This window comes from Triturus cristatus, chromosome 6 (assembly GCF_964204655.1).
Source record: "Triturus cristatus chromosome 6, aTriCri1.1, whole genome shotgun sequence".
Lineage (NCBI taxonomy): Eukaryota > Metazoa > Chordata > Amphibia > Caudata > Salamandridae > Triturus > Triturus cristatus.
This window is the reverse complement of record NC_140589.1, coordinates 231,165,958-232,319,390: the sequence shown is the minus strand read 5'-3', so window position 1 is coordinate 232,319,390 and position 1,153,433 is coordinate 231,165,958. Positions and strand designations below refer to the sequence as shown.

Here is a 1,153,433-nt window from a genome sequence, read left to right as displayed (position 1 = left end):
GACAAATACATTGGGGAGACTAACTTCTGACCTAGAGTAAGATGTACGCCAGAAGGAGAACAATATATTGTAGCATGCATTCTTTTCAATAGGTCTAGACCCAACAGATTCTCACCGCATCCATTCGTTAACAGAAGTGGAGCTTCCAAATCATAAGGACCAACTGAAATAGGCAAAGGACAAGAAACTGGATTGCGAACAGGGGCGCCAGAAAATCCTACGGAAACATTCGTTAAGCCAGACAAAGGTGCCCCAGGGAGTTTAGAATGAATGATAGAACTTCTCATTGCTCCAGTATCTAAAAGAAATGGCTCTGAAACACCCATTGTAGTGACGTTAACATAGGGACCATTTTGATCTACTGGGATTGGCACAACTCCCTTACTTTGTCCATGGCTGTCCTAGTTATCATGAAGACTCTCATTCTCGCCTTCGACATAATAGTCTTCATTGTAATACTGAGCAGACCTCACAGTTTGCTGATCAAAATAGTTCATGGAATTGGGAGAAGGAAGGGCACGCTTTTCTTGAGTCAACATACCCCGACCTCTACCTCTGTTTGCGGACTGGAGGCCAGCACGACCTTGTGGAGCAGATAACGCTCCATTGCGCTGCAATAAAACCGGACAACTATTCTTAAAATGACCTTCCTCTCTACAATAAGCACATTGATTAGGACCTAACAAAGGTCGCGGAATGTATGGCTCAGGTTTCTGATACAACCTCTGAAACTGCTGTGGCTGCTGAGTCTGAGGCTGAACATAACGTGGAGGATAAGCTTGCTGCAAGAGAACCTTCGTTTTTAAATCTTTCGTCTTTTTCTCTTGCTTTTCTTTTTCTTCTTTATCCCTATTCTCGTAATATTGTGCAGTAGCCAATATCTGGGCGGAAGAAGAAACAGCCCATGAACTTTCTGAATCCTTTAATTTGTGTGACAGCTCGGGAAGCAAATTGAATACAAATTTGTCCACGAATAATCGCTGTCCACCCTCGGTAGCCATGTCCTGACCACTGTGGTCGATAAATGTCTCCTCGAAACGAGTAAAGAAGTCAGAGACACTTTCATCTTTCTTTTGTTTGCATGCTGCTAGCTTATCCCAATTAACTCTCAGTGCAGGCATCATAGTTTTCATTAACGTAATGATTCTACCAGGAAGTTCCGAGATCAAAGCGTCAGGCTTTGCGCCACCCACTTGGTCTCTATCTGTATTAGTTATAACATCCCAAGTAGCACCTAATTCTTGTGCGTGATCCTCTCTATGAATCTTAGCCCATATTGTCTGTGGGACTACATTACCCATTAGCATATCAATATCTGCTAGATTCATAATACAAGCATCAATTGTTTGCGATAATTCTTTGTAATAACCTGCAGGGTTCTTACGAGGATCTGGTAAAGTCTGTTTAAGGGCCAAAACTTCAGACCTTTTCCAAGGAACATGTACCCATATACGTTGGAAATGAGCAGGAATAGCTGCATTAGCACCTACAGCCGCAACTGCCTCCTTCCATACTGGAGGAACCTCTCTCATAGGGTAATTTTTCGACGTCAGTTTAACCGACGGGTCGGAATCAAGAAAAATCTGAGAAAACAATAAGGATCTATAAGAGATAAGCGTCCTTGCAGCTTCCTCAACTTTGGAACCTACAATAAGACCTTTTTCAAAATCAGTCTGAATATTTAGCAAATTTTGTGAGATCGGACTTGAACTTACATCTTCCCATTCTTTAATGAGAATGTCGCACATTACATTAAAAACATACCTTTGCGTAGGTGCATTCCATTGCAAAAAGGTAGGCATACTGTCAAGCACACTATATTGTGGACCCTTCTTGATCCATCTTCGTGCAAGAGAGTCTAGCTTCTCTCGTTCCTCAAAATCTGGGAACTGACTGCGAGATTGTCTTCGAGCAAAAGCCGGAGACATATTCAAAGCTTCAAAGAAAGGAGACAGCATACTAGTGACAGAGTTCGTGAGACGCTTACGCACAGACGGTGAATTAGACATTAGAATTGGAGACAGAGTATTAGGGGAACTGACAGGAGAAGAACTGGAAATTGCAGGAGGAGCAGAAGGCAAAGGAGAGCTAAGATCAGGAGATGAAGGCAAAGAAGTTGAGACTAACGGTAAAACCGGCAAGGGCGGTAATACTGGGGGAGGCAAATGCTGAAGAGCCGGAATCGGCGGAGGTACCACTGGCAGCTGAGCATGCTGTAACAGCTGAGGTACATTGGCATTTTGCGCATAAGGCGGAGGCAACCTCAATAAATGGGACATTAGGGGATCTTCTTCTATATCTTTCTTATTATCAGAAGGAGAAACAGGCAACACCGGATAGCATTTATCTATCGCCATACGATGTAGTCTTTCTGAAATTTCAGTCGCACTATCAATTTCATCATTCTTGAACTGTTGGGCAGCCTGTATAATTGTCATACCCTGTGCTTTCCTATCTCGTTTTGCTTGTTTAATTTCTTTCTATTTGGCTTCCTTACGCCACAGGCGGAAAGAGTCAAACATTGCCGGCCGGGCTTTTCTTTTGAACAAAACTGCTTCTAAATTATCTAGCACATCAGGGTCGAAGCTACCGTTCTCTGGCCATTTCAGAACACCATCTTTCTTTGTGTATCGAGTCCATGTCTCGTTAAAGGCAATGGGGCCGATACCATGTTTCGAATAGAGCTCATATGTGGGAGTTCCAACCGAAGGAATCGGACAAGAGTCCTCAAGTCGGGAGTCCCTATTACAACCAAGACAACAAATTCTTCCAAACTTAGTCAGACCAGGCATTTCGCAATGTCCCTGGACTGTTCACATACTTCAAGGGAGTAAAACTCAGTTTACGCAGTACAAATGCACTTACCCTCGGCTTTATATTTTGCAAAATATAAATTTATGAAACCTAAGGACACCAAACAAAGAACCAAATTGTGGGCGTGACCCATGAAAATACTTAACTAAGGACATCTTCTTCCACCAACAGAGGCCCGTCTATCGTCTCGCCTTACCATACATCATCAAAGGAATGGCCAATGCAGGGCGGCAGTCAGGGCAGCGGTCGTCAGTAGCCGTCAGGAAGGAGTAACCACGCCGCAAAAGACCTTCGGACCACTTTCGACATACAGGGGTCGCTTAGTGTGGCTCGCGAACCCTCCGGAATTTTCTTGCGGGGTTCCTCACGACCTTCGAGCAGAACCGGTACCACTGAAGCCGCCCCACGTTGGGCGCCAGTTGAAGAACCAGAACCTTTTGGACCTGGCGGCGCAGGGTACGCCCTATGTCTCCGGAGTTCTCCTGCTTCGCTACACAGAGACACGGGACACTCTGTCGGCGTTAGAAGTTCAGATTTATTTAGCTGCAGCTAGTACAGTTATCCTAGAAGTACACAAAGTAGGTTCTCAGGAGACAGCCACTTCACTCTGTGGCGTATCAGATTAAATACCATACAATACATAATTATTAACGAGATACACTCCCAAAGCATATAAGAAAGAGCCAATAAGGAAAGTTAGAAAACAAAGCGGAACCAATAGGAAAGGTTCGAAAACAGAAATATCAGATGACTCGAAGAGACCTCTCCTCCAACTGTGTTTGTCACCCCACCCTCAAGCTGATAGATTAACAGATTCATAACTAACTTGCAGGTGGCGAGATACGTTTGTGTGTATTGGAGGACAGTCGTGAAACAAGAGAATGCTAGCAGGAGACAGTGAAGGCCAGTCGATAAGATAAAGTCAGGAAAGAATAGTGTGAGCCAACAGATAGTTGAAACAGGGATTAGAAAAGCCAGACAGGGATTAGTGTACTCGGCTAGTTCTAACTCCAGCTTCGCAAACAGAGGCCGAGGATGTATTTTGACACCAGACTACAGAAAAAGCAGAATAGACTTTGTTCGCCGTGCTGCCTGAGTGATGGCAACACAAAATGGCGGCGGGTCATAAAATGGCGGGTCGATTCGATCGTGATCGAAAATCGAAGTTCCTCAGAACGGCACGTACATACGCGGGTGCTGGGGTGCGGTATGTACATACGCGAGTGCTGGGGTGGGGGATACGGTGCGGACATGCGTGGGTGGGGGGGCCGTACGACTCGTACCCCGGCCCAAGTGTACCCGGGGTAGGGGTCATACAAAGTTTGCTCTGTACGGGACATTTTCCATACGCTTGTGTATTTGGGACGCTGGTACGGATCGGACTTGTGCGCTCGGACTTCAGTTTTACGACTCGTACGTAAAACTGTCCGGGGACGTCTCGTAGACTTTTCCTGATACGATTCGTATGTATTTTTACTGTACGAATCGTACTTCGCCGTTTGTACGGGACTTGTTCGACTCGTACGTAAAAAAATACGGATACAAGTCGTACGGTAATTTTTTTTCCTGGATCGGAATCGGCACCATGATGGTAAGTACAAAAATATCATCAAAAATATTGTTTTACACTATTGAAAAATATATACAAAAATATTTTTTATACTATGGGGCCGATTACGATCCTGGAAAAACCCGGTACAAACCGTGGGTCGGAGCTTTTTCTCCATCCGACTCGTACCGGGTTGTAAAACTTTACGAACATGCAATTACGATTCGTACGGAAACACCATTTCCGTACGAATCGGAAAAAAGACCAACCGACAGAAAAATACATACAAATGTGATCCGGGACACCGCGGACGTGACGTCCGGACGGAGTTAGGCATGCTTTACGTACCAGCAATTACGGTTCGCACCGACTGCAGTCCGGATGGGAAAATTTTTACGGCACCTAAAAAGTGCCGGAAAAGCTAAGTACGCACCGATGCGAGCTGATTAGGGGGCCCGGTACGCTCCGAACCCCCCCCACCCCCCGTATGTACGGAGCGTACCCCCGTACCCCCCAGCCCCCCGTATGTATGGAGCGTACCCCCCAGCCCCCGTATGTACAGAGCGTACCCCCGTACCCCCCAGCCCCCCGTATGTACGGAGCGTACCCCCGTACCCCCCAGCCCCCGTATGTACGGAGCGTACCCCCACCCCCGTATGTACGGTGCGGACCCCCAGCGCTACGCGCTGGGGGTCCGCACCGTACATACGGGGGTGGGGGTACGCTCCGTACATACGGGGGGCTGGGGGGTACGCTCCGTACATACGGGGGGCTGGGGGGTACGGGGGTACGCTCCATACATACGGGGGGCTGGGGGGTACGCTCCGTACATACGGGGGCTGGGGGGTACGGCGCGCCCATCCGCGGGGGGGCTGGGGGTACGGCGCGCCCATCCGCGGGGGGGCTGGGGGTATGGCGCGCCCATCCGCGGGGGGGGCTGGGGGTACGGCGCGAACATACGGGGGGCGGGGGGGGGTACGGCGCGTACCGGGCACTTGTTTGGACATCTCCATGGTTGCTATGGGAGTTCGCTCCTGACGGTCCTTTTTCCATACAGTTGTACAATCGGACGGATGGGACGGATCGTACTTGCGCATTTGGACTTCAGTTTTCCCATTTGTACGTAAAAATGTCCGGGGACGTGTCGGAGACTTTTCCCGACCCGAGGACGTGTGGGGGAATTTTCCCAATGCGATTTGTATGGACTTTTTCCCATACGAATCGTACTTGGCAGTTTGTACGGCGCTTTTACCATTTGTACGGAAAAAAGTCCAGATTCAATTCGGTTGGGGAAATTTTTTCCAGGATCCTAATCGGCACCTATATGTGTCGTATAAATAGGTAAAACTTTAATATTTTAACATATAACATTAATATAATGTGAAATTAAATATGTTTAAATATTATTATATAATGCAAACCTTTTTTAAAAATTTACAAATATAATAACTATATATATGTATATATACATATAATTTACATGCACATAAAAATTCAAAAAGTTAATGATTTATAAAAATATGTTTTACTAAAAATATCTTAAAAATTACATACATTTATTTATAAAATATAAATGTAAATACAGAAATCCATAATAATAATATATATATTAACAATATTAATAAAATAATTAAACTATATAAATATTAAATATACTATTCCCACTCCAATTTATACAACAGACGAGAAAGCGTTAAACTCAGGAGGGGTAAAATTTACCTGCCCACTCCAGTCAGTGCAACAGTAGGGAAGTGTTGGACTCAGGACGGGTTACCTTTACCATTCCCACTCCAGTCTGTACAACAGTAGGGAAAGCACTTGACTGAGGAGGGGTAAAATGTACTATTCCAACTCTAGTCTGTGCAACAGTAGGGAAGGTGTTGGACTGAGGAGGGGTAAAATGTACTATTCCAACTCCAGTCTGTGCTACAGTAGGGTAAGTGTTGGACACAGGAGGGGTCAAATTTACTATTCCCACTCCAGTCTGTGCAACAGTAGGGGCTGCGTTGGACTCAGTAGGGATAAAATGTGCTATTCCCACTCCAGTTGGTGCAACAGTAGGGATAGGGTTGGACTCAGGAGGGGTAAAATTTAGTATTCCCACTTTAGTCCGTACAACAGTCGGAAAAGCGTTGGACTCGGGAGGGGTAAAATGTAATATTACCACTCCAGTCTGTGCAGCTGCAGGGAAAGCGTTACACTCAGGAGGGGTAAAATGTACTATTCCTGCTCCAGTCCATGCAACAGTAGAGAGAGAGTAGTTCACTTCAAACAAATAACATATTTTAACAACTCTATTAAATATCAAAAATCTAAATATATATTTAAATTGTAAAATTATATGTCTAAATGTTAATTTTTTAATAATTATTATCAATTAAAATAAATCATTTTAATTTCATTAAAATACCACACTATATTCTCACAATCATAACAGCCAACAATTTAAATGCAATTGATATTAAAAAGCATAATCCAAATAACAAATTACATAATAAATAAAACAATGTTTAATAAATGAATACATTATTGTAAATGTGTTATTATTTAAATTACTTCGCAACCTATACCTCTATAAACTATGCAACTGACACCTAAGCTATAACTTAACAAATATGATCATTTCACAATTTACATAATCGATTAAATAATTAATAACAAATAATTCATTATCAAACATTATTTCTTAATTAACTTCCCACCTTGTACCGTGGTGTAGGAATTTGCAAGCAGCCTCATTTCAATCCAAATCCATTTTTGTCCAATAACCCATACCTATAATATATCTTAAGAATGATAATAATTTCACAATTTACATAATCAACTATCAATTAAACAATTAGTAATAATTAACTAATAATTGTAATTAACTTCCCACCATTTAACCCTACAAACATAACACCCCACACCTGAAATATACCTTTCAAAATATCTTGATTACGCAATTTACATAATTAATTAGCAATTAATCAATTATCATTAATTTACTTCCTACACTGTGTCCCTACAAACCCTGCAACCTGCACCTAAATCATAACTTTAAAAAAGTATTTACATAATTTTCATAATGGATTATCAATTAAATAATTAATCATTAAAAAATTACTTAATTATAATTAGTTTACTTCCCATTCTGCACCCCCACAAACTGCACTTAAAACATAACTTAAAAAATAAATTAATTGCACAATTTACATAATTATCAGTTAAATAATTAATAATATTTCAAAGTTAATTATTCATGAATCATAATTAATTTATATTCAAAACCCGAGCACACACAACATATCAAACAGTAATTGTCAATCCGCGGCCACATTGGAGACCGGGGATTGACGTGAACACACGCCATAGCACAAAAGTGTTTGCTATATGGAATAAAGAATCAGAGAATGACAACAACCACGCAACGATTTAATGTGAACGAAAGATATCCTGACCTGACGGAATCTACTTTATTCCCTGCCCTTGGGCTGGAACCGAGTTATAACCGGTCACAAGTAGGTAGAATCTCCAACATACCAAATTCGCAAGCCCTGAGGAAGTCGCGGGTACTCACAGGCGACAAAACACATGTTGGCTGGACCAACGGAAGCAAGAAAATTAAAATTGCAACTACAGCGAATCTGTCTTGCATCATATTGCTAATTGACAATTACTGTTTGATTTGTTGTGTGGGCTCGGGTTTTGAATATATGTTGTGTGATCCCTAGGGATTACGTATTGGGAAGGGTGGGTGACCCATCTCCCCCTGAGCACCTACAGATAGATATCTCACTGACCGAATACCGGAAATAGGTAGCGCCATAACCATCCGGGGACGTTTCATCCATTCAATATTTCATAATTAATTTACTTCCCACCCTGTTCTCCTACAAACCCCACAACCCGCACCTAAAACGTAACTTAAAAAATGTATTAGTTACATTTTAATAATTAATTACCAATTAATTAATATTTAAAAGTTAATTATTAATTACTTATATTTAATTTACTTCTCCCCATACCCCTACAAACCCGCTCTGACACTTAACATTACAATTAACAATTAAATTAAATGTAAAAACAACAAAAAATGACAAACTATATTAAAAACATTAACAGTAATTATGCAATTTATAACATGTACAATTAAAACATGCTAAAATACAAAAAAAATTGATATTACTAAACGACTTTTTTTATAAACTACATAGATATTTTTAACATTGATATTAACAACAGATAGATATTTTTGTAAATGATATTAATGACATAGATCGATATTACCTTAGAAAAACGATTTTCTTCTCAATGATGTTCCTTATAGTGGATCACGATATTAAAAATTTGACATTTCTACATCTTGATATTTTTTCTCGCTATTTTGTCAGAATACTGTAATATGTTAGGTCATAAGCAGTGCATTGCAGGGGCGTAAGTTATATTTAGCTCAGGTAACTTTAACTGCTGAATTTCACTGGTTTTGTATGAGTGAAATCTGAGCCTAACTATAACGTCCCTGTAATCTTTGTTTTTTTTCAGTGAATATATATATGTATCTATGCCTCCTCCTCACTTCATATCCCCTTCTAACCCTCACGGCGGCAGTGCGTGCCACAGGAACCTGCAAGCAACCCCATTTCAATCCAAATCCGTTCTTGTCCGTTGCTAATCAGAAAATGCCACACTCTCCAAATGCATGAACTTCAGGATTTTGTATTCTGTTCCCATACGTACAATATCAGTTCATATCCAAGCCTTGATCATGGATACTTAATAGTCTCCAACTTCCTCCTAAAAGGTATGTGATAATAAAAACAAAGATGTACTGCTTTACATTGATTGCCATCCAGTCCTATACAAAACAGCTGCCATCTATTAGAATGTAATACTTCCATACATATTATCTGTTTTGGGTATATTCAGCTACACTTTTGAAGGAAATCAACCATATATCACTTATTTTTTCGTTGTTTTCTGATCACTAAATAAATCATAATATGTTCTTATCGCAATTCTATTTGTTCTTCTTTCGGTTCAAGTATAACAGCGTAATCCATTGTATTTCTTATGCTCAACTGGTTTGTCATACATACCAGCCATTAAAGAAATTTTAGTTCAAACATCATCAAATGTCTGTTTTTTTGTCCACATAATCGAATGCATTATTGTCGACTTACTTTCCAAAATAATTTTTGGCAATGTGGTCTTGTTTAATTTTCCCTCCACTGATCTCATTTCCTCTGCTCGCGGCTACGTTGGAGGTGCAATCTCGTCATCCTCAGACGCAGAGTCTGACGTTGTGATGTGTAGTCCTCTCCTGTTGGCAATGTTGGGCAGTATTGCACAAGTTGCAATAATTTAGCATGATGTTTTTGGTGCATACTTTAGTGCTCCTCTACTCTAGTGTAAACACTGAAATCTGTTTTTCAACACAAACATCTGCTCAATGAACCTTCTGGTGTGCTTATGTGCTACAATGTAGCGCTGCTCAATGGGGTTATTTGGTGAAAGGTATACTGTTAGTATCCAGGGTCATAAGGCATATGCACTGTCACCTGTGGAAGACATGCACATGAGTGTCTGGTCACATGAATGTCAGAATACTACTCTTCACACATTGCGGTACTCTGCATTACATAATAGATATCCATCATCAAACTCCCATGTTCTATCCATCAGGAGATGCCACTGTGCCTGTACATGAAGGACTCATGGGTGTTTCCAAGGTACTGGGATACAATGTCAGTGACAGTGTATGTTACACACCACTTGTATGTAAAGTGAATGTGAGTGTCTTGCGGTTGTGGAAAATATATTCCAGGTACAATGGTGGGCATATGGCCACATGTGTTCCATCCACACACCCTAGTACATGCGTAAAATTGGCTATCGTATAGAAATTCTATTTTGTGGCTTGGATTCCAGTGGCATTTGTGGGTAGATAGATGTATTGCTTGATGTATACTAACATGGCATTGAGGAAAGCGCGAAAAAACAGTGACAATGCACTCTGACACACACCACCAGCAACAGCAATGACACCCTGGTAACTACCAGCTGCTAACAGGTGTAGTGAGCACGGCATCTTCACATGTGTGGGGATGGCATTACTGTGCAGTGTGTTTCTTTTAAGGTGTCGTCTCAGGAGTGCAAACAGATCTAAGATTACAGCACTACACAGCCTGTAATTGTCATTGATTTCCTCCTCTGTCTGATTGAAGATGGTCACCCTGACTCTATATATCCGCTCCGGTCTCCTCCTCTTCCCCCTCCTCCTCAGCTAAGCCGAAATCCTCATTCTCCTTGCTATAACTTATCGCCATTTTGGAAGCACCCCGATGCATTTTGGGACTTTATTTATAGGTTGCAGTCAGTTAACACCTGTCCTGACTTGATGATAATTTGAACATGGTAATTTGCGACTAACTCTCCATGCGCAAATTGCGACTGCATTGAACATACAATTTGCGGTTCGTTATTTGGTATTTCCTGTTAACGATTCGCAATATTTAGGGAATCGCAATCCATTTGCTCCGTTGTGCCATGCTTGCGAATGGGTTTTGGACATACAGTTTTAGCAAAATAGCAGTCGCAAAGCACATAGCGACCGATTTGCAAGCCTCTAACGCTACGTACAGCTGACCTAAATCAGCTGTCAGAAATGCAAGATTGCAGCTGTGACTAGCTCGCAAACTAGAATTGGCCCTGAAATGGCATTAACAATCCAAGCATCACACCATGGCAAATCCCTGCCTCGGGAATCCCTGCAAAGTAAGTCTACATGCAGGACTTGATGGGCTCCCTAATGCCTCAATACCAGGAGTAGGTGACTGTTGTCATGCGTCTGTATGCAATTTAAAGGAGTGTTGCTTTAACTTATAAGTAGATGGGGTTTTAACCCTTTCAGATATTACTTGGGTGGTGTTTCTTTATTAATAGTGGAAGCAATTTTCTACCCCTGTTAGGGATACTTCACCTTCATTTGAAGTCGAGTTCCCATACTTTAAAGAAACATTTGCAGAATATGACATTCTGGCTCATGACCTTCATTCTAGGCATCAGATGTGGTATCATTTTCTTTCCTAAATGCCTAAGGAGTTCAGATACAGAATTCTGCTGTTTATCTACTGAATGTTTGGGGCAGATGCAAGAGACTGACACTCTGTTTACTGCACGCTATACTCAAGAGATTTTGTGTTTCTTAATGATAAAAAAACAACAGCATACGAAAAGTGCTGGAAAATTACAGGTGGAGATCTCCACCTTTGCCTGCACAAAATGTTCTGACTTTATGGGATTTACCAACCTTTCCTAGACATATATGTGTCCAGAAAGCTGTTTCAGGCACATGTTCCCAGGTGTACTTACACGAAAGTCAGGGAAGACCAGGTGAAAATGAACATTTCTAATACATCCCAGCAAGTTTCAGTGTGAGCTGTTCCCCTTCACACGCTGAAAGGGGAGTTGCACCAGCCATTGGATAGAGAACATGTATGATCTTTTTTCAAGGTGGAAAGGGGAAAGATAGAATTTTGAGAATTTATAATGCCCACTTCTGGCTACGTGTGTGGTATTTGCAGCTATGGAGATAGATCTTTGTACTCGTGGTGGAGATCTCCACCCAATAATAGGATCACACCTATCAGTGATCCCTTAATGAATTGCTGGCAGGTGTAAGAAGAGATATGCTTTTTTCTTTCTATCATCTTTCTTATAGTTTTTCCTTTTATCCTTTCTTTACACCTTTCTTTCATTCTGTCTATTTTTCTCTATCCCATCTGTTCATTTTCTAGCTTTCTCTTCTTCTTCTTCCTATATTCTTATCATGCTCCTGTCTTTCCTTTGGACCTTCTTTCCATCTTTTCGTTCTGTTTCTTTTCAATTGTTAGTTCTTTTCTTTTCTTCAACTGCCCTTCCTTTCATCTAAGTTTTCTTTTTTTCTGTTATTTCATTATTCTTTCTCTCCTTCCGTTTTTCTTTTTTGTTATGTTTTGCTACTTATTGTCTTCTTCCCATCCTTCATTCTTTTCATTCATCTTCCTTTACAACCTTCTTGCTTATTTCTGGTGTTTTTTGCACCCTCTTTCCACCATGCTTCTTTTTCTTTCCTGCCTTCATTACTTGCATTCTACTTTGTTTCCTTTGCGCTCTCACTCCATTTACCTCTGACTTATTTTTTCTTTGCCATTTTAATACATTTTCTTTCTTTTGGTCACCATTTTAGGCTTTTTTTGCAACTTGTGGTTCCCACCTCATAGCTGTGGTATTGTAGTGTATTAATACAGCATGTATTAGTTTCTGTTTCTGACTTGAGATAACTTGTGAGCCAGAGAAAAACGTTAATTAATCTGCCACAACGGCACCCCTGCTTCATCTTGGATAGCGGGAGCTTCACTACTCGGCAAGGGAGTAGCCAGAAGATTAAAATACCCCCATTTTGATCCGTACCCTGAGCGCCATTGGGTGAGTGAAGCAAGTAAGCCCTACCTACTCTAGATGAGCTGCCTACATCCCACCTTCCGTTAATCCATCTTTCCATCTTTTAAACCTTTCATGCATGCATCCATCAATCAATCTTTTCTTGCTTGCCTCCCTCTATCCTTTCACCATTCCATCTAGCTAGCCTTTCATCATTACAGTCTTCCATCCATCCTTCCACTCACTTCCATCCATTCATCCATTCTTTTATCCATCCATCCATCCATTCTTTTTCATCCACTCCGGATCACCAACCGACCCCTGCCCTCACCACGTCTTCAACAAGGCCGACGCTGTCATCGCACCCCACCTGCGAGACATCATCAACACATCCTTCAACACCGCCACCTTCCCTGAGAGCTGGAAGCACGCCGAACTCAGCGCTCTACTCAAAAAACCAACAGCGGACCCCACCGAACTCAAGAACTACCGCCCCATCTCGCTCCTCCCGTTTCCAGCCAAAGTCATCGAGAAGACCGTCAACAAGCAGATGGCCGCCTTCCTCGAGACGAATGGATCCCTCGACCCTTCACAGTCCGGCTTCCGAGCCACTCACAGCACCGAGACCGCCCTCATCGCCGCCACCGATGACATCCGAGCCCTGATGGACAACGGAGAAACAGCGGCCCTCATCCTCCTAGACCTCTCCGCGGCATTCGACACTGTCTGCCACCGCACCCTAGTACAGCGCCTCAGCAACGTCGGAATCCAGGACAAGGTGCTGGAATGGATCATCTCCTTCCTCGACGGAAGAACTCAGAGAGTCCGCCTACCACCGTACAAATCAGAGGCCTCCGAAGTCATCTGCGGCGTCCCTCAAGGATCCTCTCTGAGCCCCACCCTCTTCAACGTCTACATGAGCCCCCTCGCGGCCATCGCACGCCAACACAACCTCAGCATAATCTCCTACGCCGACAACACCCAACTGATCCTCTCCCTGACCAACGACCCCGCCACCGCCAGAGCCAACCTACACGAAGGGATGAAAGAGGTAGCCGAGTGGATGACGACCAGCCGCCTGAAACTGAACTCTGACAAGACGGAGGCCCTCATCCTGGGCTCTTCACCCTCCGCCTGGGACGACTCCTGGTGGCCTCCCGCCCTGGGCACCGCACCCAAACCGACAGACCATGCACGCAACCTGGGCTTCATCCTGGACTCCTCCCTCTCCATGACCAGGCAAGTCAACAACGTCTCCTCGGCGTGCTTCAACATCCTACGCATGCTACGGAAGATCTTCTGGTGGATCCCCACCGAGACCAGGAAGACCGTCACCCAGGCCCTCGTCACCAGCCGACTGGACTACGGCAACGCCCTCTACGCCGGTACCACCGCCAAGCTCCAGAAGAGACTCCAGCGGATCCAGAACGCCTCAGCCAGACTCATCCTCGACATCCCACGAACCAGCCACATCTCCGGACATCTGAGAGACCTTCACTGGCTCCCCGTCAACAAAAGAATCACCTTCCGCCTCCTCACCCACGCACACAAAGCCCTACACGACCAAGGCCCGAGTTACCTCAACAGCCGCATCACCTTCTACGCTCCTAAACGCCACCTCCGATCAGCCTACCACGCCCTCGCCGCCGTCCCCCGCATCCGAAGAGCGACTACAGGAGGAAGGTCCTTCTCCTACCTGGCCGCCAAGACCTGGAACTCCCTCCCGGCCGACCTGCGCCTGACCCAAGACCACCTCTCCTTCAGGAAGAAGCTGAAGACCTGGCTGTTCGAGCAGTAGCGGCACCCCCCCTCCCCCAGCGCCTTGAGACCCTACGGGTATGTAGCGCGCTCTATAAGTGTCTTTGATTGATTGATTGATTGATCCATCAACCAATTCATTTTATTTATCCACAAATCCATCCTTTCACCCTTCCAGCTAGACAGCTATTTGTCCACACAACTATTCACCCAGTCTTTTATTATTACAGCCACTTTCTTTCACACACCCAAATGTCAAAATTACTTAGCCATGATTGCATTGCTCTGAGTCCAATTCCCTCGCTTGCAGCCATTACATTTAAGGCCCTCCTGCCTCTCCAGTTACCAATCCCACGTAGTCTTATTCAATAAAAACCCCTCCCCTCCACACTTCCTGTCATTAGCAAGCTCCAACCAACCTCATTTGTCAGTTGTATAAAGGGAGGGGCATGGCTGCAAGCTAGGGAATTGCACTCAGAGTAATGCAATTACAAAGGTAAGTAATTTAGACATTACCTCCTCATCCTTCCCTCACTTGCAGTAAGAGAAGTAGCAAGAAAAAAAACAGAATTACTGACAATGCCTGCTGACCATACAAATTTATTATGAAACATTGCCCACAACCACTTTAATTTCGTCATAGAAGATAGGAACTTATAGCCAAAAACACCAGAAATACATTGGACTTCTGCAAGTCTATAATGTTAAGCAAAAGTTAAGGAATCAGCCCATGTAGCAGCACGGCAAATCTCCCCAAGCGAAGTCCCGTGCAGCTCCACCACAGTAGAAGCCATACTTCGGGAAGATCTACCCTGAACAGAGAAAGGGGGAACCTGCCCCTGAACCTCATATGCCTTAAAGACCACCGACCTGATCCATCTGCTCAAAGTTGCAGTAGCTGGCTTCCCCCCTTCCTTGCTGGCCTGAAGGTCACAAACAAAGACTCTACCTTACAAAAAGGCTGAACCCTCCACAAATAGATAAGAATAGTCCGTCCCACATCAATGCAATGTAATCTCTCCTGGAGTATGGAAAACTTGTGGCAGAACTGCTTCCTGCTGTGTGTGAGGAAAGAGTTGACTTTTGGAGTGAAAGCGGGAACTGTAACCAACACCACCCTGTCAGGATATACCCTGCAAAAAGGAAATTGAGAAGACAAAGCTCCCAACTCCCCTAACCCCCTGGCCGAAGTAATCACCACCACAAAGATTGTCTTAAGAACGAGGAACTACAACTCGACCTCCTGTAAAGTATCCAAAAGAGCTAACATGAAAGACACCAAAAGCACCATCAAATCAGAGGGAGGAACTGACCTAACCAACATCGGATAGGAATTGGATAGACCCTTTAAGAGACGTGACACCAATCCATCCTCATCCAACAAATACATTCTTCCAGGGACCCCTGAATGCCTGGATTGCCACCCATTACAATCTTAGTCTGACCACCGTCAATCCCAACTTGGAACCATCTTGCAAAAATTCCATCACCATAAGCAAACTCACATAAATAGGATCTAGACCCTTCCTCCCACACCATCTAGAAAAAGAACCCAAATGCTTATTATAGAAACATCGAGTCACCCATTTCCTAGAAGCCTGTAAGGTAGCCAATAAGGCATCTGAAACACTCTGACCTCTCAATGCCCTCCTGTCGGTCTCCAGGCGGTCAAACGGAGTCTGGAGCCTTCAGACTCTCTACACTCAAAATCAGGAAATACAGAGGAGACAGAACCAACGGAAGAGGCCATTTCAGAGCCCTCTGCATCCCCAACAACTAAGGAAACCAATTGGCTCTCAGCCACTGGGAAGCCACCAGAATTACCTTGGACCTCAACTTCCAAACACTAACCAGAAAGGTCCTTATGAGAGGAAACTGAGGAAAGGCATACATCAGGCCCTCTGGCCACCGACATGACAAAGCGTCTATTATCCAAGCCTGAATATTCCTTTCCTTGGCGCAGAACTTCTGAACTTTGATTTGCTCTGTGACACAAACAAATGAATAGGGCACTTTACCCCACTCGCATTTACAATGTGTGCCATTATCCTGTGTTTTTTACCCCGCAAAAACGTTTACAACGCAGGGCTTTACAACGCAATCCATTACAACGCATTGTCCATTACAATGTAATTTACTATCCTAACTCCACTGGGCGTTGTAATGGTTTGCAATGTAAAGACCTGCGTTGTAAAAGTTTTTGCCGAGTAAAAAACTGCAGGGTAATGACATGCGTTGTAACACATGCGTTGTAAAGGATGTTTCCCCGAACAAATTCACCACCGGAAGACCCCACTGATGAGTCAAGCAAGAAAACACTGTCAGATCCAGAGAAAACTCCAGAGAGGATGGAATGTCCCTGCTGAGCAAATCTGCTGTTACATAGGATGAGCCCTGAATATGAATTGCCCTTAGAGATAGAAGAGTACCCTGAGCCCATGAAAATATTATGGATGACATCTTGCTCAGACTCCTGGAGCGAGTCCCCCACAGTCTGTTCACATAAGTCTTGGCTGTGACATTGTCCGTTCTCACTAGAACCACTCTCCCCTGCAGCTGGGAACTGAACACATAAAGAGACCTTCTGACTGCTTTGAGTTCCCTCCAATTTAAGGAATGGCTTGCCTTGGTGCAAGTCCAAAACACTGCACCTGCAAGGCTTCTCTCCAGGCACCCCAGCCTGAGAAACTGGCATCTGTTGTAAGAATCACAGTGTCTGGAGAATCCATCTGCACCCCATGCAATAGGTTGTCTGAGTTTTACCACCATGCCAGATCTCCTTTCACCTGTCAAGAGAGAGGAAATAAACTTGCCAAATTCTGTGATCTTGGATTCCAATTGAGAAGGACCCATGCAACCAATTTGTGGAGATGGAACTGCACCCATGGAACAAAAACGATTGTAGATGCCATGTCTCCCTGGACCCTGAGCCAGATTCTATCTTTGGGCGATCGTGTTACAAAAGACTCATGATGTGAACCCTGAAGCTTGGCAACACTCCCTCCTGGAAGACAAACTCGACCCTGCAGTGTTGGGAACTGAGCCCCAATGCAAATCAGGTCTTGTGATGGACTCAAAGAAGACTTTCCTCAATTGATTAGGAACCCATGGGAATAAAGAACTTCCAGAACTCTGTTTGTATGGGACAACAACAAATCTGTCTGTATGGGACAACAGCATATCTGCCGATGGAGCCTGAACCAACCAGTTGTCTAGGTAAGGGTGCAAAAAATTCCTTCGGAATGCAGGAGTGCCACCACTGGAGCCAGGATTTTGGTGAACACCCTCTGGGATGATTTGAGCCTGAAAGAGAGAACTCAAAACTGATAGTGGTCATCCTCCAGGGCAAACCACAAACCCTTTTAATGTGACGGCTTGACAGGGACATGGAGATACGCGTCTTCTAAATCTATGGACGCCAGCTAATCTCCTGTTCTTATCAGACGAAGAACCAACTGCAGAGTAACCATCCAAAAGTGAAGAGTCTGAATCCAAGCATTGACGCCTTTCCAATCCAGCACAGGTCTGTAAGCCCCTGACACTTCCTGGACTAAAAACAGAATCGAATAAGCGCCTGGCCCCTTTCTTCTGGAGGGACCTGAAGGATTGCCTTTCTCTTGAGAAACAGTTCAACGCCTTGTAGCAGCACCAGACGTTTTGGACCTTGTGCTGGCAGATAGGCCACCTTCACATCCATGCTTGGAGGAGTCCTTCAGAATTCCACTGCATGGCCGTTACTGAAAACATTGAGTACCCAATTGTCTGTGACATCCTGTTGCCATACCTCCTAAAAATTAAGCAGTCTCCATCCTACTAGGAAATGTTCTGTCACACCATAACTGTCGGAAGCGCTTCTGCACTGGGCCCTTCTTTTTAAAATCCTTCTTCAGAGAGAAACGTCTTGGCTAATAGTTCTGCTTGTGGGTAAAAAAACTTTTCCACCGTCTCTGTCTTTCAGTCTCTCATCCATAGGTGATGCCTGGCTGCCACCAATGCCCCAGAAGCAGTGACGTAACACAGGCTCCCACAGCCTCTGCATTGCAGGGGGGGGGGGGGCCTGAGCTGCAAGGGCCCCTCCATGTACCTTGCAGGGGGATCCCCTCAACTTTCGTTACACCACTACCCAGAAGACATTGTTGTAGCTTTGACCTTATCTGCAGAGATATCGGACAATAACTGGGCCTACTGCTTCATGCCAGAGAACAGCTCTGAACACTCATAGCCCTTCTGAATTGCCAACTGATCAAAGTCTTTAATAGCAGTCTGAGCCTTATAAGCTGCATACAAGCTAGCCTTCAGCGCCACATTTTCTGCCACAAATGCTTTCTTCATGCCCACATTGATCTTTTTATCGGTAGGGTTAATAGGCGCACAATCTTCAGCGTTAAGGGTAGTTTTGCTAATCAGGGTAGCCAAAATTGAGTCTATATTAACATAAAGGTGCCGATTCCGATCCGTGAAAAAAAATTACTGTCCAACTCGTATCCGTATTTTTTTTACGTATGAATCGTACAAGTCCCGTACAAACGGCGAAGTACGATTCGTACGTGAAAAATCCATACAAATGACTTCGGGAAAAGTCTACGAGACGTCCCCGGACAGTTTTACATACAAATTGTAAAACTGAAGTCCGAGCGCGCAAGTATGGTCCGTACCGGCCGTCCGAAAACACAAGCGCATGGAAAAGGCTCCGTACGGATCGAACGCCGTACCACTCGTATCTGGGTACACTTGTGCCCGGGATACGAGTCATACAGCCCCCCCCCATATGTCTGCATCGTACCCCCCCATGTCCGCACTGTACCACAACCCCGTACGTGTACGCACGGTACCCCACCACGGTACCCCAGCCCGTACTTGTACGCACCGTACCCCAGCACCGTACCCCAACACCGTACCCCAGCCCCGTACATGTATGCACCGTACCCCACCACCCTACCCCAACCCCTTACTTGTACGCACCGTACCCCAGCACCGTACCCCAACACCGTACCCCAGCCCTGTACTTGGACGCACCGTACCCCACCACCGTACCCCACCACCGTACCCCAGCCCCGTACATGTACGCACTGTACCCCACCACCCTACCCCAGCCCCTTACTTGTACACACCGTACCCCACCACCGTCTCCCAGCCCCGTACATGTACGCACCATACCCCACCACCCTACCCCAGCCCCGTACTTGGACGCACCGTACCCCAGCGCCGTACCCCATGCCCCTACTTGGACGCACCGTACACAAGCGCCCTACCCCAGCCCCGTACCCCAGCCCCGTACCCCAGCGCCGTACCCCAGCCCCTTACTTGTATGCACCATACCCCACCACCGTCCCCCAGCCCCGTACTTGGACGCACCGTACCCCACCACTGTACCCCAGCCCCGTACTTGCCGCACCGTACCCCACCACCGTACCCCAGCATCGCGTATCTATGAACCGTACAACAACATTGCATATGTGAGCAATGTACAACAACATCGCGTATGTACGCTCCTTACATACGCTAAAACGACTCATACAGAACCAGGACACTGTAAAACAGCACAAGGAGGGTCAATTTGAATCGCACAACACCACAAAACACGTCTATAGTACAAAAAACCTCTAAAAGACTGACCTAGCACATCCAAACAGGCAAACAGAGGCCCAAACTCACAACCACCTCTTATAACAACCCACCAAAATTTCAAACCCAGCCACACCCACAAATGGACCAATAAAAAGGGCTCACACTCACAAACCATGAGCCTTTGCAACAGACCCACTACTGACAGACACCACACACAAACAACTGCACCCATACACCTTAACTTACACACCATCACACAACCTCCTTCACACATAACCCCTCTACACATTCACACCCACACACCCACAACCATCCACACCCACACCCACACCCCACACCATGCCCGGGATACGAGTCGTACAGCCCCCCCATATGTCTGCATCGTACCCCCATGTCTGCACTGTACCACAGCCCCGTACGTGTGCGCACGGTACCCCACCACCGTACCCCAGCCCGTACTTGTACGCACCGTACCCCAGCACCATACCCCAACACCGTACCCCAGCCCCGTACTTGGATGCACCGTACCCCACCATCGTACCCCAGCCCCGTACATGTACGCACCATACCCCACCACCCTACCCCAGCCCCTTACTTGTACGCACCGTACCCCAGCACCGTACCCCAACACCGTACCCCAGCCCCGTACTTGGACGCACCGTACCCCACCACCGTACCCCAGCCCAGTATATGTACGCACCGTACCCCACCACCCTATCCCAGCCCCTTACTTGTACGCACTGTACCCCACCACCTTCCCTCAGCCCCGTACATGTACGCACCGTACCCCACCACCCTACCCCAGCCCCGTACTTGGACACACCGTACCCCAGCGCCGTACCCCATGCCCCTACTTGGACGCACCGTACACAAGCGCCCTACCCCAGCCCCGTACACAAGCGCCCTACCCCAGCCCCGTACCCCAGCGCCGTACCTCAGCCCCTTACTTGTACGCACCATACCCCACCACCGTCCCCCAGCCCCGTACTTGGACGCACCGTACCCCACCACCGTACCCCAGCATCGCGTATGTACGAACCGTACAACAACATTGCATATGTGAGCAATGTACAACAACATCGCGTATGTACGCTCCTTACATACGCTAAAACGACTCATACAGAACCAGGACACTGCAAAACAGCACAAGGAGGGTCAATTTGAATCGCACAACACCACAAAACACGTCTACAGTACAAAAAACATCTAAAAGACTGACCTGGCACATCCAAACAGGCAAACAGAGGCCCAAACTCACAACCACCTCTTATAACAACCCACCAAAATTTCAAACCCAGCCACACCCACAAATGGACCAATAAAAAGGGCTCACACTCACAAACCATGAGCCTTTGCAACAGACCCACTACTGACAGACACCACACACAAACAACTGCACCCATACACCTTAACTTACACACCATCACACAACCTCCTTCACACATAACCCCTCTACACATTCACACACACACCTACACATTCACACCCACACACCCACAACCATCCACACCCACACCCACACCCCACACCATGCCCACAGACAAGAATCCAAAGTTCACAAGGGAGGAGCTGGACATCCTTGTCAACGAAGTCATCAGAGTCGAGCCACAGCTCTTTGGAACATTGGTCAGACAGACCAGCATAGCCGAAAAATCACGCCTGTGGCAGAGGATCGTCGATCGGGTGAATGCTGTTGCGCCCATCAGAAGGGCCAGGAATGAATGCCAAGCCAGGTGGTACGATCTGCGGAGGGCAGTCAAGCGCAAAATGAACGAGGACTACGCCCAGAGTAACATCACAGGAGGTGGGCTGCCCCGCAGACCGTACATTGCCATCCCTGGGAGGAGAAGGTGATGGCCCTGCTTCCGCCGGTGGGAGTACACGGAGTCGAAGGAGTTGCCGAGCCTGGTGAGTACACAAACAACTTACGTAACATGGGGGTAATGGCATCCACACCCCAACTACAACAAATGCACTCACCTACCCCCAAGCCCTCACCGGACACAACCACACTCAAAAACAACGCTCATGCCACTAACATGTGTATGCCCCCTTCACAAAGCAAGGCCATGCCATGTCCCAGGCTACACAAACCACAAACCCAAGACTGGATGTCCGGGATGCTGGGAGGGTGGGGATCACTAAACATATTGTACAACTCAGAAACAGACACCATAGCCCTCAGCCCATATGGCCCAGGTACATACCCATGCACCATGCGCAATGCACAGGGACTGGCAAAGTACTGACAAGGTAGCTGACACTTGGCCCTGCTGTAGGCAGCACAAGGCCCTCCTGTGACAACTGCAAAATCTAACACAAACACAACCAGCTCAGATATCTAGGACAGGAACTCACACTCACTGACATGGCAGCATGCTCCATGGGGGGACAGATACATCACCTGGGAGACCCACTGCCAAATCACACTACACCCACCAGCAGGCACCGTCAATCAATCAACAATCGATCAGGGTATTTGGAAGGCGCGCTACTTACCTGTGAGGGTCTCAAGGCGCTGAGGGGGGGAGGGGGTTCCACTACTGCTCGAAGAGCCAGGTCTTGAGGAGTCATCTGAAGGCAAGTAGGTCTTGGGTCAGTCGTAGGTGGGTTGCAGGGTGTTCCAGGTCTTGGCGGCGAGGTAGGGGAAGGATCTCCCACAGGCGGTCGTACGTTGGATGCGGGGGATAGCTGCGAGGGCGAGTCTGCCGGAGCGGAGCTGGCGGGTGGGGGTATAGAAGCTGAGTCAGATGTTCAGGTAGGCTTGTCCGGCGTTGTGGAGTGCCTTGTGTGCGTGGGTGAGGAGCTTGAAGGTGATCCTCTTGTCGATGTGGAGCCAGTGCAGGTCGCTCAGGAGGGGGGTGATGTGGCTGTGGCGGGGGGCGTTGACGATCAGTCGTGCGGAGGCTTTTCGGAAGCGTTGTATCCGCCGTTGGTGTTTGGATGGGAGTCCTGCGTAGAGTGCATTGCCATAGTCCAGTCAGCTGCTGACGAGGGCCTGTGTCACTGTTCTACTTGTTTTAGTCGGAATCCACCAGTAGATCCGGTGGAGCGTGCGTAGGGTGTCGCAGCAGGAGGAGGAGACGGCGTTGACCTGCTTGGACATGGAGAGGGAGGATGCGAGGATCAATCCTAGGTTGCGTGCGTGGTGGGTGGGTGTCGGTGCTGTCCCCATAGCGATCGGCCACCAGGAGTCGTCCCAGGCTGAGGGTGTGGTGAAGGACCGCTGACCCAAAGAAAGGGGACAAAAGGCCAGAAACAGTGTCAACCAGCCGCTTACGAACTGAGGGGGAATTAGACATAAGGACAGGGGACAAGGTATTAGGCGGGGCAGAAGAGGGGACAGAAGAGGGGGTGACAGGTATAAAGGGGGTCGAAGGCAAAGGAGTCTGAGGCAAAGGAGGTGGCGGATTGGCATTACCAGAAGGGGCTGTGGTTGAGGTGCAAGGACCTGTTGGGGAACAACAGGTAGTTGAGCGGGTGGCAATAGTAGGGGTGCATTGGCACCCTGTGCATAGGGCGGGGGTAATTTCAACAGGTGGGACATTAAAGGATCCTTTTCGGGGTCAACATCCTTGTCTGGAGGGGAAGTGGGCAACACCGGATAACACTTATCTACTGCCATACGATGTTGTCTATCTAAAACCTCAATTGTATAATCATTCTCATTATCTTTAAACTGCTGGGCAGCCTGTATAACAGTCATGCCCTTTTCCTTCCTATCTCTTTTTGCTTGTTTTATTTCTTTCTGTTTGGCTTCCTTGCGCCAAAGGCGAAAAGAATCAAACATAGCCGGCCAGACTTTTCTTTTAAACAATGTAGCTTCCAAATTATCGAATATATCAGGCTCAAAACTACCATTTTTTGGCCACTGCAAAACGCCATCTTTTCTCGTATAGCGGACCCACACTTCTATAAAGGTGATGGGGCCCACACCATGTTTAGAATAGAGCTCATAGGTGGGAGTTCCAGCCGGAAGAATTAGGCAAGAGTTCTCCAGTCGGGAATCCCTATTACAACAACAACACCACCACCTTCTAAACTTACTGAAACCAGGCATCGTTATTTCACTGGCCTCTTTACAAACATCAAGGGGTTAATCAACCAACACAGCACAAATGTACTCACCCCTCGGCTTCGGATTTTGCAAGAGCCGAATCAAAAAATCAAAAACAAAGAAGTGGGAGCTACCCACTATTACTTAACCAAATGTTCTCTCACGCCAACAGAGGTCCGTCTAACGTCTCGCAATACCAGTCATCACCAAAGGGGGGCCAAGGCAGGGCGGCAGTCAGGGCAGCAGTCACAAGCAACCGTTGGAAAGGAGAAGCCGCGCTGCAAAGACCTTCGGTCCACTTGCGACATGCAGGGGTCGATCACGTGGTGCGCTTCCTCTGGAATTTCCTTGCGGGGCTCCTCACGACCCTCGGGCTCAACCGCTATCTCTGAAGCCGCCTCACAGAGGGCACCAATTGAAGAACCGGGCCTTTAAGGGCCTGGCGGCGCAGGGCACGCCTGAAATCTCCGAGTTCACTTGCCTTGTTGTACAGAGACACGGAATACTCTGTTAGCGTAGAAAACCAAATTTATTAGCTGCAGCTACGCACAGTTATCCTAGAAGTACATCAGAGGTAGGTTCTCAGGAGACTGGCACTTTACTCCGTGGCTCATAGTCTTTTATAACCTTATACACCCAAAGAAAAACACTCCCCATGCACCAAATATTAGCCAATAGGAAAACATTCAAAACAAGGCACCATGTAACCGGGACATCCCCCTTGAGTCGTGTTCTTGCCCAACCCCATAAGTCAATCAATGATAGCACCTATAGGTCAATCAGTAATGGCAGGACGTGTTTGTGTGCTTCAAAGGACTACTTGCAAAATAAGATAATGCAGAGAAAGAATACCGATGGCCAACAGATAGTTGGGACAAGGATTAGTCAGCCTAGACAAGGATTAGTCAGTCTGGCTAGTTCCTGTAATTGGCTTCACAACAAGGAAGGGGTTTATTTGACACGTAGCAGTACAAAGGGCAGAAACACTTCGTTCGCCGAGCTGCCTGAGTGAGGGCAACACAAAATGGCAACGGAATACAAAATGGAGTCGAAACTAAATTACCTCAGTGGGTCCCAGGATGAGGACCTCCGTCTTGTCCGAGTTCTGTTTCAGATGGCCGCTCCGCATCCAGTCGGCGATGGACCTCAGCCCTTGTGGATGTTTGTTTTGGTGGTGTGAGGGTCCTTGGTGAGGGAGAGGATGAGCTGGGTGTCGTTGGCGTAGGAGATGTTTTTGAGGTTGTGGTGGTGGGCCACTTGTGTGAGGGGGGCCATGTGGATGTTGAACAGCGTTGGGCTGAGGGATGATCACTCACCCCTTACACAAGCACACACCCCCGGGGCTGCCAATGGAGTTACCCACTCTCACAATGGACATGTGACACAACAAGATCAAGCCACAGCCAAAGAAGCATCCAAGCCCAAATTCGACATGTCAAACACCCTGGAGAACATTTCAATCAGTCCCCTGCAACATACCCATCCACAAGTGAACATTGATGTGAATGCTAGGCACATACAACTACCTGGAGGAACTGTGGCAAATAGAATATGTGTGAAACATGGATGTTGCATTAAACAGCATTAACATTGTCTCTCTCTCACAAACAGGGCAACGTCATGGATCTCCCCCCAACAATGGGGGAGAAGAACCACAGTCCCAGGCTCGGGAGGAACCTGATCCCACCGGCAGCGACACCTCACAACACTCCGCAGATGACCCCAACCCACCTGGCCCCTCTGGTGTCCAAGCCCCTGCAGCACCTGCTTCAGGTACATCTGTGCCAACCACCACCCCCATTCCTGCCACATCCCAGGAGGCACCCAGGAGCCCTGCCCCCACTGAACAACTGAGCCAGTCTGACCTGGAGGGACAAGGTTCGCCGGGCACCCAGGAGGAGGCAGCCAACACCGACACTGCCATCCCTCAGGGGTCCCGTAGACCCGATGTGCCCACAACGGCAGGCCAGGCTCGTGTGGGCAGGGGTGGTGGGAGTGGAGGCAGGCGGAGGCGAGAACCTGACCAGACAGCTGAAGGGACCGGTATGTCACGCGTACGCAACATCATGGAGGCATACCAGCATGACACCAGGGCCCTCAGTCAGGTAGTGGCGACCCTCAGAGACATTAAGAATCAGCAGGCCGAGCAACACGCCAGTCAACAACAACACCAAGGACGGATGGAGGCAAGACTGGCTGAGCTTGTGGCGGTGCAAAGGGACATAAGCCATTCACTCCGTCGGATCGCCGACAACATGGGCAACCCTCCCTGTGACACCAGGTGGAGACCAGCACCAGCCACAGGGAGGGAGGAGGAGGAGGAGGAGGAGGATTCGTCCGATGGAGCGTCCCAAACATCATCAAGGCCTGCATCTGAGGGTCCCCGGAGGAAGGTGGGTCGTCCACGGAAAAGACCGTGAGAGGCAGCGGACCATCCACATCTCCCAGGTCACCTGGCCTGGCACCTGGCCTTCATGCGCAACAGCAGCACATCATTCACTGACATTCTCTGCCACATGGACTTGCTGGTCACAGTCTGACCAATGATGACCAACACTGTGGTCTGGACTCTGATGACTTCAAATGCCAAGGATAGCATCTCACCCTGTGAACTTTGGATTCTATGCACCCGGTAGAGCACCTTATTTTATCTACCAAAACATGCACCCCAACGAGAATAAAACTATTTTTTTTCATGAGATGTTGCAGTCATTTTGCATTAGTCCACAACATACGTGTGTGTTAATGTCAAACTATGCCTGAGTGTTGAACTAACTCCAGCCATCCATACCCTGGGATCTGAGTCCGGTACAGGACACACATGGGTCACAATGTATCATCCACTACAGCCTGGGAGCCCAATACTCACCCGTGATGGCCTCAAGCTGCTGAGGGGGGGCTTGAAATACTGTGCGGACACACCATTCAGGAAGAGGATGATGAAGGCCTAGAGGTCATGGCTCATGTGGAGGTTCCCGGGGAGTGAGTCCCAGGTATGTTTGGCCAGGTGGGAGAACCATCTCCTTCATGCTGGAGTGTTGTGGATGTGAAGAATGGTGGCCAGGCCAAGTTCGGATGCATTGAGTTGGGCCATCGGGGTCTTGGATGACAGATGTACAAGGTTGGTTTTGGGGTCTGGGGTTGTTGACTGCCTCCTGAGTGTGTGAGGAGTGTGAAGGTCATCCTGCAGCACACAGTGATCCCTTGCAGCTATCTCAGGTGGATGGTGATGTTGATGGGGTGCAGGATGTTGAAGCTGAGTTGTGCAGATGCACCCTGGATGTGGACAAGTTTCCCGTGAGTTAGGATGTACTTGCTCCGTAGAGGGCGGGGCAGTAGTTGACACGGCTGGTGTCGTGGACCTGGGGGATGGGCTTCAGTAAGGCTGCGCTCTACCGATTATCTTTTTAAAATTGTATTGTTCCGATTTTTGTGTACTGGTCGTTTTCTAATTGAGGGAATTCAAGGGGGGCCGAAATTTTAATGTGGGAATTTGCACTGTGTGAATTGCTGGGAAACAAACTGCTTACAGCGAGGTCGACAGGGGGACACTTTGTGTGCATTCTAGTGGCCATCTTGAGTGCGACGCGCGTTTTGCGCGGTCAGCACTCTAGTTGATACACGCTGTTCCCCCGGGCCCAGGCAAACCTTTTTAAACGGGTAGGTCGGGCGGCGCGGCGCTTCTGTAAGGCTGCGCTCTACCGATTATCTTTTTAAAATTGTATTGTTCCGATTTTTGTGTACTGGTCGTTTTCTAATTGAGGGAATTCAAGGGGGGCTGAAATTTTAATGTGGGAATTTGCACTGTGTGAATTGCTGGGAAACAAACTGCTTACAGTGAGATCGACAGGGGGACGCTTTGTGTGCATTCTAGTGGCCATCTTGAGTGCGACGCGCGTATTGCGCGGTCAGCACTCTAGTTGATACACGCTGTTCCCCCGGGCCCAGGCAAACCTTTTTAAACGGGCTAGTCGGGCCGCGCCGCGCTTCAGTAAGGCTGCGCTCTACCGATTATCTTTTTAAAATTGTATTGTTCCGATTTTTGTGTATTGGTCGTTTTCTAATTGAGGGAATTCAAGGGGGGCTGAAATTTTAATGTGGGAATTTGCACTGTGTGAATTGCTGGGAAACAAACTGCTCACAGCGAGATCGACAGGGGGACGCTTTGTGTGCATTCTAGTGGCCATCTTGAGTGCGACGCGCGTTTTGCGCGGTTAGCACTCTAATTGATACATGCTGTTCCCCTGGGCCCAGCCACGCCAGTTAAGTAGGATGACTGTCAGGAAGCTCAGCGGACGAGCGCAGCGGGCGCGCCGACAGCGCGCTGAAGGCGCGCTTAAGGCAAGCCCATCTGTGCCCGTCAGCGCACTGTCAGGGCATAGGGCATGTCACTCTGCCCGTCCTACCTCCGAGTCTTTCAGCCCAGTTATCCTGTCGTCTGAGTGGCTCAAATCTTTACAGCCACCTCGGTGCCCTATCGATAAGTTCTGCTCCGTCCTCCCCTCCTCAGGCTATGTCTGTGGTAGTTGCGCTTTTCATTTTTCGCTTGAGCTTACTCCACCCGGCTCTGCGGATAGTACTTTAAGTGCCGTCACCATCTGCGCCTGCCTCATTAATGCGAGATCCGTGAAAAAACACTACTTGGATGTTTTTGACTTAATCAGAGATAACAAACTGGACATCTTGTTTGTGACCGAGACTTGGCTTGATGCTTCTTCTAATCCCTTAGTCCATATGGCTACTCCCTTGGGATTTAAAGTCCACCGGGTGGATCGCTGCTCTGGCAGAGGGGGTGGCCTGGCCATCTGGTATAGAGACAATTGGACTTTTCGGAGTGAAATTTCTACTCTCTGGGGCAATTGTGAGGCCTTGCATTTCAATCTCCAACTATCGTCCCATTTCACTCTTGGTGGCTCTCTGATATATCGCCCCCCTGGTTCTGCTGCAAACCTTTTAGTATCCTTTGGCGAGGCTTTGGCAGAGCGAGCTTTGAGGTTTTCAAAGTTTGTTCTCCTTGGGGATGTTAACATCCACCTTGACGGTAGCGAAGAGGCAGATTCTGTCGCATTTCTTGACGCGCTACACCTTGTAAACCTTTCCCAAATGGTCCTGTTCCCAACTCATCAGGGTGGTCACACTCTTGATATGATTGGCACTAATTTCCCTACCTCGGTCATGAAGCCACGTCCTGTGGCATGGTCGGATCATTTCCCTATCTTTTTTTCCTGGGCTTTACAAGACTCTTGGAAACCGGCTAACAGTAAACGCCCGCCCCTCTCAAAGAAGGTGGTTGCTACTCAGCTCAGCCTCGCACTTGAGGCTTCTCGGCCCTCCTTTGGCACAGACTTGGAAGTTAATGTCACTCAATTCGATGAGTGGATCTCTGGTGCTGTGGCGTCGGTGTCGACAGCTGGGCCGGTTAAGCTGAGAAGAGAGGCTCCTTCCAAGCCATGGTTTACTCCCTCGCTGAGGAGTCTTAAGCATACCTGCAAAGTGGCAGAGAGGTCTTGGCGTACCGGTGGATACCTATACCTTGATAAAGTACTTCTCAGATCTAAACAAAAACTCTATTATAGAGCGATTAGGGAGGCCAAGGGCCTGTACTATGCTGCCCACATTGAACGGGCTAATAATAACGCTAAGGAGATCTTTTCCATAGTGCAGAGTTTCCTAGCCCCTAGTGCCCAGGTAGCTGTGGCCCCGGTTTCGGATGCCTGGTGTAACACTTTGGCATCTTTTTTCAAGGACAAAATTATTAGCATTCAGGAGACATTTCGACCTTCAATGAAGTCGGCTAGTCCTGAGCAAGTCCCCATCCTGCCTAGGGCTTTTTCGATCAGTAGCTTGTCAGAGTTCTTTCCGATTGATTTGTCCAGCTCCCTCAAAATTCTTAAAGCCCTCAAGTCTGGCTCGCCGAACGATCCGTGCGCTGCCAGATTACTCTCGGATGTGGCAGATACCGCCAACACTGAGGTTAATTTCTTGGTCAACCAATCACTTAGGGAAGCACATGTACCCAGGGCATGGAAACATGCTTTAATTTTGCCACTTCTTAAAAAGCCATCCCTTGATCCGCTGTGCCCAGAAAACTATCGACCTATCTCGCTTTTGCCTAGTTTGGCCAAAGTTTGTGAGAAGGCGGTCACGTTCCAACTGACTAATTTTGTCGAGGTGGCTGGTGTTCTTCATCCGGCGCAGTCTGGCTTCAGTGCCACCTACAGTACCGAATCCGCTCTGTTGGAGGTTTCGGAATCCATTCGAGAGTGTCTGGACGCCGGCGGGAAAGCAGCATTAATACTGCTTGATCTCTCGGCGGCATTCGACACGGTGCCTCACGCCATGCTCCTCGACCGCCTCTCTGACATCGGAGTATCTGGGAAAGCTCTGCTTTGGATCAGCTCTTTTTTGGAGGGTAGGATGCAGCAGGTTTGGCTTCCCCCATGTGCCGCGGTCCCTTTGAGGGTTACTACAGGGGTACCGCAGGGGTAATCACTTAGCCCTCTGCTTTTTAACATCTATATGACTCCGCTGGTCTCTCTGGCGGAGTCTCTGGGGGCTAAAGTGATGGCCTACACGGATGATACCCAATTGCTGTTTACTTGGAAGAGGGTGGACGACTCGGTGGTTAGACCTCATCAATGTCTATCTTCTGTCTTTCAGTGGCTGGCCAATGCACAGCTGAAATGTAATGAGGCAAAGTCAGAAGTCTTGCTATTTGGCTCTTTTTCCTCTGAGTTTAGATCAAGACTCTGGCCCTCCGGCTTTCCTTGTCCTCCAGCGATCAATGGAGCTGTTAAAAATCTTGGCGTCTGGTTCGACGAAAACCTGAACTTTGCCTCTCACATAAAAAAACTTGCTGGCACTTGTTTTGGGCTTTTGAGGAGTCTTAAGAAGTTTCTACCCTTGCTCCCAGTTAGGGACAGAGAGACGGTGGTGCGTGCTTTGCTTCTCTCCCGCCTCGATTATGCTAATGCCCTCCTGGTAGGATGCCCGGGCTACCTTGTAATGAAACTGCAGGTGGTCCAAAATTCGGCAGCCAGACTTCTGGGCGGCCTGTCCCCCTGGCAAAGCGTTCGGGCTCAACTTCGGACACTTCATTGGCTCCCCGTTGAATCTCGTCTTAAATTCAAAATGCTTTTCATTGTTCAACAGGCCCTTTATGGTCTTGGCCCCAAGTATCTGCGGGACAGATTCTCCTTTTATATTCCTAGGAGACAGTTGAGGTCATCCTCTTTGCTGCTTATGGAGACCTCTACATTTAAGCGTGTACGTATGGGGGCAATTTGTTTGCTCGCAGAGCCTGCCTCGCCTGGAACTCTCTTCCCTTGTCTTTGAGGGCTATTTATGTTCCGCACTTGTTTCGAAAATCCCTGAAGACATTGCTATTTTGATGGATATCTGTAGTTTGGCCGCCTTGTTTGTTGTTAGCGCCGGGACACTTCTGAGTAGCTGTGCGCTCAATAAATTAAAATAACATTAACATTAACATTTCCTTGGAGTGGATCTATCTGAGGATCATGTGCATCATGCAGAGGGTGTTGCAGCATGAGGTACAGATGCTGGTGATTTGCATGGCAAATGTGAGTGACAAATCCATGATGCACACCATCTTGTGTGCGTGGCCACTGGGTGCTTGTGTAGGGCCCCTGCGGGTGGGACACAAGGAGTTGAGCCAGCTGTAAGGGGACAATCCTCAGATGCTTACCTCAGTCTTGTACAACTCCAGCCCCAGGTGGCTGATGTTCAGCCATTCATCCACGGACCTCATGCCTTCTTGAATGTTGGAACTGGCAATGGCTGGGACTTTGGTGAGGGTGAGGAGCACCTGGGTGTCAATGGCATACGACATGATGATGATGTTGTGTGCGCATGGGATGGTGGAGAGGGGGGTCCTGGACACATTGAAGATTGACACGCTGAGAGATGAGCCCTGGGCCATGTGCCAGATGACGCCACTATACCACATGCTGAAGGCTTGAGTCCCACTCCCATGGCCTTGCTGGTGGACGGAGCCGGTGTGGAGCAGGAGAGACATGATGTGGTTGGTGTGACAGGGCCCGGAAGGCGAGGCAGCGCTGTCTAGACAGTTGGAGTTGCACACTCAGCATGCAAAGGTGTCATGTGTACGCTTAGGGTATGCCTGAGAGCAGGCGGTTGAGTTTCGGATAGACGTTGCTTGGAGGGTGGCTACAACATCAGACTGGTGTGTGATGTGGGTCATGCAAGGACATGAGGGTCGCGCAATGTGCACGTTGCATGTGCTGACGGTCCTGCCTTTGGCACCGCGTGTACCCAACAGTGGCACAGACAAGATGATGACAGCCAAATGAATGGGTGGAGGTAGGCAGGGAGGAGCATCTTTGAGGCGTGTGTGTTGCCGAATCCCACCACTTTGTGGGCCCTTGCTGCAGGGGCCGCAGCAGCAGGCGGCATGTCTTATGAAACTATGCCAAAATTAGCACACAAAGACAAGGATGTCAGAAAGGACAACTGCAACAGGCGTATGTAAAGGAAGGAGTGTCCGGTTACCCATGGAACACCCAGAGAAAATGGATGCACACTCACCAAAGATGACTGACACAGGATCAGGAAACAGAAGGCCGAGCCGCGCACAGGAGACACACCGTCAGCAGGCGTTGACGGCCCGTCGTGGGGACCAACATGCCCAAATACATACACAACCATGGAGTTCAGGCACAATCGATATTCTAACCCATGAAGAACTGCATGCATGTAGCCAAACTACACATAGACTCATATGCACAATCTTTGACAACTATGCCAGAGATGACGCATGCAAAGTGGCAAGAGACCTGCATTGACAGAGATGAGGCACCTTGGAGGGTGAGGAACCCCTATATTACTCAGGCTCACACTAAGGGAAAAGCATCAATATGAACAGACACACAGGTCATTTGGCTGAACATGTGGGACCTACACTGGACACCCCCTTCACAACACAGATGTAGTAAATCCAAATGGCCTGGCACACAAGTTAAGGGGATGAGCCAAACACCCCCTTCTGCACACGGAGAGGCTGCAATTCCCCATTGAGCCTGTTATGGGGATGTCCCACACCATGTCCACCCGTAGCATCCTGTATGTTTCTGAGGGAAGTTATACACACATTGATGCCTTCATCAGAATCCACAAACCATTAGAGAGGACTGTCACGAAGGTTGACTATCAATTCATGGGAGTCATGCTACATGTCATGTGCCCCATGGTGAGTTGACATGTATGCATGGTAACCCAACATGCACAGGAGCAGTCCCCACACATTCCAAACACCTAACAACCCCAAAATGCCTTGCTACAATCCTCACCCAAAATGACTTTTCCACATGTCCGTGCATGGAACGCTGATTCAGCACACGTTGCAATACTCATGAGGAATAGCAGGAGGCCAACGATGACACGACCAGACAACATGCGCAAGAACCTGTGGATGACAGACACACAAGCAGTCAGCTAAAAGATTGTTATCCGCATACATGGTCATATACTCTACAGGAATAATGTTGTCACCATGCGATTCGAAAAATTAGGGTCACAGCTAAAATTAGTGGAATGACATCATCACTCGAGTGACACATCAGAACACACATCTAAGTCACTTAGCATACAGTCAGCTGGACACACACAATGCAACACATGCCACACAAGGCTCCAAGCTTGCACACTCAGACCCAGTGACTCACCATTATGAGAAGAAGTTGCGTATGAGCTGACTCCGGATATCCTCCTCCTCCTCCTCCTCACTTGCCTCGTGACCAAGGCCTTCATCCTCCACGGGTGGATGTTCCTGCACATGCTGCTCCAGGATGAGTGGCACGGTCTTCTCCACTGCCATGTTGTGCAGCATGCAGCACACGAGGAAGATTTTGCAGACCTTCACCGGTGCATATGGGAGGGACCTATGGGAGGGACCCGCCTGTCTTGTGAAGGCACCGGAATCGGCCCTTCAGGAGGCCAAACGTCCTCTCAATCACTCGCCTGGTCTGCCCGTGTGCATCGTTGTAACGGTGATCTGCAGCTGATCTTGGGTTGTGGAGAGGCGTCATCAGCCATGGCATGTTGGGATAGCCAGAGTCCCCTACATGGAAACATCATGTAAAAAAGTGGGTCAGGAGATGCCGTAAGATACAAAGGTACCGCAAAACACAGGATAAACCGAGTATACCCACCAACAAGACATGCTCGTTCGTTGTGCAGCCGCAGCATCATTTGTGGCACCCTGCTACGCCTCATGATGTAGGCATCGTGTGCTGACCCTGGAAAACGTGCACAGACATGGTAAATCAGCATGTTAGCAAGACACACCACAAGGGCATTTATAGAGTGGTAATGTTTACGGTTGCGATAGGCGACCTCCTGTGCCTGTGGTGGTACAAAAGCCACATGTGTCCCATCAATGGACCCAATGACATGGGGCATCCCTCCCAGGGCATAGAAATCACCCTTGACACCTGTCAACTCCTCAGGAGTCGGAAAATGGATGAATTCATCCAGGTGCTCCAACATGGCTGCCAAAACATCATGCAGGACACGGCTGAACATCGTCTGGGACATGCCACCAACATCAGCTATGGTGAATTGAAACGTACCTGTGGCAAAAAAATGTAGGGCTGCCATCACCTTCATCTTGGGGGTCAGCGCAGTGGGATATCTGTGTCGCGGTTGGAGGTGTGGTGCCAGCCTGTTTGTCAGGGCCTCAATCAACTGTTGGGTGAATCTGTAACGGCGTATGCAGTCACGTTCCCTCATGGCACCCAAGTCTGGCATTGGTCTGGGGACAGGCGGTGCCCTGCAGAAATTGGGAATGAATAACAAAGAGTGAGAACATAACAACATCAATGTCAATGAACTGAGCACATGCTCAACTGCTAATACACATCTGCTAAATACAGAGTCTGGTCTGTGCAATACATCCAGGACACGTATGCCAGCCAGGTGATACTCCTACGAAAAGCCAGCTACACCCGTTGATTGTCAAGTCTACATGACATGCCCTGAAACGAGCTGTGGGCCAGTGTCAGTGAATAGCCAGAGACATCACAAGAGTGACGTACATCCACATCTCAGCATTTTAAGGATGTCATCTCATACAGACAGCTGACGGCAAGCTAGACGCACAGATCACATGGAATGTCAAATGTACAGATCACACACATTGCGATGAAGGGGTACACGTGAAAACAGAAAACACAGACATTGAGACGACGCAGATATGTCCTCATGCCAAAATATCAAGTTCGATGCATACAGACACACGTTACGTGGAAATCCACATGTGGCATGGTGTGCGTAGATGTGTGCCATGCCCATCTAGACACAGACACATGTTGGATGCAGCAACAGCAGATGCAGTTGACGGGACACCAACAGCAAGCTCATGGTAACACATGACACACACATGACATAGTCACATCGTTGCACGCTGGTCATTAAATGTCAGTTGTTAGTGTATCTGTCCCTGGCATCAGGGGACAGTTGCGGGTGGTGGTGACTGTGCCATACCAGTGATGCTGTGCTTGACATATTTGTACTACATGCACACATGTGCAAAGTGTGAAGGGGAAGTGTGCCACATAGTGCCCCATCACACATGACATGTGTACACAGGTCATCACACATCAATTGTGCAAATACATGAGTAGACATGTGCAATATCACTGCCTGACACACCTAGGCCCTGCACATGTAGGACAGCAATGACAATGACTTGATGTACATCCTTGTGCCAATCTGAGACCTCCATTCCTTTCATGTGCGCATCCTCTCAACAGTGTAAGCTTGTGAAACGCACCGTACACACGCTCTGAGGGCGTGTGTACGGTCCGTGTCACTAGAGTTGTGTGGCCGTAGGAGCACTCGTGGTACGGACCGTCCCCACACGTACGTGTACTACCAGTGCCTGCATGTACGTGTACTACCAGTGCCTACATGTATGTGTCTGCAATGGTAGTACACGTACGTGTAGGCACTGGTAGTACACGTACGTGTAGGCACTGGTAGTACACGTACGTGTAGGCGCTGGTAGTACACGTACCGTATGTGTACTACCATTGCTTGTAGTACACGTATGGGTACGTGTACTACCAGTGCCTACACGTAAGTGTACTACCAGTGCCTGTAGGCACTGGTAGTACACGTAAGTGTAGGCATACGTGTACTACCAGTGCCTACACGTACGTGTCCGCAATGGTAGTACACGTGTCCGTACGTGTACTACCAGTGCCTACACGTACGTGTCCACAATGGTAGTACACATACGTGTAGGCACTGGTAGTACACGTACCCATACGTGTACTACCAGTACACGTACGGGTACGTGTACTACCAGTGCCTAAGCGTACGTGTACTACCAGTGCCTACACGTACGTGTAGGCACTGGTAGTACACGTACGTGTAGGCACTGGTAGTACACATACCCGTACGTGTACTACCAGCAATGGTCGTACGTGTACTACCAGTGCCTACGCGTACGTGTACTACCAGTGCCTACACGTACAGTACACGTACGGGTACGTGTACTACCAGTGCCTACACGTACGTGTACTACCAGTGCCTTTAGGCACTGGTTGTATACGTAAGTGTAGGCACTGGTAGTACACGTACCCGTACGTGTACTACCAGCAATGGTAGTACACGTACGGGTAAGTGTACTACCAGTGCCTACACATACGTGTACTACCAGTGCCTACACATACGTGTACTACCAGTGCCTATGCGTACGTGTACTACCAGTGCCTACACGTACGTGTAGGCACTGGTAGTACACGTACATGTAGGCACTGGTAGTACACGTACCCATACGTGTACTCCCAGTAATGGTAGTACATGTACGGGTACGTGTACTACCAGTGCCTACATGTACGTGTACTACCAGTGCCCACTGGTAGTACACGTACGCGTAGGCACTGGTAGTACACGTACCCGTATGTGTACTACCATTGCTGGTAGTACACATACAGGTACAGGTACTACCAGTGCCTACACGTACGTTTACTACCAGTGCCTACACATACGTGTAGGCACTGGTAGTACACGTACGTGTACTACCATTGCGGACACATACGTGTAGGCACTGGTAGTATACGTACCCGTACATGTACTACCAGCAATGGTCGTACGTGTACTACCAGTGCCTATGCGTACATGTACTACCAGTGCCTACACGTACAGTACACATACGGGTACGTGTACTACCAGTGCCTACACATACGTGTACTACCAGTGCCTTTAGGCACTGGTTGTACACGTAAGTGTAGGCACTGGTAGTACACATACCCGTACGTGTACTACCAGCAATGGTAGTACACGTACGGGTACGTGTACTACCAGTGCCTACACATACGTGTACTACCAGTGCCTACACGTACAGTACACGTACGGGTACGTGTACTACCAGTGCCTACGCGTACTACCAGTGCCTACACGTACGTGTAGGCACTGGTAGTACACGTACATGTAGGCACTGGTAGTACACGTACCCGTACGTGTACTACCAGCAATGGTAGTACATGTACGGGTACGTGTACTACCAGTGCCTACACGTACGTGTACTACCAGTGCCCACTGGTAGTACACGTATGCGTAGGCACTGGTAGTACACGTACCCGTACGTGTACTACCATTGCTGGCAGTACACGTACGGGTACGTGTACTACCAGTGCCTACACGTACGTGTTCTACCAGTGCCTACACGTATGTGTACTACCATTGCGGACACGTACGTGTAGACACTGGTAGTATACGTACGGGTACGTGTACTACCATTGCGGACACGTACGTGTAGGCACTGGTAGTACGTGTACGTGTATGTGTACTACCATTGCGGACACGTATGTGTAGGCGCTGGTAGTACACGTACGTGTAGGCACTGGTAGTACACGTACCCGTACTACCAGTGCCTACACGTATGTGTACTACCAGTGCCTACACGTACGTGTAGGCACTGGTAGTACACGTACCCGTACGTGTACTACCATTGCGGACACGTACGTGTAGGCACTGGTAGTACACGTACGTGTAGGCACTGGTAGTACCCGTACTACCAGTGCCTACACGTACGTGTTAAAGGCACATGTGAAACGCACCGTACCTGTGTGTGGATTTGAAAATTACATAGGGGACACATAAGGGACAAGTGTTAGGCACTAAATGCATGCTGGTTGTCATGGATACAGAGTTTTCAGTTCAAATTTTCCATCAGGTGGCCTGGAAAAGTCAGTTGGCCACAAAATACAATGTTGCAAAGTGGTTGTTGACTTGACATGATGCTCAAATTTTGAACGATGCAAATGCTGTCACTGGTGTATGTGGAAAGGGATTGGAGTAAACGTAAGATGCGAATGAATCTGACCAATCACTATGTACTCCTCCAAATGAATGCCCCTCAGCAAGACAGATATAAGTCAGCCAGGACCCATGAGACGGCACTTGCCTGCACAACTTTCCTGTCGACAACACTGCTGCTGTCTGTGCTTCCTCTGGCACCATGTCAAGGTCTGTGGAGAGGGCCCAGCCATTCGCCCAGGAGGAGAATGAGGCATTGCTGGATGTCATCCTCCCACAGTACCCCAGCCTGTATGGGAGACCAGGGGAGCAGGTGCGTGCTGACTCCACTAGCTTTGACTGTGCACCTTTTTTGTGACTGTCACTTCTGGCATTGTGTCCAGGTGTGACAGACATGCAATGTTGTTTAGAGTGGGTCCCGGGGGGGGGGGGGGGGAATGGCTTATGTCTCCCATGCAGAGCATGATGTAGTTCATGTGTGCACTCCTCACTTGCATTGTGCTTACTGTGACATTCACTGCATAGTGCATGACACATTCAGCCTGGCTAATCCTTTGTGGCATTTTTTGTCTACAGTCCTGAGGTGATTCAGTGGTCCCCCTGGTGTGACAGGTGACTGTACCCACAGATGTGTGTGAGTTGAGTGAAACTGTGGTGAGAGTGTCCAAGTGATGTGTACGCCCCCTGGACATTGATGTGTGTGAATGTTCTTTGTCATGTGGGTGAGTGTCTATGTGAAGTGTTGCACCACAGCTGCATGGAGGAGGCAACAGCTCTACCCATCTGATGTGAGAAGTAAGCCGTGCTGTGTGTCTGACTTGCTGAGCTAGCCCCACACCTGTGACACCCCACAGGCAAGTGGCACATGTGCAGAGTGAGGTTTGTATCCGCTGTTGCCAATGGCATGTGATTGATCTGTGCCTGTGTGTGTCTATGTACTCTGCTGAGGTTGCGTCAGTGGCCTGGGGCATGTAACTGCTTGGAGGTGCTGTCCATCAGCCTGGTGTTGCTAGTGATGCACAGTGTGTGCCATGTTCATGGAGTGTGTCGCACCCCTCATGCCACCTGTGTACTTTATATGCCATGTAGTGCATTGGGGCTTCCACAGAGGCCAATGTCCATATGACTAAGATGCTATTCCTTGGCAGCATCCTATGCCCTGTTCAACATATCAAAGATGTTCAAATGTGTGTCTCTCTGACATGGAGCAGGTGTAGTGATGTTGTCTCACTTTGTCATCCTCACAGGTAACTGCCTACGCCAAGGGGGAGATATGGATGCAGGCCATCAGGGCCGTGAGATCGGTGGAGGGTCGCAGTCGGCGCCTAGCCCAAGTAAGAAAACGGTGGCAGGACATCCGGTGCTGGACCCGGAGGATCGCCCGGGTCCTGCTGAAGGACTCACCTCCACGCCCCCACGGCGGGCGCCGACGCCTGACCCACCAGATGAAGCGTGTCCTGGCGGTGGTCTTCCCTGACATGGATAGGCGGTTACAGGAGATGCAGCAGCAGGAAGGGGGTAGGTACATGTGTGCTTGTTGTGTGTCACCAGCTTTTGGAAGTGCTCAGTCGCCTGGATACACTGCCAGGGTTTATATGCGCAGTGCATATCCTTTTCCCCCAAGTCAACCGGTGCTGTTCTTCCTCTCTTCCCCTCCTTGACATGTGTTCCCTGGTCTGTGTGTAAACCCTATTGCACATGGTCATCTAGGCTGCCAGTTAATCCAAGTGCACATTGCTTTCTGCATCATGTGTGGGGGTGGTCTGTGACATGTATTGGTACCTTGCCTGTGCCCTGTCCTGTTCAGTCATTTGGGGGTCCATATTTGTTGGCACTGATGCTGAGTCTCAACATACGAGTGTGAGGTTTCAAATTAACAGACTTGCAGCATGCATGACCGATGTTGTGGCCTCAGACATGATGTGCATGAGTGGGAGATATGCATAGTGCCGGGACGGTTGCTCATGTTACAGTCAGATCATTCCAGGACCATGGAGCAGTGTGCCCACTACAGTCCCCTGAGACACCCTTGCCTCGGAATCCAACACTGTGCCCATTCTCTGTGTGTTCAGCATAGGTTGGGCTCTGTGGCATTGTTCCCTGGCCTCATTTGTATTTATGTAAAGTGTGCTACATGTGTCCACTGGACAGGGTGACCCCATTTGGCTTGTGCATCCTCACACTGGGCAGTGCCTGTGTGTCTATTTACAACTATCTGTTGATGGTTGTTTGTCACAAATATGTGTTGGCAGCCTCACGAGGTGATGTGGAGTACATTTAGGAATTCTTGATGCACATTTTAGTAAACCCAGACTAAGAGGTGTAACTTCTTGATCTGTCTCAATCACATTGTCTCAGGTATGGGGGGTTTGTGCGGGCAAGGCCTACATGTCCAAACCTTATGTCTCCTTGCCAGGTCTGACCTGTGTGTGATAATTGTCTGGACAGACACTCAACATGCAGTGACCCAGTTATGTTGTGCAGGGTTTAATGTTTGTCCTTTGCAGCATGTGTCAAAAGTTTAAATACATGATTCCTGCTCATCCATTTTTGGCACCAGTGTGTGGTCCAGATGCTACGTAGTTTGGTCGTTGTGTGCTTACATCTGTGTGGACATTCTTGGTTGCCATGAGTGTGTCTCCTCAGTGCAGGTGCTCCTTATTCCGACACAATTGCAGGCCCATTATCGAATGCATTGTCCTGTGTTTGGACATGTGTGCCACTCCACATGACAGGCAGTGGGCCAGATGTGTTGCCAACTGTGTCATCATGGTACGGATGGCCATGTGACAGGTGGCATGATTCAAGTTGTTAGTCAAGAAGTCTTGTACCTTGGCACTCACTACACTTGTCAACATGTCTTCATGTTTTCAATGCTTGACTTTGATGTTTTGTTGTGAAGGACAATAATGTGCCTGCATGACAGATGTCACCCACGGAAGTGCACAAGAAACCACCTTTACACTTTCAGGGGACACGCTGGCACATTTTAAAGAAAGGCACAGTTCGAATAACACGTTTTTCAGATTATACATATACATGTTCCCACAGTGTGGTGGCATTTGGGTAAGTCCTAGGTTGTTGCTGATACCAACTTACGAGTGTCAAGTCATCCAGACCGCCGTGGGGCCATGTATATGTACTTACTGAAACCCCATTTCTTTCTAACAGTGGCTTATTTGAATAAGGCTGGCAGCTCATACAATGACTGTGTAAATGTAGTTTTGTGTGCACCTCCTTGTGTGACTTCTTTTATACAGGCACATGTGTGTTCTGTTCACAAAGTGGCACATTCACACATTCTAAACATGTAGATTGTGTTAAGTGTTGTGATTCCCAAGGGATCACAATGTATTTCGTTTGGGTTTCCAAAGTACTCACAGGTCTCTGATTGTGGGGACACCTTCAGCATTGCGGTCTGTTATTTAGCCTTGGGTGCACCAATACTGTTTCGTTCACAGTAAACAAGAGGTGGCATGCCTTCATAGTATTGCTGTGCTCAACTGTTCACAGACACTAGCTTCTCAGTATAATTAGATATCAAGTTATTTACTGTTGTGTCCTATTTTTCCTTGTTTCCAAGTGGCATGGTGGGTCAACCAACTGGGGAGTGCAGGGCTTAAATATGTGCGGAGTAATCTAGATGTTACTCATGATGCATTTCCTGATATGCACTGTGACCTATTTTGTTTGGACTCATGTGTCTGATGTATACAGGTGACTGATTATTTTCTGTCTCTTCACCTTGCCCACAGCATCATCGGAGGACACTGAGGGAGACACCTGCACGGACCTGGAGGAGGGATCCAGCACCGGTGCCACCACTGCTGGCCAGTCTGCGGGAGCAAGTGGCACGGAGGGCGAGGGGAGTCGGGCGGAAGAACTGTCTGGTGGCGACACCGACTACAACGCTGACGGGTCCGAGGCTGAACTCCTCGAGGGGGCGGAGGCTGCTACAACACCTGGCAGCAGCACAACATCTGTCACCGCCTCCTCCATTCCCATCACCGCCCTCCCAGTTGCTCCGGTCCCTTCTGTCCGTGCAGGGCACCACCATGTCTCCTTTGTGCCAGGCACCGCACCCCCTGCCCCTGTCACCCCTGCTGCCCTCACTGCAGAGTCTGTGGACATTCAGCGGCAGTTGCAGGTCGGCCAGACATCGATGCTGAATGTCCTCCATGGCCACACCACACTGCTGACACAGATGGTGTCGTTCATGGAGGGCATGTCAGCAGCGATGTCTGACCAACGGATGTTGCTGAGGTCCATGGACTCTTCACTGACGGCAGCAGTGAGTCTCCTGCAGCGCTTCGTCCCCCCCTACCCCTGCACCATCCACACTTCCCACTCCCATGCCTGTCCCATGCACACCCAGACATTCCCAAGCACGCACCCCACCAGACACAGGCAGAAAACAAACACGTAAGGGCAAGCACACACCTCCTGGCACGCACACTCAGGGGGATAAAGGCACACCCACTGGGTCTGGGGCACACAGGCATACACGCAGCCACAGTCTGAGTCCACATGCCTCACTACCCAGTCCCTCCAAAGGCACTCCCCTTGGCTCCCCTGCCACACAGTCAGACAAGGAGAGCTACTTGGCTGTGCTGGGCCTCAGCCCCACTGGGTCACCAGCCCGCCAACGGGCAAGGGACTCCCCGGGTAAGGGAGTTGATTCCCCCCCCTGTCCACCCCCTCCCCCAGTAGCGCTGCACCCCATCCCTCTGACCCCCCCCCCTCCTTTGTGCCTGTGGTTTCTTCCGGAGCAGGGGATACTCTGGACATCCTGGCAGAAGTGTGCAGCGCCGAGCACACCTCCACCTTTGGCGCTGCCCCACCCCCTGTGGTGGAGGCGTCCAGCCCTGCACCCACCTCACCTACCCTTACACCTCCTGTCCCTGCGGTGCCTGGTCCTTCCCCACATGATGCCCCCCCCCCCCAGTCGACGAACCTGAGGGTTCTAATGTGCAGGCAAGCTAGGGGAGACACGTGCCCATGTTTCCCCCCAAGGACTTCTATTCTGGACTGGCCATTGGCCTTTGTATATAGTGTTGTTGAAAAAAATCATATCTTATGCTGATTAAAGCATTTTCTTTTTACTTTGAACACTATTGCATTCCAGGTATTGATGTTGGTGCTGATGCTCCAGGAGTTGGGGGTGTGGTAATGTGTTATGTTTCGGGCAAAGGTTCGAGTCTGATGGTCATGAGGTGGCCCATGGGATCTGCGTGCCATCACAAGGTCTCTGCAAAGGATCTTTGGTCGTGTGTGTATTTGTTTTTTGAGACATTGTACCAAGGAGTTTCCCTTCCTCCGTGGCACCTGACATCTTCCCTGCAGAGAGTTGCACAATTGTTGTGCTGACCTGTGTATACATTCCCTTTGTTGGTGACGGATCCCTTCAACTATGGCCATGCCTGCTCAGCAATGTCTCCGGCTGCATCGTCTGTGCCATCCTTGCTAGTCACTGTACTTGTGTATTGAGTATGTTGCCATGCCTTCAGGGAGAAATTCTCCCTTTTCCGCACTATGCATGTGTGTAATCCCAGCCTAGCCCACATATGGTACTTGTTCTGAACGGTATTTGGGCACCTGACTGACAATTGTGGGCATTGTATCTGTGGGAACTCCACCCTATTCCTTCCATGAGAGACAACATCTTGGTGGCTGTCCCAGCACCTGTACATTCCTATCAGTCCTGGGATGTGCGTGACAGTGTGTGTTCCCTTTGGCTCTCCTAGTTTAGTAGGCATTGACATGACTATACAGTCTTGTGGCATGATCTCTGTGTGTGTATTGTGCTGCATCTGCCAGGGGTAGGTATGCATGTGTGTAAGCGTTTGGAAGGAGGACACACCAAAAGGCTGTTGTGGAAGAGGGGTTTTATTCGTAAAGGCTGGTTTAGTCAAACGAGGCTAACAACTGTGTGGTCGGCAGGTGTCGGGGCCTCTTCTCCTGTCGCAGCGGTATGGTGTTTCTCTTCGCCTCTCAGGAGTCGTGGGGTTCCCTTCGTAGTTCGGCGGGGATTCTCCGGGGGCCGTACCATACAAAGAGAGAAGCAAGTGTTAGTATTCACATCCGCTTATGGACTTTTGCAAGGGTTCGGGGGTGAGGAGACCACACTCGTGCACAGGTGAGCAAGGCGACCGTAAGTGAACTGGAGTGGAGTGCAAGGGGGGGGGGTTTCGACTATATACAGGGCAAGGCAGCGAGGCGGCGGCGTCTAGTAGCGCCCTCCCTTCTCCCGCTTCCCGACCCAGCCCGAGAAGCGATCCCGTACCTGGGTCAGCCACGCTCCTCCGTGGGCGTGGCTCGGTGAAGCGTGGTTGCGGAGTCCTCCTGTCTCCGACTTCCCATCCTCCGTGGGGCTTCCGCTGCTCGTCTGCTGTTCGCTCGGCTCGTTTTCTCGCTGCAACTCCGTCTCTCCAACACTCTTCTCCTCTCTCCTCTCTCCGGTGTCACTGCACACCCTGCTTCTCACCTCCGGGAGTCTTATTGGCGGTCTGCCACCAGCGTCAGAATAGGGGGCGGGGTTATCGGGAAGGGAGTCCCAGTTAAAGGGACATGCTTCACTTTCTGAGAGTTCCGTAAACGATGATGTCCATGGATCGTCCTGGGGGGCACAAAGCACAGGGCCCGTCAGTTCATGCGGTTTCCACCAGTCACCCCCTGCAACGTTGTATTCCCCGCAGCCCCTGTGACAATGTGTCATTTGTCCTCACACCCACATGTGGTGTGTCATGCAGTGGGGAAAAGACATCCATCCTCATGGGAGTGGGACACTGCTGTCAGTGATGTGTTGTTATGGCACTATCAACATAGTCGAAAATTAGGGATGCGTACATACACCCATGGAGTTGTGGTCATCTGATAGTGATGTACACACCCCCATGTCTCTGTCCACTGCTGGGAGTGATAGGCACCCACCCCTCACATGTCTCTGTCCACTGCTGGCAGTGATAGACACACACCCCTCACATGTCTCTGTCCACTGATGGGAGTGATAGGCACCCACCCCTCACATGTCTCTGTCCACTGCTGGGAGTGATAGGCACCCACCCCCATGTCTCTGTCCACTGCTGGGAGGGATTGGCACCCACCCCTCACATGTCTCTGCCCACTGCTGGGAGTGATAGGCACCCACACCTCACATGTCTCTGTCCACTGCTGGTAGTGATAGGCACCCACACCTCACATGTCTCTGTCCACTGCTGGTATTCCTCTGCACCCACCCCTCACATGTCTCTGTACACTGCTGGGAGTACTCTGCACCCACCCCACACATGTCTCTGTCCACTGCTGGCAGTGATAGGCACCCACCCCTCACATGTCTCTGTCCACTGCTGGTATTCCTCTGCACCTACCCTTCACATGTCTCTGTCCACTGCTGGGAGAGATAGGCACCCACCCCTCACATGTCTCTGTCCACTGCTTGTATTCCTCTGCACCCACCCCTCACATGTCTCTGTCCACTCTTGGTATTCCTCTGCACCCACCCCTCACATGTCTCTGTCCACTGCTGGTATTCCTCTGCACCCACCCCTCACATGTCTCTGTCCACTGCTGGGAGTGATAGGCACCCACCCCCATGTCTCTGTCTACTGCTGGGAGTGATTGGCACCCACCCTCACATGTCTCTGTCCACTGCTGGGAGTGATAGGCACCCACATCTCACATGTCTCTGTCCACTGCTGGTATTTCTCTGCACCCACCCCTCACATGTCTCTGTCCACTGCTGGTATTCCTCTGCACCCACCCCTCACATGTCTCTGTCCACTGCTGGGAGTGATAGGCACCCACCCCTCACATGTCTCTGTCCACTGCTGGGAGTCCTCTGCACCCACCCCCATTTCTCTGTCCACTGCTGGGAGTCCTCTGCACCCACCCCCATGTCTCTGTCCACTGCTGGTATTCCTCTGCACCCACCCCTCACATGTCTCTGTCCACTGCTGGTATTCCTCTGCACCCACCCCTCACATGTCTCTGTCCACTGCTGGGAGTGATAGGCACCCACCCCTCACATGTCTATGTCCAATGCTGGGAGTGATAGGCACCCACCCCCATGTCTCTGTCCACTGCTGGGAGTGGTAGGCATCCACCCCTCACATGTCTCTGTCCACTGCTGGGAGTGATAGGCACCCACCCCTCCATGTCTCTGTCCACTGCTGGTATTCCTCTGCACCCACACCTCACATGTCTTTGTTCACTGCTGGGAATCCTAGGCAGCCGCCCACCTGCACCCTTGGTGCAGTACACTCCTGTCCTGGGCATACACACCCACCAATATACTGGTTATATGCTGCACCAGGCCCTAAGCCAACTTTCGTGGCGTGTGTACGCCTTGTATCACAAATGTACTGGTGCCCTAGGGATATGGGTGATGCGGTCCGTACCCCCGCATTCATAGGTTGTGTACGTTCCGTACCACGCATACCCCTACATCACCACTACAATGGTGGTACGGACCGTTCCCACGCGCTGAGGGCGTGGGTACGGTCCATACCACACGTACCCCTACATCGCCACTACAATGGTGGAACGGACCGTACCCACGCCCTCAGAGCGTGGGTATGGTCCGTACCACCATTGTAGTGGTGACGGGTACGCGTAGACGTCCACTTCCGTTGTGGCGGTACGCAGGGATTGGTGGACACGCCCCCCGAAGTGACCAGACCCTGGTGGTGATGTATGTACAGGATATATTTTTTGTAAATTGGTTAGGGGTTATGTTTCCTGCCCCTCGCCCCCCCCTTTGCCCCAGGGTGTTGTTCTGACCTTCTGCGGCATGCGCGGCGGTTTCGGTGCACTAGGTCGTAGGCTGGGAGGGCCGGGATGACACGTAGGAAGGGGTCCATGGCTGTCCGTCGCGTACCAGTGCACCTTCTTCACGTAGTCCTCAATTTCCCGGGAGTTTTTGGCTGCTGTAAAAAATGAGCCATGCGGAGTGACGTAGGCACGAATCGTACTTGCTGGTCCGTAAAACGCTGCCTGACTCCGTCCGGACATCACGTACGCGATGTCCCGGATTGGAATTATGGGTATTTTTTCGCCGCACGTAGTTTGTTACGATTCGTACGGAAATGGTATTTCTGTACGAATCGTACTTGCTGCTTTGTAAGGAGGATTTCCCGGGTACGAGTCGTATGGAGAATACGCTCCGTACGACCATTCGTACCCGGGTTTTACAGGATCGGAATCGGCACCTAGATGGAAGAACCTCATCACTTTCCAGCATGTAATGTTTTTTGCGAAATTCGTGAAACTGACACCTTTCCATTCTGACTTAATCATATCCTTAATTGCGCCATGAAAAGGCATCGCCTGGCACAAGGCTTGGAATACTGTGGAAATAAGGATTATCTTCATTATCCAAGTAAACAGGAGGAACCCCAAATTCTGACATACACAAGATAAAGTATCCCACATCTCTTCTATCCCCAGATATTTCCCTGAAGAAGTAGAAGGACGATCAGAGTCTGAAGAGGAATCGCTTGGCTCATAATTGCTAGAGGACCCGCCCCCTTCTTCTTATTGGCAGACGACAAAGCCTTGGATATTGAGGCTTCGATCATATCTTGTAGCTTGGATTGAGGTCATAGAGGAGGCAAAGGCTCTGCCGCAGCTCCACTACCAGATACCACCTTCGCTGGAATCTACTGGTCGTCGTCATCTGAGGAGGACGAGGAATAAATAACATGTTTCCTCTTAGCAGCTCGTTTCCCTGACATTATCAGCATCAAACAAATCCAGAAACAAGCATCCATCAGAAATCTACTCCTAAAACACCCTGTTTGCAATGCATCCACCAATATCCACATTAAGCACAAAGTACCCAATAGAGGCAAAGATTACATCCACCAATCCTTGCGATACACATTTTTGGAGCCCAAAAATATAAATACCTCACCACCGTAATTGGAAAGTTCTGCTGCCCGTTTAACAGGCCACTGTCACTGCTCCGATTGAGCAAGCCTTTGCTCGCCTGATAACCCAGAAACAGTGCCCCAGCTGCATTCGGACTACACAACCATGTCCAGGCGTCCCACACTGCCTCGAGTCTCCGCTGCCCCGAAGAAGAACACACCCTGGCAGCGTGGCTTCCTGCACCACTACAGACTCCCTTTGTCTGGTTCTGCTATGCGATGCAAACCTTCTCAATACGTTCCAAATGACATTTATATCCAAATGTTCTCCGGTCTGTACGGTGGTCAGCAAGGACCTGCCATCGCTGGCAAAGTCTGGTAAGGAGACACAAATAGACAGGAGGTGTGGTGGTGGTGGTGGAAGGGAGGGGCTTTTATTGAATAAGACCTCGTGGGATTGGTGTTTGGGGAGGCAGGAGTGCGTCAAATGTAATGGCTGGGAGCCAGGGAAGGACGAGAAGGTAATGCTGTTATAATACCCTTCCATCCATCAGTCATTTCACCCTTCCATCCACCTTTTCATTCCTTTAGACCCTTCCTTCTTGTCAGTTATATATTCAAATGTTGTTCTTTTAATCTTCCTGCCAGCTCTTTATCTCTCTTTCTCTTACTCTCTTTTTGTCTTCATTTATTTGCTGTGATTATGGAACAAAAGCAAAAGGAACAGATGATGGACGGAATGTTAAACAAATCAAACAAAATCACAGATCTGGGTTTTGTCCATAATGTTTTGCTCACTATACCACCCCATTTTGGACCCAGCCATATGCAAATCAGTCTTGACTCTGCTCCCAATGGAGACAGTTCAGCCCAAACTGCCAGGCCAGTTCCTCCCTAGACCAGAAACAAGCATCCTGGACCAGTGTTGGGGTATCACAACACATCAGTCGGGCTAGCTTGAATCCAGTGGCATGGTGAGCACTGGACCTACATCTGGGCATACCCTTCCCACTTAGGGTGACAAAAGCAAAAAGAACAGAAGATGGACAGAATGCTGAACAATTCAAACTTTCACCCCAGTCACTAATCTGGGTTTAATCCATTGTTTTTTGTTCACCAACCACGCCAGTTTGGACCCAGCCATATGCAAATCATCTTGACCCTGCTTCCCATGGGAACAGTCTAGCCCGAACTGCCAGGCCAGGTCCTCCCTGGACTAGAAACAAGTATCTTGGGACCAGTTTCGGGGTATTACCCCTCATAAACTAAGCTAGTTTGAATCAAGTGGCACAGTGAGCACAGGAACCACGTCTGGGCATACCCTTCCCACTTAGGGCGAAAAAATCCAAAAGTACAGATGATGGACAGAATGCTGAACAAATCAAGCATTCACCCCCAGTCACAGATCAAGGTTTAATCTGTCATTTATTTAACAAGCCATCCCAGTTTGGACAAAGCCATATGCAAATCAGTTTTGAGCCTGCTCCCCATGAAAATAGTCCAGTCCGAACTGCCAGACAAGGTCCTCCCTGGACTGGAAACAAGCATCCTGGACCGGTTTCAGAGTATCACCCCCTCATCAGCAAGGCTAGTTTGAATCCAGTGGCATAGTGAGCACTGGACCCACGTCTGGGCATACCCTTCCCACTTAGGGCGACAAAAGCAAAAAGAACAGATGACGGACAGAATGCTGAACAAATCAAAGATTCACCCCAAGTCACAGATCTGGGTTTAATCCATTGTTTTTTTGCACACCATGCCACCCCAGTTTCGACCCAGCCATCTGCAAATCAGTATTGACCTTGCTCCCCAAAGGAACAGTCCAGCCTGAACTGCCAGGTCCTTCCTGGACTGGAAACAAGAATCCTAGACCGGTTTCGGGGTATCACCCCTCATCAGCAAGGCTAGATTGAATCCAGTGGCACGGTGAGCACGGGATCTACATCAGCACGTACCCTTCCCACTTAGGGTGACAAAAGCAAAAAGAGCAGGTGTTGGACGGAATGCTGAACAAATCAAACATTCAACCCCAGTCAAGGATCTGGGTTTAATCCATTGTTTTTTTGCTCACCACACCACCCCAGATTGGACCCAGCCATATGCAAATCAGTCTTGACCCTGCTCCCCATGGGCACATTCCAGCCCGAACTGCCAGGCAAGGTCCTCCCTGGACCGGAAACAAGCATCCTGGACCGGTTTCAGGGTCTCACCGCTCATCAGCCGCGCTAGCTTGAATCCAGTGGCACGGTGAGCACTGGACTTACATCTGGGCATACCCTTTCCACTTAGGGCGACAAAAGCAAAATGAACAGGTGATGGACGGAATGCTGAACAATTCAAACATTCACCCCAGTCACTAATATGGGTTTAATCCGCTGCTTTTTGTTCACCAACCACGCCAGTTTGGACCCAGCCATATACAAATCAGTCTTGACCCTGCTCCCCTTGGGAACAGTCTCACCCGAACTGCCGGGTCAGGTCCTCCCTGGACTGGAAACAAGCATCCAGGGATCGGTTTCGGAGTATCACCCCTCATCAGCTAAACTAGTTTGAATCTAGTGGCACAGGGAGCACAGGAACCACATCGGGGAATACCCCTCCCACTTAGGGCACAAAAGCAAAAACAACAGATGATGGACAGAATGCTGAACAAATCAAACATTCACCCCCAGTCACATATCTGGGTTTAATCTGTCATTTTTTTTTCTCCACACGCCACCCCAGTTTGGACGCATCCATATGCAAATCAGTCTTGATCCTGCCTCCCATGGGAATAGTCCAGCCCGAACTGCCAGGCAAGGTTCTCCCTCGACCGGAAACACACATCCTGGGACCGGTTTCGGGGTTATCACCCCCTCATCAGCAAGGCTAGTTTGAATACAGTGGAATAGTGACCCCGGGACCCATGTCTGGGCATACCCTTGCCACTCTGGGCGACAAAAGGAAAAAGACAGGAGGTGTGGCGGAGGGAGGGTTTTTAAAGAATAAGACTTTGTGGGATTGGTGTCTGGGGAGGCAGAAGGCCTCAAATGTAATGGCTGCAAGCGAGGGAAAGACGAGGAGGTAATGCTGTTTTACCCTTCCATCCATCAGTTATTTCGCCCATTAATCCACATTTTCATCCCTTTTGACCGTTTCTTCTTGTCAGTTTTATTTTCACATGTCCTTCCTTTCACTCTTCCTTCCAGCCCTCTCTCGCTTTCTCTCGCTCTCTTTTTCTCTTTATTTCTTTGCTGTGATTATGGAAGCAGCCTGGCTCTCTGCTCCAGGAAATAGCTGATGAATAAGGCTGTTTGGTTAGGCAGGTTGGTAATATCAGCACCTCAAGACCCAGTCAGTGCTCGCTATTGACTGATATAATCCTCAAATACCTGCAAAATTCTGTGTTTCTTAAATGTTTCACTAGATGGCAGTACATCCCTCTATAAACCGTTTTTGAGATGAAATCACACTTTAAAGACTTCAAAGTTTAGATTCGCTACTCCTTGACAACGTACATAAATCCTCTAAACAACCACTGGCAAAGCCAATAGGTCTCGCTTTTTGACCTACCTGCTCCACAAATGATTTCTGCCAATGCTGTCGACCATCGGTGAAGGAAAAGTGTAAAGGAGGCCCGATGGTGTTGGCAGATGCGTCATTCCATAGCAGCATTCATGTGTGATGACGTCTGTATTTACTGATCCAAGATGGCAGCTGTCACTTGGAAAGTTGGAAAGGAAAAAACTTGAAGTTTTACGTGCGCAAAATCACTTTTTTGAAAGCAAAGAAACAAAGCAGCAAATGGCAGTTGTCAGGCCCTCCAAAAAATGAAAATAACATATTTAGCAAGAGGTGAGGGCACAATGAGGCATGTGTGGGAGCTGTGGGGTTGTGGCTGGTAGGGAAGCCACAGGGAATGGGTGGGAGGTGCAATAGACGAGCTTCAGACCAGGTGGAGGAAATAAATACAAATAAACAAAGAAAACACTAGGGTGGGGGAAGGAATGAATGGGAAATTCAGCACGAGGCGTAGCTTGGTCAGTAAGATTGGGGAGTGAAGTGGGTTGAGCTTCAGATTTTTCAACTATATAATGTTAAAATACAATGTACCACAAGCATGGTGCTAGAGAGGATCTTAACGGGCAGCAAGAAGGAGGAGCAATGTAAATTTGTCGGGGTGCTAAGTGAGAAAATTCACAATATTTTGTAAAATAATCTACATTTTTGAGAACTTTAAAAACAGAGAAAGGGTGTATGCATTTTTGTCTATGTCTATGTAAAAAGTCCTGAGAAATCCGACGGACACCTCCCCAATCCAGACTGAAAGACCTGCACCCAACTATTTTCCAGAAAATATATTTATTGGGGGGTATAACACCCCAAACACCCCTCTTGAAGCTACGCCCCTTGTTGTATTTTACATAGCTTGCTTTGTAATAGTTACCATGGTTGTCATGATGTCATGATGAATTGGAATACTGCGGTCCCCTAGCAACATCCATCTGTTTGTAAACTGGTGGCAGAGGAGTTGCAGTTGGACTTGTAAGCAGAGGTGTCCCAGGGGTCTGTACTCTACTACTAATAAACTCCTGTTCCATCAAGTAACGTGAGTTACCTGCTTCCCAAAACTGGCGACGAGCGTGGAAACAACCCAACCAAGAATGTACTTTGGACAGTCGAGTTAAAATTATTCGGACCGTGAGTGACCCCTGGATTATTATTATTTTTTTTTTTGTTTCAAGTGACACTAAGTGCTCTTTTGCGTTGATAGAGCTATCATCTATGACTGTACTTTATGCTTTCAACCTGCAATGGATAATTTTATGGATTTGAGCATCTAATTCGGATTGGCTGCAGGCGATTTTCCTACTGAATGTTTCAACTACGTGTGTAGTGTGCCACGGTTTGTTTCAAAGAGAGACCAACCCAGCGAGTAAAGTTGCAAGCCTTATTCTTAATTTTTCTTCGCGTTCGTGGATATAGTGCTATGGATTTGGGAGACACATTTTGAACCGTGAATTGAGCTATGCCGATGTGTGAATCATAAACAAGCGTCTACCCTGTTAAGTGTTCCTAGCTACGTGCATGTTGCTGCTGACGCGTATTCAGTTTGCTGGGTGCACTGGTATCTAAGGATTAAGGTTATACTTGGCCATTTGTGTTTTGCCTTCGTGGATGCGCGAATTCATCTAGTGGCATTATTTAAAAAAGACGCGCACGTACCTGGATTGTTCGGAAGCATTTTTCTCCACACGAGCGTTCGTACAGCTGACTTCATTCGGCCGACTGGAGCGTTTCCCAACCGGGAAGGATTGTGGGTAAAAACACAAAGAAAGGACAACATCTACAATAAACTACTGATTTCCAGTCACTAACACTAACAAAGGACTAAAAGTTATGTCCACATAGCACAAGATGCAACCATGTTTTAAAAAAGTGGAAAAGAAAGAGTAAAGAAACGTTGTGATTCCCAAATTAAAATACCATTTTCATTTTGATGCTGTAAACAATTTTATAATTTCATTCCTAAAGGATTTTTATTTTTTTTTAATTTTTTTTTTTTTTATTTTTTTCTTTGAAAAAAGAATAAACAAAAATATTTCTATATAGAGCATAAACATCATAAAGAGCGCAGCACCATTCAAATTTATTGGAAGTGTATTTTATTTTCATCAAACAATGTCGTCACAAGTGATTCCAGCACCACCTTATTTTCTACCGAGTCCTGGTGAACCGTGCATGTTGTGGGAGCACTGGAAGGAAACTTTTGAAACTTATTTAGAAGCCATTGGGGGTGACGACTACGTTTCAAAAAGAAAATTAGCGATTTTAAAACAATTTTTGGGATTGGAGGGAAGAAATGTTCTAAAAACATTACCTTCAATGGAAGCCATCGTGACTGAAACCAGCGCTGATAGAGAAGCTTCTGGAGACAGCAACATTGACATTTTTGAAGTTGCGTGGAAAGCATTGGAGGAGAACTTTGGAAAAAAAGTCAGTGTTGTAGTGGAGAGACACACATTTTTTTCTCGTGTACAAGCAGCGGGAGAGACCATTGAACAATATGTCGCAAATTTAAGAATGTTGGCTGTTACATGTAAATTTAATGATATGAGGGATGATCTAATAAGGGACCAACTAATTAACAGAATGTCTAATTTAAAAATACAGGAAAAATTATTAGGTTTAAAGGATCCCTCTTTAGATAAAACATTGTCAGTAGCCAAACGAATGGAAAACACGTCTAGATACGTAAAAGAGCTAAATACACCTTCCCCAAAAATAGTAAAAGAAGATGACACTATACATAACATAAAAAGGAATACAAAAAAAGTGGAAGTCAAACCGATGTCTTCCAACAGACTAGAAGGAGTGAGATTTAAACCTAAAGTTTGTTATAGGTGTGGAAGCCCGAAACACACAGCAGATGCTACCTATTGTCCCGCAATTAAAACAAGGTGCCATAAATGCAAAAGGTTAGGGTATTTTGCAAGATGGTGTAGAAGTGCAAGTTCTTCTGCGACATCTAAATCTGTCAATGCATTAGTTCAAGATGATATGCCTCACAAGGAGGAGCTGTTCTATGATAGTGAGGGTGAGAATGAGGATATTGAGGTAATGGTTATTGAATCAAGCCAAGTTCTCAAATGTGAAACTAACAAACAAGATAGTTATCGCCCTCCCAAATGCATCATCAAAATTAAGAACAAGGATGTACACGTATGGGCAGATTCTTGTTCCCCATTTACTATCATAGACAAGTTTATTTGGGAAGGTTTAGGTGGTAATTTGAATGAATTGCAGCCCACCGATGTTATTCCAGAGGGGTATTGTGGCGAAAAGCTTCCCGTGTTAGGTTGTATAGAAACTGAGATGCGTTTCTTAGACAGGAAGATTACAGCAAAATTCTTTGTAGTAAAACAAGGAAGATCTCTTTTGGGGTGGAAGGAACAGAGAGCACTCAATATAATTTTTAACCCTAACCATCCTCAACAAGTTTTGCTAACCTCACCAAGTACAACTTCCAAATGGGTTAATAAATTTCCAAAATTATTCAGTGAAAAATTAGGATGTTTGAAAAAGTTCAAACACAAAATCATTTTGAAAGCAGATGCTACCCCCAAAGTACATAAGGTAAGAAATGTACCTTTGGTTTTAAGAGAAAAACTTAAAAATGAGTTGGTCAGATTGTGCAACGAAGATATTATTGAACGTATTGAGGCGTCCGAATGGCTAAGTCCAATTGTTTTGGCCCGGAAACCTAATGGTAATAGTAGGATGTGTATTGATTTGAGAGATGTAAATGATAACATATGGATAGATCGGTATCCGCTCCCACGAATAAATGAAATGTTAGCTACTATCAAGGGGGGAACATATTTTACCACTTTAGACCTGTCTAATGCATACCACCAAATACTATTACACGAAGATTCAAAGCACATCACTTCTTTCATTACTCCAGAAGGAGCTTTTCAGTTTAAGCGCATGCCATTTGGTTTAGCGTCCGCTTCAGCCGTTTTCCAAAGGGTTATGCAATCAATATTAACTGGTCTTAAAAATGTAGTGGTTTTTCAAGATGATGTATTGGTATGGGGGAGTGATGTAAACAATCATGATTTGATCTTGGAAGAGGTTCTCATCAGACTTTCTGAGGCTGGTCTCACTATTGCATTAGAAAAATGTAAGTTTGGTGTCAAGGAAGTGGAGTATCTTGGTCATACTTTGTCCAGTGAGGGTGTAAAACCAAAACGTAGTTTGATTGAAGCCATTGAAAAGGCTCCTGCCCCAAGAGATAGATATCAACTCAGGTCATTCTTGGGGTTAGCAGAGTACTACTCGAAATTTGTTCACCACTTTTCGGACAAGGTACAAGAGCTTAGGAGCTTGATGAAGAAAGGTGTCAAATTCGAGTGGACTGATGTTTGTCAACAAAACTTTGATGCTATCAAGAAATGCATCATAAATGCTGTGTCATTAAGGCCATTTGACCCCAATGACCAGACTATCATCACTACCGATGCCAGTAATAATGGGTTAGGTGCGGTACTAATTCAGATGCACAAGGGACAAGAAAGGGTAGTGGCGTTTGCGTCCCGCACACTAAAAGGAGCAGAACACTCTTATTCTACCATCGAGAAAGAAGCTTTAGCATGTTGGTGGGGCATACAGTATTTCCGGACATTTGTGTGGGGAACTAAGTTCCAATTACATACTGACCACAAACCTTTGATAGATCTTTTCTCCACCAGAGGTGCAAGCAAGGCCACTCCCAGAATAGCTAAATGGTTATACCGTCTGCAAGAATATTCTTTTGATGTGAAATATATTCCAGGTGCAAGGAATGTAAATGCAGATTGCATATCTAGATTACCGTTAGAAAATACAGATGAGGAGGAAGATGATGAATGGATGGTTGCCGAAATTAAGGATGTGTGTACAGCCATCAGTGAAGTTGAGTGGAAGAAGGCCATGGTGGAAGATGTTGTACTGGGCATGGTTATAAAAGCCTTAAGTGGTGAACAAGGATGGAAGGTACATAAGGATCTTAATTCTTTCAAATTGATATGGTCTGAGTTGAATGTGATAGAAGGTATACTAAGGAGAGGTAATAGATTAGTGGTTCCGGAGAGTTTAAGAAACAGATTACTAAATATCATGCATGACGGGCATGGGGGTATGTCAGCTATGAAGAGAAGGATTAGAGTAGATTTTTGGTGGCCAGGTATGGATGTGCAAATTGAGCGTTTTGTTCGAGATTGCATGGCTTGTGCGTGTAGCGACAAGACTCATTCTTCTCAAGAAACTTCTACAAGTGCGTCACCCATGCCTAAAGGTGCATGGGATAAATTAGCCATCGATATATGTGGACCTTTCGATATCTTAAACGCATCAGAGAGATTTGCCATAGTTATGGTAGATTATTTTTCAAAGTGGCCAGAAGTTGCCTTTGTTAAAGAGGTCAAGGCTGCAAGTGTTATTTCATTTTGTGAAGACATTTTTAGAAGGGAAGGTTGCCCCACTGAACTAGTTACGGATAATGGACCCCAATTCATATCGGAAGAATTTGAGGGTTTTCTGAGGAAGTGGGGAATCAGGCACACTACGACGCCAGTCTATCATCCAAGGGGAAACGGGTTGGTGGAGCGTTTCAACAGAGTATTGGTTGAATGTATTCAATTGGCGTGCAAAAACAATGAGTTATGGAGAAAGTGTGTAAAGGACATGTTGTGGTCGTACCGCACTACTCCGCATTCAGTGACTAGAGAAACGCCTTTTTCTCTACTTAAGGGAAGGATTCCTTGTTCTGTGGCTGTTCCACCTTGGATGAATAGAGCGGGGATATACAATGCAAACTTAGAGGAAATGCGGAGTAGAGTAGAGAAATATCAAAAAAATTATTGTGATCGTTTTAATGAAAACATTGTGAAGCCAAAACGTTGTTTCATGCAAGGAATGTTTGTGAGGGTATTTGTTGGAGACAAGGCAAAAAAAGGTCTGCCTAAATGGTCTTCTCCCAAAAAGATCATTGTTGTTAAGGGTAACAGTGTTAAGTTGGAGGATGGAAATTGGTGGAACACTAGGAAGGTATCACCATGTTCTGACACTGAAATTGTCATGCCTCCAAGTACTCAACAAAATATTGTTGCATGCAGAGTTAATACTGATCTTGTTGGATTGCCAGTTGCTAAGGTCAGAACAAATGTAAGACAACGTACAATGCCTACACCGTATAAAGATTACGTATGTACATAGTTTTTTAATTTTTTTATTTTATTATAAAGAGGGGAGATGTGTTGTATTTTACATAGCTTGCTTTGTAATAGTTACCATGGTTGTCATGATGTCATGATGAATTGGAATACTGCGGTCCCCTAGCAACATCCATCTGTTTGTAAACTGGTGGCAGAGGAGTTGCAGTTGGACTTGTAAGCAGAGGTGTCCCAGGGGTCTGTACTCTACTACTAATAAACTCCTGTTCCATCAAGTAACGTGAGTTACCTGCTTCCCAAAACCCCTGAAAGCAGCACACAAAGTAAAGTGCAAGTGGGGGGGAGGGAGCAATACGGAGTGCACAGGGCAGGTATCTGAGGGAGGGGGCAACAGAGGAGAGAGAGCAGGAGCACACAGTGGAAGAATACAAGCCATCCAAACTAAAGGATGGTAGAAGCTATGCTCCATGAGAGGGAGAAAACAAGGCAATTCTTTCCATCACAGACCCTTTCCATAGAGATATCATCCTTCTTGCAAATAAAAAAGTGAATTTAAGATGTCTGTTTTATCTCACCCTATTCCTGCCCCTACTTGCAGTAACCCACTCAGAGTCCCCTCTGCATGTGCTGCAGATTGCACCAATTGTGTTCCTGTTTCTAAAGACTCTCTTGGAAACTATTCATAAGAGATGTACTTCTTGTTCGCTACTAACCTGTTGTCTATATATCATTAAAAACAGGCATTAATGTCTCTCTCCTTCCTTACTGGTTTAAGCTGCTAGAGAAATTAAGGCCTGATTTAGACTTTGGCAGACAGGTTACTCCGTCGCAAACATGACGGATATTTTGTTTGCCTTTTTGCAAGTGCCATAGGATATAATGCACCTGTACTAAGGCGGACGGAACATCCATCACATTTCTCATGGAGGAACCCATCCCTCAAACTCTAAATCAGTCCTTTAGTTTTTACTCAGCTGTCCAGCTTTGAGGAGAGTAATGGTCTCTTTGAAACTTCACAGACGGGTGGCGGCTCCTCCGCTAAGGCGGAGGAGCGTCCCCTCACTGCTTTTAAACAGTGTCACTAAAGGAAAAATAAAATGATAATAACTGTAAAGTTATAATCATTTTATTTTTTCCATGTGGCGGCAGCTTTGCGGGCGGGGCAGGGATGCTCTGCTGATAGAGCAGGGGAGGGGAGGAATAGTTTGCTCTCCCTAAAGTGCGCATGCATGTTTGGCTGGCCCTTTGGGGCAGAAGTGCATAACTGATGGTGTCATCCTTTGGTGATGATCTAAGAAAACGGGTGCATGAGGGAGAATCTGGGACACTGGTTCTTCTGGAACTTTCTACTGCTTTCATCACCATAGATCACTCCTCTCCGATCCCCAGGCTCTGTGCAATTGGCATATCTGGCCCTCCTTTGAAGTAATAAACTTCTTACTTAATTAATCAGTTCCAGATTGTCCACTCAATTGTCCACTTCTCCATCACAACCACCCTTAACACGCCCACCAACAAAACCAGCACCTCCCACAGGAGCTGGAGCAAGGCAAACAAAAATATGTGGACCAACACCCTCATCCCCTTCCACCCAGACACTACCTCCAACCTTGAGGTGGCCGTCAAAAACTTAAACTCTTGAACAATTGCGCCGACATAGTCGTGCCCCTCAAACCCGCCAAACCAGTCAGAACCACCAAATACGCCAGATAGTTCAACCACTGAACACAACTGCAAACAACTAGAACGTATGATGCACTCCAGCAAAGAGCCTAACAACCGAGCCACCTTCAAACTGGCTCTGAACAACTACCACCAATACCTGAAAAATGCTAAAGAGGACACCCTGACCGCTGCCGCAAAGCCAGCTCCAACCACAGCAAAGAACTCTTCAGCATCATTATAGAGTTTTCCAAACCCTCAGCAACTGAAAACACCATCACCCTGCAAGATCTCTGTGACACCCTAGCAGACTTCTTTCACAGCAAAATCGTCACCATCTATGAACACTTGTACCCTTAACCAACCATTGCTAGCATCCACAGCCTCCTTAACCCTATCAATGCCAAATCAAACTCAAGAATCACAACTTGGGAGCAACTTATCACGCAGATCACCTCCACCATCATGAGTTCCATCCACTCAGGAGCACCAAATGACCCCGGCCCCCACCACATGTTTAATCGGGAAAACAGCACCATCAGAAAAGAACTAACCACCATCCTAAAGTTCTCCATCACTTCCACCACCTTCTCAGAGGAATGGTAACACGCGGAAGTCCAAATACTCCTCAAAAAACCTCTGCAGACCCAGAAGAGCTCAAGAACTACAGGCCCATCTCCTTACTGTCTTTCCCTGCTAAAGTTCTGGAAAAAGCCATCAACCGCCAGTTTACCACCCGCCTAGAGAACCACAACCTCCTGGACCTATCACAATCCGGGTCCCTGCAAATGACAGCAGAGAAACCGCCCTAATCACAGCCACGGATAACATGAGGTCTCTCCTAGACCAGGAAGAAGCTACTACCCTGATCCTCTTTGACCCCTTGGCAGCCTCCGACACCGTGTCCCACTTCACCATCCTAAAAGACTCCACCAGATGGGGATCCAATGGAACACCATCAAGTAGATCGCATCCTTCCTCACTGGAAGAACACAGAGCGTCTGCCTCCCACCCTACACCTCAGATCCAAAGGACATCATCTGTGGCATCCCCCAAGGGTCCTCTCTAAGCCCCATCCTGTTCAACACCTATACGACCCCTCTGGCCACCCTAGTTAGGACGTTTGACATGACCATCATATAATATGCTGACAACACTCAGCTCATCCTCTCACTGTCTGCAGACCCCGCAAACACCACAGCCAACCTCCACCTATGCATGACCAGTATCGCCAGCTGGATGCAAAACAACTGCCTCAAACTCAATACCGACAAAACAGAGGTACTCATCTTCAGGAGCAACACATCACAGTGGGATGACTCCTGGTGGCCAACAGAACTGGGACCCTCACCTACACCCACACTCACAGATCACGCCAGGAACCTATGTATTGTACTCGACAGCAAACTCACCATGCAAAAACAGATAAACACAGTATCCTCAGCCTGCTTCCTCACTCTCTGCATGCTCTGGAAAATATTCAAATTACTCCCTACCACCACGAGAGGCACAGTCAACCAGCCCTTATCACCAGCCTCCTCGAGTACAGCAACACCCTCTATGTGGGTATCACCTCACAGCTGCTAAGCAGACTTCAGAACATTCAGAACTGAGCAGCCCGACTCATCCTCAACCTCCCGAGGTGGGCCCACATCACCCCTCACCTCAGAACTCTTCACTGGCTCTAAATCCACAAAAGGTGCCAGTTCAAACTGGTGATCCACGCTTACAGAGCCCGGCACAATCAAGGACCAGCCTACATCAACCACAGGCTGAACTTCCACCAACTCTGAAGACAACTGCGCTCTGCCTCCCTCTCCCTCGCCCATACTCCCCGCTTCCACCGAAGCAGGGCTGGTGGCTGCTCCTTCTTCTACCTGGCTGCCAAGACCTGGAACGGTCTCCCCTTCCACCTACAAACCTCCCCACCCTGCAGGAATTCAGGCAAGGTCTGAAAACTTGGCTGTTTAACTAACTACACCCATCAGCAAACCCCAAAACCTGCATACCCTCTCACAGGTGATAAACAGCGCTTTACAAATCCTGTTTGATTGAGATTGTACAACTGCTTCCATGCTAATCTGAGCCCAACATTCTCGATTGTGTTATGCCCCAGTGTTCAATTGTATCCTCTTTACGCCTCATGGCATTAACATCTACATGCGCCCATGGCCTTTTTTAAAATATCGGTTAAAGCAAAGTTTCACATGTATGTGGATGACACTCATTTGATCTTTGCGTTAACACAGGACCTCACCCTGAATTCCTCTTTTGGCCACACCTTACATCTGATGCACTGGTGGATGTCTCAAAACGTCTTGAAGTTGAACACATCTAAGACTGAACTGCTGATGGTGCTTGCTGTCTCTTAAGTTCTGACTCATAATGCTAGCCCGTTCCCAGCTCTTTCTCCTACAGTTCATAATCTTGGCATCTATCTTGTTGCTAATCTTACTTTAGTTTCTTGGGTTTCTAAAATTTGAAAGCACTTTCTTCTTACATCTTCAAACAAGCTGGAACATTCTCTCTTTCATGACAGCTGCTATCATATCCCTGCCATGAATGGCATGAATCAGTCCCGTTTTGACTATGAGGACTCTATTGCGCTGTCTGGCCCCCGGAAATATTCTAAACAGCTTCAACTGATTCAAAATGCAGATGGTCATTTAGTGTGATGAGTTCCCAAATGGCAACATATCTTACTGATTCTGAAAAGATGACATTGGCTTCCTGTTCAGCAAAGAGTTACCTGCAAGTCACTGGTTATTGTGCACCATGCGGACAGAAAACTCTCTTCTGTTCACTGGACCAAAGCAGTAACCTTGTCTAGACTTCAGAATTAATTAACGATAGCCCTTCACGCTTAAAACCTCTTTTCATGCACTTTAGTAGACATCTGAAAACTTTGCTATTTCCCTAGCCAACTAGTAGTAACTTAGTTATGGACTGGATTATTTAGCACCAAGAAACGTCAGTGAATGTGTGCTTGATAAATAACTAACAATGTTGGGGCCTGTAGACATGATTATAAAAGGGTACTACAAGCCCGTAAAGAGGACATCAAGGATAAGGCATGGGAGAAACTGTTGAAGGCCAATGCCCTGAGGGATTCCATGTTTTTGGATGTTTATAAACCAATCGTACTTTAGCCCCACTGACACTACAGGAATCAACACAGTGATAGCATCTGAAGACTGGATCAACCACTTTTGCTACATCTATGCCATACAGGGGAAGCTGGTGTGGAGAGCAAGGCGGTGGTGGATATCCTAACTGCAAGCTCCGGTTAAAAAGACACCAGCCTATTTGTGAAGTTAGTTTAGCCATCAGCTCTAGCAGTAGGAATACAACTCCTGGCCCAGATGGGATTCTCATAAACCTATTTAAGGGCAATATTGATTCATGGTTGCCCTTATTAACTAATGTTCTGCGTGCCCCCTGCATGTCAAGGAAACTAAAAACTTGATCCCACTCACTGATAATGCCAACGGGAGTTCCAATGGGAATATTGAGGGTTACTGGTAAGTAATTGTGGCATATCGTCCTCGGTCCAGTCCTTACAATGTCGGGAGTCAAAAAAAGGCCAAGGACAGAAAATAACTAGGCAACACCTCTGGATTTTAATACATAAAATAATAAAACAGATGGAACCTAGGCCAATAAAAGAGTATTATAAGCATCAGAGAGGGCACCACCAGCCCTCAACCTCTAAAGGGATGTGTAGTTGGGTAGAGACACCCATACGGTCACATTGCAGGAGTCCCTCAAGAAGCACACTTAGTCAGCAGACATGACCAAGTAGGCAAGCCATATTAGTCATGGTGCAGGAAGGGAAGTAGGAATAAAGTTAGGAGTCTGATCAGAGCATGATTAGGGAGAATGAAGTTATAGTGCTGAGTGTAGGAGAAAGAAGACCTAGAGTGATAGGAAGGAAGACGCAGACTGGTGTAGAGGGGAGCCCTGATGTGTTGGACAGCAGAAGGACAGCTAAGAAAGAAAAGGATCTTGGTCTTGGGTCACTCCCAGTTAAAGTATTGGTCTAAAAGAAAAGTTTTAATTTTTTGTGAAGTTTCAGTAGGCTATTTTGGCATCTTATTGCAACTGGGAGCGAATTTCAGAGAAATGGGGTGGCTCCTGAAATGTAGCTCTTTCTGAACAGGAAAGATCACCGACATCCCACCCCCACAAAACCTCTGCAATAAACTCAGCACCTTTTTCCACCAAAAAATCAAGAGCATCTACAACAACTTCGACGAAGACAACCAACATACTGAACCCTCACCAACCACCCTCGACACCATGAAGCCAACGATCGACAACTAGACAGCCCTCACCACCGAAGACACACTGAAGACGATGAACTCAATCCACTCCGGGGCCCCACGGACCCCTGCCCCCACCACATAATACAATAGAGACACCAACACACCCATGCCCCGCCACACCATCAACCGCTACCTGGCAACCACATCGTTCCCCGACGACTGCAAACACCCCGAGATCAACCCCCTCCTCAAGAAACCCTTGGCGGACCCCACCGACCTCAAACTACAGACTCATCTCCCAGCTCCTGTTCCCAGCGAAAGTTATCGAGAAAGCCATCAACAGCCAACTCGCCACATTCATCGAAGAGCACAACATCCTCGACTCCTCCCAATCCGGCTTCAGAAAAAACCACAGCACGGAAATCACCCTCCTCGCCGCAACAGATGACATCCACACCCTACTGGACAAAGGAGAAACAGTAGCCCTCATCCTCCTCGACCTCTCAGCAGCGTTCAACACAGTCTCTCACCGCACCCTAATACGCAGACTCCATGACACAGGGATTCAAGATAAGGCCCTCAACTGGATCTGCTCCTTCCTCTCCGGCAGAACGCAGGGGGTCAGACTCCCCCCTTTCCTCTCGGACCCTACACCAACCACCTGTGGAGTTCCCCAGAGGTCATCCTTCAGCCCTACGCTCTTTAACGTCTACATGGCTCCGCTCGCCCCATCGTCAGAACCTACGGGCTCAACATTGTGTCATACACAGATGACACCCAACTCATCCACTCCCTATCCAACGAACCAACACCGCCAGACACAATTTTTGAGAAGGCATGGAAGCTGTCACCAAATAGATGAAAAACAGCTGCCTTCAACTAAACACCAACAAAACAGAAGTACTCATCATGGGCCCACCCCCAATGCCTGGAATGACACCTGGTGGCCCCCCGCCCTTGGAAGCCCGCCCACCCCTACGGACCACTCACGCAACCTGGGAATCATCCTGGACTCCGAACTCAAAATGGACCACCAGATCAACGCTGCCTTGTCCTCCTGCTTCCAGACCCTCCGCCTCCTACGCAAGACATTCAAATGGATCCCCCTCGAACACAGAAAGACCGTCACTCATGCTCTGGTCACCAGCAGACTCGACTACAGCAACGCACTCTACGCCGGAATAAACCTCACAAGCAAGCTACAGAACATCCAGAACGCCGCCACAAGACTGGTCCTCAACCTGCCAAGACACTGCCACATCTCCCAGTACCTGCGCACACTCCACTGGCTCCCCATCGAAGCTAGAGTCACCTTCAAGATGCTCACCCATGCTCATAAGGCCCTCCACGAAACCGGACCAGCATACCTGAACAGCCGGCTCAAATTCCACGCACCCCAAAGGACCCTACGATCAGCCCAGCTATCCTACGCCATGGTCCCCCGCAGCAGAAAGACCAGATCAGGTGGCCGTTCCTTCTCCTTCCTCACGACCAGAGCCTGGAACGCCCTCCCTTTCCACCTCAGACAGACAACATCTCTCCCCATCTTCACAAGAAACCTCAAAACCTGGCCCTTCGACAGACCCCCTCCTTGATCAACTGGAGACTGCGAAATGCCCCCCCCTCAGCGCCTTGAGACCCTCACTAGTGAGTAGTATCACGTAACAAACGCATGATTTTATGATTTTATTTTTAAAGGTTCTCATTTCAGATGAAAATTGGGCTGCCAAATGTAGGGCCCCATCAGAAGGGAGAGTGTGCTTTTGGGAACTGCCATGAAGATTCCATTCCCATGATCAGTTCAAGAGCTAACTGGAGCTTCTACCACTAGTCAAAGTCAGTTTGGGAAAGTAGTGTTGCTCTGGTCCACGGGTACTCATAGTACGGCCCGCGGGCCACCAGCGGCCCAGCAAGCCTTCCTTGGCAGCCCGCGGACCTTGCAGACATCGTACCTGTGCTTTTTTTTTTTAAAGAGTGTCCGCAAACACCGCCGGTTGCAGCAGCGCGGAGCTATGGGGGCCGGTGATTCTTTTAAAGGCCATTCACTTGTTAATGAAGCTTTGTTGTTTTTCACCTCTTCTTAGCGCCCCTGCATCTCCCCTCTGATTGTGTGGAGATGCAGGGGCGCTAAGAAGAGGTGAAATACAACAAAGCCTCATTAACAAGTGAATGGCCTTTTAAAGACCTGTGAAGTACTCGGGTGCAGCTGTGTGTGTGCCCGGGAAGCCGTCTCAGCCCGGGGTGACACACGCGGTGTGAGGTGACAGAGGGTGACGAGGACAGCAGGGTGTGAGAGCAGCGGGTGAGGTGACGGAGGGCAGCAGGAAGAGAGAGCAGCGGGTGAGGTGACAGAAGGAGACAGACAGAGGGAGACAGATGGGGACAGAGAGAGGGAGATGGAGGGAGTGAGACAGAGGGAGGGAGGGAGACAGACGGAGGGAGACAGAGAGAGGGGGACAGACAGAGAGAGGGAGACAGGGAGGGAGACAGGGAGGGAGATAGAGAGAGAGGGAGAAAGAGAGAGAGAGACCAAGAGAGAGGGAGGGAGACAGAGGGAGGGAGACAGAGGGAGGGAGACAGGGAGAGAGTGAGACAGAGAGAGAGGGAGGGAGACAGAGGGAGAGGGAGACAGAGAGAGAGGTAGGGAGACAGAGGGAGGGAAACAGAGGGAGGGTGACAGAGAGAGGGAGACTGACAGAGGGAGGGAGACAGAGGGAGGGAGACAGAGAGAGAGGGAGACAGAGAGAGAGGGAGACAGAGAGAGTGAGACAGAGAGAGGGAGACATAGAGAGGGAGACCGAGGGAGACAGGCAGACAGAGGGAGGGAGACAGAGGGAGGGAGACAGAGGGAGAGAAACAGAGGGAGGGAAACAGAGAGAGGGAGACAGAGGGAGGGAGACAGAGAGAGGGAGGGAGACTGAGGGAGGGAGACAGAGGGAGGGAGACAGAGGGAGGAGGGTGACAGACAGAGCGAGGGAGACAGATAGAGGGAGACGGAGGGAGACAGACCGAGGGAGACAGAGACAGACGGAGGGAGACAGAGGGAGGGAGACAGAGACAGACAGAGGGAGGGAGATAGAGGGAGAGAGACAGAGGGGGAGACAGAGAGAGGAAGGGAGACAGAGAGAGAGAGAGAGGGAGGGAGACAGAGAGGGAGACAAGCAGAGTGAGTGAGACAGAGGGAGACAGAGGGAGACAGAGAGAGAGAGAGGGAGTGAGGGAGAGAAAGAGTGATAGAGAGAGGTAGGGAGACAGAGAGGGAGGGAGAGCTAGAGAGAGGGAGGGAGATATAGAGGGAGGAGGGCAACAGACAGAGGGAGACAGAGGGAGAGAGAGGGAGGGAGACAGAGAGAGGGAGACAGACAGAGACAGACAGAGGGAGGGAGATAGAGGGAGGGAGACAGAGAGAGAGAGGGAGGGAAGGAGACAGAGAGAGAGAGGGAGACAAGCAGAGTGAGTGAGACAGAGGGAGACAGAGGTAGACAGACAGAGAGAGAGGGAGGGAGAGGGAGAGAGAGAGAGTGATAGAGGGAGGGAGTCGGAGAGAGAGAGAGGGAGAGATACAGAGACGGAGGGAGACAGAGGGAGAGAGACAGAGGGAGAGGGAGGGAGACAGAGAGAGGGAGACAGACAGAGGGAGAGAGACAGACAGCGGGAGACAGAGGGAGGAGGGTGGGAGACAGAGGGAGGGAGACAGAGGGAGACAGAGGGAGGGAGGGAGACAGAGGGAGAGAGAGCGAGGGAGACAGAGAGAGAGAGAGAGGGAGAGGGAGACAGAGAGAGAGAGGGAGACAGAGAGAGAGAGGGAGACAGACAGAGAGAAAGAGAGAGAGAGAGGAAGACAAGCAGAGGGAGTGAGACAGAGGGAGACAGAGAGAGGGAGGGAGAGAGAGAGTGATAGAGAGAGGGAGGGAGACGGAGAGAGAGAGGGAGGGAGAGATAGAGAGAGGGAGGGAGAGATAGAGAGAGGGAGGGAGACAGAGCGAGAGAGAGAGCATCGTTTTTTTTTCTCTAGCCCCGCCCCCCTCCCCCAATGTCCCCGTCCCCACCGGTGCGGCTATAAACCACATTGTAAATTTGGCCCCCGAGAGAAGGTTTATGAGTACCCATGCTCTGGTCGATTTTACAGTATGGTTGAAATGTGGTTCATAGAGTGATTCCAGAATCTTTGTTCTACGCTTTAGGAGAGTTTAAACCCTCAGAATGTAGCCCATCTCTTGTTGAATTTGGGCTTTTGGTTTCTCTGGAGAAGAATATATATGGTTTTCAAATGGTTGAGCCTGTGGAAATGTAATGCTGTCCAGTCAAGAAGTCCATTGAGGCATACTTTTAAGATTTGGATATCTTTGATAGAGTTGGTTTCCAATAAGATGTGAGTGTTGTCCTTTTATTTGTGTCTCATTATAACCCTCTCCTCTATTAGCTCCTTCAATGATTCCATGTAGATATTGAGCAGCAAAGGTGCTAATATAGCGCCACGAGGAACATTGGGTTGGGGGTAGCTGTAGCCTTTCTGACTAGCTTTTATGGTAAGTGAGAAAGGGGGTAATCCATCAGAGGACCTTCAAGCTGTTGTGTAAACTATGACTTTTGCATAGTTCTGCAAGGTTTGCTTTCCCACCCACGGGGGACACAGGAGAACTCAGTTCAATGCACAACACTGAATGTGAAAGACAGGTTATTGTAGCCCTTTATAGCCCCCACCCCCAATACATTATTGAAGTAGTTATTGCATTTGGATTACTAAAAATCCCTACAAGGGGATCAGAGACACTGTGGTAACAAAAACAGACCTATTTCATTATTCACAATATCACACACACACACTGCGCTAAGAAGAATAGACACATTTAACTCAACATATTAGGGCTAACCTGTTTCTCAGCACATCTAAAACATCTACATAGGATATCATAAAAACAGCAAGAAGGCAAATTGTGAGTAACGAAAATAAAAAGGAAATTTCTAACATGATAAAAATGTCCTCTGAAACATAACACCCTAACACCTACCTCTGTGCGCTATGCTAAGATAGCATTGAAAGTAGAGAAACTTGCAGTCTAGAGTTTCTTAGGCAGAAGAGACGCACTGCACACCCTGGTGATATCAAGAGCTGTTGTTATAAGCGAAGGCGGTGTTCCCTGCGAAGAGCAAACATGAGCTGTGGTAGTGGCCTTCCTTAAGGACTCAGCTTTATCAGCATCAGGCTAGATGTAGTATCTTCAAAGTGCGCTAGCAGTAGGTGAGACCGTCTCCTGCAGAATCTTGTGTGATAATCTGGGCGAAGGAGCTCTTCTGACAAGTGGTCAAGTGGCATCCCTTATATACAAAATTTTATCAGAGATTAGAATTTCTGACATAAATTTAAGAATGACTCGCATAGATTATGTACATCAAGGTATGCATCCCAAATGTTTCATATAAAGTGAAAGAATGTCAAATCAGACTACACTATTTTAGCTATATGTCTGTATTTACTTTTATTTGACCTTGACATGGTGATAAGTAAACACTTGTTCCTGACTGATGTCACATCAGGTGTTATAGCTATGTCATTAGCCAAATGACTTCACACTTTCACGGTTCCTAGAAAGATAATGTCAGATGAGATCTCCGTCAATGGCAGACATGACAATGATTCTGCATGAATCGAGAAAGGATGGTGACTTATAGTACCTAAGATGGAGTCGGGACCTACTCATAAATGGAGTCAGGCCACAGGACTTTATGTCTCCAAGACATATGAATGAATGAATGATGGACTTATAGAGTACACAGCTACTCTAAGGAGTGTCCTGGCCCTAGCCGGCATTGCCCCGGTACACAATCCCACAGCAGAAGACTTATTTTCCCCTACAAAAAAAACAAATATTACGTTTTTTCGGAAGATGAGCTCAGAAGTGATCAAGCTCATTCAAAGCCTTAGCAGCTAGGAAGGAGAAAGCTTTGCCGCCTATTTGGACACACGTGAAGCATGGGATAACCAAAAAGGAAGCAGAAGCTGAGCACAGCAATCTGGAGGGAATGTACTGAGTGAATCTCTCCACCAGTTAGCCAGGACTGGAAGGAAACACTGTCTTCTGAACCATCACTAGTGATTTTAATAGAATCAGTTTCTTAACGGGTATCCTAGGCAGATGAAGAAGTAACCTAGCTGCTACATTTTGGACCACCTGCAGAAGCTTCACCTGAGCTTCAGTAGCCCCTAAATATAAGACATTCGCGTAATCCAGATGCAGAGTGATCTAGGTGTGAATCACTAATCTTCTCGCCTCCGTAGGTAGGAGGGGGAGGAATTTCTTAATAGTACGGATCAGCGTTAAGCATTGGCCTACCACTGCCGAGAACTGAGCCCTCTTAGAGAGAGTATCCAGCTTTACCCCATAATTATTAACCACTAGGAATGGGGGTGACGAGGCTTGCAATGCAGGGAGCCAAAGATCTTCCCACCAGTTGGACACATGTGACCCAAAAGCAGGGCTGGCTTTAGGGCAGTGCGACTGGTGTCACCGTACTCGGCACTGACTTGGGGAGGGGAGCTAACCTCAGGAGGGGTGCTATGCTTAGCAATATGTTACGATTTCAAAACATCTTCTGCAGAGTTCCTTGTTGTTGGACTTGGCCCTTTTTGCGGGTCATCCCAGAATTTTTTGCCTTCCTCCTGTATTTTTTGTGACCTGTTGTTGGTGGTTTTATGACTCTGGGCACTTTACCACTGCTGAAGTGCATATGCTTTCTTTGTAAATTATTGCTATGGATTAGTGATTCCATGATTGGCTTATTTAATTTACTTGTCAGACCCTAGTACAGTGCACTATGTGTACCCAGGGCCTGTAAATCAAATTCTGCTGGTGGGCTTGCAGCACTGATTGTGCCACCCACAGAAGCAGCTTGTAAACTTTGACTCAGACCTGCCATTGCAGAGTCTGTGTGCAGTCTGAGACTGCCATGTCGACTTGGCAAGTGCACACACTTGCCAGTCCCTAAACCTTCCCTTTTCTACATATAAGTCACCCCTAAGATAGGCCCAAGGTACCCCTGTGGGCAGGGTGCATTGTATGTGAAAGGTAGGACATTCCCTGATGTGTGTGGCATGTCCTGATAGCGAAATACTGCCAATTCTGTTTTTCACTATTGCAAGGCTTTCGGTTCCCATAGGACAGAATGGGGAGTTTGTTTATAACATCTTATAAACATAACTGACCCTAGGAACAAGATAGAAAAGTAAAGTTTAGTATGCCTGAACTCAGAATGTTAAAATGCATCTTTTTGTGAGGGTGATTTTTACATTCTGTGTTTGAAAATAACACTTGTAGAAAGTAGGTATGTTCTTGCCTAACCATCCAGTGTGCCTCTGCTAGGTTTGTGTATTGCATGTCTGGCTTTTGGATGACAGAAGCTGGAGAGGGACAGCGGCTCCAGATGTCTGATGAGTCAGGGCTGGGCTGAATAGGCCTGGTCTGCATTTGGAGCGCTGGGAGGAGTAGCACCTTCACCTGAATAGGGCTGTGCTCCGCCCCCCTGTGGTGTGTCTGGAGCCAGGGCTCACACTGACAATGAAGGCTGTTGTGCACTTGCAAAGTGCCCCACAGAACTGGTTTTAGCTGGGTACAGACACTCTCTGCCTTCAGAGAACAAAGGATGTTTGGGTATAAAAAGACGGGCCCAGACCCCAGACATTTAGATCACTTCTGGGAATCAAGAAAAACCTTTGCCAAGGAGAAGAGCCGGAGAAGCTGAGGAGGAATACTGCCCCTATGCTGTTTGCGGTCTGGGGTTGGCCTGCAGTGGCTGATTGCTGTCAAGGAAAGGACAAAAGGACTCTGCTGTTTGCTTTGTCATCTTGAGGAAGATCTCCAAGGCTTGAAACTGAGCTTGTCTCCTGTTCTGAAGTCTAAGAGACAGAAAGACTTCATCCCTTCTTTCTCTCTGCACCTGGAACTGCTGTTTCAGCTGCTACAGAAGAAAATTGCAACACTGACACCAGCGAGTGACGCCGTAACCTGCAACGAAGCCGTGGGCACTGCTCATGAAGAGCGCGATGCACTGCCCTGACTTGCACCGTAGGCCTGATGCCTGCTGACGCTGTGCCACATCGACTCCGAAGCCGTCATCGAGGCTGCTTCCTGCACCGGAGCCGAGGACACCGCTTGTGATGCCCACAACGCAACGTCCCGACTCGCACCATAGGCTCGACTTCAGCGACGCCGGTTCTTCATCAATGCAGAGCCGATCCTCGACGGGGGTGACTCCCGAATCCATCGACATCATACCGTCGTAAGGAACCGCCGCCTCGCCACCATTCGTGACGTCACCTCCCCGACACAGTAAGGAACCAACGTCTCACCTCCCCTGCGCTGCAATAAAGAACAGAGGCATCACCTCCTCTGGGGTCGTAAGGAACCAACGTCGCTGGAACCAATAAAACATCACCTCCCTGCAGCCATGCACCGTCTTTGCTTTCATCAATTCCAAGGTACTGTTCTTTGTGGGTCTGCTTGACTGCGGGCCCGATGCCACACACCTCGTGATCTGCGCTGTTCTTTAGGATTTTAATCTGTCAAAACGTCGTAATAACTCCAGGTGGAGTTATTTATTGCTACAAGCTTTATTTGAGTGAGTCTATTTTTGAGGATATCTTGATAACTGTATTGTGGATTTTTGTCGTTTGGTCTTGTTTTTGTTTAGATAAAGATTACTTATTTTTCTAAACTGGTGTGGTGTCCATTTGTAGTGTTTTCACTGCATTACTGTATGTATTCACAAATGCTTTACACGCTGCCTCTGAGATAAGCCTGTCTGCTATTGCCAAGCTACCAAGGGGGTAAGCAGGGGTTATTTTAGGAGTGTATCCCCCTTACCCTGACTAGAAGCAAGGGCCCCAATTTGGACAAAGGTACCTACCTCTGCCAACTAGAGACCCCCATTTCTAACGCTTGTGTATCCAGCTTTCAGGCAGCAATAAAAATGTCAAGCTGACGCTTGTGATTAATGTTCCTGTTAGATAGAGGGATCAGAGTTTTATCTAGTGGCATAAAGTAGCGCAGAGGTTTAATATGCCAGCTACAAATCTGTATTTTGTATGTATAGCTGAGTTGTTAAAATGTAAAATCTGATTCTTTCATTTTTTGATTAAGCTATGCTTCATCCATTTTCACCCCTGCCCTACTTTCAGCCTGGCTCTCTTTTTGACACCGCATCTGTATAAACATGAGTAAAGAATTGCAGGTTGGGACATTGTAGGCTCTGTAAACATGCAGAGTCAGCTTGCTCGAAGGTTTTCAGGCAATAGTTAATCCTTAAGTACAGTCTACTCAGAATAGCACATTTTGTTGTTCATCCTTAAAACGTAGAAATTGCACAAGACACCAAGGCTGTCAGATTCTTGCCTTAGCTCATTTGTGTGTTCTTTCCAAAGTTCTATTTACCTCTGGGCGTTCCTTGTTTGTGATCTTCCCTATAAAAACCCATGTAGCCATTGTTCAAGCGTGCTCCCTCCTTGAGTAACTCCATGGTGCTCGTTGGATGGAGACCCATTATGAATGCTTAATAAATTACCTATGGTTTGTACTTTGCTCCACTGTTGATTCCTCCTTACTTGATAAGGACCCGTGGCAAGAGTGGTGACCCTGCACCAAGCAGATTAAAATTAATCTGTTCCACAGAGTGGATTACTGCTTTTGTCACAGAGATCCTTGTGTTACCGCAGTTCATAAGAGACAGCCCTAATATAGAACAGTGGCTGTTACGAACTGTCATCGGAGAACTGCCTAAAATAATTAGAACGTTATGTTTTTCCCCAGTCTTTCATTATATATTCCTAATGTTGCTAAACAGGGTTTGTTTGAGTAGATATACATTCTTATTAGTAAAGCTAGCCTTTACCAGTGTTTTCAAATAAATGAAATATATGTGAGAGAGGGGCTATGGAGAGATAAGGGGCACTTTAGCCCACTGGTAGTCATGGAATCTGAGGAGGAGGTCATGGGGGGGCGCTAAAACTGATTGTCGCGCCGGGCGCCACCAGCGCTGAAGCCGATCCTGCCCAAAAGAGATAATTGCCGTCTTCTCTGCATTGCATTTGATCTGGCTGCTCTCCATCCAATCAATGCAGTCGGAGAAAGGAGCTCCAATAGAGTCAAGCAGGCCCTCGAAGGCAAAGAGCAGTTCTGTGTCATCAGCGTAGGAAATTATTTTACATCCAAACGGCTCGACAAGAAAAGGCAAGAGGGCCATAAAGATGTTAAAGAGGGTAGGGCTCAGCGAATAGTCCTGCATGACCCCTTGGTTGACTGCATTAGCCTCAGAAGAAAAAGGAGTCAGGCCTCTGGTGGTCACGAATTACTTGCACCAATCCCACAAAGAACCTCCCACACTCAGAGCCGAAAGACGGTGCAGGAGGATAGAGAGTGGGACAGTGTCAAATGCAGCATGCAAGTCCAAAACAATCAAGGCCACGTTTGTTCCTGAGTCCAACATCCATTTAATGTAATCAAATATTTCCAGCACTGCTGATTCCGTACTGTGACGGGGATGGAAGCCAGATTGACTCGGATGTAACAGTTTACCCTCCTCAAAATATTCCGAAAGCCGAGCGTTGACTAGCTTTTCCAGAATTTTTGTGACGGCTGAGAGCAGAGAAATGGGCCTGCAGTTGCAGAAGATGCAAATATACAATGCAGGCTTCTTAAGCAAAGGGACCACTTTGGTAAGTTTCAAGGTATCAGGCACATCCCCCAAAGAAAGAGAGAGATTAAAATGGGGTGAATCACCTGGTTGATAATGTCCACAGTCTTTGCAAACATTGTCGGTGGGCAAGCATCAAGGGGGAACCTAGATCTGCATTTCAGGATGGCATCCCTGGACTGTTCCAAGGATATGGGCCTAAACTGATCAAGCTTATCGCTGCACCAATCTAGATCAGAATGACAGGCAGGAGGGGGAGACACCACCGCGACAGGCAGTGTTTTCAGCATGTCAGAAATGTTGGGGTTGAAGAATGCTGCCAACCCGTTGCAAAGCTCTTGAGAGGGATCAATAGATCTATGCCAAGATTGTGGAGGGATTAAGGACTTCACAATCTGGAAGACAGAGTGAAACTCTGCTCGGCAGTATTGATTTTCTTAGTGAAAAACTGGCACTGGGCCTGTTTAAGAGAAACACGATAAGATCTGAGAGTCGATTTATCAAATCAAATCAAATCAGGTGTTTGTTAAGCGCAACTACTCACCCGTAAGGGTCTTAAGGCGCTGGGGGTGTGGGGGGGGGTTCGCAGGTTCCAGTCCATCAAGGAGGGGTCTGTCGAAGTGCCAGGTTTTGAGGTTGCTTGCGAAGATGGGGAGCAATGTTATCTGTCTGAGGTGGAGCGGAAGGTCGTTCCAGGCTTTGGCCGCGAGGAAGGAGAATGATCGGCCTCTCGATCTGGTCTTTCTGGTGCGGGTGACCACTGCGTAGGAGAGCTGGGCTGATCGTAGGGTCCTTTGGGGTGCGTGGAATTTGAGTTGGCTGTTCAGGTATGCTGGTCCGGTGTCGTGGAGGGCCTTGTGAGCGTGGGTTAGCATCTTAAAGGTGACTCTAGCTTCGATGGGGAGCCAGTGGAGTGTTCGCAGGTGCTGGGAGATGTGGCAGTGTCTTGGCAGGTTGAGGACCAGTCTTGCGGCGGCGTTTTGGATGTTCTGTAGCTTGCGGGTGAGCTTTTTGTTTATTCCGGCATAGAGAGTTTATATGCGGCTTTGCTATCAGAAGGTTAGTCCTTGCGTCAAATGCACTCAAGCTTCTTCAAGTCTTTATGTTCCTCAGCCAAGTGTGAGGAGAACCAAGGGGCATATATGTGTTGTTAGGCTCTTGATGCTTCTGTGATGATCAGTGGTGTCAAAGGCGGCCAAATATTGAGGGGAATAAGAAAGCAGGTGCCCTCTTTTGTGTAGAATGTTGTGTATATTGTACAGGATTTCTAGGGTATCCATTTCTGTGCTCCATCCCTCACGGAAGCTAGACCGATAAGAGGCTGAGGTGCTTTCTGGTGGTGTGTGAAGATATCTGTGTTCACACTCTTTTCTATTTGGCTTTACCCAGCCCTAGGAGTTTAGTGAGTGTTCTGTCGAGTGAGGTTATTTGAGTCTGTCTCAAGGTTTAATTTCTTTTAAACAGGGTGGTTTGGCTCATCTCTAGTATGCCTGGGAAGATACCCTCCTTTAAGGATGTGTTCATTAGTTGGCACCATATTGATTTGAAGAGATTAATATTATCTGTGATGATAAAGACTTGGGCTGGATCATTGTGATATTAGGTTGGTTTTCATTTTTGATGCTACTTTGTAGGTTAATGTCTGTGTTATTTCAGCATGATTGGTAGGACAAGTTAATTCCTATGTTTGTTTTGGATGCAGCTTGGATTGAATTTCTCACGGTTTATACTTTGCTGAGGAAGAATTGTTGAATTTATTCACATTTTGAGTTAGTTTGAATAGGATAGTATTCTGTTGGATGATTTGGGTGTTTTTATCTATTTGGCACAGGTCTTCAGTTTTGTTAAGTAAGTTGTGGATTTTGTTTGGGGATTCAGAGCTTTGAAGTTTCTAAAAGATTGTTTGTATGTTTTTCTTGATGGTCTTAAGGAAAAAAGCATTGTGGAATTTCGTCAAATCACCATTTTCTTTCTATTCTTTTTGAGTCTTTTATCTTTTCAGAAATACCTTGTCAAAGGACCAGGGGTTAATGAATTTGGGTTGGTTTTCTTTTGTTTAAACGGTTAACTTTGTTAATTGCTTAAGTGAAGGTTTAATAAAAGATATAAACGGATTTGGTGTAATTTCATTTCTGGAGGTTCATCTTAGTTGTGGCTATAGAAAGTATGAGTTGTCTTTGGAGACAAGTACGAAGGACTTTTTTTAAATCACTTCTTCAGAGTGGTGTTAGGTTTTGGATAGCTGTCTGTGGAAGCCATGCACATGACAGCATGATTAGACCACTTCTACTGGTACTGTGAAGTTGTCTGCAATTACTAGTTCTATTATATTGCCTTTGTTAGTGGTAGGAAGTTCACATAGTTGGTTTCTGCTGAGAGATTGTAAAATATGTTCAAAGAGAAGATTGGAGAAAAAAGAGAACACCCCACCCCCCAATCAATGTTAAAGTCGCTCTGGTAGATATTTGTGCATAAATGATCTTGTTGTTCCATTCCATATTGTTATAATTCAGTATGGAAGTCTTTATTAAAGCCTTATAGCCCACTGCCGAGGGCTGTACCGCAGTGCTTAATTTGAGTCGTGTTTTCCGGTGCTCGGCACCAGCACTTAATTGTCAACACCAATGCTTGTGGAACTCTGCCATAAGGTAGAGCTGTCTGGTTAATTTATATATGACCACAACAGTTAATTATTAGTTCAGTATGCATTATAAATGACTATTTCCTGCCACCCAAGCCATTCTTATAGCTTTGGGGGCCTGAAATAGTCCGAATTGTCACACTTATAGCAGCAATGTGATGGTTAGCATTTGTTTTATTACTATCATTGGCAGCATAGTAGGGGCAATGTGGGGTGTAAACTGCAGTGGCCTCCTGACGAGAGTCCTGGCACTCTTATTTTTTTTTTCTTACAAATTAAGCCCTGCTATACCGGTTATTAAAGGTACTGAAGCAGAGTTATAAGTAAGGGTGGGCGTAGTTTGCGAAGTAGCACTTCGCGAAGCTACGCAAAGTGAAGTTCGCACTACGCGAGCTACGCGTAGCACTTCGCGAACTGCGTAGTAACATGTTCGCACTGTGCAAGATGTTGTTTTCAATGATTGCACAGTGCGGACAAGCAACCGGCACTGTGCAATCATTGAAAATGGCATCTTGCACAGTGCAAGCTGTAGTTTTCGGCTGCTCGAGTAGATTTTTACTCGAGCTTCAGCTTTCTCAACGCGAACTGGTAGTTTCTCATCGCGAGCGGTCGCGAGCATACGCGACCACTCGCAATGAGAAACCTGACCTCCTCGCATTGGGAATCTCGCCGGGAGGTTTATTTTCCATGCTCGCGATCGCCAACTTGCAGTTGCTGATCGCGAACAAGGAAAAAGTCTCGCCGGGATGTCATTTTGCTTGCTCGCGGTCGCCAACTTGACGTTGAGGACCGCGAGCAAGCAAAAAATGACCGCAGCACTACGCAACACTACGCTACGCGTGTTCGCACTGTGCTACGTGCAGTTCGCGTAGTGCGAAGTAGCGCGAACTTCGCAAACTACGCGAGCGTAGCGTAGTGCTTCGCCCAGGCCTAGTTATAAGCCTGAGCCCCAGGCGAGGACCAATAACGAGGGAGAAGGCCTTTAACATCCAGTATAGTCCGAGGCAGAAGGCTATTAGAACATTCCACCCACTAAGGGTAGAATGTTCTACATTAAAAAGGGAGAAACATAAAGACAAGCATTTGAATGTTGGCTTATACCAGTCATTATAAGCCCAGAGCTACTCCATTGTCTTCAATGAAGCGCTCAACATTTTAATGCTCTAATCTTCCTTGGTTTGTGGTAGAAGATGTGAAGGAGAATGGTCTCAATGGCAGCAAATTGGCTAGTCATTTTTATTGATTCAAAGACTTGAACAGGCATGTTTCTATTTTTTTTTTTACTTGTGAAAGAGTTTCTCTGGATTACTATTATTTTTATTAGTGTTTTATGAAGCGTGCAGCTACCCGCAATGGGTTTCTAATGCAACCTTTGGAGAATCAGTCCCTGTCTGTTCTATTTAAGGTAAACGAAAGGGGAACTAAAAACCCCTGGCTTCAGTGGTTTATGATGCCGATTTATAATGGCCACAGGGTGGCACTATTTCATAACAGAATGGACTAAACCTTTATATTGTCTTCTGAATGTCTATTAAGCCATGTTTCTGTGAGGAATATGAAAGTTTAACTTGAGCTCCTGAATTTTAGCAACAATGGAAGCATGATGTGCTTTGGCCAAGTTCCAGTTTTTCTGTGCTTAGTTAACAAAGAGCTCAGAGTGATTTTTGTTTTGGTTTTACTGGGTTTCCCTGGGTAATGTTTGAAGAAAAGCTGTCTCTGGAGCTCTGTCTTGAATTATTGGTGTGGGGGATAGTTTGTGATAGTAATAGAATTTACATTGTGATTGTTGCCCGGATGTGTTTTTTGTGAAATTGTGTTATCTGTAGAAATTGAAATTAGAATTCTTTGAGCTGTTGGGCTGAAGCGGTTCTTTGAGTTGTCAGTGCTAATTTGTTGTATGACACAACCATGCATGCCTAAACCACGCATGCCTAAACCACGCATGCCTAAACCACGCATGCCTTAACCACGCATGCCTAAACCACGCATGCCTAAACCACGCATGCCTTAACCACGCATGCCTTAACCATGCATGCCTTAACCACGCTGTCTTTACAATGACCGCGTCTTTACTACACATGCCTTTACCACTCATGCCTTTACAATTAATGTCGTTGTAAAGCATGACTGGTAAAGGTATATATGTGGTAAAGATCCCACCCCAGTCCCCTGTGCCCTGAGCCCTAAAATGTGTCCCTCCTGCATTGTAATCTACCCACTCCAACCCTATTAACTACCCGACCCCCTACCCTGAGCCCTAAAACCACCCCCCTAGCACAAAAAAACTACCCCGACCCCAGCAACCCCACCCTGAGCCCTAAAACCTGGCCCCCAGCCACGAAATCTGCCCCTACCCTAAATTTCAGCCCCCTGCACTTTAAACTACCTCGACCCCAACCCTGAGCCCTAAAACCACCCCCCACCACTAAAACCTGCCCCACCTCCTCCCGGCCCCAACCCAACTTACGAAACCGCGTCCCAGTCCTTCTTCATTCCGCAATCCCTCCGGGTTCCTCTCACCACCCGTCCGCTCAGACAGCTAGAACACCGACTGTCCTAACCTCGCATATGCCTGGTTGAGGCAAGCGTTGTGCCACTTGCCAGGAAACGGCACGTGTGCTTACACCCGCATTTTAAAGGCCGTTTTCCATGCTAATTGCAAAGAGTTCGAGTGAATGAGTGGCGCAGACCGGAAAGGAAAGTGGTGACAGCACTTGGCATGAAAATAAGAGTATTCAGAAGTTTATGGCACAGTATTTGGCGTAAACAAGACACAAAAAAATGTATGAGCGACATTATAAGGGATTGCCTAGAACTTGATCAGTATGAAAAAATTCCCTGGGCAGGGCATATAAATGGCCTTTTGAAGACAGTGGATGAAAATTGCAGTGTTTGGGTTCCCGCGAATACCCTGTATTTTAGTAAGAAAGAACTTAGAGCTATTTTTTTAGAAAACAGGGGGGGGGGGGGGGAGCACAAAGAGAATTAAGCGAAAGAACCAAAGTGACAGTGGAGAGTTACTGTAGGGGCCTGCTGCAACAGGGGATACAGGGTTTTCTGACCAGTGTGATTAATAACCAGGATAGATTTTAGTAGTGGTTTCCCTCTCTGTGTGTTTCTCTGTCGTGGAATGCTCACCCCTCATGGGTACTTGCTTGTGTGCATTCCACAGCAGAACCTCGAACTCTGGCTTTGAATATGTGAGTCACTTTATTGAAGTTGCTTGTCTTTAGGCTGCTGTCGCACATAAAGTTCTTCTGCTGGTACCTACCTGAGTTTACCTCAACTTCTTCACTACAATTTTATTTGACTCGCCTATGCTTTCAATTAATCCACCACATCATTGCATTTTCCAAATCAATAGGCATGGTCGTCAAATTTACCCAATTGCCCTTGCAATGGAAAGGCTAGGTAACCCACAATGCACTTCATGATGTTTGTCAAATTTTATAAAGATATTAGATTAAGTGTATTACATCCCTTATTTTTATCTCAGGGTCTCTTTTATCATCAGGTGGCTTTTAATTTCCTCATGGAATTATCAGCTGTTTATACGTGTCATGTTATTGCAACCTACATCAAGAATGCAACTAGGAGGCGCAAAACATTAGGTCTTCTGGAAAGGCTGTGTTATGAAGTAGATTAAATAATAGCCTGGAATTTTATGCCCAATTCAGAGTACATTTTTAGATGATTCAACACTTGAGACCCTCTGTACAGTTCTAAAATTGATTATGGGTTTTATACATTATTTTTAATGGCTGGGTCGTTTTTCCTATTTTTCTATATTTTTTAAAGATAATTTTATTACCTTAATATTCATACAGAATGATTTAGCATAAATTATGCTCATAGTTTATGAGGTGCATTTTTTTTAATTGCAGGTATGCACTTTGAATATCATCTTTTAGAAAGCAATTTGCTCCCATAATAATATGTAATTAAGTACGTTCTGTACTATTTTTTTTATGGTAGAGAGGTTTAAATGTATGCATTGGTCTATTGTGCTTTTATGGATTTCTTACTAAAAATCCGGATAAAGTTTCTTAAAGTAAAGTCAAGAGTAGTCAAGAGGCTCGAATGGTAGAACATCCACACAGTGAGACAAAGACAGGGATTGCAGAGAGCATTTTTTTTCTCAATATGTTTTGGACAAGGCGGACGGTGGACCCGAGTAAAGGCTAGATGCGGGGTGAGTTGTCTTGTGAGTTTAAGTATTCACTGTTAATTGCAATGAGTTTGCTCCTTTGGATGAGCGGCGGTGCAGAAACAGGCAACTGTTTCGTCTTATATAAGTTGAAGGTTTTTTTTTGCGTTTTCATACTGCATTACGTTGTTTATGGTGTAGGTGTTATAATAGTCACAAGGTGGCGCTGCTTCATAAGTGAAGGAGCTCCAAACCTGAAGAGAGATTATTTAAGCGACTGCAAGTGTTCATACAATGCACTGATATTTGTTAACGAAAAGCAGAACTGGAAATGTATTTATTCTGGTAACCTTAAAATGAACATAGATGACAGGATGACTGCCTCCACACTCGCCTAACCGAGGACCAACCAATAGGCCTTCTTCACGCAGTTCACTTTCTGCCACTTAGAGCTAAACCTTTCAGAGTTTAATGAGGTCAGTCTCACCTGACATTAGTGTCCGTCATAAGGGAACTTTCCATTGGAATGCATTGGTCTGAAGACATCATTTGTAGGTCTGCTGCAAGGCAATCGTCATTTTTAATGACTTAGGAGTGCAGCTTTGATTTGCCAGATGAGGGCTGACCAACCTAAGCTCATTTATATTCAAAAAGGCTATATCCCTCTCAACCCAATTACTCATGGCTCGGCTCATAGCGCTGGGAGAGAAAAGTGCAAGGAATTAGGAGGGGGGACTGGCGTAGTTACTCAGGGATCCCTCTAGTGCATGCATCCTCAATTTCTTCTCTACTACTTACTTTCATTTGTAGCAAAAACCCAGACCTTCGCCTTCATGGATGTGAAAAAAACGTATGGCTCTGTCTAGCACCCTGTTTGCCACACAATACATACATATGTTAGAACACACACTTACATCTGTACTTGATTTTTTACATGGTGCTTGTTACCTATGACTTGTAGTTTTGCAGCACTGTAAACTTTGTTATCATTACCCGACTTACTGGTAATCATTTTATCACCCCTAGAAGGATGTAAAGCGGGATTACATGCAACAAAATTGGAACTTGTGATTACTGCAGTAAGAACAGTACCATGACGGCTGTATCTGCTGGCTAGCAGCATCTGTTGACATGATAATTCTTACTGCAGAAGATCAGTCTGGCATAGGATTTGTCCTGGAAGCACACCCTTCTGTCGTACGGTTCCTACTACTTTAGTAAGACTGTGCACTTAGTCAACATAAGCGTCAGAACTATGTGGGACTGTGAGTCCTCTCATACCATCAGAATGTGTTAACCTGGTTCTTGGCTAGCTCACAGTGAGCCATCTGGACCTCTAAACCTTATAAGGTGTGTGATGGTGTCTGTAACCTCAGAACATGACAACTCCAATTCCCCAAAGGAAATCGTGGAAACACATCTACCCTTTCGTTGTAAACTCAGGCATGCCCACAGGGATACACAAGAAGTACACCAATTGGCGTTTCAAATATTTATCGAAGCAACTGGACTCTTGTGTAAAATACGTGTGCTGCAATGATTAATAGAAGGAAACAAAACAGTGTAACCAGCATTACAAGAATGGTGAAAAAGATGAATAATTCAACCACTGTGCTGTTGCATTGATTATATGAATATATATAATTATACTCCTACCCAGCGCTTACTAGTCTAGTAAGCATAGGGTGTGCGGGACTGCCAGAATATCTTGTAGTGGTCTAACTCCCAATTTTCATGCGGGCATGTGTCATCTGGTAGCCTGTCTTAGCATAGAACAGGCTACCGTCCTTCTAAGGATGGTGACCGAATTCAGCTGGGCTAGAATGCAGGCACTGGGCAACCTCGAACATACATCGAAATGCTCCTCTGTCTAAATAAAGGCTTGGTGCAGTTTATATATTAAACTGGGTCCATTCATTCTGTGGCTGAGCTCTGGTCCGGCTGTCATTGTTGATTCTGCCCACCCAGAGCTGTCCCCAAATGGACAACAACAAACAACAACATATTGCGCAGTATACCCAGTCCTTGTACCGAATATTCTAAGGTCTGATAAAGTGCCTACGAAGAAGTGTAACTGTAAGCAGACCATTCTGAGTACCACTGGCATAACATAAGCCCCCGAAGCCAGCCGTGGAGCAGGGGGGTGCCCAAGCTCCAGCCCCCCCCCCTCAGCAAAAGTGCTAGTTGGTGGGCCAGGGAGGGTGGCCCCCTCCGTGTACACACAAGCAAATGTGTGTTAAAAGTCATCATTTAAAAACATGTCATCTTTAAATGTGAGCAAGTAAAATGAAAGTGTTTGTGGCCCCGGCCTATGCTACCTCCCGACACTTCCAGTATAAGTTCCTTGGGCTAGAAAAATGCCATGCATTGGATGTGCGCTGTGCATCTCAGCACACTTCGAATGTGTGGGTTGTTTTAGGAAATGAACACCTTTCCCTTTGTTACTGCCTGCTTCAAGGAGGTCTTATTTTTTTCATACAGAGGCCATTCTCTCTATATTAACACATCAGGATTTGTGTAACAAACTATGGGTACCTCTGCTAATACACCCCAAGTAACACACCAGTAATGCCTCCTGGGTGCAAAGCAAAACAAAGCGCTATTTCTGCGGAGAAATGGACATCTTTCCATCACAAAATACCTTTTTGCACTGGAAAGTAAACAGCAATGTGTCATTTTGCATCACTTGGCAGCTTTTTGCGACTGCTTCAGGTGTTAGTAAATCTGGGCCTCGCTGTTTTGGACACGGATGCCTGTCCAATCCTGACATGTTTATGAAACAAAAGCCTCACATCTTTAATAATGTCAGGTCAGTTGGAGGAGCCTAGCGCGCAACCAAGATGGACGCGTAGGCACAGGGCTCCCGAGACCCTCGCAGCCTCCCACGTCTATCCTGGCTATAATCCTGCTATTTTGAAGGAAATTACGGGTGAACCGAAGCTGAGGTGATTCCCGTTTTCGGAACTTAAATCGGACTTTGGGAACTCGACTTATTCTGTCCTCCAGAAAGAGGCCTGCCCAGCGGCGCCACCCCGGACTCGGGTTGGCACTGTCCCTGAGCTCCAATCGAACAAAAACGGTTCCAGAGTCTTGGGCGGGCCCGTCCCCCCCTGGTTTCACTTTTGTTTTTGACTTTCCTCTACGAGTCTGGTGGTGGGCGCTCGCAGTCGCTCTACGTTTGGACCGATCTGTGGCTGTCGAGTGGCATTGACAAAGGGGGCTGTCCATCACTCCGGTGGACTCCCCAGGGTGATCGCTACGCCTAACAGGTATACTGGATCTGCTCTCCCTGCTGGGTAATGGCGGCCCGGCTGGACGGTGACAAGCAAAAGTCTAGAGCTACCCGGAGAGGTGGCTACGTGCAAACGAACAACATGGACCGCTATGCCCAGCAGAAGGGATCTCCTGGTTCGAGTGGGCTTTCGGATGCGGCCAAGGATGGCCCGTCGCCCTCGACGGAATTGACACTCCAAGATGTCATGGGTGCCATCGACGCCATGAAGGCTTCGGTTGGCCAGCAATTCGACTCGCTGGCCCACAAGCTGGACACCGTGTTGATCGATGTCAACTTACTTAGGGCAGACCTGTCGAAAACCAGTGAAAAGGTCAAATCACTCGATCTCACGACATCGGGCCTCAAGACGGATGTCTCTGAACTGCAGACGGAGATCCACAGTTTGCGGGCCCTCAGCGACCTCTCTGTTAAGAGACTGGAGGATTTTGAAAGCAGGGCCCGGCGGAATAACGTGCGCATCATCGGTGTGCCGGAGAAGTCGGAGGATGGGCCGGTCGATCTCTTTGTGGAAGATCTGATCCTGAACAAACTAGCGCCGAAAGGCCTCAGCAAATTCTTTACGGTGGAGCGGGCACACAGAGTTCCGGGGGGCCGGTCGAGGCCTGGGGCCCCACCGCGACCTATCATTGCCAGGATCTTCAACTTCAGGGACCGTGACGCAATCCTGCAGGCCTCCCGTGTGAATGGCCCGACGAAGTATGAAAATGTGGACATCAGTTTCTATCCTGATTTTACACAATCGGTACAAAAACAGCGAATGGGATTTATGACTGTCAAGCGGCGGCTGAGGGACATGGGCTTGAAGTACTCTATGCTTTTCCCGGCCAAGCTACGTATTGAACTGGAGGAACGGACTTATTTTTTCGACCGGCCCGAGGCGGTTGAGGACTGGCTTGACACCTTGCACCGTCGGCACGGCGGGGAGGAACGAGCCGAGGACGAGGGTGGTGGATCAGCGGATCAAGTGTGAACGAATGACTTGTGGTTCCTAGACAATTTTGTGTTCACCTCCGACTTGGGTTTGATGTATTGTTTTTTCTTCTTTAGGATTGTATCACCCTTCCTTCATCATTGGGAGGCTGCAGGGTATCTGGCGAGATTCTTCCTCCTCGAGGGGTTTTCTTTCTTTCCGTAGAGTAGGTTCATGTTGGGGCGACAGGCACACTGCGAGTTGGGGTGGCTGAATGGTCTTGTGCAGGGGTGCAGGGTGGGGGGGTGTGTAACGGGAGTTGGGGGGGTGGTGGTAGGGGAGTTGTTTTTGTGTGGCGTTTGTTTTGTACCAGGCAACCAGTGTGCTGTTATTTGCTCTCCACGTGGGTGGGGTGACCGTTGTGGTGGAAATGGGGGGTAGGGGATTGCGCATTTTAACATGGAATGTCAATGGTTTGGGGGACCGATTGAAGCGAGGGGTGGTGCTACAATATCTGAAACGTCTCTCTCCTGATGTAGTTCTGTTGCAGGAGATGCATTTGGTGGGACACTCATGCCATGCTATGAATAGAAGGGGCTACCGTTTGGTGGCCCACTCTGGTTTTACTACCGGCTCCAGAGGGGTGGGCATTTTGGTTCGATCCTCTCTCCCGCTGGAAATTGATGAGGTGATGCACGATGACCGGGGGCGTTACGTGATGTTGGTTGGCCGGTGGGAAGGACAGACTTTGTGTTTGGTTTCAGTTTATGTCCCCCCTGGGTTGCAAACCACCACCTTTGCGGACTTGGGAGGGTTGCTGCTTGGGCTCCCGGAGGGCCTCCTGCTGGTAGGTGGCGATTTCAATTCTGTGGTATCGGGTAGAGAGGATCCGCACCCTCCCAGAGACCTCCCCGGGCGCACTCTTGGCTGGGTGGCTTTATCGACACTATGGGGCTTGTGGACTGTTGGAGATCGATGCATCCGGGGCTCGCCCAATTTACATTTCACTCTGGCGCCCACGGCTCCTTATCTAGATTGGACTATGTGTTGATGCCGGCCGCCCAAGCTCAAATGATCGGGGAGGTCAGACATCTGGCTCGTGGCATCTCTGATCATTCCCCGGTCCTGCTACACTTAGATGTGGTCTTGGGGGCAGGGGGGAGGGTGGCACCGATTAATCCCTGGTATTTGCATGACCCCACAACTCGTGCCCTTCTGGTTAAGTCTCTTGACCGTTATTTTGTAGAAAATCAGGGTTCAGTCTCATCGGCCGTAACATTGTGGGAGGCTTTCAAGGTGGTCATCCGTGGGCAGGCCCTATCCTTGATCTCCCTTGCTAAGAGACGTAAAACTGAGGAGGTGGTACGCCTGGAGTCTGACATAACTGACTTGGAAGAGGATCTCGGGCGGGGGGTCACACGGGATAAACTCCATGCCCTTTGCCTTAAACAATCGGATTATAGGGCGTTGGTTACGGATGCGGCCAAGCTCGCTAGTCGGGAACAACAGGGGCGCTTGTATGATGTTGGTGACAAGGCTGGAAAGTTGATTGCATGGCTGGAGAGGAGAGAGCGAGCGAGTCGTGTGGTCCCGGTGATTGTGCGTGCTGATGGTGTGAGTGTTACGGATCCGGGGGAGATTGTGAGCTGTTTTGCAGACCATTTGCGTGACGTCTACTCTCCGGTCTCGGAGAGGCCAGAAGACGACTCTCGTCAACTGCTACGAGATATTGCATTGCCGTGCCTCTCTGTCGAGGATAAAGAATTGCTGGATGCGGCGTTGACGACCGATAAGATAGCATCGGCGATTCGCTCGGACCGTTCAGGAAAGGCTCTCGGCCCTAACGGCCTGCCGATCGAGCTTTACCAGCTTCGTCCAGATAGGCTGGCACCTTATCTCCGCGAGATGTTTATTGCATCCCGAGAGGCCGGCTCCCTTCCGTGTGATCAACGTCTAGCGACTATTGTGGTGATCCATAAAGAGGGCAAGCCGCGTGATTGCTGTGCGTCTTATAGGCCTATCTCACTCCTAAACGCTGAACCTAAGATTCTCGCTAAAGTGCTCGCTAATCGTTTGATTAAAGTCATGGGTGACCTGGTACATCCGGACCAGTCTGGTTTTATTCCGCACCGCAACACCGCGCTGAACCTGCGGCGCCTCCACGGGGTCCTCGCGAGAGTTGATTCTATTCAGGAGCCCGCCATTTTGGCGTCCTTAGACGCCACGATGGCGTTCGACACGTTGGAGTGGTCGTATCTCTGGCCAAGTTTGGTTTTGGATCTGGATTCATTGGATGGGTGAAGTTGCTATACGTGGAACCGCTGGCGCAGGTGGTGGTGAATGGTAGAGTTTCTACCCCTTTTTTGCTTGGGAGGGGCACGCGGCAGGGCTGCCCCCTGTCCCCGCTTCTTTTTGCTCTCGCGTTGGAGCCCCTGGCGGCGTGGCTCCGGTGGGAACCCTCCATGACGGGTATTCGGTGGACACCGACGTTTGAGGATCGCGTGTCACTCTACGCAGATGACATTTTGCTCTATCTCACCTCCCCGCGGAAATCGTTGATAGTGTTATTTGATGTATTAAACTCCTTCGGTCGCAATTCAGGGCTTGTCATTAATTGGGTGAAATCCTGTGTTTATGTGCTGGTTGGCGACCCCCCTCTTCTCCCTCGTGGCTGTCCGATTCAGATTTCATATTCTGGATTCAAATACCTAGGTATCCATGTCTCCCTGGATCCGGCAGTCCGTTATGCTCTGAATCTGCTGCCCCCGCACCAGCGGCTGCGGGGCGATGTTGCTCGTTGGCGGAAGCTCCCGCTATCGCCGCTTGGCCGGGCAGCCTTATTCAAAATGATGTCTCTTCCACGCTTCTTGTATGCATTGCAGAATACGCTGGACGTGGTGCCCGCCAGATATTTTAGTGAGGTAGAGAGCCTACAGAGGCAACTAGTTTGGGATGGGAGACCGCAAATTGCTCTCGCTAAATTGACCCTTCCGTGGTATGACGGTGGCATAGCTCTTCCTGATATTAGAAGGTATTATTGGGCGTCCCAGTTGGTGGCGGTGAATCACGGGACATATGGCCCGGCGGTGAACCCTGCGTACGAGATGGATAAGCTACTGTTGCCGGGCAGAGATTTCAATAGGGCGCTTTATTCTACGAAGGGAGGCACTAAATTGATAGGTCCTACGAAAAATGCAGTACGCGCCTGGCACTGCGCCACCGCTGCTACGGGATGGACGGGCCGTCCGTCTCGTGCGACTCCACTGTATGCGTCTGATGCGTTGGGTGGTTTATGGCGTACTAAGGGCTTTGAGAATTGGGATTTGATTGGAATTAGTCGTGTGGGGGACCTCTGGACGAAGGGCGCTTTTAAAACGTTTGAAGCTCTTCAGACGGAATATAAGCTGAGCGATAGGGAGTTCTTTCGCTATGCGCAGATGCGCCATGCGTTACTTTCCGCTTTCCCGAATCCTGCAGATATCCCTGAAGCCTCCCCGTTGGAAGATCGTTTACTTGATGGTTACCTGCCGGATAGTACTATTTCCCTGATCTACAAAAAACTGATCAATACTCGAGCGGACCTCCTCACACATCTGCGAGAGGTCTGGGTCGCCGATGGCCTAGAATTGGATGATGAGGACTGGGTCGCGGCCATAGCCTCGCCGAGGGAGGTGGCCATACCGGCTCGCCTTCGATTTGTGCAGTTAAAGATATTACATAGGGTCTATGTCACCGGTCCCCGCTTGCTTCATATGGGTTACACAAGTGATGATTTATGTCGGCGTGGGTGTGGCCTGCTTGGTACTTTTCTTCATATTCTGTGGGAGTGTCCGAAGGTGCTACGTTTCTGGACTGGTGTGCATGCAGTGATGGAGGAGGTTACGGGTGTGGCTCTGCTCCCTGAGGCTCGGCGATGTGTGTTGAATGTGTGGGAACCGACTGACTGCGATGTGGCACAAGAACGCTGGGTGACTTTGGGCAACATGATCGCTAAAAGAGACATTGCACAGCTCTGGGGTTCCGGTAGGCCTCCCACAGTTACGAAGTGGAAAGAGAATATGGATTGGTGCATGTTCCGAGAGAAGACGGTTTACGTGGCCAGAGGCAAACCTAAGAAATGGAGTAAGATGTGGGGTCCCTGGAATTCCTACCGTGGGGATATATGCACCCCCCCTTGGTGGTCGCACCAGACGTAACGATGTCCCCTTGACTTTGATGTTCCTGGTCTTTTTCTCCTTTCGCTTTGCAGGATTGATGACCGATTTTTCCCTGCCCCCCCCCCCCTGCCCTTCTTAACGCGAGTAACTGTATAATGGGCTGCATTGTCGCTGTTGTCCCCCGCTCATGAGAGAGCAAGTCCCTGTTAATGGAGTTCTTCTGCCTGGTCTAAGTTTCCTTTTGTTGTTTTTATTCATAAAGAATTTAATAAGAAACCTTTCTGTAGTGCTGGGTTCAGTTGTGGGCGGCTGCAGCCGTTACGCGTGCGGTTCGCTCCTGCCCTCATGATTGCTGTATTATTGTTTTCCTCCCCTTTTTCTACGTTAGCGGCCGGCCCAGGCGGTTGTAGGCCCATGACTGTGAATATTTGATGTGTAAATAAAGGTTTTAAACAAAAAAATAATAATAATGTCAGGTCAAATGGACCTCTCATTTGCCCTGCACTCTGCAAACTGGCCAACTTGTTCTAAGCCTGGTCAAAAATGTATTTATGTTGGTGAAATTTGCGTGGTTGCTGAATGTCACCATGAATAAAATTTGCAAAGTTTTTTTTACATTTCACATTAAGTAATTTTGCATATTTTTTCCTACACAAGACTATTTTGGGGAGGAGCCTAGCGCGCAACCAAGATGGCCGCGTAGGTGCGAGGCTCCCGAGGACCTCCACGACCTCCTGAATTAATCCTGGCTATATCCTGTCCTTGTTGAGGGGACTGTATCGGTGAACCCGAGCTGAGGCGCCACCCGTTTTTCGTTTTCGAATCGGACCCCGGACACCGGTGGGAGCACCGATTGAAGGTTGCGGCCTTCTCCGCGCTGGCCCCCCGGATTGGAGTAGTGGGGCGATCCGGGGACAAAGCGAACAACAGCGGCGGGCAGGGCTGGGCGACTCGCGTATCCCGCGCTTTCACTTTCGCTTTTGCGCTCTCCTTGCCCTCAAGCGAGGTAGGGTTGCGGAGCGGGGTGCGGTGGTGTGGCCTTGTCCAGGTGCCCGGCTGACCCGCCGGCTGTGAGTCGTCCTGCGGTCCAGTGGTCGCCCTCCCCCCCCGGAACCCGTGAACTGGTTTATCGGCCCTTTCGAGGAGATTGGCACGACGGTGGGAGAGCAGGCATGTCCACCAAACAAGATGGCGACCGGGCGAAGGTGAAGACGACCCGCCGTGGCCCGGCGCATCAATCCAACAGTATGGACCGCTACACCCTCCAGAAGGGATCTCCGGAGGCATCGCGCACATCCCCGGCGGGATCTGACCCTCCAGGACGTCATGGGCGCCATCGCAGAGATGAAGGCCTCGGTGGACCAGCGCTTCGACACCCTAGCGCAAAAGATAGACTCGGTCCTTGTGGATGTTAGCCTTGTGAGGGCTGACTTGTCCAAAACCAACGACCGGGTCGATTCCCTGGCCCACACCACAACGAGCCTCACGACGGACGTGGTGGCCCTCCAAAAGGAGGTGCGCCGGCTTGGCCAGGCGAGCGCCCTGATGGACCGGCGACTGGAGGATTCCGAGGGTCGGGCCCGGAGGAATAACGTTCGCATTGTGGGGGTGCCGGAGGGACGAGAGGCGGAGGCGGCAGATCTTTTTGTGGAAGAATTGATCCTTACCCATCTCCAGCCCCGGGGGCTGAGTAAGCTTTTTGCGGTGGAACGTTCTCACCGGGTCCCTGGGGGCAGACCTAAGGCCGGTGCCCCGCCGCGGCCTCTCATTGCCCGGATTTTTAACTTTCGGGACAGAGACGCTATCCTGCAGACCTCCAGGCAACAGGGACCGGTCAAGCTTGATAACATGGATGTGCATTTCTACCCAGACTTTACTCCGGCGGTCCAAAAACAGAGACTGGGTTTTCTCGGGGTTAAACGTCGCCTACGGGACCTGAACCTTAAGTACTCAATGCTTTTTCCAGCTAAGCTAAGGGTGGAGGTGGATGGTCGCACGCACTTTTTTGACCGACCCGAGGCGGCTGGGGACTGGTTGGACACTCTGCCTGGAGATCGGGGCCGAGGGGGTGGGGGGGGTGCGGTTGGCGGGGAGGGCCCGCCGGATCAGAACTGAGGGGTGAATAATAGGCCTTGCTCTGGACAACATTCCTTTACCATTTACTGATCGTGTATGTTCCCCTCCTATGGAGGTCGTGCGGGGTCTGTTGGGGGCTTCCCTCCTCCTCTGGGGGACTAGTTAGTTTTTCATCTATGGGGCGACAGGCACACTGCACTTTGGGGGGGCTGTCTGGGCTCATGCAGGGGTGCAGGGAGGGGGGAGTTCTGTTGGGATGGGGGGGTGGGGGGGTGTGTTGTTTGTTTGCACCGCAAGGCAAGCCCTTTACTGTATTGTTGCTCTCGAGATGCTCTGTGGGGGACGACTGATTGCTTCTACGTATGATGGGGGGTAGGGATTTGACTGTGTTGTCATGGAATGTTAACGGCCTGGGGGACAGGATTAAGCGTGGTGTGGTCCTGCAGTACCTGAAACGTATTTCACCAGATGTTATCTTCCTGCAGGAGACACACCTTATAGGTAACTCCTTTCATGCCATGAATCGGCGGGGCTATCGTTTGGTGGCCCACTCGGGCTTCACCTCAGGCTCGCGGGGGGTGGGTATCATGATCAAGAACTCGCTCCCGTTGGAGATTGATGAGGTGCGCCATGATGAGAGGGGACGCTACACTGTTCTGGTGGGTAGAATGGAGGGTAGAGTGTTTGTTTTTATATCAGTGTACGTCCCGCCTGGGTTACAATCTACTACATTTGCGGACCTGGGGCGCCTCCTCCTAGACCTTCCGGGTGGCCTGCTGGTGGTTGGGGGGGACTTCAATGCGGTAGTTTCTGGGTCTATGGATCGTCATCCCCCTAGGGACCTCCCCCGGGCACAGGCTTGGCTGTCCGGCCTTTTAGATACATTGGGCCTGGTGGATTGCTGGCGACTAAAGCATCCCGCACAGCGGCAATACACCTTCCACTCGGGTGCCCATGGTAGCCTCTCGCGGCTTGATTACATCCTTGTCCCGGCGGCCTATGCTGGGAGGGTGGGAGAGGTGTGCCATCTGGCGCGGGGTATTTCAGATCACTCCCCATTACTGTTACATTTCGATGTCTTCCCGAGGGGGGAGGGCAGGGTGGCTCCAATCAATGCTTGGTACTTGCGCGACCCCACTATTCGTGCCGACTTGATCAAATCCTTACAGCGATACTTTGATGAGAATGTGGGGTCTGTCCCTTCGGCCATCTCCCTGTGGGAGGCTTTTAAGGTAGTTCTCAGAGGGGAGGCCCTCTCCTTTATCTCCCATGCCCGGAGGCGCGAGCGGGAGGAGGTAACCCGGGTGGAGGCCGAAATTGCGGAACTAGAGGGTGACCTGGGGAGCGGGGTAACGGACGCCAAGTTGCATGTTCTGCACCTCAAGCAGGCGGCCTATAGGGCCCTCGTCACGGAGGCGGCCAGGGGCCTCAGTAGAGAGCAACAGGGGCGATTGTATGATGTGGGTGATAAGGCTGGTAAATTGATTGCGTGGTTGGACAAGAGGGAGAGAGCGAGTCGTGTGGTTCCTTTGATTGAGGGGATGGATGGTGTGCGTGTCACCGAGCCGGAAGCCATTGTCTCCTGCTTCGCGGATTACTTCCGCGAGGTGTACTCCCCGGTTTCTCCCTGCTCGGAGGAAGATTCCCATGCCCTGCTTCGGGACATCGCGCTGCCCTCCCTTACGGTGGAGGACAGGGATCTGCTGGACGCTCCTCCCACCTCGGACGAAATTGCCCTGGCTATTCGCTCGGTCGCATCCGGCAAGGCCATGGGCCCCAATGGTATCCCCATCGAGCTTTACAAGCTGCGACCGGATGTACTGGCGCCCCACCTGCGCGCGATGTTCCTGGCGGCCCACTCGCAGGGTTCCCTCCCGCCGGACCAGCGTCTGGCCACAATCGTGGTGATCCACAAGGAGGGGAGACCCCGTGAGCGGGTTACATCCTATAGGCCTATCTCGCTCTTGAACGCGGAGCCCAAAATCCTCGCCAAGGTGCTGGCCAACCGGCTGGTCGGCGTGGTGGGCGATTTGGTCCACCAAGACCAATCTGGCTTTATACCCCATCGCAACACGGCTCTTAATCTGCGACGCTTGCACGGGGTGCTCGCGCGTGTCCCGTTTGTGCGGGAGCCGGCCATCTTGGCGTCCTTAGACGCCACCATGGCGTTTGACACGCTTGAATGGCCATACATCTGGGCGATGCTGGCGAAATTTGGATTTGGACCGGGATTCATTAGCTGGGTCAAATTGTTGTATTCGGGCCCATTGGCGCAGGTGGTGGTGAATGGGCGAGTCTCGGCCCCATTCGCGCTGGGGCGGGGCACGCGTCAGGGTTGCCCCTTGTCGCCGCTCCTGTTTGCACTGGCCTTGGAGCCCTTGGCGGAGTGGCTGCGGTGGCACCCCTCTATCCGTGGTCTCCGCTGGACCCCCGAGCATGAGGACCGCGTGTCCCTCTACGCCGATGATATCCTTTTGTATCTCGCCTCCCCGCGTAACTCGCTGATTGTCCTGGTTGATGTTTTGCGCTCCTTCGGTCGTAACTCAGGCCTTGTCATCAACTGGGCGAAATCCTGCGTATATGTGCTTTCCGGGGAGGCTCCGGCCCTACCACGGGACTGCCCGATCCAGATTGCCTCCCAGGGGTTCCGGTACCTGGGTATATATATTACTCTAGACCCGGAGGCCCGCTACGAGCGGAACTTGCTACCCCCCCTCCAGCGCTTGAAGGAGGACGTTGCGCGTTGGCGGCGTCTTCCGCTTTCGCCGCTTGGCCGAGCGGCCTTGTTTAAGATGATGTCCTTGCCGCGCTTTCTGTACGCGCTCCAGAACACTATGGACTTGGTTCCGGCGCGCTACTTCCGTGAGGTGGAGAGCCTGCAGCGGCGCCTGTTCTGGGACGGGAGGCCGCGTATTGCTCTGGCTAAATTGACGCTCCCGTGGTACGATGGGGGGGTTGCCCTCCCGGACATTAAACGGTATTACTGGGCCTCCCAGCTAGCTGCAATTAATCATGGCCTTTACGGGCCCGCCCTGAACCCGGCATTTGAAATGGACAAGATGCTCCTGCCCGGTGGCGATTACAATCGAGCGCTCTACTCTGGCGCGCCCGACTCCCGTCTGACGGGACCGACGCGTGTCATGGTGCGTGTCTGGCACGCGGCTAATGCAGCTATGGGGTGGAAGGACCGTTTGACCCGGGCGTCACCGCTATATGCGTCTGAGAGGTTGGGCTCCCTGTGGACATCGAAGGGCTTCGAGAAGTGGGACACGATCGGAATCAGCACAGTGGGAGATCTCTGGACGAGGGGGGGATTCAAAACTTTTGAGACGCTGCAGACGGAGTTTCAGCTGCAAGGCAGTGAGTACTTTCGGTACTTACAAGTCCGCCACGCGCTGGGCTCCGTCTTCCCTGATGTCGCGTCCATTCCGGAGTCTTCCCCCCTGGAGGACAGAGTGCTGGATGGCCATGTCCCAGACAGCACGATCTCCCTTATATATAAAAAACTGATCAACGACAGATCGTGCCTGCTGACTAGTCTCCGCGAGGCCTGGGTTGCCGACGGGCTGGAACTGGACGACGAGGACTGGATTTCCGCGGTGGCCTCTCCGAAGGAGGTGGCCATCCCGGCTCGCCTTCGCTTCGTCCAGCTTAAGATCTTCCACCGGGTTTACGTGACGGGGCCAAGGCTTCTACGTATGGGCTTTGCTGGTGACGGATTGTGTAAGCGTGGCTGTGGTGCCTTGGCGACTTTCATGCATATTCTGTGGGAATGCCCAAAGGTGGAGCGATTCTGGCGTGGTGTGCATGAGGTCCTGCGTGTGGTGACGCGTGTCGCGCTGTTGCCTGAAGCGAGGAGATGCTTGCTGAATGTGTGGGAACCAAATGACTATTCGGTCCCGCAGACGCGGTGGGTGACTCTGGGATACATGATAGCTAAGCGTGACATTGCTCAATTGTGGGGATCCCAGAGGCCCCCGGCGGTGTTGGCCTGGAAAGAACATATGGATTGGTGTATGTTTCGTGAAAAGGTAGTGTATGTGGCGAGGGGTAAGCCTGGGGCGTGGGTGAAAATCTGGGGCCCCTGGAACGCCTTTCGCGGGGGTATTTGTGAGCCGCCACTGCTACCGGCGGCCTCACCAGCTCCGTCCCCCTAGCCGACCCCCTCCCTCAGCCGTGGGCATGTGGTTCCCCAGTCCCTGATCTATTCCCATTCCCCTCTTCAGAGTTTGGCTGCTGGTTGGGGATCCCCCACTTAAGGAGCACGTGCCGTCACTTTGGATGGCGGGTTGCCTTGCGGGTGTGGTTTTTTGTGTTGTTCTGTTTTGAAAAAAGGAAACCGTATTGTGGGCTTGGAGTTATGTGGCCTGCGCTATTGATATCTCCTGATTTACCAATCTGCACCGCCAAGAGACTCTTACTGTAGGTATGTCATATGCTTCTGCCACTCTAGCGGCCGGCCGGATGGTTGTAGGCCCATACTTGTAACCTTTTTAAAATGCAATAAACGGTTTCAAAAAAAAAAAAAAAAAAAAAAAAAAGACTATTTTGCACAGAAAATGTCTCATCCAAGAGACATTTTCTGCTAAAACCAATCTTCTGCCAATATCTAGTGGGCCTTTTTTACTCAAAGTGCACACTTGAGTAAAAAAAAGTCACAAAATACTGGCACATCTCATTTGTAGAATGTTGTACATTGTTTATGGGATTTGGGGAATTTCCATGAAAAGAATGTGATTTTGCACTTCCTTCATTTGTGCAGCGAGCCAGAAGGTATGGGTGCAGCTCATGCTATCTGCTCTTTGCTGCAGGCAGGTCCTCCGGGGTGCAATGAATAATGTACTGGCCAAAGAGCATGGGCTCAAACAATTCCCTGTGACCAGTGCCCACTAGGCATCACCATTGCCAACAGATACCAGAGACAAGGTTATTTCGACTGCAGGACATGTCTGAAGTATATGCACTCTGTATTTCTGGCTGCCCTAGTACCAACGCTGGTCATAACTTGGCAAACTTAGTCTTTCTACACTTGTTTGAAAACCCATATTCACAAGATTAATGTCATGCCTATGACGTATTGCTTTTTAATGCTTCATGTAAATGACATTGTGCATGTGAATTACAGATTCCAACCAATAACAAGCATTTGCAATGGAATAGGTCTCGGAATTGCGAGATTTTGAGCTATTGGCATTGTAAATGACAATACCTTTTATTTATGTGTTTAAAAAACCTCCAATAATAAAAGGTATTGTCATTTACAAACCCAATAGTTCAAAGTTTCTAAAATGCGAGACCTATTGCATTGCAAATGCTTTTTTGTTTGCAAGTGCCCCGTGCTGTGCTTTCACGTTAATAGAGGCCACATCCATGTCTAAAGAAAGGTCTGCGGCCGCTATTAAAGTGAAAGCGCGGTAAGGGGTGCTTGTACCCAAAAAAAAGCGTTTGTTTGTCAAGTTGACAAACAAATGCTTTTTTTTGTAAAAGCACCCCGTGAATGCGCATGGCACGGTGAATGTGTTAAATGTTGCAGGAAAGCATGTAGTGCATGCAGTATGAGAAACGCATTGAAGAAAATAGTGCTTACAGACTAAATAAGACGTACCGTGTAACAACCAAAGTAAAAGGGCCAGTCCTTATGGGAGGTTACAAATGAAGAGAGGGTGGTACTAAGCAGGGTCTTACAAGCTTATTAACAAATCAGAAGCCAGCATTTACGGAGGACAATGACACAAGCCAATAACAAATGTGGGCAGAGAGTAGGCAGCGCTTCAAGTCCATACTCCAATACAGCATACCTCGCAGGGCAGCGCACGCGCTGCCCAGGCTCGACCTAACAAGCATAGAAAGAAGTTTGATGTAGGAAAGTTTTCAATAAACATTTACTACAAAATATGTAACAGATTACATGCTACAGAGTTCTGGTGATGTTTACAAATTACTCTGGATTAGAATTGTTTTTGAAGTTACAAGAACCTCAGAGCGGCATTATAGATTTACAGTTTTGTTAATTATAGACTTTACAAACTTAGAATGATCCAGAGAATGTTCCTTCTTGATCTCTATGTCTGGATACACTTCTTTTGCTCACTTTTTGTTTTGTTTAGGCAGACTCAGAACTCCTTCTAAAATGGATAAGCTGAGTCCCATCAATTGGACAATAGCACATTTGTTATGTTTACAGTGTTTAGAAATGACAGAAGTTCAGTATTTAGTGCTGCATAAAAACATGTCATTGAGGGGGCGTGGCCTGGACACTGAAGATGGCAGCCACGGCTTGGTACAACTCTGCGCACCAGGGCCCCAATCCGGCATAATACTAATAATAGCCAAAGGAGACATTGCCTGGTACTGGAAGGGTAAGGTACCGCCCCAGATTGCAGAGTGAAAGAGGGGTCTAGACTGGTGCCTGAATAATGAAAAAACTGTGTTTGATGCTCAGGGATGTCCTCAAAAATATGCAAAACTATGGCAGACATAGGGGGACTACCATGAAATCATCTTTGCATGGCCTGTTACTCGTATAACCGCGCACTAAAAGTGAAGTTTTGGTGGCACTAGGGGCTTGTAAATATGCCCCTTATGTGTCTCCTATTCTGATCTGGTTCCTGCTTTCTACTCTGGGAAATGACCTTTACAACGCAGGCTGAGTCACGCGTGCCGTTTGCCCGCAAGCATAACAACACTTTTTTTTTTTGCAGAGTTTTATATAGCGCGAACTTGACCTGAAACTGGTATCAGAGCGCTTTAACATAGCACCGGTTACATTACATTAGGACTCACATTAATTTTTGTTAGGCATGGAGAGATTACGTGATTTGCCCAGAATCACAGGATGTTCAGCGTAATTGCCGAGACTCGAACCCAGCTCCCCAGATTCGAGGTCGACGCCCTAGCCGTTAGGCCAACTCCTCTCCCCAACTCCTCTCCTCTCAACGCTTGCCTGAACCACATATCTGCCTGAACCACGCATATGTGTGGTTAAGGCAGACAGTGGTCTAGTGTCCGGATGGGTGGGTAGAGGAACAGGAAGCGTTGGGACAGGAAATTCTGGACACAGACAGGTAAGTGGGGCTGGGGCCAGGTTTGGTGGGGTAATTTTTAGGGGTGGGGGCTGGTCTTAGGGCTCATTGCGGGGGAGGTCAGGGTAGTTTTTTGAAGGGGGGCAGGGTATTTGGGCTCCAGGCCGGGGGGAAGGTTGGGGTAGTTTTACGTCCTGGGGCCGGGTTTGAGGGGGGTATTTTTTAGGGGTTGCGGTCGGGTTTAGGGTTCAGGGCAGGGGGGATGGGGTAGTCTTTTTAAAGGGGGGGGGGGTGGGGTTTTAGGGCTGGGGGGGGGGTCGGGGTAGTTTTAAGGGCTTGGGCCGGGTTTGGGGGTGCAGGTGTTTTTAGAGGTGTGGGTCGGTTTTAGGGCTCAGGGCATGGGGATCGGGGTATTTGTTTTTAAAGGGGAGCAGTGTTTTAGTCCACAGGGTGGGGGAAGAGGTAGGAGTAGTATAAAGGGCAGGATTGGGGCACATCTTAGGGCACAGGGCGGGGTCATTTTTGGTAGGGGGCAGGGTTGCATCTAAACTGTGGATTTGATCTTTTCTTAATATGTCACGCGCCACTTTACACGATCAATGCTTTGATCTTTCCGTGTCTGTACCACTATAGTATTATTATCGTAAAATATACCATGTTTTCTTTTACCGATTTTATTATATTTTTGTATTAGTGACATTGTTACGGTTTTAATTAACAAAACAATAAACGCAAACTGAAACCGGGCTCATTGAATTGGGCCACAGGGGTCTGATGTCTTCAGCAAGCAGACGCCTTAACAAGTAGACGAGGAGGATACCGGCTGGAGCGCTGACCTCACTGTGCTCTTCCTGGGGTCACTCCCCCACACAGTACTCTTCCTGGGGTCACTCCCCGACACAGTGCACTTCCTGGGGTCACTCCCTCACACAGTGCTCTTCCTGGGGTCACCCCCCCACACAGTGCTCTTCCTGGGGTCACTCCCTCACACAGTCCTCTTCCTGGGGTCACTCCCACACACAGTGCTCTTCCTGGGGTCACTCCCCCACAGTGCTCTTCCTGGGGTCACTCCCTCACACAGTGCTCTTCCTGGGGGCACTCCCTCACACAGTGCTCTTCCTGGGGTCACTCCCCCACAGTGCTCCTCCTGGGGTCACTCCCCCTCACAGTGCTCTTTCTGGGGTCACTCCCTCACACAGTGCTCTTCCTGGGGTCACTCCCTCACACAGTGCTCTTCCTGGGGTCACTCCCACACACAGTGCTCTTCCTGGGGTCACTCCCACACACAGTGCTCTTCACAGTGCTCTTCCTGGGGTCACTCCCTCACACAGTGCTCTTCCTGGGGTCACTCCCCCACAGTGCTCCTTCTGGGGTCACTCCCCCTCACAGTGCTCTTCCTGGGGTCACTCCCTCACACCGTGCTCTTCGTGGGGTCACTCCCACACACAGTGCTCTTCGTGGGGTCACTCCCACACACAGTGCTCTTCCTGGGGTCATTCCCTCACACAGTGCTCCTCCTGGGGTCACTCCCCCTCACAGTGCTCTTTCTGGGGTCACTCCCCCACACAGTGCTCTTCCTGGGGTCACTCCCTCACACAGTGCTCTTCCTGGGGTCACTCCCCCACACATTGCTCTTTCTTCCTGGGTCACTCCCTCCTGCAGTGATCCATGCTGCAATACCGTGGTGAGCCCCAGGGAAGGCCAGCGCTGCTTCTGTAAAATGCTTTGAGTTTTCAGTGCTGACAGCATTTCTGGTGCATAGCAGAGGATTCCATTCTCTGAGGGTGACGGCCCCAACGAGGCAGGAGCTCACCTAAGATGGGAAGTCAAACGCTATGGGGTGTCTTGAGAAGTATTTCTGCAGGGTTACTCGTCGCTGGATTTATATATTAATGAGGTGTGCGCCCCTCGACTCAGGGCTCAAACCTAGTTTTGGGGGCGGTGGGATGGCATAGAGGAATAGCAGGGCACTTGAGCCAAAGACAGCTGGGACACATTCTGGATATACACTCCACAATGCATAATACCAACTCTCGCGATAAACAATATACACACGTACAATTAATAAGAGATTAAGACGTTTTTTATTTCGTTACCGTGGCAGCCATTAAAAGCTAGTGCAGAAATGTGAACACTAACTTTATACACCATCACTTTGGGGCCTAGTGTTCTGAGGCCTACCCTGTGGGGTGCACCCCTGCCCCCAATATTTAGCTGTGTTAGCATTCAGTTGGAGTACTGGGAGCACATAATGGTATTCTGGGAGCTGGGAAATGATGTGGCATGCTGGAATTTGTAGTCCTGTTGAACCCATTATAAAAGCAGTACTACAAGTCCCAGAATTCAATGATCATTCCTGGATTAGATGAACTGCTCATGCATGGAATTAGGTTACCCAAGAGCTCTGATTCCTACATTTATGGTTGCCAGCCTGCTCATCCTTTCCATCACTGGCCCCGATCCTCAGACTGTCGCCTAACCCCGGATGGGACTGAGGCTCCACTTTCAGCAGCAATCACTGTGCATCTTCCCTGGCTGACTCCATGTCAGTGCAGCCTGTGATCAAAAGTAGCTGCATCACTGCAGCCAGACAAAATGGCCGCCCTCCAAAAATGATTAGTGCATTAGCACCCGTTTTGCGGTTTTATAGCGCACACCTCTGTAGGACAAGTGTCTGGGGCAGTCTTACCTCTACTGAGTCTGGCGTGATAAAGCCCATGTGGGCATGAATGGCATACCTTCCCTCTGCTCAGCTGCCCCAGGATTTGCTATTGATTTCCTTGTGTGGTAGTAGATGCATGGTCTGTGATGCATCAGAGTACAACGAGTTATACCTAGTTAATTACTTATACTGCTCTCACTAGCTGTTACGTAAATTTATGCAATAGTGAATGGATACACACAACTAATATCTCCCCATGTTTAAGTGGAATACACCTTATGCACAAAAATAAGAGACATGCTATGTTAAGTATTCCTCTAGAGCGCTTGATTACCAAAAAGGCGTCTTCGCGCCGGCTGAGCTAGCAAGGAATAAAAAAAGCCCCCAAAGAGCGAAATTAGCATGAGGAAAAGAGCCAACATTAGCAAACTGCACTTGTTTTGTCTGACCACTACTGTGAAAATGGCATGACTAGAAAGATCCTCAGAATAGCAGCTCCAATATTTTGGTTCCAAAAAGAACTCGTAACCTCTGTAAAAAGCCAGTGGATAATTCCAAAGTTCTCTTATGCATGGACTCCTCAAATTCAAAATAAAAAGAACTAGTGTGATTGGGTTCTTAACATTTCAGGTGTCCACAATATATAATGAGTTTTATTTTTGTCGATTTTTTCTTCTCAGCTCTGCCAATTCTTAATTTGCAATCCATATCCTTGGTTCACTGAAATCGATACAATTGAACTTTTATGCAATAAAAAACGAATTTCAAAATAAATTAGCAAATTCAGACTTAGAAGTAAATATAACACGAGCAGGCCTCTATAATGTAAAAGCTAAAACAGAAATGAATCCTTGCTAAATTATAGTCACATGATCCAATATTTTATATAATTTATCCAAAAATGTAATTGAATTATGACAGATTACATTGAAAGAACTCTTCAGATATAAAACCGTTAAACTTCAATGGTGATGCAAACATAGCTCCTTTAAAAAAAGTGTTTTGCATATATCGGCTTCAAAGACCCGCACATTAAAATTGATAAACTGTTCTGTATCCAGTGCAAACGCTCAGGAAGGCCTTGATTTAAACTTTAACTTCCAACTGATCATAGTCTAATTACAATGCTAATGCACTTTAAAATATAAACATTTCTGCAATGTTACTGGAAGAATAACTACTGATAAATATCTTTGCGTGGGAAAACGTACTCGACCAATTTCTAAGTTATAAATCTCGAAATAATTATCCCAAAGACTGGATTTACTCCTTGCAATGTTCTCTCTCAGTAGTGCTTTGATTGTGCAGTTCTAAGATTTTAGCTTTATCTAAGTTGTACATTAAGGCTGCCTTATCAGAGAACTTGCCCGCCCCTGGATGGGCTAATTCAAGTTTAAGCCCTGGAGGAGCACTTTGTCTAAAGCTCAATAAACTCCATGTGCTGCACCTTCAATAGTACTTAACTGTGCATTATAACTGCATCTAAAACCTAAAAAACCTAAAACCTAAAAATGACATGTTATATTATGCATTTTCGCCTTAAACACTTGAAAGCAGAAAACAGAGCCATGGACCCACTTGTATTATAAAAATGCCATGGAATTATGCGGTTCGGCGGCCGCTGGTTTTTTCACATCTGTATGGATTTGCAGCATTTGCCACATAATACATCATCTGCAGCATAATCTGCAGAGTTTAACATAAAAATTGTTTCTAGCTCAGAAGAATCTAAAATTACTAAAAACGTCGCAACGTGTTTGCGAGCTGTGGAAGGCCCTTCGCAGAGGTTAACTGGTCATCTTTCAATTGCTTTTTTCTGTATTTGTTTTTTTTTTTTTTTTTAAAGTCCTTTATTTGAAGCTTTACGGTACACAGCAGAGAGCCTACAACCCTGCGGGCCGGCCGCGGAGGATACATTTGCATTTGTCTCAGATCACACAGCCCTGTGCCGTCAACCCGGAGGTACGGCGGCGTTGAAGGATGCAAGCGTACCAAGAGGTAGAGAAGAATGTTGCAGGTCTCAGTTTCTCACCGAACACCACAAATTACAGGCATGATGCCCTAGTAGGCATAAAGGTGCCGAACAATCAAACTCCCCCCCCCCCCTCCCACCCCCTAACAACCGGTCAACACTATGCTATCTTATGTATCCATGGCTCGGGCCTGCAACCTCCTCCCCCCTCCCCAGCTCCCCAAGCAACAGTGGCAGGATCTAGACATCTCCGGGTTCTTCCTGCACGATGGAAGGAGGCTCGCAATGTATTTGGTTTTTAAACTGGTTTAATGAGGTGAAATATTTGGCCAGACAGCATTACCATGTGTCAAAATTACAAAATAATGAAGTAATATTATCGTATATTATAGTATATAAAAATGTGTGGCAATATGCCATGTCATTTGGCTTTGATTGCCACATCTATTAGTCAACACTGCTGCATATTTTGGTGCTCCTCTGCCTCATAATTCCAGTGGCCCTGACTATTACTAACTCTATCCCTCAAACACTTTTGATTACTGCTCCCCTTCCCAACTTTGAGTATATGTTTGACCAAATAATCATATTGACTTACACCATCAATGAAACAACCAGAGATTGTGCACTTCAACTTTTCTTCTGCCTTATCGTAAAGCAGAATTGTAATCTTGCTTGATTACACATGATCTCCGCATTATGCCTCTTGGCATAATACCATTCGCAAACCCCCAGGGGGTTGTGGCTCAAAACATAGGGTCCTTTATGCCTTCATACGTATCATGAAAGTCTAGAATGTTGTTGAAAATGTCCAACTAAGAGAACAAGCAATCTTATAAATAACCAAATCATATTGATGTCCAGAGGCTTTCAACAATAGCATCACCAGCAGACTGTTAAATGCATTTCTTGCGCTATAGGCTGTTGTGAGAAATTGGGTAGTTGGTTGAGGGAGGTGTGAGCCCTTCTCAAGCATCAGCCACAATACTTGTCAGGGTGAAGTGCAAAAGTCACTAAATTGAGCTGTGAATAACCCTCTAGTAGCTTGGCACAAAAGCATTTTGGCTTAACTTAGAGGCAATGTGTAAAATATTTATGCAGCACATAAACAGTAATAAAGTATGAAAACACAACACATGAAAACCCCCCTACAAATTTAGAAAAACAGAGTAAAATGTGATAAATTATTTGACACCAACACAGCAAAAATCCAATCAGTAGAACTGGAGATATGCGATTACAAAGTCTTAGATAAAAGTAGGACCAAGAAGAGCAAAGCACCAACTGTGGTTATCTAGTCACGCCGGACTGGTACATAGTCATAATTTCAGACTGACCACGATGGAGTGTGACCTAGATGCAGGGACCAGGATAGTCCCAACGAGAAATGTACCTTATGTCCTCGATGCGAAGCATTGCGTCACGCTACTTTGATTCCGACGAGGAGCTGTGAGGGCTGCATCGAGTTGCGTTGTGCAGCTTTAGTTTCATTGAAGACCTGCAAGGGCTGCGAGGTCCTGAGTTGAGTAGCGTTGCACTGCTTTGGTTTCAATGAGGCAGCCAATCAAAGGCTGCGGGGTGCTGCGATGCGAGGGCCTGCGTCACACTACATCAAGTTGGGTAGCGATGCATCAGGTCTGAGCAAACTCACATTTGGGCCAGGAGTACACTTTTGCCCAGCCAAGGGTCCAGGACCTGGGGGCACCTCTTGGGGATCAGGACTCACTCCATTAAAGGCCAGCAGCAGGGCAGGTACTGGGCAGGTCTCTGGAGCGTGTTATCTCCCTGTGGCTCAGAACAGGAGGCCAGTCAGCCAGCCCACGGATTCACTCTGGTGATTCTGACTTCAAGGAGCAGGTCCAGTCTTCATTTCCTCAGGCTGCAGGGTAGTCCTTCTTAAAAAAGGGCAGCAGGGCAGTCCTTCCAACAGCAGGGCAGTAGAGTAGTCCTTCTTCTGAGTCTTCCACAAGTCCAGATGTGATCCAAAGAGTGGGTCTGAGGGTCCAATACTTATACCTGGTGCCAGTTTTGAAGTGGGAGAAACTTCTGGAGGCTTCCACGCCACAGTAGTGTCTAGAATTTGCTGCCCCTCTGTCCTGCTCCCAGGATGCCCGGAGGCACAAAAGGCTAGTGTGAAGTTATTTGTGTGTATGCCGAGGCATTGCCCTGAAGTGCAAGTGGGGCTGTGCACAGCTCCCCCATCCTGCTTGGATAGCCCATCCTAGCCAAAATCCAGTCCCTCTGTTGTGTGCCTGTCTGGGAGGCATACACAGAGGCCAACTGCCAACTACATCTAGTCATGTGACCCAGATACAGGCTGCAGGCACCAAATGGTTAGGAGAAGAAAATGCCAACTTTCTAAAAGTGGCATTTTCAACATTGTGACTTAAAATCGAACTTTAACATTAAAGAGGATTTTAAATTACAAGTCCTCAGACACAACACATGACATTTGTACCTTCCCTCAAACAAAAGTCACCACTCAATAGATGTCATACGGCAACACAATGTTATCCCATGGGAGAGATAGGCCTCACAGTAGTGAAAACACATTTGTGTGTTTTTCACTACCAGGACATGTAAAACTTAAAAGTACATGTCCAACTTTTTAAATTCGCTGCATCCTGCCCATAGGCTGTTTATGCCTATCCTAGAGGTGACTTATATGTATAAAAAAAGAAGGCTTAGGTCTGGCAAAAGGTTTATTTTACCAGGTTGAAATGGCTGTTTAAAACTGCCCACAAACTGCAATAGCAGACCTGAGACGTGTAAAGAGGGCAAATAAGCGGGTGGCACATTAAGTGCTGAAGGTCCACTAGTAGCATTTAATTTACAGGCCCTGGGTACATGTAATACGACTTTATAGGGACGTATAAGTAAATTAAAAATGCCAATTCGGTGTAAAGCACTTTTACTATGTTTAGAGGAGAGGGCACAAGTACTTTAGTACTGGTTAGCAGTGGTAAAGTGCACAGAGTCCTCAAGCCAACAAAAATGAATTCAGTAAAACAGGAGGGTGAAGGCAAAAAGTTTGGGGGTGACCCTGCAGAAAAGGCCAGATCCAACAGCTGTTCAGCCTTCATATTGTCTCAAAGGAAGGAGAAGAGGAAAGGTCTCAGAGAGGAAGTATTCAAACCAGGCCACCCTCAAAGTTAATAGACCCTCAACAGAGAGGCAGGACACAGACTGTAGAGATACATTTGAATTTATAAATGGAGTAAACAAAATCTCTCAAGGCTCTACACGCCAAAACGAGTGCTAAGACTAAATAGATTCAATTGACTTTTAAAACTGTGGAAGTAAAACTACAGGATGTCCTTGGAAAAGTGGTGAGCCTGGAACAAGCTCAAGAGAAGATGGAAACCAGACTAGGGTTTGTGGAAGAATATTATGCGATTGTGAACACTTCCCTTCAGCAAATTGATGCCTTTTAATAATGTACAGTAGAGTGTTCTGAAAATAGGAGCCCTGGAAACCTGCTGAGGGGGGTAACCACAGTGAGTACTGGTAGTCCCTTCCTCTATAAATGAGGGTGAACTCAAGGTGGCACCAGGTAATGTTCTTGATAGAAGGATGAAACTGAAAATGTTAGGTGAAGTCATGCAGCTTTTCTCTAACCCATAGAAAGCGGGTGCAGCCCTGCTCCTGCACTGTCTACTGCAACAGTATCACCAGAACTTCCCTATTCAAACCTACAGAATACTTGCTGTAACATTTTACTCAATCCTGGGCTCAAGACCCTATACAAGGAACCAAACCATCAAGAAACATTGACACGCATGACAATGAGATACAACATATCCCCACCATTACCAAAGTTTTAAACAATGAGAACATTCCTGGACGAGACTCAGTCACAATACAAATTAGCACAAATAATAAAACAGGCGTAAGGACTAAAACCAAGAGACAAACAGGCAGTGGATAAGCCTTTAGGTCTCTTTGAGACCTATTCGCCCTGCTTATGCCTTTAGTTCATGTTGTGCAGCATGGGCAAAAAAGAAAACTTGTGAACAATAGGAAACAGATGAAAAAATATCTGAGATCATGAATATGAAGATGAACTAATAGGAAAGCACTTTTATTTATAAAGCAGATGGGCCAGCAGTAATTTGCTGCCGGACCATCCACAACAATAGATAACATTATAAAAACAAAAAGGACCACAGGATCTTTGAGGGAGACGGTGGAAATGAAAGTAGTGAGAGTGGGGAGTAAGGGGAAAAACACATGAAGATGATGCAACAAGAAGGTTGGGGTAGACATACATAACAAGGCCAACAGAGAAGCACATGGTAAAGAGCAGGAGAGGCACACGGGGAGAGAAACATGTGAGGGAGACAGCTGGAAAACACATGCATTTTTATATAGAGCTTAAGCAAAAAGGAAAATATAACTTGAGCAGTGAAAAGACATAAGAAAAGAGGATATGCTCTAGGAAAAGGGACAAACACAAAAGATGGCCCAGGCAAACCATTGATTAAGAAGCAAGCAAATGAGAGTGACAATAAAGTCAACCAATGCTAAGCAATGGGTGGGCTTTAAGTCAATTGTACATTCTTGGTAAGCTGACAACAGGTCTTTTGCAACCAGACAGTTCCTGCTATCTGGTGGTTCAACCTAAGCAGTGCCTTGGCAGTAAGGCAAGAGTGGCAACAGTGAGGCAAAAATCAAGCACATTTAAGCCAGGTATCTCCAGGGAGTAGGTTGTGAGCTGCTGGTTCAATCAATCAATCAATCAATCAATCAATCATGGGTTTAGGGAGCGCACTACTCACCCGTGAGGTTCTCCAACTACCTGTAAGTAGCTTGCCTGTGTGCAACCCAGCCACCTGAGACAACGGTGTGTATTTTCAGAACTCATAAGCTTAGCTAATTTTTTAGAACAATGTCTGAATTCCCAAAATATATATAAAGCGATATTTATAGGATACACAATGAGGCAATGGGGAAGCCTAATACTAAAATTATAACCATAATGCCATGGGCTTTGTCACTATAGCTGTTATGTATTAACTCTGTAGAGGGATGCCAAATTATTCAAACCATTTTCACATTACTGTAAGTGACTTTGCCTGATGCACTGAGGTGGTCACTGCTGTCAATCTTGCATGTGAGGCCTCCAATGTAACCCTGTCTGATGTGGTCACCAGTTACCAGACTAATATTATTAGGAGCTAGGTATGATTTATATTGAACATAAGTAGCTCTTATTACAGAAAAGGTTGGAGACCCCTCCTTTAAGCAATGTTTTGTTACACAGAGACATCTATTTTCCTAAAACATTGCACAAACCACTCTGTAACTCATTGGGCTTGATGTCAACCTTGCTATCACCCTCACTTTCGTGACTCAAAGCCTCACGTCAGGCTATCTTAGCTACCCTTTTCTCATTCAACCACTTTTCACCTGAGAAACATAAAGTTGACTTGGACACTTCCTGCACTTTTTCCTCAAGTCAAAACTTGGCATCCTCTTTCCTCATGTCACTGGCCAACATGATACCCACATGTCCACATCCTGCAAGTCATTTTCTTTCACATAGTGCAGCACAATATAAAATGACTTAACTAGAAATTGCTTCTCTCCTACTCTGAACGCAGTTCTTTTTCTACATTTCATGCACTCTACTTGATCTACACGCCTCGCCAGCCAGCAAGGTTCCAAATCCCTAATCCTTTTACCTCCTTTTAACGCTTCAGTAGGTGTAATCCCTGTTGTGGAATTTGGAGTAGAATCATAAGACCACCACATTTCCCTTATAATAATGTATGTAGCAGGGTTTTTCTGATGACACATATTTTATATACAAATCAGGCCTAAATGTGTGCCAAACATGAATTCTAATACTTTGAACGGTGATAATAGCTAACAGAGTGTAGGAGATTATCATATTATTTTATAAACTGGTTGTCATTAGTCATGTTAACAAAAATAACAGAAAGCAGTGGAGAGAAAAACATCAATTTTGCGATCCGGGGAACAATGGGGCTGATTTAGATCCTGGCGAACGAGGTACTCTGTCCCAAAGGTGACGGATATCCCGTCCACCAGAATATAATCCTGTTCTATCCTATGGGATTTATATTTCGGCGGACGGGATATCCCCAACCTTTGTGACGGAGTAACCCGTCCGATGAGATCTAAATCAGCCCCTATGTATAGGACGGAACTTTACAATGCCATCTGCCCCAGCACAGAACAAATATGGAAGGAAGGGTGTGTTGATACCTATGCATTCCATCTGGACATGTCTATGGCTGGGGCATAGTTTGTTCTGTGACGTGGATATGAGACTTCACAACATCTCCATCTTCCCTCTCCATAGAAAATCATTGGGGAGAAAGGTATAAAGAGAGCTAAGAGTTTGGGAGAGGCAGACTAAGAATGGTTGCTTGGAGGAAATGCTAGATAGCAGTGGTCTGATTTCAGGCCTGGAAGCACATAATGCATGGGATGACAGTAATGTATATAAAATACTACTCATTCATTCAGTACAATGACCATGGGACTCATAATAATGTATATGTAGGCATTAGGTACAGTTTAGACCAGTTCACTACAGCTAGTAAGGATGTGCAATATAAAATTCTGTGAGCTTTTCTAATATTCCTCTTATTTTTGTTATGGGTGTTAAGATTATTTTCATCTTTCTGATACAAAATGTGTGTGGGCTGACTGCTTTCAGGGGTGAGGGTGAGGGTCCACACATCTACAAACAACCTCTGCAGAGAAGAGCTTCTCTAGCAGGGCTATCTGACTTTTAAACACAGTTTTTTATTGAGTTTCAGTTCACAGGTATATACACATATACAGTAAGTTGTTTAGCACACGGCATATCAACATCTCAATGCAGCAGTACATGAAGGTACATCTGACGCTGTGCGCACAGGGCCATCGGAGCAATGAGTGAAACTTAGGTTTTCTCTTTAAGTGAACCATATATCGTAAAAAAAACATTAGACAAAAGGCAAAACGAAATGAAAAAAAGACAAAACCCACGCAAAACGTCCCCCTCCCTTCCCGGGTCCATTGGCCCACACAGTACAGTAGGGTTTAGGAAAAAGTTGTGTACACTGACTCCATTGTAAAAAAGAAATCAGACTCCACCAGGTGGAGTAGGCAATTACATACATCCCTGGGCATCAACAATAAATTACAACATGTTGTAACTCAGTTCCAAGCGAGTCAGCCATAGGGGAAAGGGGGGCTGCGGATGATGGGGCACAGTTGGTGACACCGGGGGGGAAGGGGGGGGGGGGAAGTGAGTCAAGGGCTTTAAATGTCTCTAACATTTGGTCCCACTCCATAGATATGGGAGTTTTGCGGTATCCTCGGCACTCCTCCTGTCTAAGGATAGCGCTCTCCGCAGTGCCCCACCTGACCATTTCCGTCTGCCAGACAGCTGCTGTAGGGGGGGTGGACAGATTTCCACCTCATGGTGATGGCCCGTTTTGCCAACAGCACAGCCAGGTCCGCAAATTTATACTGCACTTTCAATTTCTTGGGGCGTTTATGCAGACCTTCAGGGCTATCTGACTCATAACTTCAATCAGCACCTGACCATTTTCATTCTGTCTGAAGTGGGTGCAAGAAGCATGATCCCCGTAGCCCTCATGGCATGGCACTCTTTCTTGAGACCCTGAAATAAGTGACAAACATACAATTTAACCTGATACATCTGTGGTGTTGTACTCTCCTCCTCAGAAAGGAGAGGTGTCCCCTACTCCCAATAAGGTTTGTTGAGCCCTTCCCAGACATAAAAGATTGGCCATCATCATGAGTACCATCTTTGATCTTTGTGAACAATGGTTGGACAGACAAGGAAGATTGGGATTGAAGAGGCAGAGAATGTATGTCCATTCCTCCTGCCCATTTGAAGGCCAGGGGATTCCCATCAAAGAGGTGAAGCAGTAGTAGTGGTTGGAGCGGATCAAGTTTAAACTATAGAGGAATATTACTCCTGGATTGAACTAGAAGCTGCAGTAGAGCTATTCACAAAGTATGTCAAGATTGACCCTCCTTCTGAATATAATACATTTGTGTCTGTCTGAATATAAGACATTTGTGTATTATGAAGTGCCTTACACATACAGTGAAGGTTTAACAGAATTTCAGGAAAAGGTAATGTCAAGGGTACGCGTGGGACCATTTATAATGCCAAAACAAACTTGGCCATTGCTTGCTACATACACACTGCAACCAGAATGAGACCATCTCTCTATGCCAAAGATGCTCACTGAGATTATAAATATATATAGACAACTGAGACTGTGCGTATTACAACATTTAGGTATTGACATGGTAGGGGCTGTACAAACACCTACACAAATAAGCCACGGCTATTAATGAACAGACAAAAAATGCTATAATGGGGAATTGCCAACCAAATAGAATGAAATATGATTGTGGTTAGCTAGAAAAACCTACCAATTAGAAGTGGCGTTTCCCCATCATACTCCGCAGCATAAACACTGAATACTAAACGTGTTTGCCAATGGGTTTGGCACCAAAAAACACACAACAGTGTCAGTCATGGGGAAGTGTGTTCGCTATCCTATACATCACTACACATGGCATGCCTTCAATTGCGGTATTGCCAGAAATATTGATACAAAGACAAGGAGAGAGTGGAGCTTCACTTGCAGTAGAATTAGGAATTAAGTTTATAGATAACACAAACACTGCAGCTGAGACAGGTCTTAGTAATACTAAAGGTGATACAGCATTATTGGCTATCTCTGCAACTCCATAAGATCAGAAAGAGGTGGAATTACCCAATAAAAATTCAATCTCAAGCCTATGTCTCCACAAGGAGATATGTTTTGGGGGTCAGATCACAGAGACCCTAATTAAAAAGGAGGGCAGAGAATGACAATCTTCCGAAAGTAAGGAAGCTGGAGTCGAAAGAACCCTGAAGTGAGAGTACGAAATTCTGAGGTGGGTTTAAAAACAGGAGCCACAATTTCATTCTAAAGAGGAAGAACAGGAAGAATATAACCTGCGAGACAGAAAAGAAATAAAGACTCCAAAAAGATATCAATCCTCTGATGAGCGCTATTCATATTTTTTGTGGAGATAAGAGGGCAGAGTCAAGTAAACCTGCCCGTTCTTTCCCAGGACCTTGCAAGGGATCAACCTAGCAGCAGAAAAGAGGAGACAACCAAGGACTAGGACCCTCACAACTACCAAAAAGGTAGCTGGAGCAAGTAAACAAGATGCCTCACAGAAAGAGTTGCATTGAGGAATATAACATGGGTGGTGGCCATAAAGTGAAGGTGAATGAACAATCTCAATGATTTCATGGACTAACCTAATTGACTCTTGTGACATAATAGTAAGGGAAGATGAATGGCCCCCCACAAGTTATAATTGAGGCTCCATTAGGGGAAGAAACTATAATGGGAGAATTTTCCTTGCTAGTACTCCAGTCACTCAAGGACTGGTATGCCACAAAGTAGGCATTACAACTGGTTCATGGACTATATTAAAATCGAGCATTTGGGATAAAAGTGCAACACTCCACATAATTGTTTTGAGAGAAACAATATCCTCTAGAATAGATGTCCTGAAGATCTTAAACGGATCATGGCAGAATTAGAATATCAGAGAATAGTAGTCCCGTGTCCATCAACAATGAACACTCATGTTTCCCCGATTTTGAAGCCTAAGGGCCTTTTTACGAGTTTGGAAGTCCTGTGGACCACCATATCGGCAGTGGAGGTCCAAGCTTGGAGAGCTCAGCAGTCCGACCATCGTAGTACAGGTTGAGCTGATTGGCTTAGGGAAGACTTCCACTGGACCACTGAGACCTGCAGCAGACCGCCGACTGCCGAGTCGCGGTTGGGGAAAGGCAGCCACCATAGGGCGGTACAGGGGAGCTGCACTGCTGTGCATATTACGAATTGCCTAATCCATAAGCGGATCACGGCGATCCAACCGCCTGCTTCTAGGCAGTGGTGGCAAAGAATTTGGGATGAGTACTAATCCTTTTCTTCCAGGCAGAGCCCAAGACGTGGATCCCTTTCTCCAGGCTCCCCCTACACAGCAGGATCCTCACCCCGAGGATTACGACCCTATGTGCGGTGATATACAGATGATTATTTTTTTGCACCATATATCCATTGCCAGGACTGTCCACATATGGACAGAACCCCAGTAATGTCATGCAAATGTGTGCATCCGACACATATGCAGTCGAAATGCACACACAGGCATTGATATATTTGGAAAACGTACCCACCACCGCCACAAGATACCCGCCTACACACCGCCGGCCCCATGGACAACCAGTAATACGGTGGTCTTTGACTGCCAGCGCCGTGGGCTGCTGGCGGGGGTGGATGCGGTTCTATGATGGTCGGACCATCAAATTCGTAACAAGGCCCTAAGTCTTAGAGAATTATTTTAGACCATCGCAATTTGAATTCACATTGCAAGACATATGCAGCACAAACTGCAGTTAGCACATGATTAATAATTCAGCTAACACACAAAAAAATATAAACAAACTCTACACATGGGCTTTGATTATCGGTTACACTCCCCCCATCATAATATGTCAGTTTATACCCGCTTTCCCTAATTCTGTTCCACATCATTATACCATTGTCGCTCGTGTTGTCCCTGGTTTCTTTTTCCAAGTTCTGTAACCCATCCCCCATTATTCATTAGGTTCCCCTTATTCTTCTAGCACACACAGGGAGACACAACAGCACGTAGCTGCAGGATTCCGAAATTTGTTATTATTACAAGCTTGGGCATTTAATTCCTAGCCTGCAAAGAAGTCACATTCCATTGTTGGTAAACAACGTTTACCCCGAAACTTTTTCCCCGGTTGGAATCACAACGCGATTGTTACAACGACCGCGTTGTGATTCCGCATACCATTACTCCGCAAGTCGAAAGAACGACTTGCGGAGGGTGGGTGGGGAGGGTTGAGGTGTTGGATTTAAAATCCAACACCTTCCCTAGTGTCCGCACACTCTGGAGTTGGAATAGTAAATTATACTATTCCAACATCCAGCGCCTCCCCCTTCGCAAGTCGTTGTTCCGACTTGCGGAGTAATGGTATGCGGAATCACAACACGGTCGTTGCAACAACCGCGTTGTGATTCCAAGCGGGGAGAAAAGCGGCGGAATAACGCCGTACATTCTCTATTGTTACTTGCTTTTTGTTTTACATGTTATATGCGCTGGTACTGTTGAAATGTGCCAGTAGAATGCTAACCGTTTTTGTTCTTACCCTGCTTTATCTGTTAATGTTCAAAGCTGATAAAACCCAATAAAAATTGTTTAACAACTGCTCTATACATAATAAAGAGAACTTTTACATAAAGTGTAGCCCCAGAGTCATATTATTTAACATCCTTTGCCCTGGGAAAAGTTCAATTCAGCTATCCATGACCCCATCAGGGGTATAAAAGTAGCTCTGCCTGGAGTGTTTTCAGCAGAATAATTTAAATATTACAATGTGCTTTAAGTGTAGTTTCCTATGTCAATGATATATGTAACAGATGATGATTTGGGAGAACATTTGCAACCAGTGGTGGCTGACATCTATGTGGGGGGTGAGGGGGGGGGGCAAATGTCTGGGTGTGCGCAAATAAAATTAAAATAAAACACTAAAATTGAAACACTTACTGGACCCAGACAACATAACGTCTTGCTCGCTCCTGACTTCTTCTGCTGAGACTGCAGTGCGAGCCCCAGCAAACTCCCTTGACCAATCCTGGCACTGCTCACATGCTGCTATCCAGCATGAGTGCAGCGCTCTGATTGGAGGGAACGGCCTCTCTCTACGCTTCCCAGGACATTGGAGGCCTGCACTTGCTCTCAACCCAACTGTAATAAGACAGCTAGGTTGAGAGGTTTAAAGTGCACATGTCTGGCTACCCGTCGCATGACTGCCAGCCAAAGGGACATGCACATTTAAAACAGTGCATAGGCAGCCCTCTGCCCACCACTCCTCCCTGCTGCCACTCAGCAGGCCCGCCCCGTCCTGACACTCATTCAGGACGGAAGGCAAAAAAATTAAATGGCAATAAAGTAACCATTTTATTTTTCGTCTCTCGGGCTTTGGAGGGCATTTAAGTAGGGCGACGCTCCTACTCTCCAATAGCACATACTGAATTTTAGGAAATCCAAAATCTGCTTTTGAAACTTCGTTTTTGTCTAGGGTATAGATTATCCAGTGAAGTAAAGATATTCACACCTGGTTTCTTACAGAAATGTAGGATGCTTGAGCACGCTCCCCCAATTCCCTTAGGGAATTACAAACATTAATGGGATTCCTGAATCTTGGCAGAACATATTTGCCACATTATGCTGTGAGAGTGAGGGTCCTATATCACCTGATTACATCTACATTTTCCAGAAAGATTGGAAGCAGCAACATACACAAATACTCAGACATGCTTAACTCATCACATTTGCAAACACAATATAACATGTTCAATTTGGTGATTAGAGTAGTATTCAATCAATCACGATACACGTTGTTTGTACGATGAAGTACAAACCATACCAATTGAGTATATGTCACATTTATACACTTCAGTGGAGGAGCAATTTGCTCCAATAGAGAAAATACTTACTGGAGTACAGGCTGCATTTACTAAAGAACAACCCACAGTCAAAGGAAATACATTAATTGATGGATCAGCACTGCCTGCAACAGGCACGAAACAGCAGTACTCTACAGCTTGTGCAGCTGCGCAAGGGAGATTTGAGGGTTCTGAATTTAAAATTGAAACATTCATGTGAAGCCTCTAGGTGTCTCAACTGTACAAACTGCAGAATTAAATGCACTGCTTTTAGCCTGGCAAAAAACTAACAAATGAGTTCCTTCCTTAATCATGTCTGACTCATAATTATTAGTACAGGGATACAATGCTGATTTGAAACTATGGGCCACTAACGATTACAAAGATTCCCGGGAAAAAAACTTTGGGCTTGAATTGCTGCCTTCTGACAGCAGCATCTATTGGTAGAGGTCCCACACACACTGACACACCAGAGTGAGGGAGTTCACTCAAAGGACAGTATACTGCAGCACATCATGCTGCAAAATCTGCCATAACAGAGCAGGTTTGTAAAATTATAGCAAGGATCCGGCTGAACACTAGAATCGACCCGGACATTCACTTAGCAGTCCAATCATCGCATAACAAACAAGCATTGGCATAGCCAATAGGTCTCGCTTTCGGGACCTCATAAGTATTTAGTTATGCAGCACAATTTCCTTAGTGCAACAACATTAACTGTTGCATGGTTAAACACTTATAAGGTCCCAAAGGCGAGACCTATTGGCTATGTCAATGCGTGTTCTGATAGCAATCTAAATGAAGACCCCTGTCGCAGTGACGAGGGAAATGGCTGCTCTCCATGATCTCACTGATGGCGTAACAGATAGCTAGAGATTGTCTGTTATTCTCAGTTACTTGCGCATAATGAGGTCACCTAAACTGGATGACTGGCCACTCCGACCGATAGTGCAATCATTGCAACTCTGCAAAATGTAGAAATACCTGCAAAAAGGATATTGTCGGTGTTTTTTTCTGTAAAATATTAAAGATCAATCTATAGCTTGCGACCAAAAGCTATACTTTACCTAACATCTGTTTTTGAAAAGGTGACTTATGAGAAATTGTAAGGAAACAACTCAGAATATTTGGACTCCTCAAAAACAGCATATGTAAGTCCTCTTTTGGCAGGATGTATCTTCATGGTGAGCAGAAACCAAAGGAAATGATGGACGGAGTGTTGAACATTGCAAGCACTCACCCCCAGTCAACTGATCTGAGTTTAATCCATCACCGTTCTTTAGCCCACTCTGCCACCCCAGTTCAGACATGGCCATATGCAAATCAGTCTGACCCTGTGCCTCATGGGAACAGTCCAGCCCGAACTGCCAAGCCATGTCTTCCCTGGACCGGAAACAAGCTTCCTAGGACCGGTTTCTGGCATTTCAGCCGTCTTCAGCCAGGCTTGCTTGAATCCAGTGGCAAACTGATTTGCATATGGCCATGTCTGAACTGGGGTGGCAGAGTGGGCTAAAGAACGGTGATGGATTAAACTCAGATCAGTTGACTGGGGGTGAGTGCTTGCAATGTTCAACACTCCGTCCATCATTTCCTTTGGTTTCTGCTTTATTCGCCAGTAGTTGGCAGGGTATGCTCAGACGTGAGTCCCTTGCTCACTTTGCCACTGGATTCAAGCAAGCCTGGCTGAAGACGGCTGAAATGCCAGAAACCGGTCCTAGGAAGCTTGTTTCCGGTCCAGGGAAGACATGGCTTGGCAGTTCGGGCTGGACTGTTCCCATGAGGCACAGGGTCAGACTGATTTGCATATGGCCATGTCTGAACTGGGGTGGCAGAGTGGGCTAAAGAACGGTGATGGATTAAACTCAGATCAGTTGACTGGGGGCGAGTGCTTGCAATGTTCAACACTCCGTCCATCATTTCCTTTGGTTTCTGCTTTGTTCGCCAGAAGTTGGCAGGGTATGCTCAGACGTGAGTCCCTTGCTCACTTTGCCACTGGATTCAAGCAAGCCTGGCTGAAGACGGCGGATATGCCAGAAACCGGTCCTAGGAAGCTTGTTTCCGGTCCAGGGAAGACATGGCTTGGCAGTTCGGGCTGGACTGTTCCCATGAGGCACAGGGTCAGACTGATTTGCATATGGCCATGTCTGAACTGGGGTGGCAGAGTGGGCTAAAGAACGGTGATGGATTAAACTCAGATCAGTTGACTGGGGGCGAGTGCTTGCAATGTTCAACACTCCGTCCATCATTTCCTTTGGTTTCTGCTTTGTTCGCCAGTAGTTGGCAGGGTATGCTCAGACGTGAGTCCCTTGCTCACTTTGCCACTGGATTCAAGCAAGCCTGGCTGAAGACGGCTGAAATGCCAGAAACCGGTCCTAGGAAGCTTGTTTCCGGTCCAGGGAAGACATGGCTTGGCAGTTCGGGCTGGACTGTTCCCATGAGGCACAGGGTCAGACTGATTTGCATATGGCCATGTCTGAACTGGGGTGGCAGAGTGGGCTAAAGAACGGTGATGGATTAAACTCAGATCAGTTGACTGGGGGCGAGTGCTTGCAATGTTCAACACTCCGTCCATCATTTCCTTTGGTTTCTTCTTCATGGTGAGAGTAAGTGACATTGAGGGGTATTCATTTTATAAAGGGTTTCCTCATAAAGCGGTCAAACAAATGGCAGCGGAAACTTGCGGGGGCCACATTGCCTAAATGTATTAAATAAGAAGGCTTTTAACAATGTAGTATTTCCAACCCCACTCACAGAATTAATAAAATGGTTACTTGATGGAAAATATGGACTGAGGTGATAGATTCATGGAGACGTGAATGAGTTATTTGGGAGAAGGACTGCTTCTGGGCAGGCTAGTGTATTTAAAAAGTTTTAGCATTCCAACTCATGTCACGTGCCTATTGTATTTATGCAATTGCTGGTGCTTTTGCAAGGCCAGTAAAGCTGGGAAAGAATCGTCACATTTCCCTTTATGCTCTCAGCAGAAACTACGATTTAAACTCGAACTTTAGCACTTAATTTCAGTTTGGAAAACGTGTACCTAAGTTTTCCATAATAAGATCACCATCTAACTTGCACGTTACAAATATAATATATTGTTAATCAACCTGCTTTTTAGTTCCATTTTCATATTGTGTGATATGAGGTGCCTCGAGCTGCTTAAAGGTCGCCTTGGTTAACATACATCTAATATAATGCTTTTTGGGGTGGGGGTGGAGGGAAGTTAGGTGATGGAGGACGTAGGAAGCTGATTTTTTTGGGAGACTTTAATGGTCTGGGACAATAGGAAAAGCACCGGGCAAGCAGGCACGGGACGAGGGAGGGTACGAAGCAACGGCGGGAAGAGGGATTGGAGGACGAGGCAATTCAGTTGGATGTGATGCTCCTGAGGCTGTGTCTGCTCTGCCAATGCGCGTTGAAGTGAAAGCCCTCCCACAGCGCAAGGCTGTGTTCGTGCCTGCCACAAAGTTTACTCTGCTGGCAATGTTATACATAAAACCAGTAACCCCACTTAGGATGTAGATTAACTCAATATTGCAGAGCCTACTGTGACACATGGCCCACAGGGTGGCATTTAAAAATGTTATGCTAGATTATAAACACTTGTGTATCTCGTACGTGAAAGTGAAAGTAATATCGCACGCTGTGAAAATGAAGCTGACGAAGAGGGAGGGGGAGGAGGGAGGGGGAGAAGGGAGGGGGTAAGGTGCCTGTGAGTGGTGCGCGCGGCATAGGAAAGACAGATGGCTGAAGCTGACGAAGAGGGAGGGGGAGAAGGGAGAGGGTAGTGACAGAGGGGGTGGAGGAGCATTGTAAGGCTTAATGAGCCATTACAAAAGCCAGATGGCCTGTGCACGTTCACGCGCGCGGCACACACGCTTGAGGCCAGCAAAAGCCTTTGGTACACTTTGAAAAGCCAGTTACTAAATGTCTCACAGGGCAGCGCATGCGCTGGCTCAGGCGAGACCTAAAAAGGACTACTTCCTGGCTTTACAAAGAAGTGCAGCTACTTCTTGGGACAAGATTGACTTCCAACTGTAAACATCCCTAAGATAGGAAAATGTTATATACCATATTAATCTACCAGGTTGAATTTAGTAAATGTTGCTAATGAAGGTATGCGCTCTGCACATGCTAGGGTGTCTGCAATGTTACACATTGTACAGGAGTATTACTGGTGACCATTGATGTTGAAACAAACTAAGCACAAATAGAACATTCTACAATTCTTAGCCTACCACCAAATCTATTGAAAAGAGCTTCACGTCCCCTTCTAAATTATGTACCTGGATTATATCAGTCTATAACAATCAGTAGGCAGATATAAATGTATAATAGTAGTGGTAGACTAATGCACACAATTTATATGGGCATGGTCCCAACACCAGGCGACTGCCTATGCAGTCATAGCAGACTTGCTGGGTTTAGTAGCGATGTATGGAGCTCATACATTTCATTCCAATCAAGGGCCAACTTTTACCTCTAAGGCATTAGAAGAGGCACTTTGCTCCAGGATGGATGGATCTGCATGATCAATGACGTTTCACTCTGTTACAGGATTTACAGCATACCTCTGATAGTCTAAGAACCTGATTTTAGATCTTGGCGGATGGGTTACTCTGTCACAACAGTGACAGATATACTGTCCGCCGAAATATAAATCCCATAGGATATTATGGGATTTATATTTGGGCGGACGGGATATCTATCACCATTGTGATGAAGTAACCCGTCTGCCAAAATCTAAATTAGGCCCTAAGTCAAACCTAAACTCTAATGCTCTTTTTAGTGACTGGCTGATCACTGAACGTAGGTGGGCTTGTGGTAGAGGGATTGGTTTGGAAGGAAGAGTTTGGTCTGACCTATTGAGATTTTATACTGATGCTAGGAATGAAAGGAACAAGAATGGCGATATTGCCACCATTGCCAGGGAAAATCATGGAATTCATTTGGAGATACTCAGGGGTCGCAACTGTGACCTCTAGCTTGTTCCCTGCTTCTCTGGGCACTTCCTTTGCGACTCCTGGCCTCTGAGGAGACAAATGTTTTGCCCCCTCTGAGGCCAGGGGTGACAAAGGAAGTGCCAAAAGTAACCGGGAGCAAACTAGAGACCTCAGCTGCGACCCCTGACTACCTCCAAATAACAATCACGGGGAGAATGACAACCACCTTTTTCATGTGGCCCATCTTGTACAGTAGACCATTCACTACTAATTAGAATGCAACAAGAACTTCACATAGACATCAACCAGGGAAATAATGTCCAGTTTGGTAGTAGAGAGTAAACCAAAGTTTGAAGCAAAATGGCCTTGTTTTCAATCCCCATTGATGTACAGAAATTATGCTGAAACATGTATATTGCCAAAATTCAACAAACCACTTGTGTGTGCATTTCTAGGCACACAATAATATATTCATTTGAGTTCTTTGATGAGAATACTGAGAAAGGTAAATAGTGGGGAAAATATTATTCATTCAGCCAATACAGTTGCAACAAGACTGATATTAATAAGGATATAGTGCTGGAGTTACTACTGTTTTTAGTAGTAATTTACACTTGGATTTTGTAAATATCCAAAAATAGTGAACGTACTCAAAAGTGTCAACTTACTCAAAAGTGTATGTTACTATTGAGAATCAGGCCCAAAGTGTGCTGTTAAACGCATCATTTTTCCTTTCCGCAATACCACTAACATCCAATACCAAAGCTTGAATGTTGTTCTGTCAATCATTAAGTGCCTTTGATCTGCACCATGGAGAGCAGGCTTGTCATGAGCACTGTCCGAGATGAGTGGGACAGTGTTTGACCAAAATATCCAGTTTAACATATTGTGTTAACAGAATCTCGGTGCAAGAATATTGTGATGTTAAACATATGGTTGAAACAAATATTGCAGGTAAGAACACCATTTTTACTGTTGCTTTCAATATTGTTGTTAAAATATTATTTTTTAAAATATAATAATAAGTTGTCTTTTTTAGAAATATTTTTAGAAAGTTTTGTGTGTCATATTTTTTTAATATTTTCATTAAAAAATGTTTAATAATTTAATTGAATGTAGTTTTCTTTAATTTACTTTTTTGTGTGTGTTTTGTTAGGGGCCCCTTAGTTGCCTCACCGCCACCTGTTTCATGGTGAGCTTACCGCCATGGAAAGGGTGTTGGTTAGGCAACTCGTAATATGCTCGGCGGTGCCAGAGCGGCACCTCCAGCATATTTCTCAGCCTGACTGCTACGCCACAGGATCCTGGATCCCTGGCAGTCGCAGAGGTCCTAGGGTAATCCGACCCCCACACATGTAATACTGAAGGCGGGCCCTCAGTGTGTCAGTGGTCGGACTGCCACCATCGGTTTAGCAGTCCTATGGACAGCCAAGCTCCTAATAAGACCCATAGTGTCGATTTTGGAGGTGCTTCCAAATGCTTTAATTAAAATTGTAATTGAGACTTGTATTAATGTAGGTTTATGTCAGGTATTGTTGCCTGCTTGTTTGAATGCAAACATTAAGACTGGTCTAGCACGGCTTAGACCAGATTTTCAAGGGAGGAGGGGGAGTGTGTGCCCAGCTTCCCTAAATGTATGTTGGATTTCTTGGAAAAAGCTTACATTGTATCTCCTCCAGGAAGGAAGGAGCATGTAAAACTTGTTGAAGTAATGCTTTTTTGTTTTTGAATGACTGTGGGAGTGCTGTTGTCTGACTGGCTGATCTGTCTGCATGGGAGTACATGAAGCAAGTGGAAGTTTCCATTTTCATCCACTTTTTTCTAGGTTCCCTGCTTGGCTACTATTGTGTTTAAACACGTGCCAAGAGACTTCCCCAGGTAGTGGCACTTTACGAATGCAGTTATTCAGACAGTTAGAAAGAGTCATTGCATAGGCAGGTTGTCTCTGGAGTAGGTGGGGAGCATTTGTGGGTGCTTCACGAAGGGCGGTCTCTGTCTTGCCAAGTTGGTAGGAGTGTCAAAGACTGGATGGCCCCCATGTTGAGTCTTATCACTTCCAAGCAGTCAGTCTTTAGAGCTGAACCAAGGTGCAGAAGGTGGACCCACCGATGGTCATGATGTATGCAGTACTTGGTAAAAGTGGAGCAAGTCACATCTAAGTGCCGCTAAGCCAATGGGCACAGGTACAGGGCACCACGGAAGACTAAGGCTGCTTAGAATCTTTGTCCTTTAGCTATTTGGCAAACAGTCTTTGTCACGTCCCTTTTATTCCTTATATAGAGTGTACATGCTCAGACTAATACTTAAGTTAATCCAAGAGGGCAGTGGTTAATTTGTAAAAAAATAAGTGCTGTGGCTCTTGTCAGGAGGCAGCTTGCACCAATCTCCTGTTAGCACCACCTAAAACAGAACCAACTATGAACCATGAAAGTGGGGAGAGGATATGGCATAATGGCCAGAGCTGCCGACTTCAGAGCTGGGAAACCAGGCTTGAATCTCGGCGCCGGCTCAACTTCCTGTGATTCTGGACACATCACCTAATCTCCCTGTGCCTACCATAAATGAATGTGTCCTTAACTGGTGCTCATGAAAGGCGCTGTTGTTGATGATTAAGTGCCGGTGCTGAGCACCGGAAACCACTGGCTCAAATTAAGCACTGCAGGAGGGGTAATACAATATAATACAGGATATTGACCCCAAGCCTGTTTGTATGATTAGTTGTTTCCTACCACCCAGAGTGAGTTCAAGACAATTCTGGGAGTTATACAATCAGGAAGGGATGTGGTGCCCTTTCCCGGTACGTGTGAAGAAGAATGTTATTCTACTGTTGTTGGGCCCGGAAGTCTCCTGCATGTCTCTGGAGAGCGTGCTTCCCCTTCCTTATGCTGATCTCCAGGCAAGTCACTTAAAAGTTACTGTATGTTTTCTAGATCCTTATCTCAGTGAGCATGACAATCATGTCCACTGAGGGTCTCCCTGTTTACATGGATTGAGACCCTAGAGCTTGACTCTGAGGTCAAGGGGGGGAGGTGCATGCATAGTGAAACCCTATTTCACAGAGAGTGGTTACTTCCCCCTCTACCCAGGCTGTGGTAGACTGACAGTGGTGGCAGCAATAAATCTATAGTCAGGGGTACCAGTATCCCTATAATTGAGTTGGGGTGAGCTACTAGCTGCCCTCCTGATCAAGTATGTGCAGTCTCCCCTTGCCTGTGGTTCTGTTGTCTTTGTCTACCTGGGACGTGTGTTTAAGAACTAGTGGGTATACTAGGTGAGGATGAGCATTGTGTGTAATGTGACCCAAGCTGTTCTGCTGGACATTCCAGCTCCCCCATGCCCCTCCCTATTCGTTGGATTAGCCTGGTGGACACTCACTCTTATCTTTGCTTAGCTGCACTAATTCTACTAGGAGGGACCCTCCCCCCTTTCTGTTGAGTGAGGGTCAGGGCCTCCTGGTCTGGAGTGAATTAAAATTCCTCTCATGGTAATAGCCCGGGCTGGTTCAAAGGGAGGCAGTGAGTCATCCTTTGCATGGCTTTGACACACAGTGAACATGCCACAAATGTGCCTCACGATTGGAGAGGCACCCAGGATTCAAAAGAAGCAGACCCTCTGATTGGATTAGTCTCTCAATCAGAGGTGATAAAAGTCTGGCGTTAGCAGGCAGTTGATGTTCAAGACTGGTCTATGGTTTTATCAAGGCGGCCCTGGATCACTGGATCCGTCCAAGGAAGCCAGCCACAGCCCGTGGTGTGAAGGCAAAAAAGGAAGCTTGCTCACCACGTCTGAAACTTGAGGAAGTTTTCTCTGTGACTGCTGGATTATGCTGCAAACGAATTTGCCCATTTGACAAGGAACAAGGGCATCGGTCAGAGAACCAGCTGTTCGTGTGAGGCTTGTGGAGCTGCTACTTGAGATCATAAGGACATTGCAGGCAGCTGCTCAGGATAAGGAATCTTGCAGCACATCAATGGAGGCAGAGGGAGACATGGAATCTTCATCCCAGTCCTTGAAGGTAAGATCACTTTGCCCAGACCCCTCCCTTGTGCTGTGTGAGCCTGTGTGGTACTTCCAGTTACAATCTGTAGCTGGTGAAAAGTGTCCTGTGGTACAGGCCTCCACCTTTCTTTTTGTAAGATCTTGGGATATCAGAGTCTACTGGCACTCTGGCCAGCCACTACCCTCGTACAGTTAGTCAGTGGCTACTAGACTAGACTAGATCTGTAATATGCAATACTAATTGTGTGTCTACATGTTAACTGTGTTTTTGTAGTGGTTTGCATCTAGGCTCTATAATACTGTTTGGTTTCAGAACTCTTGCCCAGAGGGTTGTAAAGTTATCTGGTTTATACTGTTTATCCTAGTTTTATGTTAGTATATTTCTCTTGTGTGTATTAAGGTACTTTTCTTTTTTTTAAGTAAAGCACTGACTGGACATTGATTTTATTGACTGGTAGTACGGTGTGCACTGTATTCTGAATGTCTAAACCCACCTCACCTCCTTGAGTAAGCCTTGGACTGCCTCGCCACCCTGAGAGAGTCAAGTGCTGGAGAGGAGTACTTGGTTATCTAGTTTTGGATCCACTAGTACTGAGGCCCCAGGACACCAGTGGGGAACACTCCGGTTGATGCGATTGGTGCATGGTAACCCCTGAGTGCCCTGGTGCCCAGGAAACCGGGTCTAACAACTGTGTAGGTCACTAGCATTAAAAGAATGCGGAATAGTTCGAATGGCTATGGGTACCATGACCAAATGTTTATATCCATCTTTTCCAGGTGCTGTGGTTGTACTTTTTTGCACAGCTGTGACAAGGCGAAATTTACAGCCATTAGAAGATACCGATTCCATAGGCTATTTCAGTTTTTTTCAATGCACCGTGATATCAGAATTTGCTAGGTGCAGTAAATTGTCTAATTTGGCAATTATCACATCAAGTAAATATTACATTACATTATTTACAGTGCAATAATTAGAGACCATTAATATTTTATGCACCCCGTATTTGGCACATGCGCAGTACATACAAAACCCACCATTTTCTTTTTCCAGATAGGAAAGCAGGACAAGAGTTTCTGGTACTGACCCACAAAGAAGATACTCAAACAAACATATCACTGTGTGTTGTAACACCAACAACATCATGCCTATGTGTAACAAGAACCCTGCATTTGAAAATGATCTTTGTCACACTCAAATCGTCAATAACCAACAGCAAAGTTTTTGACAAATCTTTCAAGCAGCCAGATATTCATTTTTAGATCTGGCTTGAAAGCACATCGGTCAGTCAGACTTTATAAGATAAAAAAGGGCTTTCAGGAGCACTACAGAGAGGGACTGTGGCTCTGCACAGATGTTGGTTCACCAGAGTACAGCTTTTGATTTGCCAAAAGCTGTGTTCTTCCACAGAAAGAGTTCTTACCCTCCAAATGGCTGTGATCATTTGCCTAGAAAGCTGCTTGAAATAGGCGCTTTATCAATTTCAGTCACACACATGCCACTGTGATGTGTGGATGGAACTTGTCAATTACATTTTAAATTTTTAGGCACAGGGAGATTAAGTGGTTTGTCTAGGATCAAACAATGTGGAGTCGAGCCCAAAGGCAGGATTCGGGCCTGGATCCCCAGGTTCCAAATTCGGTAGTTCTAGCCAAAAAGCCACATCTCCTGAAACTTTACAATAAAGTCAGTAGGCATGACTTATTTATTTTGAAAAAGATGTGTTAAAGTCAATAAGCATTTAAGGGTGGATTGTTATTAGTCTATCAAAATCTGCACAGAGGGATTTTATCAATAAAATCTCACAGTTTGCTGTCATATGCAAGGGTTTTAATGTTGCTTACTGTCGAAAATGTATTCTGCCCATTTAATCCCTGTGGATTCTTTGCTTATTGACTACTTGGTTTTTGGACTTTTACTGTGAGTGAACCTCCCCTCCGGTGTCTCACTCATGGTAAATTCTGTGGAAATAGACTGAGAGTGCAGGCTGCCAGTGGCTGCCCTTTAAGACAAAACCAATACTGTGCAGCTAAGGAAGATGCACTGGGCTGGTTACAAGTGAACTTGTGAGGCCCTGTATGTGCACACTTGTGCAGGCTGAGCATGTGAGACATCTATCTAGCTCAGCCCAGTATCTACGCACAGGCAGCTTGTCACAGAAGGGACCCATCAAGCATTGGTGCTGACCTAATATGGTCCTTCTAATGTGAGTGGGAATTCATAGTATAGGTCTGTTGTCCTTACTGAAAAGGTCACTGCATTAAATACCTTATCCCTGAAATCAGTGCCACCACACAGGCTTTCTGTACTTAGGGTAAACATGTACACCAAATACTCCATCAACACTTTTCTGATAAATGTGTCACTTACTGCACTTTAAGAATTGACACATTTCCTTCCCTGGTACAGCCGTAACCAGATTCTGGGCCTGGGCCCAGGTAACTAGTCTGCTGGCCAGCAAGAGGATCAAAGGCCTTTGCCCTGTTCCTGGGAAAAGAAGAAGTAGGGAGGAATGTGGCACGTGTTAGCTAGCCCTTCACACTGCACCTGGTGTGGGCAAGCCCAGGCCCACAGAATCAAAAGAGAAAGACCAGAACTACTCTGGACCTAAACACAGGAGGGGCTCTTCTACGAGGTTTTGGTGGGAAGGGGTCAAGCACCTGTGTTAGTTGGGGATGTTGCTGAAGGTTTCAGGGAAGGTCTTTCTATAGACCACTTAAAGTGGCCACGCTGAACTGTCCCAGAATGCTGTGCTGGAGGGTTAGGGAAGGGGTGGAGTGATGACATGGCATCCTAGGATTAGGCAGAGGTGCCTACCTTCCAGAACTTTCCACCCCACCTAAAAAAAAAACCCTGCACAAGGGAGAAACATTTGAGAAGACAATGGACCCGGAACTGCAAACCAGGATGAAGACCCCATAATCTCTGAAAGGATAGACAAGGGGATTCTTCAACCTCATTTGGCACCCAAGACTAGGATGAGCCCATTTACACCCCCTAAGAAACAGTTGTTGGAATGGACTTGCTGGAGGACTTTCACTGGAATTCTCTGGACTGGCCTCTGACTCAGCTGACACGCAGGTGCCTTGCAAGTAGTGAGAACGCTGTGGGACCACTGGAGCACAGCAGGGAGGGTATTCTGCTTGTTGTCTGGGCAAGCAAGAGAGAGCATATAGAGCACAGGCAGAGGACAGATGTAGGACTTTGCCCTTTTTGGCTAAAGTCCCTAAACTTTTTGCTTTCCCCCTAGACCTTTTTTCTGACATGGTGTTGCCAACGTAGATGATTTGGACACTTTGCCACTGCTGATCAGTGTCAAAGTGCAAGTGCTCCCTGTATAATGGTAATTAGTTGTCCATGATTAGTATGTTTGCCTTACTAGTAAAGTCCCTAGTAAAGTGCACTGTGTGTGCTAGGGCTACTAGTGGGCCTGCAGCACTATTTGTGTCACCCAACAAGTAGCTTTAAAAAGGGAACTCAGGCCTGCCATTGCAGGGCCTGCATGCAGATTGTTAAACTGCTATTTTGTTCTGTCAAGTGCACTTACTTGCCAGATCTTACCCTTCCCTTTCTATGCACAGCAGACACCCCTATGGTAGGTCTAGGGTACCCCCTGGACAGGGTGCAGTGCATGTGAAAGGTAGGACATGTACTAAGGTGTGTGCCATGTCCTGACAGTGAAATAATCTCCATTTCGTTTTCACTGTTGAAAGACCATCTTGCCCATAGGACAGAATAGAGAGGCTGTGCAATATGTTTTCCAGCCTATCTTCCCAAAGGCTTAAGATGGGATGGTGAAGTTTAGTATGCCAATGTAATAACATATCTTTTTTATGTAGGTGGTTTTTGCATTGTGTGTTTAGAAGCCACTCTTTTAGAAGTGGCTGAGTTTTTGTGCTCTAACATTTCTGTGTGTCTTTGCCTGGCTGTGAATTGACTGTCTGGATTTGAAAGCGATAGGATCTGGGGAATGTCTTGACACAGGGGAGGAGGTGAGACAGCAACAGGCTAACCTGAATCTGGAGTGTAGGAGGAGGAGAAGCCCCTAGAGGTGAAGAGGCCTGGGTTGCTGATATAAAACAATTGGCCCGTCTCCTGCTGAGTGATTGAGATTCCAGACCCCCCACTATTCAAAGGAAGAAATGTGTCACTGGCAGGGAGGCACCCAGAACTGGTTTGAACAGGGATCAGTGCCCCCTGAAACACAAACACTGTAAAGCCATTGAGGGGTATAACTATGAGAGCTGAAGCCCCTGAACTTTGGAGAATGGCTTGATCAAGTGTAAACAAGACTGGAGCTACTTCGTGGTCAAGAGGACCTTTGCCAAGGGAGAAACAACTGAAGAGACTGAAGGAAAGGACTGACCCTTGCTGTGTGTTCTGGGGCTGGCCTGTAGTTTGCTGTTTTAACCAAGGAAAGGCTAAAGGGACTCTGCTGTGTGCTGTGCCCTGAAGTAACTTGTCCCCAAGGGCCTGAGGTGAGCAGGAACACAAAAGTTTCCATGAGAGTCTCAGCGGCACTGTGTGTGCGTGCGTGTTGCAGCCTGAGACCCTCGTAAGAACTGCCCTGTGATCATGGGTGCCTGGAGTCCAAGTGAGTCTCAGCGACGCTGTGTGCGTGTGCTTTGTGCAGCCTGAGACCTTCAGGAGGATCGGCCTGTGATCGTGGGCAGCTGGAGTCCAAGCAAGGATCAGCGACGCAGTGTGTGTGTGCTTTGTGGAGCCGGAACCCTTTGTGAGGATTGTGTAGTGATCGTGTGCACCGGAATCCAAGTGAGTCTCATTGACGCTGTGTGCGGGTGCGTTGGGCACCGTGAGACCTTCGTGAGGATTTGCCTTGTTATCGTGTTCACTGTAGTTGAAGTGAGTCTTAGCGATGCTGTGCACATAATCTTCATGCAGCCTGAGACCAGTGTGTGGAGTGCCCAGTCAGCGTGCAGCCGAAGCTTAAGGAAGACTCAGCGACGCTGTGTGTGTGTGCTCTGGGGCAGCCTGAGATATTCGTAACTGTAGCGGCCCGGACCGGCAGTCCCGGAGGAGCTGAGTTGCCGGCCCGAGCCCACTGTTGCCAATTCACAAAGTTGCATTGGAGGCCCAACCGCTGGACGAGGAGAGAAGAGTGAGTTTGCGCCCCCCAGGTAACGTGTTTCGAATCCTGGGGCGGGAGCCCGGGCTCGGAGGGAGACGCTATTGGCCTCTCTCTCGTGTTGGCAGCACAAGCCTCTTCTTTGGCTCGTATCGCGGCCCGTATTGCCAAGGGAGTGGCAGTACAGGGGCCGGAGTGCGGAGCTGCACTTTCGGATTACATTGTACCCGTGTTGGGGGCAACTGTTGAGAGGCTTACTGCAAGTCAGAATGAGAGGTGGAGAGACAGCCTACAGCCCAGTGATCGGGCCTGAGTGTATTACGCATTATTCCATTTCTACATAACGGAGTACCTGACTGTCGTATTACAAATTGCATCATTTCTGCATAATGGAGTACCTGATTAGAGTATTACGCATTGTATTATTCCTGCATAACGAACAACCTGATTAGTGTATGACGCATGGCATCTTATCTGCATAGTGAACTACCTGATTGTCGTATGACGCTTGCATGGTTTCTGCATAACAAACTACCTGATTAGCGTATTGTGCATTGCATTATTCCTGCATAACGAATTACCTGATTAGTGTATTACGCATCGCCTTATTTCTGCATAACGACGTACGTGCAGGTTGTATTAAGCATTGTATTATGTTACCTTGCAAAGTGCCTGATTATTGCATTACACATTGCATTCTTTTTACATTGCAAAGTGTCTGATTGCTGCGTTACGCTTTACAGTATTTTTACATTGCAAACGTGCCTGATTCTAGCATTAACAACTATATAACATTATATTAGGATTACAGGAGAATGTTTAGAAGTGCTAATTTTTACCGCCAGAACTTACAAGGGCTGGCTGGCCTAACAACCGGCCAGGAGAAATAGTACACAACCTCATATGTTGGATTTATATTGTGTGGTCTTATCGTATATCTTTTTTTATAAAGTTTATATTTGTTTTTATAAAACTTGTGTGGAGTCTATTTGTGGTGTCATCATTGGGTTGTTGTGAGCATGGTTGCAAATACTTTACACATTTGCCATGAAGATAAGCCTGGCTGCTCATGCCAAGCTACCGAGGGGGGTGACCGGGGTTATCTAAGAAGGTGACCTTCCTTTCCCTGACATTGGAACGCGGGTCCCTACTTGGCCTAAGGTACCTACCTCAGCCAACCAGGGATACCGGGTCTAACAACAGGTTTCACAATAGAGCAGCAAAATCAATTTCACCAACAGAAAGTATCCGTTAGCGGCCAGGGCACTTAAATAGAATACCCCTGGTGGCTAGAGCCGGACACTTGGAGCAAAATGAGACCAAAATCAGTTGAATCAGCTCAAGGGGCCAGAAAAACAGACTTCTGAAGCTCAGTCCAGTGGCGGACCAAGAGGGGAAAGGAGTAGCGCCTCCGCTACCAACATTTTAAATTGCCCCAGGGAGGACCAAGCCTGCAGGGGTTGGTGCATCCTTATGTTATTGATTACCATTGGGAGCTGGCATGCGTGGTGCTCCCTTCCTGAGATTCTCTATGGCCCAGTACCCCATCCACCGGGCCCAACGTGCATGAAGATTGTCCAAGGGGGCCTCATACTCCCAGGACAGAGGAGCAAGGAGCCAGGATGTGTGTGGGGCAGACCACAGCCACAGAGCAAGGTGGTTCCCTTCCCCATTCCCCCTACCCATTTTTAGGGAAGGGGAGCACGCTGCCGGCACCATCCCACCCTCAGGCGGGAAAAACACTGAATCCTGCTTCTGCACATGCTTATGCCAGTAAGCAAGAGCCATAAGGAGCCGGCAGGCCGTGTGGGAGTGGGCTCTCCGCGTGGTCCCAGCAAAGCATGGAAGCCGGGGGAGCGAATTAAAGGAGTAGGGGCACTCAACCACTAAAAAATGAAAAGTTGCCATACAAGGCTACATGAGTATAAAAACAACGCACTCAAGCCAAGGAGAAAAGTCACTCATATAAAATTCACCACTTGGGGGGAAAAAACGACCCGGTATCACAAGGGGCACTCCGAAAAAGTGCATTCTAATTTCCTGTGGTGCTCCAGGGAGGACAGGGGCACCACAAAAAAATTATAGAGTGCATTTGGGTATGTGGGGACTGCAGCAGCCCCTAGAAATTGTTCGCCAAAAGTGGCACTGAGACTTTTTGTTTTGTTTCAGGTACTTCTGGAGCCTGTACTTTTATACATATGCTCTGGAGTGAAGGGACCTCTATTGGTTGGTCCTTACACTGCATTTGTAGCCAGGTAGAGGTAGAAATAATACTCTGGGACACGTCATTCAATCTAATGTTTTATTTGCATTGTATGTGATTGACAATGCATGGTTTTATATTCTAATAGATTGTATTGAATGTTGATACAATCCTTATTGATTGCAATGGTAGATTATAATAAGTGTTCTGTTTTGACTAATGTAAATGGTCCTTAGTATTTCGGGAAAGCCGGATATGGTATAAAGCATATCTTTATATGCAGTAGATGTATGCGCGTCACGTCGGGATACAATGAGCAAAGCTGCTGGCGCATAGGTGAGTATTTGTTTAAACCCTGGGTTTGACATCCCATGCCCCTGTATGCTGTGCTCTGCACGTCGCAAGGAATTCAAGAACTGACGGAAATTCAAGGGCCCAGATTTACTAAGGGCTTGTGTTGCCCTTGTGTCACACAAGGCAACACAAGCCCTCAAGTCAGATTTACTGAGCTATGCAAAGCCATCTTGTGTGGCTCTGCATGGCTTAGTAAATCTAGAGTAAAGCAAGGCAGGGCAAGTCGCTGCCTTGCGTTACTCTGCGTTGGGAAGGTGTGACATGGTTGGAGTGTGGGCGTTCCCACGCATCCACCCATGGGTTTTAGTACATTCCCAGATTTCATAAGAATAGTAAACCTAGAAAAGTGGCAAAATGGTACGCCAACCCAACAGAGGTGTGACAAGGAGAAATATGTTTATTTCTCCTCGTTTTTTCCTCTTTCTACTTGTGCTGCATTCCGCAGCACACAGAAAAAGATGAAAATAACTCTGAGGATTGTTTTTGTGCAGGAAGGTATACCTTTTTCCACAAGAACAATCCTGCCTATAGCGAAGGCACTCTTGCACCATGGCGCAAAGGTGCCTGCGTTGGCACTAAGCCGTACTCAATGCACCAGCACAGAGAGAAAGAATGCGCCACAACTTAGTAAATATGGTTCATTTCTGCTCTTTCTATTTGATGCAGGGCAGCAAGTTGTCTTGCTGCGTTGTGTTGCGCAAAATGTTAGTAAATATGGTCCCAGGAGTGGAGGTGTGGTGGTACGCATACCACTGCTGGGACTCAGAATGTCTCCTCTTGAGACCAGTAAATGCCGAGTTGTGTCCATGTCAAGTCTGCAGGAGGTAAGTACTTATGCTGGCATGAGAGAGTAGTCTTGGGTGTTGTTAGACGGACCGGGAGGGTCGACCGAGGACAAGGGGAGAGGTCTCCGGGGAGAGCCGTCTCCAGCGATCGTACAGACAAATAACTTCCCCCCCACAGACAGATACCACACAAGGAGATGAGTTAGCGTTCTTTATAAGCACTTCTTAAGGTACGATGAAAAGGTACAAGGAGGTCTGGACTCAGGGGTCCCCTCGATTCAAGTCTCTCAAGATGGGAAAGGGGGTAGCGGGACAGTCTGGTTACCAGTCTGGTAGTTGAGGTGGTATGGTGGGTAGCTCACAATCCTCGAGCTTAGGTGGTCTAGCTGGTACGGGCCGCGGCAGCGCCAGCAGGTCCCAGTGAAGATGGTCGATACACGGGCCGCGGCAGCGCCAGCAGGTCCCAGAGAAGATGGTCGATGTACGGTCCGCGGCAGCGCCAGCAGGTCCCGGTGAAGTTGGTCGTTACAACGGGCCGCGGCAGCGCCAGCAGGTCCCGACGAGGATGGATGTTGCAGAAGGCCGCGGCAGCGCCAGCAGGCAGGACGATAGATCACAAGATAGGGCTACGGCAGCGCCAGTAGTCCGTCAAGGCTGAGTTCTCTCGGTGTCTCTCGACTCCAGGATACAACTGCCTTCCTGCTCCGCAGCTGCTCCAGTTATAGGGCAGGTGCCCTTTGATGTCCGGACCCTCGCACTTGGGGGGTCGGAGGGTCCGGGATGAAGGTGTCCAGACACCCAGCGGGGGGGTGGAGCCGGTGCCTGGGGGAGCTGGAGGCGATCTTCACCTGGCGGGGGAGAGTCCTTGGCACTTCGTCCTCCCATTGACCTGCCAAGTGATCCGCTCACCTCCTGGGTGGATGGTGGTGCCGGGATGTCGGGGCCGGCCAGGCCCAGGGTTAGGGTCGGGGGGAGGCCACGTGGCCTCGTGGCGCAGGGCCCAAGATGGCGGCTTGACCCGGCCGAGGGAGCCGGTGGTGGCTTGGGCCCGTGCTACAGGGAGGTCCGGGGGCAGGAGTTCCGTCGGGAGACGGGGTGCGGGTGATTCTCGTGGGCCGCGCCTGGGGGGCCGGGGCTTGGGCCCTGTCATGCGGGGAGGGCGCAAGCCCTTCGTGTGGCCTGTCCAACATGCGTCCCCCCCAGCTGAAGGCGGGGAGAGTCACCCATCTCCTTGGGGACTCTCTTCGTCGAGGCGGAAGAAGCGGGACAGGCCATCTGCGTTGGCGTGGTCTTGGCCTGGTCGGTGCTCCACGGTGAAGTCCATTCCCTGCAGGGAGATGGACCAGCGCAATAGTTTTGGGTTTTCCCCCCGCATCTGCATCAGCCACTGCAGGGGTCTATGGTCGGTTTGTACCCGGAAGTGGGTACCGAAGAGATAGGGCCGGAGCTTTTTGAGGGCCCACACCACTGCGAAGGCCTCCCTCTCGATGGTGCTCCAGCGCTGTTCTCGGCCCAGGAGACGTCGGCTGATGAAGGCCACCGGCTGGTCATGACCCTCGGGGTTCACTTGGGAAAGAACCGCTCCGATGCCGTGGTCGGAGGCGTCTGTCTGTACTATGAATTCCCGACTGTAATCGGGGGCCTGGAGCACAGGGGCGGTGCACAGGGCGGCCTTCAGCTTTTCGAAGGCCGCTTGACAATCGGGGGTCCAGTTAATCCGCTTTGGTTGGTTCTTGGACGTGAGACCCGTGAGGGGCCCCACAATGCTGCCGTAGTCCCTCACGAACCGCCGGTAGTAGCCGGTGAGCCCCAAGAAGGCTCGGACTTCGGTCTGAGTGACGGGGGGCTGCCAGGACTGGATGGCAGCAATCTTAAGTTGCAGTGGGGCTACCAGCCCGCTCCCCACCTGGTGCCCCAGGTAGGTCACGGACCCTTGACCAATTTGGCATTTGCCGGCCTTAATCGTGAGGCCGGCCCGCTGGAGGGCCTGTAGGACCTCCTGGAGGTGGAGGAGGTGGTCGGACCAGTGGCGGCTGTATACAGCGATATCGTCCAGGTAGGCAGCGCTGAACTCTTCGAGCCCCGCCAAGACCTGGTTCACAAGACGTTGAAATGTAGCGGGGGCGTTCTTCATGCCAAAAGGCATGACCTTGAAGTGGTAGTGGCCATCGGGGGTAGAGAAGGCTGATCGTTCTTGAGCTCGGGGTGTGAGACCGATCTGCCAGTAGCCCGCTGTTAGGTCGAAGATACTGAGGTAGCGGGCGGCCCCCAGGCGGTCGATCAATTCATCCGCTCTGGGGATAGGATGAGCGTCGGTTCGGGTGACAGCGTTCAAGCCCCGGTAGTCGACGCAGAATCTCAGTTCAGGTGTGGTGCCGGGGGCAGCGGCTTTGGGGACCAATACAAATGGACTGGCCCAGGGACTGTCCGAGGGCTCGATGACCCCGATCTTGAGCATTTTGGCCACTTCCTCTTGTATGCAGGCCCGTACCCGATCTGGTACGCGGTAGGCCCGGTGCCGGACAGGGGGACTGTCCCCGGTGTCTACGTCGTGCAAGCACCAAGGGGTGACCCCGGGAGTGAGGGAGAACAGTGAAGCGAACCGCAGCAGGAGGTCCCGGCAGCCCTGGCGTTGCTCTGGGGTGAGGGCATCGGAGAGCCGGACCCCGTCCACGGAACCGTCTTTCTCCTGAGTCTTCAGGAGATCAGGGAGAGGCTCGGAGTCTTCTTCCGCCCCACTGTCTGTAGCCATCAGGAGGCTGAGTTCTGAGCGCACAAAGTGCGGTTTGAGTCTGTTGGTGTGGAGGACCCGAAGGGGGTTCCGGGTGGTCCCCATGTCGATGAGGTAAGTGACGGGGCTTTTGCACTCGACCACCTTGAAGGGCCCCGTCCACTTATCTTGCAAGGCACATGGTTCGGTGGGGGACATCACCCACACTTGTTGTCCAGGTTCGAACTCGACGGAGGAGGCATTGTGATCATACCATCTCTTCATGTCTTCCTGGCTGGCCTCGAGGTTCGCCTTGGCCATCTCCCTGAAGCGCCGGGTCTGATTACGTAGGGCCAGGAGGTACTTGAAGACGTCTGGAGGGGTCTTTAGGGGGGCCATCTCCCAACCTTCTTTGACGAGGCTGAGGGGCCCTCGCACAGGGTGCCCGTACAGGAGTTCGAAGGGGCTAAAACCGAGGGACTTCTGGGGAACTTCCCGGTAGGCGAAGAGGAGGCACGGGAGTAGTACATCCCACTGGCGACGGAGGGGCTCTTCCAATCCCCCAATCATCCCCTTGAGAGTGCGGTTGAAGCGCTCCACTAGTCCGTTCCCTTGGGGGTGATAGGGGGTCGTGAATCGGTAGGTGACCCCGCACTGTTGCCAGAGGGACTTCATGTATTTGGAGATGAAGTTCGTGCCTCGGTCGCTGACGACTTCTCGGGGGAAGCCCACCCGGGAGAAGATCCCCATTAGGGCCCGGCCAACCACCGGAGCTGTTACTGTTCGTAGAGGCACCGCCTCGGGGTAGCGGGTGGCGTGATCCACCAGTACTAGGATGAACCTATGTCCTTGTGCCGTGCGGGGGTCCAGGGGCCCCACAATGTCTATTCCTACCCTCTCGAACGGGGTGGTGACCACCGGGAAGGGTTGTAGAGGGGCCTTCAGCTTACGGCCACTCTTCCCGCTGGCCTGGCACGTGGGGCAGGACCGGCAGTGGTTCAGGACGTCGTTCCGCATCTTCGGCCAGAAAAAGTGGGTCACTAGGCGACTGTAAGTTTTGTCTTGGCCCAGGTGTCCAGCCAGGGGGACATCGTGGGCCAGATTGAGCAGGAAGTTTCTGAAGCGGAGAGGTACCACCAGTACTCGACCGGCCCCTAGCTCTGCGATCCTCTGTTCGCTGTATAGCAGGTCGTTCTCCCAGTAGACCCAGTGAGTTCCGGTGGAGTCCCCTGCGCTCTGGGCGCTGGCTTGTTGGCGGAGTCCCTCGAGGGAGGGGCAAGTCTTTTGCTCCTGGCGGAACTGTTCTTGGGTGGGCCCCCCTTCTTGACGCCACTGAGCCAGGCCGGGGACGTCCTGGAGGTGCGCGTCCCCTTCGGTCGTTGGCTCCGGGGGGTTGGCCTCATCGTTGTCTTCTACTGGGGCGACCGGGGGCGGAGGTGCTGGCCATTCCGGTTCTTCTGGTCGGGGAACGGCACGGGCTGCCCTGGACCGGGTGGTTACGCAGGCCCAGTCCGGGAGGCCCAGCATCCCCAGGTGCTCTCTTCTCTCGACGGTGGCCCATTGGGAACTCTCAAGGTCATTCCCCAGGAGGCAGTCCACGGGGGCATCATCCCGGACCGTCACTTTCAACAGGCCGGAGACCCCTCCCCATTCGAAGGGGACGCAGGCCATTTGACACAGACTTTCGGAATTGTCAGCTGAGCGGACGGGGCAGAGAATGTTCGGCAGGATCTGCTCGGGTTTCACCAGGTGACAGCGGACGGCCGTCACACTGGCGCCTGTGTCACGTAAGGCCTCGGCCCGACGTCCATTAATGGTCACCCACTGACCGTATTTCCTGGTGTTGGCGGGTAGGGGAGCCCGCGGGACTATGTCTTTTCCCCCTAGGCACGCTAGAACCATGGCGGCCGGTTCCCACTCTTGCTGGGCCGGCTCATACTCTTCCTGTTCCTCTGACAGTCGTTCTTCCCCCAGGGCGGCGGCAGCTACCTGGCGGGGCTTGGGTGTTTGGTTCTGCGGGCAGCTCGGGTCATTGGCGTAATGGCCGACTCGCTGGCATCGGTGGCACGTGACATTGGCTCGGAACCCTGGACGCATCGGGGGGTTTCCCCGGCTGGCCGGGGGTGGGGTGCTGGCCACGGGTGTTGCCGGGAGGGTGTCTCTCCCTCGCCCCTGGCCTCCTCCTCCTCCCCGAGGACGGTGCTGGCCTTGGTTGCTTCGGTTCTGCTCGTGCGGTCCTCTCCGGCCTACTCGGGTGCTCTCCCATCGGTCAGCTTCAGCGGCGAGCTGCCGGGGGTCGGTCAATTTATTGTCGAGGAGGTGCTGCCTGAGCTCGACGAAGCAGTTGTTCGACAGGTGTTCCCATACCATGAGGTTAAAGAGTTGTTCGTAGGTCGTTACATGGCTCCCCTTGATCCACCCCTCGAAGGCTCTGCTGAAATAGTTTACGTACTCCACCCAAGTTGTACCCGGGATCCGGGTGCAATCTCTGAACCTCTGGCGGTACATCTCGGGTGTGAGGCCGTAGCGGGTGAGGAGGGCAGCCTTCATGTGGTCGTAGGACGACATTTGGTGATCTGGGAGCTGCAACAGGGCATCGCGACCTTCGTTGACGAACCTCCCCCATAGTCCAGCTCCCCAATCACTCCGGTCGATCCGGTGGGAGGTCATGGCGATCTCGTAGGCTTTGAACCACTGCTGTATGTCGTCTTCTCGGACATACTCTCGGACAACATCCTTGGGGATGTGGACTTTTTTCTCGGTTGCCCCTGGGGTGTGCGGTCGCTCAGGCACCCCCGTCTCTTTATTCTGTTTCCAAAGTTCTATTTCCGCCAGTTTGCGTTCGTGTTCGAGTGTTATTCTTTTTTCCTCAAGCTCTCTCTGTCTCTGTTTTTCTTCTCGCTCCTCTCGGAGCCGCAGATGCTCTAGATTTAGTTTCTGCTCGGCTAACTTTAGTTCACCGTCCATCTTGAGTTGTGCCATTTCCAACTCGTGTAATCTGGTCCTTTCTCTTTCCTGGATCTCCTCCTGCGAGAGGCCCGTTCCCCTCTCCTCGGGAGCCGTGGCGTTCCCCTGTGGTGCGACACTGTTTTGGTCGGAGGGTCCGGTGATCCCAGTTTCTGCCCACGACTCAAGGGCGCGCTTCAAATCCTCTTTGGTACTCAGGCCGGTGGTAGCAATGCCTAGTTCTATGCAGAATTGTTTAAGTTCGCGGTGGTTATACTCTTCCAACTTATCCATTTGGAACTTTTCAGTGGAACCGCTATCTTTAGCTGACATCGTGGTTTTGTCGTGGGGTGAGCTACTCTCTGTACGATTACGCGTTGATTCGGATCGCGCCGCTGGCCACCAATGTTAGACGGACCGGGAGGGTCGGCCGAGGACAAGGGGAGAGGTCTCCGGGGAGAGCCGTCTCCAGCGATCGTACAGACAAATAACTTCCCCCCCACAGACAGATACCACACAAGGAGATGAGTTAGCGTTCTTTATAAGCACTTCTTAAGGTACGATGAAAAGGTACAAGGAGGTCTGGACTCAGGGGTCCCCTAGATTCAAGTCTCTCAAGATGGGAAAGGGGGTAGCGGGACAGTCTGGTTACCAGTCTGGTAGTTGAGGTGGTATGGTGGGTAGCTCACAATCCTCGAGCTTAGGTGGTCTAGCTGGTACGGGCCGCGGCAGCGCCAGCAGGTCCCAGTGAAGATGGTCGATACACGGGCCGCGGCAGCGCCAGCAGGTCCCAGAGAAGATGGTCGATGTACGGTCCGCGGCAGCGCCAGCAGGTCCCGGTGAAGTTGGTCGTTACAACGGGCCGCGGCAGCGCCAGCAGGTCCCGACGAGGATGGATGTTGCAGAAGGCCGCGGCAGCGCCAGCAGGCAGGACGATAGATCACAAGATAGGGCTACGGCAGCGCCAGTAGTCCGTCAAGGCTGAGTTCTCTCGGTGTCTCTCGACTCCAGGATACAACTGCCTTCCTGCTCCGCAGCTGCTCCAGTTATAGGGCAGGTGCCCTTTGATGTCCGGACCCTCGCACTTGGGGGGTCGGAGGGTCCGGGATGAAGGTGTCCAGACACCCAGCGGGGGGGTGGAGCCGGTGCCTGGGGGAGCTGGAGGCGATCGTCACCTGGCGGGGGAGAGTCCTTGGCACTTCGTCCTCCCATTGACCTGCCAAGTGATCCGCTCACCTCCTGGGTGGATGGTGGTGCCGGGATGTCGGGGCCGGCCAGGCCCAGGGTTAGGGTCGGGGGGAGGCCACGCGGCCTCGTGGCGCAGGGCCCAAGATGGCGGCTTGACCCGGCCGAGGGAGCCGGTGGTGGCTTGGGCCCGTGCTACAGGGAGGTCCGGGGGCAGGAGTTCCGTCGGGAGACGGGGTGCGGGTGATTCTCGTGGGCCGCGCCTGGGGGGCCGGGGCTTGGGCCCTGTCATGCGGGGAGGGCGCAAGCCCTTCGTGTGGCCTGTCCAACAGGTGTCCGTTATCTTTGCCTCCTTGAATGTTGCAGCACTGCCAGACTCTGTGAGCGCTGGTGTGTAATGTTATGAAGTTTTTGTTTCTGGCACATAATAAAGAAGTGTCCCAGTAGTGGTGCACCCATAGTGTGTAACACTAAAAGCTGCCTTTCCTGTAGATTTTTGTAGAGTTGATTTGTCCCACCAGTGCTCTGGTCATTGGGAAAGTGCACTGGTGCATCTGATTGGTATCTGCTAGTTGTTCAAGGCTATTTTCATGATGTTGATAAATGTGCTTCTTAAAGTATATTTTTTGTCTGTGCAGTTCACAATTTTTATCACATGTGGCATTTCAACTTGTGAATGAGTGGAAAGCTTTCCGCGTGCATTACTTGGCGATATGTGTTTGAATAAGTTTCGCACTGCTCGTAATGAGTGCTATAGAGTTTGAAAACTAGTTGTAGAGAGTTTTCAGATCATGTTTTTAGAACAGCAAAAGCACATGTAGCAGCAGCAGCCTCTTACATTTGCCGAAAAGAGAGAGCATAGACATATGCTTAGGAGTGCAGTTAGGATGGATAAAATTGGAAATGGGGCTACAATCATGTATGTTCCAACAAGTGCAGTGTTAGACTTGGGGGTCTCTAGTTGGCACAGGTATGCACTTGTGACAAATAGGGACCCTCTCCTCTAGTCAGGGTAAGGGGGTACACTCCTAAAATAACCCCTGCTCACCCCCTTGGTAGCTTGGCACGAGCAGACAGGCTTATCTCAGAGGCAGTGTGTAAAGCACTTGTGAACACATACAGTAATCCAGGGACAACACTACAAATGGACACCACACAGGTTTTATATTAAAAATAAGTATTCTTTATATAGATTTATCACAAGACCATTAAACGACAAAAACACACAATACTGTTACTTTAGATGGTAGAATTTTGCTTAGTTCCCTTAAGTTCTTAACTGCGACACGTTAAGCCAATGTACCTTTTAGATGCGACACGCAGGGCAACGAAAGTGTTGCAACGATGTTGATGCGATGAAGTTTTTGGTGCAACGAAATAAAGACGTAAAGATCTTCTAGATGCGTTACGCTTCTCCGATGTTGCGAGAAGGCTCGACTCGATGCTTCAGCTGCACCGGCGACACCCTTTACGCGATGCGACGACAGAGGCCTTGTCAGCGACACTCTTCTCCGACGTTTGCGAGACACTTCCGCTCGATGCGATGTTGCAGCGGTGACACCCCTTTACGCGATGCGACGACAGCAGCTCCGACGGCGGCACGCTTCTCCGTGGATGCGAGGCGCTTTTCTTGATGCGGTGCAATGCGACAACTACGATGGCTGCGATGGCGACATGCTTCTTCCTCGATGCGAGACTCTTCTCTTGATGCGGTGCAATGCGTCAGCTACGATGGCTGCGATGGCGACACGCTTCTTCAGCATCGCGAGATACTTCCTGGATGATGCGAGATGCTTCCTCTCGATGCGATGCTGCAGTGGCGACACACTTTACGGGATGCGACGACAACAGCTCCGACGGCGGCGTGCTTCTCCTTCTTGAGTCGCGCTTCCAGCTCTTTGCGACACGCAGTCCCCCAGAAGGACCAACAACAGCAGCAGGCACTTCCAAAGAACTCTGGGGAGCTGGGGGGTGAAGTCTGTTGTTCCTGAGACTTCAGCAGGAGGCAAGCTCTTTTCCAAGCCCTTGGAGATCCTTCACAAGTTGAGCAAAAGTACACACAAAGTTCCTTTCTCCTCTCTTTGGCAGTAAGGCAACCACTGCAGGCCAATCCCCCAGGTTCAGGGATAGTTTCCTCCTCAGCTTCTTCTGGTTCCTCCCTCAGAAGAGGTTCTTCTTGTTTCCCAAAGTGATCTAAATTCTTGGGATCAGGGTCCCAATATTTATACCCAGAAATCCTTAGTCCTCTGAAGGCAGAGGGGCCTTTGCCCAGTTCAAACCAGTTCCCGAGCACTCTGTTTACCAGCCCTCTCCTTTCCTTTCACAATGCAGGGCAGAAACATTAGACGCCCCACAGGAGGTGGAGCCAGCATTGTGGAAGGCAAGTAGCACTTTGTTGACAGGATTCCTTCTCTCCATTCACTGTGCAGGACAGAGACATCAGCCGCTCCCCAGGAGGTGGAGCCAGCATTTTGGAAGGCAGGCACAGCCCTATTCAGGTCCCAGGTGCAACTCCTCCCACCCATCTGGATGCAGATCTTTCTATTCACCACTGGGACACCTCACCCTGTCTTCTGGAATTCCCCAGCCCTGTCACTCAAACTCCAGACAAAGGAATACACACAGCCTAGCAGAGGCAGGTTTGAATGGTTAGACAAGAAAATGCCTACTTCCTAAAAGTGGCATTTTCAAACACAGAATGTTAAAACCAACTTTACTAAAAGATGTATTTTATCATCCTGAGTTCAGGCATACTAAATTCGAATTTCTACCATGTTCTCTGAGTCAGTTAAGATTATAAGATGTAATAACCAAACTGCCCATTCTGGCCTAAGGAGAACAGGTAGCCTTTGTAATAGTGAAAAACTAAAATGGCTGTAATTCACTATTAGAACATGCCACACACACCAGGGCATGTACTACCTTATCCTTACAATGCACCTTGCCTTTGGGCCTACCATAGGGGTGTCTGATATGAAGAAAAGGGAAGGTTTAGGGACTGGCAAGTGGGTGCACTTGCCCAGTCAGCATGACAGTACCCGACTGCACGCAGGCTCTGCAATGGCAGGCCTTAGACGCACTTTTTTCAGGCTGCTTCTGTGGGTGACACAACCAGTGCTGCAAGCCCACCAGCAGTATTTGGATTTACCAGCCCGGGGCACTCCTGATGCACTGTACTAGGGTCTGACAGGTAAACCAAACCAACCAATCATGGAATCACTAATTCGTACAATAATTTACAATAGGGAGAGCATATGCACTTTAGCAATGATCAGCAGTGGTAAGTGCCCAGAGTCATAAAACAGCCAACAACAGGTCAGACAAAATATAGGAGGAAGGCAAAAAGTTCAGGGATGACCCTGCAAAAGGGCCAAGTCCAACATGCAGGCTGAGGTCCCCAGGAACCGAGCACTTCCGCAGTCAAATGGAATACAAGCATTCGCAAATGAAATAAGTCTGACATTGCCTGCCAGCAGGGCCGGACAGGAACCCAATGCAGCCCTGGCAATTTTGTAGGGCCAGCCCCTATCCCCACCGTTTGGGGGAGCGGTGGGGGGGTGCAAGTGTGAAGCAATGCTGCTTTTGTTTCTGGGGTCCCAATATTGCAAAACAGCTGCAAAACCGTCCCCCACCCTTCCAGCCGGAAAAACGCCTGATGCCCGCTACAGCCAATCCGGCCCTGTCTGCCAGCGTTTTGGCTTTGTCAATGATTGCTTTGGTTTGCCATGGTTTTTGCTGGGGAAGCTGCTGGGCCCTCACCAATGTAAAAAAGCCATTGATTTAAAGAAATATGTTTTTGCCTCAAATAGCACAGATGATCATAGTAATCTGTGGCATTGAAGGGAACTCCTTTGTGTGTTGATGTGCTCCTTGTGTAAGAGCAAAATGCTATCACTCACAGTGGTCAGCCAATGGCTGAAGTGGGGTGACCCATCGCCCCAAGCAGTGTATTGTATGCGACAGAAGAAAAATGTGAATGAGAGAACAACAAACCAATAAGTGAAGAGGGCTGACTGAAAGCCCTTATAAGTATATTAAACATAAACCTTTAGCAAAATCAAAAGGTATTGGCTAACGTCAGAGCTAAAAAATATACTCATATAGGCAAGTGCAGCAATTTGTGAATATTTCAACGCATTGCAAACACCGCCTCTCTCTCAATGCTGGCCTATGCCCCGCTGTGATTGCTGCTTTCTTTATTTAAGGTGGGGTACACCCCTCTGCACCCCAGGTCCTCTTCCTAACCTGTTGACAAGCATTTCAACACCTACAACTGCAGCGCTATTTATCAGGTGTTGCAGTGCATGTGGCAAATTATCTGTATATACCCCTCACCCACCCCTTCCCCCATTTCTACCTCCCAGTATTGCTCCGTTCATCACTCTCCTTGAATCCCCTTTCTGGTATAACCCCCTCCAACTCCCACACCCTGAAATGGCTTATTTGACACTGTCTTGTAAGATGCATGTAGACTCACGTATGAGCTTGTGAGGCAAAGTCAATATGGAACATTTCTGCCCTTTCTGTTATGCCGGCGCCCTAGCTCCAATGCAGGCACCCTTGCACTGCACCATCGTGCAAGGGTGACTCTGTTGCATGCAGTATTGGTTTTGTGCAGGGCGGGGCACCTTCCTGCACAAAAACAATCCAGGGAACCATGTTCCTCTTTCTACTTTCTATGTGTGCTGCAGAATTCAGCACACATGGAAACAGGAAAAAACTAGGAGAAACAGAGATATTTCTGCACAATACCCCTCCTCTGGTAAGGGTTTAAGATTTTGTCGCATCCCAAAGGTTTACAAGTTCTTGTGTATCTGAAGATGCGTCAAGACCCATGGGAGTTGCATGGGAATACCCATGCAACGCCATGGAACACCTTCCCAGGGCAGAGTAACGCAATGCGGCGATTTGTGCTGTGTTACTCCAGATCTTTTTAAGCCACCATAAGTGGCTCGTCCCCTGCCAAAGCGGCAGGGCGGGCCGGAGGAGGGAGGTGGGGCGGGTGGGGATTCAGGGACACAAAAATAAAAAATAAAAAACTTACCGGAACGTCGCCGCCCACCGCATTTCGCTCTTTCTTCTTCTGGACACAAGCTCCCAGACTGCACGGCAGCCAATCCTGCCACTGCACCAAAGCAGCGTCAGGATCGGCCTGAGCGCAGTCAACTAGCGCTTCCGGGCAGACTGGGAGCCCGTGCCCGCTCTCTCCAGCCCCAGCAGCGCAGCTGGGGCTGGAGAGAGCTTCAGTGAGCACGAGGGTTTGGCCGCCCTGAGATGGCCGCGCATTGTAACAGTGCCCACCACTCCCCCACCAGCAGTGCCATCCCACTGGACCTGCCCCCAAGACTCCTCAGAGTGCTGGGGGATTAAAATAAAACGATAATAAAACGGGTATCGTTTTACTTGAGGGTGGTGGCAAGGGGGGTGGCACTCCTCCACCCTAATGGAGGGGGCGCCGCTAGAAGCCCCTCAGAGCCACTAAGCGCGGCTTTGCGCAGCTTAAAAAATCTGATTTAGAGGTTAGTGTCACGCATGTACCATGTTGGGTGATGCAAACGTAAAGCAAGCCTCTCAAAGATATGCTCCATGGTGTTTGCGATAAGATTATCACAATTACAAGACAGCTTCCTCTTGTTCTTTCTGCTATGCCCTGCTTTCTTCTCCGCCAGTATCTCCTTCACATCTTTCCTGTACCTCCTAGGTGCTTTGAGGCCACTGGTTAGAGTGCTATACAAGGAATCATCAATTCCAGGAAAAGAGATTTCTTTCCAATTATTCCAATTATTGTTATTATTCCTATGTGATGTAGGAAACGCCAGCGTGGCGTCTGTTTCAGCCCTCTATCAGTGAGAGCCGCCGCATTCCTTGTTTACAAGATACATTTATCAGCATTTCTTCCTGTGAAGCTCACCAGAGGGGAGAGCTGACAGAGGGAACCCGAGAGGCTGCCTCGAGGAGGGAACCTGGACCAGAGTCAAAAAGATGCTATCTGGACCTGCTGAGTGAGGTCATCATGGCGGAGACTTTACTGTGCCTTAGATTTATGTCATGCACACGGCAGGGTCTCAGCTGCTCCTATTACCCCCTATTGTCCATATCTGGTATATTTAATGTTCTTGCAATGAATGCGCATGCGCCTTTTGTGTAAATCCAGTCTTCGAAGATGTTTCGGGCATGCTCCATCCTGCCAGATTAATTCAAGATTTCATCTGCAATGACAAATTATCATGTTCAACTGATTCTTAAGAAGTTAATTAGTGGCCGATAAAGTCGCCTAACGCGCTGAAGATTCCTAGATAAGCTCAGTTTAGGCGCTGAGCACAGAGGCTTTTTTGGAAATGTAGTCGCCATAAAATGAATCCATTGTTAGATTTGTGCGGAACACACGCGTTCCTTTCTCATTCTTCAGTGAAACAACTGTTGTGTTTCTTCCCTCCGAGTTCAGCCTGCCTGGGGTGATGAACAAACCCTGTGGAGTTTTGGGAATACGATCACGCGATCTCGACGCCAGAGTCGGACGAGCCCAAATATGTCAAAACTGAGGGTGGTGAAAGATCAATGAGTGCTCGGCAACCTCCATTGTAGGAAGACAGGGGAGTCAGTTTGAGCCATTGCCAGACAGGCCCGGCTCCTGGAACTTTTATTTGGGTTGGCCAAGGGTGCATTCGGGTGGGCCACTGCAGGCCCGATTTGTCGCTTATATGTCTAGCCAGGCCTGCTTTCGGGCCCTCCTTTATCTCTCCTTAGTCTTGCAAGGCCCAGTAAAACGCACTCTTTTCCAAATCTCTTGCTAAATGTTATCACTCTCAAAAAAGTGTTTTTTTTCTTCCATGTAATGTCCCTTTGATGGGAAGAGGAGATTTCGAAGGTGGGAGTATCAGGCAAGTGACACTTCTCGAACTCCCTCCGTTTCGAGCCTTCAGGGAGAATCCTTCTTCATTACTACCTCCACCTGACCCCAGACTCTGCAGCGCTCTCACTTCCAGGTCTGATTATCCACTTTTCTACCACCCCTCTTCAGTGCATCTTATCTCACAGCTGACCTTGGGCCCCAGCCCCATACCAGCCACCATCCCGTTCCATTTCATCATTCCTGGTAAAAAAACATTAGTAAAATCACCTTCAAACTTGAAACATTGAATATAGCAGTAAATGTAATTAGCATGCACTTTAAAGTATGCTTCACAGTTTTCCTAATCACCCGACTGTTAATTAAATAAACGAAAACAGAAAGGCCATGACAGGACTGGCCTTAGTGCTGGTGCGAAAGTCTTTTTTAGGGCCCCTCCACTAGTGCCCCTCATAGCTCCAAAGCCCCTCCCCCCATGGCCTCCTCTTTGGATTCCCTCATTGCCACCCTCCACTAGTGCCCCTCATCTCTCTGTAGCTCAACCCCATGACCTTCTCCTTGGATTCCCTCACTGTCACCCTCCACTAGTGCCCCTCATCTCTCTGTAGTTCCCCCCCACATGACCTCCTCCTCGGATTCCCTCACTGCCACCCTCCACGAGTGCCCCTCATCGCTCCGTAGCCACCCCCCCTACCCCATGACCTCCTCCTCGGCTTACCTCACTGCCACCCTACACTAGTGCCCCTCATCTCTCTGTAGTTCCCCCCACCTCATGACCTCCTCTTCAGCTTCCCTCACTGCCACCCTCCACTAGTGCCCCTCATCTCTCTGTAGCTCCACCCCCACTCCAGGACCTCCTCCTTGGCTTCCCTCACTGCCACCCTCCACTAGTCCCCCTCATTTCTCCGTAGCTCTACCCCTACCCTATGACCCCCTCCTCGGCTTCCCTCACTGCCACCCTCCACTAGTGCCCCTCATCTCTCTATAGTTCCCCCCACCCCATGACCACCTCCTCGTATTCCCTCACTGCCACCCACCACTAATGCCACTCATCTCTCTGTATCTCCACCTCCACTCCAGGAACTCCTACTCGGCTTCCCTCACTGCCACCCTCCACTAGTCCCCCTCGTCTCTCAGTAGCTCTACCCCCACCCCATGACCCCCTCCTCGGCTTCGCTCACTGCCACCCTCCACTAGTGCCCCTCATCTCTCGGTAGTTCCCCCCACCCCATGACCACCTCCTCGTATTCCTTCACTGCCACCCTCCACTAATGCCACTCATCTCTCTGTAGTTCCCCTCACCCCATGACCACCTCCTCGTATTCCCTCACTGCCACCCTCCACCAGTGCTCCTCATCTCTCCGTTGGCCCTCTCTCATATGCATTTCATTTGTTGTAGTGCGCTACTCATATAAGTGTAGGGTGTCACAGTACTTTACATCACACACACATTATACAGAGACAATAAATTAGTCTACGGGGAATGTCACATAAGCCAATGAGGATTACAAGGTGAAGGAATCACATGTCATCCATACTGGTGGGCGATATATTTTATGAGGGTTAGGTCTGGAGAAGCACAAACTCAGGATTTAAAGAGTACTCCAGTGGTTGGGGTTTGGCTTTACTGATAAAACTGCCCAAACAAACTCTTTTTAGCAACATTAGAATAATGAAAGACTGGAGAAGTTCTAACCATATCACAACACAAAAAAGCAGGGTTCGTTTGCAGCTCTTTGATGACAGTTTATAGGTCACTGTCCTAGTTTAGGATTGTAACTTCTGAACTGCAAGTAACACAAGGATCTCTGTGATAAAGGCAGTAACTCACTGAGCTATCCATATATAATTCAGTTTATCTGCATTTAAAAACTACCAACAGACAAATGATTGCTCTCCAGCAGGATCATAAATCACCAGTTATCTAAACATTTTTTTTATTGTTGTTGTACATTGGTGGCAGATTCATTGCCAGGGCCAAGGCTCATGTTTGGGTGGGCCAGGCTCATGTTGGGTGGGCCTGGCCCACCCGGCCCACCCCCTAGAACCAGGCCTGTTGCCAGACACTATGCTTGTTCTCCCAGGTGAAGGTAATATCAATTCAGGCACAAACAGAAGTTTGATCTAATCCACATATCAAATAATCCCCAGTTTGAACCTTCAAAATGTGTGTGTGGGGGGGGCGTGGCTTGGATGCCGCGCAAGATGGCCGGCTAGGTACGGAGCTCCGCCGCATCGATCACCTCACGGCGTATTTTTCCCGATGTAAACGGGACCGCTATTGAGCACCGTCGCCGGATTTGGCTGGCGGAACATTAACGGAATCAGCGGAGCAGCTTTTCACCGCTTGTGGAGCCGTTTTCGCCCCTCTCCGCGATGAATTCCCTGCCCCTCACGGAGCCGCCATTTTGAAGCTCTTCCGAACATCGGAGCCTCTGCTGACAGGAGCTGTCACTACACGACGTGCCACTGGACACCAACGAACTTTCAGACACCGACTTCACTTCAGGGGTGAGATTTATATATATTGTGCAAGACGCCTTTACTGCATTTTTTCTCTCCTCCTCCACATTAGAGGAAACGTCCAAATACGCAGTTTTACGGCGCTTCACCCCTGACAACTGGATGTTTCCCGCCCTAACATGCTCACTGCTCTGAAATACTTTTTATCCTAAATTTCTTCCTCATGGCGCTATGACAACAACGTTCTCTGAGACTTTCTGCCCGTTTCTCCTGCGCCTCAGCTACTTCAGGATGCTCCTTCCTGTGCTTCCATTTTAGTCATCCTCCCCTTTTTGTACTCGTTATTTAGCACACTCTAATTCCCTGTCGCCTTTTCCACTGAGTTACGTCTGGGTGCTTCACCCTCTCTTTGGAGATATTTCTGGAACATTTCACATGCACCTTTAGTTGTCTCACAGGGAATTGAGACTATATTGTCGCACGTTCATTTCTTTCTATGGTCAACTTACGCAAACCTAAATTTGTCTTCACACCATCGGGGAGTACTTCAGGAGCATCTTCATCTGGTACAAATAGAGCCACTGCATCTGCGAAAATGACGACTCCAAAATCATCATTGGCTCATACTAACACCAGTAAGACTTCCCCCACCCGCTCCGGCGGGCAAGCGCCTCAAGCAAAATTCTCCTACGCCAGAAGACAATCCTTCACATTCTTCTACTGACCAAATTCTAGAGGAATTGCGTGCGCTGCGCCCATTTATTGAAAAAACGAGTACAGATATGCAGCTTTTAAAGGATAAATGGGAAAATATGGATGCCCGTCTTTCTACTGTTGAACAGCACCTTCCTGAAGTTCAGTCCAACACACAACGTATAGACTCTTTAGAAAAAACGGTCCTCTCACTCCAAAAGCATACAGAGGATTTGGAAAATCGAAATAGGAGGAATAACCTCCGTATTTACAATCTGCCGGAAAATCTTGAGGGGGATAATCCAGTAACTTTCTTCACCACTTTCTTGTCGAAACTTCTGGACCTACCACCTTCCACCTCCATTAGTATACAAAGAGCCCATAGACTAGGTGCCAGAACGGGCTCCTCCTCAAAACCTCGTGGAGTCATCATTTTATTTCTGAAATACACAGATCTTTTATTGATTCTCTCAGCTGCGAGGAGTAAAAAACAAGTGTCTTGGCAAGGTCAACGAGTATATCTATCTCAGGATGTCTCTAACGTCACTGCCTCCAGACGTAAAGAATTTCTGGCTATGCGTCCCTCTCTGCGCGCCTTGGGAGCAAGATATGGCTTGTTTCATCCTTGTACTCTCAGAGTCACCTATCGAGAAAAGACTTGGTCATTTCAGGAACCTGGAGAATTAAGGAATTTTCTTCTTCTACACAGTGAAGAAGGAATGGACGCCTCCTCTTCTGCTTCGACCAGTGGCTGAAATTGGATTTTTATTGTTTAACTTGCTTGTCTTCCTAATGGCTTGTCTTTGACTTCATGTATTCTCCTTACTTCTCATCTCAGTTCTTACACTCTCTTTTCGTATCTCTTCTCTCCTTTATCTGTTTCTGGCATCTCCTATATATCCCTCTATTTTCTTTTTCTACTTTCTGGACTTTTGTTTTTACGTCTACATGTTATGTATGTTTAATATTTTTTCCCTTTTTTCCTCCCCAGACGGATATGTATCGGTTACTCCTCTCAACACCTTGTCCCATTCCATGTTCCTTTTGTGCGGTCTCGATGTGGTTCTCCTCCTGATCCTGGTCCGTACGTCTTGTAAAGCATCACCACCTCCCCACCTTCCCTATGTGTATTTTTTCTCTTTCAGGTATGTTTAATACAGTCATCCTTCTGGATTTGTACTGTCTTCTATGCATTCTCTCTTTTCTTCCTTCTTCCTTCCCCACTGATCTCCCTTCCCTTTTCCCATCCCTCTCCTCCTCCCTTTTCCTTTTTCTTCTTCCTTTTCTACCTGTTCTTCCTTCTTCCTTTTTGAAGAGTTTTATGGTTAATACTTCTATACAGTTTGAATTATTATTACATGTACAGTATGCTTTTGCAATTCTTGATTTAGATCAGTTTAGTAAGCTTTCACCTTCAAAGTTGTTTCATGGAATGTGAAAGGATTTAATCACCCTATCAAAAGGCAAAGAGTACTCTCCCACCTTTCCTCTTACAATCCAGATATCGTCCTTATCCAAGAAACTCACCTATCTGACATCGAATCTTTAAAGCTAAAGCGACTATGGGTTGGAACTGTTTTATTTTCTCCTGCTTCTCAGAAAAAGAATGGAGTAGCCATTTTGATTCATAAGCGACTCCAGTGTAAAGTAGTTCTAGAAGAAAAGGATGACGAGGGACGCTGGGTCTTAGCTAAACTACTAATTAACAATATCCCACTTACGATATTCAATGTTTACGGTCCCACATGTTTTGACTCCTCTTTTTGGCCCTCCATTACAGCAAAATGTATTCAACATAAAGATGATGCTTTTCTATTGGGTGGAGATTGTAACCAGATCATTGACCCATTTTTAGACCGAAGATCCTCTGTTCGTTTCTCCCCTCATAAACCACATAAACAATTCCTTGACACTATTACCCAAACTCATCTTGTAGACTCATGGAGACTCACTCACCCAGACGTTATGGATTTCTCCTTCTTCTCTCCTCCTCATGCTTCCTTCTCCCGCTTAGACTATATCTTTCTCTCTTCATCTCTTTCTCAACACCTTATTTCTTCTTCTATTGAACCGATTGTTATCTCTGACCATGCTCCTATTATTACTGTTTTTGACCTTCTTCCTCCTACTCCTAAATCTTCTCGCTGGCGCTTCAACCCTTCTCTTCTTACTGATCCTCTTTTTTCCTCCTCTTTTCGTGCTTTTGCTTCTGAATTTTTTCATCTTAACTCTACGCCTGATACCCTACCTCATATTCTTTGGGATTCCTTCAAGGCCACAGCCCGAGGTTTTATTATTGATTTTGTCTCTAAAAAGAAGAAAAAATTCCTTCAAAAACGTAAAGTCACCCTTGCTCATATTAAATCTCTGGAACATCAATTCTATACTTCCTCTGATAAGATTATGTCTCCTGAATTGCTTAAGGCTAAGATTGCCTTTAACAAACTTACCACAGACTCTGCCTCCTCTTTTCTTCTCCGGAGCAGCGCGCGATTTTATGGAGGTCGAAATAAATCAGGTAAACTGTTAGCTAACTATTTAAAATCTCGTAAAGAGCGTACTAATATTGATTCTATTTATTCCCCCTCTAATGTACTTCTTCATACCAATGCAGAAATTTTGGAACAATTCCACTCTTTTTATGAGACTTTATATACTCCGGAAAACCCTCCCACCCCAGAGCTTATTCAATCCTACTTTGACAACATACCTCAACCAGATACTTCCCACCTTAATATTTCGGCCGTTGATTCTGATCTTACGATTTCGGAACTGTCCTCTGCTCTATCCTCCCTCACTAAGGGGAAAACCCCAGGACCTGACGGCTTCCCAGTTGAATTTTACCTACATTTCTCAGACCTTCTTTTACCCCACCTTCTATCTCTATTTCAGTCTTTTTGTTCTACTGGATCAGCCCAAGGCTCTTTTCAGGACGCTACCATATGCCTTATCCCTAAAGATGGTAGAGACCCTAAGTTCTGTAAAAATTATCGACCTATATCTCTAGTTAATGTTGACTATAAAATGTTTGCGAAACTATTAGCTCTTCGCCTTGACCCGCTCCTACCACATCTTATAGGGAAAGAACAATGCGGCTTTGTTAAAGGCCGCTTGACCTCGGATAATTCTAGACTCTTCCTTAATGTTTTAAGTAAAGCCCCTTCACTATCGATTCCCCTTGCAGCCATTTCAGTAGATGCTGAGAAAGCCTTTGACCGGGTCGACTGGTCTTTTCTTCTGGCCTCCTTAAAATGGCACGGCTTTAACCCCAAATTCATATCTTATATTTCTTTGATATATTCTATGCCCAAAGCATCTGTTCTCGTTAATGGTCAACTCACTTCCCCATTCACACTCCAACGTGGTGTTAGTCAGGGCTGTCCCTTATCACCTCTTTTATTTATTTTAGCGCTTGAACCTTTCCTTACCTCCATACGCAATAATCCATCCATCTCTGGCTTCCCGTACGGTAAACGTCATCTTAAATTGTCTGCATATGCTGACGATATTCTTTTATTTATTTCTGACCCGCCTACCTCAGTCCCCGCATTACTAGACGAATTTCAGAAATTCTCCTTGGTCTCCGGTTACAAAATAAACTCGGACAAAACAGAGATTCTTCCTTTAACCAAACTTTGTCTCCCCCACTTTTTCACGGCTACTGGCTTTGCTTGGAATTCTACAAAAATTAAATATCTCGGTGTTCTTTTTTCTAGCTCTATATCCTCCTCCATTCAACTCAACATGAATGCAGTCATATCTAGGATAGACTCATTACTCACCTCTTGGAATCCACTTTTTCTTTCCTGGTGGGGCCGTCTTGACTCCATCAGAATGATGATTGCCCCTATTTTGATTTACTTATTATCCATGCTCCCACTTCGTATTCCAAACTCCTATTTCCGTCGCATTGATTCTGCGTTGTCCAAATTTCTTTGGAAGCAGAAAAAAGCCCGCATATCGCTTTTCAACTTACGTAAATCTAAACTTAATGGTGGTACCAATTTTCCAGACTTTCGCCTCTATCATAAGTCCTTTTCCCTTCGACAGGCTTCCCGCTGGTTATCTCAGGAACCCTCCCCTTTTTCTCCCCTCTGGCTTTCTGTTGAACAGGAACTACTGCTTCCGTACTCTTTCCAAGAAGTAATTTGTTTTACCTCTAAAGCCCCATGCCTTAATCCCCTTTTATTCAAGCATACTTCTTCTCTTCTGCGCCCTTTAGTTTCACCTTCCTCAGTAACGCAGGAATCCTTCCTACTATTGCCTATATGGTACAATTCACTTCTATTAATTAACAACCGACCTATTGCATGGCCCTCATGGAGAGCGAAAGGTATCATTTGGATACGTCATCTTTTTGATGGGTCATCCCCTTGCTCATTTCCTGCATTTCGGTCTCAATTCCACTGCCCTCCTTCTTTTGCAAAGAAATTCCCTATCCTTATGGAAACCATTCTAGATCGTTATTACTCTCTCTCCTCTGAAGATCTACCTACCTCATCTTCCTCTCTACTCACTGTCCTTTCTACAACTCCTAAAGCTTCCATCATTTACCGGTACTTTTCAGCCCCCAATCCAGATCGTCTCAAATCAAAATTAGAATTGTCCTGGGAGACAGACTTACATTCTTCATGGCCGACTTCTCTCTGGGACAAAATATGGGCTCGATCCTTGAAGATTTCCCGTACTGCCTCTCTCACTCAATCCCTATTTTTCTTTTACCACAGACTATACCTTTCTCCTCTTTCTATCTCTCGCTTTCAACCTGATGCTGTATCTAATTGTTGGACCTGTAATGCCCCTTCTGCGGATCTTTTCCACCTCTTCTTCTTCTGTCCTTCAACTCGTATTTTCTGGTCTCAGCTATTCTCTCGCCTTTCTCGCATTTTCAACCTCTCTATTCAATTTTCTCCTTCTTTAGTATTTCTTGGTAGCCTTTCAGAGGATTTAGACCTCCCCCCACATTCTCGCGGTCTTTTTGACCTTATGCTGGCTCTGGCATTACAGCATATTGTCTCTAATTGGAAATCTCTGAACAAATTGTCTCTCAATTGTTGGTGGAATCTTGTATGTCACTCACACAAACTTGATGTTGCCTTTGCTTCCTCCTGTAAACCCTCCCGAAATGTTGAATTTTACTGGCTACCTCTTACTCTATACCTTGATCAATCCGCCAAAAAGAGTTACTCTCCACTATCTTCAGATAATTTCAAGCCCCCCTGAACACATGTACTCTTGCCTGCAGTTTTTCATGATATTTTTCAGTCTCAATATGGTAATTATTTAGCTTTATATTGACCTTCTTCATACTTCTTTTTCATTCATGCAATTACTCATATGATGGTTTTTTACTGTACTTTTTGATTGCCATTTACTGTATTTCCTATTATTGCTTTCCCATCTTCTACGATAAATACCATGTTTTTGTTTTCTTCTCTCCTCCCTTCCCCCCCCTCCATCCCTCCCCATAACTTAAAATGCTTTGTTTTTCATTGTGATATTGGCTGCTTCTATTTTCTTTGTCCCATCTTATACCTTTTTTCTCATATTTGCTGATGTCACCTTATTGTAATACTTATTTTTCTCTAATAAAGCTTTCAAACATAAAAAAAAAAAAAAATGTGTGTGTGGGGGGAAAAAGGGCACAATTTCAAGTTTTTCCAAAGGAGAGTGGATGTTATAAAAAAATATAGGGGCTTATTTAGTGTTTGGCTTTTGCCTCTTTCACCAAACATGCATTTCACCCGCCCCATTTAGGGGAGAAAAAGCACTTGAGGACGTATTTATCATTTTTTCACGCAACACAGCAAGACACCTTGCCAGCGGCCGCCACAAACTTAGGGTAGTGAGCGTGGGTGGGGGTGTCGAGGGTCTTAGTAATAATATACATAAAAAGGAAAATGCTACTTACCAGTATGCATCTATTCTTGGCATGTAGAGCTCAAGTTGTATGCTTCTGCATAGATCACCATCTGGTGTTGGTGCTTGGATGTTTGCACCTTGTTTTTGTCTTCGAAGAAGTCTTTGTAGTCACGAGGCTGGTGACTCCTCCTTCGGTCGACAGTGCGCATGGGCATCGACTTCATCCTTAGATTATTTTTACCACGCCGGGTTAGATGGAGTAGTGAGAAGTAGAAAGATGTCCATGTGTGATGTATCTAATTAAGATAATACTGGAACAGATAGAGGTTTCCAGGGAGACGGGTGGGCGTATACAACTCTGCAGCTCTACATGGCGAGAACAGATGCATACTGGTAAGTATAAATTTCCGTTCGAGGTATGTGAGCTGCAGATTGTATACTTTTGCATAGACTATACAGCAGTTACCTCCTTAGCGGTGGCTACCAGTCTCTGTTGCAGTAGTTTAAAAAGTGTTTTTACTACAGCCTGGCCCACACTAGCTTGTTGTTTTGCCTGCACGTCTACACAATAGTGTTTTGTGAAGGTGTGTGGTGTAACCCAAGTTGCTGCCTTGCATATGTCATCTAGGGGAATGTTCCCTACAAATGCCATAGAAGCCCCTAGTTTGTGTGTAGAGTGAGCTCTAGGGGGAATGGTTAATGTGCGTTTGGTTTGATGTAGCATATTTGTATGCATTTAACAATCCACCTTGCAATTCCTGCTTTGGATATGGGATTACCCTTATGAGGTGGGGAGAAAGCCACAAAGAGTTGTTCGGTTTTCCTAAAGGATTTTGTCTTTTCAATGTAGTAGAGTATTGCTCTTTTAACATCTAAGGTGTGTAGAGCATGATCTGCCACTGAGTCTGGTTGACGGAAAAACACTGGAAGTTCAACAGACTGGTTGAGATGGAAGGCAGATACTACTTTGGGTAAAAATGTTGGGTTAATCCTTAGAATCAAAAATTAGCTAGCATTCGCGCCAAGAATTTTCAATTCTATTAAGGACACGGAGGCGAGGATTATGCTTCTCTTTCTATTTATTGCTACTCACAGCAGCCAATGAAAACTTGTGTTATATGAAAAAACAACAACATTTCTCATGATGCATATATCACATCACTTCCTGCAGGGCCCCATAAGAGCCAGCCACACCGGAACTAGTCCTCTTTCTTTGCTCCGAACAGAAGTCCAATAAGTAGTAAAGTTCAACAAGTATTAAAGTTCAACAACAACAGCTTCCAACGTGGAAGAACACCAGACCAGCTGGGAAACACGCCACTCTGTACACCGGATCAATCCATCTTCTTGTCAGATCCTGAAAGAATAGAAATAAACAACCCGTAACTTCTGTCAAAGCAGAGTATATACAATACGGGTGGGCAAAAATTACAGTACAGTAATTTAACCGGGTGGGATAATCCTCGCCTCCGTGTCCTTAATAGAATTGAAAATTCTTGGCGCGAATGCTAGCTAATTTTTGATTCTATTACAGGACCGGAGGCTTCGTATTATGCTAGTTTAACGCTGATTAAAGACAACAGAGGATATATCACCCACCGGTTTATAATAAAATTGTTTAAACGTGGATTCAGACGACCAGTCTGCAGAACGCATGATATCTTGCACCGTAGAACCCAGCATGAAAGTCTTAGAGGCCATGGCGCCTCGAACAGAATGTGCACCAAACACTTGGGTATTCACCCCTGCCTCTTGCATAAAATTTTTGAGCCATCGGGCTATGGTAGCCGCAGTAACAGGTTTATACGGTTTTTGCAGAGCTATTAACAATTGTACTACACCATCAGGCCTGAGAGACCTGGTACATTCTTCGTAAGTCTTGAGACATTGAACCACACAAAGTTTAGCATTATCTGGAAAAGCATGATAATCCACACTACGTGACAAGGTCTTAGTCCTAGACGTGATATTAAACGAAACTCCCTCCGGAGTAAATACTCTACCTGTAATATCGAGCGCTTTAACATCCGAGGAACGTCTGCAAGCCGCTAGGCAAAGTAACATGGCCAGTTTGGCCGACAACTGTTTCCTGGACAACATATTGTTGTCCGGCCAATTATTGAAGAGGGACAGAACCAGCGAGACGTCCCACAAAGAGGAATACTTTGGTTTGGGCGGATTGGCTACTCTAATGCCCTTTAGGAGTTTGCAGATTAAAGGATGCATCCCGACAGGCTTGCCCTCGATCTGAGAGTGGCCTGCCGAGATGGCGGAGCGGAAGTTATTAACCGAGCGGTAGGCTAAACCCTGCGACGCCTTCTCCGAAAGAAAATTTACAATAAAGGGTAATCCTGCCCCCACGGGATCCACATGTTGTCCCATGCACCAACGAACCCAGCATCCCCAGGCTGAAGAATATCGTTTCTTGGTAGAGGGGGCCCACGCTTGATTGATAAAGCTCGCAGCCTGATCCGAAAATCCTGGCATTTGCCAACGCTGCCTGAAAGTCTCCAGGCCATCAGGGTCAGGTGCCCCGATAGCACCATCGGGTGTGTCTCTCCCCGAGGGCCCTGGAGCATGGTCGAGGACCAAGGGATCCGCCTGGGGAAGTCGCAACTCGCCTCCATCAGCAACGGGAACCAAGGCTGCGACTTCCACAGGGGAGTCACCAGTATCACTTCCGCTCTCTGACGCATCACTGAACACTCGGGGAATGAGGATGAACGGTGGAAACGCGTAATTCAACTGCTGAGTCCACTCCTGTGCCAAGGCATCTGTCGCCAGCGCCAGAGGGTCCGGCCTCCAGCTGAAAAACTGCGTCATTTGACGGTTCAGCCTGGAAGCAAATAGGTCGATCTTGCAGCGTCCCCAAACCTCCTGTAACCAGTGAATCACTCGTGGGCAAAGTTGCCAATCGCTGTAGTCCCTGAGGTGGCGAGAGTTCCAATCCGCCACCACGTTGGACTGACCCGGAATGTACTCCGCTACCACCGATATCTGGTTGGTCAGGCAGTAATGCCAAAAGGCTTTCGCTATCTCCACCAGCATCGAGGACCTCGTGCCCCCCAATTTGTTGATGTATCGGACTGCCGACACGTTGTCCATCCGAAGAAGGATGCAACATGAGATCTGTCGGGGGGCCAACGTCCGGATCGCAAAGGATCCCGCGAGGAGCTCTAGACAATTTATGTGAAGATTTAACTCTTCCAGGGACCACCGTCCCCCTGTGGAAATATTTCCGCAGCGCGCTCCCCAACCCCAACGGCTGGCGTCGGACTCTATGACCACCTCTGGCAACGAGCCGAAGATTGCTCTGCCGTTTCATGCCTCGACGTGGGCCAACCACCATTGCATCTCCTCCCTCACCTCCTGGGTTAGAGGGACTACGTCTGTGTAAGAAAGGCCCTTCTGTAAGTGTTGGATCTTTAGGCGTTGAAGGGCCCTGTAGTGCAGGGGGCCCGGGAATATCGCCTGAATGGATGACGCAAGGAGACCCACTATGCGGGCAATCCCCCTGAGCGAGACCATCTGTTTGGACAGGAACGAGCGTAGCTCCTTCTTGATATCCCGTAGCTTGGAGCTCGGAAGGCAGAGCTGGGCCGTCTGAGAATTTATGACGAACCCCAGAAAGTCTATCGTCTGCGTGGGAGAGAGGACCGATTTCGGTTCGTTGATCACGAACCCCAGGTTCTGCAATGTTGGACAGGCCACGTGAAGGGCTTGCTCCCTCCCCGCATGACAGGGCCCGAGCCCCGGCCCTCCAGGTGTTACCCACAGAAACAACCCGCACCCCGTCCCCAGGCGGGACTCCTGCCCCCGGACCTCTCTGTATCATGGGGCCGAACCACTACCGGCTCCCTCGCCCGGCCCGGCCGCCATCTTGGACACTGCACCACGAGGCCGCGTGGCCTCAGCTCGACCCTAACCCTGGGCCTGGCCAGGCCCCGATATCCCGGCACCACCATCCACCCAGGAGGTGAACGGACCACTTGGCAGGTCGATGGGAGAAAGAAGTGTCGATGGCTCTCCCCCGCCAGGTGCCGATCGCCCCCCAGCTCCCCCGGGCGCTGGCTCCACCCCCCTGCTGGGTGTCTGGACTCCCTCATCCCGGACTTCCCGACCTCCAAGTGCGAGGGTCCGGACATCAAAGGGCACCAGACCTATAACTGGGGCAGCTCCAGAGCAGGAAGGCAGTTGTATCCTGGAGTCGAGAGACACCGTGAAGAACTCATCCCTGACGGACTACTGGCGCTGCCGTAGCCCTGCCTTGCGAACTATCGTCCTGCCTGCTGGCGCTGCCGCAGCCTTCTGCATCCTCCATCCTCGTCGGGACCTGCTGGCGCTGCCGCGGACCGTTGTAACTACCACCTTCACTGGGACCTGCTGGCGCTGCCGCGGACCGTTGTAACTACCACCTTCACTGGGACCTGCTAGCGCTGCCGCGGACCGTTGCAACTACCACCTTCACTGGGACCTGCTGGCGCTGCCGCGGACCGTTGTAACTACCACCTTCACCGGGACCTGCTGGCGCCGCCGCGGCCCGTCCATCTAGAACGCCGAGCTCGAGGATTGTGAGCTATCCATCATACCATCTCAGCTACCAGATTGGTAACAAGACTGGTCCGCTACCCCCTTTCCCAACCAAGAGACTAGAATCGAGGGGACCCCTGAGTCCTGACCTCCTTGTACCATTCTATCGTACCTAAAGATTGCTTATAAAGAACGTCAAAACCTTATCTTTGTGTGGTGTACATCTGTGGGGGGGGAAGTTACTCGTCTGTACGATCGCTGGAGACGGCTCTCCCCGGAGACCTCTCCCCTTGTCCTCGGCCGACCCTCCCGGTCCGTCTAACATTGGTGGCCAACGGCGCGATCCGAATCAACGCATAATTGTACAGAGAGTAGCTCACCCCACGACGAAACCACAATGTCAACCAAAGAGAGCGGATCCACCGAGAAATTCCAGATGGAGAAATTGGAAGGGTACAGCCATCGTGAATTGAAACAATTCTGCATTGAACTAGGCATTGCTACCACCGGCCTGAGTACCAAAGACGATTTCAAGCACGCCATTGAGTCGTGGGCAGAAACCGGGGCCGCCAGATCCCCGGACCAAAACATTGCAGCATCAGAGAGGAACACCACGGCTCCCGAGGAGCGAAGAACGGGTCTCTCGCAGGAAGAGATCCAAGAGAGAGAAAAAAGCAGACTACATGAGCTAGAAATGGCACGGCTCAAAATGGACGGTGAACTAAAATTAGCCGAACAAAAACTGAACCTAGAACATCTGCGGCTCCGAGAAGAACGGGAAGAAAAACGGAGGCAGAGAGAGCTTGAAGAAAAGAGATTAGCGTACGAACACGAGCGCAAACTGGCAGAAATAGACCTACGGAAGCAGAACAAAGAACTGGAGGTGCCCGAGCGACCGCGCACCCCGGGAGCGACAGAAAAGAAAGTCCACATCCCCAAGGATGTCGTTCGAGAGTATGTCCGAGAGGACGACATACAACAATGGTTCAAGGCCTACGAGATCGCCATGACCTCCCACCGGATCGATCGAAGTGACTGGGGAGCCGGTCTATGGGGGAGGTTCGTCAATGAAGGCCGCGATGCCCTGTTACAGCTCCCAGACCATCTGATGTCATCCTATGACCACATGAAGGCTGCCCTCCTCACCCGATATGGGCTCACACCCGAAATGTACCGCCAGAGGTTCCGAGACTGCACCCGGATCCCGGGTACAACTTGGGTGGAATATGTCAACTATTTCAGCCGAGCCTTCGAGGGTTGGATCAAGGGAAGCCACGTAACGACCTACGAGCAACTTTTTAATCTCATGGTGTGGGAGCACCTTTTTAACAACTGCTTCGTCGAGCTCAGGCAGCACCTCCTCGACAGTAAATTGACTGACCCACGGCAACTCGCCGCCGAAGCTGACCGGTGGGAGAGCACCCGAGTGGGCCGGAGAGGGCCGCACGAACAGAACCGGAACAACCAAGGTCAGCACCGTCCCCGAGGAGGAGGAGGAGGCCAGGGACGAGGAAGAGACACCGTCCCGGCCGCTCCCGCTGCCAGCACCCCGCCCCCGGCCAGCCGGGCCAACCCCCCGATGCGCCCGGGGTTCCGAGCCAATGTCACGTGTCACCGATGCCAGCGAGTCGGCCACTACGCCAATGACCCGAACTGTCCACACAACCAAACTCCGAGACCCCGCCAGGTAGCTGCCGCCGCCCTGGGGGGAGAACAAATCTCCGAAGAACAGGAAGAATACGAGCAGGAACAACAAGAGTGGGAACCGGCCGCCATGGTTCTAGCGTGCCTAGGGGGAAGAGACATGGTCCCGCGGGCTCCCCTACCCGCCAACACCAGAAAATATAGTCAGTGGGTGAACATTAATGGACGCCGGGCCGAAGCACTACGTGACACGGGGGCCAGTGTGACGGCCGTCCGCTGTCACCTGGTAAAACCAGAGCAGATCCTGCCGAACATTCTCTGCCCCGTCCGTTCAGCCGACAATTCGGAGAGTCTATGTCGGATGGCCTGCGTCCCCTTCGAATGGGGAGGAGTCTCCGGCATGTTGAAGGTGACGGTCCGAGATGATGCCCCCGTGGACTGTCTCCTGGGGAATGATCTTGAGAGTTCCCCGTGGGCCGCCGTAGAAAGAAGAGAGCACCTGGGGATGTTGGGCCTCCCGGACTGGGCGTGCGTAACCACCCGGTCCATGGCCGCCCGTGCCATCCCCCGACCAGAAGAACCAGAATGGCCAGCACCTCCTCCCCCGATCGCTCCAGTAGAGGACACCGACCATACCGACCCCCCAGAGCAAACCCCCGAAGGGCTCGCTCAGCCCCAGGACCTTCCCAACCTGGCTCAGTGGCGTCAAGAAGGGGGGCCCACCCAGGAACAGTTCCGTCAAGAACAGAAGACCTGTCCCTCCCTCGAGGGACTCCGCCAGCAAGCCCTCGCCCAGAGCGCAGGGGACACCACCGGAGCCCATTGGATCTATTGGGACAACGACCTATTGTACAGTGAACAGAGAATCGCGGAGTTAGGGGCCAGTCGAGTGCTGGTGGTGCCCCTCCGTTTTAGAGACTTCCTGTTAAATTTGGCCCACGATGTCCCTCTGGCTGGACACCTGGGCCAGGACAAAACCTACAGTCGCCTGGTGACCCACTTTTTCTGGCCAAAGATGAGAAACGACGTCCTCAACCACTGCCGGTCCTGCCCCACGTGCCAGGCCAGCGGGAAGAGCGGCCGCAAACTCAAAGCACCTCTGCAACCCTTCCCAGTTGTCACCACCCCGTTCGAGAGGGTGGGAATAGACATTGTGGGGCCCCTGGACCCCCGTACAGCACAAGGACATCGGTTCATCCTGGTACTGGTGGACCACGCCACCCGCTACCCCGAGGCTGTGCCCCTGCGAACTGTAACAGCCCCGGTGGTCGGCCGGGCCTTAATGGGGATCTTCTCCCGGGTGGGCTTCCCCCGAGAAGTCGTCAGCGACAGAGGCACAAACTTTATTTCGAAGTATATGAAGTCCCTCTGGCAACAGTGCGGGGTCACCTACCGATTCACGACCCCCTATCACCCTCAAGGAAACGGACTAGTCGAGCGGTTCAACCGCACGCTCAAGGGAATGATTGGGGCATTGGAAGAGCCCCTCCGTCGCCAGTGGGATGTACTACTTCCGTGCCTCCTCTTCGCCTATCGAGAAGTTCCCCAGAAGTCCCTCGGCTTTAGCCCTTTCGAACTCTTGTACGGGCACCCTGTGCGAGGGCCCCTCAGCCTAGTCAAAGAAGGTTGGGAGATGGCCCCCCTAAAGACCCCTCCAGACGTCTTCAAGTACCTCCTGACTTTACGCAATCAGACCAGGCGATTCAGAGAAATGGCGAAAGCGAACCTTGAGGCCAGTCAGGAGGACATGAAAAAAATGGTACGATCAAAATGCCTCCTCCATCGAATTCGAACCTGGCCAACAAGTGTGGGTGATGTCCCCCACCGAACCATGTGCCTTGCAGGACAAGTGGACGGGGCCCTTCAAAGTGGTCGAACGCAAGAGCCCCGTCACCTATCTCATCGATGTGGAATCTCCACGGAACCCCCTCCGGGTCCTCCACACCAACAGACTCAAACCCCACTTTGTGCGCTCGGAGCTCAGCCTCCTGATGGCTACAGACAGTGGAGCGGAAGAAGACTCCGAGCCTCTCTCTGATCTCCTGAAGACTCGGGAGAAAGATGGTTCCGTGGACGGGGTCCGGCTCTCCGATGCCCTCACCCCGGAACAGCGCCAAGGCTGCCGGGACCTCCTGCTGCAGTTTGCTACCTTGTTTTCCCTCACCCCAGGGGTCACCCCCTGGTGCTTGCACGACGTGGACACTGGGGACAGTCCCCTTATCAGACACCGGGCGTACCGCGTACCAGATCGGGTACGGGCCTGCATCCAAGAGGAGGTATCAAAGATGCTCACGCTCGGGGTCATCGAGCCCTCGGACAGCCCCTGGGCCAGCCCGGTCGTGCTGGTCCCCAAAGCTGCTGCCCCCGGCACCACTCCTGAGCTCCGATTCTGCGTCGACTATCGGGGCTTGAATGCTGTCACCAGAACCGACGCTCATCCCATCCCCCGAGCGGATGAACTGATCGACCGCATGGGGGCTGCCCGCTACCTCAGCATCTTCGACCTGACAGCGGGCTACTGGCAGATCGGTCTCACACCCCGGGCCCAAGAACGATCCGCCTTTTCTACCCCCGATGGCCACTACCACTTCAAAGTCATGCCCTTCGGCATGAAGAATGCCCCAGCTACCTTTCAGCGACTGGTGAACCAGGTCTTGGCGGGGCTCGAGGAGTTCAGCGCCGCCTACCTGGACGATATCGCTGTGTACAGCCGCCACTGGTCCGACCACCTCCACCACCTCCGAGAGGTCCTGCAGGCCCTCCAACGGGCCGGCCTCACAATCAAGGCCAGCAAGTGCCAAATTGGTCAGGGGTCCGTGACCTATCTCGGACACCAGGTGGGAAGCGGTCTGGTGGCCCCTCTGCAACTCAAAATCGCTGCCATCCAGTCCTGGCAGCCTCCAGTCACGCAGACCGAGGTCCGAGCCTTCTTGGGGCTCACCGGCTACTACCGGCGGTTCGTGAGGGACTATGGCAGCATTGTGGGGCCCCTCACGGGACTCACATCCAAAAACCACCCGAAGAAGGTCAACTGGACCCCAGACTGTCAAGCGGCCTTCGAGAAGCTGAAAGCCGCCATGTGCACTGCCCCTGTGCTCCAGGCCCCCGACTACAGTCGGGAATTCATCATACAAACAGATGCCTCCGACCATGGCATCGGGGCGGTCCTCTCCCAGCTGAACTCCGAGGGACTTGACCAACCGGTGGCCTTCATCAGCAGACGCCTCCTGGCCCGAGAACAGCGCTGGAGCACCATCGAGAGGGAAGCCTTCGCAGTGGTGTGGGCCCTCAAAAAGCTCCGGCCCTATCTCTTCGGTACCCACTTCCGGGTGCAAACAGATCATCGACCCCTGCAGTGGCTAATGCAGATGCGAGGGGAAAACCCCAAACTATTGCGTTGGTCCATCTCCCTGCAGGGGATGGACTTCACTGTGGAACATCGACCGGGCCAAGACCACGCCAACGCAGATGGCCTGTCACGCTTTTTCCGCCTCGACGAGGAGAGTCCCCAAGAGGATGGGTGACTCTCCCCGCCTTCAGCTGGGGGGGACGCATGTTGGACAGGCCACGTGAAGGGCTTGCTCCCTCCCCGCATGACAGGGCCCGAGCCCCGGCCCTCCAGGTGTTACCCACAGAAACAACCCGCACCCCGTCCCCAGGCGGGACTCCTGCCCCCGGACCTCTCTGTATCATGGGGCCGAACCACTACCGGCTCCCTCGCCGGACCGCCATCTTGGACACTGCACCACGAGGCCGCGTGGCCTCAGCTCGACCCTAACCCTGGGCCTGGCCAGGCCCCGACATCCCGGCACCACCATCCACCCAGGAGGTGAACGGACCACTTGGCAGGTCGATGGGAGAAAGAAGTGTCGATGGCTCTCCCCCGCCAGGTGCCGATCGCCCCCCAGCTCCCCCGGGCGCTGGCTCCACCCCCCTGCTGGGTGTCTGGACTCCCTCATCCCGGACCTCCCGACCTCCAAGTGCGAGGGTCCGGACATCAAAGGGCGCCAGACCTATAACTGGGGCAGCTCCAGAGCAGGAAGGCAGTTGTATGCTGGAGTCGAGAGACACCGTGAAGAACTCATCCCTGACGGACTACTGGCGCTGCCGTAGCCCTGCCTTGCGAACTATCGTCCTGCCTGCTGGCGCTGCCGCGGCCTTCTGCATCCTCCATCCTCGTCGGGACCTGCTGGCGCTGCCGCGGACCGTTGTAACTACCACCTTCACTGGGACCTGCTGGCGCTGCCGCGGACCGTTGTAACTACCACCTTCACTGGGACCTGCTGGCGCTGCCGCGGACCGTTGTAACTACCACCTTCACTGGGACCTGCTGGCGCTGCCGCGGACCGTTGCAACTACCACCTTCACTGGGACCTGCTGGCGCTGCCGCGGACCGTTGTAACTACCACCTTCACCGGGACCTGCTGGCGCCGCCGCGGCCCGTCCATCTAGAACGCCGAGCTCGAGGATTGTGAGCTATCCATCATACCATCTCAGCTACCAGATTGGTAACAAGACTGTCCCGCTACCCCCTTTCCCAACCAAGAGACTAGAATCGAGGGGACCCCTGAGTCCTGACCTCCTTGTACCATTCTATCGTACCTAAAGATTGCTTATAAAGAACGTCAAAACCTTATCTTTGTGTGGTGTACATCTGTGGGGGGGGAAGTTACTCGTCTGTACGATCGCTGGAGACGGCTCTCCCCGGAGACCTCTCCCCTTGTCCTCGGCCGACCCTCCCGGTCCGTCTAACATGCAAAATATGAATGGTCATGCGCAGATGCCGAGCCACTAGCTCTGGAGATTGCGCCATAATGAGCATGTCGTCCATGTAGACAATTATGCGAACCCCTTGTTCCCTGAGGTAGGCCACGACCGGCTTCAGCACTTTGGTGAAGCACCACGGTGCTGAGGAAAGCCCAAAAGGAAGGACCAAATACTCGTACCACCGGTTCCGCCATTGAAACTGAAGAAATCTGCGGTGGGGACGATATATGGGAACGGACAGATAAGTGTCCTTCAGGTCCAGACGGACCAACCAGTCCCCTTGTTTCAGTAAATCCGCCAACAGATGGATGCCCTCCATCTTGAAATGTTTGTACGTCAGAAAGTGGTTGAAATCCTTCAAATTGAGTACCAACCTGTAACCGCCTCCTTTCTTCTGTACCAGAAAAATATTGCTGCAGAAACCGCGAGGGCCCTCTTTGCAAGGAGCTATCGCGCGTTTCTGCAGCAATGCGTCTATTTCTGAATCTATAAAATCGCACTCGAGTTGGGAAAAAGAAAGCTGCCTGGGGCGCTGTACCTGACGGGGCGTCTGAAAAAACTCTAGGTGGAACCCTTGAACCGTCTGTAGTACCCAAGCGTCTTGTGATATCTGAGCCCAATTGTGAAAGAAAAACCGAATACGCCCCCCCAAGGGAAGAGGAAGTAAATCTGGAGCGCTCACCTGAGGAATCGGCGGCTTGGAATCCTCCACGGTAGGAGCCTTTGTTAAAGCGCCGCTTGTTGAAGCGCTGACTGGTGGGGTAGAAAGTGCCACCACGGGTGGAGTCCCAGTCACCCCTGCCGCGTCCGAAATCTCCTCGCTGGGGACCTTGGGAGTGCTGACGGCCAAACGAGCGTCCCCGCCCTCGTCCGGCCCTATTGAAAACACCTGCGTGAAATACACGCTTGATCCCTGCTTGAGCCTTGTCCAGGGTAGTGAACGTGCCCACATACTTCGCAACGTCCTTAACAAATCGGTCACCAAAGAGGTTCCCGTCCGCCAACGGTCCAGGTTCCGACGCGGCCAGCTCAATAAGGTTGGCATCCATCCGCATCAATATTGATTTCCTGCGCTCTGTAGATATCGCGCAGTTGGCATTCCCTAACAAGCAGATAGCTCGTTGGGTCCAGCCTGCTAGCACGTGGGGGTCAATCGTACTCCCTGATTCCTGCGCCTCCAGGGCCATCTCCAAAAATTTTGCCAGGGGCCCGACCACGTCTAGGAGTTTGTCTTGGCAACCCCGCCAAGCGCGATCGATCCCTTTCTTGGGGTCCTTGGCGAACTTTTTCAGAAACGTTAGCATGCTGGGGTCAATGTCCGGCGTCTCCGCCACTTTGTCTGAGAGGTCCGGTCTTGGGCATTCTGATTTTAGCCTACTGCGTACCTCCTTATCAAACCCCTTGCGTAAGTTCTCGTGCAAGTACGCAGCCACCTCCGGAGCCGGTAACCAGTCCGATGATCTGGGGTGCACAATATCTGCGGGATTGAAAGTAAAGGGTGTAGGAGCCGTCGGGGAAGGCTCCGCATGCTTAGTCTTCCTGGACTTCTTTTTAGGAGGGGAGTCATCCGGGGTGTCAGAGGAGGTGGACGTAGACTCTGTGTCAGTGTCCTGAACCTTCTCACGCTCTCGATTCGGACGCGGAAGCGCCTCGTAGGACTCTGAATGCGGCCAAGACTGACCCCGGGAGTCACCTGACGTCCCCTCTGTTTGTTTAGGGAAGCCATGCTGCTTTGCAAACCTCTCTAGCTGCTTAGTGATGGGCTTTAAAGCCGTCGCCAGAGCTTGTTGTACAGTCCCTAGGACTGCTTTCTCTAGGGCCTTGCTGACCGACTCCTGGACAGAAGCATCCAGGGCCTCAACAATATTGTCTTCAATGGCAGGACCTCCTACCTCCTCCTCATACAAGGTGTCATCCTCCTCATAATGCACCCACGTATCCATCGTGGAACCACACTTGTAGCGGTATGTACTCATAAGCAATAGCAGGAGGGATAATCCAAGGGGGGCGCCAACCCACAGCACACAGCACCGGTACCTAGCTCCTCAGCAACAGCTGTAGAGAGATTGTTACAGCCCTCAGGGCGTAGTGGAGCCAAAGAGCAAATTTAAATCCCAGGAGGTGTGCTCCCTCCAGGCCCAGGTCGTTTTTGCAGCCAGCCAGGCGTCAGCAGTGCTCTTCTCACGAAAAAACAACCTAAATGCCTAAAACCGAAAGTAATCGGGCAGTTTCGACGTGCGTAGCCCAAATCCTACTAAAAACAACCAAATTGGGCTACGCACGTGGGAACACGATAGAAAGCGAAACAAACTAACTAGCCGGCTCCAGGCGTCATAGGCATATCAGGGGAGCCTCAGCGCCACAAAAACCATGAATTTAAACCCACCGAAGGCGGGGCGGTACCGTGTGCCAATACGCGCTGCAGCGCATACGCGCTGAGCGGAACAATGAAGCGGCCGAGCGCCGCGCTACCAGTGCCCCGATTTGAATGTGCGCTTTAGCGCCACAAGCACAATCGACCGCCAAGCCTGCCGCACGCAGCGGGGATCACCCAGCGCCGCCACGCGCTGATCCGACACCACAGAAGGGTAGAGTCACAAATGCACACTCGCCAAGCGATCGCGACGCGATCCTGACATCCCTTAGAACAGCTGAAAACAGTCGCTATGCCAACCAAACAACAGTGGAACACCGTCAATAAACCAACATCATAGTATAATCACAGCATATCGTTAATATAACAAAATGCACAAACGGAGCTTTCAACTTAACTGTCTGCGTGAGCAGCAAAGAAAGAGGACTAGTTCCGGTGTGGCTGGCTCTTATGGGGCCCTGCAGGAAGTGATGTGATATATGCATCATGAGAAATGTTGTTGTTTTTTCATATAACACAAGTTTTCATTGGCTGCTGTGAGTAGCAATAAATAGAAAGAGAAGCATAATACGAAGCCTCCGGTCCTGTAATAGAATCACTTTGTTATGATGGATTTGTAAAAATGGTTCTTGTATGGTTAATGCCTGGAGTTCACTAACTCTTCTGAGAGATGTGATAGCAATTAAAAAGGCCACTTTCCAAGTGAGGAACTGTAGTTCGCATTTGTGGAGAGGTTCAAAAGGAGGACCCATGAGTCTGGTGAGGACTATATTGAGGTTCCACACCGGAGAGGGTGGAACTCTTGGTGGAATTATTCTTTTAAGTCCTTCCATAAAAGCTTTGATAGCAGGAATTCAAAACAAAGACAAGTGTTGTCTATTTTGTAGATAGGCTGCTATGGCAGCTAGATGTAACCTATTAGATGTATATGCTAGGCTACATTGTTGTAGATGCAAGAGGTAACAGATGATGTTTTGAATGGAAGCATCTACTGGGTTGATTCTGTTGTGTGTGCAGTAAATGACGAATCGTTTCCATTTTGATGCATAGCATGCCCTGGTGGTAGGGCGTCTCGCTTCTTTAATAACGTTCATACAGTCCGGTGGGAGATTAAGGTAGTCAAACTCTAATATTTCAGGTGCCAGATCGCAAGGTTGAGTTGATTGGGATCTGGATGTCTTATCTCTCCATGGTTCTGAGTGAGAAGCTTGGATGAGAGGCGTAGCTTTGGATGCTGAACTACTGATAGTTCCAATAGAGCTGTAAACCATAGTCCATAGCGCATTGCCTTTGGACAATGAGTGTGGATACCTGGACGCAAAGTTTGGGCATTTTGCATTTTGGTGTGTGGCGAACAGATCTATTTCTGGGTGTCCGCACATGGGAAAGAATGGAAGAAGAACTTGAGGATGAAGTTCCCATTCGTGGATCTGCTGTGCTTGACGGCTGAGCAGATCTGCAATCTGGTTGTGTATTCCTGGGAGATGTTCTGCAAGGAGGTATATATTTTGCGGAATGGCCCATCTCCATATGCTTTGAACTAGGTGTGAAAGCTGCAGAGAGTGTGTCCCCCCTTGCTTCTGTATATAATACATTGCTGTCATGTTGTCTGTATGGATCAGGACAGGTTTGCTTAGGAGGTGTAGTTGAAACGATTTCAACGCTAGGAAGATTGCTAACAATTCCAGGTAGCTGATGTGGAATTGTCTTTGTTGGGGGGTCCAGATACCCTGAATGGTATGGGTTTGAAGATGAGCTCCCCAGCCGGTGAGCGATGCGTCTGTTGTTAGCACTGTCTGCGGGACTGGCTCGAGGAACGGTTTGGTTGGAAAGGTTTTGTGTGTTCCACTATTGCAGAGAGCGATGGGTGCGGTCGTCCACCAACCCCAGATCTGTTAGCTGGTTCCACTGACATGCCAGACACTGCTGTTATGAACGCATCTGGAGTCTTGCATAAGGGACAAGAAAGATGCAAGAAGCCATCATCCCTATTAATTGCATGAACACTCGTGCTGTTAGTGAGTGTTGCGGCTGAAATCTTTGGACTAGTGCTTGTATAGCATTTATCCTGACTGGACTGGGTGTGCTAGGGCTTTGGAAGTGTTTATTGTAGCCCCTAAGTATTGTTGCATTCTGGACGGTTGGAGGTGGGATTTGTCCGGTTTGCTGTGAATCCCAAACTGTGAAGCAGTTGAATTGTGCTGAGTGTGTGTTGGACACAGCTGTTGTGGGATTTTGCTTTTATGAGCCAGTCGTCCAGATAAGGGAAGACATGAATGTGCTGTCTTCTCAAGTGGGCTGCAATCACTGCGAGGCACTTGGTGAAGACTCTGGGTGCCGTGGTGACCCCGAATGGAAGAACTTTGAATTGGTAGTGTTGACCATCTACCACAAACCTGAGATATTTCCTGTGAGCGGGATGAATGGGAATATGGAAGTAGGCGTCCTTTAGATCTAGAGTGGAGAGAAAGTCACCTTGCTGAAGCAGTGGAAGCACCTGTCGTAGAGTGGAAGATGTGGATGTGGTCTGATTGGATGTAAAAGTTGAGTGTTCTGAGGGCTAGTATTGGCCTGAGAGAGCCGTCCTTTTTTGGAATTAGAAAATAGAGGGAGTAGACTCCTGTACCTTGATGAGGCAAGGGAACTGGCTCTATTGCATGTTTCTGTAATAGTGCAAGAACCTCTTGTTTGAGAAGCTTTAGGTGTTCTGATGACATTAGACGCTGTCTGGGAGGAATGTTGGGAGGGGTAGAGGTGAGTTCCAGGCAATAACCAAACTGGATAATGTGTCTTACCCACTTGTCTGTTGTGATGGAATTCCATACAGGCAGGAACTGTGAGAGACGTCCCCCGACAGGAGTGGGATGATCGGGGGGAAGCGCAGGAAAGTCACTGCTTGGTGTTAGGGGAGCTGCGGGTGTTATTACCCCTGACTATACCCTTGTTGTTGTTGCCCCTGTAACCTCCCCTAGAGTATCCTTTGGGAAAGGATCCTTGATTGGGACATTTGTAGGATGAGGACGGGTGTTTTGGTGTATTTGTTTTTGAACCTGCTCTGTAGAAGGAGCGTCGAAAGGAGCCTCTAGTTGAAGATGACTGCAGGGCCCCCATGCAGTCTCTGTGTCCTTTTTAATCTTTTCTTAAGATGTGTCCACTGCAGGGCCAAAGAGATGCTCATGGTCAAAAGGCTGATTCAGGATACTGTTTTGCACTTCTTGTTTAAAGCCAGATATCCTGAGCCAGGCATGTCTGCATAGTAAAACACTAGTATTTACTGCACGGGACGCGGTGTCTGCAGCGTCCAGCGTGCACTTGATAGATGTGTTTGCGATTAGTTTGCCGTCCTGTATGAGGTCATTGGCTTTGTCCTTGTATTGTTGAGGTAGCTGTTGAATGAGCTTTTCCAGCTCATCGTAGTGAGCCCTTTCATACCTTGCCAAGAGGGCTTGTGTACTGGCGATCTTCCAATAGTTTGCAGCTTGAGACGCCATACATTTGCCTGATGCGTCTAATAATTTTGATTCTTTATCAGAAAGTGGGGTGTCACCTGACCCCTGAGAATTTGCCCTTTTGCGTGCATTAGCTACGACGAGGGAATCTAAAGGGAGTTGACCCTTAATGTAAATGGGGTCAGTGGGAGCTGCCTTGTATTTCTTTTCTTTTCTGGGGTTAAGAACCCTAGCCCTAACTGGGTCTTTGAACACTTCTGGAGCGTGTTTGAGAAGACCTTTCAACATTGGCAGGACATGAGATAATTTTTGTGGGTGGTCAAATGTTTCTAAAAGATAATCCTCTTCTACAGGATCTGAGTGTAGGTTAGCTCCATGGTATGTTGCGGCCCTATCTATTAGTTGGTCGAAACCCACATTATCATCTGGCGGGGATGGTTTTGAGGGGTAAAGATCTGGGTCATTGTGTAAATCAGGATCAGTGTTATAGTCATGCCATGGATCTGGATCCTGTGGTGGATCATCAGCATCATCAATATCTAATGGGACTATATTGTCATCTCCTTGCCCATCCCCATGTGCATCGTCACTATCCTACGGTTGTGGTAGTGGGAAAGTATGCTCTGGAGAATGTACTAGAGAAATCATTAGATTAGGGTTAATTGGTGGTGGGGGTGAAGGAGGTGGTGAAGTATTGGTGCCCATGTGTATTTTCTTTGGAGGAACTGGGGAATGTTGCAAGTGTTCTGGTTTGTTCTTTTGTGGATGGTGTAGTAACCATATGACCAGTCTTTGGATGAATAAAAGATGGTTGTCTGTTTTGGATCTGGGAGAAAAAGTCGAAGTTTTCTCTTTGGAAACAGTTTTTGGCTGTATAGCAAGTGTCCGGTTTAGAAACTTTCCCTGGCTCTGAAACCTTCGGTGCGGATTGTTTCGGCTCCGGAGGTTTTTGTTTGGGAGGTTTAGTTGTGGAAGGCTTCTCCTTCGATGGTCGCGGCTCCGAAGTCTTTGGTGTTGAAGTCTTATCTAGTTGCTTCGGTGCCGAAGAGTCCATTACCGGTTTCGTTGTCGAATGTTTTTCCGGTGCCGACGGTGGGGGACGTGGCATATCGGAAGGCTTTGTTTTTGATGCTGAGGGTTTTTTCAGGACTGCGAGGCTGGCTCGAGTCGGATCCGGAAAGCTTGTTTTTGTCTTTCATAGCCGGCCCGGGGTATCCGAACTTTTTGTTCGTTGTGGACCTGGGCCATAAGGCGAAGGTGCCACCGGAGCCTTTGGTATGGGCTTGGGTGTGGCAGGGGTCACGGTACTCACGTCCCATTGAGCAGGGGTAACGTCATCTTCGGCGTCAGAGTCATCTGCTTCTGAGCCCGAGACCTATTCTTCCTGTTCTGGTTCCGGAAGGCTGTCGGGCCTGGATGGAAGATGTCCGGAATGGAGCCGGTGCCCCGGGACATCTCGTGGCGTTGAGCCCGACGATCACGAATGGTCTTCTTGGACTTGAAAGATAGACAAGCCTCACAGTTGTGCTCTCGATGTTCTGGAGACAGGCACAGATTACAAACAGAGTGGAAGTCCAAGTGTGGGAATTTAGCACCACACTGGAGACATTTCTTAAAGGGAGTCCGTTCCATCGACTTCCGTCGTTACCGGCGCGGGTAGGCCCAGCGGCCCGCGTCGAAGTTTCCCAAGTGTCCCGAAAGTTTTTCGTTGAGTGTCAAGGGTGCGCGTCGAAGACTACGCGATCCAGACAATACCACAGGTTAATAGTGATTGCATGTCTGAAAGGGGAGAGGGGGGGTTTGATAACGACACTGACCCGGAGCGCAGCAAGTAACATCCGAACCCAATGGCGGAAAAAAACAAACAATCTAAGGATGGAGTCGATGCCCATGCGCACAGTCCACCGAAGGAGGAGTCACCAGCCTCGTGACTACAAAGACTTCTTCGAAGACAAAAACAAGGTGCAAACATCCGAGCCCAACACCAGATGGCGATGTATGCAAAAGTATACAATCTGCAGCTCATATGCCTCGAACAAGAACTTACCTGAAGTCGTCGGATGCCTCCCGCGTCGCATCACGCCTCCCATCCTCTTCCTCAACCCTACTAGGCTGGAGAAACCTAAGTAGGCATATGTTTTGGTGGACCTGAGATGGCCGGCCAAACACATATGCACACTTTGGAAGTGCACATAGCACTCCTCCTCCCATGCCGTGTCCCTCCCTGCACAAGCTGGTTCAGAGCCGGCAAATGAAAAATAAAACGATGCCAGAATACCATTTTATTTTTCATGTGAAAGCTCTGAGCCAGGCAATGGGCCGCCACTGCACCTTTCTGCGCTTCACGAAAAGGAGAGGGCAGAAATGCGCTATATCTATCAAGATATGGCACATTCCTGTTCTTTCCGTGCACTGGAACACTTTTGGCTGCCTAGCGCCAACGCAGACACCCTTGCGTTATAGTGCAAGGGGGCCTATGTTGCAGGCAGGATTGTTTTTGTGCCGAAAGGGACACCTTCCTGGACAAAAACAATCCTTTGAGGTTTTTTTCTCTTTCTACATGTGCTTCAGAATGCAGCTCACATAGAAAGAGGAAAAACTAGAAGAAATAAAGTTATTTCTCCACTTTACACCTCCCCTAGGAAGGCTTAGCATTATGACGCATTCCCAGGCCTACTATTCACGGTAAATCTGGGAATGCTCCAAAATCCATGGGTGGATCCTTGGGAACACCCACGCTCCATCTATGGAACACCTCCCAGGGGGTAGAGTGATGCAAGGCAGCAACTTGCGATGCCTTGTGTTACTCCAGATTTACCAAGCACCGCAGGGCCACGCAATGTGGCCTTGCATAGCTAGGTAAATCTCACCTAGGTTTTGCATTACCCTTGTGTTGCTTGTGTGGTGCAAGTGCGAAGTAAGACTTTGATAAATATGCCACTAGGTTTCTGCTGGCTCATCCTCAGGTTGCTCCATTGGCAGACAGATTTGACCAGCAGCCCATCTCCCACAGGGTCGTTGATCAAAGCTGGTCACAAACTCTGCCTGTGGCCCCAACCCCCTCCAGCGCCGTTTTCCTGCTTCCTGCTTCCCGCCTCCCAGCTGTCCAGCCCTCCCCAACCCCCAACACTACTTAATGGCAGCCTCTGCACGATGAAGGAGCAAACCTCAAAACAATCCTTTGAGGTTTTTTTCTCTTTCTACATGTGCTTCAGAATGCAGCTCACATAGAAAGAGGAAAAACTAGAAGAAATAAAGTTATTTCTCCTCTTTACACCTCCCCTAGGAAGGCTCAGCATTATGACGCATTCCCAGGCCTACTCTTCACGGTAAATCTGGGAATGCTCCAAAATCCATGGGTGGATCCTTGGGAACACCCACGCTCCATCTATGGAACACCTCCCAGGGGGTAGAGTGATGCAAGGCAGCAACTTGCGATGCCTTGTGTTACTCCAGATTTACCAAGCACCGCAGGGCCACGCAATGTGGCCTTGCATAGCTAGGTAAATCTCACCTAGGTTTTGCATTACCCTTGTGTTGCTTGTGTGGTGCAAGTGCGAAGTAAGACTTTGATAAATATGCCACTAGGTTTCTGCTGGCTGATCCTCAGGTTGCTCCATTGGCAGACAGATTTGACCAGCAGCCCATCTCCCACAGGGTCGTTGATCAAAGCTGGTCACAAACTCTGCCTGTGGCCCCAACCCCCTCCAGCGCCGTTTTCCTGCTTCCTGCTTCCCGCCTCCCAGCTGTCCAGCCCTCCCCAACCCCCAACACTACTTAATGGCAGCCTCTGCACGATGAAGGAGCAATTTTACTGACCTTGATAGTAAATTGCTTCCCTCGCCTCACAGCTCTGCCTGGTACCTGCTGCCCCCTGACCCTTCCAGGTCCTGTGTTTCAAGGCCCGATCCCTGGGGGTCCAGCGGGGAGCACATCTGCTTTGCTGCCGCTCCCTGCCTTTGTTTTCTGCCTTTTGTACCTCTATCTCTTTTCACCTTAGTTTCTACTATCTATTGCTTTTCTTTCTATTTTTTGCTTTTTCACTTTTTCACTTTCTCTTATTTCTCCTCTGTTTGTGCCTTTTTTCCCTTTCCATGCCTTTGCCACTGCTCGTCTCGGCACGGCCCGTCCTCCACCTCCAGCTCCGTTTTCCCGCTTCGGCCTTCCAGCTGTCCAGCCCTCCCCAACACTACCTAATTGTGGCCGTTGCGTGACCGCGGGCAGCAAATGCGCCACTGGTGCACCAAAGGCAAGCCCGTCTGCGCCCGTCTGCACCTGGACCGCGCCCAGTGCCACGGACCATCATCCTCGCACCGTTCACCGCTATGAATCCAGCACCCTCCAACACCAGACGTTCCATGCCTGCCACCTTGTGTCACCAAAGAACACCAAAAGTCTGTTCACTTGCCACAACTGCAACCACACCTTTGCCTGCCTCCACACACCAGACCCACCAACCGCATGACCCTCAATAACCGGACCCGACCACCTCAGATGCATCCTATCAACACCCGCTCCCTCAAAAGACACGCCGTGGAGATCTGGGACCTGCCTGACTCCATCTACCCCGATGTCGCCTTCTTTACGCAAACATGGATGAACCCCACTTCAGCCCCGGACATCGCAACCAACATCCCCAACGGCTACAAAATCACCCATAAAGACAGCATCAACCGACCATGAGGCGGCATCGATATCGTACACAAAAACACCCTCCGCATTACAACCAGCTCCAATGACTACTCACCTGACATGGAGCACCTCCACTTCCAGATCCAGGCCAACACGAACACCATCCTCCAAGGCACCATCGTCTACAGACTTCCCGGATCCCACCCCCCCTTCATCAAAGCTGTAGCTGACTTCATCACTCACCTGGACAACCTCAACAACCACAACACCTCATCCCTACTGGAAAACCCTGCCACCATCGGACTCAAATAACTGGTCACAACGCCAACCAACTCAGCAGGACATACGCTCAATCTTATCTTCTCCGCAAGCTGTTGGAATAAAAATGTTTTAGCTGTGTTGTTTATGTATTGTATGTCCTAAGTTAGCATTCGCTGCAGCATTTTATGTTTGGCCGCCAAGTTGAGTTACAATTGAAATTGGTTTCCTTCCCTGTGTCTGCTGAAAGCAGCTGCAATAGTTTTAGTTTCTCCAAGGTTGAGCCTTGCTGTACTAATGAATACACTATCTTTACTAGCGCATACCTTTCCCACTAGATAGGCCTGCTCCCACCCTTAGAGCGGCGGGCACAGGCAGAGTGACCTTGGCATCAAGAAAGCATGTGCCCAGTCTAAGGATCGAAACTCATCCTTCTGTATCTCCTATGTTCAACTGCTACCAATTGGAAATTTCCAGTCAGGGTGTGTCTTTATTGGTTCTGAATTGTTCATAATGTATTGCTTTTCTTGCTGAAGTCAGTCCCTCTGCAGCAATCCTAGGAGGCTAGTCAGACTGGACTCCGCTCAAGTGTACCTGAATAAGATACTTTGTTTGTATTCTCTACCGTCTGACCGACTCTTCATTTGTGTGGAAGGCTGAGAGGTGGTCGTGAGTGACCCAGGTGGCCCTAATTGGGTCACTTCCTTCAGTTGGTGCCCAAACAGGGACTCCATCGGGTGGCCCATCCTCGCCCGCAGATGGGTGAGGAGGTCAAGGTCATCGTCGGGTCAGACAGGCGGACCAGGGATCCCTGCACGGGAGAGTTCCTGAACTCGCAGCTGCCCCGTCTGTCTGATCGGTCGGTGCCTCGCCCAATGGTCATTACGGCTAGGGTCCAGTGGCGTAACGAAACTTGAGGGGGCCCACCTGCACAGTACATGAAGGAGGTCCCCTCCGACCACACTCAGGAGCTCATCTGACAGGGTACTGGGCTGAAGGGGGCCCCCTGGAGCTCGGGCCCCCCCACACCTCGGGGGCTGCGGGGTCATTTGTTACGCCCCTGCTGGGGTCCTGAACGGCGAAACTCTTGGATCTGAGCGTTTGGTCCGAAGAGTAGGCAGTGGAGAATACATTTGTTTGACCTGTGTGCACCAGGTGAGTTTGTTAGGGTTCTTTGTGGATATGGTACCATTTTGGTTTGCATTTGGTACGGTCTGAGGACCGATTTGGATACAAAGTGTCTGTGAACATTTTGCCAGGCAACATAACGAATTTGGCTTACTTTTGAAAATGCCTGGAATGAGTCGGTTTTTGGTTTCTTGTTGTTGTTCTGTTGATGCTCGATTGGAAAAAAGTCAGCCAGCGCCTCCAGAAGGCACTCCGAACTTTGATATTTATGTGAAGCATGGCCATGGCCCTATTATGATTAGGGCTCCCGGTTTTCCGTTTAAACAGATTTTTACATATAAATACAGACGGAAAACAAGTTTTCCTTTGTCTGTATTTATATGTAAAAACGGGAAAATACTAGCACATTTTGCGGCGCTGCCCTGCTCCAGCAGAGAGTTGCAAAACAGGAATGGTGATTGCTCACAGAGTAAGTATCGCCTCTGGTGTTATCAGTATTTATGGGGTGAGAAAAAGCCATTGAAGAAACAACAAGGCCTCGTTAAGAAGTGCATGGTCTTTTAAAGACCAGTGAAGTACTCTGTGTTTTTAAGAAAGAAAATTATGTCGCATCAGGTTCCTGTTTGGGAAGAGTCAGTGTGGAGCGGAGCAGAGTCAGAGATCAGAGCCGCCGAAGCCCCCAAAGGCCGAAAGCCTTCGGAAAATTGCTGAGTGCATCGGGGCGCGGGCTGTTTGTAAAATTATCAGCATGAACTAGGGCACATCATGTGCATGTTACCATAACAACTTTCGTGCAGTCCTAGTAAATAAAGCATTAACAAACGCCCACTAACTGTATTTTTGTCAATGCCTTCAATACAATGTATATAAGGGGAGAGTAGTGAAATAATATAGATTTCAATGTTAGAAAAGGCTCAGTCCTAAACTATGATGCTCAATTGCGTGACTTATTTTAAATCACAGCAGGATTATATTTTAATGATAACGGGTCTTTCCATTCGCTGTATATTTAAGAATGTATTAATATGAACAATGACTTGGGACTTCGGGCCTGGTGCTAGATCCCCCCTCCTGTCGCCCTTCTGGTGTGATACAGCATCAATCACGCTTTTAACAATTCAACTTGACTTAAATCGGGGAGACAGTAAAATCAGCCCCGTTCGCACCTCTCATTGACTGATTGCCTTTCGTGACCGGCTAGCTTCCCTCTGTCCAAGGGTGGAGGTTTCTTGCTTACGTTTTTGTTGCGACCCCCCCCCCCCCCCCCCCCCGCAGCTCTGGAAGGAAGTGCAGAGCAGTCAGCGCGTGAACTCGGCCTGCGCCCCTCCCCTTCTGCTCCAATTTCTGCACTGTGGGCCTTGCAATGATATTAGTTTTTCCCAATTCAAAAATGATAACATGCAGTTCAGAAAGCTGTGCTGGGCACAGACAGACATGCTTTTTCAGGCAACATATTACTCTTGTCTAGTGCATAATTTGAATTGAGTTGCTTCCAGGTGTTTATAGTGGGGCACAATTGGGTTGTAGCTGAAGGCAGTGTGAGTTTCTTTCAGTGGGGCAGTATGGTGTTCAGTGTGGGAGAGGATGTGGAACTCTGTGCTGATGCAGAAACTGCAAGGCTCTGAAACAAATGGCTTTTGAAAGCACTTTTAGGCGTATTTGGGACATTCTGCGAATGGCAAAGTTTTCCGATGAATGTATTTTGTTGGCCAATAACAAACGAGTGCATGTGTGCATTGTCAATTTACATAAATGTGGAAAAAAACTAGCTGCAGCGTCCTCTTTAACTTGTAGGAAAAATAAATGTGGATAAATACAGATAAAACGGCCCAAAAATAAATATGGATAAATACAGACGGAAATGGCAAAAAAATAAATACCATAAAACCGGGAGCCCTAATTATGATAGTGCGCTATGGCACAAATATACGAGGGACAATGCCAAGTTGCAGTGGCCGTTGACGGGCACTTTTGATGAACTGAAAATTGCTTTTTTGCAGGAAAAGTTGTTTCAAAGAAGTAGGCAGTCTATATTTGATTCCCTTAGAACATGGCAAAAGGAGGTTAAACAGAGGCGAATGAAAGCAGAGAAAGAGGCCCAGAAAGGGAGAATGCAAACATTGACTCAGAAAGCTGTAGCACATGATAGGGAGAAGCAAAAGATAGGGATTGAACGTGAAGATAGGAGATTCCGATTGCAGATTGACAGATCTTATGTAGCCCAAGAAGAAAGTGACACGTTTGTGGAACAATTGTTGGATACTCGACCCCCACCCTCCTATACCCCGCAGAGGATATATCCCACTCTTCCCTCCGAGACCCAGCTGCCTGGTTCTTCTGTCCCTGCTGTTTCTGCCTCTGTTATTGTCGATCAGACTGCTTTGGCCATGGCACCTCCTGTACTTTTTTGCCCTCGCCGTCTGTGGTAACTGTGACTGTTAGTACTCCTGCAACGCCTATTGCTTCGGCTTCGCTCTCTCCAGCTCTTACACCCATGACTCAGCCGACAATGACGATAGTGCCCGCTCCCTCTGTTGTTGCCCCCACAGTGTTCCTTCATTCCCTGACATCACTGAGTAGTGAGACACCAGTACGCGGCCTTGAGGATAGAGATTGGATGAAATTTAGGGAACGTATGGGGAGGATGTTGGTCCGATCTGATGTGGGAGATGCAGAGAAACAGGTGGTGGCTAATCAGGCTGCGCAATGGGCTCGTAACCCCATTTATGGTGTGGAAGATGTGTGAAGTGTCATGAAAGATTATGAGCCTTTTGTACAACAACATGCCCTTAAACATATGTCGGCTACTTTGATCGGTCATTGGGAACAGTATTTCAAGGATGCGGCACCGCAGGTTCTGTATGATATTCAGGATCATGTGTATGTCACTGATATGGCACCTGGTCAGGTTTTTGGTAATGTTACAAAATTGGTTGCTTATCGGGGTAGACTTCTCGAGAAGAGTCCCACCCCGGTAACTCAGTTTCCGATGCGGGAGGTTCATCCCATCTACCATTCTGAGATACCAGAGCTAAAGGATCAGCATGATCATGTCACTAGACCAAGGGTAGAGGCTCGTTTACAAGAACAATGGGTTTACACTCCATGGAAAAAGAGTGAAGTCTTGTCCCTCAAGACTCAGTTACCTGCCCCTAGGAAAAATTCCACCGCTTATTATAAGGAGCTGACTGAAGCTGCCTCTTCTACGGTGATGACGCTCGCTGATATTGAAATGTTCTTTGGCTTACTGGTTCTGGTTGATATTTGGAGACAATTACACACACAGGATCACATTGCGGAATTGGGTGGTACCTGGGCTCAAATTAAAACTTGGGATCATGAACAGAAGCCAGGTGATAAGCCTTGCTTTGCCTGGCCGCATTATCACGTATATGCATTCTATTATCCCTCCTAGGAAAGTTGATTGGGACAAGCTATTGGCTTGCTGCCAGAAGAAGTATGAGAATGTGTCAGATTTTTTCACTTGGTTTGACGGTGTGTTCTTACACTATAGTGGACAGGATTTGTCGATTGAAGGTGGTGTGCGGCTGTTTGTTAATAGATTTGTTTCCAACTTCCTTCCTGAGATTTCAACCAGATTGCAGGCTTCTGAGAAAACCTGGTCCACCACTTCCCCTTCTGTTATCTTGAATATGGCACAGTATTAAGAACGCAGGAAAAATGAGGAGAAGGAGAAGATGGAAAAGAAGCACAAGGATTTTAAGACGAAGGTGTTGTTACAGCAGGCTTCGAGAGGAAACAGTAGAGGACAAGGTGGTTTGGCCCGACAGCTTCCAAGCACGAGCAGGCCTGGTACTACCACCCCTTTGGGGGCGAATCAGTGTGCGTACTGTAAAGAGGAGGGACACTGGCGCAGCGAGTGTCCGGTGCTTTTGCAGAAAGTGGCAGCTCCTAGAGGATGAGGTTCTCGTGGACGGGGTCATGGAACTGCTGGCCAAGACAGGGTTCAGAATGCTGTGGCCTCGCAGGGTCGCTCTGATCAGAACTATTTTGATGACGCTCGGAGTGGACAGTATTATCACATGGATTATGATATGGATGAGGTGACGGGGATGTCTTACGGCTAGAACAGCCAGGGACAGAGTGAGGGACCATTTCAGATACCTGTAGATCAGCGTGGTCAGTACGTTAGTGCGGATGTAAATGGTTCGACTAAAGAGTTTATTGGTGATACAGGTGCAACAAATAGTTCTATTTCTCATTCTTCGGTCCCTGGGGAGACTCTGTCTGTCCATAATAATGTCTCTGTAGGTTTTTCTGGTGTACCGGTTGTAAGCCCCATTTCAAAACCCATTGTGCTAACTATTGGTCCCTTTATTGTGGATTTGCCATTCTTGTTGACATCTAATTGTAGAGAAAATTTAATGGGTCTGGATTTATTGAAGAAATTGCATGCCACAAATTACTGCTCCCCGGAGGGTGTCTACATGACAATGGGTCCAAGTGTTGTGCGCGTTACACAGTGTCTGTCTAAAGATGCGCCTCTTCCTGCAGAGTTTAAGGATGTGCCACCCACTCTGTGGGCAGAGGGCAACACATATGTGGATTTGTTGCAGATATAGATCGCCTGTTTTGATACATGTCAAGGAAGGTGCTATTTTACCCCACATTCCCCAGTATAAAATAGCACAGGCAGATGAGCAAGCTTTGATGCAAATTGTGCAGGATTTGATTGAGAAAGGAGTGGTTGAAGAGATGGCTGCTAATGTTTTTAATAGCCCTATTCTTCCTATTCTCAAAAGGACACCTTCGGGTTCCTCTGATTACCATGCAGATGTTTATCGTTTTGTGATTGTCTTGCGTGAAATTAACAAAATAGTGATTCCCCAGTTTCCAGTGGTCCCTGAAATTACAAAACTCTTGACAATGATTCCTTCGTCTACTAAATTATTTTCTGTTATTGACTTGAAAAATGCATTCTTCAGTATCCCCATTCATCCTGACACAGGTATCAGTTCGGGTTCACCCTAGCTGGTAGAAGTTTTAGATTCTGTTGCGCTCCTCAAGGCTATACACAAAGTCAGAGTATTTATAGTCAAGCATTGAAAGGTCAGCTGTATTCCTTGTCCCTCCCCACAGCTAACGTATTGCTCCAATATGTTGATGACCTGCTCATTGCCTCGGACACAGAACAAGGATGCAGAGATAGTACGGTTAAATTGTTACTCCATTTAGCTGACCATGGTCATAAGGTATCCCTTTCCAAATTTCAGTATTGTCGACAGGTCACCTATTTAGGTCACCTACTGTCGAAGGAGGGTAGGATATTGACCCCTGAGCGCATCATGACCATTGTGAAATGCCTATTCCGCAAACTCAGAAAGATGTGCGCGCTTTCATAGGTATCACTTCCTGTTGCAGGCAGTGTATACCTGGCTAAGCACTGCTTATTAAGCCAGTGCTTGCGCTAACACTAAAAGATGTGCATGAACCACTGCCTTAGACACCAGAGTGTCAGCAGTCTTTTGAGCAATTAAAGACTATGCTTTGCTCGGCTCTAGTGCTTGGTACCCCTAATTATGCTAAATGCTTTGTGTTGTACGTACATGAGCTGGGTGGTTGTAAGCTTTCTACTTTAACACAAAAAGTTGGGGATAAGCAACAACCGTGTGCTTATTTCTCTGCTGTGCTTGACCCTGTCTCACGAGCCCTTCCTAGCTGTCTAAGAGCGGTCACTGCTGTGGCTGTCTCATTAAGACAACTGGCGGGACTCGTACTTGATACTGACCTCACAGTTTTGGTACCTCATGCTGTGGATACACTTTTGAATAAGACAAAGACACAGCACCATACCAGTGCACGTCTGACAGGCTACGAGCTAACGATCTTTGCAAAGCAAATCATGAGCAAACGCTGTGCCACTCTGAATCCAGCCATGTTACTAACCCTCCCTTCTGAGAATGAGGAGATTGACATACATGATTGTCTCTTCCGGACTGAAGAAGAGACGAAAGGACGGGTAGACCTGACTGATGTTCCCTTATCTGACCCCCAAGGGGAACTATATGTAGATGGTTCTCGTTTCAAATTACCAGATGGCACCACCACTGCAGCATACACAATTACAGCGTTGCGTACGGTAGTTGAGACATCACAAATTCCCTATCAGTCCACCCAGGCAGCTGAGTTAGTCACCCTTATTCGAGCCTGCGACGTGAGAGAGGGGTTAGTTGTCAATATTTATACTGACAGTCAGTATGCCTTCGGGGTCACCCATAATTTTGGGTGGCTCTAGGCAGTGAGAGGGTTTCTTACTTCCCATGGGACACGCATTCAGCATGGTCCTCTTATACATAGGCTTCTGTCTGCTCTGACACTCCTTCAGAAATTGGCCAGAGTGAAGTGCAGCGCTCATAGAAATGTTACTGACGATGTCGACAAAGGGAACGCCTTTGCAGATCAGACAGCTACGGAAACAACCCGAACTAAGATAAAAAGAATGTTTGTAGCAGGTCCTGCTAGGTGGGTGCCTGAGGTCACTATGTTTGAGGATACCCTAGAAAATGTGAAGGGGATACAGAGTGAGGCCACGATGGAGGAATTAGCAGTGCGGCAAGAAAGTACAGCAAAAATGAATGATGAGGGATGTTGGATTGACAAGTCAGGGAACCAGAGATGGATGTTGCCAGATGCATATGTTCTTCCTGTACTCATGATGGCCCATGGCCCAGCTCACATCAGGGCTAAAGGTATTTGTAAACTGTTTGGCCCTGTATGGCAAAATGACAATATTCCAGAGATGGTTGCACATTTAGTAAAATACTGTATGGTGTCCATGATGCACAATCCTGGCAAAAGTACTCCTACGCCACCCAGAAAATTTGCACCTCCCACCTTCCCTTTTGAGGTCCTTGAATTAGACTATATCGACATGGACAGGGTCAATAATTTGAAGTATGTCTTGGTGGTTGTTTGTGCATTCAGTAAATGGGTTGAGGCGTACCCCACTAAAGAGAATACAGTCATTGCGACTGAAAAGGTACTCCTGAAGGAGTTCTTTCCTCTCTTTGGCTTGCCCCGTTTGATTTGGAGTGATAACGAAAGTCAATTTAATGCCAAGGGTATCCAGTTAGTTTGCAACGGTTTGCATATAAAGCAGAAGTTCCCTGCTGCAAAACACCCCCAGTCAGCGGGTTTGGTTGAGAAGTACAATGGTACTCTCAAAATGAAATTGGCAAAGGTTCAGGAGACCACAGGGTTACAGTGGCAGGATGCTTTACCACTAGCTCTTTTGTCTACAAGAAAGACAGCACATTCTAGGACAGGATTGTCACTCTACGAGGTCGTGTTCGGACGCCCGGCAAATGTCTGGGGCGTCCCGTGCCCGTGTAGGTTTTCAGAAATTAAGTACCCTCTATTGACTGATTACCTGTAACAGTTAACTGAAAATCTACGTTCTATCCACCAACAGATCTGAGTCGCTACCACCCGTACCAGAGGGGCCTGGTCATAACATCCAGCATGGGGACTGAGTGTTGCTCCGGAATTTTCAGCGGAAGAAAAGCTTGGCGCCCCTGTGGAAGGGGCCCGAGCAGGTGCTCCTCGCTACCCGGACTGCCGTCAAAGTCGCTGGCCGAAAGAATTGGATTCATTCCAGCCACTGTCGCAGGATACATTTACCCCTAACCTATGACAACTTGGTAAGGGACAAATGCAAAAACAACAATTGATGGACAGAATGCAGAACAGTGTCATACATTCACCCCAGTACAGAGATCTGGGCCTAAATCCATCGTTTTTTTTGCTCACCATGCCATTCCAGTTTGAACCCAGCCATATGCAAATCAGTCTTGACCCTGTGCCCCATGGGAACAGTCCAGCCCGAACTGCCAAGCCAGGTCCTCCCTGGACTGGAAACAAGCATCCTAGGACCGGTTTCGGGCTTTCAGCCCTCGTCAGCCAGGATAGCCTGATTCCAGTGGCATGGAGAGCAAGGGACTCACGTCTGAGCATACCCTTCCCACTCGGGGTGACAAATGCAAAAACAACAATTGATGGACAGAATGCAGAACAGTGTCATACATTCACCCCAGTACAGAGATCTGGGCCTAAATCCATCGTTTTTTTTGCTCACCATGCCATTCCAGTTTGAACCCAGCCATATGCAAATCAGTCTTGACCCTGTGCCCCATGGGAACAGTCCAGCCCGAACTGCCAAGCCAGGTCCTCCCTGGACTGGAAACAAGCATCCTAGGACCGGTTTCGGGCTTTCAGCCCACGTCAGCCAGGATAGCCTGATTCCAGTGGCATGGAGAGCAAGGGACTCACGTCTGAGCATACCCTTCCCACTCGGGGTGACAAATGCAAAAACAACAATTGATGGACAGAATGCAGAACAGTGTCATACATTCACCCCAGTACAGAGATCTGGGCCTAAATCCATCGTTTTTTTTTGCTCACCATGCCATTCCAGTTTGAACCCAGCCATATGCAAATCAGTCTTGACCCTGTGCCCCATGGGAACAGTCCAGCCCGAACTGCCAAGCCAGGTCCTCCCTGGACTAGAAACAAGCATCCTAGGACCGGTTTCGGGCTTTCAGCCCTCGTCAGCCAGGATAGCCTGATTCCAGTGGCATGGAGAGCAAGGGACTCACGTCTGAGCATACCCTTCCCACTCGGGGTGACAAATGCAAAAACAACAATTGATGGACAGAATGCAGAACAGTGTCATACATTCACCCCAGTACAGAGATCTGGGCCTAAATCCATCGTTTTTTTTGCTCACCATGCCATTCCAGTTTGAACCCAGCCATATGCAAATCAGTCTTGACCCTGTGCCCCATGGGAACAGTCCAGCCCGAACTGCCAAGCCAGGTCCTCCCTGGACTGGAAACAAGCATCCTAGGACCGGTTTCGGGCTTTCAGCCCTCGTCAGCCAGGATAGCCTGATTCCAGTGGCATGGAGAGCATGGGACTCACGTCTGAGCATACCCTTCCCACTCGGGGTGACAAATGCAAAAACAACAATTGATGGACAGAATGCAGAACAGTGTCATACATTCACCCCAGTACAGAGATCTGGGCCTAAATCCATCGTTTTTTTTGCTCACCATGCCATTCCAGTTTGAACCCAGCCATATGCAAATCAGTCTTGACCCTGTGCCCCATGGGAACAGTCCAGCCCGAACTGCCAAGCCAGGTCCTCCCTGGACTGGAAACAAGCATCCTAGGACCGGTTTCGGGCTTTCAGCCCTCGTCAGCCAGGATAGCCTGATTCCAGTGGCATGGAGAGCAAGGGACTCACGTCTGAGCATACCCTTCCCACTCGGGGTGACAAATGCAAAAACAACAATTGATGGACAGAATGCAGAACAGTGTCATACATTCACCCCAGTACAGAGATCTGGGCCTAAATCCATCGTTTTTTTTGCTCACCATGCCATTCCAGTTTGAACCCAGCCATATGCAAATCAGTCTTGACCCTGTGCCCCATGGGAACAGTCCAGCCCGAACTGCCAAGCCAGGTCCTCCCTGGACTGGAAACAAGCATCCTAGGACCGGTTTCGGGCTTTCAGCCCTCGTCAGCCAGGATAGCCTGATTCCAGTGGCATGGAGAGCAAGGGACTCACGTCTGAGCATACCCTTCCCACTCGGGGTGACAAATGCAAAAACAAAAATTGATGGACAGAATGCAGAACAGTGTCATACATTCACCCCAGTACAGAGATCTGGGCCTAAATCCATCGTTTTTTTTGCTCACCATGCCATTCCAGTTTGAACCCAGCCATATGCAAATCAGTCTTGACCCTGTGCCCCATGGGAACAGTCCAGCCCGAACTGCCAAGCCAGGTCCTCCCTGGACTGGAAACAAGCATCCTAGGACCGGTTTCGGGCTTTCAGCCCTCGTCAGCCAGGATAGCCTGATTCCAGTGGCATGGAGAGCAAGGGACTCACGTCTGAGCATACCCTTCCCACTCGGGGTGACAAATGCAAAAACAACAATTGATGGACAGAATGCAGAACAGTGTCATACATTCACCCCAGTACAGAGAACTTGGTAAGGGACGGCATTGGTGTCGCTGAGGGTGAGAAAGTCCCCCAGTTCGTCCCTTTTGGTGATGCAAAGCTTATATGGACCCAAACGGATGCAGAAAACGATGATGTACTAAATGCAGCGGTCCCTCTGGAGATTAGAGCCATTAAAAGCAGTTATTTGTTGACACCTCTGTGCCTGGAGTTACCAGGTACAATTTGCACCCTCGGACGAGGAATAGTGCACCAAAGGAGAAGTCAGATTAGTCAGGGATTGGACTGTGCAAGTTAGGGTGTACTTTGCTGTAGTACCAACGGTGTTAGCTTAGGGTGAAGCGAGCTTGGTGCACTGTTCTGGCATTAGACAGGATAAATTGAATGTGCTCCCTCGGAGGGGGATATATTATCATGGACAACGTGGGATTCATCGAGAGCTAGGACTGAGCAGCTCCACTGCCGGTGCTCAAGAGCGCCAACATTGATAAACAATAGGAGTCTACCAGTGAGGCTCTGACGGACACTGGGGACACTTGCCCTTGCTATCCGTTTCATTGCATTCCCTTTTCTTGTTCCATAATGTATCTGTATGGTCGACCTATTGAGGAGGAGGAACAGCCATTTGCATTACCGCGACTATCCCAGGGCTAGTCCACAAACAGTAAAATAGACTTCGCATTGATAGTTGTGATTTCATTAATAACAGTACTTGGAATAGCTTGGTTCCTGGAGGAAAAGTATCCTGTACATTCCTTGGTTGGTACAACGCCCACTTCCCCTGAGCATATGTTTGCTATTTTTATTTCCCTTGCAAACAATAGGGAACCGAGGTCCACAGTGACACAGCGTTAAGCCTACAACCCCCGTACGGCCGGCCGCGTTTCATTCAAGGCTCTTCAAGATGCTTATAGGAAAATAGGATAAAACATTATTTAAACACAGCATGCCGCCTACGTATCAAAACACATGGCAACATAGAGGCATTGTATGGAGCGTCGGGACACTTTGTAATACAAAAAACGAAAACAATAAGAATGCGAGTACAAGGACCGCCAGAAGTTGATAGAGAAGACTAGCTAGAGAGATGTCAGACAGAGAGAGAAGGAAAAGGGAGAAGAGAAGGACAGCAGCAGTAGTGACTAGGCTGACGGACAGGTTTGTGTAGGCAACAGCGCCAAGCATAAGGCGCGCTAGGTTTGGGGCTGGTCGCACATGCCATCTCGGAGGATTAACCTGGTCAGGTGAGGAGTCTGCTGGGGTCTGACGGAAGTAGGGCATCTTCAAAAAGGCGCAGCGCTCTAAGCTTGGAGGGTAGATAGCGCGCATGCTCTATTTTACAAAGGTACTGAACTAGAGGCCGCCAAACAGCAGTGAAGCGTGTGTCACACGACTGTAATTGCGCTGTAAAAAGTTCCATAGTGAGTACATGCCATAAACGCGTGTACCAAGCCGTTATTGGAGGAGGGTCAATTTTTTTCCAGTACAATGCTTTAGTCTGTTTGCCCGCCCCTAGCATATGAAGTGCTATGGTCCAATCACTACGAGTTGGGGCTTTCAAACTGACAGGCTTAAGCCCCAAAAGGATCATGGTGGCAGAAACAGGCAGCGGAAACCCCAGGACCCCCTTAATATGGCTAAAGACTTTCTTCCAAAACAGGGTCAGGAGCGGACACGCCCACCAGATGTGCATAAAATCTCCAGGAGCCTTCAAACATCTCCAACACGACATGGACACGCTAGGGAACATTTTGTGCAGGCGAGTGGGTGTATAGTACCATTGCGTCATGATTTTATATGCTTTTTCCCTCTGTGGGACACTGAGATAAACCCCAGGAATATCCCGCCAAAGGCGATGCCACTGCGCTGGAGTGATCTCCGTGGCTGAGAGCGCCTGCCATTGGCGCTGGTAAGAGTGCGGGGATAGTCCCGGTGGATGCTGTAGAATCTTATATGTACGAGAGATCAGGCCCCTTGACTCATCAAAGGCACGGACCAGCCGTTCAAATGGGGTGAACGGGCGGGTAGCGGCCCTGTGCATCTCCGGGGAGGACACCCAGTGCCGCAGCTGCGCGTACTGCAAACTCGCATTCATCGGGAGTCCAAAGTCCTCTCTACACCGGGCAAACGTCTTAAGCGTGCCACCCTCGTATAGATTGCCAATCACCCTACACCCCCCTGTAACCAATTCGCAAAAGCTGGCGGATGAAGAGCCGGGGGAAAGGCTGGGTTGCCCGCAATAGGAGTGTGTGGAGAGGGAAAGGTTGTTAAACCCTTTCGTACTGCAATCGTGTCCCATAAATCCAGCATCGTTTTGGTAGGGACTGCCATGTAGGCACTGCGCGAGCGTGCCGTGCGAGAATGCCAGGCAAGGTCCCAAATTGAGCGTCCCGTAACCGTCCTGTCCATGTGGAACCACACCTTTTCACTCTCCACGGCTATCCATTCTGACACGAAACGGAGATGTGAGGCCCAATAATAGTCCAGGAGGTTAGGACACGCAAGGCCCCCTCTGTCGCGCGGCGACATGAGGGTCTTATGGGAAAAGCGCGACCTGCGCCCGCCCCAGATTAAACAAATGAGATCGCGTTGCAGGCCCTGTATTTGGTGTTGCGGTTTTGGGGTGGGGAGGCATTGAAATAAATATAAGATTTTAGGGAGTATTGACATCTTTACGGCATTAAGCCTGCCCAGCCAAGAGATCGTGAGACTTTTCCAACCCCTCAGGTCCTCCAGCACGGCCCTCCTGCATTCTCGCCAGTTCACCCGCGTCCATGTGTCTAAGGTGGGGGTCAGTTGGAGGCCTAGATATCGGATGTGCTCCGTGGCCCATTGGTAAGGAGCGAGCATTTTCAGGACCGGCACCTCGTCTGGCGGAATCGTGAGATTCAGAGCCCAGGATTTGCCATGGTTAATTTTGAGGCCCGAGATTTTCTCAAAGGACTGCAGAAGGGTATGGAGCGCCGAAAGTGACGTATGTGGGCGCGTCAGGGTCAGAATAAGGTCATCAGCGAAGAGTGCTACCTTGTTTTGCCGGTCCCCAAGGGGGACCCCATGTATGTCCAGGTGTCGCCGAATCATCTCCGCCAGGGACTCCACCACCAGGGCGAACAACAGAGGTGACAAGGGACAGCTCTGTCGTGTACCTCTAGAGATGGAGAAGGGGTCCGTAAGCTGCCCATTAACTCGAACTTGCGGAGAAAGATAGGGGGCCATGATCATAGAGATCATATTCTCACCCAGTCCGACCTTTTGCAATACCGCTCGAAGAAAGCCCCACTCCACTCGATCAAACACCTTCTCCGCGTCCAGCGAAAGAAGGCATGCTGGTATTTTCCAGTGTCGGGCTTTTCCCACTAGGTGCGCGATTCTGCACACGTTTTCCGCCCTTTGTCTGCTGCGAATGAAGCCAACTTGGTCCGGATCCACAAGCCCAGGCATGTAGGGATCCAAGCGTCTAGCGAGCATTTTAGTGTAGATTTTAAGATCTGTGTTCAGCAGGGCTATAGGGCGGTAAGACGCGCACAGCTTGGGGTCCTTGCCTGGTTTAGGAATAAGGGCTATTTCTACCATGCCCATGGAGGACGACGGCCCCTCTGCACCCGTGAAAGAGTTGTACAGCCGCAAAAGATACTTCTGGAGCTGCGGCAGACACATACGGTAAAAAACCAAAAGGCAAGCCATCCGGTCCCGGCGTCTTCCCGAGCGGTAAATCCTTCAGCGCCATGCGCAGTTCCTCCGTCATGAGGGGGTCTTCTAATTGTTGGGCGTGCTGTGGATGAATTGGTGTCCAGGGGCATTGGGCAAGAAAGTCATCTATGGCAGCGGGCGAGGGATTGTCTGCTCCATAGAGAGCAGCATAATAGGCCCGAAAGGCCTCACACTTAGCTCGTTCCGTGACAGCCCACACCCCACCTGTCGTTTGGATCTTCGCTATGTGGGCCTTCGCCGCGCGTGCCCGCAGGCGCCGCACCAATACTTTGCCCACTTTATCGCCCCCCTCGAAATATCGTTGCTTTAAGAGAAGCAGGGAGCACTCCGCCATATTAGTGTGCAACGTGCGGAGCTGGCCCCTCAGATTAGCAAGCCTCCGCCGATGCGCGACCGAGGAATGACCTTGATCCTGTTGCTCGAGTGCTTTTATGTCCTTGGAGAGGATGTCCTCCAGGCGGCGCTCCTCCCGGGCACGCGCAATCGCTAAGGATGTGATGTGACCACGGAGAGTAGCCTTAAACGCATCCCACACCACTTGAAAGGTCGTTTCGGGGAGATCATTGTCTACAAAATAGGAGTCGATGGCGGACCGTATGCTCTCCACATCCACCGGGTCGCGCAGGACATGCAACGGCATACGCCACCGCCGAGCGCGGGCAGAAGAGGCAGCCAGATCCTGCAGTAAGAGCTCCACATGGACATGATCAGAGAGCGATATGTCGGACATAGACGCCCCCACCGTGTCCCGCACGGCATCATGGGAAATAAATAAATAATCAATACGCAAGTACGAACGGTGAATGTGCGAATAGTACGAGTATTCCCGCACCTCCGGTGAGTGATAGCGCCAAACGTCCAGCAGACCAAGATCCATTATCTGTTTCCGTAGCGCGGAGGACATGGCGCCCGCCCCATTGGAGGAAGCCTCACTACGGTCCATCGCAGGGTCCCACACAAGGTTAAAATCTCCCCCCAAAATTAAGGAGGGCTCGCCATGTGGCACATGGTCCCGCATAAGAGTCCGGAGATATGAGTCTTGCATCTCGTTCGGAGCATAAACATTGCACAAGGTGAGGTGGCGTCTCCCCACCCGCACCTCCGCCCTTATGAAGCGCCCATCAGGACTGCGATAAACTTGAGCGTGCCCCTGCTGGATACCAGGCCTGCAGAGAATAGCTACCCCGGCGGTCTTGGCGTCCGCCGACACCCAGAACTGGAGGGGGTAGCTTGGGTGTGCCATACGGGAAGTATCTACGCGTAGCAGGTGGGTTTCTTGCAAAAAAAGAATGTCCGGGCTATGTTGCCGCAGGTAGCGCCACACCTGCTGCCTCTTTTGGGGGAATTCAGGCCCTTAACATTAAGGGTTAGTATCTTTAAGGGGCCAGAAACAGCCATGGGGAAATCGAGTTCCAAGTTAGTCCATCACGCCGCCCTAGAGAGCACTGCCGGGGGGTAGGGAGGGAACCCAGGAGCGCGCCAACTGTAGCCCCAGGCGCGCGCTGTAACAGCTGCAGCAACCGTCCGCCATACCTAGCACCGACAGAAAAGAGGAAGGAGAGATATAGGTAAGTGAAAGGGCAGAAAGTAAGAGGAGATAAACCCAACGTCGGCAAACCAGGCCACATGTCTCTGTTCCAATCGCCGGCCAGCCTACACCTGAGGGTTCGGACAAGCCAAGAGATGTCACTCTCACAGGATCAGAGGGGGGTACGCTGTCCACCGGTCTCGAGGTGAGCTAGAGAGAGGGCTCTGGCCACCCCGCACACAAAAAGGAGAAAGAAGAGTTAAGAGCTGAGGGACTACAAGAACCCCCCCCCACTGACCAAGCCCAGCTAGAGAACACAAGACCACATGGAGCTGTGATCTTAGAGGAGAGCTCCAAGAACCACCACAAACATGCGGACGGTGGATCACGGAGGCGGAGTTTCCGAGCCAGCGTCAGATTTGTCACCCTCTAAGGACTTAATGTGTTCAATTATGTCCTGCTTAGCCTGCAGGAAGTCCTGTTCATTGAGAGGGGAGGGGCACCTATGCCGGCGCACGGTCGACCAGGCCGTCTCAGCAGGAGGAAGGGCGCGCGGGGCTGTCGGACCGTGAGTCAGGGAGCCGAAGCAACTGCGCCGCATCCCTCTAGGTCCCGATCACCCTTCGCCGAGACTCCCAGGTAAAGATAAGCGCAAAGGGGTGACCCCACTGATAGGTTTGAAGGCACGATGGCGCCGAAGGGTAGTGGGGCCAGATCTTGGAAAAACTGAATTCTATGTCCCTCATACGTGAGGTCCTGTTTGGCCTGTGCCGCCCGTAGGATAGCTTCTTTTTCTGTGAAAAAATGGACCCTGGTTAATATATCCGGAAGAAGGCCCGGTCTGCCCACAGGCCCAGTGACCCGGTGGGCCCGATCCAGGGCCGGGGGAGAGGCGTTGTCGTCACCCCATACTTCATGCAGCAACTGCGCCACATACGTCAGGATGTCCTTCCCTTCCTCACCAAGAGGGACCCCCCGGATGCGGAGGTTATTCCGGCAACTTCTATTCTCCAAATCCTCCTGCATCAGCTGCAGCTCTATATGTTGGTCTTCCAGAACAGCCAGGCGTTGCCAGAGCTGCTCCTGGTCTTCTGTCCGGGCGTCCAGTGTCCTCTCCAAGCCATCAACCCGGCCACCTAGGTCCGCCACCTCTCTCCGGAGCTCTCTGACACAGGAATGCACTTCGGTGCGGAGTGAGACAATCTCAGATTTCAGTTCAGTCATGAAGGAGGACATAAAAGCCTTTGTCACCGGGAGCGAGTCCCCCCCCCAGCCGACGCCTGTCCCTCCGCTGACGAGCACATCTTACCCCACAAGGCCGCCACCGAATTATCCTTCGGGGCTGACCCCGGGGCATCCTTGACTCTATTAGTGCGCGCCATGCTGCAGGAGATGTGGGACAGCCGACGTGGAGACCCAACAGGCAACGGAGGTCCCCCCACCGCTACTGCAAATCACCTGTCCCGGGAGAGATCCCCCCTCCACCCCAGGCTCCGTTAGAGGTGCACAGTCTCCCCGCAGGACCAGTCCCCCCGCAGTACCAGCAGAACTAGCAGGACCAGCAGGCCCAGGGATTGGCGAGCAGGGGACGTTAGCGAACAGCTCTGCTGCGCTGTGTCACTCAAGATACCAGGAGCCCCTGTCAGCCCTCTCTCAGCCCAGGAAAGGCCTGTGAAAGCCTGTGCGCACCCTACAAATACAAGCAGGCAGGCCCCGGCCCCAGCCCTCACCCCACCACAGCAGGAATTGTCAGACCAGGCTCAGGCCAGGCAAGTGACGCCCAGGGCGCCCCCGCCCGATACCACCAGCAGCAGGCAAGATGACAGCAGTTAGCCTCCAAGAAGGGGGGTCACGGACCACCGGGATGATGCAGTCCAGCAAAGTGACCAACACCGACCAACTACAATGCCCAGTCCAAGAAGCAGGCCCCCCCCACCGGCAACGAAGCGTCCCCCCCAACATCAAGGGCAGCCACCGGCCAGCAGGAGGAGCAAACCCGGCAAGTAAATCAAACTGGGGGGCCAGGAACTGGTACAGGAAGCTCAGCGGGGAGCAGGAAACATCCAAGGTAGTCTCCGGGATCCCCCCAGCTCAGGGAGACCCCGATCAACAGTCCACCAGAGTCTCGCTCGAGGGCGGCCCGGGCCACAGCAAACCCCCAGCACAGGACCCCCTCACTGCACACAGGCAAGGTCCCACCGGAGTCTCTATCCTCAAAGGCCGCCCCCAGTCCACTTCTGCCGTGTCTCCGTGCCTGAAAGTGGCACTCGCCGGGAGGCCACAAGCGTAGTCGCTGGGCAGCCTAACGACTCAATCCCGGTCAACAACCTTGCAATATGCGGCCGGATGTAGTCCCTGGGGCATCTCCCGCCCCGCGCCAATGAGGGGCACGATGAAAGCTGGGCCTCCCTGATGGTGATAGCGCTGTGCAGGCCAGGATAGTCGTCCACCCCCAATGCCCCTACAGGGCCCGCAGCGAGGGGTCCGTGACGCACACCCCAACAGTGTCCGTACTCACAGTTCTAGTTGGGATGGTGGCCGCCGCTGTGACGAATTCCTGAGGGCCCGAAGGACCCCCGTGCTGCCACCGCCGTCCCCTCTGGTCTTCGCTCAATCCAGGCCCCAGGCCGAAGAATGTGTGCGCTCCTCCATGCGGGAGCCGCACAACTGCAAGCTGGCGCAGTCCAGGCCCGTCACAGCCCTAAAGGCGCCAACGCAGTGTCCCCAAAGCAGGGAGGGCGAAAGGGCGACAGGAAGTCGAGCCTCAGCCTCCCACCAGCTCCCCCTGGTCGCCACCAGCTCTCCGCGCAGGGAGAGGCCCCCCCAGGACCGTGAGAGACCCCCAGGAGAACCCCGAGCTCCGAGGCGCAGCGGCGCGGGAAATGGCGGATCCGGCTAGGTTAAAGGCACTCCGCCCGTCTGGCCGTGTTCGTGTCTCAGGTCCGCCGCCTACACCCTCCACGATGTGGACGATCACTCACTCGCTGGCCCCCTCACCTCCGGAGGCCACAGTCAGCGTCAGGGGCCTGCGCGGGATAGAATGTCCGCCCGCGTCACCAGTCGTGAAGCCTCCAGCTCAAGTGCCACAAAATGGCGGGCGCGGCAACCACCGAAGCGTGGCGCTGCTGCCTGACACTGCTGCCACTGCTCTAACGCCATCCTCCGCTCGTCAAGGGGTGCCACAGATCCCCCGCACCGAGGACACCCCCGAGATCCGCATCAGGTTGCCCCCAGCTCTGCTGCAGTAGCGTTGGTGCGCGGCGGCCTGCCGGAGCCCCTCCAGCGTGCGTCCTACTGCATTGCCAGTTAGACCACGCACCCCCTATGTTTGTTACTTTGACCCCTCACAAAGGGGAACATAGAAAGACTTACACAGATAATTTGCTTATGCAAATGTTACATCAAGTTCATGAGGTGTCCAACACAACAAATTGTTGGGTTTGTGGATTGCTTCTCTCAGTTACTCATGACATCTGCTGATTCTCGCACAGTATAAAAGTTTCCATCACAGATTTACTCCCCTAGGTCGAGAAGGAAATGGGACGTCCGGAACACTATCCCCAACATCTTGTATGAGTATATATGATAAAATACAGAACGTACCATGTCATAGAATGGAAATGGCTGATTTCCAAGGATTCAATACTTCCGAGTACTTCCAATCTTTCCAAGATCGTAATGTTACTAAGGACACACTCAAGCCAGTGTCCGTGGTGAACACCACAGCTAGTTTCTGTCTCCAGGGAACAGGGAAGGTAAAGGTGGGGGAAAGTAGATGCTATTTCACTTATGGACTGATAACACTTATTAGTCCGCCCTTAGTCCTACCCCAGAATGTCTATTTTGTCTGTGGATCCCAAGCTTATGTCTGGCTTCCAAGGGGGTGGTCTGGTAGATGCTACCTGTCTTTCCTTCCCCCTGTGTATATTGCCTCGTCCAGTTACCATAAGGACCATTAGCTGAAACATAGGAGTATATACTTGCCCCTAGTCAGAAGGGTTGTGGACACTGAGGATATAGATCAGACAGATACCACCTGGCAGCAGTATGACGATGCTGCAAGGGGTCTTCTACCCTTCTGGGGCCCCATGGCTAATAGTCTCCAGCTTTGTCAGTTTACAAGAGTTGTGAAGGGGGTTATTAAGACAACAGCTGGGATACTGACAAACATTACGGCTGAGCTCCAGGCTACGAGGCTTGTTACATTACAAAACAGGATGGTGTTAGATGTCATCCTTGCAGATCAGGGAGGGGCCTATCACATCATTGCCAGCAGCTGTTGTGTTAACATACCAGACCATGCCCCCAGTGTGTATAAAAATTGCATAGACTGTCATCAGACCTGCACCAAGAGACAGGTACTTGGACATTATCCGGGTGGTTTTGGAATATGCTAACAACATGGGTTTGGAAGACCCTTATCTTTTTGGTTGCAGTTGCTGGTGTTATCTTTACATGTTGTCTTTGCATACACTGCCTTCCGGCTTGTTGTACTTGTTGTTTACGTGCTCTGACACCCAGACCAAAAATGTCCGTTCATGACACCAATGCTTCGATCATGCTGCAGAAACAAATTGATGAAATTATGCAAATTGACTAAGGTATCTTTGAATACTGACTATGTACATACCTGCATATGGTGTTACTTCTTGTCTTAGCAACATGTTATTCATTTCTAGATAGTAATATGCAATGGTTAGTGAATGCTAAAAGGAGGGTCTGTTGGAATAAAAATGTTTTGTTGTTTATGTATTGTCTGCCTTAAATTAGCATTTGTGGCACAATTTTACGCTTGGCTGCCATTTTGAGTTACGATTGAAATTGATTTCTTTCTCTGCTGAAAGCAGCTGCGATCGTTTTCATTTCTCCAAGGTTGAGCCTTGCTGTACTAATGAATACACTGTTCTTATTAGCGCATACCTTTCCCACTAGAAAGGCGGCCTGCTCCAACCCTTAAAGAGCGGCGGGCACAGGTAGAGTGACTTTGGCATCAAGAAGTCATGTGCCCGGTCTCGGGATCGAAACTCATCCTTCTGTATCTCCTTTGTTCAACTTCTACTAACTGGAAATTTCCAGTCAGGGCGTGTCTTTATTGGTTCTGAATTGTACATAATGTATCACTATGCTTGCTGAAGTCAGTCCCTCTGCAGCAATCCCAGGAGGCTGGTCAGACTGGACTCCGCTCGAGTGTACCTGAATAAAATACTTGGTTTGTATTCTCTACTGTCTGACCGACTCTTCATTTGTGTGGAAGGCTGAGAGGTGGGCATGAGTGACCCGGGTGGCCTAATCGGGTCACTTCCTTCAAAGCAACAACATCTCCATGAGCCCACCTCTGAGCCACACTGGACTGCCCACTACTGCGTCCACTTATCGTTCACAAAATCCACCATACGACACCACGCCCACCACGATCCTCACAAAAGCTGGAACAAGGTCACCAAAGACCAGCTCACCGCCTCCATCAGCAAAACCCCACCACCGACTTCCACGGATGCCAACACCTCAGCATGCAACCTCCACCACTGGATCTCTGCCTTCGCCAACACACTGGATCCTCTCAGGAAACCCTCAAGCAACAGCCTTCCAATAAAGCCATCTGTTTTTTTCCCACCCTCCAAGAGTCCAAGCACACTTGCAGATGGCTCCAGAAAAGATGGATTAGCAGCAAGATCGTGGTAGACCACACAGCCTTCAAAACCGCCGTCACCACACACCACCACCTCATCAGAACAACAAAGAAAGCAGTCATCCAGGAACGCAATACGAATGCACACAACAGCAAAGAACTCTTCACAGTGGTTAAAGAATTCAACAAAGCCCCAACACAGAGACAGCAGACATCCCCCCTCTCAAGACTTCTACAACAACCTCACCACCTTCTTCCACTGCAAGATCAAGGAGATCTACGACAGCTTCGCAATCCAAGACCCACCCATCTAACTTGCAACCACCGCACCCATTGGCTCCAGATCCCAGCCAACCTTGCCCAACTGGACCACCCTCACCCCTGATGACACCCTCAGGACCATGAAGAGCATCGACTCTGGAGCCCCCCTTGGATCCCTGCTCTCACCACATCTTCAACAGAACCAGCGCCTCCATTGCACCCAAACTCTGCCACACCATCAACTGCTCCATTGACTCCACCCCCTTCCAGAAAGACTGGAAGCATGCAGAGATCAACCCCCTGCTGAAGAAACTCTCTGCCGACCCGAAGGACCTTAAGAACTACAGACCCATCTCTCTGTTCCCCTTCCCAGCCAAAGTCATCGAGAAAGCTATCAACGCTCAACTCTCTGATTTCATCAAGAAAATTACACATCCCGAACCTCTCCCAATAGGGCTACGGAAGCAACCATAGCACCGAGACTGGTCTCCTCGCTGCTACAGATGACATCTGCCCCCGCCTCGGCAAAACTGCTGCCCTCATCCTCCTGGACATCTCAGCTGCCTACGAGACCATATCCCACCACACTCTCGGTGCAAGACTCCATGATGCCGGCATCCACAACAAAGCCCTAGAATGGATCCGCTTTTTCCTCACCGGCCGAACACAGAGTCACACTTCCAACTTTCAACTCAGAACCTACAGAGATCAGCTGCAGAGTTCCTCAGGGATCCTCCGTAAGACCCACTCTCTTCAACATTTTCATGGCTCCGCTTGTAGCCATCGTCAGAAGCCACTGACTCAACATCGTCTCCTATGCCAATGACCCCCCCCACCTGATTCTCTCCCTCACAGACGAACCCACAGCCACCAAGAGCAACTTCCACACAAGATGAAGGCAGTCTGCACCTGGATGAAGGACTGCTGTCTCAAGCTTATCTCCGAAGTCCTCATCCTGGGCTCCACACCTTCCACCTGGGAAGACTCCTGGTGGCCCCCAGCTCTCAAACCCCCTCCCGCACCCACAGACCACACACAAAACTGCAGCATCATCCTGGACTCCTCGCTCTCAATGAACCACCAAATCAATGCCGTTTCGTCCTCCTGCTTCCACACACTCCACCTGCCTTGTAAAATCTTTACGTGGGTCCCCACAGAGTCCAGGAAAATGGTCCCTCATGCGCTTGTCAGCAGCAGACTTGACTACGGCAACGCACCCTTCGCCAGCACTACCCAGAAACTGCCAAAGAAACTGAAGAACATCCAGAACGCCTCTGCCAGACTCATCCTGAACACCCCGCACCACAGCCACATCACCGGCAACCTAAGAGGCCTTCACTGGCTACCCATCAATAAAATAATTACCTTCAAGCTCCTCCTCATACATGCATACAAAGTCCTCCACAACGCCAGACCTGCTTACCTCAACCACCGCCTCTCCGTCTACACTCCCACCAGACATCTCCACTCCGCACAACTGGCCCTGGCTACCATCACACGGATCCGCAAGATCACGTCTGGAGGAAGATCCTTCTCCTTCACATTAGGCAATCACCATCGCTGCTGCAATTCAGGAAGGACCTCAAGATCTGGCTCTTCGACTGAACCGCAGATCCCCACTCCTCCCCATTGAGTGCCTTGAGACCCTCAAGAGTGAGTAGTCACGCTTTATAAGAAAACACATTGATTGATTGATTGATTGATTGATTAATTGAGCTAGGGCTGTCTTTCTAATGTTCATTATTTCTTTTTACAGGTCTGCCAGGGAGAGCCTGGTGGTCCAAACAGGAAACAAAAAAAAGTATGCCACGAGTTGAGAGGAAACTTCCAATGCTACATAGCCACTGATTTCTTGTTTTTCAGTAACAAACTTCCTCCTTAAGTGTTAGTGAATAACAAACTTTTGCTCTCCAGGCGTATCAATCATGACTACCACCTGCCGTAGTTTCAGTGCCTTGAATGAAGCCATGGTAGTAGCGGCTATGCTGAAGGCAGAGAGATCTCCACCGTCCGGGCAGGGATCTGTATATATGGCAGGCGGTCTTCTATAAGGGGAGAAAAGGCCAAAGCCTCAACCTTTAAATGAGGCCCATAATCTCTATCGACCCATACACTCATTGAAAAGAACCCATATTTAATTTGATATCATAGATATGATCAGTAACTTCACAATATAAAAGAAATTTAAAAATTTGCAGAACACAATTCAGTTGAAGGGATATACTATTGGAAATTTAAGAAAACACTGAACTTCACCAGTTAAGGAAGATAAGCATTCACACCAATATATTGCCATAAACTCATCCACAGCCCCCCCTCCACACCTGCATGCAATCCCTTACTCCTTGTCCCTTTTGACTTATGCTATACTCTATACTACGCTCCCAGTCACTCGCAGCAATTTCCTGTTGGGCATAGCTTTGGGCCCTGCCCAGAGGGTTCCGCCACAGGAAATGCTCTGTGCCCAGTCACCTTGTCGAAGGATCCAACCTGCAGTATCTGTTGGGCATATGTTATGGCAGTGCGAACTAGACATGATCTGGAGGTGTGCAAAGCATCCGCTGGGCACAGGATGTGGCCTTCACAGACATCTTTGCCCAGTATTTGCCCCATTACCTGTGGGGCACATTTTGTACCGCGCCTTGCACCACTTAGCACAAGATGTAGCTTTCCTACATGTTCTGTGGTTTGTACTGATTTGGAATGTCTGCTTTTGCTTTCTTTTGTATAAAACAAAATAAAAAATAAAAAAATCGCTATACTAATTTCAATAGAAAGTGCAACTTTTGGAACCCCCCTCATAACATATTCCCCCTTCACCAGTTTGTATACCTCCCTGTATGATCAAACTTAAGTGGACGTGTTTTGCTTTTGGATAATTAATCCGAATTAGTAGTACAGGGTGAAAGAAAAACTCAAGAAATTATTTTTCAAGGGCTGCACACAAATCCAGTGTGTGCAGTGCACGCTGGACATGGACCTCTACTCTGCATATACCGCTATCAGTGCAGACTTCAGGCTAGGAGTGTTGAGCTACGTCATTCCGATCTCAGTGACAACCTTGTCCCAAATCATTAAGCTAAATGGCCAATGGCGACACTCGCCATTAGCTTCTTCCCGATCTGTCGCAGCTTTCAGCATGGTCGACCACAAAATCCTACTTGATATTCTGCAGGACCATTCCTGTGACTATTCTCAAATGGTTTGCCTCTTACTTTAGTAACAGCTCACAACAGATCATACTCTTTAATCCTGTTACTCTTCTCCAAGTGATACCACAAGAGTCCATTTTGACCTTGTGGTGTGTTCACATATTTTGTCTGTTGGTGACCACCATACGCCTGCCCACCATTGACCTAGGTCCTCTGATCATTCATTGCTGTTTCTGTATTATGAAAATATAAAAATGCATTGCCACTGTCTTATGCATTATTAAAGTGGGTCTTTAGTTCATACATTCATATAGTATATGATCTTTTTAGGTCTCGACTAGGCAGCGCATGAGCGGTCTCGTCGAGAGATGGTGTATACAGTATAGCGGGGGAAGCTCCGCCCAATTTCCGCCCATATTTTTGATTGGCTTTAGTCATAATTACTGCATTGTGATTGGTGTTTGGCCTGTTAGCCCCGCCTCCTGACGTCTATGTCGTCATTTTTCTCCCTCCGAGGCTATCAGCTCCTTCACCGGAACACTATTTGCTGCCCTGTGTCCTCCCCCCTACCCCCTCCCGCAGTTCGCTGTTTTTTCGCCCCCCCCTTTATTGTCTCAAGGTGGTGCCCTGCATTTGTTGTGTCTTTTTCTTTAGTTCTTGGTTTCTGTGTTTTCCTTTCCCTCCTCTTGCTGTTTCCTTTTCACAGTGTAACTCACCGCAAGCAATGGTATCTTGTTTTTTGGCATATTTTTTGAGCTTGGAGTTGCATGAAGTCAGAACTTAGGGGCATATTAACAACGGCCAGCGATAATTATCGCTGGCCGTGCTTAGCGATAATTATATTATCGCAGGCTATCTCTGGTATTTATCGCCTTGGTAGAGCGTTATTAACAACGCGTTACTCCAGGGCGAGAAAAATTCCAGAGATAGCGAGGTTATCGCCCTTTTACAGGGAACATCGCTGGTTTTCCAGCGATGTTCCCTGCAAAAGAGTGATAACCTTGCTGATACGACCCAGGGGGTCGTATCAGCATAATCCACCCCCTATGTTAGGGATGGCTAAGTCAGGATTTTAGCAGACGTTTTCGCCAAAATTTAATGTGTACTAAAATCATGTGGGCTGCCTTGTAAATATCGCGATGTAAACATCAGCAATATTTGCAAAGTAGTCCATCTTGGGTACGCCCAGTAACGCCCACTTTGCATCTCTTTGGAGATGCAAAGTGAGGCGTTGGGAAAAAGGGTGCTAACATGCGATTATGCATGTTAGCACACTCTTGTAAATAGGGCACTGGTTTTATCTCCGCTTTTCTGGCTTTGTAAGCCAAAAAAGCGGAGATAAAGCCCTTGTAAATATGCCCCTTAGTTTCTTGTACAGTGCTTTTGCTCATTGCGCCCACCCCGCCCCTACCCTCATGTGGCTCTGCTTTTCCGTTGAGACCATGCTTGTGAACTGTGGGCGGAGAATCGGAGAGCGGGAGTAACTTGAAAACATGCATTTTTATTTCCACAAACTTACACAGACTTTTTTGTAGGCTTCACTTTTTTACACATTTAATTAAAACGTATCAATAATTCAATGTATTTCTCTTCAAACAACTCCTAAGAGCTCAAATACCACGTTCACTTGTCTGTTGCCAAATCTACAGCCAGTTCCATGATCACTGCCACACAGTCCATAGCTAGGCTACTTTGCAGTAATGTACGGTAATGTGCTGCATTAAAATGCTTATAAGGTCCCAAAGGCGAGACCGATTGCATTGCAAATGCTTGTTTCAAATAATTTTCAATGTTTCCTATATTTAACTGTTAGTTTCTATAAAGAAACCGTGAAGGATCACCACAAATGACCCCTTGCTGAATTCAGAATTTTGTCTACTTTTCTAAAATGTATAGCTTTCCAGGATCCATTATTGATTTCATACCCATTTCTACCATTAACTGGAAGGAGGTTGAAAGCACAAAAAATAGCAAAAATAGGCTATGTCCCAGAAAAATGCCAAAACTATGTAAACATTTTTGGCTTTCTGACAAACGTCTGCTTGTCTCTGAAAGCTGGGAAGATTGTGATTACAGCACCACAACCGCTTTGTTGATACCATTTGCAGGAAAAAAAACAGACGCTTTCAACTGTAGCCCTTTCCCCCCCCAAAAAACTAAAACTTTGCTGTATTTTGGCTAATTTCTGGGTCCCCTCCAGGGAAATCCACAAACCCTGGGTACCTTTAGAATCCTCATGACGTTGGAAGAAAAGGATGCAAATTTGGCGTGGATACCTTATGTGGTCAAAAAGTTACAGTGCTAACTACCCCAAATAGCCAAAAAAAGGCTTAGCACAGGAAGGGGGGGGGGGGGGGGAGGGCAGGGGGGGGGCTAGCAGCAAAGGGGTTAAAATCGTTGTTTCCATCACATTCCAGAATTAGACAAAAATGTGCTTCATTTTTGCTTTCCCAACTTCTAAATGCGCACAGTTCATTTCAAAGAATTTACATTGTGTTGTGTGTAAAAAAAATGAGAACATACAACCTTTCCATTCACACTTACTGTACCCCATGACAAGATTGTCACATAACTGTTTACTGTTCTTTCTCTGACTGCAAAGTGAGAGGAGTTAATAAACACCAGTCTCCATGTTACAAACATAAGCAGCAATTTGTCAGAAGACATAGCCTGACATTTAACCCGTCTTTGAAGCCAGGAAATGCAACTAAAATACAGAATTTAAAGGCAGTCTTATTTATTGCTTAGACTTTTGTGGCAACCAAAAATCATATCACCACCCACAAAGGGGTAGGGACCCAAAGTTTGGGAAACACTGTCTTAAGAGTGAAGCTAGACCCTTGGCTCGGATCTGTCTCTGCTATATCTGTTATTTGTTGGGTCGCCCACCTCTATTTGGATAATTGAAAGAAAGCATCTCAGAAAAGCTCACTAAATATGTTGTTATTATTTACACTTTGCAGACACTAAATAGAAAAACAAATAGGAAATTCAATAGAAAAAAGCATTTGCAATGCAATAGGTCTTGCATTTGCGAGAGTTCGAGCTCTTGGCATTGTAAATGACAATACCTTTTATTTACGTGTTTAGAAAACCTGCAAGCGGTGCATAAACACACACTATGTACTTATAGTCCTTGCTTACGAGAAGCAAGGTTGGCTGTAAAAGAGGCGGTTACTGCTAGCCTTGCTTTCGTAACCAACAACTGTAAGTAGAAAGTGCTTGTGTACACACTGCTTGCAAGTTTTCAAAACACATAAAAGGCATTGTCATTTACAATGCCAATAGCTCAAACTCTCCCAAATGTGAGACCTATTGCATTGCTAATGCTTGGGTCATGGAGCCTGCAAGCTGAAAAAACCCAAACAAAGTACTTCTGTGCAGCAGCATTAAGAATGCAAGTGATCCCAAAGAATAGCCCAAATCTGGATTTAGCTACTCACCTCAGCTGCAACTGTGACCAGATCGTCGACAAACTATCCACTTTACCCTCAATGCTAAGTAGCATGATAAATGACATAAAATGTGCAACAGCCAAAAACACAAATAAATGCCAGGGTAACCGTAACACCGCGGAGGGCACGATCAACGGTCAATCAAAAAGTAAGACGTACCCAGGCAACTCCAATGAGAACACTGAGAAGACAGGAGGGCCCGGCAATGGAGGATCTCGCGGCGAATCGATAAAAGCCCAACTAGTAGAGGTGCAAGCGCCAAAGCTAAATGCCAAACAACGCCGCCAACGGAAAAGGAAACGGCGCTACCAGAAGCCCCCCCCATAAATGCAACAGCCTACTTCTCCATCTTCTCAGGTTCTCACAATAAACAGGACATCAACTTAGGCGACTCAAGTATACAAAATGAAGCACAACAGTCACCGAACATCTCCAATAATTCTCCGGAACAAGGAGGTGTTGCAACACGGACATATGCAGCCAGGGCACATGCGGAAACTAGAGAAGAAAAAGGACAAGGAACTCCGTCAGGGGCTAGTGCAGGAATCAAAGAAGAAAAAAGACAAGGTACTACATCCATCCCACCTAACAAAAATAAACAACAGAGGCAACAGTCAACTCAACAGTCACCGCACTGCCAAGCCCTGATGGGAGAGCCACTGGCCTTATCTAACAACCCTGAATACTTCCAACAGCCAAGTGGAGAGGCAGTTAACTCTGGGGCCCTAAGGTCGACAGAAAAAATGTGCAAAGATACTAATACAAGCTCAAACAACGGGCCCAGAAGAGGATGTACTGGAAAGAAAGACAGGCCAAACCAGGATACACTGCTCAGAGAGCCTAGACGGCCTCTTCCATCAACTAACGATTGCCCTAGCTGGAGGTTCCCAGATAAAAAGGTCCAGGATGGTACGCAAGACTCAAAAAAGTACCCCCCAAGTTGATAGCACCCAATGAAAATCCAGGGAATATTACGGCAGGAACATCAAGTAGTCAAGTGGAAATCCAGTTCAAAGAAGTAACCAGCTTCATACATCAATCTGCACCGATGGCCATAGCAACTCTACATCTGCCGGCAAGACAAACATCAAGAACCACGCAGCAAGAAATACAGGCTTTGGTTTTCCACCCCCTATACACCTCTAAGGGCCATCAGGATACATTAAATCGAGGTAATATTATAAGATTAATGAAGACAATCCAAAATCTTGCCGGTATAAGTTCAAGGGACCTACTCTCCATAGAGTTCATACGTACTGCTAATCCTCAAAGACCAGAGGCTACAAAGGCAACGTGGAATTCAAATAAAATTGCAGAGATAATCCTAGCAGAACTAGGCACATTCCAAGACTGGGGTATTGACACCTACCCCTTCCAAAAACCAGCCTATCCATCTCCATTATTACAAAGCAACGCAAGCCCTGGACCAAAAATTCATCATGCACACTCAATCAATCAATTCTTTCTTTATTCGGTTATTAAAACAGAGTAACCATAAAAGTACATATATATCACAATTAATTTCATCTAGTACACCAAAAATTAAATCATCATAGTTCAGGATACAATTGATTTACGTGATTTAAAAAAAAAATTTAAATGAAGAAGTATATACAATAGTTAAAATATTGTCCAATTTTTGTACAGCCAAAAAGGCAGGGCGACAGCGATTAAGTTCTATGATCTTCAGTAAGGGAACAACCCACCGACGTCTCGGCATTGTGTAAAATTTACAGAAAAATAGTATATGTAAATCGGATTGATCTGATATATCATCACAAGGACACTTAATCAAACTTTTAGACCAATCATTCATAACAGGAAAACTGAATAACCTATACAATAAATTAAATCTAAATCGGGTTAATAAGAACTTCTCATGATCACTCATTTGTAATTTAACATATGGCTGCATTTTTCTAGAAATCACTATTTGTTCATGGGCCACCACCGTCATTTTCTTCATTTCGATTGATGTTCTGCGAACATGTAGGTAAGTCATACACTTTTCCTTCATGAACTTTCTTGAAATGTTACAGAGAGAAGATGGTTCAGAGAAATAGTTCCCCATACCCAGGTCCGTGAGGAATTTCCTCACGTAGCACAACCATCTTATTTTTCCACTCTTTTCTAGCCCAATCACATTATTCATAATCAAGCGATTTAACCCACATTCATCAGTCGTCCAGACTCTGTGCCATAGTAGTACTGGAGCAGTCTTTATAATATCTTCCAGATATGGTTCCCCAAGCTCTACATGGCAGACATCTGTGGATACACTTTTTGGGACGGCTAGAAGATATTTCATAAAGAGGTTTTCCTCCACCTGCAAAAATGACACATTCGCATGGCCCCACAAACCCGCACCATATGTTACAATTGCTACACAAGTAGCTTTATACACAGTTAACATTTCCCCGATTGGTTTCCTGCCTACTTTATGGCTAAAAAATTTTAATGCCATAATTGATTTACAATACAGTAATTTCCTGGTGTTAATTGTGGTATTCCATAAACCTGTACGATCGAATAAAACCCCTAAATAGGAAAAGGTTGAAGTAAAATCAACTGGGGATGGACCAATCAAAACCATCTTTCCCTTTTTATGTACGCCCAAACCACAGTTCATGGTGAAAGTTTTTCAACAGTTAATACTCAGATCTAGCCCTGCCATAAAATTTGCAAAGGAGGTCACTAACCTTTGCATAGCCTGGGGGGTTCTGGCCATCAGGACAGCGTCATCGGCGTACAGCAAAGTTGGGATCGGTCTTTACCCCACCATTGGCATATCCCTGCACTCGTTCAATAAGATGTTCTCTACATCATTAATATATAGTGTGAAAAGAAACGGGGCAAGGACACAGCCTTGACGTACTCCCCTTGCAATTTTAAAAGATTCTGTACATTAGCCATTTCTCCCATATCTGACTCTGGCTGACGCACCCAAATAGAGTTCCCGAAGGAAATTAATAATTGTAGGATCTACTCCCATTTTGTCCATAGCCAGCCAAAGTTTACTATGTGAAACACAGTCGAATGCAGAAGTTAAATCTATAAAAGTTAAAAACATTCGACCCTCTTTTGCTTTTGTGTATTTCTCTATTAGAAGGTGCAAATTCAAACATTGGTCAATCGTGCCAAGCCCTTTTCTAAAACCATACTGCAAGTCACTAAGTTTCATATTCTCCTCTGCCCAGGTTTGAAGTCTGTTTAAAATTACCCGACCGAAAACCTTAATGGTTGAATCCAAAAGGGATATTGGGCGATAGCATTGACAGCTCGCTCTGTCACCCTTTTTAAATATAGGAACTATCAATGATTCACATCAAGAAGGAAGAAGGCCATTTTGAAATGTAGCATTAAAAAGTCGTGTGAGAATCGGGGCCCAAAGGTCTCGATTATTTTTATATAGGTCCACCGGAACCCCGTCAGGGCCCGGTGCCTTGCCCCCCAGACTTGCATCAATACATGCATTTACTTCTGCTACAGTAATGTCAGGGACTAAATTATTCTTTAAATAGGAACAGTTGCGCACTGGATCTTTCTCTATTGAACAGTCCTCTTCTTGAGTCTTAGCAGAATACAATTCTGAAAAGTGTTTCACCCACTCTTTCTCCGGTATTGCAACTTCTATTGTAGCAATGTTATTATGATTCAGGAAAGGGGAATTAACAACTTTCCAAAATGATGCAGTATCTTTACTTAATGACGCTGCACACAGGGCATCCCAAGCTTCTTTCTTTAAAGTCACCTTCCTCCTTTTTATGGTCTGCTTATAGATGTTTCTACACTCTCTAATTAAGATAGTATCTCTCACTGGGGCGTTTAGAGCATGTTTTAGTTTTGAATAGGCCTTAGTACAGGCCGTATCAAACCTCCCCTTTTTGGCCTTATTACCACCTTTTGTTTCGACCCATAGTAATTTTCTGACTTCTTCAATAATCATTAGAAAGTTCTTAATAATGTCAGGATCATCAGTATTCGCATCTGTGCAAGCATAGAATTGAGGCGCAGTACTTTTTACTAATTTTTGCAAAAAGTCTTCCGGGACAAGTTTTGTCCACTTTAAAGAATAACCGTTTTTCTTGGCCATAAAGATGTTATCTACTAATTTATTGGGCATATCCTTTCTACTTATCACCTTCTGTCTACTTTGTAAAACTAAACTAAGGGGAAAATGGTCGCTCAATGAGTTATCAAGAATGGTAAATTCCTGAATCATTCCCCCGTGTCTAGAAGTCATAATCACAAAATCAATTGTTGTATTTCCACCCCTTCCATTAAAAGTGGGGAGAAATGGAATCTCAGGGCTGGTCATTCGGTTAACAAAATTCATATCACAGCCAAATATCATTTCATTTAGGTAATCCCCCGATTTAGTATGTTCAAAATGGCTAAAACTGTTATCTTTATCCAACATTACCCCACATGTTCCTCTCTCTCCTTTCATACATATAGGGCAGTTGAAATCTCCCAACCATATAACACAGACCTCTCTTAATCTTCCTTCCAGCATGGATTTAATATTACTCCCTAATAATTAAAAAACTTTATCCACGTCCCGTCCCGGGACATTATTGTAAAAATTTACCAAAACTAAAAAAAACGTATTGTTAATTGTGATCCTGATAACATGATAAAACATATTGATAAATACCATTTCCACTTTAGTACATAACAACATGTTAGAAACATAGGTGCATAAACCTCCTTTGGCCCTACCATGGGCCGAACTGATTGCAGGGGAAAAATAAGTCCTAAAACCATTCACATGATCTGGATCCAATGTCCAGGTTTCTTGAATACTGACAACATCGTAATTATTCAACAAGTTTACCCAGTTTTCATTATCCAGTTTTGACCTTAACCCTGCAATATTCCAGCTCATAAAAGACCATGTACCCTTACTTGTTTGTCTAACCAGAGCATCCGTATTGCCAGTAAGCTCCGGTATAACCCCGAAGTATAACTTATCAAGTGGGGTATTATCACTCATGGACATCTGCTCTTTGCTCATCTTATCCACCGTACCTATGTCATCCATTACATTAGTCATGTCCACACCTTGTTCATCAGTGACTGTCCGGTGTCCACAGTCAATATCCTCTAAACCCTGCAAAATGTGATATCGATTCGATGTTGGTAATTCATAATTATCTCTAGTTCTAGCCCTAAACTCCCCTTGGAGCCATGAGTTAAATGTAGTCATCATAGAATTCATGGGAGGATAACATTTAGACAAGTTCAAGGTTTGAATCCCACTATTCCTGCAATGATTGTTCCAGCCACATATGAATCTTACTGCATGATTGTCTCTAAAATTGACAATTATACAGTCCCCAGTGAGATCTTTTTTTGTAGATCCTATCCAACTTACTCTACGGACATGTACAATTTCAACTTGCACATGCCGTGGTAAGGGTCTATTGGTATTTAACCAAAATAAAACTTTGTTCTTTAATTCCGAGTAAGACTCCCCTCTATCTTTTTTTAACTCTGGCACCCCCGTCAATACCACAGTATAAAGGGTAGACTGTGGAGGAAGATCAATACATGGAAAGTTGGCCCGCTCAAAATCACACCTATTCTTTTCTGAATTTCTTTTACTACGATCCCTGGTCCGTTCCTTGCCTATCGTCTCTTTTACCGTCTCCCTTTCAACCCCCTTACACCCAGGATTTTTATAAACATTAGTCCCTACAGATAATATATGTTGAGCCTGACAATTATCACTCTTTGCCTCTAGTATACCTAGATTAGGAGGTTGTTTTTGAGCATCCCTAGCTGTACTTACAGCTGAACCAGAGCTGGGTTTAACAGCGGGTCTATCATAGGTTTCAAGTTGTTTCAATAGATCTGCGTTTGTTATAACCAACTTTTCTAGGTTCCCTATTTTCTCAGCTAGGTCCTTTATTCTTCCCAGCAGCGGTAAAGTTAAAGATTTAATTAGCTGCTCTAGATAAATCATAAAACCCACTGGGTTTGGTGGTAAAGTATCTTGGTGAACACTACATCTCTCTTCATTAATCTGTCCTTCAATGGTGGCTAACTGGGCTTCACTTTTATCCCCTTTTTCTGCCGATGGGTTGTGTACGATTTTCTTACAATCACCTTTAGCTTTCCCCCTAGCTTTATTTACAGACTGTTCTTTCCTGCTAGTTAATTTTTTTCCTTTACCTTTATGTTTTCGCCCTCTAGATGTTTGTGGGTGGCTCTCATTGTTTGCCGTGTCTATTAGATTAGAATCAACAATAGAACAGGCATCATTCTCCTCTACAATTTCTGGATCGTTAATGAGGAGAAGTGATTCCTGGCTTGGCTGTGGTGACCGCATCATCGGTGTAGTAGAAAGTCTACTAACACGACATGAAAAATCATTAGATGAATTTTGTTCTAACTGGGCAACACAGTTACCATCTTTCCCTGGAAAGTCTGCATAGGAATCCATGAGGATGGAATCACAAGAATATGCCGTTGTTGTAGATGTATTTATCTGTTGAGTTGGGAAACACATAGTTGGAGGGAGTGAGAGACGTCTCTCAGTGTTCTCAATTGCAGTAGCAACTACGCCTATAGTCTTCTGCAACATTCTATCAATTGCAGTCAGGCTGGGGAGTGGTGTGGTAACATCTTTTTTTTTTCCTTCTCGAAGATGAACGGGTATGCATGGGAGTGTTTTTACCCATATTTTCTATCAACACTTACAAGCGTGCAAGACTATCGTTTCAACAAATTTATGCTTCGTTTGTCGCTTCGAATTTAGGGGAGGACCAAGAGTGGTGGCCCAGCCTCCTCCGGCCCATAACGGCCACAGACGGCCCGCCCTTTGCCCGGGCTTAGCCCGGCGCCGCCCGCGCGTGTCCCGCGACGCGTAGGAAGCTCTTCCTCTTTTAGCGCCTCTGGGCACGGAAGTCAAGGTGATTGGGGGCGGACCCGCAGCCGGGAACTCTGGGGGCTGTAGTCCGCAAGCTCCGCTCCCCGCACGCCGCGATCAGGGCTCACTGCAGCCGCGGGGGAAGCGAGCATCAGGAGAGGCTACGGACACCCAAGTCCACAGGTAAGGTGCAAACAACTCTACCATGATAATAGGGCTCCCGCTCCACCGAGGGAGCTCGTCCTCTTTTAGCGCCTCCGGGCGCGGAAGTCAAGGTGATTGGGGGCGGACCCGCAGCCGGGAACTCTGGGGGCTGTAGTCCGCAAGCTCCGCTCCCCGCACGCCGCGATCAGGGCTTACTGCAGCCGCGAGGGAAGCGAGCGTCAGGAGAGGCCACGGACACCCAAGTCCACAGGTAAGGTGCAAACAACTCTACCACGATAATAGGGCTCCCGCTCCACTGAGGGAGCTCGTCCTCTTTTAGCGCCTCTGGGCGTGGAAGTCAAGGTGATTGGGGGCGGACCCGCAGCCGGGAACTCTGGGGGCTGTAGTCCGCAAGCTCCGCTCCCCGCACGCCACGATCAGGGCTCACTGCAGCCGCGGGGGTTGCGAGCATCAGGAAAGGCCACGGACACCCAAGTCCACAGGTAAGGTGCAAACAACTCTACCACGATAATAGGGCTCCCGCTCCACCAAGGGAGCTCGTCCTCTTTTAGCGCCTCCGGGCGCGGAAGTCAAGGTGATTGGGGGCGGACCCGCAGCTGGGAACTCTGGGGGCTGTAGTCCGCAAGCTCCGCTCCCCGCACGCCGCGATCAGCGCTCACTGCAGCCACGGGGGAAGCGAGCGTCAGGAGAGGCCACGGACACCCAAGTCCACAGGTAAGGTGCAAACAACTCTGCCACGATAATAGGGCTCCATGCACACTCAAACTCTGTACTTAGAGGAGCTTGGGGTAGATCGCGACAACAGAGTGCTAACAGTCAGCCGGACCCACAAGAAATATTCCGGGCGGCATCAGCCTCCAGAAGCCAAGGATTCAACAGAGAAGTAATATCCCATTCTATAATCACACTGCACTGAACTTTACCCTGCGAACTAATGACATTCATCAATGCCATTAATGTTAACTCTGATTTTAAACTTTACAGTATTTTTCTATCCTGGGGTTTAACTGATTTTACTTGAAGATATTTTTCTATAACTTAGTGCTCAAAAAGGTGGCAATGGTCGATGAAATTATATTGAATATTTGTTTATATATATTTTATTTTTTTAAAGCTTGTATTGCACATTTACAGATGCATAAATTAGAAATCAGACCCGACTTCTAGAATGCAGGCACCGACCTCCCTATTTGGCAGTCTCCATGTTTCATGGTAACTGTCTATCACCTGCTTCCAAGTGCTGTGTTTCCTCAGTAACTTGTCTATGTCTTCCCGGCGCTGTGCCCCCTTGCTGAGCTTGTCGGGAGTGTAGAAGATGACCTGGTAGCAGACACGGTTCTTCTCCGTGGTGGTGAAGTTCCCCGGGGCGCTGACAGTCTCCGCACTAAGGACAGCTCTCAGTTTGTCCCTGCCTGCCAGCAGTGTTTTCTTGCTCTTTGGGTTCTTGTTTACATCAATGTAAAAGCCCAATGGCCAGGTCCACGCGCTGCCCTCAGGTGGCAGAGGCCTCGTCTGCTTCTGAGTCTCCATCAGTCTTTCTTTTGATCCCAGCAGACCCGTGCACCTGCGGCTCAGCCCCGGTGCTCCGGTCTTCGGGGGTGTATGGTTCGTCTTCCAGTTTAGTAGTGTTACCACCGCCCGTTGGCAGCTGAACTAGCGTGGCCCCGCGCACTTGCACTTCCGAGTCAGAACTAATTCCGCTTCCGGCTGCCAGTTGCATTTCCGGGTCAGCCGCTCCACGGCGCTCTTGTTCAGCTTCTGTGAACTCTTCCAGGTACCCGCGCTGGAGGTGGAGACGTTCCCAGTGTCTGCCCCGCAGCAGGCCCATGATCTCAGCAAAGAGGCTGAGGCTCAGGCCAATGTCGTCGGTGAGGAAGGCCGCCAGCTTCTCCTCGGGCAGGACCGCCTTCTGCATGATGCGCATCACCTGCAGGTAGTCATTTTAGGACAAGGAGTCGACCAGCCTCTGTGCCAGGGCCTCCAGCACGCTGAGGGGCAGCAGGTCGCAGCCGCAGGTCTCCGAAAGCAGGCGGGCCACCTCCAGGTGGTCTGGGGGGGTGCCAAGCTGCGGACGCTCGTCAGCAGCTGACCAGCACAGCGCTGCACCCCATCACATTCCGGCTCTTCGTCGCCCTCTGTGGGCAGGTCCTCCTCCCGCAGGTGCCGCAGCAGCCGCTCGCAGGCCTCCTCCAGGAGGTTCCTCACGTATACCCGAGCACCGTGGTCGTGGGCGGGCATCAGCGGGGCTGCAGCAGCCATCCCGGGGTCCAGCAGTCTCAATCCGCAGAGAGAGGCGTCTTCAGCTGAGCAGGAAGCATCGAGCCTGTGGAAAGCACGAGCAGCTGTGCTTCAGCAGGCTCTGACCGGCAGAGGCCAGGCCTGTATGGAGCCTGTAGCTTAGGGCAGTGTGCTTCCATCTGTGCTGTCTTGTTTTACCTCTTTCCCACGTCACAAGTTATCAACCATTTGAAATGTGGATTTTTGATTGGCTGCTGCTCCCGCTTTCTCCAATCAGCACGCAGTTCCATCAATGAGGGGGACAGCAGCTGAGGTTGCCGGAAGTGCCGCGAGAGCTCCTGCCTGCCGCTGTTGCTGACTTGCTGTCTTTTCTTCCTGTTTCCTGTCGCCTCGCTGCTGACATCTGCGCAGGTCCGAGGCTTCTCGAAGTCAGGGGGGGCAGGATGTTGGGCTGATGTTCGACCCTAACGGAGGTTTTGATCATAATGCGCGCCTAAAAGCCTCCTCGCGCACAGCGCTTTATTGTTTAGGTGTGCGTGTTTAAAAAGCATTGTCTGTGCAAAGCTAACGCTGCTCCAACATTCGTGGGCGCCCCTCGCACATACACACCCGTCAGGTGTGTAGTGATCCTCCGATCAGCAGTCTAGTGTTCCAGCATGTTGTAAGATACACTGAACACCCACCCACCACAGGTGTCACCAGTCAGGTGACCCTGGCAATAAAAGGGGCCGAGCACATGTGCTCTGGGCCAGTTATCTAACTATAACTTCAGTGTCTGCGTCCATCATTTATCTGCATGTGGGCCTAAGGCCCAAACACTACAATGGCGACGAGCGGGTGAATCCCGTGTGCGCAGCCGCCTCTGAAGGTGGTGAGGGAGAGAGCTGCCCGTGCGATGGACACCCCCTGTGTCGAGAAGATGGCTCATCACCTGTGGGGCATGTCGGAAGCCCAGCCCGAGGTGACCGGGAGCCCACCCCGCACCTCATGAACCTGCCTGACTTGCAGTGCGGAGAAGTGCGAGCCAAGCGGAGCCCACCCGCGTCGGCCGCAACGGAGTGCCCCCGCAAGCGAGGAGAACCATGCGGAGCCCACCCGCATGGAATAAAGGGTCCGCCGGCCGGAGGTGAGCCCGTGAAGTAAGAGGGGGACGCGGGGCTACGCTAAACAATAGAACAGACCCCAAGCACGAAGAGGCCCGTGGGAGCCTACCCCGCATCTACGGCCACAAGTGAACACTGAGGCGAGGCCCCGCAGTTAACAAGCACCCCTGTTAAGTTGAAGGTCAAGGACAACCCCCCCCCCCCCCCCCGCGCAGCCGGAGGGAGAAAAGGCCCGCTGCAAGGGGTGGGAACCCTGGAAAGTGAATGGCTGGCCGCTGCGCCTACCAAATGAAGGGACACAAGTTGCACAAGGCCGCGGCAGGCTAAGCCTGCAGCAGATCGGAGTGGTGCTGGCCCCCGCGGCCCGTAGTTGAGGCAGAAGCGGCCGCGATAGGAAAGCAACGGTATTGTGCGGCCTGCAGCCAAGTGGAGCGGCACTGGCACCCCCCCCTGCACGGCCCGTGAAGATAAAAGGCCTGCTGCAAGGGGCAGGAAGCGTTTAAAAATAAGTGACTCACTGTCGTTAAGCGGAGCCCCAGTGGTACCGGCAAGGTTGTGTGTGCTCCAGCCCCCTCGCAGCCCGCGATGCATGTGAGTCTGCTGCGAGGGGCAGAGCACTTAAGGCGACTGCAGGCGGCCAGCGCCGCGGAGGAGTAAATTGAAGTGCATGGGGCAAGGCTACTTAGCTCCCCCTCTCCCCACAAGTAAAGAAAGCACGGGCACTCACCGCAAGGAAGTCCTCCCGAGTGACCGTCAGGAACTGGAGCAAAGAGGCAGCAATGTGGCCCGGGAGCACACCTGCACAGTGAATGCAGGCAGCGATGTTCCCCGAGCACGAACCACGCACCGGTAGGAAGCTGCCGAGAAGGAGAGTCAGAGCAAGGCAGCACTGCCACCTAGGGGCTGTGTTGCAACAGCGCTCCTAAAAAAAAATTAAAAAATTATAGAGTTGGAACAAGAACAGAATATGAGCAGTGAGATACTGCAAACGAAGGACTAACTGGCATGGCCTGCAGTGAGGGCCAGGTGAGAAACCGTTCTTAGGCTGTTTGTGACCCGCAGAGCTAATCAGCGGAGAGCCACCCTGCTGGCAGGGGGCTACCTCCAAGGAAAGTCATGAACAGAAGAAAGCAATACAAGCAAAGCACAGATGCACGCAAGCCTTACTGCACCCCCAGTACACGAAGGAAAGAGTAATACACTGGGAACGCGATGGATAATACGGCGAAGGGTGCAACTGTATAAGCGGATGGGGGGAAGACCCTGCATGTTTCCCGTTAAGGTTTTCAAAGGACTAGCTTACAAGGTGCAAGTGAAAACAATGCGATGATGCTCACTGGCTAGGAATGGTCACCGCAGCAGCAAGCAAGCGCCCCACAGTTCAAGTGATACCGTGAGAGGAACTCCAAGAAGAGAAGCAGAGCGCAGTGACTAGCGCGCACAAGGGGCGACCAGGAGCAGGACGACGGAGCGGTGGCACAGACCACCAGAAGGACTGTAATCGAGCTGAGAGAGAGTGCAGTGATACCTGGTGGCCACAGGTTATCGCTGCAGCAGTAAAGAAGGGACCGGAGCACCGCCACACGAACCAACGGTGGTTCAAGACCTCAGTACCAGGCAAGCGCAAAGAAGCGCAAGAATAGCAGACACTGCTCCGGGAACCCAAGCCTGAAGGGAATGCGCAGTAAGTGCGTCCAATGCGGCAACCAGAGGGCGTAGTCTGAAGCGCGCCGAAGCAATGTGACTGCGGGGAGAAGTGGTTGCGCGGACCACCAGAAGCACGAAGACCCGCGGGGAAAAAAAAAGAAAGAAGCCGACTAGCCAGATGGTCGCAAGAAAGAAGCCGACCAGCCAGATGGTCGCAAGGAAGAAGCCGACCAGCCAGATGGTCGCAAGGAAGAAGCCGACCAGTTAGTTGGTCGCAAGGGAGACGCCGACCAACCAGATGGTCGCAAGGAAGACGCCGACCAGCCAGATGGTCGCAAGGAAGAAGCCGACCCACCAGATGGTCGCAAGGAGGATGCAGACCTACAAGAGGTCCGAGAGCACAGTGACCTGTCTAGAGGTCAGAGAGGGAGCGAAGAGGAAGACCGAGGGGACGTCAATGAAGAGGACCCCAGGAGAGGTCCACGAAGAGGACCAGAAACAGACGGACGAGAGGTCCAACAACATCACGTTAAAATCAGAAGTAATCGTGAGAAAGAAGGTCGCGACGACCGGTCCAGTCACAGAGTGAAAAGAAGACAGTGTCCCAGTGCGGGGACAAGACCAGAGTGAAACGTGTAGAGTGCACGCTACATGGAGAAGCCTGGTAAGGACGAGCAAGAAGGCAAGAAGACCAGACCGCGTTGCAAAGAAAGGGAAAAGAAAGACAGATCCAGAGTGGCACGACGCCACGACGAAGGAAGAAGAGAAGGAGAGGAGAAGAGCGAAGAGGTGTGTGTGACAGACCAACACAACACACAGCAGAAGGGGAACACCCGAAGAGGAAAGGAGAAGAGCAAAGAGGCGTGCATGACATATCAACACAACACACACCGGAAGGGGAACACCCGAAGATGAAAGTGAGAAGGTGCATGGGCATCCGAACACAGTACTTGGAAAACATCAGCACCACTGGGAGTACACGTCTATGTGCAAACCCGAAGGTCACCCGGGGATGACAGAGGTGAGCAGGCCGGTCCGGTGGTAACAACCACCTCTGGGATGGAACGGACAAAGGACCATGGATATTCAAGGGGCAGAGGCCTCTGGGACACCGGTGGCAGTGGGTCCCGAAACGAGAGATGGACTGTTGAAGCTTGCTCTGGAGATCCTGGGAGAACAGTGGTAGCACGCGAAGGACCTAGTGCCAACAACACCCTTTTCAGGTGGAGCTTCGGACACGGAGAGAGGATCCGTAGCGGCTCCTCCAACGCGGTTGGAGCGACAAGGCGGCAGTCTACCGGTCCAGTGGAAGCCTGGCAACAAAGGGCCTCCGGGTCGTCCAGTGAGAGGGGACACCCACGAGAGAGGGGTATCCGTGAGAGGGATATCCTGCAACTGTGAATCCTGTTAGAAGAAAACCACCAGTTGGAGAAAACACCTCTACCAGGACTGTACAGCGGAAAGTAAAACACCAATGGTCCACCAGCATTCCATCTACACTTTTCACTGACGGCAGTACCGGAGAAAAGAGACTGTAAAGCACACTTCCACGGTGCAAGTCCAAAAGAGCACATCCACAGAGCACCCAGCCATCGTGCCAAGGAAACAGAGTGGTCCTGGCCGCAAGGATACCCTCGCCGGCAGTTGACCATCAGTGAAGAGACTACGTGGAAGTCATTATCACTGATTTATATTTTTGTTTGTAATTTGTGTTCTCTCCCACAGGTTCGCACTTCTTTGTGTTTGACTTTTATTAAAGTTTGGGAGGGATGTAGTGATCCTCCGATCAGCAGTCTAGTGTTCCAGCATGTTGTAAGACACACTGAACACCCACCCACCACAGGTGTCACCAGTCAGGTGACCCTGGCAATAAAAGGGGCCAAGCGCACGTGCTCTGGGCCAGTTATCTAACCATAACTTCAGTGTCTGCGTCCATCATTTATCTGCATGTGGGCCTAAGGCCCAAACACTACAAGGTGGACGGCTCGTCTGCGGGTGCCTCACCGAGCATGTTTGGTGCTGAGAACACGTTTGCACTTGCGGCACTGAGCAGGTTCCTCACTCCAGGGGTGTGTCGACTGAAGCACAAACGGGCCCACAGTCATGCACCAGCCTTCTTCATTAGGTGTGTGCAACAGAAAACGCTCTCCCCGTGTCGATCGTGCCAGTTTGCCAATATAAACACCCAGCAAGTCCTGCAGAGAGCACTTCTTGCAATGCACGCACCCAACAGTCACTAGATTTCCGTTGTCACAAATTTGCCTCAGGCTGTGACTGGATTCCACACGCTCTTTGCATGCAGACTGTCAGTAGAAATGTAGAGCTTCTGGAGGTGGAAAGTTGCTGGGAGGGGTGACCCTCCATGAGTTCTAGTGAGGACACACAGCTGACAGGAAAGGTGCCATCATGCAGCCTGTGTGGCAGGAGCGTGACTTGTGTGTCATAAAATACCAGCTGTAGAAGGTGTGGCAATGAGGCTGGGTGTCCGGGCAGCCCTTCCCATTAAGAGGCCCTGTGCCAAAAGAGTGGCTTCGATGGAGGTCTGTGGGCAGCAGGTTCAAACCCAGTCATGCTCTAGACTGATGACCAGAAAAAGGGGGAGACAGAAACATTCATTGTAAAATGGAATGAGCGCTCTGGCCACCGCAGTGGAGGTCTCTGGCTTGTGTGTGCTGTCCCATCCGAGCACAGAGCGAAACACAACAAACTGTGTGCTGACCTGGGTTAAATCTATAGATGACCTTCGGCTCCATAGAAAGCTTACACGCTATCAAAGACCCCTTGCCGTTTATCGAACAGCCTTTAGCATGCCTGGATAAGACAGCCCACATTTACTTTCAATGGGAGAGGCAGTGAAACAGTAAAGTATAATCTGCTTCCAAGTGGCTCAAGGAGACGTACATGGCAATGGACAGCTACAGCACCAGCACGAATGTCATCGGCAGTCATACATGCCAACATTTGAGTGAGCCCACTGTCCGCAGAGCACCGCACTGCGAATGCGGCTCTGCTCATGATTGTTCAGAGCCACAACGCACAGCCCTGTGAGGTTCGGGGTGGCTGCCAGCCCTGCCACAGCTCTGTCCCAGCCCTCCCTTCCTGCCCGTATGCAGACGCTCATGGCCAGCTCCTGACAGTCCTGTCGAGTCACATGACTAATGCGGCTCTGCTCATGATTGTTAAGAGCTGCAATGTACAGCTCAGCGTATCCAAACAAACCTTGGCTTTTGGTCCCACTGAGGAAGCCAACAACGCCTGGGGAAGTCCACTTCAATGAGGCCCATGGTAGGACAAGACGGCCAGTGGTGCGGCCTTTTAGGCTCCTGAAAGCCAGGTTCCGATGTCTGGACAAGTCTGGAGGAGCCCTCCTCTACTCACCCAGGACGGTGTGTCAGATCATTGTTGCCTGCTGCATGCTCCACAACCTTGCTTTGTGCAGAAATATCCCTCTGATTGAGGAAGATGGCCAGCAGCAGGCTCTCCCCCGGGTGTGCAACCTGAAGTGAGCAGTGATGATGATAGTGGCGAAGAGGAAGGAGTTGACATGCGTCAACGGCTCATCAACAACTTCTTCCCTTGAGTGTAAGTATACTGAGAGATGTCATGACTGTAGTCCTGCAGTTACCGTGGTTGTGCAGCTGCGAGGGAGTTGGTAATGTTTGATGGTTTAGTGTGTACAGTTGTGACTCTGTGCAGGTCTGTCAGTGCCCGTGGTCTTGACAAATGCACACGTTGATGAGGTAGATTTGTCTCCTCTGAGTCTCTCCAGGTGCCATGTACTACAGATATGGACTGTAATAATTTTTACATGTTTCATTTGTGTACCCGGTGTCTGAATTTTGACCTATTGTAGGTACCTTTGCCCTTTCATCATCATTTGGAAATTTCAGGGGACTGCTTTAGCAGGGGTGGAATGTTGTTCTGCATTGCAAAATGGGCAAGGGATGTTCCTGGGAAAGTTTTGCAAAGTTTGAGCGTAGCATTCCAGTAGCACGACAGTAAGTTTCTCTTATACAATGTGGTTTCCGACCTGTTGTGTTGGTCCTTTGCCCATATGCGTGGCATTATGTCAAACTAAACAGTGTGCACATTTGACAAACACAAGATCACCTCTCTTGACACTGGTTTGTCTACTGATTTTGAGCTGCATATGCCACTGAGCTTGATTTACACCTTGTCTATTGTTTGTGACATTTCATCAGATGCTGCTACACTTGCTTAATCTGTGTCTGTGGTCATTAGCTGATGAGATTCCATGCTGTGGTACCTAGGGATTTCTCATGTGAGATTCACATTGTGGATCAGTATATGAGGATGGGGCGGATTCCCTGAGACATTTGTCAGCTTGCCATTGCTTTTGGCATTGTCTGATGTATCCTCTCCAAACATGTTCTTTTCGAACACTGAACATGACTTTTCTGGACACTAGTGCCGGTCATTTTGCTGATCAATACTCAAACCTTGTGGACTAAGTTATGACCTCCTAAGGTGTGTAGACTGTATTTATTATGTGTTCCTAACAACAATTTTAATGTGTTTGTAATCTTTGAGGTACTTCTGTGTAAAAATCCTGACTTTAACAATTCCATAGATTGACACTGTGGCACAAGATACATTTGGTGATACACATGACGTGTAGATGTTTTTTGGTACATGGGACAGATTCCACATGTATCAACAAAAAGGAAGAGGGGGACTGGGAGTTCATTGAATGTGTAGAAAGTGTATTTATTGTTGTACTTTGAGTGATTTATAACATGACATTCACAGCGCAAAGGTAAACACACAGGGAACGCATTGTCAGTGTTGGGGAATGATTTATTTGTTGAAGCAGCCACTGTATCTGAAGTCCAGAGTGCAACAAAATTGTGCAGATAGAAAGAGTCAACAAAGTCAATGGGTAGCACACAAAGAAGACATCAGGGACAACTCTTCTTCCTGGGGTAGGTTGATTCCTTGCCAGCTGAATCTGCTGCATCTTTTTTGGGACGTCCCGGCATACGTTTGAGGGGGTGGGCACTGCTGCGGGCTCTGGGGTGTCTGAGTACTCCTCCTCCTATGCCAGGGCTTCCATTACTGTGGCAGGTGCTGATGATGATGGCCCATAAGTAGGTTGGCTACAGGGGTGGGTAGATGGTTAGGGGAAAGCCCTCCAAAGGGTGGTGTTGATTTCCCTCAACACCCCAATGGGCTGGCCCATATTTTCATTGTGGCTCTCTAGACGCTAATCTAGGGACCGCTATAGCTGTTTAATTTCCCAGAGTTCTACCAGGACCTGGCCCATCTGTACTTGATTTTCTTTGTAAGCTCTGATGACTCGGGTACTGCTAGCCTGGGCTTGAGTGGGACCAATGGCCTCACTTTCCTGGCCCATAGTGACCCTCCCACCACCCCATGGCCCAACGACCCTGTGGCTTGGGCTCAGGCAGCACCCTCCCACTGGCCCGTCCATCCTCTGTGTGAGCGATGTCAGTGCTCACCTCCAGAGCTGGGCCTGAGACTGGGGTGCAGGTGATGTTGGTCCTCTGGGCACAGGTTCGTGTGGCAGTGGTCATCTGTGTTGTTGCTGCTGAGGTGGTAGGCGTAGTAGCTGGCCCAGTGGAACTCACTGCCGCTGTCCGCCCGGCTGTCCAGAAGTGCCAGGTTGGTCCTCCACGTTCGTGTGCGCAGGAGATTCAGCATCACTCGAGTCTTGATCCTGGGGTTGAGATGGATTCTGGTCATCATCTTGTGTCACTGCAGATGTTGTGCGCAACCCACCTGTTTAAATAAAGTAGATTGTCTATGTTTCAAGTCAGGTATTGTAGATTCATCATCCTTTGTTGTACAGTGATTAGAGAAATGAAGAAAGTGAGGTACACAATATGGCCTGCAGTCATTCTTTGATACAAGGTATGTAGATTTTGTGTAAGTTTCCTTTGCATGGAGAATGTTTGATATGACCATTAGGTAAAATGTTACACTCCCTGTGGACACCAGGGTTGGACATGGCATCTCACAATACCTTGTTGGGAGACCATTGCAGGTGGCACATGGAAATGGATTACAGTGTACCCATTGTTGTATCGAGGATGTATCTCTTGCCATGTATATCACAAAGTTTGCACTGGTTATTGTTTCTGTGTGCATCACATATGGATCAACAGCCATGTAGGATAGGTTTCCTTCACACATTGATGATGTGACTTGCAATCCTCTTTGGGTTTCTGTTTTTCTTTTAATGTACTTTCATGGAGCCCTGGAGGATGCCAGGCTGAGGAGAACATGTGCATGAGCAGAGGTCTATGTGTAATGTGTGCAACCCATTACACATGGGCATTTGTAGGGTAATGGCTGCCATATGGCTATGGGGTAAGGAGAGGTGGAGATGGGGGGAGGTGCAGAGACCAGAGAGAGGATGATGGTGGTTGGAGTCCTGAGTCCCTCTCTCATCCCACACTAATAAAATGGGTACCTACCTGTGAGCAGCCGTTGAGTGCAGGATATGGCTACCATTTGTCTATGGTGAACAAACACTGTTGCCTCTTGTTGGGTGTTCAGTGAACAGGGCATTATGGTGGTTGTGGTCTTTACAGTTTCCCTTTGGCAACAATAGGAATCCTGCATTGTGTTACGTACTGGTTGATAACATGTTGTTGAGTTGCCACATACAATTGTACATTTTCACAAAATAAAGGTCATATTATGGGGGTTTTATGTGCACACCCTTGCTTACAACATTCCCACATGTGTGATGTTATGGGTGGGGAAACATTTGTGATGATGTGCAAGGCAATAACACATCCCTGATACCTTAGCTACTGTATATGTGACAATTTGATGTGGTGGACAATAGCAAAGGTGGTTTTAGTACAAACAGTAAACTGCAATGTAGGCCCACTTGGAGGGTTACTACTTACCAGTCTCCAGTACCCCAGGTACGCCAGTCAAGCTCTCTCTGTATGATGGCAAGCACCTTCTCCTCCCATTCAGTGGGTTACAATGGTGGCACGGGAGGCCCACCGCCAGTCTTCTGAGTCTCCAGGTGGTTTCTGTTGACAAGGCTCTTGACCCTGACCTTTGGGCCATGCCTCCTCTTTCTGATGTCCTTCTTTGTGCGGAGGATGGAACCTACAGCATTGACCTTGTCAACAACCCTGCTCCACATTTGTTTTTTTATGGCAACAGAAGTTTGATGAACTTGTGCTTCAAACAGTTGTGGCTTTACTCTTAGTATTTCACCCACCATCACTGACAACTCATTGTCAGAGAATCTCTGTCTTCTTTTTGTTTGCCATGCATGAAAAGAGGGAGTGAATTGTGAGTGTGGTTGTGAGGGTGATAGGAAATATGTGGTGACTAGATTGGATAAGTAAAGATGTGTGGATAAAAGTGTTTGTGGTGTGTGTGTGCGTGCATGGTGAAGTAATGTCTGTATTCTCTCTCTCTCTCTCGTGGTTCTACGCTGCAGAGTAGTGGCGATTGATTATGGTCAGAATGGGGTGTGTTTTATAATTTCAAATGTTGGAGTGTTCACCTATGTGATGACCATCAGCTGTGTTCTTTTTTTGACCCTCCATTGGACAATGTGGTGTTTATCGGCGGAAGCAGTGGTGCGGTTGTAGTGTTCATCGGTGTGATCGCTGAATCCGAACGCTGGTACATCGGTGTCATTGTAATGTGCCGGTCGGTTTGACCGCAGCGTGTTTGGCATCAGAAGACCTATTGGTAGTATTTCCAACCAGCTTGAACCATTCTGAGTGCCTTCCGAACGCAACGGTTAAACAGAGCATTGCATGCATCGTAATGAGTTGGATGATACTTTGCGGTCTTGGCAGGCGGAAACATTCAGCGACCATAGCGGTCGAATGCACAGTCCAACCAGCATCATAATCAGCCCTAAGTGTAGAATTTGCTACAAATAGTCAATTTGCCTTTGAAATAATAATCATGATAGTACTAGCCTGTGTCCTTTTCACAGAGGTAGCTAACCACTACAATTTACTGTTAGTAATCCCTTTCTACCAACAAAATGAAGACACTGGGCAACTGGCGGTATATATAAAATAATATATTATATAATGTTGATAATATATATCCAACTTTACCCTAATAACCCCTATGCCCCTACGGACGCCTTTAACGCTTCCCATCCCTGAACCCTTAAAACCCCAAATTAACCCTAATTGCTACTGTTCCTGGTACCTTAAAAACCCTTACAATTTCTTAGTGCTACCCTTCCCTGAAAAGCATTGAGCCACCCCTTAACGCTACCCATCCCTGACCTCTATCATCCCTTACTGCCCCATAACAATACCCTTCCCTGAACCCTAAAACCCCTTTACAAGCTCTTAATGCAGCCTTCTTCGAACACAAATACATTCTTACCGCAGAGAATGACGTAGAGAATAAGTTATGAAATAGACAAAGAATATTGTATCCAATTAAAGCATGTTAGAAATGGGGGTCTCTAGTTGGCAAGGGCTTGCACCTTTGTCCAAATAGGGACCCTTCTTCCTAGTCAGGATAAGGGAGTTACACTCCTAAAATAACCCCTGCTCACCCCCTTGGTAGCTTGGCACGCGCAGTCAGGCTTATCTTAGAGGCAGTGTGTAAAGCATTTGCACATAACCAACAGTTATACAGTGTAAGCACTACAAACGGACACCACACCAGTTTAGAAAAATATCAAATATTCTTATATACTTAAGACAAGACCAAAACGATTAAAAAAAATCCACAATTCAGTAGTTAAAAATCTCCAGTTATCAAAATAACCTTTTAAAACAGTTTCTTGATGTCGATAGCTCTGTCCGGGGTTATCATGGCGTTGTGAGCAAACAAATCCAAACAGTTCTGGCTGACCGCGGCGTCGCGGGAGAGCTACGGCGTCGGGAAGACCCGCAAACAGTACCTTTCAGAAATGCAGGGCGTCGATGACCTCTCGTTGAGCTTCCGAACACACGGCGTCGGTATGCATCGATTCCAGAGGTCAGTGCAGGAGTCGTCGGGCCCCTCGAAGTTGCAAGCGTTACAGATCGAACTCCTCTTTGCTGAAGTCAGGAGCGCTGGCGTCGGCAGGCGTTGGGTGCTGCGGTGCGAAGTGCGGCGTGCGGTGCCCTCAGGTCGCGATGCGAGCAGCGGCTCGGTGGTGGCGTCAGGTGGCGTCGTCGGTAAGAGCAGGGTTGCGGTGTGAGATGAAGGCGGTGCTTGTCATGGTGCTGGCAGGTCACGGTGCAAGTAGCGTCGTCGTCGTTGCTGAAGCGCTGTCGTTGGCTGACAAACTGGAGTCAATGGCACCGGCGTCGGTAGGCCAAGGCTGCGGTGCGGGATGAGGACGGTGCGTCGTGGCTCAGTGGCGGCGTCAGCAGGCGTCATCGGTCAGACCAGAGTCGCGGTGCCCTCTGCGGTGCCTTCAGGACACGGAGTCGGTAGCCGCATCGTAGACGGCTTCGAGCTTGAAGTCTTTGCTGTTCCTGAAACTTCTTGAACAGGGGGCAAGCTCTACCTCAAGCCCTTGGAGAAACTTACAAAAGTAGATTGCAGAAAGCTCAGTCCAGTCCTTTCACTGCCCAAGACAGAAGCAGCCACTGCAGGCCAACACAGCAAAGCACACAGCAAAGTGGTAGTTCCTCCTCACAGCTTCTCCAGCTCTTCTTCTTGGCAGTCTTCTTGATCCAAAAGAGTTCTGAAATCTTGGGGTCTGGGTCCCAGTATTTATATTAGCAAATCCTTTGTCCTCTGAAGGCAGAGGGTCCTGTACCTAGTTCAAACCAGTTCTGGGTGCATTCTGCCAGTGTGCACCTTCTTCCTTTGTCACTGTGGGCCAGGGTCCTCAGACACACCACAGGAGGTGGAGCAAGCATTGTGGAAGGCAGGCACAGCCCTATTGAGACCCAGGTGCTACTCCTCCCACCCATCTACATGCAGATAGGTCTATTCAGCCCTGTGCTGACTCACCCTGTCTCCTGGAGTCTCCCGCCAGCCCCTGTCACTCACAAACCAGAAAGACAATACGCAAGCTAGCAGAGGCAGGCTGGATGGTTAGGTAAGAAAATACCTACTTTCTAAAAGTGGTTTTCTCAAACACAGAATGTTAAAACCATCTTCATTAAAATATGTATTTTATCATTCTGAGTTCAGGCATACTAAACTGGAATTTCTACCATGTTCCCAGGGTCACTTAGGATTATAGGATGTTATAATCAAACTGCCCATTCTGGCCTATGGGGAACAGGTAGCCTTGCAATAGTGAAAAACAAAGTACACTGTAATTCACTATCAGGACATGCCACGCACACCAGGGCATGCCCTACCTTTCACATACAATGCACCCTGCCCACAGGGGTACCTTGGGCCTACCTTTGGGGTGACTAACATGTAGAAACAGGAAGGTTTAGGGACTGGCAAGTGGGTGCACTTGCCAAGTCGACACGGCAGCCCCAGGCTGCACACAGGCTCTGCAATGGCAGGCTAGAGTTACACTTTACGGGCTGTTTGCGTGGGTGGCACAATCCAGTGCTGCAGCCCACCAAAAGCATTTGATTTATAGGCCCTGGCATGCGCAGTGCACTTTAATAAGGACTGACATATAAATCAAATAGGCTAATCATGGAAACACCAATCCATAACACATTTTACCACAGGAGCACTTGCACTGATCAGCAGTGAGAAAAGTGCACAGAATCATTACACCAGCAAAAACAGAGTCAAAACCGGGAGGTCAGAATGCAAAAACTCAGGGGAAACACGCCAAAAGATGCCAAGTCTAACACAGCAATTCAAACTTTTTCGGAAAACATAGTATTTAAAACCCCCGAACTTTATCTACAGTTTCAGTTAGAGCACAGTGTAAGGCGCTGTATCCGTCTTTTTCGATTGGGTATTCTCCCTTTAAAAACATATTCCGCTAGATGGGATGCCCCAAATAATTCTCTAGGCACATGTGACTTGAGAAACGGCAGATCACAGGATCTCTAACACGTATTATTAATTTGTCCTAATCCGATATTGGTAGAGGCTCGGCGTTGATTTATAAAGCCAATCCGTTTAAGACACAACGCTATTTTAGCTCAAGATCTAATCACGGTGTGTAAGTCTCCCCCTAATGAATTTCTTTGCTACAACTTGTTAATGTTTTTAAAGAATTTCTTAAAGTTATTTTAAAGAAAAACTGCACAAATCAAATAGTTTTAACTATTGGATGTTGTTCGTGCGGACCACAAACTATTATTACTTGTCTTTTCTTATAAAGAGTTTTTTAAATTGTTTTTAATAACATAATTTAACATCTTCTATTTTATGTAATTGTTGAACTCAGTTGAGGTCTGAATCAAATAAAATTATTTGTAATTTGTCATTACCCCTTAACACTACCATTCACTGAATCCTAAAATTCCATCCACACTAGTCCCCCACCGCCCTTCGCCACCTCAGTATAAATAATCCTCTCTGCGTTTGCCCCTGCTGCCACTACACTTACCTTTGCCGTATAAGGAATAATTGTTTCAATTTTTTGTAGCCACAGCTCTTTTCATTCTATGTTTTCAGTCATCTGCATGTTTGATATGAGCTTTTTCCATCCTCTTTTCCCCATGTTATGTTCAGTGTTAACCTTAAACTCCACATTGGCCATGAAATCAACCCAGGTTCATGTCCTTTAATATTATCACTCTCAAAAAGTGTTTTTTCCATGTAATGTTCCTTTGATGGGAAGAGGAGGTTTCTGAGGTGGGAGTATTAGGCAAGTGACACTTCTCGGGCTCCCTCCGTGTGAGTCTTCAGGGAGAATCCCTCTTCATTACTACCTCCACCTGACCCCGGACTCTGCAACTCACTCCCTTACAGGCTTGATTATCCACTGCTCCTCTCCAGTGCACCTTATCTCACAGCTGATCAGGCCCCATCGGGCTCCACTTTCATTTTTCCTGGTAAAAACATTAGTAAAATCACCTTCAAACTTAAAACATTGAATATAGCGGTAAATATAATTAGCAAGCTCTTTAAAGTATGTTGCACAGTAGCCCTTATGACCTGACTGCTAATTAAATAAACAAAATAAGAAAGGCCATGACAGGGCCGGCTTCAGCGCTGATGCGACAGTCATTTTTGGCGCCGCACCAATAACCTTTATCTCTCTGTAAATACCTTTACTACCACCTTCCAACAGTGCCCCTCATCCCTCCATGGCCGCCCTATTGACCTCCTCCTCGGATTCCCTCACTGCCACCCTCCACTAGTGCCCCTCATATCACTGTAGCCCCGCCCCCTCATGACCTCCTCCTCAGACTCAGGGGCGTAACACAGGCCCCCGCAGCCCCCGCAGTGCGGGGGGCCCCCAAGCTCAAGGGGGCCCCCTCAGCACAGCACTCTGGCTGCAGAGCTCCTAATTGAGCCCAGAGGGGGCCCCTCCACGTGCTTTGCAAGGAGGCCCCCTCGAGTTTCGTTATGCCAGTGCTCACTACCACTCTCCAGCAGTGCCCCTCATCTCTCCCAGGCTCCCCCCTCCACTCCATTACCTCTTCCTCGAATTCCTTCACTGCCACCCTCCAACAGTTCCTCACATTGCTTCATAGCCCCTCCCACTACCTCCTCCTCAGATTCCCTTACTGCCACTCTCCCAACAGTGCCCCTCATCTTTACGTAGCCCCTCTCTCATATGCATTCCATTTGTTGTATAGCGCTACTCATATCAGTGTAGTGTGTGTCAGTACTTACACCAGCACACATTATACAGAGACAATGAATCATACAAGTATGTATATCAGTCTACAGGGAATGTCACATAAGCCAATGAGGATTACAAGGTGTATGAATCACATGTCATCCATACTGGTGGGCAGTATATTTTGAGAGGGTTTGGTCTGGGGAAACACAACCTTAGGATTTAAAGAGTATTCCATGGGGGTCAGCTTTACTGATAAAAATGTATATCTGCCCAAACATACTAATTTTAGCAACATTAGAATAATGAAAGCCTGGGGAAGTTCTAACTATATCACAAAACAAAAAAAGCAAAGTTCTAACTATAAAATTCATGTTTGTATGCAGCGCTTTGATGACAGTTCATTGGTCACTGTCCTATGTTAGGATTGTAACTTCTGAACTGCAAGTAACACAAGGATCTCTGTGACAAAGGCAGTAACCCACTGAGCTTCCACATAAAATACAGTTCATCTGCATTTAAAAACTATTAACAGACAAATGATTGCTCTCCAGTGGGATCATTAATTACCAGCCTTATCTGGGCATTTTGTATTCTCTTATTGTTGCCCTGCATCGGCCATGATAATGATAAAAACTGTTTAAATGAAGCACACACGAAGTATGTGTCCTGCTGGGCCTGTACAGATTTTATAAAGAAAAACAAATAGTAACACATTCTCTTACCTACTCCATTAGTCAAACTTTGTGTCACAGCCTGATGTGATAAGCAGCTGGAGGGGTCAGGAAAAGGGAATAGGAATATACAAACTTATTTTCTCTGCTGCATAGAAAAAGAAATATCCGCGCAGCAGAACAGTAGGCAACGGTTACCCTTGTCAAAGAAAGGATTTGTCCCTTTCGCCATGTGGAGATGAAGGGGAGAAAAAATAAACAAAGCATCGTTAACATGTATATGGTCTTTTAAAGACCTGTGAAGTACTCGGGTGCGGCTGCGATAATCTCTAAAAGATCTCTAAAAGTGTCTGTGTGCGCTGGGGAAGCTGTCTCGGCCCGGGCTGACACACACGACGAGGGGGCGGGGGGAGGTTTGGGGGTTTGAAGCACTTTGAGCCTTATGGTGTTGAGCGCCTGCCTTCAAGCCCTCACTGCGAGGGCCAAGGCTCCTGTTTGGGTGGGCCAGGCTGATGTTTGGGTGGGCCTGGCCCACCCGGCCCACCCTCTAGAACCGGGCCTGCTTGGCAAGGCGGGCTCGGATCGAGCGTGCCGCCATTATGGCGGTCGTACCCGTCCCCCGCACTCGGGGGAGGTGGACACACATCGATGACGTGGCGCCCCACCTCCCCCGTATCAGCCAATCGGATTGCGTCAGGCAGGCCGGTCTAAACCGGCTTGCCCGGGAAGGCCCTTTAAAAGGGTTGGGGAGCGGGCATTCTTCTTTTGCTCCGCTCCATAGCCGTTTGGATATTCGAACAAGCCAGGGCCTCTGGGAGCCCTTTAACAAAATGTTTTTCTTTGTTTTTTCAGGTTACCACGTGAGTCAAGTCAGCTGGTATCGACTTCAGGCCGGTGGCTGGCTCGGGAGCGTCGAGGGCTGCGGTTTGCACAAGAGATGACCGCACTCGCAGTGCACGGTTTGTGGGCTGCAGAGGAATCGGCTGTTTCTCATCGGAGGAAGCGTGTGGTTTTCAGCGAGGGACAGCGGTATTTTGGTTTCGCTCGGGCGGGAAATCAGCTAAATTTTAAAGTCCTTGTTTTTTCTTTATATCCTGCATTAGTTAAGCAACCAGTTTTGGTCTCCCGCTCAACCCACTGCGTGCGTTTGGGCTCGCTCCGGCGAAAAATCAGCGTTGTACAAAGTCAGCGGTTTTCCGGTTGTGGCATCGCGCATTGGTCAAGTAAACGGTCTTTCTCCCGCAACCCCGCTGCGTGCAGAGTCAGCGGTTTATTTTCATTTAGGGCATAAGGCGCGCAATTTAAATATAACGAGTTTGTGGGTTAAATCAGCAGTTTTTTCTTTGTTGAATTGCCTAAGGGGAGGCAACTGTGGCTGAAGGGCCATGTTATAGTTAGGTGGATATTTCACTCGTAAAAAACCAAGGAAATTCCCCCGTTATAGTTAGTCCAGATAACTATAACTCGCGCGCCCGCAATCCACTGCTGATGACGTCACATATTACATCACTCATGACGTGGTCAGTGGCATCACTCATGACATCACTGATGACATCATCCTTGTGATAGAGTGGCGGTCGCGCGAATTATAGTTATCTGAACTAACTATAACGGGGGAATTTCATTGGTTTTTTACGAGTGAAATATCCACCTACCTATAACATGTGTGAAACCTATGGTTTTTTAAGTGAATTTGCAAGGTTTTTTAAATGCTAATGCCTAACTATAACGTGTGTGAAACCTATGGTTTTTTCAGTGAATTTGTACGTTTTTTTAAATGCTAATTTATTTATGTATTATTATTTTTTTTATATATTTATTTTACAATAAACTACGTATTTTGGTTTTTCACGGTGCACGCACGGTGCGCGCATCCCCGCGATTTTTAAAAAATAAAATAAAAAAAAATGTTCTGCCATCGGGGTCCTTCAGGGACCCCCTGACAAAGGCTAGGGGATCAGGAACTCTCTACCCTGCCCCCTTTTCACGGTCGCCACCTTCCTTTTTCACTCTCGCACTGAAAACAAACAAAATGGCGGCCGACACTTCCTGATTTCAACTGATTCGAACGTTGACTAACATGTAACCACCAATCAGAATTACGGTCGCGCACGTTAGGGTGCTCGCACGGTGCGCGCACGGTGCGCGCACGGTGCGCGCTTATAGATATTTATATGCTTTTAAATGCTATAGTCTCAGGAACTACTGAACAGATTGACACCAGACCTGCAAAAGGCACTTCCCTGACCTGAGGACTACCTCTCTGCCAAATTTCAAGTAATTCTGTTCAGCCGCTCGGGCTGTACCTTCGACTAAAGGTCCTATGGAAAAATGCATGGGGAAAACGTGTTTTGGGACCCCCCTTTTTTCTTGGCCCCCGCTTGACGAATCACCCCGAGACTTTCAGGGTAGGAGCTGAACGGAGCGCCCCATTAGTTTTGAAAATTTCGCGAGGATTCGTCAACCGGCGCCAAAGTTATTCAAAATAGAATTTTCAGATTTCCTATGGAAACTCGGTCCTAACTATAACTATCTACTGGCGACCGCCAGTAGATAATATGTTTTGTGTTACGGGTCCTACAAAAAAGGAATCAGTGTTACAGATTGCGGAAAAAGTTTGGGGACAGTTTTCTGTGAATTTTTCTCTTGTTTCAACTGCAGGTTTCCTGGGTATTGTCTCACGAAATAAAGGCAGCAATACACTTGATGGCAGGGGAACACTAGACTAATCGACTGGGCCAGCACCGGCAGGCTTGAACTACCATCGCTTCTGGGAGCCACGCGGGTTGGAGTTTACTCGCCCGACCCACTAGATTAGCTGGTGGGTGTGTCTCTGGTCGCATGGGTGCTGGGGCTGGCTAGTGACTGCAACTACTGCCAGGTTAGGGTTTGGGCAGTGTCCCAGACCTGTGCACAGGGGGCTGTGGTTGTGCAGGTGTTTTTTAGTGTCATTTGTAACACCAGGTAACAAATTTGGTGCACAAAGGCCCCTAAGGGGAAGCGGAACGACCAGCGTTCACGCATGCATGCTTTTATGGAGACAATGGTGCGCAAAATGGAGGATATGGGTCAGGCCATAACTGAATTAAGCGAAAAGGTAGATGAGCCTGAAAGGACAGAGGGTAGGTCCAGGCGACCTAGGGTAGCCCCTAAGTCAGCTTTTCCCTCAGTACCCAAGAGAAGTAGACCCAGAAGTGGGGGTGGGGCGCCTACGCCTATGGAGGGTGTTGGCCAGGAAGGGGCACCAGCGCCAGCTCCTGGGGGGGTGGTTCCTCAGACAATGGACCCCATACTGATCCCACAGGCCGTGGAGGGTCCTAGTACACCGGCTCCCACACTCCCCATCGACTGGCAACCAGGAATGGGGTGGGGCACTCCACCGGCCCCACCTGTCCCGCTGACGGGGGAGCCCAGCCAGGGACACGCCAGGTCAGCCCGATTTAGTGTCAAATCTGGCAGCAGTACTCCTTGGTTGGAGAAAGTAGGGAACTGATCCCCAGCTGCAGGAATGTCAGGTAGTGGGAGGGGGGGGGGCGTGATGGAGAAGGTCAGACAGATAATGGCACAACTGGACAAGGTTACACCTAAAGATGGGCCTGCAGTACCCGTGGGGTGTGCAGTGCCTGGGAGCACGGTGCCAACAGGCAGTGGTGCAGTTCCGCCACCAGTAATCATGCCAGCAGAACCAGGAGCAGCAAAACCGGTGGAGTCAGCAGCATCAGGTATAACGAGGACCTTGCCACCCTTGGGTTTGGGGGACCTGCGCTTATCTAGGGAACAATTGGGGCGACATTTGTCTCAAAAAACGAGGGAAAAAATTTGGAAGGGCACATACGTGAGTATATTTTCCCTGTTAATAGATGAGGCAGAGAGGGAGGAAGCCAGAAAGAATAAAGCGTGGACTCACCCTAAGGAATGGGCTAACACGATATTGAAATACAGGGTCAAGGAGACTTTAACAAATGGGATAAAAGGTTTCACAATCTATATGTCAATTATGTGTGAGCGTTTCCCAGGTCTGGGTTCAGAAATGGCTTGTTATCAAAACAGGATTACCTGCGCACATGATAAATATGGGGGAAGTGGGTGGAAGCAGTATGACAAGGAATTTAGAAGAGCAAAGGCATTCGATCCGACACTGGGTTGGAACCAAACAGACGTGTTCATACACTTAAATCATCGAAATCAAGGGCCCTTGGACAACCCCCGGGGACAGTCTCAGGCCCCCCCCCGTTCCAGTCTCTTTGGTCAGGCCCCCCAGGCAATTCTGGGGGCGGTGGAAAAAAGGGGGCTTGCTGGGATTTCAACAGGCGTACATGTGCCAGAACTGCTGGAGCATGTAAATTTAAACATACCTGTTCATTCTGTGGCAATTCCTCACATCCCAAATCGAAATGTTTTAAGAAAACTTGAGATAACGGAGGCAAAAAACAGGATTGAGAGCGTGTCTCTCACTAAGGCCAGATCCCCATAAACGTGAGCGCTATGATACCTTGGTTAAATAGTTACAACTGCCCAGACGCTGATATATATTATTATATATATGGCAGATATATTAAATAATGCATAAAATAAAAATAACTTTTAAAATGCGAATTTTTTTGTAATAATGGAGGGCACAAGGTTATTACCTTGAGAATTTCAATAAAACGTTAATGAAGTCTACATTTTAAAAGTCAATCTTATTGCACGCAAGAAACCATGGAGCAGGGTGCTACCGCCGTCCTAATGCAAGAGTACAAGGGATTGAACGGCCGTTTTGAAGTCAGATTCTAGGGGCAATGGTTTCACTTTTCAGAAATCACAGGTACTTGGCTACGTTTTCTTGACAATCTTTCCCTGAGAGTAAGGTCGGTCTCCAGGATGAATCCAAGTAACCTGACATGGAACGACCTCCCTCAACACATCGGAGCCTCCTCCTTGCTTCTTGAGACCTCCCTCAACACATCGGAGCCTCCTCCTCGCTTCTTGAGGCCTACCTCAACACATCGGAGCCTCCTCCTCGCTTCTTGAGACCTCCCTCAACACATCGGAGCCTCCTCCTCGCTTCTTGAGTTCCGCAACAAGCTGAAGACCTGACATTTCATATAAGCACCCTCGGGGCCACAAACCTACATAGCTGCCAAACCACCTGGATAACCTTTCGGGTGATTAGTGCGGAATACAAATCAATGTAACATAGCATAACAATGGACTCATTTTGTTGAGCCAGGTTTGGAATAGGTATTGCTTGTTCTTGGCAAATAGCACCAATTCTTTTTTGGTGGGTTTACGTTTCAGGTCCATGCTGGGTATCCTGGTCTGGATGAGCCGCAGTTAGGGTTTGAATCGCTGAATATGTGGAGCAGAAACGACTTTCAAATAAGGCTTAGTGTCATCGGTGTATTGATGAATTTTGATTATTTAATTCATTTTATCAGTGAGTAGAGTCCCAAGGGGCTTCACGTAGTGGTTGAAGACGACATGGGACAAGATTGAAACATAGGAGACTCAGCAGCTTATTGGGACCATGTGGTCCTGGAGGTGCCCGTGTAAATAAAGTGGTGATGGTTGGAAAGGGCGGAGGGGAGCCAGGGAAGGACAGTGTGAATCCCATTCCATTCCACTCAGGATGTGGGTGAGTAGGGATAGTTGATGCTATCTGTAGGAAAGTAGCTCCACGCCGGACTCGACGCCGCTGTTTGCACCGTGGTTCGATTGGACAGTCTGGTGTGATGGTGCTTCTCCTTGAGCCAACGTAGCCTGTGCGATGAAGCGTGAAAAAGGTTGAGCCATTGGGATTATCCAAAGTGCAAAGTTTAACAGCCCCACAACCTGCTGCAACTGATGCAGTGTAACCTTCTCCCTCATCAGGCAGTGCTGTAACGCGGTCCCAAAAGCCGTTACTTTCTCTGAAGGTAACCGTGACACACCCTGCACTGAATCCAACTCTATCCCCAGAAATTCAATCTCTGTGTTTGGCCCAACCATTTTTCCTAGTGCCAATGGGACGCCTAACTCCTGCATGAGTGCGCAAAAATTTAGCAGTGCCAACTTGCACTCTATTGATCATGGTGCTCCCAAGAACAAGAAGTCATCAAGATAGTGTAGTACCAACTGGTGCCATGTCGCTCGCCTGAAAACCCACTCCAAAAAGGAGCTGAACTTCTCAAAATAGGCACAAGAAACTGAATAGCCCGTAGGCATACACTTGTCTATGTAGTACTTCCCCTTAAATTGGAAACCCAACAGATGAAAATCCAGCGGGTGTACCGGCAGCAAACGGAAAGCTGACTCAATATCTGATTTTGCCAACAATGCGCCCTGCCACAAACCCCTGAGCATCTCAACTGCCTGATCAAACAAGCATTAAAAATGCACTAGGTCTTGCCTTTCATTAAGTTAAAGTAATTTGCTTGCCATACAATACTATTAGCAAAGCAAAGGGCTTTAACTTAATCAAAGGCGAGACCTATTGCATTTTCAATGCTTGTATTTTAGACCTAGTGCTTTCCTAAAGAGTCAGTTAGAGGTAGGATTGTAAGAATTCACTTGAAGTTCTTCCCAAACTACATCACTAGCCTCCGGAACAGTTTCTCATTATAGGACTGCGAAACAGGACAAAAAGCGCATCTTCAGGTTTCGCAGGCAGAAAGATGTATCTTGGATTTAAGGAAGCAAATGTTTCCACTAACAAGGACACTGGCTCATAACAAGCTGAGCTCTTGCAGACAGAGCTTAGACTTGCAGGCACAGGGCAGCCTGCTTGTGCAAAACAGGTTTGCAAAAATGTACTTCACCTGGCAGACTGGAATATGACAATTCTAAGTAGCAAAGACTTAGGGCCTAAATTAGATCTTGGCGGAGGGGAATACCCCATCACAAACATGACGGCGATCCTGTCCAACGTGTTACGATCCCATTATATCCTATGGACATCACAATACGGTGGACGGGATATTCGTTACGTTTGTGATGGAATATCCCATCCGCCAAGATCTAAATAAAGCCCTTAGTAGGAAGGTCAGCTATATTGAATAACATTTCATATTGTTTACATGCTGTAACATTATTGCCACAGTGATTTTTTTATATTTGCTATCATAATTCTGCATACATTCTGCACCAGTTTGGCATCTAATAGAAATATGTAATAATAAATATCCAGATGTCTTGCAAATGTGCTTCGTCTTGTGAAAGGGTGGGGTGAACACAAGAAAATATCAGTAGTCTCCAGCAGGTAATGTATGTTCCTAACACTGATCCCTTCAAGGTAAGTTTGTGAGAGGTTCATGGGACATCTGTCCTTTTTCCCTGCTACAACAGTTTATCTGTTCAGAGGCTGTTCCCATTACAAGCGCCGAATACCCGCGATGAACACTACGCTGCTGACAGTTAAAGCCAGTATTGATTAATCTTTTGAAGCACTTGTAACAATTTGCTAATTTGCACGCATTTCTAACAATAAGTTTTAACATTGTTCTTTTGTAAATTTTTTACAAATAAACAAGTTTTACTGGCATATAGTCAGATGATGCAGACTCTTGGTTTAGCCCTGCTCACACTATGTTCTAAGTGCCGCCTCCCGGTCCATCGCTGCTGTGTGCTGTTTGTGTGGAGGAGGTTGGGCCATACTTCCGCCTTCAGAAGGTTCAGCGCGCTAGTTGCTGCATTATCATGGTTATAAAACTAATGCTGCAACGGATGCACAGCCAACGTGCGCCGCGGACGTGCCAACGGCGCGCCTAAGGCAAGCCCGTCCGCGCCCGACCGGGACCAGGGGCCAGGGACCCTGGTCTCAAAACAGAACCGCTGAGATACTCGGCGCAACAACTCCATGAACTAAATGGAGGCCTTAATATCAAGTGCCGCCACTGTATTAGCTTAACAACCGGCTCAAGAACATGCCCGAACTGCCACTTTAACTTAAGTGAACCCACACATAGATCTGCCAGTAATCTGGACCCTACAGAGATCAAAATGCTTCTTCTGAACTGTAGATCCTTGCCCAAACACGTTGAAGAAATCAACGTTCTGCTTAGGGAGGAACAGCCGGATGCTCTGCTCCTGACAGTAACCTGGTTGCACAAAGATGCAGAACCTGACATAGTTCAAGCCCTACCCCCAGGCTACCATATTCTTAAGAAAGACAGGGGAGTACGGAAGGGTAGAGGGATTGAAATTATTTTTAAGGAGCATGTAAAGAGACGTATTGAACCAGACATTGTGAAGGACTGCGAGTATGAGATTTGTACTCACTTTCGCACCCACTTGCTCATTAACTGGAATTCTGATTTGCCCCCCGGGACCCTGCGGGTCGTTTATCAAATCCTTGACTGATACAGCTGCAACACTGGCAAGTACGGCTGCAAACTTCACTATCATGGGTGATCTTAATATTCACCTTGAAGATCCAAATAAATCGGAGGGCTTGAATCTCATTCAAAATTTACAAGGGTTGCAGCTGGACCAAAAAATTGTAGGCCCAACACATGATACGGGTCATACTTTACATCAAGTATTCTCTAATATGGAGAGATTAGAGGTAGGCAGTCCTCCCCCCCCACCCCCCCCCAGTCCCATGGTTGGAACACTTTTTAATTCCAATCTGCTGGAAGCCTCATACACTAACTATTAACAGTCACCCCCAGAAAAGCTGGGACAGACCATGGACAAAACTTGATCCAGAATAATGGGTACCCACACTTTTAAACCTACCCATTTTAGGGGACCCTGACCCTAACAGAGCATTGAATAACTTTAACGAATGGATTAAAGCATCCTAGGACTCCATCACTCCATATAAATGGATCAAAAAAAGGCCCAAAGAAAAGCGATCGGCCTGGTATACCCCCAAAGTACGGGAATGGAAACAGAAATGTAAAAAATTGGAGAGATCAAGGCGAAAAGATTATAGTGCAGAAAAAAACACAAAGAGAGAGAAGCAATTAAAGTTTATCAGGCGGAAGCTAGAATAGCACAAGTGCTACTCTACAAAGAGAAGTAATGGAGCAGCCAACGCACCCAGGGAAATTGCGAGAATTGCAAAACAACTGACGAACAGCCCTCAGCCTGAGCCGCCCGTGGAGTTGGCCCCAAAGCAATGCACGGAATTAGCAGAATTTTTTAATAGAAAGATTCTGGACTTATACAACGGGTTCCCACCAACCCATGGCTCAGTTAATTTAGATACTGAACCAGAGAAGGGGGTTGGAGGCCTGGAAATCATCAAAGAGTTTCCCATTCTAGATCTAGATACGCTATCCCAAATTTTTACCAATATAAAATTAGGTTCACCGTGTGATGCTGCCCCGGTACATATGATACACAGAGTACAGGAGGCCATACTACCAGTTCTACTGGAAGTACTAAATGCATCTATTATGACCTCTAAAGTTCCAAGGACATGGAAACATGCCATGGTGAGAGCACTTTAAAAAAAACAACCTAAATCCAGAGGGTATGGAGCAACTACCGACCAGTCTCACTACTGACCGTCACCAGCAAAATTGTGGAAAAACATATAAATAAATGTTTAATCACTTGGAAAAGCACTTGATGCTTCACGCATCGCAGACTGGCTTTCGGCCTAATCATGGCACTGAAACGGCCTTGCTGAGAGTGATGGAGGAAACAAGGAAAGTCTTGGATCAAGGAGGATCAGTGGCAATCATCTTGGTTGATTTGAGCGCCGCGTTTGATACTGTTAATTACAAAACCCTCCTTGAGAGACATTGAGAGAAGTGGGAGTAGCAGGCAAAGTCCTTACTTGGATCAACTCCTTTCTAACAGAGCGCTCGTACCAAGTATTTGAAGGGAACTGTTCATCGAGGAAGGTCCCATTAATGTGTGGAGTGCCGCAGGGATCCTCTTTGAGCCCTACGCTTTTTAACGTGTACCTACGACCTCTAGCAGAGATAGTCCTCCCATTCGGGGTCCAGATTGCGACCTATGCGGACGACACCCAGTCAGTGGTGGCAGTTAACCACCTAAAGGAGGTGTCAGTCAACTTAGAAACCTGTCTGGAAAAAGTGGCCACATGGATCAGTCGTATCTCAAACTCAACGGAGATAAAACCGAGATTATGATCCTAGGTAGTCACTCCATCAGCTCTCCTTCTATGAACTGACCAGAATGCTTACGACCCCCTCCCAAACCGAAGGAGAGGATTAAAAGCCTGGGAATATGGCTATTTAGCGCATTAAAACTAGCTTACCAGGCATATCAAGTAGCAGCTACCTGCTTTGGCATCATAAGACAGCTGAGGAAAATTCTGCCACTGCTGCCATCAACTTCGCGCAGGACTATGGTTCAGGCACTGATAATGCCCAGGTTGGATTACTCGAACTCCCTGTATCTGGGCACCCCGAAGGCTACCACTAGGAAGCTGCAGGTGGTGCAGAACTGTGCAGCCAGGCTACTACTTGACATCCCAAAAAACAGTCGACCAAACCAGCACTAAAAGCCCTACATTGGTTTCCCATTAAAGAACACATCATGTTTAAATCATTGTGCGTAGCGCATAAAACCTTGTGGGGCATGGGCCTAAAAATTGAGTGCAAGTTGATGTCCTTTTATCAGCCTTCGCATGACTTAAGATCGGCCAAACTTTTTCAGGCAGTTGTACCTAAAGTCCAGAGGGTACGAGCGGGTGGGCGCATGTTCTCTTATAATGCGTCAACCTTATAGAACAAACTCCCGCTCCACTTGCGCTCTCTGACACACCATCTCACATTCAGAAAGCAATTAAAGACCTGGCTCTGACAGAATATGGCATAAACTGTTCTAGGGTAGTGAACGCAGCCAGAGCTGGGAAGCCTAAGGGTAGCCATGCACTATATTAAGTGTATATTAATAATAATAATAATACTCTACACTGCCTAGAGCTAGGGAACAACTACCGGGTGTGACCCGAACTGGTTTTGCACTCCACAACCTCTGTTCTCGTTATCCTTTATCTCAAACTTCGCAGAGCTCACATGTGATGAAGACCCATAAGGGTCGAAACATGTCATGCCTTTCTGGCCAGAATAAAATAATTTGCAGCACAAGTGGCTCGCTTATATATATATATATAGTTGTCACTCTTTACTTTTAAATGAAACAAACAATTGTTTTAAATAAATTAAGTTCTCCTGCCAGTCTGGGTTCCCCAGAGCAGGGTAATTACAGATGCCATTGGGCTCTCTTAATGTGAGAAAGCGTAGTGTCCCTAGTTATCAGGGCTTAACATATCGAATAAATAGTACAATGAACTGATGATCTCACTGTAAGACTAATAATCATAGGTGAGTACCAGCTAGAACTTTAACAGATGTAAAAGTACTATACAGTAATACAACTAGGGCCAAGGCTCAATGTTATCCAATATTTTGAGCGCCTTCGTTTTTTGTTGATGAAGAAGTCTTATTTGTAATGAAATTTCTAAGTAGCAGTAGTAGTATGACCTATCATTATCAAGTCTGTTTTGGTCACTTTGTGTCCAGTTAACCCTTTGGACCTTACTGATCTGTTGTGTTCTTTGAAGTCAACATCCTACCTGTATATGATCCATACCCACCTAGATTTTCTAAAGACGTATCCCAGGATGCACTGCACCTTTTATGCAGGTTGGTTGACCAGTCGTTCCCAACTAACTGTTTCCCTTCCAATAAAAGACTGTATTCAGTTCCACTGTTTAAAACAAGCATCTGCAATGCAATAGGTCTCGCATTTACGAGAGTTTTAGCTATTGGCATTGTAAATGATGATGCCTTTTATTTATGTTATGTTTTTAAAACAGATAAATAAAAGGCATTGTCATTTACAATATTAATAGCTTAAACTCTCGCAAATGTGAGACCTATTGCACTGCAAATGCCTTTGTGATATAAACATTTTTTTAAAGAATTTGGAGAGAGCGTATCCTGCCTGCAACAGCAGGCAGGACAAAGATATTTGAGAAAATAGTGCTCGGAGGTTACAAAATTGAGCCAATGAAAAGTATGGGCAGAAAGTGGGCGGGGCTTCAAGTTCTACCTGAATACAGCATGCCTCATAGAGCAGTGCATGCGCTGCCCAGGCTCGGCCAATAAAAGTGACTATTGACCCTTGTCCAAAATAACTTTCATCCCATTGCCAGCCTTTCAATTGATTGGAAACTTACTGAGAACGTTACATCTCCAGGATCACATTGCTCACCTTATCAATATGGCTTTCAGTGCAGACACAGGAAAGAGATGGCCAGTTTTCATGTGGTGGATGACCCTTTATGAGCTGCTGTTGAAATGGGCACCAAAGCCTGTAGAGTTTGGAAGACAGGCATCGGAAATTGGGTCCACACACCAGCTTCACCTTACATCCCCACTTCCTGATTAGCTTTATCCCTTCCAGGATGTTAGCGGGAGAGTCATTGTTTCTGTTATTCTCTGCTTCGCTTTAGTATGCACCTGTTTACATGTCCTTTTGTTGTTTTCTCCCTTTCTGGGTCCCCATGGTTAGGGTTTGGCTTTACTTCACTTCATGATCTATTAGTCTTTATGTTAGGTTCCTGATTTTTTTCTTCTAACTGTTTTGATCCTTAGCTTGCGATCTGTCTTTCTGGAGTTCCCGTGTGGAATCCTGGTCTGATGGGAGCCCCTTACAAGACATTCTGCCATTAAGAAAGGCAAGCCTCATTATATTCTCCTGCCTAGTCTTTTTGGCATCCTCCATCTGCCATATTCCAGACTTTTAAATGTGTTCTGTTTGCCCTCCATTCGGGCCATAATCCGTTGAAGTCACAAAGAAGACCTGGAAGAGGCCCCCACGGTACCACCTATTGACACAAATCCACCTACAGTGAGACTCAAGTCATGGTTTTCTCTAAGCCCTGTTCTCTGTTTTCCCCTAAATCATCTGACCAGCATTTCAGTTACCTGATATCTCCATGCAAGAATTCAGGGACTTCAGGAGTTATCAGCAGATCCGACTACTCGAAACCTGACAGTCTGCTTGTGCTGCTGGATCTCTCAGTGGCTTTTGATGCTGTAGACAGTGGGGCTCTAGTACCTATTCTTGACAATCATGGGAGATTAAATGGGAGTGTCTTCGATGGATTTCAGGTTTGTCACTAGTCACGCCTAATGTGACCAGATAAGTCCATCAACCACTTCATCCCCTCACTGCCGATATGCTGTGGTGGGCCCCAGCTATCCACTTTGTCACTCATTGTTTTTGGTATGCATATGCTGATTTAAGCTGTAATATGTCCATGCATCAGCATGCTGAGGACACTCTATTACATCCGCGTAAGCTTCAGGACTGACAACTTGTGCCTTAGGAGTTGGCTCTCTGTAACAAAAGCCTGGGTGAAGGTGTCCTACTTACAATCCAATCCTATGTTTCTGCTTATCTCACCAAGAAGACTCTGTGTGTTCTCTGATTCCTGATTATCAGTTGTTACAGAGATTGAAACCCTTCACCTTGTTCAACTCTACAACATTCCTTCAATTTTTGTTTGATTCCGAGCGTTCTCTTCGTGATCATGCTGAAAAGAAGGTGCAGTCTGCTCATTTTCTGCTGTGCCTTGCAAGAAAGATCAATGCTTCCTCCCTGCTGACCATCTTCATTCAGTGGTTCAGGCTCCTGTGCTTTACTGTGTATGATGTGATGGGGTGATGCAGTTATGTTTGGGTTCCCCAACGCACAGTTTTGCCTATAATGAGTGTCTTCAACTTCGCATGCAACATATTACAATGGAAAAATGGAAGTATAATAGGATCACTTCCATTTTCAGGCCACTCCATTGGCTGTCTCTTAACAATGAGTCTCAATTTAGGATGAGGTGTTTTTAAATCTCTTATGATGGATTAGGCCACCAGCAATTGCTGGAGGGCTTGTATAGCTAGATGTAAGGTAGTCTTATGTCTTCAAATTTCAAGAGTTTCCAAAATTCGGATTCTTTCACAAGCTTTTTCAGTATTAAATACCCATATCAGATATTCCCTCCCTTTAGCTGTGTCTTACCACTTACCATTGCTTTATATTATGTTTGCTGAAGGTTTTATTTTTGTATGTTCGTTAATGCTTGCTGCTATATGTTTTTTGTTTCTTTTAATTGTACACTTTTCCGTGAGGTATTTTTTTACAGCAGTGGCGCTTAACTATGGAATACAATAAATAAATACATCTATTTTTTTGCAGTTATTTTTCAAAGATGTTTTGGCCTGTAGTTGTTTAAGTGGCAGAAAATAAATCAATATTATTAAATTAAAGTCCTTTGTCGGAAATATGCCTTTTCTGTGTAGTTTTCTCCTTTTGCTGGCTTTAGAACTCTTAAGCAGTAGTAAAGTGCCCTCCCCCCTTTAACCATGGGTAAATTGGCTTATTCTGGAATTACATATTTAACTTGCATGTAAGTGCCTAATATATGGTGTAACAAGTGCATTCAGGGTCTGGGAGTAAAATTTCACATGTATACTGCAGCACCTATTGTGCCTTCCCCTATGGTGGCAGTGCACACACGGCTTCAGGCTGACCATGTGTAGCCTGACTCTTGCATTGTAAACATGCATTAGGCTATGTCAAAATGAACCGTTTTTTTGAGAGGTAAAAGGCTCCCTTTTTAAATATTAGTAGGCCACCCCATGTAAGCCTGGTAGTCCAGAAGGTAAGGTGTATAGTATATAAAAATGAGACAGGTAGAAAGTTAATGTTATCATGTCCCTACTGTGGAAAGGACTTTAAATATTTTCACTGCAGCCGGTCTAGCTGTCTTATGATGTAGAAAACCAGAGTACAAGTTCCAATACTAATACTGTATCTCGGGAATGGGATCAGCTAGAAATATATTTGAACCATTATTTTTTATAGTTATTAATCTCCAATTCAATGGTAAAGTTGGATCTTTAATAAATATTAAGGAAAAGTATCTTTAATAAATGTACCCTTTACCTGCCTGAACTCTCAGAAGGCTAATTAGTATAAGTGTCTGCCAGCTCTAAGCTTGTGCTCAGTCTTGAGTAGGTGTGTAAAGAGGTACAAAAAATAGTATGACCTGATTGGGCAGAGATGACTCATCTGAACTCCATAGAATATGCAGGGTTGTGGGCATCCTTTTTGACTCTGTAGTGTCAAATCCTGTTTGACAGGTCTATTGGACCACATGTAACTCTTAGGGCATACTTGAAAGGGAGGAAACAGGATGCTAAGACTATTCTTGTGTATCTACTGTGTGTTTTCCGAAAAACTGCTATTCTCCAACCAGACCTCTGTCTCTGGGTTGGTTGTGGGTACAGTACCGGACTCAAACTAAATGTTAGTGTTAGATGTAGGAAGACACTAGGATTACCATAATACACTCCCCATATACACCCCCAGTCCTCAAAGCCCACGTTTAGCATGGCTGAAAAGGCTTTTGCTACCTTCAAAATGCCCTGACACAAATAGAAACTGCTGCAAAAATGGGTAGAGTTACCACTGGAAACTTTTACCCTATTCGTTAGTGCATGCCCAGGTTTCATTCCTACCCTCTTTCTAATGCCAGGCATAAAGGTAAAACTGCCAGGCGTCCAGCTCAGAACACTCTCTGGATCTGCAGAAGATCAGAAAAGGACTGTACCTGCTGTCTGAACCTCAGAGGAGCCCTAAAGGACTGGACCTGCTCCTTTTTGTACCCAGGACAAAGAAGTGGACTCCAAGGGTCACTTAGCTGATCTTCAATGTGGCTACAGACAACAAGCTGCAATAGATCTTTACCTGACCAGTGGCAACTGGATCTGGACTGGTGTTGTCCTCTGCCTGATATGATGTGAGTGCCTTTCCTGGGGGGCTTCAGAAGTCAAACTAAGTCAAAAGGTACATTCTTTGACCAGGATGAAGCTGGTAGGTGTGTCTGAACCATGCTCCATCACAGTCAACCTGAAACTGCTCCTGATCTAAGGCGACCATAGACTGTCATTGGTGCCTAGTGCTTCTTGGCACTATTTCTACTTAAAACTTGAACAATTCACATTTCTGGTTCCCTTTATTGTATTTTTGTCATTTTTATTGTTTTGCTTTTTGACTTTATTATTGTTTTGGTATTGCATAAATACTTTACACATTACCTTGGGTTAAGCCTGTCTTCTTCGAGCCTTAGTTACTAGGGAGATGAGCTCAGCTTAATTTAGTGACTTTGAGGGTTCACCCTGACAAGCGTTGTGATTATTCCTTAAAGTGGGCAGTTGCCCACCCCAAATACTAATCCAATTTCTTCCAGTCCCCATGACAAATCTATTCCCAACTACATTCCTAGACAAATCCTTGAGTAATTTCTAAAGGTTATGTATGTACGTTTTCAAATCTTGGTAAGATGTGGGTACGAGGCCAGTGTGGCTATATGCCTTTTTACTTGCTGACTTCTAAATTGCTCACCTATTCTCCCCTTCACCTGTAGGTCTTGTATGATTAAAAACAATTAAGGCTTCTTCTTGTATTTGGCTACTCTGCTAGGAGCTTGCCAATCTGATTATATGTGTGATTATCTTCACTGTTAAAGGAATTATGCACATTAAGACCTTATTCTCATTTATACGGAAAGAAACAGTTATTCATTTTATTTTACCTTTAAATATACTAATAGAAGTCTACTTTCTTTGTTTTAAACCAAAATATAGACCAAATAGGGCAGGGAAATACTAATATGGTAATAGAGTATCAATATAATGTGAGTCAAATAACACAAGCACTATCCCAAAATAATTAGCAAAAAAACAATGAAACATCAAATTATTTCAATATTCCATAGGTAACTTAACCTTACATATCTCAACAAATACATACATTGATTGTAATTTGTAATGTAGTGAACTCAGAAGATATCCACAAATTATGATCTTTCATCCACGATCCACCAGCCATAATTACAATTAAAAAGAATTCGATTGGAACATACAAAAAAGCCCCACTGCAGTAATCACCCAAATAGTACATACATTAAAAACAAGGTCCTAGTGACGAGATCCTGGTCTTCGAACAAAAACAGGAGATAGTAAGTCCAAACATAACTCCTGTGAAGCCGAGCCACCATGGACAGTAAAAAAACGTCGATGCATGTTTCGGTTGGGAAACTCCATATCATCCATTCACCTTCAGCAGGACCAAATGTAGATCAACATCAATAGTAGTAATTTTCAAAATTGGAAGTTCCTGGAGACATATAAAGAATTAGAGATCTACACAAAGTTTGTGGGAGATGTAATGTGCAGTGATACTGAGGGAAGGGTGCCATATTGCATGTGTGCATGATCTGTTTCTTAGAACGGAGGTGTGAATGCGTGGAGAGCGGACACACAAGAGGGAGACGGCTGTCATGTCATGTCAAATATCATTACTTAGTGTTAACTAAGTTTTAATTGTAAATTCATTGAACCAATTACTACTGTTAGACCTCATGTGTTGCAATGTAAGTACAGGGAGCACAGCGGGGTCACTAAACATTGATGTGTAACAATGAGCCACATGTTTGTCATATGCCTATGTGATGCTAATATAAAACTCCTTTAAATTGGTTCAAAAAAAGAATTAGAGATCTACATCAACAATGCTGGGTAAGATGCGTTTCTGGAAAGAGCAAGATAAAACATTCCACAAATGCCAAAAGACAAACATAAATAATTCCACAGTGCGGGTAGATGATAAGCAAGACACAGAGTACGATTAATGCAATGAAACCAGTTGCAAAATGCAAAGGAACTCCTTGACTAATGCACAACAACCTGTGCTCAGATTCAGTAAATGGCGCCGGCAGGAATCGCGACTGGAAGACAGCAAAATGCCTAAAGACTCCTGAAATCGTGTATATCCTCAATATGTCTGCACGGTCCGATGTTATATCGCCGCTCCAGATGGAGCTAGGACATCGGACTGTGCAGGCATATGTTCTATCTCCATTGCAGATGGAGCTAGGATATCGGACTGTGCAGACATATTGAGGACGGAAATAGGACATCGGATTGCACAGACATACTGTCGCGTGTATCGAACAATCCACCCGTGTGCTGATCAAAAGTCGCTGACCCCTATACAAGAGGTGGTTGTTGGAAAGAGCAAGGGCTGTCGCTCTGGTGCCCCGTATTCCAAGAGGGAGGACCGTCACCATGTACAGCATGTGACCATCAAGAACAGTGTGAGCCTGGAGCCCTGACGGAAGCATCAGCAGTGTAGTGACTGCCCCTGACCTGTCAGCAGGATCAGAGGAACTTACCACATCATACAAGGATGGTTGCGGACAACAAGCCCCCTTGCCTGCAGCAACGAGACTACCACTCTTCACCTGCAGCAGCTCCAGTTCACCGCAACCCTGGAGTGCTGAATACTCCTAGGGTCTTCTGTATTGCAACACCAGTGGGGTTGGGTAAGACGGATCGTCGCGCCCGAGAGCCATGGGGAACTTGCTGTGCCTCATAGCACTACAAGACTGGAAAACATTGACTTCTAAAAGCCATTGTGGAACTGCTAAGACTCTGACTTATTAGGAGGCCTAATCCGAATGTAAATTGGGTACAAACACTGCCAGTAGGCAGGGACATGGGAGTCAGTACACTGCCCGGACAACCCTAGAGTGCCAGTCTTAGGCGGCCGTGTATATTGTTTGTGTTTGTCAAATTTCACTTTGTGCTTGTATATAGTTTTGTCATAAAAGTGTCTATCTGGAAGGACAAGAATTTATTGGGGCTGCTGACCATATTTTGAATCTTGCACCTGTGTTCACCTTGCAGCTACCTCCACCCGAGAAGCCGTGGACTGCTTAACCTGTGCTACCACTGAGAGTCAAGTACTGAAGGGGTAGTGCTTGGACCAGTCACTCAGGATCCATAGCTGGTCAGACCGCAGGACACCAGGAGTAAAAGGCCTCAACACTCATTATGGGTAGGGTAGCTTCTGCTTGTCTGTGCCCCTCTGAACGGGGTTCTGACAGGGTCCTTTACTCCATCCACGTGGGGCATTAATATATAGTAACTACATGATCATTGTCTGCATGTGCAATAAGAGCATGGAGTGTGTGTACTCCGCATGCCTCTAGCAGCCAAGGCATCCATGTTCATTTGTGTGTATGAGTGGTACCTAAGAGAGAGGTTGGAGAGAGCCTGACAGATGCAATATAATTTGCACAGCTTCTCCAAAGTACTCCTGATGTCCTCTGTAATGGTCCAAACCTTAGGGTGAAGTGGTTAGGAGACAGTGGGCCTCTTTGAAGTTTAGGGACAGTCTTTGCCCTCTCACTGATCCATTCATCCTAAGAAGTATTACTTCCAAACGACGGGGAGATCGTTAAATCAAAAAAACATTTCCTTCTTTTTTGCCTTCATTTTGGGTATCTCCTGACAAGGTACTGTGAGTCCAACCCCACCTGCTGGCAAAAGAAGACATTGCTGTGGCTTGACCGGCCTACACAATAGTCAGGAACTGCCTATAGAATACACTGGACCTGTGGAATACACAAACTCTGTCTGCAAACTTGGTATAAATATGGGGCACAAAGCGTCTGCCTGGGTACCAGGATTTCTCAGGAAGTAGTACATGGGGCTCCACACTCGTGGATTCAGAGAAAGACCTTGGAGCTCTAGGTTTGGGGTCCCCGACTCCCAACTCCTAAGTGCCAGGTTAGGGAATAGGAACCTAGAACTTCTGCTTCCTGCCAGGAACGCGGTCTTGAACTACTTGGAAGGAAGGAGCACACGGGCTGCAGGTGGAAGCTATTGGAGGTATTGGTGCAAGCAGAACCAGGACACTCTTTGGAGAAGTTGTGCACTTTATAAATCATTCATTCATTCATGAAGGAAAGACTGCCAAGAAGAGGAAGAAGTCAAGGCGTGTCAGGAGAAACTGACCCTTTGTAGCTGAAGGAGGCATCTGCACCACCCGGCCTTGCGATGAGGCCTGACTCTGGTTGTCCCTGCAGCATGACCAGGAGTGAAGCGACTTTGTCACCGAATCTGTACCTGCCAGAGGACCTTCGCTCCACCTGATGAGCCCACAAAGAGAGGCAGAAGGCCGCCAGAGACAAGTGAAATCACTACAAAGGTGAGTATCCGAAGAAGCCAATATAATGGCTTGGTGCTAGGAACATCCACAACTGTGATGGGTAGCCTGACAATCCTAATTAAAAAAAGAAGTAACTGACAACTTCATGCTAGAGAAATTTAGAGTTGTGAGGGGTGGCTGCATCTCATCTGAATTTCCACTGCGATTTGGAGGGGGCTCTTCGCTTAGGGGGGCGGGTTTGAATTTGAGTCTGTAGAAGACTCCACCAAGGAGACTTCCCATCTCCCAACAGACGTGCATTGCGTGTACTCATGACGCTCCTTCTTTTTCGAATCGGGGTGTGGCCCTGTGCACCACCTATCTCCCGCGGAGGCCTTGCAGGTGACGGTGGGCAGAGGCTGAACCCTGCACTGCCCCCTTCTCATAGCGAGTGTGACCCAAACTGGGGGGGAGTGAGCTGTGTCCCCCCCCTAGCCCTTGGCAGCGCTCGAATGTTGTTCCTCTGATTTTCTTGTGCTGCCAGTGAGATCGTGGAGCCTCGTGTGGTGGTACTGCATTAAGAATAAGCATTACTATTACCGACATGACGACCATTATTATTGTTGGCGTGGGTGATACTGCAATTGTTAATGCTGTTACTACTAATAATATTATTATTGTTCTTATTAGTGTTCGTTTATATTAAGTATGCACCTATTCATATTTGCGTTGCGTTATTAGTATTAGTATAATTAATAATAACAATAATAATTGTAGTAATAATAATGCAATCTATTCTTATTTTGCTTGTATTTTTATTAATATTAATAATATTTGTAATACTCATAGTAATGCCGCTGATTCTTATTTTTATTGTATTTTTATTAATAATAATTGTAATAATAATCCTATTAATGCCACCTAGTCTTACTTTTCTTTATATTATTAATATTAATAATACTAATAAAAATAATGCCGTCTATTATTTTTATTGTATTATTCTTCTCATTATTATTATTCCTGATTATAATAATGCCACATATGTATGTCTTTATTGTATTATTGTTGTTAGTTTTATTGTGGCTATTATTATTTCTGTTGATAATCATCATCATCATAATTATATTACTAGTTACATAATACTAGGAAAGCGAGAACTGGTTGGAAAAATTGTGTTTTCCAATATCTTGAAATTGCGCTCCGCCTTGGATGGAGCTGGTGTAATGTCTGCTGTCCCACTGAACCAGCATGTGAATCAGTCATTCCTTACTAGTGAGGCGCGCGCAGTGTGCTCGGTGTTGTGGGTGGGTAGGTGAGCCGCATGGCCTTGTATACAGGTAGGTGCCTGCTGCGTCACGCGGACACCTTTGGACGGGTCGGGGGCCTTGGCATCACTGGGGCTGGAGGCAGGAGGCGGGGTGTTTAGGACCCCGCGGACGCCGCGGCGCCTCAGGTAGGGCTCTGAAGTGCGCTGAAGTTTCTGCCTGGGAGTTCTCGGTCCCATTCATTCCCCGGGAGGGAGGCATGTTGTCGAGGACCGGGAAATCCCTGCTCTCTGCCCTGGCGATGGGACCAGCAGCCTCTGCCTGCGCCGCGGAGTAACTGGCAGGCGGGAGGCGAGGGTCGGACCGGAGCCCTGTGCAGTAGAGTCAGTGCTGGGGCTTCAGGATGGGCCCCCATAGCCCCAGCCCAGCTTCTGCCCTGCTCCTGGGGGTCGTGTACCTCACAGCCTGCAGCCACTTCGTCAGGACGTCCCCCGAGTTCTCAGGTAGGAGAGGGCAGCCGTGAGCTCATGAACCAACCTCCCCTGGGCTGGGGTGTGCGCGTTTTGTGTACAACGCTTTAGTAATAGTTGTGATTGTATTTTCAGTCAGGGGAGGGCTACTCTTTTTCCTCACAGGACTTGTACAGAAGAATATTTGTATATTCCGCGTGTAGTTGCAATGCGGAGCATTTGGCAGTAGTAGGACGTGTTTACCTGCTCTGTTCTTGACCTGTGGATGCTGTTCCATACTTTAAATTAAAGCAAGCGAAAGTTGTGTTTTCCGTGTTGTGTGCAGGGGTGATGACTGTCTTCTGTAACAGGAACACCCGTGGCTCTAGGGGGTTTTTCAGGTTTGTTGAGTTGGTTGGCAGCACCGGCTGCTGATGAGACGTTTTATTGTGAGCAGAACAGGTCTTTTATTATCATTATCTTTTAATAGTTTGCAGCTTGTGTTTTCTCTTGTCGCGTTGCTTTTTAAAGCTACTAACGTGTGACAGCGATTTCGTTGACACATATAATGGAGTGACTTGCAGGAGGGGGCGTCCCCCCTTGCACGTTGTATTGTTGCAGACGATGCTGCGTTGGACCGTGGGCGCGGAAAGCACCATGTTGTACGGAGGGGTCAGGAGAGGGCAGCCGTTCATCCTGTGTGGCATTTCTGCATTGTGCTGCTGAGCCTGGCAGCCTCTCCTCGCAGCGCATTCCTGGCGTCTAAGAGCTCAGCTCCCGCGTGCAGAGGCGCACACTGAGCATCTGTCGTGGCTGGCTGTCTCTACAGCGCTGTGAGGCCTGCAACTCGGAGATGTGGTTACAGTGACGCCAAACGCACTGCCTGGCACCTTCCATGTGATATAATATAATATAACGCTCTGGTATCTGCAGTCTAGTTTATTCGAGACTGATTCATGCGGTTAATCGCCTTAATGTTAATGCATTTTGTACTTCTGAGTTTGGTTAAAGCTGCACCTGTTATTCAACGCGCTGCAAAACAGCAACATTGGAACAGAAACAGCCATACAGAAAAGGCTATTTAAGAAAAAAACTATTATTGTATAGGATTTTGTATAGTTGTGTACTTTCTAAGTACCAGCTTCTAAGCACTTTCTTGTTTAAATAAAATGGAGATGATCAATATTCTAATCGGTTTCCAGTTCTCTTTTCTTGTCCTGGGCTAAGCATCAGAAGGCAGTTTCGGTGGAGATAGTTTGTCATTGCAGTTACGATAAGTGAAGGAAGCAAAATACTTTATTATGGTTCAATGTTCTCTTGTTTTTAGATTTGCCTGTCGGGAAACTGCGCTTGACCAGTTACAACTGGGCTTCCTAATGGATCCAGTTCAGCTGGAAAACAGTTCAGTGGGTTCCAATTTCATTACTTGTGACTTTTGGCTGTACTTGGTCGCCCTTTATCAGAACTATATGCTGGGCTAATAGTCCAATGGCAAAATGCATAATCCAGGACCCCGTAAAAACCCTTTGCAACTGGTAAACTGGAAGTTCCGAAAGTCTCCATTAGATCAATTCTTAAACACACACATATTTTGTAATATAACCACCTTCTAAGTTGTTTGTTTGTGATCTGTGTTTTTTTTTTGGTAGAACCTTTTTAGACCTGTTGCCCTGCCCACTCGGGCCTTTCTACGCGTGTGGTTGGTGTTGTGACAAATGCTGTGAGTGGAATGTTTGCCTGGCAGCGTTTGTTGACATGGTGTTTGCAGCCTCCCTCCCTGCTCTGGGGCTCGGTGGAACACAGCCTGTCCTCCTCGCCTGTCTATCCACACTGGCCCTGCCAGCTGAGGAATTTGCATTTTACTGAGGGGATTTTATTTGGTAAAAGGAGGTGCTTTCTCAGGCCTCCATTGAGACGGGCTTGGGCTCCAGTGGTCTCACGCCATTCACCCAGAGGAATGAAAGGGACTGACCTGCCTGCTCCAGGCCCCCTCAGCCCCCTCCTCCTCGAGGGCAGGGCAGTCCTTTTCCTGCTATTCACGGAGGATTTGCTTGCGCACGGAAAGCACCAATGTTTTTCCAATGCGATGACATTTATTGAAGGGCTGTGGCCAGGCGGTGAAGGTGCATTGATGGAATGAATGGGCCTTAACAGGCCATTATATGCCCCTTAGACCGGCACGTCTGGAGCTCTGTGGGTGAGGGAGCGGGGAGTCAAATGGATCTTTGGGGCTTGCAGCAAATATGTCCCACTGGACTAATGCATCCTTTGACACCAAGGCCTCACTTTCAAACTCAGGTTGACACCAAGGCCTCACTTTCAAACTCAGGTGCGTCTACTCAACCTTTCATCTTTCTGAGGTAGATAAAAGGAAGTTTTGGTTGGGTTGGGTAAAAGCAAGCGTTTGTTATCAGTCAGTGCCGCTAAGAGGAACTCTAGGGGGTGAATCTACATCCTTCAAATATACCTGTGAGGTTATTGTAAGGAGAGGAGGCAGTGTAAAGTTACTTCGCCTTAAGCAGCATACAACATGTCTCCCCCTCTGATGCCATGTATAGAAAGGCATATCTTCCAAATGGCACCATGTTTGACGTTTCTGCCAATCCTAGTTTTTTTTAGCCAAGAGCATACTGCAGTGTCGGAGATATCATTTGCACACAAATTAAGGTCACTCCCTCACTCCATGTCATTAAGGACACTTTTCATTTCTGGGCTTTTTATCTGCGAACAACTGGTCACAGATGTGTTAGTCTATTTAGTGCACTGTATATAAACCAAGACTACAATACCCAGAATGCATTTGGTTGTCACATAACAGCCGTAATGACATGAACTGAGGTGGTCTTCATAACACAAAGTGCTGTTTAGCTAAAAAGCCAGGAGTGGCTGAAGGTACCACACATAATATGGGCTGCGACGGGTACAGAACGAGTAGTCCACAGAAGTAGTTCACATTTAATTGCCTGTGGAGGGTTAAGATTGTGTGGGCTACCATGCAAGATAAAGGATTTCATAGGACGATATTGTGATCTAGTGGCTAAGTAGTTTCCCTCTTGAAACTGGAGAAATGCCTTTTGTAAATTGTATTTCAAATTCTTTTTATTAATTACATAATAATGGTACAATAAATAAAAACAAAGAGCAATATATTTAACAATCTAAAATGTTATACCAATAAATGAGACCTGTAAATTACATTAATAACAATATAAACATAGAAATGTTACATGTCATATATGTTTGACCCTCCCCGACCCTTTATTGGCCCCAGAGACCGCATCCACAGGGACCCTTAACACTTATAGGTGGGTGCTCTGATGTCCACCCAGGGCACCCACAATACTCTTATTGGGGTCTGAAGGGGGGAGTCCCAAGGCCCCTGGGGAGCCAACCGGCTCCCTGCATGTTGCGGGAGCCAGCATTGCTCCCATACGCAGGGAGCAGGTAAAGCTGCTCTCTCTGGCCAGGAGCAATATTTTGATCTATTTCCCTGCCTCCATCAGCGTGGGCAGGGAAACAGATCAAAAGCGAGCTCCCAGCTGGAGGGAGCATTTTTAAAGCTCTTGCCTACTGGGAGAGGACTTGGTGTTTGCTCCTGTTTGGCGAAAGATTAAAAAAACTACTCCTGTCAAGCAGGACATAGCATGTGGGCAGGCTACCTCCCCATTTTATTTAATTTCATTCCTGGGGTGGGCCCCCTGGGCCTTTAGAGGCTTGGGGAGGGTCGTGCTCCCCCTCCCCTAACATGCAAATTTCGGCACCGGGGGTGGTCCCTCCGTGGTTTTTAATGGCCAAGGGATGGGAACCGCATGGCCCGCTCACTTTTTTTGATGATTACGGCCCCGGGGGCAGGCTTCCCGAGACCTTTAATGGCTCTGGATGGGGGCCAAGCAGCTTCCCTCCCCTATACGAATGCAGCAGCAGGTGGGCTCCCTGGCACATAAACATATTAAATGCGGCTGGGCTGCCTTTCATAAAAAAAATCCAATCACGCAGGAGTCCCACAAGAGCACTGCATTTTTTGCCGATTTCTTTTTGTTTTGGGCTGTGGGGTGGGTCTCTCTGGGTCCCTACCCATGGGCCCTTGGGAGTCGGTGTATCCCTACACTGACCTCTTATACTCACTTTTCTTTTTGTACTTCAGGACAGTAGTCTAAATCCCCGAGTCCGGTAATGGTTTGCAGCAACGTTTTTGTCATGTTGCTGGCAGCCAATCTTGCGGGACCGAGATTGCCCAAGGGAAATAAAGCTCCCTTGGCCAATCAGAACATTCCATCTTAAAATTGTCACTCCCGCAAGAGTCTTTCAAGCCTCTCAGTGACCCAACCGTCCAGATATACAAGTGTTTTCGACCCTTAATTTCTTAAAAACTACTGAACAGATTTACACCAAAGCACAATCTGCGGATCAAGATCTAGCTTCCTGCCAAATTTGATTTAATTCCGTCTTAAGGAAGTCTGTGGAAAATGGATGGTGAGTTTGAATTTTGTGACCCCCCTTTTTTCTTGGCCCACTTGACCAATCACCCCAAAACTTTCCATGCACAAACTAGTCAAAAAGTAGCTCCTTCTTAGAAAGTTTTGTGGAGATTTATCATACGGTGCCAAATTTATTAAGAAAACAAAAAAGCTATGTATAATATACTGTGGCGCCTCTGCCTCTGTTGGCATCAATTACTTCACGCCTCTATTTGCGCACATACCCACCCGCAATGGTAGCGTGCCGAGGGAACTTGTCCAATTAGGCGCAGGCAGACAAAGGAGAGGCAGAGACTCCCAGAGAGTAACAGAATAATAAATGAAATAGTGCAACAAAAAGTTTCTTTAGCTCTAATCCTACATTCAGCCCTGTTGAATGTGGGCGGAGCAGACAGATAGACTTATTTCCAACCTTAGACAGACAAAATAAAAGCATTCTTGGTTGTAGCAAGCTCAGTTCACCTCTGATGCGTTCCCCAGTACCGAAAAAGGGAACTAGTGCACAACTGCAATACACTGGCCTCTGAGAAAATGAAAGAGGGTTGGCCTGACTCTGTTCATTGCCTTCCTGAGCAACAAATGACACCAAACTGGCGCACAGCTGATTTAGTGGGCCTTATGAAATGGTGTGTGGGAATTGGGCACCGAGATTGGGCCACACGTTATGTGGCTGGACTTTGTGCCTTTAATGCAAGGTTAACTCCCCTGAGTATGCATCACTACTTTTGCTGATATTCGTCTACTATGTAATCAAATGAGGTAGGATCTTGGATTTCTTCATCAAAAGGCTTGTGAATCATTTAATTTCTTAAAACATCATGTCTATGCATTCAGTTTTGGGGGAAAGTTGTAATTAAGAACTTTGTGAAAACTGCTAGTGACCAGAAACGCCTAAAGAGATTCTGTGCAAATCAGTGCTTAGTTTGTAAAAATAAAAATAAGACCAGGGCTCTCGACAGGAGGCCACTGCGGCTTGCTCCTCACATTGACGCTGCCATGCTGCCGATAAGAGTAACAACCCATCTACTAACCATCACATGCCTACAAATCTGACATTTCGGACTATTCCAGGCCCCCAAAGCTATAAGAAAGGCTTTGGGTGTCAGGTAATAGTTATTTTTCATGTATATTAAACTAATAATTAACTGTTGCGATGGTCTTCTCTAAATAGCCAGACAGTGCCACCTTGTGGCAGAGTGTCCCAAGCCCTGGTGTTGACAATTAAGTGCCGGTGCTGATTACCGGAAAACACCGTCTCCAATTAAGCAGTGCTGTGCTTCTCCTCCACCATCAACATCCGACACAAACTCTTTGGCTATATCCTGTCTCTATTTAAGCTTGTGGTTACCGGCACTCATATGCAGGCCTGATCCCCACCTCAGTCCCCCTCACCCAGCAGCTCACCCTCCCTCTGGACCTTCTCACCTGCACCTTCTCGCCCACATTGTAGTTTTTATGTTTTACTGTATTTCTGTGCTTGTGCACCATTCCGTTGCTTTGTAACAAGGTTCATGCTTTGTAAGCTGCTAACATACATATACTAAAAGATGGTGCTTGTGTGTGTGAACCCATGCACGTCTGCTGTTTGTGCTATCTGATGACGCAGCTTTGTATAACTGTACGTGCTTAGTGCAGATCTAAACTTATGATTAACCAATTGTGCAAGAAATTGTCTCTTTGATTCTGAGTACTCCGCGTCAGTGATGTAATCATTCATTATTAGATCTACACTAGCAAATCTTTCTTTCTAATAGACCCTGCCCATATACTGACTATCAAATTGATAATGCATGTAGCATTTATCTTTTTTGTTAATACACCCATTATATACATTAACAACAATATATATATATGTATGTATGTGTGTGTGTATATATATATATATATATATTATCTACTGGCGGTCGCCAGTAGATAGTTATAGTTAGGACCGTGTTTCCGTAGGAAATCTGAAAATTCTATTTTGAATAACTTTGGCGCCGGTTGACGGATCCTCGCGAAATTTTCAAAACTAATGGGGCGCTCCGCTCAGCTCCTACCCTGGAAGTCTTGGGGTGATTCGTCAAGCGGGGGCTGAGAAAAAAGGGGGGTCCCAAAACGCGTTTTCCCCATGCATTTTCCCATAGGACATTTAGTCGAAGGTACAGCCCGAACGGCTGAACAGAATTACTTGAAATATGGCAAAGAGGTAGTCCTCAGGTCAGGGATGTGTCTTTTGCATACATGGTGTCAATCTGTTCAGTAGTTCCTGAGAAAATTGCAGTTAAAAGCACATAAATATCTATAGCCGCGCACCGTGCTCGCAACGTGCGCGCACGGTGCCGTGTGCGAGCGTAATTCTGATTGGTGGATTCATGTCAGTCAACATTCGAATCGGTAGAAATCAGGAAGTGTCAGCCGCCATTTTGTGTGTGACAGTAAAAAAGAAAGGTGGAGAACTTGAAAAGGGGGCAGGGTACAGAGTTCCATCCTGACCCCCTAGCTTTTTTCAGGGGGTCCCTGAAGGACCATGAAGGGTGAAAAAACATTTTTTTTTTTTTTTAAATCGCGGGGTGCACGGAAGCAGGGTGCGCGCACGGTGGAAAAAAAATCATGAAAAAAATAGAATTAAAAATCAAATTTAAGTGTTTAGATGTTAGGTGGCTCTAAAAAGAGCCGTTGTGTTAATTGAGGGACAGAGGAACAAAAAAATGGCAAAAATTATAGGGTGCCGCACGTGTGCTGCTGTATCTTGCTCTCTATTAGGGGAATGCTGGTGTCCCCATAAGAGAGAAGAGCATTGCACGCATTGCACCGTATATGCACCCTCTTAAACAGAGGGTGTATATCCAGAGGAACAGAAGCAGGTGAAGCTGCCGCCTCAGATGAAGTGCTCGGCTGAGCTGCCGATGATGTGCTCGGCTGAGCTGCTGCGGATGTGCTCGGCTGAGCTGCTGGAGGGTTTTCTCTAGCAGCTCGAGCATAAGCCAAAGGATGTACATCTCTAACGTGCCTGATCATAGTGAAGATACTAAAAGAGTATTTCTTTTTAGGATCTCCTCTTGATAAGACACGATCACAAAGAGTGCAGGTGACTTTTGGAGCATTCACCTTCTTCTGCCCCTCTGGAAAAGTGAAAAATTGCCATATAAAAGAGTTTTTCTGTTTCCTCTGTCTCTGTGGCACAAGGGTCTCCTGCTCACTCCCAGAAGATGACTGCTGCTCTGCCATTCTCAAGTACTGGAGTACTGGAAAAGCTGCTCAGCTCCTTCTCCCAGGGAATCAGAAGTAATTATGAGGGGAGTGGGTGTGGTGTTGGAAGTTTCTGGAACTGAAACTACTATAAACCAATAAAAAGTGTTGTTTCTTAATCACATGACCTGAAACTACTATAAACCAATGAAAAGTGTTGTTTCTAAATCACATGACTTGCCATGCGTGTGCGCGCACGGAGCACGCACGCATGCGCGTACGCGCACGGAGCATGCACGCATGCGCGTACGGAGCTCGCGCGCATGCGCGTACGGAGCACGCGTACTGAGCACAAGTGCATGAGCGTACGGAGCACGCGCGTACGGAGCACGCACGACGTACGCATGCGCACGTGGAGCACGTACGCATGCGCACGCGGAGCACGTACGCATGCGTGCACCGTGCGCGCACCGTGCGGCACGGTCAAAAACACTTAAAAACTTTTTTTTTAAAATTAAAAGTGTTTATAAGTGTATAGAAGATATTAACTATGCTGTTCAACTCTATCCAAATAAAATAAATAAAAAAAACGGAGCCATTCCATATTACAGGATAAAGTTAATCTATAACTATATATAGGTAGTTTATTGTAAAATAAATATTTAAAAAATATAATAATACATTCATAAATTAGCATTTAAAAAACCTTCCAAATTCACTTAAAAAACCATAGGTTTCACACACGTTATAGTTAGGAATTAGCATTTAAAAAACCTTGCAAATTCACAAAAAAAACATAGGTTTCACACGTTATAATTAGGAATTAGCATTTAAAAAACCTTGCAAATTCACTGAAAAAGCCATAGGTTTCACACACGTTATAGTTAGGAATTAGCATTTAAAAAACCTTGCAAATTCACGGAAAAAACCATAGGTTTCACACATGTTATAGTTAGCTGGACATTTCACTCGTAAAAAAACAATGAAATTCCCCCTTTATAGTTAGTTTAGCTAACTATAACTCGCGCACCCGCAATCCACTGCTGATGACGTCACATATTACATCACTCATGACATGGTCAGTGACATCACTCATGACATCACTGATGACATCTCAAATGACATCACTGATGACATCACTGATGACGTCATCCATGTGATAAATTACCACATCTTCTCACACCCTAATATAACCTTTGATACACCGACTCAAAATGTAAGAGTTCCACTGACAAAACCATACATACTGCAATACCAATAACTACATACCCACTTATTAACTCTTAGGTCTACATACACCTCCACTCATTCACCTGTGCAGTCACTCATACTTACAGTCACTCCATACAAAACTATCATATGCATTTATGCACCTATATAGACACTCACACACTACCAATCATCCATAGAGGTACTCTCACACCTACTCAGTCATGCAAATAATCACACTCCCATTTACTCACCTATGCGGTTATACACACTCAAGTTCACTTACTCATAAAAATAGTATCACATTCTTACGCTCTTATAGAATCATTGATACAAGCACACACTCATCCATACAGTCACTCTCACAATCACACACTCTCACATCTACCCACTTATATACTCTTACATGCATATATACTGCCTTTCACATATGTAGTTAGTCACAAATGTACCACTGAGATATACATTCAATCACTAACACACCCATACATACACTCACTCAACCATACAGTCCTTCACAGATGCACTCTTAAAACCATGCACCCATAGAATCACCCACTCACACATCTATGCATAGAGTCACACACACCCTACCCACACAAACACTCAGGAACCCATACAGATACTGAGACAAGCAATCAATAATTCATATAGACACTTATATAGGTATTCACAAAACCATGCCGCCACTTATACACCAACATACAGACACATACAAACATTTACACAGTTTAGTCTGCAGTAAGCTACATTTAATGACTCACTTATAGAGTCAGTTACGCACCACAGAAAATCATCCATTTACACACTTGTACACCCACTCATTCTTCAACAGGCCTTTCCCTATATATATTAAACATATTAAAATTGTTAAGAAACACATACTCAATGGATGATGTCATCAGTGATGTCATCAGTGATGTCATTTGAGATGTCATCAGTGATGTCATGAGTGATGTCACTGACCATGTCATGAGTGATGTAATATGTGACGTCATCAGCAGTGGATTGCGGGCGCGCAAGTTATAGTTAGCTGAACTAACTATAACGGGGGAATTTCATTGGTTTTTTACGAGTGAAATGTCCAGCTAACTATAACATGTGTGAAACCTATGGTTTTTTCAGTGAATTTGCAAGGTTTTTTAAATGCTAATTCCTAACTATAACGTGTGTGAAACCTATGTTTTTTTTAGTGAATATATATATATATATACATATATATATATATATTCACTGCGTTTATCTTACATTTAGATTTAATTTCACCTAATGTAATAGAGATTGGCTTTGTGTTCACGGTCATGGGAAAGATCATTAAAATTCGTTCCCATTCAGTCTCTTCTTAGTTTAATCTAGTGGTTCAGTTTTGCCTATGAGGTGTTTCAGTGCAAACCAATATCAGCTGCCTTCCTCAGGCTGAAGTTTACAATCTTTATCTCAACCTTCTGTTGTCAGCAGACACAGTTAAGCAAGGAGTACATGCTCCTGGGGAGACACACTTTATAACGAGTGAGGGTAACAACTGTTTTTTGTTGTCGTCTCCTTATATGTTATTCTGATTCTTTCTGTCCGGGGAAACCCCTTTGTTGATAATCATCCCCTGGATTTGTACTTGGTTAGTGACTTCATGGACAACCAATTCCCTACGACAATTCTAAGGAAGAAACTATCTTTATCGAGGTCTCAGGATAAGCAAAAGTCACTTGGCGTTTTGTTGGGGTTAGGGGAAACTGATCCATAGGTGAGATGGGGGCATCTCACGCACTGTGGCTGTCAAGAGGGTACGTCTCTGTGATTTTGGGTATGCCTTCTTCTAATGTCACCACGTGACCGACTTCGACTTCATTTCATTTGAATACCGCGAAAGACGAAGCAAGGATTCAGTCCCTAAAAGAATTGGAAGAACGGTCCAGTCCGAGCACAAAAGAGATTACTACTACTCCTTCACCTACAATTAAGGCGCTATCAGACTACTTAGCGAACCCTTCGCCAAAACAAAGGCTCGCCGTTAGTCCCAACGCTAGCTCCTTTCTGACTCTACAATGGAATTTTCAACAAGTGATATTCTTCGTTAGATCGGCTGATCATAACAACTTTCCATTAGAGGTCCTGATGAGAGCCCCAGAAAAGAAGGGGTCTCGAAACGCGTAGACCTTGTGAAGAGACCACAAGAAATTTTGAATAACTCAAAAATGAAACCACTTTTGAGACTAATTTGTTAAATAATTCCTTCTGTGGTCTAAATAGAAAGATTTGATTGTTTGTTCATCAATTAAATGCAGGATATGTGCATTTTAGAATGTGTCGTGAATGTATGCGTATGATGACACTACAGGAAAAAATGGGATGTGTGACAAGTATGCTTGATGTGTATCAATGAATGGTGTGGAGAAATTCCTCAAAATTAGTCACTAATGGACGGTTGAATTTTCAAATCATTCTGATAAATGGAAGTTTAAATAAATGAAAAAATAAAATTAATTCATTGATTAATTCAAAGAAAACGAAGCTCTTCGACACTTTTTGTTTCATCTCAAAATGTGTTGTCATAAGAAAAGTTGAGATTGAAGATTTGTTGCAGTATTAGCAGTTCTGTTGTTGTATTATTCTTCTAATGTCGTCATTTCATACTTGTGTGACATTGGACAGCTTGCTTTCACTCTGTGTGCCTCAGTTACTTTAGGAGACAAATTTAGACAAGGCTACGCCAAAATATGCGGCAGATTTGAATAAATTATGTGCTTTGAAAAGTTGTTTGTTTTGTATTTTACATGAGAAAAAGCTTTTTATGAGCAATAATCCAAGGCCGTTTTATTTAAACAATACCGCAGTTCACATATTTACTTTTTGTTCTAGACACATTAAAAAAGGTTTTACATGTCAGTTCAGTGGATACCATGGAAATATAATTCACCAGTTGTTAAAAGTTTTGTCAACACCTTTTGAGTGTGATCTCCAGCATATCCTCTCCTCTGTGCATCTCAAAATAAATGTGTTTGTAAAGAAAGAAAACCTACACAGTGATGCAGTTACATGTGTACACCACTTTCAACTCCATGTGTACCTGTTTTCATCTGCCCCTGCCAGCACTGTATTAAAACCTGCCCTTGCAGGTCAGTGTGTGGCTTTTTCTGTGTTTTCTGTTCTTGGGCTCTATTGGAGTGGCTTGTTTACAATTCTGGCTTAGCTAGATGGGCCGCCTGACAGGTCAGTGTGCGGGCTGTTTTTTTTTTGTTCCTTGGGCTGTTTTTTTTGGTCTCTTGAGTCAGATTTTGGCAGCACCCAGCCTGCTCTATTACTGTACAGTCAACAGGTGGCACAGGACAATCACGGTGTAAGCCCTGCCAATTTTGGCAAGGTGGGGCTGTGGCACAGGTGGTGTCACCTTGGGTAATTACATTTAAAATCCACAAACCATGCCAGTGGCAACCAGAAACGTGTGGTCCCGCACCCCTCAAAGACCATTAAGGACATATGCCACAGGGAAGCCCTGTATGAGCTTTATCTAATTAGACATTGATCTTTTTCAATTACCCCCTCGTAAGCACCGCCATGCATGCTTACCCCCAGCCCTCAACAACGGTAGGTAGTTCAATGCGTTTTACATCCTTTCTCTAATGCTATTGGACGGTGATGGCAGCAGGCGATGGTCTGTCCTTGGCCGTAGAAGGCCTTGAATAGGAGCAGTTGATGGTGGTGGTTGTATGATAGCTCTGGTCTACCATGGCTCGGAGGTTGTGAGCACCAGAGCTTCTGGTACGAATGTTGAGATGTAGTTTATTAGCTCTAAGTAGGACTTGTTGTTCTGTACCATCGCTGCAGGGACGTGCCAGATCAAAATATAATGTTAGTTATGCCAATGTTTGTGAATTGTAAACTCAATAAAATATGTTTAAAAAAAATTAGATGTCACAAGCTGCCACGATTTGTTGATAAGGGTCACCTTTTTTTACATGGGGCAACTTTTTTTTTCTGGTGTAGGGGGTACTTTATTTTGGTGCCAGGGCCTATCTTTTGCTCTCAGTGCGACACTTTTGAGGGGTGCTGTAGACACCACTTTCTCAGTCCTAACACAGTATCAGTTCAGTAGGAGTTAAGAACTCTTGACTTGCGTGATTCTGCAACAGTGGCCATGAATTTGCAACAAAATCGTCCATCTGCTTAATAAATTTGAAATTTTAACAAAAAAGATTTGTTTTGGGGTCAAAGGAATACAAAGTTATTAAAAATGTCACACTGAGAGGAAACACCAGCCTGCAAAAGTTTACTGTTCACCTTTCAACGCGTTGATTGCTGGACTAGGTTCTTGGAGAGGGGATCATTTGGCCCAGATGGTATAGTAGACATTCCCAAATGAGATACTGAGTGAAGTGCTTTGTCTGCAGCAAGAAACAACATTTTGGATATTTAAATGTAATCACAAATGGAGGAAATAATAATTCCTTCTTAGTCATCAAAATGTTTTGCCTTAATATTTACACAAATTCCTGCTTCCATCACAGTCACCATTGTCAAAAATAAATGTTTTTCAAAAGCGCTCTAGCTCAGAAGAATTCTGAACATGTTGCTTTCTATTTTTAAGGTCTGGTGTGTTAAATCCCAAAACACTTTCCAGTGAGACATGTGTATAATAAATATGGATTGTAGTATGTGATTCAGAAGGGCTGTTTTTTTACTGTGTTCCAGAGATCACACTGAGTGAACACAAAAGACAAGTTGTGAAATATAACTGGAGTGCACAGAATAAATGTGATACACCTTTTTATTACAAGATGTGTATAGACTCAAATTTTGCTGAATTCCATATTGTACATATTTCCCCCAAACTGTTTTAACTCTGGGAGTTTCCCTAAAATGACGAGCCTTTGCATCCTTTGCAAGTGAAATCGTCAGTTATTGATGGGTGCTGTTTTTGCATCACATATGCTGAACGTTTACAGTTCTTTAGCTTTGAACAACAATGTAGTTTTATAGAAATCGGATGCCTTTTTTATATCATTGATAAAATGTCAAACTAGATAAACTGCTTAAGAATGAGCTGCATAATTTGTTTTTAATTTCATTCAATGCAGAACAACTTGTCTCGAATGACCTTAATTTGCATTTCTTTTCCATATAATTCCGAATGCATAGTGTTGTTAATCCATTACCACATACTTTCGGTGGCCCTGGATAGGAGACATTTGAGAATTTATCAGGAGTACCTAAAGTGCTGAAGATATCCCAAGTTAAAAAACTAATGTCAAATCTTTACAAAGCTTCAGATTTTTTTCACTGCTGTTCAAGGAGAAGTGATCCTTTGACCTTGCTGACACGAATATATTTATGCAGCTCATATTATATTTTCTTTGTTAAAGCTTAGCTGTTGAAAGAGTGCTGACATGTTTGACTAACACTCAGTTCGCAACAATGGTGGAGTTATTTTCTCCACTCTGTTGTTCATATAGATTTTTCGTCACTGTAGATGATTTACTTTATACTATGCACAGAAACACCTCTCTCTCACTTGAAGGCAGCATTTAACAGGTGGCTAAAGGCTGGGTTTTATCTTTTGAGCCTCCATTTGGATTTTCATATAACAATTGATCTCTTGGAGATGGAAATAGTTTTTGCTGTGATCAATTGATAGTTTAGCAGATGATGGATAATAATCCATATGTGGCAAACCACAATTATGCGGATTGCATTAGCTCAAGGACTATCATAACTGCTCTTTGGTATCGATCAATCAATCAATCAGGGTTCTTGTAAAGCGCGACTAATCACTCGTAACGGTCTCAAGGCGCTGGGGATCGTTACATATTGATACGTGTGAGCTCTGCACACTAAGCATTGTAGGTTACAAATATATGGTTACATCGATGTCTGGGTTGGTTGGATGCATTATGTCGACATAGTTAGAAATATGTACAATGGAGGACCAAATTATGCGGCAAGAAATTGCTAATTATGTGGAAGTCATTTAGCATCTCTTTCCTTTGAAAGCATGTCTGCAGAACAGTATAATACACATAGCACGTTTCAGTAAAAGGTACTTTTGGATTCAAAACATGGGACATTGAAAACGTACACAACATGTTAGTGGTCGTTCTGAAGTCCGAGTGTCCTTTTGAAATAACTCACACTTTCGGAACAGTGTCTGGGATATTTGTATTACAATAATCAAGAACAGAAGGTGACTAGTTAAATTTCACAAAGTGCCTGGTGCGGAACTTCATCCCTTGCGCTGTGATTTAAGTAAGGTTAGATTCGTTCGAGCTAGAAACACTTATATTTTTACAAACTGCAAATTATACAGTTGGTAATGGACTATGCGGCAAGTGCAGCAAATACATTTTAATGTGAAAAGCATTGTAGCCACACAGTTGTATTTTTCCTGTGGCCTGGTTTCTGCATAATAAGGAATTTACAACAGTTGTCTCGTAATACATCATCTGCTGCATTATTTGCAGATTTCAACCAAAAATGGTTTCTATCTCAAAGAAATAAAATTCACTATAAAAAAAACCTACAAATGGTTTATTGCATTGGCAGACCTGATGCAAAGGCTAACTGTCCACCTTTTAGTTGCTTATTGCAGTATTCAGGTGCTAAACTGCAACTGATGAGATGAACCATATCCACACAGTATCAATGATTCCAAAAATGGTACAGTAAGCATGCCACAAAATACAGATTACAGCCCCCAATTTACATTTTATTGCTGCATAATTCAGAGAACACTGCTGCATAATTTGGTGGTCCTGGGTATACTGCCTAGGCCAGACATATTGGCTTTGCCAATGCTTGTTTTTAAAGCAATACTGTTTTTTTTTAAGGAACATGTACCACTTAAATAACAAATTAGTAAGTGTGAGTGTACACACAGGCATTATGGTTTGCTGTTTCTTGTGGGCCACCATCCTTGTGCTTGTAGCCAACCACAGGGGTCGTGAATTGTGACCTGCCTAATTAATATTCATTAGGCAGTTCGTTCTGCGACCCCTTGTACCTGGAGATTTAGCTAAGCTACCTATTAGTGCATAGGTCTTATAGCAAAGTTAGAGACAGGTTGGTGTTGAATTTGCCAACTCTGCTTGTGACCTGTCTCTTTGTACATCAAGCCCAAACTCTTTGTCTTATAGACAGTGACGGCTGCTAATTAAACAGGGTGGGGGGTGGGGGGGGGGGGGGAGGGAGGGGTGGTGCCGTGGGATGAAAAAGACATGAAAAAAAAAATTGCTTACCTGCATGCCGGCCGCCACCTCTCTGTCCTCTTTGGTCGACTGACTCCAGAAGCAGGAAGCACACAGGCTCCCAGACTCCCCAAGCCAATCACGATGCTCTTGTCACCAGCATGTCAGCAGCGTTGTGATTGGTCTGAGCACCAAGTCTGGGAGCCTGTGCATGTTCTCCACCCAGGCTGTGCAATACATTCGGGGGGAGAACATGCTAAGTGCGCATGACTGTTTGGACGGCCCGAGACAGCCGGCCAAACTGTCATGCACACTTAAGAGTGTGCCCACCTTTCCTCTCCGTGCTCTGGGCAGCCCAGCTCCACCCTGACCCACACCTAGAACTGAGCCAGTACAGAAAAATAAAGGGATAACAACATTGCGTTATCATTTTCTTTTTTCTTTTTGAACTGCTCACGGAGCAGTGCGGCGACGCTCCTCCGCCTTAGCGGAGTAGCCGCCACTGCTTATAGCTGGGTGCGGTTGCATTGTATACACAGAGCAATCGTTGTGTTGTATTTTTACTGCAGCAGGCTTTCTTGAAATATTTTACTGAGGACTCAAAATGCAAGCCAGACCTACTTGCCTTGCCACCAGTGTTTGTATTTTGATGTGCTTTCAGGACCAAGTTGAAAAGCCCAAATGATAGCGGGATGTCACTATTGTACTGAGTAGTAAATATCTATTTGCTCCACTGTCATATTAATTTATCAAATTAAATGAATTCTTAAGAGGAAGAATAATCCGTCTAATATCTTCCCATACTTACTTTATTTAATAATGTCTTATTTTTTTCCTTGGTTTCCCAATAATGGTAGAAGGGGAAGTCGTAAATTCCATTATAGAATTTATTTCCGAATCTGGGTCTTGGAAGCGCTAACTTACTGAGGTCGTATGTCAGCCGTTGGGCGCGCAGACAGATATATTTGTCAACAAATGTAGTAGTTCCACTAGGCGCTATTGCAAATCTTTATTAGGTGCCATATCTGTGCTCTACACTTCTAAGGGCTGCTCTGCGGTTTACAGTTTCATGGTTTATAAGGCCCTCGGGCCATAGTTTTCCACTGCAGTTACTTTTAATGTTTTCTTTTTCTATAGGAGTCCCCTTGCTGCCCTTTACTGGAGTGCAAGAAATACAAGTAAATGGAGTTTGCTGTGGGGGTTGGAACCCATGTACAGGTTGCTTAGGACTGAAAATCCCTCCTTCTACACAAGTCAGATACATTTCATTTTGGTGACATGGCAATTAGTACTGGCGGGGGGAGGGGGGGAGTGGGTGGGAAGTTGAGAGGCTCCTGGGTGATGGGGCATAAGGTTACCAGGAAAACGAGTAAAATAAATAACATTTTGACCAATTCCTTAAATTACAATGAGTGTCAACACAGGGTATAAAGGTAGACCACTGCACAATGTTTGTAAGTAACATAATGCTGAGTTTTTTGAGACACTGGGGAGAATTATATATTTATTTATGTCATTGAATAAGTGAATTTGTTTTTATTAATTTCTATGAATTTATATAATAATTCCGCTGCTGGTTTAGTGCCATGCTTTCAGTGAGGCTGTTTCAGGGTGCTTTAAATTGGCTGCATTTGCTGCGATGGCGTTACCATAATGGTCAGCCTATCTATAGGTCTGTTACACTTAGAGGGGCACATACCATCTCAGGTTACAGGAAAAATTATGGTTATGGTGGTTGGCCGATCGTGGTCTTTCAATACCGGGCTCATTAGGATAGGCTTGTCTCAAGCATCTTCATGAACGTAAGTTGTCCGGAGACGGGAATTCCACCCTGTTGTCAATCCCAGCAGCAGATACTGTACCCGAGTCATGAACTTTTGGGTTCAAATATTTTTATTGGTGTTTTGCAACAGACAAAACAGAGGTTCTAAGAAAAACCACGATTTCATAATCTGAGAAAACTCGAAGCAGCATGGATTAATAAACTTAGGTCTGTGGACTATGGTCTAAATATAGATAGAGTACTATTTGTATTTCTCAAAGATTGAATTCCTACAGTATAAAAACATCCATGTATTTCTGAGATTTTATGTGTAGTCCTCAAAGATGGAACTCGTACAGTATAAAAACAATATTTCTTTTTGTTTGAGATTTTATATGCATTTGTAAGTTTGATGAACATTAAGTCATCTCTGACATAGCCTTTTACTTTGACCTACATATAGCTCGTTTGTACTGTTTGCTATTTATATTTCTTTGTGTCAGGACGAGACAATCATGTAAGCAAGTTTGAACTGCAAATGAGTGCTGAAAATGGCTTTGTAATGTCGTATTAATATGCATCAAAAGATAATAGCATGTTACTATTACTACCTTTGAACAACTTTTCATCTGTCCCTACACGCGCGCGGTCTATGGCTTTGTTTCCCCTCTGTTCCATGTGCGGTTTCTTTGTTGGGGATCTACTACTATGACTCTACCACACTGGTGCACCCACAGATTCTGTACTTTCAGCAGTTGTGCATTGCTGGGTAGAGAATACTTTTCCTAGTCACTACAAAACGCTGCTTATGTTTTGAATGATCTTTGGGTCCAACACAGTCTGGTTTCTATGTCGACCCGCTCTTGCACAACATCGCAGCTTTAAATGTTTTAGCTGCTCGAAGCGCACAGACTAGCGTACTCGTGAGATGCTATGATAACCGTTACGGGTGAGATACATGGCTCTAAGTTCAGCTAGAGCTGCGGTATGGGGGTTGTGACACCAACAAAGGTTGGCTTTGTCGGCCTGGACCTATCTTTAATTTAGATTTTGCCTTACATTTTGCAGGCACGTTCCTCTTATTGGGCCGACTATAGCCCTTGTTTCTATTCGAACTTTCACTATACTTTCATGAAACATGCTATCAATTTTGAGGTACGTGTTAGTCTTATTCCGTTCTTATGTTGATCATTCTAGTCCTTGTGAATAACTGGCCTATCCAACGGGATTTAGTGACTGACTAGATTTGTTGCTTGTACTACAAGGGCGTGACTTTATGCCGTCAACCTTACCAGGATGTTACTTATGCTCACTTTGTTTATATATAGTTTTGGTGCTCGGACTAGCTTATACACAGACCCGTGCGGGATGTATGGGTGTGCCACTGTAAAATGGCTAGTTAAATATGTGTATGAGGTGATACTGATTCTGGTCTCATTCGTGGCCCTAGTCACATTTTGGTGTTCAGACCATCGAGCTTGGCTGTTATTATGTTTCGGCTCTTGATGTACACAGGACACATTACATCCTTGTGTCTGATTAGTTTATTCACTTTTTAATATTGCAGCATATTTCTATTCTGAGATTACTCGTATATAAAGACACAATCGTTTTGATTAATTGATGTCCTTGTGGCTCCAAGGACCCTCTATTCCGAAGTACTACTCAACGTTGTTCTTCGATTGTACTGCATCTCACTTCAGAATACTTAAGAGGTAGTTTCAGAAATCACCTGGAACAATTTTTACACAGAGGGGTTTTATCTCTATTGGTACTTTTTTCTTTGGGACTATGTGGGTTAATTTCCATAATATGTGGAAATAATGGCACCCTTTCCTCGCATGATTTGTGGTTTTTTTCTTATTGGCTCTTTCTCTGTATATTCACTTTAATACAATGGTTTTTGGTGAGTTCACTTGTACACTTTTTTCTTCTTGGGAACCTTGATTATGAAATCGTGATTTGACATTTCCTGCATCTTAAAGTCAGCTTCCTAAATATGATGTAATTTTTTCTCCCTGCCTTCTGTCGGATATTAGCTGGATCTTTACATGTTTTAAGATCGTTTTAATATGAAAATAGTTCTTTTTAGGCTTCATATTAAATTATAATTATTGCTTATTTAATCATCAGCCTTGAAAAAGTCGTCTTCTCAACTAAACGTGTGTCGGCTGATTGCTGTCATCTGATACTGACCTGCGTGTCAACAGAATTTGTGATTCATGTGCAAAATTAAATGCTGGATCTGCTAGATTGTCAGATCCAAAACATAACATTTATGTAGTGATCTGTATTTTATATATAATTTGTTAATATATTGTAGTGTGTCTACACTATATTTATCTACACTACTTGGGTGGCCTAGTGTTTATCCATTGTAGCACACCTGTTTACTGTTGTTATATTTACCCACCATAACTTGTAAGTGGATGTGCAAGCCCCTTCTTACTACCACTACCACTGCCATCTTTTTTCTTCTTTACATAATAGCGATGTGATCATGCATCCCTTACGAGAATTTGCCGGGTAAGCGGGTCTGTCTGAGACCCCTAAGATAATATCAGTCAAGATCTTTTAATGTTGGCAGTTGTTAACTTTTGTGTGGTCACAGACTGATGATTCTTTGTGCACAGTAGATGGACAGAAAAGCAGAAAGATACTGTGTCCCTCAGAAAATCGACGGAGAACCTGGAGGATGTGCATTACATGGTCAGATTCGTAATCTGAAGGATTTTGTTTGTGTCAATGTTTTGGACTGCTTTTAGCTTTTTAGCTGTAGTTATGTAGTCCTACTTTTGACCGAATTGAAAAATTCTGACTTAAAATAAGGCTCTGAGTAGATTTGTTTTATGGTCCGGATTAAACAGTTTAATTTATAATCTCAAAACAGAGGGTGTAAAAATGGCTTTTGTGACAAGTTGATTTCAGGCTGGTGAGCAGTATCGAGTGAACAAGACTCTACGACTGTACTAGGGTTATCAGGACTGGCTCTTGACTGTGATACTTGGGTAAATGGAAAGGAATTTTAGGGGCGGAATGTCCACTACTAAAGAAGTCAAACCTCTGTTATTGTCTGCACAAGATTCTCTATTGCTTCCATGACTGTAAGTAAGTATGTGACATTCTAAAACGTCGCCTTGATTGGGATGCTGCTTAGATTTTTTTTTCTCCACAGAGATGGGAGCATCCATGTGCCATCAACGTCCATTTGGGTTTCTGGCAGCATCAGATGATTGTGTCAGTCACAAGGCATACGTGAACGCAAAACGGACTTTGCAAACTCTATCCTTACCTTCCTCACAAATATAGATCAGATGGCAACCATTATGTCTTCATAAAACATGTTACAGTTAGAAAGATTGATTTTCCACCTCAAATTAAGAAGTTAATGGAGAAACAGTGGCCAGGACCAGTGTGCTGAGTCTCATGAGGATTTAGTTGAATGCATTGTATGTACATCTGGGAGATAAGCGTACGAAAGTCTTCTAAGATTTACTGTGCCCTACTGAACAGCACCTTGTGTCTTACAGCCAATGGTAATGGGAAAGAAGCTTAAGGTACATTTTCAATGTATGGCTATGTAATAACAGAACAACCAGCATTTTCAGCATGTAGCCAGCAATACTTGAAGAGCTCTCAATGGCATCTTTACAGATAATACTGTATAGATTTCTGGTGCAAATACAAAGGGACAGGTTCTCAGAGACCTGCTGGCAAGGCTGAGATGCACACACTGCTCAACACAGCTGTTACACCAGGGCCAGATCACATGGAACTTCCTGATTGACAAAGATGACAAGTGTGCTGTGGCAGAGGAAAAAAGAGATTGGTAAATGAATGGGATGGACACAGACCAAGATCAGGAAATGAAAGTACTTTTTAGCATCACATGTGACTGTATTCGGGTTAACCATACCCGCTTCACTTGGAATCACGTGTCTTATCGTTTGACTTCATAAGAGTACATCATGTATTCCTATGACCTTTTAAAATGAAACACTCAGGTCAATGTTGGGAATGAGCTGCCGTTACTGTCCAGTTCCACGATGTCCTCCACTTGCTCGCATCCTACTGCGGGCGACAATAGGGCCTTCGAGCAGCGTTCAGGATGATATGCCGCAGCCTTATTGCAAAGCATGCAAGATAATGGAAAGTGGAGAGTGGCGCACATCAGTCCACACTTTCAACCTGTCACTGCTCTTTCCGCTTCCCTGCTTATTCTTCTGGAAAGTTTGGAGCTGGCCATGCTCAATAGTGCCTCATAACAAGCTGTGTAGGGGACCGAAGGTCACCGCACCCCAATAGTTTTATACAAAATTAATGTAAGATACCCCCTCTGGCAAGATTAAAAGCCTGAGGAGGCCATGAGATTGCCTGAGCTATTGATTTTTGAGGGTCCATGGGTGGTAAAGGGATGGGGGAGGGTTCCGAGGTCAATGTGGACTAGATCACACACATTTATTTAAGTTTGCCTGAATATTAGTAATCTGGTTATATTTCCTGGCAGAGCTACTGGGACCTGGTATGACAGCCATGGCAAAAAAGCATAGTTTGCAATAGTAGGTCCTCAAAAAGTTACATAACAGTGCTGTTTGCATCTATTTCATGACTAGTGTTTGTACTCTTCGAGATCTTGGGCTCGATTCACAAACATTTTGCTATGAGTTGGTGTGACTTAATCTGTTGGTACTCATAGTTTACTCCTGAATTCCTATCTTACTTCCGGAATTCAGGAGTAATCCAGGAGCACTATAAGAATAGATTACATACATTAAATCTTTTGGAATCGGTTCTTTTGAGTCTGGTGCCTGGGTAAATCAATTCTACTTGGCTTTATTACTAGTACCTGTGGAACTCTTTTTTAGTGTCCTGCCTTTCAGAGGAAGGTCCTGCATATCTTCAAAACCCCAACTATTATTTGGTAAATCCCAGAACTGGAAATGCTTTGGCTTGTTCCAGTTTTGTGCAGAAAACTCTGCTTCTCTGACATAATGTGTGAGCACTCTCTGTAATGGTGCAAGGATTATCGGCACATAAGCACATTGAAATTTTTGCCTGCGGTGCCCCCACCCCCAGCAAAAAAGGCTGTTTGTGCCATACCCACATTGACTATGACAATCTTTGCTGTCCTCTGCTGGTAGACCCTTCGAAACGTGTAGCCCTGTGGTGTTAAGAAATAGGGTGACATTGGTTCAATATACCATGGCCTTTTGCTGCCTAGTTTTCTGCCTCTACAGCTGCATAAGTACTCACATTGTTAAAGACCTTGGCTACGCACAGTATCGAAGAGGATCTACCAACTCGAGAGAGCCACGCGTATGGCAGGGGAGTTGGGGCCATGGGGGATCAGTGGCGCTCGCCCTGGGTCATCGAAGACGGCCCAGGGGGAGGCGTGGCCACTGCAATGTGACCCCAGAAGCGGGCAAGCGGCGACCAGGGAGCCAAGAGCCCCACCTCTTAAAAGGAGCCACATGCTGGTCTCTTTTTTCCTGCTCGCCACCTGAATAACATCGCCCCATTGCTCCTCGCAACCTTCTTGTAGGACACGCCCGCCCCACATCAGGATACCAGGATGGCCAAACCATTGTAGACTGCCCCTTTCCATTGCCTCTCCGGGAACCCCACGGGCTGAGCACTTCTTGCCTGCGCCACGTAGTCCCCCGTCGCATAAAAGACCTTTGCACGCCTCACATAGAAATGGCCCAACACCAGCACCTCTTCAACACATCTTGCCCCTGTTTTGACAGGAGCAAAAGGCATATCAGGCAGCCGCATCACCTTACTATGCCTGCCATCTGCGTTGACAGTAGAATACCGTAAAGGAATGGGAATGATTAATGCATGAACATCACAACATGTTCAGTCTCACATAGCGCTTGTAACAATCAGACTTCCACCGGCCTATCCTCTGCACCGATTCTCTTCCCAGTCCCATGCCTGCCACCATGGTGGCTGCATCGATCCTAAATGAATGAAAGCTATACTCGTCAGGATCTAACCCTGCTGGCACCAGGGCTCTACTGAGGACCCTGTCAAACTGAAACTTCATGAGTGGTGTCCCATCTTCGTGTACCAGTAGGGTGCCCACAGCCACCTGTGCCCGTTGAGCCATAAAAACCTCCAAATTCGCCAATGGACGGCACTCATTCCCCTGCGCCCTGTGCAGTATTATATGGTCCCCCATTACCCATCTGGTCAGTCTTGGAGCTGGTGAAAGTGACCACCAAAAAACTATTTGGCATTGAAACCCCTACCTGCAAGCCACCATTTTTATCCTTCCTGCTACTTGCAACTAGTTCCCCTACTCTTAGCGCCCCAGGGAGAAAGCTGCCCGGAAAAGGCGAACCTCCACTGGTGACCTGCACACCTTCTCCAGGATGCCCATGATCCCAGCCAGTTTTAACATGTCTATGGGGTGCCTGGAATCTTGTCTGGCCCCCTCCAGTCTCAGCCAGCCTTTCAGCACCCTTTGCACAAGGTAATCGTGAATTTGGGAGGCAATGGATTGGCCGAGCTAGGGCACAAAGACTTATTTGAACTGATTGTCTCTGAGATGTGTTGGCTTTCAAAGAACTTCCCACGAACCATGATCGCATGGTCCAACATTATCCCAAAGATGAACTGGAGAGGTGGCAAGTTGGTCAGGACCCTCAATGAGTCAACAAAGTGGTTAAACAAGAAGATTGGCAAGTTATTGAACACGGTCAGTTTATCTATTCCTCATAGGTGGCTCAAGGGTGATCATTGTTGTCTTGAAGGATGGCATACACTTATCGCAAGAGGGTAATTCAATATTTTGGGAGAACTTGCTAGCTTGGCTGATACAAGGCGCATGGTATGGAGGTCGGGACAGATAAAAGGGGAACTCTGCTGTCCTGTGGCGGGTGAGATCATGATTGGTGCGGAAACTTCCAGTGGCGAGACAAAGGCAACTGCAGACTCTGCAGGGCAGGAGGCCCCAAGCTCCAAGGTGACCCCTCAGCGCTGTACCCTGGCCTGAGAGCTCCTGAGTAAGTCTGGAAGGGGCCCCTCCATGGACTTTGCAGGGCGGCCCCCTCAAGTTTCATTACGCCTCTGAAAACTTCAAGCATCTACGGCATCCTTTTATATCAATAAACATCAGCATCACCGGATCCTCAAAGTGGTGTTGACAGTAAGTCGGAAAGAGGTGGATGTAGTGGTGTGGAAGGTTAGGGGGGGTTTCTGACATGTGGTCCTTATCTGTCAACCACCTGCGCAGGTGCAGTTGGAGCAAATTAACACAGGCCATTTGAGGGACGAAGAACTTGCGTGCATGGGGTGCCCTTAGGTATCCTAAGGGCAGCCAGAGCTGCTCTCAGTGCGGGAGAGGGAAGATGGGGACCTCTCATAAGGAGGGTCCTATACTCTGGACGGGGGGGGAGTTTAAGAGAAAGGGTCACGGAACCAGTCATGATCTCACACGGGAATGGTTATGTTATTGGTTTCACAGGAACTAACTAGTTATGGTTAGGTGACTCCCATGTACTGGAGTCTCTGTTACGGTTAGGCTTTCACTTGTTAACTATGTGTATACAATTTGGTTACTTTGCAAATTTTGTGTCTGACAAAATTGTGATGTGTGTAAAAATAAATACAGCCCGAGAGATCTTGCGATCTCTAATCCAAGGAGTTGGTTTCAGGCCTTGTCATTGATGGACGGGTGCTGGGCGGGAGATTGTTGTTTACAAATGCTTCTCACTTTGCAGTCATAGAAAGCAAAGCAAGGTGAATTATGTGACAATCTTGCTTGAGTACAGAGAGTGTGAAAGGAAAGACTCTTAGGGTGTCCGATTTTTTTTGTAACATCCAACAAAAATGTAATTATCTGTAATTGAACTATACACATTCAGCAGTTCGGAAAGCAAAAAGGAAACACGTTTTTTTATAATTCTGTAATTTTAATAGGATCAAAACAAATCAAGTCACTTTACTTGGTGATGCACAAATGATAAATATTCACTGAAACTTGATTTCTAACTTTAACATTTGTGTGCAATATAGTTTTGTCAGTAAAATTGTATGTCTGTGCAAATGTAGTGGCAATTTCAGTGGAAAATGTGTTGTCTGTAAATTACAGTCCGGTACCACACAATACTTTAGTTTACATTTAAAAAATCACCTGCTTCACGTCCATTAAATCTAGGTTGTTCACAAAACACCTGCTGCACGTCCATTAAATCGAGGTGGGTCACGAAAGTTTGTCATGCTGAAAAGTGGGCAGTGTTTCTAAAAAGCTTGGGTAGCACTGTATTAGTGGCTGGTTTTGACATTAGTACAAACTGTATTTGTCTTTGTAGCCCTACTGCATGGGCTAGATGATCCCTTCTGTCTGGAACACTTTGAGTACAGTCGAAAACCTCAGACACCCTTGTCTCCAGTTCCCAAAAAAGTCCATGAATCTATGGCTGAATGTTTGGAATTCTCAAAGAAACCAGGAATATACCTTGGAGGCAGTGACAACCACAGCTTTCCAGAAATGCTCAAATTACTAAGCAGTTCTACATGGACAATTCTACATGGCATACATTGTATATTGTAGCTTCTTTCTTTTAACTGAAAGCGGTGAAAAGACACCCTCCCCTATGTTTGCATCAATTGTGTGGGTGTTCCTGTTCCATTCCTATGCCGCCAAATGATTTATTCCCATTTTGGGTAGGAGTAAATCTCCAACCATTTCAATGGTGGGCAAAACAGTGACTATGGGTGTGCACTAGTGTTTTCAGGCATCCATGCTTGAAATGGCCCCTCTGTCGCAACTGGTAGAAAATGTACTCGCGTGAAAATCTACATAAGTGAATCTTTTTTCTTCTACAAATGTAAAACCTTGTTTTGCGTCACGCTTGTAAAAAACAGCTTGTCTGTGCCTGTAAATAACTTGCACATGGCTTTGTGAATGGTGACCAAGGTTTCTTCTTGACAAAAAAAAGTCGACTCTGGTGAAAATCGGTAATACTATGAAAGCGTGTTAATATAACATTGAAAAGTCAAACTGCTTTGATTTCTGCGTCAAGGAAGGCTCCGTTGACTGGAGGGCCAGCCCATGTTCATAGGTCAGGTTGCTACATGCCTGCCTGACTCGGTTTATTAGGGAGAATCCGATCTGCTTGATATTAATTAATGCCTGCTCAGTGCTCCGGGTCCCGGGCCTGGACATGTCTCTTCATGCCTTGCACAAGGAGAGACACTTGGAAGCTGGGAGAGATTTGTAAATTAAAATAGAGAAGATGTTTTTTGGTGGGGGAGGCGCCAAAGACGAAGGAGGGCGGTGGGAGGCCTTGCATAAACAAAGGGGGCAGAAAGAACATTTTTGAAAGTAAGCGGGCACGGCTTTGTTTTCATGCACACACAGGGAAGGATTTTTCAGATATTTGAGGGCCAGCGGGGAGAGAAGAGTGGTTTGAAAAAATTCCACACTTTTGGTCTTGAGTGATAAGGTGTGGAGAGATGGGACAAGTGAATGGAAAGAGGTGGGGGCTGGTGAGGCGCCCAGTAAAATGAGCTATCCATAGGGGCTATGTTTATGTAGGTAGCCGTGCACTCACAGAGCAGTTTAATGACAATAGAAGCTAAATACAGTTATAAAACCCATGTTAAAACAAAGCCCCACTATATATATATGTATACTCCCTCTCAGGTGTAGATAAGAGTGAGCGCGAGCACACCCTTGCACGCGCATATTTATGATGCATAGTGTCAGAATCATCCCCCAAATCGTCATTAGTGTAGATTAATTATCAACAACCAACGCTTCCCCTTAATGTACTTTTTAAAACTTGTAGACAGCTCTAAGAATTAAAAACTCACTACTGACATCTGCCGCAATGTGCAGTTCAAATCATAGCATGAGGTACTCAGCCTCTATCATTTTATTGTCGGAAAATTGAATACCCTTAGATTGAGCAATGGCAACGCCTGCTGTTGAGAAAGCTTAGAAACCTCGCAAGTGCAGTATGAAGCGCTACATACATAGAGATTTTTACATATTATATCGGAATTCATCGACATCAACCTATGCCTGGGCTCAGGACCAGGAGTGTAGCCAGTGTGTCATGGGCCCTAGTGCGAGGAAGGATATGGGCACCCTGGCTGTTGTTTGAATTATAAAATACAACAATAATCTGGGTTCAGTGCCCCCCCCCCCACCCCCTGGCTCCTCGGCCCAGGTGCCACTGCACCTGCTGCACCAATGGACGCTACGCCCTTGTTCATGATTGAAAGAGTACAGATTTACCTGTCATATATTAGCCGAACTAACAGCAAACCTGGTTAAAAGTCGGCCAGTTTTAGGTCTGGTTACAGGCAGCTTTTTTTTTTTTTTTTTTTTGAAACCGTTTATTGCAGGTTGTAAAAGTTACAGGTATGGGCCTACAACCACCCGGCCGGCCGCTAGAATGACAAAAGCATATTGCATACATACAGCAAAAGTCTCTCGGCAGTGCAGAGCAGTGAAACAGGAGTAATCAATGGTGCAGGCCACACAGCTCCAAGCCCACAGTACGGTTCCCTTTTCTTGAAACAAGACAACACCAAAAAACCACACCCGCAAGGCAACCCGCGATCCAAAGTAACAGCACGTGCTCCATAAGTGGGGGATCCAAACCAGCAGCAGAACTCTGAGGAGGGGAATGGGAGTAGGCCAGGGACTGGGGGACCACGCGCCCGCGGCCGAGGGAGGGGGGCCGTCTAGGGAGACGGAGCAGGCGAGGCAGCCGGTAGCAGTGGTGGCTCACAAATACCCCCGCGGTAGGCGTTCCAGGGGCCCCAGAGTTTCACCCACGCCCCAGGCTTACCCCTCGCCACATACACCACCTTTTCACGAAACATACACCAATCCATATGCTCTTTCCAGGCCGACACCGCAGGGGGCCTCTGGGATCCCCACAATTGAGCAATGTCACGCTTAGCTATCATGTATCCCAGAGTCACCCACCGCGTCTGCGGGACCGAATAGTCATTCGGTTCCCATACATTCAGCAAACATCTCCTCGCTTCAGGCAGCAGCGCGACACGCGTAACCACACGCAGGACCTCATGCACACCACGCCAGAATCGCTCCACCTTCGGGCACTCCCACAGTATATGCATGAAAGTCGCCAGCGCACCACAGCCACGCTTACACAGTCCGTCACCAGCAAAACCCATACGCAGAAGCCTTGGCCCCGTCACGTAAACCCGGTGAAGGATCTTGAGCTGGACGAAACGAAGGCGAGCCGGGATGGCCACCTCTTTCGGAGAGGCCACCGCGGAGATCCAATCCTCGTCGTCCAGCTCCAGCCCGTCGGCAACCCAGGCCTCGCGGAGACTAGTCAGCAGGCACGATCTATCGTTGATCAGTTTTTTGTATATGAGGGAGATCGTGCTGTCCGGTACATGGCCGTCCAGCACTCTGTCCTCCAGGGGGGAAGACTCCGGAATGGATGCGACGTCCGGGAAGACGGAGCCCAGCGCATGGCGGACTTGTAGGTACCGAAAGTACTCACTGCCCTGCAGCTGAAACTCCGCCTGCAGCGTCTCAAAAGTTTTGAATCCCCCCCTCGTCCAGAGATCTCCCACCGTGCTGATTCCGATCGTGTCCCACTTCTCGAAGCCCTTCGACGTCCATAGGGAGCCCAACCTCTCAGACGCATACAGCGGTGACGCCCGGGTCAAACGGTCCTTCCACCCCATAGCTGCATTAGCCGCGTGCCAGACACGCACCATAACACGCGTCGGTCCCGTCAAACGGGAGTCGGGCGCGCCAGAGTAGAGCGCGCGATTGTAATCGCCACCGGGTAGGAGCATTTTATCCATCTCAAATGCCGGGTTCAAGGCGGGCCCATAAAGGCCATGATTAATTGCAGCTAGTTGGGAGGCCCAGTAATACCGTTTAATGTCCGGGAGGGCGACCCCCCCATCGTACCACGGGAGCGTCAATTTAGCCAGAGCAATGCGCGGCCTCCCGTCCCAGAACAGGCGCCGCTGGAGGCCCTCCACCTCACGGAAATAGCGTGCCGGGACCAAGTCCATAGTATTCTGGAGGGCGTAGAGGAATCGCGGCAGGGACATCATTTTGAACAAAGCCGCTCGGCCGAGCGGCGAGAGCGGCAGACGCCGCCAGCGCACCACGTCCTCCCTCAAGCGCTGGAGGGGGGGCAGCAAATTCCGCTCATAGCGGGCCTCCGGGTCAAGTGTGATATAGATACCCAGGTACCGAAAACCTTGGGAGGCAATCTGGATCGGACAGTCCCGTGGTAGGGCCGGAGCCTCCCCGGAAAGCACATAGACACAGGATTTCGCCCAGTTGATGACCAGGCCTGAGTTGCGACCGAATGAGCGCAAAACATCAACCAGGACGATCAGTGAGTTACGCGGGGAAGCGAGATACAGAAGGATGTCGTCAGCGTAGAGGGACACACGGTCCTCATGCTCGGGGGTCCAGCGGAGACCACGGATAGAAGGGTGCCACCGCAGCCACTCCGCCAGGGGCCCCAGGGCCAGGGCAAACAGGAGAGGCGACAGGGGGCAACCCTGTCGCGTACCCCTCCCCAGCGCGAATGGGGCCGAGACTCGCCCATTCACTACCACCTGCGCCAATGGGCCCGAATATAGCAATTTGACCCAGCTAATGAAACCCGGGCCGAACCCGAATTTCGCCAGCATCGCCCAGATGTATGGCCATTCAAGCGTATCAAACGCCATGGTGGCGTCCAAGGACGCCAAGATGGCCGGCTCCCGCACAAACGGGACACGCGCGAGCACCCCGTGCAAGCGCCGCAGATTGAGCGCCGTGTTGCGGTGCGGTATAAAGCCAGATTGGTCTTGGTGGACCAGGTCGCCCACCACGCCAACCAACCGGTTGGCCAACACCTTGGCCAGGATTTTGGGCTCCGCGTTCAAAAGCGAAATCGGCCTATAGGATGTGACCCGTTCACGGGGCTTCCCCTCCTTGTGGATCACCACAATTGTGGCCAGGCGCTGGTCCGGCGGGAGGGAACCCTGCGAGTGGGCCGCCAGGAACATCGCGCGCAGGTGGGGCACCAACACATCCGGGCGTAGCTTGTAGAGCTCGATGGGAATACCATTGGGGCCCATGGCCTTGCCGGATGCAACCGAGCGAATAGCCAAGGCAATTTCGTCCGAGGTGGGAGGGGCGTCCAGCGAATCCCTGTCCTCCACCGTTAGGGAGGGCAGTGCGATGTCCCGAAGCAGGGCATGGGAATCTTCCTCCGAGCAGGGGGAAACCGGGGAGTAGACTTCGCGGAAATAATCCGCGAAGCAGGAGACAATGGCTTCCGGCTCGGTGACACACGCACCATCAACACTCTCAATCAAAGGCACCACGCGGCTCGCTCTCTCCCTCTTATCCAACCACGCAATCAATTTGCCAGCCTTATCACCCACATCATACAATCGCCCCTGCTGCTCTCTACTGAGGCCCTTGGCCGCCTCCGTGATGAGGGCCCGATAGGCCGCCTGCTTTAGGTGTAGAACATGCAACTTGGCGTCTGTTACCCTGCTCCCCAGGTCACCCTCCAGTTCTGCAATCTCGGCCTCTACCCGGGTCACCTCCTCCCGCTCGAGCCGCCGGGCATGGGAGATAAAGGAGAGGGCCTCCCCTCTAAGGACTACCTTGAAAGCCTCCCACAGGGAGATGGCGGAGGAGACCGACCCCACATTCTCGTCGAAATATCGCTGTAAGGATTTGATCAAGTCGGCACGAATGGTGGGGTTGCGCAAATACCATGCGTTGATTGGGGCCACCCTGCCATCCCCCCTCGGGAAGACATCGAAATGCAACAACAATGGGGAGTGGTCTGAGATACCCCGCGCTAGATGGCGCACCTCCCCCACCCTCCCTGCATGGGCCGCCGGGACAAGGATGTAATCAAGCCGCGAGAGGCTACCATGGGCACCCGAGTGGAAGGTGTACTGTCGCAATGCGGGATGCTTTAATCGCCAGCAATCCACCAGGCCCAGCGTGTCCAGAAGGCCGGGCAGCCACGCCTGTGCCCGGGGGAGGTCCCTAGGGGGATGGCGATCCATAGACCCAGAGGCTACCGCATTAAAGTCCCCTCCAACCACCAGCAGGCCACTCGGAAGGTCCAGAAGGAGGCGCCCCAGGTCCGCGAATGTGGTGGCTTGTAACCCAGGCGGGACGTACACTGATATAAAGATAAACACTCTACCCTCCATTCTTCCCACCAGAACCGTGTAGCGTCCCCTCTCATCATGGCGCACCTCATCAATCTCCAACGGGAGCGAGTTCTTGATCATAATACCCACCCCCCGCGAGCCCGAGGTGAAGCCGGAATGTGCCACCAAACGATATCCCCGCCGATTCATTGCATGAAAGGAGTTACCTATAAGGTGCGTCTCCTGCAGGAAGACAACATCTGGTGAAATACGTTTTAAGTACTGCAGGACCACACCACGCTTAATCCTATCCCCCAGGCCGTTAACATTCCATGACAACACAGTCAAGTCCCTACCCCCCATCATACGTCGAATCAATCGGTCGTCCCCCATCGAGCATCCTAATAACAACAACATAGTAGCGGGTTTGCCCTGCGGTGCTAACAAACAACACACCCCCCCCACCCCCCGGTCCCAACAGAACTCCCCCCTCCCTGCACCCCTGCATGAGCCCAGACAGCCCCCCCAAAGTGCAGTGTGCCTGTCGCCCCATAGCTAAAGTACTAACTAGTCCCCCAGAGGAGGAGGGAAGCCCCCAACAGACCCCACGCAACCTCCATAGGAGGGGAACATACGCAAACAATAAATGGTGAAGGAACAACGTCCAGAGCAAGGCCTATTCAGTCACCCCTCAATTCTGATCCGGCGGGCCCTCCTCGCCAGCCGCGCCCCCCCCGCCCCCCCGGCCCCGATCTCCCGGCAGAGTGTCCAGCCAGTCCCCAGCCGCCTCGGGCCGGTCGAAGAAGTGCGTGCGACCATCCACCTCTACCCTCAGCTTAGCTGGAAAGAGCATTGAGTACTTGAGGTTCAGGTCCCTTAGGCGACGTTTAACCCCAAGAAAGCTCTGTCGCTGCTTCTGGACCGCCGGAGTAAAGTCTGGGTAGAAATGTATCTCCATGTTGTCAAGCTTGACCGGTCCCTGTTGCCTGGAGGTCTGGAGGATAGCATCTCTGTCCCGAAAATTAAAAATCCGGGCGATGAGCGGCCGCGGCGGGGCACCAGTCTTAGGTCTGCCCCCGGGGACCCGGTGAGCACGCTCCACCGCAAAAAGCTTACTCAGCCCCCGGGGCTGGAGATGGGTCAGGATCAAATCTTCCACGAAAAGATCCGCCGCCTCCGCCTCTCGTCCCTCCGGGACCCCCACAATACGGACATTATTCCTCCGGGCCCGACCCTCGGAGTCCTCCAATCGCCGGTCCATCAGGGCGCTCGCCTGGCCAAGCCGGCGCACCTCCTTCTGGAGGGCCACCACGTCTGTCGTGAGGCTCGTTGTGGTGTGGGCCAGGGAGTCGACTCGGTCGTTTGTTTTGGACAAGTCTGCCCTCACAAGGCTCACATCCACAAGGACCGAGTCTATTTTTTGCGCTAAGGTGTCGAAACGCTGGTCCACCGAGGCCTTCATCTCTGCGATGGCGCCCATGACGTCCCGGAGGGTCAGATCCACCGGATGAGCAGATGCCTCCGTCGGGCCCACCGGGGATGCACGCGATGTCTCCGGAGAACCCTTCTGAAGCGTGTAGCGGTCCATACTGTTGGCCTGGTGCGCCGTGCCACGGCGGGTCGTCTTCACCTTCGCCCGGTCGCCATCTTGTTTGGTGGACATGCTGGCTCTTCCACCGTCGTGCCAAGCTCCCCAAACGGGCCGCTATACCAAGTCACGGGTGCCAGGGGGGGGGGCAGGGGCGACCACCGAACCGCGGGTCAACCCACCGCCGGCGGGTCAGCCGGGCTCCTGGACAAGGCCACCGCACCCCGCTCCGCAGCCCGACCCGGCTTGAGAGCGAGGAGGGCGCAAAAGCGAAAGTGAAAGTGCGGGGTACGCCAGTCGCCCAGCCCCGCTCGCCGCTGTTATTCACTTTGTCCCCGGATCGCCCCACTACTCCAATCCGGGGGGCCGGCGAGGAGAAGGCCGCAACCTTCGATCGATGCTCCCACCGGCGTTCGGGGTCCGATTCGAGCCCAAAAAACGGGTGTCGCCTCAGCTCCGGTTCCCCAACACAGTCCCCTCAACAAGGACAGGATATCGCCAGGATTAATTCAGGAGGTCGCGGAGGTCCTCGGGAGCCTCGCACCTACGCGGCCATCTTGGTTGCGCGCTAGGCTCCTCCCCCTACAGGCAGCTTTTTAATGTCTCACTGCAAACAGCTTCTACAGTCTGTCAGTGGGTCAGCTCCTTGCTGATGATTGGACGGCTTGCATGACTATGTCAGTTCCCTGCTCCTTACTGAATGGGTTTTCGGGTCAGCTCCTTGCTGATGATTGGATGGCTTGCATGACTATGTCAGTTCCCTGCTCCTTGCTGAATGGCGTTTTCCCCTTGTCTGTGTTTTTTCCTCCCAGAGAGCATAGTATTGTTTACCCTTGCTAGTCATCTGATATTGATAAAGTGTATCCTTCCACTTCTAGCGTCATGGAACTTAATTTATTTTTCTTTTCTTTTTCGCTTTCAGTTCTCATTTTGCATTCCCTGGAATTGCATATCCTAATTTCTCCGGCTTTAATGCCTCAAATTGTACTTGTGCTCCTTCCCTGCTTCCCAAACCTTCTCACCTTTTCCACCTTTCCTTCCAGTAATCTTCTATAGCTTGCGAGGCTGTGAATAGTGCTCTTAATGATGCCCCCGTATGTGGTCCCGTGGCCCCAAAAGTATCCCACCTCCTCTCCCCTCTATCACTCTGCCATTATTTTTCCATGAGCGCCACATGCCAGATGGTGATTGGTGATGTCCTGCAGTACGTTCCTGTGTCTTGTGGTGCTCATTTCCCTATGGTCAGGTATTGCCGAGTCCCAGCCCCTTAACCTGGTAGCAGACCACCTACAATCCCACCCAACACCCCCCTTTGGCAGAGAATACACCACACATGTCTTCCAGAAACTTATGGGTTACAGTTCGTAAAATCCCGGCCGTATTTATAACACACAAAAACACAATTGAAAAACGTTAAATGTAATTTTACAAAATTAATAAGCAGAAACACCGAATACATGCCAATATAGTATTATTTACACATTTTTATGGCTAACCTTAACAGAGACTCTAATACATTGCCATTCCTAACCATAAACTAGTCATTGTTTCTGCGTATCCTGCACTGAGCCTACGAGTGAGATCATGACTGGTCCAACCAACTGTGTGCCCCCCCCTTAGGGATCTTGTGCAGGGGGCCCATCTGCCCACAAAGGTTACCTACCTCGGGCACCCCCTACACACTCAGAAATCCACCCCTAGGGCCTGTGCTATAAGCTTTGATGCCGACGTGCCCGTGCGGGGGTAGGCGGTAAAGGCCTGTTGGCAGTGTACACTTCCCCACCCTCTAGGCAACTTGCTGCAAGCACCCCCTGGAGGTCCCTGAGAGACGCTGTCCCCACCTATCCCAGGTAAAAGGATGCCTTCTATGGACCATGAATGTCCCACCAATCATGACCTCACTGCTGCAGACCAAGGACACAAAATACGACAAATATTTATTCCCTGCAAGTAAAAGGGGTAAATCGCAAATTAGCAGAAAATACATCCCGAACACAAACAATGATCTTACAGCCTGACCCATGGGCATGCATTTATCCAGATAATACTTACCCTCAAACTGAAAGTCTAAAATATGAAAATCCTGAGGGTGTACGGGGGGAAGCCGGAAGGCAGATTCTATGTCTGATTTCGCCAATAAGGTACCCTGTCCCAGTTCCTGGAGCATCTCGGTCACCTGTTCCAGGGAAGCATACCTGACAGAGCATAAAGTACCATCAATTGCCTCATTTAAAAACTGGCCGCTAGGGGCGGACAGGTTGTGTCTTAAGAAAAGTTCGCCCGGATCTTTCTTGGGCACCACCCCCAGTGGTGAGCAGACACAACCTTCCAGGGGCACTGACTCAAATGGGCCACCCACCTTCCCCAATCTCACTTCCTTATCAATTTTTGCTGCTGCCACTGTTTGATTGTTGGAATAGGCCACCCACATATCCTGGGGCTGGTATCCTAAAACCTTCAAAAAGCACCTGAGATGTCACTGGGCTACCATATCTATTAAGCCATGAGATCATTGCTGACACATTCACTGGGGAGGGGGCCTTGGTGAGGAGTGAGTCCTTAATCCTGCTACTTGCCCCCTCTATCCTTGGATTTCTTGAAACATTTAGATTTGGGATGCGATGGGAGCCCGCTGAAGGAGCAGGCACCCAAATGTCGAGGCGAATCCTGCAAGGATGCTGTGAGCGCTGAAACACTGGTGCCGTCTCGCTTGCCGGAAGTGGAGATTTCTCCAGGATTCGCCTCGACATTTGGTGTACCCGCCTGTTCAGCAGGAAAACACTGGACTGCCCTTAGATTTTGCACCGCTGTGGGACCCCGCAGGACCGTTACAGATCAGAAGCCCATACACCCTCTTTTGATAAATTAACCCAGCCGGGTTGGAATTATCACCGGCCACCGGGTTGGCACTACCAACACCGCTTCATCCTATGAACTCCTTATCCGTAGCTTATGACCCAACCGGGTTGGAATTATCACCGGCTCACTGCCCTGAAGAAGTCACAGGATTACTCCCACATGTGACGAAACACGTGTCGGCTGGTTGCTTTCGTTTATCCTCATTTATTAAACACACGTGAAAATATTCATCTGGTGTGGATCAAATATCCTGCTTCGAACACTAAATCGCATGAAACCGCCTCATGATACTAATTACGTGTGCCCTGGACTTTGTTTTGCTTAGAAATTGTGGCTTTCTGGACTCACATCTAGACGGGGGTTTCAAGGTATTTTCCCTCGACAGGTTGGCACCGTATACACACACAACCCACCTCACAGACGCATAATTCAGCTTGAGCGCCATTCTTCCTGTACAACAAAAACACCTTACACCGATACAATCTAAAAATGTTTGTTGGATGCAGCTTGATGATGCAACCTGGCAACCATCATGAGAGTATAAAATAGTTTTTCATACTTTCAAGGTAGCAGCCATGATGGTCATCACATTGCGTCATGCAAAATGGCACCCATCTTGAAAGTATAGAGAAAAACGTTTTCTATACATTCAAGATAGGGGTGCTTCTCCACATTGTGTCATGCGACCTGGCGGACATTTTCAAAGTATGAAAGCATTGTTTTAGATACTTTCAAGATGGCCGCCATGTTGCATCATCACGTTCTGTCACACAACAGGGTGGCCATCTTGAAAGTTAAGAAAACAATGTGCTCATTGGCTTTAAGATGGCCAGTTGCTGTTGTTGGATTTGCCGGTGCCAGAACATTTCAAAACCATCCAGCCTCACAGCATGGGCAAAACAAGAACAATTGGCTTTGCCAATGCTTATTTGTGTGCGTAGTGGACAAAACTATTTACAATGATAAATACTTTTCAGTGGGTTCTTTCCACTCTGCCTTTCTTTCTTGTTTCTTTAATAGGTGTGCCTAAACTGTGAGGGTGGTTGATTATCAGGGGTGGACCGGAATTAGTACCAAGAGAATTGTGTCAGCGGTTTAAACACCCTGTCACTGAACAGAACCACTGCATTGTACCCTCAGGAGGCCGACTATATTCACTATGGGGTGGTTCAGTTCCAGTGGGAATGTTGTCTGCAGCCTTTATGCTATTTAACTGACATAACCAGTCTAAAAAAAAAATGGAAATATGCTCACCTTGGACTTTTTTGTATTATTAAATAATTCAGGGCATGATTCGCACTAGTATTTGCACACTTAATTTGCACTTCTATACAAAACCTTCATTTACTAGTGTAAATCCACGTTACTGACTCCCAGGTCCTGAATTACAAAGATTTTGCCATTAGTTGGTGGGACTTGCTCTGTTAATGGTTGCGGCTTTAGCTATATTTTGGAGTCGATATGTATGTTCAAGCCAATAGTTCTTTTATTTTTTGTAAGTTTGAGTTTATTAAGGGTTAAACAGAAAAGGAAGAAACAGCAATATAATAAGATAACAATACCTTATGTAATAAAAGGATAAAAGGGTAAAAAATAGGAATAAATAATTACATTTGTATTACATTAGCTAGAAAAGCGGAAAAGCATCACAAATGAAGCAAAGGGTAGAAAAGCTGTATATAATATAGGGGAAAAACAATTGGAGTTACAAGCAATTTATGCAATAATAAATAACATTGTCAGCATTACAATAATCAAGGTGAGAGACAAAATAACGAGATGATCAATAATAAATAACAACCAACTAGAAATGAGGAAAATTAAGGTGGTTTCCGTACATCATCTGATCCATTTTTAAAAGCAATATTCGAAGAGGCGACTAAGGATAAATAAGTTGTCAAAAGAAGCCATAGAAGATCTCTTCTGATAGCCAGGGAAATGGGAGAAACATAATTAGTATCCAGCCGGTGATGGAAACAGACTGCATTCCACCAAGAGCGAAAAGTGACTTTATCAGCTTGTTTTCAGTTAGAGGTTATTAAGTGAAATGCAATAGCTAACAATAAATCTAGGAGCTTAAAGCGCAGTGAAAATTGAGGCCAAAGGGGGGAAAGAGTACCCAGGAAGATGTGAGTGAAGGTAAAGGGGACATGGACGGTAAATAAATTCTGAATTTGGGACCAAACAAGTTTCCAAAATTGAGAAATTGGAGGGCATTCAAATAACACATGTTTTAAATCAGCAGTAGGACAAGGACAAGACCAACATGTATAGGGTGTGTCAGGTGAAAAAGTTGCTAGTAGCATCGGGGAAAATAATATACGATGATAGATGAAGGAAAGGGTTTGTGTGGTATTAGCAGCTCTAGAGGTCTTATTAATTTTTTACCATAATTTGTCCCAGAGAGGAATTGACCAAACCTGTAAAAAATCTTTTTCCCAAGCTAATCAACCTTAGTTTGGAGTCTATCCAAAGAAAATTGAAAAGATTTGTACAAAAAGGAGGCGGAAGGAGAATTGTCTAATATGGAGGATACATTTTTATACAAGATAGTTATATACATTAATAGTGGGTAAAGATTGGAGATAATGGACAAGGGAAGGATAAAGAAGATTATATTGTGAACCAGAGGACAAGGGTAAAGAAAACTGGGATTGAAGATCAGAAAAGGAAAGGGGTTGGTTACCTGATAAGAGTTGAGAGATCCATCTCAAGCCTCTAGAATGCCGCGATTTCCAGTATATGGAACGGTTACGAATCCGGAGAGATTTATTATGCCAAATAGGTTGTTGATGAGTGGAACTGATAGAGATGAGGCTTTACTTAGAACATAGAAAAAGCAGCGCAAATTGTCTGAGGCAAGTCACCCCTTGATGAAACCTGATTGTTCTGGGCCAATAAGATCAGGTAAGAGTGGGCACATACGAAGAGCCAGAATCTTTGCAAAGATTTTTTAATCAGTATTGACCAAAGAAATAGGTCGGTAGTTCTTGCAAAGAGAATGATCTTTATCTTCTTTAGGGATTAAGCAAATCAAAGCTTCCGGAAACCTACTGCATGAAGAACCCGTGTCAAGAAAAGATTGAAATAAGAGTAAAAGATTTGGTAAAAGAAGTGGTGCAAAATGATTATAGAATTCAATGGTAAATCCATCTGGGCCAGGAGCTTTCCCGCGTCACAAAATTGAGATAGCGCGGGAGATTTCTGCTAGTGAAATATCAGATTCCAAAGATCCGAAATCGACATGGTTGGATGGAGGGGGAGAGATGGATTGAAAGTAAGAGAGAAGATCAGGCGAGTCAGGTAGGGTTTCAGGAGTATAAAGGTTTTTATAAAAAGTAACAAATTCATTTAAAATATCCTTATCTTTAAATAGAGAGACGCCGGTGGAACTTTGCAAAGATTCTATTTTTGTACGTTCTTTTCTCACTTTCAGATAATTAGCCAGCAATTTTCACATCTTGTTTTGACCTCCATAATAAGGAGAACTACTTTTTAATGAATAATTAGGGACAGCATCAGTAGATAATCTGTTAAAAATAAATTTAGCATCAATAAGATCTTTCAGAGAGGATTCAGTGTTGGAGTGATAATACGTATATTCAAGTTGTTTAATTTTAATAAGCAATTGGGAAGATTGGTCATCTATGGATTTTTTCTTCTGTGAAACAAAATTGATAATACAACCTCTAGCAGCAGCTTTGAAAGAATCCCACACCATAACAAAGGGGGAATCAGGAGTGTGATTCATAGCAAAAAATTCAGTAGCAAAAGAGTTACATTTTTGACAAAAGATGGGATCAAGGAGTAAGGAATTATTAAATCGCCATCTTCCTGGGTGAGGAGAAAAAGGGATAAGGTCAATATCTACAAGTACAGGGACATGAACGGAGATTAGAATAGAGCCAATTTCAGAGTGAATGGCATGTTGGGCTAGGGGTTTACTTAGAAAGAGATAATCAATACGGGATTGGACATGATGTGAGGGAGAGTAGAAACTATATTCTCTAAGGTCAGGGTGACATAATCTCCATATGTCTACTAAAGCTTTGTGACGGACAGTGGAGGTAAACTGTGAATGCATTTTGGAAGGAAAGAATTTAACTTTAGAATGTCTGTCTAAGATAGGATCAAGGATTTGATTACAGTCGCCACCAAAAATAACATAGTCATCATCAAATGAAAGCAGTTTTGCAGATATAGTAGGCCAAAAAACCTTATCAACCCCAGTGGGAGCACAAACATTAAAAATAACTAAAGCAATCTTATCAACAAGATGTTTAACAATCACCCAGCGACCATCAGCATCACATTCTTGATGAACAATGGAAACTTAACTTTTTATGACATAAAATCAGAACTCCGTCTTTCTTACCCATAGCAGGAGAGTTGAACACATGACCTACCGAGCACCGCTTTAGTTTTAGAGCTTCATCCTCAGAAATATGGGATTCCTGGAGTAGGGCAATATCAGTTTTTAACTTGGCCAGGTGAGATAACACCCATTGCCTTTTGTTAGGGTTATTTAATCCTTTAACATTCCAGGTGGTAACCCAAAATGTGACTGATTGAAAAAGGAGTATGTAGAAGTATTATGCTTACTAGAACAAAAGTGAAAATTGGTTGAAGAGAATAAAGGAGAAGGAAGGAAAAAGGATAGAAAAATTGAAATAAGAAAAAGGAATAAGGAAAGGAAAAAAAAAAGATAGAAAAGTAAAGGAAAAAGGAAAACGAAAAGGTAACAAGGAAAGAGAAAGAACAAAAGAATAAAGGAGAAGATAGAGAAACAGTAGACAGTACAAGTCATGCACAAGATGACTGAAAAACATACCTACAAATACAAAACGAAAACGGGGGTGACGACGCCAGAAGACGACGACGACAGCAGTGAAACTCCACCGAACACCCGATGAACTACATCAAGACCCCAAAATGACAGGAGGGACAATAAGGAATGGGATTGAAGGATTATAATACCTGTATATACAAGAAGAGAAAATTAATACAAAGGGACATAATAATCCAGTGGCAGCTGGTAATGTCCCGGGCCAGCCGAAAATACAAGCACGCTCCAAGTCACAGAAGCGGCGGCGGGCCACAGAGTAAAACAAAAGGTAACTCAGTTTGGTTGATTTTCTATGTTTAAGTGTTTCTCCCCCTCCAAATCATCACAAGCTCCCAAATGTGCCACAGCACCAATTTGTGAAGAAGCTTAACGAAGTGTGCTCATAGATCCACGTGACTGGCAGATATCCATTTTTGGACCTAATAAACATATTAATCACACGTGCCAGAGCGATCTCAGCCTTGTCTACAATCCTAAGCAGGCTTGTGAAATATCTTCCAGGGTGAGGGGCTGGTTCTCTAGCTAGCCTGCAGCAGCGCATTAAGCATGGTATGACTCTCGAGTCCCGACCCAAGAAAGGCACGTGCAGTGCACTTATTATCAGTGAGAAAGGTCTGTCACCAGGGGCTTCTCTCACCCATAAGAACAGAGAGGCGGTCAGGAAGGAGACCTCACCGAGCGCAGACCTCAAGTGGCTTTGCTGCGCAGGAATAGCTGCTGCAGGCAGGACGCTCTCAGCAGTGAGAAGGTAGCAGAAAGCTTGAGGGAGAGTCTAGTTGTGCGTGGGCAGAAAGAAGCTTTGAGTGATAATCACGGTTGTTACTGTTAACGGAAGTTGTGCAAATGCTGAAGGAACTGTGAGTGGCGAAAGGCGAGCCTGTCTCACTTTTTTTAGGGCTGTGTGAGTGCTGAAAGGAGTGTGAGTATTTATTCAGCTGTCACTGCTTAAGTGAGCTGTGAGTGCTAACTACAAGAACTGCGAGGCAGCTGCTAGAAGGTTTCAAAACTCTCCTGCAGCCCCTACAATTGCTCGGTTACTAAGGTAGCTCAGTCTGGTGGAGCAAACATGGCAGACGTTTATTGCAACAGAATTTGTGGGCTCCTCTTTCTAATTCCATTAGCACAGCTCAAGGGGTTAATGCTTCTGTTGCAGAGATCTCTGTATAAACCTCACATCTCACGTACGAATTGTCTGTACTACTGTCTTGTAACTTGGTCTTTTAGCGGCTACTGAACATGAAAAACAATGTTGAAAGTGGTAGTTTAATTACAAAAATTGTATTTTGCATTCAGGACATTAATGCAGTAATAGCTAGATTTGAATATTGTTGCCTCCAATGGGAAAAAAAGATTTCTCTTGGAGTACTCTGAAATGGTCTACTGCAATACCATACCCCTCAGATAATTAATGGCCCTCATTTACACAGACACATATAAATAGGAAGCCTTACGGTAGCTTCCAGTGTAGGACATCTAAATAACATCATTATACATTTTCCTACCATCTTAGAGTGTGTAGCTATGCCTTTTACACCTACAGCTTTTTCACCATTTTCTTTATGTGGTGTAAAATGCACGATTTGTACCCTATTTTTCAAACTTTTCCCAATGGGCAACCCTCCGTTCTCTCTGTGGGACAGATGGGCTTTCTGGCTTCGCTCCCTTAATTTTTGTAATTTGGGACGGTCATTACACCCCACCAATGTTCATGTCACCGGCCACCCCTGTAATAATCTGAAGAAGAGAAATATGAGGGAAATATATAGGGCAAAACACACTATTAAAACAATACAGAGGTATGAACAGAACGACAATCAATGCAAAACCGAGACAAGAAAACAACTACAAAACATGAGGCAGATACATTAAATTAAGAAAGTCTTGAAGTGTCCATAACATCTGCTCCATGATGACGGAGGAAATCTTGTAGAGCCACTGGATCTTCAAACGTTGTAGTCTTGTCCTTGTAGGTAACCTTGAAGAGGCAGGGATGAAGAAGCCCAAATCTGGCTTTAATAGCACGTAGTTGAGGGCGAAGATCAAGAAACTTCTTCCGGTGATATGCTGTAGCTTTAGCAACATCCTGGGAGAGAAATAAACGGTGACCTTCCCAAAAGATTTGTTTTTTTGACATGGTGGCTGACGAGACTTGTAGAAGTTCAGTATATTGTAGACACAGCATAATAGCACCTCGGGGTTTTGCAGATACTTTCGGACCAAGTCTGTGTGCCCTTTGGATGTTTAGGGAAGAAGAAGCAGGTAGGTCCACAAGTTTCAGAAGAAAAAACTGAAAAAGGGCAGTTGGGTTGGATCCTTCAATGTGTTCCGGAAGGCCATAAAGTCTAAGGTTATTTCTGCGATTACGATGTTCCAAATCCTCTGCCTGTCTCTTAAGAAGGGATATATCCGACTCCAATGAAGAGATACGAGAGCAGGAGGCCTGCAGAGATTCCGTTGCTTTTCCACAATGAGTACACATGAGTCCAAGTAGGACCATTTATCGTGCAAAAATTGTAAAGTCTTATTAGTCTCCTCCATATAGGGTTTAAGAGCATGAATCTCCTCAAGGATTAAGTCCATAGAAACAGAAGAAGAAGAAGCCCCTGGAGAAGGAGGATTCTTTTCTGGACGTTTGGTAGAGGTTGTTGGCGGTTTGCTTGAGGTGTGTGTTTTAGAAATAGTGCTGGAAGGAGGGTCAGATTTCTGTGAAGGCAGGTCCTCCATGTCATAAAAATTAGAGTCAGAACATACAGCAGGTTTAGTGGAAGTAGAAAGTTTAAGGTTCTGCAATCTTTCCATAAAAGAAAAAAAAATACGGTGGAGTTTAGTAAAAAAGGGAGCAAACTCTTAAAGATGCAGTTGAAGATTTTTAGAATGGAAAGCGGGGTCCTCAAGACGTAAGAGCGAGAGTTATTGGAATCAAAATAGCCTCTTACAAAGGGAAATGAATGAGCTCAAAAAATAAAAATTGAAAAGCCGCAGAGCCCATAATAGTAATAAGATTTTGGTGGAAAGTTCACCTCAAGGAAAGAGTAACGTTGAGTGAGGCACAAAATGGTGGCTGCTGAGTGAGGAGATGAACCGCAGAGAATGCGAGGAAATGATAGAAGTAAAAACAGCAGCATTTAGTTAACAGGTGAGTACAGAGCACCTCTCTCGAAGTACATATGAAGAGAATGATCATAAAATCTCATGAGGTGGTGATAAATTTACGAGGGAGCATTGTGAGGCACGGAGGGGGCGAAAGATTTCAAAAATGGCAGCCGTTGTGAAGAAAGCCGAGTAGTGCCGTGTATTTAGCCCAGAAGACGAAGAAAAATGCTGAAAAGCATTCCCGGTGCTCACCGCATCATGAGGCAATGATATCTGGTCCCGGGGGTCAAAACCGCAGGATATTTCTGGCCCGAGACGTCCGATATGAGGAGTCGGTGAAGGAGCTCCGCAACTACGCCGCCGTCTTATGCAGCACACAAGCCACGCCCCCTCAAGCCAATAGTTCTGGTGTGAATATTTTGACATATAACACCCACTGTGGGGTGCTGCTGGAGTTTAAAGTATTGCTATAGTTGTTATGTGCTCCATTTTAAAGCCACATGATACCAGTGTCAAAACAGGAAAAGAGGCCCACTGTACTGCAGAGAAGAAACAGGCCACAAAGGTTTGCCAGATGACTCCACACCACTGAGGACACCCTATCCCAGCCCTGGAACTTCAAGGCCTTCAATAAACTGCTATACACTTGTTATATTGCATTGTAGTTTAATTTATGTAGAACTTTCTCTGTCATTCCCTCTCCTATATATTCCTTTGATAGTGAAGGTTGTGTCCTTGGTTTACGCTAGCTTGGTGTCACCCAGAGACTAACCCTCAAATTAAAATTTCGCCGGGCTGGCTAATTCTTTTTCATTTCTTTCCAGCTCACACAGCAAAAGAGACCATCTTCATGTACTTCCCCTGTGTTTCTCTCCCACTGTGCGTTGGTCGTGGTTCTGGTTTGGTGGGTCTCACACAGCAAAAGAGACCATCTTCATGTACTTTCTCTGTGTTTCTCTCCCACTGTGCGTTGGTCGTGGTTCTGGTTTGGTGGGTCTCACACAGCAAAAGAGACCATCTTCATGTACTTTCCCTGTGTTTCTCTCCCACTGTGCGTTGGTCGTGGTTCTGGTTTGGTGGGTCTCACACAGCAAAAGAGACCATCTTCATGTACTTTCCCTGTGTTTCTCTCCCACTGTGCGTTGGTCGTGGTTCTGGTTTGGTGGGTCTGTGGCCTGTGGCTCTTAAAGTTCTGGCGGCATCCTCTAATGCTGCTGGGCTCTTGTTCTTCAGGCTTCTTGTGATGCTCAGAGTGGTGCAGGCCTTGTTGGGATTGAGTAATGGACTTTCTGCTTGGTGTATCTCATGTAATAGAGCCCGGACCCCCTAGGATGCTCCCAGCCCCGCCCCCATTCATTCGTTGATGGCAACTGACTGGGGCCGGCGTGGGATGAAGAGAGAACGGAGTCTGGGGCCCCCCAGCATTAATAGGCCTCCAGCTCCTCCCCCCTCCCAGTGCCGGTCCCTTCCGGAACTACGTCACCAAGGTGACCCGGAAGGACTTCCCACTTGCCGGTCGCCAATCGGGCTACCCCGGCATTCCTGGATGGTGTGGCTGGAATCCCAGGAGGCCGGGCCCTAATGGCGCGCTCCCTGATTTTCGCGCTTTTTCATAAGGACTGGGGCGCAGAAAGGTTGAGGCACCCACTTCTAACTGATAATTGTCATTACTCGGATTACTGTTACTCATCCTAGTATTTATGAACCTTCCCTCATTTCCATTGCCATGGCCTTAATCCACTGTGCTTTGGGATGCCAAATAGTCCATGTCACTGAAATTATGCAATGTGCAGCCGCAGCGTTTTTCACATAAATATGGATTCGCCGCATTTGCCACATAATCCATCATCTGCTGCCTAATCTGCCGATTTAAAAATATAAATATATTCTAGCTGAAACGGTTCAAAGGTTACTAAAAACGCAGTGAGGCCTGTTGCTGCGAGGTGGAAGGCCCTTTGCAAAGGTTGACTGGTCACCTTTATATTCCTTGTTGCTATCTTTAGGTGTTAAACTGGTACTAAAGACGTTCAGCCTAAACCCAGAGAGTGTTAACAAGTGTAAAAATTTGGAAATAATAGTATCACAAAATGTGCTGTGTTATGCAGCATCATTTGTGTTTTCTTACCGCATAATTTAGTCAACCCTGCCACATAATTTGGCCCTCTCCTGACGCATAATGAAGATTACTGTTAAGAAATTGGTGCATTAGCCTAACAGAGGCCTCGTCGAAGATTATTCAGTTAACAAGACAGTCTGCTGTTTACCCTACCAACATCTGTCCTAATACCAAGCCAAGACTTGAAACGTGTTTACCTTGCCCTTCCCGGCCTGTGTGTGAACTGTGCATTTGATCAGAGTGAGTCCGTGAGTGATAATGTTCGTGGCTGCTCGTCATCAGCTTTGCAGGTGGGGTACTTGCTGCTTCCTTCCAGAACAGTCTGTGTGCGCCATTTTTGTTTACCTTCGAAGACGCTGTTTTGTCTCTCTCACAAAGAGATGTTGTGATAGAGGGGAGACAGAGCGGAAAGATAATACAGTTTATCTGTAAACTCTCGGCCTGTTTCGACCACGTTGTCTCACCAAGGGCTGGCATTCCACACTTAAAAAGCAACCAAGGGTGACCCTGTAATGAAGGTGGGCGCTGGAGCGCGGGCCGACACCTCAGGCAAACGTGTCCTGGATCAGTAAACTGGTTAATCACGGGGTGCCCTTAATTATACAATTAACCGCTGTTAAATTACAACGACGGGTAATCTGTTGCCAAGTGTTGTTTGAAGTGCTGATAATGATTCATTAATCAACGTGTCTGACAATTACACACAGCCACACCATTACAGGGTGGCCACAAACTGTTTAACTAGTGCCCGTGAAGGGCGCCCCCCAGGGTGCTTAAGACACACTGTCCAGATCTGACACGTCAGCGCACCTGGCCACGTGCTTCTTTTGAGAGCCCACGCCAGTTTTACTAGTTTAATTAATTTGTACCTTCCTACTGCCAGATCGAACTAACCCGAAGCTAGCCAACCTCTAGTCTACCAAACAGATCTCTAGGTAGTAATCTCTTAGTCTAACTGATCTTTCTAATTACTTAACTACAACTAGCCGGTCTTTAGCCTAACTAATCTCTAGCTAGTGATCGCTAGTCTAACTAATCAATAACTAGATCACCTTTCATTTTAGTACAGCTAGCTGATCTCTAGTCTGACATACCTATAGTATAGCTAGTGATTATGATAAGGCAGATCAATTAGGTAGCCTACAGCTAGTGATGTGTAGTCTTGCGTTAGCTAGCTGACCTGTAGGCTAACTGACTCATAGTTAATAGATCACTCGTCCAATTAACCCTTCAGCTAGTTGATCTTTCGTTTTGATTAACTATGATTAGCTTTTTTCTCTAGTTGTACTAGTCTATAACTCTCAACATTCCAGTCAAAGATATTGCTAGTAGATTTAATGAACTGACCCATAGCTTGTAAATAATTGATAGAACTTACTCATAGCTACTTGACCTCTAGTATAACTAATCTTCATCTAGATGACGTCTAGTCTCATTAAACAAAAGGTAGGTGATTTCTAGTTTGACTCTAATTGCTAGCTAATTCTCTACTTTTACCTGTTATAATGTCATCTCCAGCTTCACTGACAAACAGCCAGCTAATCGCTTAGGATGACCTAGATCTATGATCTTTAGCTAGACCTGTGATCTAACTTAGATAGCTACCTAAATAACGAGTAGGTATCCTCAACCCTGCAAGCGAATTATGTCACCAGTCGCTGCTGTGCAGTTGTTATAATGTTTTTTTTGTTGTTTATCCCGTATTCATGCTGTATGGTACTTACTCTTGTGATCATGGCACATTGACCGTGGATATAAATGAAGAAGTGGGGAGTCAGACCATGTGGTACCACGCACGTTGTAGTGTATCCGTATTAATAGCCCGTGTGCAGATTACGCAAAAAAGTGTAATGCTATGATTTCTGTGATGAACAATGCAGTATTATAATAAAAATAAGTTTGAAAAACAACTAAGAAAGGTAACTGATCTCTGGTCTACATTACAGCTAGTTAATCTCATGACTAACAAAACTACAATGAATCATCCTATAGGGTGAGCCTTTTCTGTTCCAGAGTGCTGAGTGTAGGCGCTAGGCGGGGCCTAATTGCCACATGTCATGCACTATGCTGGACTGAGGTACACTGCACTTTTGAAAAGCATATACAAGTTTGTGGTTTGTTCTCCAGGCTCTGAGATTCCATAAAGGCCCCCTCACCTCCACACCCTCTTGATTCTTTCAGTCATTACTTTCAGGAGATGACTTTGAGTCCTCTGGACAGGCTCCCCATTTCTCTACTTGTCCTCTTTAGTTAGAGCTTGATTATGCCCCTCCCGTTCCCCAGGGCGGGGCCATGAATGACCACATAGACAGACGTCCTCCTGTTGTGTCTGTCTAGCTGGAGAGGCAATAATTTATTCCTCGTGGCGCTTTATTGGCATGGCCTGGGACCAAGCGCAGACCACTGTTTGCATTTCTGAAGAACTCCTACTTGTGAGGTGTGGCAACGCACAGTGGAACACAGGAGATGAGGCCAGTGACGGGTGCATGCAGATGAAATTAAAATATATTAAAAAAACACTTACCGCACTCCTGCACTGGACCTCGTTGCGACTGCAGTGCAGGCCCCAGCAACTCCCTTGACCAATCCTAGCGCTGCTCTCTCCAGCATGAGAGCAGACCCCCGATTGAAGGAGCAGCGGCCTGTCTCGGCACTCCACAGCGCTCTGGAGGCATGCACTTGCTCCAACCTATCTGTCTTAAGACAGCTGGGTCAGAGGTTTCAAAGTGAGCATGTCTGACTGCCCATCTCAAGACAGCTGGCTAAAGGGACATGCGCACTTTTATAGGTGCACATACAGCCCACCCTCCTCCCTGCTGCTGCTCTCACTAAGCCCCGTCCTGAGTCTCCGTTTGGGAGAGGAGGCTGAAAAATAAAATGGTAATGAATTACCATTTTATTTTTCATCTCAGGGATCAAGGGACATTTAAGTGGGGTGACGCTCCTCCGCTTCAACGGAAGAGGCTCCCCGGGATCATGAGGCTGAGTGATGGGGAGAAGGCTGGAAGGACGGGTGGTTGAAATGATGGCTAGATGAATAGATGGCACCGGATGAATGGAAGGTGGACAGAGAGATGAGGCAGGATAATTGATGTCCAAGAACGCAGGTAGCTGTAAAGGTAGATGGATGCATCAATGAACCGATGAATAGCAGGGTAGGTTGAGGAATCATGCAGCTGGATGAATGGTGGGGTGGAATGATAAATGGATGGAAGAATGGTTCAAGGAATGGAAGGATAACTGATCGGTGGACAGATTTTTGTAGGTATCGGTGGATGGATAAATGAGTCGATGGATGGCAGGATGGATTTTCGTGAAGGATGTGGAAGGAGGGATGCAAGCATGAATGAATGGTGGGGAGGGTGAATAGATGAATCGATGCATGATGGATTGATTGGTTTGTGGATGGAAGATAAGATGGATGAATTGAGATATATAGATGGGTGGAGAGTGGGATGTAGAAGAGTGGATGAAAATGGATGGATGGAAGGAGGCAGGGATGGATGGATGGAGGAACATCTGGATGGATAGATAGATGGATGAATGGTTGTATATATGGTTGAATGAATGGAGGCAGGAATGCATGGATGGATGGAGGCAGGGATGGATAGATGGATGGCTATATGGATGATGGATAGATGGATGGATGGAGGCAGGGTTAGATGGATGGATAGATGGAAGGATAGGTGGAAGGAATGGATGGATTGAGGCAGGGATGGATATATGGAGGCAGGGATGGATAGATAGATGGATAGATGGATGGAGGAATGGATGGATGGATGGATGGATAGATGGATGGATGGAGGCAGGGATGGATGGATGGATGGATATAGGGATGGATGGATGATGGATAGATGGAGGCAGGGATAGATGGATGGATGGATGGAGGGATGGATGGAAGGAATGGATGGATTGGGGCAGGGATGGATGGATGGAGGCAGGGATCGATAGATGGATGGAGGCAGGGATGGATGGAGGTAGGGATGGCTGGATTGATGGAGGCAGGGAGGGATATATAGATGGATGGAGGCATGGATGGATGGATGGATAGGTGGATGGATGGATTGATGGATATATGGATGGATGATGGATAGATAACTGGATAGATTGATGGATGGATGGATAGATGGCTGGATGGATGGTGGCAGGGATGGATGGATGGATGGAGGCACGGATGGATGGATGGATGAAGGCAGGGATGGATTGGATGGATGGATGGATGGATGGATATATGGATGGAGGCAGAGATGGATGGATAGATGGTGAATGGAGGCATAGATGGATGGAGGTAGGGATGGATGAATGATGGAGGCAGGGATGGATGGATGGATGGATATATGGATGGAGGCAGGGATGGATGTATAGATGGATGGGCGGAGGCTGGGGGTGACTAGGGGGCAGGAATGACTACAGTTCAGGTTTTGCTTACTGCCGGAACCACCCTGCACTCACTCCTCTTACTCTGCACGTACTCCTCTCACCCGACACTCACACGGGCCCTCATCTCACATTGCGTGCATGCAGCTCAAACTCCAGTGAAAGATAACCATTTCAGTGAGCTAATGAGCAGGAATTTCGAGAAGCAGATTTCGAAGAAGAGGCAGAAGTGGGGTGCACACATACAGAGGCAGATTTCCCAGCATCCTTTTAGTCTGTGGCCCTGTCAAGAAGTATGTGCTTTTCGTGGGATTATTCCTGGTTTCACAGCTTTGTCATTCCTGAGGCCTCTGTGACTGAGACCAGTGGCATAAAGTAAAATGATAGGGCCCCCTGTAGACAGGGCCGGACTGGGAATGCATACCGGCCCTGGAAATTGAGCGGGGGGCTGCACATGGAAAATACTGCAGCTTCTTTTGTTACCGGGGGCCGATATCGCAGCTATGGGCAAAAAGGCCCCGGTAAGAAAACCGGCCCTCCAGATGTCCTAAACCAGCCTCCCCATGACGGCCCACCGGGAACACACCCGGTGCCTGCTACGCCCATCCCGGCCCTGTCTGCAGCATTCTGCAGGCAGGGCCGGGATGGCCGTAGCAGGCACCGGGTGTGCCTCTGAGTCTCCCATATATCACAGATATTTACTGGCTGTAGGCCGCAATGTGGCCCCCATGAAGGGCCTGGGCCCCTTACGTCCCTACGTTACGCCCCTGACTGAGCCCAGGGCTTACACCTGGTATTGCTATGATTACTTACCGGTAATCCCCATTACTCTTAGTCCTACTCGTCCTCGACCCAGTCATCACTAATGAGGTATTCCACAAGACAGGAAACAAAACAGGAAACGCTTTTTAGGCTCCACCCACCCTCCCGTCAGGGGCTATAAGAACCTAGCCAACCAAAAGCACATCCTGACATACCAAGCAACAAAGGCCTGATCAGGGAGGGCGGGCGGGAAGTATGACTGGGTCGAGGACGAGTAGGACTAAGAGTAATGGGGATTACCGGTAAGTAATCATAGCATTACCTCTACGTCCCTCGTCCTCGACCCAGTCATCACTAATGAGGCATACCAAAGCACCCCCAACAACAGGCCTTTGGCAAACAGCAAAAACAGTTTAATGAAAAAACACAGAATCAGGGAGGCGGAACAACCTCCACAGCACGCAACACACCACTACCGAAATTGGGTCGGTCAGACAGAGCACAATTCAAGCGATAGTGCCTCACAAAAGTAGACTCAGAGGCCCACGTCCCAGCCCGACAGATTTCATCAAGGGAAACCCCATGAAAAGCAGCCCAGGAAGCAGAAACACCCCTAGTGGAACGGGCCTGAACACCAGAAGGGCAAGGCAAACCAGATCCCTGATAAGCCAAAGAAATAACAGACTTGATCCAGCGACCAAGAGTAAGCCGAGACGCAGCTTTACCCTGACCAGCCAAACCAAAAGTCACAAAAAGGGAGTCCGAGGAACGGAACCCCGCAGACCGTGCAACATAAAGGGATAAAGCACGCCGCACATCCAAAGAGTGAAGCAACAACTCAGCAGGGGAAGAAGGAGAAGGACAGAAAGAAGGAAGAATCAACTCCTGAGAGCAATGAAACCTAGAACGAATCTTGGGAACAAAACCAGGATCCAAAGAAAGGACCACCGCGTCATCCAAGAAACGCAAAAAGGGAGGAGAACAACGCAAAGCAGTGAGTTCACCCAACCGCCTGGCAGAAGTCACAACAACCAAAAACGCCACCTTAAAAGATAGAAACTTAAGGTCCACCGACTCCAATGGCTCAAAAGGAGCAGACTGCAGAGCACCCAAGACCAAAGAGAGATCCCAAGGAGGAACCGGAGAGCGTGAAGAAGGAGATGACAGAGAGAAACTCCGGAACAAATGGGAAACCAACAAACCATCCGTAGGAGGAAGAGAAGCCGGATCCCGGAAAGCCCGAAGAGCAGCCCACTGGCCCCTCAGAGTAGACAAGGCATATTTCTTCTGAAACCCATCCAAGAAAAACTGCAGAATGGAAGCGATAGGACAAGAGACAGGAGAGAGACCAAGCCCCGCACACCAAGAGGAGAAAGAAGCCCAATGTTTAGAGTAGGAGGACAAAGTGGAACCCCTACGAGACCCTTGCATCACAGTGATGAGGTGATCAGGCAAACCCCGGACCCCAAGCGACAACCGTTCAACCTCCAAACCGCCAAGGTGAGAGGGACCAGGAGGGAAGGGGAGGGGGACCGCAGGGGAGACGGATAACGTGGCAGAATCCAAGGAGGGCCCACCGCCAGGTTCAACAACAAAGGGAACCAGGACCTCCGCGGCCAGTGAGGTAAGACCGCTACCACCCGGGCACCCAACCTCTGGACCTTCAGTAAGAAGGCAGGAATCAGGGGGAAGGGGGGAAGGCGTACAGCAACCAAGGGGGCCACCGAAGAGACAACGCCTCCACCCCCCAAGCACCCAACTCCGGGGTCCGAGAACAAAACAGGGGGAGTTGAGCATCCGCCCGGGAGGCAAACAAGTCCAGCAGGGGAGTCCCGAACCTCCGACAGATCAACCGGAACATCCTGGGGGAGAGACACAGGGAGAGGGAAGATGGGAACCTGCGACTCAAGGCGTCCGCCACCACATTGTCTACCCCCCGGATATGCTGAGCCGAGAGAGCCAGAAGATGCCGCTCTGCCCAACCTGCAATCGCACAAGCCACCAAATTCAAGGAAGGGCTGCGAGTACTGCCCTGGTGGTTGATGTAAGCCACAGTCACGGTGTTGTCCGACCTCACCAGGACTTTGCACCCCAGCAGACGGGAATGGAAGAAACGAAGAGCCCTGGCCACAGCAGACAGTTCCCTCCAATTGGACGAGCGACGGGACTCCATCCGGAGCCAGCGAGCCTGAACAGACCACTGCCCCAACGTGGCCCCCCAACCGGCCGCACTGGCATCCGTCGTCAACACCAAAGGGGGCGGCAGGTGAATCCACATCCCCTTCGAGAGATTCGCGGAATCCAGCCACCACTGGAGATCCGACACCACCCCCAAGGACACAGGCACAGACAGAGCATAGTCCTGAACTGGAAACGGCACCCAACGCTGAACATGCCACAGCAGAGGCCGCAGATGAACCCTGGCCCAGGGCACCGTGAAGACAGTAGCGGCCATATGACCCTGAACCTCGAGCCACTGAAGAAGGGGGGCCGCAGCCTGGGACAACAAGATCCGCAACAGGGACTGAAGACGCCGAATCCGAGAATCCAGCAGGAACACCTTGCCCAGGACGGAGTCGAAGACGGCCCCAATGAAAGTCCGCCGAGTCGCAGGAAGGAGTTGGCACTTTGGAAAGTTCACCAGAAACCCATGAGATTCTAGCGTAAGGATGGTCAATGAAAGGTGCTGAGACATGACCTCTGGGGAGGGAGCCTGGAGCAGCCAATCGTCCAGGTAGGGGAACACAGACACCCCCCGGGGGTGAAGAAGGGCCACCAAAGGAGCAACCACCTTGGTGAACACCCGGGGAGCGGACCGGAGACCAAATGGAAGAACACAGAACTGCCAATGATGACCCTCCAGGCAGAAACGCAGGAACATCTGATCCTCCCGGGCCACCGGCACATGAAGGTATGCGTCCTGGAGATCCAGAGTAGTAAACACCCATCCGGCCTGAATCAGTGGGACCACTCGCTGCAAGGTCTCCATCTTGAACGGGATCTTCTTCACAAACAAGTTCAGACTCCGGAGATTTATGACAATCCGGAATCCCCCCGTGACCTTCGGCACCAGGAAAACAATCGAATAGTTCCCCAGACCCCACTCCAACCTGGGAACCGGAACAATAGCGTTCTTGAGAAACAGGGCCTGAACACCGTCCCTCAGTGACTGGCGACGGGAGCGGCACAAGGGAGTCGGAGTCCGTACTACACCCGAGGGAGGCGGAGGGGACAGTAACTCGATCCGATACCCCCGGTCCAGGACATCCAGCACCCACTGATCCGAGGTTGACAGACGCCAGGCTGGAAGGAACAACCTCAATCTCCCACCAACCATGGGCGCCACTCCAGCGGGACTCACGAACGTAGGGGCATAGTCAGGAACGCTGCGGCCCAGGTCCAGCATCACGAGGAGGTTTCTTCTGGAACTTCCGAGGGAAACCACGACCAGTTCCACGAGAACCCCTAAAGGAGGACTGCTGAAATCGTGAAGGCTGACGAAAAGACTTGGTCTGTGAAGAGGAAAAATCCTTACGCGAAGGTTGCCTCCGGAAGGAAAAGGAATGTTTACGCTCTTTAAACACTTTATGCAGTCTGTCTTCCAAGGTATCCCCAAAGAGACGAGGGCCAGTAAAAGGCAAACGTAAGGCCATGGACCTCTGTGCGGCATCAGTATTCCAACCTTTCAACAACAGATTCCTACGAGCAGCGATAGAGGACCCACAAGACAGAGCAGAAGCACGTACGGAATCAAAGGCTATATCCGAGAGGAACTCAGCCTGGCGCTCCATCGATTCCAGCAAATCCGGACAGCAACCACCCTCCTGCATAGTTGAGAACAAAGTCTTAAAGTCAGTCAAGAGCGATTGAGCCACATAAGCACCGTAAACACCTGAACGGATGGCAAGGTGAGAACCAGCATAGGATTTGCGCAAAGCAGTGTCAATCTTCCTATCCACCCCATCGCGAAGAATGTTATCATCTGCCATGGAAGGACGACCAACCAAACTAGCGACAATGGAGTCCACCCGCACAGACTCAGGAAAGGACTCCTCCATATCCTGCAAAGGGTAGAGTTTCGACATGAAGCGTGGCAACATAATATGATCCGGGTCCTTCCACTCATTTAACAGCACATCCATCACAAATCGATGAATAGGAAGTGAAGACGTAACAGGCTTCCGAAACTGCGGCAGAACAGCATCCGAGGAAGTACCAGCCACAGCGTCATCCGGAAACCCCATGTTCTCACGTACATGAGACAGCAAATCCGGCAACAGTTCCCTGGAGATATATTTTCCCTTTAGATCCACCGCACCCAAGGAAGCGTCATCAGAGGACCCAGAAGAGGAAATGTCAGAATAAAGGGTCGCGCCCCCACCAGAACGCCCGCCAGCAGACTTCTTGGAGGACTTAATGTCAGATAAAGTCTCCAAAATCAGACGTTTCAACCTGTCCTCATCCAACCTGGGACGCTTCACCGCAGGCGCAGGAACCTCACTGTTCGAAGGAGAAGAGGAATAGGACACAGGAGACACATGTCTCCGCTTCTTAAGATGTTTCCCCATCAAGAATCAGCAGGGAGCAAGAAACAGCAAACAAACCAGCAAGATCCACCACGGCAGCAGAGGAGCAGAGTAATGACAACCCACCTCCTTTATAAACGAAACAGAACCAAGACAAACCCCGCCCCCCCCACAGCAGAAACTGAAGGCGAGGCAAAAGGGGGCGTGGCCAGGACAGGCCACTGAAAACCAGGCAGCGCGCGGCCGCCGAAGGCAGAATTGTACCAGCAGCGCATCCGGAGCCCACCCGGTCGCTGCGACCACCGTTGGAAGAGAGAAGGAGCACTCGGTCCCCAACCCGAGTGCTCCAAGGCAGGCAGAGCACGGAGCGCCCGGACCCCATCTCGGGCGCTCCACGAGAATGCGGGACAGTAAAAGACTGAGCGCCCGGACCGCACACCGGGCGCTCAACAGCAAAAAGGGCCCCACCTGGATCAGCAGAGGCGAGAGCCTCGAACACCAAGCACACGGAGCGGCCGGACCCCAAACCGGGCGCTCCGGCAACAGAAATGGCGCCAAAACACTGAGGAGGACAGCGGAGTACTCGGAGAACCCCAGTGCACCCGCAAGACAGAAAGGGAGCGCCCGGACACCAACCAGGACGCGGGCAGCAAAGAACGAGCGCATCGGAGCACCCAGGCCATATACAAGGACTCTCCCTCCAGACAGCACAAACCCAAATACCGAAGGAAAGCGGGAAAGAATCCCGACAGGAGCAGCAGCAGCAGGCACCACAGGAAGCCAGCACAGCCCAGCAGGACCAGCAACCAAGCACCTGAAGAGTCCAGGAAGCCCAGCAGCCCGACTCAATGAAGTCCCACGGAGGTCCAGCAGCGCCCCCAAAGCCCAGCAGAGGAGGACACCACAGGACAACAGCAACTAGAAGCAGGTAAGTGCCCAGCACCTACCCCAGCGTCCCCGTCAGGTCCACTGACAGGAAACAAAACAGGTTGTGCTTTTGGTTGGCTAGGTTCTTATAGCCCCTGACGGGAGGGTGGGTGGAGCCTAAAAAGCGTTTCCTGTTTTGTTTCCTGTCTTGTGGAATACCTCATTAGTGATGACTGGGTCGAGGACGAGGGACGTAGAGGTAATGTGCGTGTTGCTTCCTCATTACGGGGCCCACACTGGTGTATCTCTGTAAGGTTATTTCAGTGACGTCAGCATAACCCTTGTAACATTCGTCAGAGTGAGCCCATAAGTGCCCTTGAATGCAAATGGCGGCCTGTCTTTTGTTTTCCGGGTCAAGGTATCCTGACAGCTTTGGTTGGTATGAGAATAAATGACCCTGAATCTCCTTCCCAGACGGTTCCTGTCTATCCTTTGTAGTCACGGTGTTAGAAGGACAAGGCGTGCTGACCTCTGAACTCTTCCCATACTCTCGGATACAATGCCTGGTTAGTACAGTGACTTTCTTTGTGAACGGGGGTAAAAGCCGCCGCCCGTGAATCTCTTTCTTCCTCCTCTCTCGCGCCCACAGCAGTCCTGCATCGGTCAGCTGGTATACGGCCTTTCAGTGAAGCTCCGCCCCCAGAGATGAAGGATTCTCTCTGAAGGCGCCTCTAAAGGTTTTGTTTCCTACTAGTTATGTTGTAATGCCTAACTTGAGTGTTTCTCAAGAGGTTTGGGGGCACAGGGAGGTTGTGTGCCAGTGTGGGTTTGGCAAGGTGGGCTTGTCCCCACTGGTGTTGCACATTCCCTGTTCTATTAAGTGTCAACATGGCAACGACCTCTCATCTCTCATTTTATCACTGGAGAGTGAAATCCCATGCAGCTGAGCTCTTTTAAAAACACTGATATAAATGGGAGCCCATGGGATAAATACTCAGGCAGCATCATGTTTCGGTGCATGGTAGGTGTCAACAAAGGGCCTGGTTTAGAGCCGGATGTTAATGTTACAATCCTCAGATTTGTGGAAAGGTGCTAAATTCTGAGGAGAGAATCCACCGGTGGAATTTCCTCCATCATGGTGTTATTATTCAGGAGGTCATTTGAAGAATGAATGCTCGCTTGGATTTAGCGCTTCCCAAGAAATTAGAGAAGTTTCCTCTAATATTCAGCACTAAATCAGGCCACACAATCCGTCCTGGAAAGTAGTTGTACGTTTTATGTGCACATTTTTGCTCCTTCAAGAACCACTTTACCAGTTTTATTTTCATGAGCGACAATAACACCAAATAAATTTACTTTTTTGTTGTCCTTTCCCTACAGTGGCCCTCTTTACAAGTGGCACATTTAATTCCAGTAAGAGCAGTAACAGCTGTTACAGCACATGCCAGAATGATAAGTGTTGTGGCAATACCACATCCCACAATTTCCCCCCGTAAAATTTCAGCAGGTTTAACCTGGGGAAATATTCCCAGTAATTACTGGAGAATGAACATATTTTGGTGCAATAAACACCAAAATCCATTACTCGATTCTATCAAATAGAATGATGAAGTAGTATTTATGCAGTGGCGGCTTCCACAAAACTCCAGTGGAGAGGTGGTGAAGTAAGAGATATAATTAAAAAAAAGTACCTGTCCTGCCGCTGATGTGTCGGTGCTCCTCTCCACTTCTGATGGTATCCCAACAGTCCCTGGGACAGCAGTACAGGCTACCCACCAATCCAGACGTTGCTCTCATAGCATGAGAGCAGTGGCAGGATTGGTCCGAGCAGCCTCGGTTGCTGCTCAGACAGTGTCTGTGGCATTTCTCAAACCCGGCGGTGCAACACAGCCATGTTGGAGAAACCTAAGTTCACATGTCTGTTTGGTCGGCCTAAGACGGCCGGCCAAACCGACTTGCGCACTTTACAGTGCACACTACCCCCTCCTCTCTGCATTGCCCGGCCCCGCCCACAACTCCCTGCCTCACTCAGTCAGCGAAAAAAATATATCTATATTGTTATATTTATTTTCTGCTGACTGACTCAGTCGGGCTACGCTCCTCTGCCATTATGGATGAGCCTCCCCTGCCTTTATGTTGGTTGGAAAGAAGTATGTTGGAAAGGGCGCATTACGCCCCTGCAAATAGTGACGCGGTTTGTGCGTCTGCCAAGGTTATGCTGTAGGAAACAGAAAAGGCCCAACAGACGCCCCTCTTGAACCTCTATATAGTGATGAAGAATGCTTTGAGGGTCAATGTTGTGGTAGGTTGGGGTGATGTAATAGGGCTTCCGCCTGCAAATGACGTGTAGTGTTTATGCAGTAAAGGCAACGCGTGTGCTGCAGAGGCTTGTTGACGCTATGAATGTACACAGTTCTAAACCCCAGGAGGATGGACTCACTTCTGTGAGTGCTATTAAACTGGGTAATAATGACTGTAACAGTGTGGAGTCACCTGGTGTTTGTCTTTACAGATGCACCACTTATATCTTGGTAGCCTGCTTCGCCAGCGAGTGGAACTATCTGACTCGCACCACAATCATAATCTTGCAAGCTCCACAGATGCTCTCTTTGGGGAGATTACCATGTCTCTGGGCGCAGGAGGATGGAGTGCAGGAAGGGGATGTCTGAGGCTCGATAAGGGGTCTCTTACAATGGAGTACATATGAATTGCACTTTCTCACCATCTCCTTGAGTGACTACTTAAGCTCAGGACACAATGCACTTCTTGTCCCGATTATAGGTCTTACAAGACATTGTCTGGTTCTTCCGCGAGGAGTGTTTTTAGCTGTTCGATAAAGCAAGTAATACAGCAGAACCCAGAGAGCGCTGTGTCAACAGCACGTCTGTGACATAAAGACAGTGTTGTTGCAAGAGATGTGAGTGCGAATGAGATTTGAAAGGGCTGTCGTGCTCAACAAATGTTCACCTGACAGATAAAGTCCTTTAAAAGGGTCCAATAATCACATTGAGCCTTGAGGAAGTGTTGAGATATGTGGTGTGCAGCCTTCTCTTCTTATAAGAAACCAGAAGCTTTTCAGCAATCCTTGAGGGCATACCTCTGAACTCACACGCAAGGATGGAGGCACTCTGGAGGGGGTCTCTGCCCTTGGGCTCACCTGCACCCTCCAAACAAACCAGATGCCTTCCTTAGACTTTACTGTGGTCACTTGCACTGCAAACATGTCTAACCCTAAAGAGAATTGTTTACCTCGTAGACTAAAAAGGGATCATCCTACAAAAACATCTACATTCGCCTGCTCAGGATATAGGGAAATATGTGGACAGGAGCCTTCTGAACTTCCCAGTCAATGGTCTCAGCATGCGTCTAGTCATCCACAAGAAGCACTTAGAATCAGGCATCATTTAGCACTCTAAAAGCAACAGTTTTGGGACATGTAGTATTTTTCTGTTTTGCTCTTTCATGGAATTTTCTGACTGTCAATAAATGATTGTCTTGAAAAATGTGTGCTCTACTGTTTCTGCAAATCATTTTAATCGAAATGTTTAAGTGTGATGTTTAAAATATTGTTATTATTTCTGCAAACTCGAACTCCCAACAAATTCTACTTCTGATATTTGGCAAGACATGTTTAAAATGATGTGTCGTATGGTGGCCAGCATATTTCAAGATTCTCTATGCTGATTTCCACAAGGCAAAATCTTCCTATGACTATTCAGTACCATAAAATTGTATTATTAAAAAAAATCAAATCAAATCCTTTATAGTAATCTAATTAATCTTAAAAGACATCTCATTAGTTGTCATATTTAGTAGCTGTTTCTTCAGCTACTTAAACAAACCACTGTTTATTAATATTTCTCGTCAATTGCCTTATTAATATTTTGCTGCCTGGAATTTTTGGTAAAGATTCTTTGTTTTCAAAGGTTATGCAACATCACCTCTTATGGTGTTATCAGAGGTCAAAGAGCATATGATGTCACTTCCCCTATCCCTGTGATTTCGGCAAACTGCCCACCGTATGACTATTTTATGGCTTTTAAAGGCCCTTTAAGTTGTGCTTCAATGATTTAAAGCAGCCGTGCTATTTCTCACTTTTAATATTTTTTTATGTATTTTATATCAACGCACCATCCCCAGGAAAGCGAAAGAACAGCAGGTATTAGGATGGGTGTTAGGTGGATACGAAGTAGGCTACAGTGCATGCTATGGAGTGCTAGAGGACATGAAGAGGAACAGTTAAAGATGATGTGATGAAATCCAGCTGTAGGCATGGCTTTTTTGCAACCAAGTAACTTAAATCGGAGTTACAGGCCAACAATCTGGGTATGAGGGCATACACAAGAGTGCTCTCCCATTGGTTAATATGCGGAAGAACACTGTCATGGCCGTGGAGGCGTATCCCATTAGTATAACATACAGGAAATGAGTATATCCAAAAGAAGAGAGCTAGCTTGGAGTAAAATATAGTTGTCTGAGAATTAGGGCTTTTCATCAGTGGGTCCAGATAGTGGGAACTACAGAAGTGATGGTGGTAGGTGTGTCTGCATCCATTACAGGTACTGTAATAAGGGGAGTATTAGCTTTAAGGGTCGCTGTGGGCTTTCCTACAATATAACCAAGACAGTGATCAACTTTTTGGTTAGGTCGAGTTGACATATACGTCAGGGCTTAGGTGTAATTGTAGAAGAAGCATTGGTATCACCATGTTGGGCACTCGGCAAGGCTGTGGGGCTGGCAGTGGGGCTATGCTAATGCCTCTGTCTAGATTTGAGCAAATACTTTGTGGACCCTTTGATCAGTTCCGGGAGTCATGGAAAGAATGTTTAATCCATGTTTAGCCAGCCAGGCTTGTGCAAGCACCATTGACAAGTGCCGAAGGGACAAGGCACTAAAGTAGAACTGCCGCCAGCACTCATCCTCAGCAATTTTAATGTACCTAATCTTACATTTTCGTGTATAATGGGAGTATGGTGATATTCAAGTGTTAATTAGTGAATAACATGGCTTATTTTTTCAGGCTTCAGTGCATTGTCCCAAGAGCGGTGTGGGTGAATAAACACTATCGGAAAAGAATGGAAGGTTCCTTGGAAGGAAAACATGGGTGTTGGGGACCGGGAAGGTTGTGGTTTGGAAGAAGTAGCACAATTCAAATGAAAGAGATTTTTGTTTGTGTATGCTCTAGGCATGGATATACAATCCCAAGTCATGAGGGCGATAAAGAGGTGGTCGTGAGATTTAATATGAACTATGATGTTCTTCGACTCATCTCAAATTCACAATGCAAACCCTCAGTCCTACTGCTGACAGGCTAGATGGCAGCATAAGACTGTTTATGTAATCTCGGGTGGGCCGGTGGGACTGGGATGGTGAAGCTATGTTTTTATTGTAAACAGGCTAGCCAGGGGGCTGTGATGCAAGCTAGCCATTAGGTCCTGAATGGTGAGGAAGGGCTGGGATATGAGAGAGGTTTGGTAGTTGCAGAAGGTAGGAGGGCCAGTAGTTCCGAGGAGCAGGTAGTTCCAAATAGGTTCCCATGGTAGTAGTACCAGGTGGAGTGAGGACTAGTATTTCCAGGAGGTTCAGTTAGCCTTAGAGGTTAGAAGAGAGATGGTAGGCTAGTGAAAAGAAACTGGGTAGTTTGGATTGGTAAATAAAAAGAGGGCTTGTGGGAGATAGGGACACGCAGAAGAGGACATGGGTATAAGTGGGGCGGAAAGAGGGTTGTGGAAACAGTGACTCTAAAAAGAGTTATGAATTTCTGGGTATTTTGTTTGCCTATTTGGCATAGTTTTGAAAGGCAAAGACCCAAGATTCACAACATTTTGTGAGTTGAGAAGTTCCACACTAAAGCACCCTTTTATAGAATACTTGGGTGTTTTTAGTCAATTGTGTCTCTTTGTCTAAAGTAATACTGGCATTCAGTGTCTACATCATATAAATGACAGCTGCTGTCAACTGCAGCCATGTCGTGAGAGGGATGTACCGCACAGTATCAGGGAAATGATAAACTATTTACCCCAGCATGATGATTGCTGTTTACTGAAATACCAGAATTTCCTCAAAGTCACTCTTTTGACACTGACCTATTCCAGACTTGACAGGGCATATGGGACGAAGGAAAGAATCCAGTACAGTGGGCAGTGTTCAGAGTGAGATAGGCTAATGTCTTTTCAGTCCACAAGCCATGAAATAATCCTTGACAGACAGCAAAATCTTTTTAAAGTCACATACATTATCTGATGCTGCTATGTATTTATGTATTGCCGTATTTCGTATTTTTTCAGAATGTTCCTAAAATCAACGACTTATCAGCCAATATAGCTGGAGAATTGTGCTGAATATTTAATAATGTATTCCCATGTAAAGAATATAGCTTGGACGATTGTTTAGGTCATCAGTTAATATGATTTTTTTATTAACTTCAGAGGTTTATTTGATAGTGGGCCCATTTTTACGTTGAAGCCTACTAAACAGCGCATTTGTCTTATTGTGAAAAGACTTCTTGTGAGCATTCTAGAACGCTTCCCTTGGAATGCTTTCTACCCATTGCTTACCATTGGCTTTGCGGTTTGTAGCTCACATTTTCTGGCTTTCTATTTGCTGGCTTTATTTGTTTTAGGCTGTTCAGTATGTCTTCGTCCCTCCAGTGCAGCAAAGCCTGTTCAGTATCGCTCCCTGTATTCTTTCACAAATCTTCGCTAAAAGTTTGTTCATACCTTTTCACATTTGCTGTACGTTCAGAGACAGAGGGAAAATGTGTGGCTCTGTCATCTGAGGGAGCTTGGTGTTTACTTTTCTTACCCTGATTTCAAAGTGAGAGGGTTTATGTGACAATCTTGCCGGATACCAGGAAAGAATAGGTCTTTTTCTGGCACACAACAAAAATTAAATGTCTGTAAATCAGCTGTGCAAATATTTCAGAATATATTAGAATTAGGAAAGCACAAATAAAGAAATTGTTTGTGTAATTTGGAAGTGTGGTGGACACAAATATTTGAATATGATCAAAACAAATCAGTACTCTAAGCGATGCCATTTCCACAAATTATCGTTTCTGCACTGTATACGTTCCATCACTAAAACTGTATGTGCAATTGTTGCGGTCATGTCAATTAAAAATGTGTTGGCTGTTATGGCAGTGCTCTAACACACCATGCATACTCCACTCTAAGTCACTCCAATCTACGCCACTCCACGCCACTTCACGCCACTCCACTCTACGCTACAGGACTCCACTCTACGCCACAACACTCCACTACATGATACTCCACTCTCCTACCTGACACTCCACTCCACTCTGGCCCACTCTACGACACTCCATGCCACTCTGCTACACTCTATGCCACTCTACGACACTCAATGCCACTGTACTTCACTATATGCCACTTCATGCTGCACCATTCTACTCTATAACACTTTAATCCACTCCACTCTACACTACTCCACCTCAATCTATCACACTCCACTTTGCGACACTTTACTTCACTCTATGCCCCTCCAATATATGCCCCTCCACTTTAGCCCCTCAACTCTGACACTTTACTCTACTCCACACTACACCACTCCACTCTACCACACCCTATACCACTCCACTTCACTATGACATTCTACTCCTTTGCGCTCTACTCCACTACACTGTACAGCATCCTACTCCACTCTGTGCTACTCCACTCTACCCCACTTTAATCTTGGCCACTCTACTCCACTCTATGCCATTCCACTCTACGCTCTACTCCATTTTACGCCACTCTACACCACCCTACTCTATGTCACCCTGTGACATCCCATGGTATGACACTTTATTCCACTCCACGCCCCTCGCCTTCATGACACTCCACAACACTTCCCTCCACTCTTCGCCACTCTACTTTAATCTTCGTCACTGTACTCCATTCCTCGCCACTGCAAACTACGACACTCCACTCCATGACACTCTTCTATACGCCACTAACCTTTAGCCATGTTGAACTGCAGCCACACTGATGTACAACGTGGCTAAAACACAACATGGCTAAAACGCATTAGCAAAGTCAATAGAGCTTGCATAGGCGAGACCTATTGGCTTTGCCAGTGCTTGTTTCATAGTAGGCATGTGTGTATAGATTGAGTCTGTTGTCTCGTGCGAAGACAAATGATTTGATATTGTGTATTATTTTAGAACAAAGACAGGCTAGTCTGAGGCTTATCTGTCAGTTCATGTTAGGGTCATGACTGATTACGAGCAACTCAGTTTTACTTTGATTTAGTTTTCATTGCTGAGCAGTCATCCATTTCTGTATTTTAGATATGCAATTCATGATATAATGAATCGTTCACTCATCGTTGATTTTAACATACATTTCCGTATCATCTGCATCTTTCATGCATGATTGTTCAAGAGAAGTCAGTAATTCTCCTTATGGCTCTGAATATAAATAAAACAGAATGAGGCTCAGTATTGCTAACTCTGGGACCCCAAAATGAGTTTTTATGGTCCAGGAGAACGTGTTATCAATCTTAATAACCTTACAGTACTCATCCAGATGAGATATGAACCACTTTAGCAAGTTTCATGAATACCAAAGTGAATAGAAAGGGTGCTAAGCAGTGTGTGGCGGTCATAGTTAAGGCAGCAGGACTGTCAATCAGGATCAGAAGGCGGGCTTAACCTTGTCCCGCATCTGATAGGCATCATCTAAGATGCTGATCAGAGCAGTTTTGCTCCTGTGCCATGATATGAAGCCAGATTGAAAGTTATTCAGTTTTGCATGTTTGGTTGTATAACTACACATTTTTCCAAAAATGTAGAAACAAATTGTAGACTAGTTATGGGACAGTAATTTCCGGTGCTGTTTTTTCTAATACCTTTCTTTAGGAAGATATGAGTGAAACCACGTTCAAGAGGGGTGTCAATGAAAAATGAAAAATGCCCAAAGAGGATGGAGACAGAAACAGACAGATTTTACATGGTGGTATGGGTCCAGTGGCTCTCATGACGTCTTAGTGGAGGAGACTATTTCTTTCAGCGTTTTAGGGATGATGAGGTTACAAGATGTTTTTGTCTGGAATGTGTACCAATAGCAGGGGTCACTGCTGTAGATGTAGTCCCATAGCAGATCAGTTTATCCTTTTTGTTGAAGAAATTCACGACCTCTTTCAGGCACCCACCTGGAATTTGAATATATTTAGCGGTGTCTATAGCTTGGGCATTAGCAATGTTAAAGAGTTTCCTGGTTTGAGTTCTAGCTTCTTTTATTTGATTCTTGAGACAGAGTTCTAAAGTGGGGAGGAGGCTGGGTGTGTAATTAACCACTTGATGCTCCAGGTTTTAGCCAAGATAAGAGTCATTCATTTTGACCGCTAATGTTCCAGACACTTAAGTCGTGTATCTCTACATTATTAAAGATTGTGAACCGGTGCATGCTGCAAGAGAAGACAGTCTATGTGGCCCAGGGTTGCCCCCGGAAATGGATAGCAATTTGGTCAAAGTGGAATGAGTACCGTGGCAACCTGTGTGAGCCTCCCCTGATCCCTTCCCTTGGCGAACCGTTAACACCTTAAAGTGAAATGTATTGTTACCATCTTGTATTATATGACATCGAAAATGGTGATATTTGTATCCGATCCTGCCTATGTAACACTGTAAAAGTTATACAGTTCTGCATGTAATGACCATCAAACTTGCTTCTGCCAATAAACAGAGTTAAAAAAAAAAAAAAAAGATTGTGAACCACCTTTTGGTAGCTCTTTTTTAGTTCTTTTTAAAAAACCACAAGTCGAGAGTCCGTGATGGCCAGAATGGTGCTGTAGCGTTCTCCTAAGGAACAGGCCTATCTCTACTCATAGGTTAAAGTGGATTATTGGGGTCATCGCTGTGTTAAATCCCTCATGAGATAAAAGTTTTGTATTTCTTACAGACTCTACTTGACTTTGGGGAGGGTTTGCAGAGGTGTTGCATGGATGGTGGTAGAGAATGGGATTACAGAGTGGTCAGAAGGGTCATTTTGAATGGGGACAGAAGGATCAGTAATAACTAGATGATGAGCAGCTCTCGTGCGATGAGCTTTTTTGTGGCATCTATGATAGGCCATCATCCAGCAGGAATGAGGACAGTTTAGTCACTAATCCATCTTTGTAGTATTGGAGGAGGGTAGTATTGTGTTTGTGGTGGGGCAATTGGCTCTTTGTTACTTGATTTCATATTACTTGCAGGATGGTACAATAGAGTGGCATTTAGGGAGCTGAAATGTATATTGAAATCATTCTACAGAGTTTATTGTTAAGTGAACTGTGTATTATGGCCGGCCAGCGCACCCCCCATTTTGTTTACTCTTTCTTGATGCAGAATTTTGAATATTGGATGGACTAACAGGCCCCTGCGGGGTGTACCGAGTGGGAGAGCCAAGTTTAGCTTAAAAAGCGTATATCAAGATTGTATTGTCACATGACGACATCAACGATAGATGTGGCAATTCAATGGAAAACAAGTAAGCTTATTTGTTGGCAGGTTCTAAGTGAGCAAAAGGTCTTCTCTTAAGATCAGTGGAGCTGGAGGAGGATAAAGAAGCTATGCTCCAGGGGAGACAAACACACACACAAGATGGACCAAGATGGACAAGGGAAGACACTGAATAAGAAGCAAGCAAATGAGAGTGACAATAAGGTGAACCAATGGTAAGCAATGGGCGGGCGGTAAACCTAGGATAAGCCCAGAACAGGCCTTTAGGTTCAACCTAAAATAGCCTGCCCTGTCACTGTGAACTGTTGCTGTCACCCCTGATGGTTTTCATTTTCAGCAAAGAGTGGTGCACATGGTGTACCCCTCCTGACCCGAGAGTGACACGCTAGGTCACATTCTGTGCCACGGTAAACCCTTAGAGAAGACTCAAGATTGTTTATGCATGTTGAGGCAAAAAATACAAAAATCCACAGAACTTTTGTAAGGAAACGCGACCCAGGTGCAGTGCTTAATTTGAGCCAGTGGTTATAGGTGGGACACACCAGCACTTATTTTTCCTCAAGAGTCTTCGATCCAGAGCAAAGGAGAGAAAAACACCAAAGTGGGAAGAAGGAGACAGACGATAAAAAAAGTTTCAAAATGAGAAACCAGGGACGAAAAGGAATTAAAGAGGCACGAGGTGAAATCAAAACTGCGCAGCCTTGTATACAGCACTTCTACCTTCCATTGCGCCTGCTGTGGGCTTATGGGGAACACTTTTGGGCTCCGGCACTTACTCTTTTACAAATTAAGCACTATATAGTCGTGCCTGCTCTCCAGAGCTATGCACAGGACCGACACTTTTGTGTCCCAAAAACAGTATGTTTGTTATAGGTTACTTGTTACACAGCCACTCAGTATGTTCAAAGCAGACAGACCCAGACAAGACGGTCTCCAAACACAAACAGGAAATTCACTGCTTTATGGCTTTAGTAGGTGTTTTTTCTTCACTTTGAAGGCTGAAGGACATATTGGCCAGCCTCTCTGCACTATGAATCAGGTCTGCCAGACAGAATGAGGTTGTCAAGGTTCCCCTGGAGTTCAGGGACGAGGAAGTAACTGTGGAATAATAACACCTCGGGGGATTCTTTCAACAAGTGTCCAGACACAGTTTGTCCATTATTTATGGGGGCAAATGATCTCTGGCGGGAGGAGGCTCTTGTTTGCTGTCTGCTGCCTCAGAGCACACAGAGTGACAGTGGCATACTGCAAGAGGCATAATTTACACAGAAGGCCCTGCAAAACACACCAATTTCTGGTCTCTAGCTATAAGGATTTTGATGAAGGGCGAGCTTTCTCGTACCTGTGAAACCCTGCACAGTTTCTGTAATTTGCCACTTTCTTTGAAGCTGAGGCTTTTTTACCCTGTCCACAGGTAGCGCCAAGAAGCCCAATCCATGATTGCAAATAAATAAAGCAGCCTTTCTGATACTAAAATAATAGTGAGCACAGTAATAATGATAACATCATTAATATTAATTATACTATACTAACTCATCACTAATTCTGTTTGGGTTCCGGAGTAGTGTGCTACTCCTCGAAATGCGCTTTGATGTCTCATCAGAGGTACCAAGCGCTATAATAATGCAAACCCCTCCCTCTTCTATCCCTCCACTATCCTTTTTAACCCAAATAACAGACTCATGTCCACCGCTCAAAGAAATTTCATATTTCCCTATACTAACTCACCACAAATCCTTTTTGGGTTCTGGAGTAGCGTGCTACTCGCCAAATAGCGATTCGACACCTCGTCAGGGTTAGTAAGCGCTATATAAATGCAATTACAATTACAATAATAAACAACACTAGTGCTAATAGTAATAACGATAATAGTAACCGTAATGATACCTGTATTTGTCATTATTGTAATAATTACATAAATAGTAGTATATGTGACTTCTTTTATATAGGCCTTCATACCGCATTTGTTCTGTTTTCAAGCAGTGTAAATACCAACTCTCGCTCGTAGCCAGTGAATGCCACTCGATTCACCAATCTTGGAAAGACAGTAGGCTGCCTCGCAAGGTTTGAGTGTGTGACCTTGAAATGACTGCAGATGTCAGCAGCAGGCTGATTCACTGTACCATCTTACCGGCTAAATGCCCCCACACAGCCTTCAGGCCAAACATTGCCTGCGAAGGGCAGTCGTGTTAACATAGCCAATTCTCCATTCTTTTGGTTAATATATTCTGTGTGTCACTACCTCACCCCACAAGGGCCTTTTCACCCACTGGCATGCTTTTGTAATATGGAGCATGTACACCTGCATAAGGATTGAGTCCCTTGTGCACGGGGCCAGGCCTACATATAATTATGGAATGCGGTCCCATAGAGTGGACGCCTACTGCAAGGTCAGCTCCTTCTGTAATGTTAATCTCAACCTCTTTTAGACAAAAGACCCATAGGGCAATTTATGCATGGGGTGCAGATTCTATAATGCATTGTAACATTTAATTTATGTAGCGCTTACTACCCCAATTCCAGGCGATGAAGCTCCTGCCTACAAGGGTAGTACGGCACACCGTGTAGGGTTTGCGGATAGAAGAGCGTTGTCCTTGTTTTGATCTTATGTGGGAAAGGTTTCCATGTTGCGAATGATGACCACAGAGGTGCGGTTATCATATTATGAGACAAAGCTTATAGCTGTGTGACGGATGCACAAGTGTGAGAGACAGGCACACAGTTAATGGTTTTAGGTTAGCTTGCAGCTTTGGTCTGTTCTGCAGGTCCCTTTATGGTATTTATTAAGCTCACCTTCCACTAAGATGGTTACTGCGAAAGTTTGTTCAATCTGTGGTTGTAGTTTATGTTTATGAAACTGAACAGGCTGTTTGTGGCTCTGTTCCTTATCTGTGGATAGTAGACTGTAGATTGTACTTCAAGAAGTGATTATTGCTCCGCATTCTATTTCAGGGTTCTGGGATGTTGTAGTTATCTTGGACACAATCATATTTTCTCCTCTCCTCTGCATTGTAAATGCTCCTGGAAGCTTAAACTCTTGGCTGGTGCTTTGTGACGGAGCTTGGCGACTTCTATTGATAACATGGTGCCTCCTTTGGATTTCTTATGGTAAGGCTGTATGGTGATATTTGGTGCAAGCCTGGAGACACGGCCCTATTTTGCTTGTATTACTTGATTTAATTTTTGGGTATAGTGGTCCTTTTCCTTGGGAGGTTCTGTGGACAATGTAAAGTGCCTTGAGCATTGCTTGCCTAACCACAGGTAACCAGTGATGTGTTTTCAGGACTGGTGTCATGTGTTCTTTGGGGCGGAGGCAGAGAAGGGACTAGCAGCAGCATTTTAAATGAGCTATATGTTGTGTATGATGAAAATGGAGGTGCTGAGGTATGGACGTTTGACATGGTCGAGCTTGGAAACTACAAAAAGTGAGGATAGAGTGTAGCTTTTTGTTGATGTGCAAGTTATGGGAAGGTGAGATGCAGAGATTTCACTGTGAACAAGGCGCTGCTTGTGACCTTGCTGACAGGGATAGATCTGAATCTATGGTAATCCCTATGTTTCTTGCCTCTCTGAATTTAGTTGGTGGGCCCTGGGTTTCGTGGGCCATGGGTCGGTAGGATTTTGTGCCATTCATCACAGCCCATGAACTCTGTCTTTGCAGTGTTAAGCGTTAGGTTGTTACACATCATGAATGCATTTAAGGCACAGTGGCAGTTGTCCAATCTTGACTGGTACAGTCTTTCTGTGCTACCCATTTTTAGGATGATTTAAGTTTCACTTGCATAATTGTGACACATGAGGTTGTACAATGCAATTGGGTCCGGTAAGGTAGATATTGACCAAATGAGGAGGCACAATGGACCCCTGAGGTGTTGGGTGCTAGGGACCGATTCATAGGTGAAAGGTACACCGAGCTTTGTCTTTCTTTAAGGTCTGAGGCAATCCATTTCAGAACATTTTCACATAGTCAAAAATGATATAGTCTTTGTAGTAGCGTGTGGTGGTGGACGGTGTCAAATGCCGCTGATTGGTCCATAAGCTATAGGATGGCTACTCCGTTCATGTCCACTGCAGGTTTTAGGTCATCCCATATGGATAAGAGGGCTGACTCGATGCTTCAACCTCGTCTGAATCCAGATTATTGGTCTGATATCAGATCATTTTCCTCTGTAAACTTGGAAAGTTGAGTAAAAACTGCTCTTTCAAAAACTTTATCTAGGAACTAGCAATTACATATTGTTCTGCAGTTTGCTGGGTCAGATGGGTGAGGTTCTTCTACTGAGCAGTGGTCTAATTTAGGAGTTTTTCCACCTGGACAGAAAAGAGCCTGTTTCAGGGACCTGTTACGTCACCATGGAGGATTCTAGCTACCTCCTCTGCACAGGTTCTCTGAAAGATATCTTCAAATATTTTGGGGGGGGGTGCTGGGTCTTTAGGTGGTTCTGATGTTCTGCTTACAACAATAATGTTCCATCAATCAGGATTTGTAAAATGTGGCAAATCCCTCATGAGGGTCTCAAGGCGCTGGTTGTGGAATCATTTTCTAAGAGGTTAATAAAAGTATTAAGTGATGGAAGATTAGTTTTGCCCTTCTTTTTGGTGGTTGAGTTATGTGCAGGAGGAGCGTTAGCTGTGTTCTCGTTAAGGACATTTAATTGGTAAAGTAATGCTATAAAGTGCAAAAATCTTACATATTGGTGTACGATACGTCAGTGGGGGGCTTTTAGGAAACTGCCAGGTGACTCTGTGAGCCGAGTTTCTATGTCTCCTAGTAGTTCTCTGAATGGCCCCAAAGAAGAGCTAATGTAAGTTCTGAATGAATAAGCAAAGTGACCTACAGCCAGATTTTACCTGTGTTCACGTCCAACAATTCCATTTATTTGTCAGAAAAAGAATGTCCTAAGAACTTTGCAGATTTCCTGGCAGCCCTCCTGTCCTATAGTTATTCTTGAAGATTGTACTCAAAGCCTACTCAGGAGTAAGTGCTTTAAGCAGCTGCTCCATCGTTCACTTTTTTGGGGGCAACCGTATGTACTTCAAAGAGGGGACGAATATCCCTCTGCAGACTGCACACACCTTTAGGGTTATGTCTGGGGATCCATGGCATCCCCCTTCTCCCCTCCATAGTTCTGGCCTCAGGGGTCACAATAACTGTGCACCACCTGTTTGAGGTGCAGAGTTGGTGCCTCTGCACCAGTGTCTATAATAAAGCAAAATGTTTCCCTGATTGGCATGGGGCCACGCCCCAATGCAAATGAGGGTATAGCCTCTTAAGATAGCACCAGTGTAAATATGTGCACGGGCTGTATCTTTATTACAGCAGGCACAGCACAAGTGACTGCGGCCTTTCCTTTAACGCAACAGTGCTCCCTGGAGCATAAAACAGATGAACATACCCGTTGCGCCCCAGGGCATTGTCTGTAATACGGCCCCTGATCAAAGGAGAATATTTTTTCTTGCAGGATGAAGTCCACTTGTCTAAAAAATGCAATGCAATATTTCTGGAGAATTTGTTTGCAGTGTCCACAGTATGGTGGGGGGCCAGATAGTAGGTGAACTATGCTGGCCAATGGCGGGTGAGGTCATGATTGGTGAGACATTTAGGGTCCATGTACGGCATCCTTTTAAACCAAAATTAACTGCGGTGTCACTGGTCCCTCCAAGGGGTGCTGGCAGCAAGTCGAAAGGAAGTTGCAGTGGTGCGGGGGTTGTTTGCAGACACACGGTTCTTACCTGGCAACCACCCGCGCAAGCGCAGTTGGCGCAAGCCAGTACAGGCCCTTGGGGGACAAGGAATGTGGGTGTAGGGGGTGGTCTAAGGGCACCCGGGCCCCCTGCACAGGAACTTCCTGTATCGGTGCGCAGTTTGTGGGGTCCTCCCATAAGGAGGGAGCCATCTATTGCCCTTTTTGGACGAGGGCTTTTAAGGGGAAGTGTCCCGAAATCAGTTACAATCTCACTCGGGAATGCTTATGTTTTTCTTGGTTGCACAGGAACAAGCCTAGTTATGCTTAGGTAACTCCCATGTACTAGAGTCTCTGTTAAGGCTAGCTTTCAATTCTGTAAATAAGATGTAATTATTGTGGGTTACTGTGCAGTAATGTTTAAAACTGTGGCTGGCGTATATGTATAATAAATACGGACAGGGATCTTACGACACCGACCCAAAAAGAGAACTGGAAAGGCTTTGTCATTTGAAATGGGTCTGTGGGGGGGTAGGGGGGTAGGTGGGGGATTTTGGGGCTTTCAGGGGACATCGGCGACTACCTCCCATATAGCTGTGTGCCACCTTTTTGTGACGCAGAGTCAGTGCACCTCCCGCCAGTCTGTTCCTCTGCACCAGTGTTCATAATAAAGCAAAGTGATTCGCTGCTATGCATGGAGCCACGCCCCAATGCAAATGAGGATATAGCCTCTTAAGATAGCATAAGTGTAAATATTTGCACTGGCTGTGTCTTTATTACAGTAGGCACAGCACAAGTGACTGCGGCCTTTTCTTTAATGCAACAGTGCCACGCGGTAGAAAAGAGATGCACACACCTGTTGCGCCCCGGGACACTGTAATATGGCCCCGGATTACCACACGCTTTGCTTCTTTCCCACCATATTTTTACTTCCAAAATGCGTTCAGGGAAAATTCCGGATGAGCAGGTATTGCCATAAAACTAAGAGTCCCCTCCTCACAAACCCCTGTTGGCGCCCACATTGGGTCTTACATGGCGCTCTCTAGGAAGGCGTTGGTCTACCGCCCCATCCTCACTCTGATCCACCCTAGCCTCCTACGCTCGGTCCATCACATGCAGATTTCCACATTCCTTCACTTCTAGTCCACATCTCATTCCATGTGTCACATGTCAGATTACTGATGTACTTGGCTTGGTTAAAACACAGCCTGACCTGAGGCTGAAGACATTCTCAACCTATAAATAAATGTTCCTATTCTCTGGGAACATCATGTTAAAGCTCTCTCTCAGTGAGCGGATGCAGCATTTTTGAGTGGGAGGAGATTTCACTGCTCCTTCTCCTTTGATCTTTGCCTCAAGTTGTATTTAAGTTTTCAAAAATACCCTTGTTTTGGAAAATAAATATTTTCCCGACCCCTGCTAGAGTATTTGAAGTCTTTTTTGCTCCCGTATCTATTTTTTTTCAATTACAGTCTCAACTTTTGGAGGACGAGGGAACAGCCTGAACACGAAGCTTTAGGTGAATTTGTGGATTTGACTTCTCACATTCACAAATTAGGGGCCTGGGGGTGTTAGTGAAAGTGCAGCGGGAGGGGGAATGCCGGCAGGCAGCCACGAGCCCCGCAGGCCCCTTTCTAAGTGGTGTTTTCCTAACACTGGCCTGCTGCCTTTATAAATGGGGTCTGCCACAGCTGTCAGAGCCGACACAGCCTTGATAAATGGTGTGGGAGGGGCAATAGAAGCCTGCAGAGTTCAAGGAGGGTCCTGACCCGCCAGGGAACAAAAATCCACCACAGTTGATTAAAGCCCGCCGTTTATCCACAGGGGAAAGGTCACGCCCCGCCCAGACAGGCCCCCAGTGCGGGGACAGGACTTGGGGAAAACACTCATTGCCGAAGATTCTAACTGTGCAAATACTCATAGACGTGACAAGTAGGGCACTGTCCTTTTATCTGTACAACTACATGACAACACCAGTCATACACACGTACAGTGGAAGGAACACTTCCTGGCCCCGAGTCCAACACATTGTGCCCTTGTGCCCTACCACATTATTTTAACTTTGTATGTAGCGCTTCATACTGCACCTCTACTTTTTCTAAGCGCTGAAAATAACAGATGATACTATTGCCCAATCTGCGATGCTCAAATGTGAGAATAACACACATTTTGCCAAGAAACCAATAATCGCATTTCTTGGGGTGGGGGAAGGTGGAGGAGAAGGTTGAACCACTGTGACCTGCAGTGAAGGGACGAGTATCTGTTTAAAAAAAAAAATGCAATGATTCTAAATATTACAACATACATTGGGATGACGGTTTCTTCCTTACATCATTCTAGATCATCACATTGCAACAACTGCTGAATTTGGTACACTATTAAAGAGTAAATCGTTGTAATTGTTTTTTTTTTTTTCTGAAACGACATTTTCCTTTCTGTTACAATGTTTTTAACTTTTAACGGACAGGATTTTGTTTTACAAACAATAAATAGACATATTACCACATAGATCTAGTAAATATGAAAAGTTATTGTTTGACTCCAATAACCATGCTCAAAACTCAAACGGAATGGACTGGGCATTTCTCGGCAGTAGCCCAGTAGCAACTTAAAAACCTTAAGTCTTAGCACACAGGCGTAAACATTAATAACTTCGTAATATCTTGCATGGTCTCCCTCCCGTGGGCCTCTGCAGGACTTCACACAGCGCCAGGACACCCTTGGGTAACAGTGCGCTCTATAAATTGCAATAGTATAACATAACTAAGAACATGGACTGATCTGGGGACGAGTGTTCCTGTCACAGTGTCTTATTTAACCACTAGATTGTCCCTACTTTTTAGCTTTCAGTATTTAGTGTGCTGTGTCCCAAAACCCATATGCTACAACTCAGTCCAGGAGAAACCATTTGTAACTGGCCAACTAGAGGATGCACCAGGGTTCACTAGGCCTGCAAGCAACCTAATGTCCCAGGGATGCTCCCAGGCCGGATCCCACCCCCTTCTTCACTCACCCGAGATAATGACAGGACCGGAAAAGTGGAATTAGGAGTATTCGCCACATGTGTCATAGTTATTTAAAACATGGAAAAGCAAAACATTTATGATTGTCTCTACAAATCTTAATCTTGGCAGCTTTATCACACAACTTAAGATCAGAATATTTTTATGTTAGGCAGTGTCATCCTGCTCTAATTTAAATAAATATAAGGGCTTGCTGGTTGCATACTTGCTCACACAGAACTCAGGTACTCATTCGCATTCGTTCCATCCACGCAGGTGCAACCACCAGCATCCCAAGGGGAGATCCTACTGAAGCGGGACCAGGACTCGGGCACGCCGCCAAGTATGGCGGTCGCGCCGGTCCCCCAGAGCCCAGGCAGGGGACGGGGCCTCCGCGCGCACATGAAGTAACGCGGACGGCTCCCAGCTCCGTGCCTGAAGCTGATTGGATGGGGGAGTTGTGACCCGTAAGCGCTTCTGGGTCATACAATGAAAATACAGCAAGGGAGCCCGTTCCAACCAGCTCCCCGGCCGAGGGGGCAATAAAAGGGCTGTGGAGCAGAGGATCGGTCTCTTTCTCCGCCGCTCCGCAGCCTTGATCGGATCGCAAGGACCTTGGGGGAGGGGAGCTTCCAGTAGGCTGTTTGGCCAACCCCGCACACGTGCAAGGGCGCAAGTAAGCCGGGCATAACTGCACAGCCTCTTATGGGGATAATGTTGAGGGCGTAGGGGGTGCCCGGGGTGAGGTAACCTTCCGGCAAACTGGACCTCCTGCGTAAGGTCACTCCGGTAAGAGGATGGGACCTAGCTTGACCTTGATCTTGGACCAGTCATTGACCTTGCCATAGGCTCAAACAGGGATACGCAGAAAGATAATGTTGCTGATCACTTATCTTATGATAGGAATGGCTATGTATTAGAAACATGTTAAGGATAGCCAAATGACACACTGTACCTATCAATGTAATGGACCTGGACTTTCTGCGTATTGTATAAGTGGTGTAAATATTGAGATTAATGTTTTGTTATTGTTATGAATAAAATACGGTCGGGGTTATTCCAACCCTTAATCCAAGCTGGTGTGTTGTCTACATTGTTGGCTTGAGGGAAGAGGGTGGAGGATCGGACTGGCCTATTGGGGGCCCCAAAAGGGTTGAGCTAAAAGAGTGGTTTGCTGGGATAAAGGAGGAGGACTCGGCAGTACCTGGCCATACTGACCTCTGCCATTTCAGACTCCTGCCATGGTCCTGCCCCAACCAGCCACCAGGTCTAGGGGTTATTCCCCTTGCCATGTGACGAGGAGCTACAGCTAGATGCTCTACTCTGCAGTTTGCACCATTGACCTTCAACCCCATGCTGGTGTTAGACTTCCCATAGAATATATATATACCATCTGCCCACCTCAGCGCAATCCCAACTTTGTTGTGGTTAGGACAGACTCTACTTGGAATGTCTGCTGATCTGACCTGTATCACCAAGTACAAATAACTACCATACCAAAACCTCACAAATAGCCAGGAATTAACTAATTGAGAGGGGTGGGTGGGGGTCTCTTTCTCAGTTAGTGCTGCAGAGCTATGATAACTGGAAGGAAAAATCCAGCACCAAGGTGCCGACCTAAATAGCCAAATCGTTCCTACGATACTTGCATACTTTGATGTCACACTCTTGTGACAAGCTTCCTCTTCCCCCCACCCCTGCTCCTAGGGTACCCAGGGCGATGGAGCAGGGGGCAGAAGGTATGCTGTGTAAGAAGCACACGCACGATTACTTCCCACCCCCTCAGTCCCAGAAGGTCAAAGGGTCACGAGAATGGGGGAGAGGTAAGGTTCCTTGGGTGACCCTGGTTTGCCGCTCACACCTAAGCAGGGTGACCGCTTTCATTAGGAGTTTCTGTGGATGCATGCTTCGTGTGTTCATCTGCTTCCATTTATAGAGCATCAAAATCTATTGAAAAGCAGCGGTAGCTCCTCCGCCAAGGCGGAGGAGTGTCGCCCCACTGCTTTGAAGCAATTCAATGGAAAAAGTAAAATGATAATAACGGAAGTTATTGTAATTTTATTTTTTGTATTCCCGTTGCCGCCAGGTTAGGGCGTGGTGGGGCTGGGCACCTTGACCCAGAGGGAGGAGGAGTGGCTATTGCTGCACCTAAAGTGCACATGACTGTTTGGCCGGCTGTCTCCGGCCAGCCAAACAGTCATGCGCAGTTTGCATGTACTCCATCATTACAGCCTGGGTGGAGAACATGCCCAGGCTCCCAGCCCCTGTCTGAGCACCGAACCACAGCGCTCAGACCGATCGCAACGCTGCAACCAGCAGCGTCATGATTGGCTGGGGGCGTCTGGAAGCCTGGGTGCTTCCTGTTCCTGGTTCCTGGCGGAGAGGCGGCGGCTGGCGACAGCAGCGGCGACGATCTGGTAAGTTTTATTATTTCCTAACCCCCCCATCTTCCCCAACCACTGTCCCCTACCAGCCACCACTGTTGAAAATCATTAACCACCACAAGGGCAGCCCAAACCACCTGAACCAGGGGCATTCAATAATTATTCCAAACAAAAGGTTCAGAGTGTACAATTCAAAAGCAAATATCCAAAAACAATAAAAGCATGAAATTTATATAAACAAAAAAGAAGAAGAAAAAGAAAGAAGAAAAAGAAAAAGAAGAAAAAAGAAGAAAGAGACCCTAATAGAAAAAACATACAAAATGTATTCAATAAAACAGCTCAGTGTGTTAAGCTGGTACATATAACATTAAAAACATATACATGACCAGACAAGTGGCAGACAAGGAGAAAAGTACATAACATGGGAGTTTACACAATTTTTCATAAAACTCCAGTAGACAAAGAAGTGTGTCCTCCAATAGTTGCGGCCACAATAGCGTCGCCGGCGTTTCGACCTTTGGTGTTAATCCATGGTCATCTTCAGGACGATAAATATACTGAGCATCCTAAGCAAGTAATCTAAAATTACAAAAATTGCATTACATCATAAACATTTAAGAAAGGGCCAACAAACAGTATTATTTTACAGATGAGAGAAAAAGAAAATAAAAGAAAGAAAAGAAAAGAAAAAGACCAGAATTTGAAAAAAGTTATTTAGAAAAATTCAACCAAACCGGGATTAAGAATTAACAATAAAGAACCACCGGTGCAGTGGAAATGATTATGTTAGCCGTGCAAAAGATATATAATAACTGACTCAAAATAATACTGTTTTTTGGCCCTTTCTTAAATGTTTATGATGTAATGCAATTTTTGTAATTTTAGATTACTTGCTTAGGATGCTCAGCATATTTATCGTCCTGAAGATGGGTCTCTTTCTTCTTTTTTCTTTCTTTTTCTTCTTTTTTGTTTATATAAATTTCATGCTTTTATTGTTTTTGGATATTTGCTTTTGAATTGTACACTCTCAACCTTTTGTTTGAAATAATTACCACTGTTGAAAAGACATATTAAGTAATGGCAGAAAGGCTTGGTGAGATAAGCTCTGGTGCTCTGGGGTGCTCTACAGTTCTCAAGTTTGAACCCTGGAAAATTTACTCTGCTTTTTATAATTTCCAGATCAGTAAATTGAGTATCATTAAATTGAGGACCCTTACAATAGATAATAGTAACACCTGTTATATGGATTACTTAAACAAGCAAAGGTATATTTTGTGTATGTAATAAGATACTTATAAATACAAAGCAATACTGTCACAGGCCCTCTCTCGCATCAGCAAGATACCATCCTTGTATGCTTGCTACCGCAAGAATTCAGGTTGTGGTTTTAAACTGAAAAAAAGATTACATCGAGACAACAAGGGGCGTGGTGATAATAATGAGATTCAATAGAAGGTGCTAGATGTTGGGACGGAACTGTAGGCCAGATGTACAAGACACGTGTGTGGTCACAATTGCTGCAATTCGCAAAACACATAGTTTAAAGCTGCGAACGAGTGTTTTGAAATGTACTAAACCCCATTTCGGGAGTCAGTAAAGCTCCCAAATATTCTTATTCCAAACAGAAACCCGGAGGGGGCCTGTTAGGTGGGGTTCCCTCTTAAATATGATTCGCAATGACATGTATTACTCGAGTGTGGCTAATTAACGTTTGAGAATGCAAATGCATGGATAAATGTCTGCTGTAGGCCACCATAGCTGCATTTGTAGATAATCAAAAGAGGTCACAAATTGCGGACTGTCTAATAAATAACCATTAGGCAGGTAATTAAAAGTCCTCTGCAAATGGACAATTTGCAAAGCAACCTCTTTGTACATAGGATGAGGAGCTCGCTCTACAGAGTGTCTGTCAGCAACCACAAGAACTGATGAGGAGCTCACTCTACAGAGTGTCTATCAGCAACCACTAGAACTGATGAGGAGCTCGCTCTGCAGAGTGTCTATCAGCAACCACTAGAACCGATGAGGAGCTCGCTCTACAGAGTGTCTGTCAGCAACCACTAGAACCGATTAGGAGCTCGCTCTACAGAGTGTCTGTCAGCAACCACAAGAACCGATGAGGAGCTCGCTCTACTGAGTGTCTATCAGCAACCACAAGAACCGATGAGGAGCTCGCTCTACAGATTGTCTATCAGCAACCACAAGAACCGATGAGGAGCTCGCTCTACAGAGTGTCTATCAGCAACCACAAGAACCGATGAGGAGCTCGCTCTACAGAGTGTCTGTCAGCAACCACTAGAAACGATGAGGAGCTCGCTCTACAGAGTGTCTGTCAGCAACCACTAGAACCGATGAGGAGCTCGCTCTACAGAGTGTCTGTCAGCAACCACTAGAACCGATGAGGAGCTCGCTCTACAGAGTGTCTACCGATGAGGAGCTCGCTCTACAGAGTGTCTGTCAGCAACCACTAGAACCGATGAGGAGCTCACTCTACAGAGTGTCTATCAGCAACCACAAGAACTGATGAGGAGCTCGCTCTACAGAGTGTCGGTCAGCAACCACTAGAACCGATGAGGAGCTCGCTCTACAGAGTGTCTATCAGCAACCACAAGAACTGATGAGGAACTTGCTCTACAAAGTGTCAGTCAGCAACCACGAGAACTGATGAGGAACTCGCTCTACAGAGTGTCTACCGATGAGGAGCTCGCTCTACAGAGTGTCTGTCAGCAACCACAAGAACTGATGGGATCCTCCCCTCAAGGGCTCTTAGGACAGCAGTGGAACAGACAGACCAGCAGAGCTGGGGAACACTACTGCAAGATCCTCAGTGGTGTGTCCAGAAGGGCTTCCTAGAGATCCTGCAGTCTTCACTGACCTGGGGCTTGGAAGCACAATGGGAGATGAGTAAAACATACTAATGACATACTCCAATATCAGGGCCAGAGCTAACCCAGCCATCTGTTGGATCTCATCTCTGCTCTTAAACATCTGCCTCCTCTGGCATGGTGAGGGGGAGAGGAGGAGGAGAATTTAATAATAATAACACACCCTTGTTTTTAGGCCTGTCTTCGCAGCATATCTGTGGCTGGACCTTATGTGACCAGCTTAACAAAAAAACTTTCAGGAGTACTACAGAGCGGGTTTTGGCTCCACCGAAATATTGGTGGACAGCAGTACATGTTTTGATTGGGCAGAAGTTGCGCGCTTCCATAAAAAAAGTATTTCCCCGCCACACAGCTCTGATTATTTTGCTTGCTTATCCAGCAGTACGAGCAATCAGCAGTATAGCTGCCCAGAGAAGGCTCACTAACCTGCAGTACCACATCAAGCTTACAATTATTTGAAGCTTGAACTTTCAGTGGCATGCACATGGCACTTTTAAAGTGTCTTAGATAAGAAGATAATTTACAGTGTTTGTTTTTCTCTGGCAGCAGAACAAATTCCTATTCCTTTTCATCATTAATGTTAGGCTTCAGAGTGCAGTTGCATGTTTGAGAGCAGTATGGGATGCCCAGGGCTATAGCAATCCACATTTTAGGTCTGCGTTTACAACTTATTTGCTGCTGGACCCTATGTGATCAACAAAAGAGAGTTTTCAGAGTGCTGTTGAGAGAGGAGCATGCCATTAGTACAGGATTTAATTGAGCTGGAGTTGTGTGCTTCAACTAAAAAGAATGCTCTCTTGCCCTTTTTGGCTTGTGCTAACACTTATACTCAATTCAGCCGGACAGAGTAGGTTACGGTGACAAACCTATGATCATGTTCACGGGCCTGACCTGTTTATTACGAAATGTTACAAACAAAACAGCAGACCTGATGTATTTACTGTGGCAAGCACATGGAAAGGTCAATAGGAAAATGGGCATTTAAGACAGGGTGGTTATCACTCAGTATCAAAACCAGTAGATGGGTATTTTGTTACATGGAATCTCACAGATTACTGAAACAGACAAGGGCTTCAGTGTTGGTTACCCCCTCTGACACGCCGTGGGTATAGAGTTCCACAGTGAGATCCCTTGTTAAGCCCTTTTAGGAGAGACAGTATTTTGCTTTGCCAGCTGTAATTTTGTGTAATTTTGTGTACAGTTGCAATTTTTTGAGGGTGAGCCTGATGGTTCCTGTGTGGGAAAGTTTCCTCTCAGTTCATTAGGCCTGAGTTGGTTATACTGACAAGCCAATCATAACACCTCTGGGCCTGATTGTTGCGCAGGGAAATTTATGTCAGATGCGCTTGGTCTGGTGTCTTTATTATGGAAGTGATGACGAAGAAAGTAGGCATGGCTTATTTTTTGTGAACAGCATTTGGTAAATCCAGTAGGCCTCTAAAAGCGGATAGTTATTATACTATGTTAAGAGCTGTAGACAGGTATTTGGTTACATTTAATCTCACAGATAGTTGGAAAGTGTTTTGGTGTTGGCCATCCACTCTGACACTCTGGGACTAGAAGATTTTCACTGTGATGAGTGTTGTAATGTCCTCTTGAGACGGGTAACATATTGTGTTGCCAACTGTAATCCTGTACATATTTGGAATTTTATAACTATATGCATGTGTGCAAAGATGAATGACAGAGTACATGTATGATGACTTATTGAGAGCCTAAACCCATCAATGATACAAAAGGGACTTTCATTCTTAAGCTAGACGTATTGATATTGCCTGTGCTTGTTTATATAGTGATTACTATGCCATTCCTGCCGCATGAAGAAAATTTGTGAAGAACTTTCTCCTTTTTATCTTTCCACATGGAGAACATTTTTAGCTTGTGGAGAAACGCCCGCACTTACAGACAGACCCAGAAAGTATGGGGGAGTTTCAGAAGCATTCCATCCCTATTTGGTTGCTCCTACCATTTTCAGCACTAAAGACAGGTGTGCTGCTGACAAATTTTCTTGAATCTATCCCAGGTTCATTTACCTCAGTCTCTACCCAACCTGTCTGGTAGAACCAATGTCAGAGAACATGTTCTTTTATGTATTATATATTTGTTGATTATTTGCTTGACTATTTCATACAGTTTTGCTTGACGTGGTCTATGCCAGATTAGGTCTCAAAATACTGTAATCACTTGTGGACCTGGCCAATAAGGTCTAAGAGTTACACAATAAGGTTTTACGGTCATTGTTGAAGGATGTGAGAACCAGCTAAACTTAGTTGGGGTGCTGACTCCTAAACAAGCATGGGCAAAGCCAATAGGGCTTGATTTCTCTTTTGTATCTATTGACTATGCAAATGCTTTTTAAGAAAAATGTTTGCTTACTAATGCTGCATATCATAGGCAAAAAAACTAAAGGAGAAACTAGAGATGATGCAATGCTCGCAAGAGCGCATTCACGTCATGACATCATTCATGTGATGACATATGCACGCACATGCGTCATCACGCATTCACACACCTACTGAATGACGCATGTGCTGTATTATCTTTTTATTTGTTTATCCATTCAAGATGGCTGACACCACTTAGCATGGTAACTATAAAAAAAATCACTTGTGCATTTATGATAGTGGGGTGGGTGGCCTGATAGAGAATGGGAACTGCTGGGCCCTCCAAAAAAGTAAAATAATGAAAGGAATGATTTTAAGGTCTGCAGGTGATGAGGGAGCAATGAAGGAGCAGGTGGATGGAAGGAGTGGTAAGTGTTGGAGCAAGGGACAAACTTTGGGCTTTCTGTTGAATGAATTACAAAAAGGCAGGGTGGGGGAAGGAGGAAGCAACAGATTGCTTGAGGTTGGGCGTAGGTTAGGGTATCGAACTGGAAAAGAAGCACATGGCGGAGAGAACAAGTGGAGGAGGGGGAACAACACAGGGCACGGGGGCAAGGTTTTTGGGGAAACCGCACATAAGGGAGAGAATTGTAAAACACTTGCACTGTCACAGATTGCTTAGAGACAAAGAAATAGTAGTTTCTAAATGTGAGTAGTGGAAGGAAACAAGTTCAAAAGAATGGTAAAGAGGCTATGTCCCAGAAGAGAGAAGGCAAACCATTGAATAAGAAGCAAGCAAATGAGAGTGACAAGAAAGACAACCAATAGTAAGCAATGGGCGGGCTCTAAGCCCACTGTAAGTTTCTGGTATGGTCCACAATAGGCTTCCGTCTATCAGACAGCTAAAAGCTGTCTGGTCGGTGAGACCTTAAATGTATAGTTTGAGTTATTTCCAGGAGCAAGGTGTGGAAATATACCTTTTTAGTGGTGCACTGGTGCAGGGTCACCCTTTTGTCCACAGGGTCAAAAAAACAAACAAAGTAGAGATCAGCACTGGAGTTGGGAATAAATAACAAGTTTATTAATCACTCATGAGTGGGACCACGTCCACACAGCACTCTCAAGTGCTGCCTGAGGTAGTACATTGAAGTCACAGAACACAGGGCTTTTATACAGTTTTTCTGCAGTGTAAGCATGTGAACAGAAATAGGAAGGCCAAGTTTTTGAAATACTTTTCAACAAACAAGGGCAGATGAATAACCACTTGGTCAGCAAAGTGGGAGGGGGAGCAGGAGTGCTTAAGGCAGCAGAAATGATTGACAGTTAACAGGTGTACTGGCAGCTACAAACTTTCAGCACGTACATTGCTTTTAGCTGAGTCAGGAAGTCAACTAAAATAGATAGCACAGGCAGAGTGAAAAGATGAAAGAATTATGAAGGAAACTTAAAGGGACACCACAGCCAAAATGGCTGCAGCCTATGCCAAATAAAATATTACACGTTTTCCACAGACGGCCCTTTTGGCATAAGCTAAGACATTTTCTTATGCTTGAAAAAAGGGGTATGATAAATGTCATGTATATTGATCAGCATCACATCGCTGACTCCTCGGTCTATTACTAAACCGGCATTTACATTTTGAACATTCGTTTTAGATGGTAGACAAGTAGTACAAGTGAAAATACAGAGGGAACAAAGCAGTGGCCCGCATTGGATACATAAACAACAAGAGAAGAGAATTGCAATAATTATCAATATGGCCGAAAATATTTTTAAGCCCCATACAGAAAATACACTCCAGAACCATCCAGTCCAAGTCCTGAATCTTGATATAGCTCAGTAGCTATTTTGTTTAGTTTGGAGATGACTGCATATACAGAAGGTGAATTGTCCAGTGTGAAGACACAACAGCTGGATCCGATGATACAGCATGCTCCAGTCTATAAGGTTCCCATGTGGTCTCTGTCTGGTCTACTACAGAGACATTGATTGCACGTTTTCCCCTGCTACCAGCATAGTGATTGAACAATTGCAAATCTTGATGGTAGGTTGGGGGAGCTAAAAAAACAGGTGGTAGAAGGAAGGCTATGTAACAGGTACCAGACCAGCCTGGAGGTAGGAAGTACCTTAGTTCCACAAACAAAAGAAGTGTGACGTGATGCAAGGAAGCTGCTTCGGCCTCTCGTAAACATCTGCAACACTGCAGTACAGTTACTATGGCCCGCTGGCACATCGCCTGTACTTTGTACACAAAAAGGGGTCAGTGGTCATGGCAACAGAGATAACAAGGGGTCCATTTACTTTAGCCGACCTAGAATTTGGGTAAACATAGTTTGTTGCTGCACTACCTTTACTATATTCTTCCATTTCTAAAGCAGTCCCTTTTGCTTATGGGTCCCCATCTTCGTTGGGGTAACAGACTTTGTTCATTAGAGGCATATAGAAGTTTGAACCAAGCTGGGCATAAGCCATTGTGAGAGAATAGCAGCGGTGACAACGGGATTCCTTTTATGTTCTGATGAGGAGGAATCTTGCCACAAACCCAACGGTTAGTAGCATTGCTTAGCTGGTGTGTCTGATGCAACATTTGAAGGAAGTAATGAATTGTTTCTCAGATTTTGCCGGTATCCTTCTTCATGTTGTGGCAAATCAAAATGATGGTGCTCTTTTGCAGCAAGTGATGTAACAGTAATGTTTGGTAAGGAGGCTCCAGGCATTACTTCCTCCACTACCCACATTACAGTAGTGATGATGGCAGCAGTCAACGTCAGACCAAGGATGCAGATTGTACAGCCGTTGCACGTTGTCGCAGCGATCTCCTTCTTCTTAGGCGAGCTCATTGTCATCGGCAAACAACAAAATAGATGATGCCCTAAGGTCCTGGGCAGGCATTGGTTTCTTCACTAACATTGAGACGAGTAGTCACTAATAGGCTACCCCCCTTTGTAGTCAGTCTTTAACCACCCAGGACAGTGGCTCAAACAGTGTCTTTCTGAGCTGAAATGTCTTTCTTCCTGGATCGAAGCAGATATCTAGATTTACCAGGGATCGTGTGGTCCGAGAACACTTCCTCAGGTCCTTCAGGTGACGCAGCTTGCCCTTTCTCGGGTAATCAGAATGTCATGGTGATCTGCCAACGCAGCTGGGCTCACGAGGGCATGCGGCATGGAATCGCCAGGCCGCAGATCGTGGTCTTCACCCTGCGACCTGCCTGGAAGAACTTCCCCTACCTGCTGATAAATAGAAGACAAGCTATCAGTTAACTGGGACAAATAGTCACTCATCAACACATGGGGTACATCATGTATAGGACGAGGCTTAGGCACCCCCCAAATATTCAATGGCCTCCTAAAGACTATTTCATGTGGTGTAAGGCCAGATCGTGTATGTGATATTGATCTGATGGAAAACAGAGCTAGGGACAGTACATCAGGCCATTTCAAAGACGTGGAAGCCTGTATTTGAGCCAAATTCAATTTCAGGGTGGATTTGTAACGCTCCACCAGGCCTGCTGACTGTTGGTGAAAAGCGGCATGAAATTTCTGCTTAATTCCTAACCCTTTCATGACATATTCTGCAACTTGCCCAATGGAATGAGGTCCGTTGTCCATTTGCAGGACCTCAAAAGGTGCAGTGTTGCAAACCCTCCTGTTGGAGTTTGCGTTCACTTTCCAGGATTATACTGGAGACAGACCAGACAAGACTGGACTACAATATCAGGATTATCCCAAACTTGCATAAGTTGTTTTGCTATTGAGGATGCACCAACATGTGCCGGCCCATGTGCCATGTGAATCAAGGGATATAAGTAGGCTGTGGGTAACTTTCATTTGGTCATATCTTTATTCCTCCAACAGCCCTCATCATCCAGTGTTCCCTCCTTAGACCATTGATCTAGTTCATCAGCAGAGGCAGATTGTTGTATGTCCAGCACTTCCTGCCTGGCATCATGCCAACATTCAGCTTGTGACTACACCACATACATGGAGGTGGTACTTTGCTGCATTGCGGTCTCACGGGCTGTGTGATCCGCATATGCATTTACCTGCTCCTATTTTATCAGTCACTTTCTTGTGTGCACTACATTTAACAACTGCTACTTTCTTAGGATAGGTTAGGGCAATAAGAAGATTATGCACTAATTCTCCATGCACTATCTGTGTCCCATGTGAGGTGAGGAAACCCCTTTCTTTCCATAAGCGACCAAAATTATATGCCACCCCGAATGCGTACTGGCTGTCGGTAAAAATATTGACAAGTAAGTCTGTACTAAGCTCACATACACTTGTTAGTGAGTGTAGTCTGGAGTTCCTAATACTGGTGCAGAACAAAGAGCTTGGCATGACTGTTAGAAGGCATTCTGACATTCAGTAGTCCATGGGAAAGGCATCGGACTGTCTTTAGTCAAAAAAGGTCCAACAAAGGATTAATAATGTGTGAAAAACTGGGAATCCACTGCCTACAAAAAAAAGTAAGGCCAATCAGTGCACGGACATCCTTCTGAGTACGGGGCACAGGAGTATCTAAAATAGTCTGAATGCGATCTGATGTGGGTGCACGTCCCTCCTTAGACAGGAGGTGACCTTAATAGGTAACCTGCTGTCTACAAAATTGTAATTTCTTTCTAAGAGACTTTGTGATGATGGGAGGCAAGAAATAGTAACAATAACAGTGTTCCTTCTTCACACTAGGTTAGGACGCTAGAGCGGCATCCTCATTGATAAGACAGGATCTCTCAACCATTGGATAATTGTTAGTTAAAATAACACGCACACCTTCCGGAGAGCAACGTATTGTGACACGAAAATATTTAAGCATATCGATACCCACATATTGTCAGGTGTTGTAGGGGAAAGCAAAAAATGTACATGCTGCAATGAATTTGTCAAGTCCGAATTCAAGTGACTGTGAAAGTGGGCTAGGTGTAGGTGTTCCATCGAATCCTATCGATGTTATCATTGTGCCGGACAGGAGAGCCCTAGGAACCAATTTTTTAGACAGAACACTACGAATAGCCCCTGTATCAACCAGAAACCGATCAGTAGATGCCAAGAGGTTTTGTGTCAATATAAGGACCCTACTGACACCTCAACTGGTTCCTTACCCCATCCTAGGCATCCCTATGCATAATCGGAATCCGCAAGGGCATCAGCAGAGTAATCAGACATTTGATATTGATTTTGTCTATCAAAAGTATTAGAGTAATTTGGTCCTTGTTCAACTGCTTCAAATCTGAGGCGAGCTCCTGTACCTCCCCTGTTTCCTGAATTCCCTGGGCCTCCTCTCATACTTCCCCTTCCCCGGTTATACTGCTGACCTCGCAAAAGAGGGGACTCCAGGTGTATACATTGCGTGTCTACCTCTTCCACCTCCCCTAAATGGTGGACCATATACTTGAGCCAACATTACTTTTGTCTTTAATTCTTTAACCTTCTTATCCTCCCTGCCTTTTGCTTCCTGTTCCTGCCGCACATAATATTGGGCCATAGTCAAAAGGGAAACTTGGGAAGACATGGTCCAAGAACTTTCGCTGGCCTTTAAGCGACTAGCTATTTCCGGTAACATATTAGCGACAAATTTATCAACAAACAAATGCTTACCCGTATCATCGGCCAATGACTGACCACTAAAATCATGGAATGCTTCCTCAAACCTTGAAAAGAAGTCAGAAACTGACTCATCCGTTTTCTGTTTACAGGATGCTAACGTAGTCCAATCTATTATCTTAGGGGGTATGAGAGTCTTTAACTTAGTCACAATAGCTTTAGGAAGATCAAATATCTCCTTCTGAGGTTTCTGCGCAGGCTCCCTTTCCGCATCTATTTGTTCTAAAAGTTCCCAGGTATCACCATGTGCTACATTGTCATCTATTTTACGTATTGTTCTCCACATATCAGTGGCAAAATAAGTCCAAAGAACATAGCAATATCTGGCAAGGTCATAGTGCAGGAGCTAATGGCTCCTTCCACCTTCTCATAGAAGGCGGCAGGATTTTTCCGGGGGTCGGGCAAAGCAGCTTTAAGAGTCATCACATCAGCTCTACTCCAAGGAGTATAAACCCAATATATAAAATATCCCTTTGGCTCTTATGCCTGAGAAATTTTTCTATAATCAAATATTACCTCAGAAACTAATTTTTCTACAAAATAAAATTGCTCTTCACTGTTCCACTGTTGAACCATAGTTACAATGAGCGATGCCGCGTGAGGCCGGCGAACCTCCTCTCTAGCAGCGGTTTTTAATTTATCTTTTTCTGCTTTAGTCAAAGTAAAGCGAGTCTGTCGCCCATCTTGCTTATCTTGTTCTTTGTCGTCTGAAGACAAATACTCGGCGTCAGAAACCTCATCAGGGGCACTTGGAGTGGCAAATTTATACGGGGTGGGGGCGTTCTAATAGGATGCAGTCATCCTGAGGTTTATTAAATATGGGATAAATAGGACGCCTAATAGGGTACTGGCCATTTACCTCTAATCGACATTCCCTATCTTCTTTTTCTATTTTTTCTTTTTTTCTTTAATTATTTTTTTAATTCTAGCTCTTTTTGTTATATCGTTTTTCGTTGTTCTTTATCTGCTATAGCTTCTGCTCTTTTCACTCTCTCTCGTACTTCTTTCTCCCTCATACGCACAAAATCAAACATATCCTGTCTATTTTGTCTTTCAAATAAACACTACTCTACATATTGAACCTTTTTAAAATCAAATGACCCATTCACAGGGTATTGTAGATCAGAATCTTTCTTTGTGTATTTGTTCCACAGTGTGCTGTACATTATGGAAGAAACACCATATTTGACATATATGTCCTTATTAGGTGTCCCCTCTGGAGGAGCCGGCTGACTTTTTTTCTAAACTTTGTTTGGTACCACCAGAGCAGCAACACCACCTACAGAGTGTGCTGAGAACAGGCATGCTTCAAAAACATGTGTCAAATATTACTACTTCAAAATATTTCAAACGGAGAAAAATCTCCACATTACCTGCCTTCAATTTTTGCAAAAAGTGAATCACAAATTCAAACAAAAAGCTTAATAAATCAAGAATGCCGCTTTAGCGACCTTACCAGACAGAACTCTCCAACTCCCACCTGCTGATCTCTGGTCGACCCAATGGTCACTACAAAAGTGCGCCAAAGAAAACCCCAGTTAAGACCGGCACCACCTGGTGGGTCAAATCGGGACAACCAGAAAAGTCACGTCGGCCTGCAAAGACAAAGGTCTCCTCGTGCAGTGCGCTTCCTCAGTGAAATTCCAATCCTCAAGACCACTCCTTCCGACGGCCGCGTCGCCAATGGGACTCTACGTTTGGCGCCAACTGAAGAAATATACCTTTTTTGGGGTACACTGGTGCAGGGTCACCCTTTTGTCCATGGGTTAAAAAAAAAAACAACAAAGTAGAGATCAGCACTGGAGTTGGGAATAAATAACAAGTTTATTAATCACTCATGAGTGGGACCACGTCCACACAGCACTCTCAAGTGCTGCGTGAGGTAGTACACTGAAGTCACAGAACACAGGGCTTTTATGCAGTTTTTCTGCAGTGTAAGCATGTGAACAGAAATAGGAAGGACAAGTTTTTGAAATAGTTTTCAACAAACAATGGCAGATGAATAACCACTTGGTCAGCAAAGTGGGAGGGGGAGCAGGAGTGCTTATGGCAGCAGAAATGGTTGACAGTTAACAGGTGTACTGGCAGGTACAAACTCTCAGCACGTACATTGCTTTTAGCTGAGTCAGGAAGTCAACTAAAATAGATAGCACAGGCAGAGTGAAAAGACAAAAGATTATATGAAGGAAACTTAAAGGGACACCACAGCCAAAATGGCTGCAGCTTATGCCGAGTAAAATATTACACGTTTTCCACAAAGGGAGGTCTAGGTCTATACACAGGACAGCGGGTATGGAGCGCTAGATTTTGAGGCGACATCAAGAGAAGCATTGGTATATGGCTTGTTGTCCTCTGGAGTTTGGCAGCCTGAGATGGAGGATGCTATGTCTGTATGGTGTGCCAACAAACGTGGTGATGATTCTTATCCCTTGTATCATAGAATTTTGATGGATGGTGTTGCATATTACACTGGCTAGCTTGAAAATGGGGAGCCAGTGTTTGGACACCAAGACTGAGGTGGTATGATTGCTGTTACAGTCATGTGAGGTGTTGCATGATGCAGCGCTTCAGTAGTTCATCAGTGCTTTGTGGGAGTCAGTCAAAAGTGAATTTCCTTTTTGATCCTGGACATATTGGTGCCTGTACCACTGTACAGAGCTCAAATGTGGACATGAATATTTTTTATTTTGCCCTCACAGAAGGCTGATCTAATCTGAACCAAAGTGAGCCACTAAAATGCTTTTGATGTGAGAGTAGCTCTCAGCATGTTTTAGTTGAATTCAAGTGTCAGGCAGCATTCTGTATTCTCTATGGAGGGTAACCTGTCAAAAGAACTGAGTTAAATAAAACATTAAGCTGGGGCATGAACTGAGGCTTGACTCCTCTTTGATCCTGATTAACATCTAACAAAGTATGGATTTTACATTTGACTAGTTACAGGAAAGTCCACAACCTCACTGGTTGCTTACATGAATCATAACTATAAGATAAGGTAAAACACACCAAAATACCGGTGTCCTGGTTTCTGGTATGATGAGTATATGGAAAACGACCACTGGACATGTGACTGGAGCACATATTTATGGTGCCCAGAGATAGACGTGTGACGCCTTGATCTGTGTGTCATGGATGCCATCACTTTTTCCTTACATCAGATTGTGACAAGCAGTCCTGTGATTCCTCCTTTTGCTCAAGACCATGAAGATTCTACAAGAGCAGAACAACGCAAGACTCCAACCCAGGCAGAGCCTCACATTACCCTGAGTTAATTCCTGCAGATGTATCATCAGTACCAACCTACCAAGATGAAGTCTGTAGCATCCATTAATGAATCAAACTCCGGAGCAGCCACTGTGTTCACGGTAACCCCTCATTTCATTGATAAAAATAAGCATTTGCAATGCAACAGGTCTCTCATTTGCGAGAGTTTAAGCTATAGGCATTGTAAATGACAATTCATTTTGTTTATCTGTTTTGATAATTAACACATACATAAAAGGCATTGTCATTTACAATGCCAATAGCTCAAACTCTTGTAAATGCGAGACCTATTACATTTCAAAGAAGCGGCCGCCATTGTCCCGGGCTGCTTGGAAAGTGAAAGCACGCATGGCGCGCTGAATGTTGCAGGAAAGCATGTCGTGCCTGCAGTAGGAGAAACTAATTAAAGAAAATAGTGCTTACAGACTAAATTACACATACTGTGTAACAACTACAGTAAGGAGGCCAGTCCTCCTGGGAGGTTACAAATGAAGACAAAGCAGTACTAAGGAGGGACGAACAAGCCTATTAACGAATCAGAAGCCAGCATTCACGAAGGACAATGACACAAGCCAACGACAAATATGGGCGGAGAGTGGGCGGGGCTTCAAGTCCATACTCTAATACAGCATGCCTCGCAGAGCAGCGCTTGCACTGTCCAGGTTCGACCTAAAAAAGAGGTTAGTCAGATTCTGACTAAATTCTCCACATCCTTAGTAGCCAAATCAGCCGCGAAGAGGCTTATAGCCGAAGAGAAGTCCAGCAGAATGAGAAAAAGCAGTTTACCCTTGTTGACATCTGACAGATGCTCACCACTCCCACTGTGGTTGTGTTTCTTACTCTGAATGCTGGCCCTCGGCCACAAGCACAATCGCTCACTTCAGTTTGAAGTGTACAGGTCTACAGCAATTCACCTCTGGCTGCCTAAACCGGAGGATTAGCCACTAACGCAGCACTTATGCACTCCCCGCAACTAACATCTGCACTAGCTCGACTTGGAACCAGAAAATATCTCCACCGTGGGACTCGAGCAATTACCGTCACTAAATGAAAAGGTAGAAAAGGATTAGAAAGTGCACATTATGGTAGTAGGGGGGGGGAGGGGCTCTCTTTTACAGTCATGGACAAACTGCCTGCTTTATAAGCGTGGTTGGGTGCCTCACCTGTCTTTTTCCACACTATCGGGATCAAACCGAGACAAGCCCCTCTGCTGTGGAGGCGCAATCCTCACACTGAACACCTTTTTCTTCTGGAGGCCACATTTGCAGATTTTTAGGTCAGTTTGGGAGAAAACCCAGAGATTGACAGGCAAAATGTGGTAAGGTTTAGACCATGGGTCTTGAAAGGGGAGCGCTCAGTGACCCAAGCACTCTGATTGGAAGAAAGAACACAATGAATATGATAGTGAGGTTCACATTACTGAAGAGGGGAATAACAGCAGGACAAAAAGCAGCAATTTTAGCTGAAGGGAGCGCACTCACTTGACTAGAGATTATGTGAGACGGAAGAGTATGTGACAATCAGGAGTAACATGATATTTTCCCAGGTAAGGATGTGAATGCATCAAACAACTTCTTGGCAGAAGTGACAGAGTTTAGATTAAAAAGTGAATTAATAAGCACTGGCAAAGCCAATAGGTCTGGCTTGCATTTTGAGTCCTGACTAAAACAATGACATAACACTGCTGATTTGGAAAACAAGACAAAACATAATTGCTTTCTTTATAGAATGCGTTGATGAGTTCAAGAATTTAGTGTGGGAGAGTTCAGTGCACTTTTTAGATATAAAACAGTCTCTCATGAATTGCCCCGGCAGCACTATATAGAAGATGTTGTGATGGACTGAACAGTCAATAGCATGAGATACAAGAGTAACACTCTTCTGGGAGGAGCCAAAGCCCACTCCTTGTTACAGAACTGGTAGCATCAGGTCAAGCCAGACCTGCTGGAGACACGGCGGGCCAATGCACTCCAATGGCAGGGCTAGAGTTGGAGATACAAAAGGGGCAGAATAGGTTGGACTGGCAACCCTTATTGTCCATCAAATTCTACCTTTCTAATATTTGTTGTTTCCTGGCTTGCGTGAGATGGCGCTCAAAGACAAAATGGTTTACGGCTCGAGCCGTCGACCTTGAAGCTGGGGAAACGGGTTCGATTCTCGGCAGGGACGCTCAACATCCTGTGATTCTGGGCAAATCACTTAATGTCCCCGTGCCTAACTAAATGAATGTGTCCGTCTGTAACGCAACTGGTGCTCATGTAAAGCGCTCTGATACCTTTGGGTCAAGTTTGCGCTATATAAAACTCCCCCCTCCAAAAAAAAAACATTGTCAAAGTCTGTCTTTTGCTCATTTGTGTTGTGTATATACCTGTCCTGGCAACCTTCGCATTGTCTAATAATACAATTACTATGCTTTGAATTGTCACGTGAGAAACTTTATTAAAAGTCAACAGGCCTATCGCGACCAGAGAAGAATAAGTGTAAGTCAAGGCGTGGCATTGACAACTATCAAGTGAGATGGGAGTTTGTGAGCATTATTGGTGTGTTGTGCTGTGTGACCGCTGGTTGTGTTGGAACAGAGTGTGCTCTTCTGAGAGGGCCTACAACAGAACAGTCTTTATTTGAAGAGAACAGAAGTTGGATGAGAAGGTGAGAATAGAGCCTCGCCTATGTTATTTTATCAACATTTGTATAGCGCCTTCTAGCATTAGTAAGCACCAAATCACTTTATTAATCTGGGTGCCCTTTGCCTACTGCCCTGGGATTTCCATCGAGCGATTGTGCATGGTTGTTTGGTTGTGTATGGTTAGAGCAAATTTAAAAATACAAACAACACAACATTTTCCCTGTTAATAATTACTTTCTGTCACTCACAGACCCTCTCCATAATTGCACAAAAAAATCGTCTAGTTGCTTACAGTACCATAGCCAGTGTGCCATGGACCTTAGTGCAAGGAAGGAAATACCCCCCTGGCTCTTTTGTATAATAAAATACATAGTTGATTTATTTTATCTTTGGAAATTATGTTCATGGCTTCTGTCCCCTTAGCCGCTCTATACTGCACTGTGCAGTTGTTTTTTTATATATATGTGCCTGTACGTGTATAAGTGATAGACAACTGTAGAGCAAACCCACACCTATCCCAATACATTTTCGTTGTATTGCGTTTCATTTGCAGGACCGCCTGGGTCCGCAGGCCTGGTTGTGCGCCTGTAGCGCGAAAACATAAATATTTCATATAACTGTTTTTATCTCATTCATGGCGGCTCCAAATGTCCCATTTTTTCGCTCAATTGAGTTCAAAAGTGGTTTGCGGTAACTTGCCATGCCCTCTCTTTGTGTGGTGCTGAATGCAGCGAGAGTTTTAATATTTCCATGCCCTTTTTTCAGCGAACATTAGGACAGGCCTAATGAGCTGTGCCAATAACCAGAGGCGCTTTCCAAGGCCAAAGGGTCCAAGCGCCTTCCCTTCCCCCACTCTGCAACAAAGAGCGTAATTGGGGTTTAAAAGAAGGCCCGCGCTTTCTGACTGAAATGCAGAGCCCCTCGCAGTTCATATCCTGGCATACCTTGGTTTTACTTCCTGGGTCAAAGTTCAGGCATCATTCTTCATGGGCATCTGTCAAGAAATTGTGATTTCTGTTGGGTGTTGAAGGAATTTGTTTATTATCCCGGGCAACGCTCATTCATGAAATATCGCTTACCTAATCGGACTTCTGGTTTGAAGAGAAAGGAATTCCATTCACCCCCTGAATTGCATTGGCCACTATCATTACTTAAGTGGACTGTTGTCATTTTATGTTGTAAAACCAATAACGTCACAAATAGGGCTGTACACGGTAGTGAAATCTAGTCATTTTCAGAATTACAGCAATTAATATGCTTGATTAAAAAAATAGGCCTATTGATAATTTCAGTGGAAATTATACTGTTCGGTGCCATGTGGAGCCTCAGGCTAAAATAACATTTTAAGAGACCCTCTCAGGAAAGATTCTTGGCTTGGTAGCTAAGCCCTCTCTGTCGGGTCTCTTCAACAGTGAGTTGGGGCCAGATGTACGACCATGACAATTTGCGACTCGCAAATTGCGGCTGATTGCGAGTTGCAATTTGCGAGTCGCAAAATGCCATGTACAACAGTGTCTGAGACACTGTTTACGATTCCCAATGGGGTCGCAAATTGCATGCCTCATCAATGTTGATGAGGCACTCGCAATTTGCGGCCCCATTGGGAATGGCTGGCCCTCCCAGGGATGGTGGCCCGATGGACTCTGCAGACCTCCATGTCTGTGGTTGCTTTGAAATAAAGCATTTTTTTTAAAATGCAGCCCATTTTCCTTAAAGGAAAAAGTGATGCATTAAAAAAAAACGTTTTCGTTTAATTGTTTAAGGGCAGATAGTGGTTCCTGGGACCACTGCCTGCCCCTAAAAAATATTTTCCCCTGCCTGTGCAAAGGGGAAGGGGTCCCCTGGGGACCTCTGCCCATTTGAGAGTGCATTGTAAATTGCGAGTGTTTTGCAACTGCAATTGCGGTCGCAAAACATTCATACATGGGGTAGAGAGTCGCTATTAAGAAGGGATGCCCTTGGAACGCCCCTTCCTAATAGCGAGTCATAATTCCTATTGATCGGCCCTATTCGTTTTTGCATGCGCAAACGGGTCGCTAACCTGTTTGCACATGCAATTTAGGGTCGTACATCTGGACATTGCATGAGCTTTGCACTCCACAGTCTATAGAACACATATGAGCATATGTGAAAAGAGTGACATTCACTATATTTATATTTATTTATTTAACGATTTGTAAAGCGCCTGGTGACCCGGAGGCATCCCCGCGCTGTAAGAACTTGAATAGGCCGAGGAGGGAGGGGGGGGGAGAACTTATTTGGGAAACAGCAAAGTTTTAAGCTGTTTGCGGAAGCGTAGGTAGACAGGTTCTAACCGCAGACAGCGAGGGAGCGAATTCCAGCGTGTGGATGCTTTTACTGAAAAGCGACGGCCACCAGTGCGTACTCTCCTGAACTTAGGGACATTGGCTAGTCGCTCATTGTCCGAGCGCAGGGATCTCGAGGCTTTGTACGGAGTCACCATATCTCCCAGAATGGAAGGGCCTTGTCCATTGAGGAGTTTGTGAGCGATGCACATTGCCTTAAACTCGATCCTCTCTCGCACTGGCAACCAGTGGAGAGCCTTAAGCGCTGGTCTGGCAGAGACTCTGGAGGGAAGATTCATTAGCATCCGGGCAGCCGCATTTTGGGCTCGTTGTAGCTTGCCCAGGGTAGTTTCGGGGACTCCCAAGTAAACAACATTGCTGTAGTCCAATCGCGTAAGGATCAGTCCTTGAACCAGGAGTTTCCTTGATTGGGGAGGGAGCAGTGGAAGGATCTTACGGACTGAGCGCATAAGTCCGAAGCAAGTTCCCGCTGTTTTAGTTGCCTGGGTTTTCATGGACAAGTCTGGTTCGAGCCAGACCCCCAGGCTCTTAATTTCCCTCTTAGGGGCGGGCACCTCATCCATAGCATCGGGCCAAACTGAAGATGGAATTGCTGACCATTTCTTGCCCATCAGCATAACTTCAGTTTTGGACCCGTTAAGCTTGAGTGAGGACTCGCACATCCAGAGATGGATTTCCTGGAGGCAGTGCAGAAGATTGTCTGGGCATTGGTCAAGATGTGAGAGCGAGACGACTAATTGCGTGTCGTCCGCGTAACTCACAATTTTGATGCGGAAGGGGGCAACTACGTCCTCTAAAGGAGCCATATAGGCGTTAAAAAGAGTGGGACTAAGTGAGGAGCCCTGTGGCACCCCACTAGTCAAAGGCAGTAAATCAGAACGGGAATTGCCATCCCAGACCTGGAACGAGCGGCCCGACAGAAATGACTCAATCCAGGCCAGCGCTGTGCCCCCAAGTCCCGCCCTGGCCAGCCGGTGGAGCAAGACACGGTGATTCACCGTGTCAAAGGCTGCACTAAGGTCCAGGAGGATCACTGCCACTGACCCCCCTGAATCTAAAATGCGCCTTGCCTCCTCGATGACGGCGAGGAGGGCAGTGTCCGTGCCTTGGCCAGGACGAAACCCAGTTTGGGACCGGCGCAACAGGTTATTAGATTCCAGGAACTGGGACAGCTGGACGTTAACCAGTTTCTCGGCAATTTTGCTGATGCCCGGGAGAAGCGAGATCGGTCTGTAGTTGGCCAAATGAGTGGGGTCCAGTTGTTTTTTTTTGAGAAGGGCTTTAACTACCGCCCCCTTCCAACTAGGGGGGACGGAGCCTTGGGACAGCGAGGCACTGATCAACTCCAGGATTGTGGGCACAATCGCAGGGGCGACAGCTTTCAGAAACCTCATGGGAGCAGGGTCACGGGGAGAGCCGCTTTTCATCTTGGCCAAAGTCTTTCCGACCTCGTCCGTTGAGACCGCCCTAAAGGTGGTCAGCAGTATATACCCACTATAGCAGTATAGCACTATAGCAGTACTATACCCACTTGATAGTAAACAAGAGTAAGCACAGAAGTGAGAGGGTTAGGCTTTGCCAGCTGTCAAGGTCAGACCTCATCAGTCCTGGGTTGTGTGATCTTATTTGGTCCAAGGTAACACCTGCCGCAGAAGGGTTTATGTGATCAGTCCTGGGCGAACCTTTTGTGCGTGATAGAGAACCCTTGCTTCATGGGCTCCATGGTATGTTTGGATCTTGAGAAGTGCTGGTCAGCGCTCGCTTTAACTAAAATGGCAATGCCAAGGCGGGGGTCAAGGTGGGATGTTATATGGGAGACATCACGTAATCCACGCTAAAATGCAAGCCTGCTTTCTTATAATTGGTGTGGTTTATGAATTCATTACCTCTAAACACACTAGCACGGGAAACAACCGTTACAACGCATGCATTACATTGCATGCTTTTACCACGCATGCCATTACAACGAAAATGGCTTGCTGTAGGGGGTATAAGGTGTTGGATTTAACTCCAACACCTTCCCTACTGTTGCACAGACTGGAGTTGGAATAGTAAATTATACTATTCCAAACTGCAGCGCACACCGACACAAAGTCGGGCAAAAAAATTGCGTTGTAGCGACATGCGGGGTAAAAGCGTAACGTCATACAACCCACTAGCACATATGACGTCATCAAAATAGATAGTTAGAGAAAAACCCACTAGTGTTGAGACGCATTGCGGACAATTATTTTTTTATCAGTGTATATGATTTTACATTATTTTCATAGCTGTATCCACTGAGGGAAAGAGGTTGGACGGTTATGTTTTTTGCAGTGGGTTGGTGTTCCGCAGTTGGCAACCCTGGGTTTCCGCAGTGCATGCGTGCGCATGACGCCTATGCATAAAATTATGTGATAGAGACCGGTATACGTTTGCCAACTCTGCTCGCTAAAACTCATGAGCCTGCAGTGCTTCTCAAGGTACTTCCAACCGCATTTTAGTCTTTTGACTCACTAAGATATTGGGTATGTGTCGAAAGACTGTGAGTGTACATACTTACACAGCCCTGGCATGTACAATCCCAGCATCTCTTCACCTCTTTCTGTTTCTCTTCTTTTCAAAGATGGGCGTATTTTCATACCCTCCCTCCCCCCGAAAGAGGTGGGGAGGCATACAAATGCCATAAAATGTTTCTAGACAGAATTATTTGCTATTTGAACTTCATTCTTGCAGATATTTTGGGAAGTGTATTTTTGCATGGCGGTAAATATCCTAGGACGGAAGTTACAACAGTAAATGATCCCGTTCTGGAATATTTGGGGTATTTCTGTTCATCCACTTCACTCTTAAGGGGAGTCATAGACATACAGCTTGTTTTACCAGGCACAGAACAGCAGTTTCTATGCCTCCCCTCTGCTTTCTAGGGGAGTAATAAAAATGTGGCGGGACATATAAATAGGGCAATCGGGAAACAGCCTTTGCTACGCAACCGTTACAACTCATGCCATTACAACGCATGGCATTGCAACGAAAAAAGGTGTTTAGCAGTGGGTAGAAGGTGTTGGTTTTAACTCCCAACACCTTCCCTACTGTTGCATACACTGGAGTTGGAATAGAAAATGAATCTATTCCAACTTCCAGCGCTCCCCGACTGAAAGTTGATGTAAAAGTTGGCATTACAACGGCATGCGATGTAATGGCATGCGTTGTAAGGTCACATATTCATGGCAATCAGTTGTATTTCTGTGCCTCCATAAAGCTTCTGATAGGCACAGAAATTCAAGTCTCTCAAACGGTTAAAGCACTGGTGTTCATTTTGGCTAGCATCTCTAGAGCCCAGGCCTATGGTACAAAATGAGCAAATAGAAAATATGCCTAAAAACTGTATCGACCGCTTGCATACCTTTCATGACAATGTCTCTTTAAAAGTATTTTACACTCTGATTAGCCTTTAATTCCAATTGGTGTGCATTTTCAGGAAATAAACAGATAGTACATAAACATTACTGGGGGATACATCAAGTACTTAACAAGCAGTAACAAAGCCAATCATTTTATCTTTTGTATAGTGATTAGTTTATGCGCTGGTGCTTCTTTACTTTGGGATGGTCAATACTTTACTATAACCTATAGCGTGGACAGTCACATATATAAGTGGTTTGCTGCAGGTGGGTTTTTTGCTGTGTGATTCTCCCAGATTTCTTTTATTTTTTGTGCTAAAAAGTAGGCATGAGAGTATGTAATGCTTGCAACACAGGCGTTGCCTCATATTACCTTTACAACACAACCATTATCATTACTTAGGCAAATAACACACACACCATATTCTGGCACTTTACAATGCGGGACATAAGCACTCAGGTAGTGTTTTTCAGTAGCGGCCGGTAACATTAACATCTGGTGAGGCGTGATGCCAAAAAAACTCATCTGAAGTATGTTGCTGGCTACTGGGTCGGGTCGCTGTCTCTCTCTTCCTCTGGCGCTCTCGGGGTGAAAGGGAGGAACTTCCTCCCTTGTGCCACACACATCCAACCAATCCTGGAGCTGCCGCTTGTTGCATCTCAGTTCATAGGGAGGGCCACTATTTCTTCAAATTTCTCCACTCAGGACACTTTCTTACTTTTTCCGCATTCACCACAGAAGTGTTTTCATGCGCTATTGTTGCTTAACTTGAATTCTCTTCAAAGGAGACAGGTTGAGTCTTGATGTCATCAAGTTCTGCCTGCCCCTCAGTGTCTATGGCAAAAGTAGTCCTTTTAATGTGGCTGCAGATGCGATGTATTTCCACATCTTCACTACTCTAAACCAGCCTAACACTGTGATTCTTTCTAGTATTTTTGTGTAGTTTTCTATAGCGGCAACACCATGCGAAGGTAGTGGAGCGCTTTACATTGGCACCAGTTCCTTAACACAAGGACACATTCATTTTGTAGCCAGGGGGAGATTAAGTGATTTGCCCAGGATCAAGGATGTTGAGCCAACGCCGAAACTCGAACCCAGTTTCCCCGCGCTATAGTCGGCAGCTCTGGCCCTTACGCCACATCCTCCCCCAAGAGGATGCACATCATCTCCTGTGCCTCGGCTGAACAGCAGATGTGCTGCTAGACAACATGGCTAAAAGACATTCACATTGACAAGGCCAATAGCTCTGGCAATGCTGAAGCCTATTGGCTTTGCCAGTGCTTATTTATTTATTACTGTGCTGCAGTTGCGGGGGCAAAAGGGGTGCTGGCGTGGGCTGTGGGTGGGGGCTGGAATCTAAGACAGGCCGAGCACACTGAGAACATGTCATGTTAATGAAATTTAGAAAACACATGGCTGCCCCAGCTGTGCCTTCAGCCTCTGCAGAAATTGACAAGCAGGGTCTGCATGGTTAGAAGAGCCAGGTCCTAAGACATTTCAGGAAAATCTCTTCTCTTGGGTCTTGGCGTAGATACAGGGGTGAGGTGTTGTAAAGTTTGGGTGCCATAGATCAGAAAGAGGCCCACCCCACCTGCCTGGCTCAATTGATGCTGAGGACTTGAGCCAGCTTGAACATGACAGTAAATTGCTTAAGGTCACTCTGAAGATGATTAGGGAACAGAGAGAGTTTTGCAGTGGCGGCTGGCACGGATCGGTGGTGGCAGGGCGAGGAGGCGGGGGGTGTCCTCCTCGTTGCGTCTCTCATCTGTCCGGGACAAGGCACAGGAAACACCCAGGCTGAGGCTCCCCTGAGCCAATCACAACGTTACAATGCAGCTCTGTGATTGGTCTGAGCGCATTAAACTACGGCCTCAGACGGGGATAGGGAGCCTGGGCATGTTCTCCACCTAGGCTGTAATGCAGCCTGGGTGGAGAACATGCTAAGTGTGCATTAATGTTTGGCTGGCCCTATAGGGCCGGCCCAACATTTATGTGCACTATAGGAAGTGCAAACCACTCCTCCCCTCCCCTGCTCCGTCAGCAGAGCAGCCCCGCCCCGCCCGGCGAAGCTGCCACGCCTGCATACAGGAAACAATAAAAGGATAACTTTCAGATATCCTCATTTTATTTTTCCTTCCACTGCTGAAAAGCAGTGGGGAAACGCTCCTGCGCCTTAGCGGAGGAGCCGCCACTGGAGTTCACAGAATATCTCTTCTGCCAGGGTCTATTGATGGGAAGGGTCAGTAGAGACAAATGCGAGGAGAAACCGAGAGTGTAAGCCGAGCATTCCTGGTTTCCGGACAACCCAGGCACACAAAACCATCCAGCAGGCAGAGCTGTGCAGGGAACACCACTCCAGGCCTGGAAGGAGGGAGGAAGAGCGCCTTCAGCAGGTAGCAGAGGAAGGGGTTATTATAATGATGGCGGCCTGGACAAAAGGCTGAAAGCCCCATTCATGTGTGGGTCTGGATTAGAGAAAAGGACCGCAAGCCCCTGCTTTTCAGCTTCCCCACTAGCCACCCCTGAAAGGGAAATTGGATATCCCTCAGGTCCTGGGAGGCAGCCGCAAATTAGACTGGATCTAAATTCCTCTCGGGGCACACGTTTATTAAGAGGCATCTGTTGTGCCTCTCAACTTTGTTTTGGGGCCTTTCTGGTAAAAGCAGTAAATTACTCCCGGTCTACAAAAACATGCGCTCAAGTTGGCAGCAAATTGAAGGAAGCTCATTCTGAGATCGTATTCTGACACTAATGGCCTTATCCTGTCACAATGCATTCTGGTCTCAGTAGTTTGTGAATTGCCTGCGTGAACATTAACCGTCACAAACAGGTCCACGAAACAGAATGGCTCTTTCAACCAGGAGCCATCACGAGGATGATGGGCTAGGTGACACACCTGACCTTGTGCATCATTGTTTTGCCCAGTAGTGCTTTATTGAGTTTTGTATCATACAAACGTGCACTCAAGAGTACTGCTCGGGACACCACCACCATCAATTAAACGGTGCACGTTTCAGTCCCAGAGTCCTCTGTGGAGGTCCTAACACCTCAGGTATCACTGATGTGTTTAACCAATCGTGTACAAGTCCGATATGCTGGACAGGTAGTTAGGTTAGGGACACCCGCGCCTCCTACTCAGGTGGTCAATTACAGCTTTTCATGGTAATTAAACAACAATTCTTCTGTGCCCCAACGAGGCCTGTTAGCGCCTGATGTGTGTAAAAAACACAACAACAACCCTTTAGTGCCCTGTAAGGGAGAGCCGTGCCTTGAGATGAGATCAGTGTCTAAACAAGCATATGCAATGCAATAGGTCTCCGATTTGCAAGAGTTTAAGCTACTGAAATTGTAAATGACAATACCTTTTATGTATTTGTTTTGATAATTAACAAATTAATCAAATGCATTGCCATTTACAAGGCCAATAGCTCGAACTCTTGTAAATGTGAGACCTATTTCACTTCAAAGAAGCGGCCACCATTGTCCCGGGATACTAGAAAAGTGAAAGCGCGCATGGCGTGTTGAATGTTGCGGAAAGCATGTCGTGCCATGTAACAACAGAAGTAAAAGGGCCAGTCCTCATGGGAGGTTACAAATGAAGACAAGGCATTGCTAAGGAGGGACTAACAAGCCTATTAACAAATAAGGCAGCATTTACAAAGGACGATGACACGAGCCAATGAAAAATATGGCGGATAGTGGGCGGGACTCCAAGTCCATACTCCAATACAGCATGCCATGCAGAGCAGCGCATGCGCTGCCCAGGCTTGACCTAAAAAGCAGGGAAGAAGAAGGGAGGTTCTGTTCACCCCTCAACATGTTCAAGAAATCAGTATAACTGCATGTGATGCATTGGTGTGGTGGCGGCGCTGGGTTTCAGAGGTCGGTCAAGGTGTACAAGCAATGTATCGCCAATTGCCACAGGCCAAAGGGAGGGCACCCCCTTCGACCCCCCCCCACACGTTGTTCAAAGGGGGCCTCGGTCAGCATTCGCCGGACCTCAGGGTGGTCTCTGGCATGTCTTTGCCTCAGTTTGTCTAAATATATGTCCCAAGCATCTGATTGTGTCGCCGCTTCTCGCTGTAGTGGAGTGAGCGCCATATGGTCATCTTGGCAGTTGCCCATTTAAAGTCTCTAAGCCACAGCGACAGTGTAGGAGCCATAGCAGACTTCCACACCACGTCAACAGAGTGAAATCCAAATCCACAAACTTTGTAATGTATTTGTTCTTACATGTGCGAGAGGTCAGCCCCGGTAAGCAGTGTAAGGGTGTACCCGCAGAGATCGTTCCACTATGTCTATCAGGGCCATCACTACTTCTGTCCAATAGCGTTCAATCTCCAGGCAGGCCCACCCCATATGATAGAAGTCTGCCTCTGGGCATATACACCGTTGGCATTTTGAGACTATTCCTGGGAAAGTGTGGTGTTGCCGCATGGGGTGAGATATGTTTGATGTAAAATAGTTAAACCTCTTTTCTTTCAGGCATGGGTTCCTAGAGACCCCCCGGAACCTGCTTCAACGCAAGGGACCATTGTCTATCTGTGAGCTCCTGTCCAATCTAAAGGGCCCATTGTTCTCTCAAACTGAGTAGGTTCGGGCTGTGGGAGTCCAGCAACAACTTGTGAAACAATGTAATTGCACATCTGCCTGAACCATGCTTCAGTAGTAGTTGCAACATTAAAGACACAGTGGGTTCCGTGTGGTCAGGGCCCCACAGGGCTCCTATCGTAGCCGTTATCGTGTCATGGGTCAGGAACTGGCTCTTGTTAAGATCATATCGTTCTCTAAAATCTTGGAAGGTCAGCAGGATTTTATGTCCGTACTGGTCACCTATCTTAAGGCAGTCCGCCTCCGTCCACGGTCTTGTACTATGAGTGCCCGCTTTTCTACAGAATGCCGGGAGCACCCCCAGCGGTAAGGAAGGTGCATATGGTTTAGGCCAGCTCCTGGGATGCACATATAGGTGCCAATAAAGTTTGGCCACCTTAGTAAGACATTCCAAGTTTGGAGGATCTCTTCGGAATCCATAAGCGAGTCTAATATACCACGCCCCCCCCCCATGGGCCATATAATAGATAATCATTCAGGATGGGTGTACCCAACAGCCAGTGTATGGGCCACTGCACCTGCTCCACTGCATTTTACAGCTAATAGTGAGGGCCCCCAGCCCCCCCTCTCCATTGGGACATGCAGTTTGGAAAGATAAACTCTCTTTCTTCCCTTATTCCATGTCAAGTCAGATAAAACCATGTTTAGCTCCTGCAGAAGTGGTAGAGCAACCGGGGCGTCGCCAACATATTCCCTATCACACCTCTTTCCATTGGGGAGAGCGGTAAAGGCTTCCAGAGGAGCGATGCATGCCTGCCATCATGATCCCCAGATTTCCCTAAACCAAATCATCGTACAGATATCGGAAGGAGACATACTATCATATTAACCCCAAAGGCTGATGTCCTTCCTGTTCTGGTTCCCGGAGTTTACAGAGAGGGAAAAGGCAGCATTTGGTCTAGTTCACTTTAATGCCTGAGATTGATCCGAACTCGTCCATCACTATCATCACTCAGGGTAAATCCCTGCATACGTCTCTAAGGTATATTAGGGCGTCATCAGCATAAAGTTAGATTGCCTCACCCATGTCTCTGCTTGGTATCCCCCATCAAATCAAGGAAAAAGGAACTACAGTGTACAATCAAATCACTTGTTCCGCAGCCATGGGGATAATATCATCCAGGGCATGGGCGAATTTGGCACTTGATTATGTCGAGACTCCAGTTTAGCATTCGACAGGGCCTTCTCTGTGGCTGCTTGCTATTCCATGGGCCTGCCTTTAGGGCTTCCGTGTTGCTGTCACCTGGGCCTCCGATGGTGCTGGCCTCCAGGTTCCCATGATTCACATGGAGGTGGGGGTAACTCCCTTGGATTCCGGCCATTCCCAGGCCTCAGCCGGTGTCATAAAGAAAAGTGTACATCCGTAATCGATGACAGAGAACATGGCTGGAAACATGAGTGACGCCCAACTAACGAAGCTTCTGCTTGATCAGCATGAAGAAGGCCTCCCAGCTCTGCACTTCTGCTGTGCAGTCTGGGTAGATATTCACTGGGCCATTTTCTATCTGCTAGGAGCCCTCCAAACACATAACTTGTAAGATACGTTCTCGGTCATGATAATTGAGGAGTCATGCCATCACTGGCCTGGCTGAAGCTCCCTGGAGATGCGCCCTGCCGGGGACCCTGTGGGCCATTCAGTTGAAAAGATGGTAGACCGTTTCCATCCCAGCGTAGTATGGAGCAGCCAGCTCTCAAGAAAAAGGTCCGTGTTGGAGCCCTCCACTCCCTCCAGGATCCCCATTATATGGATGCTCTTGTAGTTTGAGCATCCCTCCACATTTTTGTCTCTGTCGCTGAACACCAAAATTTCGCTTTGGATGGCTTTGCTTTGGGCCTACATGTCCACCATCGATGGTCATATTCTCGCCAATGCAAATTCATTTAATTCCACTCCATCCCGCAGTACGGCTGCCAAATCCCAATCCATAGGTGTGGGCTGGACCATCCATGTCCCCTGTTACAGCAAGGATGTCCGGGGGGTAGGGGAGGGGGGGAGACATCCCTTTGCCACTTTCTGGGCCCCTTTTGTCAAGCGCTGCTTGACCATGATTGCGAAGTCTACTATCTTGAGGGAGAAGATCTGGCTCCTGTCTCAGAGCTGTGCAAAGAATGTTGTTGGTAGTCAAGCCACTCCTTGTTCCACAGTGCAGGCAGCATGTCCCCTGCACTTTGAAGAGGAGAGAGGGAGCCCCTTCCAGGCGGGTGCAGTAAGTGATTGCACCCGCCTGCAGGGTAATATCTTGGGGGGTCCATTGGACTCCCTTCCTTCCCTCCCGAGGGCTGCCTTAAGAAGGCACCCTGAAAGTGTGCCAACTTTTGTGACTGAAAGTGTGCCTCCTAAGTGGCTGGTTGCCTCTGCGCCCATGTCCCTAATACGGCGCAGAAGCAAAGTGATTTCCCCATTTGCGTGAGGCCACGCCCCATGCAAATGAGGGAACGCCTTCTCATGATAGCACTGGAGTTACATGTGCGCCAGCACTACGAGCTTTACAGAAGGTGCCGCAGAGGCATCTGCGGCCCCTTCTGTTATACCATTGTTCCCAGGGACACACACAGCAGGGGCACACTCCCTTTGTGCCCCCAGGTCACAACATATAATGTCGACCCCTGGATCATGTGACATGATGGAGTGAAATGTGGAATGTCATTGAGGAGATTCTGATATGGCCCAAGGCTCACCATAGACTTTCACTTGGGTTGAGATGCTTAATCATCATGAGAATATAGGGTCAGATTTACTAAGATTGTGCATTGTAATTGCGTTACTTTTGTGGCTCAGCCCTGAAACAAAACTATTTTTGTTCTTTAATAAGCCATGCAAAGCTACCAAGCATGTCTTTGTGTGGTTTAGGTCATACAAAGTTATGCAAGACACGGCAAAGTACTAGCTTGCGATACTTTGCATTGGGAAAGAAGGCATTCCATAAATGTAGCGTGGGCGTTCCCATGCATCCACCCATGGATTTTGGCGCATTCGCAGAGGCGTAACATGGAGAAATACCTTTATTTATCCTCGTTATTTCCTCCTTCCACACATAGAAAGAGGAAAATGCTGTTAAGGATTGTTTTTGTGCAGGACGGCGTCCCTTCCTGCGTAAAAACAATCCTGCTTGTAACGCAGGCCTAGCACCATGGTTCAAGTGTGCCTGCATTGGCGCTAGGCCACCATCAGTGCACCAGTGCTAGGAGACAGCATAAATTCACCATAGGTTAGTTGATATGGCACATGTCTGCTGTCTCCCTTTCACACAACGTAGAGCAGAAAGTTGCCTGGCTGCACTGCGTGAAATGTAAGTAAATCTGTCCCTAAATTCATGGTTTAAGGTCTTGATTTTCTTTCCAAAATGGATCCACTTGTACAAATTAATTCCATGTCAAAATTGTTCTCTCCACTCCAAGATGTTGCAGAGGCGGATTTAGCTTTATTCAGCCTGGTGAGTGTTGCGTCCTCCCCCAGCCTGGGTACCCGCCAATGATTTTGCCACACATGGAGCTTAGTATTACACGTCTTTATTCGCCTGTGTGTAGCTGCCAACTCAGCATTCTAACCCAGATTTTATTGCATTCCACTCTAACACTTAAGTGACAGTTCTACAGAGTGCATCAGGAGCCAAAAGGGTTCCATCATTCCTAACTCACAAGACATTACATGTCCCCCTCTGTTAAATAATTTATTTTATTTTTTACAAAATATATATGTAAATAGACATATACAATAAAATCTCTTCAATTAATCTTTTTGGTGCTTTAATTGTTCGACCTGATCTTGTTCTTGGAAACTGGGAACTGTCATCACCTATGTCCAGGATCTGCGTCTATGATGTAGAGGCGATAGCAGTCACTGATGTTTCAGACCCAGTCTCTCCTTCAACAGTTGAATGATATGAACGATTAGTTAAATGCCTAAAATGAGAAGAGTCTCTGATGATAGACTTCCCAGGACTTCCTTGGTAGACACCACTTGAAAACGTTATGAAATGGAGCATCAGATTTTTTTCTCTGTATCTGTTGTGCGAGCACTCTATCTCCTTTCTTCCTTTCTCAAAGATGATGTTCTTTGCACGTCATCTTTGGTCAGCATATGCTCTCATCTTTTGTTTGTTAACGAAGTCCTTCTCATGAGTTGCTTTCTCATCTTTTTTCTCTTATTGGTCCATTAAGGTCATTTGGTGTTCATTGCTCTCCCGAACATGAATGTCAGAGGACTTTCACCTGTGGTCGAGTGGGGTGTTGAACGATAAGCTCTCAAGGTAGAATTCAACACAGTTTTCAAGTCGAGCTTCTCAAGAGTAGCATGTAGTCATAAAACGCTCAACAAGTTCGTTGGCCTGCGGCACAAAGATGTGCTCTTCTGAAGCTTTTTTATTCAAATGCTCCAAGAAATCTTTAAACTCTTGATTGTTGAGAGGTGGGCTATTGTCAGACTTCACTATGGCTAGAACACCCCATATTGCAAAGATACCATTTAGTCTTTCAATGACTCATTCTTGAGTAGTAGATGAAAGATCTTCAATCAATGGAAATCATGAGTATTCATCCATAATCTCCATTGTCGAGTGGACCGCAAAAGTCAATGGCTATTCTCTCCCATGCATGCTTTGGGAGTTCTGACGTGACATTTGTAGAAAGGCAGCTGCGCGTGTGACAGGCTTTTTTTTAATAGCGCAAACTCAACCAGAAGGTATTGAAGCAGTTTACATGAGCACCAGCTATATTACCCAAGGGCACATTCATTTTTGGCAGACACAGGGAGATTAAGTGATTTGCCCAGAATCACAGAATGTTGAGCCAAAACTGAGACTCGAAACAAGTTCCCCAGTTCGAAAGTCAACAGCTCAGGCAACCCTGTCATCAAGATAAGGAAGCCAGACTCGGTCTCTGAGGGCCCTTTTTATGGCAACGATTCCACAATGTTTACTTCAAATATTTTCTGTCATAGACTGTCTGGGATCAAAATTCACAAACCTCGTAGTACAACCCCTTCCTGAGTTATCGACAGTTCATCCTTGACACTTTTGTATTTTTGATATTCACCATCACTGGTGAGCGGTCGAGGGTGTTGGTTCCATGACTGATCTGTGATTGTATTCTTCAATATTAACATGTCACTATCATGACTCATAGCCGTGATAATATAGGCTAACGAAATAGCAACTGGTGTATTTGATTTTACAATGAAGTTAATATAAGCCTCAGCCGTGTTGGATGGAGTACCATTACCTTCTATAGGCACTCTGGAAAAGTAGTCAGCGGGGTTCTGATCCTTACCTGGATGATGCAGTTTGGCATAAATGTACTTTTGTAACCGTAGTCCCCATCGATCAATGTGAGGAGGCATTTTGGCCTTTGGATTGCCAAATATAGTCAGTATCGCCTGATGATCAGTCACTATTGTAAAAGGTTTTTCATACAGGAAAACATGGAAATGTCCACAAGCCCAAACCATGGCTAAGCTTTCTTTTTCAGGTTGTGAGTAAGCATGTTCTGTTTGGGACAACCTTCTATTTACATATGCCACAATATGCCTTTGAGCATTCAGGTGTCCACTGTGCTGGGCAAGGATAGCGCCTAACCCAACTGGGCTAGAGTCAAAACAAAATTCAGAGTGTAAGGGATATCACTCCCTAGGATGACAGGTTTTAAACCCTGTAAGGTCTGCCGCAAGCAGATGTCTGTTACAGATGCCTATCAGGTATGCCTGTGTCGGGCCAGGACTTCAAGACCTGAAGAGAATGAACACCAATGAACCTGAAGGCCATCAGGGAACATGAGGCAAAAATTATGATGCCAAGCACAAGAAGATGCAGAGTCGGGACCACTCCAAGTCCTGCTCCAAGTCCAAGGCTCCATCTGGGTCCCACTCTTATTCCTAGAGTCAATGGAGCAGCTCTGGAGGCCGGTCTCTGTTGCGCTCCAAATCCTTCGATAAGCACAAAAAATGCAAGAAGTCGAAGCAGAGTTTCGCTCCTCCACACCACTCCCACTCCCTCAATAAAGCCCATGGGCGGCGCCAACTATCTTGCTCCTGTTCTTGAAGTCCACCAACTTCGGATTCACTTGTGCACCTGGTTCCAGTACACTCTGAGTTTCTGGGGCCTTCATCCATGCCGCGCCAGATCAAATAGTTCCGCCCAGCTATGCTCCATCTCTTCGGATCTCTACTGACTCCCTCTGGTGTGCCTTCAGGCCCCTGGGAGCCGAGAGACCTTCCACCTGGACTATCACTAGCAGGTTGGCCCTCTCAGCCAGCTGGACCCTCTGAGCCACTTCTGCCCCCTCTCCAGTTCTGATGTCACCCAGGTGCACTCAAACCCACATTAATGCTGATGCTGACCTCACCTACCAAGGAGGTGGTTCTGATTGTCCTTTCTAATGCCGATTTAACGCTTCTCCGAATTCAACTGACACAGAGCCCTATTCCGAACTTCAACATGGAAGACAGCATTTACTGCATTGCCTCTTTATCATAGAGAACGACTATGACCAGAGTGCTCGCTAAATCCTATGTGGAGGGCAATTAGTATGAGGATTTCCAGAAGGCTAGTGGGTAGATACCTCCTCTGAGACAGCTCTTTTCTCTCCTCCTGGCCAATCCACAGAAGAATCTGCCTCTAAGCAATGGCTGTGTGTAGGGCAGCTAAATTCCTTGACCTCCAGCTCCCTACACAGGAGGTGAAATCAAACGTGCTGACTGATGTCCTAAAAAGAGGCTAGACTGCTTTTGAGCCCCTCCACCCTTTCAATGAGGCCCTGATGCATACCCGTTACAACAAACAAATGATGGACGGAATGCTGACAATGCAGACATTCTCCCCCAGTCAAGAGATCTGGGTTAAATCCATCGTTCTTTTGCCCACTACGCCACCCCAGTTTAGACATGGCCATATGCAAATCAGTCTTGACCCTGTGCCTCATGGGAACAGTCCAGCCTGAACTGCCAAGCCATGTCTTCCCTGGACCGGAATCAAGCATCCTAGGACCGGTTTCTGGCTATCAGCCGTCATCAGCCAGGATAGCTTGACTCCAGTGGCGTAGTGAGCACGGGTCCCACGTCTGGGAATACCCATCCCACTTAGGGCGAAAAGCGTTACAACAAACAAATGATGGACGGAATGCTGACAATGCAGACATTCTCCCCCAGTCAAGAGATCTGGGTTAAATCCATCGTTCTTTTGCCCACTACGCCACCCCAGTTTAGACATGGCCATATGCAAATCAGTCTTGACCCTGTGCCTCATGGGAACAGTCCAGCCTGAACTGCCAAGCCATGTCTTCCCTGGACCGGAATCAAGCATCCTAGGACCGGTTTCTGGCTATCAGCCGTCATCAGCCAGGATAGCTTGACTCCAGTGGCGTAGTGAGCACGGGTCCCACGTCTGGGAATACCCATCCCACTTAGGGCGAAAAGCGTTACAACAAACAAATGATGGACGGAATGCTGACAATGCAGACATTCTCCCCCAGTCAAGAGATCTGGGTTAAATCCATCGTTCTTTTGCCCACTACGCCACCCCAGTTTAGACATGGCCATATGCAAATCAGTCTTGACCCTGTGCCTCATGGGAACAGTCCAGCCTGAACTGCCAAGCCATGTCTTCCCTGGACCGGAATCAAGCATCCTAGGACCGGTTTCTGGCTATCAGCCGTCATCAGCCAGGATAGCTTGACTCCAGTGGCGTAGTGAGCACGGGTCCCACGTCTGGGAATACCCATCCCACTTAGGGCGAAAAGCGTTACAACAAACAAATGATGGACGGAATGCTGACAATGCAGACATTCTCCCCCAGTCAAGAGATCTGGGTTAAATCCATCGTTCTTTTGCCCACTACGCCACCCCAGTTTAGACATGGCCATATGCAAATCAGTCTTGACCCTGTGCCTCATGGGAACAGTCCAGCCTGAACTGCCAAGCCATGTCTTCCCTGGACCGGAATCAAGCATCCTAGGACCGGTTTCTGGCTATCAGCCGTCATCAGCCAGGATAGCTTGACTCCAGTGGCGTAGTGAGCACGGGTCCCACGTCTGGGAATACCCATCCCACTTAGGGCGAAAAGCGTTACAACAAACAAATGATGGACGGAATGCTGACAATGCAGACATTCTCCCCCAGTCAAGAGATCTGGGTTAAATCCATCGTTCTTTTGCCCACTACGCCACCCCAGTTTAGACATGGCCATATGCAAATCAGTCTTGACCCTGTGCCTCATGGGAACAGTCCAGCCTGAACTGCCAAGCCATGTCTTCCCTGGACCGGAATCAAGCATCCTAGGACCGGTTTCTGGCTATCAGCCGTCATCAGCCAGGATAGCTTGACTCCAGTGGCGTAGTGAACACGGGTCCCACGTCTGGGAATACCCATCCCACTTAGGGCGAAAAGCGTTACAACAAACAAATGATGGACGGAATGCTGACAATGCAGACATTCTCCCCCAGTCAAGAGATCTGGGTTAAATCCATCGTTCTTTTGCCCACTACGCCACCCCAGTTTAGACATGGCCATATGCAAATCAGTCTTGACCCTGTGCCTCATGGGAACAGTCCAGCCTGAACTGCCAAGCCATGTCTTCCCTGGACCGGAATCAAGCATCCTAGGACCGGTTTCTGGCTATCAGCCGTCATCAGCCAGGATAGCTTGACTCCAGTGGCGTAGTGAGCACGGGTCCCACGTCTGGGAATACCCATCCCACTTAGGGCGAAAAGCGTTACAACAAACAAATGATGGACGGAATGCTGACAATGCAGACATTCTCCCCCAGTCAAGAGATCTGGGTTAAATGCATCGTTCTTTTGCCCACTACGCCACCCCAGTTTAGACATGGCCATATGCAAATCAGTCTTGACCCTGTGCCTCATGGGAACAGTCCAGCCTGAACTGCCAAGCCATGTCTTCCCTGGACCGGAATCAAGCATCCTAGGACCGGTTTCTGGCTATCAGCCGTCATCAGCCAGGATAGCTTGACTCCAGTGGCGTAGTGAGCACGGGTCCCACGTCTGGGAATACCCACCCCACTTAGGGCGAAAAGCGTTACAACAAACAAATGATGGACGGAATGCTGACAATGCAGACATTCTCCCCCAGTCAAGAGATCTGGGTTAAATCCATCGTTCTTTTGCCCACTACGCCACCCCAGTTTAGACATGGCCATATGCAAATCAGTCTTGACCCTGTGCCTCATGGGAACAGTCCAGCCTGAACTGCCAAGCCATGTCTTCCCTGGACCGGAATCAAGCATCCTAGGACCGGTTTCTGGCTATCAGCCGTCATCAGCCAGGATAGCTTGACTCCAGTGGCGTAGTGAGCACGGGTCCCACGTCTGGGAATACCCATCCCACTTAGGGCGAAAAGCGTTACAACAAACAAATGATGGACGGAATGCTGACAATGCAGACATTCTCCCCCAGTCAAGAGATCTGGGTTAAATCCATCGTTCTTTTGCCCACTACGCCACCCCAGTTTAGACATGGCCATATGCAAATCAGTCTTGACCCTGTGCCTCATGGGAACAGTCCAGCCTGAACTGCCAAGCCATGTCTTCCCTGGACCGGAATCAAGCATCCTAGGACCGGTTTCTGGCTATCAGCCGTCATCAGCCAGGATAGCTTGACTCCAGTGGCGTAGTGAGCACGGGTCCCACGTCTGGGAATACCCATCCCACTTAGGGCGAAAAGCGTTACAACAAACAAATGATGGACGGAATGCTGACAATGCAGACATTCTCCCCTAGTCAAGAGATCTGGGTTAAATCCATCGTTCTTTTGCCCACTACGCCACCCCAGTTTAGACATGGCCATATGCAAATCAGTCTTGACCCTGTGCCTCATGGGAACAGTCCAGCCTGAACTGCCAAGCCATGTCTTCCCTGGACCGGAATCAAGCATCCTAGGAATGGCATGGTGAGCAAGAAAACGATAGATTTAGGCCCAGATCTCTGTACTGGGGTGAATGTTTGACATTGTTCTGCATTCTGTCCATCAATTGTTGTTTTTGCATTTGTTACCCCGAGTGGGAAGGGTATGCTCAGACGTGAGTCCCTTGCTCTCCATGCCACTGGAATCAGGCTATCCTGGCTGACGAGGGCTGAAAGCCCGAAACCGGTCCTAGGATGCTTGTTTCCAGTCCAGAGAGGACCTGGCTTGGCAGTTCGGGCTGGACTGTTCCCATGGGGCACAGGGTCAAGACTGATTTGCATATGGCTGGGTTCAAACTGGAATGGCATGGTGAGCAAAAAAACGATGGATTTAGGCCCAGATCTCTGTACTGGGGTGAATGTATGACATTGTTCTGCATTCTGTCCATCAATTGTTGTTTTTGCATTTGTTACCCCGAGTGGGAAGGGTATGCTCAGACGTGAGTCCCTTGCTCTCCATGCCACTGGAATCAGGCTATCCTGGCTGATGAGGGCTGAAAGCCCGAAACCGGTCCTAGGATGCTTGTTTCCAGTCCAGAGAGGACCTGGCTTGGCAGTTCGGGCTGGACTGTTCCCATGGGGCACAGGGTCAAGACTGATTTGCATATGGCTGGGTTCAAACTGGAATGGCATGGTGAGCAAAAAAACGATGGATTTAGGCCCAGATCTCTGTACTGGGGTGAATGTATGACATTGTTCTGCATTCTGTCCATCAATTGTTGTTTTTGCATTTGTTACCCCGAGTGGGAAGGGTATGCTCAGACGTGAGTCCCTTGCTCTCCATGCCACTGGAATCAGGCTATCCTGGCTGACGAGGGCTGAAAGCCCGAAACCGGTCCTAGGATGCTTGTTTCCAGTCCAGAGAGGACCTGGCTTGGCAGTTCGGGCTGGACTGTTCCCATGGGGCACAGGGTCAAGACTGATTTGCATATGGCTGGGTTCAAACTGGAATGGCATGGTGAGCAAAAAAACGATGGATTTAGGCCCAGATCTCTGTACTGGGGTGAATGTATGACATTGTTCTGCATTCTGTCCATCAATTGTTGTTTTTGCATTTGTTACCCCGAGTGGGAAGGGTATGCTCAGACGTGAGTCCCTTGCTCTCCATGCCACTGGAATCAGGCTATCCTGGCTGACGAGGGCTGAAAGCCCGAAACCGGTCCTAGGATGCTTGTTTCCAGTCCAGAGAGGACCTGGCTTGGCAGTTAGGGCTGGACTGTTCCCATGGGGCACAAGGTCAAGACTGATTTGCATATGGCTGGGTTCAAACTGGAATGGCATGGTGAGCAAAAAAGCGATGGATTTAGGCCCAGATCTCTGTACTGGGGTGAATGTATGACATTGTTCTGCATTCTGTCCATCAATTGTTGTTTTTGCACCTGATGCATACCCTCCTCAGGCTTGGGTCAAGCCTTGTACTAGCCCTCCAGTTAACAAACAAATCACCAGGCGCCCTCACCCTGCTCCAGGTGACCTGGCCTTTTTGTCGTGCCACCCTTCTCCACAGAAACTTGTGTTGCAGGCCTCCACCAGCCATGCCAACACCAACAATTTTCAGGGAATCAAAGCAAGTCGAGCCATTCAGAAAAAGCCTCTTCTCATCAGCCAATTTTGCCCTGCGGTCCTGTTTGTTGGGCTGTCACACTCATGGTCTTTGGGACTCGGTGGCGCAAGTCCTCCCTGGTGTACTGAAAGACCTTTGCCCTGCCCTCTCGCAGACGATTCAAGATGGCCATGATGTGGCCGATTTTACCATTTTTGGACTCCACCGACTCTGTTGTGTGAGCTATAGGCACCAGGATGCCTCCACCAGTAGCAGGGTGTGGTTGCTATTCCCACTCCTTTCTGGTGGCCAAGAAGGACGGATGCCTGTGCCCTATTCTACACCTGCGTCCTCTCAGTGCCTTCGTCTGGAAGGAGAAATTCTGAAAGTTCACCCTGGACTAGGTCTCGTCTGCCCTCGACCCTGGAAGCTGGATGGTAGCGTAGGACCTGCAGGATGCTTATTTCCATTTTCCCATCCTGTTGGCCTATCGCTATTACCTGCAACTCATGGTAGGAGAGGAGCATTTTCGGTTTGCTGAGCTCCCGTTAGGCCTCATCAGCACCCTTCAGGTTCATCACAAAAGTGATGGCGGTTGTGGCAGCACACCTTTGGATGTCAGGGGTTGCCAATCTTCCCTACCTTGACCACTAGCTGTTGAAAGTGGGTTCACCCCAGGCAGTTGTCAACCACCTCTAGACTATAGCGTACCTCCTGTCATCTTTGGGACACACTTTAAACGTGCTGAGGTCACACCTGACTCCTTCTCAGATGCTCCCCTTTATCTAAGCCATACTGAACACAGTTTGGTTTTGTGTTTTGTGCATCTATCCTGAGAAAGAGAGTCCAAAACAGTCAGCCTCGATCCTAGATTTCAATGAGGTTGACTCTGAGCCACCTGTAACTGTTTGTCTCCTGCATCCTGCTGGTCAAGCACTCAAGCTGGCATATGCGGGCTCTACAGTGGGATCTGCAGTCCCAGTGGGTCCAACATCAAGGAAACCTCTCCAACCTGGTTCAGAATTCAGATGATACTGCAAAAGATCTGCTGTGGTGGTTACTGAGCCGCAATTTGGTCAGTGGGAGACCCCTCTCCCTTTCCCAGCCAGCGCTGACAGTAGTGACCGATTCGTCACTTCTGGGCTGGGGCAGCCACCTAGAAGAGGTGGAGAGCAGAGGCCTCTGGTCTTCGACAGTCCTGTCTCCATTTCAACATTTTGGACCTGAGGGCTCTCTGCTTGGCGCTGAAACCCTTCCTTCTGTCCATCAAGGGGGGCTGGTAGAGGTGCTCATGGACAACACCACTGCCATATAGTACTGCAACAAACAGGGCAGGGTGGGGTCACAGACCCTGTGCCAGGGGGCCTTGCACGTCTGGAAATGACTGGACCATCAAGGAATCTTCCTGATTGTGAACCACCTGGCAGGCTCGGGTGGACGAACCTAGCCATCAGCGCCTAGTGGATCTCGAGTGGCAGCTACAATGTCACCACTTCTGCGCATTGGCGTTTCAAAGTTGTCTCCCGCTCTGAGATGCGTTCCTCTTCAAGTGGAACTCTGGACTCATGTATGCCTTTCCCCAATACCAGTCCTGCCCTGCATTCTCTAGAAGATCAGGACCGACCGGGCCCAAGTCATCCTAGTGGCTCCAGATTGGGCATGAAGAATATGGTATCCAGAACTTCTGCGCTTGAGTATCTGTGCTCCAATCCGGCTGCTCCTCCGGGAGGATCTACTGTTGCAGCAGCATGATTTGGTTCTCCGCCCGGGCCTGCGCACTCTCCACCTTCATGCATGGACGGTAAGCGACAACAGCTGAACACCTTTGACTTTCTTCTGAAGGTGATCGATGTCATCTTGACAACCATACATCACTCAATGAAGCCTGTACACACCTGTCATTGGGACAAGTTTGTGGTATTGTGTGGCGCACGCGAGATTGATCCCCTCCATGCCAAACTGTGACATCTTGTTTGTTTTGTCTCTTGCCCAGCAAGGTCTTGCTTTGGGCATAATTATGGGTTATCTTGCAGCCCTTTTGGCCTTCTTATGGTTGACTGATCAGCCCTCGTTGTTTAAGTTACCCAATACGATGCGATTTTTAGGTCTCGCCTACGCAGTGCGCAAGCATTGCATTGCAGTGACCTCTTGGAATCACTCTGGACTTTTTTGGAAACTCGTGCATATTCTGCACTGTTTCCAATGAGCCCTCGTGCATGTACGGCGTTTACCTTGCGGGAGCGAGCAGCGGCGCCATCTGTTTGCAATTATCGCACTCGCGCTTTCAAAACAGATGGCGCCGCTGCTCGCTCCCACAAGGTACCGCTGTGCGAGTCTCACCCCCATCTGAAACCTTGTCCACAACTCTCATACAGATAAGATCTAGAGAAGACAAAATCCTCATGTGCGTTGAAACTAAAACTCCGTTTGTGCAAGGCGAGACCTAATAATTGACAACACACCAGTGGGAGGTACACTGGCTCTTCCAATGGGCCCTCTTGTGTGGCAGAATAGCTGTTGCTTTACTGTATCCTTTCTCTACCTGCCCCCTCCCTCTTTCTTCCCTCCCTCGCTCTCGGTTCTGAACCTCGCTCTCTACCTGCCTGTCACTAGAATTTCCCTCTTCCCGCTTCTGCTATCTCACGTTCTCAGTCACCCTTTTTCTCCATCTTTTTTCTTTCTTCTTTGCTCCCAATCACTTTCTCTCCCTTACCTTCCATTTTCTATGTTTCTCTGCCCCCACCCTGTGTTCTCTCTATCGCCTCCTCCTCTCTCGATCCCCCCTCCTCTCTCTCAGTCCTGGGATGAACTCGGTGGAGAAGGGCCGAGGGAACATATTCGATGAAGGTGAGCTCCGCAGACACTATATAAACACCCATGACTGGCCCCGCACCACTGACCGTGCATTTGGGGATCCTCCATTCCATTTCAGTGCCTAGCTGGCCATGCTTTCACAGGTGGACAGGCTGCCTGCTGGCTCTTGCCCTGTATTATATATTTTTGGTGCTTTCGTGTGTGTGAAGGGGATCGCAGATTAAGTAATTAACCCACCCACACCTGGAGCCCTCTCCTACACGAGGCCCTGCATGCATGATCTGAACAATTGCCCAACTTGAAGCCACAAAATATTGTCGGGATCCGTTTTTAAATGACCGATAAAACTATCTATATATCTCGAATATAAACCATTATTGCACTTTCTGAACAAATTTGTTTTAGACCAATTCTTTTGCACATACAAATGTGCATTACATCAATTCGTTTGCATAAACCATATTCAGACAATCAGCATGTTTTTACACCTCACGCTGTTTCTTAATATATGCTGAATGTTTTCTTTTTCCATTTTCACTAATGTACTCTGACATACAGCGAGAGATTAAAACCACAGTATCGCTTCGCCCTCTATTTCCCGATAACACTACCACTTTAACAACCTCCGCTTCATTTTTTGTTCTCCAATTTATAATGTAACTTTGGGCATTAAAAAATTCAATAGATTAAAAAAAAATGTTTTAAAAAATGTCTAGCTAAATAAAAATTTACAGTGTTTCGTGTACACCTTTCTCTGTTAGAAGCCAGAGCGGCTAGCCTTGTCGAACGCTTGTTTCTGGATTCTTGTTCTCTTTATTGAAATGGGCCTTAGGAGCTTCGCAGGCAGGCACACACACTTGAGAATTGCACATGTGCAAGGAAATAGACTTGGCAGCTCTGGTAATAAATACTGAATGAAATCCTCCGTGTATCAAAGTGCTAACGGCCACTAAGGGACTTCCCACACAGTAGCCTAAAGCACTGATGAGCTGAATAAACATCGGCAAAGCCAACAGGTCTGGGCTAGATCAGCTGGTGTGACGCTTCTTTATGTTTTATATTAGTTACATATGCTTGCATTTAAAAAGATAAAAACACGCACAGCACCCTAAAGTAGAAGCCGTTTGTTTGCAAAAACAAAATTATAAAAAAAAATGATCGTCACGTATAATTGTTTAAAATAAAAATTGTCAAGATACTTCACAGCTGACAGATTTACTTTTCTGTAGAAACCCTTTCCAGTTTTAATACTCCTCTTTAAAAAAAATTCTTACTGGCACAAAGAAATGGTACTGATTTTGAACTACTATAATCTGAGGAGGCCGTTAAAACCCATAAGGATAACTTTAAAAAACAAGCATTGGCATAGCCAACCGGTCTCGCCTTTGGGATCTTATAAGTGTTTAGTTATCCAGCACAATATCCTTGGTGCAACAACATCAACTGGTGCATGGCTAAACACTTATAAGGTCCCAAAGGCGAGACCTATTGCCTATGCCAATGCTTGCTTAAATGGCTGCAGCATATGTTCCCCTCTTCTCCTTTTGTGATGCCCCAGTGGGACCTCAATCTCCTTCTCACTTATCTGATGGCCACTCCATTCGAGAGGCTCCACAGCTGTTCTTTACGGCTCCTTAACATCAAGACTGTGTTCCTCGTTGCCATTACCTTGGGGTGGTGTGTGGGTGACCTTCAGGCTGTGTGTGTTTATCCACCATACGCCACCCTCTTTCCAGACAAGCTGGTTCTGCAAAATAGGGCATACTTCCTGCCAAAGGTCTTTTGATTCTATTCCACATTGGTCGAAACATCACTCTACAGGCGTTCTCAGCTCCGCCTCACCTCTCTAAAGAGGAGGACAATCTCCACCGCTTAGACCCCAAGGAAGCTCTGAGCTTCTATGTAGATTCTACAGAAGAAAACCAGCTGGATGATTAGCTCTTTGTGGGGTTCACCGGAGTGAAAAAAGGCAACGCTGAGCAGAAGCGTAACATCTGCCACTTGATTGTGCTCTGCATTAGGATCTCCTATGCACTGGCGAAGAAGCAGCCTCCAGAAGGACTGCAGGCTGATTCCACTAGGGCCACAGCTGCTACCACTGCATTCGCACGTGAAGTCCCTGTCCTAGACATATACCAGGCAGCTGTGTGTGCGTCTCTCCATACCTTCACGAAGCCCTCTTGTCTGGATGGCCAGGGTTGCCGTGAAGGGCACCTTGCCCGGTCGACCTGCAGGGCTTTCTGGTTTGAGCCGATTCACAGACCTGCCTCCCATAGGTACTGCTTTAGTATCTATTCAAAAGGTGAGGAATCAGCTGCTGGAAGTCTCTATCAGAACAAGTTAACCTACCTTCGGTAATGTTCTTTCTGATACAGATGCTATCTCGCTGCAGATTCCTCACTGGCCCTTCCATCCTCCCCTTCTGTGATAGGACTCCACCCATTAATAAGATCCCGTCTACGAATAAGCACAATGGTCTACCAATTTGTTTTTGGGGCTCCACATCTGGGGCACAGATGGTCTTGAAAGCAACTGACGTCAGCGTGTGGAAGTGGCCTATGTAGGCCCTGCATCTCATTTCCAGAGAGGAACAGGGTCAGTACGGAGCCGCATGGCGCCACCTTCCGACGCACAGAGGAACTACGGAAAAAAACGTTTCTGGATCCAGTCTGATGCCTGGGGAATATCAAAAGATGAGGAATCTGAGGCCAGATAAAGTCTCTACCAAAAAGAATGTTACAGTAGCCAAGGAAGTTACTTGTTCTCCAGGGTCATGGCAGTCCTGACTCTGGGCAGCAGGGCAAGGTGGGTGCAGCTTTCTATGCGCCTTAATGAATGTTTTGCATAGTAATCCCAATCACTATGAGCTGAATGCTCCATAAGACCAACATGGTGTGCAAAATTAATTACCTATCCACAGGTGCAGATCAATGAAGGCACTTCTTGCCTTGTAGGTGAGTACACATATAATCTGTGCATGTGTCCGTGCCCAACTAGGAGTTTGATGTTGGCAGCTCAGCCCCTATGTAACATGGTCACCTGGTCCGGACATGGGAGATCGCTACAGCCCAGGTGTGTTCCAGTGACATGAATTCTTTTATACAAAGCTGCTTTTGGGTGACAGTGGCACAGATTAACGGGGCTTAAACCTGTAAAGGAGTGGTTCCACCCTGAAATTCGTGGCCATCCTAAATTATTCTCACTGAACATGAACCAACTTGGTGGCCATGCTAAATTACTGTGTGGTATTAGAGCGAATTAGGATGGCAACCAAGTTGGTTCAAGAAACAAAAGAGCCATCATTTAAACACAAAAGCCTTTTTAGGGTGTATTTGCATCCTGGTAAGAAGAACGTTGTGCATATTCCTCATTGTGCATTTGTGCGCCTCACAATTATTCACACGTTTCCGCCCTCAGGCATCAACTAGAGGTGAGGGTTTACAGTTTGCGAGTCACTTGAGCGACTTTGGCTCTAGGTGACGGATCCCCCACCCCGAGACTTCTCTGCAGTCTTTATGTAATGTATGCACATTCTGCACCTCATACAATATCTGCACCTATGCTTTGGCTCCTTTGTCATCTTAGGCGAGGATCTGGTTCACCCCCCGGGGGCTCCTTACTAAACTTTCCTTTTCTCTTTGACCCCAAGGGGGTCTCTAGTTTCTGTAATCTCGGGCGCTGTGTGCCCCCTCTACAAGGTTTCAACTTTGCCATCTATTGTTACCTCTTCAAGACCATAGGGAGGTCTTATGCCCAACTTATTTTTCTCTCAGCAGTGTTGTGTGCCCTGGTGCAGTGTCATTTTTTTCTCGTGGACTTTCCTTCTCAAGCTTACAGTTCATGGTAGGAAAAGAAGGCTTCACTCCATTCAGGGTCTATTTCTATTCAGGTACATCTCGATACCTTTCACTGAGATAAAAACCTTACTTCTCAATAGGTCTATTGGGTGATGTGAAAGAGACACCTGCAAACTCTAGGAAATTGCAAGCCATGTTATTACTACTTGCCAAACGTAGAGTAGCCATACATTGGAAGAAATCAAATGTCCCATCCACGATAGAATGGTTGAAAGATGTTGCATTTTGCCAAACTCAGCTTTCAGTGTTTTGGGAGCTTATCCCACAGCGTCCAGGCATAAGGACAGGGCTTTAAGTGGGCCGGGTCTCACCGGTGCTGAGCACCGGCAGTTTTTTTAAGGGGTCCTCGAAACGGGTATCTATCGGGCACTGTTTTGTTCCCTGGCCCAGGCAGTCCATTTTATGCCATACTGCATTAGAGCAGGCACATCGATGTGCGCCTGCTCACTTCTCACTAGTGGAGAAGTTATGGCATGAGGTCATGCCAGGAGAGCGCTGTAGGGGAAGGGAAATCCTTTAAAGAGAGTCGTGATCTCTCTGGATTTCCCTTCTCTTTTTGAAACGCAGGAGCAGCAGCATTGTCGTGGAGTCACCAGGGCTTTAAGTGGAAGCTTTTTCAATATTATGTACAAGCCATAGTTGCTGCTTATTTATCTTATGCAACTAATAACCATTGACAAAGCCAATAGGCCTGACTTGTTGTAGGTATGATGTTACTTGTATCATATATCTGGATGCAATGATAGAAACAGCAAAATACAAGTCGGGCGGCACACTAGGCTAAACGCAGATTTTTACTTTATGTGTTGTTAAGCCACGCCCTTAATTACATTGGCCACGCCCCTTCGATAGACCCCCCCCCCAGTTTTTTCACCCCACTTAGAGCCTTGCATAAGGATATCTGGAGGCCTTTTTTCGACAGGTTGAGAGCACAACAACAAGATCAAACAGAGGTTGTGTAGTCAGAGTTGGCAGCTACCTGTAATAACCCTCCCTCACCCCCACAGATGCAGGAAATTAAATCAAACAGAGTTATGACGCGTGGACCAAGGGTTCGACTATTGTAAGAGGTTGTAGACATGAAAGGTTTAATCTGTATTATGTATGAAGGCATGACGTTGGCACAGGAAAATTATGGTGTTTTGCCCTAAAGGGGGTTTGTTACTTTATTTTAAAGTATACATGTGCACATGTTAGAATTTATGAATCATTTTATCATTCTGCAATTGTAACGCTTGAAAATGCTAATAAAGAAAATATTTTTAAAAAACCTTACTTCTCAATAATGGTGTTCTGAAACCACCCACGCCACCTTCCTGCACTAAACATGGCACTGGGCACCTGCTCAAGTTAGGCACGCGTACTCAGGGAGTCTTGGTTGATCCCCTTGCCCTCTTTATTTGTGTGTCCGCCTGATCTGGAGGCAGAAGAAGGTCTCAAAGTGGAGAAAGGGGACGAGGAATCAACCCGTTAATCCCAGTTTCAGATTTTAAACTAAAGACAATCTCTTCTGGCATTAGAACTGGACTATAAAAATTCTTGATTTATTTGAATTTACAGATTGCATCTAGTTCCACTCAAAACAGCCTTCCATTTACCTGCCAGGCTGGACATGGACACAAGACAGATTACATTTAATTAATTCGTTTTTTCTTTTCTTTTCTTTTTGCACAGTAAACGCTGCTTGCTGTCTAAAGATCCTCTGAGTTTATACTGTGCAAATCTGAATTTTCAGCTAAGGTCCCCAGCGCAATAGGCGGATAGAGCCAGGGCGCGCGCCAGTCCTGTGGTTTCGTATGACGCGCGTGCGTGCAGACGGGCAAACTGTGGGCCGTAAACGGTGCCACAGGGATCTAAGATTGCACATTGTCCTGCCCGGAGTCTGGGTATTGTGGGAGTCGGCCTTTCATCCTTTGTGAGGGCGGCGAGGCACAGACTCCCTGTCTGAGCTGGGCGCCTTTGAAGCGCTCCTGTCAACAAAACATAAAACTGGTGTTTTCTTCAGGTAAGGCTCAGCCAGACAAGTTCGGACCGAAGATTAGTATAGTTTACAAGACCACACCGCCTATTTCACCTGCTCCTGTCAGACACCACAGAAACCCTTCAGCACTGGCGGGAAAGGCAGGGCGAGCTGGCCTCATTCACAACAGCGAGCTGTCAAAGCCTTCCCACCGCATGTTTCATTATCCGGAAGAATACTTTTAGTCTCGCCTATTGTACCGCAATTTGCTTCCTCCATCCCTTTATTTTCTTTTTCTTTAAGAAAAAGTTTTTTTTGCCTGGCTTTGAAAAGTCCTGGATTAACGGCGCTCAAAATTGGATTATTTTTCATGACAACGTTTTAGACTGTTTTCACCACAAAGCAGCAACCACAAAGCAAAGAAAAAAAAAACAACGCACTAGAGGAAGCAAAAATAAGATGGACAAAGAGGGCGCGCACTGATGCAAATGCTTCGTCAGGCAGAGGTAGCGTAGAAGTGCTGGAGAGCTTCTAAGGACAGCTTTGACTTCTAAGGACAGCTTTGATTTAGCCAAGTGCAGGACTGTAGCTTCTGAAACAGCACAGTGCAGTTTGGACATGACTGGAAAAACTAAGAAATCAGAGACAGGAAACAGCCATAGCGTGACTACTTCAAGCGCTTCCTTTTTCTTCTTTTTTTCCTCAAATTTTTTTTTACTTCATGTAAACACATGGAGGTGATGTAGTGTATTTTTCGTTGGAACCCAGACACATTTTAAGGCATGGGCTAAGAAGTCAAATGCTCAGGGTGCCCAGGATCCCCAGCTTCCAAAGGGCCCCCGGAAATGTGATCTTTCTCTCTGGTTCACTTCTGTGTATTTCTGTACTTCAGCCTCCAACATATAATTCAATATTGTCAGGCCAGATTGCGCTTGAATGACCAGAACATGGGTAATGAAATTCAAAGTTGTTCCAAACAGGGGTCCCAAATTATTTCTGTTCATGGGCCACCAAAATCCTTAAAATGACACTGTTGGAAACTAAAGACTTAAGTGAACAAAAGTCTTCTGATTGTATACCTGTCATGTAAGTTCTCATTCCCATGTATGGGCCACACCAATTTGTGTTCAGTCGTGGTTTTGCTCCTGAACCCACATTACAGGTAGTGTGAACTTACAGACTTGGCAGCCACACATATTTTGCCAAGTTAAGTGTAGTAAAGTTTTTGCAGGGAATTACTTCAATTTTCAGCAGTTTGCAGCTCAAAATGGGGGTAAAAATTTGGTATTGCTCATACATTAAGCAATATTTGATGCATACCAGGGTTACCACCATAGGACCTTGAACACTGGATCTGTGCCAGATTCTCAAGATATCTTCATGAGCTAAACTTACTTTCAATTAATAGAATAAATGGGAAATAGGCATTTAATCTTGAGTCATCTCCTAATCCCTCAACTGATGCACAGTGATCAATTTCCCCCACCTCAGCTTGTGCTAAATAAATACCGAGACATGCTCAGGTGTACATTTTCTTTAAATATCTGATAAAAGAAAACTTGTGCACAGTGCCTACCTTCTGTACTTAATGGCGAAATGAAGGCCATTTGATATCATCGTGGTTGCTGGCTGCTTTACATTTGTTGAAGGTTCCATTCTGATTACCTTCATGGATTGTTTGGAGAATGACAGGCTCAAATGTAAATGTATTCATTTCTTTGTACTTTGCGGCTGAAGTGTCTCAGTTTCTCCTCACAACCAATGTGGATGGCATGAAAAGGCTATGCATGGTTTCATGCCTCAGAGGTTTGCTGGATTCTCTTCGCCAATCTTAAGATGTTTGCTTAGGGTGGGATAAAGTTCTATCGCATGTCTCCATTTCACGTCAGTGGATTTTAGTGGACCACAGCTTGCCTGGACCAAACGGGATCCCATCCATCTTCACGCTTCTTGCATCTTAGCTTACAGAAACACCAATCCACCAAACATGTTTCGTAGTGGCCTCAACTTTCATTGTTTGTCAATAAAAATGTTGTTGTTTCAAGTGTGAGGACAACACCTGCATGCAGGCAGTTTCAAAGACAATACACTAGAGTAACTTCTGTGAACCCATATGAATGCATTTGTGGTCCATCTGTGGGTCCTTCTTGTGTGGGGGTACAGAGGTGTGTGGCTGTTGGTGAGGATAATATATTGAATTACTCTTCATCTCGACTTTTAGGCCATACCTCTCGAGTTAAAATACTTGACCCGGTCCATTGTGCATCCGTAATGCCCTTAATCACTCATATGTTGAATTTTCCACTGTCGTAAGTCCAGTGTTATGAGGATGGGACATGGGTTTACCAGGGGAGGGAGGTGGCAACTAAGACAGTAATGAACACCCACAAGTCTTGCCATTGTGGACATCCACAAATCTTTCCTATGTTTTTTTTTTACAACTGCTTCATGCACTGGCACTTAGGCCATTACGAGCTGAGCGGAGTAGAATTCCTGTGTGGAATTTATCTCTGCTCAGGTAAGTGGCCTATTTTCCCCGCACCCAGAATTCCCGGGTGTGGGAACAAACAACCCCATTTTACCAGCAGGATAATCTGCCTGATATAACCACCTTGGAAATCTACTACAGTTATTTCCCACACTGTTCCCTGTCCCCTCCCTTGAACCACTTTTAGGGCACGGGAGGAGCATGCAATGCTGCGCCCCACCAAACATCATCCTCCACATCCCCTCCCCCCACCCTCCTTACCCCAAGCCCCCCACCAGACCCTGTGGGAAATGCACACATTTATCACCTGCTTTGTGCAGGAGGTACATGGGTGCTTTGAACCACACACATATGGAATTTCGTGCAGCATTCCACTGCAAAACATTCGATCTGCACAGTTATTCTCCATTCCATGGGGTGTAGCTCATAATGACAGTAAATATGTGAGGAGATACGGGTCAGATACTAACATTTCTACCACCTGTAATCACCTATATATTTACTCCTGACTCCTACTCGGGGCGTTGCTGCTGAAAGAGGCTGGAATAGGTGCAGGCAAAATATTTTCCAAGTCTGAGATAAAAAAACCTGCTTGTAAACTTTTTCAGTAGCTCCTGAACTGCCAGGAAGTTTATGTTCTCTGATTTATATCTTATTGTGAATTTCTGCTGAGGGGACTTGCATCAGACATCTGTGAAGGTGCAGAAATGACCACATTGCTGATTCGGCTAGCGTTATTGGTACCTAAAGTTCAGCTTCCCTGTGCCTCGCATACATGATGTTACACTTTGCTGCTATCTCAAAGATCGCTCTTTGACTTTTTAAACTCATTAAATGTACTTTCTACTTATTGGAATATAACAATGTATTTATGGCAGTGTAGTTTGCATTTAGGCACGCCATACTTTTCAGATATTCAGTAAGACGACTTAAAAATGCAAGAAATAAAAGTGGAGACAGGACAGCCAAATCTGACATTTCAAGAAATGGGTTCAGTTTAAGTGATCTTGCCTGTTTCTCGAGTATCCAGTCACCACTTATACAGTTTACAAAGTTTTTTGCCTATTTTTACCACTGGTACCTCAGCACGGATGAACAACACATTGACTCTTCATCCCTTCTCGTCCTTCGCCCAAAAAAGTGTCACATAGGAATGTGCAGGGGTAGCCAACTGTTTAAAACTAGGGTGGGTGGTAAACTCCGCTCCCCCAGCAGAGTTTTGCCACTCCGCTCGGAACACGGAGTTTGGCAAAAATTCCGCCTAGCACTCGCGGAGCGGAGTTTACCGGTATGCTCACCTCAGACTTCTTACTCCAAGAGTAGTGTGCCAGTAGGCGGGTTTGCGGAGTGGTTGAGAAAGGGGGTGGGGCCTCTGACGAGGTCTCAGCACGCCCCTTGTGTGGGATTTCTTGTGGCAACAATAGGGGTACTTGGCCCCCAACGACCCACAGCAGCCAAGGGGAGTTCATCCCCCAACCAGTAGTGCGCCAGGAGGTGCGTATGCAGAATGGTTGAGAAAGGGGGCAGGGCCTCCGTCAAGTTGTCCACAATCCCGCTGTGGGGGACGTTCTGGGGGCAACAATAGGGGTTTTTGGCCCCCAGCAACCCTCAGCAGTGAAGAGGACTTCATCCCCCAACTAGTAGTGCACCAGGAGACGCATTTGGCAAAGTGGTTGAGAAAGTTGGTGTGGCCTCTGACGAGGTCTGAGCAATCCTGCTGTGAGGGACTAACTGGTGGCAACAATAGGGATTCTTGGCCTCCAATGACCCTCAACAGCCAAGGGGACTCCATCCCCCAACCAGTTGTGCACCAGGAGATGCGTTTGCAGAGTGGTTGAGAAAGGGGGCGGGGCCTCCGACGAGGTCTCAGCAATCCAGCTGTGTGGTACTTACTAGTGGTACCAGGAGAGGCCCCCAACTACTCTCAGCATCCAAGGGGACTTCATTAAGGGTGGCCGAGTAATACTCCGCCCGCTCACGGAACTCCGTGGCATAAGGTTAAGGCATGGGGGGGTAGGGGACATTCACCTTCATTAAAATGAAAAAGGGAAAATATAAAGATGGGAAAGTCAGAAAGAGGTGTGCTGCAACATGGAGGCTGTCTGCTGAATCCAAGCAGTGGCGGCTCCTCCATAGGGGCGTTTGGGCGCCGCCCCACTGCTTTCTTGCAGTGCGAGAAGGCAGAAACATAATGGTAATAACTACCATTTATGTTTCTGCTTCTCGCACTGCGAGAAAGCAGAAGTGCCTGGTTGGAGGTGGGCGGTCCTGCTCGAGGGCAGGGGGGGAGTGGCTTACCCACTGTTGTGTGTACTGACTGTTTGCCCTGGGGCCGACCAAACAGTCAATACCCATAACAGTGGGAAAACCACTCCCCCCTGCCCTCGAGCAGGACAGCCCACTCTCCCTTTTTCTCAGCCTACAGAGAAAATGGCCCGGGTGGGGCGCGCTCAGATGCGGCTCACCAATCACAACGCTGCCATTGCAGCGTCGTGATTGGCAGAGGGGAGGGAGGGGGCTTACGAGTAGAGCTGCAGCCGGAATTGGAAAACGCCGGACGGCGGGAAGCTGAGGTGGCGCAGGACGGTAAGATAAAAAACATTTTTTTTAATTAAGCCCCTCCCGCCTCCCCCCGCGACGACCCCATTTCCACCCCCCAGTGCACGAATATCGTCTGCCTTTCTTTTTTCCATTTACTTGTAGATTAATGTTTTGATGACAGCGCCTTTCTCGGCATTTGTGTAGTGTTTTCTTTGGGTAGTGCTGTTGCCAAGAAGTTCAAAACTCGGGCTGCTTCTCATCGCAGATGCAGCCCGCAGCACCCCATCCCTCCTGCTGGATTCCGGATGCCCCCCATGCACGGGAGGCTTGCAAATAAGGGAGGTTGGCGAGCTGCCGGCTATATGCGGCCGCTGCGCCTGGGACCTGCTCAGCCACATCTGGGAATGTTGTGAACTCCTGCTCACATGTGGCGGGCAGATTGTGTGTCGCAGGACCTTGTGGGAGTTGCTCGCACTGCTCTGGCCTCTAGAGATGCAGGTAACACGGGGGTGCTCCCACCCCCATTCTCACCCCCTTCCCACCCTGTCAGAATCCTATGGCTTCCTTGCAAATCTGGTGTCAGAGTGTCAAGTATGGGGTTTTATTCATGCACATAAAACGCCTGGAACGTGCAGGCACAGGAATTCAATTCCCTCTTGATGAAGTGACGGCAGCAGCAGGCGGCCAGAGTTGGAGAGCAGGTCACGAGGCCGTAGCACTTGCTGTGCACAACGCGTGTGTGCTTGGAATACATCGGATCCTATTTGGTGGAAATGAGCTAAAGAATGAAAAAAAATGGTTTTGCGCTGTTCATCACTCTTTATTTTCGTTTCGTATTTTCGTTTTTCATGTACGCATTAGGTCCACCTCCTACCAGCAGAACATTGCTGCAATTTGGCGCGGTGCAAAGGCAGTGGATTGCATCATTGAAATGTGCTTGTGCCCCATGTAAAGTGGACGGCGCCAGCGTACATTTAGATCCGGTGTTCTCTGTTTTACAAAAGCGACGACACAAACATCTGCCCCAAACACGACCCCAGCCTGCCCTAAGAGTCTGTACACCAACTGAGTCTTAAAAAATATTTGGCAAGCATTAGTGTACACAGTTTCTTTAGAAATGCCTGAAAAAACTTTTAATTTTGGTTATTTTATTATCAAAATTGTACTGCAAAAGGCACCATTTTAACCTATTTAAAAAATATATATATACAATTCTCGAGGTGCAGTCACACTTGATCAGGCAAAGTCTTGCTTCCATTTCACGCCCCGCTACTTTCAAACTTCACCAGCCGCCACTGAATCCAAGCCCAACTTAATTTCCGGGTTGCGGCCAAATTTCATGTCAGTATGGCCCTTTCTCATTTAACCTGCCTTTGTATGGCACTGTTCCCCAGAGAAACAGAAGAGTTCTGTTTGGCACAGCCATTACTTAAAAAGTATGCCGTGCTGCAGCACGGAAAAGTAGGTTGATCACCAGTGGCGGCCGGTGCAGCTAAGAGCAGTGGGGCGGGGTGGGGGTGAAGGAGTTGACATACGACGATGTGGGGGGAAAAAAAGAAAACCACTTACCTTGCCGTCGTCTGTTAACTCTCCCCCACCACCCTACCCCACCGTTCTATCTGCACTGGCCGTCACTGTTGATCACTTACATTCAGAGCTGAAATTATGGTGTTGGGTAGGAAGTCATACATTTTCTTGCACTGAATTTTGAAAGTCCTTTCATTTTTTCGGGAGTATTAAGTTCATTCATTAACATAGTAATGGGCGATACTCATTTCCATGGTAAACATACTAGAAGCCAGTAGTTAGGTGAGGAGAGCACTAAACAGAAGGCAGACAGACCAAAGGCATGTGCAGGAGTCACGCTTGGGCCTAAAACGAAGGTGTCGGCTTGTGGAGATGACAAATTGCAATGTTTTTTTTAGCCAGTTAGGAATATAGGGCCGATTCACAAAGAGCCTTCACACTCATGGCGGAGTCTCCGCTGTTGTGTCGAAGTCTCTGCACTCATGGCTGAATCTCCCCAGTGAGTCATTGCGGAGATTCCACCACGAGTGTGAAGACTCCACCATGAGCGCGGAGCGCACCGCTACGACCGCAGAGGCTCTTTGTGAATTGGGGCCATATCCAACGCTTCGGATTGTGGCCCATTCATAAATATAATGCAATTTGTGGAAGACTTTCTCTTTCTGGAATGTGCATTTGGAGATTTATAACTTTTTCAGGACTTAAAATGTCTCAGGGGGCTTCCATGAATGTCTCTTATGGGTAGCCATGGGTAGCTATGCCACTCTCATGCAGAGGTGCCCTTGGTGCTGCTGTTGCTCCCCTCGGGTCAATAAGTCAGTTCTGAGCTGAAAGCAAGCAGAGTTTAGGGAATTCTGTCTCTGATCAGTCTCTGATATCCCTGCCCTTGGTTTCGAATTCCCAATCAATGTCGAGCAAACCAACCCCTATCGGTGGAAGTGCTTCTTCACTTGAGATTTTAAGGATTACTTTGACTACATATTTATCCAGCAATAGCCTTAGTGACAATGCTCTATATGTTGCATTTATGGCTGTAACCCAAAATGTATTCACTTCTCACAATTTACAATGTACTTCAGCTCTTTTAATATCTTCATCACCTCAAGTGAATCTCCTTCCTTCTGGTTTACTCTAGTCTCCTTTATATGGAATTCCCATGATTTCACCATGTCCCAAAATATCTCTCATTTGACCACGTCTAATTAATAAAATAGTTAAGCATTTTATCCAGGTCATCACAAGCGCCAGCGTGCACTTCGGGTGAGATGTGCACTATACAAATGCACATAACATAAAATCACTTGGTATTGAGCACTGTAGGTCTGTGAGTGGGTCGCCAAGACGGAAGCATTAGCAAAAGCAACCGTCCAAAATATAACGGTTCCTTTCAAGGAACCCATTTGGTTATCGTAAAGAGTTTATAGGGACTACATAGTGAATTGTGTCACAACTGGTACCAGACGCAATCGAACCTGACCAAACAGAGGGACCTTCTAGAACCCTTAGTTATGTCTTTATTGGTTTTGTATTTTACATGTCTACTTCTGGACACTGCATTGTACTCATGACTCTGACAGTGCGGATTGAGAAGGAAAAGCCATGCAGAACTGGAACCGGGTCAGATCTGGACAGCATAACCAGGTGTGCAGACTGATGATTGGAAATCAAAGGCTCCCATCCCTTTTTGGAGGGGACATGATGATAGTTTCAGAGGCGCAATGGTACTAATCAAAAAGATTTTTCTCACATGTGTCCCCGGTATGTACTTAAAAGCAAGTATGGAGGGTTAGTTCTTCAGAAGTTGATTTAGTTTGTTCCAGAGCCTGGAGACTTCTCTCTTATTTTTGACTTGCCAGCTAGGTTTCTTTGTAGTATGTGGTTGCCAGTTTCCAAGTGATTGAGTAATCTATAAAGTAAATCAGTATCTCCCAGCCACAATTAAAGCACCACTACTCTCCGTCCATGAGTCACTGCACAGGTAATCAATTTGACTGACAGGTGAGGCAGTAGCAATCAACCACAAACCTAAACCACAGACCTAGAGATGTGCTCTGTTGCAATGAATCACAGTATATTTAACGATTATGATTGACAGATGATACAAAACTCCACAACCACAAATTTGAGAGTTCATCACCTTGTCAACAGCAATTGGCCCAACTCAATTACAGCAAGAGAACGAACTTCACAGGGGCCGGGACATAAAACTCCTGTGCTCCTAAAGGAATTCTGTATACACAAAAAGTGCATTTGGATCCACAAATGACAGCGCCTAATGTAAGTACTGCAAGAAAATCTAGCAGAGAGGAGTTTGAGAACTCTAAACATGGGCTTGGTGTAGGAAAATCGATGTTTTCACGAAGTGCCGTATATGGTGTCATTGATAATATGACTAACAACCGCATGCATTGTGATAAAGATGGCGGCGATATGCTTTGATTCTTTTGTATTGGTTCTCTAAACACCATGATATAAATGCATTACTTATTCCAAATGTTATCCCAGTTGCGAGTTGCCATGTACTAGTGGGTGGCAACTCGGCACCCATAAACTCCTGAATTGTGCTGTAATACTCTGCCAGTAATATGCAGTTACAAGATAATCCCCATGGAATGGGGAATTACTGTGGCGATTAACTGTGCGGACCCAGTTTTACTATGCAGAATTCTGCATATCATCTCCTTTTCTGGGGGGATTAACACTCTCATTTACCATCAGCTCTCATAAAGTGCTAAATGTGAGCAAGGACACAGACACTGGGGTGGGGAGAGAAGGTAGGGGAGGGGAGGACATTTCTTGGTTGTGGGGTGCATTACATGCACCCCCATAACTTGGGAGGGGTTCAGACGGGCCAGCGAACAGTGCCGGGCAGCGTTACAGTCCCTTCAAAAGGTTATTGTACTGGTTAGACTTTCTGCACAGTTCTGGGGGCGTTTTACAGCATGGTGGTGGTGTTTATGGGTGCAGTATGGGCAGGTAGTATCTCCCTTCCACCTTAATCAAACCATTGAACTCCCGTTGTTCTTCCCACAACCGGATTCTGTAGCAGAGAGGGCACGTTAAGAGGGCCCTCATGTATTACGTCGACAGGACAAAACCCTTCCACAAAACACAACAGCGTTTTGTCTCTCTCCCAAAACCAAGCAAAGGCCATACTCTCTCCAAAGTGGGCAAATCCCAGTGGTCGGTCAGATGCATTCAAACCTTTTAGGCTAAAAACAAGTGGCAGTTGCCTGCTGCATCCAGACCTCACTCTGCGGGCAAAAAGAGGAAATCTATAGCTTTCCAAGGAAACATCCCTATTATTGACATATGTAAGGCAGCTACCTGGTCCACCCCACGCACTTTCACTTAGTATTACTGTATGGATGTGTTAGCGTGCCAAGAAGCAAACATTGGCCAGACTGTTGTATGTACACTTTTCCAGACCTTTGCAAAATCCTCTGGCTTGCCACTGCTTGGGGGAGAACTGGTTTACAGTCTATGCACAGCATGTGTATCTACATGCGGCATGTGCCACAAATTGAAAATGTTATCTCCATGGGCATATGTTCGTACCATGTAGTTCTGTAGATTCACATAAATCCACCCTTCCTCCTCAGAAGCCTCAGGTTGTTGCAGATGCGTTTCCTTCTTACTCTTTGCCTCTTATTCTGTTTCCCTGTGCTCCATTTATTACTCACCCACTGTATAAGAGGGGAGGTCTAACTGTGGAGGTTGTGCCTTTGCGCGTTGCCAGTGGTGGGGGGCATTACTGTGCCTCATGAATTTACAGACTTCTTGAAAGAGGGGCAGGTTGCACATGCCCAGACTCAGCGCTGGGTGGCATGAGTATGCACAGCATGTGAATCTATCCCAGACCTCCTCTTACCTCTGTGATTTCCCAAATAAACACTTTCTAGACTCTTTCCTCTTCCATCCCTTCATTAATCTATTCAATTAACAGACTTGCATATCCACTGCTCAAATTAACTCATATTTCCACATACTAATCCACCACTAATCCTTTTTGAGACTCGGAGTAGCGTGCTACTTGCCGAAAAGCGCTTCAGCACCTCGTCAGGGTTAGTAAGTGCTATATCGTAATCGGGACCTAGGTGTGTCCCATAAACCATAACTTGTGACAGGATCACTGTATTGATTTGTTTTGGGGTGGAAATTTCATTCATCTTCCATGGCTAAATAGGTGACTAATACTTTATTTTATGGCAAAGGTTTATCTGAATTATAAGACTATCCTATCCCCCATGGATAGGTTAACTTGACACCTCACTAGAAAGTCTTTTTTAACCATGAAAATATAAATGTGTTATGTCTTTTAATGCCACTTTGGGGTCACCCAACTCTTTGCATCTTTATGAATTGTGGTAACGTCCTGTACCGTGAAACAGAAAAACGATTCTGCTGCAGAGGCGTCCATGGATGGATACGCAGGGTTTATCGAGAAACATGCTCTTTAATGCAGTTAAAGCCTGTCTGGGTGTAGGAAAAAGCACATTCTGTAGCTGTGGTCAGGACTCCAGTGCCAGGAAAGACATGGAGGCAAAGTGGGACAGTACGATGATACGGAAAAAGGCACACCCTATGTCCAATATAGAAGGCACCATACTTGGTGCCTTCATCTGTACGACCACGTAATAGAAAAAAATATAACGGATGAAACAACATATAGATGGCAGAAAAATAATCTTGTTTTGTTTACACTTGCCAGGGGTCAGAGCACTGTCACATTTGGGCAACTGCAGATCTGGCCTAAATCAAAAAATGCCCTGCCTAATCAGAAGTCTCCTTCAATATGGAACCAATCAGCGAACGGGTCTTATTGTAGACGACAATAATACTTCATCTCAGGGCATTCGATTTGCAGGTTACGCAGGACCAAGGTGAGGCTTCTAGACTACAGCATCTGCCCCACGCAGATAGTTCATCGCTTGCTTCTGTTTCATTAGCCAGTGCACTTTATGGCAGCCTCTTTAGTGTGTCGTGGTTTCTGTAACACTGGAGCAATTGAGAGGCAAGTGTTAGCATTACAAACCTATACATAATGTTTGACAATCCACAAATTTTGAGCAAACTGATTTTATGGCCTACTCTCCGATTTATCATAATCCCAGTCCACACCTATTGCAACTCTGCAGGTATTTGTTGTAATTTGGTCCCCGCTGTGGAAGGTATTGTCCTAAACCAGCCAAGTCCAAGCATCCTGCAGAAAACAACCTGACATTATGTCATGCCATTGTCAACTTTCAACCAATACATTTAGCTTGGCATTTGGTGCTTAACAAATTCCACTAAAACCATCATTCTCTTAGACTCTCCCTGGATGTTCGGTAATGCATGCGTGGTTACTGTTATGCGTGGAAACGGCCGCGTTGTAGTGGCCGTTTCCCGGATGTTCTAGGTCTCACCACCCACAGCAACAACTCCAATCTGACTAACAAACTGATTACACCTGACAGAACACCATAAAGACACCAGACTAGATACCAAAACAATCCTGTGCCAGCCTCATAGTTGCCAGACACATTCTCACCACCTGCTGCTTTCTACCAGTGATCCCGAGATGACAAGGCCCTTTCAAATCTCCAGAATATGCACTGTACGAATTGAAACAGAAGTGCATTTATTCTGTTTATTTACTTGGTTGTTTACTAGAGTGCCTATATTACACGTTATGTCAACTTCGCAGCGCTAAGATCAGATAGGTCGTAGAGACCAGTTGTGAGTTAGGTGGGATCTCAGTACAGTTCAGAGGCACTCTGTTCTATGGTGGCTTGGACGTGATAAAAGATATACATTAATAAAACATGGTCAGAAGCCTACAGTACATTCTATGAAAAATCTTAGGAATTGAAATTTCATACTGGCTGAGTTGTTGCTTTTTTTGTTGTTTTTGGTTTGTTTTTCCGCATGCTCTGAGCACATATGCTAAGTAACACCGTTCCATTTAGACACGAAGGCTTGCAGTCTCATAGACCTGGCTCACAGTTGAACAGCTTGTGATTCATTAGGTTAGAAGAAAAGTTTGGAGCCACTGGCTGGGTGGTAAACTGATTCACAAGCCTTCCCTACACCTCCTTAGGAAGGGTATTTACAGTAATTTGCCTTCTGTCATCAACTTGCGGTACACAAGCGGCTGCATTCATCGTAGCCAGCCATCACTTTTTAGGTTATGTGGGAGCACTGGGTAAGGGAAGGCACAGAGAACTAACCCTTGGGGATGCAACCTTAACCTTTCTAGCTACTTTGTGGGTCTTTTATTGCATTCCTACACAGTTGGAGGCAGGAGTAACACAGAGAGTGAATGTGGTGCAGGGAGGTCCTGTCATTTCAGGCGTTGTGCCACACTCTTTCCTTTGAGCTGCAGCTATGTTCATTTGATTGGATAATCAGTATTGCCATGTTATACGAGGCATCTTATGGTAGCCAGATTTGGCCTCTGTGTTACGTTGCCTTACTTTGATGCTGTTTTTTGTTTTCTTTCATGTTCCTTTCAAGCCTTGTTGTGGTATGGGAACCAGCTCTCCTCGGGCGCATTTAATGCCCCTGTTCTTGGCCTGGGTGCCAGGGTGGTTGCCCATGATGCTAAGGTGGCATCTGATCAGTGGTGCACTGCAAAACCTGTCTTCCAAGAGACATCCTATGCATGGTGCCTGCATGTCTCATGGGAGTATTGAATTTGTAACTCGTGAAACGCTCCGAGTAGCTTCATCTAAGGACAAGAGGAGTCACACGACCGAAGATTCAAGTCAGTAGAAGTAAGAAGATAAATGATGAGATTGAATGTTAGTGATTCCCACAGGCTCAACCACCACAGGAGCCTGGAAAGTACTGACTCGTCAAGTGTCGGTGCTTGGTCCTCGACTTGTCCTTCGGCGCACCACACACACTCACCTGCTCGTCACTTCGAGGTGATGGTGAGCTGAGGGACCACAGTTTCTCTGTCGCTTGCTGACAGACAGCATCCGTGAGAGACCCTGGGTCGCCTACTGCAGCTATGCGTGCTCAGCAATGCTACTGAGCCAACCGCAGTAAGGGTGTGACGTGTGGCCTATGGGAACCTCAACTGATGCTCAAGTGCCAAGGTCACTGACCACCACACTGAGAAATTCCACTTCTTGCCCCATCAGATAATGATTGGTCAGTCATCATCATACTGGAGGTCTTAGGTTAAGAAGAACTTGGTAAATAAATACTCCCATAGCCAGATTCTTTAGAGGAGTTTACTATAATGCCAGCTGATGGGGGGTAATGTTTGAGCGATTGAATGCCATCAAAGTGATTTTGGATTAGGCACATATATAGTTTGAGCTCATACTACAGGTTCTACTCTTGAATAGGACTCCCCTCCCTTCTATCCCTGTGAGGCCAATTAATTGTACTCTGGTGTTAATAGATTGCTATTGGATGCTATGTCCCTGAAAAGGGGCGCCCACTGTAAGCGTTCATGTGATAGGATATTGCACTCTGAGGTAGTCTTGGTTGAATTTACATTTGGCTCAACTAGCCGACTACAATTGTTTCGCTGTGATGCACTTGTATCCTACTTTTTGTAAGATAAACTCAGTAGGACAGTTTGCAATATTTGGAATTGGTTTCTGTGTAAGAAGAGTTACCCCTATTTTTTTTATGCATTGCAAATGCCAGGCATGCGTGTGTGTGTGGGGGAGGGGCTGCCAGTCCTGCTTTTTTGTCAAGAACAAGTTGCACTCTGGGATACTTTAAGGGCATTTATTACTAGACTATTACTCTGGACAGAAGGGGACACGTGTTAATGTTTATCTCATTACATGGACAGAACTGTGATGAAGTGTCGCACGTTACACCATAATGTCACACATAAGTACACTCCAAACTTGGCAACTCTGGGAAAGCAACGCTACACTCTTTAATCACCCAACCATAGTTTCCTTGAGTAACTCAAAGTTTGACTGTATTGTGACCCTATTGCGTCATTTATGGTATCACTGAGTTAGTTTGTGATTGGTATATGTTTGAATGACCCCGCCTAGGTTAACTCATCACGGACGTCTCCCAGGGAGTTCCAAGCCCACTGGTGACTCCACACACAAGGTTGAGAACCCCGGTCTTCAGTGCTACAGACTGATCCTTCTTGAACTTATGATTCTGAAAAGATGTAACAATTCATACAAAGACTTTGACTTTTGAAGAGCATGTATAAGATGCAATGAACAAGTGACTGTACTGTCTGGGTACTGATATGTTATTTTAAGTCTACGGTTTAAATGTTTTAATTCATATTTTATTGTTCCTGTGATTGAATTTCATAGGTAAATCAAAATGGTGTGTAGCCAGGAGTTGTAGTTTTCTGGTCTCCCAGGACATACCGGAGTCTATTCCAGATCACCCGCCAGGGGCCAGCGTGGGCCGCTGGAGGGATAGACGGCCTGACTCGTGAATAAAAGAACTCTAGCTGCATTTGTGCAAGGTTCCCCACACTGGAGTTGGAAGGTTGAGGAGAATTTTCTTCACCACCAACCACAATATTCTTAAGGAGGAAAAGTCTGCATATACCAGGCAGGTAAGATAATGTCTGGAAGGGAACTTGCCCAGTGAGCAAACAAACAAAACAGACAGATAGGATAAACCAAATAAAAAAAGCACGTGTCAAACAAACAAACAGGATGTATTGTCTCTGCTTGTGGACAGGCAAGGGTTAGTGCAACAATCCTGTAAGGCATGAAATACTGAATCAAAAGGGGCGGTTTCTTTCCTGCTCAACACTCTGATATAACTCGTTTTCCAAACTGACACAAACAGAACACTAACCACAGAACTCTGACCACAGCATACAACATCCCACCAGTCGAAGCAGTGAAACTCATGGACATAGACAAGAGACTTGCCACATCCCGTTGTGTTATACATCTCAGGAGTTGAAGCATTGAAACTCATGGACATAGACAAGAGACTTGCGACATCCCGTTGTGTTCTACATCTCAGGAGTTGAAGCATTGAAACTCATGGACATAGACAAGAGACTTGCCACATCCCGTTGTGTTATACATCTCAGGAGTTGAAGCATTGAAACTCATGGACATAGACAAGAGACTTGCCACATCCCGTTGTGTTATACATCTCAGGAGCTGAAGCATTGAAACTCATGGACATAGACAAGAGACTTGCCACATCCCGTTGTGTTGTACATCTCAGGAGTTGAAGCATTGAAACTCATGGACATAGACAAGAGACTTGCCACATCCCGTTGTGTTATACATCTCAGGAGTTGAAGCATTGAAACTCATGGACATAGACAAGAGACTTGCCACATCCCGTTGTGTTATACATCTCAGGAGTTGAAGCATTGAAACTCATGGACATAGATAAGGGGCAAGAGACAGACCACGTCCTGCTTCATTATTAGACATCTCAGGAGCTGAAGTAGTGAACCTCCTTGGATTTAGACATGAGACAAGGGACAGATGACATCACTGGGCCCTGCAAACAGCTGTCCAAACCCTTTTAAAATGGAGCCGGGCATCGAAGGCCTAGCTGCTCATTTCTGAAGCTGCCCACTGTGAATATCTCAAGATGGAGGAGCCAGGGGAGACAGGAAGACGTTACACGTGTTTTGTTGCATTCTTTCTCACCTAATTGAGCTCTCGCTGTCTAATGAGGAGCCAATAAACGCTAAAGTAATGTCCGGACTTCTTGTTAAACACAGGGAAAGCAATTACTAAAGGGTTTGGGCCCAAATGGAGAAGCAATTAAGAAGGTATCACGCAGCAAGTGAGACACTAATTGTCCAAATCTGGGACTGTGTGAGTTCTATAAATATGACACCGATGCAGACATTTGGCCAAGCCCACCCTTTCTGACACGAAGGGGGTCTCTCAGGCACATCTGTCTTCGAGAGGCAGAATTCAGGTTGGTCTCAGTCAAGGGAAGAGAATATATGATGCGTTCTGCCTTTCCATCCCTCCTGGCTCTAGTGAGATATTAAAGGGAAGATTAATAGGAGGATTACAAGGTGAAATTCCAATTGAACTACAGATGCGTGTTATACTAAGCGAGCTTGGTGGCTTTTGGGTGTTAATGGATATCCTATACTAGCCTGCCTGATGCAGAGCTCACAGGTTTCCTCACTCCATCTGTGAGTACCCCATCCACTCTAGGTTTATTTCTTAGCAATTTGGTTCTTCCGAGCCTGTTTATGGTAATTTAAATTCAGGATTGCAAGCACCATAATGCAAAGAAAAAACCTGTACCAGATGAGCGACTCTTAAAATCGTGGAAAATAAGCTCTCTACCGATGCAAGATGTTTTGTGCGGAGTCCGTAGGGCTCACAATGAAACGTTGCAGGGAATTTCATTGGTATATAAAAAAAGGCTGGAAGTTATGAACAGGAGAAAGGAACTAGTGTAGCATTTTGAGATAAACATAACCTGTACGCAGGTTTCTATCAATTGATTGGCTTCAGTCACAGTGATGGAAGTCAGGAAGTACCATCAAAAATAATGGTGTTACCCTGTGTCCCTCAGAACCTGGGGGTATAATGTTATGAGCTACAAGGAGTTCGGATGAGTATCTCGATTGCTTCTTGTAATTAAAATGGTATCTAGACTACATCACCAATGTATGAAGGCCAAGAAGTTGGCAATGTCCACAGCATAGGTAGAGTGTGGTTCTATTCTTGAACAATATTTAACACTTCACATAGGTCAGGAAGTGGCAGCTAAAAATGCCTGGCGGTGGCAGATAAAAAGTATGGGTGATAATCCATACTCAGGAGTAGCCCTACGGCCTTACCACTGAGCATGGATTATTGTTTTTAGTACTGGAGGGCTGGGACTGTAGAGTTTATGATTTGCAGAATATTGCCCCTACATCTGCGTGACGCTCTGCTGCCACTGGTTTGACTTGGTTACTCAATTTCCTTTTCCGGAGTGTGCACTGTGCGAGGAAGAGTTGGGTGTCGTGCATGAGGACCAGAGATATGCTTCGATAGTGTTGCACAAATGTGACGTATTTTCTATGCAACCAAATGTCACTAGTGCGCTAGCATTTGCACGACAGACTTTCATGAGTCCTTGCATCAGGTATGGAGTGTTGCCTATGAATCCGGCAGACATGAATTTACAGAAGTCCCTGTGAATTATTCAGAACTATGACCACTTCTTCCCACTTAAGGTCCCTCCAGATGAGCTTTACTCCATGTGAGTTCCAACCAGGTGAGTGCACAGAAATACAGTAGTAGCAGAGAATGACACACTACATCACTCTCTCTTGTGCAATATACTGAGATCCACTCTTCCTTGTGCGTTATACCAGTGGAGACTGAAAGTTATTGAGAACACCGCCCCTTCTCGATAAATGGTATCAGGAATATTGCATACAATAACATAGGACAAATCAAAGAGGAGCGAGCACGCTACCAAGTACCTTAGTGATGTCCCTCACACATAATGTGAAATAAACGCTTTTTAGGATTTTTTAAAGACCCCTCACCCACCAACCTAGTTGGTGGCATGCTTCATCATTGGCGTCCCACCCGAAACACCTATCGCGTCACTGGTGTGCTTCGACGCCTGATTACAGTGGAGCTGGGTTTTCTTTGTGGGTATATTTTGCCTCAAATGAGACACAAAGGTGAATTAAATGTGTCTTCTTCGTTACCCACCAATATTTTGTATTTTTTAATAATGGTGCCTTTGGACAAGGATTAAAAACAGTGGTGGATATGTGGTGAGGTACTAATGACCTCTCACATCCTTGATGTAGGTCGTCATGTTTCAGCCATAATGTCTATGCTGTCCCTATGGTCAGTACGGCTTTCCTCAGGACCAAAACCGTGTACGCACTAAGGCATGCAATAGTATTTACAGGGCGAACTTGACAGAATTCTGCATTACTCCATTTGAGTTTTTGTCGATCAGCAGTCCTTTACTACATGGATGCTCTGGAGGGGGAGGGGGCGAGCCCTGTAGTCACACATTTGTCAATGGTGATCGCCCGTGTCCAAACCTATACTGAGGCCTCCAGGGCTTTGTATCTTGTCACTTCTCATTCTCCTCTTTGTTACCTATTTTAATAATGTAGGCTCAGCAATGGGACTGTATTCCAAATCTTAATCCACGCTGAGCAGTACAACCATAACCCTCGTAATAATCACTCTCAGCAGTAGAGCTGTATCACTCTCAGCAGTAGTGCTGTTCCATTGGTAATAATCCATGTACAGCAGTAATGTTGCATCCCTGATAATAATCCAGGCTCAGCAGTAATGCTATATCACTATAGTAATCCAGGTTTGGCCGTATCACTCTATCACCATAGTAATCCTGGCTCAGCAGCAGTGCTGTATCACTGGTAACAATCCCTGCTCAGCAGTAATGCTGGATCCCGTATAATAATCCGGGCTCAACTGTGGTGCTGTATCACTGGTAACAATCCCTGCTCAGCAGTAAAGCTGGATCCCGTATAATAATCCAGGCTCAGCAGTGGTGCTGTATCACTATAGTGATCTAGTTTTCGCAGTAGCACTCTATCACTATACTAAATCCAGGCTCAGCAGTAGAGCTGTATCACTCTCAGCAGTAGAGCTGTATCACTCTCAGCAGTAGTGCTGTTCCATTGGTAATAATCCATGTACAGCAGTAATGTTGCATCCCTGATAATAATCCAGGCTCAGCAGTAATGCTATATCACTATAGTAATCCAGGTTTGGCCGTATCACTCTATCACCATAGTAATCCTGGCTCAGCAGCAGTGCTGTATCACTGGTAACAATCCCTGCTCAGCAGTAATGCTGGATCCCGTATAATAATCCGGGCTCAACTGTGGTGCTGTATCACTGGTAACAATCCCTGCTCAGCAGTAAAGCTGGATCCCGTATAATAATCCAGGCTCAGCAGTGGTGCTGTATCACTATAGTGATCTAGTTTTCGCAGTAGCACTCTATCACTATACTAAATCCAGGCTCAGCAGTAGAGCTGTATCACTCTCAGCAGTAGAGCTGTATCACTCTCAGCAGTAGTGCTGTTCCATTGGTAATAATCCATGTACAGCAGTAATGTTGCATCCCTGATAATAATCCAGGCTCAGCAGTAATGCTATATCACTATAGTAATCCAGGTTTGGCCGTATCACTCTATCACCATAGTAATCCTGGCTCAGCAGCAGTGCTGTATCACTGGTAACAATCCCTGCTCAGCAGTAATGCTGGATCCCGTATAATAATCCGGGCTCAACTGTGGTGCTGTATCACTGGTAACAATCCCTGCTCAGCAGTAAAGCTGGATCCCGTATAATAATCCAGGCTCAGCAGTGGTGCTGTATCACTATAGGGATCTAGTTTTCGCAGTAGCACTCTATCACTATACTAAATCCAGGCTCAACAGTAGTGCTGTATCACTGATAGCAATCCGTGCTCAGCAGTGTGACTTGTATCCCTATTGTGATCCATGCTCTGCCGCAGTGCTGTATCCCTTATAGTAATCCAGCCCTCAACCCAGAAATACCAGTCTTGCAAGATGTGTTATTTCTCCAGGGTGAAAGTGCCATAGTATTCTTAGTTTCAGTGTATAATTACAGCAGAAATCAGGTATGCACTCCAATTGGTGCATTTTTTTTATCCTTTCGATAATATCCTGTGCACATTTTGCTAGGATTTTCACTCATGTTTTAGTTCAGGAACTTACCTTTTCTCATCAGATTTTGATCCTGAGCAAGTGAGAGAAAAACACAATAAGGGGGAAGAAGGAGGAAGAGAAAGACAGAAAAACAGTGACAAAGGGATAAAAAATGTATAGGAGGGAGGTAGAGGGAAGGGCAGAGTCTTGTGGTAGATTAAAGAGGCATGAAGTGGAATCAAGAATACGCAGCATTTGTATTCCACACCCCAACATTTGGTAGCGGAGGTCGCGAGTTTGTGAGAAAGACCTTGGACCCCGCCACTTATTCTCTTACACATTAAGCACTGACCGTGAGTATTTGATTGTTTGTCAGGACTGTGTGTTCTTATGGCAGTGTTGCATGGTCTTGAACCAGTGCTGTGTATTATTGGGTTAGAACAAGGTAATATCGGGCTAGCACTATATCATCTTGATTGAACGCTCTGTCACCTTGGCTCGACACTATGTGATATTTGCAGCTTCAGGATGTGCAACTTACTTGGGTCTGTAATGGGCACAACATTCCTACAGTTACGTGTGCAGTCACACGGAGAAACAAGCAGACGTCCACATACAAACTCACACACAGCATTACAGACATTTCTTTTAAAAATCCTTCTGTGAGTGTCCCAATTCATTCTCTCGCTCTCTTTTTCCCCTTTTCAATAAACATGCAAATACACACACAAAAGCAGACATTTACTAAGAGAGAATCACACATAGGATTCAATACATTTTTTAGTTCTCACTTGCCGACGCTGCATGTGCTGTTGCGAGGGGAATTGTTTTCTATGAAGGGCTTGGAGCGTGCCCATTGCTTACCATTTGTTGTCACTCTTCTTTGCTTCCTACTAATTGGCCAGCGTGTGCTGGGTGTCACTTTCTTTTCTTTCTATAGAGCATGGAAGAAGCGCCGATTGATTCATCTTAATTAGTGTGTGTCTGCTGCTCACGCTGTGTTTGAGGTACTATTTCTGCTTCTTCTCCCACCCCCCTTGTCCTTGGTGCTTCTTGCCCCTTTTAGCCACCCACTTTCTGTGTTGTTTCTTCCCCTCTCACCCCCGATTCCATTGTTTGAGTTATCATAGAGTGGTTGCTAGTTACTATCATTCTCTATCATGATTGAGTACTGAGCACATCTGCTACTTCTGGTTGGAAAAGGCTTTAAACATTTGTAGCTTCTTAACAATGCAGTCCCCCGGGTACATCCTCTTTATCCTGAAGTGGTACGATATATGTTGCTCCCTCACTCACTAACCCCTCATGGTTTAAAACACATTTTTTTGTAAACTTGTAAACAAATCAGTTCTTGCAGATGTGTTGTACATACTAACAAGCACCTGCATCAGATCAAAGGTAGCATCAGATGTTTACATAAATTTAGGTTGAGAAAATAGGTAGCATATTGTATTGTAATTGCATTTACATAGTACAAGGCTTTGTAGAACCATACTGCAGTTAAGTGGCAACTTGGGCAACTTTCCATACCACACAGTGCCACTCCACGTCTCACAATGCCACTCCATGCCACACAATGCCACTCCACACCACACCACACAATGCAACTCCACTTCAGACAATGAAATGAAATGAAATTTTGTACTTGTATAGCGCACTGCTGCCCCAGCGACAGGGCGTCCTGGCGCTTGTACTCATACCGCTGTGGAACCCTTCCTGACTTTCCCTGTGAAATGTCCACTCCTGGGCACCCCCAAGGTGAAGCCAGGCATCCCCAGCGCTGTTGGGGCCGTTGTGGAGATTAAGCAAGCTATTGCCCAGAGTTGCAGAGTGGGACCCATGATTAGAGTAGGCACCGAGGCGAGAATTATCAGGTCCGAGGAAATTGAGCCCAAGACCCGCCGAGACGGGAATTGAACCCTGGTCCCAGGCCAGATCTCTGCATCAGGGTCTGCCGCTCTAACCATTGAGCCACACTTCTCCACAATACCACTCCACGCCACACAATGCCACTCTGCTCCACACCACACAATACCACTCAATTCCATGTCACACACTGCCACTCCACTCCACACAATGCCACTCCATTTGATGCTGCACAATACAACTCCACTTCACTCCACACCACACAGTGCCAATCCACGCCACACAATGCCACTCCACAACACTTCACACAATGCCACTCCATGTTACACGGTGCCACGCCACGCTGCACAATGCCACCTATTGCTTTCCGGATCACAACAATCATTATGTTATCTTCCAAAGCTTAAAGAAGTTTGTGGGCTAATTGAGGAAAACATTCTCAAGGAACTCGTCTAGCAGTTGGGGATCACTTACTAATGATCAAGAGGGAGCAAAATATTGAGCCTCACACACTGCCGCTGTGTTCTTGTTATCTCTATACTGAGCCCCCTCCCTGTCTTCTACCTGTTTAATGTGATTCCTACCTTGTTTTCTCTTTATTTTATATGATAATAGTTTATCTGCTTTATCGCCTTTCTCATAGTTCTGTTGTCCAACATTAAGACATTTATTCTGTCAATAAGTTCTCTAGCTCTCCTCTTACTTTCCTGAGATCACTACGGACTTTACAAGAACATGTACTCTGTTGTCTTTTCTCTACATCAGTTATCTGTTGTTCAGGCTTCCATGTTCTTATGAGACGCATCCTCCTAAAACGTGCAGTGTGGGAGAATAATTTTCCCGACTCACTGCATTTGTGGTATCCTACACAATAAACCAAAGTATGTCTTTTTTTTCCAACCAGATTTTATTGGTGGTCAAAACATATTCAACACACATATACATACTGCTCACTGTTCCTGTCATATCCAGCACGTGTTGTATGTATTACACTGAATCATCACTCTCTGCGTGCTTACGTAACATTCCCATGTAAGAAAACGTCCCCCGTTTCCCCCTTGAGTTGTGCTTAAGTGGATATTTCCAATCTCTGCATGTCATTGGGTTTCTGTGGGCCGGGCTTCCGGTCTCAGTGTCACAGTGTTAACCAGAGTCAAATTAGGCATTCTCCCCATCCGCTCCCTTGTTCTAGTGCCGCTGGCTGCGGAGTGCTTGTCCCACTACCATTGTCCTGCCTGCTGGCTACCAGCTCGCTCACCAGTCCTTTCCACACTCTGGCCCTGTCTATTTTACCTATCCCCCTGCTGGCTTCCCTGAGCAATAACCTGCCTTCCGCTCCTGCCCATTTCTCAAGTTCTTTTTTTCAAGAAATAATCCTGGACCCTCCTGGTGTCTTCCAGTTTCTGGCTATCTCTCTTTTAGCCACACATAGGCCAGGTCCTGGAACTTTTCAGTCGTCCTCTTATTGGCTGTATGGGGGAACCACCCTAACAGGAAGTGCTCTGGAGTGCGCGGGAGCTCCTTATTGATGAGTGAGATCGCCTACTACTTGTCCTACCTTCTCCCAAAAGGATTGTAGCGCCGGGGCAGATCCAGAACATGTGGATTATGTGTGCCTCCCTCTCTCCACATTGTGCCGTCTCCTAGCCAAAGTATCTCCTAATTCGAGATGAGGTGAGGTACGCTCTATGCAATACATAAAAATTGATTAGTTGAAAACAGGCATTTCTGGATGCCTTCAGGGTTCGTTCTAGGATCCCATCCCACTCTACCTCTGGTATCTGCTTACCCAAGTCTTCCTCCCATTGTAATCGCAAGCGCTGTAGCGGCTGTTGCATGGCCCGCCTCATAGCCTTGTAGAGGCAAGACACTGTCTTAATCCTCCCCGCAGACACCACCACATACCTGCACCCTGCCAGTGCCCTCGGCTCCATACCTCCCACTCCCCAGTGGCATCCAATCCTTCAAGTGAGGGCCCCATGTTTCAGAAAGTGGCCTCCTGGCAAGTCGTACACAGCATGGAGCTCGTTAAATAGTAGTAGTGTGGAATCTAGGTACAGGTCCCCCATCACTTTCAGTCCTGCCTCCACCCAGTCCTCTAGCCCTGCCCAACACTCTCCCTGTGGCAAATAGCGCAGCAGTGTGATGGGTATACCTGAGGAATAGGGGGTCTTGGCGCTTATTCGTCTCAAGTATCTAGCCCAGCAGCGCACCACCACCTTGATCTAACTGTGTCTTCAGACATGTTCCGCTGCACTCGCAGCAGGATCTTTGCGAAGGTGGCAGCATCCGGCGCATCTAGGTACTGCTCCCGTCCCGGGCCACGATCCACCGCCAACCACTGAATCAGCCAGTACAGTTGAACAGCTCTGTAGAAGCCCTCAAAGTCGGGGACCGCTAAGCCCCCCTCTGCTGTGGAGCGCCTCAAGGAGGTCAAAGCTACTCTCCTACATCACGCCCCCCAGAGGAGTGACGTGATTGCTGAGTCAAGATCTTTGAATGTGGCTCATGGGATCCACATCGGGAAGACCCCAAAGTAGTATAATAGGCGCGGAAGTGCTATCATCTTCAGAATGGCTACCCACCCAGCCACAGACAATGGCAGCGTCCCCCATAAGTCCCTTGCAGTCTTCACTGATCTAATCACTCTATACCCACATTGCCTTCTAGTAAACCTGCCTGCCCGTGGTATTTTTTGATTCCAAGGTACTGCAGGCAACTAGGCTCCCATTTCAGGTGCTCTAGTTCGGGCGGCGGTGGTGTTGGGCATCAGAGGGTATAAACTAGATTTTCGCCAGTTAACTTAGAGGCCGGACACGGAACCAAATCGGGCCAGCATGTTCCTCGCTCCTCTCAGTTCATCCGCTGTATTGCTGAGGAATAATAAGAGGTCGTCTGCGTACAAAGCTATAAAGTGCAGCTCCGCACCTGCCCTCAGGCCACAAAAGTCCTGTCCGCTCCATGGCCAGTCCAAACAGGAGCAGGGAGAGAAGGCATCCCTGCCTCGTGCCTCTCTCCACTCCCTGCCTGGGGGAGACGGTCTTACCAGTGCACACCCGGGCCGTGGGGGACGTGTACAGCAGCCGTACCCACGCCAGAAAACCTTCCCCCAAACCCATCTTAGCAACGATGTCCTAAAGATAGGGCCACTCAAGGCTGTCAAAGGCCTTCTTAATGTCCACTGCAAACACTGCCGCCTCCTGTTTGTCTTAACTGTCAGAACCCATTACAGCCAGGAGTCACCTAATGTTTATAGCCGTGTTCCGCCCTGGGATGAACCCTGCCTGGTCTGCGTAGACCAGAACTGGCATATGGCGGAGAAGACGCATCACAAGGATTTTGCTTAGGATTTTGTAATCCATCTTCAGCCTGGATAGTGGCCTGTATGCCGTGTAGTCTTGCGGTTCTTTCCCAGGTTTGGGCACTGGTACAATAAGGGCCTCCCTAGCACTCTCCGGCAGTACGCCCGCTTCCCGGGCCTCCTGGTACATTGTGACCAATCAGGGTGCCAACTCTTCCGAATAGGTTGCGTAGAACTCGGCCGGCAGACCGTCTGTGCCCGGGATCTTATTCCTAGCCATACCCACAATGGCGACTCGCACCTCCCGTTGCGTAATATCCATACCCAGCTCCTCTGCCTCTTCTGGATTCAGTCTAGCCATCTGCAGGTCTGAAAGGTATTCCCTTGCATCTGTGGCATCCCGCAATAACGCCTAATAACGGGCGAAGACTTCATTGATCATTGCCTGCATGTAATGCCTGACCCCGTCCTCATCCTGAATTTCAACTAAGGGCGAGCTCCTACCCACCCGGTTTGCCAGCCACGCCAGAAGTGACCTCTATTTGTCTTGCTCAGCATGCGTGCGCTCTAAGTATTTCTTGTAGTCAAAGCATGTAAGCCTCTCTGTTTGCTTTGCCACTTCCTCCTTGGCATCTAAAAGTGCCTGCTGAAGCTCCGGGTGCCCTGGCCTTCTACATTCTAGCCCTCTAAGGGTTGCCTCTGCCCCTGCTACTTCTCCCAGGAGGACACGCCTAACCCTGTGGTGCGCATTATACACTGGCCCCTCAGGACCACCTTGAAGGCGTCCCACTCTGCGTTCGTCGATGAGGCCGTCCCCTCATTGGCCGCGAAGTAGTGTGCTGTTTCTCCCCTGATCTCTTCCCGGAAGGGATCGCTGACAGAGGGTGTCCCTATTTCAAAGACAGGACGAGTGGGTTGTGATCGGATATTGTTTGCGTAAGGTATTCGGCGGACGTAACCTGGTGTTGTGTATCTACAGAGCTTAGGAAGGCTGAAAAGTATGAGTAGTATCTATCTTCGGGGTGCAAGGTCCTCCAGGTGTCTATCAGTCCCCAGCTCTGTCTCCAGGTAGTGAATGCGTGTGAGGCACTCACTGCTTGGGAGTTTCTGGGTGGTGGGTAGGATCGGTCTAGGTGCATATTGTCCACACTGTTAAAGTCACCCCCCATTAGGGTAGTGCCCGTCAGGTAATGCAGTAAGCAGTGACTCAGCCTCCCGAAAAAGTCTGGATGTTCTGCATTAGGGGAGTAGATGCTAATTATACTTATTTCCCGGCCCTCTAGTCGCCCCTTTATGGCTACATAGTGACCCTCCGGATCTACCACAGAGTCTGTCAATTGGCATGGAACTACCGGCTGTATCCATATTAGCACCCTCCGTGCATATGCTGAGTAGGTAGTGTAAAAGAGCTGGCCCCGCCATCATCTCTGCAAGGCTTGTCCTTCTTTCTGTGTTAGGTGTGTGTCCTACAACAGGGCTATCTGTGCTCCCCGCCGCCAGCTATAAGAAAGGACTTTGTGGCGTTTCTTCATTGTGTGCATGCCCCTGATATTCCAAGTCATGCATTTGTACTGTTGCTTGTCAGCCATTAGGGTGTGTTATTAGGCTCCGGCCGCCCACCCCCGTAAATGTGTCGCCTGTCTGTGCTCCCCACTCAATCCCACACGGTTCCCTGTTCGCTGCAACTCAAGGTCCCCCACCCCGTCTCAACATTAAACATTTCCCCCAATTCCCACTCCCCAGGATAGGCAAGAAAACACCCCCCATCCAAACTACAATTAGAAGGACTGCAAGTGACCACTTGCAGTTCGCTCAGTCAATTGCAAGGGGGCGGCTGCTCATCCGCCGCTCACCCATTCTCTGCAGCCGCCTCTCAGTTCCATTGTCCCATCGGGACCCCCACACTGCCCCCCCCACCAACAGTCCCTATACCTCACTGCTGGGTCAGGCACGTCCTCTTCCACTCCGGGCCTGCTCTCGAAAAAACCCAGCTCTCCTCAGCTAGGCGATGTCGTCCGCCGTCTGTGGTGTTACATCTGGGAGCACCACGCTCAGTGTCTCAGATTCGCTAGATCCATGTTCCGAGCCGGAGTCTGCTGCTGTCTCGCTGCCGTCAGGGGGTACGTGACTTCTCTCCTTGCTGCTGATCAGCGCCATCACCTGCATTGCGTTCTGATGTTCTAGCTGTGCCGCTTCCTGTGTCTGCGCTAGGTCTCTCTCATGAACCGCCTGCCTCCTGCGAGGTCCTGAAGAACTCCGTACCCTTTTCTGTGGTGACTCGTAGCGTGGCCGGGTATTGCATCGCATATTTGTAGTTTAGTTGCAGCAGCATCTGCTTCACTTCTTGATAAGACCCTCTTTGCCGTTGGACTTCTCTGGAAAAGTCTGGGAAGATTCTCACCACCGAGTTGTCCACCTCTATGTCGCTTTTGAGGCGCGCTTGGGTAAGGATATGGTCTCTATCCCTAAAATGGAGCAATTTCGCTATCACCACCTGCGGCAGTGCTCCAGGTATAGGCAGTTTCGTTGGGACTCGGTGCGCCCGCTCTAGGGCGAAGAAGTTTGATAAGCCTTCCGGTGCCACTTCCTCTCGCAGCCATTTCTCCAGGTAGCTAGCCCTCTATTATCTCTGGCAAGCCAATGATTCTGAGGTTGCTCCTTCGCGACCTGTTTACGGCTTCTTCGGCTCGGGATTCCAATATCCTTACTTTCGTCTCGAGCACCGCTAGGCGCTGCTTCATGATTACCATGTCCGGCAGTGTTTCGGAGAGTTGGTCCTCTGTTGTCTTGATGCGGTCCACCAATTTTTTGTGGTCTTCTCTGAGTAGGCCCAAATCCAGGCCCAGCGAGTTTATTTTGGTTTTCAGGAGCTCACTGGATGAGGTGATGGCCTGCAGTATGTCCTGCAACGTAGAGCCTCCGGGGTTCTCCGCCTGCGGTTGAGCCTTCCCCCTCTCCTCCATCGGCTTGTCCGTTAGGGCCTCTTCTCTGTCCTTCTTCATGGGGTTCTTCCCCATGGTGTCTTCTGTAGTGCTTCTGGTGCTGCGTGTGCTCCTAGGGAACCCCCAGGTCAACCGCGTCTGCCTCTGTCACAGATTCACCCGCTATTCGCTCACTCACTCAGGTACGTCTTACATCCACAGTGTGAACCGTGGTCTTCCTGCCTGGTCAGGTAGGGGGTTCAAGGCTATGCCATGTTCAGGCCCTGCTTGCCCACTGCGAGGGTGATTGTGCATGCTCAGTTCTCGGCCCAATGGCTCTGCGTTCTCCCGGCACAGGTGCGCTTGCTGTGAGGGGGGGTCCCTTCCCTTGACCTGTTCAGTGGGCAGGGGCTCAGGTACTCAGGTCGTCTCTGTAGCAGCGATACTCTGCCCACTCGCCTGCATTATACGGCTCATCCAGAGCAGGTGGTCCTCTCTCTCAGGCCCCAACTCCCAGACTGTAGCTCTTTTGAGTCGGCTCGTCTGGGGGGGGGGGGAAGGGGGGGTTCGGTTGTCCTGCCTCTTCTCCAGCTATCCAGTGCTGGGGCTCTGTCCTTCACTGGGCCCTTCCGCCGGCTGGTCTGGCACTGTGAGGCCTAGTTGCCTGATTCGGGTCTAACTCTCGGGCCTACCAGCCAGTGTCCCGCTCCTGCAGTCTTCAGTGTCCGAGCCGCCACTCGCTGTGCGCCCGCCAGGGGGGAAGGCCTCTTCAGGGGTGCTGGTCATCCTCTTCAGGTCTCTCGCTAGGGCCTTCTGTTTTTGGGCCACTGGAGGTCTAGCTGGCCTCAGGCATCGCAGGCCGGGTCTCCCTCCTCTGTCCCCCTCACCTGGTCGCACCCATTCGCTCCTGTCCCCCAGTATCCTGGGGGCGGGGGCCTGTTCCTCCTTGTTTCTGGCTGCCTAGCACTGCTCTTGCTTCCCTCTGCCTGGTGTTGCCGCTGCCCTCTAACCTCATGGGGCCAGTGCTGTGTTGTCGGGCCGCCGTCTCCGCCTCTCTCACCTTCATCAGCCACTGCACTCAGGCTTGCCACATGGGGACACAATCAAGCCCACATCAGCTCCCGCTCTGCCACTCCAGCGAAGCTTCGGGGGAGTCTCTGAGCCAAAACCAGGTCTTGCGGTGGCGTGGGGGAGGGAAGGGGGGTGACACCCACCGCCGCTATCTGCCCGGCTCAGTCTCGGTTGTTCTCCCGGCTCCGTCATCTCTCACGGGGCGCCGCCATCTTGGCTTGCCTCCCGGCCACGGTCTGTACCCTCCGCTTCACCGATTTAGGCCATTCGTCCGAGGTTTCTGCTTCTGTGGGATGCGCCGATCCCCTTGCACAGCTGTGGGGGCGCACCGTGGGGGCTTGATTCACGCTCAGGGCGTCAGGATTGCTTCAGATGGCGGTTGGCCCACTGGAGCTCGCAAGTTTGCTGCTCACTCCATCGGCACCAAGCCACGCCTCCTAAACCATGTCTTGCTAAGCATTTTCAGTAAAGTAATGGTAAATGATGCCATCTAAGGTCCCTATCAGGTTAGGATCTTGCAAACCTGGCTTATTTGCTTACCATTTTCTTGTTTTAGGCAGAGGATTAGATAGTAAATATAATTTTAGAACAAAGGATGCATGGTTTGACAGGGCTCAACAGCTATCTCTAGTCAGGCCAATTGTGGAGCAACACTTAACATACCAAACAAATCTGTTCTGAAATAGGATCTTAAAACCAAATGTCATCCACCACAACTCGATCCAGTCAAGATCCTGGATTCCTTGCTGTAATGCAGGAGTACCTTGGAACAGTCCACAGTAGGCTCAATTATAGTATTTTGAGGGTCATACTGTAACGTTTGTCAAAGTGGCTCACAGTGGCTGTCATATGTGGAAGCACATGCCTCTTCACCTATTCCTTATCTCCCAACTCGCCAAGCTTAATACCCCCCCCCACCAGGGTACTCATCGGTGTACTGTGGCTCCAACTGTAGAGAAGTAAATTGCGTGAGGGGGTAAAAAGAAAGCAAGGTTACGTGGAAGACTTAACTAAAAATAGTAATTGAACTTAGGGAAGAGCTATCGGATGGAGCCCCTTTTAACCCTTGTAGACCACCCTTTAATCAAGGATATTGGAGATAGCAAGGAGGATCAGGCGGACCACCCACTGATTCCCCCCCAACCATTAGACAAGGAGAACTATTTGACAAATCATCTACCGACGCTTTTCGCCTAGTATCAACAGAGTGCACAGATCTCAGCAGCAGCAACATGTTTCTCTGCTATGTTATCATGACCCATCTGAAGACCACCCTCAAGGGCAGCAATCATTTTCGAAGGAGATGCCACAACAGCCTCCAATCCGAGAACTGCACATGTGATAATAAGCGGAGAGAAAGGGGCCATCCTGAAAGCTCTTCTGAGTAGCTGTGTTCTAGCTCAATGTCTCCTCGCTTGTCGTGCCACTCTGCGACTTCTGTAGGACCTCCGTGTTTGCCATTCAAGTTGTTGAGGTTCAGGCCTGTTGGATGTGGTTACCTCGGGATCTGGTCCGGATCTGGTCATTGCAGCCCAAGGATCACAACGCATTCCTCCATAGACCTGATCACCGGTTTTTGACCTTGAAGCTATAAAAGTACATTTTATTGGGTGTCCCCATTTATACAGAATATTTTCGGCTAACAAGTGGGCAGTGGTGTTGTTTACCTTGTTTTTTACGTGAGCAAAGTCACTGCTGAATTGTAATTGTATCTGCTTGAAACACAATCTCACTCGATTATGTGCTACCGTGAAGAAAGTCTCCTTAAGTTTAAAGTAGTACTGGAGGCAAGTAAGTACACCTGGTGTAAGGTTCCTTTGTCTTTGAAAGGGGGAGAAGACTCTGTGAGTTCTGTCTACCAGGATTTCTAGGTCATGCAGCGCTTTAAGGAGGGTGAGGGAGCCTCATCATGGTCCTCTTGGTCTAGGGTAGTCACATCTTTGTTGATACTGCGGATACAAAGATTATTTACCTTGAATGGTTTTCTCAGTTGTCAATTTTCGCCATCATTTCAGCTCAATTTTATTCAAGGGAGGCAGCTCTGGCTGAAAGTCCATCATGCTCATGAAGTTGTTCTGCCTCACTTATTTTTAACTGGTCCAACATATTCTGTGCTTTTTGTAGGGACTACTCTAGGTAAGGTAAGGACTTTGCAAAATCCTGCCTTACTGTTTCCTTGTGAAATTCTAATATCATGTGGATGTCTCCCCTTGTTGGTAGGGCAGACAGATGGACAGTAGGTGAGTAACATTTCAGAGTCTTATATCAGTTGTTGCAGCTCAGGTGTTCTGACACATGTTCTCAGGACAATAGCAACATGTCCTTTGTTGATGTTGTTATCACCCCCCCCCCAGGCTTGTGCTTGCCGTTGATGTATTAGGTGTCAAAGGGAAGATGAGAACCCCCCTGCCGTCACTTACATAGCCAGGTCACTTCTTTGCCGTGGTGTGGGTCGTGGAGATGATAGCATGTTTGATTTTATTAGATCATTAGCCTAAAGTGGACCGGCGAAGGAAGACCAGAGATGTGCCAAAGGGCAGTTTCAAAACTTCCATTCCTGCCAGACTCAGCGTTCCACCATGGGGAGAAAGCTGCAAAGCCCTCCTTGCTTTCATGGAACCCAGATGCCCTGGGTCCCACCTTACCTCTCTGTGGATACTGTTCCTGAGCTGGACTCCCTGTTGCCACACTCATGTTTCTGAAAGCACTCCATGCGAAGACCAGATCCAGCCCCCATGCAGTGCTTATATATGAAGTTGTGGCTTTCACTATGTTGATATAATCTCATGCAGGCCCGCTGTGTATTCTTCTAGCCAGGGGAGCGGGTCATTCCTCCATGCGGACTCAGGCCTCACTTTGAGCCACTCCTGCTCTTGATCTGCTGGGCTCTTTTGCATGTGCAGACATGGGCCTGGGGGCCTTAGCTAGTCAGGGCTTCTGATATGGACCCTGCAGGCCCTTTCTCCACACCTGCTGTCGTGGGCGTTGGAAGGGGAGAGACTTTTTTCCTTCGGGTTTCCTATCGATACAGACCTTATTGATGCCTCATACGTTGCTCCTGTGATGCATAAACTCTTGTAGAATAGATTTATTGTTGTCTTGTAGATAGATGGGTGCTTCAGATGGGGGATATCCCCATTCTAGGGAACCTGATGCCCGGAGATCAGTAGAGACGCTGCATGTCATCGCTCCACCCAGGCCACCATACTATGTATATTTTAAAGAATTAGTAACAATAGGTCGAAAGCCAGAAGCATTTTCCAGCCAGACCTAAAAGGATGCGAAGCATCTTTAATAAGGAAACCAACCAACACTTCCACTAGTTAACAACTACCACGCGATCCTTAACCATGAAGGAGCTCCCTTAAACTTGAAGTTGTTGCACCTATTGTAATCTCTGTTTCCGAGCCACAAAGAAAGCTGCCCCCAGGCATCTGGACTCATTTCAGTCTTACTCATGACCCCAACCCGCACTGCTCGTTTCCTGTGATGCCACCGAGGCAATGAAGGGTCTTTTAGAACAACAGAAAGAATGCCAAGAAAGAGTCTTGCCCTTGGGCGGTGCATGGTCTGTAAGCCCAAGCCTGACCCCTTTTACTTTAAAACTACATTAGTGCTGAGTTTCTGGGGCATTTGAATTCTGCGCGCGACTGTCTGATATTTCAAGTGGTTGGAATTGAAACGGAGAGTGGTTTTGCAGCTCGAAAAGAAAACCAGTTCCTTGAATTGAGCCACTGATATGCAAGACCTGTTTACTTTGCTTAACGAAAACTACTGGGTTCATTGTCAAAGAGCTTAGAGACTGTGTTAGCACATTTTTAGACTTTTTCTTCCTCCTTCAGGGCACATGTTGTTATTAAGCTAAGTGAATGACCATAGAGTTCATTTCTGGCTATACGTCCAAGTGTTAAGAGGTGAGGAGGTAATTCCTGACCATGGAAGGTGGAGAGACGCATTGGAGACCTTGGGCTTCAGGCTCTCTCTCTCTTCATGTAGGAGTGAGGTTTCCATGCTCCTGTGACTGCCACCGCCCGTTGCTAGTCCGCCGCACACCTGAAGCATTATCTTAGCCATGTGTAGGCCTCAGAGGCCGTATCCATCTTTAATGGTTTTCTTGCTTAGCATACTATCAGAGGAGGTCCTTGTGAGAACATCATAAGATTATATCCGTTTCCTGAGATTCTGCTTAAAATTAGTGGTGTAGCAACGGAATACTCAATGAAAACGTGACTGCCTCCCCCGCTCGTGCCTTGATTCCACAATTAACAACACGGTGGAAGGTGTCATGGGGTGTGCACAATGTGGGGGCGATGACAGACATTGATCCTGTTTCCTTACGGTTTTAACCCAAAACTATTGTTTGAAGTAAAAGAAGTTGTGGAGAAATAAAATAGTTGCCTAAAATCACACAATTTAAATGGTGAATCCACAATGTATCCAGGTTTTCTGGTCTAACTTTGTACAGATAAGTCACTAAATTGGTATTTATTTGTCCGTCCTTTTTTTTAAATTATTTTTATTCGAATTGATAATGGTCATAAAAACAGCAATACATGTCATATTAATAATTATGACAGGTTTGATTCGAAAAAGGACAAACACTGCTCAGTAAGTAGGAGAGCAACAATATAATTACTCATATAAAAAGAAAACAGTGCAAAAACATTAATCTGAAGACCCCATCCTAGATCAACGATCACATATAGTGGCCCAAATATATTTAAAAAGTTTATACCTCTTAATGTCCTCAAGCTTGGAAATGGCTGCCGCAAGCTCAATTACCTGACCCGAAAAGTGCCCGCCGTACATCAACGCATGGGGTGTGGTACTAATCCAATCCCTCGCCACACCCAGACGAGCAACAGCAATAGAAATAATAACAGATAGTCTAGGGCTATTGTCAGATTTATGTATTATCATAATTTGCTTTGTAGATATCTGTAAATCAAACCCCAGGTTCTGAGAAAGAGACGCAGATACATTAGACAAACAATAATTCTGTGATGGACACCCGCAAACGTAGCAAAACCAAAGGGGATGATGGGCGGAGTGTTGAACATTGCAAGCACTCACCCCCAGTCAACTGATCTGGGTTTAATCCATCATCATACTTTAGCTCACTCCGCCACCCCAGTTCAGACATGGCCATACCCGCAAACGCATGCACATTATCTGCTGCCTGCAGTCCGCATATTTGACAGAAGCACTTGCTACTGGTTTTATTAATATCCCACTTTGAAACTTTATCTGGAGTATAGTAAAACATACAGAGAGTTTTATGTTGTTGGAGTTTAAGATTAACTGAGGACACGGAGGAATTGATCAGCTCTAGCGATTCAGAAGTATCTTCGGGTAGCACCGCTGTCCTAGCTTTCAGCTCCATTTAGATGCTAGGTCAGCTAAATCGTGATCACACATCATTTTATATAGATCTCTGATCTTTGGCTTACCTGCTACTGTATAAAGATATACTAAAATAACAGGATCATTAAAATCAATATTAGAGGTGGAGTTGTGTAAAAAATAATCGCAGATTTGAAGATACTTAAAAAATGTCTTTTGCGGAAGATCATAAAGTGCTTGCTGGACGGCAAACTTAGACAGCCCACTTGTCCGTTCCTATGTAAGGCTTTGTTTTACCCTCTTTATGCATTTTTCAAACAGTTTTTATATGGCACAAACTTGGTACAAAGGTTTCGGAGCCCTTTTACATGAGCACCAATTACATTAGAGAAGGTCACATTAATTTCTTATAGACATGGGGTGATTAAGGGATTTGTCCAGGAACACAGGATGTTGAGCCGACACTCGAACCTAGTTCCCCAGTTTCAAAGTCAGCAGCTCTGGCCATAACACCACATCCTGAGTGGAAGGAGACTGGCAGGCAGAAACCATATGAAAGCTTGGCTCATTATGGGCTTAAGGTTCCATTGCCTGGTCCAACTTTTATTTCAACAATGTAATGACTTTCCATATGATTCGAGTTTTCCATCGCAGATCGAAGTTGAATTCAGTTTGTGATGGTTTTATGCAATGTCACGAGAATTTGAATAGGACAGTTCTACGATTTGCATGATACTGCTCTATTTTTTGAAGTGTAGAACCAGTTAACATTCTGGGACCTTTGCTGAATGGAATCCGAGTGGCCTCTGTATTACTGACATTGAGCCCTGTTCTCCTGGATCCGACTGTGTCTTATCATTTGAGCTCTTGGTGTATGCTTTAGGTGTGTAGTGGTTCAGCCGCAGCACTGTACTAATCAGTTAGGCATCTTCTAGGTCAGTTGACCTGCTTACTGCCTGGTGGATGAAGATGTGCATTATTGTACCCATAACGTCAAGTAAATAGGTTTGTATACGGTAGAGATGGTTGCAGGATCCACTAAAGGGCGGTAACATATTGGTGTTTTCTGTATCCCAGGGTCCAACTTCCCTCAGCTTCACATGGACCCAGCCTCATTCGGTTTTTCCTGAATGATCAACAAATGCACCATCATTGGTACTCCACCAGTGTACTGGAATACTCATTGGTACTCCACCAGTATACTGGAATACTCATTGGTACTCCACCAGTATACTGGAATACTCATTGGTACTCCACCAGTATACTGGAATACTCTTTGGTACTCCACCAATATACTGGAATACTCATTGGTACTCCACCAGTATACTGGAATACTCATTGGTACTCCACCAGTATACTGGAATACTCATTGGTACTCCACCAGTATACTGGAATACTCATTGGTACACCACCAGTATACTGGAATACTCATTGGTACACCACCAGTATACTGGAATACTCATTGGTACACCACCAGTATACTGGAATACTCATTGGTACTCCACCAGTATACTGAATACTCATTGGTACTCCACCAGTATACTGGAATACTCTTTGGTACTCCACCAATATACTGGAATACTCATTGGTAATCCACCAGTATACTGGAATACTCATTGGTACACCACCAGTATACTGGAATACTCATTGGTACACCACCAGTATACTGGAATACTCATTGGTACACCACCAGTATACTGGAATACTATTTGGTACTCCACCAATATACTGGAATACTCATTGGTACTCCACCAGTATACTGGAATACTCATTGGTACACCACCAGTATACTGGAATACTCATTGGTACACCACCAGTATACTGGAATACTCATTGGTACACCACCAGTATACTGGAATACTATTTGGTACTCCACCAATATACTGGAATACTCATTGGTATTCCACCAGTATACTGGAAAACTCATTGGTACTCCACCAGTATACTGGAATACTCATTGGTACACCACCAGTATACTGGAATACTCATTGGTAATCCACCAGTATACTGGAATACTCATTGGTACACCACCAGTATACTGGAATACTCATTGGTACACCACCAGTATACTGGAATACTCATTGGTACACCACCAGTATACTGGAATACTATTTGGTACTCCACCAATATACTGGAATACTCATTGGTACTCCACCAGTATACTGGAATACTCATTGGTACACCACCAGTATACTGGAATACTCATTGGTACACCACCAGTATACTGGAATACTCATTGGTATTCCACCAGTATACTGGAAAACTCATTGGTACTCCACCAGTATACTGGAATACTAAGAGTACAAAACTGCTGCTAAAGAAAATGTTTGATGCTGTGGAATCTAGGCCGCAGCTCTAGCAGTACTAGGTTGTGAGCTGCTCAACTGTGGAGACTCCAACTTTGGAGTGAAGGTATATATTGAGTATTTACAACACTTGTAAACGTTGGAAATGTGATGTGATGTGCTAAATAAGTTATTTAAGGGCCATAGAACATAATCCGAATCTATTGCAATTCTGACCCAAAACTTGCCCTCACAGTACCCTAGGTGATGTGACTGTTTGCTCCTCTTTGCCTAGGTATACATTTGATGGAGGGCACCCTGCATATCTACATCAGAATATCAATGGGGCAGATTATCGAGGACAAAGTATTGTAAATAAAATATTGACAGGTACCTCTACATTTTCTATCCCTAACTCCACATTAGAGGCTGAGCTGGCCCTATGGGCACCCGTGGCGGCGAGTATTTTCTCCATTTGCCGCCCCCTCGCGGAAAATGCATTGAGGAGTGGGGGGAAGGCCGCCGCTCCCAAAACTCATGCCGACCAGGGTGGACCCCCCTAGCTAAGCCACTGCTCCACATATATATATACTTAAGCGATGTGTATATGGTCAAGTTCCATAGATCTTGAGTTGGGAATAGTAATTCCATCCATACTTCTCTATATGCACTTATCTTTCGATATTTTGTCCCTTGATAGTCTGCCCACGATATTCTTGTACCACAATATACTAGGGGTTGATATCCAGTAGCATAACCATGTTTGATGCTTTCGCTGCTCCACTTGGGCTCATAGCTTCCCGAAACATAGTCCCTCTGCAGCGACAGAAAGCTGCGTCCTTATGCCTGCCCCCTCCATGAAGTTAGAAACCTCAGGAGATGCTCATTTATCCATTGGCTCGGGATTATGTGTCTTTTAAAGAGTTTAACAAGTTGTGTTGTTATTGCACCCTTTTCTCTTCCTATCCTTTTACAAGCACATCACAGGGAATGACCTGCCCTCGACTCCAGCATTGTCCAGGTCCACTCAATAAACAGCACTTTGTTTGTCCCGTCATTAAATCGGAAACCGAGCCCTGGTTTGTTGGAAGGCTGCCCGCATCAAGCCCTGATTTATGCCCCGCTCTGTCCTCCTGAAGGCCCGGTTCTGCTTCACGGGGCGGGAGGCATCTGACAGTGTCCCCGCTCCCTGGCAGGTTCCTTCAGACCCCTGACCTCGTCGCCATTGTAGGTCCTAAATCTGAAGCGGAGGGAAGATGGAGTTACTGTTTATCTGGCTTCGCCGCAGTCCTGCCCTTTGTCCACCAATGCCAGTGACAAGGCCCCCCTTGTCGCAGATACCTTGCATGCGGCTCTCTTTGCATCAGCTTGATGCGGCCTGAATGCCGCTCATTAATCCTGTCTTCCAAGGTGTCTTTCACCCTCTGCTCAAACATTCCCTCGTTTCATGTCCTCTAATACTCCCGGGGCGGAAGAAGACACGGTGCTGGGACCCAGGCAGGCTTCTAAGCAGCGCTGCCTGCTAAGATAGGGGCCTATTAGCAAGAAGTTGCGATACTTATCGCAAAACGCGCTTAGCGCGTTCATTTTTACCGCTGCCTATCGCTGGATATTTTAGCGGTGAAAACATGCTATTAGCAACGTTTTTCTCCATTGTGCTAAAATATCCAGCGATAGCAGCGAAATGCGTGAATATCGCTGGAAATCCAGCGATATTCACGCATTAACGCCAATGGGGACTTAACCTGAAGATCCACCTCCCATTGGATAAACAGGTAAGTCATGTTTTTAGCAGGCGTTAGAATATAGCGATAATCGCGCTTAGCGCGATTTTTTTTATCGCTTCGCCTGACTTGCTAATAGGCGATAGCTGTGTTAGCGACTGCAGTTTGGGTACGCCCACTTTGCATGTCATTAGCGATAAATATCGCTGACATGCAAAGCGGGCCCCAAACCGGTCGCTATCGCCTAAAAGCTGTCGCTACAGCTTGCTAAAGCGGCGATATTGCCCTTGTTAATATGCCCCATAGTTCGTGTCAAAGATTATAAACATTTGGATAACTATATCCAAGTGTAACGGTCGGTTTTATGTGATCCACGTGACACATTAGTATGTCTAGTAGTAAAGAACGCGTGTCGAGGAATGCAGCGAAAAATTACAGAAAAAGGATGTGAGAGTATGTGATGGGATTTGAGAAAGTGGAGCATATGCAGATGGGCAGCAATTTGCAGTGGAGTCTTGTTGAGGAGTTAATGCTGAGAATGACTATCCTCTCTTCTCCTCACCTCTCTTGTCCTCACCTCTCTTGTCCACTCCCCTCCCTTAATATTCTAGTTCCAGACCAGTTCCTAAGAATGAATTTCCAATGAACCAAAGGCCTCCTGACCAAAAGATACCACAGTCCCTTCAGAATACAGTAAACCTGTTTGTGGTCCACAAACATCCCCATCCCGTGGCATGTCTCCTGCCCGAGAGATGCGTATGCAATTGGCAGTGTCCTCTGGGCTTAATCCTTAAGTGGTGTGGGGGTAAAGCCAAGAGGCCAGAGCCGCTTCAGAGTGCACACAACACAATTGACGCTGTCTGCGTCGCACTTAGGGTGAAAATTCGGCAGAAGCGGCTTAGCATATCATTCCCCAGCCCGGCTGTACACCCTTTTATCTGCTTACGCCCCATCAGAGTTTGGTGGGCAGGGGAGGAGTGCTTGTCCCTAGGGAGGGCGACAAAACACCCTCAGTGATGTCACTTCCGGTGCAGGATCCTCCTTATATATTACACTGCTCCAGGGGCACCCCCTTTGGGCAAGCCAGGAAAGCCATTTTGGGGTGCAGAAGTGGGGTGAACCCCCACAGGTTTAGTGTCAGCCTACTCTTCAAAAGGCCCAGTCTGTTGTAACCTGCTGCAGTTCGAAGGTTGTTTGCTGCCCAGGACATGCATGTGGAGTTCTGTTTATTTTCAGGAGCTCTGACTTGTATTCTCAAGGTTTTTCTTTTTAAACTTGTTTTTATTAACAGTGGTATATTACATATCATGACATTGCAGTACATATGTCAGCGTCACAAACAGTTGTACATCTCAGTCCGCCAACGCCCCCATTCAAAAGGAACACTTTGAAGCAATCTTCCTCAGTTGGGGCTGATGACCAGTCACATTGACCTCATCAGGCCTGACACATAACTACACACCACACTAGCAACAAGCTAAAGCCACGCCTTCCTTTCACCTACACAACATAAGGAAAGAAAAGAAACCCAACAAAACAACAATAAGAAACCAACAGCAGCATTAACGCATAGTGGTATCCCCTCCCCATGACCCCCAAACTGACCCCAAGGGGGGAAGGAAGAAGAGGGGGAACATTCACAATGTTACGCAACAAGAAAGCCATCCCTCGCCTTTCTTTAGTTTTGGATGAGGAGGGATGTGATGCCAAGCATTGTGAACTCTCTTAGGCCCCACCGACGAAGAACTATGCGGCAAGAAGTTGCAGATGTGACATCAGGTAAATCATTTCTATGGGAAATCATCACTGGAAATCTTCTTGTTTCGCCACATATTATTTACAGTCCAAAAATATATGCACGCATACTGTGCCTCTATGCATTTCCATTACCCCAACCCTGCCGTCCATCTATTCATGCAGAACCCAGACTGAGTCTGGAGTTTCCTGCCCCTGGAATGGTCCTGTGTGGCGGCCGGGTACCTTCTCGGAGTCCTATGAGTGGTGCTATTTGGAGCTACGTTACTGTGCACAAGCCTTGGGACAAGTTGTCTTTAGCCCCATCATCTGGCGGTATTGCTTTGCAGACAGACCTGACGGTACCATTACCACCTGGGAGTGCCTGCTGACTCCCATCCATGTGCTGTGATCACAGGTCAATCCTCCTGCGTTAGTACCTCTGCTAATGGTCAAGTGCTCAGGGCAGCGCCACGCATCCATACATCTCCATCTCTATGTCGGGTGCTTTGTGGTCATCTTACCACCCAGGACTGCGACTAGTTTTCCTTAGGTTACAGCTCTAGGTTATTCTTGAAAATATTCTATGGGTACTTGCAAAGGTATCTCCCATTGGTGCATTCTATGTAGGTCTGTCTCGTCAGTGCAGCTGAATGCAAGACTCACTGTTACCAATTCTTTTAAATATACATAGAGTGGGCTTTGCTCCACCCACCGAGGTAATTATTTCTCACCTCCTGCTATTCTTTTTTTTGGTGTAGCAGTCCACCATCTTTGGAGTGCTTGAACTGCAGAGCATGTGGGACTCTTTTACATCTCAAAACTACTCTGCATCTTCACATAATACACACTTTAACAAGTTGATGCATTATATCCATTAAGCAATCAATTTGTGTTTTATTTTTTTATTAAAGCAGGCTTTTGCCAATGCCTATTACTATTTTTCACTTTGGAAACACGACCATCCTAGAGGAGTTGGCCTAACGGCTAGGGCGGTCGACCTCACATCTGGGGAACCAGGTTCGAGTCTCTGCAATGACGCTGAACATCCTGTGATTCTGGGCAAATCACTTAATCTCCCCGTGCCTAACAAAAAAAAATAAAAAAAAATAAATGAATGTGTCCTCATGTAATGCAACTGGTACTATGTAAAGCGCTCTGATACCCAATACTGGGTCACGTTCGCGCTATATAAAACTCTGTAAAAATATATATATATATTATACTTTAACACACCACTTTTTGACTGACATCTGCAGTGACAGTAATAATTTTTGGGGGGGATTTTCTTAACTTGCTACACAGAACCAAAAATGTCTTGTAGAGCTTTGCAAGAGGAATGTTGGTAGGTACACAGCATACAAGTGACATGTCTGCAAAGCATAAAGACTACGGTTTTACAGGTCTTCCCAGTGCCTAATTTGAAAAATAATAAGTGTCGAGCCCTGGCCAAGAGGCCACTCCAGCTTGCACCACCCATTGCCTGTTATCGCTGCCTAGGACGGTACCAAAACAACTCTCTCGCCTGCAAGTGCGACAGTTCAGATTATTCGAGGTCCCCAAAACTATAGGAATGGCTGGGGAGGCAGGTATTAGTAATTTTTGATGTATATTGTATTCATAAACAACCCTTGTTCTGCTTATCTTGAAATTAGATGAGCAGCGCCACCATGTGGCAGACTGTCATACCTGTGAGGTTGACAAGAAGTGCCGGTGTTGAGCACCGGAAACCAATTAAGTGCTGGTGCCGAGCACCGGAAACCACCGGCTCAAATTAAGCACTGGGTCTTCCAAAGATACAGCAGATGCCAGTTGCGTAGGGATGCCCAGCGAAGCGTCAGTTGCCGCGTAGGCCTGGTGACTGGAAAGAAAGGATCCGGCTGGTGTAAATAGAAACAAAATGGTGATGTCCTGAATGAAGGCTGTGATTAATTTGAGCCGGTGGTTATAGGTGAGGCGTACTGGCACTCATTTCTGTTGATTATTTTTGCTCATCAGTCTTTCACCTGGAACAAGAGACAGAAAAAAAACAAAAGGGGGAAAGAAAGACATGGAAAAAGACAAAAAAAAGTATCAAAAGCAGAAAGTAGGGATGAAAAAGAACCTGCTAGAGTGAGATAGCGGAGCAGGGAGAGTTGTGCGGTGGATGAAAGAGGGATGAGGTGGAATCTAGATCACATAACCTTATTATTCGGCACCCCTGATATTCGTAGCGCTGGTCACACTCTTCTGAGCAAAACTTTGGGCCCAGGCACTTACTGTTTCACAAATTAAACAGTGCCTGAAGGAGACCATGAAACATTAATAAGCAGGTACACTATTTGGAGGAAGAACAGTAACTGGTCTTAGTCATCTGACTGAACCTTTATACAGCACACTGAGGGACTCAGTAACTTCTGGAGAGAAGTTGGTTACAATTGCAACCTGGAGAATTGTGGTCCTGCAGAAGACAATACCAGTTTACAAGCCAGGTGCCACTGCATCTTTATTCGGAGGCCAACTACAAGCCAAGAAGTGGTGCATGCTTTATTAACAATTCACACAGCTCAGATAAGTCCTAGGGTCCAAAGAAACTACATAAACATTGTTACTAAGATGGCAAACTTCCTTCCTCACATTATTATTTTTTAAACAAACACACGCCCAGTCCTTCATCAATAATGCTGTAATGAGCCTCAGCCAGCCTGTGGAGACCGAGGCCTGGTCAGCAGTGCAATCTTAAAACAACAGAGAGGTACTTGCAGTCTGCCTGATCACAGACAGCCAGTGCAATAAATGATGTGCCTCCATTAGCTGCCTGTCTGCTGCTCCAGTGATGAACTGCAGGCCAGAGGTGCATTGCTCAGCAGGCAGTGTTTTTCTTCCTCTGAAAGCTTAGGCACTGATATGAAAGAATAGCACTGCTCTCGTGTTTTTGGCTTAACACGGGATATGCACACGTGGGCAGGGGAAAGAGAGAGAAAACACAAGAGCCCATTTCATGAAAAATAGAACACCACATGGAGAAATTACAATAAGCATTGGCAAAGCCAATAGTTCTGGCATTTGCTGCCCGTCTTTTGGCTTGGTGAATGCTTGTTTTGTTTTGTCTTGGTGAAGCTGCTGGATCCTGTCAATCGTGAAGCAAGCATAGGCAAAGCCAACAGATCGATTTCCTCACATGGTGGTCTAGTTAGCGCCAGGATACCATTTTTGGTCACAGTGCGCTTTACAAATTGTAAATACAATACAATCTCGTCTATGGGAGGGCTATTGGCTTTGTAAATTTCTTTTAGCTATATCATAGAGCAGTGTGGCTGCTGTGCACCATGGCTAAAAGCTAGAAATAAATGTGCTATGACGTGGCCAGCGCTGACCACAAGGGGTAGCGGTTCGTTTTCATAGCATGGGATTCTTCTCTGCCTTCACAATTTTTTTTTATCTGACATCCAAGTTGAAGTTTGCTGTGTTGTCACCGCATGAAGGCAGCGCCAAGAAGGCCATGCAGAGCACGGAGTGCCGCACCATCTGCATCTTTGTAGCATCTTTAAACCTACTGGCGCAACTTTTGGGAACTTTTTGTCTGGTTGGATGGGAGTGGGAAGCAATAAGAAGGGAGGAGGGGGGGAGTGGACAGGGCAAGCAACAATGCAGGGAGATGGTGGGGGGCAGTTCAAGCAACAATGTGGGGAGGGCAAGGGATAGAAGGGGGCTCAATTAAAACGTAAAAAACAACCTTTGAAAGTGGCCAGCAGTGAAAGGACTGAGCAATGGAAACAATACCTGGGCCATTCTCTAGAGTACGGACAAGCAAGCAAAAATAAAGTGAAGCTGCTGCACTCACTGACCAAAGGAAAGCATGGAAATGAGAGTGAGGGTAAGGTCAACCAATCATAAGCAACAGGCTGGCTCTAAGCCCCCTGTAAATAAACAAAATATCTGATAGAGACATCTAGCCGCAGATTCCTTAACTTTTGAATTCTCCTCAGGTGCCAGTCTGGATCCGGAAATTTTTCAGCAGTACCTCTGCGTGCTGGGAGACAACTTTGTACGGCTCCGCGGTGACGTTGTCTTTGGATATTACGTCAGTGGAGCCATATAAGTCCCCTCCGGCACGCCAATGTCAGTTTCTACTTTTCCGGGCTGTTATTACGGATCCAGAGAATCGGTTCCTCAGGTCTTTTTTTCTCGACCTACTTCGACACCTATCAAATGTAGACAGGTTTCAAACCTTGTGGGTCTTGTAGCCGACATATGTCATTGACGGACCCATGTATAATTTGTATGTGGTACTTAGGTGAGCACCACGATGCCCAAGATTGCGGTTCCTGCCAGAAGCTAAAACCCAAGTCGCTGAAGGAGCGCCGTTTGAAATTGATGGTGGCGCGCAAATTGCGCTCTTTGGAGGCTTTCCAGCTTCAGTGTACGTCATCCTGGGAAGATTATTTGTGGGGTCGATCTAGGAGCTGAAGCCGGTCTGGGTACGTCGTTCTCCAGAAAGTCAAAAGGTAAGGGGCGGTTGAAGTTGCAGAATTTTTAGAATTCACCGCATGGAGACTCTGTCTTCCTGGGCTCCTCCTGCTCGACGGCTAAGGAAGCAGTACGCGACTCCGCGCCGCCTCTCCCTGTGTTTCCGGGAGCCGGTGTGTTGATGGCTCAGATGAGGGAATATTATGATTCCTTACACCTCATCTTTGGAACCCCATCTCCCTCTGGAGCTCCTCTAGGCCCCAAGGAGGTGAGTGGGGCACTGTCGGAGGATCTGTCCTCGGTGACGGTTGTTCCATCGGAGTCCATGGATCGTCTTCGGTCGACGTTGACTCACATTGCTGTGGCGCAGGCTCACAGTCCTATGGGTTTTTTGCCTAGGACGCCGATGTTTGATCAACCGACTTTGACATTGACATCAGCGGCGCCGGTCAAAGTCGCCTCCCCTAGTCGACATTGTGAAGGCACTGCTTTGGTGTCATATGACGCCGGATGTGGGTTCGGCTGAGCAAACTGAGGGAATTGTTCATTTTGTGACCCCTTTCCAGGAAGAGGTATTTGGAGGTCCACTGGTATCGACTGGGGCTCGACTTCAACCCCTTTCTGATGCCAATGTGTTTTAAGTGGAGGCGAGTTGGCCTACAATGAAGCTAATGGGCGGATTCCTCACCAGCCTCGAGGTTGCTCTCTCCCCCTAGTCTTGCCTCAGAACCAAGTTCCTCCTTTGCAGACATGCTAAGGAAAGTGGCTGCAGTTTTAGACTTGTCACTGCCCACAGTGCAGAGATCTACATACACTTTGTTTGAAATCCTGTGCCAGGGTCAGTCAGGAGAAGCACCTCTTTTTCCATATAGTGAGGCCCTATTTGATGTTTTGTTAGGTGCTTGGGCCAAGCCTAAGTCAGGGGTCTCAGTGGACCGTGATGTTGCACATAGGCATTTGCCTGCACCTGGGGACCCAGTTTGTTTGCATAGACATCCTTCCACTAGTGGCCTGGTGACTCAGGCTGCAACGTCTTCTAAGGATGTAGATTCTACTCCTAAGACTCCGGTGGGTAAGGATGCTATGGGTCATGATGCTTGTGGTAAGCATATATTTGCATCGGCCAGCTCAGCACTGAGAGCCACCAACACGTCTTGTGTGCTGGGGCCCTTTACCTATGCCTTATGGGATTCTTTACAGAACATACTCCCATCTCTTCCAGATAACCTCAGTGTTGAGGTAGGCAACTTTATTAGAGATGGCCAGCAGGTCGCTAGTCTTACCATAAGGTGTGGCATGGACATAACAGATTCTGTGGGTCGGGCCATGGCATCTGCAGTGGCGCTAAGGCGTCAGGCTTGGTTGGCGTCTTCTGGTTTCTCAGAGGCTGTCCAGTCGACTTTAGCTAATATACTATTTGATGATGCCCATCTTTTTGGTGATCAGACAGGTGCGGCGTTTCCATAAAAGACAGAGAACTACAGAGTTATAGTGAATGTATGACGTTACAACGCAAAAATTTACAACGCATGCCTATACAACACAGTTTTTACATCGCAACATCCATTACAACGCATGATTTTACATCGCATGCCATCACAACGCATTTTTAGAAAGTACATTTACAACGCATTCCATTACATCGCATTATTCCATTACAACGCATACCATTACAATGCATACCATTACATTGCATTTAAGGTAAGTGTTGGATAGTGTAGGGGTAAAAATTACTATTCCCACTTCAGTGAGTGCAGCAGAACAGTAAGTGTTGGATAGTGTAAGGGTAAAAATTACTATTCCCACTCCAGTGAGTGCAACAGTAGGGTAAGTGTTGGATAGTGTAAGGGTAAAATCTATGCATTGTAATGGTATGCGTTGTAATGGTATGAGTTGTAGTGACATGCGTTGTAGTGATATGCGATGTAATGGCTGCGTTGTAATGGCATAGGATGTAAAGGATGCTGCGTTGTAATGACTGCATTGTAAAGGTAGTGCGATGTAATGACTGCGTTGTAAAGGTTGTTTCCCGTTGTAGTCCTATATTTTCTGTCTATGTGTGCTTGGCTTAAAGCTAGGCTTGGTATATATGTTTTTGTGATCAAAGAATAGCCTTATTAGGATGTTGGATATGTCCAATTCGGTTTCAGTACTACCACGTGTACTCTGATCAGGAGTAGTGGTTATAACTTATAACGTGAGTACCATTTTCTTTTTTACTTTGCTTATTGATTAACAAGACTAAGGGAGGTTCCCTTTGTTTCCTGGCCTCTGGGGAAGGGCTTTCTGCTCAAGGAGCTATTATTAAGAGAGGTGTCTTCCTGTATGGAAGCAGATCTGTTACATGCTTCTTCTAAGCAGTTCAGTATGCAAGTTGTATGGCTTTCTTCTTCAATGCTTCTTGAGAGGAATATGGTTATGTCAGTTGTTGACTGGTGTATATTGACTCTTTGATCTTGGAGTGATCAGGTGCTTCAGCAAGTTGAAGCATTGCTCCGACTCAGAGTATAGGTTTGCATGGTTTGAATGCTACTTTGCATGCAAGTTCTTCCTTTAGGGTAAAGGAACAGTGTCTAATAAAGGCATAAATATTACCTCAACTGCAGGCAATTCCTATCCCTGCTCCACATTGTGATACAGTAAATTGGCAGCCAAAGGTTTATGATGCTTGGGTTGGGCCAACTTGTCCCAAGACCGATGTTTTCTGGACGGCTTGTTGTCCTTTACAATATGTTCTTGGGTTCTAAGGTGTGGGGCCGTTTTGGTCGTCACCAAGGCCGCCAATCGTCTATAAAAATCTTGGGAGACACTTCTTTAATAAGAGAATTTTTGAATTTATAGTAAACTTTTCTTCTTCCTATGATTTTCTTGATATGCGTGGTTCTGTCTGATTGGCATTACCTGTCTTTTGGAGAGGTCGTACTAAATGTTTTCTGTGTTCTTTAGTAAGTGAAGAATCATGATTGCTGTTTCTTGTGATGTCAGTTCCTTGTGATACCATTTGACAGGCAGCTTCTTCTACAGCAAGTCACCTAAGGTGTTGTGTTGGTGGCGTACTACCCCTTTTTAGGTCTCGCCTGTCGAAAGCAGCGCATGCCTTGTTCTCGCTATTGCGAGTACCTTTTGGAATCGATTCTGCCGAGGGCTTTCGTGCACGCGTCTGCATGGACAAACATGGCTGCTCTTGCCATTTGTCCATAGCAGACAGCATGCGCGTGTCCGTAAGGACTGTTGCCATAGCAACGAAAAAGCTGCTTCGCGTGTGCTTTGCTTTTATTTTTGCTGTCAGTTCCCCCCGGGGCACAAGCAGGCATCCACTTCTATCTTTTTGCTGCGATCAGCTGTCCTGACAGAAGTGAATGTCTCCTTGTGCCCCGGGGGAACTGCAGGACAGCTGATCGCAGCAAAAAGACAGAAGTGGATGCCTGCTTGTGCCCCGGGGGAACTGACAGCAAAAACAAGCAGGCATCCACTTCTGTCTTTTTGCTGCGATCAGCTTGTTTTGAAAATTGCACCACTCGGCCCTCTAACTCTCACGAAATTACGCCACCAGGTCTGCAATCAACTCGAAGGCCGTCATCCCTCAGCCAATCACAGTGTTTATAGCATCGAAACCATCTGTAATTGGCCGCCATCACAGTCTAGTAGACAGAAAGAACGAACTCGGACTCAATCAATGCGGTGGAAACACCTAGCTTCTTGATTTCTTCATTGTCGCCATGCAATTCATGGGCGGCCACGGTCCTGTGCTCACTTATATCTGCAGCAGTGTTTTTGATATTATTTGGCAAGTAAATAATGGTGGTTCTGTGCATCGTTAAATTCACTAGCCAGATGTGCGATTCCTGGAAACTAGGCTTCCCTCTTCCAGGAACCCGCTGCGGGTGTCCTTTACGTGATGCCTGGTGAGGAATGGCGGCCCTTAAAGCTGCAGCTCAGACATGGCTATGGAATGGCAGCCAACAGCGGCTCTGCAAAGCCCTGCTGCACGGAGCCGCCTTCTGCATAGAAGTCGGCCAGGCAAGAAAGTGAGAAGATTTGGTTTAATGCAGCATTCTTACAATGTTTACATTAACGTCACACACACAGATTGTAGCCAAACATGTAAAATGCACCAACTACAAGTTTAAGGTGTAGAATTTGGCGGAGCTGGTGTTCAGCCCACTCATGACGTGCGTAAATCCACGTAAAAACTAGTACAAGAGACATTCTTCTTCTAATGGACAACAACATGAATGGCATTTGTAATGTTTTTACATGTCCTTATGATGGTATGTATACATCTTTGATGCCCATGCACTCTTCGTTATTCACCCCCCCAACCGAATGTCACCCTTTTTTGATGCTCTCTGTCATTTATCCCAGTTACATCCCTTCTAATAGTGTGAGCGTTGCCTATTTTATCCGTTCTCGTGGTCCTGTGCATTCTGGTTGTAGTTAGACATATTTTAATAAAGCATATATTCTATAAAAAAAAATGGAATGGCATATACGCTTTATGCAGATACGCACGGTATAATATGCTGTTTATTGGGAGAGGTATTGTGTCACACTTGAGACTTCACCTCTTATGTGTCGGTCCCCTTCCCATTAGAGGTGGGCAAGCTGCTGAAAGCTCGAGCCTGGCTCAGCTCGAGTTCCTGTTTGAACCTCCAGCCCATAACGAGGTGAGCTTTACCCAGGATGTGGCATTACGGCCAGAGTTGACTATTTTGTAACCGGGGAAACGGGGTCTCTGCGTCTGCTCAACAGCCTGTGATTCTGGGCAAATCACTTAACCTCTCTGTGCCTGTAAACAATTAATGTGTCCTTGTGAAATGTAACTGGTGCTCATGTAAAACGCTGCGATTCCTTCGGGTCGAGTTTGTGCTATATAAAAACTACAGAAAAATGCATGAAGAGGTAAGGAAAGAGAAATTATTTAGACCCAATGTTCTTCTTGTTTTCAGCGGTTTGATTACTGCGTTCTGTGTGATACAAAGCGACATAAGTTATACCAAGTTCAACCAGAGATGCTGTAATACGTGACAACCCATGCCATCAGGGCTATTGTAGACATACCTGATTATGGAGACCTGTGCATGATTGCATTCGATGTGCAAGACTGTGAGAGAGAAAACCCACTTGGGCATGCTGTATCAAATTCTGTCAAATGCGGATGTTACCTGTGTATGGTTGAATATAAAAAAGCAACACATCTATTTAAAACAAGCATTGCCATAGCCAATAGGTCTTGCCTTTGATACCTGCTGCATAACTAAATACTTATAAGGTCCCAAAGTCGAGACCTATTGGCTATGCCAGTGCTTGTTTTCACTGGGTTGGGTATTTTTGACGAGGCTCTCTTTCAGAGTGGCTTTTTGTATACAGTGTATACATGATATAATGTGCTGGTGTGTTTTAAAATAGTTGTCTTACGATCGTCTTTGTCTTGTATCGTAGACGTATGTGCTTGTTGTTGACAAGTACACTAATACAATTACGACTTTCAAAATTATTGTAAAACGCTTTCTGGACCTGGCTCTCGGTTCTAGTTAGTTATTAGATATACAGGGTATACATAACTGTGTCATATGTGTTATGCTTCGTTCCCCCCCCCCCCCCCAAAAAAAGAGGAAAAGAAAGGGGTTTCAATCAAAGATACGGTTGATTCTCTTTTTCTCACTCGCCTTGGTGTTTTGAGCTTATCTAAAGCTCAAGGTCGTGTTCAGTTTTTCAGACTATGGCACTGGCCGTATGAGGGCAGGCTTTATACGTCCTTGCGGTCTAGCGGTAGTTGAAACATTTATGTTTGTATATATATTTATGCCCAAATATACATCTTTGTTGCAAGATGTTATACAATTGGTGCATTTGATGAATATGAATGCTAATTTTGTCCAAACTAAATTATTTATATCAAGGAGGTGTTGTTCATCTTTCCTTTGGGGAAATGGGTTCTGAAAGTCCTTCTTTGGGATTTTATCAGGACAATTCTTTCTCTGATTTTCTTTGTCATGAGCAAATGCAGATTACATGGCTTTTGCCATGCGTTTGACCCTTTTTGCTCATCGATTTCTCTTTTTCCCCTTTTGGGGATAAAGGATAATGTCTGTTTTCTGAAAGATGGGTCTTTAGGTTTTTTTCCCCCTTCTTCTCTCAAGGACTGATTCTCTCAGACCTATAAGGTTGTTTTTTATTTATATGTTCTGTGACAGTGATTATGGATTCTATTAAGAGCTAAGCTTTTGTTCTGCTATTCCAACGTACATTTTGTCAGTTGTTGGGTGTGACCGACTGGTTCTCTTAGAGAAACTTTGTAGGATTAGTTCGCAGACCCTCCTCCAGTGGGTTATAGCTATGGTATTTAATTCAAAAGTTAAGGAATCTGCGGCCAGATGTCTCTATCAGATATAAAAGTTACTTACCTTCTGTAACGTGATATCTGATAGAGACACAGTCTTGCAGCAGATTTGCCCATCTTCCCCACTCTGCGAATCACCTATGAGGTAAGGGTTGTACCCTTTTTAAGTACTGGTTTTATGTTGGGACTCAACAGATCACTTGGCCTGGTCACATAGCTTTTGTTAAGATGTTGCCATACTGTCCATTCCCAAATGTGTGTGGTCGGTAGGGTATGTGTGTTTTCACTATCATACTGAAATGGACACTAGTGGGCAGTATTGATTTATTTGTTCTTTTCTTTGAAAGTCTATGGTATCATTATACCTTGGATTGGCACTATCAATATGTTCATAGCGGTGTGTTTCAACAAACAGTTTGGTGTTATTTTTGTGTGTTTTGTTTTGATATTACCATGTCATTCATTACTATTGATGAATGGTCTACAGGGTGTATGGTTTTCTTCCCTTACATAGGGGTTATTCACCAGGGCACAGGGTTTCATGCAGTCCTGTGTATTGTTGATTATTTTGGGGGTTTCTTTAAAATCTATGTCTGATATTAATATACCATTTGATGTTTCTTCTTTATTAATGTTTCAAAGATTTTTGCCAAACTCAGCAGCACTGCATAGCACACTGCTTCCACAACCAGTTTCTGAAGTGGCTCCGCGTTCTTGCGCAGAAGGTTTCACAGAAGAAACTGACATCCGCATACCGGAGGGGGCTTATATGGCTCCACTGATGTCATATCTGGAGACGATGTCACCGCTGAGCCGTACAACGCTGTCCCCAGGTGCGCAGAGGTACTGCTGAAATATTTCCAAGTCCAGATTGGTGGCTGGGGAGAAGACAAAAGTGAATTAATCTGCGGCTAGACTATGTTTCTACCAGATATCACATTACCGAAGGTAAGTAACATTTACGTCTCGCAAGCAACAGTGCTTGTGCTGTCTCAGTTGAGACCTTAAGTATAGGGTGTTGGGGGAGGGCATAGAGAGTAGGCAAACTGTCATAGAGGTGAAGGTGCCTGCCAATCTTACTGAAGGGCATATAACAAGCGACTGTGCCCCCAAGACATTTAGGGGTGCCATGGTGAAGGCAAGAGAGTGTTTAAGGAAGGGACAGGGATGTATCCTGCCTGAGGGGAAGCAGACTTTACATTGCAGCATTTCCCACACAGAACCTTTACCAAGCAGTCTTTAACATGCAGGTAAAAACAATTTTTTAAATGAAATTCTTCTTGTGTTATTTTAGAATAATGATTTTAGTGTTTAGGGATGGGTAGAGGTAAAGGGAGGTGAGGATGACTTTAGGGTTCAGGGGTGGATAGTGATATAGGGAGGTGAGGGTGACTTGAGGGTTCGGCGTGGGCTGAGGGAAAGGGAGGTGAGGTTGATTTGAGGGCTTGGGTGGGTAGAGGTAAAGGGGAGTGAGGGTGAATTAAGGGCACTGGGATAGGTGGAAGTAAAAGGAGGTGAGGGTTCTTTAGTGCTCAGTGACTTGAGGATTAAAGGGTGGGTAGAGGTAAAGGCAGATGAGGATGACTTCAGGGCTTGAGGAGGATAGAGGTGAAGGCAGGTAAGGGTGACTTCAGGGTTAGGAGTGGGTAGAGGTAAAGGGAGGTAAGGCTAATTTTAGGGTTTAAGTGTGGGAAATATAAGTAACTGGGACACAGCGTCAACATTTAAGTAAAAAGACACATACTGTATGGCAAAACCAAAGGGAATGATGGACGGAGCGTTTGAAGCAATGCAAACACTCACCCCCAGTCAACTGATTCTGGGTTTACTCCATCATCATTCTTTAGCTCACTCCGCCACCCCAGTTCAGACATGGCCATGTGCAAATCAGTCTGAACCTGTGCCTCATGGGAACAGTCCAGCCCGAACTGCCAAGCAATGTCTTTCTTGGACCGGAAACAAGCCTCCTGGGACCGGTTTCGGGTTCATAACCCTCATCAGCCAGGCTATCTTGAATCCAGTGGCAAAGTGAGCAAGGGACTCACGTCTGAGCATACCCTGCCAACTTAGGGCGAACAAAGCAAAACCAAAGGGAATGATGGATGGAGCGTTTGAAGCAATGCAAACACTCACCCCCAGTCAACGGATCTGGGTTTAATCCATCATCATTCTTTAGCTCACTCCGCCACCCCAGTTCAGACATGGCCATATGCAAATCAGTCTGACCCTGTGCCTTATGGGAACAGTCCATGCCGAACTGCCAAGCCATGTCTTTCCTGGACCGGAAACAAGCATCCTGGGACCAGAAAATATCTGGGCGACGTTTTAGACATTTGTTTGTGGATTGGGCCTATAATGTTTCAGTTTTGGGACTTGTCCTCGAAGGAGTGATACAGCCTTAGAATTCAAGAGATGGGAGGGCGTAAGAAGGTAGTGCAGGGTTAGTTTATACTTTCTCTTAAGCTAAACGAGTGATTTGAGGTCTTCTGTGGCCTTCCAATGTCTTAGCCATCCAATTAGATTGTGTGTACCATTGAACCAATTACCTGTCCACAGTCAGGATGGACGGGGTGGCTCAATTGTCTAAAGTGCCGAGAATTTGACATGGGCATGCTTCTCTTCACTAGATGTAAGGTTTCAGGCTTAGGCATTGCTACTTGCCTCTTGTGATAAAGTACATACCATCACAGTGCTCTGGGGAAGGATATGAGGCCAATATCCAACTTATAGAAGAATGATGATGGTGGTTACCATGGGGACTGCATCTACCACCAGTAATAGATACAGGCCAAACCTGCTGATCCAGCTGAGGCTGATGGGCATAATGAGAGGCTGGGGAGGCGAAAAACTGATAGGGACTATTTAGTCTCTGCAGAAGGTACACTTGAGTGTCTATGCAATGAAATGGACACCACTTGTCTGGGATTCGTGTCACTGGCAGTTAAATGTTACGAGCCAAATGGTGCCACTGATGGGCTGCATCTTGTAAATTGTTTGTCGGTAGCAGTAACCGTCCTTGAGCCTTACAAATTGGTGCTTCTTTCGGTGAAATAGAGTGCACCTCCTTTCCACGAATTTTGTCGCTGGGGTGCACTTACATGCAATGTTGTGCTGATACGAGCAAAATGCTTCAAGGACATTTTCTTGATGTTTTTGTTCTATTCTTTAGTCTTCTACTATTTCACTTAAAGATTGTGTTCGTTTTGGGCATGTAATATTTGTCGACCTCCAGCACATTGGTTTCAACTGTATCCAGCGGGTAGGATTGATATGTTGGAACGTATAATAAATAGGCAATTGAGAAATGTTTTCAGCAGCATGATAACCCTGGTTTTGGAGGCTCCAGGTGTCTATTTATTTTTTCATGCAATATATTTTAATCATTAGTATTTCACTACTGGAGATATTATCCAGAACCAGCTGTCCATATGCAAGTGGTCTGCTGGATTTGTTTTGGCAGGGATATAGTAAAATAGCTTTAAAATACAAATCTGTTGTATGATGTGGTGGTATATGTTACTGGTATCATTTGTGTGTGTGTATGGAGATATGTTGCTCAGTATTTACATTAAAACCAAAGGCTTCTGCACTTCTTAACGATGCAGTAGTTGATCTGAGCCTGTGGGGGGCGCCGACACTCATTTTTGGAGACTGGCACTTCTTTTTCTGCATCGGACATTAACAAAGTGCTAGAGAGGGGGAAACACATAGGGCCTGATTCACAAAGGTAAACTTACACACTTGTGTAAATTTACTATTTTTTTGCTATTCACAAACTCCGATGTAATAGTACGTAAGGGTGGGCGTAGTTCGCGAAGTAGCACTTCGCGAAGCAACGCAAAGTGAAGTTCGCACTACGCGAGCTACGCGTAGCACTTCGCGAACTGCGAAGTAACATGTTCGCACTGTGCAAGATGTTGTTTTCAATGATTGCACAGTGCGGACAAGCAACCGGCACTGTGCAATCATTGAAAATGGCATCTTGCACAGTGCGAGCTGTAGTTTTCTGCTGCTCGAGTAGATTTTTACTCGAGCTGCAGCTTTCTCAACGCGAACTGGTAGTTTCTCATCGCGAGCGGTCGCGAGCATACGCGACCCCTCGCAATGAGAAACCTGACCTTCTCGCGTTGGGAATCTCGCCGGGAGGTTTATTTTCCATGCTCGCGATCGCGAACAAGGAAAAAGTCTCGCCAGGATGTCATTTTGCTTGCTCGCGGTCGCCAACTTGACGTTGAGGACCGCGAGCAAGCAAAAAATGACCGCAGCACTACGCAACACTACGCTACGCGTGTTCGCACTGTGCTACGTGCAGTTCGCGTAGTGCGAAGTAGCGCGAACTTCGCAAACTACGCGAGCGTAGCGTAGTGCTTCGCCCAGGCCTAATAGTACGTTTACGACTGCAGGGACTCCGCAGCCGGGGCGGGAAACTCCGTGCATAAGAAGATAGGGCAGGCGTATCTTTTTATGCGTGAAGTTCTTCGCCCGAATACGGAGTCTCCGCAGTTGTTCACAAACTCCCATTTAATTGCAAGTTTGCGACTGTGAAGACTCTGCTTTTACTGCAGAGTGACCCTACCAAACATTTAGAGATGATTAGTTTGAGGCTCCCAGAATATTTCAGGTTACCTCCCATTATTCCCAGGATGTTGGAGGCCTTTGCTTGTAACAATAACTCTTCTGGTCTCTATTCTCCCCCCATCCATTTAAAAGAGATATATGATTGTGAGTCTGAAGGAAGGAGAGTCCTCTCCGTGCTGCGCCTGGAGCCGGCGGTGCTGGCTGATTCTCCCCTTGGTTTATGAAAGGCTGATGGCCCATCCTGGGCAGGGCCAATATCTGAATGAGATGCATTGTTTTTATGGCCCTAGCTCACACTGCCCCTCTCTTCATCAACTCACTGATCACACCTTACATCCCCAGCCGTACTCTTCGTTCCTCTAACCAGGCCCGCCTCGTCATCCCCCGTTTCCGCAAGCTGAGAGCAGGCGGCACCAGGTTTTCTGTCCTTGCTCCTCGTTTTTGGAACAACCTTCCTTTTTCTATCAGATCCATAACCTCTTACCCACACTTCAGGAAGGCACTCAAGACTCACCTGTTCACCCTAACGTTCCTCCCTCATTAACCCTCCCCGTCACTTCATTCCATGCATGCAATCTGCCAGCGCCAGGAAACCGCTTGGTCACAGTGCGCTTTATAAGCTCTTTCAACTTCAACTTCAACTTCAATGTGCATTGGAGCCTTTCCAAGCAGTTCCTTGTCATAAGGACACTGCCATTGGATTCCAATCCTAGCTTGGCTTCCAGCAAACTGAATTAAGGTTATGTGTTATCCCTGGTACAAATATATTATGTCACTAAATTAGTTTCAGACATGGACGTTTCCTCAAAAACTACACTTCCTTTAAACACTCATGTTAGCCACTCCTGTGAGGACCCCTTTAATGCATATTTCGGTTTCTCCAGAGGTTTGGTAGCACATGGACTCTAGGCTTCTCTGAGTATACATGTGCTGGCAAGACTCAGGACACAGGCTGACAGAACACAGGGAGACAGAAATAGATTGTCCATTATGTGCAGTTTTGATTAAATTGAAGTCATAGTCACATGTCACACTCATATTACCAATTTAATCTGCACAGAAATGAAAGGCTCTCTGCATTTATAGAAACACACGAAGGCTGAGGGGGTTATTCCAGGCCTCAATCTTCGGTGGGGGTAAAACCCGAGGTGCAGAAATGGAACAATGCTCGGGGGCTCATATCAGAGCCGGTGGCATCCTTACATGTGGAATATATCAGATCATGTTCGTTTGACCGGGGCACACTGCCCTGCTGTGAGGACAAGCAGGCTCTGTGACACCAATCCTCTGCCTACAAAACTTAAAAGCAGGTTAAATGAGCGCAGCTCAGGGACGTGGAAGCAGCACACTTCTGCAGAGCTTTAAGGAGTGTTGTGTTTGTGATAAATCTGTGTTGAAACATTCCAGGTCACAAGAGCCTGACTTCTGCCAATTGAACAAATTGAAAGTATTTATGGAGAGCGCCCAATGCGTTGGGAGCCTCGCCTGGTTAATAATTCATATGATGTGGTTTGACATACAATGTCCAGGGGTTGAAACTTCCTACCACTGGCGGGTGTCAGGGGCATGAAAAGCAGCCCCCCCCCCTCCACCCGTAGAAAACCCCAGGCGAAAGAAGCGAGGGTGTGAAATGTAAACTTCTGCCCGGAGGTTCCAGACGAGGCTTCGGGGCCGACAATCAGACAAGGAGGCTTAATTAGACGAATAAATAAACAGTTCATCCTACTTAACAGTTCATCCAGACTTAACAGTCTGTAACCGAGGAGCGGCCGGGGGACCTGTAATGGGAAACATCTGCTCTGGGCGCACAGCTGCTACAGTGTCCAGACGGGCTCAGCCTGTGACCCTGGTGCGAGGTCATGCCAGGCTTCTTGTCAGCAGACTCTTTTGATCGATAAGCAGGAAAACACATGTAATGAAGGAATTCACTTGAGAAACGTGTATTGCATTTAGTTGTATTTAACTGTTGTGAATTACATTGGGAATAGTAACATCTGCTATTTACAGTTCTTAAAAACAACATAGGTGTGGGGTCTAAGCGCTATGATAAAAGAAGTTATTATTATTTTAAAAAGTTGTGTGCACATTATTTGTTGATCCGAAAAGGTCTGTTGTGTGGACTTTGGGCCACATGGCATGGCAAGTTCACATGGTCCACAATACAGTAGATTTTGGGTAAGAGGAGCATGAGGGAAATCCCTCGGGGCCACCCTTATCTAGAAGATAGATTTTTATAGCGGTGTATTGTCAGTAATAAGGCCTCCTAGCGCTGTGAAGTTCTGGTACCTTCACGCACAGGTCTCAAGGATTCTGGCTGTTTTCTATCTTTTGTACTTTGTTGGGAGGTAGTGATTTTACTGTTGTGAGCTCTGTGATCAACACCAATAAGGAACATCTATACCATGTTCTTTGTGTCCACACTGTTCTGTCTAATGTGCACTGTTAGGTATTGTCTTTTACCTACTGGAACTGTTATGTGCACAGTGGCCTCTAAATACCGGTAGGCTCCTGCATGTAATGGATCACTGTGTAAGGTCTCATTAGGGGCCTGGACTTACTTTATTGGATCCCTGTGCTCTCTGTTTCCCCTCTTCTTAGTCCCATCTGGGCTGTGTGTGGGGGGGGTGTTGGCAGGCTGATGCAGTAACCTGTCCTCTCCCTGTCGGGGTGAAGGATGCATCAAGAACTAGATTTAGGCTATATGGTCGTGGTAATCACTGATCACTATTACAATATCACTTTGCAAGCTTTATTTGTAGTGTGTTCCTCTGCACAATTTAAAAACAGTTCATTGACATGTGTTTGCCTCTTCAAAGGTGGGTGTATTCGTCTTGGAGCTTCATCAGGGCATCCATTTGCCTGGACTCCATTACTTACAACCCTTTACACTTGGTCATGATTGCAGAGCCTGGACCCACAGTGCTTCTCGTATGCTCGTGTCTGCTCTGAGAGCGCTCATTGTTTCTTTTTGCAAAGGTTCTGAACTATTAGGAGAGAAAATATAGATAAAAAGAGAACGTGTCGCCGAGCCATCTCCAGCTCTGCGCCAAAGACCTGGAACTCTCTCCCACCGGAAATACACAGAATCTCCTCCAAGGTTGTCTTCAAATTGGAAGTAAAAAGATTCCTCATGAACAAGTTCCTACCTTAAAAGGGTCTTGGATCGTCTGCTCTAATGCTTTGGACTTACACCCTAAGTCCTGCGTTTGGTGTTATTCTGCTTTTCTAGTCACTTGCTCCCCTCCCAGTTTGCTATGTTCCAGTTTTTATCTTACCTATTATTGTCCCTTTCGATTGTAGCCTTTTATTTGATCTTCATTTGTGATTTGTTTGGGTTGGTACTCCTTCTGATGATTGTACTGCAACCATTACCTTCCTCTCCCTCAAATTGTAAAGCGCTCTGATATCCTTCGGGATCATGTTCGCACTATATAAAACTTTATAAATAAGTAAATAAATAAAATGTGGAACACACCCTCACTTAATGACTATTAGAAAAATGGTTCCTTTTCATACTTTCGCTTTCAGAAGGCTTTTCACAAACATTGCTGTTTTGGAGGGAAAAGCTTCTATATTGTAAGTATAGTTATGTGGAGTTGGTAGCGGTTAAAATTGTTCCCTCTTTGTATCTTGAGGCGATTTTCTAATGGTGGCAGGGCCTAAGTGCTAGTGGAGGAAGAGAAGGAGTGGGGCAGAAATAACACAATAACAAAATGCGTCTCCTTAAAGTTCTATGTTTGTCAGTGTGTTAGATCTCACCTGTTGTACAGCCCTTTGAGGTGGGTGTTGGGTACCGCAGAATGTAATGCACCTGCCTGAAGGGGAATATCGGGGATCTGGGGAGAGGGGGTCAATCGGACTCCCTTTTCCCCCTTCAGATGTGGGCCTTGGCGTGGGGATGTGGAGGCACTGATGACTGACACCTCTTTGTTGCGCATAGCTAGTGTGCTTCCTCACATCCTCTTTGCCTCTGTGCTTGCGTCCATAATACAACACGGTCACAGAGTGTTACCCTCATTTGCATGGGGCCACATTCTCATGCAAATGAGGGAATACTCATTTAGGATAGCATCAGCTCTACATGTGCGCTGGCGCTATTTGTGTTACAGAAGGGGTCATGCAGGGGCCTGCATAGGCCCTTTTCTGTAATAGTTAATTGCCCATGGAGTGCAGAAAGCCGGTGCACAAGCCCGTTCTGCCCCGGGACACTTTACTTAACACGGCCCCAAATCAGTCTGCTAGACATTCTTTTATTCCTGACGCTTCAGGAGAGTTTTTCTTTTTTTAATTAATTGTTTTTATTTTCAAACTGAACAATCAGCACAAGACAGTTCTTACATGATACATCTGTAAGGTTCGATCTCAAACAGTTACAAATATGGTCGTCATCAACAAAGCCACCTCCCCCTCCTCCCCTTGATATGTGTGAATCAGTGCATGCCACCAGTGGCTTCAGGAGAGTTTTGGGTTAAACTCATACACAACGCACACATAAGCAACCCTACCTGGGGCACCTCAATGTCTATCAGAGATCTGGTCTGGGCAACTGGACCATGTCTTGCTCCCCTAGCAGAGACAGCATCGTCCAATCCTTAAAGGGCCTTTTCCACCAAAAATATGGAGCGCATCCATAAGAGGAGAGTACAGGGATGCGGAGAGGGAACCCGCCACAAATTTGCAGATTCTTTAACAAATGCTACAAGCACCCCCCCTTTGAGATTCCATGACACTATATGCCAGCCAATTAGGGATCGGGAACGTCCTGGTGCAAGGGAAGAGCACACCATTGCTTTTGCACCCAACATACAAATCGAGGAGAGGGGTGAAAAAAAGATTTTGTCATTGAGGGGCAATTCCCAGAATGTGTATGCAAGTTCAAAACTTTTTGGTGGCGTAGGTCTTTCCTAATTCCTACTGACTGCAAGCTACTGATCAGCGTCCGTCTGTGTATTGATTCAAAGTATTAGCTCATTATCTCGCACGTTAAATGAGTATGTATTGACTATGGAACGAATGAGTGACTTAGGGCAGTTGAGAAAGATGAAGAGTCTAAAAAGGTAAAAGAGCACATTGGTTGGCCTCAGGTTAAGCATATTGGGTGAACTTGCGACACGTTGGCACATTAATGCTGAATGTCTTTGGATGCCAGTGGGGTGCGGAGTAGGTTCCTGTAGCTCTCAGGCCTAGATTGATTGGCTTTGGTCATAAAGATCATATGTGCATGAGCAGCGCCGTGAAAAGAAAGGATGGAGTATTGCGCCCCGTCATGGACCACGATGTAAAACGATGTGAAACACAATGTAGAACTAGCGACAGAGAGGTCAAACATGTCCTCTTATAACATTTTCTTTACTGGTCCTTGGCAGAGGGTCTGTATAATCTTCAATGGCCTGTTGAGCATGTTACCTGCTATTGTACATTATGCTATAGTCCTCATCCACTATTACAGCAAACAGTTGTGACCAGGCCTCTAACCCAGGAGGTCATTCGAACCATTAGACAGATGTTTGCTGAAGATTTTTTCTATCAACAGTGAGTGGCAGCGAAGGGCAGTTTATAGACGGGAGAGCACAGCAATAGGTTAGTGAAGGAAACAATTCAACTGGCACAAATCACTGGGTTTCTTTCAAGGACGCATTTTACACTGACTGAGGCATATAACACAGCACCACACAACACAGCAGGGAAGATCCCAGTCTGTGGGAGAAGAGCAGGAGCATCACAGTATTGCAGAAGTAAAAGAAGAGATGCGAAGGAAAGTGCAGCTGAAGCAGTGTTGTATCTTTCCCCTTTTGGTATGTCCCAGTTCCCCCCACTCCGTTCCCACTAGTGGTACCTCCTTAGAATGTTCGGAGGAAGGCTCTGTTGGAATGTTGGCGAGAGGCTGATGAGAGAGCCTGAGGAGGTGTACACCAGCGGCAAGCTGGAGATGCAGTTGTTCTAATCTTGGAATAAAGAAGAAGTTACTCACTGCTGTGTCATTCTTTACTTCATTTATTGGCGACGAGTTCGGGATGCTGTGAAGGGACAGCGCTGCATCTTCCCCTGTGAATTTCGTCTTGCAAGCTGGTGTCGTGGTACATCACCTTTAATGAAACATATTTAAGGAGAAAAAAAGAATAGGAAGAGTATATGAGAAGAGTACTGGCGAGCCGGCTGCATCTTCACTAGTGTTGTTTTGAAAAAAAAAACAAGGCATCGAGGGAGCTGTGAGGTGACCTTTACGAAGCATCCGCTTGGGATGTCACTTCAAATGGTGTGGTGAAGCAGCCATTGACGCAGCGATGAGGAAGACAAGACTCTATTCTGGTGAAGAAGGCAGACTAAGACTGGAACGGGTCAATTAAGCTTAAGGAGTGTGAGCGGTAATGAGGTGAACCACAACGTGGAAGAGCGGAAGAACGAGCTTTAAGGTGGAAAAAGGAGAGGACGCGCACACACGAAGGAAAGACGGAGTTTGGAAGGAGCGTGTACCGGGTGAGGAGCGCTGCGTGTCTGGCGTCACTGTAAAAAAAGGTGTGAGGAGAGCTTCCAACGCGTACACACGAACGGAGCTTGGAAGGAGCGTTTACCTGGTGAGGAGCGCTGCGTTCCTGGCGTCGCTGTGAAAGAAGTGTGTGAGGAGAGCTTCCTACGCGTCAGTAGTCTTCCGGGTGAAACTGATTTGCTGGTAAAACTGAAGGCGTTTTCCCCGCAGCAGATTCTACGAATTCTGACAGCGTATTTCTTTTAAAAAGTAAGACGTGTGAAAGGAAACAGCATCAGTGGTTCCTGAATTGTTATTTTTCTCGAAGCTAGAATCCACAGCTCGGAGGGACTCAGCCCAGTGTTTGGAAGCTACAGAAAGATAAGGTGGTCATAAAAAGACTGTTGAGGATAAAGACGGTGAGATTTCAGGCAGTTTGTGTAGAGACTGGAGGAAAATACTTAAGGTCTTGCAAATAACCATTTTATTTTCAGAGGGACAATATGAAACTTTGAAAATTTGAGTAGCGTATTTTAAGCAGTTAGAGTTGTTGAAAGCACCTTCCTTAGTGTACAATCATATTTTAGTGGGTCTCAGTAGGTGTTTCTCTTTCCCCTTTCAGCCTGACTATCTTCTTTGTTTACATTTAAAAAAAAAAAAAAATAACATGGCAGGAGCAGGCATGAGTCAACCCCCTGCGTTCTTGAATGAGGTAGGAGAACCGGAAATACCTTGGCACAGATGGGAGGGTATTTTTAAATCATACCTCATTGCCATTGGTGGGGGTAATTTTTCAAATGTGAGAAAGCAGCACATTTTACTGCACAACCTGGGTGTTCAGGGAAGGAAGGTATTTGAGGACATCACAGGTAGATTAGTCGAGGATGAAACAGATGATGAGGAGGTAGGAGGGGATGTATATGAATACACATTGCGGAAGTTAGAGGAGCACTTCAGACATAGAACAAATGTAGTACTGGAAAGGCATAAATTTTTCAAAAGAAGCCAGAAGAGGGAGGAGAAAGTTTCATCGTATGTAGCAGTCCTAAGGGGTCTATCAGCAACCTGCGAGTTTGGAGTTTTAGCGGATTCGCTGATCAGGGACCAGTTGGTGCGGTGCACCAATGACAATAAGGTGCAGGAGGAGTTGTTGACAAGGAATCCAGATTTAGAGGAGGCAATTAACATTGCTAAGGGTTTAGAACACACAGCAATATGCATGAGAGAAATAAGAATATCCTCAAGTGAGAGCAGGGACAAAGGGGAAGCCAAAGCAGGAATGACAGAAGAGTCCATATGTAAAGTGGAGGGTAAAACTAAAGAGGTTCCCAGGAAACAGATGGAGAACTGGTTGTGCTTCAGGTGTGGCAGTCCCAATCACTTGGCAAATAATTGGAGGTGCCCAGCCAGGAACACAGTATGCAGGAAGTGTGAAAAGAAGGGTCATTTGGCTAAGGTGTGTAAAGCGTTCATACCCAGAGTACATGAAATAGGGTGTGCTGAGTCAGAGTTGGGAGATGGTAAAACGTATATTTTCCAGGTTGGTCAGGGTAGCAATGAAGAGAAGGTACACTATCCTTCTTGTGAGGTTGTCTTAGATGGGGAAAAATTTCAAATGTTTGCTGATTCGTGCTCACCATTTACACTCATTGAGGAGAAAGGATTTAAAGAAAAGTTCAATGAAAAGAAAATAGAAATAGAGAAAGCAGACATCAATCCATTAGGTTACAACAAGGAACCTATTCATTTAGTGGGTATGGTGAGGATGAGAATAACTTTTAAGGATAGGCACACAGTAGGTAAAGTATACATCACCAAGCAAGGGTCGAATCTCCTAGGGTGGAAGCACCAGAAGGACTTGGGTATTACATTAGACCCGAACAATGTTGAACAGGTCATGTTGGTTGAACCACAAGGTGTGAGCAACAATTTAATTAAAGAATTTCCAGAAGTGTTTTCGGATAAATTGGGCAGACTAAAAAATTACATGCACAAAATTGTTTTGAAAGAAGGAGCTAAACCGGTGGTGCACAAAACCCGGTCTATACCACTACTCATGAGGGAACCACTACAGGAGGAACTTAGGAAGTTGGTAGGACAAGGGGTGATAGAGGAGATAGAGAGCTCAGAGTGGTTGGCACCCATTGTTATTACGACCAAGGACAAAGGAGGTAGCATCAGATTATGTGTGGACTTGAGAGGGTTGAATGAGAATATTATGGTGGATAGACATCCCTTACCAAGGATAAATGAAATGATGAGCACAATTCAGGGTGCAAAATTTTTCAGTGTCCTTGACTTATCGTCGGCCTACCATCAGGTGGACCTACACCCAGAGTCACAGCTTTTGACGGCCTTCACCACCCCATTTGGAAATTTTAAATTCGTAAGGATGCCATTTGGATTGGCGTCGGCCGCCGCAGCATTCCAAAGAATAATGCAACATATCCTGAAGGATTGTAAGAAAATCTTGTGTTTCCAAGATGACATTTTGGTGTATGGTTCAAGTGAACAAGAACATGAGAAAAATGTGAAAATGGCGCTCAACAGATTGAAGGAGGCAGGATTTACTACAAAAGAAAGTAAATGCAAATTGGGTGTGACATCTGTGGAGTATTTGGGGCACACCATCTCGGAGGAAGGAATAAAACCAAAAATCGATTTGGTGGAAGCAGTCAGGAGAGCAAGTACTCCCGTGTGTAGGGAGGAGGTCTTGTCATTCCTGGGCCTGGCAGAATTTATGGCAAAGTATATAAGGAACTTCTCAATGATATCTCAGCCTCTAAGGGAGCTAATAAAGAAGGACTCAAAGTTCACTTGGGGGAAAGAGCAAGAGGAATCTTTCAAACTTATAAAGGATGCCATAATTTCAGCCCCATTCATAGGAAACTTTGAGGTGACAAGGGATACCTTAATAACAACGGATGCCAGCAGCAAGGGTATTGGAGCTACATTGTCTCAGAGAGTGGACAATAAAGTGCGTGTGGTAGCATTTGCATCAAGGTCATTATCGAGTGCAGAAGCAAACTACTCGACTGTAGAGAAAGAGGCATTAGCGGTGTACTGGGCAATAAGACATTTCAAGTTTTTTGTGTGGGGTACACCTTTCGAACTGTGCACAGATCACAAACCCCTACTGGCCATTTTCACTAGAAAGGAAATGGAGAATATGACTCCTCGCATTGCGAAATGGGTCCTGGGGCTACAAGGATACAACTTCAAGATGGTGTATTTACCAGGACCACAAAACAAGGTGGCGGATTTCCTATCAAGGTCCCCTATGGATACAGACGCAGGGGGTCAAAGGGAAAAGGAAGAAGTTCTGGAAATCTCAGTGAAAGCAGTGGATAAAGAACAATGGAACTTACATATGGGACAAGATGATATTATCAAGGCCGTAAAGAACTATGTACTCAAAGGATGGCCAACCAAGTGCAAGGCACTACCTGAAGAGATACATCCCTACTGGAATGTGAGAGATGAATTGTCAGTGGAAGGGGACTTTCTCCTAAAGTCAGGCAAGATAGTGCCACCGGGGAGTCTCAGGAACCACATTGTAGATCTTTCGCATGAAGGACACCTGGGCAAGAGTCTGTGCAAAGCCAGATTAAGAGCTGACTTCTGGTTTCCATGCATGGATCAACTGATGGAGGAGAAAGTTAATGAATGCGAGGCATGCAGCTTAAGTGACAAAAGCAAGGTGATCCGGCGGATTCCTCTGAGACCAGTAGAGGTACCTGAGGATCCATGGAGCAAGCTGGGGCTAGACATTGCGGGCCCCCTGCATGGGTTAGGTACACAGGAAACGTATGTTCTGGTCCTGATTGATTACTATTCGAATTGGATCACACATAAATTTGTGAGCAAAATCAACACGAGGTCTCTAATTGAGTTTTTGACTGAGGTGTTTTCCAAAGAAGGTATTCCAAACAGTATCATCACAGATAATGGGGTACAATTTGCATCAGAAGAAATGAAGGAATTTCTGGCTGATATGTCCATCACACACATTCGCACACCTTTGTATTGTCCTAAGGCCAACGGGAAGGTGGAGAGAGCGAATAGACTGCTGAAAGGTTGCATTCAGCTGGCTGCAACATCACACAAGCCAGTAGAATCAGCAGTAAGAGACATGTTGTGGTCCTACCATACCTCTCCCAACCTAGCCACGGGGTACTCTCCTTTTGAGCTTTTGAGGGGGAGAAAGGCGGGCACAAAGTTGTCTCCAAATTGGATGCCTCGAAGAAAATCAGGGGAAATCGATCCAAGTGAGTTTAGAGAGAAAGTATTGGACAAACAGTGTAAATACAAGCAATGGTACGACAAGAAATGGGGGGCAAGACACAAGTCACTGGAACCGGGTCAAAGGGTGTGGATAAGAAAGCCCTTCGGCTGGGGCAGCAAAGGTGAAAAATACTTTCCTCCTGAGAAGATCAGGGAGGTAAGGGGTAATGTAGTCATACTTGAGAATGGGAAAATGTGGAGTATGGATAGGGTGGCCACCAATCAGAGCGAAACCAGGTCGATAGGAGTAGACAAGACCTTGGGGCAGGGTGGTAGACAGGAAGTGGAGCTGGAGAGCAGGGGACAGCGATACAGAAACGCTCCCACATGGCATGAAGACTATATGATGTATTGAAGGTCTTTTCTTTGCTTGACTTTACAGGTTCCCAACTTATGCCACGTGTTTGAGTTCCCTTTGGGAAGGGAGATGTGTTGTATCTTTCCCCTTTTGGTATGTCCCAGTTCCCCCCACTCCGTTCCCACTAGTGGTACCTCCTTAGAATGTTCGGAGGAAGGCTCTGTTGGAATGTTGGCGAGAGGCTGATGAGAGAGCCTGAGGAGGTGTACACCAGCGGCAAGCTGGAGATGCAGTTGTTCTAATCTTGGAATAAAGAAGAAGTTACTCACTGCTGTGTCATTCTTTACTTCAAGCAGTCTATCCCAAACTAACACTAAGATGTCAGAAAGGCTGCGGTGGAGATGAAAATCATTGCGGGTGTCAAGGCTGGGACCAGGAAACCTTGCTTCAAAGCAAGTGGAAGTTAGTTCAGGGAATTGTAGCGAGTGGCATGTTTCAGAGGTGCTGCGCAATGGTGAAATGGTGACAGGAGCCTGGGACAAGTAACGCCTGTTAATGCACCTTCTGTGGAGTCAGTGAGCCCAGATGGGAGACCCACAGGAAGTACTCATGTTAATGTGCCCGATAAAGGTGCACCCCAACACGTGAATCACAGTGGAAGCTGCAAACTTTCAACTGTGGCCACGAGGGGTGCCACTAATTACGGTGTCGTAGGTTGTAGCAGGAATGATGGTGCATGTCTTGCAATGTTGGTCCACTCTGTCCCCTTGCGGCCAGCAGAGGCTAATGTGCTGCAGTTAGTAGGTACAGTCTTCAATCAAGAGTCTGGAGCCATTCAGGTAGGAGGTAAAACACTTTTACTTGATGTAAGACTCCTAGATTACTGCAACAGCAGAAAGGTCCTGCCAGGCCTGTATCCTCCCTCCAACTGTCCCTATTTCCTAGCTTCTGCTCCAGACCACACACTGACCCGGGGCAGCTCCTCTACTTGAGTGGAGGAGCGTCGCCCCACAAGCCCCAAAGCTGGAGAAAAAGAACGGCAATAAAGTTAATTACCGTTTTCTTTTTCAGCAACCTGTCCTGAACTAAGTGTCAGCATGGGCGGGGCCAGCGCTGCCGAATGGCAGCAACAGAGAGCTATAAAATGCGCATGTCTCTTTGGTCGGCCATCTTGAGCCCGCCAGCCAGACATGCCGACTTTAAAGTTCTCTAACCCAGCTGTCTTAGAGAAAGCACAGGCCTGATTCTCTTTGTAAATTAACCAGGCGGCCTTGAGTAGTCTTTCTTCAATTCCTACAGACCTGTACTGATCAAACGTCAGCTTATATCAAAGTCTTCATAGCCAGCGCCTCCACTCTGACACCCAGGCCTCGGTCCAAAACACCTCTTTCACGAGCAAATGGCTCTCCTATTCCTCCAAACACAACATCTTCTTCCAGCACAGACTGACCCACGCCAGAGAGGAAAGCTTCCATTTACCAGGTGCTGCGCATTGTCTCAAGACCTCTGCCCATCGCCGTGACCACAGGGCTAGCAGGAGCCACCCCATCTCCTCTGCTCACTCTGTGTCTTAAATTATAAATAAAGTCTTTAATCAGCATTACAGCAGGTGCCATCTTTCAGACAAATGGTCTCTTATCTTCTAATACACTGCTAAATCTTGCAATTACATGTTTCCGCTGGGCCCCTCACTCAACAGATAATTCTTCCGCTTGTTCAACATAACATCTAGTGAACTTGCTCACCACCAGACCTCCGCGGTCAGTAATGTACCTCTGCCGTCACTAAAAGCGACTGCACACTCTTCAGTCTCGACCTTGGTCCACCTCACCTCTTGACCAATAGACAACTTCGAAAGACAATCTGCTCTGGCACTGCACGAACCCGGAATGAGTCAGTAGAATTGTATTTGTATAACTTTGCTAATAAACTCATCAACCTGAAAGAAGGCTCAGCCACTTCATTTTTAGACAGGAATGACTCCAGTGGCTTGAGATCTGTTCTCATCTGAAAGTCACTTCACTACAGGAATGTCTTGAAGAGTCCACCCTCCTCCAGGCACTCCCCAATGCCCCCCTCTCAATCGTGAAGTATTTCCTCCCGCCTGCAATGGTCTAAATGCATATCCTGTAGGCGCATCGACACCCCTCTCTCCAGACTCAAGACCACCCGTCCTCCCCTCCCCCCAGCCTGAATGGTAGAGACCAACGTGGGACTCTGCAATAGGGCTCGTCGGCCCACCGAAGAGTAAAATCTAGGCGCGTTTTCAAAACGAACGCACATGAAAATAAAGTCCATTGTAATTGATTGTAACTAAATTTGCCTCGTGCCTACGGTGCTGGGGAGATTGCTCAGTGATTTAAATGTTTTCTGCTGACTTCGGATGTTGCTCTGCAGGTCATGGATTGGAATCCCGGGAGAGTCCAAGTCATCCCCACGGGATCGGTGCACTGAGCACCATTACACTTAAACTGGCAAGAGGTCAGACCTGTTATAGCGCTTAGAAAAGGCAGGAATGCGACAGCAAACACCGTATAGTAAAGAATATGTTAATCCTACGTGCTTGTGCATTACTAGGAAATCTGATTGGATTGTAGTGTTCGGCAGGTGGTTATCTCCTTGTTTTCTGTCAGAGACCACGGGGGATGTTTTCAATTGTACAGCGGTGTCCAGCTCAAAAAATGCACAGATCCAGTCCGGGTTTTCAGGATAACCACAAAATGTATATTCGTTTCATTTAAAATTCCCGTTGGACATTATTGTTATCTGTATATCAGAAAACCTGGCATTGATCTGACCCTTGGACCAACGCTGAAGCGCCCCCGCCCCCGAGATGTGCGTGGAGTTTGTGGGAACTCAGTTCCCAGAAGCCTTGCATCAGAGGGGTTGCCGGGAGTAGCGAGGGTGCTTGCCAGCTCGTGCGTGATTAATGCACGGCGCAAGATTAAAGCCTACAGAAAACAGAACTAAAACAGTCTCGGCAAAGACGCATAAAAATAGAGTGAAGTTTTCCTTGTGATAAGACGAGGCCGAATTCTTCACAGGTCACGAAGTTGAACCGAGGCTTGAAATTAGTTCTTGTCATCTGAGCTCTGTATGAACGAACGTCAGACCACACAGCCGCGATGAAGCGCGCGGGCTGGAGGAGGGGGCGGCCCTGGGAGGACACCGTCGGCCGCCAGCCCTTGTTTCCTGAAGGGTTTCCCTCGCATAAAGTGTACTCAGTCTGTGTGAACAGCGCTTCGAAGCTGTTGACTCATCGACGCTTCAGTGGCGCTGTTAATCCCTTCAGCCCGGTGGCTCGACTTGTTTATACAGCTCAGCGTGGCATACCTGCCTTTCGAAGTGAAGGTTGCAGGGCGTTTCTAAGACACCTCCATTTTCGGTCCAGAACGCAGTTTTGTGTGAAGCGTGACATAGGGCCAGATGTACAAACCATTTTCTCGGTCATAAACGGCACGATTATGCGAATCAAATGCTTTTTCAAATGTGCAAAATGCAATTCGGTCACTGGTTGGGTCGTGGTTAGGGCTCCCATCCAAATACCGAATCGGTATGGTATGTATTATTGTTTTGCGGCCGAATTCCAGTTGCAAAGCAGTAATACTTTACCACCAGTTTAAATCTGGTGGTAACCCATGTAATAAAAAAAAATTAAGAGCAGGCAGGCCCCACGGACCATTTCCTAATTTTATTTCTTTTTACACGCATCCAGTTTTCCTTTAAGGAAAACGGGCTGCAAAAAAAAAAAGATTGCATTATTAAAAAGCAATCACAGACATGGTGGTCTGCTGACCTTGGCAGGCTACCATCCCTGTGACGGCTGTGATTCCTAACGGGTCGCAAGCTTACATATTCACTAGGTTTGCGACCCACAAGGAATCATAAATGAAACTCAGAGAGTTTCATACATTAGGAATAACGATTTCCTAATTCAGAGAGGATCGCAATTATGAAATCGGTATCCTAATATTTGTACATCTGGCACTCAGTTTCTCAGAAAATTCTTGATGGTAGCTAAATTACTTTCATCCTTGTACCTTCTTAGTGCTCCCAGTTTTCCCACATAAGGGTATTAAGAGAGTTAAAGTGCTTTGCCAAAGATCCCAGATGCGCAGCAGGAAATGTTACAGGCACGACTTTGCGATTCTAAGTTAATTGTTGGCCACAAGGCCAGTGCAAGGTAACTCAGTTCTGGACACCAAGCCATGACTAATAGAACATGATGTTCATAGTCCTACCCCAGTGCTAGATATTACAGGTGAAAGAGCTTGACATAGTTCCTGGTTAAAAGAATGGCAGCTGTGACTCTCCAAATCTGTCGCCCCTGTCCTCGCTCTAACGCCATTTTCTTTGCATTCCTCCATCGTGGACTTTCTCTTTCATTATCCCAAAACTGGCACTGGCAAGTCCAATTTGATGCCCACAGCTTAGACATATATTGGGAGTCCTGATAAGCACATTCACCAGATAGCTGCTTAGAGATGATTTGGCCAAATTGAATCTTCAGAATTTTTGCAACCGGCAGAACCACATTGACTTGCAGCAGCAAGGGACACATATAAATATTTGCATTCTGCATTGCGAGCCTCATACTCCGCATATGCACATAATTTAATGCATTTTCCCTGCTTCCATCTTCATTAGGATTAAGACCTTAGAGGCCATTTTATGACCTTCTGATAGACAGTGTGTGTAATTGACCCCCAACGGTGAACTTTTGTATTCTTGATTGGCGGCTTTATAGTTCGATGCGTCGTGGTTCCTTCTGGCCGAAACATGATTTTACACTGCCAGTGCCTGACCTCTACTTGGGCGGACTGTAATTACATATTCTGACAAGCTGCCTTTCAACCCTCCAGAAACCTCACAAGCCAAGCCTGCCATGCTTTTCCCAAAGCTAAGAGGAAAGGCTAGGGTCAGCAAAGAAATAGAAGTGAGCAGGTGTGCCCACATCATGTAGACAAGACTGTATTGCAAACTATAGATCAGTTCTCAGAGGTATCTCTCTTCCTTACCACAGCCATACAGTAGACGTGTTTTTTCTCAATAATATCAGCCTCGACAGGCTTGAAACCAGGTTTGGGATTCTTCCGTCACCATGACTGTAGAGACATAAGTAGGATTAATATCATGTAAAGATATTTGTGCTGGTGGCAATGGAATTAGTCTGTGGTATGGGGTGGGTCACATGACTATATGTCTATCTGGAAATTTGTTGGCAGCCTTGTCTGGGTCTCATGACTACAAACATGCTGGAGACCTGGGAATTTTTTGCCAGTAAAAACTGTCAGCTGTATTTCAGTTTGTCGGGGGTGGGAGGAATTTGCTTGGTGTTAGTATGACATTGTCCACATAATGTATTATCGTTAGTTCCATAGCAAATCAAGAGGGGTGGAGAAAGAAGGAACTGCGATCCATTCGGCTTCCTTATTCATATAACAGAAAAATCAAGTGGGGAATGGATCACTTGTCCTGAGTAACCAGGGTTTTTCAATTTTCGTATAATATACCGATAAAAAACCCTCATTCACGTACAGAGGTTGGGGTGGCGGTATATCTTGATTCTCCGCCTGACTCTTAAAAACGTGACAGCATCATCATAGGGTTAGTTCTTATGCTTCCTCCACCCGGAGGTGTACCCCTGGTTAATGCAGTAGTGATCAGTGATAGAGGGGTTTTAATGCAGTGAATTTCAAAAGGGAAGAAAAAAAGGAAAAAAGGGTTAAAAGACTCGTATAGCCAGATTAAGAATTTTAATGAGTCTGGATTCGAGATATTCTAAAAGTGGTTATGTGCGTAGGGAGACTTGTTAGGGATCTCTCGCACCTAGTATGTCCGTAGAAAGGTCGACATGTTTCAGCCCTCGTATTTGCCCGTGTGGGTCAAGTGGGCTTTCTTCAGGACCTAGAGTGAAAAGATAGCGATGGAGACCATGTGTGTCTCTGTGGATTTAGACCATGTTTTGTCAGGGTCTTAGTGAATACAGGTATATTTTCCTGATTCTGGTGAGGTCAGATAGTACCTGTGAGTAGAAAGGAGGAAACAAGACAAACATACATAGAGGGAGAATGTCAGGTATGCATTCTCCAAATGATCATGCTGTCTATGTGCAAAGACAGAGAAGAAACTATAAAATGGCAATTCTTTACATCAAGACAAATTCCTTTAGCAGACTGTTTAGGCAAAAGATCTCTCTCTCTGTTCTCTTATAGTCTCTACATTTGTATCACATTCAGGTTTATTTGGAAGAAAATTAAGTGTGGTTTTATGTGCCCTCAGTTGAAAGTGGTTCACTTAGGTATTCACGTTATCATTAATACTCGAGTCTGTTCGCTTTATCAGTGTTAGTATGTGTGGCAATGCTCAGTGAGTACTCTGAGCTCTAACTGATGATGGTATTTTGACTGTGAGCAGATGGCTTATGTTGTATACTCGTTGTGCGTCTTATGTCCATTGATCAATATTCAGGACCGTTTATACCAATGTACTGCAGCGCTTATCTGTCGCCTTGTTTATTGGTAAAATCTTGTCTAACACGCCAGGATTTGGTCTTACATGCGGTAAATGAGATCATATGTTGGCAGAAGGCTCTTTGCTAGCTGTTGTGTTTATATCTAAGCGTTACGGTGTGGGAAAAGAAAAAACGCGAAATACGTATATATTAGGGCGCTAAGTGTATCTACGCTCCGGTATGCAAATGCAATATGTCAAATGCTCCCATATATTAGCGCTCCCTCGCCCGTCACCCTCTTTTGGATACAAACTTCTTTATCTAGTTTGGTGATAATGCCAACCCCCTCACACGCACCCATATAAGTGTACCTTATGTCCTATTTTCTGGATATCAACGGGCGGCCAGTGGGTTTGTTACCTGCTGAATAACAGATAATACATATAACAAATTACATGCTGTTTGGTAGTAAGATACGGTTTTGAAGCCCGGAGATCTTGTTGTGGTTTCTTTCTATCTGCTGTGCTGATGCAGCACGACTTGTGCTGACTCTTCCTCTGGGGGCCCGGTTACGTTTGACTTCCGTGTGGTGTGATTTTAAAGAGCATTCGGGCTAGAGGAAATACTAAGAATGATTTCTTTACAGCGACTTTTTAAAAAGAAGTATTCATGATCTTGTGGACTTCTCGCTTTGTAGGTCATATTAAAAATATATATAAAGATATATATATATAATCACGGGTAGAGGTTTCCTTAAATTTCATACTGAGGTGTTTTAGTTGTGGAAAACTGGGTTAAGGACCGTGGTGTTGCGGGTTCCTGCACATCCTCTGGGAATGCCCGTTAATTCAAGACTACTGGCAAAAAATCCTGAAATGTATGAGTACGATTTGGGGGGGTCCCTCTGTTGCCCGAGGCCAAGAGATGCCTGTTGAACATCTGGGAGCCCACAGATCTGAATGTGAAGGGGAGGATATGGGCCACACTGGGGCAGATGATCGCTAAACGCAATATAGCGCAATCATGGGGAGCCGCCGTACCACCGACACTGAAGAAATGGAAAGAGGACATGGACTGGTGTATGGTGAGAGAGAAAACAGTCTATGTAACTCGGGGATGTCCCAAAAAATGGATTGCAATATGGTCTAAATGGAATGTTTATCGGGGGGAACTGTGCGAACCCTCATCTATCCCATCACCAGATGATCACTGTATGGTGTAAATCTCACTGCATAACTGGTAATTCTACACGCTATTACGAAAGTAATGTACTGATGCCTTTAAAGAACTGCGACTATGGTAATGTACGATACACTGTTCTGTAACGCATGACTCTTGTTGTTTGAGTTCAATAAACAGAAATATTAAAAAAAAAAAAAAGGACCGTGGTGTTGTAAAGGCATTTTCGTGGTGGAACACCAGGCTAGTGACAATGGTGTTGTTAAAAAGAGGAAAAGGGAGAAAGACGGAAGTCTTGTGCCATCATTCTATAGTTCATTAGTCTTTTGCTGGTATACTTTACTTGGTGTTCACTGAGTTTGTGGAGATGGAACTTACTGCCAGTGTACAGTCTTGGCATGTGAGGGTTTTGCCTCGAGGAGAGCCTAATCAGTACTCAACACGTCTGGGTGATGTTTAGTGGTTTAAGCTCAGCCACGGGATGTTATCATTGAGCCCGTGGTCATTGGTTCGGAGGCGGTGTACCCATCTCTGCTCTTTTTCAAACAACACTTTTTCTGCATTATGATTCTTTGTTGTGAGAGTTTCCAAGATGACCCATTTCAAATCGTTCACTGTATGTTGTGTTTCTATGAAGTGATTACTCATTTTTGTCGTATTTCTTTTTGCATTTGACATTGCTCTTATGTTCGCATATCCTCTGCTTGACTTTGCGGCATGTCATCCCTATGTAACGTAGGGCACAGGGACAGGTGATCATGTAAATTGCGTGTGTTGTATTACAATTAGTATGATACCTGATCGTCCATTTGAAGTCTGGGAGGAGTTGTATGGTTTTTGTTGCTGTAGTCAAATTGCAGACAGAACAGGAACCACATGGATAGTGTCCCAAAACAGGGGGGTTATTCCATAGTTGTGGAATCATTTCTCCTCGTGTGTGTGGTGGCGGTCTGGTGTGTACCAGGATGTCTTTGAGATTTCTAGTTCTTTTGTTTGCGAATCTCGGTTTTGGCCAACACAAGGATCCAGAAGTCAGGATTCTCCAATTTTTGTTTACTATTTTCTTTACATTGTTAGAGGCTGCGTTGTAAGTGGTCACGCAGGTTACTAGATCTTTTTCCGGTACCTTAGGGGTTGTGTCAAGAAGGCTTTCTCTGGGTCGTTAGTTCCACCAGCATTTCAGTAATCAACACTCTGCTCAACAGATTAGACTACACAGACAGCTTCTGGTGGTGAAGGATTCGAATACTGCCACAAATCTAATTGGCCTATAGCACGGATTGCGGCTCACAGGAAGATTGCTAGTCCCACTCCTTTAAGTACACCCCATGGTCTTAATGGCCTAGACTGTAATATGAGGTCCATGTCAAAACACTCTACTGAAGTATGGGACATTATTTCTTCCCTCTCTCCAGACGTATGCTTCTTCACAGAAACACGGCGGAATTCAGCCACTCTTCTTGTATCCCCCTGGCCCTACCAGCAAACTACCAACTGGTCAAGCTGGACACAGTCCAGACTGGGAGGTGGCGCTGCCATTGCATTTTGAGGTACAGTCAATGTTGTACTTACTGGCACCCTTCTAATTGACTGGGTGGAAATGTGTATTTTTAGAATTGAGATCTTGGCTATGAATCACTTTTTCCTGCCATTTACCACTCACCTGTCGCGAAAAAGGATTTCAACCGATTGTTAGCTGATTACATTGCTCCACACGTACTGGCATATAATAAATGTACTGGCATCTAATAAATGTACTGGCATCTAATAATGTCTTACTTTTGGGTGACTTCAATTTTCATGAGGAAAACACCACGAACACTGAGGTGGCCCAACATTTGTCAAACCTGGAAATGATAGGCCTGCAACAGATAGCGACAGGTCCCGCTCATAAGGCAGGCCATACCTTAGACACAGCAGCAAGAAGTGATTCCCCACTACCACTCATGTGGTCTGACAACTACCTGATAAGTGTAAAGAGACAGTGGAAATTAGTGTCACTGGATTCTTTCTCCAAAGTTTTTGAACCCATAGAGACCGTGCAGAGCCATAATATGAACAGGGCTCTGGTCGACTATCACAGCACCCTCACATGGGCGTTCAATAAGCTTACCCCACTTAAGCAAGAGTCAAGACTGGTGTGCATATAGCTGTGTCTGAACTGGGGTGGCGAAGTGAATTTAAGAAGGATGATGGATTCAACCCAGATTTGTGACTGGGGGTGAGTGTCTGAAAACTTTCAGTGCTCGGTCCATCGTCTCCCTGTCTCCACTTAAGCAAGTGCCAACTATTTCAAGCAGAGGTCAGTCCCCCTGGTACTCACCTGAATTAAGAATTGAAAAAGCTAGTTGCAAATGGCTTGAAAGGGGGTGGCGAAGTGAGCTAAAGAACGATGATGGATTCAACCCAGATCTGTGACTGGGGGTGAGTGTCTGAAAAGTTTCAGCGCTCCGTCCATCATCTCCTTGTGTTTGCTTTGAACTGAGATGGTGCCAGACCAAATCCTCTTCAGATGAAGAAGTTTATAAATCAATGCTCAACAGGTACCATAAAATTATTACATTGTCCCGAAAAAACATATAACTGATAAAATTAACCAAGCTGGTAACTCAGCGAAATAACTTTTTAAAGCTTTTAATGAATTTATTAAACCTTGAGCTTGCAATTGGGCTATCTCCTCACCACAGGACCTATGTGATTTGTTGGCTGACTTCTTTGAAGAGAAAACCAACACAATCTATAAGAACTCTCCTACTAATCATGGGCAGTTAAAAAAGGTAGTTAATTTCAACTTGCTGCCTCAGAATGCCTCTTTCTTCCTAGAACCATGCACCCTTGAGCAAACACAGGGGCAGTTAGCTCATGCCAAATCATGCTCTCTTCTAGAGTTATGCCCTCCTAGTATCCCTGCCTTCCGACCCAACTCTATTGCACCTTCCATCATGGCCCTTTTTATCCTCTCCTTGGACTCAGCTAAAATCCTGGCAGCCTGGAAATCCGCACAGGTTTCTCCAATTTCAAAGAAACAAAACACCTCCTTGGAAAACCTCTCCAAATATCAATGCTTCCTCTTCTAGGAAAAATCCTAGAAACCCTTATAAATAAACATCCAACTGCTTTTCTGGGAGAGCATGAGATTCTGGATCCTTTACAATTGTGATTCAGAGCACTGCACAGCACCGAGACCACACTGGTTCCAGTCACAGATACCACCAGACTGTCCCTGGATGCTGGTACCCCGTCAAAGCAGGTGTTGTTGGACTTGCCATCAGCTTTTGACACAGTCTCTCATGCTATACTAATTTGTTTTCATGTGTATTTTGTCCGTAGGACAAGTAGGCCCAACCCCTTGCAGCACAAACCCTTGGCTGCCAGTTTACCGTACCACATTATGGATCATGCAAGGGCACTGTCTGCAGTTATTATTTTTTTTTTTTATAACAAACTTTATTGATGACTGTAGCAAATTTGAAATGTATCAGTCAGTCAACAGTGACAGTCTTTTACTTTTATATGAATAACATTACAGATATGACTTATAGTGGCAATGGGCGTCATTTCGTAAACGATGTAATCGAAGACAAGCACTGTCTGCAGTTAGGGTAATTTTTGTGTTCATATGTTGATGCTATTCGAATTTGTATTTATGGTTCATTAATGCAAAGCCTTTATTATTAGCTCGGACTGCACTACTGGCAGTGGTTCCAGTATAAACATGTGTACACAAGTTTTCAAAGTTTAGCAGTAGGAGGCTATGTGTAATGCTCCCAGAATGCTCTCTGATTAGATGCAAATATGTGCAGAAGTTTGAAAGTAAGATAGATGATTCTTTGCTTTAAAAATAAAATGTTCACAAAGAAATGCAACTCAGAATAAAACATTTAGCTAAAATACTGTAACATTTAGGTACCATTTGTTTGTAGCATCATTTATAAAATGTGTAGATGCATGTTAGTATTTCCCAAAAATATTCCTAATGGAAAATCGGTGAAACCAGTTTCAACAAGGTTATGGGAAACATAACAATAAACAAGCATTGGCAAAGTCAGTAGGTCTGAAATTTGTAGTCAGCCTTTTGATTTTGTCAAAGCGTGTCTGTTTTGGCATAGTTTTTGTAAAACCTTATTGGCGTGGGAGCTGCCAAGCCCTCACCATTAAAACAAGCATTGGCAAAAAGCTAAACAAACTTTTGGTCTAAAAAAGCACACATTGCCAAATTAGTTCCTCACACTGAACAAAAGTACTTTGTGTGCTAATATGCTCCTTGTGAAAGAGCAGAATGCTACCACTCATAGTGAATCCAGCCGATAGATAGAATGAGAGAGAGAGATAACATTTTAATAAACACAAAAGGTCTTGCTTAACGCCAGATCTAATTAGCGGGCCAATTATTAAAGAAATCTCAAAAGTGCACCCATTGTATATGTCCTTGCATTAGTGCAGATTTACGGCTTTCGTGATTCACAAGCATTTACAGAGGAAGGTCAAGAAATCATAGTCCTATAAAATATTTGTGAACTGCAGTTTAGCATGAGCAAACATGCATGTGTAGATTTGCTCATGTGAAAATCTGTTGAGCGTTTGCAAGTTCACTCTACCTCCAACCACTTTTTTCCCAACCCTGGAAGAAGTTTTACGTCTTCCATTGTCAGGAGTAAATTCCCAACCTTTCTCAGTACGGTAAAAGATTAGAGAAGAGCTGGTGAAAAACCCTTAAAACATGCAAGTTATTAGGTTTGCACAGACTCAAAAGGGCATTACAATCCTGGAAATATTGCTTACCACTCCCTTCAGCCCCACTATGTAGATCTGCGAAAAGGTGGCAAAATAAGAGAATTGCTAGTATTCAATCCTTACTATGGTATGAGCCCTGGCATATCAGAGCTCTTTTCTAATGATGTTGCTGCCATAATTTGTCACTACACTACATGGCAAAAAAAGGGACAATTGGATTTTGTTACAGGGCAAGTAGATTTAGGAAGCAACATGCCCCATGGACAAGTAAATATTTTATAAAATTCCACACCCCTGCAATCTCATTTCACTGTATTTCATGCAAAATGTTGCCTGCATATGTAATTTTGTATTGTAATTGCATTTGTAGTGCTCACTACCCTTGAAGAGGCATTGAATCGCTCTCAGCTGGGTTGGTTAATATCTTTTATGGATACTGGTGCCCGAGGAGATGAAGGCCTCTTTTGAGTGAAATATCACATTGTCTTTGCTTATTGCTGTAAGCTGATTTTCTATGTGTTAAAGCTACCCATTTTTCCATGCCCACCCACACTGCTATGCAAGCAAATCCATTTCCCACATGCACAGAGACATCCCTTTATTTTCAGTTTCCCTACTTTTTGGGGCTCTGACAAGGCAACCAAAACTACATTTCCCCTGAATATTCAAGTACTATTCTCAGAATACTAAATTATCCTGTTGTTGAATATTTGAGCCCATTTCTGTGCCCAAATTCTGGGAAAGCTTAATAAAAACAAGCATTGGCAAAGCCAATAGCTCTTGCCTATGCGAGATCTATTGGCTTTATCAGTGCTGTTTTGTAGTAATTTTGCACAGCAAGGATATGGCGGGGTTAAGAAATATTGTAAAATTTTGTGTACCATTAACACAATGAGCTGTTTGAAACCTGGCCCAAGATGCATCTTGCTCTAACTAGAGGTTTTTTTCAGGGCTGCTAAATGAATCACTTACTAAGAACCATGTAAACAGTCAATGTTCTGCACTAAAGGTTGACCTGTCAGCCCGCCTTGTAAATGAGTTGTTTTGTATCAGCTGAATGAGTTGTTTTGTATCTGCTGAATACCGTGTTAGCCTTCGTCTGGTGTCCATGGCTAGTTTTCTATGTTTTAAAATGTTTTGGTCGATGGACAGAGGTCTTGTACATTTTGGTGTACAACTAGTGTCAGAGTATTACAAGAGATGGATCCCTTGGCAAGAAGTAACTGATGTTTTCTTCACACATTCCTTGCATTCAATCATGTGGTCTTTCATTGCTATAAGAAAGTAGGGCTATTATCTCAGTGCATAGTCGTTAAGCCGTCTATTCTATTTGGCGAAGATGCAATCATTGAACTTATGCTAATGACTTTCACCATCTTGCAGTGACAGCCAGAGCTTTGACTAACATAGTTGTGTTGCTGAAGCTGGAAGTGAGACTGCAAGCGACAGCAGAGTCACACATGTACGGAGTGCTGGCATGGCGTTAGCGTTCTACCAACTCTGTTTGCACCCGTCAACATGTCCCATTCTGCTCGTAGGGCCCCCTCAGCAATATCCCTTGACCTGACTCGTTAGACTTTCCAAATTCTAAACACTTCCTGTACTAGCAAGTAGACTGTGGCATAAGCCTGAAGGGCCCACATGTGGGGCAGTTTTCCTGACTCCAGGAGACACATCTTCTATGATACCACCACATAGTGGCCAAAAAGTGAAGGTTTCCAAATTGGGTGTGCTACCACACAGGCTATGTTGGTGACCATCCACAAAGTTAAGATTTTGTAGATGTTCACTATATTCCCAATGGTCACCCCCACAACTCCACTTGGAACACTGATGTTTTCACTTCAACCCTAACACTCATTTGTCAGTTTTCCTGCGTTTTACGTTCATCAGCAGTCATGAATATTCGCAAATCTGCAATCTATCAATTTGGACCTATCATTTCTACCCAGGAAGGACATTTGTTTTAGCATCTAAGTGAAACTTTGGTGAGCAAATGTTATGTGAATTCTATCATGTCATAATCATATATCTGTGTTGTATCATAAAATCTGAAAGTTGTATTACTTCTTATTAAAACCTTCCCATACTGTACTATATTGTGCAAAAAGTCTCTCAACGCACACTAACTGTTAGCTTAATTATTGGAGCATTTGTTTTCTCATTACGTACTTGGGAGAGAAATTGTGTTAAATTATTAGATCCTTTACGTCAATGCTGTAACCTGATTGCTGAGTCACAAGGATTAAAGAATATTTTTTTTTCATTTCCTTCGGCAGGCTATATTTCAAAAGTGTTAAGAAATTATACAGACCACGCCTGCGACGGAGAATATATTTCGCTCCGTTGTCCTCATAGAACCACCATCAGTATACAGTCTTCATTTTATGGCCGAAACATGCCAAGCCACAAGATGTGTCCTTCTCGGTATCAACAGTCCTACGCAATGTTCCTGAAGGAAGACGTCTCTTGTTCAACGGATACGTCATTGCAGGTACAGAAGGGGTTCATGGTCTATGTTTCACTCATCAGTGTAGTATGTTATAACGAACAGTCGGCCTTAATATGGCCTCATAGCGGTATCAGCTGTAATATCATATCTAACATTTTTATCCCTAGTAATCATTATCCTTCATAAAGAAGGAAGATAGTCTGTGTGTAGATCTTTCATATGTTCTGTTTGGCTGTAGCCTCACCTACTGCACCGCTGTGAGATGATTCACAGAAATGTACTACTTTTCTAAGCAATTTCACCCTAATTTTGGCCCCTCCGTTGAACATAAAAGGGTAAGAAATGGATAACTGAGAGCTCAATGTGTTTGCAGTCAATTAAAATACAATGTGGTTTGTATGTAGGTAGCTCCAACATCCCATTGTGTTATGTTGATCTGAAATGATAACACCAGTCCAAGCATATATACATTTTTTGTGTACGTAAATCTACTAACATACATGCCTAAGGGCCTGATTCATGCAGGAGACTCCCGATTTTTTAAAAGCCAAATTTCTCTTTATTTTAGCTGACCCCCATTTAAAATTGCCTCTGCCTCAATGTAAGTCAACAGGGAAAGATACACTGCCCTCATTTTTTTTTTTAACTCTTCCACTATCCAGTTTTAAAATGTTGGCATGAATGTACAAAAGTGAATATTGGGGCAGCTGTCAGGATGATTCAGGTGTTTGAATTGGGTATTGTATATTGTTTGTTCATTCTGTTTAGTCCTTCATCTTAAAAAAAAAAGACAAAACACATTTCTATGGTGTATACCACACATTCTGCACTAAGGTGCAAAATCATTAAGAACAAACCCAGCTAGGGCACATTCAAGCGCTGTTCAATATTGCATTTTGGAATTACACATATTTACATTTGCATTTCATATATTTACATTTTTAGGCAGAGGGAGATTAAATGGATTGCCAACAGTCACACGGTTTTCAATTAAGTGCCAAGGCTCAGGTTCAAAGTGCGCATGTTGACCTCTTGTAATTTTCTCAAGTAATAATGCCCTTCAAAGGCAGAAAACTAATAAGCGTATGCTCACTTGGACAGTGTGCAGACACGCCATCCATCTCCAATGTTCCTTCATAAATCAAAGATAGATAATACTCAATGTTTGCAATGGTGAGAACAGCGTTGATTGAAGGCAACCTGTGGCTGTGAAGTCAGATTCCTTTACTCTCACCTCCAGGGCCTGTGTGAACCCATTTTTTTTGCTGGCTGCCTATCAAAAGTGCTGTACATTTTGAAATCTAATAGCAATCTAAAATGTAACTCTCTGAACATGACAGATGACTGCAATAAACGAAGATTACTGGCATGCATAGCGTTTGTTTAAATAATCCAGACACTCCTATGTGGTGTATATTAAAGTTTACATTGAAATGAAGGTCATAGCATGAGATTACAGCCTACTATTGTTCATACTTCACCATATTTTGAGGTTTTTTTAATAATGTGAAACTAATATGAGTTTATTGCAATCCGCTCCCAACCAGCGAATAGGACCCTCTACAAAAGCTGTCCAGTGAGATAACAAATTGAAAAAGAAGCCAGGATTGCTTCATACACAAACATTAGCTAAGTGAATAGGTCTAGCTTTAAAAGGGCCTTTAAATCCCTGAGCTATTGGTTTGCCAGTGCTTCTTTCTATTGCCAAAGTAAAAAAATGGATTCCTGTACATTATGACACATCCAGACACATGGGTGGCCATCTTGAAATAATTTGTCTGCATGAAAGAAATCATTCCAAAAGACGAGCGGGGGAAGGAGGCGGTGAGTAGATGGTGGCGAGAGCAAGAATATGTTTGCTGTGCTCCGAACCTGGCACGTGGTCAAATTATTTTTGGTGACTGATGAGTAGGGTGTGAAACCAGGCAAGGGCATCTCTTGTCCGTAGCACCATTTCCTATAGCAATAAAACAACCGGCATGCAATGCCAGGAGACACTGGGGTTGAGAGATGACATACAACAAAGAGGCATAATCCATTTTCCCTGCTTCCTGCAACCCAGGCCAGGATAGGCAGGGCCAAGTACACACAGGTTGCTTCACAGGTAGTGCTCCAAGAGCTCCTTCCTCTCTACACTTTTAGAAGAGTCTAATTTTTGGAAAACGTCAAAACCTTACATGAACTCATGTCCATACAGAAAATATCCAGCAGACTCCATTCCCTTTTAATCATCTTAGAATCGGCGTATAACATAACCCCTTGCTGCATCCTTCCTTCCAATCCAGAGATCCATGGCTAAGCTTCCTCCGCGGCCTCCCATAGGGCTCTGCAGAATGTTGAACCTGCTGCCATCTTTCTGCACTTTGCATTCATGCTGACATTTACACTCAGGTATATGTTAGGCAAGTTGTCCAGAGACCAATGGGAAAGATTTTTCATAGTACTAAGTGTAGTGTTAATTGGGGGAATGCGGGTGATCGCAGGGGAGAGGTGACCACGAGAAATGTTCAGACGCCTACAAAGTTGGACCTTTATGGTTATTTACAAACATGTTGCGTGCTTCAACGCCATTAATCATCAAGTGTTACTAAAGTGCTTGGATGGTTTCGATATCACCTGACTGGACATTTTTTTGACAAGCAGCACCCCAAGTCTCAATGGACCCTTTTTAAAGTAAATATTCTGCCTTTTGAAGTTCGGCAAGCATCAGAGCTGTGCCCTTAACGTTTTAATTTATTTATGGTCCCTTTGGCACATTAAATACATCCAGTTGGACTGATTGTATTTATGTGCACTGGCAACACACAATTTCTTTCTACAGTGGACAGTAACTCTCACATGGAAGTGTAACATTTGTATAATTGCTTGACAAAAGTTCAGATATGGATGACACAATACTGCTTGAAACTTAATTAAACTGAAAACAGATATGTTTGCTTCTTTTTGTAACAGAGCTGTATGGAGGGGTTCCTTCTGACCATTGCCTATGGATTCAAAAACCTATGCCAGTGTATACTGTAAGAAACCAGGGTGTACAGTCTGATAAGGGCCTCCCCCAGAAAGAGCAGATTATGTCAGTGCTGAAGGCCTGCCTTTTTCAGCTCAAAATTCCGAAATAAATTATGAGTTTTATCTTAATCCCCAAAGAATTCAAATCTTGAAAACGCTAATTTCTACTAGATTATATTATTGCAATGCAATAGACATATACCTACCAGATAAACTGATGAATAAATTACAACTTGTACAAAAGTTGCAAAAAGGATGATTATCTTAAAAGATTTAATTCTATATCTCCTGCTCTTGCCAGACTACCGTGGGTTCAAGCGAAGACAAATATATTGTTTAAGGCCCTCTGTTTGGTCAATAAATCTTTGTATGATCGTCACCCAAGACCAGTATCAAAGCCATGTTTATTTTACAAACCAAGAAGATCTTTGAGGTCTTTAAAAGCGTTTCTACTGCCTGCCTCTAAATTTCAGTGGATTTCTATTGGAGGTAGAGCTTTCTCAGTGGCTGCGGCTAGATTGTGGAAGTGTGAGCTTAATAAGCTACCTGCTACCTGCTGAAACAGTTTTGTTGAATTTCAGGACGTCTTTAAAGATGTGGCGCTTTAATTATAAGAATATTTATAATCGGCAGCACACTATAGATTTTGCAAAACGTTTATGAATTGAAGCATTAGGGTGCATTTGGGTGAAAGTTGCACATTAGAAATACAAATTTATAAAAATAAATAATAATAATAGTCATTCTCACTCACTGGTGTAGATAAGCGTGATTATGTGGTGGGAATAATATACAAATACTCCCTTATTTCATGGGGAAAGGACTTGTCTACTTAGAAATAAATGTGTTAGAAGGAGAAAACAAAAGTAAGGTTATACTAGCTAATACATTTTCCTTGTTCATTTTCTTCTGTGTACAATCTGCATGGCTAAGCATAGGGAAGGATTCTGGAAATCAGCAATTTGTATTGATTTATTATCAATGCACTTCTGGGGTTTTTTGTGAATTCCATAAAAGGTGGATATCTGTGCAAATCATAGAAGGAAACCCTAAAAGCACTCTGTAAAGCCTGTGCTTGTAAACTCAACATGTCTTTATCCATTGTTTGTTTGTGTCTGTATTTGTGTACGTAGCAATATCTGGGATTACCTGATATCTAAAGAAACTGATATATCCTCTGCTGCTTCTAGCAGCTTTTCTTTCAGAACAATGGCTGGGATTTAGCCTTTATATGCATACAGCTTACTCTGATGGGTGGAGTAGGCACTGTACTGTGAATAAAGGCAGGCACGTTTTCACCATCATCCCGGGGATTAGTGCCATGCTTCATAGAATGTGCAGCCCAGCGGAGGACATGAAAAAACGTACTGAAGCTGCCTGGATGAAACTCTCTACACAGTGTGAAATAAATATATTTTAATATAGTAACATTAAGGTTCTGAGAGGGGACTGCACAAGACTCTCCTTTAAACTATCCTGGATTTCTGAATAGTATAACTATAGTTTATAATTGAAGATAGTGCTGAAAGAAGAGGCAGGAGTAGGGTACCATTTATAGTCCTACATGATCGCACAATACTCTGCAAAACATCAAAATACTACGTACCTCATTATGAGTTACCCGGAGCAGTAGCCCTATGGAATACCCTTACAGGCGGCTATAAATGGTTGGTTATTTCTGGACCAACAATTACTGGGCCCAGAAACACCAGACATAGTTTTACCAGGTGTGCATGGATCTCTGGGAGAAAATTGATTCCAAAAAATATCAAGGGACATAAATATCAAGTCAAAAATATTGATTAAAAAAATATAATTTTCCTATACTCATATAATGGTAAGTACAAAAATATTGAATGAAAGATATCGCTTTACTCTAATATAGTTTAAAAACATAACCAAAGTATTATTATTTAATATATATGTATATAGTTTAAAATAGTAAATCTTAAATATTTTTATATATAACATTAATATAATGTAAATTAAATAAATGTAAGTAACATTTAATACTATATATAAATATATACTTGTATAAACATACACACATATATATGTGTGTGTGTATTTAAATATACATATATATGTATAGTATAACACTTTTATTAAAATATATTTTACATTATATATTTTTATTTTATTTACCACTATAAAAAGCATATAAATATGTATATATGTGCAATGGCAATCGCAAAAGTGTTTGCTTCCACACTGCGTGTGGGTATTCTGTGGCCGGTGCGATTTTCAGCCTTCGTATTCGCTCCCAATCCAGTCTCCGACCAGAAAAACTACAGGCTCTCTAGAAACGTTTGCAATAGTTTGGTATTGACTGAGTAGACTCGAACTGCTCCAGTGCGTTTCAGCTTAGAAACAAGTCTTGGTCAAAGTGAATACAAGCCCAATCAGCTGTGAAAATATACATCAGGGCAGCATGAACATGGACAAAATACTAACACTGTGTTTACAGTCAAGTTGACATGCATAATCCATTCCATAATTCATGCATTGGTCCTATAAAAGTTCTAAAGTGATGATGTGCTACATAACTGTGGCAATGCGCAAAACCCCCATAATTTTAGAGGGGTTAAACTTACACCAATCTGTTCAACAGTAGGGAAAGCTTTGGACTCTGGAGTGGCAACACTTACTATTCCCACTCCTGTCTGCGAAACAGTAGGAAAAGTGTTGGACAGCAGAGGAGTAACATTTACTATTCCCTCTCCAATGTGTGCAACAGTAGGGAAGGCATTGGAATTTGGAGAGGTAACATTTACTATTCCCTCCAGTCTGTGCAACAGTAGGCAAAGCTTTGGACTTTGGAGGAGTAAAATGTTCTATTCACACTCCAATCTGTGCAACAGTAAAAAGTGTTGGACTTCGGAGAGGTATAATTTACTATTCCCACTTCAGTCTATGCAACAGTAGGAAAAGTACTTCGCTTTAAATACATAACATAATTGAAACATAACCCTATTAATTTAAGAAAAATATAAAACTCTTAATATAAACTTTATGAATTAACCAAAAATATATTAAACAAAAATCTATTAACATAATTGTTAACCAATTTAATAATTAATTATCAATTAAAACAAATTGGCCATTATTTATTACTTAATTAACTTACCACACTATACCCACACAAACCTAGCAGCCCACACTTAAAATATAACTAAAATAAATAAATGTAACACAACTAACAGCTATAATTAAATCTCAATAAATTAATTTGTAATCGTCAATTACTAATTCATGATTAATTAAACAATAATTATTTATTGATTTATTGATTAATAATTAACTTCTCCAAATCGAGTCACACACTTACTTGTACTATCTATATGGAGGTAAGGGTACCAGACACTTATTGCGGCAACCCAGAGGACAGTAGAGGCATGGAAGGGAGCGGAGATACACACGGGATGGGATTACAAATCACGAGGAAAGCCCCAATATGGGAAGGCACACGTCTGCCAGAACTAGGAAAATTGGGGGAATTGGGAACATGGGACATGATTGGGATATCAAAATTAGAAGATCCATTAGAGGGGGGGTGCCCTGATTACATTCAGCGCTCTGCAACGAGAGTTCCAACTGAGCAACAGCCAAAGATATACATTTTGCAATTGCAATATGCGTGGAAGGTAGAAAAATTAGACATAACGAACATACATGAGTATGCACCACTGGAGGGAAGATTCCTTCAAGGGGAAATAGCAGAGACAGCCATTTCATGGACATATAAGATCCTAATAAACTATGTCCCAGACAACCTAAAAGGCCCGAGGACAAGCTAGGAAACTACCCTGGGAGAATTAGAAGATGAGGATTGGGAAACCGCACTAATGCACCCAAGGGAAGTGGCCATAAAGTTAAGATTGTGTTTGATTCAATTCAAAATCCTCCAAAGGGCATATCTTGACACATCCCGTCTTTATAAAATGGGGAAGACGTACTCCCCCGAGTGCCTCGGTTGCAGAACGGAAAACAGAACATATATCCATACTCTATGGGATTGCTCCCACATACACAAAAACTGGGCTAGAATAATAAAGGAGCTTAGCGAGATAGTGGGGACACAGCTGCCAAGAGATGCCAAATATGCTCTGTTGGGCATACCCACGGAGATAGACGTGTCCAGGTATGCTCTTAAACTATGGAATTTAGGATTAGTAGTGGCTAAAAGGGACATAGCCAAACACTGGGGTGCTCCAAACGCCCCAACATTACATGAATGGAAAACAGCGATGGACATGTACATGGGGGCAGAAAAAGTGACGTATAAAGTGAGAGGGTGCCCCAAAAACGTTTTCAAGATATGGGCCCTTAGCTCAGGCACTATGGACTGGAAATGAGTGATATACCGGGCAAATCACACCCTACAACGCAGTCAATGGAAGAGGGGGAGCGAGTATACATGCACCTGACTGCAAATTGGAGGTTAACGCTCAATAATATCAATAAATATAACTGCCTAATGTGCTCAATGCCAACACTAACCTGTAAGCAAGGTACTCGTGATTGGATCCTATATACCCATGGCCATGTTTTACTCTTCGTACATGATGCTAATGTTTGTGTTCTCAGAACATGTACCAATAAAATCATTTGAAACAAGCATTTGCAATGCAATAGGTCTCGCATTTACACGAGTTTGAGCTATTGGCATTGTAAATGACAATGCCTTTTATTTATGTTTTGGTTTTTAAAACATAAATAAAAGGCATTGTCATTACCATGACAATAGCTCCAACTCGCGTAAATGCGAGACCTATTGCATTGCAAATGCTTGTTCCATTTGTGACATGGAGGAAGGGGTGGGAGAGGCAGGGGAGGGTGGGCATGGGGGGGCTCAGTTTAAAGACCGCCAGGATTGGCTTGATGGTTCGGATTGGAAATATTGTTTTAATATATCAAGAAGCCTTTTTGAAATTGAACTTGAAACAGTAAACCACTACAAAATGATAGTCTGGCTGAGCAGACCATCCCGCCAACCAAAGAAGCACTTATCCCGGTGCAGAAGAAACGTAGACCAGTAATTGGAGAGGGGAAACAGTAGTATCTGAGTAGTATTGGATAAAAAGCTTACGGAAGTGGGTGCAATAAAGACCCGGTTCCAAGCACAGCCTACAAATACACTGGCACAAAGGGAGGTGCTTTCCCGCGTGCTGAAAAGCTTAAAAACAGAAACTATCCGCAAAAGGGAAAGGATGCTCGTCGAATAAGTCAAACCACGAAACTCTCGGGTTTGCTAAAAAAGTTTCTAACTTCTTTAATATTTCATCAAACAGTCAAACCAAGAAACGCACCTACTTTCAATATTAATATAATATTAAAATAATTTTGTTTGTTTCGATGCCATTGACTTTACTGTGACCTGAAGGTGTCGGTGTTTGACGTGTCCTATACCAGGTTTAATATATGCGCGGTTGTTTATACCTATTAAGATACCACCAGGTCTCTCTCAGAAGCTGGCAGGAGAATACAGGCGCCATTTCAGCCCATCCTCCTGTCTCTTCCATAAGACAGGCATGACCACGGTGTGAAGAGCACACGCTGAGACAGCAGGGTGTGCTGTATCCTATGAGAGAAAAGAAATGAGCCTGCGTCCCCCAGAATAGAGATCCTGAGAGGCAGGAAGAGCCAGAGAGAGAGGCGAGAGACAGATGAGACACTTGGGGAGGGGGGTGGTCTTCTTTGCCATAAGACCCTTTCCCCTCTACTCGCGAGGTGTGCCCATTTCTGCCCTGAACACAGGCGGAAGAAGTGAGAATCGTGACACAGGAACAAAATATCATGATAGTGAGGAGGAAACTCCAGTGTAGACTACTCAGAGCAAGTACACAGCACTCACGGACAACCAGAGTACGGCGCTGTCAGATAATACAAGCACAGTGTGCTGACAGATGGTAAGGATGGTGTACACATGGAAACGGAGGCGTACTCATGAATACTGACAGTGCAGCGTCAGTGTATGTGAGGCATGTTCGTAGGTAATGCAAACGCACACAGTCACAGATGCTTGCAGCGTTGTGTTCTCACACTTGCAGTCAGTGCTGTATACTCACGCACAGACACTGCCAGTGCAGATGGAAGGTGAAACTTCAAGACAACAGGATGAATATACGTACATTTGTTTATATGCACCAAGCACTTTTTTCCACACATTGCACGGTTCACACTGATCGTTCTAATTAGATAGCATGGCTCTGTGAGATTATTTATCAGTGGAACGTGATTTGTAAGGTCCTTTGACTCAAATATTGATATACTATCAAAAGGATGGGGAGAGGATGCGGTGTAACTGCCAGAGCTGCCGATTTTGGAACTTGAGAACCAGGTTCGAGTCTCCGCGTCAGCTCAATATCCTGCTGTGATTCTGGGTTAATCACTTAATCTAACGGGCACAGTTAGAGTGATGTACTCACAGATAATGCTATTGCAGTGTACTCACACACAATGGACGTGCAGTGCACTCACACAGAGTATTAATGCCTCTATGATAAACCCAGTCCAGTGTGCATACAGATAATGCTAGTGCAGTGTACTCACACACAATGGACGTGCAGTGCACTCACACAGAGTATTAATGCCTCTATGATAAACCCAGCCCAGTGTGCATACAGATAATGCTAGTGCAGTGTACTCACACAGAGTATTAATGCCTATATGATAAACCCAGCCCAGTGTGCTTACAGATAATGCTAGTGGCAGTGTACTGACACACAATGGACGTGCAATGCTCTCACAAAAATGACTAATGCAGTGTACTCATAAATAAAGCTAGTGCCGCATATTCACGGGTAATGCCTCTAGGATAAATACAGTCTAGTGTGCTCACAGATAATGCTCGTGCCCTGTTTTTACACAGGATGCTAGTGCTGTATGTTCACTATCTGTGCTGAAGGAGCCGCCAGCGGGTGATTTCTCAGGAGAATGTTTGCTCAAACGACCGTGCGTTTCTTTAAAAGGGAATAATGGAAATATTGAACCTTTGAATGCCAAATAATGCAAAAAGTAACAATTGGCTTTAATGAAAGCACGCCACCAAGCTATACATTGTATCCTTAAATAGAGTTTATGTCGGATACGGCCGCACACATGCAGCACTCGGAAGCTGTACGGACGCTATGCGGATAGTGAACAGCACAGCACCGCCACAGTGCACGGGGTTTACAAACAACCAGGATGAAGTGCGCAGTATTCGAACAAGAACAAAACTGCTGCTGACATTTATTCCTCGACGGGAGAGGGCACCTGACTGGAGGGAATTGCGAGGCCCGAATCAGTAATGAACCGTGAGCTCTGAGCGGATAAGCAAAAAGCCTGCCCGCGGGATGCGGAAACGCAGACGTAACAAGACATCAACAGAGCGGATTTCCCTCTCTCATAAACACTGGGAAGGGGGAAAACAGGGGGAGGCCTCCGGTCCGAGGGAGATGTATAATTTCACTTTAGGCGATAATAATTCAAAGGCCTCGGGTCATAGGTGGGAGGAAAAGCACCGATAAAGGCATCGCAAAGTCAACCTTTTGCAAAAAGTGAAAGAAATCGCGAGGCTCTGAATGCGACAATACCCTCCCTGTCTCTCTGTCGCGGTGGCCTCCCTTGATGCATCTTTCTCTCCATCTACGGGCCTGCCTAGTCTGACACACATAAATACAACTCTTTACACAGCACTCAAACACACTTTTTCAAGATTCAAAGGACGGTCCTCGCCGGGGCCCTCTAGGCCGCTACGGAAATATGTATTGAGTCATTTTCAGCTAAGAGCGCACAGGAGCCAGGTCTCCTTCACGTCGCTGGCATCTCCTGCCTCTGGGACTGGGACTTTGTCCAGCAAGCGCCGGAAACAGCAATTGCAAATTGCGGTGCTATTCTCAAAATATTGGTACGTGTGTGAATGTGGTGTAAGTGGGACATTTCACTTTCGGATTCATTCACACGAGGCACCTTTGGTAGAATGTGTCCTTAGAAAATCTTCACGCGGACAGATCTTCACGCGGACAGTTACTTAAATGAGCAAACCCGACAGCTTCATTCCAAAGTCGAGTTATTGTCTTCTGGGAGGGCAGTTTCATTTGATAATTTTCAGGCACCTTAACACAAGAGCAGCAGTACAAAACAAGCTTTGAGAATTAATCTCGCAGAACTTCCTGAGAGAACCCCATGATTGATTGGAAGGGAGGGGGGAAGGACAGCAGAGAGAGTGGGGTGGAGCAGCTGGGAAAAGACACAAGAGGGAAAACAAAACAAGTCTCGATCTCGTGTCTTTATGGGGCCATGTGTTTAAACACATGGCCCCATAAAGATAAGAAATCGCTTACGACAGAAGGAAAGCAGGCGAGCCAGTCCAAGTGGGCTGTCACAAAAAGCCAAAGGGAGGCAACATACATAGCACATTTCCAATAGCTGGCCACTGTTTAGCATAAACGGCGATGCCAGCCAATGGAAATGAGGGGCGGGGCTTAAAGCCCTCTTCTGAAAATCCTCTCCTACAAAATCTCTCGCGGAGGCAGAGCGGGGCTCTGCCCTGCAATGCCACGCAAGTCCTAAAAATATTAATTACCTTTCCACACTATACCACTACAAAGCCACCAACCCGCACCAAACAAATAACTTACCAAATATTAGTACACAATTTACATCATTAATAATCAATAATAAATTAATAATTGATAAATAATGATACCTAATTACCTTCCCACCCTACACCTCTACAAACCTAGCAACCTGCTACGACAATATAAATTACTATTATAATTGCATTTAAAATTATAAATCACTTAACATTACAAACTATATTTAAAATTATTATTAACAAGTATACAATCATATACAAAACATTTATATATAAACTAACAATTATATATGCACAAAGCAGAAGGAGTAGTACTTGCTTTTAAAAGAACCCTCACTCATCAACCTAGTTGGTGACATGCTTCATCATGGTGTTCCCACCCGAGCGGCCGAATGCCACTCGGGTGTGCTACGACTCCTGTTTACAGCGGAGCGGGTATTTTTCGGGGATGCAGAGTGAGATAATGCTAGTTAAAATTACTTTTACTTGACCTAAAGATTTTTAATGTTGGAAAAGTAAGGTAAAGTTAAAATTACAATGAGGATGTCCCGCTGGTATTATATGACCAGTGACATCCCTACATAAAAACAGTGAAGGGTGGCTGGTCTACATGTTTCAGCCTCTAGATGAAATGTAACGAGGCTTTCTTCAGGACCGATACTGTCAGGGTGGTATGCACCAGGAAGTAACGAGGATCTTCATTCTGTGTCTCGCTTCAGATTGCCGCACTTGTGCTGTACACCCTCTTTAAGTCTCACCTACAGACAGCTTTTTGCGCTCTGTCGTGGAAGACTTCATGTGGACATTGCCAATACTTACAGTGGTCTTTGGACCAGCCCATTGCTTGCCACTGATTAGCGTTTTTGTCACTCTCCCATGCTTGTTTCATATTCATTGGGTTTCTTTCCTTTACTTGTGGGTCCCTTTCCTGGAACATAGCTTCTTTACCATCTGTTTAACATGATGATTTGCATCCTTCCACTGCTCACATTCAGGCAACTACCTCTTTAGTTTAGCTTTTAGCGCTCCAGTGGAATGCATGTGTTTTCTTGCTCCTTCCCTCGTGTGCTGCTTTCCCATCAAATTCCCACCCCCACAGTTTCTATGTTCCTGTTCAACCACTCACATGTTATCTATTGCTTCCCCTACTTCTCAGTTGTTTTTAAAATTATTTTTTTTACACACTAATTCCCAACCCCTTAGCTCTTTCACTTCCCCTCCCAGTTGCGATCAACTTTTGTTTTTTCCCTACTTAGCTCCTCTATTGGCCTACCCAAATACACATCCCCGGCTCAACTGAGGTTAGAGTTTGGAGGTCACAAACAGGTGCTTGCAAGACAGGGGGCATACATAATTATGTGGGATAAAATCAGGAAGGCAGAACAAGGGACCCTTAATAGCCTTTTATGGTTAGAATTACAGCGGAATCAAGCATCGCAAGCTGCCAACTATCTGGCCAAAAACCTGGTGAATCTAGGCTTAAAGGAGCTGTGGAATACTTCCACCAACCATTCCACTATCAAAAGACTGGTAAAGAAAACACCTATCATGGATAGAAGATAAGGAGTCAGTTGCCAGGAGGTCACATGGGTGGTTTGTCTTAAACTCCTACTCAAATCAAGGACAACAGAGTTATCTCAATTTGGGCTACTCAAGATTCTTAAAGCTGAAGTTTTTAAAACTCAGAATGGGCCTGATTCCTTGCAGACGCCATTTTCCACGCTGGCAGAGGGACAAAGGGGACGCCCTATGTCGGTTGTGTGGCAAGGCAATTGAGGACATGCCACACCTCTTATGCTCCTGCGATAAATTGTTAGAAGAAAGGAAACGTTTGCTTAAATGTTTGTTTAACCAACGAGGAATACGCACGCGAAGGAATGCCGTGCTTGCCTGCTTCTCCCCCGACGATTTGCGGTTAAACTGCAACTTGGTGAAATTTATGAAGGAGGTGGAGAAAAGGATGCAGGAAGCTGTTTTTTAACTTATCCTGGAGTCACTTGATAGTATGAACTGTATATAATATATCGTTTTTATTGTAATATTTACCAAAATGACGGATATGGGACAATGAAAAATTTAACCTGGAAGATTTTATCATTTTAGATTGAATCTAAGTTTGTGTTGGAAACTAGATAGTATGTACTTGTTTTATCATCTTTTTATTTTTAAAATGTGGGATTGCAATGGTTTTTATTAACTGTGCAAATAAAATTGACTTACTTACTTACCTCCACAGTTTCTATGTTCCTGTTCAACCACTCACATGTTATCTATTGCTTCCCCTACTTCTCAGTTGTTTTTAAAATTATTTTTTTACACACTAATTCCCAACCCCTTAGCTCTTTCACTTCCCCTCCCAGTTGCGATCAACTTTTGTTTTTTCCCTACTTAGCGCCTCTATTGTTGCTCAGCAGCGATCACCCCTGCCCCCTCTACCTTTGCTCCCCTACTCCTCAGAGTGCCATCCTATTTGGGGGGGGAGGGGTGGAGGGCACCCCCAGCTGCAATTTGCTGTAAAGCTACTCTTTAATAAAAATGTGCTTTCACGCACGTTTCATTCGCCTGCTTTCTTGGAACGATAAATATAAAAAAGCGGATTGGCCGTTACGCTTATGCGTGATGATACACGCATACAAACACATCATCGTTCTTTTTAGTTTTCATTAATTTTTTTGTCGATCCCCTTTCAGTATCAGCATACAAGGATTTTTTTGTTGTCAATGTGGAACAGCATTGATAACATACATTGGCAAGGCGAATGGGTCTACATTGGCAAAGCCAGAAGCCAAGACCTTTTGGCTTTGCCAGTGCTTAGTTTATTTCCCAGCGTTCTCATACCCAGCTGATTGGGTGTGTGCACATCTGCCTCGGCACTGTGACGTCTTAGGTCAGGCGAGTGCACGAGTGCTAATACATAACATCTTCCAGCCCCCTTTAATAGATTTTAAAAACCTGAGAAAGCTCTTTTTTGGGATCTCCTTTCAAGCCTTCATTTAATTAGGAATTTATAATGTTTCATTCAACCCCTGGGAGATGTTTACCCATAATGTTGCTTCTTTTTTTTCTTTCAGTGTATTTTTATTGATTCTTTTTTTCACCTCGTGAATTTCTTTTGCTCTTAACTACTTCACATCCACTCACTCCATCGATGGAAGATTTGTATCCATCGTTTTACACCTTCTTCTTTTCCATTGCAGTTGTATTGATTCTTGTTTACCTCGTGGGTTTCTTTTGTTTTTAACTCTATTACAGTTCTACTCGAGCGCTTTATTTGACTGTACAGCGCTACCTTAAATCTTGTGTTTAGGAAGCGCGCTATTACCTTTTACGAACGAAGCAAATGTGGTGAAGTGAGGCAGTGTGTCAGTCGCGGCTGCAAAATCCACTGATTTGTGGCGCTATGATTCGTTGTATATTTAGACGCTTCCTGCCTCCAAGCCTGACATGTCGGATCGAAATGTGTTGAAAACAGGATGGCCCCGCTTAAGGCCCTGTAAATGAAAAATGTTAGGGGAGTGGGTGAGATAATGAGATGCATAAATCACAGAAGCGATGAGATTGGTGTTTGTTTTGCCTCAGCACAAGGGCCGGGGCCTCTTTATCTCCCTGCGCCTCCAGGTCCCGGGCTGCCCTCCTGGGCACTGTCTGTCAGGCTCGGCTCTGACTTACCACTTGAACCCAGGATTAAGCTGTACAGTGTGTCTGTTTCCACCTCCCTCTGCCTTTCACCCCAGGCATCCTTCCGCCCCCATCTTCACCCAGTATATGCTGGTGTGATTAAAGGAGGGGACCTTGCTGTAAAATTCCGCAGTTTGACAGTGTGACAAGTGAAATCATTCCGCCTGACTAATTCCTGCCTCTGCACTGCGCATGCGCACAGACAGGCTGGTTCTTTGAGGCACTGAGCTACTCAAGCCTGCAGTACAGTGAGAGTCTATTAATATAGTAAGGAAGCTGGTATTTATGCATGACATGCTATGAAGAAATATGGGGCCCAGTCACATCTCGAATCTGTAAAGTTCTAGGGCCGGGCCTGTGGCAAGGCCCGGGGCAATTATGCTGATGCAGCACGGGGAAATAAGTATCAGGCCACACCGGTATTCTGGTTGGAGACCTCGCCCCCGAGCGGGCCGGCTCCCTTTATTGGTTTCCGCAGGCCACGCCTGGCCTGCGGATGACGTGTGGTTACCGCGATGGGAAACACTAGACCTGTCGAGCTATTACATCCCTATCCAACTTCATTCGAAACAAACTTTTTCCTTCCCTATACATGACAACAACATTACGTTAAACTGTGTACAGTCATATGTGCGGTGCTACTTGCGTGTCCCCTCGTCCGCCGCTCCTGGGCACTCCTCAGCAGGCAAAGTCTCTCAGTCTCTGGCTGGGCCCTGGATTGGGCCTCAGGTTGTACCTTCTGGGGGAGCTTCTCAGGCATGGGCTTGCGGGGGGTCCGCCAGCTGGGGTGGGACTGGTAGGGGGACTCGCAGAGTTCTCGCCCTCCACTGGGGTGCCGGGGGGTGGGGTGGCTGCCTGTCCTTCCGTGGCCGTCCCCGGGTGGTCTTGGGGTACCTCCTTGAACCACGAGATGTTACGGGACACTTCTTCGCCTCCCCTTCGGGCAGAAATCATGGTTCCTTGGTTGGCTGTGACTGTCCAGCTCCCTGGTTCGTAGCTGGTCCGGAATTTTCCTCCTGGGCGGCGGTCCCGTAAGAGAACGGTGGCCCCCGGGTGGATGACCCTCTCGGCGGCGCGCCTCCGATGGCTCGCGTAGTTGTTGCGGCGGGTTCGTCGGTCTTGTGTTTCTGCTTCTCTCAGTGGGGGCGGCGCCCAGCCCGGACACGAGGGGAGTAGATCTCGTCGGGGCCCATGGAGCATCAATGCCCACGGGCTTCTCTGAGTGGTGCAGTGGGGAGAGCTTCTGTACTCTCGCAGGAACTCGTGGAGGCGTTTTTCTGGGTCTGCCTGTTCCACCTCTGCAATTCGGAACATCTTGTTCAGTGTGCGCATGAAACGCTCTACGTCTCCGTTGGCCTGCGGCCATTGGGGTGTTATCCGACGATGGCGTATCCCTCTTTGTGCCAGAAAGGTGGCGAACTCTGCCCCCTGAAATGGCGGTCCGTTATCGCTGCGGATTTCCTCTGGGAACCCAAACATTGCAAATGTCTTTTCGAGGATGGGTGCTACGTGCACAAAGGCTGTGGAAGCCACTACCTCTACTATGGGGCATCTTGAGAATCCATCTACTAAGACCAGGGTGTGCTTCCACCCCGTGAAGCTTCCGAAATCGATGCTGACCCGAGACCACGGGGCCGGGCATGCGTCTTCCGTGATTACTGGTGGTGGCCGTTCTGCGCCTCCCGTCAGTTGACACAGCGGGCATCGCCTCACATATTCCTCGACCATCTTCTCCAGTTCCGGGAACCAGAGCTTTTCTCTCATCCGGGATTTCATCTTCGTAATCCCCTGATGTCCTCCATGGGCTATTTGTGTGGCCCTTTGTCGTAGTCCTTCGGGTATTACCAGCCGCGGTCCTCGTAGCAGGAGCCCATCCGGCGTGGCGCTAAGCTCGTGCCGGATCTGCCACATCTTTGTCGTCTGTTCCTTTTCTCCTGGGCCCCAGGAGTTGTCCTGCCTCAGGAAGTGTGCCCATGGCCCTTCTTGCACCGCCTTCAGCGTTCGGGTGTACACCCCATCGGTCAGGGCTGCCACTTTTATGTCTTCCAGGGTCATGTTCCGCGGGCAGGCTGCTTCCGACACTAGCTGCACATACTGGTTGGTGTCGTCGTCGTCTTCTAACGTGACAGTCTTGTCCGGGTGGCGAGATAAGAAGTCCGCCGGGTTCTTGGCGCCAGGCCAGTATACCACTTCCATCTCGTAGGGCTGCAGTTGGATCGCCCATTTCTCAATGCGAGGTGGGGGACTTGGTGAGGTTCCTTTGAAGAGTGGCACGAGTGGCTGGTGATCAGTCACCATCGTGAACGGCTGTCCCTTGAGGTATAAGTGGAAATGGTGACAGGCCCACTTGATGGCGAGGGCCTCCCGCTCTATCTGGGCATATCGTGCTTCGGTGGGTGTGAGAGACTTGCTGGCAAACGACAGGGCGACCCACCGGCCTGGTTCACGCTCTTGTGTCAGCACGGCGCCGAGCCCGACGGGGCTGGCGTCGACCAATACCTCTGTTCGCTTGGTGGGGTCAAAGTACGCAAGCGTCGCTTCTCCCAGGAGGGCGTCCTTGATACCCTGGAACGCCTCTTCTTCCTTCGGTCCCCACTGCCACTGGGCATCCGACTTGGTGAGGGCTCTTAGCGGCTCCGCCCGCGTGGCCAAACCCGGGAATGAACCTCCCGCAGTACGTCGCCATGCCCAGGAAGCTGCGCACCTCTGTGGGCGAGGTGGGCGCGGGTGCGTCTTTGATCGATTGCGACTTCCGGGGGTCTACCTGGATGCCTTCCTGATTGAAGACGTACCCGAAGAATTCCAGGGATGGTTGGAAGAATTGGCACTTCTCTCTGTGAAGTGTAGCCCCGTGCTCCTGGAGCCGCGCCAGAGTACTGCGGAGGTGTCGGTAGTGGTCGGCCGCTGTCGCTGAATGGATGAGGATGTCGTCACTTACGTTCAACACTCCTGGGAGCCCCAACAGCATCTCCCGTATAGTGTTCTGGAACACCTCCGCGGCCGAAGATATCCCGAATTTAGTCGTTTGTATCTCCGAAGTCCCAGGTGGGTGCTGAACGTCGTGATGTAGCGACTCTCCTTGGCCAGCGGGAGCTGATGGTATCCCGCGTTTAGGTCGATCTTCGAGAACCACTTGGATCCATTTACATCGGCTATAATATCGTCCATTGTCGGCGTGATGTGCCGCTCCCTTTTTATGGCTTTGTTGGGGAGCCTCATGTCAATGCATAGCCGTATCGCTCCCGGCTGTTTCGGTTTTTCGGCTATGACCATCGGGGACAGCCACGGTGTAGGGCCCGATACTTTCTCGATAACGCCAAGTCTCTCAAGGTTTTCTAGCTCTTGCTCCACTAGTGGTCGTAGATGAAACGGGACTCTTCTATGCCTCAGCGCGACCGGGACGACTGTCTTGTCGATATGCAGTTTCACGGGTTCGCACTTGATGCGGCCAAGGCCTCGAAACAGCTCCGGGAACTGACTGAGCAGCTCATCCACCTGGTGTGTTTGCACCCTTCGTGCAAATGATATTAACCCTAGGTCTTCCGCCGTGTGGCGGCTTATGAGGGTGTCGGCTTCCCTGTCGATGACGTGGATAGTCGTCATCACTTCATGGTCATCGGCCTTGACGGGGACGGTCATTTTCCCTTTGAGAGGTAACGGGGTGTCGGCTCCGTAGGCGTAAATCTTTGTCTTGGACGGCTGCACCGTCGGGCGAGGTTTCAGGCGTCTGTACTGCTGGAGGCCCATTACATTCACCGTGGCTCCCGTGTTGATCACGGCGTGCACTTCTGTCCCGGCCACGTGTACCACACACGTCGGTTGGGGCCTACGCCGTAGCTTGAGTTCCCTCGCAAACGAGATCATGTATACCTCCTCCTCCCCATCGCTTGACGACTCTTCACTCACATCCTGGTATCTCATCCCTCTCGTCTGCTCCACCGGCAGCCTTCTTTCCGTTACAGACAGCTGTCGCACCGCCTTGGTGGGTGGCTTCCGGTTTTGGAACTCCCGGCCTCTCGTGCGTCTCCGGCATACTGACGCGAAGTGATTGGGGATTCCGCAGTTTGTGCACGTCTTCCCTTGTGCAGGGCAGTCCTTCGCTGCATGCGGTTCGTATCTGCAGTATCCACACTTTTGCTTCGATCCTTCTTGACGTGAGGCCTTGTGGTTGTCTCCTCGCGGCCTGGTACGGAGGGCGTCTGCCCGCTCCGTCTTGATGGTTTCCGTCTTCACTGGGGCCTTGCCCAGTGCCTGCTCCATTTCGTTGGCCCGGGCTGCCGATAAGTCGTGCGACCTTGCCAGCACTAGCATGTCCTCCAGCGCGATCTTCGGCTGGCGCAGGATGAGGCCTCTTAACGTCTTGTCTCTGCACCCTTGTATGAGCTGGGCGCGTATTTCCTTCAGTTGGTCATCTTCCGTACAGGTGCTCGCCAGTTCACGCAGCCGCGCGTAGAACACGTCCATCGACTCCCCTTCCCGTTGCCGGGCCTGGCGCAACTTGAAGCGCTCAAAATCTGGGTTGAGTTGTGGGTCGAAGTGGGCATCGAGCGGCTACTGCAGCGTCGTAGTCTGCGGCTGTACCTGTGTTAGGCAGATGTTTGAACAACTTGAAGATTTCATCCCCTGCGTAATGTAATAGTAACGACCTCTTTATTGCGTTGTCGGCTTCTCTTGTGACGACGAAGTAATTATTTAGGCGCTCAATCCAAATTTTCCAACAAGGTGCCGCGGTAGCCGGGTCTTCCAGCTCGCTGAAGGGGGGTAAAACCCCTGACGCGGCATGTTGAAAAGGGGCTGGGGCTGGCGCCGCCACTTGCCCTGGCGCCGCTCCAGTGCCTGATGCGGCTGCCTGACCATCATTGCTCATTGTGTCTGCTTGTGCGCTTGAGCGGGTGGGGTGGGGCTGTATCTCCGAAGGAAGCGCACTCTCCCGGTATCTTAGTCTGACTGTCCCTCCTTTTCTCCCTCGGGGCGTGGAGGGTCAGATGCTGGCCCTGCCGTGGGGCTAAATGTCCTCGGGCGACCCCTTAACCGCCGTGCCTGGCCCCAGCGCCGCTCATCAGCAGGAGATCCCCTCCCCGTGGCACCAGAGAGTGAGCCTAAAGGCAGTGCCACAGTACGTATGTGACAGTCAATCCGACTTGGTGCAAATCCTTACTTGGAGTTGCCAAGGCTTGATGGAGTGCGGCGGTCGCCTCCTCACTGGGGCCAAGAGCAGCGCAGCAGGGAATTCCGGTGCTCTGGAACCCGCCTGAACCAAATGGCGGGACCAGGAGAGACAAACGCACTCGGCCGGCAGGAGCTTCCACGTGGTCGAAGGCCTCCTCTTCGTCACCGCGCGTGCGCGCGGGGCACCTTCGCGTAGCTGGGGAGGATCGGGTGACGGGTGCTGCCGGGAGAGGCCGCGGGGCACGCAGTGAATCCGGCCCCCACCCTCGTCGCCAGTGTAAAGTTCTAGGGCCGGGCCTGTGGCAAGGCCCGGGGCAATTATGCTGATGCAGCACGGGGAAATAAGTATCAGGCCACACCGGTATTCTGGTTGGAGACCTCGCCCCCGAGCGGGCCGGCTCCCTTTATTGGTTTCCGCAGGCCACGCCTGGCCTGCGGATGATGTGTGGTTACCGCGATTGGAAACACTAGACCTGTCGAGCTATTACAGAATCTAGGGGAGATTTCTGGGGGAGATATTTACCACACCCGGTAAATACACATTTCCTATGGGTATTTATATGCAGTGTTAGGGAAATACCACCAATGAAGAGCCTCCCGGGGGAACGCGAGGACTTTTAAGAGAAAAGAGGTGTTTACTTCGCCTAGCTCTGCTTGTGTCTGAGTTTATCTGTGCATTTTCCCTCAATTAGTTTCAGCATTTTCGACCTGTCAGAATTTGTCAGGGGAAATTGTGGGGGTGATGTTTACCATAATGGTGTTTACCTTAAAACTTGTGCAGGGATCAGAATTGACCCTCCTATTCTGAATCAGGACCTTAGATGGGCAGTTACATAGCGCATACTATGCAACAAGGTCCTTGTGATGTGCATATTATATGCCTATGCATGTTTATAAATTACATATGTTTGCGTATTCATCTGCATTTCCTGGGTAAGGACCCACAAAATACACGTGTTGTGATGTACTATGTGTTTGCGCAATAGTTGTGTACTACTCTGCTTTAAAACTATTCTTCCATGTCCTAGTGCGCATGCTTGCTGAACATACACAGTGTTCGGAACATGTCTTACTGAACCGTTTTCCATCACTGCTACGATTCCTATGGCAGTCATAATTACTTGTTTTTATGTATGGCACTCCTTACCACTTATAAGTGACGTAAATGAGAAGTGTTACTATTACCCTATTTAATTTTCCGACTTCGGAAATTAACTTTGTGACCGGTGAGTTGGATTCAAAGTGAAACTCGTACATTTGGGATCGCCACATTCCTCATCAGCAAGCCTTCGGTGCCCCATGCCATACCACACTAGCACCTGAACTGCTTACTTGTAGATCATGGGCCTATGTCAACGCTGGAAATTGTAAGGATTCACCAAACAAATAGGTGAATATGCAGGTGTGTTCTGTGCATGAGGTTACCTCCAGCGTACAGCTTCCCACTCCACTCCTGCCTCAATCCACCAGAGAATCCAGTTCCCCCATATTCTAAATTCTATATTACATATTCAAAGTTCTACCAACTCTACACATCTCCCCCCATACAAACAGATGATAATCATCAACAAGAGGAAAACAAAAACCCTAAGCTTTTACAACCTTAATGCAATCCTAAATGAGTCTCTCTAAGAAGCTTGTACACAAGGAATAACTTGCAAGCCATCATAATGACATGTGCAGATTCAATTGTCTATAATATGCAAATGCACAAGATTTTATACAATGACTGTTGGTACTATTCTTCTTCTTCATCATTCACGTCTCTTTTTAGCCTCAATCCACCAGAGGATGCATTTCCCTCACATTCTAAATTCTATATTATAAATTCAAAGTTCTACCAACTCTATAGAAATGCATCCCCAGTGTCCTGTCACCACTCCACAGGTGTTTGCATATCTTGTGTTGCATGTCCTTGGCTGCTGCTCCAACAGTCTACTTTCAACCCCCACTTTTCCACACACCCTTAAACTTACGTCTATCACAAAAGATCATGGGTTGTGTGCACTATGCATAAATGGAATGCACATACCTGCCTCTTTGTGAATCACATGTAAAGTATGCAGGCGCGCTTTATTACTTATCCCAGGCGTAAATCAGAATTAGGACTGAATAAAGGCTTTGTGGCCCTATGCACGCAACCAGATGCAGTTCTCTCTTGTTCACACAAACGTACACAGACGTGTGTCCTCATTTAATCACTCCACTCTTCTACACTTTCATCACACCTCAGATCCAACACACAAAGTCCCAGCATCCACTGTTATTCTCACCGCCTGTCACCCTTGCCCCTTTTCTTTTTTTGCTGTATGTCTTTGCTGTAATTATGTAGTGCACCCCTAGCTGTGTAGTAACAGAGTTCTCTATGTCCATTGGGGATTTGGACATTTGCCTTTCACAATTGCATTGCTTGTCAAACATATTCACAAATTTGGACCTAGAGATATTTAGTGAATGCCCAGAATCACACAGACTGCAGTGCCAGAGCCAGGATTAGGACTAGGTGTCCAGATTCCAACGCTGGCAGTTTAGTTGCTAGATCACATCCCATGTATTGTGATGCTATTTGTACAGCACGCTATCGTGAATCGAAAACTACATGGACCATGAATGGAATTAATGGTGTATTCTTGTTTCTTTTCATGCTGTTATGTTGTCTTCATGCCAATGGTACCGGAAGTGACAACACATAACCTCTCACCACTGATGACACCAGCGGCTTGACTCCGTGTCCTATTACAGGCCACTCAACAGACTCCTATTTGCTGCTGAGTGGTCAGGAAAGGGCCAAGGGTGGAAACTTTATTTCCAGTTTCTCTCGCTGCTTCTGCGACCAATAAGACCAGTGGTAGTGAGGTCATTTCCAGAGGCACTGAAATACAAGCTGGAAGTACCAGCCACCACTCTGTGCTAAGCCTCCTTGGCTCCAGGGTTCTCTGTTCATCCACTTCTGCAAAGCTCTGGCACCCTGAAGGCCTACATAAAACTGCTCCAGTAAATATATAATCCTAAATTATGTCATTCTTTCCCAATACAGTTTTGAGCAGACAAAATGTCTCCTTTGTGTAATGGAAGCAGAGTTCTTAAAACAAGAATAAAGTTTACCGCAGGCGTAGGAAGTATCACAGCCTGTTCTTTAGAAGACAAACTTGGGGCATTGTTCTAGGGATGCTTAAGATGTGTTTTTCAGATGCCCTTCAACCTTACACACCTGAAAGGCTGATAAAAATATTGCCTCTCACAGAAGTATTCCAGGTGTCTGGCTCTTCCTGCCGCACAATAGACGCTATCACTTGATTCAACAAGTGAGTCAACACACAGCAATGTTCGGCTTGTAAGAGCCTTTTGTGTGGCAGGAAGGCCTGGCTACCAGGGTTACTGAAAAGAAAAGCGAGGTGGAAAGTGCGGTTTGCTGTAATAACTCGGAGGTGCTAATCTACTCCAAGTTATCCATTTGACACTTTTGTTGAAAAGCCAAGAGTCTGAAAACAAAAACGTAAATGTGTAAGCTGTCTCCACCTGCACAGACAGAATATTGTCTCTTAAGAAACAGGCACTCCTTCGCTAATGGTTCATATTTCCCGGGCGGAGGGCATACAAATCTGATTGCATACCCAAGCAACACTGGAATGGAACTTAGATTCCTTGGGGGTTTCCCTCAGGCAATTTTGTTTTCTGAGGGGCTCAAGTTTGTAAACACATTGCAAGTTAAAGTTCATTTAATCAGATAAAACTATTGACCTCAGATCTACGTCATATGCCGGATCTGGTGGCTTAGTGGACTATACATCCACTGCAGGGGCCTGTGTTTGACCTCATGGTCACAAGTTCAAATCCCGGTGGGTCCATTTAGCCTTTCATCCATCTGAGGTCGATAAAATGAGTACCATTGAGTTGGGCAACAATAAACACCTGTTATTCAGCACCTTGAGTCCCATGGGTGATAAGTGCGTTTTACAAATATACGTGTTATGTAGTCTTGTACAGGCAGTGTCCCAGCCACTAACACTAATGCCGGATATTGAATGACAGAGAGATGAGTGTTAAGGTTTAGTGTAAAAGGCTCAACCTAAGTCCACAACCAGAAACTATAAAAATGTCCTTGAACAAAGTCACACGGCGAGCCTGATCTAAAGATGTTATCAGGTGGGCCCATTTATCACAACGCATCCTTCGCTAGTGGCTGCAATGATCAAGGACCACGTAAACCCCTTGTTAGCACGCTCATCAAGTAGTATGCATGGTGTTCAAGATGAAGGAGACACACAGCGGATCCAACTTGGTAAGTTTATTCGTGTATCTACATCAGACAGGGCTCCCAGGGTTCTGTTTCCAGCAACCGCCTCTCCGAGAATGACCTGACACACTCAGAACAGAGAAACATTCCAAGTGTGACACGCCGACTCGTGCAGCAGAGAGCACGAAGACAGGACATCATAACACATCTTCTTCTCTTACAACAAACAAGAGAAAAAGGAATACAAATTAACACAGTGCAGAGAAGAAACTAATAATCTTTAACATATAAGTTATAGATAATATGATAACTTCCAACATGTGAAAGAAAAGGAAAACAGAATAAACATAAATACAATCAGAAATAATCATAACATCTGGTAGAACAATGAAACCACAATAAAATCAATACAAAATGAAATCATCATATTTTTTTGGAATGCGAGCTTCCCACAACTGTCTATCACCAGAGTAGGCTATACCAGCATTCTGTTTCTGCTGAACTGCATTTCCATCAGAAGATCGAACACTACTCTTGGAATATAAAGCAATTCTCCTAAAATTCCACTTCTGCCCATTCTCTAATATGACATACCACCTGTGTACTTCTTTGACTTTCAAAGGATCAGAAAACGTGTTCATATCTTGCTCTTTTCTGCCAAATTTCACTTTCACAAGGTAACCCACTTCGACTTTGCTACTTTTGCTCAAATGAACAGCAGAAGAATAAGGCCTACAATCCTCATGCATCCACTGGGGAATAAGTTTGGTTTTAGGTATTCTCCCCCTCAATTTTACAAAAGGAACTTCCTGAGTGACACGGTGCACAGTCGTATTGTGGGACCACACTATGTCATCCATACATCTCTGAACATCACAAGCACCCTGAATAGCTAATTGTATAGTACCTTTGATCACTCTATTCATGCGCTCAACCATGCTGTTACTCTGTGGTTGTACATTGAGGTATACATATGCCTGATACCAATGCTTCAAGAAAATTACACATGGCAAATAAAGTAGGTTGAGTACCATTATCTGTTACCAAAATACGAGGAATACCATCCTTCAAAAAAATGGATCTCAAATGTTTGATAACATTATTGGTGGTAATATTCCTCAAAAATTCCACAGCAACCCACCTTGAAGAAACATCCACTAGGACCATCGCAAAACGATATTCACATGAAAGAAAATCCATGAGACCAATAAAGTCCAGACACTCCTTTTCCCATGGCAAACTAGTTTGACCAGTTGAAATAGAACCAGGATTTTGTGAGAGTTAACTTTTAATCTTTTCTCACTATCCTTGCATAATCTACAGTTTTCGACCCAACCTCGAACATCATCATCAAGACCAGGCCACCAAAAATTGCACTTAATGCGCTTCACACTAATAGTTTGGCCAAGGTGACCTTCATGGGCTAAAAGGAACAGTTTTTTTCTGAGTGCCTTAGGAGGAACAAATCTTTCACCTCTCATAACCAAATCATCAGTAAAGCCAATGCTGAGTTCATCTTGCAACTTTATAAAGCTGCATAGAGATGATTTGACATCACCTTCGCGCTTCCAACCAGAACAAATAGAATTAACCAACTCAGCAAAATCTGGATCATCTATAACAGCTTGATGCCACTCATCCTTAGAAATAGATTTAAACTCTTCAGAACATGCATCTTCCACACTTGCTACAACACACACCACTTCATCATCCGATTCAGAACATTGTTCCAAATTGAGTGGCAAACGAGATAAACAATCCGCTTGGACGTTCTTCCAGCCAGAACTGTATTCAAGATTATAAATAAATTCTTGAAATCTTAGAGCAAATCTCATCAAACGAGGGGAACCATTGTTGGCACCACCTGGACACAACATTCTTATGAGGGGCTTGTGATCAGTTCTAAGGGTAAAACATGTGCCCCACACATAGGTACGAAAATGTAGAACGCCCCAGGCAGCAGCTAACGCTTCATGTTCGATCACAGCATAATTACGTTCAGAGCTACCTCCCAAGAAAAACTAGTACCTTTTCTGAGTAACATGCATAGTGCCTCTGTCTTGTGTGCGAAATTACTGACAAATTTAGAGTAGTACTCAATTAGCCCCAGGAAGGATTTAAGTTGATATTTGGTAGAGGGAGTGGCTGCCAACCTAATGGCTTTTAGCAAATCTTCTTTGGGTTTGACACCACTCTACGAAATAGTGTAACCAAGATAATCTACTTCTGTCATCAAGAATTTACACTTATCTTTTCTTAACGTAAGACCAGCATTAAGTAGAATTTGTAACACTTTAGCTAGATTAGCATTGTGTTCAATTTCGTCTTTGCCAGTAACCAAAATATCATCTTGAAAATAATGTATGTGTTTAGAACCTTTCAAGAGAGTGTGCCTCATGCATTGGAGGATGCTAGCAGTTGAAGCTAACCCGAAAGGGAGTCTCTTAAACTGAAAAACCCCTTCCATGGTCAAAAAAGCTGTAAGTTTACAGGAATCAGGGTGTAAAGCTACTTGATGATATGCTGATCTAAGATCAAGTTTGCTGAAAAATTTCACTTTATCCATCAAGAGTACCATTTCCGAAATGTTGGGAAGGGGAAAATTGTCAGCAATGATGTTCTGATTAAGGGACCTAAGGTCCACACAGAAGCAAAGTTTACCATCTTTCTTTTTTAGTAATCACCACCGGAGAAAGCCATTCAGAAACTTCTACCGGTTTGATAATATCTTGCTTCTGCATGTCCTCAAGCATTTCCTTGACTTCCTGACGAATCGAAATGGGAATTCTTCTTAGTGGATGCTTAACAGGGTGAAAATAATCTTTAAGTTTTATTTCATGAACATACCCAATTAATTTCCCTAAATCTGTACGCAATACATCCTTGTATTTAGACAAAACCGAATCAGTGCTAGGAAAGTTTTCTATAACTAAAACCTTCTCATCAGATCTAGGATCAATAATAATGTGTAGATCGTGCTGTTGAGCCCAACCAAGTATAGCAGGCCCATCGCTTGAGATATAAACTTTACCTAAAGAAGATCTACCTTTGAAATCAAATTTAGTTTCCATAACACCGTTGATATTCATCACTTCTCCACTGTAACCTTTCGGTGTGATGTCGCTATTTGAAAGAGGAGTATTAGATCAAAGTTCCATAAAAATGTGAAAAGGGATGATAGTAAACATGGATCCAGGGTCAACCATAAGGGTGACAGGAACATTATTCAAAATAAAAGTGGCTTTCGTTCTTTGCAGAGAGCCAGAACAATTGTCTTCCACACACAGAGAAATATCAGGAGAAACACAATTTTCATCAATGAAGGCAACTCTATTCCTAGATGGATTTTTGAAATCTTTGCTTCATTCCTTTCCTCATTTTTTACACATTTTATCTCTCGCAAAGCATCCCGCAAAGTCGGCAGCATGACCCATACTGCCACAACGATAACACCCAACAAATTTACTTTTGTTATCAGAAGAAAACTTAGACTTAAATTTAGAAGTAGATGGCTTGAATTTAGAGTCACTATTTTTAGAATCGATGTCAGGTGAAGAATCTTTTTCTGTTTTACTGACAGCATTGACAGTATCATCTTTTTTTGACTTGAGGGAATGCATTTCTTGCATACACTTGTCGGATTCTTCAACGACTTTGTTGATGGAGATTGCTTCAAGTAATATTGGATTCTTAGCGGCCCAAAGTTTTTCCTGCATCCTTTTGTTTTTACACTGAACGATCAACTGATCTCTGATGAGTTGATCAGTCATAGGACCGAAATCACATTTGATGGCAAGCTCTCTTAGACGAGTAACCATTTGATCATCTGAGGCAAAGTGTAAAATATATGCCGTTGCTTGACAATGTAAACTTGTTTCCCAAAATATTTAGAAAGTCTTTGCTTGGCTTCAATGTATGGATTGTCAATAGGTTCACCATCAGCACCTATAAACTCTGGTAAAAATGTTAAAGCATGTTGGCCAGCTTTACCTAATGAGTTAAGTAAAATAGCTTTCTTTCTTGAAGCTTGGAACCTAAGACCATTGATGGCCTAAAGGTAATCTTCAAAAATCTCAATCCACTCCTCCCATTCAATCGAAGGAGTTTCACCTTCAATGAGGAAAGCTGGAGGAGGTGCTATCATTTGGCTAGCAGCAATGGCAAAAGAGTAAAAAAAAAATGTGATGTGAAAATCACAGTTGAATCTGCTAGAGTATGGTTCTGGTAATATAAATATTTAAAATGGTGTGCATATCACTGTACAATCTACCAAAGATAACATAGAATAACAACAGGTAGTTAAAATAGTGCACAGGTAACTGTAGAATCTGCACAAGAAAACGTCAGATGGTGTGCAGATCACCGTAGTATGTGCCAATGTAAGTGTGCCATAGAAGTAAAATGTAGGAATGGTGTGCAGATCACCGTAAGATCTGCTCCAAATAAGCATAGAACACTGTAGAATCTGCACCAAAAAACGTAGGATGATGTGTAGATTGCAGTAGATTGTGCCAATGTGAATATACAATAGAAGTAACAATTGTAGAAATGGTTTGCAGATCACCGTGAGATCTGCTCCAAATAAGCGTATAAGTAATCAATAAATAAGTACATTGTATCCATAGAAGTAAATAGCAGAAAAGGTGTGCAGATCACTGTAAAATCTGCTCCCAATAAGTGCATAAATAATCAATAAATATATACAATGTATCTTGTTGCAGAGATTGGGCAATAACAGGCTGAAGGAATGGTCAAGCTGCGTAACACGCTTCGGCGTGACGATCAAGTGCTGTGGAAGCATCAGTACAAGACGAGGTTGGCAATGGTTGGCAGAATGGAGTTATAAATGTATCCAAAATGGCCGCACGCTGCGTACAATGCGTAGGCGTGATGACGATGCGGTTGGCAAAGCTGAGGCAGCTGCGCGGTTGGCAATCTGAGGAGTAACAATTGTGGTTGCCAGGCAACAGTGTAGCGACGTTGCAGAGAGGCGCGCACAAGCAAATTGCCGTATCGTCGAGAAAGATAACAATATGATAAAAGTACCTTCAAGAGAGAGAACAAGGAAAAACCTGCCACCAGAGCCAGTCGAGATTCCACGCAGAAGGAGGTACGATGCAACAGCAACAGCAACAATCAACTTGAGGAGGACGAGAACAGATGGATTCGTGCCCCTCCGATGCAGATTTTGAAGAGGAAATCATCGCCAAAATGTTTAAGATGAAGGAGACAAACAGCGGATCCAACTTGGTAAGTTTATTCGTGTATCTATATCAGACAGGGCTCCCAGGCTTCTGTCTCCAGCAACCGCTTCTCCGAGAATGACCTGACACACTCAGAACACAGAAACATTCCAAGTGTGACACGAAAGACTCGCGCAGCAGAGAGCACGAAGACAGGACAAGATAAATAACTTCATAACACATGGCAGGCTGAAAACTCCACTGCTTTCAGGGGCTGTCCATCCCCCCACTTACCCCCAAGAGGAATTAACCATGAGCAAAAGCTCATATCCCCTGCCCATGCCACCGGAGAGCAGAAGCTGGACTTCTTCTAACACGTTTGTAGTAACCACGCAAGCAGTGGTTAGTGAATAAAAAGCATTTATTCAGGAGTACATCTTCATAAGTATACAGTAACCTCCAGCTTCTTCAACTGACTACCTTTTCCCAAGCCCCACTCTGTGATGTCACTCCATTACATCACTGAGTTCTAAAATAGGAGAAAGAAATCTCCACACATCTCCCCCTTACAAGGAATTACAACGTAAATTGATAACAAAGCATGCTAACAATAATGATATAAAGTAAACATAGTAAATATAAAAAACTAGTGTAACATTTTCTCAAGAAATATGACAGATAATAACAGAAGAATCATTCAGTTGAATTTGGAATATCAATCTTGCACAGGTTACCCATGATCCATTCTTTTCCATTGTTCAGAGTAACCACAGAGTTCATTACCTTTACCACTGTCTGTGGCTTAGAAAATATGCTTTCCCCTTTTTGACAAACCCCAGTGACCACCCAATCACCACAAACAATTCCGACATCCTTCACCCCTTTCCTTCTGTCATAATCATCTTTATTCTTTTCATGAGATTCTTTAACTCTTGCTGCAATTCGTTCCCGATCCACCCAAACTTGATCTTTCTTCTGAAACCACACAGGTGACTCTTTCGTTGCAGGTTCTCTTCCTTTCAAAGCAATGAAAGGTGACACACCTGTAACAGAATGAGGAGTCACTCTATGAGCCCACATCATTTTAACTAATTCCTCTTTCCACATTAATCCATTAGCTAAGGACAATTGAATGTTGTCCATAATGATGCGATTAACCCTCTCAACTAATCCGTTTGCCTGTGGTCTAAATAGTGCCACTCTATCATGCTTAATACTTAATCCTGATTGAAACTTTGTCATGACAGTAGAAACTAGCTGTACCCCATTATCAGTGACTAAAGTCTTAGGTATTCCTTCTTTCTCAAAAATTCAATCACATTTCAGACGTAATGTGTTCCACAGATTTAACTACAAACCATTTACTGTGATAATCTACTAACACAATCAAAAATCTATTCCTTACACCCAGTCTATCAATCGGACCCAAAAAATCCATGGCCAACTTTTCCCAATGTCGATGAGGAACCCACACACACCCTAATGGGGGTTGACAGATCACCCTACACTTGTCACTATTACTACATGCTTGACACTCTTTCACAGACTCTTCCATCTCTCTATCCATTTCGGGCCACCAAATATTTTGCCTTAACCTTCTTTTACACATGTTCCTCCCCAAATGACCTTCATGCACAAGTTTAATCAACCTTCCTCTCAACAATCTAGGTGGAACAACACGGTTGCACCTCAAAACTTTATCAACTTGAATGCTCAACTGATCTTTCACTTTTATATATTTTTTCAAATCCTCACTTAAGACCATCGCATTTTTCCACTCATCACGTATAGCATCTTTAAGCTCTATATATTCTCTATCTCCACTCAAAGCTTCACTCCACTCTTCTTGTCTTAAAGCCAATTCTACATCACAAACAGTAGACAAGGAGTTCACTTCAATTAGAAAAGAAGAATCCTCTTCCTCTTCCTCAACTGCCATACGCGACAAGCAATCGGCTAAGACATTCCTTTTACCTCTGACAAATCAATTGAAAAATTGTAATCCATTACTGACAAAAACCATCGAGAAATCCGGGGAGTCACATTCCCAAGACCCTTACCACCCTTGAAAATGTGCAACAAAGGCTTGTGATCTGTTCTAAGAACAAAAGGCAATCCCCACAAATAAAATCTGAAATGATTCATCGCCTAACAACAACCCAAGGCTTCATTTTTCAATAGCAGAGTAAGATTTCTGTGCACCTTGTAAACGACGCGATGCAAACCCAATCACCCTTTCTCCCGCATCCATTCTCTGGGTCAACAAAGCGCCCAATCCAACATTACTCGCATCGGTTGTCAACATAGTCTTCTTATTAACATCGAAGTGAGCCAAGGTGGGTGCACTAACTAGAGACGCCTTAATATTTCGAAAATACAGTTTCACATGTTGAATTCCACTCAAACAATACACCTTTCTTTAACAACACCCTCATAGGTTCAACAGTGTCAGAAAAATTGGATATAAATTTTGAGCAATACTCGGCAAGACCAAGAAATCATTTTAACAATTCCTTATCTGTAGGCTGAGGAGCATCAACAATTGCCCTCACAATACTTTTTTTTGGTCGATTCCCATTGGCAGAAATCTCATGACCCAGATAATTTACTTGTTCTTTCCTCAGTTGACATTTTGTTTTCTTTATGGTTAATCCATGTTCAGTATTTCTTTTCAAAACATCAAACAACAACTAATCATGATGCTCAAAAGACCTACCAACCACCATTATGTCATCCTGGAAACACAATACCCCTCACATTCCCTGAAAAATGTCCTGCAGAATCCTTTGGAACACCGCAGAGGCTGAGGCTGAGGCTAACCCAAACGGCATGCGCCGGTAGCGAAAAGCCCCCAGCAGCGTGACAAAAGAAGTTAGGGGTCGTGATTCCGGATGCAGAGTGACTTGGTGGTAGGCAGCGGACATGTCTAAAACGCTAAAAATCTTACCTCCACCCATCACACTCAACATCTCTCCTATGTTGGGGAGTGGTTGGCGATCCACCCATATGTTTTTATTTAAATCTCTTAAGTCTATACAGAGATTAATCTTATTTCCTTCCTTGGGGGCGACGACAATCGGGGCAAGCTACTCCGAAGATTCAATGGGCTCAATGATCTTACACTCCAGTAATTTGTCAAGCTCTTTTTGAAGAGGTTCCCTCATTAGCAAAGGTATAGGCCTAACTTTATGCACCACTGGAGTAGCATTTTTTTTAAAGATAATGTGGTGTGTAAATTTCTTCAACATGCCTAATTCATCGGTAAAGACATGGGGAAATGACATCATTAATTTGTTTCCCCAATCAGAATCATTCTTTAAAGCAGGCAAGTTACACTCTTGTGCAGACTCTACAACCATCACTGGTTCTTTAGCATTGGGATCAAGGATAATCTTAAGATCTTTTTGATGATGCCATCCTAAGAGATTGGATCCATCTTCTGTTACATATACTCTACCATGGACACTATTATTTTTGAAAAATATACTCATCCATTCCATCCCCACAATGTTAATTCTTTTTCCGCCGTACCCCACTGCTTTTATGTCAGAATGTTGTAAGTCTTTCATGTTTTTCTTTAACTCCGTCTCATAAACATCTTTAGATATTTATGTGAATAAACTACCTGAATCCACCAATACCTTGACTTCAGTATTATCCAAGGTGATTCTACAATGTGGTTTCTCAAGCTTCTCCGTGCTTTCCATTTTTACATCTTTATTCTCATTAATAATAATTTCTTGTCTGGGGTCAGACACTCCACACTCATCCACAGATAACATTATTCCTCCCTTACTTCTCCGAAATTTTCTACAACATAAACACTTGGGCTTTGTACCTTAAATCTGCAAATTTTTGCTAAATGACCCTTCTTTCCACCTTTTCCCAGGCCCCACTCTGTGATGTCACTCCATTCCATCACTGAGTTCTAAAATAGGAGAAAGAAATCTCCACAACGTTCTTACTAGCTATCACCATGGTCCCAATGAGCAGTAGATGCTTTCTACCGCATCACTATTTGAATACTCTGGTTCTTCAAGTGGAACCCTGCCAGGTTGACCACCTACTCTCAAATGTTTGTATTAGGACGTTAGAACACTGGAATGTTGAGAGTGCCATTGAAGACAATGGAGTGCTCCGGACTACTAACGGCCGGTAGAAGACCTAAGCATCAACATTCCAATGTTTGTTCACAGCTGTTGCTGTGAACAAAGGCCTCACGGAGCCCAAGAGGATTTCAACCCACATGGGCTCAGTGAGACCTTTGTTTTACAAATTAGAACATTTTGCCCTCTAGGGACGGAATGTTCTAAAGCCTTAGAGCCGTCCGCAGCTAGCTTTACCGGCCATTAAAGGCCCACTCCCTTGTTAAAGGCCCTTGCCTTCAGCTCAGGCCTTTAATGGTCGGTAGAGCCTGCTACTGCGGGCTCTAAGGCTGTATTAGAACATTGGAATGTTGAGAGTTCCATTGAAGACAAAGGAGTAGTTCTGGGCTAGTAATGGCTGGCATAAGCCCGGAGCTCCATCATTCCAATGTTTATCTTCATGTTTTTCTTTTTAATTTAGAACAGTCTACCATTAGTGGGTGGAATGTTCTAAAAGCATTATACCCTTCTGCCCCAGGCTATACCAGTTGTTAAAGGCCCTCTCCCTCGTTGTTGGCCATCGCCTGTGGCTCTGGCCTGTGACTCTGGTTCAGAGCCTTTAACAACCAGTATTGCCCTCGGCAGCGGCCAATAAGGCTATATAAGATGCTTGAGAATGCTCCGGGAACTGCTGATCTGTGATGAAACTGAACGCAGGCCCCTTGTTTAGATCTACATGGTCTCCAGCTGTAATCCTGCGGGCGGTCTGGGGCTGAAGGTGCTTTGTCTTTGTAATTGATAAGGAACTGTGACCTGATTCGCGGTCTGCATCCAAATAAGCATATGTACAAAGAGTCACAGTTTCTGATCCACAGTACATAAGAAACATAAGAAATCCTGGCTACAGCTTTGTCAGCATCTGTTGGAAAGCTATATTTTTCTTCTCAGGGTCAACGTTATGTATTAGTCTCGCCCTTTTTAAAAAACAATTTATTCTGTCGCTAAATATATTTCATATATTTTTTGTTAGACCATTTAATAAAGGTTTGCTAGGGATAGCATGACGTTCGAGTTATGGCTTCTCTCCTTGAACAAAACTCTTTTCTTTAAAAGTAAGATATTAAGCCTGAAAAACACCACCACCTTCTGCTCGGAGTATGATAATTATTTACTTCAGCTCCCTCCTATGTGTAATATGGGGTTCAGCCGTAGTTACACCCCTTTTCACCACTGCAGATTGAGTCTGTGGCTCTTTGAGGGCCGGGTTCCCGAAATCAGAAGTCTGAAAATAATTTATTTTATTTTAGCACTTTTAAACTTTGTTAGGTACCTGTGTAAGTTGCAAAGAAAATCAAACAACATCATTCGGATTCCAAGGTAACATATAGCAAATCATTTTATGGAACGCAAATGGAGGTATTTGGCCCCAGACTAATTATTGGAGTAGGTCAGATAAATGTTATACTTGAAGGGCTTGTAGAAAATAACACATGTGCAACTGTAGTCAGTGTGTAAACAAGGACTATTGTCTGTGTTTTTTGTCAGTTCTGCATGTCCTTGGTAAGGTTGTCCATTCTTCCCACCGACCAAGTGACCAGCAATGGCTGATCTTAATTGCATGCTGACGAGGTAAACCCCAAACCAAAGGCCATTTATAATTCAGTTTCCTAGATTTGCTTGCGATCTGTGAGCCCTAAGTGCAATCATACATGCTCTTTTTTTTGTGTGTATAAGTAGGTATGGTCGGGAGCAACTTTATATCCTGAACATTTTCACCATTGACATCAGAAGAAGAATCTAGCAGACCAGTGCTCAAACGCTAAAGCTGGTACTGTCATGTATTGGGACAAAGGTTGGCTTAACCTGGAGCGTTTGGTTTTGTAGACTGGACTAACTTGCAGCGGGTGACTTCTTTTTGCTCGAGTTGAGAAAGTGAAAGTATGGTCAACACAGATCAACTTGCAACTCAGTCTTGAACCAGGAGCAGGAAGAAGAGGGCGCCACATTGTAGACGCTGCAGTCGAGAATGTCGGCTCCCCAGAGTGGGATGCACTACCTAAGAAATTGTTAGGGAACCTCAAAGAACAGTCACATTGTACATTTTATTTGTTGCTTGAGACTTTCTCACCCAGTTAACACCTCTGACAGAATTCTTTTTCTTTAAAGAAATCAAAAATCCATCCTCAGGGATGGTAGCAACCTCCTTCAGATCACCGCCATGCACGCCGCCATGCCTCATCACTTCCCTGCAGGGGTTAAAGTAGTAAGTCTACCACTACTACGTTCAGCCACCGTCCCCTTGACATCAAAAGAATTTGAGAGTGCTGAGAGGCTATGATACACCTTTGAGACCATTTCTTATCACATCCCATAGAGACGGGTGACAATTTAGAGCTGCGATCTTCTAGCAGAATTATCCAATAGCAGCAAGAAGTAATGGGACTGCATAAGAAACTAAATGGCAGCTATATGGGACAGATCACAGTCACCATTTAAGATTACATTTTTAATAGTGGGAGCTGTCTGCGGGCATATTGTTACCAATTCTTTAAAATATACGTAGAGTGGGCTTGGCTCCACTCAGAGGTGTTTTACTGGCTCACCTCATGCAATTGGCCATTTGATGTATCATTCTGCCTCCTGTGGAATGTGTCATTAGAATGCATGATGAACTATTTTACATCTGAAAGGTACAATGAACCAGGGCCGGCCTAAGCGCTGGTGGCACACGGTGCGACAATGTTTGTTGGCGCCCCCCAGTGACAAACTGTACCACGGATTCCCTCACCACAACCCTCTAACAGACCCAAAGTCTCCATAACCAGTCTCTCTCTGATGCATTTCATTAGTTATATAGTGCCACTCATACCAGTGTAGGGTGTCAGAGCACTTTGCATTACACACACGTTACACAGAGATAATCAATCATACATTTGTAAATTAGTGTATAGGAAATGTTACATAAACAGAGGCTTACAAGGTGTAGGAGTTATATGTCATCCATACTGGTAAACAGTATAGTTTAAGAGCGCTTGTTTTGGAGAAGCACAAACTAGGAATTTAAAAAGGAACTAATAATAGGAATCGATTTCTACCCAAATGAACCCATTTTACAACATTAATCTATGCTCTAATCTATACTTTGCAGTGTGCATGCAGTTCTATGATGAAAGTTAATAGCTCACTGTTCTATAATAGGATTTTAACTTATAAATTGAAAGTAACAAAAGGATATATCCATAATAAACTTGCAAACATGCCCCCCCTCCCCACCCCGGAAATCAGCTCCTAGTGCAGTGGCACCGATCGCAAGGCCCTAGAGCCGGCTCTGCACTGAACCATCAAATTGTCTATCACATTCTGTATCTCCTATGTGCGTTCTGTACAGGAAACTATCATGTTTTGCTATTTTCCCCCTGCATTGGCCAAGTCTGTAGGTCTGGCTTTAATGTGCTAAACTGCATTTGGTCATGCAATAAACAAAAAGAGCATTTGTGAATGCCTGTGGTTGCGTGTGTTGGCACTTTAACGCCATGCCCATTGACTTTGATGATACTTATTTATGAGACTGTTAAATGAGATGAAAAAATCCCATGGTGCAAAAATATGCCTTGAGACTACATTTAGCGAGAGTGTTGCAGACCTTAATGCAAATCTCAATAAAACAACATGGCAACGTGGCATAATGAGGTTTGAGGAGAATATTGTGGCTGGGCGCTGTTAAACAGCGGTGTGGGGAGCTACAGCGGAGTCTGTTTCATCTTTGCTGAATTGTTTTGAATGAATTGCAGTTTCTTGATTCATCCTTCAGACAGTTATGCCCCAGGGTGATCAAACTGTTGGCTACAGTCGGGACCCTAAGCATGGGTGGATTTAATGTCACCACTGCAACAATAGTGTATGTGTTTGATTAGTGATACGGGGCAATAGAAAAGAATAGTGCAGCTTTTACAAGGTGGGTATCCCTTCTAATACAGAGTCTTGATACCTAGTACTTTAGTTCTCTCAACCAAGCAGGAAACAACCATTTTGTGGAGGACCTGCACTGCGTCTGTCATTCAGTTTTCAACAGTAGAGGTGAATTTGGTGGAAGTGGGAGACTAGCATATTTGATCAAGTGGTGCTCTGAGGTGCCGCTGTTTATTGTTGACTTACTGTCCTGTGTGTTTCCCCTCCCAGCCTATGCCTCTTATACCTTGTAGGAAAATATGAAACAGCATCAGGGGCAATGCCAAGCTCCACCAGGCTCTCCACCTTATTCCATGTCATCATAGGCATTATTTCAAGTCCTGAATGTTTCACCGTCAAACCATTGTTATAAGGTGGGGAGGGGGGTCTAAATATATCAATGGACTAACTCCCACAATTGATTTGGCTGCCACCCACAAACTGAGGACTAGAAATTGTGTCCACAATAACACGGAGAGAGGTGATCACTTTAAGCTCCGGTGTTGGGAGAAGCGAAAGAGCACCGTAGGGCCCAAGGGTACTATTTAAGTTGCGTTTAAGAAAGGATGCCGTGGGCATCTGGGGAGGAGCTTCGTCTTTAATGAAGGGTCTTGTGGTCAGGTTGACTGCTGGTTCTGAAAGATGGAGCGGAACCTATAATACTGAGTGCTTATGGAGGCGCACGGCCATGCAAGACACAGAAGCAATGGAGTGAGCTGGGGAGAGCATGTGTTAATTACTTTGGCAATAAAACATATTTGGATATTTTCTTGTACTTCGTGTTGTCTGTGATGTCTGGACTGGTCCTTCTGAGAAGGGGTTGACAATAGCTTGATTTTGTGCACTATACACACTGCCAATCACTGGCATTCAATTTGTTAGGAAAGTGAGAATGGAGCCTGGATTGAAATAGAGTCATTTCGGAGTCAGATAGTACATTGGATTGGAGTACCGGTTACGGCCTTGGTCGTAGATGTGCCTAATGCTGTTTCTTATATTATGTGATGTTTGCAGAGAGTGAGATGATTGATGTGGGCGAGGTATAATAGTCTGTGATGTGTATGGAGGGTCAGCTGTGTTAAATGGTAGCGGCAGTTTCAGTCGATAACCTTTCAAGTATTGCCCGGCGGTAATCGCCTCTAATACCATTCGATGATTAACCAACAAAAGAGGCAGGCGCCGGAGACTGGAAGGCAGGAAACAAAGTTTTATTCCGTCGGAGCAGAACACGTCAGATCGGACAGCAAGGTATCGTCTCGAGGTGCTCTAACCACATCTCTGAGGCCTGGCCTCTTATACACAGGTTTATTGCTTTATTACATGTGATACATTCTTGTTGAGACTTTGATGTACGGAAAGACATCCTTGGAATCCCCACCTCAAGCTTGTTCCCACACATATCTACAGTAGAAGTCCCCACCCCACCCATAGTAGGAGATGGCTATCACACAGCTAGACATTCCGCCAATTCCTGGGGGTGTGTGCGACTGGTCGGGTCTCAGGGGGTGGGATGTTGATCTACTGTAATCCCTTTGATGTGGGGTGTCTCCCTTACAGTAGGGGCAATAAACTGCATCCGCAGGGCTAGGTGATGGCCTGGGATCGGTTCGGACAATCGGGCGCAGAGGAAGGGGGTTATCAAAAGGATGTATGACCATGTATGTGATGAAAGGAGGTGTTGGTCAGGCGCGGGATGTGGTTCCATGGCAGGGTCACGCAGAAGGAGAGGGTTTATGGCCCATGTATGAGAGAGCGGGGGTGGCCGGCGCGCGGGGGGATGTTCGCAGCGCCAGAGGGACGCACTGGCGATCGGCAATGAGCGGGGAGAGGGGCCATGGTGTCTAAAATGGCCGCCGTGTGTTTCTGCGTGCGGCGCTGGAGAGAGACAAGATGGCGCAGATAATGTTCAGTTACGAACTAAATTTCCACAGTCCTCCCTTTTAACATATCTCGCCAGCTTGTTTAGTTCGGATCTATCCCCACGTACTTCTACTTCATACAGGGCTTTCATTCGTTCTGCTTCAAAGTTCAGAGTCTTTAGGACAGACAGGAATGATCTGGCACAATTGTACATAATTTCATGTAGTTAATGTGATAGGCGAGGAGGTAGTGCATACAAAATTACATCAGCTGCGTCATATGTCAGACCCGGAGATAGGAGGAGGGAAGCTCGCTTGAACACAAACAGGGTACCGTAAAAATGTTCTTGCAAAACAAGGAATATCACGTGCATTACTTAAGGCCTAGACTTCGTGTGCACGGCTGATGTTATACAATTTGTCATTATACAAAGTTAATGTTTCATAACTATCAGTGTACAGTTGGAAGTGACCGATGTAATATCATGAAAACTCGATTGGAAGATAGTCAATACGAAAGCGGTTGGGAGAGGAATTCAACTCAACATGAGTTACAGTCAGGGAAGGGAGTTCTTCTTTCCAGTGTCCTATTATAGCGAGCCATCACTGGTAAGCTCTCATTGTTCTTCTTCTTTCGTTGGCACTGTTGAGCACCGGCGGTGGAGCTAAGGTCCAGCTCAAATCCATGTTTTCACGTTGCAGGGTGTGACCATTCTTTGCTCTCGGATCACAGACCTGTTTTGTCCTGTTCCCTAACTGATCTTATCATAGGTACCTTGAGCGGGGTACCCGCATTTCGTTCTTCTTTTGTCAAGTCAAGTTCAAAATCCCATATGAAAAAGAGGGGGGGAATTTTGGGAGGCCGAGGGAAGAGGGCGTGGAGTGGGATCGGATCAAAAAGCGGACCAAGGAGAGCAGAATCTTTTAGCACCGAGCCCATCAATCGGGCTCGACGGGTTGGGACTTCAGGCACGAGCTGATCAGTGAGCGAGGGCTTCGGGATAGCCCTTCTTTCTATCGCTTTCCATGCTGAGAATGGTGCCTCGTCCCGCATCTTTTTGCTCCATGGCTCCCCCTTGGTCAACGCCATAGATGTTCCATGATCCGCAGCCAGGCTGTGCGTCACGTCCGACCCCTCTCCTCCGATGGCCGCATGTTATCTTTGAATGAGTACAAGAAACAGAATCTTAGAGAATTGGCAGGGAAGACGTTTACACACTTCATTCTCTCTCCCAACCCCAAGTAGTCGGGGAAACGTTTATTGGTCACTCTATGGCGGATGTCTATTAACTCTTATGTCGGTGTATGCTACTAACTCATTAATCATTGCTTTGGTGCAGGTTTGCGAGTGTTCCTGCAAATTTCCATCATCAGGTCTGCTAGGTGTTGGTTCCTGTACCTTATAAACGTGGCAAGAAGTCTGACATCTATCAACTTCCTCGTCTATCAAAATTCGAACCGGCTTCTCCGGCAGAGACTCGTCTTTCTAACACAAGCCCTGTTGATTCATAATTTTCTCCAGAGACTGCTAGGTTTATGAAAAAGTGTGAGGTGCTACTGTCATGGGCTCACAAATATCTGTTTCGGGGAGGAACACAAGCTAAACATTTTTCTTGCTGGAGACAATAGTTAACCCTTATCAGTCTTAGGCAAAGTATCTTTAAAAACAGGGTCATCAGCTGTATTGCTTAAAATATCCAGGGACGGCTAGTACAGAACTGGGACTATTCTGGAAGGACGGGGTGCTTAGACGCTCTATTTCTGTGCAATGGGCGGGGCGGTTCTGAGCGATGGAGGTGGAGTCGTTAGAGCCCTAAAACAACAAAAACCACTGACATATAGTTCCCGTAACAAGGGCCAGATTGGGAGACATCAGTCGTCTTACCTGTCCTTTCTTTCTCCATTTTACAGAAAGGAGAGGTAGTAGTGTGGCAAAAATACGGTTGTTTTGCTTCTGTCAATTTGTTCGAACACTGTTGTGTTTAGGCCAATTATACATATACTGACGAGGTACAGTGTCGTCATCTATTCAAAAAGAGGGCAAAGGAGCCTTCAGCGAGGGAGAGAGAGAGAGAGAGAGAGAGAGAGAGAGAGAGAGAGAGAGAGAGAGAGAGAGAGAGAGAGAGAGAGACGTGCGCATCAAGTAGGCTATTTGGTACACGTACGACATGAAACAAGAGAGAGAGAGAAACGTGTACGGTAATAGGTTACTTGGTGTACACACAACATAGAGCAGCACGGGCCATTTTTACGTATAAAAAAACACAAGCTGGGGGAAAACATAAATTCAACGTTCACGTACACACAAATACTGGATAGGGTGTAACAGTACATACATCAAGCACAGAAACCTAAGACGAAGACACAGAGCTATATTGGGTAAGGGGACCTTTCCTTTCCTATCCTTTTTCTATGCGTGCTGCGTATTTTCAGTATTTTCCGTAATTCATTTTGGGGGGGGGTGGTCGGACTTTTTACTCCCCTCCTTTTCTGGGCAATTTTGTTGGAGGCCTCATTTTTGAAAAATACTTACTCCTCTTTTTCCGGCGGGACATTAGTCCAGTCGTGTTTATACTCACGGTGGAGCCTTCCGACCCCTGGGCAGGCGGTGATCCAAACTGAGGCAGAGGAGGAGTATCGGTCGGACGTTCAATGGTACAACTCTTATTTTCTAAGTGGATGGAAGAAGTGGTGAATCTAAAACATGCCAGTATCCCTAACTTCTGGGCTGGGGGGGATTTTTGGATGAGCCCCGACTTGGGGTATTCTCAACTTCTCTTATTTAGTCAGCACAAAAATCGACTCACTGGTGGTACATTTGGGTCATCAGTTGGAGTCGGGTTCGCCGTACTGAAATGATCCTTCGAGTTTCTGGCGTAAGTCACCCTCCAATTTACTAGCTTCCGGGAGAGGGAGAGTCGTTTCTTCAAACGAGGAGTTACCATATTCGGGCTTATTTTCCCATCCTCTTGATCGATAGACAAGCATTTCAGTCATACAAAGACGTTCTCTCCAGCGACCCAGGCATATGCAATACATACACATTCATACCGTGCAATCAGGGCACGTACGCACAGTCATACCATACAGTTTTTCACGTTCTCAGTGATGGTCTGCACTCCACGCACCATCTCACAGCGCTTGTCTATGTCTTTCCCTACATGGAGCACGGTGCGGTCCATGTCCACTCCATTCTTCAGTCGGAACTCCGATGTAACCTACAGAGAAGAAAAGAAGGGGGGGGGGCAGCATTCAAAGCACATCAGCGCGCATAAGCACGAAAAAGTTCTACTTACCACGTACCAGACTAGTTGCAGGAACGTATAATACCACAGATCTTGACTATCCTCTTCGCATTGTACTATATCTTTCCTTTCTACCATACCAAAAATGCTTTATTTTATTTGTCCCTAAATTCGAGTTCCCTCTTCGTGCATTTGTTTCTCAATTGGTCGTATATTATGGGACAAAATACCATACCTTACATTCGGCAGATACCTTAAGTTACAGTCAACCATTTTCTAACAACTCTGGAAAAAGACAGGTGTGATGGATACAAATTTTCACCAATCCAAAATTCAGGAAAAGGGTCTGCATTATCTGTCTTCTATTGTTTGGGAATGACAGCCGTTATTCAAAACCTTACCAACCTAGGCGATTGTTATGACGCTGATTCCATAATTCCTTCGAAAACCCGTTATTGTGAAAATGTCAATACACAAATACGGGCCTACAACCGTATAGGCCGGCCACGGTGCAAGAGGCGTCGAGTATCATGAGCAACACTACCTTAACGCAAAAATAAAAATAATCAATAATGAGAAGACCAGCATCAATAGGGTTGTTCGCATGCCCAGTCAGTACCCTCCCCGTCCCCCCGCCCGCCATGTGTAAAAAGACCGTATACATATCCCTTAACATCAATGCCAAGTAACCGGAACGCCATAAGGAGTTGTAGGCCCCTCCTACATCGGCGCCATTTTGGGGCGAGGTCGGGTGGGTCCAGGGTACAGTCTAAATGTTTCCACTAACTAGCGGCCGGACCAGAATCCCCTTCGGCAGTTCAAAAATTCTGGATAACGCCAACGGAAAGAACAGACAGCATGAACCGTGACTCGAAGGTGGGGAAAGCAAAGTTTTTCTTTTTCCTACCGGGTCATGCTGAGGTTCCACCGGAACTGATTCGAGTTGGTAGTCTACAGTGTCTCCTGGTAATTCAAACAGAAGCTGGCGTCAGCATGAGGGCACCACAATCTCGCAGCAACGCCGTGGTCCTTTCGGTGAGCGGGACAGCAGGCGTGTCTCTCTGCTGACGCCCTGAATCAGTCTCTCTCACGGCATCAAATGGGGAAAAGGTGGCTGCCGCCCGGGGCAAAGACAAGTTAATGTGGAATGATCGAGCAATAGTGACGGTTGCCCCCACCGGAAGTCCGCGGGAGTCGAGGGTCGATGACTCCCGTAGAATCTGCAAAGCTGAGAGGACGTCTTCAAGGGTGGGGCCCCTGCCCGAGCAGGCAAGCGTTCGAGTTCCAAGGTAGCCTAGAGCCATCTTAGTGGACCAGGCCCGAATCCGCAGAGCCGGCCGCCATTTTGAGAGTCCTGTGGCAGCAGCAGTTCTCCACTACAGCCACCGGAGTGGGTCCCCCGACCAACCAACTGCGGGGGCCCACTTCTTGGGTGGGGCGCCAGTGGAAACTTGGTGCAGAAAGGAACCTCCGCCTGGGTGGTCGTCCGGTAGGTGAAACGTTAATAGCTACCCTGCTGCAGCTGGTCGGTGAGTGAAGCGTAAAGGGGCTCTCTCTCAGCTGGTCGATGAGTGAAACGCTAAGGGGTGCTTCTTTCAGCTGGTCGGCGAGTGAAGCGTAAAGGGGTGTTCCTTTCAGCTGGTCGGCGAGTGAAGCGTAAAGGGGTGCCCTACTGCAACTGAGGGGCCTCCACCTGGGGGGGGAGGCCCATTCGCGTCGCCTCCCCCCCAGGGCACCCCACGCCGTCTTTCTATGCTGCATTTGTAGGATGGCCAGACCAGTGCAACAACTTGCTGGACACCACCTCAGTGCCGTCCGGATCTCGGCGCACCGTGTTGCCTCCGGCCTACTCGCACAACAGTCCGCCACTGATGCCGCCTCACAGGCCGATGGATTTTGTGGGCATGGTTATAGCCCAAAGCCGACTAAAAGACAGACCAAAGCATCCCAGTGTTGCTACTCCGAGGAAGGAGGGGCATGGACTGTGTCAAGCGGACGGTGAATGCTTTGGGATGGGTGTTGCGGCAGGCTGCCATGTAAATAGTTGTTTAAAAGAGTGTTTTAACGTGTTTTACCCTGTTGGAGTGTTGCATATACATACAAGTTATTAAAGCGTTTTAATCATACTACTTTGTTGGAGTGTGGTATCTATAGGTTGGGAGGGAACGTATGGAGGGGGCATATAGATGATCGGAGGACCTAATAGCAATTCATCGTTCGCCCGTTGCTTGGAAGGCAACTCAGGGTAGAGCGTAGAGGGGGTCCTAACAGGGCACTGGCCTGACGTTTCAGATTCTTGTTTTTGTTTAGCTTCCTTTCTCTCCTTTATTTCTTCCTCTAACTTTCTGGCGGCAAGGTGAGCTGCCTTTCGTAGTTCTTTTTCTGCCTTTACTTCTTCTCTCTTTTTCAGTTGCGTTGTTTCTTTGCGCCACATGCCGATACTGTCGAGCATAGTGGGCGTCATTTTATTGCTACGTAGAGCTATTTCTAGCATTTCTATTTTATGGTCATCAAAGGATCCCATCAGTGGCCACTGACTTTCGGAGTCCTTCTTTGTATATTTATGCCATAGTTTGCTATAAGCTACAGCGACTAGTCCATATTTAGTAAACATGTCCTTATTAGGGGTGCCTTCCAGTGGAGCCGGATGGTTCATCTCTAATAAGCGGTCCGGGCAGAACCAACTACCAATCAGTGGGGAGAAGATAGGCATGACGGGTTACAACGGGGACAAAAGTCTGCACTACCTATCTTTTCACTGCTTGCAAAGACTAGACAGAATATCTCTATTCCACTTTATTTGTAAGCAGAGAATACCTCAAAAGAACCAATATCGAACAACCAATGTTCGGACAATCAATCAATGGGGAGAAAAATAGGCACGACAGATTACAAAGGGGGACAAAAGTCCGCGTTACCTACCCTTCACTATCTGCAAAGACTAGACAGAATATTTCTATTCTACGTTATTTGCAAACAGAGAATATCTCAAAGAGCACTATTCTTCAAAAACAATCAATGTTCGGACAATCAATCAGTGGGGAGAAAAATAGGCACGACAGATTACAAAGGGGAACAAAAGTCCGCGTTACCTACCCTTCACTATCTGCAAAGGGAGAGAGTGTATTTCTACTCTTCCCCGTTTGTAGGCAGTGAATATCTCAAAAAGAACAATCAAATAAGCAATACTAGTATTTTCAATCAATCAATCAATCGTTTCGCAATTTGTCGTGTTACACGACCTTACCCGGACCGCATGGACAGTTTCTCATCTTCCGTCTCCAGCGCCCGATCGTCCTCTACTCTCCGTATTTGCCGCGGCACTCCTGATGGTTCCCAGTCAGGACCGTAGATCATTCGAGAGAGGTCTGCTCGGAACCAGTGAAGTTCGGATGATCGGCTGCCAGACGAGGGTCTATCGGGCAGGAGCTCTTCCCGATCGTTGCAGTCGTTCACTCTGTCGTTGGGACCTCTGCCGTTGGATCCACGTGTCGCTGATGGGCCCTACGTTGGGCGCCAATTGTTAAATGGTAGCGGCAGTTTCAGTCAATAACCTTTCAAGTATTGCCCGGCGGTAATCGCCTCTTATACCATTCGATGATTAACCAACAAAAGAGGCAGGCGCCGGAGACTGGAAGGCAGGAAACAAAGTTTTATTCCGTCGGAGCAGAACACGTCAGATCGGACAGCAAGGTATCGTCTCGAGGTGCTCTAACCACATCTCTGAGGCCTGGCCTCTTATACACAGGTTTATTGCTTTATTACATGTGATACATTCTTGTTGAGACTTTGATGTACGGAAAGACATCCTTGGAATCCCCACCTCAAGCTTGTTCCCACACATATCTACAGTAGAAGTCCCCACCCCACCCATAGTAGGAGATAGCTATCACACAGCAGGACATTCCGCCAATTCCTGGGGGTGTGTGCGACTGGTCGGGTCTCAGGGGGTGGGATGTTGATCTACTGTAATCCCTTTGATGTGGGGTGTCTCCCTTACAGTAAGGGCAATAAACTGCATCCGCAGGGCTAGGTGATGGCCTGGGATCGGTTCGGACAATCGGGCGCAGAGGAAGGGGGTTATCAAAAGGATGTATGACTATGTATGGGATGAAAGGAGGTGTTGGTCAGGCGCGGGATGTGGTTCCATGGCAGGGTCACGCAGAAGGAGAGGGTTTATGGCCCATGTATGAGAGAGCGGGGGTGGCCGGCGCGCGGGGGGATGTTCGCAGCGCCAGAGGGACGCGCTGGCGATCGGCAATGTGTGGGGAGAGGGGCCATGGTATCTAAAATGGCCGCCGTGTGTTTCTGCGTGCGGCGCTGGAGAGAGACAAGATGGCGCAGATAATGTTCAGTTACGAACTAAATTTCCACAGCTGTTGAGGCGAGGCATAGTACATTGGATTGGAGTACCGGTTACGGCCTTGGTCGTGGATGTGCCTAATGCTGTTTCTTATATTATGTGATGTTTGCAGAGAGTGAGATGATTGATGTGGGCGAGGTATAATAGTCTGTAATGTGTATGGTGGGTCAGCTGTTGAGGCGAGGCGTAGTACATTGGATTGGAGTACCGGTCACGGCCTTGGTCATGGATGTGCCTAATGCTGTTTCTTATATTATGTGATGTTTGCAGAGAGTGAGATGATTGATGTGGGCGAGGTATAATAGTCTGTAATGTGTATGGTGGGTCAGCTGTTGAGGCGAGGCGTAGTACATTGGATTGGAGTACCGGTCACGGCCTTGGTCATGGATGTGCCTAATGCTGTTTCTTATATTATGTGATGTTTGCAGAGAGTGAGATGATTGATGTGGGCGAGGTATAATAGTCTGTGATGTGTATGGAGGGTCAGCTGTTGAGGCGAGGCGTAGTACATTGGATTGGAGTACCGGTTACGGCCTTGGTCGTGGATGTGCCTAATGCTGTTTCTTATATTATGTGATGTTTGCAGAGAGTGAGATGATTGATGTGGGCGAGGTATACTAGTCTGTGATGTGTATGGTGGGTCAGCTGTTGAGGCGAGGCGTAGTACATTGGATTGGAGTACCGGTTACGGCCTTGGTCGTGGATGTGCCTAATGCTGTTTCTTATATTATGTGATGTTTGCAGAGAGTGAGATGATTGATGTGGGCGAGGTATAATAGTCTGTAATGTGTATGGTGGGTCAGCTGTTGAGGCGAGGCGTAGTACATTGGATTGGAGTACCGGTCACGGCCTTGGTCATGGATGTGCCTAATGCTGTTTCTTATATTATGTGATGTTTGCAGAGAGTGAGATGATTGATGTGGGCGAGGTATAATAGTCTGTAATGTGTATGGTGGGTCAGCTGTTGAGGCGAGGCGTAGTACATTGGATTGGAGTACCGGTCACGGCCTTGGTCATGGATGTGCCTAATGCTGTTTCTTATATTATGTGATGTTTGCAGAGAGTGAGATGATTGATGTGGGCGAGGTATAATAGTCTGTGATGTGTATGGAGGGTCAGCTGTTGAGGCGAGGCGTAGTACATTGGATTGGAGTACCGGTTACGGCCTTGGTCGTGGATGTGCCTAATGCTGTTTCTTATATTATGTGATGTTTGCAGAGAGTGAGATGATTGATGTGGGCGAGGTATACTAGTCTGTGATGTGTATGGTGGGTCAGCTGTTGAGGCGAGGCGTAGTACATTGGATTGGAGTACCGGTTACGGCCTTGGTCGTAGATGTGCCTAATGCTGTTTCTTATATTATGTGATGTTTGCAGAGAGTGAGATGATTGATGCGGGCGAGGTATAATAGTCTGTGATGTGTATGGAGGGTCAGCTGTTTAGGCGAGGCGTAACAAGTCAGTGAACTTAGGACTTGGCACAAAGTAGTGTTGCATATGCTACAGGAGCATAGTTTAGGGATGTGACTTGTGCTCAGCAAGCTTAGGATGTTGAAGGTATTTCATCTCTCGGTTCCATTTAGGATGAGTACTTTGATGCTGAGTTAGGCTGATCATTCTACTGTCCTTCCAACTAACACTTTCTGGGCCATCAGAAGTGCTTCTTTGTATCCCTTGTTGACAGCTCTCTGAGGGGCAGCAGCAGGCCTTGTTGTTCGATCTCGGCCGTTCACTACCTGTGTTGTTGTTGGCTTGCATATATTGTTTTCTTTCTTTTGGTGGACCAGGCTTGTTTCATGGCTAGATCTTGTCCTGTGAAAAGTTGTTTCGCAAAACTATAGGCAACTTAACTGGCCACATGAAGATCTAGATTCTTGCTGTGACCATTTGATGTGGAGCAGGCTGAGGAGTGTTGAGGTTACACAAACAGTGTGAAAGAATTGCTACTGCATTCATCCCATGTTCAGATCCTTGTTGGTCCCACATCATTTGTGCTGATGCATCTGGTGCAATCTTAAAATGCTTACTGTGTCTGTCAGTATGAGGCTGAAGTTAGCGGCTGATGGAGATGAAGCCTTGAGGTAGTGAGTGTGTAATCCATTGAGTGTGTAGTCCAGCGTAATTAATCATTCAATCCGTCAACCCTAATTGTGTGTTATACTTTTGTTAGTCTGAGAATGAGTAGGAGAGAGATAAACACCACAGTGCTCTCAAAAATATAGGATTGGTACAGCCCCCTGGAGGAAGGGCTATGCATGGATTTGTCTCACTCAAGCTATGTGAACTTAAAATTTTTTAAATAGAAAATCAATAACTGCTTATGCCACGTCAATATATGTTTAATGTATTGATGTGGAAAATAAGCACTTTTTTGTCATGGATTGGTTTAAAAAGGCCTCTATAGTCAATGTGTGTACTTGGTATAGGGTAAGATATATTTAAGTTAGACATATTATTCTTGGGTGTATTCCACATCCTGGTTTAAAAGATGGGCCTCTCACTGGTGTCTCATTATTTGTTTTTTTGCTGTGACTGGATTTGGGAGAATTCCCTGTGGCTTTTTCTTCTCTGCATCCTGCTTTTTAGGTCGCGCCTACTGATACCGACTCAGATCGGTAACTAAAAACTAAAAAAAAGAAAGCGGCTGTATCATTTTGTAGCCGTGCGATGGTTGGTGCATGAGCCTACAAAATGGCATAAAAGTATTTTCTTTTTTGTTTAGCTTTAGCCATTCTGTACATCATCAGGATGCTTTGCAGCCTGGCTAACAATCATTGGCAAAGTCAATAGATCACAAAGGTACAATCTATTGGCTCTCGCAATGCTTTCTTTCAGAATGCAAACATCTGAGAAGTTGTTAAAGAGATGTTTTGTTGTTTCCTTTGGTGAATGGATTTCGCCTGCAGAGGCTTCGATGATTGTAGAAATGAAAGACCAGATGTAGTGAACGTTAGAACAAGAAGGGAATTGATGCCTGAATTTGTTAAGGTCATGCTTAATGGTTACTGTTACGAGCCACATTCATTCTGCTTATCTATCTACTGAAATCTTAGCTAGCTGCCACACTTTGTGTCACCAATTGAGCTCACAGTGGTCAGTAGACCACATACCTTCTCTTAAGATCAAATCTATTAATCATCTGGTCTCAAATTGATTTTAGGCTGAACAATTTCACAAATTGGGCCACACATTTTGACATGACATTGCAGAATATCTGTGCCCTAAATGTAGGTATATTTAGATGCATGGTCTCTTAAGAGTCTGAAAAAGTTAGCCGATGTATAGTTTTACTGAACTTCACATTTCTGAAGTCCAGACCCCTGTTAAACCTGGAATAAAGACAGACTGTCCCCCGGGGGCTCATGCTCTAATACTAAAGGGCCTCTGTTTTCTTCTCTGTGCACCTGCCTCTGTAGAAGATGTTGGACGAGTGCCAGGACCGAAGGAACTGCCAGCTTCTTGTCAATAGCCGACTGTTTGGTGCAGACCCGTGCCCCGGAACCAGCAAATATCTTGTTGTGTGGTACAAATGCAGGCCCAGTAAGTATGTTTTCCATAAATGTCACCCTAGTAGTTCCAGTTTTTTAATCTGTCGGCCATCTTAGATGCACTGCTTAAAGGAAATAACACTGAAAATAATTGCTGTGTATTTGGACAACTGCCAGTGAGCTAGACAAAATACACTGGAAATATTTGTGGACTGTTCAGGCTCAAAGAACAGATAAATAGTATTATTTGTTGAACCCAGACTATGTTGTTTCATGTTTGTTGGTACTGGACTCGCGTTAGGATGAGGCAAGTAATGGTGTAACACCCTCTATTTAATAGTGTGCTGGTAAAGCGGGGATACAGTGACAGTGAGGCGAGGAGCAGGTAGAGTACATGTGACAATTCAGATCCAATCTCTCACTACTTATAGCAGAATACATATTGAGGACAGGGGAAGGACGACAGAATGGAAGAGTATCACAAACAGGTTTAAAGGTGGTACAGGACTTTGGGTTGCATGGCTCGGTGTTTTATTTGTTGTTGTGTGCACTCTTCCTGATCGTTGTAATAAGTTATCTTGTCCAAACAAACACAAATGGAGATATTTGCCGCCTACAGGGATAGGAGACTTCGTAGGTACATTTTTCAATTCACTAAAGATACAAGCCCTAGGAATCTAGTCCATAAAAAGAGAATGGGTGCATGTCTCCCGGGGCGTTGACCCAAAAAATAAGAATAACAAATCTTGGGACATTGGTGAAGAACTTTAGTGGTCTGGAGGAGAGCAGGGCAACAGCTCAAAAGAACAAGCAGTGGAAAATCCAATAGATCACACCTTTTTGATATTTTAGTTTTGCCAATATTTTTTATCCATGCTGCACAGGATCCTGATGCTGTGCAACATGGCTAAACAAGCATTGGCATAGCCAATAGGTCTCGCCTTTGGGACCTTATAAGTGTTTAGCCATGAAACAGTTGCATAACTAAATGCTTATAAGGTCCCCAAAAGCAAGACCTATTGGCTATGCAAAGCGATCACGATCAAACATGAAAGCGGCCGCGAAAGTAAAAGTAATCGCGGTAAAGCGCGGCGCGCGCGCCCGTGCACATGCACTGTAGCTCTAGGCTGGCCTGGTAGCACTTTTTGGATCCCTCTCAATAAGTCTCGCCAGACCAGCGCATGCGCTGGGTCAGGCGAGTCCTAAAGGGCAAGTAAGCTATTGCATCATTTTGTCGGCACAAACACCACCCTTGCATGCACCTACCAAATGATGCAGCCACTTTTTCCATCTTTTTATTTGCAAATCCAACTCGGAAGAAAATACATTAAAGCTTTTTGGTTTTGGAAAGCGGGTGTGCAAAGCAACACAGGGGCGGAAGCAACACATACAAAACGAATGGTGTAGCAACATGTGTGTAGTGGGCTCAAAAGCAACACAAAGGGGCCTGTGGATCTGAAGTAATATGGGGGAACAAAAGCAGGCTGGGGAAAGCAAAAAGAGCAGCGTTGGGGTAGCAAATGTGTGAGAGGGAGAGCAACGTGGCGCATTGAGGCTGGGGAGAAAAGCAAACGAGCAAGAGAGAGAGGAACATGGAGCAGGAAGAAACACACGGCGAGAAAGCAATGTAGGCCGGGAGCACACGAGGGAGAAAGCATCATGGATGGTGGTGAGGAAGAAAACACGTGAGAGAGAGGAGCGTAGAGAGGGGAAGAGAAGCACCCTAGGGAGACTGCTATAAAACACATGCATTCTCATGGAGTGCTTTAACAAAAACAAAAAAGTAGTACCTGAAGCGAGCAGTGGAAGGAGACAGTAATGTGTTCATGCTCCAAGGGAGGGACAAACACAAGACGAGAAAGAGAAACACACACTCTAACGAATAAGAAGCAAGCAAATGAGAGTGACAATGAAGCGAACCAACGGTAGGCCATGAGTAGGTTCTAAGCCCACTGTAAGCTAACAGCACGTCTTGCAAGAGATATCACTTTCTCTGATACTAATTGCTGGTAGTTTAAACATGGCAATAATATGGGCACTAGTAGACTCGATAAATTACTTGATTAGCACCAATATGCAAAAATACTTTTGCAGTTTCAAGTGACTTAAGCAAACAAACACCAAACTGTACACTTTGTCGATGTTCTTGAGACAGTGGCAGCTTAGGAAAATTCACCTCCTGGATATAAATTAGAAACCTTGTTATTTGTCTTGCTTGTTTCTGATGCAGGCATAGACCATAGTGGAGATCTGCTACACCTTGCCTCCCTCTCCCCTCCATTCTCCCTACCTAGCATTCAGAAAAAGCCAGAGAGGCTCGGAATGCCCTAGCAGGCCACGGATTCTTGATGCAGGGCTCAAGGGTCTAAGTGTCACATCTTCCTTAGGTCCTGGTTCCCTTTTTGACTCTCTATGGCCAACAAAGCACTGCAATTGGTTTTGGTGTCTTCGGAGGTTAAACATACACTTCAAGTATAGGATGTCCCTGTCAGCACATAACATAACACGTGCTATGCCATACTATATGGAAACCTTCACAGAGTTGCACATCAACCCTGAAACACACTGCCCTACACTTTCCGACTGCTCACCCCACCCGCACACAAGTGTTCATTACCTCAACAGGTAACCCAACCTGAGTATTACTTCTGACTGTAGTCTTACAATATGATGACAGATTGTGGTTACAGAAAAAATAGACTGATACTACCTCCATTTTATATGCAGGTTGCTATTGCTGTTGTGCAGTCATAAATTAATATTGTGGACATTTATAAGTGATGGGCACGTTCAATCCCTTCTGCACCCAATCAACTGATATACAGGCACCACCCCCCTTCCTCCCGCTGGTCGGCACACGATGCCCTTCTAAACAGCCTGTGAGTCCACACCATTGGGTTTTTGGTTAATGATTGTAAAATCTCAGGCCGTATTTATTCTACATTAAAATTGTTATCATTCAAAACTCAACTCAAAAATGGTCATGATTTTCCATTGTTTCCCTAGCTAGACATCTAGTTACCTAGCCCCTCTTCCACCCCGGCAAGAAGCAACTTCTGTGAGCTCATGGTTGGCCTGTGCCCGGATCGATCCTTGCCCAACTCTGGATCTAACGCTCTTACGTAAAAATCCCAATGTTTCTCTTTCAATGCGCTGTTTAAGCAAGAAAGCAGAGCATATCTCCATGCGGAAGGCCTGCTCACCTCAGAGTGTTCCCTCCTTGGGCACCTTCCCCACGCATCAGCGAGCCAATCCGGGCAACCAGGCCATGCTTTGGCCCCCTGGTGCAGACTGATCCTCCATCCCTCCAAAGGGCCCATGTCCCAAAGCGCCAACGCGCATTTGTGAGGCTGGGCTAATGGCTGCGGGAGTGACCATCCCAACTCCGCCAATTGCAGCTTCTCTAACAAATGGTGCAAGCACACAGTGCTTCCCTGAGGCTCCCACAGGGCACATCAAGCAGTGCTCTCTTGAGCTGTATCACTAGTGCTTCCTAGGTGTGCCATCACACATTGCTTCACTGAGCACGTGACCCAGTGCTCCCACAAGGCACATCAAGGTGTCCTTTCTTGTGCTGCATCAGTAGTGCTCCCTTGGTATGCCATCACACAGTGCTTCCCTGAGACACATCACCCAGTGCTCCCACAGGGTACATCGCCCAGTGCTCTCTTGAGCTGTCTTGTGGTGTGCCATCCCACAGTGCTTCTCTGTGACACATGACCCAGTGCTCCCTCTAGACACATCAAGCAGTGCCCTCTTGAGCTGTATCACTAGTGCTCCCTTGGTGTGCTATCACACAGTGCTTCCCTGAGACACATCACCAAGTGCTCCCACAGGGTACATTACCCAGTGCTCTCTTGAGCGGTATCACTAGTGCTCCCTTGGTGTGCCATCACACAGTGCCTCCCTGAGACACATCACCCAGTGCTCCCACAGGGTACATCACCCAGTGCTCTCTTGAGCTGTATCCCTTGGTGTGCCATCCCACAGTGCTTCTCTGTGACACGTGACCCAGTGCTCCCTCGAGACACATCAAGCAGCGCCCTCTTGAGCTGTATCACTAGTGCTCCCTTGGTGTGCCATCACACAGTACTTCCCTGAGACACATCACCCAGTGCTCCCACAGGGTACATCACCCAGTGCTCTCTTGAGCTGTATATTGTGGTGTGCCATCCCACAGTGCTTCTCTGTGACACATGACCCAGTGCTCCCTCTAGACACATCAAGCAGTGCCCTCTTGAGCTGTATCACTAGTGCTCCCTTGGTGTGCCATCACACAGTACTTCCCTGGGACACATCACCAAGTGCTCTCTTGAGCTGTATATTGTGGTGTGCCATCCCACAGTGCTTCTCTGTGACACATGACCCAGTGCTCCCTCTAGACACATCAAGCAGTGCCCTCTTGAGCTGCATCACTAGTGTTCCCTTGGTATGCCATCACACAGTGCTTCCCTGAGACACATCACCAAGTGCTCGCTTGAGCTGTATCTTGTGGTGTGCCATCCCGCAGTGCTTCTCTGTGACACATGACCCAGTGCTCCCTCGAGGCACATCGTCCAGTGCTCCTTTCGTGCAAGGTTATGTATTATTATTGGTCTGTATATTGGTGCCTGTATGTTTGTTAGAGTGTGTGCTTAGATGCATCTATACTGGTTGTGGTTGATCTTTGTGAAAATGGCTGACTTAGGGTGGTTGCTTCTATGTGTCTATCAGCATACTCTATACATGCTCCTAATCTCTGTGATTCTTCCACAAAATCCACACAACACGATTTTGGGACATTTATTGACCCATATACAAAACCCCCAAATCATCCAGTGATGATATGTTTTCCAAGGTTAATTCTGTCACATTTTTCAAACCTTGGCAGCAGCAAGTGAACACTTGGCAGCTGCAACATAAAGTAAGAAAGTACCTGCATTTTGTATTAACATAGCTGGAACATACCTAGCAGCAAAGAAACACTTCACATTACGAAGGACAGGGAGAACTGGGTGTTTGGGTTCGAGGCAAGATCATGTACATTAAGTGGGGATTTGCATTTTAGGTAGACAGTTACACAGGGCGAGTAATTTTCCACCTCTTCAACACTATCATTTTATTCTGTCTATGAGTACTTACTTGTGTCACCACTCCATCACCATCCCTTTTTCGCTTTCCTTGTAAATGCAGCGTTTTCTTTTTCTTTGGCGCTGTCCGTATTTCGCCAGCTGTGTACCACCTTCACACAATTTCAGATAAAATGGTAATTACAGTAATTACAGTTGGCACATATATGACCATCATTCTGTATGCTCTGCTGAGAGGTCAAGGACTGGATGAGCATGCAGTCTACTGTCTGTACACCTTTATGTCCCACTGACAGGCATTGGAAGAGTTTCAAACTGCCTTCAATCTCAACTCCAGAGCTGCAGTGATGCCCCCTCTTGGACACGCACCCACAATCTCAACTCACCAACACATAAGAAGGCGACTCAGATCACAATATGCGCTATACGAGAGTCATATGTTTCATGAAAAAAAACCTACAAGAAAACGAAAATAAAAAGCAATTACCCTTTGCAGGGCCGTTTCTACCATTAGGCAGGACTAGGCAGCCACCTTGGGCGGCTAAAGAGGGAGGGCGGCAAAATACAAGTTCTTTTATATCTAAAGAGGGGCTGCTATAATGCACCAGTTATAGCTGCAGTGGCAGTGCGGTCCTCCTGACAGGCTTGGGGGCTCTGGCTCAGCTGCTAGAGCTCGGCCTGCAAAGTGGTACCAAGTAAATAATAGACGTCACAGTCAGAGTTGTTTCAGAAACAATAGGCAGGTCGCCGTGGCAGTTCTTCAGAAGTTTTGGGCTGCTTGCAGCTCAGGGGCAGATCTCAGGCCTCTCAAACGGAGAGTGCCAGCCAGGGCCAGTCCCACACTACGATCGGAACAAAGGCCGCGAGACCGTAGAGGCTCCCTCCCAGCCAAGGCCGTCACGCCCCAGAACTGATACCCGGAGGGGGTGCTATTGATATCGCTGCCTACGGCCCCCAGCGTGCGTCCCTGCGCTGCATAGGAGGTAAGACGGCCGAGAGAAGCCCCGTGTGGTGGCGACTAGGGCCGCGGGGCTGATTATATTGTACCGCTAGCAGGGATTGACTGAGCCGCTCATCGACTTCTGCCTCAGGGCGCCTGGACTGGAGCAGGCGCTGCTGCCCCGACCCTGTGAGGGGGGCTAAGGGGCAAAGCAACTGGTCCGCACGGCAGCGGGGGTAAGGTGGAGGCCACACACTGCTTGGTCTCATGACCGATAACCTGCGTGCCTGGATTGCAAAGCCGAGAGAGTGAGCAATGCAACACACCTTGCCCCTCCGCGGTATCAGGGTCCAATACTGGCGATTCCTGTGATGGACTCGACCCGCCTCAAACCACCTGGCTCAATGCTACTGGCGGCACACACTGGCCTGCTGCCTGGCAATGAATATGACATTGGCAGCACCGCATGCCAACATCCGATATCCTGCCACCGAAGGACCTAGCTGAAATTGTGTGTCTAGGGTGCTGTCCAGCCGAGAGCTCAGTGCCGAGCCAGAATTGCCACGCTGTGACTCGGGAGCGCAACGCCCATTGGGCTCAAAGGGCTTCGCCCCCCCCCCTCCCCCGTCGTGTGTGGCAGCCCGGGCTGAGACAGCTTCCCGGGCACACACCCAGCCGCACCTGAGTACTTCACAGGTTTTTAAAAGACCGTTTGCTTGCTAACAAGGCTTTGTTGTTTATTCGCCCCTACATCTCCACTCTGCCTATTGCTGGAAGAATTAGCCCCCCCCCTGAATTTTTTCTTAGCTCCCCCCCCCCGAAATTTGCCTCTAGTTGCACCTCTGCTGTGACTCCATGTGGCCACCACGAGGCCCGCTAATTGCCGTAGCGCAGGTTGGCTTGCTGGCTTCCCGCCTCAGAAAGAAGTAAGTGGGCCCTCAGAGCCCAGTATCTAGTTACACTTGCTACTTGTAATGGGTGCTATAAAATTGGGTACATTCTGAGCTGCCTGCCGTGCCTCTGTAGTCTGAGAAGTGTGCAGTCGCCCAGTCTTTCTCTGCTCAGTTTGAGCAGTGACGCGTTAGCGCACTTTAGTGTAGTTTAACTGAGTCGGGGTAGGGTGCCTGTGCGGGTTTACTAGTGCTGCTTGCAATTTGCCTAGTTATACGCCGTGGGCGGCGCCACACGCTAGACAAAACAACGACATCTCCAGATGAAGTAAACATTTGGAATCTAAACCGGGACTGTATCGCTGGCATGGTTTACTCTGAGGGCTTTTAACATCATTGTTAAGAAATCGATTCATATTTTTGCCTGTAAAGTTAAAGACATGAATATAGGGCCTGAAAGGGACCAGTTTAAAAACAGTTGTATAACTACTTCCAGGTCTGAGACTCTAAAAGACCCGTCCCACTTAAAGCCTTGCATGTGACAGTCAGGTGGCCTGTGCTGCACGGCATCTGATTGCCTGTGTGCGAAGATGAGACTGGATCAAATAATACACAATGTATTTCCTCCAATCCAAGCCTCGCATAGCAACTGCATTTGTGCAAGCATGTGCTTGCATGCTTCACCTCAGTAAAATCAGACCTGTTGGCTTTGCCATTGCTTGTTTTTACACTGAGATTTACAATTTTATTTCTCGATGTAGGTAACTGCAAAACTTTGTTTTATTACGTTTGCATAATTTAATGATTTTAGTTTTTTTTTTAAACTTATTATTGCTTTGCCTGACAAAGGCCTGCATGCGGATTCTAGCATTTCCTGACATCCTGACAAATGTCCGAAAAGACTCAAAAACGCACCTTTTCAGATTGCACTGCAATACCTACTATGCCCAGTTTGCATCTCTGTGCATCATAAGACTTCCTCCTACCCCCATATTCGCTTGATCTTTTTGTTACCTGTCCCCTGAAGCTCTCCCCTAGCGTTCATAACTTCGCGCTATGAAAAATATGTTTAATAAATACATTTAAAAAAATCATATTTAACACTTCCAGGCAAAAGATAATGTATTTACACAGTGAGCCACAAAGACAAAGCAGGAGCAAGCTGGAAACTTGTAATCAGTACACGAACCCTTGTTACCGCGTGGCAAGGACATGTAGAAACATGCACATATAATAATAGTCTGTGGGGTTTACTCGGGTTCCTGTGCATAACATGACGTAATGTCGGCGAGAAGCTGTCAAAGCCTTATCTTCGGAAATATTCTGAATATCTTGCGCAAGGCGTCCAAAGGCAACCGTGGTCTGCGCGTCTGCCGGCTTTAAAAACATGTCAGTCTTGTTCACTGTATCTGATGGATTTTCTTTCTAGATGTTTTTCCAACGTTGATAACGAATGCAGACTGAATCTGTTACTCCAAGTTCCATTTAAATGTTCGATATTTTGAAAAAAAGTCTTTTGAGGACATTCATAAACAGGAAATGGCTGTCTGCTGAGTATATCACTGCTAAATAAATTAGGTTCTTGTGTTCAAAAAAATGCTAAAAGGAGGTCTCGACGCTGCCGTTGTTTTGGGGCCTGGAGTGGGAATTATGGACCACGTCACAGTGACCAATTGTAGTCCATGTGGAAGCCGTTCATCAGTGTCGGCCACAGTGCTGCCTGCGGGGCACGGAGAGCGCGCCCAGAGGCCGCGGATGGGTCTGAAGTCCCCACCACTTTTATATCCGGGGTCAGAGGTCGCGACCTTCGGCTCCCAGACGGAATGCTGTTTACCCACCTTCCTTTGTGAGGGGCTGTTCAATGCTTTGGCGCATTGTCATCTCAGAGTCCGAATGGGGCTGGGAGAGTTGAATGCCGCCATTAGACGCGGGGTGCAATTGCGAGGGCGGGGTGCAGACTGAGGGCTGCAGGTGCACGGGTCAACTCCTGGCCGTCCATGACTGCCTTTGGTTAACTCTAGAGTGATTTACAGGCGGGCTTAAAGGATGTTCACTGCAGGTCTAATAACACTGCAGCTCCATAATACAGCCACTCATATCTTTTCAACGTCAAGGCAATATTATCACAATGTTTTTATTCCCAATTGGCTACACGTTGTTTATGTATTTTTGGGATGCAATTGTATATATTTTTTAGTTTGTAAAGCAATCTTTCAAAAATATCTTGAGAAGTTAAAACAGTTTTATTTTAAGTAGAGCCATCGCATGAAGGGGTGAGAGGGGCGCAGGGCCCAGCGGTGCAATTCTAATAGTATTTATGCTTCATAAAAAGCGTGCAGGCTGTACCCTATGTGTAGTAGTGAGTAGGAATGTGTTTCTTGTCAAAGTTATCGTGCACCTTTAATGCTGTAGAACTTTTATTATTTGTGGTTCTGTTAGAGCCCTTGTATTGTATTGTGATTCCACTTGAGTCAGCTGACCTGTGGCTGGCGACAAGAGGGTCCCGTTTCTTTACGCTGCTGGAAATAAATATACAAAGCCTCCGTGGGAGTCCTGCCTTTCAATCTCCACATAGGCCTGCTTTTATGTTGTTGCTTTTGTCATGTATTCGTGACGAGAAATGTAACAGCAGCCGCCACAAAGAGGTGCCCTATGCTGAAGCTGCTTCAAAATGCATCCAAGGATATTGTTTTTATTTTTAAAGAGGTGCTTGTGCTACCAGAAAACCATAGTGGACCCTTATTATTATTATTAAACATGTTTTATAAAGTGCCCAGCTACCTCATTTGGGTTTCCCGGCGCTAACACATCAGGTAAGGATTATTACAATTATGCTATATTAGAGCAACGGAGTCTTGAGCAGTTTACGAAAGGTCAGTAATGTTGGACAGTTTCTTAAGACAGCAGGAAGTTCATTCCATAGTTTTGGACCCTGAAATGTGAACGACTGACCTCCCTGCAAAATGTATGGGACCGACCTCCCAGCATAATGTATGTGACTCAGGCCCCAGAAAACCCTCTGATGGGCCTGAAGTTAAGGGCCGGTCTTTTACAAGGCCGGCAAACCGGCTATCTTCATTACTCGGAGCCCTGGTCTTCCTTGTAACAGCCGTATTTCCAGTGATCTCCTCTGTTGCCGTGGCACAACGAAGCTTGAGGGGGTCCCCCTGCAAAGTACATCGAGCCAGTTAGGGTTCTCAGGCAAGGGGCCCGCCGCATGTGCACAGTGACGGAGGGGGCCCACCCGCCCCGCACGGGCTGTGGGGGCTGTAGCATCTCACGGTCTAGTTGTTTACAGACCGCTCCACCTCATCCGTGGGCCAGGCGTGGCCTGCGGAGTTGTTAATAAAAGGAGACGCCCGCTCGGGGGCGCGGTCTCCAACTCGAGCACTGTCGTGGGCTGAATCTGTTTAGCCGGCTCCGCGGTATGCGGCCCGTGGCATTCTCCCAAGGCCCGAGGCCGGGCCTACCACACTGGCGACGAAGGAGGGGCAGATAATTCCCGCGCACCTGCGGCCAAGCACCGCCGCGCATCGACGTCTGTGCAGGAAAAATCGGAGCGCCGGAGACCAGCGCACGTGCACCGGGCCTAGCAGAGTGCCCTAGGCCACGCGGTACCGCCGATATTAATTACAGCCACATGGTGAGTGCCTCCTCAAGCATTTACCCTGCATAGACAGCCAGTCTGATAATATTGTGAGCTGCAAGCAAACACAAAGCCAAAAATAACCCCAAGAGAAGCATGCCAATGATGAACTGAGCCCCGGGGAAGGCTGTGGAACAGAAATAGGAAGGAAAAAAATAAAAAATAAAAGGGGAAAGAGAACCAGAGCTGTAAATGGACACAGGCCTACAGCACACCTCTTTCGTAAATCCACTGCCATCAAACTGTGACAGGTCCACAATACCACAGGGTCGCTGAGCAAGAGGCCTCCCTACTCACGTTGGGGCACCACACCTGATACAATAAGCAAGCAGAGGAGGGACACAACACCTGCCCCACAAGGACAAGGCAGCTACAAATAATAAGCACGATGGGCGACAACGACCAAGGGGCGGCACCGGGCCCAGGGGCTGCACCAGGCCAAGCAGTAGCACCAGCTCACATTCCGTTCCATCACGCGGCATTGCGAGTCCTACCCCCATTCAGTGAACTAGAAGACCCCGTGACGGCATCTCCCCGGTGGAAGATTTGGATAGAACGGCTCAACAACTATTTTATCGCAACCAGGGAGACAGACGACGCAGTAAAAAGGTCCCTGCTCCTGCACTACGCAGGGGACGAAAATTTAAAACTATTCATGCGTTTGCCCAACACAGGAGCAGCTGCCGATTACAACGCTGCGGTGGCCGCCCTCGACGCCCATTTTGATCCACAGTTGAACCCAGATTTCGAACGGTTCAAATTGCACCAAGCCCGGCAAAGAGAGGGGGAATCGATGGACGTATTCTATGCCCGGCTGCGTGAACTCGCCAGCACATGCACAGAAGATGACCAGCCAAAAGAAATACGCGCGCAACTAATACAAGGGTGCGGAGATAAGACATTGAGAGGGCTCATCCCGCGCCAGCCAAAAATCGCACTCGAGGACATGCTAGTACTAGCAAGGTCCCATGACCTATCGGCAGTCAGAGCAAATGAGATGGACCAAGCGCTCATCAAACCCCCGGGACGGTCCGAGAACATCAAAACAGAACGTGCAGACGCTCTCCGAGTCAAACCAAGAGGAGACTCATTTCGAAGCCCAAAGCTGGAAGGGAACAAACCAAGGTGTGGGTACTGTGGGCACGAGCCACATGCCACAAAGGACTGCCCCGCGCAAGGGAAAACGTGCACTAACTGCGGAATACCCAACCATTTTGCATCAGTATGCCGAAGACGCACTAGAGGCCCCGAATTCTGAAACCGAAGGCCCCCAACAAAAGCAGTACGGCAACTGTCTGTAACAGAGGGGAGGCCGCCAGAAGACCCGAAGAGGACAGGGAGGAGGTAACAGGAGACGAGCGAAGAATCATCGGACGATGACGAGGGGGAAGCGTACCTGATCTCATTTGCGTGAGAACACAAGTTACGCCGCAGGCCTCAACCAACGTATGTGGTCCACGTGGCAGGAACGGAAGTGCAAGCAGTCATCGACACGGGTGCCACAGTGAACGTTATGGGCCTTCAACAGTATCAACCCTTAAGGCCCTGCCCTCCAGTAAAGCCATCCAAAACCAAAATCTATGCATATGGAGCGGACACCCCTCTTCCATTGAAAGGGAAAATCACAGTTCCCATCAAGGCAGACGACCTGGAAGTCACAACGACAATCCATGTCATCGATAGGGAACCACTACAAACACCCTCGCAAAACACTGACACGCCTCAAAGAACACGGGGCGACCCTACACAAGGACAAATGCCAGTTTTTCCAGCCTTCTCTAGAATTCTTTGGGTACGTGTTCAACCAGGAAGGCATTCAGGTAGACCCAAGGAAGTCACAATCCATCAAAGACGCACCCGCACCAACAACACCAACGGAAGTGCGCAGCTTTCTAGGTATGGCAACATACTGTAGGAGATTCATCCCAGGACTAGCCACGAGAGCGGAGCCCCTACGAGCCCTCACAAGATCGGATGCAAAGTGGCAATGGGGACAGAAAGAGGAAGAGGCGTTCCAAGGCATAAAGGATGCCCTTCTAGGGGAAGCCACGCTTGTGTATTTTAACCCAACAAAACGAACGGAAGTACTCGTGGATGCTAGCCCCGTGGGGCTTGGCGCCGTGCTGGCCCAGGAACATGAACCGGGCCGATGGGCAGCATTATAATTCGCCAGCAAGTCCCTCACACCTACTGAAACCAGGTACGCTCAAATTGAACGAGAAGCGTTGGCTATCAAATGGGCCTGCAACCACTTCCACCTGTACCTAAAAGGACAACCGTTCACGATGGTCACAGACCACCAACCACTCGTGCCACTCTTCAAAGGGACGGCGCCTCACCCACCGCTGCGCATTGAGAGATGGGCAGTTCAGCTGCAACCATATGAAATGGAGGTTGTGTACCGGCCAGGAGCTAAACACCCCGCAGACTTTCTGTCCCGGCACCCGGTCCCATCCGAAACACAAGAGGACACGGAAGAGGTCGAACATTATGTGCACTTAGTATCCACAGCGGCCTGTCCACTGAACACGACCCTGGAGGACATCAAAGAGGCGGCCACCACAGACGCAGTATACACCAAAACTCTGAAAGCAGTACAGGAAGGGTCATGGACAAACTATCTGCGGCAAGCCAACTCCTGGAGTCCGGAAGAGCGAGAACACACAGCGAAAATGTGGCACATACGGAACGAACTCAGCGCCACAAGCGACGGGATCCTGCTCCGAGGACCCAGGCTGGTGATACCACGGGCTTTGAGGCACAAGGCAACGCAACTGGCCCACGGAGGGCATCAGGGAATCACAAAAATGAAAGCCAGAATGAGAGAGAAAGTCTGGTTCCTGGAACTGGAGAGTATGGTGGAAGAATACGTCCGGAGATGCCCGCTGTGCCAGTTGACCGGCAGCTTGGAAAGACCTGCGCCGGTGATCATCGAAGACGCTTGCACCGTCCCGTGGTCACGGGTAAGCATAGACTTTGGGAGTTTTCCCGGAGGGAAACACATGCTGGTGCTTGTGGATGCGTTCTCGAAGTATCCCATAGTAGAACCGGTGGCGTCCACGGCATTCGCCCAAATAGAACCCATCCTAGAGAAAGTATTTGCCATGTTCGGGTTTCCAGATGAAATCCGCAGCGACAACGGACCACCCTTCCAGGGAGCCGAGTTTGCCACTTTTCTAAGACAGAGAGGAATACATCACAGGCGGATAACCCCCCAGTGGCCACAAGCCAACGGCGATGTGGAACGCTTCATGCGCACGCTAAACAAGGTGTTTCGCATCACGGGCGTAGAGCAAGCAGACCCAGAAAAACGACTCCACGAATTCCTGTGGGAATACAGAAGCTCACCACACTGCACCACCCAGAGGAGCCCATGGGCACTGATGCTTCATGGCCCACGGAGAGATCTACTCCCTACCTGCCCAGGGTGGTCGCCACCCCCAATGGAAGCCGAGGAGGTGCAAGACAGAAGAGCCCGCTCAAATCAACGAGCAACCCTCCACCGCCGGGCCACGCAGAGGACACTCCGCACAGGGGCCACCGTCCTCTTGAAGGACCGCCGCCCCGGAGGAAAGGTTTAAAACGAACTACGAACCAGAGCCCTGGATCGTCACTGCGAATCGTGGGACCATGGTAACCGCCCACAAAGGAGGAGAGGAGGTGTCCCGAAATGTGTCCTGGTTCAAAGAAGTGCCCCCATGGCACCCAGAGAGACTCACGGAGGGGCCGACAGGGAGCGCACCCACACAGACACCAGAGACCACAGAGGCTATCACTGTACCCGCGTCCAGCTCAGCTCCAGAGGGCGGACTCCCCACCAGATTGCGAGGCTCTCCGCAAAGGTATAGCCTGAGGCCCAATCCTCGTCCCAGCCAGCGGTTAAAGGACTTTGCCTGCTGAGGACATCCAGAGGCGGCTGACGGAGTGCACGCAAGTACCACCACCTCTGTGGTTTGAACTGTCTGAACTATTTGAGTTTGTGAGTGTTTGTTTTGTAGCATCTCACGGTCTATTTGTTTACAGACCGCTCCACCTCATCCGCGGGCCAGGCGTGGCCTGCGGGGTTGTTAATAAAAGGAGCCGCCCGCTCGGGGGCGCGGTCTCCAACCCGAGCACTGTCGTGGGCTGAATCTGTTTAGCCGGCTCCGCGGTACGCGGCCCATGGCATTCTCCCAAGGCCCGAGGCCGGGCCTACCACAGGGGCAAACGGTACGCCACTGCTGTGTTGGTTTCACATGCCAGGACTTGTGGCTGTGTGGTCTGGGGTATTGTTGGAGGTCAGTTCAGGCCCCTCATCTGTGTTGAGCCTTATGGCTAAAGTGGGTAGGGCCAGGGAGAATAGAAACAGAAGAAGCACTAAGTTCACAGGGTCGACGGAGGCAAGAGCTATCTTCCCAGATGTGAAAGGGTGGGATACCTGCCTCAGGGTGAGAACCCACCCGAGTGTGCAGGACTGTGACAGAGAGACAGAAGAGGTCAGGGATGCTCACAAATTTTTACTATGGGCCCAAAAGTAAAGTTTTAGAGACTGCTTTGAGGTGTGTGTGGGCAATCACAGATGAAAAGCAAGGTTGAAAACAACAAATGTATGCGTTCTTCTGAAATCTCCGTAAAGCATACCTTTGTATGTATTTTTTTTATTTTCTTTTCTTCTCCATCTGTGTTTGGTAAATATATTGACAAACAAGAGAAGTTAAGAAATGTTCACCAAGAAAAGCAATCCAAAAGTACGTAAATGATTTACTTGATGTATATTTTAAAACGCCAATACGAGATACTAAGGTGCCTTACAAACGTGTCCATTTCCTCTTCTGCAGGTTTCTGCTGTGCTTCTAGTGCACGCTGCTGGTTTGCTTAAATTTACACAATAAAGGAGGGAAGCAACTCTGACATGAAAGTGGCTGCTTTCACTGGTCCAGGCTCCATGCAGCAGTGGAATGCTCACTAAGAGGGCCTCAAAAAGATCTGGGGGGAGGGGGGTGCCCCATGTGGCCCCTGGGCTGTAATATGAGTATATGCAGCCTCGGTGGTAATATGCAACAATTGAAATAGGAACCAATTCAAAGTATTAGCAGGCTACATAAATAGAGGTATAAAATATTACTTACTGCTGATGTTCAGGCTGTCACTAAGAGCTCCTGTAGGAAAGATGCTGAGGCACAGACAGTGAGAGTGGTGTGACGGGGAGAAAGAGTTTTTTCCCGTTTTTTCCCGTTTTTTCGACCAGTGCAGTAATCTGCATTCCCCTTTCATAATTTGTTAACTTGCATATTTTTGCATCAGCTGTGTGCTAGGAATGCTAAGCTCAGGGCAGTGGAATTAAAGCGCCTGGCCTGTTTTGGAGATGTAATGCGGTTGTAGCTGCAGGAGTAGCAGAGGCAGGCGGCATTCTCCGGTGTCTTTCAATCAAACATTGCTCTGCAGACACCACCCACTGAAGCAGCTCAGTCACTTTGAACAATGGCTTGAACTTCTCTTGCCACCAATAAAACTGTCTGCTCAGAAAGAGTAATGCTTTTCTGAAAGGGCTGATGAGCAGCGAATGACCAATAAATGCCAGCACGCGCATCAATCAGCAGGGCCAGAAAACAAGCCGAAGCACGTGACCTCGGGTCCCCTGCTCTGCCGCTCTCGCAGTTGTAAAGAAGCCATGTTTCCGAGCATCCTTTACTGGGCTTGCGGCAGCCTGCCGAAGATCACACGAGGCGCAGTTCACAAAGCCCTGGTAAGAAGTCAGAAAAATATTCCTCCCTAATTTTTGGAAAATACTGACACACCATTATGCATCATTATAACATGAAAGGGTTTTCCCTATCTTTACCCATCTCGAAAAGCCAGTAACCCCACCCTTTTTTGGAGCATCTTTGCAAGTGTATCCATAGTGAGAATGGTCGGTTAAATGTTTAATACCCGCAAACTTACAAGTGCATTTTTCGTACCACCTACCCCCTTAATGTTCATAAACATACAATGAAAAATATGTCACCCTGGCAGATGCTCGAAAATTCCACTTATTCCAATTCTGTGAATCAGGAATTGGCATTTTAAATCGTAAATGCTTTGTCTTTGCTCTCTTACACTTTACTTTGTGTGCTTAAGTGTTTGCTACTCAGGCTAGCAGAGGGATACAAGACCCTGAGTCTAAGTTGTGTGTAAAGCAAGTGGTATTTCGCGCAGACAGTAAATACTGTTACTCAGGGATGGGCTTGTCTTCATTATGAGTTTTCTAAGTAACAATAAAACGTGGCATGCAGACTTGATAATTATCCCGCCAAGTTCTGCATGTTTTACATTTTTAACCAGTTGATTTCACCCTAATAAATTTGGCAGGGTTTTATTGGAGAAATCTTTCAGGAAAATCAAAGGGGTGGGATAATTAAAGCACAAGTTAGAAGTCTGATCCCCACACAAAAGGGGATGAATATTTACTGCACAACTCCGCAGCGGGGCCTAAGTCTAGTCTAGTCTCTTCTCTTTTCTTTTCTTTTCCTTTTTTTTCTTTTCTTTTCTTTTCTCTTCTTTTCTTTTCTTTTCTTTTCTTTTCTTTTCTTTTCTTTTCTTTTCTTTTCTTTTCTTCTCTTCTCTTCCTCTCTCCTCTCCTCTCCTCTCTCCTCCCTCCTCCCTTCAATCCCCTCTCCTCTTTCTATCATAATGGTAACCACTTCTAATGATTTTCATAGATTCTTGGCTTCTTATGAGACTGCCTCGTAGTTCTCTGGGTGCGCATGTGCTTTAGCAAAAACCTAAAATAGTAGAACTGTGGAGTATAAGAATGTCACAAAGAACAAACAGGAAAGCCCAGTTATCGATAGTGTGAGATGTCGGCATTGGTGATGTCATCAATTATGTTATTTGTCACGTCGTATGTGGTGACATGTATGAGGTCACAAGCAGTGCAGCGGGCGAGTTAGGTTGCATTGCTACTGTAACCAGAAAAGTTCAGGAGAGGAGGTTTGTGGTTTTGTATCATCACCCTACCACCACCTCAGTTACACAACTATAATCATGTTCTTTGATGGGAAAATAACCTTAACTTTCAGGTAGCACGCGTTTATTAATTGAATTTCATTGACTCCGTAGAAATGCTAAACACAGCCTGCAGCCTTTGGTTGTCTTTCTTCTTTAGTTTATGTGCATGATACACACATTGTGCACCACTGTCTGTGCCACTCGAGTACACCAAACTTGGCCTACAGCCTTTGGATAGGGACCATGTTCAGTCAGCAGAAGGGCATAGTGTTCACGACTCAAATCCACAAATCACGGGCTCAGCAGTATTCTGCAATCTGTGCTTAATGTATATGCATGGTACACATGAGCGTTTACCACTCAGACACACTGAACATGGTCTGGAGAATTTGACTGCAGACCATTTTTTGATTAGAGTATGTGTGAAATTGTCAGAGAGCATCCTTCGCCTATGGGCCATATCTACTGCATGTGTATGGTCCTCACAGACAAACATCAACCCATAGACCATGGGTCTGATTTAGAGTTTGGCAGACCGGGTTATTCCATCACAAACGTGGCGGATATCCCGTCCGCCGTATTACAAGTCCATTATATCCTATGGCACTAGTAATACGGCGGATGGGATATCCGTCATGTTTGCGATGGAGTAACCTGTCCATCAAACTCTAATTCAGGCCCTATGTTTAAATGCATGTGTGGAGTACACATAGTGCACTACTTGTGGGTGGCATGGGTAGCCCTCAGGTCATCAGGCACAGCCCTCAGCCACTGGCTATTGAACTCATGTGGTGTTTTTGCATAGTTCATTCAGATAAACAAGACGAGGCCTGCCATCATAGGTTCCATACTGTGTTTAAGGCACGCCGGGGGTATACAGAATGTAGAGCATAAAGCCATGCACTGATTACACCACTCAGAGACACCAAACTTTGCCTGCAGATAGTTTTCAGAGTACGAGCACGGCCAGTCTGCTCTTGCCCATTGGCCCACTAGGTGCAGTACTTCCTCCCGAAAGTAACAGGCAACTCAGTATTATGCTCCAGAAATGTCTAGGACGTGATGATGATGAGCTGACAGAAGACAAAACTGTGCATCAACAAAGGGGCTAATTCACAAAGACATAAAAATACAGGTAGTACTATTTGACATATTTTTAAATGCCTTTGTGAATTGGCCTTAAACAATCTCAAATGATAATAAAATAGGAACATTCAAGGATTATTCATATACAATTAGCACACATAGAAAGGACTGTGCCCTCTTTGCACTTTTCCTAATAGGAAGTTGGACGTTTTGAGGCTGATTCATGAAGGGTAAGTAAGAGTATGTAAATAATACTCTTGTGGCACTATTTCTCGTAATCATAGATGCTTTCGTGAGTCGTTCCCAAAGTATTTGAACTCAGCAGATATATTCCAGTATTCATCAGATGTCATCCTGTGGGTAGAGTTAAGAAGCACCTTACGCGTGAGAGCTTGCAGAGAATTGACTATACTGCACCCATGGTATCAAACCTATTGCAAAGTTGAGGACTTTGCATTGTCCTTATTTACCCAAATGCAGATCTGACTGCACTCTGAACTGGGGCTAGCTTCAATTGTCAACCTAGACTTCTATACTGTAGATGGAATGCTGTTGCTAACGCTACCTTTTGTCAGTACCTGTACCAAAACATCAGTATCTTCAAATAAAGCCTGGACTTCTAACCAGAAACCTCTACAGTACACAATTTTTCTTTTCATTTCAGTGTTCAGTGAAAGTAAATAGACATGGCAATACCAATGAAAAACTATCCACCACTAGCAAGGCCTGTCAATGTCAGCTTTTTGTCTTAGATAAAGGAGACTTATAAAATGCATTTTATTCAATTAACCGATATTCCTCATAGTCTGCTATAATATCACCCTCTCTTGTCAATATCCATTACTGCAGAGTTCTCCTATAAAGCCAAGTCAGTGAGGACACCCTCATAAATGTCTTATTTCACCCTCATTTAGAAGGTTTACTTCTGGTACCCAACCATTAATTGCCTGCCTATCGTGCGTGATTCGAGTATCCGGGCTGATGACCTCACTAACACCTTCGCCCAAGCTCTCATCAGGTGAGGCTGCCAAGCTGTGCCATAGCCTAAAACTCAGTTTCTTTAAAATACCAAAGCTTCCGGTCTTCCTGGTTTGTCTCCGTTACTGAGGATGATCTTGAAGTCAAAGCTGAAAGCGACACATAATGATTCACCAAGCCACCGCGGTAGAGAAGCAGGAAAAATATCCTCCAAGGTGCCTCCTTTGTAAGTATTTAGGACCTGGTCCATCATTGCCCCAGAAGAAACTGCTGCCACTATGAAGTTTATCCACTCAGGGGCCTCATCGGACCCCTGTCCCCACCATGCCTGCTTGGGAGGAGTGTAACCCATCAGCGCCATGCTGGCACCCATTATGAATGCCTAAACCTCTTCTGTGACCTTCCGAGATGCTTGGAAACACGTTCCCATTGCTGAAGAAAACCTCTCCGGACCCTTCAATGCTCTCCTACTATAGACCGATGTTCCTGCTACCTTTTGCTGGCCAAGGTCATAGAGAAAACCATCAACAGACACCTCACAGAATACCTCAATGACCACCAATTCCTCCACAAGGAAGCTGGACCTGTGGGTACACCCCCTATGCAGGGATCAACAAAAAGTCACCACAAGGCTGCAGACCATTTTGAACTCTGCAGCCAGAATCCCTCTCACCTCCCACACTCCACTCATATCACACCACACCGAAGGAGCTCTACTGGCACCCTATCCACAAACAAACACAACTCAAACTCTTCACCCACACTTTCAAGGCATTATATAACACTGGTCCAGCACACCTGAACAATCATATCTATTTTAATAAACGTTTCAGACACTTCCGCTTGTTCAGACTCCAGCCTGCACACATGTCATGCATACGGAAAACCAGATGTGGCAGTCGATCCTTCTCCTATATCACTGTTAAAGCGTGGCACGACCTGCTGCTACACATAAGAGCCTCCTCTTTACTTCTTGAATTCTGCAAGAAGCTGTAGACCTGGCTTTTTGAGTAGTTCCTCTAAGCCCTAGGTTTGGGTAGACTCACACCTGCTCAGCACCTGAATACCCTTCCGAGTGATAGTGCACACTACAAATCTGCATAACATAACCTAACCTAACCTAACATAATATATGACCCACCAATGTAATGCACGACTGAGATTCTCACAATCCTGAATAAAATATATTCTCTGCTCTTGACCAAATGGATCTTTAAAGCATTGCACTTCCAACAACAAGAGTTATGATTGATTCAAAATATGATCGCCACAAAGTGAAATGGAATGTAATAGCCCTATGCAGAAATTGGCGCCAATCAAAAGAAGCATTGGACTACATGGAGTGCTTGGGGTCTAAGCTAACCACCACCAAGCATAGAAGACATATTCCAGACCCAGATAGAAAATTCAGAGTGTTCCTCTAAGGAGCTCTTCCAAATCTACAAGGAACTAGTGCTCCCAGAAATAACACAGACCACATCTACTCGTTCCAAAGAACTCTGAAATAGCCTAATAGCCTACTTCTGTACCAAGATTATCAGAAGAAACATCGTATTATCAATTCATGCCCATTCCTCTATGTGCAGAAGAAGACAGCAGTGTCAGATGGACCTTCAAGAATTCTCCATAGTCCAGGAGGAAGATTGTATCCAACTAATATCTTCCTCTAAAAATGTAACCTGGCAACAAATAGCTACAATAAAAAGTTAATCAATTTAAGAACGACAGCATTGGCCCTTAGTTTCCCTCATCCCCATCTACATGTGAAGCTCCAGTCAAACGCAACCCTAAACATGCTGTAATGGCATCATTTTTAAATATGCTAAATGACAATCTCGAAATCTTGTTCAGACAGAGGGCCATCTTCAGTGTCCCCATTGTGAAAACGCAGGACACCGTGATATGCAGGAAGCTCTCTACACAACATGGAAGCCAAAAAGGCTCCTGACCAGGCAATGAAAGCAAAGCCACACTGCTGAACATCAGAGAGGAACAATTCTCTCTTGACATAGTTGACCACACTCTATTGATTGAATGCCTGGCATCCGAAAGCGCTGAACTTAGGGCAGCGGCATGTCACAATATTCAAAATGCCTCAGTGTACTCATCCAATCAATTTTCATAACAATTACCAGTTTCCATGTTGTCCCTTCATGTCCACTTAGCCAGTTTTTATAATGCCCCAATATGTGCCCATCACCAGATTTAATAAGTCCCCAAATTTCACTGTCCTTAATTCCTCGGTATTCCCCTGTACCCAATTTTCTCATTGCCCTAAAAGGCTCACATTGCCATTTTCCATTATAACTCACTACGCCCATATCATTAGCTTCCATAGTGCCCCTAATGCAACATAACCAGTTTCTATAATGCTTTATTAGGACCACATTACAAAATTTCATTATGCCCCAGTATTCCTACCGAATCAGTTACAGCAATGCTCTAAATGGTAGCATAACCAGTTGGCATAATAGCACAGTGGGCCACATTACCTGAATATAAAATGTTGAATCATGTACACTTTGGGGCTTATTTAGAGTTGGGCAGATGCGGGATATCAGGCGAAAAGCACCAGATGTCCTGGCCATCGTATTGAGTGCATTGATGTCAAGGGCCCTCTAAATACGGCGGACAAAAAATCTGGCAGTTTTGTTGGCTGACCATCTGTTTCCATAATTCCCCAGGTCAGCACTTATCTAAAGATCTGTAATGTCAAAAGTTTGTCCAAATAATCAGCTGCCATAATGTCCAATATATGACAGAGTGAAATATTCAATTTCAGCTTAAATTTAGTTGGATGAAGATTCCAGGTCTTGGGCATTAAACGTGTAATACTACTTTACTACTACTTTACCAAAATTAGCTTGGTTGAATCTTGTGTTTTTTTACAAAGCCCATAAGTAGCTGGGCACAGGGCTCCAATATGACAGTAGGCCATGTGTATATTATTACTGTGTTCTCGTAAAGTGCTCCAGAGGACTCCATGTACCAAACTGGCAATTTTAAAGGAGAAGTTGAATTCACAGAAGGCACTTACTCATCAATGAGTAAGTGCCTTCTGTGAATACCAAAATGAGTAAGTGCCTTCTGTGAATACCAAAATGAGTAAGTGCCTTCTGTGAATACCAAAATGGTAGTAAGTTTAGGATTTTGCCTCAAGTTAGTTCTGTGAATCGGGCCCTTGATACACAAACACGCTCATTTTAAACTCCTCACACATATTCAAGGTACTACACAACTTAGGCCCCACCTGCTTGAACAGTTGCATCTCCTTCCACAAACCTGCCAGACACCTCTGCAAGATTCCTGCTCTCACACATCCACAAAATCAGATCAGGGGAACATGCGTTCTCTTACATCGCTCCTAAAACATGGAACGACCCCCCCAGTCCACACCAGAACCTCCTCCTCACATCTTGAATTCTGCAAGAAGCTGAAGGCCTGGCTTTTCAATTAACCAACATACCCTATGCATGGCTAGGTGCACAGCTGCTCAGATACCCCAGCAGGTTACAGTGCGCTTTACAAATACTCATTACAAAAAATAAGTGGTGTTCTGTGAACATGGGCACCTTTGTGCATTGGTACACCAATAAATATTAAACTGTGAAAAAGTGCAAAAGTTAGGCATTCACTCAGCATTAGTGAAGGAACTAGATTTTGGAACAGGCAACATAGTTGATTTAGCGTAAATGCCATATTCCAAGTTCTTTAGGAATCTAGGCTTTTTTTCTTGTGCTCCTTGATGCTGTATTTCCTGCTCCAGATTCTGGCACAGTGAATGTGTTCCAGCGGGGGCGGGGCCCTGGAAATGAGGGAAAGTAGTCCGTAAGAGGAGGGAATGGGCAAGTTGAGGGCGGTGAAAGAGATGCTTGCCAGTAAATGTGCTGCATCAGGGTGAATGTCCTTAACAGGCAGGGAGGCAGGAATGAGTAGGCGGTGGGCCTATGGTATGCGCAGGGATTGGAGATAACGAGACCTGTTATTCAACAGTAGCGGCAAGTTGACAGAAGATGCAAGGCTGGAACGAATAGATGCCTCGTAAAAAAGCAATAAATAAGTGCAGCAATTAAGGGGCATTAAACTAAGAGCATGATGCTGGAGTCTGTACCAGCAAGGGGGACATGCAGGACAAACTAGGAGCAGTGGGGAAGGTTCTAGCAATTCACAGTCACCTGTACCAGGTCTTCTGCCCAAAGTTGCACGCAGAGCCAGCAGCGGGTGATCTATATATTATGTATTACTTTCAACAGATCCGGCGAGACAGCTAAAGCAGTCCTTTAAGCCAGACCTAACAATGAAGCATTAGTACATGCAAAACGTGAAAAGATGTATGTGTGCCCTAATCCCACCAAGGTGTAAAAGATCCTGCAAATTATGCTTTTCTTAATTTCAAAACAGAAAAATATGGCTTAAGTGACAAACGCACAAAAAATCCAGTTTTTTTCTCATTTTACACACCCCTCGAGTCGCTATAATGTATGTAATGTCACGAGCTTTCCTTTACTTGAGAAGAAAGTCCAACTCAGTAACTCAATAGGGGGTATATTATCAAGACAGGCGATAAAATTATCGCCGCTTTAGCGGCAGAAAACTGCTGCTAAAACGGCGATAATGGGCTTGATAATATGGTCTATGGAATTCCAATTGAAGCTCAGGTTAGATGTCCTTCACATCTAACATGGGCTTCAATTGGAATTCCATAAAGCATATTATCAAGCCCATTATCGCCGTTTTAGGGGCAGTTTTCTACTGCTAAAGCGGCGATCATTTTATCGCCTGTCTTGATAATATGCCCCTACTATCCTTGGGAAATGATGGCTGACATTCTTTAGAAAGCTTGATTACACTTTCAGAATAAAACGCTAGAAGACCGGATTTGTACTCTGATGGAAAGTGGGAGCTTGAAACACTGCAAGATGGATTAGCTCGCCACATAGGATGGTTTTAACAGGGCCAGGCACGTTTTAACCCCCAGGGGCGCTTAGATTTAGATACAGTTTAGCAGTGAAATCTTCATTTTGATGGATTGCTGGTAATAGATTTTTTAAATTAGGCACAGTGGTAGGTAAGGCAAATATGCAGGTAGAGTGGCTTTTTAGCTTGTTTTTATCAGCTTTGCCCTGCTTTCCTGGGGACACTCACGGCTTTCCTCCTCCTGTGGGGAACACGTACGTTTTTAATATAATGAACTAATTTAATTGTTTCTAAGCACACAAACCACCAATGTGGTGGTATTTTTGTCTTGCCATTAAAAATGAATGTGGCTCAGTAAAGCATGTTGTTTGGATCAACTGTTCTAATAACCCTACACTCAGAGATCTGCTATCACAGTGCAAAGGTCAAATTCAGTGCTATTAATGTGGTGCAGCCTAAGGAAAGAAGCACTGATCACTGGCTCACAAATGTGTTTGCTATGGGAAGAGGTGTGGCGCCGCTGCCAGGGAGACTGACGCTGGAATCTGGGGCTCACGGTTCGATCCCCAGCACCAGCGGCAGGTCAGCCCAGCACCATGTGACTCTGGGCAAAAGCTTGCTTAATCTTCCTGACTGCCCCCAGCGCCGTGTTGCCTTCGGGTAGCTGTTCGCGCTTTACAAATACTGTATTTACATTTACTTTACTGAGGGGGAGGGGCATCACGACTCACCAAGAATGGGGGCAAGCGCCAGTCACATGATCACTCAATATAATCTCCGTCAAGCAATTAGTGATTGAATTAATACCCCAAATACTCACACACTGAACAAACAAAAACAAAGCAATTGAAAGCAGGTAATGGTGATGAGTCTTTATGGTGCTGAGAATGAACTCATTGTACTTGGCACCCTGTCTGAATATAAATATGATGGTTGTGCCTGGACATTTTTGTTGGTGCCTAAGCAGTTGGGCTTGTCCTTGGTGTTTGAGGCTATGCCCCACGCCCTTCTTGGCTGCACTCCTAATGATATTTATATTAAAATATAGGTGGGAGCTAAAAGACATGTTTATCTGTTATAGGAACTTTTTTTTCAACTTCTGTGATGCAATTTCCTCTGCTTCAAGAACTCCATTGTTTTCAATAAATCACAATATATGCACAGGTATGCACAGGTATGCCCAGACGTGGGTCCCTAGCGCACTGTGCCATTAGAATTTAAGCTAAGCCTCAATATGAGCCCAACAAGAGTAATTGTGTCTGGAGTTGCTTGTGTTGATGTTCAAATGGAACCTAGTCTGTCATTTCGGGTAGGACGGTTCCTTTTAAACGAGGGTTAAGAGTAATTTGCATGTTGTTGGTTCAATGTCTGTCATGGTCCAATGATTAAAAAAAACACAATGACACACAACTCTCTCATAGCAATAGTGGTGACTCCTCCCTTCCTGAGCGAGGCCCCTGCTCTTGTGGCGCCAGGGAACCAATCACAGGTGCCTGATGTCTTGGCACAGTTAACTGGAGTCCCACTAGTCCAGTAGCCACTGGCTAGCTGTAGGAGGGTAGTCGCTGGCCAGAGTGCCAGTACACCCTGATACCCCCAGATGTCACAAGAAGAAAGGTGTGGGCCTGTACCACACAACACTCTTCACCGAATACAGATTGGAACTGGAAGGACCACACAGGCTCCCACAGCACAGGGAAGGGGACTGGGCAAAGTGACCTTACCTTCAAGGACGGGGATCATGCTTCCCCGTCTCCCACTGTCTCCATTGATATACTTCAAGCTTCTTTATCTTGAGCAGCTGTTTGCAATTTCCTTGTACTGTTATATTCCATATAAGTACCATAATATAGGCCTCTGTAATTTCATTACCCTTTACCTATATTCTTCCCTACATTACACTTGTCACGGTTTACAGGGACTGACCTTTTACCTAGATACGACTCTGCATTCAGAACGTGGGTTTTCCCTAGTTCGAAATCTTATACATTATGAATGAGGATTCTTGGAAGCACAGCAGGACTAGCATCTCCTGTATAATATCTATGTACAAAAGTTCATGCCCGACGTCATCCTTAGGCCGACACAGTAATACAGCAAGGTAGGATCCCTGGGGAGACCTATTGGTATATATACATCACATCTTGCTAAGATAGACAGAGGGGACCGAGACTTCCTGGACGCTGAGGTTCCTGCATGCAGACACTCCAGCTCGCAATGGTCTAACATCCCTCGCGGGGTGTCCAGCTCGAGACCAGGACGGGGTCCCACTGTCTCTCACTTCAGGTAATGGGGTTGACTAAATCCTAGAGGGATTCTTGTCTAAAACACCTACACACATGCTAGGTACATTTAGGTACATCTAGTTATCATGTGTTTTATATACTCAGATGTATTCATGATTATTGTAAGATGGTAGAGCTATACCATTCATTTACCTTTATAGTACTGCTAATCATTTATATCTTATACTGTCTAATGATTGTTGCAGCTCATCTATTATACACCAGATTAATGACTGTTCAATAAATACTTATTGAAAACGCCCAGCCTGTTTATTCTGTGTATATCTCTGAGACAGACTAGACTAAGTAAGCACAAGTGGCTGAGCGAAATGTGGTATATTGTTTCCACTGTCCTGAGGGATCAGGGTTGTCATGTTCGATGGTTGCCAGGAATTATTCTCTCCTTGGTAAGAGGAGACTTTAGTGGCACTGTGAGCTAGTTGTTACAAAAGGCCAACATATTTGGTGGGGGTGTTCAGAATCATTCTGACACCAATCCTATAGTGTATGTTGTCTAAACGCGCAGATCCTGTATATTTTTTATAGGAGCTACACAACAGTACTCCAAGTGGCAGCTCCACAAGCCTCACAGGACAGGCTGGTTCTCTGACTAACGCTGCTGATCTATGCCTTGCTCCTCGTCAAACGGGCAAATTCCTTTGCAGCATAATCATTCACAGAGAAAACTTTCTTAAGTTCAATCGCTATCGAGGGGATTTCAGATTTTCAGACATGGTTAGCAAGCTTCTTATTTTGCCTTCACACCACAGGTTGTGGCTAGCTTTCTTGGACGGACCCAGTGTGGGCCGCCTTGATAGAACTGTAAACTAGTCTTGAACAATAACTGACTGCTAAGGCCAGTCTATTAACTCCTTTGATTGATAGGCTGAGCCAATCAGAGTGTCTGCTACTTTTGAATCCTGGGGGCCCCTAAAACCAAGAGGTACATTTATGGCATGTTCACTGCGTGTCCAAAGCAAGCAAAGGATGCCTTACTGTCTTTCCCATACAGGCTCTTAGTGCCAGCTCTGGCTATTCCACAGAGAGGAATTTTAATTAACTCTTGACCAGGAGGCCCTGACCATCACCCAACAGAAAGGGGGAGAGGGTCCCTCCTAGCAGAGTTTGTGCAGCTAAACACAGATAAGAGCAATTGTCTACCCTCAGCTCTCCAGGCTCCTCCAAGGAATAGGGAGGGGCACGCAGGAGCTCGGATGTCGAGCAGAACAGCTTGGTTGTCATTACACACAATGGCTCAACTCTTCCCCCCCATCTAATACACCCACTGGATCTCAAACACACGTCCCAAAGGCAGCAGCATCACAGGCAAGGGAGACTGCACAGACATGATCAGGAGGGTGGTTAGTAGCTCACCCCAACTCAGGTATAGGAATACAGGCTATAGATTTGTTGCTGTCACCACTGTCAGTCTACCACAGCCTGGGTAGAGGGCAGTAGCCAATCTCTGTGAAATAGGCGTGCACTATGTATGCGCCCCTCGACCTCAGTCAAGCTCTAGGATCTCAATCCATGTAAATAGGGAGACCCGCAGTGGGCAGACATGATTGTCATGTTCACAGAGGTAGATAGCTAGAAAACATACAGTAACCTTTAAGTGACTTGCCTGGAGAGTAACATAAGGCAGGTGAAAAACGCTCTCAAGAGACATGCAGAAGACTTTCCATACCAACAACGATACTGGGAATGCACACATTGTTTTAGCACCTGACAATCTCTTGAGCTCCTCCAGGAATCTCACACTCTGGCATCCCTGAGAAACAAAAGCATGTCGTCGACATATAGTGAGATAACCTGTACTCCATCTGTCAGAGATGCTCTTCTCACACCCCTCTGTTCAAATTAGGTTGGCAAAGGGATGAACCCATTTTGGTCGCTAAGGATCAGGACTAGTTCCTGTAGGTGGACATAGAGATGCCCACCAGTAATTTAAGAATTTTGCAACCCAAATTTAACATGGATAGATGCGATAAGAGGCCACATCAAAGTTGTGTTTGTATGGTTTCTTGATGGTGGTGGTGGTGGTGGGCAATGTGCCACACTCCAATGTTCCTGCATACATCTGTACAAGATGTGGTGCTATCAAGGAGGCACATGTCCAGTAGAATTCAGCTGGTAGTCCGTCTGTTCACAGCCTTTTACACCTTGTAAGATCCTTGAGAGATGCCTTTATCATATCGCCACTGCTGTTATAAGCCCTCTCAGTGTACCCTTAACATCTTCAGACACCTGCTTTAGGTTGCCTCTACTAAAGTAAGCCTCCGTATAGCCAACTGGTGCTTGTGTTTTGGTTCTACATAATTCTAAATGGGGCTGGTAGAACACATCATTAATTACATGTTGGGCGTGCATTATTGCCCCGAAGAGGCTCCTTATTTCTGTTATGGGAGTTCCCCTACTCCCTGATTGTATCGAAGAGGCCAAAAACCTACCAACTTTGCCTCCCTCAGCATGCTCATTGGTCATATAGTCCCTGTGATTGACACAATGCAGCAGCTCCAGAGTAATGCCATATCTTTCTTTCTCCTCTAAAAGCCTGGTTCTTATTGATGGGTTTACTTTAGCTTTCCCTTCCAGTGCATGAATGGGTCTTCCCATTACAGTCATTCGTCTCTCCAGGGACAAGGGACATTGGTTATACAATTTTCCTGCACTACTAACTTAAAGGCCTCCAGTTCAGTGGACACATGCACAGCTGTGTTGTGGTTTCCCTGAAAGTATTCTCTAATTAATTCCGCTTGTGGGTCTCCGAATGTTGGGTCTTGTAGAAAGGAACCATGAAGCTACCACCTCAGAACAGGGGATGTTTGACGCCCCCACTGCAATACCGTCAGGAGGGGTTATGGTCTGATAGTGTGTAGCTGAGGTACTCTATGTATAGAGTTATCTCACTGGGCCTGTGTTAGCTCATCATTTTGTCAAGTTTGACATCTAAATCATGAACTGGGAGTAGAAGAAATATTTGTTATTTAACCCATTCCTCAGTTTCCATATATCTGCCTGGCCCCAGTCTCCCGCCCATTTCGCAAACTCCTTTGTCAACTTAAGTGCCCTTGTGTTTTTGCCCATGGCAGGATGGGGCTGTTCAGGACAACATCCAAGACACAGTTGTAGACAACGCCTAAAATCATTTTAGCATGGATGCCTTGGGCCAGGATGTGGGTAGAAGTTGCCAGAAATTGGGCCTGCCAAGTTTTCAGGACATCTATGCTGCCAAGTGGCATTGCAACACCATCCAGCCTTTCCTGCTGGATAATGTTATATTCCTTTGGAAAATAATTATTGGGGCTGCAGTGGTTTGCCTAGACGTAGAAAAATACATCAGGCCAGCTGAAGGAGGGGGAGGAGGGGGTAATCAATCAATCAGTAGATATGTAGAATGCTTCTTGTCACCCATGAAGGTATCCAGGCGCTGGTAGGGTCCATTTGATTAGCTGAAAAACCAGATCTTCAGGGACTTTCAGTACTCTGGAAGAGATGGAGAGATCCGGAGATAAAAGGGTAGCTCGTCCCATGTTTTCGCTGGTAGATAGGAGAAGGAACGACCTCTGCATCTGGTACGTCTGGGTGAGGGTTAGAGAAAGGCCAGCGTAGCGGAGGTGTCTGGTGGGCTGATGGAAGTTCAGGCGGTGGTTCAAGTAGGCGGGTCTGAAGTTGTGTAGGGCCTTGTATGCGTGGGTCAGGAGCTGGCTGAAACTGACATCTTTTCTGTATAGGGAGCTAGTGGAGTCCCATAAGGTAGGGGGGATGTGGGTTAGTCTACGGAGATCTAGGACGAGTCTGGCTGCTGCGTTCTATTTCGTTTGTAGTCGTTGGAGGCAGTGAGCTGCGATCCCTGCGTAGAGAGCGTTGCCATAGTCCAGTCAGCTGGAGATGAGGGCCTGGGTGATGGTGCATTTAGCACTTTGGGGTATCCATTTGAACATCTTATGAAGCATATGGAGAATGAAGAACCAGGAGGAGACTGGGTTGACCTGAGTCATCATGGTTAACTTTTTGTCCACAATGATGCCTAGGTTCCTAGCGTGGTCAGTGGGTGAAGCAGTAGATCTGAATTCTGAGGGCCACCAGGATGCGTCCCATGGGGAGCTTTTGTTTCCGAAGATCAGTGCCTCGCTCATGTCCGTGTTGAGCGTCAGGCAGTTGTCATTTATCCAGTTGGCGACGTCTGTCATGCAGCTGTGGGAGTCGGACTTGGTGGTGTCTTGGAGAGGGAGAGGATAAGTTGCGTGTCGTCAGTGTAGGATATGATGTTAAGTTTGTGGGTTTTAACTGTGTCATACAAGTTTTGAGGAGAGTGGGGCTCAACGAAGATCCTTGGGGTACTCCACAGATGATTTCCTTGGGTTTAGAGGTGAAGGCTTGTTTTTTTGCTTTCTTCCTGTGAGGAAAGAAGCGATTTTTCTGAGAACAACTCCTTGGATGCCTGAGTTTTACAGCCTTGTGATGAGCATGTGGTGGGATACCATATCAAAGGCTGATGAGAGGTCTATAATGATCATAGCCGCAGTGTAGTAGGGCTTGGATGTCATTGATAGGTGCTATGAGGGCTGTCTCAGTGCTGTGGTTGCTGCGGAATCTGGATTGGGATGTGTTGAGTAGGAGGTTCCAATCCAGATGTGAAGAGAGTTGCTGGTTGATGGCTTTTTGTAACACTTTGGCCGGAAACGGGAGCAGAGAGATCGGTCGGTAGTTATTGTGTTTGTTGTGGTCTGCCGATGGTTTCTTTAGTAGGGCGTTGACTTCTACGTATTTCCAGTCCTCCGAGAAGGTGGCTATGGTAATTGAGGTGTTGAACAAGGTGGTGAGTACGCTGTTGATGCTGGCTTTGCCTAGGTTGAAGATGTGGTGAGGGCATGGGTCGGTTGGGGCCTCTGGGTTGATTAAGTTAATGATGGAGGTGGTGTCCTGTGGGGCGAGCTGGCTCCATTCAGTTAGTTCAATGTCTGTGATGGTAGCAGGGTCGTTGTGTTGGTTAAAGAAGTTGGTGGCCTTGGAATGGGGTTTGAAGTTTCTGTAGATGTTGGCAATCTTGTTGTGGAAGAAGTTTGCTAGGCTGTTGCCGAGTTCCTGTGAGGGGGTTATTTTGTTTGTTGCAGGTGAGATGTTGGAGACTTCTTTGACGATGTTGAAGAGTTCTTTTTTGTTATTGGAGCTTAATTCGATGCATGAGACTATGGCCTTTTATCTTTGATTTTCTGAACTGTCTGTGGTAGAAGTTGAGGGCTGGCATCAAGGTGGTTTTGTCTGTCGTGTTTTTGCTGGTGTGCCATCTCCTTTTCAGTTGTTTATAGTGTCGTTTAGCGGTTCTGAGGTCTTCAGTGTACCAGCTAGCCTGCTTGGTGGACCCTCTGTGGGTGTTGTTGCCAATGGGATGTTGTTGGCGCTGTTGGTGATCCAATTATTGAAGTCTCTAACATTCTGGTCTAGGTTGTTGGAGAAGAGAGGGTGGGTGGTGTTGAGTGCATTGAACCAAATGACCTTCGGAACTTTGCTCCAGCTATGGTGGGGGGCATTGGGCAGAGTGGGGGTGGACGTTCATGAGCTGGTGATTTTGAAATGGATGAGGGAGTAGTCGGTCCAGGTGAATTCCGTGTTGTAGCTGTATCTGATGCAGTCACTGGATGTGAAGATGGGGTTTAGCGTGTGACCTATGGTGGGGGTGGGGTCATGGACAAGTTGGATGAATCCAATGTTGTTCATGCTGTTGAGGAGGTTGGTAGTGTTGATGTCATTGTGGCCACTGAGAAGGACATTGAAGTCCCCCAGGAAAATGTAGTTGCTGGTGTCTATGGCGAGTGAGGGCTATGAAGTTGCACAAGGCTGGATGTGGTCCTGGAGGGCAGTAGGCCAGGGTACCGCCGATGGAGGTTTTGCTGCATGTTTGGAGTCGGAAGTTTAGGTGTTCCATGACTGGGGTGATGTAATTTGTGGTGGTGTACTGGATGGATTCCTTTTGTATGATGGCTATCCCTTCACCAGGCTTGTTGATGCGGTCACAGTGGGTGATCTTGTATCCTTCGGGTATTGCGGTGGCAATGTCAGGCACGGAAGTTGGGCTGAGTCAGGTCTCAGTGAGGAGGAGGACGTCGGGTGTTAGGGTGATGAGGTCCCAAATCTCAGTGGTGTGTTTGCCTAGTGAGTGTGTGTTGAGAAGGGCGCATGCAAGATGGTGTTTTTGTTCAGGTCGTGTCTGCGGTGTGTTTGGGGCTGGGCTAGTATGTGCTGGTGAGTGTGCTGTGGCAGGTGAAGTGGCAGTGGGTGCAGGTGAAAGGTCCTACCGTGTAGCGTGGGTCGGCACAGTGGCAGTGTGTGTTGCGGCGTCCAGGGTCGAGGGTGTAGAGCTCAGCGATGGTGTATCTGCGACTGGCAGAATGGCCAGGTGTCGTGGTGCTGGTCGTGGTCCATGCTTGAATGGGCACAGATAGGCTTGCTTTTGGAAAAACCCGGGTGGGAAAACCAGGGCAGCTGCAGTGTCACTTGGTCAAAAGGCGATCCCTGGATCAGGTTGGAACAAGTGGGAACTGGAGGCCACAGGCAAGTGGCAGACTAGGTGCTCACATGCCTACTAGTGTGGTGGCGCTGCACCCTGCATTAAGTAGGTCCTGGTTTGGGCGGGGCTTCTTTTGGCGAGTAGAACAGTGGGTGGGAAAACCCAGACGGGAGAACCCGGGCAGTGCCGGTGTTACTTGGTCAAACGGCAGCCTCTGGATCATACTGGATCAAGCAGGAACTGAAGGGCACTGGCAAGCGGAAGGCTAGGTGCCCAGGTGCCTTCTAGTGTGGTAAAGCTGCGGCCTGCATTAAGTAGTTCCTAGGTTGGGAAGGACTTCTGTTGGTGGAAAGAACGGTGAGTGGGAAAACCCGGGTAGGAAAACCCAGGCAGCGGCGGTGTCACTTGGTCAAATGGCGGCAACTAGATTAGACGGGAACAAGCAGGGACTGGAGGCCACAGGCAAGGGCAGGCAAGGTTAGCCCAGGTGTCAATGATCGTGTGCCCACTTGATCAGGACCAACAAGACTGTATTCCAGGACTTCATTTAGGGATCAGCAGCGGTTGCAGGTACTGCTCCTGTCTTGCCTCTTGCAACCCCTGGCATTGGCATTGGAACCCCTCACATCAGAAGTGGAAAAATCACTACCAAAAACATAGGGACTGCTCAGCCCTCATTTTCTGACCATGTTTCATTACGCCGATAGAGAATAATACTCTATAAAGGTCATATGATGTTACTTCCATTAGTGCCATTAAGGTCAAAGGGTGTGTGATGTCACTTCTGTTACACCTGGCATTTTGCTGACTCGCTGTCCATGACTATACTAGTACAATGAAATTCAGAGAGTCCTTGTAAGTGGTCCTGCTGCCAGAGTTCTTGTGTGTACAGCCCTCGTCATTTGTAGCGAATCTATAGAGAAATGTCCTTTGTGTGGCTGGAGGTGAACTGGAGACCTTAGTGAGGAAATGGGTCAGTGTCCACGGACAGAAGTAAAGGAAGTTGGGTTAACACCAGTGGACCACATGGTCAGAGTTATTTCACAACCCTCCTCTCGTGAACCAGTGACTGCAGCTGAAATTGGTGGTGTGGCGTCAATACATGTCCTGAATTGTGCCAAGTGAAGTGAGTAAGTTCATGTTTTCCAAGGAGGGTTCAAGGAAAAAAGGGAGACCACTTGGTAAAACTGGGGTCAGAATGGTGGATTTAACAACACATTCTCAGTAATTTGCCAGGGTATTTATAAGTTAGATGCGCCAGGCAGTGCCCGCATCATACGCTGCTTTCTGACAATGGCAACCACAAAGAGAGCTTGCACCAAGCTGTCCATACCATTAACATGGGTGTTTGAGACATTGATGTGAGCCTCACAGAAGATACTGAAGGTTGGTAGCACCTTCCAGCCTAGCCCTTCTGTTTTATCCACACCACTATGTGGCACAATTTCAGGGGCACACAATACACAGTCTAATGTATTGGACCTTTCAGGAGCTTATCTCAAGACATGGATTCTGTGGTAGAAGCTTCCTAGGCTGAAGCATGTTTGAGTAAGTAGTCCTGCAACGAATAGATGTGTCCCTGTCTAGATTGCCAAGTTGACAAGTCCTACAACGAATAGATGTGTCCCTGTCTAGATTGCCAAGTTGACAAGTCCTACAACGAATAGATGTGTCCCCGTCTAGATTGCCAAGTTGACAAGTCCTACAACGAATAGATGTGTCCCTGTCTAGATTGCCAAGTTGGCAAGTCCTACAACGAATAGATGTGTCCCTGTCTAGATTGCCAAGTTGACATTGCCACAAGTTTGGTGCCATTTCCTTCCATTCACCAGGATGTTCAGGAGTTGTCTGATCAGTGTCAATGTACCTGTTCATGCCCCTCCATCATAATGCCATTAATGTGTGTGAAGTGTTTCACTCTCTCAAATCCGTATACTTATATTGTAATCATGAGTGTTTATAATACTTATGAAAATTATGCCCTTGTGATTAGCATGGCTTTTCATCACAAAAATCCGAATATACCTATTCACTACTCTAATCTTGTACTTCCGTGAGTTTTTAATTTTATTACTTTTCTCATGTCACCTTGTTCTAATGTTTCTTTTTACACAGAGAGGTGCCAGTGGGATTAAGGGATGATAGAGGAAGGGTTTGTGGGGACTGGTTTGTGCCTGCACATTCTGCTGCTTGCATGTATAAGCACTTAGGGAATGTGAGGGGCTTATTCAAACCCCCTCGGAAGTTTACTCTCTTCATCCCTTGCATTAACCATATGCTTTGTTTTAATCCAGTACTTATGTGGTATGTTATACACCGCATACATTCAACAATGCTTCTTATTTTAGAATCTGTGTGGGAACTCTGTCGAACAAGCAAATTATCTTAAAGAAAGTACTTGTATTTGGTGACTTTAATACATATGAAAATGTTTCAAGGATTTTAAAAGTAATTCCCTAGCCATTGTACAATATTGCTATGTTTATTGATGTTTGTGCGTTTATGCAAACAATTGCTGTATCGACCTGGTAGAAAAGCATAAATGGAGCTCTCAAGAAGCCAAAACTGTAACTAGATATTTGTCACTTCGACTGACCAGTGCTCAGGGGCAGTAGGGAAGTGGACTTCTGATATCCAGATTGAGGGATGATGTATAATGGCATGGGCTCACTTCACATAACCACATCAAGCCACAGACTTTCCAACAGTCAGTCACCAAAAATAATTTGGGTAATTGCTCAGGTTTCAAAATCACTAATTTGCAATGTGATGAAGTCACTGAAAATCATACCACGCGAGACACAGAATAGAGGCAAATAGAATGTGGCTTCTGATCCAATGTAAATCATAACTAGGGCTCCCGCGTTTATGGTGTTTATGTTTTTTTAACATTTCCGTCTGTATTTATCCATATTTATTTTTGGGCCATTTTATTGGTATTTATCCATAATTATTTTATGTTTTAAGTACAAGTGGACTCGTATGATGGCATATTTCCACATTTATTTAACAGATAAACATGCACTCATACTTTGACGCTTGTCTCGTTTTAGCAAATTAAGTTGGTAAATATAACAAAACACTACACCGACAGGTAAATATTACCATTATATACAAATATATGTTAACATGTGCCTGTAGTTAAAGGAATTTGATTCTGTTTTTAAATCCCCAGGGTGTCTATCTGTTTATCAGGTGATCTGGAATTCATGAAGGACAACAAGGAGAGTCACTTATAAGAAGCCCAATTTTCTGTATTTTTCCGCTTTTAAAAATATAATACATACAGGAAATAGATTGGTTTCTATCTGTATTTATCTGTAAAAATCAGTAAAAACGGAAAACTGGAAACCTTAATCATAACACATAAATGACATCACATCATTGTGATAATGACCATGGGCAGGTTCATTCAAACATCTTACTAATGCAAAATTGTCATCTGCAAACATACCTGTGCAGTGTTCTCCGTTACTCGCTGAGCTGCAGCTGCGAGGTATTCTTTTATCAACATTGTGCTGTTGAAGAGAGAAGTCGGCACATATTTACCTTGCTGCACGGGCAGTCGGATTTGATTTAATCCAATTAAGCGTCATAGTCCAATGTAGAGGGCATTAACAGTTGTTAAAGGCTCTGAACCAGAGTCATAGATTTAGCCTTTCACAGATAGCTGCTAACTTTAGAACTTGGGAGACAGGTTTCAGTCTCAGCTTTGGCTCAAAATCCTGGGATTCTGGACAATTCACTTAATCTGCATAAAAAACACATGAATGTGACCTTGTGTAACATAACTACAAAAAAATACCTTCAGGTCGAGATTGCAGTATATGAAACTGCAAAAAAAAAAGAAATGGAGAACAAGGGTCTATAACAAGTGTGAGGATTTTTATCAACGGGTGTAGCCTGAGGCTGAGGGATTATAAGGCTATTAGAACCTTCTACCCACTGTGGGTAGAATGTTATAAACTAAAAAGCGAGGGACAAAAAGCTAAACATTGGAATGTTGAGGTAGAGGACCCCATACCAGTCGTTATGGGCCCTTCGCCGCGCCATTGTCCTTAATGGAGCTCTTAGAGTCCAGACCTCTAATATTACTTCCCACAAACTGGTTAGGACTCCTAAATAATATTCTACTTTGTCATGGCAGACGCCGGTTGGAAAACCCCTTTGCTATAGCACCTTAAATGATTAGGTCATGTTGAATTCAGTGGTTTACCCTCTGTGGTTTAGCTGCCAGAAACAGGAATCAGAGTCAACATCACAAAGTTTCAGTGAGGTTCTGCATCGGGTCATTTCAAGGTCATTCACAAGCTCTCAAGTAGCCTCCTGTGTGAGCGCTATACAAAAGAACAAGTATACTAGATATTGAGAAAAGTGAAAAGAACATTTAAAAGTGATTTTATCTTTAGCAAGCTGAATGCTGCTAATAGGTAATTCCCATATTTGACACCTATATTCAGCCACCTGGCTGGACATCCAGCTGGAGATACATGTCTTGTTTCAACTGTCCCGTACCCTCCTCCTTACCTCGGCTGGCGGCATCATCAGTGAGCACTTTAGGCCCGGATGGTGTGCTACCATAATATTGAAGTTTAAATATCAACCTGCTCTTACATCGACTCCACAATATTGACTACAAACATTTTGCCAGGTAAGTTGATGTGGAAGAATACTAAATCTGTGCTTCCCCGTGTATGCTTAGTTGCAGTGCTTAATTTGAGCCAGTGGTTTCCGGTGCTCGGCACCAGCACTTAATTGTCAACACCGGCACTTATGACAGTCTGCCAGTAGGTGGTGCTGTCTGGCTAATTTAGAGATGACCACAACAGTCAGTTTTTAATTCAATACACAAGTAAAAATGACTATCACCTGCTGCCCAAGCAATTCTTATAGCTTTGGGGACCTGGAATAGTCCGAATTGTCACACTTGTAGGAGTGTGATGGTTAGTTGTTGTGTTATTTTCATTGGCTGCATGGCAAGGGCACTGTGTGCTACAAGCTGCAGTGGCCCCCTGACGAGAGCCCTGGCACTTATGTTTTTTTTTTTTACAAATTAAGCACTGCTTAGTTGCCAGGATAAACATTGTGCAAGGTCATTTTGCCTTTGGTCACCAGAGCAAACTGCACTCGTTCTCCCTCAGCCTCTATGTGTGAGTGACTGAAAACCGTAAACAATTCATGTTGGCTCCAAACATGGCGCGTGCCCATTGTGCGTGAATGACAGCAAGGGGCAGCAAAGGTGGTCCTTTACCCAACCGCTTTAGAAAAAAGGCCCGTATTGTTCCTTTTGCCACCCTGTGCTGTCAATCTCACTGAATATTAAGCCCGGTCTGCCGCAACCTGCCTCTGCCAGGCACTCATGACGCCATTCTTCACAGTGAAGAGCAACAACAGACTTGGCTGCGCTCCCATCAATGCCCCGGGTTTCGCTCAGGCCTTTAAGGGGGCGGTTTCTGTCGGGCCCAGGACCCGTTAATAACTTAAAACTGAGTTTGAAACTGGTCTCTAGTGGTCTGTATTTTTAGGTCCTTAAGTGGAAGTTAAGGCAAAAACACTGGTCGATTTCTCAATACAGGCTATATAAAATCCTGAAGGCGTTCCATGTCAGCAATGCAACCCTTGCATATGTTTCACATGTTTTACCTCATCTTGTATTTCCTGAGGGTGTTGGCTTTTTGAAGATGCTGTGTTTTCTAGTATTTTCCATGCAGCATACGACTCTTGCATAGTGCCTGTTTTAAACTGAGTTGCCACCCTGTGCCTTAGTGAGTTCATTCTAGGGGTGGGTGCATGTGCAGCCGACCGCTCCGCCAGTCCCATGAGTGCGCTTTAGTTCACTGTGTCAGATGCTGCCTGTCAGTCATAATGATGCCAGAGACATTAGCCATCCCCATATGAAGCATGGTAACCTAGACGTGGAGAGTCGAACCGGCTGACCAGCATCATATTAAGGAAAACACAATAGGGTAAAATGTTGTCATACAGTGTTGGAGCTTAGGCGATGGGTAACCGCCCCAACACCCATATGGACTAGCCTCTACTGGCTGCATGCATGTTATTGTGCAAATACAGATGTTCTCTGTGTCACACCACAGTGGTACAAGAAGACGTGTAAAACCTCTGAAACAAGCCCCAAACTCCCAGATGCTCTCCTTCATCCCCTGGTGCTCTGGAGGGGGGTTTAGGAAAAGGAAAGTGAAACAAGGGAAAGACATTTTTTTCACGTTGGACAACCTACAGCCATACACAGAAGGAAACAAAAGAGACAGACCAGGAGGGCACATGTGGAGCCTTCTGAAATGTGCATGTGCAATGCTGTCTCATTGGGGGCGCTGCTCATTATTGCATAAACTGAACACCACAAGAATTGCAATGTGAATTGATTAATAGCTTCGTAAACACCACAGACAGCAATCTGAAGAGAAGAACAAGAGTCTGAAATACCAAAGGAAGAAGGAGGTACATTTCAACCGAGTCCGGAATGAAACATCCCTATTCAATATTACTCTAGCGGTTCTCTTGTGGATGCTATACAACAGCTGAATGCCCCTCTAAACAATTCAGTCTTCAGGTGTTTTCTGACCATTGGGCGGGTAGGCCCTACTCTACCGATAGCGTCCTGGGGCTTCCAGGGCTCTTCCTTCATATTCTTTCATCTTTAGAATGTTTCTTGATGAAGAAGGTGTAGATTTGTCGATCGAAGATTCATGGGGGGGTTAGGTTTTCAAGGAAGCTGGGTCCTTTCTTCAAGTGGTACCCAAGGGTGATGAACATGACTTTGAATTTAAGCCTAATTTCCACTGGGAACCAGGGAAGGGATATCAAAGCTGGTTTTGCATGGTTGTGTTTCTGGAGGGTGAGGCAGAGTTTGGCAGCGTGGATTTTCAGCCTTTCAGTAAGCTTTTTTGGACCCTCTGTAAATCACATTACATAAGCCCAGTCAACTCATTACTGAGGCTCTTCTCAGTGACTGTCTTGCAATAGTGGCAAGATCTTCTAGAGTGAGCTGTAGGTTAATGGCACAAACAACAGTGTTCAGTTATGCGGAGAAGAAGAGACCTGAACCAAAGATTATTCCTCAATTTTTAGGTCTCGCCTGACCCAGCGCATGCGCTGGTCTGGCGAAACGTATTGAGAGGGCTCCAAAAAGTGCTACCAGGCCAGCCTGGAGCTACAGTGCATGTGTGCAGGCGCGCGCGCCTCGCTTGACCGCCATCACTTTCGCGGTCGCACGGCCGCTTTGATGTTTGATCGCGATCACTTTCCTTTCGCGGCCGCACGGCCGCTGGGCATAGCCAATAGGTCTCGCTTTTGGGACCTTATAAGTATTTAGTTATGCAACTGTTGCATGGCTAAACACTTATGAGGTCCCAAAGGCGAGACCTATTGGCTATGCCAATGCTTGTTACTTCCTGAGATATAGACGGTGGGTGTTGGAAAATGGCTCTCTCTGAAGGGTCGCCCCACATTTTTTGCCTTCCTCCTCCTATTTTTCTGACCTCTTTTCTGTTGGCCCAATGAGTCTGAACACTTTTACCACTGCTAACCAGTGCTAAAGTGGGCTGGGGACAGAAGTCAGTCCCAAGGGCTGGAATGGGTGACATCATTTTGGAGGCGATGGTGGCCCTGTCTACCTACTGGGATGCATCTGTAAGCAAATTAAGTTTAGTTGCTGCACAGATGGGTTCCACAGGTGAGGAGACGGATTCTCCATGGTTCAGCTCAGTGGCCCCAGAAAGTATAGACAGAGGGATCCAACTGGGTTCAGAGATGCGTAGAACTGGCAAGCACCTCTGCAGTAGTGAGCCATTGTCCATGTTCTATCGCCCTAAGCAGGGAAATCCATTAAGGTATTGATTGGGCTACCCTGGCTTTAGGTTGGGGAGAGAGGGGCATTGGAAAATGTCCCTCTCTGAAGGGTCATCTCAGACGTTTGCCTTTCGCCTCCTATTTTTCTGACCTCATTTCTGTTGGCCTTAGGACTCTGAGCAATTTACCACTGCTAACCAGTGCTATAGTGCGCGTGTCATCCCTAAACATGTTTGTGATTAGTGTATACCTGATTGACATACTTAATTTACTTGGAAGTCCCTTGTAGAGCGGTACACCATGTACCCAAGGCCTGTAAGTAAAATGCCATTGCAGGACCTGTGTGCACAGTTTACTGCCTCTTCAACTTGGCATTCAAAACCTTCTTGCCAAGCCTTAAACTGGCCTTTTATTACATATGTCACTCCTAAGGTAGGCCCTGAGTAGCCCTAAGGGCAGGGTGCTATGTAAGTAAAAGGTAGGGCATGTATCTTTATGTTTTGCATGTCCTGATAGTGACAAACAGCCTATTTTATTTTTCACTACTGTGAGGCCTACCCCTCTCATGGGGTATCATTAGGAATTCCTTATTAATCTTTTAAGCTGTAATTCCTGATCAGAGAGGAGTAGCTTTTTGATCTTTCATGTGTTTTGAATGATACTGATAAATCCTAATTACTGGTGAGGTTGGATTTAACTTTACTATTTTAGAAGTGCCACTTTTAGAAAGTGGACATTTCTCTGAACTTACTGCTCTGTGTGTGTGTGTGCCTGACTACCTGTCTCCAATACCCATCTGGGCTGGACTGGGTGACAGCTACATTTGTGCATTCCCTTTAGACAGCCACAACACAGGACACTCAACTGTATCTGCTTTCATCTGCTTACTGATGGGTCATTCTGGGCAGGAGGGAGAAGAGGAGTAAACGGTAGGACATGTATCTTTATGTTTTGCATGTCCTGATAGTGACAAACAGCCTATTTTATTTTTCACTACTGTGAGGCCTACCCCTCTCATGGGGTATCATTAGGAATTCCTTATTAATCTTTTAAGCTGTAATTCCTGATCAGAGAGGAGTAGCTTTTTGATCTTTCATGTGTTTTGAATGATACTGATAAATCCTAATTACTGGTGAGGTTGGATTTAACTTTACTATTTTAGAAGTGCCACTTTTAGAAAGTGGACATTTCTCTGAACTTACTGCTCTGTGTGTGTGTGTGCCTGACTACCTGTCTCCAATACCCATCTGGGCTGGACTGGGTGACAGCTACATTTGTGCATTCCCTTTAGACAGCCACAACACAGGACACTCAACTGTATCTGCTTTCATCTGCATACTGATGGGTCATTCTGGGCAGGAGGGAGAAGAGGAGTAAACACTTCACTTGAATAGGTAGTGTCCTTTCCCCACACAAAGGGCTGATTTACCCTGCCTTAATTGCTTGGCTGGCAGTCAGGACTGGGCTGAAAGGGGAACCTATGCACATCAAAGAATTCTTTTGAAGTCACCCCCACATCAAAGGCACTTTTGAGTATAAGTACTGGGTCTCTGACCCCTCTAAGTAGGTACTTTGTTGGATCTATAACTAGACACTGCTGCCTCTACATCTGCACATTGCCAGAAGGACTGCTGTGCTTCAAGGTGGGACTGCCACTTTGCTAACTGCTGTGATTTCTTTTGCCTGCTGCTTGCTGAGCTTCAGGAGGGACTGACAATTTGCGACCTGCCTTGCTGTGCTGGCCTGCTGCTTGCTACCTCTGTGCTGTGCTGATCTACAAGTGTTTCTAAGGGCTTGCTGGCGTGCCCCCTGTTCAGGAGGTCTCAGGATCATCTAAGACCTCACCGCTTTCCAGTGCTGTGCGACTCTGTAACTGCTGAGTATGGCAAGTGGGTTTTTACATGGATCAGCTTGTGAGCTGTCGCTGCCTCCATCTTAGCACAAAGACCAGTGCTTCCCCTTTGCTGAGGACCCAGCGCTCTGCTTTTCTACAACTGGCATTGTCTACGAGGCTCAAGTTGTTCCAGCTGTGCTTGTTTCTGCCGCACTCCCAGCGACAGCAGTGCCTTCGAGAGCGGCTTTACTGCGATGCTTTGCCCCAGTGATCATGGGCGTGTCCAAGGGTGCGAGGTTCGTCAGCCGTTGACGGGCGCTTTTTTTTTTACCCAGATCAGCCGACTACACAGGCTCCGCTCACAATGCTCGCCGACAACCTGATTTAAAGGTACTGTATTGAGGAGTCGGACCCCCAAGGTTCCAGTCACCGACCAGCACATTTCTGGGCTGTTCACCTTTAGTTGAATTTCTCCAGTTCGAGGGACCCCTATAATAATGAACCTCTGGTGCCAATTTGCGCACTGCTTTGCCCAGCCACAGTGAGGAATTAATACTTCTCAATAAACACACGATTGTACGTGCAACTAGCATGGGGTTTACCTTAATGACTGCAAACCATGTTTTGTTTAGCACTGTGATTACCGTGGCCATTTAATGTGATAACTTGACAATTTTACATTGTATATTTGTCGTTTTGGTCTTGGTTTGTTTATAATGCAATTAACTATTTTTATAAACCTGTGCGGAGTCTTTTCGTGGTGGTTTCATTGCGTTACTGCATGTGTATTGCAAAAATACTTTATACTTTGCCTCTTTAGGTAAGCCTGACTGCTCTGTGCCAAGCCACCAGAGGGTGAGCACGGGTTATCTTAGTTGTGTATCTAGCTTACCCTGACTAGGGTGCTGGGTTCTGCCTGGCCTGGGTGTATACCTTAGCCATCCAGAAAACCCATTTCTAACAGTGGGGGATGCATGTTCTTTCATCATTTAACAAGAAGCGTCAGGACCACCAAGTACTAGGGTCTGTTGTTTAGATACAGTCATACAAAGGAAAGTTTCTTTCATCGAATTGAAAGTGTGGCCAGTGCTTTCCATGATGTTTGTCTATCCTTCAAGTTGTTGTTCAATCAGAAATGGATTTGGGTATCATAGTACATTTGGAAGCTTATCTGTTGATGCTGTAGTACAGAGGTACTCACAAACTTATTGTCAGGGATCTGAAAGTATGGTCTGGAGCATGAGCCTCTTTAATTCTGAGGGCTGGTGGGCAGAACACAGATGTACACAGACTGGGATTGCACACCGCCATCCTCTGGGATAGGCATCTAGTCACTTAAAGAGGTAATGATCCAACCAAATGTTGGATTTATCAGCTGCGATTAGTGTCATACCGTATTGTAGTTTGCATCTGATTACTTTCTCCTGGAGTTACTCTTTAGGGCTTCCTATTAATAAGCTTGAAAGATTGGTGTACAAGTGGAATGCTTTGGTTATCCAATTAGTAATTAAATAATATTGGGACAATGCTAAACAACAGTATGCAACACCTGTACTGTCAGTAATCATCCATGGTGCTAGCACCCAGAGGAAAGACTGCACAATCCCATGATGTCTTTTTATTCAGTTACCTGCAAACTATGAGGTTGCTGAAGAAAACATGATTAAGTTAGTGATTTGTATTAAAAAAACCTTGACTTGACTTGAAGAAAGGTGGTCAATTTACTGAGATAGGTAGACATCGCCCCCAGTTCCCATCCTTAGGAGCGGTACAGTGGGTATGATTTAGAAGAGATGTCATGTAATCCCAGCTTTACAATTGTGTAAAAGCATTTGAAAGTCTGGGTACAGCACCGTAATATTGTCATTTCCCTATGGATGCCAGTCTCTGTGCCTCACCTGTGGAACCACCCCCACCCAACTGTGGTGCAGGAGGCACGCTGGAAACCTGGCATCAGAGGATATGGGGTTTTTCGCCAGTCACGGTGGCTCTTTTGAGTTTGAACTGTCTCTGATGGTTAGTTTGAATCCCAGAAAGACAGATTCAGCTTTTCATCCTTCCTTCCTTTTGAGGTCAGTAAATTGATTATCATAATAATAAGCATCTGTTATTTAGAGCACTTAGCATTTGTATTGTGTTAAATGAGAAAAATATACTTAATAACATTTTGTCTAAAATTCTGTATTTTTTCTCACATCGTGATCGTGATAGACTGGCATGGAATTATTAAGCTTCCAAAACTCATTTAATGGTGGAAACAAGATTACTAAAGTCACAAAGTTGTGTTTTTTTTCTTCTGACTATAAATATGGCCATACTCGCTTTTTTTCACATCCCATTGATTGACCATTAATTATAGTGAAGTGAAGATTTTAGATCCACTGCTGCTTTTCGACTTTATGCAGTAGTAGTTCACGTTTTTATTTCTTGGGATTTCTCACAGTACATGGTTCGGGTGCTGCAGCTTTTTAATCACATTAGCTTTTTAGACTCTGCACCTGCACCTCTGTGCAGTTCTTGTTCACAGTGTGTGCATCCTGGAAAGGGCCCGAGGCTTTTCAACCATACTGATTCTCAGCAGTCCCTTAGTAAATAATAGCAGATTGATCCTGTTTACCAGAGAGTCACATGAAATTGTCTATCGGGCTGCAAAACACCCACTGGCCACGTACTGAGCATCCCATATCTAGCATGTGTGAGAAAGAGGAACTGTTTGGGGCACCACAAATCCCTATTCATACGCTCTAGTTGGCTTCTGTTATGGAGCAGAGAATAACTTATTTGTGAGGCTGTGCCAGGTAAGACTGCCCATCCATTGAGCCTATTCAAACAGATCTTATGGTCCACATTATCGTACAGTCAAGAGAAATCAAGGGGGATTCGAGAGCTTGCTTCCCTACCTCAAGGGTGGAGAGGAGGTCTCCCCTAATGCTTCTAGTGTGGTTTCTAGACATTTCCCAGCACGGACCAGAAATGTAGCTGAAGGAGGCTATTTAGTATGTGACTGGATTCAATGTCTTCTTGTAGCTGGATAATGTTCCCCCTTTAGAGGTTTTTGCTGATACAGGACAGGTTAGTGTAAAAGAGTTGGGTTAAAAACCTGTGTTATGTCACATGCCGGTGGAGGAAATAACTGCTTTAGTTGGACTGAAGGACAGGGTTCAACATCCAGGTTGGAGACTCGAATTTGTAATGCAAAATCACAGCTTAGTCAGTGGCGGCTCCTTCATTGGGGTGTGGGGGCGTCACTCCACTACTTTCTCGCAGTGCAAGAAGGCAGAAACATAAAATGGTAAAATTATCATTTTATGATTCTGCTTCTCGCACTGCGAGAAAGCAGAAGCGCCTGTTTGGGGGCGGGCAGGTGGGCGGTTCTGCTCGAGGGAGGGGGGTTCTGCTCGAGGGAGGGGGGGGGAGAGGCTTGCCCACTGTTGTAGGTACTGACTATTTGGTCGGCCCCACGGCCGACCAACCCAATCATGCGCACTCTCCCTTTTTAGGTCGAGCCTAGCGCAGCGCGTATGCACTGCTCTATGGGAGGCTTCTTGTGAGCACTCCACACTGTTCCTAAACTTGTCCGTGGGAGTTAGTTAACTCCCACATATTCAATTGGCCTTTGCGTGTGGCTTGCAGTACTGAAAGCACGCAAATGGCCAAAGACTGCATCATGTCCCGCCTTTTCTTTTAACGTTAACTCCCCTGGCCTAGGAGGCTCGGGAGCGAGCAGCGGCGAGTATTGTGCCAGCTGCATACCTTCCTTATTGTGATCTTGCCTCATGTTCCTAAGTAAACAAACATGCAACTTTGTTTTTCATCCTATTTAATGTGCGTGCACCACTCCCGGGCTTGTTAATTTGTTTTTCATGTTCCTTTGGCACCTTTCGAATTCGCCTCCTTTGAAACGTTGCCAATTGCATACTTGATTGTGTTGTGATTCTGTCTTTGCTGGTGCTCCCACCGCTGTGTAGAAACTCTTAATTTCCCTTCACCAGTCATGTTTTCCCCCCACAGTAACTTGGCAGGCAGACATATAGAAGTTCTCCTCCTGTTCCATAAACCAGGCTTCACCACGGTCTGAAACGTTTCTAATTGAGCGGTTTCAGCAGGCAGCTTTTTGTAGTGAGATGGGGATGACCTTTATGAAAATCTGGCTTCACCTGCAGTCCTAGCACTTTCTGGGCTTGGCTTGCCTGGCCAGAACCTTAGTTATTGATTCCATTTGCTCATTCTTGTAACAAATCTACCCCGAGCCAAATGCTCTTTTACGTAATTGCTAATGAGAAAACTGAAACTGAGCAGGGAAATAGGCACTGTGTGCCCGACTGTTCTTCGTATAACCCGGTTATGTCAGTGCAGACACTTTGTGGATGTGAGTGGTCACCTTCAGCAGTATGTTGCTGCAGCAAGACATTTAAAGAGGTGATAATGCTGCCCAGAAAAAGCAAACATCCCTATTTGATAGGACGGACTTCTGTCTGTATTAGGAAATACACCCCTTAAAACAATGTAATTCAAACAGGGTGGAAAGAATCTTTTTGTTTTTTGTCTTGATTTTTTTTTCTCCATAACAAATTTGTGTATATATCACTGACAGTGTTCCGAATGCAGTATCTTTCAACAAGGTTATTGTAAAATTAAAAATACCACTGACAAGTTGTCTTCCTAAGGTCTAATGTTTATATTTCAAATACCTCTTAGGCTGCTCGGGCAGGTTAATACACAGTATGGTATACTCTGCTGCAGTGCTGCTTTTTAATGGACAGGGGTGCTCCATAGGCCCCTTTTGAGTGAACACATGGTAAGCCTTAATCGGAAATCAGTGTAAGAGATGTGCGAACATATGACGCACACCTTTCATTACATATGTGTGTACTTTTAGACTTGCTTTCTGTTCAGCGCAACGTTTTAGATGGTGCATCCAACTAAGTGTGGTTGTCTCTGTGATTTAGAAAGGACAGCAATACTAAAGTGGCCTTCCTGTACTTCAGTGCTAGACAAAATATAGAAGTGTTGCTGGACAACATTTTGAAGAGGAGCTGGCACATAAATAGCGGTTTTATCAACTATGTTAAAACGTCAAAATCACTAGACCGTTTCACATAATTAGCAACATTTTCCATTAATCTCATAATATAATGCATAATTTCACTGTTTTGACACAATTGGCCGACCCTGTCGTTAAATTTTGACCTCCAGCTTCTACATAATTGCTGTGGCCCTTATTTTGTGGTACAAAATCTATGCGTTCCAAGCTTCCACTGTATTTCACTTAGGCCGTTTATCTGAGTCAAAGGAGACTATTTGAAATTCGGAAAAAGCCAGAAACTCTTAATTTCCAGAAGGATAATCTGTGTTGGACGGCAGCTGTCCACCATATCTAACTTTTTGCTGTAGGCTTTGTTATCCTATAGAAAGCTCAGCCCTCCCTTCACAGAGCTCTTTGAATAAACAGGCAGGCAACTTGTGCTATAAAAATGGGAAATGCATTTTTTAATCAAGGTTTATTCATTTTATTTATTTAAAAAATAATGCCTTTAATTTATCTTATAAGGTCCCAAAGGCGAGACCTATTGGCTATGCCAATGCTTGTTCTCTATGTAGGCTGCTGCCTGCAGCCTACATAGAGAAAATTGCTTGGCTGGGGCGCTCTCTGCTGCACCTCACCAATCACAATGCTGCCATTGCAGTGTTGTGATTGGCTTAGGGGAGCAGGAGGAGGGAGGCTGCCTAAAACACGCCAGGGGCAGCAGGAGCTGAGGCGCATGCGCGTGATGCGGTCCCGGAACTGGAGGAAGGTAAGTTTTTTTATATTATACAAAGATTACCATCCCACTGGCCACTTCCCTCCCCCTCCCCCGTGCAAACCCACCCGCCTTTTTTGCCGTCCGCAACTGGTTCCTCGTGTAAAATTGTGACAACCATTCGAATCTGTGAAGCTTTGGAAACGCGTTTCAACCCACAAGCATGCCAATAAATCATTGTTGTGTTGTAATGTATTTCCCCTACCTTCTGAACTGTCTGTGGCAATGGTGCCATGCACCAATAGTTTGTTTTCGTGGCAACTGTGCCAGTTGAACATTTGCACGTGTGCAGAAACTTGGAACCCTATTGACTTTGGACATGTTTTCCTTCATGTTTAGTAAGCAGCACAGGCAGATCGTTTTTGTTGATCGTCGAACTTACTTGTATAAGCAAAAAGGCGGATTGTAATTACTGTCACATTTTTTAGTTGTGAAATAATCCTCGATCAAGCTGGCTTTCCCTCATGCTGGCAGAATAGCTCTGCGAGTTAAACGTCTGGCTGCAGTCACGTCTTTCAAACTCAGCCACTCCGACCCAGCATTTCACCCCTACAAAGTCGACAAACTAAGTGTCATTAACTCTAATAATAAATTTGAAGCGCGTGTAAGAGTTAAAATGTCAGTATTGCGCTCTGTAGAAAAGGTACTATTGTTCATGTTTGAAAAGTTGGGCACTAAAAGAAACAGCCAGCATGGAGTAAACATGCTAGCTCTATCATTTGCTTGCCACAGCGGTGTGCATATGTTTGGAGTAACTCTGGTTTCTGTATTCTTAATTTGAGAGCAAACAGGGCAAACAATCGATTTGCTTCAGTGCTTGCCCAGTTGCATAATGCCCTGTAACGTGGTTCATCATTTTTAAGCTTTCTGATGTAGGAGAGTGCAGTTTATCAAGTTTGGTGTTTGTTTCTCAAGGTTGATTGGAAAATGCCAATCATTTTGGTCGTTAAAGTGTAATCCACATGTGAAAAGAATGATGTAGCGAATAGAAAATTCGTTTTTAGATATTTTTCATTATTGAGTCGGCGAGGCTGTTGTCCGGTGTAGTGATATCACGATAAGCCTTTAGCCGGCCAGTATGTGCTCAGATAAAGTGCAGCGGAATCAGGTAAGTCGAAGAGACAGTGCGAGTAGTACATCCCTATGCCTACCAATGTTAGTCACTAGACTCCCAAGCCTCCGTGTTCATGCCAAGTCAATATCCATGCCACGCATTAAATGAAAAGGAAATGCTTCAATGATTATACTGCAAAAGATACATCACAGAAAGTTATGCAAAGCAGTTGAATGTTAAAACCAGGTTGCTGCTGACAAAGTTTAGAAATACAAGGAAGCAATTGTCATTGTATGATAAAATGATGAGCTATATTCCCGAAGCGCTAGTGTTCAAGTACATTTATCACCCTGTCAATTATGGTTTGTACATGTTAGCTTGTGGTTATATCCAGTATGATTAAGAATAGTTGTGCTACTGCGGTACCAGTAAATTGCAGTTTATTTTGTTGTTCATTTTAGTTCCATATTCCCAGAGCATTCTCAATATGTGTCAAACTTCTCTAAGGTTTCTTAACTCCCTCAACTCTAAACAGTAGTATTGACTGAGCTGTTCTTCACACCTTTTGGTTTGTTTGAAAATGCACCATTTGCCCACTCTTTTTTCAAACTTTTCTCGGGGGAAGAACCCCCCCAAAACCCCCATAGTTGGTTCAGGCTTGCGAGCTATGCTCGCTCGCCGCAGTGAAGTACGACTATTGTTTTACGCCTCACCACTTTCAAATGTCACCAGCCGCGTTTCCACCTATTTGAATGATAAGAAAAAGGCCACACAGGGAGGTTTGATTCAATGTATGCTAAAACTTGAAAGTAGTGTGCCTTTGACGTCTAGATGCTAGAAATGTTGTCCACGAAAAACCTCAGGAGAGTCTGTGGTATCTCGTGTTATGAGATATTAAAGGGTTAGTGTTCTCATGACAGAACTTACTGATGTCATGGACTGTTGTGCTTGACAATGTTCTAGAAACCTTCAGTTATTGGACTGACTGCTGGCTGTTGGATCATATCTTCTCTACTACAATAAATCTATTACTTTTCATCAACCCATTGATCCTGTTTTTTATTCAAGATACTTCACTGGCGTAGTCGGCATTGGAATGGGAAGATCTCAACACAAGAGTTAAGCTACTGAAAAGACTCTTTTCCTCAAATTAATGCAAAGAAAACTAAGAGAAAGTCACATCAGTCTACCATCAACTATCAAACATTGGACTATATATGAAGCGGGTTTGATCTCAAGTGCACCCGGATCGAGATTATTATCGTCTGTGCAGATTCGATTTTTATGTGACTGCTGTCTTGTGGAGTATTTGGGGAGTCACATATACGGTCAGCCTATATTGGATGCCTAGCAGTCTGTCTCATTGTGTGAAGCCCGGCGCACTAGTAGCGAGAGTTTTGTTCGACGTGGCATTCTCGTAGCGCCACACTCATCGGCTCTGCAATTTCAGTTTAGAGGAACTGGTGGTGCAGTGTGTGGTTTTGTGCGAGGCGGGCACATATGATGCAGCCTTCCATTAACTTCGCATCCTGGTCAGATTGATCGTCGTTCTCATCTCAGAGAATTAATTACAACAAGGGTTTTTCAACCTCGATCCACTTTGACATTGAAAATATTCAAAGATAAACATTTGCTTCTTAACGGACACAGAGCGGCGTACCTGGAACTGGAACTTCCATTCTAAAGTCCATCTTAAGTTTCTACATTCGGAGTTCTCGTTCCCTGTAAACAATATTTGGAGCTGATTCTGGGATTCCACGAAGAACTTTGCAGCACGTCATCGCGGAGCCGAATCCGAATCTGAGCTTGACTTCATGGGAACCCTGTACCTCGTCATCGCGCATTACGTTACGCTAGACGTGCGTGGTGGCCATCTTGATTACGGTTGCTTAGCAACTGGGAATTTCTCCACATCGCGTCTGTTCGTGTCTGAGTGTGTTGTGATTGGATATATAATATCAGCGACTTAAAGCAGTAGGTCCTTAGCAAATTATCCCTAGTTGGTGTATATATTAAATATAAAAGGCTTTGAGGCAATTTAAAAGCAAAGGAGTAAACTAGTTCAAATTTGATTTGAAAATTAAGAAGCATCTAGATGTAATAACTAAGTTAAATGGTATTATGTAGGGTCACACCTGCTACAACAACGGGCATTACATTAGTTGTGAGTTAAAATATAAGTAAACCAATTTGAGAGTATTATAGGCATAGCACTTCTTTGAGGCATTATAGGTAAATTTATTAATTGATATTTTTATACATTTGCTGTGCAACCATGCAGAACGTTACTGCAGCGCCTTTCTTCTTATCGTGTCCTGGTTCCCCTCCAATTAAATGGAAAAAGTGGAAGGTGGTATTCGAAAGATATGCCAGGGTGTGTGGTCCGTCATTAAGTGCTGAAAGACGGTCGGCCTTATTACTCCACTGTTTAGGTTCGGAAGGCCAAGATGTGTTTGATAATTTGCCAGATCTCTCAGCTGATGAAGCTAGAGGTCTAAATGATTATGAAATCTGTATTAAGAAGCTGGATAAGCATTATTTGCCCAAAGTTAGCACTATCCTGGAAAGGTATCAGTTTGCAAAGAGAATGCAATCTACTGATGAGTCTACTGAGGATTACATAACTCAGTTAAGGAAGCTTGCTTCTTCATGCAAGTTTGATCATTTAATCGATGAACGTATCAGAGACCAATTTATGTTTGGGTGTAACATGGAAAAAATTAGAGAAGAGTTATGGTTGAGGGATGAACCGTCCCTAGATGAGGTGTTAAGTGTTGCAAAACGCATTGAACACTCTTTAAATGTGTCGCGGTGATAAAGAAAGATGCTGAAAAGGGGGCCAATGTTGAGGTAATAAATATTAAAACAGAAAAATGTGACCAGAATACCAAAACACAATCAGACAAAGTAGGGTTAGAAAGAAAGTGTTATAGATGTGGTAAAACGGGTCATTTGGCTAATGATAGAATATGTCCGGCTCTCAGTCAAACATGTTCAAAGTGTAAATTAAAGGGGCATTTCACTGCTTTTTGTAAAACTAAACTCAAGACAAAGGTCAAGGAGGTAGAAATTTATCAAAGGGATAATTCTGAGAATATAATTAGTGGACAAATTGTGGTACAAGTCGAGGCAAAAACTGGAAAAAAAAACAGGCCCATATGATGAAATTATAGTGGAAGGAGAACGCACTAAGGTATTATTTGATTCCGGTGCGAAGATCACCATAGTATCAAATGACTTTTATGCATCTAAACTCAAGGGAAAGGTTACTCTTACCAAACCAGATATTATACCTTTGGCTTATGGGGGAGAACCAATAAAGTTACATGGATATTTCAATGGTCTAATAGAATATAAGGATCGGTTGATCAATGGAAAAATCTATGTTTCAAAGCGTGGAGACAGCATTATTAGTTGGCTGCATCAAGGGGACCTGGGAGTGTTTCTTGACCCAAATGCAGATTTTCCTATACAATTGAGAGAGAGGATTCAATCTGTGGATAAGAATGCTGATGACATGTATGCTCATATACTTAAATTTGAATTTCCTAATGTATTTAGGGAAACCTTGGGATGCCTGGAGGGGTATAGACATAAGATACAATTAAAGGCTAATGCAATTCCTATACAATGTAAGGTGAGGAGTGTTCCACTATCAGTTAGAGATGACATGAAAAAGGAAATAGAAAAACTGAGCAGTGGTGGGATTATTGAGGAGGTCGAAGGATCGGAATAGCTTGCTCCAGTCGTCGCAGCACGCAAACCAAATGGCAATTTGCGTTTGTGTATCGACTTGAGACAACTAAACAAGAGTGTTGTGGTGGACAGATATCCATTGCCTAATATTACTGAACTGTTGACGTTACTTGATGGAGCAAAGATTTTCAGTACGTTAGATTTGACCTCGGCGTATCATCAAATTGAACTTGATGAGTCGTCTCGAGACTGTACCTCGTTTATTACTCCATTTGGTACCTTTAGATTTAGAAGAATGCCTTTTGGTTTGGTGTTTGCGTCCTCAGTATTCCAAAGGGTAATGGAAAGAATATTAAAGGACCTTCCTGGAGTGTGTGTCTACCAAGACGACCTATTGGTCTTTGCAAAAAATGACAGAGAACATGACATTAGGTTGAGAGCTGTGTTAAAAGCATTGAGCAAGCATAACCTCACGATCAAAGTGGAAAAATGCACATTTAGATGTAACACCATTAATTATCTAGGTCATAGCATCTCAGGAGAAGGCATGAAGCCCAAGTCCGAGTTGGTTGAAACCATCACAAAAATGTGTTCTCTCACCAATAAGTGTGACCTTATGAAATTTTTAGGGATGATTGAATATTACGCCAAATTTATCAAAGGGTTTGCTTTAGCAACTGTGAATATGAGAAAGTTACTGCGAAAGGGTGAGGAATACTTGTGGACTGAGAAATGTGAGGATGAGTTTGTGACCATAAAGGAAAAGCTGGGACTAGCTCCTTCATTGAAGAGTTTTGATCCTTCTGGTAAATCCATTTTGGTGACAGACGCGAGTGAGAAGGGGTTGGGAGCCGTGTTGAAGCAGTGTGGTATTAATGGTATGAAAACCATTATGTTTCTGTCCAGAAGTCTTAGAGATCCAGAGACTCGGTATTCAGTTGTTGAGAGGGAAGCTTTAGCTGTGTTTTGGGCGGTAAAAAAACTCAAGAAGTTTCCGTGGGGTGTAGATTTTGAGGTCCATACAGATCATAAGCCTTTAGTTGAGATTTTCAGTAAGAAAGGTTTGGATCTAGTATCTGGTAGAATTACCAAGTGGGTGATTGGTTTACAGGAGTATAATTTCATGATCAAGTATATTCCAGGCATTGAAAATGGTGTAGCGGATGTTCTCTCGCGTTTGGTGCCTTCTGTCAGTTTGCGTGAGGACAGTCCTGAGTATGAAGAAGATGATGAAATTGTTTGTGTAGTAGATCAGGTCATCATATCGGAAGATAGGTGGTTGGAAGAAATACAGAAGGATACAACTTTGTGTGAGGTTATGTCCTTGTTAGAAGTAGGGTGGTGTTCTAACAAAAATGTATCAGAGGATGTAAAATGTTTTTGGGGTGTACGAAATGAATTGTCAGTGGACAACAATCTCTTGTTTCGGGGAACAAGACTGATTCCTCCCACTAGTCTAAGAAAAGAATTGGTAGACTCAGTGCATGTGGCTCATTCGGGACTAACTAAGTGCAAAGAAAGATTGCGCATGTCTTATTGGTGGCCAGGTACGGACAGAATGATTGAGCGTGTTATTAGAGATTGTGTGTCGTGTGCCATCAGTGATAAATCCAAGTGTACACATGAACAACCTATGGTCTTAAGGAAACGTCCAAACGGACCTTGGCAGGAAATTGCTTTGGACATAGTTGGTCCCATTCATGGGAAAGAATCTCAGACATATCTACTAGTGGTCATAGACATGTATTCTAGGTGGCCCGAAGTATTTTTCTTATCATCTGTCAACACTGGTAATGTGATTGAGTGTTTGAAGTCTCTATTTGCCAGGGAAGGTTTACCTATTTCTATTTTATCGGATAATGGTGTTCAGTTAATTTCAAGAGAAATGGAACAATTCTTGTCCTCTAAGGGAATTGTACACAAAACCTCTGCTCTCTATCACCCAGAGGCTAATGGGATGGTAGAAAGATTTAACAAAGTTATTAAGGAGACTATTGCCTTAGCGAAGAGTGTTGGAATAGATTGGAAAAAAGAGGTCATTGGAAAAATTGAAGAATATAGACTGGCTCCACATACAACTACTGGGAAAACTCCTTTCTTACTGTTTCGGGGTAGACTTCCTAACACATGTGTTGAACCATTTTGGGTCAATAAATATGAATTGCTAAAAGGAAAAGAAAAGGAATGTGATGGGGAAAAGATGTTGAGAGTTGAAGAAGAAAAAGGGAAAATAAGGAAGGATTACTTTGATAGAAAACATGCTGTAAAGAGAACTGTTGTACATGTTGGAGATTGGGTCAGGATCAAACGTCGTGGTGTACTAGGCAGCTCTATGTCTAAGTACATGAAACCTATTAAGGTAATTAAAATATTAACACATGCAATTCAAACCCAAGATCATCGCATTTGGAACTTAAATAGGGTAGTTGTGTGTAAGGGGGAGTTGGAGTGTGGTGTGAATAATGATTCAAAGGGGGACGATAACATTCCTTTACACAATAGTAGTGAAGTGGGTGTGAGATTAAATTGTCCTAGAAAATCTACCAGGGTGGTTATGAAGCCTAGTTACTTGGCAGATTTCATTTAACCTTCTTCATTTTGTACTTATTAATTTTGTTTACAATGTTGTTTTCTGCATTTGGGGAAGGGAGATGTGTGGTATCTCGTGTTATGAGATATTAAAGGGTTAGTGTTCTCATGACAGAACTTACTGATGTCATGGACTGTTGTGCTTGACAATGTTCTAGAAACCTTCAGTTATTGGACTGACTGCTGGCTGTTGGATGAGATCTTCTGTACTACAATAAATCTATTACTTTTCATCAACCCATTGATCCTGTTTCTTATTCAAGATACTTCAAGACTCTTGCAGTGCTCTTTAGGACACAAGATTGTCTTTAGGGGGGGTCTGACTTACTCTGTTTTAGTTTTTTGATTAATACAGACTGATTATATTTAGTATTGCCTGGTGCCTCGTTGATACAAGTGAAAATGTAGCCTTTTTGGAAGCTCTGTGATGTCCTCTCCCCCCCTCTCCTTACATCAAATGTGTTCCAAATGATGCCATTTTTTTCTGATTGTCCAGGGTTCCATTGAGCCACTCATTTCAGACTTTTAGTCCATATGTTCATTAATGCTATTTGATGGAGAGCCACCATGTTGAGGATGTCCATGATACTAGGATGCAGCCCATTTAAATGGATCCCTAAGTAGGAAGTATTTTGTGTTCCCTTCTAGGAGTATTGTTTGCAGCTTTAAAACGTTCTCTCATCATCTCCCATCTGCTCCTGGTGGTCATTGGACCTGTCCTGTCGTGTACTAATGGGTATCAGGGCATGCTTCTGCGACGGACTATAATTAGCGATGATTTGACCATACAGGCAGCGTTACCAAAGGGCTTGTGCCTTCGATATCGAATGTGAACCAAGTTCAGTGTGGCCTGTAGGATGTGGGGGTCTGCTAATACACATTACAGACAGCACTCAAATGAAATTCAGGTATTACTTTGTAGTTAAAATCTGGCCTTTTCTACTGGCCAGGTTTGTTGGCGAGTACCCACTGAGACTATTACTAGAATGCCAACTGCACGCTGGAGGTTGTGGGGTGAACTAGGGACTGGGAAATATGTATCTGTATGAGGGAGACATTTTGTACGGCAGCTACTGTGGAACATGATTTGTTCTACCAAAATCAGCGAATCCTACTATTCCCAGACCCCACAGGGGCAAAAATAATTAATAGGAAGAGTTCTAAATTCTAGTATCTCTTTGGCAACCTCCAAAGTGAGGTGTCAGTTGTAAAGGAAAAATGCTTATGTTCACTTAGACAAAGACAGTGCCAAAGTTGGAAGCGAGGGTGGAGGGAGACGCTCTACAAGACCTGCTGTAGGTCTGATTTGGTTGTGTAGTGGCTTGTACATGTTTGAGAGCGAATATCTTATGCTTCTTATATGGTTATTTTAACTCCACTGCCCATGAGGGAAATATTGTCATTAATCATTGGAGGTACACCCCATTCCCTATTTCTTCATTTATCTTAAGCACCGTAGACTTCTGGTTTGCAAAATTCACGGAGATATTCGATAGAGGGTATATCTCTTAATTTTCTGTTTATTTGCGACATTTCTATTAAGTAGGAGCATTTTGTAGTGTGGAGAGATTGAAAACTAACTTCTATGAAACACGAAGACAAGACAGACGAGGGGAGCTTCTGGGGCCTGGGAGAGATGTTCATCTGAATGGCATGACCACTTGACAGGCGGGGAGTGGAAGAAAGCGTGAACACAGCTAAAGCTGATCTCCACCAATGTCAGGTTCAAATTGGTTCAGTTCTTCAACTTACGGAAAACCTAGATCACACCACAGAGCTTTGCAGAATATACCCACACAGCTCATCAGCAGGCACCAGATGTGGGGCAACGAGGGCGTGGATTTTGCATATGGTCTGGGAGCACCCCAACATACAGAGGTTCTGGGATGCAGTAGTGATGAGCTGACACCTAGCGAATGATTTGCTACCAGAAAAAAACATTAAAAAATGTCTATTTGGGAAAACACAAAATAAGGCATACGTTTGAGGCACTGGGTAAAGTGTATGCAAAGCATTGAATAGCGATTCTTTGGCCCAAGAGGAGAGCACGGAGATCCGAGTGGTGGAGGAAAGACACATTAGAGTGGGCATTGGCAGAGAAACGACATATCGGGGCTAGACGAAGAGATCAGAGGGTGACTGATGAGCTTGCAGAATGGGCAGAAATGCTGAGAAGTCTGACAGATACCAGGCCACCGTGAAGAAGATTTAAGGGCAGAACGGTGTTACATGATGTATGCGTTACGAGGGAAGGGAACAAGAAGTTACTATCCATCTCATTACATTTTTCTAGTAACAGTTGAGGAAACCTGAGAAGGCATATTAGCAGAAAGAAAGATGTAAGTCTGGAGATGGGAAATGTATCCATGATTTGTTATGAAGCCTAGAATTACGTATAATCGTCAACCAAAAGTGTTGACTTCGTATCATTGCTTGTTTCTGCGCAGTGGTATTTATTATAATGTATTGCGTACACAATTCAATGAATATATGATTGTAAAAAGTACGGACATTTTGTGTATTTATCAAAATTCCTGTACAAATATGAACACTCCTAAGAAAAGAAAATATATAAACATGAATCAAATACGGTAAAATAGTAATTTCAGTGGCTTTGCACTCTTCATTTGTAATACGACACAAAGAGATGGCATCTAATTTCAAGTGCCTTGGGTTTTCTAATGGTATGCTCCATTCCACAGCCCACTGGTATCAGTAACTCAAGAAGGGGTAAGATCGGGGGATTATGAGGTGTATCTGAGGCTACCCTCAGAAATGACTTCCAGGGGTATCCATAATTCCATACCTCAATCGCCTCATTTTCCCCATGGAGTTACGCCCAATAGTTTTACCTTCTGGGAGCAGGTGAAGCATAACGAATATCAAATCCGCAGTTGATTTGTGGATTATCCCGAATCCAATGGGGCCACTCCCCACTGTGACCAGCCCCATTGGAATTGCAGGAGTACTTGTAGTAAAGCCTATAGTACATGGTATACATAAAGCACCATATCTGTTATTAAGGCACCATCCTCAAAAGTGTTGAAAGTTAATTGTTGCGTTGTCTATTTTATACGTATTTGTAAACTGAAGATGCCTTTCTCTCTCCGTAGACGAGTACAAGAGCAAAGTAGCCTGTGAAGATGACAAGCTGAGGCTGAGCTGTAAGAGAAGCATGGTGATTGCCATCTACTCTGCTCTCTTCGGAAGGTCTCAAGGTGGCAGCCTGGAGTGTCCCTATCGAAACCTGGGAGCTCCCACCATAGGTAAGAGAGGCATCTCTAAGGTATTCCCACCTGTTGCCATGAAGAAGTGCAGTAAAAAGCTCTAAGACATGTTCATATCAGAGAATGGTATGGGCCTAGTATTTGTAGTAGGGGGACGCTAATGGGTGGTGGCCCCTGGACTGGGACAAGCAAGCCTGGATTGATTTTGGGGGAGGCCCTGGCCGGTCAGTTTGTCCTCCGGTACCAGCCAGTAGTCAAGGTGTGATGGGTTCTCTGGGATCACTGGGAGTCCGTGTTAGCTGTAGAGGAGGGTTGGATGTTGGGAGTGCGACCAGTCTGGTCCTTCGCCACACCAAGCCTTTAATTTCATCCTGAAAGCAAGTGGTATCCAGAATATCGACTACCATTATATCGTCAACCTGAATGTATCTTGCTATGTCTATATTCACTATTCTTAACTCCTCAGTAGTGTCCCTTGTTGATATACAGATGTTTATGGTATGTGGAGCTGGGAATAGTAAATCTATACTTACCTTTTCTATACTGACTTTGACAATATATAATTCTATTCGTTATTTTGGTAGGTATGCTTTTTGTAGAGGAATATATCTGTTCTTAATATTCTGGTACGCAACCGCGAGATGCCTTTCTCGAGGCACGGAGAGTCAGAGTAGGAAAGATGCTACTGAGAGTCCAGGGAAACTTCTCCGTTCAGGGATTCGAAATTGAGTGTTTGTGCTGTAATACCACACTTTTGCCACACTCAAATTTTGCTCGGTAAAACCTCGCAGATTAACGTTGATGAAACGCCACAAATTTTAAGTTTTGCAGATTTTTGCAGCATTTTGCAGCTCAGAAAGAGGGTGTGTGTGGTATTACCATGTTATTCTCTTGCTGAGATGTGGAACTCAGCATAGGGTTGATATCAGTGCAGGGTTAATATCCCTAATTAACTCACCATGGTGCTCTATTTGGAAATATAGAAGTACAGGTACTCACTATTTGGAGTGCCCATTTTCTCCCCGGAAGTGCCGGCACTCTCCCGATAAATGTATAGCAGCAGTGCTAAATAGTGCAGGTTGCTCCCTTTCATATTAAAGAAGTGCAGGTACTCAGTACTGGACAGTACCTACCTATTTAAAGCACTGACTGACCAGCTGTAATAAGGACCTAAATGTTAATTTTGCCTTCATTGACTATGTAATGTACATCAATTTCTAACTACTTTTCCAACAAAAGGACATTACAAATTTAATTCATGACAATTTACTCCAACACCCTCAAAATAATTAAAAGAAAATACATATATGATCAAGTTGTAGAATACTGTAAACACACTTTTTATCGTATTGCATTAAAATCCATTTACTTATGAGACCGATCAGGCAGTGTGGCACACTTGCAACAAGCCAGCATAAGGCAGAAACCAAACTAAACCAAAGAACAGGCTTTGACTCCATTAAACCATCCCACTTACTATTGTGGAGGCATTGGCTAAAAATAAAGATACCTATGGTAACAATGTTTCGGCTTTTTGCAGTCCGTTGCCTAAAACCTTCTTCAGGACATCAAGCCTCTGTATCTTTTCCTAGAGTGTGAGCTGCACCCACCTGTGCCTCTCCCGCACCTCCACCATCTGCCGCTTGCTTGTACAGAGCTCCATTGCTTAGCCTTAGAAGCTAGGCTTTGTAGCTAGGTTTGCAACAGATACATCCTGTACATAGTTTTATAGATACTTATGACTAATTCATACAGTCTGTGACTGATGCTGGTAAGGGTTTCTTCAAGAGTAACCTTTTTTCTGGTTTGAGATTCTTGCAGTAAATAAAAAAGGTTCTTCAACATTCAGTTGTGTTTGTGTTTTTGTTCTGTTCTCATTAGGTCTTGCTAGACCACTTTACCTGTCTGCAAACATCTTGTGTTTAGTACTTTAACGTGCTTTGAGTATGCCTTCGGTCTGCCTCTGGCTGATGACTGGATAGCTTTCTTGACAAGCTCATCTCCCTGCTAGCAATTGACTGGCTTGCCTCCCTAGTCTTTTGTTTATCCCTCCCATAGGATCAGTTCTGCCTCACAATGTTTTGATTAGTTGATGCTTTGTGTCCTTTTCTGTCTCTCGGACACAATAAACATGGTCCCCCACCTTCCACCACCACTGCTTGCTTCTTATTGCTGCTGGTATTTGCTTCCTAAAGCCAGTTGGCTTTTAAAAGGCCAGTATTGGCTGCGGCAGTAGTCTTGGAATTCTATTCTAGACTTTTCATCTAAACGTAATGCCAGGTTATATCATATTGTGCATAGACATGATGTCGCGCAGTATGGTGCAACGAGGCAGCCATCTAGAAATTTCATTTTGTAGAACTAGTTAACCCATTTATACCATTCCAAGAAAGCTGTCAAATTGTTTCTTGGTCATCTTGTAATGGTGTAACTATATTATACAACAAAGGAAAATGGTATTCCATGATGGCCACCACATTATGTCACATTGCATATAGAAGCAATGTGATGCGACATGACAACGTGGAAGCCATTTACTTTATTCTATTATTTAATATCAGTTATACTGCTCCAAGAATGCTGCCTTGTGGCTTTAAGGTGCAACTTGATAGACATTAGTGCATAATTAGTTCTGAAATAATATTTAGGCTTTTGTCCAGTGAAGAAGTTTAATTTTAACAAGCATTAGAGAAACAGATCTATATGCATTAACAAAGCGAGACCAGTTCACTTTACCTGCACTTATTTTTAAGTTGATAGGAAGGATTATTGATCAAGTAGCGCAGGGGATAGAAGTTCACTATTATCTTCCCAAAAACGTATGTTTTCCTGTCTTCCATTTGTATGGTCCACAAGATAACAACTCCTAGACTTTAAACATTCTAACCTGACTAATAAAAAAACTGTACAGTGGAAATGTTTCTATTGTGGTATACTTTTGTCCGTCTCCCTCCTTTACCTGGAAGACTTCTGCCACATTGTGTTGGGTGTTCATTCAACATTAACATCAACTGTAAACATTCAATAAGTGACCGAAATAGTCACCCATTGGGAGATAATAACACAGTTCCCTGATATTATTTAATCATGTATGTCGATCTGCAAAACTGACAGCAGCACTAGAGCAAAGGATTTATAGTAGCGCCAGGAAAAATAACATTTTGCTGTTCAGGCGCTCCTTCTCTCTTAAGCATAATACCATTTCTTAAACCAGTAATCTGGCGCTCTGTTGTGATTCTTGTGGCGCAATAATAAAGCTGTGCTCCGGCCCATTTGAGTATCTCGCAATTATCTACTGGAACCCACTCTGGTCAGATGGAACTTTTTTCTTGCCTGATAGCATGGAGGGAAAATTACCGTTATCACAATTACAGTCTGCAATTTGCCATAATCAAGGACTCGAGACTTAATCTCTTGGCTCTCTGGTTTTTATTATCAACATAAAGATTTGGAGATACAAAGTCCTCAACACGAGGCACAACAAGTACATAGGCACTAAAACAAATGCTACTCTACGAAGAATCCGCATACGGCTAAAAATAACTAAAAGTACAATCTCTAAAAGCATGAGGTAGAACACTACCAAGCAAATGTCGATACTAGGGACACTGAACCATACCATCTCTGTCCCTACTCTGTACTAGGTGACATCCCTACCTAGCAATCCCTTGAGACCCTCATCGAATAAAAGGTGTCAGAGTGAAACTTCCTAAGAAGTCCTCACTTAGAGAGCTTGGTCTAAGTTGCCCCCTCTACCCTTCGCCTAGCCGTCCTCTGCTTTGGGCTGCCCCGCTCTGCTCTGCTCCACCCTCGGGGCGCTGTCCCTAATACAGTACCCCAAGTCTCCGAACACGCCCTTTGCGCCTCCTCTCCTTCCGGGGTCGTCTTTCAGTACTTTTCCACAGAGCGCTGTCCAGTTCCATCGTCCATCGCTTGGCCTTGAGTCCCAGACGCCATCCGCACTAGGAGTTACGATTGGCACATTCCAATACACTCCCATGTCTGGCTTTCTCTACATAATTCAAATTACGAACAAAGAGCTTCTCTACTAACGAGCAACTGTCCTTGCACCTGGGGTGAGATCATGCAAAGCAGACATTCTTCACATCTTTTAAGTTGCAATTTACTACAGCCTAAAACCTCTACTGGAATAAATCCCTTTTGGCCTATTGCCCTTGGCTAACATAAGAAAATACCAGGCCTTTCGCCTCAACGATATATGCGAATTCTGGCCACTACTTCGGTTACACAAGCAGGTTTCAATCACAGTATTGACATTTACGTCTTTCTTTCATGTGTGGTCAAGCTAAACAACCTACGGACACGAAGTCTGGGGTACACATTTCTAACACCACATTGCATTTCCCGTAGCTAAACACTATACATTTCTCTAATACGTTTACCATGTGCTTGTACATAGCTAGCACTTCTACTAAAATCGATATAGGTTATACAGTTGTAATACATTGCACACGAAATCCCTGAGTACACATTTGGTTATATACGGGTGCCGACTAACAGTGAATATAACGCACCCCTACAATTCTCAAACTTTTAAACGCTACATCAGTTCCCCCCTTTGATGACATCCGTCATCACACCATTACATTTCCTTCTTCAGAACTGATTTAAACCGTGCTAGTCATAACATTTCCATGTCGGACTCCCTCCAGTTTCTTAAGACTCTCATATTGCTGCTCCTGGAGCTTTGCCAACCTCCTCTCGTTTGCCTTTAGAGCTCTTTCAACCTTGCCTCCTTGATACCACTTCCATGCCTTTACACATCCCCACAAACAGATCACACAAACTACGGCAATAATAATCGGTTTCAACACTGAACCTAGGAATCCACTTCCCAGATTCGCAAACCAAGTTCCCACTCTTCCAAATCCTAATCCAATCTTCTCCCACACATTCACCTCCGTCAGATCCGTAATCTCCTTGTGAATAGTCGTTATGTTGTCTATGTACTTCCCTATCTCCTTCGAGTTGTCTGGAATATACGTGCAGCATTCCTGAACTTTCAATAATTTGCAGACTCCGCCTTCTTTTGCTAACAACACATCTAAAGCAAGGCGATTCTGCAAAACCATATTCCGGATCGACAACATCTCTCCAGCCACCAATATCAAAGATCTCGCCGTGTTCATAGACAACTCATCAACTACAGTCGCCAACCTTCGGATCTTCACATCATTCAACACCACACCCATACTAGGTATCATTGCTCCGTATATGTCCCCAATCACTGCACCGGCATTTGTAGCCCTACGTTTCCTGGGCGGTCGCTTCGTCTCTAACAACTCCAAGTCCCTTGTGTGATAAATCTTCGGGAATATGATAGCCAAATAGCATACTCCATACCAATTGTCGGGTAGTCTGACATAAGCATTCGTCCCACAAACATAATACACTGTCGGGATTACTTCTACTGGACCTTGCATAAAATTCTTAGCATAAGCTTCCACTGTAAAAGTCTGAGAACAAATGCTATGTCCTACTGCGACCTTCTCCGTCTTGGATTGAGGCCGTGCAATACACAAATTCCCTCTCTGTGCCTCATCCAATGCTATTGGTCCATAACTTCCCTTAGATCTGTGAGCTCTCTCCTCGTCCGTCCAATCTACTGGGCTATCTCCGGTGTGTCGTGTCTCGGTCAACTTTCTATACCTGTCCTCTACTTGGTCTATGAATTTCTTCTCTATCTCTGATAACGCACATGTCAGGTTATTCCTGTGAGCATGCGCCGTATCCAGTTTCACAGTCGGTCTAAAATATTTCAGGAGCCTGTCCTCTTTCTTATCCAGATCATATCTATTCAAATGCTTGATTGCTGGCACCTCGGGAAGTACCGTGTCAAAATTTGAGAAGAAATACTCGAACTGTCTCCTGTCATAAAATAAACTGAGCCATATGCTACAAGAAATCCCATAAGTCAATGGGAGATGATGATACTTGATACCCTCATCCACTGAAGCAGGCAACTGCATGCACACATAACAATCCTTCACATCCATCGCATCAACATACTCATACAGCAACCTTGCATACGCGTTAAGCTTAAAATCACCCTTTGACAAATCCATGTGAAGTCTGCGAACATCTCTCAACTCCGATGATTCCTGTTCGCTAATACTAACACCACTCTGCCCTGGGGTAATAGGTGTGGGTGCTCCCTGAACCTTCCCCTCTTGCCTGTGAGCCACCATGTAGGAACTGATCACTACCGCAAATATGGTGACTACTACAACTCCTATCAATGTGCCTATTATCAGTTTAGCCCTACGATGTGGGTTTACAGGATCTGCCATCTTCGGAATATGCTCAATGTCCAATGCAGTCTCTGAAAGGATAAGTCTCTTTCTCATTAATGTCTCTTTCGTGAACTTAGGCAACCCTCCCTAACTTTCTTCGTTCTACAACGGAAAAATCCCTAATTTTGTTCTTCTTCCGCTCGGCTCTAGGTAATCTTCTTCTTAGCTTACAACCTTTCTCAAATCAATCTAACATAAGCGCCGGTCCCAACAGCTCCAGGACTCCCTGCAATATTTCGAGCTTAAGAATAATCAGTTCTTGTGGATCTGGCAATGCTGTGAACGTCGGGAACTCTAAATTGTCCAAGATCATACCTCGAATGGTACTCAGGAATGGCGGACTTGGGATATGAATCGTCAGAATCCCTTCGATCTCCAATCCCGGAACTTTCAGCAACACTTCCACCCTCTGGAGCGGGACACTGTTGACCAATGTCATCGACCTCAATCTTCCCGTGCTCGGTAACCCTGGCATCAGTCACTTGGTATGCCCACTCCGGGGAAGCGTACTTCCGACTTGGCACTCGAGTTCTCTTGGACCTTCTCACACCACCTTGAGGATTTTCCTCGTCTCCCGATTCTTCTTCTGGTTCTTCCGAAACTGGTGCAAGGTCGGTGTCTGGGGCCAACCTCAGGTTTACCCGGTCCTGCTTTGCGGGCCAAACCCTTTCCGCTTCGGTGGCTCCCCCCGTCTTCTCTCCGATACCCTGTGCACTGACTTCCTCTTCTTCGGCAGAACTCGATTCTGTACTACCCACTGCACCTCTCGCTCCTTCGCCGGTTTCTGGGTCAGTACTTTCTTCACGTCCTCCCCCAACTCGATTCAGTGCACCATCAGCCGCTTCAGCAACCCTTACAGCTTGACTGGCCCTCTCTGGCGATTCTGTCGGCTCACTGGGATCTTGGTTCTCGAGAGGGGCTGTATCTTCCAAGGGTGCTGGAACTCTGCGGGTATGAGAAGCATGCACCCAGTTCGGTAACCCTCCGCACTTGACAGCAGTGTTCGTAACAAGGATTACTTGGAAAGGGCCACGCCACCTAGCATCCAAACAACTCTTCCTCACGTGCTTTCGGACCAGGACCCAATCGCCTGGGTCCAAGTCGTGGCACCTGTCACTCGCAGCTGGAACCGTTGCTGTCTGCACCTGCTGAGACACAGAACGGACCACGTCAGCAAGGCCTTTACAATAGTCCAGGATCATATCATCAGTGATATTTATCAGAGCAGTGGCAGGTATTGCAGGCAAACGCATCGCTCTTCCCATGAGGATTTCATGGGGTGACAACCCAGTTCTTCTATCAGGCACACTTCGAAGGCTCATAAGGACCAAAGGTAATGCGTCAGGCCATTTCAGAGACGTAGACGAACACACTTTCGCCATCCGAGCCTTCAGAGTTCCATTCACCTGTTCCACTATCCCTGAAGCCTCTGGTCTATAGCTACAGTGTAACCTCTGATCTATATTCAAAGCAGCACAAAGCAATTTCATAACTTCGCTGTGAAAATGAGTTCCTCTGTCCGATTCAAAGGACGTCGGGAACCCGTACCTTGGAATGAGTTCTCTCAATAAGAGTTTCGCTACTGTGAGTGTGTCACATCTGCGTGTAGGGTACGCCTCCACCCACCTGGAAAAGACACATACTATCACTAATATGTACCTCAACCCATTACACTTCGGCATTTCGACAAAATCCAACTGCATCCTATTGAAAGGTCCCCCTGACCTCCCTATGTGGCTCAATGTCACAGCAGTTCTCTTCCCTACATTCATCTGTTGGCAAGTGACACATCTCTGGCACACAGTTTCAGCCACGGCACGAAACTTCGGATTGTACCAAGTCTGACGAAACACTCTCATCATGGCATCCCTACCCAGATGTACAGCACCATGTATCAACCTCGCCATGGGATTCAACAAACCTTCTGGCAACACTGCTCGTCCATCATTCGAAACCCATATATCCACATCTCCCTTCTCACATCCCGCTCGTATCCAGCTGTCACGTTCTTGATCTGAGACCCCTTCCTGAAGCTGCTTCAGTTCCTCCCATGTGTCAGCCACTGCTAACATCTGACCATACACCACCTCTTCCCCGGTTTCCTCAATGTGGATCTCAGTAAAGTTGCATCCCTGCTCTGCACAAAATCGAGCTACTTCGTCTGCATAGTTATTTCCCAACGAGACAAAGTCGCTTCCCTTCGTGTGGGCTGCACATTTAACAACAGCAATTTCATCAGGACCTTGCAATGCTTTTAACAATTTCCGCACATAATCACCATTTCTTATAGGAGAACCTGAAGACGTCATAAACCCTCTCTGGGACCATAGCTGTCCGAAGTCATGAACCACACCAAACCCGTACTGGCTGTCCGTGTAAATAGTTACACGGATCTTGTCGGCTGCCAAACAGGCACGAGTCAGGGCAATGAGCTCAGCCACCTGCGCGGAGTGTACTCCTTCTAAACAAGCGGCTTCAACCACACCCGTAATGGTGCATACAGCAAACGCTGCTCTCAATCGACCGACACTGTCTCTTAAACATGAACCGTCTACAAAGAAAATCTCATCTGACACCGGGAGCGGTTCATCGACAATGTCGGGTCTCGGTTTGGTGCATAGTTCAGTCACATCGAGACAATCATGGTCCTCACAATCTTCATTATCATCTATTTTTAGAACAGGCAACAGTGTAGCAGGATTTAAAACAGCACACCTCTTCAATGTCACATTATCGGCTGCAAGAATAACTTGCTCATAACGAGTCAGCCTATTATTCGTGAGGTGCTGCGTTTTAGTCCTAGTCATCAACAATTCAACAGAATGTGGCACATGTACAGTAAGTGGATGACCCATCACAATGCTCTCACATCTCTCAATGCTGACACCTGTTGCCGCAACGGATCTGAGACATCCGGGCAACGCAGAAGCTACTGGATCTAGAGTAGCTGAGAAATAAGCAACTGGTCTACGGACACCTCCATGATTCTGGGTTAACACTGCTAATGCGCAACCTTCTCTTTCGCAGCAGAACAATGCAAATGCCTTGTTATAATCCGGCATTCCCAACGCAGGAGCGCTACATAAGGCTTCTCTCAGCCTCAGAAATGATTTCAAACAGTCGTCGTCCCATGGTACCGGATCACTTACATCCTTTCGCGTCAGCCGCTGCAAAGGCATCGCTTCAAAGGAAAGGTTTGGGATCCACTGGCGGCAATAGCCCACCATTCCCAAAAACATTCTAACTTCCCTCTGCGTCGAGGGAACTGGCATTCTCAAAATCGCATCAATGCGATCTGGAGACACCTTCCTTTTACCCTTTTCAATCCTGTGCCCCAAATACTGTACCTCAGGTAAACAGTATTGCAGCTTGTTTGGAGACACCTTGTGACCGTTCTCTCCCAGGAAATTCAACAACGCAATGGTATCGATCCTGCAAGCGTCTTCTGTCTCTGACGCGACAAGCAGGTCGTCAATGTACTGCACCAAAACAGAGTTTTTCGGCAACACAAGACCTTCCAGATTCTTCTTTAACAGCTGATTGAAAATCGATGGGCTCTCCGTATACCCCTGTGGGATACGGCACCACGTTAATATACGATTTTCTAGCCTAAAGGCAAAAAGAAATCTACTCTCTTCATGTAGGGGAATCGAAAAGAATGCCTGACACAAGTCAATCACTGTGAACCATCCAGCTTCGCATGGGATCTGGAACAGTATCACAGATGGATTCGGTACCACTGGACAACATGGAACAACTATGTCGTTTATTTTCCGCAGGTCTTGCACTATCCTGAACTTCCCACTCGGTTTCTGCAGTCCCATAATGGGTGAATTACATGGACTACCCATGATCTCCACCAGTATTCCCTGCCTAATCATAGACTCAATCACAGGTTTGATCCCAGCAATCGTCTCAGGCGACAGTTTATACTGAGGGGTTCTCGGGAATTCCGCGTTTGGCTTAACCTGTATCTTCACTGGTTCCACTCCCCTGACTAAGCCGATCTCCTCTCCGCTTAGATCCCACACATCGGTCGCAACTGACTCCCTCAAGTCCTGTGGAAGCTCCTCCACTGTCAGAGCCGGGTACACTTCCACGCACCCCTGCTGATTTGCAACCTTAAAGGTCGCGTCGTCATCTCTGGTCTGTACCTCTACTCCCCTCGGGGTACAGTAAATTGTGCAATTGAGCTTACACAATAAATCTCTTCCCAACAGACAAACAGGACTAGAATCGCACACCACGAACTGATGTCGATCCCTAAAGTTTCCTATCCTGACGGGAATCGGTTCCGTCAAGGGGCTAACTAGTCTCTTGTTCGCCACTCCAACCACTTGTATACTTTCTCCCGAGAGGGCTACCCCCGGAACTACTGCTGATCTTATGGTTGACCTGGTAGCCCCCGTATCTACCAAAAAGGTAGTAGGGCGTCCATCGAGTTCGGCTTCCACAAAGGGTCCCTTCTGATCTACCTCTAGTATGGCCCTGAGCAGGCAATCATCGTCCTGACCCAAACTTAACTGCGCCAGCAAATCCGCATCCCTCTCCTCTTCCACTTCGAACATGGGCATCTGCAAATAAGTCCGAGCTCCCTGCTGTATGTTCTGCATCCTGGGTGGCTGGGGAACCTGCACCTGCGAGACGCCTGTCCCCCCTTGCATCATTCTCGGTACAGTCACCGTCTGTACCTGTTCCGCCCCAGGGACCTGACCCATTCCTCCCTCCATCTGCGGCTGATTATAGGGGTTCAAGGGACACTCGCGCCTCCAGTGTCCCACCTGGTGACACTGGTGACAAGCAGTCGTCTTCTTCAAGATCGCTACCTCTATTCCTGTCCTAGGGTCTACGGGTCTCGGCCTTCCCTGACCCTGCATATTCTGATTCCCTGTCTGATAATTTCCCTGTCTTCGCCCCACTGGACCCCCATTCGGCGGTCCCTGAGCCGCTTGCATCTGAATGAGCAATAAGTTATCCTTCATCTTCTTGTGCTTGGACTCAATCTCATCCGTGCAGTACCTGGCGTACCGCAAGATCTCGTCTACAGGCTTATTCTGCCAACAGATCAAATGCTGCTGTATCATAAGACTGACCTCGGGCTTCAAACCCAGCACGAACTTAGACACAAACTGTCCCATATCCTTCGTTTCCAGCTCATCTAAACCACTGTACTGCTTAAAAGCCTTCAAAAGTCTCTCATAAAATTCATGTACTGTCTCCTTTGGCTCCTGCACTGTCCTGTCTATCTTCACCCAATCGATGTCCTGGGGTGAAACCTTCGATTTCAACCACGTAATTACCTTATCGTACAGCCTCATTACCACGGGCGACGGACCATTTGTAACTATGTTCCTATCAGGCTCATAGTCCGGCCAATCTACAGCAATTTTACATGCGTTCCACAGATCTCCCGGAACTACGATATCGAATAAGGTGTTCAGATCTATCCACAACACCTTCGAAATCTTAACGAAACGCTCAACTTGCTTGTACCACTCTGCAGGCTTCTCCCTGAGCCTGGGAAAATCATTCGTAAATGATGCCAAATCCCCCCTGCTCCATGGTACATGCACATATCCTCCATTCGCCACCTCTCTCAAAGGAAGGATCTTTACCTCCTGCAAATCTCCTTCAGAGCTCCCTCCTTTCGCTCCCCTAGAATTCCTTTTCCTAGCCCATTTCTCTTGCCATTTGTCGAGCATCAGCCATATTCTCATAGCTACAATCAATTCCTTGGTATGTGACCTTAGACCAACAACCCTTTTCTCTTCCAATTCCCGCTCGGTACAATGCATCCTATGGCTCCCTTGCAATGCTCTAGTCTTGGATAGATCCACCCCATATTCTCTAGCCAAACCCGCCAGTTTCTCATGTGCCACTCGTGCTTTACGAGTCACATCCTTTGCCACAAAAAGCAATTCATCGGGAGTATAGGTCAATACTCTCTCCAGAGGTAGATTCCCATATATTATTTCATCCGCCTCTGCTTTAAGTCTTACTACATCTATCATTCCTGCCTTCAAGGCTCCTTTCAACACCTGACAACTTGCTCCACGTCCCTCATCATACTCGCATTCCGATTCCTGCTCTCTCCTTTCCTCTGGTAGTTCTATGGGAGCAGAGTGGCTCGTAAAGGCAACTGGGGTTGTCCCCGCTCGGCCCATATTCCAGCTCATTTGCTTCTTTGGCGGTACCCATGATCCTAAATCTGGTCTCGACTCCATCAGAGTCCTCGGCCTCACCGGTCTCTCGTCCTCTTCGCCCCTAGATGTGTCCGACACCGCTGCTAATGGTGTACTCCACTGCACAGGGCTTGGAGGTCGGGCCGTTGCCCCTTCCAACTCACTTTCCCCACTTTCTCGCCTAGTTCTCTCTGCCTCTCGTTCGGACCTCTCTCTCGCCTCTGATTCCGGGCTGTATATGGACACAATCGGTCCAATGGTGACCGGTACCCTCAATGCATCCGGTAACCTCATCTCTCCTTCAATCCTTCGGCTGGTCCCCGACTGACCCTGTGAACTCGCTGTTTCAACGAGACCAACCCTTCCACTCGGGTCTCGGGCTGGATCGTTACCCTTCTAGTTTCCTCTCTCTCGCTCCACCTATCATCTGCCTCATCCGGGTTATAAGGGGGTGGTCTCTCGTCTAGCAATCTTTGCAATACATCATCATCAGAATCACTATCCTCTTTCTGTGCTTTCCCATTCCTTATCCCCGTCTCCTCCATTATCGCGGGATACAGTTTCGCTTCCTCGATTGTCTGCACTCTCCATCTTTTCTCCGCTGCGTCCCATTTGGCATCCTGAAACGCCCTAATCGACTTCCTCATCCTCTCCTGACTTCTTCCCTTTTCCTTATCATGCGCTGCTCGGATCCACGCATGTAATGCTTCAAACTGTGCTGGTCTTGGCAAGGGTTTTAAGGACCCCATCACCGTCTTCAGTTGGTACAGCACCGCTAATCTAAATGAGCCGTACCTCGGGAAAGCTAATTCCCCTTCACCTTGTGTAACCTTGTGCCAATTCTCGATCCAAACGATAGTATGTAACCCCACATTCTGTGCCATGTAATGTGCCGGTGTATCCTCGGGAGGAGCTTCTTCTCCCCCGCGGACAACCACATGCCTATCACCTCTACACAACTCTCGCAAAGCCCTAAGGCACTTCATAATGAACAAATTCGATCTCGCGCTCTATTTACTTCTTGTTCTCAAATCCTCCAATAACAGCGCGACTCACACCAACCGGCCTATCACAGCGCGACACCCTCTGACGTCACCTTCCTTAGTTCGCAGCAGTTCCCTTCTCCAAACTCGTTTCACGCTTACTCACGTCCCATTCATACACTGAAATAACCAATTAAGTTATTTCTCTGGCTGTCCGTCCACAGCCTCTGACTGTCCGTCCACAGTCTCTCGACCTTGTTGACCTCGATTGGCGCCCGTCTGCCCCCGTCCGGCCAGACAAAAACGCCTCTGATAGGTTACTAACACTCCGATCTGCTCACCACAACCCACGACCAGCGTTAAGTTGCCATACACACACGCATTCGCTCCCCCTATCTCGGTCCAGGTGATCGATGGTACCTCACGATCTCCTTTGGGTGGTCAACAAAATCTATCTCAGGTGTCTTCTACACCACAATTCCCGGGCTGCGCGCGCTCACAGCCTGATCTCACAATCACACGACATACACAACAACTCCGCAAGACATCACACAACAAATCAACACCGCAATCTACAACCACTCATTATGTTCATACTCACTCCTGGAACTGCTGCTTTCTGCCGCGCTGCTACTCGCCGTCGATGCTCATCTGCCGCCGTCTGCTGCTCGCCATCTGATGATTCAGCATCACTTATCGTCTCTTGGGCCTCAAGGGTCACTTATCCTTATCTAATCTTCCCTCGCTATCAGTAAGAAACCATCCTCGTTTGCTACCAACTGCTCCGGCCCATTTGAGTATCTCGCAATTATCTACTGGAACCCACTCTGGTCAGATGGAACTTTTTTCTTGCCTGATAGCATGGAGGGAAAATTACCGTTATCACAATTACAGTCTGCAATTTGCCATAATCAAGGACTCGAGACTTAATCTCTTGGCTCTCTGGTTTTTATTATCAACATAAAGATTTGGAGATACAAAGTCCTCAACACGAGGCACAACAAGTACATAGGCACTAAAACAAATGCTACTCTACGAAGAATCCGCATACGGCTAAAAATAACTAAAAGTACAATCTCTAAAAGCATGAGGTAGAACACTACCAAGCAAATGTCGATACTAGGGACACTGAACCATACCATCTCTGTCCCTACTCTGTACTAGGTGACATCCCTACCTAGCAATCCCTTGAGACCCTCATCGAATAAAAGGTGTCAGAGTGAAACTTCCTAAGAAGTCCTCACTTAGAGAGCTTGGTCTAAGTTGCCCCCTCTACCCTTCGCCTAGCCGTCCTCTGCTTTGGGCTGCCCCGCTCTGCTCTGCTCCACCCTCGGGGCGCTGTCCCTAATACAGTACCCCAAGTCTCCGAACACGCCCTTTGCGCCTCCTCTCCTTCCGGGGTCGTCTTTCAGTACTTTTCCACAGAGCGCTGTCCAGTTCCATCGTCCATCGCTTGGCCTTGAGTCCCAGACGCCATCCGCACTAGGAGTTACGATTGGCACATTCCAATACACTCCCATGTCTGGCTTTCTCTACATAATTCAAATTACGAACAAAGAGCTTCTCTACTAACGAGCAACTGTCCTTGCACCTGGGGTGAGATCATGCAAAGCAGACATTCTTCACATCTTTTAAGTTGCAATTTACTACAGCCTAAAACCTCTACTGGAATAAATCCCTTTTGGCCTATTGCCCTTGGCTAACATAAGAAAATACCAGGCCTTTCGCCTCAACGATATATGCGAATTCTGGCCACTACTTCGGTTACACAAGCAGGTTTCAATCACAGTATTGACATTTACGTCTTTCTTTCATGTGTGGTCAAGCTAAACAACCTACGGACACGAAGTCTGGGGTACACATTTCTAACACCACATTGCATTTCCCGTAGCTAAACACTATACATTTCTCTAATACGTTTACCATGTGCTTGTACATAGCTAGCACTTCTACTAAAATCGATATAGGTTATACAGTTGTAATACATTGCACACGAAATCCCTGAGTACACATTTGGTTATATACGGGTGCCGACTAACAGTGAATATAACGCACCCCTACAATTCTCAAACTTTTAAACGCTACATCAGCTGTCTAACTTTGGTTTTATAAATCACTGGCCTTGATGGGTGCATGCTGCCCAAACATGCTGTATAGAATAGCCTTGCTTTTTGGGTTTTCTATATCTGCTGTGGTTTCCCTTGAGTTTTCTACTGTTTTTATAGTCCCGGTATGAAACGACGGGCAACCAGTACTATTTGGAGGTTGAATCAAAACAGAGTTGGGTTGATCTTCAGAGGCAAGATCCCTGGCCTGCAGGGCAGAGCGGTGCATGCTGGGATACTCAGCCAGAATGCACATGGCATCCAGTGAGACAGAATATTTATCCGTCGTGCCCAAATCTGCAAAGGATATAGCTTTAAGCTACACTTCGTTTTGTTTCCCCCTGAGTGCGGTATAATAGGAGACGTTGATCCGTTAATCCAACCGCCTCCGACACCGATGCGAAATGTAGATTAGTAATGAATGAGGGGCACAAGGCCTTGTTTGGTAAAGAAAGGGCAGCTGTGTGTATAAGGATGAACTGGGAATGAAAGACACGAGGCTTCAATTTACAGGTAAAGCGCTCTCACTTTTTAAGACGCCATTTTCTACCGCGTTCATTCTGTCGAAATATGGCGGCCGCCATACTGCTGTGGCCATGTTCAGACTGAGTAGAATTATGTCACCAAGAAGTTGTTCATCCGTTATTTGTATCTTATAATTTTGCGTCTAATGCTTTAAGTGCAGCTCGTGTTACAGGAGGAAGAGAGAGTTGCAAAACAATTACGCATAAAGAGCAGGAAATAAAATCCCCTTCATTCCTTGGTAAACATGACTCACCCACCCTTAATAGTCTAGGAGTAGTAACAATTCAGGCTGAGAACCAAAAACCCTATATCCTGAAACAGAACCCACATAATGAGGTCACCCCCTTTCTCGTAAAGCTAACTTGGGCTCCTTACTCAGAATTGTAGTAACGAGTTCAGTAAATGAAGTAATGCACATTCAGAAGAGAAGCAACAATGGGTGTCTCTGTACAGTTTAGAAGTCACTCTAGAATTAACAAATAAAGACATGTTTAAGAACTGAGCTATGTATAAAAAAAAGTAAGGGTTTTTGCCTCTGTTGGCTTATTCTTTTGTTTGGGGCAAATGTAAAACTCTTATTGAATGTTGAATGAATTTCAAGAGTACTCTTAGAAATCGTCAGCAGTCGGAGTATGCCAGGTGTTGTCACAAATACATCTATAGAATTTTCACTTGATGGAGTAACTGCATATGGAAGTGTAACATAAAAGTGCATTATCACTTGTAACTTTTTTCCCCAAGAGAAAAAACAAATTTTACCCATGGAGTAACCCCTTGCATTCACCCTTATTGAATACTGGGGGATATCTCCCTGTTACTGTCCCGGAGACGCGCTTAATCCTGTGTTTTGAAAGAGTCAATTTTCAGAGTTTCCAAAGCACGGGTCCCCAAACCTTACTGTATGTAACAGGAGCTATGAATGTTCAATAAGTATCGTCCTGAGCTACTAATATTATTATTGTTGTAATAGAGACCACATCGGGCAAGATTGCATTAGTGGCCCCTCCAGACAAGTATCCCAGCAGTGATCGCATCAGAGCATCTGGCAGAGTTACCAGCAACAATGTAAACAAGCATTTGCAATGCAACAGGTCTCGCATTCACACGAGTTTGAGCTATTGGCATTGTAAATGACAGGTCCTTTTATTTATGTTTTGGGTTTTAAAACATAAATAAAAGGCATGGTCATTTGCAATAGCTTAAAGTCTCTCAAACGTGAGACCTATTGCATTGCAATAAAGGGCCTTCTTGACCGCTTCTTAGATTGTGAATATCAGAGGAAGAAACCGGCCTGCAACGTCTTCAAAGTAGTGATAAACAGTGCAGTGAAGAAGAAAGTGATGTTCATACAGGCTGTTATCACTATTATATCAGAATTACACAATTCTGATTTGATTAAATGACAAGTAGCTTCCTGTAACCCAGATTCTGATCCACCCAGATCAGAATGGGTTCATTCCAACTAGAAGTACCTTATTTAACCATAGAAGCCAGATCGGTCTTGTCTACGGTGCAGCATGTACGACAGAGCTATAGGTCGCTGTGTCTCGCTATATCGGAAATGCCTTTGAGGTCTTGCTTTACTTAATGGAAGTTCTTAAAAGTATGGGCATTGGTCCTGAGATCCTTGGCTTGATGTTTTGGCTGTAGTTGACCCCAAGAGCTTCAGTACACATAGGATAGGTAATTTCGGATTGTTTTAATATAGTTAGAGGAACACGTCAAAGTAATACGCTGTCACCCACAATGTTTGCCATCACAATGGAGCCTCTGACGTGTCTTCTGCAACAGAGAGCAACGGAGTGGAGCATAAGGGCAAACTATAGTTGCCACTTTATTCACCAAGATCATATGGATACCCACTGGAGGCACATAAAGATAAAGCCCTTCAGTTTCAGCATAAATTGTGTCTATTTTAGACACGAGGATGTAGTTCATACTAAACAAGCATTGGCATAGCCAATAGGTCTCGCTTTTGGGACCTTATAAGTGTTTAGCCATGCAACGGTTGCATAACTAAATACATATAAGTCCCAAAAGCGAGACCTATTGGCTATGCCAATGCTTGTTTCTGTTTATTACTGCTCTGTAGTGATGGCGGTGCACGGGTGCCACCATTACTACATAGAAGTAATAAACAGGAAAAAAAAAACCTGGCTCACGGAGAACATCAAAGCAGCTGTGCAGCCGCGAAAGTGAAAGTGATCGCGATCAAACATCAAAGCGGCCGTGAAAGTGAGGCGCACGCACCCACGCACATGCACTGTAGCTCTAGGCTACAGTGGTTGCACTTTGTTGAGCCCTCACAAAAAGTTTCGCCAGACCAGCGCATGCGCTGGGTCAGGCGAGACCTAAAAAGCACCAACACCACAAACCCCACAAACAGCAGCCGCCCGCTTTAAAGAAGTGTTGTTCCCATGCACTTGTGCTAATTGTTTGCTGCAACGGTGTGTAATTACTTGATGTGGCATAATAGCGTGATTTCATGTAACAAGTGTAATACAGTATTACTGGATTAACATGAAACTATGTAAGCTTAACTTGTATTTCATCCTGGGTCTACACAATATCCATCTGACCGCCACATAACATGTCTTGTTAGTCAAGTGTCAAGACATGCGCTTGTGTTCCGAGGCAGGACAGCAAGGCAGAAACAGTGCTTTTGACCATGGCGGCAGGTTCGGGAATGGCCCCTACCTGTAGTGTTTCATTATAAAGGACAGAGTGCGTTTATGGCTGCCGGTGAACAGGATCAGAAAGCGTTGTGATTCAGCAGGGGAAGGGAAGACAATCCTCCGCTGTGGCAGTGTTCGACAGGACCCTTCCCCTCGCAGGCAGGAGAGTGCGTACGTGCCAGGGGTGGAGAGTGCGTACGTGCCAGGGGTGGAGAGTGCGTACGTGCCAGGGGTGGAGAGTGCGTACGTGCCAGGGGTGTGAAATGACTGAGGGATGCCGCGGCTGGTGAGTGAAATGACTGGAAGGGAAGCCCCACAGAAGCGCCAGCAGCATGCCGTGCTGTCACGCGCCGCTGTTGCCATGGCGCTGCGGGATCCCTTCCATCGACTGCACTTCAACTCCCTGCCCTGCTATAGGTTCAACGGGATGTTACACTGCAGCGGCAGGATTCCCATCACCCAGGCATGTTTTCAAATACAGGCACAGAGCGGGAACTGATGTCATCCCCAGCAACCAGGACTTGAATTATTCAGGGCTGGCTGGAGCAGGCAGAAGTACAGCCTTGGATAAATACATGTGTGTGTGTTGTGTGTGCGTGCTTATATGTGTGCAGCTTTCTGTGTCTGTGCTCGTCTAAGGCGTGTTAAGCTTGACATGAGCATTCATTGATGCGAGTGTACAGGAGTTCGGCATCGTGTTCTGTGTGTTGTACGCCGTGTGTGTGAAAGCTGTAGGTGTCTAGCTGCTCATCCTCCGGTGTGTACTTGTGTATTCTGGATGTGTGCCTATATGTTTTATGCATGTACCTGTTTGTGCTTGTGAGTGAACTGTTGACCTGTTAAGTTTTCATGGATGTGTGTGCGTTGTGCGTTTGTCCATCCACCTGACCTCCGTGTGTGTGGGTGTGTGCGTGTTTCCCTAGTTTGAGCGCATGACTCTGCAGGATGGGCCTTTCCTTCTAAGCACTATGGCCATCGTCCTTTCTATCCCCGGGCCTCATCTTTTGTAATCCCAACACACTCAAAATGTCCAAACTTAGGCAGGATGTTCTTAACATCTCCTACAGCCTCGGCTCACACACTCGGCAGAAAAGCAAACAGCGCACGTTCTGCCCGGCCGCACAATTTTGGAATTCGCTTTCTATCCCATTCAGAAAAACAATCTACGATTTAAACTATATTTTTGTGTGTGTGTTGGGGGCGGTCGAATCCTGTCAGCCTTAGGGCCTGGGGAGTGCCAGCAGTCGAAATATGGGTGTGTTTTCGTGGCCTGGTGCGATGCCCAGCTAGCCCTTGCTTGAGGGAATGTCCGGTTGCCAATCTAGCCAGAATACGCTGCATTAAGTGCGATAGCCCACTCAGCAGCCTCAGGTGGGTAAGTCAATGTCTGCAGCAGAAACACTTGTAAACACTGCTGCTGTCTCTCAGAGTGCAGTCATATTTCTGCCATGTAGCTCTGTCAAGTAATATAAGCAGCATGTTAACATGTGGAGGCCAGCATGGTAAACAAGCGCTAGGCAGAACACACTTCCGGGTTTTCAGTAAAGACCTGCGTCCCTGCCTTCATGGACCATTCACATCCTAGCGATGTAAATTTCAGCAGACTGGCAGGAAGCGATTACCAACTGGCAAGTATTTTACCAACAAGGCAGGTATCTTTATGTCAGTACCGGTAAACACACAAGGAAAAGTGATAAAAATCCACTATGCCGAAATGTAAACGTACTCAGGATTAAAAAAAACCAAACTGAAATATATTGTAGGAGCTAGATAACTATTACGTTTAAATTATTAATAGATTAGACAACATTAGAATTACCCTGTGATAAAAAGACAGAGAATCCCACATAAAAGAAAATTTAAAAACTAGCTCCAGGTCATTTCAGAATCTCAAAAATTGAACAAATGGCGGGTAATTTTTTTGCGAATAAAGTGGAAATCCTGTAGGGTTCAGCAGTTACCCTTATTCCTTCCCCGGCGATTGGTTCTGCATTAAAAACCACAGGTTTGTGTGCAAAACCTTTCTACTCCAGCACCTCATCCTCGCTTGGGGTGTAGAAAAAGAAATCGTCCTCTCTGCTTGCAGATAAAAGACCTCACCGCCTCCCCCGAGTCTCGGTAAAAGTAAACACTCGTCCCACTAAACTTCACCAACAAGCAAGAAGCACTGGTGAGTGCAATGAGCCCCGCCGCCTTTAGGGGTGCAGTAACGGTCCACTCTGGGGGCCCACGGCTCCCAGGGCTGAGCTGACAGTAAACAGGAAGTGAGGCCGCCGGCCCCTTACCTTCTGGTCCATGATGGAGCAGGCCAGCTGCACGACGTACAAACTCCCGGGTCAGGCCGATTTGCATGGTGAAGGAGATGCCCGGGCAGGGTAGTAGGGGCAGCGGCGAAGGCCTGTGTTCCAGGCCGGGAGTGGGCATCGCCAGGCCGGGCGCCAGGAGGCTGGGGCTAGAGGGGTAGGAGGGCAGCGAAATCATCGCCCCCTCAGGCCGTCCTGGCAGTAGGCTCTGTTCCTCACATAGGCCCTCTAGCAAGCCATGGCGAGTGGCACCTCACATGGGGTAGGGAGGCAAACACACCCCCCTAGAGCCCAGTACTGGGTGTGGCTCTAGTAAAGTTCCAAATAAATGGGTAAAAGGTCTGAATCCGTCTTGTTGGTGTTTCCTGTTCTGTCCCTGAGCCAGGTCTTCAATGTGGAGACGTGGAAAGAGCTCCCTGTAGACCTGCACTGCAGCCAAGAAACAACAAGCTGATCGCCCAATACCGCTGCCAGAGAGCTCAGGCCGAGGCTGAGGCCAGGAAGCTTTCTGCGAGCAACAGACGACGAGTCCAGTCCGGGTGGGTGGGGCCTAAGGGAGACAGGGCGGTCACCAATCCCACTTCCAAAACCAAACCGACGACAATAGATCTTGCCGAGCGAGCAGCGCATGCGCTGCGTCGCTAGGCGAGACCTAAAAAGGTTTTATCAATTTGGAATCTACCTTCTACATGGGTAATAATATAAAAGCTATAGCTCCAATGTTCCTAGCACCAAGTCAAACATATGAGTAATAAGTCCTTCCAGCACCTCATGATTAATCACTCAAACACCAACTTTAAATATAACATGTATTTGTAAAGCACTTGTTCACCCTGAAGGAGTGTCTTGGCACTGAAGTAGCATATGTTTATTGTTGCCCAAGCAAATGGCTGGAACGGTTGAAATGGAAAGTCAAGTAGAAATGCAAAGTTTTTAGACAAACATCCACTTATGAGTTCTGAAAATACACACATTTTCATCTCAAATATACACTGTCAATTTTGGTATACATATTGTAATTGTAATTGCATTTATATAGCACCTTATGAGGCGTCAAAGTGCTTTTTTGGCGAGTAGCACGCTACTCCAGAACCCACACACATAGTAAAGCTACTTACAGATAGTCGGAGAGCTATCAGCAGCTCACAAGCTACTCGTTGGAGAAGCCTGTTCCAGAGTAGGACACGGTTTGAAAATTGTTGGTGGATATCCACAAACCTACCAAATACGATACGCTGGCTTTCACAGGAACCCCCACAAACGCTGCTCTGCAACAACATTTGCAAATTCAGGTAGTGTGCCATATTTTGAGGCGGGAAAATGAAACAATGAAGATTTTGTGTAGTTTCATTGTAATCAGGTGCACAAAATAAGTTATGAATGGGATCCTGCAAGGGCATGTTTCACTGTTCAGGCATAGTTATACACTCTTTTTTCTTTTGAATTTTCATGAAAACATTACGTACATATAATTTACAGAAAAAATAACTCCCTAAACGTCTCTGGCTGGAGGGTGAAATATGGGAGCTAATACTACAAGAGATTGCAAAGTGGGGTGTTGAAAGAATAATTGGGAGCGGGAAAGGGGTGGGGGTGAATTAAAAACAAAGCGACAGACAGGACTCGGCCTCAGAAAGGGGCTCATCTGTTTGCTTTTAGGATGGGCAGTAGGCAAAGAACAGCTTAATTTTTTAATAGCTATCGAATGTTCACTTATAAAGGAAGAAAAGAAGAAGTCTCGCTTATCACCTGCTCTTTCACTCACAGCGCTTGGAAGAAATTAAGTTGTCTGTTATGTGCTATACAAAGTAAACATTGTATTGAGTTTGCGTTTATATAGCGCTTCTTGCCCCGGATGTGGCGCTGGAGCGCTTGCAGATGGTTAGCGTGCTCTTCTGCTGTGGTACCATGGATGGATAGTGTCGTGGTCATGCATGAGGACCAGAGGTGTGCTCTTCTCTTGTTATTGTCACTCTGTCTGTGCATAAGTTGGAGCTAAAAACGAATAAAGGAAGTCATGCAGGGGGACATGTAGACAGTCACATAAATTCAGAGTTTGTTGTAAAAAAGTGTAAACATGATTGTTATTGCAATTAACATCAGTGGTAGTTTGAGCCCGTTTAAAAGGGCCGTCTGGTGAATGATGTCACATTTGGCCTCAAAACCCAAGCAGACTTCATCAAACAAAGGATCATTCTGGATGCTCACTGCTAGTGATTGTTAGTGATGCAGGACCAGGTGAAGATAATGCTGGCCGGCCTCTTTGAAGTTTGCTGATCTCTGGTAGTATATTCTAGGACGGTGCAAAGAGCGCCATGAAGGTACAATGCAAACACAGCCAGTGGCAATAGCACCACTGGCACTTGTGCAGAAATGAGATCATGTGTGGGCAGCAAAAGGACTCATACCAGGGACTGAAGAGGATTTCATGTTGCAAAGCCCGGAGATCACCTCGCCCACCACACTCAGACAGAAGGAACAGAGGCAGAAGTTGTCAAATGAGGGGGTGGATCCATGGGAGAGGGACACAACCAGGGGCCCACCTATTCAGGATGTTGATGTGTGGGACCAGCACACCAGAGATCCCAAGCAAGACTGTTAGCTTTCACGAAGAGTGAATTTGGTGACAACCACCTCATGCAAAATTCATGAGCTGGAACATCCGCGCTAGAAGCTGTCTGCGTTCGAGAGAGCAAAACCTCAGGAACACCTCAGATTTGTGTCATAAGAGGAGATGATCAGGGTCTTAATAGCTTTGGGTAGATTGACACAGTAGGAGCCCTAGAAGCCCATAACTGTGACTGTATCCCAAAAACGTATCATCTGCATCCTGCAGATAACACCATCTGCCCCTACGAGATAAAGTACAATGAGGAAGGTCAGAAAAGGATTGCCGTCTTCTCGAGTGTCGGCTGTAGCAAGCAGCAGCTGCTATTGCGGTCTGTGGTTGTGGGCTCTCACTTTGATCTTTTATGCTACTGTGGTTACCTTATCACCATGTACTTGCTGGTGACATTACCTAGTGCTAATCTGCCACTTTCTTCTCCCGAACACTAAAGTTATTTTTTTACATTATACTTTTGTGGTCATCCGTGGTTTGTGGCAATAATTTCAACATTTGCTAGGAAGGAATTTGAATAGTTATAGTGAAGGAATCCAGGAAAAAGTAAAGAAAAACACAAGAATTTTCGAGACTAGGAAATTATACAGTAATTGCATAAGGAACACAAATTGGGAAACACAACTGTTAAGGAACCAAGTACTCCGTAATTTATCCAACAAGCTTTATTGCGCTGGTCATAAAAAGGAACTGGCGAGAGCCAGGTAGGTCGGCTTCCAATCCAAGACACTGCTAAAGACTCAATGTCCTGGACAGGAACACCGTGATGGAATGCAACCATGCATTCCATGCCACGCTCCGGTACATAATATAATACATAACACATCCCCCCCTTAACAACACAAAAAAAGCAAATAACTTAAAAGCAAATATGAAACTTAAAACAATAACATAAGAAAAGAATAATCACATTACATATTCCTTCAACCAATGCCGGAAGAACCCTTTTTCTTTTTCCTCTGTCACTAACACCCTCATCCACAACAACCGGTTCTATCATGCCCGACGGCAGCTCCTCATTCATTCTGGATTGACTGCACCTCCTCCGAAGCAACCGCTGCTTCCAAAAAACCTTGGCTCCCCACCACTTTCTCCTCAACAACCCACTTTTCTGGAATAAGGTCAGAAGCCAGACTAGGTTGAACAGCACTCCTCCGATCAAAGAAATCTTCCACCCCCTCTCTGTCCTTCACCCCATTGGCACGCAGAATGTCTCCTCGCATGACACCAATATGATCGCAAGTGAAGATGTAAATACATAACAACTGCCAGTAGCTGTGTAAAGCCGCAAGTGGACCATAGACTGGTAATTTAGGAGTGGGGAAGGGGAATGGAAGAAACAGTAAGGTTGGAACAGAGCAAAAGGGGAGGATAGGGAAAAGAAACTGGTGAAATGGCCATAGAAAGGTCCATCTATTTTTTTATCCTTTTCCAAATGTTGTTTTCCCTCCAACTTATTTGCATTCTATAGCATTGAATGTTCGAGTGTTTCTGGGTACGAAGAGCATTGTCAGAGTCAAAAACAGTGAAGGGGTTTTGATGACCTAGAATGTCATATGAATCAGCCATGTTCTGTGATCGGTCATTAGGCAACCAGACTCAAACAAGCATTGGCATAGCCGATAGGTCTCGCCTTTGGGACCTTATAAGTGTTTAGCCATGCAACAGTTGCATAACTAAATACTTATAAGGTCCCAAAAGCGAGACCTATTGGCTATGCCAAGCGGCCGTGCGGCCGCGAAAGTGAAAGTAATCGCGGTCAAGCGCGGCACACGCGCCCGCGCACATGCTCTGTAGCTCTAGGCTGGCCTGGTAGCACTTTTTGGAGGCCCTCTCAATGAGTCTCGCCAGACCAGCGCATACGCTGCGTCAGGCGAGACCGAACTCAATGGTACTCATTTTATCGAGGGGACCCCACAGGATTTGAACTTGTGGCCATGAAAACAAACACAGGCTTCCTGGAGCGGATGTACTGGTCCACTAAGCCATGAGACATGGCAGTCAGAGCCAGGCTAGCATTCCGCTCTATTCGACACATAATAGTACCAGGTGATGAAATGCAGGTCTGTGCAGGCTTTCAGTACAAGGCCACAAAAACCCCTCCCTTTGACCTAGAGGGCCCTGTGGTTAAACCACTCTGACACCCCCTCATTTAGTCCAGCCCACAAGCAGCTGACCTCAATTCTGGGTCACTGAACTTAAAGCACATTCATTACCGGCTGCTTGAAGCTGACAAGCGGTATTAATTGAACAGAGGCTAACCTTGCCCCTTTCTCACTTGTTTCTGCTAAAATGATCTGCTTGCAGACAATACCGGCAGAGGAAGTGCATGCACGCCCGAGGGTGGCCCCACTGCTTTCTGACCTGGCCCTTTTAAAACTCTCTGTGGATCAGTATTCAATCTTTCCTTTGGGAGCTTTCTCGGCCTATCACAACCACTCTCCTGCCACACAATAAGCACATGTCACAACAAACCTGCTCTGTTTGTACCTTTCAGATGCTACCCTTGAGTGTGGTGGATACTGTGCGGAAATGTCCTCTTCATTCTATTAAAGCAAGAGTTCCCTTTTTGTGAAGGGAAATTCTTCCCACCCATAGTTTGGTTAAAACATTTTAGGACATGGAGTTTTTTTTGTAATGATCACGTTGGGTTTTTGAGCCATTGTTATATTAATATATTTGAAAGGGGATTTTATATTTCAATCAAACTCAAACAATAAAAAGCATACTGTCAAATCCAGTAGTACCTGGCCTCAGGCCTGAATGAGACCCTGAGGTGGCACAGATGTTTAATATTAGCTGCCACATTCGATATGGCAGATCACTTGATCCTCTTCAAGTGCTAAACCCACTCAGCTATCCAATATTCTGCTTTGAATTGGCACAAATCCTTTCGATAAGACATATCCTACGCCACCTTCATATCAATGTATCCCTTTGTATTTACTCCTCTTGGTTGTGGGGCTTGCGCAGCTCAGCGTTCCGCTAATCAATTCGTTTGTTTAAATTGTTAGTTTACAATAGCGCCAATTTTACTTGGACGACTAACTCTGAACGCGTTTGTCTGAGGAAAATCCTCCAATTGTTAATCAACTGGTTTCCAGTTGGAGGATGCCTGTCGAAAGGTGCAATTCCATTTTTACTTTTTTCCAGCTGAAAATATTTTTCAAAATCCCAATTTTTTATGTGTTAGTAACCAAGATGCTGTTCTGAGCATAAAAAGTAGAAGATGGGATAATAAATGCCTAGCATACCAGTCTAGATTAGCTACAAGCAGCAAAAACATTGTAAAAAGCAAATAACACGCTCTTTCCTTGCTCGATATGAAACATGAGAGTGTTTGGATATTTTTCAACTCAGATTTGCACACCTAAGCAGTCTTTTTTGCATGAAGCATAGGTGCACAAAATCTACATGAAAATACTTAGGGAAGAACTGTGAATACCCACAAAGGTACAACTTTGTGAGTGTTCAGTTCCTTGCAAATGGACGACCATCCCACCCTGGCAACAAACATTTTCTTATTGCTACTCCTCTACTACATTGAAAATCCTCTGTATTGATCGATTTTCTACACCAAATATGCTGGTTTAAGATGTAGAAATCCTCATTCTTCTTACAATTTACCCCCACAGATTAATAATGCCTTTGGTCACCCACATTGTATCTAACTGTGCAAAAGTGTGTGTAAACGTGTCACATTAGCTTCTTCTGCCTTCATCTGCTTGATTGGGATACTGAGAAATAGACCTGGAGCATCTTTAGAAAACACATTATGACCCTAAGGCTTATCTTAGTGACATTTTTGTTCCATGCAAATCTTCTCACTGGAACATGTCATTTATGGATGGAGTTGCCTCGAATGACTCTCCTGCAGCATGTGAACATGAATGAATGTTAAATATATACCAAGCCCTGATCAATGCTGCGGACCGATAGAGGCCATGACAGCGAGGGGTAGAAACATGCTGACAAGTAACCAGGGAACTGCACTGCATGGAGTCCCTGTGCATTTTGCTTTTAATTATGCAATAGGGAGATACTAATAAAGAGTAAAGACTTAAACACCCTCTACACATTTTTAACTCTTTATGTTCCCATCAGCCTAAACAACTTTCCTTCTGTACCCAAGGCTTTCTCCTCTTAAAGAGCTCCTGGGGAGGCATTTGTGAAAAACAATTGCCTGTCGCAGTGAGGAGGGGCCTGACGATGAAGCACGACACTTTAATGGGTGATGGCCTTCCTCGTTTTTAGTGAAATCCACATACGAATGATCACAATTGTTGCACCCATGATAGTAGGATTGGGTTACCTAACTGAATACTCTAAATCTTAACTTGGTGTCAGCTTCTATTTTTGGGATCATTAATATACACCAGTCTTGCACAATCTTCACAGGCTAGAGTGCCCACCTTCCTCCATTTGATTATAGACACTGTTTTCCATCATAGACTTTAGTGTGATAGCCAATTGCATCCTGGGTTTTGTAGCCCCATTTTGCGTCCATTGAACTAATTAGAATAACACTCCTGAAATCCGTGATTAGTAGGTGAAAAGTTCAGGACTAGAGACGGTGTCCTTAATGACCAGGAGTGAGGTAGTCATCCCCCTAGCAGAGATTCTGTGATATTTTGACATACGGCTTCTCACGTTGCATTTATTGAAAAACAGTAGAATTTCTACAAGAAATGTGCGTGTAGTAAAGTCCCACTATATATGGACATGATCTGCTTGGACAGTAAAGGCGAGGAGGAGCATGAACTGAAACAAAGAGTAAGGCAGGGCTTACATTAATAAGACAAATACAAATCATACATTAAGCAGCACAACAAAAATGAATACTAACAATTAGTGGCGGCTGCTATCTATGCAGAGTGGTAGGACGGATAAATGGGTGGTGGGTGCACACATGGGCAAACCTACATTAACTAAATTTAATGCCGACATGCATTACATTATCGCTTTAAAGTTAAAATGTTTAACTTTAAAACGAAAATACAATGCATGTTGGTAGTTATGGCATACATACACATATACAATACATAAAAAAGGAAATAAGAAGTCACTTACCTTGCTGCAGGTCTTCGCTCCGGTCCCGGTGTTCTTTCCTCCAGTGTGGACCCAGCCAACTGCCCTAGCCAATCCTGACCCTGCTCTCATGTTGTTAACCAGCCTGAGAGAAGCGCCAGGATTGGATGGAGCAGGCTCACTCAGTGCTCCAAAGGGCACTGGAGACCTGTGCTTGCTCTCAACCCGGTTGTCCAAGACAGTCCCTTTGAGAGGTTTAAAGTGCGTGTGTCTGGCTGGTTTTCGCCAGCCAGCCAGCCAGCCAAAGAGACGTGCACTCTAAACTTACAATGTCCTGCCTATCACTCCTCTCTGCTGCTGCTACTTAGCTGCGGCCCGCCACGACTGGACACTCAGCTCGAGACGAGGGTTTGCCGAGTGAATGAAAAGTAAAATGGTAATAATGTCTATTACCATTTTATTTTTCATTTCGGGGCATTGTAATTAGTGAAGTGACTGAGGAGCCGCCGCTGCGTAGCAATATAGACTTGCATCCTTCCAAAACTAGACACAGCTAAAATCAAGTCCTCATAATTTGCATCCACTGCTGCGAAGCTGTGCTCAAAACTACCTTCACATTCTGCTTTGCACATAAAATGCTGCTACACTGCACTGCTCGAGGTCTGAAGCGCTAGTCTGCGAGCCTCAGTTTCCACACCTAAGCTCAGCTCTTATAAATGACACTGCAATCAACACCTTTTCCTCATGGGAAGTCGTTCAAACACCTGGCACCCAAGCTATGGAACAACATGGACCCAGAGCTGCGAATGATGAGAACGAAATGACCTTTAAAAAGAGACTAAAAACACGGCTGTTTCCTTAAGGCAACATGATGGAATTCTTCCTGTCTTGTTTCATACCAGCGCTGCGATGCCTAAGGGTAGCCATGCGCTCTACAAATCCCTAAAACCTAAACCTAAACCTCATCCGTGCACAGGAGACTTAGTTTACTACCTACAGACCAGTTGGAGAGTGCTTTGAGGCCTTGACAAGAGCTAGGAAAGCGCTATAGAAATACCACAAATCAGGGCACAAGTCCTAAAAAAAGAAGTGGGGGGACGCTGTCACCGGAAGTGACGTCACGACAGGAATCTCATGGGTATTTCTTTAGATGAAAGGTGGTCTGCACCCTACCTCGCGGAGGCTGCGTTTAATCCTCCCGCAGTGAATGCAGGTAGACAGACGTTCTGAATGAGCTCTGATCTCGCTCCAGAGAGGCCAAAGAGTGAAGTCCAGCTTTTGGGCAGGGGGGACGGCGTCCACCCGGTAAAAACCTGGTAAAATAAGTGGGGGGACGCCGTCCACCCGCGTGGTACCCCGACTCGAGCCCTGCCACAAATACATTACATTGCCAACATCCTTCTACACGCTTCTGTTCCTGCTAGCAGGGACCTGATGTTTTTTTCTTGAATTAACTCTTTCGCTCGTTCAGAGGATGTGAATTTAGAAACAAATTAATAAGTGCCATAGAGCATACTATTACTAATTTGTGAAGTCTTTGATGGTGAAATAAATAGCGTCAGACAACATTATAGGAACCGAGGTCATCTTTTCATTTATGGACTTTCTCTGGAGCTTCGAATCTGATCTCCCCCCGCACATGGCAGGAATGTGCTCTGCGAGGCCCGCCCGGGGCGGGTTGTTCATAGTTCAGTGAGCCCGCATTGAGGTCACGGCGCTGACGAAGCAGAGCGTACGTACGTACACGTAACCGAACTCGACGTCAATTGGATCCTTTTGTGAAGTGAGCCCAACGGGGCAGGCAGGAACCCTAGGAAGCACGCATAGCATTTGATATTGGCCCGGGGAGCTAATGCTGCCCTCTTTACCTCGGGTGATACCACGGACGAGCCTCCTTGAAAGGGCGGCCTGTCATGTCCAATAGGGAAGGAGCCGGCATGATTTATGGCCGAGTCTGAGAGCCATCCATCACCCAGCTGCCTGACAGATGTGTGGCTGACACCTTCGACACACGGAAGGAAACAATACAGGCTTCAGACTAGGACATGTCGGGACTCAAAAGAGTGAGCTCCCCTTTTTATCGCAGTCTTTGAAGTAAGGCTCAGTTATTTTCTATCGAAAAAGATCCAGAAGGAATCCATATGTAATATGACCGTAGATACTTTGTATAACTAAAACGAGGTTTACTTAATAAAATATTTTTAACACTTCATCAGAATTGTTTTATTGATCTGAATTTTGAGTTACAGTTAACTTTTTAAAAAAAGGTAAGCACGCATGTTTGTAAAGTTCACCTTCACCCCTTTTGGGACTCTTCCCCCCAAAACATTTTTTTTATTGCTATTCAATTTAATGGCAATCATTTTCTCGACTAGAAAAGGGTGAAAGGCTGAGTGTACTCACTGTTTCAAATCTGTGACAGGGAAGTTAAACAACAATTTCTATGGTGGATGCCTCGGTTCGCTGAGTCATCAAACCCAGTTAATGTAAGGTGCTTCTTCAAATATTGGTTGATTGACATGATACCAACGGAAAAATAAAACTATTATAATGTCCTCGAATTAATCCCTTTAGTATCCTCTTTATTCAAATGTGATAATAATCGTCTATTTGAGATGCCAGTGAAATCTTTCTGACATGAAGTGTAGTTCTAGCAGAAAGGGAGCTGATGGGCGGGGCAGGAGAGTATCGTTTGCAGGTCTTGGAAGTTCATTGTCCAATTTTAGGAAACACGGATCAAGTCCATTCTCTTGCAGACAGCTGTCTGGGGCAGTAATGTCTCCTGCATGGACTGTGGACCCTGATAGCTTATATCTGGTATCCTGACTTTTTGACACAGCATCACATTAATCTAGTGTGTGCACAAAGGCTCTTGACATGAGTAAGATACTCAATCTGGAGGGCATACTAAGCACACCTTCATTGACAGACAGTACAGTCCTTGTCATGGGTTTAGCCAGTGCTTAATTTGAGCCGGTGGTTTCCGGTGCTTGGCACGGGCACTTAATTGCCAACATCGCCATTTATGACAGTCTGCCACATGGTGGTGCTGTTTGTTTTATTTAGAGATGAGCACAACAGTTGTTTTATTAAATCAAAAAACATTAAAAATGAATAATACCTGCCACCTGAGCCACTGTTGTCTTGGAATAGTCTGAAGAGCCACACTTATAGGAGTGTGATGCTACTAGGTGTGTTTGTACTGTCACCAGCAGCGCTGGACGAGGCAATGGGTGCTGCAAGCTACAGTAGCCCCGTGACGATGGCTCGGCACATATTTCTTTTTAAATTAAGCACATAGAGTGATGGTGGCACAGTTTTCTTTTGCAGATTTATACAGCGCAAACTCAACCCAAAGGTATTGGAGTGCTTTACATGAGCACCAGTTACGTTACATAAGGATTTTGAGCCGACGCCGAGGCTCGAACCTGGTTCCCCAGCTCCAAAGTCGGTAGCTCTAGCCATGAGGCTACATCCTCTCTGCACAGTATTTTGTTAATCCATAGTTGTGACCAGCCCTTTTTAGGTCTCACCTGGCGTTAGCAGCGCGCATGCGCTGCTCTCGCCATGCGAGGGCCTTTTGGAATCAATACATTTCTGGAAGGGACCTGAAGCCCCGCCCTTGTTTTCAATTGGCACGCGTCTTCGTTTATGTTAAGCGCTGGCGCGTGATTGAAAATCGGGCTTTTGGGTTACCGCCTTGTCCACTTTTAGGACGGCCCATCTGGACAGGCCGACGCCATCTTGGTTTGGCATGACGTAGGAGGGTGTGCTGGTAGCTTGTTTACTGGCTCCTGATGGACTGATTAGAAAGGCGAAAACTACACACTATGAGACTAAGATCAACGAAGCAGGTAACTCGACGAAGGAGTTATTTCTACTTTACAAAACTCTCTCTAGTGGAAAATCCGCCACTGTCCCTGATGACTGTTCGTCTGAATCTTGTGACAGAATCGCAGACTTCTTTGCTGAGAAAATATCTAAAATTTACTCGGCTTTCCCAACTCAACCCACGAATGGGATAGAGTTTGTAGAAAACTCTAGGGATAGGGGAAACTCACCCACCCTTACCAACTTTGTTACCCCACCCACAGAAACTCTCCTAAAAATCTGCAGATCTGTAAAGTCAGGTTCCCCACGGGACCCTACCACTCCCAAACGCCTAAAAGACAGCCTGGGGGCCTTGGAGCCCTACATTAGGCATCTACTGGATGTGTCTTTTACGACAAAGACGGTGCCTAAAGAATGGAAAAAAGCGGTGGTCCTTCCTCTCAGGAAAAAACCTACCATCAGCTTTGATAAATTAGACAATTTGCGGCCCATCTCTCTCTTACCATATCTGGCCAAGGTAGCAGAAAAAACGGTCAATATCCAACTTATGGATTTCATAGACAAAGCTGCCTTACTGCACGACACCCAATTTGGCTTCCGCCCCCGCCATTCTACGGAATCGGCACTACTGACGGCTGTGGAATCCCTAAGACAGGGGGTGGATGAAGGTCACACTATGGCCCTTATCCTACTGGACCTGAGTGCGGCATTCGACACTGTAGCTCACTCCACCTTGCTACAGTGTCTGAATGATGGAGGTATAACTGGAGCCGCACTCCAATGGATCCAATCCTTCCTGACGGGGAGAAGTTTCCAGGTCCGTCAAGGGGACCACTATTCCCGAGACATAGAATTGGGTCAGGGCGTTCCTCAGGGTTCGTCCCTGAGCCCAACTCTTTTTAATCTCTATGTCTCCCCAGTGGCTCCAATTGTAGTGGGACACGGACTACAAATTGTTACCTATGCCGACGACACACAGTTAGTTGTATCCCTCTCGCGTACACCCGGCCTTGCTATGGACAGTTTCAGGGCTTGCATGCAAGATCTTGCAACCTGGATGTCCACCAATTGCCTGAAATTAAATGGCAACAAGACCGAGGTGCTCGTGGTGGGAGGCAGCCCATCTGTCTGGACGTCGGCATGGTGGCCACCTTGTCTAGGTGAGGCCCCCACACCTCGGAAAGAAGTCAGAAATCTCGGGGTCTGGCTAGATACTGACCTGTCTTTCGGACCACAGATCAACAGGGTGACGGGCATTTGCTTCAGCATTCTAAAAACTCTGCGGAAGGTCCTAATTCTCCTTCCTACGGCCGCCCGCAGAACACTGGTGCACGCCCTTGTCACCTCACGCCTAGACTTTGGCAACCTACTTTATTTGGGAGCTACCTGTAAAGCGATAAATCGACTTCAGGTGCTACAGAATGCTGCAGCCCGCCTTATCTTAAACCTCCCTAAAAGATCGAACTCCAAGGCCGCCCTCCAGTCACTCCATTGGCTGCCGGTGAGGAGCAGAGTTGAATTTAAGTCCCTCTGCACCTGCCACCGTATCCTCGCTAAGAAGGCGCCAGCACCACTCCAGTACCTCATTACAAGGTATGCACCAATTCGTGCATTGCGCTCCTCGCAAGGAGGCTTGCTTAAGGTCCCTAGGGTGAAAAAGGCCCGTATGGGAGGTAGATCCTTCCGATACCTGGCGGCAAAAAGCTGGAATAATTTACCTCTCAACCTCCGACTGGACCCCTCCGAATCTAGTTTCCGGAGGAAATTAAAAACTTACCTCTTCTCAAAATAGTGGGCTCCTCCCCTACTTCTCTTTCAGAGTGCTTCAGTTCAGCGCGGGGACACGCATTCTGCGTAACCAGGCGCTCTATAAATGCCCCTTAATAATAATAATAATAGGAAATCCTACCTGCTCCTCCCTTCCCTTTCCCCCATCCCAAACCAAACTTCCCAGAGTTGCGCTCTTCATTATTTCATGGGCTTCCCAAGGCGTAGGGCAAAGTTAGCCGCGCCGTAAGTTTATTCTGTTATTTGTCGTTTTTAAAATGTTATTTTAATTGCTTAGCGTGCGCTGCTCAGTAAGAGTGCCTGCATTAAAACATTGTGTGTTGAGTCTTTTTTATTTATTTTCTTAACTAGTTCCATTTTAGCTCGTTTCCATTTTAGTTAGCTGTCTGCACTTTGTTAACTTGTTTTACATGCTCTGCAAGTCACAGGGCTCTCACATCCTGTAGCTCTTATTTCGAGCTGCCTGCCTGCTGGGCAAAGGGCTTCTTTCCTGCCGGGGTCTGGGAGTTTGCTCACCCACCAAGATGCTGCAGACGGTCCAGCGCTGGTTCTAGTGGGGCCTGCTCTGATAGCCCACTAACTACACATGGGCCGACTTAGAAGACAATGAGGAACTGGTGCTGCCCAAGGCCTCGCACTTTTATATCACCATGCCCGGCACGCTTCTCTTCATGATTGTTAGGTTCTTCCTTGAGAGGTAAGGAAAAGTGCCAAGCAAACGTTTTTGAGGGAAACGGGCGAACTCGGGGATGCTTGCATGGCCATTGCGGATATCTCGAGCTGTCCCATGTGGGACGTGAAGTCTGTGTTAACTCTGCCTTCTGGGACTTGTATTTCTTTTGAGAAACTCGTGTCTAACATGACACCCAAACAGTCCCAGAGACCTGATGCTTATATTAAGTGATTGTTTGAATTAAGCGAGGAAAGTGCATTCTGGGACACATAGTCCCCGAGATCTCATCTCGTCCGTGTAAAAAGTATTTAGTTTCTGTATATTCTGTTAATTATGGCCCAGCGGGGCTATTTATATTTAGGAAAGTAGTTTTTTTTCTGTGACGTATAACATCAGAGACCATAAGTATTGTGGTGCCCAAAGACTTGAGAACCACCCTCTACAAAGTATACAAAGCTGAGATGGACTAGTCTGAGACCGCAGTGCCAGTGGGTGTGTTTTTAAAGTAATGAGCCAGCAGCAGGCAGGCTGGAGACCGGAATGGAAGGGGCAGAGGGAGGCGGCTCGGGGGTCCACGCTGCTCTTTCGTGTTGCATACTTGCCTTAGTGCTGGCTAAGCAAGCTGAAGGCAGGAGGCAGAGCCAGGTCTGTGAGCAAAGAGCAGTCAGGAAGTGACGTTCTCCAACCACTACCCCATGGATCCGTCTACCTTAGGGTACCGCGTTTTCTTGAGTGTTTGGTAAATTTCTCTGAATGTGGCGTGCTAACCTGTCTCGCCGTCAGTCCCAAAACAGCACTTGGTTCTTTAACTTTTATGTGCAATGGTGTGCGCAGGGGCAGCTTCGTCGTGGCAGAATTCATTCCGTTTAATCATTTTGGAGTCTGACTCTGCCCTCGAGCCCCACCCAGACAGTTTTAACAAAAACAGGTCCTAAACACCCCACCTGCTCAGTGTACCCCTAGACAAGGGTAGTGCGGTTTAGGGCAGGTACACAGTCTTCTGTGACAACCTCCACCAGCCACTGTGAAAGTGTACTGTGAGTGAGCCCGAAGAGTGTGCAACAGATTTGAGAGAGAAGCAGCCACCAGGGGGTAGGGGTGTGCCGATAGATGTCTGTGTCCCGGGTATTGCATTGCTCCTGTTGCTTTGGAAACAGATGATGGAGGGGTGACACCCAGAAGCTGACAAAATATGAGGTGTGTTGACAGATGATGGGTGATTGGTTGTAGTGTGCGAGGGCTGTCTGTGCTCCAGTGTGGCAATATTGTGCTCCCAGGTGTGCATCTGGAGCTAAGAAAAGTGAGTCATAGGGTTTCTATGGTGTGGTGATAAGCAGTTAAACTCTCCACTGCTGCTGAGTGCTGACAGTTCTGTTAAAGACAATCTTGCGACTCCAGTGATATTAATTGCATTTCTTTGAAGAAACGTCTGACGCACTCTTCAGCATTTAAAGCCGCTCCACAGAAAACAACATGAGCCTGAATCTGATGATGGCTTCCAACTTCAACAATCATTTGCAATGCAATAGGTCTCGCAAGTACACAATTATAAGCTATTGCCATTGTAAATGGCAATGCCTTTTATTTATGTTTTGGTTTTTCAAAACATAAATAAAAAGCACTGTCATTTACAATACCAATATACCTCATACTGCTCTCCACACTTTCCCTCATTCAAAACACTAAACACATCCACACTTCATTCCTTCTCCCTATTTAATACCCGCGCACCTTTCTTCTGCCACATAGTATTCTAATTCTCACTGTACTTCATTAACCCTCAGGCTATTCTTCTAATAATTCTCCTGCCCAGATCTTAAGCACTGCTCCTCTCCTACTAAACTATGCTTTAAACTACTACACAGCTGACAAATACAATTCTAAAAACATAAAATCTCAACATATCACAAACATACACTGATTAATACAAAGATATAAAACAATACCATTGGCAAAGCAAATTACTTTAACTTGAACAAAGGCGAGACCTATTGCATTTCCAAAGCTTGTTTTTCTGTGTCACAAGAGGTGCTAGAGTGGAGGCCTAGTGGCCCACTAATGAGCTGACCTGTCTACAGCTGTATAACCGTGTGAAACTCTGTTTTGTTAGAAGCCATGAAATACTCTGAAGATGTAAGAATATTCTGAGTACACTATGCCCCTTGGCTCTTCCACCCCTCTGGCAAAAAACCTACTTCTCACCCCCAGATCATGCGATAACTGAAAGGGCTGACCCAGATCCACACATTTGGGCACATGGCTTAGCTCGAGTCCCTTTCAGGCACATCATTTGTCAATGAGAAAGAAAACTGGATACACACCCCAAACAACCTTTGGGCCCCCTCCCCTTCAATCAGGAAGCACTGTGAGGCTCTGACATCAGGCCACCCGAATGCCAGTGATAGCAGAAGTGAAAACAATAGCCCTTTAAGACCCTTTCAAGGTGTCAGAGGAAGTGACATCACATGACACTGTATCCTTATGATGTCATACATACTGTAACATGACTTTTGACTCTCACCATAAAAAGAACATTTTTAGCCATTTATTGTAATTTTCCTTGAGGTAGTTTTCTTAGAACTCCAGAAAGCTATCTGCCATCTTTGCTACGGTATTTTATATTTATTTATAAAGCAAATACGTGCCCCGATGTGGCGCTGAAGCTCTTTACAAACAAGTAGCATGTTATTTTGTGTGAGCTCTGTACTAGTGATTGTCAAGTATAAGGATGACACTTGATCATGCTATTTTAATGCAGCGTCCTGCATTTTGCATTATGCATCACATGCAAATTAATTGTGCTGTTCATTTTATCTAGCGGAAACACCAGTGTGTTCTGAGTTATAGGGAATGCTTTATAAAATCAGGGGGCCCGATTCACAAAAGTATTCTGAGACAAAATCCTAACTTTACGACATTTTTGGTATTCACAAAAGGCATTTAGAAGTAGTAAAGTTTGTCTTACGTTTTGGTCTTAAGACAAAATCTTAAATTAAGCTTAAGTTAGGATTTTGTCTTAAGACCAAAACGTAAGACAAACTTGAGACAAAATCCTAACTTTACTACTCTTAAATGCCTTTTGTGAATACCGAAAGTCGTAAAGTTAGGATTTTGTCTCAGAATACTTTTGTGAATCAGGCCCAAGGAAATGTTCTCAATGCAGATGGTACTGTTGTGATATTGCTTGCCCTCTAGATGTAGCGCTATTGGTGCACAATTCTTCATGTCGCTAGTTGGGAGAGTTTGCAAATATCATGAAGTTTAAACACATTTTTATTATGTCTTCTTTGAAGTTCTCCTCCCTCTTTTGGTTCCATTCTTTCATGCTGCTATGAAGGAAAAAGCATAGTTTGAGAAAACAATCTCATAATATAATAATAAACAGACATATGGCATTTTGGACAGAGGGACTGTATAAAATGTTTTTTATGCATTTTCTTTGGCCCATATCAACTGAGTATTGGTGGATGAGAGGCAAACATCCGAGAATGTTTTACATCATTTAATAGATTTGTAAACCTTTTAAATAAACAAGTCATTCAAAAGTGAACAAGTCAAATCATCTGCTAGTTCAAATCATGTACATGTTACAGTCTTGTTTGTACACTCTACATTACATGTTACTTCCTACTGTGGTGCAGCTTTGTACTTAACTTTAGAAAGCTGAGGACATACACGGGGTATATGGATAAAGTAGTAAGTATAACTGTTGTTTCTAGTTTGTAGTGAATGGAGTGTTCTTATCACCCTTGATACCCCATTTTCACTTACTTTCATTTTCACAATGTGTAAAATGTACTGAATTGCAGAGTGGAGTAATGATTGACAGGAAGTCGTAGGAGAAGAATAGGGGTTGCAAGCATAATCCCGAGGGCAACTGCTGCTGCATCATTTCAATGCGTGTCTTTTTTTATTCTAGAACATTCAGCCCTCAGTGAGTGAAATGCTTTATACCACCCCCATCACCTTTTGTGTGTTTAAAATAACACCCTGAGTGGCCAAGGGTATTGCCAGATGTGGGGCCCTTGCTTTTTGTGCCGTAGGATTCTAGCTATTATTTTGCTTATGAGGCCTAGTGGGGCAGAAGCCGGTCTAGTGTTGCCATTTGAAGGGGGCTTCGTTTGGCAGTTCAGGACAGACAGTTCCTCAGACGAGCTGGGTTAGTATTGATTTACATAAGGTGCAGTGGGTACAGTGGGCAAAAAACAACGGAAAGGAATGACGCCCAGAAACTGGTCCCAGGTTGCGTTTTTCCGGTCCAGGGAGGACCTGGCTTGGCAGTTCAGTCTGGACTGTTCCCATGAGGCACAGGGTCAAGACTGATTTGCATATGACTGGGTCTAAGCTGGGGTGGCATGGTGAGCAAAAGAACAATGGATTTAAACCAGATCTCTTGACTGGGGGTGAGTGTTTGATATACTCTGCATTACGTCCATCATCTGTGTGTCTTTTGCTTTCTCACCCAGAGTGAATGCTAGCAGCTTAGACTATTTGATTTTACCCCACCACATTTTATGTGTCTAATAGAATTCTAGCCCCTCTGCCTCAGGCTTTATGGTTGATAAAGGGCCTTTACCTCATTGTGGGCCCTTGCCTGAAGTTTAAGCTTATATCTTGGGGTTTGGTCCTTTAACAACCATCCTGCTCTTGTCAGGAGGCTATAATGCTTAATTATATCATTCGTATAGACCTGTTCTTCCAAACCATGTCTCCTTTGTTCACATTTTCAAGATGAATTCTCGTAAATGATATATTGTAAATCTGGTCACTAGATCCCCTCAAACATTTTCAGATCAGGTTTGTTGAATTGCAGTGTTGCCATGCTTCTTTTCAGAGTGCCAGTCCGCCTCTGCCCTGCAGCTGATGACGCGGCGCTGCCACGGCAGGAGAAGCTGCAGTGTGTTTGCCAGCACCTATGAGTTTGGAGATCCCTGCTACCCAGGAATCCACAAACACCTCAATGTCATCTACACCTGTGGTAAGCTGGGCTCCTTGCACTAAGACCTAATTTGTTAACTAAGTTGAAAATGCTACCGCGTATTACAGAGTAAATGCTTATCCCTGGCTTGTTCTCACTGTCATTATTATCACTGTTTTTGGCATATGATTGGGCCACTGGAATTATGCGGTGGGGGGACCTGATTATGCGGCAGGGTGACTAAATTATGAGTCAAAAAAAGGGCAAACTATGCAGCATAATGCGGCACATTTTGTGATATTATTTATTCATTCATTTGTCATTTTGACACTTGTTAACAATTTCAGGGCAAAGGTTGCACCTCATAAGCAGTTCAGCACACAAATACAGCAATAAGCAACAGAGAGGTGACCAGTCAACCTTCACGCAGGGCCTTTCATTGTGCAGCAACACGTGTTGCTGCGTTTTAGCAACTATTGATCCATGTGTGCTAAATACAGCATTTTTTGTTAAAATTTGCAAATTATGCAACAGATGACGAATTATGTGGCAAACGAGGGAAATGTATACTTATAGGGAAAAGACAGTGGTCGCCGAAGCAAATAATTCCAGTGGCCCTACCTGTATTCTCTCTTGCATGGTAAAGTAACATGAAACGGGTATGCACTAATGACATCAGACTGCTTTCTCTTGTTTCATGATGATGTTTGACATGCTTGCATACACCACACATGAACATAAGTTGATCTTATTAATGATTTATCCTCTCATAGTCAGAAATATTATGTGAAAGCCTACCATACTATAGTGTATATTCAAGCGCACAGTTTGTGAAGTGTTTTCTGTGCTGGTGGCAGAGGAGGAAGAAGGGGTCACGCGTGGGGGGAGATGGGAGACAGGGAGAAGTGAATAGTTGAGTTGTGAGTGACATGTTGCTAGTTGGTGGGCCTATTTAGTGTGTATTGAAGCAACATACTTGTTTTTTATGAACTACAAATGCTCCATTGTGTTGCAAGAGTAGTTTTTTTAACGTACATAACAGGGTGCTAAAATGGAGTGATGCAATACACTGTTTATTATAATGAGTTCTGGGAGGAGCCATGACTCACTCGAGGGCGAAGTGATCCATGATGCCCCTCCCCTCTCACAAAAACAGTAATAAATAAAATATTTTACTCTGGGTCTGATTCATAAAGATAAACTTACAGAACACTCCCAGCTTTTTCTAAGAGGAGGCTCCACACTCGTAAAGATACTACTCGTAAATCCCGCTGTGAATATCAAACAATTGGAAACCCTTGTGAATCAGGCCCGCTGTGGATTTGCTTATATGATTTTTTTGCATGGCAATTTTTTCTTCTGCATGTGTTTTAATACATGTATTTACCTAAAACCGGGATGCAAGGGGTTAAATTTGAGCAGCAAAGTAAATCACACTCAAGAGGTATCATGACTATTAGCAGAGTTGTTTCCATGTGTAAATTAATTGTTGCATGCAATCTGTGTCATATAACCTTTGGTGTACTGTTGTAATAAATGTGTGAATGCGTCTTTTTAAGGCAGTTGCTTTAAATAACATGCGTTATTGGCATTAGGTCAAATTTGTTATATATAGTTGATTACACTCCTCAGGTGTACTCTGTGATGCCCGATTCCATCCAGGTTACGATTATAGGATATTTTAAATAGTCTGGCACTTAAATGTCAGTATCAACCTATTTTGTGTTTACAGTGGTCTCTTTTCTTTATTACCTATTTCCATCAGAAGTGCAATAATTTCAGTCAATACGTCTAAGCTCAACTCACTGACTAAGATTTTTTATTTACAGGAAATTAGGCCCAATGTGTGTTAAATCATATTGTAATACAGTGTGAAATATCTTTTAGAAAGGAAAGCCTTGATGAATGCAGCCTTTTGATAAAGCAAATATATTGAAATATTTGTAAGTGCAATATATTGTCCACCCCCATCGGTATACACTCAGTTGTCTGCTGGAGTCCAGGCACAAAATAATGTTCATTAATAAATTAGCATTTGTCCTAGAAAGTTCCAGCGTGGCACACTTCTGCTTCTGCTAAGTGCTGCATTACACAAAGTGGTTCTGTTGGATAGACAACACTAGTCACTCAGTAAGTGGTTACACAGTCGCTTACACGTCATGATTCAATCATATATAGAAAAAAAGAGTTATGAGGAACACAGGGTTACCCCATTGATACTTAATGCCTGCTAAGCACTACAGCACACCTGTCTCTTCAACATTTCAACTGGCTAGTAAGGCAATCTGTTTATTAATTTTTGAAAGCTTGGCTTTCAACTGCATAACCAGAATTGTTGACATCTATTAGTGAAACGTAAACGCGTTGACCAAGTCCTTTCTAAATCCTACTATTTTAGCAGTAGCCCTTTTTAGGGTCACAGAGACTGTAACCAACTTAACGTGTTAACTGGGCTAGCTATACAGAGTTGTGTATGGGATGCGGATGTAATGTGGATGTATGAATGAGTAGTATGTGTGGGTTTGTTCTCTACCTGGGGTTGTATAGGAAAATATTTTGTATTAGAGATTTTTATAAATAATAGAAATATATAATTTTGATATTGTTGCAAATGAACAATGATAAAAAGAATAATATCAGAACAAAATAAAGAAAAGTAAAAAATAAGTTGGATTTGTAATTGAATTCTTTATTCAATAGCCCATGTTTAAAATGTATTTTGAAAGTATAAGTAATAATATATAGGTCATGAGGGAGTATTATTCTTTGTATTGTTTACATTTTCTTAAGCACCCCCTAAACCAAGTGGCATCCAATGTACAAAAAATAATATTCAAAATGGAAACAGGGTGTCGGTTTTATGCCACAAACTTAGGAAACCTTAGATACATGTGATGAAGTTCAGCTGTGCATCACATCCCAATTGTATGTTGAGGCTTGAATGTCCTGTGCAGCTGTAATAGACGAAGGAGTGTCTGTGGCTTTTTAATGTAATGGTGTTCCCTATAATAGGCTGCTAAGGTGAGGGAGCGGCCACCGATGACATTGAAATTCGTCTGTGCTTGTTGTGACCACAGTGGTGTTTCCAAGGAAAGTGAAAGGGCCAAAGGGGGTTTGAGCTCATCCTTGGACTTGCCATAGCGCCTTGGTGAGGGATGGTTAGTTACTTTCCTGAGTGACCGAGGGGCAGTGTAAGTTCACCGCTACTTACATGGCGCTTGGCAGGCTTTTTAGCGAGCGATGTACATTAGCGCAAGCCATAGCCAGTTGTTACTGGTGTCCTTGGTGACCTCTCTATACATTCCCTGTTGGCGTAGTAAACAAGTGTTGCTCTTTTCATGTAACTTCTTCTTCTAAAGTCTTGCACTATGTGTGGATCTTTTGGGCGTGACTTTAGATCGCTGGTGTCTGTACTTTAATGGTCTCTGAGTTGATGGTGTACCTGAGTCACTGGCTTAACTTGTTGATGATATTGACTTTGCAGGAGTAAATATTGTGGGGCAGACTATGCCCTTGATTTGTGTGCTTCATTCTTATAAATGCGTTCCTTATAGTGCATTTCGTCTGTACTCTGCTCTTAATCAAACCTTTTCTCCACATATGTCTGTGTCTGTTCTCCTTTTATTGTTGTGAAATGCTATAATTGAGTGGTTGTTCCTTGGCAGGTGGGTGTGTGAAAGATGGAAGTTTTGATCATTAAACTGAGTTTATCTCTGTGGGGGTTTGTCTTCTGTTTGAATTAGCAAATTTGTTGCAACGGAAATATCTGACCTCTTTGCTCAATGTAATGTCCCTGTGATTACTCTGGATTTTGGGAGTATCTCTAGCCAAGGACTCTGTAATTCCAATTTTCTTGCTTGGGTTGGTTTAGTGGATTGGACCCTAAGAATTTACTATTGCAAATAATGTCCCTGTTGTCCTCACTAACTAGAGGCCAATTGCCGGGTCCTCTAAAATCTTGAGACGGCGGTTGTAACATAGATGCGCAACATGTTAAGAGGAGGAACAAATCCAATACAAACAGAAACCAGGAATTAGTCCTTGACATGGAATGGAAACAGGACTGTTAGCGGTACTGGATGATATTTTTGCAGGAATTAATAAAAATACGTTTATAAAGCATATCTGTAACCCCATGGGGTATCCTGTCACGGGTAGATGATAGGATTCTATTTCCGCAGTCGTTTTAGATCTGTCCGTGGCCTATCACATTGTAGATGGATCACACTGTTCTCGGAAGAAGCACCTTCCCCAACAACCCCATCAAATACAAGAAAGCTGCTTTCTCAGTTACAACCTGGAAAGACACTGTCTTTGGCTCATGATAGTAGTAAATTTGCTTGCATTTCTAGTGTGAAAGACTACCTGTAAGGCCTACTTGACTACCTGCATAACTGAGTTTGAATTCGGATGTGATGGCTTCATAATGGCATGCATGTAGAGAAACTTCTCAGATTAAAATGGATGCTTCAAACTCAGAAAATAAGATTTAATTTGTTGTTTACTTCTCAGACTAGTGTCCTATTTCCTACTGACACCTTTATCACCCGCAGCCCTCTACCACCCCAATACCCTTCACCACCACCATCCTATCCACTCTCCCTTGAATCTGAACACCCGCCTTTGCCACTCTTTGCAACGTTTTAGTAAGGTACACCCAGATAGTTTTTGGGAAATATTAGATTTAACATTCAATATTCTCACAGACTAAGATACACTTATGTTCCTATTATAATATACATTTTGAGATGCTCAGTCTTTTCAGTGGACCATACTTGGGTTGGATGCGATGGATATCTAGTCAGGAATATTTCATCGTAGGAGGAAACCTGCATCATAAAAAATAGAATGGCCATTGTAATCATGACCTATGTTTTCTGAATTAGTGAGGAATGTAGAGAAAAGGACCTTTGTGTTTATGTTTTTCTATTGCAAACACCCATTCTGGTCACAAATATTGTTCAGTCAACACAAATATATGCATTGTGGGTTTCTCAGAGACCCACAGGATTCCACATAGACATCTATGCTAATCATTCACTTTCACGCATGACCCTCCTTCATCATACTTACTCCTAAGGATTCTCCACTGAGCAGACAATACAAAAGTGTATCGCACATGTGCACTAGAATAGCCTCTGTCTCCAATTTCCAATCCACCTTGTGATTCATAAGCGACTGGATGAACAGCAACCATCTGAAATTGAACCCGGATAAAACGGAGCTGATTTTAATCGGCGGGCCATCTAACCCCTGAAACTCCAACTTTTGCTCATCCATATTGGGAACCCCCCCCCCTTTCCTTGAATTCAACCAAAAGCCTGGGCATCACTATTGATAGTGATCTTTCTATGAAAGCCCAGATTGGGACAGTGGTCTCTTCATGCTTCTTTCAGCTTCGAAGGATCAGGAAGATCAGCAGATTCCTTATTACTGAAGCCCTAACCCAAGTGGTATTGGCCCTAGTCATCTCCCATATTGACTATGCCAACTCACTCCACGTGGGAAACCCCACATATCAATTAAAACTATTGCAACTGGTGCAAAACCAGGCGGCCAGACTAATCTACCACCAGCCCAAATGGAACCACGTAACCGTGTTAATGAAAAAATTACACTGACTACCGGTAGCCGAACGCAGCGCTTTCAAGCTGGGCTGCATCATCTTTAAAGCTGTTCTTGGCACCAGTCCAGAGTTTGTTTCCTCTCGGGTGCAGCGCTACGTCCCCTCTCGGGATCTTAGATCCTCCCACCAGAATCTTCTTGTCATCCCATCCTTCAAACGCAAGAAATTTGGGGGACGAAGATTTTCAGTCCTGGCCTCCCAATTCTGGAATTCTCTCCCTCTGGACATCAGATCACTAACCTCTTACGCCCAGTTCAGGAAACTCTTAAAGACTTGACTGTTTCATCAGGCATATGATTAAGCCACTCAAGGAGCAGTATCCTTCAGACCCCAGCGCCATGAAACCGTTTAGTGTACGTGCGCCTTACAAGAATCTTTAACATAACATAACATAACAACATGAACTTTCTTTTTCTTAATTCTCCACCTGGAATACATTTTTCAGGGTGGAGAAATCCATTCATGTGCCTCATCATAAACGATGCTTACGGTGTCTAACCTGGAAACAATCTTACCTTTTCAGAATTAGATATCGCGTGCTTTCAGGGTGGCAATTGCCATGCAAAATGTTTTTGAATATCCTTAGTTTCAGTCACCACACTGCTATGAGCTGCGTCCCATAACACGACCAACGTAACTCAGTGGTCCGCATGCATGACATTGAAACAATCAACACATACGATCACAAAACAAAGACAACACCCTTCTAACCGTGCATTCTACATGTAGGTAAGCACTTCAGAGCCTATAAAGTTCGGGCTCTGGTATTTCTTTAGAGGTAGGTGAATATGGGACATCTGCAGCAGGGGGCTGGAGGTTCCGTCTGCCTTAATAAGAGTGTATTGACACTCTAAATACGGCAGACAAAACAGCCACCATTTTATTATGGATGTCCCCTTCCGCCAAACTATAAGTAAGGTGCTTACTGAGTGGTCAGAGTATTTTGTATGGTTTCTCTCTTATCTGCCTCCTCCGTTCCCTCCCAATAAGCCACACATACCACTGCAGAAAGTCCACCATAATAGTGAATGTTCACAGTCCAGTCTAGCGGATTTTGTAGTTCCAAAAACGTGCAATCCCTGATTTTGTGAATCAGGTTTCTCAAATTCGACTCCTGCACGTATAACTTGCTCTTACGAGCATACAAGTCTTGTGCATCGCATCTTATGTTCTCAGAGGGGCGTGACAATGCTGACACTATAAATGCTGTTATTAACTACTACCGGCTGCAAGTGTCCTGTGATAAGTTTCATCTCACTCTGTATTTCTAATGCCTCCTGTCTTTATTGTTGGACAGCCTGGAAAGTGATGTTTCATGCTGCACTATATCTCCAGAGCCTTCTGCAGGACATCTGTGTCCACAGAAGGAAGAACCGGGATCTTCTGGCTTGCTAGTAAGTGTCAGCTGGGAGTAGATAAAAGAGTTTTAGGTCCATTAGGAGTCCATTAGCCCAAGCAAAATAACAGGTTAAAAAGCTTCAGGTTGCGAAAAAGCAAAAATTCCACGGTTGCAACCCAGTGAGAGTGAAGTAATAGCGCTGGGCGCGGTGCCAACCTGACACAAAGGTATGGTATGTTGGTGGATGTAAAGGAGTTCAGCTCAGCGTTGCGGAATTGACAAGCGAAGAGCAAGTCTATTCAAGATGAGCTCAAGGGGTGATACACGGACCACCTTCAGACCACCCCGCCGCTGAGGTAAGTGCTCTTTTGGAAGAGCATCTGTGCTTTTTCACTGCCTCCTGGGTGCCTGTCGCATGTCAACAGCATCACTGATTTACAGAAACCGAAAGATAACATCAAGGCATCCAAAAGAAAAGTGGGTTTTGGGCATGGTACCAAGGATCACGTGCACACACACATTTATTACAAAGGCTTCTTATGTTTTTATACCTCTCTCAATATTTCCCATAGTCTGCTTTCACGTGACAGTCAATAAATCACTAACACAAGATGAACAGCGACCGGTTTAATGAGAGTGTGATATAAACCCAGCATAGGCCGGGCCCTGTTTACAGTATATTCAAGAATAATGTCAACCACTCCTGATAGTGTCAGGGCTGAGGAGCATCCCGCAACTCTTCTTCCGCCAAGTGGGGGCGCTAAGGTTACCCTCAGTCGTCACTAGGACACTTTCGAGTCTATAAAGAGGTCCTCTTGATTTACGAATATTTGGTAAACCTAGTGGCAATGCCTCTGCCCAACGCCACTGAACACCTATATACGGTGATTCATTTATGGGGAAATAAGTGCCAGGGCGCAGTTTATTCCTCAGGAGGTCACTACAGGTTTCACCACCCACTCTCCCTGCCAGTGCTGCCCAATGCCAGTACCAGTGACAACTACTTAACATTAGACTGCTGCAGATGTGAGAATATGAACTATTCCTGGCTACCCACAGCTGGAAGAATGACCTAGAGGAGCTTGCAGTTAGTTTTTTTAAATGTATTTTGTATTGTTAAATCGCCTGCGATGTTTAAACAGAGAGCGCCAGAAACAGTGGACTGTCATAAATATAGTGCCAGTGCGAAGAAATACGTGCCACACCGGCAAAAATTAAGCACTGGGCCATATTGAAGAACACAACCTGGTTTTATTTATAAAATTATTTGTATTGATTAGACATTTAATGCAGAGGGGCTCCTGTCTCTCGCCTTGTGCTCACAGGAGCCTGGCCCACTAAAAGGAACTTCAGGAATGTTTTATGGACTACCAACGGTCTGCATCCCCTCTGTGGCAGGCTCTCTCCATCTTCCATTTTGTGAACCACTCTAACTCAGGAAATCCTAGATTGCTTTCTGTGCCCTTGCAGTCTCACACATGTACACAAACTCTGTAGTCATTCTGCCACTGAACATGAATGCACCGTCCATGCCACTCAAAGTACTGGAAGAACCTTTCTATTAGCAGCATACACTAGAAGGCCACTCTATTTATGTAGGAAACATGGAAAAGCCGACTCCCACTACTGGAATTATCCACTGGCACCACTACCAGTATTTCCAATCCCTTGAAGGCACAGTAGTTATCGCGACTAAAAAAGATGCACCTGGTATGCCCCTCTTAGACCACGGACCAACCGCTCTTGGCCTCACATGATATCCCTAGCCTTTGCCCTTTATGCATGACTCTTGTGTATGCAGAAGCAGAACAATGGCTCCAAAGACACAAAGACTTGTTAAGAGGAACTCAGGGAAGGGACGCGCCCTGCTTTGAGCAAGGCAAGGGCCATTCCTGTCCCAACAGTAGCCTTAGTCATATAATCTGCTGTCATTTTATCAAGAAAATTAGGGAGCTGAAGGTGTTTCGAAAACATAGTCTTATTAGTGTATCATTCGGATTGGATCCTAATAAAGGGGCATAACAACCCATCTTTAAACCCCAGGCCAGATTCGACATCTCAGCCTGCAGTGACATACAGCAGCTGGCACCCTGAAACGTGTTTGGCAACGAATAGTCATCCCATATTGGGGTGTACCTTATATATTTGGTTATATTGAAATCTTTTTGCAAATTCTGTCGTAGACTAGAACAAACCACATGCTTGTGCTTGGCATGCGTGTGTGTGTACATCTATATATATATACATACTGATATATACATACATATATACACTCATTCTAAGAGTGTGTGCACAGACCCAACAACATGAAAAACAACAAGTTTCCTTTCTTTTTATTTTAAATGAAAATAATTCTGGGATTCTCTCATGGTAGGCAAACATCCAAAAGTGTACATTCTCTGTACATCAGGGCCCTGCAGACATGATGCGTGCTCAGTAGACGTGTGCTGACAAAATGTCAAAAGAGAAGGATCCTACTCTAGGGTTGGTACAACTGGTGCAAAAACATTCTTCTACATTGATTGGTTTGCACAAAAGTCTTTGACTAGTCGCTGTGAATGTTGGTGCAAAATTGTAATGCACTCACGCAACTTACACAACTGATATCTGCCAGTTTTCTATATGCCATACAAGCAAAAACTGAAGAAGGATTATAATAACTTGTTTTTAAATAACACTTCATACTACGTTTCTGCCATTTCTAATAACTGTAAATATCACTCCGTTTAATGGCAGTCGATTGTCCACATCAGGATGGAAGTCTGAGTCAGCTTTGCAGGGATTCAAACTCATGACCCCAGATGACTGCATCTTTAGGTACCAAACGTTCAACTCACTGAGCCCTATTGTATATATAATCAAATCACAGTGCCAGACACAGTGTTTGATATGTTTATTTGTACAAACCGTTTCGTTATGGCAAAGTGCATTTTTGCTGAATATTTTAAAAAAACATAGCAAAACTCATTCATGCATCTGTTCAAATATAACACCATACACAGTAAGCCTAGACTGTGAAAAATTTAATGTATTACAGATAAGAGCAATCACAAAAACACATTTCAGGTGTTGCCTAAGAAAGTGCGCATGTGCTGTTGCTTGCAAGGGATATTGTGTACAAAATGGGGCTTGGAGCCCGTCTATTGCTCACCATTCATTGGCTTCAATGCCACTTTTATCTGCTGACTCGTAATTGGACAGCACATGTCAGCTTCACTTTCTCTTCTTTTGTCTGGAGCATGGACCAAGTACTGATTGCTTCATCTTGATTATTGTCCTTCTGATGCTCCTGCTGTGATTGAGGTACTATTTTCTTCTTTACCAGTAGTAATTGTCCATGTTGCTACTTCCCCTCCTAACTCCCCCTTGTCCATGTTGCTTCTACCCCTTCCTAACCCTTGTCCCTGTTGTTCCTTCCTTCCACCCTCTACCCTCCGGTTGTTGATGCTGCTTACAATATTCTCCCATCCTCCTGTTGTCCGTGTTGGTTCTTCCGTCCCAGCCCGCCCTCCCGTTGTCCGATTTGCTTCTTCTCGTCCATTGTCCATGTTCCTTCTTCTCTCCCACTCCCGTTGCCTGTGTTGCTTCTTCCCTCCCACCCCCCACCCTTCTGTTGTCTGGTTGCCCCCCACCCCCACCTGCCAAATGAAAACACAACATAGTGCTTTTTTTACTGCCCGTTGCCTCCTTCCCATTGTCGGTTCTCTCCCCCAATGCTGGAGAGAATACAGCGAGCCTAATTTCATACAAACAGCACAGTAGAGCACAGACTAAAAGCAATGTAGGTTCGGGGAGGTTTTTTGATGGGAGGGGCTGACACTTTACAGTTTTTAAGATGGGCTGAAAGGAAGCAGCCAAACAGCAGCAAACACGCAATCTGTGTTTTGAACGAGTCTATCTCCATCTAATATTCAGAATACTGTAGCACTGGGCAGTGTAACAATGTGTGCTTTCGCTACCTGATGAAGAAATTGTTGCTCATTGAAGTGACTGCCACAAGTAATTTTTCAGTCCCTGTGTTAACTAAGATTATATATTATAATCCCATCAATTAAGTTTTTTTTGGTTTTCCAGAAACATTTTATGTGTGTTGCAATGGGCTAGGACAAACATAAAAACAACCTTTCTCTTCAAAGTTCCTGTGACAGGTCTCCGTCTATGCCTTCGTCCTTTAAAAACAAGCATTGGCAAAGCCAGTAGGTCTGGCCTATGCAACATCTATGATGTGCTATGATGTGGGCAGCATTGACTGTACCATCACACTTTTATTTTGTTTAGTTTCAGCCATGTTGCACAGCTACCGCAGTGTTGACCATCCCGGCTAAAAAAAACTTTGACAAAGCCAATAGATCTCACATAGGCGAGGCCTAGTGACTTTGCCAATGCTTGTTCTGTTAGTAACTCTGTAAAGAAAGAATGGGCCTTAACACTGGGTGCCTAATTATGTACCGGTTGCAGAGATCCAGTCAGCGCAAGAGCACTCCATATTGCAGACACAACACTATGCCCAAGTATGAAAAAATTATGTCCTGAGCAAAGCCACCAGTGCTGGAAAGAGTACTGCAGAGAAAGAAGGAGAAGGGAGTCATGGGAATATTTTGTATCTAAAAGAGGGAACACCTATGTGAGATCATGCAAGCACAAAATATATGTCTGTGGGATCCATATTACAGAAGAGAGCACACAGGTGTCTGCAGCCCCTTCTGGAGTACAGAATGTCCCTGGGGGCACAACAAACTGGTGCACTCTGGGTACTTCTGTAATGAAACTCAAAGTGATCCCTACCAATGTCTTCTTTATTGGTTGACTAATAGTGTATACTGGGTGTAGATCCTCTGTTTCTTTGGGTGAACTCATGGCATTGACCTTGGTGGACCCACTTTTCAACATGATAAGCAGTCCACGGTGGCATAGGGTACTTCCCACTAATAAAATGGTGAGTATGTGCAACTGACTCCGTTCTGACCCTCTACGCGATACCTCATTCTTTTGTGGCCCGCCAGGCATCGCACCATGTTTGAAGCATAGGTTTGAATCTGATACACCTGGCCAAACGTCTTCATCCAGGCCATACCACATCCAACCCATTTCTAACCAGGCACTCCAAAGTGTAGTCCAGGAATCTGATGCAAATTGCAGCAGTTTGGTAGCCCCATGAGTTGTTTGAAGCGCTATATACATGCTACAATACAATCGGAAATCACAAACATCCCACAGATAGACAAAATACAGCAAGTTCTCCATTTGCAACAGCTCAGATTTACATATGAATACTATTGCACCGCATAACTTAAGCTTATGCATGAGCGATGTTTACGACTATGTCCCTTTGCATGATGTGCACGTGTTGTAGGGGATAAGCGTAGCTGCATGATATCAATCAACCAATCAATCTATCAATCAGTGTTGGTAAAGCGCAACTACTCACCTGTGAGGGTCTCAAGGCGCTGGGGGGAAAGGTGGCTCCGTTGAGTGCTGGGATCATCCGAAGAGCCAGGTCTTGAGGTCCTTCCTGAACTCGGGTAATGTGGGAGCTTGCCGGAGGTGGAGGGGGAGGCCGCTCCAGGCTTTGGCTGCGAGGTAGGAGAAGGACCTTCCTCCTGATATGGTATTCATATATGTTTCCAGTTTGTGTGTATTTCCTTCAGATGTACTCAAATCCAGCATCAAACACATTGTAAAATTTCAATTTTTATTTTTAAATTTTTTTAATGTACAGAAATATTTATTTTAATCTTGTAAAATATAAGTTTGGTGGTTTTTCTCATACTAACTAACAATGCCTTTTAGTGTCAGCGAGGACCCCCAAAAATGTGCTGGAAGAACATTTCAAATCTTCTGTTACAGTTTGCAATATTAGTCCTGTGCGGGCACTTGCCTCATTGGCATTCTTTTTTCCTGCTCCTTCCTCCGCGATGCCATTGCTTCACCCCCTGTGTGAATGTAAGTCACCATGTACTGGTGCATACATTGCAGCTCTCATTCAGGCATGCGCCTCCCTTTGGTAAGTCATGATATGTGCACATCTGTACATCATGGCATATTTCCAGGTGTGAGCAGTGCTTACTTTGTAAAACTAAATAAAGAAACTGATAAACAGGTGAAAGTGTTTCCAAGAGCCTGCGACCGGCGCTGCCAAAGGCCGGTTTGCTGAATACCAGCCTGCCCAGTCCTAACTCTTCCTCAGGGGACAGATGCAGTGCAGAGCTGCTGGCCAAAGGTTCCTAATTCGGATATGGAGGAAGATTTGCCACCGTTTGCACCATTATTGCAGACTCATAAAAAGTGATGCAAACCGGCAGGAAGTCTTCATAACCCACTTTTTTTTCCCTGCACAAAACATGTTTTACTCTTGTTGTCGAAAGGTAATGCAAATGGGCTCTGCTGTGTGCATTACTTTGCTTCAAGGGGGTATTCCCAGCTGAAGCAAAGCCCTAGCAACTAACAATGGTAGGCAGGTCTTTGCTCCAAAAGAATAACACCCCCTCAAGGCAGGTGTTAAAAATGAGAAATGTTTTTATTGCCCCTAACTGTTCCAACATTGCATGGGTGCTGCACTGTACACAGATGCAATGCTGGAAACGCTTTAAAGTTAGTCTAAGGATTGAATTTCGTACTGGAAGAATCACCTTCCAGTACACAATCTATGGTAGACATAACACACACACCCTAGGTGCAAAGTGACAATTCTCTTCGCGGTCACCTAACCGCGGAGCCATATTTGATGCTACTGGTTGTGTTTTGACATTGTAGCCCTTTAAGCCTTACTGCACCCAGCCTGTCTGTACTTGAACAAGCAGGGAAACATATCTTTATTGGTATGAGAACATAAACAAAAGCACACAATAGGTGTATTATTTCAGATCACTTAAATATTGCTGATTCCTTTAAAATGTTCAGATCATACAGATGTACCACCACTGGCCATGCTGGTGAATAGAGGGCAGTAATGGCAACTTGTTCACTGAGGCATGTGACAGACCTCACCCTAAACCCAAGCCATCACCAGAGGGGGGCACGTGCAAAGCTGCCTCACACCTTCAGCTCCTCTCGCTGACAGCTAGGCAAAAAAGAGGACAACGGTTAACATTGTGTGCTTAATGGCAGCCCTCTCATAAATTGCCCTGCTTGGCATATTGTGGGATTTCTAAGCATAGTGATGACATTGACACAAGGTGACACTGGATTGAAAAATGTGGCCATTCTGCACACTGTGGTGGGACACTCCTGGTTATATGTTGGACATTTGGAACCTAATTGTAGTAGTCACGGATGTAAGATGTCTATCCATGGCTACCATTTTGCATCCTGAAATAAAGTAGACATCTGTCACATATGGTGGCCACCACTAACATGTCATATGTATCTGCGATTCGTAATTGATGGGTAGGTGAGGCTGATGTTGGCAGTGGGGAGCAATTTATGAATTGACAATCTAGTATTTAGGAGTCAAACTCATGGATTCACCTCAAATTTAAAACTGGTATAAAGATAACAAAAAGTTAATTGAAAGAACCGACATGCTTTAATGGGGAGGGGGTGGTAGGGAAAATTATGTGCTCACAATTTAAACTGGCATTTGGAAATAACATATGTGTGCTTACATGATTACAGAAAATGTCTAATATTTGAGTATTTAACTTTTGTAGTCACAAAATGTATTTGTAGCTGTGCTTTGAGTGATAATGCATGCCAAGTTGGGGGACGCCTATTTCTAATCTTATTGGCTTGGTGCCGTAGGGCAATTTATGGTATGGATTGTATATCATGGCTAAAGTGGAGGTATTTCACGAACTACATTGATAAGAAAAGTATGATCTTGTAAGATCGTGGTACCCTTGCAGCTATGTGTGTTATCTGAACATATGAGGTATTTGCAGCCTATGTGGTAACTCTAGTGCCCAAGTCTGTGAGAGATGGCTAACCTGAAGGGCAGCAGTACTGTCCACTTACTAAAGTTATGAGGTCTGTGCAGAGTTTAATCTTCTTAGTATGTGACAATGTTTTTCGAAGGTTGAAGAATGGTGAAGGTAGACGTAAAGAGAGATGTTAAATGCTTCTCAAAATGTATAGCAGGCCATGTGAAGATGCATGCGTAGATTAACAGAACTTGCAAAATATTAGTTATTTTCTAGCCAATGTTTGCGGACCCCAAGGATACTTTGCATCCTTGGAGTCTAAGAGGGCTACACAGAACTGCCCTATAGCGAGGGGCACATTTTATGTTTCTCTGTAGCCGTTTGATTGTGAAATTAATTTAAATAGATGTGCCGTATGTTTTTCACCGCTAAATATTTTCAGCCCCCTATGTATTAAGCACGTTAAATAATTCTGCAACCTGATAGTCCCTGAATGTCCACTGAACATCTGCACCCAAATCTGAAAATTAGCTCGGAGGAGTCTGTTACTTTCAGGAAAATGACTCAATTTGTTTTTTTTGTTTTTTTTAAGGTGAGTGAACCCCTTTCTGTCAGTCGCCCGTACAATTTATATGGCACTTTTGCAAAGTTTAACTTGCAAGCAAAAAAAATTTAGGAGTCAAGAAAACCACATTTGTCTGAAAGAAAAAACAGACGTGAACCTAAGGCAGCAATGTATTTATTTGTAGGCAGCGGTAACGTGTATTGTAAGAGCGCACAGCGCCACTTACAGGCCACTGCGTAAAATGCCATCAACACAAACCTGCATACGTTTTATTGTTTACTTGGCTCGGGTTTTCAGGCGGCTCCACAGAAGCCTGAGAAGTTTGTGTATGTTGAACTTACTCTTAAACAAACGGGGCAGTTCGGGTAAATCGATGCAGACAGTTCATAACGCGAAACAAAGAACGAAATTAAATTGTCCAAAATACACTGGGTTCGATTCTAAAAGTCACGTTCGCCCGTAAATGTATAAGTAGTCCTGAAAACGGCTCAACTTACACCCGAGGGGTATTTACAACAGGGTAACTAGCAGCTGTAAATTCTTGAACTATTGTGTTATTGTATGTCAGGCCTGTATACAACGATGCTGCAGGTAGCTCCTTGAAGGGAGTGGATGGAAACTCTGTGAATGTCAACAAACTTCTGAGTTTGAGGGCATTCACAGATTCCTCTCTGACACATCTTCATTCCTCTTTGATACATCTTTATAGAATTATAAACAAAAGCAAAAAATAGGTGTACAGTTTCAAATCGCTTTAATATTGTGGGTCCTTTAAACTGTTCAGCTCATACAGATGTGCCACCACTAGCCGTGCTGGAGAATGTAGGGCGGTAATGGCAATTTATATACAGAGACAGGTGGCCGAGCCCCACCAGAAACCCAAACCATCACCCAAAGGGGAGAAACGTGGAATGCAATGCTGCCTCGCAACTTCAGCCCCTCTCCCTGACAGCTAGATGAAAAAGAGGACAAGTATGCTGTAGTGAACTCCTTGAAAGGCGGGGAGTGGGCGGAAACTTTGTAAATGTCAACAGATGCCTGAGTTTGAGGGCATTCGCATATACCTCTCCTCTGACCTTTTCCCAACCTAAAAATCGTCTAAGATTTGCTTCAGAATACCCACAAAATTCTTGTTGCGTGGTTTTTCCACTGGGGGAAAACACATTCCCTCTAGAGAAAAATAAAAAAATGTGAATTTGCACAACGGGCAGCCCTGCTCTAGTGCAGAGGTACGGTGCGTACAACTCGACACTGGGGGAAATGGCAACTTGAGAGAATGTTACATGACATTCCCATGTAGTGCTGTGACTGATGCCCCATATGTGCTGCTGGGAGTGTTGGTCAGTTCCTAAAACATGTAAATCTACGCCTGTGCTGAAGTACAAGTATGGGTGTATTTACGAGTGCTCTTGGTAAATCGCACCCAGGGTGACCTTGAAATCCAGACCTAGCACCGGTCTGTCAGATTCAGTAACATATCAAGGATGCCGGGGCCCTGGTGCAACAAAAGGACAAGGGCCCCATTGGCTGCAGTTGGGGCAGTAAAATACAGCAAGTATCAGGACTCACTGCGCTCGGCCTCGGTGCCACTGTACCTGCTGCACCAACAGTAGCTACACCCTTGCTCAGATTACGCGAGTGCTCACAGGACACAACACCAGACAAAATAGTTACCCAGTTTCACAAGGACATGCACCCAGGTACCAAAAATCCCCAGCATTATAGAGGGCACAATTGTTTCCTGAAAGTGACAACATTGAAAGTGAAAGTGGAGGGTTTCGGGTTAGAGTTGGTCTCTTGGGCAGGGCAGTTTCTTTGGCTAGGTTCAGTTGTAGGGTTAGCCTTAGCACCAGACTTAGGCCCAAAAATGAGGGTAGCGTTAGTCTTAGGGTCAGGGCAAGGGTTCTTTGTAGATTAGGTTTCGGTCAGGGCTAGGGGTGGGTGTAAAGTTCACATTAGGCTACAGTCGGGGCTCGGGTCACATTTAGGCTTACGGTGAACATTAGGCTCAGGTCGAGTGTTCAGGGAGATCATGAGTCTTAGGGTCAGGACTCCAGGCTAGGATTACTAGAAGGATCATCATTGGATTTACAGTCAGGACTAGGGTTGAACCTATTGTAGAAGTTAGTGTTAATCCCTGGATTTGGGTTGAGTTTAGTTTGTAGCAAGCGTAGGCTTATATTTATGGTTTGAGTCCGTGTTAGGCTTACGCTTACATCTGCTTCATTAGATTCGTTTGTTTCCTTTTTTATGTATTTCAAATGTACATTCTCTCCATTATGGTTATAATAATTATAATCTTCCTTTTATATAATTGTCTGTATTTCGTTAGTATAATTGTCCGCATTACAATGTAAGTATTACGATCAACAAGAAAATAACTAATCTGCCGCTGCAGCGTAAGACACACTTGTGACAAAATAAGAACCGTAATGAACCACGCGCCTGGAATGGGCCTAAGCATTTACTTATTGATGTATGTATGTGTACGTATGCAGGTGGTATTTCTGCAGGACCAGTACAGTCACTGTGCGATGGAGGTGGTAGCTCGGCGCTGAGAGCGGAAGTGAGCTGTTACTGCACCGTGACGTAGTGTTCTCGAGGAGGGGGTGTCTTCACCTCTTTAGTGATGGGGAGCATGGTTGGGAGTGCTAACGGATATGGGATGTCATTCCAGATCCTGAGGACCATACCGGATAACGCCTGCGATCCTGATTTTTCCTTGAGGAGCGCGATATCTCAGTGCAGTACCAGTCCACTAACCAGCTACCTATGCAGTCACTCGTTGCCTTTATGCTTGTCTTTGACCCTGTACAACTCTCGGTTGCGTTTTTGACTATGATTGCGCCACACAGATACCAGATACATGCAGCACTAAGCATGCTGGGACGTGTAGTTTTACTTTCCAATTATAAGTACAGGCCTGCTAGTCCAAGCAAGCTTGCTGGTTATCTTTCAGTGCTATAATGTGCAAAAATCTGTGCTCCCCTTGTAAAGCTTTGGTGAGCTTAAATTCTAATATAAGATGTTGGCCTCGAGGATGTACAAAGACCCGTGTCCACAGCAGGCCTCGTTGGAAGTCTCACCCTCGTGACATGGGGGCCAGTTGGCAGCAATGGCGTCTGACTGGCTTTCAGTGGCCCTCTTTGTACAGCATGAAATCATGAGTGGAAGCAGATTTCCGTTATTCCTCCATTCCGCCTCGGATCCGCATAGCCGCGCATGCCTCATGCTTTTAATCTTTTAATTAGAAAAATGTCTGTCACATTCTTCTCACAACGGGGCTGGACAGGAGCCGAGCGCTGCCCCCTCGGCCCCGCGAAGCAAGCCCGAGCGGAGTGACACCGTGGCGTTATGAAACCTGCCCGCCCTGTCACGCCCTGATCAAAGGGGCCAGTAATGCCACAGCGGCCTTCCCGTAAAGAAGAGAGGTGAAGTTTCCCGTCCTGTGAGTCAGTGTTTGGGAACGGTCTGTGTGCGGCTGGTATGACAGGAAAAATGGGGGCGTACGGCCCCGCAGCCCAGATACTCCTCTGTCGAGGGGAGGCGGCCTGATAAAAGAAAATGGCGCCAGGTTGTGAAATTCGTGCTTCCTATCAAAGGGGCGCATGACTGGTGCGCCGCCTCACTGGTACACTCAGGGCCTACTCATGTCTGAAATCACCGGTTCCAATTGAGTGAAGCCTTTGTCTGATCCCTGTTACCCAGCCTTTTAATTGCTGCCAACATGTGTCTCAGACTAATGCGTAATATTGTTAGGTGAGATTGAATGTTATTTGGATCCGCGTAGAGGAGTGATGAAGACAGACGCAGCAGAGGCGGGTTAAGGTCTCCTGTGTTCGTTTGAATGCTTCTTGCCAAGTCCCCCTCTTGCATCGCATTTTTGTTTGCTGAATATTTACTGCAAATATTGAGAGTGCGCCATCCGTACAATTAGATCACTTGCATGAGGGAGCAAATGCATTTTCATGCCTCGGATGGGAGCTGTGGCCAGCGGCAAAGGCTGGTTTCATAACATTCAGATTTATTTTTACATTTCTGGAAGCTTCTGTTGCGGCTGCATTCAGAGGCTGTCGCTATTGATTTGGGGGCCGAGACCAAATGAACCGGTGGCTACCATCTTATTGGTAGCCCTACAAGGGAGGTTTAAATCGAGTGGGCCTATATACTCAACTGCCACAACCCTCTCTATGTCTTTTTAGTGGAGCAATGTAAGTTGAATGGCACCTTTACGGTTGTGTGGTTAGTTGGAGGAATTAGGGTCGCCGGTGTGTACAACATACTGTCCTTTGACTGGATGTTGGCCTGTAAAGACCAGCCGGTCCGTCCTGCCATTTCGTATAATACTTCCTATTTATTTTTAGAATGCAGCACAAACTGATGGGCCATATAAATTAAATAAATAAATACTCAAATTTGTAGAGTGCGGCTAGTCACCCGTGAAGGTATCCAGGCACTGTCTAAAGGCACATAGAGATTAAGGGGCATATCAGCAACAACCGGCGATAATTATCGCTAAGCGCACTTAGCACTAGGATAATTATCGCCGGCTAGCGTGGATTTTTATCACTGAGATGGCGTGCTATTAGCAACGCTTATCTCAAAAGCGATAAAAATCCTAGCGCTAACTGCCAAACGTGAGATTATTGCTGTAAATCCAGCGATAATCCCATGAAGTTTGGCGTTAGCTTGCTGATATGGCCTCACATACTTAGCCATGATATCCACCTTCCATAGGATATCTTGGCTAAGTCAGTTTCACAGCAGGCGTAAGGAAAGTAGCGATAACAGAGGTTATCGCTACTTTTCTTGTCGCTATGCTGCTTTGCGTGAGGTTTGATAATAGGAGAAATGTCGCTTAGCGACATTTCTCCCGTTATCCTGGGGAGGAACGCCCACTTTGCATCTCATTAGAGATGCAAAGATGAGCGTTCGGAATTCAGGCGCTAAGGCAAGGTTCACGTGCTAGTGTGACCTTGCTGACATAGCGATAAAATTATTGCCGCTTTTCGAATACGAATACGGCCGCAAAAGCGGCGATAATTTTTTATCGCCGCCTTGTAGATATGACCCTACGTGATTTGCCCAGAATCACAGGATGTTGAGCAGATGCGACTTAAACCTGGATCCCCAGCTCCAAAGTCGGCAGCTAGAAACCTTTGCTTCAGTTTGTGGCGCAGCAACATCTTCACGGCTGAAATAGCCACAGCAGCCCCGTCCTCAACACACAAAGAAGCCTGCAACCTTCGTCACCTAAGAAGGGTGGGGAGCCACAATGTCTTTCAACCAGGCTTCACTGCCACGAGCAGAAGTAGGGGTCCGTGATCAGAAAACTTTGTGGATCCGAGACTTAATAGATAGATGAATATTATAGGCTCCGGGGTGCTGTCACTATTGCCCCCACCACTAACAGCAGCATGCGTTCAGCCCTCCATCTCACACGAGTGTACCTCCCATATTACCAGGGCAGCACTGTGAGGTCTAGGAATGCACGCACTGTGTCCTCAAACTAGATTGGGGGCTTGAGAAAGATATTAGGACTGGGGAGGAATTAAGTGTAAGGCCAGGGCTGCTTTGAAATGCTAAGCCCTGGGTTCATGCAGCATGGCTCGCCCACGGTGGGCATGCGGTGCGTGCCGCTTGTGACGATGGTAGTGTTGTCCGCTGCTCCTGTGCATGATGGATGGGGCTTCAGGCTCTCATGGGATCAAGTGATGCACGTTCCACCCATTCACTTTTTAAAGCAATGTGAATATTTTAGACTGGGTTTTTTGTTATTTTAATAATTTTACAGAAAATCTGTTACCCACTTCTTATTGTGAGGTAACTGGTGTCAAGGGTCACTTGCATTGACCTCGTGACAGGTCTTTAAATATGCCAGCTAATAGTTTCTACTACGAACCATTATGCTTTTCTGATTTAAATTGTTATTACTCTTGGGTTTTGCATTGCTTATGGACTAGCACTGTGAATACTCTGTGCAGTGAACTGCCCCCCATACATTCCTTATCCTCCCCTCCCCCCACGGCCGTGGCTAACACAGAGCAAAGTGGTATTATCGCATCTTCACCTCTGCGCAATATTGCGTTCCCAGGTCCACAACTCCTTGGTGAGTGTCCACCGTGCCACAGTGCGGAAAAGGCACTGTGGTATAATGAGCAGGTAAATCACCAGGACAAGTCAAGTCAAGCCCCAAATTGCCATATTTTCCACTGAACTCAAATGCACAGACCTAGTACACACAGGTACTTCTGATAGCTTTGCAAAGTTCCGTTTGTGAAAGGTAGCTATGGCCCACCACAGCAAAATATGAACAAAAACGTTACACTCATATATACATATAAGGACTTCAAAGATAGTTTCAGGTTAACCACAGCCAGCAGGTAAAGCAGTTGTGCCAGTCCATGCCAACTTTCAGAGGCAAGCGAGTTAGTGTGATGCAGAATTTATTTTGTTTAAGTAATAAAGGAGCAACCCTTGAGAATTAAAACAAATCATAGTCTATAGCATTTTTTGTTTTTACTACACAGTTAAGTTGCACTACTAGGAACGTATATTGTTGAGTAAATTCTCATCAGAGGACGCACTTTTTTACATTTCACCTAAACTTGTGATTGACGTCCAAAGTATTTCTGAGACCACAAAGCACATTTAAACTAGAGGAAAAAAAGCATGATTTATGGTAATGGTTTCTGGAAGCAATGACTCCAAGCCAGAACAAATAGCTGTTTTGACCTCAGCAGTGAGCCCGTCCATCCTGACCGCACGTAGGAACCAGCGCGGCGCATGCTTCCATCAGCTTTGTTTCCAGAGTAAATTGCACCACCGGCCCAAGTGGAAGTGACAATAAGAATTGAATTACCTCACCTAATGAATGATTCACGTTTAATTTAACAGTAGGTTTCATGCAGATAACATAGGAGTGATGTTAGAAACACGTAATTGAACTCGAGTGCGACAGCGCGTATGGCAGTACAAATTTAATTAAATTCAAATTGATAGCGTGTTGATGACAGACTGACTGTTCAAGCTATTTTTCTCTCAGTGGGATTTTCACCATCCATCATCTTCTCACTCCAACATAGTGCATCTCTTTTCTCGTTGATGGACTTTAGAATTGAAGTGCCTTCTTTGAGATGTCCTGGGGTCTTATGTACAAATCAAATCCATTGGACTATATCATGGGCGCTTTTCGAATCCGTCAGTTTCCACACCCAATATTCTTGAGGGTTTTTAAATATTTTTTTAGCTAAACTGTCATTCCGGTTGGTGGAGATATTCTGGACCTATGGCTAGAATGCTCTGTGACTATTATTTCATTTTTTCGTAATGCGGTTGGGTATACGTGCACGTTTATATGTGTCATATTCCTGCTCAGATCTGCCTTTATATTTGGAGTCCGTATTGCACCACTCAGCGCTGGGTGGTGTTGATGGGAACGTGTCTGTTTGCGTCATAGTTTCTCAGAATACCCAGGGTAATTGCTTGCCATCACTAATGCCACCCGGGAGGGTGAGGTGTTAGGGCCGCAGCGTCAGGACAGAAAGCGAGAGAGAGTATGACTGAGACCCGAGACCTGGCTTTTCGGGTGACCCCAGCACTCAACGGAGCCGACCCCACTCCCCCCCAGCGCCTTGACACCCTCATGGGTGAGTAGTTGCGCTTTACCAACCATGATTGATTGAATCTGAAGGCAGAAAGTGGGAACTTGGTGGAACCAGAATTGAATCTATCGCTAGGAGCTGCGTGAAGGATTGCACCACCAAAGTTGAGTACCAATGGTCCCAAGAGAGGGGCAGAAGATGCTCTTGCCAGGAGGATTATGGACAAATGTGTTTCTCAGCCCAGAAGTGCTAACAGCAATATTAGTATGTCCCAAAGATTGGACAGCCCTCAGGACAGACAGCTTCATGAGTAAGGGCTGTGGTACTTTAGATGCAGACTGAGAACTGAAAGCCAGAGCTGAAGAAGAAATCTCATACTCAAGCACAAGGGCAAGAATAACTTGCAGTTTTCACAGGGCACGTACATTAACAAAACTTAGAAAACTTTGAGTTAAGTTGTTTCTCGGCTCCCACGTATATTTATTCAGCTCTGGACTCCAGCAAGGCCGTCATTACAAGTGTCCGTCATAATTCCATTATGTGCAGTAAATAATTCTACAGCACATTCAGGGATTATGAGTTAGCTGGCTAGTAGCACACATCCACATTTTTCCCCCAATACATTTTGGCTGGTTAAAATTTATTGGGGTATAAATGTCTGCTAAGCACCACAATTGTCAAGTTATTCCCCATTATTGGCGTCAAACTCGTAATTGGGAGATATTTATCACACTCGATAAATTCTGACCCAGCAGAGTCGGATTTTATCGAGTCCAAAAAGTATCAACCCAAACACACAGTTACACGTAATACGGCCCCAAGATTCCAATTCTATGCTCTCAAAATCTTATCCAGATGTGATGTTACTCTGCTGTGGTTCAGAAAAGAAATAGGACAGTGTTTATTAGACAGAGCTAATAACTAAATTTTTGCATGCTTAGCAAGACCAATGACTGCTTGAACACAAGAAAGAAGTTGTGTTTGTCAGAAAGAGCTGGCTGCAAGACTCTTGTATGACCACAGAGTCTATGAGATTATGGGACCTTTTTGTAACAAGGAATGTAAATTACGCAATAAATGTTGTTTGTGTGGGTAATATGAATGGGGCAAAAGAGACATAGTTAATCTGGGATTCCACATTAAGTCCTGAATCCATTTTAAAGGCAAGTGTTGTTGCTGTGCGATGGAGGGATCTGTAGTTGGCTGATTTAAAGTGGCCAGAATGGAAAGGACCTCAGAGTTCTGTATTACGATTGGCTGACAAAGTATCGAAAAGAAGAATATTGTGTTAAAAATATCGGGGACCAAAATATCGAGACGGTATGTGCAAATAGGTAAGTAAACATTTAGATAATCAAGGGCCATATATGTGGAATTAGGCATAGTAAAGCGTTGCTTTCCCATAGAATCTTACCTTCAGGATAGGTTTGACCTTAATATTCTTGACACAATATTTTTTTGTCCACATGATATTTTTCCTTCGATGTCTTGCCCAAACACGCTGCCACCACCACTATCTCCTTTGAGCATCATTCAGACTGTGCTAGTTCCTGCTCATGAAGTTGTTCATCTGCATCAAGCAAATTCCGTACTTAAATGACTTGAAATACTGAGTCCAATCTAAATGGAGTGGGATGCGGATGCCAGCCATGTAGATAGAGAAAGAAAAACCCTGAGAGTAATAAGGGGAGATAAAGACCCCAAAAAAGTCAGTGGAACCTCAGACAACTAACGGTGCTCAGTTAGCCATTAACAAGTGAGGACAGTCTAGTAGAGAAACTTGTACCTCATCTCCATCAGTCATCTGATTAAAGAAGGACAAACACTACAGAGTGTATCTGATAGTGAGTCAATCATAGGTCGTCATGGACAGACACCAAGACAAACTCTGTAAGTGCCCACTGCAGAATCCATCTGGGTAATCATCTGAATGGTCATTTATCAACATTTTTCAACCTTATGGGGTCTGTCTGTTCCAGAAGTTAAACAGCAACTTTGCATGCTCATTAAAGTTTCTAGTAGTGTTTTTAGCAACAGAAGTATCATAAAGAATTTCACACAGTTAGGTACTGAGCATGAAATAAGGAGAGCATTAATAACTTAAGCTATTGAAGGTCTTGCACCTTTGTAAAAGTCTTGTAGGTTAGCGATCTTGAAGGAAAACATTTTAATACTGCAAACCAGTGCTATAATTTTAGCTTAGGTGAGTATTTGAAAAGTTTTCCTGCCAGGATTTACACATATGTTTTGCGTAACATTGTCAATTTTTTCTTTAAGTATGTATTTTGTTATTTATAAAGCGCACCATAAGCGTAAAAAGTGGCTTTGTGGCACTGAGTCATCTCAGCTGGAAGGAGAAAGAAAATGATTCTCAGTGGAAGATAAACGTCTTCAGGGCTTTCCTGAAGGCTGGGTGGTTCTCTGTCCTCCCAGTTTGTATTGGGAGCTTGTTCCATTTCTAAATGATCCGTCACCACAGCTTTCGCTTTTTATACGTGTAATCCGGAGTTACAGAAGATTACCCGAGTGTAGACGAAGAGCAAAAACTTACTTTAGAGAGTGGCTGATGTGATCCAAAATCTTGCGAATCAAAAAATATTTATGTACCAGACATAAGCACTTAAATTGAACCTGCTGTTGAACAGTCGACTGGTGTAAACCTCTCCATACTGCAGAGATATGATTACATTTACAGGGAGCTCACACAATTTTAACTGCAAAATGATGTACCTGTGGTAAGTACGTAGGCAGGCAGAATTAAGACGTACTATTTCAGCAGTGAAAGCTCAACAGCGGGGAGAATCACCTTAGGATGGCGGAAGCAGGAGCTGGAGACTTCATTGACCTTCGCTTTCATGGAGACAGCCTGGTCCACAATAACCCTCTATATTCAAATTTTAGGGGCGGGTCTCAGAGGAGACTCTCTGCTAGGAGGCTGATGCTGCAGGGGGTGGTGGGTCCCATTGTCCATCAGCTCAGTTTTGCCCACATTGGCCTTCAAGGAGTTGTAGCCAATGCATTGTTGGGCGGCCTCCAGGCAGCACTCCGTTCTCAAGGTAGAAGGCGATGCCTCTCTTTCGAGATGAATAATCAGCGGTGGGTTGTCCGTCTATGAAAGTTTCATGCAACCGACCGATCCAACCAGCTCCAAGAGGGGGCTTTGTTGGTTTTCCTCATTCTGTAAACACAAGCATCAGCCTGGACTTTTCTGCACTGACAGAAAACATCGTGACCCAATTGCTGAACCATAATGTGACCTTGAGATTGTGTTCGGTACCTTACAAATCATCCCAAATAGATAAATAAAAGTACTATATTGAGGTACATACATGTTGACCAACCCAACCTGTACATTCAGAAGCTGAAACTTTGCCCTTTGGCTTCCTCACAACAACAGGAATAACTTTTACCTGCAATCGAGTTAGTGCAAGAAGCCATTGTGGCCAATATTCTGGAAAGCAGGCTGAGGGTAACACAGGGTGGTGGTGGTGGGGGTTTAAGTCACCTCATCTTCTATTGATCTGGGGTCAGGACCGTAACAAGCAAGTGCCAATGGTTCCTGCTAGCTAGGCCTTGTGGGTATTTAGAGACATCTTCCAGAAACACCTAGGACTTACAGTGGACACAGCTGATCCTCACTGCATGAAGCATCACCGATAATGTTTTATGTCTGAGTTGATTCATTTGGCTTCCTTCGTCTCATATACGAATGAAGAGTGGGGTATAGGTATGTGACCTGTCGGATTGTACAAGCAGGCTTAGGAGTCAAATGGCTTCAAGAAGGCGCTTTTAAGGAAGTAGCCTCGGAGCACCACCTGGTGGTAGAGTTCTATTACTGCAGAAGGTCTGAAATGTGCATGCTTTAAATGGTTATCAGTAAGGCCACTGGAATTATGCGGCAGAAGAGGGCCAAATTATGCGGCAGTGTTGAGTAAATTATGCGTCAAGAAAATACAAATTATGCGGCGGCATAATGTAGCACGTTTTGTAACAATATTACTTCATTTTTAAAGTTGATAACAATGCCTGGGCATTGATTGCACCTCATCAATACAAGTTTAACACCAAAATATAGCAATAAGCAACATAAGGTTGACCAGTCCAGCTTCACAAAGGGTCTTCCACTGGGTGGTAACACGTGTCACTTCATTTTTAGTAACTTTTGAACCGTTTGAGCTAGAAACAAACTTTTTGTTGTTGTTGAAATCTGCAGATTATGTGGCAGATGATAGAATATGTGGCAAATCTATAATTATGCGAAAATCACGGCAGCCGCACAATCGCATAATTCCAGTGGCCCGGCCTATAGGTAGCACTCCTGCAAGCATGTTTCTGTTTGGCCTGAAGTGCTGAAAGTCTTTCTGCAGGCGAGAGCGTGGGGTATGTCGCTTCCAATGGTAGAGTAAAAAGTAGAATGCAGCTCGTCTGAAATTGGAGAGTTTTAGGGGCCAGGCAGGTGTGGCTATGACTCCTGAGGGAGCACATGTAGTTTGCAGTTGTGAAGGTGCTTACCTTAAAATGTCTACCATGCTACCATTGCCTCAGTACGGTGAAAATGTTGGGGACTGGCTCCCTTCAATTCCTTCTGAGGGGTTCGTGAAAAAGGGGATTTGCATCTATTGGACTTATTAAGTATTCACGCAATTTGGGACACTGGCAGAGATGCGCTCCGTGTTTTCAGTTTTCGATTAACAGTGTCTTATTTTGTTAGGCAAAACTCACATTACCCAATTAAATTTCGTAAACTAATTTCCTTCAATTGTTCCTTTCTTCGGGGTGTGAGTGAGCATGAGTATTCAGGAGACGCCTCTAAGCTGCTTCCATCTCTCTTTAATTGCCGCTGGGGACACCCTTTCCTGCTTGAGGTTCTCTTACTGATGTGAACACTCTAGGCACAGAGACACATCACAGCATAAATGTCTTGGGTCATGTCCATTACACACTGGAGCTCATTACGTCCTGTTCTAAGAAAATCTCTCATAGGCCTCAGACTGTGAACTGAATCTAGCTGGTGACTACAGCTTTATTTATAACAGGGGTGCAAGGATACTGTTCTTCAGGCATTCAGCAAATGGTTGGGTATAACTGCAGCTAGTCAGTCCTGCTCACGTTCGCCGTCACCAGGCCCCGCATTTCCTGGTCGCTTTGACCTCCGGGATACCGTTCTTGACTGAACGTGCCATTTATCCGTGGATTCTCTTGATGACACTTTCATCTTGCCCTGAAGAATCACAGTTGTGTTACTGTTGACGAAACACGTGTCGGCCCGGCGCCTTTTGTCTTGATGAACTCATCTTGAATTAAAACAACATTTTCTTCATATTTGGTTGAATTGTGTTGTTCTCTCTGTGATTATATTACCTGACTGTTACGTGTGCACAGGATTTGTTTATAACTGTCAATCATCATGTATGGGTTTTCAGTTGGTTGGGTATAACTGTCAATCATCATCTATGGGTCTTCAGTTGGTTGGGTAAGGCTGTCAATCATCTTGTATGGGTTTTCAGTTGGTTGGTTAAAGCTGTCAATCATTATGTATGGGTTTTTTCCTCTCTAGTTTTGACTACTGCCTGGCAAGAGGGTTCCACTAGTTAAATGCTCGCTGCTGTCATCTGAATGTGATCTGCAGGCCATGACTCTGATTCCTGGCAAGGCCTACTCGGCCTTTCTTCCTCCTGATGTCGGTTAACTATGTACAGTGAAATGGTGAATAGTAACACTTGTTATGTGCAGTGTGTAGAAATGGCAAATAGTTATTTTAAGTGCTAAATTAACACATATTATTAGTGATAGCACATCTACTCCATGTGTGACCTTGCACTGCCAGCTAGTGATCAACTACCCAGTGGTTCCGGGAGTTGTAAATATATTGGAATATGTACTGGGAGTTATTGCTGACCTGCACAGTTACATAGAAAGAGACAGCACAATCAGGGGCGTAGCTTGGTCAGTAAGATTTTCCAACAATCACGGTGGCATATAATGTTGAAATACATGATACTACAAGCAGGGTGCATGAGAGGAGCCTAACGGGCAGCGGAAAGGGGCGGAATCCGGATTGGTAGGAGTGCTAAGTGAGAGAAAAGACAATATTTTGTAAAATAACTAACATTTTCGAGACTTTCAAAAGAGCATTTTTATCTGTGTTTATTTAAAAATTCCTGGTGAAATCCAACAGATACCTCCGCATACTCGACTGAAAGCACCTGGACCCAACTATTTATCAGAAAATACATTTATTAGGGAAGTTACCACCCTCATCCCCCCCCCCCCCCCCCAAGCTACGCCTCTGAGCAGAATAGAACAGCGTGGTCTTAAAATAGGACCATTCCCCTATCTGTTTATGCAGTTTTGGAACACTGTTTACTTAATACCTTTACTCTAACGTCGATTAAGAGTAGTAATGATCTCTCCCCCCCCCCCCCCCCGAAATATAATTTCGTGATTAGTCAAGGGAGAGGGCCCCCTCTAAGGAATTGGATAAATTGTTAATGTTTTAATCCTAAAATGTGCAGTGGGGAGATTGCAGGGCCCAGGGGATTGTCAGGGGCCCCTGACATCTATACGTGGTTTAAAACAGTGGGTTGCTTATAGGCAAGCCCAGTCAGACTTCTGAGAACTGGGGAGACCTGAGAACGGATGGGGCACAGGGTAAAACGTGGCAATGGAACTCATCCTGTCTGCACAGACTCGCAGATTGGAACCCTCCCAAATCACTCTACGGAAACAGTCTCCTTAGATTAATTGACCAATCGCCGTGCAGATCGCATCAGGTTCGCTGGCCAATGGAAGCATTACTATCCCAGCCCTCGGTTCTGCCCGGTTGGTCATACTATGGTCAGCCTACGGCAGAATCGTACTTACTGGCCTATTCTGCCCAGAAGGTGGCGCCCTAGGGCTCATGAAACTAATTTAGGCCTTGATCCTTCACCTACCTCCCAATGACCATCATGAACAACTTCTAGTCAGTGAGTACCTGTAGCGCAGGCTTCCACCAAGGGCGGGGTCTCTCTACCTGCCAGTGCCTGGGCAGTCCCTGTTGTACATTTAACACGAGGGGTCTTTAAGAAAGTTAGAAAGAATAAAGAGAAACAGGATTTGTCTCTGTTCACGTCGACTTGCCCCTTGGGCTGCTCCGTTGGCGCAGTGGAGCCCCTCAGACTCCCGCCGGCCGGGCTGGGAACGGCATGTGCTGGCTCGGCAGTCCCGCCCCCCCCCCCCCCCCCCCCTCATACCCGGCTGTTTCCGCTGCTCTGGCGGTAACCTCTCGCCCGGTGCCCTCAGCTGCACGAGGCTCCCGCTAATCACGCTGCCCGTCAGTCTGCTGCTCATTTCTCAATCCGAGCTCGGGCTCGTGGGCCTGTGACGCAAGCAGCAGATGGGCGCGCGGAGCATCCCACCAGCCCGTCGCCTGCTAATTGCTGACATGTTATTACAATGCATCTTTTAGGGTAATTGCACTTGTTGTGATAGCATTGCAGATGAACTGTGTCTTGGAGCCTCCCCCCACCCTTAGCTCATCGGAAGCCAGGAAAGATGCAAGCATTATAAACTCCACGAGCAGACATCGAGAAATTCGTTTTTTGGGTAGCGGTGCTTTTTGCACACCCGCAAAATGACAGTGTTTGCAGTTCTCTGCTGCAGAGTAATTGCTGCTGTTCCCTTCTCCTTGTTGACATGAGAGACAGGCACGCCCCTGCGACGCAAGGGTGGCTCCAAGCTTCCAGTGGGTCCCTTCCAGGCGCGCAACACCCATTGGGCTCACCGGGCTTCAGCCCCCCCCCCCCCCCCCGTCATGTGTGTCAGCCCGGCTGAGACAGTCTCGCGGGCTGGCGTCCGTCTAATTACAGCCGCACCTGAGTACTTCACGAAGTTCACGGGTCTTTAAAAGACCATTTACACGTTAATGAGGCTTTTGTTGCGTTTTCGCCCCTTCTTACAGCCACTCTGCATATGGCTGGAAGACTTAGCCCCCCCCCCCGAAATCTTTTTCAGCCCCCCCCGAAATTTGGCTCTAGTTGCCCGCCGAAGGGACTCCCTTCCCTTCATGGGGGTCCCACTCAGCCTATGTTCAATGAATATCTGTGAAATAGGGGAGGCTCGGGGTCCCCTCGTCACATTCTACATGGGGACCATCATTTTGCGCTGCGCCACTGATGAGAGGCAGGCGTCAGATTAGGCTGGTATTAGTTGGGCTCAAGGTGCAGCTGTCCTCAGGGGCTTAGCTACAATGTGGGGGGGAGGGGAGATGTTTTAGGTGTTACTTTATACATGGACGGCTCTTCTGCTATGGCAGAGGAGCGTCGCCCCATTGGTGAAATGCCAGCACACAGAAGAAAAATAAAATGACAATAAAACTATTTAGTAATTTTATTTTTTACTTCTAGTCCGTGAGTCTGGGGTGGGGTGGTGCCATGCCTCTGTGCCAGCAGCATGGGTGGGGGATTGGCTGTGGGCACTGAAAGTGCGCATGTCGGTTTGGCCGGCCATGGACATCCAGACAAACCGACATGCGCACTTTGACATCTCCAAGCTGTCCCTGGGAGATATCATCAGTGCTCAGGACACAGGCTCCCAGTCCCTGCTGGAGCGTTAAACTGGCCTGCTCCGCCTAATCCCAGCGCTTCTGTCATGCTGGGAGTAATTGCATAAGAGAAGCGCTGGGATTGCGTAGGGAGTCTGGGAACCTGTGCTCCTGGGGATTGTAGTGCCAGGAGCAGCGAAGCTCAGCACAGCAAGGGAGCATAAGATCGCGGGCCTGCAGCAAAAGGTAAGTGTTTAAACAATTTTTTAATTATGTTTTTTCCCACCCTGGTCCCGAAAATTGGATTGGCAGCAGCCGCTGCTTGTGTTACATCCCCCAATAAATGCATCGTCTAGGAGGTAGTTGGGTGCAGGGGCTCTCAGATGGGTTGGATTTTCTCTGTGATGAGAAAAACTGGAGTCACAGCTCGGGAATGTACATTTGCACAACGGGTACATTAATCCACCAAGCCATGTTACTGTCACTGAGGACCAGGCAGGAGAACCAAAAGCAGCCCTGGCAAAAATGCTCAAACCAGCCCCTCCTTTCATCTTCTCATTCTATCTCTTTCCATCCATCCATCCATTCTCTCTCTCTCCTTCTCCCCTCTCTCGTCTCCTCTCCGATGGCTTTCTTTCTACCTTTCCTCTCCCTTCCTCTCATTCTCACTCTCTGGCGCTTCCTACACCTGCTGCTATCAGCCTCGGGAGCGAGAAAAAGTGACTAAGGCACAAGGAGCCTTGGGCTTTCAAAACTGGCCTCCAAGTGCTCCAGCCCACCGGGGATATGCCCGGTGGAATTAAAGGCCTGTCCGGCCCTACATTGTGCACAGAGCACTGCAGTAGACACTCAGCTCTTGAGTTATCTCACTGGCATGGACCCTTTTAACATGCAGGTAACAAAGGCCACCCGTTCGACCTGCGGAGCCGTCCTGCCTCTACCCTGTCTTGATGTTGCTTCTACCTCGCCATGCCCACATCAATCCCGCCATTGGTAATTGCTCTTGATTTCAGGCCATAGCGGGACAGTGGCAGGCAACAACATGGCGATCAAGCCGCCTCATGCTGATTCCTTGTTGCCTCTGGTGACCATGTTAATGCCCCATGGAAACAGCTCCTGACATAGGTGTCAGGATCCTGAGGAATAGCTGGCATGCATGGCAGTGCAGGATGGCAACAACCCCTGAAAGTGCCCGGTTTCCTGAAGCACCATGTTATTCCAAAGCTCTGCCTCTTTGGGGTGTGCAAGAAGCCCATAGACTAAGGTGGAATCCACTAACTAGTGGGATATCAGCAAAGGAATCTCCAGTGTCCCCATTCCATCATGGAAGGCCTCCTCAGCCAAGGGATTAACATGGTTCAAGGATAGGAGGAAATGCCAGGGAATATCCGAGCCCCTGGAATAGGGAGATGTGCGTGATCAAAAGATCTGAACTGAGGGCTCACCACTATGGTTCTGTCCCATGCTTCCGATCCATAAGTCCCTCTAAAAATCAGGTGGTTAATAACACCATCCGATTCGTACAAGGTAAGGGATTGGCAGACCTGGGTGGTGGTAGGGACCTGCAAGCTTTCATCTCATTGGTGCTGTCCCGGCCTTCGCCATGTAATTAGTAGATGGGTGGTGGGTGGGTACCTCAAAGAAGGGAGACTGCCTATACTCTCTGCCAAACTCAAAATCATGTGAAAATTTGAGGCACATTTTTAGGTTTCGCCTAGACAGCGCAAGCGCTGTCTCTGGGAGGCGTTTGTTTACATATAGTGGGCTTACAGCCCAACCATACATTACCATTTGTTAGGTTCACTGTTGCTCTCATTTGTTTCACTCCAGTTTGCCACAGCATGCATGTCATGTCCTCTTCTTGAGTTTGGCCCTCCCCTGGAGCATGGACCCAGTACTTTTGTCTATCCTTTGCTTCTGTTTTTGGAGGTACTTTTTTGTGTTCAAGCACTCCATATGAATGCTTGTGTTTTCATACCATCTCCCATATCCACCCATGTAGGTTCTATTCCCTCCCACCTGTCCCTCTTCCATGTGGCTATTTTCACTCCCACCCCCCTACCCTGTACTCAATACCACTGCACTCTACACCACTGCACTCTATGCCACTCTACTCTGCATCACTCTACTCTATGCCACTGTACTCTAAACCACTGCACTCTACTCTACACCCCTCAACTCTATGCCACTGAACTCTGCTCTGCACAACTCTACTGTATGACACTATACTCTATGCTGTTGCACTCTACGCCACTCCACACTACACCACTCTATCCTTTGCCACTGCACTCTACGCCACTCCACTGTGCACCACTCTATGCCGCTGCAGTCTATACCACTGCACTCTACTGTACACCACTATATGCCACTTTACTCTGTCACTTTACTCTTCACCACTCTACTCTACACCACTGCACTTTGTGCCACTCTACTCTTCTATGTACCACTCAACTCTACGCCACTCCACTCTGCACGACTCTATGCCACTCCACTTTACGCCACTCTACTCTGCGCTGCACCACTACACTCTACATCTCTATGCCACTGTACTCTACTCTGTACTCTATAGAACTGCACTCTGTGGCACTGCACTTTACGCCACCCTACTCTACTCTATGCCACTGCAATCTATGCCAGTGCACTCGACACCACTGCACTCCGTGCCACTCTACTCTACTCCCTGGAGTATGCGTGCGCTATAAATGCCATTTCATTTGTTCATTTCATTCTGCAACACTCTACTTCACTGCACATTATGCCACTGCACTCTCCTCTGCAGCACTGCACTCTATGCCACTGCACTCTACGTCACTCTACTCTGCACCACTGCACTCTACGTAACTGTTTTTTCCCACTTTACTCTACACCACCCTATGCTATGCCGCTGCACTCTATGACACTAGTCTGCTCTCCACCAATCTACTCTATGGCACTGCACTCTACGTCACTCTACTCTGCACCGCTCTACTCTGTGCTACTGCACTCCACGCCATTACACTCTACTCTGCACCACTATACTCTTTGCCACTCTATGCCACTGCACTTTACTCCGCACCACTCTACTCTACGCCACTGCACTCTATGCCAGTCCACTTTAGTGTACTCCACTCTACTCTATGCCACTCCACACCACTCCACTGGACGCCACTCCACCCTGTGCCACTCCACTTCACTATATGCCACTCTATGCCACTGTACTCTATGCCATGCTACTACACACATTGCCCCTCTTTGCCCTCTACCCCACTCCACACAATGCAATTCTACTCTATGCCATTGTACTCTGCCCACTCTACCCTACATCACTCCACTCTATGCCACACTACTCTCGCCACTCCAAGCCACTCTACTCCACTCAAGTGTGTACCACCTTACTCTAAGCCATTGCCCTCCACTCCACTGTGCGCTACTCCATACCACTCCACGCCATGCCACTCTACTCCACTCCACTGTACACCACTCTACGCCATGTCACTCTAGTCTACCCCACTCAGTGCCACTCTCCTCTACTCAGCTCTCCTCTATGCCACTCCACTCTGCACCACTGCACTCTACACCACTCTAATCTATGCCAATCTACTCTACGCCAGTTCACTCCACTCTACTCAATGCCACTCCACAGTACACCACTCTACGCCACTCTACGCCACTTCACTCTGTCACTTCAATCTACTCCACTCCACACCACTCCACACTACGCCACTCTACTCTACACCACTCTACGCCGTGCCACTCCACTCTACTGTACAACATGGTTAAAATACATTAGCAAAGCCAATAGCTCTTGCGTAGGCAAAACCTATTGGCTTTGTCGATGTTTGTTATATTTCTCAGCATACAAATACCTCAATGCATGGCTAGATAAGAAGATCTACAAGAATATTGCTTATTTGTAGGTCTCATCTGAGACAACGCATGCAATGTCGCTTATGAAGATCTTTTGTTAGCTTAAAAGGGCCATCGTCACGCCCAATTTCACTTTCTCTTTTTGGTCATTCTACCTTTTGATGGAACATGGACTACGTACAGATTGATTTCTTTTTAGGGATCCTTCCGCTGGTCGCACTTGGATTGAGGTACTTTGTTTTCTCTCTTCTGCTTCATTAATTGTTGACGTCGTCCCTTGGTCCCCGTTGCCCTCGTCTCTCCCTTATTTCCCTGTCTGGTCTTCCTGTTGCATGTCACCCCAACCCACTTTCCCCCTTTGCTTGTTTATATATAGTGCAAACTCGGCCCAACGACATTGGATCACTTTTCATGATCACATGTTACTTTACATAAGGTTGCATTCATTTATTAAGTACATATAGATTATTTGATATGCCCAGCATCACAGAATGTTGAGCCGGCACCAGAACTCAAACCTGGTTTCCCCAATTCCAAAGTCACATCTCGCCCATGTGCTAATCCCCATCCTGTGTTTTGCCTAAACCCCAACCCCCCTCTATGTCCCCCCTCTCCCCAAACTCGGCCCATGAACATTGGAGCGCTTTACGTGATCACCAGTTACATTGCACAAGGGCATGATGCTGTAAAGTGAAATATGCCAACAGAAACAGCCACTCGTCAGATTGTTTAAACAGGCCCTGGGAAACTGGCAGTATAACCTGATGCATATGATATATTATTGATACTGTATCTGCTGGTGCATCGGGTCACTTTGCATGCTGTGTGTCATTGGAGGCTTGTAAAGGAAAATAATTACATTTAACAACAGTTTCCAGGTCAGAGGTCCCTAACTGCAGTCCTTGCAGGTCAGGACTGTTGTAATGATTGGGCCCATGCAGCAGATGAAAATACCTTTATTTATTGATGTTCTCAATATATCTTTAATCACAATTTTCCAGATTTTCCTTTAACAATCTACACCATTGTAGGGGTTGAAGTTCAGGTTAGCTAAACTAACATCTGAAGACAAGGCAGTGTGAAAGGAGAGCTGGGGAGTGATTTATTCTATGTTTTTAACATGCATATATGTGACTGCATAAATCAGTAAATCTTTTATCATAACCATTTATCTACAATTGCTTCACTATTGAATTACCAAAAAAAAAATTCAAGTACAAAAACACTTGAAAGCCGGAGTTTATTGAATGCATCTTTAATCTACATATACTACCTTCCTTATGCATATATATACCTTCCATGTACTTGTGTATCTATATATTTATTACTTTTCTTCTAATTCAGCATATCCAATGCACTACCCTATTTCTCACCCTATACCGCTCTCAATATATTCTCTACCTCAACTCTCTAACTCATCGCAAACCTCATTCTACTACTTTTTCCAATGGACTACTCTATTTCTCACCCTATACCTCTATCAAAATATCCTCTACCACCACTCTCTCATTACTATGATCCCCCAAATAACCCTTTCTAGACTCTCCCCTCCTCTGCCCCTCCTTGCACCATCTCATACCTCTTTTACCATTCAGATCTCCCAAACAAGCCTTTCTAAACCCTTCCCTCTGACTCTTCCCCCTCCACCTCCCTTTTACTCATCCCAAATCCCCTCCTACTGCAATAAACTAAACAAAAAGAAAAAAGATTACAGACCCTTCCCTCGCTATCCCACCTTCACTCTCTATCCCTCCTTCCCTCTTCTATCCCTCCTCTATTCTTTTTCAATCCTAAAAACAGAATAACATGTCCAGTACTCAAATTAACTTCATATTTCCCTATACTAACTCCCCTCCACTTCCCCTTTACTCACCCAAACCCCTCCTACGGCTATAAACTAAAAAAAAAAATAGAAAAATGCCTAGACCCTTCTCTCTTTTATCCCTCCACTCACTATTCATTTTCAATCCAAATAACAGACTAACGTCCACCACTCAAATTAATTGCATATTTTCCTATACTATTGACCACTAATCCTGTTTGGGTTCTGGAATAGCATGCTACTCATAGAAAAGTGCTTCAACACCTCATCAGGGGTAGCAAGCGCTATATAAATGCAAACCTTTTTCCCTCTTCTATCCCTCCTCTATCCTTCTCAATCCAAATAACTGACTAACATATCCACCACTCAAATTGCTTTCATATTTCACTATACTAAATAACCACTAATCCTTTAGGGGTTCCGGAGTACCGCGCTACTCATCGAAAAGTGCTTCAACACCTCATCAGGGGTAGCAAGCGCTATATAAATGCAAACCGTTTTCCCTCTTCTATCCCTCCTCTATCCTTCTCAATCCAAATAACTGACTAACATATCCACCACTCAAATTGCTTTCATATTTCACTATACTAAATCACCACTAATCATTTATGGGTTCTGGAGTAGCGTCATCAGGAGTAGTAAGCGCTATATAAATGCAATTACAATACAATACAATCACAGTGTCCGTGGTGAGGTGGAGTCATCTGATACCAGTTAGGGGAAGAAATGATTTCCAGCCCCAGGCTTTCCTCTTACCGTACCGCTTGTTGCACTTAGGTGTGGTCATCTAATTATGGGATCAGTTAAAGAGAAACACTGAAGATAAATACTATCAGCAAGATCACGAACAGGTACCACAGAATATGTATCAGAGGGGAGGCCGAGTACAAGCTAGGCGTACTCCTCATAATTGGGCTTTTGATAACACCTCCAGTGAGGAGGAAGAGGCGGTATCGGCCCCTGAACAAGGGAGGGTTAGATTCAACCCCCAGGTGCAGTCAAATCAGGACCTGGGTGGGTTATTGCGTTCTTTTTTAGTTCAAAGCCAGAGAGGAAACAGAGGGGGTGGTTCGAGGGGTCGAGGCCGCGGACGCCAGAATCAGCCTCAGACATGGCAATCATTCTCCCCGTGTAACCTGGAGCAGGGGCAGAATGCCGACGTAAACAACATCGTAGTCAATTTATCAGATCACCAGTTAACAGTAGGAGAACTGAGAGTACTTAACAAGGGTTTGGGATATGTTCCCACTCCTACGCATGACTCTTTTAAATGCAGATTGGAGTTGCAGGAGGCAATGAGGAAGATCAAACTTAAAAAAGTTTTTTGCACAGAAAGACTTGGAGCCCCCCTCAGTTTTTTCTACCAACCTGCACCGGCCTTCTCACTTTTGTCCCCCTAGTCACATGGTAGGCCCTGAAGTTATCGTCTTTGAAAGAAAGATCTTGGATGAGATCAGGTTGCTTGAAGAAACTGAACAGGGAAATGTATTCAGCAACATGAGTAAGGAGGACTGGCATGCTATGAAATCCTTGCAGGAAAATGCTTCTCTGACAATAAAATCGGCTGATAAGGGTGGGGCCATTGTCCTTATGAATACCTTGGACTATGAGAGGGAGGTTTTGAGATTACTGGATGATAGAAAGAACTATCAACCCTTAGTTAGGGATCCCACGACCGAGTTGTTGGGGACTATCACTACGATAGTAGGACAAGCTAGAGAAAAGACCTGGATCACCAGCAAGGAGGCTGACTTTTTAGTCAATACTAAACCCAGGATTCTGGCATTTTACATCTTGCCAAAAATCCACAAGACACAACGCCCCCCTCCTGGGCGCCCCATAGTGTCGGGGATCTCCTCGGTGCTTGAACCACTGTCGCAATTTGCTGATTTCTTTCTCAGAGAATCAGTACTTAAACAGCTGTCTTATGTCCAAGACACTACGGATGTATTGAACATTATTCAAGATCTGCAATTCGATGTGACACAACAGATACTTGTGACCATCGATATTGAATCCTTATATACGAGCATCCCCCAAGACGCTACGCTGGTGGCAGCAGCCCGCGCTCTTGGGGGACAGGATTGGTTTTACGATACACCCCAATCCTTCGTGATGCAATGCATAGAGATCGCGTTAACCCGCAATTATTTTGCATATAAAAACGACATGTTCTTACAAACATCCGGAACTTCAATGGGTGCTACTTTCGCACCTAGTCTGGCCTGCATCTATGTGGGCCAGTTTGAAGAACATCATCTATACCACTCATCTAATCCCTTCCAGAGGCATATTAGCCTCTGGAAGCGGTATATTGATGATGTACTTTGTATATGGACAGGTACTCGGAGCCATCTTTGTGATTTCCTGGAGTGGCTTAATAATTGTGATGAATGTCTCAAATTCACGTGGAATATGAGCACCGAGCAGGTGACGTATTTGGATTTGGACATCAGTGTGACTGGCAACAAGTTAACCTCGAGTGTTCATCAGAAACCAACTAATAAAAACTCTCTGCTACATTATCAATCATTTCACCCTAGAGCATTGAGGGATAATCTCCCAGTAGGACAGTTCCTGCGTTATCGCAGAAACTGTTCTTCGACTGCTGATTTTTTGCAGCAGTCTGAAGATCTTACTGAGAAATTGGTCCAACGGGCTTATCCCAGAAAAATTGTCAACAGAGCTCGTAAGAGGGCTCAGAATACCCCTCATGAAGCTTTGTTGGAAAGGAGTTCAAAAGAGGTAGCTGATTGTTTACCTATAGTACTGACCTTTGATCCTCTTGCAACGAAAATTCGTCAGGCCATTAGGAAGCATTGGTTTTTGCTCTCTACCAACAAGTATAAAATGCCTGTACCCCTTTTTGCCTTTAAAAGAGCTCAGAACCTTAAAGACAGACTGGTTCACACGAGGCCCCCATTACAAGTTACAAGCACATCTATTCCTTCTGGGCACTACCCTTGTGGTGGTTGCTCAGTCTGTGAACTGACTGAGAAGACAACTAGTGTACAGTTGCAGAGTGGACGAACTTGGTATCTGAACAAGTTCAGTAATTGCAACTCAACCAACACCATTTATAGATTAACCTGTCCATGTGGGCTTCATTATATTGGCCTCACCACAAGAAAAATTAAAGTGAGGATACAAGAACATCTCAGTACCATTAAGAATGGTAAATTGACTACGAGGTTGGTTCAACACTACAAAGATAGCCAACATAATTGCAAGGCTGTGAAATGGGTGGTGTTAGAAAAAGTACTGGGTAATGCGAGTCAGATTGAGAACACTCTCGCATTAAAAGAGGCACGCTGGATTTACTCCGAAAAAACTGATCAGATTGGTTTAAATGATCAGATTGAATGGAACAAGATCTCTAGACAGTGAGAGTGCTTGATAAATCTGTACTGTACGCCTTGCCCCTCCTGGTATGTACATTAAGATTGTTGAGCGTTTTTCTTTGTAAACGCGCTGAACCATAAGATTATACAGGCATGATAATTTGTGAGTGTCTACCCTCTAGTCCTGTATGAAATAAGTAAGCTATGTGCCGCTTACGTATTAATTATTTTTACAAATTGAACAGTCTACCTCTTAATGAACTGGGATTCTGGTCGTCCAGTGCTAGTTCTGGAAAATGTAATATGTATGTCAGTATGAATGTGTCCTTGACTTTATATGTTGAGCCATGATAGCATTGATAAGTTTTGCCACTGCAAGATGGCCGCCTCGATGCTCGTTCAGAAAGCAATGTTGCTGTGACCTGGGTGTTCCGCCTTGGTCTCAAGGTGTGATCCGGTAAAGCCTGACATGCACTGCTGGTGTAAATCCCGGCTGCTTATCCATTCTCGCTGTGTCTAGTATATGTTCCTTTACTATCTGAACAGTCTCTTTCTTAATTAGCTGGGATGCGGCCCATTGAGTGTTTGTTCTGAAAAATGTTACAGACATACTAGTCTGAATGTGCCTTTGATCCCATATGTTGAGTTACTCTAGCACTTATTTATATAAGTGTTGCTACTGGAAGATGGCCGCCGTGTTGGTCATTCAGAAATCGATGCTGTTCTAATCCGGGTGTTCTGCCTTGGTTTCAAGTCATGACCTGGAAGCGCTTGACACGCCCTGTCGGTTAAAATCTCGGACGCGTCCCCATTCCTGTTGATCCTGGAATGAGTGAAGACGCGGTCCAAGGAACCTTACGGTGAGGGTAGATTAGTCGGTACAGAGTGTGCTATGTCAGATGTCAAAACGTTGATAGCTCTGGGTGTGTGTCACACTGGGACGAGTGATAAGACGAACAGGATGAAGGGTCAATTGAAAGTGGGTATAGACTAGGGTGAATTAAGGTGTTATTAAGACGCTGATGAATGCCTGGTGCTCGGGGCCTTCCCGTATTACATTAGCATTTTATTCAAATGAGATGATGGTAGCGCGTAAGGCTGGCATTGAATAGACAGTATTCCATCTTGGTTGTTAGTGAGTTTGATGGGTTTGAGTGTATAAAGGTTTAGATCAAGGGATTACCTTTCGCTTACTCGGTATATCTTTCTCATATCTGTTTCTCCAGATGAAGGTGTAAGCAACGGATGTGCTTTTTGCTGGAACAAGAAGTGCGACTTGCACTGTTCCTCTAAACCATTTGAGAGCTGGTATGCGGACCCTTGGCTCTCATTAGGTAATCTACATTGCTGACTTAGCAGTCATGTCTTTATCTGTTTTAAATGGGGTGTAATTGGTTTCTTTCATGCATTCACCAACCTTATGTGTGTTCTATGTTTTCTGCATGTGTGCAGTTTTTTCTATTTTTTGAATAGATAAAATCCAGGGAAGTGATTGCAGTTCCTTGACGCCCTGATGAATTTGCCGCAAAGATGAGTAGGCAATGAAGCATGTTGGCCATTCTTGAATGTGGTTACATAACATGACCGTGTTGTTAACCTTGGGATGACTCACAGAATGGAATAAAATAATTGGAATTACATACGTGGGCCAGACCTAATTTTACTTATAAGATTTCACGGGTCTTTCCTTTTTCAAAACAACCCCCCCCCCCCCCCCCCTCTTTTTTGGTTTTGGGCTGCCTAAATAAACCTCCCTGTTTTTCACATGAGAAAGACATCGATGATGAGAAACTCGTGAGCAAACTGGTGAGAACTTGCCAGCAGCTCCCCTGGTGTTGCGCACGTGAGATGCTTTCTCATTTTTCACACCTTTTTTCTGTTTCTGGATTTCACAGAAGTGGGTGGAATAATTTTCACATGGTTGGTTGTTTTTTCACGTTTTGGAATTTTAAAATACTAACCTTTTTGGCACGAGGGATTTATTTATAGTTCATGATTAGAACTACTTTTGACGGTGTAATAGTTGTTTACATTACCCTCCTATTAATCCCATGTATTCTAACAAGTGCTCTATTACTACCAGGTCTGTTGTTTTGCATTATCAGTTAAAGAGAAACAAGACTACAAGTCCCAGAACATGGATACAGTTTGTGTTTGTGCTGCAGTGTACAAGTCAATTGTGTAAAGAGAGACACAGCGTTTTGTTTGAATAAAAACATGTTTGTGATGGCTGCTTCACTGTAAATCGTTTACCCTACAAAGTATCTGTCACTGGGAAAATGGTTAGATGTATTGGTTTATTTGCACTTTCCACGTGGTGCATCCTGTTACACAAGGACACATTCATTTACTTGTCACAGGGAGATTTATTGATGTGCCAAGGATCACAGGATGTTGTACCTACGCCAGGACTGGAGCCTGGTTCTCCAGTTCCAAAGTCGGCAGCCCTGGCTGTAAGGCCACATCCTTTGCACCACCCTCCTTTCTTTCAAGTTGCTAAAAAAAACAAGCATTGTCAAAGCCAATAGGGTACGCATACCCGAGACATATTGGCTTTATTAATGTTTTGTCAGCCATGTACAGCAGCACAGCGATGTGTTCTACTGCAGCTTCCCAGAGTGTTCCAAAGAACAACTAGAGCGCTAACAGTCCTACTTATGATAAACGTATGGCACACCTGAAGCCATCTTGCTTGGATTAAAGTGGTAACTCTTAAAACATTTAATTTAAAAAGGAACAAAATGAGGGGGTTCATTTTTCCATAAAAAGTATGATTAGTGCTGCAGAAAGAAAAATTAGGGCACATTTTGAGTGACTTCTCAAATCCTCTTCTATTTCATTAAAAAATTCTGACATGCAGACTGAAACATGCACTTTCAATACCAGCAGCAGTTTTCCCTGGTGAGCAGTAGCTTTACTACAGTGATCTAATGAGCAAAAAGAGTGCTAACATTCTGAATTTATGGCAAATGTGTGACACATCTGAATGCCTTCTTGATGCAATCAAAGTAAAAAACTGAAAGTATTTCCTACTGAGGAGATTGCAGTAAATGAGGAAATTAGGAAACTTCATAACAAATAAGTCTCCCAAGATGGCCACCAGAGACAAAAGAGCCCAAATGTAGCCCAAATATCACCCAGATGTAGCCCAAGTATAGCCCAATGACAGAATGTCCCAGAGTGTTCTTAAAAACAACTAGAGCGCTTACTGTCTTCATTATGACAAAAGTATGGCACACCTGAAGCCATCTTGATTGGAATAAACTGGTAACACTTAAAACATTTAATTTAAAAAGGAACACAATGAGGGGGTTCATTTTGCCATAGAAATTATGATTAATGCTGAAGAAAGAAAATGAGGGCACATTTTGAGTGACTTCTCAAATCCTCTTCTATTTCATTAAAAAATTCTGACATGCAGACTGAAACATGCACTTTTAATACCAGGAGCAGACTTCCATGGTGAACAGTAGTTTTACTACAGTGATCTAATGAGCAACTAGAGTGCTAACATTCAGAATTTATGGCAAATGTGTGGCATATCTGAATACCTTCATGATGGAATCAAAGTAAAAAACTGAAAGCATTTCCTACTGAGGAGACTGCAGTACATGAGGAAATTAGGAAACTTCATAACAAATAAATCTCCCAAGATGGCCACCGGAGACAAAAGAGCCCAAATGTAGCCCAAAATCACCCAGATGTAGCCCAAATATAGCCCAATGACAGAAGTGTGCAAAACACTTATTATTTTGTGTTTTTGCAGTGTTATATAGTGCAGACTTGTCAGGTATTGGAGTGCTTTACATGAGCATTGGTTACATCACACAAGAACAAATTCATTTTGGTTGTAGACATGGGGAGACTAAGTAATTTGACCAGAATCACATAATGTCGAGCTGAAGCAGAAACTCCAACCTGGTTCCCCAGTTGCAAAGTCTGCAGTTCTGTAAGTAACACCACATCCTCTCCCCTAAGTGCAACATTTAATCAAGTGGTCAACTGGATAAAAAAACATAAAGATAACAAATAATTTAAAAGTGCTTTGTCGCTATTTGAAAACTCAGAAAATATGTCCTTATTTTAGTCTTTTAGAGCACTAACCATAATTTTGATGCCAATAAGACCCTCTCATATATGTAATTTCTAAAGGAAATGCTCTAGGTATTACAGTTTTGATTACATCAAGATGTCGTCAGGCGTTCCACACTTTTGTAATAAATATAGAATGTTAGCAATCTAGTTGTTCATTAGGATACTGTTGAGAGGCAGAGGCCAGGGGCACGGACTCTGAAAATTGAAGGCAGGTAGGAGGGTGCAAAGGCAACAATTTAACCACACTGAGCAGGCAGGAAGGGCCGTGGCAGCACAACAGACTATGGAGGGCAGTGGAAAGGGGGGCAGGGGCAACAAACCAACAATACAGGACTTGCAAGAGAAGCTGTGGCAATATAATAGACCATTGTGGGCAGAAGGAAGAGGCAATGGTAGTACAACCATACATGCCAACAGACCCGATTCAGCCAGGAAACGTCCAATGTTTTTAAGCTCAAATGGGCTTTATTTGATCTGTCTCCTGTCTACAATCTCCTCTTTTTCAATGTAACTCAAAGGGGAAAATCAATACCCCAGTTTTTTTTCAAAATCTCCCTCTTACCAAGTTCAAAATGTTCGCAAGTATGGTACATTGGATCATGGAAGGAAATGGGGTAGGGACATGGACTTGGATAACAGAGGACAGGAGGGACATGGAGAGGTGCACCAAACTGACCCTGCAGGGCAGGCATCAGGGTTTGCAGCAGCACAATACACCACACAGGGCATGCGGGACGGGAGTGCAGCACAACAATCCATAGAAAGCAAGAGGGAGGGGACAGGACCATGCACTTGGACAACAGAGAACAGAGGGGCAAGAGGCAATGGTTGCTAGCTGACCATAATGGACAGACAGGAGAGAAAGCTGCAGCATAACAGACCATAAAGGGCAGGAGGGACGGATCAGGGGCATTACAATGGAACAGACAAGCCAGGAGGGAGGGAGTAGGGGTCTGCACATGTAAACAGAGGGCTGGGGGCAAGGGGGCAGGGCAGGAGCAGCACGATAGCCATGGAGGTCAGGCAGGATGGGCACTAGAAGCAAGACACACCATGAAGAGCAACAGTGAGACTGTGATGGCATACACACAGACCATGGAGGGAAGGTGGGAGGGGGTCAGGGGCAGCTAACTGACCACACAGGGAAGGTAGGAGGGGCCATGGCAGCACAGAAGACCATGCATGGCAAGTGGGAGGGTTAGTGGCAGCACAATGGCTATGATGGGCAAGAAGGAGGGTGCAGGGGCATGCACAAAGGACGATGGAGGATAGAAGGGAGGGTCAGGACCTGTGCACAGACAAGAAATTTCAGGGGAAGGGGCCTCACAACAGACCGCACGGGGCAGGCAGGAGGAGCAGTTGCAGCACAACAGACCAGGGAGGGCAGAAGGGTGTGGCAGTACAATGGACCATGTAGGACAGGAGGAAGAGGATAGGGGCATGGCATGTGGACAGGCAGGGTGGAGGTGGCAGGGACAGGTTACAGTCATCTGACAATGCTAGGCAGGTGGGAGGGGAGTGGCAGCTCAACAGAACACTCAGAGTAGATAGGAGTGGCAGGTCCATGGAACATGGTGGGCAAAAAGGATGGAGCAGGGGCATGCACAAAGACATCGGAGGGCAGGGGGAAGGAGAATAGGGGCAGCAAGCTAAGCACAGAGTTTAAGCAGGAGGTCAATGATGGGGCATAGAATTGGGCAATGGAGGGCAGGAGGAGTGGACTGGTACATAATACTAAATTGAGGGCAGTGGCAGCACATCAGACCATGCATGGCAGGAGGGAGGAGGCTAGTCCATGGATTCACACAACAGAGGATAGGGAGGAGGGGGATGGGGCAGCAAGCTAACTGTTCAGAGTAGGCGCGTATTAGGAGCTTTATTGTTTTTAAAACGTGTGTCTGTGCGAACTACTTAAAATATGAACCACTATGCAGCATAATCTCACTTTTATTCAGGAAGAAGAGGACGTTTGTGACTGTGACTCCGGGCTCACTTGGCAGAAACACCCCCTGACCCTCCACCCCTATCGCAAAATGTAATGCCTGTGAAAAGGGTAGGTGAACACAGTGTTATATAGAACATAGTCCTGAGAGCACGATTGAAAATGAAAACTAGATATAGTGTATGGTATAAACTGTGCACCAAAAAGTGTGATATAAGATGAACCGGGCGTGAAATATAATATGCAATACATTGTGCGCAATGACAGATTCATTGGAGAGCGCAAGATAGCACAGGCACTAGCGCGTGCTATGCGATATGCGCCTTGGAGTGTAATATGCACAGGGCAGTGTTGTGTAACCTAACTAGTCTCTAAAGTTGTAATATAAAATATGTGCTGGGGAGTGTAACGTTGCATATGCACTGTGACAAAGATATGGATCCCAGATTGTAATATGTATGGCATAGCACTGTGCGTTATAACATAGGCATCGAGGAAGGCACGTTAGATGGGGCAATATAACCCGTGTGAAGACAAGTGTGGCATGACATATTCACGGGGTGGTGTTACAGTGCACATGGGCTAGAGAGTGTCATAGCATATGCACTAGCTAGTGGAATACAACACAGAGGTGTGTGGCACTCAGCAGGCAATGGTGGGTGTAACACAGCATTGGGCTCTGCCAGGAGCGCGCTGTGACTCTCAAGTGATGTTCGTCCCCTTTCCAGAGAGTAAAATAAAAAGTATTACACATCTGGCAGTGGATGTGTGTTTTATTAACTGTGAGGGGGGTTTCTTGCATAGTTTTGGTCGAATTTTTGTCGAATCCCCTTTGAATGGCTTGGTGTTCATGTGTTTTAAATGTGCCCGTCAATAGCTACCCATGTTTGTCGTTTGTGTAAATAAAAGACAAGGGTGTCTACCAGGGTTAGGCACGGTAGGGCATCAGACATGTCAGAGCTTCACTAGTGGTGTAAATACATTCCACGTGGATTCATTGTATGCATAGTCGCCTTTTAATAAATATCACGCAAATCGTCATGGTGATAGTTACGTACGGTTTGTCCAGCATGTCCTAGGTGTGTCTATAAATATATATTTTTTAAAAATAATAAAAAACAGTGGCCGGCCCTGGGGATTGGGGTCAAAAAAATATAATTAGGAGACAGGCCCTGGGGGATGGGGTCATCAGGGCCAATAAATTAGAATAAGAAGGGGAACCACACAGCCCCCCTTCTTAAAAAATTAAAATTAATAAAAGACTGGCATTGTGCCGGAGGCCACGCCCCCTCCTTGCAGCACTCTGCAAACGCGCCCCCTGGCGAGTTGTAAGTTGGGGAATTAATTCCTCTTCAATACTGAGGGTCCCTGAGGGCCAACTAGCCCAACAGGCATCTCCAGTATGCGCCAGGGAGCTGCGCTGCAGACAGGTGTTCTGAGGCCAAGCCCCTTTTGACACCTCTCTGCAACGCAGCTCTGTGGCGCTTACTGGAGGTACCTAGTGGTCTAGTTTGACCCTAGGGACCCTTAGGATTCAAGGGGACTTAATCTCTCAACTTAGAATAGCCACAGGGCGCGTTTACACAGTGGTTAAGGGAGGGGACGGGGCCTGAGGTGACGTGTGCAAACACGCACTATGGCACGTTTTAAATTGGGGATATCATTTCCCTTCAATACTGAGGGCCCCTGGGGGCTGACTAGCCCACCAAGTGCTTCCAGTAAGCGCCACTGAGCTGCATTGCAGAGAGGTGGTACAGGCCGTGCCACTTTTTACACCTCTCTGCAACGCAGCTCTGTGGCACTTACTGGAGGTACCTAGTGGGCTAGTTGGACCCTAGGGACCCTCAGGATTCAAATGAACGTAATCTCCCAACTGAAAACGGACACAGGGCGTGTTTACATAGTGGTAAAGGAAGGGACGGAGCCTGAGTTAACATTTGCAAAAACGCCCTGTGGCCTGTTTTAAGAGGTAATTTTAATCCCCCTGCCCTATTATATACTACTGGCTTACAGAGGAGGTCATGCTAATCACAGGGGGACCCTAACGCATAATGTTCCCTAGTGTATGTAGGTGTTATCACTGTATTCTAAGTGTCTTTTAACATAGCACTGGCTCTAGGACTGGTTAGTCAGACTCAGTTACCACCAGTATCCGTCTGAAAAAGTTGAGGGTACAGGATGATTTTGCAACAAGGCTTCTTTCTGCTCTTCTTTTTGTTCTTTCTTCACGTTATCCTTCTTCCTGCACTTTTCTTCGTCTTTGAGGACTTCTGTTGCTTCTTTCTGCACTTCTTTTTTTTCTTTCTGTGCATTTTTTCTTCTTTCTTCACATGTCCTATCTCTGTAGGCATAGTTAGAAATTATCATTTAAAAAACCTTTGAAATTCACAGAAAAAACCATAGGTTTCAGGCACGTTATAGTTAGGAATTAGCATTTAAAAAACCTCAGAAATTCACTGAAAAAAACCATAGGTTTCAGGGGTGTTATAGTTAGCTGGACTTTTCACTTGTACAAAACCATTGAAATTCCCCCGTTATAGTTAGTTCAGCTAACTATAACTCGCGCGCCCGCAATGCACTGCTGATGACGTCACATATTACATCACTCATGACATGGTCAGTGACATCACTCATGACATCACTGATGACATCTCAAATGACATCACTCATGACATCATCCTTGTGATAGTGTGGCAGACCTCCTCTCACCCTAATATAACCTTTGATACACACATTCAAAAATAGAGACTAAAATTTTCAAAACAATGGACATACCAATACCAGTTACAACATCCTCTTCAGTAATTCTAAGATCCACATACACATCCACTCATTCACCAACAGTCCTATACAGTCACTCATACATGTACTCACTCATCATATGTACTCATACACCTATACATCCTGTTACACAATGCCACTCATCCATAGAGTTACTCACACACATAGTCACTCATGGTAATAAAGAATCAAACATACATTTACTTGCATATACAGTTATACACACACCACCACACTTACTTCTACGGAAACTTAAACAATCACTTATAGAAACACATACTTATTCATACAGGAACTCTTTCAATCTCTCACTCTCACAAATACTCACTTATATACACCAATAGTCACATATACTAGTTTAAAACATATGTAGTTACTCATAAAGACACTATTGAGACAGTCATTCACTCACTAACACACCCATACACACACTCATCCACCCATACAGTCCTGCACACATGCTGTCTTCAACACATACAAACAGTGAGTCACTCATTCATGCACCTATGCACTACGTAATACCCCCCACCGAACCATGCAGACACTCAGACTGATACTCAAAAAAACAACTAATAACCTATATAGACACCCATGTAGCTACTCACCAACCCATGCAGCCACTTATACACAAAGTGAGAGACTGATACAGATATTTACATATTTAAACATTACTCACTAAGCCATGTATTCACTATGATACACTTAATCAGTCAGTTACACAATCAATTTTTCAAAAACAAATCATCCATTTAGACACTTATATACCCATTTATTCTTCCATCGACCTTGAGATATACATATATAAAACATATTTAATTTTCAGAAAAACACACATTCACTGGATGATGTCATCAGTGATGTCATCAGGGATGTCATTTGAGATGTCATCAGTGATGTCATGAGTGTTTCAGTTTCAGTTTAAGTTTATTGTATAATTTGTTAAAATTATTACAAAACCCACATGTATAAATAAATTATATCAAAGTTGACTATCGTTAAACATCTAGTCATTGTCTCCAAGGCCCATAAAACTTATTTGATACAATTATAAAAATTTGATTCAAGCGAGGGACAATTAGTCTCTATAAAATCTAAGTTGTCTATTTCCACAGTTTATTTTCTTTATTGCTTTTTCTTGAGGGTTCCGATGTTACGATCTTCCTGCTCTTGCTGCTTCAAGCGAGTCCTTACTGCCCCCATAAATTTGATTCCCCTGCATGCCAGGATTATGGAGGATCCTCCCAGCCAACTTGTTACTGTTTGTCTGCAAGTGCGAATTTTTAGAACATTAAAAATTTGTTTATACAGCTGGGCATACACAAAAGATATGAGCTAGGGATTCGGATTTGTAGCCGCATAAACGGCATTTTTCTGTTTGGTAGCTCTGTTTCCAGGTGGGGAGTAGGTCTTTTGACAGGTGATCGCCCATCCGATAGTCCATGTAAAATTTCTTTAGGAACCCGCTGAAATGAGAAGATAGGTATGTTTGTGGTTTTAATGATTTGTAAGAAGCAATAACTGTCCACCCATGCCTACGTTTGGCCAATGAATTTTGATCTTCCAATAAGGATTTCATTTTGGCTGCCTTGTTGGTTAAGCTACTTATCCCGGCTTTATCCATCCTTAATTCCCAAGATGATTCTATGTCGAGTTCTGTCAAGCAATTTTGCAAATGCTTTCCCCAGGCACTCAAGATTTTGTTATCCGCCTGATGCTTTATTTCTTCCCAGCATAGATGGTCCAAGGATGTCATGAGTGATGTCACTGACCATGTTATGAGTGATGTAATATGTGACGGCATCAGCAGTGCATTGCGGGCGCGCGAGTTATAGTTAGCTGAACTAACTATAACGGGGGAATTTCAATGGTTTTGTACAAGTGAAAAGTCCAGCTAAATATAACACCCCTGAAACCTATGGTTTTTTTCAGTGAATAGATATATAAATAGATATATAAATCAATCAGGGGGACATTTTTTGGGTACTATGCTAGATTGTGTTTCTGTGAATTTGCATAGTGCTACGATTGCAATAACTTGACTTCTTGGTGAATTGTAGAATCCAGATTAAGACTGACGCCCTCTGGCCGTGACCTCCAAATCTGAACTACCCTGTCAGTAGTGTAGCGCAGAGCTCCATACCCTAGATATTTGAGAAGATATCTCAAAAGGCACTGCGTTAGGAACGGTCTCACCAACGGAGACGTTTCATCCTCTCAGACCACCATTTTGGGATGTTATTGATTCTACTTGCCGATCAGACAAGAGGTGAGGAAACTTGGGCTATTTAACTGGGCTTTCATGTGGTAGCCCTCACATGTAGGTGCCATAGCAACAGACCTTTGCACCATCTACATGTCTAAGAGCAACATGAACCATCCACCCTACTGACTGACACATACAAGTGCCGATAAAACATGATACCTGAATCCATGTACAACCTGTGTACAAATACTTGCGAAATATGTACGACCTACATACAGCACAATGCCACAAATATGGACGGGGTTCCGAAGGCATCACCGGCCTGTGTTCAATAAAAGTACAAGACATGTAAGCAAATATCCCCTAGAGGTCCAGCTAAAATTGTGGGTGTCCTGTTTGTGTTCTTTTCTACTTACTGGTCTGCAGACTGGATGAAATCCCATCCTTCTAAAACACACATGAACTCATCGGGAGTTACTGGGCAGTGGTTAAGAAGTTAACCACACACTCGTACCTTTCCCACTCCTTTGGAATACTGCCATCATTCTGCTTTTCTTCTTGGAAATTACCACCATAACATAAAATGTGAATTTGTAAAGCGCATGTTCACCCGCAGGCATCTTGGCGCGGAATAACAGATGTTTATTGTTACCCAACTTAATTGTACTAATTTTTTCAACCTCAGATGGATGAAAGGCGATTGGACCCGCCAGGATTTGAACCTGTGACCATGAGATTGAACACAGGTCCCTACATTGGACACATTAGTCCACTAAGCCACCAGACTTCGCAAAGGCTGGTGGCATTGGAGAACAAAAAAGTGGTAAAACCTGCACTACTTCAGGTGCAGTCCTCGCACCCACTGTTCTGATTCTGTTCCTGCCTTCTTTTGGACTCTTGCCTTTAAGTCCTATTGTAATGCTGAACATCCCAAGCACTGTGACATAATTTCCATACCATGGTGTTAGCCCGGGATACAGCTCCCAGTGCTAAAAGTGTGTTTTTGTACTACAAAGAGTAAGGATGGTTTTGGAAACTAACCGTATTTCTTTAGCAATAGATTCTGTATGAACAGTGTGTATTTGGAGAGCAAGAATGAGGATTTTCTAGGTATGACATATTGCTAACTTAGCAACTATACCCGACTATGGTGTGCTCCCTGAATATCGAATCAACAACTGCAGCTAGAGGCCTCCATGGATGGTGGGTGCTTCTATATCAATGTATCGAGGTATCTGGTGCTAGGCGGGGGGAGGGGGGCGGTGGGTGGTGGTTGGGTACTAGGTGATGGATGATTCACTGTGACATGCTTATTATGTTCTGTGTTGGAAATGCAAATAAAAAAAAATAAAAAAAAAAACCAATATCGATGGAACAGAATATCGAGGAAAGAATATCGAAAATAAAATATCAACATGTAAATAAGTCTAGATTTTCCTTACCTAACCCCACACATATGTACCTTTGCAGTACATATATCTTCAATGTATGTAGATGTGGAGTTAGGAATAGTAAATCTATAAGGTATAGTAAATCTATACTTCCCTAACTTTCCTATATGCACTTATCGTTTGAAATTTTGTCCCTCATTATTCTGTCCTCGATATTAATATGCCACAATACTGTTGGTGTCGATATTTAGTAATGCAATCCCCAACTATATAACTGTAATTTATAAACGATACCCATTTATACCCGACTATTAACTGACCAGTTTATTCAGCAGTGCCTTGTGAGTAACAGCCTTTCACTGACTGATACAATAGCAGGTAGCCGAGTGAATTTGATGGTCACCTTTAATCTCAGTCCAACGTATTAGATTGGTAGACCAGAGAGCTGTGAAAGCTCCAAGCTGCACTAGTGCACCACAGCTGCCTGCTTGCATCGCACCTCCACTGGCTCCCAGTCAACAAGAGAGTCACTTTCAAGCTCCTCACTCACGCCTACAAAGCCCTATACAACAAAGGGCCAGCGTACCTGAACCACCGCCTCACATTCCACATACCCACCACATAACTCTGATCCGCCAATCTCGCCTCCACCCCCAGGATCCACAAGACCAGAACCGGAACCGGAGGAAGATCGTTCTCCTACCTTGCCGCCAATACCTGGAACACACTGCCCGTCTGCCTCAGCCTATCCCCGTCGCTGACCCAATTCAGAAAGGACCTCAAGACCTGGCTCTTCAAATGATTCTCCACCCAGTCCGACCAGCAGCCCCTCCCCCGAGCGGCTTGAGACCCTCACAGGCGAGTAGCTGCGCTTTACAAGCCCATGATTGATTGATTGATTAGTCGCCTGAGCATGGAAGCGATGCTGGCAAGAGGGAGGACCCTGTTTGTGTGGCCAATAATAGCAGGTAAGAGGGAGCAGAAAGAATAGTGATTAACCAATTAGGGGAAACTGATTATGATAGATTTAAAGAGCGCACTGCTGCCCACGGGATTTCCTGGCGTTAAGTGGCAAGTGCAGGTCTAAACAGAAGAAGAGAGACACGTCTGGAAGTTCTTCCAAAATATCTTGTAGCCTTGGTGTGTCTGAGAAAGATAGGTGGTGAGTCTCAGAACTTGGGCAATCGGCACAAAAACAGAAAAGCAGGCGGATAGGCATTTAGCCTGTTCTCAAGAAAAGGGGGTCTAAACCCTCTACAGGCCCAGTGGGCCACACAGATGACCTGACCTAGCTGGATTTAATGACGAGATTTGAGAAGAGCTGAAGTAAGATCTTAGATTTGGCTTTGACAGCCCACTCCTTCCTGGACTAGCATCTGAGTTTGACATGGGCCATGTATAAAACTCAAAGCCTGAAGAGCCGATGAAAGGCCCAACAGAGAGATGTAAGTGTTAAACGACACTGCACCATAAGGTTTAGGGGGGTTGAATGAGGAGAAAGCTGACAGTGGAAGTAAGTCCAATTAAAACACAATTGGTGTGTCAGAAGGTGACCAAGGAAAATAAAAATAATTTAGGAAATGTTACAGGCTCGGACAAGGTAATGACTTTGTAAGCAATGCCACGAAAAAGGCCTGGTATTCATCGGTAATTCATTAATAATTCATCAGTGGTCATTCATCCATCTGTACATTGAACAAATGTCGATGCTCATTAGATGGGAGTAAAGACATGACACCAGGCCGCCCCCGAGGCGCGCACATAAATATTTCAGGCTTTATCTGACACAAACAGAAACAGATGTGCAAAGCATTCTGTTGTCGCTCTTGCCTAAGCCAAGACAAGCTATGGATTTTGTGAAACCCAATTTCATAAAAAGCAGCTTTTCTTGCCGAACTTTTGGCGCTTTGATGAAAGCCAAGCTCCAGCGTTCTGTGCTGTATTTGGCTGGAAGAAGATGGAGATTATGTGCAGAGACTCAATTTTGTCAGATTACTGCCCCCCAAAACTAAATTTACCGCTCAGTCTCCGGAATTTCCCACGATTTCAATTGCAAGCGATTCAACCATACGCCAGTCGTTTGCGTTTTAATATGGATTGCTTCTGCAAACCAGACCCCCATGCGGAGAGGCCTGTTATTTGGTGCAATAATACCACACCCGCTAATACAGATACCGCTAGATGTGTGTCTGCGTGATGCGGTATTACCACATCATTCTGCGTGATGCGGTATTACCACATCATTCTCAGTCGCACACCTAAAAACCGGGGCCTTCGAAGTACTACCGCATGTCAGATGTGCATGTTTTCCCCACACAAATTGGGGCAGGTTTTACCTGGCAAAAATTGGGCAGGAAAAATCTGTTTGATGCAGTGCTTAATTTGAGCAGGTGCTATCCAGTGCTCAGCACCGGCACCTAATCCTCAGCACGGGTGCTCACTGCACCAGTTAAAGACACACTCATTTGGAAGGAAGGTGATTTTCCACAGAATCACAGGATGTTGAGCCACGCTGAGACTCGAACCTGGTTCCCAGCTCCGAAATCAGCAGCTGTAGCCATTAGGCCAAGTCCTCTCCAGAATAATAAGTGCCGGGGCTCTAGTCATGAGTTTGCCCCAGCACATTTCTCCTGTTAGCAGTGCCTCCTGAGGAGAGCCCCGGCACTTTTTATTTGACAAATTAACCACTGGTTTGATGCAGTAATTCACATTCAGTTTTAAATCCCAAATTCAGGTGCAAACTATTCTTGGCGCCTAAATTATCAGGGATTATCAGGGGAAGAACAAAAATGCGCTTGGTCCTTTCTGTTTTTAACAGTGAAAATTATTTATTGATTATCCATTAGGCAGAATACGACAAACAGTAATAGGTTTTCCCTGGGGAGTTTCCCCTCAATGAAGGTGGCAGATGAAGGGGTGGGGGCACTGATTGCAAATCGCCCTGAGCTCTGTCAAACCAGCTTGCCAAACGGATCCCTGTTATTCTGAGGCAGACATTTAGGGAGAGGGTTGTGGCATCACTGACAGAATGAGTTTAGCTGGTCTCCCACGAGGGTACCAACACTGCCATAGCACTTTTTACTCTTTTGGTCAGATGGAAGGCTGGTAGCTTAGGATAAAGAGAGGTGGGATTGAGTGTCCATTCACAAAACCTTTTGTGCAGCTGAACTTTACTTAGATCAGGAAAAAAAGTTGGAGTTGCGGTCGGAAAATTAAAATCCGGGTTGCCAAAAATAATAGTTTGGTAAGATTTCTGACCGTAAAATGTTCTTGAAACTGGTTATGGTTCGGGGGATAATATGAGGGTACTCGTGGGGTGTGTAGTAAATAGTGAGCACCCACAAATTCCGTGGTTTGTGGGTATTCATATACCTTATGAGAGGTCTTGACACCTTAATTTATGCACCCAGGTTTAGAGCCACAAAAGGCTGGTGTGAGAGTTCCACTATGAGCGGGCCATAAAAGGCCCCGGGATCCTTCCCATCCCGCAGATGCCCCTCTTGTGGGTATGGCTAATTCAGGAACAGGGAATTATCTGCTATTACAAGTCAGACCCCAATGGGCCCCAAAAAAGAGCATTAACCAGGGAATCAGAATACCTCACCAATTTCTGCGGATACTCCCCACTTCCACCAGGAGTTTCACCCAGACATTTTGGCTACTTTTTTATACTTTATGTGTCTGGGCAGAAGACACCAGATCTATAAAGTTACCACTTATCTTTTATTGCTGTAAATCTGGCTATCGATCATATCCAAATTAGCTGCGTACTCACACCCTCACATTTGAATAAGCGGTAAAGCAGGCTTCTCCAGCGAGTAGCTCGTGAGCTACTGGCAGCTCTCCGGCTCCCTGTGAGTACCTCTCCTGTGTGCAGCCCCGCCCACTAATTTTGAAGCCTATCTTGGCTGAATTCATATATTTACACCAACATTTGGAAAAAAAAATTACATTTCCAAAATATATTTAAAGTTGATATTTGAGTGATACATAATGCAGCACTGGGGAACTTATTACCTGCCGTAGAGAAATGGATTTGTCCAACTGGAAAACATTCTCCAGGTGCTGAAAAAAATGAAATCTGCTCAAGCATGCTTCCACCACACCCATGCCTGCGGAGTATCCACTCTGTGTACAGTCTGCAGGAATAGACATGGGGATGGAGGAGGAATGCATGGAAATCTACAATTAGCATTTTCTGTGATTCTTCTATAAGTCTTAAATGTGTGCAGATCATAGAATCAAACCTACAATCAATAAGTTTCTGATTTTCCCAAAATTACTTTGAGAACTATGCACATAAACAACGGACTGTAGCCTCAGTAGGGGTAATAAATAAATGTATTTTATTGTAGCCTCAGTAGGGGTAATAAATAAATGTATTTTGTTGTAAATAGTCGGGTGCAGGTGATTTCAGTCGGGTTTGGTGAGGTGTCTGTCGGACGTTTACATACACCCCAACAAAAACACACACGCACACTCTCCCTCTCTGTTTTGAAAGTCTACAAAAATGTTTGTTATTTTACAAAATATTGTGCTATCCCTCACTTGATACCCCTACCAAACCGTATTCCTCTCCCTTTCCACTGTCCTTTGAGCCCCTCTCATGCGCCCTACTTGTCGTATAATGTATTTTAACATTTTATGGCAGCGTGATTGTTGGAAAATCTGAATCCACCCCGACCCCCTCAATCTTACTGACCAAGCTACACCACTGGATAACCACCTACTCTTTGCTCAGTGGCTCTTTGATGCTAAGTGTTCTGGGAAAGGGCCCCTCCAGATGCTATCATTGCCGAGTTATATGCTACGGAAAATGTTTGTTGGAAAGCGTTGACTAACTTCTTGCACTACAATTCTGTGACCTTCTTCAGGCTTGGTGTCTCAACTTTTCAAGAGCGCCAAGTGATTATAGCGCCGATGCCTTGTAGCAAAGCCTGCTTTTGCATCAGCCAGGAGCACCCAAAAAAAATAGGGACCTATTTGAATGCCTGAGTAATGATCAAAGGTAGGCGATTTCAGACGTGAAGATCACAGCCACAGAAAACGACTATATTCATGCACTTGAATGGAGCCACTGTTTGATAGAAAAAGAAAGAGTAAAACTTAGGTGAGAAATGGTCCTTGTGCAATAAAAGCTTACTAGATTTTATTGAAGATTAAAAATGGTCCGTGATTGTTCCCAGACCCCCAGTGGAGTAACGAAACTTGAGGGGGCCCCCCTGCAAAGAATATGGAGGGGCCCCCCCACGCTCACGGATTCAGTCAGGAGCTCTCAGGTCAGGGGCCTGCTGCGCATGCACCAGTGGCGGCTGGTGAATCCTAAAAGTGGTGTAACGAAAAGCTGAGAACCAAGTTGAAGGAGCAAGTGAGTACAGCAAGCACACCAAAGTGAAAGAGGTGTGTTCGGGGTTGGCCTTCCCAAGTGGGCCCTTTAACCACTCAAATTTCAGCTTTAAATAAATTCAGTCATTTGTCTCCAAAATATCAGCTTGTCAGTTTATGAAAGCAGACACGTTTTGCTATTAAATACCAGCTTTGCCTTCTTGAAAAATAATGAAAATTCCCTAAATAAAGAAGTTATCTTTTTTGTGAAAACGTTCAATTATTGTCATGATCCACTAAAACACATGATAGATTCCGCCTTCAATATCTATGTGTCATAGTTGCATGTCATATGCGCCAATCTTATGCCAAGAATTACCGCCATTATGCCGAAGCAAGCATGAGGGCTGTGCACCACGCAATCAGACAGGAATTACCACTATTATGCCAGTGCCCGCATTTTACGCGGTTTGGGCTCCATTATACCATGGGTGAGCACATTGGGCCGATATGTGCCACCATTATGGCAGGGCCAACATTATGTCAGGTTATTTTATTTATTAAGTACACAATCATGGAACATTGCTGGTGTTGAAATGGGGTAGCTCTGTAGAATCTCACTAGTGGCTGTGACAAGCTCCCCTCTTTACCTAGTGATTGTTTTTTCTACACAAAGGCAACTATGGAAAAGAGAGAACAAGATATGAACGGCTTCCTTGTTTGTCTCTTTAACAGTCCACCCACTCTCGTCACAGCCTTTCCCACAGTACACAAGGACACCCATATGTCCCGTGTACCCTTCCACGGGTCAAAGGCATATCAACCATCCTGGAATGGTCACTTATTTAGGAAAGTATGGGGAGAAATTTTAGAGAATAAAAATAGCTTGACCTTTATGCGTGATGCGGGGTCTGTAATTGGCTATGAGGCACTGGCGTACAGTTCTCTGCAGGACAGCTCTGGGTCACGACTTCAGAGCCCACTGTGTTTACTCCCTGCTCTGTCTTCATTCATGGTCTATGTCGTGCAACCTTATTTACACCCTGTAGTAATTCATTGTCTTATTCACCACTGTCCACCTACTGTATTTACACCCTGTAGTATTTCATTGTCTCTCATTCACCACTGTCCACCTACTGTATTTACACCCTGTAGTATTTCATTGTCTCTCATACACAACTGTCCACCCGCTGTATTTACACCCTTTCGTATTTCATTGTCTCTCATACACCGCTGTCCACCCACTGTATTTACACCCTGTAGTATTTCATTGTCTCTTATACACAACTGTCCACCCGCTGTAATTACACCCTGTAGTATTTAATTGTCTCTCATACACCACTGTCCACCCACTGTACTTACACCCTGTATTTCATTGTCTCCCATACTCCGCTGTCCACCCACTATATTTACACCCTGTAGTATTTCATTATCTCTCATACACCACTGTCTACCCACTGTATTTACACCCTGCATTTCATTGTCTCTCATACACTGCTGTCCACCCACTGTATTTACACCCTGTATTTAATTTTCTCTCATACATCGCTGTATTTACACCCTTTCGTATTTCATTGTTTCTCATTCACCACTGTCCACCTACTGTATTTACAACCTGTAGTATTTCATTGTCTCTCATTCACCACTGTTCACCTACTGTATTTACACCCTGTAATTCATTGTCTCTCATACACACGCTGTCGCACCCACTGTATTTACACCCTGTATTTCATTGTCATTCATACACTGCTGTCCACCCACTGTATTTACACCCTTTAGTATTTAATTGGTTCTCATTCACCACTGTCCACCCACTGTATTTACACCCTGTATTTCATTGTCTCTCATACACCGCTGTCCACCCATTTTATTTACACCCTGTAATATTTCATTGTTTCTCATACAACACTGTCCACCCACTGTATTTACACCCTTTGATATTTCATTGTCTCTCATACACCGCTGTCCACCCACTGTATTTACACCCTGTAGTATTTCATTGTCTCTCATACACCACTGCCCACCTACTGTATTTACACCCTTTAGTACTTCATTGTCTCTCATACACCACTGTCCACCTGCAGTATTTACACCCTGTATTTCATTTTCTCTCATACATAACTGTCCACCCACTGTATTTACACCCTGTAGTATTTAATTGTCTCTCATTCACCACTGTCCACCCACTGTACTTACACCCTTTAGTATTTCATTGTCTCTCATAGACCACTGTCCACCCACTGTATTTACACCCTTTAGTATGTCATTGTCTCTCATACACCACTGTCCACCCACTGTATCTACACCCTTTAGTATTTAATTGTCTCTCATACACCACTGTTCACCTACTGTATTTACACCCTTTAGTATTTCATTGTCTCTCATACACCACTGTCCACCTGCAGTATTTACACCCTGTATTTCATTGTCTCTCATACAGCACTGTCCACCCACTGTATTTACACCCTTTCGTATTTCAATGATTTCTTCATGTCTTTCTTCTCTCAGCATCCATTAGCTATCTTGGAACAATAAAGTCATAATAAACTACAGCAAAAGAAACATACATTGGAACAGCCAATAGTCCTGCAACCAACGTCAGACCTATTGGCTTTGCCAATACTTATTAGATATGACATCTTACATGGATTCTCCCCTTCCACCCATAATGTCCTTCCCTTCTTATGTGTGTCCTACTCTCTCCCATATGACTGGTGATTGTTTGCTACACTCCAGTCCCATTTATTTACCTGAATATATCTCTATTATTTTAGCATTTCGTTGCTGTTCTGGGCTCGTTCTATGTTTCATTAGACTTTAAGTACCAATTTATAACCTGCTCTTTGTTGGATTCTTCAATCAAAAATATTACCAATGTGAATAGCAAGAAATAGAATTCATAGGAAAACAAACATAAAATAAAAAGTGCACAGCATGGGCGGAAACTGAATACCTAAAATGTATCTAAAAAAAGAAAATGAAGGTTCTGTGCTGTGGAACCTGGGAATGACTTTCCCCAACTCTATAGTACTCCGGAGGCCCCTAAAATGTGAGTTTTTCAGTTAAGCTGGAGTCAGTGGCGTAGCACGAGCCTCACGCGCCCTCATTTAAGGAGGTGAAAGTGCCCCCTGGCTCCTGGTTGGGTACTGAAAGACAGCTATAGTCAGTGTGCCCCTCCCATTCCTAGGCCCGATGCCACTGCACATGCGGCACCATTGCTACGTACGCCCATGGCCAGAGTCAAAGTAAATAAAAGGGCTGATGATAAAGCGAGTCAATAATACTAGGCAGGTGCCGAGGGTGCCAGATCCAGACAGTGCCAAATTGACACCAAAGGCTTCAAATATTACCAATTAATTCCAAGGGGGGAGCAAAAAACAGAAAAAATAGAATTTTGCTGAAGGCTCCAGATAGTTTTGCACTTGGTCTCAAATGTCGCTCAAAAATGGGCAACAACCACAGACATGTTCTCCCTTCCTTTGCAACTGGGAAGACCACTGACACAAATGAAATGTGGCATAACAGCCAGAGATGCTGGCTTTGGAACTGGGGGATCATGCTCGAGTCTCAGCGTTGGCTCAACATCCTGTGATTCTGAACAAATCACTTAATATCCCCGTGCTTAAAAATAAGTGTGGTCTTGTGTAATGTAACTGGTGCTCGTGTAAAGCGCTCCAATACCTTGGGGACGAGCTTGCGCTATATTGAACTATTAAAAAAATTACTCTCTGTCATTTTGTACACGTACATCCATTTTCAAACATTCTTGAGCCATTTTTTTTAATCTCTTCTGTGGAGATCTGGGAACGTTTCCATGTTCACTATCAGCATCGGGGACACTGCAGGCCACCGAGGAAACACTCCGTGCCATCCAGGGAGACTACGAAGCCAATTGCATTTCCAGTGCTTGCTTACCTTCCAATGTGTCCCAGCAGAGTCCTGTCCCTGGAGCTGCAAACCTTCTCCGCCATCACTCTGTTGCCTCGTCCCTTCTCAGAGGCTGTGCCTTGTGGGGAATGCTCTCTCTGGGGCCCCCACCCCCATCCCTTTTCCGGCCGGGCTCTGACTGAAGAGAAACAATGTAACTTGTTACTTTGTTTCTCTTCAGTCCTGCCCTGGGTCAGCGCGAGGAGGGCTGGTGACTGCACCTGCTTTTTACAGCAAGCATTTCTCTCCCAGCTCTTTACCGAAGAGCTGAGGGGGCCCCCTTCACCTGGGGGCCCCCCTGCACCGCGGGGGCTGCGGGGGTGTTTGTTACGCCCCTGCAGACCCCGTGTTTTTCATTTTAAAATGGATCTTCCCTGTGGCTTCACTACCCTTAGCTACCTCCGGTTTCATATTTTAACATTTTTTCTGGAATTGTTCTGTTTTTTGACGGGCCTTCAGCTTTAAAGTGAAACCAATCGGTCAGTCAAGCAAAGATATAATATGTCTTTGTGTTGTCATGTTGATTTTTTTCCCTGTATAGTGCTTTGAGCTACTGATGGGCCGCTTCAAAGCACTCTATGGGAAACAGAACGGATCATGGCTTGAAGAGCTTCTGATCGATGAGTTTTTAAAAAATGAGCTTGATTCTGGGGTGACTTTCATCGATAAAAGGCTGGCGGGGGGGTGTTGGGCAGATGTTCATGCAGGGGCTTTCCTTTCTAGAATCCTATATCAATGGCATTGGTGGCCAAGGCTGGTGTCTGTGTGGGGCATGAGGAACTGACTGGCAGCTGGGTCCTTTTCCCCATCTGTCAGTGGCCTACAGGATCCCCTCCCTGTCTCTGATGCCTGATGCAGGGATGGGTCATAGGTGCATGACACAAAGAGAACAAGTGGTAAAAGACCTCCTCCCTTACCATATCTTGCACTTGATCATATGGCCTTTGTTGACGGTCAGAGGCTTCCCAGGCTCCACCATGGCGGAGGAGCGTCGCCCCACTGAAAAATAAAATGATGCTAGAACCATTTTATTATCATTTTAATTTTCTTTCCATATCGCGAGCGGAGGTCAGAGCGGGGACATGCTGCCTAGAGTCACATCAGCAGTAGGGAGGAGTGGTAGGCACTTCTAAGTGCACGTGTCGGTTGTATGACAGAAGCACACATGGCTGAACCACGCGTGCCTCTATAACGTGGTGCAACCACGAATGTGTCTTAACCATGCATTCCTTTACCATGCATGCCTTTACCACGCGTGTCTTTGCAACGAATTTCGTTGTAAAGGCATGTTTGCTAAAGGGATATGCATGATAAATTACCATTACCCTGACCCTCCTCCCCACCCTAAGCCCCAAAGTCCTAGCCCCCATCCTCGCCCCCCGCCCTGAGCCCTAAAACCGACATCGCCCTGCCCTTGAAACTACCCTTCCCTCCTGCCCGCCCTGAGGCCCAAAACCCTGCCCACTACCAAAAACTACTCTGACCCCAGCCCTGAGCCCTAAAACCTACCCCTGCCCTTAAAACTGCCCCTACCCCCACCCTGAGCCCTAAAATCGTGCCCCATCAAAAAAACGATCCCAAACCCCCCTCCGTGAGCCCTAAAACCGACCCTCCCTGCCTGTAAAACTACCCCTTTCCATTCCCCCGCCCCGAGGCCTAAAACTCTGCCCCCTACCAAAAACTACCCCAACCCCAGCCCTCCGACCCTGAGCCCTAAAACTTACTCCAGCTCTGCCCTTAAAAATACCCGCCCACCCCCACCCTGAGACTTAAAACCCTGCCCCCTTTAAAAAGACTACCCACCCCCCACCCTAAGCCCTAAAATGCTTCCCAACTTTAAAAAGACTACCCGACCCCCCCATCCTGAGCCCTAAAACAGACCCCATGCCTAAAACCTACCCACCCTCAAACTCGGCCCCAGCTCCACTTACCTGCCTGTGTCCGGAGCTTCCTGTTCCGACGCTTCCTGTTCCTCTCTGCCCATCCGGATACTAGACCGATATCTGCCTTTAACGAGGCAGATGTGTGCTTCAGGCAAGCTTTGATTCACTTGTGGGGAAAAGGCATGCGTGGCTCAGCCCGCATTGATAAGGCCGTTTCCCGCGCATGTCAGTTTAGCTAGCCGTTTTAGGCCGGCCAAACAGACATGCGCAGTTAGGTTTCTCCAACCATCTGTGTTGTTCATCCGGGTTGGAGAAAAGCTGCAGGCTCCCTGTGCCTGAGCAAGTGGTAAACCAGCCCGCTCAGGCCTATCCAGGTGCTACTCTCATGCTAGGTATAGCATGAGAGCAGCGTCTGGATTGGGTGGGGAGCCTGTGCTGTGAAGCCTATCCACTTCTGGGATGAGAGGAGCAACGAGGCAGTCAGCAGCAGGGACAGAGCGGCAGGGAAGCCTTTTTATTTTTTATGTTAAACCCAACCCAAGCCCCATCCCCGCCCTACCGCTTTACTATCGAGGCAACCGCTACTGACTCCACAGGCTATTGAGTGATGACCGCAGTGGAGCCCGCAGACATGGTAGGGATAGAGACCGATATCTCACCACCAGGAGATCTGAACCTCCATGTTACCAGAAAACTGGCGGCACCGCTCACACTTCGTCATGACAATAGCTCCCGCAATCCTTGCACCATAGTGCCCAGGGTAGAGACATGTAGGGCATGGTGAAAAGATCTGGGGCACACGTCCTGCAAGATTGCATGTATTAAGAGACCACTTTGGAGGGGATGTAGTGTATCAGGGCAACACTGCGAGTGTCCAATGAAGGAGAAACTCGGCCACGCCTTCTCAGCCCACAAATCAGTGTGACAGCGTTAACTCTATCATTCAACATGGACTGGCGAAGATCTCACCATGGCCATGATCCAGAAGCCATCTGCAAAAGTGTGGTAGCTGCATATGATTTCCTGCAGCTCCTGTATACCCACAAGGGAAATGAAAAATCTTCAGCCTTTCCATCAGCGCCTACAGTAGCCGCCTACGCGTCGACCACCGCATGGCTCTCGCGTCATAATGAACACGTTCCCTTTCCTTTAAACCCTTGTTTGCTTCTTGGGCTCGTGGTGGAGACTTGGACATGACCAATGTATCACACGAGAACCGCAGTTTGGAAAAATCCCTTCGGATAACTTATTCATTCAACATTTTTACAAATGATATTCTCCCTGTGTATGTCTCTTCCTGACAAATTGCTTGGCGTGTGGTTCCAGGCGGACATATTTACAGTTAGTGGAATACAGATGTTCTGCATTTAAAGGGTGAGCGCCTGCTATGTGTTTTAAAGTATAATCCTGTGAATGATGTCAAAATACGTCTCAAAACCCAAGCACTCATCATCAAGCAAAGGAATATTCTGGAATGTCTGTTGTTTCTGCTTGTTAGAGATGCAGGACGGGTGAAACAGTTCTCTTTCCTGTACACTGGATGCACCCTTTAATGCATTCTATTTATGTCGAGGAGGGCCATACAACTTGCACATGAAATAATGCTTATTCCAACTCCATTTTGAGTTGTTGAATCAGCGAATATAGGACAAGATGTATCAAAGGGTTTTACCCATTCTGTGTCTAGGGGAAAATGTGTTCGTACATATGACCCATAATTATTTTTCCTAAGGTTTAACAAATTCTATTGACCTTCATTTCTACGCATCTTGCTTGGAATTTTAATTGCTCGTCCCAAACCCAAATTGCGTCAGTTGATGGAATGAGTGGCGAGTCAGGCTGCGGTTCTAAAAGCAAAGTGTGTGGACCTTACGGGTGAATATCGAACATGAATGAGGGTGGTCGCTTTTCCTCGGCTGAGAACCCACTTGAGGCCCGTGTCTGCTTAGCGCCCTGATGGAGCATAAAGGGTCTTTGTGGGAGCTGGCAGCCTCCAGCACGTGCCCTGAATGCGGCCTGGTGTGCCGCTGGATCTTGAAATAAATCACGTCTGTAAACTACTGCTGTCATTTTCGGAACTGCTCAGTTTGTTATGAAGTGTCTTTTTTATTTCTTCTGGCCCTGCCAGTTGACGCTGGTGGTGTTCGATCACTGGGGGCAGCCAGCCCACTGTCATAGTTTGTACACTCAGCACATTCACTGTCAGTCACGAGCTTGAGGGAGGGTATTTGTGTTTGGAGTGTCTTTCTAGGACTGTGGGTCTTTGAACAACTCTAGAGCATGGGTTGTGGCTTGAGTTTGGTTCGTAGCACGTTTAATATGAGTACGCCCTGGGACTCCACACTGTGGAGGCCATCACTGCCTTCCACGTGAAGTTGGGCCAGAAGTGTTCGGTCTCTGCTGTTTCAGGGTCTTTTTATCTTTCTAAGTCCCATTGGAGCTCTGACGCGTATTGGAGTCTGTATATTGTCACCCACCCTTTAAAATTTCTTTCATAATAAAGACAAAACTCCGTGCTGAATAATCATTGACAAAGTCAATAGGTCTGACTTTGGCTGCAGGCCTTTTGGCTTTTCCATAGGTTGTTTTTTTTTTCTTCTAAAACTTTATCTTAGGGGAAGGTGCTGGGCCCCCGCCAATCTACAAGAAACATTAATTAAAAGAAAAAATTAATTTTGGTCTTAAGAAACTCACAGCGGGGTCTGGTGGCTTAGTATACTAATGCCTCCACTGCAGGGGCCTGTGTTTTAACCTCATGGTCACAGGCTCAAAGTCCGGCAGGTCCACTCAGCTTTTCATCCATCTGAGGTCGATAACACGAGTACCCTTGAGTTGGGTGAAAATAAACAACTGTTATTCAACGCCAAGATGCCCTTGGCTGTACGTGCGCTTTACAAAATGCTCATTATTGCCTTAGTATTCTCTGACACTGAACAGAACTACTTTGTGTGTGAATATGCTCCTTATAAAAAGGCCGAATGTGATCAGCCAATGGCTGAAGTGGGCTGACCCATTTCCCCGTGCTTTGTTGTAGTAGGTAGAAGAAAAATGTGAATGGCACAATACTAGACCTATGAATGAAGAGGGATGGCTGAGAGCCCCTAATAAGCAAGTATATTATACATGTGCAGGGCCACTGAAATTATGCAACAGGGGAAGGACAAATTATGCAGCAGGGTTGAGTAAATTATGCGGCAAGAAAAGAAAAACTATGTGGCATAATGCAGCACATTTTGTGACAGTGTCACTTCATTATTTTGCCATTTTTAGGTCTCGCCTGAGCCTGAGCCAGCGTTTTAGCGCTGCTCTCGCAAGAGCTTTTGTAAAAGGGGGATCTGGAAGTGCAAACCAGCGCTTTCAGGCCGCCAACTACAGTGCATGTGCGCCGGGCGCGCGCACCATTTGGCAGCCTGCGTGATCATTTCGCGGCCGCTTTGATGTTCTCAGTGAGCCGCGCGGCCACTGAGAACATCAAAGCGGCCGCGAAATGATTACTTTCACTTTGCGTGCGTTCTTTCGTTGTTCTGCCGTGGCTGCCTGGTGAGCACTTGTCATTCTGTGCTCTCAAACAGATAACAATCTGAAAAGCCAGGCTCCGTGGGTTTTTATTATGCTGCCACAGCCTCCGATTAAAGAACAATTGGAAGATTTCGCACCATGCCAGACTTCTTGGCGCTGGGAAGAACTGAAGACCGGAGCACTTCTTCCTATGTCCTGGCACAGAGTTCGCTCTGTTGGTAACAGCTACCAGTCGTTTACTAGCTTAAAGCCCCCAGGTTACGTCACGGGTCACACCAAAGCAACACCCAGCTTTCTTATTTCCTACAGACGGACACTTTCAAGTGTGCTGCCACAGTCGCGAAATTACAATATAAATGAAAAAAGATTTCGTATACCAGCAAAATAGTAAAGATCTTTTAAATACTGTACATCTACAAATTGCATAAAAAGTTACCTTGTAAATGGAAAAAGCTTTTTTTTTACCACTTTATCAACATTAAAAAATATACATTACTTTACAATATTTACTGTCCGTTTCTGTTTTACAAAGAAATATACACTTCATTTTGCTGTTCTTTTTTCCCAATAATTCTGCTTCCTTTTACCTTTTATCACTTAATTTTATAAATGCATTACCATTTGGAAGGCTCATACCTCTACCTGAAACAATTGCGAGACCTGTTGCATTCCTAATGCTTGTTACACTTGTTAACACTGTCTGGGCATCGGTGGAACCTTATTAGTACCAGTGTAACACCCAAACATAGCCACAAGCAACAGAAAGGGGACCAGTCAGTGTCACTGTGTTTTTAGTAATTTTTGATCAGTCTGAGCTAGAAAAACATTTTTAAAAAAAGAATCTGCAGATTATGCAGCAGATGACAGATTATGTAGCAAATGCTAAAAATCTATAATTGTGCAAGAAATGTGCTGCTGCCACATGATCGAATAATCCCAGGGGCCCTGTACATATAATCATATGATTTTATTAAAATGAAAATGTCTTGAATAACGCCAGACCTACAGATATCTCCCTTGAAATAAAGGATTGACAAAGCCAGTCATTTTGGCTTTTGTATTTTGAACCACTGTCACGCTTGGCATTGTCAGAAGCAAACAGTTTAGAGAAGGCTTGAGAAGAGATTTTTATACACTGATTATTTGGAAAGAGCTACAGGAGGGCATCATTTCTTCAAACAGAAGGCCCACATATGGGGAGGCAAATGGCAAGTTAACTGTTGTGAAACTCAGTAGGTCTCTCTTCGGGGAGTGTGCCATTTTAAGGGTTGCCTTGGCAGCACAGCTGTCTGTCAGACCCATTGTTACCCATTCTTTGAACTATAGAGTGTGTGCTTTGTCTGCACCACTCAGATGAGTATTTCTCTCACACGTCATGCTATTGGCTCTTTGGTGTATTTTTCTGCAGTCTATTGATTGCCTGCATCATAATGACGTAGGGACTATTGTACATCTGAAGGAGTCATTGAATGATCACACATTAAATTCTTAATGTCATGTATGAGATGTAGATATATAAACAACAGAGGTTCTAGGTAATCAACACATTTAATATTTAAAAAGACAATTCATTAATCCAAAAGGTTTTGTTTGCATAAATAGCAACAAATCATAAAAGAAGATAAAGAAAAAGAAAAAAATTAAAAGTACGCTCAGTCATAAAAAATGATTTAAATTATTAGGAAGTCAAGGTTTGAAAAAAAAAAACATAGAACAATCCAATACACATTTGGCAACTAATTAGTCCCCAACAATGAAGAAAGTCATGGATATCAATACCTTTAACATAGCTGTTGATGGGGTGAATGCTGTACAGTTATGATCAGTTTGGTGGACTGGTCACTGGTCTACGCTCTGAATTGGCTGGAGGGCGGAGTAATGGGGAAGGGGATTGACTGTATTCTGTTTTGTGACCCAATAAAGTCTGTTTAAAAAAAAAAAAATGGATATCAATACCTTGCTAAAATTAGCAAGGAGCACCTTTGTGATTTAATCCTTGGTTGCACTCATTGGTCCTGACATTTCTTGTTTTTTCTGTTCCGAACTATTCTTGCCCTTATGATGGCTCTTTGAATTGTTAGTTGAAACGTCGTTGATGCCCTATTGGTAAATTGGGAGCAGATTGATATCCATAACTGTCTTCTTTGGTGGGTACTGTTTAGTTGAATTGTAAACCTGTTGCAAATGTTGGTTTCTGTCCTTTGTCAACGCCATGGGCCTGATTAAATACTCAGCGGATGGGTTACTCTGTCACAATGGTGACGGATATCCCGTCCGCTGAAATATAAATCCCATAATATCCTATGGGATTTAAATTCTGGCGGACGGGATATCCGTCACCATTGTGACGTAGTAAACCGTCCACCGAGTTCTAAATCAGGCCCTGTGTAATGTCCAAAATGTATTTGTTTGTGTAATGTGTTGAGCAGGAATTGATTATGTATTAGATTGATATATCTTTTTTGCAAAAAAACTTGACTTTCAAATAATAATTTGAAAACGTTTTTAAAACTGTTTGTGGGCACTCTTACCTTTTTTCTTTTTCTTTGTTATCATTTATGATTTGTTGCAATTAAAGCAAAAAAACTTTTTGGATTCATTGATTGTCTTTTTAAATATCAAAAGGTCAATTTCCTGGAACCTTTGTTGTTTCTATGTCTTTTACTGCCCCTGGTTATTGGACAGCCAGACTGCCTCTGTTATGGTTAACTGATAGATGAGATGTAGACAGAGACTATCATTTTCTTGTATTATTACACTGTAACTGGCTTTATTCTAATGTTTTAGTCAGTGATCAAAATGCAATCCAGACATACTGGCTTTGCCAAGGCTTGGCTTTTTTTGTAAACATATGCAATATTATTGAAAAGTTTAAAAGTAAAGAAAAAATTTACCAGTTACATGCTTTATGGCTCTTGTGAAAACAAAAATGATGGACAGAATGCAGAACAATGTCATACATTCACCCCAGTACAGAGATCTGGGCCTAAATCCATTGTTTTATTGCTCACCATGCCATTCCAGTTTGAACCCAGCCATATGCAAATCAGTTTTGACCCTGTGCCCAATGGGAACAGTCCAGCCTGAACTGCCAGGCCAGGTCCCCCCTGGACTGGAAACAAGCATCCTAGGACCGGTTTCGAGGTTTCACCCCTCATCAGCCAGGATAGCTTGACTCCAATGGCATGGAGAGCACGGGACCCACGTCTAGGCATACCGTCCCACTCGGGGTGACAAATGCTAAAACAACAATTGATGGACAGAATGCAGAACAATGTCATACATTCACCCCAGTACAGAGATCTGGACCTAAATCCATCGTTTTTTTGCAATTCCAGTTTGAACCCAATCATATGTAAATCAGTCTTGAACCGGTCCCAGGATGCTTGTTTCCGATCCAGGCAGGACCTGGCTTGGCAGTTAGGGCTGGACTGTTCCCACAAGGAACAGGGTCAAGACTGATTTGCATATGGCTGGGTACAAACTGCGGTGGTGTGGTGAGCAAAAGAATGATGATTTAACCCAGATCCTTGTGACTGGGTGTGAATGTTTGCATTGTCCAGCATTCCGTCCATCAATTGTTTCATTTGCTTATGGCTATTGTGAGTGGAAGAAAAATGTGAATGACACTTAAATAGACCACTAGATGAATAGTGTTGACCTAAATCCTCTCTTTATTTGCATATTTGTGTTATTTTTAAGCATAAGGCTGGCAAGACAGCTAAAGCTGTCTTTAGGCCATATGTTCAAAGATGATTCTGTCAAAAGCAGCAAGTGATGTTGCAGCAGTAGTTATCTTTGGTACACACAATGTGACATCCGCAGGCATGGGGCCGTATTTCAAATTGAGGAATATTTGGAATCTTACTGAAAATTCTTACGAGAATTGTTCACCAGATGGATGAAAGCTTGTGTCCAGTTCTAGCGGCTGGAAACAGATATACTTTCAGGAGTGGAGCCAAAGAAATACCTTCTTAACCTTTTTAGGGAAAACTGCTTGTCACTAGTATCTCATACTGGACAACAAGGACTAGAAGTGAGGTCCTGTGCACACGTGTTAGGATAATGGTTTGGGTGTGCCCGATAAGAAATGGAACAGACATCAAATATTCCTTGTTTTTGAAATTATGAAGGTCAACATCAGGTGTATTATAAGCCAGGATTTCTTTATATGTGTTAATTCAGATCAATACAAAGTGAAAACAAACCAGCCGACACGTGTTTCGTCACAACGTGTTAAACTTGTGACTCTTCAGGGCTGTATGTTAAACGTGGTGATTCAGTAGGCGTAGAGCCGGTACTAAATCGGACCGGGTCACGGGACGGGTGTTAGCAAAGGGGCGGAAGGATGGGGGGCATCCTCCCAATGTCCCAACAAGTGGGCGGGGAACCAATACCAGACGGGTACGTCTTGGCTTCAGTGGTCTGCGTCAAAAAGGATCTCGTGTACGGGATCGGCGTGTTCTCAAGTGTGAGGGACAACAAGGACGTCCGCTTCGGGGGCAGGGAAACAGATAGCAGTGACTAAGAGAATTTACCTAAGACAAGGGAGCTAATAATGAAGATATCCTCATTGTACAATGTGAGTCTAAATAATACACCCTTACCTGAAGCACAATAAACTGCTGCAGATAATATGAGTCCACAGCATCAACTTTGGGGAAACAATGGTAGATTCACCTCCAGAATGAAAGGAAGCTGACACAAGTAGTCAGTGGAGTCATTCAGAGGGAACACTCTAAAGACAGCTGCACTAGATTAGGAATAAATGAGAGTACTGCACAAGTGGAACAAGTTAGTGCAAATTGTAAGTACAGACGCAGTCAATACTGGGAAGCAGGAGCAGTCTTATGATGAGGACTCTCGTACTGATGATGAAGGTAATGACACCCTGCCCCTCTGGTTGTGCCTATTTATAGACCATTCCTTGACTGCTAATTTGTGTCAGGTGCACCGCATGGGTGCGAGAGAGCTAGGGTGGACCAGCCAACAGAGTGACCTCCTCTATAAAGGTGGAATCACAACTTTCAGCCCCCTGCTTGGTGTCAGTATTTCCTGGTGGCCTGGAGCCCCTTGGAGTGTGTACTGCCAACCTCCTACGATGGCCACAATAGTCTTTCTGCCAATCCAGTGACGTGGCTGTTTGCGTCAGTGGGTAAGTACTGGATGCTATAGATGGGTGGTTGATGGTAGTATGAGAGCAACAGGGCTCAGTCCCAACAGCTTTGTAGATTCAGAATGACATCTGTTAACATTAGTTCTGTTACAGCCAGTGCTTAGTTTTTATTTAAAAAAATAAGTGCAGGACCCAAACGTTTTCTTAGAAGCCTGCCACCAGCGCTGCCATATGCCCGGATTGCTAACACCCAAGGCTGCCTGATTTTGATTCAACCTCATGGCTCTTTCTTCCACCACCCTACACTTCTGTCTCTTTATCTCACTCTTGCAGATTTATCTCACTCTTGCTCTGGGTCAAGGTCTGACACAGAAACATAAGTTCTGGTCCACAAAATTAAGTGGCTACCACCTGCAACCACTGGCTCCAATTCCGCACTGATTACCACTCCTGATGGGTTTGTCTTTGTGAAGATTGGGAATACTCCTGTGATCTATGTCATGAAAGCACCAACTGCTATAGTTCTGTACACCATAAAGGACTTTAGGCCAGATGCATCAAAGGGTTTTGCCCATTCTGTGTCTATGGGAAAATGTGTTGATGCATATGGCCCTTTGTTTCTCATGTGTTTTTACCTCCTTTAAGTTTGTCAAGATTCGACTCCGGGGCAGAGAAGAAGAGCCTTTAGTCGCCAGTCAGTTCACAGCAGACATAACTGGAAAGTCACAGATAATGTTATTACGATTTATGTATTTCAAATGGCAAGCTGGCATGAGTATTATACTGCGACAATTGAAGGCTTGATTGCGAAGGAATCCTGTTAGATGCTTGTGTTTGCTCCTTGCTGACTGCTTTAATAAATATACTGTTGTCGGCAGTTACAATAAATGAGACAACATTTCTTGCTAAAGTGATCATGAAAAAGAACAAACTTTTAAAGATGGTGAAAACATTAGTAGCATTCTAACCATGGAAAGTGTGTGGGGGAGGGGTGACTACGGGGATTAACCTTTCATCCTCTGCCAGGACATTAAGAATAGATGAGACTTTGGCTGACATTAAACTTTGGTGCCAAAGCAAGTGGGAAACAGGAAGGATGGCTAAAGGATAGTTTATGGATGTCGCAATTCTAGCCTGACCCTTCATAATGATATGCTGGGCTTGCACACCTTTGTACAGGCTTTGAAAAGAGAAGAAGGAAACAAGATGGGTGAAAGTTGAGAAATACTTTCTGTGGCTAGTTGTAAGTTCTCAGAAGCTCTGTCCACTTGTTAAAACTGGCACTGGAGAATGTTAGTAGTAGAGAAAACTTTCACGCTTTCAGAAATCCATCTCAGAAGCGAGGGGACCCACTGTCACTCAAACGAGCAAAATTGTATCATATCGACGCGGGTATGTATCCTGTCTCACTTTGAAGAAACACATGTCAACAGAGCTGGTCAGGAGGAGCTCTTGAGCCCTTGGTCTGAGACCTAGAGATTTCACCTAATACAGATCAGCATTGGCTGGTGCCTGTCTGGGAGCTCCAGGCAATCCACAAAAGGTGAATCAACTGAGGGAATGAACCAGGTATATTCGACAATGTTGCATTGCACCTTGCCTCTGAAATGCATCTTCTTTTGGCTTGAGCTATTGAATATACATTTTCTTTCTTCATTCTAGGCTTCTGCTTGACATATCTAAACCAGTTGAATCCTTTTTAGGTCTCGCAGACCTAGCGCTGTCATCAATACACTTTCAGAATGGGACTTAAAGCCCCGCCCCTTCTTCCCATTGGCTTGCGTCATAGTTCAGGCTAAACGCTGGCTTTCTATCATGAAGGAGGCTTTTTAGTCCCTTCTTGTTACCGCCCTGTCCACTTTTGGCCCCGCCCACCCGGACTAGATCTTTTACATGCGGCGTTACACTGTCTCCTTTACCTAGTCAGTACGCACTCTTTCCCCCCACCCTTGACATCGGGCACGCGGTCTTGTTAAGTTGTTCAACCTTTGTGTTGTTCAACCGTTGAACACGTCGTCGTTTGTCGTGCGTTTTGCTGTTGGGTCGGGCTCAGTCGTCAAGTCCGGAATAGAGCCAAGTTGTTGTAAGGTTAGTCGGGACCTCTTCCCCACATGCCCGGTATATTTCCATTGCCCCACCCTTCTGTCATGGGGATGGCCTGCTGCTCGCCGAAGAGCCATGGCTGGTTCGCAGTGCACCGGATGGCCGATGGAGACCTTCGGTGGTGCAGCTGGGGGGCCATTGTTTTATGCGCGGCGTTGAAAGCAGCAATCTCCAGGCCGCCACTTAAAGTGTTTTATAGTGTTTGAGGTATGAGGTTGTTTTACTCGTGCCCACATGCTGATGACTACTTACACCGAGTTGTTTTTTTGTTTCATGTACGACGTAGCTCAAGCCGTTACGGTGTGGCAGTCATAAGAACAAAGTTGCGGCTCGCTCCCTTACGGACGGGTAGTCCAACTATAATTGATTACATATCGCCCACAAATTTAGGCAAATTGTAGAGGCGGCGTTCAGGGCAGCGTTTCCGCAAGGCTGTCCGCACCGCTGGGTGTCATATTGAGGTTTTATTTTGATGTTTTGAGAGCACTAAAAATTGATTAACGTTTGTTCTCTTTTGCCATCTGCGACTTAGACTGATTCATATCGTTTGGGTGTACGGAGCGATAATACGAGTTTCTCCCTTGCCGCCGTTGGTTTAAACCGAGGTACTTGCGTTGCTCAGGTACGAGATAGTGTAGAACACGCAGCGTTTTTACAGAATGGATATTAGCGTTTACCACTGGCCACCTGCAAATTAAACAGATTTAGATTGTTGGTAAGGTTCATGACGATGTTCCTGCATGCGGATGGTTATTTTACCCAGGGTGTGTGCTTGTCACAGGTACAAGGTAACGCAAGTGGTCACATTGTGGCGCAACATCTAACACAGTTGAAGGTTACAAAAAAGGCAAAAGTACATGCAGCGATAGGGGCAGCCGCTTCGCACGCGGTGTGCGGGCAGGTTTGTTGAGGGCAGTTTTGGAATGGTATGGGCACCCGTGATGCAAGGGTTTATTGTGCTGGGGGCGAGTGCAGGTTGTGCGTGCTCGCGCCTCACCCCCGCCGCGACCGGCACACACGAGGTCATCATTGTAATGATTGTACCTAAGCTTTTTTTCTCACTTTACCTTCTAAGGAAGTATCTTGTAAACTTCTCTGGCAAATTTACCTCTAAGTATCCACCCAGTTTCTCAAAATGTTCATGTTAACACATAGGTAAAAAAAATTGTCATTTACAATGCCAATAGCTCTAAAACAATTGCGAGACCTATTGCATTTTTAATGCTTGTTATATACTCCCTTTAGCCTCTGCCCTTTAAAAGACCATGGGCTGCATTTAGAGTGTGGTAGAGCGAGTGAACCACTGTAAATTGGAAGCTCAACAATCCAATCCCAATTGTGCTCCACCTGCCCCATTTTCAGGTAGGGAACCCTTGATTTTCCTTCAGCAGAGCCTTGCCTGGCTCCACCAGTGTAAACCCTCTTCCTGGTGGCACACAGCCACTTGACCTCCAGGTCATATGGGGTCACAGTGTTCCATTTCGTGCAACCCATGGCGTTCTCATGCATGTGAAAAGGGAAAAGATCCTTTGGGCCAAACTGTATTACTCGAACATACTTCAATTTCTACACTTCATTCCAACCTACACCATTGCCTTTCTAGCTCACTCACTCATACTAGGGAAGATTGGACCATATATAATCAACAGATAAACAGAGTAAAATAAAATTCTCTATATAAAAATATGTAAATTAATTTATTAACAAAATCACAAATGGAATAGGGCAGTAAATTCATTGACATTATACCTTGCAATAATCATAGAAAACAATAATTACATTTGTCACAAACTGAATACCTTACAGACAACTGAAATAACAATGGAAAGGACAAACACAAAGACGCAAAAAACACTTTTATGGAGCATGTCGACACGTGTGTACTGCAACAAATTTTGCATAAATACATATGTGTATTTAAAAACAAAGAAGCAAAGTTCTGATAAGTAACATTCATCATTCCGAATTTTGCGAATGGGTGAAATGGGATTATTCAGTATTCTTAGCAGGGGGGAGCTCGAAGGTGCATCAAGATACACCAGCTTTAATCTATTTTATGTGTTTTCTAGTGGCAAAGTGCAAGAGAAACCTAATTGGCTCAGAACCCATTAGTGACAGATTTGTTCATTTATTGCATACCCCAAGGCAGACCTTATGGTAATGTGCCCTTGAACCAACTCAAGAAGCATCAATCGACCTTTGAACCTGCCTCTGATGGCTCCAAGATCAAGCTCTTTCTAGAGACCTGATTGTCTCCCCCCAATTTTTTTTTAATGAGGGCTTTTTTTAGGCTGATATAAAAGCTTTGAGTGCATTCAGTCGTCTGTGACGTATACCTTTTGAACAAACCCTGGTTTGAAGGACACCCAATGAAAAAAAATTGACAGAGAGAGTCTGCTTCACTGATCCTGTGGAAAACGTGTAATATTTTACTTGGCATAAGCTGCAGCCATTATGGCCATGGTGTCCATTTAATTTTCCTTTGTTATTCTTTCGTCTTTTCACTCTGCCTGTGCTATCTATTTTAGTTGACTTCCTGACTCAGCTAAAAGCAATGTACGTACTGAGAGTTTGTAGCTGCCAGTACACCTGTTAACCGTCAATCATTTACTGCTGCCATAAGCACTCCTGCTCCCCCTCCAACTTTTCTGACCAGGTGGGTATTCATCTGCCCTCGTTTGCTGACAACTATTTCTAAAATTGTTCTCCCTATTTCTGTTCACATGCTTACACTGCAGAAAAACTGTATAAAATCCCTGTGTTCTGTGACTTCAGTGTACTACCTCAGGCAGCACTTGGGAGTGCTGTGTGGACGTGGTCCCACTCATGAGTGATTAATAAACTTGTTATTTATTCCTACTCCAGTGCTGATCTCTATTTTGTTGGTCTCTGAACCCTTGGACAAAAGGGTGACCCTGCACCAGTGTACCGCTAAAAAGCTAAATTTCCACAATCCGAAGACCTTGTATATTGTTTTTGCTTAAACTGCAGTACCTGCCATCAAGCCGACCCAAGGCTGTGCACCCCTCTGTGGTCATCGCGTTTCATGGTACTTGACAAGCAGACAGGAGATACCCACCAGATGCACCTGTTGTCCTCTTATACTTCTTCACCATCTCCCTTTTAGAACTTAACCATCTACTGACTCCCTCGCCAAAAGGAACTTCCACCAAAGCATTCCATGGTTGTAGGACCCTCTTCAGACATCTACTGCTGCTAGCTGTCTACCTGCATGAACTGAACGGGAGCCTTTTATTTTTAGCTCAGCCCCACCTGCAGCCTGCCACGGTTCCCTCGGAGCTCGGCTTGCCATTGATTCTGCTTTTGCTAAAACCACCCATATAGAGTTTCAGAATATTTCTATCCTCTTATTAAATTAAATTAGATCCACTATGAAATGTTAAAGGCCATTTTATTCCTGTTCATCTTATTTTCACTCTCATGCTTTCAGTGATTTAGTCCATTTGTGGTTTCCCATTCCACAGAGGGGCTGGCAGGTGCTAGCAGAGGAAGAAATCTTTAAGGATGCTTTGGTTCACCTGTGAAATAGCAAGATTCAAGGTGTGTCGAAGCTCGCTCGCCTCACGCACATTGAGCTTTCAGTATCTCTTCCACCTCTACTCTGCCTGCGATGTCATCATACAGAAACAGATAGGTTTCTCCCACAGAGGCAACATCCAGCAAAGTGGTATCAAAAGGATATTCTGAAAATGGCTTATGAATATTGCGCTGGAGATATATTTTGAAAATTGAAAAAGAACGGGTGCTGGGAAAATATGTTTTGCGGTATAAGCAATACCTGAAAATTAGAGGGCTGCTGTTCCTCAACCTTCAAACCCGCATTCTTTTTTTTTTAAAACAGTTTTTATTGATAAGAAGAAAGTGCATTGGTTCCAAGATATACAGACAGTATAACAGTTCAGCGTGAATAAAACACAACATGAGCATCCAGTTAATACACGCTGCATACTATGTACCATGCCCGCAGGCCAATTCCAGGAGAACCTTAAGTGTGACCACCACCCTTTTGCAGGCTAGAGTCCTATTCAACGTATTAGAATGCATTTTGGGGTCGTGTCTTAACCCACCCGTCACTCCCCCGGTGTAGGGGGCCTGTCGTCTATCAGGAGGCGGGCCATTAGTGCTTGCCTCTCACGCCGCAGTTCCACTGTTGGGGAGATGCATATGTCCCCCCGATATTTGTTCCACTTTCCCCATTTTCGATCCCATTTCTTGGGGCATCCCCAACCTTTAAAAACCGTTTTCTCGGCTGTCATTGCACAGACCATGTCCTTTGCCTAGTCTGATACCAGTGGACTCACAAACCCCCAGTCTTGGTACCTGTGCTTTTTGTATTGAATGAACTGTAGTTATAGCTTTTTGTTTGTGTGTTAACTACTTTAGTTTCGTTTTAACTCATAAACATTATTTATATTTAGCTACCAAAGCGATTCTCTGGTCATATCGAGCGTCTTTCTTTCATTTTAAGTTGACCCAGGACATTGACACTACCTTATGTTCAATGGCGGGAAAAAAGGCCCAGATATGGAACAGCTCTTAGCGGGGGGCTGATTATCGGGGTTTGTATCTTCAACCTATCCCCCTTACGCTTCACAATGAAGATTTGCCATAAAGACCTAATGCTGGGTACTAATATCGAGAATGATCATACCTGTACTGAAATATTACGACTGGAGATAGTCTTATTTTCGACAACTGCATATTGTAAAAGTTGACATCTTTACCCTTGCCATGATATGTATACAATGTGTTGCCCTGGCGTCGCCCGGTCTTTCGTATCTGTCAACAATAAAATCTGTTGTGAAAAAAAATATGGAACAGCTCTTAACAACCCAATTTACTGCTCTATCTGTGGCAAGGATATGTAGAATGGTGGGAATGTGGAGTTCAGGTGCAAGGAGAGACCAAAGCCAAGTTGTTCTATGTTTAGAAGCGCATCCAATCCACCACGCCCTCCGCGCGCAGCCCTGCATGTGGAACCAATCACTGGGCTACTGATTGTTGCAAATGAGGGCGCCGACCAGATCGCTTTGTAATTGACGTGGCGTGGCAGACATGAGAATGTTCTCATTAGCTCTGAAGATACGGGAGGAGGACTTCTGACTGGTTTGATTTGCCCTGAAATTACTTCTAATTAATACGCACAATGTAGCAATTGTGGTTACCCGCTGCCTGTTCAGGTCAACAAGCTGGCGTCCACAAGAGGTACATTTTTGTTGGTAAATACACATGCATCCCAAGGGACAACATATACTGGGTGCAACATTAAAAAGGCAGGCTTTGGGCTACTTTGTTTTTTCTGTCTCAGCCTCTTTGAAGGTTAGGAAGATTGTGGGCTCCTCCCATCATATCAAGCAGTCTTTAAACGAGATGCCGCCCTGTGTTTATTTTGTAATTGGGTGCTGGACAGGGGTGTAACGCAGGCCCCAACAGCCCCTGTGGTGCAGGGGACCCCCATGAGTCCAAGACCAATGAGATATGGAAGTCTCAGGGGCCCCTCAACATATTCTACAGGGGAGGGCATAATTTTTCATTATGCCACTGGTACTGGAGGATACCACTGGGTGGATGGTGGCTACCGCACTGCATCTATTCGCGTTATATGCTTTTAAACATTTATGTATTAAGGAGTTTAGTAAATTAGTAGGTAACCATATCCAGTAGCCTTCAGTGGCGACACATGCTTTGTGTTGAGTTCAGTTAAAGGCAAGTCTGAATATTTCAAAGGTTTCCAAAACAGTTGTGGTTGGATTCAAATCTCAGGCTGTGTCTAGGGGTGTCCAAGAGCCTCGGCCCTGTTTTTCCAGGGACTCTGCTCCCATGATTCGCTCTCTTAAAGCATCATTGATCTGAGTTGTGGTGGGATATTGAGGGAAGGTCTCTGGTTAGGACGAAGTGAGGTGTCAGTTTCCCGGGTGTCACCCAGAGTATTAGTATTAGTCGAAGTTTTAATATTCAGAAAGCAGTGAACGTCATCACACCCACAGGCTGAGAAAAAGTTGAGCATTTTTGATTCTGACCTTTTAGTAAAGATGTCTGCCGTTGACTGACAAAGTCACACTGAAAACAACTCGTGCTTGGAGTATGACGTTATGCTAAGCTTTTTCCTGGAATCACTCAATTTAAAAAACATGAAACTTTCCCAGTGCGAATTTGCATAATCCCAGCTCCTGGCATTTCCTTCTGACTTAATGTCCCATGACAGCAGACTGCCCAGCAGTTCTGTGTTGCACGTAGAGGATCAGGCGAGCCCTGCTTTTTGACTGCACTCTGCAGTGGCCCATTTACCCCATTGGCATTCCTCTCCCTATCAACGAGGATGATTAGTGTTTACATTTATGTAATTGCGTTTGTGGCTTCTTCAGTTTTCTTCACACTAATAAAGTGATAGTGAAGTAACAATTCGTGCTCCAAGTCAAGTCAGGAACATTTGTTGAGCGCGCATATCACCCAAAAGGTCTCATGGCGCTAGCGGACGACTCCGCATTAACCGAGCAGTAGGAAAGAGGGATACTGTTAGTGATCAAACAGCCAGGTCTTTAATTCCCTGCGGAATCGATTATGATCTTTAACAGAGAGCAAATAAGATGGAAGTTTATTCCAGAGGGTGGGTGCCAGGAAAGAAAAGGATCTCCTGCCGTTCCTGGCGGTGCGGACTCTGTGGCGGGTGAGGAGAGATCTAGTGCTGGACCTAAGCGTCCTGCTTGGCGTCCAGCTGAGTTGATTTACAAAGTAGCTGGGCCCGCTTCCATGCATATTACTATGCACAAGACAAAGGATCTTGAAACGGGTTCACTTCCTGATAGGAAGCCAATGAAGGTATTTCAGACTTGCCGTTGTTGGAGACCTAGGCGGGAGATTCAGCACCAGCCTGCCCGCCGTGTTCTGCAGGACTTGAAGCCTAGAATAAACCACATACAATTTGCATGCGATAAATATGATTGTAAAGAGAAACCTTAGAGGGTGGCTATGTGGGATGTAATAAGGCTTAGCTGTACTATACAAAATCAAAGTGATGTGAGCAACCCTCTGAGGGCAAAACGGGTCAATACAGCAGAACAATAAAATACAACCATCTGTTATTGTGTACTGCCAGTCAGTGCTTAATTTGTAAGAAAATAAGTGCCAGGGCTCTCAACAGGTGGCCACTGCAGCCTGCACCACAAATTGCCCCTGCCATGTCGCCAATGGTAGTAACAACACAACTGTTAACCATCACACTTCTACAAATTTGACAATTCGGACTGCTCCAGGCCCCCAAAGCTAAAAGAATGGCTTGGGCGGCAGGAAATGGTAATTTTTAATGGATATTGAACTACTAATTAACTGTTGTTGTGGTCATCTCTAAATTAGCCAGAAAGCGCCACCGTGTGGCATACTGTCACAAGCTCCTGTGCTTAATTAAGTGCTGGTGCTGAGAACCCGAAACCACTGGCTCGAATTAAGCACTGCGTGAGATCTTCTGCTTTTCAAGATACAGTGGAAACAAATATCCATATGGTTGGCACAAACAAAAATGTCTGTGTTCTGCCACAAGAACAGAAGCAACATGCAGGAAGGATATCTTACAGAAATGTTAGATTCAATTAAAGACACAGAGGCAAGTCATAGAACACAGATAGGAAATCACAGCAAAAGAGAGGTATCTGATTGGCTCACTGATACATAGTGTTTTAGCCTCATAGTGTGTCATTTCCTGTAATGGCTCCTCCCCTGGTTTGCGCTGATTCAACCGAGCACAGCCATAACCAATTGGAGCGCATCAGGATGATCACATGTCCTCTCGGTGGAAGGGTTCTTGAATCTCCTGCATCATTCAACACGTTGTCTTTTAAGCTGTCATTAGATTGCTACCGAGGGATACACAATTAAGAAAACATGAGAGTAACCCACAAAAGTCTTGAACAAACAGCTTGTTTACCATGCCCACAGATATGTTTGTGCAGTAGGGAAAAAAGCAAACTCTTTTACCCAGGTTTTAAAGGAATGATTACTCAGCAACTCTGTATGTGGCATCAGAGTGTAGTGGGACTTTAAAAAATAAAAATAAATAATGACCTCTTCAAACACCATTAACAAAGCCATGGTCATGATTCCAGTATCCCACGTGTACTAAGAATGCTTGTGTCACAGTTCAGTACTCAACATAAGATATCCCATCCGGGTCATTATAGACAGGACCGGGTGGGACATTTACCTCACCATGGCTTTATTAGAATTTGGGCTTTCTGGTATAATATCTTATAATAAAAATATTAGTCTATGTTGACATAGGAGGTTCATCTAAATTATTAAACGCCACGATGAGTCAGCACAACATATCTTTCAGCCTGTCTACTGCAACAAAGCCTTAGAGACCATGTCCACCATGTTTAGAATGAAAACCGAAACCAAAAGTATCAGTTTCAGCTTTGTCTTAATTTCCTTAATCCACTTAGCAATCTTTCTCAATTGTTCAGAAACAAAATCACCGCCTTTTGCAGAAACTTCAACCTGCAAGCGGACCTGGCAGACCTTGCCAAACGCCTCCCAATCTTATCCAAAGAACTAATGCTAACCACATGGCCCGTCATCACCCCAGAAAAAACATACAACAATAAAGTTCATTATCACTCAAAAAATAGTCCAGACAATAATTTTTTCGTAAGGAATGCCTCTGTCTTTGGAGCCATAAATTAATGTATTGGATGAGCAATCCAGGTGAGCCTCGACCTTGTGTGGACACAATGCGGCCAGTGGGTAACGTGTCCAGATGTCTGGCACGGGGAGGGCTTGATCACTGCGTGTGCAGTGTGTGTGTCAGCCATGTCCTGATTGGCTATGTGTTCCTAACTTCATGTGGCATTTGCGCACTCCTCCGGCCATATGTGCTTTATTGAGGCCAATCTTCCTGGGCCATTGTGATGTCGCTGCGCCTATCTTTGGGATTGATCTGTGATTTTCTGTTTGAGCGTTGTCTGCTGGCTACGTGCCACTCCACCTGTGACCTACCAATCAATGACCTGGGGCCTGGGTCTCAGGGCCTGCCTAGCTATGTATTTCTGAGTCGGGTTGACCTGGAGTTCACAATGGGCAAATTTGTCAATAAAGATGTGCTTTCATTTTTATACATGAATGTATTCTTCATATTGCTATCGACTTTTTTCAATGTTACCACCAACCATCCTCCTCCAACACCTATATGGCATCGGAATCATCCAAGGACATGCACTCTGATGGATCTGGTCCTTTCTGCCTGGAAGTACCCAGTCAGTCAGCCTGGCACGTGCAACCTCATCTGCAGAGTTCCGCTAGGATCCTCCCTGAGCCCGACCCTCTTCAACGCATACATAATCCCTCAAGCCAACATCCTGTACGCTCACAACATCAACGTTCTCTCCTATGCTGACAACACACATCTCATTCTGTCCCTCATGGACAAGACGCCCAGTACCCGTATCAAGGATAATGCCTGTGTGACAGAAGTCACCCACTGGATGTGTCCAACTGCGTAAAGCTAAACCCAGAGAAGACCAAAGTCATGATCTTCAGGAAGAGCACATCACTGTGGGATCAACCCGGGGGGTCCACAACTAGGACCGACAGCCACCCTTACCACCCATGCCTAAGAGCTGTGAATCATCATTGACAGTAAATTCGTAATGATCACACATATCAATGCCTCCCCCTCCTCATGCTCCCATACCCTGAAGATGCTGAGGAAGACTTTCGAATGGTTCACTATCAGCAGCCACAAAACCATCATGCACGCCCTGGTCACAAGCAAACTGGACTACAGGAACACCTTCTATGTCCAGATCACCAACAAAGTCACCAGAAGGCTGCTGACCATTCAGAACACAGCATCCAGAATCACCCTCAACCTCCCACGCTGCATTCACATCACACCACACCTGAAGGAGCTCCACTGGCTCCCAGTTCACAAAGGAGCACAATTCCAACTCCTCACCCACACCTTCAAGGCACTACCTAACTCTGGCCCAGGATACCTCAACAATCGCCTGTTCTTTCACAAACCTTCCAAATACCTCCACACATCTGAACTATTGCACACATCCCACACATATGGAAATCCAGATAAGGAGGTAAAGCCTCCTCCTACATCCCTCCTAAGGCATGGAACGACCTGCCGCTGCACATAAGAGCCTCCTCTCACTTTTTCAATTCTGCAAGAAGCTGAAGGCCAGGCTTTTCCAGTGGTCCCACTAAGCCCTAGGTGTGGATAGATTCACACCTGCTCAGCGCCAGGATGCCCTCCTGGATGATAGTGTCCTGTGCATACAAATCTGCATAACATAATGTGACATAACATAACATTGATAAAGAAACTGTGCCAACAGATCTGCTGCCCAAAATACACTGCTAGCTCAAGCATTGTGACCACTGCTTTCTAATCCTACTTTTATCAAAGTTGAAGCCACTTGCTATAGGCAGCTTGACTTTTAAAGGTTGTGTGCAGCAGGTGTTTGCACACACCCACCTGCAGTGGGAGCTGGCTGCAAGGTCTGTCTATCAGCTGCGACTGCACCCAACCCGCCATGGGTGACCAACTGGTACGCATGGCTGAAGTCTGTGCCCAGTGGGAGTTGGTAGAGGGCTCGCCAAAGGGCCCGGCCAATGGCCTTCGCCTGCAATCAACCTGCTTTGATGCATGTTGCACATGGCCATTGGCTGGAGATGGCTGCAGGACCTGGTCTTAGGTCAGGCCCAGTTTTTTCAGAATTGTATGAGTTTGCCGACCCTGCAGGGGTTGGCAAACCTGTGCTGACTTTTGGACCCATGTTGGACCTTCCACACAGTTCACAGTCCTAGGGCCACAAACCCTGCAATAGGTCAAATATGGGTCCAAGGAACATGGTCTGGGTTTAAAGCCCCTTGCCCATAATTCCCTTTCCTCAGGTGGCCACACTGGGTGCGTAAACTCAGTTCTGGCGTCTGCATACCGTGCAGCAATTTTATCTTTACTTAAGCAACTTTGGGTTCCCATCTCAAAATGGAAGATGTTCTAAAAATCCCTCTTGTCCAATGAAATTTGAATATTTTTTTTAATTTAGGGCCTGCAGAAGATACATAAACCCAGTGCGGATTGACACTTCAGATACCTCTATAACTTAACCCTTTCAAGCTCACCCCCAAAAAACATTTAAGCACTTATTTCTCTAAAACTACTGAATGGATTTACACCAAACCAAAGACAGTTCTTTCTACTCTCATTCTATCAGCGTGTTTTTTCCTGTATTGGATGAAGAGCGAAGTAACCTGTTAAACGTGCTCCTCAAGGCCTACATTGGAAGAACATTTTAATAGAAAAGATTCATGAAAATTTGTCAAACAGTAACCAAGTTATAGCGAAAACAGAAAACTGCTTTTCAATGGAAACTCTGACCTAACCATGAATACAGAGGCCCTGTCACCGCCCGTGTAATAAATATATTGAAAAAAAAATATATTTTTTATTTATGTATGCAATTTGACGAAAATGTGAAAAAAGCCAAGAAAGCAAAGTCTGAATATTTTGAACTCATGTGAGGGATACTTCTTTTCCCTGCATTTTAGATAACAAGCAAAGCTTGTTTCGATGAATTACCCCATAAAGAACCTACAAGTGCCCGACAGTTAGAGAGGTGCACGAGAACCGAGACGGCGACATTTATTTATGCGTCTCACTCCCATCCACACACACCATATTTTCAGAGTTTTCTGCCCAACGAAATAAAACCGCCCTCCCTCAAAATAACGAGGCAGGTGAAGCAAACAGGGCCATGTTAAACCAAAAACCTTGTTTGAAATGGCGGGTCATAGACGTTTATATAAGGGCGCAGGGCAGACAGCTGGTCTGACTTCAACATGGCCGCATTGGGATCAAAAACAAGGCGCCTGGTCTCAGCTTACTAAACCAGGGAGCGCGAGGCCCTCTGAGAACAAATAAACAATTGAGAACGAAAGCACGCGCACATTTGCACTGTTGAAAAAGTGTGCCTTGCGTCTGGTGTGTAAGATAAACAGCGTCTTGCGTTTCAGAGCATAGTAATGGGTGAATGGTAGAAAATGAGGCACTTTTAATGAAACCCTGCAGATTGTTTCGCCACGTTTGTCAGTGTCCACCATACCAAGTCCATCCAGGACCCTCTTTACCCAAGGGCAGCTCTGGACTCCGCACAGTGACATCGCCATATTACACCCACTAAAGGATTTTAGGGTTGTGTACTGGAAATATCTTGGTGAAACGACACATCAGGCAGGTCTTTCTGGTATTTCGCTCCAAAACACACGTTTAGCTTTATTTGGGCATCATAAAATAAACCTTTTGATGTATTCATTGGCAGGAGGAGAGGTGGACCAATCTCTACATTTTTGTTTCGAAACCTATATCAGCCTCATCACTTTGGTGTGAATTGTGTGATCCTGGACAAATAGCTTTAAATCCCAGTGTCTCAGTTCTCTTATCTTCGCAAAAATTTACATCACTTAGAAACGGGCTAGCTTTAAAGGTAAGAATTTTGAAAAAAGTGGGTTTCTCATTCACCGATGGATGAATAGAAACCTACTCTGACGTCAATGCTCAGAGTGCGCAGAAGAGCACGCTAGCACACTTTACTATTCGTTGGTATGCTAAACAGTTGGTAAAATAGTTGACCAAAGCAGATTTTGGAGCCAATGGTAGTGATGTTGCCAACTAAGGCTCATTGTATTGAAAGTGGCGCACCGCACACAGACCCAAATGACAACAGATCCGAAATGCCACAAATATACTTGTTGCAAATGGCAGAAGAAGAGAGCTTCTTCAGCCGTCTGGAGCAGATGTTTGGTGCTCTCTGTCTACTTGGCCTTAAGAAGGCGTTTCCTCGCTTTCCTCCTCCCGGGGAGGGGTTGGCGGAGACTCATCCAGCCACACGCTACATGAGTTGTAAGATGGGCTGAAGGTGAGTGAAACAAGGCGCCTCTTTGGACCTGCGTCCAGGGCCTCTTGGGCTATTCTTGCTTCTCTTCTCTTCCTTTCGTGCTCCCCACCTCTTGTGACTACACATATGACATCACTGGTGACATCACATATGTGACCAATAATGTAATTGTCACTTTAATTAGCACACATAGTTAAAGCCTTTCTATCCAAAACAGATGTTTTTATAATACAGTGTTGCTAAAACGAATACCTCAGGCACACAGGCAGGTGATAGGGTCATGAAGTAAGAATGGACAGTGGTTTTCAAATACATTACACAGAGATCAAGTCTTGTAATACCATACAGATGTTTCAAACATATGCTCAAACCTGCAGTGCACCTGACCGCCACTAGGCGTCCCTGTAATTTTTTACTGTTACTTGATGTTCATACAGTTTTCCAGGGCCAAAGTTTAAAGCATATTAAAAATATATTCTTTTCTGTGGCAGCATGCAATACCGGTTTGTACCAATCCTAAACTTATACAAGGATTTGCTTTAAAAGAGGTGTTGACGCCTCCCGCTGGCTGAGGCTAAATGTAGTTTTTGTTGGTGAGAAAGGTGGGCTTGTCACCACTCAGTTGGAATAACCTCCGCCTATCCTTTGTTTCCAAGCGATGTCCGAAGACACAGTCAGATTCCGGTGGATGTCACTGTTCTGCACTAGATACAAGGCAACTGAAATTATGTGGTTCTGCAGCTTCAATATTTTCTTTATAAATACAGATCTCCCACCATTGTCACACATTTCAGCGTCTGCTGATAAATTTACAGATTTCAATAAAAATGTGTTTCTAGCACTTACGAATCAAAAGTTACGGGGGGGAAAAAGGCCCGCATGCCGTCCCAGCAGGGCATACCCGTTATAAAGGAAGGGTCCCTTATCAGCGGCTGATTGCTGCATTTTACCGTTTAACTGGTGCTAATGAGGTGAAACATTTGCCCAGCCAAAATTAATGTGTGTTAAAATGACAAATTAGCAAAATCATGTTGTTACAGAATGTGCCACATCTTGCTTCACAATATGCCCTCTCTCGGCATAATGTAGTTCTTCATTGCCGCATAATTTCAGTAGTCCTACTTATAACTAAATGAACATTTTTGAAACTTTAGAAAAACACTGAACTAATTGCACTAATCTGGAAAAGTGCTCATAGGAAACTGAGCTGTGCACAAAGCAAACTTGTCATTCTGCCCTGCAGATTTTTCGGTCCAAAGCGCCTTTGCTTGATTAGCCTGCAAATTCTCCCTATTCACCCCTATCTCCCCAAACCCACCTACCCTCCTCATGGCCAAAGTGCATGAAACTTTTAAGGATCAAACTATTTGAATACAAGTGGTATCTTTTTGGTGGCAAACTTCTTGCAGATTTGTCAAACAATGGGCAAATTATTATCAAAATAAAATGTGCTTTTCCTATGAATTTACCTATCTACCCACAAGTACTCATGCACATTCTCTGCTCTCTGGGACATATGTTTCTATATAGTAGCAAGTTGAAGATTAGCAGTAGAGTTACTCATATTAATGCAGTCAGCAGACTGCATTGATATGCACAGAGCTGCACTTGGACAGAAAGGGAATATCAGCATGTTTTTATTTAGTAAGATCATTTGCATACCCCAGCTGAGAGGCATTGCAGGGATCTGGGTATTTCTGTGCACGGGCCTATTGCCTAGCAAGAAAAACATGAATGGACTACAAATACCCTCCCAGCAGCAACTTGCTGCATTATTTATGGACTACAGTTGTTCCTGCTGCCAGAGGGCGCCCCACCCCCAGGTTTATGTTCCCCTCCAGCGATTTGCCCCACGTTAACACTTGTCACTCAAAGGCTGGCATGATTTATTTATTTGAAGACGGTCTGGATTATTTATAAACCATGTGTGTTCAGCCATCTTGGGTGCAGCAGTATCCCCCGCTGTACACATTTTTAATTGTGCTGGTTAATTATTAGCTAGTTTAGCCCTTTCTGAAAGCAGCACTTTGCCTGGGGACCAGATGTACTGTAAATTATCAACGCTTTGTAATGCAAGTGATTAACTATGATTTGTACTTCCTGTTTGAAAGCTGCTGCTTATGTGCCCTGAGGCAAGTCCCCTAGGTGGGCATTTGGCACATGCTAACATCAAAAACCAATGAGATATGACCATTTTCGTTTATTTGCAGAAATATATTCATTCATTTAACTCTCAACTGAAAATATGTTTATTTTTTAACTATAAATGACACCAAACATGAGACGTTTTTACAGGGACTCACTGAACAATTACAGAAAATCTTGGAAAAATAGACAGACGTGGAAATCCTAATATATATATATAAAATGTTATTTTGTTCATGTGGTATCCGAAGCATAAAATGTTTGCCCCCCTAAGACTAACTTAGGCACGCAAATAAGATGGTGGTGTGGGTAAATTCCCAAATTCACGTGCTGATGGATTTTACTCCTCCAAAGACTTTTGTAAATGTGGAAATTGTTCCAGAATGGTGGAATTTCCACAGTTGATAATTTTGTGTTGCAGCAGGTTTGTGGGCACTTTTCTGCGGTCCTACCTGCACAAGTAAATACTCAAATACAAACTTGAGATTTACGTGTTACCCCCTACCTTTTGGAGATAGTTTTCCTCCCTCTTGGAAGAACACAGAAATGTAATCCTGTAAGAGGGAGGATTATTGGTGTTTCCGGACTGGGAATTTGTTGGGGCGTAGAAGATGAGATTTCCTCATGGGAAAGCATAGTCCTTGTGCAGGGAATAAATGCGTCAATGCCTATGGATTCATATTTGTGAATGCATAATGATAGAGCAGGGTCCGCATGCTTACATTTCAAATGGGTGAATACTGCTGGAGGATTACGATTAGGACAGCTTTCCAGGAGTACACAGTGGATTCTTTATGAACCCCGTGAAAGTCGTAAATGTAATCTAATTTGAGAAGTCGTCCTATAAGAGCAAATTCTTGAGTTGAAAAGCTTCCATTTGTGAACTAGGTGAAAGTATTTAGACTCCCCAGGCCCACACGGATCAAAATGCCCAGGGCCCTCCATGGATTCCTCTGTGTTCAGATTTTGATTCAGGGTCAGGGGTGAGTTCCTTTGATCTTTGCTTAGAGGGCCTGTAGTTCCAGGGCCTTGGATTTACACATGAACTCATCTACTGTCCATGCTTGTAGTAGTGAGTCAATTTCACTCCCTCGTTATCAAAAACAATCCAATAAGTTGGTGAATCCAAAATGTTATTTATTTGTTCAGATAAAAGGCTTATATTTCAAATGATCCAGTTATTAGAACAAGATAGATTCATCGAGGTAAGGTGAACAAGCCAAATTTAGAGCGGAGGTGAACAGCATCTACTGTCCATGCATGGGTTGTTCTAAGAAGCAGGCCAATAAGCAGCGTGCATTTATGATCAGAGCACAAAGCAAGGGATATTGTACAAGAGGAATGTATTTGTTTTAAAGTACAGGGTGGATGTTCCAAAAAGGATGTGAGGAAATATGATGGCAAGTTTATATTCTAGTGCAGTGATGTGCAACATAGGTCCAGGATGTCCAGATCCATGCCAAATATTCAGGATGCCCACATAACATGAATTATATTAAATACTCATTTCTCATAACTCACTCACGTCGTTAACAGCTATCCTAAAAATCTGCCCTGGAGTTGGCTCTCCTGTGAACAGTCCTCCAAAGAAACCTGACAACCCTTGTTAGTGTTTATGTGTTCCCAGTGTGCTTGGGGGATAGTGTTACAGCTGTGTTGGTGGGTGTAAAGAGACAGCTCTTGGCTATAATTGGTCTGTGTGGGAAAGGAGTGTGTTCAATGTCAGTACAAGTTCTTCTGAAGTTACTGCAGTGCTTGAGGGATCATCTGAATTTAAGGCAGTGATTTGTGGGTTCTTTAACGCAGCTCATGCAACAGCCTCCATAATGTTCTTATAGTCGTACACTTCACTTTCGTTGTGGTGTCATTTTGTGTAAAATAAGAAATATTCTGGTGTTTATCAGAGCAAGAGTGGGCATCCACCCACTATTTTCACAGGGTGGACGCTGACCACCGCCCCCCTCCCCCGCCAAGAAGTTGGGCCCCACAGAATGATGTTGAACTTGTCCTGGTGTAAAACACCGGGACACATTCAGCAGCGCCTGCACGTTGTCTGCTTTCCATTTCCAGCAGCAACAAGCAGGCAGCGAGGGAAGGTTTTTTTTTTTTTTTTTTTTTACCTCCAGCCAGGCCGAAGTTAAGGGGCCATCAGGCCTCCTTTTGTTTGAATATTTTGACTGGAGGCGGCCTGGAACCTCACACAGATGTAAATGCCACAGAGGGAAACAAAGGCACACAGCTTGCTATCTCTTCACAGGTACTTAAGAGAGGCAGCTCTTTGTTCTGTCCCTGTATATAAGTGCAGACACTGTAAGACTCAGATGGGGTGGTCTGTCCCAGTAGTTAAACAAATAATTTAAATAGCACTATTGTATTTCTTTAATAGCGCTACGTCGTGACATCATGTGCTGTGATGGAATGCGTCATGTCACTTGCATAGTGTCTAACTTGGTCAGTCCCCCCACTTTCTTTTATAGGACTTGTGCCCTGGTGTTTATGGAACAAGCACCCATAAATATCAACTGATATTGGGGAGGGTTTGCGTATGCAGTTGAAAAGATTCCATTTTCGAGGTTTGTCTCGCTACCAGCATGTGACGTGTCATTAGCTCCATGTTGGTGTATTGCTTTGGAATGTGCTTTGAAGTTCACCATAGTATAGGTGGAATTATGACGACATTACTGGAAGATTGGGGGTACCCGATGATCTGATATGACACTTGAAGCTGAAGAAAAGTCCCTCATGTATCAGCAAATGTGTTATCGAATTGTGAGTTTGGGCTTTTGAAATTTGGCTGCTGAATTTTGAACTTTGTAGCCTGAAAGAAGATTGGCTGTTTTTAAGCACCAAGACTCTCATTGTGAGTGACCGGTATTTAGTCCAATGTTTTTTGCATCTAATAACATCTGACTAGGCTTGGCCAATAAATAGCACTTATTACAAGTTTTGGGGGAATTACATGTGGATTTTGGGGTTTACCACACCACAATCCACATATTTTCGAGGGCATTTTTGCCTCCAGTAAATTCCAGTAAGTGCCAACATTTACCTGTGGAAATTGTGGCTGTGCGGTTTTAGCCGCAGAACTCAAAATTCCATAACTGGAGGTATCACACATAGTGGACTTTAACAGCTTATCACACATACTGGAATGTAATGGTTGAACGGCAGCCATATTGAGTACCTGGATTTTTCTGTTTTGTCAAGTTTTAGTATATTTTTGATGGTGCGAGATGCTAGAGAATGTGTACAAGTGTCACAAATCAGTAATAATGCGTGCATAGTTGTATGTTTATTAGGTTGTCTTGTTTGAGTTTCAGAAGGTGTGCAAAAGATTTGCTTGTATTTGTGGATCATGTATTATGGACTGCTGAATTATTTGTATGCCCAGTTATCCTAAATGAAGTCATTTAATGCATCTAATGAGGATTTTCCTTGCAAACTGACGAGTGCTATGGTTTGTACATTGCACCCATCTGATATATGAAAATTGCGCTTGAAAAGGTGTTAGAGAAGTTGCTGTCCATATCAGTGTACTTATTTTGTGTGCCTTTTTCATCAGTTTGCCTTTGTGTTAGAAAGGCAGGGACACTGTTCTATTGAAGATGAGTTAGAAGTTGAAGAATTAATGTTGTTTGATGTAGTGGCGGCCGACACAAATAAAAAGTGGTGAGGCAGGTGGAGGAGGTGCAGGGGGAGCACGGGCCTAATTATAAATAAATAAAACTGATCTGATGCTGCCGGCCGCCTCGCTCCTCGGTGCTCCTCTGATTCTTGTTCCCAGCAGTCCCTGGGATAGCATCAGATACTCCCCATCGAATCCCCATGCTGCTCTCATGCTATATATTTTTTTTTTTTTTACCTTTATGTATTTTTTTATTACATATTTACTTTGGGGTAATTAACTTGAAAAAGATGGATTTCAAACAGAAAAATGTTTATTGACAATAGTAATTAAAATATTGAATTATACTGTTTAGTTGCCTGCAGTGAAATAAAAAGAAATGCTTGATTATGCTGAATAACGAATCTTAGAAAAAAAACACTGTCTGTTAGTAGCACGTTCTTCTTCAACGCGTAAGGGATTGTCCAGGCTGTTCTCTCAAATGGTCAGCTAACAATGACATTTATATGATTTAAAATATCTCTGTTTTTCAACTCTCCTCTGAACCTTTTTCCCCTGTATATAGGCCCCATGCTCTCATGCTATATTACCACGTATGAGATCAGCGCAGTGATTGGCCAGAGCGGACTGGTTTAACACTCGCTCAGGCACAGGTAGTCTGTGCTGTTTCTCCAACCCGGCTGTGCAATTCAGCAGGTTTGGGGAAACCTAAGTGTGCATGTCTGTTTGGCCAGCCTAAGACGGCCGGCCTAACTGACATGCAAACTTATCAATGCACCTCAATCCGCCTCATCTGCCGTGGCTTAGCCCCTCCCTAAACACGCTGGCTCAGACAGCAGCTGAAAAACCAAATGATATTAAAATAATGTTTTACTTTACAGCTGCTGGCTCTGAGCCAGTGGGGTGACGCTTCTCCGCCATTGAGGATGAGCCGCTGGTGATGTGATGTTTTATTGTTGCTGAACATATACGAGTCCACTTAGTGCTGCTGAAGAAGTGTAGTTCTTTGTCCGGTTAACAAGGCTGTGTTAAAATGTATGAGGGTTGGAGGTTGCTGTAACTGTTGCTGAGGACATGTAATTAGTGTTGCTGTGTGTGAGGGTTTATGAGCCTAAGTTGCTGCCCTGCTGCTGAAATAAGATATGTAGTGAGTTGATGCCCCATTGAACTGGGCAGTGATGACGTTGATGACCTTCTGAAATAGGCAATAAATACATGGTTTGGTACCCTTCTGATAGTGGTGCTCTCTATTGAGTTCCTTCTGTGTGTATTCTGTCTTGGAATATTTGGGGGATGTGATGTGAGATTTGGGTTTCAGTTTCAGTTAGCAACTGTATTTAGTTGTTGTACAGAAGGGTTGTTTTTGTGCTGGAAATTTGTTATATCCTAGTGTGTTTCCCTTGTGATGTCTGGGTGAGTGCAGTGGAATGTGGGAGGGGAGAAGGTTGGTAGTGGTAGTTTGTGGTTGAAGCTGGCTGTGTATGGTAGCCAGTAGCTTGTGGGACAAGTGTCTGATGTATCTTATCTTTACATGCAGCCTACAACGCAGACAATTAACTACTATGTTCCCTACAAAGTACCAGAATCTGTGTCTCATCAGATTTGTACCTTGTCTTTACCAGCATTTCCAATCTCGCTGGTCTCCACTGTATTGTGGAACCTGTAGTTTTGTATTTCACATTTCATCTGTTACATCAGAATGTCAGGTTTCTATAGCCCTCCTTTGCATGATCCAATGTACTATGCATTGAGGCATGCATAATGCATTCTCATTGTAGCCGTTTATGTGGCACGTGTTTCCTCTGTGTTTGTTTCATTGCAGCTCCCACTAGGGGTTTACTCTGAAGCTCATCAGAGCAGTGTGTGTGGGTTGATTTGTAAGCAGTTGAATAGCAATTAAATGCTCCCACCTCATAACGTTTCAATAACTTTTCTAAGAACAGCCTGTAATGCAAGACAACATCTACCCAGGCTGTGCTCTGCTTAGGCAGATCAGGATACCTCTAAATTATTCAAACAAAGTGCTACAAAGCACTACATAAAAGCACAGTCTGAGAGCCGTATCCAGTCTAGCATTCAGGATTTCCACAAGTGATATTCCTGATACCGTTGTACATGCAGTGGGTCTGAACTAGAGTCATTTGTACATTTGGTATTTTTACGGACCACCTACGTTGGTGCATCGTGGAGGACCACCAGCGAGCTACCAAAGCTCAAAGGAAATTGTTACGTGGTTACGTAAGCCATCATGACCAGCATCCCCCCTTATCTTGCAGACCAGTTTACCATCTCTGGTGGTTCTTGGCACATACACACCCAGGATACCACCAGACTGCAGCCTAAGAAGTGTAAAAAAGATAAAATATGGAAGCAGGCCATTTCCATCTTTGCACCCAAGATCTGGGGCAACGTGACCGTATCCATCAGGACCACCCAACGATGCTTCCACTTAGGAAATAGATGAAGCTCTACCTCTTTAAAGAACACAATCTCACAATCCAAGACGCATCCGCCTTCTATCACTGCTTGACTTTATACTTGTCTTTGACCCTGTACAGCTCTCTGCTGTCTTTTGGCTAGTTTTATGCTATAGAAACACCACATACATACATACATTATATTTTCATGGGAATAAATGTTTGAGTGTTCCAGATACTATTCATTTTCATGGTTCTATTGGGCTTGGGGATCTAATCTCAAATTGTGTCATATATGTAGCGTGACGGATTTTCTTTTTCATTTGTCATGGACCAAGAAGGAAAAATTAGCAGAGTGCTATAAATTGTTCCTCTAATTTTAGAAATTTTGATGATAAAGGCCATATATCACAGACACATTTATACTTTCTAAAATAATACAGGCCGATACACACAAGAGACCATTAATCAATGGCTTATTACTTTGAATAGCATTTAAAAAGTCCCAAAATATGCATCCGTATTGTACAGTGTCATATTTACCAGGTGTGTGAGGCTATTAATTTGTGTATCCCTTCCACTGTCTTAACCACCATCTGAGTGTCCTGTTGACCTTGGTATATTGCCCGCTGGGCACTGCACTCCCTGTGGCTAGGGAACATGTCTTTTTATCAGTTTGAAGACTATTCTTGCTCTGCAGCAGCTTCCCTTGAAGTTATGCCATTGTGTCCGTTTTTTATTTTCACTGTGGGTAATATTTCTGTGAACTGCTTTTGTATACACCTGCAGTAGGGCACGTGCTGTTTGTTTCATGTCCTTGTGGCTTCTTTGTGATGAGGGAACAAAGCAGCTCAGAACTTCCAAAGGCAACATGATAAGGCCGTGGAACAAACCATGTGGTTACAGCCTCGGTGGTGGCAGAAACCATTTCATCTCTGAATTGTCTGAGCACAAAGGCGGGCTGAGTCACTGCGTCTCTGACGGGGGAAGCTCAACATGAAGGGCTGAGCTCCTCGGTTAAAAGAAATGTGAGCTGAAGTGAAAGTTGCAGACACGGACGTTTCCTGATGGCAGATTCTTAATTGTAATGGCGGACGATGCACGCCTATATTTGGATTTCTGACATTGCGTTGACGGGTTTCTTCAAGGGGCTGAGTTTTATCCCTCTAAGGCGCGTTCTGCCACAGCCCGGGCAGCGCCGATGCAGAATGCGGCCATTGTGCAGCACTGTCATTCAACCCAATGACTGCGGGTTCTTTATATGAAATGATTGTTCATTCTTAGGAGCTGTAACAAACCTTTTGCATGTCTAGGTTAACGTTCAAAAAGTACTTGGACCCTACTTTTTAGGATAATAAATATTATTGGTCATGTTTTAGGATTCTAATAAAAGATATAAGGTCACTGGATCATGTTGAAAAAACTCAAGTTTTACAAATATAAAATGATGACTTCCTTCACGAATAAAGTTGGAATTTTATTCAGATGGGTGTCAGGACATTTTGGCTCAAAACCTTGCAACAAGTATTGCGTTTTGTTCTTCGAACCACTGGAACAGCACTCTGTACAAGCTAAAGACGTACCAGCCACCATCTCTGCTGGCTTGGACCTTCAGGCGGCAGTAAAGCTGGACAGCCAGAGCTAACTCTCGAAGGTTGATGTGGGATCGAACATTAATATAGGTAGCACAAGGATAAAACACAATAAAAACCTTGTGTTTTCACAGCAGTGTTACACACTTTTAACAATACACAAAACTTGTATTTATGTTCCCGTCAGTTGTTAAGTCAAAGTGATTTCAGTAGTAAAGTTAAGTGAAAACTCACATTGAGTCCTGTAAAAAAACGATGCTCTTATAAGATCCCCCCGATAAACGCTATTCCATCCCTGTACAATGTAGCCAACTGTTTTGAGAAAATGAAAAAAATAAAGTTTGGAAAAAAAGTTAAGAGAAAACTCAATTTCCCCTGTGCAAGAATCTTGTGAAAGTCCTTCGGGGCAGTGGTTCCTTTAGGTACGTTAGAGGGGCGAGTGTGGGTTTTATACCTCATAGTAGTCTCACACAGGCTGTGCCTGATTGATGAAAAAAGGTTAGATAGCTCGGGATACCCTCACTATGTAGCATTTGTTGTACCGCATAACAAAAATCATGCAACTACAATGACTCAACCACTGCATTGCTTTGCAAGTCTAGCAAGCTGACGTGGAGGTAAGAATTGTAATTATCCTCGTTCCATGATGCTGTAGTTGTAGGCAACGTACTGGATGCAATTCTAGTGCAGGTTGCTGTTGCCTACCTTTATACATGGTCATAATCCGATAGTTTAATTCAGTAGTGTTACTCATGTTGGCGTGCAGGTTGGCCCATTCGTCACGTGGATAGAGATCGCTCATCAGCGGCGTTTGCAGTTTTCATCCAAGTAGACAGTGAGGTTCATTGGCGCTTACCAGGATCTCCGACCACATGATGAAGACTTCTTATATCCTTCAGCTGTCCCGGTGAAGCAGCGTTGGTCCTCGGGGTTCACCACTGCAAGGCAGAGTCCTGATGTACTCCAAGGTTTGTGGGCAGCAGCGGCACTGAAGAGATCGCCAGTGGTAGCACTAGAAATGGACTTAAGGTGGTGCAGTCGTGGAGGGCAGTATGGTTAGGGACAGTAGCGCTGGGTGCCACAGAGGAGGCCACAGCACTCAGGGTACACCAATCAGGGGAAAGTCAACCTTAGGGAGAGGGAAACATCCTGCGGACTGCTGTCGCATGGGCTTCTTAACTCTTCCCACTGTCTCACCAGATAACGAATGGCATGATGGATTCGATAATGTCTGTGGAGAAGCAGAACGGTGATGTGAGCTCTGCTCTCGAGGCTGGTGATCTTGGATCGTGCTGGTTGGCGGAAACAGACCGTATCAATGCTTTACGATCAAAGGCCTCAGAGCAACATGCAAAGCAGCTGGGCTTGTAGTTCTGGGTATAGGAATAGGTTGGTTCTCAGCCTGGAAATCTGTCTGTTTCGGGTTTGGGTATTGGCAACAGGGCATCTATACCTACATCCTCAAGTCCTTCTGCTGTAGATCAGCCCATACCGTTATGCTGGTGGACAGAGTTCCTTCAAGTTACAAAGTGAACATTTCACTAGCTATATGTTAAAAATATGGCAGTTGAGCCTAGGCCAGGCATCCATTCAAATTCACAGGTGTATTCAAACTTTGTAGAAACCAGCCAGTATTATGCGCATGTTGCTGGAAATGGTGTTGAGATACCTGGAAACCAGCTTACTAAAATGTCATTCTGGTGAGGTCAATGGAGATGTGTAACGGGGTCAGAGGTTTCCACTCAATCAGGTGCTATTGTGTGGCTTGTACTCTCTTAGTAGAGCTGGCAAACGACGCGTCAGATTGGAAGGCAGCCTTCTCCTCTGGGAAGGTGAGTTGTATTAACTCTGCCTTTTGCCATATCCTTTTTGGAGACCCTTCTTTAAGGACGCACCTGACATGTTGGAATTCGCTGGAACCAGGGGACACAAATAAACTTTCCTGCTTTATTGATTGTGATGTGAATCCAAAACAAGACGCACAACACTTGGCTTTCAATGGCTAATACCGGCCGGGGGTAGAGGATGTAAAAGAGCATCGGGTGTATAGCAAAGAGTAGACATCGCTGTTTGTCACTACCACTAACCACATGAAGAACTCTAGAGCCTTGTATCTTTATACACACACACACACACAGTGGCGTAACAAAGGCCCCCACAGCTCCCGCGGTATGGGGGGGCCCAGAGCTCCAGGGCAGCCTCTCAGCAAAGTACCCTGGTCTGAGTGCTCCTGAGTGAGTACAGAGGGGCCCCCTCAAGTTTTGTTACGCCAAGGGACACACACACAGGGATACCCCCTTATGTATGCTTGCACTGCTTCACACACATCTCATACACTCATACTCCAGGGGAATGATGGTGCCCGGCCATGACACGAACAATAATGACAATGAGGCATAAAATTAGATCATCATAAAGCCCGCCGAGAAAGGGGGGGTGCAATTGTAATACAAACGAAGACAGCATGCCTGTACCAATGCCATAGGATTTTAGGAGACACAAGAAACTATTGGATCCTTGAAGAGGGCCCAACTAACGCACTAAAAATTGAGATCGGAGTGGAAGTAGAGGACGCTGTCAACAACGGTTGTGTGACGGAGCCCTTTATGCAATTATATTGCATGCCTTAACAACGCAGTCTTTGTCACAACCGTGTCTTTACCACGCATGCCTTTACCATGCATGCCCATACAACAAATTTCATTGTAGAGGTATGATTGGTAAAAGCATATATGTGGAAAAGATTACACCCTAGCCCCCCACCCTGAACCCTAAATCCCGACCCCCGCCCTAAAAGTACACCAGCCGCCCTGCCCTGAGAACCCTAAAACCCTGCCCCAGGCCTAAAAAGTACCCTGACCCCAGCCCTAAAAACACCCCCGCCTCCCACCCTGAGCCCTAAAACCAGCCCCAGCCCTAATACTTACCTCGATCCCCCCGCCCTTCGCCCTTAATATTAATTAATGCCGACCCCGGCCCTACTCACCAAGCAGCGGTCCGATCGTTCCTGCTCCTTCCATTCTCCCCACCCATTCGCTCTAAATCTAGAGCGCTAACTGCCTTACCCCTCGTATGCGTACGCGTGGTAAAGGCATATGCATGGAAACGGCAAACTGTGGTAATGCTTGCATGGTAACGCAACAAGTGGTTCCGTCCGCTTTGTAAATGTCGTTTCCCATCAACAACTAATGGATTTCAAAGGATACACGACCTGAGGGTGGGCAGTAGAAGCTGCCCTCCCATTGCTTTCATCCATCTTGGTGCATGAGCTCCACTCAGCCCCTGTGCTTCTTGCTTTCTAAGCCAGGTCCCGAGCCACAGAAAAATACAGCATTCCTTGTAACATAAACCAATGGGGGGAATGGGGGGAAGGGGAGAAAGTGTCATTCACTCTGGCCATCCCAGGAGGGCTTTTAGTCATCCGGATCACATAGACAAAGAGTGACAGGCTTTGATTCCACTTTAATCCTTCTGTTTTCAGAGCTCGCGGATCCAAATGTATCTGTCTGCTCACTGTCCTTTTCTATCCCGTTAAAGAGCAAAACTCATACTTAAAAGGACAGAGGCAATCTCAAAGAGACATTACATATATTATATTGCAGATTGCGGTCCTAACTATATCTTGCCAATTTACTAGTTTTTTTTGTTTTAATTCGCAACCATAACGTCGCTCTGACTTTCTAAAAAAACACTCCAAGACCGGCACTGTCGGGGTGTTAAGGTGGCCGCCTAGCTAGCCGCCCACTGTGGCCAGGTAGTAGAAGGAACGGAATGGCAAGCGAACCCTAGCAGGGCCCATAGAGTGTGAAGTGGTTTTTGAAAGATCACTTGTTTATTTTATCACCTACCTCTCAACGAATTGTCCGACTTCCTTCTGACCCACTTTTATCATTGTGTCAGCACAACCAATGCTTAATCTGTAAAAAAAAAAAAGGCTCTCGTCAGGGGGCCACTGCAGCTTGCACCACACACTGCCCCTGCTATGCGGCCAGTGATAGTGCCAACACAACTACCGACCATCACACTCCTACAAGTGTGACAATTCGGACTGTTCCAGGCCCCCAAAGCTATAAGAATGGCTTCGGCTGCAGGCAATAGTCAATGTATATGTAATAAATAATTAACTGCTGCTGTGGTCATCTTTAAATTACCTAGACAGCGCCACTTTGTGCCAGGCTGTCACAAGCAGCTGTGTTGACAAGTAAGGGCCGGTGCCAGGCACCGGAAACCACCGGCTCAAATTAAGCACTGTGCACAACCCCTCTCTGTGCTTCAAATAGAACAAATAAATAATGACGAATTGACTGCAAACGACCCATCTGTTCGGAGTCATGGAACATCATTGAATGGTGCGGTGACAAAACATAAATAAAACACATCTTTTGCAAAAACATAGGTTTCAAAATGCAGACTGTCAAAATACTGACCAACAAAAATTTCAAGCTGAAAGTAATGTATAAGCCCAGCCGAACTGAGATCCCACATACATTATGTCTGCATTACCTCACAATTCTAACTTATGTCCTAGATCTTTGGGCACGTGCTTGATGGTGGTATTAGAAGCGTGTTGAAATATTTGTAGGGAGATGATTCTGTAAGGTTGCAAATCCGAGCCCATGTTTTCGATCTGTTTTTGCAGCGTATGTTCACACTGTCTATATTTCTTAGCACAAAATCTGACCACATGCCGTGTGCAGTTGGCCACAGAACCAGGGACGGCACTCAACGCTCCCCCCTTGAGCAGTCAACCTGTGCGAGTGGCCACCCACCAGCTGCACACACCCTATGGCCACATGCTGTGGGGAGTTGGCCACAGGGCCTGTGGCGCACCCCCATTGCACGTGGCCATAGGCTGTGCGTAGGTGGGGGAGGGGTTTGGCACTTGTACAGGTTGAATGCTCACGGGATGGGGGTGAGTGCAGTGCCTGGCTGCAGGCTCAGCCCTACCGATTGTGCATAGCCTTTGACCATGTGCAGCAGGGGGTTGGCCGCACCATCCTTGAACGGCCAACCTCGGGCTGGACACGCCTCTCGAAGCCAACCTCCAAGTTTCAGCACGATGGTGTTGCATTCCCTTCCTTACAAGTGTCATTCACTACTATTGAAGCTGTGGTACCGGTACCCCAATGCGAAGCTTGCTCATTACTGCAGCACCATAGTAGGGAAGCTTAGTATATGTGTGACGCCTGCTGTAGTACTGCGGTACCAAATGGGGAGCCTTGCTGGCTCCTGTAGGCGTACTGCAGTACCACATGATGGCCTAAGAAGGTGCTGCTGCTGTACCTTTTTAAAAAAGAATTAGCAATGGGAGTTCCCTTTGTACCCACCTCCTGCAGAGGCATCGGGGTAGGGTGTACTCACCCTGACCCCATATGTGCCATTTGTAAACAAATGATGTCATAATTTAGGGACTGAGCCCCCGAGCCCTATAATGGCAGCTGCAACATTTTCTCCATTGCTGCGGCCAGTCAATCAAATTGTTTTGATACCATGGTTCCTTCTTCAGACCTTCGGTAACAAAATCACTGACAGGAGCAGAAGTTCCTGCAGCTAATCAGAAGAGACTATTTTTTTTTAAATGTTGATACCCTTGAAGTACCTTGATACTCCAGTGGAACCCAGCAGTGCAGATGTCTTTAACTTTTCTGAGGTTTAACCCCTTCATGACCAACCTGAGCCCCTCTTTAAATGCTAATTTCTCTTAGACGGTTGACCAGCTACACCAAATCACAGAATGCATGGTTTCAAAAGTTTTAACATTCTACAAAACTTAGTGTAATTCTGCTCAGCCATTTTTTCTGTACCAGAGAGTAACTTTCCTCTGAGAATTAATAATGGCAAATCACAGTTCTGGGGCCCTTTCCCTCTCTTTTTTTTGGCCCTACTTGATGGGTCAGCACAAACCTTTCTTTGAAGGAGTCAAAATACATTAACATTTTTTTTTTGTGAAAGTTTGGTAGATATTTGTCAAACAGTGCTAAAGTTATTTAGAAAACAGAAAAACCCTTCCCTATGGAAAGTCCGAACTAACTATAACTACACTGGCACTAGAGCCACTAGTGTAATACGAATGTCTGTGGGAGATCCCCATCAAATTTGCCTTTGGTGCTTGAATTCGGACCACAACTCCAAGGCCTGCAGTCACTTGGCCTTAATGCATCAGAAGGCCATCCAAGACCATGAAGCGAAGCCCTACGCCACTAGACATCACAAGACTCCACATCATGGCCAGTAGAAGGGAAAGGCCTGTTCCAGGTCCCAAAGTCGTTCCTGTGATAGCCCATCATCGCAATCGTAGTCTTCGGGTAAGCCAAAGAAAAAGCATCAGTCCAAGCGGGACTTGGCCCCTTCCTGCCATTCTCGAACTCCAGAAAAGGTGCGAGGGCATCAACGTGCCGCCTGATCTTACTCCTGAAGCTGTTCCCTTTCAGAGCCAATTCCAACCTTTGTCCCGAGGCCGCCCAATTTTCCATGGCCATCTGCAACGGCGCAGCAAATCAAACAATTTTTTTACTGCTTTTGGCCCAAAGGAATAGAGAAGACATCGAAATGGGCCTTCGCCGGCGGGTCCACTCTTATGGCCAGCTGGAAACTCTGGACGTGCTACGAACCCTGCACCAGCATCTGTGCTGAGTCCAGTTTTGGTGCCATGACCCATGTTAGGTCCTGGTGCATTTCACACCGATGCCGTTGATCAGAGATGACAAACCATTCCCCATGGAGCTTTTCGACTCTGAGTCGACACCGTTTCAACCCTGACCGAGATGGCATGCTGATCCACCTCAGTCGGAGCCCTTCAGCAACCCATCAGACCCATGGAAGGGCCCAAGTACTTCTATCTTATTTGGAACTGACTCAGAAACGATCTTTATGATGCAAGGGATGAGTTTGTAAAGCCCCTATACCGATGACAATTGGTATGAGGGTCTTCAAGATGCCAGTGGCATTGACACTTCATCAAATACTGGGCTGATTTCGCCACCTGGCTCTGCCATCGAAGAAAGTGTCTAATTCATAATGGTGATGCAAGGGCCGGCTGAAATCGTTGACCTCCAGTTACTCACCATGGAGGTTAAAACAAACATCTTCACTGAGGTACTTGAGCCAGGGAAAACAAGCACTGAACCTATTTTGTCATTTAACAAATCCCGCACAGACAGTCTTCTTGGGGCTTGGTCAAAGCATTCACCCACAATACTGGTTGACAGACCGATAGCACGAAGCCATCATCCAACCCTGCCTTCTTCACACAACACCCGATGCTAAAAAGCCTGGCTGTACCGGCATCCACAAACTAAATAAACCCCAATGCCTTCCGTACTACTCCACCAGATAGAGAATCTAAGTGCATAGAAACATTTGGAAAGTATGCTGTCTTCCACTAGATTGGCATTATGTTCAGTCAGTGCCAGCTACTTGCTGGGGCACTAAAAGCACACTCTTTGCGACTCTGTCACTCAAGTTCTATCTATGGTGCTTAATGACCTCCGCTTCCAGCTTTATGTAACCCATTCAAAATGGCTGGGATGCAGTGAAGTTTACAGTCTGTTGTGGGCTGGATACTACAGATTGCCTTGGCTGGAAATTAGGCACCAGCGTAGCCCTCCAGAGACACGCCTGGATGAGATCCAGGGGCTTCTCGGGGGATATCCAATCTACTTGACGGACATGGTCTTTTTGGCATTAGGGCAGATTTGGCCTTCGAGCACTTCAAAGATAGTAGGGCCAAAGCATGCTTCTTGAGCCTGACTGCCCCACTACACTAGCAGTTTAGTCTCCTCCATGGCTATGGTAGGGGCTTTCCATACCACCAACAACCTATGCACCCGGTCCAGCAGACTCTGGCCAAAACCATGGTACCCCGAGGCAACGTGGCTAACTGGAGCACTGAGCAGCCCAAACCATTGCCGCAAAACCTCTTTTGTGCTCCCTTCCAGGAACACAGCCACCCTGTCGGAGGCAATAGCTAATAATTTATGTCAGGGTGGCAGGCAATCACTTCAGACAGGTGGGTCCTGCAAATTGTTCAGCAGGGTTACGCTCTCCATTTCCTGTTACCCTACAACATCTTCCACCACCCTCAGAACAGCTAATAGAGGACCACCTGTCTCTCTTGCAGCAGGAAGTGCAGGCCCTTCTGACCAAAGCAGCCATAATGAGGGTACTGACATCAGAAGTGTGCCCTGGTTGCTACTCCTTCTATTTTCTGGTGCCACATAAGGGCAGGGACCTCCATCCTATCTCAGACCTGTGCCCCTTCAATGCCTTCCTGAAGCATGACAAATTAAAGATGCTCACCCTAGCCCAGGTCTTTTCTGCCCTTGACTCTGCAAGGTAGTGTTGGAACTGGAGGACACATATTTTCACATTCCCATTCTACAGACCTACAAACATCATCAGCAATTCACAGTAGAGCAAGAGCCCTTTCGGTTCATTGTGCTCTCCTTTGCATTGCCCACCGGGTGTTCACGGAAGAGAGGGCAGTGGTTGTAGCACATCTTTGAAGGGCAGAGGTTCCAGTCTTCCCCTACCTCGATGACTGGCTGTTGAAGGCAAGTTTGGCCTTTGCAGTTGTCACCCACCCACAGACTGAGGCAAATCTCTCAAAATCCTTGGGGTTCACAAGCAACGTGCCAAAGTCACACCTGACTCCTTTGCAGATGCTCCCCTTCATCTGAGCCACTCTGGACATGGCACACTTTTGCGCCTCCTGCTGGAGCAGAGAGTCCAGAACATTCGGGCTATGACCCTAATGTTTCAGCCTTGGTCCTGGATCTCAGTGTGTATGACTCTGAGACCGTTGGGACTGGTGGCCTCTGGCATCCTGCTGGTCAAGCAATGTGCAAACTTTACAGTGGGATCTGAAGTCCCTCTGGGTACAGCATCAAGGTGACCTTTCCAGTTACGTCCAGATTTCATAGGAGACTCCAAAAGACCTGCTGTGGTGGCTGGCGGACTGCAATTGGGTCAGTGGTAGACCCCTCCCCTTACCCTGCCTGGAGCTGACAGTTGTGACTGATGACCGATACAGCACATCTGGGAAAGATGGAGATCAGAGGCATATGGTCTCCGGCCGAGGCCGAGCTCCACATCAGTCTATTGGAGTTGCAGGCCATCCGCTTAGCATTGAAAACCTTCCTGTCATCCATCAAAGGGAGACTAGTGCAGGTGCTCACGGACAAGACCTCCGCCATGTAGTGCTGCAACAAGCTGGGTGAGGTGGGTCTGTGGACCCTGTGTCAGGAGGTGGTAAGCCTCTGGAAGTGGCTGGAACACCATGGAAGCTTTCTGGTGCACACCACCTGGCAGGATCTTTAAGGGCCAGAGCAAATGAACTCCGCGGACGATGGCTGGCAGATTGAGAATGGCAGCTACACTTGGGGGTGGTAGAAGGTCTCTTGCACGCATGAGGAGAATCTTGGCTCAATATTTTTGCCACCATCGAGAATGGACAATGTCAGCAATTTTGCTCATTGCGTTCAAAAGACGGCTCTCTTTCTGAGATACAGTCCGCCTAGATTGCAGCTACACTGAGAGGTGGCACAAGGTCTCTTACGCAAAAGAGAAAAATCTTGGCTAAACCTCTTCTCCACCACCAACATTGCGCAGTGTCACCAATTTTGCGCTTTTGAGTTCCCAAGACGGCTCTCTCTTGGAGATGCAATCTGCTTAGATTGGAGCTCGGCACACCTGTATGCCTTTCCACCGCTACCTTTCTGTTGAAATGATAATCCTTCAAAAGTAGTATGATTAATAATTGTAGTTTATTGGCAGCACATTCAAAATCCATCCAGCAACAAAAGATAACTAACAGATCTGCCCTAACAGTTATTCTTCCAAACCCAGCTCTCTGACTAGAATGTGGAACCCTACTGAAAACATAACATGTCGCATGCTGTGGCATGCGACACAGAACCTGGCTTAAAGATACATACACCTAATCATACAGCATGTAACATATCTCCCTTATTAAACAAAAGAATGAAAACAGCATAACAACACATGATAATACCACAACAATAATTACACATAGTTTGCAAACCTTCCAGGTAATCTAATTACTCTTTTATAGTCTTTGACTTTGTGAGCAACGGAATCATCCTTGTTGTGATTATCACTCTTGTTGAATGAACAATCTTTTGAAACACTAGGTTTCATGCATTTCGCCAACTTTCCCACATTCCAGATTTTACCATCCTGTGTCATAACACTGTTCTCAAAAACTTTTTTAATTTGAATAGGATCACCAAACTTATTGTCACCTTTACAAATTAAACCCTGCTTTAATATCCTCACCCAATCTCCCTCATGAAATTCATGAGGCCTTGCTTTCCACTTCTCATCATACCGCCTTTTTGTCACACTCTGTTTAGCTTCCACACGTCTAGCAACCACTTCCAAATTCTCCTTATCAGAATCAAAATAATGAGACTTTTCTTTTAACCACCAAGGTAAAACAAATGAAGCCGGATCTCTTCCTTTAAAAAGTTTAAATGGACTAACTTCAGTAGTGGAATGTGGGGTAATTCTATAAGTCCATAAACGTTCCCTCAAAGCACTAATCCAATCTGTTCCAAACTTAACCGCTTCCGTGACAAAACCCTTCAGAACTCTATTAAAACGTTCTACCTGTCCATTTTCATGTGGTTCATATAAAGAAACAAATCTATGAGTGATATTGCACTTTTTTAAAAACTCATCCATTTCTCCTGAAGTTAACTGAACTCCATTATCAGTAATCAAACATGAAGGACACCCTTCTCTGGCAAAAACATCCTTGAAAAATCCAATGACAGCACTAGTGGTAGCCTTCGGGACAAATTTCACTTCAGGCCACTTTGAGTGATAATCGACTATCACTAAAGCATAACGTGCACTTTCTGGAAGAATGTGGAAAGGGCCTGAAATATCAAAAGCTATTTTCTTCCACGGTACAGACGGCCACTTTACAACCTTAAGCGGTGGAGTATAAACCTTAAGTGACCTTTCACTAGAAACACATTCAGAACATTCCCTGACTGTCTTATCAATAAATCTGTCAATCCCTGGCCACCAGAAAAACAATCTAATTAAACGCTTCATTGACGAAATGCCCGGGTGTGTCTTATGAGCAATTGCCAAGATCACTTCATACATACCTTCTGGTGGAATACACTTCCCTGATTTAAAGATAAAATCACCATCCAATTCCAATTCCTCCATGACTCTAAAAAATGGTATGAGCTCTGGACTAATTCTATCCTTTCTTGGCCAACCATGTTTGATGTAGTCCTTAAGCAATGACCATTTAGCATCCTTCTGCTCACAATCCTTCCAACAGATTTCAGAAATATCTTGAAAATCTCCTTGCAGTACATCACCAATAGTCATAACCACATCAAACTCACATACAGAATTGATTTCACTCTGTTTACACGGTAAGCGTGACAAACAATCAGCAGTAACATTCTTCTTGCCTGGAACATATACCGTACTGAAATTGTACTCTTGTAACTTTGACATGAGTCTGGCAATTCTGGCCGTGGAGTTCCACCCTCCACCAACCGATAAGATGTTTACTAATGGCTTATGATCCGTTCTTAAAACAAACTTAGAACCCCATACATATAACCTGAAATGCTCAATAGCCCAAACACCAGCCAACAACTCCCTCTCAATAACAGAATATTTACGTTCACACTCATTAAGAGTCCTTGACGCAAATGCCACATTCCATTCCTCCTTACCCTCTCTCTGTGACAACACTGCCCCTAAACCATAAAGACTTGCATCAACCGTGATGACACATTCAGATTTGATGCGAAAGGGTTTGAGTGTGGGTGCATTGACAATATCCCGTTTCATCTCTTCAAATGATCGTTGTTCAGACTCACCCCACTCATACTTCACACCTTGCCTCAAAAGTCTCCTCAAAGATTCCATCTTAGTGGCAAAATTAACAACAAACTTACTGTAATACTCACACATCCCTGCGAAAGAGAGTAATTGATCTCTATTCTCTGGGGACGGGGCTTTGGATATGGCTTCAACATTAGATTTCTTTGGCACCACACCCTCCCCTGACAGCGTATGTCCCAAATATTCTACAGATTCCTTGAATAACTTGCATTTATGTGCTTTAAGAGTCAATCCATTTTGTTCCAGTCTTTTACACACTTCTTGCAAATGAGTTTGATGCTCCTGTGTACTTTTAGAAAAGACCAAAATATCGTCTTGAAAACACTTGACATAGGAATCAATATCCCTGAAAATTTGGAACATGATTCTTTGAAATACGGAAGCTGCGGACGCCAAACCAAAAGGCATGCGAGTGTACTGAAATAAACCTTGTGGAGTGATGAACGCAGTGTATTTCCTAGAGTCTTCTGAAAGTTCGATTTGGTGATATGCTGATCTGAGATCGAGGGTAGAAAATATTTTAGCACCATGCAAAAATGATACGAGCTCATTGATGTTTGGCAAAGGGTGGCAGTCCACAATAATATTAGCATTTAACGCTCTCAAGTCCACACATACTCTCAGCTTTTTATCGGGTTTCCGCACCAAAACTATGGGAGAAACCCACTCAGATGACTCTATGGGTTCAATGATGCCCTCTCTAAGTAATTCATCTAACATTTCCTTTAGCTCATCCCTGATATTAATTGGTACATTTCTAAGTTTTTGCACAACAGGAATATTGTTACTTTTAAGTACTATTCTGTGTGAGAAATTCTTAAGCTTTCCCAACTTATCCATAAAAACCTTCCCAAAACAACTGATAAGTTTGCTTTCCTGATCCTTAACAACAACATTTGTTTCTTCTACTCTACTTTTCTCAACAGCTGACACAGAATTCATGAGATGATCCTCACATAAGGAAACTGGCTCTATAGATCTTGCATTCAGTATGATACCAAATTTCCATTGATCCAACCATCCCAACACATTTACCCCTTTTTTTGAAATATATAATTTGACATTTGCCACTCTGTGTTTGAAATGTAAGGAAACAGAAAAAAAACCAATAATGTCAATCCTTGTACCACAAAAACTCTCAGCAACAATGTCTGGCTCTTCCAACGTGTCTAACGGCAAAACATTAACCAATAATGACATGTAATATTCATGAGATATGATGGTCCACGGGGAACCTGAATCTACCATGAGCAAAATGTCTACCTCACAAACCTGAAAAGTACATTTAGGGGGACTAATGTGCTTTGGAACAACACCCATTATAGATACAACAAAACCATGCTCTTGAACTGTGTTAATACAGGTGTCATCTTCTTCTGAAATTGTTGACACTGGAACCTGCTTTTGAAATTGTGCACGCCTGTCTCTACACATATTGCTAAAATGTCCAATCCTATTGCAGATTTTACACTCTCTTTTCAATGCTGGGCAACCAGGATAAGAAGCAAAATGGTTTTTATTCCCACATCTGAAACACATTCCTTGGTTGGCAGCTCCTTCAAATTGTCTTGGAGCATATTGCTTGGTTTTAATAAAATTTGGCTTTCCCCAATTTTGTGTTGCGTTCTGTTTTGTAGCTTTATAACGGACTGCACATATTTCCTCTTCTGTCGTCTTTTTATCAGAGCATTTTTTAATGGTGTCCATCCATAAATCTGATTGTTCTTGCGCTTTAGCTGTAGCAATAGTTTCATTCAAATTTGGGTCACCCATAACCCATAACTTGTCTTGAGTTTTCTTACACTTGACATGAACTATTATTTGATCACGTATCATCTCATCTGACATGTTTCCAAAATTACAATGCATGCTCAAAGACCTTAATGAAGTAAGAAAATCATCAAACGATTCCTCCTCTTTCTGTTTCCTGGTGTAAAATTTAAATCGGTTTAGAGCTATGCTAATTGTTGGTTTGAATCTTTTCTCTAATCGTGCCAACGCTTCCGTGTAGACATTCATTGAATCACCACTTGCATTTGGAATATTAATCTGCGGGAGTGACCTAAAAATAACTTGCCCTTCTGAGCCCAAACAATGTAACAAAATGCTTTTTTTTCTTTCTGAACCCATCCTTTCACCGTCAATGGCTTTCATGTAGTTTAAAAACTCTTCTTTCCACCTTGGCCAAGGCATGGGTGGATCTCCTTTAACTTGTAGAAATTTTGCAGGTGGGTCAAATTGCATTTTAAAATATTGTTATAGCTTCCTTACTTGTAAATATACCATAAAAAAAATATATCCTGAATCAAAAAAAAAAAACAGTACTTACTTCCCCCAACACGCGCGTTACTTTCACCACGATATCTGGCTTAAAAGCGTTCATTTAATCCTCCACGCATTAACGCCTTGGTTGTTGTGGGCGTTGCTTAGCAACCGAACTGCGTGTGACATCACCAACGCGCATTCATCACTACGTTCGTGACGATCCTTGTTGTGAGCGTTGGTTAGCAACTAATTTGTGCGTGTGACCTCACCAAACGCGCATTCCTCGCTACGTGCGTGACGATCCTGGCAGGAATGGAAGTTTGAGGGAAACACTATGACGAAGTAAGGTTCTTTTCTTTTCTTTTCCTTTGAACGAAAACAACGATGAAAATATTTTTTTTATGACTACACTCGAATAACTTCAATTATAATGTCAGGCTAAGCGGCACAAATGCTCCTTCACTCCAACGATCACGGTTGGGAAACGTTGTACACTCAAAGCCTTCACCTGTACAGTACGCTTCTTTCTTTAAACGAAACACGATGAAATGTTCGAGATCTGCATCAAAATCCACCAAATCCCAAGAAAGGATAGATAAACACACGTAGTACATCCAAATTTGCCGGAATTAGCATAGATGTCACACTTCTCCCATTGTCTTTGCGTTGAAACTGTAAAGTCTTCTTAAAAACGCTGTAAATCGCCGAAAAATGGTCCAACCACTGAATTACCCTGTGCTGCTCAGTGGTTTCCCGTCGTCGCCAATGTTGAAATGATAATCCTTCAAAAGTAGTATGATTAATAATTGTAGTTTATTGGCAGCACATTCAAAATCCATCCAGCAACAAAAGATAACTAACAGATCTGCCCTAACAGTTATTCTTCCAAACCCAGCTCTCTGACTAGAATGTGGAACCCTACTGAAAACATAACATGTCGCATGCTGTGGCATGCGACACAGAACCTGGCTTAAAGATACATACACCTAATCATACAGCATGTAACACTTTCCTATCCCGATTTCAGAAGATCAGGAACAACTGAGTCCAAGTCCTCCTAGTGACATCTGACTGGGCAAGGAGATTGTGGTATCCAGAAATCCTGGGCCTGAGCATCTGTCCTGCAAGTCAGGCTGCCGCATCTGGAGGAACTTCTGTCACTGCAATAGGGCAGGTTTCTGCACCCGAGCAGGCACAACCTCCACTGCCATGTTTGAAGATTGAGTGGAGTTGACTGCATTCAACCTTCTTGTAGAGGTTGCTGACATTTTAACAGCCAGACGTCCCTCTACCAAATTGGTATATGCCTGTCATTGGGACAAGTCTGTAGATTTGTGCACTACTCAGGAGATTGACCCACTTCAAGCCTAACCTTCTGATGTGTTGCTTTTTGTGTGTTTTTCTAGCCCAACGAAAACTTGCTTTCAGCACAGTTAAGGGATACTCGTTGGCTCTTACAGGTTTTCTGCAGAAGCTGGATTAGTCCTCTTTGTTTAAATCACCCATTTTGATGTGTTTATTGAAATGTGACCATTGTGAATTTCTTCTCTCTCTCAGTGCCTTCATGTATGGGTGTAAGTGGACACTCAGCTTAGCACCAGGATGCTCGATTACGAGTGACAGTGCGCTCTATAAGTTCACAATTCATTCATTCATTCACCCTCAAGACATTTTTCCTCATCGCCATAACATCAGTGCGAGGGGTGAGTGAGCTACTAACCCTCTTTGTCAACCCACCCTACATCATATTCTTTCCAGATAAACTGGTTCAGAGAAACCGAGCCTCCTTTCTTCAGAAAGTAGGGACTCCTTTTCATGTCAGCCTCTTGGCATTCTTTGCTCCGCCTCACCCATTTAAAGAGGAGGGGAGACTCCATCGAAAGGATCCTAAAAGAGCTCATGGCTTTTATATCGATCATACCAGTGAACAATGTGTGGACAATCAGCTGTTCATTGGATTCAATGGAATGAAAGAAGGTAAGGCAGTCCGAAAGAGTTGGATCTTGTTGGATCGTGTGCTGCATCAAAATCTACTAGACATTGGCTAAGAAGCAACACTTGCAAAGTCTGCTGGCTCATTTCAACAAAGCCAAGGCTACAACCACTGTATTGGCACGCAGAGTGCCTGTTCTGGACATCTGCCAGGCTGTTATGTGGGTGTCACTCCACACTTTTTTTGGGAAGTTTTATATAGCGCGAACTAGACCCGATAAATCGGGTATCAGAGCGCTTTACATAGCACCAGTTTCGTTACACAAGGACATATTCATTTTTTCTTAGGCACGGGGAGATTAAGTGATTTGCCCAGAATCACAGGATGTTGAGCGTCGTAGCCGAGACTCGAACCCGGTTCCCCAGCTTTGATGTCGACCGCTCTAGCCGCAAGGCTACATCCTTCACCAAGCACTACTGTCAGGACAGCCAGGTCCATCGAGATTGGCCTTTTGTCCACTTAGTCCTGGAAGAGTTTTTGGTTTGAGCCAGTTCACAGACCCTCCGCCTGGGAGGTACAGCTTTGGTATCTGTTAAAAAGTGAATAATCAGTGGTTAAAAGTATCTATCGGACGAAAAAGTTACCTACCATCGGTAACACTCTTTCTGTTAAATACTCTATTTGCAGATTCCTCACGTACCCTCCCTCCTTCACGTTCTGTGAACTTGGCTCTTTTTTTCATATATCAAGGTTCCAAGTTTAGAGATCTGCACACTGGTCAAATCCAATTTGTTATTGGGCTCTGTGTCTGTGGGCACAGACTGCCTAGAAAGCTACTGACAATAGTGCACATGAATGGTGCCTATATCCGACTCTGCTCATCACTTTTGACGGGGAATGACGCCGGCGCTGAGCTGCATGATGCTGCCTAGCAGTGTGCAGGGCTGCTGCTAGAGGTTTTCCGGGTCCAGTGTGATGCCTGGTAATATTCAAAAGGCGAGGAACCTGCAGTTAGATAGAGTATCTACCAGAAAGAGAATTACTGAAGGTAAGTAACTTGTTCAATAAACACTCTGTTTGTGTACCTTTTTTTCAAATGTTATTTATCCCCACACAGGGAGTGTTTCATTGAAATTATCCCAAATAACCTGTTTTTATTCGCGGCCTTAGAATAGTGACTGTTGGAAGGGACCTTATCTGTGCAAAAGGACAACACGCACTTAAATGAAAGCCACATTAATAATTAAGATGGAAGGGTAATGAAAAGCCATCGCATCTCGTTTATTAAATTATTTAGTAATAATGTGGTTGTTTTGTAATATACTGCATCCTTTGTATTACGCGTTATGATTTATATAAAGTATTTGACGCAGTGTTTCATGCAACAGCAATGTGTAGTCACTTTTAAGCGGGTCATGATTACGCAGTGCAGTGTTTAAATATATGTCTGAAATCATTTATGCGTTGCATTTTTAGGCATGGCTATAGCAAGGCCTTTTGATGTAATTGAAACTATATAGGTAAATGTTTCTACGTACAGGGGCTTTCAGTCATCCCTCTTCATCGATTGGTCTGTTGCTGTGGCATTAACATTTTTCTTCTGCCCACTACAGCATACCACATGAGTTAGTGGGCCAGCCCCCTTCAGTCACTGGCTAACTTCACAGCAAGTGGCAGCATTCTGCTCTTTCATAAGAAGCACATCTGCACACAAAATAGTCCAGGGACTACAATGACAATGTGTGGTTTTAGACCAACAACTGTTTTTGCTTTTAGCCACTGTTTTATATAAACTACGGCCTGGTAGTCTAACCCTATAGTAAAGTTTTATGAAAGTCATGACAAAACAACCAAACACAAAAGACTTCCTACCAACACCAGACCTATTGGTTTTGCCAGTGTTTGTCTACTTAGCATTTATAATTACAGCAGCTGTGAATGCTAAGTTAACATATTTATGATTTATTCCTCTATCTTTTCATGTGTGTCTCTTATGTGCACCAAAAAATCATCAAGTAACGCAACATGTTAGAGTTTAAATGCATTTTACCTGAATTTTCAAGTGTTGCTCATCTGCTCAGAGAGTGGTATTTTGCAAGGGCAATTTTATATTTTTGAGACATTTTACTATTTGCAGATGCTTATTACATTTGTAATTCACAATTTGATCATCAGAATTTAAATTAATATATGCAGTTATGCACTTTTTGTTACTAAGTCAATTCTTTGTCCATTGCAACATGCTGTTTTGCAATTTACAAGCCAGTTTGCGACTGATTTGCAAATTGTAGAGTGTACATACTGCTGCTCGAGTGGGGATTACTGCAGAGTGACATTGGTGCAAGGGGAAGAGACTGACCCCGAGATCGCCGCGGGACTGCGAGGGCCAGCGTGCAGTGCGGCGCTCGATCTGCCGCAGCTGGTCCTCTTCCCGCCCCTATCTCCTCCTACTTAACCTGTATCTGATCCGTGCACGCGGGACGCGCGTGGGCGAAGCACGGGCAAAGGGCGGGCCGTCTACGGCCGTCCAAGGACGACCAAGGCCGGGCTGGGCCACCTTATTTGATTCTAAGTTTTAATACTACACGGTGTTACTATATTATATACAGTTACAGTTTATTCCCCTTACAATTGTTTATTGACTACTGTTGACCTGTCATTATGGCTTTACGTTCAGGGAAAAATAGATTGGTTACCTTGAATACAAACGCTGGTCTAGTTCCTGGCACATTGGATCAGTTCTTCACAAGGACTACCAGAATTTTAGCGAAGGAAATAGCTCTTACGGAAAAGCGCCTGTCGATTGATATTTTGACGGGCAAGCGGTCCTCTCTGGGTGCGATCGGGTCTGCTGTAACACCAGCCCATTGTAATGACTCGGCCCCTCTGGTAGCCACTAGCCCAATCCCTTGCTCATCAGAGGAGGGACCAGGTGGTTTAGCTACCGGCTCTATGTTGAGTTCAAACTCACTTAGTTCTCTTTCCAGTGGCTTGAGCTGCAGAACCTCCACACCAACGTCTTCTACTCCTGCCCCCTGGTTAGAACAAGAACAAGATCAGGTGACGGGGGGAGTAAATAAGAATTGTATTGTAACTTCTAAACTTGGAAAAAAGAAGAGAGAGGGAGGTCATAGGAAGGGTAGTGGCATGAGACTGACCAAACCCCAAAACCCCAGCGATTCCCCACGGGTTGTGGTCCAGTCTCCTATCCCAAATGGTGTTCTAACTAACACTGTTCTACCTCTGAACCAACAGAATCCCAATGACGATCTTCTTGTCAAAATGGAAACACTAGTAAGGTCATTAATATTGCCCCTGATCAATCGAACAAAAATTAATCAAAGAAAAATTAGATCAGTTAGAGTTAATGGCTAAAGGGAACACATCAAAACTCGACGCGCTGATTAAAAGCATAGAAAGCAAGGATGTTAGAGTCCCTCCCACTGTACCCTCAGGAAATGCTAGGACTGCTAAAGCTGCTCATTCTGTGACAAATGTAACTGCCGTAGTTCAGAATACTCAACCAGCCACAGGGGAAAAAGGTGTAGCAATTAGAAAAGCTCAACGCACTGAGGTAGCCATGGTGGTCGCCTCTAAACAGGCTCCTAATCCAAAACAAGTGGTTAGACAGTCTTTGAGAGATGCACCCCAGGGCAGAGAAGTGCCAAGAAAGAGGCTCCCATGTGTAAATCTCCCCCCGGAATCTATGCCTTTCACTATTATCTTAACAGGGGTACCAGAACTTAGCCCAGAATCCCACGAATCAGATAGGGAACTTAAGAATAAAGTCATTTTCTGGCTTAGTAAGAATAGGAGATTACCCCTGGGCTCTAATACAGAGATCTTAGGTGTGAGGAGAGTGACTTGGTTAGGCCATAGTACTAAGGATCTCGAGGGAGATTGTATAATTGTAACCTTAGAGATCCTTGGGCTGTAGACTATATATGTAGGGAACCAAGGTTTGGCAGATCAGGTGATATCCAGTCAATAGGCCTACATTATTTCTACCCCTATGTGAATCCTGGTTTGCCACGTTTGTCACAGAATTCTGGTAGGGGCAGACCTTTTGGTAACAACAGATTGGATTGGGTAGCTCAGTATCTACCGCTAAGAAATAGGTTCGACCCACTCATGGGATTGGAGGGGGTGGATTGACTCCGGAATGATTGCATCTCTAATAGCGGGGTTAAAGATACGGCTAGGGATATGGCTGTTAGCCCCAGGAGGAAAAACTCAGATGAAGCAGTTGGTTCTTCGGTAGAGACGGTTAGCAATATAAGTCCATCTTCTAATCTGTTTATTGTCCCCATAGTGGCGTACAAGGGAGGGAGAGGAGAGGTAGAACAAATAGCAACGGCACCTTTGGGCATAGAAAATACTTATATGGCAGTAAATCAGAGTGGGAGAGACAACACCAGACAGTTAAAATTGGCACCTCCTGATGCAGTAATTAATCCTGTAGGAATAATTCAGGGTGAGAGTGATGTGAACCAGCCAAAAGTAACAATATTCCTGGGGAAAGAAGATAGTCTAGCTGAGGGTTGCCCTTTCCGTTTGATCTCATGGAATATAGCTGGTTTTTCTCTGAGGCTGGAGGACCCGGTGTGGTTAAAATTAATCGAATCCTTTGATATAATTTGCCTTCAAGAAACCTGGAGTAGAGTGGACCATAGCTTGGACGGATATCAAATGTTTAATGTTCACGCTGAGCCCTCACATGCTGGAAGAGCTAAGGGTGGTCTCATGACAGCTATTTCTGTGAAGTATAATATGATAAAAACGGTTTCCTTGGTGGAATCTCCCTGGTACCAAATGCTTATGATCAAGGATTTATTTCCAGTACCCTTGCTTCTAATAAATTGGTACTACAATATATTTGATGCCCATGCTACATCGGTTATTGAAAAATTACAGGATGAGATTGTTAAAGTGACTAACATCGTATTTCCCCTTTTTATTATGTGGATAGGAGATTTTAATTGTGCTTTGTGCAAGTTTAGCGGGACTAGAGTCTGTGGCTTGGTAGACTTAAAGTGATCAGCCTTTGGCACATTTTAAGCACTCAAAACAAGGGCATGCTTTGAATAATATCATTACGATTAATGAACTTTGTGTCCTGGACACGCCTAGTTTTTCTAGACCATCGGGTATACCCACCTTTCAAGGTACAGGGGGCCAAATGAGCGTAATTGATTTCGCCATGGTCTCTAGCAGGTATACTCATCTTGTTAATGATTTTCAGATTGAAGTGAATCCTGCTAGCGACCATATCCCCTTAATCTTAAGTTTGAACCCTGTCCTTGAGAGAGTCCAGACCCCGGAACAGCCAATAAAATACAGCCAGAATCAAGGGGTCTCCTTAAAGTGGGATAAGGTGGATGCAAGGCAATTGGATGTGGAGATTTTTAAGACAAATAAGGTAGGGATAGATGCTTGCTTAACCCCCACCACTGAGCCAGATTTAATAATTAAGAACTTTGAGGCTCTTCTAGGCAATGCGGCATCCCACCTCATAAAAACCGTGGGGGGGGGGGAAGAAATTGGATACAAATGGTTTGATGCTGAATGTTCCGCAGCACAATCAAGATTAACGAAGGCATTACATCAAGTACCACGGGATAGGGAGCTTGTTAGAAATTCTAGGAAAATGTACAGAGATGTCATCAATAGGCGAAAATCAGATTTAAGGACAAAGGCAAAGGGAAGACTTAAGAAAAGCGTCAGAATTGAGGGATAGCAGGCTATTTTGGGAGGTAATAAACCGCCCATTTCTACAGAGTGAAGAAAAGGGCAATATGCTAGTGCATACACCGGGGGATACCTGGGAAGCACATTATGGAAGAATTTTTAATCCAAATGAGGTGACGTTGTCAACTCCTAATGAGGGGGTTGGCGATTTCCATTTGGAGTCAGCCCAAATGCTTAGCCTTTCACTCTCTCTTTCAGAGGTAGAGGCTGCTTTAAGGAAGGGCACCATACTAAAGGCCCCAGGGCCCGATGCAGTCCCTTTAATCTTTTTAAACACAACGTTGAGGTGTGGGCACCACTTTTATTAAAGGTATTTAGAGCAATTGTGGTAGGGCGTATTCCAACTTCTTGGCAAGAGGCGGTTGTAGTACCGATCTTTAAAAAGGGTGACAAGGGTGATCCGCGCTGCTACAGACCGATATCATTAATAGATGCGTCTTGTAAGTTGATGGGAAGAGTGATACTGGCACGCCTGGAAACATGGGCTGAGTCATCAGGTATTATCGTGGATTCCCAGTATGGGTTTAGGAGAGGCAAAGGAACCACAGAGCAGTGTCTTAATTTGGCTTTAATTATGGGTAAGTACATGAGGGCCAAGCATAGTTGTATTCACCTGGCCTTCATGGACTTATCCAGTGCCTTTGACATTGTATGTAGAGGTAAGTTGTGGCAAATGATGGAGACCATGGGGTTTGAAGAACCGTTGGTCATCCTGCTTCGCAGGCTGTATGCTGCCACAACAGTGAGGATTCGATTTGGACCAGGTGGTGAGAAGACAAAATCCATCCCATCTACTGAAGGTGTTCGCCAGGGATGTATCCTGGCTCCTTTTTTATTCTTGGTGTACACCAATGGTCTAGAAAGTTTTCTGTTGTATAGCGGTGCAGACTTCCCCCAGGTAAATGGTAAACGGATACCGATGTTATCTTATGCAGATGACACGGTGCTAATGGCCCTCACTGCCAACAGCATGCAAACTTGTCTGAATGCCTTTGATATTTTCATGGAAGGATTAGATCTTAGGGTCAACTTCACAAAGTCTTTTGCCATGGCCTGTGGTCCCAAAGGGGTAAAATCTCGCAGGTTTATGGTGAAAGACTCAATTATTGCAAAAGTTGACAATTTTAATTATCTGGGGAATTTATTTAATAAAACGTTGAGTTGGGACCTTTTAATATCAGCTTGCGCTCAAAAGGCTACACAATCTATAGAGGCCCTTTTTCGTTTTTCCAGTAAATTGGGTCAAAAGCCGATTGCAGAACTAAAAACTCTATATAAAGCAAAATGCCTTCCTGTTGCCACATACGGTGCAGGAGTGTGGGGGATACAAAATTGTGACAAGATCCAAGTTATGGAAAATACATTTATAAAACGCCTTTTATCTGTCCCATCTGGTGCCTCAAATAGTTTCTGCCATACCGAGGTGGGTATTGATTTCGTGAGTGATATTATCCATGTCTCTCCTCTGTTGCTATGGAGCAAGGTTTGGCGGTCTGAAGAATTGAAACTCACAAAGGAAATCTTACAAGACTGCCTTAAGCTTGATTATTTTATGGAGATCCCATGGCTGTTATATGTAAGGGAAACCCTTTACAAGATTGGGTTGGGACATATATTTCAAAATCCCTAAATGGTTGGCAAGGAATCTAAGTTAATGATTAAAAACGCTTATTGTACCAGGTTAGGTATGTTAAGAAATAGTGAGCATGCACTATATAATAGGGGCAAGCTGCAGCAGCAGTTTTACCTATCGAATATCATGCATACTCAATGGCGTTTTTACTTGACAAGGTTCCGTCTTAGCTCTCTGCACTTTCTTTTTGCTTTCCCAAAACAAGGGGGGTGGTGTGAGAGACTACCCCCTTGCCCTTGTAATGATAAGGTTTCACAAAGCACTGTGCACCTCATCCTCTTTTGTGCTTTGTATAAAGATCCAAGAAACCGGTTCATCAAGCCTGTTTTGTTAACCCTTGGATCCCGTTATTATAAAGAGGGTTATGAGTATTTACTGTCCTTGTCAACTCCAGCTATATGTAGTGCTGTGCTTAGTTTTATTAGATTGGCACTCAATATTAGAAATCGATATTGAACAGTATTATTATTGGAAACCTTCTGTAATAGACTACTGTGTGGATTTGTATTTAAATGGAACGCACAAGCACTTTACAATATGCTCATATATGTGACCCTTTTAGTCTAAATGTATTGCAAATTTAATATGGATATATAATATGTTTTTTAAATAATTTTATGTAATCTTTTAAATCTGTGTATACTTTTATGATTCTATTTATGAATCGAAATAAAGTTTATTGAATCGAATCGAATCAAGTGTACATACACGTGGACCTATACAAGTAAAAAATACAGGACCTTGTTCAGGATGAATGACTTTGTTACATGTCTGATGCGTGTGTTCTGTAAAAGCCACTTATTGTCTGCAACCACAACTTTGCGCATCTCTTCACCTTATTAAGTCCCATCCTTTTATTTCCCAGCAGCTGCCCTGTTTTTATTTGTATATAGTAATAGAATTCTTAATGTTGTGCTTGCCACAACAATGTTGCTGTTTGGTAGTGCATTAAATTAAAGGTGGTCCTTTGAGCCACTTTTAATGGTACTGGATTTATTTGTTGACTCTAGAAGCAGCAAGATCTGAGTGGGCCCTGCAAAGCTACGATTGCAGGTCACACAGCTATTGAGGGAGCAACAGCTAAGCTTGCAGAGCTACCTACTGGCTAGATCAACTGGTCACATGTCTGTCATCGACCCCTAGAGAGGTAAGATCCAATAACACCGGGGTCAGAGATCTGGACACACTTCAGTAAATCAATGGGTATAGATTGACCAGAATGGAGACAAGCGCAGCCCTAGCTCACTGCTACCCTAAATCCCTGTAATTCCTCCCCCTCTTGGTTTCAGAGAGAGCTCCCTTGTCCTGTACACAGTCTCCCAGTCAAACAAAACGGATTGGCCGGCTCTGCTCGCTGCCTTTGAAATCCTAACCACTGCTGTCCTGTCTCCCTTAATCTGCTTAGTTCTAGGATAAACTTAGCAAAACAGCTCGCCTTTCCGCATCACTCCTCTGACAACCTATCTGTCGTTCAGGCCTCTCCTGCAGTTTCCTTTCCTTCTCTTTATGAGAGCAGAACATCCCAAATACAGAAATGTTGCATGTGTTTAATTTGAGTTTTCCCATTGCGCGTCTCCTTCTGCCTCACAGTTCCATTAGATAAAGGCCCTTTCTTGGCCTGAATCTCCAGCCCATGGTGCGCTGCTTGTGAAATCCATTGTAGACAGCAGTGCGATGCCTGGCTGTGAATGTTTATGTTTAAGGGATTTATAGAGCGCGTAGCTGCTAAGGGCTTCCCAGCGCTGGAAGTCAGATATGACGCGGAAGCTAGAGGGAAGTTTGGTGGTCCTGATAGAAAAGCCAGGTCTTAAGCTTTTTTCAGGAAATTGATTCTATTTCCAGAAATCTGAGTTCATTTGGGAGAGACGTCCACACCCTGGGTGCCAGATGTGCAAAGGATCTACCATCCCATCTGGCTCTTTTGATTCTGGTCGTTTTTAATGACGGTTCATAACAAGCTCTAAGGCTTCCGTTAGGGACATATAGGCTCACCAAGTCCCTTGATTTTGCTAGGGCCCTTGTTGTGTATGGCTTTGTGTGTCAGGAAAAGTGCCTTGAGTTTAATTCTAGCCTCGATCGGGAGCCAGTGTAGAGCTTTCAGGGGCTTTCCAGCTGGTTCCTGTATTGAGACCTTGCGTATCAGTCTTACTGCAGCATTCTGGACCTCCTGAAGTTTTTTGAAGACATATTTTGGTACCCCCAGATAGAGGGAGTTTCCATAGTCGAGACATGATGTGACCAGGGCATGGATTACTGTCGTTCTAAGCTGCAAGGGGATCCGCTCCAGGATTTTACGTAGCATTCCGAGTAACCCGAAATAAGTACCAGCAAGTTTCTTAGCTTGGGTCTCCATTGTTAATTCCCTGTCGAGCTAAAAGCCAAGATTTTTGATAGTTTCGTTCGGGACTGGTGGAACACCTAGACAGTTAGGACAGCTGATCAGAGGCCTGGGGACCACATTGGTTCCGAGGACCATCAACTCAGTTTTGTCCCCATTCAGCTTTAGACAGCTGCTTGTCATCCATTCCACAGCTCTGTCCAGATATGGTGCTCAGAGTGTATTGTGAATGTATTTCATTAATTATGTATCTATAGATGTTAATGGCCCTTTTACCAGATGACATCTCTGGACAGGGCCTGAGGAAAGTGCACAAGAACAACTTGAAATATTTTCATTGCGGTAGTCGTGCAAACAGTTTGGGGAGAGAGATGTTGTGGGGAGACGTCGAAGGGTTAATTGTGTGGGTTCTTCGGAGCAATAAGATTGGGTTTTTGGTCTTTCCAGATAATTTTTAGGGATGCGGGCAGTGCTGATATGCTAGTGGTGGGCCACGGAGGTAAACGGCCAGAACCGGGTGGGGGGTGGGTGGAGGTTTGCAAATATACAAATGGAGGAGGGGTTTGGCAACGTTTGTGGGAGATGGGAGAAGTGGACTAGCAGCTAAGTGCAGCCACGTTGCTGATGTCATCTGAGGCAGGTGAGAGGCTGGGTTCTAATCCTGGCTTTGGCATTTGACCTACATCCAGGTGGTTCTGGACAAATCACTGTGTCTTCCTGTGTCTTAAATTACACAAAATGTTGAATGTAAAAATGTGGGCTGTAATAGGTACAATAGACTGTCCCATTCACCTCCGACCATCTTCGTTAATTTTTCAAGTCACTGTTCTGCCTCCAGTGACAGGCCACTAACACAGCGTTTCTGGCATAATACTTTATTTTTAATTATATCAAATGGAGGCATGTCAGGTGTTGAGCAGTTGGATCCTGGCAGCAGTAGTGATGGCGGTAACAAGGGAACAACAGAGAGCCATTGAGTGTCTGATGGCTGTGAGAAGAAATTTGACTTTAAAGACAGCGAAGAAGGTAGTTGTGCAGCTGGAGCATGGGTGAAAAGAAAAACTAATGCTTGCATAGAGGGAGAAGGGAGAAGGGAGGAAACCCCAGGATTATTCTCTAGGGCACATAAGGAGCTTGTTACACAAAAAGTTTTACTCTAACTGGCCATCCAGTGGTCGGTATCAAAGCACGTGAGTGGAATGATGTGCATTGTCTGGTGAGGGAGAAATAAACTTCACCAAGAGGTGAGCAAGGAAGCAATTCCTTTTGATTTAGGTACCCTCACACACCCTAGTGGTGTCATGCTTCATCATCGGGTCACCCCGACGCCTAAAAGTCGGGGTGGGCTCAACCACAATGTTGGGAGCTCTTTGAAGATATTGTTAGACCAGGGGGGGCTAGAAATTAAAAAACCTCAGGCAGACCCCCAGTTTCCCTTTATTATTGGGTCTGTCTGGGTTAATAACATTACTAAAAAATGGGGTCTTAATAGGAGTATTATGGTCCTAGGACCCTAGTGCCAACATGTTTCAGTCCAAGTGTGGCCGTAAAGGTCCAGGACTTTCTTCAGGGCAAAAAGTGGCCTCCCTGGATAATAGAAAGAAAATTCCCTATTCAATTTTTTGATGCAAGGGCAGAGTAGCTGCTCCTTGTTTGATCGACTGATTGATTAATCCGTCATGTGTGGTATTCCATCCGAACTTCGGACGAGTTCCGTATCTCAGGGGATCGTAGGGCTATTGGGGGTAGCTCTATAGTCAGACCTTCGTCAACAGTCCTGCCCCGCCACTCAACCTACTTGGTCCCGATCTCCGGCGAAAGGAAGGAGCATCAAGGAACCCAGAAGGAGCGGGTAATGATCCAGCAACAGACCTGCCCCACTGTGAGGGCCAGGTTAGTGAGGGCTGCCGACAGGAAGAGGTGAGTACGTGTAGAAGAAAGGTGGTTGTGCTGGACAGAGGTGAGACAGTTGCGTAAGTGCATTAGCGCAGTTTCAGTAGAATAACGTTAGTAAAATCCAGTGCTCTAAGTGGGCAAAACCAAAAAAAGAAAATTGAACCACGGCCCTATGGGGGTGTCTATTTCTGTCCTTCACTGGCTGGAGAGAACAAGCATTTGCAATGCAATAGGTCTCGCATTTGAGAGAGTTTAAACTATTGGCATTGTAAATGACAAAGCCTTTTATTTATCTGCTTTGATAATGAATACATAAATAAAAGGCATTGTCATTTACAATGCCAATAGCTCAAACTCTTGTAAATGCGAGACCTATTTCATTTCAAAGAAGTGGCTGCCATTGTCCCAGGCTGCTTGGAAAGTGAAAGCGCGTATGGCGCGCTGAATGTTGCAGGAAAGCATGTCGTGCCTGCAGTAGGAGAAACTCATTAAAGAAAATAGTGCTTACATACAAAATAATACATATAGTGTAACAACCGAAGTAAAAGGGCCAGTCCTCATGGGAGGTTACAAATGAAGACAAGGCAGTACTAAGGAGGGACTTACAAGCCTATTAACGAATCAGAAGGCAGCATTTATGAAGGACAATGACACAAACCAATGACAAATATGGGCGGAGAGTGGGTGGGGCTTCAAGTCCATACTGGAATAAAGCATGCCTGGGAGAGCAGCGCAAGCGCAGCCCAGGCTCGACCTAAAAAAAACCTACTGTCCTACCTGTCACATGCTGGTGCTGCAACGCAATATCATCAGAAGTCCCTAAGTTCCCGGTGGCTTCTGTTCACCATTGACGTTTCAGGGCCTGAAGCATTATTTCATTTCAACCATATAACTAATGCTTTGCCTTTTACTTTTAAACTTACCTTGTCATTCTTTTAGCCCTGGATAAAGGTGATTATGGTTATACTTAGTCCAGGAAGGTCGCATTTGTGAATTTGTCAAACATAGGATGTTATTTTGCATGTATTCATTACATAGGCCACACCTCAGGTAAAGGCTTCTCAAGCCACACCTGTTTTAGGGCGCCACCTCCTTTTTCATCCCACTTAAAGCACTGGCGAAATCCAAATTTCTGTGAATTATGTAGATCTAATGAGGAGTGGAAAACTGTAATATTGTTGATATTTAGCCATTCCAAGGTTTTGGAGAAGCCAGAAAGGCGTAATGCAAGACTAAAGATATATGGAGAAGAAGAAGGCAGAGTGGAATGAAGACACTGAGTGCTCAAGCACCGTGACACCAAGACACTCAGGGCCTGATTCACAAAGGGCCTCCGCACTCACAAAGTCCTCAATCACAGTTATTGTTATTGTTAGTTTATATTTGTAAAGCGCCAAATCACCAACGGTCTCTAAGCGCTACAGACCATGAACCCAGGAGTGCCATAATGCTTGCAAACAGAACAGAGCTTGGGGTAAGCTTATCCAAACGCCTCAGTGAACAAGATAGTCTTAAGTTTCTTCCTGAATGGAAGGAGAGTCTCCTCACCACGCAAACTCTCTGGAAGCTTATTCCAAAGCTGGGGAATCACGACCGAGAAGGCACGTGCCCCTAGAGTTCTATTAAAACGTGGGCAAGCCAACCGATGTGCTTCTGAAGAGCGGAGACAGCGACCAGGCACATAAGGCATCAGACGGTCTTTAATGTAGCTGGGCACCGCTCCATACTTAGCTTCATGTGCAATGCACAGGCCCTTGAATCTGATCCTCTGCTTAATAGGGAGCCAGTGTAGCTGTTGTAGCAAGGCAGTGGCGTGAGATCTTCTCTGTAATTTGAGAATCAGTCGTGCTGCGTCATTTAGGACCACCTGGAGTCATATATATATACTGCATTGCCGTAATCCAAGCGTGGCAGGATCAAGGCCGCCACCACAGTACGCATAGTGGCAAAAGATAGCAAGGGTACAAGTTTCCGTAGTTGCCTCATTAATCCGACGCAACTTCCCACCACCGCAGCTACCTGCTTATCCATCATTAGCATGGAATCTAACCTAATACCCAGGCTCTTTACAGCTGGCACCGGTATCAGAGTGAATCCGAGCTCTTGTGGCCAGAAGAGGCTAGACCAGGGGTTAGCCCCTGTGGCAACAGCAAGGACCTCCGCTTTGTCCGGGTTTACTTTGAGTGAATTCAAGGTCATACAGTTCATGGTAAACCGAAGGACGTTTTGTACCTTAAGCTGTGCCTGGGGGGAATTATCAATGCGAATGATTAGCTGGGTGTCATCGGCATAGTTGTAAATCTGACAGTCCAATTTAGCCAATGCTCCTATCAGAGGCTGGAGATAGATATTAAAAAACAGGGGGGACAACGCACAGGCCTGCGGAACCCCACAAGGCAGGGCACCGCGCCTAGATGTACATTCCCCTATTTGGACTTTTTGGGACCGATCCTCCAGGAAGGAGACAATCCATTGGGGGACTGTCCCAGTGACTCCCAACCGACGGACGCGGGCCACCAATTGTGCATGGTTCACTGTGTAAAATGCGGCGGAGAGGTCCAATAGGATCACCACTGAGGGGTGCTTCTTATCAGCTGGTAGTCTTAGCTCATCCAGTACTGAGAGCATCACCAACTCTGTGCTGTTATGAGCTCTAAATCCCGCTTGCTTAGCGTGTAGCAGCTGATGTTCTTCCAGGAAGGTTGAAAGCAGTCTAAGCACAGGTTGCTCAAGCACCTTAGCCAGGTATGAAAATCTGGAGATCGGTCGAAAAATTTAAAGATTCTTAGGGTCCGCCACTGCTTTTTTTTAGCAGTGGGATTACCATGGCTTCATTACATTTGTGTGGAACTTTCCCTGTTGCTAGGGACAGGTTCAGAAGGGATAGTATCTCTGGCCCTACCACTGGGAGACCCATTTGAAACACCCTCGAAGGGCAGGGGTCTTCCGGTCACCCAGACTTTACTTTGGCCATGATATAAGCCAGACCATGCAGGGAACACGGAGAGTATGCCTCCCTGATAATCTGGTGGATCAAGCACTGGGAAGGGACACTTACTTATACAAGAAGTGCCTATTTCTCCAGTGATATCTCTGACCTTGGTAAGAAAGAAGTCCTGTATCTTGTCACAGTCCTCCTGATTAATGACCAACCTCAATTCCTTCTTTTTGCTCAGCTCTCTGAGTACTTTAAATGTTTCCTTTTGAGTGTCAGTGGCGTCCCTGATCTTCGAATCATAGTAAGCAGATTTTGCGGCTATCAATGAAGCTTTGTAGAAAGCTAATTTTGTTTTATCGTTTTCCCGAGCTGATGGCGCATATGATTTCCGCCAATGCTTTTCGCACTGGCGAAGGTCCTGTTTTTCCCTTCTAAGTGCTGCAGTATACCAAGGGGCACCCTTTGTTCTGTCCATTATCCTTTCCCATCGAGCGGGGGCCACAACATTAATGGCTGTCCTCAACCGATGAGTTATTTCTTCGTGCACTAGGTCCAGATCACCGGGCTGCATCTCACGGTGAGCAGTCTCATTTAATGCTAGCCTCAGACTAACACCCTCTATCTTACGCTAGTTCCGTACCAGCCGCCAAACTGGAGAGGGGTGATTTGATCGACAGCATGGTGGCAGTTCAAAGCTGATCAGTTGGTGATCTGACCAGCTACAAGGTCTACACTCTGTTGGTATCGTAGACGAGGAGGTAGTCCAAATGAGGTCCAAAGCGTGGCCTTTCTCGTGAGTAGGGGTGTCCACAATTTGTTTCAGCCCTTACATGGTCATATTGTCCCCAAACCCACTAGCCACACGGTCTCTTGGTATAGAGTCCCAATAATAATTGAAATCCCCTAAACCAAGGATCTGTTGGTATTTTGTACACAGATCACTGACTACTTCATGGAGCAAGTCATTAAACAGCGGGGTAGACCGCGGAGGACGGTATACCACCACTATTATCAAGCACGATGAAATTCAGCCCGAGCTTGATCCCTAGGACCTCTGCCCCATCAAGGCTCTCTTCCACTACCTTCTCAGTGGTCAACGTCCTTCCAAAAAACACTGCCACCCCACCCCCTCTCTTATTCCCCTGTCGGTTGAAAGTCAGAACGTCATACACCTGGGGGAGAGCAGCCACTATGTCAGGGCCGGAAGTATCATCAAACCAGGTTTCCGTTAAAGCGAGGATACCAAATTTTTCCTCTTGGAGTAGCGTAAAGATTTCTAAATTATGTTTTTGGAGGGACCGAGTGTTTAATAGAACGACCTTTAGACCGGGTGGCTCATTCGGGCCAACCGCTCTGCTCCTTTGCACCTGCGTGTCGCCCGTCTGAGTTTCCCCATTAACAACCACCAGGTTGTCCAGCATGAGTTTCTCATTTAAGGAATCTGGGAGAACCATCTTGTGCAATGTATTTTTAAAGTTGTGGAGGGCTTCCATGGAGTAAGTCCGCAGCGGACCAGGGTTCCTGGCCCCTGGACCCGGTCGGGCGCGGATGGGCGCAGACGGGCTTGCCTTAGGCGAACCCGCTGCGCGCGTCCGCTGATGGTCTGCGCAGCGCCCCGGTTTATATTCATGTGGCTTCCGGTCCCTAGAGCGCGTCAAAAGAGAAGTGACGTCACTCAGGGCGCCAAATGCGGAAGTAACAGTGACACAAAGACAGCCAGTGTAAAACAAGGTGACACATAGTTACTCAGTGCTCAAGCATGGTGACACCAAGACACTCGGTGCTCAAGCACACTGTCACCAAGACACTCAGTGCTCAAGCACAGTGACACGAAGACACTCAGTGCCCAATCATAGTGACATGAAGACACTCAGTGCTCAAGCACAGTGTCACCAAGGCACTCAGTGCTCAAGCACAGTGTCACCAAGACACTCAGTGTTCAAGCAGAGTGACACAAAGTCACTCAGTCCTCAAACAGTGTGACACAAAGACAGTCAGAGCTCAAGCACAGTCACACATAGACACTCAGAGCTCAAGCAGAGTGACACAAAGTTACTTAGTGCTCAAGCACAGTGACACGAAGAAACTCAATGCTGAAGCAGAGTGACACCAGACACCCAGTTCTCAAGCACAGTGACACCAGTACACTCAGTACTCAAGCAGAGTGACACAAAGACACTCAGTGCTCAATCACAGTGACATAAAGCCACTCAGTGCTCAAGCAGAGTGACATAAAGATACTCAGTGCTGGAGCACAGTGACACAAAGGCATTCAGTGCTCAAGGAGAGTGGCACGAAGACCCTCAGTGCTCAATCACAGTGACACAAAGACACTCAGTGGTCAGGCACAGTGACATTAAGACAGCCAGTGCTCAAGCACAGTGACATAAAGACACTCAATGCGGGAGAAGAGTGACATAAAGACACTCAAGGTCCAGGCACAGTGACATAAAGCCACTCAGTGCTTGAGCACAGTGACACGAAGACCCTCAGTGCTCAAGCAGAGTGACATAAGGACACTCAGTGCTCAAGCAGAGTGACATAAAGACCCTCAGTGCTCAAGCAGAGTGACATAAGGACACTCAGTGCTCAAGCAGAGTGACATAAAGACACTCAGTGCTCAAGCAGAGTGACATAAAGACCCTCAGTGCTCAAGCAGAGTGACATAAGGACACTCAGTGCTCAAGCAGAGTGACATAAAGACACTCAGTGCTCAAGCAGAGTGACATAAAGACACTCAGTGCTCAAGCAGAGTGACATAAAGACCCTCAGTGCTCAAGCAGAGTGACATAAGGACACTCAGTGCTCAAGCAGAGTGACATAAAGACTCTCAGTGCTCAAGCAGAGTGACATAAAGACCCTCAGTGCTCAAGCAGAGTGACATAAGGACACTCAGTGCTCAAGCAGAGTGACATAAAGACACTCAGTGCTCAAGCAGAGTGACATAAGGACACTCAGTGCTCAAGCAGAGTGACATAAAGACTCTCAGTGCTCAAGCAGAGTGACATAAAGACCCTCAGTGCTCAAGCAGAGTGACATAAGGACACTCAGTGCTCAGGTACAGTGCTCCTCTAGGTGAGAGGTTTAGCTGGAGTCTGGAAAGGAGAGCTTTGCTTCTGGAGAGGCCTGGTCCTGAGTAATGCTGAAGTGATTTATATTTCTCTAAACAGGGGAGGGTTGGGCCTAATGCCAGATACTTGAAGCAAGAGCTCTGAGTGTGGTGAAACCGGCTGCTCTCAGACCAGCAGCAAGGGACTGCGCGCGCTGCACGGAGTCCGTGTGAAGTCCTTCCGGTGCCGCAGACTCCTTCATTGCCTAATTTGCTTTTTTAAGTGTAGTCTCGAGGATTCATGTTCCCTTTATTTGTGCTATTGGCCGTTGAAACAGCTGTACTAGTTGTCAAAATGTGTTGTCTCCATTCCTCCAAACAACCTGCCAAAAAGCGCATTAAAGAGTCCCTGAGGTGTGTTTTCCTTGACAGTTCATCATCCGGTGAAACTCGCCTCGGCAGCTCTTTGGGCTGCAAGTCCAGCGCTCTGGAGTAACCGGAAACAGACCCGCAGCCAATATAAAATCGATAATTAGATAAATATGTCTGCGGCATAGCAGTTTTTTTCTGGCATAGAGGGCTTCACGAAACAGACCAATCCACCACCACTACCCCCTCCCCCCACCCTCAACCCCAGAGGTGGACTGAACCGTCCAGCTAATTGGAAGAAGTTTCTGGCTCTGCTCCGGGTATGTAACATGGAGGCGCCTTCAGTGGGGCAGGGTCCAGTCTACAGAGGGTCCCCGCTGCTCTTTGCACATTTGTGCACACAGACGACTTAAGCAAAACATTAGTGACCTGTGACCCTCGTCAAATTTTTGCAGAATGTCATTAAAGCACAGACTTTTCTGGGAACTTCTGAAGTTTACAAAAAGGCCAATCTACTCCCGATGGGAATCACAATCGACCAATTTCCAGGGGGTCCAGTTGGTTGCACACTGATTGTTGGAGATCTGCTGAATTACAACGAAGAACATCGCTGGTGGTTACTGTTGCATCTTGGGACTGTTTGTTAGTGTTTAATGGCGCCTGTGGGTTTCAGTTGATATTTCCTTCTTAGCAAGTGGCCTGTTGCTTGTTTTCCCTTCTGGGGACACCTGTCCCAGTGTTCAAGAACCCCTGTCCTGCAAATGGAGCAAGCAGAAGGCTGTTGAGACTGGTTAGTTGGAATTTCCATCAGGGTCTTTTGGTGCCCCTCGGGTCCCCTGACCCTGAGAAGGGGGTTCATTTGGGGCTCACTCAGCCATGCAGACAAAAACTATTTTCAGTGGCTTTTAGCTCCCAAGTAAAAATCCATCTATATTCAGAACAAGAGCAAAGCCACACAGAAGTGTAGGGTCATAGATGTATTTTATTCAGGAACATCAGCTGTGTCAACTAGACGGATCTTTGTAAAAGTGAAGAACGCCCAGACCTGAAAAAACACATTAATAAGAGGCTGTTGCCAAGAAGCCATTACCAGCATTGCTTAGTTATAATTGTCACTATTGGTAATCTTTTACGAGGAACCCAACTTCTCACCTAACCCCTCAACTACATGCATAACTCGCTCCAGGACCGCCCCTTAGACATGCGCACACCCCTATATTTGTGGTTATGATTTTTTCAAGATAATGGGCTTCTCCCTTGGGGTAGAAATGTTGACATAAGGCCAGCAAGGCATGCCCACTGTTTTAAATTTGAATTAGGATTGGAAACAATTCAGTGATGTACATACAGTGATTTTTCCTGTCCTTTGGTTTAAGTTGTGAGGATTTGCCTTTGGCACAGCTGCAGACCAGCTTTGAGCATCTTCCGCGCCTCTTTTCCAGCCGCACGAGTTTTCCCAGTCTGGCTTGTGCCCTGTTTCCCAACACCCAGTAGCTGCAGCTAGATAAGAGCTTGCTTGCGGTTCACAGCGCAACTATAGTTTCTAAAGCAGTTCTTCAGGTCAGAGCACTAACTCTGGAGGGTGGATAAAGCCGGAGCAGCTCGTTCAGGGCTTTTTTTAAACATTTAGAATCAACTCAGTAGCAGTTTCTCTTGGACTCGATAATTAATAATCACTACTTCTCACATTTATTAACTTCTGATCAGTGTAAAGTCATTATTATGTGGTCAATTAATACTCAATATCGTCTGTTATATTTTTGATTTAGAATATTGAAGTCAGCTTCAAAAACAGTGATACAAAGAGCATGAGATATGTGGGAAGTGCAGTGTTGTGGCTAGTCCCAAACATTGCAAAGAGCTGGGAGGTAAGCAGGGGTGTAGGCTGAGTGAGCTGAACCATTGCTAGAGATGTTCAGGCAGGTAAGCAGGGAGGATGGCTGAGTGATCTGAACCCTTGCAAAAGAGATATGTGCTAATAGACAGGTAAACAGGGAGGATGGCTGAGTGAGCTGAACCCTTGCCAAAGTGATATGTGCAGACAGGTAAGGAGGGGGATGGGTGAGTAAGCTGAACCCTTGTTAGAGATATGTTCAGGCAGGTAAGCAGGGAGAATGGGTGAGTGAGCTGAACCCTTGCTAGAGATAGGTGCAGGCAGGTAAGCAGAGGGATGGGTGAGCGAGCTGAACCCTTACCAAAGAGATATGTGCTAATAGGCAGGTAAGCAGGGAGGGTGACTGAGTGATCTGAACTCTTGCCAAAGAGATATGTGCAGACAGATAAGCAGGGGGATGGGTGGGTGAGCTGAACCCTAGCTAGAGATATGTTCAGGAAGGTTAGCAGGGAGGATGGGTGAGTGATCTGAACCCTTGCTAGAGATATGTGCAGGCAGGTAAGAAGGGGGATGGGTGAGTGAGCTGAACCCTTGCTAGAGATATGTGCAGACAGGTAAGCAGGGGGATGAGTGAGTGAGCTGAACCCTTGCTAGAGCTAGGTGCAGGCAGGTAAGCAGGGGGATGGGTGAGTGAGCTGAACCTTTGCTAGAGATAGGTGCAGGCAGGTAAGCAGGGGGATGGGCGAGCGAGCTGAACACTTGCTAGAGATAGATGCAGGCAGGTAAGCAGGGGGATGGGCGAGTGAGCTGAACACTTGCTAGAGATATGTGCAGGCAGGTAAGCAGCGAGGATGGCTGAGTGAGCTGAACCTTTGCTAGAGATATGTGCAGGCAGGTAAGCAAGGGGATGGGTGAGTGAGCTGAACCCTTGCTAAAGATATGTGCAGACAGGTAAGCAGGGGGATGGGCATGTGAGCTGAACACTTGCTAGAGATATGTGCAGGCAGGTAAGCATGGGGATGGGTGAGTGAGGTGAACCCTTGCTAGAGATATGTGCAGGCAGGTAAGCAGAGGTATGGGTGAGTGAGCTGAACCCTTGCTAGAGCTAGGTTCAGGCAGGTAAGCAGGGGGATGGGTGAGTGAGCTGAACCATTGCTAGAGATATGTGCAGGCAGGTAAGCAGGAGGACGGGCGAGTGAGCTGAACCTTTGCTAGAGATATGTGCAGGCAGGTAAGCAGCGAGGATGGCTGAGTGAGCTGAACCCTTGCCAAAGAGATATGTGCTAATATGCAGGTAACAAGTTCAAATCCTGGCATGGCTATTTCAGGCTAATACGTTCACAAGTTTGGTAACTTCAGTTCGGTTGTTACTTGTTCTCATCATCTCACTGGTGCATAATGTCGTGGAAGAATATAGTCCCACACCTACTCGAAGTCTGAACAATTTTATTAAAAATAAAAATCAATAATCTATCAGTCACATAATTGGGCAACAACAGGTCCTCCGACACACGTGAAGAAGATACAACAAATGTACAGCGTGTTCATACACAGGCACCAATGGACATCACATGGCTGAAGCCAAAACAACAAAAACGTTGCAGGTGTCGACTGGGCCCATGGAACAGAGAGCATTCAACCCACAAACTGATACAAAAATGTACACTTCCTGGATCTGAGCAAGCAACTCGAAAATTCTCGCTTACTATTGGAAAGATTGAAAGTCAGGCTTGATACATCTGAGAAAACACACCTTGGTGGAAGTGTTAGCGTGTGCAAATGAATGGAGTCAGTGATCACAGTGGCTCCGGGGCAAATCAGAAGAGTTTCACAATCGATAATCAAGTGCCAAGCACTTGAAGTTTCCTAGAAGTTGCCTGGCTGGGATCTTAGTTAGATGCTTTAAAGAACAGTTCGGTTTTTAATGTATCCTTGCAGGTAAAAAGAAGATCTACTGTGAAGAGACTCAGCTTGCAGTTTTCCAAATCTTGGGGGCGGAACATCTGCCAAGGGAGCAAAGGTGCTCCTGATTCACCAACCCTCCATGATTTCCACACAGCCTCATATAGGGGCTCATTCCTTGATGGTAGGTCAGTCATCAAGCATTCTTCAAGCACCAAATAGCTGATAAGCATATGCTCTATCCTTCCACTATCCGCGACCTCACAGCGTCCTACAACTGATCAGTGCACACTCTGTCAGCCTCCTTCCACTATCCAAGACCTGTCTCAACCAATATCTACCACAGATTTTGCAACCTAGTTCCGGATCTCTGCATTATCTTGTGTAAAACTTGACCTTTGGCAGAAGGTGGCTCTCCTATCACCTCCACTGTTTGTAACATTCTTGAAGGGCCTAGCAATGAGAAGTTAGACCACCTCCTTTGCAGATGGATCACCAGTCCAACTACATTTTTCATGTGCTCACTGGTCTACCACCCCCCAAGAAAAGCCTCTACATTGTGGTCGAACCATTCACAACACCTTCGACTTTGTCAAAATAGCTCCTCCTCCTGCGTGAAGTGAATATATGGGCCGATGAGCTTGCAAATGCACATGCCCTGGGAATAGTGCACCACAAGGAAAGCTTGGGCTTCCAACAAATAGCGAAAGACTTCATACACACTTGCAGTGGTGGCTCCTCTGAGGAGCGTCGCCCCACCTGCTGTGAATGCAGCAGGCAAACACACATAAATAAAATGGCATGATGCCATTTTGTTTTCCCAGCAGCTTGCGCTGTGTACAGCGCGAGCGTGAGACAGGGGGCGGGGCTAAATCCTGCTGTTGCAGGATTACTGCTGCCCCTTTCAGTGCACATGTCGGCTTGGCCGGCTGGCTACCTACAGCCAGCCCGACATGCGCAGTGCGCACCCAGCAATCCCCCTGGCTCAGGCCCCCAGCCTAAAAATGAGCGCTAGGTTAGCCTGCTCCCACCGATCCTGGAGCTGCTCACACGCTGATGAGAGCAGCTCCAGGATTGGTTGGATTCACATTCCACTGAGCAGGAAGGAAGTCCTTCCATTCCTGCTCGTGGAACGCCTGGGAGAAGGGCAGCATTTATGGTGAGTTTGGCGCCATTAGGCCCACCGTATTTTTAGGTCTCGCCTGAGCCAACGTATGCGCTGCGAGACGTTTAGTAAGCGGGTTTTTAAAGTGCTACCAAAGGCCACCAGCGTGCGGTTACGCGTGCGTGCACGCGCGCAGCCGCCATCTGCCTCCCTTCCAGCGTGATCACTGCTGCGCACGCACTACTCGCGAACACGATCACTTTCGCTTTCACCACGATTGCGATCACTTTCGCTTTCACGGCCGCGCAACCGTTACTTTTACAGCCGCATGGCCAATGTTTGTCTCTGCTTTTCTCATGTTTATAGCGCTTGCTTGCCGATATGCCCTAGCGCTGCTTCAGATTGGTCCGGCAGTGCCAGCAAGTGCCCTTTGCACTGGTGCTGCTCCCGTTTTGATTGTTTGCATTTTCTAAGCCGCCTCCTTTTCACGCTTTTGGTTCAGGCCGTTGTGTTCCCTAGGTCTTTATTAGGTCTTTCGTTTGACGTCTGACTGCCGTGTAAATTCCTGTCCGTTAGTATGTGTGATTCGGCTCCTTTTGTTTTCCCAGCCACAATTGCACTCTGACACACAGCTCAGCTGCCCCCGTCAATTCCCTGCTCAGTTTGTTGCGCTACCAGTTCCCGCAGCAGTGTGATGCCCGCTGGTGCCAGGGGCCCTCGGCCGCATTCACCGTGGCCACACTGCACGCTTCTCCGGCACGTCTTCTCCACATGAGCTTGCACAGAGTTGCATGCATTCCTGACTCACCGGGAATATCTTGTGTAGCAGAGAACTGACTCCAGTTATCAGCCTCCTCTCGCCATGTCTTTTCACCAACCTCCACCGCATCTCTTCACAGAGGCTCTGGCTACAGATGCAGGCTCTGGTCTTTTCCTTGACTCGTGGGTACCTTACGGCTACAGCTCGTGGTGTCACTATGCAGGCCCCCTCCGGCCCGCTCTTCACCCTGTACAGTGCGACCTGCGTTGCTGATCCGTGTGCGTTGCGGCGAGGCCAGGCCTGTCTCTCTTTGGATTCTGGTGCTGTGTTCTCTGGGCCTAATCACGCCTTTGATTTGATTTTCCAAATCTTCGGCTCAGGAGTCTTGTCTTAAGCGGAAGCTGATTAGATTCGAAGGTGAGTCAATTTAATTTATTGTCTTTGGTCAAACACGTTAAATTAGATTTTGGGCAGTCTGCAGCCATGAACAAAGCTTCCCATTCATCATTCAGATTCCGTGACTCTTCTAACAGTGCCCCTGGGATGATGTTAACTGCTATAAATCTTTGCAAATCGACTACTAGCTGGTCTGCATACTCTGTTCTTTGTGATTTAATGCTCAGTACTTCAGCCTTTAAAGCTCAGATTGTAAATATCTGTTTATAAAGCATACAAAATTCCATACCAAGTGAAGGAAGAATGTGAATACTTCGAACATTTATATATTTTTGTTATAGACTATTCGACTACATTCATTCATTGGCTTTCCTCTGGAAGAGCACAGGTGTGATGGATACATTTTCGTGATTTTTATATGTGGTGAAGAATGTTGTGTGCCCCAACCCTACCTCCAAGCAGTTACCAGGAAATATTTTTGTAAACACATTATTTTGCTCTGCCTATGCAAACTTAGTTCAATAAATCAAAGCGTTTTCCCAAGTTTCGTTCTGTAAGTCAAAGCGATTTCCTAAGTTTCATGTTCTTTTACATTCGGTATAGCTTAGGCTCTGTCGGAAAGGTGACATATGACAACAAAGGAAGTGGGAAGCACTTGCTGCATTCAAAGAGTACATACAATAAATATAAATAATTTCCGGCAAAACGTATCCCGTGGAGAATGAATATACCAAATGTATTTAAGGGGTATGTTTGGACAGGGAAATGGGGATAGTTGAAGCAAATTGCACCTGATATAGGATTAAGATTAAGACACTATCCCTTTCTTCTAGCCTATTCACTCATGTGCACAAAATTAGTTTTTCCCATTGATTGATTTTGGTCTAAGACTACCACATTCTTGTGTAAGCCCACACCGGAGAATCCGAATATAGAGGGAAACAACAAAGTCCGTAAGGGAAGATTCTTAGGAAACCATCGACGTTTATCTGCTATGCCAAAATGGTCAATGGATTTGAATGGATAGCCATTTCTGAAAAAGGTTAACTACCAATGCCTTCCTACGGGCGATTACAGAGCATAACATAGATGGAACATGAATAATTCATGTGGGACTGCAAGGGTAAAATAAAGCCAACTATGAATAGCAAGCAGCATCGCCAGTGACAATGCACAAATACCAGGCCACTGTTACAGGTTTTATAAGCTTGCACAAATGCACACATACCAGGCCACTGTTACAGGTTTTATAAGCTTGCACAAATGCACAAATACCAGGCCACTGTTACAGGTTTTATAAGCTTGCACAAATGCACAAATACCAGGCCACTGTTACAGGTTTTATAAGCTTGCACAAATGCACAAATACCAGGCCACTGTTACAGGTTTTATAAGCTTGCACAAATGCACAAATACCAGGCCACTGTTACAGGTTTTATAAGCTTGCACAAATGCACAAATACCAGGCCACTGTTACAGGTTTTATAAGCTTACACAAATGCACAAATACCAGGCCACTCTTACAGGTTTTATAAGCTTGCACAAATGCACACATACCAGGCCACTGTTACAGGTTTTATAAGCTTGCACAAATGCACAAATACCAGGCCACTGTTACAGGTTTTATAAGCTTGCACAAATGCACAAATACCAGGCCACTGTTACAGGTTTTATAAGCTTGCACAAATGCACAAATACCAGGCCACTGTTACAGGTTTTATAAGCTTGCACAAATGCACAAATACCAGGCCACTGTTACAGGTTTTATAAGCTTGCACAAATGCACAAATACCAGGCCACTGTTACAGGTTTTATAAGCTTGCACAAATGCACAAATACCAGGCCACTGTTACAGGTTTTATAAGCTTGCACAAATGCACAAATACCAGGCCACTGTTACAGGTTTTATAAGCTTGCACAAATGCACAAATACCAGGCCACTGTTACAGGTTTTATAAGCTTGCACAAATGCACAAATACCAGGCCACTGTTACAGGTTTTATAAGCTTGCACAAATGCACAAATACCAGGCCACTGTTACAGGTTTTATAAGCTTGCACAAATGCACAAATACCAGGCCACTGTTACAGGTTTTATAAGCTTGCACAAATGCACAAATACCAGGCCACTGTTACAGGTTTTATAAGCATGCACAAATGCACAAATACCAGGCCACTGTTACAGGTTTTATAAGCTTGCACAAATGCACAAATACCAGGCCACTCTTACAGGTTTTATAAGCCTGCTATTTGGAACCATGTGCAATCCTGTGATTTTTTTTCTTTTTCTGTGTGCAAGCATTTCTCTGCTTCCAGATCCGACCATTGAACATCCAGTTTTTCAAGACCTTACTTACACAGTGGTCTGTTGCATGACGTGGATAGGACGACTTCAGAGCTTTAATCTAGCCACTGATATGCATGCATCTCTCGGCTCCTCCCTCTTGCAGGATGGTGTATCGTCTGTGGGTGCAGGATGACCTCTTCGGGCTAATGGTTGGGTCTGCTTCCAAGGTTACCTTTTGCAGCCTGGAACAAGGTAAACGCTGGAGGGTGTGGGGGAGGGGGTGCACAGCTCCTCTTACCATCCATAAGCTACATAAACACTGTCCATAAAGTCAATAGATCTTCCTAAACACTTCTAATCCCCCCCCCCCCCCCCCAATGCATAGCCAGTAGGTCTCGCCTTTGGGACATTATAAGTGTTCAGTTACCCAGCACAATATCCTTCATTAAACAACATCAAATGTTGCATGGCTACTCACTTATAAGGTCCCAAAAGCGAGACTTATTGGCTATGCCAATGCTTGTTTAATGGGAGCCACCACTGCACACTTGAGCGGGTGGCCGTGATCTCCTGTTCTCCCTCATTTTCACCATCCATCACACTGCGAAACCAATTACATCCCGCTCAAATCCCAACTCATATCTGAACTTTACTGCCTGCCCTCAGCAACCAAAGAGTTGTGGAACTGTCCTCTACAGAGAAATCTTTCCAATTCCATCTGAGCGCCTTCCTGGAAGTGTTTCTGGCACTCACATCACTTTAATTCAAGTATACAACCAGTGGGTGGGGGGTAAATACCGCCATTAGTAATTACCAGCAGGAGTACTTTAATTCTAGCGTAGGTGGGGGCAAATACTGCCGGTGGTAAATATTACCAGCTGGAAAAAAGCAAGAATTAGTACAGCTGTTTCCATGAGTTTAGCAGGTAATCCAATACTGCTGGGGGCACAACTCACCACAGGCCAATAAAAATGTAGATGTCCTGAAAATAAATCCACAGGACAATAAAAAATGTAGCGGTTCGGAAAATAAATGTCATATTTGGGATCAGGAATACACTCTGTGCAAAAGAGAACATTCCTGCATCATTGAATCTCCAGTGACCAGGCACAGCCGATGAGTCACACTGAGCATCCCTGACATTTGTCTTACTCGTTTTAAGGTCAAGGCAGATCTCTTCTTCTTTTAAGTGGTAAAACCCATCAGTTTTGGGCAGTATTTCTTTCCGTAATGTGGACCGTCGGCGACCAAACAACCCCAGACCTCGGATCTTCCAGCATCTGGCTTCAACTCCAGCTCTAACCCATCTACGTGTTTTCCTGTGCTCTGAAGTGGCCTAAGTCACATATAGCGCTATATAAACACGTATAACGTAAAAAAAAATCTTAAATTAATAACGCTATTGCCACTGGTAACATTAACACCGGCGTTAATCCAGTAGAGATGTTACTGGTGTATAGGGATGTAGCCAGTGCCCAAGATTTTCAAGGGTCTTCTGCGCCCCCAAATTATGGATGTTTTTACCACCCAATAAGTGTCAGGGTCGCATTTTCTATGCACCCTTGCTACATAAACCACTGTGGACGGAAGTACTTCTAAGGGTTAGTTATTATTCTCAGTTGTATTATCAAATACCACCTTAAATATTACTACTGCCTTATAAGCAGGGCCACAGGAATTCTACAGCTGCGGCTTTTTTCGCATTATTATGGATTTGCCGCATTTGCCACATAATCCATCATCTGCATAATCTGCAGATATAACCAAGAATAAACATTTTGTTTCCAGCTCAAACCGATCAAAAGTTACTACAAATGTTGCGAGATATGTTCATGCGATATGTTCACGCTCGCTGGAAGGCCCTTCGTAAAGATTAACTGTTCATCTTTCAGTTTCTTATTTCTCTATGTGATTGTTAAACGGGTACTAATGAGGCGAACTCTTTGGCTAGACAGTCGTACCATATGTAAAAATTACAAAATAATCAAGTAGTACTATCAAAAACTGAGCTGCGTCATGCCGCATAATTTGGCTTTTCTTGGCGCATAATTTAGCCCAAATCTTGGTGTTCGACTGCCGCATAATTCCAGTGGTCCCGCTCATAAGCACCACCGTGGCCCAGTGTTGTCAAAATAAGAGTGTGGCAGATCGGTGCGTGGGATGGGTGACCGTCTGTGCTCGCCGGCCCAAGGTGAAGGCCAAGGTGATTTTACCAGAAGGGTGACCTGGGCGCCTGCCCTCGCGCCTTTGCAGCCCTCCCGAGAGCAGAGGCCCAATCACAACAAAAACACGAGCGCGTGCTCATCCGCAGGCTACTCGTTGCACGGTCCAGTTACATTATTAACCACTGTTGAGGGCGCCGCGGGGCGCGCGCTGGCCCGAGCTTTCTCACAAGAGGCCTATTTACGTCATCCGTCAGATGCAAAACAGCTTTTTGAAGTAAGAGTAATGCGGTAGAAGGCCGGCCCCAGGCCAGGGAGGGCTGAATGGTAAAAGCCTGAAATGTTTAGAGCTTTCCCAGCGTGTTTTATATTTAGAATGGTGACGCCGGATCGGGCGAACTTTTTCAACATTTGAAGTAATAAATAATCATCTTGGTATGATGAATGGCGCAGGGTAGGAGTTTTATTGAGTTTTTTTTATAACGAGCATGCTGATCCGATGTCACAGGTCATAGTGGAGTGGAGTGGCGGTGAGCTGCTCGGAAAGGCACGTACATAGTCAAGTAGGAGAGAGTTTGTAAGAGAAACCTACAGAGACAAGTCTTTTCAGGGGCTTAAACCGGGCCTCTGCAACCCCTGCGGTGGAATACATCTGGGTGGCCCAAAACCTTCTGGGTACCCCCATTCAGCAGGGGGGGGCATCATTTTGCGTTACACCACTGGGCCTCTTTGCCTGTAAACGCAAGCATCCCTTTTGCCATGTTTCTGTATTTTATTTCATTGCTTTGTAAAGCGCCTGCATGGGATAGATAGCGCTTCTTGGTGATGATGACAGCGCCGGTGGCAGTCAGATCGTTAGCTCCCTTGCTGGATGATGGGCAGATGATGAAGAGGATCGGAGCCCACATGCGAATTTAAAGTTCCGATCCGGGGTAGGCGACTGAGGGGGGGGGGTGGGGGGGGGAAACTGCAGTGGTGGGGAGGTAGTAGGAACATAAGAAGTCTTCTTTGAAGATGTTGGTTTTCGGTGTTTTTAGGTCTATTGATTGTACTAAAATTATAAATATAGTAGAATTATAGCAGCTTCCAAGCAGCCCTCTTCATCCATTGGTCTGCCGTTGCGTCATTCACATTTTTCTTCCACTCCCTACGCCATACAGCTTGGTACAGTGGGTCAGCCCACTTCAACCACTGGCTAACAACCTCTCTGTACATGATGGCATTCTGCTCTTTCACAAGGAGCACATCCGCAAACAAAATAGTTCCCTTCAGTGGCAGGCACTACTATGGCAATATATGTGCTTGCGCCAAAAATATTTTAGTTTTTAGGCAATTATTTATTGATATTGCCAGAGCCCAGCTGTTCGTTCCCCAGTAATAAAGTTTTACACAATCCATGACAAAACAAAACATTGACAAAGCCAAAAGGTTCAAAGCCAGTGTTTTTTCCATTTCTTGTTTATTGAATATGATCAAATCGGTTGAACCCTGACCGCTTCTGCTCTGCCGCTGGCATCTGCCCCCCCTATCTCTCTTTCTTACTCCTATTCCCTCTCTGTCAGTCTAGCCCCTCCTCACTTACCGAAAACCGTGACTCAAGAAATGGTTCTCACCCTCTCTTTCTTTCTGTCGTTCATTTGTTCCCCTGTGAAATGGATGCAAAAAAGAAAACAACTTTTGCTGGAAATGCCGTTTTGACAGTTTTCTATTCCAAAGTGCAGGCTTGGAAATAAAAGGTTCATAATATGAAAAATCAATAACTAAATAAAGCAAGACGGAGTGTTCTTAAAGTGGCCAGATTGGTTTTATTCAAACCCCAAAAACATTAGCGTCACTTTACCAAGTTTGCCAGTGAAGCGCTGTTCCCCCCCTGCCTCCCCCCCCCCAGAAGTGCACCATTCCTGGAGGTATTGCAATACCTGGTTGATGGGTGGATTGGAAAAGAAAATGTGTACAGTGGCTTTGTGTTCACGAATGTGGTCTTTTTAAAAAATACTGCTTACGTTTTGTAAGCATTGAAGCAGTGGACATTGAAATGGGTCCTTTCTGGGCCCTGTAGTTTTCAGGCAAAAATACTCGTTGATTTCTGAATAAATGTAAAAGCGTTAAGTTCACCATGTTGTTTCTGCTTACATTTCACATGCTTTATTTAATCTTTCATTCCCAATGAGTGTTTGCTTTTTCCAGGATGTTGTTACTTTTTCCTTTAGGCAGCATATTGCTCTTGCCGAGTGCGTAATTTGAATTGAGTCGCATCCAGTTGTTTATAGCCGGTCAAATTGTATTGTAGTTAAAGGCAGTGTGAATTTCTCTCAGTGGGGCAGTATGGTGTTCAGTGAGGGAGCGGATGTAGCTCTGGGGGCAGAGCTGCTGAATTTAGAACTAGGGAACCAGGTTCAGCCTTCATGAACAGTCCCCCAGACCACTCTCCTGAGGGAGCACATTCCCATGCTAGACCTTAGAAGGCCCCGCAAAACCGGAAAAGCCCTGGTGTCTTAGCACCAGCAGGTGGACCCTAGCAGTGGCAAGTGTGGGTTCACCTCAAATGCTTGCCCACCACAATCCATACTGAATTTCCCCTCCAGTCTTGTGGGCAGGCCTACGAAGTAGCAGACCCTAGAGCAACAGTGACTCTTTCACTGAGGTCACAGGACCCCTGAGAAGAGCTGGCTCTAGGGTGGTGCGACTGGTGTGACTGCAATGGGTGCTGACTTTGAATGGGGGCATTGTATATTATAGTTTTAAAAGCACTTGCTGCCTCCTTCCTGGGCTACAGCAATTTTCGGCAATAATAAAAATGTCATGATAACTCCGGTGAATAAACTTCTTCCTAGAGCGAGATCGAAATTTTGTCTAGTGGACGTTTTGACTCATGGAAAGATAGCGCAGAGGGTTAATGTGCCTGCTGCAAAGAAAATGTACCATGCCCATCACAAAGTGTACATATTTAAAATAGGTCGGTGGGTTACTGCTTTTGTCAGTAAGATCCTTTTGCTACTTGCAGTTTATAAGTTAAAATCCTAACAAAGAACAGTGAGCTATTAACTTTCATCTTAGAGCTGCATACAAACTGCAAGGTATAAACTAGAGCTTTATGTTTTTTTCCCTAAGCCTTTGATTATCCTAATGTTGCAAAAAGTGTTCATTTGTATAGAAATCAATAATGATTATTAAAGTAAACCCCCAATCATGGTATTAAGTTGTAAATTCTGAGTTTGTGTTTCTACAGATCAATCACTATTAAACTATACTGCCTACTAATATGGGTGACATGTGATTCCTACACCTTGTAGTCCTTTGTCTTATGTAACAATTCCTATACAGTGATTTACACACGTAAAATTGATTGTCTCTGTGTATATTGCGGACGACAGAAACTCCATGGCTCGGAAACAAATGGCTTGTGCTTCCACTTTTAAGCATATTTGGGACATTCTGTGATTAGAAACATATCCCACTTTGTGAATTTATTTTAATGTCAATAACTCATATTAATCGTTAAATAATCATGTGTATCCATTGGTTGTATTACATAACATAATAAGCTGTAACTGGTCAGTGAAATGCCAAACAAATACTAAAGATTGGGATGTTTTGCCAATCCTGGCCACACCTCTAACTCCGCCCACTGATCCAATCCTCAGGGTATTCCCGCCCTCTGATTCTCCGCCCACAGTTCCCCTACTTATTTCCCCCCACTTCGACCACTGAGTTGATCATCTGAGCTTGGAAGACAATGCCCAAAAGTTTCACCTTTTTTCTCTGTGCCATTGTGGGCCAATGTACTTCTGGGAGGACAAACGGGTCCCCGGCTGGTGTTAGGTGCATGTCAGTAGCTGTGTTATATATATATGGATGCAATAACAGTAAGCTCAGAGGAGCAACAAAATACCAGTCGAGTGGCACACTTTGGGAATCACAGAAATTTAGATAACGTGTTTAAGCCACGCATCTTTTAGAGACACCCCCCTCACCCCCACACATACTGTTTCATCACAGTTTAAGCCCCGTGTATGGTGGTGGAAGAAATGGGCCTGCGGTGAAGTCAAAAGTAACTTTCTGTTGCCCGAGTGGCTGTCCCATAAGAAAACTTTTGGACCCTGCACTTACTTTTTTATAAATAAAGTACAGCTTACATGGAGGACTGGCGATTTTCTTGCAGTCCAGCATGTCTAAAACATTAATTCAGTTAAATCTGACAGGGAAAACCTACTGGGTAAAGTGCGAGCAAGCTTCTAACAGACTCCGCCTCTAAAAAACAGAAGGACTGGAGCTGCATCAGTCACACACTTAAGGCTCATCAGACCTGTAACTGAATCTGGCCCGGTCAAACACAGTAGCGGCTTGTGTCCCGGCAGAGTGGCGGGGTTGGGGGAGCGCGACAGACGACTAACAACAAAGTAGACACACACAATAAAAAAACCTACCTGCCGCATCGCCGCTCTTCTGCTCCGTCCTCACCAGCACAGGTTCATAGAATCCCCTGCGGCCAATCCTGACGCTGCTCTCATGCTGCTGCAGCTTGTAAGCAACATCAGGATCGGCCTGAGCGCCAATGATTTGCACTCCCAGTGAGACTGGGAGCCTGTGCTTACTGTCTCCAAACCGGCAACACAGTTCGGGTTGGCGTCAGCTTCAGTGCGCATGTCGGTTTGGCCATCATGAGGTGGCTGGCCAAAATCACATGCGTACTGACAACGGTGCCCTGCCGACTCCCTCTCCATGATGGCCCTCAATTAGGCCCCGCCCCCAAGCCTTGGCTATTAAAAAAAAAAAATGATAAAACACTTTTATGTTATTGTTTTATTTTTAAAGTTTTGAGGCTGGTAGGGAGGGCGACGCTCCTCCGCCATATGGGAGGAGCCAGCACTGTGAAAACAGACTTTTAAAAGAACTAATGTGTCCTGAAATTAGTTGACTCTTTCAAAAGGCAGGCCAGTAAGGGCCAGGAGGCCCCAGCCACTTATCAGGCATATGAGATCTTGCAACTGTGAATGTGCCAGATAAGTAAAGTCCTGGCCTGAAGACTTTATTAAGGATGATAAAAATGTAAAACACACGTAAATGAAAAAAACATAAACAGCTCTGTGTGACGAGGTACAGGTATTTACAAGAGTTTTGATCCCCATTCACAGTCAGCTAGACATCGACGTCCTGACCAGTGAAGACCACTGGTTTCCTAAATGGTAAGGGGGACGGCAGGTCTGCCAGGCAGGTGGTTTCTCTGCTTGCCTGCCAACGTTGCATTAGCTGTTACCCTTAATTCATCAAATACAAACAGTTGACACAATGTTCTTGAATTGGATGGAAAAGAGATGGAGGAACAACAAAACACCGGAAACCCACGCAACCTTCAACGCAGTCGTCACCGCACACCACCTCCTCCTCAAAACCAAAAAGAAAAAGCCCCTCCGATACAGAATCAACACCAGCTCACACAACAGCAAAAAACTATTTACCGTCTCCAAGGAGTTTGCCAGGCCCAATGAAGGTCTCACCCTCCCAAGACCTCTGCAACAAACTCGGCACCTTCTTCCATCACAAGATTAGGCAGATCTACGACAGCTTCGACACCCAAGAACCTCCCACCAAGCCCGACACCACCGCACCCAACCACGCCACACCCCAATAGATCCTGCTCAACTGGACCCCGCTCACCACAGAGGACACACTAAGGACTATGAAGAGAATCCACTCCCGAGGCCCCTATGACCCGCACCAAATCTTTCATACAGCAGCTACCTCCATCACCCCCAAGCTTCACTGCACCATCAACTGCTCCCTCGAGACCGCCACCTTCCCCGATGACTGGACACACGCTGAGATCAACCCCCTGCTGAAGAAGCCATCCACCGACCCCACAGACCTCAAGAACTTCAGAACCATTTCCCTGCTATCCTTCCCAGTCAAGGTCATCGTGAAGGCCATCAACGCCCAACTCTCCGTGTTCATCGAAGCAAACCACGTCCTGGACACCTTCCAATACGGCTTCCGAAGCAACCACAGCACCAAGACTGCACTCCTCACCGCCGACGACATCCACTCCCTCTCCCTCCTCGACTGGGGCGAAACCGCAGCCCTCTTCCTTCTGGACTTCTCTACCGCCTTCGACACCATATCCACCACACCCTAATCATTACGCCAGCATCTGCGACAAGGCCCTGGACAGGACCCACTCCTCCCTCACCGGTCGAACATAGCGAGTCAGATTCTCTCAGTTTCTCTCAGAACCCACAGCGATCAGCTGCAGAGTGCCCCAGGGCTTCTCCCTTAACCCCCGCTCTTCAACGTCTACATGGTCCCACTCACAGCCATCATCAGGAACCACGGACTCAACAGCGTCTCCTACGCCGACGACACCCAGATGATCCTCTCCCTCACCAATAAACCCACAACTGCCAGAAACAACTTCCACAGCGGGATTGAGGCCGTTTCCACCATGATAAAAGGAAGTTGCCTCAAACTCAACTCGGACAAAACCGAAGTCCTCATCCTGAGACCTACCCCCTCAGTTTAGGATGACTCCTGGCGGCCCGCTACATTGGGAACCGCCCTCCCTCCCCATGGACCAGGCATAAAACCTCAGCATTCTTCTTGACTCCTCGCTCAGAATGAACCGCCAGATCAACGCTGTATACTCATCATGCTTCCACGCGCCTCGCCTGCTTCGAAAGACATTCAGATAGATCCCCACCTAATCCAGAGAGAGACGGTCACCCACGCACTCATCAGCAGCAGACTCGACTATGGCAACGCACTCTATGCCGGTGTCACCCTGAAACTCCTCAGGAAACTACAGAACGTTCAAAATGCCACAGCCAGACTAGCGCTCAACACCCCCCGCCACAGCCACATCACCAAATACCTTTGGGAAGTCTACTGGCTCCCATTCAACAAAAGAATCAATTACAAGCCCCTCACACACACCTACAAAGGGCTCCACGACGCAGGACCAGCATATCTGAACCATCGCCTCTCATTCCCCGTACCCACCAGACACCTCCGCTCTTCCCTACTGGCCGTGGCCACCGTCCCACGGACCCACAAGACCAGAACCGGAAAAAGATCCTTCTCCTACCTCGCCACCAGGACCTGGCACACCCTGCCTCTCCACCTCGGGCTATCCCCATCGCTGACCCAGTTCAGGAAGCATCTCAAGACCTGGCTCTTTGACTGAACCCCAGACGGATCAGCAGCTCCCCCTCACCTCACCCCAGCACCTTGAGACCCTCATGGTTGAGTAGCCATTCTTTACAAACCCTTGATTGATTGATTGATTGATTGAACCCCACCCTTCGACCTGCAAGTTGCATCCATATCATTGCATCAGCTGCTCAACCTACTGAACTATCCTGCCTCAGAAATGAATAATGCTCCCATTCCTGTCTAATTTAACTAGCCTTTAGGGTAATGTACAGCCGTGTAAATTCACGATAACATTAAAGCCTGAGGTCAGAAATCTGAGAAAATCGTAGATTTCTCTGTAGGCCTAAACACAAATAGGGAAATATTCCACTGGGAGAAGTCTGCCTCTGTAGTTTTTCACTTCCCATGAAAAATTGTTATTCCGGGTGGAAATTCCTCTTTTCTTACAGCCCTATTCAATATGTTTTGTTTATATTCTTTGACACCCTTTAAGGACCCTTTTAAGAAGCAGCTGTACGTGAGTGTTTCTAGGATTAAAGGGTCATGCAAAATATTTGGGAATCTCCACAAAGTTCTGATTTAGTGAGTGTGCCAAGCACTTTATTCTCCCTTAGCCTCTGTTTTTCCATGCAGCGACCCCAAAAATCATGAAAGTAGAAAACCTGATATACTTGCACCTTTCCCCACCCATACGTGGATTTTGTAGTCAGAAGACTTTGCAAATCTTGACTCTGGGTGTCAGGAATTGTGACTCTTATCTGTAAATTCAATGTTTTGCGCTCAAAAGTGACTGTTCCATCAAACATTTTACCATCAAGGTTGCAATAAACAAATGGTCCAATCACTTTGACACATTGAAAACAAATCTTTCATTCCAATCTGTAAGTATACAACTAAGGCAGGACAGCGACAAAACAGATATTACTGGAAAACATCACTATTGAGATGGTTTCAAAGGCAAACTACACCTCCTGACCTGGGGTCATTTTTTAAGTATTCAAAACGACTGTGCCATTTTCCCCAGCATGATCCGTCCCTGTGATATTTGTGGCATTATGTAAACGCATGGGAAAAAGGCACTCAATGTAAGGACATTCCACACATGGTGCAATGGCGCTAATCTGGATACAGAGAGCCAGCACCTCAGCACCGGGCAAGCTGATTGGTTAATCCAACATCGATCATGATGATTGGCTCCTCGGAATTCATTCGAGCTCAGTACTGAAGTCTTATATTTCATTGACTAATTGGGAATCAGCGCTTGTTAACTGTGAGACAGCTGATACCTAAAATCCTCACATTCAAGTCCCCCTTGAAGGTCAAGGAAGTGCTTTCAGGGTTCGGGGGTCGTGACCTCGGCTGACATCAAAGCGATTGGAGGACAGTGGCGGGATGACAGATCTTTGAAATACGTTTTGTATTCAGGGCTGTTTGGGCTTAGAGTAGCACACCCGATACCTCTATGTCATAACAACAATAGCTATTTTTGAGAAGGAATTTGTGCCTGGCGCTGTCAGGATACAAGAGGCTGTTTATCCGTTTAGCCCCCACCTCTGCTTCTTGGCACCAGGGATAAAAAATCAATACTAAAGGGATCGTCAGGAGGAAGGCTGGGAGGTGGAGTTTAAATGTCATGTTTGAGTGTATACCACGTACAATTTATAACTGAATTCAGAATTATAAATATTGAGTTTAAAAATAAAATGTGCGGCCAGTTTTAGACACACAGGTCTGGAAGGGACAGGTGCAGAGCGGGTGACTTAGGAAGTATTGCAGAAAATACTCGTCCACAGGCACACCAGTATTAAATGGGTATTCATTATATTTTCAAGATGGCGACGCTCTTTACACTGGGGAAATGAAATCTTATTGCAAACATGCCCAGTCTTCGTAACACGCAACCATCCATGAAGAAAATGTCTGCAAAGAAGTGCCTCACAATTTCTTGCCATTTTAAGATTTTTCCACATTCTGCATCTTAAAATGACATTCCCATGAAGGATAAACAAAGATTGTTTGAAACACTTCTCCAAATCTCCCACTTTTGAATTTAGGAGGGTATTTTACCGGTAGTCAGATTAACATAACATGACGCGGCCTACTTAACAGATTTTCCACCTTTTTAAATGTACTTAAGTCTTTTCAAAATTCCACTACTCATGACTTTGTGGTTCAGGAAGTGGAATTTTGATTGCAATTTTCTTTTTTTGCACCAATAAGTGAAATTCTAGTGCGCATGCCCTGTTGTGAATGGGCCTACCGAAGAAGAGTACGGTATCCTAGGAAGGGCAGGAGGGGTTCATGTTGCCAGTGTGCGCTACCACAGTGTTCCGGATGTGAAACCTGCCACGCCCCTCCGGAGGTCTTTCTTTCTCTAAGAGCACATCTTACATTTACACCAGCTCAAGTACAAGTGCCTGCACCCAGTGTAAGAGCTAATTCAAGTTTTAAGTAATTAACTAGGGAATTAAGTTGTATTTCAGTTTTTTGAAGTTTTTCGTATTAGAGACTGATATGTGTCCATGCAGGATTTATTTGTGTATTAGGGGCCATATGTATGAACACATTTTCCCATAGACACAGACTGGGTAAACCCCTTTGATACATCTGGCCCTATATGCGGTTCTAATGCTATGTCCTTCTTTAGACAGCGCATTATCCCATAAATTATCATTTTAAGATGATTTTTAAGCAGATCTTGCATTTGCGGGGCTTATGCTAGAGTGTTACCTTGGCCATGAGGTTTTCCGGGTGAAAATGAATTAATGGTGTTATAGTAACATTTGCAAAGTCTAACTTGAAACTCCACCCACTCTTGTCTCAAAAAACCTGCAGTCCTGCTTATGGGCCTTGACACTACTTTCTATGTTTTTGGGGTCACCTTGGAGAAGATACTTACCTTGGAAGCTGGTAGTTCCCTGCTGCCATCCCCAGCCACGCCTGCCCTCCCAGTTTCCCCAGTTGGCTGCTTACAGTAATGTCAAACACACATAGCAGTGCCTCTGTGTGTGTTTACGGTGCCGGAGGGGCATCAGTGCCAGGAAGTCTGGATGAAGGTTTGGAGAGTCTTCACTGGCAACTTCTGGGATAAGTAAGACCTCCATGGCACCTCAGAGCTCCCAGATGGTCCCAAGGGCGGCGTATTCATGATGTAGGGCCTGTTTTTCAGTTTTTTTTAATTTAGGTTCCTCTTTTAGCTGTGCTTCTTTATGCGGTTGCTTGTGCCTCCTTAGGTGTATATTATTTCCTTTTCATATTTGATTGCAAGAAAGGGCATCCTGAGGCTCAGGTGACTGAGACATGATTAGTTGTGTCGTGTTTTCGAGTTAGACATTAGCGTTCCGCATGACTACCAGGAAGTGGGTCCATTTTCCCAGACTCTGGTACAGACAGCACGTGTCTTGCACTGCATCACAATCAGTTGAGCTGGGATTACATTCACACGTATCATCATGTTGTAAAGCCTTGATAAAGGCTCAAGGGAAAACTCCCACTATTGAGCGAAACACGTGTCCACTATTGAGCGAAACATGTGTCAGCTACATGTTCTTCAAGTTTATTTGCCAGCCTCTAGATGAAGTAACTAAGATACATGGAACAATATCTAGTGACACCACACAGGGCGTAAATGATAAAAAATATTCCTTGTGAACCATAGTGAAGGATATTGATTTATACGCAACGTATTGAATACAAATATTGATTTTCTCTCTGTACGAGCAGCGCTTTGCTTCTTAAAGAAATAGTGTCCGCGCCGAAGCTCTGCTTAGAAGTAGGCAGCTGTTGCAATTAAACATCAGTCGGCGAATACCAAGGCCGGTAGTCTTTAATCCCCTACCACACAGTCCCTGCCCCGTTGTCTCGCACTTGTAGGTTCCTGCTTTCTCCATTTGTGGCGGTTTTGTGGTCGATCTCCGTCTTCCTGATCAGTGTATTTTTCCCTCTCTTGCACTTGGTAAATATCTGAAGTGGGGAAATAAGTGCTAGTTCCCAAAACTGAGTGCCGGTGCCCCCCACCGGCTCAAATTAAGCACCAAGTACAAGTGGACCGTACCACCTTAGCGAAGACCTTTGTGATATCTTATGAAGAGGAATACTTTTTAAGTGTTTGTTGAGAGATGGCAGCTACTCCTCTAGCCTTGTCCAAAAATATTGGGTTGCAGGGGTGGTTTTTGCAGGTGGTGCTCACTAATTTATTTAAATGAAGGCTAGCTAGCTGTCTGCCGGTTGTGATGGGTCAGTGAGGGTGGTGCTTGGTGTAGTGAGGGGGGCTGTGGTCCAAGTCCAGGTGACCAGTTATGTCTGAACTGTGAACAGAAAATGATCAGGGATTGACCTGGCCAGTAACATATATATTTTGTGTTATTATTGTTGTTTGAGTGTACTTTTATAGCTCCCTGCAAGCTCTTTGACACTATATCGAAGTCAAAAATGACCTACAAAAATATGGCATCAACTACTTCGCCTGTCACAACATTGTCATGGTAAGTATATAAATTATATTCTTAATGCCACATCTAAGTACCTACACTTACTCTACACATTAGTAGACAGGCCAGTTGAGTTCACATTTTTGTCATGATGTGTAACGCCTGCGATATAATGCGCCAATATACGTTGATACATCTGGCATTCAACTGTTCATTCAGTCTAATACAGCCAGTGCCGCTGTCACTAGTGATTGCACACATACTGCCGAGTTCACAGTATGGCTGCTTCGGGGCGCTTTGTTAATAAAGGTATCATTGGTGGGTGGGTGGCCTGTGCACGTGTTCATTGTGTCTGAGGTAAATACAGAATGAATCACACCACGCACACGAGCATGCGTGCGCATGCGCAAAGGTGCATGTGAAAAACACAGAAACACTGGGCCTGTAAAAACGGAGCGCCACTTAGGTGTCCCAGTCTCAATGGAACAGTTCCAAGGCCACAAGGAGCATTTTTTTCGTACACGTTTGAGATTTCTTGGAAAAGATTCTCTTAAATCCTTGTTTTCAAGATCTTCATGTGAAGAGTGATAATTTGCAGAATTGTGCTGACTCGGGCGAAGAAGTATGTAATTGTACACATATTACAGGGGCGAAAACAACAGTGCTCTGCTGTTACACAGAAATTACCTAAAAGGACTATGAAATGACAGAGATTAAACGCAAACACAGATCAACGCCCCTTGCTCGAGTTTATTAATTCCTTGATAGCACGAGACCGGGCCTGCCGGGTTGTTCGCAAGTATACCACTATTAAAAACGTGTTTGTAAAGGCAGCGCGCGGCGTAACCCAGCAGTTTAACAGGCTTCTAAAGTTTTAGATAACAATATGATGACATCCCTATCGACCTTGGGGAGATGAGACAGTGGCCGTCTCAATAAGGAATAAACACAAAGCTTTCACACGGATCTCTGCAGCAGGCGCATCAACCCGCTGAGATAGCTCACATCTGTTCATTGCCGGTGCAGCGTTAATATATTAGCTAGTGTACCTCCATGTCATTTCTGGTGCACTTTGAAGGGGAAACTGAGGGTGGTTGAAGGTTTTCCCTATTCTAGGGCAAAGCGACCGCTGGCTGCCTCGTTACAAGTCTTTTGGGATTGGCCACTCAGCGCCCTTGCATTTCCCAGGTGGGCTTCACGGGTCTGACTTCAGAGGGGGGGTGGGCTGACATGACCAAGACTTGGAAGCCCCTAAGACCCCATTTTAGTCGACACACCGTTGCTTAAAACGTGTGTCAAGGCTGGGTTTAATTTCCAATCTGGCCCTGACATTGTGGATGCAACCTGGGGGGTGCCCAGGAAACGTTGCCTGCACCACCCCCTCTGTGCGGAACCCAGGCCACGTTACTACCATCCCTCCCAGTGGCGTAACGATAATTGAGGGGGGCCCCCTGCAAGGTAGGAGGAGGGCCCCCTTGCGGACTCTATCAGGAGCTCCCGGTCGAAGTGCAGTGCTGAGGGGGCCCCCTAGAGCTTGGGGCCCCCCGCACCGCGGGGGATGCAGGGGCCTGTGTTACGCCCCTGATCCCTCCAGGCAGAGCACGCCCGGCGTCACCTATTCCAAACCCCATGAAGCCTATCCGTGTGCGCATTCATCTCTGCACCAGACCGGTCACACCTGTTTGAAGCCATATTACGGATGAATACATTGCTCTAAAAACAAACCGGTGCGGGTGAGAGGGCATGAATGAAGGCACAACCCCGTGTCTGACCTTCCCTGACTCCTCTGCCGACTGTACGGGCTGCCGAAGGTTGATTTTCAACACAACCAGAAACCTACGCTCGCATTCCAGTTTGAAAAGAAAACTGTGTGATCCTTGACACATTCCGTCGTCAACATCTGCCTTGGTTCCATTATCTGCCGTCGTGAGTTCTAAGAAAAGGGAGCAGAACGTGAGTAAAAATGTTACTTGTGGGTGGAGGAAATGTGGTAAACTGCGTTCTTAAAAACTATATTTGCATCCAGTGCCCATCGAAGCCTTGCAGCGCTACAGCCGTGCTCGTTGGTCCTTGCTAGCAGATGGCACGAGGGTTCGGTGGCTCAGAGAAGTCCTGTCCCCTCTAATGCCCCTGCTCTGAAAAGCCAAACTGCACTGGGGCGGAGGGGGTGGCTCTGGGGCTAGGGACCGGCCCCTCCAACGCTCCCAGTACGGGGTGGCTTCTCGCTGCTGTCTCTGCCTCCCGTGCGGTTTCCGCGGGGGGCGGCTCAGAGGAGGCGGGGAGAGGCGCCCGACAAGCGGACCAGGTCGGGACTGGCTCTCGGCGAGGGGCTGCATGTCATTTCCTGTTTCTGCCCAGTCCTACGCCGCCTTCTCCCCTCCCCTTTCTTTGCTGCCCTCCCCACCCTCCTCCCCGTGTGCCGGCAGGATCAGGCGCCGCTCCTGCGCTGCTGCTGGGGCTCTCGGAGGCGCACGGAGGGACCGTCCGCGGCTGCCACCCTCTGCCCTCTCCCAGCTGCCCACCGGGTGCCCATCACAGGTTTCGAGGTAAGACCACTTCACCTCGCAGCGCTATGTGCCCTCGCCAGAGTTATGCGGACTTGCGAAGTGTGTAAAAGTGCCCGAGTTTCATGTGCTGCTCAGCTTTTTGGGGTGACGTCGGCAGCGCTCTGCAGATCTATTTCATAGTTTTCCGTAGTTTTCCCAGTGTGTCTCCGGTGCTTAAGTTGTAGTGCGCGGAGAGCTAATGCATGTTACTGTTGCCGCACTTTATTTTCAGTTATTCCCATAAAGTGCACCAGTCCCTTGAGTATTTGAATGTTTAAGCTGGATGAAAGCGATGTTGGCATCTTTGTGCACATTTTATTTATGTAAAACATGGTACACGGCTCTTTCGGGCGAAGCATCCCTTGAGCCGCGTCCCCCCAACCCCTCTCTCCCCGGGTAGGATGCAGGGAGCACAGCTGGAGCTGGGAGGCATTCTGGAAAGTGCGAGCTCCCGAGTCAGAAGAATACCCCCATTCTCCCGGGCTCTGGTGCCACAGACCCCTCTCTGGACCGGAAAGTGCCATGTCCGCAGCCTGGGCAGGACGGGGGCTGCTCTCTGCCCGACCACGGACCACCCACCGCGCGGTGTTACTGTTTTTTTGTATTTATTGTGTCGCTCGGCCACGCCCCTTCTCATTAAAGTCATTATTTCATGTATGGCTTTCATTGAGCCTCCGGCCGTCGAGTTTCATTGGTGTCTACACGCAGTCTCGCGTGGACAAGTTTATTGGCTTTCACAGTGGATGCACACTTGGGTTTTCAGTATGGATGCACACTTGCTTTTCACTGCGGGTGCACACTTTTTTTTCGCTGTGATGAACACTTGAGTTTTCACTGTGGATGCACACTTCGTTTCATTGTGGATGCACACTTGGTTTTCACTATGATGCACACTTGGTTTTCACTGTGGATGCACACTTTTCTTCGCTGTGAAGCACACTTGGTTTTCACTGTGATGCATTCTTAGTTTCACTGTGGATGCACACTTTTTTTCGCTGTGATGCACACTTGTTTTTCACCATTGGTGCACACTTTTCTTCGCTGTGATGCACACTTGGTTTTCACTGTGATATACACTTAGTTTCACTGTGGATGCACACTTTTTTTCGCTGTGATGCACACTTGGTTTTCACCGTGGGTGCACACTTTGTTTTCATTGTGGATGCACACTTGGTTTTCACTGTGAATGCACACTTGGTTTTCACTGGATGCACACTTAGTTTCCCTGTGGATGCACATTTGTTTTTCACTGGATGCACACAGTTTCACTGTGGATGCACACTTTTTTTTCGCTGTGATGAACACTTTTTTTCGCTGTGAAGTACACTTGGTTTTCACCGTGATGCACACTTGTTTTTCACTGTGGATACACACTTGTTTTTCACTGGATGCACACAGTTTCACTGTGGATGCACACTTTTTTTCGCTGTGATGCAAACTTTTTTTCGCTGTGATGTACACTTGGTTTTCACTGTGATGCACACTTATTTTTCCACTGGATGCACACAGTTTCACTGTGGATGCACACTTTTTTCCGCTGTGATGCACACTTGGTTTTCACCGTGATGCACAGTTGTTTTTCACTGTGGATACACACTTGTTTTTCACTGGATGCACACAGTTTCACTGTGGATGCACACTTTTTTCCGCTGTGATGCACACTTTTTTCGCTGTGATGCACACTTGGTTTTCACTGTGATGCACACTTGTTTCTCACTGTGGATACACACTTGGATTTCACAGTAGATGCAGATTTGGTTCTTGTAGTGGATGCCCATTTCTGATTGTTAACACCGTTGCAGGGTGGTTACAATGCCTGGTGTTCTAAAGATAGCTCAGTTGGTTACACTGGTGGCAAGGCTGGCATCCGGATACAATGTTTGCACAGCAGGAAGCCGGACAGTGTGGCACAATTTGTGAATAAAGGCTCATCTTTCTTCGTTTCGGCCAATCTCCGTCACTCTCGCTTTCTCTCCCCCTGCGCTTTCTCTCCTTCGCTATCGTTTCCGTCTCTCTGTCTCTCTCTCCCTCTCCTTCTCTGTCTGTGCCCACCCCTCACCCTCAAGGAACGGCTAGAGGGAAAATACGAGCCTAGCGCACTCCCAGAGTGAGCACAGACCGGCCCCGGTGACGTCTGGACTTGCCTCGCTCCTCAAGCTTGTCGATGAGTGAGGGGGCGCAGACAAGACAGGGCTGATCAAGGAGAGCTCTACGTCACCTGACACCCCTCCCCCAAAAGTCTCCCTACAGCACAGAGCAGGCAGTTCAATGTATGGAATGAACCCTCAAGAAGGGTGAACGAGTTTCGTAGGCGAAGCGGAGACGGAGCTCACCTAATTTTCTGTTGTATTTGGAAGAAATATGGGCGACCCTCAGAAAATCGCCTACATTCCGAGACCCTGCGATTCTGAGGTTCAAACCTAGGCTTTGTAAAGGGCTGAGCACAGCTGGGAGGATACCCAGAGTGTGCAACGCTCAGCTGGGGCCACCCTGGGGAGCGGCCCGGGGGTTGGAGGGAGACGGGGGGTGGTAGTTAGCAGGCAGACGGCCCGGGGGTTTGAGGGAGACGGGGGTGGTAGTTAGCAGGCAGACTCCAAGGAGTTGATGCTGTACTTTCTGGCCCTCTGACACTTCAGAGTTTGAAGATGTCCTTGGTCCCCTGACAGACAAACTCTTCTTGCATTTTTGATCATTGGAGGCAGTTTTATTAAACCCTTATTTAGGGGGTTGGGAGCTATGCCCCACTTTCATGTTCCTCACAAAGTAGATGACGTCATCAAACTAGTTTCTGGTCGCTATTGCATGAAATATCTCCAGTAGATGTCAATAAATAAACCTTTTCAGTTTGCTGGTATTTTTTGCATCTTAGGCGGAAGGAGTTCCTGGTTGATGTGCATTTTGTGTTTGTTTCTGAAGTCAGTGTTTATTCCTCAAATGCTGTAAGATTGTTACGAAGCGTACCATTGGTTGTATAGAAGCTGATGTCATAAACCAACAATGGCCGTCTCATGAAATCCTTTTTTATGGGCACTTTGATTATGGCCAAGCGTCCTCAATTTAAAATCCCTCTATCCAGGCCGCTCTTTGCCATGAGCCCCCCTTACCTGGTACTGCCACATGAAGAGCAGCGCAGCGCACCATGTGCACTGTCATAGGGGTACAGGAGTGCATCTGCTTAGTCTCTTTTTGTTGCCTCTGTTGCAAAGGCAACTTATGAGCTAAAATGGGATCTTTTTGTATGTTTATCAGATGACTCCATATCACAGGGACACACTTTTTCTAGCCCAGGGTTTTCCTTTTACAAATCTAAATTTTCATCTTTGTTAGTAAAATTGATTTAGTTGAATTGAACCAGGACTAAAATTCCCATAATGCACTGATTTGCTAAATGCAAGACCATGGACTGGAAATAGGTTGTTGTGTCAGTGTGGTTTTGTAAAGTGCTGCATTCAGCCAGCGGTCTGTAGGTGCAGAGATGCAGCGGGCACTTAAACCAAGACGAACGGAAGAAAAGAGCCCCTGTACCAGAGTATGAAAAGGAGGGACCGCCCAAAGCCGATTTATGGATTCTTGGTACACTTAGCAAGAGCCAGGTTGCAGAACGGATGGTTCTGGTGGCAGCAGGATCATAAACTGAGGGGCGGGTGAGTGGATGTACTCAGTGGTCGAAGTGGGGGAAAAAAAGTAGGGGAACTGTGGGCGGAGACTCAGGGGGCGGGAATAACCCAAGGATTGGATTAGTGGGCGGAGTCGGAGGTGTGGCTAGAAATAGCAAAACATACCAATTTTTGAACGTTTGGCATTTCACTGACCAGTTACAGCTTATAACGTTATTTAATTCAAAGAATCAATAAACATGTTTATTTGAGGTTTAATATATAAGTTGTTTATATTTAATTCATTTACAATGTGGGACATGTTTCCAATCACAGAATATTCCAAATATGCTTATAAGTGGAATCATAAGCCATTTGTCTCCGAGCCATGCAGTTTCTTTCATCTGCACTTCTCCTCCCTTTTTCTAACCATTTCTGAACATAAAATTCAGGTTTAAATTCTATGACAGGTGGCCCCACGATATTTATAAACATTGTAGAAGACAGACGATTGATTGATATTCTGTTCAGCAGTGGTGTGAGCACATCATTCATTACACTAAAGCCCCGTTCACATTCAGCAGTTGAGGTACAAAAGGTGTTTATAATGTGCATTAATGGTTTCAGGCTTTCAGAGATGCAATTTTTATTTTGTTTGTACTCTCTGAAACCAAGGATGTACTGCCTGGTATCAAATACATGCAACCTGCTACAAAGGTTTTGTAATTCTCCCTCACCGTATAAGATGTCTACTGGATCTGGCCAATAAACTGGTTGTAGGAGTTTCATTCTATGTACTAACTCTTTGTATTCGATTTCATCATTGTTTGTGGTTGTGCATCTAGAAACATTTGATGCATTAGACATTGTCATCCTTTTTCGCAGGTTATTTGCTAAGCTCCTAAAGAACTGTGCTCTATTGATGCTAACACAGCCTTTGTTCTATTGCAGTCCTACACCAGCAAACTGCATCCGTTCAGCAGCATCTAATGCAGTTGTAGCAAACAAAGGGCCTAGGTGCATCAGCCATTGATTCAAACACTAAAATCTGCATCTGTATTGAACGATCGGCCTCATATATGGTCATATCACGCCGCTGCAGCCTTCTGGATAGGTCACCCAATTCTGTGAGAGCATCATATAAAATGCCCATATTTTCAACCAACACCAGGGAGGTTAATAAACGGTTTAAACCAGCATATTCCTTCTGCTCAATGTCACTCCTCGTTGAGTCTTCGGAAGATTCCATGAAATGTTTAATAAGTCCTTTGTAGTTATTCCAAACAGCTCTCACAGATCTTTCACTTGAGGACACCCAACGTACATCTAGCACCTTTCCAATTGCCAGAAGTCTTACTTCTACCTCCAGAGCACATTCCCCAAGCTCTCTCTGATTTTTCGGAGAGGCATGGTAGGTGGTATATAGTTTATAAAAAATTTTTTTTAGCTGATTAATGCCTGCGACTTCTTTACAAACAACACCCACAGCAAGCTCCAGCTTGTGGTTAGCACAGTGCCATACACTCAACTGTGGATATTTCAGTTTCAGAAGAGTTGCCACACCGGATTTCCTACCTATCATATTGGAAGCACCATCTGTTACAAGCTGAACCAAATGACTTTTTAAATACTCATCAGTAAAACCGTGTCTCTCTAAGCATGCAAGTAAGGTATCTAAGATTAGATCTGCTGCTGTGCTTGGCAACTCAACAAGGTCCAAGAAAAAGGTCAGTGGCTTATTGTGTTTATCAATACATGCTCTTACACAGATAATTAGTCTGGTCAATTTTCTATTTGTGAGCTTAGGGACATATTTATGGGAATGGTGGCGCAGGGCAGCACAGCAAGTTACTTTGCTGCGCTGCCCTGCATCACAGGGAAAGGGCGGGAATGTGCCGTATTTATCCAATATGGTGCATTCCGGTCTTTTCCCCCTGCACTGGTGCCATTTCGACAGCCTAGCTTCAACGCAGGCACACTTGCCCCATGGTGCAAGGGTGCCTCCTTTGCATGCAGGATTGTTTTTGTGCAGGAAGGGGCACCTTCCTGTACAAAAACAATCTTGAGAGGCTTTTTCATCTTTCTATGTGGGCTGCAGAATAAAGCACAGTTTGAAAGAGGAAAAAGCAAGGAGAAATAAAGATATTTCTCCTAGTTATGCCTCCTCTGGGGCAGCGCAAGATTTTGCCGCATTCCCAGGATTACAAGTCCTTGTAAATCTATGAATGCGTCAAAAAACGTGGGGGTTGTGTGGGAGACTTTTATTATTGCAGGAAAACTACTGCGTGACAAAGCCACTGCTGCTCTAGGGTGTGCTGCTTTGTAGACCTGCCCACAAGACTGGTGGTGAACCTGGGTATGAATTGTGGTGGACAGGGCTTCAAGTTTACCCAACTGGCCACCGGTAGGGTTCACCTGCTGGTGCTAAGAGACCAGGGCTTCTAAGGTCTAGTGGGGCCTTCTAAAGTCTATCATGGGTGCTCCCTCAGGAGTGGTCTGATGGACAAGGCATGAAGGCTGAACCAGGTTCCCCAGTTCCAAATTTGGTAGCTCTTGCCATAATGCCACATCCTATCCCCACCGAACACCCTTCTGCCCCACTGAGTGAAACTCGCACTGTCTTCACCTACAACCCAATTCTGCCCCATTATAAGCACCTGGATGTGACTCATTTCAAATTATGCAGTGCCTGAAAAAAAGTAACAACATTCTGGGAAAAGCAAATACTCATAGGGAATGCAGGATTATGTAAAGCATGCAAAATATAAGCAGGAACGACATGTTACCTTAACGCTTTTACTCTCGTTCAGAAATCAATGAGTATTTTTTGTCTCAAACATTGAGGACATGAATATAGGGCTCCTCCTGTACACATGTGTTAAGCACGGCTCAGAGACAAAGGAACTCTTCAAGAGAATCTGATCTGACTCACGGAAACCCACAAGGGCTCCTTCTTATCCACAAATTGTGCACTCTTGATTGTCAACGCCAGGATGCCTGTTAGGTGAGAGTGCGCTTTACAAGTGAGATAAATAAATAATTCTTATTCATGTCAGCCATCTAGCTGCTCAAACATAGTATAGCACATATGTATTCAAGTGTCCTGCAAAGAAGAATGAGTGCGAGTAAGTAAATGTGGGTGTGAATGATTGCGTGCCTGAATGTAACTGAGCATGAGTGAAAGAGTGTATGTCGATGAAAGTGAGAGAAAGTGAGTGAGAAGGAGTCACGTAGAGTAAGTGAAACTGTAAGTTAGAATGAGGTAATCAGAGTAGGAAAAAGTGGTGAGACTGATTGAGTGAGAATGTGATACCGAATGTTGAAGAGTGAGTGCCAAGTGAGCAATTTTGAGTAAAAGGGAAAGTGAATGAGAATGAATAATGGGGGTAGTGAGCCTGAGTGAGATAACATGTGAGCAAGCAGGACAAAACACAGGCCTTGGCAAAGTGGAGGTAAATATTTACTTATGGGAGGAACATATTGTGCATCTTGAAAAAGAAAGTGGTCAACTCCTGGGGATGTTGTCTTGGCACAGTAATGGCTTTTGAGAGAATTTGTGTAAAAAATGGGGTGTTGAAAATAAAATGCAGTATTTGACCCTATAGTTTTTTTTTCAAAATTATCTTGGGAGTAGCAACACCCAGACTGCAAATCCTCCGGGCCCTCCTTTATCTCTTCTTAGTCTTACAAGGCCCAGTAAATCGCACTCTTTTCCAAATCTCTTTCTAAATATTAAAACACTCTCAAAAACTGTTTTTTCTATGTAATTGTCCTTTGATGGGAAGAGGAGGTTTCTGAGGTGGTAGTATCAGGCAAGTGACACTACTTGGGCTCCCTCTGTTCGAGCCTTCATGGAGGATCCCTCTTCATTGCTACCTCCACCTGACCCCAGACTCCGCAACGCACTCCCTTACAGGCTCCCTCTGTGCGAGCCTTCAGGGAGAATCCCTCTTCATTACTACCTCCACCTGACCCCGGACTCTGCAGCGCACTCCCTTACAGGCTCCCTCTGTACGAGCCTTCATGGAGGATCCCTCTTCATTGCTACCTCCACCTGACCCCAGACTCCGCAACGCACTCCCTTACAGGCTCCCTCTGTGCGAGCCTTCAGGGAGAATCCCTCTTCATTACTACCTCCACCTGACCCGGACTCTGCAGCGCACTCCCTTACAGGCTCCCTCTGTGCGAGCCTTCAGGGAGAATCCCTCTTCATTACTGCCTCCACCTGACCCCGGACTCTGCAACGCACTCCCTTACAGGCTTGATTATCCACTACTCCTCTCCAGTGCACCTTATCTCACAGCTGACCTTGTGCCCCAGCCCCATATCAGGCACCATCGGGCTCCACTTTCATTTTTCCCGGTAAAAACATTAGTAAAATCACCTTCAAACTTAAAACATTGAATATAGCAGTAAATACAATTAGCACACACTTTAAAGTATGTTCCACAGTAGCCCTTATGACCCGACTGCTAATTAAATAAACAAAAACAGAAAGGCCATGACAAGGCCGGCTATAGCGCTGATGCGAAAGTCTTTTTTGGCACCACACCAATAATCACTGCCATACGCCACAAGTGCCCCTCAGCTCCCCATAGCCCCTCCCCCTCATGACCTCCTCCTCGGATTCCCTCACTGCCACCCTCCACCAGTGCCCCTCATTTCGCTGTAGCCCCTCCCCCTCATGACCTTCTCCTCAGAATCCCTCACTACCATCCTCCAGCAGTGCCCCTCATCTCTCCCTAGCTCCCCCTCATGACCTCTTCCTCGGATTCCCTCACTGCCACCCTCCAACAGTGCCCCTCATCGCTCCATAGCCACTCCCACTACCTCCTCCTCGGATTCCCTCACAGCCACCCTCCAACAGTGCCCCTCATCTTTATGTAGCCCCTCTCTCATATGCATTTCATTTGTTGTGTAGCGCTACTCATATCAGTATAGTGTGTGTCAGTACTTTACACCACGCACACATTATACAGAGACAACGAATCATACAAGTATGTAAATCAGCCTACAGGGAATGTCACATAAGCCAATGAGGATTACATGGTGTACGAATCACGTCATCCATACTGGTGGGCAGTTATTTTAAGAGGGTTTGGTCTGGAGAAGCACAAACTCAGGATTTAAAGAGTACTCCAGTGGTTAGGGGTTGGCTTTACTGATAAAAATGTATATCTGCCCAAAGATACTCATTTTAGCAACATTAGAATAATGAAAGACTGGGGAAGTTCTAACTATATCACAAAACAAAAAACGCGATGTTCTAACTATATCATTCAGGTTTGCATGCAGCTCTTTGATGACAGTTCATTGGTCACTGTCCTATGTTAGGATTGTAACTTCTGAACTGCAAGCAACACAAGGATCTCTGTCACAATGACAGTAACCCACTGAGCTACCCACATAAAATACAGTTCATCTGCACTTAACTACTAACAGAGAAATGATTGCTCTCCAGCAGGATCATTAATCCCCAGCGTTATCTGGGCATTTTTTTTATTGTCCTATTGTTGTCCTGCATCAGCCATGATAATGATAAAAACGGATTAAATGAAGCACACACGAAGTACATGTCCTGCTGCGCCTGTGCAGATTTTAAAAAGAAAAACAAATAGTGACACATTCTCCTACCTACTCCATTAGTCAATCTTAGTGTCGCAGCCTGAAGTGATAAGCAGCTGCAGGGGTTGGGAAAGGCGAATCAAAATAAACAAACTTCTTTTCTCCTGCGCTGCATAGAAAAAGAATATCCACGCAGCAGGACAGTGGGCAAAGGTTACCCCTGCCAAAAAAAGGATGTGTCGCCTTTCGCCATGCCCCTGTTGGAGATGAAGGGGTGAAAAAAATAAACAAAGCCTCGTTAACATGTAAATGGTCTTTTAAAGACCTGTGAAGTGCTCAGGTACGGCTGCGATAATCTCTGAAACTGTCTGTGTGTGAAGCACTTTGAGCCCCATGGCGCCTACCTTCAAGCCCTTACTAGAACCGGGTCTGAATTAGGGCAGTCCCGGGACGCGTTTTTTAAATCAAGAAGTAGGGGAACGGACTAGCATAATTTTTAAAAGTAGGGGCACGCCGTGCCCTTCCGTTCCCCCCCACTTCTAACACTGGATGTACTGGTAGATAATGCAGAGGACCTTCTACTGGGCTCTGGTGTGGAGCGGGGCTCTGATAAAACTGCGGCTGCTGGGGCAGGCAGTAAAAACAATATGGCAGCTTAGTTCTGATTGTGTGGCAACCAATGCAATTGGTTTTTGCCAAGATCAAGGTAAGGTGAGTGGCAATAAACCAACCTAGAGCTCTTGAGTGCGGTGGCAGCGGCTCCGCATCCTTCCTGAGAGAGGAAGGGGGCGATTGATCGTAAGTTGCATCGATGATAATAGCAGTTAGATGCCACTGCAGGCACCTGAACAGGCATGTTCGTCTTCTCATCTAATTTAACACCTAATCTTTTTACAATGGACAAAGTTGCAACAACTGGGGCGAGTTCGGTGAACTAAAGACTCAGACTGAGAAGTGTGGCCGACCACTGAAGTTTCAATCTTTCCTAGTTCAGTTTCAGTCAGTTTTGAGGCCTCCACAATTTGCTCTAACGGAGACAGTGTTGAAGGTCTCCTTCGCCTTGAAGGGGGCATTTAGGAAACAGAGCAGCAGTGTGTTGTCTGCATGCATGTACAATTTCAGCCTACAGGTTAGAATCACGGAAGCTTAATACACTGAGCAAGTAAAGGGGCAAGGCGGAGCCCTTTGGGATCACATAATCAATAGTGGAGACTTTGGAAGTTTACTGCCCAAAATGAATTATTTGTGTCCACTTCCTTAAGATGGAGGAAACTTGGTATCCTAGTGGCAGTGACATCTGGTAACCCTAAATTTGTGAGCAGATATTGTAGTGGGGGCCCACTGACATACCACCCCTCAAGATAACTTCTGGGTAATATGGGCTATTTGAACAAAGAATAATTCTGCGCTCTGGTTCTATCAGTTAAATGCTGAATCATGATTTGGGTACAGTGTTCAGCTGGAGCTATGGTAGTTGAAAGAAGACCTCCGCTGCTGGGAATCCGCACCTAGAGCGGGAACAGAGGGTAAGATGCTCTACTCAAGAATCCAGCTCTTTTATTGAGTTGTGGCCCTTAGAACTCAGCAAGTACCTAGGCTAGTCCTGGATTGCCCATATAGGACTTCGGCCCGCCTCTGCTTAAACTCCCTTCATTGGCTCCCAATAAGGAAACAAACCCTGTTTAAAATACTATGCTTAACTCATAAGCAAATGTATGGAAACGGTCCCAAGTATTGGCTGCCAAAGCTCCGTTGGTACCAACCCTATAGGGCCCTGCGATCCAGTGATGCTGCCCTGCTTATCCCCTGCAGGATTCACACTGCTAGGCAGGGAGGCCGTGCCTTCTCCTATTTGGCCCCCTCTTCATGGAACAAAATGCCTTATCATCTCCGTAACATGCCTGATCACGGTGACTTCCGTAAAAAGTTAAAGACCTGGCTTTTCGGCAATTAATCTGTGGCCCTCTTTTCTTTTCGGAGTTTCTGCAAGCGCCATGAGACTCTCTGAGTGATATGTGCGCGATATAAGTATCTCTGACTTGACTTACCTGGGCTGTAGAACAGGAAAAGCACAATGCTATGCCAACAACAAACACAGCGCTGTAAAGTGAAGTGGTCATAGCATAAGGTTCACTCATTTAGAATGTAAAGCTACCCACCAAGCAGTACACCTGAGGGATACGTTGGCACACCATGAGTCCCATTGGTTCACCTGTGACCAGGATTCACAGCGGCTCCAATTTAGCTTTACTTTGTAAATTCTCAGGCACGGGGTACTGTGCTCGGCCATGCTCTCTACCCTTTGTTATCGGTACAACTACAGAGCGGAGAAGCTAGCTGTGGCTTCTCAAAGATGCGCACAGTGTAACATCAGGCGGCAGCAAAAGCTGTTGTGCGTAGGGACGACGTTGCAAACAGTAGAATATCCTCTTTCCTTGCTACCTTTTTTCTTTACTTGAAGTCTGTGCACCACAGCTGCCAGTGCCACAATGCCACGCCTGCACCAGCACCAACACCCCACTCCTGCCACCATCCTTCCTCCAGCCTCTGCTGCCTGTAATGTGTCTGTGGGTTGTCTGTAGCCCAGCTGCTCGCACACAGGCACCTCCAGCACAGATGACCACACACACCACAACAATACATAAATATTTGCATATGTTTCATGAAGTTGCTGTTTACCGACGAGTGCTGCCAGTTGGCATTGTGGACCATTGAATCGATGCTCTTTTTGCTACTGATCTCTGCTGCACGCGAGTCTCCATCTGCCCGGGGCATGGCCAGGCTCAGTAGGGTTCATTCTGGAATCCCTGGGTTGCTGCACCTCTGCTCTCCGGAGTGTGCATTCACTTTCACTGTGTATGCAACAGGAAGCGCTGGTATCTGTTCTTATAGCAGGAAGAGCAGCGAGATATGGGTTTGTTGGTGTGGAAGCGGCTGGTTTTTGCACTGGTTGGCAGTGGCACTCAGAAAGCACTGTACAGAGTAAATTGACTCACAGTTGTACGTCTTTTGGCGCCGCCTGTGTCATTTGATTGCATAACACCTCTGATTTAATTAATAACTCGGGTCAAGAGGAAGGAAGAGCCGGAAGTGGGAGGATTTATTGAGTACGAACAAACAAGGCAGCAGGATATGTTTGCTGTCTTTAGCTTGTCGCATCCGGATTGTTAGTGGGAAACTGCGAGTCTTCATTTTTAATACCTGATTATGAAAGGTTGGGTGGTAAGGTGCTGGACCAAGAAAGAGCTGCACATTTGTGGTTTGTGCCACCTTTCATTAGACAAAAAAAGATTAAAAACCGAGGTCAGTATAACACGTCAAGGTGTGGCACTCTGTAGTCTGTGTGCCCTGATGCTGCTCAAGAGCTTTCCTGCCTGCATCACTATTGTAAAAATGTTTTTTTTAAACTGTTCTTTTCCTTGCTATGATTTAGTTTCAGCAACCTCTTGAAGTATACATAAGTAGGAACCGCCTTCATAGCAGTGGAGGAAAAGTTTGATGGATGGCACCAGCAAACATGACTGCTGTCCGTTAGAATTTTTTTAAAGTTTTTTATTTTTCAAAAACAAACTCCCAAAGTGGAAGTTTGTTTTTGAAGAAATTAAAAAAACGAATTCCAGAGGCCTCTACACCATGGGAGTTTTCCCCCATTGTTGGGGGGAGTTGGTAATTGTTCTTTTTTGACGGTTTCTCACCAACAGGATGTGCCTGGCGTTAATACACAGTCAATGAACACTTCTCAACTGTCCACTCTGAATAGGGTTTAGCTCTGCTTGCTCCTCCTCCATCAGGCCATCGGAGGAAGTTTTACACCGAACAAGTACATTTTACTCAGTCGGTGTAAAACTTGCGGTCTGCCTTACTCAACATGGGGCGGGTGGACCTTGAGTTTGGCGGACATGGCGCTTCGTCACCATACAATGGAGAGTACCTGTCTGTCAAACTTTAAATCAGCCCCGGAGTCCCACCTGATTCAAATCTGTACTAACCCTGCTTCTCCCTGGATCACTCCATCACCCTTTCGCCCTGCGGCCCACTGCTTTTTTAGTTGGGAAATTTGAGAGTCCCCCTCTGGAATCTCACTGACTTAAATATGCCCCTGAATGGACCAGCCAATCGCAAGAGTCTGAGAGGATGGCCCTATAGAAATCTTTTTAAACCAGAAAAAAGGAAGGTGCAAGAAGTCCAAACTTGACAGGAAGTCCTTTAAGTTTCTTTTATTCTTATAGATTATTTAAAAAAAAAGAGATCAGCCAACGCGTTTCATTCTTAACACAAGAACTTCTTCAGGGCTGAAACAAGTAACAAACAAATAAAAAGACATCACTACATGTAAATATTACATATACAAATAGCCTGGACATAACAACACAAAAGACCAAAGCATTAAAAAAATATACATATAAAAGATATAATATATGCAGAGGCAAGATGGCGGCTGTGATGTGGGCTGTGTGAACAGCTCTGCTCTCCGACTCCGCTTATTCTTCCAGAGAAACGTATGCTGATTAATGATTGAATCTTCGTGCGATATCGTGCCTCCTGTTCCTGACTAGAGTTGTTATTAAATATCGCATTCGAGGAACTCACCGTATTTCACCGTATCTCCGGTGCTTTTTGGCGGGCTGAATCTGGAGCCTGCCTGTTTGGACGATCCAAGGCTGTGGGTCCCGCCGGTCCGAGCACTCCGGCTCGGAGATTGCTGTTTGCTCGGCTTAGCTTCCGCGACGCTGCGTTCCAGTTCACCAACGGATGTTGCTCGATGTGCTCCGACCCCGTGAGCGCTTCTTTTTGTGGCGTTTTCGTGGATTTTCAGCAGGATTCCAGCATTTGGCTGTCTGTGGAAGTGGTGGATTTCGAGGAGGCGGAAGGATGCCGCAGAGAGCTCAGAAAGCCCAAATGAAAATTCAGACTCGCAGCGTGAAGGTAAAGCTGCCAGTGGAGGGGAAACTGCCCCAGGAATTTGCCGATGGAGCGGGTAATGGGTTGAGTGTTGAGACTTGTAAAAGAAAATTACCTGAATCCCTAAGTATTCTAAAGCCGGGTGTTCTCCCGCTCCATAGTTTTTTTGACAAAAAAACTTTGAAACACACTGATACTGTATCTTCAGCCTGTACTCTCACGGTGGTTGATCCGGTTGTTTCTGCAGATGGTAACACCGGTAACATTGTTGCTTTAATGGACGGGACAATTGTTGCTACAGATTCAACAGTAATAATTGCTGATCCGCAAAGGATCATGGTAGATGGAGTCCAAAATGATCTGTTACAGGATATAGTGGATGATGAATTTTTGGTTGCTACAGATATCAATCACTCAGAAGAAAGTTTACAGGTTCAAGAGGGCATGGAAAATTTCTTCTCTATGTCAGATCATTCGTCTGACGAGAGCTTAAATGACAGTAGGGATTGGGCGAATAACACTGCAGAAAATAGTTTTTCGGATGAAGATGAAGATGGTGGTCATTCGCATTTAATTTCACCCAACGACAGTGCCGCCACAGTAAAGAAACGCAAAGAGAGGGGCTCTCATAGTTGTGCTTCGAATAAAACTACTTCTAAAGTCGCTGAGAATACTTTGTTAGGCATTCCTGCTGAGAAAGATCTGGAAGCACAGGATGGGGCTACAAGGACAGAGATCCCTGCGAATATTTCAGATGGAAACAACCTGGCGGAAACCCCCACTGAAATCACGCTGACTACTATCTATGACACCATGATGGCTCACCGGGCTGAAAGTAAAATGGAAAATCTTCGTACTCAGGCCGTCTGCACCAAACTCAAAAATACCGTCCGTCGTGCAATTAAACTCTCCTCTGAAACAGCGGACAGAGTGACTGAAGCTGAGGCACGCATTCTGGTTTTGGAAGAGGAATCTAAATCCCAGAAGCAAGAACTTGAGACTATTAAAGGCCTTAGGGATGATCTCTCCTTTAAATTGTCGGATCTCGAAAATCAGACTCGTAGAAACAACCTACGATTTCTTGGGATTCCGGAAAAGAAAGAAGGAACCGACGTCAGACAATTTGTGATCGGACTTTTGAACGAGGCTTTTCCTGACTTAAAAGCTTGGGACTGGTCAAAAGAAGTTCAAAGGGCGCATCGTTTTCCTTTTTCCATTAGAAAGTTACGTCAGGGTGAGATAGAATATCCTCGTGCGATTTTGGTCTGTTTTAATAATTTTTTGGCAAGGGAGGAAATCTCAACCCTAGCTAGACCGGAAAAAAAAGCATTTGCTAAGGGATGTTCATTTTTTGTTAGGCCGGATTTCTGTCGGGCAACGGTGACCCAGCGGTGGCATCTTAGACAGCTAATTCCAGAATTTCAAAAAAAAGGAGTCACCGTTTACCTGCAGAACCCGGCTAAACTAAAAATTTTGTGGAAAGGGCAAACTAAATTCTTTTTTTCTGAGATTAAGGCCAAGGAATATTTGCATACACTTTAAATGCTGGCTGTGGTTGGGTACGATCTCATACTATTTTCTCATCATCTAAAACTCAATCTCTCAAGAAATTAGTATTATACATTTTTTTGTATTCTCTGTTTTTTTTTTTTTTCCCTTATTCTATATTAGTATGCGGAGTTCGGCGAACACAGTGCTCCATCTCACAGGAACTGGGAATTCCTGTGTCTCATGTGTTGGGGAGGGGGGTGGGTCGAAGGTCTAGGACCTGGGGGTGGGGGGGGGTGTCGGTGGTGGGGTTTGGGGTGTAAAGCAGTAAGAATTGTTGACCTAGGCACTTTTAACTTGAAAAGGCTGACTTTCACAATGCATTTGAGCAATAGGAGTATTATAATGCTGAGAAGTTTATTGTTTATTATCTTTATTAGGGTTGTAAGATGGGGAGAAAAATAAAAATTTGTTCGTTAAATATTAATGGCTTGAACGATCCTAGGAAAGTAGGGATTCTGCGACATTTGATTCAGCTGCTGAAAATTGATATTTTATGTCTTCAAGAGACACACATTTCTTGGTCTAAGAGAGACATATTGAAAAAGTTGGGCCTTGAACTTTTAGTCTGTTCTAAACAAATGGGAGTCACAAGAGGAGTTGCTGTCCTAATAAAGCAGGGGATTGGGAAATGCGGCAAAAAGCTAGGTGATAAATGGGGTAGATGGGGAATTGCGCAAATCATTATTGATGGGGCTGAATTTACAGTCTGCTCTTTATATGGTCCAAATTTAGATGACAAAGAAATGTTTAATTTTATTAATTCGGAATTAGCTAATTGGAAACAGTCTCTAATTATATGTGGAGATTTTAATATTAACATCGCAGCGAATTGTAATATAAGGGATACATGGAATTATCAAGGTCGGAAGATCCAAACCTATAGAGCTCTTAGGAACTTAATCATGGGGAACGGGCTGATCGATGTTTGGAATAAGCTTAGACCTACAGATCCAGGCTTTACCTATTTTTCTGCGCCACATCAAAAATTAGTTCGTCTAGATTATTTCTTTATTTCACCTAAATCTATTGAAGCTCTGAGTATAGATGTGGTACCACAAATTATCTCTGACCATAACCCTATTGTATTGGAATTTTCACTTCCCTCTACTGAGCATTATAAAAAAAAGCAATGGTCGTTTCAAAGCGACTTACTGCTGGACCAGGAATATCTATCTCATATGGACGGGACTATTAAAGAATTTTTTTCTAATAATAATGATTCTGCATCGATACAAATAGTCTGGGATGCTTTTAAATCGATTATTAGAGGTGAGACCTTGAGTTTTTCGCAACATCGCTTTAAAAAGAAACAAGCCGCATTCAAGGCTGCTTTGGACAAAATAACACAGGCAGAAACAAAATTAGCCCTTTGTATTGGAAATGATTCTGGTGTACAGGAAACCCAAAAAGCTGTATCTTTGGAGCGCTCGGCTGTTTACTCTTTTTTGGCGGATCATGTTGCTGCGAAGTATAAACTGTTTAAAAAAGAATGTTACGAATTAAGCGAACGGACGGGCAGAATTCTAGCTCAAAGGTTGAAACAGAAAGCAGCTACTACCGAAATTTTTAAAATAACTGATCAAAGCGGTGTTGCTCAAGAGTCTACGTCTGGCATATTAAGGGCATTTCGGGATTTTTATCAATCCCTATATAATAAATCGAATGATGGTACTAGTGTTAGGAACGATGTGTCTAATTATTTTTCAAATTTAGACAACTCTTTCTCCCTTACTGAAGTACAAAGTACAATACTATTTGCTCCAATTACTTGGGAGGAGATCGAGGAAGCTATACTCGGCTTAGCCCCCGGTAAAGCGATGGGTCCGGACAACATTCCGTTAGAATTTTACCGTACTTTTCGTAATGTGTTGAAATTAGAGCTATTAAAACTCTTTCAAGAAGCTTTTTCTGGCCGCTCTCCCCCCTCTTGGTCGCCAGCAACAATAGTTGTATTTAAAAAAAAAGGTAAAGATGCCATGGATTTAGGGTCTTATAGACCAATATCTCTATTAACTGCTGACAGTAAGATTTTTTCCAAAATCTTAGCAAACCGACTAAAAGATTTTATGCCTGATTTGGTAGCAAAATTTCAGCATGGTTTTATAAAAAAAAGAGATACGACGGACCATATAAGAAGAATTATTACCCTTCTTGACTGGGCGCAGGCTTCGGGATCCCCAGTCGGTGTGGCCCTATTGGACGCAGAAAAGGCGTTCGATAGGGTCGCCTGGGGATTCCTCTGGTCTGTGCTGACTTGGAAGAGATTCCCTGATGAATTTATAATAGCTTTGAAAGCTTTATATACTGACCCCAAAGCAATTATACGAATAGCTTCTGACACCTCTACTATTTTATCAATAACGAGGGGGACTAGGCAAGGGTGTCCTTGTTCTCCTCTGTTATTTGCGTTATATATAGAGCCGTATCTTCAAAAAATTATGCAAAATGACAACATTCCCCCCGTTATGATCCATCAAATAAGCTATAAAATTTTGGCTTATGCTGATGACGTAGCGATTGTGACTTCTGATATTAAACAGGCATTCCCTAAGATCATAGAAGCAGCTGCCGAATTTGGGTTATATTCTGGCTACAAACTTAACATTTAAAAAACACAGATAATTCATTCTACCGCTGGCTCACCAACTGGACTGACATTATCTAATACGGCCTTGTATTTAGGCGTGATATTGTCAGCGAAAGTAGAAAATATTGTGGGGCTTAATCTCGACCCTTTGCTTGAGTCTACGAATAGGTCCCTTGAGAGGTTAGATAATTTACATCTTTCTTTGTATGGCCGTTCTAATGTCATTAAGATGCTTTTTTTCCCAAATTCCTTTATTTTTTCCGGACTATACCTTTATTGTTTCCATCTAGTTTTTTTACTAAATTAGATAGGATAATTTCAAGATTTTTATGGGGATACAAACGAGCGAGGAGGTCCCTTACTTGGTGCACTCTACCTCCGCTTAGAGGTGGCTGGGGAATTCCGAAGTTTCGTTTATATTATTTGGCGGTATCACTTAGATTGATGAGTTTTTTAATTTTTCAAGGGATAGTCCTGGATGACTATTTATATCCATCAATATACACAATGATTCTTGGTAGCCAAGCACAAAGATGCTTAGTACGTTTTACAGAACCAAGCTATTACAAGAAGACAAGATTTAAAGTTATGGAAACAGCCCATCAGATATGGAAAATATGTAAACGAAGACTTCGTCTGGATAGCAATTTTAATTTTTACACGCCTTTATTTGATAATCTTATGTTGCCATCAATCTTTACGGATCATATTATGCAGCGCTGGCAAAGCCTTGATATTTGTCAGCTAGGGGATTTCTTTCCAAATGGGCAATTCGTAACATTTGCTTATCTTCAACAACAATATAATTTACCTAAGGGAGATTTTTTCAAATACCTTCAAGTACGCAGTTTTCTAAATTCTAAAAATTTAGTGAATTCTAACAAGATTAAGAAACATGAAGTATTAGAATGCTGTTGGAAACAAAATAGAATTGGGGTGATTTATCAGGTTTTGATTAATGGTTTAGAAGATAATCTTGAATCATATAATGCAAAATGGCAAAAAGAAATGGGTATTGAAAATATTAATATATTGGACGCTTTAGTTTTGTCGGATCAGATATTAAGTAATGGATCTCTAAAAAGCCAATGTTTCATGAGTATTTTTGATTTATACTATACCCCTGCCAAGTTATTAAAATGGAAAGGGAATGTAGGAGATAAGTGTAATCGTTGTGGCTGTTTAGGCGCAAACTCTACTCATATGTTTTTCTCCTGCCCTAAATTAAGTCTATATATTTTTGAAGTCCAAAAGTTTTTAAATCAAATTATGAACGTTCCTTTTGTACTTTCTGTTGATCTCGTAATACTTGGTGTCCAAGCAAACCCAGCTCGGCTGTATACACTGGCAGAAGAAGGTTTTTTATTTATATCGATGTCTATTTATAGATACTGTATCACTTCCCATTGGCTTGACGCTGATCCTCCATTATTCTCTCAATGGCAAACCAAACTGTTATATATTTATCAATTAGAGAAAACTGTCTATTGTCTAAAGGGGACGAAAAAGAAAAACTTTGGCTTAAAAATTTGGGCTCCAATTCATAATTGGATAGAATGTTAATTATACGAATTGTCTAAATTTGTTTAAAGTTGCTATTATTTATTCAAACAAAAAAAAAAGTCGCTCAGCTGTTTAACAATGTTATGCCTTGTGTAAATTATTGGATATATAATGCTCGGTCAACTATTTGTCTGCTGCCGTGAAAATCAATAAAAAAAAATTTAAAAAAAATAAAAAAAAATATAATATACATATATATCTATATTTATATATATAGATATATATGTATATATACAAAGACACAAAAAGTACAATATTTATATAGACACAAGACAATATAAATATATATGACAAGTACAACATATATACTTGTTAATATAAAAATACACATGATCTACATTCTTCTGAAGTTTGAAAACCAGATATAAAAGCAAGATTATACATCTATAGCTACGATTAATGCCAAAGGCTAGACCAGATATCACAAACTTAGCAAACAGTTTCCCTATAGAAGTCCTCTACTTTACAAGGCACGCTCCTGTACAGCAGCGTGGAGCGCTCTGCCCTCATGCCCGACTCTGACAACACTCGTGAGCTGTAGGGTTTCTCACAGCAAAGCTCCTGTGTTCAGTCGCACTCAAGCGGCGCCTCGCTCCGGGATCACTCACGGCTCGCTGAGCTCAGAATGGAGGTTTGCTTTTCTCATTTGAGCTTGAGGGGAGAGTTGGTCAACTTTTTTTGTTCCTCTGTGTCACGAGCCCTTTGTATCACCCTATTATTCATGTCCTGAAAAAATCCAGCTGATGAAATGAAAAGAAAAAACTTTTCCTTCTTGAACTTGTTGCTTGCCTCCTTCTGTGTTATGTCTGGATTCTGTCACAGATCCATTTAGCAAATAAAGATATGTAATGCATGTAAAATAGTCCCCACTTGGAGTGGATTTGCACCAATATTTTTCCTGTGAACAATCAATTAATATTCAAGGCATCACATTTCTCTTGAAATGCTCTTCATGCTCAAGACCCCAGGTTTATGTAGGAAAAGCCCACCCCTCGCTCCAGCTGTCACATTCAGTTGTTCCTATGACCTCAAACGCCTTTTGGGTCCCAAACTGGAATCTTACTGGTCCCAACTGTGCAAAGACTTGTGTACCAATGGTCATCGAGTTATAGCTGTTCGGGCATCCTGCTGCGCTGTGCGCTTTCCATCTGAGATTTAAGGTTCTTTAGCGCCCTGAGGCTTTGGAAGCGCCACATGTTTTTTTCACCAAACACATCAGCTTGAAAACCTATTCTGGGAGGGTGATGGGTATCAAAAACAAGGCCTTGAGTAGAAAGTAATAGGTGGTCCTATGTTTTTGGAAGGGACAGCTGACTTGTGGTTACACTTTCTTCCCACTGGTGCTTCCTGGGTTCTTTTAACTTGGGTGACCAGCACAGGCTGTGCATGGAGGAGCGGCGGAACAGCACCCTGATACAAACTTGACATTGGGGATTCCAGTCACCAACTTGCAAAGCTGATGATGGTGAGAAGGCGGCACGGAGGTGGGGTGGCCTTGTTTTTGATACCCATCACCCTCCCAGAATAGGGCCTTAAATAGCAAGCAGTAATTAATAAATACACGTAACCTACCTTTAACCTTTCGTTTCCTCACTGATGTGTATGTTGAGACCCCAAAACGGACTCTGCATCCGAGTGCCATACCATAGTGCCATGGTCTACTTGGCCACTAGTGGATATTGGTTCACTTTGAATGCTCATATGGCTGACGCCCCCCTAGGACCTGCGTGCGTGTCGCTGCGCAACAGGTCATTAGCGGTCACAGTTTCACCCTCAAGGGGCATAGGGCAGACGTCTCCTAGGACTCTAGTGTTACCGTACAGCAGGTTTTTTTAGCGGTTAGTGTTTCACCCTTGATGGCATATGGCAGATGTCTCCTAGGGCCTTAGTGTCTCCGTGCAACAGGGTCATTGTTTCAAAATTGATAGACATATAGCAGACCTTCCCTTGGAACCGTCGTGCCATCAAGCAATGTGTTGGTAGATTGCCCTTTGGCCTCCCGTGGCATTCCTTGCATTTGCCACCCCGCGGCATCCGCATTGTATGGGGGGTGCTGGCGACTGCCCCCGAAACAGCAGGTAAGCGCGGGAGGTGGCCGCCGCCCACAAAATTCGCACCGCCCTCTCACCCGTGCTATGCCACTATCACTGTTTCACCACTGATGGTCTTATGGCAGAACTCCCCTAGGACCTTAAAGTCACCCTACAATGGGTCATTAATGGTCACTTTTTCACTATTGTTGGGCATACGGCAGACCTCCTATAGGACCGTAGTGCCATCGAGCAACGGGTCATCAGCGGTCATTGTTTCACCATTGATGGGCATGTTGCAGATTGAAATGCATAATTTCCACAAGCGTGTGATCAGTAGAGAACTCTATTAGATGCAAACCATTTCTAGGGATATTGCCAAGGATACTGCATTCCAAGGATAGATCACTGAGGAGCTCAACGTTGGATCGCGATGCCTGGACCTGTGCTAGATTTTCACGATATCCACGCAAAATAGATACTGTTAGGACAAATGTAAATGGGAATCCTGTTACACAGCCAGTGATTATCCTCGAAATCTCCATGAGTGCAGGACTTGTGAACCAACAGTCCTAGGTTAGCACAATGCATAATTAACATGTGTTTTGTTGCCCTCCCTGCAAAGCAAGTGCCATCTTCCACTGACAGATGTGACCTGAACTCTGACAAGAAGATACTTTTGCACTTTACTGAGTCGTTTGTGGCCGCCCATGAACTTAGGCACAGATTCCCTGTCATGGCTCCCATCTAGAAAGTCAGAAATATACAGCGTACCCTATCGCTCCGTTGGATTTCCACAAGTTGATTTTGTTTTTCAAGTTTTGAGTTATTTTAAAACTCTTTATAATTGAAGTAATTAGTGCACTAGTGTCTGCACACTGCAATCAAATGCAAGGATTGTGCACAACAATAGTAAAACAAAACACATTAGGGCAGAATCACAAAGGCTTGTAGGAGTATTCAAAAGAGTGCACCTGTAGTACTATTTTATGTACTCCTACATGGCTTAGTGAATTGGTCCTAAAACATCTAAATGGAAACAATCAGGAAATATTCACATACAAGTAGCACAAGTAAACAAACATTGGCATAGCCAATAGGTCTCGCTTTTGGGACCGTATAAGTGTTTAGCCGTGCAACAGTTGCATAACTAAATACTTATAAGGTCCCAAAAGCGAGACCTATTGGCTATGCCAATGCTTGTTTCTGTTTATTACTGCTCTGTAGTAATGGCGGCACCCGTGCTTTAGCTTAAACATCTTAAGCTAAAGTCGGGTGCCGAGAATGCCTCAAAAATATAGAATTGTCAATTTCCATTCTTTTGTGAGTTGGCCCCAAGTGTTGAGTGGAACAGTAGCAGAAGAAAGGGAGAGGTGCTTGGTATAGTCGGCGTACTCGGGCAGAGACACATGTGAGACATTGGAAGGCTGCGTGATGTCACTGAACTGGCGTCTTGAACTATCTCAGTGGAAAGCCGTACTCTAATTCATGGCTTCAGATTGAGGGCAAATGTTCATGTTATATTCTGGGCCTCGAGGGTAATCTTTATCGTACTTGCATTCCTTTTATTAAGTCTTTTTTGTACCCGGGAATAGTTGCCCTTTACCCCCAGTGATGATGCTGGTCTTTGTGTCCGACCACTCTTGGATCTGAGGTCTCTGGAGCATTTTCAGGTCATACAGGGAGACTCTTGCCGCATCATCCATGTTCCTTCTGTCTGTCTTTGTTTCCTTCCCATTTACGTACGTATGTGTTTGTAATCACTATAGACTTGATTCCCAAATCATTTTTAGGTCTCGCCTGACCCAGCGCATGCGCTGGTCTGGCGAGACTTATTGAGAGGGCTCCAAAAAGTGCTACCAGGCCAGCCTAGAGCTACAGTGCATGTGCGCGGGCGCACGCGCCGCGCTTTACCGCGATTTACTTTCACTTTCGCGGCCACACGGCCGCTTTGATGTTTGATCGCAATCCCGATCACTTTCGCGGCCGCAAGGCCGCTTGGCATAGCCAATAGGTCTCGCTTTTGGGACCTTATAAGTATTTAGTTATGCAACTGTTGCATGGCTAAACACTTATAAGGTCCCAAAGGTGAGACCTATTGGCTATGCCAATGCTTGTTTTGTGAGTGTGTCTTAGTCTGAGACATTCGGGTCCTATTCTGGGGGGATTTGCACAACTAAGTGGAATTTAAATACCTGTATTCCTAAGTGTAAGATCACATTTGTCGTTCACAAAAGGGAATGTTACAACTGTGAATTGACTTGCACCCACATTGAATTATTTAAGTAGGGTGTAATTTTATGTGTGAGTAAATCTGGTCAAAGGAGCAGGTTGTGAGAGTCCGTCCCATGGCATCGATAACTAAGTAGCTGAGAAATAGGCAACAAACTTTCACTGTGGTATCATGCAAGCCAAATGTATTAATTATAGGACACATTTGTAGCCCAAATACACTCATTGCAAAAAGACAGTGCAGCATGAAACTGCAATTCCGTGCAACACACATATTTAATTCCGTACAATTTGTTAAAAACAAAGATGAAGAAAAATCGCCGGGGGCTAATGGTGAGCACACACTTAGAGATAGGACAGGTATTGTGTAGCTATGTGGCTGCTAGGCATGAGATAATTTAGAAACCAGTAACCAGCCCATGGAAACCAGAAAACAATCCTGTTCTAAATGCTGATAGTAACAAAAAAACTAAACAAAATAACAACCAGCCTGATCAACAAAATAAGCGGGATACCTCGCCAAAATTCTAAAGCGCTAAACCAGGGGTCTACAGCCATTTCTGTAATGAGAGCTACTTATGGTTAATGAAAATCATCCCAAGCTAGCAATATTATTAATGCAGACAGGATTATATTAGTGACCACCATATTCAAGATTACCAGCAATGGACACCTCTGTGCACCTGCCACCGTTGACAGCAGTAATGTAAACAAGATTTGTTGAGTTAGAATGCCTTTAGATGAGTAACACATTGCCGGTATAGCTTAGATGCTTTTGGCACCAAGGTAATAATACTAGTAATAAGTGCCCCAGTGCTGCATTATTTATCATTCAAATATCAACTTTAAATGTATTTTGGAAATGTAAAAATGGTCTCCAAATTTTGGTGTAAATATATTAGTGTAGCCAAGATAGGCTTCTAAATTAGTGGGCGGGGCTGCACACGGGAGAGCTACTCACAGGGAGCCGGAGAGCTGCCAGTAGCTCACGAGCTACTCGCTGGAGAAGCCTGCGCTAAACAGTCACAATAGAGCCTAGTGATGCAATACATAAACAGGACGAATCTCAAGTGATTTTATATTCAAGGACACAAATCTTTTTTATTCAAAATATTTGACATTTGGTATAGCATACAATATAAGGGCAATCATTGAATATATATAGTGTCCCTTGGGATCAAATACAAAGATTGGAAAACTAATACAAATGCACGCTCGCCCTGAAAAGACCCAACGAAAAGCCCCAGAGAACAGTCGTACCCTCAGTCAAACAACATATGTCACATTCAAACCACAGATGTAACTCATCCAGCAGCGCACAGACAAACTCAATAAAATCAGGAAACAGAATTTAAAGGATAACAAGGACCAACATCCAGTTCTATTATCTTATATACTTGTATATGTTTATCTGTTAGATGCAACACAAATATCATTAGATTCCATATTATCTTGTGGATCATTAGATTCCAACAGCTGTGTTGATCGAGTGTTCTGGTCCTTGTATTCCAGGCCTAGGTGAGCGCTGAGACGCGTTTCGGTGAAGACCCTAATTATGGACGCACCTTTTTAGGGGGGGCAAAATAGGTAAAACCAGCCGGGAGGGCGAGATCTCATGTAAGGCGATACAAGAGAATAACTATATATAATACGGGTCGAAAAACATGGCAAAAAGGTTTCTGCACAATAAGGGGGAAGTTACCTTTACAAGGACCACAATGCCTCAACCCCAAAAGAATTCATCAAAGGATTGATCAAGAGCGGGGGAGGGGAAATCCCCTATTCCATAGGTAAACTGGCGAAAACACTCTGCAGGCTTGATAATTCTGTCAAGAGCCCTCACATGCTACAACAAGGCACGATAAGCGCGTTCGAGCAAACATCCGCCTGCCTGTGTACTGTTGTATTCAGGGATCCTCTTTTCTCTTTTGCTAAATGCTGATAGTGTCAACAGTGTTTCGGCTTGCATGTTACTGATGGGCCATCATCAGGACATCTTGAATTCCCAGCACTTGAGCAGGGGTTGGAACATCGAGCCAATTAATGCCACAAGAATGATGCCCTCAGGGGTCAGGTACAGTTGAAGTTGCACAGGCCAGCCGGTCCTGTGTGTTCATCATCTACTGTATACCTAGTATGAAGTCACTTGAATTTACATTTGTATTAAAACAGCAATCAAGAATCAGAAGTCACAGTCTATCGATGGGCCAGCCAGTAAGTACCAAGTGTACCGATGGTATCCCATGCAACCACATAAATCGTTCATAAGGCATGTGTTGAAAGATCAACTTGTTCCAGTTAAAGGGGAAAAAATGCAGTATGATGACCTATACGAAAAATACGGCATTAACTATCTGGATCATTCCCCGTTCAGTTTTTCGCTGCCATTCCTCCCTCTTTCTCAAAAAGGATACATTGGTCGAAATAAGAGCAGCGTCTGTGTGTGAACACCGCGTGCCTGCGTGCGATCGGCTCTGTCAGAGCGCGCGCCTGTGTGTGAACACCGCGTGTCTGCGATCGGCTCTGTCAGAGCGCGCGCCGGTGTGTGAACACCGCGTGCCCGTGATCGGCTCTGTCAGAGCGCGCGCCTGTATGTGAACACCGCGTGCCCGTGATCGGCTCTGTCAGAGCGCGCGCCTGTGTGTCAACACCGCGTGCCTGTGATCGGCGCTGTCAGAGCGCGCGCCGTGGTGCCCACCCCCTTCCACCCGCCTTAATGTGGAAAACAGACCTGCAGTGCTCGGCATGTGAGGAAGCGACTCTCACTGGGGCTTATCAGAGCGAGCTCATTAAAAGTACATTAAGCTATAATAAAACACATTCTTCCTTTTCAGACGTCAACAAAGGAGAGAGTTTGCCGGCTAGAGTGAAAGGCTGACACCGCGGCATAATCACATCTAGTCCTCCCTGATAAATGCCCACACAGGTTAGCGGGCGTCTTTTTAAATAACCTTTGGACAGCACCAGCATGCTCCTAGAAGCCTTTTCCTGTACTGTACACAGCCGAAAAGGAACGGAGCCCTGATCATGCGAGCTGCAGTTTCTCAAGGGGGGGGGGGGGGGGGGGGGAGGGGAGTTGTAGAGTTTGTTTCTTTAGATTAATATGAGAAAGAAAAAAAATCTCTTCAAAAAATGTATTCAGGAATTAAAAGGGTACAGACGAACGTGAAAACATATGTACGATCTGCATTTGTATACTCAGGCCCTGATTAGGAGTGGCAGAATGTCAACCTAAGTAAAACCTCTGGGCGGAATACCCCACAGAATTACCAGGCCTGCAAACTCCAATGTTGCTCTATTCAGCCCCTCTCCCCCCACTCCCTCCCCTCCGCCAATGCCCTGACTTCCCGTTTCCAGCGAGACATACCCCCACTTCCCCCACCCCACACACAAACATGCTGAGCAAGCGGAAAATAGCAGTGACTTTTTCCCTGTCTCGGAGAAAACACAAGGAAAAAAACACAAAAAAACAATATATCTGGTTCCCTGTTTGGTTATTCCCCATTCTACGGAGATAACGTGCAATACACAGTGATATTCAGGCTGTGTTATGTTGACAAACTACCTATCACAAGGCAAATACTCACAACAGCAGTAGGACACAAATGGCTTCCAGATCTCAATATTTGCCCATAATTTTCTCAAACAGCAGGCATTCTGACTGTGCACTTCGTGGCAGCTTCTCTTGCCCATTTTTCTGAAGATGCACGATTTATGTCTCCTTCGCAGCCTGAAGTTATTTGTGAAAATGAGTTTTATCTGTAACACATTGTTAAATCCTCATTTAAGCAAGATTATTCTTAAGAAACAACTCATTGGAAACACGATTCCGGTCTGGAGAAATCGTGTATAGTTACAACACTTCTTTAAAGGCTGCTTAGCATTAACCGCAAGTAGATAAGATACGTTTCAACGAACTGCGGTCAGCGCCAACGTTAGGAAAGAGCGAAACTAATACACGAAGGATAAAAAAACAGGAGAATTGAAGGAGGCGGGATGGGACTGGCGGAGCCAGAAGCTGTGGATTCGATCCTGGGGATACCCTAATGTGGGATCGCTGTTACAGCAGATTAGTACAGGTTTCAACAACCGAAAACATTGTAACTGCCTTCATTTCATCGCATACCATTACATGTAAAGTGAAGTTCACAACACTTCCAAGGGCTTTTATGTTAATGTCGGGGTTAAGTAGCTAAAACGCCCCGCCCCCTCCTTCCGATAAATCACGATTCACAGATCTGCTTGGCTGCCTTTCTTGTTTGTAGCCGGTCTGGGGAAACAAGTTAGAATTACGAAGCTAGGGAAAAAAAGTATAACAAATATTAGACAAGTTAGAGAGGACCCTGAATGCTGACCCAGGTCTGGTAACAGAGTCCCGCCTTAAATTCCCTCCAGGTCCTGTTGTGGTAGCCCCAGAGCCCTGATTGTATGTTTGCAAGGGTGGAGCTAAGGGTCTCTCCCCACTCATTTCCACCACAGATTCACTACACCAGCATCGGCTTTTCACCTGAGCCCACTTCTGTTTTTCAAGATCCAGACAGTAGATCAGACCAGGAAGGACCAAGCAGAGCCGCCTGACTCCACTGTGTGTTTGATGTACCTTTCAGGGCCGGCTTTAGGGCGATGCTAGCAGTGCGGCCGCACTGGGTGCTGACCTGGGGGTGCTGGCCTCAGGGGAGCACTGTGTTTATCAATAACTTATGATATGAAAGCACCTACTGCAGAGTTCCTTGTGCCTCCAGCTTTCAGGCAGCAATAAAAATGTGAAGTTAACTTTTGTGATTAATGTTCCTGCTACAGAGAGAGATCGGAGTTTTGCCTAGTGGCAGTTTTGACTCACCATAAAGTAGTGCAGAGGATTAACATGCCTGCTGCAAAGAACGCGTACCGTGCAGATCACAGGTCCGTATTTTATGTGGCTAGCTGAGTGGATTAGTAAAGTCAGCCTTTACCAGTGCTTTAAAACAAATGAAATGTTTGTGAGAGACGGCCTGAGGAGGGATGAGGGGCACTTATGCACGATAGAAGTTAGGGAATTCAAGGAGGAGGTCATTGGGGTGAGGGATACCAAAAAAGATTGTCGCATCAGGCGCCACCAGTGCTAAAGCCAGCCCTGGTACCATTGATAATCCAATAACACAGCAAATTTCCACCCACTTACTTATAGCCCTAAAGATTTACCATAAAATAATTGTGAGTATTGTAAGCCACCTTCTAAGGCACTACACCTAACCAAACTCAACATTGGTACCGGAAATGCAGGTAGACATACCCAGAATATGTCTCCTTTCAGTAAATCTAACAAAACTCCTTACTTGATTTCTAAATGTTGTATTTTGTCACTTTGGGGGAGTTGGAGGTCGAATCATTGCACATCCTCCAAAAATGAAATCATAATCCCCAAAGAGACGATATACAGGACTATAGATTGATCGGGCAACAACCTGGTAACCTATGTTATGCAGTATACGTTGGATGGGAAAGGCTCACCAACACTTTTGTGGCATGCTTCATCATAGGTTGTCTATGATGACGCATGCCACTAAAGGTTTGTCATTCTACTATACACTGTATAATATAGGTTCCTAGGTTGTTGCCTGATCAATCTATAGTCCTGCATGCCACTGCATCTTTATAAATTGTGTATCTGAATGTTAGGCCTGATTCAGTTCACCTAGCTGACATCTGTGACCTAATATAGCAGCATGCAGGCTCGTGAGAAGCTTTTGTGGGGCCTGGGTCAGTAACATCATGCGCGCCCCTGCCTGGTGCTTGACCATTTCGTTTAAAGGAAAACAGTGCTCTGGCACGCGTTTCCAGCTAGCTCCAGTATATAGTGCCACCTAGTTGAAGCGGACGATACCTTTTTCATGGATATATCACTACAGCGACTATCCCTACGTTTGTGCTATATAAATTCAAGGAGTGTCATGAGATGTCTAAAGGCTGGGTGGATACTTGCCAGCGGGGTTTGAAGAGCAGCAAACACAGGGTCAATGCAGGGCAGCCAGGTGGATCGGCCGGTACTCCTCGAATGCCTGTGGTACTTGTGGAATGCCTTTGCTGTCCCTGGTCTCAGGAGTCAAGAAGAAAGCATCAATAACAGGAAGTTAACAGGGCTCTTGAAGTCCTCTTTACTTGCTGTAAATCCCCAGTAGATGTTTTCCGCAGTCTTGTCAGTGGCAAACAGGAGGTTGTCGGGCGGGGCTATAGGAGGGACTACATGGCAACCCTGTGACATCATCACGGGTTGACAGAGTTTGTGACGTCACTTCTGCTGGTCCCACCCTTATGGTGAATCGAAGCCAATGAATGTGACTACACTCAGTATGGAGCACTGTAGATGGTCAGTAATGCTATGTTGTCCGGGGAAAAGTGGCCACCATTTCTGCTCAATGGACATTGGCGAACTGAAATGTCCTGTATTTAATGAGCAAAAAGAAAAGAGTGTTAGCAAAAGATTCTAGGTGCAGCGTATGGAACACAAGTTGATTTGGGAATTGCATATACATTCCTTGTACTATTGCAGCGCCACTCAGTTGCCCCCAAGATAATACTTAAAATGATACATATAAACTATTTGACCTCAAAATCTGAATTATCAACGTTTGCTGTGTGCCCTCTGAGATTGGTTAGTGGTCATTTTTCTCCACATCCAGAGTCAAAGACATATTCAAATTGGGTAATTGTAAGAAAATGTGGTATTAGGTGGAGGGGGTGAGTACCCACCTCAAGTTATAACTAAACAACCAGAACTTTTGTCAGGGTGAACCACTAAAGTCACTAAATAGACCTGAGCTTAACCCCCTAGCAGCTATGGCACAGAACAAACAGGCTTAACTTAGAGGCAACGTGTATATTATCTATGCACTATGCAACAGTAATATAGTCAAAACACAACACAAGAAAATTCACAAACCAATTTAGAACAATTGAGCATGTTTTAATAAATACAATTGCAAAAAGAAGAATTGATGGACAGAATTCACCCCAGTACAAAGAGATGGGCCTAAATCATCGTTTTTTGTGTTCACTATGCCATTCCAGTTTGGACCCAGCCATATGCAAATCAGTCTTGACCCTGCGCCCAATGGGAACAGTCCAGCCCGAACTGCCAGGCCAGGTGCTCCCTGGACTGGAAACAAGCATCCTAGGACCAGTTTCGGGTATTCACCCCTCTTCAGCCACGATAGCTTGATTCCAGTGGCATGGAGAGCACGGGACCCACGTCTGGGCATACCGTCCCACTCGGGGTGACAAATGCAAAAAGAACAATTGATGGACAGAATGCAGAACAATGTCATACATCAATAAATACAATGACACCAAAATGACAAAAATCCAATAAGGGAAAACTGAGTTAAGAATTGTTAAAGTTTACATTTCAAAATAGCACCAGAAAGCGTTATGTGCCAACTGCTTTCATCTGGAGGCATTTGACTGGTACCTTGGACGAAGTTAAGGCTGACCTCGGTTGAGTGTGGGTCCAATACAGAGGACCTGGTAAAATGAAAGTCTCAATTCTTCAGCAGGGTAAGACAGCAGGCTCCGGCCGAAGAGGGCTTCACTGGACAATGTTCCAGTGAAGCTGTTTACTTTTGATTGGAAACCTCAGAGTGGGAGAAATTTGAATTTGGTGCCCAAAACAGGTCTCTGGTCGGCTAGATATTTTTGGCGCTTGCACCCGGTGAAGATTTCTACCTTCTGACTTAAGTCACTTTTTTGAGGCCTGGATTCTTCCACTGGGACAAGGATCTAGCTAAAGAGGGCTACACGAGGCGGGATACCTTCCCCGCAAGGTCCTCCTGAATTGGATTTGCTACTACGGAAAAGTTCAAAGCAGGAACACACTGAATCTTGGCCCGGTCATTCCTGGCAAAAGAACAGAATCAGAAGAGCTGACCAAAATGTCTCGAGTGGTCTGTTTTTTGCCGGTTAGGGTTTGCTTTCTGGCCTGTGTGGTCTGTTTTCATAAAGGTCAGTGGATTACTATGAGATGCAATAGGTGCGCAGAACAGCAGCAGGGGCTGAAGGGCCAGAGGGCCAGTTTGTAGGGACGCAATCTGTAGGAAAGTCTCCCATGCATTCTAAACCTGCCCCGCTGCCACCTGCCGCTGCATGCTTTATATGCACTTGCTGCCAGGAATTCACCCCTAAATTTCTTAAGGGAATATAATATGCCCGGTAACCTTTATAACAATGCGTTAAAAATCTGTCCTGCTTGGCACCACATTACAGTCTCAATGTGCCTGAAAAATGTACCGCTTGCTACAATTTCTCACGAAAGTGCATACATACCACTTGGCACGTCAGGAAAAGTCTCCAATCACCGTTCGTGAATAGAGGGTGCTTTTCTTTTTGGTGCCTGAGCCGGTTATGTCCTAGTAGTCCAACCCAGAGCTTAGAAACTGCATACATACGTTCTTTAGCGCTATATAAAGAAATATACAGCGCGTTATTGTTCTCTTTATTACTTTGGGTGGAGGCGTCTTTCTGTAAAGTTACTACGAACCGGTGCGGTTATTGGGGCTTGGCGACGCGCAGCGCCCACTCGCCTTCTCAGCACTTGCAGCACACGGTCAGGGTGTGAGAAGGACAGACGCTGGCCCCGAAGGTGGGAGCTGGCGCAGACTTCACACGCCGGGTCACCGAGGCCCAGCTGCCACCAGCCCTCCCATCCTTGCATTCCTCGGGACAGAAGACACCGCCAGGGGCCCCTGGAGCGTGTATTTCTGGAATAAGGCGAAAAGCTGTTGACCTCCGCAGTTGCTGATGCTGCTGGACTATCAGTCAAAGTTTGTCAGAGGTGCAGGAAGGACATGCTCCAATCAGACGTGATTAACGGACTGGGAGGAAGAGGCGGTGCTTTAGTCAGTGATGCACTCTTGAGTGATGGCGAATCAAGCCAATAAACTTTTGATAACGTGAACCAGAGGGCCGAGGGCGCCTCACTCAGCTAGTACTGCAGAAAACCTCTCCTGCCACAGGCATGGAGCACTGTGTGAAACGCAAAAGTCATTGCTTGAGTCACAAGTTACTCCACAACACCACTCTTCTTACCTCGGTGGTAGGGTAAAAGCTCATGTATTCATCCGCGGCTCTTAAGTCCACATCGGAAGGTCTGCTACTGTATACCAGTGAGTAACTAACCATCGGGAGAGGGATGTCATATGACGGCAACCCGTAGGGACCAAAATGTGAGTGACGATTTGAGGGCATGGGCATGTAATTTTAAACATTGTTCCTAAATTGTATTGCAAACGAATGTCATAAGCACCCTGATTTAGGAATTAACCTCAGGGGCACCCCTATTTTTTTCAAACTATGGGCAGCAATGTAGGCGGAGCTGCTAACACCACCGGATGAGCTACCCCTGTAGATTATTGTGGACTAGTGCAGATCTGAGCCATAAGACATGGTTATATCGCATTGGGGGACTTGGGCAGACAGGTGGCACAAAGTGCTTGATTCCCACATGAGGGGACACAGATGGGGGAGGTGGTCCCCAAAGGATTCTCCTCAGATCCAAAGTAGTCTGTAGTCACCTGCACGAGTTATAGGTTCAATCTCACGGAGCCATCTCCCCAGCATATGCCCTGAGGGCAACCAACCTCTCAGTCCATAGGAGTGTGTAACCCGGAGTACATTACAGTAGGGTGAACGATTCATCAATCAAAATATTACTTCTGTCCACTTCATCAGTTCAGATGACATGCCCCTATGGGTAACACATGCCATAAAGGTTGTGTTTCGCCTGCCTCACAGTATGGACAGAAGGCAAAAGTTCCCCTCGATGCTAAAGAATGGATAGTGGCTGGATTTATGTAGCAGCTGGTAGAAGATGAGCCCAGTGTCTATGTGTGCATCTACTTTACATTCAGGCAGAGCACAGTTTTTAGGTCGAGCCTGGGCAGCGCATGCGCTGCTCTGCCAGGCATGCTGTATTCGAGTGTGGACTTGAAGCCCCACCCACTCTCCGTCCATATTTGGCTTGTGTCATTGTCCTTCGTAAATGCTGGCTTCTGATTCAGTAAGAGGCTTGCTAGTCCCTCATTGGCACTGCCTTGTCTACATTTGTAACCCCCCATGAAGACTGGTCCTTTTACTTCTGTTGTTACACAGTATGTCTTATTTACTCTGTAAGCACTATTTTCTTTAATGAGTTTCTCCTACTGCAGGCACGACATGCTTTCCTGCAACATTCAGCGCGCCATGCGCGCTTTCACTTTCCAAGCAGCCCGGGACAATGGCGTTCGCTTCTTTGAAGTGCAATAGGTTTTGTATTTACAAGAGTTTGAGCTGTTGGCATTGTAAATGACAATACCTTTTATTTATGTGTTAATTATCAAAACAGATAAATAAAAGGCATTGTCATTTACAATGCCAATAGCTTGAACTCTCGCAAATGCAAGATCTATTGCATTGCAAATGCTTGTTATAATTGATTATTCAATAGTGTTCAGTGTTTTGGTTTATGAGATATGCTGCCTCAGCTCTAACCATGTTTATGGGCTGCTTTAACATGGTGTGAGCCACTTAAGGTGCGTATTTACTCTGTATGAATCAGTGCTGAATGTGTTCTAAGGTAAGTGCCAGGGTCCAAGGTATTTCATGAGAGGCTATTGCAGCTTTCACCACCCCCTGTCGCTGTCAACGCTGCCACATGCCAGTACCACTGCAACTACTAACCACCACACTCTTACAGTTTGGCCCAGATGCACTGGTATTACACATTTTTCCTGTACTTGTATTGTTAAAAATGCTGCTAATATGTTCACTTCAAACTTAGACAAACAGCGCCACTATATGGTGAACTGTCATAAGAACTGATGTTGAGCCGGAAATCACCGGCTCAAATTAAGCACTGGTATGGCTCCATGTTTTAAATACCTGCTTACAAATGTGCTTCCATTTAGTCTGTGTACTTTAGACACTAGTAAATGTGATATTTCTTGTGTCTACTGTAGACACTACGAAACGTGATAACATTTCTTGTGTCTATTTTTATTTATTTATTTATGCGATTTATAAAGTGCACAAATACCCTTGGGGGTCTCGGCGCCCAAGTACTTTTCAACATAGAAAATGTGCTAACATTTCTTGCATCTACAGTACTCATGTACATAGCAAATGTGATAAAATGTATTATGTCTACAGTGCTCACCTAAGCAGGGAAAGTTTGTTCCACATTTTACAGTACTGTCTGTGGTGATTGAAATTACAATTGAACTGAAGACTGATGTTTTGCTGTGCTCTGTTGTATACCGGCCGTCCATGATACACTTAGCTTTAGGATGGGACTTTGGTTGCTACTAAATAGGTCCAAAGAAAGCCAAGTTAGTGTCTGTTGTACTATGGTTTGGTATTCTATATCTCTCGACATGCAGATCTTTTAACGAGAACCCTTTCTAATGCACGTACCCCACCTTTAAAATCCCTTTTGAAATATATTCCATAAGATCATTTCTACAGAGCGAGTGTAAGAACCAAGAAGGCTGAGGTAAAAGGAAGCTGCCTCATTTCATCAGTATCACATGTGGGACGGATTCTCGCTTATAAAATGAAAGAGGCCGCCTCTGATTACGGACGATAAAGGCGAAGAGGTGATGGAGGCTGTATTAGTGGCCTGTTTCAGATCCTTAACTAGTCCTTGTATCATGTATATATGCTAGCATAGAACAAGACTTCGATATTTTTCTTCATACAGTTCTCAGAAAAGTGTAGCTCCAGAAGAGGTCCCCCTTCCGAAGCCCCAAGCACAGTAGAGAAAATTAGAACCACTATATTTAGTCTATCTACCGGTAAAGCTTCTGGGAAGGATTGCATTCCAGCAGAGTTTACAATTCATTAATGCTTTATTTGAAAGAAGTAAAAAACTGGCTTTTTGAAATTGTATATAAATATTTGTTTTTCCAAACAAGGGGTGAGTCAAAGGCTGTTGGGGAATTATATCAGCCATTTCTTCTCTTAGCTTAGATGCAAAAATGTATTCAAAAACTCTTGCAAGCCATCTTGGCGGGATGATATTAATGATTTTAAGAGTCGCTCCCTGGTGATGTTGATTGATTGGCTGCCTCGTGGACCAAGAAAATGAATAAAGAGATTTTGGAGGATTTGCTCAGACGAAGAATTATTAGAAGCACAAAAACTTTATCAGTAGCATATCTGGACTTACAATACTATTGAACATTATATATGTTGTATTATAACCTTATTGGGTTATTGCTCCGAGGATGTCGGTGGATTCGAATTGTCCTAGATGAGGTGCAGAATTATGCAGATGATCTGCGCATGCTCATCAGCTGTCAGACACTTGGACGGTTCTGGGATATCATGTTGTATAATTTAAGTGACACCAATCTTGTTGTGGACACTAAAACTATAACTTTTGGTATCAATGAGAATCGAGATAGAAGCAGTGCTGTGTGTATTAATTTATTGCTATGATTGTAACTCAGTTATGCATCGCCAGACACTGGATGAAACAAGATCCTCCAAGTTTTGAAGAGTGGTGGACATCACTGTGCAATATTTATGAAATTGAAATTTCGTGTTATGGGAAGATGGGTCAGGCGGTAGATGAAAGGAGGTTGCTATATGCAGACCACTGGCAGAATGGCTGAGTTGTGAAGTCTAATCTAAGCAATGTAATACAACATGAAAAGGTCTATTCCTTTCTGCTTGGAATGTTTGGTTGTTTAAATATATTTTCTTTGTTTCTAACACGAATAAAAAGAATGAAGGAGAAATTCTGTAGAGGGTCACAGGCCAAAACTCTACAACGAGAGACCACAAACTATGTGCAGCCTGTATAGGGTAGGGATACCCAAGTGTACTGCTACAATCGATATCATTTTTGATTTATGGGCTCCTTAAACAATGACAAAAGAGGTATAGCAGTAAACAAGTTTGAAGTTGGTCATGTAGGGTTGGGCTTATGTCGCCCCCAAATGGTACAATCCAGTTAGTTGTCAGGATAACCACTATGAAGATCCACGGCGAAAATTTAGAGGGTGAATTTCGATTGATTTTTGTAGTACTATGAAAGAGTTCTGAAAACTTCACTGGATTTAAGTATTTGGGTGTTCAGTGAGGCAAGACACTCAAGTCAAAAAATATAGGAAATAAATAAGTGTTACTTGACAGGAATCTGTGCTCAAATTTAATATCTGAAGTGTTTTTAGTTTTTAAGAATCACAATAATACCAAAAACAACAAAAATAATAATTCTTTCAGCTGGACGAGTGCATATTTTTCCAGGCCCTGTGGTGCAGCTAGCATGTGGTTCCCTCTGGGACTTAGACATCGTATCTGGCCGTGATGCAATTTCCTCTGTCTCGTGCTGGTGGCCTGAGGAGCTGTCAACACTTCCGGCTTCCTTTGTCGACGACATATGGCGGCCGGAGTGAGTGACTTGTTAATATCCGATGACTTCCTGCAGTCGGCGGATGGCGCAGTATAATAACGGCGTAATATTACATAACGTGATTTTGGCATTGACGCAAGAAGCTCTAATTGTCTCAATTCTCATCTTGCCTCTGAAGGGCTGAAAGATGAGGAGACGTGGGCTCCTTCGCTCTGACACGCCTGCCTGGGCTGCCTGCCCTCACAGAGAGAGGATGCGGGGTGTTGATAGGTCTTCAACGAGCAAGAGGATATGAGCCCTATGGGTGAGGGGGGTGGGGGGGTTAAGGGATTCGCAAAAATCCCCAGTAATAACGCAGTTTTTATGGTGCAAGTCTTTTTAATAAAATTTGATTGTGAAAAGGTGCCCTCAACGACATCCAACAGGCAGGAGGGGCAAGTGAGGTAAACTTGAGGGAGGAAGGGGGAGGGGATAGTAGAAAGAGAGGAGAGGTGGGGTTAGCTCAGTGCAATAGTGTCTCTAAGGAGTGTGAGTCCACTGAGGAGGGCGAGAGGTAGCCACCTGCAAACAATAGCATGCAGGCCCATCTTCTAGGTGGTAGATGAAGATTCAGCGTCCGTGAGCCAGTGGACACGTAAATATCTGGGGCAGGTGAGTTCTCTGAATTCCTGCGCAGTAGCGACTCACACAGGTAAGAGCGGTGGGGCGGGGTGGAGGAATTCGACAGATGACTGGATACGTAATATTAAATAAATAAAACCACGTACTTTGCGCTCGCCGCATCGGTGATGCGGCGAGCGCGAAGTACTTGGTTTTATTTATTTATTTACTATTACTTATCCCGTCGTCTGTCGTATTCCACCACTCCCTACTCCGCCCACCGCACTTATCTGTGCGAGCCACTACTGTTTCTGCGCTAATATTTGTATGCAGAGTTCCCACAGTTTATGAAATTGCTGCAGGATATTCTCCACATCTACTGTCATCTTTTTTATCCCAGCTAGGTCACAAAGTTTGTGCATCCAGTCAGAGTGGGTTGGCGTTTCATCTGTGACCCAATTAGCTAGGACAACTTGCTTTGTTGTGAAGAGGGCGAGTGCCACCACTCTTCGCTTGCGGGGCCGCATGGAGTATGGCAGTACATTGGGTAAACCCAATAAAATGTAGCAGGGGAAGGGAAGCGTGGAAGTTTCGTGTCGAAGATTCTGTCGATATCATGCAGGACTTCTTCCCAGTATCTATGCATTTTGGGGCAGCGCCAGAGAAGGTGGCTGAGGGTGCCTGTCGCTCCGCAGGAGCGCCAGCATTTATCTGAAGTGCCCGGTTTCCATGCCGCTACTCCAGCTGGGGTGTAATACCAGTAGTGAGTAATCTTGAATAGGGTTTCTATTCCTGCCGTGCAGGTGGCAGAGGAGCGGGTTCTATGCAGAATATCTGCCCAATGACACCATTATTCATATAGTGTACCATTACCGCTCTTCTGCTGTTTCCAAGTGCTGTACATAAAATATGTGTTATTTCCTCATTTAATGGTGCTCAATTTACCAACCTCAAAAGCATAGAAGTCAAAGTATGCACAGGGGCATAATGCAGGACCCTACTGTAGAGTGGGGCTATCAGCCCTCCAGGGCCCCTTACCCCAACCCTGCCAGGGGCCCCTGTTCATCCCAAGGCCAATGAATATCAGTAAAATATAGGAGACTGGGGGCCCCTCATCACATTCTGCAAATGGGTCCATTAGTTTCCGTTATGCCACTGAGTATGTCTTTCCAGGATTCAGACTTGTGGAAGACAAATCACTACAAAAGTCAGTGTCTGTTAGCTCACTGAGCTGTCTTGCAGGGTAAGAGTGATAAGGGAATCTGCCAAATTCATATATTTCTACTGCTCTGGGAATGTTCATTAGAATATCGTTTTTTTCTTTTTTTTGTCGACCAGAAACATATTTTTCCCTGATGAAGTATCTCTACTCTACAAACACAAGGAGATGATGGACAGAGCACTGAAACTTTTCAGACACTCACCCCCAGTCGCAGATCTGGGGTGAATTCATCATCGTTCTTTAGCTCACTTCGCCACCCCAGTTTAGACCTGGCTATATGCAAATCTGTCTTGACCCTGTGCCTCATGGGAACAGTCCAGCCCGAACTGCCAAGCCATGCCTTCCCTGGACCGGAAACAAGCATCCTGGGACCGGATTTCAGGCTAACAGCCCTCATCAACCAGGCTGCTTGAATCCAGTGGCAAAGTGAGCAAGGGACCCACGTCTGGGCATACCTTGCCAACTTAGTATCTCTACTCTGCCAGCCCCTTATGAAATATGTGAATGTGTTGCTATTTTTCATGCCAACTTTACACTCTCACTGCAGCCTTTTTTTAGCATGCTATGTGGGCACAAATTAGGTGTCCCAAAAAATTGACAAAGATTGTGAATAGCCAAAAATGTATGACTTTTTGATTGTTCACTACCTTTTCAATGGCAACATCCTTACCCTTTACTAAAGGAACACACTTGTTCCGAACCTTACCCCTAAAGTTGGTGAAAAATCTGCAGCACGGGCTCATTTTCCATGGTACTAAGGTCCATCATTGAGGAAAACATAAAAGTGATGATTGCATTGCTGGAAGTAATTCAGCCACTGATAATTCCTCGTGGCCGCATCCTAGTCCATCGTTCTCTTTGCTCACCATGCACCTCCGACATGAACCAGCCAGGTGCCAATCAGCCTTGGCCCTGCTCCAATATAGGAACCGTCCATCCTGAACTGACCGGCTCCGTACCCTCTGAAATCAATCAATCGAGGAGTATTTATAAAGCGCCGCTTATCACCTGAGAGGGTATCCAGGTGCTTGCTGAAGGTCTCAGTCGAAAAGCCAGGTCTTGAGCCCCTCCCTGAAGTTGGTCAGCGTAAGGTGCTGGTTTTGGCCCAGTGAGGCCTCGTTAGAGAGTTGTACCTTGAATCCGGTGGCGCGGTGAGCGCGGGACCCAAGTCTTGGCAGGGCATCGTAGGCCATGGCTTTTTTCCACAAAACGCCACCGAGATCGGAACCAGACATGCAGATCAGCCTGGGGCCTGGCCCCCGCAGGGACAGGCCAGTCCAGAGGCGAACTGTCCGGTAATGCATAGCACACGCTATCTAAACGCCAAGAGATGGTTCAGTGGATCGTGGCTTGTATCAAATGGTGAATGTCGTTATGTTCTGCATCTGACACGGTTCGCCGTTTGCGCTTAGCTCCCAGCGGGGGTGCGCCATCGCCGCCCCCCCCCCCCCCCCATCAAAGAACTCTCTAGCTGAGAGATTGCAGTGTTCTCTGCTCTCCTTCCAGTGACGTATTTCCCTGCACTAGCGCCTCTCATGAAGATGTAAGGTTCACAAATGACGACAGCACGGCAGCCTCTCTGTCTCTCTGTTTCCCGGAGTCCGCTCTGACGTGGACTGAAGATGGCTCACCCATGTGGAACATTTTCTCCCGAGGCCTCCGTTTTCTGGGAGCAAACACGCTCTAAGCACCAGACATTTTCGTCTTGTCGTTGCAGTTTCTTTTTTATTTGCTCCAGAGAGGTATGGGGCATGGATTCTCCTGCCTGCAGTCTTCCTAAGGACACGCTCCAGAAAGATGCATCACTCCCTCTTGAGGCAGCAGTCTCTTTCAGGGACTGGCGCATTTGCTTCTGATATTTGAGACAGTTCCTCTTGAGGGAGCCGAACAGCATATTTTAGTTTACTCTCCGATCTGCGCTGCTGTTGCCCGAACCCTCTCAGCTACTTTCTGGGATTATTCTGCAGAAGCAGGACATAGGTTGGGGCCAGCACCCTCTGCCCTCGTCTGCCGCCTATGCCCCCTTGCCCTGCACCCTGCCCGTCTGCTTAGCTGTCTCCCCTCTGTCGTGACAGGCTGATTCCGTACCAAAGTCTCCTTATCACAGTACCCACGACAGTGGGGCTGTGGAACGGTGGGGGTTTCATATCACATCCGCCTTCTCTCTCTTTTTTTTTTTTTTGCAGTTTTATATAGCGCAATTACGACCCGAAGATATCACAACATTTTACATGAGCACCGGTTTCATTACAGACAGACGACACATTTACTTCTAGGGACGGGAATATTAAGAGGTGTGCCCAGGATCACAGGATGCGTGAGCCTCTTGCCAGACTCGAACTCGGTTCCCCAGCTTCGAGGTCGACCGCTCTAACCTGCATGTGTGAGGCTCACGAACGCATCCTGCTCATTAATCCATTTTAACATTGGCATGTTTGAACATCTTATTCATTGCCACCCCTACCGAATTAATCTGCCTAATGCAAAACCGGAAACGCGTCCTGGCCCAAACTGCACATCTATTTGACTTTCAACACTAGGAAGTTCTGCACACGCACCACCGACATAAAGAAAACAGCCCACCGTGGAGTGTTGGCACACTTTACATCCCCCACTGTTGTTTCAGGCCTGCTCTGGACAAGTCATTTCCAGCTGCCCTGTGTTCTTGCCCCTCTGACCCGGTGGCCCGGTTCCCAGGGTGCAAATGTTGACATAAGTGAGACCACTTGTCCCCCTTGATGTCACCGTCTCCAGGGGGGGGCATGAATTACAAGGCCCTGGGACATGCCTGCACCCCCTCGCGTTGATATGCACACCTGGGCTATGCCCCGGAGGAGGTGGGGCAGTCAATTCTTGAACAAGCATTGGCAAAGCTCATAGGTCTGGTGTTGACTGCCAACCTTTAGAGTTGGTCAATGTTTGTTTTGTGATGGTTTTTGCAAAACCTTATTGTTGGGTGGCAGTCAGGCCCTTGAAACATTGAAACACGCTGTATGGTGTGATGGGTGAAAAAAAATGGCACGATGTTTGGCTCGCTCTAATGATATCTGCTAATGCATCCATTTTCTAGTCCTGCTGATTTTGAGTTTTGAAACTACTTTACATATATAAAAGGTAAATGACAGGTCTAAACATTGTGCCGGCCTACCCACCGAATGCTTGGGTAATTAGAGATTGTGGCAGGTCCCTTCAAGACACAGTAAAGAACGTAAATCCTTTATCAATGACCTTAACAGAAGATGAACACTGAACAATCAGAATTTTTAGGTCTGGCATCGGCAAGGACATTTAGATTTTACTAAACCTTATTGGAGCTGTCAGGCAGCCCTCTTCACCCACTGGTCTGTTATTGTGTCAGTCACATACGGCATACTATGGTCCTATGATTCCACTGAGTGGCTCTGGTGACATTATAATAGACCACAAATCTAAACCCTGATGATTTTGAAAATACCACCAGAACCCAAAGATGGAGTAAGTGTTCCATAATGCACATTACTCTCTTTATAAGGTTTATATCACGTGTGTTCTTCAATCAGGAGACTGCGAACCGTAGAACTAAAGAACTGTGGCGTATTATAATGTACTATTAGAAATTATAGTTAACTGACATCACGGTTAACCACTAAAGTTAGTAAATATTGAACAATATAAAAACATTTTTAAAGAATTTCAATAATTTAAAAATAACTTCAAAATAACTTGCTCATCAGCATTCAAACGTTTTCCTTAGGATCCCCTTGACACAGCTGCCGAATGCCGGGGATGTCTAGCCTAGATTCGACCTCATGCCTCCCCACCGCCCGATACCTTCCTGTTTCTTTACCTCACTCTTGCAGACTATTTTTCATTCCTGCGCTCTCTCTCTCTCCGTCGCTGTTTTCTCATCTTTCTTTTCTTCATTTTCCCTTTTCAGCGTTTATCTCTCTCTTCTTATGGGTCATAGTCATGAAAAACCAGCCCCTGTCCCTAAAAATGGGCACCGGTTCCCATCACCTGGACCACCTGCACAAATTAAGCACTAGAAACCACACAGTGCTGCTGGAGTAAAGTTGTAAAGATAGTGTTTTGTTTTTATGTCCGAGTGGAAAAGCATATTCAGTGAAACATCATTAGCTCATAAGGACGTCACCAGAGAGAGTACTGCCTGTGCCCGGAGGAGGGGTGGTTAGTGCATTACAGAAGTTCACGCCGTAGCCACCTGTTCCTCAACCCAAGAACACAGACTTTAACAATGTGATTTCATCATTTGTTTTCCTGCTCTCTGTTCACTGTACCTGAAATAAACAATGATTTCATATCTAGTGATGCCCAATATTCTGGGCGTGGGCTGTTTGTAGGTATGTTGCTTGCCATACCTATTAGGCTGTGCAGGGTTGTGCTGGCCTATTGAGCAATCTGGTAGTGAGGGACAGGTTTTTGGCTGTTGGTGGACCTGTTTTATGGTCTGGTGGGCCGGTTTGTATGTTTGATTCGCCTGATATTAGCACAAATGCTGCTCGCAGCAAGTGCAAATTCATGCAGTCTCCCATACATTGCTAAATGCCTATATTGCATGCCTTTACAAGTTAGTTCAAACCGCCACTATTTTCAAATATGGCCCATTTCTCACCTATAATTCCGACAATTTTCTATTTTTGCGTGCAGGCCAATTTTCTGTCCCAGTTTCACCCTGGGGGTGTTGAAACTGTAGCGCTTCAAACCAAAGAAAGACCCAAACCACAACTCCTGTGCAAAAAATGTGGGTCGAATTTTATTACACGCAGAAAATGAACAGGAAAGAAAAAAGGAGAAAAAATAGAATAATTTTATCTTTGCTGTTTCATAAAAAGAAGAAAATCTTCCCCTAAAGTTTAAGGCCATCTCTATCAAAAGCTGGTGTGCACAGACTGACCTTACACAACCATTTGTGAGGGGGCCAACACACCTGGCGGGGCACACCTTAGATGGTGTATGTTCTAATCTGGCCTGGTTATTGGCTGATACCCCGTCTCCTCGGGTATGGTCTGACCATTTCTTCGTCCCCCTCACGCTCAGGATTCCCCAGAAGTCTCATCTGGATAAGTCCCCTAATGAACTCCATCAGGGGCCTAATTGGGCACTTATAGCCGGAAATCCTAATTTAGCTACCTTGGCTCAGGCCCATACTCCTGTTTTGACAAGTAATACAGAGCTAGACTCACGCCTATTTCAGTCCTGGATATCTAAAGTATGTAATATACTGTCTCCTCAGGAGAAGCAGAATAAGCATGTGAGACCAAAAATTTCAAAAACCCCATGGTTTACGCCCGTACTGGCACAAGTGCACTTGCTTTGTAAACAACATGAGCGGCAATGGAGAAAGTTTTATAATGATGAACAAAAAATAGTGTTTAAAAAGAGTAGAAAGTCTTACTTTCGCCAGATTAAATAGGCTAAAAAATAATATTTTACTAATAAAATAAATGAAGCTAAGCAAGATCAGAAAACTATTTTCTCAATAGTGAAGTCATATACAAATCCTAAAGCGCAACAGAATGCTTGCTGCCTCGCAGAAATTATGTGATTGAATTTTTTCCTCAAAGAATAGTGAAAATACTAAGAGATTTTCCGGTCTCTCCCATCTACAATCAGGATTTTATTTTTGATCCTGTTCTGGTGAAAATCTCTGATTCTATTGGTACCTTTGAACCAGTCCCATTGGAGCTAACTCTTGCGGTGATAGAAAGGTGTAAATCAGGCTCGCCGTTGGATGCCTGCCCCCGACGTTCCTTCATAAAATCCTAGATATAGTGAATCCTATCATTAATCATATAGTTAATTCTTCCTTAAGGACAGGCATTGTACCAGACAAGTGGAAGCTCGCGCTGGTAAAACCGTTAAAAAAGAAACAAAATATTGACCCATCTGTACTTTCGAACCTTCGTCCGATTTCTCTTCTTCCTCTGCTAGGAAAAATAACAGAGAAATGTGTTCATAAGGAACTAACTAAGTTCATTGAAGAGCATCAAATCCTTCATCCACAACAATCTGGATTTCGTCCAAAGCACTCTACAGAATCGGCTCTCTTGGAAATATCCAATATTCTTAAAATGATCGCCGATAAAGGCAGGAAAGCGGTCCTGATCCTTTTGGATTTGTCGGCTGCATTCGACACCATTTCCCACAATGTCCTTCTGAAGCGTCTCAAATGCAGCAGCATCTCCGCTACGGTATTGGAATGGATTAAGTCATTCCTCTCTAACTGGAGACAAGCAGTTACCCTGGGTACGTTCCTTTCTACAGAACGTAACCTAACGGCAGGGGTCCCTCAAGGGTCTTCATTAAGCCCCTTATTATTTAATATATACATGACCCCACTTATCTCTTTGATTGGATCGTTTGGGATAGAGGTCACCTCATATGCAGACGACACCCAGATGATACTCTCAATAGATAATGTTACCGTTGACGCTGAGACTAATTTTAAAAGTTGACTGACTGCTGTCCTTCGGTGGATAAGGAACAATCAGCTAAAATGCAACACGGACAAAACAGAAATTCTCCCGATAGGGAAAGATGTCCTCTTCCAGCCTTCCAAATGGTGGCCTGAAGGCGCGACTCCTCCGCCAGATATGGTAGAAGTTGCTAAGAACTTGGGGGTACAATTTGACACCTCACTCTCTTTCTTACCTCATGCTAAGGCAGTGGCAGGAACATGCTTCAGCCTGATTAAATCACTAAAAAAGTTCTTCAAATTTCTCCCTTTGGCAGCAAGGAAATCTGTGGCAGTGGCTTTGATACTCTCACGCCTAGATTATTGCAATAATCTCCTTGCGGGAGCTAATAAAGCCATCTTAAAGAAGTTACAGGTTGTGCAGCATGCAGCAGCACGGTTAGTGCTTAAACTTCCAAGAAGATCTTCAGCCTCTGCAGCTTTGAATAGTCTGCATTGGCTCCCGGTGCATAAGAGAATCCTTTTTAAGATTCTCCTGATCACTCTTGGGGCTAAGCTTAATGTGGGACCCAAATACTTGGCGGCACGTTTTGCTCCATACACTACAATAAGACCTCTTAGGTCTTCCTCAGCAAATTTGCTTAAACTTCCCAGCTTTAGATACAGATTGAAAGGAGGTAAGACCGTGACCTACCTGGGTGCCAAAGCCTGGAATTTGCTCCCTCCTCATCTTAGGCTATGCAATTCAGAATCTGTATTTAGGAAGGCCTTGAAAACTTGGTTTTTTAGTGCCTCTGATGAATCTTGTCTAGCTCTTATCTAATTTTCATACGGCTCATTCTCACCTCCAATCCAGTGCCAGGATGCTCCTTGCGGAGTGACAGTCACGCTTTACAAGTACTCATTCAAATCAAATCAAATCAAATCAAATTTAGGAAACGCTCTGGGACATTCAAAGGGGCCATAGCCCAGATCACTAACCCTGCCTTCACCTGCCCTCTGGACAAAACAACACCTCTAAAACACGGAACTGGAACTATTTACATCCACATCTGCAAGCTTCTTAAAATAAAACGATTAAATGTGGCAGATTTTCTCTAACACTAACGTGACTGTATAACCACATTGTTATTATTTTTTTTTTAAATCCCCATCAAAACAAGCTGTTGACCCCTCACCAACCAACTAAACAAAAGACTAGATGGGTAGGAAAATGGATGGGAGCAGTGCTAAAAACGGTGACCTCTTCTGGACTAGACATGAAACAGCCAACGGGGTGCAATTACCATTCTGATGATGACATTTCCGGCCTACGACAGGTGTGTGCCCCGGAATCAGTTTCATTTGGGTCGCAGGGGCTAGAAGCGACTGCAACTTTCCAGGAAGGATACTTTCTGCGGTGTCCCCCACTTTCACGTCCAGTTCATGTCCAGCCTTATCTTCCTGCACCCCATCCGGAGGGTGCGTTTTTATTTTTTGAGCAACCTCTACATCTCTGTCATCTGTTTCCCATCAAAAACATGCCCAAAATGTTATTGTCCAAGTTAAGTAAAATAAACACCCGCTGTATTCTGTAGTCGAACAAAAACATTCCCTACCTCCAACTGCACACCATGCATGCTGGGTAGCCCATAATCAACGTTTTTTGCCCAGAATCAGGCCACAAACTGGAAGGGAAAAGGGTTGTGCAAGGGAATATTTATCATTTCAATTATTTTAAACATGGCTGCTAATTGGGCAAGGTAGGATTCTGTGGTAGTCAGGGGCTCCACCAGCAGGGGTCGCTGCCCTAGCCAAAGAAGCTGCAAAACTTGGCTTGGTCAGCAAAATGTCCCTTTACTTTGTGACATAAAACACAGGAGCCTTTTTTATTAAAACAATTACATCTCGAAGAAGTCAGATTCCGTATCTTTGAAGAGCTCGAGAGTTCTTTTTTGGCTTTCCAGAGCCATGCAATATTCGGGCTTTTCTTGAGCGGTTTTTGGTTGCCGAGCAGTGCCTGTTCCAGAGCCCTGCCCTCTGACCCCGCCCCGAGCGCGGGAAGTCTGCCTGGGCTGGTTGCGATCATTGTGTTCGAGGTGCCCTCAGAATGCGTTTCGCACATGTTTCCCAGGGCCGGGCCTAGATGAAAGGCGCCCTCGTCACCTTACTTCCGCTCAGCCTGGCTGATCCCAGGCATCGGCGGGAGGGCAGGGAACGGCATGCTGTGGAAACAGAAAAATCCCACTCGGCCGGTTTCGGGGACACAAACATTTTTTTTTTAAGGAGCATACATTTTTAGACTTCTGTACTTTTAAAAGATTCAGGCTTAAGGAGTCGAGTATCTGCATAAACTTGCATTCCATTCCATCATATTTCCATATAGCTTCATCGTGTGAATATATTTTGAGAACAGGATCGCAGTTAGCCCAGGAATCCATCTTGTGGTATACGTTTTTATAGCACCCCATGGCTTTAAGTGGGATGAAAAAAACTGTGTGGTCTCTCAAAGGGGCGTGGCCAATGTAATTAAGGGCGTGGCTTTAAAACCCTAAACTACAAATCTTTGTTAAGCATAGTGTGCCGCCCGACTTGTATTTTGCTGTTTCTGTCATTGCATCTAGATATGATACAACAAGTAACATCATACCTACAACAAGTCAGGACTATTGGCTTTGTCAATGGTTGTTAGTTGCATAAGATAAATTAGCAGCAACTATGGCTTGTTCTATACAATATTGAAAAAGCTTCCACTTAAAGCCCTGGTGACACCACGACAATGTGTCTGCGCCTGAATTTCGAAGAGAGAAGGGAAATCTAGAGAGAAAATGACTCTTTAAAGGATCTCCCTCCCCTGCAACGCTCACCTGGCATGACGTCATGTAGTAACGTCTCCACTAGTGAGAAGTGAGCAGTGTGAGCAGGCGCACATTAATGTGGCCTGCTGTCACTGCAGTCCGGAAAAAAAACGGACCGCCTGTGCCAGGGCACAAAACAGAGCCGGATAAACACCCGTTTCGAGGCCCCCAGTAAAGAACTACAGGTGCTCAGCACCGGTGAGACCCGGCCCACTTAAAGTCCTGTAGCACCCAATATGAAATTTTGCTTAAATATTACACTTCATGCATGTATCCAATAGGCGCATGCGCAATAATGTATAAAAGAGGTTTAGGTGTGTTCATCTTTATAAATGGAAAACCTTAAAATGGGGTAACCATCTACGTGACCTGGACGCATGGTGGGGTGGGCGATGCAGTGCTCATGTGCACAGGGTTTTTGGACCCCGTGGCACTTTAGTATTACAGAAATGGCCACAGACACCTTTCCAGCCCTTACCGTTGCACAGATTGTGCTGGTGTTAAATGTGCATTTGTGTGATTTCAAGGAGGTGTTCCCTCGCTTGCATGGGCTTGTGACCCTCTGCAGATGAGGGAACATCTTTTCTCTGGACGCGCACCGTATAAATAGCCTTGTGCGAAGAGGCGGTCAGGAGGTGCATTGATTGTGCTGGTGTTAAATGTGCATTTGTGTGATTTCAAGGAGGTGTTCCCTCGCTTGCATGGGCTTGTGACCCTCTGCAGATGAGGGAACATCTTTTCTCTGGACGCGCACCGTATAAATAGCCTTGTGCGAAGAGGCGGTCAGGAGGTGCATTGATTGTGCTGGTGTTAAATGTGCATTTGTGTGATTTCAAGGAGGTGTTCCCTCGCTTGCATGGGCTTGTGACCCTCTGCAGATGAGGGAACATCTTGTCTCTGGACGCGCACCGTATAAATAGCCTTGTGCGAAGAGGCGGTCAGGAGGTGCATTGATTGTGCACCACAAAGAGGTGGTGCGCATTCAGTGTTGCACCACTGGTAAAGAGGAAAGGGGCTCAGCGGTACCTAACCGAACCCCTGCAGGCAGGTGCAGCTACTCACCGCACCCGTTTGCAGGGGGGTCTCTGGTCCCCCATTTGAAAGTTAGTCCAATTCTCCCCTCCTAGTGAAAGGCTCCTTCAAACAGCTGGTCTACCTTTCACTAATGCAATGCTCCCGATGTGGGTTCAGACTGTGCTGGCGGCTGCGCATTCATTGGGATAGGGTGTACTGTGTCGTGTGCATCCATCGCACCCTAAAAAAAGGTGCTATATGGCGAAGACCAGGAAAGGGGACTATCTGTCATAAATGGTCGCGGTACACAACTGTCTCCTCAGATTGTTAGAAGATTGAAGGACCGTAAACTGGCCTTAAAAGGGGAAAAACAGAAATACTGCAATAGGGGACAAGGGACGTCGGTTTCTTTAACCCTCCGTTAGCTGGCCAGAAATACTAGGACCATCTACCGTGCCTCAGAATACTGAGAGAAATATCGGCATTCTCCCAGATCCTATCATCAGACAAACCTATCGACTCTATTCCTGACGCATTTGACAGCGTGGTCTTGATGGTGGCATTCCCTGTATCAAGTCTTGGTCAATTAAGCTCGGCCGTTTCAGCATTTTCTATGCACAGACTACCACAAGTTGGAACCTCAGTCATGGCACTGTTCATATTAAGCAGAGAAGATTAGCCTGAACCAACTCTTCTTACAGCCCATTGACTTCCATTGGTGTTGTGCTCAGAAGTCTGTGCCAGAGTGCCACTGTGTGTGTCATCAAGAACCTTTTCCTCATGCACACCTTTCAGGTGGGAGAGAGCCAGTCTGGGCGTAATATTGGTTCTGCCAGAATTACAAAGGACTGTGGGTAATGGCAGAATGCCAGCATGCCTGGGGGCAATATTCTGGACCATTATTCCAAGAGAACTCCCAATATTTGGAAAAATATTGGAGCATCTTCCAGAAACCTAAAAAAACCTATTCTACAGAAAGACATATCGAGAATGTAATACTGTTCAAGTACTTACTACCAATTGGTGGACTTGTGTGGAGTCAAGCCCGCACTTTATTATTAAATGGGTGCGGGATGGTAGTAGGATTGGAGCAAGGTTTAGAATAAGGGTGAGGAGAAGAGTTTGGGTTACATGTTGGGGTAAGACTATGGTTAGTGTTAGGGTGAGGGCTAGGTTTAGGGTTATTGGTATTCTTAGTTATCATTGTTGCTTTGGTATTTATCTTGAGTCTTTCTTCATTATTTCCCATGAAATGAAAAAGTGTTTTTTCATATGTATCCCTTGCTATTGTGTTTATTTCTGAAGGCATTCTTTATTTTCACGTGGATCTGCGAATACAATTGCCCTGCCTATTTGATCTCTATTCTCTAGCCAAGCCCTGCAGACATATGCAACATAAAAACACTGGAAAAATAGATTCTTGTCCAATACAGTGAGATTGAGCAAAGCAGTTGTATTTTTCGTGGGACCTCCCTTGAAAGACATGAGGTGAGGAAGAGGGTAATAACTTATCGGTCTGTCCCCACGATGGAGTCGGTCATTACCCAGATTGGTGTGGTGTTTGGGTAGAGTCCCTCCTCTAGCAATGGCATGTAGAAAGTGAGGATCCTTAACCATTACCATCTGAGCCCAGCTAGGTAGCCAATTGTTGGGCTCCGCTGGCCTGAGGCCCTTACCTCGCTCTTGACGATCCCATCAGGGCTCTCTGTTCAGATGCCCAAGCAGGGCCCAGTTTATGAAAACATCAAAAGAATGTTTATTAAATAGGAAAACCTGAACAGAAGCAGTTGGTTAAATCTGTGCAGCGAGATAAAAATTCACTGCATAAACATTTTCATATTATATAGATACAATGGTTCTGTCGGGGAATTTTCAATTCCTTTGGAGTGTTCACAGTATATATACATTACATGTAACACATATCAATGAATCAGGAAAGAGGAAATAAATTAAACACACCCAAGCAAAATTTCAATCAATATTTTTAAGGGAATAACGAATAAACTAGGCTACAGTGATACAAATGAAAGACTTGTGAAGAAGGAGTGACATGTAGTGGTAAATACAGACGATACACTTAGTATATGACAGAGAGAGAAATCAAAAGAAAATTGGGAGGGTACAATCTTTGATTTTGTCCATGTGATTGTTTACATACGCTTCATGATCCTGTGTAAATTAATTTGTGAACAGAAACTTTGTGTAGACATATAGTATGCGTCGACGTTTCGACCCAGTGTAAAGCGCAATTTTTAATAAGCGTCACGGCGGGTCTTCCTCAGGACAGTGGGGTAGGTATGCAGCCCTGCGCAGATTGTCAAGAATCACTGCAGGTGCGTGGGGCGTCTTAGTCCAGGAGATATCGATATGATTTGACCTCAAATGATACAAGATTCGTCGAGGTATTGGAATATTTTCTCACAAAGGTTAATCCTTGTGGGCCAGTCGGGTGATTTACACGATCTGGTGTATGCACGTCTCTCCAGCTCTAAGTCCGATGCAATTTCAAAATAGGCTCTGTGTTCAAACCAGTGTTGCCGGAGAGAGTAGCTTGTTTGCAGGATACACACGCAGCACATCCTCCAGGTCAGTAGATTATAGACAGTCCTTACTATGTGCTTGAACACACTTCCGATATCCCATGATCTGGACTTCATCAGAAATCCAACAACACTCTCCACTTGACAATACCACACACCATCGTTCCAGACACAGCTATTAATGATTGTATTCAGTCAGGACATGCTAAGCTAAACCGTTACATCCTCATGCGCACAACACAGAAGTAAAGTCAACATAGTTGGCAAAGCACTGCAATCAATCAATCAGGAACTTATCAATTGCGACTACTCACCCTCGAGGGTCTCAAGGTGCTGGTGGGACGGGCTGGGTCTGCGGCTTAGTCGAATAGCCAGGTCTTAAGGTCCTTTCTGAATTGCAGAAGCAATGATGATTGCCTGAGGTGCAGAGGCATAGAGTTCCAGGTCTTTGCAGCGAGGTAGGAGAAGGATCTTCCTCCAGCCGTGGTCTTGCAGATCCGTGTGATGGTGGCCAGAGCCAGTTGGGCGGAGCGGAGATGTCTGGTGGGGGTTTCGAAGGAGAGGCGGTGTTTGAGGTATGCAGGTCCTGGGTTGTGAAGGGCTTTGTAGGAGTGCGTCAGAAGCTTGAAGATGATTCTGTTGTTGACAGGTAGCAAGTGAAGGTCTCTCAGGTGGCCGGTGATGTGATTGCAGTGTGGGATGTTCAGGATGAGTCTGACAGAGGTGTTCTGGATGGTCTGCTGTTTCTTTTGGAGTTTCTGGGTGGTGCTGGCGTAGAGTGTGCTGCCGTAGTCGAGTCTGCTGCTGACGAGTGCATGGGTGACCGTTTTCCTGGACTCAGTGGGGATCCACTTGAAAATCTTACGAAGGAGGTGGAGCGTGTGCAAGCAGGCGAACGTGACGGCGTTGATTTAGAGGTTTATTGAGAGCTAGGAGTTCAGGACGATGCAGAGTTTTCGTGCGTGGTCCATGGGTGTGGGGGGGATTCCGAGCGCTGTGGGCCACCAAGAGCTGTCCCAGGCGAAGGGGGTGGAGCCCAGGATGAAGACTTTGGTCTTGTCTAGGTTAAGCTTGAGGCAGCTGTCCTTCATCCAGGCGGTGACTACCTCCATCCTGTTGTGGAAGTTGCTCTTGGCTGTGGGTTCATCTGTTCCTGGAACAAGAAGCCTGCATCCTCCTACCCCTCCCTTAAGCCAATCACAACGCTGCAATGGCAGCGTTGTGAATGGTGGGGACAGCGCCCAGCCGGGCACCTGTAGGGAGGCCATTTTCTCTATGTAGGCTGCATGCAGCCTACATAGAGAAAATGTAGAGTGCATATGACTGGTATGAGCGGCCCCAGTGGGCCGACCAAACAGTCAGGGCAAGCCACTCTTCCCCGACCCGTCCACCCGCCCGCCCCCAACCAGGCATACCGTCCCGCCCTGGGACAATCCCAAAGTATGATGCCTCTTTGCAGGGATGTTCTGAATTCCCTCAGTGTATTCATAGCTCACTGTCGGCTGTTATACCAATGTTCTGGAGTGTGTTAGACAATAGGACCCTGACCTGCCTTGCACATGCAGATAAGATAACAGATCATTGTGATGAGGCTGGCTGGACCTCATTTCTCAAACCACTTCTTCCTGTGTGAACAGGAATGTTTCATGACAGCAGGTTGAAGAACTTGTTTGGAGTGTCACTCATGTGTGATTTACTTTTTTTTCTTCTTAAAACTTTGTTTTTAGCTAATTGGCCAATATGTCCAGTTATTGGAATGTCTGCTATGTTATTCTTCCACAGTTTCTCTTCTCTGATCTTTTTAAAAAGGCCTATTCATACGGGCATTTTGGAGTTGAAAAGTAACACTCATCTTGTAGTCTTTTACACGCTCCTGTCTTTGAATCAATCCCAAGACATCTAAAATGGGAATAAAAAGGGGACAATTCAGGGAAAATTCAAATCCAATTAGCACAAATAGAAAGGACTGTGCCCTCTTTGTACTTTTACTAGCAGGGAGTTGGACACTTCTGGGACAATTCACAAAGCCATGTTAGACTTTCTAAAAGAGTACTCCTGTAGAATTACTTCCCATATTCATACATTATTTTTGGGAATTTTCCCAGTCTGTCTTGTTTGTGCTAAGTGGGTTGACCACTGGCTTCTTTTAATAGATTGGGGAAAGACCCTCTACTCGTCTGTAGAAATAGAGTAAAAGAGATGGACCAATATTAAGACACTATGCCTTAAAATATGCCCTGTTGTTACATTTTACTTAAAGGAATGATTTTATGGGCCTGTTCTCCTTTTGAATAATCAGAACCTGCCTCAACCTTAATTCTTCGGGTCAAGTCCATTAAATAGAAGCGTCTTTTTAGTTGTACCCTTTTATGGGGAAGTAACAAAACATTTCCAAAAACTTGATCATGAAAACAAACTATGAAATAATTAAACCATATATTTAACAGGGAGTATTAAGACTGCGGGGAGTAAAATCTAATAAGATTAACTTTGAAGGATTGGTGCAGAGATAGGTAAAACTGTTTCAACAAGTGATAAAACTATTAGAATAGTTACCCTGGAGAACTTGTCTTAATCACTGACTCCTCATTTAGAGTGGAGATGGACTTTGCTTTTCCTACTTGAGTTCTAATACCAAATGGTCCACACACTTATTTAGAAGTGGTAAAGAAAAAGGAATTAGATACCTCTGTGATGTCGGTCTCAACTATGCAGTGCAAACATAGCTGATACATGTTTCCATCGGACTGTGGAGATCAGGTCGAGGAAAGAAAATGACAGTCTTGAAGAGAGACAGAAACAAAGTGTAAAAGTGTGAGGGATACTGTGCCTGTCCATGAAGAGTTTCATGATACTAAATCTTATCCCTTTCTGTCCATTCATGTAATCTGAAGTTGGCACTGACACGTGGGATGTTGTGGAGCCCTGCCAGTGCCATAAAGGTGTTTCATTACAGATAATACCAGTTAGATGCCCATAACCTCAAGATACCTTTTAACAAAAATAAATTAACTTTTCTCCTCAATCGTCATGTGACAAGTTGCGCACAAAATGTAAATAAATAACCACTCAAGAAGTCAAACTACTTTAACAGGGAAGTGTCTATTTTCTTTCATAGCTCAGGCTGAGGTGAGAACACTTTTGCCCTTAGGTGGCTAAAATAAAACACAGATTATGTAAAATGCCCTTTGGATTAAATTGGACAATTACCCTTTAAAAAAAGATATTCCTATATGTAGATAAAGAAATAAAAAATGAAATAAGCCATTGTTGGTTGTTTATTGTTGGTTGCCTCTTATAAGATTAACAAAGCAGAACACTGTGGCTATATTCACAGTTGAATCGATAGAGGACAATTGATTCCCTAATTAAGTGGAAATAACTGAAAATGCATTATTAGAAAATTCGCATAGAAAATTGAACAGAACAATTTAAGAATGGTATAAACTGTCATTAACAGGAGGAGAATAATTAGCATGCATGCATGGAAAAGTTTCGGAGTTCATATATAGACATAGAAGAGATAGTACTTGAATTCTGACAGGCACACTGGTTGTAGTTGAAACATCCTCATAAAATGTTGCCTGGTTAAAAATGTTATGTGAAGAAAGTAGTGAAATCTACATAGATCACCACATGGGGGTGACAGAAGGATTACAACATACGTGATACAAACGCTGAAAGAGTAACAATCCTACGAAAGTTTCTTTGTGCTCGGTATTCACTTTCCCATGGTGTGATGCAAATGTGTCATAGGTACATGTATTTGCCATTTAAATCTAATTTGGCGGGATTCTCAAAATTACCTTTTGTGGTATTGCAATTACTGTGACCTGCCTGAGACTCTGTAGATAAGGGCGTTTGTGTTAAAATAGTCCTACTTAGATGTTCACTAGGAGAAACTGCAGCTTCACATGAGAGGTTAACGCTTTGATATTCTTATGTGAAGACTAAATGCAACCTATAATCGCTGTTATTTCTTGGTTAAGTTAAGAGTGGGCATACTTCTAAAAACTGTACATTGAGAGGGCGTCTGAAGTTACACTTGTTTACTTGAGTGACAACAAGGGGAAGGGAGCACACTGCTTAGCAAACCAGCACTCAGTTCGCCCAGATGCATTGTGGTAAATGTAGTGCATGATAAAACTCACTTTAGCTGAACGACTTTCGTATTCACAGTTGTTTTTTGCAGTCAGTACTGTGTACCTCTAGACATATGTTTCAGGATTTTTGTTCTGGTAACTTGACCTAAGTGAGTATAGTTGTTATGGCATGATATCCTGGAGTGGTTCTGGAGTTCCCCACTTAGTCTTCAGATTGAGCCATTTCATATAGCTTCTACAGAATCCTTCTTCGGTGAATTGACATGCAGTGTCCCTATCATTCCACGGTCCCCTTGCTCCTATTCAATGGTCACTCGTGGCTCCGGTCTCAACTACTTTGTTAAATACAAGGTTCGCTTCCAAATCTACGCTGTTGACAAACACATGTACGTCTACCTGGAGAACAACTTAGAGGTCCACCAGATGCCAGTCGTCTCAAACACGTGAATAATGGGTGAGAGAAAGTTTCCTTTGCTAAAATGGCCAAAAAAGAAGTCTTCTCATTTGGAGGGCAAGACAACTACCTGTCTACCATTTCTTTGGCCTTCCACCCTGGAGCAAGCCATCACCACTCAGAAAGCGAACAGCCTGGACATAATCTTTCAATTAATACTTTCTTTTTAAAAAAACAACTCCGCAATCAAGTTGGTAAGTGTGCGACTCACCTTACTCTCCAATAGCCTCCCTTTTCTGCAAACCCTTGGTTGAACTTGAACTGAGAATGTGCCATACTTTTGAGAAGTTTAATTATAGTGATGAAACCTATAAAGGCTCGCCAAAGAATGTAACCGGTAGACTCCAGAACTACTAACATCAAGCTCCCAAGATTTACCCAAACCCTAGACAATGTCAGCATGCCAAGGTAGCTCCGAGTGCGCTCCACGTGTACCCAGTGGGTGTGAGGATTAAATACAAGCCATTCCACATCATCTACAAGGACTTCTGGAACAAATGCCCAGCATCCTTACAAAAAGATAGGCCTTCCTTGCAGCCCTACTGCTGGGAACCTTAGGCCAGCAGCTTTACGCCTGATTACTCGCTGTCCCTTCAACCATCAGAAGCGATCCTTGGGGTTGCTGGGTTCAAAACCCTGGAGGGCCCTGGACCCAAAACTCAAATTTGAACCTAACTACCTCTTATTCAGCAAACTCCTCAAAACTGAGCCAGATTTCTAGTTTGGTGCATGAGTCCCCCATCACATAGTGGTGTAATATTAGCCCCGGCAGTGGGCGGGGGGGGGGGGGTGCCTCGGAGCTCCAGGAGGCCTCTTCCGGCACTGTGCATGGGCAGCGGACCCTTGGCCTGCGAGCTCCTGACTGGGTCCGGAGGGCCCTCCATGTACTTTGCAAGGGGGTCCCCTTAAGTTACATTATGCCGCTGCTGTCATAAACGTGCATTTGGATATAATGCACTTGTAATAAAGCGGACAGGAGATGCGTCTGTGATGGAGTAACCCGTCCGCCAAGCTCTAAATCAGGCCCTTTGTCTAAGATGATGAGGGTCCATGAGGTAAGAGTCGCAGTAAAGATGCCATCACACCAGACGAGACTCTTGACTTACCAGCGGACCTGTTGCATGGAATAGGAAAATAAGTTTCCCCTCTGTGATCTGTAATGTTAGCGCCCCGAAGTTATAATACATAATTATTATTCCCCATTTGTAAAGTGCAAACTTATCACCCCTAAGGGTATCCAGGCGCTGTCCGGGGAGATTAATTGACCTATTGCCCAGAGTCACATGATGCTGCGCTGAGCTGCTGCCAGCGCCGGGATCGAACAGTGAGCCCCACGCTCCGAGTCCGCCGCTCTGGCCAAAACGCCACACCTCTCCTTTAACCTATGGAAAGAGGACAATCGGCCCTTTACAAAACATCTAAATATATAAATGAATAATTCAACGCTCTCTGGAGTCTACCGAGGAGGCAGTTCGGGCTTCCTGAAGGGCTCGTGGCTCCTGCCAGGACATCTCACAAGTCAGCGAGGTGGATGAAGCCACCGACAGTCACCGTCCCACGTGCCCGGGACTGCCAGGGAGGAATGTGGAGCCGGAGCTGGGCCGGGACGGAGAAGGGATGGCCCGGCCCCTCTTCAGGGGGGCCATCCCAGCTCGGGATGCCCGGCCCGGCTCGGGTGCCTCTCGCGGTCGTGTCAGTGCCTGTCGGTGCCTTTCTGCTCAGGATTGTGGGGGTGGACGGTTTAATGGCGTGGGGAAGGGAGAGCGAACATTATACACGGAAACGAGAGATGCTTCTTCCATGCCATAACTCATCTTACCCTCCAAGCATTTCAGCAATGCTGTGTATACATTGTGCTGTGCACTGAGCTCTCGCGTGCTCAGGTATAAAAGGGGGAGAATCATTAATCAAAACAGAAACACAAAACCGCGCGGATACATTAAGATGGGCCCTGCCCAGTGCTCTACGTTGTACATTGAGCTGGCCACCAGGTGCTTCTAGCAGAGCAGCATGTTTTTGTGAGCGTATGTGTTGGATGCAAGAGTATTTTTTGGAGTAGTCTGGAGTAGGTCAGGGCGTGCGTGTGTGGATAGCTGTATGCATGCATCGCGTGTATGAAGGGGTGTAAATTTGCGCTTGTGTACACTTTTGCCTGCGTGAGTTTTTGCGGTGCGGCAAGGCCCAGACACAAGCGGGTGTTTTGACAGTAAGTGTAAGCATGTGTGCTTTTGTGTGTATGTGTGTGGGAGCGCGTTGTATTCCTTGCACGGGGAGGGCAGATGACGTCGCCGTGTGTGCGTGGGACTGTTTTCCCTGGCCGCGTTCTTCAGGCAGGGCAGCGGCTCGGTTTCTTTCATTCACGGGAGGCCGACGCTGGAATAACACGGATAATGGGGTTAGCTCTTTCAACTCACAAAGCAGATGTGCGGGTCCCTGCGCCTGCTGCCTGGGGGTGAAGTCTCTGCTTTGTCCGGCTGCTCACACTTTTGTCCCTGGCCTCGGCAGACAGCCCCTCTGGCGGGTCTGCCGGCTCTCTTTTAGGGTGTGCAGCCGAAGAGGACCCATCCCACCCCCCACCCCCCTCAACCAGCATTGTCGATCTCCCCTCCTTGCTCTCCACGTGGGACCCACGTCCTCGAGAGCACGCTGCATGGATTAAAGGGACGGCGTCGCATTTAACTTGCTGCTCTAAAGGTAAGATACTGGAGAGGAACAGCAGGAAGCACTGGTTTTCAGGCTCAATGCACTGCTGTTCTGGCAGATAAATGAAGCATTGCGCAGGGGGGTGATGTGCTGCCCAGGAGCACACAAGTTTATCAGTCGAGGCTGCCGGGATTAGAAGCCTGGTCTGCGTGTTCAGACGTCAGCAACAAGTCACCCAGAGATGGTCGCAGTGCATGTCTAGGTACAGACGCGCTCTTGTGACTAAGGGCCGGATGTACAAATGTTTTTTGTTGTTGCAACTTTATATAGCGCGTACTCGACCCGATGGTATCAGAGCGCTTAACTGAGCACCAGTTGCGTTACAGTTGGACACATTCACTTCTAGGCACGGGGAGTTTAAGTGATTTGCCCAGAATCACAGGATGCTTGAGTCTCCTCCCAGACTTGAGCCTGATCCCCAGCTTCAAAGTCCACCGCTCTAACCTAGCCCTTAAGCCACATCCTCTCCCCTCCGAATATCCGGTCACAAAATACTGGGTGCAAATTGTGACCAGTATTTTTGCGACCAGTAAAGATTTTTACAACTTCCCCAGATTACTAATAGAACAGTTCTTAGAACACCCGAACTACCTCATGAATATTAATGTGCTAGGCTGCAAATTGCGGAGCGCTATAATGGGAGGCTATCGCAGGGATGGTTGCCTGGTGGGAAAAGCAGAACACCACGTCTGTTATTGACTTGCAGTAAAATATACTTGTTTTACTGTAGTCTGATTTACTTAAAAGAAATAGGACTGTGTTTAAAAGGAAACGTTTACTTTTGTTTGTTTGGTTAGTGGGTTTGCGGACCACTGCCTACCCTTCAAGACATTTTTCTATTGCCCCCCTCTCCTTGCTGCCTCCCTCACCTACTCTTATAAAAAGCTTTTGCAAGTTATTTTATTTGTGTACTTACCAATCCAACTTGAAGTGCTAAATAAGACAAAAGGTGCCGGCATAATTTTTAGGACCATGCATGTGTGGTGCACATGCCTACAAAACAACGTAGCAGTTGCATCATAAGCTATTTTTTATTCCTTTTTTTTGCCATGCTGCACAGCATTACCAAAACCATTGACCATCCAAGAAGTTCGATGTCGAGTTCAAGTGGCTTGGCCGCCAATGCTTGTTCTTTCATCTGGTTGCAGATGGAGCCCCGAGAATTTGCACCAGACAAATCTGCATCATCCACTGCCGGTGATCTGCTCCTTGGACTACCCCTTGCTGCTCTCTCCCGCCCATCCCCCCTTGGGATCACACACATTCTGTCATATTGAAGTGATTTGCTGGTCTCAGCTGGGAACAACACCATCACCTGTGTCTGCTGGAGCATGTGGGAAATGGTTCTGCCCCCTGTTAGGCTGGCCCTGTGTAGGCTAGGACTGCCAGCCAAACACATGTGGCAATTACTCAAGGTGTAAGAGGCATTGCCACCATCAAAGGGCAGAATGATTGGCAGAAAGGTATCTGCTTCTGTTTTTTGTGTTTGGAGCAACAGCACACATTCTGCTATTGGTAGGGCCTCTCGGCGCTTCCACTATTTCAGACATGCTGCACATGGTTCCAGGGTTATCATAACAGACTATAGAGTTTTCAGTCATCTTGTGCAGATGTGTCACGGGTATTGTGTCCTGGTTGCATTCTTTGTTAGGCGGGTGTGTCTCATTTCTTCAGCTGTGGGCGTGTGGCTTTGATAAGATATGCTTGTTTTAATCTTCAAACGAACCCAACGCCATTCCACTTTTCCTAGGATGCATTAGATATTTATGAGGTCTTGCATACAAACAGCTATTTAGGTGTTGCGGAAACACCTATTGTGCACAATACCAATACTTACAATGGGGTTTGGTCAGCTCATTGCTTATTATTTCATGGATTTGGAGTCACAAGTCATCTGCTTGCTTTTATTCAATGGCATTTGTTTCCTCGTCTTGTATTTGTCCAATGTGGAGGGTGGCTTCTTTGCCAGCCTTTGGATGACTTGTATCCTTCCACTGCTTATACTCTGGGAACCGCTGTTTTTTTCTTCTGTTGGCACTCCATGGGAGTGCATGCGCTTTCTTGTTCTCTGCCCGCTCCCCTGTGTGCTGCTTCCCCTTTCACATCTCTTACCTCTGCTCTCTGAATTGTTCTCCCAGGCCCCAGATTGGCTGTTGCTTCTTCCACCCCAGCCCATCCTTTTTTTTTTGCATCCCTCTCGGCCCCTCCATTGCTCCTGCACCCCTACCTGCTCACTGCATTATCTTGCTCGCCCCTCCTTCCACTCTTTCGTAGCTTCCCTGCCCCTCTGATCCAGACTTATTTTCTTTCTTCTTTTTTTTTCTTCAGTTTTTAGAAAGACCCTGCAGCTACTGCGCCTCTCCTATCTTTAGATGTACTTTCCCACACCTGGTATTTTTGTACTTTACCGCCCTAAGCTGGGCACATCACCACTGTAGTAGACCTCTCAGTGCAACATCACCCAAACTCTTCCCCCTGGCAGCATGCACTGCGGAGAGCCTCACTAGGCCTGCCCTGCATCTTGGATCCTTGAAAAGGTCTGAGGGTGAGTAGAGGCTTCCGTGTGATGCTGACAGACTTCGAACGTATCATGTATTCATCACTATAGAACTTGAAGGGTCCGCCGGACAGCTGATCCAGCCATACTAAGATGAGATCGGCAAGTGGCGGCTCAGCTAGAGGACGCATCACCAGAAGGACGGTCTCGGGCAGGTCAGACATGGGCTGCTGAAGCGCTGCGGGCCGTGCTTTTGTAAAAAAACATGAGTGTCGGTGCCTTTCCCAGGAGGCCACCAGAGCTTCCACCAGCCACTGCCAGCACTGCCAAGGACAGCACCAGCACAAGTAATAACCATCACCCTCCTACAAGTGCGACAGTTCAGACTATCCCAGGCCCCCAAAGCTATAAGTATGTCTTGGGCGAGAGGTACTAGTTGTTGGAAATGTATATTGAATAAATAAACAACTGTTGTTCTGCTCATCTCTAAATTCCACAAACACTGACACCATGTGTCAGTTCTCATAAGTGCTGGTGCCGAGCACCGGAAACCACCGGCTCAACTTAAGCAATGCTGCGTGGACTGAGGCACGTGTCCTCCAAAGGGAGTATCGAGAACACAGTGAAAGAGGGGAGATCCAGGCAGATGACAGAACTATTCACGTTCAAGGGGAAAATCATAATACAATTTTCCAGTGAAAGGTAGGGTGTCCAACGCAGCTCCAGAAGGGCTGGATCCAGGCCAGATTTATTTAGATAACCACTGACGACGTGAAACAGTTCCATTAAGATCCATTGTATGAAATTGTATCTTATGTGGATAGCCTGAAAATCTGACGTAGATCAATTTTTCCTAGATCCACTTTGAGTACCTGTGGCACACTCATGTTAGTCATGTAAAATGATTAGTGAGGGCATCAGAGTGTAATGAGGAAATCTATATGCACAGATGAAGTAGTTTGTTCTTTGAGCAGCTTTCATCTGGAGTGCATTTCTATCACCAGTGCACGTTCATTTATTATGACAAAGAATTCAGAATGATGCGGTCTCGCTGCTAAATATAATTTTGGAACATGGTGACCCGAGCTCTAAATCTGGTCTCCATGCCTGACTAAATTATCTTGTGATTCTTTGAAAAGCACTGGCTCGCCATTTGCCTAAAAATTGTCACAAATATGTGACTAGCATGGTATTTAAAATCTGTGTATATCAAAAAGAAGGGGGAAAAAAAAGAGAGGTTTTTAACGGTTAGGTAAAATCTGTGTCAATTCCCATTCGATGTATAAATGAGCTTAATTTGCCTCGCAATAACCCCCATTAATTAAGATAGATCTGTTGCTCTACCACGAAGTTTGCAAATTGTTGGCAGGGCCATTGGAATTATTTGATTTTGCGGCCGTGGCATTTTACGGATAATTAGGAATTTGCTGCATTTGTCATGTAATCCATCATTTTCTGCATAGTCTGCAGATTTCACCCCCCAAAAATGTTTCTAGCTCAAAAAGATCAAAAGTTACTAAAAACGCAGCAACGTGTTGCCATGTAATGGAAGGCCCTTCGCAAAGTTTCACTGGTCACCCTTCTGTTACATATTTCTATATATACCTGGCTGTGAAAGTGGTTCTAATGAGGGGGGAACCCTTGCCCAGAAAGTAATAAGATGTGTATAAACGCCCAAATAATGAGGTAGTACTAAAACAAAATGTGCTGCATTATGCCGCATAATTTGCCTTTTCCTGTCGCATAATTTAGTCAACTCTAACATATAATCTGGTCATCTCCTGCCACATAATTTGAGTGGCCCTGACTACAGGAGTATTAAAACGTACATACACATAATAGAAGAGGCCTACCTCCACACTATATGAGAGTCACACTGCTCAGTATGTACACCTCGCAAAGGCCAAGCAATGCACACATTGACATAGAGTGGTACCTAGTCAGTGTGGCAGAGTTTTGTTGCTGATCATGTGACACTTGCATAAATGACTCATGAGGAAGTTCTCACTCTTAAGCGCTCCAAATGATATCTCCTTCCTGCAACTTTGAGCTTCTGTGGGAATGACATTCACAGGGAGAAGACATGCCATAGTCAGGCACACACTGAATACAATTACTGAGACCATGCCAGTTTTTGGTTTCTGAAAACTTTGTTGCAGGTTTTTTTAGACAAGGTGATGAGTTGATTTACGAGCGATCCAAGAGCAAGCGGTTATGATAAGACCTAAGCAGTCTGCCTGCCTGATTAGCCAATAAACACCATGCCTGCACAAAGCCTGGTCCCAAATCTGTGGGTATGCCTCCATTGAAACCTCATAGGCCAGGAAAATTAGCTCTGGTGCAGGGAAGAGCAGTACGAGGCAGGCCTTAGTTTCTCAGGTTTCAAATGCTCTTAGGAATAATGTGTCTGCTGCTTTCACCCCGACGCTCTGCTGTAAGGACTCCTGGGTTCATGGCATGTAGCACCCCTTTGGGCTCTTTCTTGAGGCTGCTCTCTGCGACCAAAGTCCTTGCGATTGCCCTGCAGTTCCACCAAGCCTCCATTGTTTGTTCCATTCTGTGGGAGACAGAAATGACATACATTTAGGGACTCTGTGTTGCTGCGGCCAATTTAGGCAAAACGTGATACCGAGTAGAGGATCGTCGCCCCACTGCTTTTTAGCAGTATAAAAAAGGAAAAATAAAATGATAATAACACAAGGTTATTATCATATTATTTTTCCCTGCTGAAGCAGTTTTGCGGGGCTTCACTGCTCACAGAGCCCTTTGTAAGTGCGCATGACTTTTTTGCCGACCGTCTTTGGCCAGCCAAACAGTCATGCGCACTTTGCATGTTCTCCACAGGCTGTTTTGCAGCCTGGGTGGGGATCATGCCCAGGCTCCCTGGCCCCGTCTTTTTGGTGCTCAGACCAATCATAACGCTGCATTGCGATTGGCTCTGGGGAGCCTGGGTGCTGTCTGTTTGGTTCCGGCCGGAATAGACGCCGAGAGATGACTGAGGAGGGACGCAGGGAAAAGGTAAGTGCATTTTTTTTATTTTTCTACATCCCCACACCCACCACCCATGATCCCTGCCAGCCGCCACTGTTGATAACACATGTAAAGTAAGTAGGTAAAGTATGTAAAGTGCTTGTCTCTATGTTAGAACATGCATTTGTAATGGGCACCTTCACTCCTTCCCTTGGAGCTCAATATCAGACGTACATTGGTATCCATGAGCTGAAGCGGTCCCTTTGGGACTGGATGCATCAGTTCACATACCAACAGATACAGCTCTATCCTTTACTGGTTGCTACGTTATAAATCTGCATTTGTGAGGTGCTGCCCTGCCATTTGCATGGAGCCGTCATTCTCGTGGAGTCTGGTCGCTCTTTCCGCACAGTCTGGGTTTTTAACCAAACAACCGGTTGGATTTGGTTAGTGAATATTTGTTTGTCCAATGCAGTGTTAATGGTTCATAGTAATTCATGTGAAAAATGAAATGTGTCTGATATTGTCAGTTACATGTAAATTAACCATATGTATCTGACAAAGAATTGGTAGTGCCTAGAGGTGATTCCGTTTAGTGTCCTATAGTCATGTAATGATTCACTTCACTAGGAGTGTCCTCTTCTGCTTCCCAAACAGCACACAGAGCACAGGTACACAAAAAACGACTTCATTTTTTGTGAAAGAGGTGCACTTTTCACAAAACTTCACTACTTCAAAATGTTGTAAAGTTTTATGCTTTTACACATTTGTGTTGAAATTGAAACGTGTCCATTGTGTATCTTGGCAGGGTTTGATTTGATAAATAATTATTTCGCAATGTCATCGAAGTTCGCGAGCAATGGGCAGGAACATTTTGCAAGAGTAAAGGCGAGCTAAAAACTGGACTCTGCAAACCCCGCGGATGAAACTTTGCAAGAGTAAAGGCGAGCTAAAAACTGGACTCTGCAAACCCCGCGGATGAAACTTTGCAAGAGTAAAGGCGAGCTAAAAACTGGACTCTGCAAACCCCGCGGATGAAACTTTGCAAGAGTAAAGGCGAGCTAAAAACTGGACTCTGCAAACCCCGCGGATGAAACTTTGCAAGAGTAAAGGCGAGCTAAAAACTGGACTCTGCAAACCCCGCGGATGAAACTTTGCAAGAGTAAAGGCGAGCTAAAAACTGGACTCTGCAAACCCCGCGGATGAAACTTTGCAAGAGTAAAGGCGAGCTAAAAACTGGACTCTGCAAACCCCGCGGATGAAACTTTGCAAGAGTAAAGGCGAGCTAAAAACTGGACTCTGCAAACCCCGCGGATGAAACTTTGCAAGAGTAAAGGCGAGCTAAAAACTGGACTCTGCAAACCCCGCGGATGAAACTTTGCAAGAGTAAAGGCGAGCTAAAAACTGGACTCTGCAAACCCCGCGGATGAAACTTTGCAAGAGTAAAGGCGAGCTAAAAACTGGACTCTGCAAACCCCGCGGATGAAACTTTGCAAGAGTAAAGGCGAGCTAAAAACTGGACTCTGCAAACCCCGCGGATGAAACTTTGCAAGAGTAAAGGCGAGCTAAAAACTGGACTCTGCAAACCCCGCGGATGAAACTTTGCAAGAGTAAAGGCGAGCTAAAAACTGGACTCTGCAAACCCCGCGGATGAAACTTTGCAAGAGTAAAGGCGAGCTAAAAACTGGACCGCGCAAACCCCGCAGATGAAACTTTGCAAGAGTAAAGGCGAGCTAAAAACTGGACACTGCAAACCCCGCGGATGAAACTTTGCAAGAGTAAAGGCGAGCTAAAAACTGGACTCTGCAAACCCCGCGGATGAAACTTTGCAAGAGTAAAGGCGAGCTAAAAACTGGACTCTGCAAACCCCGCGGATGAAACTTTGCAAGAGTAAAGGCGAGCTAAAAACTGGACTCTGCAAACCCCGCGGATGAAACTTTGCAAGAGTAAAGGCGAGCTAAAAACTGGACTCTGCAAACCCCGCGGATGAAACTTTGCAAGAGTAAAGGCGAGCTAAAAACTGGACTCTGCAAACCCCGCGGATGAAACTTTGCAAGAGTAAAGGCGAGCTAAAAACTGGACTCTGCAAACCCCGCGGATGAAACTTTGCAAGAGTAAAGGCGAGCTAAAAACTGGACTCTGCAAACCCCGCGGATGAAACTTTGCAAGAGTAAAGGCGAGCTAAAAACTGGACCGCGCAAACCCCGCAGATGAAACTTTGCAAGAGTAAAGGCGAGCTAAAAACTGGACACTGCAAACCCCGCAGATGATGAAAATCTGAAATATTGCCTGCGGAAAAACCTTTGCACGCTACGACATAACAAGAGGCAGTAGTTTATTTTAAACTCCGAACTTTTCCAAGTCCACTCTTCTTTCACTCTTAATCTTATTCCTGTTGACCCCCATGCAGAGGCTTAACCCTGTGGGGTACACCTCCTCCCCCTCCATCAACCCCTTCACAAAACAGGTCATGGAGTACTGTAAAAAAGGGATGGCTCCATGTTTTGTCTTTTTGTAAATGCCCTGCAGCGTAGACGTGGGTAGAAAGTACTCGGCATTCATAAGAGAGCGACTCCAGCTGCCACACTTCCTAGGCTGACACAAGGCTGCCCGGTGATACTGGCCCAGTGTGCGTCACTCGGAGCCACAGCTGATACAAGCCCCATCGCCTGCCGACACGTTTCAGCCAGTGTTTGTTCCTGATGGAGTTAAAGACATCACACGTGTGTAGGCTAGGGTCTCTTGCAGCCAATTTAGCAACTTTGAAACATTCTTTGCAGCCAACTTGGAAACATTTTTCACCGCTTGTGTGGAGTTGGGGGCATCTGAGGGTGTGGGGCCTGGAAATGGGTCGGGGCTTTTAAGTTACCGCAGCCTGAGCTGGTATGGAGGGATGTTGGAAGGGGTTAAGGTGCTTGGAGATGGGGTTACTAAAGCCCCTTCCTTGCCATGTGTGACCTGGGGCGGTTTTAAAATCCTTAGCGGATCTCTTGGTGCTCACCATGTGATGTTGACTCTTCACCAGATGACCGTGTGAAGAGAGACGATATTGTGTGACACACGGTGGCACTGTGTGGGTGGCAGTTCTGCCACTTCATGGCTAATGGCGCAGCTGAACAGCCGTGCAAGAGTGCACTCTCCCAGGAGTTACAGACAGTGATGGTCTCTGTGAGCAGTGTAGACCACAGGCCAAATTACTTATGCTTGCACTCTCCCAGGAGTTACAGACAGTGATGGTCTCTGTGAGCAGTGTAGACCACAGGCCAAATTACTTATGCTTGCACCGGTGCAGAGCAATTTTGCACCGATGTGTACAGTGACCAACCAGTGCAAAAAATGACATTTTCACAGACCAACAAGAAATATCACTTACTTTGATGATCAGTAAGAAACAACATTTTTGGATAGGTTAGTTAATGCAAATGCTGTTTTTGCACTGCTCTCTGTTGGTACATATTTATGTCCAAAACTTTATTGCGCTGAGCAAATTTATGGAATTGGCCTCATACGTAGGGTGTCTGAGTGACTTTGTATGCACCTAATGGGGCAATTCAATCAGAGGTGAGATGCGCTGAGTGCCAACAGTGTTTCTCAAATCCTGGACCTGCCTGATCTGAGATTTTTTTCTGGACTGTTGTCCCTGAAAGACTTCTGACAGTTTGTACAGTTTTAAATGTCATCCATTCCTCCCCCAAGAGGCAGCAGATATCTTTCAGGGCAAAGGTGCTATGACCTGACCAACCACAGTTCTGCAATTAATCAGCGATTGAATCTGGATCCTTTTGGAACATTTGCACCTGTCATTTGGTGCTCTTGTGTAGGCTCGGTTGTGGTAGCCGGATATAGACAACATTTGTACCAGCTGGGTCCATTCTTGCCGCGGCTGTAAAAGCCATGGGACCCTCCTGTGCAAAACCAGCTGATGTTCAGACTTCACCGAACGGCAGACATTGGCCATCATCGCTTGTGAGGGGTCAGATGAGTTTTTTGATTCCGATGCCTCGGTTCTTTGCACAGGTGTAGGTGCTGTGCCCAGCTCCTGTGTCTGTGGTAAGTTGGTGACCTTGCTGTCACTGAGATCTCAGTCTCAGACACATGGTGGCAACAACAACAACAAAAACTCTCCCTCACCCTGTTCCAATAACATGTTATGTTAGCGGCATTTGTATAGTGCTTTTATACAGTTTGTATGGTCCTATTACATTTGTGAGTCTGGGACTCCACGACACTTCTGTGCTACTCGTTGGGCCAAGTTGGAGTAGTTTGTTTAACTTTTATTTGGTTCTGCTTCCTATTTAGAGGTGAGATGCATTAGATTGTGGCCGGCGAGGTTAGAACTGACCAGCGTGCTGTTGAGTGATGGATTGCAATGGACTGTGTTGAGTTGGCCCCTGGTGCATGTGTTGAAGTCGATATGTGGCTGCCTTGTTCCTATCTGAACCGTTTTTTTTAATTTATGCAAAAATGTCCCAATTGATACAAGACCAGCAGATTGTTAACAAGCACTTACAACTGTAACTGTTGTTGCACAGTTATTTCTGCCAGTGTGTGGTCTCGTGAGCACCTAAAATAGAGTTGTGTTATAAATCGCTTTCTGTAATATTTTTTGAGTTTGACACCTTACTCCAGGCAAAGAACAACTTCAGAGCCATGCTTTTATGTGTTTGGAGTCATCAGATTTTTATGTGAGGGAAGTCTTTTTTCTCTATTGTGTACAGGGCTGTGAGTACGTAATTATATGACGAGCAACCGGTAATTTGCTGTAATGACTCTGCCCCTCCTCCATCACTTTTGGAACCTGCCTCCTTTAACACACTTACTTTTATACCTCCAGTGCTTGGAATGGTGAAGGAGCACGCACAGGTCGGGGCTTGCTTCTGAAAGTGCCAAGACAGCCTCATTAGAGGTAACGAGGCCCTGTTGCGAAAAGCCAGCGCCCTGCCTTCGTATTACATGATGTGATTTGTATAGCGGAGTGTGTTCCCTCTTGGGGCTTCTCTGCACTAGATCTGCTCATCTGACAGACATAACCCAGCTCTTCACAGGAGCCAGCTTGGACCTCACACTGGAACAAGACCGGTCTTTAGTGATTTATGAAACCGGAGGTGTGTACCCCTCGCCCAGGCTTTCGGGGAGGTCCTTCTGTGCCTTCGTGCACACACTCGAAAGGCCACAACCACCACATCTACAGTTACTGCTACTAGGATCTGATCACATTAACTCTAAATCTTCTTGGACGTACCATCTAACATTTTTTGCAAAATAGCCAGGAAACCTTCCTAAATCATATCCCAGTGAACAATGCACAGAGACATGAAAAGGATTTATTTTGTAATCATTTTAACCACACCATAGCCCGAGCTGCAGCATACAGTAACCTCTTAAGCCTGACCCATGGGTAATCCCAGGTAGATAACATTTGAGAAATCCACCCAGAATAAAACCAATACAAAGTATTAATGGCTGGGCACCTCCGTAGATGCCCTCGTAGGCTATGGAACCACCCAAATTCCCGCCACGCAGTCTACCGGCTGAGATTCAGTGGTCCATTATTGTGGCCAGAAAGCGCTATTGTACCACAGTGCAAAAGAAATGAAGTAAAAAAACTTCATGCAAAGGGACACAACATCCTCTCTCCAGCTAAATACTCGTTCTCAAACGTAACCCCAGAAAGACTAGTGAATTTACTAACTTTGTGTGCTGGAAACCATTAAGTAGTTTGCGCTGCCTCTCCATGCAGCAAAATAATAACAAGTGCTGGCAAAGACAATAGGTCATGCCTCTGAAAGGCATGAATTAGCCTTGGCAATAGAACTTTTGGCCTATCCAGGTATTGTTGTCGATGCTAAACAGCACTGGCAAAAAGAGAAAAAAAACAGAAGGTCGCCAATGCTGAATAATATCGGCAACAAAATAAAGTCAAAATGGCCACCCCTGTATGAGTCTGTATTTGTACATGCGCCACCATTCATGCTCGTAGTGTCATGATGCGACTTATTTGTTTATTTTAATTTCCTGTTCTAAGATTGCAGGCATCTCTCTTGCAGCTATGAATTTTACAAAAAAGTTCATAAAAGTGCATAATAGTTGCACATAAGAAACTTTATTGTTTGATTAATTAAAATCTTTACAGTAAGAAAACATTCTGATAAAAACAAGTTAAAAAAAGAGATTCGGTAATACAAAAATTAAAATGTTTGACGGAGCATAATTACATAGAGCCAAGAGGGTACCGGATTTAAGTTTTCATAATTTTTATGACGACATGTGATTTCAGTAAAAGAAGATGTGCCATGAGGGGCAGATTAACTTCATTGGTAAAGAGGAGCCATACCGTTAAAACACAGGAAAAAAAAAATGGGCAAGGCACAGTCCAGAAAAGTCCAACTGTCCGATCCGCTCACTTTAAGGCTCTATCTAAAAAGGAGGATGGTCCCAGCAAGAAGAAAGGAAGAGACTCTGGAGTCTTGGCTAAAAAAACTCGGGCCATAGTGTTTAAATTAGTGAGGTAGATAGTGTTTCGATTTCCTTCTTGGTGTGAGATACTTAGTGAGGAAGCTAGAGAAGTTAATAATGGTTTAACCTCGACTTCCACCGCAAATTAGACAACCTGATCTCTAAATTCCTCTGGCGAGGAAAGAAAGCACGGATAAGTATCAAAAAATTAAGACTGGGTAAAAATCAAGAAGGGGTTAACCTAGCGGATTTCCGAATATATCGGTTAGCTTTTCTGGCAAAGCAAGGCTCATATTGGATATCCCCCCCACCGGCTACACCCCGGTCTGGCTGGAGGTAGAGAGGGCCATCCTGAATAACCTAACCCCCCTGGCTCTACTAACATCGAATAGACTATACCCCCACACCCCAAGTCCATTTTTAAAAACACAAAAATCGCTCTGCTAAGGGTAGACAAGAAGCTGGAGATAAGCATAAACAAGCATTGGCATAGCCAATAGGTCTTGCCTTTGGGACCTTATAAGTGTTTAGCCATGCAACAGTTGCATAACTAAATACTTATAAGGTCCCAAAAGCGAGACCTATTGGCTATGCAAAGCGGCCGTGCGGCCGCGAAAGTTAAAGTGATCGCGATCGGGATCACGATCAAACATCAAAGCGGCCACGAAAGTGAAAGTAATTGCGGTAAAGCGCGGCACATGCACTGTAGCTCTAGGCTGGCCTAGTAGCACCTTTTGGAGCCCTCTCAATAAGTCGCGCCAGACCAGCGCATGCGCTGGGTCAGGCGAGACCTAAAAAACTCGGGCCATGAAGTGAAGTGGGCAGCCATGTTGATCCGGAGAAAAAGGTGGCGTCTGACTTCATTAATAAGTGGGAGCCGACCCAGTCCAATAAGATGGAGGTTTGGTTACTGGCACCCCCACTGCAATCAACCTAAAGTGCACAATAGAGTAAACAGTGCCTTGGTTGCAGATTGCCCTTGCTTGCCTCCCACCGCCCACCGCCTCCCCCTCAAAAAAAGAGAAGTTTGGCAGGGGGCAGAGGGGAAGCAAGTCACCACTGTTAAACAGCAGGAAACAAGTAGGTGGTGGGTAGGAGAGCAATCCAAGCTGTACAGGATGATGTGGGAAAAGCAAGGGACAAGCTATGGGGCAACAGAGAGCAAGGGAGAGAAGGGAAGCAGCACACGGGAGAGAGAACAAGAAAACACTTGCTCTCAGATGGAGTGTGGAAACAAAAAGAAAAAAGTAGTTCCCCGATTTAGCCAGGAAAGGATACAAGTCATTCATTCAAAAAGATGTAAAGAAGCTATGCTCTTGGGGAGGAATAAACACCGGAAGAGTGAGAAAAACCATTGAATAGAACCATTGAGTAGGCTGGCCCAAATCCTACTCTAAGTATTGAGATCTTGAAAAATACTCCTTTAAATTCACTCCTGCATTTGGAGTAAATTTATGATTTTTAGCAGCAGCAGTACTCTTGGGAAGCTATGGCAGTCACCATGTTCAAGTTCTCACCACTTTAAGCATTTACACAAGCCTGTGTTTGCATGATGAACATTTGATGCCTCTATGAATGCATAACAAGAGTGCATTTGCCTTTGTAATTTTTTCTCCCCTTTAATGTATGGAAAAACTCCTTACTCTGCACCACCGCCAATTATGGGAGGTGTTCTGTCCCCGTTCCCAACCAGGATAGTGATTTGCGCCTTCCTTTGCCAGGAGTAAACCTCTGTCCATAGTCACAGTCCACGGCATCTCCACCCCGGCACACCCGCTGCCTGCTTCTGGGAGTAGAATAAATCCCACATCACATTACACATTGATGGTGTAATTGTATGCCTCAGTAATTCAGTGTATGAGAGTGAATTCACCTTTTGGTAGTTTGCACCTTAAATGTACTCCATTAACCATGTCCTTTGCGTACATTAGCTGAATCTAGGTGCGCAAATGTGTGTTTAGATCAAGCAGGCAGTGCTAAATCTGTTGGCAGAGTGTGCCTTCTCCTTTCACCTGGACCATCCACAGATGCAAATACCTTCTCAAATGCATAATTCTTTTTTGGGGGGGGGGGGTTTATATAGTGAACTCGACCTGAAGGTATCAGAGCGCCCTACATGAGCACCAGTTGCGTTACAGACGGACACATTCATTTTGTTAGACGCAGGGAAATGAAGAGATTTGTCCAGAATCACAGGATGTTGAGCGACCTCGCCGAGACTCTTCAGCTTCGAGCTCGACCGCTCTAGCCGTTAGGCCACATGGCATTCCCAAGGCAGGGAGGTTGCACAAAAAATCTGCCAGGGCAGGGGATGGGGCGGGAAAGAGGAAAGCCTTGCCTCCCAAACCACAGGCAGGCCGCTCCAGAGCAGCAGATATATTGTAATTAGTATCCCAGCAGACTGCAGCGCGCTAATCCGGCCACTAAACTGCAAATTGCCGCTCTGCTTACTTTGTCAGACAGATTGCTACACCAGGGCTGACGGAAGGCGTCCTGGGGCGCGCGCTGCACGCAGCAGAGGTCCTGCTGACGCTCGACTCCGCCAATCAGCAGCCAGCCCCGGGGCACGGCGGCCATTCGTCATTAGTGTGCCCTCAGGTTTCAAGGCTGGAGGTACGCGTCTAAAACTGCACAGATCTGTTTCCTAGGAAATTACTTCTCATAATGATAGGGCTTGCAGGACTTTGCAGGCAGCACCGGTTGTTAATGTCTAGGGGTGGACGTTTAGTTAAGTGGCTTCTGATGGGTTACTGTTTTTTTAAATATATATATACTAGGGCTGTAGTTGTGTGTTAAAAAAAAACAATATTTCAATGTGGTGAAATAAAACAAATCAACTGTGGGACACCAGTAACTAGTCCCAGGATGAAACAGTAGCCAACTGCAGTGTTTTACACTTTTTGGAACTCTATCTGTCTCAACATAAAGGACTGTTCACTTGGCGAAAAAGGTATTGGAGCTAATAAGAACTCTGGAAGTTATTCTGATCGACTCGCAAAGTTTGGGAAGTCGATGTATTTTTGGAAAGACATTCAGCTGAGGTACGTTTTGTTCGTGAAAGTAGAATCTTCAGATTAGAGTAATTCAAACCCTATAGTGCCTTGTCTTTGCACTAGGTTAAATCATATTTTCTGAGATGTACATTAAAACTAAAAAAGATTTGTATGTCTGTTCCAGATACAGTATCTGTTAGGAAGCACCCAGTATATTGTGCACTATATTTAATAAAAAGAAACTTTAATTGAATGCATATGGCTGACACACTTAGGAGGCGGCATGTGTTCTTATTTTAATTGTTTTTATTGTTGTGGCATATACTTGCAGGGGGTTTAAAAAATCCCACTAATTTGCTACAGCCAGACCTACATAGACTTTGACAATGCTCGTTGTTTTAGAAACCAGAGTCTGTACCCCCGAGCAGCTCAGCCAGCCGCCCCGCCACACTCCCTGTATTTGACGGTAGCGTGCTGCTCGCCCTCTGAGCGCCCACTTGTGCTGCTAGCTTTGGGCTGCCCTAAGCGGGCTGCTCTCCTCTGAGGAATGCGAGCCTCCAGTGGGGCGGGGAGGGGTGGATTTGGAGCACAGTGGTGGGGGTGGGGAGGGGGACTTTTGAACTGGCAGGAGCTCTAAGCATCAAAGAGGGAGAAAAAGAAAGTTTAAAAAGTAATTGGACCAAACACAGAACAATGAGAGGCACAGAGTGAGTTGGACACAAACCAGCCGCCCCCGCAAGGGCCTTTTCTTTGCCCCTCCCCCATTGCCTGGGGAGTCTGTGATGCTCTGCTCTCCGTACCAGCTCCCGGAGAGCTTTGGTAACCCACCTCCACCGGCTTCTGCCTGCTCCGCCCCTGCAAGTCTAGGGAGTCCCTTTCTTCACCACCCCCCAGCGCGGGGGAAGGGGGGTGGGGGGTCCAGAGGGTATCATCACACAGTAGAAGCGGGTGGGTCACTTTCTCCCGGCTTATAAATGGCATATGTGGGAAGTGTTGTGGTATCAGTTGTGATGAGTAGCAGATTACATTTCTTATTCTACTGCAATGGTCTCGCTACACATCTGTCTACAGTAGAACGAAATGGAGGGAGAGGTAGTTGCCCGTGTGATTGTGTGGGGCAAATGTGTCAGGTTCTTTGGAGGGTTTGATCTCCAGTCATCTGATGTCTACACTTTCCTTACAAGGGCGATTATTGGGTAGTATAAACCTCCATAATCTGTTTGGGAACATCCAGATGTTTACCTCCTTTCTGAATTCAAAGTGATCTTGGATATTCTTGTGTTTGCTGGAAGGGAATTCTATAATTTTGCTCACCTGGGTAATTCCAGGGGGGAGGGAGGGGCTAATGGGTATTATGAGATTTTGGGAGAAGAACATGCGGGGATCAGACATAGCATGTCTTGTCCTCTCTATTTTTACCTTGTATGGTGGAATCTCCAGGTTAAATAGCGCCAATCCCAATGGGGCCGATAACTTCGGTTGTTAGCTCCATTGGAATTACTTGTCTACTCATAAATAGAGTCTAGGAGATGTATTGCACTGGTTTTCAGGCTCGATGCACTGCTATTCTGGCAGATAAATGAAGCATTGTGCAGGGGGGTGATGTCCTGCCCAGGAGCGCACAGGTTTATCAGTCGAGGCTGCCGGGATTAGACGCCTGGTCTGCGTGTTCAGACGTCAGCAACAAGTCACTCCAGAGATGGTCGGAGTGCATGTCTAGGTAAAGACGCGCTCATGTGACTAAGGGCCGGATGTACACTTTTTTTTGGGTTGCAATTTTATGTAGCGCGTACTCGACCCGAAGGTATCAGAGCGCTATACATGAGCACCGGTTGCGTTACAGTCAGACACATTAACTTCTAGGCACGGGGAGATTAAGTGATTTGCCCAGAATCACAGGAGCCTCCGGCCAGACTCGAACCTGTTCACCAGCTTCCCCTAGCCGTTAAGCCACATCTTCTCCCCTCCGAGTAACCAGTATTTTTGCGACCTGCAAAGATGTTTATGACCTCACCAATGTACTAATAGATCGGTTCTTAAAAATCTAATTCGCAATCCAAACTACCTCATGAATATTAATGTGGCAGGATGCAAATTGCGGAGCACTTTAATTGGAGGGTATCACAGGGGTGGTGGCCTGGTGGGAAAAGCAGAACGCCATGTCTGTGATTGACCTTCAATAAAGTAGACTTGTTTTACTGTAGCCTGATTTACTGAATAGAAATAAAACTGCGTTTAAAAAGAAAAGTTTACCTTTTATTGTTTTTGTTTAGTGGTTTTGTGGACCACTGTCTACCCTTGAAGAGTTTTTTTATAGTCCACTCCCAAAGCTTTTTCACGTTATTTTTTTATTTGTTTACCAATCCAACTTTGAGTGCTAAATAAAATAAAAAAAACTGCCAGAATGATATATAGGAACAAAACGACGTTGCATCATAGGCTATTTTTTATTCCTTTTGGTTGCCATGCTGCACAGCATCCAATAAGTCCGATGTCGAGTTCAAGTGGCTTGGTCGCCAATGCTTGTTCTTTCATCTGGTTGCAGATGGAGCCCCGAGAATTTGCACCAGACAAATCTGCAGCATCCACTGCCGGTGATCTGCTCCTTGGACTACCTACCCCTTGCTGCTCTCTCCCGCCCATCCCCCCTTGGGATCACACACATTCTGCCATATTGAAGTGATTTGCTGGTCTCAGCTGGGAACAACACCATCACCTGTGTCTGCTTGAGCATGTGGGAAATGGTTCTGCCCCCTGTTAGGCTGGCCCTGTGTAGGCTAGGACTGCCAGCCAAACACATGTGGCAATTAATCAAGGTGTAAGAGGCATTTCCACCATCAAAGGACAGAATGATTGGCAGAAAGGTATCTGCTTCTGTTTTTTTGTATTCGGAGCAACAGCACACATTCTGCTATTGGTATGGCCTTTTAGCGCTTCCACTATTTCAGACATTTCCTCCGAAACTGAAAAAGAAAACCACACAATACCGATCGTTCTGTGGCAACGCTCCCAGGATGTGGAATGCTCTCCCTAGAGTCCTCAGATGCAACCCCTCCTTCTCCTGTTTCAAAAGGGACCTGAAAATCCATCTCCTTAACAAATACTTTCCTGACCAATGTCAACTAACCTAGACTTCAATATCCGTGTTTACTCCTCTCTCTTGACATTCAAGGATAGTTGGTGACCGGACTGTGTTAACCACCTTATCTTCCATGCTGTATTTTTTTTATCCCTGGTTTTGCTTCCTTACTGCCTGCCTACTATGTAATGCAATTTCCGTCGGTTTTTCTTTACAGTATGTATGTAAAGCGCTCTGATACCTACGGGTCAAGCTAGCGCTATATAAAACTTTAAAAATAAAATAAATAAATAAATTGTGTTTGGTAGTTACTTACAGTAAACTATGTCATTGATGGTGGGGGGTTGGTTAACAAGTAATTACCTAATTAGCATGTACTTTTCAGAATATCCTTTGTATTGCTGTTCTTGGCTGCAGCTATAGTAAATAGATGGCTAAAATGAAAGTGGTTTACTTTGGGGTTGGCACGGGGCACATATTTGTGTGACTATGGTGTTGGTAAGTGTATTAGCAAGTAGATAGAACAATACATGGAGGTATTGCCTGAAGGCACCACCTATCACGCAAGCAAGCTCAGACTGTGCATCATCATGGAGGGGGGGCAGTAAAGGTGGCCAGGAGCAACACGATGGTGGAAACAACATGAGGCGGGTATGAGACGTAACGTACCAGGCAGCAACGTGGCACAGACGAGGGAGAGACAAATGGGCAAGTAGGCAATGTGGGCAAAGTATGAGGGTGGGGACGAGAATGGGCAAAGTGGAGGGCTTGGTTGAAGATGAGAAGCAATGGACGAAAGAGGAACATGAAGCGGTGGGGGTGAAGTGACAAGCTGGGACGCGAATAAGAAGCACCCAAATGAGAGTGATAGAAAAACCAACCAATGATAAGCAGTGGGTGGGCTTCAAGCCTTGTCTGTCTTGGGATGCACACAATCTGTCTCGTAGCAGACAGCGCATGTGTTATCCAGTAGGCAAGACCTAAAAATCGTTTTTTTAAACTATGCATTGCGTTTATCATATTTATGTATGGGGTGAAAACAAGTAATTTATAGCTAGTACAACTATTTAGAACTATTTGTTCCAAATAGCAAAACTGTTTTCTTTTATTTACATTAGTATACATGTGGTTCTACAATGAGTTGTGAAAACAGTGGGATCCGCTTACATAAGCAATGCTTATATAATATGTGCATCAAGCACACTGTTCCATGACATGTTTTGACCCGCACTTTCGTCCCAGTTCTGAAAGGCTTTGTGTCAGACTGAGCCTCTCGTGAAGCCGGCGGGTCTCTTTACCCCTTCTCCTTTGTGACTTTCATAACTCTGGACTAATCGCTTGTGGGCACAAGTTACATGCATGGCTGCATGTGAAGAAAGACTTACACAATACGATTTCCATATTCAGCGGCTCCATCCGCTAGCCCGTTCTCAGAGTGCCATGGCCATCCACGTTTCACGTTCTAATGATGGTCCTTTGCCGTCACTGTGTTGAGCCAGTGTCAACTTCAAATTAACTGGCCATGGTGATGTGAACATCTGCATCGCAGTTATTGTATTCCTTCTCTTTCCATCTTTATCCTCCTCGCTTACCGATTCTCTCGCGCACAAGGCGCTAAGAATAGGATCCTGAACAAATACACTGCACTTGATGTTTCCTTTCCAAGTATCTGCAACTGTTCCTCTAACGGAAGCCTCCTTCCTTCCATATCTAGACGCTGACCGATAAGGAAAATCACTGAATTTCCTAGTGCTTTTTTTCTCCCTAGATTGTGCTAATGGTACTTGTACAAAGCATCACTTGGGACAGTTTCAGGATGCAGCCATCACACCTCATTAGTTGTTTTCTCCTGTAGTTTCAGTAATGGAGGGAAGTAAGTGCACAATGAAGAAGCAAGAATCTGTGAGCGTGGAGGCAGACAGACAGAGGCCTCGCTTGAGACTTATATGTTGGGGTGAATGGAGGAAGTGGGATAACACCTCTATATTTTACGTCACCTCTGACCCCCAGACCAGCCCGAATTCTGAAGCCACTGACAGAGAACTGCAGAGAGCAATGGACGATTAATAATTCAATTCATACAGCAATGAATGCATTATAGACTACTCGGCCATCGCCTCATAGCCCTGGAGTCACTCCCTTAAGGAGACATAGAAAAAGGACTTTCCTTTCGACAGCTTTCACACTGCCAGCACCACCAGTCCCACTGAGCCTGGGCAGAGGTGGCGGTAGCTACTATTTCAACAAGCATTTACAATGCAATGGTCTCGGCAATATTATAGGTAGAGCTATTGGTATTGCTCATTATTTTTTTTATCATTATTGTATCTCTAAATAAATGGCATTGTCATTTATATTGGCATTAGCTTTTTTTTGTTGCATATGTGATACCTATTGCATTAGCAGAGAGAGAGTGAGGTAGTGAGATAGAGAGATTGAGGTATTGAAATAGAGAGTGAGGTAGTGAGAGAGAGTGAGGTAGATAGAGAGTGAGGTAGTGAGATAGAGAGTGAGGTAGTGAGATAGAGAGAGTGAGGTAGTGAAAGAGTGAGGTAGTGAGGGAGAGGGATGTTGTGAGGTAGTGATATATAAGCATAGAGTGATGTTGTGATGTAGTGAGAGAGAGAGAGGTAGTGAAAGAGAGAGTGAAAGTGAGTTAGTGAGATAGAAAGAGTGAGGTAGTGAGCTAGAGAGTGATTGAGGTAGTGTGTGAGAGAGAGTGAAGTTGTGAGGTTGTGAGCTAGAGAGTGAGGTAGTGATGTTTTGAGAGAGAGAAGTTGTGAGATAGTGAGGTAGTGAGATAGAGTGGAGTAGTGAGGTAGAGAGAGTTATGTAGTGAGAGAGTGAGGTAGTGAAACAGTGATGTAGTGAGGGAGAGGGATGTTGTGAGGTAGTGAGATGTAAGCAGAGTGGTGTTGTGATGTAGTGAGATAGAGAGAGGTAGTGAAAGAGACAGTGAAAGTGAGTTAGTGAGATAGAAAGAGTGAGGTAGAGAGATAGAGAGTGAGCGATGTAGTGAGTTAGAGTGAAGTTGTGATATAGAGTGAGGTAGTGAGAGAGTGAGGTAGTGATCTTTTTAGAGAGAAGTAGTGAGATAGTGATATAGAGGGGAGTAGTGATGTATAGAGAGTTATGTAGTGAGAGAGTGAGGTAGATAGAGAGTGAGGTAGTGAAAGAGTGAGTTAGTGAGTGAGAGGTATTTTCTGACGTAGTGAGATAGAAACAGTGAGTGATGTTGTGAGATAGAGAAAGATTGAGGTAGTGAAAGAGAGAGTGAGGTAGTGAGGGATGTTGTGAGGTATTAAGATAGAAACAGAGTGATGTAGTGAAGTAGTGAGATAGAGTGAGGTAGTGAAAGAGTGAGTGTAAGTGACTTAGTGTATTTGAGAGAGAGAGAGAGAGTGAGGTAGTGAGATAGAGAGAGTGAATTAGTGAGTTAGAAAGAGAGTGAAGTTGTGAGGTAGTGAGAGAGTGATGTAGTGAAGTTTTGAGTGTGTTGTGATATAGTGAGGTAGTGAGAGTGAGATAGAAATAGATAGTGATGTAGTGATAGAGAGTGAGGTAGTGAGATAGAGAGAGAGTGAAGTTTTTAAGTAGTGTGTTAGAGTGAGAGATAGTTACTGTGGTAACTATGGAACTGTGGAAAACAACACTGCGACAAAAAGATGTACTTACTACAAGACAGGCCCACTAGAGAATATAGCTGTGAGTTTGAGGTCAAAGAGAGTGTGCCTGCCTCCGCTGTGAGAAGAGTAGGTGATGGCGTAGTGGCGCTGGAGATCACCTGTTGCCGAGTTTGAGGCATGCATGCCTCCATAGGAAGCCATTCCCCTAGCCCCTTTGTTTTTGTGTGGGATGGGCCAGTGCTTGTTGTCCTGTCTTTGTCCTCAACCCGAAGCGAACCTGGGAGCCAGGCTGCTTCAGCTTGTGCCCTCACCCCAGCGGCCACTTTCCGAAAGGATAGTAAGTCAACTGGAGAAATGGAGCGCACAGGACTAACAGGGAAACAAGAGAGCACACCGGGCTGAGAGGGGAGCAAGAGAGCACACATGACTGACAGGGAAACAAGAGAGCACACCGCGCTGAGAGGGGAGCAAGAGAGCACACAGAGCTGAGAGGGGAGCAAGAGAGCACACCGGGCTGAGAGGGGAGCAAGAGAGCACACCGGGCTGAGAGGGGAGCAAGAGAGCACACATGACTGACAGGGAAACAAGAGAGCACACCGCGCTGAGAGGGGAGCAAGAGAGCACACATGACTGACAGGGAAACAAGAGAGCACACCGCGCTGAGAGGGTAGCAAGAGAGCACACATGACTGACATGGAAACAAGAGAGCACACCGCGCTGAGAGGGGAGCAAGAGAGCACACAGAGCTGAGAGGGGAGCAAGAGAGCACACCGGGCTGAGAGGGGAGCAAGAGAGCACACGGGGCTGAGAGGGGAGCAAGAGAGCACACATGACTGACAGGGAAACAAGAGAGCACACCGGGCAGAGAGGGGAGCAGGAGAGCACACGGGTCTGAGAGGGGAGCAAGAGAGCACATGGGGCTGAGAGGGCAGCAAGAGAGCGTACAGTACTGACAGGGTACGCAAGAGATCGCACATGTCAGAGGGGTGCAAGACTGCACATAGGTCTGAGAGGGAAGGAAGAGAGCACAGAGGACTGACAGAGAAGCAAGAGAGTGCACAGGTCTGAGAGGGGTGCAAGAGAGCGCACAGGTCTGAGAGGGGAGCAAGAGAGTGCACGGGTCGGACAGGGGAGCAAGAGCGCCTTGGACTGGCAGTGGAGCAAGAGATCGCAGGGTAGGATGGGGAGCATTGGAGAGCGCACAGGTCTGTCAGGGGAGCAAGAGAGCACACCGGACTGACATGAGCAAGAGAGCACACAGGGCTGGCAGTGGAGCAAGAGAGCACACGGGTCGGACAGGGGAGCAAGAGAGCACACGGGTCGGACAGGGGAGCAAGAGAGCACACGGGTCGGACAGGGGAGCACGAGAGCACACGGGTCGGACAGAGGAGCACGAGAGCACACGGGTCGGACAGAGGAGCACAAGAGCACACGGGTCAGACAGAGGAGCACGAGAGCACACAAGGCTGGCAGTGGAGCAAGAGAGCGCACAGGGCTGTCAGGGGAGCAAGAGAGCACACGGGACTGACATGAACAAGAGAGCACACAGGGCTGACAGGTGAGCAAGAGAGCACACGGGGCTGATAGGTGAGCAAGGGAGCACATAGGTTTGACAGGGGAGAAAGACAGCGCACAGAACTGAAGTAAATAGAAGACACACAGGACTGTCTGGGGATCACAGAAGCACACGGGACGTGCAGGTGAACAATGGAGCACACAGGACTGGCAGAAGAACAAGGGAGCACGCATAGCTGGCAGGGGGAACAAGGAAGCACTTAAGACTGGCGGGGGGTAATGGAAGCACGGAGAACTGGCACGGGTCAAGGGAGCACGCGGAACACGAATGGAAATCTTGCAAGCGAGAACGGGCAGTGGAGCAAAATAGCACGTGTTGCACGTGAACGCCGGTTCTGTGGCACCTCCTGTCGCATCTAAAAGGGGTGTCCCACTGTACCTCGTCTCCCAACTCAGTGACGTAGGCGGAAATGATTTGTAGTGTCTGCCTTGCTTCCCAAGTACACCACTGAAACGCAGCGGCGGTATCAAGTGCAAAATAGAGTGCCATATAAACAAGGGGTTGCTGCCTCTGCCTCACATTTGAAAACAGTGATTTAACCGGTAATAACCCAAACAGCACTCTGGCAGTCCGATCGGACACACATACAGAGGAAAAAGCAAGCCGCCCCTTGCACCAAGAAGTCGGATAGAAAGAACACACTGCAACATGTAAGACTTGGAGAAGGAACATTAAAAACCCAAAGAATGCAGCCCAGTCACCCTCCCTCTGGGCCTAGAGTTAGGAACAGCAGATAAGAGCCAAGGCTAAGCTAAGATGGTGCGTTGCTGGCAAGTAAATGAGACGAGAAGTTTCACCCCCTCCCACGCCGCTGAGAACTCGAGTGCGGAGCAGCCGAGAACTCCCAAAGTGCGCCTACGAGTCCCAGCGCTTTACTCGAGTGTAAACTTTCGACTGACCTGCCCGCCGCCGGCTCCTCTGGAGGCACGGAGTAGAGACACCCCATGGCTTGCAAGTATAGACCCGAGTATGTGAGTGTCCCGGGCCTGGACTCGCTGCTCCGCAGAACAGCTTTCTGTAACTTTAGCTGTACGGAAACGTGCCCCAGGCCTTTCCATTCTTCGGCGCTCACTGCTCGGCGCACAACTCATTAGCTTCCTTCCTTTTGTGAGGGGAAGAGGCGTCTGCGAGCCAAGACCATGGACCAAGTCATAACAGCAGCTGCAGTGGCAATGGGGACGGAGGCTCGGTCCTGCGGGGCTCCCACGTTCTCACACCGACCGAAGCACTGGCGGAAAGACGGGCGTGCACAGAGGCAAGTGCGCACGTACACGGAGACTAACAGAAAGTCAAGCTTATACAGTCAGATACACTCAGAGACAGACACCAGCACAACAACACGGCGCCGAACGGATAGATCGTCACAGGCAGACGACAGTAAAAAATTGCGGATCGAAGCTTCGAAACTTTTTCGGATTCGGGGGCGTGTTCCTGCTGTTCTAAAAGGGCGTGGCTACAAAGTGGAAAGAACAGCAAGGAACACGCCCCCGAATCTGAAAAAGATGGAGCCTATTTGGAGGGACGGCTCTCTCCTCCAATGGCTGGCCTCCGTTTAGGAAGCCAGCCAATGGAGGAGAAGCAAAAAGAGAGGCGGGCTAAATAGCCACTCTAGAAAACATTAAATCTTCCGACTTCCGGTTCTGCCTTCGGCAGACCGGTAGTCCTCGACCTAAAAAGGGGCGCCCTTTGGGTGCCCCTCTCAATCAATTTATTTAAAGGGGAAAAACACAAACCCCAGAAACTTTACAGGAAAGATACCATGATTCTTCAGAGCCATACAAGAGACTTTTCGTCCCAGCACAACTGTAAATAAATAAATAGCCTGGGATTTTTATCTAATTGGGCTATGGCTGTAAGTAGGACAATAGAGGTCGAAGGCGTGGTGGTTTGGATGGATAGGATTTAAAAGCAACTTTAGAGGGACTGTCATTTCTGCATGGTGTTGGGTATGTTGGTGGTGAATGGGACAGTGAAGGGCAGATTGGGTCGGTCCCATTGGTTAAAACTGGATAGGCATTAATAACAAACCTAAAAGGAGGGTTGGGGCGGGTCTCCCCCATTGAATGATTGGGAAATGTGCTGTCATGGAGTAGCTCTTGTGAAAACTAGAATTGGAAACACATTTTCTAGAGTGGGGGTGGGCTTCGGGAATTTGGAGTACTGTCCCAATGTGCTTCGTTGGGCATTTGAAATGACATTAGTGAAAAATCCACATAATTCGAAAAAAGTTTTACATTTTAATGAGCCCTTATTAGTTTTAGCAAACGGCAAACTGTACAATGTTGGACAAAAACGAGGAGCCACAAGCAAAATTCTATACATAGACGTAAAACAAATTTATATGGGGAATTTTAGGTAATCAGTCTGCAGCTTTGTATTTTAAAAAAACAATATACTAATTTTAAGTCCCAAAATGTTTATAGGTTTTATACATTGGGACTAGTTTTCCGTCTTTACACACATATTAATAGAGCATTTTAGATTTAGTATGGAAAATACTCAATGACAGATCAATACAGGAAACACGTAGCTGCACATTACTGCTTTGAGGAAATAGGTTTGTTCAGAAAAAATGTGTTTAGACAGCGACACTTATGATATTATGAAATAGGCCACCAGTAGATGCCCTAATTGCAGTAAAAGATAATGTTTTACCAATTGGAGCATATGATATTGGTCAGCAAAATATTTTACAAGTGACCCGTTAGGATCTGGTTGCTAAATTTATAGAGTAGAAATATGTTTTGCTCATTTAAAATAAGAATGGGTTATTTCCAATTGGGTGTATTATTCTGCTTTCCATCGGCTATTTCTATGCCTCCTTAATTACAATAAAGATGTGCACCAGTGTTGAGCTACGGTGACATCAACATATCTACAAATACCAATGGGACACGTTTGGTCCCTTACAGAACGTGAAAAGAAGGCACCGTAAGCGGAGGTCTCCAGCTGTCCCAAGTGTTAGTGCATCATCCACACCTCGTATTTGTGGTCCTGGGAAGTAGAATGGAGAAACCAAACTACAAGTACCAGCATGCAAAGTGTGTTATTGCCAAGAGGCCTGCAGCTGCAGTGTTGTGCTGAGGTAGGAGAGAGATTTAAGTGAGTGAGGAACGCTAGAGGAAAGGAAATAAGAACCTAGACATAGACAGTTTAGGTGTAGTGAGATAAACATAGATCAAACCGAAAGTTGCTTTGATAGTAAATGATGCAAGAAAAAATACAGTCAAAGTGTTGAAAGGGAGGTAAAGTGGGCATTGTTAGATTTTCTTCTTATTTTCCGGTTGTCCCAAAGTGGCCCACATTCCAGTATCGTCATGATGCCTTCTTCCTGTCTTGGTTTTGTATCTGCTTGCCTCAATTTGAATGACCCTAGTCCAGGTGTTTTATTAATGCATATGTGGGCTACTTGTGATCGGGCCACGGGAAATTCCTAGTGGCTGTTTGATAATGCTACTTCATACATGCCAACATTTTAGAAGAGGAAACTAGGCGAATTAAAAAAACAATCAGAGGAACATGCTTCCCCTATTGACTTCTATTGAAGCAGAGGCAATTTCAGGTGGAAAACAGTCAAAATGAAGCAATATTTGGCATAGAAAAACTCGGGACTCTCCCGCCCGAACCGGGTCTGTTGGCATGTATGCTACTTGTACAAAGCCACTAATGTTTTACATAGAGAAGGCTCTGATTTAGGTGGCAGTACTGCACCAGGTGAATTGTGAGGTATTTACCTGGCGCGTATGACCCATCCAGCTCTGCGGATCAGAATGAAACATGCCACGCACTATTGGAGCTCGTGCACCCAATTACTGAATTGTGTCTGTTTCCAAACAGTTTTCCTCTGACAAATTATGGCAAAATGTTTCTATCAATTGCAAATGTGTTGTTACTACTGCCAAATTCAGAATCCTGTTTCGGGTGCAAACTGTGGGAGTTGGGATTTACACCATGCATGTCAATTCACCAAAATGCCAGGGGTAGCGGAAGTGACATCACATGCCCTTTAACCTTCAATTTCACTCTCACACACATGCTTGCATATACCCACATTCACATGTACCCACACTCTCACATAATCACATTGTAGCTTGCAAGCATGCACACAACATATATTTAAAAGCATTTTTAAAATACCTCAGCTGCCATAGAGGGTTATAACTGACGTCCATAAGAACGAGCTGCTGCTGTGTTCCTAGCACTGATTTTGCCACCTCTGAGGCCAGGGGTTTCAGGGGCAGTGACAGGGACAGCAAGGGGCAAGCCAGGGGTCGCAGCAGACCCCTAAATTACCTCCATGACTGTTATTCTGCACTATTGACAAAAAAAGAGAACCATCAAAACTTGAGGACTAGGCAGCGCTATCCGAAGTATTCAATACAGTACATTACAGACATCCATAGATTACGGATATTCAGTCTCTTAATAATAATTTGAAATATTCTTGATAGCCACATTATCTCTGAATATACTTTACCTGTATTATTACGGTCTTGTTTCCCTATTTTTTTTTTTTTCATACAACCTGAAAAGGGCCGTTTTCTATTACTGTAGCTTCCCTCTGGGACGATTCGTGCCTTTTAAATAAATGTGGAAAAATAATGCTTGCAACTTTTTCGTGGAACAAGAAACGTGGCCATGAACTTTGCAAATTATTAAAAAATAAATATGGGTAATGTAGATGGCAAAGTCGTAAAAAGCCTTAAGTATTAATCATATAGCCATGGGAAAGATGGGAGACGAGGCCTCTCGTTAGCTCTTGCTTATTAATGCCGGAGTTCGTGTAACTTTCGCCTTGGAGTTGACTGTTCGTGCTTTTCGCACTGTAGCGGAACACCTCGTATAGATTTTGGGGCTGTTTCAATACACCCCTGACACGCCGTTCGAGGGCGTGAAAGGATAAAGTTCACGCGCACAGACTCGGCATTGTGCCCGGGTCTCGCTACACCTGAAGTGTGCAATGCAGGCCTTCAGCGCAGCAGCGTCGAAGAATGCGGGGAGCCAATCGGCCGGCTTTGATCCGGCTCGCGCTGCTCGCTCATTGGCCGGGCTACTTCCGCCTCCATTGTTCTGCTGTCTCACCTGAAACTCGGTGACAGATGTCATACACGCCTCTAAAGTGAAATCAAGTTAAAAGCATTCCACAAAATAATGGCGAAAAAAAGTCTGAGGGGAATAAAAGGCACCTTGTAGTCAGTCGTGTGGGAGGAAACACACTGATTATCGATCTTTCCGTCTGCTTACTTTTTTACTTTAACTAAACTTTGTTTGAGTTGTCATAATGGGTTACCAGTGAGGCTGCTGTAAAAGTAAAATTCCTGAGTAATTTGAGAGGATGGCACAGTTTTTGGCAATGTGCAATGCCAGGTGTGCATTCTTTTTTTCCTCTGACCTGTAAGCGTCATATTTGAGCGAGAGAGTTTAAAATCTAGGACTCCGCTCCTACCACTTGGTAGACTAGTGTTCTGTAACTGGAGCAGTGCGATTAGAGCACCCAGTTTTGTTCTGTTTCTGAGGGCTTGGCTTGACTTATTGAAAAGGCATATCCAGTGGCGTTTCAGAGAGATGAACAAATATGTCACTGTCTCCACTCTGCATCTGTAAATCTAGCTTACAAATAATCTTTGCTGTTATACTGAAAACATGGCTTGATTTTAAGGCATGAGTCTGGCAATAGATTGTGGGCAAACACCCACAATATATGCCTAACTCAAAAAGTGATTTCTGAACCCCATCCCTGAGGAATTGTAAGCCTCGAGTGAAAGAGGCAGGAGAAAATTTGACCATGGATTCAAAACTCAGTCTCATCAGTTTGCACAGGTGTTCCACCTAGTTGTCATTTAAAGTTACGCAACAGAAGATCCAGCTTTCTCTAAAAAACAAAGATAGTCACACAGTCAAAAAGGTGCACATTCAAGGACACCTCAGACCTTCATACTCCTACCACTTTTTCGGACAATTAGGTCAAATATGTAGGTGTGCACAGGACTCACAGTTTATTTTGCATGTCATGTGGAGCTGGCGGTATTTACAATGATTGTTTTAAAAACATTTTATTCGTATTATAGTAGTATACAGCAATATACCTTACGAAAACAACATGCAGATAACTTTGTGGTAAAAAGTGCCAGGAACACAACCTCATCCATTAGCAGCCTTTGTTGAGTTATCGGGCCAGATAAGACTGCAAGTCTGGTGGGCCAGGGTGCCTCCACCTAGCTGGCATTTATACAGGGGCAGCCATCAGGATTCCTTCCATGGGCCCCATATTTTGTCAAATTTTCTCAATTACCCATTGTTAGAAATGGTGTTTCTGGTTGGCTAGGGTATGCAACTAAACCAGGCAGAACCCACCACTCTAGTCAGGGTAAGTAATTTACACACCAAAGATAACCAGTTCTCACCCTTTGGTAGTTTGGTGCACAGCAGGCAGGCTTATCATCTGAGGCAATGTGTAAAGTGTTTGTGCAACACACACACCAGCAACACAGTGATCACTGTGGATACTATGCAGTCAAGTGAAATCATACTCGTCATCCGGAACAGTGCAAGGTGTAAAACTACATAATAATCCTTAGGGCACGTAATGCAACAGGTAATGAGCAAAGCACATCAATTACCAATGACCATTATAAGTATGTAAGTCACTGTAACATATTAGGGCGTAGCACACCTGCACTCCTATAAAATGCGATACAGAACTCGGGCTGAAATCGTAGACTGCAGGAACACCTGCGCGCCTTCTATATCTTTCACAGTAATTTCTTAGTGGAAAACCTCCACAGCGCCTTCCTGAATGCGGCAAGGGTTTGAAAAGTAATTGGGACCTCTGCCTAGGTTCCTCCTTGTCACCTGGCGGAGAGGGATGCCCCCACGGTATGTCAACATGGAGGGGGTGGCATGCAGACAGACGATTGTAGCGGGGAGACCCTCTTCATGGCCCACGTGTGCAAAAACATCGTCCAGGGCAATTGCTGGTGTCTTGAAGGTGGCGGATACATCTGAGCTAAACAAATATCCTCAGCGGTGTGAGCTCCAGCAGCAGGCCTGCGTCCTCAAAACGGGGCCTGCGTCATCCAAACTCAGCCTCGCCCTGTGAGGCAGGATATAACGTTCTGCCAGCATCTCCTAGGGTCATCTGGTGCCACGTCCAGGGAAGTGCTGCTCGGCGATTCAGCACGCCTAGTGCAGCACGAATCGTAAAAGGGACACAACAGTCCCAGGGGCTGCAATCAGTTCACATAACACTGAGGGTGCGCCAGGCAGGTCAGGACAGACCAGGTAGGTCCTCAGTTAGGTGCTTGGCCTGGCCATGCAGAGAGCAGGTAGCAAGCAGCAAGGGAAGCACCAGTGGTTCAGCCCTGTATTAATCGAGTCAACGCCCGCTGCTGGACTCACCAGGTATCGAGTCCTACAGCAGTATCCAGTTAGACCAGAGTCAGGGAGCAGCTGGCTGGCAGCAGGGCAACACAGAAAAGCAATCCAGTTAGTCCTTTAGGCCACCCAGCCAGTAACAGGCAGCAGGGCAACAGCAGAAGAGCTGTCCAGATGAGTCCTTTAAGCAGCACAGCAGTCTTTCTGACAGAGATTCAGATCCAGATCCAAAAGTGCTCTGTTCAAAGGGTGACTTCAAAATAACTCTTAGAAGTGCACAACAGCCCCTTTTTAACCCAACCCTTAATGAAGACATCAGTAGGGGGTAAATCAGCCCTTTGTGTGAGGGCAGGACACATCTTATACAAATGTAAGTGTACCCCGTCTCACTCTCTCACAGCCCAGGAAAACTATCAGTATGCAGATGCAACCCTGTCACACCCAACCATTCTTGCTTTGTGATGGCTGTCTGGGAAGTATGCACAAAGTGTAGCTGTCACCAAGGCCCAGACGTGGATTGGAGTCAGGCTGCAAAGCACGAAGAGTCATAAGCACAGTTTCAAGTTTACTTTTTATTAGCGTAGTTACTTAAAACCATTGCTACAAAATGTATTGATAAAAACTTTCATTATGAATTACGACTTTAAGAGAAAAGTCATGAGTCATAAGCACAGAAAAATGCCCACGTTCTAAATTTGTAATGTAAAATCCACCTACACATGTAAGCAGGATTTAGCACCACTATTCAAAACATGCTAAACATGAAAACGCTACTCATTTCTGATTAGAAATTACCACTTAAACATATATAAGGGAACTCCCAATGCTATCCCTATGAGAGGAGTAGGCCTCACAGTATTGAGAAACAAAGTATTCTGTTTGTCACTACCAGGACATGCCACACAATAAAGGCACATGTCCTACCTATCACTTACACTACCCTGCCTATAGGGCTACCTAGGGCTTACCTTAGGGGTAACCTATATGTAGTAAAAGGGGAGTTTAAGGCTTGGCAAGTATTTTTAAATGCCAAGTTAAAGTGGCAGTAACATGCGCACACAAGCCCTACAGAGGCCGGAAGCAGGTTTGAAAGGCTACTTCAGTGGGTGGAGCAAGCATTGCTGTTGGTCCTCTAGTGGCATTTAATTTACAGGCCCTGGGTATATGGTACACCACTTTACAGGGGACTTATAAGCAAATTAAATATGCCACATAGGTGCAAACGAATCATACCATGTTTTAGGGGAGGTAGCACATACTCTTTAGAACTGTTTATCAGTGGTAAAGTGCAGAGTCTAAAAGTCATCAAAAGAGGGGCAGAAAAAAGAGGGAAGAAGGCAAAAAGTTTGGTGATAACCCTGCAAAAAAAGGGCCATAGTCAACACCTATGTGCTTAGTTACAGTGTATTTTCTGCTAACATTCACCAATCCGTGTTCCAAGCCCACTGAGTTGTCCTTGTTACAGTCCCGCTTCCCCACAATTGTATAATGTCCCTTCTGGCCACCATTAATGCTATATTACAAAACAGACAGGAGTGTTGGCGCATTGTATGCTCTCTCCACATTCCTAGACGTATCACCTGAGCTGTTAGATCAAACAGCCGTCTCGCTACCCTCTCCGAATGGAAGTTCCAATGATCGAGTGATTCTTAAACAGGAAATAATCACATTTCATTATAAATGGTAGTAGTGCAATGCAGAATTGTGATTTACAAACAAGAAACATAATCCAGTCAGGCCCAGAATTCAAACAGACCCTGCAATGCCAATAGGTCTGGCATTGGTTGGGAACTTTGCTTGGTTTGTTATGTTTTTTCGAAATTTTATTGTTGGGAAAGCTGCTGGGCCCTCGTAAGTCTGAAATAAATGGCTAAAAGTAAAAATGATTTTGTTTTGGTTAAAAAAAAATCAGATTGCCTTAGCAGACCATAGCACTGAAAGGAATAACTCCTTTGTGTGGAAAAGCTCAATGAGAGAAGCCCCTCTGTGTATCTATTTAATGTATCATTATTTTTAGGTAAAATAATGAAGGTGTTTGCAAAGGCCATACCTGAAAATGGGCCATTGCTGGATTCAATTGGTATACGTTTCTGCATGGCTATCTTACTGCTGTGCATAGTCACGTGCTCTGAACTTATTCAGAGCAGTTAACACCTGGAAATACTTCACAATGGTTAAATGACATTGTATCGTTGGCCTTCAGATCAAGTAGATTTGCCTGTAACCTGCGACAGAACACCTGGGCGAGACGCAGACGTACCATGCTGTACAATGGACTGGAATGCCATGCATAGGTAAACTCTGTTCCATTTGTGAGAAAACAGCACCTGTATTCAAGCAGTCTTCCAACTCGATCAGTCTTCGGTAGAAATAGGACCACGCATTGAGTTATACCAGAAGGCAGCTTCCTAAATGATGGGTTGCTGACAAGGCTGGCTGTCTGCAGGCATTTGGGCCCAGCGAGGCATGCTCTCATGCTAAATGGAGCGCGAGGGTCAGAGCATGTGATATCAGATGTCCTTGCTGGTTATGTTTCAGCTTCATTTCTCTGATACATTGCTTGTGACATTTCTGTGGGCCTGACGTTTCCTTAGTTGTGAAACAAGAAGCATTTGATACAGCGCTAAACCACTTCATTTATTTGTATTCTTTCCCTTCACACTGCTCAACTGCAGGGTCACTGTAAATAGTGCATTTTGCTCAGACAAGTCCTGTTTGCAATATCTGTGGTCAATGCAAACAGGAGGATTGTATCAGGCCAACTCATACTCTCCTTTTCAGGCCAGACTCCCATGACCAAGACCAACTTCAACACCTGCATGACCGCAGTAGCCACATGGAGGAGGGCCAACTGCCTCAAACTTAACACGACAAAACTGAAGTGGTGATCTTCGGAAACAGAACTTCCCCATGGGACTCCACCTAGTGACTGGCAGACCTCGGACCTGCCTCAAACCTTTACCACCCATGCCAGAACCCTGGGACTCATCTTGGATGAAAAACTGAACATGACAGCACAGGTCAGCGTAGTTACATCCACCTGCTTCAACTTGCCGAAGGTGCTACAAAAAATCTTCAAGTGGATACAGGAAAACACCAGAAACAGGTAACATAAGCCCTCATAACAACCAAACTGGACTACAGCAACACATTCTACACCAGAATCAGCAAACAGCTCCTGAACAGACTCCAAGCTATCCAGAACGCCGCAGCAAGGCTCGTCCCCAACCTCCCGATACACACCCGTACCTCTTCAGACCTCAATGAAAACCACTGTCTCCCATACACAAATGCATCTACTTCAAACTCCGTACGCACACCTAAAAGGTTCTGCACAACATAGGCCCTACTTCCTTCAACACACACATCCCCTTCCACCAGCGGCGTCACTAGGGTTGGTGTCACCCAGTGCGGTAACTCATGGTGACGTGCGGTCCGCACCCCCCTAGTGACGCCACTGGACGCAGAGTGTGCGCAGGTACAGGTGAGTGCGGAGGTATGTGGCACAGGGAAAATGTGGAGGTACGGGGCACGGAGGAGTGCGTAGCTGGAGTTTATACAGAAAAGGTAAAAGAAGGCTAGGACTTGATGAGGTTTTATAGGAGTAAACTCCGAGTATGGCGAAGGAGGAAAGGGAACGAGAGCGAGGGAGAGAAGGGAGCAGATGCTCTGAGGGTAAGGAGCGGCAGCTGACATGACAGCTTGACACGGAGCTCCCTGCCTGGGCTCCGGGCGCGGGGCTCCCCCGTGCAGGCTGGTCCGCGGGCGGGGGGGGGGTTCCCTTTTATTTTGCATTTTGGTGTTACGTGTCACCCCATGTGATGGTGTCACCCGGTGCGGTCCGCACCCCCTAGTGACTCCACTGCCTTCCACCAACCCACCGGGCACCACTGCTCATTCGGTCTCTCACTTGTGCACATCCCCCACATACACAAGATTAGAGCTGGAGGTCACACCTTCTCACAAAGCTTGGAATGACCTCCCGTACCACATCAGGTCCTCTGTGTCACTCATTGAAATCCACAAGCTGAAGACCTGGCTCTTCGATAAACTCCAGGCAAGATTATTTTGCGTCAAAAGCACACTTAAAATACCCCACAAAAAACATGGGGTGGGGTTACAGAGGACCTAATGGTGGAGTGGATGGGAGCTCGGATAGGAAGAGCATTGCATGAGGGAGAAAGCAACATGGGGGCAGGAGGAGAAGCACTCATGGAGAGAATAATACAGCGCAATGAAGAGAAGAACACAAAGTGTGGGTCTGGGCAAAGGAGAAGGGGAGAAGCACCAGACAACAGCAAAAACACAAAAGTGACAGTAACATAGACAGCAAGCATGGAGTCTCAGGGGACAGGGGACAGGGATAAATACATGAGAAAGACACAGAGTGCAAGAGGGGTTTTGTGTTTAGCACACAAGAGTGAGAGAAGTACAGAGCTGAACAACCATGCACTTTCCGGGAGTGTTTAACCAAAAAGAAAAAAAAGTTCCCTAAAAGTGAGCAGTGGAAGGATATAAGCCAGCCAATCAGAGAGATGTTAAAGAGGCTATGCTCCGGGGGAGGGACAAAAAAGATGGACAAGTTGGGACAAGGAAAGTGTAAGGAAATGCCCCTTTTGTATGGTCACCCCCAAGTTTTTGAATTGATGCTGCTGGTTTTTTGACTACGAGAGTGCATTAATGCTAGCTAACCAGACATCAGTGCCTGTGCCCTTACCCTGATATGTCGAATCTGCTTTCATCAAATTGACTGAGCTAGCTTACATACAAGTCCCTCGTAATCGGACTTGTAAGTTAGAGGGTCCCCCCCAAGGATTGAAGCACTGGTTGTGCCATCCTGGGGGGACACAAGTAAAAGAAGACTCCCAGCCTGCAATTTTCAGGCTGGAAGTGCACTTAAACTGCTGGCCTGACTTTTGCCATTTAAAGTAATGGCAAAGTCAGACTTCTCCTGAGTATATGTGTAAGTCACCCCTATGGCAGGCCTATCAAGTCCTGAGGTAGGGTGCAACATATTTCAAAGGCAGAACATTTAACTTTACATGTTTTCACAATACAAATGTAGATCTGTCGTTTTTACTGTGGAAAAGCTTGGTCACCCAATTGGTGAGTTCAGGATTACAGGTTGAACCCTCTGCTGTCCTAACTCTGGAACTGTGCGGCCAATGAGGCTTATCCAAGGTATCAAACGACTCGTTCAAGTCAAATTCAATGTACCAAGTGCAGTGTGCAACTTTAGCAAGTTGCCACTTTGTTGCCTTCGGTACCCTGTGCACATACTGGTTGCACATGGGGTCTTGTAGCCGAAACAGCTTTCTGCCCTCCTGGGCTCAAATGGGTAACACATGGGAGAGGGGCAGCTCCAATGTTCAGGCGGACGGGATGGCTCTTGGGGCCGGGATGTGTAGTGCCACTTGGTAGCCACACCCCTGGGTTGGGCTAGGGAGCTCGAAATGCCGAGAGAGGGGTCCTGCCAAATTGGAAGTGGGCAAAATGGTGTATCCTGGGATGCCAAGATACCACACTTCGCATGAAATGGTCACCAGGTGGAAGGGAACCTGAAAGCCCATTGGCTACCAACTGGCTCCTCTCCTGAGGGTATTTCTGAGCATAAGTAGGGCCCCCCAGCACCCTGCCCTCAAATCGCAACTGGACTGAAAGAGAACCGTAGGAGCACTGCTCTGCTGCACGGTGGAACTAACAAAGAGAGGCTGCACTGGCATGGACTGCACCTGCTGAACCTCGTGACTAGCACAGGAGAGGGATTGTGCCTGCTGTGTCCTGCTCGAGGAGAAGCTGTCCCTAGAGCCCAGCCAAAGTCAAGAGACTCCAAGGATCAGTGAGCTGGCCTCCTGTTCACAACACAGGGACACAATAGCTGAGAAGCCTGCTGGGGCAAGTTGGTAGCCCAAAGTCTTTAACCCGCCACCAATCGCTACTGTGCAGCACCACGGACCAGGACCCAAGGCACCCGAGCTCGCTGAGCCCAGGAGTTTTGTTGGAGTACCGCTGGGACCCCCAGAGGACGAGTTATCAACACAGGAAGGATAGGACCTTTGACTGCGATACTGAGCTACCGGTAGTCCAGTGGCGACAAGACTTCTGCCAACACAGAGAAGACTTCAAGGGACATCGACCCTCTGACTAGGACCACCTCACCACATTCGTTGACATGGGAGTAGACCCCTGTTAATAGCAACGCATCCTCAGCATCCTCCATTCCTTGCATCAGGACCACTTCCATAGCAAAGACCGCTCTCCAAAGGATAAAAGTGTCTGAAACTGACTGAAGACTGCTTCACCTGCTGAGGTAACAGCTTCTGAGGAACTTGACTGGCTCCATACTGGAGTTGGTCACCTAAAGTGACTCAAAGGGACCGTATTCCCAAACGTTTTGGTGAAAAAGTTTCTAAGTGTCAGATTCATTGAATTTGCCAATGGTTGTTCACCGTTGAGTGAAATAACCCGATTTACTATACTTTGTAAATTTTACATCCCTATAACCCTTCATTGGATCTCTTTCAGTTTGGTATTTAATAATACATCAAAATACGATCTAGGTTTATAAATTGGTATCAGATTTCATAGGTATCTTGCCTACATCTTCAGTTGTTTTGATGCTGTTAAAAAGCTTGTTCCTTTCAGTTGCTCAGAGCCATAGCTACCCAGGGTTCAGCTGAAGGTTGGAGAAACGAAACCTAAGGGTCTTAAAGGGGTTGATAAGCGTATTACATGGTGAGGTTACGCAACCACACTGTCTAATATATCCCATTTTTCTCACAGACCGCCATCAAATGGGAGGCGCCAAACAAACGAGGCTGGCAATAAAGCAATGGACGAGCTGTAACCCTTTGTAAATTCTTCTTAAGCCCACAATAGGTCTTTTGCAACCAGACAGCTGTTGCTGTCTGGTAGGATTGACCTCAAATATAGTTACTTCCACTTCATTTTATCTTATTTTCAATTTTGCTCAGAAAATAAATGTGTGCGCTTGTTAATGAACTCCCAGCTGCATGTGTTACATACATCCTGTTCGCTGAGATGCCGGTTCAGGGCAGAAAAAAATGCCCAGCTGAAACAAGGATGACATCTGTGTAATAAAGTTAATTGAAGACAGAAAAACGCAATTTGGGAATTCTTTTTTTGGATCATTATGTTCTTTCACATCGTTTCCCTCTCCCCCCACCCCCGTTTCATGTTCTCCCACTGCCTCATTTGCTTCATCCATGACTTTTTATTATTCATTGTTCTTCTCCCATTTATTTTTGTCTTTTCTAGTGATAGTCTTTTTTGCACACTCTTAGCAGATTGAAACCCGTGGGTTTAGGTATTGAATAAATCCACCTGACATAATGCTTTACTTTTCTTACCACCCGTACCTTCCAAAAGTTCTTGTTCTCTGATTGTACTGGGATGTGTCCCTTCCAACTTTCTCACATGCACATTTTGACTTTATTATTATTATTATGCTTATTTTGTAAAGTGCATGGCTGCCTAAAAAAGGTTTCCAAGCACTAAGGTTTCCCTTACTGAACTGCGTTGAGCGCTGAGATACCTCATGGAACTCTCAACCAGTGCCATGTGTGGTTTCTCCTTTTCCTTCCTATTCCAGTAACTTCATGTTGTCCCCTGGCTCCTCTCCAAGCCATATCCTCATCCTGCCCTTCTGTGAGCTCCTTCTATAGGCATCTTTAAGTGGGCCAGATTCCCCCAGTATCCATATTTAGGGTGCAAGAGAGGAGACCAGGGTTGATACAGTAATGGGTGGCCTTTCACGTTCTTACTTCTGGACTGTCTTACCACAAATTCTGGGGAGCAGAGGAAGAACCAAGACAAGTCTCACCTGTGTATTTGTTCAGCGATGGTCTGATCGGCTTTCTGTTGTCACGGTCAAGCTCTTTTGGGGTTCGTTTCTCTTACCAGAACTATAAATGTCTTTCCATAAGACATGAACATGTGAAGTTTTTTTCAGTCGGTAAGATGTATTAAATCTTAACTTTAACAGACTTAGTATTGAGTTGACAACAACTGTGCTATTGTTTTTCATATTTCCACTGGTATGATTCAATTGCAGTTATCTAGAAACATCTATTGTGTTTGCACATTTTTTGTTGTCCCACATCTTTTTTGCCATTTTCTTTACATATATGATTAGATGTACGGTCAGTGCATTTACATTCACGCAGAGGTACGCGCATTCAGGAGCTTACAGAGAAGTAAATAAAAATGTTTATCTTTATCCAGAATGGCCACAAAGATGGCACGCCTCGTTGGCCATCTTTGGTTTCCTTCCAAAGGTTGGTTGGTGGGTGCAGGACTCAGGAGTGAGTGGTAATGCCTGAATAATTTCCTTGGTGTATTCAGTGCACGGATCGGCATATTCCAGCAAGCCACACGTGGCAGTGGGACTTCGTGGAACCATCTGCTAACTATGCTTCCATAGTTCTTCCCATAAGGGCTGATTACAGGCATATACATCTATAGGCATTTGACATCTTCTGTGTATGGGTGGGGATGGGAGACTGATTACAGGCATACGTCCTCTATTTAAGATGCCAATTACTGGCATAAGGTCTCTACTGAAGTTGCGAATTACAGGCACATATCTTCTGCTGAACTGTTCTGTTTACTAGCAAATGATGTCCTCAGAGAGGATGGAACTGATTGCATAGATACAGCGTCGGCTAAAGGAGCTGATTACAGACATCTGATTATAGACCTGTACCTAATACCGAGAGGGCTAATTGGAGACATATTACATCGGCTAGAGAAGGGGGTAATTACATCTATATACCAAGCAGACAGTGGTACACTTCATTTACAAGTAGCAGTATAACAAATATTTATTTTGTAAGAAAAACAGTAGAGTGGTAGTCTTAAAATAGAGAGCCAATGTAACCGAAATAACCCTTGAAAAGGTTAGTGTAATTAACCTTCTTTCCTAAAAATCCTGATTGTAGGTTATCCTTCTTGTAATTATATAGTGCTTATTACCCTAGAGGGCTCTTCTAGCCTCCTCATCCAGGTCATCCCTGCCCCTTGATGGTAAGTCATCAATGTCGCCATGTCCCATTCTGAGCTCAAGCACACTTATTTGTCAAAAGTAGCAAATGTAGGCATACTAAGCAGGAATGTAATCCTATAAAAATCATAAGAGACTTTGCCATTTAAACTGAAGGATGGACATACAATGACAAGAGTGTATCTCACTTTTTTATTAGATTTAGTATAGCGCTGCTTTATAAACACTGGAGTCAAACTATTGCGTTAGTATTGTACATAAACAACCCCAGACTGGTTTTGGTGTATTTGGGCCTCATCAGTAGGCAGTTGGGCGCAGCTTGAGTTCTATGGCACAGTGAACATGGGCCCTATGCCACCTATGCCTGGGCATACCCGTCTCACTGAGGAAAACAGTAAAGTGATGGGTGGAATTCTGAATTAATCTCAGCGACTGTTAATACTTTGGGCCGCAATTCATTCCATCATTTTTCTTTGCCCACTATGATGGCCAGCCATATGCAAATCACCCGTGGCCCTGCTCTAATAGGCACAGTCTAGCATAAACTACCAGGTCAGGCCCCCACTGCCCTGAAGAACAATCAACCGCAGACTAGTTTTGGCCTATTTGGGCCTTGTCAATAGGGTGCAGCTTGAGACATTTTCGATTTTTTTTTTTTTGACATTTAATAGTGTTGCATGCTATTAAGGTGAAGCCTAACATTTGATTTTTAGTAAGGAACAAAATAGGGTTTGTTTGAACCCCATGAAAACGTGTTCATCATAGACATAAAGAGATTACTTTTCGAATTGATCAAACTAAGTATGTTAATGAAATATTCTCTGCAACCCATTGTGACCTGCATTGCAACGCCAACTTGCCAACTTGCCAATGAGGCAGAACGCCTCACGCGCATTAGTACATCCTACCTGCAAAGTCAATCCTCATACAAAGGAGCATTGATGGAGTGCGCACATGAGCTCTCTTGGGAGCTGGGAAGCGGTGCAAATATGTCCTTGGTGGCAGGAGTGGTGGAGTCTTCAAAGGGGCAGTGATGCCAGGCGAGGTGTGATCGAGCGCTGTACATGAGCATATTTATATTACATATTCAGGCACGGGGAGATTAAGTGATTTGCCCAGAATGAATCACAGGATGTGGACGCGACCCCGAGGCTCGAACCCTGGTTTCCAGCACCAAAGTCGGCAGTCTAGCCGACGGACCACATCCTCTCCCATTACGAGCCCGAGGCCTGTAACTCAAAGGTTAGAGTACTCGCTCAGGTGCTTATTAACTTGTAAAAGAACCTTACGCCATACATTGTTGTAATTAATGCCAAGGAGTGACAAGCACCCATAAAAACTCTCCCTTATGGTTCTGACTCCTTTCAGTAAAGGGAAAGCTAGCTTCCTGTAGGACCATCTCATAGTTAGTCTCTGAAACGTGTTAGCTGGCACAATGGGCAGGGGGCGTTGCGTGGTCAGTAAGATTGGGGGGGGTTTGAGCTTCAGATTTTCCGATAATCACGCTGCCATATAATGTTTAAATACATTATACAACCAGCAGGGTGCATGAGAGGGGCCTAAGGGGCAGGGGAAAGGGAGACGAGTGTGGATTGGTAGGAATACTAAGAGAAAAAACACAATATTTTGTAAAATAACCAATATTTTTTAGGTAAAAATTCCTGTTGAAATCCGACTGACATCTCACAATACCCAACTGAAAGCATCTGTACCCAACTATTTATCAAAAATACATTTATTAGGGGGATGTTACACCCCAAACACCCCCACTGAAGCTATGTCCCTGACAGTAGGCCTCCGCTTGAAAGGGGCGCTGGAGTACCCCAATATGAAACAGATGCAGAGAAAAAACAGACAAGAGACATTTTTACTGAAAAATATCCCAACTTAAGAAAGTCTTGTTTGTGATTGACCAGTCCAGAGAATGTCTGTTAGCTGCAGAAAATAGATGGCAAAGGAGGAGATTGTTTTGGAATGGGATGAAGGTCGACTGTGAAAGATTTATGTATAGCTTTGTGGGCTTGCTCTTTATTGACAATTCATGAACTTGCCGTTCAACTGACATTTCCTGGCATGTATCCATGCAGTCATCGAGACAGGCAGGATGCAAGCAAGCGCACATGCTGCGGGGTAGATAGTGAATCTTGCGCGCCATGGAGTGGCTGCGGTCAGGTGCATTAAATTAGCGCTTGGGTAAGCTTTTCAGAGGTAAGTGGATTGCTTATGCCAACTGGTTATGCTCCCACAGGACATGCACAAGTAGAAGTGTAGCAGTCTAGCATAACCTCATTGTTGCCCAAGGGTTGTGGCTCTTAACCAGTGAGGCCTGGTCTAGAAAAGAGTCCCAACTACTGTACAGAGAGGTAAAGGAATTGTACATCTACAAGAGACAACAAGCATTGGCAAAGCTAAGAGATCTGTTTTTTTTAAGGGCGTCAGCCGGCCTTTTGGCTTTGTCGTTGTTGCTGATGCTAAATGGAAATGACGAAAAAAAATGTTTGTTGCCAACGTGGGTCAGCATCAGCAAAAGAAAAAAGAAAATCATTCTAAAGCTGCTCCCAGCATGGTGGTGTGAACGCGCATACATCATGATGCAGTGCTCATTTTGGCTTTTGGCCCCAGTGTGAATGTATGCATGCACGTGTCACAACACATGAGCACACATAATGTATGATGAGACTGGCATTTGTTTTATTTAATTTACAGTTCGAAGATGATGTACGGCCTTTCGATGTGCTAAAATAAGAAAATATAAAAAGTGCACAAAAGTGCATTAATTGAAAGGAGTGTCTTGGTAGCAATTTGAACCTCCTAACAAGTAGAACAAAGTTGTTATAAAAACAAAATAGGATGGAGAAAGGTGGAGGGAGCAATGAAGGAGTGGGGGTTGGCGGGAGCAAGTCAAGATGCCCAACAAGTGGCAGTAAGCAAGGCGTGGCGGGTGAAAAGTAGAGGATCCTGGATGTGGCAGAGTATACATTAATAGCCGATCCAGATGTTGAGATGTGGGGCAAACAGTGGACAAGTTGGTGGAAGAGGAGCAGCACACAGAAGAGAGAAGGACAGGGGGCAAAAGCGAGAAGAAACATACGCTCACCTGGAGTGCTGGAAGCAAAAGAAAAAAAGTCGTGCCCTAAATGCAAGCAGTAGAATAATATGGTAAAGAAGCTATGTTCTGTGGGAGTGACGAACACAACAAGAGTGAAGAAAGCCATCAAAAAAGAAGAAAGAAAAACAGATTGACAAACAAGCCAAACAGTGTTTAGCAATGGGCTGACCCAAAGCCCACTGTAAGTATTGCTATTGTCCATAATGGGTCTTTCAACAAGTCTGTAGGGGAGATCTAGACAGAAGGAGGTTAGTGCTTTGAATTTTCTGAGTGCATTTCTAAATATTGTGAGTCCAGAGAGAATATTCCTTTGCATGCGTGGGCCCCTGCCATTAAAGCGGTGGTACCTCAGTCGTAACAGAAATGCACATGGCTAGCACAAATTTGATTGTCAGCATATCCATTTCGAGGGTCCTGCTTTCATTTATTACCCAAGACCATGTGTACTGTGACCTTCAAAACATTAACCTTGCCCAATCTAAAATTCTGGAGCCAGCTTTGGCGCCCACAAGAGTTAAAGGTGGGAGGGGTTGACTGAGCGTGCAAACACGCGTGCATCTCTGTGTAAGTGTGGGTTTGCGTAGCAAGGGTGCCATGGGCCCAGGTGTAAGCAAGGAAAATGGCCCCTTTGACTGCTGCTGGGGTAATAAAATTATCAGAGTTCAATGGACCCATCGGGACTATGGGCCTTGGTGCCACTGCACCTGCTGCACCAGTGTTAGCTACACCCCTGTGACTGAACCACCTAGTCCCATGTCTGACCCCAAAATAAGCATGGGCAAACAGAAGGTTGTGAAATAGGGAGCTGTGCACCAAGACTGGACTGGCCATCCCGGGCATTTCTCTTGGAGGCTGGAAGGGTGGGGAGCCGTTTTTGTTACTGAGGGGCGGTTTTGTAGCAGTACAGCAGTTTCAAAAGCACTGCAGAGTTCCTTATATATCCACCAGTTTTCAGGTAACAATAAAAGTGCCAAGATAACTCTGCTGATTAATGTACCTGTTGGAGAGGGATCGGAGTTTTGTCTAAGGCAGTTTTGATTCATCTATGGTGGCGCAGAGGGTTAATATAACTGCTGCAAAGAGAGTATACTATGCAGCTCACAAAACAGTATTTTATGTGAGTAGGTCAGTGCGTTACTGCATTTGTTAGAGATCATCTGTAACATCATGGAACGTGCCAACTGCCGAGCATTCAAACAGATTTTCCATATACCCGTCCATGCCGGGAACATTTTGGTACGATTTGAATTCGGGCTAAACAAACAATGCTGCGAACATTGGGCATCGATTGTTCGGTATTTTCTAGGGTTCTTTGCCGCTTCACTGAACACAATGAAGGCAATCCTGAAGGAAATCTTTGTGAAAGGCAACAATTCGTGGGCCAACTGCCTCCTTACTGCTTGCACTGAATTGCACCTTGACTTGTCCAATTGGCAGGATTTTATCTACCAACCTTGAATTTTAAAATCCATTTAAAAAATAAAAAATCAGACTATTATCTAAGGAAGATGACATGAAGGAATTAGAGTCTCCCAGTAGCAACATCAGGTTATTAGCTAATTCCTTTTATGACAAACTGAGACAGCCATACCTTGACTCTGCCTTGAACAAGACAATCTTAAAGCAAATTTTGTCAGTGAGACTGAAGGTAATGCTGATAATAGATATTAACACTCACTGGAAAACATTAGAGGCGGTCACTACTTGTAGAATGTGCCACCAGCATGAGGAATCCATTGCTCACTTGGTTTGCATATGCCACCGTTTGAATTATGCACGTCGCACTTTATTGAAACCTCCGTTTTTAAAAAACGGCATACGCACCTGCACAGATGCCATGAAATTTCTCTTCAATTTGGAGACTCAAATGGAACTGGCCAGATTAGCGAAATTTGCACGTCAGGTGAAAAAACTTCTAAGTAAAGACTCAGTCAAGGACTAGAGGCAGATTATAGTCTTGATCAAGTGTTTTCACTTTTTTACTTGTTGCTCACTGCCTAGTGCTGCGACTATTAGATTTGTTTTAACAAAATGATTACGTTTTAGACATAATTAATAGACTGGTTAAATTAAATGATTATGTTTTATCCATGATTGAAAAAGCGCGCGAGCGGAGAGATTCCCGCCCAGTCACTTTTGTAACAATTTTAATTAATTGAAACAATAAATAAATACAAATACAGAGATCATTTTGTTACTGTGCAATACATAAGTTACAATCGTCATTTATGTTAGAAAGTTATGTTTTTTCATCCTAGTCTTTCATTATCCTATTTTTGCTGAAAGGGGTTTGTGTGGGTAGAAATAAATTCTTATTTGTATAGTCTACCCTAACCACTGTGTTACGTTCTGAATCCTGAGTTTGTTCTTCCCCAGACCAAGAATTTTTTTAAACAAATATATGATGTTACAACGCAAACAATTATAACGCATGCTTTTACAACGTGGGTTTTACATCGCAGCTACCTTTACAACGCATGATTTTACAACGTATGCCATTACAGCTCATTTTTAGAAACTACCTTTACAACACATTCCATTACAACGCATACCAATGCATAATACTTTTAGGGTTACAGTGGGGTAAGTGTTGGATAGCGTAGGGGTAAAAATTACTATTCCCATTCCAGTGAGTGCAACAATAGGGTAAGTGTTGGATAGTGTTGGGGTAAAAATTACTATTCCCACTCAAGTGAGTGCAATAGTAGGGTAAGTGTTGGATAATGTAGGGGTAAACATTACTATTCCCATGTACCTCAAAACCCATACCCACCCTGAAACCAAAAAAATCTCCATTACTTACCTTATAATGCGTTGTAATGGCATGCGTTGTAATGGCATGTGTTGTAGTGACATGCGTTGTAATGTCTGCGTTGTAATGTCATGAGATGTAAATGCAGTCACGTTGTAACAGCAGCGTTGTAAAGGTAGTGCATTGTAATGACTGTGTTGTAATGGTTGTTTCCCCTTTAAAACATGCCTATTAGTATAGATACCATGTGAATTCTACACCTTGTAGCCCTCTGTCTTATGTAACATTTTCCTATACACTGATTGACACAAGTATGATTCATTGTCTCTGTATGTGATGTAAAATGCTCCGACCCCCCACACTTGTATGAGAGGCGCTATAAAACAAATGAAATACATGACAGAAATGCGAGGCACTGTTAGAGGGTGATAGGGAGGGAATCATTGAAGAGCCCCTATAAAGATTGCTGCATCCTGGTGCACTGGAAGGTCCTCATTTACTATGCTTTAAAAACGAATACAGTTGAATATGTAATGAAGTAATGAAAATTGTGTTGGAGAATGCACCATTTCCACCAAAACTTTCTTGGGGTCAGAACCCCTCTCTCGCGCATCCCCCCCCCCCAACCCTCCGTGTAGCTTGCTGCACTCACTCGTTATGCACTGTATGGGGGCTGGTCTGACAGAATTTCCCAGTGCCTGTAAAGCGCTCCTTTACTCGTAAGGACCTTGTTCCGGCTATATAAAACTCTAAAAATATGCTTTGGGTGCCCCGTCCGGCCCTGCAGTGCACAGAGGTTCAAACAGACTGCGGCGAGTTATTGCCCTCATTACAGCCCAAATTGTAGTGCTGCTTAACTGCGAGGAGCTGCGGTTTCATTGTCCCTCGTCCAGTTCCCCCAGATTCCTCCTGAGCCATGCATGCTCTTCACCCTGGGCGGTTTGCTTCAGGGCTAATGTCTCCCCTCACTCGGTGTCTGGCAGCTCGCGGCCTGCTGAATTTCATCAATCGGCGCTTGTCAAGGTTGGCTGGAGAAGGAGGAAGTCGCGGCACGCGGGCGCCGGAAGTCAGTGGAAGGCCGGCTCAATGAGGGATCCATTGTGTCGCAGCCAAGGACAAAGAGGGCAAGCAGCCGCGGGGCCAGCAGGACAAGTTCATTTATGACCCAGCTTCCCGCGGGATGGGTGAAAGGCAGTTTCCGAGCCAGTGCCATACTAAACATTGATTTGTGGATGTTTCATGTTGTCTTTATCGGAGGAGTGAGGACGTCTCTCTTCTTGGCCTGTGATGCCGCCTTCCTCCGCCCCTCAGAGGTTTGGGGACTGGTGACCTTTTCTCAGTGAAATAAGCCACTCGGTATCGTGGTAAGTCCTCAAAGGTTTATTTAGTTTACAGAAAACACTCCACCCGTGACATGAGCGCCCGCTCACATAGACGTCCAGACGGCAACTGACCTAACACCATCGGAACGCCCGTGAGCCGAACGCCATGCCCCGAGCCGTATTCAAAAGTACACTTAATACATTATCCACATCACCTAGCAGCATCGCGCGCCTAACACTCTACCCGGCGCGCGATACTGAAAGTCCCATACTACATCACCTTCCCCCTTTTACAAAACAAAGAAAGTAAAACATACAAAAACTAAATCTCTACAGTACAAATAACATTTCAAACATCCTATTTTCCCTTTTTTTTCAAAACAAAAAAAAAAAACTTGGCAACTCATATCTAACACATATATTATTTAACAAAATCCATAAGTCTCCTGGGAATCCTAGAAACGCGACCCCTAGAAGTATGGACACTGCTCATGCCCCCATAAGACTGCGTTGAACTCTTATAGCCACTAGAGCGCAAATCCTGCCCAATGGACCCCGAAGCCGTGTCGTGAGAATTATGAACAACATCAGACGAGGCACATGCACCAGACTGGGGCTTACCCGGCTCTAACCAATGCTCCCAATGGAGCCCATCACCCTCGTTATCCTGTCTCTTCAACAAGATATTGGCTTGTACATCAGAAATCTTTACGAGCTGCCTTTTGTTCCACCACCCTTTATTTCCCACAAAAGCGGCCCCCTTACTTACATTGCACACTCTTTCAGGTCTCAAAAACTTTGATTCCCCTTTCCTCACTCTAGTTGGTTTCCTGATCAGGACCCAATCTCCCACAACTACGTCTTCCGCTATAGGGTGTTCCCTTTTTTCAAAATTTTCCTTCATCAGTAACTGCTTAGAGTAAACCCTCTTTGCAACCTCCTCAATATCTATTCTTTTTTCAACAGACCTTTCCTTTAACCAAGACGGAAACAGAGACGTGTGAGCTTCTCTACCCCTTAACAACGAAAAAGGTGAAACTCCGGTCGTACAATGAGGAGAGGTATTATAGCTCCATAATTTTTCCACTAAAAATGCATTAACATCCAACCCTGCCGCCAAAGCAGTCTGAATGCCCTCTTTCACAATCTTATTCCCCCTTTCAACCAATCCGTTGGAAGTTGGGGAATACAGTGCCACCCTAAGATGTTTCACATCAAGCTGTTTCAAAAATTCACACATTTTTTCCGACACAAAATGTGTACCATTATCAGTGACAATAACCTTTGGGGCACCCTCGATTGAAAAAATGTCCCTTAAAAACGTCAAAGTTGACTCCGTATCAGGAGACTCAATGAAACTATAGTACATCCATTTCGAAAAATAATCCACTGCCAATAAAATGAATTTTTTATCCTGATTAAGCACAGAATAGGGCCCAGAAAAATCCAGACCAATTTTTTCCCAAGGAGCACCCGGGAATTCAGTAGGATGGAGCGGGGTTTTCAACGTACGCCAATGTTTATCTGACAATAAGCACTCAGGGCAGTTGTCAATAGCAGATTTCACCTGTGCGTCAATAGCAGGCCACCAATAATGCTGCTTAATCTTCATAGCAGTTTTAGTGGACCCTAAATGACCAGCGTGGGCATTATTAATAATCGTAGGACGCAAGCCACACGGAGGGACAAACTTGTCCCCCCGCAGAACAACCCCGTTTTCAACTGACAATTCACTTGCCACCTGGGCGAAAACCCTAAGATCTCCGGCTAGATTTCTTGAGTCAGGCCATGTACTAGATGAATACTCAACCACCTTCCTAAGGGTTGCATCCGAGTCACACGCGTCTTTCCACGCACTCTCAGACAAAACCGAATCACACACCTGAATCGCATCCACCACCGCCACACATTCCACATCATCCAACATAACATCATCTACATCGTCCTTCTCCATAGACAGCCTAGACAAACAGTCCGCTCTAAAATTCTTCCCACCTGGAATATGTCTAACCGAAAAATTAAATTCTTGGACTTTGGAAACTAACCGCATCAACCTAGCTGACATGCTGGACGAATTGATATTGTTAAAAATATACACCAAAGGCTTATGGTCCGTAATCAATTCAAACTTCCGTCCCCAAATATACATTCTGAACTTATGAATGGCCCACGCACACGCAAGCGCTTCCCTCTCAATCGTGCTGTACAACCTTTCGCACTGTTTCAACGACCGGGAAGCAAATGCCACAGTCTGTTCATGTCCGTTTACCCTCTGACTCAACACCGCTCCTAACCCGGACATACTGGCATCTACGGTTATAAGGGACACGCAATCGTCCCTAAAGGCAAACAAAGCCTGAGCAGATACAATCAGCTTTTTAACATTTTTAAACGCCGATTCCAAGTCATCGTTCCATTTGAAACTGCGTCCCTTTTTAAGCAACTCACGCATTGGCTCAACCGACTGCGCGTAATTAGGCACAAACCTAGCATAGTATTCTGCCAACCCCAGAAATGAACGCAAAGCCTGCTGCACCAGTGTTAGCTACACCCCTGTGACTGAACCACCTAGTCCCATGTCTGACCCCAAAATAAGCATGGGCAAACAGAAGGTTGTGAAATAGGGAGCTGTGCACCAAGACTGGACTGGCCATCCCGGGCATTTCTCTTGGAGGCTGGAAGGGTGGGGAGCCGTTTTTGTTACTGAGGGGCGGTTTTGTAGCAGTACAGCAGTTTCAAAAGCACTGCAGAGTTCCTTATATATCCACCAGTTTTCAGGTAACAATAAAAGTGCCAAGATAACTCTGCTGATTAATGTACCTGTTGGAGAGGGATCGGAGTTTTGTCTAAGGCAGTTTTGATTCATCTATGGTGGCGCAGAGGGTTAATATAACTGCTGCAAAGAGAGTATACTATGCAGCTCACAAAACAGTATTTTATGTGAGTAGGTCAGTGCGTTACTGCATTTGTTAGAGATCATCTGTAACATCATGGAACGTGCCAACTGCCGAGCATTCAAACAGATTTTCCATATACCCGTCCATGCCGGGAACATTTTGGTACGATTTGAATTCGGGCTAAACAAACAATGCTGCGAACATTGGGCATCGATTGTTCGGTATTTTCTAGGGTTCTTTGCCGCTTCACTGAACACAATGAAGGCAATCCTGAAGGAAATCTTTGTGAAAGGCAACAATTCGTGGGCCAACTGCCTCCTTACTGCTTGCACTGAATTGCACCTTGACTTGTCCAATTGGCAGGATTTTATCTACCAACCTTGAATTTTAAAATCCATTTAAAAAATAAAAAATCAGACTATTATCTAAGGAAGATGACATGAAGGAATTAGAGTCTCCCAGTAGCAACATCAGGTTATTAGCTAATTCCTTTTATGACAAACTGAGACAGCCATACCTTGACTCTGCCTTGAACAAGACAATCTTAAAGCAAATTTTGTCAGTGAGACTGAAGGTAATGCTGATAATAGATATTAACACTCACTGGAAAACATTAGAGGCGGTCACTACTTGTAGAATGTGCCACCAGCATGAGGAATCCATTGCTCACTTGGTTTGCATATGCCACCGTTTGAATTATGCACGTCGCACTTTATTGAAACCTCCGTTTTTAAAAAACGGCATACGCACCTGCACAGATGCCATGAAATTTCTCTTCAATTTGGAGACTCAAATGGAACTGGCCAGATTAGCGAAATTTGCACGTCAGGTGAAAAAACTTCTAAGTAAAGACTCAGTCAAGGACTAGAGGCAGATTATAGTCTTGATCAAGTGTTTTCACTTTTTTACTTGTTGCTCACTGCCTAGTGCTGCGACTATTAGATTTGTTTTAACAAAATGATTACGTTTTAGACATAATTAATAGACTGGTTAAATTAAATGATTATGTTTTATCCATGATTGAAAAAGCGCGCGAGCGGAGAGATTCCCGCCCAGTCACTTTTGTAACAATTTTAATTAATTGAAACAATAAATAAATACAAATACAGAGATCATTTTGTTACTGTGCAATACATAAGTTACAATCGTCATTTATGTTAGAAAGTTATGTTTTTTCATCCTAGTCTTTCATTATCCTATTTTTGCTGAAAGGGGTTTGTGTGGGTAGAAATAAATTCTTATTTGTATAGTCTACCCTAACCACTGTGTTACGTTCTGAATCCTGAGTTTGTTCTTCCCCAGACCAAGAATTTTTTTAAACAAATATATGATGTTACAACGCAAACAATTATAACGCATGCTTTTACAACGTGGGTTTTACATCGCAGCTACCTTTACAACGCATGATTTTACAACGTATGCCATTACAGCTCATTTTTAGAAACTACCTTTACAACACATTCCATTACAACGCATACCAATGCATAATACTTTTAGGGTTACAGTGGGGTAAGTGTTGGATAGCGTAGGGGTAAAAATTACTATTCCCATTCCAGTGAGTGCAACAATAGGGTAAGTGTTGGATAGTGTTGGGGTAAAAATTACTATTCCCACTCAAGTGAGTGCAATAGTAGGGTAAGTGTTGGATAATGTAGGGGTAAACATTACTATTCCCATGTACCTCAAAACCCATACCCACCCTGAAACCAAAAAAATCTCCATTACTTACCTTATAATGCGTTGTAATGGCATGCGTTGTAATGGCATGTGTTGTAGTGACATGCGTTGTAATGTCTGCGTTGTAATGTCATGAGATGTAAATGCAGTCACGTTGTAACAGCAGCGTTGTAAAGGTAGTGCATTGTAATGACTGTGTTGTAATGGTTGTTTCCCCTTTAAAACATGCCTATTAGTATAGATACCATGTGAATTCTACACCTTGTAGCCCTCTGTCTTATGTAACATTTTCCTATACACTGATTGACACAAGTATGATTCATTGTCTCTGTATGTGATGTAAAATGCTCCGACCCCCCACACTTGTATGAGAGGCGCTATAAAACAAATGAAATACATGAGAGAAATGCGAGGCACTGTTAGAGGGTGATAGGGAGGGAATCATTGAAGAGCCCCTATAAAGATTGCTGCATCCTGGTGCACTGGAAGGTCCTCATTTACTATGCTTTAAAAACGAATACAGTTGAATATGTAATGAAGTAATGAAAATTGTGTTGGAGAATGCACCATTTCCACCAAAACTTTCTTGGGGTCAGAACCCCTCTCTCGCGCATCCCCCCCCCCCAACCCTCCGTGTAGCTTGCTGCACTCACTCGTTATGCACTGTATGGGGGCTGGTCTGACAGAATTTCCCAGTGCCTGTAAAGCGCTCCTTTACTCGTAAGGACCTTGTTCCGGCTATATAAAACTCTAAAAATATGCTTTGGGTGCCCCGTCCGGCCCTGCAGTGCACAGAGGTTCAAACAGACTGCGGCGAGTTATTGCCCTCATTACAGCCCAAATTGTAGTGCTGCTTAACTGCGAGGAGCTGCGGTTTCATTGTCCCTCGTCCAGTTCCCCCAGATTCCTCCTGAGCCATGCATGCTCTTCACCCTGGGCGGTTTGCTTCAGGGCTAATGTCTCCCCTCACTCGGTGTCTGGCAGCTCGCGGCCTGCTGAATTTCATCAATCGGCGCTTGTCAAGGTTGGCTGGAGAAGGAGGAAGTCGCGGCACGCGGGCGCCGGAAGTCAGTGGAAGGCCGGCTCAATGAGGGATCCATTGTGTCGCAGCCAAGGACAAAGAGGGCAAGCAGCCGCGGGGCCAGCAGGACAAGTTCATTTATGACCCAGCTTCCCGCGGGATGGGTGAAAGGCAGTTTCCGAGCCAGTGCCATACTAAACATTGATTTGTGGATGTTTCATGTTGTCTTTATCGGAGGAGTGAGGACGTCTCTCTTCTTGGCCTGTGATGCCGCCTTCCTCCGCCCCTCAGAGGTTTGGGGACTGGTGACCTTTTCTCAGTGAAATAAGCCACTCGGTATCGTGGTAAGTCCTCAAAGGTTTATTTAGTTTACAGAAAACACTCCACCCGTGACATGAGCGCCCGCTCACATAGACGTCCAGACGGCAACTGACCTAACACCATCGGAACGCCCGTGAGCCGAACGCCATGCCCCGAGCCGTATTCAAAAGTACACTTAATACATTATCCACATCACCTAGCAGCATCGCGCGCCTAACACTCTACCCGGCGCGCGATACTGAAAGTCCCATACTACATCACCTTCCCCCTTTTACAAAACAAAGAAAGTAAAACATACAAAAACTAAATCTCTACAGTACAAATAACATTTCAAACATCCTATTTTCCCTTTTTTTTCAAAACAAAAAAAAAAAACTTGGCAACTCATATCTAACACATATATTATTTAACAAAATCCATAAGTCTCCTGGGAATCCTAGAAACGCGACCCCTAGAAGTATGGACACTGCTCATGCCCCCATAAGACTGCGTTGAACTCTTATAGCCACTAGAGCGCAAATCCTGCCCAATGGACCCCGAAGCCGTGTCGTGAGAATTATGAACAACATCAGACGAGGCACATGCACCAGACTGGGGCTTACCCGGCTCTAACCAATGCTCCCAATGGAGCCCATCACCCTCGTTATCCTGTCTCTTCAACAAGATATTGGCTTGTACATCAGAAATTTTTACGAGCTGCCTTTTGTTCCACCACCCTTTATTTCCCACAAAAGCGGCCCCCTTACTTACATTGCACACTCTTTCAGGTCTCAAAAACTTTGATTCCCCTTTCCTCACTCTAGTTGGTTTCCTGATCAGGACCCAATCTCCCACAACTACGTCTTCCGCTATAGGGTGTTCCCTTTTTTCAAAATTTTCCTTCATCAGTAACTGCTTAGAGTAAACCCTCTTTGCAACCTCCTCAATATCTATTCTTTTTTCAACAGACCTTTCCTTTAACCAAGACGGAAACAGAGACGTGTGAGCTTCTCTACCCCTTAACAACGAAAAAGGTGAAACTCCGGTCGTACAATGAGGAGAGGTATTATAGCTCCATAATTTTTCCACTAAAAATGCATTAACATCCAACCCTGCCGCCAAAGCAGTCTGAATGCCCTCTTTCACAATCTTATTCCCCCTTTCAACCAATCCGTTGGAAGTTGGGGAATACAGTGCCACCCTAAGATGTTTCACATCAAGCTGTTTCAAAAATTCACACATTTTTTCCGACACAAAATGTGTACCATTATCAGTGACAATAACCTTTGGGGCACCCTCGATTGAAAAAATGTCCCTTAAAAACGTCAAAGTTGACTCCGTATCAGGAGACTCAATGAAACTATAGTACATCCATTTCGAAAAATAATCCACTGCCAATAAAATGAATTTTTTATCCTGATTAAGCACAGAATAGGGCCCAGAAAAATCCAGACCAATTTTTTCCCAAGGAGCACCCGGGAATTCAGTAGGATGGAGCGGGGTTTTCAACGTACGCCAATGTTTATCTGACAATAAGCACTCAGGGCAGTTGTCAATAGCAGATTTCACCTGTGCGTCAATAGCAGGCCACCAATAATGCTGCTTAATCTTCATAGCAGTTTTAGTGGACCCTAAATGACCAGCGTGGGCATTATTAATAATCGTAGGACGCAAGCCACACGGAGGGACAAACTTGTCCCCCCGCAGAACAACCCCGTTTTCAACTGACAATTCACTTGCCACCTGGGCGAAAACCCTAAGATCTCCGGCTAGATTTCTTGAGTCAGGCCATGTACTAGATGAATACTCAACCACCTTCCTAAGGGTTGCATCCGAGTCACACGCGTCTTTCCACGCACTCTCAGACAAAACCGAATCACACACCTGAATCGCATCCACCACCGCCACACATTCCACATCATCCAACATAACATCATCTACATCGTCCTTCTCCATAGACAGCCTAGACAAACAGTCCGCTCTAAAATTCTTCCCACCTGGAATATGTCTAACCGAAAAATTAAATTCTTGGACTTTGGAAACTAACCGCATCAACCTAGCTGACATGCTGGACGAATTGATATTGTTAAAAATATACACCAAAGGCTTATGGTCCGTAATCAATTCAAACTTCCGTCCCCAAATATACATTCTGAACTTATGAATGGCCCACGCACACGCAAGCGCTTCCCTCTCAATCGTGCTGTACAACCTTTCGCACTGTTTCAACGACCGGGAAGCAAATGCCACAGTCTGTTCATGTCCGTTTACCCTCTGACTCAACACCGCTCCTAACCCGGACATACTGGCATCTACGGTTATAAGGGACACGCAATCGTCCCTAAAGGCAAACAAAGCCTGAGCAGATACAATCAGCTTTTTAACATTTTTAAACGCCGATTCCAAGTCATCGTTCCATTTGAAACTGCGTCCCTTTTTAAGCAACTCACGCATTGGCTCAACCGACTGCGCGTAATTAGGCACAAACCTAGCATAGTATTCTGCCAACCCCAGAAATGAACGCAAAGCGTCCTTGTCGCTTGGAGCTCTAGCTTCCTCTATCGCTCTAATCACAGAGAACTTGGGTTTAATTCCATTCTCAGATACTAAGTGTCCTAAATATTCCACCTCTTGTACTGCGAACTTGCATTTGTCTGCCCTTACAGTCATTTCCCTGGACTCAAGAACGGTCAGGACTTCCCTCAATATTTTATCGTGTTCTACGCGAGACCTGGCATAAATTAAAATATCATCCAAGTACGCCTGGACCCCCACAATCCCCCCGAACAGGGTATCCATTAACTTTTGAAACACGCTCCCTGCAGATGCCAATCCAAACGGAAGCCGAAGAAACTTATACGCCCCAAATGGTGTCACAAAGGTGGTAAGCTCTTGAGATTCCTCTGACAATGGCACTTGGTGGTACGCAGATCTAAGATCGATTAATGAAAACCACTTTGCGCCACCTAGATTCGCTAGTAACTCATGAATTCTGGGCAGTGGGTGGCAGTCCACCACAATATTTTTATTGAGGGTGCGCAAGTCAGCGCAAAGCCTAATCTCGCCCGATTTTTTCCGAGCGACCACGATGGGAGCCACCCACTGAGAAGAATCCGTAGGAGTTATAATATTCTGCTCACATAAGTTTTTCAGCATAAGTTTAAGGTCCTCACGAACGCTCATAGGAACCGAGCGAACCTTGTGAGAAACGGGTTGTGCCCCCGGAACAAGCTTAATGTGGTGCACCACCCCCTTAACTTTCCCAACTACCTCTCTAAAAACCAGTTTAAATTCCTTGAGCAACTCTTGTACCTCATTGTTACAATCAGTCTCTATCATCTTGATATCCGACATGGGCATCTTTCCCACTTTAATCGGGTTCTCATCACCCGGAACCAAATACAACCCCATTCGGGCTAAATCCTTCCACCCGATTAGGTTCTTGCCCTTTATTGCCACATAAATTTTTGTGATGGTTTCTCTACCTAGACATTTTACCATGCCCGTGAAATACCCCAACATATCTATGTCCTTTTCCCCGAAGGCTTTGGGGTGTACATCAGATACAAGTAGTTCTTTGTTCTTCCAACATTCATAAAAAGTTGTGTCTCTCAAAGTTGTTATGGGCGACCCTGAATCCGCCATAACCTGTAAAGAAACATTATCAATGTCCGCTGAACATAACGGACCTTTTATACAACACGTTCCACATTCTAAAGTTACAATAACATTGTTTAACGAACTTGTACACTCATCAACTTCAGACTGTAAGTACCGAATGCTCATTGGCTTCTTAACGTTTCTGCAAACCCCTTGAAAATGGCCCACTTTTTTGCAAATTACACAACGCCTTGAAATTGCTGGACATCCTGGAAAATTACCGATGTGATTTCTAGATCCACACCTGTAACAAAATATGTTTTGTTTTTTCTGTACAAATTTTGCTCCCTTAGGCTTAACATTAACTAACGCTAAAGAACTTTCTTGATCAGGTTCAATCGAGTCCATAGCGTTAATACCTGGTTTTGCGTCAGCTTGCATAACCTTACTTGTGATTGTTGACCGCTCAATGCTAAGAGCCAGCTCAATAACCTCAGACAAAGGAGGATTTTTACAACTCAAAATCCTTTGTCTAATTTTATAAGATACGCAATTAAAAACAAATTGATCTCTAATATAATCATCGGAAAGGGGACCAAAACCACAGGTGGTAGCCAAGACTCTAAGAGCGGAGAGGTACTCCTCCACCTTTTCTTCCTCCTTTTGCTTACGAGCATAAAAGTTATGCCGCTCCAACATAATATTAGGCTCGTCATCAAATTGCTTTTTGAGTCTAGCGACAGCCTCCACATACACATTCCATCGGTTATCCCCAGACTGAGCGGCTGGTGGAGGAATAGGAACAATACTATGGAAAATTCTCTGTGCCGCTTGACCCAGGCAACCAAAAAGAATAGCGAACTTTCGTGCGGGAGAATAACTGTCAGCATCTATGGCCACCAAATGGTTCTCGAACAGTCTAAACCATTCCAACCAGATGATGGGTGGGCTACCAGGTTTGCTTAGAAAAGGTGGTGGTTGAGTAAAACTGAGGTTACTTTGTTGGTTGCTTGTAGCCATTCTTTCCCTTTTTTTTTTTAAACTTTAAAAATAAATAAATGAATAAATGCCAAGAAAAATAAATTTATGCCTCTCCAATATCCTCAAGCACGTTGAAAAATAAAATAGTACAGTCTCCTTGAATGTATGGTGGATTTAAAGCAAAATCCCCAGTTATGACGTGTGTATCGTCGAATCCGACACACACACAGGCAGTAAATGGCCGGTTTCCCCTTTTGTACCGGCGGAGTTGCAACTTTTCGATCCCAATCCAAAATGGCGTCGCGCTAATCACGCGCTGACGTCACCCAGAGGGTATGAAGTCCGGCGAAAAGCTATGCGCATGCGTGGAGACTTCGATACTCCCACTTCGTCATGCGCGAGGAGCGCTCAAACACTTTACCTCCTCTGAAAGCCAGAACCTCCGTATGCCTGCACCTCACCACAGGAATCCTTGAAGAAACGGCAATGTCGAAGGAACAGCAGACGTCGAAATCAAGTGATGGACGAGGTTTCAACGTTCCTCCAACTTCCGAAGTCGTGTTGACTTTCATGAAACGCCCTCAAAGTCTGCGTGGTCCGACGGGTGGAGCAAATCCCAATCGTCGCCAGATGAAATAAGCCACTCGGTATCGTGGTAAGTCCTCAAAGGTTTATTTAGTTTACAGAAAACACTCCACCCGTGACATGAGCGCCCGCTCACATAGACGTCCAGACGGCAACTGACCTAACACCATCGGAACGCCCGTGAGCCGAACGCCATGCCCCGAGCCGTATTCAAAAGTACACTTAATACATTATCCACATCACCTAGCAGCATCGCGCGCCTAACACTCTACCCGGCGCGCGATACTGAAAGTCCCATACTACACTCAGCACGCTTGTGAGAATTGCCATTGCATTTAAGCTCTGGGTCTCTTCTCAGCACTTGAGTTAGTGCCTCGGTGGCATACTCGCTCCATGCAACTCTTCAAGATAGCTCCATAAAACATATTTATATACGATAGGTCTAAATGGAAACCAGCTAGTCAGTGGTTACCCTGTAAATCTGGAATGTATTCGGCTCACTTAGAGCTATAAAGCTTTGGTGGGACCGGGGACCATGCTTCAAGGCACTGTGAAATGAATGCAGCTAACGCATTTGAATCCGCTACAATCTCAATAATCCTGGAACTTTAGCCTACAGTGGACCACGCGGGCTCCCTTTAAGCAGGCAGAGCTTGTGAAGTTCAGAGCTGTCAGAAAGTCCAATGTCCTTGCAGATCAGAAAGTCTGTTCCTTTAGGGTAATTTCGTTACCTGTGTAATGAACAGGTACTGCTCACCACCAGGAGTGAAGATGTTTGCTCAGCCCAGTCTACGCCCAGGCTCCCAGCACACTCTGGTGACATTCTGTCTGGCTTTTCTGTGGCATTATGGTAAAGTCACAGTCATGAGTGAAAAAGCAACTTGGATTTTCACTGAACAGAAGTCAGAGCAACGAATAAGTGGATTTTGACAACTCTGTGGTGATAAACGGCATATGTGAGAGCCATATATTTTGCAACCTACACATGCACAGGTCTTTGTATGTCTTTTCAATTGAGAGTGCATGTAAAGCATGGCTATGCCATTACCATCACCAACTGTGTAGTATCTATTCCCAGAAACTGAAGATTCAGACTTGCTGCCGTTAGCATCAGTATAAATGTATTTAGATTTAGTGGTTTTCGCCTAAAGTCATTTGTTAACTTAATTTATATTAAAAGATAACTTCTCACTTTTCAAGTTTTTGTTGTGGGGTGTACCATGTGCCTGGCGCTTAGGAGTCTGATGACCTAGTTTGCATGGCTAATATATCATAAGGTTACCAGGTGACTCCATATCACCAAGGAAGCCGTGCTGAAATCCTGGGCGTTCGGCTATCAGTGTAATGCATTCTGGGAGTTGTAGTCCGAGTTCACTTCATTTGATCCAAGTAAACTGACTGGCTAGTTCCTCTGATTAAACTGATAATGTTTGTGGATGAGGACTAACCGCAGAGGACTGAGAGCGATCTAAACCGGAAATGCTAGACTTTTGGTGAGAGGAAGGCATCAGTGCGAAGGAGGTTTTGCTGTATATACATAGTCCAGCAGCGCCTGTCAGCCAGGAGAAGTGCAGGGAGGTTTGTTTTCTAGTGTAAAAACAGTTCTGTTTATGATTAGTACAGTCAGACGTCATAGCAGTGGTCATAGAACCTTTATGATGTAATAATGAAGCTCTAAGTTGAAATATATAAAAAATAAAAAGAACACTCATTGTAGCATCATGTAAGCTGGAATTCCTGTAACTACCGAAGTGCTCTGTGACATCCTGGTAGACTAGGATACAGGTTAACTGATTGTGTGATGTCACGAATCTCAGAGGGACTGGATACAACGCGATTCCATAGAGATACAGGCAGAGTTTATCCCAAATAAATGACAGATATGTATAGAGCAAGAACTGTATATTACCCCAGTCTCAGCCTGATTTCAGAACTGTACTGACATCAGTTTGTATGAGATATCAGCTGTAAACATGTGCATCACAGTGGTATTAGTATGTATGCAGTAGGTACCTGATTCAATTTCTACAATTTACAACTTTTGTTATGTGACCAGCTAAACTTAGACCATGGTGCTCACTGTTGCTGTAGGCCTGTCTTGCAAAGTTATATCTACTAGTTTAGTTTACTGGCAGGATGTTTTTGCTTTGTCTGGTACAGGCATCTATGAAAAGCTACCCTAACACTTAAAACAACAAAAATATACTTTCCTGCTCAAAAAGAAAAAAAAACATTCGCCTTTTCTCAAGAATTTACTATAATACCATGTGTTGTTTTTTTTTCATCACTTGTTGGATCTAGGCTGGGTTTGGATTGGCCGATGTTCTGTCACCCCGACTGCATCCTCTTGGTGCTCAGAATAGGTTTCCGGTGGATTATTTGCTCTGCTTTATTGGCATGCCTTCAGTAATTTATCATATACTTTTTCAGGCTACTCTTATTTCATTTCACTTGTACTGATGTTTGAGTTGGATGTCTCTTTCTTTATTTATCACTCATATGTTGTATTTTTAGGTCAACTTTGTACTTGGCTTCAAGGGAAAATTACTGGCACTTCTGTCCATGGCTGGAATTCTTTTCAATGAGAATAATCTATTTTAGAAATACGGCAGTAATTATTAGTAACTTTTGATCTGTTTGACCTAGAAACAGTTTTTCAAATTAAAATCTGCTGATTTTGCAGTAGATGTGGCCAGTGTGACAGATCCTTAACTATGCGGAAAAGACGGTGGCCACAGAATCGCAAAATTCCATTGGCCCTGCTCAAGGAGACAGAATGCATTTCTATAATACGGAATGTGTGTCTATCCTGTGCTAGGGTCGCCACCTTGCCCAGAGAAACATACTAGCCATTTATTAATGTTTTACATTTCTGCATTGGCCCGGACATGATGCTTAAATAGAACTTTAAATAGAAGTGCCTGTTTTCATTTTTAAATTGCCCTTTCTGTCTTTGAGTACTTCAATTATCAGTCAGGGGACACTTAAGTAGCTCTGAAAAACACTGTAAAGTGCTTTGTTCTTAGATTTACTCTTTTAAATGTGTACTGATAAGTGAAAAAATAAAGGCTTTCAGTGAATTTTCAAATTTTTGTACCGACGGGGCATAAAAAATCCTGGCCATGATTGTAAAAATCTGGCTAGGTGGGACCCTACCTGTGGAAGAAATGTAGTTGCGTGTGTGTGTTACCTCATCTACAAATGGAGGAATCCCTGTTCATTCACATTCTGTTGTTATGGGAGCACGCGTACAGACAGAGGATATGGACAGAAAATATGCTATCCTTGACCCAGAAGTTCTTCTCTGGTTGGATGCTGTCTGGGACTCCACTATTGTTTAGGGTGGCCAGGCCGAGTTTCCTAAGCATCTCAATTCTCCAGTCTCTCTCTATGATACCTCACAAAGGGAATTCACCTCCTTCTTTGACTATTGCTTCCAAACCACCATGAATTTATGGTCCGCCAACCAGAACTTGCTGGTCACATCCAAACCTCTATTGCAGAGCCCAGATTCTGAACTCTCTACCGCAGTGGTCGAAGTGGGGGGGGGGGGATATGAGGGGCACGACGTGGCAATACATTTTTAATTTTCAAAAACAGTTCCTCTACTTTTGTGAAAAGACAACTGTCCCTTATTGGTTATATGACAGTTAAAATGCTTCAGCTGGCATGTAAGGCAGGGAGTCTCCTGTGCTGTGAAACCGAGGGAGGGGCAGACAGCTAAATAAGCCTTCTTGCCAGGGTGCATGCTACCTGAAAGAAATGTAAACATGCATAACTGGCCAATCTGCAAATGTAAAGGGTGCTTGAAAGCCGGTATTGGCTTTAATTGATGGAATCACTTGAAGCTTCTTGATGATGCACATTTATTCTTTTTAAGAGATATTGTAAGGGAGCTACCAGCTAAGCTGAGCAGTGTGCGTTTTAAAAAAACAGTTATAAAAAAAATTGCACTACGTCCAGTCTAGGTATTACTAAATTCTATATTTTAGAAGCAGTTTTTTTTACCTTAAACCTTTTTGTGCATTTTGTAGCAACCTATCTTATACCGTGTGTAATGCAAGTTCAAAGTAATGTCTTTACATGTTCACAGTGCTTTCTCTCGCATACTGGGACCTTAAAGCAATAAACATCGACAAGTCACTATTTTCCACTGTGCCAACCATGATTCAGTTCTGTGGCTCTCTGGTGCAGTGCATTAAATAATTGCGGTTTCATAATATATGATAGTAAATTTCCCACTGATTAACATAACTTGCATTTAATTTTCATTTGGTATGTGTGTTATTTTATATATCGTTACCTGAATATAAAAAAACAAAAAAAGTTACAGAATATTTAGTTTTTTTAGCCAGATCTTTGAGAATGCCCCCAAGCTCACCCCCACCCCATTGCAAGCAGCATCACAGTTCCCATATGTTTTTAGGTCAAACCTGGGCTGCGCCTGCGCTGCTCTGCAAGGCATGCTGTATTGAGGTAGGGACTTGAAGCTCCGCCCAGTCTCCACCCACATTTTGCATTTGCTTGTGTCATTGTCCACAGTAAACTGTGGCTGTTCATTGGTCAAAAGGCTTAGTAGTCCCTCCTGAGTACCGCCTTGTCTCATTTTGTAACCTCCCATGGCGACCCCCCCTTTTACGTGTGTTGTTGCCCGGTAGGTTTTAATTAAAGCCTCTGAGGACTATTTTCTCAAATAGCTTTGTCCTGCCTGGACACGCGCTCTCCTAACGCTTTAAGTTAATTTTTGTAGCACGCATTTACAATGCAGTAGGTCTTGCATTTGCTAGAGTTTAAGCTATTGGCATTGTTTTAAAAACACCACATAAATAAAAGCATTGTTGTTTACAATGCCAATAGCTCAAACTCTCATAAATGCGAGACCTATTGCATTGCAAATGCTGGTTTTAAATGCACTTCGACCCCTGCTCCACCATCTAGGTCTCACTTCATTGGAACTCACTACCTCCTAGGATCCGGGCTTGTCCTTCACTAAGTAAGTTTAAAACAACACTGAAATTTCATTGAATGTGGTCACAACTAAAGACACACGTTGTCGCTTTGTTCTGATTTGCTATTGATCCATCACAAGCATCATTGGCCCACCACCCTGCTTTAGGGTATCCATCTTACCTGCCCTTCTAGTTATGTGCAGTTGTTGTCCTTTTGTAGAACATTTTTGTCAGAAGTTTTACTACTAAATAAATAAAAGTGTATCTTTTTCATAAATTCACTGAGACAAAAGCAAATTCAGGTATAGCAGAGAAGTTTCAAGGCACGGGCAAAGTGGGCTGTAGCCTAGGGCCCCAGCCTTTCATGGGGCCCCTGATAGAGCCGGCTCTGTTCTGTCAAGAGTCTTGCCTTCATTCCCCTTAATAATTGTTAATAAATGTGAGTGGTGTGTGAGAGTCTGTTAATACAGACATTTTTCAGATAAATGTGTTCTTTATGTTGCATGCAGCATCATTAAAAAGGTTTCTTTTAGATCAATCAGTACAGGACCACACATGTGAGAAATGACAGTGGAGTCACAGAGATTATTTGCAGTAATATTAGTGAGCTGCTGTCGTGTTACAATAATAAAAACAAATGTCACTATCTCTAAATATTAGATGTAAACACATTTGGTATCTGGACAAGTGTTTCCCTGCACTGTCACTGACCTGACCAAAGAGGGCATGAAAGAGCTGAAATTGCATCATAAATTCAAAGCTGTTCCGAAAAGGGCCCCCCAAACTACGTTTGGACCTGGGCCCCCCCCCCATATCCTTAAGATGTCCCTGATATCAAGCATTTATTCCACCGTTATTTGAAAATAAAGGCAGTCCTGGTGCAGGGAATTTCCGGTCACGGACTAAGGAAGGGACAAGGTCTTTGAAGTCACTGGATAAAATGGCTGCGGTAGACCTATCCCGGAACATCTGACGTAGATGTGCGGCGATGGATAAGGTTAGGCAAGACTTGAAAGCACGTGGGAGGCTCACATTATTTCCCAGAAATTAAACATCCCTTCAAATCGGATTCTCACTCGGTGCTTGGAGTGTGTCTTATTTGCGTCAGTTGCCACGTCTTCTGAAATTCTGTACTTTTCTATGTAAACACGTCTGCCTGAGGTTAGCCGTCTCCGGTCATCCTTCGGTATTTAGTTTCAGAATGACTAGTCGAGGCGAAATCTCTTAATGTGGGTGATTTTGCAAGCAGTTAAACATATGACCTCATTTGAACTATAAAATATGTGATTTTAACTGTTCTCTTTTTCGATTTCAAAACAACAGCATCACAGTGACGTGTAAACAACATTGTATGGGTGTTCAGCCCGTTTACAAGCCTCTCATTCACTGAGGTGGTACAGGCTGACTGCACGAGATCAGATAAAATTGATAGAAAAAAAACAAACCTCAATGCAAAGTTTTACAAACCCTCCTCTGACAATTAAGAAATAATGGTATAAAGGTGAATGTGACGTCGCTGGGGTGGTTCACTTTCAGTGAGTTCGTCCCACATTTGTTGACAAGCTGTAGATATCCTGGCCTTGCAGGTCAGAACGTAGAACATTTAAGTAAAGCATTGGGAAATCCAACAGGTCTAGCCTACGTGAGAGCTATTTGATTTGCCAATGTGTTTCAGCCATGTTGTACACCAGTGTGGCTGCTGTTCAGCATGGCTAAAAGTGATGTGCAGGAGAGTGGCGTGGAGGAGCCTTGAGTAGAATGGCGTAGAGTGGAGTGGCATACATTGTGTATTGGAATGAGTGGCATAGAGTGGAGTCGCGTAGAGTGGCATACAGTGGAGTAGAGTAGAGAGAACTGGTGTAGTGAGCATTGGCGTAGAGTGTTGCAGAGTAAAGCGGCGTAGGCTGCAGTAGGGTAGAGGGGAGCGGCATAGAAGTCAGCGGCATACAATGCAGCATCGTATAATACAGTGGCATAGATTAGAGTGTTGCATAGAGTGCAGTGGAATAGAGCGGTGTAGCGTATAGTGCTGTAGAGTGCAGTGGCATACAGTAGCGTAGAATGGAGTACTGCAGAGTGAAGCAGCATAGAGTGGAGTGATGCATAGTAGAGTGGCATACAGTACAGTGGCGTAAAGTGCATTGTTGCAGACTATAGTGGTGCAGAGTAGAATGGCGTTGAGTTCAGTGGCGTAGACTGCAGTGTTGCATAGTATAATGCCGTAGAGTGCAGTGGCATGCAGTGAAGTGGCGTGGAGTACTGCAGAGTGAAGTGGTGTTGAGTTGAGTGATGCAGAGTAGAGTGACGTAGAGTGCAGTGGCAAAGAATGCAGCAGTGCAGAGTAGAGTCACGTAGACTTCAATGGCGTAGAGTGCAATGTTGCAGAGTAGATTGTCATAGAGTGCAGTGGTGTAGATTGGCGAATAATGCAGTGGCATAGAGTAGAGTGGCTTTAAGAGTAGAGTAGAGTGCAATGGTATAGTGGCTAACAGTGGAGTGGATTGGTATAGACTGCAGTGGCGTACAGTGTTGCAGACTAGAGTGGTGCAGAGTGCAGCGGCATAGAATTCAGTGGTGTACAATGCTGAGTCGTGGAATGCAATGGCATAGATTAGAGTGGCGTATGTATAGTAGACTGCAGTTGCGTAGAGTGCAGTGGTGCAGAATAGAGTGGCATAGAGTGCAGTGGCATGGAATACAGTGGCAATGAGTGCAGTGTTGCAGAATAGAGGGACGTAGAGTAGAGTGGCATAAAGTTGCAGTAGAGTAGAGTGGCATAGAGTTCAGTGGTGGAGAGTACAGTGTTGCAGAGTAGAATGTCATAGAGTGAAGTGGGGTAGAGTGCAGAGCTGTAGAGTAGAATGGCATAGTGATGTAGACTACAGGGGTGCAGAGTAGGGTGCAGTGGCATAAAGTGCAGTGAACAAGTGGATTGTTTCAGAGTAGAGTAAAATGGTGTAGAGTGAAGTGGTGCAAAGTAGAGTGAGGTTGCATAGCGTGGAGTGGTGCAGAGTAGAGTGAGGTGGCATAGAGGAAAGTGGCGCAGAGTAGAGTGAGGTGGCATAAAGTGGAGTGGTGCAGAGTAGAGTGCAGAGGCATAGAGTGCTATGGAATAATGGTGTAAAGTGGTGTAGAGTGCAGCGACATAGAGTGCAGTTATGTAGAGTAGATTAGAATGGCGTGCAGAGGATTGGCATAGAGTGCAGGGGCATATACTGCAATGGTACAGAGTGGAGTGTATTGGTGTAGAGTGTTTTGGCTTAGAGTGCAGTGGCATAGAGTGAAGTGTTGTAGAGTGGTGTAGAGTAGAGTTGGGCATAGTTGAGTGGAGTGGCATAGGCTGGAGTGGTGTGGAGTTCAGTGGCGAAGAGTGCAGTGGTGTAGAGTAGAGTGGGGTATAGTGCCTTGGCATAGAGTGGAGTAGAGCAGAGACATAGAGTGAAGTGGCGTAGAGTGGAGTAGAGTGCAGTGGTGTGGAGTGGTCCTGAGTAGAATATGCATGATGTGGTAGCACACTTCCATTACAGACAACACATCTTCAATTGAAATCACCATTACATATGCAGACATACAGTTTCACTGATAAAAGCATACAGCGCAGAAATAATAATGTGTGGAAATGCAAAATGTAAATCCAATATTTGTAAAGTGCACAGCTACCCGTAGGCATCCCGGCGCTGGGGGCTGTCGCGAAGATTAAGCGAGCTATTGCCCAGAGTCACATGGTGTTGGGCTGACCTGCCGCCGGTGCCGGGGATCGAACTGTGATCCCCAGCTTCCGGTGTCAGTTGCCCTGGCCGCTGCGCCACACTTTTTCACAGTGTATTGATTTGTTGTGATTATTTTAAAATATTTGATTAAACGTGCTTTACTTGGGCTTTTCAAATTCTGAAATATCTGCACAGTTCATTTACAGACATTTACATTTTGTTGAGGCGCTAGAAAAGAAAAATATAGTGCAGCCTTTATAAAGCACTCTCCCAGAGCCAGCATGATTGTCACATTCATTCTCTCACTTTGAAGTCCAAGAAAGAAAAGTAAACAAGGAGCTCCCTGGAAGAGAGAACCTGACATTGACCCCTGTTTTTGAATGAAAAGCAAATGTGACCAGATAAGAAGAAGATTTAAAGTCCTGTTTACAGAAATCAAGCACTGGTGGACGAATAAATTAGGTTTGGGCAAGGAAAGGGATGAACTCTAGCTGGACAGCCTAAAACAAATAGAGCCAGCAAATATAAAGCAAGCAAATGTGAATTACAAACCACAAAGCCCATGGTAAACAACGGGAGGAATGCATTCCCAGGGAAGCTTTCCGAATGTCCCCAATATGCTGTTGGCAAACCAGACAGTCGTGCTGTCTGGTAGGCTTCGATCTAAAAAAAATAAATAAAAAAAAGCCTCTTTGTAAACACCACCTACCACCTTCAATGCAGTTTTTTTTAGGTCTGATACTAGCCAAGACCTTTTGATTTCACTAAAATTATATGAGTAGTATAGTTGTATAGTTACTTATATGAGTGTTCAGCCAGACCTCTTCATCCACGTGTCTGTTGCTTCATTGACATTTTACTTCCCTCTGTTAAATTAAGCATGGGTAATGAGCCAGTCCACTCAAGCCATTGGCTAAATCCACTGTGAGCATCAACATTCCATCCTTTTACTAAGTAGTTTGCTTCAGTGCCAGAGACTACTATGAACATATTTGGTTCTTGAGCCCCAAAAATATTTTTGCTTTTAGCCAATGTTTTTTTTAATTTTATTTAGATTGATGAGGACCCTGCAGCTTCCACAACATTAAAGTTTTTTAAACACCATGACAAAGCAAAACAAGCATTGACAAAGGCTGGAAGTCGACACCAGACTGTTCGCTTTACCAGTGCTTTTATTACAATTTTGATTAAAAACAACCTGGTCTGCCCAACATTATGTGGCTTGTTTTCAACTCCAGGTGACGCCAGCAGCAGGGTGAGAAATTCCTCCCACTCTGCCCACTGTCAACCAGCACTTTCCAATCCGGGGGTGACATCAGAGCTCATTGGAGTTAACCATGTTCTTTTGGAGGGAGGCGTTGTATCTGGATATTTCCTTCTCATAACATATTTTCTCTGTAGAGAAAACCTTAGAATGATCTTTCCTCCAACTGCTTTGTGCTTCTTGACTGTAACTCTGCTCCTCAGAAGGGGCCCAGGTGTAGTCCATGCAGTCTGGTTTGGAATGAGGTTGATCCTTTCCAGAAAATTGAGAGAGTAAAGGAAAATAAGCTGGAGATGTTGCTGAACTTCTTAACGTGTGTTCTGTAGACCCGCTGAACCTCAAATAGAAGCATCCACGCGAGAAGCGAGAGCCCATCAGGACAAAGAGTAGCCTCACACTATTTAGTTCATCTCCTCATCATACTAAATGTGATCCTTCTTTTCTTGTCAAAGCATGCCCAGATGTGGTAAAGTGTCCCATGTCATTCAACGGATGCTGGCTGTACGCTCAGCCTTCAGTCATGTTCGCCTTCGATGTATAATGCATTAAACACTGTATATATATTTTAAGCTAACAAATTGATCTAATATGCTATGGAAAATGGAGCAGGGCGGCACGCCTGTGTGAAATTCTCCTGATCCCTCTGAGGTACACCTTTGCAACAGAAGCATCTAAAGATGAGATGATGGGCGCAGAGCCAAGGGGTGGGGGTTCATCTGGAGGTGGAAAGCACTGGTGTCTCGAAGAGAAGAGTGTAGGGGGGCAGATGGGGCCCGTGCCCCAACAAAATTTGTCCTTGCTCTTCCTTCGGACCCACCTTCACAGTTGTTAAATGTATAAGGAGATGGCACAGAAAAACAGGCACTGCACTGTGCCACACACAGTAATTTACCAAAATACATTTATTTGCTTTAAATGTTTAAATCTGATTTTTTTTATGCATGTGTATATCTTTATATCTAGATATAAAGATATAGATATATACTCATAGAAAGTCATATTTAAGCAAGTCTATATTTGTATATGACCTTTGTAAGTAGCCCCTGCACTTTTATCTTTGGCTTAATGTGTGCCCCCTTAAAAATCACTTCCAGAGACGCCACTGGTGGAAAGAGTCCCCCAAGTGGACAATTTGGCCATTTGGGGCTGAGAAGCTGCTAATATGATGATGTCAGAAAGGGGGGAGAGAGTAGCACACCAATTTGCAAAGTTTTTATTGGAGAAGCGAGACCCAGGAAAGCCTCTTCAACTTGACCTTTGAACACACTTCTGGCTTTAGCCAGGGCCCTTCAGGGACAGGGCTGTATTTGTTGTAAATTTTCAGTATTGTTATTTTGCAGTCATCGGTATGTACTTATGTCAGCAGCTCTAAGACGGAATGGGCATCCTCAAATTCCTTACCATGCTAGGCCGGTGCCATGTATGCTAGGCTTGGTTGGTACGGCTTCTTGAATGCCTTATAGCAGGTAGAGTAACATATGTATAGAGAAGATACTCAAACATCAGAAAAACTTAGGGGCACAATACCTGAGGATGTAGGGTCCATTAATACATGGTGGAGCTGTCCTACAAGAATTAGGACATATTAATTGTAAAGTGCAATTAATTTGTTGCAGTAAGTTTGATCCAAGGGTGTCATGGCGTGCTGTGCTGCATACATTTGAAAGTTTGTTACAAAGGTGGCCTATATTTGCTGTGGAAAGGAAGTTTCTCTTGAACTATATTTCTAATATACTGCAGAAACATTTCTGCTTGCTCAACAGAGTAATTCCTAATCTAGAGCATTTATTACTTCTATTTCAATAGAAAGTGATGCAGGTGGCAAAAATAACACCCAATCTGCCTTTTATCAAAACTATCTTTGCATTTGTAGGTCTCGCCTGCAGACAGCTTTTAGCTGTTGTTGAAAGAGCACCGATACATTACATGGGGAATGGTTAAACCCATGCATCATCATTGGTTAGTTCAGTTATCAACTTCATTTGCATACTTCTTTTTCAATGCTTTTTCATCCTCTCTTTGTGTTTGTCCCTCCCCTGGAGCATAGACCGGTATTTTGATTGAATGACTTGTATCCATCCACTTCTTTCATTGAGGGAACTACTTTTTTATTTTGCTTTCAGCACTTTATGAGAGTAGATATGTTTTCTTGCCCCCTCCCTCTTCCCACCGTGCTGCTTCCCACATCACAGTCCAGTACCCGCGCTCTCCGTGTTGCTTTCTCATCCTCATCCACCACCTTCTCCTTTGTTTCTTTCACCCTTCCCCATCACGCTCCACTTTTTACTATTCCCCTCACTCAAACTTCTCTTTTGCTCCCTACCCCCTTCCTGCCACTGGCAGTATTGACTTATTCCACCACCACAACCACACCAGTCCTCCATTATAACAAAACTTTTTAGGAGGGTCCTGCGGCCACAAATTGCTATCGGGTCGCTGCTAGCTAAATGTGCTCTAGGGCAACTTTTTTTTTAAATCTTATCTACTGGTTCAAGATGGACGTCCTGTATGTGGGAATGGTAAATTAAAATCTCACAAATGCGAGACCTTTTGTGTTGGAAATATTTTGTTGTTTACCAGCGCCTATGCAACGCTTTCACATTCATGGAAGCTGCGCCCCTTTCTTTAGACAAGCCGTGTCTAAAGAAAGGGGCGTGGCCGACATTAAAGTGAAACTGCAGCATGGGGCACTTTGACAAAAACAGATTTTTTTTTTGTAAAGGCGCCCATGCCGCGCGTTCACTTTAATAGTGGCTGCGCTCCCTTCTTTAGACACTGCTTGTCTAAAGAAAGGGGCGCAGCCTCCATGAATGTGAAAGCGCTTCATGAATGCTAGTAAACAAAATAAATAAATAAAGCATGCGCGGCTGCTATACTTGAAGTGGACCACGATGCTAAAGTAAATAAATAAAGAAACGTGGCTGCTATAGTTAAAGCAGACCGCCATTAGTAAGTAAAATAAAAGCGGGAGGCGTGCTATGACCTAGTGGCTCGAATAGGGGCAAATCATTAAACAAAATAGTGCTCACAGCCAGGATAAGGCAGACCATGTAACAAGACAAGTAAAAGGTCCAGTCGTTATGGGAGGTAACCAATGCAGACGAGGCGGTACCAAGGAGGTACTAACAAGCCTAATAACAATTTGGAAGCCAGCGTTTATGAAGGACAATGACACTAGCCAAATGAAAATATGGGCGTAGAGTGGGCGGGGCTTCAAAGCCATACTCTAATACTGCATGTCTTGCAGCAGCGCATACGCTGCCCAGGCTTGACCTAAAAACACGGACGCTGCTTCATGAAGTATGTGCATGAATGTGCGGTCATGCATACGTCATCCTGCTGGGGCCAAAAGGAAACAAATCGCTGATGTGCCATGTCTTATGCTTGGGCTCATGTGTGCATGCATAACTTCACAAACTGCAGCTGGAGTTTGGCTTTTTTTGGGCAATGTTTTTCAGCATCAGCAACAAGGATATTCTTTTTGCCGATGCAGTTTGGCAAAGCTAAAGTTTGACAAACGCCTTTCAATTGGGCTTTTACACATTTTTGCTTTGTCTGCTTTTGTACACCGCTTCTAAATGTATTAAGAATCTTCTTTTAAGACATTCCATAATTAAAATAATCGCATGTGGTTTGTTAAGCGCACATTTTATAAGACTTCAGAGATAGAAAATACTTTTAATCTGCCCAGTTTAGTTTAATAAAAAGAGAAATAAAAACAAATGTAATTGCCTTTTTGCATTTTTATGCGCCCTCTTTCTGTAAAAGCGGCTAAATAAAAATAAAGAATTGTCGAACAAAATACAAATAAGACAGAATGATATAAAAGCGAACATGTTATTTATCCATAACAAGACCTAATATACTTATTGAGCCTCAAAAATAAAATTGAAAAAAGCTATTGAACTTGTTTTTCAATTGGGGAGTGTTTGGCGCATAGCTACTTGTGAGACTTAGGGTCCCTAGCCTGCAGAGAAGCACTAGATGAGTTAGGCTCACTGTAAATAATGGCTGTGCCCGTGGCATCTGAATTTCGAAAGAGCTCCTAGCCATCCTTTGCAACTTCTTTATCACATTTTTCATGTGCGTGGACGGTGCATAACAGTGTTATAGCCGGTTCCTTGCGCAGGATATAGAGTTACAGCTGAAGCAGGAAATGAGACCTGAAAAAGCAGACACTCTTTGTGCCAAAACTTTAGAAACATAATTGGGAATTAGCCCTTATATCTTTATTTTAGAGTTTCTTTCAACCATTACAGAATTGCAATGTGTTAGTTACAAACCTTGGAATCCAGCACAGAGCTCCTGAAATCTAATTTACTAGGCCCAGTCATGGGCTGGGCGTTTCACGCTATTCTCAGAAAGATGGTGCTTTGCACAATCCTACAAAATAAGCTACAATTGTTGTAAGGGACATGCTATTATTATGGGATTACTCCGGAGGCTCACGGGATAGACAGTGTGATGAAGTCAAGAGAAATCAAGAGATGTTGTAATGTTAAAAATACCTACTCAGGAGGTGGATCACACCGTAGCTTCAGAAAAAAACAACTGCCGCGTTATTAGATTTTTAGACTTCGCTGCAAGAGCAATGCATTTTCCTTGGTCAGTACATAGACACAACGGCACTGCTAGGCAAAAAGTAGAAAATACAAAAACAGCTTATGAAGTGAAGTTGGAGGAGACTCCTTGTTTTTCCAGATTTTGCATAATTTTGAATAAATTATCGGGTGATTAACACACCAGATTTAATGGATATCAAAGGGCTTGCCATTATTTTGAGAGAACTGTCCCTTGGCCAATAGGATGTTTCCTTGAGCTGATGGGTCTGCTGCCGCCATCTGTGTCCGAGTACAAACAAACTGGTTTATACCCCAATGGGTTTGACTCGGCATTTCATCTTCCAGAGGTTGAGAACATCTCTTTTCTACGTGGTGGTGCCACAGGACTTGACCACCGTCCCACGGACAGCCAGTTTTAGAGTTAGGGTGAGAACGTATCCACATTCAACCCTGTGGTTCACTCGCCGACATAAAGACAACCTATCTAAAAGTGGACATTCCTTTAACATATCAAGAATCATCCCTACAACCATCAAAATACAGATTGTACACCGCACACACCAGCATACCTTGATACCATAACTATGGTCTGTGAGAAACTATGCAAATGCTTGCCCAGAGTGCTATGGGGCCATTGAAACAGCAGAAGTGCGCTATAACACAGAGTTACACCTCTCTCAATGCACACATTGAGTTTAATTTAATGTTAAAGCAAGCACAGTCATTGGTAAGCTGCCAGGTCAGCAAATGTGAAAAGGTCTTTGCCACCGAAGTTGCCTGACTCTAAAGTTGTACCACTCAGGCTGGACTATTATTACGCCTCATGCCAAATTGTGTTTGTCGTTGAACATGAAACGCTAACCCACATTTTACTTCCTCGTTCAGGTCTGTGCTCAGTGAGGCTCCACCTCCTAATGTTTCCATCTGCATGCTCCTTTTGTTTCAGTGCCTAAGAAACTCCTCCATGAATCCCAGCCAAAGCCAACCAACTACCAAGGACCCCAGAGATCCCATTTCCCACAGCTGCCAAGAGCCTACGATCCCAACGTGATAGGCGATGGTGCCTTCTTCCCCGACGTCTCTCATTTCATAACGCAGCACCGCCAACCAGGTATGGTAGCCGCAAGCCGAGGTTTTACAAATTGTTTCTGGGTTATTTTTCATTGTTGGGCGTCAGTTGCGTCACCCTCCTTAATCGTGGCTTGCCCGAGGCCGAAACTGATGCAAAGAGCATTTTTAGGTATTGGTTTTTATAGCCCAGCTGTCAAACAGACCTATTTCTAGTAGTATTCAGAGTGGGTTTTCAATCTGTCCCCTTCAACCATTGGCTTTCTTCGACCAGCCCCTTCAGCCACTGACTTGAGACTTTGTCAATTGCATCTTGACTGAGCCTAATGGAGTTTTCATCTCTTACTTAATGCTGTTGGCTGTTTGGGTGTATACTACCACCTCTGCTCAAATGCTTCCACTGAACTACATAAGGGACTACTTTACAACCATATCTCTCCCTCTTCGCTTCTGCCGCCTCCCTCCTGTGTGTGTTACTGATGAATGTGTTAGCACCCTACACCAGACCTATTAGCTTTGGCAGTCCTTGTTGGTGGGTGGCTTTGTCCTGCACTAAGGCTGGTAGTTATTGCACCGTGCTAGTTGTTGAGAGGATGAAGTGGCTGAGTACAAGAAAGAGCAGGATCTCTGTTTAATCACAATGGTCTATACAAGAGTCTTTAATTCAGCCCTACAATGCAGGCCTGTCTCACTGAAACCCCCCATCTCCAATCCAGTACTTAAATCCATCCTTGTTTACATGAAGACAAAATATGCGTTTTTAAGGGTCGCCTTAGTCAAGCGAGTAGATGAGCAGTCACTGCTGTGGAACTGGGGTGGTCCACATGGCTGCTTGTGACACAGAGTTATGTTGTCTGTAAGTTCCTGAATGGGCCTGCTAGTGAAGCCTTGGTTATGTCACAGATAAACAGATGTCCTCCACTTCTTGTCTGATCCAAGTTTTTTGAGTATTGTTTCACTTTAATTTATAGCACTTGTACTGCTCACATCAAAAATTCGAATGTCTGAGGGTAGAACATGGATGACTGCATCGAACACAGACGGTGCGAGAGGCTCCCCAGTCCTGCTGCTGGTGGCTGCTTGGTGGGGTGTTTTTAATCATGTTTCTGGAGGAGGTGGGAAGAAGCAGGTCCTGATCTCTGGAGGAAGACTGTTGAAGGGCTTGGAGCTTGAAAAAAGTTGAATGGGTCACCTCTTCCTGTTTACCTGGAGTCATGCTTAGGCAGTTGTGCTTCTCTGGCATCCTTGGTAGTCCATGGCATATCTTGATATATTTTCACAGAAGTAGGTGAGCATTTTTTCAGGTATTTGTGAGCTAAGCAAAGAATTCAAGACTTGACCCTGCCCCTTGTCGGGACAGGAGTTTGGCAAGAACTGGATGATGTGATCGGCTTTCTTAAAGAAGGGTGGAAAGCATATTGACTGTTAGTTCAACTTTTTGGAGTTTGTTCATTTGACATACTGTGAGAGGCCAGGTGCATTGCCTTAGTCCACTTTGGCACCCGTGATCCCACCATTGACAAGCAACATGGAAGACCAGGTTGATGTTGAGTAAAGCCTCTTTAAGGTAGTGCATATATCTATGTGGCCATACTCACGTCACCTCATTGAGGAATCACTACCCTTTTTACTAGGTTAGTAGAGGTGAGGGGGGGATTGAAGAAGGCAGGGTGCAGGCCTTGCGGTCAACTATTGAGGTCATTCCATTGTGTTTGGGGCTTCCAGCAAGTATTATCCTCAAGTCCTCCATATACACGGCTTCCTTGCTGAGCCAGGCCTAGCTAAATTCACTCATTTCCAATTTCCCCTTCTCCCATCCATCCTCTTATGCTGGAGACAAGGCTAAGTTGCAAGGAGGAGGAACATTCCCAGAGGCTCTGCTGGACATCCCTCGTGCATCCTCGGATAGTACTTAAAGGTATTATCCCATCTGTCACCTGTTTTCTCTGTAACTGCTGACAGCACTCTTAGTGTTAGTAGTGTTTGGACTGAATTATGTTAATGCGCATAGTTTGCAAGGAGGCAGCCAGTCATGTCTCTCTACCTTCCTGTGATGCATAGGGGGAAATTGATGAATCAATCTACACTTCATGTTACAATGGTTATAACTAAAACTTCGCATTGCCACCTCGCATGAGAGACAATGCTAGTCCTCAACTCATGCCTTGTATGTTTTCCCCAGTACCTACCCTAAATTCACTATGTCATTATGTTAACCTTTTCACCACCATTATTTTAACCATTTTACTGTTGGGGTGTTCATGCACTTGTGTGTGAGCTTCTTTAAAAATAAAAAAATAGTGTTAGGTTGTACAAATACCACATGTACGTTTTTGGGCTCTATGTGCACCCTATACAAAAATATATGTTTATTTTTGTCACATTCAGAATGATGTAGTTGTGTAATCTTTGCAGCCCGGAGATATAAGGAATAATAAAAATACATCTTGAGTTTTTAACAATTTGTCTCACTTCTTTGTTACAAACCTTAATCCCGGAATGCTAGCCAGGGGAATTATGCCAAAACGTCTAGAGCCAGGCAATGCTAAATATGTGGGTTTTCCTAGGAATGTTCTGCACAATCAATTACGAAATATAAGCACACATCACTAAAGTGAAGCAGAACAACTGCTTATGGCGCACTGTTCTTTTAATGTCTGATATTAAAATCAGGACTATATGCAAAGTACGACAATTATATATTTTCTAATAGTGCATAACCTAAGGAATCTAGTGATGCAAGTCAGACCTCCCTTGCTTTGTACCAGACATGTATAGGGATGCAGGGTTCTGTGCCCCAGCAAAAAGAAACCATTCTTGCAAAGTCTGTCTCAGGTCTGGGGCACAGACACACAATTCGCAATTTTTCTTTGGCAAAGGAAAATCTCCCAGCAGAGCCTAGACTCCTGCCTGAGGCACAGCATTGTGCGTCTGAGTCCCACAAAAGAGGCAAGCTCTGCTTTATGTTTTTTCTTATTCTTAGAAAAAACGCTACATACTGCCTAACGTTTTGTTGGGAGCATTGGCACACAGGTCCCTTCTTTCAAAATGCTTCTTGTAGATAGAGGAGCATTGTGACAGCTGCAAAAAACAGTGTAACTATTGCCCAAAAAGGAGCCAGGCGCCATTCGCATTTTTTTCCTAACGCTAAGAAAAAACCCAAGCCGCATGTAGCTCCTCGCATGGCATAGAAGGGCATGCCTGTGTGACAGCCCTCTACTGCAGCACACTTTCTCTTCATTAACAAAGGTGAACCTGCACACGTGAGCAGTTGCCGTGCACAAAAAGGAAAAACAAAATGTGCAGCTTAGCCTAGACCCTGGCAGGCAATGCCAGCTTGGTGCTGCAATTCTACGGTATTCTGGAATTTTCCCTAAGCTGAAGGCTGGCACCTGTGAACATGCCAGAAGTGATGCCAAGCATTCCTCGGTGTTCCATTTTGAGCCAGGCACACATAACATCAGTCCGCTGAGCCATGAAGGGCACAGTGCTGAACGCCTATTGTGCATGACTTCTCTCTGCTTTGATTGTACATAACCACGTAAATGCTGCACTACAAATTCTACTCTGGCCTTGGCCCCCACTATCCATAATGATGCTCTGTTATCAATAAGAAACACAACCAATGCAGTGTCAACAGACCACTTTGTCTCCAGCCAATGAGAATCCTAGATCTGGTAAGGGTACCAAGATTGCAAGTGGTAAGGACCATAGTGATGCTAGGGTTGCGCCTATACACATGTAGGTAACAACACAATAATGTATTTTGTGGCATGTGATGTGTCAGCATCAGATGAACCTGTGCCACCAGTTACAGTATAAAAGAGGAAAGAGCCTCTCTCCTCCCGCAGTCACCCCTTCCAGGCAGAAGTCAAAAATCAAATCATTAGCCAGCAATCCCCACCCTGCCAAGGGAAACTTGTGCTCTGGAAAAACTCAATGACAACGTACTTTGAAAGAAGCAAGGAGGCGAGGCCCACCCTGTTATTAATACAGCGCCGGGCATGGCCTTCCCTTGTCCATTGCTATAGAATGTGGATAAAGTCGTGCGCACGTGGAGGCGCGAGCCTGCCCTGGGCTGTCTGAAGCACTCCAGCCTGTGTTTACTGCTGTTACAAAGCACTTTAGGATGGCGCTCATAACGCCCCTTTGATTTTCCCCAACACAGATTACATGTTAGCTTTAAAGCTACTAATTTCCTCGTGTGGGTGTGTTCAGTGTGCACCAAAGTAGGGAGGCGATGCAGAACAGGAGAGGACACTGGGGCAGCACGCGCTGAGCAGGTAGGAGCTGCCGAGGCGGACAGGAAGAGAGGGAGAGAAGGACAAGAGAGGGAGGGCGAGGAGAGGAAAGGGTGAGGGGAGTAAAAGAGGGGACTGAAAGGTGTGGAGTGGTACAAAGAAGTCGATGGGATCAGAGAGGAAGGAGCAGGAAGATACTGAGAAGGTTGGGTTGGGGTACGTGACGATGGTGTTAAAAGATAGTGAGGTGGGTGAGGAAAAGGGTATGGCTGTAGGATGGAGGGATACAGAAGACCTGGGTAAAGAGAAATCTGTAGATAGTGGTAGACTCAGTGCTTTAAATGGGCCGGTACTGTCAGGTACTGAGTAACTGCACTTCTCAGCAGAGCTCCAATATTTTTAGTTGGAGAGTACCTGCACTTCTCAGAAGCAAACAGGTACTCTGGTAAAGGGTACCTGCACTTCTATTTTTCCATTTCAAGCTCTGGGTAGAGTGAGAGACAACTAGAGAGAGGAGCAGATATAGAAAGCCTGGTAGTGAGGCCAGAGCGTAGCTTCCACTAGTGCAGCAGGTGCAGTGGCACCGGGGCACGGAGGCCTGAGGGGCCCATTCAACTCCGAATATTGCTATCTTTTGACAATTCAAGCAGCGGCCAGGGGGGGCCATTTCCTTCCTTGCGCTAGGGTCCCTGACACACTGGCTAGGCAATTGTAGAGTGCCGGTAAGGGAGTCAGCTGTGAAGGGTGGGAGACGAGAAAGTAATGAAGGATGGAGGAAAGGGCGCAGACAGGCTGGAGGTAAAAGAGGCATGGGGAGGGAGAGAAAGAAGGAAAGAGGTGGCTTCAGGAAGATATAAAGTTGTTTATCACTGTTTGCACGATAGTGGTTCACAAGTATTTCACCATGAGCCCTAGTGTCCAATCCCCAGAGGAGAGTTTAAGGCCTGGTCTTAAGGGGCACTACTGACATGGACTTTCATCGGCCTCTTTCCTTTCCGCCCCACAGCAGAGAAGAAGAAAGGGAGGTCGGCAACCTTTTACCCGATAGAGCGCCCCCTGCTGCCACGTCTGGATGAGACGCCAAGAATGGGCTTCAACACCAGCACGGACCCCGTGGGCAGAGTCAGCACGGAGATGGCGCTGATCAGCAACCTCCTGGCGGCTTACTCCTTCATATCAGGTAGGTGCCGGTCCTGCTGCGCATGCGCGTGAACTTCATGGTGGCTGACCTCTTTCATATGCGCGCATCCATCGCCCCAGGCGCCGGAGCCTCTGTAGGAGGAGGCTTTCAGCCCACATCCGCTCTGCTCTGCCTAGCGGGGCTGTTGCAGCCCAGAGAGGGTCTACCATTTCCCCAGGAGGCTTTTTAGGCACTCAGCATGCTCGTTCATCAAAGTAAAGCTGTACTGAATTACCAAGCCTTTCTCTTTCCTTAATATTTAGCTTGCCTTACCTCTGCAGAACAGGCTGTTATTATGAACCACTGGAAGTTGCGAATATTGTTTTTACCTTCCTCACTCAGGGCTGCCAAGTTTCCAGTCTGCTTCGGTGTGAGGTGAGCAAGGAGCTCATGTGTCACATTTCCCAGACTGCAGGGTAACACTTGGAGTGACGCGTTATTGCAAACTCGAGTCATTGGCCCAAGCAGGGACATTTCATCCACGAGTAGTAAAGCCCTGCCAAGAAGTGCATGTGTGACTGGCTCCTCCACTACAGATGTTTCTTTGCATTATGGGACTTGTATGTTGATTTATGCTATTATCAACTCATACTACAAGCCCCAGAATGCAAAGAAAAAACCTAAGACTGGACCATCTACCCTCGCATGGACCTGGAAACGGAAATTTGGCAGCTGTGATAGCAGGAATTTCCTTCAAAGGTCTAACCACCGCCCCTTAGCAGAGGAATTGCCTTAACACCAGCAGGACTTATTACAGCAGCACAAATTGACTTCATTGTGGCCACTCACATATCTGGGACTCCACTTGCAGCAATGTTTCCCTGAAGGTCTCCCTCCATCCTCACATACCCTAGTAAAATCATGGGCTCAGCCCCCCTCCCCGAGTGCCTCTAGACCTTGTGCTGCTGCTGTGATATGGTGACTAACTCATGCACTAAAGGTAGATCACATTTTGTAAACCTAAATGAATGAAAATAGCCCATGCTGTGGAATATTCGTGCTTTGGAAGCTCCCAATATGAAAACCAAAACCCACCTAAATGGACAAGTCCCTAATGTGCTCCACAAGTCATTTACAAGGCCCTTATAGGGAAACCTTTTCATTGTTCAGGTGTGACAGTTTATCCAGTTCATGTTCATCGGTTGCATTCTAGTATTTGTAGTCTTACATCTGAAATGGCAAAAGCAAACTTATAGTACCATAATGCAAATAAAAAAGACAAGACGCACGCCTAACATGAGCTCTTTACAAAAGGCAGGCTTTAATGAGAGTGTTTACTCAAATCACTGATGCCTTTTGTGTGAAGGTGGAACAACTTGCTTTGTATATTGAACTTGATTTTCGAAAATCTAAAAGGACTGCATGCAAACAATAAAAGCTGATCATGTGCATGCTGCATGAGTGCCTTGACTCTTTTGAAACTGTGCCCGCATATCCTTACCTGGACCTTGAAGGGGGTCGTTCGACTGTTGGGCGTCCGAGGCATCCCTTTGCGCTTCCTGCTGTGGTGGCTGCTGCGGTCCTTCGTGGCAGCGCAAGGGGAGCGGAGGCAGGAGACTACAGTCCCCAGAAGCCCCAGCAGTGGCCCCGCCCCAAACAAACACGATTCCGCGCCCGGAGGCGCTCTTAAGCGAGAGGCTCCCCCGGTGGAGCGGGAGCCTTGACTCTTTTGAAACTGTGCCCGCATAACCTTACCTGGACCTTGAAGGGGGTCGTTCGACTGTTGGGCGTCCGAGGCATCCCTTTGCGCTTCCTGCTGTGGTGGCTGCCGCGGTCCTTCGTGGCAGCGCAAGGGGAGGGGAGGCAGGAGACTACAGTCCCCAGAAGCCCCAGCAGTGGCCCCGCCCCAAACAAACACGATTCCGCGCCCGGAGTCGCTCTTAAGCGAGAGGCTCCCCCCGCGTCGCGGGACGCGCGCGGGCGGCGCAGGGCTAAGCCCGGGCAAAGGGCGGGCCGTCTGTGGCCGTCCGGGGCAGGCCGTGGCAGGGCAGGGCCACACCACTGGGCTGGACTTTTTGGAACATTAGCGATCACCTTTGGTAGTAAGTGACTCCCGGGCCTGACCTGTATTGGCGTTATCGTTTGTTCCCGTGTGTTAATGATCGCATCGCTGTTATAAATTATGGGCAAGCATAGGTCTGTTCTTGTACATAATGTCCCGCAACCTTAAACACTGTTAACACCCCACTTCCCAGTTTGACTGCCATCGACCGGATGTTGCAAAAAGCTATTGGGGTGGTTTCATCAGCCATTGAAAGTACTGAGAGGCGTCTCTCTCTCCCAGCGGGTACGCTCCCCCCTCTTTCTGCCAACAATGTATCGCTTTTTACCTCTAATTTACAGGAGTCGTTAATAGTTCCATCCTTCATTGGACTTCCCGAAGTTCGTTCTTCGCAAATACCCGGGGATAATTCAATTTCCCTTCCGCTGGCACAATTAGATCATATTCCTGCGGAACCTAGGTTATCCTTGTCCCCTGTTATTTTCCCTAGTGATCAACTTTCTGAACACTCTTCACATGAGAACCCTACAGTTGAGGTGGGAGTAGCATTACCTGTAAGCCCAATTGTAATTTCTGGATCCGAACAGACCACCAATAATGACCCACTACGTATGACAACTAGAGGGCAAAAGGCGAAGAGGAAACAAAACCATTGCACCAAGGAGGGGACACTCTCGACTAACATAAAGGGAAAGGGACCCCACAAACCACGTACCACTATCAGTAAACCTATTGAAAAAGGGAAAAAGGTCATTAACAATACCTTAGTTACTCCCCCTGTTACTAATATAAGTGACCCGCTAACGGGGGAGGGTTTCTGGGGGAAAATGGAGAAATTACTAATGACCCTTGTGGAACCCATTATGGCGAAATTATCAAATATTGAAGCCAGGGTCACCCATATGGAAGGTCTAATCAAGGCGGAACTACATCCCATACGGGTAAACGACCCTGTACCACTCAATCCGTTGCCCATGGCGAAAGGTATCCCTAATACAGTACCTCAACTGGTCGAAATTCCTGTACAGCAGTCATCCGCCAGACTGGAAAATCCCAACATGATGGGGTTAGTGATACCAGGGCCTTCTTTAATTCCTCCAAACAATCTTCCACTTGTTATAGGGGCAGCTGCTGATGTTAGGGAGGCTATTTCTACACCTAGGTTACCTACTATAAATTTGCCTCCGGAGGCCTTACCATACACTGTGGTGCTAGCTAATGTCCCTCCCCTTCTTCCTAATGTACGCGAACATTGGTCAACCCTGAGAAATAAATCTTTATATTTCTTATCTGTCAAATTTGGGTCAAACGGTGCTTTGTTCTCTAATTTTAAGATGGCCAGAAGAGTTGCATGGATTGGTTCATCCCCCAAATTATTGAGAGGGGACTGCGTGATACTTTCATTCCGGTCACCTCTTCTGGTTAATGATATGCTTGAGAGATGTTTTTCCGGCCAACTGCTCACAGATCACGTAAACATTGTCCCACTTGCTTATTTTTATTCATCCCCCCGGCAGGAAAGGATGCGAGGTTTTTGTCCTTTACCCCCTACCCGGGGGCAATTAGAGGGAGGGAGATTTGCAGTCCCAATTTCATATCGATTTGACACCCTTAGTGGATTGGACAATAATGATTGACAGCAAAATAACGCCCCATTTAGCTCCTGGTTACCTGTAATGACCGTTATGCTGCCTCCCGACCCACCGGTTACTACCAATGGTGAACCCAGCATGGCTAGTCTGTGTTCTGGAATTGATGGTTTTTTGGGTGGGGATGCGATGTTGGCTGAGTGTATTGAAGATATAAGAGTGAGTGGTTTATTACCATTGAGGATAGATACTTCCCTGGCTCCTATCACTTGCCCCCCGACTGACATCCTAACATGTAATATCTGCTCTTGGAATATTGCTGGAATCAAATCCAAAATTGGCAACACCTTATGGCAAAATTTTATTTACCAGCAAGAACTTCTATGTTTCCAAGAAACATGGACAGGGGACCCAGTCCATATCAACGGGTTTATAACGTTCCATACTTCAGCAGTGAACTCTGCACACGGCAGAGCTAAAGGAGGTTTGACAACCTACGTATCCAACAAACTGCTTTTATTAAAGGTCCTGGAGCCAGTCAAAGATCCTTACTTTCAACTCCTGATATTGGTTTTTACCTCAGCTACCCCGATCACTTTGATCAATTTCTATAATAACTTTCCCCTGGAGGAGGCCGCTACTATACTTAACAAACTGTGTCCCATCAATAAAAATCTCTCGGACACAACATGATGATCTTTCTCCTGGGAGACTTTAATTGTACCCTGTGTAACATGGTGTCTGATCATAGGGCGAGAAGATGGCGTGAGTTCCTCACACTTTAATCACTCCCACTTAGGAGAACACTATAATGAATTTCTGGGTCAATTTGATTTGGGCTTCTTAAATGACATTTGTACTAACCCCTTCCCCCTTCCACCAACTTTTAATGGCCGTGGTTGCTCTTCGACCATAGACTTTGCACTAACTACAATTCGTCATGCGGAAAGGATTGTTAACTTTAACGTCTCTGATATGGCGTTAAGCGATCATTTCCCATTATGCCTAACCATCTCTATTCCCAAGGGATCTGCTTCCAATAGTAGTGACAGGGATATATTGTGGGAAAATCTGACCAGTGGTCGTACCAATGGCTACACACTTAAATGGGATAAGGTTGACCAATCTAAAGTATTAACCTCCGTATTAAATAAATGTGCTCTGGAGTTCCTGACTTGTCTCTCAGAGGATGCTATACCAGATAATATCCTTGCTTCTTTTTCCACAATCTGTGATGAAATTAAATCTTCCCTAACGAGGAAATGCAAAAGCAATATTGCACCGAGGGATGGCTGGTTTAACTCTACTTGCACCAGAGCGTATTCACATTTAAAGAAAACGCTAGCTACCCACCCCAGGTGCACGGAAGATATTCGTAGAGCTAGGAAAGTCTATAAACTAGCATTAAAAGAGAGAAAGGACGAGTTAAGAAAAGAATCCTGGGAAGCGCTCCACCAGGCTTTGGTCACTAATGACTGTGCAAGGTTTTAGAAAATCTTTAGAAACCCCTTTCTTAGAGAAGAGGTCCGCCCCTCTATTGAGATAGCCATCTCAGAGGACAAATGGATTGATCACTTCTCTCATGTGTACGAGGGTGACGGCCTGTTTTATTCTCCTTGTAAACCTTTGGATTACCCTCTCCTGGGCAATATGCAGTTTTGCTTAAAAGAGGTAGAAAAGGCCATACTAATGAGTAAGGGTGGGTAGGCCCCTGGCCCTGATGGCGTACCTATAGATGTGTTTAAGACTCTTCTGTCTCTGTGGGCCCCTCTTTTGGTTCAGGTGCTTAACGCCAGCTGCAGGACGAACTTCCTGCCCACTTGGGTGGAGTCGATAATAGTTCCAATTTATAAAAAGGGGGATAGACTCGACCCGGGTTGTTATAGACCCATTTCCCTTTTAGACTCCTATACCAAAATAGCTGGACGTGTCATCCTGGACCGTCTATTTTCATGGGTTGAGAATAACTCTATTTTATCCGACCTACAATACGGATTTCGTCCTGGTCTGGGAACCGTGGAACAGGGCCTTAACTTTTTAATGTTGACCGGGAAGTATACCAGGGCTAAGAGGGAGAATCTGTTTGTGGCCTTTGTCGACCTCTCAGCCGCTTTCGACTGTGTGGTTCACTCTAAACTATGGACCCTTCTGGATCAAATTGGAGTTGAAGAAAACATTATTTATTTTCTTAAATGTTTTTATAGTGATGCATCCGCTCGGGTTCGTTATGGACGAAAGGGAGAATGCACGGGCAAAATCCCTATTAGGAGTGGTGTTAGGCAGGGCTGTGTCCTGGCACTACCGCTACCGCTATTAATGTATGCATGGTGGAGAACTTTGCCCTTTTCATGAAAGATCTGGGCCTACGAGTTAATATAGCAAAAACTTTCATCATGCGCTGTGGTAGAAGTGCAAAAACTAAAAAGACTATATTCATTGTGGGTCAGCAGTTATCTTGTACGAAGCAATTCTCCTACCTGGGCATTTTATTTACCGCGAAGGATGTTTGGGGCGAGGCTATATCAGCTAAAAGATTGGTAATGAATCGTGCAATTGCCGCCCTTAGATCCTTCATGAGGAAATTAGGCACCAGACCACCTACTGAATTAATTAAGATCTATAAAGCCAAGTGCGTTTCCGCCGCAATGTATGGTAGTGGGATCTGGGGCCTCGCTGATACTTCTCAGCTCCAGATACTTGAAAATTCTTTCCTAAAATTTATCCTCGCAGTCCCCAGGAGTTCCTCTAATTATATTTGTCACTCGGAATTGGGACTCCCCTTTATATCTGACCTTATCAAGTTGGAACCGGTATTACTTTGGCATAGGGTATGGACAAAAGAAGAACCCAAACTCAACAGAGTCATACTGGCAGATGTTTTAAAACTAGAAGGACATTCGAGGATACCGTGGCTGAATTACGTACAAAAATTCTTAAGTGATATTGGTAAACTGGATTATTTTCTAAAACCCCATACCATGCTTGCTATCTCACGGAAAGAGCTTAAAAAAGAGGGTTTGCTCTTTCTAGAATCCTTAAGAATTACTGCTGAGATCACAAAACCCACTGTTTTAAATCATCAATTAATCTTAACTTCTTTTAACATTCAACCCTATCTGATCCATGTCATGGGTAATTACGATAGATTTATATTAACCCGTTTTAGGTTGGAACTGTTTCACAGATTGGTCAGCTTCCCATCAGTTAACAATTGGTCCCATGTATTACCTCCCTGTCCCTGTGATGGAAGTTCCCCCCAAAGCACAATGCATGTTGTTTTATTTTGTAAATTCTATCATCAAATGAGGATTGTCCAATTATTACCTTTTTTAGCAGAGATCGGGCATCGGCAATGCCGCCCGGCTATGTATGAAATTCAACGGTTGGACAATTGCCTCTGTGTCGCAACAATTACATTGTACTTAAAGAAAGTGATTTCTATTAGAAATAGGATTACCGTATAAATGGTATCTTTCTCTATTTTTACCCAGGATAATGTGTTTCCCATATGATGTGACTTCCTTATTAATCCCCTTTTTAATGAACTGTAATGCTTTGTTATTTTATACTTTTATGATTGTTTTTTACTTACAATCGAATAAAGTTATTTGAATTGAATTGAGTGTCAGTTCTATTGTTTTCATTTCATAGATATGACACACACATCTTTTTAATCCAGAAGTGTTAAACTGTTTTTTCACTTTCCCTCTGACAACTGTCCATTTATCCAAAGTTTGCCAATGCGAGGTATGCAGTCTGTTTTTCTATTCATATAGCTGTGGTTTAAAAAAAATTGTATAGCAGATTGAAACTCAAAGTCAGTCCACAGCGGCTAACAAGTTTCTTGTTGTTGTCTTTTATCGTACGACGTTCCAGTCATGATTACCTCTGGATACATTTTAAATAAACATGCTAACAATGTTTAGCTGCGAAGAGGCCCTTTATCATGTATGATGCCTCCTGCCAGTACTGACATTTAAATCCAGTATTGACATTTAAATCTACAAGTCTTAGAGCTCTGCTGTGGCTGGTCCAATTTAAGACCTGAAGCTTTGCCTATAGGACTTTCTTGAATAGTGGCCAAAGCTTCCTTCACAATCTGATCATTTCCTACTTTCAGTCAAGAACCCTTTGCTCATCTGATTCTCTGTTGGCCGTGGTGCCTCGAATTTACAAGGCGAGACAAGGAGGGCGCTTGTTTAGATACCTAGCCCCCAAATTATGGAGCATCCTGCCTCTTCATCTCTGGAAGAACCCCTTCAAAGCAATTTTTATAAAACATCTGAAAACATGGCTTTTCTAACTCTTCCACGCACCTCGGGTTAGGTATTCCTCCAGACAGAATCGTAGCACTGGAACGCTTCGTTCAAAGCAGCCATGAAGTCTACACGTGAAATAAATATAAACATGCGCATTATGCCTTTTACGGCGCATTATCTGCAGTGTGTGCATTCTACAATGTAGGAGTAGGTGAAATGCACATTTTGGCCAAATTCTCTCCACACAGAATACACGTTCAATGCAGAGGAATAACGTAGCCTACATTCCGTAATTATGTGTTCTGGACACTTTTCCCACCACTATTGCATCACGTTTGGCTGCGTGAAGTAGGCTTAGATTTATAAGCCCAAACAGGGAAGAAGCAATGCCAAAGCCAGGAGATTGTGGGTGTCAGTCACAGTGGCAAAGCCTCCTCCCAATGTACTCCTATTGGCCATCATCTGATCCGCCCCTAACCCACATCACAACTGCAGAAACCCCAGCTATCTGGCACATATTCAGCAGTAGAATGTACCATTTGAGCTCGCAGAAATCCCCTGATTCTGGTTCTGTGAATTTGGATATGCCATTTGCAGGTGTACTTTTCAGTCTAGTTTTCTGACTACATCTACTGCGCCTCTGTCATTTTCCAAACATTAATGGCATATACATTGTATGTGCCTGGATAGACAACCACAAATCCCTGGCCTCTTGTACATTTTTAGAAATGGTGCAGTTCTTTTTAATCGTTTGTTGACATTGGACAACAAAGGAAAACGCAGTAGTAGAATGGGTTTGGAGGCAGGCCTTCGACTCTACGAGGCAGGGTGGATGCTGCAAGGTGAAGGTGACCTCAGACACAGCCATTCTGCTGGAACTGGTGTCTGCTCTGTGGGGGTGCTCTTCAGGTGGACACAGTGGGCAGTACCTTTTGAAGCAGGTATTGAATGGGTCGCAGACATGGACTGAATATACTGAATGCTGCAGTGTGTTTATCTACTGCCTTGTTATATTTTTAAGTTGGTGGGTGTTTACATAACATATGTTTTATATTATATGTACAGTTTATGTATGGTGCATATCATATGCATAAACCCTAACAATTCTCTACAATATTAAGTATACCTCTGTTGTAGGTATGTAAAAGGGTCTCTCTGGGTTCTTCTCATTGTAAATACTGGTGTATTTATATATTACCTACTGGCGGTCGCCAGTAGGTAGTTATAGTTACAACCTAGTTTCCATAGGAAAAGCATTTTTTGATTTGCTAATAACGTTGGCGTTGTTTAACGAATCTTTATGAAATTTTCCAAAATGTTGCACTTTTTAGGTCAGCTTCTATCTTGAAAGTTTGGGGGTGATTCGTCAAGCGGGGGCTGAGAAAAAAGGGGTGTCCCAAAACGCGTTTTCCCCATGTTAATTTCCATAGGAAATTTTTGCGACAAGCTACAGCCCAAACTGCTGAACGGAATTACCCGAAATTTGGCAGAAAGGTAGAGCTTGGTTCAGAAAGCGACCTTTTTTTTAAATGGTGTAAATCTGTTCAGTAGGTTTTGAGAAATTCAAAAAATAAGAGTGAAAAAATCAATTTCCCATAGGAAACTTGTGCAAGGCTACAGCTGAAACTGCTAAACGGAATTACCCCAAATTTGGCACAAAGGTAGTGCGTGGGTCAGGAAGCGACCTTTTTTTCAAATGGTGTAATTCAGTTCAGTAGTTGCTGAGAAATTAGAAAAATAAAAGTTTCAATATCTGGGCGGAGCCTAAGTCCCGTGCACGAGCTTCACTGTGATTGGCTGCCAACACTCCAAACCAGGAAGTGTTGGCAGCCCTATTGTGGCTCGGTAGAAGCGAGTCTCTAGAAAACAGAGAAACAAAGGTAGAAAACCAGAGAAGGGGGCAGAGTAGAAACACTTTGACCCCATAGGCCTGGTCAGGGGGTCCCAGAAGGGATTTTTTAAAAATCGGCGTAATTCGCGCTGGGGTTGCGGGTTCCCCTGTTTTATTTTAATGAGACCCCGGGGTGGGCTAGGTCCCGGGGGCATTTCTTAAAAAATAGTAGCGGGGGCTCGCTGGGGCTGCGGGTGCCCGCTGGGGTCCCCGTAGTCTTGGGGCTTCACTCATGTTGGGAGGGGAGTTGCGCGGCCCCCCTCCTGTAGCTCTCCATCTGCTTATAACTTTGGCGCTGTTTGAATAATCTTTACGAAATTTTCAAAAAAGTTTCGCTTTTTTGATGAGCTCCTATCTTGAAAGTTTAGGGGTGATTGGTCAAGGGGGGGGCTGAGAAAAAAGGGGGGTGTGAAAACGTGTTTTCTCAATGGATTTTCCATAGGAAGCTTTAGACAAGACTACAGGTCAAACTGCTGAACGGGATTACGCCAAATTTGACAGGGAGAAAGGTCTTGGTCCAGAAAGCGGTTTTGTTGAAATGGTGTCAATCCGTTCAGTAGTTTTTGAGATATTAAAGGGAAAAAAATATATATATATATCTGGTCGGTGCCTTACTCCCGAGCACGAGCTTGCCTCTGATTGGCTGCAAACTCTTCAAAGCAGGAAGTGTCCTCTGATTGGCTGCTAACACTTGAAACTAGGAAGTGTTAGCAGCCATCTTGTGCCTCGCATCAAGTGCAAATATAAAAGAAAGGTTCCGGGGGCAATTTAATATAGCGGAGCTCTGTGTAATGATGATTTGGACGTAGTGAAGGTTTAAGATTTATTAACAATAAAGGAGAAACAGGTGAGCACCAGGCAACAGGACTTCCACTCCAGGACACTAGTAGGAAGATAACCCTTTCACGCTCCCTGTGCCCAACATCACCACTTTGGAGGTATGCCTTTAGAAGCCAGTCTGTCGGCTCCCAGCTGTCTACCTTTGCAAGCTAGTACGCTGCTGTACCTGTTCCTCTGCAAGCTACTACGCTGCTGTTCCTTTGGGAGCGGACGGCTCGTAGTTCTGCCTCTGTGAGTCGAGCGGACGGGCCGCAGTTGTCCCTCTGCGAGCCTGGGTACGAACTGTATGAGCATTGAAAAGCCATTTTGTGATTCAGTCCATCAGCGGGCATCTGTCCGAGGCATTTCTGAAAACATACCGGAGCTCTGTTATAGAGAGATACCCCTTTCATGCTGCTTCTCCCCACATCAGCAGGTAACGCACCCTCTTCCCACATCACTAGCATACCGACCACAACCTTCTTGGTCATGCAAGTCTCCCTCTGCGAACCAGTGGTGGGCTCGCAGCTCTTCCGGTGCGACTTCTCGGGCCTGCAATTTTCCGAGCCAGGCCGCTGTTTTGCAGGTCTCTGAGAAGAGATGCAATGGAGGCAATGATGATGCAGGTCGGACACCCAACAGTACTCCGACATCCCCCAGCAGCAGCTGCTTTTCCGCCGTCCCCGCTCACCCCCCACAAACAAATGTGACAGGAACATTTTTAACTGTGGAGCCTAACAATTCGGCCGGTGTTGCAGTTTAAATAAAAAAGATGCTTGTGAGGTTGGACAAATAAGAATCTTAGTCATGTATGGATTTACATATAAAACATTTTATTAAAACAAAACAACAACAAATAAAACTATGTGTATAAAATATTTTATTAAAAGAAAACAACAACAAATAAAATTATGTACAGCCATGGCGTGTCATCCCTCGACAATTTGTGAATCACATTCTGCAAGACAAAAAGAAAAATAAGATGGTGCGTTATGCTTCCAGCAAAGGAGAGAGAAAGAGAGGAAGAGTGAGATACAAGGAAGATGGATAGAGAGAAACAGTGTGAAAGAGCGGAAGAGAGAGAAAGATTGAGAGAGGTAGGAGGAGAAAGAGAGAGAGGAAGACAGAAAGAAAGAGGAAGACAGAGAAAGAGTGAAAGAGTGAGAGAGAGAAAGAGAGAGATACAAGGAAGAGAGAAAGAGAGAAACAGTGTGAGAGAAAAGAGAGAAAGGAAGAGAGAGACAGAGGAAGACAGAGAGAAAGAGAGGAGAGAGAGAAGGAGTGAGAGAGAGGAAGAGAGAAAGAGTGAAACTGAGAGAGAGGAAGAAAGAGTGAGAGAGAGACAGAGAGTGAGAGTGAGAGAGAGGAAGAGATAAATATTTAGAAAGAAATAAAGAGTGAGATACAAGGAAGAGAGAAAGAAACTGTGAGAGAGAGGAAAAGAGACAAATAGTGTGGGAAGAGAGAGAGAGAGGAAGTGAGAGAAAGAAAGAATGAGAGAGAGAGGAAGAGACAGAGAAAGAGAGAATGCGTGAGAGAGAGAGAAATGAAGAGATGGAGAGGGAGTGTTGACACTGGAGAAAATCTTCGCAGCTCACCTTTGTGTCACTGGTGTGTCTCCAACTACGTGCTGGGACATACTGCACCCTCAAGTTTAATTATCTGAAAGATAGTATAGAATTAGTAATTGCAGAGTATATACAACTGCATACGCGTAATTCTCTCTTTCGGCTCTGTGCACCCAGGCTGCTGCATCCCATCCACTTCCCCTGCCCAGAGGTGTCTAACAGCTACTGCGCACCCAGGGCCATATTATTAAGAATGGCGATAACATTATCGCTACTTTAGTGTCAGGAAACTGCCGCAAAAGCGGCGATAAGGGGCTTGATAATATGCCCTTGTGAATTCCCATAGAAGCCCAGGTTTGATGTCCTTCACACCAGAACCTGGGCTTCTATGGGAATCCTCAAGGGCATATTAAGCCACTTATCACCGCTTTAGCTGCAGTTTCCTGCCGCTAAAGCGGTGATAATGTTATCGCCGTTCTTGATATTATAGTCCCCAGTCTGCTGTAGCCCATACACTTGCACTGGCCAGAGGTGCATAACAGTCGCTGCGCACCCAGGCTGCTGCACCCCATGCACTCCTACTATCCGGAGCTGACTGTCTGCCGCTGCGCATCCAGGCTGCTGCACCCCATCCACTCCCACTGGCTGGAGGTGAGTGCCCGCTGCGGCGCAAAGAAGCCTCTCTGCTCACCTTCCGCCACCAGCATGTGTCGAAGAGAGTCGACCACGTGCCGAAGGAACCTCCTCAACCTCAGTACAGGTGGTCAACGGAGCTTACAGTTCAAAATGAATGTTGATTGCCAGGATGGCCACGCATCATCGCAGGTTCTACACGTGTTCAGCTCTGGTGGTGTTGGGGGGAGGGGACGACAATTTGTGAATCAGCGTCTGTTAGATAAAAAGCAAGATAAGATTGTGCGTCATGCGTCCATCAAAGGCGAGAGGAAGAGAGAGAGAGAGAGAGAGAAAGAAAGAGTGAGAGAGTGACACGAGAAAAAATTCGCAGCTCACCTTTGTGTCACCAGTGTGTCTCCAACCACTTGCCAGGACATAGTGCACCCTCAAACTCCCACATCTGAAAGATAGTACAGAATTAGTAATTGTAGGAAAGACCAGTATGCAGGAATGAAAAGACAGAGACTGTATTCTCTTGATGTGGTATAATCCTCAAAACATGTTTTGTAAGCAGCAAGTATAAAGCAGGAATGACTGAACCCCCGTTAACTTCTACCTCCCAACCTTCTCACATTCAAAACATAACATTCCCAAAGCGACGCGAGGCAGCCACGAGCTGTGAGAGGAATGTCACGCTGGTGTCTGCATGCTTCGATGCTCCCAACACACCTTACCTCGTTAAAAAAAAACAGAGAAAGGAAAGTTCGTCAAAATTTGATAGTAAATTTAAGGGTACAAAGTATGAAGAAATAAATACTCAACTACTTTGCTATAGATGTGGGAGCGACGGACATTTGGCCGACTGTAAAAACTGTCCTTCTATTGGAAAACTTGTTAAAAATGCAATAAGAAAGGGTAATGGCAGGGTATATACGACTGCGTACGCCTAAATCGCTGTGCAGCCTTTCTGCATTCAGGCTGCTGCACCCCATCCACTCCCGCCGCCCAGAGGTTTCTGCCCGACGCTGCGCACCTAGGCCTCACTGCTCACCTTTCCGCGGTCACGGCACCCTCCACATCATGCAGCTCCGTTCTGCAAGGTAATAAGTCTCACATTGGGTACTGAGTTTTGATATGGCCATGGCAGAGGACATACTAGTGCACCTATCATCATCACAGGTTGTACACCCGCTCAGTGCTTGCGGTGCTACTAACTCAATGAGAAGTGAGGCCATGTACTCTAAACTGTAAAATGGCGTAGTGCACATGCGGCCGGTCTTTTATATTAGCAGGGTCACGTGTCCTGTGACGCCTGTGCTGTATGGGTGTGGTTGTATGCCAGGAAAACTACGAGAGAGAGAGAGAGGGAAATCAGCTAAGGAGCACTCTTGGTCCCCCAAATAATATATTCATAACAACGAAAGAGTGTGCTTTATTAGAAAGAAGAGTATGTATGTGGAATCCAACTAGTTTCTTTAGAAAGCCCTCACTCACCAACCTAGTTGGTGACATGCTTCATCATTGGGCCCCACCAGGAGATGCCGAATGCCACCCTGGTGTGCTGCAATGCCAGAATTACTGCGGAGCTGGTATTGTGTGGTATTGTGTGATTTGTGATAAGTGAAAGTGGATTAAAAAATGTCTACATTGTGTCAAAAAAGCACATTTTATTAATTGGCCAATCCGACATAGATAAAAACGAGATGTGGGATATACAACTGAATAAATTGTTCAGCTATATCCACTAGTGTGTGGTCAACATGTTTCTGCCTATGTGTGATAATTAATCAGGCATTTGTCAGGACCAAAGAAAGGTGAACCTCGGCGGTGTGGGCGCGCTAAGGCCCACCCTGACCAGAGGTTATGAGTGTGAAAAATATATAAAACACTTAATTAGTTAAGTAATCCCCTTGTTGAGAGGAACCGAGTGTACAATAGGGTGTAATCACTTATTACACCAGGGGTCTCGGGAGGGGGGTGGTCGCAAAATGGCACACCGCCTTCACTGCCAGGCACCCGCGCGGTACCTGCTTCGTCCCTCTTATGACCGGACCCCGTTGTATACCAGCCGTGAGGGAGTGGCTGTGGCATCAGTGTTGCCAGATTGGGCTAGATCACACACAATTGGGCTACATTTCTCCAGTTGTGCGGTAAAAGTTTGGTTTCTGCTAGTTGCCAGATTATAAATATATACACAGCGCTCCAGCAAAGTAGTATGTTAAAGCGCTTTATTAGACAAATATTTACTTGGCATACTGCTGCAACATCAATTACAATGCATTCACCGCCTGCTTGACGCTGTCCCTGCCCCTCCTTCCCTAAAGTAGCAATATTGGGCTAATTTGGGCTACTTTTTAGTTGGCTTTGGGCTATAGAAAGCTTTAAAATATCTGACAACACTGGATGTGGGTGTCCGTGTTGGAGTGCTACCGTCACCCGGGTTGCAATACCAAAGTGTCACTCTGTGAGCCAAGTCCCACAGTATGGCCATCATGGAAGGTACGGGGAATTACTGACCCTATATTCATCTATAGTTCCACACAAGAAAGATGGTGGACATGAGATATCTGTGTAGATATGAATGTTTATTGCACATTCAGTGGAGTGTTGCAGCTGTAGCAATACAGGGCCTTGGAAAGTTGAAGTTTCAGTTTTTGGCACATGGAGGGCAGCCAATTAGAGACAAGGTCATTGTCGGAGTTAGGCTGCGCTAACATATGTACTTATACAATCACTCCGACGATCCTCACGCACTTATAAATTCAGTATACACTCTCCTTGCGGAACTCTAATGATGCAGTCTCTACGTACGTACTTGTATAATGACCGAGACAAAGTTACATAACTAAAGTTTTCCCCCACTGTCAAAGGTAAGATGGTTGCATACGCTGTCCAGAGCACTATGTAATGTGGTAGGGCCTAGGGGCAGCATGTTGCATACATAATGAACACACAGACACAGATAGATAGTGGAACTGGGTACGGGCACGTGCGCTCAACTCCTTTTTATTACCAGGGACACATGTCCAGTGACGTCTGTGCTGGATGCGTGTGGGGTGAGTGTAAGCCAGTCCTTCGGGAATGGTTGATGCTGGCAACAAGTACAACAGTAATCATTGGATCGTACACAGAGATTCAATCATAAAGGGTCCATGACTTGTGCTGCACTATGGTAGGGGCACCAGATGTGAAATAACACACATAAGATTCTATCATAAAGGGTCCAGGACTTGTGGTGCACTGAGGTAGGTGCAGCAGATCTGAAATCATACACAAAAGATTCTATCATAAAGGGTGCACTGAGGTAGGGGCATCAGAAGCATTCAGCGTGTGCGCAGCCTGCGATGATGCATAGTGCGGGCAGGCCACTCTGGGAGCAATGTCTCTTGCCTACTGGACTGCATCATCTGCAATCGCGACTTGATCTGAATTGTGAGCCCTGCTGTCCGAAGTGTAGATCGAAGGCAGTAGTCTGCTCAGACATCAGGAATGTTTTTTTTCACTTCCTCCTGACAAAATCGGAGGACATATAGTACAGTTCACTCTGCAATTAATAAATCAAAACTGGATTTGAAATATGAGCTCTGCTGTCCGCAGTGTAGACTGCCATTCAGTGTTCATTTGGACTTGCAAGATGAATTTGGTCATTGTAGTAAAGCTATAACTGATATAAAAGAAGTTCTTGAAGCAAGGATACTAAAAGGATATTGTGTAGGTTTCAGGGACGCTGTAGTTAGTTGCCTACTGGACTCTTGCGATGATGCGTGGTCCTGGCGGGCCGTACTGGTAGCTATGTCTTTTGTCTAATAAATTCTGCCTTAATAAGGCCACGTGGCGTTGACTTGTGGTGCACTGAGTTAGTGTTACCTCTGGCGCTCAGCGTGTACGCAGCCTGCGATGATGTGCGGTCCGGGCGGGCCGCACTGGTACCAATATGTCTTGCCTACTGGACTGCGTCATCTGTAATCGCCACTCCATCTGAATTGTGAGCCCTGCTGTCCGCAGTGTAGATCGGAGGCAGTAGTCTGTACAGACATAAGTCTGCGGTGCTGTGCCACTGTGTTCGCAGGGGGCCTGTGTTGAGGAGGCCCGCGGTCATGGCGGCAGCCACGTGGCAGTGTGAGGGCCGCTGCTCCGGCAGATGCGTTGGCCTTCATACAAGTGAACCACGCCCAGAATCCCGGCCTATTTATTCACACTTCTACGTTGGAGTGGCGTATGTTGGACCGGCCAACTGCGCTTCCGCTTACAGGGAACGACGATACAGGTACATGACCGAGATCTTCCCCACTGCCTGAGGTAACATGGTTGCGTCCACTCTCCACAACACTACAAGCACCAGCAGTATATGTACACATGGAGAGGTTTGTGCTCTGCATAGTGAGGTCTGTCCAGCACATCACCGCTACACTTGGTATTGTGGGCATTTTTATTGGTGGGTGACTTGCATCCTTCACACATGTTTGGTTGTCACATCTCGCAACATTCAGCTATTGTGTGGCTGAGGGGCCATGCCATTTTTGGAAGGTCCACTGTCCTGTTGTGCGCTGCCGCGGTGGTAGTAGGGGGGGTGGTCCGGGCGAGGTCCTGTGGGTGGTGGCAGTGGGTTTTGTGGCCTTCTTGTGTGTCGGAGGTGCATGATCAGTAGCTCTTTGACATGTGTTGGTCTTCAGATGTGATTCTGGGCTGAGCTCCCTTTCACACTGTAGGTAGTCGTCCTACTTTACACCAGTAAAAGGCAGATGGTACATTCCTACTGCTAACGCAGCTTATCGCCTGTTTTTGGATCGCACTGCAGAGTTGGCTGCTTGTTGAAAATATCGGGAAGTGGTCTTTTTGTGTTATTTTTGAACAGGAATGCCTACTCTGCATATTATTTGCGTTAGTTGTTGCTCTCATTTCAGGCAAAAACATTTTGCGGAAGCTATTGTTGGAAAACTGGCCATATCGACTGTTTTCACCAGGTTGAAAATGGAATGATAATTTAAAATCACTGAAAAAACTATAGGTTTAATGAACATTATAATTAGAAATTAGCATTTAAAAAAACCTTTGAAATTCACTGAAAAAACCATAGGTTTCAGGGACGTTATAGTTAGAAATTAGCATTTAAAAAACCTTTGAAATTCACTGAAAAAACCATAGGTTTCAGGGACGTTATAGTTAGTTGCACATTTCACTCATACAAAACCATAGAAATTCAGCCGTTCTAGTTAGTAGAGCTAACTATAACTCGCGCCCCGCAATGCACTGCTGATGACGTCACATCTTACATCACTCATGACATGGTCAGTGACATCACTGGTGACATCTCAAATGACATTACTGATGACATCACTGATGACATCATCCACGTGATAATTTGATGCACCTCTTCACACCCTAATATAACGTTTGATACACCCACTCTAAAATACTGACTACCATTTTCTAAACCATAGACAAATCAATAGCGGTTACTATATACCCACTGACTACTTCCTAGTTATACACACACATTCATTCATTCACCCATACAGTAACTCATACATGCAGTCACTCATCAATATAGCACTATTTTATGTACTCATACACCTATACAAACACTCATACACCGTCACTCATCCATAGAGTTATTGACACACGTAGCTTGTCATGTAAAGAATCTATAACTCTGACGTTTACTCACCTATACAGTTATACATTCAGTATCTAACCTATTCATACAAATAGTAACGTATACTGACTCTTTTATACAATCACTGACACAAGCACACACTCATGTATACAGCCACTCTCACAATTACTCACTATCACATAGAGTCATTTATATACTCCAACACTCACATACACTGCCTTTTACATATGTAGTTACTCATACATATACAAGTGAGATATACATTCACTCTCCAACACAGTGATACACACACACACTCACCGAAACAGCTATTTCCACATGCACTATTGAACCCATGCACCTAGTAAATTAACCACTCACACATGTTGGCAGAAAGTTACACACCGCCCACCCACCTATACACACAAACACTGAGCCACCCATACTAATACTTATGCTACCGATAGGTAAGCAATATAGACAGTCATGTACCTAATCATCAACCCATGCAGCAGCTTATACAACAACTGAGAGACTGATACAGACATTCTCACAGTTTAGTCACTAACCCATGCATTCAGTAAGAGACATTTAATCACTAACTTATACAGTCAGTCACACACCTATTAAATCCTCCACCCAGACACTTTTACACCAACTCATTCTTCAATACACCTCGGCATTAACATATATAAAATATATTTAAAGTTTACAAAAACACAAATTCACTGGATGATGTCATCAGTGATGTCATTTGAGATGTCATCAGTGATGTCACTGACCATGTCATGAGTGATGTCATATGTGACGTCATCATCAGTGCATTGCGGGGCGCGAGTTATAGTTAGCTCTATTGTATGAGTGAAATGTGCAACTAACTATAACGTCTCTGAAACCTATGGTTTTTTTCAGTGAATATATATATATATATATATATATGGCGTGAATCGACAGGCATGCTGTAAACTGGATCTGCCCGCCGATCCGGCTTTTACCTCATGAAGGTTGCTGCAGTGGATGTCAGAGTGCGTCTCCACAGGTGGAAACGTTGGAGCTTTGATATATATATATATTGATATATATATATATATATATCTCTCGGTCCGTCAGCTTGCTGCAGGAGCAGCCCCCAGGCCTGCGACGTTGGTGCTGTTAGTGGCAGCAGCAGCCACTATAATGCGTTCAGAATCTCGTATTCCGCGTCAATTCCAGGAATGAGAAGACAGCACACCAGGAAACCGCACAAAAACTTTATTGTGCACTAGCTTTAGAAGCTAGTGCACAATAAAGTTTTTGTGCGGTTTCCTGGTGTGCTGTCTTCTCATTCCTGGAATTGACGCGGAATACGAGAATCTGAACGACATATATATATATATATATATATATATATATATATACATATGGAGCCATATTTAAACATTTTAAGCAAACATGTAGGCTCATGTATTGTCTCAAAACAACAATTTCTTTGCAATGAAAGGTAAGTGGATAATTAATGTGTGCGGCAAGGTCAGTTTTTTATTTACTCTCTTGCCTCCCGCCACATTGAACAGCTGTGTTGGTGGGGCGCAAGGGGGACCAGGACAAATGGAGCTGGGGCACGGGTCCCATCTGGCTCCCCTCTAGAGATGCCAGTGGTGTCTGCTCTCCTCACCAATCACGTAGGGACCCAGAACACCCTACACTTCACAGCCCTGCCTGCCCCTAGTGCCACGTGAGGCGTACACACACACACACACACTGGTTTCATGCCTGAGGGTGGCGGTGTCCTGCAATGCCTGGTGAGCGCTTCTGCTCTAAATGTCCTCTAATGGCGGCGATTTTTACTCCCCCCCCCCACCCCCTCCCTCTCTGCCTTTGTATCATATCAGCGGAAGGGATTATCACACCTCGATTATTTCTTTTGGATTTTAAGTACAATTATTGCTGGTGCAGTTGTAATTTGATTATAACATTTGTTTTATTTAGTAGGGAAAACAATGTTCATACTGATACCTTTATTTTTGTTTCTTGGGTAAGAAAATAAACATTAAAATACCACACCTACATACCTAGGATGAATTAAAACATAATGTTATTGTTAGAACAAAGTTCACAGCGGTTCATGGCATATGTTATGCTAACGGATTTGAAGTGCTATTAGAAGATATGCTACAAGTACATGTGGCTGATAATATCAGTATTCAAAGAGATGGCGACGAGGAGGCTTGACTACGACCCCACATCGCAAATACAGTGAACTTGAGGGATGTGAATATCCATTAATTTAAATAAATACAGGTGTGCAGCTAAAAAAAGATGTGGAAAAAGATGACTATCCTGAAAGTAAATGAGTATATTCATAAAGCACATGCATTTCAGAACTTCGGCTCAGGGTGTAGAGCAAATTCTCAGAAGAGAGACCCACCCAGCAGACAGAGCGAGAAAAAGTTGTCCTCTGGAGCCTTCTGAGGCTCACCTGCCAGTCTTTCATGGGTCTTAAATAAAGAGTGAGATTGTTCTAGATTATATTTCCCAGCACCCTCAGCCCTCCTTTTGCTTTTTTAAATTGGGGAGCCCAAGTAAAGTGTGCCAACCAAAAGGGATGGGTTGGCGAGTCTACAAATAGGCAGGACATAAGCCAGAAACGTAAAATATCCACTGTCTTTTTTATTTATTTATTTATTTTTATTAATATATAACAAAGAAAAATCAGCACTGAAACAAAGGATATGTTCATAAGTTACACATAGGAGGAGTTCATTCAATGACATTCCGATAAATCAGAGCAGTAATCAGGATTGAGCTCTCGAGCACGGTCAGTATAAGTCATGGTGTGCACAGGTCATCCAGGTCAATGCTACGAGGCGGACTACAAACCTCCCCGCGGTATGTGTTCCATGCCCCCCAAATCAATGACCATTTCTTCTGGCACCCACTTGCCACATAGACAGTCTTTTCCCGGACCATGCACCAGTCCATGTTTTTCTGCCATTCCGTGAGTGTAGGGGGGTGAGTGGCTCCCCACTGTTGGGCTATGTTTCTCTTCGCCAACATCAGTCCCACTGTCACCCAGATCCTACCCATTCTTCCCAAATCTGTAGGTTCCCACACATTCAACAGGCACCGCTTCGCTTCAGGGCGGATATCGAGCCTCAATACTTCGCTTAGCACCGTATGGATTTGGCGCCAGTATCGCTGAATTAGATCGTACTCCCATATTATATGCATATATCCACGGTCTTAAACGTATTCCTGATAGGAATAGAGTGCAGGTGCAACCCTGAGGACCTTATCGCCCCATTTTACATCATACAAAGATCTCAAAGATGGAGGTAGGTGAGCCCGTAACCCAGTATTTCGATATTCTCAACTTGTATTCACTGGAGACCACATGTTTACAATGAGGCATTTTTAACTGTTTTTGGTTGTTGGAAATGTTAAACAGCATAGCAGCGTGGCAACTCACCGCCCTCACAAGACTTTCCTGTGAGGGAAGTTTATCTTCTAGCATACTGAACATTCCACTCTTGCACTGATGGCTTATCTTGGCGGTGCCTGCAACCTGTTTACCTTAAGAATCTTCTTCTGTGCAGTGTGAGGTGTCAGAGTGTTGCCTCACCTTTCATAACTATGCGGGTCATTCTGCTTAATTAAAGGTGTAGTCTCCACTGCCATGCCTCCCTGTCAATGGATTTAAGCGCCGGAAATCATTTCAATGAATATTATCTCAATGATATGGCCTTGCATCACACGATAGGAACTATTTATCCTGTGCAATCCGGAAAATGAAACCAAATTGAATATTATATATTTATGTATTTATTTATTACACCTATAATAGTGCTATTTGCTGTAGGTGGACAATTTAGAGCACGCGAATTCTAATTCAGAGATGTGCTGTGCAGAGGGCTTAACTACTTGTTCTGTTTTTGTGTTAGCTAACACGTCACTTTATACCTATTGTCTATGCTCTTTATCAGCATTGCCAGCTGTGATCAACTGTGATCATTTTCCTGGTTTTGAAGCATGAATCAAATATAGATTCAGAGATTTTCATGCTGTGTGTAGTCCCAATATACAATGGCTGGGCTGTTTTTTGTCTGATATAAAAATGTGCCCATCAACAGTATCTAGAATGGCTCACACTGAGCAGCAGAGACCCATAATACCACACACACCATAGCAGCCATGCTCATTTGTGTTTTTTATATGACAGTTTTGTTACAGGAAAGAAACTTGTTTCTTTTCAAAGGATTATGAATAAATGATAGAACAACTAATAAGATCTGAAGCAGAATTGCAGGTGAAGTTCTGTGTGGTTTTCTTTCAATGTCCTTGGTTAGGTTACTGTTCTATTATGGGTGGTGCCCTGACAGAACTGATGATTCTGTATATATGTTATCTAAATAGCAATCCTGTGCAAAATAAAAAAAAAAGGCGCATAACAATTATGAAGTGATAGAACATGTAATATATCTAAATGTAAATTGTGTTGGAGAGGATAATTCTCACTACTAGAGAGAGGAAGGTCTTGGTCTGAGTATCTGTGCCTTATGTTCGAGGCATATGAGCTGCAGATCACACACTGAGGATAAGATCGCCATCTGGTGTTGGGCTCGGATGATTGCAGGTTGTTGTTGTCTTCGGAAGAAGCCTTTGGTCACGAGGTTGGTGACTCCTCCCCTGGACAACAGTGCGCATGGGCATCCACTCCACCGTCAGATTGTTTTTTTCCGCCATTGGGTTCGGATGAACTTTTTTCCGCTCCAGCAGAAAACTTCTAGCAATCGATTTAACTCTTTAATCTTCATTCCATCGACGTCGAAATCAACTCGGACCGGTTCCGGAAGCGGCTGATGGACAGGACACCCTTCAAAAAATGCCCCCAGTGTGGAGCGAAGTTCCCCCACAGTGACCACCACGAGGTTTGTAACCTCTGTCTGTCGCCGGAACACAACGAATCGACCTGTCCAGCTTGTGCCGCTTTCCGTTCGAAGAAGACCCTCCGGGACCGAAGAGCTCGACGCCATATTATGGCCAAACCAGCTCCAGAACCGGAGGACATCTTTGCTCAAGATGTTCCTGAAGATGACACCGAAGATCTCGAGATCGTGTCCGAGGCCGACGATTCCGATGACCTCATCACTCCAGGGCAGCGTGTGAGTACCACCCCCCCTGCCCCTGCCCCATCCAAAAAGACAGTGGTCAAGACTCCGCCAGCTGGGCCCAGTCGCGACCGGAAATCCTCTTCAGAAGCCCCGCCCTCGGGCCCGGCTCCGAAGACATCTAAGCCTGTAGGTAGCTCGGGCTCGAGCAAACCTCATGTGATTGTGCCTTTAACACCCTCGGCACCGAAACAACCACTGTCGGCACCGAAACAGGCTTCAAGACCGAAATCTCCTTCGGCACCGAAACGTTCCTCGGCACCGAAGTCTCCACCGGCGCTGAAACGTTCTTCGACATCGATGCCTAAAAGTCCCTCGGCACCGAAGCCATCGGCACCGAAACATACATCGGCACCGAAAACTCCATCGGCTCCGAAAAATCCATCGGAACCGAAACATCCTTCGGCACCGAAAACTTCATCGGCACCGAAAACTACGTCCACACCGAAAAAAGCTCATAAAGACCCGAAACGGCCGTCGCCGCCACCACCTTCGGAGCCAGATGAACTTTTTCGCCCAGATCCTACTCAAAAGCGGATCTACATCAATCCCGACACTGGACATGTGACTGCCGTCCCATATAAAAAGAGGAAGCTGGACATCACACCTCCTCCAGCTCCCATACAGAAAAAGGACTGTGCCACTTCACCACTTCGTCCTTCCTCTCCTGTATTACCTCCTAACCCGTCCCCCCCTCCTCCTCCTCCTTCTCCTTCACCCTTACCTTTACCATCTCCCTATCATTCACCTCCTCCACAGGATGATAATGATGACTTGGGGGGAGGGGCGGACCCTGATTTATTTAATGATCCTGTTGATCCACACGACCCTTTTACATTTCCAGGCACAGCACCAGTAGATGACTGGTCTTATCCAATACCTGACATGCCTGACCCCACTACCTACCCCTCCAAGCCCTCCCCTCCTGATGACCATTTGGGGTTTGGCCAACTAATAAATAGGGAGCAACATTCCATGGTGTCACTATGCACACGGACCCCCTTGAAGAGGACTTTCTCCTCGATACTTTTGAGCAGTCCCAAAAAACTGTTCACATACTGCCCATGATTAAAGGGGTTATAAAGCATGCCACTGAGGTCTTTAAAGACCCTGTTCGAGCGAGGGTTCTCAACCCCCGCATCGAAAAAAAGTACCGACCAGCCTCGCAGGACCCTGCATACATTAAAGCCCAGCTCCCTTTAGACTCCTTGGTCGTATCAAATGCCAGGAAGCGCGTTAACTCACAGACAACTGGAGAAACGCCCCCCCCAGACAAGGAGTCTAAGCTTTTAGAGGCCTCAGGCAAACGAGTCGCCGCACAGGCGGCGAACCACTGGCGTATTGCCAATACCCAGGCCCTGTCAGCCCGGTATGACAGGGCGCATTATGACCAACTTGAGGACCTTATGCAACACCTGCCTGATCCCTTTAAATCCCAGGCCGCTGACCTCATTCAAGAAGGCAAGTTAATATCTAATGCCTCCATTAAATGCGCCTTAGATGCGGCAGACACTGCTTCTCGGGCGGTCAATACTAGCGTCTTACTCAGACGACATGCCTGGCTTCGTATTTCCGGTTTTAAACCAGAGGTTCAAACCGCAATTCTAGCTCAACCTTTCAACCAAGAGCAGTTATTTGGCCCTGCAGTGGACACTGCATTAGAAAAAATGAAAAAGGATAATGAGACTGCCAAGTCCATGGGAGCACTGCAGTCTCCTCAAAACCGGGGTTCCTTTCGTCGCTCCTTTTATAGAGGAGGCTCCAAAAACACAGCAACTGAGACCACGTCCACCTTTAAAAATTCTGGACAAACATCCCCTAACAGAGGATATTTCCGGGGAGGTTATAGGGGAAACAATAACAAAGGTCGAGGGCGGGGCAACAACAACAACACCCGCACCTCCCCAGCCACCAAACAGTGACTTGCCACCACTCCCCCCAGACCATTCCACTCCGGTCGGGGGGCGACTCCAACAATTCCTACCTGTCTGGAGTTCCATCACCACAGACAGATGGGTAAGACAAATTATCCAGTCTGGCTACTGCCTAGAACTCATACAATCCCCCCCAAACATACCACCCAAACAACGTCCAATGTCCTCACATCATCTCTCTCTCCTCAAACAAGAAGTTCAATCCCTGTTACAAAAACATGCGATAGAACCAGTCCCTCTTCAACATCAGGGAACAGGGGTGTATTCTCTATACTTCCTCATTCCCAAAAAGGACAAAACATTACGGCCCATACTGGATCTCAGACTGCTAAACCAGTATATACATTCAGATCATTTTCATATGACCACCCTCCAACAAGTCCTCCCACTGTTACAACAGGGAGACTTCCTTGCCACATTGGACCTCAAGGACGCGTACTTTCACATCCCTATGCATCCCGCTCACAGAAAATATCTACGATTTGTGGTAGATGGGCAACACTATCAATTTACAGTTCTCCCATTCGGAGTAACAACAGCACCCAGAGTGTTCACCAAGTGCTTAGCAGTCGTGGCAGCGCACCTCAGAAGACAACAGATCCATGTCTTCCCCTATCTGGACGATTGGCTCATAAAAGCCAATACTCACCAAAAATGCGTTCTCCACACTCATCGCACGATTCAAACTCTCCACAATTTGGGGTTCACTATCAATTACCCCAAATCCCATCTACAACCTTCCCACTTACATCAGTATCTAGGAGCAACCATAGATACATCCAAAGCCATTGCTTATCCCAGCACTGCCAGGATAGCCAGTATACAAAATCTCATCTCTCAATTTCAAACTCATCCATCTCTTCCAGCAAGAGTGTTCATGCAGCTCCTAGGCATGATGGCGTCCTGCATCTCCATAGTCCCACACGCACGACTTCAGATGCGTCCCTTACAGGAATGTCTAGCACAACAGTGGAACCAAGCTCACGGACAACTTACCGATCTGGTGTTGGTGGACAGTCGCTCGCTTCGCTCACTGAAATGGTGGAACACCATCAACCTGTCCAAAGGGCGACCGTTCTTAGAGCCTCTTCCACAAGTTGTGCTAACTACCGACGCATCTCTCACAGGGTGGGGAGCCCACCTCCTCCACCATAGCACTCAGGGCAGATGGACCAGTCAACAGAAACTGCTCCACATCAACCACCTGGAACTCTTAGCAGTGTTCCTAGCACTAAAATCCTTTCAGGTTCACCTAAAGAACAAAACTGTCCTCATACGCACAGACAACATGACGACAATGTATTATATACAGAAACAGGGAGGGACACATTCTCTCCAACTGTCCCAACTGGCACAGCAAATCTGGAGATGGGCAATTCCCCAAAACATCTACCTGTTAGCAGAACATCTCCCAGGGATCCACAATCAAGTGGCCGACCTCCTAAGTCGCCACACACAGCAGATCCACGAATGGTAACTACACCCCAAGGTTCTACTCCCCTTCTTCCAAAAATGGGGACAACCAGACATAGACCTGTTCGCCACTCCCGAAAACACAAAATGCCCAACCTTCGCCGCCAGGTTTCCACACCCACAGTCGAAGGGCAATGCCCTATGGATGAACTGGTCAGGCAGATTTGCGTACGCTTTTCCGCCTCTCCCACTAGTTCCATTTGTGGTACGCAAACTGAAACAACAGTCACTAACACTAATACTAGTGGCTCCCACTTGGGCACGTCAACCGTGGTTCACCACACTTCTGGAACTATCTTTAGTTCCACATCAAAGGCTACGCCTCTCCCCGGATCTATTAACCCAGAACCATGGAGAAATCAGACACCCAGATCCTCAATCACTGAACCTAGCGATCTGGCTCCTGAGGTCTTAGAGTTCGGATACCTCAATCTCCCTCCAGACTGTATGAATATCATAAAGGAAGCCAGACGACCTACTACTAGAGCGTGTTATGCCGCTAAATGGAAACGATTTGCCATCTACTGCGCTAATAATGACATACATCCATTGGATGCTTCCATCCAAAACATCATTTGCTATCTACTACACTTGCAAAGATGCAATCTAGCGTATTCCTCTATACGTTTACACCTAGCAGCCTTGGCAGCCTACTTGCAAAATAGGCAACACCTGTCCCTTTTTAAAGTACCAGCCATCAAAGCGTTTATGGAAGGTCTCAAAAGAATTCTTCCCCCAAGATTGCCACCTGCCCCAGTGTGGAATCTCAATGTGGTTCTAACAAGACTCATGGGTCCCCCATTTGAACCTATGCACAAATGTGAATTACAATTCCTAACATGGAAGGTAGCTTTCCTTATCGCAATCACTTCCCTACGCAGAGTAAGTGAACTACAAGCCCTTACACTAGAGGAACCTTTCTTACAACTACACCGTAACAAAGTGGTTCTTAGGACAAACCCTAAATTTCTTCCAAAAGTGATTTCCCCTTTCCACCTTAACCAATCAGTAGAGCTACCAGTCTTTTTCCCAAACCCAGACTCCGTAGCTGAAAGGGCCCTACATACCTTAGATGTCAAAAGAGCCTTGCTTTATTACATCGACAGGACAAAACCTTTTCGAAAGACAAAACAACTCTTTGTTGCTTTCGCACCACCACATAAAGGCAATCCAATCTCCAAATCAGGTATAGCCCGGTGGATAGTTAAATGCATCCAAATATGCTACCTAAAGGCTAAACGTACACTTACAGTTTCCCCTAGGGCGCACTCCACGCGTAAAATAGGGGCTTCTATGGCCTTCTTAGGTAACATTCCCTTAGAAGACATTTGCAAGGCAGCCACGTGGTCTACCACGCATACCTTCACTACACACTACTGTGTTGACGTGCAGGCCAAACAACAGGCCTCAGTGGGCCAGGCTGTCCTAAAAACTTTATTTCAAGCTGCTGCAACGGATACAGGCGACCACCGCTAAGGGGAAGCACTGCTGTATAATCTATCCTCAGTGTGTGATCTGCAGCTCATATGCCTCGAACGGAATATGCTACTTACCAGTATGCATCTGTTCTTGGCATGTAGAGCTGCAGAGTCACACACGCCCGCCCGCCTCCCCGGGACCTGTATCTGTTCCAGCATCCGTCTTACTTAGACATTACACATGGACATCCTTTCTTTCATTCCTATACACTCCATCTTTTCCCATCATGGCGAAAAAACAATCTGACGATGGAGTGGATGCCCATGCGCACTGTTGTCCAGGGGAGGAGTCACCAACCTCGTGACCAAAGGCTTCTTCCGAAGACAACAACAACCTGCAATCATCCGAGCCCAACACCAGATGGCGATCTTATCCTCAGTGTGTGACTCTGCAGCTCTACATGCCAAGAACAGATGCATACTGGTAAGTAGCATATTCCTTTCCTTGAATGCCAAGTATAATTTAGTAAACTACTGTAATGTTGCTCAATGCATAGATATCTAATAATATTGCCCAACATATAGTGCTCCTGATAGATTGACTTGTCTCTAAGATCACACATGGCAAAGTTGTCAGGGCATTAGGGGAGGGAATTCTTGAATCTTTTAAAGCTCCTGTTCAGAAACCTTTAGTTTTAAGATATTAACTCAATTAACTTTTGCCAGAATATCATGAACACATACCTACATGCAAACTATTGTGGCCAAAATGTACACACTCAGAATATTGTGGAGATAAGAATATATAGTTAAGTATACAGTTACTGTTCTTAAGTATACATCTTTATGCCTTGAGGATACATATATAGTCGGGGTACATATATGTGGATTTAAGTATGCTAAACTTATACTTACGCACATATACTCACTGTCATGGTAATCTGGTATTCAATATTCTGGGCATTATATTTTTTCATGTCGATATTTAAAACACTTTATTCTGACACCAGACCCTAAATTCAGTGATATGATATGTACTAAATTGAAATAATTAGTTAAATAAAATACATTCTGTTCAATTTGAAATAGCGGTATCATGTTTCTATATGATATCTGTTGCGTGACTTACAGGCCAAGTCCTTCAATGGCGTGGCTTATGATTTGCCTCGTAGGACAAAGCTGGTGCACTTGCTCGGCTCACCTGGATAGCCGACTTTTGCAAAACACAGTAATGCATGCAACAACATGAAGAAAATCTTTTCTCGGGTGGTGTAATGATATGAATGACATTTGAAAATATAAACGGAAATTGAGTAAATAAGTGAATCATGCACCCACCATTTTATCCAAGGAAAACACTTGTAATCAAAAGACTCATGCAACTTTGGTGTCATATTTGGTATAACACATTGGACCTCATAACTTTATTGGGTGTATAATAAGTGAACAATAAATGAACACTGAAATCTGGGTAAAATGTATTTAAGAAAAACACTAAGTCTTTTGAAGCTTTCCATTAATAACTCCTCAAATTAGACTGAAATGCAGTTACAGGAGCTTTATTTATCGTATTAGACCATTTAAGGTTCATTGTCGGGTTCCATGATTAGGGAAAACCAGAAGAGTTCTAGCCGGGATTGGGCATCAGTTAGCAAGGCTCTACAAACGAATTACATGACCAGTTTATCCAGCGAATAAGAAAAACATCACTAGATGATATATGAAATCCAAGCACAAACGAAACATCCTAGCGTCTAGAGTTTGGCCATGTCAGATTTGCAATACTTGGAAAGGCTGGAGGATACTTTGAAGAAAATACCCTAAAAGGATGGACAACTTGAGGGTTAGAGAGGCAAGATGGCGACCGTGAGTACGGTCGTGTGAGCTTGAGCTCCCGGAGCTTTCCCCTCTGCCCCGCTTACCTTTTTATCGGCGTAGTTGCATCCAGGCTGTCCAGGCTGTTCAGGTTGATCACGCTTCCTTGACCCACGCACCGTGCTGGCCCGCGGTGAAGTGCAGGCTGGGCGGGTATGCTGTGGAGCGCTTCTCGACTGGGTGTTTGCCGGCTTCTGGTGTTGGCGAGACGGATTTCCGTATGTGCGCGCGCCTCCCAGTGTGGAGAGTTGATGGTGTCGGCGAACGGAGGATTCGGAGCAGACGCTGAGCTGAATCGCGCTGCAATGCCCCCAAAGGCTGGCCGAGGTAGAGCACGAAATAACATGGAGACCGTGGACGCTATGGAGGTTAAAAAGCTGGCTTTACCCCTGGGGAAAAAGGATGCTACTCGCGTGGACAGAGGTAAAAAGTCAGTCCCCGCTTTATTTCTGACTGCAAAGGCAAAGAAAAATATGTCCACCATACCTACCACATCTATTAACCTTGAACATGCCTCAGATATGGTGGGAGATCTACAGGGGGAAGATGACTCTCTGACCCCCTTGGTCCATGAGGATGGGGGTATGGCCGGCACCCCTCAGGGTTCATTAAAAAATGGACAAATTGGTGGTAAAAAATAAGAAAAATTACCAGTAGAGGGCAGGTTACGAGGGCCAGACAAGAAGGTACAGAGGAGAGAAAGTAGCGCAGGGTCTACTATTGAAAAAGCGGGGATGGCAGTCAGAAAGAAAATGGTTGAGCCGGATCTAAGGAAAGAGAATGACTCTGGCGACCCTCCCTTTTATTCAATGTCTGATCCCTCAGATACCTCCGGGGAGGAATCTGATCCTGACATGTGTAAGGGAATAGATAGCCCAAAAACTGTCCGCAAGCAAGGGGGAATAGGTCTGGGCACTGGATCAAGGAGGGAAAGCGGCGCTGATCCTGCTCGACTTGTCGGCAGCATTTGATACGGTCCACCACTCGATACTTCTGAATCGCCTTAAAACATGTGGTATTGGCGGAAAAGCCTGGGACCTTATCAGATCCTTCCTCACTAACAGGGAACAAGTGGTTACCCTGGGGGAATTTCAGTCGACTCCCTTCTCCACTCCTTGTGGTGTCACTCAGGGGTCATCACTTAGCCCCCCCTTTTTAATATTTATGTAAGTGCACTGGCACCGGTTATTAGGGCCTACGGATTTGGTATCACATCCTACGCAGACGATACTCAAATTGTGGTCTCTCTGACTCCAGGGGGGGAGATTGACACAGAAAGCCGTCTGCGGGAATGTATGCTAGCGGTAGGGAGTTGGATGGCAAAGAACTGCCTTAAATTGAATTCACACAAAACAGAAGTCATTTTGTTTGGAAATATCTCTAAGTTTTGGACCCCGGCCTGCTGGCCTGATTCTATGGGCACACTTCCAGTTCCGGCTGTAAAAGCAAAAAACCTCGGCATAATCCTTGACGATAGATTAACCTTAGACTATCATATCAAGGAGGTGACGACCAAAACCATGTACACCATTAGGATGCTGAGGAAAGTGCTACCCCTGCTACCCCAGGACAGCAGCCATATGGTGGTCAGGGGGTTGGTACTTGCCAGGTTGGACTATTGCAATGGGCTGTATCTAAATGCACAATGCAGGGCTCTAGGTAAACTCCAGATTCTGCAGAATGCTGCACTCCGTCTTCTTACGGGCACCTCTAGATTTGCCTCGGCGTCCTTGGGAAGAAAAGCCCTGCACTGGCTCCCGGTTAACAGCCGGATCCAGTTCAAGGCGTTGACCTTGACTTTCAAGGCACTGCACGGCTTAGGTCCGAAATTTTTAAAGGACAAACTACATTGGTATGTGCCGGGTAGAAGCCTTCGATCTAAAGAAGCCAATCTGGCTCAAGTCCCACGTATCAGGAAAGCCCGATGGGGAGGCAGGAGCTTTATCTATGGGGCTGCCAAAGCCTGGAATGAACTCCCTCCATATCTTAGGACCATGACGGATCTTCTGTCATTCAGAAGGGAACTGAAGACCTGGTTGTTCCGTAAGGACTAATTCCGGTCCTTTCACTCTATTGCCCTTGGCTTAGGGCCCTCAGGATTTCTTAGACAAGCGCCAGGACACCTCCGGGTAATTGCCGCGCTATATAAAACTCAATAACATAACATAACATAACATATCAATCTGCCGAGAGCGCAGATTCCTTTCAATGGGACTATTCATTTATGGCAGAGACTGAAATACCTAGCGGCATGCAACCCAATCCTGAATCCACTAAGAAACCTGAGGATATTTCGCTGGCGGTCATCTATGAGACCATCATGGCCCGTAGGGAGGAGACCCGCACAGAGAGTCTGCGTATGCAGGGGGCCTGTCGCAAACTCCAGAACTCGGTACGGAGGGTTGCGAAATCCTGCTCGGAGTTTGCTGACAGGTTTAATGAAGCTGAGACCCGCATATCAAACTTAGAGGATGAGCTTGCATCGCAGAAGGTGACGACAGAGACCCTGCGCACTGCTAAGGATGACGCCATCTGGAAAATCACTGATCTTGAAAATCGACTCCGGCGCAATAATCTCTGGGTGCTGGATATTCCAGAGGGGGCCGGGGGGCAAGATCCACGAAAATTTGTCATCGAACTCTTCTCCGAAGCTTTCCCGGGCTAACCCAGTGGGACTGGAGCCGGGAGATTCAGAGGGCACATAGGTTTCCATTCGTTCAGCGCAACAGACCGGGCCAGAATTCTTCAAGACCAAGGGCGATTTTAATATCACTCAATAATTTTCTGGCAAGAGAGGCTGTGTACGACTTTGCACGCCCAGAAAGAAAGAAGACCGGGAAGGGGGTAGAGTTTTTTGTGCGCCCTGATTATTGCCCTCTAACTGTAGAAAAAAGATGGCAACTACGCCAGCTCATCACACCATTTCGCGATAAAGGGGCACAAGCCTATCTGTTGAACCCAGCCAAGCTTAAAGTCATATATAATGAACGCGTGTAGTTTTTTATAGCTGAAGCAGCTGCTAAAGAGTATCTGCAATCCCTATAATGGATTGGGAGCAAGGAAAGGAAAGAGGAGGGAGAACAGAAGGGGAGGAAGGGAGGGGAAGAAAAGGGAAAAAAATATGCATGGCTCGCACTGTGATGTTGTTTCTCCTCTTGTTCTTTTTTTTCTCCCTTTGTGTAGAGTTGGGTTGTAATGCGGTGGACGGTGAATACTCATGTGGTTTTGACATGGGTGGGGCAGGGGGGTCCGGAACAGGAACAGCTCGATCCATCATGGAGACTTTGTGTCTCCAAGCCTCCTGGTTGGGGTTGGGGCTGGGAGGGGGTGGGTCACGGCTTCGGCCGGAGACGTGTATGGGGGAAGAGGGGGGGATTGGGGGAAGGAGGTTGGGCGGGGGTTAGTGGGTGGGGTGGGGCACTGGTAAAAATAATCCATGATGGTATGGTGAATACAAACATGAAATTCATTGGTCCTAGGTACATAGCTTGTAAGCTTTAAGATGCAGGGAAAACAGATGGGGGATAGCGGCACATTTGGAGGTATTCGGTTTTGCTCCCTGAATGTAAGTGGTTTGAACGACCATAATAAAAGACAACGGGTCGCAAATGAGTTGCGGATGCTTCAGATTGATCTGATATGTTTACAGGAAACTCATATCGCATGGGCCAAAAGAAAATTATTAGCGGAATTAGGTCTGACAGTATTGATTTGTACAGAGCAATCCACCACTACACGGGGAGTAGCAATTTTGGCTGAGAATCAGATACAAGGAACAGGTAGAACATTGACAGACAAACAGGGGAGGTGGGCTATCGTCGAATGTAAGATTGGAAGTCAGAAATGTACGATATGTTCCATATATGGTTCAAATTTTGATGAGGCCCTAATAATTGAAGGGCTGAATGTAGAATTGGGTCAATGGCCCACCCCGCTGATCGTGTGCAGTGACTTGAATATACATCTTGAGCCTAATGCTCTACAAGATAATAGCACATTTTATAAAGGGAGGAAACCGAGGGTATTTAGAGCGCTACAGTCTCTCTTGGTTGATCATGGATTGGGGATGCTTGGGCTACTTTAAGAGGGGAGGATCCTGGGTATACCTTTTATTCCTGTCCGCACGAGAAATTGGTAAGGCTGGATTCTTTTTTTTATATCAGGTCTCTTACTGGCTGGATCTAAAATACAGGTATATCCACTGGTTTCCTCAGACCATGGTCCTCTAGTGTTAAATCTGAGGCTGCTTAGGACTGGAATTAAACCGCGAGCTTTCTCATTTGATAAGAAGTTACTATTAGATGAAAGTTTTGCGGCTCATATGAAGACATGGGTTGAGCAGTTTTTTCTTACAAACCGGAACAGTGCAGGGATTGGGTGTGTATGGGATACTTTAAAGCGGCTTTCAGGGGAGAGACTCTTAGTTTTGGTTTATAGAAACAAAAACAAATGCGAGCAGTGTTGCAGGAATTATATGCCGGTTTAACTATAGCAGAAGAAAAACTTATGCAAGGTATACATGGTGGTCAGGAGATTACTGCTCTTCAAACCGAAGTAGCCCGGGGCAAGGCCAAAATAAATCTCCATTGGAGTAAAGAGATAGCTAAGAAGTACTCTATTAACAAGAAATTAAACTACGAATACGGGGAGGCAAGCGGACGCTGCCTTGCACAGAAGCTTAGATCGAAAGAGGCGGCTCAGAGGATCAGCTCAGTGGTAGACTCTAGGGGCAATCTTATAGAAACTGATGTTGGGATATTAAATGTCTTTCATGATTTTTATGAGGCACTCTATACGGGGGAGGGTTATGACCCACAAGTTGGGGAATCCCTGCTACAGAATTTTAAGGGGGAAAAATTGGATATGCAAGATGTAGAGCTATTAGAGGCCCCTATCTCTATTGAGGAACTGGAAACAGCTATTAATAACCTAGCACTTGGTAAAGCTGCAGGACCCGACAAACTTCCACTTGAAATATATAAAACTTTTTTTGGAATATTAATAACTGATATGCTTGCCACTTTTCAACAGGCCCATGCAGGAGCTCCCCCCTTAACATGGGATGAGGCTAGCAGTGTAGTCTTTAAAAAAAAAGGATAAACCCGTCGAGCAAACTGGCTCATATCGTCCCTTATCACTTTTAAATGCAGACGGCAAAATCTATGCCAAAATCCTTGCGACCCGGTTGGCTGCAGTAATAACCCCGTTGGTATCAATTCGACAACATGGGTTCATCCCTGAGAGGGGGACAACCAATCACATCAATAGAGTGGTAACTCTGTTGGATATAGCTAGTACCATGGGGAGTGAACTCAGCCTGATTTTATTAGATGCCGAAAAGGCGTTCGACTGGGTCGCTTGGAAATTTTTATGGGCTATACTACGTTCTCTTGGTTTTAAACAAAACTTCATTACTGCCATTCAAGCTCTATATCGCCACCCAATAGCTCGAATTTGTATTATGGGCTTAGAATCTACCCCAGTACATATCACACGGGGAACTAGGCAGGGATGTCCCTGCTCCCCCTTGCTATTCTCATTGTATATAGATCCATTTTTAAAAATGCTTAGAAAAAAGTTCTAGGATAGAGTGGGTAACCTGGAGGCAAGAGCACTATCGTGTGTTGGCATACGCAGACTATGTGGCAGTGGTAACACCGAATCCTAGTATAGTCATGCCAGAAATAGAGCAACTGGCGCTAGAGTTTGGTGCTGCTTCAGGATATAAACTCAATATTGCAAAGACACAAATATTATGTTCTAATATAGCTCCATTTGATGATCAGAGGGTTTTGAGTGAGGTAACATACCTGGGGATCACGCTGAGGACTTGTTTAAAGTCATTGGTGGAGGTTAATTGGCATAATATTTTAAAACGATGTACGAAAGCAATTGGACCGGTGCGAATGTTTGCATCTTTCAATCGTAGGACGATGCAATGTCCTTAAAATGCTTATACTTCCTAAAATTTTATATTTTTTCAGATCTGTACCACTGGAGATTCCTCGTGCCCAGTTGGCAGTTTTACAGTCAATATGTGCTAGATTTTTGTGGGCTCAGGGTAAATCCCGGAGAGCCATGCAATATATGATTCTCCCTCGGGAGGGCTGTCCCTGATTTTGCCCTATATTACTTTGTATGTATTTTGCAGCACATGAATATATTATTAACCGGGGCAGAACCAATTAGCACGGCCGAAGCTCCATCAATATATCAAATGCAGTTGGGCAGTGATGCCAAAAATCGGCTATTTGTTAATCTTGAGATGAGCTATTACAAGAAAACTAGGTTTAAGGTCCTAAATACCGCCTATAAAGCATGGAAAGCAGTGAAAAAGTATTTTAGATTAGAGAAGGTATCTATGTACACCCCGCTAACGGCCACAACACTTCTTCCACCGATATTTTGGGACAGGATCATTGATAGGTGGCGGGCTAAAGGGATTCAATATATTGGTGATCTTTATACTAATGAGGGGTTGATGTCATTTGAAATGTTAGCTAACAAATATCATCTTCCCAGGTCTGAATTCTTTAAATATTTGCAAGTCCGTGACTACCTATGTAAACATCAATGGCATATTGAAGTAAATCCTGTTATTGAAGCCGTGAGTAAAAATGCACGTATTGGCACACTGTATAATTTATTGTTAGATACTAAGGGTGGTGATTTAGATATGCAAAATACCAAATGGGACAACAGGCTAGGGTGCCTCGGCACTCGTGTAGAAACCTCTATTGAGCTGGCGGGGAGATTGTTAATATCTGCTAATCTTCGGGCACAACATTAGAAAACTGTGTTTAATCTTTATTACACCCAGCCAAGCTGTCTAAATGGGGGGGATCAAACGATGGAAAATGCTTTCACTGTGGGACAGAGGATGCTGATATTGTGCACATCTTTTACACATGTAGGCACTTGACCAATTTTTTGGGACATATAGAGAAATTTTTAGCGGAAATCTTGGGGGGACCAGTCCGATTATCAACTGCTCATGTATTGTTGGGGGTTGTCGAGGGAGAGGGATCTGATAAATTGCTTTATAAATTTCGGTATTTGATTTTTTTGGTCACAGCTGTGGCCAGGTTATGAATTGCCTCAATGTGGCTTGAGAAGGATGTACCAACTTTTGAACTATGGAGGGCCAGATTTTTAGCTATGTTTAATATTGAATATAGTTTATATGCTCTGAAAGGCACTCAGAAAAAGAAATTAGGTTTGGAGATCTGGGGACCGGTGGTCTCCTATATGGATGAATGAATTGATTAATTGGGGACTTAACTGTATGGCCCTTTGCACTCTGTACTTTAGGGAACTTTCATGAACTAAGACCAATTATGCAAATAATATATTTTTTGTAAATGTTTTTTGTTTGTTTTGTGCACTATTCTGATATTGTCTTTTCTTCTTTATTTTTTATTATTTTTATTTATCTTTTTGTTTTAAGTCTATTGAATAATCTGTGTTAATGAAATGTAATGTTCTTTTGGATCTATCATGGATTAAGAAAAAAAATTAAAGAAAAAAAGAAGGATGGACAACTCTGGGTTCTACTTGATTCTTTTGTTGCTTCATTTTAATCTAATTCAAGCGACAAGCATTGGCAAGTCAACAGGCATTTTGAGTTCTGATTAAAATATTAGAAAGCCTTCTGCAGTGAAAAACAAAACAAAAACAATTGTGTTTGCATTTATGAGAGACATTTTAAGGTGCGATGATTTAGTGATAATACATTATGCTTCCAATAGCTGTGCTGTGCTGTCAAATAATATCTTAACTAGCATTTGAGGCTTTTCAGGTTTTCCAGTAGCTTTAGCCATGCAGCCCAGCATCCCGATGCTGCTCTGCATGGCTAAAGAATATATATTTAAAAAGAAAAACTTTGGATGCAGCCGGCCACGTCATTTTGTAGCTGTGTGCACCACACATGCGCGCCCTACAAAGTGACACAAACACTTTTTTCCCTTCTTGTTAGTTACTAATCCAATTTGAATTGGTAATTAAAAAGAAAAAAACACGCAAAAGCATTCCATTCTTAAGTGGGTTTGGAAAGCAACATCGGGAGGTAGTTGAGGGATGGAAGCAACATGGGGGTGTGAGATGGCTGGTTTTTAAACACAAGGGGAAAGAAGCAACATGGGGAGGAAGCAGCATGGTCATGCAGGTCAGGGGCAGAAGCAACACTGGGGCTAAGGAGCGGAAGCAACACGAGGGCGGATGGAGTGATCAAACTGGCATCAGAGAGCAATGTCGGGCTGGTGGGGAAAAAAGCACATGGGAGAAAAGGCAACACAGTGGTAGCGGGGAGAGGAATACGAGTGAGAGAGAAGAACATGAAGCGCAGTGGGGGAGATAAGCAAACGACATAGACAGCTGAAAACATATTCTCTCTCGTGTAGTGCTTAAACAAAAAGAAAAAAAGTAGCACATAAAAAGAGTAATCAGTGAAAACACATGGTAATGCCTCCATGCTCAGAGGAGGGACAAACACAAGAACAGGAAGTAAAGCCCACACAGTTAACGAATAAGAAGCAGGCAAATGCGAGTAACAATGAAGTCAACCAATGGTAAACAATGGGTGGGCTTTAAACCCACTCCAAGATAACAGTATGTCTTGCAACAGATAGTGTATGCACTGTTTTAGGTGAGACCTAAAAGTGGCTTCCTCTGGAACATGCAATGGGCAACTAAATATAACCTTAAATTTCTTGCTGGATAAAAACAAAAGATGGGGGTATATTAAGATGTGGATATATTAAATGGTGTAAAGAGGAAGGAACTGAGCAACAACTTGTATTAGAAGACTAACAACATCTATTATTTTTCTTAATGAATAGCGTCATACTATATTTAGCACTTAACAAAAGGTTAGGTAATGCATCACACTTCTTTAGAAGTCGTAGTTTATTTTCTCACCGTTTTTGCGTGTCTCATGTGGAGTTGCATTACTGGATGTCGGATTTTCTTTTGATTTGTGGGGCATTTGTTTGATCTGTTCTCATCTGATATTAAAGTCGTGAAATGTATCTGTGGTATTACCATGGAATGTCATTCTTTAAAGATCAAAGTGGATTCTTACCAAGTTAGGCCGTATATTAACTGGATAACTTTAAAGTATCAATTGTCGAAAAATGAACGCTTTAAGATAGCCTTGCCCATCTGACAAACACAGCGAAGAAACCCAATATGTGGAATGGTGTAATTACCATAATCCTCATTCTTGTCTTAAAATAAAGGGAAGCCCTTTATCCTTTGGTATCATGTGGGTAGTAAATTTAGCGAAAAAGACACAATTCATAAAAAGAAAGAACATTGTGTTCATGAGCACAGTTTAAATAAAAAGTTCTTAATGCTCCAATGACATACTAACACCTAGATGTTTCAAACCATTGACTTTTTCTCAATTCATAAGTCACAGGTGCCTGCCAGACATCGACATAGCGTTAAGAAAAATATGCATTTGCACAAGGTTTTTTTCTTCCACACGGAGATCCTGTTCTGTGTATAGATATCATTTTCTTTGCCCCTAAAAAATGGTGTACCAGCACTTTTCTATACTTACTAAACTATTTGCACCAACTTCTTTAGTTGTAGTTTTACAAACGTGGTACATATGGGAGATCTTTGTTTAACCACAATGTTTTCATTGTTCACTCTTTTCATAGGCAAAGGGAAAAAACTGTTTCCCCAAAATACAATAGTGAATAAATCTGCATATCTTGTATTGTTCTCGTTTATAAGAGGAATGTACACGCAGAATTATCCACAGATCCTAATTTTGGGGCTCAGGACCTAGGATTGATTAGCAGAGATTCCATAATTTGCACACATAAATTACACCTATGTGTGACAAACGTTTGGGATGGCGCCCACCGTTATCTAGTTTGTGCCTTTTTAGTTCTTGCCAAAGTACTGCATAAGCTCTAGCTTGCGAAACTTATTGTTTACAATAAAGTGCTTGGAGCCCTCCCATTGCTTACCATTTGTTGACTTAATTGTCACTCTTCTGTGCTGCTTCCTAATTGGCCTCTGCATGCCTGGCATCACTTCCTTTTCTTTCTCTGGGGCATGGACCAAGCACAGATTGATTCAACTTAATTAGTGTGTCCCCGCTGATTGCGCTGTGAGGTACGCCTTCTTCACTTTCCAGTTCTATTTCTGTTTTCTCCGTTCTTTCTATTTTCAAACTCAGTTTTGCACATTGTATATCTACGCCTGCTTTTTTTTGGCTTACTCGTACAACTAAAATAAAATTACATTTTACATGGGTTGGGTGAAGCCTTTATAATGTTTAAATGCTACACTAACAACACATTTACACCTTAATGATGCTTGCTGCTGCACGCCTATATTAGTTGCCATTCATCCCCTTTATGCCTCATTCCTTTGCACTGATTTTAAGTTTGGTGGCTTGTTTAAGTTACTTAAACCCACAACTGTACTACTCAACACAACTCTACTCTATGCAACTCCACTCTACGCCAATCCATTCCATTCCACTCCACGCTACGCTGTGCCACTCTACGCCACTCCACTTTGTCACTCCACAGCAATCTACGCCACTTCACTCCACACAATGTCACTCTGCGTTACTCTCTCTATGCCTCTCCAAGCCAATCCACTCTACACAGTGCCACTCTACAGCACTTTATGCCACTTCATTCCACACAGTGCCACTCTACACCACTCTACTCAACGCAGTTCACTCTGCGCCGCTCCACTCTACGCCTTTCCACTCTATGCCACTCCACCCCACTTTTCAATACTCCATTCTACACAATGCCACTGTACCCCATGCCACTTCACTCTCTGCCGCTTCGCTCTATCATGCCACACCACTCCACTCTATGCCACTGCACACTACTCTACTCCACTGTACTGCACACCACTTCATACCTCTCCCTTCTATGCCACTCCACTCCACTCTGTTCTACGCTGCTCTGTTCTACACCTCTCCACACCACTGTACATGACTGTTCACCTCTCCACGCAACTCTACACAACTCTATGCCACTCCACTCCACTCTACTCACTGTATACCAAATCACTCTACTATAAAACAATATGACACTCAAGCCACTCCACTACATATACTGCCGCTCCACAGCACTTTGCATCCCTCCGTTTCACACAATACCACACTGCGCCACTCTACTCCACGCCACTTCACTCTACGCCTTTCCACTCTATGCCACCCCACTCTACTCTGTGTCACTCCACACCCCTCTACTGTACGCCATGCCGCTCTACACCACTCCTCTCTATGCCACTCCACTCTACACCACTTCATTCTATGCCACTCTACACCACCCATTACCATTCTATGCCACTCCATGCTACTCTACACCACTCCACTCTATGACACACCAATCTACTCCACTGTACGCCACTCTACTCCACTCACTCTTCTCTATGCCACTCTACGCCTCTACACTCTGCTAGTCTACTCCACACTCCTCTATGCCACTAACCTTTAGCCATGCTGCTGTATAACATGGCTAATAGATACTGGAAAAACAGTAGCTCTTATATAGGCAAGACCTGTTGGCTTTGCCAGTACTTGTTAGTTAGATGGGCTTAATATCAGCTCGAATGCCCATGCAGTTCCAGCACTCAGTTGCAGGCTTTTTTCAAGCCTAAAATCCCAGGCACCATGCCCTTGAAGTGTAAGGCATAACACTGAGTGACTCCACTTATTCACAGTGCAAAAATGCTTGCTGAATCCAAAACCAATAAATAGAACAATTCATCAAATGTAACTTTGCCATTATGCAAGCAAATAGCATGATGTCACCCACCATGCTTTGACACCACTCATCTTTGGCAACGCTTTCATCAGTGGTATTTTTGTTGATTGCTCCGTTGTAACTTCATGACAAATATCTATCTTGTTGTCGTTTTGGGCGTAGCACCACTGGGGTTTTCTCTCATGTAGGAACGTGTCCATAGGTTTTTAAGGTTAAAACACGCCCCGAGTGGTATGAAAAGAGGTTTGAAACAAGCCCATCCCTACATAATTGTGTGTATATATGTGTTTATAGTAGACATTCATCACAAAGTAGGAAAGAACACCCTGCATGGCAATGGTATTTTGTATAATGTAACATCCATATATGAGAGAGAGAGAGAATGTTGCCATTTTTACAACAGTCTCCTCATGCTAGTATTTCAATGAAGTAATACCTGGTGAAATACAACAACTTTGGGATGTGTTATTTCCGTGGTTCGCAACTAAAACACAAACCTTAGTTGGTAAGGTGAGAATGTGGCATTTCATGTTGTATTACAGTTTCCACCCCTGCAAACAATTATCCGGGTTTTCCCGAGTAACTTGGTATGTGGAGTAAATCCGCACTACTTGGAATCTGAATTTGTGCACAAGCGCCCAATTTGAGATTTCTAGTTTACTTCGAATGAGGCCCACAGCTATATATATATTATATATGTTTAGAAAAAACTTTGTTTTAACGGGCACTTTAATGCAGGAATACTACACAAACTCGCTACCAGAAATGTTTGGATGTGAATCCAAGAGTCAAGGCCATCTGTTTTTTTGCAAATGTGGTTTCTGGCAGGTTATAGGTTTGATCGTGTCAGTACAGGATAAGCCGTTGACCTTCAATAAGTTACCAAAAATTAGCTTTCTACAGAATACCTAGTTGCCGGGTGGTACCATGCTATGTGTGAGACTATGATATATTTTGGTTTTTAGCCAATAACACTTTTCATGCTGGCATTTTTGGGACGTACGTAAATTGTCAAAAGTAAAACTACAAAGTCCCAGAAGGCAAAGCGCTGTTGGATAGAACCCCAATCCTGGCAGAAGGTCTCGCCTATGACAAGGGGCCTCTTGCGAGCTCTGTGGGTGTTGTTACCCCGCTTCGAGGGCTACTGCATTCTCCTCTAGACGCTGTACAACTCAATTTACATACCTTCCAACTCGAAGATTAATGTCACCGTGTGAAGAGGAGGCAGGGTCTCCTGCTGAGAAGTAGCTACGAGGCACTTCCGAACTCAGCCCCACCCCAACCTCCCTCTCCCCCCACAAAAAATAAGCTTGCTGAGGCTGGTGCCGATGACCTGTCCTCGGAAAACGAGCTGGAAAACCATTATTTACAGTGGTTGTCAGCTCGGTTTGATATCGGCTGCTCACCTGGAGACCTTGTAAGGGGAGCCGATATCTTGTTTCACACGGTGGCACCGTGTGAGTTGCAGGTATGAATATATTATCAGTATCTAGTATGGGGAGAAATGACCACCGCTTTGGCCTTTGAAAGGGTTCACACTGCTAGTCCTGGTGAACATTTGCGGCATTAGATTTGTATGTGCTGCTGATTTGAGTAAACTAAACAATACCCCACTGTGCTGCTGCGCTGCCTCCGCCATGCCTGCAGGCGACTGGTGGAAACAGGAAGCCGCTCGCGCTTCCGGATCTCGTTGACCTCCCAGCGCGAGGACATCATTAGCGGCCCGCGGTGCCGGCTGCGCTGTTCCCATTAGCGGCCATCAGAGGACAGGGACACCTGCTGCTGGCAACTGGCGGCCCTTCAGGTGGCCCCCGGCGGTGCACGTCAGAGGCTTAGCGCCACAGAAGCTCACACTTTAGAGCTGTCCTCACCACTGAACAACACCAGACACAAACAGAGCAACAGCGGGAGCCGTGTGGGCCATTTCTGCCTTGTCATGTATGCGTGAACTGCAGGCTCCATGCGTATCTGTGCCAGGGTTAGTGTACGTCCTGCAGACTGGCACAGATTTGAGCCCAGGTTAAAATGTATGCCCTGCATTTTAGGCACGATTAGAAATGGTGCCCTGCAGGCCTATTGCAGCTCTTGAGTTCAGATCAGAATGTGTGCCATGCGGACAGTGCACAGATCTCTGCCAGGATTAGAAACTGAGCGTTATAGATGAGACACAGGATTACAGTTTTTGCCCTGCAGACTACATCTCGTTCCCCCCCCCACCCACCCCCCAGAATCGAATTTCTAATCTGTAGTTTACATTAGATTTTGTGAATTTAATAATACAGACAGAACTCACTCCAGATTAGAAATTGTGATCTACTGACCGCACACAATAGCTGCCACAGACTTCATATGTTCCACCAGGTAAATGTGCAACCCTGCGATAGTTCACTATTCTCGTAATATAATGGCTTATAAGAACAGGGGATGGTGCTGCCTCCATGTTTATTGGCCACTTGGTTATTCTTGTGAAAAATGTGTGGCATACAAGGGGTGTTTTATAGTGGTCCTGCCGCTATCCTGGGTGCGTCCACACCGTCCCAGGTTGCAGTCCTGCCTTTCATTGAGCTCTTGTAGGCTTGGGTGTTTGTGGGGCTTCGTTCCACCTGGGACGAGCAGGCCTTCAAATCACAACTTCCTCCAACCTCTAAAGCAATCATTATGTAATATGAAAGCCACACAGAAGAGCACTTGCTTAAAACCAACATGCATAATTTCTACTCCACCATGACTCAGCGGTCTCTGTTAATGCACAAGGATTTAAAGTTTGCCAAATTCCTCAGGTTTAATCTAGCAGTGTCTTAGGTGGAAGGTATTCTTTATAATTGGCACTCTATGCCTGGACGTCATTTAAGTGGTCCGCCCCTGGCACTGCAAAAGCAATGCGAAGAATAGAACGTAAAGTGTTCTGATGAGCACTTTTACATTCTGCAGTGTGGGATGAAATTTGTTGTTAAAAAAATACATGCATTTAGAAGTGCAATGTGCACTTTTTCGAAACAAAATAAAATTAAACAAATTAAACTTGTTGCGATATGTGATTAAACAATTCTTTGAAAAGTACAGTCAACTGTTCTCCGCTGAAGTGATAATTCCTTGCGGGTGATCATAAGTCAAAACTTATTAACAATGATAAAGTGTAAATAAAGCCAATAATGCGGTTCATGTGCAATAGATGGTCCTTATAAATTAGTGCCATTAGGCCTGGCCCCTATTGTTTTCTTAAATCTCGTGTCCATCACGTTGTGAATTAGCAACACTGTTTCCCTTAGATTAATACGCTAGCCTGCAGTGAAGTCAATTATTGTAATGTCATCAAGATTATGGTATTGTGGTATCACTTCCTGAGATTCATGTCACTGGATGTCATTTTATGTGATGTCAATGAGGACAAAAGGTTGTGTGATGTCATTTCTGCAACCTGTGACATCATGCTGAATCGATGTGCATTGTTCTGGGGTGCTGTAGGTGTCCAAGCACTACTCATGAGCCATTGTCATGGCTTTACTGTAGACTTGCAATAACACCTCCTTCTTTGTGATGAGCAGTAGGAAACACTCTTGTGTCTGCATTCTACAACAAATTGTGTATTAGTTAATTTCTACCCCTCAAGATATCTTTGCCTACATTCCACAACACAGCTTGATATCCGTTCTTAAGCACAGCTTTGTATTTCTTCTACAATATGCCCTAGTGTAGGTGGCGGCTGCTCTAATTTAAAAGTGGAGTGGCAACGCGAACAAGGTAGGGTGCAGAGGGAAGGGGGAAATAATAAATTAAATCAGTTACCTGCTGCTGCTACGGGCGCCTCTGTGCTCCTCTCCCGATGCCGGTGCACACTGCACGGGCTCCCAGGGGCCAATCTAGGTGCTGCTCTCATGCTGGTAATACAATTTACCAGCATGATTGCAGCGCCGTGATTGTCCTGAGCGGGCTGACTTGACGCTCGCTGAAGCATAGGGAGCCTGTGCTTGTTCGCCACCCAGCTGTGCAAAACAGCTCGGGTTGGAGAAATCTAAGTGCACAAGTGGGTTTGGCTGTCCTAAGATGGTCGGTCAAACTGACATGCGCACTTACAGTGCCTACCACTCCTCATTCTCTCTGCTGCTGCTGACTTGACGCTCTGTCAGGATGGCCCTGCCCCCGCCCTAAGACTCAGCTGGCAATAGTATTTATATAGCACTTACTGGCTCAGTAAGAAAAATAATAATAATAAAATGGTTTATTATCATTTTATTTTTCAGTGAGGCGATGCTCCTCCGCCATAACGGAGGAACCGCCCCTGCCTAGTGTGCATTCTTAATCTACTTGGGGCCAGTTTCCTTGCACACTTTTGTCTTTGGTCATTGACACAGCTTTGTGTACTTCAGCACATTTTTGCATCAGTTGACAGATCACCGTTGTCTGTGTTCTTCAACACGCTAGACTGTGTGCAGCTCCCTCCACATGTCTGTATTCGATAACACACCTATATTCTGTAACACACCATTGTTTGCATTCCGCAGATTGCCTTTACATTTTACAATAACTCTTTTTGCTCACCAACATATCTTTCATTGTGTTAATTAGAAATATTTGTCTACGTTCTGCTGCGCACCATTATCTGTATTCTTCAAGAAACTCTTGTGGGGTTTGCAGCATACATTTGTCTGCATACTTCAACACACTTTTGTCTGGATAACACCACACACCCTTGTCTGTGAGCTACAACATAATTGTATCTGTGTTATACTGCCTATCCATGTTGGCATTCTGTAACATGCCTTTTCAGCTTTCTCCGACACACCTGTAGCTTTATTGTGTAAGATACTTACGTCTCACTTGAACAACGCACCCTTGTCTGCATGCTTCAACATACCTTTTTCTGTTTTTGACAACGACCCATGCCGGCTTTCTACAACATACCATTTTGACTTCCTATAACATGCGTCTGGCTTCATTCTACAATACCCTTGTCCGAGTTCTCAATCTATCTATATTTATGTCCTACAGTAATATCTGTCTGTCCTCTTCTTATTTACCTGAAATAGGATTGTATTCTTTCTGCAGCACAGTCCAGCTGTGCTCCACAACATACCTTCATCTGCAGACTGCTTGTCTGTCTTTTGCTTCCTGTCCTCTTTCTGTATTATTCGCACAATGGACAGTCTACAACAGATATGAAGAGTTGCATTTCACCATGAAATGTGGTGCTGGAGCAATGGTATAGGACAAAGTAAAGTTTTCCTCCAAATTTGCATAATTGTGTAGGTATGGAGAACCACAACACAACTCCTCTTAATGTTATTTCAAGCTGGACTTCATTTTATTACATGTACTCTGCCATAGAGTTGGCCTTTCAGCATCATTTGGGTCTGGACCTTACCACCCTGGATTTGAGGAATCAAACATAGCTCGAAGTCTGGTTGGGTTTATGAGCTATAACTTGAGCAGTGTATTTGAAGTTCAGTATGTTGTAAGCGTGAGCACATTAACTGGAGTTAGTACTCGTGTTGGGGAGCCAGGCCATCCCATCCCATCCCATCCATCTGTTGGGCTTAAGGAGCTCTTGTTTTCATGTTCTGTTGAATGGTTTTCGGGATAAGTGTCTGATATTGGGGTCTCTATTTCGTTGGGTAGCAATAAGAAGCCCTATGTACCAAGTATAGCTCTGTAAGAAAAAATGCTTTTTTACACTCTTGACTGGCAAGGCACCACATATTGTAAAACCATGCTGCTGGCATGCAACAGGTTTGACCACATAAAAGTAAAGTTAAAAAGACCAATCAATGGAGAAGACTGAATCCTGCCATAGACTGATAGGGGATGTTCCACTGGACCTTGTATTACACAATGTAGCCTTTCTTCCCCAGCCCCCATTCCCCTTCTCCCTGGAGACGTTTTGGTGTGGTCCGTCACTCTGGCATTTTAATCCATCTCCCCCAGGTCATTGTCTGATTAGTGTCAGGAGACTCACCTTAAGTGCGGATTTTCATTTTCAGACTCCAGATATGTGTCTCGCAACCGCGGTTTACCATCAGTGCCTTCGGGCAGGTGTCAGGTGGAAAGTGCGGTTAGGTGGAAAGGGCGGTGGAGAGAGGAAAATAGAGGGGTTTACGGGGGAAGCTCTGGTAAATTTTAATTCCTGCAGAGTTGACATCCGAGGGTGTCTCTTGCAAAATGCAAAATGAGGGGCCATGCAAAAAGGTCTGGGGTCATGTGATCACCACTGATGTTGGATTCCACCTGTACACCAGCAGCTTACAATATGTCATGGGTGGTGCTTCATTGCATAAAGTTTGGTGAACTGTGTAATTAGACTGCGGATTGGCTAATAGTTTATGATGGAGGTGTTTTTTTTTTGTTTTTTTGTTTTTTACCAATACAGGAATTGACATTATTAATTACTTACAAGTGGTTGGAAAACAGGTGGACATCTTGGCCCTTGAGTTATACATAGCTTAAAAATAATATACAGAAATTTGTGTCACATCCATTGTTTTTTTTCTTCATCATCGTCAAAGATGGCAAAAAACACAAATCTATCAGAGATGATTAGTATGCAGGACCTATGGTAGTCTTTGCACTAAGGAAGAAAACTGTTTGGAATATTACATACAGTTATGTTTTTGGAAAAACACGTTCATTCTACAGTTACTGTTTGCATAATGCAATCACTATAACAGTTGTGTTGTCACTGAAAGAATATCTTTGAACTCTGGGTGTTCAGCTCCAGTACATGTTTTCTTAGCACTTTTTGGAACTTCATTGAATAACACGTGTTTGTCTTCAAGCTAGTGGGGTCAACAAATACAGGTGGACGGGGTAACAGTAGCATTACTGCAGCTATTCCACCGCGACCACAATTCAAGATGAAACGTGACTCAATGTGCTTGGATGATCTGAGCATGCGTTGTGGGACATTGGTGAACCATGTATACATTACTTTCTGTTCTTATTTACATATTCACTATCAAGTGTAGCTTCTACACATTTTCTACCACCAAATGTCTTGTTACACATTCACTTACACAAGGGTTCTCCAAAGTCAAACCTGGAGGGCCGGACCCATGCCAGATTTTTTAGATAACTACATTTATCTAAGTGAGGATATACTAAAAATCTGGCATAGAGCTGGCCCTCCAGGACTGACTTTGGAGAACCCTGACTTACACCAACAGTTCGCCTTATATTGAGATCCACCACTACCAGCTGTGTGCATTTATGCATTCATTAGTATCACCAGCTGTGTCCTTATCTATTGACTTTCTGTCTCAAGGGGCGTGTCTTTCAGCAATTTAAACCTACCCCCCTCATGTGGGTATTTACAAGTGAAGCTTATGTCGCAATCTATGAGGCTTTATGTACACACAGGAAACTCCATTGGCTCCCAATCCAGAAAAGATGCCAGTTCAAGATACTGATACACGCCTACAAGACCCCCCACAACCAAGAAGCAGCACACATCAACCACTGCCTGTGGTGAACTACCACAACCCTTCAGTCACCTGTGCCCTCGCTCACAAGCCCTGCATCCACCGGAGCTACAGCGAGGACGCTCTTTCTACCTCGCTGCCAACTCCTCGAACAACCTTCCCCTTCACCTCTGAAAATCATCCTCCCTCCCGGAATTCAGAAAGGGACTCAAGACCTGGCTCTTCGATTGGTCGCAGCAGGATCCTAGCTCCTGAATAACCTCACGGGTGATTAGCCACGCTCTACAAATCCAGATGGATTGATTGATTGACAGTTGCGGGCTACGCACCTTTACACATCTATCAGAATCAACATATGTGTTCATTTACAACACATCTGTCAATATCAGTGTGTCTTTCATTATCTGCCACTCCCACAATATATGGCTTCTACTGTCACAAGCACAGTGCCTTTTCGCATACATCACATTCACTGGAGCTGTGCTTTTACGAATCTGTCACTAATTATTTATAAGGAGTATTATCTAACTCCACACGATGACTTAGTACTAATACTAAGGGCTCTACATCCAAAAAGCACTTCTAGAGATCAAGATACAGTGGTAGCTAGAGTCAGGCCAGGTGTAAGGAAGGGTACTCTCAGAGGTTTCCAAGTGGCTGCCCTGGGTTCAACTAAAGTCTGATGCACTTCTGACCAGCACTATTTTGTGAGATTTCCTGAAGATCATTTATGCTGGTTGAGCCCTCCAGGTTCAGTAGGTAGGAGAGTTTAGGACCATGCATCTCCGTGATTGACAACCATATTTTGAGCAAATTGTATTAGGTATTTTTTGTTTTGCACTATTGTTTTCCTTTTCCTTTTTATAAAATCCATAGATCCTCGTATAGCCAACAGACGTCTCGTTCCCATTAAGTGAAATGAAGCATGGAATTGTATAGCGCACCTTATCACCTGTGAAGTTATTCAGGCGCTGTCCATAGGTACTGGGAAATTAAGTAATTTGCCCAGAGTCACAGGATGATGAGCCGACGCAGAGTCTCGAACCTGGATCCCCAGCGCCGAAGTCGGCAGCTCTGTCCGTTAGGCCACATCCTCTCCTTTAGCAGCAAACTTTATCTAGGTGGTGTTGTAAATAGAACACGTTTTGTGAAGGCCGCATGAAACACTGACTAATGTACAGAATAGTTATGCTGTGGGAGCCCTAATGTACGGTCAAGTTTTTCTTACTTTCTGGTCATTCCCCGGTTGGATAGGGATTTGCCTCGGAGGTGCTTCACAAGAAACCATCTGCGTGGCTGATATATTTATGATAGCAATACAGTTCGATAGGAAGAAGCCGCTCCATCATGGAAACCCATATGTACTCTTTCAGGATGGACAATCATGGACTATTGTGCCATAAGCCTTACAGTGGTTGAGGCAGCTCAGGGCAGCTTGTCGTCTACATTGAGGGTAATGGGAAGGTACTCTCTGATTTTTTCCAAGGCAAAATCTTTTCCTTTGAATGTCCTATTTCTTTCAATGACGTAAATCCACACCAATGATTGTGTAAGGGGGAGTTTAATTCAGCATACTTTTGCAACCGTTCTCTTCTCACCAGTGCTGTTCTGTGATAACATCTATCACTATCACCATCTCTATTTACTCCGATAGACTCCTAGACGGACACCCTAGAGCCAGATACATCATTTTCTATGAGCAGCAAACCCGGGAACAAGAAGCCAGGTGACAGGAGGTTTCAGGTGACCAGTCACCACAGACCTGGGAACCTTGGAAGTCTACATATCAGCAGAGGCTCCAGATTTGTGAGTTTATCATTTTAGGGCTAACACTACTTGTCGCATCTACACCTTTCGGTAGATCTACTCAAAATATTGAGGATAATAGTGGGGCTCAAACACATTGCTATTACAATCGCTTTTTGATTGATATTTTACGAGACAACACTCCTTCCATATATACTTCAATATGTGCCCAGTTCTCTCTGTGTAATTCTAGAAGGATTAAGAGAAGGGTTTTAGGGATTTCAATTTTTTTTAGCATTTACCACACCAGTTTGTTGTCCATCAGATCAAATGCAGCACAAAAGTTTACAAAACACCAAAATAGGTTACAATTTTGCTCAATTGACGTTTGCACTAATGACCACAGATGGAAGCAATGATCTAGGGTGGAATGCTCCTCTTTGATCGACTGGTATTATGTTCTTTGATTCAGACCATCCTTTCAGAAGGTCCAAAATTTGTTAATGAAAGCAGTTTTTCTCTCAACTCTATCAAATTTATCAGCCTGTAATTTTGTTGGGCTGTTGGCACTTAAACAGCCCTTCCGTGGAGGCCTTCCATTGGGGAAACTGCTGTTACAACCTCCTTCAAAAGTAACGGTTACATGGCGACGACAGTCTTCAAAATGTATTTAAAGAGGGAGTAGCAAAATTTACAGGACCAGAGAAGCCCTCAGTCCAGATCACAATTTATTTATTTATTTATTTATTTTTAATATTTGTAAAGCGCTGCATTTACCCGTAGGCGTCTTGGCGCTAAAACCAATATTGACAAGGAAATGGGAGGGGGTACAACCAGTTAATTGAACAGATGTGAAGGAAGAAAGAAGAGAGGTTACTGAGAGAACAACCAGGTTTTCAAGAGTTTGCGGAATTGAAGCAGTGTAACACTTTGTCTGATGTTAAGGGGTAAGATGTTCCAGAGTCTGGGGGCCGCCACCAAAAAGCGTCGGTCACCCCAGCTAACTGTTTTGGTGCGAGGGACGACCAGTTGGCTGAGAGTAGCTGATCTTAAAACTCTTGTGGGTTTGTAAGATTGTAGTTGGTCTCTTAGAAAATGAGGTCCTTGATTATTAATTGTTTTGAAAACTATGCAGAGTGATTTGAAATGAATTCGTTTTTGTACAGTAAGCCAATGAAGATCTTTTATATCTTTGGAAATGGGTTCAAACTTTGTTTTACCGGTAAGAAGACGAGCTGCCGCATTTTGTATTGTTTGAAGTTTTGCAATTACTCTGGATTGAGCATTGAGGAATAGCCCATTGCAATAGTCCAGAGATGAAAGGACCAGGGCAGAAACCAGTGTCTTGATGGCAGAATCAGGGAGAAAAGGGCGTATTTTCCGGATCATTTTTAACTTCATGTGTGCTGTTGATACTGTTTTGTTAGCGTGATTCATGAAGTTTAGTCCATCATCAAAGATGACACCAAGGTTCCTAACCTTCGAGGTGGGCGTCGGAGGAGTACCGAAGGTCTCTGGCCACCAAGAGGTGGACCAGGCTGGAGAGAGTGGACCAAAGATGAGTACCTCGTTTTTTCCGAGTTTAGCTTTAGGCAGTTTGTAGCCATCCAGTCTCCTATATCTAGGAGCCCTTTCTTAAATTTTTCAGCTACTTGCTCTCCGTCGCCTTTAACCGCCAACACTAGTTGGGTGTCGTCGGCGTAAGAGATTAGGCTCATCCCATGTGCTTTGATGGTCTTAGCAAGGTCCGACACATAGATGTTAAACAATGTCGGACTCAGGGATGAGCCTTGAGGAACTCCGCAGGGAGCAGAGAGTTGAGCTGATTGAAAGGGTCCCAGAGTGACAGCCTGCGTTCTTTTGGCTAGGAAGGACTGTATTAGGTTTTTGGCAGTGTGGCAGATGCCAAGTCCTTGGACACGGTCGACCAAGATGTTGTGGTCGACCGTGTCGAAAGCCGCTGATAAATCTAGCAGAACCAGTATGGCAGTGCCACCCTGGTCCCTGATGACCCTGATATCATCAGCGGCTTTGATCAGGGCTGTCTCTGTCCCGTGATGTTTTCTAAACCCAAACTGCGTGTTGTCGAGGAGCTGATGTTTTTCAATAAACTCGGAAATCTGGGTATTCATGATTTTTTCAATCATCTTTGCCATGAAGGGTAGACTGGCAATTGGTCGATAATTTTTTAACTCACTTTTGTCCAGTGAGGGTTTTTTTAGCAGAGGTTTTAGTAAAGTGTTTTTGAGAGGGTCCCGATAATTGCCCGACAGCAATATTAAATTGCAAACCTGCGTGAGTGCCGGTAGAATGGCATCCATTACTGGTCTGAGTACAGATAAAGGGCAGGGGTCCAGGGGTGAACCTGATTTAATGGTAAATAATGTATTTTTTATTTGGTCCAGGGTGACTGGTTGGAAGCAAGGGAACGTGTTAACCGGGGGGAGAGCGGTAGATGAGATAGAACCCGGAAGTGATTTGGAAGAGAACGCCTGGTAGATATCATCTACTTTGGTGTAGAAAAAAGAGGCAAGAGAGTCACACAAGGATTGTGACGGGGGGTGTAAGGTCTGGGGAATTGCCTAATAATACGTTGGTGATTGAGAATAGTTGTTTGCTGGAGTTCTTAGCTTTCTCAATTTGCTCACTGTAGTATTCTTTTTTTGCTTCCGCTATCATGATTTTGTATAGTGCTAAGGATTCCTTATAGACAAATTTACTACTAGTATCATAGTCTTTTCTCCAAGTTCTTTCCTTACTACGATTTATCTGTTTTTGTGTCCTTAGTTTATCATTGTACCAAGGTGCGGTGGGTTTAGCTCTATTACTAGAGTGTTCTTTAGAAGGGGCTGATTGGTGTGTTGCCTGGCCCATCCAGTCGTATAATTGCTGGAGTGCTAAATTAGGGTCTGAAGCGAACACTGGATGTGTTTGTTCTAGTATGTGTTTCAAATCTTCATGATTTATATTTTTCCAGTCTATGAAAGATTGTTTCGGTATAGGTTGAGAATTTTTCTTACAGTGATTCTTAGTGGCTATATTAGCAAAAATTGCAGAATGGTCGGTCCAAGGCAGAGGCAAAATATTGGTGATTTGCAGTCCTTCTAGGTTAGAAAAGATGGGGTCTAAAATATGGCCTGCTTGATGGGTTGAAGATGTAACAAGTTGTTTTAGCCCTAGGGTACCTAGATCAGAGATGAGGGCGGCAGAATCGGTAAGGTGACCTAGATCTAAGTGAAAGTTCAGGTCACCTAGCACCGTGAAGCTGCTTTCTGTGGCTACAGATTCCATCATGGTGTTTATATTGGACAGGAAGGTCGTCTTTGATCCTGGAGGACGATATATTAATATCCCCTTGAAATTAAACAGGGGGGAAATGTTAATAGCAAATTGCATGGCCTCACAGGAGGTGGATGGAATAGAAGTCGTTCTAACAGGATATGAATCTCTGGCAATTATGGCCAGCCCCCCCCCTCTTTGTGTAGGCCTGTCCTGACAGTAGGATTTGAATCCCTCTGGAACGGCGATGACCAAGTCTGGCTGTGAAGTGTCATCAGTCCATGTTTCTGTGATAAACAATATATCGAGTTTGAAATCAGTTATCAGATCACATATTTCCTGCCTGTGCTTACCGAGTGAGCGAGCATTTATAAGGGCTATGGAGGTGACAGCACCTACATCATGTTTGGTTGAAGAGCCATTAGTTTGAGGAAGTGTTATTGGGATAGTATCAAAACAGTGAGGGCAAATGATGGCAGTATCCTTGTGGATCTCTGGGGGTTTGATCTTTAAACATTTGGTCATATTGGGTGGTCGAAGCGCGTGTAGGTTATGTCTGGTATATATTTTAGAAACTCCTGGAACCATTTGGGCAGGGGTTGTGGCCCTGGGCCCGGTCCCGGCGCGGACGGGTGCAGACGGGCTTGCCTCTGGCGCGCCTCTGGCGCGCCGCCGGCGCGCCCGCTGCGCGGACGGGAAGTGCCTGTACTTTTATACATCGAGGGAGCGGGAAGGGGGGGAGCGTTGGATAGACTGGAGCGCAGCCCTTCCCTCCTCAAGATGGCGGGTGAGGTAGGAGAAGTCACGTGACCGTGACCGAGAGGGCAGCGCTGTTGGAGATGAAAGCTACAGTTGCGCTTTGCAGCGCGCGATGAATTCTCGAAGGTAAGCGCCAAGATTTTAGCCACCCAAGATGTATTTAGAAATACATCGAACTAGTCATTGCCCTCTGCACGGACAATGTCAGCTAGTATAAGTGCAGGTGCAAAATTTAAAAACAATAAAGAATAGACAGAGAATCCCCCGGCTTCCGCCTCAGGGGAGAGCAATTTTAAAATAATGGTTTTGCCGGTGGTAAAGTGAACGCCCCTTAAGTAATCTAAGAGGGCGGGAGCGCTGGATAGACTGGAGCGCAGCCCTTCCCTCCTCAAGATGGCGGGTGAGGTAGGAGAAGTCACGTGACCGTGACCGAGAGGGCAGCGCTGTTGGAGATGAAAGCTACAGTTGCGCTTTGCAGCGCGCGATGAATTCTCGAAGGTAAGCGCCAAGATTTTAGCCACCCAAGATGTATTTAGAAATACATTGAACTAGTCATTGCCCTCTGCACAGACAATGTCAGCTAGTATAAGTGCAGGTGCAAAATTTAAAAACAATAAAGAATAGACAGAGAATCCCCCGGCTTCCGCCTCAGGGGAGAGCAATTTTAAAATAATGGCCAGCTGGCTGTGGGGGCGGGGCGTGTCGGCTGCGTCGGAAGCAAGTAGCAACAGTGTTGAACAGCTGTGAACTTGCAACACTTCTGACGTGAGCAGTCTGCTCTGGGAGGGCGTATGAGCTTGCTTGCGCCTGACGTAGACCATGATATGACAATAGGGTGGTATTTGAAAGCCAAGGAAGACCAAAGCCCTGAAATCCATGAGGTTGCGCGCAGATTTGCCTCTGACTGTCTTCGTTACTTGCAGCATAAGGGGTTTGTGTGTCTGTACATGAAAGTTAATTTCTGAGCACAGGAAATTGTGTGCTGCAAGGTGGAACACTGCTCTCGCCTCTCCTATGTCCAGGAGTGAGTAGTCTGTCCAGTTCAATTTAGAGGCACCAGAGGCAGCTTTAGCAGTCAGCCTAATTTTTGTATATAAGAAACTATAAAATACAAATATACGCATACATTGGCTTTCCGTCACCTTTCTTCATCCACATATTGATAATATGCATTGGCAATGCCAATAGGTCTGGTTTTGAAGGAGTGTTCTATGACAATGTGAAGCATCACAAGTAGAAAGCAAGGGAATAAATATGTATTTGTATGAAAGCAAAGAACAGAAGAATAATATTGTGTATGTAAAAAGGCCAAGTGACATTTTCACTGTCAAGCCAGACCTAAAAATTAATGTAAGTAAATTTCGGCCCTCCTCTCACTGTGCTGCTGCCAGAGTAAAACAACATAAATTATCTAGTTATCAAAAACACTTTAATAGCCTCCCAATGTCATGTGTTTGCCCCTGAAAGTTCAAGTTGGATAAATAAACAAAGTGGTCATAGTTGCTTGAGGGAAAGCACTGTTTTGTGGAAACCCACAACTTCAGCCCAATCAAAACATGTACTCCTGGCTCCCAAAATGTGGGTGGAGCCAAAGCCCCTCTTTAGTAATAATCTCATAATTGTCTGGCAAAAGCTGTGCTGTCAAACCAGACTATAGAAATGAATTTACGTCAAGTCAAGGCCTAGTGGATTACCTTTCACTGCACTTTCATAGTATAATAAGAGACAAGCTTCATAAGATTACTTTTCATTATGTGATCTCTCAAGTGTCAAAGATACTGGATTTGCTCTTCACAACTGTATTGCTATTGCGGAGGAAGAGTTCCAAAACCCCAGTCTAACTAGCAAACCTTCTGGTTCTCCTCAGGACATCACCCTGGCCTTTTATCTCTAAACGTTTGCTTCACTGTTGCACCTATGGAATGCCAGGTCATTAATTCTTAGCTGATGGTTATGTTCCACTTGACTTGAAGAAGGTGGTCATTAAACCCATCCTTAAAAAGACAGCACTGCAAGCCCTGAGGATCCGACAAACTCTGCATTCATCCTGCACTCACACGTTGTCAGGCTGTTTGAAAGAAATGTTATAAAAGAACTTCATTCCTACATGGAGCAAAAAAACGTGCAGGAGTTTACAAGTTTACGCAGGCATTATTTTGCCCAGTATTTGGCACTGAATCAATCATTAGATCAGCAATTGATGTTCTAAGGATGACTGCAGATAATGGTTTTTCAGGAATAGTAATACTCATTACCACTGAGTTTGTCAACTTGGATCATGAGACCCATCTCCACTGACACAAGGATCTCCACACAATAGGGGATGTCTTTTCTTGGTTTGAGTGTTTCATTACTGACAGGTCCCAACATATCTCTGTTGGACTCTTTTCCTTCCCTACTTTGGGGCATACTGCAAGGTTTGCCACTCTCCCTTTTTAGCCAATGTAGATCTTCAGCCCTTAGCAACCATCCTACCCACAGCTTAATGTTGCAGCTTACCCATATGCGGATGACACACAGAACATCATTAGCCTAAAAGATGGTCCGTCAAATCATAGGACACAGGCCTTTTTGCCACTATTAATGATCTTACCCAATCAGTGGGCAAGAATTAATCTTTAGCTTAACCCAGCTCTAACCAAAATACTACCTGTCTTTAACAGTTGATTCCCTGGCATACCTCACTATGGTCCAACAAACTGGGAGACTGCCTTCATGCAGTTTACTCAATGCATGACCTTGGAGTCATGTTAGACTCAGAGATGATTCTGAAAAACCTTATCTCGATTGCGACAAAATCATGTTTGTTCCAAATACATACCTTTCGAGCCATTCGACCCTTTCGACCATTCTCTGTAGCAAACGCATTTGTCCAGTTCAGCTTGGACTATGGGAATGCTGCCCACCTTGGCCTCCCTCTCATTTTCATAAGCTGCCTTCAGAAGATTCAAAATGCTGTACTGAGAGCTATCTTTAATCCCATAAAATTTCAATTGGTTTCTGCTAACTACACTGGTTGTTGATGAAAACACATCATGTTTAAAGCAGCATAGATGATGTATAAAGTCTTTAAGGGTACAACACCCAATTTCTTCTCCAACAAATTCAAAAAGAGCAATTCCATAAGAGATCTCAGATCCGCTTCTAAGACAAGCTTTGTAATTGCCCGCTTTAAGTCCAAAAAAGGGGCAGCAGAGGCTTCTGGACACAAGGAGTTAAAATCTGGAATCAATGCTACTCGACATATGCTTTCACCCCAGCTAATAAAATTCAGTAAAGCATTAAAAACCTGGCTCTTCTCCATCTAACCCATGAGCGCCCATTTCTCTGCATCGAGGCTCCTCGGCTCCAAGAGACTATCTGCATTTCACAAATAAATTCAAGTATGCAAATAAAAAGAAAGCCATTTTCTGGTCAGGTCCCCACCACAGAATACAACATGGGACGATGGGTCAGTCGACTTCAGCCGTTAGCTTTCTTTGCTGTGAGTGACGGCATTTTGATTATCCACATGTGCACATATGCCTAAAAAGTAGTCCACTTCAGTACAAAGGCTGGTGTACTAATCTGTTTTCATTGAAGTTTCAAAATTGTTTTGTGATAGGATAGATTTTTTCCTTTTTAGGTTTGCCTTGTGAGATCTTTTGATACTTATAAAAATAAATAAACGGGCTATTGGTTAGCTTCCAGTAACTATACTTTCCTTGCTTCTTATTGGTCAGCACTTACCACTTTCACTTTCTCTCTTTGTGTGTTTGTCTCTTCGATGGAGCATGGACCAAGTACTGATTAATGTCTTTATTAGTTCTTACCACTGCTTATTCTCGGATTCAGGTACTTTTATTTTGTTGTTGCTTCCATCATCATCATTTCTTCCTCATCATTGTTGCTTGTTTTTTTTTCTTACTTTCTTAGTTACCTTTGACCCCAACTTAGCTGCCCAGATTTCTCCATTTATCTGCTGACTCGTAACTAAGTTATTGGTGCAGTGTCTTTGTCACATTTGTATCGAGGGTGTGTGCTAACAGGAGGTGATTGCAGGATGAGACTCGTGGGTAAGCTTACTCGATGACGCATTGTGATTGGCGATGCCGTACCCAGTCCTGAGCATTTCTCTAAACCCAGTGCATTCTGGGAGCGGTAGTCTTGGTTTGCTTCAATTGCCAAATGTAATTTCTCTTCAGACATGTCCGAAGAGAGGTTGACCTTGTACCCTGGAGGTGGCAGCACACACAGTGCAGTGGCAACTCACAATCTGCTCTGACGTGCTTCATCCTGTTCGTTTTTTCTTCACGTCTTTAATTTTCCTATGGTTTAGGCTGTTACCTTTTCATCCCAGCTCACACAGTTTTCCAGTACAGAGACCACACTGGATACTATTTTCCCTATCTCCTCCAAACGCCCCCCCCCCCCCCCCACCCTTTACCACTCTGGCAACTTTCTCCCAACTGCAATTCACACAAGCTCTCATGCTCTTAGCATGCACTTGGATGTGCCAAGAGAACATGGGAATGTTTCTTCATTTTTAAACTTTTCCAGATTCTCACAAAAATAGCACCGACTTTGAACGTTCACTCCACTTCGATTTCTTCCTAATTTAGACTTCTGTCCTTGCTCACTCGATATGGCTTTCCCTTTAACCTCACACAAATGATCATTATAACTAGAACGTAAACTGAGATAAGGTCTTCAAACATGCGACAAAGATACATACATGACAAAGAGTATGATCCCATACTGGGAGATTGGCATGGAAGTTAAGTTCTCTATAATTCTAGCAGAATACAGATCTTCATGGAAATATGTGCTTAAGATGGCTAGAAATCTACTTCCTCCATTGGCAAAACAGTAGTACTTTACAGAAGGAAAGAGGTACTGGGGATAGTGTGATGTGCAGGTCTCCATCTATTCCAAACACAGACGAGAATAAAGATAAAGGAAACCGGCTGCTTGGTGGGCTGCTTTGGCCCAGGCACTCCACATACCATGCCAGAACGTGGCGAAGCCCCGCCCCCTCACCATCCAAGGTTAAGTGGTCTTCCCCAGCATCTTGAAAGGTGATTGAGGTAAACTCAGTGCAAATAAGCATTGGCAAAGCCAATAGTTCCGCCTATGCAAGATCTATTGGTTTGTTCAATGTATTTTTAGCCATGGTATACAGCAGCGGAGTTGAAAGAAAAAAAAATAGCACTATAAGAAGGTTGCATAGATCGTGTCATAGTTTTTTTTTTATTATTTACTTTCAACTATGCTGCATAGCAGTTGCGCTGCTGAACAACATGGCCCAAAAAATTGACAAAGCCAATAGATCTCACATAGACAAGAACTATTGGCTTTGCCAACGCTTGCTCTTTTTGAACGTATATGCATGTCACTTTTAGATAGCTACATTTTAACTTTTTATCACTTTTTACCTTGCAATGGTTATTGCATTAGTTTGTACAAAATAAATAGCTAAACGTTTCAGCCTTTCTTGTTTTATTTGTGTTTTTACTGCAAGAGGCATTTTTATTAAACATCTTATTTGGGACTAAAAATGCAACCCAGACCTAGTGGCTTGGCTAATGCTTATTTGGTTTACACTGTGGTATTACACCATTGTAATTTCAGGACTACGAATACCAGAATGCAAAGAGAAAACCTGGACTGGATGAACCACTCATGCACGGAATAGGAAACCTGAAAGCTCTGGAGCGTGTACATTTTCAGGAAGACTGATATAATAAAACCAGGGTCGTGTAATCACACAGACAGCACAACAAGGCAACAATCATCTGTGGTTGTGGATGGTGTTTGAGAGTTGAATGACGTTGACGTATGTAGCCTGGCTAATATTAGCTGTTCTCCTAGACGTGATGTTGGTGTTTTCTATTTAACTCGTAATCAAAAAGAGTTTTTTTCCTTTTCAGAATATATACTTGAATTAAAAAAAAATGTTTTGTTGTATACAATATTATAGAAAAGAGATGTTAGGGTTAAAAGGTAATGAGAATATATTGAACATCTATTTAAAAGGTGTCCTTAACATTAATTTGTAGATAAAGCGGTAAATATGACATTTGATAAAGTCATTTAGTATAAGTGAAACATAGCAAACATCATTTTCAGTCCGCAATTATTATGATACGTACAGCTGAAGACAAAAACCATGTTAAACCATTCCGTAGTAAAGCACAGACATAAATCATATATATTATTGATGACTTGATGGTGTGATAACTGACTGTATAATAACTACGCGTGCAGATCTATATGAACTATTCCTAGCCCAAGTATGTTTCCAAATGTATAGACATTCTTCCCTGCTTTTGGCAAATTATTTGTATGCAGGGGCCCCTTTTTTTCTTAAATAGGTGCACAGCTTTTGTTTAGGCCTTGGTTCGAGGATATACAGGTTTTGCTAGCATGTGAATGTTCTTAAGTATGGTTACCACATGATTCCATGTCACCCCAACACTTTGTGACCAGTTCTCCACTTTCTTTTGCCCATGGAGTGCTTTCTGTAAGAAATATTTTTTGGAAGATATGTGCTTTTCACCTTAGGTTATTTGCTTATTTATTAGCTATTCTAAAAAGCCACTGCATAACTTCACTTCCTGTTTGTTGGGTCGGGGACTCCAACTCTCCTCACCATTTGCTCAATTCAACCGGGGACTTCATGTTCCACTTCTGGGCTTTCCTCTTACAGATTTTTGCTTTTAGTTGTGTTGGTTAAAACTGTAAAGCTGACGTGCTCCTAGAGTACACTTCTCAGAACACATTTGGCTGTCGGAAATTCCCAGAACTGTGCATAAACAGTGCCCTGTAATAACGAGCAAGTGGTAACTCTATTACTGCCAAGCCCATGTTGGCACCACGCCATGTTTCCACTCCGTGGCGCTTCTGAAACATTACAATTGCTACCAATTACTTCAACTGAATTAAAGCAAGACTACAACTCCCATGATGCATTTTTGTAAAATGAAAGCCAAAGATTGGAGACACTTCGGGTTTTTAAAAGGGCTACGAAGTGAATGATGCGACTTAAGGCCCCAAGACTCAATTTGCAATCCACAGTGTTGAAGAAACGGGTGCGGGAAAAGTTATATTCTTGATTACATTGAATTTTTTTGAGGGGGGGTTGGTAGGTACGAAAGAGAAAAAACGAGCAGATTCCCAGAGTGCTTATTCAGGGGCAGTTGTAGGTGTGTTTGTAAACGGGGGGAGGTGCAGGGAGCGAAGCCAGCGCCTCCGAACCCACCCAGGCTGTAATTCAATCTCTTCAGACCTGTCTGCTTCGTTGACATATGGCTGTGGTTTATGAGCCCTTAATAACAAACTTTTTTTTTCCCGAGGAAAAAAAAAACGATAAGCCGCATTGCCGTGCTTGGGGTCCTCCAATTCAGAAGCTAATTGGAAACACATCTCGGCAAAGCGAGAATCGGGGGCCTGGGTTCGCAGATCTCTCTCTCCCTGTTCCATTAGTCATGTTAAGTTCGGATCTTTCCCTAAAAACCTCCTCAAGTCATCGACAGAGTTAGACCGCTTTAAAGAAGAGATATCGACCCCTTACCAACGCCACGAAATGATCGGCGCTTGAAGTGTCTCCAAGGAAGAGGGGGGTTAATGTCTCCCATTCTGCCCTCACTGGTCTGTGTGGTTAGTGCACTCTGGTGGTCTGGGAGCAGCGCCAGGCTGCTAAAAGATTCACAAATGGGGACTATAAAAAGTGTAGAACTTTATTGCTGAAAAACACATTGTTTTTGGCATGTCAAATCCTAAAAAACAATCAAACGCTTCATAGTTGGTACATTGGCGTCAATAAGCAAAGGAGAATATTTTTTTTGTGGAAAAGGCTACATTCCGTTTTCTTTTGTGATGCCTGCTCTTATCGAATTCCCTTAGTTTAAGTGTAGTTTTCACGTCTTCCTATATGCATATATTATAATTCACAGCCAGGGCATTACACTTAAAGATGAGCAGCACCTACATTCTCCTCTGGAGTTTAAGTAACTATTAAAGATTGTATTCTCACGTTTCCTGGGTCTATGCGTGAGTTGGTCATACTCTCGGGGTTATTGCTTTGCATTCTGGGATTAATAGTTCTCCTTTTATAACAAGTCAAACCGGAAGCTACAGAGTAACAGTGCTTAAGTTAAGCAGGTGGTTTCCAGTGCTGCACCTACACTTAATTGTCTACACCGGCGCTTACGACTGGCTGCTATATGGTGGCGCAATCTCTCTAATTTATAGATGAGCGCAACAACAGATGTTTTTTAATTCATTATGCATTAGAAATGCCTAATACCTGCCGCCCAGACCATTCTTATAGCTTTGGAGGCCTCGATTAGGCCGACGTCACACTTTTAGGAGTGTGATGGTTAATAGTTTGTTTTTGGCAGTGCTGGCTGTGCCAATGGGCGGTACAAGCTGCAGTGGCCTCCTGACCAGGGCCGTGGCACTTGAGAATTATAGACTCATATTTAAAAAAGGGACAGTGAAACATGGCATAGGGGGGATTGCTCATGGCAGGGGTATACACTGACTTCTTCTGTATTTCACCCAGTTTTTTTATGCATGTATAATACAAGCATTGGTAAAGCCAATAGGCCTTCGATCTCAAAGGTGCGCAATTGAGTTGGCCATTCACATGCATATCTCTGGCTGGCAATCTTGTAATTTGTTTTATGTTAAAGAATATGCAATGAAATATAGCTGCTAATGTGCACATATGTTTAATGATGCATGCCTGCATTGTTATACATGGTGGTCATTTTAAATTTACTATTTAATTTGCTAGTTTCAAATGATGGCCATTTTGACAGTAAATAAAAAGAAGAAGAAAGGTTGAAAAAAAGACAATGGGCACCAGCACAAAAAGACAGTTTCTGTAAAATAGAAAAAAAGAAAAAAAATGGGAAGCAGGCTGGGGAGCAGGAATGGTATGGAACAGTGAGTAAGAGAGTGAAAAAGAAAGCATGCTTAGGCTGATAACCACTTTGGAAGAATTATTTTGGTATTTTATAGGCTTTTCAGAATTAATATCCTACTAAAAGATTATGTGAAAGTCCCAGAAGTCAACACATGCACAAGAATGAAAAAACACACTGGATTGCAGCCAGACCAGACAGCAATTAACGAAAACCAATGACTCGTGGGTTGCGGTCAAAAGAATTGTATTGTAGCAACATCAGGGCGCCACAAAGCAAAAGGAAGTGACGGTGCAGTACCCAAGTGTCACACACACGATAAATGAAATATAAAAACAATAATAAACAAGCATTGGCAAACTCATCAGGTCTCTGGATTAGCCAACATTTTTTGAGTTTACCTCTGATGGTTGACATGCTTATGCACACAGGTGTAGTGGCAATCTTTGAAGGGTGCCTTCGAGGAAAAGAAAGAATGTTCATTGTAATGCGGCCACCGTGTATCTGCCTGCATGCTATTACCCCTGCAAGCCATTTCGTTTTTTGTGGTTTTTCTTTAATTTACTGTTCCAAGAAGGATAACACCTTTTTGGAATGGTAAAAAAAAATGTTTGCGTTGCTGCTGAGGAAACGAATGGAAGTGAGTGGCCCAGTAGCAGCATCCAGCTGTCGGACCCTCAAGAAATAATGTGGGGGAAAAACAAAACATAGGGAGTTTTTGGGGTAAGTTATGTGGGAGCAGGTGGTGGCTGGCTTTTGGAAAAAGCGAGCTGCCATGTGGTAGTGTGCAGCTGTCAGCCCTTCACATAAAGAATGAAAAAAACACATGAAAAATAAAGCTGGAGGCAGCGAAGAACGCAATAAATTCATAGAAAACTCAATTGTCCCTGGTAGAAATGCACCATTGTCTGAACTGTTGCCCTGTACATTCACTGCTCCATTTCTGACTGAGTTTATGAGGGTACTACACCGACATCAGATCTTCCAGACCTGTTGAAAACCCCACTTAATTAATTTACCACCCTAGGAGTCGAAACGTCAATGTACTTATTGTTGGACTGCTTTAAGTTAAACATATGTTTCTTCCATTTGGGATCACAATATTATCAGCCAGCAAATTAATATGACTGTAATCATGAATCTGTTAAGTCAGATTGGCAGCCTCTTATTCCTTCTTCATTTTACTTACTGTATTTTTTATACTTCATTGCTCACATGTGCGACATCACATCACTTTTCCTCGTAACACCTTGATTTAATTGCAATACAGTTGTTTTGGTTGTATTGCACAGGTTATTATTTTTCATTGATTACTGTCTGGCCTGACCTCAATATTGCGTTTTCCATTCATTCTAAATATGTGGATCCTGTGACCGTCACATAATCTTTTAGTTGGATTTCAATTTGTCGAGTCCTGTAAAAAGTCGAAATTATTTTTTCTAGTTTCTCTGTTTGGGATGTTGCTCTTTTCAACCTCAAACAGGCCAATTTACTAAGTGATGCTGAAGAAGGTATCCAGGTCCCTAAGACGGGTGTTTTGAATATTTTCTTATTCCCCCCAGTTTTGTCGACTGGATCCCCAGGAGAATGAAAAAGTGGTCCAGGAAGTCAAGAGAATTGGTTACTAAAGTGGAACCTGCCTTAAAACAATAATACTGTGAGCACACGATGAGTATACACGTCTATACTTAGTGACGAGAGCAGGCTGGGAAATGATGGACAGGTGTAAATGTTGAAGTGTAGAACATAAATAAGTATTTTTTAGCAGAATAGTATCTCCAAGATTTAGAGAGCTCTCAAATTGTTCCATTTCAGTCATGACTGATTTATACAGTAGTGTGTTTGTTGTTGGTATTCTGATCATTATAGTTTTGCCTTTCCCAGTACATACAGGGTAAAATACCCGCTACTCGATGTTATTAGGGTAGTGCACGTCAGTGAGGCGTTTTGTGATATTATAGAGCAACAAGGCTATAGACCAGGTGTTTTTATAAAGTCACAGAACCAATACCTCAGCCTTATTCTATTTACTGCCCATCCAGCCCGAATCCTTCGTTGCTAAAATCTAGCTGCAGCCTCAGGCAAGTTGTAGTCTGACCAAAAGCAGACCTTCTTGTAATCCAAATTCACATATAAGTGGAAGTCAGAAACTCTGTACACATATATATTGAACAGGCTAACGGATAGTTAAGAACCATGCAGGACTTTACGGCTAATCAGGAAGGAACTGGAACATTTTAAAACAGGACCTCTGTGTTCAGTGGCATTGACCACAAGAAGTACTGATTCTGTAATGCAATTCTACAAAACACCATGTGACGCCAATCAATGCAGTTTATGGATTGAGGAGTCGACTGGCCATATGGAACACAGGCAAAGATCCAGTATTCTGAGGACCGGGGGCAGCTTTGAGAGGTAGATGGATCACCAGCTATCACTCTGGCAAAAAACCTAAGGGAACACACACATCATTCGATTCACTCGCTACAGTCTCTTGGTACAATATGTGGTTGTTGCATGTTTCCTAGGGATGCCTTTATCTCCCAATTCACCACTGATTGGATTCTTGTTAAATCAGCAGATGAATCTCAACATGTGCTTGTGAAATTTTATGAGTAACTGACAGTAAATTTGAAACTGAAATCATCTATAGTGGAAGAATTTAAAAAACGTTTCTACATTGAATGCAGTTGTTGAAACAACCAGGATCTCTTCATGACAAATTCTACCTTGCATCTTTCTGCAATTGAACTCAGAAGAGTGGGCCTATACCTTATAGAATTTGCATCCTTGCTCTTACGAACAGGGTAACAATGCTTTCTGCGCAGTATCAAAGTCTTGGTGTGCAGTTTTGATGGCAATGCAAGTTTTCTTCTGCGCGTTGGTTTTGCATCTGGGCATGCTCTACTGTTGGACATCCCCACTTGCCCACAGCGTTATCTTTCTCTCAGTCCAAACAGCATGTTACCTGTGTCTTTTTAATTTCACCTATTGTTATCTAAATGTTGTGTTTGAGCATCTGACATATCTGTTGTATTTTATGTGTCTCAAAAACAGAATCTGTTGTGCACTGCATTATCTAAAGAAGCATTGACAAACTCAGTAGGTGTCACATTTATAATGTGAGTACCAAGCTGTTGTTTTTGCTAACAGTTGTTGAAAAAGAAAGTGAAAAAAAAATGGCTCCAGTGCATCACGATGCACTTGTCATGCCACACCAGCAGATATCTTGGGACAGGTTTTCCCCAAACAGAAAACATTTCAGGTGCATGCATTGTGATACAAGAACGCGTGCCCATGCAACAACCACAATGTTGGCTTTTTATTTTGAAAGTTTAATTTTGGGCATTTTCGAGCATTACATTAAATTAGAAAAAAAAAGCGCTGGGGTGCAAAAAGAAAAGAACAGAGTGGCCTGGTAACATTGTGCAACTTCCAAGCTCTTATGAAAAAGTATTTCTTTTTTCTTATAAAAAAAATTAATAACACAGAGTAGGGAACAGTGTACTGTTGAGTAGCAACAGGTGAATTGAGGTAATAAGGAGTGTGCCTTTGAGGGTAAATAAGAGGTTTGGTTGAGGCAGAGCAATTGAATATGCTAAAAATAAAATTAAAATAAAAGTGAGGAACAACGAGGACGCTATTGAGAAAGTAGGGGCAAGCAACATTGACAATAGAAGAGGAGGCAAAAATGTAAAACAAAACAAGCATACTGGAGAGAGGGAGTTAAAAACCAATACATTCCTAAGGAATGCTCAAAAAGGAAAAAAGTAGTTCCCTGATTGTAAGTAGTGAAAGGATACCGTAACACATCCTGTTAGAAATAGTGTAAATCAGCTGTGCTCCAGGGAAGGGCAAATGAAGAAGAGGAAGAAACATCATTTATTAAGTAGCAAGGAAACAAGATTGTCAAGAAAGGCAACCAAATGATAAGCAATGGGCTGATCCAAAGCCCACTAAGTATTGGTATTGTATGCAATAGGTTTTAATCGAGCAAACTGTATTGAAGTTCTGTGCAATAGGTCTTTCAACAGTAGACAGCAAAAGGTCTCGGTAGGCAAGACCTAAAACCATAAAATATTAACTGATTAAAAATGCTTATCTGATAGGACATTGTTTACAAAGCAATTGGCGCAGTTATACTACTGTTGAATTATTGTGATAAAATTGCTGAAAATTAGGTATTGTATAATAACACTTTTTGAGATGCTCTAATAATCCATGACTAATCTACATTTTACCTTCAAAGCAAGCTTATATCCTTGTTCAGGTGTAATTCGCTGTCCTAATCTTGACTTTTTGCAATATTTGAAAAGTTGTCAATGTTTTGTATCAGCAATAATAATAAGGCTAGTAATAATAATAACTGTGACAAGTATAACTGTAATAACGGTTAATAATATTAATAACATGATCATTTGTATTTTGACTGGGTGTGCATTATTTTTTATCGACTTATATAATACTTTATACACAAGATAAATAAAATATATTTACCTAGCTTCGTATGAAAACGTGAATTAGTTAATTGCACTATTCTACAAATAATATATTTTATGTGATGTTTATTTAGATGCTTTGTTCACAATAGTGTAACTTAATTCTTAGTTCTGATTTCTTGGTGTAATGCTGACTGCTGTGTTTCTTTGTTTTCCACCAGAAAATCCAGAACGGGCTGCTCTGTACTTTGTGTCCGGCGTGTGCATTGGGCTGATACTGACACTGGTGGCTCTGGTTGTGCGGATATCCTGCCAAACAGACTGCAAGCGCTCCACTGTAAAGAAGACCCCCAGAAAACAAGACAACAACAGTGACAGCAGCGACAGCGACGACAACTCTGACACCACCTCTGACCTGTCAGCCAGGCGGCACCGCCGCTTTGAGAGGACTTTGAACATGAATGTGTTCACGTCGGCCGAGGAGCTGGAGCGGGCACAGAGACTGGAGGAGCGGGAGCGGATCATCCGCGAGATCTGGATGAATGGGCAGCCGGATATCCCAGGGACTCGAAGCCTCAATCGCTACTACTAGTGCTGCAATGAGATGTGCAGCTTATCCTATCACCTACTACCACCATTCAGGAGCGAAGGACCTTTCTGTGTCTACAGAGGAAACCAGATGGTCGGTTAAGGGAAATGACTCACTTTCTTGACCCTACAAAATGGTCATTCAGTGATCAAAATACTCGAGGAGCACAGCTGTCCACAAGGTATATTTGACCTTTTTTGGTCATCCAGAAGTGCTGACCGAAGGCCAAGCAAATTGCCAGCGAGTGTTGTGCTGCAGAGTTCTATTCACATGGAATAGAGAAGAGCAAATGGGAGGGTACTCTCCCTCTGCGTGCTCACCCTCAGGGCTTGGTGCAAGGACAGAGGGACAGAGATTAAAATGAACCTAATAAACTGTTTTATTTTCAGCTGGATATGCTGTAGGGAACAACTATGTTTACCTAGAATGGATGCTAAACTATCTAATTGGAGAATGAAGAAAATGGCTGTAATTTCTAGGTGCTTGGCGGGAGGAAAGAGGTTGGATCCAAACAAATTCTGAAGACTTTGAAGGGATATCAAGCAAAACGTTTGATGATAACGTGACTGCTAAAAGAAAGGCAACACTGATATAAAAAGAGCAAAATGATCAATCATCCTGTGGCTTTGGGAGAAAGGAGATCAAGCTGGCTGATGTGACTTTATAGTTATTGGAGACTCCTATAGAGTGATATCATCTCGAAATTGAAGCTGTATCCATTCTGTTCTATTATTTAACACTGTTAATCTTCTTCAGTGGCAGCATTTTTACTGACACCTCAGGGATGAAATCCTATTGTATTTGAGAAATTTGTGGACAGTAGAGTATGGTATTATAGGAGATGTGTCAGAGATCTAAAAAACGATAACCTCAAAGAGGTTGTTATTTTAAAGATATGAAAGTATATATTTTTTGAAGTCGCAGCACAGTGATGTGCCTTATTCTTTCTTTTTGTTCTTTTTGTTTTTGTCTGTTCAAATATGAATTCCCCATGGATAGCAATGCACAATGTTTTATATATTTTATTAAAAAAAGTTTGTAATTCAGCGAGTTAACTGGGATTGATTGAGATCAATTATGATGCTAAGAAAAGAAATAAACAAACTTCGGCTTTACAAATGATTCCTAACCCGCTCCCAAGAAATGGATTAATGAATCAACAGAACGCCAGGTAAAGCACCTCCATGTCTGAGTCTAGAACTGTCCGAAGGCTGTGGGATGTATTTCCTTTGTCTTTTGCTAGTTCAAGGAAAGTGGGTGTTAATGGTGCAGTTTATTTGATTAATCCCAGAAGTGAGTCAAGACTTTATAGTACATCATCCTTCACATTATGCAGATAACAGGATGTGAAATGGGTGGATAGCATAAAGACCATAGCAAAGATCATAGATGAAGTTAAGATAAGCGAGTACCGCAGTAAGTAGCAAAGTTTCATGCTTCAGATGCTGAATCAACTGACTTCGAAATATTCAATATCTTAGGCTGAACCTAAGCCAAGAAAACTCTACTTTATTTTGCCCTTCTAGTAGAGATATGTGAGGCTTTCCTGCTACTGAGAGCACTGTGTCACAACCCTGCACCTTTTGCATAGCAGCTTAATGCATTCTAGGAGCTGTAATCTTGCTTCACTTCAAGAGAATCAACCAAACCAAGAGAAAGACTGCACTAGTTCTGAAAAGAAACTATGAACTCCAAATATGGTGACATACTGCATCTGAAAACCCAAGATTTAGCACATATTGGTGCACAAAACCAACCATTCATAAAATTCGACCAATTTTAGGGGAGTTGGAGAAGTAAATTGTCAGTATAGTTAAAAGGTTCTGAAAGCTTAATTTTTGAGTTTAGAATTTTCCAGTAGGAGCTTTTCAGGGCTTCAACCTAGGTAATATCAAGCTCCTCTGCAAGTTTAGTCTGCTGAAAGCTCCTGAGTGACACACTTACATACCTTTTATGAGTAGTGCTACTGGATATTATCTTTGCATCACAAATCTGAAATGGAGTGAAAGGAATCAAAATGAGGAGCAGGTGGAATTCAGATGTGGAAGTAAGAACTTGAAATATGCGATGATGTGGTGGACAGCCAGGAAAGAATTTAAGTTCTCATGTGACTCACAAGGCCAGCATGAATTGAGGGAAGGTCAAGAGAAGCTTGTCAGTACCTAAAATTCAACACTGAATTGATAAAAATATGGCAGAAGCCGCTCAGACACAACCCTTCCTTCTGAAGCGTTTAACATTTATTTTAAATGTATGTTTTACTGGGTACAGCACTATTAAATGCATATTGCTACTAAAGCAAGGTGTAACAAACCATTTATTGATATCAGCCACATTTGGATCAGTATTACAGATGATACCATAGCATCCAGAATTATCAGTTTATCACTAGCATTATGGATGTCATCCCCAATACGAAACAATTACTATGACTCAACCAGCCGCGGTCCGTGCATGTAACAGCAGTGGGGTGGTGGGGCCGGGTAAGGGGGGATTTCAAAGGACGATGCAGAGGAAAAATTAAATATAATAACTAATTTCCCCTCGAAATCCACCCTTACCCAGCCCCATCGCTGTTACCTGCACGGACCGTGGCTGGACTCTACCAGCAATACAATGTGATTTTGAATACATATACAACAAATACACAAATAAATAAACAAAGGTGAAGAACTTAAATAAACAATTAATTTAGACGTATTACTCTATTTACAGACGAACAGCAGGAGCACAGCGTTTACATTATTTACACATGCATAACACTTCAACACAGTAAATCTTTAAAAATGCTTGGTAACTGATAGAAAAAAGTAGAACTATGCAGTTTGTAATATTACACTTGTAGTTCCCTTCATTGAAGACTCTTCTAAGATTGTCAGCCTCATATTAAATTTCATCCTCATAGATACTCTGCTGATATGTGTTTGATTGGGGATTCTGTTTCCTGGGTTTACCAGGCATATACACTGATTACATGGATGTTTTTTTTATAAAAATGAATCAGACACACTCCTTTGACATTGCACCTTTGACTGGCATATATATATTATGCCTGCCTCTGAAATTCTGTGTAGTCATATTTACTTATGGGGAATGGGAATTCCCATTCAAATGGCTACATTGAACAGAACTTGCAGACTAGAATTATGAAACACTGAAAATCAGTATCATAATCCCTTTTGTTCTTTGTTTCTAAATTGAATGGGGAAATACGACCTCGTAATGGCTACAAAGTAGATATCCTCCACCATTAATATCCGCTCTTTTGGACCAAATGAAGGATAGCACCATTTATTCCAAAATGCACCTTGTAGCATAACACCTGGCTCAAGTACAAGAGGGGACTGCATAAGCACTTTTTATACCAAATGTGGCACATTTGTTACCCGGTTATCCCATATTATTTGTTGCAGTGGTCCTGTAGGTTTTTTATTTTGGATATGAGGTCTTGGGAGATTTTGTGGGCAGATGTGGCATTGATCATAGAGGAATACATCTGTGTTGCAATGCTTCAGAAATTCTACTTTATTTCATTTAATAGCAATTTAGAACTTGTGATTGAGTTGCGAAGTGCTCCAATTTAAAGTGGGTTCTTGGGGCCCTTTTGGGGTGCATGGTTAAAAAAGGGTGTTGGTTGTTCATTTCCGTATTTGGGAGGTACTTAGTGTGGTTGTTGAGCTTTGAACAAAGGCCCTAAAGATGGAGTTGTGGTTTTGTTGCACATATATTAGTGTAGGGAAGAGTGATAATAGATGCAATGGCACATGTGAATACCTACTGTTTTTAGTGGGGGTTAATTCATAATAGTTATAAACATAGAAAGAGCATGGTTTTAGTGCTCTCCTAAATTCAAGATTCAGGGAGATGGATCGGAGTGGAGCCAGCCTAAATTGAAGTACTGTGGGTTGGTAGGTACAGAGCTTTGCTGAAGGAAGCAGGGACTTGAGCGATGAGTGGCACAGTAACCTATATACATTGCTTCGACTGTGGTATGTCTAGCCACAGGCAGCCAGAGTAGAGAGTCAAGTGTTTGTGTAAAGCATGGCTTGATTTAAAAGTTAAGATGTCTTGTACTACTTTATGAATTTTCTGTAGCTTCCGAATCACTAGATGGGAAGCTCTGAGATATACATTATTGGCATAATCTACAAATGAAAGCACAAGATTTCTGGTGGCTCATACCTTTTGGTGAAATCCTGGCACAAGGAAAGATTCGACATCAATTGGTCCATGTAAGATTATCCTGTAGTAACTTGACAAACTTGAGGAATTGAACTTTTAGTCAAATTTGAATGTTGTCTTTGTAGTTGTAGCAGATGAGATTGAAGGGAGAAATCATCTCTAGAAGAGGCCAAAGCTATACGGTAAAGAGGAAGGAGGAGCTGATAGTCCCTCGAGGACCACCACTAGACCCTTCAATAACCTGTCCAAAAAAGAGACGCAGGCTATAGAATCGCTAGCCAATGACCCATCGATTACAATAAAACAGGCCGACAAGGGTGGGGCCACGGTAATAATGGCAACATCTGACTATGACACTGAGTGCCTCAGACAACTGAGTGACCACAAAAATTACACCCCTATCAGCAAGAACCCTACTGAGAGACTCACTACAACCATCACGGGCATAGTGGAGTCGGCAGAAAGCCAAGGTTTAGCAAGAAGGAGGCCTCCTTCCTCATTAAGAAAGACCCTAAGACCCCCTATTTCTACAATTTACCCAAAATCCATAAGGGAATAAGTCCCGTGCCGGGTAGACCAATTGTATCGGGAATCGATTCAGTTCTGGAACCACTATCACAATTTTGTGATCACTTTTTACAACCGTTGGTAAAATGATACCCTCATACCTCCAGGACACAACGGATGTACTACGCCTTTTTGCCCAGTTCCCACAACCTGATGAGATCGACTGTCTCATCACTCTAGACGTGGAAGCTCTTTACACCAACATCCCAAAAAGGGCCACACTAGATGTGATCGAAGAGGATCTCAATGTGACAACTTGGGAGTCACCCACACCCCCAAGCTTCATCATGGAGTGCGCAACACTGGCCTTGATGGAAAACTTTTTTGAGTTTAAAGGCCAACTCTACCACCAGACACAAGGTACTTCCATGGGAAGTACCTTTGCACCTAGTCTGGCCTGCCTCTACATGGCTGCTTTTGAACGACAATATATCCATCATGAATCCAATCCATATCAAAATAATATACTGCTATGGAAGCGCTTCATTGATGACATCTTGATCTTCTGGAAGGGGAGTGATGAGATGTACAATAACTTTTTCAGGTGGATTAATAACCTTAATCCTTACTTGAATTTCAGCATCTCCCACCCAGATATAATTTCTAGACTTCACTATTAAAATCGAGGGGGGCCAACTGACTACAACTATGTATAAAAAAAGCACCGACCGCAACAGCCTCCTACTCTTTAGTAGTCATCACCCCAAATCACTGAAGGAAAACTTACCATTTGGTCAGTTTCTAAGAGTACGGAGAAATTGTAGTTCAGTGGAAGATTACAAAGCTGAATCAGTGACACTTGCAAAAAACCTCACTGCAAGAAATTACCCCCCTATGCACATTGCTCTCTCCAGAAAAATAGCGCGCCACAACAACAGGGAAAGCCTGTTAGAACACAGAGAGAAAAATGAGACAACAAAACTCACCTGTGTCACGACCTTTACTCCAGCTTCAAACCAACTAACCAGAGTACTAAAAAACATTGGAGCATACTTAACACAGGGTCCCTAAACTTCGACCAACCACGCTTTGCATTTAAGCGCTCAAGAAACCTTAAAGACATGCTCATTCACACGAGACCAAAAACTAATACCACCAGCAAACAGGGCACACTGTGGCACTTGCCAGCAGTTACTGGCCATTATCCCTGTGGCTCATGCACTGCGTGCACTTTCACATATGTCCATAAGACCATCACACTCAATGAAACCTTTGTGTGGGAAATGCGTTCCCACACGAATTGCAATACCGCAAACTGCATTTACCTACTCACATGCCCATGTGACCTCTACTATGTGGGCATGACAACTCGCCCCATTAAATTGCGAATTTCAGAACACCGTAGCAACTTCCGCTGCCACAAAAATAACACCAAGATGTGTGCACACTATCTAGAGAACTCACATTCACCAGACTCCATAAGATGGGTAATCTTAGAAGCATTGCCCAACATATCTAAGAGCAATCTATTCGCCAAAGAACAAAGATGGATACACCGTTTGTCGACACATGACAAAGGGCTCAATTAAGATATACCATGGAGCGCCATACAAACCTAAAGATTAATATGTAGGCACATTAGTTACCACCCTGGATGATACCGGACACTGAGTGAAATTATGCTTTCCTATAAACAACACTGAACATCTAGTGCATCTATCATGATGTATAGCCTGCACTCATATATCCACCAGAGTCACCATGAGACTCAAACTACGTCTCACCATATCCGCCTCCTAACCCTTCCAATTACAATGTTTCTTTCAATAGGCATTCAACTGCTATAGTGCATAACATTGCATTAATAATTAATTTTAATAGGTGAAAACATAAAATCTACCTTCTACACACACACCGGTTCCGATAATACTCTATCTAGATGAACGGATATCAAATTAGTTTAATATTTCATGTCCTTCCCCCACTTGAGAGCTACTCGCGTACACCACTTCATAATGGCCGCCGTCCCCGCACCAACAATACACACAGGAAATCGCTCGAACAGTAACGTGAAGAGGCACTTACCCGATTGGCTACATGACAGCCATGACGGGTTAAAACCCAGAGTGAATGTTGACCTAAACACCTCCCGGACCCGGTGGATTGGGCAGGTCGAGAGATATGCGTACAATGCCATAATCGTGAGTACTGATTAGCTAGGGGTTTGGGGGAAATTACTATTATTTATGACGCGAATCCTTCGCGCTAAGCGGACAGCATAGTGAGCATCGCTTTGTGAAAACTTACAGGCACTGCTCCCCGGTAATCGCTGTTACACACAGGGCATTTTCATCCCGCCCCGCCAGCGACTCACTCTACACAGAGCCAGTAGAAGTCCCCTCATTGCACTAAGATTATCGAATGACGCTTCCACGCACCCCATAAACAACCCAAGCTCACTGTAATTCCCGTAAACCTAACATGGGCACAAGATCTACATCTGCCTTATTTCCTTTACTAAATGCACCACTCCGGGTAGGAATCTCATTATGACTATACTTTGATACGAATATTTTCATTTCGAGGGGTACTAACAAAATGCAATAATTATCAACAGTACCACCATTATTAACCCGCTTAGAAGTCCTGAGCCTGTCAGCACTGGCACTACCCAAGCCCCTTTTTATATTAACGACTCCACGTGAGTTCTCTACCAACCGCGATGAGACCTTGCGTTTACCATAACCCTTTTGTGTTAGCAACCTTGTTGATATACTATTACACACTACTATGTTGCTGGAGGGCTATAACAGGTCGTGACCAACTACACTAGTTTCGGCACAGATATCATTGTTAACCACAACGGTTATATAAGGTTCACTTATGTGATCAACCAACTCTTTTACTCAACAAAATTAACTAAACCATCATTACACCATGGCAATGAATTCCGCTTTTAATTGAATATTTATGGGATGTGAACTCATCGGTTAAACCTCCACATAGTTATTGATAGGCCAAGGATTCCGCCGCATTGATGATGGATCCGTTGCACCCAACGATTTTGAATGGATGAGATGTCGACCAAAACAATACAGAGATAGTTTGTGTGCAGTACATACATTGTTTTCCTTCCCCTCACCAGTCCGTCACACACTGGAGCAATGCCTTGTGTGTGAATCCATTGGGAACTGCTGATGCCTGGGGATCATACCAATTGGGTGAGTCCAGGCTTATGTGTTTCTGCCATAACAATGATTTTCCACAGGTGCCAACAGTCACTATAGCTCACTGTGGATACTCACCACTAGTTTTAAAAACTACTGTCTCTTAGATGTCCTCACAACGCCTAAGCGTTCACCGCACGTTTTAACTTAGGTTTTTATAGTCACGATGTAGCCTCGTTTATGCTTGTGATGCGCAGCATCTTTATGAATGATACCTTTACATTTTTTGTAGTTCCAGGTTACAAACAGGTACATTTAGCAATAGACACTAATGTCGTGAGCAATTCTTGATGCCACAAACCTTAGATGTAGATAGTTCACTTACTCTCGTCCTGAAGAATCGCAAGTTGATTGAACACACAGCGAGAAACATGTTGACCCACACGTTTTAACGAGGACACCACCACGTGAGATATAATACTCAAGCGAGTGCCTTGTTCCCTGTTTTTACTTAGGGTAGGAGACCCCCAGAATAAAATTGTCCCTCTAGGTACTCCCAATCCTATTTTAATCACCACAACACATCTACACAGTTCTGTCCCCACACCCGCACTTCACCATAAGGCTGTTGGATAAAAGATCTCCGAGAAAGTGCCCCTACTATAGGGAGCCCATGGGGTATTGCACCGCCGACCCCAAAAGGAGCAGCCCATATGATGAAGTATGACACCTGAAAGGGTGTGTGAGGGCATTTGAATCCAACATATGGATTCCCACCGATTTACCCATTTAGGGCAATAGTGGAATCGAACATATCGTGACTTTGTTAAAAACCTATCACAGAGGAAAAGCATAAATCCGCTTTCCAGTCCCTCGAGGAACACATTTATTTTATCAATCAATCAATCAAAAATTTTAAAGCTCGCTACTCACCCGTGAGGGTCTCAAGGCGCTGGGGGGGGAAGGGGGGAGAAGCAGCTACTGATCGAACAGCCAGGTCTTAAGAAGTTTTCTGAAGGTCAGCAGGTCCTGGGTTTGTCGCAGGTGGGTGGGAAGGGTGTTCCATGTCTTGGCGGCAAGGTTGGAGAATGATCTGCCGCTGGTGGTCGTTAGGCGGATGTGTGAGACGGTGGCGAGGGCGAGGTCCGCGGAGCGAAGCTGGTGGGGGTTCGGGGTGTAGAAGGTGAGTCGTTTGTTGAGATATGCTGGTCCGGCGTTGTGGAGTGCTTTGTGGGCATGGGTGAGGAGCTTGAAGGTTATCCTCTTGTTGACCGGGAGCCAGTGGAGGTCTCTCAGGTTGGCGGAGATGTGGCTGTGGCGAGGGATTCCAAGGATGAGGCGTGCGGTGGCGTTTTGTATGCGTTGAAGTTTTTTCTGGAGTTTGGCCGTGGTTCCCGCGTAGAGGGTGTTGCTGTAGTCTAGTCTGCTGCTGATGAGGGCTTGGGTGACTGTCCTGGTTTCGGTGGGGATCCATCTGTAGATCTTGCGGAGCATGCGGAGGGTGTTGAAGCAGGAGGAGGAGACCACGTTGACTTGCTGGGTCATAGAGAGCGTTGAGTCCTGGATGAACCCCAGGTTGCCAGCGTGGTTGATGGGTGTTGGGGCCATTCCCAGCATGGCCGGCCACCAGGAGTCGTCCCATGCAGAGGGGGTGGGGCCGAGGATGATGACGTCCGTCTTGTCTGAGTTCAGTTTCATGCAAAAACAACAGTTGATGGACAGAATGCAGAACAATGTCATACATTCACCCCAGTACAGAGATCTGGACCTAAATCCATTGTTTATTTGCTCACCATGCCATTCCAGTTTGAACCCAGCCATATGCAAATTATTCTTGACCCTGTGCCTCATGGGAACAGTCCAGCCCAAACTGCCAAGCCAGGTCCTCCCTGGACTGGAACCAAGCATCCTAGGACCGGTTTCGGGGTTCCACCCCTCTTCAGCCAGGATAGCTTGATTCCAGTGGCATGGAGAGCACGGGACTCACGTCTGAGCATACCCGTCCCACTCGGTACGGGTGTTTCCGGTCCAGGAAAGACATGGCTTGGCAGTTCGGGCTGGACTGTTCCCATGAGGCACAGGGCCAGACTGATTTGCATATGGCCATGTCTGAACTGGGGTGGCGGAGTGAGCTAAAGAATGATGATGGATTAAACCCAGATCAGTTGACTGGGGGTGAGTGTTTGCATTGTTCAACACTCCGTCCATCATCCCCTTTGGTTTTGTTTGAGTTCAGTTCCAGGCGGCTGGTCTTCGTCCACTCTGCGACGGCCTTCATTCCCGCGTGGAGGTTCGATTTAGCGGTGGCCGGATCCTTGGTGAGGGAGAGGATCAGCTGGGTGTCGTCGGCATATGAGTTGATGTTGAGTACGGTGTTGGCGAGAGGTGCCATGTAGATGTTAAACAGGGTCGGGCTGAGGGATGATCCTTGGGGTACGCCGCAGGTGATCGTGGTGGCTTCGGATCGGAATGGGGGAGGCGGACTCTCTGAGTTCTGCCAGTGAGGAAGGAGGTGATCCAGTTCAGAGTTTTGTCGTGGATTCCTATGTCGTGGAGGCGTGTGCGCAGGGTGTGGTGGCAGACGGTGTTGAAGGTTGCTTAGAGGTCAAGGAGGATGAGGGCCGTGGTTTCACCACTGTCCAGCAGAGATCTTATGTCGTCAGTGGCGGCGATGAGGGCGGTTTCGTTCCTGTGATTGCTTCGGAAGCCGGATTAGGAGGAGTCCAGAATGTTGTTCTCCTCAAGGAAGTGGGTCAGTTGTCTGTTGGCGGTCTTCTCAATGACATTCACCGGGAACGGGAGCAGGAAGATGGGTCGGAAGTTCTTGAGGTCCTTTGGGTCCGTCTTGGGATTTTTGAGTAGGGCGTTGATCTCTGCATGTTTCCAGTTCTCCGGGAAGGTAGCATTCTCAAAGGAGCTGTTGATAATCTTCCGTAGTTGGGGTGCGATGATGGAGCTTGCTTTGTTGAAGATGTGGTGGGGGCAGGGGTCTGAAGGTGAACCGGAGTGGATGGTGTTCATGATTTTGATGGTGTCTTTGTCGTTGATGTTATTCCAGGAGAGCAGGAGGTCAGTGTGTTTGGTGGGCGATGAGTCGGGGGTGTCGGCATCTGTTGTCGGTGTCTGGGTGCCGAAGCTGTCGTGGATGTCTGCGACCTTGCGGTGGAAGAAGGTGGCCAGGGAGTCGCAGAGTTCTTGCGATGGCGGGATGTCATTGGCGCTGGAGCTGGGGGTGGCGAGTTCTTTCACAAAGCTGAAGAGCTCTTTGCTGTTTGTGCGTTGTTGTCAATGCGCTCCATGAAGGAGGTCCTTTTGGCGGATCGGATGAGTTGGTGGTGCCTGCGTCTGGCGTTCTTGAGGGCTGCGTGGTTGTCTGGTCTTGGCGCCACTGCTTCTTCAGTCTTCAACAGGCTTGCTTGGAAGCCTGGAGGTCGGCATTGAACCAGATGGCTCTCGTGTCAGTGCTCCTGTTTGAGGATTTCCTGATCGGGGCGAGGGTGTTGGTGCAATCGTCGATCCATTGTCTGAAGTTGTGGGCCGCTGTGTTGGTGTCTGAGGGCTCGGATGGAGGGCCTTGAGTGAGGGTGGTGATAAGCTGTTCTTCTGTGACTTTGCTCCAGCTGCGGTGTGGGATTCGTTGCGGTTGGTTGTGCGGGGTGTGTTTTTCGAAGGAGAAGTGGATACAGTGCTTGTCGATCCAGTAGAGTTCGGTGGTGTGGCTGAAGGTGACGTGGTTTCTGGCGGAGAAGATGGGATCGAGGGTGTGTCCGGCGGAGTGGGTGGGTGTTGTGACGAGCTGTTTGAGTCCAAGGTTGGTGAGGTTGGCGATCAAGGTTGTGGAGTTGCTGTAGTTTGCGTTCTCGAGGTGGAAGTTCAGGTCTCCGAGGAGAATGTAGTCTGTGGAGGCGAGGACGTGCGTGCTGATGAGGTCGGTGATGGAGTCGCTGAACTGCAGTCGGGGTCCCAGGGGTCTGTAGACGAGGGTTCCTCTGAGGGTGGTGTTGTGATTGACGTGGATCTGGAAGTGTAGGTGTTCGGCCATGCTGAGGGAGTCTTCGGTGTTGGTCGAGATTCTGATGGTGTTCCTGTGGACGATGGCGATTTCTCCTCCTGGTTTGTTGTTTCGGTCCCTGCGGGTGATCTTGTAGCCGACCGGGATGGCTATGGCTATGGCTATGTCGGGCATCGAGTAGGCGTTTATCAATGTCTCTGTCAGGAAGGCGATGTCCGGGGAGAATGAATCGAGCAGGTCCCAGAGTTCGACGGCGGGCTCATGGACTGAGCGGGTGTTGAGCAGTATGCATCTGAGATGGTTGTGGCCTGCTTTGGTGGGGTGGGTAGGACGTGCAGGTGTGTGCTGGCAGGTGTAGCTGCAATTTCGGCAGGTGAAGGGTCCGTAGGTGAGCTTCGGGGTGGCCTGGAGGCAGGTGGAGGATCGGCCGGCGTGGAGTGTGTGGAGGGTGTTGGCGTCGTAGCGGCGTCGGGTGTTGTGGTGCTCGCGGGGGCCAGGGAGTCTGGTGCTGGGCGCGGTCCAGGCGCAGACGGGGATGCCTTAGGCGTGCCGAAGGCACGCCAGCGGCACGACCGCCCAGCGGTCGGTATTTAAATAGGGGAGGAGCGAGTTTATCTGATCATCAGTATGGAATCCAACAAAGAACAGTGCCTTGTAGTCCTATAGATTCGAACCTCCGGATTGGCTTGGGATGATGGATTGTGTCAAATGCAACAGAAAGATCTAATGGTAGACATGCTGCTACTCAATTGCAGTCCATTTTGGTCCTGATAACACCCCAGATTGAGGTAGATGGATACTATATATGCAAGGAAGTTGGAGACAACCAGGGCTCATTGGAAGTGGTCAAAGGCACCTAAGGGTCATATTGTAGGGTACACCAGGGACTGGACAGCCAGAAGAAAGGCTAAGGGAGACGCATAAGTGGGGCTGGTATCAGATAATAGTGCAACAGATGGGCCCTCAATAGACACTTGTCCGCCAGGCTGGGAACAGGCTTAGTGTGATGTGTGAATGATACCTTGGAAAAATGATGGTAGCAGAGCACAGCATGCAGCAATTACAGTACTCTAGGCCTAAGAATGTTAAGGAAACCAAACTGAGTACAACATTCATGTTTGACATGGGAAAACCTGAGTTCTTTATTGCCATTCTCCTTAGGTTAGTCAGAGCTTTCTGATATGCTACAAAGTGCACAACCTTTGAAACACTGGGCACTATTGGCTTTCTTAATTTCTTACATCTGGTCTTTTTCTATAAGTATACTGGATATACCAGTGTAGTCTTTCTTTTGTGTTGGTTGGCGTTGTCATTGTAGTTCCTTTGAGAATGTGATTGTTGCCAATATTGAGCCCTACATTTATGTCTGAGGTTTGTCCCAGTTTTGTTTTGGCTTTGGAGGTCTGGTCGCTCTATTTAAGATGGCGTCTCCCTGAGAGAGGCACATGGTCAGCCAAGGAAAACCCCAAAGCCTGAGAACTTGAAGTGTCAAGCCCACCAGGCTGTTAGGCAAAGCTGTGAAACAAATGGGCTAATGCAACAATATAGCTCTCATGGAAACAAACATTGGGGATCATGTGGCTAGAGATGGACCTCTCCCCCAGTTCACAGAAACTTCACACAGTTTACCAAAACCACACAAAAGGGATCCAGAAGTCCCTTCATCCTTTATAAGATTTTAGACATTAATATGGCAGCCCTTACACCAGTCTACCGACTGCCCCCTCCTGCTAATCTGATCAGTGCCACCACTTACTTGCCCCAGCTCTCTCAAAATATTCACCAGAAATCCCCTATCCAAAATCCACCACTCTTACACCAGTTGAACCAGACACTGGCATTGAAAGAGTCACAGCAACTAGAGTCACTGTTCCCATTGTCCTAACTCTGCCTGAATACTTCTGCCCCTGTGCCGGTCAGTTTCGCCTCAGTCTCACAAATTGTCCAAAGGGTAGGTCCTCGATAATTGTCAAACCATAAATGGCTTTATGGGTTTATAGTAAATGTTCGTGGACAGTAAGTATACTGTCTCCTGAATAATTTTTTTAATCTAAGAAAACCAGCTTCTCTTTACTAATAGTGTGAGTAAATCTGAGAAAAGGATTAATTCTAAGCCACGTTCCAAATCCAATAGATGTGTTTTTATTCCCTTTCCTGATAATGAGAATGTCACTATGTTATCTACGACTCATATGTTTTTTTAAAAGACTGTCTATTAAGGTGGTTGTGATCTAAAAGTGATGAACATAGAGACTTGGCATACTGCAGTAAAGGTTGTCCCCATAGATGTTGTTGGAGGGAGGGCCACCGGGGAGTCGGGGAGACTATTCCGGGGCACCTTCCTACCGCAAAGTTATAGCCGAGCGCCGCTGAGAAGCCCCCTTCGGGGAGGTCTTTCTCCTATGATCGCACTAGGCCCAGTAACACCACCACACAGGACTCAATATCAGTTGCTTGACGTGGTTCTTTATCAGCAGTAGTACGTTCAATATTTACAGTGGGATCGAGGGATCCAGTAAGAGTCTCAATGTCTGTTAGAGGGATAGGGTAGCGGGACAGTCTTAGTACCAACCAGGTACGGAAGGGCTCTGCGCCAGACCTTGAGTGCTGGTCTCAGAGCGGCTCTGACGTGGGGAGCCGCGACGGCGTCTGCAGGGCTCGGATGGTAGTTCTGCTTGGGTCGAGCCGCGACACAGTCAGCAGGGCTCCGGTGGTAGGTCCGCTTCGGTCGAGCCGCGACGAGGTCAGCTGGGCTCTGAGGGTAAGGTTCAACAAGGTCGGGCCGCGACAGCGTCAGCAGGGCCCCAAAGGTTCGTGGAGGTCTTTAAGCACGGTGGAGCCGCGACGTCGTCAGCAGGGCTCAGAGTGTGGGTTCAGGATGAGTCTTCTTCCGTAGGGTCAGCCGCGATCCGATCAGCAGGGCTCTTGACTCCAGGATACAACTATTGTCCTGTTGTCGGGTCGCCCCAGATATAGGACTGGAGCCCTTTGATGTCAGGACCCTTGTGCCCGGAGGGGGCGGAGAGGCCGAGTAGGGAGCGGCCAGACGCCCAGCAGGAGAGGCGCCAGGCCCCAGAGAGCTGTGGGGCGATCGCACCTAGGTGTGGAAGGACGGTTGGGGGTCCCATCGATACTGCCCGCCGCCGGGGTGGGAAGGGTTCACGTGGTATGCCCCGGGCCAGGGGTTGGCGCCTTGATGTCGGGCCTCGCTGGGACAGAGGCTGGGTGAAGCGGGGTCACGCAGGAGGTCACGTGGAGTGACGTATAATCCAAAATGGAGGAGCCCTGAGGTGCATGGGACCTCGTGCGGCTTAGCGAGGGGGAACAGGACCACGCCACGAGGCCGGCTCCCACAGATGTATAATGCATTTGATGATGAATTACCTTTTCAACCTCAAATTGAGTTTCTTAGAATGCAGTCGTGCACAGTCTGTAACAAAATGTATTTTCTATCATATGTGACCAAGAAGTAAGAAGACCCTTTTTGACCCTAAGAGCTCATTCTAGTGGGATGCTTGCGTACACTGATTTTCTTTTTTTGTTTTTTATTATCATTTTTTTATTGTAGTTAGTACTGAAGCATAAGACATACATTGGTAACTGTATATGGAATGAAAGCAGAAACGGTCAAGTCTGGACAACAACTCTTCCTTTCCCATTCATAACAACAATTTGCAATATCATTGACAAATGATAAGAAAAACATCTAACTGTACAGTGATTAAATGTCATGCTGAATCATGTGTTCACTGTTAGAATTGTGAACCAGATTCTGAATGAGATTTAACATACCTTTAGTTCCTTGCACAGGAGGTGACTAAACTTCTCATGCAGTAATCACAGAGCTAGGGAAGTATTTGAGTACTAATCCCATATCTGAAAAAATAGGGTGTCCCACTGGTGGGTTTCTGGGTCTGTAGATCTTAGGTAGTGTTGTCAAGACCTCAATGGAGTTCAGGATTGGGACTCTAATGCCCCAAAGAAGGCTTAACCCATAACCACTGAAGAGATGCAAGCGCCACAGATACAAAGACATATTTGTTTTAGTTTTAAAACAAGTTTTGCAGCTGAGTTCTAGACTAATTGTAATTTCTTTATTGGTTTTCTGGTAGGTCAAGATAAATTGCATTGCAATAGTTAAATCTTACAGCTATAAAAGTATTTAAGATCTGAATTTAATGAGAAGAGGTGAAAACGTGGATGATACCATGACCTTTGAATTTATCTGACCTAATAAAGTAAGTCCTGAATCAAATGTTCTGCCCAGATTCTTTACACACATTTAGCACCTGGGCATGATGGCGGGATGGAGAGAATCCAAATTATCGATCCTCCAAATGAGAGTAAAATCTCAATTTTTGCATAATTTAACTGGTGCGCACCAATCTATGCGTTAACTCACTGTAACTGATCCGTGCAGGACATAAGTCCTTAGATCAGATACCAAAGGTGGAACAGGAAAATGGACTTGTCGGTTTAATAAGACGCTGAAGAACTCGTCAATTGCAATATCCTTAACTCCAAAGGATTGATTTAATTTGTTTAATAAGAGCTGGTGTTGACTGTATCAAATGGTGCGGAGAGTCCTAAAAGGGCCAGTGCCATTGGAACACTGTAATTGGCTAATATGGAGTTTATCCAGTGCAGCTGTTTAAACTCCTTCAATATTGGTGCCAGCTTGCAACGAAAAGAGAAGATTATTATACTTAACTACTCTGAAAGTTACTTGTAAATGGAGCTTTCAGAGTTTGGACAAGCGTGGCATTTGCAAAAGTGGTCTATAACTATCCAGCAACTCTGGGACAAAAGCAGTTTCACAAGTAACGGGCTATTTTCCACGGAGAGGACATAATGCATGTAGTTTAGGAGGCATTTATGAACTTATGTACCCCTCCATGGTTAATTTGTCATTGTGTAGTTTAGTTGATTAGATGTTTGACCACTAACCAGTAGGCTTACTGTATTTTTCAAGTGCTGTAATTTTTCATTATATACTAATGAGAATGAGGAAAGAGGTGGTTTTATTTCAGGAACTGGAAGCAGCTTCACTCCACAGGCTAAGGCTAGAGCTGCATGATTGACAACATTAGCTCTAATTTTCTCAGTTTTGCCTCTGAAGTGGTCTGCAAAGTGGTTACTGGAGAAACCTGAGCCATTGATGTAAGCAATTTTAACTATGAGGTTGGCAAAAATGGCTGCTGAGATATTGGGAGCAATAAAAAAGTTCTGCGTAATTGGCAGATTTAGCCATCTTGATTTATAAGTATAATTAAACTTTTGCCATTTCTTTTTAGCTCAATGCAAGTTATACTACCTGTAAGTCCATTCTAGTTTGTGAAGAGAACGGCAACCATTGTTTTTGGGGTGGGGCTTTCTTCAAGATCTATATTGCACAGAGTTTAATTTAATTTCTGCTGCCGTTAATTAATCATTATACTCACTAAGAAGGCCATTTAGGATGGCAGACCACAATGGACAATGTTTGAAATTAGGGTAATTTTGACACAAAAATGTTAATTCAAAAGAATTTGGTGACATGAATATCGTGTCAAAAATATCGTCACTACAAAATATAGAGTGACAAAATGTAGAAGGTAAGAATATAGCGTTTTATGTACATATTATTTTTAAAAATATTGTATGCAATATAGTTTATTTAATATAGTTGTATTAAACATTGCTTTATAATTATTGTAGTGTGTATTAGATAATATATACATTTTAGCTGTTACTATTATTAGTGTAATTGTTCAAAAATTTCGAAGTACAGAGTGTAATTTTTAATGTGTAATTAATTTGTTCAGATTTAGTGAGTAATCTATCAATTGGTAATGGGTTGGTGGGTTTGTTGGGGAATATGGTGAGAATTTATTTAAGTTATAAATATATTTTTTGAATATAATTTGTTTATGTTCATTAAATATTTAATTGATGATTTATTATGTAAATTGAATAATTGATTGTTATTTACATTACTTAAGTATATTTTTCGATTTTTGATGTATATTTTATTTTTGGATAGTTAAATTAGTAATTCATATTTTAGTTCCTCGTTTTTTAGGTTTGTAATGGAGTAGGGTGAAAAATTGTTAACATTATATATTGTTTTATAGAATCTTTATTTTAATTAAATATTCAGTTGTGTATCACTTATGTGAATTTTTTATTTGATTATTTACTGTGCATATGTTTTGTTGTTTTTTAACTGTTAGTTGATTATTTATTGTATTTATTAATAACATGTGTTATGTTTATTCCTACTTTTAATGGTGTTTGTTTTATTTAATTAATATTGTTATGTTATTATTGTATTGTAAGTTATTAGAATTTTTGGGGGTGGGGCATTGTTTTTTTTCCAGGTAGTATGGAAGGAGGTGCCTTTGTTTTGTTAATTTTTTTATTTGTTGCATTATTGTTATAATATTAATTGCTTTTTTACATCTAATTCTATGTATTTATATAGTATATATTTTGAACATGTTGTAATAATTTTATGTTGTAAAGTATTTGGAATGCTATATGTAACCCTTCCTAAGTACAACACTTTCCATGATTTTGCTTATATTGGAATGGGAATAGTAATAATAGTAATTGTAACCCCCTCAGTTCAGTACTTTCCATACTGTTGGTTAGAATGGAGTTAGAATGGAGTAGAAACAGTAAGTCAAACGTCTTCATAATTTAACTCTTTCTACTGTTGCTTAGCTTGGCGTGTGAATGGTAATTCAAACCCCTCAGAGTCCTAAACTCTCCCTGCTTTTGTTTACGTTGGAGCGGGAATAGTAGATCTAACCCCTCAAAGTCCAAAACTCTCCCTGCATTTGCTTATTTAGTAGTGAGAAAAGTGAATGTGACCCCTCAAAGTCCAGCACTTTCCCTGCTTTTGATTACGTTGGAATGGCTATAGTAAATCAAACCCCTCAGAGTCCAAAACTTTCCCATCTTTTGCTTATGTTGGAGTGGGAATAGTAAATATAACCCCTTCAAAAGTCCAACTCTTTCCCTGCTTTTGATTATGATGGAATGGAAATAGTATATTTAACCCTTCCAAACTCCATCAGTTTTCATACGTTTGCTTAGATTGGAGTTAGATTACTTAATGTTGTTTATTCTGTGCTTGTTCCCGCTCTGCCGCCTGCCCCGCTCTCCGCTTCCCGCCGCCGCCGTTCTCGCGGCCACGCCCCTTTTCCAGCGTCATCCCCGCTCCCGCCTCCCAGCTGCTCCTCCCTCCCACTTGTCCATAAATGGCGACCGCGCGGCGCAGGTGAGTGTGACCTGTTCTCAGGACACCCCCGCACCGCACCGCCCCCAGCTGTGTGTGTTTCCCCTCGTGTGCCGTAGCTGCTGCTCGCAGCCTGGTTCTGCCATCTGCCTGCCGTTCTGTCCCCTAGCTATTTCGACTGTTTCTGCGTTCAACTGTTGTACTTTGTGCTTCATTGTGTATAATATTGTTTATTCTGTACTTGTTCCCGCTCTGCCGCCTGCCCCGCTCTCCGCTTCCCGCCGCCGCCGTTCTCGTGGCCACGCCCCCTTTTCCCGCGTCATCCCCGCTCCCGCCTCCCAGCTGCTCCTCCCTCCCACTTAGCCATAAATGGCGACCGCACGGACGCGCAGCGGTCATGCGCAGCGGGCGCACCGATTGCGTGCCGAAGGCGCGCCAAATGCAAGCCCGTCCGCGCCTGGACCGCGCCCAGCGCCAGGACCCCTGGCCCCCGCCGACGCAGGACTACCCAACGGACCTACGACGCCGCCACCCTCAACGCACTCAATGCCGGCCGGAACCCTGCCTGCTACCGATCCACCCCGAGACGCACCCACGGACCCTTCGCCTGCCAAGCCTGCCGATTCACCTGCCTCCGGACCTGCACCACCCCTGCCAAGTTGAGCACCAGCAGCAACCACCTGAAGTGCATCCTGCTCAACACCCGCTCCGTCCATAGGCACGCCGTGGAACTCTGGGACCTGCTCGACGCGACAGCACCGGACTTCGCCTTCCTCACCGAAACCTGGATGAACGCCTCCTCAGCGCCCGACATCGCCATAGCCATCCCGGACGGATACAAGATCACCCGGAAGGACCGCGTCAACCAGACGGGAGGAGGCATCGCCATCGTACACAAGAACACCATCCGCATCTCGACTAACTCCGACGAAACCTTCACCGCCGCCGAACACCTCCACTTCCAGATACACACCGACCCCAAGACCACCCTCCGAGGCACCCTCATCTACAGACCCCCGGGACCACGCACACAATTCAGCGAAGACATCGCAGACTTAATCGGCCCGCACGCCCTTCCCTCCGCCGACTACATCCTCCTAGGAGACCTCAACTTCCACCTGGAGAACAACAATGACAGAAACACCACCGCCCTGCTGGACAACCTTGCCAACCTCGGACTCAAGCAACTGGTGAACACCCCCACCCACTACGCCGGCCACACACTTGACCCCGTCTTCTCATCCAGCAAGCACATCTCCTTCAGCCACTCCACCGGACTCCACTGGACCGACCACAGCTGTGTCCACTTCAGCTTCAGAAGAACTACGACCCACCACCACCCGCAACAGGTTCCCCGCCAGAGCTGGAGCAAGATCACCGCCGAGCAGCTCACCGCCTCCCTCAGCCAGAACACCCCCACCAGCACAACAGACCCCAACGAAGCAGCCAGCAACCTCACCAAGTGGCTGACCACCTGCGCCGATGACCTCGCACCACTAAAGAACCCTCCCAGCAGACCCGGCAGCAAGAAAACCCCCTGGTTCACCGACGAACTCAAGGAATCCAAGAAGAACTGCCGCACCCTCGAGAAAGCCTGGCAGCTCGACCAGACCACACACAACAGGACCGCCCTCAAGCACGCCACCCGCAAACACCATCAGCTGATCCGCGCCACCAAGAAGTCGGCACTCAAAGAACGACTGGACAACAACGCCCACGACAGCAAGGAACTCTTCAGCATCGTCAACGAGTTCTCCAACCCCAGCGCCGGAAACAACGACATCACTCCCTCGCAAGACCTCTGCGACTCACTCGCCTCGTTCTTCCACCGCAAGATCGCCGACATACACAACAGCTTCGATGCACAGACCACGCACCCTACCACCGAACCAACGCCCGCCACCACCACCCTCTGCAACTGGACCCCGATCAGCACCGAAGACACCACCCGCACGATGAACTCCATCCACTCCGGATCACCAACCGACCCCTGCCCCCTCCACGTCTTCAACAAGGCCGACTCAGTCATCGTACCCCATCTCCGGGACATCATCAACTCCTCCTTCCACACCGCCACCTTCCCGGAGAGCTGGAAGCACGCCGAGCTTACCGCCCTCCTGAAGAAACCAACGGCAGACCCCACTGACATCAAGAACTACCGTCCCATCTCGCTCCTTCCTTTTCCGGCCAAAGTCATCGAGAAGACCGTCAACAGACAGCTCGCCGCCTTCCTCGAGATGAACGGATCCCTCGACCCCTCGCAGTCCGGATTTCGGGCCAACCACAGCACCGAGACTGCCCTAATCGCAGCCACCGACGACATCAGAACCCTGATCGACAACGGGGAAACAGCGGCCCTCATCCTCTTGGACCTCTCTGCGGCGTTCGACACTGTCTGCCACCGCACCCTAGTGAAACGCCTCTGCAACATCGGAATCCGAGAGAAAGCACTGGAGTGGATCATCTCGTTCCTCGCCGGAAGAACCCAGAGAGTCCGCCTCCCCCCGTTCAGATCCGAGGCCACCGAAGTCATCTGCGGCGTACCACAAGGATCTTCACTCAGCCCAACCCTCTTCAATGTCTACATGAGCCCCCTCGCAGCCATCACACGCCAACACAACCTCAACATCATCTCCTACGCCGACGAAACCCAGCTGATCCTCTCCCTCACCAACGACCCCACCACCGCCAGAACCAGCCTACACGAAGGGATGAAAGACGTCGCCGACTGGATGAAGAACAGCCGCCTTAAACTGAACTCAGACAAGACGGAAGTCCTCATCCTGGGATCATCACCCTCCGCCTGGGACGACTCCTGGTGGCCCCCGGCCCCGCTCCCAAGCCAACGGACCACGCACGCAACCTGGGCTTCATCCTGGACTCCTCCCTGTCGATGACCAGACAAGTCAACGCCGTCTCATCTTCTTGCTTCAACACCCTGCGTATGCTCCGCAAGATCTTCAGATGGATCCCCACTGAAACCAGGAAGACCGTTACCCAGGCACTCGTCACCAGCCGACTGGACTACGGGAACACCCTCTACGCCGGAACCACAGCCAAACTACAAAAAAGACTCCAACGCATCCAGAACGCCTCCGCACGACTCATCCTGGATATCCCCCGACACAGCCACATCACCGGACACCTGAGAGACCTGCACTGGCTCCCCGTCAGCAAGAGAATCACGTTCAGACTCCTCACCCACGCACACAAGGCTCTCCACGACCTGGGCCCCAAGTACCTCAGCGACCGCATGACCTTCTACACGCCCACCCGCCAGCTACGATCGACCAGCCACGTCCTCGCCACCGTACCACGCATCCGCAGAGCGACCGCCGGAGGAAGATCCTTCTCCTACCTGGCAGCCAAGACTTGGAACTCCCTCCCCACCCACCTTCGGCGAACCCAAGACCATCTCTCCTTCAGGAAGCAGCTCAAGACCTGGCTGTTCAAGCAGTAACTTACCCCCCTCCCCCAGCACCTTGAGACCCTCCCGGGTGAGTAGCGCACTTTACAAATGCCGTGATTGATTGATTGATTAATCTGACTTTTTTGAAGTTCAATACCTTTTCTAGTGTTGTTTTTTTATTTTTATACTCTCTCTTAATATTGTTTATTTCTTAATGTTTATATTATTTTTAAATTGATTTTGTGTGTAAATGTGACATCTATTTGCACATTAATTTTATATTTTTAGTAACTGATAGATATTATTGTTAATATGTTTATTAATTTTAATTTTCAAGTTAGAATATTAAGGTGCCTTTATTTATTTTTTAAATAATATTTAAGTATGTGTATTCTTTGCTCATTTAGTTAACAGTATTAATTAAAATAGGTTTTTAGATTAATGTTCATTTTTTAATTAGATTACATATTTGGTTTATTATGTATATGTTAATTTTTATTTTTAAGGTATTGTTAATATATTTAATGTATTAAAAATTATATATTAAAAATATATATATAAATATATGTGTGTATTTTATTTACAAAAACTATTAAATTATTATATTATTGTCCATTATACATTTTTTTGTATATTACTTAAAAGATATACTTAAGTCAGATGTAATATCTGACGTCATCAGCAGAGGATTGCGGTCGCGTGAGTTATAGTTGCCTGCACTAACTATAACGGGGGAATTTCATTGGTTTTTCACGAGTGAAATGCCCAGCTAACTATAACATGTGTGAAACCTATGGTTTTTTAAGTGAATATATATATACACATTACAACTCTGATATTCTTGCCTTTGTTTTGGTGATAATCTGTTTCACAATATTTGTGACAGAATATTTTGGTAGTTTACATACAAAGGGGCCTAGTACGATGTTGGGCGGATGCACCATCTTAAATACAGGATGACCCACCGCCCGTCTGCGCTCCCGACCCCCTGATTAGGATGCGACCGAACACTGTTCGGTCACATTCTGCCATTTCCCTATGGGAGCATGTGTTACGGCTGTAAACCGGCCGTAATACATGCTCCTGTAGGGAAATGGGAGTTGGTGTTAATCCCTGCACCCCGTGGCAGGCACCTTAAGGTGCCTGCCACGGGGTGCAGAGATTAACGGGGGGTACCATAGGTGCTCCCTCGGCCCCCAACCGGAGGCCACAAGGGGAAAGGGGCCCTGCCAGGTGTCCCCAAACACGCTTTCCAATAGGGTTTCCATATTATAAAAGGCTGGCAAGGAAACCCTGCCAGAAACCGTGCATCGTAATCCGGATTGCGTAAACCGCCATCTATTTGAATTACGGGCCAGTTCCCACTGGCCGATGGGCTCCATGAGCCCGCTGTAAGCCAGCAAGAATGACCGGCCGGTTTCAGTTCCGACCGGCTGAATTATTATTATTATTATTATTAGTCAGATTTGTATTGCGCATGGCTGCCCCAGCGACGGGGCGTCCCAGCGCCGCCAAAGACATGAACCCATGAGAGAAAAATGCAGAGTTAACCATGGAAAACAGGGAAAAGCCAAGTCTTTATGGCTTTACGAAAAGCCAGATGATTCTGGTTTGCTCTGGTGGAGGCAGGGAGCGAATTCCAGAGTTTCGTTGCCAAACTGTGAAATGAGTGACCGCCAGCTCTGGCTTTCGAGACACGAGGAATGCAGACCAGTGCTTGGTCAGCAGATCTCAGAGGGCGCCCTGGCACATAAAACTCAAGCAAGTTAGACAGCCCCGAAGGGGCCTGAAGGGTCAAGATCTTATGCGACACGCAAAGAGCCTTAAACTGAATGCGCTTTTCAACAGGCAGCCAATGAAGTTTAGGGAGTATGTGAGCAACTGAGCAGGATTTCGGAAGTGCCACCAGTAGAATCAAAAACAACCGGTCAGAATTGAAACTGACGATGTCGACCAACATCGTAATAGGCCCCAGAGAATGTAAACACAATATTTTTGCAGATGATATTTTTGACATAAAATTCTTGTGCCATGATATTGTTTCCTCAATATTTAGTTACACAAACCATCAAAAGCTTCTTTCGGTTACAGGTCTTACCCTCTATTAATGAACTGGTGTCCTGATTCAAGATGGGGTTGCAAGAAGAGAAAAAAGGAATTTCTCTGACAGCAACTGGTAAGGCACTATTTTACCAACCATTCTCTGTGGAGACAGTATCTAGAGAGTGGCCACCTATATGTGCTGGAGGTTATCTAGAAAATAGACAAGGATAACATTTCTCTTAAATGCATTTGATTAGTATCAGTTAAAATATCAAAGTGAGTAATGTTGCCTTGTACTATAATATTAGTTTTATCAGAAAACACTTCAGCCAAATATGAAGATAGAAATCAGGTCCTGTGTTAACATTGTTTTGGGAAAGGCAATGGCTTATAAAAAGATTCCAGTTCAATAAGTGTTTCCAGACTAGGATGTATTTTATCAAAAACACTATGGCATTCAGAGAATCTCTGACAATCGCTACTCATTGGCACCCACATTTGCTTTCCTGATGGCTGATATGATGCAATAGCCAACTGATACTGCATCCTTGATTATTGAACTACAGCCCTCCTTTAACCAAGTCTCAATGAGACACAGTCCAGGTTGATTTTTGAAATAATGTTGGAAATGTTGTAGCAAATAACTACAGTTGAGTGGACATTAATTAACATCCCTCTCAGTGATTTTATCATGGAAGGAAAACTAATCTAGTGCAAAGAGTATGAATAGATGACACTACTAGATTAACACAATGGTTGCAATTAATTTGCTTTTGCTGTGGACAGAAACATTTTCTCATACATATTATTACCTATTGGCTATTAGGCTGTTGAGCCTGAGCAAAACAATGTTCTAAGTGCCATTGTTAACAATGTCATCTATATAATCAGAAACAATATTTTCTTTCCATCATCAGTTTGCAAAAGTGTCAAATTAATCTTCAGAATCTATGGTGTCTTAAAATCTGAAAGAAAAGCAAAGCTCATGCAAGTAGTTTTCTGCACAGTTTAATTTCTCTACTATGCACGAATGCTGGATGCAAAGGATCAGTGCCCTGAATTTACCAGAAGTTAGTTCCACACACTCTTCTCATTCTTCTTCTTCTAATATGTATAACCTTTTTCTAGAAATTATTCTATTAACTGTGGGTAATATAGGCTACTGTGATGAGTGATCAATATATTTTACATTTTTTCAGGTTAATGCAAATAATAAAGTGCCAAAGGTTTGAGCTGTTATCGCTATTAAAATAGGGAAAACTATGCCAAAAACATTTGGAACTGTCAAGCTGCAGAGTTCCACAGTGCTTTCATTGTGTACAAATATATTGTTCTCTTTGTCTAGTTCATCAGTTAATGTAGCGGTGCCCATTATGATGAAACAGAACAGTTACTGATGGTTATCTGCGTGAAGATATCAATGTTCATTGTCCAGTGAAACATTCAAACTTGTGAATGTGAATATTTATTTATTTGTTGATTAATTAAAACCATTACAAAAAAAGGACAAAAATAAATACAAACCAAACACATTACCTAATTGAACATTCCAGGATACAATGCATAAAGTTGACCACAATCAATTAACTTTTTCCAGTTCGGGATAATTCAACATTATTATTTCATTTTTAAAATAGTTTACAGGACGTGGCAGTTTTCAAGGATAAAGTGCACATGTGCCATTCTATAAAAATAATAAACAATATAAATGGAACAGTTATCTAAAAGTAGTACTTTAAAAACAAACAATTAGTACATTATCTAAAAGTAGTACTATAAAAACAAACAATTAAAAAGTGCCATAAAGATAATTCATCATCATCTTAAAAACAGCAACATCATCATTTACAGCCTTAACAAATTCAACATATACTTTGGGTGTCAACCTTACATAATTTCTTTTCCACTGTAAGTATAAATTTTACAAATTGGTGTATAATATAGACGTTGACACCACTTAGGCAAAATATTAATGCCGATCTACAAGTCCTAAGTCCCATTTCTTTAAAAATAGGTTTTAAAATTATTTTCCGTTCCTTCATCATTTTTGGGCATAGTGTTACAATATGCAGCAAGGTTTCGTCATACTGCCCACACAGCCGGCAAATATTTGATGCCCATTTGAACTCCCATTTAGGGGTTCCATCTTGGGTTGGATAAATTCCAAACCTTAGTAACATAAATTTCTTCTTAATTAAGGGTTTTTGGTGATGAAAAAGTAAATAAGGTTGGGCCATCATTTTGTCGAAACAATTGGCAATAGACCAAAAGTGTTTTTTTTTTTCTCAGCTCATATTTATCCGACAATTCTGACAGCAAGGCGACGGTTGAATTAATTATTTTTTTATAATCCATTTTACTCTTTGTTTCGTCTTCCAATTTGGGACATTCGAATTTTAGGAGACACTCAGCTAAATAATCCTGCCAGCTTCTAGAGTATTCACTGGTCGAAATCTCGCTCCAACACATATTGGCCAGCGTGCCCTCCTTGGCTCGAGATAATGCCAATAGTGTTTTTACAAATGATGCTTTACACACCAAGAGCTGTTTCCATAAGCCAAATTCCAATCTTAAATTGGCACATGAAATCTGACTAGGAATCCTAAAGACTGATTTATATGTCCTAGAAACTATGGCCTCCAATACTTTCACGTCTCTACCCTTAAAAATAATAGACCCATAATCCAGGGAGGGAATAAGTTTTGCTTTCATGACTTTAAGTAGATGGTCATAATTGGGGCATACTAATTTATCTCTTAACTTTCGAAATGCGAAGGCAAGTGAGGAGCCTTTAGCCTCTAAGTTATTGAAGTGCTGTCTGAATGATAGTCGATCATCAAATGTAATTCCCAAATATTTATAAGTTTTTACACAGTCCACAGACAAACCATTGATACTCAAATCCTTTACCCCAAGTTTGCCTTTTCCTAATAACATAATTTCTGTTTTTTTTATATTAATTGTTAATCCATTTTGGGTTACATATATATTAAAAGAATGTATTAATTTTTTAATCCTATCATAGTTTGGCTAAGTAAAATAGTATCATCAGCATACTGTAAGTATTTAATTTCTTTACCCATTACAGAAGGGGAATGTGAATTTACGTCATTAAAATGGGTTGGGAGATCAGACATAAATAAATTAAAAAGACAAGGAGCGAGCACACATCCTTGTTTTAACCCAAGATTTGTCTCAAGGCGGCGGGTAGTATGTCTACCATTGCCGATTTTGACCTGCACCCAGGTATTTGAGTACAATAATTTAATCATTTTTAAAAGAGTTTCTGATATACCCCAATTCATTAGCTTTTTCCAAAGAATATTTCTGGGTACAGAATCAAACGCGGCTTTTAAGTCAATAAAACAAATGTACAATTTTTGTTTCCTACATATGGCTCTTTCTCCTAGTAAAGACAATAAAATCAAATTGGTAAGAGTCGATTCTCCCTTCCTAAATCCTGTCTGAAAGATTGGAATCAATTCTTCTTTTTCCGCCCAAGACTCCAACTCCTCTAACAGACAACTTGCGAATATTTTAGCATCTACGTCTGTGAGGGTAATTAAACGATAATTTGCAGGATTCTCCTGGGGCCCACTTTTGTAGATCGGCTGTATTATACTTCCCCTCCATGAATCCGGAATACAGCCTGTCTTACGAATTTCATTGAAGAGGACCGTTAATAACTCTGGCCAATACTCAATTTTGACTTTAAAAATAGCGTTCGGCATTCCATTAGGTCCAGGGGCTCCATTTGATCTAATTTTAAGTAAAACCTTTTTAACTTTATCTACCGACCATAACTTAATATTCGTAGAGCCTGGTGTGTCCGTTACACCAAAAGGGTCACACCCTTCAACTGGCTCCAATTTACCTTTGTAATCAAGACATTCAAACTCCTCTATCAGTTGGCTTTGGGAAGTTAATTTATTATTAAAAAAATGTATCCAGCTGAATTCATCTATATTGGCACTTGTATTTCTAAAATTTCCATTTTCTAAATTATTAATTATGCTCCAAAACATTCTCAGGTCCTTAGATTTACATGCGTAATGGAGTTTAGCCCATGACTCTTCATAATACAATTGTTTAGCCCTCCAGATTTCATTCTTGTAACCCCTCTTTAAATTTCTGATTTTAAGCGATGTTATGAAGTAACAAGATCCCTTTGCTTTTCTATATACTGATCTTATTGATTTATTAAGAGACCGTTTCAGATATAATAAACAACGGGAAAACCAACCTGGGTTCCTAGGATTCAAAATTCCACTCCCAGGTCGTCCCCTATTGGGGAATTTATTCAGTAGAGATTCACATAAGGTGGGCCAAAGGGCAATCATCGAGATTCCGTCAGAGTATTCGACCCGCGCATTTAGGATTAGAAGAGAGAGAAAGTCAATAATATCTTTCTCTGTTTTCTCATTCCATATTAACCTTTTTAAATTAAAAGTGACCGGGGCCTATCTTAATATTTTAGTCTCTGGTAAATACTCGAAGGGTAAATTGATCGTAAAAACTTGCGGATTGTGGTCGCTCTCAATCCTTGGCACAACCTCATAGCTTTGAACTTGTTCTGCGAGTTTATCTGACAATATCGTATAGTCAATTATGGAAAGACAGTCGGCTTTATTGAATGTTGGAAAATGCTCCCTATCATACAACATCGTTAAATTGTATTTAATAAATTCACAATTAGACCATTGGGATAGAAGATCTGAGAGGGTTTCCCGGTTTTTATACAATAAAAGATGAGTATTAAAATCTCCCGAGATGATCATCTGAGCATCCCTATGATCATAATATAGCACTTTCACCATCTCCCATAACTCAATAAGTTGAAGTGATCGCACCTTTTTTTTCGAACTTAAATAAACATTTAAAATGATCAACGATTGACTGGCTATTAATTTAACACATTGAATCCATTTAACTTGAAGGTCTATTTCATAGTGTTCAACATTAAGATTTGAAGAAACATATATTGAAAGTCCCCCACTTGGTCGACCATAAGCAGCTTCCCTACACGCTACATTCAAATATTCGTAATAGCCGATCAGCGGTGTGCTGGCCAAATTCCACGTTTCTTGCAGAAGTAACATATCAAACAAATTTAAAAAACTTACAACATTTACATCTTCTACAAGAGTATTAAATCCGTTTGTATTCCAAGAGCAAATTCTGACTGCTGTTGGAGCATTGAATGAAGTACCCCGACAAATTCTGACTGATGTTGGTGCATTGAATGAAGTACCCCAACATCAATCAGTCTTTGCTGAATTTTTTCCAGATAGAATAGCCGGAAGACAACTCCAGTCATCAGCTGCCGCATGAACCCCTTTTGATTCCTCACACACAAGTGACCCTGGCTGACAGCTTTTAATTTTAATGCCACCTAGCCTATTTAGGGCTGAAGATGGACCTGAAGCTCCTTTCAATACTGTAAATTGGTTAACAGCAGTTTGTTTTGGGGCCTCCTTTTTCACTATGGGTATTAGTGGGGTCGGGTATTGCAGACCGTGTAGTCTCCATACTTTAATCCCCCAACATTCAAAGTTTTTAGAATTCGCTAATATTTTCTTTACAATATCATCCTTTAGCCAAGTCGTGATGGTTGTCTCCCTATTACCACCATCTATCTTAAACTCTACAGAATCCAGGTTTTCGGTTGCAACATCCTTAAGATCAGGAGTTGCTTTTAGTAATTTCAGAATATTCCCTCTATTCAAAATATCATGTGAACCGCGAGTCGAATATAGGGGGCAGAACACCACTTTTCGATTTTCAGCTTGCAGTTTGGGTGATTCAATATTACTCCTAAGCCCTGAATCCGATCTAACCATATTCCCAGCAGACACCAATAGGGAACTATCCTGTAATTTGGGGGATTCAATATTCCTCCTAAGCCCTGGACCGGATCGATCAGTATTGCTCCTAAACCTTGAATCCGATTGATCCATATTCCCAACAGTCACCAACAGGGGATTATCCGGTCGATTTAAACGATCAGGCTGCCCTGGCTTAGATTGAACCAGAGTACTGGAACCCTCAACCTGTTCATTCTTGTTAGGATGCGAAGGAGGGGGATTTATTAATTTTCCATAAGGTAGCTTTTGGTCATGTACACAGGGCTGTATTCTCGGACTAGTCTGGTCCGTAAGGGAAAGGTTTATAATTGTTTCAATGGCCATATGTTTCTCACCTTTTGAGACTACTCCTTCATCTCTAGACCAAACGGACTCTATTTCTTTTGGATAGGTATGTATATTATTGTTAGACCCTATTAATTCTTGAACTGGGATGATCTCATTCTGGAAAAGGTTTTCAGAACGCTGATAAGAGTGTGAATCATGCATATGCTTATCTCGCCCTACCTGGTTCTCTTGGATTGACAGTGTCTGGGTTTTAGACCCCATTTTAAAATAGGCTCCTCCTTTATCCCTTCACTTCCAGCTTTACTGCATGGCTTAACCTTTCTATTGGCTCGAGGTGCAGTCGAAGGTGTAAAAATTGGGAAGAGGGCTGCGGGACCGGAATTCAAGTTTAATGGGCCGCTATTGTTTGCAACCCCATTAGTTATTTTTTTATCCCGTACTGCCTTGTTATATGTTTTTCTCAATCTTTTCCTCGCCCTTTTTGATAATACTTCAGGGACTCCTGTTACTTCGGTGACCGTAGTTACTATTGAGCTACTATTATTTGCCTCCAGATATATCTTTAAATTAGGGGAGTGTAATGCCTCTAAGGGTACCTCAATATTACCTACTACGGGTCCGGGGGCCCCACTTTTAACACTAGTCTTCTGCGGAGGCGAAAGTTTTAGGACCGGAGGATTTTTTCCTATGGTTTCAATATTTCTTATATCATCACTCGTCCCAACTTCCCTACCGGATAATAGTTTTACTTCATGGACCATAGAACTAACAATTGATGGCAGATCAGAGATTTTATCGATCAGTTGGGCACACGTGCAGGATATTAACTGATTTTCTTTATCAGCTTGAACTTTAGACATCAGCTTAGTTAATTGAAACAGCTTCGCGTCATTTCCTACAACGTGAGTTGCTAAAGTATTTAAAATATCTACCTGAATGTCTAACTTGTCAGAGTGGAAATTAAGGGCTTTTGTTATAGAATCCATAGTATTAAGCATACAATCCCATGCTCCACACTCAGAATTACTAACATTATTTTCCAGGGTATCTGATTTTACCTGAAAATTTCCATGAAACTTTGTTAGAAAAGATAAATCTGCAGAGTTAAAAGACTTACATTTCTCATTAATATCCAACTTAACCTTATTGCTCCTATTAACCACACCTGGAATCAATACAGACTTATTGATACAAAAGCTATTTTCCAAAATTATACTGGATTTATCCTAATTAATAGGACGAGCTTCCCCAGTTAAAGAAAGATGTTCAATCGGGCTTAGTAAATCATCTCCGCCACCCTTATTAAGTGGCTTAAACACACTATAATCAGCCTCTACGGCCACATCACTGACGTTATGATTCGAACCCGAGGAGATTTCGATTACCGAACATACAACAGTTCCACTCTCTGTGGATCTTTTGTTCGACTCTTCCGTTCCTAAATTTTGTTGGTTCACCATCACACATAGATCGGTAGGCTGCTCAATTAGCTGATCCACCATATTATCACGGTGAATTTGTGCTGGTGCTTGCAGCCTTCCAGTATACACTGGTAGATTTTTCGACAGGATAAGCGCTGGTTCTTGTGTGTCTTTAATTGACTTTGGAAGCTTTTCCTTAGGGCTACTCATTTCCAATGCCTTAAATTGACCCGAAAAAGCTTTAGGATCTTTCAATGGAGATGAATGGCCTACAGTTAGGTTCGAAACCAGGGACACCGGCTCATGCCGGGGCCTTGGTAGAGACGAAGCAGATTTGAGCTCAAGATCTTCACCCAATTGAGCACTATTTAAACATGGTGACGATACAAGAGAAGTAAATGAAGATGATCTGCAATCAACACCAGAGTTGCCATTATCCTTCTTATTTTGAGATCTATTTTTCTTTTGAGTGTGGTACTTGAAAAAGTAACTCTTAATTGACGGTTGAGCGTCAATGTTGGCAATCTTCTGAATCTTCCCTGGGACTACGGGGGATGAAGGTGGTACACTCAGCTCAGCTAATTCAGTCAGGCAGTCCCCTGATGTAGTAGCCCTCTCATTTTTTTCGTCTGATTTTGACTGTGACCCCACTTTGGTTAATGCATCGGGATTGTGACGCTGTTTTAACTTCGGCAGAGCACCGCGTTGGCATCCAGATCTCATCATTAACCAACACCTTGATGTGAATTCAGCAAATTTCAATGACGTAATAAGAGATTATTAAGTTATGATTTGAACTATACCAATGACGACTAAGGGGTCCTCACACCTCCCAAACAGGACCCCTTGACCCTTTGTTGATCTTTGTCGCTCTTTTTTTTTTTTTCCCGTCCTCTTATACTTTGGGGGTTGCCCTTCACCACCACCTCTACTTTTAACACCAATACAGCTCACCTCCCAGACCTCCCAGGCCTGTCTGCCCCAAGTCCTGCGCCGAGCCGAGCTCCGAAGCCACCCAGACCTCCAGCCGCAAAGGTAGAATAGCGGGGGAGGTACAGTAACTACAATGCGGCGGTAGCAGTCAAGCACAGGGTTAGTGGCAGCAGCCGTCAGGGAAAGGCCGGAAAAGACCGCAGCAGCGAAAGCGGTAATGGCAGCTGTGGCGGGGCAGGTCGTTAATTGACGTAGCAGCAACACAGCAAAAGAGCACAACACAGGATCACCCGGCCGCCCAGATCAAATGCGCTCAACCAGGCTGGGGAATCCTGAGTCCTGGGTCGCAGGAGGAGAGCAGAGGGAAGGAGAAGCCCTGGAGTCAGCTGCCTTATTCCTTATACTCAGTTCACCACACCTGCGCCGCCTGCCACTGCTGCTGACAGAGGGGGCAGACCTTCGCTTTTCGAGAAAGAAGCCTTTTTTGCGGCTCCGACCGCTAAAGCAGAGCAGAGCAAGATTTCACTCCGGCCGCTGTTTTTTTTATAATCCTTTATCGCGGCACCGGCCGCGGCAAGAGACTCTCGCGGCTAATCAGCTGGGTGATGCCGGGTGATGCCGGGAAAACGATGGGTTCAGCTCCTCCTCATGGCCCTCGGCCTCGGCCCGCCACGGTCCATCTCAGGCCTTAGACCTATCCCTGCCCCTCAAATATCAAGGGGGTAAGGTACCTCGGAGCCCTTAAAGCCCTTAAAGCCTCACGAGCGGCGGACCACGGACCACGGAGAATGTCGGCTGGCGTTTGCATGGCGTTTCGCTCCTGCGATTAAATCAGTCCTCCTTTGTTTAACTGTATTGATGTCCAATGAACTTGCAAAAGGACTTGTTGTGACAATGTTATGTAATGAAATTCTCAGAACATAGGAAATTTGAATAATTTCTCCAGGGCTAAAAATCTCAATTGGCACCCTTTCGTAAATACCTCCATTAGATAGTGGATGTGCATTGATGTTATTCGGATGAAAGTATCTTTTAACTCTCTATGATTTTTTTTTTTTTTTTTGCATCTTTTATATAGCGCGAACTCGACCCGAAGGTATTGGAGCGCTGTACATGAGCACCGTATTTACATTACATATTCAGGCACGGGGAGATTAAGTGATTTGCCCAGAATCACAGGATGTGGACGCGACCTCGAGGCTCGAACCCTGGTTTCCTGCACCAAAGTCAGCAGCGCAGCCGACGGACCACATCCCCTCCCCGATGATGACTTGTGTGGTTGCAGCTCCTGTATTACAGAAGATGGTGTTAGTCTTTCATAAAGATAATGCCCATGACCATCAAAAAAATTATAATTAACATGGTAAGCCAAGCAGATACACTTGTCATGGTCCAGGCAAAAGGTAAGAATCCTTCTTTAGCATTGGCTATTTGTAGAAGTGGATGTTTCATGGAGAGAGGCAAGAAAAACAGCTCCTGTTTCGGGATCTGGATTGCACTCATTCTCAGATACCGTAATTTATTGCATCGGTTTTATTTTCAATTGATGTAGATTCTTTCTGTGGCGCACGTAACTTTGCAGTTCTAGCAAACATATATATGTATGTGTGTCCTTCCAATACTTTTCAAAGAATATCTGAATCATTAATTCATCTAAGGGCTTCAGCCACTCAACATAATGTGGCAAGTGAAGTCTCCCAAAGTTCAAAAAACCCCTGAGGACTTGCAACTTTCTAAGTGTATTTGGAGGTTTTAAATTAGCATATAGGACTGAATGGGAAGACATTCTCAATTTGCGATTACCAAGTAGAGAATTGCAAATTGAGAATGCAATTTCAAGGTTGCAAGGGTGCCAAAAGGACACCCTGTTGCAACCCTGAAATTTGCATGTATGCACATTTTGTGCACATACATGCCCTAAGAGCATGTATGTGCGACATATGGCACTTTTAAAAAATCAAAAAAGGGAAAAAGGCTTGATACATATGGCCCCTAGTGTCCTTTATCATTGCTGGATAACTCCTATCTAGGCTTCCTTGTTTTGAGTTTACTCCCACAGAACACTACATGCATAATTAGAGGATCCATTCCAGAACAGAGCCAAATACATCAACCCAAGCCCATAACAGAGGGTGTATAAGTTATGAGTTACTAAGCATCACTGTCAAGACATTTTCAAGGCTGTGAAACATTTTGATCCCTTCTTTACTCAGGTGAGTACACAACTCTAGTTTTATTTTTCCAATAGGTTCACACATACTTTAAACAAGCTGGCTGTTATCTATTTGCAATCTTAACTTTTTGACTCCTGAAATCTGTTTTTGTGCAGAACGTTCTGTAAGGTTGATGGTGTTGTTGAACACTCACTTATGGACAGCATCAGTCAGTTGTACCAGGCATTGGTGTCCAGTAACTATTTTAAGCTCAACCCATCAAAGGCAGAATTCCTACCCTTTTCCAGCAGCTCCAAACAACCTCAAAACCAACACTCCCAGCTAATAAGCAATGCTACGTCTCTTGAATTCACCCTTGACACAGTACTCATATACAAGGAACATATCAGGACAACCAGCACAGTACCACCTCTTCCTGCAGAACGTGAAACCCTTCCTTCCAGAAGATGTTTTCAGGACAACAGTGCAAGTCATGGGCATTGATGGAGGCAACACTCTGCTCAATGGTTTCCAAGACAAGAACCTAGCACCCCTGAAAGGTATCCTGCACACAGTGGCACATCTTATCACGAGTGAGCAGAAATTCAGTCATACCACCCCAACTCTGAAGGAAGCACACCTGCTCCTACCACAGGCACAAATCATGTTCAAGACCAGTTACATCATGTACAAGACCTCAAGGAATAGCACCTGATATGCCAGGCCAAGAAACTAACCACTGTTGGTTTACAGTTGACACTCCCAGAGCCAAGACATTAAAGACTGCATACCAAAAGCTGCAGGAAGGAAAATAACACAGAAGAAATGCCTTCTTCTGGAACAAAGCCTTATTGACATCAGAACTGCTCCAAACAGCCTGTACTCCATGAAGAACCCGAATACATGAGCATTCTGCTGTCTACAGTCTGCAGCCTTCACCAAAACCCCACGTTTTTCACCAAAGGTACTAGTCATGGAAGTTGCCCTTTCAAGTCTAGCCAAAATTAAGGGACTCTTAGATCTGTTGAACCCCAATTGCCACAATCTTCTTCGTGATAAGCTTAAACAAATGCGGGCTCTTCCAATTTGACATTGAAGAGAACAGAAATAAGCAAGCTACTGAATGGTAATGCCTTGGATGAAAATTCAGAGGGCTGGTTGATCAAGGTCAAAGTTAATGATAATGCCAAAAGTCATTGATAATTTCATTTTATGAGGCGCTACGACACACTAAAAAACTCACCTCACATCGCCCAAGCCCGATGCAAAAAAGACTCTACACGCCATGTCCAACTGTGTTAACTGTTCTTCTCAGGCACACAGGCAGGATGGTAGGAAATATGCCAAGATTTAAGATTCTAAAGTTTGCCGTGTTTATCCTGTAACAAGGGGAAGGTGCTTGAAGAAGGAATGCAAAATCGTGCTGGCTTCGTGGATGAAAGTGCTCATTCACATTGCTCTCAATATGGAATGCACTTATTCACAGTGTTCTCAATGTGGAAAGTGCTTATTCACAGTGTTATCAATGTCCACTGAAAATCACTGTTCCAAAAAACATAAATTCCTTCAAGTTGCTAGGCAAAGTGCTTAGAAAGAGGGGGTGCCTTCTCTTTCCCACTCCCGAGGTGCAGGGGGTAACTGATTTGCAGGCTGAAAGTGGTCCATAATAGACTCCTTTACTATGCCAGTGGAGGGTGCCACCATGGAGGGTGTAGACAACCATTCCTCGGAATGGGTACCCGTTTACCAGGGGTGTTTAAGAACGCACTACTGTTTTGTAATGCTGTCCCTTTAAATTAAATTATTTTGCAAAAGATGGATTCTTCTGCAAAATAATATACATTTTTGTAAGCTGTGTTGTGTGCCGCCTTCTTAACTGTGTTAGTATTTGTGGCTATTGGGGACACTCTAGAATCACCTTTTGCTTGTAATGCCCTAATCTTTAATTTGTTAAAGATACTTTTTATGTATATTCCTTACTCTCTGCCAGTTCATCTGCCTGTTGGTATCTACCATTGCAAACTAGGGTATAGCCAGTTTATCATTTTTTACCAAATCCCTTGCATTCCTTGTGCATATAAACCCCGTTATCATTTTACTCTGGGCCTGGGTGCAGACTGTGTACAGCTTTGTGAGACTCCCTCTGCACCTGTGTGGACCTATTTGTGAATTCCTACATCCTTTAAATGTGGGTAACACCTACGTACTATCAGTGAATGCCTGCTACCTTCCTTCTCCCTGCCATCTGTTCTGCTACTGTCCCCTCCCACTATCAGCAATGTTATGTCTGTGAAGTACAAAAGGTAAGGAAAAGAGTTCAGAAGAGATGTATCCAACGTATTCTTTATTGCAGGAGAGAAACTCCAACCACAGCAGAACCCCATAGAATCAGCCAAGCAACTGACTTCACTTCTTCCAGTTTAACTCTAAACGTTCTTAATGGAACAAACCATAATATAGATACAACATGGAACAAACCAAACAGGACTAACAAATTATGTAACTCTAATAACACAATAATACATAAACCACTGTGACAAGGCCTAGGTCATACCACTCACTGCACCTCATTTGGAATCCATCTCTGGTGCTCTCTGTGTCACATATGGGTACAAGTACCATATATCTCAAGCGGACCATAAAACACTCCCGGTGGGACTCAAATCGAGGGTAGACGCAAGTGGTTGCCATCTACCCACTATTTTCAGGGGGTAAATGCCATCTGCTGCACAGATCGCTGCTTTCAGCTGAGTGACACCTTCCTTTCCTACTTCGCACAGAATTCACATAAATATGCTGAACTCGTCCCAGTGTATTTTTCTGACTGCTTTCAGCTGAGTGCCACTTTTCTTTCCTACTTTGCCCAGAATTCACAGAAATATGCTGAACTCATCCCAATGTATTTTTCTGACACCGGACACTATCAGCAGCGCCTGCACATTGTCTGCTTTTGTTCCGAGCAGCAACGTTCAGGCAGGAAAGGGGCTTATACTCCACCTTCTCCCATACCAAAAGCCAAAGTTAAGGGGCTATTAGACCTCTTTTTGTTGGAGTATCTTTGTTGGGAGCCTCACACCTAGATGCAGTGAAGGGGAAACAAAGGCTTGCATCTTATCACTTCACAGGTACATAAGAGAGAAATGCTTTTAACTTTGTCCAGTCCAAGTATATGAGGTATGCCTCCACTGGAAGAATGTCAGATGTGTTCGTTGCCCCAGTATTTACACAAATAACAATTTAAATACCACTATTTGGTTTTATATCTTTTATAGCACTTTAGCACTACAGTAGTGCTAAAGAGCTATAAAAGAAAGAAACCAAAATAGTGGTATTTCAATTGTTATTTGTATACGTGTGATGTAAAGCACTCTGACATCCTGCATTGGGCTGAGAAGTGCCACTACTCATCCCATTGTAGGTTTTCAGAGCACTTTACATCACACTTACAGATTATACATTGACAATAAATCATATGTGTGTACATCAATATAAGGGATGTGTTACAAAAGACAGTGAGGTTTACAAGGTGTAGGAGCACCATGTCCCTCCTACCTCACTCTGATGTCAGGAGTGGTGATGTCCGCCCATTATGACTAATTTGGTGTGTCCCCTCACTTCTTTTATAGGTCGAGCCTAGGCAGCGCGCATGCGCTGTCTTCGAGACATGCTCTGACGGCTTTAAACACGCCCTGTGCTTTTCATTGCTTGCTTTAGGTGCCTTTCGAAATTCCTTTGGTGCCATTGGTGAATAACTAAAATTTTTCCTGCTTTTTGGCAGTTTTGTTCCCACCCTGGAGACTGCCTCTGCTACATAGATCCTTTCACTATCGGCGATATGTTTAGTTTCTGCGCACTCCTTTTTTTTTGTTGGGCATTGTGCAACTTGCTTCTATCTAACATCATTTGCACATGCACTGGGCCTCTTCGTCAATATCCTTCTGCATTCTGTGCCCGACTTACATTCGCCCCTTCCCCCACTTGTCTCTTCTGCCTGCTCTTGTGCTCATTCTACCTTTTTCCACCCTTCCTGCTCTCCCTTTCTCATGCCAAGCAGTGAGGGAGAAAGTGTACTTCTGGATCTCGCTGCTGCTTTCAGACCCAATCACTCGTGGTCCGGCGCGTCTCCTCCCTAGGGAAGTTCAGATCTGTCCACCAGCTCTACCCGGCCCCTAACTGGCTCTCTGCCTTCCTCCTCTTCCTGTCTTTGTTCTTGTTCCCTCCACTCCGCAACTTCTTAATGCCCCAGCTAATTCACACTTTCAATTGCGAGGTGCCCTATTGACAGTGTTGTTAGCGCTTTGCTTGCAGTAGTCTTCCTTCCTACAGGCTGCAGAAGCCAGGAAGTTGATGGGCTGCCCAGACTTGCGAGGTTAATCGCAGAGCTTGTACTTCTTGATTCCTGGATGCCGCACTTCTACATTGGCAGATTAAGCTACCAGGTCTGGGAGAAGGACATCCAGCATTCTTCGACGGGCATAGCCGGCTCCTGGAGGTAGACATAAAGAATGGGTAGTGAAAGGAGATGCAACCACAAATTTGCTCCCCTTTCAGTTTGTCGTGTTTTCCTATAAGACTTTCTTTGCTCCAAGGTAAAGGTTCTAAAGCCCTCACTTTGAAATATTTTATGAGCAATAAGCTGCGTTGTGGATGGCACGCTGCGTGCCAGGGCAAGAGACTCCTCAAACTGTTTTTTAATGTACATGGAGAGCGCACAAGTTTTTGCTCTGTGCTGAGTAAGTTAGTGAGTCGTCAAGATTTACAGTTATGTTCGTACGCTATACTGACACACTCTGTTTTTACACAGCACAGAATTTTCCACTCTGATGGTTCAGTTGGAACACAGGGGTGGTACTATTGCAGCTGCATTGTGCATGAGCAGTAGCTGTCATCTTGGTTCTGGCTAAATAAAAAATAGGCCTCCTCCCTGATAGCTGCCATGTTGTGCTCAGGTAACAAAATGGACGGAGCAAACTAAGCTAGGTTGGTGGTATGCCTGTCTCATCTGACGGGTTGTTTGGCTTGGTTACCCTTTAGTAGCTTTTGTGTTATAAGTTGGCATCATATTGGCATGAGCGTTCTAATGCTGCCGGTGTTGTGATACAATGTATCCACAGATAACATGCTGGTTAGGTTTAAATATTGCTTGAGATAGTTTGGCACTGTAAAGGGACAGATGTTCACCTGTACCTCCGTGTCTACTATGGGGTTTCAAGTCTATAGAATTTGTGCAATCTGGTGGGACCGCTCGCCTGGTGCACGTCATTTCTGTATTAATTAAATTTGTATTGGTGTGGAAGAAGCTTATGTGCATGCTAAAATAACTTTTCTTTAGTCTAAGCTGACTTCCAAATCCGAAGTGCTGGCATGTATGTATTGTGCATGACGGGTAATGGCCCGAGTAATATGTAAAGCCATACTTCTGATGAGTTCGCTGTGGAGCTAAGTCATGCTGAGTTGTAGTGCAATATCAACCACATCTTTCCATCTTAAGCAGTGCTTGAAATGGAAAAATAGAAGTGCAGGTACTCTGTACCAGAGTACCTGCTTGTTTCTTTTTTTTTAGTTTCAAAAAGTACGTTTATTGAGAAAACAAGTGATACAGTACAATATAGTATGAGGGGTGTAAGGAAACAAAAAAGGGGAACATAAAAGTTAAAAGTATCATGTAAGCATATCTAGTTGGAATGAAAAAGCAGAAAAATGTCAATATAACTGAAGAGCATTGCATTGCATATAACAACCACATAGCAACATAGCATTAGGCGAAATATAACAACATATTATATAATATTAATATCTAAGATATGGAATGTCATGGAGGTCGAGCAACTTTTTGTTGAGCAGGAGTTAAAGAAAAAGAGTGTTTAGCACTGGAATCAATGAACGATGTAACAGGTGACCATACATTGAGACTTTTCATGGCTAGATGAATGGGATAAATACATGCTGTATCCAATCTGTGATGATAACACACTGCGTACCACTAAGCTTGGAAAGACAGATTCGTAAAATCCTTCACATTTTTTGTGATCTGATGAAAGGCAACCGCCAACAGTAAGTCTACAATCTTTGTATTGGAAGTATGAATCTCCCAGATAGGAGATAAACTACCCAAAAATAGGTGCATGATACAAAGAGTTATAGATAGAGTTAATTTGAGTCCAGACAGATGTCCAGAAGCTATGTATGTAGGTTTCCGGTGCCGGTGTTCCCGTGTCTGCCATGCAGCTGTCAGTCGTCCGCCGCCACCTCCAGCTCCGCGCCCTGCTCTGTCAGGCCCGGCGAGCACTGGCGGCAGAGGCGGCCCCGGGGGGCCCGCAGCCCATGAGCTTTACCTTCTGTTCCCCGGCGGAGGTCTTCTTTAGTGGTGCAAGTATGAAGCAAATGGATGTCCCCACCATGACCGTAGCCTTTGGTATCCTTCCTGCTCATGTCTCAACCCTCCAGGTTCTGGCCCCTGACGTTGTTACTATTTTCAGTGATGAAGGGGTTACTTCCAAGTACTTTGTGAGCAGCGGCTCAGTTGCAGTCAACCCAGACTCCTCGGTGCAGCTGCTGGTGGAGGAAGCGTATCCTTTATACATGCTGGACATCAACACTGCAAAGGCAAACTTGGAGAAGGCGCAGTCAGAGCTGTCGAGCGCATCGGACGAGGTGACCAAAGCGGAGGCCCTGATTACTCTGGAGGTGACCCAGGCCATCGTGAAAGCTCTGGAGTGATCTAGGCTCCTCAAGCCCAGATGTACCCTCCATGGCTCTTTCACTTCACCCCCTTTGTACAGAGTATTATATTGTAGACTGACGAGACACAATAAATGAAAAAACAACCCCCAAAAAAATCGTTATGTATGTATGGGCAAGTAAAAAGCAGGTGTTTTAAATCAGCTAGTGGAGAGGAGCAGGAGCAACAGGTGTCTGGTATTGTGACATGTCGCTTATGTAGTACAACTGGGTGTAACAAAAGCCTGTTGTAGATAAAGAATAACGTTTGTGTAACATTTGCCGCTCGAGAAGTTTTCCTAATTTTGAACCACATTTTGTTCCACAGAGAAAATGGCCAATCAACCCCAAGATCCTCTTCCCAAGATAGTTCAACTTTGGTCTTTGCTCAAACAAGCTGCGAGGATTGTATATGGTTATAAATATTGGAAGCTTTAGGACAGGAAAGTAGAAAGGCACACAAACTGTTAACTGGGGGAGTTTTTGGATGAATTAGGATTTGAGTATATGAATTTGAAAGAGCTTGTGAAAGTAAGTTATATTTGGAGTGGAAGGAAGGGGGTAAATGAAAAAGTTGACTGGCATCAGAAAAAGACAAGATCTTACTTTGAGAAAATAGTTGGTGTGTCCAAATTAAGCCTTTGTTTCTCCAAGAATTCCAATAAAAAGGTTTCCCACCAATTAAAATGGATGTGTTGTACCACAGAGAGGAGTTAAAGAAGGAGTCTAGATCAGTAGGAGATGGGGTTGGAGAAAAACCCAGAAGTTTACAAGTGTATTTGAGAAGAGGAGTGGAAAAAGATAGTGGTCTGCGGGTAAATGAGAGAAATTCCTTAAAAGAGAAAGGGGAAAGAAACGAACGTTCGAGTACTACCCACAAAGGACATTCCAGTGAAGAGTCAGAGAGCCATCTGAAAGCTTGTCAGAGTAGGAAGGATCTATGATAAGTGGGGAAATTGGCATAATTAACTCCGCCTTCTGCTTTAGGTTTTGTTAATCCCAAGAAGGACATACGAGGTGATTTTTTGTTCCACAGAAAGGATGATAATAGAGTTAATTTTTGTAAAGAATTTTAAAGGAATGGGGACAGGGACAGTAGAAGTGGTGAATAAAACTAATGGAGCCAGCATCATTTTAATGGTATCTAGACGACCCCACCATGAGAGATATAGAGGGTGCCATTTAGTGGTCAGAGAGGAGATTTTATGTAAACATTTCTCCATGCAAAGAGATAACGTTGTCGAAATTAAAGGGGTAAAGTAAAGACCCAAATATTTATTATGATGTGAGTTCCAAGCAAAGTTGGAGGAGCTAAAATTATCTTTGAATGTATATTTGGTTAGGGGTAATATTTCACACTTTTCCTGATTGAGCTGAGACAGAGGCAAAGAGTTCCGCTTCCTATAAGAAGGCAGGGACAGAAGATTGAGGTTCGGAAAGAAATAATAAGATGTCATCGGCATAAGCTGCTAATTTAAATTGGGTGTCTTTAGTTTCAAATCCCTTTATATCTACATTTTGAGGAATCCTGGACAAAAAAGGTTCCAGGGCTAGATTAAAGAGGAACGGGGATAATGGACAACCCAGACATACCCCTCTTTTTAGTTCAAAATAGGGAGATGAAGTACCATTCACAAAAACTACTGCTCGTGGATTAGAATATAGGATAGAAATCAGAGAAATAATTTTTGAGCCAAAACCGAAGCATTTCAATGTGTGAAAGAGGTACGACTAATTTACTCGATCAAACGCCTTCTCGGCATCCAATGCTATTGCAGCTAATGAGTGAGGTAAGTGTGGGGCTTTTGATAAAATATCAAAGAATAATTGGGTATTGTCAGAAAGGAGACGGCCTTTAACAAAACCAGATTATTCTGTGCCCAGTAATTGGGGGAGGAAGGATTCAAGACGAAGCTAGGGCTATAGAAAACATTTTATAATCAATTTTTACAAGAGAGATGGGTCTATAGTTCTTGCAATATTTTGAATCCCTTCCATCTTTAGGTATTAAACATATTAGAGCTTCTAAAAAGGACCCTGAAGATTCTCCTGACTGTGTAAAAAGATTTAAGAGCTTGAGTAGTTTAGGAAGAAGGATAGGAGCAAAGTGGGTAAAAAATTCAACTGTAAATCCATCAGGTCCCGGAGCTTTGTCTTTCTTAAGTGATTGTAAAGCATTGAGAAGCTCTTGTTGCGATAAATCAGCTTCTAAGGGAGTAAAATCAATTTGAGTGTTATAAGATTTATGGATACCTGAGAGGAATTGTGTAATATCAGCTTCTAAGGATGTGGTCTCAGGAGAGTATAGTGATTTATAAAAAGAAGGAATTCATTAAGTATCTCTGGATCCTTAGTGCGCAGTATGTTATGTTCATCGGAAATAGCATCAATATCAAACTTAAAATGTTTAGTTTTTAAGTAATTTGCGAAACGTTTGCCAGCCTTATTCTGACCACCATAGAACTTTGCGCTTGATTTCAGCAGATATAATGAGGCATTGTCTGTAGATTCCTTGTTAAATTGAAATTTTGCATTAATAAATTGTGAGAGACCGTTTTTGGATTTTGAGGAGAAATAGGAGTGTTCTAGTCTCTTTATCTCAACCAAATGATCACTGGTAACTTTACGGGCAATTTTACGTTTTCTGGAGACAAAACCAACGATGAAGTCTCTGGCAGCTGCATTGAATGCGTCCCAAATTATGGAAAAATGAAGAGTATCGGTTTGGTTTATAGAAAAATATTCATTAAAAAAGGGAACAAAACAGGAATCAAACTTTGGATCTCGAAGAAGTGAGTTATTATTTCGCCATCTTCTTGGTAAATTAGACTTTGAAATGATGTCCAATTGAATGGAAATGGGAGCATGGTCTGAGATCAAAATAGAGCCAATTTCAGCACTTCTTAAAGTTTGGGATATGTTATATGAAACAAAAAAATAATCCAATCTGGATTGAGTTTGGTGGGCTGAGGAGAAAAACATGAATTCTCTAGTGGTGGGATTTCAAATTCTCCAAGCATCTATGAGTTTATACTGTTGAATGGTCTGAATAAATAGTTTATGAGGTTAAAAAGAAACCAGTGAGTTTCGATCTATGAAGGGATCCATCACTTGGTTGTAGTCACCAGCGAGGATAAAATTATCATCAAGGAAATTTGCTGAGATAGAGAAGAGCAAACCAAAGGATCTCCATTAGTGTGCACATAAACATTGAACAAAGATACCGAACACCTCCAACAAATTAGTATATAAGCATCTGCCTTCCTCATCAGACTGTTGAAAAAGCAAATTAATATTTAACAATTTATGACAAAGAGTAATAATAACTCCATTGCGTTTACCGTCACCTGGAGAGAAAAAGACACTCCTAACCCATCCTTTCTTCAACTTCGAAGATTCTATAGCATTCAAATGTGATTCCTGCAAACATACAATGTCTGCTCCCAATTTGGATAAATGTGTTAAAACACGTTGTTGTTTGATGGGAGAATTCAGACCTCTCACATTCCATGATATGATTTTCAAAGACATGAAAACAACAACAAATTAACAAGGAAAAGATGGCCCACAATGACCTTCGAAGCATAAAAGGTAAGATCTGTAACATTCCAACTGTAAAAGCATAAAATATAGTGAGAAAGAAAAATTGAGAACAATAGATATAAAAGTGAGCTTGAGATAAGAAACCAGGAAGAGTAGGAAGTGATAGACTTAGGTAGAAAAGTGAAAAACAACAAGAAGAAAATAGGAGAAAGAAAGAAGAGAAAAGAAGGAGGAAAATCATGAAAGTAGGAAAGAAAATAGAAAAGGAGAACTGAGGAAAGTAGATACGCATGTGAGGACATAATGATGAACCAAGAGAGGGAGGAAAATAAAGAAAAAAGAAGAAGAAGAAGTAATACATGGATAGAAAACGAGAAGAAAAGAAAAAGGAGGGGAAAAAAGACTGACAATGAAAAAGGTACAACATACCTAATTCAAGAGACATCACAAAGGAGCGGGGGGAGGTGAAGCCACGAGGAACGAATGGCGCGTCCACACTCAACAAAACGAGGACAAGACCACAGCAACTCAAATACGGTGAGGGTACATAATGAGTGCGTACATCAAAGGACCTGTAGGGAAGAGGGGAAAAAAATACAACAATATTCATCATTACAAAGAAATAAACAGACATAATATAGACAGAATACCATAACAAGAGGCAATAAAACGAATGGTCAAAAACCAACAAATATTATAAATAGAAGTATTAGACGCTAAAGTCTAAAAACAATAAACCTAGAAGAGAATTTGTTATAATAAACAAGAGGACCAATTAAATAGCATGGGAAGAAGAAGCTCCAGAAGAGTCCATAGAGTCAGTTCTGCTAAGATTGATGAAACTTTGCAATTTGACAGGATCCTCCTAAGTCGTCATTTTGTTGTTGTAAGTAACCTTGAAAAGGGAGGGGTGGAAGAGGCTATATCTAGCACCCATGCCCGTAGAGCCGGTCTCATGTTCAAAAAATCTTTGCGCCTATTAGCTATGGACCTAGCATAATCGGGAGCGAAAAATAATGTAGAACCGGACCAAGAGATACGTTGGATAGACTTGGCTGCTGAAAGAACCTTGAGAAGATCCGTGTACTCGAGAAAGTACATGATGACCCCTCTCGGTCTGCGAGAAGAGGAAGCGTCTGCAAGTTGATGACCAAGTCTATGGGCTTGTTGAATATTGAGTGAAGTTCCTTCAGGTAGATGCAATAATTTAGGTAGAAAAGATTTGAAGAAAGATAAGGGGTCTGGCCCCTCTGAGCCTTCCGGCAAACCATAAATGCGAAGATTGTTTCTTCTATTTCTGTTTTCCAAATCCTCGACTTGCTGCTGTAACAATGTAACCTGAGACCGAAGAGTGTTAACTTTCTCGTGTGTGAGAGAAGGAAGAGACACTTTGTTCCACTGTAGTAAGACGCTCATTCATCTGGGACCAATTCTCTGTTAAGAACAGCAGCTTAGTGGATGTATCTTCCATAAAAGGACGAAGTGCTCTAATCTCTTCCAGCAATACTTCTAAGGATACAGGCGAGGAGGCATTTGATGGAGAAGGTGGATCCTTCTTAAGCCTTTTGGGTGTGACCTTGCCAGTAGTAGAAGTGCCCGCGTTCAAAGGAGGTGAAGCCTTAGAAACGGAGGTCAGCAAGTTTTCCATCTTAGAAAATTCAGAGAAGATTCTAGAATTTTTTATAAACGTATGCGTGATGGGTGGCGTAGAAGAGCTCAGCTTTTTCAATCTTCCCATGAGATAAACACAGAGATGCTGTAATGAGACCTATTGTAACTATGCTCCAGTGAAATAAAAAATACACCTTGTGAAAAGATATTATTGCGTGAGCCGCAACCAGTTTCAGTTCAGGCAGTCTTTCTTCCTGTTTGTAGAAGGACAAATACGGCTTACCAACAATGAAAGGCTTGATAATAATCACTTTTACTCTTTCAAAATATAGAAAGCCTGCATGTCACTTGGAAACACAGCAGCTGAACATATTTCACTTCAGACTTCCACCAGAGCCAAGGCATCCTTTAGGCGCAGCAACAAGGGCAGAGTATGAAGAAAAATGTCAAATAAAAATGCACCACAAAAGACCTCATCTTGAACTCCAAAGAAATTGAGTTATTAGGATCTCACCACAAATTACCATCCAGAGCATATCTCGTAAGGAGGAAAGCAGCAGAGAACAATATTTGGTTATAATCAGACGTTCATAAGCATATAATAGTGCACATAAGGCTCCATGGTTGTTTTAACCTCATACTGCCAAGTGCCCAAAATGCCAGAAAGAAAGAAAGACGCAAAAAGCACAAGCTCGCCACAATTCTCTCACCGGAATGTTTCCACATGAAAAGGTCGTTGAAACCAAAATGGCGGCCGCGCTCAGTGCCTCAGTAACGCCAAGCGCAACACGGTAAATCTTCAGTGATGCTGGATGCAAAAGCTTATAAAATGGGGTCGGCGTAAGTCAGGGCATCTTCCGATATCGGAAACAGCTCACCAAAGTCAGCGAACGAGACGTATAGCGTGGTTGTCTCGACCCGTTCCGCGGAGTGTTACTCGAACGCAGCCATTCACGTCGGGTGCCAAGCCATGCCCCCCACCTGCTTGTTTCTGAGAAGTGCCTATACTCTCCAAGTAAAAGTATTGCATTTCTCTTGAGAAGTGCCGGTACTCCCTCTCAAAATAAAAAAGTGCTGGTGCTCCGTACTGGACAGTACCAACCCATTTAAAGCACTGATCTTAAGGCAGCTTTTGGTGTTGGTAACGTCAAGTATTGCTGACCTAATCAGTGAGCACGATTTTGCACGCAAACCATAAAATCTTGCATTTGCAATGCCTCTCATTTTGGATCACGCTTGTAAAACAACCAGAACAAATGTATACCACACACGACCCCTGCCACAATCACTTTTTATGGTCCACTTCTGTGTTTGTATACTTTTTATCGCCACGGTCACAAATGGCAGTTTTTTCAGGGACTTTACTCATCAAAAGCAAGTTGGGGTTACATCTGGTTCCGGGAGGAGTCTGACGGTAAAACTTTCACTTGGTTTGGGAAACTATTCTCGTAAGCAAGTGGGGCTTCCTGACCTTGCGGCTTCTAGACAGTTAAGGCTTAATCGGTTAGGTGTTCTCGCTTAATTGAGTGATGTGCAGGTGCCCAGCTCAACTGAGCTTCCTTCGGAAGTCTGAAATGGAACGGACACCCGTAGTTAGTCCATCCAGCTCTGTGGAAGAAAAACACAAAGCTAACCAAACGCTTCAATAAGTGGATTTCAAATCAATATCTTTTAACTATTTTATGACCCTCAATTCTTCGGAGTATGCTGATAGCTTCAAAGCAATCCATTGTTTTATTTATGACACTTCAACATATAGAAGATTCTGTTTTGAGTCTTAACTGTTTGCATCTGCCTTCTACAGTCTCTCATGTCTATACGCATGGGTCTTGGACCTGTTGACAGCAGACAGTGAAATCGAATCATAGCCCTGACTACACCAATTATGTGGATTCGGCAGGGGAATAGACCATTTACTATGCAACAGTTACAAAAGTAGTACCTGAGCTGAGGATTTCTGGGTGGGACAATTAAAGTCTGTGCCTCTGTTGGAGCGCTCTCTGATATATCTATAGTGTCTGTGATGCTACTAGAACTCCATAAGCAGCAGTACATATAATATAAGCTACAAGGCTGTGCTCATGGGGGCATGAGAAGAGCATTCTGGGCAGTGATACTGTGCAAAAATGGTTCTGGCAGTGCTTAATTTGAGCCGGTGGTTTCCAGTGCTGAGCACCGGCACTTAATCATTAACACCAGCACGTTTCATGAGCACCAGTTATGGGAGACATTCATTTATGGTAGGCATGGGGAAATTAAGTGATTTGCCCAGAATCACAGGATGTTGAGTCGATGCCAAGACTTGAACCTGGTTCCCCAGTGCAGACGTTCACAGCTCTGGCCATTATGCCACATCCTCACCCCACTTTCATCACTCGTAGTTCTGTTTTAGACAGCACCAACAGGAGAAATGGACTGGTGCAAGCTGCCACCTGACGAGAGCCCCGGCACTTATTTTTTTGCAAATTAACCACTGTCAGTAGGGCACCACCTATTAGTTCACTTCAGGTCTTCAAACACATTTTATTTCCTGTGCCTTTTCAACATTTCTGTCCCTCAAACCCACACTCTCTTCCTCTTCTTGGGGTCTCCTCTGCGTACACAGCCTCCCCTCTTTATGCATCTGTGGCCTGCTCTCCCCTTCTTTCTCTCTTTCTCACACACTCTTTCTGCTCCTCCATCTAGATTTCATTCACCACTTTGTGCACAAACTACCTTTCCCTCTCACCATGTCACATAATTCCACTACACAAATACATTACACAATTCCACCCACACAATTCCACATCTAACAATTCCAATTCAACTCACATAATTCCACTCCAAACCACATACATCCAATCCAAATCAAAACACATAGATAAAAGACATTATTATTTACAATTCCAATAGCTCTAATGCAAATGCGAGACCTATTGCATTTTAAAATGCTTGTGAAGGACTTGTGCCCGACTGCCAGCCTTCACATCACCTCCCAATCACTATGCCAACCCTTTCAGATCAACTCCTTACTACCTCACTCTCATCATATGCATTAGTTGAGCTTTGCTGCATCGTCCTTGCAAAACAACTGGCGCACATATCCTGTAATGACAAAAACAAAAGGCTGCAATGTCTAAATAGGCCACCACAGCCACCCACTTTAGGGAATCTGCGTGCCTTCGATGTTGGGCTAATAGTACACTCAGGGCTAAGAGTAGAATAGTGCAGGGAAATGATAAGTACATATATATATATATATATATATATCCAAAAAACAAGTTGCCCTGATGCAAGAATGCCACCAACTGCAAAGTGCTTGTGAAAGCCTTTAATGTCAAACCGGCAGTTTCAGCTCCAATAAAATATTTTCCTTACGCGTTTCAGAGCTCAGGGGCTCCTTCGTCAGAGGATGGCAGCTGATGAACTGAATGACTCGTAAGCACTATTGATTGCATGCACTCTTTTAAGGCCCCTCCTGGGTCTCTCACGTGAGTTCCGGTGTCAGCATGCTGGTACATGTAGTTTGTACATCGAGTTAGTATTTCCCCAGTGGGCTCAGTTCGTTTCAGTGTCCTTTAAAAGTAAAATAACATCAGCCCCAGTGGGCTTTGGTGCAGAAACTTCGGTCTTGTAATTTGACCTTTGCTGTGCCTGAGGCTCCGAAGCCTTCGAAACCTGTGGGGCCCCCTTCTTAGATCCAGGGGTGTGGCATCCTTCACGGCCAGGCTGCCGTGCTTAAATCCAAAAAACGAGTTGCCCTGATGCAAGAATGCCACCAACTGCAAAGTGCTTGTGAAAGCCTTTAATGTCAAACCGGCAGTTTCAGCTCCAATAAAATATTTTCCTTACGCGTTTCAGAGCTCAGGGGCTCCTTCGTCAGAGGATGGCAGCTGATGAACTGAATGACTCGTAAGCACCATTGATTGCATGCACTCTTAAGGCCCCTCCTGGGTCTCTCACGTGAGTTCCGGTGTCAGCATGCTGGTACATGTAGTTTGTACATCGAGTTAGTATTTCCCCAGTGGGATCAGTTCGTTTCAGTGTCCTTTAAAAGTAAAATAACATCAGCCCCAGTGGGCTTTGGTGCAGAAACTTCGGTCTTGTAATTTGACCTTTGCTGTGCCTGAGGCTCCGAAGCCTTCGAAACCTGTGGGGCCCCCTTCTTAGATCCAGGGGTGTGGCATCCTTCACGGCCAGGCTGCCGTGCTTAAATCCAAAAAACGAGTTGCCCTGATGCAAGAATGCCACCAACTGCAAAGTGCTTGTGAAAGCCTTTAATGTCAAACCGGCAGTTTCAGCTCCAATAAAATATTTTCCTTACGCGTTTCAGAGCTCAGGGGCTCCTTCGTCAGAGGATGGCAGCTGATGAACTGAATGACTCGTAAGCACCATTGATTGCATGCACTCTTTTAAGGCCCCTCCTGGGTCTCTCACGTGAGTTCCGGTGTCAGCATGCTGGTACATGTAGTTTGTACATCGAGTTAGTATTTCCCCAGTGGGCTCAGTTCGTTTCAGTGTCCTTTAAAAGTAAAATAACATCAGCCCCAGTGGGCTTTGGTGCAGAAACTTCGGTCTTGTAATTTGACCTTTGCTGTGCCTGAGGCTCCGAAGCCTTCGAAACCTGTGGGGCCCCCTTCTTAGATCCAGGGGTGTGGCATCCTTCACGGCCAGGCTGCCGTGCTTAAATCCAAAAAACGAGTTGCCCTGATGCAAGAATGCCACCAACTGCAAAGTGCTTGTGAAAGCCTTTAATGTCAAACCGGCAGTTTCAGCTCCAATAAAATATTTTCCTTACGCGTTTCAGAGCTCAGGGGCTCCTTCGTCAGAGGATGGCAGCTGATGAACTGAATGACTCGTAAGCACCATTGATTGCATGCACTCTTTTAAGGCCCCTCCTGGGTCTCTCACGTGAGTTCCGGTGTCAGCATGCTGGTACATGTAGTTTGTACATCGAGTTAGTATTTCCCCAGTGGGCTCAGTTCGTTTCAGTGTCCTTTAAAAGTAAAATAACATCAGCCCCAGTGGGCTTTGGTGCAGAAACTTCGGTCTTGTAATTTGACCTTTGCTGTGCCTGAGGCTCCGAAGCCTTCGAAACCTGTGGGGCCCCCTTCTTAGATCCAGGGGTGTGGCATCCTTCACGGCCAGGCTGCCGTGCTTAAATCCAAAAAACGAGTTGCCCTGATGCAAGAATGCCACCAACTGCAAAGTGCTTGTGAAAGCCTTTAATGTCAAACCGGCAGTTTCAGCTCCAATAAAATATTTTCCTTACGCGTTTCAGAGCTCAGGGGCTCCTTCGTCAGAGGATGGCAGCTGATGAACTGAATGACTCGTAAGCACCATTGATTGCATGCACTCTTTTAAGGCCCCTCCTGGGTCTCTCACGTGAGTTCCGGTGTCAGCATGCTGGTACATGTAGTTTGTACATCGAGTTAGTATTTCCCCAGTGGGCTCAGTTCGTTTCAGTGTCCTTTAAAAGTAAAATAACATCAGCCCCAGTGGGCTTTGGTGCAGAAACTTCGGTCTTGTAATTTGACCTTTGCTGTGCCTGAGGCTCCGAAGCCTTCGAAACCTGTGGGGCCCCCTTCTTAGATCCAGGGGTGTGGCATCCTTCACGGCCAGGCTGCCGTGCTTAAATCCAAAAAACGAGTTGCCCTGATGCAAGAATGCCACCAACTGCCATCCTCTGACGAAGGAGCCCCTGAGCTCTGAAACGCGTAAGGAAAATATTTTATTGGAGCTGAAACTGCCGGTTTGACATTAAAGGCTTTCACAAGCACTTTGCAGTTGGTGGCATTCTTGCATCAGGGCAACTCGTTTTTTGGATTTAAGCACGGCAGCCTGGCCGTGAAGGATGCCACACCCCTGGATCTAAGAAGGGGGCCCCACAGGTTTCGAAGGCTTCGGAGCCTCAGGCACAGCAAAGGTCAAATTACAAGACCGAAGTTTCTGCACCAAAGCCCACTGGGGCTGATGTTATTTTACTTTTAAAGGACACTGAAACGAACTGAGCCCACTGGGGAAATACTAACTCGATGTACAAACTACATGTACCAGCATGCTGACACCGGAACTCACGTGAGAGACCCAGGAGGGGCCTTAAAAGAGTGCATGCAATCAATGGTGCTTACGAGTCATTCAGTTCATCAGCTGCCATCCTCTGACGAAGGAGCCCCTGAGCTCTGAAACGCGTAAGGAAAATATTTTATTGGAGCTGAAACTGCCGGTTTGACATTAAAGGCTTTCACAAGCACTTTGCAGTTGGTGGCATTCTTGCATCAGGGCAACTCGTTTTTTGGATTTAAGCACGGCAGCCTGGCCGTGAAGGATGCCACACCCCTGGATCTAAGAAGGGGGCCCCACAGGTTTCGAAGGCTTCGGAGCCTCAGGCACAGCAAAGGTCAAATTACAAGACCGAAGTTTCTGCACCAAAGCCCACTGGGGCTGATGTTATTTTACTTTTAAAGGACACTGAAACGAACTGAGCCCACTGGGGAAATACTAACTCGATGTACAAACTACATGTACCAGCATGCTGACACCGGAACTCACGTGAGAGACCCAGGAGGGGCCTTAAAAGAGTGCATGCAATCAATGGTGCTTACGAGTCATTCAGTTCATCAGCTGCCATCCTCTGACGAAGGAGCCCCTGAGCTCTGAAACGCGTAAGGAAAATATTTTATTGGAGCTGAAACTGCCGGTTTGACATTAAAGGCTTTCACAAGCACTTTGCAGTTGGTGGCATTCTTGCATCAGGGCAACTCGTTTTTTGGATTTAAGCACGGCAGCCTGGCCGTGAAGGATGCCACACCCCTGGATCTAAGAAGGGGGCCCCACAGGTTTCGAAGGCTTCGGAGCCTCAGGCACAGCAAAGGTCAAATTACAAGACCGAAGTTTCTGCACCAAAGCCCACTGGGGCTGATGTTATTTTACTTTTAAAGGACACTGAAACGAACTGAGCCCACTGGGGAAATACTAACTCGATGTACAAACTACATGTACCAGCATGCTGACACCGGAACTCACGTGAGAGACCCAGGAGGGGCCTTAAAAGAGTGCATGCAATCAATGGTGCTTACGAGTCATTCAGTTCATCAGCTGCCATCCTCTGACGAAGGAGCCCCTGAGCTCTGAAACGCGTAAGGAAAATATTTTATTGGAGCTGAAACTGCCGGTTTGACATTAAAGGCTTTCACAAGCACTTTGCAGTTGGTGGCATTCTTGCATCAGGGCAACTCGTTTTTTGGATTTAAGCACGGCAGCCTGGCCGTGAAGGATGCCACACCCCTGGATCTAAGAAGGGGGCCCCACAGGTTTCGAAGGCTTCGGAGCCTCAGGCACAGCAAAGGTCAAATTACAAGACCGAAGTTTCTGTACCAAAGCCCACTGGGGCTGATGTTATTTTACTTTTAAAGGACACTGAAACGAACTGAGCCCACTGGGGAAATACTAACTCGATGTACAAACTACATGTACCAGCATGCTGACACCGGAACTCACGTGAGAGACCCAGGAGGGGCCTTAAAAGAGTGCATGCAATCAATGGTGCTTACGAGTCATTCAGTTCATCAGCTGCCATCCTCTGACGAAGGAGCCCCTGAGCTCTGAAACGCGTAAGGAAAATATTTTATTGGAGCTGAAACTGCCGGTTTGACATTAAAGGCTTTCACAAGCACTTTGCAGTTGGTGGCATTCTTGCATCAGGGCAACTCGTTTTTTGGATTTAAGCACGGCAGCCTGGCCGTGAAGGATGCCACACCCCTGGATCTAAGAAGGGGGCCCCACAGGTTTCGAAGGCTTCGGAGCCTCAGGCACAGCAAAGGTCAAATTACAAGACCGAAGTTTCTGCACCAAAGCCCACTGGGGCTGATGTTATTTTACTTTTAAAGGACACTGAAACGAACTGAGCCCACTGGGGAAATACTAACTCGATGTACAAACTACATGTACCAGCATGCTGACACCGGAACTCACGTGAGAGACCCAGGAGGGGCCTTAAAAGAGTGCATGCAATCAATGGTGCTTACGAGTCATTCAGTTCATCAGCTGCCATCCTCTGACGAAGGAGCCCCTGAGCTCTGAAACGCGTAAGGAAAATATTTTATTGGAGCTGAAACTGCCGGTTTGACATTAAAGGCTTTCACAAGCACTTTGCAGTTGGTGGCATTCTTGCATCAGGGCAACTCGTTTTTTGGATTTAAGCACGGCAGCCTGGCCGTGAAGGATGCCACACCCCTGGATCTAAGAAGGGGGCCCCACAGGTTTCGAAGGCTTCGGAGCCTCAGGCACAGCAAAGGTCAAATTACAAGACCGAAGTTTCTGCACCAAAGCCCACTGGGGCTGATGTTATTTTACTTTTAAAGGACACTGAAACGAACTGAGCCCACTGGGGAAATACTAACTCGATGTACAAACTACATGTACCAGCATGCTGACACCGGAACTCACGTGAGAGACCCAGGAGGGGCCTTAAAAGAGTGCATGCAATCAATGGTGCTTACGAGTCATTCAGTTCATCAGCTGCCATCCTCTGACGAAGGAGCCCCTGAGCTCTGAAACGCGTAAGGAAAATATTTTATTGGAGCTGAAACTGCCGGTTTGACATTAAAGGCTTTCACAAGCACTTTGCAGTTGGTGGCATTCTTGCATCAGGGCAACTCGTTTTTTGGATATATATATATATATATACCTTTTTCTACCTAACGCAGCGCAGCTGACTCTCTGAGGGTGCATTGTCTCTTACTCAACAAGGGATTGGAGAACTACATTTGCCTAGCAACAGAGAGACTTTTTTTTAAAAGCTGGATTTTCCGCATTGGTCCATGGGCATGCCCTGGGCCATTGTTAACCTAATTGTATAAACTGGTTGCATAAGATACTTAAACACTGGGCATTGTGCCAGCCTTCTGCCCTCAGGCCACTCTAGTCAAAATAATGTCCAATGGAGCTCATCAGAAGCGTTTGCAGTTTGTGGGAATGTCAGTTCTGAGCAAGGTACTTTAGTAGGTCACATAAATTCTGCATATGCTACAGATTTGAAAGGAAACATTTCCTGAGAGCGGAGAGGGCAACAGAGAGAGATTATATACCAGATTATTTCCCACAAAAAGTTCATGTATATGTATAAGGAATACATTACGAGTAACCAATGGGCCAATATTTCCATCTGGGGTTCTGGTGGCATTATAAACCAGGAGTGCTTTGTAAATGTCAACAGAACCCCAAGATGGAAATATTGAACCACATTACACAATACTGTGGCTGCAGCGGTCTCCGCATAGTTACGGATTTATCATTTTTGCTACATAATTTGGAGAATTTATAAACATTTTATTTGTAGCTTATATGAATGTAACTAATACTGCCAAAGGTTATGCCATATATATTCCTATGTAAGCCAGTATGCGAGAAGTTAAATGTGTGCGATGAGCTAAATAATAAAGAAAGGGTCTCAAGACTATTAGTAGAGTTGTTTCCTTGTACAAAGGCATTATAACATGCAATTTGTGAGGCAGTAAGCCGTGATTTTCTCATGTCAATGTGGAATTTGACCTCTACACTCTAGTAATAAATGTGTACATTTATTAGTACAGTGTTCTAAATTAACTTGCATTACTGGGCCACATTAATTTTATGTTCTAGTTAGGTATAGTAATAAGACCATAGTGCACTTTAAAACAAACCCTAGATAATCACTAAAAGTGACATTATAGTTAGGTGTTGAGATAATACAAAAACTGACATATAAAAACCAAAAAACACTGAAAATCACCATACTGTACTGAGCTAACTAAAGGGTGCAACCTGCCTATGTACTGCTTATTACATCACATATTGCATCATTGCTTACTGTTGGTTGGCTTTATTGTCACTTTTATTTGCTTGCTTTTTATTCATCAACCTGTGTGGGCTTACTTCCTTTGTCCCTCCCCTGGGGCATGGATGCATTACTCCTTCCACTAAAGTATCACTTTTTTCTTTTTGGTTAAGCAAGAGTGCATTTGCATTAGACTTGGCATCTTTGACGTGTTTTTCTCCTGTCTTTTGACCTCCTGTTTTTGACTGTGTGCTGCATTTAGTTTTTGGTGGATTTAGAACCCTAGGCACGTTACCACTGCTGATCAGTGCTAAAGTGAAAGTGCTCCGTGTGTAAATTGTGATTGTGATTGGTTATCCATGATTTGCATATTTGATTTACTGGTAAGTCCCTAGTAAAGTGCACTGTGTGTGCCATGGGCCTGTAAATCAAATGCTACCAGTGGGCCTGCAGCACTGATTGTGCCACCCACATGCATAGCCCTGGAATCAGACCTGCCACTGCAATGCTTGTGTGTGCAGTTTTTGACCTGCGTTGTCGTTCTGGCAAGTGCACCCATTTGCCAGGCCCAAACCTTCTCTTTTATTACATGCAAGGCTCCCCTAAGAGGGGCCTAAGGTAGCCCCATGGGCAGGGTGCAGTATATTTGAAAGGTAGGACACGTACTGGTGTGTTTTACATGCCCTGGTAGTGAAATACTGCCAATTTCGTTTTTTCACTTTTGCAAGGACTATCTCTCCCATAGATTATTTTTTTTTAGATTTTTATATAGCGCGAACTAGACCCGACACATCAGGTATCAGAGCGCTTTACAGGAGCACCAGTTTTGTTACAGAAGGACACACATTCATTTTTGTTAGACACTGGGAGATTAAGTGATTTGTCCAGAATCACAGGATGTTGAGCGTTGTTGCCGAGACTCGAACCCGGTTCCCCAGCTTATAGGGCGACCGCTCTAGCCGTAAGGCTACATCCTCTCCCCAAAGTTATCATTGGAGCTACATTGTAACCTCTTACAAGTGTAACTGCCAATTGGGAAGAGGTAGAGATTTGGAGTTTGGGGTCCGTGAACTCACAATTTAAAAATACATCTTTTAGTGAAGTTGGTTTTTAACTTGTGTGTTTGAAAACATCACTTTTAGAAAGTGGGCATTTTCTAGCTTTATGATTCTTTACTCTGCCTGCCTGTGGAATCCACATCTGGTTTAGACTGACATTTGGGCGGTTTGTGCATTCACTCTAGACAGTCACACAAAGGGAGTTGAGGTGTGCCCTGAAGATACTGATGGCTACTCACCTGGCTGATGGGTCTTCCTGAGATAGAGTGGTGGCCGGAGTTGTCACTGACAACTGAATAAGGCTGTGGCTATCCTCACACAAAGCTGTCTCCACTCCACTGTAGTGTGCCTGGAGTCAGGTTAGGGAAAGGCAGGGTCTTGTGATTTAAAAAGACTTTCCTTTGGAATTTGCTAACTTTAAATACAGAAACTGGTATAAGTAATGGAGCTGTGACACCATAACTTCAGAACACTTCTGGAATAAGAGGAGATTATGCCAAGAAGAAGAGCTGGAGAAGCTGTAGGAGGGGACCTGTACTCTGCTTGGTGCTGTGTTGGGCTGGCCTGTTGCTTGCTGCTTCTGTCTTGGACATTGAAAGGACTGGACTTTGCTTTCTACATCCTTCTTGCCAAGGTTCTCCAAGGGCATGTGTGTGCGTGCCTCCTGTAAGTAGTCTCAGGGCCATCAAAGACTACACCTGCAACTCAACACTTGCCTGTCTGATTAACAGAGCCTCCTTGATGGATTTGCATACTAAGGGCCATATTTATATCTTGGCAGTGAGGGTACTTCATTGCAATGGTGACAGAGTATCCTTATGGTCAAGATAATGGGTCACCCACCTGATATATGCAGTTGGACCATTGATCTAACCATGGCAGAGAATACTCCATCGCAAGCCATGGTTAAACCCCACCTAATACCCCATCGGAGTAAGGGCCATAGGAGGTTGACCCCTGTGTCTGCCCACCTAATTTAGATGGGTGGACATATAGGTCAGTTCTCACTGTCCCTCACCACCAACAAAAACCCTGGTGGTAAGGGGCAGTGAAAACTGTCTAATGCCTTCTTCGACATGGGAAGTAACTCCCATTGCAAAGGGGGCATTTTTTTATATTCTCAAAAAGAAAAACCTGCTGCAGGATTTTATTTTTGGAAAAATAAATACGTTTGGCAGACAGCTCCATCATGTTGACAGAGCCCTGCGTCAAACTTAAAGAAGCAATGACAGCAACTGTAGTGACGGCGGTTCCTGCCAATGCTTTTGGAATGACTGCCAGCTTGGTGGACATTTCTAATTTTCGCAGGAGTAGTTCAGTCCTCTGCCAGGCTGACGGAGAATACTCCGTCTAATGAAATGTAAATCTGGCCCTAGATGTCTGCCAAATAGCATGAATATTTGTCAAACAGTCCAACAGTTATAACCAAATCAATAAATGGCTTTTCAGCTGACAAGATATGCTAACTTATTAACCATTTAAAGTGATGTCATCAGTGATATCACTGACCATGTCATGAGTGATGTAATATGTGAGTCATAAGCAGTGCATTGCAGGGGCATAAGTTATAGTTAGCTCAGGTAACTATAACTGCTGAATTGCACTTGTTTTGTATGAGTGAAATCTGAGGCTGACTATAATGCCCCTGTAACCTTTGGTTTTTGCAGTGAATTTCTAAGGTTTTTTTTAATTCTATTTCCTAACTATAACGTCCCTGTAACCTTAGGTTTTTCAGGGAATTTCCACTGTTTTTAATGGAATTTCCTAATTATAACTTTCCTGTAACCTTTGTTTTTTTCAGTGAATATCTATGTTTAAAAAAATTGATATTTCCTAACTATAACATCCCTGTAACCTTTGTTTTGTTGTGTGAATTTTTAAGTTTTTTTATTGTATTTCCTAACTGTAACCTGTAACCTTTGAGAGTGGGTGTGTGAGTGGCCCTGTGAGTCTGTGAGTGGCTGTGTGGGTGCCTGTGTGGGAGTGTGCATGCCTGTGTGGGTCTGTAAGTGGTGCTATGGGTCTGTAAGTTGGTGTGTGAGGGACTATGTGGGAGTGTAAGTGGGTGTGTGAGTGGCTGTATGGGTCTGTGAATGGGTGTGTGAGTGCCTGTGTGGGTCTGTGAGTGGGTCTGTGAGTGTCTGTGTCTGTGACTGGGTCTGTGAGTGCCTTTGTAGGCCTGTCAGTGGGTGTGTGGGTGCCTGTGTATGTCTGAGTGGGTGTGTGAATGGTGCTATGGATTTTGGGCATTTGCATACTTGCAATATTTAAAAGGTAGAACAATTGATTCTGCTCTCATTAGGAGACGACAATAAAGAGACCACTCATCACAGTCACTACACATCAGATTGTGCTCCAATAGACCAACGATGAATTTACCTCCATTAACAATTTCATATAATTTTTCATTGTGGAGTACAAAACGAAAAACGCTTGCTTTACCTTTAAGGAGCTCAAGAAGATATGATCATATGTGCTTTACAGAATTGGAGCTTTAACTGGGGCACTTGCTGTGTTTATATTTGTGAGTGCTTGCCACTGAGGTTTAATTTCTGTGAAATGAGCATCAGGGCCATAATGAAACCTTATTTTTTTCAAGAATAGTCCACAATTTTGCCAAAAATATCTACCTAACTGGAGTAATTTCTACTGGTTAATTAATAAGTGCTACCTTGTTGGGTAAATGTCTAAAGCATATTCTTAACTACATCTGTGTAAAGTCCAACGAGGTAATGTTTCCAGTGACTTTATGTGTATGTAATTTTGGCAATGTGATTGTTCCTTGAGCGCCTTCATGCTCAAAAAATATTGGAGGAGAGGAACCTCGCGGCCCCCTTTCCTGGCTGATTTTGACCCAGGGGATCCCATCCTCCGAGGCCCAGTCTTTTCATGCTGGGTGTCCTGAAGCCCACCCATGGCACCCAGTCTGCAACATTGGGGACCACCGGAGAAGCCTGAATGCCTGGGGTCCCTACTGGCTCACTGCCTCCATTGGGCACTGGCATTGCTCCCACACACAGGGAGCTGCTAAACATGCAGCTTCCTGTGTGTGGGAGCAATTCTTTCGTCTGTTTCCCTTCCAGCTTGACTGTAAGCAGGAAAACATATGAAAACTCAGCTCCCAATAAGCAGTAGCAGTTTTTCTGCTCCCACTTGCTGGGAGTGGAGTTAATATTTTCTCTGTCTTGGCAGGAGCTGTCAGAGATCCAGCCAAACCAGAGAAACATCTATGTCCCAGGTGGGGGCACCCCAGGACATAGGGAGCCAGCCCTCTCGGGCGGTGGTCTCCAGGGCCATTAATGGCTTCAGGAGGGGGGGATCATGGCTCCCCTCCCAATTTGAAATCTTAATTTGCCTGGGGAGGTGGTGGTCCCCCACACTAATGTTTATTTGCCCAGGGGATTTGGAGGTCCCCGGGGGGCTTGAATCAGCCCAGGGGGGGGGGGAGTCTGTGTGGCCCCCTCCATTAATTAAATAAAGCCCTTAGGAGATGGTGGTCCTTGGGGTTCTTTTGAGCGCATGGAGGGGAGTCCACGCAGCACCACTCCTAAATTATTAATAAGCCCCGGAGTGGTGGTTCCCGGGACACTTAGGAGCACTAGGAACCGGGGCCTGTGGGCCTGGCTCCTTTTATTTAATGCCTTCATGCCCCTGGGACCTGGCCCACCTGTGGGCTATAGTGTATACAGGCGTGGGAGACCCCACTTGTGTTTTTTTTTGACAGAGTTGCATATCCATTATGATTTTCAATGAAAATGTTAAAAAATAAAGCTTCTTCCGGAGGACCCCAGGGTCAGGGTTAGGGGGTCAGGGTATTGCTACCCTACTCCCTTTAATTTTATTTTTTTTATTTCTTTTGGAGCTTGGCTGGAGCCAACCCCCAAGATGAAGCGTGAAGGTATACTTAACGGTGGTGTAACTGCGTAATACGGTCCAATGATATAACTCCTTATTTATTTCTGTTTACTACTCCTATTTAGTACATAAATATGGATTTACTACATGTGCCACATAATTTGCCTCATAAGTTAGATCGTTTGTTGATTTATACAAAAAAAATTCTATTCAGCTCAAGGCACTGAATCACATAATTCCACTGGCCATCGCCCATTGTTTTTTCCACAGTTTTCTCAACACTTTATTCAAGAGATGTAAATGAACCCTAAACATTCTCATTTCAATCAGTGCAGATTGTTAGAAGTACTTTGAAAAAAAACGTTTTTTCAAGCTACAGACCTTAAAATAAAAATGGATTATAATACATAAAGGTTGACGTAGTATAGCCTTATATTCCCAGCTCAATGTTCTGGTGATGGTCACAGCCTTTACCCTCGGGGTTCAGAATACAAAGTTCTACGTAAATCTCGAGCAGGAGCATGAACGCCTGTGAGGGCTCGTCTATTAGCCAGGGTGAAGGGATGGTATAACATACATAATACACAGTATTGTCCTGGGTCCTGGTGCCTGGTGCAAGCATGGAAAATGGCCCCTTTGACCTCCGTTTGGGTAGTAAAACACAGCAATCGTCAGGGCTCAATGAGCCCCTCAGGGCTCTGGGTCCTGGTGCCACTGCACCTGCCGGACCCTGGAAATTACTTTAGAATACCAGGCACAACACAATCCAGCATTATTCATAAATGTTAGCGTACCATTACTTGAGATATAACAGCATTCTTTCAGCTTCGAGTCATGGAAACCAAAAGAGTGAATTTCGCAATGAAAATGTTAAAATGGGACGTGTGTAGTAACTCCGTAGCAAAGGTCCCACATAATGATATTTTGCGGTTCAGGCATTCCCTTCCCCTAGCAGTAAGGCCTTTATTGGGGTCATTTGGCGCCTTCTCGTCTACCTGCAGCGACCTTATGGTGGCACTGGCACTGTGTTGTTGGGGGCTTGTATTGCTGCCTAAAAAGGGCTGGGACTGAAGAGAACGGATATCAGTGAGTACATTTTAACATAAACATATCCTGTAGCAAAATAATAGTTTTTATTTGATATATTTCCCAAGACCGTAGTTTTCATGGCGTGCTGCCGGTGCATTTTCAGTCCTGCTGCCCCCCTCCCCCTCCCTTTAACATTTCTGTAACACCGCATACATTTACATGAGTGGCTGCTTACCCAGGGCAGGACTGTCTCGTGCGCTTGCTGAATGCGCGCGCGCCGGACCACCCATGAAGGTAAACGCCGGTGACTTGGAAAGGCATCTAACATTAGCCCGGCCTAGTTCCTTTGTGCAGGGCACTTTGAAAGCTCGCAGCCAGTGTATTATTACGGACTTCAAGGCATACTCATTGTTGGCGGCCCGCGCCTCTTTTTCCATTTTCTTGTTTACGAGCCAAGCGTGGATCGGGGTCAGTGGGGGCCACGCGCAGGCATCAAAGACTGGTTTATAACAGCAGAAATAGGCCCACGAAGTATACTGTGGCTTCCTGTAATTGAATGACCACTCGAGTATGCCACATAGCGCCTCAAGCTCTAATACACATTGAGGCATCTCTAGGAAACTCCGACATTGACTTACTTTACTTATAATTATGCTTTATGTAGCCACTCACCGACTACTTACTGGTAATCTTCATTATTCAGATTAACCTTCTTCGCCCAAGTACTTACGTCATGTCATGTTGGTGTGCCCACCTCCCCAGAGACGCGGCAAGGCCTAACACTAAAAATCCCCCCCCCCCCCTTCTTGTCCTCTGACCTCCCTTGATGCCCATCTCCACCAGGAGGAGCCATAAAGTGGAGGAAGGACACAGTAAACTCCTCACCCAGTAGCGGGGACTATGGCTGAGGATCATGGGGAAGGTGGGTGGGGTAAGTACTGAGATGAGGAAGGGGAATTGGAGTAATGAAAATTGCTGGTTGGTAATCTGCACCCTTCCTCATCCCAGACCTTAAGACCAGGCACGGCAGGCACAGGTAACCGTGGTGGGGCGGGGCGGGTGTGGGGGAAGTGGACAGAGGACGGGATAGTGAAAGTAACACAAATAAATAAAACCACTCACCTATCACTCGCTGCATCACCAATGATGAGGCGAGCGTGGGTAAGTATCTTACTTTCACTATCTCTTTGTCTGTCCACTCACCCCCCCACTCGCCCCACACCCGCCCCGCCCCATCATGGTTATCTGTGCCAGCCGGGCCTGCTTAGGACTTGGAGGATACGTCAGTGCAGTAAGCCCGTGACCTGATCACCACGTAGCCCGTCAGCCCACCGAAGCAATGTAAGATGCTTCAGAAGATGAGCACATCACAACAGACAACACTGACAGGATAGTAACTAACACGCACCAAGCCAAAAATAGACAAGGGCACACCAGCACCCATGTCCAACACAGTGAGGGAGACAAGGGGAAGGCGCAACCCCAGAAATAGGCCAAGAGGACACTTAACAGAGGCCCAACTCAATGGGTGTCATAGCATGAGAGGATCAATCAGGTATAGATACAGGAATGGAAAGCCTAGAAACCTGGGTACAGGCAAACACAGCACCAGCACAGTGACACAAAACACAAATGAAGGTAAACACCCCCACCAGATGACGGTAAACAAAACAACTACAAATAACCCAAAACTGAAGCTGTGGGATACCAGCCTAGAGCAAAACGGAAACCAAGGAGTAGTAAAGCCAATATTCTCAAGGACCAAGGGCCTAGAACAGAGGCATCAAGACCACCACAATGCTAACATAGGTGGGTGGGAAGGTGTTGGGACGGAAATGTCCTCCACATGGTAATGGACATGCACCTGAGTGTCCAAATGTACTATATGTGGATTATGCATGTGCGCTATGACATAGGCCTGTCTCACAGATTGCAGTGTTGTTGGAAGGGAAAGGACGCCCTAAGCACACCCTCATAGTGGTAGAAGGCTACTGCCTTCCCCAGGAGTTAAGCAGCACAAGTGCAGTGGTGGCAGCATACCATAAGTTGGAGTTAACAGGTTCCTTTTAACCTGGATCACTGGAGTGTGGCCTGCCTGGTCACTTAGTTAAATGTCCGCTGCTAAGTGCTTAACTCACACTTGGCCTACATCGGTTTGGTGTGTAGTGCTGCGCAGCGCATGAGTGCTGTATCTGCGTTGGGTGTATGTGTGCCTGGGAAGAGTACAATACAGAGATCATGCAGTTCTGAAATTTATGTGCATGGTGAGTTCATTTGCTGGGTGTATGTGTGCCTATGAGTGGTACAATACATGGAGGATGTAGTGCTATGCAGTGTTTTGCAGTGTTTGTAGGTGGTATACATGCACTGGGTTTATGTGTGCCTGTGGAAGGTACAATACATGGAGGGCCCTGGGTTCCATTTTGGAAGACGCAGACCTGCATGGAGAAACATGGAGAGGAGGTAGGGAAATCCTCCAGACAGATTTGTGTATTGCTGCATTCCGGTAAGCTGAGAGGTACCCATACTGGAGAGGGGAAAGGTAGGCTTCCCTCCCTCCCCCATACACTTCAAAGGGTGCTGTTTGACTCACTGAGAGGTCACAAGCAAGGGGCCTGGGGACATCTCAGGAAGGAGATTGGGTTGGTAAAGAATAGGACTTGGTCCCTGGAGTAACCTTTTGATACACATATCATTGTGGCTGATATCCAGGTGTAAACTCTAGTCACTCCCTTGACCTGTGTTGTGGGTCTATCAGCTTTGGAGTTGCTCCTGCTGTGACGGATTGCTTTTAAGGGGTAGAAGACAACAGATGAGCAGAAAGACCCTCGACATAAACTTCAAAAGACCCAGACTCTAAATTACATTTGGTGTCTGGAAATGGACTATAAGAAGAAGAATTAGAGACCCCAGAAATTGTCACCTCACAAGCAGTCAGCAAGGCTCTATGATGAGATGGAAACTCTGCAAGACTTTTGCATATGACCAGGACTGGGTGCTTAGGCCTGCTAGTCTCCCAACTGAGTGAGGGGACATCATCCAGGGAATCGAAGACCACCTGCTCGGGAGCCTAGTGCCTGAAGCAACATTGCCATGACCAGGGTTCCCTGTGAGAAAGAAGAGAATGTTGGAGGGAGTGAGGTCCAGTGGGGAATCCTGTCAAGTAGATTCCCGCTGCGAGGTGTGTGGAAACAGCTGCTGCAATGATCGTGGTGTTGCCTGCGTGCAGGACAACATGGGCGAGCACAGTAGGCCAGGGAAGGGCTGCAGTGAAGTGAGCTGTGGTGAACGCTGTGCCACTCGTGCCGGAGCCCGTGTGCAGCTAAGGATTGGCAACCCCTTATTCCAGAAGGGGCTGCTGCAATATGACCTTTGCTGAATGCTGTGCCAATCGAGCCAGATCCCATGCGCCACTGAGGATTGTCAACCACATATGCCATAAGAGACTGCTATGTGGACAGCTGCTGTGCAGTGCAGGTGAATCAGTGGCAGCTCCTCTGCCATGTCGGTAGAGCGTCTCCCCCCCCTGCCAGCAGCCTCAAAACGGCAGGAAAGGAAAAATAAAACAATAATCAACACCTTTTATTATCATTTTATTTTTCCATTCCTGCTGAGTATTTGGGGTTGGGGTCATGGGGGATAACAGGCTGCAGGGGGATTGGAAGTGCACTGTGATTAGTGCTCATAACAGTTTAGCCGTCCGTCTCAGGCGGGCCAAACCGTCATGCGCACTGAAGCTGCTCCCAACCTAGCTGCGTTGCCGGGTTGGAGACAGCAGGCACAGGCTCCCAGCCTCACTGGGAGTGCAAATTCAGAGTGCTCAGGCCAATTGTGATGCTGCTCTCATGACACAAGAGCAGCGTCAGAATTGGCTGCAATGGAGTCTGGGAGCCTGTGCCTGCGAGGAGAGGAGCAGAAGAGCGCAACACAGCCGGCTGCAGGCAAGTTAAGAAAAAAAAATATTTTATTTTTTCATCTCTCAACCCCTTCCCCCACACCTCCTATGCCTCACCAGTCATTCACAACACCAGCCGCTACTGGGGTCAGTGTCTGTGTACAATAGAAACATGGTGACCATGTATGCCAGATCGGATCACCATACCTAGCCAGAAGTGTGAACTGTCCCAGAGCATTGTCAGAGTTAGTCTGCCGTGGGAACCCCCATGCATCTACCCCCACATGAGAAATCAACACCAGGAACTTCCCATCACCCCGCCATCCTGGGAGAGACCAAAAAGACTTACCTGCAACGCGGAACCTCGGGTCTCTGCAGGAGCGTGACTGTGTGTGAAGGAGACAAAGGATCAGTTAGTGCAGCCTGCCTGGGCTGCTTGCAGTGAACTCACCTAGAGGAGCCACTGCTGCACTGCAACTGCAGATGGGGTGCGCTCAGGAACTCCCGACCCTCCGAGCCTGCAGGTGTTGGTAGTACTGAATTCTAGCCAGTTGACTTCAGGATAACCTGCTGGCCAGAACAGCATGTCCTTGCTGAAACACTGGTAACTTTAGAAGAGAGTCAGAGTAGACTCTTGAGACTCGGACTACTAATGGGTCATACCCTGGATGTTGCCAATAGTGAATGGGAATAACCACTATCGCTATAGCGAAGAGGAAGTGGTGCAGGGAACTGCCATGGAAACCTAGAGCCCTGACCGCAGGGGGATTGTGTAGTTGGTTGTGAATGTTGTATTTTTCCCTTGTGTTGGTAGGGGTAGAAATAAATTACTTCTCTTTGTTCATAAAAGTGAGTATTTGCCTAGACAGTGATTTATTGTTGCCGCTGCTGCATACATTTTGAGTTATGCACCTGTGTTCAGTCCCTTGTATCCGCACTCCCCCGAGGAAGCCTTGCACTGCTCATCCACATCACTAGTGAAAGTCAAGTGCTGATGGGGTACTTGAGCCAGTTTGCTCAGAATCCATACTAGGTCAGGCCCCAGGACATCAGGAGTTAAAGGCCTCAACCCCCACGGTTCAGCCTAGTAACCCCTGCTTGCTCTGTGACCCTCCGAAAGGGGTTCTGACAGAAGGCCAAAAGGAGGAGCACAAACAGAATCAGACTCTACAGCTCCCCGCCTTAGAGGCGCAAAGCCTGACCGGGACCTTCTAAGAGCCACAAGCAAAGCCCCAGGAGGAACAACAGGTAAATGATGCAACACCACTAGCAATAATGAGGCAAACAAGTCCAAAAGGATCAGAAACAACTCACAGGACCTTGGCACCACAAACTAATGACACCACATTGAGCAGCTCCAACTTAACCCCCACCCAAAAAGAAAAATGGTGGGCAATGCACCACAAACTCATCCCTCAAGTGGAGGTGAGGACAACAAAATTGCTACCCTCGCAGAAAGGGCAGGAATGTAAAGACCCAAGCCACAAAATGATGTAATCTGCCAACAAAGGGAACAAGATGCAAGGACCACAAGCTAACTGAAACAGGGCAGACATAAATCTTGAACTCCCACTTGGAGGGCAAAGCCAGCCAAGACCAACCATCCAAGACAGGGTCAGGGCACTCCTCCTCAACCCCAGGAGGCGGTAAAGGGTATTCTTAGGAGCCTGTTGATAAAATAAACAGGGGAACACCCCCAGCTAAACACCAGGGGGACCAAGTAGGGATTCTCTTGCACCTAGGCCCTCAAGAACCAATATAACATGAGGCTGCCCAACAATGGACCACCAACAGTAAGTAAAGAACAAAGGAGATGTGAGACCAGAAGCCAGTGCACACATCACCTGAGCTCCTACCCAGCAGAAGCATGTGAAGGAGAGATCAAACAATAATACTGTAGGAAGGTGGAATCTGACTGCATGGTTGCCCCCACTTTTTTCCTGGTGTTTTGCTGGTTTTTGACTTAGTTTGGCTGGGATCCTGCTATTCAGGACCCCAGACTATCTGCTTTCTCCCTAAAATTGATAACCAGTACTTTAGGTACACTCCAGATTGGATTCTGGGGTATCCTTATAAGTACCTAGTATATGGTATACTGTGTACCCAGGGCATAGGTACCTCAGAGGCCTACCAGGGGTTGCAGCATGTATTATGTCACCCCTGGGAAGCTTTCCAAAATGACACCACAGGACTGCATGGAAACATGTCGTGTTTGGTGTCAAACACCTTGGAATCATACCCCCACACCAGTAACTGGTGTGGGCGTATGATCCTACCCTTCTAAAGGGAGAGCCATGACAGCACCGGTATACCCGGTACCAGCTAACAGAGCCCTGGCATCACAAAATGGATGCTGCCAGCCACAGACACGAGTCTGCCCTCCTGCTGCTGGATGAAACTCTGGCAGAGGAGGCCTGGACAATAGGTTTCTAGGCCTGGGTGAAAATTCCTTTCTGCTTGCGGAAATTGCAATAATTTGACATTTTCGCGTTCCGCGGAGAGCGCGAAAATGTAAAAATTTCCGCAATCCGCATCTTACCGGAATTTTTTTTCTTGCTCGCGCTGTTAAAAAAAATACATTCTCGCGTGTGCGCGATCGCCTTACCTGAATCCCAGCGTTCGCCGACAAGTTTTCCCGATCCGGTTGCGTTCTCCACGAGATGTTGGATTGTTGGTAGCCATTTGCGCTGTCTCGCGACAGTTCGCGCCCGCATTAACGTCATTGGTCGCGCGATCACGTCATTCATCGCGCGATCACGTCTTTCTTCTCGCGATCATGCACCACGAGAGTATGAGATGCTTGAGATCTCGAACACGTCATTCTCCACCGCAAGCGAGAGCGTGAGGACGCGGGCACATCATATCGAACACAAGCGGGCGGGACAAGTGAAAACAAGATGGCCGCGCCCTTGATCAACCGCATGGGTAAGTTGGCGAGCTGGGATCACGCAGAAAATACCGCGAACGGGTGGGAAAAAAACTTCCGCGTCTTCGCGATATTTCCGCGTTTTTGCTGAGATTTTTAACATTTTCGCGATAGTTTGCGAAAGTGAATTTTGCAAATTCCGCCCACCCCTATAGGTTTCCTGTCACAGGGAGGTGTCACCACCTTCCAGACAGGCTTTAGTGTATTGGGGCTGGGTGGGTGCAAGAGTGCTTTGAAGTCTGCACTGGGGGCACATTTGGTGTCCCTGTGCATAGTCCAGCTCAAACCGGTTGCAGGAGCTACCAGCCCCTGCTCTGGCACGAAACTGGACAAAGGAAATGGGTGTAGCCACCCCTCTTTCCTGACCCTCCCATAGGTGGGTCCCTAGAGTTTGTCCCACCCCTTCCTGGGGTATAAGATAGGAACCTTTGGCAACAGGATTTTAGATTACACCTGGACGAAACTCCGATACTGAATCCTGGAACTTCGACGATCTACATTGAACTAGATGACTGAAGAATCTCCCTTGGAGTAAAGGAGTTACTCCCCTGCAAGGCAGGCACCAAAGATGCATCTCCGAAGCTCTCGCCGGACTCCGAAGAATTTTGCAACACAGGAGGTGGGTTTCCGTAGTCTTAGAGGTTGATCAGCGCCCACAGCAAGTCTGAGGCCCGTATCCCTCATGGCGACCGTGCAACCCGAACCCCTAGACACTGTGACCATTTGCAGAAGCATCAGATTTTCAACGACTCCTGCAGCTGAGCTTTGGGTTACTTGTAGCCCTGACCTCGAGCAGCATTTGCACCAAAGATTGCCTGCCTACACTCCACGAGTTTTCCGTGAGCTGTCCCTTTGTGTTTTCTCTTGAGGTCCCTTTGCGATCCCTGGTCTGTCGACTGGTGGGTCCCTCTGAAGGCAACTTTAACTTTAATTGGGCTTACCTGGTTTCTCCAGATGTGCCCTGACTCTCTATCGCTTAGGGAGTCCCCAGGACCTTGCTGGTCCGCAACGAAGCATCTTTTCTCTTCCTGCGTGGGTTTCTGTTGCCAAGGCTTGTTGTGTCCAATCCAGGCACCAACACTGCAGCGCTCAACATCCTTCGTGGTACAGCTCAAATCCAGCTCCTGGTCATCATCGACGCCTCCTGGTCCTCGTGGCTGCAGAGTCAAGCTTCACCTCTTCGCACCTGAAACACCCTACATTGGTGGGCATTCGTCTATCGTGCCCCTGGACACTGGCAAGTGACTCAGACTCTGTCCCCTCTGCTTTCAGGTTCTTCTGATCTTCGATCCAGGCTTGGATCACACCGGACACTTTTCTCCTTCCCAGCAGCAGCACTTTGCAGCAGATCGCCATTGAAATCAATCACGATTCCCAACACCATTTGACACCTATGCACCCGGCTTCCCTGGGTGAGGTAACTCGAGTACTCTGGTGGTCCCGTGGTTGCTGGCTCTAGAACCCCCTAAGTCTAAAGGGGTTTGCTGAAAGTCCTCTCCTAAGTGTCCTTAACCTCTAAAATTCCAACCGTGACTTTCCCATAGAATAGTACGGGACTCGCAACTGTGTTCTCACACTGCACACGTTCCCCGTGGGACTCTTGTGTCAGTAACTCGGGTGGTTCCTTGGGGTCCCAGCGATTCTACGTGCTCTAGGCACTGTGTCTAGTCAAGTTGTGGTTCTTATACCACTTTCTTAATATATGTTTTGGTCCGCCCCTAGGGCCCATTCTATATTGTGCTATTTACTGTCGTTTTCGAACTGTATTATTGTGTATCTTGGACTCTAATCTCATAAAGAGATTAGTAGTGAGTGTTTAGAAATAAATACATATATTTTATATATACCTTGTGGGGTTCTCCTTTCATTTAGTAATTCAAGAGGTTATAATCTGGTAAACCAAGCTGCTTTACAGTCCTTCAAGACTTAGCCTGAAGGCTGCTCTCCATAGCTACCACTAGGATATATTTCAATAAAGGTTGTCTTTAAACCTATCATCATAAGGGTTGTTTGGACTGGTGCATGGTGCCCACTATTACTAGTGGACAGCATATGCCAGGCCAACTTCACACAAACACCCACACTGTGCAGCCCTGAAGCACTGATTGGAGGCAAGGAATCAAAGAGAGAGCACAAGCCATAAGCCAAGCCAAACTCCAGAACCAGCACTACTTAGCCCTCATTTCCAGCAGGAAGGCAGGGGCACCTGAGAAAACTAGAGAGAACAGGCCACCACCACAGCCCTCAAAAAGCCCCAAACACAGTGGGGAGCCATTGACAAAGAGGCGAAACCAAAACTGACAGCAGTGAACCTCCAAGACCAGCAAGAATGCAGGAGCAGGGGAGTAGACACAAGGAAAGGATGCAGGACACCATCACCAAAATTCCAAGCCCAGCAGGCAGCAAGGGAAGGAGTGGCTTCATTCCCAATCCAGCACCACATTGCCCCCAAGCCAAACAGAGAGACAGGGTACTTGAGAGCACCTGAGTCAGAAGCTGGACACACCCTCCATGAGCATGAAGCGCAGTAGGAAGCCAGGGAAAGAGAGGCCAATCCACAAACTAGCACTGCATGGCCCCTAGGCCCTGCAATGAGACAGGTGAACACAAGAGTACCGTAGAGCCAGTAGGGAGCAAGGAAAGAAGAGTCTTAGCACAAAACCTGTTCTACATGGTGACCATATCCAACAGAGAGGAAGAGTTACAGCAAGGAAACAGTGGGCAGAAGGCAGGGCCGCCTGATGGATCCCAAGATTACAGAGGAGCACACTACAGCCCCAATCCGCACTTCAAGCAGGGTGGTTAGATGAAGGGCAGGCCTCAATGGGGAGGCTGAATAAAGGACAGAGACCTATCCTACCTCTAACAGGCCCAAGGGGCCACCAATCTGAAAAAACCCCAAAAAAACACTATCAGCCGCAAATGAGGCCACAGCAGATCCACTGATGCCACACAAACAGACAACAAACACCTTGCCACCCCCAGGATAAGCCACCAACTGAGTAGCCCAAACAAATAGACCAGAAAGAACAGACAAATGAGGGTAATCAATCAATCAGGGAATTGTAAGCGAGCTACTCACCCGTGAGGGTATCAAGGCGCTGGGGGGGTGTCCGCAGATCTGGTTTGCCGAAGAGGTCTTCTTGAAGGTGTTCAGGATGGGTGCGCATCTGATGTCTGCCGGTAGCTCTTCCAGGTCTTGGCTGCAATGTGAGAGAAGGATCTTCCACCTGCTCTGGCTCTGTGGATGCTCAGAGTTTCGGCCAGTGCGAGGTTGGAAGATCGGAGGTTTCTTTTGGGTACGTGGAAGTTGATTCTGTCGTTGAGGTATATGGGTCTGTTGTTGTGTAGGGTAATGGCACCAGAACTAGAGACAGCCCTGGAAAGACAAGAACAACCACAGGTCTGTGTGACTGAAGGTGCATAGACCCGAAGTGTCATACCAAAGGGCACCAGCAGGTCCTACCTCAAGCCAGAACTAAGCATGGGCCTCCTCCAAACTGCCTGAACACAGTGGGGGATAAAAATCCCAGCGCTGCCAACTATTAGGCACCAACTGTAGGTAAACCTAAGCCAGTGGCAGCATGAGTTGCCCAGGTACAAGAAAGAGGAGTGAACACAGGGAAGGTCCAAATGATGCGCACAGCCAAGGCCATCAAGTCATTAATTCCACCTGCTATCTAAGAGGCAAAGTCTGGAACCAACATCTACACCTCGATTTGTGGGAAGAAGGTAGGCAACCTGAGGGGCAGACACTGCATGGATTTAAAAAAAATATATATTACTAATTTTATTAGATTTATCATGGACATCCACAGTCACTGCATAAATCACCTTTGTGTATGTGTTTACCCTTGAATTGCCCCCTTCACCCCCATGCTCCTCAAAGATCCTCTATGTATATAAGCTGTTGAGTAGCAGTGATCCCAGTTTCCGCCCATTCCCCTCCTCTAGCTCCTAGAATCTACTTGTCCCCAAATGCCCGAACTTCTTCATCGATGGAGAAGGTACTGGACTCATTCCGTGCCCAGTGGATCCCTCTGTATGGGGCTCACGATGCCCATATTTTGTAGTATTTCTGCAGGCAGCCTTGCATGGTACAAATGTGAATTTCTAGACTCATGCATCTATCTAAACTTGAAATCCATGTCTCCAAGTTCAGGGAATGCGTGTCTTTCCATGCTCTAATGTGCAATAAGATAAATTTGGGATCTCTAGGTAGGCCGCAACCCGATATTTGGCCCAACCAGTCCAACACTCCCTCCCAGAAAGGCCTCATTACTCCACATCCCCATACTGTGTGAAGAAAAGTTCCAGTGTGCATTCCACAATGCAGACACACTGGGGAGGTCAGCACACCCATTCTCCATAGCCGTTCTCCCGTGAAATATACCCAATGTAAACATTTGAGCTGAACTGCATGGATTTTAAGGGAGCGCAGAAAGCCCAGTCAAGGGCAACACTGAAGAACACCAGGAGCTGGCCCACTGATGCACTCGGTACCTGCATGAACAGCCAGCCAAAAATAAGAAAGAGAAGACCACACCCACATTGTCCCTAGGGTCACCTAAACAAATGGAAAGAAAAGACCACAAAAGAAAACAAATGGAAAAAAAATACCCCAAAAGAAAAAGCCAGAGCGGGATCAATCCAGTCAGGGCCCACAGATAACATCTGCAGAAAGCATACAAAAAAACCTATGCTCAGGTGTGGCTGTGCCTCCCTGTTATGGTCCCTCCTTGCGGGGAGGGGTTACAAAAGGAGTTCTAATGGCAGGAAGCAGAGGGTTTTTTCAAAACTAAAATCTTTTTGGGCACTTGATGCATGTGAGCGGGCGGGTTTACCTGTATGAGGCATGGACTGGAATGAGGAAAGGTTGAAGAGGCAACCTAGCTCTGAAAGCAGAGACAGGTTGTGGATATAGTGTGGATGTATCATCAAGAAGCAATGGAACGCTATGCATTGAACATATTTTATTGTTGCTTAAGCATCTCCACATTACATAGAACAGAGGGTACAGGCGGTCTAATTGATAGTGGATTACAAAAACGACAATATGATGGGAAGTGGGAAGGGAATCATCTAATCGGGGCTGTACTACACAGCACAAAGCACACCGCACTTGTTTTTATAAATATCCATAATGCATACATCGTCATTTTGAGTGACGGGGATGAAGTGATTTGTGAAGAATTGCTCAATATTTTGATTAAGTGCAACTGAATTAACAAGCACCTCTTAGCTAGGCTCAGATGTTCAGATGGTAGTTGACGTCATACTGCCAGGGCCTACTTTGTGGGGGCAGCACATCTAGTTCAGGCAGCCTAAGTATCACTCACAATAAATACACATGTTAAAATAGTGTTCTTTTTTTTGTGGAAAAATATTTAAGATTATTGTCATTGTTAAATTGGTATGCTCAGTAACTTTTATGCATTTCATGGCACATCATTACTCTGAATGACTACTTTGTTACTCAGTAACCTTTTAATGCTTCCCAGGGCACCCCCACATTTATGGAAACAATCGAAAAGTTACATTTGTTTCTCTAGCCAAGTGCCTAAGGTGGAGAGCTCGCAGCAGCATAAGTCAATATTTGATTCACAGCGACAGTGACACAGACCAAGGCCCACCAGCTGGAGGAAGGAGCAGCAACCACAGCTCAGAAACAAGCAGGAAAACGAGCAGTGGCAGGGCAGGTGCACAGAGCCTTGAAAAGGGGCTTGAAACTGGGGAAATGTTTTAGCACCAAAAGCAGAGCACATTAAAGGGACCAACAGGTAAGACAGAATCAAACGAGTGCACAGTGGAGCCCCCTCATGTCGGGTGGTCTTACACAGTTCAGTAATCTCCCAGGACAGTGATGGTTGGCCTTCGCGCTTAGCCTGTGTTTACCGACAGTGATGGTTGTACTGTCCCCCTGATTTCCTTTTTATATAATAGAATTGCTACGTGGTTGTTTTTTTTCCAAAATGGCAACCAGAGCCCGTAGTTCCACCTATTTACAGTTTAGCTCCTGGCTTAATAGAATTACTCTTAGTATCTATCCAGATCGTTTTTCTGGTGTCCCTCTCATAATGGTTTTTGCAGTGTTGTTGCGTGGCATGCTTACAATTAAATACAGGGATCCTGCTAACGATTTAATGATGGAGCGGGTTGTACAAAATTTTGTATACCCCTCCTTAATTTGCATGGGCATACTAATTTGAATAATCAATTAATTATAATCATACTAAATGTTTGAAGTGGAATACTAATCAATCCTATTAATGTTTGAATTACACACGGGATTTGCATTTTCATGGCCAAAATAATTGTAAACTAAAATATGTATGCATACTAATCCTAGAAAATTAGAACTTTTTGCATGATATATGTTGCTTTTGTGATGTAAATTGTAAGTCGCACCAGATGACATCACTGGGTGAATATAAACGCTTTGAATGTTGCTATTATGCTAGATAATTACATACACATAAGGGAATTAGTGAGGGTTTAACATTTTATTAGCCATTTCCTTGTTTAATTACGTTTTGTGTTTGTTTTACTTAAGTTGACCATTTGGGCCTTCCTAAAGATGGCCGCTCCTTTGACTCGACGCGACTGACACCACTCCACAAGGTTTGGGGTGAAGTGCGCCTGCGCTACAGTAAGCAACAGTGGCCTCGTCCTGACCCCAGCCAAGCCGTACCAACCAAGGACATCCTGGGAGAGTTGCCAAATTTGCTCAACAATCGACTTTCTTTAAAAACCGGAACCAGCAAGTGCGATGACCTAACTTAATAAACTATGTGAGAACTTCACCGATCGACCCCAACCCCACCAATGAGGACTGTCTAAAACTGATATTTGTTACAATCTTGCATCGATTTTATTATAAAAAGCCAATAGAATAGTGAGTTGCGCGCTCTTTTTCTTTTCCTGACGTTATGCTGACGGAGAGGACGGTGACACTGCAGGACAGCTGTTTTCCCTGAATCTTTGACGGACTGAATTGCTGCCCAATTTCCTGATGAACTGAAGATCCTTGATTTAATGGGCATAGATTGACTTGTACACGCTTATGGTCTCGACCCAACCTATGGGACTGTAGCGTGCTGCAGGACGACTTGATTGACTTAGAGGACGACAACTAGCCAGATTAGGTAAATATGGTGATCTGTGACTTGAATAATGATTTATTAAAATTTTGCATTAATTAGATAAAACTTTATTAATGATTACAAACAAATGTTTTGGGTTGTTTATTCATAGAAAAGGTTTAAAATCTAATTGTAAGTTAGAGGATGGGAAAGTCACCTTACTAAATCAACTAAATTAGATCTATCGATTATATGGAAGGAATATCTAGAAGTTTTAGGTATAAAATGTGCTGGATTAAATAATTGATGTTTAGTTATGTAAATATATTTTCCTTTAGGTCATAAGGTATTCCTTTCATGTCAGCGTTTGGAACATTCATCTCTCGGAAGGGGCAGACCAGTAATGTGTGAGTGTTGGTGTTATGGGCCTCACCAATGAATGTAATGATTGAATGTGTTAGTGAGATATTTGGTCTGTGACGAAGAAGGGATTTTGGATTCCACGCTGTAACATTAACACCATCCTGATTCTAACCATGCAAACTTATATAGTTGTGGTCGAAATGTCAACTACCCCAGTTTTAGACAATTGTAGACAAACCTATACAAGGAGGATCCAGTTGGAACTTATTTGATTCTGTCTTACCTGCTGCTTTATTGAATTATTGATTGCCATTGTATATTGCTTTTCATGTGCCATATTTGTTCACTTCCGCCAACCACTTGAGCACAGCATCGCCACCTGTACACTTTTGTAACACTCTACTGTCTAGTTTGTTTCTAATAACGTATGAAGTATTATTGATTGCAGTTTCTCTATAGTAATGAATGGAACCGTGTGCTGTCTGCGTACTTTTTATGGGTGCAATACTGACTATTCATGGTATGTGAGTATCTGATTTAGTCTGATTGGTCACAATTCATTTGTGCCTAAAGGATTACGGTTGTATACTGTGGTAAATAATTTAATTACCGGAACTTAATTTGATGCGGAAAATCTATAACAATAGCTCAGTAAAATAAGAGGCAGAATCCGTGGTATTAGAGGTTCGGAACGGGCTTTATTCCAAAATCAATTTAAATTGAGGAGCTCCATATTCCATCACCACGAAGGTTCAGGAAGTGAAGACGCTACTTTATTGACAAGTAATCATTTTTATACAATAGGCATTACAGTGAAACAGATGGAGGAGGCGTAGCAATTGATAGCAAAGATAAAACATACATGCGTAGCTAGAGTGGGTGTAACTGGGCGTAACTAAAGAACGTCATCAGGTATGATGTCATAATAGGGTGGTTCCATGAAAGAATTTCGCAATGTCAGCAGAAATACTTGGCAGAAATGCGCGCGCAGCAGCATGACGTGTGATTGACGTGCAACTAGGGGGTGAAGGGGACTTGACATTTAGCTCTACATGTGGCGACAGAAGTCTGGAGGGTCAAGTCAACCTAATCCCAAATCATATCTAACATCCTATGTTTAAAGAACTGTGTTATCCAAAAAGAAAGGTCTTTCGAACAAAATCTATTCTATACTGACTGTGAGTGCGTGTACAAGCGTCTAAGTGTCTATACTAGATGCGAGGGCAGAAATCTTCCATAGTAACAGGGCTATGAATTACTTGCATAATGACAGAGAAGCCGGGCCCTTTGCTCGGTAGCTGGAAGAATGTTTACTTAAACTACTAGACAGGAATGCATTGGGTAGGGAGCGGAGCAGATAATCTCGAAGGTGAAATACAGTTTTTGGCAGGCAACAGGCTGGAGTCAGGCACCGTTAGCCGCGCAGGGAATAGGACAAAGTTCATGGATACAGATGCGAGCTCAGACTGGAGCTTTCAGAGGCAGAAGGCAGGAAAAGGCTTAACGGCAGAATCAGGGCCTACTCGCCTGGACTGAAAAATGGCATAAGTGAACCATATAAGGCCGGTGGCCTTTCATACTTAGGAATGGAATATCCGGCCCATTCATGGCGGATCTGAAAGAGGACATATTGGCGGTGGACGCACAAGTGTTTGCGTCTTCATAACTGGAACTGGAGGGAACATACATGTACTTGTGATTTATACATGAAACCGTTGGGGTCCAAGATAGGGGACATAGCTGATCATAAAAATCCATATTTCCACATTCCCTCCTTGTCCCCTACTTGCCCGTTAAGAGATATCAATCTTCATCAATCCGTTGATCTGTTCATATAGCATCATTTGTTCTTCTTTCTTCTTCCGGGATGAACAAAATCTTGGTGGTGGAATACACGATGTGGCACACAGACCACAAATCGCTGGTCCACATTGTAGGCATAGACAGCAACTGAATAATATGAGAAAGCCAATACCTAGGAAGGATAGGACCTTCCATCCAAAGGTAGATAATACACTCCAAAACCAACCGGACCAAGTCCAGGTGCCTGGATTCTGGTGTATCTGGCTTACAATCTTATGAAGGCGAGTTATGGCTTTATATACAGATGGCGAATTTTCTGGTATGAAAATGCAACAACTTGATCCGATGACCCTACAAGCTCCGCCCCTATCGGCCAAGATGACGTCAAGGACAAGACGATTTTGAAGCACAACAATCCGCATAGCAGACTGCTCTTCTGTTAAATTGCCTAAGGCGGAAATAGTTTCGTTCACTACTGCTTCAAGGGTTCTGGTTAATCTACGTATCAGCTTACTATTGGTAACTGTACCTATATAGGGAAAGAGACCTTTATTGAAATCTGTGTATTTTTCCCATGCGGTCTCAGTGTAATCGACTATTGGGAGATCTCTCCTTTCTCTATTGTGTACTAAATGAGTGTTTCTGTGATAATCAGGAGGAGCTAGGAAAACAGGTGGCAAAAGGAATCCGATGTAGCAGGTACCATCCCAATCTAGTGGCAAACGTATGTATGCCGTCTGACCACATATGAAGTAGGAATGGCGGGAAGCTCTAAATGTAGACTTGCCTTGATCACTAAATTCTATTACAGTAGTGCATCTACTATGGCCCATATGTATGGAACCATTCTTTCTTACACATAATTCACCTTTTACTGGAAATACTGACATGGCGGGTAAAATTGGAGTAGCTTCGGATTCGACATTCAGGATCATGAGATTAAGCGTAAAATTACCTAATCCATATACTTCATTTTCTAGATCAGTTCCTGTTCTTTTGGGAAGTCCCTCCTTGTTAGGGTGACAGACTTTGAGTAAAACTAAGTTCAGATTTCCCCATACCCAGTTATTCTGGTAAACTGCAGAATTCGAATCTAGGGAATTAATTAAACTAAACCATGCTCCACAGGAGCCGTTGTGTGTGAACGGGTATGGAAAGAGAGGCAGAATTCCTTTATAGTTCTGAAAGGGAGGGAGTCGGCCACATATCCAACAATTTGTAGCATTGCTAACCTGATGGGAATGATGTAACATACTAATAAAAGTGTTATTGCGCAGCGCAAATCTATAAGACAACTCATGCGGAGGTAATTCACTAAAAGAATGTTCAGCAGTAACATTATAAACATGTCTAGAAATAGGATAATATATGTGCAACAATATACTTGCAGTAATTATTAAAAGACTTAAGGAAAACAAAATTAATAACGTCACTGTGCAATGACTACGCAGTGATTTACAGTACGCATGTCGTTTCAACTTTATCCTTCTGTTTCTTTCTCTATACAGGTCTAAGGGATACATGTCAGAGACGAATTCGACCGATTCACCTTGGAGAGGACTTAAACAATCAAATTGCCTGACTTGTTAGACCGAAGTTTTAGTTTATATTGTTCATGGTTATTCAGTTCAACCAAAGGAAGTTTAGAGTCAATCGGGGAAGACACGCAAGGTGTGTCGTTTACGTCTGACGGTAGTCCATGAAATTTCTTGATATGACTTGAATGTATCCAGCCTTTTCGACCTTCGATCTTCACGGCTGTCCTCGTCGTTAGCAATACGAGTTGAGGCGATTTCCACCTAGGATCCAGCTGAGACTTCCGATCAAAGTTCCTCACTAACACCAAGTCTCCTGGAATTACGTCATGGGGTTTCACCTCGGTGTTGTCGGGAAAGGCTGCAGCTACCTGTGAACGACAAGATTGTAGTGCAGACATCAAGGAAGCCAAGTAATCTGTCAGCATATTACAGTCAATATCAGTTATTTTGCGTGGTATAGGCGTCCCCCACATATTTGGTGGTCTACCGAAGATCACCTCATAAGGGGATAGCCCTGTTCGAGAGTGTGCTACCATTCTCATGTAAAAGAGTGCAACTGGTAACGCTACTACCCAGTCGACACCTTTCTCTCTGCATATTTTGGACAATCTAATTTTCAGGGTCTGATTATGTCTTTCCACGAGACCTGCTGCCTCGGGGTGTCGGACACAGTGAAATTTCCACTGATAGCCTAACAAAAGTGAAACGTGTTTCATTAGTTCGGATGAGAACGGCTGACCGTTATCTGAGTAGACAGCACGTGGTAAACCGTACCGTGGGAAGAATTCTCGAACTAACTGTTTGGCAGTAGTCGGGGCAGTGTAATCTGAAACCGGGTATGCCTCTGTCCAACGGGAAAGAGCACAGACAACTACGAGAACATATTTGAATCCTCGACATCGTTCCATCTGGATATAATCCATCTGGAGGACTTCAAAAGGGTGATCAGGAGGCTGAAATCCACCCTGTTCTACGGAAATGCTTTTACCTGGGTTAAACTGACAACAGATCATACAGGTACGAACTTTTTGTTTAGCTGCTGCTCGTAAATGTTTGTTGAACCAAATGTGTTGAATGCTGTCTAGCATAGCTTTTTCTCCTAGATGTGCTGGACTATGTACAGTGTTAATAACGACTTGGACCATTGAATCAGGAAGGAACCACACAGATTTTTCCTTCGTCATCCATCCTTGATCCGTTTGGATCCCTCCTAATGCAGTCCATTTCTTTATTTCGTCTGGTGTAGCATGTGTCTGTATGTCAATTACGTCAAGGGCGGGATCCTTAACCGTCATGCAATATGTTGGTGTCGGGACTATTGTCTTTGTCATGTCGGATGTTTGAGTTTGAGCAGTCTGTTTAGCTGTTCTGTCAGCTAGATCATTGCCTTGAGAAATGATATCAGTAACTTTCGTATGAGCTTTACATTTCATAATTGATATTGCAGTGGGTAGATGTATTGCATCTAATAAGGCATGAATAAGGGGTCCGTGCTGAATGTGGGCACCGTGAGAAGTTAAATAACCTCTCTCTCGCCACAGCACGCCGAAGTCATGTACAACTCCGAATGCATAACGTGAATCAGTGTATATGTTGACTTTTTTATTTGTGGCTTGAATACAGGCTTGTGTCAGAGCGATGAGCTCTGCTGCTTGAGCGGACAAGGTATTTATGCAATTTGTTTCAATGATTTCAGTGTCTGTTGTGACTGCGTAAGCGGCCACTAGCTCTCCTGTACCTGTTCTCATACATGAACCATCTACATACAACGTCAGGTCTGGGTCTAACAATGGGACGTCTGTTAAATCTTGTCTGGGTTTCGTCGTGATAGTGATAACTTCAATACAATCATGTGCAAGTGGGTCTGTTCCGTTTATTGGTAACAGTGTGGCAGGATTCAATGTACTACAACGTCTGATTTCTATATGTGGCTGAAACAATGTTAATTCGTAACCAGTAAGTCGTGCTATAGTCAAGTGTTGTGTTTGTGTGCGGTTCAAGAGAACCTCTACTGCATGTGGTACTTGTACTGTCAATTGATGTCCTAATACTATGGCATCGCTTTGTCTGATTGCTAAAGCTGTTGCTGCCACTGATTTCAGGCACGCAGGCAAAGCCTGAGCTACGGGATCTAATGTACTAGAAAAATAAGCACATGGTTTGTGTGATCCTGCTTGTTCCTGTGTGAGTACTGACAAGGCAGTACCTTCGCGTTCTGTAACGAAGAGTGTAAACTGTTTATTGTAACATGGTGTTGCTAAAACAGGTGCTTGGCATAAGGCTTTCTTTAGGCTTTCAAAAGCTTGTGTATGTTCCTGAGTCCAAGGGAGAACAGTCGATGTGGCTGCCTCCTGTGTTGTCAACTGAATGAGTGGTTTTGCTAGAAATGCATACTGAGGGATCCACTGCCTACAGTATGAAGTGAGGCCTATGAAAGCCCGTACCTCCTTTTGTGTCTTGGGTATTGGCATGTTAGCAATTAACTGGATGCGATCTGGTGTAAGCTGCCTTCCCTCCTTGGACAGCGAGTGCCCAAGGTAAACAACTCGCTGGACACAGAATTGCAGCTTAGAAGGGGACACCTTGTGCCCCTTTTCGGCCCAAAATTGTAATACCGTCAGTGAGGCTTTCTCACATTCAGGTTCGCTTCTAGCAGTGATCAGCAGATCATCGACATATTGAAGCAGGGCAGTGTTGACTGGCATGTGGATACTGTCGAGTTCTCGTTTCAGTGCTTGGCTATATATGCTGGGGCTTTCTGTAAATCCTTGAGGTGCGCGTGTAAATTTAAAGCTTCGTCCATTTAAACTAAATCCGAACAAGTATTGGCTTTCCGGATCTATCGGGACGCTGAAGAAGGCATTTTTGAGATCAATTACAGTAAAGAATGTCGCTTCGGAATCAATGGCTGTCAGTAATGAAGAAATGTCTGGGACTACGGGGTATTGTGGTACAATACATTTATTTAATTCGCGCAGATCAATAACCAATCGATATACTGACGGGGCTTTTGGATCAGTTCGTTTAAGAATCGGAATTATCGGGGAATTACATACATTGGAGTCGGTTTCCACAACCACTCCTTGGGTAATAAGCTCGTCAATGATTTGCAGTAAAGCCACTACAGCATCTGGGGGTAACTTGTATTGTCGCATTCGTGGTAATACCACTCCTGTCTTTAGTGTGACTCGATATGGTGTAATGTTCATGCAACCAACATCTGTAGGGCCTTGTGCCCATAAACTTGTGGGTAAAGTCTGCAGTCGGTGATCCATGTCTCGGGACACGTAGTGCCCTTTGAAATCACGTAAAAACAATCTTACTCCTTCCGGAGAACAACATATTATAGCTCCTAGAGCTTTCAATGTTTTTATGCCTAACAGGTTTTCTGGACATGATTTAGTAAGCAATAAATCTGTAGTTCGTGTCAAGGGACCAATCGTAAGTGGAAGAGGCTGTGATACTTCGTTAATGATAGGTTTTCCTGAAAAGCCAAGGGAAATATTCTGTGAGCCTGAGAGGGGTGCCCCTGGAACTTCACTACGTTTTATTGTTGTTCGGCTTGCCCCTGTATCAAGTAAGAATTTTCTATCTTGGCCTAATAGTTCACTGTGTACATAAGGTCCTTCTTGATCTACAGGGACCTCGATAAAGGGTAAGCCAACTTCCCTCTCTAGGCTGTTTCATGAGTATCGTTGATAATCAGGATAGTCATACTGTGCGGTCTGATACATCTGTCGGGTCGTTGTTTGTGTGGCAGCAATAGGCTGCGGTGGTGGAGCTGGCATAGACTGTTGCGGAGCTGGCATGGACTGTGCATGCTGCGGAGTTCCTTGTTGATTCTGATCCTGTCTAAGTGGTCTTGGTCTTTCTTTTGTGTTACCTATGGCGATATTATGTTTTAAAACGGGACAATCGTGTACATAATGACCTGGCTGTTTACAATAGTTGCACGTCCCTTTTACAGGACCTGTTGAAACACTGGACTGTGTTATACCCTTTTTATGACCGTCAGCTGGAACTGTCTGGGAAACTAGCATTTTTATTTTCGTGTCTTTCATGCGTCTGTGTTCATGTTCTTGTTCCTCTCTAATTCTATTGTGATGGTACTGTAGCATTTGTAACATTTGTGACGGAGTGTTACCTTGCCAGGTACTCTCGAATTTCAATACTCTATTCTTAACTCGAGGCAAGGAATTTTCAACTAATTTTGTCACAAACAGATGTGGATACGATTCACTACTTGCTTTTATTCCACTATTTATACCAAAACATTTTTCGAATCGGGCATAGAAATCACTAGTGTCTTCATCTGATTTCTGTTTACAGGCTGAGATTGCACCCCAGTCTTCCTTTTTCGTAGTTAATAAACGTGGCAGTACCTGTACTAGTAAACCTGGTAGTGCTTTGATCTTGTCCCCAAGCCCTGAACCTGGACCTCGAGCCTTTTCTTCATTTTCTAATGCTGTCCAATCTATCTTTTGGTCTCCCACCTCCCAATCCTTTTCCTTGAGTTTTTCGTAAATGCCCGTAGGCATTAATACTTTCAATATTTTCATAATGTCGGGATAGGTATATTCTCCCATGAGCAACATGTCTTTAATCTCTCGGTGGAAACCCGCTGGGTCTTTATCATGACTGGGTACCACTTTCTTCATTTCTAATAATTCTATTTTAGATATGGGTGTGTATACAAACACACGTTTAAACTGATTGTCATCACCTTTTATTGGGTGCACTTCGCGTAAGGGATTCTGTCTATCCATGTAATACGTCATTCTTTCCTTGATGGGCAGTGAGGCATGTTCGGGGCATACAAAAAGAATGTACTGCTTTCGGGATTCTAGTATTTCTCTAATTAACTCAGTACCTGAACCTCTCCATTTATTCGTGAGTAATTCAGTCAATATATTAGGTAAGGGACCAGGATCGGAGTGTTGGCTTTTATATAATATAAGGAGTTGTTGAATCATATAGATACCAGTTAAACGCTGTTCATCTGGGGTGAGGTTCAAAAACGTGTGCGCTAGTGTATCATCACTATATTTTCCAGGACTATCAACCCAGTGAACGGCTGACCTGGCTAATTCTTGTTCGTCCATAGAATCGAGTATATGATAACCCCTTCGTTCTCGGAGTAATTTGTCTGCGGCTTGGAACGAATGTTCGGGGGACCTTGTATTTATTATAGGAGTTTGGAATTTTCTGTTATTATCTGGACGTATCGGACGTATCGGATCAGTAAAGCATCTACTATTATTGCAAGATCTTCCTCTACCTACATAGGCCATAGTTTCTGACTGTCCTGTGGGCAGTTCTAATTCTTCCTCGTCCTCGGTTTGTTCTGGTTCGTCTACTGCTAATCTTTCCTCGTGTATTCGTTCTATTTCTTTGCGGATCTTTCGGCTCATAGCTACTATACATGATCGTTTATCGTGTCTCCCCTCTGATATATTCTTACCCCATGTGGTAAGAATTTGCATTTCTTCCGGATTTACCCCTGGTTGATCTTGATTTCTGATCACACAGTTTATGAGGAAACGTATCAGTTCCCCCTGGATTTCCACTTTTTGGTACTCCATGGCTCTGTTAATACTCTCAGGGTCTCGTCCTGACTGAACAAAGTGATATATATTTTCTAAATGTGCAGTCATTCCTGGTAGCTTCCCTAAATATATTGCAGCTCGTCGGATACGTAATGATGCCAGCATCATTTCGTCCCCTTTTCCGGGCACAGGGTCATATCTACAATCTATTAGAAGTTCCTTGAGCGTGTTGGGAGTTACTAGTTTGGGCGTACGTTGGTGGGCTAATTCTTGAAAGGAAAGTTTATTTGTTCTAGGCGGCGTGGAAAAAATGCTTGATGTACCTCCGGTAGCACCACCTGGGGTGCTGGATGTGAAAGGATTCGTTGAACGGGATATAGCAACCATAGGTGTGGATGCGGATGTAGAAACAGATGTGCTTGCCGGAACTTGTGTCGGAGTTTGCTGTTGCAGAGGTACAGACGAAGGAGGGTCTTGGCGTTGAACCCCCTCGGCAGGCGGTCTATGCGGCGCAGCATTAGCATACTCGGGAGCTGCGTCGTCTAAATAAGAGGAAAGAAAAACCTCTTCTGCGGTTCTGGGATGCCCTTTGGGATGTGCTTTTATCGGAAACAATGGGGGTGACAAGTCTTTTGGTATCTCCGGAGTAGCCAGAAGAGGATACATACCATTCACAAGGGCATTTCTTTGTCTGTCTGTTTGTTCTGACTTTACTCGAATACCTTCTTCAATTAATACACTTTCTCGAACTTTATTTGAATTCTCCTTACTTTTCTCTTCCTTTCTGAGCGCCTTTTCTATACGTCTATATGATTCTTTACGCCATAATTCAATGGCATCTTTCTGTGACTGTCTAGCTTTCTTTTTCCATAATTCTTCTTCTACTTTCATAATGCAATCTGCATCCCAGGTCCCAGCTGCGGGCCACCTCTGACTTTCTGGTAATTCCTTGGTGTAGTCCACCCATAAATCAAGAAATAATATGGCGTCTAGGCCATGTTTATGATACATAAAGTACCCTGGAGTGTCCCTAGGTGGAATGGGAACAGCTTCTTCGAGTACCCCTTTTCTAGTTTTGATCTGTCTTAATTTCGAAAAGAACGGCATATTGAGAACTGATCTGATACCTAATTTTGAACACGTTTAATACCATAAAACACAATAATGAACAGTCATTCACACCACAGTATACAGAACGTATTTAAAACACTTTTAACATTTAACATTTAAATGAAATAGACAATGATGGCCATTTAGGGAACTAGTCACTAAGCATAATACTCGATACTAACTAGGTAATTCTGAATTATATACTAGACATACTTGATATACTGCTAAACAGTACAGATACACTGCTGAAACAGTGCAGACCGGATTTGTGTACCCAAACCCGTCTTGACCGGCACAACCTATGTGCACGTCAGAACGCCTCCCCGATAATGGTACTCACCGGGTAGCTCGGAACGGAAAGCCTCGGAACTGAACTGAACTTGAACCGGACTGGACTCGACTCGAAACTTCGGAAACTTCGGAAACTGGTGGGCCTCTGTATACCTCGGATCTTGCTCTCTCAGCTAGGCTCTGGTCGGGATACTTCGCACTTCTCACCGCCTCGTCTGGGTGTTGATCGCAGCCTCAGTTACCCCCGCTCGGCAGGAGGGAGATACAGGAAATCCTGTGGGTACGCCTTGTTGTCCGTCCAGCTGTGACAGGAGACCGGGCCTGCAACGCACCGCCGGCGCGTGAGATGAGAAAGTGTCCCTATTCGGGCGCCATTTCTGTGGTAAATAATTTAATTACCGGAACTTAATTTGATGCGGAAAATCTATAACAATAGCTCAGTAAAATAAGAGGCAGAATCCGTGGTATTAGAGGTTCGGAACGGGCTTTATTCCAAAATCAATTTAAATTGAGGAGCTCCATATTCCATCACCACGAAGGTTCAGGAAGTGAAGACGCTACTTTATTGACAAGTAATCATTTTTATACAATAGGCATTACAGTGAAACAGATGGAGGAGGCGTAGCAATTGATAGCAAAGATAAAACATACATGCGTAGCTAGAGTGGGTGTAACTGGGCGTAACTAAAGAACGTCATCAGGTATGATGTCATAATAGGGTGGTTCCATGAAAGAATTTCGCAATGTCAGCAGAAATACTTGGCAGAAATGCGCGCGCAGCAGCATGACGTGTGATTGACGTGCAACTAGGGGGTGAAGGGGACTTGACATTTAGCTCTACATGTGGCGACAGAAGTCTGGAGGGTCAAGTCAACCTAATCCCAAATCATATCTAACATCCTATGTTTAAAGAACTGTGTTATCCAAAAAGAAAGGTCTTTCGAACAAAATCTATTCTATACTGACTGTGAGTGCGTGTACAAGCGTCTAAGTGTCTATACTAGATGCGAGGGCAAAAATCTTCCATAGTAACAGGGCTATGAATTACTTGCATAATGACAGAGAAGCCGGGCCCTTTGCTCGGTAGCTGGAAGAATGTTTACTTAAACTACTAGACAGGAATGCATTGGGTAGGGAGCGGAGCAGATAATCTCGAAGGTGAAATACAGTTTTTGGCAGGCAACAGGCTGGAGTCAGGCACCGTTAGCCGCGCAGGGAATAGGACAAAGTTCATGGATACAGATGCGAGCTCAGACTGGAGCTTTCAGAGGCAGAAGGCAGGAAAAGGCTTAACGGCAGAATCAGGGCCTACTCGCCTGGACTGAAAAATGGCATAAGTGAACCATATAAGGCCGGTGGCCTTTCATACTTAGGAATGGAATATCCGGCCCATTCATGGCGGATCTGAAAGAGGACATATTGGCGGTGGACGCACAAGTGTTTGCGTCTTCATAACTGGAACTGGAGGGAACATACATGTACTTGTGATTTATACATGAAACCGTTGGGGTCCAAGATAGGGGACATAGCTGATCATAAAAATCCATATTTCCACAATACAACTGACTCTGAAATAAACCCTATAATTACATATGTCAACAAGTGGTGCTGAGGTAGTTGGTCTAAATCTAACTGCTCACTCAGATGCAAAGTTATCCCCAAATGTGTTGCAGGATGGAGGGGACAAATCCTGATAAAGTGCACTTTCATTTCAGGCTTACCATAGTTCCATCGTGACCAGGCACAGTAGGGCTATCATGCTTGTTTGCACATTGTTTTCTAGACATTTCTCTGGTCAGTAAGGTGTTACTGCTAGGGCCAGCTCTATCCAGACGTACATACATAACTAAGGATGTGGGACATGGGCAGATAATCCATCTCTTGTTTTTGGTGTTCAGCTTTGCCATATCTTAGCCTCTTTATTTATTTATGTGTGTATTTATTTATTTACATATTATAAGAAAATGCTTATTTCCAAAAGATCACCCCCATTAGTTGGACTTATGCTGAATTTATGACTCTGGGCACTCAGGGACATCTTAAGGATTTTGGGGGCCCTGGGCCAAACATATTTTGGGGGCCCCTGTTCAGAACAACTTTGAATTTATGTTCCAATTTGGGCCCCTGTTTCCCACACAGTTTCCGCTTCCTCAGCTGTGTTAGTGATCCAGTTTTCATCATAGGCATTAGCCTACGTATTCCCGATGCAAACAGATGCGCGCAGCTGACAGTGATAGGATTTAGTGTTTCCTGCCATGCTACTATGTTTTTAATACTTTTAAAATTGTACTCTGTGCTTTTTAACAATTTCTCCTACCTACGCGCACTTGCACTTTACTTGATTCTGCTTGCTTACACCTCCTTGTCTGCTTCAATTCGCATCTCGCTTTTCCTCCAGTCCTGGTCCGCCACGGCTGATACGCCGATTGTGCGGAGGGCTGGGGCTACTATTGGGCTCCACACTACTGCCCACTCAGTTTCCACTTCCTCAGCTGTGTTAGCGATCCAGTTTGCATCATTGGTATTAGCCTATATATTCCCGATGCAAAAGGACGCGCGCAGCGGGCGCGCCGATGGCGCACCAAAGGCAAGCCCGTCTGCGCCTGGAGGCGTTCCGGATGCGTCCAGCGCCGGCCATGCTGCCCAGTTCCCCTCCAGTGAGTTTCTTCCACTATGTTACAATAGGGAAAAACTGCTTAGCCTTAGGCGGCTACCATTATGTCAGTGTACAGCGGCTGATCTGAGCTTGGAGGTAGACTTTTGATGCAATAAGTGCAACTTGTCTCTCCTCCAGCCCAGGAAACTCATACCCAAGATCCTCCCACGCAACAATAAGTGTAAAAACAATAAGAAAACAGAGGACTTAAAGGCCATCCTTTAAAATTGTCGCTCTATGCAAAAGCATGAACCACACATTTATGGCCTACTTTTAGACGAACAGCCTGATCTTTTATTTCTCACTGAGACCTGGCTGTCTGAAGCCTCCAACCCTACTATCACCTCGGCCATCCCTACGGGTTATAAAATCCTTAGGAGGGACCGGCCGAGTGGGAAGGGGGTGGTGTCACCAAAATTTACAGTAAAAAACTAGACTGCTCTCCCATCCTGATGGAAAACATCGAGGGTGCAGAGACCTTAGGCTTCTGCTGTACCTTATCCCCCCCATCATAGCTTAGCTGGTTTTCTGATTTACAGAACTCCCAGTGCCATTGGAAATTGTATTAGTACGCTTAATACAGCCACCACCTCCCTAGCCTTAAAATACAACAACTGCCTTATTCTGGGAGGTTTCAATATACATATGGACAATGGAAAAGACCCTAAAAAATTTCCTTGTTGGAGACTCTGCAGGCCTGCAACATGGTTCCATCTATTTCTTCGGCCACCCATGAGAAGGGTCATACCCTAGATCAAATCTTTCACAACTTTGACATATCAGTAAGCCTACCTCTTCCCATTATCTGTTCTGACCACCTCCTCTTAACATTTGTCATTCCCAACTCTGCCACAGCCACTCGGGCTAACGCCGGGCAGAGGGTCCCTAATTACAGGACGTTCCATAAAGTATCCATCCCGATGTTCGCAGACGCCCTCAGTCATTCCTCACCGGAGCTGTCTGGCTGCCCTGACTCGGACGCCCTCTCAATGGATTCATGGCTCCTCAAAGAGTTTGGCCCCACCAGCTCCATGATTTAACGATTCCCTCAGATCTAGCAAAAGAAATTGTAGAAAAATGGAATGGAAATGGCGTAAATCCTATCTACCTGAGGACAGGAAAGTGTATAAAGACAACTTAAAAGCTAATTACATTCTCGTGAAGGCAGCCAAGAAAAACTTATTTCAAACCAAGATAAAAAATGCCCAAAATAAGAGTAAGGAAATCTTTAGCATAGTCAAATCCTTTACCTCCCCGAAAGTCGGCACAAAGGAAGGGCCATGCAAGGAAGAATGGTCTAAGCAAATAGCTCAAATCTTCCACAAAAAGATGTCCGTGATCCAACAAGCCTTCACTAACATCTCAGAGGAAGAACTGACCTTCTACCTTAGTTCTAATAGCAAATTTCACCTCTTGGATCCTTCATCTTTTACTAGTTTTCCCCGAGTTTCAGCTTGAAGAGTCACTGACCCTTCTCCAAAGCATTAAGTCTGGCTCTCCTACCGTCCCATGTCCAGCAAATATCCTGAACCTATTAGCTCCCACCATAAACCCCATGGTAAACCAGTTCTTTAATGCTTCCCTCTCCTCAGACAACATGCTGAAATTATGGAAGAATGCTAAGATTCTTCCACTGATAAAAAAGGCTAACGCCAAACTGACAGACCCTGCCAACTACAGGGCAATCTCCCTTCTTACGGCCCTCTCCAAAGTATTAGAGAAGCATGTAAACAAGGCCCTCCAAAAACACTTTGAAAATGGGAAGCTCCTTCATGAGTCCCAATCCGGTTTTAGGGCTAACTACAGTACGGAATCTTCTCTGCTGGAAGTGACTGAATTTCTCAAGGGTAAGCTGGACCAGGGAGGCAAGGACGTATTGATACTGCTCAATCCGTCGGCTGCCTTCGATACGGTCCCACATGAGAGGCTCCTGGAGAGACTTGCGAACATCGGCCTGGGGGGACTGCCTGAACATGGATGTCTTCCTTCTTGGCAAATCGATCTCAGGACATCTGGCTCCCCCCTTTCTCATCCCCAGTTCCAGCCATGAATGTAGGTGTCCCTCAGGGCTCCATTCTCAGTCCTACCCTTTTTATTATACATCTATCCCCCGTGCATTTCTGGTAGAGGAAGAGGGCGCCAAAATTATTTCCTATGCTGATGACACTCAGCTGATTTTTACGTGTGAAAAAGGAACCGACTTTGACGGGGCAATGATTAGGTCTTGCCTCACAAAGGTTTTTAACTGGCTTAAGAAGTTGTTTTCATATTAAACCAGAAACACCTGACAGGAGCACTTGGTGGCCAAAAGATCTGCAGCCCCCGCCCGCGGAAAAGGAGAAAGTCAAAAACTTAGGAATTGTCATAGACAAGACACTCTCCATGCACTTTCAAATCCAAAATCTAACTGGCGCTTGCTTTGGCATACTCTGGATGCTAAAAAAATTCCTGCCACTGTTACCGCTTGAGGGCAGAAAGATTGCGGTGCAGGCTCTGATGACATCAAAGCTTGACTATGTCAACAGCTTGTACTTCGGTCTTCCCAAATCCCTTATTCAGCGCCTAAAACGTGGCGGCCAGAGCCATCCTGAGACCTAAACCCAGATCTAGTATGACACCTATTCTTAAGTCTCTACACTGGCTCCGCATAAAAGAACGGATCGACTTCAAAGCGATGACCATCTTCTTTAAAGCTTTCCACGGCTTAGAAGCCAGCTACCTAAATAAGCGAGTTAATCTCTACACATTATCTAGACCCCTAAGATCTTCCAATGCCAACCTGGCCATCGTGCCTAAAATATGCCCTGCCCGCACTTGAGGCAGATCCCTCTGCTTTCTAGGCGCAAAATTGTGGAATAGCCTCCCTGAGTCTCTGAGACTAACCACAGACCTACACTCTTTCAGGAAGGACCTTTACACACGCTTTCCTCCCACTGTCACGTGCCAGGACACTCTAGTATGAGTAGCTGCGCTCTTTGATAAATACACTATTTCATTTCATTAGGTCCCTGACAGTGCAAAGGAACACTCGTTCAAATTCTAAGGGCCTTTTATGCTGCTGGTGCATCATGTTTTGTGACGCACTGGCAGCGTAAAAAAATGTGCCATGTTGCGCCCTATTTACAAAGTGACGCATCTAAGCAGATGCGTCACTTTGTAAACCCCTGCACCACATTATACCTGCAACAGGTATAATGTATGCAGGGTGGGTGTTGCCCCGCAAAAAGCCTCGTAGAAGTGGCGCATTGAAACCTATGAGAAATCAGTGTGCCACTTCTAGGACGCCATTGTGTCAATATCTTACACCTGCCTCACAGCAGGTGTAAGACTGATGCAGGACCTTTCACATGGGGCTTGCCCCATGTGAAAGGACACATTACTGGAGCTGCGTCTATTTTCAGACACACCCCAGCAATGCATCACTTGTGCGCCTACAAATACGTCAGATATACTGCTGTATCTGTAACTCCTTGCAACATGATGCGTCATACAGTAAATATGACGCATCCATCATGTAGCAAGGAGGGCGCGCTAAGAAGTGACGCATCCCTGTTTTCACACAGCGATGCATCACTTCTCATAAATAAGGCCCTAAATGTGATTACATCTAATACTCAGGGATAGTTATGTGTGTTTTCAATATTGTAACACAGCAGCAGCTCACACATATTACTGCAAATAATCTCTGTGACGCCCTCCCATTTCTTATATGTTAGGCCTTGTTTTGATCTTAAAGAAAATTCTTTTATGTATATTGCATGAAACATAAACACAACATTTCTCTGCAAAATGGCTGTACTAGACTCTCACACATCAGGTACATAAAAATAAATATTGCATGAAACATTAACACAACATTTCTCTGCAAAATGGCTGTACTAGACTCTCACACATCAGGTACATAAAAATAAATTAAAGGAAAACAGTATTTAAAACAATCTGTTTAAGCAATATTCAAGGTCATTAGGGCAAAACTCTGGAGAACAGAGCTGACTCTGTCAGGGGGGCCCCCTGAAAGGGTGGGGCCCTGGGCCAGAGCCCACTTTGCCCATGCATTAAAACGTCTCTGTGGGCACTGGAACTCTACTAACTAGGTCACACTACAAGTGCTGTGTCCCCTAAAACATGTTGAAATTGGCTAAACTTCTAATTGGCATATTTAACTTACCCGTAAGTCCCTATTATATGGTACATAGTGTATCCAGGGCTTGTAAGTTAAATGTTGCTATTGGACTGCAGAACATCCACTATTTCAGGCTTTGCATATCTGGGGGACCTTCAGGAAGGCATGGATGCCGAGCGTACATTTCTCGCTGGCACATGAGGTCCCATCAAGTCCTCACAAAATGTGTACTGGTGCAATAAATGTGTGAACTGGAAAGCCTTAAAAGGTATAGTAAGTACGTTGAAGTAGAAACACTCAATAGACATTTAAACACATCGGACTTTGTTTACAGAACCTGTATTCCAAGGGATAGTGAAGGGGATATTGAGTGGGCAATCTTTATGGCTTTTTAAAATCAATGAACAGAGTCCAGTTACATGATACTTACTGAGGAAGATGCTCCAACTGGAGGGGAAGTTATAATAGGTGTCTTCTCTTTGATAGTGCCCCAGTCACTGAAGGCCTGGTATGCCATAAAATTGGCATTACTAATGGCTTCAGCGTTGAAAAAGAATCAATAGGTTTAAGATAAAAATCAATTTTCAGATTTGATTCTCTTGCCAGATAAACTGCAGGTTCATAAACAGCATTCAATGGAACTAGACTCCAGACACAAAAAAGGAGGATCAGGGCAAAGAATCCTGCACCAGTCGTTTATCATGTAATGTGGCTACAATTTGGGATAGAACAACGTGCAATGAGCCTGGGATGTGACTGCCATACATCCCAAGAAAAGTGGTAAAAAAAAACCACTAAAACATATTAGGCATGAAAGGCCCTGCACTCAAGACAGCAAATAAATAGTTAGTGAAGGCAAATTATTGTCTAGAATCAAGCACAAAGGAATCAGTTGGTGTCTTCTCAAATGAAAAAAGCAATAGTCGTTTTGATTGTAGAAAGCGGTTCCTTTTATTCTTTTAATCCATAAATCAATTAAAATACAGCATGCAATGGACAAGACTGCCGATACGTTTCATCCTCATAAGGACTTCTTCAGGGCTTAATAGGTCAATGGCATTTCTCAGAGGTTAATAGAGGTGTAACTCTTGTGTGAACAATTAGATTGAGATTACAACACATAAATAAATAATAATTCTCTTAATGTCATGTAACGGTGTCTGGGTCCCAAATTCAAAGAAGACCGTGCACCAGAAAGCACAGTGTATGTGTTTCCACAAGTGATAAAGCCTGTGGGATAAGTGTCCCCCTTGCATCCAAAGCGATGTCTGGTTCAGAAAATAAGATCCAGAACTAGAATCAAAGCGGGATCGAAAACACATTGTATATAAATTGCAATACCAAGGAATAATTACCCTGTGTCCGTTCATCTACCATGAACACTCATATTTTACCGGCCTTAAAACCATGTAAAGCTCGCAGAGTAGTGCTGGACTATAGTAATTTGAACCAGTACTGGAAAACATATACTGTATGGACTGCATACAGTACTGAAATAATGAAGCAAATGCCATGCAGGAATATAAAACAACTGCTGAGACGCTGAATGGGTTCTTTACCTAAAGAATAGCTCACGAATCGTCTGATGTGACATCACTTACATTCAAGGTGACACAATATAGATTTAAAAGACTACTCCCAGGTTATAAGAATACCTCAGGGGGGTTATTCTGCTAGCAGTTTTGAACTGTTGTAGGAAGACTTAAATGTGGACTGTTAGGTATGGGAAATATACTTCACGGATGACAAGTGAGATGAGCATCTCCAAAACTCAGACCAAACAGTTATAGTCACGACCCTCGCAGAAGTAGGATACAAGCTGAATTTCAGAAAATCCAAGAAGTGCTTTATTTAAATGTGATATTCCTAGAATGTGAATTATACAACGAAGGTAAAGAAGTTGTATAAGAGTTCTAGAAAAGTGTGGGACATTGGAGCCCTCAAACGCTCTCAGAAATTTACAAGCATTAATAGGTTTTTGGAATTTCTGCTGAAAACATCTCTCGCATTATGCTGAAAGATTAAGACCATTGTACCAGATTTGACACCTACATTTACAGAGGATGACTGGAAAGAAGAACACACTCAAATCCTCAGGGATCTACAGAAACACAAGATTTCAACAGTACCTTTAAAAAAAGGGAACAGAAATACAATGTGGGGATAAGAATAGTTCCTAGCCAGCTGGGATTCACCTACATAACATACTATACAATCAATACTAGACTACACTGGTTGCATACATATCACATTTATAATTTGCAGCAAAGGATTGTTTTGCTCCGATAGAGAAAGTTCTCATGGAAGTGCAAACCACCATTATTACAGAGGGACCAACTGCAAAAGGCAAGACATTAGTTATAGTATTGCCTATGCCATCATTAGAGGCAGATACTAAAGCAGGCATACCAAATTCTAAAACCTTACACGTGCTTTCGATGTAGCGGTTTGCAAACCAAGCTAGTTATGACGTCCAGTTTCAATATGCTCTATCACTAAAACACATGAGTTTCGGTAACAACAAGTCATTCCATGTGCCCTGCCAGTCAGACCATCATGTGGTTATCACACTGATTTCTATGCAGACGGAGTAACACAACCTCTGATAGGCACATAACACTGACACTCCGCTGCCTGCGCAGCAGTAGAAGGAATGTTTGAGGATTCTGTAATTAAAAAAAAATCTATACATGTTAAACAAAATCTACACATGCTAATTTGAAGTACGCATGTGCTTATTAACAAAACTAAAACCAGTCTATGAATTACAGAGACGAACAACAAGGGGAACCCGTAGCATCCCAATGAGCATAAAAGCTATGCAAGCACAGACAAAACACACATTTATATGTTTCATACATGGGGTCCAATGGAGGTCATGTGTGCAGACCGAAACAGAGACGTTGGGCAGGTCCACCATTTGAAGTCATGGAGGGGAGTGTACGTTCAAAGTGATACAGAAATGTCCAATTGTCAGCGCTGTGCAAGCTATCAAAGAAGGGCTGCTACTGCTACTGTAACGCTACACAATATTTTAAATTTCACATTCATATGTGGCCTTGAGGAGACACAAGTATCTGGATTGAATACATTCCTTTTAGCACTACAGAAAGCAAATGCTTCCGTCATAACATTGATTATTTCTGACTCCTCATTTTGTGTCCTGGGATACAATGTAGATTTAAACATTGGGAATGGTTACAAAAGAAAAGATGATGAGAGTGAAGCAATCCTGGTTAGGGGGCGTGGTTTGATTGCAATCTAGATGGTTGTGCTCTCAGCAAGCCTCCAGGACCCGGCTGTACTCCTGGATGGAAGGGGCCCCCTGAGCCCCCTATCTTGGCAGCAGTAGGAGCCTTTTGCAGTCCCCCAAAGATCCTGTGACACACTACTGCCAGAAGGGATGCTGGCAGTACACAGAATGCGGCACACGCGAAGTTCCATGATCTGGAATCCAAGTTGATGGCTGCGGGTTTTCATAGTGAAGCAGTAAGGGGTTGGATGGTGTTGGCGCCTCCCTGGAGCTGCAATGGGAGCCGCACGGTTCAAAACAGTCTTGCATTTGGCACCAGGCTGTGGTGGGAGCTTAGGTTTGTGATCGGCATCCAACCATTGAGAGAGTGAGTTGTGTGACCTGGAGTGTCCTGTGGTGCCGGTCAGTGCTTAATTTGTAAAAGAAGAAGTGCCAGGGCCCTCGTTAGGAGGACACTGCAGCTTGCACCATCCATTGCCTCTGCCAGTTACAGTCCCAACAGTGCTACTGTCACACTCTTAAAACTGTGACAATTCAGAGTATTCCAGGCCCCCAAAGCTATAAGAATTGGCTTGGGTGGCAGGTCTCAGTCATTGTTAATATTTATTGAATTAATAAACAGCTGTTGAGCTCATACCTATATTAGACAGACAGCGCCACCATGTGGCAGGCTGTCATAAGTGCTGGTGCTGATCATTAAGTGCTGGTGCCGAGCGCTGGAAACCATCGGATCAAATTAAGCACAGGTGCCGGGGTTGTACGCTAGAGGCCTGCAGGTGGGCAGATAAATCAGCTGAGACCATTGTAAATACTTGAAGGCACGAAGGCTGAGAGGTACTGCAGGCTCTACAATAATTAAACTGTGCTGTAGAGGCAGCCCCGCGCTTGGAGTATGGCGGTATGCTGATTTGATAATAAGACGGCTTGCAGTGCTTTTTGTCATATAGTAGTTTTGTATGTGCTGAGGCCTGCATCAGTGAATACGACAGTACTGAATATACCTGCATAGTGCTACCCAGAATGAATCTACCATTCTTGCTGTGATGGATGGTGCCTGTGATCATGGTTTACAAAATGCCCAAATGGCCTATATTCCACTGTTCACAATGTGATCTCCGGACTGTGCAATATAAGATTCCTAATATAAATCCCCTTGCATCCTATATATTTGTAGTGTCGAGGAACATCTGAGGGGCATCAACGAAGAGCCGCATCCACCTGTTTTGTTTGACTGATTATTGAAATGTTGCAAAATGGTGAAAATAAGACCTGAAAGTATCTGTGCGTTGAAGCCTCAAGTGGATATTTAACAGCACTTTAACATGAATGAAGACCTCGTTCTCATAAAGGCAGAAACATTGCTTGAAGGATATATTAAACAGTTTGAAAACATCATGAGAAACATTTCATATTTAAAAGGTTCACTGGAGGTTAAGATCAATGAGGTTAAGATAGACATAAGGCTTCTTGGCACAGATCATAAAAATCTTGCTAAAAGTGCGACTGATAATAAGTCCACTTTGTACTCATTGAGACCTTCGGTACAGGAACTACAGATGCATGTGAGTGAGCTCTCTGGGATAATGGGGCATTTTCAGGACAGAGCAGAGGACACGGAAAGCCGCTCCAGCTGGATTATTGTCCGTGTAACAGGATTTTCAGAGAACGTGAAAGTGCAGGATGCTAAACAATTCAGAGTAAAATGGCTACTAAAGAAAATTATTTGCAGGTGTCTCCCCCTTTCTCTTTGAGAGGGCCCACAGAATGCCTGGGTGTCCACCTTTCCTGGGTGCCACTCTGCTCCCACTGGTAGCTATGCTTCTTAATTATAAAGTCAGAGACCATATTTTGCAGGTTGCCAATCAACATGAGCATTAGCCAGTAGAAGGAAATTCATTCTATCAGTTCCCTGATTGTAATGCTAGAAGACAGAATTGGGAAGCTCTTTTTTGGATATAAAATATGCCCTGCTGTTCCCAGCACGGCTCTGTGTTTCAACAGAAAATGCAGTTCATATATTTGATACTCCCGTGGATGTTTTGGAATGGCTGCATGGAGTCTCCATGGTGGAAAGAGTGGAATGGAGGAGAGGACAGATCTCAGCCGCAGAGGAGGAGAAGACTTGGTCATCACCCAGTCTGCACGCAGGCAGGAGAAGAACGGACCAGAGTGGTAGATATGGAGCAATATGGACAATCTTAGGAAATGTATCTGGCTCCCAGCAACCAACAGAGGCCAGAAGTAAAATTGGATGCAGAGGAGCCAACTAATGCGGGGACTGCCACGTGACCCTATGACAGCAGATAATATATTTTGACACTGTTATCAATGAAGTATTTGAACTCTTTGAAGAGATGTTTCAGAGAAGGGTAGAATGTGGAGGTCATCGGAGTTTCTGAAAAGGGAAAATATTATGTGAAGTATGGGTCCTGGGTAAGCCTGTGAAGTGTGTGCTGCTCACAGGTTTAACTTGCTCTCCCCTACTAAGCATGTTAGTGTGGTATTGGTCCTTCGGTGTTATGAAGTGAAATGTTGTTAAATTGGTAACATGTGTGAATAAGCACTTTGCAATGTATAAGCCGTGTTATACATGTGGGAGAGAACTTGTTGAATATATTAAATGCCCTGTAATGGACAACACAATTTGCAGTTGTGCCCTAGTTTTCCAGAAGTAGTTACATAAGTCGATCAATGAGTAACATGGAATATAAGGGGCATGGCCTTTCTGCCTATGAGACAAATATTGCTCCCACTTGAACAGGGAAGGGTGGGGCACAGATTGCATGTCTTCAGGAGACTCACCTTTAGCAAACAAATATAGTAATATTTGGGACAGTCTTGCAGTGGACAAGTGGTGGGCACTAGTTATTCTACATGAGCTAGAGGTTTGTTAGTCCGTGTTTCCCCCAGAGTCTGCTTCCTAGAGATGCAGACACACATGGTTTGGGAAGGATGGTTTACAGTGTTATATGGTACTAAGGAAGGAACCCTGCCTACCTGTAGCCAGTATGTGCACACCTAATGTGGGACGGCTCCAGTTCATGGAATCACTTGCTCTCTCCCTTGTACTGTATCAGGACTGATGGGCATCAGGGGTGAAGTCTATATTATGGTGCTGGATAATGAATTAGGCAGATCTTTTCCCCTGCTCAAGGGAGCACAAAGTGCACTAATAACGCAGTAATTCTCCTCTTGGGTGCAGCAGTGGCAATTGATCGATATCTGGAAGGTCAAATACACCCAGAGGCCCAAGAGTACGTTTACAAATCATCAATGAATGTACTGCATACACACAGTTGGATATGGTTTTAGGGACTGGAGTCATTGAAAGGTTGGTCCAGGAGATTGAATATTTGGCATGGTTTGAATCGGGCAAACACAAGAAGATGATGGACGGAGCACTGAAACTTTTCAGACACTCACACACAGTCACAGATCTGGGTTGAATCCATCATTGTTCTTTAGCTTTTCCCAGACTGCCAAGTCATGTCTTCCCTCAACTGTAAACAAGCATCCTGGGAACGGTTTCAGGGTAACACCCCTCATCAGCCAGGCTAGTTTGAATCCAGTGGCAAAGTGAGCAAGGGACCCACGTCTGAGCATACCCTGCCAACTTAGGGCAAACAAAGCAAACACAAGGAGATGATGGACGGAGTGATGAATCTTTTCAGACACTCACCCCCAGTCGCAGATCTGGGTTGAATCCATCATCATTCTTCAGCTCACTTCTTAACCCCAGTTCTGACCCAGCCATATGCAAATCAGTCTTGACCCATTTCCTCATGGGACCAGTCCAACCCGAACTGCCAAGCCAGGGCTTCACTGGACCGGAAAACATGCATCCTGGGACCAGTTTCGGGGTACCACCTCTAATCAGCCAAGGTAGTGATGGAGCAAGGACTCGTAGAAAAGAGACTTGCTAGGAAGCAATCCGCTCCTTTAACTTACTAACAAGTATTAAAAACTGTTTTGTGTAAAACTAATGCGCACCCCATAAATATGCGGGTTAGTGAAGCTTGCTTATGTGTTTGCTAACACTAATAACACGAACGAAGGACTAAACAGCTTTTAACGGGGAATTCTTTACTGCGCATGCGTCAACTGCATCTACGTGGTAAGACGTATTAATGCTTGGAGGGAAATTCTTGAGCATGAGCAAAAGGCACTAAAATGGAGTCTTGAACACTCGCGTACATGGCATCTGCTTGCTTGAAATGAAAACATTATATTTTAGTAATGCTAATGCGGGAAAGTCTTAATAAAATAAAGGGGAATAGAATAGAGATGGGTGGTATACAGTGAAACCATTTAATTTTTTTAAAGTAACATCTGTCTTTGTGACTTTATCACTAGTGCGTATTTAGGCCTCTCATGTATGGCTGGAGTGGGCTAAACCACGTGATATTCGCACATGGGCATTGAACACTGATCCGGGATGATGACACTGACCTGAACCGAAGCCAAGGTCGCAAGATGACTTTGCCTGAGAAAAAGCCGTGCGACATGTTGGATTATTACAAATGTTGCAGATAAAATGTGAATGCGGGTGGGAAATAAAGATCATGAATAAAACTTAAGGGGATGGGTTTGCGAACAATGGTCTAATGGAATAAAGTGATATGTAAGCATGGTGTGATGATCTTCCCCCCTGCCTGACCAATCAGAGTTAGTAGCCTGTATTCGGGCAGCGTTTTGGTTATATTGAAGGTCCCAGTACTCTAGGGTACCTCGAGACTTTGTGAATAATTGGATTATAATTACGATTGAAAAAATGAATTATACAAGGTCCTGAACTTGAAGCACTCTCGGATTTAAATACCGTTCGTGTCTGACGATTTGTGGATGTATATTGGCATGAATTTTGACATCTTTATTTGAAGGGAGAACTTAGCGATTTGTGAAATACGAATTCAAATGAATCATGGATGTTGAATGACAGATTATCTAAGGATTAACGAGGTGAGCAAGAATTTATGAACCAAGGATACGTTAAGCCCTGAGGAAGTCGCTTGGGTTAATCCCGTTCGCGACGAAACGCGTTGGGAGTGGAAGATCTTTTTTCAAGAATAAAGAAGAATAAGAGTTCGAATCTATGTCATTTGTTACCTAATTTGTGTACTTACATCTAAATTGATTGCGTGTGCATCAACAGCTGTTTTTTAGTCTTATCAATCCTGTGATTGAGTTATTTAGGGGGTTGGGTGTTTTTCCCTATCTTGATAGCACCGCACATATTTGGCGCAATTTCTCAAATATTACTGTGAATTCCTGTTGGAGCGCTAGTTTCGCTTTTCCCTTACACCCATCAGGCATATAGTTCAATCAGAGTTAGTATTTTTACGATATTGAAACATTAATGGGTGGTACATGAAGAACAAAAGGTATCATTGAGATAGCTTCAGTTAGTTAAAAAAAAAAAGAAGAGAGAACAGAATGCTGAGAGAGATACTGTTGGAGGTGCTGATGCTGGGAGAGATGCTGTGAGATTCTGATGAAGAACCGAATGCAGAACCTATTATCATAACTAATGAGAAAGAAGATCGCAGAAGAATCTCGAGGAGGAAGAGAGTGTCAGAGAGGGATGCGACGCAGTCATTGGTATCTTAGAGAGGTAACGATCCTGAATCCTGTCCTGAAGCCGTTGTCGCCTGACCTATCCCAGGGGACCCTTCCCAGCCCTTTGGCCAGGGGGTTGGTCTTCACACCATTCTTGGTGAATGTATATATCTTGCGTAATTTAGATGTTCTTTTCTCTCTATCCTCTCCTTTCCTTAGACACGGTTCATTGAGTAAGTTAATTGTATATTAGTTTGATGATTAATTGATTTCTCTCTCCTATGAATGAGGGTGACTGTACTGTGTTTTTGAAGTGGTTCACATGCATTAATTTAGATAAAGACTTAACACTTTCCTGATTCTGTGGTTATTTGATTCAAGGTATAGAAAAGTTAGTATTATGTTCATTATCACTATCAATTAGTTCAACTAATGGTACATCAACCAGAGGAAAGAACTTTTTGATCAGTGAAAGGTTAGTTAGGAATAAAGAATAACTAATCTTAAATTGTGAAAACATAAACTTTGACTCCAGCGGTTTACTCAATTTAAAGTGTGTTTATGGGACCAGGTGAGTATAAGGTAGTGTACTATCTGTTGTTTGTACGCTGCTGGGTCAGTTTTCTGGTACCAGAGCTATGGTTATTATTGACTAGTTTAGTGATTAATATTGATTAATGATTATTGATTTTTGTTTAACAAAAAGAGTTAGCGTCTTTTTTTATGTTGTCTGGAAAATTTCTGGGGAATGAATAGCGGGGGGTGACAGACGCCACACTGCAGTGAGGTTACGTGCCTGTTGGAATAGTACTGAGAACTACGCAGGGCTGGTAGTGTTAAATTATGGACTATTTCATATAAAAGTTGAGAGTGAGTGATAGCAGAAGGTTCGCTGGTGAAACTTTGGTCTTATATCTCATATTAAGGGTAACACTGAAGGAGTTACAGGTTCTCTGAGCTTGAATGAATGGTAAACAGAGGTTTTTACTCGTGGTAGAAGTGGAGCAATTCTGAGACTCCAGGAATAAGTCGACAATCTATCCTTTGTTTAGTGGAACAGGCAGAGTAGTGAATGTTTTTATGTTGTTACTAATGGATTTTATTTTGAAAAAAAAAGTAAAGAAATACGTTTTTGTATTACCTTGTGAAGGGAGGGTCAGTCGCCGGAGTTGTACTGACGTAACAGAGAGCCGCGCTTGGATTGGTTGAAATAGCGGGCATGAGACAGAAGCAGATTGTAAAGGAGGGGTCAGTAGTAAGGAGTAAAACGGATGTCATAAAAAAGGTTGCGCTGACATTGGTCAGACCACGAGCGTGAGCCTGAGTTTGATTGGTTGAAAAGATAGAAACCGCGCTAGGATTGGTCAAAAGAGAATTTGTATGCGGGATTCTGATTGGATTGCTAGTGTGGGTCACGCAAATAGAAGATTTGAAGGGTTTGCAGAATACAATTTGATATATCGTTCATCTAGAATGTATGGAGAAATGAGAAAAATGTCGCTAATAAAGAGAATTAAGAATTTCTTTAAGAAAGATAAGCCTATGTTGACTAGAGAAGGAATTCCTATTCCGCCACCGAAAACGCCTGCTTCTTTTATGATGATGGAAAGAGGATATCATACTTGTGTGTGGTTAGAAAATTGGATAGAATATACGAAAGATGATGGAGTTTTAGCTTTTCCTGAAAATTTAACATTTAATGGAAGAATTCTTCAGAATTTGAGGATGAGAATGAATGATTTAGAACCAAGATCTAGGTTAACCCAGTATGAAGCTTTAGAAGAATGGGAAACTGAATCATTTGAACGAGAGAAAAATAGAAGTGGGAGATATATGGGACCTCTTCCCCGATATTTACGTGAGTCACGTGAAGGTCAGATGAAACAATGAAGAAGGGCTATGGTATCAGAAGGTTTGTATCCAGTGTTCATGGCAGAGGAGCAGTCTGGAGGCAAGTGTAAGAAGAAAACGAAACACACGAATTAATAGAGGCTATTTTAATTAAAAATCCTCCACCATATCAAGAAGGACCCAGTAGAGTTACCCCAAGTGCACCCATAATGGGAACACCCCTAATACCTCAAATTCTGCATGATGTTTCAGTTAATAGGGTGCTTCAAGACAAAGAAAAAGAAGCAATAAATAGAAATAGAGAGGAATTAATACAGAAAATAAGTCAATTAAATATAAACCCTGAAGCATTGACAGTACCAGTGACTATAGGTCCTGTTACCCCATTATATGGAGATAAAGGGAATTGCCAAAACCTCAAACTGCAACAATACCTTTGAATAATCCCAGAAAAGAGATAGTAATATCCGATGATCAGGCTAGTGAGTGTGATTCAGTCCTTTCCTTAATGGATCTTCCAATAAGGGAACCTTTAATTGAAACTCCGAAAAGATTTACCCCATAAAATTCGAAAGAGAAAGGGTCTCTGGCACCTTTAAGAAGAACAAGTTCAACAGCTGTCACTCCAGAAGATTTGGAGAGATGGGCACAGGGAATAGAAAAACAAAGTTCAACCCCAAAGATTTTAGATATTTACCGATTAAAGGTGGAGTTGGAAGAAATGATAGCTGGAAATGTGGGAATAGATAGGTTGAATCTTTACACTGAAGAGGACTTGTTATTTGTATGTAGGAGTATAACTAGAAATGCAAGATTTTTCCATGAGAGATTGACAGAGCTTGCTTCAGAGATTGGAGTGGATATAGGAAGATCACAATTGTTACAGAAACCATATAGAGTGGAGTTTACTCATAAAGATTTGGAGAAAATGAATGTGTCTGTAAGAAAACTAAAGGTAAAAGAATTAATGAATGTTTTGCAGAAATGGGGAGACATAGACAAGTTGAAAACTAGGTGGACAAGAAAGAAGGAGGAAGCACAGGCAAAGGAAGCGTCATCGGCATTCTTGTTAAAAGATTCAGAAAAGGCAGAAAGATTGTGTCCAATGAGAGAAGTTCCTGGTGGTGGATAAGTTCATGTTCCATGGAGCAGACAGGATATTTTGTCATTTACAAACGACTTCCCTAGGTTGAGAGAAAAACCAGTTGAATGGTACAAACAAGTTGAAAGATTTGTGAAGGTTTCAAAAGTTCTGTGGAATGATTTGTATGGTCTCTTTGATATTGTGGTACCTGCTGACTTTATGGACAATTGATTGGCCTAGTGAGGAGTATCCAAGAGACTCAAAAACAGGAGTACCCTCAGACGAGGTGTTGAAGAAATATCACCAAGTAATTACTTACCTGAAAGGGAAAATACCTCCTAAGAAAACAGATTGGGTAAAAATATATAGAACAACTCAAGTCAAATGAATCGGTACAAGCATATTATGTTTAAGCAGTTTAGTGGCTTTGAGAACATTGGTGATAAGAATATGGGACATTTTGTGTATGGTGTGAAACCGGAGATTAGTCAGATGATTCAACAGCACATGTTGTGCTGGCAGAGTAAGTCGATTGATGACATTTTAAAATATGCCAAATATTGCGGGGATGACATTGAAGCAAGGCATAGAAAGTTAAAAGAGAAAATGATGTGGGCACAAGTGAAATTGGCAGAACAGCAGGAAATTAAATTGAACAGTCAGGCAGATAGTCAGGTGCAAGAGCAGAATCAGAATAATCATACGGCGAGTGGTGGTAAATTTAGAGGACAAATTAATAGAGAGCAAGCGAAGAAGAAGTTTTCTTGTCATGCGTGCGGAAAGCTTGGACACTGGAAGAATGAGTGTAAGAGTATTCAGAACAATAATAGTGGGCCAAATCAAAATTTGAAACCACAGACGCAGAATGAAGTGAATATGAATCAGCCGCAGCAGGTAGTTAATCCCCAGTATCAGATGCCACCAGCTCCTATGCCAAATTTTGTGAGCCAACAAAAACACAGTGCGGACGCCGGTTTTCAAGGAGGAAGTAGTAAGAAAAATGTTGTGGTTTCACAATATCTTTTACAAAATGATGATGGGAGGAAGAGGAGTGCGTACTTGGCGCATCCTTGTTGGTAGGCCAGTCAGGTCCATTTATTGATGGGAAAGTTGAAGGTAGTGACATCAGTTTCCTATTGGACACTGGTGCTACCCTGTCTACTGTGAGAACAGCAGACATCCCAAACCTCAGGAGAATTAATACAAGTTGTGGGAGTATCGAATCAGCAAATTAGAACCCCAATCACGAAACCAATGGAGGTACATATTGGAAATTTTAAAGAGATGCATAGGTTTGTAGTTTGTGATTCCAGTCCAGTAAATTTGTTGGTACGAGACCTACTGTGCAAAATGAATTGCACGATTTATTGCACACCGGATGGTGTTGCTTTCCAAACCCCTAATGAAGATGTTGTATATAAAATGATGCTTGCTAAGCAAGGCACTGAAGTAAATGAAATGTATTCCTTGATGACTGAAAATGAATTACCAGAAGAGTTGAAAATAACAGCGAATCCAGAAGTGTGGGATTTTACAGGGAAAGATATTGGGTTGATGTTAAATGTAGATCCTGTGAAAGTAACGGTGAGAGAAGGTGCAGTCTATCCAAACACCAAACCGTACAAAATGAGTCCAGAAGTAAAAGCGGGAGTTGCTCTAGAAATTGATTGAATGATTAAACAAGGCATTTTGAAAGAAATCATGAGTAATCCTTGTAATATGCCAAAAATGGGACTTAAACAGACTAGCGAAAAATACAGGATAGTGCAGGATTTGAGGAAAATCAATACAATTGTAGTGCCTTGTTTTCCAATAGTGCCAAATACAGTGGTGATCGTTTGCCAAATACCCTGGAATACAGGCTGGTTTACAGTAATTGTTTTGTGTCAAGCCTTCTTTTCTATTCCTTTGCATCCAGACAGCCAGTATTTATTAGCATTTAAGTTCAAAGACCATGTTTTGGCATGGTGCCGAGTTCCTCAAGGGTATACAGAGAGTCCCTCACTCTTTAATCAAATCTTGAAAAAGTGTCTAGAAACATTGGTCATTCCCAAGAATTCAGTCCTGGTCCAATACATTGATGACCTATTAGTTGCATCAAAATCACGAGAAGATTGTGTCACTGACACAATTGCATTACTGAACCATTTGGCCGAGGGAGGACACAAGGTGTCTCCAGAGAAATTGCAATTTTGTAAACAAGAAGTAAGATATTTAGGGCACAAAATAGAACAAGCATTTGCAATGCAATAGGTCTCGCAGTTACACGAGTTAAAGCTATTGGCATTGTAAATGACAATGCCAATAGGCATTGTTATTTGCAATGTCAATAGTTCAAACTCGCGTAAATGCGAGACCTAATGCATTGCAAATGCTTGTTTCAATTCCCCGTCCATGTGCCTCACTGCCAGAAAGCGGTTATATAATATGACACTGAGTGGCTTGATTTAAGGTTATTGGACGAGGACGGAAAAGAGCTCCACAAAAGGCTGACACACCCTCAATTTATTAGCCACAAGCCTGATTAGCTCAGTGAGCTGGAATGGGAAACACTTAGTGAAATTATCCAGATTGATGTCCATTTTCATTGTATCAGAGATGATAAACGGAGGCCTCGCAGATGCGGCCGGCCGTCTTGAAGGATGCTGCCGGCGGGCTGACCTGGGAGGCCCCGCGCGGAGGTGATTGCAATTACCCGGCGCTTTACACATCGTCTGGCCCGAGACTGGGCTGTCGCAGGACCACCAGACGCTGCTGCGGGCACTGCAGATGGCACCGGCTGACACACTTGGGGCACATTACACAAGCATCTGCACAGCACATGATGCCGGGCTGCTTCATGATAGCTGGGGCTCCACAGAGCATGTAAACTAGCCGGCTGTCAAAGGCAGATATATGGGAAGTCTAGTTAAGCCCACACGGCACGGTAAAAGGAAATGGGAGGAGAAGCTCACGCAGGCTGGAACATTTCAAAGAAGCCCAAGAAAAAACACGCTGCCATAAAACTCCCATTTCCTTATTAAAATCTCCTTGTTAGAATGTGTTCCCTTTAAAAGCACGCACTGCAAACACATTTCCATAACAAGCCACGAAAGTAAAAGTAAAAGTGATCGGGCGGAGGCAGAGGAGAATGCAACTTAATGACCCGTGACGGAGGAGACAGATGGTGGCTGTGTCTGTGAAAGTGCTTTCAGGCCTCCAAATGGTGCGCGCGCCCGGCCGACGCACATGCACTGTATTTGGAGGCCTGAAAAGCCACTGTTTGCACTTCCAAAACTCGCTTACTATAAGTCTCGCCAGAGCAGCGCTAAAGCGCTGTCTCAGGCGAGACCTAAAAAGGAGTTAGAAAAGTAACCCCAGAAAGGATAAAAATAATCAAGCAAATGAAGTTACCAAAGATCCAAAAAGAAGTAGGGATGTTTCTCGGAGTGGTTGGGTACTGTAGGCAGTGGATTTTTGGATTCTCCCTGCTTGCAAAATCATTGATTCAATTAACCCGGAAAAGAGCAAAAGATCCAATTGTCTTGAATGATGAGTGCGAGGAAGCATTTGTGAAATTGTGGAATTGTCTGTGTGAGGCACTGTTTTGTTGTGAAAGAGAAGAGGTTGTGCACTTTCAGTTTTAACTCAAAGGCATGGATTAAGTCGACTCCACTAGCATATTTTTCTGCTACTTTGGATCCTGTGGCTTCAGCTTTACCTGGCTGCATAAAAGCAGTAGCTGCTACTTGTATGAGTCTGGAGCAAAGTGAGTCGATTGTGATGGGAAATCCCGTAAAGGTTTCTGTCCCACATTCAGTAGAGATTCTGTTAACAAGAACTCGAACACAGCACCTTACCCCTAGTCAGATGACTAAGTATGAAAGAGTGATTCTCGGAGTAGAAAATGTGATTGCAATCAGGTGTACACTAATGAACCCTGCCACATTATTGCCAGACTCATGTTGTGAAGAAGTGAAAGATGAAGTGGATCATGATTGTCTGGATGTGACTGAAATGTGTACAAAGCCCCGTCCTGATATCAAGGAAGTGCTTTGAAAGAGCCAGATCATGAATTCTTTCTTTGTAGCTGGCTTGTTTATGAGACTAGAAGGAGGAGGACTTGGTGCAGCATATGCTGTATGTACAATTTCAGAAGTCATTGAAGCATCCTGTTTACCGGGAGTCAAGTCTGCACAAGTAGCCGAATTGGTGGCCTTAACAAAGGCATGCAAAATTGGCAAAAAATTGGAGGATAACCATATTTACGGATAGTAAATATGGTTTCAGGGTTGTGCACGACTTCGGCCAGCTCTGGATGCAGAGGGGATTTCTGACTTCTTCAGGATCTCCAATAAGAAATGGCAAAAATGTAAAAGCGTTATTGGAAGCAATACAATTGCCAAAAGAAATAGCAGTGGTCAAGCGTGCTGCCCACCAGTCAGGAAATGACTATGTGGTGGCAGATAACAGATATGCTGACCAAATTGCTCAATATTGTGCAAGAAATAACATGGCACTTAACCGGAAAATTGAAACAAGTGAAACCAGCTGCCAACTTAGGTTTATCTCAGCTCTAGAAACATGGGATGAGGTTAGACAGTTACAAGATAAAGTTGAGACAAGTGAAAAGGACATTTGGATAAAGTCAGGTTGTGAAAGGAGGACAGAAGACGATGTGTGGGTATACTCTCATGGCAGACCAGTCATGCCAGACTGCTTACTCTCCCAAATGGCAAGAATGTATCATGGTACAATCCGAAGTTCAGGGTAGTTGCAGAGAGCCTCTGCCAGAGATGCTTGATCTGTCAGCAGCTAAATCCAGGCAGGAAAAAAGTAGTCAGTTGGTGAAAAATTGGAAAGGCAGAAGGTCCATTCACGAGACTGCAGCTTGACTTCATGGAATTGCCTCCAAGCAATGGAATGAAGTATGTTCTTGTCATTGTGTGTTTGTTTTCACGATGGGTGGAGGCATATCTCACTAGGAGAAATGACAGCCTCACAGTTGCTAAATTACTGTTGAGGGAATTGATCCCTCGTTTCGGTTTCCCAGTGACTTTTGAATCAGATAGAGGACCTAATTTTAATAATGAAAGAATTTGATTAATCTGTGAAGCATTCAATATTGAACAGAAACTGCACTGTGCATACCGTCCAGAGGTTTCTGGAATAGTTGAGCAACTAAATGGCACAATCAAGTCAAGGTTAGGGAAGGTGTGTGCATCCACATCACTGAAATGGCCAGATGCATTGCCTTTTGTGTTGATGGGACTCCGAAATATTTCTGACAGAAAAACAGGATTGAGTCCTCATGAAGTTCTCATGGGAAGGGCAATGAGACATGCATTTATTCCTGGACATAAATTGATGAATATAACTGATGATCTGGTACTAGATTATTGCAAAGGATTGGCTGACCTAGTGCGTTCTGTCTCTCACCAGGTTGGAGAAGATGTAGTTGACAGGCAGCCAACACAGGCGCATGATTTGAATCCTGGAGACTGGATGGTAGTGAAAAAACACGCAAGAAAGTTGTGCCTAGCACCCAGGTGTGATAAACCACGTCAAGTCATACTGGTCACTACTACAGCAGTGAAGTGTGCAGGTTTACCCAACTGGATACATGTCAGTCATATTAAAAGAGTTCCAGACCCTACGAAAGAACAGCAACTGATTGAACCAGTTGACACAGCTGAAGGTTGTGAAGTCGAGTAATATGGAGTGAGATATTCTGAAGTAGTAGATGAGGGACAACCGAGCACAAGTCAAGAGGGTTGGATACCAGTGATTGACATACCAGAAGTTGTCATACAAACCAGAAGAAGAGTCAGATTAGAGAGACATGAAAGTAGTGAGGATCAGATAGGTGTAGAAGAACACGCTCAGGAAAAAGTAAACAAAGCTACTCGAGACCCTGAGCAGGACCAGATAGGGAAAGAAGAAGCTACTCAGGTGGAGCAAATACCTGAGCAGGAACGGACAGGAAAAGGACACGTTCAGGCAGCAAAAGAGCAAATTGCAGTAAGACCTGAACAGGATCAGTTAGGAGAAGAAGAACAAGTTCAGGCAGAAGAAGAAGAAAAAGATCAATTCGAAGTAAGACCTGAACAGGACCAGTTAGAGGAAGAAGAAAAGGTTCAGGCGGATGAAATAGTAATCAGACCTGAATAGGAACAGGTAGAGAGTGATTCAGAACAAGAACAGATTGTGCCTAGACATACTGAAAATAAAAGAACTCTAGAAAGAGACGAAGAAAGTGAAGGTGCAGTTCAAGTTAAAAGGGTCAGAAAAGGTGATATCTAGACAGGTGGAGTAAAAAGACTGAGATACTACCTGAGGAAACAAACGAAAGACCAGAGCAAGTGAATGTAAAAATGTAAATGTAAATTGATACTTGTATAGCGCACTACTCACCCGCAAGGGTCTCAAGGCGCTTGTACGAATACCGCTGTGGAACCCATCCTGGATAAGGTTAGTAGTCAAACTAAGTCTAGACAATCAATAGAAAGAAACATACGAAGAAGCCCAAGACTGAAAATTCTGAATGACAAATACAAGGCCCCTGAGCGGACCTACATAATTTTGGAAGAATTTGAAAGTTTAGATTTAAGTGAGGAATCAGAAGAAGTAGATGCTGCACAGATTAATGAAAGAGACTTGAGACCGCCTTAAAATCAGAATTTGGAATTACAAAGTAAAGAAATAAAAGAGGAGGAAATATCTTCTCAGTCTCAAAATGGCGAGATATAGAGGGGCATATTATCAAGGATGGTGTTAAAAATTATCGCCGGTTTAGCGTCAGAAAACTGCCGCTAAAGCGGCGATGATGGGCTTGATAATATGCCGCAGAGAATTCTAATAGAAGTCCATGTTCTGGTGTGAACATGGGCTTCTATTGGAATTCTCCAGGGCATATTATCAAGCTCATTATCGCAGCTTTAGCAGCAGTTTTCTGCCGCTAAACCGGCGATAATTTTAACACCGTCCTTGATAATATGCCCCTACAGTCACTGAGCACCCGAAACAAAGCTTCATACAAAGATGTTGTAGAACTTGTATATGTAGTATTTTATTAGTGCTTTTAATATGGCTAATTTTAACAATAGCAGTACCTTTACTGATGATAGCGAATAAGAAGAATGATACAGTTGCTAATGAAAAGACAGCTACCGAGAAAGGAGATAGAATAGAATTAGAAGCAGCAGATGAGACAGATTTTCACCACACAGTATTAGATAATGACACATCATTAAACCTTTTCACGAAATTGTTATTTCAATACGTAGATACAGTGGAAATTAGTGATTGTTATGTTTGTATGAAATTACCAGCGTCAGTATCAGAGGGAGTTACATATCACTACTTACCTTTAACTTATGGTATATCATGTACTGTTCTAGCACGTCTGTTTTATGCAACAGGAAAACTTCAGTATTATTATTCGAATTTAGATGTAGTATTTTCAGAATTTCCTATTCGAAAGAATATGAATCCATATATTATTCTTCTGTCCTAAATATGATAGACCTAGGAAAAGGTGGATAAAGCTAGTTTGCAAAAACCTGAATACTAGATGTTGTAGTGAGGCTGAACGTATATTGAAGACAGACACCTCACAATTGATTGTTTTTAGTGTAAGCAGATATTTATTCAATGTGAGCCTTATAAGAGCCAAAGCTGGGCTGAAGTTATAACAGGTTAGGATTGTGTATATTTTTGTAAATGTTTTTAGTGATTATTGCACTTGACGATCTATGGGTGTTTATGGGAAATTGTGATTCTGAAATGATCGAACTGACAAAGAAAATTTGTAATTAGAATCCTTCACCCAAATAGAAATTGATGTATATATAGAAGAAAAAGTTATGGTTTTTAAATCAATGTTGCCTTTGCTAATTTTGCCTAGCTTTTATTGTTTTATTGTAATATACAAGTTTTAATGGCGAAACATGAAATAGGTAAACCAACTGCTATTTTTAAAATGCTCCTACTATGTTCAATTGTAACTTATATACTCATATCAATTGTATTTAAATGGTAGAAATTGACCGAAATAAAGATTTTGAAATGAAATGAATCCAGTATTTAGTAGTCAAGATGCACAGTTTATCGGTGAATGTTTCTTAACAATGAAATCAATAGATATAGTCAAAGCACACAAAAACAAATTAACATGTATATTACATGAAGAAGAGAAAGTGTTTTTGAATTTAGTAGAGGAAAGGAGACAGGATTTCCAAAAGAAAGCTGCTGAACATAAAACCCATATACCATCATGGGCTGAGAAAGAGGGAATTTATGCAACTGGCAAGGCTTATGCTGCGATGTCCCTGGACTTTCTGAAGAAAGGGAAAACCTGCCTCCATAGATTAAAGACATTTTATAATAACGTATTTATTGGTTCCAGTGAATGTGAACAAAACTTCCTAATTTTGGGAGGTTGGAGACTAAAAGGGGGAACTGATCCAGTATTTCCTGGAGTTTACTACATGTGTGGGAATAATGCTTATTATAAGTTGCCTGCACAGTGGTATGGGAGCTGCTACTTCGGGATAGTATTTCCGAAAATATATCCTGTAAAAGAAATCACTGGAAACAATGAAAACATTAATGGACTAACATGAAGAAAAAGAGCTCGTTTTTTAGAAATTGTAGGTGATATATTTGGTGCATTGATACCTTCAGTGGGAGCAATTCTGAATACACATAGAATTAGTAATTTGTCAACAGTAGTTGATCGTCTATCGACTGATACTGCTGGGGGTTTCTTGATGATAAACACAGAAATGGTTGCAATTAGGTCTATGATTTTACAAAATCGACTTGCTCTTGATATCGTATTGGCAAAAGAGGGCGCAGTCTTTAAAATGTTGAAAATGCAACATTTTTGCACATGTATTCCTGACAAAAGAATGAAATTAGAGGGTATATTAAAAATATTACAAAACTTAATGAAGATTTGAAACCACTGGAGGTTGACAGTGTATGGGAGAGACTAACAAAGAGTATTTCTTCAATAGGGACTTGGTTTTCTGATTTAGGGAAAAAAAATTTAGGTCAAATAGTTCTTCCAGTAGTTGGTATAGCAATAATAGCTCTAACAGTAATGATTTGGTGCAAGTGTTGCAGAAACAAAGGGAAAAGAAGGAGCTATGAAGTAAATGGAAGGGAAAGAAAAGAAAGTATGAGGAAATTCAACTGGAGGAAATGAAAGGAAAGATTTATAAAAAGATGAAAGATTTGAAAGAAGGTGAAACTGACAAAGATCAGAGAGAAGGAAAAGAAACTGAGATGTGCTAAAGTTGGCATTTGATTGGGATGGGTAATTTTGTGATGGCTCAAAATGCCATCAGAGATGGGATTGATGGAGCAAGGACTCGTAGAAAAGAGACTTGCTCGGAAACAATCCGCTCCTTTAACTTACTAACAAGTATTAAAAACAGTTTTGTGTAAAACTAATGCCCACCACATAAATACACGGGTTAGTGAAGCTTGCTTATGTGTTTGCTAACACTAATAACACGAACGAAGGACTAAACAGCTTTTAACGGGGAAATCTTTACTGCGTATGCGTCAACTGTATCTACGTGGTAAGACGTATTAATGCTTGGAGGGAAATTCTCGCGCATGAGCAGAAGGCACTAAAATGGAGTCTTGAAGACTCGCGTGCATGGCATCTGCTTGCTTGAAATGAAAACATGCTATTTTACTAATGCGAATGCGGGAAAGTCTTAATAAAATAAAGGGGAATAGGGTAGAAATGGGTGGTATACAGTGAAACCATTTATTTTTTTAAAGTAACATCTGGCTTTGTGACTTTCTCACTAGTGCATATTTGGGCCTCTCATGTATGGCTGGAGTGGGCTAAACCACGTGATATTCGCGCATGGGTATTGAAAGCTAATCCAGGATGATGACACTGACCTAAACCGAAGCCAAGGTCGCAAGATGACTTTGCCTGAGAACAATCAGAGAAAAGTTCAAGCTGAATAGATCGACATGTTGGATTATTACAAATGTTGCAGATAAAATGTGAATGCGGGTGGGAAATAAAGATCATGAATAAAACTTAAGGGGATGGGTTTGCAAACAATGGTCTAATGGAATAAAGTGATATGGAAGCATTGTGTGATGCTCTTCTCCACCTGACTGACAAATCAGAGTTAGTATTTTTACGATATTGAAACATTAATGGGTGGTACATGAAGAATGAACGGTATAATTGAGATAGCTTTAGTTAGCTAAAAAAAAAGAAGAGAGAACCGAATGCTGAGATGCTGCCGGAGGTGCTGATGCTGGGAGAGATGCTGTGAGATGCTGATGAAGAACCGAATGCAGAACCTGTTATCATAACAAATTAGAAAGAAGATCGCTGAAGAATCTCGAGGAGGAAGAGTGTGCCAGAGAGAGGTGCAACGCTGTCGTCGGTATCTTAGGTAACTATCCTGTCTGAATCCTGTCCTGAAGCCTTTGTCGCCTGACCTATCCCAGGGGACCCTTACCAGTCCCTTGGCCAGGGGGTTGGTCTTCACACCATTCTTGGTAAATATATATATTTCGCGTAATTTAGATGTTCTTTTCTCTCGATCCTCTCCTTTCCTTAGACACTGTTCATTGAGTAAGTTTATAGTATATTTGTTTGATGATTAATTGATTTCTCTCTCCTTTTAATGAGGGTGACTGTACTGAGTTTTTGAAGTGTTTCACATGCATTAATTTAGATAAAGACTTAAAACTTTCCTCATACTGTGGTTATTTGATTCAAGGTATAGAAAAGTTAGTATTATGTTCATTATCACTATCAATTAGTTCAACTAATGGTCCATCTACCAGAGGAAATAACTTTTTGATCAGTGAAAGGTTAGTTAGGAATAGGAATAAAGAATAACTAATCTTCAATTGTGAAAACACAAACTTTGACTCCAGCGCTTTACTCAATTTAAAGTGTGTTTATGGGCCCAGGTGAGTATATGGTAGTGGAGTATCTGTTGTTGGTACGCCGCTGGATCAGTAGCTTTAATCCAGTGGCAAAGTGAGCAAGGGACCTCTGTCTAGGCATACCCTGCCAACTTAGGGTGAACAAAGTAAACACAAGGAGATGATGGACGGTGCGCTGAAACTTTTCAGACACTTACCCCCAGTCACAGATCTGGGTTGAATCCATCATCGTTCTTTAGCTCACTTCGCCACCCCAGTTCAGACCCAGCCATATGAAAATCAGTCTTGACCCTGTTCCTCATGGGAACAGTCCAGACCCAACTGCCAAACCATGTCTTCTCTGGACTGGAAACAAGCATCCTTGGACCGGTTTCGAGGTATGTCACCCATCATCAGCCAGGCTAGCTTGAATCCAGTACCTCAGTGAGCAAGGGACCCATGTCTGGGCACACCCTGCCAACTCAGGGCGAACAAAGTAAACACAAGGAGATGATGGACGGTGCGCTGAAACTTTTCAGACACTTACCCCCAGTCACAGATCTGGGTTGAATCCATCATCGTTCTTTAGCTCACTTCGCCACCCCAGTTCAGACCCAGCCATATGAAAATCAGTCTTGACCCTGTTCCTCATGGGAACAGTCCAGACCCAACTGCCAAACCATGTCTTCTCTGGACTGGAAACAAGCATCCTTGGACCGGTTTCGAGGTATGTCACCCATCATCAGCCAGGCTAGCTTGAATCCAGTACCTCAGTGAGCAAGGGACCCATGTCTGGGCACACCCTGCCAACTCAGGGCGAACAAAGTAAACACAAGGAGATGATGGGCAGAGCGCTGAAACTTTTCAGACACTTACCCCCAGTCACCAATCTGGGTTGAATCCATCATCATTCTTTAGCTCCCTTCTCCACCCCAGTTCTGACCCAGCCATATGCAAATCAGTCTTGGCCCTTTGCCTCATGGGACCAGTCCAGCCCAAACTGCCAAGCCAGAGCTTCACTGGACCGGAAAACAAGCATCCTAGGACCAGTTTCGAGATAACACCCCTCATCAGCCAAGGTAGTGATGGAGCAAGGACTCGAAGAAAAGAGACTTGCTTGGAAGCAATCCGCTCCTTTAACTTACTAACATGTATTAAAAACAGTTTTGTGTAAGACTAATGCGCACCACATAAATACGCGGGTTAGTGAAGCTTGCTTATTTACTAACACTAATAACACGAACGAAGGACTAAACAGCTTTTAACGGGGAAATCTTTACTGCGCATGCGTCAACTGCATCTACATGGTAAGACATATTAATGCTTGGAGGGAAATTCTTGCGCATGAACTTTTCAGACACTCACCCCCAGTCGGCACTCTGTCCATTATTTCTGTAATGAGTATTCATTTGTAAAACTCATCCATTGCCTTGTGAGCTGCAAAGCTTTGATTACAGGGCGAATGGCACCGAGGCCCAATCGGGTATTACTGATACAAGGTGGCAGCCACCCCATAACCAGCTGATTACGAAATTTAGGTCAGGAATGGGGAATTACATAAATCACCCAGAATTAACAGACTGTTTCCAGCATGTTGTTCCGATCGACAGTTACATCCGAGTGGTATTTTGGACCTGGACAAAACTTGTAATTCTGCGCAGTGGTATTTTCACAGAAAAGCGCGGGAGTCACAATTCAACGGGACTCGTAATAAGGACCAAGTCAGAGAGTTGCTGCTCCCAAATTACCTGAAAGCCTCCTCGAGGATGGATACTCGCCCATGGCTTCCTTTAACAGAATGATTTTGCTCCAATGGAAGAGGAAGGAAAATAAGTCGCAGCGCCATGCTCCCTCCAGTGGTAAATTGGTGTAAATGCAGGAGGAAACCAAGATATTTTCTGACTGCTAACAGTTGCAATAGTACTACTTTTTAATACACAAAAAAGACAAAGATATTTCATGTGGGGTTAAGGCTAAATATCAGGAAATCGTGTCTTCCGGAAGCATCCACGTTTCTGGTGGATTCCAAAGGCGGCATCACAAAGGGAGCACAGAAAGGGTCAATGGAAGCCGAGTCACTGCCTCAGTTTGGTACTAGTTAGTCTTCTAAATAGTTGAGGAGCTGGAGTGGAGCGGTGGTATCTTACAACCAGTGGTAAATTGTTATGTGTCACTGGAAATTCACAGGAGTGAGCTGCTTTCGGTTGGGATTGTAGCAGCATTTGTTGCCATCTCATGAGATTAGAGTACAGCAGAACAAAACAGAATCACATGACACAAAACTAAAATAATACAAAGAAAAACAAAAAGGCACAGCACAACAAAACACTCAAAAGAGAAGACAACAGACCAACCACAGTACAATACAACTGTAATACAGTGCAATAATACAGCACTCAAAAACACACCACCATAGAGCATCACCACGACAAATGCAACATCTATTCTTGTCACACATCACTACTTCCATAGGGCGGCTTTCATATTACAGCGACCGAAGGTTGTGCACCAAGCACTGCCTTATGTACCACCAATGCGTGATCAACCCCTGAATTTTGTAGACAACAGGAACCGCAATGTTGGATTGGGTGAAAAACACAAACGCTGCTCAGGTGTTACAGACAGTGTGATCATACCATATTCCCAAACTGTCTGTCTTTTGTTGTTGGTTATTGATATGGCTGAACATCATGCAAATCTAAGACAACTACATTGTATAAAGTTATGTTAGAGTGCCTCAAAGTAAGAGTGCTCTCTCACCCAAATTTGCCGAATTCCAAATGTGGAAATGGAAAAAATGGTGTAATCTTTAAAAACAGAATCGCAATTCTCTAGGCTGATGAAATCATTTTTTAATAGTTCCAGGGCTTAATTTGTGCTAGTGGCTGCAGGTTGTCAGTAAAACACTCATTTTGTGGAACCTAAGAGTACTTTTTATTATCAAACTAAGCCAGATATAGGGAAAAACCAGGGATGAAAAAGAACATGCAAGAATGAGAGAAGGAGGCACTGGATTTCCAGGGGTGAGGACAGCTCAGAGGAATTGGTACTTAGCCGATGAGGCCCAACAAGGCCAAAACACGTCTGGCATTGTTTATGTTTCTGTGCCAAAAGCCTAGCAGTTAAGCAACAGTTTGGAATCTGTTGGACTCTGGAGGGGTCAAATTTCACTATTCCCACTCCAATCTGAGTACCAGTAGAGAAAGTGTTGGATGGGACAGTTTTACTATTCCCACTCCAACACAAGCAACTTTGAGGAAAGTGTTAGACTTTGGAGGGCTGAGATTTACTAATCCCACTACAACGTAAGCAACAGTAGGGAAAGTGTTGGACTATAGAGGGATCAGGTTTACTATTCCCAGTCCAAATTGAGCTACAGTACAGAAAGTGTTGGACTTTGGATGCAGTGGCGTAGCTTGGGGGGCCGGTCTGTCCCAGGCGGACCAATTTTGGGGGCAGCGGCCGCACGGCAGTGGTGGCCCGCGGCGGCGGCCTTTATAATTCATTTGTGGACACTCACTGACAATACTGTCAGTCACTACAGTAGTGTCAGTGTCCCCAAATAAATTATAAAGGCTGCTGCAACAGGCTGCCAGTGCTGCGCGCCCCCGTGTGAAGTGCAAGTGCACCTGCTTGTAAATACTATCTACAGTGCATGCACCACCACCTAGCGTAGTGGTGGTGGTGCGGTGCGCGACGTACCGCGTTTGTGGTTGTGGGTCCCGTCCCAGGGCCGTCAATCTTGTAGCGAGTGAAAGCGCTACCAATGATGGCCCTGGGCATAATGATTGGCCAGCCCTCGCACTGAAAAGTAACACAGCAGTGACGCGTCACGCACTCCACCACCACGCGCTCGCTGTTCGTGAGTCTGGGGCAGTGGCAGCGCTGGGCGATTTGCTGCAGGCTGCAGCAGAACCAACCCTTACGGTAGAGACCCTGCCACCACTGTGGAGTACTGGAGCCTGAGGACGGTAAGAGCTAAACGGTTGTCACGAGGGGAGGAATGGATCTTTGGTGAGTGGCAGGGCAGTGGGCACAAGTCCTGTAAAAAGAAGTGGGGGGACTAACCAAGTTATGCAGTCAGCAAATGACATCATGACACATGCCATCGATAGCTGCCAAGGTTTCAGATTGCTATGTGTGACATGTTCATAATTTCAGTGTGGTTATGAGTGACATTTGACACTTTCTTGCAAGCAAAAGTCAAGCAATGAAGATGAGGAAACATAAATATCAGAAATTAGACCCATTTGAGCAACGAGAAACTCTTAGAAGATCCAGTGGCGGCTGGTGACATTTGAAAGTTGTGGGGCGTAAAATAATTGTTGTACTTCACTTAGGCGTGCGAGCGTAGCGAGAGCGCCTGAACAACCTACCCTCCATTGTTTCTATCTGTCTCTTCCACTGTCAGTCTCATCATTCCAATACCTTTCTCTACCATCTCACTACCTGTCTCATCATCACATAATCAGTCTCCTCCATCTCCACTCTCTTTTCCAACATCAATACCTGTCTGTTCCATTACCACTTCTGGTCTTTTTCTGTCATCACAATTTGTCTCATTTTCCCTATCTTTTCCAACACCACTATCTTTTTTGCCTGTACCTGACTCTTCCACCATCACTCCGCCACAATCATTGCATGTTTCTTCCTCAAATACTAGCTGTCTCTTCCACCACCGCTTCTTCGGCATTGCATGTCTCTTCCAAAATCACTGGCTAGCTCTTCCAACTTGGCGTTGTATCTTTTCCACCTCTGCTACTATTTCCACCATCCCTCTAAAGAGTTTTCTTTTTTGAATTGGTAGGTCACTGTGTGTCACCTCATGCAATATGAGACTTCAGCGAGCCCCAAAGATAAATTAATTACCAAAGAAGTCTGATTTAGGGTTTAAAGGGATACTAAAATATTGAACCCTACCACCTGCCTTCAAAATGGCTACTTATGCGCGTTCTGGCTTTATTGGTTGGAGAACAGGGGTATCATGTGGAGTCCATGTGGGATTAGTGCCTGCTGTGCTTAATTTGCGCCAGTGGTTGCAGGTGGTGGGCGCTGGATTTATTTGTGGGGACTGCAACTTATTTATCATCAACAGGCTTGGCCCAGAGCAAGGGTGATAAAGTCAAAAAAGGGAGAAAGACGGAAGTAAAGCAAGGTAAGAAAACAGAGACAAGGGGATAAAGCAGGGATGCAAAAGAACCCATCAGTGAGTTAAACAGACAGGAAATACTGGGTGGTGGAAGGGAGAGACAGTAGGTGGAATCAAGAATAGGCAGCATTTGTAGTGGGCAACCCCAGCATGTGGGCGAGCTGGCAGCAGGTTTCTACAGGCACTTTTTTTTGTTCATTTATTTTTGCAGTTTTACATAGCGCAAACTCGACCAGAAGATATCAGGGCGCTTTACATGATCACCAATTGCATTACAAACAGACACATTCATTTTGAGATTAAGTGACTTGTCCAGAATCAAAGGAGACTGCGGGCAGACTCAACCTGGACCCAAGGGACCACTTTTCAGAGAGATGCAAAGATGCCAAAACAAAACTAACCCATATTCCACAAAATCACAACTGACCTGTTAAATCTGATTTTCACAACCTCAAATAGAAACAGACTTCGTAAAATATATTTCAAGGCTTCAATTACAACTAACTAAGCCAGTCTTGGCATCAGAGCGCAGCACATATATAAGTGATCAGACATTAGGCCCTGTACACACAAGCTGTGTAATAATAGCTTAAATGCGCTCATCTTAAATAAATTCAAGTGTGAGAAACTGGCCTGCCTGTTCACGTCCCGCATGACATGCAGACCTTCGGCTGTAGCTCACAGGGAGTAGGGAGACAAGCGTGATACCCTGAGCTCCTCTCCGCTGCTCTCACACTCGAAGTCCCCGTGCCTCTGTGAGACCCCCCTCGGAAGTGAGCTAATGTCCGACGCACCGGAACATTTTCACCAATGTGTGTGTTTGTCCATGTGCCTGATCCGCGTCCGGGGGTCCCTCCTGCAGTGCAATGTTTTAGGGCAGTGAATAGCCACCGGGCAGTAAAAGTGCTGACCCCGAACGCGCTCAATTAATACTGCAGTAATACGTTATTATTGTATTAAACAGTGATCACGATCACAATAAGAAAATAACAAAAGAACACAATTAAAATCATCAGTCGTGGCTCGCGGGGGGGGGGGGGGTCGTGCACGGGGGGGGAATGAAATATTTAAAAAAAACAACTTACCTCTCAGCCGGTCCACGGGTCCACGCCACCTCACTCTCAGACCTCTGATCCCCTGGGCGCCTTCACTAACGGTACTGGAGGAGGGGCCTGCCAACCCCTCTCAGCCAATCCTGGCGATGCCAGCAGCGCCAGGATTGGCTGAGGGCACAGCTTACGCTACGCCTGCTGCCTGCCCATTAGGAGACCGAGGGGCTCCTAATGGGCATGCGCAAGGCAGTAAAATCACAAGTACGCATGACTGGGCACGGAGTAAAAATTAATCTCCATGCCCACTCATGCGCACTTGTGCTGCCTTTCCATGGCTTGTGACAATGCATGTCAGTCAACATGACGCCGGACCGCCCACGGTCCGACGTCATGCTGACTGACATGCATTGTCAGTTAGTTCTCCCCACCCTCGGCGTCTCTGAACTTAAGTAAACTAAGTTCAGAGACACCGAGGGAGCTGCGGGCGCGGGCGGGTGCGCGGGGCGGGGGGGCTACGCCCCAACGCCCCAATGGACGATCCGTGCCTGAGAAGATCTAAAACTGCTGCAAATGTCTGCTGCAGCTGACTATAATTAAAATGACAGCTATGGACATCTAGAAAGCAGGTCACATGGCTCCGCTAAGAATTAACACCAAAAAGAGCAAGGACCTGCGGTTAGGCTGTAGAACCACTGGAGCGAAGCTGTGGAATAAGAGCCACTGACAGTACAAGACAACAGTTTAGTAGAGAACACAGATCTTTACTGGACCCCATCAATGTTGAAGGGGTATTGCTGAGTGCACATGAGGCATTCAGAGTTGTAGTGGCATGAGCATCACCAGAGCCTGATCTGATGTCCTGGCATAAATATCTCTAGTGTCATACAGCGAGTGACAAGTTACTCGCCAAGTATAAATACACCAGACGACACTTCAGGCAAAGATTGACATTTTGTTTTCTGTCCATGGCACAGAAGCAGCTTTGTCTTCAGTCTGGTATTCAGTCCACCCTGCATTGCTGTTTAAAGCCTGCAGCTCAGCAAGTGTCGAAAGACCCCTAAATCCAAGACCCAAGACCCCACCTTCAGATCCAGATACACGCAGGGAAGTGCAAAAGTGGTCTGTCTGGAGTGACAGTCAAGACACACGCTGATGAGAGTACCTGTCTGTGAACATGTGGCATTGTGACTGTTTGGAGAGAGCTCAGATAATAAACCAGGAGAGAACAATCACTAAACTCCATGCTGCTCTCTCTGTCTCACATGGGACCTGGGCCCAGGCTATAACAGGGTGTGAGAGGCCCTAACACAAATCTCAATTGCCTCAGGCCAATACCATAAATTCATTAGAGTCAGCTAACTCACAGACTCCAGCTGCTGCTGTGAGCATGTGCGTGATAGCATGATTGCTGGGCAAGCCTTGGGAGGGCCTGTGAGACACACATAGCGGTCACAGTCAGGCAGGCTGACAAATATGTTTAAAAGTATTTTAAAAAATCACACCAGTAAAATTAAGCGAGTGGGCCCAGGGTGATGTGCGCAGCCCTCTACAACTGCGAGTTCAGATAGTTAATACTTACTTGCACGAGTTAATAGACCAATGTAAAACTAGCATTCCAATGATATTGTGCCTAAACTTTGACAGTGAGGTGAGATTCAAAATTCAAGTCCGAGACTTAACCTCACACAATAACAGGACTGCGGATGGCATGGGCGGCAATCTGAGGGATAGCCTCGGGCGCCACAAGCTCTAGCTTCACCTCTGTTTTGGTGAGTCAATCTTACTATTCAGAAACAAAGGGGGTGTGCAGTTCCTAAGGGTAGGAGGGGAAAGAAGCTATTTTCTACAAAGTGCCCTCACACACCCCAAAGGATGTCATGCTTCATCATTGGGCCGGCGCTGCAATGCCCGACGAGCACCCGTGAAGTGGCTCTTTGGTGTAGATCTTTTTGTAGATGAAGCTGTAGGGTGAGTGCGGGTGTGAGGGCTGGGTAGTGCAGTGAGTGTGTGGGTTAAAATAGGTCCAGGGCAGTCCAAACTAAATATGTTTATTACCAGGGGTCACTAGCCTAATTAAAAGTAATAGGCCCTAGCTGGATATAATGATCCTATAGGGCTAGTGTGGTGCATAGGGTCGACATGTTTCATGCCAAATTAGCCCTAATGGGTCTGGTGACACTTCATCAGGACCAAGACAGTGATAAAAAGGTGCTTTGGCACTACCGCAAGCCTGGTTCAGAGATTCATAACTGATATAACAGTACGAAATCCCTGGGTCTAAACTATTTACTATTAAAGAATGTGTTCACAACTACATGGCAAATAAAGACAAACAAAATCACCGATACCACCATGGAAAAAGTTGGGCATTTCCCTTTTTAGGACAAAATCCCTCACTCACTAGCTAGTTTTAGTTTCACTGTTTTCACTTTTTTTGCGCTGCGCCCTCACTCTTTAACAATCTTACTGCTCTTCATATGAAGATTTAGATTATCCTCGTTGTTACAAAACATTCCTGAGCTCTCCTCTCAATGAGAGGGTTGTAGCCCTCAAAGGAACTAGGTTTTTCCTTTGAGAGGAGAGTCCCTATGATGAAGCATGTCACCTTTTGGTGAGTGAGGGATTTTGTCCTAAAAAGGGAAATGCCCAACTTTTTCCATGGTGGTATCTGTGATTTTGTTTGTTTTTATTTGCCATGTAGTTGTGAACACATTCTTTAATAGTAAATAGTTTAGACCCAGGGATTTCGTACTGTTATGTAAGTGTAGCTTGGGGAATAAATCCCGGGTGGTCTTTAAAATTTTCCTCAGGACCCTCTTGTTTTCATTCGGTGTTTGTTTGCGAGAATTCATAACTGATAACCAGAAGCAGTTGAACGCCCCGGGTTGAATAATCCCGAGGTGAAAGACCTAAGGGAAAAGGGGAGGGAGATAAAAAGGAGAGAGCCATGGTCTGGTTTAGAAGTAGTTAAAAACCGTTAAAAAGCACACAGTCAGTGTACTACAAATGACAAAGTTTGAAAGTAGGTGAAAATGCCAGTAGTTACAGTAGTGGCTATATATAGTGCATCAGGTGCTAATGTTAGTGCGTATACTACCAGTGATTGGATCGGTGGTGTCGATAACAACTTTGATTAAATACTTGCAGTGGCTAAGGTCAAGAGAGAGACTAGAGTCAATAGCTTGTACCAGCATTTGATGACCCATATTGACATTGGGAGACCATGTCAAAGGCATTGTTTTAAATATGCATGGCACACATTAAGAGTAGTAATCACAAGCACTCCAACACAAGCATTCATGCGGCATATACAGTGGATGTAAATATCACAGAAATGCGGCTGGTGCTGCCAGCCGGGAATTCGCACACCAGAGTTAGTGTCTATTCTGCCCCTAATAATTGACAACTTTCGCACCAACTGTGAACTTCATAACTTCTTTCGAAAAGTACGTCTGAAAGCCTTCTTTGGGAACCAACCGGAATGTTAACCTGTGGACTCAGGATTACGCAAGCCCTCCACATTCACTCCGAACTCCAGCATGGTACCACCAGAGGTCCTCACATTTGAGAAAGCATTCCTAAAAGAGATTGCAGAGAAATGCACCAATGTAGGATTTCACAATACTACCAGATTGGAAACAGAGGCCATGAAAACCTTTGCCAATGACCCCACCATCACCATCAAAGAAGCAGACAAGGGAGGTGCCATTGTGATCATGTCCACCAGTGATTACAGGACGTAATTTCTGCGTTAACTTCAGGTCGTCAGATACTATACTCCCCTCCTTGAGGATCCTACCCCATGCCTAACAATATGCATTAAATCACTGGTTACCTCCGCAATTAATCAAGGATGGATCACTTTAGTCCGACCGCCATCATATCGGGAATGGGACTGCCTGACTTGCTGTCGGCGGTTCCGCCATGGGAGTTACAATGCGACTGCCTTCAAAGTGGTCGTAAAGTGTATTTGTTGTGTTGCGGCGTGTGCTGCGGGCTGCAGCAGACGCCGCAGTACAAAAAAATACACATATTGCATATCCCTTCACTAAGTGACATGCACTATGCAGTGCCTGCCACATGGTGCAGGGATATGTAGGTGGGCATCATAGGTGCCCCCAGGTTGCATGTCGAAGGGTCAGGGAATAAGGGGGGGCCCGCTATGGGCCCCCAATGTCCCCTTCCGCCTGCCTTTTCATGGCGGGTTAACCACCATGAAACGGCCAGCGGGAAGGGACATCGTAATCCCTACGGCAGTAAAGGGCAGGCTCCGCCAACATTGTGGGGATTGCTGTTCCCTCCGATGGTCCGACGCAGATCGTGGCGGTCGGTCTCTCCAACTGCCAAGCATCCACCTGCCATCTTAATACGGTAATGCAGGCTTCAATGGCGTTGGGACCGCCCCGACGGGCTGACGGTGGCGGTGCCACTGCCATCATGATGAGGCCCATTGCTTTTTGAGGTAATATCGATTTAAATAATATCGATATTTTTAATATTATTTTATATAAAATATATGTTAAAACATTTTTTTACATTATTTGAATGTATTTTATTTGATATCATACTTTTAGGAGTTACTATTGTTTATGTAAAGCTTTTTTTTAAAATATAGCTTGGGGTTTTAAGTGATTTTGAATTTTTTGTTTTATTTTTCTTAGTAATTTATAGTGTGTAGCAGGTTGTTGGGTTTATAGGGGTATATAGTGGGAAGTTAATTAGTTAGAAATAATTATCAATTATTTAAATATAAATAGTTAATTAAATGTTTAATTACTATGTAAATTATTTAATATTGATTTATTTCCATTATATGTTATTTGCGAGCTTTTAGGGTTATAGGGATATAGGGAAGTTAATTAAGCAATAATTAACAATTCATAATTAATTGTTAATTATTTGATTGGTTTTAATTATGTAATTTATGGAATACTCATTTAGTCTACTTTTCTTATATTTTGGTTGTGGGCTGCTAGGCTTGTAGGGGACTAGCGTGGGAAGTTAATGAAGTAATAATCAATAATTCATTAAAATTTGTAATTAATTATTTAATACATTTTAATTGGTGTAAAATATGGAACACACCATTAATTTACTTTACTTATATTTTGGTTGCAGGCTGCTAAGCTTGTAGGAGTCTAGGGTGTAGGTTTATTAATAATATTGAACACATAATTGAATACATTTTTAATTGGTGTAAAATATGGTATAATCGTTTATTTTACTGATATTTTAGTGGCAGGATGCTAGGTTTGTAGGGGTATAGAGTGGTGAATTAATACATTAATAATTAATTATTATTATTTGTAAATGTATTATTGATTTGAATTCTACATATTTAAACAATGGAAAACTTATTAATTATAATTAGATTTTAGTTGCAGGCTCCTAGGTTTGTAACGATATAGGATGGGAAGTTCATTAATTCATAAAAGAATAACAATTTATTAATTGATAATTATTTTACTGAATAGTAAATATGTAAATTGATTAATGGATTTTATTACATATATATTTGTGTTAATTAAGGTTTTATATCAAGAGTTTAATATTTTTTCTACATTCATGTTGTTACTTATATATGTAATGTGTTTGAAGTGAAGTACTTTCCCTACTCTTGTTTAGTCTGCAGCAGGAATAGTAAAATTAACCTCATTGTAAATCAACATTTTTCCTACTGTTGATCTTTTTGAAGTGGGAATAGTAATTCTCACCCCTCCAAAATCCATGGTGGAATGGATTGAATCTTCTTTGTATCTTTACCTCTCTGCTAGCAAGAGCTTTACCAAGCAGTCAATGTAAGGGCTATATTATTAAAAACACAGTTCATAATAAACTCAAGCTGACTAGATCATTGCAATCTACAGCCATGTAGTTGGAGCTCCAGTGAATTTGTCAAGGGAGGAGTACATAGCATTGCCTTGGGGTCAATGCTTCTCTGGTAGTGGGGATGAAGAACCTACATCATCTTAAGTAGTAGATCATAATTCAAACACCTTTCCTGCAAGTCTTCATATCTTGATACCTTGAAGGGTTGACATTGATGGGTGGTGGAGTACGGTTCGCTAGAACACACCTTCGCTTTGGAGGTTTGTACATTTCGAGCAACTCAGGGGTAGTAGTAGATGGAGGGATTATACTGGTCATGGTGTGTTGCAGAAGTCATTCTGAGTCCAAAAATCCATTCCTGGGCCCAAAGGCATCAAGAGGTAATTGGAAATGCAAACACCTCTGATTTCTAAAGAAGTGCTGAATGTGGAGGAACATTTACTGGCTGGATTACCTTCACTATCAGGGTAGTACTTCTGTATTCTCAAGAGATATGACTGTTAATAACCATAGAATGTGACCGCTTAGAATGTTGCACCCGTCTTCTCTATGAGAGGTAACATCACAACAGAGAACCAGCTGCATAAGTCTGAGGATGCTGAGCATTCTTCTTGCATAATTAGCACAGAAACCCTGCTCAGAATTCACATATCTGTGAATGAATTCTAAGTTAACATTTTCCTGGGGACCCAACCTCTGTTTCTTGGTGACCGAGTCCCTTTTTCATCCAAGCCCTGCCCTAGATAACTAGCTTACTGAAAGCTTTCATTGATGTGTTTGCTAGATCATGTTCACACTTTCATACTTAAATGTACACTTTAAATAATGTCATTCTGTTTAAATTGCTACTATATGATTTAATTGTGTTCTATTTTCGCTTGCATCCCTTAGATCCTTCAGAATTTAAGCCTTGGACTTAACCAAGCCACCAAAGAGTGAAATAAGATGTGTCTTGTGAAGATTTTGGTACATCTCTATTCATGAGAAACAGTTAAAGACTCAACTAAAGTGTTGCATGGGTGCTTGCTTGACGCAAAGCTGTGGAAACAACAACATTGATCAATTTTCAAGTAGTAAAGTTTCTTATTGCTGAAACTTCACAGTTGCACTGCACAAAAAACACTTTGCGCTGTGGACAATCCTCTCCTAATGCATGCAAAAGACGTGTCTTTGGCAGAACCATGCAAACAAAGGTTTTGATGCAAAGCCAGATCAACTACAATATCCTGACCTGGCTCTACAACAAAATATAACAGGAAGTCAAACCAGATGTTAGCAGGGGTCTAAGCAGTATTACACCAATGGAACCCATGTGTGACCTGTGTGCTTTTTGGGAAAGCTCACATCTTATGTGACTTACCCTTCTGCAGTTGTTTTCAAGCAGGAATTTCTACTGGAGGGTGTGCCTCAAGTACAAGCCCTATGCTAAACACCGCTTAGTCGTCTTTGCGCTGTGGTGCAAGGCTCTGCCTGGTGAAAGGAAACCTTTTTAGTGCCAGCACCTCTGATGACATCATCGGCCAGAGACTAGCTGTAAATCCAGTGCTGCACGGTTTTCTATACGTCAAGCAACGCAGTGCTGTACATTTTCATGCAATGCTCTATCTCTTGAGGGATTCTAAATCTTGGTACAATGTTTCTGTCGGGGGAATACAATTGCTTTGGGATGTTCACAATATAAATACATTACAAGTAACATGTATCCATGATTCATGAAGAGAAAAGAACAACACCCAAGCGAAAGTTTCAATCAATATTTTATGAAGTAACACATAAATTGGGCTACAATGGAACAATTAAAAGAATTGTGAAAGAGGGGTGACATGTAGAAGTAAATACAGACAATACACTTAGAACACTTAGTATAGCAAATAAAGGAATAGTTGGGAAAGTGCGTTTTTTGGTAAAGTCCATATGATTGATCGCATACGCCTCCTGTTCATATGTGAATAGGCTTTTGAACTGAGACGTTGCGTAGACTCTTAGTATGCGTCGACGTTTCGACCCTATGTAAGGGCTACATACACTCCTCCGTCCCGAAGAAGACCCGCCGTGACGCTTATTAAAAATGTTACGCCTTACATAGCGTCGAAACGTCGACGCATACTAAGAGTCTACGCAACGTCTCATACTGGCAGCAATGCTCCATATTTATCCAATACAACACATTCCTGTCCTTTCCCCCTGCTCTAACGCAGTTTTGACAGCCTAGTGCCAAAGTAGGCACTCTTGCACCATGGTGTAAGGGTGCCTGTATTGTAGGCAAGATTGTTTTCGTGCAGGAAAGGGCACCGTCCTGCACAAAAACCATCCTGAGAGGCTTTTTCTTCTTTCTACATGTGCTGCAGAATGCACAACTAATTTTCGATGTGTTTCTAGTTTAAGCATAGTACACCCTTAATTAATGCATGTTATGTCCATTTCAAATGGTTTAAATGCTGCATTCTGATATGTCAGTTATTTTGCTAACTTTTTGATTCTGTTAAGCAAATGTAAAGGTATGTTAATGCAAACATTAATATTCAATAATATGGACAAGGGTTTTTGAGGGCTAGAAATCACAAGTGCAAATTAATTAATGTAAAGTTGATGGCTAATAATCTATTTGAGCAGGACTGGTCCTGAGCAGAAGACCAGTAATGCTATGTTTGTGTACAGAGCAGAGAAAACACATAACATTGTTTCTTAAACTTCAAAATGAATATGTAGAAATATACTCTGTGCTGAATTACTATGAATTACTTGTGTGACCAGTGTACGTTATCCCATTGTGTAATGTGGTAGACAACAGGATGTGTACTTGCTGGATTCTTTGCTTCGCTTGAATTTATCATATCACATTATGGCTACTTTTTAAGGAATATTACTTTTCACTATAGTTATCTAGCACCAGTTTTATAGAGACATTTTCCTAACTACATTGTTATGTTATGTTATCTTATATTATGATATATTATGTTACATATATAGTGCATTATACCTGTGACAGTATCCTCGCGAGGGTATCATGCCGCTGCGCAGGTGTGTGCGCCTAGCGTTGCCTATGGTATGATAGTTAATTGAAAGCCAGATCTTCAGCTTTGAGTGGAATTCAATAAGAGAGGAGGAGGCTCCTTTGCAGGAGGCCGTCCACGATTTAGGAGTCATGTAAGAGAAGGCCCGTCTCCCTGATCCGGTTCTGTGTATGTACGGGATGTGTGCATGTAGGAGTCTTGCAGAGTGGAGGTGTGAGGAGATGCGACTGTTCAGATAGATGGGGCCTGAGTTGTGTAGGCCTTGATTTGACATTCTGTAATACAATATAATACATTTTATAGAGCGTGCAACTACCTAAAAAGGTAGCCCAGCGCTAACGGTGAGAGAGTCCACTGAGTTTGAGGGCAGAAACCAGCTCAGGAGGAGGTTATCACGGAGTCGAAGAGAAGGGTTTTAATCTTTTTCGTGAAGACCATTTCAGATGAGCAACTTCTCACAGCCACAGGTAAGGCATCTGTCTGTCAGATAGACAAAGAAACAACCATCTCTTCTAGATTTAACAATAAAAGGGGTTTGACACAGCTTATAATTATTGGAGCGAAGGGATCGCACCTGGGGTGAAAGCTTGAACCAATGCCTAAAATATAGAGGACCCCTTAGAGTTAAAAATCTTGAAAGCAACAGTGAGTGCCTTAAACTGAATCATTGTGCCAATCAACAGGCAGTGATACTACCGCAGGTAATTATAGACAGAACAGCAAGGAGGAAGTTTCAGGATCATTTGGGCAGCAGCATTTTGAATAATCTGCAGACTATGTAAAGAAAAGAAGGGAGTCCGAGATATAGACTATTGGAATAATCCAGTTTAGACGTGATCAAGGCATGCTGGATGTTCTGCTGCTGATCCACCAAAAAAAATGCATCATACTTCTCAGAGATCTAAGAGTCAGGAAACAGGAACTAGACAAGGATTTGATCTGAGATTCAAAGTTAAGTTCAGCATCAAATTTAACCCCTAAGTTTCTGGCCACAGGAGACGGACAAGGAGGACTGCCCATCTCAGATGGACACCGAAGGTTTATTTATTTATCCATTTGTAGAGCACATGGTTACACCACCGGTGTGTCCCCACGCTAAGACAAAGCTCTGAAAAGGATGCGACTGCAATTGCATGCCATACCGGGTTGTACAAACTATCCGTGAGTTACCTTTATTCAGTTTTAGGGAACAGCCAGGTCTTTAGCTGTTTACGGAATTTACTTTCACATGGCTCTATTCTTAGAGCCATCGGCAGGGTGTTCCACATTTTTGCTGCGAGATACCTGAATGAGCGTGCCCCCATTTTTGCTCTATGTATTCTCGGTAGTCACCAGTGCCTTCCCCATAGATCTCAAATCCGTCCTGGGATGTATTGGGTTATTGACGGTTGAAGGTACCTTGGGCCATTCTTTAATAGAATGCGGTGGCAATGGCACATTGCCTTGAACATGACTCTTTTTTTCCACTGGCAGCCAGTGCAGTACTGTCAGGGCTTTCTTTGTGTTAGCTCTTCTAGGAAGGCTAAGTACCAATTGAGCCACCGCATTCTGCACCCTCTGTAGTTTGGATAATCCTTTTTTTGTAGCGCCAAGATATAGTACATTTTCATAATCCAGTTGAGAGGTTATTACCGCATGTACTATGGTTTTTCTGGCATTAGGTGGTACGAGATCTAAGACTTTCCTCAGGATTTTCATGGCTCCGTAGCATTTACCTGCTACCTTCCGAATCTGACTATCGAATGTCAACTCGGAATCAAACCAGACTCCGAGGTTTTTCACTTCAGTTTTAGGGGTAGGTAGTGTAATGAATGCGAGTCCGGACCGGCGCGGAGTCACAAAGAAAACGACCTCTGCCGGAAACAAGCGAGCCCGGTCTCGAACTACGACTCCCAAGAGTCTTGGAGCCCCCACGCAGCACGCACCCATCGACACGCCCAGAGAGCGGATATAGGCCGAAACGACGAGGGGGGCGTTGACAAATATTCAGGAAGTATTTAGTCTTCGTTTGGCGGCCCGAGTATCCGCAGCTTCCAGCCTGCAGTTCTGTGGATTTCGGATTCCCCAGTATCCCGCTTAAGCCTCGAACTTCCCGGAGACCCGAACACGCGCTCCTCTATTCATCTGGTCCAAGAGGTGAGTGCTAGCGCGACCCGCCACATCTACACGCCCTCGGATTTCCGGGCCATCGTTACGAGGGTGCGCTCTCCTCTGCTCCCCCTGCTGGAGCATCGAGTAGCAGCGCCAGCGCCCTCCAACTTCTCCCCTGAGAATTCAGGGCCTCATTGGTTCGGGAATTCGAGCTTCTCTACCTTCCCCAAACTTTCGGGGCAGCCAGAATACACTCGACAGCGAGTACTTGCTGGCCAAGACCCGCTAGGAAACCTCAACGTTAGGCGCTCCTCAGCCCAAGGAGTTACGGGCTTGGAGTGGAAGCGCCACCATCAAGAAACCTTTGAACACCTTGTGCTACCTTGCCACGACATGCCATTGGTCCTATCATCCCGTGAGAACAACGGGGAAGTGCGTGCATGGTAGAAAAAGTCAGAGAGACCTCCGAGGAATCAGCTCAAGACGCATTGAGCTTCCTCAGCTTCCTTTCGCCCTTCTTCCTTTTCCCTGTGCTCCTCATCGCTCTGTACCATAACCCCAGGACGGCAACCCAGTGATATATAACTGGTTAGCGACGCGTGGTGTAGTAGCCCTGACAAAAGACCAGGAGTACGAGAGCAGGAGTCAGGTACAGAAGGGGTTCAAGGGGGTGGAAGTCCTAGAAGGGAGGAGGGAAGAGATGAGAAAGCCTCAGTTCTAACTCTCTGCTTGTCTTGTTACAGGTCCCTGTCCCTGCAGAACCTTCCTGTCCTTCCCTCACCCACCTTTCTCCCGAGTCCGAGTGTACTATACCTATTCCGGATTGGGGACGGATGGGAGGGGGACCCCTGTTAGCATCAGCGTCATCCCGAGGAGAGCAACCCGTGGCACCCACGACAGGTAGTTGGCCTAATGATTCAGGCCACCACGCGGACGACCATATGGATGGCGCCTTACCTACAACCATTATCTCCGTTTTTCTCCCGTTTAGCTTGAGGCAATAGTTCAACATCCAGTCTGCCACCTCTTCTAAAAATTTGGAAAAACGAATTGCTGCCTGGTCCTTGTCTTGAGATAGCATCACAATTAGCTGTGTGTCGTCCGGATAGGAAACAATTGACACCTTATGTTTCTCCACTTGTTCAGCCAGTAGTCCCACATACAGGTTAAATAGAGTGAGGCTCAAAATTGATCCCTGGGGCAGGTGAATACTCTCAGATAAGTGTGACTGCTGCGGAACTTGAAAGCTCCCTGCGGAGAGAACCGATGCCATCCAACTCAGAGCACATCGCCTAATGCCACAGGCCTCTAATCAATGGAGGAGCAGCTTGTGGGATAAGGTGTCAAACGCCGCACTGAGATCTAACAAGATCAGTGCAGCCGTTTGTCCTTCGTCTGCATATTTTCTCAGTGTTTCTGTGGCCAGGAGTAGTGGAGTGGGTCATTCTAAAACCTGATTGAGATGCAATAGGTCATTCCTATTGATGTGAATGAATGAATGAATGAAACATTATTTATATTGCGCAGCTATGCCCAATGGGCGTCAAGGCGCCTAATCCAAATAAAGACTGTGAGCGAAAAGAAACAGAGCCTACTGGTAAGCATTGATAAAGAGCCAAGTTTTCAATGACTTCCTAAAGAGGTCAAGGGAGGGCAGTGTTTTGATTTCCAGGGGGAGAGAATTCCACATCAGAGGAGCCAGTATGGAAAAAGCTTTGCTCCCCCATCTAGCCTTCTTGGCTCTGGGAATTACCAGTTGATTAAGCTCACTGGATCGGAGACATCTACTCGGAACGTATCTAGAGAGAAGTGATCCAAGGGCATCAGCCGGGCCTGCAGTTAAAGCCTTATATGTAAGGCAGAGGAGTTTAAAAGTGATCCTTGAGGGGATGGGGAGCCAGTGGAGGTTCTTCCTCGCTAAGATCATCGAGGCCAGCCAGGGCAAAGCGAGAGCAAACCGCGCTGCCGCGTTTTGTATGACCTGCAAACGCTGAAGCAGGCCCTTGTTGGCCCCGGCGTACACTGAGTTGCAGTAATCAAGCCTTGAGCCAACAAGGGCGATCACCACCTGTTTCCGTGCCAGAGGGGACAAGTAGTGTACGATTCTTTTCAAGGTCTTGATGACTCCCCAACAGGTAGCCACCGTTCTGTTGACCTGAAGCTCCATGGAGAGCTGGGTGTCGAAGATGATGCCTAGGTTCCTGGCAGATTGTGTTGGTGTTGGGCAGCTACCTAAAGAAGGAGGCCACCAATCATCTGACCATATGCCCTGGTCCTTGCCAAAGACCAGGACCTCTGTCTTGTCCCCGTTCAACTTTAGGGAGTTGGCAATCATCCACTCTGCAACAAGTTGCATGCAGGCCCTAAAGTTAGAAGCGGTTTCACCCACAGAGTGAGTCAGGGATACCATAATCTGCGTGTCGTCGGCATACGACACTACCTCCATCCCCTGAGATCTTACTAGTCTTGCAAGTGGGGCCACGTAGATGTTAAACAGGGTCGGACTCAATGCCGACCCCTGTGGCACCCCACATTGCAAAGACTTAGCGGGGGAGAGGTATTCACCTAGCATGACACGCTGCTCTCGTTGTTGAAGAAAGGAGCTCAGGAGACTGAGTGCCGGTCCTTCTAACCTAGTTGTTAAAGTAAGGGGAGACAGGGTGTCAAATGCTGCTGAAAGATCCAGCAGCACCAGTACGGTGGTTAGACCCAAATCCACTTTTCTGCGGATGTTGTCCATGACTTTCGTCAAAGCAGACTCCGTGCTATGCAGCTTTCTAAAGCCATGTTGGGACCCGTCCAAGAAACCAGAGGTATCGAGGAAGTTTGAAAGATGGAAATTCAAATGGGTCTCCAACATCTTAGCAGGGGCCGGCAGCAGAGAGATGGGTCTAAAGTTCTTCAGTACTCCAGGGTCCAAGGTGGTCTTTTTCAGCAGCGGCTTCACGATGGCTTTCTTCCAAAGTGACGGGAAGATGACCTGTTCCAATGCTCCATTCATGACTTCCAGCATCGAAGGAAGAATGATCTCTCTGCAGTTCTTCAGTACTTTCAGAGGAACTGGATCGAGTGGAGATGACGATTTAGTTTTGTCCAACAGGCTATTAAGATCCTCTAGCGAAAGGGCAGGGAAATGATCAAGGGAGTGAGAGGATTCTTTAGTCCAAGCTTCCAGATGTTTAATTTGGGAGAAATCCTCGGCATTAAGCGAGTTCCCCTGCGACTTTAGAGCTATGTAGATATCATCTATCTTTTTGTAGAAAAAGTCTGATATATCATTGCATAGCTCCTGGGAAGCTACTACAGGATCGGGGGCCTGGAGAGAGCACAAAGAGTCCACTATTTTGAAAAGCTCTTTGGAGGATGTTAAAGAACAGGTTAAATTGGAAAAATAATCCTGTTTTTCCTTAATGACTCTCTTTTTGTACTCACGTAGTAGGCTCTTATAGCCTTCTCTATCCTTGAGATCCCAGGATTTACGCCACCTACGTTCCTTCTGTCTGCAAGTTTGTCTGAGAAGCCTCAGATCGACGGAAAACCAGGGGGCAGTTGGCTTCTGTCTAGCTGCAGCTTTCAGGGAAGGAGGAGCTAGTTCGTCAGCGGCTCTGGTGATGGCATCAGCAAGTTCTTGGGCCGACTCATCCACCTTCCGCTGAGTTGAAATATGGGCATTGAGAATAAAAGGGGCTACAGCCTCCTTAGTAAAATTTTTGAAGCTCCTTTTGAATTGTTTTTTACCAGAGCCCACAATGGCAACGGGGCAGGGAATGTCTAGAAACAGCGGGACTGCTAAATGGTCAGACCAGGTAATCGGGACCGGTGTCCCAACCCCTAATCTAGGGTCGTTGGAAAAGATCCCGTCAAGGATATGCCCCGCCTTATGAGTCGGGTGGAGAACTCGTTGTACAAAGTCACATGCCTCCAGAGAATTAAGCAGAGAGCAGGTCTCTTTCGAAGTAACATCCTCTAGGTGAAAATTAATGTCGCCCAGAATAGTGAGATGGGGTCTACCAAAATAAGGTTCCAAAATTCTAAAAAGTTCTGAGCAAAAATTAGCTCTAGACCCAGGGGGCCTATAAAGTAGTATGCCAGAAAAGGAGCTCACCGGGGTATGCACAATACAAAAGTATAGCGCCTCAAAAGGATCCGTAGAGATCGATAAGGGTTTTATGGTACATGTGAGAGTAGATTTAAAAAGAATGGCTATTCCACCCCCTCTACAGCGTTCTCTGTCTAACCTTAGAAAGGTGTATCCTTCAGGAATGGCCAGAAGCAGATCATGGCCAGAAGACTCAGTAGCCCACGTTTCTGTAACAAAGATCCAGTCAGGGTTCCTTGAACTAACAAAATCGTGAAATTCAATCCCATGTTTGATCAATGAGCGCGCATTGATCAAAAATCCCTGTTTGGATTGGGAGGTATAACTGGCCGGCAAAGAAGAGATTGAATAAATGCGGGCCTGAGTAGGACCGGCAAAAGGAACGTTGCACGAGGGACACAGGTGGGCGCGACACAATACCTCGGGTCTGAGCTGATGATGGCAGCAGAGCGCAGGGGGTCTAAGGGACAAAAGGGTGCCATATAGGTCCCCCCGGGAGGAAGGCGCGTCAAAGCCTGGGGGCCCAGGGTCCAGCCCGTCCTCCAGCGCGTCCTCAGCGCGGACGGGCGCAGACGGGCTTGCCTTTGGCGCGCCTTTGGCGCGCCGCCGGCGCGCCCGCTGCGCCCGCCCGCTGCGCGGACGTGCGGAGCAGATGTTTTTATCCATTGGTGAGTGAGGAGGGTAGGAGGGACGATGAACTGCACCGTCTCCCTTCCCTTCCCAAGATGGCGGCTCCGGTGGGTGGGGGGGAGTGCCCAGCGTCACTCACAGCTGAGCTGCGCTGTCCTGTTTGACTGCTGCCTGGAGGGAAGTAATCTCACCCCAGGTAAGAACAAAACTAAAAACGGGCTATTTAAGATATATACAATTTTTTAAAATGGATCAGTTCTTACAATTTTTAGATGCTGAAGGCAGCGTTCGTAGTGGCAAAAGTATCTGTGCAATTCTTCTCAATTAAAAATAACACAGAAAGATAGCAGCGCAAGCGAGCGCTAAGAGCCCCGGCTTTCCGCCTCAAGGCGAGTGATTAGCACAAAATAACAAGCAATGCCGGTTTAGTGGTCTACCAGTAGTTTATTGGTTACTTTCTCTGCAATCTTGGCCACAAACGGTAGTAGTGAGATAGGGCATACATTTTCTAGTATTGTTTGCTCTAACGAAGGTTCCTTTTTTAATGGCCCAACAATCGCCTGTTTCCATTTTGTGGGGACCTCACCATTCTGAAAGGAACGTGAAATGAGCTCCGAGATATATGGCATAATTAAGGTCACCCCCTCCATTACTATCTGTGGTCGTGCAGGGTCTAAAAGGGAGCCAGATTTTATCCCTTTTGCTGTGGCTGTAAGTTCTTCAAATTCCTGAGTCTTAAATTCATCTAGTCACCCCTGCAAAATTTGTCTGATTTCCACAAGTCAGGTTAGTTCCCTGTCGCGCTTCTACCAGGAAGGTGTCATAGATTTTTGTCACTTTATCTGCGAAAAATTCTGCCACCTTATTGCAGCTCTCTACAGAGGCCGTTGTATCACTTCTATTTTTGCATGTTTTGAGAGACTTCAGTATGGTGAACATTTCTGTGGAGGAGTTACTGGCCCTTTCAATTGTTTCTGTATAAAATTTACATCTGGATTTCTTAATTAATGAATGATATTGTTTTTGTTCCTTTTTGTAATTTATTTTGGCCCTACTACAATATTCCTTCCTCCATACTCGCTCGAGCTTTTTACACTTTGTTTTGGCCATCATCAGTTCATCATTAAACCAAGGTGCCGTTGCATTTTGTCTCTTAGGGGTCCTGGTGCTCCAAGGTGCTAGCTCATCTAATGCCTCTGTAATCCAGTCTTCCAGTTGATTATTGGCTAGGTGAATGTCTTTGTCTAGTATAAGATTTCTAGCCATCAGTTGAGTTGGAGTTGAGTATGGTTTTAGAACCAAAGAATATAACTTCGGTCTGAGTTCAATTTCAGAAAGTTGGTATTCATCCAATCTTGTGTTGATCAGAGACATGTTTGAAAAGAAAACAATGTTGAAGGAGTATTTTCATGAAAGACCAGGAACAGCTGAGTGTTGTCAGCATATGAGACAACTCTAATTCCAAAAGACTCCACAATATTGGCCAGGAATGACAGGTAGGGATAGGGTAGGGAAAAGAGCTGAACCCTGAGGGACACCACAATTCAAAGGCTTAGCTGCCGATGCAAAAGGAGAACTAACAACTGTGTGCGATTGCAAACTAAGGACCTAAACCAAGATAAGGCATGATCAGTAATACCCATGCCTTTCAGTCTCTCAAGCAAGATGGCATGAGTGACTGTATCGAAAGTCACAGAGAGATGCAGCAGTATTCACATAACCGGGGAATTATGGTCAAGTTTGATTTTAATATGCTCAGAAACCTCGAGAAGGGCAGGTTCAATACTGTACCCATGCCGAAAACCTGATTGCGAATCATGTAGCAAAAGGTTTTCCTCCAAGAAAAAAGTGAGCTGTCTATTGACATTTTTTTCTACCAGCTTTGCCATGGAACGCCAGAGAGAAATCAGCCTAAAGTTGCTCAAAACCTCAGGATCGGCCAAAGGCTTTTTAAGTAAGGGGAGTAGCAGGCCTGCTTCTATTCAGAGGGGACCTTTGCCTGGGCAAGAGACTCATTGAGCAAGTTGTTCACCCAAGTGTTAATCACTGATATAGCCATTTTAAGAATAGTCAGAGGACGTGGATCAAGTGGGGATCCAGATTTACAATTTGCAAGATCAGTGGCTGATGCTTCAAGGGAAATGTGAGGAAAACAGGACAAAAGTGGAGCAGACGACGGAGCAACGACCTAAGGAGGTTGTGGTAGGATGAGGAAAAGAGTTGTAGATAGCCTGAATGTTCTTATGAAAGAAATAAGAAGGTTCTGCACAAAGTTCCATTGAAGGAGTACATATATCTTTTGTTGCCAATGGGGATAGAAAGGTGTTAACCACCGTAATCATTTCTTTGGGGGAGTTATCTGCTTCAGAGATTGACAGGGCAATAAAAGCTTTAGAAACCATGTATATAGCGTTATGGTATTTCTTAAGAGCCTCCCGATAACTTGCCTTGGCCTCTATACCATACTTAGTTCTCCAGATTCTCTTCAGCCTCTTACAATTGGAGCTAAGAAGCTTTAAAGGGTCAGAGAACCAAGGGGCTGAAGGCTTGTGTCTCTTAGCAGAATGTACTTTCTTAGGAGCAATAGTGTCTATAGCCTTCTCTACTCAACCATTAAAGAGCGCAGCATCTTGCTCTAACACTCCGGTCTGATCAACAGAGACAGACTGTAGGGCATCAGCCAAAAGAAGGTCATTAACTTTATGGAATGGTCTTGACCTTTGCTTGGTCGTGCAGAGGGGGACACATAGGGAGGGACTTAAAATCCCTGTAATATATGGCAATAGGTCCAAAGGAGTCGCCAGAAAAATAAAATGAAATCACCTGTATGGCTGCCTTTGAGTGAGGGAGGGAAGCATATGATCCCAACCATCTCAAGGAAGTCCCCCAGGAATTTTTTCTCCTAGGAAAATTTGGTTCCTTTCTAATTCTTTTCTTTTTCTTTTCTCCTATCCATTTTTTGTTACTTCCAACCTTCTTCCTCTCCTGTATTTTTCCCCCCATCTTTCTTTCCTACTTTGTTGTTTCCTTCATCGGCTTACTCACTTCATTTGCCTCTCACTTACATTTTCATTGTGATATATCCTTCCCCTTTATTTTTGTAGCCATGTTTGATTCCTCTCTCAGCCCTTGGGCAGTCCATCACACTTTGGCACCCTGTCACAACTGTCGCATGGTATCTCCTTCTTGTTATCAGTTTCTGCTTCTGCCTTGCACCCTGGGAGTCACAGTTTAAAGTAAAAAATAGCTAAAAAATAAAATAACAATACCCCTGCTCTAACTGGGGTAGCGGGTGCTTCACTATGCCCTTGAGTGGGTCATCGGAGACCAAAAACCACGGAGAAAGAAACTTCCATGCATGCTAACTTGCTAATGGGGCACAGAAGGCACAGCCAAGTGTTGTTTGAGTGTATTTTCTTATGCAGGTATACTGGAATGTCTGTATGTGATGTCACAAATGTATTTGATACAAATGTATTTGTCCGAGATACATTGTTGCTGCAGCCAGGACCTTGCTATCAGCCATTTATTTTAAAAACTATGACTATTGTCTTCCCTTGAAAGTGTGAGAAAAGGTTTGAGGCTTATTATATAGAAGTATTCCAAGAAATAAAGTTGGATTCTTTGAACAAACTTGAGTTAATTAAAAGCACTGCTCAGAGAAAACCTTGGTGGATTATAAATTCTATATTGCTGTTTTCCCTAATGTATTATCAAGCTTTTTGTAGAACAGAATGGATCCTTACATTTTCTAAGACTATTGTGATGTTTCCATTTTATCTAAACTAATGGAATGTGCTTAAAAGAATGGTTCATTAGTGTGAATGCAAACTATACAATTCTGACAAAGGTTTCCAGTTTGAGAAGCCACCTGAATGTATGTAAACTAGCAAAGAGAACATAAGGTAGCTGTGTTTACTTAAGAGAGAGAGAGAGAAAGAAGGCGAGAGAGATTATTATATGAAACACATGTCCACATGATTCACATATAAATTGTTTATAGTTACTTTCAAGAAATAAGCAGTGGTCACCAATATACCGGAGTGTGCAAGTTTCAATGTAAAGATATTCTGTAGGTATAACATACATCATAGAGAGCACTGGACTAAGGCCAATTCACTCAAGAAGCCCCGAGGATTAACCTTATTAGAGACCTGAAGGGAGCTGAAGGGTGATATTCAATACTCCACCAAAGGGACACAAAGCTGCTCCCCCATAAGTGGAAACTCCCACTTCTGAAGGAGTTCCACATGGCCCAGTCATTAAGGGTGAGAGTTCAGTGGTACCCGAGGGGGTGTGCTTTATGCTTGAGACAGGGCGTGTTCTGACACTGTTCATAGCTGCTTGTTGTTTAAGTTAGTTCTTGTTTCAGGTACAGAGAATAAACCTTTGCTGTAGGTATTTTCTGTTCAGGTTAATTAAATGTCACATGTTTATATTACTGATGCATTTTGGGAGGGGCAGGCTGTGGTTTCTGCAGCTGTGGGCTCCTGCCTTGGTCTCTCTCTCCTCCTGCTCCAAACACTCCTCTTTAGATGTCATAACTCACAGGTGGAGGGGGAAGCATGTGCAAAATCACCTGAAGGCCATCACACACCTGGAGTCCATCGAAACTCAGATGTTTTACCTCTCCTTAGACCAGCGTGTCCCATCTCTAGGCATAAGCAACACAGACCATTGCCCAGAGCGCCCCCTGCTGGTGGCGGTGAGAGGGAAGCCCACAGTGTGTGAACAGGACCATCACAAGTGCTGATTGACGCCTCCACTATGCCCCAGTCCTGGTTTCAGCAGCTAATCAGAAGATACTGGCTCATATGCGAATGATGAAGATGGCTTGGTGGAGACCTTGTGACTGCTAAAGGCATGCCAGCATTGATGCACGTGGATAGAGCTGCGGCCCTCATTACGAGACAAGGGCTGAATTCCGAACCCCTCGAAAACCGGTTTTGGGACAAGGATGGTAATTGCTAGCTGTGTGATGATTCTCGCACCCTCACAGTTTTCCCCAGATAAGTTCTGGCAGATCAAACCTGCTGAAATTTAAGAGGCCTGTAAAAGGGTCAACCATGCGGATTTCGGTGCGTTAAAAACTGATTCTGCATGTTATGCTCCATTTTCCTTCTAGAAATTGGTAATGAGAGGTATTGGCACATGTCATAAATACCTCACCCTGAAGTAAAGGTAGTTACCACATGTGGTAAATATCCCACTCTATTCTGAAAAACTTGTAATGAGAGCATTTGTGTTGTTGTCTGCACTGGACTAGCAGGTGTGCTGCAGGTCAGTGCTAACAGTCTTTTGTGAAGCCGGGTTTGGGCCCTAGTGCTGAGAGGTCAGAGAGTGCAGCGGTCGAGCATCTCCTGGACCAAATTTCTTAACAAATCTCTGCTGTGGGCGCATTAAACCCCTGAAGTATCTCAATAGATTTATATTTCTTGGCTTGCAGTATGTATTTGTTTAATATTCTTACATGGCGCACCTGGATGTAGAGGTGCATGAGGGTTTCATTTACAACAACAAAGAGTAGCACACATAATGTGGGGTAGTAGTTCAGTCCTGAACAAGTAACAACAACACTATGGGCCTGATTCCGACTTTGGCGGTGCGGTGCCGGATCTACCCCACCGTCGCATTGCCAAAGCTGTGGTCGGGCCACCCACCGGAGTAGGAGTTTCCTCCTGTCTGGTACTCTTTATTTTTATGTTCCCATTGCGGTGGTCTGAAAATGGGGCAGCAATGGGAACGCCAAAGACAGTTCCTGCACGACATGGACTTTTAAGTCCATGCCGTGCAGGAACTGGGGTGCACACATACAGGGGGGCACATGTTGTGCCCTCTGCATGCCTCCACATGCGGAGGAGGTACAGTGGACCCTACAGGGCTCCCTTTGTTTCCGCTCTGCCACAGTGTTTATGGAGTAGGAACCTCCATGACACTGCTGGCGGAGAGGAAACTCGTGATATGCTAGGTGGGATCTTGGAAGTTCCGCCAAGCATATTGCGGCCTCCTGACCGCCCTAACTGGAATACGGCGGTCGGGAGACCACCACCACCACGCCTCCGCGAGCCTGGCAGTCCGTGGACCACCAAACTCATAATAGGGCCCTATGTGTTGAAAGCTGAGCAGTTCTCGAGGAGATCATGCTGCTAGTTGGTTTAGGAATTGGCGATAGAGACCCGCAGCTGGTCAGTTTGCCAGGTCCATGCGTGACTAGTCAGTCCAGCCCCATTTTGTTTTTTTCTTAGAATTCTGGAACTTGTAGTTCTGGTATTTTGCTGGATTATGTAAGGCTAAATATCCCAGAATTGTAAGAAAAACGAGACTGGCCCAACTAGTCACCGGTACCTGGGAAACTAGGCAGCTATAGCACTGTTGCTGAAGGTCTTGTGCGAGGTTTGTGTCAGTGGTACCGAGGACAGAGAGTTCCAGGCTAGGGTGGAGGCCTTCTGGAAGCACTGGTAGAGTGCAGATTTGGATACGAGATGCAGAGTAGATCTGCCAGGAATGGAGGGATGTTGTCGCGTATTCAGAGATCCCGGAATGCGACAAGGATGCATCTTCCTGTGCTCTGTAGGTGGGTGAAGAAAATACCATCAGAAAACGCTCTATGCACGTGCGAGCACCTCCAAACCCGCATAAATCATCATGCCTTTGAGACTGTAGTGCTCCGTAAAAGTGGGCCTTAATATCCAGCAGTTCAGTGACTGATAGTTTTTGTCTCATAATGTTTTCGTTTTTCTTTCGCTATTAGATTGCTCGGAGATAAAGTGAAGCGCTCGGTGATAGCTTTATTTAGGTAAGAACATGAAGGCATCATCAGAATGTGTAATTTTCAGAATGGGCTCTACTGCCTCACTGCTGACCAGCAGAGGGAGCACTTGTATTACATTTCGGTAAAGACAAATAATTGTGCAACTTCGAATCGCAGACGCGAGAATTTCGCCCTCATACCGTTCTAAATCAGTTTTTTTCTACTTAGTTTTACTTTCAACGAAGACTTGTGAAACACACACATATCTGCGTTATGTATTTATTATCAATGTGAGATATGTGAAAACATACCCGGTGTGTGGGTTTCACTTTCGATCGGGGACCAGGACTGTAGTCAGGGCCGGCTTTAGCGCTGGTGGCGCCCTGTGAGACAATCAATTTTGGCGCCCCCACACCCACTGACCACCACCTCGGATTCTCTCACTACCACCGGGCAAAAGTGCCCCTCAGCTCTCCAATCATAAGCTATTGCTAAACACAGCGGCCCTCCTGAGGTCGGCGCCCCCTCCACTGGTCAGCGCCTAGTGCGGTCGCACCAGTCGCACTGCCCTAGAGCTGGCCCTGACTGTAGTTTGACATTTGGGGAGCGAGACCCACCTCTTGGTACGTCGGATTTCAGAGCTCCTGAACTCTGCACGAAGCCTCCCATCTCAGTGGCAACGGTTAACAGCAGAAATCCCACCCCTGAAATAATCTTAGCACGTGAGTTTTGCACCGTCAATTACACTCTTCCCGCCTCCCCCCAGTCGCAGCATGGGAGTTGTTTTGTGTTTGTTCGGGATGGGGGTTTTAGTGTATTGGGCCCTAGGCCCACATGCTGCAGAATGAACCACACAGACACCTAGTATGTGGTACTGGAACTGGTCATGAGCATGTGTACCTGGGCCCTTTTATTAGCATGGTCACGTCACCCGGTGTGGGGTGCAGGTGTGTCCACTCACACGAGGGAGTAGCTGGAAATACAAGTGCCTGCTGAGACTATAGAACGTGTCCATCAGGACACTACATTCCTCCCAAACTTTATTGAAGAACAAACCAAACACCAGCCCAACCTGTGGGGGTAAGCAACAATCAACTAAACACCACAGGGTCCATCAGCCTCACGAATCGTGCAGCGGGAAGACAGTAGACATGGGGCTGGTGACTAGGACTGCAGCAGTACAACCTTCGCTGCTACTCATAATTTAACCTGAGTGATTCAGGACACGAATGATGGCTTGGAGACGTCAGCTGCACCCCGGCAGCAAGTAGGAACATGTCTTTCGGTCCGAAGTTGCTCCACTCCGCTGACGTTGAAGATGGTCTGTGGGGGGTTTTAATAGTTCATAAAACAGGGTGCGTCATGAGCATGGTTGGAGCCCATGGTGAAGGTTCACAACGGTGTTGCTTGCTCGACTGAAGTCTCTGTTAGACTACTTTACTGTATCTTGTAATCCGTCGGTGGGGCAATATCAAGTCCAACTCTCTCTCCTTGGGGAGGCCCCTTGTCAGGGTTGCCACGGGACTACTTGTGGGCTGCACTGGGGCTGCTTGTGTTCCAACTTGGGGGCAGCTGCAAGACTACCGAGGAGCCAGTGCCTAGTCGCTCGCACAAACCTCAGGGGTGGAAGAGTGTTGGTCAAGACATGATCTCGCTGCCGGAATTCGGATGCAAGCCAGGTTAGTGGGTAGCCTCTGGTTCTTCTTGTCGGCTGGTGTGGCAACGGTGTAGGACTCCAGTCAACGTGTTCGGTACTCTGGGGATGGTAGTGTTTGATGTACTAGACACCAAATGGCACGTTGGCATTGCCAGCCGTGTTGTGAATCTGGATGGCGTTTGGTGACGACTTGCTGTGATGGTTGCAGGCCTTCCTTCTTGAGTTGATCACCGAGAGTGGGGGTGACCAGGTGCTTCTATTTCCTTTGGGGAGGCATCGGCATCCTTGCACATGGACTTCTTGGACTACTAAGCCGTCGGTGACAGTGGCGTGACGGACACGCTGAGAAATGTGAGGCATGAGACTCTGTTCGCGCATGCTTGCGGCTTACTCTCGGTCTCCTGCCGGGCGGTTGCCAGGTCATTCTTGGGTTGTCAACCACTTCACTTGCTGTCGGTGTGTTGGGATGTACTCCTTCAGCAGCTCGAGTTCTCTTCAACGTCAGGCCCGGCCACTCACAACTTCCGCACCTGAACTTGGTCAGTCGTCAGATTCTTAGTGTAGGCCATCCAGTCACACTTTCATATTTCCTGCTGGGTGCAGTGGCATGCAAATGGCAATGATGATGTGGTTGCCATTGAACCTGGACAACAGGTGGTGACGATTTGCTGGGAGAGGGGATTTCTGGAGGGACTTTGCAGGCACGTATCTTTGTTTTGCTGAGGCTGTTCTTCACCCGTAGCATCTGCAGTCAGGAGCTGAGATGCCGTCTGACTTGGACTGCCGATGCTTAGGAACTGCTGGTCGCACTGGGAAGCGTTGGATTGAGGCGCGGTGTGCACTTGCTGCGTCCTATAGTTGGTTCCCCCATTGGGCTATCCCCAGGGACGTTGGTCCGCTTAGGTGCCTGCCTGGTGTCTCCAGGTGCACTCTTCTCTTGTGGGGATGCGAGTCCTCATTCTTCTCCTCTTTGTCTCTCCATCACAACTGTGTTCGTCCGGTTGTTCTTGGTGAAAGGATTGTCACTCTTCTTTTCGGTTCTCACTCCAGGTGCAGTAGCATGCACCTTCTTCCAAACTTCAATGGTCTCTGGATCGTGTGGGCCTCTGGCAACTCCGTCTTGAGGCAGTGTGAGGGAGGACACTATTTGCTGTCTTTTGTCCATGGTGGGGCTTCGCTGGTGCGGTGGAGATGTGGAGGTTCTCTGTGTTGCCTTTCATCTTGCTTCCTTTCTGTGAAGAGGTCTCACTCTCCTGGACCACTGCCCATGCGGTCAAACTTCTGGGTGCATGCGTCTGCGCACCTCGGATATTACGTTCTTGGTCTTTCTCCAAAGTGCCCTCTTCTGGCTTGCAGTGGCTTTAGACAGTTACTGGTGGTTGCACGTTTGGCACTCGTCTCTCTTGCATCTTCATGGGGCTTGGCTGCCCTCAGTCTTATTGCCTTCTCTGGACCTTGCTTAGCCCCATGACGCTTCTCTTGGCTGCGTTAGCTGTGAGCGTCTTGTTGCTCCTTGCGGGGTTTACCAGGGCTTCCCCCTCTTGCAGCGAGTGAGTGATGGACAGCCAAAATGAGGTATGTGGTGCTCACTTGGCATTAAGGGGGTACTGTCCTGGTGCCTGCTGACTAGGGACACTGCATGGCTTTCCTGTGCTTGTCTTTTCATTCTGATGCTGCTGATAGTGTGTTTTCCCACAGCTGGGTCCCCCTTAGTCTGTCTCACTTCCAAATGACAGCAGTGACGGTGTTTTACTTTTGCGCTGGTGCGGTAGCTGGAAATGTCCACCGGGTGGCACTGCAGCATTAGTCGTGTGCCCCTGTAGCTTACCTGATGCTGCGGGTCCAGAGGTTCTCCTGTAGTACCAATATGTAGTGAGGCACTGGGGGACATCCAAGTTGTGCAGTCAGTGGTGCTGCCTCTTTGAAATTGAAGGCCATGGCAGTCTGCCTCGCACTATGGGGCCGTTTCTATGTGGGTGTAGGGCAGACAGGGTGCAGTGTGGCAAACCACTGCCGGGGTGCTGCAGACGCCTTCAGAGAAGGCCGCGGCTCTCTCCTCTGAAGCCGCAGGCCACACTCTGATCAACGATGCCTCCTTGGGAAAACGAAGGTACGCAGTGCTGGGAGGCACCGTCACATGCAGCCGGCGGCAGTTCACATGGGCCTCCGTGTCCTCGTGGCTGCTTTGTCTTTCAGGGTGCGGTGCAGGCATGCGACCGCTAGGTGACGCTGCACTCGGGCTTCGGCAATCTTTCTCCTTACCTGAGCAGTCCAGGTCATGCGGGCACGGAACAGTCTCTGCGTTCCCTAAGGTGGGGGTTTCGGCAGACTGCTGACATGGTAAGCCCAGAGCCGTTTGGCAGATTACTCTGCCTCTTTAATGCACCACGCGATGCTCAGCAGGTCATTGAGGCAGAATTACTGGACTGTGAGGTCGGATGCTAGCTGCTTCACGCCTGGGTCAAGGCAGCCTTCCCATTTATTGCTGCTGGCTGTGCCTTTCACTGTGGGCGCCTATCAAAGTTCTCCTGCCTGCCTGGTAGCAGCTAGAGGCCACTCTCACCATAAGCTGGAATGTCGCTCCCTAGCCTTCTCAGTCGAAACAACAGTTTGGGCCTCAGGTTGGTACGGCTGGTGCAGGGATCAGGCATGTCATGCTGTGTCTGGATAGCGTTTATGGTTTATTTATTTTTTGATGTGCCTGCACTTCTTCTTGGCAAGTGCATCATGCCCTGTAATGTTTGTGCATATTTTGCACTGCCCTCGCGGGCACTGCCAGAGCAAAGGAGGCCTCTTCCGGCTGAGTCGGTAGTTTGGGGGTGCCTCAAGCTCGGTGCTAGCTGCGGCAATTCCCCTCTCGTTTTCCCACTGACCTCATGCTGCCGGACCGGTCAGTACCAGGGCTGCAGCGGCATCAGTATGCGGGCGTCTGCAGGGACCTCAGCGGGTGATGCCAGTGTGTGCACTGGGTGGCTTTCTTCTCTATCAGTGCTGCCTCAGCTGTTGTCTTGCAGGTAGTAGGCTTGGGCTAGCCTACACGCAGGCTACACTTCTCCTCACTAGGATGTGTGCGGTGGCGGCCAGTTTACACCTGGGAACTGACCTGCTCGTCGCCATTGAAGTGTATTGGGCCCTAGGCCCACATGCTGCAGAATGAACCACACAGACACCTAGTATGTGCTCCTGGAACTGGCCACGAGCACGTGCACCCGGGTCATTTTATTGGCAGGGTCATGTCACTCGTGACACCTGTGATGCATGGCCTGGGGTATAGGTGTGTCCACTCCCACGAGGGAGTGGCTGGAAATACAAGTGCCTGCTGAGACACTAAAACGTGTCCAGCAGGACACTGCAGGGATGTGAATCAGGAGGAATGTGGTGTGGGACATTGGAAATGTTAGGTATTCATGTTAAAAGCGCTAGCCAGCAGCTTTTCCACTCCTGGTTATTCAGATAATACCTGCAGTAAGTAGTAGCGGGACTTAAAACAGTAAGAAGCATCAGGTGGGGTATAACCCTTTCACTTCCTGGTTGTAGCTCCTCCCTAGCCAGGGTATCAGCTAATGACTATGCCACACAGTAAGCTTTGAATTACACGTCTTTATTCGTCTGCCTGTAACCTGTCTGCCTTTAACCACGAACTCAACATTCTAAACCTGTATTCATTTCACTACTGCTAACACTTTTGCCACAGTTCTATGGAGTCCATCAGGAGCCAAAAGGGTTCCGTCATTGCTAACTCACAGGACACTACACCAGTGATCACAGACATGTGCCCCACTGCTGGAGAACACGTGTGCTATTGAGTTGACCCAGCACAGCCCCTCTGACCAGAAACACAAAGGTAACATCACCGCACTGCTGTCATTCTTCATCGACATCACTGCTGTTGGGTACATGAAAGTGACACTTGAGCCTCAGTGGCTTTCCTGCTACTCCATCCTGCAGTGCAACAAACTCGGGGACAAATTCGTCCATATGGTACAAGGCTTTGTTGTGTGTGGATCCCAGGAAAGGCTCTGCTCGAGAGTATTGGGCAGGACATCTTGATCTGAAATAGTTGGGAATTGGCACAAGGACTACCTGCCTGCCCCACAGTCTTGTGAGTTTTATTCAGCAGGCCTTTGAGTGAGGTAACCAACTCAAGCAGGGTTTAGTCATGTTCAGTGGTAGGTCATCTAAAGAGTGATATTTGGCTATGTTTTTTTGACACATTGTCATTATTAAACCGAGCTTTTATGCGTGTGCTCCAGCGGAAAAGGGCAAATTGACATATTCTCCGTATGTCACAGACTCGTCACCACACTAACTCATTCATACATTAATTCCTTGGTGGGGCCCATAACACCAACACTCATACGTCTCCCTCGAATCTGCGCACAGGAGAAAAAAAAGCGCTGGACATGTGGGGGTACCTTGTTACCTATCAGGAGTAATTCCTTTACATTATATGTTATGTTATGTTATGTTATATTTGCATTTATAGCGCGCACAGATACTCTGGAGTGTCCCGGCGCGAATCTATGGGGGTAGGAGATTGAGCTCAAGCAAGTACCAAGAAATCTGTATTAATTACATAGGACAAAAATAGGAAGGAGCATCCTTAAACAAACAAAAAGGTTTTCAGCTTTTTTTTAAACGTACCCAAATCCTGGATGGAGCGAAGACTGAGTGGAAGAGAATTCCAAACCGTGGTTGCCTTCACAGTAAAGGCGCTACCGCCAATCCTCTGTCGCTGAAAGCGAGGGACATGAGCCAAATACAGAGACACGGAGCTCAAAGCCCGCCCCGATACATAGAATTCAATCCGCTTTTGCAGATACAGAGGCCCGTTGCCATGCAGAGCGCGGAAGGCAAGGATCAGTAGCTTAAATTTCACTCTAACTGCTACAGGTAGCCAGTGAAATGATCGAAGCTGGCTCTGTACACTGTCCCTGGAAGATAGTCCAGATAACAATCTAGCAGCAGTGTTTTGGACTATCTGAAGTTGTTTTAGCAAATATGCCAGAATACCGGAAAAAAGGGCATTAGCATAGTCCAGGCGAGAGAAAATCAGTGCACATATAAGTGTTTGTCTGGCAGAAATAGGCAGCAGGGGAAAGAAACATCTAAATGATTTAAGTAGACCAAAACAGCCACCTGCCACCTTCATGATGTGTGACTCAAACGATAGGCGCTCATCAAACCAAACCCCTAAATTCTTAGCTGATTTCTCAGATGAAGTTGGACAGGGGTATTCTGGGGGCCAAAGTTGCTCTTTGAAATTTGAAGGAAACTTGCCAAAGAGAAGAACCTCCGATTTTCCTTCATTACATTTGAGCTTTGCCTCCGCCATCCAGTGAAAAACTGTGGCCAAGCAGGTTTGGGCTTGGGATACCGGGACAGTATCTGTCTTCCAAGTGAAAAGTAGCTGGGTATCGTCAGCGTATGCCATTACCTTAGCTCCCAGCCCTTCCGCTAGATAAATTAATGGGGTCATATAGATATTAAATAGGAGGGGGCTAAGGGCAATAGGAGGGGGCTAAGGGCATACATTATATACATCTGTACCTATAGAATCCTAACTTTAACATCAAGGCACTCCACCACTTGGTAGATGGACCAATTAGTTGGACTCGTTGATGGTGATTTAGAACCAGCTAAAACACATTTAAAGCTTCTGAAGCATTCAGTTAACTTTCAATACCTTATTACAGAATCACAAACTCATTTCTTGTTAATCAAATTTAGTTTATCTAATTTAGTTCACTCTGTATTGGAATATTCAGGATTACAGTTCAAATAATTTCTCTATTTGAGAGACTGCCAATATTTGATAAAATTGACATAACATTTATATTTACCTACTTTTTTAACATTGGCGACCTTCCGACCACCCCGAATATTATTCCAGTCTCTGCGACCATCTCCAGAAGAACCCGTCAACCCACAGCAATAATCAAAACCCTTCAGATGGAATCGTCCTCTTGTAATCAAAGAAAACCCAGGTAAACTAGGAAATCTCCTTCAGCTCGACGCAGTCACCATGAATCAGCCAAATGACCGGATGATCGAACCAACGAACCAACAGCCCAACAACCCAGTAAATCAACAACCCCCTCTTCCAAATCTCCAAACTTTTTATACCCTTTATTATTATTATTATTACTGTAATTTATAGAGCGCGCAGCAGTAAGAGCAGAGGTGTAGTTAGGGCGCTGAAAAGTACTAAGTCCGGTCGAACAGCCATGTTTTCAGGGTTTTCCAGAAAACCCGTTCTGATGAGGACTTCTGCAGATGTTGAGGTATAGAGTTCCATAACATGGTTGTTCTTACCGAGAAAGCCCTACCACCAACCCTAGATTTCTTAAAATGTGGAATTACCAGTAGCTCCTGATGATTTGAACGAAGTTCCCTAGTTTGGTGATATTTCTGGAGTTTTTTCTTAAGGTATATTGGACCCGAGCCTCGAGATGCTCTGTAGGCCAGGGTTAATGCCTTAAACTCTATCCGCCTTTTTACAGGTAGCCAGTGTAGGCTCCGGAGATGTGGAGATATGTGATGGCGAAAAGGGACATTCATAATAAGTCTTGCTGCCGCATTTTGTATGACCTGCAGCTTTCTTATAAGATACTCTGGCAGACCAAGATACAAACTGTTCGCATAGTCCAGCTGGGAAATAACCAATGCATGGACTACTGACTTTCTACAGCTAATCGGCAATAGCTTCAACAATCTTCTCAGGGCTTTTAGCTTCCAAAAACATGCGGCGGAGACCTGGCCTATCTGGGATTTGCCTGACAAATTGGCATCAAATTTAAATCCCAGGTTTCTGGCTGAAGTTGTCGGCACCGGGGGAGGATTCAGTTCCGAAGGCCACCAGAGTTCTGACCTGTGGGGGGAAGATTGGTTAAAAAAGAGTATCTCCGTTTTATATGCATTTAACTTCATACAGTTATCAGTCATCCAAGAGGCCACTTTCAGTAGACATCTCTTGAAGTTAATAATTGCCGCCTCTGAGTGTTCCCTAAAGGAAAACACAAGCTGAGTGTCATCAGCATAGGAGATGACCTTTACCCCTAGTTGTTCAATTATAGGGGCCAGAGGGGCCAAATAGACATTAAAAAGGGAGGGACCCAGGGCCGAGCCTTGCAGAACTCCAGATATCAAAGGGCTAGAAGAGGACACAAACGGGCGGAGGAGCACTTTCTGAGATCGTCCCTCCAAAAAGGAGCGGAACCATTTCCAGGTGGTTCCCATCACTCCCAGTGAGGCAAGTCTTTCTAGAAGGATCTGGTGCGACGCCGTATCAAATGCTGCGGATAAATCCAGCAGCACTAGCATCGCACAGTTGCCTTGGTCCACCGTCTCCCTTACTGTTTCTGCCACTTCTAGCAAGGCCGTCTCAGTACTATAGCCTGATCTGAAACCTGACTGTGAGTCGTGAAGAAGTTTATGGGACTCCAAGAATTCGGCCAGCTGTATTTGAACTTCCTTCTCCAGTACTTTAGCTGGCACTGGAAGAAGTGAGATCGGCCTGAAGTTCTTTAAATCTGCTGGGTCTGCATCTTCTTTCTTCAGGATTGGCTGGACAAACGCAGTTTTCCATTTAGTAGGATAAGTGCCTACTTTCAAAGAGGAATTCCAAATAGAGTTAAGTAAGGGGTTCATCCAAGGGGCCAGGATTTTAAAAAACTTAGGAGGACAGGGGTCGGCTGGAGAACCCGACTTAACTTTGCAAAGTTCTAACAGAGAAATACCTGGGCTTAACGGACGGAATTCTGACCAGCACTCCACATGTTGAATTGTCGGAGAGGTCTCAACCGATGGCCGCGGAGTAGTTGTTTTATAGAAAGTGGCATAAATAGTTTGGATTTTTGTCTGAAAAAAAGTAGCAAGATCTTCACATAAGTTCACTGAAGGAGCAATCGAGCTTTTCAAGACTTGTGGTTTTAAAAAGCCCTTCACAATCTTAAAAACTTCTCTAGACGAATTGTCAGAAGCCTTTATTTGACATGCGAAGTATTCCTTCAGGGCATTACGTTTTAATTTATGGAACCTTTTTAGTGCCGCTCTGCATATGCCTTATTTACTTTTTCCGCCATAGCCGCTCTAGACGTTTGCAGAGACTTTTCTCCTGCCGGAGTTCTAACGAAAACCAGGGGGCTGTAGGTTTTTTTCTAGCTGATTTCACAATGTTCAAGGGGGCTACTTTATCTAGAGCTGTGGTAATCCAATTGTCAAAGGCAGATACCTCTTGATCGAGGTCTCCTGTAAATAGAGGGAGCGTGTTCTGTAGTTCTAACCCCATGAACTTGGGTAGAACCTTCCTCCAATTTCTTCTTGCCTCAGACTCCAAACTAGACTAACTGGGCTTCATCAGACCTGTTAGAGTAAAGGGGACCAGTAAGTGGTCCGTCCAGGTCAATGGTAAAGGGTCCATTACCTTAAGGGTGAGATCATTCGAAAAGATCAAATCAAGTATGTGACCTGCTACGTGCGTAGGGGCAGACACCCTCTGAGTCAAGTTTAATCCTAAAAGAGTATCAGCCAGTTGTAAGGCCGAAGGGCAGTTCACTTTGTCCATATGGACGTTAAAGTCCCCAAGAACTAAAAAGTTAGAATATTTTAAGGATAGGTCTGCAATAGTGTCAAGCAGCTCCTGCCAATGCGAGGGCAGGGAGTATTGCTGGAGCAGGGTTTTCTGTCAAAACCCGAACATCAGCATAAGACATAATTAAAATTGCTAACAAATAATTATTAGATATTAATTTTGTTAAAGTTTCTGACTAATCAACCTTACTAATGAAAGAATTACACGTGGGAATGCATTTATGTTGCTTTATTAATACGTGAACTAAGTTGGTGAGCAAATTAATAAAATAAGTGTTGCTAAAGTGCTATTTGTTTCGTGTTTGCGCTTCCAAATAACGTGCTTTAATGCTTCTTTATGTCGCAGTTGGCTAGATAATTACATACACATAAGGGTATTAGTGGGAATTAACACTGTATAATCATTACGATGTAGTAATGTTGTTTTGTGTTTCTTTTAATTAAGATTGTCCATTCTGGCCTAGTCAAAGATGGCCGACAAATACAGCCTGCATTTGAGTTGCTGGAATACAAAGAGAGGCCTCGCTGAATATGGATAAAATCCTGATTTCGGCCTCTGTCTGTATTAAAAGTTTCCGTGAGGACAGCAGCTCCGGGCTTGTTGCCAGTTGTCACCAGATATCCTTGGAAGAGTAAAAGGCCACAATGAACTTTGATAAACTTGCGGTGGCTTCACTATGATTCAGAGGAAGAGCATTCATGGATGTTACATTTTTTAGTTTGAGCTTCCTTCTTCCATGTTTTTATTTTTGAGATTTTCGAGAGCGGAGGTTTTTCTAAATGTTGCGAGTCAACATCCTTTCCTGCTCGCTCTGCTCAACGGCTCAACGGACATCCAGAGTTTGTTTGTAACTTTAATTATGTTAGTTTTCCTATAAATTTTGTTAGACTAGAGAGGGTCTTAGGCCACTTCTTCCCGAACCTATGCTCGTGAGGATCGACGCTGATTGAGAGGACGGCGACTCGGGAGACTTTACTGAGAGACCTGTCCTGACCTAATTACGACATTTAGCTAGAATAGGTAACTATGAGAATAATGATTTTGCTATTGATTGACTTTACTTTGAACTAATTTAGATAAAATAACCTTTTGTTTGAATCACAGTGTCGGGTGGTTATTTCTTTGTCATTTATTGAATTTTCAAATATGTTCTTATTGTTTAAATCATGACTCAAGACATAACAATTAGGTCGCATTGACCTCAGTTTAGATGCAGATTGGTTTAGGAGTTCTCTCGTATATCCAGTGTGGATAGAGTAATAGAATGAATATTAGTGTGATGGGCCCTAGCGTATGATGAGTGTATGTGCGTGTGACTGTGGATTTACTCTGTCCGTGGAAGTAGGGAGAATTTGTATGCTCTGATCTGCAGCAGAGTCAGGGGGTCGATAGACCAGTAGCCCTGCATACGAACAAGTAGGGGACACTCTGATACAGAAAGACATTGCCTCTATGGACCCTACCAACTTGATTTTCCTTGAGGAAATTTCCCATTCCTTCCTTAGGATTACTGCCAATCCACCCCCATGTCTATTATTTGGCCGATTCGCTATGGCCATCCTATAGCCCTCGGGCATAGCCAAGCCTAGGTCTGGATTAGAGCTATCTTTTAGCCACGTTTCAGTTAGAAACATAATATCCTAGGAGTTAACTTCTAAGTTGAGCCATAAGTCATCTGTATGTTTTGGTAGAGATCTGCAGTTAATCATGCATGCCTGCAGTACCACTGATGGTCGTGAGTATGCTGTTAATGATAGTGCCCCCGCACCACCCAAACTCTTGTCCCCTTTTCCTCGTTGCTCCTCTATGCGGAAGGGACAGGCGTCACAGCGTGCTATCGATCGGTCCTTCCTCCCACCCCACATGGAGACATCTATGCAAGAGGGATTCGTGCAGCCTACTCAGGCAAGACTGAGTAGTTCCTCTCTTGACCAGACAATTCCAGCGGAAGAATTCCTTTGGGCAGCGTGGCTAGCGCTAAGCGCGATATGAGCACGGACGGGCGCAGACGGGCTTGCCTTTAGCGCGCCTTTGGCGCGCCATCGGCACGCCCGCTGCGCGCGTCCGCTGCGCGCTCTCTTAGGCATGGTGCTAATATGCAGAATCCAACCACAGGAAATGCGCGAGGGAGGGGGGAGGAGCCACGTCCCTCCGCATCAATCGGCACAACAGCCGTGGAGGACCGGGGACGGGCTGAGCAGAGGCAGGTATGTGCAAAGTAGGCAATGTGCAAGCCAACAAATATTATTTTAAAACTAGTATCAGATACCACAATTATTAAACTTAAAAGGATTTCACCAATTTTAAAAGCTTTTCAGACGATTCAAGCATTCAAGCACCCAGCGTCCCGCGTTCGTGCTACTAACTGCAGCGCGCGAGTCCTCTGTTTGCTGCAAATATGCAGAATCCAACCCCCGGAAATGCGCGAGGGAGGGGGGGGGAGCCACGTCCCTCCGCATCAATCGGCACAGCAGCCGAGGCGGACCGGGGACGGGCTGAGCAGAGACAGGTATGTGAAAAGTAGGCAATGTGCAAGCCAACAAATATTATTTTAAAACTAGTATCAGATACCACAACTATTAAACTTAAAAGGATTTCACCAATTTAAAAAACTTCTCAGGCGATTCAAGCATTCAAGCCTCCGCATCAATCGGCACAACAGCCGTGGCGGACCGGGGACGGGCTGAGCATAGACAGGTATGTGCAAAGTAGGCAATGTGCAAGCCAACAAATATTATTTTAAAACTAGTATCAGATACCACAATTATTAAACTTAAAAGGATTTCACCAATTTAAAAAACTTCTCAGGCGATTCAAGCATTCAAGCACCCAGCGTCCCGCGTTCATGCTACTAACTGCCTTACTTTTAGGTCAATGTGCAACAATTTAGGGGTAGAAAGTGTTCTGATTGACTAAACTCTCTGCAACTTGTAAGTCTCCTGAATATTCCCAGGTTTGCCTGTTTCCCATGAGACAGGGCATGACATTTCTCAATTGTATTATTTTTGGTAATTCACAGGCAAAAGTTCCGAAGTAACAACATGCAAGCCTTCTTGTACAGGTCCTTCATTGTCCCCTCGGTCATGTACACCAGTCTTCATCTTGGCAGCTCTCCATGTTCCTATCCTTGACAAGGAACACTTCGGTTCTCGTTGGAGGTCGCTTGGAGATCTCCAGAGCCATCCAAGTCTGCGCAGTCGACATCGCGCTCACATGACAATGGCAACTTCAAAACTCCATCTTAAGTACTGCGGCTGAGTAGGCCCGAATGCCAACTTAAGCAAAAACAAACATAACAGTAATTAATATATAGAAATGAAAATTCTAATGTTTAAACCCGCACTAATCCCAATATATATTAGTATTTTCCTAGCTTGTAGCAACATTTAAAGCAATAATACTCACCATTCTGCAGCATTGGAAGCACAAACCATCACAAAAGCAACATGAATCGTGCAATTCTCTATTTACCACATTCTAAAGCTAGTTTGCGTACCACAGTTAATCATTTAATTATTTGCCATGCAATTAGCATTTTAGTCCCACGTGTATCTTGCATTTATTAAGATGCAGATGTTGATTAGTCATGCCACTTTACACTAATTATTACAAGTTAATATTTAGAATGATTACGTAATTAAATTTCATGCAAAATAGAGGAGGTATACAAATTTTTGCTTTACCAGCTCCATCACGTGTGCATGAGGATGCATGTGATAAAGTCACTCCGGGCAGGATGTCACTGTCCTGTGTATGCAGTGGAGGCCGTTACAGATTGGGCGTGGCGGGGCGGGAGGTGGGGAGAAGGAGGAAGAGGAAAGTACAAAAAAAACAACAAAAACCCACTTAACTTATCGCTGCATCCCACGTCTCTGCTCCGTCTCTCCTCCGTCGGACTCAGGCTGAACAGCAATCAGGAAGCACACCTAGGCCCCCCTGACCAATCACAACGCTGTAATGCACCGTTGGGATTGGTAAGCGCTCATGCTCCCCTGAACAATCACAACACTGCAATTCAGTGTTGTTATTGGTCTGAATGCCGTGGTTTGGCGCTCAGACAGAGACTGGGGGTCTGGGCATGTGCTCCACGCATGCTATAATGCAGCCTGGGTGGAGAACATGCAAAGTGCACATGACTGTGCCGAGCATTCATGCACACTTTGAGTGGACAAACCAATCCTCCCCTGCCATGCTCTGAGAGCTGAGGAGCCCCACCCGTCTGCCCGCAAAGCAGCTGAAAACAATAAAATGATAATAACAACAAGTTATTATCATTTTATTTTTCCTTTCGTCACATTGCTTAAAAGCAGCGGGTTGATGCTCCGCCACCTTAGCGGAAGAGCCGCCACTCTGCGAATGATGCAGTATCAAGTAAGAAAGATTGTTAGCCATGCTGTATGAACGTTCTATAATGGTGGGCCTTTTCCTGTTCTCCTCTGTAATTTGTCAATTAAAATGACTTAAAACATCACATTTTAATTCACTACAGATATTTGATAGTGTTTGTTTTGGTGTACAGTTCTAACATTGCAATTCAGAATATTTAATAGGTAATGTGCATAGGAAATTCCTCTTCTTGTGTTCCTCCTGAATTGTTTTACTTATGTAGCTTTGGAAATATGGTATTTTGACAACAATACAGTCACAGGTGTCCTGAACAGAACTCAGTTGCATCTTGAATAAAAACAATTTTATACTTGAAGAGGCATAATTTATCCTTTGGTGTGTCATCTGTACAGTGTGCAGAGATGGGGCAAGCTGCACACATGTTGAATTTCAGAAGTAAGCGTGCACAAGATAATTTCTCTGATGCATGGAGATGTGGATTACCTAATGATACTTGACTAGACTGATGATACTGAGTGTAAGAAATTAGGTTGTTGTTTGAGGGGAGTGGAAGCCCTACCATAATGGCAAACATCTAATCAGAAAAACTGGAGATTTTGTATTCAAAAGGTTTACATAAAAATAGCGTAAGAAGCAGAAAGTGCCAACTGGTCGTACTGGACCGGGACAAAGTCATAAGTACAGGCTGACCGCGATGGAGAGCAGCTAGGGCACAGGACCAAAGTTGGTTCACTGGGAGTTGTACCTTAAGCCCTTGGTGTGAGGTCTGCGCTGCATGGCTTTGTGTCGCTCCATGTCATTTCCAATGAGGCTTTCAGGTGAGCGATGAGGCTTTGTGGGGCTTTGCTTTGCTTGGCGTCAGTTCTGATGAAGCTTTGAGCTGTGCGGTGAGGATTTGCAGTACTTTGAGTCACTCAGCGTCGGTTCCGATGAAGCTTGCAACTGTGCGTTGAGGCATTGAGATGCTGTGCGTTGCTTTGTGGCGATTTCGATGAAGCTCTCAGCTGTGCGGTGCGGTTTTGCAGGGCTTCGCATTGCTTTGTGCCAGATTTGCCCGAACCTTGAGTTAGGCAATTAAGAATTCTCTCTGAAGCCAGCAAACAGTCCAGGCCTGGGTAGCACCTCTTGGGGATCAGGACTCTTTTCAGCAGAAGGGCACAGACAGGTCCAGTTGCAGGTCCTGGCAGGTACAGTTCCAGCAGGTCAGATGAGCAGTTGCAGGGAGGCCTCTGAAGCTTGTTTTGTCCTTGTAGCACACACAGCAGGTCAGCCCACTGGTCATTGGAATCACTCTGCACAGCCTGGTGCGAAGGCAAGCAGATCCAATGTTCCTTCTCAGACAGCAAGGCAGTCCTTCAAGCAGCATGGTAAACCCCTTGCAGCAAGGCTGTCCTTCTTCTGTAACTTCTACAGGCCCAGGAGTTTTGACGAGAGGCTCTGGAGGTCCAACATCTATACCTGCTACCAGCCTTTGTGTGTGTGTGTGTGGGGGGGGGGGGTTCCTGTTCTAGCCACATCTTGTTCTAGAAATTTCTATCTAATTCCCTGTCCAAGCTTCAAACTGTCTAGGAGTGGCAAACGACTGGGCAGGCCTGGTATCAGGTTCCTTTGTGTGTGCAGGAGGCAAAGCCGTTTGAACTGTAAGTGAGGCTGGGTATAGCTCCTCCCTCAGTCATCCTGCCAAGATGGTCCATTTTGTCCACACCTAAGACCCCTTTGTGTCGCTCTCTGGAAGGAACACCAAACCCCAGTAGCAGAGCTATTCACAGCCATGTGACCCAGGACACAGGAAGAAGGCACAATTGGTTGGGACAAGAACATGTCAACTTTCTAAAAGTGGCACTCTCAAAATTGTAGCTTAAAATCCAACTTAACCATTAATTGAGTGTAAACATCATCTCTCTTTCTGCTTTCAATCCAAAGTTATCACTTATTAAATGTAATAGGGTAACCAGTGTTAGCCAATGGGAGAGATACGCCTTGCAACAGTGAAAAACGACTTTAGGGGGCTTTCACTGCTAGGACATGTATAATTTAACCACTTGTCCTACATTTGAAAAATAATATATCCTGTCATATGAGCACTCCACGCCTACATTAGGGGTGATTTATAAGTGTTAAAAAGGAAAGTTTAGTTCTGGCAAAGGGTTTACTTTGTCAGATTGAAATTGCAGTTTACAACTGCACTACAGTCTACAGTGGTAGGCCTGACTGACACATGTTTTAAGGCTACTTTAGTGGGTGGTGCAGTGAGTAATGCAGGTCCACTTGTAGCTTTTCATTTACAGGCCTGTTGTCCATGTAGTACCATGTACTAGGGATTTTCAAGTAAATTAAATATACCAATTAGGTGTAGTGCAATTTTACCATGTTTGAAGGAGAGACCACAAGCACTTTAGCACTGGGTTAGCAGTGTTAAGTGCACACAGTCAGTCCTAATGCCAACAACACGGGTTCAGCAACAGAAGGCAAAAATCCAGAGGCAACCCTGTAGAAAGAGCCATTCCAACAATGAGGCACCATTAACATTCTTTCTGGAACAGAAATGGGAGGCATTACCGTCTCCGACCATTTTCCCTTGGGCTAAACATTGCTCTATTTTGATATAGTCTTATTTAACTTTTTTTTACTTTGTTCCACACTATTGTTACATATCTGTTAAATAGTGCATATATCTCAATACATACCTGTATGTCCTCACATATTACTCTGCTATTTGCCTGATGCTGATAAAGTCGAGTCCCGGAGGAAGGCCACTAGTGCAGCATGTTTGTTCTGTGCAGGGAACACTGTCTTCACGTCTACGCTAACAACAGCAGCTCTAGCTGTCCACAAAGTATGCAGGGCGTCTCTTCTCCCTAAAACTCTAGACTGCAATTTGCTCTGCTCTCCATGCCCTCTTAACGTAGCACATAGAAGTCGGTTTTAGGGTTTTCATTTTCAGATGACATTTTAATCCTGTTAGAAATGTTAATTTTATTTTCGTTGTTCACAACGTTGCTTCTTGCAGTTTTATGATACCCTGTGTAGTTTTTTTACATGCACTGAAAAACAGGTTTGCCCTTTTGTAATAAATGCTTTTATTTAAGTGTCTATCCTTTTTAGTAAAGTGTGTGTGTGATACTGTGAATACCGAAATAGGTTAGTTTCTGTTACCACAGTGCCCCTGATCCCACTGCAGGGATTGTTAGTAACTCAAAAGCAATAACTCTACTTCAAAAATGTATTGGGTGGGATTCTGTATCTTTCCAATAACCTGTCTTTCACATTCAGCCTTGGTGCATTGAACCAAGTTCACCTGTATCCGCCCAGGGGGGGAAACCAAACCTTTTAGAACTACGCCAAAGTCGTAGTTCACGCAGCACAGCTAGGTTCGTGCTATATAAACACTGCATACAAAAATACTTTGATACATATTTACTTACAGCTGCCATAGCTAAGTGACAGTTATGCCTATATAGAAAATAGCACTTATCTTTTACATGTGCTTGTTCATGTCAGCCAGGATGCACCCACTTCAAAAATCAAAACACCAGATGACTAGCGCAAAACAAATTGAGAGACACTTCAAAAACAACACCACTGTTAAACTACTGCATGCTGTACATCAAGCTAGAGGTGAAGGATTGGGAGCACTGTATATGTTTTCCTGCTGGTATACTGGGTATGATGCAGGACAGGATAGAGTTGTATTGTCTGAGTTTGTTTTGCAATGCCACTAGTGAAAATATCTATGCATGGTGGCCTCAAGTATATAGGTGAACCACGTATGATCATGTTACTCTGGTTTATTTTCAACACACACATCTCTCATTAGTGCCTGATATTTAGTGGTATTTATATCATCTTTTCTGCTATTAATCTTTATATAGTGCAAAGGCTGCCATTAGTATGCCCTCATAATGTTAACAACAAAGCAACGTCTCAACCAGTGATCATTAGAAAGACAATTATAATAAGTGCATAAATCACTAAAGTAGGGAAAACAGGAGACCAAGTTTGGGGATAAAGGTTGTAATTTACAACTGCACTACAGTCTACAGTGGCAGGCCTGACTGACACATGTTTTAAGGCTACTTTAGTGGGTGGTGCAATGAGTAATGCAGGCCCACGTGTAGCTTTTCATTTACAGGCCCTTTGTCCATGTAGTACCATGTACTAGGCATTTTCAAGTAAATTAAATATACCAATTAGGTGTAGTCCAATTTTACCATGTTTGAAGGAGAATGCACAAGCAGTTTAGCACTGGGTTAGCAGTGTTAAGTGCACACAGTCAGTCCTAATGCCAACAACATGGGTTCAGCAACAGAAGGCAAAAATCCATAGGCAACCCTGTAGAAAGAGCCATTCCAACAATGAGGCACGATTAACATTCTTTCTGGAACAGAAATGGGAGACATGACCGTCTCCGACCATTTTCCCTTGGGCTAAACATTGCTCTATTTTGATATAGTCTTATTTAACTTTTTTTTACTTTGTTCCACACTATAGTTACATATCTGTTAAATAGTGCATATATACCAATACATACCTGTATGTCCTCACACATTACTCTTCTATTTGCTCACAGGTCTGGGGACCTTACAAGAAGCTTGTTATTGCACTAATTTGCTGTGTACAATATTTCACCTTGCACAGTGTTCTCGCCTGGTCTGTCCATTAAATTTTTATACTTTTTGCTGTTTTGTGTTGTCGTGTAGTTCCTTTAAACCTATATAGGACCTGCGCGTTTAGACAACATACACTGTAGGATTGGTGTCTGGACTGATTCGAGACACCCTCACCGGGTATGTTAGCCTGTATACCAGCTAGCTCACAGTGCCACTAGAAACCCCTCTTACGAATGAGAGAATAGTTCTTGGCAACTATCGAACATGACAACTCTGTCCCATCAGGAAATGTGGAAGCAGGGTGATACTTTTCGCTCAGTCACTTTTGCTCACTTTGTCTCAGAGAGATACACAGACTAAACGGTGGGGACATTTTTCAATAAGCATTTATTGAACCAGCTTCATTCTAATGTAAAATAGGTGTGCTGAAACAACCATTGAACAGTAACAGATATAAATGATTATAGGCACTAACAGAGTAAAGGATGGTAGATTTCTACCATCGTGCTAAAACAATGAATACAGGCAAGTATATAAAATACATGACAGTAGAATGCGTACTCCTACGATGCGACCCTAACTAGATGTACCTAAGTGTACCTAGCATGTATATGGGTGTAGAGCCAAGAATCCCTCTAGGATAAAGTCAACTCCATTACCAGACGTGAGATACTCTGGGACCCCGTCTTGGTCTCGAGATGGACACCCCGCAAGGATGTCAGACCACTGCGTGCTGGAGTGTCTGCATGCAGGAACCTCAGCGTCTCGCTTATACATAGTTATTATGCAGAAGATGTTAGTCCTGCCGTGATTCCAAGAACCCTCCTGTATTATGAATGAGTCTTAAGCTTTTCGGCGAAAACCCCATGTCATCTTTAGGCATTACGTAACTAAGTAAAATGTCAGTTCTAAGAACCGGTATGCAGGGGAATGTAGGTGATAGGTGCATTCACTACCTGAGCTGATATTGGGGTACCTATATGGAGCATAACACCCACTCCTCACCGACTGGATGACATACTAAGAAGGTCTATTAATGTATTCTAAAAATACGCAGACAACTAATATGTCCATTAAAAAGGAAAAATGCGTAAGAAATGCTAAAATTTTAGCATAACCAGTAAAAGTCTATTAAAATATGTTCGTAGATATGGTCCAAACAACTATGAGTGACTGAAAGCCAAGCAGTTAAGAAAAGTGTATATTGTTTAAACTTCCAAATTTAGTTGGTTTTGAAAAAAACGCATTTTCCCAGCACTTGATGAGCCAAATGTTGATGTGTCCTGGCTGGGAGACGCAACATCACTGTTGCCTGCAATCGCTGAAGACGGTCCCTGCAACACCTCGCAGATCAGGTCAATCAAGCACAGATGTTCCTCCGTATTTTCTACAGCCACTGCTGGGGACACCTGTGTGACAACCAAGGCCTGAGTATTTGTTGAGGAGCCGGTATCCTTTCAGACGGGAGCTGAAGCTGTGGTGGCTCTAAGAATGCAGATATCAACATTGGAATACGCTGAGGACACTGCAGAACATGGACCGTTACCGGGTCCAGTAAAACATTTACGTCCGGTGGCGCAATTGTTGGAAGTGTTAGACAGAGGTCCAATATGCATTCTTGTCTGCAGAACAGGCATCGGAGGACAGGTAGACTACAGTCAATCCAGACTTGTCTAAATAACAAGAACCAAGACTCGCTCAGTTCTTGAAGACGAGGTGTGCCCAGAATGTTTACCATGCGATCACGCTATCGGCGCTTCAAGAGCGTTTTTTCCATCTCCTTGGTGACTGTGATGTCCATTGCGTAGCAGAAAAATGACGATCAGTATACCTGCTATTAGGAACCGGATCAGCGGAAGCCCTCCAAAATGCTTCCGAATACGGAGTGTATGAAGTTGGGAATAATTCCGAGGATTGTCTGGAAGGTGCTTAACAGTCCAGAACTTATGGTCTTAAATAGGTGGACTATACCCATCATATCAGATATGTTAAAGATACGTTGTACCATTTTTGTGAAATGGAAAGGGCAGTTTGTTTGTACTAGTGCCTGTATCTCCGCCGAGGACCTTGCAACCTGGAGATGATAAGTTACCCAGGTGGAGGTTAAGGGCACGCTTTGTTGTAAAAGCATGACATTCATTCGGCTCAGAGTATCAACCTGTATAAAGGAAACATTCAACGAAGGCCATAACTGCACCTCCCTGACTTTATGGGTTAGTTGAAACAACTTGCACACAGCAAGTAACCCTGGAGCTTACAGTGACAAGATATGCGATGCCCGGGAGCATCCCACAAAAACCTTGATCATTCAGCATCAAGTAACTCCCATTTGAAAGCAACTTAAATACCGGATTAATTATAGCAGCTGGGGACCCTTTCAAGTGACAGGATAAGTTAGCAACCAAACCACTACAGGCCCTGTGAAGCATGATATCCTGACATATGAGAGATCCACTTGAAGAATTCTCGCAGTTGTACCACTAAGGAACACTTCCATGTCCCCATTCCTGCATCAAAATCTGTATGGCAATTCCCAAGATCCCTTGATGAATTCCCCTGCCGCACAGTGTCATTCAGAAATATTATCTGCTGTGGGATGAGGTATGCTCTAAAAAGTGCTTCTGCTCCCCGAACTTGCCATTCCTTAGCACCTCAGACTGATTTTGTATCTATAGTGTCCTTCCATAAGTCAAAACCCTGTTCAGACAGTTGGAAATAAAGGGTGCAGAATAAATCTGTTTGGTGTTGGTCAGCATATTTTTCTGTGCAGATGTAGGTGCAACCTTATAGTAATATGAGGTTGGGTCAGAATTGTTGAACACGGAAAATTAGGAACATTTCTGTGCAAACATTTTCGAACTACCTTTTGGTGGTGTTGGGCAATGTTCCCATTCGTGGTAAGGAAAAACATTTAGTGGGATTCTGGATTTGTGTAAAAAGTGATGACCATAATGATGGTAACAGTACATAGTGTTATAGTCTGATGTGTCTTCTAACATTTCAATGCTTGAAAATGCAGCAGATTGTTTTAAATCAGACAACATATTATTTACAGTTTCAAAATCCCAATCATTTAGAAAATGTACTGGAGGTAATGATATAATTTAGAGAGATTTTAAATAAATGTGGCACTTTCAAAAGTTCAGTGTGACCAAATCATAATCAACCTTGTCCCAAACTATACCATCAGGAATTGGAACAGCTGTAATGTTCACGGAGAACAAGTCTCTTTTTTCACGATGAGATGATGCATGAGGTTTCCGGACCAAGTTTACATTGGATACCGCAGAGCTTTCTGGGAGATATTTTACATTTATGAGTAACCAAAAGACAGTCACTAGGCCAATCCAGAACAGAAAAAACAATATTCCAGTTCTGATCCAGAATTGGAGACATGGTGATACTAAGTAGGTCTTTTTCAGAAAAGTGTAGAATTCACAAATGCAGTCCTATCTATCTTTGGTAGTTCAGCAGGTTTTGTTGAACTGGCAGGTGACTCTTGTAGACGTCGGTGTTAGGCCGAATTGAAATTTATCTTTCATTTGTGTCTTGAAGTTCTGTTTCAAGAGTAACGAGTTCCATTTCATTGTTGGAAATTCCATCATGTTATATTGGTGACTCTTCGAGTGTTATGCGTCTTTCTGTCTGAACCTCCTGCATGGTAGTGAGAGGAGAGTGTCAGCTACTCAGGAGCCCACGAAGCCTACTATTCAGTATCGGCCACATAGTGTGGTTTGATCAGATCAATAGATACAAATCTCTTTTCTTTTATGCCAGCAAGAGGCGGAAGAAGTACTGTTCTTGTTCCTTCCACAGCCATGACAGATACAGGTTTTCTGTATGATGGCCCAAATTCTTTCTTGCCCTTGAGCTTTTCTCTGACCAGATCCCCGACGTTTGGGACCCAGGCAGGTCTTGCCGTGACTTAGTTGACTTCCCCAGTGGCGGTGGGTTTTACTTGCACGTTGCTAGGAGTGCCTGGGATTCATTCAGATCCTGTAAAACAGTCAAATATTTATTGATATCAAATGGGTTTTCATCCGCCACTGTGCTTTCATAATCGAGATCAGGTACCCACATTCTTATCTCAAATAGGACTTCGTAAGCCGTGACACCCCCTAGAGAACTTCTTAGCAAGTTATTAAGGGCTTTTTGGACCCCGTATACATGATTGACCCAACTAACACCCAAACCTAATACTCTAGCTGTTAAAAACTGCTTTCAATCTTGGTTTTTCCTCTCCATGACCAAATTACCCTCAGGATGGTATGGAGAGGAGTACCGCAATACTACACCCAGACTTCCTATGGCTTCCTTGTAAGCCCTAGAGCTAAACGCAGGGCCATGGTCAGAATGTAATTTGCCAACTACGTAAATCCCTATAAATACTCACAAATCTTTTATAACAGTTTGAGCATCAGCCGAGCTCTGAGGCCAAACCCATAGGAATCTTGAGCATGAATCCACTGCCACCAAGATGTACTTGTAAGTCCCATCAGATTGTAAGGGGCTGCAGTGGTCCAAATAAACACAAGCGAGTGGTCTGTCTGATATTAGTAGTGGTGTTTGTGGTGGACGTGCCACAGTTGAACCCTTCATCTACTGACAAATGTCGCAGCTGAGTATAAACACTTTCGTGTGTTTAGTTAAACCTGGCCACCAATAGTGTTGTTTCAGTAAAGAAACTGTCGCTGTAATCCCAGCATGGGCAGAACCTAGACCCTCGTGTGCTGCTAGAATGAAACCTAACCTGTGATCCATGTTTGGTATTACTCTATTCCCCCACTCTTGAAATTTGAGCATAAGGAATGTTATTTACATCTAATTTGTAGGAGTACTTGAGTGGAAAGCCTTTTGGTAAGGCTGTGCTGTTTTTGCTTTAAGCAATGACAGCTATCATTGTGCTTCCGTGTAGTCTCATTTTTGAACGAGTGATTGCAGCTACGGCAGCAGCACGTACTTCCCCCTTTGCGGCTTCATCAGCCAATGAATTCCCTTCAACGTGAACGCCATCGCGTTGACGACTCAGCGTGCGTATCACTTGAGCTCTTGTTGCCATAGCATTTTATACCTAATTTTGCCACCTTTTGACTCTTTTCATTGTATGACTGGACGCAATAAAAAGAATTGCACACAATCAGTGTGGGGAATTCTCAATCCGTATATATTAGTGCCAGTAATAGGGCTTTTAATTCTGCTAGCTGTGCTGTGCAGTCTCCTAGAGACTGTGTCTTCGTACTGCTGGGATGGAACTTGCCATCCTGCATACAACGCTTCACTATCGCACACGCGGCGCTGTATTGCTGTCTACTTCCTATGGCCGGCTGAGCAGATCCGTCAGTGTAAATAATATATTCATACTGATCTAGAGGCATTATTTCATTTGGGAGACGATATTCTTGTTCATATTGCAGAAATGCTTGTGTTTTAAGTGTAGAGTCATATCAGCATTGTATGTCTATGGCAGTGAGAGAATTAGCCCATTGTATCCATCTTGGATGTAAGGCTTTAGCATTAGGAACGCTAGCCTTTGTAACAGCCTCTAAAGCTGGTACTGGAGTTAGGGCAATTATGCTTTTTCCCTGATCCAGTGATCTTACTCTTGCTACAGCGGTCTGTACTGCCATCAGAATTTTTTTTCTGTAGAATCAAAGCACATTTCAGCGTTTGTGTACGAGTGTGATTTGTATGCTATGGGGACTGTTTCTCCTTCATTGAGGGTTAGGTAAATGTACCCCATTTGACCCGTTATAACACGGAACACCAAGTTGTGGACATTTACGCATGTCTGCAAGTGTTTTGAAGATATCATGTCAGCTTGTAGTGAACAAAGGATATCTGTGTGTTCCTGTGTCCAATGTCTAACTGAAAAATCAGGTCTGATTAAATCATAGAAAGGTTTTACTTTTTCTGCGTAATCTAAAATGTATGTTCTGCCAAAGTTTAGCAACCCCAGGATTGATTGTAAATTTTTTAAGATTTAGGAGATTGGAGCAGCGCACAGTTTTCTAAAAAGTTAGCTGTCAGGCTTTTACCTTCACTCGATAGTTCATATCCCAAAAATAGGACATTGAGGTGGGCTATTTTTGATTTTTTTAAGATAAATTTGTAGCCCTCAGAGGCAAACCCCAAAATTATGTTGCTCACCCTGGAAAAGTGATTCTTTAAATCATCATCCATCAGATAAATATTATCTACATAGGACAATGTCTCTTCATCCAAATTCTGAAGGAACTCCGTTACCCTAGTGGAGAACAACCCAGGGCTATTCGTATACCCTTGGGGAGAGTCAACAAAATTGACGTTGTGAACCTAGCACTGAAAATGCTGTCAAATACCTGCTTTCAGGTGCTACATTGTGGCAGAAAAAAATATTTGAGATATCTAGTGTAGTTTTGAATTTTTTCGGCACAATGTTATTAATTAATGCGGCACTATGTGCATTCTGTTCTGCAAATGTTCTAGTGCATGTGTTCAGATGTCTGTAGTCTAAAACTAGACATTATGAATTATCGGGTTTCAGCACGGGAAACAAAGGATTATTCATTGCAGAGGTGCAAGGTTCTATTACACCCTGGTACTCAACTTGATCTAAGATCTCTCTGACCTGTTTTTCTGCTTCTTGTTCTATTGGGTGCTGTCTCTGTGGAGTTGGAGTAGTTTTTACTGGGATTATATGGTGTGGTGACTCAGCATTCCACCCAACATGGTTGCAATATAATGCTGGAGTAAGGGCTACCACCCACTCCTGCACGTATGTGTGTTTTAAGTGTATTGGAACGAGTTCGAAAAAGGCCGATAAGATTACCGTTACTCCCTTTGGGCAATCCATAACAATCTCAGGTGGCCAATCTTTTTCAGCTAATAGGATGTCATAGCCGTAAGTCAGGTTCCCTCAAAAGAGACCTTTTATTTTCCTGGGTTTGTCCCCCTCCATTTGGAGTGTTATCTCATGTAACCTATGTGGGACACTTACCCTTGTATCAGGTGTTTCCACCGTGATATGCTCTTTCAACTCCACTGTCACCAGAAATTCCATCAGGTTCTGGCGAACTATTGTTACTTCTGCTGCACTGTATAGCATCTTCAGAGCCCATTCCCCGTTCAGAAGTTGAGTCCTGAGAATTCTGGGCATGTCTAACTTTGAGACCTGCTACTTTTTTCTTTTTTAAATTGAGGGTTAGATTTTTGCTTCTCTTCTTTTTTTAGAAGTGTAGTCTGAAGCGTGTTGCGTGACTTTTTACGCTCTTCTTGTCTGTGTTAAGACCGTCCTTCCCTCTCGGAGTTTCTTGGTGAACCCTGAAAGGAACAAGAGGAACGCGTATCAGTATCCTGATACCTGTCAGTTTTTTTTTAATGTTATCTTTATTCCTAAAGTTGTACCTCCTTTCGGAGGGCTCCTGTTGAGGAGCCCCACTCCTGGATTGAGATCTATTTTGTCCATTATTTTTGTTTTTATTGTTATTGTCCCATTTCTTCTTAGAAGAATCAGGTGCTTGCTTGGTGTTATCCTTTTCAGGACCACCCATGAGTTGAGGTTTTGTTGCTCTAGCTCCCAAATTATCTCTACCTAATTCAGAATAGGTGCCTTCAATAATTTTAGGTAATTCAGATGTCTGTAGTCTAAAACTAGACATTATAAATTATCGGGTTTCAGCACGGGAAACAAAGGATTATTCATTGCAGAGGTGCAAGGTTCTATTACACCCTGGTACTCAACTTGATCTAAGATCTCCCTGACCTGTTTTTCTGCTTCTTGTTCTATTGGGTGCTGTCTCTGTGGAGTTGGAGTAGTTTTTACTGGGATTATATGGTGTGGTGACTCAGCATTCCACCCAACATGGTTGCAATATAATGCTGGAGTAAGGGCTACCACCCACTCCTGCACGTATGTGTGTTTTAAGTGAATTGGAACGAGTTCGGAAAAGGCCGATAAGATTACCGTTACTCCCTTTGGGCAATCCATAACAATCTCAGGTGGCCAATCTTTTTCAGCTAATAGGATGGCATAGCCGTAAGTCAGGTTCCCTCAAAAGAGACCTTTTATTTTCCTGGGTTTGTCCCCCTCCATTTGGAGTGTTATCTCATGTAACCTATGTGGGACACTTACCCTTGTATCAGGTGTTTCCACCGTGATATGCTCTTTCAACTCCACTGTCACCAGAAATTCCATCAGGTTCTGGCGAACTATTGTTACTTCTGCTGCACTGTATAGCATCTTCAGAGCCCATTCCCCGTTCAGAAGTTGAGTCCTGAGAATTCTGGGCATGTCTAACTTTGAGACCTGCTACTTTTTTCTTTTTTAAATTGAGGGTTAGATTCTTGCTTCTCTTCTTTTTTTAGAAGTGTAGTCTGAAGCGTGTTGCGTGACTTTTTACGCTCTTCTTGTCTGTGTTAAGACCGTCCTTCCCTCTCGGAGTTTCTTGGTGAACCCTGAAAGGAACAAGAGGAACGCGTATCAGTATCCTGATACCTGTCAGTTTTTTTTTAATGTTATCTCTATTCCTAAGGTTGTACCTCCTTTCGGAGGGCTCCTGTTGAGGAGACCCACTCCTGGATTGAGATCTATTTTGTCCATTATTTTTGTTTTTATTGTTATTGTCCCATTTCTTCTTAGAAGAATCAGGTGCTTGCTTGGTGTTATCCTTTTCAGGACCACCCATGAGTTGAGGTTTTGTTGCTCTAGCTCCCAAATTATCTCTACCTAATTCAAAATAGGTGCCTTCAATAATTTTAGGTAATTCACGTTAAGAAGTGAAATCCCTCAGGCGTTGGCGTATTGCCACTGCTGCTGCCTTCCCTTTTATACTTGCTAATATAATAGCTGATACCTGGGCAAAATTGCCTAGCAATTTCATCCCCAAGTTCAGAGCAGGTTCTGCTTCATACTCATTCTGTATTTGTCTTAATACATCTGGTATTACTGTTACTGATGGTATACCATGATATCTGGTATATATGGCAGCGAAAACTGTACTGCCTGTGGTACAATCCTCTATCTAGGGAGCTATCCCCATTGGCAAGCAGATTGTTAGCATTCTGTGTTTTCTTGAGGGTTTGTGTGTAGAAATACTGCCTCTAGCTGTGTTATTTTCTGAGCTATCCAGAATGGCATTTGCTCAAGTTTAGCGTTTGTGGAGTAATTTTAGTGGCATTTCCCTGTATAGGACCTGCTGGTGTACCTCTTGTTGGATGAATTGTGAGTATTCTCATCACAAATTGTGTCAAGTTTCTGTAAAGTTTTATTACTTCTTTATGTAGTGGACATAAGCCTGTTGCTGGCATTGTGTCAATTTCTGGATGCAGTGTGTAAGCCGCTAGGACTGTCAGGATTCGTAGGCCGACGCGCCTACCTAGCGTTTAGACTACATTTCCCAGCAGCCTCGGGGACCCGGAAGTAGACGTCCTTATAACGACGTCTCCCACAGCCGAAGGTGTGCGTTATTCGTCTTTCAAGAGGAACTTCCGCGTTCGCAGCAGAGGAGCGGAGCTGCGTATCGTCCTCGGAGAGCACCCGTTGTTCTGAGCACCTGGCAGACGGACGCCCGCGTGGAGCGGAAGGACAACATCCCGCGACTGCCGAGATTCATTCCGGAGCAGGTAGGAAGCATTTCCCTGGCTCCCTTTCCCGCAATACAGCGCTCGCGACCCAGAGGGTTGACGAGAGAGCAGAACAGTTTGCGTTGAGCGGTTTAACTTTGGGGCACCATAGGAGGTGCATAGGACATGATCTAATTCGTGGGTAGTACCCACCCCACACAGACCCCCTCCCGTTCCCGGAGGAGGAGAGAGAAGACCAAGACTTGCTCGGCTGAGCATGGAGACATAGAGCTCTTTACAGGCAAGGGGGGGGGAAAAGGCATTGCAGTCCACAGGCTGTACTCGTGGTAAGGATTAACCACCGAGGAGTGGTTGTACATTTGGGAAGCAAGACTCCTAGCGTGTTGATCCTCACGGGAGTGAAGGAGCGCTAACTCTTTGTAAACACAGGCGGCGGTATAAACACCGTGGAAGCCAACAGAAAGTTCCTGGGGGCACACTGGGCAACAGAGTGTGGATTACTTACCCTCGGTCTGAAGGAAGACTGAGGCTCGTAAACTCTTTGTAAATACAGGCGGCGGTATAAACACCGTGGAAGCCAACAGATAGTTCCTGGGGGCATACTGGGCAACAGAGTGTGGATTACTTACCCTTGGTCTGAAGGAAGACTGAGGCTCAGGCCATTGCGTGTATGACTGTTGCGGAGTGGTGGTGACTGCCAGACCCGGAATAGGCCTGGGTATTGGAGTGGGATTTGGGCGGTCCTGAGAGAGTCATCTCAGTGATCGCGGGGAAAGATTCCCACCACACATGGTAACTACCTTTCCTAGTGCGACTTATATGAGAGTAGATATTCGATGTAACTCCTATATGACTGTTGTTCCATTTGTCTTTCAGGTTCTATTCCCTGCTGTCCCTTCCCCCCTTCCTGTTTTCCCTCACCTGATCGCCTCTGGGCTCTGTAACCATTTGGTTGGAGTCCGGGGATATCGGGAGGTGGACCCGTGTTACGTCGCCCGGACCCTGAGGAGCCCCTCATTCCTAACAGAATAACGCACCCACGAATCGTGCTCCTCCCGGTCCGGGGTGTACGACATGGCCACATTAGAGGACGTAGTGCAGGCACTAGCCTTGGTCCAGCAGGAACTAGTGGCATCGCGAACCGAGACGGCAGCCTTGAGGGACAGGGTAGACAGATTGGCACGTAACCCCTTTGATGCGTCCCCAGGGGGCGGCCCGCAGATTCAGGTGACGGTGTCTCCGCCCATTCCCTTAGCCAGTCCGGAACGGTACTCCGGAGACCCACAAAAGATCCAAGTCTTCTTGACGCAGATTATGCTACATTTCTCATGTAAGCCCTCATCTTTTCCCACCAATCACTCACGGGTGGCGTTTGCCATATCCTATCTAGTAGGAGACGCGGCATCTTGGGCGGTCCCATTGGTCAGAAACAATGATGTAGTTCTGTCCGACTGGGACGCGTTCAGAGCGGCTTTTGAAGCGGTGTTCGATAGACGAACCACCACGTTCAGTACCGACAGAGAATTGCTATCCTTGAGGCAAGGAAAGAGCGACCTGGTTACCTACCTCACCTCGTTTAACAGGTTGGTGGCGGAGGCGTCATGGCCCGAAGAAAAGCGGATGTCCTTGTTCTACCAGGGATTGAGCGAGGATCTCAAAGACCTAGTGGCCCAGATTGACCCCCAGCCTACCACGTGCACTGCCATGATGAATCTAGTATTGCGACTGGATGGGCGCATGGCGGAAAGAGGGGGAGATAGATACAGTGGGATAGGGTCCACCTACAGATCCGCCAGGAGAGAAACGGCTCCGTTGGCCTCCGACAGTGAACCAATGGAGGTGGGAGCAGTGAGAGCCCCTTTGTCCAAGACCGAAAGGGAAAGCCGCCGTACCCTAGGCCTTTGTATGTATTGTGGGAAACGCGGGCATTTCGTGCGCGAATGTCCAGCGAAACCCAAGACCACCCATCTGTCATACAGGGGAAAGAGGGCAGCGGTGTCTACCTTGAGTAAAGAAACCAGCGGTCTGGAGAGAGGCCCGTTGGGAACCTCGGGGGATACGGAGTGGAGAATCCCTTCGTTGACCACGACTCGGTCCACCCACACGGAAGCCCACATAGTGCTACAAGCCGGACTAGAAGTAGGGCCGCAGGTGCATCAGGTCCTGGTAATGTTGGACTCGGGGGCCACTGGCAACTTTATAGATCAGGGGTTGGTAAAAACTTTAGCGATAGGGGTAGTCCCCAGGGAATCCCTGGAAGAAGTACTGGCCGTAGATGGAAAGCCATTGAAGTCTGGTCGCATTACGCTCCATACGGAAAGCCTGAAGATGTCCCTAAGGGATGGGTCCAACCACCATATAGAAGTCATAGAATTAAACATCATAGAGGCCCCTCAATATGAGGTTATCCTAGGAATGCCGTGGTTCTGTTGCCACAACCCGATGGTGGATTGGAAAGCCCGGACGGTCCGGTTTCTCTCACCAGGTTGTGCGGAACGATGTCTACAAGAACATCAAGCGATAGCCCTAGCCTTGACATACCCCTTTTGTGTCGCTACGGCGGCAGACAAAGAGGTGGAATTACCGGCTGAGTATTCAGGTTATGAAGACGTTTTCAATAAGATACAGGCGGAACGCCTTCCTCCACATAGGACATACGATTGTCGGATTGACCTGGTGGAGGGAGCAGTCATCCCCACATGTAGGGTATATGCACTATCCGAGCCGGAAACACGACATTTGAGGGAGTACTTAGACCACTACCTGGCACTGGGATTTATCAGGCCATCCCGCTCCCCCGCAGCCTCACCCCTGTTTTTCATAGCAAAGGCCAACGGCGAGCTGAGAGCTTGTTGCGACTATAGGAGTCTGCACAAGAACACCGTCAGTAACAGGTACCCGCTGCCACTCATCAGCGTTCTGTTGGATCAAGTGCGTAAGGCAGTCATATACACCTGGCTAGACCTACGAGGGGCCTATCACTTGGTAAGGGTCAGACAGGGGGATGAGTGGAAGACTGCGTTCAAGACCCGTTTTGGGCTCTATGAATATCTGGTGATGCCGTTCGGGCTCTGCAATGCCCCGGCGGCATTCCAGTTTTTCTTGAACGAAGTCATGCGAGAGTACATGGACATCTTTGTAGTCGTCTACATTGATGACATTTTGATCTACTCCTCCACAGTAGAGGAACACACCAGACACGTAGGGTTGATTTTGGAAAAACTAAGGGAGAATAAGTTGTACTGTAAGCTCAGTAAGTGTGAGTTTGGGGTGGACACGGTGGAGTTCTTGGGAGTGATTCTGAGTCCGAATGGGTTGAATATGTCGGAAAGAAAGGTGAAGGCGATACGCGAATGGCCCGTTCCCGGGACAGTTCGGGACGTTCAGAGTTTTCTGGGCTTCGCGAACTATTATCGCAGATTCATACAAGAATTCTCCCAGATCGCAGTGCCCATTACTCGCCTGCTTCATAAGGGAGTGCCGTTTGTGTGGACCAATGAAGCCACCAAGGCTTTCGAGCGCCTCAAGATAGCATTCACCTCGGCTCCCATCCTCCGGCACCCGCAGACGGACCTTCCATTCATAGTAGAAGCAGATGCGTCGGACGAGGCCATAGGGGCCATACTGTCTCAACGCGATAAGATCACAGGGAGGATGCACCCGGTAGCCTTTCTTTCAAAGAAGCTGGACAAGGCCGAATTGAACTATACAATAGCAGAGAAGGAACTGCTGTCAATAAACAAGGCCTTCCAAGAGTGGCGGCACTACTTGTGGGGGGCGCAACATACAGTGACAGTTTATTCCGACCACCGAAATCTTCAGTTCCTGAAGACGGCCAGGCACTTGACACCCAGACAAATGCGGTGGACTCTCTTTTTTGAGGAATATGACTTCCTAATCACTTTTAGGCCAGGCTCCGAGAATAGGAAGGCAGACGCGCTGTCTCGACAGTCCATGGAGGAAGACCATCTCGCCCCAGCGCCGGTGGCTATCATTAACCCGTCTAAGGTCATCTGTGTGGTGAGGGCAGATCGATTGGTGGAAGAGGTACGGATCAGCCGTTCCGTGGGTGACTGGAAGAAGTGGGCTCAGAGTGACTCAGTGCGAATCCTGAAGAAGGGACTCCCCTTTCATCGAAACAGGCTGTTCCTGCCCATGCCAAAACTGCAGCACCAGGCATTCCAATGGTGTCACGTGTCGTCGGTGGCAGGTCATCCAGGAATCAGGAAAACATTGGAGGCCATGAGACGGCATTTCTGGTGGGACAACATGTCCCAAGACGTACACAAGTGGGTACGGCAATGCGAAACATGTGCCCGAACCAAAGGAGACAGATGCCGAAAGAAGGGGAAACTGCTCCCACTGCCCACTCCCAAACAGCCCTGGAGGAACATCAGTCTGGATTTTGTCACCGGTCTCCCCATGGATCAGGGGTGCGCAGCTATCCTGGTGGTGGTGGACAGTTTGACCAAGATGGGCCATTTTGTCCCATGTAAAAACCTCCCTACGGCAGGTCAGACCGCCCACCTGGTGTTGTCTCATGTGGTGAGATTCCACGGACTACCGTCGGTGATCGTTTCGGACCGAGGCCCTCAATTTATAGCCAGTTTCTGGAAGACTTGGTGTAAGGCGCTGCAAGTGGAGTCGGCCACATCTACCAGCTTTCATCCACAGACCGACGGACAGACGGAGCGCCTGAATCAAACTCTGAAACAGTTTCTGAGGTGCTATGTGTCTGGGGCACAGGGCTCCTGGGTATCCTGGCTTTGGTTGGCGGAGCTGTCTTACAACAACGCCCTGCACAGTTCGACGGGCATGTCCCCGTTTATGGCGAATTTCGGGTACAACACCAAGACGCTCCCGGTTGAAATACCAACAGAGGTGTACGATCATCCTTCGGTGCAGGAGCATGTCCACCAAGAACATCAGGTTCAAGCTTCGCAGCATTTTTCACCCAAGATACATCGGGCCTTATGCAGTGGTTAGGCAAGTCAATCCGGTGGCTTATCGACTCCGGCTTCCTGGCTC

General features: G+C 45.6%; 1 protein-coding gene, 1 long non-coding RNA gene and 1 pseudogene across 3 annotated transcripts; 2 read left to right on the top strand and 1 right to left on the bottom strand.

Annotated features, from left to right (window-relative positions):
• Positions 1 to 51,883: 51,883 nt before the first annotated feature.
• LOC146816695 (uncharacterized) lies at positions 51,884 to 217,847 on the bottom strand. Its single transcript, XR_014962479.1, has 3 exons — positions 217,741 to 217,847; positions 53,522 to 53,584; positions 51,884 to 52,018 (listed from the first exon to the last, which is right to left on the bottom strand). It is a non-coding gene; the product is annotated as an uncharacterized LOC146816695 (long non-coding RNA).
• A 35,531-nt stretch (positions 217,848 to 253,378) lies between these two features.
• On the top strand, positions 253,379 to 975,282 carry EVA1A (eva-1 homolog A, regulator of programmed cell death). Of its 2 annotated transcripts, none has more exons than XM_085610583.1 (8): positions 253,379 to 253,689; positions 460,670 to 460,884; positions 511,615 to 511,738; positions 570,874 to 571,026; positions 610,849 to 610,992; positions 899,628 to 899,792; positions 904,997 to 905,170; positions 973,869 to 975,282. In XM_085610583.1, the coding sequence occupies exons 1-8, from the start codon at positions 253,590 to 253,592 to the stop codon at positions 974,237 to 974,239; spliced, it is 1,446 nt and encodes a 481-aa protein (XP_085466709.1). In that variant the 5' UTR covers positions 253,379 to 253,589; the 3' UTR covers positions 974,240 to 975,282. The 2 variants fall into 2 exon arrangements, with proteins under 2 accessions (XP_085466709.1, XP_085466710.1); XM_085610584.1 differs by lacking the exon at positions 253,379 to 253,689 and adding an exon at positions 455,095 to 455,206.
• A 40,377-nt stretch (positions 975,283 to 1,015,659) lies between these two features.
• On the top strand, positions 1,015,660 to 1,016,238 carry LOC146816693 (ATP synthase F(1) complex subunit delta, mitochondrial pseudogene; annotated as a pseudogene).
• Positions 1,016,239 to 1,153,433: the final 137,195 nt, after the last annotated feature.

Excerpts from the sequence above, each read along its gene's own strand:
- EVA1A (XM_085610583.1), top strand. The coding sequence starts at position 253,590 with ATGGGCCCCCATAGCCCCAGCCCAGCTTCTGCCCTGCTCCTGGGGGTC. Across the intron at positions 610,993-899,627 it reads CAATGTCATCTACACCTGTG|TGCCTAAGAAACTCCTCCAT; the intron begins GTAAGCTGGGCT and ends CTTTTGTTTCAG. Across the intron at positions 905,171-973,868 it reads GGCTTACTCCTTCATATCAG|AAAATCCAGAACGGGCTGCT; the intron begins GTAGGTGCCGGT and ends GTTTTCCACCAG.